At 37.9% G+C, this 840,000-nt stretch overlaps 67 protein-coding genes, 4 long non-coding RNA genes and 10 pseudogenes across 103 annotated transcripts in view; 47 read left to right on the forward strand and 34 right to left on the reverse strand.

Annotated features, from left to right (window-relative positions):
• Positions 1-8,871: 8,871 nt before the first annotated feature.
• LOC131792668 (uncharacterized) lies at positions 8,872-24,092 on the reverse strand. Of its 4 annotated transcripts, none has more exons than XM_066168792.1 (4): positions 23,991-24,092; positions 12,497-12,676; positions 10,905-11,853; positions 8,876-9,678 (listed from the first exon to the last, which is right to left on the reverse strand). In XM_066168792.1, exons 2-3 carry the CDS (start codon positions 12,633-12,635, stop codon positions 10,913-10,915), a joined length of 1,080 nt encoding a protein of 359 aa, XP_066024889.1. In that variant the 5' UTR covers positions 12,636-12,676; positions 23,991-24,092; the 3' UTR covers positions 8,876-9,678; positions 10,905-10,912. The 4 variants fall into 4 exon arrangements, with proteins under 4 accessions (XP_058966062.2, XP_058966060.2, XP_066024889.1 ...); XM_066168791.1 differs by having other exon boundaries at positions 10,893-11,853; XM_059110079.2 differs by lacking the exon at positions 23,991-24,092 and adding an exon at positions 21,627-21,757 and having other exon boundaries at positions 8,872-11,853.
• On the forward strand, positions 16,395-18,490 carry LOC131792669 (uncharacterized). Of its 2 annotated transcripts, XR_009340865.2 has the most exons (4): positions 16,395-16,465; positions 17,341-17,410; positions 17,579-17,679; positions 18,256-18,490. It is a non-coding gene; the product is annotated as an uncharacterized lncRNA (long non-coding RNA). The 2 variants fall into 2 exon arrangements; XR_010718001.1 differs by having other exon boundaries at positions 17,579-18,490.
• LOC136281914 (putative nuclease HARBI1) lies at positions 18,926-23,966 on the reverse strand (annotated as a pseudogene).
• Positions 24,093-47,703: 23,611 nt separating the features above from the next.
• LOC136281797 (uncharacterized) lies at positions 47,704-62,728 on the forward strand. Of its 2 annotated transcripts, XM_066168789.1 has the most exons (4): positions 47,732-47,826; positions 48,495-48,577; positions 58,725-58,903; positions 61,416-62,728. In XM_066168789.1, exons 3-4 carry the CDS (start codon positions 58,765-58,767, stop codon positions 62,357-62,359), a joined length of 1,083 nt encoding a protein of 360 aa, XP_066024886.1. In that variant the 5' UTR covers positions 47,732-47,826; positions 48,495-48,577; positions 58,725-58,764; the 3' UTR covers positions 62,360-62,728. The 2 variants fall into 2 exon arrangements, with proteins under 2 accessions (XP_066024887.1, XP_066024886.1); XM_066168790.1 differs by lacking the exon at positions 48,495-48,577 and having other exon boundaries at positions 47,704-47,826.
• LOC136281915 (putative nuclease HARBI1) lies at positions 48,903-50,778 on the forward strand (annotated as a pseudogene).
• Positions 62,729-68,493: 5,765 nt separating the features above from the next.
• Positions 68,494-69,912, forward strand: LOC136281916 (uncharacterized; annotated as a pseudogene).
• A 151-nt stretch (positions 69,913-70,063) lies between these two features.
• Positions 70,064-71,883, reverse strand: LOC136281798 (uncharacterized). Its single transcript, XR_010718000.1, has 3 exons — positions 71,418-71,883; positions 70,786-70,934; positions 70,064-70,658 (listed from the first exon to the last, which is right to left on the reverse strand). It is a non-coding gene; the product is annotated as an uncharacterized lncRNA (long non-coding RNA).
• Positions 71,884-72,812: 929 nt separating this feature from the next.
• On the forward strand, positions 72,813-74,132 carry LOC131792664 (uncharacterized; annotated as a pseudogene).
• Positions 74,133-76,711: 2,579 nt separating this feature from the next.
• LOC131787244 (uncharacterized) lies at positions 76,712-92,648 on the forward strand. Its single transcript, XM_059104337.2, has 3 exons — positions 76,712-77,064; positions 88,246-88,422; positions 91,009-92,648. The coding sequence occupies exons 2-3, from the start codon at positions 88,287-88,289 to the stop codon at positions 91,950-91,952; spliced, it is 1,080 nt and encodes a 359-aa protein (XP_058960320.1). The 5' UTR covers positions 76,712-77,064; positions 88,246-88,286; the 3' UTR covers positions 91,953-92,648.
• A 6,070-nt stretch (positions 92,649-98,718) lies between these two features.
• On the forward strand, positions 98,719-104,063 carry LOC131787219 (uncharacterized). The gene is made up of 3 exons (XM_059104303.2): positions 98,719-98,823; positions 100,683-100,862; positions 103,120-104,063. The coding sequence occupies exons 2-3, from the start codon at positions 100,724-100,726 to the stop codon at positions 104,061-104,063; spliced, it is 1,083 nt and encodes a 360-aa protein (XP_058960286.2). The 5' UTR covers positions 98,719-98,823; positions 100,683-100,723.
• A 2,624-nt stretch (positions 104,064-106,687) lies between these two features.
• LOC131772233 (uncharacterized) lies at positions 106,688-113,667 on the forward strand. Its single transcript, XM_066168952.1, has 4 exons — positions 106,688-106,788; positions 108,585-108,845; positions 109,013-109,212; positions 113,564-113,667. The coding sequence occupies exons 1-4, from the start codon at positions 106,688-106,690 to the stop codon at positions 113,665-113,667; spliced, it is 666 nt and encodes a 221-aa protein (XP_066025049.1).
• A 532-nt stretch (positions 113,668-114,199) lies between these two features.
• Positions 114,200-126,314, forward strand: LOC131772235 (uncharacterized; annotated as a pseudogene).
• Positions 126,315-133,156: 6,842 nt separating this feature from the next.
• On the reverse strand, positions 133,157-139,526 carry LOC131787257 (tubulin-specific chaperone cofactor E-like protein). 2 transcript variants are annotated; one of them, XM_066168785.1, is made up of 5 exons: positions 139,426-139,526; positions 138,263-138,415; positions 136,653-136,807; positions 136,095-136,294; positions 133,157-135,383 (listed from the first exon to the last, which is right to left on the reverse strand). In XM_066168785.1, the coding sequence occupies exons 2-5, from the start codon at positions 138,390-138,392 to the stop codon at positions 134,579-134,581; spliced, it is 1,290 nt and encodes a 429-aa protein (XP_066024882.1). In that variant the 5' UTR covers positions 138,393-138,415; positions 139,426-139,526; the 3' UTR covers positions 133,157-134,578. The 2 variants fall into 2 exon arrangements, with proteins under 2 accessions (XP_066024882.1, XP_058960337.1); XM_059104354.2 differs by lacking the exon at positions 139,426-139,526 and adding an exon at positions 138,602-138,704 and having other exon boundaries at positions 133,158-135,383.
• LOC131787238 (phosphatidylglycerophosphatase and protein-tyrosine phosphatase 1) lies at positions 138,805-144,252 on the forward strand. The gene is given in 5 exon segments (XM_066168795.1): positions 138,805-139,079; positions 139,081-139,123; positions 140,597-140,677; positions 141,718-141,914; positions 143,533-144,252. Coding segments are annotated over 5 exon segments (564 nt in total). The 5' UTR covers positions 138,805-138,975; the 3' UTR covers positions 143,672-144,252.
• A 10,984-nt stretch (positions 144,253-155,236) lies between these two features.
• On the forward strand, positions 155,237-160,381 carry LOC131787273 (uncharacterized; annotated as a pseudogene).
• A 1,356-nt stretch (positions 160,382-161,737) lies between these two features.
• On the forward strand, positions 161,738-165,238 carry LOC131787250 (calcium homeostasis modulator protein 6-like). The gene has a single exon (XM_059104346.2). It carries the CDS (start codon positions 161,830-161,832, stop codon positions 162,727-162,729), a length of 900 nt encoding a protein of 299 aa, XP_058960329.1. The 5' UTR covers positions 161,738-161,829; the 3' UTR covers positions 162,730-165,238.
• Positions 165,239-165,326: 88 nt separating this feature from the next.
• On the reverse strand, positions 165,327-185,237 carry LOC131787237 (rho GTPase-activating protein 32). The gene is made up of 19 exons (XM_059104327.2): positions 185,093-185,237; positions 184,798-184,867; positions 181,850-181,943; positions 181,167-181,222; positions 180,388-180,475; positions 178,482-178,553; positions 176,776-176,858; positions 175,020-175,098; positions 174,161-174,253; positions 173,712-173,834; positions 171,329-171,406; positions 170,313-170,412; positions 169,844-169,937; positions 169,656-169,711; positions 169,465-169,567; positions 169,246-169,341; positions 168,742-168,790; positions 167,712-168,090; positions 165,327-167,227 (listed from the first exon to the last, which is right to left on the reverse strand). Exons 1-19 carry the CDS (start codon positions 185,127-185,129, stop codon positions 166,200-166,202), a joined length of 2,778 nt encoding a protein of 925 aa, XP_058960310.2. The 5' UTR covers positions 185,130-185,237; the 3' UTR covers positions 165,327-166,199.
• Positions 185,238-186,133: 896 nt separating this feature from the next.
• On the forward strand, positions 186,134-236,051 carry LOC131787227 (calsequestrin-1). The gene is made up of 13 exons (XM_059104313.2): positions 186,134-186,478; positions 188,802-188,886; positions 190,432-190,498; positions 190,646-190,679; positions 230,588-230,693; positions 231,282-231,355; positions 231,548-231,634; positions 232,324-232,370; positions 232,972-233,017; positions 233,521-233,575; positions 233,993-234,093; positions 234,935-235,009; positions 235,348-236,051. Exons 1-13 carry the CDS (start codon positions 186,191-186,193, stop codon positions 235,516-235,518), a joined length of 1,236 nt encoding a protein of 411 aa, XP_058960296.2. The 5' UTR covers positions 186,134-186,190; the 3' UTR covers positions 235,519-236,051.
• LOC131787226 (extracellular calcium-sensing receptor-like) lies at positions 192,273-194,887 on the reverse strand. The gene has a single exon (XM_059104312.2). The coding sequence runs from the start codon at positions 194,885-194,887 to the stop codon at positions 192,287-192,289; it is 2,601 nt and encodes an 866-aa protein (XP_058960295.2). The 3' UTR covers positions 192,273-192,286.
• On the reverse strand, positions 200,818-207,997 carry LOC131787225 (metabotropic glutamate receptor 3-like). Its single transcript, XM_059104311.2, has 2 exons — positions 207,957-207,997; positions 200,818-203,948 (listed from the first exon to the last, which is right to left on the reverse strand). Exon 2 carries the CDS (start codon positions 203,923-203,925, stop codon positions 201,322-201,324), a length of 2,604 nt encoding a protein of 867 aa, XP_058960294.2. The 5' UTR covers positions 203,926-203,948; positions 207,957-207,997; the 3' UTR covers positions 200,818-201,321.
• On the reverse strand, positions 209,581-212,422 carry LOC131787224 (extracellular calcium-sensing receptor-like). The gene has a single exon (XM_059104310.2). The coding sequence runs from the start codon at positions 212,355-212,357 to the stop codon at positions 209,751-209,753; it is 2,607 nt and encodes an 868-aa protein (XP_058960293.2). The 5' UTR covers positions 212,358-212,422; the 3' UTR covers positions 209,581-209,750.
• Positions 217,742-228,217, reverse strand: LOC131787223 (metabotropic glutamate receptor 7). 6 transcript variants are annotated; one of them, XM_059104308.2, is made up of 3 exons: positions 228,042-228,217; positions 223,724-226,376; positions 220,629-220,751 (listed from the first exon to the last, which is right to left on the reverse strand). In XM_059104308.2, the coding sequence occupies exon 2, from the start codon at positions 226,353-226,355 to the stop codon at positions 223,728-223,730; it is 2,628 nt and encodes an 875-aa protein (XP_058960291.2). In that variant the 5' UTR covers positions 226,356-226,376; positions 228,042-228,217; the 3' UTR covers positions 220,629-220,751; positions 223,724-223,727. The 6 variants fall into 6 exon arrangements, with proteins under 6 accessions (XP_066024880.1, XP_058960292.2, XP_058960291.2 ...); XM_066168783.1 differs by lacking the exons at positions 223,724-226,376; positions 228,042-228,217 and adding an exon at positions 222,467-222,501 and having other exon boundaries at positions 217,742-220,751; XM_059104309.2 differs by lacking the exons at positions 223,724-226,376; positions 228,042-228,217 and adding an exon at positions 220,891-220,947 and having other exon boundaries at positions 217,742-220,751.
• A 3,620-nt stretch (positions 236,052-239,671) lies between the features above and the next one.
• Positions 239,672-247,472, reverse strand: LOC131787236 (porphobilinogen deaminase). Its single transcript, XM_059104326.2, has 12 exons — positions 247,413-247,472; positions 246,742-246,814; positions 245,994-246,043; positions 245,259-245,314; positions 244,958-245,035; positions 244,279-244,356; positions 243,843-243,918; positions 242,502-242,615; positions 242,117-242,155; positions 241,220-241,339; positions 241,032-241,085; positions 239,672-240,321 (listed from the first exon to the last, which is right to left on the reverse strand). The coding sequence occupies exons 1-12, from the start codon at positions 247,458-247,460 to the stop codon at positions 240,052-240,054; spliced, it is 1,056 nt and encodes a 351-aa protein (XP_058960309.2). The 5' UTR covers positions 247,461-247,472; the 3' UTR covers positions 239,672-240,051.
• A 59-nt stretch (positions 247,473-247,531) lies between these two features.
• LOC131787261 (ATP synthase-coupling factor 6, mitochondrial-like) lies at positions 247,532-248,076 on the forward strand. The gene has a single exon (XM_059104359.2). The coding sequence runs from the start codon at positions 247,584-247,586 to the stop codon at positions 247,899-247,901; it is 318 nt and encodes a 105-aa protein (XP_058960342.1). The 5' UTR covers positions 247,532-247,583; the 3' UTR covers positions 247,902-248,076.
• A 1,291-nt stretch (positions 248,077-249,367) lies between these two features.
• Positions 249,368-254,474, reverse strand: LOC131787247 (BOS complex subunit TMEM147). The gene is made up of 7 exons (XM_059104343.2): positions 254,324-254,474; positions 254,122-254,191; positions 252,878-252,943; positions 252,432-252,537; positions 251,666-251,781; positions 250,756-250,877; positions 249,368-250,135 (listed from the first exon to the last, which is right to left on the reverse strand). Exons 1-7 carry the CDS (start codon positions 254,398-254,400, stop codon positions 250,003-250,005), a joined length of 690 nt encoding a protein of 229 aa, XP_058960326.1. The 5' UTR covers positions 254,401-254,474; the 3' UTR covers positions 249,368-250,002.
• A 79-nt stretch (positions 254,475-254,553) lies between these two features.
• On the forward strand, positions 254,554-264,786 carry LOC131787243 (borealin). Its single transcript, XM_059104336.2, has 14 exons — positions 254,554-254,797; positions 255,621-255,715; positions 256,163-256,196; positions 257,285-257,322; positions 257,574-257,638; positions 257,795-257,841; positions 258,161-258,207; positions 258,616-258,669; positions 259,451-259,560; positions 259,887-259,982; positions 260,714-260,761; positions 261,070-261,157; positions 261,598-261,687; positions 262,379-264,786. Exons 1-14 carry the CDS (start codon positions 254,656-254,658, stop codon positions 262,427-262,429), a joined length of 1,005 nt encoding a protein of 334 aa, XP_058960319.1. The 5' UTR covers positions 254,554-254,655; the 3' UTR covers positions 262,430-264,786.
• Positions 264,787-264,889: 103 nt separating this feature from the next.
• LOC131787242 (replication factor C subunit 4-like) lies at positions 264,890-273,188 on the reverse strand. The gene is made up of 13 exons (XM_059104334.2): positions 272,977-273,188; positions 272,160-272,318; positions 271,261-271,321; positions 270,724-270,782; positions 270,361-270,430; positions 270,189-270,262; positions 269,637-269,757; positions 268,748-268,792; positions 268,219-268,299; positions 267,973-268,053; positions 267,074-267,118; positions 266,087-266,158; positions 264,890-265,651 (listed from the first exon to the last, which is right to left on the reverse strand). The coding sequence occupies exons 1-13, from the start codon at positions 273,096-273,098 to the stop codon at positions 265,550-265,552; spliced, it is 1,092 nt and encodes a 363-aa protein (XP_058960317.2). The 5' UTR covers positions 273,099-273,188; the 3' UTR covers positions 264,890-265,549.
• A 115-nt stretch (positions 273,189-273,303) lies between these two features.
• LOC131787235 (profilin-2) lies at positions 273,304-275,049 on the forward strand. The gene is made up of 2 exons (XM_059104325.2): positions 273,304-273,513; positions 274,463-275,049. Exons 1-2 carry the CDS (start codon positions 273,403-273,405, stop codon positions 274,736-274,738), a joined length of 387 nt encoding a protein of 128 aa, XP_058960308.1. The 5' UTR covers positions 273,304-273,402; the 3' UTR covers positions 274,739-275,049.
• Positions 275,050-275,633: 584 nt separating this feature from the next.
• LOC131787234 (transcriptional adapter 3-like) lies at positions 275,634-278,056 on the reverse strand. Its single transcript, XM_059104324.2, has one exon. It carries the CDS (start codon positions 277,965-277,967, stop codon positions 276,618-276,620), a length of 1,350 nt encoding a protein of 449 aa, XP_058960307.2. The 5' UTR covers positions 277,968-278,056; the 3' UTR covers positions 275,634-276,617.
• A 65-nt stretch (positions 278,057-278,121) lies between these two features.
• Positions 278,122-288,612, forward strand: LOC131787233 (uncharacterized). Of its 3 annotated transcripts, none has more exons than XM_059104319.2 (11): positions 278,122-278,435; positions 279,539-279,919; positions 280,695-280,910; positions 281,634-282,157; positions 282,964-283,086; positions 283,674-283,763; positions 284,137-284,511; positions 284,817-284,997; positions 285,398-285,562; positions 286,739-287,406; positions 288,121-288,612. In XM_059104319.2, the coding sequence occupies exons 1-11, from the start codon at positions 278,348-278,350 to the stop codon at positions 288,529-288,531; spliced, it is 3,222 nt and encodes a 1,073-aa protein (XP_058960302.2). In that variant the 5' UTR covers positions 278,122-278,347; the 3' UTR covers positions 288,532-288,612. The 3 variants fall into 3 exon arrangements, with proteins under 3 accessions (XP_058960302.2, XP_058960303.2, XP_058960304.2); XM_059104320.2 differs by having other exon boundaries at positions 281,637-282,157; XM_059104321.2 differs by having other exon boundaries at positions 279,728-279,919.
• An 816-nt stretch (positions 288,613-289,428) lies between these two features.
• Positions 289,429-295,376, forward strand: LOC131787240 (general transcription factor IIF subunit 2). The gene is made up of 9 exons (XM_059104331.2): positions 289,429-289,560; positions 289,718-289,794; positions 290,547-290,565; positions 291,309-291,480; positions 292,120-292,161; positions 292,889-292,973; positions 293,266-293,359; positions 293,639-293,782; positions 294,817-295,376. The coding sequence occupies exons 1-9, from the start codon at positions 289,507-289,509 to the stop codon at positions 294,958-294,960; spliced, it is 831 nt and encodes a 276-aa protein (XP_058960314.2). The 5' UTR covers positions 289,429-289,506; the 3' UTR covers positions 294,961-295,376.
• A 5,575-nt stretch (positions 295,377-300,951) lies between these two features.
• LOC131787279 (profilin-2-like) lies at positions 300,952-302,620 on the forward strand. The gene is made up of 3 exons (XM_059104375.2): positions 300,952-301,087; positions 301,803-301,977; positions 302,081-302,620. Exons 2-3 carry the CDS (start codon positions 301,867-301,869, stop codon positions 302,351-302,353), a joined length of 384 nt encoding a protein of 127 aa, XP_058960358.1. The 5' UTR covers positions 300,952-301,087; positions 301,803-301,866; the 3' UTR covers positions 302,354-302,620.
• Positions 302,621-304,153: 1,533 nt separating this feature from the next.
• Positions 304,154-313,668, reverse strand: LOC131787251 (E3 ubiquitin-protein ligase RNF13-like). Of its 3 annotated transcripts, none has more exons than XM_066168794.1 (12): positions 313,530-313,668; positions 312,225-312,296; positions 311,857-311,962; positions 310,740-310,823; positions 310,063-310,194; positions 309,547-309,631; positions 309,269-309,309; positions 308,609-308,652; positions 307,874-307,991; positions 306,908-307,001; positions 306,437-306,520; positions 304,154-305,912 (listed from the first exon to the last, which is right to left on the reverse strand). In XM_066168794.1, the coding sequence occupies exons 3-12, from the start codon at positions 311,947-311,949 to the stop codon at positions 305,683-305,685; spliced, it is 1,005 nt and encodes a 334-aa protein (XP_066024891.1). In that variant the 5' UTR covers positions 311,950-311,962; positions 312,225-312,296; positions 313,530-313,668; the 3' UTR covers positions 304,154-305,682. The 3 variants fall into 3 exon arrangements, with proteins under 3 accessions (XP_066024891.1, XP_058960330.2, XP_066024890.1); XM_059104347.2 differs by having other exon boundaries at positions 312,197-312,296; XM_066168793.1 differs by having other exon boundaries at positions 312,187-312,296.
• Positions 313,669-314,559: 891 nt separating this feature from the next.
• LOC131787232 (nucleoside diphosphate kinase homolog 7-like) lies at positions 314,560-322,658 on the reverse strand. Its single transcript, XM_059104318.2, has 15 exons — positions 322,543-322,658; positions 322,357-322,467; positions 321,846-321,950; positions 321,146-321,207; positions 320,885-320,925; positions 320,139-320,208; positions 319,545-319,595; positions 318,993-319,147; positions 318,586-318,638; positions 317,965-318,067; positions 317,387-317,451; positions 316,900-316,968; positions 315,743-315,844; positions 315,235-315,342; positions 314,560-314,907 (listed from the first exon to the last, which is right to left on the reverse strand). Exons 1-15 carry the CDS (start codon positions 322,543-322,545, stop codon positions 314,863-314,865), a joined length of 1,143 nt encoding a protein of 380 aa, XP_058960301.1. The 5' UTR covers positions 322,546-322,658; the 3' UTR covers positions 314,560-314,862.
• Positions 322,659-322,716: 58 nt separating this feature from the next.
• Positions 322,717-330,633, forward strand: LOC131787269 (homocysteine S-methyltransferase-like). Its single transcript, XM_059104366.2, is given in 13 exon segments — positions 322,717-323,050; positions 323,229-323,296; positions 323,672-323,717; positions 323,885-323,912; positions 323,915-323,993; positions 324,498-324,615; positions 325,309-325,395; positions 325,984-326,058; positions 327,690-327,761; positions 327,872-327,916; positions 328,152-328,225; positions 328,796-328,875; positions 330,071-330,633. Coding segments are annotated over 13 exon segments (963 nt in total). The 5' UTR covers positions 322,717-322,927; the 3' UTR covers positions 330,139-330,633.
• On the reverse strand, positions 323,832-327,853 carry LOC136281799 (uncharacterized). Its single transcript, XR_010718002.1, has 3 exons — positions 327,538-327,853; positions 325,296-325,435; positions 323,832-324,083 (listed from the first exon to the last, which is right to left on the reverse strand). It is a non-coding gene; the product is annotated as an uncharacterized lncRNA (long non-coding RNA).
• Positions 330,622-341,079, reverse strand: LOC131787216 (long-chain-fatty-acid--CoA ligase 4-like). The gene is made up of 13 exons (XM_059104300.2): positions 340,622-341,079; positions 337,418-337,695; positions 336,759-337,010; positions 335,894-335,974; positions 335,443-335,515; positions 335,130-335,188; positions 334,844-334,908; positions 334,341-334,552; positions 333,279-333,451; positions 332,944-333,018; positions 332,214-332,405; positions 331,852-332,127; positions 330,622-331,303 (listed from the first exon to the last, which is right to left on the reverse strand). The coding sequence occupies exons 1-13, from the start codon at positions 340,873-340,875 to the stop codon at positions 331,149-331,151; spliced, it is 2,145 nt and encodes a 714-aa protein (XP_058960283.1). The 5' UTR covers positions 340,876-341,079; the 3' UTR covers positions 330,622-331,148.
• Positions 341,080-342,465: 1,386 nt separating this feature from the next.
• Positions 342,466-377,499, reverse strand: LOC131787268 (uncharacterized). The gene is made up of 49 exons (XM_066168780.1): positions 377,410-377,499; positions 375,562-375,642; positions 375,032-375,093; positions 374,909-374,934; positions 374,699-374,765; positions 373,938-374,239; positions 373,352-373,505; positions 372,709-372,875; positions 372,112-372,195; positions 371,775-371,884; positions 371,395-371,414; positions 370,574-370,679; positions 369,618-369,749; positions 368,271-368,526; positions 367,714-367,809; positions 366,795-366,934; positions 366,390-366,456; positions 365,877-365,961; positions 365,437-365,558; positions 363,726-363,849; positions 363,531-363,620; positions 363,132-363,292; positions 362,719-362,854; positions 362,039-362,165; positions 361,234-361,453; positions 360,766-360,925; positions 360,188-360,307; positions 359,596-359,727; positions 358,927-359,049; positions 358,542-358,664; positions 357,471-357,593; positions 356,699-356,821; positions 355,788-355,910; positions 353,924-354,211; positions 353,098-353,520; positions 352,862-352,984; positions 352,266-352,550; positions 351,468-351,890; positions 351,241-351,363; positions 350,514-350,807; positions 349,622-350,044; positions 349,396-349,518; positions 348,669-348,962; positions 347,777-348,199; positions 347,542-347,664; positions 346,608-346,895; positions 345,646-345,949; positions 343,592-344,755; positions 342,466-343,318 (listed from the first exon to the last, which is right to left on the reverse strand). Exons 3-48 carry the CDS (start codon positions 375,090-375,092, stop codon positions 344,749-344,751), a joined length of 7,824 nt encoding a protein of 2,607 aa, XP_066024877.1. The 5' UTR covers position 375,093; positions 375,562-375,642; positions 377,410-377,499; the 3' UTR covers positions 342,466-343,318; positions 343,592-344,748.
• Positions 377,500-379,326: 1,827 nt separating this feature from the next.
• LOC131787267 (A disintegrin and metalloproteinase with thrombospondin motifs 6) lies at positions 379,327-397,479 on the reverse strand. 2 transcript variants are annotated; one of them, XM_059104363.2, is made up of 27 exons: positions 397,437-397,479; positions 396,280-396,343; positions 395,353-395,387; positions 394,714-394,786; positions 393,983-394,302; positions 393,655-393,805; positions 393,056-393,222; positions 392,689-392,772; positions 392,134-392,261; positions 391,787-391,797; positions 391,358-391,463; positions 390,713-390,853; positions 389,865-390,021; positions 389,083-389,178; positions 388,300-388,439; positions 388,093-388,159; positions 387,865-387,946; positions 386,092-386,216; positions 385,851-385,974; positions 385,231-385,320; positions 384,498-384,655; positions 383,899-384,034; positions 383,412-383,541; positions 382,913-383,123; positions 382,288-382,447; positions 380,802-381,113; positions 379,327-379,764 (listed from the first exon to the last, which is right to left on the reverse strand). In XM_059104363.2, the coding sequence occupies exons 2-26, from the start codon at positions 396,338-396,340 to the stop codon at positions 380,803-380,805; spliced, it is 3,264 nt and encodes a 1,087-aa protein (XP_058960346.2). In that variant the 5' UTR covers positions 396,341-396,343; positions 397,437-397,479; the 3' UTR covers positions 379,327-379,764; position 380,802. The 2 variants fall into 2 exon arrangements, with proteins under 2 accessions (XP_058960346.2, XP_066025346.1); XM_066169249.1 differs by lacking the exon at positions 397,437-397,479 and adding an exon at positions 396,443-396,549.
• Positions 397,480-402,264: 4,785 nt separating this feature from the next.
• Positions 402,265-432,055, forward strand: LOC131787278 (uncharacterized). Its single transcript, XM_066169081.1, has 50 exons — positions 402,265-402,348; positions 402,678-402,733; positions 403,781-403,806; positions 403,976-404,066; positions 404,538-404,824; positions 405,349-405,496; positions 405,743-405,891; positions 406,042-406,128; positions 406,329-406,435; positions 406,989-407,005; positions 407,227-407,335; positions 407,654-407,788; positions 408,478-408,643; positions 408,847-408,939; positions 409,025-409,164; positions 409,850-409,916; positions 410,467-410,551; positions 410,758-410,879; positions 410,999-411,116; positions 411,395-411,487; positions 411,630-411,790; positions 412,540-412,681; positions 413,055-413,181; positions 413,561-413,777; positions 414,144-414,321; positions 415,049-415,162; positions 415,479-415,568; positions 415,804-415,926; positions 416,245-416,367; positions 416,949-417,071; positions 417,836-417,961; positions 418,300-418,422; positions 418,681-418,968; positions 419,405-419,839; positions 420,218-420,340; positions 420,695-420,820; positions 421,116-421,238; positions 421,712-421,999; positions 422,528-422,962; positions 424,709-424,831; positions 425,614-425,739; positions 425,959-426,081; positions 426,194-426,481; positions 426,977-427,411; positions 428,222-428,344; positions 428,575-428,700; positions 430,035-430,157; positions 430,234-430,521; positions 431,050-431,490; positions 431,763-432,055. Exons 2-50 carry the CDS (start codon positions 402,679-402,681, stop codon positions 431,777-431,779), a joined length of 7,773 nt encoding a protein of 2,590 aa, XP_066025178.1. The 5' UTR covers positions 402,265-402,348; position 402,678; the 3' UTR covers positions 431,780-432,055.
• Positions 432,056-433,025: 970 nt separating this feature from the next.
• On the forward strand, positions 433,026-458,691 carry LOC131787241 (A disintegrin and metalloproteinase with thrombospondin motifs 6). 6 transcript variants are annotated; one of them, XR_010718030.1, is made up of 29 exons: positions 433,026-433,086; positions 438,772-438,881; positions 439,258-439,293; positions 440,450-440,526; positions 440,614-440,678; positions 441,286-441,355; positions 441,985-442,301; positions 442,549-442,687; positions 442,969-443,156; positions 443,277-443,360; positions 443,463-443,587; positions 444,148-444,161; positions 444,834-444,942; positions 445,523-445,654; positions 445,987-446,137; positions 446,756-446,851; positions 447,961-448,106; positions 448,653-448,719; positions 449,042-449,132; positions 449,352-449,476; positions 450,139-450,262; positions 450,531-450,620; positions 451,761-451,915; positions 452,359-452,500; positions 453,168-453,300; positions 453,758-453,968; positions 454,423-454,579; positions 456,872-456,974; positions 457,719-458,691. XR_010718030.1 is itself a non-coding variant. In XM_059104332.2 (29 exons), the coding sequence occupies exons 4-28, from the start codon at positions 440,475-440,477 to the stop codon at positions 457,310-457,312; spliced, it is 3,288 nt and encodes a 1,095-aa protein (XP_058960315.2). In that variant the 5' UTR covers positions 433,026-433,086; positions 438,772-438,881; positions 439,258-439,293; positions 440,450-440,474; the 3' UTR covers positions 457,719-458,691. The 6 variants fall into 6 exon arrangements, 5 of the variants coding, with proteins under 5 accessions (XP_058960315.2, XP_066025182.1, XP_066025183.1 ...); XM_059104332.2 differs by lacking the exon at positions 456,872-456,974 and adding an exon at positions 457,008-457,312; XM_066169085.1 differs by lacking the exons at positions 456,872-456,974; positions 457,719-458,691 and adding an exon at positions 455,313-456,108.
• Positions 458,692-459,190: 499 nt separating this feature from the next.
• On the forward strand, positions 459,191-468,954 carry LOC131787252 (uncharacterized). 2 transcript variants are annotated; one of them, XM_059104348.2, is made up of 9 exons: positions 459,191-459,313; positions 459,837-460,716; positions 461,692-461,860; positions 462,535-462,790; positions 463,297-463,524; positions 465,027-465,281; positions 466,420-466,605; positions 467,057-467,311; positions 467,711-468,954. In XM_059104348.2, exons 2-9 carry the CDS (start codon positions 459,912-459,914, stop codon positions 467,894-467,896), a joined length of 2,340 nt encoding a protein of 779 aa, XP_058960331.2. In that variant the 5' UTR covers positions 459,191-459,313; positions 459,837-459,911; the 3' UTR covers positions 467,897-468,954. The 2 variants fall into 2 exon arrangements, with proteins under 2 accessions (XP_058960331.2, XP_066024845.1); XM_066168748.1 differs by lacking the exon at positions 459,191-459,313 and adding an exon at positions 459,610-459,718.
• A 45-nt stretch (positions 468,955-468,999) lies between these two features.
• LOC131787253 (uncharacterized) lies at positions 469,000-477,157 on the reverse strand. Its single transcript, XM_059104351.2, has 8 exons — positions 476,377-477,157; positions 474,275-474,443; positions 472,681-472,936; positions 471,560-471,787; positions 470,953-471,207; positions 470,374-470,559; positions 469,620-469,874; positions 469,000-469,235 (listed from the first exon to the last, which is right to left on the reverse strand). The coding sequence occupies exons 1-8, from the start codon at positions 477,068-477,070 to the stop codon at positions 469,047-469,049; spliced, it is 2,232 nt and encodes a 743-aa protein (XP_058960334.2). The 5' UTR covers positions 477,071-477,157; the 3' UTR covers positions 469,000-469,046.
• A 1,630-nt stretch (positions 477,158-478,787) lies between these two features.
• LOC131787249 (DNA-directed RNA polymerases I, II, and III subunit RPABC3) lies at positions 478,788-480,987 on the reverse strand. Its single transcript, XM_059104345.2, has 3 exons — positions 480,881-480,987; positions 479,996-480,257; positions 478,788-479,426 (listed from the first exon to the last, which is right to left on the reverse strand). The coding sequence occupies exons 1-3, from the start codon at positions 480,951-480,953 to the stop codon at positions 479,309-479,311; spliced, it is 453 nt and encodes a 150-aa protein (XP_058960328.1). The 5' UTR covers positions 480,954-480,987; the 3' UTR covers positions 478,788-479,308.
• Positions 480,988-481,235: 248 nt separating this feature from the next.
• LOC131787229 (ribosome biogenesis protein BMS1 homolog) lies at positions 481,236-494,939 on the forward strand. The gene is made up of 24 exons (XM_059104315.2): positions 481,236-481,607; positions 481,900-481,979; positions 482,557-482,745; positions 483,295-483,437; positions 484,151-484,272; positions 484,711-484,856; positions 485,604-485,669; positions 486,024-486,122; positions 486,497-486,531; positions 487,188-488,059; positions 488,431-488,532; positions 488,740-489,000; positions 489,407-489,596; positions 489,958-490,024; positions 490,122-490,208; positions 490,663-490,764; positions 490,905-491,085; positions 491,347-491,405; positions 491,728-491,850; positions 492,292-492,387; positions 492,475-492,526; positions 492,988-493,163; positions 493,746-493,904; positions 494,191-494,939. The coding sequence occupies exons 1-24, from the start codon at positions 481,244-481,246 to the stop codon at positions 494,389-494,391; spliced, it is 3,972 nt and encodes a 1,323-aa protein (XP_058960298.2). The 5' UTR covers positions 481,236-481,243; the 3' UTR covers positions 494,392-494,939.
• A 1,358-nt stretch (positions 494,940-496,297) lies between these two features.
• Positions 496,298-500,707, forward strand: LOC131787230 (RYamide receptor). Of its 2 annotated transcripts, none has more exons than XM_059104316.2 (3): positions 496,298-496,401; positions 496,913-496,971; positions 499,219-500,707. In XM_059104316.2, the coding sequence occupies exons 2-3, from the start codon at positions 496,953-496,955 to the stop codon at positions 500,307-500,309; spliced, it is 1,110 nt and encodes a 369-aa protein (XP_058960299.2). In that variant the 5' UTR covers positions 496,298-496,401; positions 496,913-496,952; the 3' UTR covers positions 500,310-500,707. The 2 variants fall into 2 exon arrangements, with proteins under 2 accessions (XP_058960299.2, XP_066024299.1); XM_066168202.1 differs by lacking the exon at positions 496,298-496,401 and adding an exon at positions 496,630-496,685.
• A 382-nt stretch (positions 500,708-501,089) lies between these two features.
• Positions 501,090-506,279, reverse strand: LOC131787228 (uncharacterized). Its single transcript, XM_066168201.1, has 4 exons — positions 505,881-506,279; positions 503,698-504,372; positions 502,900-503,448; positions 501,090-502,593 (listed from the first exon to the last, which is right to left on the reverse strand). Exons 1-4 carry the CDS (start codon positions 506,095-506,097, stop codon positions 501,947-501,949), a joined length of 2,088 nt encoding a protein of 695 aa, XP_066024298.1. The 5' UTR covers positions 506,098-506,279; the 3' UTR covers positions 501,090-501,946.
• Positions 506,280-507,967: 1,688 nt separating this feature from the next.
• LOC131787256 (histamine H2 receptor-like) lies at positions 507,968-513,154 on the reverse strand. The gene is made up of 2 exons (XM_059104353.2): positions 512,908-513,154; positions 507,968-509,755 (listed from the first exon to the last, which is right to left on the reverse strand). The coding sequence occupies exon 2, from the start codon at positions 509,672-509,674 to the stop codon at positions 508,649-508,651; it is 1,026 nt and encodes a 341-aa protein (XP_058960336.2). The 5' UTR covers positions 509,675-509,755; positions 512,908-513,154; the 3' UTR covers positions 507,968-508,648.
• A 3,597-nt stretch (positions 513,155-516,751) lies between these two features.
• LOC131787217 (beta-1 adrenergic receptor-like) lies at positions 516,752-517,809 on the forward strand (annotated as a pseudogene).
• Positions 517,810-520,893: 3,084 nt separating this feature from the next.
• On the forward strand, positions 520,894-523,438 carry LOC131787277 (histamine H2 receptor-like). Of its 2 annotated transcripts, XM_059104373.2 has the most exons (4): positions 520,894-520,949; positions 521,220-522,206; positions 522,700-522,748; positions 523,391-523,438. In XM_059104373.2, exons 2-3 carry the CDS (start codon positions 521,288-521,290, stop codon positions 522,720-522,722), a joined length of 942 nt encoding a protein of 313 aa, XP_058960356.2. In that variant the 5' UTR covers positions 520,894-520,949; positions 521,220-521,287; the 3' UTR covers positions 522,723-522,748; positions 523,391-523,438. The 2 variants fall into 2 exon arrangements, with proteins under 2 accessions (XP_058960356.2, XP_058960355.2); XM_059104372.2 differs by lacking the exon at positions 523,391-523,438 and having other exon boundaries at positions 521,220-523,065.
• A 1,932-nt stretch (positions 523,439-525,370) lies between these two features.
• Positions 525,371-528,779, reverse strand: LOC131787218 (uncharacterized). The gene is made up of 6 exons (XM_059104302.2): positions 528,698-528,779; positions 527,676-527,758; positions 527,289-527,408; positions 526,357-527,050; positions 526,066-526,213; positions 525,371-525,500 (listed from the first exon to the last, which is right to left on the reverse strand). Exons 1-6 carry the CDS (start codon positions 528,777-528,779, stop codon positions 525,371-525,373), a joined length of 1,257 nt encoding a protein of 418 aa, XP_058960285.2.
• Positions 528,780-530,708: 1,929 nt separating this feature from the next.
• Positions 530,709-542,025, forward strand: LOC131787248 (uncharacterized). The gene is made up of 8 exons (XM_066168537.1): positions 530,709-531,316; positions 533,609-533,647; positions 535,138-535,248; positions 536,276-536,326; positions 537,710-537,804; positions 538,469-539,361; positions 540,099-540,192; positions 541,429-542,025. Exons 1-8 carry the CDS (start codon positions 531,101-531,103, stop codon positions 541,472-541,474), a joined length of 1,545 nt encoding a protein of 514 aa, XP_066024634.1. The 5' UTR covers positions 530,709-531,100; the 3' UTR covers positions 541,475-542,025.
• Positions 542,026-543,815: 1,790 nt separating this feature from the next.
• LOC131787281 (cation channel sperm-associated protein 3-like) lies at positions 543,816-549,834 on the forward strand. The gene is given in 12 exon segments (XM_059104378.2): positions 543,816-543,856; positions 544,020-544,067; positions 544,069-544,084; positions 545,014-545,314; positions 545,742-545,921; positions 545,924-545,973; positions 546,709-546,834; positions 547,348-547,413; positions 547,580-547,642; positions 548,280-548,437; positions 549,296-549,365; positions 549,368-549,834. Coding segments are annotated over 12 exon segments (1,212 nt in total). The 3' UTR covers positions 549,461-549,834.
• Positions 549,835-549,843: 9 nt separating this feature from the next.
• Positions 549,844-551,425, reverse strand: LOC131787276 (cilia- and flagella-associated protein 68). Its single transcript, XM_066168699.1, is given in 5 exon segments — positions 549,844-550,159; positions 550,948-551,025; positions 551,182-551,296; positions 551,298-551,396; positions 551,399-551,425. Coding segments are annotated over 5 exon segments (444 nt in total). The 3' UTR covers positions 549,844-550,034.
• Positions 551,426-551,680: 255 nt separating this feature from the next.
• LOC131787231 (cilia- and flagella-associated protein 91-like) lies at positions 551,681-564,226 on the forward strand. The gene is given in 24 exon segments (XM_066169109.1): positions 551,681-551,722; positions 551,725-551,749; positions 552,284-552,345; positions 552,347-552,379; positions 552,516-552,536; positions 552,538-552,597; positions 552,599-552,622; positions 552,624-552,676; positions 553,202-553,348; positions 553,460-553,508; positions 553,510-553,630; positions 554,835-554,901; positions 555,118-555,228; positions 555,906-556,001; positions 556,233-556,294; positions 556,818-557,254; positions 558,306-558,377; positions 558,506-558,652; positions 559,573-559,665; positions 560,656-560,784; positions 561,652-561,735; positions 562,288-562,352; positions 562,699-562,790; positions 563,540-564,226. Coding segments are annotated over 24 exon segments (2,541 nt in total). The 3' UTR covers positions 563,989-564,226.
• Positions 564,227-567,061: 2,835 nt separating this feature from the next.
• LOC131787255 (arrestin red cell-like) lies at positions 567,062-579,440 on the forward strand. Its single transcript, XM_059104352.2, has 19 exons — positions 567,062-567,450; positions 567,724-567,754; positions 570,585-570,645; positions 570,982-571,029; positions 572,006-572,033; positions 572,274-572,331; positions 573,044-573,154; positions 573,371-573,430; positions 573,623-573,690; positions 573,831-573,891; positions 574,070-574,144; positions 574,493-574,577; positions 574,854-574,926; positions 575,392-575,467; positions 575,863-575,930; positions 576,339-576,422; positions 576,604-576,707; positions 577,582-577,639; positions 578,402-579,440. Exons 1-19 carry the CDS (start codon positions 567,416-567,418, stop codon positions 578,496-578,498), a joined length of 1,281 nt encoding a protein of 426 aa, XP_058960335.1. The 5' UTR covers positions 567,062-567,415; the 3' UTR covers positions 578,499-579,440.
• Positions 579,441-584,560: 5,120 nt separating this feature from the next.
• Positions 584,561-592,591, forward strand: LOC131787245 (adhesion G protein-coupled receptor L1). Its single transcript, XM_066168953.1, has 14 exons — positions 584,561-584,595; positions 585,531-585,630; positions 586,347-586,497; positions 587,372-587,438; positions 587,777-587,852; positions 588,310-588,404; positions 588,582-588,711; positions 589,660-589,701; positions 589,863-589,976; positions 590,289-590,375; positions 590,580-590,942; positions 591,307-591,522; positions 591,778-591,882; positions 591,983-592,591. Exons 1-14 carry the CDS (start codon positions 584,561-584,563, stop codon positions 592,040-592,042), a joined length of 1,641 nt encoding a protein of 546 aa, XP_066025050.1. The 3' UTR covers positions 592,043-592,591.
• Positions 592,592-593,111: 520 nt separating this feature from the next.
• On the reverse strand, positions 593,112-595,016 carry LOC131787222 (ATP synthase subunit g, mitochondrial). The gene is made up of 2 exons (XM_059104305.2): positions 594,875-595,016; positions 593,112-593,516 (listed from the first exon to the last, which is right to left on the reverse strand). The coding sequence occupies exons 1-2, from the start codon at positions 594,957-594,959 to the stop codon at positions 593,257-593,259; spliced, it is 345 nt and encodes a 114-aa protein (XP_058960288.1). The 5' UTR covers positions 594,960-595,016; the 3' UTR covers positions 593,112-593,256.
• Positions 595,017-595,048: 32 nt separating this feature from the next.
• LOC131787221 (rRNA 2'-O-methyltransferase fibrillarin) lies at positions 595,049-602,586 on the forward strand. Its single transcript, XM_059104304.2, has 10 exons — positions 595,049-595,094; positions 595,167-595,220; positions 596,473-596,589; positions 597,190-597,252; positions 598,050-598,150; positions 598,954-599,133; positions 599,711-599,843; positions 600,225-600,337; positions 601,432-601,577; positions 602,125-602,586. The coding sequence occupies exons 1-10, from the start codon at positions 595,082-595,084 to the stop codon at positions 602,150-602,152; spliced, it is 948 nt and encodes a 315-aa protein (XP_058960287.1). The 5' UTR covers positions 595,049-595,081; the 3' UTR covers positions 602,153-602,586.
• On the reverse strand, positions 602,574-611,111 carry LOC131787266 (uncharacterized). The gene is made up of 2 exons (XM_059104362.2): positions 608,693-611,111; positions 602,574-605,894 (listed from the first exon to the last, which is right to left on the reverse strand). Exons 1-2 carry the CDS (start codon positions 610,991-610,993, stop codon positions 604,311-604,313), a joined length of 3,885 nt encoding a protein of 1,294 aa, XP_058960345.2. The 5' UTR covers positions 610,994-611,111; the 3' UTR covers positions 602,574-604,310.
• A 203-nt stretch (positions 611,112-611,314) lies between these two features.
• Positions 611,315-614,946, forward strand: LOC131787259 (RNA-binding protein 42). Its single transcript, XM_059104357.2, has 4 exons — positions 611,315-611,535; positions 612,331-612,965; positions 613,510-613,704; positions 614,341-614,946. Exons 1-4 carry the CDS (start codon positions 611,480-611,482, stop codon positions 614,451-614,453), a joined length of 999 nt encoding a protein of 332 aa, XP_058960340.1. The 5' UTR covers positions 611,315-611,479; the 3' UTR covers positions 614,454-614,946.
• A 298-nt stretch (positions 614,947-615,244) lies between these two features.
• LOC131787260 (lathosterol oxidase-like) lies at positions 615,245-617,391 on the forward strand. The gene has a single exon (XM_059104358.2). The coding sequence runs from the start codon at positions 615,320-615,322 to the stop codon at positions 616,154-616,156; it is 837 nt and encodes a 278-aa protein (XP_058960341.1). The 5' UTR covers positions 615,245-615,319; the 3' UTR covers positions 616,157-617,391.
• Positions 617,392-624,072: 6,681 nt separating this feature from the next.
• LOC131787239 (dual specificity tyrosine-phosphorylation-regulated kinase 1A-like) lies at positions 624,073-643,618 on the forward strand. The gene is made up of 9 exons (XM_059104329.2): positions 624,073-624,446; positions 631,215-631,276; positions 632,066-632,271; positions 633,384-633,572; positions 634,808-634,955; positions 636,141-636,427; positions 639,531-639,677; positions 639,841-639,981; positions 640,510-643,618. Exons 2-9 carry the CDS (start codon positions 631,240-631,242, stop codon positions 641,470-641,472), a joined length of 2,118 nt encoding a protein of 705 aa, XP_058960312.1. The 5' UTR covers positions 624,073-624,446; positions 631,215-631,239; the 3' UTR covers positions 641,473-643,618.
• A 1,111-nt stretch (positions 643,619-644,729) lies between these two features.
• Positions 644,730-648,872, forward strand: LOC131787262 (E3 ubiquitin-protein ligase TRIM45-like). Its single transcript, XM_059104360.2, has 2 exons — positions 644,730-645,035; positions 645,725-648,872. The coding sequence occupies exons 1-2, from the start codon at positions 644,844-644,846 to the stop codon at positions 647,606-647,608; spliced, it is 2,076 nt and encodes a 691-aa protein (XP_058960343.2). The 5' UTR covers positions 644,730-644,843; the 3' UTR covers positions 647,609-648,872.
• Positions 648,873-650,302: 1,430 nt separating this feature from the next.
• On the forward strand, positions 650,303-654,360 carry LOC131787264 (E3 ubiquitin-protein ligase TRIM45-like; annotated as a pseudogene).
• A 29-nt stretch (positions 654,361-654,389) lies between these two features.
• On the reverse strand, positions 654,390-656,899 carry LOC131775134 (FAD synthase-like; annotated as a pseudogene).
• A 65-nt stretch (positions 656,900-656,964) lies between these two features.
• On the forward strand, positions 656,965-664,995 carry LOC131775119 (E3 ubiquitin-protein ligase TRIM56-like). The gene is made up of 3 exons (XM_059091207.2): positions 656,965-657,083; positions 663,236-663,381; positions 664,108-664,995. The coding sequence occupies exons 2-3, from the start codon at positions 663,256-663,258 to the stop codon at positions 664,474-664,476; spliced, it is 495 nt and encodes a 164-aa protein (XP_058947190.1). The 5' UTR covers positions 656,965-657,083; positions 663,236-663,255; the 3' UTR covers positions 664,477-664,995.
• LOC131787263 (uncharacterized) lies at positions 657,897-661,880 on the forward strand (annotated as a pseudogene).
• Positions 664,996-668,350: 3,355 nt separating the features above from the next.
• Positions 668,351-678,667, reverse strand: LOC136281813 (uncharacterized). Of its 2 annotated transcripts, XR_010718011.1 has the most exons (4): positions 678,549-678,667; positions 677,778-677,821; positions 676,430-677,553; positions 668,351-669,253 (listed from the first exon to the last, which is right to left on the reverse strand). It is a non-coding gene; the product is annotated as an uncharacterized lncRNA (long non-coding RNA). The 2 variants fall into 2 exon arrangements; XR_010718010.1 differs by lacking the exon at positions 668,351-669,253 and having other exon boundaries at positions 674,346-677,553.
• LOC131775132 (E3 ubiquitin-protein ligase TRIM45-like) lies at positions 671,051-674,327 on the forward strand. Its single transcript, XM_059091220.2, has 2 exons — positions 671,051-671,343; positions 672,172-674,327. The coding sequence occupies exons 1-2, from the start codon at positions 671,152-671,154 to the stop codon at positions 674,122-674,124; spliced, it is 2,145 nt and encodes a 714-aa protein (XP_058947203.2). The 5' UTR covers positions 671,051-671,151; the 3' UTR covers positions 674,125-674,327.
• Positions 678,668-682,129: 3,462 nt separating the features above from the next.
• On the forward strand, positions 682,130-688,464 carry LOC136281918 (E3 ubiquitin-protein ligase TRIM45-like). Its single transcript, XM_066168954.1, has 2 exons — positions 682,130-682,363; positions 685,986-688,464. Exons 1-2 carry the CDS (start codon positions 682,172-682,174, stop codon positions 687,807-687,809), a joined length of 2,016 nt encoding a protein of 671 aa, XP_066025051.1. The 5' UTR covers positions 682,130-682,171; the 3' UTR covers positions 687,810-688,464.
• Positions 688,465-689,546: 1,082 nt separating this feature from the next.
• On the reverse strand, positions 689,547-693,605 carry LOC131775105 (FAD synthase). Its single transcript, XM_059091193.2, has 2 exons — positions 692,781-693,605; positions 689,547-691,529 (listed from the first exon to the last, which is right to left on the reverse strand). Exons 1-2 carry the CDS (start codon positions 693,598-693,600, stop codon positions 690,805-690,807), a joined length of 1,545 nt encoding a protein of 514 aa, XP_058947176.2. The 5' UTR covers positions 693,601-693,605; the 3' UTR covers positions 689,547-690,804.
• A 62-nt stretch (positions 693,606-693,667) lies between these two features.
• On the forward strand, positions 693,668-745,720 carry LOC131775104 (uncharacterized). Of its 2 annotated transcripts, none has more exons than XM_066169247.1 (85): positions 693,668-693,784; positions 694,761-694,916; positions 696,145-696,631; positions 696,787-696,861; positions 697,503-697,646; positions 698,140-698,288; positions 698,478-698,589; positions 698,761-698,882; positions 699,638-699,998; positions 700,414-700,482; positions 700,596-700,715; positions 701,303-701,470; positions 701,923-702,026; positions 702,259-702,337; positions 702,799-703,080; positions 703,582-703,820; positions 703,925-704,003; positions 704,369-704,512; positions 705,169-705,348; positions 705,600-705,692; positions 706,061-706,245; positions 706,674-706,839; positions 707,185-707,325; positions 707,648-707,770; positions 707,842-707,969; positions 708,799-708,883; positions 709,064-709,213; positions 710,034-710,095; positions 710,203-710,422; positions 710,899-711,052; positions 711,552-711,715; positions 712,193-712,393; positions 712,953-713,018; positions 713,179-713,322; positions 714,013-714,148; positions 714,636-714,779; positions 714,878-715,029; positions 716,133-716,420; positions 716,837-717,508; positions 717,882-718,011; positions 718,722-719,384; positions 719,555-719,860; positions 720,428-720,546; positions 721,225-721,382; positions 721,768-721,891; positions 721,975-722,023; positions 722,485-722,549; positions 722,657-722,965; positions 723,490-723,660; positions 724,336-724,464; positions 724,569-724,853; positions 725,219-725,427; positions 725,656-725,940; positions 726,557-726,728; positions 727,090-727,236; positions 727,780-727,854; positions 728,060-728,302; positions 728,405-728,610; positions 728,877-729,043; positions 729,165-729,315; positions 729,723-729,879; positions 730,229-730,261; positions 730,378-730,449; positions 730,900-731,074; positions 731,569-731,635; positions 731,953-732,120; positions 732,988-733,228; positions 733,615-733,972; positions 734,317-734,731; positions 735,133-735,278; positions 735,882-736,240; positions 736,546-736,867; positions 737,528-737,699; positions 737,920-738,032; positions 738,106-738,590; positions 739,535-739,715; positions 739,971-740,158; positions 740,270-740,521; positions 740,944-741,209; positions 741,589-741,892; positions 742,438-742,639; positions 743,124-743,314; positions 743,901-744,043; positions 744,240-744,372; positions 744,841-745,720. In XM_066169247.1, the coding sequence occupies exons 2-85, from the start codon at positions 694,813-694,815 to the stop codon at positions 744,985-744,987; spliced, it is 15,945 nt and encodes a 5,314-aa protein (XP_066025344.1). In that variant the 5' UTR covers positions 693,668-693,784; positions 694,761-694,812; the 3' UTR covers positions 744,988-745,720. The 2 variants fall into 2 exon arrangements, with proteins under 2 accessions (XP_066025344.1, XP_066025345.1); XM_066169248.1 differs by having other exon boundaries at positions 699,641-699,998.
• A 4,929-nt stretch (positions 745,721-750,649) lies between these two features.
• On the reverse strand, positions 750,650-765,378 carry LOC131775138 (uncharacterized). 4 transcript variants are annotated; one of them, XM_066169243.1, is made up of 8 exons: positions 765,027-765,378; positions 762,293-762,488; positions 761,516-761,790; positions 760,914-761,054; positions 756,247-756,584; positions 754,034-755,209; positions 753,401-753,665; positions 750,650-752,134 (listed from the first exon to the last, which is right to left on the reverse strand). In XM_066169243.1, exons 1-8 carry the CDS (start codon positions 765,180-765,182, stop codon positions 751,727-751,729), a joined length of 2,955 nt encoding a protein of 984 aa, XP_066025340.1. In that variant the 5' UTR covers positions 765,183-765,378; the 3' UTR covers positions 750,650-751,726. The 4 variants fall into 4 exon arrangements, with proteins under 4 accessions (XP_066025340.1, XP_066025341.1, XP_058947208.2 ...); XM_066169244.1 differs by lacking the exon at positions 765,027-765,378 and adding an exon at positions 764,140-764,193; XM_059091225.2 differs by lacking the exon at positions 765,027-765,378 and adding an exon at positions 763,810-763,898.
• Positions 765,379-773,352: 7,974 nt separating this feature from the next.
• LOC131775137 (uncharacterized) lies at positions 773,353-787,465 on the reverse strand. 3 transcript variants are annotated; one of them, XM_059091224.2, is made up of 8 exons: positions 787,006-787,465; positions 785,919-786,114; positions 785,140-785,414; positions 784,539-784,679; positions 778,989-779,326; positions 776,779-777,954; positions 776,146-776,410; positions 773,353-774,852 (listed from the first exon to the last, which is right to left on the reverse strand). In XM_059091224.2, the coding sequence occupies exons 1-8, from the start codon at positions 787,039-787,041 to the stop codon at positions 774,445-774,447; spliced, it is 2,835 nt and encodes a 944-aa protein (XP_058947207.2). In that variant the 5' UTR covers positions 787,042-787,465; the 3' UTR covers positions 773,353-774,444. The 3 variants fall into 3 exon arrangements, with proteins under 3 accessions (XP_058947207.2, XP_066025342.1, XP_066025343.1); XM_066169245.1 differs by lacking the exons at positions 785,140-785,414; positions 785,919-786,114; positions 787,006-787,465 and adding exons at positions 781,799-781,964; positions 782,729-782,767 and having other exon boundaries at positions 784,539-784,570; XM_066169246.1 differs by lacking the exons at positions 784,539-784,679; positions 785,140-785,414; positions 785,919-786,114; positions 787,006-787,465 and adding an exon at positions 781,799-782,624.
• Positions 787,466-791,983: 4,518 nt separating this feature from the next.
• LOC136281919 (uncharacterized) lies at positions 791,984-792,646 on the forward strand. The gene has a single exon (XM_066168955.1). The coding sequence runs from the start codon at positions 791,984-791,986 to the stop codon at positions 792,644-792,646; it is 663 nt and encodes a 220-aa protein (XP_066025052.1).
• A 5,268-nt stretch (positions 792,647-797,914) lies between these two features.
• Positions 797,915-807,692, forward strand: LOC131775139 (uncharacterized). Its single transcript, XM_066168756.1, has 10 exons — positions 797,915-798,180; positions 798,606-798,698; positions 799,919-800,089; positions 800,902-801,049; positions 801,712-801,892; positions 803,236-803,334; positions 804,203-804,377; positions 804,616-804,659; positions 805,606-805,709; positions 806,214-807,692. The coding sequence occupies exons 1-10, from the start codon at positions 798,060-798,062 to the stop codon at positions 806,359-806,361; spliced, it is 1,284 nt and encodes a 427-aa protein (XP_066024853.1). The 5' UTR covers positions 797,915-798,059; the 3' UTR covers positions 806,362-807,692.
• A 1,760-nt stretch (positions 807,693-809,452) lies between these two features.
• On the reverse strand, positions 809,453-819,028 carry LOC131775135 (uncharacterized). 2 transcript variants are annotated; one of them, XM_059091223.2, is made up of 8 exons: positions 818,707-819,028; positions 815,889-816,084; positions 815,053-815,324; positions 814,243-814,383; positions 813,679-814,019; positions 812,006-813,190; positions 811,312-811,576; positions 809,453-810,674 (listed from the first exon to the last, which is right to left on the reverse strand). In XM_059091223.2, the coding sequence occupies exons 1-8, from the start codon at positions 818,881-818,883 to the stop codon at positions 810,279-810,281; spliced, it is 2,973 nt and encodes a 990-aa protein (XP_058947206.2). In that variant the 5' UTR covers positions 818,884-819,028; the 3' UTR covers positions 809,453-810,278. The 2 variants fall into 2 exon arrangements, with proteins under 2 accessions (XP_058947206.2, XP_066024099.1); XM_066168002.1 differs by lacking the exon at positions 818,707-819,028 and adding an exon at positions 817,372-817,558.
• A 460-nt stretch (positions 819,029-819,488) lies between these two features.
• LOC136281920 (uncharacterized) lies at positions 819,489-821,156 on the forward strand. The gene is made up of 2 exons (XM_066168956.1): positions 819,489-819,563; positions 820,296-821,156. The coding sequence occupies exons 1-2, from the start codon at positions 819,489-819,491 to the stop codon at positions 821,154-821,156; spliced, it is 936 nt and encodes a 311-aa protein (XP_066025053.1).
• A 1,131-nt stretch (positions 821,157-822,287) lies between these two features.
• Positions 822,288-824,064, reverse strand: LOC136281530 (uncharacterized). Its single transcript, XM_066168003.1, has 3 exons — positions 824,022-824,064; positions 823,469-823,892; positions 822,288-823,186 (listed from the first exon to the last, which is right to left on the reverse strand). Exons 2-3 carry the CDS (start codon positions 823,594-823,596, stop codon positions 822,724-822,726), a joined length of 591 nt encoding a protein of 196 aa, XP_066024100.1. The 5' UTR covers positions 823,597-823,892; positions 824,022-824,064; the 3' UTR covers positions 822,288-822,723.
• An 8,409-nt stretch (positions 824,065-832,473) lies between these two features.
• LOC131775130 (uncharacterized) overlaps positions 832,474-840,000 on the forward strand; it is a 9,376-nt gene continuing 1,849 nt past the window's right edge. The window contains exons 1-7 of the mRNA XM_059091218.2: positions 832,474-833,037; positions 834,297-834,492; positions 835,076-835,347; positions 836,045-836,185; positions 836,369-836,709; positions 837,413-838,594; positions 839,470-839,734. Of these exons, the coding sequence (XP_058947201.2) occupies positions 832,882-833,037; positions 834,297-834,492; positions 835,076-835,347; positions 836,045-836,185; positions 836,369-836,709; positions 837,413-838,594; positions 839,470-839,734 (2,553 nt within the window). The 5' untranslated portion in view covers positions 832,474-832,881. The remainder of the gene's footprint in view (positions 833,038-834,296; positions 834,493-835,075; positions 835,348-836,044; positions 836,186-836,368; positions 836,710-837,412; positions 838,595-839,469; positions 839,735-840,000) is intronic.

Genomic DNA, 840,000 nt, shown 5'->3' on the forward strand with positions numbered 1-840,000 from the left:
CATTTTCTTGTGAATTCGGCTGTCGTTCATTCATAAAACACACGCCTTGAGCAGTTTGTTTTCTAACTGTCATGTAAAAAAACTTGTGATTTATTATGAGCCACAATTCGGCTGGATTTCACTGAACGTTTCACTTTCAGGTTCAATTTTAAAGACCACAAAAAACTTCAGGCAAACTTGTTAAGTTCGACCAGCCAAACTATTTCAGTTTGTAAACTATTGCAGATTGTGGATTTTGATGATTTGTGAACTTAAATGGTTCGACATTTTCGACAGCTTTAGTCTTCTTCAACCAATCAGATTATTTGAACCATTCTCACAAGGATTCTAATTGCCTTATTGCGGAGCTGGATTTGAAAATAAAATTTTGTTTTGAATATTGAAAGTAATGTTGGGGGGATTCTTTATTAGTAAACAAATAGAGAAGCCTTGAATGTGCTCTGTTCCGTTGCGAAGCACTTAGGAAGCGGTTAGTGCACTCAAAAAGTGGGGAGAAGCACTCGACTACGTCTTCCTACACTTCTTTCGTGCTCTGGCCGCTTCCTGAGTGCTTTACAACAAAACAGGGCGCAGTCAAGGATTATCTATTTGTTAATTACCATTTTTTTGAAGACCGCCCTGTCTGTTCATATTGCACTATGAGATCTTTCTTTCGCTTTCCAAAGCTTGTAAAAACGTCCAAATTCTTTCTATATTCCTTCTATTCGGGTATTTTAAAAACAGAGCTTTTCTCAATCAAAGTCTGGATGTTGTAACTATGGTAATCACTCTGTCATTGTATTTTCTTGAATGATATCACAAGGTAAAGTTTGTTTTTATAGCATTGACCAGTCAAACCTTTTATTTTGTTTTAGCTTGCCATTTACATTTCTATTAACTAATCTCTTCTTTTTTTAGGAAAGTTTTATACAAACTTTTCTTAAGGAAAATGTTAAAGCACTGTGCAACATTAAAAACAGTACTTGAAATACTCTTACCTCGTGCTGTTATCACTTTTAATTGAAATTAATCTTTACTTTGCTTGAAACCGTTAGTAAAAGAGTCACAGATACAGCCACCATTCAAACCTTTTTCGGAGTTAACTGAACATAGGAGAGTTTTCGTTTTAGTTTTATAACCTACTAATAAATCCAGGCTTTATATAGATTGGAGGTCTAAAAGAGCTCGGTATACTCAAGTACAAAGGACCAGGGAAACGGAGAGACGGTAGAGGAAACGAAAAATTCGGCTCTAAGATGTGTAGGTCGGAAAGAAAACAACCGATAGAGGTAGTAAGGAGTCGTCACCCCGCTAAACCTCCTCCTCGAGAGTTATGGCTAACATGAAATCTCACTTCGATTCATCGTGAGAAACCGTGCAAACCTGACAACCAGTCTGAGTTTGCGGTGCCGAAATGTATGTTCATTAATATCTGCAGTCTCTCCAAAATGAAGAACAAGTTGCGGGCGTATGTTGTGCTGGAGGCAGATTTGAAAAACCATGATGTTGATGTGTGCATTGTTACTGAGACCCATTTAAAGCTAGATCAGCCCGATGCCGTGGTAAATATTGCGGATTTTAATATATATATAGGAGGGATAGGAATTGGTCAGGACTTGATATGAGGAACAAGGGCGGCGTGGCTGTTTACGTCAAGAAAAATCTATCTGTTGTGGATATTTATCTCTCCAGGCTTTATGAAGTAATTTGCATAACTCTCTGCCCCCCCTACGGGGTATAGATTTCTTGTGTGCGGAATTTATCACCCGCCTAAACATAGTTATGTAGAGAACGATATAATGAACTATCTTATTGGCTACACGGATAATGTACTTGAGGCCCACCCACAAACCATCATTGCTCTGGGCGGAGATTTCAATCAGTTGGACATGGATGGATTACAACCTTTGTCTGGCTGGAATGTACTGGTTGATTTCCCGACGCGTGGCGATTCACACTTGGATAATTGTTTAACAGACCGGCCCGATTCGTTTGCAAGGTGTTACCCTTTTTACGTGTCACCAAAATCGGATCATTGAGGTGTGATTTTGCCCGCAGGATCTAAACTTCACCCTGTACGTCGTAAAGTTAACATCCGGGACAGACGTCTACATAGGAAACAGGATTTGTACATGGCTTTGGTAGGAGAGGACTGGGGAGAGGTAATTGATACCGAGAATGTAAACGAGGCTGTGAACAAACTGGAGACAACGATACGGGGTCACTTGGATAGGTGTATGCCAGTAAGGGTGGTCACTATGTCATCACGTGACCCTGCCTGGGTGATCCCTCTTGTTAAAGCCATTTTGAGGTCGAAATCGAGGGTGTCCGATGAAGCTAGGCTGAAAGAGTTGAATAAGAGGATTTTGGAAGTGATTAGTGAGAACACAAAGCGGTAAAAACTGGAGCACTATGTCTAATCTGAAGAAAACGGCAACCGGCCCGGACGAAATTCCTTTTTGGTTTTCAAAAGAACAAGCGGAACTACTAACCCCGGTTATCTCTTATGTGTGGAATCTTTCCCTTCAATTCATTCCTCGCCTGAATCTAGGAAAAGAGCGAACATCAGTCCATTACCTAGGGTTGACGTACCTAAGGAGAATGGTGATTTCCGGGGAATCAGTGTAACACCGGTGATTGCTAGAGCTCTTGAAAGGGCTGTATATCATGCATATGCAGGATAAGAAATTATTTAGTGGATCTAGGGCCCTAAGCCATCAGCCCTTAAATGAAATTCTGCTGAAGCCCTGGGGTTTACCCCAGCGATATAATTTACGTCGCAAGGTTTGCCTCCACCTAAAGATTAACACAGAACGTTCCATGAACACAAACTGTTATAATTATATAATTTAATTTTGGCCATAGTATATTATTGTAATTATCATTACACAGTTTCTCGTTTATGTAACATAGAATATGTATTTTTTTATCTCATGGTTTATTAAAGACTTCAAAGATTTCAAATAATAGAAGGTATCCTAATTCAAAACATTCTTGCCTTTACAGTCTTAAAAGTTCCGGCTTTCACCTTCGGATATAAAGCGCTTCGAATAATTGTAAGTTAACGGGTCGTTTTCTTGTAAGATCACGTTCAATGCTTCCGATGTAGAGTTTTTCTGATGTAGAGTTTTTTTTACATCCCTTGTATGCTTGTGATTAGGTACCCAGCGTTTTCTGCAGGCACAGGTTGGTTCTTTGGATGGGGTGAAAAGTTGAACGATAACATAACAACAATCTAATCCAAAAATACAATTGAGGTATTTCTAGTGAGTATTTTGAGCCTGCCTCAAAGCTTTTTCCCATCACTATTACTTTAGAACATAAAGTGACACGAAATGGTATGGCAGGACTGATAACAGCAAGCATTAAGGAAACAAGAGCAAAATGAAGCTGAAGTTCTTATATCAAGTCATAGGTTGCATACACACTTACAGGCGTTCACTCGGGCTACTTATGTGTGACAAAGAAAGCGTGTCTTTGCATAAGGACCTTGGAAATGAAAACAATCACTTAACCCTTTAACTCCCATGAGTGACGAAGGCAGAATCTCTCCTTACCATGTCATTACAATATTAATCAGACAAGCGATGAGGATAAAAAATTATAAGTTTAAGGATTTTTTCGTTGATCCAGTGCCAAATTCTCAGAAACAGCATCATAAAAGTTGTATGACAGTAAGTAAAGAGAATTATAAATGAGATTTTGGGCGTTTAAGGGTAAAACATCTTAAAAGAAGTCCAAGAGATTCCTTCTGGCGAGAGCTTTGAGCGTATCTCAAGCGTTTGAGGATAAGGCTTTAAGCGTATCGAGCAAACCTCCCAAAATTCAAGCTTGTAGAAAGCGAATGTGGCCTCTGTTATCAGATAGAAATGGAATGTTTAAAACATTTTTTTTTTACATTTGCTGCCTGACATGGCATACCTTTTAGCCTTTTCCGATGAGCATCAGGATTTATTAGTATGTAAAATTAAATTCGCCCCAGTATTTCACATGCTAAATGTTATCTAGGAATCCTAATAATCACAAAAACCCTGGATACAACGTTGGGGATACCCTAGGTTGAAAATGAAAAATAGGTGAAATGGTTAATCAACAAATGAATAGTTCAAGCGTTATTGAAACGCTGAAAATGATTATTGTAAAAGCAAAAGCATTAACTGAGTTTAAATGCTTGATGTTACAGTTTACTTATATTTGTGAAGGATTTTCTTATCAATATAAATTTTAAATAAGATGATAATATATTTTATATACATATTATATAAAATATATATATTTTAATGTATAATAGAAATTATATTAATAATATATATAATAGAAATTATATTAATAATATATTATTATTAGATAATTTATTAATTATTTAATTATCTGCTTTTCTCTCTCTGAGTGGGGCCCCGTACCAGCTGGTGTACCTCAGGGGACAAAATTGGGGCCATGGCTCTTCTTGCTAATGATAAACGATCTAAGAATTCCCCACGTCCAAACTTGGAAGCACGTTGATGACACGACGGTGGCAGAGATCGTCCCGCGTAACGCATTAGGTGACGTCCAAACCGCTGTCAAAGTGGTGGAGGATTGGTCCGAAGCACAGAAGATGTAGCTTAACGCTGACAAATGCAAAGTTATGGTCATCAACTACAAAAGGCAGAAACACCATTTCACTCCCCTCTTGGCAAAGAATTAGAGACGGTAGAGTCGGCTAGGATCCTAAGCGTGACTATTTCGTGTAACCTTAAGTGGAATAACCACGTCAATGATGTTATAAAAAGAGCAAACAAACGATTATACTTTTTAGTCCTCCTGAAGAGAGCCCGCGTTCCAGCGGATGACATAATTAATTTTTATTGTACAACTATGCGTCCTATTCTGGAATACTGCGCACAAATATTCCATCATGCGTTACCTGCGTATCTTAGTGATGACATTGAAAGGGTCCAAAGACGCGCATTGTCCATCATTTCACCAGAACTGTCATACCATGACTCTTTAGACAGGCACGGTTTAGCTTCGCTCTATGACAGACGCATGAAATTATGTACGGATCTGTTTTTGTCTGTCTCAAATCCATCTCACAAATTATATAATTTGCTGCCAGATAGGCTTTTTACAGCTTACAATACTAGACACCGGCGCGTTTTTAACATGCCGCGCTTTCGCACTGACCGTTTCAAATTTTCATTTATCCCGGCTATGTGCGCGTGTGCTAACCTAGATTTTTAGCTATTCCACTGCTGTATATTAGCTATATTAGTTATATTAGCAATTTTATTTAGGTCTTAGCATTTTTGTAATAGGTAGTCTTATATAGTCTTATATAATCAATGATTGTGAAAAGCACGCAATTCAGCCTATGGCTGCAATGTATTTTATTTGATAATAAACTATCTATCTCTATCTATCTAACTATACAAATCATTACAGCATAAACATCACGAGCTTAAATGCTTGATGGTACAGTTTACTCGTATTTGTGCAGGGTTATTTTATTTATATTAATTTCAAATAACATGTCTAAGACCAGTTCAATCATTAATCACTCGTATCGTAACAGCAAAGACATAAATAGAGCTTTAAACCTTGTGAAGGTGTGATGGTACATCGCACCTCATTTATTGAGTGCGGGTCTACCGCGAATGGTGTGTGTGTTTGTAAGTACTTTGAGCATTCCAGAAGGAAAGCAATTCTTTATGGTTTTCAATCAAGCTTCGCACCACGAGAAGCAGAGAGCAAAGAGACCTAACTCGTTTTCACGGTTGCCTCGCTTTCATGCTTGTAGAGGAATACCGCAGACCGTCAAGTAACGCAAGCTTACACACTTTCGAAGTCGTCGACGGATAGATAGATAGATAGATAGGAAACCGAAACCTAGACTTGGTCTACCTACATAGCCCAAGTAAAAATGCCATGAACAACAAAAGCAGTTGGTTATAAAACTAAAACGAACACTCTCCTATGTTCAGTTAACTCCGAAAATGATTTGTAAGTGAAAATTTGACTAATGGCTGTATCTGTAACTCTTTCATTAACGGTTTCAAGCAAAGTAAAGATCAATTTCAATTAAAAATGATAACAGCACGAGGTAAGAGTATTTTAAGTACTGTTTTTAATGTTGCACGATGCTTTAACATTTTCCTTAAGAAAAAGTTGTATAAAACTTTCCTAAAAAAGAAAAGTTCAGTTAATAGAAATGTAAATGGCAAGCTAAAACAAAAGAGAAGGTTTGACTGGTCAATGCTACAAAAACAAATCTTACTTTGTGATATCATTAAAGAAAATACAATAACAGAGTGATTACCATAGTTACAACATCCAGACTTTGATTGAGAAAAGCTCTGTTTTTAAAATACCCAGATAGAAAAACTCTTTTTTTCCTCATAAACCCTCAAAGTAATATAGGAAGAATTTGGAAGGTTTTACAAGCATTGGAAAGCGAAAGAAAGGTCTCATAGTACAATATTAACAGACAAAGTGGTCATAAAAAAAATGGTAATTAACAAATAGATAATCCTTGACTATGTTCTGTTTTGTTGTAAAGCACTCAGGAAGCGGCAAGAACACGAAAGAATTGTAGAAAGACGTAGTCGAGTGTTTCTCCCCACTTTCTGAGTGCTCTAGCCGCTTCCTAAATGCTTCACAACGGAACAGAGCACAGTCAAGGCTTCTCTATTTGTTGCTATTAAAGAATACGTAAAACTCCCCATGCATTACTTTCAATATTCAATATAAAATTTATTTTCCAAGCCAGCTCTGCAATAAGGCAATAACAAGCCTTGTGAGAATGGTTCAAATCTGATTGGTTGAAGAAGACTTAAGCTGTCAAAAATGTCGAACCATTAAAGTTCACAAATAATCAAAGTTCACAAATAATCAAAGTTCACAAATAATCAAAGTCCACAATCTGCAATAGTTTACAAACTGAAATAGTTTGGCTGGTCGAATTTAACACGTTTGCCTGAAGTTTTTTGTAGTCTTTAAAATAGAACCTGAATATGAAACTTCAGTGAAATCCGGCCGAATTGTGGCTCATAATAAATCACAAGTTTTTTCACATGACAGTTAGAAAACAAACTGCTCAAGGTGTGTGTTTTATGAATTAACGACAGCCGAATTCACAAGAAAATGAAGATTACTTGGGATGTCAACGCCATAAAACTTGCCTGCTGGGACTAATGTGGCCTTCCACTCAAGGCATCGGAAAGGACATCAGAGCAAGCTCTTAGTTGTTCACTCAAAGGGCGGCCGATGTCATTTCTGAGGCCTTCACTGCGATGACCGGAGACTGCGATGATGAGCTAGCCGCGATGGACCTCAGCACGATCGCAGTCGCTCTGACACCGACATGATAAGTATGAATTTTAACAGCTATGCCAGTTTGGCTATATTTTTCATCACTGCTGTTTTGTTCTGTTTTATTTTCGATAACGAAACTATATATACTATGCGAGAGTTAGCTGTGTTTGATCTTATTACCGTACTTAAGCTTGCAATCTAACTGAGCATGAAAACCTTGAAAAGTCGAAGTGTCCATTCGTTTCTTCTTTGAGGATTTTCGTCTTTGCTTACGTTATATAGAGGATAATACATGGGCGCGAGTAGATATGGAATTTCTCTTCGAGTGTTAATTCGATAACTCACAAGTGAGCGCAGTGAACGAGTGAGATGTCGAGTTGACCACGAGAAGAATATTTCCATATCTTCAAGCAACCATGCATTATTTTGTTTATCTTATAAACAGAACTGCCTTTTACTGACAATGAAAGTCAACTTTATTGAATGTGAATGGATCGACAATCCCCGGATAAAAATCGCAAAGTGCGTTGACGCTAAGGCTCAACATGAAAAAATGCGTCGGAACACTACAAAAACAAACCATAGACATAAATTACAATACACGAAATTCTCAGTTATTGATTTTGTCCTTACCAACAAAGGAAATTTTTTAGATACAGGGCCAAAATCGGTCTGTGGCAAATCTTTCATTTGTCGTTTTCGTTCTCAGCCTCAAGAATGCCACTACTAAAGCCACCGAATACGTAACTTTCGCTTTTTCTTTCCGTATTTGGTGTTCTTCCCTTTCTAGGAAAGCTTGAACATCACTGTCTGTAAGAGATACGGAGTATTCAGTGTTTTGGCAGCCATAATCCGTTAAAATTCCGACAAACCACTTTATATCGTGAAGGCTTTGCCGTTCATTCATCAACTCGACCGAGTGGCGCTAAAGGCGAGTGACGTGTAAGCAGCTATTGGCGATATCAAACACACGTGAAAAACTACGATATTTTTTCACGTGTGTTGTTACAGCTTTTTTCAGGGCTGGAAATCCTTCTATAACACCGTAGTTTATGTGATAAAATAAGGTAAATTACGGCTCTTGGTATGTTTGTTTGGTTCTTTTGTTGCTACTTTCCAGCTCGCTTGTTACGAAATTTCACCTTCAATTAACAAAAAAAAAGCCAGAGAGAAATCCTGGAAAAGGTCGGACATTATACAATTTGGCAGATGGCGTGACAGCTTTAGCTCAGCTTATGCTTTGTACTCTGATGAAGCACGCTCTTTCAACCAATAACAGCGTGTATTATATCCGAACTCTATTATAGATAGTGATAGATACGTGTAGAGGTAGTCTTCACAAATTACATCCCAACCCGTTGGTGAATTACGTAGTTATTTAGAATAATAAAAAATATAGTTATGTAAAGAAAATACCAATGGTATATAGTGTACCCTCGTAGACTAACAAGCGACAACGCTTTGTACTCTGATACAGCAGGCCCTTTTAACCAAAGACAACACGCGTTATATATTCAAAATTTATTACAGATAAAGATAGATACATGGAGAAAAAGCTTTTAAAAGTTGCACTCCTGCCCGTCAGCTGAATTATTACGAGATAATTTAGACTAATAGGATATAATATTGTATGATAGTTATTTAGACCAACAAGTTATTATAATTTATAATAATATACCAGTGGTATATAGAGGATATTACATGGCCGCTTGGGGATACGAATTTTATCTTCGAGTGCTGAAAGTATCAGCACGAGAAGATAAAATTCGTATCCCCAAGCGGCCATGTAATGTTCTGTTTATTTTATAGATACTGATGAAATTTCTAAATGATAGAAAAGTGCCTGTCACAAAAATGTTATGAAACTCGGATATAAAGTTATGAAGGAGAAATAAAGACGATAATACTTAAATTTTTCTCATATTTTCGACATCACTTTCCGAGACTTCGGCAAATCTTCCTGAATGTTCTTCAAGCTTGAAAAAGTATCGATATGAAAATTTGGCAGCTCGTCGAGAAAGTCACCGGTAACTGTACCGTTTTCGCACCTCGAAGCCATTTTGTGAATGAAATTTCAAAAGAACCGGCGGCGCGCCTGAACGGGAAGCTCTCTTTTGATTGGCTAATCATGTTAGTAACCATGGCGACGCCAAATAGTATCTTCGCTGCGCGCGATGAAAATATGACTTTTAAGGAAAAGGAAAAATATTGGTATTTCATCAGTATTTATATATTAATAAGAAGATAAGAATATCAAGTCGGTTTTCGGTGATCACAAGTTCAAAACACAAGGCAGCAACCTAAACGCTCAAGAGTCTTTGGCTCTCACTAAGTGCTTTACAACACAAGCTGACAATACACACCCTTGCTTCACCACTGTTCAGGACAATTCGATGAAATAACTACCTAAAAGTTAAAAAGATTGGTGAGCAAAATGACTGGTTAGATTGACTCCTGATAATATCAGGTATAGCTATTTTATTAAAAAGGAAAAACCTTTTTATGAGGCTTACAAAGAAAACATCGTTAGTTTCGGTTTGTCTTGACGCGTTCCGAAGTCGATATATAACTTAAAAATGGCCTCTATTGGCTTTCTCTTTGTTTCTCACTGATAGCGTTCCCTCGCTAAACTAAGCAAGCTATGCGAAGCGCTTGTTTTGTTGCTATGTGACGTCACATTAGCAGTGATTTCTAACTCACGCTTATACCGGAAAATGATAAAGTCACCTCCTCCCTCCTAGGACACACTGACTTTCTGAATTTATCGTCATATGAGTTAAAAATGGACAACGACAGACACCATTTTGAATTATGCTTAACAGCCTGGCTGCTAAACTGTGAATTATGAAAAGTTTCGCTGCTGTTTTTTTCATCGCTTGGCGGTCTGCTTACATAGTTGATAGCACCACAAAAAGGCATTCTCGACTCATATAATCTTTTTTTTGGAAGAACAAAGCAGCAGCCTTTTGAGAAGCTCACAAAATGGTTATGAATTTAAGGCCAGGTTACTATGATGATTTTACAATGGCACCGTTTAAAGTCTAATTTCGGAAAAGTTTGTTCACCCTTTGGCATCTCAAAACGCGGTTGGTTGCGATAATTTGATGCACAATTTATATTGATGAAGATATAGACCTGTCCTTCTGTTCGTTAAAGACCGAGTTTTTCCTGTCGGATGGCCCTCAACGAGGCTCTCAAACTTATCCAAAATACGAATCGAGAAAGCGAGGTTACTAAATCTTTGGGTTCAAACAGAGAGCGATGATTCCGGTCAGAATAAAAATTTGAATTTAGAGGTCTGAACAGTTTAATGAGGCCGGTTAAACTCCCCAATTATGGTGAAAGTACTAACACACATATAATGAATAAAAATATGGATCAGGAAATACTTATCCGGTAAATAAACTGAGTGCAACCGACAAGTAAAAAAATGGTTTAATTCCCAATGTGACAGCAGTTTAGTCGTACTCCTCCTCACGGACATCGCTTTGTTGAGACTCACAGTTCAACAAGTTTATAAACAAACAAAGCAGCTTATAATTTGAATGGATATAGCATTTCATCCACGGATTGGGTCTAGAATAAAAAAGAATAGGAAAAATCGATGAAGTATAGTTTACCTCTTCACTAACCTCATCACCTACATCTCTGTCTGAAAATCAAAATGAGCGTATGGTTTAATGTGTTGATGCCGTGTTACATTCATGCAATACGTTGTCGAGTTGTTGACATAACCCTCAAGATTCTGCCTTAAATCTTCGAATAAAGTCTGATTTCTGTAAATCAAAGGAGCTTCCTGTCGAATCGTATCGATGTAATCTCTCCACCTTGTGTTTTCGTCCTCTAAAGACCTTGGATATGGACGATGTTTTGGATTTCCCGCAGTAACAGGCGCAAACATCAATGCCTGACCTCGAAATATCAGTTCCACAGCAGAAAACATGTAGATTTGCGATGACCACCAGGTTTTGCTTTCATACTGCGTACGATAAGGGAAGAGATGCTCAATAGATTTGTAATGAAATGCATTGAAAAGAGCATCGAACCATAGTATAGGTAACACAAGGGGACTGTCCCTCTTGTTACATATTTTCTTTCGTAGGTCATTGGTCCAGATGCCCCGATGATGCCATTGGTAATTCACAATGCCAACCGCTGGCTCGTAATCTAGGAGCCATTGTTCGAAGACTCTAAACGGCGGAAGCCTCTTCATTTGTGGAGGAGCAATTGAATGGAAATGCAGAATCACATCATCATCCATAAAAATGTAATAATGGTATTTTGGAGATCTCGTTATGGCAGCAAAATACAGCACATTTCGTCCCGTTCCCCATCCAATATTGGGATAGAACAGATAAGTGATGTGAGGCGACTTTTGCACTTGACATTTGGTACGAAAGCTTAGCACTATGACATCACAGTTACATGTCTCGGGGTCGCCGATCTCGGAAGAAGAGGCAAAGTTTGAAGGAAGGCATTGTTCTGTTTGAGTGAGATAAACGAAAGGTTTTGGCGATGAATTATTTGTGGGTTTTTCTGTGGCTGTAGCTTGAGGAACAACCTTTCGACAGACGATCTCATCTACGATAAACAAAACGTTGTCGTTTATTTTGAAGTGCTCGAAATCAAGTCGGACCTAACTAGAATTATTTAATTCAATACTAGAGAAGGAAATTGATTCAGCGTAGAACTTTGCAAATAGTTAATTATTACGCTTTTTACGTTGTTGTAGTGATTGGGGATCTCTCCAATGAAAAGAACTTCAAGAATGATTACCTTGCTTGGAAAAGAAGAAAAAAGTAAAAAAAAAAAATAAAAAAACTGACAGAGCGCTAGAGCGATCTAAAACCCAAAACAACGGAACAGCCAAGGCTAACTGATCAGGGGCGTGTTCTCTGCAGTAATTACCCATCAACGCCCAGGGTGATCATTGTACGCTAGTTAATTTTGAAAACCAATTTAAAACGATCTTCAGTTTGATATCTTGAATCGGCGATAATATTACATTGCGAAGGGCTAATTTCTGGTGAACCGTGAACGGGACAACGCGACGTAAGTAGGCCTGTTAAGCTTTCGGAAGCGTTGTTATTTCCCTAGTTCGAACTAAGTTATGTTACTTTTAATTTCCTTAATATTTGCCTGCGTCTTAATTTAGATTTTGACGGCATAATTCATCGGATGAGTATCTAATGCTGTAAAAATCATTTCCAACTCGTTAACTTACCCATTCTGCTGTTGTTGTGAGTGGGCTGGCTAATTTCTTGTCCAAACTTCACTTCGTATGAGGCGTACATGAGGAAGGTGGTCAAACCAAGGATAAAAATCGAAAAAATGCTAATTTTACCTCTCATTGTAAAGATCATTTTGGTTCTGTTTAGAGTCACCCCTTCATAAACGTTTAAACCTGCGGATAATAAAAACATTTATTCGTGTGGTAGAGAAGGATGCAATCTAATAAAAATCGCGATTTTGAGACGCCATTATTGAATTGTATTGGTGGCTAATCGAGGGATAATATATTGTAGTATTGGGAAGAGTTGTATAGCGACGAAGCTCAATGGCAAGAACAATATATTTTCCAACTAGCTAGCCGCCAATGTAATGTGGTATTGCCGTCTCAAAATTCCGACTGGTTTAATATCGCGATCCACCCGTTACAAACATTATACTAAAAGCTGAGAAATTTCTGAAAAGTAACTGTCTTAGATCACAAAGTATTTTTAACCAAATTTGAAAAACCGTCGAATCTGTATTAAACGACACCGTATCAAGTGGTAACCCTGCATTAAGCGGTCGGTGACCAAAGTCTCAAGAATATTCCCCTTTATCATTGTAATTCGTACCCCTATTAAGCGGACCAATAAGGGATCGTAGTCACCCTCTACTTAATCCCAGGGGCCTGTCTATATTGAACGGTCACTGAAAACCGAACCACCAAAATAAAATTAAGAATCATCTTTCAAGTAATTTTTAATTCATATTTCTCCTCCAAAAACAAAGTAGCATTTTTGAGCGAGATTCTGTATAGTAAGTAGTCACCTAAGGCATAAAGAGGCGTTTTGTACCTTTTTCTATAATACCGTTAATGAGTGGAACCTGTATTTAGCGGTTAACCGGTATCAAGTGGACACCCCATGATTTCGTATTTTTTCACAGGAGTTGTTACGGCTTTTCTCCGGGCTGGAGATCCTTATTCAACACCATAGTTTACATGATGAAATCGTTTCTCTGACGATGTGGTCACTTCGGATGTGTATCGCGACATTTCGACTGTACATATACTGCCAGTCTTCCTCGGCTGATGAAGCTGGCAGTATGCAGTCCAAACGTCACAATCCATATCCGAAGTGATCACATCCGAAGTGACCACATCGGGAGACAAACGATTATATTTCTCTTTTGAGAATTTTTATTTTCTTTTTGTAAGGAATTGTCCCAAGAACAGTTCACACGCAGGGACCTGGATAATTTGGGAGACAAGTTCATGCGACTTCTCTCACGAATTCAAACCAGTTCGAATTCGCGGGACAAGTCACAAGGATTACATTTTGGACCCTACGATCAGACCATCTGATGAAAAATTTAGATAGTAGTTTATTTGCTTAGGGTTACCCTAAGCAAACCCTAAGGGACCTAGTTCCTACGAGTCGCGGGCACTAGTCCTTTCACTTGGTGCCGATCTTAATGTAACCGTTCTACAAAATAACATCAGAGAAAACATCGAACATCCGGTTGTTAAAAGGATGGATAAATTTATCCACTGGATAAGTTCATCCGGTGTATAACATGGTTATCCAGTGGATAAAAAGCTGTTGCAAAAGGCACAGAAGCGCGGCGTATAGTTATCCGACGGCTAAACTCGCTGTACAGGCAGTTGCCATGGTGATTACCCAGGAGTTGCGTGATCTTTTAGCTTGCGCGTGCTAGCGGCGAGACAACATTACAGAATATGTTGCTACTTCCTCGGCAAAGCGCGCTAAAAAACCAAAGCTTACACCTGCCGAATGGACAGTTATTTTCGAAGAGGCGGAAAAATAATATCAAAATAATCAAGAGTAAAATTTCTACGACACTTTCTAACAAACACAAGAGTTGAGTATGTGAGGTAATAACTGACAAAGTCAATGCGTTCGGAGTTTCCAAAAGATCTGTCATGGAAGTGAAAGAAAAGTGGAGAGGAATGGAGAGTGGAGCAAAGAAAGAACACAGCAAATTTACCACTACAAGAAAGAAGACCAGATTCCCCAAAGGCTACCACAGCCAAAATTTTCGAGCTTTTGAAAAAGACCCGTCTTTCAGCGGCATTTCGGGGGGTGTCAATTCTGGTAAGTCCACTTACGTCAATACTGAAATATACTGTCTTAATGAATAGGAGTGTTATATCAAATTCTCTTAAGTAATTTTCAAGGAAATGCACGCACCCCTTTACGGTAGAACTGCTCACAAGAACTAAAGAATTAAAGGGTTCATACATTTTGTACAAATTATGTGCAGCACAAGTTTCAAGCTCATTAATTTATTACTGAGAAATAATTTAGCGCCAAATGTAAGTACACAAGACGCGAGGGTGCTAGTCGATATTACATTTGGCGCTAAAATATTTCTCAGTTTTCGTTAAAATAATAATTGTTTCCTATAATTCATTTCACGTTTTGAGCGTGCTCGGCTTCGCATGACTTGTAATTAAAGATCTTATCTTAGATCACTAGTTGTTTGGGAATCATTAATTAAGCCTGGATAAAGGGCTACCTTTAAAACCAGGAGCGGGAAATGGGAGTATAGGGAATTGGGAATGGGGAATCTTCAAAAGTGGGAATTTTTAAAATGGGAAATCTTTAAAATGAAGAATCTTTAAGAGCGGGAATCTTTAAAACGGAGAATCTTGGAAAGCGTGGAATGAAATCGTCCAAATGTATGAGCGGTCTGTGGAAAAGTTGCTCTTTTTTTCTATTTTACGCCAGTGAATCCTTTTAAAATTCAGGTTTGTTGACATAAGTAAAACTACGCAACAGCGGAAATCCCGCCTCAGGTTGAAGTTTGCTCGACGTAACAATTCTGTTTTTGGTTAATATGGACTAATATCAACTTCACAAAACGGAAAACGCTGTAGATCAGACTATTCATCATAATTACTAACAGGGCCGATGGCTGACTAATCATTCAGATCAATCAAAAAAATAAATGTTAAGTGCCACTGCCATCCGCCCATTCCCCATTCCGCCATTCCCTATTCCTCTATTCTCCGTTCCTTATTTTAAAGATAGCCCTTGTTTAATGTCTTAGAAGTCGAGTGAGTGGTAACTTAAGCTAAATTATGATCCCGTCGATACCCGTCCTATCGAAACGGAGCACATCGCGGTCTTAATCTCGAAATTTTAGTCTAACAGTCGTGAGCACGGTTTCAAAAGTCAGTGATTTGAAACTTTTGAAAAGTAAGGTTGAAATTCCAGTAAGTAGTTTCACGTAAAAATTTCCACGCGCGCTGTCCTGTTTACGTAAATACGAGTCGCTTACAGTGTTGACATTGAATACAAATGTGCGACATTTCAGGAAATACATCTTTCATAAGAGCAGTTTTGCTTCGATCGTACTTTTTATACACGCTTAGCGTTTCGTGATGATAATCGTCATGACAATTTCATCACACGGTCGTTATTGATTGATAACAATCGAATACGGCGCTGTGTTGACGGTGAGTGGAGTTAGGGCCTTTCTGCACTAGCGACAAAGTTGAAGCGACGACTCGGGACAAATCCTGGAAATTGAATTTGGAATTCTTTGGCAACTGTGCGGGCCGGTCTTGTGAACAGATCAGACGCGGACGAAATTTGAAGGCTTTGAAATTGTTCATACGAATGCAACAGACGAAACAAAAATTTGCTATAACAAAATTGGTCTTTTGACTTTTTCGGGACAATTCTAATTTTGTCCGCTAGTGCGGAAAAGCCCTTATCTTTAACATTATTGGTAATGACTCGTTAAACATTTCAGAAAGTAGAAAAATGGTTTCGCTTCGTCGTACTTTTACATTAGAACAATAGCGACGAGAACGTAAACTTCACCGACAGGAGGTTGGGAAAACGAACTTCGATGCGCATGCCCAATCGAGCACTACTCGTCTTCCACATCTCCTTCAGGACGCCATCTGCTGCCATCTTGTCGTGAACGTGAGTATGTCACTCTTAAGATTCAGGTAAATTGAACGCATAAAATCGTTCGAACAGTAACGATCTTATCTACTACATGCAATCCGCTATCTACAGTAGCGGCGATCTTATCTACTTGTAAACAATGATGGACGCTTAAGGTTAAGGGGACTTGGCGCGAACCGCAAACGACTAAATGGAATCTGATTTTGTTTTTTTGAACCTAAAGTAATCCTTCAAAAGCATTTGGAAAATTTCTCTTGTTCAAGTAAACTGCAAATAATTTCACATAATTTAGCAAGTTTTCAAGTTTTGTCGCTAGTAAACTTTTACGACAGCGACTTCATTGAACTTGATCTTTCCTGATCTTTCTTGATCTTGTTCGCTTTCTGAAGAGGTACTCGGCGGGTCAAAAACTTTTCCCTTTTTCTTCGCAATGCCCTAAAGCCATTTCATAAATACACTGACGCCAAACTCTTCGGGATGAAACCACGTAATCTCACCAACATCGGAATCCCTCATTTGTCATGAATCTAATACACCATTCAAAGTTAAACAAAGGGTAAAAAATTAAAGACTGCCTCATACATACTAATGAGCTTCTTTTGCGCACGTATTTTGAGCACGTTTTCGAAAGTTGCATGCGTGTGCGCGCCTTTTTAATACGCTTTTTGCGTGCATTTTGGGCCAAGTACCTCTGAGCTGTATTGTATATATCTATATTCGTCTAGCGGATTATTCAACATCATTCACTTCACATCAGCAAATGTTTGTTTTAGTATAATTGCTCAGATGCTTGCGAATTCTATAGGAAGATTAATTACCTGACAAGGAAGTTCCGCGTTAAATTGCACGCAAAAACCAATATCGCACAAATCGTGAAGCGGAGAACAGTAATAATATTTTTGGTTTTTACCCTCAGCGCGCGCCCCAGAAAGCCATTTCAAAGTCAACTGTCAGAAGTGTCATTGCATTAGCAAATAGGAAGCCAGGTCAGTCATACGTGTTTGAATCTTCGACAACTTTATTTCTACCTTATGTTTGTTTTTACATTTGTTTACTCACTTTTTAAACAAGCTTCACACTATCTAATGGATAATAGTGCTATTTCACTGAATTTACAAGCCGTTTATCTTTATCTTTAATTTCCAAATCGTTAGCTCAAGAACGAAAATAATATACACCTCTTACCTCTTTGGTGGCAAAACTGAAAGAAATGTGTCCAAGCAAAAGCACTGAAAGTATAACATTGCAATTAAAGGTATTTATTTCTTCTTCTACATATGGCAATCGACCCTGGCACTTCTTCTGTTCTCGTTTCTTCATCTTGTTCAGTTGAACTTTGGCTTGCCATTTTCTGGGGCCGGGTTCACCGGATTTTCTTGCTGTCTCTTATGTGTCTTCAAGAATTTGTAATTCATTTCAAAACAGGGAAGAACCTCTGGCTCACTTTGAAAAACGCTTTTGTTCAAAAGGTGACAATGGTTTTGAAAACGCGTTACAATAACATTGTAGAAAACTGTTACAATTTGACGATAATTCTTATGTTTATGTAGATGCCAAACAATATCACTTAACCTCGTTTTCAACTCTCGATTCCATGCTTCACTTTGTTGACCAATCAGAATGAGTGATTTTACTCAATTATGCGATTCTGTTGTAAATTTGTTTTGTTATTGACAACATTCTGTTACAATTGTTTTGTCCGTTGGTTTGAAGATAATCAGCCAATCTTATTTCATTCAATCAGCAAAAGCTTCACATTGTTATTTTGAAAAGTGTCTCACAAAACTTAGCAGCATCTTTTGTGCCTTCAAAATTTAGTTTTCTTCTATAGTGTTTATGACTTCATCTGCAACATTGAAAGAACGCAAGGCAGCCATTTTGAAATTTAGTGTCCCTGCAATAATCACCTTCTGCGAGATGATTATGAGGGGATACGATGCAATCCTCAACCATAGAGTGCACATCTCTATTATCACTGGGACAATGATATCAAATAAATATATTGAAAACTCACCACATTTTGTAGTAAACACTGGTATCCTTTGGATCCTCATTTGGGAGTTACTCATTGGGTGACCATTTCACTCCTTTCTAAATCACTTTGTATTTTAGTGCTGCTTTTTATTTATTCATATATTTAGTTATTAAACCATTTTAATCAAATCTTTAGTTGTTTGTAACTTTCATACACTAGGCTTCTTTTTAAAACTGCAAAGTTATGATCTGAGACAGCATCTGCTATAAATATTGCCATAAGTAAATTAAGTGATTGGACAGTTTTCACCCTAAAGTTGTGTTATTCATCTTTGGTGATGTCATCAACAACTATTCACCTCTGAAGTGAGGCAGAAGAAAGTTTATGAATAAATCTTAATCAAATTGCAATGGTTTTGATTATGTCTTGTGAAACTGTTAATATTTGGATTGTTTGCTCAGCTGCCCCATATTTTCAAATCACTGATACACCATTTCCCCGAAAATGTACACAAGCTTAATCACATAATGGTTTTTATTTGGTTTCCTTATATTACTAATACATCAATCAATTGGAATCTTCTATGCCCCCCCCCTTTTCCCAGCAGCCCCCCAAGTATTTGAACTTTAAAGATTGGTTTGTTGAAGTTTCCACCCCAAGGAAAAAATTGTGTTCAAATGCCCCCACCAATTTTTGAAAAAGGCAAAATCAGCAAACATGACTTTCTGCACATTGACAAAGCTTTAAAACCTAGACCTTCTATACCTTTTTTTCTGACCATTTTTGCTTGAGGAAGTGAACTTTTTACCTTAAACTATTCCACATTTAAATATATAATTATCCATATTTAGAAAAACAAAGGGCATTACTATGAAATATTTGTACTATTACATGCAATTAAGTTTATAGGTTATTGATCATTCCATATCATACCCCAATGCTTAATGCAGAAATCTTTACTTACAATGGCACTTTTGGTGTAGTCAATACAAATAACAAAATCTTCAGTTATAGGATGCAAATTGATGTTGAAACCAAACTTTAATTTGAAGTCGTTTCCTCACTTTGTGTTCAACAAACTACGTTCAGTGAATAAAAATTACTTGTTGACATCATGGTTTTTCCTTCCTTTCATATATTTGTAATACAAGTGTGACAATGGGCATCTTGCAGTTTACTGTGTTAAGAAATAGCTGATAAATCTACCACTTGAGTTGTGTAAATTCAAGAAATGACCATATCAAATTCCAACTTCCAGAATGCAAACTTTCTAACAATTACCTCCATTCAATGCATTTGTTAAGAAATGCAAATTGTTTGCCTTCCGCTGAAATTTTCCTTTTCCAAGTGCTACAAATATCAGTGCAATTTTTTCTTTATCTTTCGGTGAAATATTAAAGGTCTTAGGCATGTTAGCAAGCATGCCTAATGCCATATTACTTCAATGCCATTATAAAAGGTAGGATATACATTGGACTATTGCAAATAGCCTATAGTGAGTGTCACTATTTCTTTCAAGTGTATACACTCAATTGCAAAAACGCTGACCCCTAGAAAGCACAGCCAATGGCATTATTAATAGTTACACATGTAAATGATAATCATAATTAGTTGTGCGTAGAATATAGAAGCCATTCATACTTTCCTTAAAAAAAAAAAGATTTCTCATCATCTAAGATTTCCATGAATCAACAACAACATTTATTATTATTATTTTTAAATACATATCTAACAATCCCTACCCACATAATAGTAAAGCTAATCGAGGCAGAAGGGAAACAATAATAAAAGTAAATTCTACAATAACAAGTTTGACTGAACTGAGGAAATGACTGGGTGAGCCTGCTATGAAGAACAGTTAAGGATAAGTTATAGATAAGCCAATTAGGTGTTACTTATTAAAACTGGAGTAAAATTACAACAACAAATGAGACTAAAAAGATTATAATTTTCAAAATTTGTCAATTAAAGTATGGACAACACATGAGTATTCTCTCCATCCATCAAAATGTTCTGCAGCTGTCTATGCAATAGTCTTCAATCACAGGAAAAAAAAATTCATTTTTTATTTTTATTGCTTCTCAAATTGCCTTAGCGATCCAAGGTTTTTCCAGCTGTTTACTGTCACACCTTTATAAAGTTCAGAATGGTGCATGCTTGTTTACCAGCTTATTTAGCTTGTTATAAAAAGTGGAAAAGAACTTAGAGGGATCCTCAGCAGATGGTAATTACTCCCATGTGAGTTCTGACAATTCCTGCAAAAACATTTGCTGAGAGAATTTTGAATAGTCACGGGCTGCCATTTTTCAAGGTTTGGTGGTTTCAGTGGTCGATTTAAGAATGCAAAATTGAGAAAAATGATCAGTGAGATCTGAACCAATATTCCCACTGGCAGTATAATAATCAAATTTGTTTTTAGACCCTTGTCGGTTAATCAATTGTCGGTAAAATAGCATAGCTTTTCAAGCAATTTAAAAATTGCTGAGCGTAATTACAAGTCTTTGACTAAGAATATTTATGTTGATGTCACCAAAGAGGTAGATTGATTTACTAGTGGTACTATATTGATCTAAAGTTTCTTCAAAATATTCTAAGAGGCAGTCAGCAGAATTATGTTGTCTGTAGACAACTCCACAAATAATATTGCTTTTCTTAGTGAATTCAATTTCAAGCCAGTGTCTGAAAAGGCTCATTAGAGGTTTTTTCAATGACTTTGTATCATACATCGTTGTCTTCATACGTTCTACACCTCCAGCAGAAAGAGGCATTGGAACATATTCAAAATTGTAATTTGGTATGGTTGGATTAAAGTCAACATTCTGTCATTAATTCTTGTTTCCATCACTACCAAAACACTAAAATTAATATTTAGTTCGTTTAAAATATGGGTTTGAAGGCTGTCCAAGTTTTTCCTTAGGCTTCATATATAATTGAATCATGAAAAAGTAAAGCATTGATCATGTATCTATGTGGACATTTCCCATAAAGCCATTGGTTCTCATTGTTCACGAATCATGCTATTTACAGTGTGTCAACATTATTGCAAACAAGTGTATGTTTTAGTATCAGCTACCTGTGTATAAATTTTAAAAAGTTGTAAGCAATGTACTCTCTAACAGCATTACCAGTTTCACAGCCGGGGTACTGGGTGTGAAGGTCAGCAACGCACCCTTCATCATCCATGTCCCTGGTTCTGGTTCCCTTAAGTTGACAGTTGTGGTACATACCCTGTCAGGAGCCATCCTCAATTCTGAGTGTAGCACATGTAATCTCCTCTTCAACAATCCAAAAGATTGCTCTATGGTACATCTTGTGATCTTGTGTGTTCTGTTTAAATGCTCCTCCTAAGGTCTTTTAGGGTTGAGGTACAGGGTCATGAGGAATGGTGAGCATGCATAGCCACTATCCCCAAGTAGCACACCATCTGTGATACAAGTCTCTTTAAGGTTACCCCCTATGGCTGATGTCCAGAAAATATGGCTATCATGAGTTGAACCAGGCCATCTAGCCACAACATCAGTAAACATTCCTGTAAAATTCAATTGTATTCAATACACTACAACTGGTTTTTAATTTTTATGTTTTATGTTATGTAAAAAAAAATTTTTGATGCAACTTAGGTGTATGGTATTTCTGCATGTGTCTTCCTTCCCACAAAATTGTCATAATATGAGCATACACATAGGCCCCAATTTTGGAGCAGTAATCGTGGGATCACGTCATTCATTTTGTCAAAACAATCAGCTACCCTATCCCTAGGCAAATTATCCCTTTCTTAATATGGTAAACTTCAAGGCATTCCTTGGCCATGCTCCGTAATGCTTTGTTCCAGTACTTGAACTAACGCAGACCACTAAAAAAATGTCAATATTGGAGAACACATTTAGTGATCACCAAAGAATATTTTCATTGTTTGTCATGTCACCTTTAGAAGACTCAATACCCCTTTGCAAAAAACAAAATCAATTACACCCGACAGCGATAGAATCAAACGGGTGATCGCGCAGTTCGGAAAGTCAATCATTTTAAATCAATTTCATTCTCTTGTTTACACGGTAAATTGTATCTGCGTGAATCTCGTGATCACATATTTGATCACGTGTTGTGCTCAAGACAGTCTGTCGCACACTGCTCCTAACGTGTCAGAAAAGCGTTATACATTGGATGCGAAATTTCTACGGTTTTCATGCTCATATTTAGGATATCTCCTGTTATTTACATGAGATAGTATGCTCAGTAAAGCTTAGGGTTAAACGAACATGTTGTCCTTTGCTAAATCAATAATCAGAGCTAGACATATTTGCTTACCTCGATGGTCGCAGATTGCCTGGACATTTTGATAGAGTGAAATCCTTTCCGGTTCACGAAGTCTGGCTCATTTTCGTGAGGGGCAGTTATTCTAACGTGGGTACCGTCGATGAACCCAATGGCACAAGGGAAACCACCAACTCGAAATAAACCTTCCTTAAGGTCGTCTCGTTCCGCACTAGTGGACGGAAATCTTACGCAATCGCCTATAACTTTGCAGTTGTGGCTTGAGCCACGCAACACACTACTCGACTGACAGTCGACCCATCAAATCTTAGAAAAGTATCTCCGATCTCCTGCAGATACATATTTTCTAAATATGTAAATGTGATCTCTGAGTACACAGTAGCGATCAGAATATGGACGAAAGTATTTTCAGTACTATTTACATAAATGAGAGCGTCGTATGTTAATTTCAGTGTGCATAGCGTAACGATGTGAGAATGACTATGCACTTAACACCGAGAGCTTATGTCTGTTGATTTTTGACTACATCATAGAAGAGAGGATATTCAATAAAGTACTACGTAGCCTGTGTGTTTGTTAGCGCTCGATGTAAAGTGGTTGTAGATTAAACATTATCACTCGCGAGAGAAACCTGTTGTGGTTTACGCCCTGACCATGAAACGAAATGACCGTCACAACCTCAAACAGCGGCCATTTCATGTTTTTACTACCCGATGGATAGAAATTTATACTACCTACCTAACCATGGATAAGTTTATCTGCTGGATAGCGAGTGGATAGCGCTATCCATACATTGAACAGCCGATATGACGCCATGGTTAAAATTTATCCACTGGATAGCGATTTATACAGCGGATAAGTACTTTTCATTCTCTGAACAACCGGGGACAGATCCTAAGAGTGCGACTCAAGCTGACACGGTCCTCAAAAAACGATTTCAACAGCTTTTAAGTTTTTGTACATCGAGTTAAGAGCTTCCTCAAACGAGCTCAATTTATTTTCAGTTTCCATACAGCTTTGTGTGAAACAGTTAAGGTTTAAGATAAAGCCCACAGCTGTAAGCAACATTGAATCTATTACTATAAACCCTTATTAAATAATGCAAGCGAACATCAGATTCTAAGAATTCTTTTGCGATTAAAGCTTGCGCAGAACTCGAAAAAAATCTTTTTAATAGCCTCCAGATTGTTAAACAATGAATGAAAAGCTTCCTTTGAGCCAGCTCGATTCCTTCTCAGTCTTTTATACGGAAACAGTTAAGGTATAGGGCAAGGTTTGCAATAATGAACTAGTCAAACTTATGAAAATATACTTACCTTACAACAGCTAAGAGCGCTTGTGACGTTCTTTATACCTCCACTTTATGATATAGCCTTTCAACGATACAGCCTTATGGTACAGTGGATGAGGCTTCGCACAATCATGCATTATTAATGCCAAGATCGCCCACGGCTTCTGTATATTGACTGTATGCTCTCGACCAATTAAAGTTTTTTATATGCCTGCTTGATAATTCAGTTGTCCTGCAGTTGCATGTCGATTAACGGACGATTCGATTTAAGCCTTGAGTTACTGCATTCCTTTTTTTATTCCAAGCTTTCGCCGATCTACGGCATCGTTTGGGTGTGTTATGAAAACATTCCACTATAAGCAAAATAAAAGCTATGAAGGTGATACGAATAATTGGAATACATAACGAGCGTAGCGATTGTTTCGATATATGAATCTTTTGTCACTTGGCAGCTGCTACACACTAAGTTTAAGGTCACATGTATTAAAATGGCGTCAGGAGAAAAAGTGTAATATTTGAGGATTGTGCACCCTCTTTCGAACACCAGACGCAGAAGGTGCCTTCCTAGTGCTGTTTCCCTCTATTCTTCGTCATTTCAGAATGAATCTTGTGCTCAAAGTGAGAGAAAATGCCGAACGACAACATCAAGTCGGGTGCGCAAATTGCTACGTCATCATCGCCAGTTCCTCGCTCAGGTCAACCTACTACCCCAATTTATCATCAAATTATTACATATAATTATCCGCTACCGATTCTTATGAAGTGCCATGGTGACGTTGCTGGCAACTGGGACTTTTCGACCAGCAATGGAGCGATTTTGAGATAGCAACAGGACTCGATAAGCAAGAAGAATCGGTTCTTTGAGCAACTTTGCCGCGTTCATCGATGGGCAGAGAAGCTTTCTAACTAGAAAATCGACAGGTGTTTAGAAGCCTTGGAAAACTTTAAAGTCACCCCGTCATGAAAGTTTAACCTGGGGATACTAAAAATATTTGCTCCTTTAATAGAAAATATTAGTTCATCACAAAGAGAAGGACGCAACCAAATAAAAATCGCGATTTTAAGACGCCATTATGGAATTGTATTAGTGGCTAATTGAGGGGAAATATATTGTAGTATTGGGAAGAGTCGCATAGCGACGAAGCTCAATAATAATAGCAATAACAATATATTTTTCCCTAACTAGCTAGCCGCCAATGTAATGCGGTATTGGTGTCCCAAACAAATAACGATTCAAAAAAGAAATATTTAGAGACTAATACATTGGCGAGCGTAGATATGGAATTTCTCTTCGAGTGTTTAACTCGATAGCTAACGAGTGAGCGCAGCGAACGAGTGAGATGTCGAGTTGAACACATTTCGCGACATTTCGACAGCATATATACTACCAGTCTTCCTCGCCTGGAGAAGACTAGCAGTATGTAGTCGAAACGTCGCGATCCACATCCGAAGTCACCACAGCGAGAGACAAACGATTATATTTCTCTTAAGAAGTGATTGGATTGCAACGACTTGTCCCACGAACAGTTCGCACGCAGGGACCTGGATAATTTGGGGAGACAAGTCCTTGCGACTTCTCTCACGAATTCAAACTAGTTTGAATTCGCGGGACCAGTCGCAAGGATTTTATTTTGGACCCTACGACTTTTTACCTCTTTTTCGACCATTTTATCGGGAGGGGTACACCATTAGTACTCAGGGAGTGGTGGGATGCAGTCCATCAGTCCTTAGGGAGGGGTGGAAGGCAGACGTTTGTTACTCAGGGAGGGGTGGAAGACGAACTATTAAGTCGACTTGTTCCAGTGCTAAATGACACTCACCGCTTATCACGAATCATTTTTCAGTTGCTTCACGTTTCCCTTTGTGTGGACAGTATATCATTACTATCCTTCTCTTTTCATTGATTTTATCAGACGACAGAGATCACGGAATTTCCGGTCCTTAGCCCTTAACCTAGCAGCATAGAATTCACATGCGCTATCGCAATTTTAACGTTTGCACCTTTACTATAAAAACATTGTTGGTACAGTCGTACAGAGCAATCTTCTCTCTTTTCAGATACTCAGTTTTCCGCCCTAAAGTTAAGTGTCATGTCACGCATTCCACTGTGATGTTTAAAACAGCGCAACTTCAACGCTGGATAATTTTTAGCCCTTTAACTCCCATAAGTGACCAAGACAGAACTTCTCTTTACGATATCAATATAATATCAAGCAGATAAGGGATGAGAATAAAGAAAAATATCAACTTGGGAATGATTGGTGGACCCAGTACTAAATTCTCTGAACTAACATTACAAGAATTGTATGGTTGACAGTAAGGAGAATTACAAATTTGATTTGGGAGTTAAAGGGTTAAATGACTGGTTTGCCTTTTGTGGCCTAATTGTACAATTTTCTTTCACATGGCCACAACCGTCATTAAATCTACACAAGTGCAAATTACATTTGCTCTCATTGTCATGAATCACACTATTTACAGTATGTGTCAACATTATTGCAATCAAGTTTATGTTTTAGTTTCAGCCTCCTGTTTAGATATTAAAAAAATTGTAAGCTATGTGCTCTCTAACAGTGTTACCAATTTCACGACCGTGGTACTGGGTGTGAAGGTCACCAGCACATCCTTCATCATCCATGTTACAGTCCTTTGGCTCTGGTTCCCTTAAGTTCACAGTGAGGTTATGCAAAATGCAGCAAGCTACCATTATGGTGCTACCCTGTCAGGAGCCATCCTCACCTCTGAGTGTAGCACATGAAATCTCTTCGACAATCCAAAAGTTTGCTCCATGGTATATCATGTAATCTTGTGTGTTCTGTTGAAATGCTCCTCCTGGGGTGTTTTGGGGTTGAGATATGGAGTCACAAAGAATGGAGAGTAAGCATAGCCACCATCCCCATGTAGCACACCATATTTGAGACCAGTCCCTTCAAGGTTACCCCCTACAGCTGACGTCCGGAAAATGTGGCTATCATGAGTTGAACCAGGCCATCTAGCCACAACATTTTAAACATTTCCACAAATTCAATTGTATTCAATAAAAATGTTTTTTTCCAACACAACATTCCCAGTAAACATGATTTTCATACAGCTTAGCTACATAGTATTTCTGTATGTGTCTTCCTAATCCAAAACTGTATTCCCGTAAAAATTATCACAATGTGAGCATACACATAGGCCCTAAATTGTGGGCAGTTATCGTGGGATCACTTAATTTATTTTGTCGAAATGAATAGCCTTCTTGACAATATACTAACATGATTCCATTCAGTTTAAGCTGAATTATTGACCTTTCATTGCTTTGGTTGCTTTCAAGATGCCACTTCAAATGTCAAAATAATCACAATCAAGGTACTTGCAAGAAATAGATAACCAGAGATCAAAATACAAAATTCCATGCAAACACTTTAGCCAGAACTGAGTGCGATGAGCATAAAGTGTGTGAATGATCGAATTTAAAGGTAGGATGGACAGACTGTTCTGGGTATTCCCATGAGAATGCCAAACCTCTCTTCATCCCAATGTCTAAACATAAAGATTGTCAATGTGTAAATCATTCATTAGGCAAAGAAAAACAAACTATGAAAACAGTTGAAGAAGACAAAGGGTGTTCAGAACGGGACTGCTGCCAGTGATGAACTATGAGTATGTAACCAACACGTCAAGAAGCAATTTTACCCAGCGAGAAAATGCTCTGTAATGCTTTACTCCAGCACTCAAACCAACACATTCAGTGATCGCCGAAGAATATTTCAATAGCTATCATGTCACCATTCGAAGACTCAATACTCGTTTGTAACCAAAATCGATTGCACCTGATAGCTATAGAATCAAATGGGTGATCACACAGTTCGACCACCTAATCATTTGAATCAATTTCAATCAGTTTTTTACATCATACATTGCATCTGAGTGAATCTCCTGATCATATGTTTGATCACATGTTGTATTTAAGCCATTCTGTCACACACTGCTCCTAATGTGACAGAAAAGCATTACATGCACATAAGACGCAAAGTTCCTACAGCTTTACATTTAAATTATCAAGCAAAAATGCCGTTAAAAGGCAGAAATAGATAGAGTAAAATAAGACATCCTAAAAATATGTCAAAACAGTTCGACGGAAGTTCAAATTTTGAGATACAGAGGTGAAAACCCAAGACTTCATTCAGCTTTTGAGGAGATTTTTTTTTTCTTTTTTTTTTGTAGAAACTACTTTTTCTTTTTCTAAAGGAAAAGAAGGAGGAAATAATCACAAAGTATGCATCAATATCACCTGAGCCCCTCAATCAGCAGTTTTCAGAGAGATTGAGCAAGGAGGAGCTATAAAGGCATACAAGGCGATAAAGGCAATGAAGAAAACAGCACTATTTCCACCTTGTTAGTTTATTGCTTTATTGATCCATTCTTTTCAACCATCCGAATCTAACATGAAATGAATATAATTTATTACAATGAAGTTTTAGTCAGTGTGAATTATCCAATTTTCACCACATGTCTGAGGGGGGCAACTTATTTATTTACCTGTGGATATGTTACTTTAAGTTGGGAATGCCTGTAGATCGGCTTTGTGGTGAAAGGTGAATTTTGTATTCCCAACTCAAGACAGGTGAGAATGAACTGTAATGATACACTCACGTACTACATAACTTTTGTTATCTTATAGAATTGGAACAAACTTCACAACAAGCTGGCAGCAGTCATCCAAGCAGTAGTCAATCTACTTCTAGACGCCATCCATTAATGATAAGATAAGAATCAGTTCCTTGAGTGACTTTGCGTTCATCGATGGGTAGAGAATGTCTTCAGATTCTGCTCAACCTAAACCTTTCGGAGGAAGATTACATGAAAATCGACAGCTGTTTAGCAGCGTTAGAAAACTAATTCGAGCCCAGCAGAATTGAGTGTACGAACGGTATATTTTAAAGCATGTGTATAACAATTCAAATAATCTGTGCAAAGTTATGTCACACTTCTGAAAAAATTAGCCGCGTCCAGTGAATGCAATGCAGCAACAGATGAGATGATCGGTGTCAGGCCCGTCATCGGCTTAAAAGAATTGGGGTGACAAAGTTAGGCTCTTAAGAGAAATATCCCTGATGAAGAAAGCCCTACAGGTAAAATCGCCTCGCAGCAAATGAAGACGATCGTAGGTGCTGGCGACAAACCGACAGAAAACGAAAAAGAAATTCAGCGAAAAGAAAGTTATCTATGGAAGTCTTCGTAAGAAGAGAGATGGAGGAAAAATCGTCGAATTCAGAGAAGATATCGGAAAAGAAGAAATCCGTAGGTCCTTTCGAACCAACATGTTTGGGAATAGCCTTTGCTTATGAAAGATTCAAACAATATCTAATAAACTGACCACAAGCCTTTTGAATCAATATTAAAGTAGCCTCTACTATTAGCTCCTTGCCTTCTCTAAAGAACGTTTTTTAGGCTGCAAAGAATCTGTCAGTTAGGTACAAACCTGGTTCCCAAATACTCTTAGCCGCAGGGGATGAAACCCTTGGGCCAGAGGAATCATGTGGAGTACTTTCCCTGGAGCTGGAGAGCATCGACCGTATGCAAGCCCAGATGGTCACACCAGAACGACTGGGTCAACAAAGATCAAGTGCCAATAAAGATCAGGGAGTGTTGTTCTTGCCGTGACGAGCTGATAGTACATAATGGTGTTCTGTTCAAAGGCTCGAGAGTAGTCATCCCTTAGTTACTAAGACCTAAAGTAAAGTCCAGATTCCATTCCAGCCATATAGGAGTATAGGCTTACCTGCGTAACGATAGAGACACTATATTCTGGCCTGGCATGAATGCAGAAGTGCGTTACCAGATCAAGCAACGTTCAATCTGCAACGAATTTCAAGCTAAGAATCAGAAGCTTCTAATGGAGAGTCATTAATTTCCCGGTTGCCAGTAGAGTCGGAGAGCTTCCGAGCAGTCTAGACTTCATGTGTGCTGACTTCTACTCCGATTTCATGGAATTAGAGAAATTGTAAGAAAACAGCTCCAGTTTCGTAATTGTAATATTCAAGGAACAATTTAGCAGACGTGGCATTCCAAACAAACTAGAAATGGACAACGCTCCTGAGTTTACGAGCTATGAGTTTCATCAGTTTTCGTTCGATTGGGAGTTCACTCACCTATCTTCCTTCCATCATCACCAGATTCAACGAAAAGGGGTAGTCTACCGTGACAATTGTTAATTCTTTGTTCAAAAAGGCTCTCAAAGATAACAAAGACCCGAGATTAGCCCTGTTGGACCAACGAAACACACCAATAGAGTCCTGCATAGAGTTAGATGTCTAGACGCATCATTAAGGTCGTTTTATAATGAAGTATGGCGCAAACACGTGCATGTCACGGCTCCTTTGAAACGGTCTTATTTCTCCTCTTACAACTGCTTTGCTGTCTTCTACTTGGTCCTGGCCTTCTTGGAAGGGAATATAATGACCTTCATGTATTATCGGATTCAGAAACCGAGCAAATGAGACCAGTGTCTATTTTTCTGATATCAAGTGCGGTGGAATCTCACCAAAAGAGTGTAAGCGATTACAGGCTTCTGAAACCGCTAGTTGGATATGTCCCTGCTTGGACGAGATAAAACAACTACCTTTTGCTGACGTTAGTGAGATTGATAGCAGCTACAGTTCTTGCAGTGACACCGACCAGACTCTGAATGAGAACGAAGACCACAACAACACTTGGACGAGTTTTGACACTTTAGTTAAAATGCATCGGAGAAACGTAAAGATCGGTCATATCAATGCCAACAGCATAGCCGGCTTTAAATTTCATGAAATAAAAAACTGGCTTATGCGCGGAAGGTTCGACCATCTCTGAAACTAAGCTGGATGAAACATATCCTGAGAGCTAGTTTGCCATTCAGGGCTTTCGTATGTGCCGATCAGATGGAAATATTTATGCTGGTGAGCTTATGATATTCGTAGGAAATGATCTGTGTTTTATTTTGACTAAAGAGCTTGGAGATTAAAATGGTATTGACAAGTCAAACTTCAGGACTGAACACATCATGCTGAAAGTGAAGGTAACAAAATCCTGGTTCACTGTTATGGCGATTTACAGGCCGCCATCTATTCCAACATCTCAATGGAAATTCGAACTGAGCAGGTTATTTGAAGTTGTTACAACTTTTTCAAACGATGTAATCTGCGTTGGAGACTTCAATAATAATCTTCCTAAGGACGGTGGTCACTTTAAAGATTTACTAGAAGTATACGGTCTCAAAAATTTGATTAAATCACCCACTCGTATAGGCAAGACATCGTCAACTTTACTCGACTTGATTTTAACAAATAACACAAGAAGAATATTTTCATCGGGCGTAGTGGATGCTGATATCAGCGATCATTCTCTACTATATACTATTTTGAAAACCACAGCTCCGCGATTGCGATCGCGCAAAATACAATTAAGAAGTCTAAAGAATTTTGACCAGGATTTATTTTTGCGTGATTTGCATAATGTCACTTTCCACGCTATGGATGTATTATACGGTATTGACGATAAACAATACGTGTTTGAGTCACTGTACCTTGACATTCTAAACAAGCACGCACCACAAAAGCAAGCACACATAAGGATCAATCAATTTCCTTTCATGAATGAACAATGGCATAAAGCCATTCGTCACCGCAACAAACTTTGAAAGAAGTTCACGCATCAGAGGACCGACGCTAATTACGCCGAATACAAGAAACAAAGAAACAAATGCACGTCAATTAGGCGCAAAGCGATTTAAGATCATTTTAAAAACAAGTCAGAGACCGACAATCCACGTGCATTTTGGGAGGCTTATCACCCTTTTATGCATTCGAGGTCAAGTAAACAAGCCAATGACATTACGCTAATTGTAAACGATGTGGTTATAACGGATAAAAAAGAATTAGCTGAATTGTTCAACAACTACTTTGTTCACATCATTGATGATGTACAGGACATTAAAGAACATAACCTTGGACACGAATTCAGTGCACACCCCAGCATTAGAGCAATTGCGGAGGAAAACAGAAGAAAGAACGCCATACATAATTTTAATTTTAAATACACCAATAAGAACCAGGTCGAAAAACTACTACTAAACATCAACGCACGCAAGGCCAGCGGCCACGACACCATAACTCCGCGGCTTCTTAAGGAATCCGCTTCTTGTTTTTGAGAAAATCCTTGCTTCTCAACCAGACCAGTTCTACACTGAACTATTGTCTGACTACATCTCAGCGTATAGGAGACACTATAGCTGTGAAACCTCGTTAATGAGGTAAACAGAAGCGTAGTCTGGATAACAAATTGCTGCAGTGATATCAATGGATTTATCTAAGGCTTTTGACACCATACCGCATGGACTTTTGCTGGCTAAGCTGAAGGCTTATGGGGTAAACAGTAGAAGTTGTATGCTTCTTAAAGATTACTTACACGGTAGAATGCAGCGAGTGAAAGTAGGTGATACAAGCTCTGATTGGCAAAGAAGTCAGGCGAGGAGTACCTCAAGGCAGTGTTCTTGGACCAATGTTTTTTAATATTTTTATAAATAATTTATTCTTACAAATTAAAACTGTACAATTAAATATGTATGCAGATGATGGTCAACTCCACACTGCCGATGCGGATCCGGTATCTTTGGAAAGGCATATCTCGCGTGAGGTAAGCTCAGCAAATGCCTGGTATGAGATCAATGGAATGATAGCAAATCCCAGCAAACATCAAGGGATGATACTAGGAAAAACTGATCATCAGTTTAATTTTCTCAGTAAATGACTCAGTGGAACTTTTTGGCGTTACAATTAATAAAGATCTTACGTGTAAGCAACATGTGTTCTCTATATGTAAAAAGGTAAACAATCAGTTTAGCTTTATGACAAGGTTCGGCAAACTGAGTCTACTGAAACCATGCTACGTCTTTGTAAGGCATTTATACTTCCTCATTTTTATTGTTCTATGGTGTGGCATTTCTCTAGTAAACAAGAATCTGATCAATTGGATTTTTTAAACAAACGTATTCTTCGATTTTTTTTCAAGGATTTTAACTCTGAATACAATAATTTACTTAAAAGGGCAGGAACTGTAAACATTAAGAACAAGCGTTAACATGATTCTTACTATTTTTAAATGTCTACACTTTTTCTGATTATCCAGAATATTTAAAAGATATGTTTTGCTTGCGCTCTAGCACCTATTTTTTAAGAGGACATAATATACTCTGTTTGCCTAAACCACTGACCACTTCTTATGGAATCAATTCCTTTAGTTACTTGGCAGCTATATCATGGAATTCTCTTCCTGACCATCACCGCACTATTTCTGATTTTACTTCTTTTCGACGACTGCTATCTACTGGGTAAAATAATTTACTTAAAAGGGCAGGAACCGCAAACCTTTCTACATCAAGATGATTTGCTAGTTAGTTATCCTATTTGTTATAGAATTAATATTTTTGTTATAATTATTTATTGATGTGGTTTGCTCGAAGATATTCGCACCCGAGTGCTACACTGTAAATTCGAGGGTATGGGTGCCTGTATTATGAAGCAATAAGACATGTTCTATGAAGTAAAATCCAGTTCAGACAATAAAATGCTCCATAGAAATCGGGAATTTTTGAAGCAAGGTGAACAACCAGCTGAACAACCCAAGCCAGTTGAAGGCAGTGACAGCCAGTCTTCATAAAGAATGAAGGATTTTAACTCAGCTAATCCTGAACCGAAGCAAATATCGACACCAAAATCTGTTCCAGTTAAGATGAGTGGCTTTACAAGAGTTGTAAAGAGTTGTAAAGCCACCCTTTTATTTTTAGCCATTCAACACGTCTAACTACCATTTAGTAGTCACCGTCAAAGTCACCGAGGTTCGGTGACTTTGTTGTGTAGTTAGCCGTGTTAAATTTGACTTCAGCTCATACTAACTCACAGCATTCATTTCAGAGACACTGACTATCGGTTATGTTTATATGTTTTGTTTCCGGAGTAAGCTCACTCCAAAAGAGGGGAGATGTTAGGATATATGAATCTTGTGTTACTTGTCACGCTACTTATTCCATACTCCGATCAGTACTGAAAGACAGTTGCTACTGATCACTAAGTTTAAGTGTCACATGTCAACAGCGATGGTAACACACTATAACATAGAAAATCGCTGATGAGTTTTAGCGAGAACAAAAGATCTAAGCAGTCTAGTTTAGCATAAAATGTATTAAAGGTCTCCTAGTTCAATACATTTTTCTCGGGAGTTTTTAAAGTTCTGGCTTCCACTTTCGGATATAAAACGCTTCGAATAATTGTAAGTTGACGGGGTCGTTTTCTTGTAAGAGCACCTTCCCATCAATGCTTTGATTGTGAATTGTCATTTGGCTCGTTAGGATGTGTCTTTTACGGACGAAGTGTCTCTGTTCAAGTGTTGTCGCACGAAGTCATGTGGTGCTTCCGTTGTAGAGTTTCCTTTTTTTTTTTACATCCCATGCATTGTGATTAGATACCCAGCGTTTTCTGCAGGCACAGGTTGGTGCTTGAGATGGGTTAAAAAGTTGAACGGTAACATAACGATCCAAAACAAAGATACAGCTGAGGTATTTAGTCTAATGAGTATTTGAACATGCATCAAAGCTTTGTCCCATCACCATTACTTTTGGAGTAGATAAAAGTGAAATTCTTATATCAAGTGATAGGTTGCATTTAATTTTGACAAAATGCCATGAAAAACAAAAGCAGTTGGTTATAAGGTTAAAAAGCCGGAAAACTCTCATGTGCAGTTAACTCCAAAAATGGTTTGTGAGTGAAAATTTGAATGGTGGCTGTATCTGCAACTCTTTTATCAACTGTTTCAAGTAAAGGAAAAAAGTTATTTCAATTAAAAGTGATAACAACGCGAAGTAACAGTATTTCAAGTACCCTGTTTAATATTGCAAAGTGCTTAAGCATTGTCCTCAAGAAAATCCTGTATAAACTTTCCTAAAAAAAGGAAAAGTTCAGTGAATAAAAATTTAAATGGAAGGCTAAAGCAAAATAAAAGGTTTGACTGGTCAATGCTATAAGGACAAACCTTACTTTGTGTCATCATTATTGAGGAGAAATCAGATCCCAATCACTCTCAGGGGTTAAGGGGTTGAGCAAACCCTGTATTCAAAGTTCCCAAAAAATCAGGGCAGTAAATAGAAACGTAAAAGGGAAGGCTGAAACAAAAGAAAAGGTTTGACTGCTCGATGTTTTGAAAACAAAAAACAAAATATTTTCTGTTTACTTTATGTATTTTCTGTTTGCATTCCCTTAAGAATATTGTAATTTTTCATTCCATTTTTTTTATTTATTTTAAGGATGTCATTTACTTTTTTTCTACTTCCTAGTTCTTTTGTAGGATATCTTACTAAAATTGATTGTTGATGTTTTAAAATAAATATATATTTCCCAATGAGAGACAAAAAACAAGCCAACAACAGGAAAATGGAAATATACACAGGAAGTCACACATACAACACGAGCCAACCAAATTATAGACAAGTCTTCGGCAATCACCAATTTACAAAACAAACAAAATGTTTAAACAGCCTTCGGTGGTCACCAAGCCAGCACATATTAGCGTACTTTTTTGCAATCAGGCGGAAAAAAATCAAACAGAGGAGCTCACAGAGTTTTTACCACACAAAATCTACAAGCCAAAAAATGTCATATAACTCAACATTGTTCAACACAGTTCAATGAAGTAACAGCTTTAAACTTAAAAAGAATTGATTAAAAAGAAATGACCGATTAGATTGACCCCAAATAACACCTGGTATAAACTGAGCCCCGTATTAATAAGAGAAAAAGACCTCCATTTGTGAGGTCAATTTATTACAAGCTTACAGAGAAAACGACGTTAGTTTTGGTTTGTTTTGATACATTTCGAAGTCATTATGGCGGTCAGCCCAATTTCCCGGAATTTTAATGAATGAAATTTCAAACAATCACGTTTACGAAGTAGTAAATAGTTACACTCACAGACAATGGATACAACAAACATCTCACATGGACAGCAAAATAGTAAATAATAACCCAATTTAGCTTACATTGACCATCCCTTGGTAAGCAAGCAATAGCAACCCTCGCTAAAAAGAGCAAAGAAAGCGAAGCGCCTCTTATGTCTCTAAGTGATGTCATACTGGCTGTGATTATTCGTCGTCGGCTCATAACAGGAAACAATGGAGTCACCCCTCCCTCCTGAAGAGTCTAGCGACTGGTTTGGATGAGTTCTTGTCATTCCCTCTGATTTACATTATCAACTCAGTTAATATAACAAAATTATCTTGACTAACTAACTGACTAACTATTACCAAATAACAACATTATGACCTCAGTTGATAAAATCAAACTATAGGCATATCGGGGTAATTTGGTATTGTCAATTGAGTTAATAACGTAAATTGGCCACCATAAAGAGTTTCAAAGCTGACGTTTTGAGCGTTAGCCCTTTTTCAATAGTTCTGACGAAGGGCTTACGCTCGAAACGTCAGCTTTGAAACTCTTAACGGTGGCCAATTTACGTTATCAACTCAGTTGATAATACGTTACACTCTCATACCGACGCAGCACCACACTTTCTTTAGACACGTATCCCCTTTAAGTATTTGAATATCAGTTTAGTGGTAAGGAACGTCACGCCATGGTTTAATCTACTTGGCTGAGGGGACTTAACCAAAATTTGACAAAAACCTGCGTTATTGTTAAAAATAGCGATTTATTATACCTTCTATTCTATATGAAAATTAAATAAAATAAAAACATGATAGCTTAGATTGGAGGTGTAGATATAACATCTCTGCTCATGTCGTCGTGTTCACCCGAAATCGACCCTCTGAGTTGTTAAGCTTTCGCAGGTTCAAGGCATGACAAGCTAAGTGCATTGCGTCTTTGTACATGTTAAAAGTTTTCGGGCTTTCTCTTTGAAAATTGAGGAAAATAAAAATCACATTACTTGGTTCCAACGTGTGGGAAGGACGCTTCCGAAAATCGTGGAAGCCTTTTACTTCATGTTGTTCAACATGTTCACTTGAAATCAGCCTTGCATGTACAATGCTTTCGATGGTTCGAGCCAAAAATCTAAGCTCGATTTATATTCGTTTTCAAAATTACTTTGATTTAGAGATTTAACTGATCAAAACCCGGAGGGCGTAAGTCATATGATGTGCATCAAAATTAGTCAATCGTTTTCAACTTGATGACTTACCTATGCTGCCGTAAATGTTTCTGCTCAGTGTTCATTGTTGTCTGAATTCGGCTTTGTACGAGGCATAGACGAAATGGGCGGTCAAGCTACGGATTTAAATCAAACTTACAAGTTTACTTTTCGTTGTAAGAATCACTTTGGTCCTCTTCAGTTAAAGTCTCTTTTTTGTGCACGTTTAGGCTTGGAAAAACCAAATAATAATTTACCCTTTTAGCTGGAAATATGAGCTCACTGATATACACAGGTCCAATATGATTACATATGCTAGTCTGAACATGACAAAATATCAATCTGATCCAATTATTTCGTAACCAAATGAGAGAAAAAAGTTACAATAGACTGATTGTGGTTTTGATCAAGTAAACTCTCTATCTTCGTGGAAAAAAGGTACAGTTACTGTGGTGACTGACAGAAAATATCCATATAGGGATGAGCAAATATCATTATGAGGAGGTCCGTCATTTAGCAAGGAAAGTCCTTCCTGAGTGGGTGCTGATTTCCAGGAGAGGGACGAGAGAAGTCAAATTTCAACCAACGAGATCATTTTATAACTTATAGCGATTTAAGATTCCAAACACAATCAAAACTTTTCGGGGATTTGACGTTGGACGGCGCCATTTTGGAAACAGCTTAGTCATTTCGCAAAAATTATTTTACGATCGAGAATGTGTTTTAGTGCTGCCAATTGTTCCAGTAGATCGCCAAGAGATGGGAAACAGTGAGGGAGACGTACTTTATGTTACAGATAAGTCGTCAAGCCTGCTAAACAAGATGAAATTTGTGACTTTCGATGACCATTTTTTTACTAGTTTGACGATAATTTTCAAAAGTTCAGTTTTCGCTAAGGAATCTCAAACCGCGGCATGGGTCAAGGAAGAGGGAAATTAAGTGTTAAATACGAGGACCTCGTCCACGTACTCCCCACAGACCGAGCCTAAAATCCGTCTGTAATTTAATGATCCTTCACAAAAAGTAACCCAAGAAGTTAAAACGGGAAGTATTTGTTTACAGTTAAATCAATTTGTAATTTTCATTCGCGTAATTTCTGAATTCTCCAAAACAATTTGTTTCTTGTAAAACGTAGAGCGACGTTTTGAGTTTTACTACGAATACAGTACGATGAATCGTACTGACAAGTCCACTGAATCTGAACATTTCTAACGTAAATTGCACAACAGAAACTGAAGAAGTTCAATAAGTAAACGGTGCATTAAATCTCCTTGAGCACGTGTCAAGAAGAGGGTCTTATTTGGAAGCATTCTCTCGGGGAAAAAAAGGCAAGACTTAAACTCGCCATTGAAGCAAACAAACGGACAGATTCTCGCGACTTCACGACATACATTTAAATTTAATTATTGTGAATTTCCTTGCCATTTAAAACTGGATGAGATATATCTTCCTGGATTAATCGTCGATGGAGGTGAAGAATACTTTTCGTAACATCACAGACCGTTTCTGAAGAATAAATCGTCGTGAAATCGTTCTGGTGTGTCCTTCAGGGCTTGTGTACGGTCTAGGCTCTCCAGCTCTAAGGAGAATACTTCAAATGATTCTTCTGGCCTGGGGGTTTCATCCTGTGCGGCTCCAGGCACACGGTCAGCTAACAGCTTACTACTCTCTTCATCGAGGCTAACTTGATAGAATCAAGCTATATACTCCATATTTTGCATCAAGTTTTCAAAATTCGGGTCATCTACAATCAGTCCTCGCATCTCCAATATGTCCTTATCCTCTGAAAACTTCATGATACTTGCTACACAGTTGTTCCTCTGACAGGGAGTTTTGCAGTGGGGTCTCACTTCTCTTATGTACGTTCTCGGGGACGCTGACAATCAGAAGAATGAGTTGCAACATTTTACAGGTTGCAGCTGGTATCTGATGACTTAAAACTTCGGAATCTATCGTTTGTCATTGTGTCTGACATGTAAGTCGTTTTCACCACCTGGCTTTACTTTTGTACCCCCAAAGAGCTTCAGTTTAATTGAGGAGCTATTCGTGAGTGGGTCCCCCTAACTGTGTGATAGAAAGGTCGTCCAAGGAAATTTCATAATAGGCAGCTCAATTGTCTATTTGACATGCCAAGGTTGTTATGAAGTCTTCGTCAGCCGATTTGAAGAAACTGATATCTGCAAGCCACTGTTTTGCTTTAATTTGGACCAGAGACACAGTTTCCACTTAGGCTGAGGAAGATAACACAGACACAAGGTTTGTTAATTGATGATATCATGCAAGAACCGAATTCAATAATAATGAACGTTATCGTGCCGAGTTAAAAGTCTGTCTAGTTTCTAGGCCCCTCGTTCGTGTGGTGTCCTCAAAGTATTGCGAACTCAGAGAGATGTGTCTTCTTTTGTAGATTGTTTAAAAATTGTATGATAAAACGATTATCAAATTCGGTTTTTGCATGCTATCATCAATTAACAAACCTTGTGTCTGTGTTATCTTCCTCAGCCTTCGGCTTCGGCGTATAATTCAGATCTCGGCATTGATAATTCATGATATTATGCTCAACTTCATCCAACAATTCTTTTAGCTCTCTGTTTAGTATTCGTGCCATTTTGTACCTTAAGACTTTATCATTTTATGGAGGTGTAAAGAACGTCACAAACGCTCTGAGCTGGGTGAGGTAAGTATATCCGAGTGAGTTTCAGTAGTTTATAGTGGTAAACCTTTGATTTGTTAGGCCGAGCCTGTTTTATTCCAGTTCAGAGAATCAAATCCAACTGTTTTTTGGGAAAAAATGTTTACAAACGAGAAAATGTTCCCGGATTAACAAGTTGGACTGAAAGAAGGCTGCATTGCACTGATTTTCTATTGCGAGTTTAAAAAGTACTGTCATACAAGTTATAAAAATGCAATTCTAGAATATGATTACGTCTTCCATGGAAGACATAATCATAACATAACAGGAAATGACAAAGACATAACAGGAAAACAGAATGTTCATTAGCGTGTCAATCAAGGTTTAAATATCGCGTTTTTCCGGCGTTAACCGACCCGTGACAACCCATAGAAAATACCAAGGTACAACACACTAGAAAATTAGGAGAGAACATCTTGAAAAACGGAATGTTAGCCAATGTAATGCTTGTGCTGGAAAACTCGTGTCGAATATCATGTTTTAACCGAATTAGCCGCTTCAAGAAAATAATAAACAAAACACCCTGATAAGCCACGCTGGATAACCAATGTAGAAATGTTAGGAAAAGAGAGTGTAAGAAAGAGTTTCCAGTCCCCAGAAAACATGCCATGAACGCCATGTCTTTCTCGTGAATACCGAACATGCCGCGCGTTCCCCGTAAAAAGGAAAACAAAATTTGAACAAGAAATTTCCCGGCCTTCACCGTTTGGTAAAACTGTGGGCGAACGAGAAAACAATTGATGATGAGTTGATAACGTAAATTAGCCACTGTTACTAGTTTCAAAGCTGGCGATTTGTGCGTCAGGCCTTTGTCATAGCGAATGGAGGAATTGTGGGTTGTGTGTGTTTATATGCAAAAAATGGAGCTACTCTTTTGGTGGGAACATGGTAACGAATGGTCTCCTCCATTCGCTCTGTCGAAGGGCTAACGTTCAAAACGTCAGCTTTGAAACTCTTAACGGTAGCCAATTTACGTTATCAACTCAGTTGGTAATAGTTACCCCCTTTATTCATTTGAAATTTCAAGACAGACAGTTCCCTTAACATACCAACAGAATGATATGATGGCCTTTTCAATGCATTTCATTACAAATCTATCGAGCATTACTCCCCTTACCGTTCGCTGTATGAAAACAAAAGCTAATGGTCACGACAAAGGCATATGTTTTCTGCTGTGGAACTGATAACTCGAGGCCAATCATTGATGTTTGTGCCTGTTAGTGCGGGATATCCAAAACATTGCCCATACCCAAGGTCTTTAAAGAACAAAAACAAAAGGTGGAGAGATTACATCAATACGATTCGGCAGGAAGCTCCTTTAATTTACAGAAATCGGACTTTATTCGAAGATTTAAGGGAAGAATCTTGAGGGTTACGTTATCAACATGACAACATATTGCATGAATGTAACACGGTATCAAAACATTGCACCATACAGTCATTTTGATTTTCAGACAGAGATGTAGTTGATGAGGTTAGTGAAGAGATAAACTATAGTTCAGCAATTTTTCCTATTCTTTCTTATTCTAGGCCCAATCAGTAGATAAAATGCTGAACCTAATCAATTATAAGCCACTTTGTTTATAAACTTTTTGAATTGTAACAAAGTCTCAACAAAGTGATGTCCGTGAGGAGAAGTTCGACTGAACTGCTATCACATCGGGAATCAAACCACTTTTCACTTGTTGGTCGCACTCAGTTTATTTGCCTGGGAAGTATTTCCTGATCCACAATTTTATCAATTATATCTGCGAGTAAGTACTTGCACTATGATTGGGGAGTTTAACGGGCTATATGAAACAGTTCAGGTTTTTTTAATGTTTCGGCTTTTCGATTTTTCTTTTTCGATCTTTTCGAAGAGATTTCATGACCTCGTTTTCTCGATCCGTATTTTCAGTAAGTTTGGGAACCTCGTTGAGGGCCATCCGAGGGGAAAAAAACTCGTTCCGAACAGAAATAGAGGTCAGTAAGAGGTCTTTATCTTCACCAATAAAAATTGTACATTAAATTATTGTAACCACCCGCGTTTTAAGATGCTATAGGGTGAATAAACTCTTCGGAAATCAGCCATGGTAAAAATATCGCACAAACGTGGCCTTAAATTCATAACAATTATGAGGGCTTCACAAAAGGCTGCTGCGTTGATTTTCAAAAAAAAAATTATTACATGATTCGAGAATGTCTTTTTGTGGTGCTACAATTGTTGCTATCTAAAAAGATCGTAAAACGATGAAAAAAACAGCAGACGTTTAATAAGTCACAGTTAAACAGCCAGGCTTCTAAGCATGATTCAAAATGGTAACGGTCGTTGTCCATTTTTACACAAATGACGATAAATTCCGGAAGTTAGTTTGCCTCAGGAGGGAGGGGGTGACCCCATGGTTTTCTGGTATAAGCGGGAGACAAAGACATGAATATGAAAGCAATCTTCGCGGTAATGAGCACTACTTAAGCAGAAGTGAAAATAAGGCCTGAAAAAAACATTTATTTTTTTTATTCTTTATCTGCAGTTCAAATATATGACTTTCATATATTCACAGTCGTTTATTCATCACTTCACGGGTTTATTTAGAACCAACATAATCACAAACTTCTAGTTGGCTTCTTAGCTCAGTTGGTAGAGCGCTGCACCGGTACCGCAGAGGTCATGGATTCAAATCCCGTACAGGCCTGAATTTTTTTCAGGCCTTATTTTCACTACTGCTCAAGTAGTGTTCATTACTGCGAAGATCGCTTTCATATTCACATGGGAGATTGTTGTAAAGAATTGCATCTCAGCCCGTCGGCTGAATTATGCCATTCTATAGACTGATAAAATTATAACAAATCATTTTCGGAGCTAACTGAACATTAAAGTTTTAGACAAAGTCGCAAAGCGAGTGGTAATTACCCACGTTGGAATCTTTGGAGTCTTTTCTTGTGATTCTTGCAGCTACTTTCTGTGTCGTCGAGCTCTTCCTCAAGTTTCTGTCGCTTGGTAATTTAATTCTTTAAAGATTCTTCTAGCGCTCGTTTTCAATAAAGTAATTATCAAGCTCGTGATAAAATAACTTGACAGAATAAGTGACACCGAAACCTCCACTTTTCTTCTTTGCTTGCTTTAGCTTTGCACACATAGTCCCAATCTTTTTCCTTCAGACATTTGTTATTCGATTATTGACGATGATGTCTCTAATGCCCGTTTGTTGCATGATTTTCTCCACAACTGCAGCGAAGGTAGATCCGCCACTCCCCTCTCCATTCTCTTTGGCAATTGTGTAGAAGAGATAGCTGAAAAATTGATAGACACGACCGGTAGCAGATATATTCGAGACTTATAATTACTAGCAACAAAATTTTAGTGTTATACGAAATTCCGTATCTATGAGAACTAAAGGAAAAAAATAAAATTGGTTAATTTATTTGTGAGCTACCTACTTGTAAATACTGCATGTAAACGAAGGTAATGATTGGCCAGAAAATCCTGATTTTGGACCCTCTGATCTTTCTCCCACGGCTTTTACGGATCCGCAGAAGACCAGATGTAAACCCAGGGGGAGTGCTCCAACTTGAGCGGCCATTTGACCCATCGAAATCGGTCGCAAACTAGACAAATTGTATACCAAAATAAAGGAAATTTTTCGCTCCATTCGAATATGGCGGTACAATTGAGATCCGAACATGTGCAAAAGAGCTAGGACCCATTCTTACGCGCTAACCGTGACACGACACTTTGGAAGCCTTTGAAAATTGCCTAATCGTAATTTTGAAAAATAAATTTTGACCCATTAAATCCTAAAGCTTTGGTATTTCAAAATAACTTGTAAAGTAGCTTTAATATTCGTCTTTTAGATTTTGTTGACAAAATTAATCACTATCAAAACGTCTCTTAGTAATCGAGCCAAAGGTTCCAAATTTTGTGTGTTCTTGAGTCAGACAGTGGCAGTGAGGCAGACAGACAGTGACAGTTCACCCCATCTCAAGCACTAACCTATGCCTACAGAAAACGCTGATCATCTTATTACAAGCAAGGGATGTAAAAAAACTCTACATCGAAAGCACCACATGATCTCGTGCGACAAGTCTTGAACAACGACAATTCGTCCGTTAAAAGACACATTCTAATGAGCCAAATGACAATTCACAATCAAAGCATTGAAGCGTTTTATAACCGAAGGTGAAATCCTGAACCGCAAAAACCCCCGGGAAGAATGTATTGAACTAGGAGACCTTTTACTCTAAACTAGACTGCTTAGACTTTTGTTCTCGCTAAAACTCATCAGTAATTTTTCATGTTATAGTGTGTTGCCATGCTGTTAAGACATGCATGTGACTCTTAAACTCCAGGCGGTGTGCGCACTCTGATTGCGTTGCATCATGGTGGTAAAACGAAAAATAAGTCATTTCTATTCTGTTGTGGTCGAGTGAACATCTCTGGTAGCAGCATGATAGCGTGAATAAATGTGGAATATAATGGAAATTCACTGTCTGTTGCCGTTCCTTCGAAAGTTAAAAAGTGTTTGCGGGCCTGTGCGACTCCTGTTATTCCTCCTTGACAAATTCGTTGTTAGTAGGTAATTGAAGAGATTCAGAAAGAATCGAAACTTCAGTCTTGCCCGAGAATCTATTTATTTGACAGCAGTTACACACACAGCCGATGGCTGTGTGAATAATATCAAACTCGTGAGTTGTTTAACGGGGTATCGCTCCTTGATATGCAAACGCATTCCAAAGAGGCAGCGACCTTCTAATACACGAACTATTTTCCATGTCATACACTTAAACGCGTGAATACGGGATTCGCGAAAGGAGAAGCCTTACGCCTCCTAGTACCAAATTCGTCACGCTCAACGTTTATTAAAAAAACGTACAGACTTTTAGATATGCTTAAAGAATAGAGAATACCTAGAATAAGGTTTTGACAAACGTATCTCTGAAGTTATTTTCTGCGGGAGAGACTGATACTTTAAAAAAAAAAAAAATAGCGCGCACACATGAAAATATTACCTTTTGTAACTCAATCTCATCCGGCTTTGCCAAACCTCAAGAACATACAGATGGGGAAATGACACCTTAAAACTAACCTTTAATATCACATCGCAAATGGAAGTCATTAAAGGATATCCTAATAACAGCTAAGCTTTCAGGTTAGAAGATTTAAAAGCGCAAGCGAATGGCAGGAGTCGTTCAAGCTATCAATACCTTTTAACGATCGACTACCTTTTGCTTTTCGGCTTACCCGGTGTGTCGCCGTGCGCATTGTAGAGTTATTCATTGGACAAGTGATTCCGTTCATAGCTCAAATTTAACTGTCCTTCATTCAGTGATCAAGATAGTAGATTCACCATACAACACTCGCGATAAGTTAATTTCCTTTTACTTAGGAAAGTAGATTTACAATACAATTGAGTATATAATAGTAACGCTGTGTAACGCAACAATAAGCCTTTTCTCGGCCATAATCGGTCTCAAACACCCGCACTTAAAATGCGGGAAACACATGTACCGTTGGAGAGCGTTTGAGAGCGTTTGGTCAGAGCTGTTAAAGAAGGATCAAAGCAGCCATCCAAATCTTTGGAAGGCTCCAAACTACGACTTACATCAAATTTGACCTTCTTGAAATCCGGTCTCAAATTAAATACAAAAAAAACAGTGATCACGTTTGTCCTTGAGAACCATACAATACGCGACAAATACGAACAAAAAATACTTTTACACATTCAGAATAAATCAAATTACATTTACCTATGGTGAAAGGAAAAAGGAACGGCCTAACTTTTACGGAATGTTCAGTCAAAATCTGCCGAATTCTGCTGCTTTCACCGCCATATTGAAAATGAAGCTACCACAACGCACGCAATCGGAGTGCGCACACCGCCTGTTTAAACTCAGTGATCAGTAGCAACTATCTTTAATGACCACAGAAGGGAACAAGTTATGTGACAAGTAACGCAAGATTCATATATCCTAACATCTCCCTTCTTCTGGGGTGAGCTTACTTCGAAAACGAAACATATAAACATAACCGGTAGTTAGAGTCTCTAAAATGAATGCCTAGAGTTCTATTGAGCTGAAGTCAATTATCACACTGTCAACTACACAACAAAGTTACTGAACCTCGAAGGTGGCTTTACAACTCTTGTTCCAGTTTTCTTGACTGGAACAGATTTTGGTGTTGAAATTTGCTTCGGTTCAGCTAACTTAAAATCCTGCTTTGAAGTCTGGCGTTCATCTTTATAAAGACTGGCTGTCACTGCCTTCAACTAGCTTGGGTTGTTCAGCTGGTTGTTCAGCCTGCTTTAGAAATTCCCGATTTCTATGGAGCATTTTGTTTTCTGAACTGGACTATACCACATGAGACATGTCTGATTGCCTCTCAATACAGGCACCCATCTAATAAGGTTGATTCCTCTGAAGAGGTACAACTCTGACCTCTTGCCCAACTTAAATTTCTGATAGGGTACAGGAGGAGCGATGGTGATACTATTTGGCCTTAATTTCAGCTTTGAAGTCACCTTTTCTGGGATCTTGGGGTACAGTAGGTTACAAGCTGTGGAAAGTACACTCCTGATCAGTCTAGAAATCAAACTCTGTGCAGGCTTACTTTCCAGAGACTCTATTGGTGTGTTTTGTTGGTGCAACAGGGCTTATCACTGGTCTTTGTTGTCTTTGAGAGCATTTTTGAACAAAGACTGGACAATTTTCACAGCAGACTCCCCCTTTCCGTCGAGTCTGGTGATGTGATAAGGAAGATAGGTGAGTGAATTCCCAATCGAACGGAAAGTGATGAAATTCATAGCTTGTAAACTGAGGAGCGTTGTCTGTTTCTGGTTTTTCTGGAATGCCACGTCTGCTGAATTGTTCCTTGAATATTTCAGCTACGGAACTTGAGCTGTTTTCTACCAATTTCTTTCATTCCATGAAATCCTAGTAGAAGTCGACACGCATGGAGTCTGAACTGGTCAGAAACTACTCGAATTTACGGGCGGTCAGAAAATTCGTGACCCTGCCATGGAAGCTTCTAATTCTTAGCTTGAAATTCGTTGCAAATTGAAGGTCACGCTCTTCTGTATTCATTCTTCGGAGCCTGACTTTGTCACCTTGATTCTTTAAGCCGCTAACAAGCCTTTCCCCGATCAGCTCATCTGTTAGTGCACCGTATTCGCTGGACGCGGCTAATTTTCTTAGAGGTGTGACATAACTTTGCACAGATTGTACGCTTTGTGTTACACACGTATTAAAACATACACTAAATTCTGTTGGGCCTGGATTAGTTTTCCAAGGCTTCTAAACAGCTGTCGATTTTCTTGTTAGAAAACTTCTCTGCCCATCGATGAACGCGGAAAAGTCGCTCAAAGAACCGATTCTTGTCGCTTATCGAGTCCTGTTGCTATCTCATAATCGCTCCATTGCAGCTCGAAAAGTCCCAGTTGCCAGCAACGTCACCATGGTACTTCATAAGAATTGGTAGCGGAAAATTATATGTAATAACTTGATGATAAATTGGCGTAATAAGTTTACCTGAGCTAGGTGCTGGCAATGATGGCGTAGTGATTTGCGCACCCGACTCCACGTTGTCGTTGTCTGCCGGAATTTTCTCACACTTTGAGCACAAGATTTATTCTGAAATGACGAAGAAAAGAAAGAAACAGCATCAGAAATGCACCTTCGGCGTCTGGTGTTCGAAAGAGGGTGCAGAATCCTTAAATGATATACTTTTTCTCCTGACGCAATTTTAATACATGTGACCCTTAAACCTAGTGAGTAGCAGTGCCAAGTGACGCAAGATTCATATATCGAAACAATCGCCATGTAAGGAAACTTATTGTCCTTAAAAAACTCTGATTGGTCGAGAGCATACAGTCAACAGACAAAATCCATAAGAGGCCTTGGCGTTGATAATGCATGACTGTCCTCAACCTCATCTAATCGTTTTAGCTCTGTGTATTGTATTCGTGCCACGTTGTACCATAAGGCTGTATCGTTAAGTGGAGGTATAAAGAACGTCACAAGCGCTCTTAGCTGTTGTAAGGTAGGTATATTTGCACAAGTTTGACTGGTTCATAGTTGTAAACGTCGTCATACACTATAATAGTTTCGGCATGGAAGACTGAGAAGGAATCGAGCTGGCTCAAAGGAAGCTTTTCATTCATTGTTTAATAATTTAGAGGCAGTTGAAATAATTTTTTTCGAGTTCTGCGCAAGCTTGAATCGCAAAAGCATTCTTAGAATCTAATGCTCGCTTGCTTTACTTAATTAGGAGTTTATAGACGTAGACGCAATATCGCTTACAGTTGTGGGCTTTTTTTCAAACCTTAAATGTTTCACACAAAGCCGTATGGAGACTGAAAAGAAATTGCGCTCGTTTGAGAAAGCTCGTAACTCGATGTACAAAAACTTAGAAGCTGTTGAAATCGTTTTTTGAGGACCGTGTCAGTTCGAGTCGCACTCTTGGGATCTGGCCCCAGTTGTTCAAAGGATGGATAACTACTAATCCGCTGGATAAATCGCTCTCCAGTGGATAAATGTTAACCATTGCGTCATATCGGTTGTTCAATGTATGCATAGCGCTATCCACTCGCTATCCAGTAGATAAACTTATCTATGGTTAGGTAGGTAGTATAAATTTGTATCCATCGGGTAGTAAAAACATGAAATGGCCGCTGCTCGAGTTTGACGGTCGTTTCGTTCCATGGTCAGGGCGTAAACCAGAACAGGTCTCTCTTTCGAGTGATAATGTTGAATTTACAATCACTTCACATCGAGCGCTAACAAACACGCAGGTACGTAGTACTTTATTGAATATCCTCTGTTCTATATTGTAGTCAAAAATCGACAGACATAAGCTCTCGGTATTGCGTGCATAGTTTATTCTCACGTTGATACGCAATGCACACTGGAATTAGCATACGACGCTCTCACTGTTACGTAAGTAATACTAATAATACTTTCGTTCATGTTCTGATCGCTACTCTGTACTCAGAGACCACATTTATACATTTAGAAAATATATATTATTTATATAGAAAGATCTGAGTTTTGTTTTTTTTGCAACGCACCGACTATTTTGTGAAACGATCTGACTAAGGACTCTGACCCTGGAACGGAATGACTGGATACCTCGCTCGACAGCTACATCTTCTTTGGTGTAACTTGCCCGAAAACCAACGTCGTATAAAGCGAAGAATTTTCGCTGCCAGCTGGATCGCTTAAAGTCTGATGCTGACTCTGAATTGAGACCTAGGTTTCGTTTTGGACGAGAAGCAATACAATACATCGTTAACCTTGCTGCGTACGAAATAACATCACAAACAGATAGGAACAATGCCGTCTCAGCCGTAATGCAAGTCCTTGTCGGGTTCGTTTCTGCAGGAGATCGAAGATACTTTTCTAGGATTTGACGAGTTGACTTTCACCCGAGTAGTTTGTCGAGTGACACATGCAATGACTGCAAAATTAGGCGATTGCGTAAGATTTCCGTCCACTCGTGCGGAACAATACGACATTAAAGAAGGTTTGTTTCAAGTTGGTAGTTTCCCTTGTGTCATTGGGTTCATCGATGGTACCCACGTTAGAATAACTGCCCCCACGAAAATGAGCCAGACTTCGTGAACCGAAAAGGATTTCACTCCATCAAAATGTCCAGGCATCTGTGACCATCGAGGTAAGCAAATATGTCTAGCTCTGATTATTGATTAAGCAACGGGGAACATGTTCGTTTAACCCTAAGCTTTACTGTGCATACTATCTCATGTATATAACAGGAGTTATTTTACCCTGAATGTGGGCATGAAAGCCGTAGAAATTTCGCATCCAACGTGTAACGCTTTTCTGACACGTTAGGAATAGTGAGCCTCAGACTGTCTTGAGCACAACATGTGATCAAACATGTGATCACGAGATTCACGCAAATACAATTTACCTTGTAAACATCTGAGTGAAATTGATTTAAAATGATTGACTTTTTGAACTGTGCGATCACCCGTTTGATTCTATTGCTCTCAGGTGTAATCAATTTTGTTTTTGCAAACGGGTATCGAGTCTTCCGATGGTGATATGACAACAATGAAAATATTCTTCGGTGATCACTTAATGTGTTCTCCAACATGCACGTTTTTTTTAGTGGACTGCGTTGGTTCAAGTGCTGGAACAAAGCATTACGGAGCATTCTCTCACTAAGTAGCATTGTTTAATAACGTGTAATTGGTCACTGCTTAAAGATACAGGCCAAGGAATGTCTTGAAGTTTACCATATCAAGAAAGGGATAATTTGCTTAGGGTTAGGCTAGTTAATTGTTATTAGTTACGCACTGTAGTTCATTGTTAGCAGCAATCATGTTCGGAATACTCTATTTTGACAAAATAAATTACGTGATCCCACGATTACTGCTCCAAATTTGGGGCCTATGTGTATGACGATTTTAGAGGAGGAAGACACGTGCAGAAATACCATACGCCTAAGCTTTATCAAAATTTTGTTTACATGACATAAAACATAAAAGATTAAAGTTCAAAACCAGTTGTAGTGTATTGAATACAGTTGAATTTTGCAGGAATGTTTACTGATGTTGTGGCTAGATGGCTTAGCTCAACTCATGATAGGCATATTTTCCAGACATCAGCCATAGGGGGTAACCTTGAAAGGACTGGTCTTACAGATGGTGTACTACTTGAGGATAGTGGCTATGCATGCTCTCCATTCCTCATGACCCTGTACCTCAACCCTAAAAGACCTCAGGGGGAGCATTTCAACAGAGCACACAAGATCACAAGATGTACCATAGAGCAAAGTTTTGGATTATTGAAGCGGAGATTCCATGCGCTACACTTAGAATTGAGGATGGCTCCTGACAGGGTATGCAACATAATAATAACTTGCTGCAATTTACACAACCCCACTGTCAACTTAAGGGAACCAGGGCCAGTGGACTGTGACATGGATGATGAAGGGTGTGCTGCTGACCTTCACGCCCATGTACCCTAGCCATGAAACTGGTCATGCTGTTTGAGAGCATGCTGCTTACAACTTTTTTAAATTTCTACACAAGGGGGCTGAAACTCAAACATACCCTTGACTGCAATAATGTTTACACATACTGTAAATAGCATGATTTGTGAACAATGAGAACCAATGGCTTTATGGGAAATATTCACATAGTTACATGATCAAGGCTTTACTTTTTCAAGATTCACTAATATACAAATCCTGAGGAAAAACTTTGACAACCTTTAAACCCATATTTTAAATGAACTAAATTTTCATTATAGTCTTTTGGCAGTGACAGAAACAAGAATTAATGACAAGAATGTTGACTTTAATCCAACCATACCAAATTACAATTTTGAATATGTTCCTATGCCTCTTTCTACTGAAGGTGTGGACAACATAATTCTGCTGACCACTTCTTGGAATATTTTGAAGAAGCTGTTGATTGATATAGTGCCACTGGTAGATAAATCTACCTCTTAGGTGACATCAACATAAATATTCTTAAGTCAAAGACATGTAATTACGCTCAGAAATGTTTAAATAACTTTGCCTCACTTATTGATATCATTTTCTTAAACAAATTCAAATATTATACTGCTAGTGGGAATATTGTTTCAGATCTCACTGATCGTTTTTCTCAATTTTGCGTCCTTAAATTGACCATTGAAACCACCAAACCTTGAAAAATGGCAGCTGATGACTATTCAAAATACTCTCAGTGAATGTTTTTGCAGGAATTGTCAGAACTCACATGGGAGTCTTTACCATCTGCTGAGGATCCCTCCAAGTTATTTTCCACCTTTTATAACAAGCTGAATAAGCTGGTAAACAAGCATGCATCATTTCGAACTTTATCAAAGCATGAAAATAAATAGCTGGAACAACCGTGAATCACTAAGGGATTCGAAAAGCAATAAAAATAAAAAATTAGCTTTTTCTCCAGTGATTGGAGAATATTGTATAGACAGCTGCTGAACGTTTTAATGCAAGAAGATACTCATGTTGACATCCATTCTTTAATTGACAAATTTAGGAAATTATAATCTTTATAGTTTCATTTGTTGTTGTTTTTTTTTGTGTAATTTTATTCCAGTTGGAATATGTAACACCTAATTGGCTTATCTATCTTGTATATGCATGTATGCCCACCTAGTCATTTCCTCTGTTCAGTCAAACTTGTTATTGAAGAACTCATTTTAAGTTTGTTTCCCTCCACCTTGATTAGCTTTGCTATTTTGTGGGTAGGGATTGTTAGATATGTATTTTAATTGCTAAAATAAATAAATATTATTGTTGTTGATTCATGGAAATCTTAGATAATGACAAATCTTTTTGTTTTAGGAAAGTGTGAATGGCTTCTGTATTCTATACACAACTAATTGTGGTTATCGTTTACATGTGTAACTATAACGCCATTGGCTTGCGCTTTTTAAGGGTCAGCATTTTTGCAATTGAGTGTATACACTTGAAAGAAATAGTGACACTCACAATAGGCTTTTTGCAATAGTTCACATCTTATAAATGAAGATTTTGTTATTTGTATTGACTACACCAAAAGTGCCATTGTAAGTAATGATTTCTGCATTAAGCATTTGGGTATGACATGGAATGATCAATGACCTTTAAACTTAATCATATATAATTCTATAAATATTTCATAATAATGCCCTCTGGTTTTCTAAATATGGATATATATTCAAATGTGGAATAGTTTAAAGTAAAAAGTTCACTTCCACAAGCAAAATGGCTCAGAAAAGGGTATAGAAGGTCTAGGTTTTAAAGCTTTGTCAATGTGCAGAAAGTCATGTTTGCTGATTTTGCCAAAAATCGGTGGGGTCATTTGAACACAGTTTTTGCTTTTAAAAGCAGTTTTAAAAGTTCAAATACCTGGGGAACTGCTAGGAAAGGTAATAAAAGTATTAATTAGTAATAAAAGGCAACCAAATAAAAACCATTATGTGATTAACCTTGTGTACATTTCTGGGGAAATGGTATATCAGTGATATGAAATATGGGGTAGTTGACCGCAACAATTCAAATATTAACAGTTAAAGATTTATTTATAAACTGTCTTCTGCCTCACTTCAGAGGCGAATAGTTGTTGTTGACATTACCAAAGATGAATAACACAACTTTTGAGCGAAAACTGTTCAATCACTTAATTCACTTAATATGGCAATGTTTACAGTAGATGCTGTCTCAGATCATAACTTTGCAGTTAAAAAGAAGCCCAGTGTATGAAAGTTACAAACAACTTAAGGTTTGATTACGCTGGTCTAATAAATAACTAAATGAATAAATAAAAAGCTGCACTAAAATATATAGTGATCTAGAAGGAGTGAAATGGTCACATAATGAGTAGCTCCCAGATTGAGGATCCAAAGGATACCAGTGTTTTCTCAAAAATGTTGTGAGTTTTAAATATATTTATTTAGCATAATTGTTCCGGTGAAAATAGAGATGCACACACTCTAATTGGTTGAGAATTGCATCGTATCCCCCCATAATCATTTCGCAAAAGGTGAATATTACAGGGGTGCTAAATTTCAAAATGGCCACCTTGCAATGTTTCAATGTTGCAGATGAAGTCATAAACACTATAGAAGAAACTTAAATTCCGAAGGCATAAAAAATGCTACTAAGTTTCCCATGACACTTTTCAAAATAACAATTTGAAGCTTTTGCTGATTGGAAGAAGTAAGATTGGCTGATGATCTCCAAACCAACGGACAAAACAATTGTAACAGAATGCTGTCAACAACAAAACAAATTTACAACAGAATCGCATAATTGAATAAAATCTCGCATTCTGATTGGTCAAAGAAGCAAAGTATTAAGCATGGAATTGCGAGTTGAAAACAAGGCTAAGTGATAGTTTTGCATCTACAGAAACATAAAAACTATCGTCAAATTGTAACAAAGTTTTCTACAACGTCATTGTAAAGTGTTTTCAAAACCGTTGTCATCTTTTGAGCAAAAGCATTTTTCAAAGTGAGCCAGAGGTTCTTTCCTGTTTTGAAATGAACTACAAATTCTTAGAAAGGCATGAAAAACCTCTTCCGCTCGCAACAATGAGAAAGCAAGGAAATCCTGTAACCACGGCCCAGAAAATGACAAGCAAAAGTTCAACTGAACAAGACGAAGAAGCGAAAACCAAAGAAGCCCCAAGGTCAAATGTCATGTATATATAGAGGAAATTCAGATGTGTACGACTGACCTGGCTTCCTATTCACTAACGCAATGACAGTTCTGACAGTTGACTTTGAAATGGCTTCCTGGGGCGCGTGCTCAGGATAAAAACAAACAATGTTATTACTGTTTTCTTTTTTTCTTATTTTTATTCAATTATACAATTCAAGGAAAATTAATTACCTGACTCGTGAATTCTGCATTAAATTGCACATGAAAACTAATAACACACTCATCACTTTGCGTTTCCTGTGATATCGGTTTTCGCGTGCAATTTAACGCAAATTCCCTCGTCAGGCAATGAATTTTCCTACAGAATTTGAAAGCACCTGAGCAATTATACTAAAACAATTATTTGCTGATGGTGAAGTGAATAATGTTGCGCCTGATCTGTTCATAACACCGGCCAGCATAGTTGTGAAAGGATTCCACCTCCAATTTCCAGGATTTATCCCAAGTCATTTTAGAATTTTAGAATCCCCGAGTTTTGTAGTAAATGATAATTATAGCCTTTCCAGAAAACTGAGTTTAATCCAATTACACGCTTGTCTTAGCTCATACGACAAATGATTGACAAGTTTATCACGGTTGTGTTCCTTGAGTCAATTTGCTAAATTTAAACTGGGGCAAATTTTGTCGGCGGTGCGTCTGAAGATTTATCCGCTTCGGCCAAAATATGTCAAATCGGGACAAGCCATCTGCACTTGTAAAATGTTGGTGATGACAGACAATTTGTCTAAATAAACAACTTTGTTGCTAGTGCAGAAAGGTCCTAACTCCACTCACCTTCTACACGGCGCCGTATTTGATTCTTATCAATCAATAAAGACCGTCTGATGAAATTGTCATGACGATTATCATCACGATACGATAAGCGTGAATAAAAGTACGATCGAAGCAAAACCGCACTTATGAAAGAAGTATTTCCTTTCGCGCGGAACATTTATATTAAGTGTCAACACTGCAAGAAACTGGTATTTACGTAAACTGGACAGCGTACGTGAGAATTTGTATGGAGTCATGATTTTAAAGTGTAATGTAGAACTGCTTCTTGGAGTTTCAACCTTACTTTTCATGAGCTTCAAATCGCTGACTTTTGAAACCGTGCTCACGAAACCGTGCTCACGACTGTTAGACTCCGTTTTCCTCATTTTCTGTTCCTCATTCTCAATTCCTCATTCCCCATTCCTCATTCCCCATTCCTAATTCCCCATTCCTCATTTCCCATTCCTCATTCCTCATTCCTCATTTCCCATTCCTCATTCCCCATTCCTCATTCCCCATTCCCCATTCCCCATTCCCCATTCCCCATTCCCCATTCCCCATTCCCCATTCCCCATTCCCCATTCCCCATTCCCCATTCCCCATTCCCCATTCCCCATTCCCCATTCCCCATTCTCCATTTCCCATTCCTCATTCCCCATTCCTCATTCCCCATTCCCCATTCCCCATTCCTCATTATTCATTCTTCATTCCTCATTCTTCATTCCTCATTCTTCATTCCTCATTCTTCATTCCTCATTCTTCATTCCTCATTCTTCATTCCTCATTCCCCATTCCTCATTCTTCATTCCTCATTCCTCATTCCTCATTCCCCATTCCTCATTCCCCATTCCTCATTCCCCATTCCTCATTCCCCACTCCCCATTCCCCATTCTCCACTCCCCATTCCCCATTCTCCATTCCCCATTCTCCATTCCCCGTTCCTCATTCCTCATTCCTCATTCCTCATTCTTCATTCCTCATTCCTCATTCCTCATTCCTCATTCCTCATTCCTCATTCCTCATTCCTCATTCCCCATTCCTCGTTATCCATTCCCCATTCCTCGTTCCCCGTTCTCCGTTCCCCGTTCTCCGTTCCCCGTTCCCCGTTCCCCGTTCTCCGTTCCCCGTTCCCCGTTCCCCGTTCCCCGTTCTCCGTTCCCCGTTCCCCGTTCCCCGTTCCCCGTTCCCCGTTCCCCGTTCCCCGTTCCCCGTTCCCCGTTCCCCGTTCCCCGTTCCCCGTTCCCCGTCCCCCGTCCCCCGTTCTCCGTCACCCGTTCTCCGTTCCCCGTTCTCCGTTCCCCGTTCTTCATTTCCCATTCCCCGTTCTCCATTTCCCATTCCTCATTCTCCATTTCCCATTCCTCATTCTCCATTCTCTATTCCTCATTCTCCATCCCCATTCTCTATTCATCATCTCCATTCTCCATTCTCCATTCTCCATTCTCCATTCCCCATTCCCCATTCTCTATTCCTCGTTCTCCATTCCTCACTTCCCACTCCCCGTTCTTTCATTTCCCGTTCCTTGTTCTGAAGATAGCCTTATTGCCAGAATGCTTCCCAAATAACGAGTGATCTTAGATAAGATCTTAAAGATCTTTAATTACAAGTCACGCGAAGCCGAGTACGCTCAAACCATAAAATGAATTATAGGAAACAATTATATTATTTTAGCAAAAACTGAGGAATATTTTAGCGCCGAATGTAAGTAAACAAGACGCAAGGGTGCTAGTCGACATAGCCCTTCGTCAATCGCTCTGACGGAGGGCTAACGCTCAAAACGTTAGCTTTAAAACTTTTTACGGTGGCAAATTCACGTTATCAACTCAGTTGATAAAACTAAATTACCAGGAACAAAGCAAGCCGACTGCGTTGAATAACAAAAGCAAAAGCGTGCTTAAGACACGCGCTTTGATGCGCGCTTTTTTTTTCCTGCGCAAAACGCAAAAAGCGTGAAAAGGTTTTGCGTGGGCGTTGGCCATGTACCTCTTAGCTGTACTGTGTGTATATATATATATATATATATATATATATATATATATATATATATATATATATATACAATGTGCATTGACGCTTCACAGGTGTCCGGGAGTTCACGGGGTGAAGTGACAGGCTGTAGTTCACATCCTTGTCCAAAAACTTCTGTATCCACTGTTGATGAGCTTGAAATTTGTGCTGCATGTAATTTGTACAAAATAACATGACTATGACCCTTTACTTAAGAGAATTCGATGTAAAACTCCTATTCGTTTATACAAGATCTTTATTGACATAAGTGGACTTGCCAGAATCTACAACCCCTGAAACGCCGCTGAAAGACGGTTCTGTTTCGAAAACTCGATAATTTTGGCTGTGGTAGCCTTTGAAGAATCTGGTTTCTTTTCACCCCCGGTCATCTTTCTTGTAGTGGTACATTTGCTGTGTTCTTTCTTTGCTCCATGCCACTCACCATTCCTCTCCACTTTTCTTTCACTTCCATAGCAGATCTTTTGGAAACTCCGAGCGCATTGACTTTGTCAGTTATTACCTCCCATACTCGACTTTTAAGTTTGTTAGAAAGTGTCGTGGGAATTTTATTCTTGATTATTTTGATATTTTCTTCCACCTCTTCGAAAACAACTGTTCATTCGGCAGGTGTAAACTTTGGTTTTCTGGCGCGCTTTGCAGGGGAAGAAGCAATATTTTGTGCCTTGTTGTCTCGCAACTAGCACGAGCGAGCGAAAAGATCACGTAACGCCTGGGTTATCACCATGGCAACTGCCTGGACAGCGAGTTAGCCGTCGGATAATTATACGGCTCGCTATCCGTGCTTTTTGCAACAGCTTTTTATCCGCTGGATAGCAATCTTATACACCGGATAAACTTATCCAGTGGATAACTTTATCCATCCTTTGAACAACCGGATGTTTGATGTTTGCTCTGATGTTAGTTTGTAGAGGTAGAACAGTTACATTAAGATCGGCACACGTGAAAGGTCCCTTCAAATGAACTACCATCCAAATTTTTCATCAGATGGTCTAGTCGTAGGGTTCAAAATATAATCCTTGCGACTTGTTCCGTGAATTCGAAATGGTTTGAATTCGTGAGAGAAGTCGCAAGAACTTGTCTTCCCAAATTATCCTGGTCCCTGCGTGCGAACGGTTCGTGGGACAACTCCTAGCTATCCAATCACTTCACAAGAGAAATATAATAGTTTGTCTCCCAATGTGGTCACTTCGGATGTGGATTGCGACGTTTGGACTGCATACTGCCAGCTTCACCAGACGAGGAAGACTGACAGTATATAGGCTGTCGAAATGTCACGATACACATCCGAGGTGACCACATCGTGAGAGAAACGATTTTATCATGTAAACTACGGTGTTAAACAAGGATTTCCAGCCCGGAGAAAAGCCGTAATAACTCGTGTGAAAAAATAGGAAATCACAGCGGGGCTTCTACTTGATATCAGTTGACCGCTAAAAATACAGGTTCCACACATTAGCGGTATTTTAGAAAACGATACAAAACGCCACTTGATGCCTTAAGTGACTACTAACTGTACAGAATCTCGCTCAAAAATGCTACTTTTTTTGGAGGAGAAATATGGATTAAAAATTACTTGAAAGATTATTCTTAGTTTTATACAGGTTTGACTGTTTTTCAAATTTTGCAAAAAAACAATTTTGATCTAAGACAGTTACTTTTTAGAGATTTCTCAGCTTGTAGTATAATGTTTGTAATGGGTGGATCGCGATATAAAACAAGTCGGAATTTTGAGACGTCAATATCGCATTACATTAGCGGCTAGCTAGTTGGGAGAAAATAAATTGTCCCATTGAGCTTCGTCGCTCTACAACTCTTCCCAATACTACAATATATTTCACCTCGACCAATACAATTTAATAATGGCGTCTCAAAATCGCGATTTTTATTAGATTGCATCCTTCTCTTCGCGATGAACTAATATTTTCTATCATAGGAGTAAATATTTTTATTATCCGCAGGTTTAAACGTTTATGACGGGTGACTCTAAACAGAACAAAAATGATCTTTACAGCGACACGTAAAGTTAGCATTTTTTCGATTTTTATCCTTGGTTTGACCACCTTTCTCATGTACGCCTCATACCAAGTGAAGTTCGGACGGGAAATTAGCCAGCCCACTCACAGCAACAGCACAACGGGTAAGTCAACGAGTTGGAAATGATTCACAGCATTATATGCTTATCGGATGAATTATACCGTCATAATCTCAATTAAGACGCAGGCTAATATTAGGGAAAATAAAAGTAACTTAACTTATTTCGAACTAGGGAAATAACAACGCTTCCAAAAGCTTAAGAGGCCTATTTACTTCGTGTTGTCCCGTTCACCAGAAATTACCCCTTTGTAATGTAATGCTATCGCAGATTCAAGATAACAAACTGAAGATCGTTTTGAATTAGTTTTCAAAATTAACTAGCGTACAATGATCACCCTGGATGATGATGGTAATTATCGTAGAGAACACGCCCTTGATCAGTTTATCTTGGCTTTTCCGGTGTATCGGGTTTCAGATCGCTCTGACTCTCTGTTAGTTTCGAGCTAGTCAACGCTTTCCCGCCCACACTACTGGTTTACTTTATTGACCTCTAGCGGCGTTCTCGAAGGGTCAGTGCCTCCTTTCAGTTGGAGAAGCATAACCAATTCAATAGCATAAGCAAATTAAAGCGCAACTACCGGTATTATAAGTTTCCAACATATGCATGACAACAAAGATGAAATTGAATACCAAATGCTTCCAACTCATGTACAGCTGAGCACCTGTGAACACCTAAGATTTTGCAGGTGATAGAAGGCTATTGGTGTTCCATAGATTAAGGAAGCTGACATCTTCTTCCTCCGTTTGTTTGTGTTGGGAATTGGATCTTTTGAATATTTAGGTTTCCCTTTTCTTGGCGTTTAGAAAAAGGCCCTCGTCATTGATCTAACTCGAAACTACAGCTATAATGCAAAATTTAGTTTCTCTGTACAATTCGTGTATTCGCATCACTGGCTGAGACTGGAATATCCTTTTAACACTTTTAGAGGGATAAGATTGCATCCTGTAGCTCTCCAAATGTTGAGTGACTTAAGTGATTCCGGCTAAAACCTTAGCTTCACTTACTGAGCTGAAGTTAAAAAATTCATTAGGAGAGATATGCTTTTTGATAAAAGGAATACTGGCGTGATCATTCAGGTCGCTCACAGCCGGTGTGCTTATGCTAAGGGAGTGCTAATTTAGGATATTTCCAATCTTGTTTTGTTTTTGAGTGATGGTTTCGCCTTCAGTTAAATGAATAGTCTCAGACATTGCTTGGCGAAGTATCTCTTTATCTTCTCAGGCTAACAACGCGATCTCTCTGTTGTCGATACTTTTCCCAATCGCTTTAATCTTTCGTGACATAATGTTTGCACTTGGATTGATTTCAAAAGTAAATAGCGGCTATCACTTCCGAGTTAAAGCAGGGCGGTTATCGTTTCGTAGTTTTCTTCTTTAAAAAGGAAGCATGATCATCAAGCACGTCTCTTTAGCAGTTTTTCTCATGCCCAGTACACATCATTGATGTCTTTTAAGGTGCTAGCAACATGGAAAGGAATAAAGAGAACATCTTCGTTGTATCGTACAGAATCAAATTTCTTAAAGTTTCTCCTCATAGAAGTCTTGGGACCCCTTTTGGGGCATGCAGCTCTCGTGACGGTATACATCAGATGATCATCACTTATATCTGGGTTGAGAAAACCTGCGTTCAAAAATTTAATTCTTTTGGATGTTAGAATTACGTCAATAAAAGTGTCGCTATTTGCCGTAGCTCCAGTTGGCGTACTTGCCAGGCTTTTTAGATTGTAAACGTAGCAAAGGTTTAGCAAATGTATCCCCAACGTTGCCGCTCCTTGTCGGGTTCGAGAATGTTACAATTTACGTCTCCAATTAGTGTGTAATCGTCCGAAAGCCTGCTGATCAATTCAATTGCTCGTTCCCGTTCGGATGACCAGATTTCTCTGGTCATTTGGAAGGTCTGTAAAGACGAACCCAAATTAGATCTTTATGAGTCCTTTTGAGTTCTGACCTAAATGTTAATTGATTCTAAACCAACGATCTGTTTTGGCATTTTTAACGCGCTTTGTTTAAAGGTCGGACCTTGCACGAATTATGAGGCCACCTTTGAAATTTGTTCTATCTTGTCGATTTGCCTTTAATTCTTTAGCATAAAACTGGCTATCTGGATAGCTGTCATCGACTTTGGTCTCTTAGAGAAGTAGAATATCTAGCAAATTGTTTAGCAGCATGTTCTTAACCTCGAAGAGCTTGATTCCGCCGATGCTGTTTGTTTCCTTGTGGAAGGAAAACCAACTCGAAAATGCAGCCTAGGAAAAGATATCATCTCTAAAACTTCGCTCATCGTAATTGGTCTCATTTCATGCGTCTCGAAATTGTTTTTTTTTTGTTTGTTTTTTTTTACTTTTTTCTTCTTTTCTAAGTAAGGTAATCATTCTGGAAGTTCTTTTCATTGCAGAGATCACCAATCGCTACAACAACGTAAAAAGCGTAACGATTTACTATTTCCAAAGTTCTACACTGAATCAATTTCCCTTGTTTTAAATTAAATAGTTCTGGTTAGGTCAGACTTAATTGCGAATACTTCAAAATAAACTTCAACATTTTGTTTATCTTAGATGAGATCGTCTTTCGAAAGGTTGTTCCAACTCAAGATACAGTCACAGAAGAACCCACAAATAATTCATCGCCAAAGCCTTTCGTTTATCTCACTCAAACAGAACAATGCTTTCCTTCAAACTTTGCCTCTTCTTCCGAGATCGGCGACCCCGAGACATGTAACTGTGATGTCATAGTGCTAAGCTTTCGTACCAAATGTCAAGTGCAAAAGTCGCCTCACATCACTTATCTGTTCTATCCCAATATTGGATGGGGAACAGGACGAAATGTGCTGTATTTTGCTGCCATAATGAGATCTCCAAAATACCATTATTACATTTTTATGGATGATGATGTGGTGCTGAATTTCAATTCATTTGCTCCTCCGCAAATGAAGAGGCTTCCGCCGTTTAGAGTCTTCGAACAATGGCTCCTAGATTACGAGCCTGTAGTTGGCGTTTTGGATTACAAAGGGCATCATGGAGCCATCTGGACCAATGAGACACGAAAGAAAATATGTAAAAAGGCGGACAGCTCCCTTATGATTCCAGTAGTCTGGTATGATGCTATTTTAAATGCATTTCACTACAAATCTATGGAGCATCTCTTCCCTTACCGTACGCAGCATGAAAGAATAACCTGGTGGTCATCGCAAATCTACATGTTTTCTGCTGTGGAACTGATATTTCGAGGTCAGGCATTGATTTTTGTGCCTGTTACTGCGGGAAATTCAAAACATCGCTCATACCCAAGGTCTTTAAAGGACGAAAACAAAAGGTGGAGAGGTTACATCGATACGATTCGACAGGAAGCTCCTTTAATTTACAGAAATCAGATTTTATTCGAAGATTTTAGACAGAATCTGGAGGGTTACATCAAAAACTCGACAACATATTGCAAGAATGTAACACGGCATCAACACATTAAACCATACGCTCATTTTGATTTTCAGACAGAGGTGTAGTTGATGAGGTTAGCAAAGAGATCGGCCCAATCAGTAGATAAAATGCTAAACATATTCATATTATAAGCTGGTTTTTTTTTGTTTATAAACTTGCTGAACTGTAAGAAAGTATCAACAAAGTGATGCCCGTGATGAGAAGTTCGACTGAACTGCTATCACATTGGGAATCAAATCACTTTTCACTTGTTGGTCGCACACAGTTTATTTACTGGGGAAGTATTTCCTGATCCATATTTTTATTCATTATATCTGTGTGTTAGTACTTGCACTATGATTGGAGAGTTAAACGGGCCTTATTTCACTGTTCAGACCTCTGTTTGAACCCAGATATGTAATAACCTCGCTCTCTCGATCCGTATTTTGAATAAGTTAGAGAACCTCGTCGAGAGCCATCCGAGAGGAAAAACCCTGATCTTTAACAAAAAGAAATAGAGTTCAGTTAGACGTCTGTATCTTCACCAATAAAAATTGTGCATTGAATTATCGTAACCAACCGCGTTTTGAGTTTCCAAAGAGTTAACAAACTTTTCGGAAATTAGACTCTGAACGGCGCCATTGTAAAAACATTGTAGTAACCTGGCCTTAAATTCATAACCATTAACCGGGTTTGTTGTATATATTGCCTTTGAGTTTAATTGATTATTGTCTTGTGAAAGTGATTGTCTGTAATTTCATTGACTACAATTCTGGGCAAGTGAGTTGTCCGCCATATCGACTTCGGAACGCCTCAAGACAAACCGAAACTAACGATGTTTTCTTTGTAAGCCTCATAAAAGGTTTTCCCTTTTTAATAAAAGAGCTATACCCCATGTTATCTGGGGACGATTTAATCAGTCAGTCGGTCGACTTAATCATCAGTCGGCCGCCCTTCGAGAGAACAACTAAGAGCTTGCTCTGATATCCGATGCGTTGGGAAGGCCACATTAGTCACAGCAGGCAAGTTTTACGGCACTGTCATCACAAGTAATCTTCATTTCTTGTGAATTCGGCTGTCGTTCATTCATAAAACACACGCCTTGAGCAGCTTGTTTTCGAACTGTCATGTGAAAAAACTTGTGTCTTTTTATGAGCCACAATTCGGCCGGATTTCACTGAACATTCCACTTTCAGATTCTGTTTAAGAGACTACAAAAGACTTCTGGCAATCATGTTAAATTCGACCAGCCGAACTATTTCAGTTTGTAAACTAATGCAGATTGTGAACTTTGATGGTTTGTGAACTTTAATGGTTCGACATTTTTGACAGCTTTAGTCTTTGATTCTGATTGGCTTAATGTAGCGTTCGCTTTGAAAATAAAGTTTGTTTTGAAAATTTAAAGTAACGCATGGGGAATTCAACGTATTCTTTTTTTTATAAAACAAATAGAAAACCCTTGACCGTGCTCTGTTCAGTTGTGAAGCACTAAGCAAGCGTCTAGAACACTCAAAAAGTGGGAAGAAACACTCGACTACGTCTCTCTACACCTCTTTCGTACTCTAACCGCTCCCTGAGTGCTTTACAACAAAACAGAGCACTGTCAAGGATTATCTATTTGTTAATTACCATTTTTTTGATGACCACCCTGTCTGTTCATATTGTATTATGAGACCTTTCGCTTTTCAGAGCTTGTAAAAACCTCCAAATTTTTTTTGTATTCCTTTAAAGGTTTATGAGGAAAAAAGAAGTTTTTCTATCAGGGTATTTTAAAAACAGAGCGTTTCTCAATAAAAATCTGAATATTGTAACTATGGTAATCTCTCTGTCATTGTATTTTCTTTAATAATAACTCAAAGTAAGGTTTGTTTTTATAGCATTCACCAGTCAAACCTTTTATTTTGTTTTAGCATTTTATTTGCATTTCTATTAACTAAACTTTTCTTTTCTTAGGAAAGTTTTGTACAAGATTTTCTTAAGGAAAATGTTTAAGCACTTTACCACATTAAACAGAGTACTTGAAATACTTTTATTTCGTGCTGTTATCACTTTTAATTGAAATCAATCTTTACTTTACTTTGCTTGAAACCGTTAATAAAAGAGTTACAGATACAGCCACCATTCAAATTTTCACTTACAAACCATTTCGGAGTTAACTGAACATAGGAGAGTGTTCGTTTTAGTTTTATAACCAACTGCTTTTGTCGTTCATGGCATTTTTTTACTCGGGTTACGCAGGTGGGCCTTGTCTAGGTTTCGGTCTCCTATCTATCTAAATATTTATCGACGATGTCGAGAGTATGTAAGCTTGCGTTGCTTGACGGTCTGCGGTATTCCTCTACAAGCATGAAAGCGAGGCAACCGTGAAAACGAGGCGGCTGACGAGAAAACACAATTTAGTTTGCTCTTCCGAGGTCTCTTCGCTCTCTGCTTCTCGGAGTGCGAAGCTTAATTAAAAATCATGAAGAATTGCTTTCCTTTTGGAATGCTCAAAGTACTTACAAACGCACACACCATTCATGGTAGACCCGCAATCAATAAGGTGCAATATATCATCAAACCTTTACATTACCTACAATTTTTTAAGCTCCGTTAATGTTTTTGCTGTTACGATACGAGTAATTAATGATTGAACTTGTGATGAACATGTTATTTGAATAAATTAAAGTTCACATGGCAACCAGGTGGACAATCAGATGTGGTTTATGCTACTCTGGTTTAAAGATTTAATGAAAGTAAACGAGAAGTTACAAATCATAGACCCAACCATTCGACACTCCTGTCTAGTGCCTTCAGCAGGGGTGATCTAAACGCTGCAAAAAGAGGTCTTTTTACACGCTCACTACTTAGCTACCTTTTTTCTGACGAGGTGTAAATAGGTGTCAAGAAGTAAGCCGCACGATTTAAAGGAGCATGGGCGGAGTTAACATGGCAGGCTTTCAAAGAAATGCGCTGGTGGTAAAACCGATTAGTGGTGATAATTTTAGACTTATCACACCCAATTGCCTGGTTAGTTAGGCATGTGTGCTTCGATAACACTGAGTTTTCTTTTGCAAAAGAAGACCGCTTTTTGATGCTCTTTCAAACGCGTACCAAACTGACTGGGTCTATCAATTGTAACTTCTCGGTTACTGCGACAACACTGAGAAGAATGTATTGAACTACGAGACCTTTTACTCTAAATTAGACTGCTTAGACTTTTGTTCTCGCTAAAACTCATTAGCAATTTTCTGTGTTATAGTGTGTTACCATCGCTGCTGAGACATGCATGTTACTCTTAAACTCAACTCAACAACTGTCTTTAATGACTAGAGAAGGGAACAAGTAACGTGACATGTAACGCAAGATTCATATAACCTGACATTTCCCTTCTTTTGGAGTGAACTTACTTCGGAAAAAAAAACATATAAACATAACCGGTAGTTAGAGTCTCTAAATGAATACTTAAAGTTCTCTGTAGCTGAAGCCAGTTTTCACACGGCCAACTACACACCAAAGTCACCGAACCTCGAGGGTGGCTCTACAAACTCTTGTTCAAGTTTTCTTAACTGGAACAGATTGTGGTGTCGATATTTGCTTCGGTTCATGATTAGCCTTCTTCAAATCCTGCTTTGAAAGCTGGCTTTCATTATTTATAAAGACTGGCTGTCACTGCCTTCAACTGGCTTGGGTTGTTCAGCTGGTTGTTGAGCTTGCTTCAGAAATTCCCGATTTCTATGGAGCATTATAATGTCTGAACTGGTTTTTACTACAAAGAACATGTCTTATTGCATCATAATACAGTCACACATCTACTAAGTTTGATTCCTCTGAAGAGGTGCGACTCTGACCTCTTGCCCAACCTAAATTTCTGATAGGGTGCGGAAGGAACGATCGTGGTACTAGTTGGCCTTCTGCCTTTCAATTTCAGCTTTGAGGTCGCATTTTCTCGGATCTTGGGGTACAGTTGGTCAGAGGCTGTGGGAAGTACGATTCTGATGCGTCTAAACATCAAACTGTGTAGGGTTACTTTCCAGAGACTCTATTGGAGTGTTTCGTTGGTCCAACAGGGCTGATCACGGGTCTTTGTTGTCTTTGAGAGCCTTTTTGAACAAAGAATTAACCATTTTCAAAGTAGAATACCCCTTTACATTGAGTCTAGTGATGTGGGGAGGAAGATAGGTTAGTGAACTCCCGATTGAACGAAAACTGATGAAATTCATCGCTTGTAAACTGAGGAGCGTTGTCCGTTTCCAGTTTGTCTGAGATGTCACGTTTACTGAATTGTTCCTTAAATATTTCAATTACGAAACTGGAGCTGTTTTTTTTCCAACTTCCTTAGTTCCATGAAATCCGAGTAAAAGGCGACACGCATGCAGTCTAAAATGGTCAGAAGCTACTCGATTCTACGGGCGGTCGGGAAATTAGTGACTCTGCATTGGTACCTTCTGATTCTAAGCTTGAAATTCGTTGTAAACTGAACGTTGCTTGATCTAGTCACGCACTTCTGCATTCATGCCAGGCCAGAATACAGTGTCTCTTGCTTTATGCAGGTAAGCCTCTTCTCCCAAATGGCTGGAATGGAATTTGCACTTTACTTTAGGTCTCAGTAACTTAGGGATAAGTACTATCGAGCCTTTGAACAGAACACCATTATGTACTATTAGCTCGTCACGGTAAGAACTGAATACTCTCGGATCTTGATTGGCACTTGGTCTTTGTTGATCCAGTCGTTCTGGTGTGACCTTCTGGGCTTGCATACGGTCTAGGCTCTGCAGCTCCAGGGAAAATACTGCCCATGATTCTTCTGGCCCAGGGGTTTCATCCCGTGTGGCTAAGAGTATTTGAGAGCCAGGTTTGTACTGAACTGACAGATTTGTTACAGCTTAAAAAGCATTCTTTGGAGAAGGCAAAGAGCTGATAGTAGAGACTTCTTAAATATCAATTCAAGAGGTTTGTGGTCAGTTTACCAGAATTTGGTTGAATCTGTCGGATAAGCAAAGACTATTCCCGGACATGTTAATTAAAAAAGGACCTATAGATTTCTTCTTTCCCGATATCCTCTCTAAATTCGACGATTTTCCTCCATCTCTCCTCTTACGAAGACTTCCATAGTCGACTTTCGTTTTGCTGAATTTCTTTTCCGTCTTCTGCCTGATTGCCTCTAGCGCCTGCGATCGTCTTCATTTGTTGCAAGGCGATTCAGTTATCTGTAGAGCTTTCTTCATCTGGGATAGTTCTCTTAAAAGCCTGACTTTGTCATCTTGATTCTTTAAGCCGGTGACGAGCCTGACTCCGATCAGTTCATCTGTTTGTGCACCGTATTCGCTGCACGCGGCTAATTTTCTCAGAAGTGTGACATTACTTTGCACAGATTATTCGTTTTACCGTACACACGTATTAAAATATACCGTTCGTGCATTCAATTGTGCTGGGCTTGAATTAGTTTTCCAACGCTCCAAAACAGCTGTCGATTTTCTTGTAATTTTCCTCTGAAAGGTTAAGGTTGAACAGAATCTGAAGACATTCCCTGTTCATCGATGAACGCAGTCACTCAAGGAACCGATTATTGTCGCTTATCAAGTCCTGTTGCTATCCCATAGCCGCTCCATTGCTGCTCGAAAAGTTCCAGGTGCTAAAAACGTCACCATGACACTTAATAAGAATTGGTAGCGGAAAAATATGTGTAATAGCTCGATGATAATTGGGGCAGTAGGTTTGCCAGGGCAAGGTGCTAGCGATGATGGCGTGGCGATTTGCTCACCCGACTCCACGTGGTCATTGTCGGCCGGCATTTTCTCACACTTGAGCTCAAGATTCATTCTGAAATGACGAAGAAGAGAAGAAAACAACATAAGGAAGGCACCTTCGGTGCTTAGTGTTCGGAAGAGGGTGCACTGACAATCCTCAAATAATATACTTTTTCTCCTGACGCCAGTTTAATACAAATACATGTAACCCTTTGAGTGTACATGACACAAATTTTTTCCCCGTTTTTAGCAGCTCAACATGTATGATAAGCTGTGTGACAGTTAGAAATAATGATCTTTTTTCTATGAACGCTTTTTTTTTTTCACTCAAAACCCACTCGATTTTTATATAAAACTGTCTCCGGAGACTGGGAAGAGAAACAAGGTTATGACGTCACATTGTTTGGCCGCTTGATCAGCAAACAGTGTTTTACTAGTAAGCTATGCCTACTTGCCAAAATCCACTCCTTTCCAATACGTCTGTCTCCACTATGTCCGCTGATTCCAAGTTCAGTAATGAATCGTCTGACCCTTCTGAAAGTCTCAATTGGGAGCAGAGTGACAGTTCTGATAGTGAAGTTAGAGTTATCAAAGGTGTAATCATAACTATTACAGTTTCCTCAAATGTGATTGGTGCATTAGCTGCTTTATTTTCCACTAATCACTTTGTAGAGTTGTAATTGGACAGTAATCAGACAATCGGCTGTAATCAGACATCTGTAATTAGACAGTTGAAGCAGCCACTCATACTTAGTCCTTTCAGTCAAATCCACCAATCACAGAATTGATCACAATAACCATAGCAACAACTACTTATCCTAAAAAATTGTAGAATTTCCAAATTTGAGGAATTTTTTACTTAGACATTGTCTCTACTGTACATATTTGTCATAAATGTATTTGTTGTTTTTGGAAATTGTAACAGCTGTGATTAATTGGCAATAAGACTTTGTGTTGTCTGATTCTGTCCATAATCATACTGGTGATTGACAAATCAGACTCCTGCTTCACAGTTATCCATTCTTGTTCATCACTTGTATAAGGACTCCACTCAGTCCTATTACCATTATCTATCATCCCAAATCAAGATGAGCCACTTGCTGATTGTGGCAAAGAAGAAAGCTCGAACACAAGTGAAGAAGAAACAGATATTGATGCACTTAACGCCATCAACTTTAGAGTCTAGATTTGAAGGAAAAGTGAGTGTGGATTAATGGTAAGTTGAAAGATTTACTGTGATTCCTTTTAAACATAAGCAGAGCCCTTATGCACTCATGCGTCGCTAAGTCTGTCCAATAGTTTTTCCGTTACCTCTTCCAGGTGTCAATGGGAGAGTGCAGTACTGAAATGTTAGTTGGTGCCCTCAGAGTTTTGATGTTGCAGAGAAGTCACTAATTCATCTGCAAAGATGAGTGTTGATGGTTCAATCCAACAAATCAATTGCATTACCCAACATGAAGACTTCAATGCCATTACAAACTGTGCCATTCTTCTGCATGTCGCTCCTCACCTCAGAAGCCAAGATGGAGGAACTTATCGTTGTTTATTTTATATATATATGTAGGTATATGTCATTTCTGTTTTTTTTGCTTAAGCTATTAATTGCAATACTTGGGGGTTTATTTTAATTTTTAATTCTCCATTCATAAGAAATGAGTCTCTTATCATTCAGTGAGTAGAGGTCCAGTATTTACCTGAACTGTAGATAGATGTCTTCATTTTTCACTTTCATGTTTACCTGTAGGTTCATCAGAGCCGTTGCATATACATGGGCAACCAGGTGGCTTTGTGGGCATAGACTGGGAAAACAGCCTACCTTTATCAGCTTGTGTTTATCACAGTATGAGGAAAAATACAACACACAACATCACAGGGGATATGCTAATGTCTGGGATGGAGAGGAGCATTGAAAGCTTGTAAATGCACTTCATGAGTCCATGAAGAAAAATTTGTGCTAAAAGAATGCTCCCAGTTCAGTTTCATTTGCATGGGCTATGTCATTTTCAACACACTTTGAAAAATAGCAATAGAGACCATGAGACAGTTGATATGGAGAAAAAACTCTGAGTCACTTTATTTACCACTTTTCTACTTGTGACCATGATATGGCCTTTTGCTTTTGCAGGTGCATCTAGAAGTGGATTGTCTACTGTTTAGATGACTCTGCCAGCTTGTTATGAAGTTTGTTCTGGTTCTATTGGATAACAATAGTTATATAGTATGTGAGTGCATCATTATAGTTACAGTGTGGGTGTGTTATTTTGTATGTCCTTTGACAAATAGTGTTTAACCCAGACTGAATACAAATGTATATCATTCTCACCTGTCTTGAGTTGGGAATACAAAATTCACATTTAACAACAAAGCCCATCTACAGGCATTCCCAACTTAGAGTAGCATATCCACGGGAAGATAAACAAGCTGCCCCCCACAGACATGCGGCCAAAATGAAATAATTCACACTTACTAAAACTTCATTGTAATATTATATTCATTTCATGTTAAATTTGGATGGTTGAAATGAATGGATTAATAAAGCAGTAAACTAACAAGGTAGAAATAGTGCTGTTTTCTTCATTGCCTTTTTTGTCTTGTATGCCTATATGGCCTCCTCCTTGCTCAATCTGCTGACTGAAATTTTTTCTACCCTCTTTTCCTTTAAAAAAAGAAAAAACAGTTTCTAGAAACCATCAACAAAACCTGAAAAAATATATACATAATATACATACATGCTGTTTTCTTATAAATAAGAGTTAATTCACTGAAGTCATATTTACTCTTACCATGGTTAGGTGGGCATGCCACCTATCGAACAACTTCCTCTCCCATTTAAGATTTTGGGTAAGTGACCCAAAAGTGTTCTTTTCTATCAAATGCCCTTCGTGTTTCCCGCTGTGGGTTCTCGTTGAAATGCAAACTTGTAGGTATGTGCCTTTTAAAACAATGATGCGCAAATTCATGTCCATTTTATAGATTCATACAAAAAAAATGTCTGTAAATCATTTAGAGGAAAGAAACACCAAAACGTAGATATACTACTCTGATCAATAAAGGGGGTAAGTTTCTAAAGAAACTGTGGTGCTGCGTCGGTGGGAGAGTATAGCAGGTAATTTAGAGTTAACAACTGAGTTGAAAACGTAAATTGGCCACCGTAAAGGGTAAAAGAGCTGACGTTTCGAGCGTTAGCCCTTCGTCAGAGCGAAGGACGAAGGGCTAAAGCTGGAAACGTCAGCTTTTTTACCCCTTACCGTGGCCAATTTACGTTTTCAACTCAGTTGTTAACACTAAATTACCTGCTCTACTCTGATCAAGTCAGAGTCATGAACATAAAATTATTACAGCTATAGCCATAAAATAATAAATCCTGGTCGATTATGTTTGACCTTTCGAAATATGACTGGAAATCAATGCTTACCTGACACTTCTTGCGATCAGTTAAACTACAAAGCCCTCTCCACGCCAGTGCAGAGTGTGACCGTCGAAAGACGGTACAAACCGGCCCTAGCGTGGGGACAGCGGGTGAAATCTGAGCTCGGTTAGTGATTAATTTGAAATATAATACGGTTAATCGAATGCTCATGATCGACCTCTTTGGTCCACATCATGTGTCGACGGCAGATGGGGAGCGAATATCGGAAATCGAGCAGGCTTCTGAGCTTCGCTCTTACACGTTAATCGACTTTTAACGTGCCCGAAGCTAGGAGTTGAGCGACATTTGGAAGCGGAAGAAATTCTGAAGACTTTCGGCCCAGACGGTTCTAGAAGTTGCACGCCTTGTGTTTTTCCTTTGCCTTTGGAGTGGCATCGATGCAAAGTGGAATTAACCGTCCCAAAACCCCGCAAAATCACTCGAGACAACAAAGAAAAACAAAGCGAAGTGAACTTCATTTATCTGACTGTCATTTAGCGGATTTTGGGGATGAAATGTTAGGATTTGCAGAATTTATGAAAAATTTCTCGGGATCACTTGCGTCTTGCCGAGGTCGACCGTTGCAAATTACAAACAACGTACGGGTGCGTTCCTCTGGGAGAATCCGGATCAGGATTTCTGATCTGTGGCGTTCCTTTGGAGCAAATCCGTTTTGAGATCAGTGATCTATCAAATCCACTCTGGACGAGGATTTACCGGGTCACTGATCTGTGTGATCTGAAGACGGATTATTGGAACACTGATCCAACGCGTTCCTTTGGGTGATGGATTCGAAAATAATCATTTTGCCAAGCGATGTTCAATTTCAAACATGTAGGTACTTCATATATGCGAAGTACTTTCGTGACGTTTCCCGCGTTCGTGATTTTCGTCGACGCAGTAGCTCATCGTGGTAAGTGGTCACGATTTCCTTTTCTCTCTTTTTATTGCCTGAAAATTTTCAAAACATTTACGAAATAGTACTTAAGTACACATATTTGAATGGCTGGTGCAAAAATTTTCGGATTTACCTTGAAATTACCATATTTACTTCCCTAAACATTCGTGAATGATGGAACTCGTACAGTTACTCTTTTGAAAACGAACTTCAGAATAATATTTGGGGGTTATTTATTTGTTGGTTATGTTGCTCTTTACTGTACATTTACGTTGTCTTTGTCAATTTGCGTAGGAGTGTGTTTTCTATAAATATTATATATCGATATCAGTAACCAAAATGTTTTAATTTCCTGGAGAATTTGGGCAGGACTCTGCTGTAAATACAACATGTTTTTTTGTGTTTTTGGGAATTTTTCGTATATAATAATTTATTGCTAGCAGATATATATGTCCTGACTTTAATACTAGTGTAGGTTTGTTCTTGCCTGGTGAAAGCTTATGATGGTAGAAATGCGACAAGGTACCATAAGGTTCATATTGTTATTACCACTTGTTGTTTATTGGTGATTGTTCCCTATTCTTTGGTTTACTGATAATGCGTGTAATTATTTTATTTAGGTAGGTTATCACAGTGCTTCATCCTACCAGAGCCAATCAGATCATTCCAGGTCTAGCTCTCCATCTGAGCCTTCAACAAGTAGCAATGGTAATGACAGAACTCAATGTGGAAAAGAAAAGAAAATGTGGCTGAAAGAGGAAGTGATCTTGATTGAAACATATCTTAAAGAAAAAAGATGATCCAAGAATCCAAGAGTAAGGAACAAAGACATTTGGTCTGTTATTTGCCTTGAAATGTGGGAACAGGGACATATCTCTTGTGGTGCAAAGTCTTGGGAGACCAAGTTCAAGAATCTCAAAAGATCATATATTGCATACATTGATCACAACAAGAAAACAGGAAGAAATGCAAAGAAATGTGCTTACTATGAAGAACTTCACAACATTTTTCATGGTGATGATGATATAACATCATCAGCTGTGTACAGCAGTAGGAAGGGTCTGGTTAAACATCCTTAAGCTCAACACCAAGAGGGCTCAACTGAAAATGAAGGTCAATTAGACGATTCAGAGGGTATAGAAAGTGCGGAATGTGATGAACAGGTAATACAAAAGAAAAAACCTAGAACGAAACCTCCAAGTGAAAGAAGTGAATTGGTCTCTCTGTTTAAAGAGTTTATTGAAAGGAAGGAAGAAAAGGAGGAAAAGAAACTGCAGAAATTGCAAGAAATGCACAATGATAAAATGACTTTCTTTGGGCAATTTCTTAAAGTGTTTGAAAAATCTGTCCAAGATAAGGGAATATTTTTGTTCTGTGGTTTTCATGTAAGCAGCTCTCATTACATGGAAAAGGCTCTTACAATGATTCCACAACATACCAGTACTCTAGCAGTTGTGTTTTGTGCTGTTGCATTCACATCACATTGCATTACCTCACTATCTGAAGTATTCACCGCAAGGCTTTCAAGCATGTTTGTACATGGCATTTTTTCATGTATGTGTACATGTAGAACCAAAACATGTATGGTTATATTGTGTTGTCAAGATGTTACTTGTGTTCTAAAGTACTAATAAAACAAGTAAAGGTATTGTGTACCCATTGCAGTCATAGAAATAGTGATGCTGGTTAGTTTCACTTGAAGTGCATGTCTACTGAAACATTAGGAGTGAAAAAGTACTGGTGTCACAAAACATTAGGATTATTACAATAATAAGAGAGTAATATTATTAGTAATGATAATAAAACACTTAAAGGTTAAAGAGTTTGCTCTTCTGTCTGTTGGATGTTTCAGTACATATGTGCATGCTTGAACCATTTTTGGGTCAAAAAGCTGAAAATATGAGTTTTGGAAGGCTTACACATATTTAAAGTGGAGGAAGACCTTTCCAGAAAGGTATGACTGCTTTAAGATGATTACTAAGACAAAAAGTGAGTTGAAATAAATGCATGTGACAATAAGCTGTTACATAATGTTAATATACTAAAATTCATACAGCGGAATTTCCATTTTGAAATGGGAAGCTTAACCCCAGTCCCTCTTCACCTAAGTTTGGTTATGGGGAAAAATACTGCATGGTGATAAGTAATTTGAAAATTCTTTAATGTTATTGCTAACAAAGAACTTTTTACAATATTCGAACATTTTCCTTAGAAACAAGTTTGAGTGTTACATGTATTTTGTTGTTTTAAGATATTTTCTCCTTAAGAAACCAAATTAAAAACTTCTGGGAGGTAAACCTTGTTATCTGCAAGCAAACTTCAAGATTTTGTCAGCTCATCACTTTGTTTGCCATACACTTTATAGAAATACAAGTGAAGACTACAAACTACAAACATCAACTCTGGACAAAAAACCATCGAGTTCCTAGTATATTTTATTTTAGTGCTTGCAATTCTTAGGTGGGTAGGGGAGAAAGACATGCATCAGTACCCCTATTGTCCATCCCTTTCCTGAAAACTTAATTTGCCACTGCATTTTCCAAATGCTGTTAACAGTTCTTAAAATAGACACTTTCCTTTCCCTCCTACTTCTTTTACTGTTTTTTTTTCAGACACTGTAGGCTTTTTGTGTTTTTTTTTTTCTTTTTTTTTTCATCACAGAACCAGTTGATGGGTGTGCAACAAATGCTCCTCCAGACTTTATTCTGGTCAGCCTAACTCTAACTCTGGATAGCATTACTTGGGTTAGCCTGCTTGCAGTTAGCTCTCAATAATGGTAATGGTAACACATTTACTATTTAAAGCCAGTCTCCAGTCTGCAGTTTTCGTACACTGCCATTTAAGGGTAAGTTGTAATGTCAAGAGCATTTAGCACCACACAAGTGCATGTGTAATCAAGGTAAATTTCTCATGACTTGATTCCTCTTATCTTCAGCATCTCCATTGTTGTAATTGTCATTATCATGATCATCATCATTACTGTTATTATCCATTAGGTCTTCAATTTCATCCTCATCATTTATTAAGCAAATGTTATGCAATACACAGGCAGCCACAATCATCACTGGGGCATCCTCAATTTTGTCAACTGCCATTTGTGTCTTAAGCCTCCTAAACCTACCGTTTAAGAGACCAAGGGCTTTCCATTACCATTTTAGTTGAGCTGTGAACAAAGTTATATCTTTTCTGTCTTCTAGTGAGTCGGTCATTGCCTGGATATGAGGTAAGTACCAAGGTCTTTAAAGGGTAAGCAGAGCTACCGATCAGGTGGGTATTTCTTGGAAACAACATGTCTGGGTTTGCTTCAACTTCCTGGAAAAAGAGCAAATTTCTAAAAACCCTCGTATCATGGACAGAACCAGGATAACCACAAAATACATCAGTGAACTGCATGTCCATATCGCAGATTACTTTTAACTACAGCGAGTGAAACTCTTTACAATTGACGTACTGTTCATGGTTTTCAATGGTGCTTTGACTGGAATGTGGCATCCATCGATGGCACTCAAAACACCAGGAAATGCCGGTTTTTCTTCAAATCCTTGTTCTACATCAATTGCTCGTTGCCCTGAAGGAAACTTGATTAACCTACCAGAAAGATTATCGGCAATCGCTGCACAAATTCTGCGATAAATGCGAAATACACTCGACTTTGTTATGTCAAATAGATCGGCCACTGATCGCAAGCATTCAGGGTTCCCAAGTGTCCAAATCGTTATTAATACTTCCCTTTGTTAGTCAATGGTTCGTCTCCCCCCATTTCTTTGTCCCTGAGGCAGACCAAGGCAAGTAGCTAACAGGCGTTCCAACCAGCTCACTGTAGCTCTTGACATCCGGAAATGACTTCGAATATCTGAAACACTGCAGAGTGGTATAATATGTTCGAAATAATGCTCAATGCGGACATGACTCTGCCTCTCCCTACTGGTTATCAACGGAAAAAAATGCTAAAATCAGTATGCATATCATCATTACTTTTCTCCATACTGCTTTTTATCCATTTCCTAAAGTGCTAACAAGGAGAATTCGTTTACCAATCAAACGCTTCTTTCGTTAGTGATCATTTCCTTTATTCTCATGACCTTAATGTGTGATTTAGGGATGATATTGTAAGGACAAATTATATGCTTGTCACTCTTAGGGGTTTAAGGGTTAAGAGAATTTTTAACGATTTTTAACTCTCAAACCGTTTATCTTACATATCTAGTTACCTACAAACAATATACAAAAATTCGTGTCATATACTAGTGAGTAGAAACTGCTTTATACTGACTAAATATAGGAACAGATAACGTGACATGTGACGCAAATTTCATATATCGTGATAATCGCCACATTTGGAAACTCATTTCCCTATTATGTATTCCAATTATTCGTATCACCTTCATCGCTTTTATTTTGTGCATAGTGGAATGTCTTCTTAACATACCCTGACGATGCCGTAGATCGGCGAAAGCTTGGAATAAAAAAAGAAATGCATTAACTCCAGGCCTCAAAGGAATCGCTCGTTTAATCGACATGCACCTAAAGGACAACTTCAATTATCATGCATAAATTAGATTATAAACTCTGATTGGTCGAGAGCACACATCGCGATATCGTGCTCAATCTCATCTAATAATCTTTTTATGTAGGTGTGAAATATTCGTATCATTTTGCACCTTAAGGCTTTGTCGTTTAAAGGCTTTATTGTTGAAAGGCTGTATGGTTGAATGAAGGTGTAAAGAACGTCACAAGCTCTGTAAGCTGTGTTAGGTAAGTTTATCCGCTTAAGCCTGACTGATCTATAGTTGTAAACCTCGCCTCATACCTTAATTTTTTCACACAAAGCTGTATGGACATTGAGAAGAAATTGAGCTCGTTTGAGAAAGCCCTTGACTCGATGTTCAAAAACTAAGAAGATGGTAAAATTGTTTTTCCGAGGAACGTGTCCGCTTTAGTCGCATCTTTAGGATCCGTCCACGGTTGTTCAAAGGATGGATAGCTACTTATCCGCTGGATAAATCGCTATCCAGCGGATAAATTTTACCCATGGCGTACTATCGGTTGTTTAAAGTATGGATAACGCTATCCATTCGCTGTCCAGCGGATAAATTTATCCATGGTTTGGTAGGTAGTATAAATTTTTATCCACCGGATAATAATAATAATAAAAATTTAAAAAAAACAAAATGGCCGCTCGACAGTTACATCTTCTGCGGTGTAACTTTCCCTAGCAATCAACGTCGTAGAAAGACAAGAATTTTTCGCCGCCAGCTCGATCCCTTATAGTCTTACACTAACTCTGAATTGAGATCCACGCATCGTTTTGGACGAGAATCAATACAATACATCGGTAACCTAGTTGCAGATGAAATAACACCACAAACAATTAGGAACCATGCTGTCTCAGCGGTAATGCAAGTCCTCGTTACCCTCAGATTCTTGGTTTCGGGTTCGTTTTTGCTGGTGATCGAAGATACTTTTCTGGGATTTGATAAGTCAACCGTCAGCCGAATACAGTAAAAACCCACATAAAAGAACAAATGGATTAAAACACTCAGGCTGAAAGTGCCATTTACATCCAGCCTGAAATATGAAGTGTTCTGATATATAAAAAAAATTTGGCTGCCAGTAGGATTAGAATAACCCACTTGGGTACAGTACTGGGGAAGAGCATTGAAAAGAGGGAGGGTGAGCTGGTGCATTTGAATTTGCTTGACTTTTTCTGAGTTTTGAGTTGTTTATCACCCGATCTGCTATCCCTCCCACAATGTAATATTATTGCCTAGATTAATGCAGTTAAGGTTAGGTCCAATGTTAAAATGTTGTGCTTGCACATTGATTTCATCTGTTGGTGGTTGATGCAGTATTTAATTTTAAGAAACTAATTGAAGAACACTGTAAGGACATTTTCAGGCTGATCTTGCAGAAAACACCCAATATGTGAAAACAAAATCAGCCTGAACCCCCAAAACACAGATTCTTTTTCATGGGTTTTTACTGTAGTTTGTCATGTGACACAAGTCTTGACTGCAAAGTTAGGTGATTTCATAAGATTTCTGTCTACTCACGCTGAACAAGAGGAGATTAAGCAAGGTTTGTTTCAAGTTGGTGGTTCTCCTTCTGCCATTGGGTGCATCAATGATACCCACATTAGAATAACTGCCCCTCAGGAAAATGAACCAGACTTCGTAAACTAGAAAGGATTTCACTCCATTGATGTCCAGACAATATGTAACTTTTGAGGTAAGCTAATATCTCTACCTCTGATTATTGGTTTAGCATAGGGCAACATGTCTGTTTAACTCCAAGCTTTACTGTGAACACTATGTCATGACAGCAATGAAATGTTCTTTGGCGATCACTGGATGTGTTCTCCAACATGGATATTTTGCAGTGGAATGTGTTGGTTTGAGTGCTGAAGTAAAGCATTACAGAGCATTCTCTCGCTAGGTAGAATTGCTTAGTAACATGTAATTTGTCATATTTGCTCAAAGATGCAGGCCAAGGAATGTCTTGAAATTTACCATATCAAGAAAAGGGATAAATGTAGCTAATTGTTGTTAGTTACAAACCATATTTCATTGTTAGCAGTAGTCCTGTTCTGAAAACTCTATTTTGACAAAATGAATGAAGTGATCCCACAATAACTACTCCAAATTTAGGGCCTATGTGTATGTTTACATTGTGACAATTTTATGGGAATACAGTTTTGAACAAGGAAGACATATGCAGAAATACTATGTAGCTAAGCTGTATGAAAATGTTGTGTTGGACATAAAAAACATTTTTATCAAATACAATTGAATTTGCAGGATTGTTTACAAATGTTGTGGCTAGATGGCCTGGTTCAACTCATGATAGCCACATTTGCCGAATGTCAGCCGTAGGAAGTAACCTTGAAGGGACTGGTCTCACAGATGGTGTGTTACATGGGAATGGTGGCTATGCATGCTCTCCATTCCTCATGACCCTGTACCTCAACCCCAAAACACCTCAGGAGGAGCATTTCAACAGAGCACACAAGATCACAAGATGTACTACAGGGTAAACTTTTGGATTGACAAGGAGGTTCCATGTGCTACACTCAGAGGGGAGGATGGCTCTATAATTGTAGCTTGCTCAGTGCATTTTGCATAACCTCACTGTCAACTTAAGGGAACCATAGCCAGAGGACTGTGACATGGATGGTGGTGAAATTGGTAATGCTGTTAGAAAGCACATAACTTACAATTTTTTTTTAATATCTACACAGGGATATTGTGTGCTCTGTTAAAATGCTCAAACACACACTTGCAAAAATTGCAAAAATGTTGACATTTATTGTAGCATGATCCATGAACAGTAAGACTTAATGGCTCTATGGGAAATGTTTGCCTATTGTATTACAGATATGCTAAAGAAAGAAACAACTAAGAAAAAATACAATAATATGTGTGGTGATAAGTTAGCAAATTTAAAAATTTGTTCCTTTTGGGTCATAGGGTGTTTCCTTGATGCTTGACTGGCTAATAATTTTGTTGAGAGTAATTTTTTTGGTGTTTTATCAAACTTAAGCTTTGCAAAGTCTCATTTCATTATTAGCAACACCTTTGCTGGGTCATTATTAGGAGCCCTCAGAGATAAATTTTTTTTAAGGGAACTGACATGGAAAGGCATCCTTTAGAACATTTCCCTTGCGAAATGGCTTTTGGAATTCCTAGGAATTCCTAGGAAAATCCTAGGAATTCCTAGGAATTTATTCCTAGGAATTCCTAGGAATAAAGGTGTGAATTTTCACGGTAAATTCGGACTGGGAATTCCTAGGAATTCCTAGGAATTCCCAACCATAACAACTCTGGTTCTAAAAACCTAGAAATTCCTAGAAATTCCCAGAAATTCCCAGAAATTCCCAGAAATTCCAAGTTTATAGCCAACAGGACTTGGAATTCCTAGGAATTCCTAGGAATTCCTAGGAATTCCAACTCAGAGAACCAATGACTTTCCCTGAAAAGCTGTAAATCTAAAAAATTCCTAGGAATTTCTGGGAATTTCTGAGAATTTCTGGGAATTTTTGGGAATTTTTAGGAATGTTTAAGAATTACTGGGAATTTTAAGCAAAAATTTGAGGCTAATGATTTAAAATAAATACTTTAAATTAAAAAAACCCAGCTAAAATTCAAGTATTCAATGAAATTTATTTAAAAGCTTGATGAAGGCATACATGTAAAATATTTTTGATTAATTATTAACATCAATGTGTGGTAATATTAGGATGGAATTTGATTTATTTTTCTTTTCTTGAAAACTTCATACGGATTAATCCTCAATTATAGCTATTCGTATAAAATAGTTCTAATCAATCATTAAATTTGGTTTGACACAAATTGTGAATAAAATCTGTTGATTCTTTTCCAAAAAATACAATATCCTAAGTTATATTTATATAGTTATATTCTTGGGAGTGAAGGGGCTAATTACAGACAAATAAAATTGATTTTTTGATTAAAATCTTGTTATAACTGCAACAATAAATTAGAATGAAGTTATCCTAAACTGCAAACTTAGCTGCTGTTTGTACTGTTTGTATTTTTTTTCCTGGACTCACAATGAGTTGGCCTTGAATGAGGTTATCAACAAGAACCTTGACCATTTTGTATCTGGATTCCTTGACATCTGAATTTGAAAAAAAAAAAATATATTAAAATATGTATGTTTAAAGCTCAGACCAGGCTTTTAAGATGGCTATGAGGAAAAGGGCATTCATTGGATTCTCAAATTGAGAAATCTGTGTTATATTGAGTGACTTTTATATTGGAGTTAGTACATCTCTCTCATGGATTTTACTAAAAAAGGGCTGAATACATTATTTTGTTTTTACCAAGGAGGGCTTCTTTATGTAATAAAGTTTGTTATGAATCTTGAATGTTCCCAAACGTGACTAGAGGAATCTTGAAACCTTACTGATAGGTTTATTTCATTGTAAAGCATAAGCTTAAGAAACTGCGGCATGCAAGTGACCGATTCGATTCTCAGAATTATTCTAGTTTCAGTTGCGCCGAGCGTTATGTAAGCTTAATTCAACCCGCTACATCTATTCTTTTATAAGATTTTGATCACAACGAATATCGCAATTTTTACTCACAACAAACTTTCAAAATCGTAGCTTTACAGATGGCCACTCGACCCTTGTTTGTACCGGTCCATATGTCAACTGTTGTCCCTACTTTTAACTCCACGGCGCCAACGACTTTCTTCTCTTTTACAACACTCACGCTATTCTCGTTTTCCCATTGAACCACAATAAAAGCTATCTTTAGAAATGTTATATTAAGCAAAACAGTTGAGAAAAGCGATCAACCGATGAAAAGTACATTCAAAGATGAGCGCCAAATGGAGTCTTCTTTGTTTCCGATCACGGGCATGATCACGTGGATCTTTTAGGACTTGTCATTGGCTAGCAAAGTGAATCCGCTGGCTTGCCGATTGCAGTGTTAAGAGAAGCGCCGAACTTTATTTTGACTTCTCCGACCGGTTCTCTGCTTCTAGAAGATGGATAGCTTGGTGATATAAATAAAGATGTGAGCTCACTCTATGTAGAAATAATCGACAAGAATCGATCGTATTACAAATGCACGATTTGTGGCCGAAAGTTGTCGAGGAAACAAAGACTCGAAACTCACTTGAGTTGTGTTAATGGCAAAGGTGAGAAATAACACAAGCCAATCACAGTTTTGAATGCGACTACAAATCGTCTTTTACCCTCATATGTATAAAAGAAGGATACCACATTCGGAAGTGTAAGAGATACATAGATGATCCCAGTGTACCAGTACCTAAATCTACAAAGCTTGACCGTAGCAAGCGTTCAGCAACACGTTCCAACACCGCCATCTCGATTCCTCAGTCAATCGTTTCCACTGAACTTAAAGCAGTATTGACAACAGAGTAGAGTGCGTCTTACAAAGGAGAAACATTTGTACAAGAGACAGGAGTAGCTATGTGCGATTACAGAGGTGCGTCGGAACTCTGGTCCACAAATAGTTATGCACTGCCCGAAGTATAAAACAATTTTGTTGATAGCTGACAGACAGAGAAGAACAACAAGTAAACTTAAGAGCTGTTATTACTGAAGTGTGACTAGCATTTTTCATTTTTATATAAAGAAGGACTTGTAATTTGCACCAAAAATAAAAGGATGTAATATTTTTTTGGGAGATCCAGTGATTGGGACATTTAAGAAATTAAGTTATGAAAGGAAACTTGGTTGGTACTTCTCACTACTAACAAGTCTTGTTGACAAATATTTTCAGATCAGAGTTTCAAATAAAGTAAATTGAAGACGTCATATAAAAGACATTGACTACCTCTGTCTTGTCTGCATGCCAAATGTTTGCAAAGTGTGTGGATGATCCACAAGTATTGGAACTCTTACAAAAATGTTTTGTAAGAATAAAAACAGGAAAACAAATTACAGCAATTAGTCATGAAAATAGAGCAAAAAACTGAAAAAAAGCAGCAACAACAATCATGAAAAAAGAAAGATTAATTAGGTGTTGAATTTGTTGGTCTAAGGCATAAAAATTCTACTAAAAGTATTGTCAACAAAAAGTCTCTGACAGCGTTTGAGGCAACTGAGCTTGACTGTTCCAAGGTTTTCTAACAAAGGCAACCAGTAATGTAGGTTAGGGAAGTAAGATAACAATGCAATTATTGTTAATTATTGTGGAAGTTGGCAATTTCCATTTAACATAACTGACAGCTGGTTCATGAGAAAATCCATATTAATATAAAGATTTACTAAAACTTAGTTTGAGTAAAAAATTTCATGATCTTTAAGTTATAAACATGTACTTGTATGTATATCTCTTGGTAAGTTTTGTATAGCATACCTTTTATTGAGCCAAAGTTTTAAGCCTCTGAAATTACTCTTTTTCTTAAAACCTTCACATTCAAGGTATTGAGAATTTCTTAGAATTTATGTGGACCTCAGGGTATTAAAATTGCCTCAAATTCAATTCCCAGCAATTCCCAAGAGTTCCACACTTCTTAAATTATAGGTAGTTTGTAAAGCTGAGAATTCTTAGGAATTCCTAGGGATTCCAAGTCCTCACAAAACTGGAGTCTTCCTTTCCCAGAAATTCCCAGTAATTCCAAGCTTTTTAAATCAGAGTTAATTTGCATAGATGGGAATTTTTGAGAATTCCTAGGAATTCCCAGAAATTCCCAGAAAACTGGGAATTCAGTTTGCAAGGGTCATTTGCATAATTGGGAATTTTTGAGAATTCCTAGGAATTCCCAGAAAACTGGGAATTCAGTTCGCAAGGGTTTTTTTTTATTTACCCCTTGTTCTGGAAGTAATGTTGTTAGGAAACCACATTTATTGTTTTGCAAAAAGTTCAAAATATTTTGCCTTCTTCAACAGTTTTCATAGATTGTTTTCCTTTGTCTAATGAATGATTTACGACAATCTTTATGTTTAGACATTGGGATGAAGTGGTTTGGCATTCTTATGGGAATACCCAGTACAGTCTGTCCATCGTACCTTAAAATTAAATCATTCACTCTTTTTATGCTCATCACACTCAGTTCTGGCTAAGGTGTTTGCGTGGAATTTGTATTTTAATCTTTGGTTATCTTTTTTTTGCAAGTACATTAATTGTGATCATTTTGACTATACAAGTCACATCTTGAAAGCAACAAAAGTAATGAAAGGTTAATAATTCAACTTAAACTGAATGGAATCATGTTAGTATATTGTATTTTATTCACTCTGTAATTTGTGGAATGTAAAGTGAAGAAACAATTTCAAATTGAGGTTTGATTTCAACAGCAATTCACACTTTATAAATGAAGATTTTGTTGTTTGTATTGACTCTACCATTAAAGTGCCATTACAAGCACAAATTGCCGCCTTAAGCATCATGGTATTACATGGAATGATCAATTAACTTTAAAAGTATCCCCCCTGTTTTTCTGAGTTAAAGGATAGGCCTCATGAAATATTTCATTTTTTTTATTTGAAAATATATACATTACAATTAAATCAGAGAAATGCTCAAAATAATTACATGAAACTAAAACACTCCATTAAATGATGAGTTTTACAACATAGAGCTGAATATGTCAGTTTTATAATGCATTTAAAATACTAATGGTCTCTGCTGTATATTTGCAGTTGCTATTTCACCAATGAACATTTGTGTATTTTATCAATTTCGTTTCAAATTTTTAAAATCAGTGGTTTTTTTTCCTTTCCCTTCATTTCAGATCATGATAACAGGATACAAATAAAAGCTTGCAAAATTGTGAAAAAAAAATTTGGTTGGGACATTTGAACACAATTTTTGCCCAGAGGCATGGGAATTTCAACAAACCAATATTTAAAATTTCAAATGCCCGGGAAGCTGTCCAAGAGGTGCATGGTGGGGGATTTTGAGGCTTCTTCCGTAGCTGATTGATGTATTAGTAACAAAAGGCAACCAAATTAAAACCATTATGTGATTAAAGCATGTGTACACATCTGGGAAATGGTTTATCAGTGTCATGAAAATATAGGGAGCAGACAATAACATACATTAACACGGGTGTGTTTCAAAAAGCTCAATAATTTTTGCGGTGGTAGCCTCTGAGGAATCTGGTTTCTTTCCACCCCCAGTCTTCTTTTTTGCAGTGACACATTTTCTGTGCTCTCTCTTTGCTCTGCTCACCATTCCTCTGCACTTTTCTCTCACCTCCATGACAGTTCTTTTGGCATATTAGACTCTTAGTTACTTAATTATTTATTTATTAATTTATTAATTTATTACAATTCGATGACAATAAACAACATCATCATTAGAATAGCCTACAAAAGAGTCACAGACCTCATACAAAGGTAGTCCACCTAAAAGAAAAGACAAGACAAAAGATATATGTAATATGCCCTACAAGAGCATCAAATAAGAAATAAATGCCAATCATCAAAACTTAGATAGAATGTATGAATAAAAAATTAAAAATCAGTCATATCTTGATAGCAAGAAGTCCCTTGCACCCTTCTTAAAACTGGGGTGGGTGCCTGACACACTGATAAGGGTAATTTATTCCACATATCCTTAAAAAAACTGCTTTACAATTAGTAGTTCTGGCAAAGTTCTTCTCAAGAGTAAGTTTATCCCTTCCCCTGAAGTGGTACCTATCAGAATTGGTATAAAATTGAATATAAGTAGATATGCCTATACTTAAGAACTTTATACAAGAATAAAACATCAAACAAAAAGTGTCTGTCCTCCAAAGACAACAAATTCAGTTGTTTTCTACGCATGTCGTGGTCATCATCTGACTTCGGAATAAACTTAGGGGCTCTCCTGAATTTTTCTAACTTGTTAAAATGTTCCTACCTGTTTGAGACGGCCATACGACATAGTACAGTACTCCAACTGGATCAAAACAATGTTCTCAAGGCAGTGAGTGCCCAAAACAATGTTCTCAAGGCAGTGAGTGCACAAAACAGTGTTCTCAAAGCAGTGAGTGCACAAAACAATGTTCTCAAGGCAGTGAGTGCACTAAACAATGTTCACAAGGTAGTGATATCCTTCATACCCTTGCATGTCCTTTTGATACGACCAAGAATCTTGTTTGCGTTACTAGTTATTTTGTTAACATGGGCATTCCATGACAACTTGCTACTAGTAAATAGGCCAAGGTCAGAAAATTCAGAAGTTTCCTCCAGGATGTGATTGTTTATTCTTAAGTCAGAATGAAGAGGCAATTTCTTCATGGTGATACGCATTAGCTTACATTTTTAGTCAATTAAACTTTGTTGGTTCCAGAAATACAAGTTATCCAAATCTATTGTTTTTGTTCGAAAGTGTAAAGTAGTGGAAAATTTAGTCCAGTTTTTTTTTTATATATTTTCTTCCGCCTCTTCAAAAGTAACTGCACATTTTGCAGGTACGTGAAAAGTTCGGCCTTCTGACGTGTTTTGCCGGGTAAGGAGCAACATTTTCTGCCAGGTGGTCTCGCCATTAGCACGTGCAAGCAAAGAGGTCAGGCAGCGCCATGGTTATCACCATGACAACTGCCTAGACAACGAGTTGTCCATCGGATAGTTATGCGCCTCACTATCCGTGCTTTCTGCAACAACTTTTTATCCGCTGGATAGCAATGCAGTGGATAGGCATCTTATACACCGGATAAGCTTATCCAGTGGATAAATTTATCCATCTTTGAACAACCGGATGAAAATTTGATGTTTGCTCTAAACTTAGTTTGTAGAGGTAGAACAGTTATATGAGATCGGCACGCATGAAAGGACTAGTTCCCGTGACTCGTAGCGAGGACTAAGTCCCTTCCAATGAACTACCATTTTTCATCAGATATCCAAAATATGATCCCTGCGACTTGTCCCACGAATTCAAACTGGTTTGAATTCGTGAAAGAAGTCGCCAGGACTTCTCTCCCCAAATTATCCAGGTCCCTGCGTGAGAACTGTTCGTGGGACAGGTCCTTGCGACTAAATGAAAGAATCCATTCACTTCAAAAGAGAAATATATAGAAAATAATACATGGGCGCGCGTAGATATGGAATTTCTCCTCGAGTGTTTAACTCGAAGAGTTTATTAATGAATGAAAATGAAAGGATGGACACTCAGAATAAAAATCTTAAAGTGCGTTGGCGCACTCAAGATGAAAACATGCGTTGAATCACTTCAAAAACAAACAGTGGGCCTAATTTTCAATATACAAAATTATCAGTTACTGGATTGGTCCTTACCGACAGAAGAAATCTTTCAGGTACACAGCTAAAAGCAGCCTGCGGCAAATCTTGAATTTGTCGATTTTCGTTCTCAGCGGCGAGAAATGTTATTACTAAAGCCACTGAATACGCAACTTTCGGTTTTTCTTTTCGTATTGGGGTTTTCTTACCCTTCTAGGAAAATTTGAACGTTACTGTCTGTAAGCGATACGGATTTTGTCAGTGTCTTAGCAGCCATAATCCGAAAAGATTCCGACAAACGACCATGAATGGCGAAGGCTTTGTTGTTCATTCATCAACCTGACTGAGTGGCGCGAAAGGCGAGTGACGTGTCAGCGGCTGGTTGGCGATATCAAACACATGTAAAAAATATTGTATTTTTCACGTGTGTTGTTACGGCTTTTCCCAAGCCTGGAAATCCTTGTAAAACACTGTAGTTCATATGATAAGATCAATTTTCACACTATGTGGTCACCTCCAATAGAATCGCGACATTTCGGCTGCATATATTCTGCTAGTCTTCCTCGCCTGAAGAAGACTGGCATTATGCAGTCCAAAGTCGCGATCCACATCCGAAGTGACTCCATCGGGAAGCAAACGATTTTATCATATAAATTACGGTGTTATACAAGGATTTCCAGCCCTGAGAAAAGCCGTAACAACATACGTGAAAAAATACGATATTTTTTACGTGTTTGATATCGCCAATCAGCTTCTGACACGTCACTCGCCTTTCGCGCCGATCATGATCATGACTCTGAAATGGAGTTGAAATAGTGTATTGTGAAATTGAATCGTGCGTGAAATAAAACTTGTGTTAGCACGTGTTCTTGGCCTTGTCTTTTTTCCTTCTTCATTTGAAATTTCTGTATCGAACTTTCAATCAGGTGATTTGTTGTTATCAACTGAGTTGGTAACGTAAATTGGCCACCATTAAGAGTTTCAAAAGTGGCGCATAGTTCCAACCGCCCTTCTTGACAAACTTCTCTAGCTTTAAATCAAGTTCCATGGTCTCGTAGCTCAAACGAACTCGGACTCAATTCCTTTTTTATTAGCTCAGGTTGCTACGCGACTCCGCCCAATACTATAATATATTTCCCCTCGACTAGCCACCAGTATAATGGGATAATGGCGTCTCAAAAATCGCAATTAATTTATTAGATTGTGCATTCTTTCTATGTCGCGATAAAGTGATATTTTATACCATAGGAATAAAAATATTTTGTCATCCGCAGGCTTAAACGTTCATGACGGGGTGACTTTAAACAGAACCAAAATGATCTTAACGACGAGAGCTAAAGTGGTTAGTTCAATTTTTATTATTGGTTTCACGACCTATCTCTTGTACGTTTCCTACCAAGCGGAGTTCAGACTAGGAATGAGCCAGCTCATAAACGTCACCTGCAGAACAGGTAAGTCAACGAATTAGAAATGATTTACAGCATTAGATACTCATCACATGAATTATGCCGTCAGAGTCTAAATTAAGACGCAGGTAAATATTGAGGAAAATGAAAGTAACATAACTTAGTTCGAACAAGGAGAAATACGCTTCCGAAAGCTTTAGAGGCCTATTTACTTCGTGTTGTCCCGTTTACCAGAAATTAGCCGCTCGCTGTGTAATGCTATCGCAGATTCAAGATAACAAACTGAAGATCGTATCAAATAATTTCTCAAAATTAACTAACATACAATGATCACCGTGGGTGATGATGGGTAATTATCGTAGAGAACACGCCCCTGATCAGTTAGTCTTGCCTGTTCCGGTGTATCGGTTTCAGATCGCTCTAACGCTCTGTCAGTTTCGAGCTAGTCAACGCTTTACCGCCCATACCACCCATACAGGTTTAGTTTATTGATCTCTAGTGCCAGCGTCTCGTGCTGCTAGTCAATAAACTATGTTGCCCAAATATTGTAGTCTGTGTTTGATACTACTAATGATTCAACTTATCGATTGGGTTCCCAAGCAACAAATTTTATTGAGTGAACAGAGTGAAAAGCCTAAAAATATCCGCTGTTACCAAGATATTCGAAACTTCTCTGCCGCAGAGACTCTATAGTGAGCGAAGTTTATTACGAAGTTCATATGACACGTGCCGTGCATACTGCTAGGAACAGCAATGTCGATAGCGTCATGTCAGTAAATATAATACACTTACTATCTTTCTTATTCTATTTACCTAAGAGTTTGTACGTGATAGAAGGCTCTATTGGTGTCCCATCGATTAAGAAGCCGACATCGTCTTCTTCCGTTCGTTTCTGTTGGGAATTGCATCTTCTGAATATTTAGGATTCCCTTTTCTTGGCGTTCAGAAAAATGCCCTTGTCATTGATCCAACTCGAAACTACAGCTATAGTGCAAAATTTAGTTTCTCTGTACAGTTGGCGTATTTGCGTTCCTGACTGAGACTGGAATGTCCTTTTAGAGCCCCTGGAGGGATAAGATCGCGTCCTGAAGTTGAAAAATTCATTAGGAGAGATATTCTTCTTGATGACAGGAATACTGGCGTGATCATTGATGCAGGTCGCTCACAGCTGGTGCGCTTATGATAAGAGAGTGCTTATTTTGGATATCTGCAATCTCGTTTTGTTTTTCAATGATGGTTTCGCCTTCAGTTAATTAAATAGTCTCGGACATTGCTTGGCGAAGTATCCATTGATCTTCTCTGGCTAACAACGCGATCTCTATGTTGTCGATACTTTTCCCAATCGCTTTGATCTTTCGTGACATAATGTTTGCACTTGGATTGATTTCAAAAGTGAACAGCGGCTATCACTTCAGAGTTAAAGTAGGGCGGTTATCGTTTCGTAGTTTTCTTCTTTACGAAGGAAGCATGATCATCAAGCACGTCTTTTTAGCAGTTTTTCTCATGCCCAGTACACATCATTGATGTCTTTAAAGGTGCTTGCAACATGGAAAGGAGTAAAGACAACATCTCCGTTGTATCGTATAGAATCAAATCTCCTAAACTTTCTTCTCATGGAAGTCTTAGGACCCCTTTTGGGGCACCTAGCTCTCGTAATTGCACATACCAGATGATGATCGCTTATATCTGGGTTGAAAACACCTGTGTGCAAGAATTCAATTCTTTTGGATGTTAGAATTACGTCAATTAGAGTATCGCTTTTTGCCGTAGCTCTAGTTGGCGCACTTACAAGGCTTTTTAGATTGTAATCGTCGCATAGGTTTAGTAGATGTCTCCCTAACTTTGGCTCCTTGTAGGGTTCCAGAATGTTACAATTCACGTCTCCAATTGGTGTGTAATCGTCCGAAAGTCTGGTTATCAATTCAATTGGTCGTTCTAGCTCGGATGACCAGATTTCTTAGGCCATTTTTGACGGTCTGCTTAGATGAACCAAAATAGATCTCCATGAGTCCTTTTGAGTTCTGACCTCAATGGTAGCTGATTCTAGACCAATGAACTGTTTGTTTAGAGGTCGGACCTTGCATAAATTATGAGGCCACCTTTAAAATTTGTTATAACTTATCGATTTGGCTGGGATTCTTTAGCATAATACTAGCTCTCTGGATATAGCTGTTATCGATTTTGGTCTCTGAGAGAACGAGAATATCTTAGAAATTATTTATCAGCACGTTCTAAACCTCGAAGAGCTTGATTCCGCCGATTCTTTTTGTTTCCTTGTGGTAGCAAGACACGAGATAAACAAGCTCGAAAGTGCTGCCTACGAAAATAAACCACCTCAAAAATGTCGATTGTCGTTATTGGTCTTAATTCATCTGCCTTGAAATTGGTTCTTTTGTTTGTTTTGTTTTTGTTTGTTTTTTTTACTTTTTTCTTCTTTTATAGGAAAGATGATCATTCTTGAAATTCTTTTCATTGGAGAGATCCCCAATCATTACAACGTAGAAGCGTAATAATTGGCTATTTCCAAACTTCTACATTGAATCAGTCTCCCCCTCTATTCAATTAATTCTGGTTAGGTCAGGCTTGATTGCGAGTACTTCAAAATAAACTTTAATATTTTGTCTATCGTAGATGAGATCGTCAGTCGAAAGGTTGTTCCAACTCAAGCTACAGACACAGAAAAACCCACGAATAACTCGTCGCCAAAGGTTTTCATTTATCTCACTCAAACAGAACAATGCCTCCCTTCAAACTTTGCCTCTTCTTCCGAGATCGGCGACCCCGAGACATGTAACTGTGATGTCATAGTGCTAAGCTTTCGTACTAAATGTCAAGTGCAAAAATCGCCCCACATCACTTATCTGTTCGATCCTAATACTGGATGGGGAACAGGACGAAATGTGCTGTATTTTGCTGCAATAACGAGATCCCCAAAATACCATTATTACATTTTTATGGATGATGATGTGATGCTGCATTTCAATTCATTTGCTCCGCCACAAATGAAGAAGCTTCCGCCGTTTAGAGTCTTCGAACAATGGCTCTTAGATTACGAGCCTGTAGTTGGCGTTTTGGATTATGGAGTTCACTATGGGGCAAGTTGGACCAAGGATAGACGACGGACTATATGTAAAAAGACGGACAATCCCCTTGTGATAACATCAGTATGGTTCGATGGTGTTTTCAATGCATTTCATTATAAAGCTATCGAGCATCTTTTCCCTTACCGCACGCAGTACGAAAAAATAAGTTGGTGGTCGCTGCATCGATACATGTGTACTGCTGTAGAACTGATATTTCGAGGCCAGGCATTGATGTATGTGCCTATTACTGCGGGTAACCCAACCCATCGCTCATACCCAAAGAGTGTGTCGAACATGAGTGTATACTGGAGAAGTTACGTCGACACTATTCGAGCAGAAGCTCCTTTAGTTTACAGAAATCAGTCGTTATTTGACGTACTAAGGCAGAATCTTGAGGATTACATTATGAAAACGAGAACATATTGCATGACTGAATCACGACATCAACCTATAAAACCATACGCTCATTTTGATAGTCGAACAGAGATGTAGTTGAGGTTAGTGAAGAGATAAACTATAGTTCAGCGATTTTTCTTAATCTTTCTTCTTTTAGGCCCAATCCGTGGATTAAATGGGAAACCCATTCAAATTATAAGGCGCTTTGTTTTGTAACAAAGTCTCAACAAAGAGATGTCCGCGAGGAGAAGTTCGACTCATCAAACCATAATTCACGTGTTGTCGGGTCGCTAAATTTTTTCTTTTTTCTCAGTTAAGCAGCCAGGCTGCTTCAAAATTTAAGATTCAAAATGGTGACGGTTGTCCATTTTCAACACATATTATGATAAATTCTGAAAGTTAGTTTGTCCCAGGAGGAAGGAGGTGACTCCATTGTTTTCTGGTGTAAATCACTGCTAGTGTGACGTCACGTAGTTTCGCATGCTTGCTTAGTTAAGCGAGGGAACGCCATTTGTAGGAAACAAACAGAAGGCCATAGGCTATTATTAGGTTACTACTAACTGATTTAACATGTTTGTGCGAGGTTTGTTGTATATTTGCCTTTGAGTTAAATTGTTTATTGTTCTGTGAAAGTGATTATTTGTAATTTCATTAATTGTAATTCCACCGTATTGACTTCGGAACCTGTCAAGAGAAACCAAAACTAATGCTGTTTTCTCGCTAAGCGTTTAATAGATCGACCACAATTAAAGTAGTTTTTCCCTTATTAATAAAATTTTATACCCTTTGTTATCTGGGGTCAATCTCATCAGTCATTTTGCTCATCAATCCTTTAATTTTAAAGTTGTTATTTCATCCAATTGTACTGAACAGTGGTGAACCAAGAGTGTTTATCTATTTTGTCGGCTTGTGTCGTATGTGACGATAAGTTTTCGCTCGCTACACTGAAATTTTCGGAAAACGTACAAACGGGGGCGAAATTAGCTCGGTAGAGACCACTCGGCTTGCGAGAACGGAAATTCGTCACGATTTCCTGGCACACGGAGATCTGCTTCTAGTGAACTTGTGCCGACGTCAAGGATGAAACAGCATTTTGGTTCCACAGTACTTTTATTCTAGGTCAGGCCAACAAGCGACATGACCTCTAGCGTACTCAAGTTTGTAATCATCAAAGCTGTACAAGGTACTTGCTTAAGAACTAACTGGTGTGAGGTGTTATTGTTACACAAATCGCAATATTTGAATAAGGACACAAAAGAGCGGAAAAAGGTCTCTTTGAAGTTAAACGAAAACTACTTAAAATTTCCATCTGTTTCTACGACGGAAAGAATCTCAAAATGAAAAAGACGGATGCAATAAACTCGAGGTCATCAGTTAAAGTAGGAAACTTAGGTGCGAATTCACAGCTCTGGTATAGAAAACAATACCTATCTTAATTACAGCAGAGCAGCTTGGGAAATAAAAAAACCCATGTAATGAATAGCAAAAGTGCCGACAAGCAGGTGCATAAGATGAAAGCAAGTAACAGAAAAAATCTGTTCCAAAAGCTACTGTGGTTTTTTATACATTTTATTTAACTCACTAGAAGGAAAGACCCGAATAACCCAAATATTTAAAATGCGGAACTAGGAATACATGTGGTGGATATTTGCCCAAAAACTATGAAAACCCTAAATATAATATTTTACGTTGTACACTGACAATTCAATTTTTCGATTATAATAATTACAATCATAGTGATAGCCACGATTTGAATAGAACCACTCGTTCATCATTCTTTACGGCTCAACCGGTCGAGTCAAAGAACGAACAAAAACAAGATATAAATTTAAACTTGAAAACCAAAACCCGAATTGAAATATAACCCGAAATAACACTACGCACATGAATTTTTCCCCTAATACGTTTAGCACAAACTATTGAGTGTTTAGCTTGCAGCCTTGTGTTTTTTACTAGTGTTCAACGAAAGCTCCCTGTGTAGTTTTTTTGCTTGTGGACCTTGTTATGATCTTTTGTGGCTTTTAGTCCTCAAGGTCACTTCATATACCATTGGTATATTACTATACATTATCGGGGCTGGGATGTATCTACCCTTTTTTACCATTTTTTTTTAATATGCTTCTTTGTCTGTCCATGTTTTCTACTATTAAGAGGTTTCTTTCACTTTCCCAAGCTTGTAAAAACTTCCAAATTCTTTTTGTCCCAGGCCATTGTACAGAGTGTTTCTAAATCAAAATCCGGATGTTGTAACTTTGGTAATTACTCTGTCGTTGTATTTTCTTTAATGATAACACAAAGTAAGGTTGCTTTAAAAGGATTTACCAGTCAAACCCTTTATTTTGTTTTAGCCCGTCATTTACATTTCTATTAACTGTACTTTTCTTTTTGTTAGGAAAATTTTAACAGGATTTTCTTGAGAAAAATGTTTAAGCACTCTGCAACTTTAAACAGGGTAATTGAAATACTCTTATTTCGTGCTGTTACCACTTTTAATTGAAATCATTCTTTACTTTGCTTGAAACAGTTGATAAATGCGTTACTTATTCAGCCACCATTAAAATTTTCACACACAAATCATTTTTGGAGTTATTTGAATATTAAAGAGTTTTCGTTGCAGCCTTATAACCAACTGCTTTTTTTATTTCCATGACATTTTGTCAAAATCTTATGCAATCTATCACTTGATATAAGAATTTCAGCTTCATTTTGCTCATGTTTCCTTGGTTCTTGCTGCTATCAGTCCTGTCATACCATTTCTTGTGACTTTATGCGCAAAAATTAATAGTGATGGGACAAAGTTTTGATGCAGGCTGAAAATTCTCAATAGAAAAACCTCAGTTGCATCTTTGTTTTGGATCTTTGTTATCTTACCGTTTAACTTTTTACCCCATCTCAGCACCAACCTGTGCCTGCAAAAAACGCTGGGTATCTAATCACAGGCATGTAAGGGATGTAAAAAAAAACTCTACATCGGAAGCACCACATGATTTCGTGCGACAGCTCTTGAACAAAGACAATTTGTCCATTAAAAGACTCATCCTAACGAGCCAAATGACAATTAACAATCAAAGAATTGATGGGAATGTGATCTTACAAGAAAACGACTCCGTCAACTTAAGATTATTCGAAGCGTTTTATATCCGAAAGTGAAAGCCATAACTTTAAAACTCCCGGGAAGAATGTATTGAACTAGGAGGCCTTTTACTCTAAACTAGACTGCTTAAACTTTTGTTCTCGCTAAAACTTACCAGCAATTTTCCATGTTATAATGTGTTGCCATCATCATGTGACTCATAAACTCAGTGACCAGTAGCAACTGACTTTAATGACCAGAGAAGGGAACAAGTAACGTGACTAGTAACGCAAGATTCATATATCCTAACATCTCCCCTCTTTTGGAGTGAGCTTACTTCGGAAACAAAACATATAAACGTAACCGATAGTCAGAGTCTCTAAAATGAATGCATAGAGTTCTATTGAGCTGAAGTCAATAATCGCACAGCCAACTACACAACAAAGTCACTGAACTTGGAGGGGGCTTTACAACTCTTGTTCGAGTTTTCTTAATTGGAACAGATTTTGGTGTCGATGTTTGCTTCGGTTCAGGATTAGATAACTTAAAATACCACTGTGAAGGCTGGCTTTCATTCTTTATAAAGACTGGCTGTCACTGTCTTCAACTGGCTTCGTTGTTCAGCTGGTAGTTCAGCTTGCTTCAGAAATTCTTGATTTCTATGGAGCATTTCACTGTCTGAACTGGATTTTACCACATGGGACATGTCGGATTGCCCCTCAATACAACCACCCATCCACTTGCCCAACTTAAATTTCTGACAGGGTACAGGAGGAGCGATGGAGTTACCATTTTGCCTTTTGCCTTTTTAATTTCAGCTTTGAAGTCAGAGAGTCTATTGGTGTATTTCGTTGGTCCAACAGGGCTTATCACGGGTCTTTGTTGTCTTTGAGAGCCTTTTTGAACAAAGATTGAACAATAATGATTGTGGATATATGAAAATCATATCTATGCACTGCAGTGAAGAAACGAATATAAGAGATCCTCGCAGCTATGAACACTACTGGACTAGTAGTTGAAATAAGACCTGAAAAAAATTCAGGCCCGTACGGGATTTGAACCCATGACCTCTGCGATATCGGTGCAGATTGAACAAATTTCACAGCAGACTCCCCCTTTCCGTCGAGTCTGGTGATGCGAGAAGGAAAATAGGTGGGTGAACTCCCAATCGAACGGAAAGTGATGAAATCCATAGCTTGTAAACTGAGGAGCGTTGTCTGTTTCCAGTTTTTCCGGAATGCCACTTCTGCTAAATCGTTCCTTGAATATTTAAATTACAGAACTGGAGGTGTTTTCTTCCATTTACTTGAATTCCATGAAATCCAAGTAGAAGTCGACACGCATGAAGTCTGAACTGATCAGAAGCTACTCCACTCTACGGGTGATCAGGAAATTCGTGACTCTGCAATGGAAGCTTCTGATTCCTAGCTTGAAATTCGTTGCAAAGTGAAGGTTGCTTGATCTAATCACGCACTTCTGCATTCATGCTAGGCCAGAATACAGTGTCTCTAGCTTTACGCAGGCAAGCCTCTGCTCCTAAACGGCTGGATTGGAACCTGGACTTTCCTTTAGGTCTCAGTAACTAAGAGATGACTACTCTCGAGCCTTTGAACAGAACACCATTATGTACTATCAGGACGTCACGATAAGAACAATACTCCCGAATCTTGATTGGCACTTGGTTTTTGTTGATCCAGTCGTTCTGGTGTGACCTTCAGGGCTTGCATACGGTCTTGGCTCTTCAGCTCCAAGGAAAATATTTCATATGATTCCTCTGGCCCAGAGGTTTCATCCTGTGCGGCTCTAGACAAATGGTCAGCTAAGAGTATTTGGAAACCAGGTTTGTACTTAACTAACAGATTCGTTCTAGCCTGAAAAGCATTATTTGGGAACGGCAAGGAGTTGATAGAGGCGACTTCTTAAACTTCGATTCGAGAGGCTTGTGGTCAGTTTACTAGATATTGGTTGAAACTTTCATAAGCAAAGACATTTTGGTTCGGAAGGACCTACGGATTTCTTCTTTTCCGATATCTTCTATCTTTGAAATTGAAGATTTTCCTCCATCGCCCTCTTAGGGAAGAATTTGTTACGGGAAAATTTACTGACTTTTCCCGTATGTGTTATTCGGTACATATTCATTCGTAAACTTTCACATTTAACCATTTCGAGTCCTTTCATTTTAATAAATCAAAAAATGCATAAAAAAACCACAGTAGCTTTTGAATAGATTTTTGTTGTTACTCGCTTTCATCATATGCACCTGCTTGTCGGCACTTTTGTCATTTATTACATGGTTTTTTTTAGGTAAATATAAGTGTTAATGGTCTTTCTGGAAACATTGGTTTTCATGGTAGATAGCAGCTGAGTTTATACTCGTAAATCTAATTTCTTTTCATGCGATGGTTTCCAAACCAATCTTGCATAAATAAGCAGAAACTTTTAATTGCTTTTCCGTTTTTTATTTCCTGAGCTGCGCTACTGCAATTAAGATAGGTATTGTTTTCTATATCAGAGCTGTAAAATCGCACCTAGGTTTCCTACTTTAATGGCCTAGAGTTTATTGCATCCGTCTTTTTATTTTGAGATTCTTTCCGTCGTAGAAACAGATGGAATATTTAAGTAGTTTTCGTTTAACTTCAAAGAGACTTTTTTTCCGCTCCTTTGTGTCCTTATTCAAATATTGCGATTTGTGTAACAATGGCACTTCACACCAGTTACTTCTTAAGCAAGTACCTTGTACAGCTTTGATGATTACAAACTGGAGTATGCTAGAGGTCATGTCGCTTGTTGGCCTGACCTAGAATAAAAGTACTGTGGAACCAAAGATTGTCTTATCCTTGACGTCCGTATAAGCTCGCTCGAAGCAGATCTCCGTGTACCAGGAAATCGTGACGAGTTTCCGTTCTCGCTGCCAAGTCGTCTCTACAGAGTTATTTCCCCCAGTTGTTATTGTGCCGTCCGCGAAGATTCAGTCCTCCAGTTAGTGGGCGCGAAACCTATCGTCACAAATTTTCGAAGTCTTCTAAACAGCTGTCGATTTTCTTATTGGGAAGCTTCTCTGACCCTCGACGAACGCGGCAAAGTCGCTCAAGGGACCGATTTTTCTCGCCTATCGAGTCCTGTTGCCATCTCCTAATCGCTCCATTGCTACTCGAACAGTCCCAATTGCCAACAACATCACCATGGCACTTCATAAGAATTGGTAGCGATTTGCGCACCCGACTCAACGTTGTCGTTGTCTCCCGGCATTTTCTCACACTTTGAGCACAAGATTCATTCTGAAATGACGAAGAATAGAAGGAAACAGCATCAGGAAGGCACCTTCTGCGTCTGGTGTTCGAAAGAGGGTGCAAAATCCTTAAATAATACACTGTTTCTCCTGACGCTATTTTAATACATGCGACCCCTAAACCTAGTGAGTAGCAGCTGCCAATTAACGTAAGATTCATATATCGAAATAATCGTTACGTTGGGAAACTCATTGTCCTTATTACGTATTCCAATTATTCGTATCACCTTCATCGCTTTTATTTTGCGTATAGTGGAATGTTTTCTTAACATACACTGACGATGCCGTAGACCGGCAAAAGCTTGGAATAAAAAAAGAAATGCAGTAACTCAAGACCTCAATCGAGTCCTCCGTTTAATCGACATGCAACTCATGCATACATATAAAATCTCTGATTGGTCGAGAGCATACAGTCAATAGACAAAAGCCGTGAGAGACCTCGGCATTGATAATGCATGATTGTACTCAACCTCATCCAATAATCGTTTTATGTGTGTAGTATTCGTGCCACGTTGTACCTTAAGGCTGTATCGTTGAAAGGCTTTATCGTTAAGTGGAGGTATAAAGAAACAAGCGCTCTGAACTGTGTTAGGTAACTACATTGAGTAAGTTTGACTGGTTCATAGTTTTAAACCTCACCTCATACCTTAAGTGTTTCTCACAAAGCCGTATGGAAGACTGAGAAGGAATCGAACTGGCTCAAAGAAAGCTTTTCATTCATTGTTTAACAATCTAGAAGCTGTTAAAATCATTTTTTCGAGTTCTGCGCAATCTTGAATTGCAAAGGCATTCTTAGAATCTGATGCTCATAGATACAATGTGGTTTATACTTGTAGGCTTTATCTAAAACCTTAACTGTTTCTCACAAAGCTGTATGGAGACTGAAAAGAGATTCAGCTCGTTTGAGAAAGCTCTGAACTCGATGTTCAAAAACTTAGAACCTGTTGAAATCGTTTTTTGAGGGTCGTGTCAGCTTGAGTCGTACTCTTAGGATCTGGCCGCGGTTGTTCAAAGGATGGATAACTGCTATCCGTTGGATAAATCGCTATCCAGTGTATGAATTTAAACCATGGCGTCATATCGGTTGTTCAATGTATGAATAGCACTATCCACTCTCAATCCAGCAGATAACATCATCATGGTTAGGTAGGTAGTATAAATTTGTATCCATCGGATAGTAAAAAATTAAATGGCCGCTGCTCGAGGTTCACGGTCATTCTGTTCCGTGGTGAGATCGTTTCAAGTCAGATCGTTGTACTCAATAGTCAGTTCAATGCACAAAAAACTCAGTTCGTTCCACACATATATTGCTGGATGAAAACGAACTCAAAACTGTGAATAAACAGCGTGCAAAGAAAGTCGTGTCCGATAGCCCGGGGCTAGTGGATTTGGCGATCGGGCTAGTGAATTCTGTGTTTAACTTGCCCAAAGGGCAAGTGAAGAGTTTTCAGAGAATTAATATTACAGGAGCACTGTATGACAAATGTTTTAAATTCCTAATAAATTCATGCGGACCGAAAGTCGCTCCGAAGAAGCAAAAGATTTTGATCCTGAATATTACGTGCGTTTCAATATGGTAAATTCTAAACACCGATACCGTAAGAGTTTGTTGATAAAAAAAAATATATAGACCACATCGTATTGTTTCACTTTTCACAAAAATCTTTCAGGTGAAAAGTTGCCAGAATTGAAGCGAACATTTTTGTTCTTTTGAAACCGAAAACCTTTCGTTGGTTGTAACAAGATGAACCCCACGTTTGCATAATTTATTCACTGATGCATGACTCGGCCCTTACACTTTCCACTTTCCCGTGAACTTGAAACTTGACTTGGAAAACCGACTCCCAAACAAACCTTCTTCAGAAAAATGATCTTCTGAATGCACTTCTTTTGAATAAAAAGCAAACTGATAAAAGCTATCAAATTTTTATCCCCTATAATAATATGTCTTCCCTGTCAGCAACGCTTCATTCTTAATTTGCCGCCATCAAAACGTCAGCTTTTAAACTCTTTACGGTGGCAAATTCACGTCAACTCAGTTGTCAAAAGAGAAACATAACCGTTTGTCGTCCGATGTGGTCACTTCGGATGTGGATTGCGATGTAAAACCAGTCGCTATTTTGAGACGCCGATACCGCATTATATTGGCGGCTGGCTAGTTGGGAGAAAAGATATTGGCCGTTTTTATGCCAGAGACGTTAAAGTTGTCTAAGAAGTTAAAGTCGTCTCAAGACGACTTTAACGTCTTAGACAACTTTAACGTCTCTATCATAAAAACGGCCATTGTCCCATTGAGCTTTGTCGCTTCACGACTCTTCCCAACACTACAATATATTTCCCCTCGACTAACCACCGATACAATGCAATAATGGCGTCTCAAAATCGCGATTTTTATTAGATTGCATCCTCTTTGCGATGAACTTATGTTTTCTACCATAGGAGTAAGTATTTTTATTATCCGCAGGTTTAAACGTTCATGACGGGATAACTTTAAACAGAACCAAAATGATCTTTACAACGAGAGGTAAAGGTAGAATTGTTTCGATTTTTATCCTTGGTTTGACCACGTTTCTCTTGTACGCCTCATACCAAGCAAAGTTCGGACAAGAAATTAGCCAGCCCACTCACAGCAACAGCACAACGGGTAAGTCAACGAGTTGGAAATGATTCACAGCATTAGATGCTTATCGGATGAATTATACCGTCATAATCTCAATTAAGACGCAGGCTAATATTAGGGAAAATAAAAGTAACATAACTTAGTTCGAACAAGGGAAATAACAACGCTTCCAAAAGCTTAAGAGGCCTATTTACTTCGTGTTGTCCCGTTCACCAGAAATTACCCCTTTGTAATGTAATGCTATCGCAGATTCAAGATAACAAACTGAAGATCGTTTTGAATTAGTTTTCAAAATTAACTAGCGTACAATGATCACCCTGAATGATGATGGGTAATTATCGTAGAGAACACGCCCTTGATCAGTTTATCTTGGTTTTTCCGGTGTATCGGTTTCAGATCGCTCTGACTCTCTGTTAGTTTCGAGCTAGTCAACGCTTTCCCGCCCACACTACTGGTTTATTGCAATATTATTTGGTTTTTCAATGATGGTTTCGCCTTCGGTGAGTTGAATAGTCTCGGACATTGCTTGGTGAAGTATCCGTCGATCTTCTCAGGCTGACAACGTGATTTTTGTGTTGTCGATAATTTTCCAATCGCTTCGATCTTTCATGACATAATCCTTGCACTTGAGTTGATTTCAAAAGTGAATAGCGGCTATAACTTCAGAGTTAAAGTAGTTTTCCTCTCTACCATGGAGGCATTATCATCATGCACGTCTCTTGTTTTTCTCATGCCCATTGACGCCTTTAAAGGTGCTTGTAAAGGGAAAGGAAGAAAAAGAACATCTTCGTTCTATCGTACAGAATCGAATTTCTTGAGGTTCCTTCTTATAGAGGTCTTGGGACGCCTTTAGGGGCACACAACTCTCGTAATTGCATGCACCATATGATCATTACTTATATCTGGGTTGAAAACACCTGCGTACAAGAATCCAATTCTTTTGGATGTTATAATTACGTCAATTAGAGTTTCGCTATTTTCCGCAGCTCTAGTGGGCATACCTTCAAGTCTTTTTATAATGGTAATAGGACAGAGTGGAGTCTAATTCGGTCTGTAATCATACGAGTGATTAACAAAATCGGACGACCGCGAAGCAGGAGTCCGATTAGTCAGTCACCATTTCAATCGCAATTTCCGAAAAAAAAGGAAAAAAATGCATTTAGGACAAACATCTCCAGTAGAGACAATGTCTAAAAGCGAAAAATTTGGAAATTTCCCATTTTACTTTTCAGGGTAAGTGGTTGTCGCTATAGTTATTGAGATCAATTCTGTGATTGGTGGATTTAGCTGAGTGGACTAAGTATGATTGGCTGCTTCAACAGTCCAATTACAGGTGTCCGATTACAGCCAACTGTCCGATTAAAACTGTACAGAGTGATTAGTGAAATATAAAGCAGCTGATGCACCGTTTACATTTGAGGAAATTGTAATGGTTATGATTAAGAATGTAATCGTCGCATAGGTTTAGCAGATGTCTCCCCAACTTTGGCTCCTTGTCGGGTTTTCCAGAATGTTTCAATTCACGTCTCCAATAATATTAGTGTGTAATCGTCCGAAAACCTGCTTATCAATTCAATTGGTCGTTCCAGTTCAGATGACCAGATTTCTTTGGCCATTTTTGACGTTCTCTATAGATGAACCAAAATAGATCCCCATGAGTCCTTTTGAGTTCTGACCTCAATGGTAATTGATTCTAAACCAATGAACTGTCCTGGTATTTTCAATGCGCTTTGTTCAAAGGTCGAACCTTGCATAGATTATGAGGCCGCTTGAAATTTGTGCTGTCTTGTCGATTTGGCTTCGATTCTTTAGCACAAAGCTGGCTATCTGGATAGCTGTCATCGATTTTGGTGTCCGAGAGAAAAAGAATATCTAACAAATTGTTTATTAGCATGTTCTTAACCTCGAAGAGCTTGATTCTGATGATGCTGTTTGTTTCCTTGTGGTAGGAAGACGCGAGATAAACCAGCTCGAAAGTGCTGCCTAGGAGAAGAAATCATCTCTAAAACTTCGCTCATCGTAAATGGTCTTATTTCATGCGTCCCGAAATTTTTTTTTTTACATTTTTCTTCTTTTCTAGGAAAAATAATCATTCTTGAAGTACTTTTCATTGGAGAGATCCTCAAGCATTATAACAAAGTAAAAAGTGTAATAATTGACTATTTCCAAAGTACTACACTGAATCAATTTCCTTCTCTAGTATTGAATTAAATAATTCTGGTTAGGTCAGACTTGATTGCGAATACTTCGAAATAAACTACAACATTTTTTTTTATCGTAGGTGCGATCGTCAGGCGAAAGGTTGTTCTAACTCAAGCTACAGAAACAGAAAAACCCACTATTAATTCATCTCCAAAGGTTTTCATTTATCTCACTCAAACAGAACAATGCCTTCCCTCAAACTTGGCCTCTCCTTCCGAGATCGGCCACCCCGAGACATGTAACTGTGATGTCATAGTGCTAAGTTTTCGTACTAAATGTCAAGTGCAAAAGTCGCCCCACATCACTTATCTGTTCGATCCTAATTCTGGATGGGGAACAGGACGAAATGTGCTGTATTTTGCTGCAATAACGAGATCCTCAAAATACCATTATTACATGTTTATAGATGATGATGTGATGCTGCATTTCAATTTATTTGCTCCACCACTAATGAAGAAGCTTCCGCCGTTTAGAGTCTTCGAACAATGGCTCCTAGATTACGAGCCTGTAGTTGGCGTTTTGAATTATCTAAATCACCATGGGGCAAAATGGATTTATGATAGACGACGGACTTCATGTAAAAAAACAGACAGTCCCCTTGTGATAACAACAGTACAATTCGATGCTATTGTCAATGCATTTCATTATAAATCTATTGAGCATCTTTTCCCTTACCGCACGCAGTATGAAAAAACAAGCTGGTGGTCGCTGCATAGATATATGTTTACTGCTGTGGAACTGATATTTCGAGGCCAGGCATTGATGTTTGTGCCTGTTACTGCGAGTAATCCAACCCATCGCTCATACCCAAAGAGTATGTCGAACATGAGTGTATACTGGAGAAGTTACGTCGACACTATTCGAGCAGAAGCTCCTTTAGTTTACAGAAATCAGTCGTTATTTGACGTATTAAGGCAGAATCTTAGTGATTACATTACCAACGCGAGAACATATTGCATGAAAGTAACACGGCATCAACCTATAAAACCATACGCTCATTTTGATAGTCGAACAGAGATGTAGTTTTGTAGATTAGTGAATAGGTAAACTATAGTTCAACGATTTTTCCTATTCTTTCTTCTTTTAGGCCTAATCCATGGATAAAATGCAAAACCCAATTAAATTATAAGCCGCCTCGTTAGTTTATGAACTTGTTGAAGTGTAACGAAGTCTGAACAAAGAGATGTCCGTGAGGAGGAGTTCGACTGTACTGCTATCACATTGGGAATCAAACCATAGTTTACTTCTTTTCGCAGTTAGTTTATTTTAGCGAATTTAGCGGGCCTTAGTAAACTGTTCGGGCCTCTAAATTAAAATCTATTTTTCACAGTTAAGCAGCCAGGCTGCAAAGCAAGATTCAAAATGGTGACGGTCACTGTCCAATTTTTAGCACATATGACGATAAATTCTGAGAGTTAGTTTGTCCCAGGAGGGAGGGGTTGACCTTATTGTTTTCTGATATAAGCGGAAGTCAAAAATCACTGCTAGTGTGACGTCACGTAGTTTCGCATGCTTGCTCAGTTTAGCGAGGGAACGCTATTAGTAAGAAACAAACATGCAGAAGGCCATAGGCTATTATTAGGTTAATACTCACTAATTTATCCTGTGTGTGCGAGGTTTGTTGTATATATTTCCTTTGAGCTTAATTGTTTATTTTTTAGTGAAAGTGATTGTCTGCAATTTCATTGATTACAATTCCGGGCAAGTGAGATGCTATTGACTTCGGAACTTGTCAAGACTAACCAAAACTAAAGCTGTTTTCTCGCTAAGCTTTTAACAGATCGACCTCATTAAAGTAGTTTTTTCCTTATTAATAAAAATTTATACCCAATGTTATCTGGGGTCAATCTCATCATTCATTTTGTTCATCAATCCTTCAAATTTAAGTTGTTTTTTCATGTTATCACATAAACTGCGGTGTTATACAATGATTTCCGGCCCTGAGAAAAGCCGTAAAAACACACGTGAAAAAATATCATTTTTTTTCTTTTACGCGTGTTGATATAGCCAATCAGCTGCTTACACGTCATTCGCCTTTGGCGCCACTCGGTCAGGTTGATGAATGAACGGCAAAGCCATCACGATTCTCAATACAAGTTGTTTGTCAAAGCTTTCTCGAATTATGGCGGCTAAAACACAAAAAAATCCGTATCGCTGACAGACCAATATACCAATATACTAAAAGAAAAACCGAAAGTTTCGTATTTGGTGGCTTTGGTGTTAGCATTTCTCTCGGCTAAGAATGAAAATCGACAACTGGAAGATTAGCCACTGGCCGATTTTGGCCATTTACCTCAAAGACTTCTTTTGTCGGTAAGGACAAAGTCAATAAATGAGAATTTTGTGAATTGAAAATTACGACCATTGTTGTTTTTGTAGTGATGATTCAACGCATTTTTCCATCTTAACAGTCAGCGCCAACACACTTTGCGATAGTTATTCGAGGATTGTCGATTCATTAATTTTCATTCAGTAAATGAAGTCGGCTTTTCTTCCCAGTAAAGGGCTATTGTGTTTATATGATAAACAAAATAATACATGGTTGCTTGTAGATATCGAATTTCTCTTCTCGCTCACTCGTCAGCTATCGAGTTAAACACTCGAAGAGAAATTCCATGTCTACGCGCGCCCATGCATTATTCTCTATGTAACTGTGGTAATCATTCTGTCATTGTATTTCTTTTAATGAAAACACCAAGTAAGGTTCGCTTTTAAAGGATTGACCAGTCAAACCTTTTATTTTGTTTTAGCCTGCCATTTAAGTTTCTATTTACTGTACTTTTCTTTTTTTAGGAACGTTTTTACAGGATTTTCTTAAGGAAAAAGGTTAAAATACTTTGCAACTTTAGACAGGGTATTTGAAATACTCTTACTTCGTGCTGTTACCACTTTTTATTGGAATCATTCTTTACTTTGCTTGAAACAGTTGATAAATGAGTTACTTATTCAGTAACCATTCAAATTCTCACTTACAAATCATTTTTGGAGTTACTGAACTTCAAAGAGTTTTCATTGCAGCCCTCTAACCAACTGCTTTTGTTTTTCATGGCATTTGTCAAAATGGTATGCAACCTATCACTTGATATAAGAATTTCAGCTTCATTTTTCTCATGTTTCCTTGGTTCTTGCTGCTATCAGTCCTGTCATGCCATTCCTTGTGACTTTATGTTCTAACAGTAATAGTGATGGGACAAAGCTAGCGCTTTGATGCAGGCTGAAAATGCTAGAAATACCTCCGTCGTTTCTTTGTTTTGTATTCTTGTTATGTTATCATTGTGCAAGAATGGCTGAATTCTACCATCAAGGTTTTCTAATCAGCATCAATTAGTATGACTACTTCGAGATCTTGTAGTGATGCTCAGTCTCCACATTGAGAACTAAAACTAGTTACAGAATCAGCTGAATTCGGAAGCGATGTTGATTTTCACCACAATATTATGTGTCGACTGACACTATTTGTCATTCTGAAACAAATCAATAACTAGTATAATCTACTACTGCAAGACCTTGACCGCTGATGGCAACCGCTGGTGCCAACCATGAACGTTGATGTTTCTTCTCTACGTGCCTCTTTGGCCCAACCATGGACAACCGCCTTTTCAAACTAAGCTGAATGATCTTGATTTGTTTGTTGTTTGGAATATTAAATGGCCACAAGATTGGTGGTGGCAAGCGACGAAGATGTAAAAGCATTTTCTGAACAACCAGAGAATGAGAACACCAAAAAAAAACGTGGTATAATCTACAGGTTTCCAAGGAATTCTCGAAAATTGCGACGAAACGAAGGCAAATGTTTTATTTGTCAGTGCTGAACAGATTTCAAAGGTTTGTAGTGAAAGAGGCTAGCCACAAAAGTATCTCCCGAATTCAAGTCAGAGTCAGTGGTCGAATTTTCATTAAAACTTTTTATAACTTGGGCACCAGGTATTTTGTTCCTATTAATAACCAGAATTTGCATCAAAGCCAGCTTTTTAGCCTCTACCATGTATCTTTATTGCCCATATATTAAGAAGAAAATTATACGTTAGCTTAAAGATATGAATTTCATGCTCGCGTGGCACGAACAATATCTCACTTGTTCGCTGCTCTCACTCGTAGGATATTGTTCTTGCCAATCGAAATAACTTAGTGAAATTCAAATATTCTCGCCACCGTGTAATTTCCTCCATATATACCCTTTTTCAAAAACTTTGTGATTGGGAAATCTATATAAAATATATAAAGCTTTTCTTTTTCCTTTAAAAGGTGTTTCTTTTTGATGGGAAATGAAAATATACTTGTTGCTTTAAATTGCAACGTTTTTGAAAACGGTTGTATATTCAATTTTCAACCATTAATAAAAGAGTTAAATGGTAGCTTGACAAATATGATATTAAAATGGATAATTGTAAAAAAAATAAATAGGTAAATGTATACATACACGCATACAAACACATGTATCTTAGTCTTGAGTAGTCAACAATAGCCTTTTGTACTACCTTTTAAAAGCTGCAGAGGAGGTACTTTCAATCCCAGGTAGAATGGTTTCCCAAATTTTAGCTAAAGCAAATTTCAATACAGCTATGCTATACTTAAGACATGCTGATGGCTGAAAGAAATTTTGGTTCTCAGCGAATCTGGTGTTAAACCAGTGAACCTCTGCTGCAAATATATGGGTATTTGATAGTGTCACTAGGATTCTACTTTAGTCATTCTTAATTTGAAAGGAATAAAGCAATGTATTGTTAGTTTGTAAATATTTTCAAACTTCAAGGTTCCAAGATGATTATAGTAAGGGTTAACAGTTGTCTGCTGTCAGAAATTATGCTTTATATACATTCGCTTCGCTTAATACAGATTTTGTTTAATTAAGTTTTGTATGCACCTCCTCAGCTGGCAAGGCCATAGTTTGAATATGTGTAGATGAGAGTGTATTATATTTTTTGGAGCAAAGAGAGGTCAGGATAATGTCTTAGCCTATTAATTATACCAACATTTTTGTTAAATTATTATTGACATGTCCCATTTTAAATGCTTATCAATGTATACACCCATGCAGATACTTAATATAACTTTTACAATCAACATTGGAGATGTTCAAATGTACTTTTATCCTTGTTGATGCTATCAGCATACAATTTGTCTTTTTGAAATTTACAGATAGTTTTTTGATCGCGCAGTACTTTGAGAATAGATTTAAGCTCTTTATGACTTTCAATGGTAAGAAAAGTGTCAGTATCATACGCAAATATTCGAAAGAAAAATGAATAAAGGGGATAAGCTTCTAAAGAAACTGTGGTGCTGCGTCGGTGGGAGAGTATAACAAGTTAATTTGGTATTATCAACTGAGTTGATAACGTAAACTGGTCACCATTAAGAGTTTCAAAGCTGACGTTTCGAGTGTTAGCCCTTAATCATTCGCTCTGTCGATATATTTTTTAAAAGTAGTGGAATATTTTGGTAAATGATCAATGGCACTGATACATATATATATTTTATTTATTTCACTCATGAAATTGATAAAACTGTGTTTTGGTAGCTCTGCTGATCATAATGTGATTTTAGCTCACAGATGTGGTGCCTTGGCCGTTTCCTTCCATTGATGATGGGCAGCCATATCCCTCGTGATGATGAGAAGTGGGGTCTCTTCTTAAATCTTTTGGAAATAGTGGACATTGTTTTTGCTGATGCAGTCACACTTGATAAAGCAGCTTACTTAAGGGATTTAATCACAGATCACCATACTAGCTTTACCCAGTTGTACCCAAATTCCTCTGTGATTCCAAAGATGCACTATATTCTTCATTACCCCAGGACAATGGTAAGGTAAGTTGGAAATTAAAAATATTTTAACTTTTCTTTTGATGGGTGATAATTTTGTGACATAAATCTTTGTGTTATTGTTTGTGTTTTCCAGTAGTTATCTATAGTACATGTAAGGTTGATCATTGAAAAAGGAAAAAATGTAAATATGTAGCATTTTGATATTTAAGGCTTGGTCCAATGGTACGGTCCTGGACAATGAGATTTGAGGCAAAGCATGAAAGACTCAAACGGCTGGCCACATCCCTTGGCAATTTCACCAATATTCCTTGGACGCTGGCTCTTCGTCATCAGTTGAGGCAGTGCTATGAAATATCAGGCACTAAGCATGGTCATCCATCAATTGAAAAGTCTTTGGAAGTAGGCCCAGGTATTTAATTACAACCATTTTATTTTCCACTGGTCTGAAAGTATGCTGACATTCATATGTGCATGTGAATTTGCCTGTGACAATATAGACATATACTATGTGTATTTATCTAATGGGGGTCCTTACCCTTGCGAAATGGCTCTTGGAATTCCTAGGAATTCCTAGGAATAAAGGTGTGAATTTTCACAGTAAATTTGGACTGGGAATTCCTAGGAATTCCCAACCATAACAACTCTGGTTCTAAAAACCTAGAAATTCCTAGAAATTCCCAGATATTCCCAGAAATTCCCAGAAATTCCAAGTTTATAGCCAACAGGACTTGGAATTCCTAGGAATTCCTAGGAATTCCAAATCAGAGAACCAATGACTTTCCCTGAAAAGCTGTAAATCTAAAAAATTCCTAGGAATTTCTGGGAATTTTTGGGAATTTTTAGGAATGTTTGAGAATTACTGGGAATTTTAAGCAAAAATTTGAGGCTAATGATATAAAATAAATACTTTAAATTAAAAAAAACCCAGCTAAAATTCAAGTATTCAATGAAATTTATTTAGAAGCTTAATTAAGGCTTTCATGTAAAATATTTTTGATTAATTATTAACATCAATGTGTGGTAATAATAGGATGGAATTTGATTTATTTTTCTTTTCTTGAAAACTTCATACAGATTAATCCTCAATTACAGCTATTCATATAAAATAGTTCTAATCAATCATTAAATTTGGTTTGACACAAAATTAATTGTGAATAAAATCTGTTGATTCTTTTCCATAAAATACAATATCTTAAGTTATATTTGAAAACCAAGCACTCTTGGGAGTGAAGGGGCTAATTACAGACAAATAAAATTGATTTTTTGATTAAAATCTTGTTGTAACTGTAACAATAAATTAGAATGAAGTTATCCTAAACTGAAAACTTAGCTGCTGTTTGTACTGTTTGTATTTTTTTTCCTGGGCTCACAATGAGTTGGCCTTGAATGAGGTTGTCTACAAGAACCTTGACCATTTTGTATCTGGATTCCTTGACATCTGAATTTGAAAAAAAAATAATGTATTAAAATATGTATATTTAAAGTTCAGACCAGGCTTTTAAGATGGCTATGAGGAAAAGGGCATTCATTGGATTCTCAAATTGAGAAATCTCTGTTATATTGAGTGACTTTTATATTAGAGTTAGTACATCTCTCTCATGGATTTTACTAAAAAAGGGCTGAATACATTATTCTGTTTTTACCAAGGAGGGCTTCTTTATGTACTAAGGTTTGTTTAATAACAGTTCCTATTATAAATCTTGAATGTTCCCAAACGTGACTAGAGGAATCTTGAAACCTTATAGATAGGTTTATTTCATTGTAATTCACAAGCTTAAGAAACTGCGGCATGCAAGTGACCGATTCGATTCTCAGAATTATTCTAGTTTCAGTTGCGCCGAGCGTTATGTAAGCTTAATTCAACCCGCTACATCTATTCTTTTATAAGATTTTAATCACGTAACGAATATCGCAATTTTTACTCACCACAAACTTTCAAAATCGTAGCTTTACAGATGGCCACTCGATCCTTGTTTGTACCAGTCAATATGTCAACTGTTGTCCCTTCTTTTAACTCCACGGCGCCAACGACTTTCTTTTCTTTTACAACACTCACGCTATTCTCGTTTTCCCATTGAACCACAATAAAAGCTATCTTTAGAAATGTTATATAAAGCAAAACAGTTGAGAAAAGCGATCAACCGATGAAAAGTACATTCAAAGATGAGCGCCAAATGGAGTCTTCTTTGTTTCCCATCACGGACATGCAATTCATGCATACATATAAGATCTCTGATTGGTCGAGAGCATACAGTCAATAGACAAAAGCCGTGAGAGACCTCGGCATTGATAATGCATGATTGTGCTCAACCTCATCCAATAATCGTTTTATGTGTGTAGTATTCGTGCCACGTTGTACCTTAAGGCTGTATTGTTGAAAGGCTTTATCGTTAAGTGGAGGTATAAAGAAACAAGCGCTCTGAACTGTGTTAGGTAACTACATTGAGTAAGTTTGACTGGTTCATAGTTTTAAACCTTACCTCATACCTTAAGTGTTTCTCACAAAGCCGTATGGAAGACTGAGAAGGAATCGAAATGGCTCAAAGAATGCTTTTCATTCATTGTTTAACAATCTAGAAGCTGTTAAAATCATTTTTTCGAGTTCTGCGCAATCTTGAATTGCAAAAGCATTCTTAGAATCTGATGCTCATAGATACAATGTGGTTTATACTTGTAGGCTTTATCTCAAACCTTAACTGTTTCTCACAAAGCTGTATGGAGACTGAAAAGAGATTCAGCTCGTTGAGAAAGCTCTGAACTCGATGTTCAAAAACTTAGAACCTGTTGAAATCGTTTTTTGAGGGTCGTGTCAGCTTGAGTCGCACTCTTAGGATCTGGCCGCGGTTGTTCAAAGGATGGATAACTGCTATCCGTTGGATAAATCGCTATCCAGTGTATGAATTTAAACCATGGCGTCATATCGGTTGTTCAATGTATGAATAGCACTATCCACTCTCAATCCAGCAGATAACATCATCATGGTTAGGTAGGTAGTATAAATTTGTATCCATCGGATAGTAAAAAATTAAATGGCCGCTGCTCGAGGTTCACGGTCATTCTGTTCCGTGGTGAGATCGTTTCAAGTCAGATCGTTGTACTCAATAGTCAGTTCAATGCACAAAAAACTCAGTTCGTTCCACACATATTGCTGGATGAAAACGAACTCAAAACTGTGAATAAACAGCGTGCAAAGAAAGTCGTGTCCGATAGCCCGGGGCTAGTGGATTTGGCGATCGGGCTAGTGAATTCTGTGTTTAACTTGCCCAAAGGGCAAGTGAAGAGTTTTCAGAGAATTAAAATCACAGGAGTACTGTATGACAAATGTTTTAAATTCCTAATAAATTCATGCGGACCGAAAGTCGCTCCGAAGAAGTGAAATCTGCATAAACAAGACGAAGTATCACATTGCATGTCAGACGAGACATATTGAGATCCCGTGCATAAGTAAAAGCAGATATTGAAAAAAAATTTGGAAGTAAATGTTCCTCGTGACTAACTCTTACTAATTCAAAGAAAGCTATTTGTCTAAATTTTGCTTCATAATCATTTGTGAGGAACGTAAGCAAAAGATTTTGATCCTGAATATCACGTGCGCTTCAATATGGTAAATTCTAAACACCGATTTCGTAAGAGTTTGTTGATAAAAAAAAATATATATAGACCACATCGTATTGTTTCACTTTTCACAAAAATCTTTCAGGTGGAAAGTTTCCAGAATTGAAGCGAACATTTTTGTTCTTTTGAAACCGAAAACCTTTCGTTGGTTGTAACAAGAGGAACCCCACGTTTGCATAATTTATTCACTGATGCATGACTCGGCCCTTACACTTTCCACTTTCCAGTGAACTTGAAACTTGACTTGGAAAACCGACTCCCAAACAAACCTTCTTCAGAAAAATGATCTTCTGAATGCACTTCTTTTGAATAAAAAGCAAACTGATGAAAGCGATCAAATTTTTACCCCCTATAATAATATGAATATCTCCCCTGTCAGCTACGCTTCATTCTCTAATTTGCCGCCAAAAAAAATTTCCAGCCGAAGTATTTCTTAGCAGCTGACAGGGGAGATATCGTTGTCGTTTAGTGTGCCCATTGAGAGCTTTGGTTTCACGGTTTCAGCGCCGTTTCTTTCTTAAAAATGTGTCTCCAGGGTGCAAAGAAAGTCGGTTTCACAGCTTGCCCTTCGGGCATGCTGTAACTATCATCCACTAGCCAATGGACACACTAAACGACAACGTCGACAACGTCGACAACGCTTTGCACCTTGGAAACACATTGTATCCGGTGTCCAGCCGTCTCATGGCAGAAATCACCAGAAACCGCAACGGAAACACAAGGAGTGTAAAATGTTCGGAATATTTAGCGTTGTAAATCGACCATATTTGGTTTCCCACACTATTCCGTATAACGTATTAAGTCAACGGTTCCTCGCGAAATCAAGCACCGCGTAACACAACGCGTGACGCTTTCATGAATAAATACATATGTGTCTGAGAATTAATCATTCGTCTTTTTCGAGATGTGAGCTTGGGACGCCTCTGCCCAAACTCCTTAATTGCAAGCGCAACAACACCCCAGCACCCCGGGGTTGTAAGGTTGCATGTAAACGTGTTTTATTTTTCGACCACGGCTAGGCGGGTTACCTCACCTACCTGGGGTCCCCCACCTCCATGTAAACAGGTCCTAAGATAGGATTTTTAAGATCTATAATTACAAGTTACGCGAAGCCGAGTGCGCTCAAAACGTGAGATGAATCATAGGAAACAATTATATTATTTTAACGAAAACTGAGAATTATCTTAGCGCCGAATGTAAGAAAGACGTAAGGGAGCTAGTCGACATAGCCCTTCGTCAATCGCTCTGACGAAGGGCTAACGCTCCAAACGTCAGCTTTTAAACTCTTTACGGTGGCAAATTCACGTCAACTCAGTTGTCAAAAGAGAAACATAACCGTTTGTCTCCCGATGTGGTCACTTCGGATGTGGATTGCGATGTAAAACCAGTCGCTATTTTGAGACGCCGATACCGCATTATATTGGCGGCTGGCTAGTTGGGAGAAAAGATATTGGCAATTTTTATGCTAGAGACGTTAAAGTTGTCTAAGAAGTTAAAGTCGTCTCAAGATGACTTTAACGTCTTAGACAACTTTAACGTCTCTAGCATAAAAACTGCCATTGTCCCATTGAGCTTCGTCGCTACACGACTCTTCCCAACACTACAATATATTTCCCCTCGACTAACCACCGATACAATGCAATAATGGCGTCTCAAAATCGCGATTTTTATTAGATTACATCCTCTTTGCGATGAACTTATATTTTCTACCACAGGAGTAAGTATTTTTATTTTCCGCAGGTTTGAACGTTCATGACGGGATAACTTTAAACAGAACCAAAATGATCTTTACAACGAGAGGTAAAGGTAGAATTGTTTCGATTTTTATCCTTGGTTTGACCACGTTTCTCTTGTACGCCTCATACCAAGCAAAGTTTGGACAAGAAATTAGCCAGGCCACTCACAGCAACAGCATAGTGGGTAAGTCAACGAGTTGGAAATGATTAAGAGTAAATGTCAGTAAAAATCAAGGAAAATTAAAAAAAAGTGGCCACGGTCAAAAAATCGATTTCGCTCATACTTTGTCAGTTTGAAGGCCTAGTTAAGTGACTGAAGGATATGAGGTTAGTTTTTTGAAATATTCCATATAACGGCAGAAAACCACGAAAAACGGTCACCCTACCGGAAGCTCGGATTTCACCTAACGGAAACTCGAAATTTTACACTTTTCAGCTTCTCGCTACACAGACGTTTACATAGCTGTGAATCTTTCTTAAGTATATTTGAATACATTGATTCTTCCTTAGTCAAATCATGGGAATTATTTTTATCTCTGCTTCTTTGTGAGCGAACTGAGACCCGATTAAGAAGACACACTTTTCTCATTTACGCGAAGGTGTAAAATAATCCAAACTCAGCGACGAAAAAAGCTGACCGGTAGTTCTTCAAATCCTCTGATATTATAACCAAAGACAGTTCAGTCATTGATTTTTAGGTCTACGGTTTTAAATCTTTAGGATCTAGTAGCACTTTTGCATGAACGCCGATCAAAATTCGATAAAATTCCAATTGAGCGCCTTTGAAATCTACAACTCTACATAACAAAGCACTATTGAATAAATTAACTCCTCGGCCAAAGTTTGTACATAAAACATAAGGGTTTTGCTTTTTTAGCGGTTTGAAGCGTTTTAAAAATATATATTAATGTTAAATATTGTCTACACAGGTAAAACAAACAATGAAACACCAAAATTACCACGAGCTGAAATTAAATCTCACAGGCTCGCTCCCTAATCTGCGTCACGCACGAGCGACTTAGCGACAATTAGTACCGTAACAAACAGATATTTACATCCGTTGATTTTAAATAAGTCGTATTTTTAAAATATCTTACTCAAAGATATGCCAGGTTTCCCAGTTAACTTGCTGAAAAAAAAAAGAAAACCTTGATAGTAATTCTAGCTCAATTAGAATTGATTTTATTTAGTATGAGAAGTTTTGTGCCGTCGAAAACCAATTGGAAGTAACTGTTTCCACGAAAAGCAAATATTGCATCGTTCTCTAAATAAACAAATCTACTTAACCGTATTACCAGAGTATGTTGTTGGCGAAGTTAATAGACATACATAACAACGACGTCTTGCTCGTTCTTGAATATTGTCGGTGGGATTTGCGGCGCAGACGAACGCACTTGCTAAGTAACTTCCAATGGCTAATTTCTACCCTTACTCAGCTTTCGTCACACTTCTCACGCTGTGTAACAAGGATATAAAACATCGCACGAAGTCCTAAAAAACTCTCCGAACTTGAACCAGAATTGATTTTAGCGAGATTGCGTGTTTTTAAAAGCCAACGAGTTTATTGGAGATGACTACCCGTACCGTCTCATCGTGTCACTTGGGCATAACCTGACACGATGTCGATAGTTTCGACTCCTGATGGCCAAGAGCACTCAGATTTCTTTTTTCCCGAGTACGCCTGTGTCACTTACTGAATAATACATCATTCTCATTTATTCACCAGGCTTAAAAATATTCCATCACATTTATTCCATTGCGCGTATGCCACACATGACATTCCAATCCTAGCAGTATGCAGGATGTTTGTCCCATGAAGCACTCGAATTTTTTTTCCCATTATGCCTGTGTCACTTACTGAGTAATACATCATGTTCAAAAGTATTAATTTTTGCACCATACAGGAAGTTGTTTCGGTTCACTCAGCAAGAGCTGTGAAAAGTAGCCGCACTGGAATAGGAATATATTTTTTCCAATCCATGAAGATATTTGACCTTTCAAAATAGCTCGTCCCTATGGGCTCAGGTAAATAACAACTAAAAAATGTACTACCAAGCAGGAACTGTCTCCAATGAGTTTTGTATCCTCTTCATTCTGTTGTCCAATGCGACTATTAAAAACACTATGAGTTTTACGACTTGCATGTTTTATTGATTGCGCTTGTCAAACAACACTACAGTCTGTCATTGATAGAGAAAATAAAGTTTAATTTTGACAATATTCGATGAAAAATACTAAGAATTTTCCAAAGAGGGCACCGAAGAATAAATAATGTGCACTGTCATTTTTACGACATTTAAAAAGGAGGGAAGGGGGTGGGGGAAAGGATTTAACAACCATACTACTCTCTCTCCCCAACCACCCAAAAAGTGCACAGTTTGCACAGTATACTGGTGGAAACGTCACATCAACATTTATATGTTTACGTTTAATAGCACAATTAAGGTCGTTGCATCACTCCAATATGGCCATTTCCCCACAAAACTATATTTAAGTAGATCTTTGATCAATCTTGTACGTCAAGCTTTGTTACTTTGAATTTTTCTTGGCTTCTTGCGGAGACAATTTCAAACTTTTTAGCCCTAAAACTTTGAATGGATATACAACTGTAATTAGCTTACATTACGGACTGGTTGGCTGGTTTAATTCGGTGGCAGCCTTGAGGTGGTCGCCATACCATTAGTGTATCTACCTCTTCACTGAACACACTTTTAAAAAAAGATAACGATCAAATGAAACGATTTTTTCGAAAGAAAATAAATGATGTTATCTTGTATACAATTATGCGCAAGGCATAATTAGTCAACAGAAAACAGTTTATTAATCTGCTTATGAGGTACAGCCGCACTCGCCTACAAGCTTTGAAAGACGACTAATAAACGGATTCTTTCGTCTTTGTGTTATATTAGAGACGTCCACACCAAGTTCATCGCAAATACTGCGCAGCATGTCCACACTCAGTGACATCAGCTTTTTCTTGCCCATGCGCATGAGTTCACAGATGTTGTAACCCGAAGACGATACAATGGGGTGCTGAAGGGAAACCTCTCTCATCACTTGCACGCAGATTTCAGATTGGATTACCTGTTCTTGTGATGCTCTATCATCTTCTCTAGTGGTCTCTTCGTCCGACTTTTCCCGGTTCACTGTACTGGGAGGAAGCCTTTTCTTTGCTGCCAGTCGTGAGAAGAATCCAGTGATTTGCTGTCCTGTTAGAACTTCTTCTGGTAGAAATCGACGAGCTCCTAACTCGTCCCTTGAAGATCTCATCATTTTTGAGACTTCATTCGGATCTGCTTTCCTTCCACTCTGCTCGCCAATTTCAAATTGTTGTTTCAAAAATTCATTCTGTTTTTGCGTAAAACGTGTCTTCTTTGCGATTGTCTTAAGTGCCCATCCCATTGTAAGGGGCGAAAAGCATTGGCTGTTTTGTTCTTCACATTGTAACTGCACAGTGGAAATCCTGCTACCGTCATCCATTAGCTTTGAAGCATATCCTCGTTTTGCTTTGTCATACAGCGTTTCCTGTTCAGGTAGTCGCTTGTGTTTCCCCGTGTCTAGATGTGCTTGTAATGATACAAAGTGGCTGTATGCTTTAATGCACCCTTCCTCGGGGCAAGGGAAAAGCGGCGAGGCTTGCTCGTTTTCACCATCATCATCTTCTTGTTCTCGGCTATTGGCATCACTGGCTGCGTTTGGATCACTTGCAGATTTTTTATTTACATCTCTGTGTCTCACCTTCTCTTATTTCTATAAAACAGTTACATTGAAAAGGCCGTCGGTCCCCCTTTGTTTGCAAAATGTATAAATATAACTCACAGGTTATCGACAATAATTCCTTCCTTAGTTACACACGAGAGGACCTGGAACTAGTTCAAGTATCAATATTATGCATTTTCAAAGATTTGAACTTTAGGAAAATAATTTGCCTGTGTTGTTGCATCAACTTTCTGTCAGTTTTGCGCCTTTCTTTTGAAGTACTTCATAACAAACCGTGTAATGAAATAAATCAAATACCTTGTAGTCACTTTTCAGGTATTGCTTTGATGAGCGTAACTGTTGCTTCATTTCCCTGGCCCACACTTTTGTTTTTCCACAATCAACCAGTTTATCGACCACTTTGTCCAGGTCATCAAATGCCTCTGCTCCTTGAGATGAAAAGTTATCAAGTCCTTGAAAAGACTTCCTAACAGACGCAGAACACTCATCTAGCACTCTATGCAGTGTTCGCCTGCTCATGGGCTCAAAACCTCTTTCACTGCAATATTGTTGGTACTGTTGAACAATACGCTCCGGAATCATCATTCTGATTATATTTGGTGTTTTAATAACCTCACCGGTTGATAACTTCAAAAGCCTTTCGCCAAATGGAACATCTTGAATCACATGTGAACTTGTGATAAATGAAATGAAATCTTCCAATTTTCCTTGGTCAACTTTCATTCTCCTGTTTTCTTGGCGAGGAATCGGTTCTGCTCTTCCATGAAGCAGGGTGTGGTGTCGCGCTATGTCAAAGCGGTAACTTGTCAGGGTTGGGATAAATTCTTGTACCTCTTTGAAAGACAACTTGTCAGCCAGGATTGAGAGTATTTGCCGACGGGTACTCCAGTGTTGAGCGTTCAAATAACTCTCGGCAAACGCTTGAAGAAGCTCCACTTCCTTACAACTTTTCCCGCCAGTTGTTCTTCGATTCACTTCGCGCTCACATAATTCCCTCCACAAGCAATTCGAATCTTCAGGAGCAAGGACTTCCATTACTGCTGAAGCACACTGTTCAGCTTTTCTCAAATAACGGCGTTTAGTACGGCTTTGAGCTACATTCCATGGTACTGATAGTACGTGGCGGACTGGGCTGGTGTCACGAAGCTGTAGAAAGCGATTGAGCTGTTTCAGGGATTCACTTTGCACATAGTTTATGTCATCTTCGCTTTCTTGCGAATCTTCGTCTGGCACGTAAAGGCTCTCTCGTTTAGATCTACCTTCTTTGCATTCAGTATCAGTGATCGGTACAGGAAGGGAAATATCAGTGTCAGCTTCATGATCGACCTGTAATGCGAAAAAGTTAAAATATTTTCTATATACAATGAACAAAAGATTCGCCCACGATTCGTGGGCCAGTTCGACATTTCTAGTGAAGTTAGTGTTAAAAAACACCTATGACTTCCTTATATCATTCACGAACCCTGCTTCCGACTCTGGATTACCAAGTTTTCCAGTTAAGCTTTATATTAACGAAATTCTAATTAAGAGCTGTCTAATTTCGGCTGCCATGGACACATATCATAGGACAAGCAATTTAACAGTCCTCGACACAAGCTTTTTAGATTTCAAATGGTGTAATATAACGTATTTAGGTTTTGATGTACAAATTAATTTTCTTACTTCTGCAGATACACAATGGAGAGGGTTGGCCACCCATCCAATCTACATCCTCCTCTCTCCTGCCCCCTCGCCTGCCTCCCACCCAGCCCCCCCCCCCCCCGGCAAATAAAATAAAAATTAAAAAAAAGACCTTAAATATACTTTAAAGTGTGGGGAATAGATCAAGACGTAAACGACGTCATAATGATTTTGGATTGTGAGTTTGTATGACTTTGTGAAGTGAAAGGATGAATGCTTATTGGTGGCCTGAAGAAACGTTTAGAGATGGGCTGACATGACAGAAAGACTATAAAGTCTCTGATAAGCGATATAACTGGGAAAGTGTCTTGCCACCGGTATTTCATATTATATAATAAAGCATGTGCGTATACTCACCAGGTTTAACTTGTTCAAGGTTTCGGCGATCTCTGAAACTTCAGCGGTCATCTGGCATTTCTCAGGTGCTCTTTCCTTATACACACTAAGCATCTTTCTGCATTTTACGCAAATTCCTTTAGAAAAAACATAGTCAAACTCCCGTCAAAACTCCGAAATTACCGAAAGGCGCGTATTTTTAAACACAAAAGTCTGAAGTTTTGTCGACCCACAGAATAAAATAACAATCGAAAGTTGACTGCGCGATAAGAGATGAGAAGAAGGGGGGGGGAGTAGCATTGTGATTAGACTATCCTTTTATTTGTTTATTGTTTATATCTTTCTCAAGTGGCTTTTTGCGAAACGAAATTGAAATGTTTTAAACAAAGTAAATTAACCCCTACTAACCGAATTCCAGATGCGTACTGTAAGTTACAGACCGTGAAACGAGGTTAGTAAGATATTCATTATGTTTCTGAGGTCAATCGGGCGCGCGGGAATGGAAACTAGTTAAAGTTTAGGGGGCCGCGCAAAATTGACCAATCACACCCCGCGTAGGAACTGAGAGATACTGATAAAAAATAGGAACTCATTGTATACATGCGGGTAGTGCTGTGCACGCGCTGCGGACCTGTTTGTTTACGGACACCTGCACTCACTCACTCACTCACTCACTCACATACCTGGCGACAAAGTGGGTAGGGCACTATACAGTGCACACACTAATATAAGCGCAATCCATAAAAAAATGAGAGGCATGAAATAAAGGTTGTTATAAAAAAATTGGATTGGACAACTGAATGAAGAGATAAGTAACGAAATGTCCTTCATCAACCTTACTTATTTCTCTCTGTCGTTTAAACAAATGATTCTTTCATATAATCTCAAGTCATCAGAATGAATAGACTAAAAATAATTCATTGGAGACAGTTTTTGTTTGGTAGAACATCAAGTAGTTGGTTGCTTACCTGAGCCCACAGGGACGAGCTGTTTTGAAAGCTCAAATATCTTCATGGATTGGATTAAATTTATTCCTTTTTCCAGTGCGGGTGCCTTCCTCAGCTCCTTGCAGTGACCAGAAACAACTTCCGGGATGGTGCAAAGATTACCCGTCCTTCGCCAACCTAAACCTAACTTGGCACGATGAACCGGACAGATAGTCATATCCGATAAATTCGCCGGCTTTTGAAAACATCCACACCTCGCCAAAATTAATTCTACCTCCGTTTCAATTCCGGAAAATTTCAACGACTTTTTGTGATTTTTGATATCCCTGTTACACCGCGTGAGAGGCGTGACGGAAGTTGAAGAACTTGTGCGTTCGTCTGCGCCGCAAATCCCACCAACAATATTCAAGAACGAGCAAGACATCGCTGTTCTATGAAGTTCCCCGACAATAAACTCTGGTTTTAGATGCAATGTTTCACAGATAAAGATAATTCGATTTATTTATTTAAAGAACGATGCAATTTTCGTGAGAACAGGTACTTCTGATTGGCTATCGACGGCATAAAGCTTCTCATTCTTATCAATTCTTATCGTTTCAGTTTGAATTGCTATTATGATATTTTCTTTTATTTTTACTTCAGCAAGTTAACTGGGGAACCTGGCACATCGTTGAGTAAGATATTTTAAAATAAGACTTATTGTAAATTAACAGATGTAAATATCTGTTTGTTACTGTACTAATTGTAGCGAAGTCGCTCGTGCGTGACACAGATTAGGGAGCGAGCCTGTGAGATTTAATTTCAGCTCGTGGTAATTTTGGTGTTTCATTGTTTGTTTTACTTGTGTAGACAATATTTAACATCAATCTATATTTTTAAAAGGTTCAAACCGCTAAGAAAGTAAAACCCTCATGTTTTATGTACAAACTTTGGCCGAGGAATTAATTTATTCAATAGTGCATTGTTATGTAGAGTTGTAGATTTCAAAGGCGCTCAATTGGAATTTTATCGAATTTTGATCGGCGTTCATGCAAAAGTGCTACTAGATCCTAAAGATTTAAAACCATAGACCTTAAAATCAATGACTGAACTGTCTTTGGTTATGATATCAGAAGATTTGAAGAACTACCGGTCAGCTTTTTTCGTCGCTGAGTTTGGATTATTTTACACCTTCGCGTAAATGAGAAAAGTGTGTCTTCTTGATCGGGTCTCAGTTCGCTCACAAATAAGCAGAGATAAAAATAATTCCCATGATTTGACTAAGGAAGAATCAATGTATTCAATTATACTTAAGAAAGATTCACAGCTATGTAAACGTCTGTGTAGCGAGAAGCTGAAAAGTGTGAAATTTCGAGTTTCCGCCAGGTGAAATCCGAGAAATCCGAAATCCGGTAGGGTGACCGTTTTTCGTGGTTTTCTGCCGTTATATGGAATATTTCAAAAAACTAACCTCATATCCTTCAGTTACTTACCTAGGCCTTCAAACTGACAAAGTATGAGCGAAATCGATTTTTTGACCGTGGCCACGATTTCTTTGATTTTTACTGACAATCACTCTTAACAGCATTAGAAGCTCATCACATGAATTATGCCGTCAAAGTCTAAATTATGACGTAGGCCAATATTAAGGAAAATAAAAGTAACATAACTTAGTTCGAAGAAGGAGAAATAACAACGCTTCCGAAAGCTTAACAGGCCTTCTTACGTCGTGTTGTCCCATTCACCGTTCACCAGAAATTAGCCCTTCGCGATGTAATGCTATCGTAGATTCAAGATAACAAACTGAAGATCGTTTTAAATTGGTTTTCAAAATTAACTAGCTTGCAATGATCACCCTGGGCGATTATGGGTAATTACCGTAGAGAACACGCCCCTGATCAGTTAGCCTTGGCTGTTCCAGTGTATCGGGTTTCAGATCGCTCTAACGCTCTGTCAATTTCGAGCTAGTCAACGCTTTCCCGCCCACACTACCCTTACAGGTTTAGTTTATTGATCTCTAGTGCCAGCGTCTCGATCGTTCTGTTGGTCAATAAACTATGTTGGCCAAATATTGTAGTCTGTGTTTGATACTACTAATAATTTAACTAATTGATTGGGTTCCCAAGCGACAAATTTATTATTGAGTGAACAGGATCAAAAGCCCGGAAATATTCGGTGTTATCCAGATATTCTAAAAATTTCTATCACTGAGCCACAGAGACTCTACGGTGAGCGAGGTTTATTACGAAGGTCATATGACACGCGTCGTGTACACTGCTAGGAACAGCAATGTCGATAGCGTCATGTCTGTAAATAGAATAAAGTTGCCATCTTTTCTTATTCTATTTACCTAAGATTTTGTAGGTGATAGAGGGCTCTATTGGTGTTCCATCGATTAAAAAGTCGACATCGTCTTCCTCCGTTTGTCTCTGTTGGGAATTGGATCTTCTGAACATTTAAGATTCCCTTTTCTTGGCGTTTAGAAAAAGGCCCTGGAGGGATAAAATCGCTTCCTGTAGCTTTCCTGGTATTAAGTGACTTTAGTGATTTCGGCTTAAACTTTAGGTTCACTTACTAAGCTGAAGTTGAAAAATTCATCAGGAGATATTCTTCTTGATGATAGGAGTACTGGCGTAATCATTCATGCAGGTCGTTCACAGCCGGTGCGCTTATGCTAAGAGAGTACTTACTTAGGATATCTGCAATATTATTTGGTTTTTCAATGATGGTTTCGCCTTCGGTGAATTGAATAGTCTCGGACATTGCTTGGTGAAGTATCCCTCGATCTTCTCAGGCTAACAACGTGATTTTTGTGTTGTCGATAATTTTCCAATCGCTTCGATCTTTCATGACATAATCCTTGCACTTGAGTTGATTTCAAAAGTGAATAGCGGCTATAACTTCAGAGTTAAACTAAGTAGGGCGGTTAAAGTTTCGTAGTTTTCCTCTCTACCATGGAGGCATTATCATCATGCACATCCCTTGTTTTTCTCATGCCCAGTACACGTCATTGAAGTCTTTAAAGGTGCTTGTAAAGGGAAAGGAAGAAAAAGAACATCTTCTTTCTATCGTACAGAATCGAATTTCTTGAGGTTCCTTTTTATAGAGGTCTTGGGACGCCTTTAGGGGCACACAACTCTCGTAATTGCATGCACCATATGATCATTACTTATATCTGGGTTGAAAACACCTGCGTACAAGAATCCAATTCTTTTGGATGTTATAATTACGTCAATTAGAGTGTCGCTATTTTCCGCAGCTCTAGTGGGCATACCTTCAAGTCTTTTTATAATGGTAATAGGACAGAGTGGAGTCTAATTCGGTTTGTAATCATACGAGTGATTAACAAAATCGGACGACCGCGAAGCAGGAGTCCGATTAGTCAGTCACCATTTCAATCGCAATTTCCGAAAAAAAAAGGAAAAAAATGCATTTAGGACAAACATCTCCAGTAGAGACAATGTCTAAAAGCGAAAAATTTGGAAATTTCCCATTTTACTTTTCAGGGTAAGTGGTTGTCGCTATAGTTATTGAGATCAATTCTGTGATTGGTGGATTTAGCTGAGTGGACTAAGTATGATTGGCTGCTTCAACAGTCCAATTACAGGTGTCCGATTACAGCCAACTGTCCGATTAAAACTGTACAGAGTGATTAGTGAAATATAAAGCAGCTGATGCACCGTTTACATTTGAGGAAATTGTAATGGTTATGATTAAGAATGTAATCGTCGCATAGGTTTAGCAGATGTCTCCACAACTTTGGCTCCTTGTCGGGTTTTCCAGAATGTTTCAATTCACGTCTCCAATAATATTAGTGTGTAATCGTCCGAAAACCTGCTTATCAATTCAATTGGTCGTTCCAGTTCGGATGACCAGATTTCTTTGGCCATTTTTGACGTTCTCTATAGATGAACCAAAATAGATCTCCATGAGTCCTTTTGAGTTCTGACCTCAATGGTAATTTATTCTAAACCAATGAACTGTCCTGGTATTTTCAATGCGCTTTGTTCAAAGGTCGAACCTTGCATAGATTATGAGGCCGCTTGAAATTTGTGCTATCTTGTCGATTTGGCTTCGATTCTTTAGCACAAAACTGGCTATCTGGATAGCTGTCATCGATTTTGGTGTCCGTGAGAAAAAGAATATCTAACAAATTGTTTATTAGCATGTTCTTAACCTCGAAGAGCTTGATTCTGATGATGCTGTTTGTTTCCTTGTGGTAGGAAGACGCGAGATAAACCAGCTCGAAAGTGCTGCCTAGGAGAAGAAATCATCTCTAAAACTTCGCTCATCGTAGATGGTCTTATTTCATGCGTCTCGAAATTTTTTTTTTTACATTTTTCTTCTTTTCTAGGAAAAATAATCATTCTTGAAGTTCTTTTCATTGGAGAGATCCTCAATCATTATAACAAAGTAAAAAGTGTAATAATTGACTATTTCCAAAGTACTACACTGAATCAATTTCCTTCTCTAGTAGTGAATTAAATAATTCTGGTTAGGTCAGACTTGATTGCGAATACTTCGAAATAAACTACAACATTTTTTTTTATCGTAGGTGCGATCGTCAGGCGAAAGGTTGTTCTAACTCAAGCTACAGAAACAGAAAAACCCACTATTAATTCATCTCCAAAGGTTTTCATTTATCTCACTCAAACAGAACAATGCCTTCCCTCAAACTTGGCCTCTCCTTCCGAGATCGGCGACCCCGAGACATGTAACTGTGATTTCATAGTGCTAAGCTTTCGTACTAAATGTCAAGTGCAAAAGTCGCCCCACATCACTTATCTGTTCGATCCTAATACTGGATGGGGAACAGGACGAAATGTGCTGTATTTTGCTGCAATAACGAGATCCCCAAAATACCATTATTACATTTTTATGGATGATGATGTGATGCTGCGTTTCAATTCATTTGCTCCGCCACAAATGAAGAAGCTTCCGCCGTTTAGAGTCTTCGAACAATGGCTCTTAGATTACGAGCCTGTAGTTGGCGTTTTGGATTATGGAGTTCACCATGGGGCAAGATGGATTTATGATAGACGACGGACCATATGTAAAAAAACAGACAGTCCCCTTGTGATAACATCAGTATGGTTCGATGGTGTTTTCAATGCATTTCATTATAAAGCTATTGAGCATCTTTTCCCTTACCGCACGCAGTATGAAAAAAAAGCTGGTGGTCGCTGCATAGATATATATTTACTGCTGTGGAACTGATATTTCGAGGCCAGGCATTGATGTTTGTGCCTATTACTGCGATTAATCCAACCCATCGCTCATACCCAAAGAGTTGGTTGAACATGGGAGTATACTGGAGAGATTACGTCGACACTATTCGAGCAGAAGCTCCTTTAGTTTACAGAAATCAGTCGTTATTTGACGTATTAAGGCAGAATCTTAGTGATTACATTACCAACGCGAGAACATATTGCATGAAAGTAACACGGCATCAACCCATAAAACCATACGCTCATTTTGATAGTCGAACAGAGATGTAGTTGAGGAGGTTAGTGAAGAGGTAAACAATAGTTTAACGATTTTTCCTATTCTTTCTTCTTTTAGGCCTAATCCATGGATAAAATGCAAAACCCAATTAAATTATAAGCCGCCTCGTTAGTTTATGAACTTGTTGAAGTGTAACGAAGTCTGAACAAAGAGATGTCCGTGAGGAGGAGTTCGACTGTACTGCTATCACATTGGGAATCAAACCATAGTTTACTTCTTTTCGCAGTTAGTTTATTTTAGCGAATTTAGCGGGCCTTAGTAAACTGTTCGGGCCACTAAATTAAAATCTATTTTTCACAGTTAAGCAGCCAGGCTGCAAAGCAAGATTCAAAATGGTGACGGTCACTGTCCAATTTTTAGCACATATGACGATAAATTCTGAGAGTAAGTTTGTCCCAGGAGGGAGGGGTTGACCTTATTGTTTTCTGATATAAGCGGAAGTCAAAAATCACTGCTAGTGTGACGTCACGTAGTTTCGCATGCTTGCTCAGTTTAGCGAGAGAACGCTATTAGTAAGAAACAAACATGCAGAAGGCCATAGGCTATTATTAGGTTAATACTCACTAATTTATCCTGTGTGTGCGAGGTTTGTTGTATATATTTCCTTTGAGCTTAATTGTTTATTTTTTTGTGAAAGTGATTGTCTGCAATTTCATTGATTACAATTCCGGGCAAGTGAGATGCTATTGACTTAGGAACTTGTCAAGACTAACCAAAACTAAAGCTGTTTTCTCGCTAAGCTTTTAACAGATCGACCTCATTAAAGTAGTTTTTTCCTTATTAATAAAAATTTATACCCAATGTTATCTGGGGTCAATCTCATCATTCATTTTGTTCATCAATCCTTCAAATTTAAGTTGTTTTTTCATTTTATCACATAAACTGCGGTGTTATACAATGATTTCCGGCCCTGAGAAAAGCCGTAAAAACACACGTGAAAAAATATCATTTTTTTTCTTTTACGTGTGTTGATATAGCCAATCAGCAGCTTACACGTCATTCGCCTTTGGCGCCACTCGGTCAGGTTGATGAATGAACGGCAAAGCCATCACGATTCTCAATACAAGTTGTTTGTCAAAGCTTTCTCGAATTATGGCGGCTAAAACACAAAAAAATCCGTATCGCTGACAGACCAATATACCAATATACTAAAAGAAAAACCGAAAGTTTCGTATTTGGTGGCTTTGGTGTTAGCATTTCTCTCGGCTAAGAATGAAAATCGACAACTGGAAGATTAGCCACTGGCCGATTTTGGCCATTTACCTCAAAGACTTCTTTTGTCGGTAAGGACAAAGTCAATAAATGAGAATTTTGTGAATTGAAAATTACGACCATTGTTGTTTTCGTAGTGATGATTCAACGCATTTTTCCATCTTAACAGTCAGCGCCAACACACTTTGCGATAGTTATTCGAGGATTGTCGATTCATTAATTTTCATTCAGTAAATGAAGTCGGCTTTTCTTCCCAGTAAAGGGCTATTGTGTTTATATGATAAACAAAATAATACATGGTTGCTTGTAGATATCGAATTTCTCTTCTCGCTCACTCGTCAGCTATCGAGTTAAACACTCGAAGAGAAATTCCATGTCTACGCGCGCCCATGCATTATTCTCTATGTAACTGTGGTAATCATTCTGTCATTGTATTTCTTTTAATGAAAACACCAAGTAAGGTTCGCTTTTAAAGGATTGACCAGTCAAACCTTTTATTTTGTTTTAGCCTGCCATTTAAGTTTCTATTTACTGTACTTTTCTTTTTTTAGGAACGTTTTTACAGGATTTTCTTAAGGAAAAAGGTTAAAATACTTTGCAACTTTAGACAGGGTATTTGAAATACTCTTACTTCGTGCTGTTACCACTTTTTATTGGAATCATTCTTTACTTTGCTTGAAACAGTTGATAAATGAGTTACTTATTCAGTAACCATTCAAATTCTCACTTACAAATCATTTTTGGAGTTACTGAACTTCAAAGAGTTTTCATTGCAGCCCTCTAACCAACTGCTTTTGTTTTTCATGGCATTTGTCAAAATGGTATGCAACCTATCACTTGATATAAGAATTTCAGCTTCATTTTTCTCATGTTTCCTTGGTTCTTGCTGCTATCAGTCCTGTCATGCCATTCCTTGTGACTTTATGTTCTAACAGTAATAGTGATGGGACAAAGCTAGCGCTTTGATGCAGGCTGAAAATGCTAGAAATACCTCAGTCGTTTCTTTGTTTTGTATTCTTGTTATGTTATCATTGTGCAAGAATGGCTGAATTCTACCATCAAGGTTTTCTAATCAGCATCAATTAGTATGACTACTTCGAGATCTTGTAGTGATGCTCAGTCTCCACATTGAGAACTAAAACTAGTTATAGAATCAGCTGAATTCGGAAGCGATGTTGATTTTCACCACAATATTATGTGTCGACTGACACTATTTGTCATTCTGAAACAAATCAATAACTAGTATAATCTACTACTGCAAGACCTTGACCGCTGATGGCAACCGCTGGTGCCAACCATGAACGTTGATGTTTCTTCTCTACGTGCCTCTTTGGTCCAACCATGGACAACCGCCTTTTCAAACTAAGCTGAATGATCTTGATTTGTTTGTTGTTTGGAATATTAAATGGCCACAAGATTGGTGGTGGCAAGCGACGAAGATGTAAAAGCATTTTCTGAACAACCAGAGAATGAGAACACCAAAAAAAAAACGTGGTATAATCTACAGGTTTCCAAGGAATTCTCGAAAATTGCGACGAAACGAAGGCAAATGTTTTATTTGTCAGTGCTGAACAGATTTCAAAGGTTTGTAGTGAAAGAGGCTAGCCACAAAAGTATCTCCCGAATTCAAGTCAGAGTCAGTGGTCGAATTTTCATTAAAACTTTTTATAACTTGGGCACCAGGTATTTTGTTCCTATTAATAACCAGAATTTGCATCAAAGCCAGCTTTTTAGCCTCTACCATGTATCTTTATTGCCCATATATTAAGAAGAAAATTATACGTTAGCTTAAAGATATGAATTTCATGCTCGCGTGGCACGAACAATATCTCACTTGTTCGCTGCTCTCACTCGTAGGATATTGTTCTTGCCAATCGAAATAACTTAGTGAAATTCAAATATTCTCGCCACCGTGTAATTTCCTCCATATATACCCTTTTTCAAAAACTTTGTGATTGGGAAATCTATATAAAATATATAAAGCTTTTCTTTTTCCTTTAAAAGGTGTTTCTTTTTGATGGGAAATGAAAATATACTTGTTGCTTTAAATTGCAACGTTTTTGAAAACGGTTGTATATTCAATTTTCAACCATTAATAAAAGAGTTAAATGGTAGCTTGACAAATATGATATTAAAATGGATAATTGTAAAAAAAATAAATAGGTAAATGTATACATACACGCATACAAACACATGTATCTTAGTCTTGAGTAGTCAACAATAGCCTTTTGTACTACCTTTTAAAAGCTGCAGAGGAGGTACTTTTAATTCCAGGTAGAATGGTTTCCCAAATTTTAGCTAAAGCAAATTTCAATACAGCTATACTATACTTAAGACATGCTGATGGCTGAAAGAAATTTTGGTTCTCAGCGAATCTGGTGTTAAACCAGTGAACCTCTGCTGCAAATATATGGGTATTTGATAGTGTCACTAGGATTCTACTTTGGTCATTCTTAATTTGAAAGGAACAAAGCAATATATTGTTAGTTTGTAAATATTTTCAAACTTCAAGGTTCCAAGATGATTATAGTAAGGGTTAACAGTTGTCTGCTGTGAGAAATTATGCTTTATATACATTCGCTTCGCTTAATACAGATTTTGTTTAATTAAGTTTTGTATGCACCTCCTCAGCTGGCAAGGCCATAGTTTGAATATGTGTAGATGAGAGTGTATTATATTTTTTGGAGCAAAGAGAGGTCAGGATAATGTCTTAGCCTATTAATTATACCAACATTTTTGTTAAATTATTATTGACATGTCCCATTTTAAATGCTTATCAATGTATACACCCATGCAGATACTTAATATAACTTTTACAATCAACATTGGAGATATTCAAATGTACTTTTATCCTTGTTGATGCTATCGGCATATAATTTGTCTTTTTGAAATTTACAGATAGTTTTTTGATCGCGCAGTACTTTGAGAATAGATTTAAGCTCTTTATGACTTTCAATGGTAAGAAAAGTGTCAGTATCATACGCAAATATTCTAAAGAAAAATGAATAAAGGGGATAAGCTTCTAAAGAAACTGTGGTGCTGCGTCGGTGGGAGAGTATAACAAGTTAATTTGGTATTATCAACTGAGTTGATAACGTAAACTGGTCACCATTAAGAGTTTCAAAGCTGACGTTTCGAGCGTTAGCCCTTAATCATTCGCTCTGTCGAAGGGCTAACGCTCTAAACTTGAGCTTTGAAACTCTTTACGGTGGTTAATTTAAGATATTAATTCAGTTGATAATACCAGATTACCTCAGTAGTTATTCTGAAAGAAAGCTTACATGAACTTGGTAAGTCATTAATATAAAGAAGCAATAGCAATGGTTCCAGAGTAGAACCCTGGGGTAGCCCAAATATAATAGTTTCTATACTAGATTCAACATCATTTATTTTTACATACTGAGTACGATTACAGAAGAAACTTTCAAACCATTTGATTGAACTTCCTTTAATTCCATACGCGTATAGTTTGGAAAGCAGAATATTTTCTGTAGCCAAAGTTGTCTTTATGTATGATATCATTTAATTTTTTTTTCCAGAAAAGAGTTTAACTGATCATACGTTAATCGTTGGAGCACTTTACTGAAGGAGGAAAGTGCCGTAACTGGTCTATAATTTCCGATGTCGGTAGCCGTCTCGCTGCTCTTTTGTATGGGGGTAACTCCTGATATTTTAAAAGCATTTGGCGCCACATAATTTGCAATAGATTGGATGTCAATATAAGTAAAGGTTATTGATAGTGGTTTAGATGCAATTTTTATTAACTTGTTTGGAATATCCTGTGGGTTTATTTTCATTTAGATTTTGGAAAAGTTTGCAGAATGGAGACGCAATGAAGCTTGAAGCTGGTGATTTATTAATATATTTGGTAGGCCTTGGGCAGCATTTTCAAGACCTCGGTCACAGTTTTTCACCATACGGACCTTCCAGCCAGCAAATAACATATTAGGATATATATTCAATGTGGCTTTTAATTTATGCTTGTGTAGATTAAGGTCCTTTGAGAGTGCTTACTGTAGTACGTCTTTGCTTTGTTAAGTTTGTTTACATTTTACATTTTTATATTCTGCCTTTATAACAAGGTCTTTAAGTGAAAATATGTTCTGTACATATTTTGTTTGGTTTTTATGGGTTTAGTCATACCATTAGTTATCCATGGTTTAGTGATTTGCCTTTTCTTACCTCTGGACGTAAGCTTCTTTGTTTCGTGTTTATGAGCAATAAACTGAACAGTATATACGGTCCTCTGGATTAATTCATTTAGGTCATTGCATTTATTGCAGATAGCTTTCCAGTCAATTGCTCTGAGATCCTGAAGATAAAATTCAGGACTTTAAGTCCCATGAGATTGTTTGACCAATTACACTGAAATTCAGGGGAAATTATCAAAAGAGAAAACCACAAAACAATCACCTTTGCTCTTTGTGGTGTCATCATCTCATTTTAATTCATGATTAGATTCTTTTTTTTTTTTTGGACACAATACTAATTCATTTATCATTCTGAGACACTTCTAAATGAATTGTCTTACTTTTTGAGTCATGAGTCAAAATGACATATCTGACTGAGTATTGAGATAAATTTAAATACGTTTGCGTTAACTGGACGTCAAACATTAACACCAAATTGACAACATTTTCAGGCGAGCTGATAAAACTTTGTTCAAAATGATTAAGTCAAGAGATGAGGTCCAAAACTGTAAATCACTATGCGTAATTTATCGAACACTCAACCTCACGCAGGTATAATTACCTAACACAGCTTGGAGTGCTTGTGACGTTCCTTCCAAGCAATTCCGACGATACAATCTAGAAGTAGTAATTAATTTATCATTCTGAGACACTTCTAAATGAATTGTCTTACTTTTTGAGTCATGAGTCAAAATGACATATCTGACTGAGTATTGAGATAAATATTGAGGTGTTTGCAATAAAGTGCATGGCCTCATGTACAATTCCCTACTTTTTGGTGTTTGACATGAGAATTGAGCGGGAAGGAAAATAGGTTGGTGTGACAAAGTGACAAAAGTTACTTGGGCTATTTAAGAAAGATGCTTTGCATGTGGCAAAAGGATGCTCTTTCTTTTGAAGAAAAAAAAGATACTTAATGCTACTCGTGCTGATAGCGTTAATGCGAAATAAGCTTTTGGTTACATGTTGGAAAACAGAGTTGTTTATAACATTTCGCTTAACGTTTGTGACGGTTCAAGCATCTTGCATTAAAAGTGATGCAGTCCATTCGTCAAAAGCCAAGTGTGCTGAGCATCTCAGGAACATAATCAAATCAAAAGAGGGGTTTTTTTTCTAATTATTCAACGGTAAGTTTGTTAATCTCCTAAGAAAAAATGTGAAAAAATATAGTTCCCTGTTTACAATCGCGAATGAGGCATTTATATTAATAATGCATAATGTAAAAAACAGATGCCTGACGTTGTCACAGAGGTAAAAATTAACCTTTTTATCTTCGCGAAATTCCCTAGTACCTGAATTAAACAGACATTGGCAAGGGTCCTGTGGGTGAATTTTCCTCTCAGTCAAGACAGCTTAATACCACTTCACAATAGTTTAACATTTTCTGTTATATTTTTCAGTCTCTATATTCCTTCTATTTGTCAACAGATGATGATAACTGGACGGTAAAATCATATTTTCACCTGGTTTTTCTTCCAAATGATGAATATTGGAAACCAGAAAGAAATGCAATCCTCTAGGTCAGCGTTCTAGTTGAAGTAAAGCTGGAGTCTTGAGGCACCATGACGACTAGCCTTCCCATTGTAACAATGACTTTTGCGTTTCCTCAACTAATGATGGGAGCTATTAACAAATTTTTTTTTAACAATATTTCTCAGTATATTTCTAAATCGTAAAAAGTTTAGTAAAGCCAGCTTTACGATACAGATCAGAGACATAGGCATTTTTCATTTAATGGTCCAATTTTCGATCGACTTGAGCTCAATTTTGAAAGGACCTCTTTGATGAAGATCATGACAATTTTTCCTTACAATTTACACAGGTAAGCGATTATTGCCACGATTCACGAGTTGATTACCTACGCGGTGCCAAATCACAAGTGAAAAATGGCTTCCAGGGTCTTCAGTCAACATCTCATGAAAGCTTTCACGAAGGACTAAGTTTAAAAATTAGCACAGGTAGTGAGACAGAGTTGCAACGACGACTAAAGTGTATTAAGTATATTAAGTACGGTATCTTACAAGTGTAGATATATGCTGATAATAATATATATAAAATTAGCAAAAGCCGAGTGAGTGCTATACAAAAGTAGTACATACATGTGGACTGTCCAACCTGGTTCACACATGCGCGGAAAGAAAAACTTGAAAAAGGCCTCAAAAGGACTGATAAGAATCGCGAATAAATAAAGGAAAGTTTCTCGATACAGATCAAACCCAACATTTAAAACCAAAAAGTTTCTAAATCTACAATCCACACGAAATCTTCAGCCTCTACTGCATTATCCAAGAAAAGTAGTCAAGGCATAGTTAACAAAGGCAAAACGACGATCGGGACGAAAAGCCTCGATCGAACGCCATTTATAAAAAAAAATGATTGCGCCTGTGAATCGTACCTTCCTCAAGAAGGTAGGATACGCAATTTGCTTTTGCGTGCGACGTTTGAACGTTCTATGCATTTGTACTACATTTACATTTGCATTTGCCTCGCACGTGTGAACCAGGCGAACCACTCAGAAATCCCTCTGCAACTACTATTCTGAGGTCCAGACAGGTTTACTCAGATTCTCGAATTAGTTATGCTGTTTCTCGCCCCAGTCTTCACACGCCGAAGGGGAAGGGAGAGGGAGCACTTCCTTACTTTGCTTAAACAAGAGAGGGAATTTTAATTTTTTTTTGCTTCCCCAACCCCCCCCCCGCCCCCTTTCCGCAGCAAGTGCCCCCCACCACACCAGAAACCTATTTGAGGTAATGATACACTGGCTGTACTCCATATGATCACTAAGAGTTCCTAGTGAACAGTCTTAATGTAAAAAAAGACGTAAATACAGTCTCTTTGGAATCTATCTTTGCGTGTCAACGGCTCCACACATGGATCTCATCTCCGTCTTTAATCTTGTACCTGTAGAGCTTTTTGGGTCCATATTTCATTTCTTCGAGACCAAAACACAACCCCACGTCTTTGTAAAGTATCTTAAAGCCTGGAGGAGGTATTCCGATGATCTCACTGACATACTTTTTCAGGCTCGTTGTGCTCTGCATAAGGTTAATTTCCTGCTCGCAGACAGGTTGATCTTCAAATATCAGAGATATTGTAGCAGTTTTTTTGGCTTTCAAGTTGACCTCTGCCAGTCGGTCCAACATTCCATGAGTTCCAACCAATTCAAGATACCTTAAAGGTGGACTTTCGTCATCCATGTGATGTCGAATGAAAAATCTTTCAGCATCTTCTCTTTCCTCTGCAGATATCTTGGTTTTGTTTAGTTTCTGTATGTTGGGGAGCCTTGCAATAAGAAGCTGTCGTTTGTGTTGGTCAGTGTACTGATACAGCAGTGGAATTCCCATCACACTGACATCTGTTAATATGGGGAAGGATTTAAGCGCATCAATGGCTTCCCACGTATCTAGCAGAGTGTTGTTTAGGTTCAACGCCTTCAGGTTTGGAAACTGTTGAGGAACCTCTTTTGGAGAAATGTTTTCCAGAGGGCACTCAGACATTCGTAATTCCACAAGTCCTGGGAAAACGAATCCAATTTTTCCAATCTCTTCCCATTGTGTGATGGCATGTTTGTTGATTGACAAGCTCTTGATGTTTGGATATTGTTCTGGGCAATCTGGAATACACTCGTAGCCATTCAGGCTGAGGTATAGGTCCTGCACCCTAACATTAACATGGAAATGAGGTAAGGAACAACGGATGTAAATGTATCTCATGTCAATGAATGACAGTTAGAATTAATGTAAGCTCTGAAGGCTACCAGGGTCAGACTTTTGTGAAGAGTTATAGAGAAGGGTTATAAATTCTTAATCTGCATGAGATATTTTCATCCAATTTTGAAATTGAAATGTATTGCACACTTGTTTTCTATTCTTCAGCAATAGCTCCAAAGGTTGTTTTACAATTTTCTTTTAATTTTTTTTATGCAATTTACCCTAGTACACACCTTTTGGTACCTGCATATCCACCCAACCCTTTCCTATCAACTCTTCCTTTGGTCTAGGCCAATGGAGTGGTTAATATCAACTGTTCTTTCAAGTAATTAGAAAAAAAAAAGGTTTTCTGCACAAGAATGTTAGTTTCAGTGTAAAACTGTTAGTGGATAACAGGTGCAAGGAAAGAGTTGGGTTTCCAGTTGAGTAAAGCTACATGTGTTGGTCCATGCATTTTAACTTGTGGTTGTTCAGAAATAAGCCCACTGCACAACAAGCAGAGCAACAAAAAATAACACTAGCAACATGGAGGCATTACAATGTAGTCAGCCCTTGTTTTCCTTTTTACTATTGCTTTTCTTTGTCATTTTTGCATGTTTGTTGGTTTGTTTGTTGTACTTTATGACCTTTTGCACAGCAGTCTATCTGAAACAAAACCTACCCACTGAGACAGTTCAGCAAAGAGTTCACTGTTTCCAGTGGCACAGCAGTGTTGTTTAGGATCAATTTTTTTACTGAAGGAAGTGACTCCTTTGGATGTTCTCCTAGTAATGGAGTAAAATCTGCAATCTTATGTGGCAAGAAGTTTTCACTCAGGTTTAGAAACTCAAGTTTCTGGAGTTGACGGATTATTTGAAAAACCTAACACATTAAAGAAAAACAATATTAATTATAACAATAGTAATTTATGCACAAGAAGCTAGTGCTCCATTACTGTGAGGGCTTGTTTGGGTTTCTGCTCTAAAAACTAAACAAGAGCAATGCTATTTCCCATGGATGGGGAAAAAGTTAAATTCAGCCTTAATAATTTCAGTAAATATAAAAAGACCCTACAGTAAAAGTAGAAACAGCTATTATGATAATATATAGGGTACCTTCACTGCATGTGGGGAGGATATCTTGCTTTTGAAACAAAAGAAAGTCTGTTATTACACTGATATCTATAAAAGAAATGTGATTATTACTTGAAACAAACAGAATGCATTTACATGTATCTCACCTCATGAAAGTCAGAAAGGTCATTCTTGGCCAGATCAAGTTCTTCTACATTTGGACACATGGATGCAATCTCTCCAACTGGACCAGCACAGTTGATACCACAGTCATCAAGAGTTATGATTCTCTTGTGAAAGTGTTCTGACTGGCCAAAAGAGGCTGAAATTACAAGTTAGAATTAGGAACTCTTGATAAATTCAGTAAGACAGACAACTATTTAATTATCACTAAAAAGACACTCAGACTGGCAGCATGCTAAAAATTCAGTGGAACCTGTATTGAGTGGTCACCCACAGGGAATGGGGGCATTTAATAAAGGTTGACTGCTTTGTGCAGGTTCCACAGAACAGGTTACAAGAGAAATAAGATAAAAAGGCCATTTTATGCTATAATTGACCATAAAATGTACAAAAACTCGCTCAGAAATACTGCTTACATAGATTTTAGGAGATAAATATGGATTACATTTTCCTTGAAAGATCACTCTTAGTTTTGAGTAGTGCTGCTTTAAGTGACCGTTCATTACTGATGGAAATTAATACAAAAAGGCCTCTAGGACTCAATAAAGGGTGACCACAATCAACCTAACAGAGGTGACCGCTTAAAATGGTGAAAATTACAGTAACTAAGGGTAAAGAAATTTGGGACTGCTTAAGACAGGGTGACTGCTTAAAATGGTGCCACCTGAAACAGGTTCATATTGAATTAAGGACCATGTAAATGGAAAGAAAAAGCCACAACATCAACAACAACCAATCAAACACAAATACTACACAAAGGAAAAGAAAAACAATTGAAAAAAAAAAGGTAAACTTATTCTTGGTGTTTCATGTTGCCAAAGTGTATAACAACATAAAATAATTATTTGATTCAAAGAAATATGGAGATTTGTCATAAGCTAATCACATGAGAAATAAGCAAATCAAATTTTAGTCTCTGAAGCAAAGGACACTCTAGATTTAGTAGAAAATTGTTCCTATTATGGCATAACTTTCTTGTGATAACGAAACAGACGATCCGCTGACTACCGATCGTTGAATTATAAATGCAAATATGGCTAGTAAGTGGCACAACTGGTAGCATTTTCCAGGTAAATGAAATAAAGTGACCCTAATCATCCACTGTTTTATGTATTTCTTTGGATGGAACAATCGACATAAAGTTCTAGAACATCGATGTAAATATGGCCAAGTTTAAAATCTGAATGAATATCTGGAAAGAGTTCGCACAAGACGAATTCCTTCATTATGCATTCAGTATTGGAGAAAAGACGACAATGGAAAAACAATGAATTACCATATGGACCAAGGCTTTGTTTTAGAATAGAAGGGATAGGTTTCCTAAGAAACTGTGGTACTGCATCAGTGGGGGTGACGCAAGAAAACTTGGTTTTATCAACCGAGTTGATAATGTAAATGAACACCGTTAAGAGTTACTAAAGTTCGAACGTTACCCCTTCGCTAAACCCAATTCGCTCTGACGAAGAGCTAGCGCTCGATACGTCAGCTTTGGAAACTCCTCATGGTAGCCGACTTGTTTTATAATCGTATGGGGTCAGATGGAAATCTTTCCGACCACTTTTAAAATTAAATTTTTAGTGTCCAACAAACTCACCCTTTTGTTTTGGAGAGCCGGTTATGTGTATAAAGCACAACTCTTCATCACTTTGGTCTTCGCTGTATTTATTTAACAAAGCGTCTTTAAATGATAGCCTCCTTTTCTCAGCTTGAGAATCCTCCATCATGTTATTAAAGGCAGCAGAAGTACCTAGTTGCGCAAAATAAAGACTCCATATTCTTATAAACGATTAACACGAAAAATTCTACGGAAAAAATGGACAATTTTTGCTGATCTTACAGAATTGGTCTCTCATGCGTGTCACGCAATGACCTAAAAAAATGAGCTAGTCACGCAATTTTTACCAGCGAAACTTGTAATATCGCTTTCTTGTACCTTTTTAAGACTTCTTCCTTTGACTCTTTTATCTTTCCAGGATAATCAACCGTAGTTTTCCCTAATACTTTCTTCGTGGTTGACCTGGTAAACTCTTTGTTTTGTTTTTATTTTTACACGACCGCAAAGGATCAGGGACTTGAGAGGTGAGGGGCCTGGGAGGAATGACGTAATTTGCTTCTTACATAACATCGCTCCCCGATTCTTTAGTTCCTGTTGGGAATTTTCACTTTCCAGCTACACTGGAGCAGAATAATATACTTCCTGTTCTCGGTGGCTGTCATATTTCCTTTCCGAATGATTGTGCGGAGAAGTAACTTCTACTCTTCGGAAACCTGTTGAATTTGGGGTTGTTTTTACGGAACTTTCCCGAGATGATGAGCTCTTCACTATTTGCGAGAGTGGCATTTTACCCTTCTCTTCTCTGGGGAATTGTAACAGAGAGTTCGACTAAAAGATGGTATGATCGTATAGACACACATCCTCTTGGGTGCTTTGCCGTTTAAGAGTCAAACCAAAGAAGTAAGTAATTTCAAGAGCTCTTACATGTATTATTTGTTTAAGGGTATCTTGAGAAACTAATTTACACAACTATGAATTCCCTCTTCCCCTCTCTTTCCTCCTTCTTAATTCGAAAGTATTCATCGGGATCATCTCTAACTCACTCATTTAACATCTTTATCAACAGCCAAACTGTTGTAATTTGATAGGAATTCGAGATATGTTCTTTTGCTAGAGTCCTCACTTGAAACTGGGTTAACAATATTTGTTATACACTCATTATTTCCTTTGGTCAAAAGAAAAGTGTAAATATTTGTACCTACGTGGTATTATACGAATTCAAATGTATCCTGTGTAGTGATCATCATCATCATCAAAGATAGCTTTGGCAGATGGAATCATGCTCATGTCGGCAAAGGTAACTTAATGAATGCACCCTCCATGTAGCTGTGCACAACTAACCCTTTAACTCCCAAGATCTCTTTAGTAATTCTCCTTACTGTCTACCGTACAGTTCTTGTGATGTTAGTTTGGGAGAATTTGGTATTGGATCAACTTATAATCCCCTAATTGATATTTTCTTTTTTCTCATCACTTATCTGCTTGATATTGTATTGACATTGTAAGGAGAAATTCTGTCTTGGTCACTCATGGGAGTTAACGGGTTAAGAAAAGCACATGTAAACACCCTGGCCAGTGTTTAACTATTTTTTAAAAGGGGTTAGCGTCTAAAGAAACTGTGGTGCTGTGTCAGTGGGAGGTATTAAACAGGGTAATTAAGTATTAATCAACTGAGTTGATGATGTAAATTGGCCACTGTAAAGAGTTAAAAAGCTGACATTTCGAGCATTAGCCTTTCGTCAAAGCAATTGTTTCTAGCGATTTCTTTTTTTAAAAACAGGATTAGTGTAACTGTGCCTCAACTGATAACCCTGTTTTGTAATGGCCTTTGCTTTACCAGACTGCTCTAAGGGATTAAATTTACCAATAGTAGTTAGTCTTCTTTGCATGCATATGCATGCAAGACCTTAGCTAGAGAATGCCATTGCCTTCTGTTGGATGCCAGTCAGTCAAATTGCTCTAAATGTCTAACCTGTGTCTCTCAATTCCCCTTTCTATGATTCTTGTCCAAGTTTCCTCAAGGTGGCTTATCTTTTGTCGATCATTAGGAGTCCATCAGAGGGCAACTCTTAGTAGGGCTGAATTGCTGGATTCTATTTGTACATGGCTGATCCATCTTTATCTTCTTCACTGGATCTGCTGCATGAATCATTGGGTTCTGTAACTAGATATAGCCATCCAATTATTAGTTGAAATCTATGGGAATGATGGAAACTCTTGCTATCCTAATGATAATCCTGATTGATATACTGCTAACTCATTCAAATTATTTTGTTATAAAATAACAAAAAATTTTGTATGCTAAAGAATCAATTTTGTTTCACGATGAAATAAATGATTACAACTTTTCAATTAATGTTTTATCATTTGCAGTTGGTGGAAAATGAAAATGTCAGAGGAGTAGTAACCATGAATGAAGACTATGAATTACGATACTTTTCCAACAGCAAAGAGGTACAAACAATAACAATAGGTGCAAGTGTGTTGATTATTAGGCTCCCTAAAATTAATGATCCATGTAGTCTAGAAGATACCTCAGTGGGAAGTAATATATGACAGTAAGGGATAAACGGAAACAAAAACAAACAAACAACAAAATGCTACACCATCAAGAAACCTTATAACAGGTTTTTTGTTAACAAAGAAAGTAACAAAGTCAATAATTGACAGCCAATTATCAATTCCTCATTGAGTGATAAGTCACTGCCTAAGGTTGTTGATGAGGGTAAACCTTTTGTCTTTGGTTTACAAAAGGTTTTTAAATCCCTGTTTTCTTTTATTTTTCTTAAGCTTGTATTTACTATTTTAATCTGAAACAGAGGGAGATAAGAATCAAACTGGTTTTAAATACTCTTAGCAAGAAAAGACATAGAAACCATAGACATAATCTGATCAATGCGACATTATTGTCTCTTTGTGGATAGTGTGACTTAGACTGTCACTCTGTCTGACCAATCAATGTTCTCCTTTTCAGGCAGTAACTGGTAACATTTACTGCCTGTAGTACTTCTTATTACCATTTAGAATTGCTTGGAATTCTTGAAAATTCAACTTGTAAAAGGATTACTTTACCGGTTTGAAAATTTATTTTACCTGTCATGCTTAAAATAAGGGAGAACACTGCCAATATCCTGTGTTTTGGACTGCAACTCTTACCATGCTATATGCATTGTATATATGCATACCCCTAACCTCTGGTGGGTAATCCAACTTTTTCTGTTACGTGATCAAATGAAATTTACTTCATTAAAAATTATGATCAAAATCCTCCACAAGAAAAAAGAACACTGCTTGAAAATGTAACCCACTCCCAACAAGTGGTTGGTTGTAGTGCCCTAAACTAACCTGGGAAGCACAGATTTTAAGGTTTTTTTTTCACAAGGCCTTTTTTCTGCAATTGCATAAATTGCTTTTTGTGATACACATGGCTTATTCATTTGATAGTAGTTATGGAAACAACTTAATGCTTTGCCGGTATTTTGTTTGGGGGACAGGAATGGGCAAGTTGGGGAGTGACTCAGTTGCACTTGGCTACAGTGGATTTTAGTAGTGCACCTTCCCAAGATTTGCTTAGAAAAGGAGGTGAATTCATTGAAGAAATGAACCAGAACCAAAACAGCGTTTATTTTCACTGCAAGGCATGCATGGGACGCAGTGCCACACTTTCAACATGTTACATTATGAAGGTAAAGTATGAAGTTACTTTAATTATTAAATAAAGCTAGCATTTAGTGATACTCACAGAAGCCATTTCACTGTGCAGTTCAGTTTCAAGAACCTTTTTCCTTGACCTTCCAACTCCCTTGAGTGACCAAGATGAATTTCTCCTCACAATATCCGTACAACATCAACCAGGTAAGGGTTGAGAATAAAGAAAAATAACAATTTTGGGATAATTAGTTGATTCAACACTAAATTCTCTGAACTAACATTTTAAGAATTGTGTGGTTAACAGTAAGGAGAATTACAAATTTGATCCAGGAGTTAAAGGGTTGATAGTGTGGTAGGTGGCTGTTGTTAAAAAATCTATCTATGAAAAAAGGAGACTAGAGTTCAAACTTCATAGAAAATATGGATCAATATCCAGTATCTGGGCACTGCCCACCTACCCCTCCCCTAACCCAACATTAACTCTAACTTGTTATCAATAGACTGTTGTTGGGTTAGGGGAGGGGTAGGTGAGCAGTTGCCCAGATACTGATGGTATCCAAAATATTTATTAAACTTGTGAAATGAGTCACCACATTTGGCTAAAATAAAACCTCCAAACCTTCTTAAAATCCATTGAAAGGGGTAAACAAATTTGCACAAACAAAAGTTAAAAAAATAACTGACCAACAAACAACAAAAGTACACAAAAAATGTCCATGTCAGTTTTCAATGTCAACGTTAAAGTTCTTTGCAAATCGCATGCATTGTACATGGAAAAAAAAAAAAAAAAAAAAAGAATTCAAAGGGGGGAGAGGAAGAGAGAAATAATATTAGAATTTGAAAGTCAAAAATGAAAGAGATTTTCTACAGATGTGTCCAAAAAGGAGCCATAAGGTCAAAACCAACTTTAGAGCCTGCTCTGAGGGGAAATTAATAGATGACAGAAAGTGTCTAATAGGAGGCAGTTGAGCACAGTCTGGTAACTGGCTTTAATCAAAACCTTTTTTGAGTTAATGCACTGATCTTGGACATTTTTTGCCAAATTTTTAAAGTTTGTTATATGAAATCATCTGTCAATATTCTCCATTCTCTGCCATCAATCTTTTCTTCTTGGTTCATTGTTGCATCTATTATTTTTCTTATCTTGGTTAACAGATATGGTGTGGTCTCCAGCACCTGTAGACATCCTTTCCCTTCAATTTTTTTATAAAAATTGTAAACCTATCACACACCTGCAGTTTTTTTCTATTTTGAGAGCAAGATCCAGATAATGTAAATTTTCTTGTCAAAAAAAAATCTATTAAGCCAGTGCTGAAGAATGGCCTGTATATAGAGTGGGTAGTTGTTTGATGCATTGAATGGCAATGCCATGAAGGGTTTAAGGGTGGGAAATGGGGAAGTTTTCTCCCCTCATGTCTCCTTACCATCACAGGTCATTTTTGAAGTTCTCCCTACCCAACCCATGATCCAAAGTGCTTTCAAAACCAACAGCAATACAGACCGAATTACAGAGAAGTTCATTCCAGAGCAGGGCATTGAACAGGTTTTGTAACAAGAGCAGTAAAATTTACTACATTGTAGTTTACCATTAGCAATCTACACTTTAACGCTCCCTTACTCTCCTAATTAGTTTTATTTTCTTTTGTTCTGGATTGTAGGCCAAAGGTTACAACCAATGGATGCTTACATCTTTCAAGAGTAAAAGACCCTCACATACTTATTGCCTCTCGGCAGTGGGCTGCTATTGAACTGTTTTATAAGAACCTATTAGATCAAGGTCACCATGATGCAATATAAAATATTACCGGCCACTATATACATCTACATGCAATGACCGTTTTTGAATGTTGACAGTCAAATTATTTATTTCTGTAAACAGATTTTTTCCACAAAATCATTAGAAAGCTAAACTCAACACCTTTTATAATTTAGGTGTATACGTTTTTTTTGTGTAGTTAGCTTTAAAATGATTCTTACACTAACTTTAAACCACCCTGGGATGGTTCAATTGAATCCAGGCAACTTAAATGAGGGTGTACACCACCCGAAGCCTGCCCCAGCACTCCTGTCAGGAAACATGTCTCATTTTGGGGGCACAGCACACCAGAGAGCCCCCCTAGATCACTTTTGACAGTAGTCAACTCCGCCTTGTTTGTTTTGCTGACAACAATTTACGAAGCTTCAGCATTTAAAAAGCTTGTCAGAAACTTATCAATTTTGTTCATTATTTTATTATTTTTTTTGTATTTTGCCATTTTGTAATTATAATACATCTGTAGAAATAAAAAAGGAATTACACATACATTAATGTGTTATAGCTGAAGATTTAGGAAAAATTGGGAAACCAAGAGGCTTATGTGAGCTACAGACTCCTCATATTTTACAAAAATAAATAATTTTAATTTATTAGTGAAAGAATCAAAGAGGAACATCAATTCTCTGTTACTCTGAGTTTCGCGCCTAAGCGCTCATCATGCAGAACTTGCTACCACAGCATTGAGCACTTTATGCCAAGGTAGACTCTACCCCCACATTTATAATTTGTCAATTTATTTATTTTGCCATTTATTATAATACATCAGTAGAAATCGAGAGTTACATATACATTAATATGATATAGCTGAAGATTAAGCATGATACAAGGAAACACGTTGGGAAACCAAGAGGCTTGTGCGAGCTACAGCCTCTTCATATTTTACTAAAGTGAAGTATCTTTCAGTTTTTATGGCATAATTTAGGTTCAAAATATTTTTGGTTTAAAAGGAAAGGGCACACACACATTAAACAGCAACAACAATAGCAGGCACTCAAAACACCTATACTTCAGCAGGGTGAGAAAAGTAAGAAAAAAAATAAATTAACAAATCAAGAAGAATAAGAAGGGAGTTAACTTAGGAGTAATGTTTGCAATTTAGACTCAAACAGAGAGTGCCATCATTTTGGATTTCTATAATCAGAGAATTGCAAAATTTAGGTCCCTGGAAACATAACACAAACTGCTGGATGTTTGTTCTGCAAGGGTATATGTAATGATTGCCACAATAATTGTGACATGAAAACAAAAATATTTTTTTAGCGCATCAAGAAGATGGCTTATCTTTACAAAAACATGATCTTTCCTATTTGAAATCAATATATATTGTATAGAATAAGAACTTTCAACTGCTTAATATAGGTTCAGTATGAGCGTTAAAAGTACTTCATGATATCAAGTGAATATATTTTTAACATTTTCCCCGTTTAAAATTCTTTCTAAGACACATAAGGGGGGGGGGGGGGAAAGGGTGTGGTGTAAAGCTGCAGACTGGTGCAGTGAGGAAAGACATCTTCCTGTTTATTGGTAAGACACTTGAAACACCTGTCATTTTGTACATTCTCCAGAATTGTTTTTCTAAGCATCGTCTCATGAAGAATGTTGAAAATAACATTTCTAATGATCCTCTACATTTCACTTTTTTTGGCAGAAGGCCACACCTTTTATAATACACATTCCTTCAGTAACTTGTTTTCTTCAACACCACCTTCCATAGGTTAAATTTATTAACAGTAATATTTTATTATAAATTTCTGAACAAAAAAACTGTACATTTAAACAGAAATTTGACTTCAAAGAGAAGTTTTATCACTTAACATGCTATCTCAATTCAGACGGAACTGTTTACATAAGTCAGCTCACTTCAGCCATTGTAAACCTGCAAAATACAACAAGATTGTACATTACCCTGGTTTAATCATAATATGGTAGAAATAGCCTTTACCAATTATTAGGATGGAAGCCAATTTTACAATGGTAATTTAGTCATAATCCGTTGTTTATTTAGAACAAAGAATTCTTTGAATTTCCTTCCAGAAAGAAAAGAAGTAGACTAGTTATTTTCCTTCTGGAATTTTTAAAGATCAGTTTCTCTGACTTCATGATAGGGCATTTAGCAAAAGTGAAGATGTACCAAATCATTTGAACCTCAATGCATCAGGGAACAGAGTATGCATGCAGCCCGGCACAACAATTATGCTGCAGTACAAGTTCACGTCAGTGTTTATGAGGTGTTGAATGTCTAATGTAACTATAAAAGTAAATTAGATGCAACAAGCTTGATTGCAAATTGATTTCACTGTTTTTAACTACACTCTTGAGAAAGCAAGCTTGGTCTTGTATGTCCTCCAAGTTTTTGGACCTTTTTTTCCTTGCCCTTTTTTTTTGGGGATACACTTTTTTGGCAAAGACCCTGCTGTACCCTCTTCCAAGCATATTGTTCTTTGGTAGCCTGGGGTGAAACACAAGAACAACCATGGCTCCCTCTAATGTTTACCACAGCTAAATTCCAACATGGGGTAACATACAGTACACTTCTTTCAATAACCTGCAAACCCTGTGGCTCAAGATCACACTCACCAAAATTTCCTGACTTATTACCTGTAAGTAATCGTTTAATTTGACAGTAACAACTGTTGCTGCAGGTAGTGGGGAGGTGGCGGTTTAAGGTGTATGTGACATTTTAAATCTAGCAATACTGGTTAACCTTTTAAAGTCCCAAGAACTGCATTTTAAATTCTCCCCTCTACTCCTACCTACACTTTTCCATTGTAAATTAGTTGGTGTGTAGAATCAAGATAACTTCTACTAAGTTTGAGTAGATGTATTCTCATTACCTGTTTTGCTGACGAACAAATCTAGGGGCTATGGTTGGGAAAAATTAAAGATGCTTATCTTTTACAATTACAACTCATGACATAATCTTTTGAATTCATTGTTTTCCCAAGAAGTTGGTTTTGACATAATTGTACACCAGTATAATGGCAGATCAACAACACAGGCTACGAAGCTAAATCTAACATTTTATAAAGGTACATGACCTGTAACCTAAATTCTTATTCACATTAAGAACTAAAATTTGTGATAACATCACATCAAAAGGTCTTAATTTAAATGCATGTACCAGCATAGCTGGCACTATACTGTGTGAACAAAAAATAAATAATTACCACTAAACAGCTTTTTGACCCTTTTCAAATTTATTTCTTTAATTTAAAGGTAATCATAAAATGTTCATTAACCCTTTGTTTTGGTGCCTGTGTTTGACTGGAGGGTGCAGGTTCCTACAAAAGAGAGTGCAGTTTCTAAATTGACAAATATTAAACCACATAAGAAGTCAAGCTAACATTCTAACAGAAACTGATTAGGCTATCGTTAAGAATTACGGCATTACTTGACAGTTATGGATAAGCTATTATAAGTATCATTTTTATTATGAATGCTATCAAATAAAATACATCTGTACAATGTAGATCAGTAATATTTCAGTCTGTAAGTGGCAAAAAGAATGCATTAAGAACCTTGAAAGGATTATAATTCGCTTGAACATCTTCATGTAAATCCTCCCCCTGAACTTATGTGAAACTAATCATTTTTGCAAAAGAGTAATGCAGAATCATATTAACTGAAATATAAATCTCAATTTCACATCATTTCTTAACCTGAGGTAGGGTAGATGTGCTCCATTGCTTCTGGCGAAGCTTTTGCATACTGGCAAATAAGCAAAAAACATTGAACCCTTCATCAACTTCACCACAATACCCATAAGAGAGCATGGCTAAACCCACCATTTATGCCAACTCCCCTTCAATTTAAGTGAGGAGTCTCACACATCTCCACAGTCTTCTGAACTTGGAGTGAAAATCTTTTAGTCAAAAGAGGGGAATCAAAGATTGTACTTACTTCCATGATCCGCTGATGGTTGTATTTATTTAATTTCCTTTCTACTGACTGACCTTGTACTAATTTAAACAAATGCAAGGTTGATGGCACAAAACAAAAAATGTCCAGCATGGTCTGAGAACTAAGTTCCCTGGTTATCTTCTTCAGACTAACTAACAGAAACGTTTTGGAGCATGATCAATGTTAAGATCTCCCGACGAGAAAAAGAAAAAGGAAAATTGGAATGATGGTAAGATTATTTTTGAGGGGAAAATTTCAGTGCTTAGAAAGAAACATACATGTAAACATTATCAAATAATCAAATAAACCTGAAATGATAATTCCTTGTTTAAAGTTTCAATGAGTATTAGGCAACATCCTACACAAGTGCTTCATCCTCCAAGATCTGGCAGATTATTTGAGGGATAATTTGGCCCTACAATAAATGTGGTTTGCTCTTGACAACAACATACCTACCTTGTAACAAGTGGAAGTCTAGTTTGCTTGTGACCATGTTAAGTTAAGGAGATCGAAACTATTTGTAATTCTAGAATCAAATGCTTACTAAAAGGAACTTGGTGGTTTCCAACAAAAATTAAAGCATTGGTATGCAGATCAAAGAATTTTCAAACCTTTTTTGCTTTTTCCTCGCTGTTGTCTGCTGTGGACGGTTGAATCGTCTGAAGTCTGATTGGATACTTGGTTAAGATGATACTAGATATGATCCTTATGAGTAAAAAGAAAGAATTACCATTATTTGTATATCTGGAAATAGTGATGATAATTCTAATTATCATCTCATCTGATCAATAAAAACAGACAAGCATTTCTACTTCCTGCAAAGCACATACTAATATGATGATTGTTAACAAGCTGCCTACCTTCCTCTCCTCATCACTTTGAAAATCTATCAGGACAAACTCTCCACCTAGACGCACTTAATACTACAAAGTAACCAGAAAAAGAAAAGTTTCAAACAAAGGTCATGATCCTTGAATACAATGTCATGTACAAATAACATCACCTATATACAATGCAGATATGTATTGTTGGCTGCAAATGTAACTGTAACTGTAGTCTTGATAAAACCCTATCTCCATCTTTCTGATTCACAACCCCAGACATACAGTCTGGTCCTCACTCTAGGCCCAAGGCCACTCAGTGACTTGGCACTGGCGTTGTATCAGTATAAATTAGGCCTCACCAAACACAATCCTCAGAAGGGAGTATCTCACTCCATTTGCTATAGTCCTCTCTCTCAAGTCTTCATCACATATGCCACCCCCAACCTAAACAAGTCTATGCCCCATACTGGTTAATAACATTAATAGAAACAACTATTTTACCAAGTTTTTCCTCATGGCTATCATGTTGGATAACATGTCATGGTTTGTTCCTAGAATGTGTCAATCTCCAACAGGTGAGTTGATGGCAAAAGAGCGCTGACATTTTTGACAACAGTGAAGTTCGATGCAGGTCTGGTTTTAGTGTGCCTCATAGCTACAAAGATTGAAAATGATAAAGATTCCACTGAATGTCACTATAATCTTATGAGTCTCACATTAAATATAGTACAAACACAGGGAAAACAATAAAATAATCAACTTTCATTTGTGTTTTTGTTTTAAAAATCTGATTATTCTAGACGTTTATTTTAAACTGAGTGACAAAAGCAATCCTGGTTGGCTGGTTTTTGCTTCACCTTACTCTGTGATTCATGGCCTAAAACAACTTTTACCAGTCTCCAAGCTGATCAAATTTCAGACAAAATCCATTTCTCACTTCATTTGCTAAAATTCAAAATTTCTTAATATTTAGAGAGTAGTTTAATTAATACCCTTGGAACCACTAGAAACCCATTCTCCACAACCAGGATGTCACATTGGAATGCCCGCTCTATTAATAATAGACAAAAGTTTACAATGTAAATGCAAATAGAATTACATGATCTATTAGCTAACAAATGCTCCACTTTAAATGAATGTGGCTTAAGTAAATCCTAAAAAGTAAATTTAGGTAGAAATAAACCTCCTTACTAACTGATTTCGAGGTCTCCTACCTGAGAGTCATGAACCAAGTTTTTTTCCACTGTGCTTTTTATGGTCCAAGCATAAAAGTGCCCAGGCCAATGTTAAGTGGGAGCCCAAAAAAATGAGGTCGTGTCAACTAACAGCACAGACTAAGTTCCAAATAGAGGGCACTTCCACAAAAACATTTCAATTTAGGGCATGCCATGCAATAAAATGTGGCCAATTGATTGACCAATCCATTAGCACACATTCTGGAGATAGAAATATCTGTACAATAATACATAGACAGCATCTAGTAGTAGTAGTACTAAGTAGTTTGTTGTAATAGTAGAAAGCAACTATTCATAATCCCAACATTTGGATCAGCACTGCAGGCAAGTTAGCCTGAAGAGTTTTTCTACATAAGTCAGTGCTTTCAATAAGACCATGCACCTGCTAGAGCTCTGATGGGTATTCTGTCATGAATTTCTGGGTATACTTTTAGAAAGCTTTTCAAGCAAACTTATTAAGCACAGACCTACAACACCTTGAGATCATCTAGAGTTCCTTTCAGTTGACTTTTTACCTTTGCGTACAAGTTTCAATAAAAATGATTGTAATGGTCTAATTCATATGATTCCACCATACATTTCCAACAAAAATAATTTGAGTTTCCAAGAACATACTGACTTAAATTTCTGTCAACCATTATGCCTCATATGTCATTTTTAAAAGGGACTTTTTTGGGTGAAACTCAGGGAGCATCGGCTTGCATGTCAGCAAACAGAAGATTTTGGTCAAAAATAAACAATAAGTTAAACAATATCATGTAATAAAGGAGACCATATCTACTGGATCATCTATATCTAACTCTGATTGAAGCCAGTTTTCTTCCAAAATGGAAATAATGGGATTTACAAGAAAGAAATATTTTTTTATGGCTTTATAATCCCTAGCCGGTTGCTTACCAAGGTACCCACCTTCTTCAAATCTTATTGAAAGCACTGGTTACAAAAAAGTAGCATGCCCTGAAAAGAGGAGCCAAAAGCTAAAGAGAACAGGAGAGATAATAATTTTAAATTGCAAGAAAGATCAGTTGCAAGATGCCCCCTCACATCAGCCTGTTACGGGTTCCATGCAGATTACATTTTATTATGGGTACAGCTTGAGGTATTACTTTATAAAACCATTTATTACACTTCCCAAAGACTATAGTAGTGTACCTCCGTAACAAAACCCAGTTTATATGTCTTGAGACTCTACCTTTGCATGGGCGTATCAACTTCTTCGCTATTATCCAGCTTCTTTCTTTCAAACATTGCAAAAATAATTCTTCCTTGCCTGTGAACAAAAGGGACGGTAATTCAAAGTAACTTAGTGTTTCATTGAAGGCGGTAATTTATCATATTGAGAAATGTTTTATCAGCAACCACAACAAGGAGAGATTAAATAAAAAATAGTCAGTGTTCTAAATAGCCACTAGACTGTTCAAAATAGAGAGAGAGAGAACACATTTTTGATGGTCTGTCGTGAGTAAGGTGATTGTATGGGCAAAATTGTTTCTGCTGCGCCAAACTTATCAAAACGGGATTAAACATTTCGCAAATGCGTGTAAACTTAACAACAATTCTGTATTAATTTACGCATTCGTCTAATAAAGGATAACCAGTAGCATCAAGTATTGACGGTGCTACATAAAGTAGTTTTAAAGATTTTTTTAATAATCATTAATTGTTATTATTAACTGCTCATTAATCTTCATTATTTGTAATAACCGTTGGAAGCTTACCTCGAAGAATGGATGAGCAGGATGAAACATGCGCTTCACAGGAGTGGTAAGAGCCACGAGGGGATGGAAATTTTGACATTTGGTATCCATTACTGCGACAAATAAACGCGGAAAAGCGGCGGAAAGGACGTCAATGAAACAATGCAAGGTCTTTCTTCTTCGACTGACCAGCGGCCATTTTTGACTTACTTTCAACCCCGAGTCCTTTGGCGATCAATCGATAGTTGAAGGAGCAGGGGACTTGTAACGAATTAATAATTGACGACGCGTAAGAAGCTCGGCCGGGTACGCCTGTTGGAAATTACAGCGCATCAGCGTGTCTTTCGTAAAAAATCAGGAGCAAGACAAAAAGAAGTTTATTGTGAGCAAAAAGTTTCTGGTTTGGTTTCGATCTGAGACGGAAACAATTGCTTTAAATAACTAGTCGCAAGCTTAGTCAAGTTAGATAATACGGTCCAAACAATCGTTAGTTTTTAACAGGTTGATCACCATGGAACTTCTCACGTAATGTTCATACATTTTTCACGTGGAAAAGGTGCTGAGAACATTCCTCATACTTCTCAAATACCATTTTGTTACCTTAGTCTAGAATCGGTGGGGGTGTTACACGAACTTGGTTTATCATAATGGCATTTGAAGATTAGCCAGCGTAAAGAGTTTTCTAAAGCTAATGTTTCGAGTTGAAGGTCTTAAAATGCTTGTATAGCCCATAAATACCTTTAAAATAGGTCGTCCGATCTATCAATCAGCCTCGCGACATCAACACTTGGAGCACCTGACTGTGCACTTCAAAACACCAATGATGATGGGCGAATGCGAATGTTTTTGAACAATGGCTCTTAGCGTTTGTGACCAGTCTTTGAAAGTTCGCCATTGGTGAAATCAACAGACCCACACCTGCCTTCACCACAAAACTCTTGAATATGGTGTAATGGAACTACTGTAGAAGCACTGTAAAGGCAATGACTGACACAAGAACCTTTTGATTTCGTCCGCAAAATTAATTTACCCTAGAATTCGCAAACACGTCAGACTAAATGAGCTATGTGGGCTGCTTTGGCAACAGACGACTTTTAATCTACAGTCGACATGTGATTCAGACCTTGGAAGCTGAGGGAGCGAAAAGCGCGGACATTTTGACTTTTTTTTGCGAATTACCATACCTAGTCAAAAGTACATGACAAAGCCTAGAAATAGCTGGAAATTTTTCAAACCGGCCACTAAATATGCGTGTTGTTGGTGGTTTTGGCTACTAGGCAGAATTAATTATCGGACGATTTCTTCAAGAAGCAGCAAAACAAAAAATGTTTTTCGACCACATTGCTGTTTCAGCGAGAATTTCACAACTGGAAAGGGACTTCAAAGAAATTGTCCCATGGCTCACTGAGTACTGAACTTCCGCGGACATTTTATGTTTCCAGATTTCAAAGATTTCTTGATCAAGAAATCGATCAAATCCTCTGAAAGGAAAGCGCCTTGGTGGAAGGAACTTTGGAAGCAAAAGATAATTTATCTTCTTATGAGACAATAATTCGTTCGGTGTACAAGCCGTACATTCCCTATTTGGTCGATGCCGTTTTTGCTTTTGCCCGTCCTCTTCACAAACTGAGTGAAATCCAGCCTATAACAATCTGAAGAAAACTCGAGAAACATGTCGCCTCTAAACGATTAACCGAGGAAATTCAATTTGATCACTCGGAGACCCTTACTATTCGTCTTATGATATTGTACATTTTCAGATGAATGAAAACTACGATTTAATAGAATTAGCCATCGGATCGTGGTATTAAAGTCGAAGAAAATTCAGTTAAACGTTTCCAGGATAAAGTGGAAGACTGCAGCAGGTCACAGTGTAATTCCAGTCATTCTGCCATGGCGATTGCCTTACTGTTGGATATCAGTTGCTGACGACCTATTGCTGTCGAACTTGCCACAAATGGAACCGTTAGTGCTGGAGTGAATGATATGAACTGCAACGGGTGTCCCCGAGGACAAAAGCCTAATGAACGGAGGTCAAAACGCTCGGATCTTCCTGCAGTAGAAGTCATGTGGTCAAGCCCCGCGTCTGTTCTTATCGTTCTGTTAACGACAGTTGGATTCCTTCTCCTAACCATTTGCAACTTCATCCTTTTAAAGTACAGAACACTCCCCTTGTCAAAGTAGCTAATCGCTAGTTAAGTTCTATCCTTCTGTTATCAAGCGCATTGTGCTTTGGCCTCTTTCCTTTTATCCTTAACCAAGCCTACGAACTTTACGTACGCTTTGCGTCCCGGCTGGTGGCCCTTGGTTCTTGTAACATCATCTCCATACTAATAATAAGACCATGAAGATACCCATCGCATTCCAAGTCAACTTATGGCCGAAAGATTCAAAAACTTTATTCTTTCCACAAAGAGACAACTTTTATTGTTCTGATGCTAATATTTCCACCAGCTGTATTCTGCTCATTATGGATTACTTTGCCAGAACTCACCACAACAGCAACGGATCGTTAAGGCAAATGAAGGTTCACTTCTTTTCTCGTGTTCTATGCGCCAGTTGTCCTTTGGAACGAGTTTTTCAAATCGTCAGAGCGTGTGCACGTCTCTTACAATGTATTTTTTAGTAGACACCCCTGCACTTCTGTCGTAAAAGGCTATGGGCATCTGACTCCACATTTTCCGCGTTTCATTTCCGGTTTACGTTGCGTTGCGTGTAACGTGACAATCTCTAGGGAATTACACGTGCTTTGACATTTTGGAGATAGTTTTACCTTCGTGTAGCTGTTTTGGTTTGCAAACAGTTCTTTAACGTGATTGTGATCGTGATTATAATGTGATCGTTAGTGCGATTTCCCTTTTTCTTGCACGTGCTTTGTAACGCTACACACGGATTAAAAGCGAAAGCTACAAATATATCTATTCAGAATCTATCTAATAAGAGTAAGGAGCATGAAATTATATAATAATATTCTTGTTTAAGCAAATTTTTAGCACAATCGGCGGAGAAATAATATACATTTTCGAAAATGGTTCCTAACAATGCGTAAAAGTCGTCGCCTTGGAAACACAGGGAATAACCAGAAATGTAAAGACAGTCATTTCCAGAAGAATAAAAGGGTAAGTTTCTAAAGAAACTGTGGTGCTGCGTCTGTGGGAGAGTATAGCTGTAATTTATTGTTAACAACTGGGTTGAAAACGTAAATTAGCCACCGTAAAGGGTAAAAAAGCTAACGTTTCGAGCGTTAGCCCTTCGTCGGAGCATTTCCAGAAGGTTGCAAAACCTACCAAGAAAGAGTAGCCACATTCTCTGCTACTTAACAGATTAATGTAACTTTAATAAGGGAATTTAAACTTCACTCTCTAAAAAGTGGGACACCACAGCACTGAACATACTTTGTAGGCCGCTTTCACAATGGCAGAGGGCCGGTTGGTTAATTTCAAATTTTTGCCGTTGTTTAACAAAACTGCATTATAAATTATCTTGAATATAGCTGAATCTTTATCTGAACATTTATCTTAGTGAACAATGTCAAGAGGGCCGCAAGCTCACAGTGGAAGGACATTTATTTCGTGGAAACAACTTAACCTTCTTATAAAGAATACGTAAGGCCCACTGCTAGCGTAAAACTGCAGTTTGGGTTAGACCTCGTGTAAACAACCATCCCATAAAGTCTACTTGCTGGTCAAATTCACCATGAGCCTGTTGTAAGCTGTTCAATTATTTCAAAAAAACTATCCTCTCTTATCATGTTTCCTTTAACATAAAAAATTAGATCAATCATTGTTTTGTCATTTTCAGACAAAGCCTGTATTTTAATATTGCAGTCTTCTATTACGAGAGTGGTAATATTCTTTGTTTTCCCCCCTAGCCTAAGCGTGCTCACGAAGTAAATTTAAACATAACCAAAAATGATTCTTACAACGCGAAGTAAAATTGTAATTTTGATTGTGATCGTTTGTTTGACCGGTTTCTTCCTCTATGCTGCGAACATAGCCGAGTTCGGACGAGAAAGAACACAGACCAGAACATTTACAGCAGAATCGGTAAGTCAACGACTTGAATTGATTTGCAGAATTTGATGTACAGCACATGACTTATGATCTCGGGGTTTTAAACAAGAACACTTCCAAAATTAAGTTTTGAAAACGACTTTAAAGCGGGTTGTAATTCATTTAAAGCTGTTCTCTTGAGCCTGCGAAAGCTTACCAACTCGAAGGGCCGGTTTCAGGTGGACATGACAACATGAAGTAAATAGGCTTCCATGGTTTTCAGAAACTTTATATCTACACGTCTAAACCAAGCTTAATGAGTGAATTTTTCCTTAATTTTCATGAAGAATAGTAGGTATGCTTTGCTATTTTCGACAAAACGCAGGTTTTTTTGCCAAATTTTGTTACAGTTCTCCCACGCAAGTCGAAGATCTGTTCCGTGATGTTTTCGTCGTAGTGACCCGATATCTGAATTCATGTCTACTGAGCGCATTGTGGCTGAATTCCATTATAGAAAATTCTTTATAAAACTTACACGAGCTTTAAAAGTGAAAAAAGAATTGTAAAGTGACTTTATTTAATGTTTTTGGTATGAAAGAACCGTTATTGAAACCGTTGATGTATTTCGTGATTTGAGGTGGTAATATGAATATTTAGAACAACTGAATAAATGCATAGTGGATCTACTGAATGGCATGGATAGTACAGAGATTTATCCGAGTACCGCTATGGGCGAACTAAGAACTAAGAACTAACTAAGAACTAAGAACTTCATTTATGAAATCATAGCTTAACTAAGGAAAAAAATCTCAAGTGAGAAATGAGTTTGGAAAAAAGCCGAAGAGAGAACAGCCTCGTATTAATAATTTCGTGATATTTACGTCTTTGGTCTTGATTAATCAATACTTTCGTTTGCACAGCGCCTAAAGTGGTCAACCGAAATGTTTCGCCTACAGAGTCGAAAGCTTCATTGGAACGACTATACAAAGACAAGTATGTTATGCTTAAAAAAATTATGAACTAATGATTTTTCGAGTTATTTGTGATCATATTTGCTAAATTTTAACTTAAAAACCAGCACAGTATTTTAGCCTAACTAGAGAGCAAAGGACACGAATTAAGAATTTGTTTAATTTGTGGACAGAAGACGGAACAGACTAGATTAAGAAAAAAAGCTGGTAAATTTCCCTAATAAATCCTTAAGCGTATGGCTGGCAACTGATTAAAAATTACCTCCTAATTTCCCAACGGAAGGTCCTTTGAGTTACATATCCGAAATCCAAGCTAATTTTCGGCGCTTACTGAATTTTCTCATTCCCAAGATCTGCATTGCATTTCCACACTGTCTCCGATCCATTTGTTATGATTTCATTTTCCTAGAATGTGGTGTTTAGTCACAGATTGTCCCTCAATCAAGTCTTTGGCCTTAACAGAAAAATCAAAATTACCGACTTTTTGATCAAAATATTGCAGTGCACGAAACGAATTTGAGAACCTTGTGTTAGAATACACTTTTTCGTGTCAGAGGAGTATGGAGGTATTGGAAAAACACGTAAATTGAACTAGTTTTATAAAATATTTGGAATTTGTCATCATTTTATCAAGCATTATTAATTAATTATTATCTACACTGTAGAACAAGGGAAAAACAAAGCAACAGACCAGTGGATACCAAAACACCTCCTACCATAATTGTTGCCACAGTCATAAGTTTTTAAAATTCCTTGACTTTCCCAGACGAACGTAAATTTCTCTGACCAATTGAATTAACAATTTCACCAGCAAATCCTGATAATGACCTCAAACCTCCCGTCAAAGCCATCCTTTCCACCCATAAATTAAAACTTTCAGCAAGTCACAGACAGCGTGCAGGAATTGATAATTCCCAAAGGTGACATGGATTTTCCGAAAAACCCAACATCAGTTTATTTCACCAATCCAATATCTTTCATGTCCGTGAAATATACGGAAGGAAAAAAAATGGATGATGTCTTTCACAAATCAACTTTAATTTGCTTTACAAAGGGAAAGGATATGTTGGTTAGGAATCTGACAACTGTTAAAAAAATGTGCATAATCAACATCAAAAGGAAAGTGTCACCATCTTTCATCATCAAGAGTGTAAATTCCCAGACTTGTTCCGGGCACTGAATTTTCCTGACCTGTGACAACTATGCCTAAAATTATTGTGCTGGAAACATTATTTGTGCTATAAACACAACGAAGGACAGGTGGCATCTTTCAATCTCCTAGTTCGGCAATCTAAAATCTTCGCCTTCGAAATGTTCAGAACACACGTTGGCACTAGATGTTACCCTTAAGTATTTATTTTGACATTTTTTCATTCTAAAATTCCATGTGTGTTTCAAAAAAAACTGAAAAACAACCATCACATTTAAATCAAGACGAGACGCAGATTAATTAAAACACAAATTCTTGCGACTTGTAGTTGAAGAAATAAAGCATGGATACTTAGCTTCTGAAGCTTAGGATCCTTAAGAAAATACAAATCCGAATTTGTGGCAGTTACAGGCGCGGCGATAGTCGACCGTGCCTTACGCTTCTTAGTTGAATGCCTTATGGCCGCGACTGTTGTCTACCCATTTCGGACCACGTGTCCAATCTATGACGTATGAAGCCAAAAAGGTCTATTTCCTTTGCAGCAAACTGAATAATTAAAGGCCGGTTGGGTCTGACTTAATTTCTTAAAATTTAAAATAAACTACAATACCCTGTCTATCGTAGGTGAGGTCATCAGTCGAAAGGTTGTTCCAACTCAAGCTACAGCCACAGAAAAACCCACAAATAATTCATCTCCAAAGGTTTTCATTTATCTCACTCAAACGGAGCAATGTCTTCCTTCAAACTTGGCCTCTTCTTCCGAGATCGGCGACCCCGAGACATGTCACTGTGATGTCATAGTGCTAAGCTTTCGTACTAAATGTCAGGTGCAAAAATCGCCTCACATCACTTATCTGTTCGATCCTAATACTGGATGGGGAACAGGACGAAATGTGCTGTACTTTGCTGCAATGAAGAGATCCCCAAAATACCATTATTACATTTTTATGGATGAGGATGTGGTACTTAGTTTCAATTCATTTGCTTCGCATGAAATGACAAGGCTTCCACCGTACAGAGTCGTGGAACAATGGCTCCTAGATTACGAGCCTGTGGTTGGCGTTTTGGATTATGGAGTGCATCATGGAGCAAGCTGGACAAATGATAGACGACGGAATATATGTAACATGACGGACAGTCCCCTTGTGATACCAACAATATGGTTCGATGGCGTTTTTAATGCATTTCATTTCAAAGCTATCGAGCATCTTTTCCCTTACCGCGTGCAATACGAAAAAATAAGTTGGTGGTCGCTGCATAGATACATCTGGTCTGCTGTGGAACTGATATTTCGAGGCCAGGCATTGATGTTTGTGGCTGTTACAGCGGGTAATCCCACACACCGCTCATACCCAAAGTCTTTAGTGGACATAAGCACATATTGGAGAGACTATATAGACACAATCCGAGAGGAAGCTCCTTTAGTTTACAGAGATCAACCCTTATTTGAAGATTTTAGGCAGAATCTGGAGAATTACGTTATTACCTCTAGCACATATTGCATGACTGTGATTCGTCATCAACCTATTAAACCATACTCACATTTTGATAGTCAGACAGAGTTCCAGTAAAGTTTCCTATATGAGGAGGCTAGGAATAGGTAAACTCGAGTAAAATGTAGCCTAATATATGCAAGTAAGCAGCTAATCCCGCACAAATTCCAAGACACTCTGTTTATAAACTAGGTGAACTGTAACAGACTCTCCAAGTATGTCTCCTGGTTTTTAAAACACAGTTTCCATTCAAAAGACGTGGGAGACACTTGAATACCACGCTATTTGGTCTTAGACATATTGGTTCTACTGCAGGTGAACACGGCATGGGTGAACACAGTAGGGATTTGCTGCATGCACGATGGTAAGTATTATGTTGCGTGCACAGGTAATCTCTCCTTATCAAAGTGAGTCAGAGGCAGATAACCTCGGAGCATTGGTAGAGGTGTGGTTTATAAAAGTGTGAGTCCAATTGACATCCTAAAATGGATTGGTTTACCTCAGTTACATCTTCCTTGAATGCAAAATGAGAGGAACATCGCGCTATTGTTTACAATGCGCCGTGCGACCGCAGATTTTCGGCGTCAAACTCAACCGAATGTGGGTTGTCATTAGATAAAATTTGCTAAGAGAGTTATGATTAGGAAAGGGTAGTAACAAAATATTTATAAGTTTAAAGCTTTCTTTCCCATATCAAATAAGGCGTTGAACCACTTTTCAAACAAGCGCTCTTATTGGCACCGTCGTCGTTTTTTTTTTTTTTGTTTTTGTTTCTTAGAGATTATAGCTTGTTTACACTTGTGGACAATTTTTTTTCAACCTGAGTTTCAGTTCTGAACTGACAAAGCGAACTCATCAGCTTTGGATGATATCGTATAGTACATCCTTTTTGGATTTTGGCGTAAATTGAACAATTTCTCTGATTTCATTACTGTTATCTTCAATTTCACCATCACTCAGATCATCACCAGGTTAAAAGGTCTGCCGTTGCTAACGACACTCATGCAAAACTAAATATTTTTTTTTCGTTTCGCTGAGGTAGACAAATTCTTACAGGACGTGAAAACTGAAAAAAAATTTGAAACTCCCTTTGGCACATTAAATTGATGGGCAGGTATTATCTCAGTACAGAAAAATTATACTTATGATGATGGTAAATGAATGAGTTATTTTCTGCAAAAGATGCGTTTCCGATGGCGTATCCGAATGGTATAGAGTCACGTCTAGGACCAGCCAGATGGTGTTTTGTTTACCACATCCTTAATTTCCACTCCGACATCTTACCAGTGAATAGTGCAAATCAATATTAGAATGACCTGAAAACTGAATTTATTTAAGTCATGGGTAATATTTCAAGTTATGTTTGTCCTTCCCTTTTATGGGCTCATAGTCATACAACTATACTCTAAGCAGAGAAAATTAAACTTGTGATGAGGGTGAATAAATGGTATGTTTTTCCTTCCTGCAAAATATATGTTTCCAATTACGTATCATTAAACAATGATACAAATTTCTGATATTATTTCTTTTCTCCTGTAATACGTCAGAGCATTATTTCCTTCCTTCTCACGTCACAAGAGGACACCAGTTGAAGGGGATATTGGAATTTGCGGCGTTGCGGTTTTTACCTTTTTTCCGGTGAAAAAGTTTCATATTGTAGTGTTGTGAGGACAACAAATCCTAACGTATACGTTGGTATCGATTTATTGATTAAGAAACATGAGATTTGTGCCGGAGCAGTCGAGGCCCTATTGCATTCGACCTAGATGATCAACAAGGCCGGTGATTCGACTCTATCCTCAACACATTCAGTTGTGCGGGCGTATAAAAAACATGTTATGGTATTGGTGAATTGTCAACTTTTCGTGAGGTGATGAGGCTTACTCTGTTGCGGTATTCAAAGACCCAGATGTTCTCATCTGTAAGGGCCAAAAGAAAAACTGGTTTGAGTATTCGAGCGTTGTAAGCCAGGCTTTATAGACTTCCTGATTTACGCTTAACCTGTGATAATACTACTCCATATTCGCGTGGTCAATATCTTATCGGATGTGTATACTATTTAAATGGAGAAAGCATACGAGCTGGCAAATGTTGATAGAATTCTCTTTCACTTTTCTCGTTAAAAAATTGAGACTATCGTCAGTTTTCATCATGCGAGCGTCTACCCGTGTTTAGTTCCATCCTTGGCCCCAGAGCCACTAGTTCCCTGGGAAGCCGGTAGAATGGATGTCTACTTTAACACTTCTGGTCTCCATCTTAGAAACAAAATGGTTTCAGGAGTGAGCTCTTTTATCGAATTTGTCGTTTGAATGATTATAGCTAGAAGCAATAACAATTCAGCGGAAGTTCTATTTTGAACTTTGCGCGTGCAATTTTTTGCGGAATTTCCCCGACGCTGGCATTTTTGCAGAATTTTTCCAGTGTTGAAAACTGATTTTTGCGATGCTATGTTTGAGCAACAAATCTTTTAAGATCCACCTGTTACATTCAGTTGAGTTACAGCACACCCTATTTGGTAGAGAAAACTCGTTAAAACTATAAAAAAAAAAACTTAGAGCCGTGCAATGTCCAACATCATACTGAGGGAAGTCAGTTTTTTCGCGGCGTGAGTTTACAGAGGACTTTTTTTTCTTCAATGGGAAAGTTATTTCTACGAATGAAGAGTAATGGCAAAACTCACAAATATCAAAACCTTCAAAATCTGTAGGGAACAATTTCATTGTTCTTTTTACGCTTTCTTTTACGTCATATTTTGTGCCCTGTACACAACGTAGGCGACCAAATGTAACGCAATTATTCATATTGAATGCAATGTAAACAGTGAGTACTTTGATTGAACAAAACCGAAAGACATTTTTCTTCAAGTACGATTTTAACATGTCTGGAGCTGCTGCTAGTTTTTTTACAACCATTGCAACTGCGTTCAAAATAGCCGTGCAATCGAACGAAGTTCCAATTAAGACCATCGTGGCCACATTGCTGTTGTACGGCGTGAAAGAATTTCTTAACGACATCATCTTTTCTTGTCCGGAAGAACATTTTCAAGTTTACGGCAGTCTCTTCATCTTCGGCCCGTCTATTTTCCTCTTCTGTCTTTCGCTGCTGGCTTCTCCTCCTTTTTGGCAAGCTGTCACCGGCTGTTGTCTCCTGAGATGTCGCGGAAAGAAATTGTTGTTGATGAAGGCGAAAAATAGCGTGTTCGTGGCCTGTTTGCCTCCTCTTATTTGGTTGATGTACGCTTTTGTCGAACAGGACTATTACGTTTGTGCTAAACTTGGCCCTCTTAAAGCGGCACTTGCTATGGCAAACACAACTGCGCAGAGAGAAGCCGTGAAGAAGGAATTTACTCAAGCAAAAACGACGTCACAGTTGATCGCATGGGGTTTAGTACTAGGTATAGTTATTCTTTCCACAATCTTCGTCACGATCTACCGCTTGTGCTTGCCAATTGATCCAAAACTACTGGGCAAATACGCTTATGAGGAATACGAAGCCGACAAAGCTGTGGCCCTTTTCAACGAAAAAGTAAAACCTCTCGCAGAACAACAAGCGCAAGACCTGATCGATGGTTTGTTTGAGACGTACAAGGACAAAGATCCCGAGGAACAGCTTGCAATTGTCGAGGAGCAGCTCAAGAAACTATTCCCGAGACATGCTGGTGTTTTAACGGGATCTGTTCGATCTTACCCAAGTGGATCAAGACAAGTGTCACCAGCTATTGCTTCAAAGAAAACAGAGGCAGGGAATACCATAGAGTTACGTCCAATGATGTCATAGACAGGATAAAATGCCCCCAACCCCCGCGTCCTCAGAAGGGTTACGTTGAAAATGCTGTGCTTTTCAGGAAAGTCTTTCCCACAATCTTAGTTGGCTGCATCATGTAAGGTTGAACCAGTTTCTATAGCAGTGTGATTGCTGTTTAAAAACCACCTCATTTGCACTTATTATTTTTTAACCCTTTAACTCTCAAGATCTGATTGTTAATTCTCCTTTTTAGGTGCTACTCATTTCCTTGTAAATTAGTCACAGGAATTTGGTGTTAGATCAAGATAACAACTTGTACCTGATAAGTTTAAGTATTCTCATTACCTCTCTTCACTGGATAATGTATGGATATTATGGGGAGAAGTTATATGTGAATCCCTTTTAAGAATTAAGGGGTTAACCCTTAAACTCCTACAAGTGACCAAGACAGAATTTCTCCTTACAATAACAATACATTATCAATCAGGCAAGTGATGAGAATAAAGAAAAATATAAATTAAGGGACTATGTGTTGATCCAATACCAAATTCTCCAAAGTAACATAAGTATTGTATAGCAGACAGTGAGGAGAATTTCTAATGAGATCACAGGAGTGAAATGGTTAAAGTTGGATGCAGACACCTTTTATTGGACAGTTCCATCAGCCAATCATACCAGATACTCTCAAATGGGATTCAGGTAATTGATTAAAGTAACCAGACAGAAACAACAACTTGGTATCCAAAACTTGGATGGATGGATTTAGTAGATTAGACAGTATCTCTACTAGGGACATTTCTGCAGTTAGAACTTATATAGAAAATCCTCAGTTGTGGGTTTAAAAATTAGACTTACTGGCCTTCCTTCAAATAAGTTTCATGCATTTTTTCCTCTAAAATCATGAAATTATAGTAACTGTAATAATTGATTGTAATAGAACTTCACTCATTCTGCAATTTGCTTTGTAATCTTACCTATGATTGACCAGTTAGGGCTAATTAGACCAATTAGTGCAGTCCCTGCACATCAAACTCGCACTTTGTGGCTGTCCAATTTTTTTAAGTCATTTGATGGTTACAGACCAAACTTAACCCCACCCAGTCATGTAGCCAACGTAAATCAACTTGAACATTCATTTGCATGTGAAGCAAATTATAACAAGAGTGGAAGGAAGTTATGTCCAGGAAAATTTGTCTCATGGATGAATTGTCTCACACTCTTCAAACCATTTACTGTACTCTTCACAGGAATAATGCAGGCTAGCATTCTGGTATAAAAATTTTTAATTCTTTTTATTATCATTTCCTGGAGGTGATGTGTATATTAATGAAAATCTCACAGACTTAATGCAATATTACTCACATCATTGAAGCAACTCAACTGTGCTCCTTTAATTTTAATTGTTTCTTCAGTGTTCTAGATTAAAATTGTGTACCACATCATGGTGTGCAATATGTGTGCAAGACATGGGATTATCGTATATTTCAAACAATATTATATCCCCCTTTATCCCCCCCTCCTACCAGGGGCTCCATGTGTTGATTAAAACCCTCCTGGCCAGCTGATGCAGAGGAGGGTGTAGCCCTCAGATGGAAAAATTGTCCTCAAAATTAAGTTTCAATTCTTGTTCAAGATAACTAAGTTCTGTTTTTTACAATACAACTGCTGCCTTAAGAGTGATGAGACAAGTAAAGTGACAGAAAAAAGTGTAACGAGATAGGATAGTTATTCAAATGCAAATGAAAAGAGCAGGAATAACGGGTTAAAGTGACTGGCATCTGATTTCTCCTTACCGTTTCACTTGGGAATCAAAAAATGAAAGAAGAAAATGATCATGCAATCTAATCAAATCACTCTAGTCTTGGTTATTAAACAGATTCTCCCTGTCAGGACCATAGGAAATGTACAGATAAAAGTATGGAGAATATGCATAGTGATATTAGGGTGTCAGTAATGGACTAAATTTGGGTCATCTCATATTCCAAAGGGGATTTTCAAGAACTATAGTTTAGTAAATGATACACTGACATTTTGAAAAAAAAATGTGAATTTCTTTCATTGATACCCCCTCAAGATTCTTGCCCTAATTTGAGCTAACATCGTATCATGGCAGAAAAGTGCGTGTTTGTCAATCAGGTTTAAAAATGCAAAAACCCTCTCATTTCTTTACCCTGATTAAGACAAAAATGTCTAAAAAAAATGTCATTGTGGTATATTGATTTCATCCAGTCATGTTCAATATATTAAGCAAGTAATTGTTTGTTTGCATTTTGTTTACTTAGTTGTTACTCTCTTTTGGGTTCTAGCCATTTTTAAATGCTTTATTTATGCCCTTAGTTCGAGATATCCTCCGCGCGCGTTTGGTCACGTGACCAAATACCCCTCAGCTGAAACTGAGTGGTTTTTCCCATTTTTCAAACCTTACTTCCACTACGATAAGTATTCGTTTAAAATTTAATTCAAGCTTAGAGAGCGTTTTGTGTCGCATACATATTTACAAAGAGTATGCATAAGGGTCAGTTCGTTTATTGTATTATCAGTCGTTTGCTTGCTGTATTTTGAAATGAGGCCGGTAAAAATCAAACGGAGTTTCGTTAACCTGTACAGAATACAAATTCACTCTCTGTTGATTCCCTTCTTATCGGTGTTTTATTTATCAGCTCATTTCGCTAATTTACAAGATTTGAGAAGAAAATGTAACATCATGTTAAAACTTTGCGGGGTGAACATTCTTAAAGAGTATTATACAGCATTGATGAATGAAAATCTAAAGCTCTTTTTGAACATGGATCCCTGTCAATAAGGTTTTAATTAAATAATGAGGTAGTCCAAAGAAGAAGGACAAAAATAAGGTTAGAGAAATATTCAACAAGGAAGCTCAAAATAATACTGTTATCAACTCTTCAAATATTAACACTTCCGAATTATATTAAAACACTTTATCTTCTTTAGACGTCAAAATATCTTCTCACATAAATAAAAAATATCAGATTGAAATGGTTTTCTATTTCGTGCCTTTTGTTTCTTTCTTGGGTTTACAGGTTCAGTTGCTTCCAAATCAGCTGAAACTAACTCCAAGTTATCGTAGGGCACTGCTAATTTGCTTCGGCCAATAGTTCAAAATGTGCTAAGTGTAAACGTCGAGGAAAATTGCCTGGATTGTATTTAACTTGGGTCTCATTCGTGACGAAAACCTGACATGGTTTGCATCAAGTGAAGACAAAGGCGTTGTCCACGAAGGAGTCATTTTTTTTAGTTTACCTCGTTTTTAGAGATAGTAAAGCTGATGATAAGGAAAAATTGCGCCGAAATCTACCACTCTTTAACGGTCAACTAAAAAGGTTTAAGGTTCCAGGAATTTTCCCGACAGAGATAACGCTGCCTTTTGTAAACAGCATGAAGCCAAGAGTATTCTAAAACAAATACTCGTTTAAAAATAATCGGTGAACGACCACGATTCCGCAAGACAGTGAACCGCAGTTCGCGCCTTTCAACAGTCTCTGTTAATGCATCGGCCTACCGCTGTTGGAGCACGGTACAACAGACGCATGGGCAAGCCTGGCTCCCGTGATAGCAATCTGCTGATCTGACAGCCTACGTCTGGATGATTTCTTCATGGGAGGGGTGCCCATGTTTGCTGGCGTCGAGTAGCGATGTTGTTCTTCGGTTATCGTGTGGCAATTCTGTGAGAAGACCGGCGAGGAATATCGCTGAGGGGTCGGTTCATTATCGTAAATCGACCTCGGACGATTCTCGTAATGGGATATGGGCCGAGAATGCTCGGAGGGTTGTATTTCTCGTCTCCGTAAGGTGGAGAGCTCGAGCTCGTCGCCACCCGTAGATGCCCTTCGATGATTGGTCCGCACGGGGTGATATTCGACTTTTGTATAAAAGACAGTTTGATCAGATGACACACGTTTGAACTTTGTCAATACCGGATGGTGTCTTGTAACGTTCATCTCGCTTGAGGTTTGTGCGCGTTGTCGCGCCGGTTGACGAGTGAATGATATAGTAACCGGTTGGTGCACGGGAGTTGTTATCTCCCTCGCAGTATGATTTACATCACTGCGTACATGTCTGGCCCGAGCAGGCCGCAGTTGTGAGTCAACATAGACCTCATTGACGTTCTCTGCGCTCTGTGCTTGGCGCACTTCGACACCTACCTCGCGCTGAGGTCGGGGCTCACGCATGACGGTAAAATATGTCCCTTGGCTCGTTTCCTGGACTTTGGCCACTGATGACGGAGCCTCTAAATTCTTCCCTTTGTGACTGAAAAAGGTCTTCCATTTACGTCCACTCATGGATCCTTCACTTGTTTTCCGTCTTGCGGGAACCTCCACTGACGTCCTGTACACAGGGGTCTCAACCCGCTGAGGCTCCTCTACCGACTTGGCTCGAATGAGCTTCCCTGAGGGTCTAGAAGGCGTGGTCTGAGCACGTGCCCGGGCTTCTTCCAGTGATATTAGTTTCGTAGGAGGGGAAATAGACAGCGAAGCCATCCGTGGACCAAGGGAAGGAGCGCCAGCGATATCTGAAATGAATGAATACCTGACGGTTACTTAATGAGTTTTCTCCATATTATTGCCTGAAGCAGACTGCGTAAGGCCCAGCACTTCAATGCAACCACCACAAGTCTGTTACTAAGAGAAGATGGCGGTGATCGATAAAGACACTTCCCGCGAGGCCATTTTTTGCAGAGTATATTTTGATGATTTTCAAAGCTGTAAACGGTTAAAAAAAAAGGTGGGGCAAGGCATGTTATAAATACAAATATGTATTTATAACAGAAAGAAAAGATCTCATGAAGGCTACTGAGCTCATGCGAGACGTTTCCAAGAAGATTTTCACAAGTGTAGTACTGAGTAATTTTATATAGGACATTCCGTCATCTCGAATCTCTTAAATGAGAGTGTAGTACAAAATATCATTAGAAAAAGTTAAAACAAGTTGCCATGTATATCGAACGTGCCATTCACACGATAAATCAAGCAATTTAACGCGACAAACATCTTTACCTGAATCAGCGACGATCTTTTGTTGTCTTTCCCAAGAACCCGAAGAATATCGCGGATTTGCCACGATGGCGGCGGCAGCCGCCTTCTCGTCAAAAAACACGTGAACGTTCTTAATAAGATACTCGACAATAACAGCTTGAACATTAACTTGCAGAAGGGCCGCACCTCCGCTGTCAAGCGACATGGGTCGGAGGAGGTTTGGTGACCACACTATCGCCAGGTTCTTCGCATGCATGCCAGTCTGGGGCGAAAACGAGGCGACATGTGACAAGTGGCGTAACAAGTATTCCAGTGTTCTGTAGTGGGGAGGGGGAAGTTGCTGAACTACGTGATGGACAGCAATCTGACGTTGCAGTTCATCAGAAATATGAATGGCGGTCTGAAAAGCATAGATTACAGAACACTGTTAAGACAGTAGTGACCAGGAGTCAATATCTTAAATAATCGGTCATGTCTGTCGTTGTCCCAACACTACGATGGCAAAGAAGATGCTAATTGTGAAATCAAAGCAGCCACACCAACAGTACCCCTGGAAGGTCCCTATTGAACAAGAAATTGAAGCACGGAAGAGAACGCTGACTTTGAGGCATTGATTAGGCGACTACTCGATTCCACTCAGGAGCAACAAGATTGCTAATTGGAGGAACATACTGCAACTAGAAATAGTAATCTGCAACTCGGATATTCTATTATTACGGGATTGTGGGTGTATGCAATAATTTGTAAGGCAACAATCAACGGTCGAACAAATACTCAATTACCAAAATTCATCATTTCGTTTCGTTTAGTTTGTTACTTTTGTTATTGTTTCGACCACATTTCCGTCTATGGAATCTAACACTTATTTTGTCTCCCTTTGTGTTCAAAACGCCATTATAATTAAACTAGGTACTAATAATAATAATGATAACGATGATGATGGTGATGATGATAAAAATGATAATGATAACGATGATCAATGAAATTTAAAATAAATTTAAAAAACTTAATTAATAGGGAAAAAGACGTACGACAATGAGCTTGAGCCTACCACAAACTTGTCGTAGAGATGATAAGTCAGCAACGGATTAGGTAGCTCTCTGAGGAAATTAAAGAACAAGACAGAAGTTTTTCGATATTGTATGTCGTCTACTTGACAAGTAAAGCGACTTTTGTTGCGACTCTCAGGCCCATGCTCCCAACGATTTCAGTTCGTTCCAATTTTCAAAAGACCTATTTCGACACCGTGAAAAACTGTCGTCAAAGTGGAGGAAGCCACGAAGCAAAACAAACAAAACAACACGACGCATAAAAACACATACACCTACACAAACCAAGTAAATAAAGCAAAATTCTTTAAAGGAGGGACTAAATACAAAAGAAAAGAGGACAGCTATAGATGCAAAAAGATTTAAAACACGGATTGCGAGTAACAAGTTTGAAAAAACTATATGGGCTGGATTTCTTAACATGAACACAAGAAGACAAAGTTGTCGCTAAGAGGGGTGAAACGGGTCTCAACACAGGTTAAAAGGGATCCTTCAAGAGTTCTTACCTAAAGTACATCTTGAGCAAAGAGCTTATGCAATGTATGTCCCGGATGTAACAGTCTTTCAAAAGATCAGGTGGTTCTTCCCCATCAAATGCCAATCTGAAAAGAGAATTATATTCACAAATTTGCAAATTTGCCTTTAAATTCGCGCTGTTGAGGAACCAAATGGACAGCAAGTGCACGCCAAGCCAAAGTAATAGTTTGAAAGTGAAAAAGTGCTACCTGAGTTTCTGAATGTTGGATGACATGCCGGAGAGACGATAAATCCCATCTACGATGCCATTTTTCTCGATCACCTCGGCACATTTTACCAATACCAGAGGAACTGAAAGGAGAAGGAGTTTTATTAAAACATTTTAGACGAGAATGCAGACGTTCAAGTTCCATGGATCGTCTCCTAAATATTATCGCACCTTGCTGGTTGGTTTTCACTAAATGCTCGCCCAAGTCGCAACCAAATGTCCGTTCCCTGAAAGCAAAAGGAGGACAAACTCAAGTTACCCTTTGCCACCAAAGGTCAAACTTTTTTAACAGAAATCTCGCGTAGCCTTGGAAAAATTCAAGCTGGGCAGCGTATGAAATAAAATATTTGACTACTCACTTTAGAATACCACTCTGCAAAAGCCTCGCCTTTGATGGGCGGGAAGATAGGAACAGTCTCAAGAAAGACACAATTTTGCCTCGCTTCTTTGCAACTTTGGAAATAAAACAAAAGACAAATAATTAACTCAATGAAAAAATACGCGCGAAAGAGAGAGAGTGCATTTCCATACTTCTAGCATCAAAATATTTCAGGCATGACCACCTGACTGACTGACCGACCGACTGACCGACCGACCGACCGACCGATCAGTCTTTTCATGAAACTACTGGCTAACTGACTAACTGACTGTCCAACCACCAATCAGTCTTTTCATGAATTTTCTGGCTAAGTAATTAACTGACCGACTGACTGTCCAACCGACCAACTGACTGACTAACCAACCGACCGATCAACTAACTGGGATTTTAAAAATAGTGTCTCGAGCAATCTTAAAAAAAAGTAAAGTTACACCGATGAATACACAAACCTGGTGTCATATTTGAGGGGGCCGCGTGACCTGGCAGGGGGGTATTTCCGTCCGTTTTGTCACTGATTACTTCAACGCACTGACTTGGAAAAAATCCTACCTAAAAATTACCATGAGGGTTTGTTAGAATGATCGACATCTAGGTCATAAGAGAGTTGTCTTTACACCCTCACTGTAAATAAGTATGGAGAAGTTATATAATATCCTCAGGTAAAATTCAAGAGTAATTAAGTGTAATCAACTGAGTTGCTAACGTAAATTGGCCACCGTTAAGAGTTTCTTTAGCCCTTCATCATTCGCTTAAGAAAGAAGTCTTTTTTCCAGGAGTAGATGTTTCCTTAGACCAATAGAATGATAGCGGCAATAATAGGGAAGTGGCAACAATAGATTTCGTCTCAAATAAATTTCAACCCATCTACTTTAAAAACAAAATTTTTCTCGCTGATGCAGAACGAAACCGTATGAAGCTTTGAGCAGTCAGTTATTATTAACTACTTATGTTGGGGCAACACAGACTATACTGAACAGGGTTCAGTTTAAGTAATAACAGGAACTCTGACTCATTCGAACTAGATTGATGGGAGAAAAACGGGTTTGAAATCTTTTTAGCGATCAACTCATATATTGGCATCTAAGAATGAGATCAGTTAACAATATTCAAACTAACTCCTTCGATTGTTTGCTACGCTCTAACATCTTAAGCAATAAACAAAAAGTAAATTGCATTTAAACAAGGCACGTGGTAAACCCTCACTACATCAGTTTCTCTTATTTGCCTTCAACAATGAATAAAAGTGGTAACGGTAAATATTTACCCACAGTTTAAGCACAGAGCATTATCGCACTTTGTAAACAAAGCCACAGTACCGACGTGGAAAGTCTTATAGTTCTTTTAAAATTCTCAACAATCTACTTTGACGTGTAACGTACTTGGATACAATGTACCACTCATGAACGCTAGTTCATCGGCACAGTTTCGTAGCCTCTGAAGGAAATAAAATTCAGCTTATAATTACCTCGAATCCTTGTTTTCCTCTCCACCACAAACTTTCATCAACAGGGGGCATATCAATCACAGAGATGATCCCTCCAACCTAAAGTAGTACCGATAGCGAAAAATCACACTTAAAAGTATCTACGTACAAAACACAGTAAAATGAAAATGAAACCTGGCGAGCATTGTTAGAAAGTACCTTCGGCGGACATACAGTCCACAATATCAGTGGATTTCTGCATTTCTTTGTGAAGGAAAACAAAGCGGATACGCTATGAGGAGCAGAATGGATTGATTCCCACGTCATAAGGGGCCGCTTCAGGCTATATGAATCGCTTACATGGTAATTGCAAAACTACTAAAGGCCCGCCGTCACCACAGTATCAGTGATCGAAAAAATCTTCATTCTATTTCATAGCCGAAAAAATATATAGATGCTTCAGTGCACAGCTAAGAAATGTCTAAAGTCAGGAACATCATGGCAATTGAATTATTACAAGCAGTTATCAGTCTTGCCATTTATCCACAAGTACTCTTGATCACAACACAAAACAAAAGCCGTTTGCATGACGTCATCTTAGCAGAAGATGCATGCAAACAGTTTCGATTTTTTTTTAAATGAAGTCATGCGCAACATAAGCCCATAGACTTTATCCATTTTTTAAAATCAAATTTTTCAAGAAAGTGTTTCTTGGATTAACAACAGTTACCTGTAGACTGTACATAGCAGAAAAAATGGTACCGCTTTTCAATTTAGAGTCGAAATTTATCCGAGATTGCAATCGTTTCGCTTTCTTGGCACTGTGATTGGTCTAGAAAACTCGCGCAAACTCTCAACTTATTGGATGGAAACCAGAATCAGACGCGACAACAACGCGCTCTCTCGCATATAGGAAAGGTTAAATGTGTCACTTTGGAGGTTTCACCAGTTCCTTGTATTATTTTCTTTCGTTCTGAGTGCCTGTTTTAATCATACCAGTTTTCTATTATTGCGACACTCAATTAAAATGCACGCCAAGTTTGATGTGCATGTTTGACGTCCTACGAGCGATCTTACTCTTTCGCGAGTGTCGTTGAAATTTTCTGATGCAAAGGGCTATTTAATTAGAATTTTCCACACAAAACCAAAAATAATAACCATAATCAGAGAAAATGAAATAACTCTGAAATAATAAACGAGTTGAATCTAAATAAATAGGAGAAATAATAAGACAAACAAAAAAAAACAGTAGGTAAACAAAGAACACTTTAAGTCATGTAAGTGGGTAAAGGAGGTAAACCGAGCAACCCTTCAAAATCACTATAGCATGAAACACGAAGAGTTTAACTAAACGAACTTGAAAATCTCATTAGAGATGCTTAAGAGCACAACGTGCAATGATTTCACAATTATTTTAACATATTTTTTGCAAAGCCACGCAAGTTACACAGGAAAAATGGGCCAAAAGAAGATGTAAAAAAATTTCAATTTAACTTAACTAAACTGCGACCGATGACCAGTTTCACACTGATTACGACACAAGATAAAGGATGACTTCCACACTTCAACCTCTACATCAAGCCATTTGGTTTGAGTTGAAAGTAGTTTTGAATAGCTTACAGTGTAAGATGCAAAAATCAATTAACATTCCAAAATTCCTAAAATGACAGTCTTGATAAAGGTATTTCAATGCTTCCAACTGTCTAACAAAGCTGTTTGCACACTTTGCATTTTAAATCAAGTTTGGTCACGCGATCACGCTATGGTCTCCTACTAATCCTTCAAAGGAAAAACAAAACCAAGTCATTGTCTACGAGGTCATACGAAAAGAAAAAAAGAGGTTGAAGGAAGAAGCTATTCGTCGGGCACAAGTGTAAGATAAGCTAAAATAGCTGAGTGCACCCACGATGTTTTGAACCTCAGATCTTCGGAATTCACAGACCGATGCTCTTCCACTGAAGTAGAGAGAACTAGATGTAGAGCCTGGCCATAAACTTAGGCATGTGTTCTGTACACTGCTAGGATCTCATAGCTCAACAGCAAGACCTCCAAAGATCAATTGTAGAGTGTCTGACCACGAAATATACTCAGGTGGGTAGATCCGACAGTCACCTAATCTGGCCTTCAAAACATCTTTCAAAACAGCAGAATTACCACTCAGAAGCGAGGCCAAGCGGGATCAATTGAATGCACATAAAATAATAATAATAATCATAGGCAGCATTATGAAATGGTCTATGGAATTGCTGTTTACTTGTAAAAACCGGGATTGAGGTTCTGCGAGCGGATCCGGTTTCCCTATTTCATCTTTCATTTTCAAAATACTATACTAGCACCCCTCGATTCCTTTCTCCACCCAAGCGTCTCATTGTTTACTGGTGACTTTCCAGGGTATATCACTTCCTCTTTGTGGTCTTCAACTTACCTCAAGAGAAAGTTCGTCCACGGCTTGCGCGGTGTATCGTTTGACCACGTGAGCAGCTGCTATTCCTGGAACGTTGATTGGTGATTCGTCTGTCAGTAACGTGTGGTTTCCATGGTTATCGAGCTGACAAGTTAGAAATGAAGTCATGGACATGATAAGTTTGTCACACTATGAAAGCCGGGGCCGGAAAAATTCCCAGAATTTGTCTTGTCATTTTCGTTATGGAAATTTTTTGAGAACCAAGCTCTAATTAGTAAAAATCGAGAGACATTGAAGTGAAGAAATTTGGAATCAAATGGGAGCGAGCTCTCTTAAAAATGCAGAAATCTTAAAAAATCACAGTTTTCTGGTTGAACAAGCAATTGGCTAGTTCCAAAAAGCGTGCCTTCACTTGTGCAGTAATTACAAGAATAGAACATATACATATAAGCTTTCTTTCGACAACTCACCTCGAGCCAGTTCAAGACTGCACTACAGTTCATAGCATCATCAGCAAGCTCGGATACTCTGGCCAGGTAAGCCTGTACCACCTGAAAACATTCCTGTAAAAACAACGTGATTGATGATGCGGTCACGACAAGTGTTAAATAACCTTGTTTAAAAGTACCAGAATCCCTACTCTCTCCGGGTTCACAAGAAACTTTCGACTACGCTGATCTTGGCTGGATGTAGGATTCTAAGCTCGTACCAGTCTGTTGCTCCGTTGATGGAGCTCTCAAACGGTAAACCAGAACTCGATACGGATCAAGGGTCACAAGTTTTCCTTTCTTTCAAGGCGGAGACAAATAGCATCTTTCCGTAAAAGCCTCCTTTGAGCCAAAAATCATTTCAGATGACTCAGTTATAAATTTGCCGGTATGTGCCTATTACGGTCACTCGCGAGTGAGCTTTCAACTTAAGATACACGCCAACCCTCAAGTTACTAATATAAAGATTTAGCCAAGCCCAAAAGCGGAGCTCGCATTTTTTTTTTCCCGCACGTCTCAAGGGCACAACGCCTTGCCCCAGCCAGGACTAGAACCCGGGTCGTCCGACTCGGAGCCCAGTGCACTGACCACTGGACTACTGGACAAAGCCGTGGCGTTGGCGTGCGCGCGGTACAGTTGACCACGCATGTTAAAAGTAGCACCTTGTACGGTCGTGCGGTCGTACATCAAAATTTTTTCGGCTTGATGGTTTACTACTATTTTCTATAATGATGGGGCTACGCTCTGTGAGCTCTGCTATAAATGAAAAACGTAGGAATCTCGGAAAAGGCGTAAGAAAAGAACACGAGAGAAGCGTCTTTTTTTTCTGAGAGTAACTTACTTCGCTCCTGCAATATTTTTCACTGTCGGGAAGGCGTGCGAGAGATTTTAATTTGCTATGACTTCTGTCAAATAGGCACCTAAAAAACATAAACAAAATTTAAAGTATAATGATAATATCCACAACAACACTAATAATAATAATGATGATAACAACAACAACAATAAGCCCTAATATAAGAATATACTGACCAAAAACTATCTAAAACAGTCGACGGAAATTAAAGTCAAGCAGACAGCTCTTACGAGGTGGATAATCGCACTTTGCTGACCAACCAAGCACTTTGCTGATCAACCAATTTAACCCGTGTATTTTCAAATCACAAGCCATTTCATACCATAGGAAGGTCCTATCATTCCATTATGGAGTATTTAAAAAACCTGAGTGAAACAGTAAAACGGCAAAAAAAAAAAAAAACGCGGATATGCTCTCGAGTGCGCAAAATCAGACTTCGTCACACATTTTGCAAACGAAAAACAGTTTGATCAGCCAGTTGTACTTGCACGTTCACCAGTGTTCGCCACGACTCATGACCAATCACAAGCAGCGGTCAGCTTAACTGACCAATCACAGGAAAAAGAAAAGACATGCCACCGGTGTCAAGCGCAGAAAACACTCGAAATGAAAATAGCAACCAATTTACAACAACAAACACAGAGGAAATAACATGCATATCATCGAGTTTTAAAATTTCGATGACGGAAAAAACACTTGTTGTAGAGGGGTGTTAACATAGGAAATTCAGTATTTCGTGCACACATTAAACACAACTCAAATCAAATTGGCCCACTCATTTCCTTATATATTGACTAAATAAGAGACAACTCCCGATTTGCCTGTTCCAAATTCTGTACTTTCCAAATTTCTATGATCTCCTGCCAAGTGGATACATACCTCACTTTTATGGCTGAGCAAGTGGAACAATTTTACCTTAAACGAAGGCGCGGAAAAGTTTTGCAGCCCATTTATGATTCCATAAATCCAAGCAAGCAATTTTGAATTGATGGCGTACAATACTCACCAAATCCTTAACTTAAAAATTTTATCAAAGCGTACTTCCTACGACGAACTAAAAATTCAGTATTGCACGCTTTTTACGACTGACTGAGCAACATGATATTGTCACACGAAGTAAATGCTTCTTAAGCATGTTAATTTCGCGGATTAACTTTCCGCATCCAAACTGTCATTTTCAGCCAAATTTCGTTACAAATAAACATTCGTTGGGATAGTCTTTCAAGACTTAAGGTTTGGTTAACATTTGAAACTTTCTTCATTCTGTCGACGGCTGATGAAAAATCTTGAAAGCGTGCATATTCCATCCGTTGGCGGAACCTCTACGAATAGGGGAAGGATGCAATTGTGAAAATAAAATTCACTCATGCCATCATGAAGCGCCCAGATTTATTTCAATGCACACGCACTTTGCAGCTTTGAACTTGTTAAACGTAAATTACAAAAAAAATAACAATAACTCAGTAATAAATATACAACTGTGTTGTAAAAAAGGTCAAATTGGATACAAGAACTTAATTCTTCACAAACCAATTTTCCACTTGTTAGAAGTCTGAGGAATAAACTCATGTTTACGTCGACATAATTATATAAAAGTATTCCTGTCACAATGTGTGCGTGGTGCGTTCGAGGAGATTATTCCCACAGTAAGGAATTAAAACGTTTAGTAAAAAGACATTTAACTAAGTAAATCATGCGTAGCTACGGTGTTACACAATGTGTGCTCCGCAAAAAATTTTACCTGTGAAGTGCGCGATCAAGGAGCCGCAAGTTACCGATTGTCCTCGTCAAAATCCACGACTTTCCTCTGCATATAACGTTAACCTGTTATAGAATTTAAGACTTGTTAAATTTCCTCCTTCAAATTCCCACGAGAATACAAAGAACGAGCACAATACACCTTGTATTTCTAACATAAAGGAAACTAAAGACCGTTTTACCCAACATTCAACGCGAGAACTCAATTAGAGAGGGTGTGTCAGGCTGATATAATGATATTGAATTCAGAGTGAAATGAAAGCTTTTGAAGTCAAAACAAATCGTCTGGTTATTAGCTATAACAATAAATCCCTTACAGCAAATTGCCCATTGTCTCGATAGTGTAATAAGACAAATATCACCTACAACATCACAGCAAAAACTTAAATACAAGGCATCGAGATTAAAATCAGTGATGCATGTTTCTCTACCACCAACGACAGGAAAACATAGTCAAACCTTCATTTGATCTTAACTAGACGGCGAGAATTTCTGAGCTTACAAGAAATAAGAGTTTGGGCAATAGTGTTTCCAAATATTTTGCTTCTAAATGAAGTATGAAAAACCCAAAGCGGGGGGTAAATTTATGACGTAATCCAATGAAATGGAACACAACGGACTTTGTCTGGTCCTGTTTTGACAGTTTTCCTGTATTGTCATGCAACATGCCCCGTGTCCATCCTTTCATGAAACCCTTACAGTGCAAAAGTAACAACCTCCGCCTGCCACATAATAATATTTTCCTCTCTCAGACTTAGCGCTCTGACTGCGCTTGTATTTCAAATGCCAGTTGGAAAATTAGACTGGTTTTCGACTTAAGATCACCATATCAAATAAGGTCAATCAGAACAAAACCGAGTAAATATTACAAAAAGCCCATGAGGAACCGAAAGTAAACAAAAGCAACTGCTTAAAGCGCGGGAAAACACGAGTGACCAAATCGTGATTGGTTTTAGTTTCGTATCTGAATGAAGGCGATTTTCAATTGAGTGTCGAAAGACATCTAGATTGTATTGGTCTTTGCGTTACTTCTCTCTACTTCTACTCCGTGATTGGTCCAGATTAACTCGCGCCATTTTCTCAACCAATCAGGTTCACAATTAAAACCAATCGTGGCTTCGTCACTCTCGTTTTCCCGCGCTTTAAGCAGTTGAATTGTCTTTACTTTGCGTTCTCATTGGCTTTTTTGTACGTTTCCTCGCAATGGTTGGCTTTTTCGATTATTTTGGTTATGGTTTTACGAACTTAGACATTCAATCGAAATGCGTCCTAGCACAGAAGGTGACTTATATTCGCAATCACGGGCGAAAAGTAATAATTCCTGCACTCCAAAAGAAATCACTCCATATGAAGTATATCACCACCCTGAAGAATGATGTAGTGCACGGTTTCTAAGTAATTCCAAGATCAAAAAGCCTAATAATATCATTATACTTCTCATCAATTAATTTTATTGGTCACCACGGGTATGTCAATCTCGTTCATGTAATTACATTTACAGGTAGCTCAGTAACAAATTTAAAGAAGATTATGCCTTAGTTGAAATGATCCTACTTCGACTTTAGTTCGGACAAACAGCATGTAGCGTCATTTTGCCAACACAACAACGCCCCCTAGAGGTGATATTTTTAGCAGCACCTCTAGCCCTTCTCCCCAAAGTAATGAGAACATGACAGTCTCTTTACTAACCAGAAGTGTTCCTTCCTCTGCAGTTCCGTTATGGTATCGTTTGTCGCCTCCATTGTCTGTGTAAAGACCTATCTGTGGGCCAGGTAAATGAGAACACACAATATTGCATTAAAGAAAGGCACTCTTTCGCTTTCAGACCTCTCCCAAAGTAATACGGGGGAACAAAGGCAAAAAGAACACAACTAGGACATGACTGTAGAGATAACTGTAAGTAAAAAAGACCACCACGTTGCATTGAGTTATCGGTAGTGTTCGGCGCTCGGTTTATTAGGATGAAAAATGTGCCATGAATTCGTAAGTGTTTAAAAATTTGGAATTTAGGCTTCCACCAGTGAAAAGCCAAGTTCATTACATCAGTTGTTTTACCCCATTGCCTTACAAATACACATTATAGATGTAACTACTACGATATCTCTGAGTTCTTAGCTTACATCAAATATGCCCCAGAAACTATAGTTTAAATCTCCGCCATTTTAAAAGCGCACTTGCTATTATGAAACATGTCGAGTTTTGAGAGAACAAAGAGTTACTAAACCACGAAAATTTGGTGACGCGTTTTGAAAGTTTAAATTCAGACACTGTCATGTCAAATATTAGTTTCTAACCTATACAGCGTCTTAAACGTTTTGGTGTGTAGTATCGCTGAGTATTTTTAATAGTTGTGCCGTATTTTGACGAGCCTGCAGGGCTAGCAAAAATAAAAACAATGAGTGAAATTACTCAACGATACCACACACCAAAACGTTTAATAAGTTATTTAAGTTATTTGTTATTCAACTGCTTTATTTCGTGTGCATTTCTTAAAAATTGATTGGGAAAAGCGAAGCAGATAAATAAGTGTTGTGCGCCGCCAGCCGATCAGTTAGATAGCTGTTTTTACAGTACAAAATAATTAAATGTCCAATATCACATTAGTATTAAACTCTGAAAGCTTAAACTTTAATATCGCAGGAAATTTGTCCTCGATTCGCCCTTAATTTTTGCTCTACTTAGTGAATGCAGTTGGATAGTAAGGCCGCTTGTGTGAGACTTAACAGAATTTAACAATATGGCTGCACTCGAACCGTACATACGATCCGAGTGCGTCACCTAACTAAAACAGAGACTGAACGCCAAAGTGCGAGTTGTTTGTGCTCCACGCGATTTGGCGTCCACCTTTTTAGATGAATTCTTGGACGTCATGCATCTTCATCAGGTGACTTGATACGAAAGACCGATCAGAAAACTCGGCGCATTTAAAGTTAATTTTCACAGACGTTTAGGCTATCGTTTGGAATGGCCAAAGACGGTAAGTAAACGAAGTGAATTCTTATTTTACTTTTTTACGTCACGATAAAAATTACATAGCTTTTGGATCATACATGTACATCTCCTCTAAGGTTGTTGCGTGGACAGAGCATCGACCGTGACATATCTTGAGCATATCTAACACCAGGATTGGCCGTATAAAGATATGAATTGAGCAGCGTTGAAATCACGAAATAAAAATAAACTTTATCAGCAATCAAGTTTGATATGAAGAATTAATTTTCTTTCTTACTTTAAAAGAAACAATTTTCAAATGCATGAAATTAATTAGCCGACTGTAAGAAAAGAGTTATATCACTGTATTGAGTTTTAAGCTTTCACACGAATCGTTTTTCTCGGAACTCATGGTGAGGGAATTTGGTTCAAATTCTCTGCTGCAAATAAGCTCCACGTCCTTGTAAAAGTACACTGCACTAGACTAAGTTTGATTAAGCTGGTGAAATATCCTATGGTCTAGAAGTCAAGAGAAGCCATGCCCTGATTTACTACACAACCAATGATGTAAAAATTGTGAAAACAATTTTCACAGTTCATGGATGTACTTATGAAGCAACTCCACACTCAAGCACAGGAAAATTGATATCATGTTTCAACTCACCTTCACTTGCTCACCAAGGTCCACAAAGTCGTAATGAAAATGTGGCATGTCCTCAATTCTTGGAAAACGAGAGTTTCCACCATGTTGCCTTTTAAACCATAAATGAACTACGCTTAGAAATTGGTCACCCTAGAGAGTTTCTAAAATTAACGTTTCAAGTAACAGCCCTTCATCAGAGTGAAAGTTTAAATTGAATACAATATCAACTCATCAGATAAAACCAAATCATATCCTGTTTCTGTACATCTTGGGGTATATATGTCAGTATAATAACAGTAGCCTACCAACAGGCTATCATTGGTACTGCAGCACTGAGCAGTGAAACAACAAGACATGAAGGGCAGGCCTGGAATGGGCCTCGTTTCTGGGATATTAAGTCAAGATAAATAAAGGATTCAAATTATTCCTTTATTCACCAGCATAAATGTGAGGACATAGTGTCAAGGTAAAATCACAAGCAGGTGAACACTTTTCACAGAATGTATCACTGACTCTTAAGGTATCACAGGTGTATTGATTAGGTTGCAGAATAGCCAGCCAAACTTTGGCAAGTCAGTCTTTCTTACTTCTTGGAAAAGAAGTGGTGGTTTAAGGGCAGGAGCCGAAGAAACCTAACAACTTCCTTCCTCAAAAAAAACAAGTCCCTCCCTTCTTTCTCTCTGTATCAACCTTTCTCTACTTTGAAAATCTGGGAACACGGCACTTAACTCTCCAAAGAATAAGTACTGAGCAATAACTGGTTGACACTTAATAAGGAAAAAAAAACAATTGGGACTTACCTGACTTTCTTGTAAGTTCCAGTTACCCAAGTAGAGTCATCATGAACAAAGTCACCCTGGAAGAAGAAATGATCAAAGAGTTTTTTTGAAATACTTCAGTTGCATTCTCTCTCTTTGTGGCACTTTTGATGTAGTATATCCAAAAAAGAAAACAACAAAACAAAAGCAACATAACATATACCAGAAAACATCTTTACTTGCATCAGATATTCTCTCTGCCATAATGTATTTGGCTACAAGTAGCCTGTCAAAAGCATGATTCTAGTAATATGTACCTCTGATATCACTGAGTATTCTTACTCATTTTAAACACAACAGGTAAAAGAAATTTTCAAACTTGTTGAAAAAAAATCCTTTAACCAGTAGAATTTTGAAGAATTCTAAGCAATTTTGGGCAGTCACAAGAGGTACAACAGGCAGTGAATTTTACTGGTTACCACCTAAAAATGAGAATATTGACAGCTAATTTACTCAAATGTATAACCTACTCTTTCACAAAAGTTTGAACTCTTAAACAACATGGCTTTCAAAGATATAAATTAAGTCTATTCCATACATTCATATCTACAGGTGTACAAGTAATTTTCAAGCTCCATATCTTTATAGACCTCACATTGTGAGGATTTTTAAGGGCCAAGTGCAGTTTTCGAACTATGTTTCATTACAAAGAAATAAATCCACACCTTGTTGTCTTGTGGTGAAGTTTTTTCCATAATAACACTTCGTTTTGTTGTTCCAGTAAAACTCAAAGGTAACTTCATCACTCTAGAGCTGTGGCTGAAAGGGGAGATTGATAGTTTGTTTATACTGAGGCAGTTAACCTTTTAACTCCCAAGATCAGATTCTTAATTCTCCCCACAAGCTGTTACATCTTTCCTTGTAAATTACTTGCAAGAATTTGGTGTTATATCAAGATAACTACTACAACCTGATGAGTTTGAGTATTATCATAACCTGTTAGCTGTGTAATGTAAGGATATTATGGAGAGAAGTTACATTTTAATCACACCAAGGAGTTAAAAGGTTAAATGCACTATCTATTGGTTTACTGGCATATAAGACCAATAGTAATATACCATCTTCATTACATCATCATTGCACAAGTATTTCATATCCTAACAGTATGTGAGAAGTTTGACACAATGGACTTACAAAAATGATCTAGTCCACCAAAAATCTCCTAAAGCTCAGTGATACAGCGTTTGAAGTACCAACCCTTTAACTCTCAAGATCTATTTGTTAATTCTCTGCTCTACCTGCTACCCATTCCCTTGTATATTTAGTTATGAGAATTTCATGTCTGATCAATTTAATGACTACTACCCAATATGTTTTTGATTTTTATTGAATTTGTAATTCTCTTTCAATGGTAATTGACAGCTGTACATGGAAAAATTGATTTGCTCTGGTTGGCTAGAAGTAGTACAGTTTTCAAGCAACAGAAGGAAGAGAGGAGAAAATATAGTACAGGAAATAGTTAAAACAGTCCCCCGAAAAGGTAGCAAAACCTTTAGCAGAGCTTTGAATTTTTTTGCCCCTTATAAACTCAATGGCCCTACACCTTAACATTATAAGGCTCACTTAAAATTCTAACAAGGAGAATTTGTTAAACAATGAAGAGCTGCTTCATATTGTGACAAGAATGTGCAATTCAGGTTTGATATTGTAATTAAATAATAACAGATGCTAATCACTTTTTGGGATTGAAGGGTTATGTGTATAACATTATGAAAATTGAAATTTTGATTAGACACTGTCGTTTTGACCAGACACAAGGACATTTCTTGGGTTTGAATGGATCATTTTCGCCCTATGATTCTGCATGCTAAGCTCATGAACGTCTTAAAATTTTTTCATCTATATCAAAATAACATGTATCAGATTACCATGCAAATTGAAATAAAAACTCTTATTTAAGTATTTTCACATACTACAAATTGTACTTGCCCTGAATGGAAATGAAAAACTCTTCACACATCTTAACAAAGTTTGTCTTGACGCTCTCAATGGAATTTTGAATTACTTTTTAAAATTGATCTAAACTTTGGCTCCATTACACCCTAACATCAGTAGGCATATTCTCTCCACTGTTCTCTATACATTTCTTAAGACCCTCACAAGGAGATTCATGCTAAAAATCAAGATCTTTTCAAGTTTAAGATCATTTTCTGAATTCTCATGAACCAAACATTTTATTCAGCAGTGACACCTTAGTGAGATTATACAAGCTAGTCACCCTTTACTTAGTAGCAAAGGGTTTAACAAAATTTAACATATTAATGTCCTTCTTCTGCTTTTTTTTTTTTTTTGTCTTTTTTTTTTCAGCACCAAAGCTCTATTGATCCAAGCAAGTGAAGAATAAAATTTGATTTCATGTATAGGGATCTAAGTTACATCAGGGAACCGAGTCACTAGAAGCATTGACCAATATAATATTCACGAATAAGGTGCAAGACTGGAGAAAATTGAATAAAAAGAATTTCAAATAGATCATGATTATTTGCAGTATGTCTGCCCCAGACTTTTTTATCATAACATAAATATTAATAAAGTACAGGACTACAGGCTAATTTTCCACCTTTTGAACTCTTGCACTTTAACTAAGTACTGATACCAATTATGGATTCTCTTCACAAATGCAAAAGCTTTTAAGTCTTATGGTTGGTTGACTAGCAAAATATGAATATTTGCGATGAAAATATAAGTAACAGTGTACTATCTAATAGTACAATGCCAAATTTAAAACATATTACTTTCTGTTTAGAACGATCTTGACACAAGTTCATTATTTTTTTTCAAAATTTATCTTTATTTTTTCCACTTTTGTCACAATTCCTCATAAATTGCATCATATTTTTGCTGAGTCAGCGACGAATTCACAAAGTCACATCAAGTGACTTAAGCTTTTAAAATTAGCTCAGTCTATGAAAATTTGTAACACAACTCCAAAACAAACAGACTTACCCTTCAAAAAACTTTGTATCTAGATCATTCCCTGACTAAAAATTTGACAACATCTGAGTGAAGAACAGAAGAATTCGTTTCGGCGCGAACATCCTCTTGATATTTGGCTAAATCTTTATAGCTTGCATTCAGTGAAAGTTTAATTCAAATTTTTCTTTGAAATTACAGTATTGCATACAAAATGCACCATTACCCAGCTTGAATGTACTATAACACTTTTGAGTGGTTTACTTAAACATACTAGTTAAGGTCACTGATGTTGTTAGTAGAAAGTATTACAAAAAGCAAAATCCATGAATTTTTTAACAATATTAAAGCTCATTCGCTTTAACTTTTCATCAAACGAACACTGCCTCATATCTACAATATAATCCATATCCGCCTAAAGTCTTAACGAATTTTCCGTAAGGCGCACGACATCTTTAAAAGCCGGAAAAAAGATTAGTCGCCTCAGAACAAACAAATACGATTAACACTCTCATCAATCTGTCGTCTGGGAAACTGGATATCGTGCGCCGGTCTCTGCATTTTTGCTTAAATAAACAATTCCTGTATATTTTGACTCGATCAATAGATGGACTCTTCACTTCAAAATTCAGAAGGCAAACACCTACCTTATCAAGTGATCGGTGAATAGAAAAAAAATTGCGAGGCAAAATTCTCTTACCTTGAAGTTTCGTATTGCGATTGCGGGAGACCATATTTGTTAGACGGATGATAGCCTACATTACTTGGCCCTAAAATATTGGATCAAAACAGAAAAACATCACGTTAGAGCGAGTCGAGCTGACTAACATAGAGGTAAATGTCTGATTAATACTCTCATGATTCGGATAGCGAGTTGTGCGACAAAAACGAGTGATGATCCATTATACCAAGCTAAGCTAGTGATGGACGTCTCTGGGTGTGAGCCATATCGGAAAAATCCCTCAATTCGCAGATGTTTAACGCTTACAGATTACCTGAAGGACTCGTGTCAGACGTGTACCAAGTAGCCATGTCGTATAAATGGTATTATTCGAGTTTAGTAGAATCATGACATGGTTTTGTTGATGATATTTCCTTTGTTTGTAACACCAGAGTTATCCGCCATCGTTGAAATTGCCAATCTTTGATGCCTAAATGACGTCACGAACCGTGGGCTCACTACGTTATTCCATACACCCCGTGATTCTCCGTGATCGTGATGGGAGCGTGATGCACCGTGATTCCATTATTATGAAATGCCATTCTATTTTACACTCCTCGTTCTCTAACCCGTTCTCCTCCTTGGAATCATCATTTTTCTTGTCCACTGAATAGTCAGTATCGGACAGATTATTTGCAATAACCAAGAGAATATAAGTTTATTATATCTACCAATAACGGGAAATACTAGCTGATTAAAAGTAAATAAATGAATATATAAAACTTAATGAATAAATTTGTGAATTCGACCAGGACCTTTGACCAGGACTGTGGTCCTCTATTGTTTACGTTACATGCAGGCCGGACGAAAGTATTTCAGTAGTGAAATACAATTTTTTTACCATTTTTTTAGGGTGTTACGCGAACGTCAACGTGTTTTCGCGGGAAATTAAAGAAACCCCCCACGTATCTCAGTTCTGAAAATGAAAAGATACGGAACAGTGTTGTTTCAAGGGTAGAATTGGGATGGAGGCTCCGGGTACTAGTAAACTTTCTTGCAAAGGGCTTCTTTTTTTTTTTTTTTCCCATATCATAGATCCGCCGTAGAGACAATTTTTTACGGCTTTTTCTGTTATTTATCCATCATGCTGTTATTTACGCGGCCGCAAAAAATGAATGGTAGTGCGCCGTTCTAGGAGTCTGTACTGCTCAGTTTGTTTTGGTACACGTGTATCACTATCTATGGCTTACGAATATCCCGGGTCGCACATGATATAAGAGATAATGGGTTAAGTAATTGGGACCGGAAATACCTTGAGTATCTATGAAGCCTCTATCACCAGGGATCCCTGGGGAAGATTTGGTTGATCCCCAGTGGGTGTACATAGCGACACTTATTACAAAGTTTAGTTGCACGGGGTTCAGCTCTCGCTATGCAGTTTGCAATGAAGGGCTTCCTTGTTATACTTTACTTGAGCTTATTCTATCACAGCGTCCACTGTCAAGATGAAGAATTTGACGAAGTCCAAAGAGAAGAAGATAAGCTACCACAGTATCTTAAAGATGATGGAATTCGGCGAGTCGCCAAGCTAACGAAAGACCACTTTAACAAGACGTTGAGAGCGAGTCGAATGATGGTAGTTTTATTTTATTATTCGAGCAGCGAAAAGCCAGATCCTGAAGCTGATCAATCGTGGAAAACGGACCAAAAGATGCTTGAGGTAGGAGGGCTTCGTAGCAAAGGTTTTTAGATAAGTCTCAGATGGAAGCTCACATTACTCTGATACAGCAATCGGTCAGTCGAGGTAGTGATAATACTTATCATGTATATTTTGCACGTGAAATCATTCACAGTTCTTTGTTATTGTCTCACTTGAATTTAAAATAATTAATTTTGTTGAAAATTTATTTCTCGTGTCTTTTGTGAGGGAATTCAAGTCCGTGTTGAAGTTTATCAACAGAAACAAATTTACGAATTAGTTTTACCTGAGAGATAAAACTCTACGGTTTTTCCTGTGGGATTTGTTTTCATATTCACATCAGCTTAACTTAATTATTTTCGTTTCCAAATTTTCATGCGGGTTTCATTTCATGGGTGATATGGCAAATTAGATGCTTTCAACTTAAAGCATGTGAATCCTTGTAAATTTAACGCATTCATGGAGGCGACAAAGTACGGAATAAACAAAAATCTTTTCAGATAAGAAATTTTGAAATTATAGTTACTGTTTGTTCTGAAACAAAGATCTCTCTCCGCTGAAAACTGTCAATAATTAATTAGCCAGTTCTAATTGATGGTGTAAATTGTTCTTCAATAATAGATGATTTTTGAAAATCAAACACATTTTGCTGTCATAATATTTTTCCTTCTCTCTGATTTTGGCATAAATGACTTTGAACACCTCGTTTTTGTGAAAAGTGAAATTGTTCCAAAACAGAGGGGGAAATTTTTTTAATTTTGGGTTTCAAATTTTGAGGTTATAGATGGATACAATATTCGGTTATTTAGTTAATTATATCAACATCAAAATCTATTCAAGTTCTCAGTTGTTCCTTACCATGAGATTTATTTTGTTTTTGACAGGTTTATAAATGGTAAGATTTACTTTGTAGCCAGTTAAGCACTAAAGAAATTAGGGCCTTAAAATGATTGGATCACTGGCCAGACTGTCAAGTTAAAACGTAAATTGAAATGTATAAGGAAAAAAAAAGGAGTGAGCAGCTGTGTCTTGGGAGATTTGGTCTCTGATTATCTGTGCTTTCCACAGGAGGTTTTTGTTTGAATTGAGAGGAAGTGAAACTCATGCTGCTACATAAATTCCTTGTTGCCCAAAAAACAACAGACAAACAAATTGAGTAATTTGGTTTTATCAACTGAGTTGATAATTTAAATAGGCCAACATAGAGAGTTTCTAAGCTGAAGCTGGAAGCTTTAAAGGTTCATGCGAGGATTTGAAGGAGTGGTGTGTGTGACTAGCACGGTTTTATCTTTCTGTTTATCAACAACAAAGAACTTCCAATTTCTCTTTCCACTCTGATGAAGGGCAAATGCTCAAAATGTCAGCCTAAGAAATTCTTTACAGAGGCTAATTTACATTATCAACTCAGTCAATAAAACCAAATTATCTAATCATACCCCCCCTAAAAGTAATCAGCTTCTAATTTCTCCTCACGGTATCATCCCTTGAATCACACATTAAAATCATAAGAACAGGAGAAATATTACCAACTAAAGAAGCTCTTGATTGTTAAACAAATTCTCCTTGTCAGCACCTTATGAAAAAAATAGAGAACAGTAGGGAGAATATACCTTCTAATGCTATGGTGTAAAGAGTTAACCAGATGTTTCCAGGTTTTTTTTTAAAAATCATTGCCATGAAGAAGACTAGCAGTATGCAGTCGAAACGTCGCGATCTACATCACACGTGACTACATTGTGAGACAAACAAAAAACTTAGCTTTTTATTGTTATTCACCACAATGAATAACCACAACCTTTTCCAGGTTTTTTTTTGTTTGAAACTTTTAACCCTTTCACTCCCACAAGTGACCAACAGAGAATTTCTCCTTACAATATCAATACAATATCAAGCAGGCAGGTGATGAGAATAGAGAAGAATATCAATCATGGGATTATTAGTTGATCCAATACCAAATTTTCTGAACTAACATCATAAGAATTGTATGGCAAATAGTAAGGAGAATTACTAATCAGATCTTGGGAGTGAAAGGGTTAAGGTAGTCGTAGCTTCAATGGCCATCTTATGAAGTGTTTTTTTTTCCCAAATTGGTATAATTCCCTTGGTGCTCTATTTTAAAATTAGTTAGTCTCAACAGTTCCCAGAGGTATAACAAGCAGGTGACACTGTAAGTGTAACACAGGGTGTGAAAAAATGTTCCAAGTTGACAGACTTGACATGTATAAACACCTTTTTCGATGGTTTAGTATATAAGATGTGCAAATATTAGTAAGGCAAATTTCCAGCAGTGCTTATAATATATTGACTAACAGAAGTTGCCATCTATAATATTTCCCTTCCACAGATTGTAGCTCGAGTTCTTCAACCACAGGGTGTCACAGTTGGTGTGGTTAATGTTGCTGAAAACATGGAGCTAGTAAAAGAAATGGGTATGTGCTACCTTAATCAACAATATATTGTCTGAAGCAAGAACACTGAACAATTGAGATATTAAGCAAGTGGGAGGTTTGAAGAGCACAAAAAATACCTAAGAATTGCTCAAGGCACAAAAGAGAGAAAATCAGGTGTCTTTGGTGCTCATCAAGCTTTCTGAGTACAGTCAAACCTTAATTATCTGGACTTGTTGGGACTGAGTTGATTAGTTTGGATAATTGTGAGCCTGTGTATATATGACAATATGATGTTAATGAGCCAAAAATAAAACTGAGTATGCACCATTTGAATTATTGTGCATCACTGTTAAGATTTGCAAAAAGTTATTATAGTCAACTTACAGTGCTTACAGCCTAAATGAGGATGTAAATCAGTTTGTTTCAAACTGCTACAGCATGTATACATCGCTAATTCTATCAATCTTTGAAGCTCCATTCATTTAATAGAATTATAGCATCAACATTGCCTCATTACATGTGCTTTGTTGATGCAAAAAATTGTTACAGATCTGGAATATGACTAGTTACTATATTCATAACAAATGAGACCAGAGAGGTGTGTCCAAATATAAAAAAAAAATATAGATTAATCAAGGTTCAACTTTACTTCATATCTTGGTGAATGCACAACTTACACATGAATCAATTAGCCTTTTAACTCTCAAGATCTGATTGTCAATTCTCCCCTCCAGCTGCTACATATTTCCCTTTTAATTAGTTACGAGAATTTGGTGTTAAATCAAGATACAACTTCTACCTGATAAGTATGAGTATTCTCATTACCTTTTTGCTGGATAATGTCAGTATGCATATTATCCTTACTGTTTTCAATGCATTTCCTAAGGTGCTGACAAGGAGAATTTGTTTATCAATCAAGAGAATATTTAGTTGGTGATCATTTCCTTTATTCTCATGACCTTACTGTGTGATGCAGGAGTCATACTGTTTGGAGAAATTTTATGCTAGTCACTCTTAGGGGTTAAAGGATTAAAGGGTTAAAGGTATAACATTATCAACACAGAATTTTAATCTCCCTTTAAGGAGAAATTTCCTCTGCCATGCTTCAATGCAGACAGGTCATCAGTGAGCGTAATGCGAGTAATTGAAACATGCTTGCACTTTTGATTTTGATTTTACCAGTTTATGTCATAATTTTTGTTGAAGTCTGGTGGTGAAAGGTCAAGACAGCAAATTGTACACAAATGGCATTCACCTATCTACACCCATCCCTCTCCTCAAATGTGGCTATACAATGAACATTTCAGTTAACCCTTTAACTCACATGAGAGTTACCAGGACAGAATTTCTCTAAATGCAATATCAATACAATATCAAGAAGAGAAGTCACAAGCATGAATGAAAATATCAATTATGGGATTATTAATTGATCCAATACCAAACGCTCTGAAGTGACATCATCAGAATGGGAGCAAAATTGTTAAAAATCATTCTTAATTGCTACATGTTTGGACAAATATTTAAAAATTTTTTTCCATCAGATGTACTTTACATTTCAAATATGAATTTTCTAACTAACTGCAGGTGTGAAATACTCTGGAGCAATTATGGTTTATCACAGAGGAAAGAGAATAGAATATTTTGGACACAGGTAATGGAATATAAGAAATGAAAACTGTTATATGTTTCTATTGATAGTGGCTGGACATGCATTGAATTATCCTTCATGAACTTCTTGATAGTTAAGCCCTAGATGTCCCATAAAACAGAGTATAACTCATTTGTATTTTATTGACAGGTCAGCTGATGTTCTTGTGGGATTTCTTCACAAGGTATGTTTGAAATCCTTTGGCTACATGTATATCTGTACTTGTTTTTCAAATTGCTCCCAGACTTGAGGTTTGAGGTGATAAAGAAATATTATTTTAGAGAAAGATGTTTCTGTCTTGCCATGAGTGTGGGAAAAGGTAAAAAATTCTGAGTCCCCATGAGGAATCAAACCTCAGACCTTCAGATTCCTCATGTGGACTCAGAATTTTTTTCAGTCCCACGCTGTGTAGAGAAGACAAAAAAACATCTTTCTCTATTTCGTAACCAAGCTCAAAACTTACCATCTCTTTTATTCTATTTACAAGAATTATTTTGGTTACACCCTTTTTTTTCTACTTAAAATGATGTCGACTTTCTAATCTGGTGTTAATATAGACAGTCAATTGCTATTTTACTAGCTGTTTGGAAAATGCTGGTGATATACATTTTGATTACATCCATTTTGCAATCACTGGTGATCCTTGCAATCTGATTGGCTCTCAGCCATGCGATTTATTCTTAATGTAAACAATCAACCAGTGCTATTTTACAGGCTGAATGGACCCTGCTGGTGAAAAAACCCTTTTAAAATATTTTCCATTTTCTGTAAATGTTTGTGTATGGTATTCTCTCCCAGCTTGAATCTTTGCTATAAAATGATCTGGGATTATCTTCAGAGCATCTTCACAGCTTTCACATTCTCCCATTGGCCCCTTTGTGGAGATTACAAAGGACCAATCGGAACGGCCACAAAGACCACCGTTTAAAAAGGACTAATTTTTCCTTACGTTGTCTTCCCGAGAGCCTGTGACAAATACTTCAAAATCTTTCAGGATTTGTTTTTGTAACATCCTGTAAGGTTTTTTTCTCGAGTATTAGTTTGTCAATTATAAAGAAATATAAATGGTTTATGTAAGCAATAAACTGCACTCTCTATCGGTATGCCGGCGTAATAATACACGCAGGATGCAGTTCTGTAGTTTCGGTAAAACTTGAAAACTACAGAAGCTAACCATTCAGTACTATGACTGTTCTTTGATGGGCTTCTCCGCCATCAGATCCAGACCCAGCGTCTATTTCTGATATGAATGACATTAGCGAACAACAGTCTCTTTATGTAATGTAAACTCTCGCCTAGTTTTTATTTTTGGAAACATGAGTCACAATAAAACGGTAACTTACTGCACATTTAGTTACAGCTGCACTTTTCGTCTGAGTGATGGAAACCAAAGAAATTAAAAATTTACCACAAAGGTCAGGATGAACGACTTTTCTGGGCTGATTGCACATAATTCTATTTGTGGTAATACGAATTTCAACAATTACTCTCGTCCTACTTTCTACCATGTTCGACTGCTTTTGACAAAATTTTCTATGGAGAAAATACGTCTCAGATAAATGCATTTATAATAATATGTAATTCAATTATGTGTCCTATACTCTTAAGTTGTCTTTACAGGTGTCTCAATTTTTTGGGAAGAAGAACGTCTACATGCACATGTTTATAACTGAATATCCAGTCTCCTACTTATTGAACTTTTTTTCTTCTATTCCCCATAATTCCCTTCCCCCGCTCCCCCTTTTACGTCCTAAACAGGTCCTCTCTTCTCCGATGACAACATTTAAAACCTTAATTTGTACAGTTACTGGTAGAAGCAAATTCTAGCTGCAACATTTCCTGCCTGTTGAAGGCGTTCGGTTCTATAGGTGTCACCGCTGTCTTATCCCTCAACGACACGCGAAACGAGTAGTCTAACACTTGTGAACCGACGGCCTGGTGTGTATTTTGTTCAGGTTTGAGAAGAATTACGTAAATCTTTGGACCTAGCATGCAACTTAATAGTCCATATGAACTGACAAGTACCATGGTGCAAGTCAAGTTTGTTGCATGGGAACCCCTTAGGCCAATGTCAATAGGGAAGTATGCTACACTTGAAAGTAGTAAGATGTACATAGAGAATCCAATATACCTGGCTTCGTTAAAGTTTTCAGGAAGTGTTCTAGCTTTGAAGGCGTAATATGTACAAGCCACCGCAAGAAGAGACGTGTACACAGATATGGCGATTTGAAAACTCATTCCAACGGACGATTGATGCAAAGAACACGAGAGAAGAATTAAACCTCTATTTGTCTGTATGATCCGTTGCTGGTGTGGTGAGTCCAAAGTAATCCATAACGAGCAGAATACAGCTGGTGGAAATATTAACATCAGAACAATTAAGGTTTGTCTCTTTGTGGAAAGAATAAAGATTTTGAATCTCTCGGCCATAACGTTAATTTGGAATGCGCTGAGTATCTTCATGGTCTTAATTATCAGTATGGAGATGATTGTTACAAGAACCATGGGTCGCCAGCAGTGAAGCAAAGCGCACGTAAAGCTCGTAGGCTTGCTGAGGGATAAAATAGAGGAAGAAAAGGACAATGTGATTGTAAACAGAAGGATAGAACTTAACTCGCGATTAGCTGCTTTGACAAGGGGAGTGTTCCAAAATTTAAAGAGAATGAAACTGCAAATGGCAAGGAGAAGGAATCCAGCAGTCGCAAACAGAACGATAAGGACAGACGCGGGACTTGACCACATGACTTCTACTTCAGGGAGATCCAAGCATTTTGACCTCCGTTCATCGGGCTTTTGTCCACGGGGACATAAGGTGCAATTCATATCATTCACTCCAGCGCTAACAGTTCCATCCAAACATTTTTGGCAAGTCCAACAGCAAGAGGTCGTCGGCAACTGATATTCACCAGCAAGGCAATCTCTATGGCAGAATGACTTTGGAATAATTTTGTGACCTGCAGCAGGATTCCACTTTATGCCGGAAATGTTTAACTGAATTCCCTTTCGACTTTCATCCCACGATCCGATGGCTAATTTTATTAAATCGGAGTTTTCATTCATCTGAAAATGTACAATATCATAAGACGACATTTTAGGGTCTCCAAACTGATCAAATTGGATTTCCCCAGTTACTCCATTAAATGCGACTTGGCGAAGATGTGCCTTGAGTTTCTTTGGATCGACTGTAGGATAGATTTTGCTTAAGTTGTGAATAGCAAAGGCAACAGCAAACACGGCATCTACCATATAGGGAATGTAGCTGTTGTATACCGAACTAATAACTGTTTCATTGGAAGATGAATTACCTTTTTGCTTCCAAAACTCTTTCCACCAAGGAGCAGAGGCGCTTTCCTCTTGTAAGGACTTGATGGATTCTTTGATCAAGAAATCTTGGAAATATTGAACATCAAAATGACGAAGTTCAATACCAAGTGACCCATGGACAACTCCTTTATATTCGTCTTTCATTTTCATAAGCTCCTCCCCTCCAGCCGTCAAACTATCGCTGAAAATCCAGGTGCGGTCGTACATTTTCTGTTTTGCAGCTTCCTCAAACAATCGACGTCCATATCCTCTTAATAGCCAGAGCACCACAACGTGAACATTTGTGTGGCTTCGAAGCTTCTCCACGGTTCTTTCTAGCTTTGTTATGTACTTTTCTCTTGGTATGTAATCTGCAAAAGAAAGGCAAAATGTCTGCCTTTTGCCTGCCTCAGTTTCCAAGCTCCGGACCCCATTTCGACCGTAAGAATCGTCCATTGCCACAGCAGCCACATAGCTCCAATTGAAGTAATCTATTACATCGGCCATTGCCTTCGCCTGCTTTCTATCGGGAGGAACAGTGCGAAAAAAGTAACTGTACTGCGGGGAGCTTAACTCATCGCTTGTTGCCGAGTAACTGATAAGTGGGATTTCAGCCACTTGTAAAAGGCTCCCTACAAAGATTGCAGCCCCTGAATCGGTCGGACCAATCACAGCTGTTATTGGAGTAGGTTTCTTCTGTTCTGTGTTATTCTTTGATGCACCAACGAACCTGGAGTTTTGAAATTCTGAGGCCAATTCATTTTTCCGGACAAAATCGTACGTGTGTTTCATTGCCTTTACAGTGCTTGTGCAGTAGTCCCGAATGTCATATCCTAGAGTCACATTTTGAAGCAGGTGTGGGTTCCTGTTGATTTTGTCGATGGCGAACTTCATAGCTTCCACATGGCCAAGTCCTGCTGAGGAAAAATCACTGCATTCGCCATCATCATTGGTGTGGTGTAGTGTAATCAAAGCTCCAATTGTGATGTCGCCAGGCACATGATAACGATCTTTACTTGTCGTCCCTGACGACGTCTGAAAACCATAGGACACCACTACCGAAAGTAACACGCAATTGTTTACGAACATTTCGCAGAATGTTTTTCCCTGTTACAAAGGTAAAAAGAATTACTTGATTAACTTGTAGTTTTAGAACAAATCATCGGAAAAATGACTTATCGAATCAGAGAGATCAACCGAAAAAGTCACGCTCGCTTATTGTCTCCTGGTTTTGGACGGCGGTAAGTATTAATGTAGACATAGCAAGCGGAGGAATCGAATTTGATGCAGTATCGATAACAGCATATAATCCTTACTTTGGGCTCACCAGTGAATGTGTCAGGTAGAAAGTTTTTCTTTAAAAGGAATCAAGCGAAAAAAGTTTGCTTTCGATTTTGAAGTGACGCGATTAAGATTTGAGTTTTAAGCGAAAACATTGACAAATTACATTAATTTATAATATTATGTGTGGACACATGTTTGTGGAACAGATATAATTTGAATTTTTGAGCGTTACAATTAAAAAATCGTTCTTGTTTCATTTTGGTTTACGGCAGATGTTGTCTAAGTTTAACTGAAATATTAGAAAAAATTCGAATGGAGGAATTGAGACGCACTATTAGACGAGTAGTTTTTCAAGACGAATACATCTCTCTTTAAGAAACTTCACGGCTTTTCTGGTTTAATTTACCTTTTCAAGAAGTGTCGGCTAAATTGAAGGAAACCTAACATAATGCATAAAGCTTGTCATTCTTTTGTGTCAAATCAATTTAATTAGTTCTTGAGTGGTTTGTGGAAACATTTTAAGGAAATATTTGGGTTGTATTCCTTTCTCGCACTTTGGTCTACCTTTCACACCAAATTGGCATTTATGTTGCTTAAACCGTCATTTTCGCGCCCGTTTTCTAGAGAGAGTTAAAAAAGTTACTAAGTACAGTTAGGTAGATTGGTGTGGACGTCCAAGAACATGTATTTTGAGAATTCCATTGTCGACTGACTATTCACTGAGCAATAAAAATAAAATTTTTGAAAATAGAGAAGAATGGAATTAGCGCTTTCCACTTATTTCCTTATTTATGTGTATTTAGCTTGTGACGCATTTTAGAAAGAATAGGTGTATAGCACCGAAAACAAAACTCGCACGCTTAAAAACCGTGAGTGAATCCTTGCCTAGTCAGCAAAAGCTTTCTTGCGCCAAATTTTGTGGACTTAAAGTCCAGGATACAATTATCGTTTCCGGTAGTATCTTTCATCTGGCGCCATCTTATTGTTAAGAACTCTGATGTGGGACAATAGCTTTTTCTATCTGTTTTAGTCTGTAAAAAATCTTCGTGTCAATTTCTTTCTTCATTCATCGAGAATTAGAATTTTACTGCAAGTCGAATGTTTAGGTTTGAAAGGTCCTTATCCGAGGCAGATACAACTATTGCGAGTCATCTGGACCCTTAGGCACATACTCTATTTACGACATAAGCGGAGGTTTGCGATGGGCATTTGTTTTTGTAGTTCTGGCAGTTGTGGAGAACTCAACTTACTGAAATTTAAGCCACCAGCTTGAGCTTATTTTTATGCAAGTTATCTTGAGGACCCTAGTTTATCCGATAATGGTAGTCCTACCTTTGCAAGGGCGGCATGTAGTCGTGTCACAAGTTTCAGCTTTATTTCAGTCGAAAAAACTTCCTTATTCTAATGCAGTCCAATTGAACTTAACTAGCGGGTGACACATTTGTGAAAAACAAGTGTGTGACATCTAAGTGAAGGTAGGAAAGCTCTTTGACAGCTGAGCGACGTTTTGAAGCAATGGTTGTTAAACACACTAGTAATTTAACAACGGAATATCATTTATTTTTGCAGTTTCCATGACAATTTCTTTGTTCTCAATTAAGGATAATTTTTATTCTTTATTTCCTTTGGTATAAGTTATTTACTTTACTAATTTGGAATTTAAGGTATCACAGATGGAAAAACCTAATTTTTTTTCTCAATTTCCTAAACATTTAATATCTAATAAGAAAAAATAAGATTTATCAACTTCTGAAAATTTCATTTTGCTCTCTTTTTTGCTTCAGGAACTAATTATAAAGCACAAAGTAATTTGAGAGTAGAAAGGAAGGCGCGAGATTGATGTCCCTTCGTGTTAACTTCTTCTCGTCACTTAAATAACGATTTAAAAACCACTATTGATTTACAACGCAAAACTTGCTTATTCTAATGTAGTCAAATTGAACAGAAGTAAAATGTCTTTAAAACGGTATGTCTTGACAACCCTTCTTACATCTCAGAGCACGAAAATTAATAAGTTGTTTCTTACCTTTACCTTCCAATGTTTGTTTTCTGTTCGTTGAGTGTTCTTGGTTTCAAATTTACGTGAAACTCAACAGTAACGAATATTAACAGCCTTACTTCTTCCGTATTCGTGAGAGTAAATAGCAATTTACATCACCGACAGATAGAAAAGGCTGCTTTTGGAAGATTTTTGACAAGTATATTTAAAGTGCGTCATCTGAACGATATAATCTTACAACTCCTCCGTCAATCAATCATTTTATTTAGTGATGCAGGTCACAAAAGTGGCAGCCATGAGGCTAATGTGGACCTACAGTTAACTGATAAAATGTGAAATAATAAACAAAAGAATTTGTAAAACACTCTGTGGTATTTTAATTCAGTACAAGCCAATTAAATGAGGTTCATTGACAAATAAAAGTAACAAACTAATCTAAAAATTTACGTACAGTATAATAATATTTAAAAATATACAAAATCTTGGTCTTTCAAAGCTATCATGGGTGCTTCCCTGACGAATGAGAAGCTATTTATGTTTTGTTAGAGCCCACTTAAAGTGATTTTAAAACTGCCTTTTTGAACGATTGCATTAAAATTTACCAACCCAGTAATAAAATTCCAGATTACAGGGCCTCTGTATTGTGCTGATTCCTTTCCCACTTTGTACTTCACCCTTGGTATTTCCGACTGTAACCCTCCGGTACGTGATGGTCTGTTGCCTAACTTCAAATTAAAAGGGGGATATAAGACTTAATCATTTAAAATATCTTTTTCAAATGTAAATAGCCTTAAGGAGGTCATTGACGTAGATAGTATAAAGCCTTGGACCTAGGAGGGATCCATAAGAGACACCGTATTTCACTTCATCCAGATTAGAAGGGTGGCCATTTACCACAGTGTATTGAAACCTGTCTTATAAATAATCCATTAACCACCCGTGAAGATTCTCACTTAATCCAATAGCCTGGAGTTTTGATGACAAGATGTTGTGTGAGATGCTATCAAGGGCCTTCTTAAAGTCAACAAATATTGCACCCACAATCATACCTTTATCCAGATTCCGTGTGACTGATTTAAAGAGGAAACAACCCACTGTGCTTAACTTCTTTATGTATGGAATTGAAGTTGTCATAAATGAGCGTTTCATATCGACATCATTGTCACATGTCATGTGGATCATGTTATTTCTTGATATGATCTATTTTGAATTGAGTCGCCATTTCTGAGACATGAAGAGTCTTTTTCACGTTTTGTACGTGTCAAAACCAGCTGAAGCTTTAAAATGAAAAGAGTTTGAAATCTCTATCGATGAATCTAAGATCGTTAGCCTGACAAGAAGGGCATGTGAAGAATTAGCACGTTTCCATATAAAAGTGTTATTATGAACTTCTTAAGCGCTCAATCCTTTTTCGCGGCTATATGTGTGTTATTCTCTTCCATAGCCAGAGTGCATTTCGATTGAGTGTCGAAAACTAACGAAAGGTAGTAGCAAAGCCAATCAAAACAAAGGAAAAAATTGCAAGGAGCATGAGCGAATCAAGGGAAAAAGTAAACTATCAGAAGCGCGAGAAAACGCGTGCGACTAAGTCGCAATTGGTTTTAGTTTGATTGATTTGATCGGTTGAAAAAATGGAGCGAATTTTTTCTGGGCCAATCATAATGCGACGTGAAGCAAAGTTAAAGCAATCCTGGATTAACTTTGACACTTAATTCAAAATTGTTTATCGTCGGTGTATGTAAGTACTAGCGAACCTTTTTTTTTTTTAATTTTACTTAATTTTTTAGTAGAAATGAAAACAGCAAAACATATCGCCGCCTAACTCCTCTGGGTTTGTTTCCCAATGTCGAGACTAAGATGGCTCGAAGTATTATTTTTTTAATTATGTTATTTTACACAATCTGGTAAATACTTCGCACCTTGCGAATGATTGTTGCCCATTACAGTATGGAAACGGTTGACTTTATAGGGAATCATAATCATCGTGTAGTGTGATCCTCTAAGTAATTGAAGACCTGAAAAGCCCCTTGTTGGAGAGTCAACTCATAATAACTTAACTATAACCGACAAAGGTCTTTTCCAGTTCCACACTTCGACGATCACACACATTGAATGATACTATTTTTTCATTGTGTTGTCCAACGTAGAGCTCATTTTAAACTGACATGCGACCCATCTGAGATTCTATCGGACCCTTGTAATCTTGTCTTTTTAATTTATCCGTGTCCTTAGATGGGTTTCCTGCATTTCTTTGAAGTTATTGTAGTTATAAGGTCACAATGATATTTTTTTAATTACAAAAGTTTAGGAAAGTTAAGAAGAATTAAGTTTCGAATCCTTTCAAATCCGAAAACGAGCTATCGTGGAGGGTACTTGTTTCACAAGTTAAAACTAAATACCAATACATAAATGTAACAGAAAGAAAATTCCTTTGAAAACGATCGACAACTCTTCTAACATCTCAGCGAGATCTCCCAAATTAACAACTGGTTATTGATATGGCGAATAATTTTTCTACTGAACAATTTCTAATTTTTAATTTTGTGAAAAAATATTTAGTTAAACCGGTTAAAACCTTCCCTTCAAAATTAAAAAAAAAATGGGTTTGAAAGATCCATCAATAAATCATTAATCGTTGGTTGTTTGAAGGCAGGTGAAGAATTTTTATTTATTTATTTTTAGTGTCATTGTAAACGTCAAAACCGCTCAACTCTTTTTGCAGGTATTTGTGTTAAGCTCAGTCTCTTTCACAATAAAAGCAAATTCGACTGAGTGTCATAAAACCCCAACCGAAAGAAAAAGAACAACTAACGAGAAAAACCACAAGGAGCCACTGAATATGTCTTTAATGATCTTTCAAATTGGTCCCAGGCAATTAGCTTGAGGCTCGAGTTGATAAAGAACTGTACTTTTGAATAAAGATCCAAAGCAAGATAACTCTGAAAATATAGACCCGATTTGGAGAAACAATTCTGGATTTCTGAAACCCTACTTAAGTTAAATTGGGCTACCTTCCACTGTTTCATTAAATAAAGTCTTTTTACAATTCGAATTAAGTTTTCATAAATGAGTATTTAACGTGTAAATTCTCATTTCATATGATAACGACCATTTAATTTCTTGATGTGGCGAATAATTTTTGCTCTGATAAAATTATGATTCAATTCAGTTCGCTCTTTATTTTGTGATGGGTTCAAACCGGTTGAAACCTTCTCAAACCGGTTGAAACCTTCTCTTCAAAAGGAAAAGGGATTTAAGATATGAATGAATGAATCATCAAACGTTGGTGGGAGGGCTGGTCAAGAACATAAGTGTGTTTCATGGCATTAACCCTTTCACTCTTACAAGTGACCAAGACAGAATTTCTCCTTACAATATCAATACAATATCAACCAGTTAGGTGATGAGAATGAAGAAAAATATCAATTACGGGATTATTAGTTGATCCAACACCATCATAACATCATAAGAACTGTATGGTAAACAGTAAGGACAATTGCTTATGAGATCTTGAGAGTGAAAGGGTTAACAGTACTTCTAAGGTAATTCTGAATGTCTTATCCTGGAGTCATGTTCTAATTAAAGCAGTTCTTGCGTTCCTGTTGATTGTGTCGATAGCGAATTCCATTGTTTCCATAATGCATTTGCCATCATCTTTCGAGTAATGAATTCTAAAATCAGTGTCGCAATGCTTATGAAACTGGTATGAAAAATATAGTTGAACGATTTAAATTACCAAATCAAACAGATCAACTGAGAGTACTCTACTACAGTCTTGTAGTGACCTAATTCATCGATTCTTTGTGGGATGTCGCCTAACTCGAACTGAAATTTGTGAAAAGATACGTGCCAGAGAATGTACATGCATTGGCACAGGCATCTTTCTCCTTTAATGATCCAACTTTGCTTTTTAACTTAGCTCATCGTAAATATCAAAATCACACGTTATACTTAAGGCCTGTCTCTCTCTTTTGTGAAAAATCAATGAAACTACTACCTGAGCTCCGTAATACCATTATGGAGAGGGCCTAAATAACACATGACGTATTTTTGAATGAACGCGTGTAAAATCTAACCGGTCGATACTACATGAGTGATCTGTACTGAACCTCTTCAAGATCAAATTACTCAGCGTCTATTGCACATATGATTGAATGACGTTTTGAATTAGGCGAGTGATCTCTACTTCCTAAACAGGTTCCCTCCTCTCCAATGACAACATATGAAAACATGGCAAACTTTAAGTTGTTGAGTTACCGGTAGAAGCAAATTCTAGCTGCAACATTTTCTGCCTGTTTAGGGCATTCGGTTTCATAGGTGTCACTGCTGTCTTACCCCCCAACGACGGGCGAAATGAGTAGTCCGTCACTTGTGAACCAACGGCCTGGTGTGTATTTTGTTCAGGATTTAGAAGAATTACGAAAATCTTCGGAGCGAACATGCAAATTAATAGTCCATATGAACTGACAAGTATCATGGCGCAAGTCAAGTTTGTTTCGTGGGAACCCCTTAAGCCAATGTCAATAGGGAAGTATGCTATACTTGAAAGAAGTAAGATGTACATAGAGAATCCAATATACTTCGCTTCGTTGAAGTTTTCAGGAAGTGTTCTAGCTTTGAAGGCGTAATATGTACAAGCCACCGCAAGAAGAGACGTGTACACAGATATAGCGATTTGAAAACTCATTCCAACGTGCGATTGATGTAAAGAACACGAGAGAAGGATTGAACCTCTATTTGTCTGTATGATCCGTTGCTGGCGTGGCGAGTCCAAAGTAATCCATAACGAGCAGAATACAGCTGGTGGAAATATTAGCATCAGAACGATAAAGGTTTGTCTCTTTGTGGAAAGAATGAATTTTTTGAATCTCTCGGCCATAACGTTTATTTGGAATGCGCTGAGTATCTTCATGGTCTTAATTATCAGTATGGAGATGATTGTTACGAGAACCATGGGCCGCCAGCAGTGAAGCAAAGCGCACGTAAAGCTCGTAGGCTTGGTGAGGGATAAAATAGAAGAAGAAAAGGACAGTGCGATTGTAAACAGAAGAATAGAACTTAACTCGCGATTAGCTGCTTTGACAAGGGGAGTGTTCCAAAGTTTAAATAGAATGAAACTGCAGATGGCAAGGAGAAGGAATCCAACTGTGGTAAACAGAACGATAAGGACAAACGCGGGACTTGACCACATGACTTCTACCTCAGGAAGATCCAGGCATTTTGACCTCCGTTCATTGGGCTTTTGTCCTCGGGGACACACGGTGCAGTTCAAATCATTCACTCCAGCCCCAACGGTTCCAACCGGACATTTGTGGCAAGTCCAACAGCAAGGGGTCGTTGGTAACTGATATTCACCAGCAAGGCAATCTATATGGCAGAATGACTTTGGAATTACATTGTGACCTCCTGCAATCTTCCACTTTATGCCGGAGACGTTTAACTGAATTTCCTTTCGACTTTCATCCCACGATCCGATGACTAATTTGATTAAATCGGAGTTTTCATTCATCTGAAAATGTACAATATCATAAGACGATATTTTAGGGTCTCCAAACTGATCAAATTGGATTTCCCCAGTTACTCCATTAAATGCGACTTGGCGAAGATGTGCCTCGAGTTTCTTTGGATCGACTGTGGGATAGATTTGACTTAAGCTGTGAATAGCAAAGGCAACAGAAAACACGGCATCTACCATGTAGGGAATGTAGCTGTTGTATAGCGAACGAATAACTGTTTCATTGGAAGATGAATTACCTTTTTGCTTCCAAAACTCTTTCCACCAAGGAGCAGAGGCGCTTTCCTCTTGTAAGGACTTGATGGATTCTTTGATCAAGAAATCTCGGAAATATCGAACATCAAAATGTCGAAGTTCAATTCCAAGTGACCCATGGACAACTCCTTTATATTCGTCTTTCATTTTCATAAGCTCCTCCCCTCCAGCCGTCAAACTATCGCTGAAAATCCAGGTGCGGTCGAACATTCCCTGTTTGGCTGCTGCTTCGAGAAATCGGTCTCCATATCCTCTTATCATCCAAAGCACCACGACACGAATATTTGAGTGGTATTGAAGCTTCTCCACCGCTCTTACTAGCTTTGTTGTGTAATTTTTTCTGGGTATATAATCCACGAAAGAAAGACAAAATGACTTTCTTGTAGCTACCTCAGCCTCTAATCGTCGGACCCCATTCCGACCGTAAGAATCGTCCATTGCCACAGCAGCCACGTAGCTCCAATTGAAATAATCTATTATATCGGCCATTGCCCTCGCCTGCTTTTTATCGGGAGGAGCGGTGCGAAAAAAGTAACTGTACTGCTGAGAGCTCAACTCATCGCTTGTTGCCGATGGACTGATAAGAGGGATTTCAGCCATTTGTAAAAGGCTGCCTACAAAGATCGCAGCCCCTGAATCGGTTGGACCAATCACAGCTGTTATTGGAGTAGGTTTCTTCTGTTCTGTGTTATTCTTTATGGCACAAATGTACGTGGCGTTTTGAAATTGTGAGGCCAATTCAATTTTTCGGACAAAATCGTAAGTGTGTTTCATTGCGTTTAAAGTGCTTCTACAGTAGTCCCGAATGTCATATCCTAGAGTCAAGTTTTGAAGCAGCCGTGGGTCCCTGTTGATTGTGTCGATGGCGAACTTCATAGCTTCCACTTCGCCAAGTCCCTGAGAGGAAAAATCATTGCATTCGCCATCACTGTTCGAGTGGTGTAGTGTCAAAAGCGCTCCAAGTGTGATATCGCCAGGCTGATAATAACGGTCCTCACTTGTCGAACCGAGCAACGACGCATAACCATAGGATACCACCACCACTGAAAGTAACATGTAGTTGAGTACGAACATTTGCAAAGTGTTTCAGTCTCGCCCTGTGTAGAGGAGAAAAGGGAGTAATTAAAATAGCTTGTCGTTTTGCAAAAAATCATGGCACAAAGCAACATATCGACTCAAACAGATCAACTGAAAATGTCATGTTTTAGCGTATTGTATCATGGCCTGCAGCAGCGGAAAGTAACGTTTATTCCGTGATAATTGGTTTACTGTTCCACATTCTAAAATGCCATTTCTGTTACCAAAACCGGAATTCTCGCACCAGATCATAAATGTTTTAAACTTTGGCTTGGCAGAGTGATTTTGATGTTCAAAAACAAGCATTGAAAAACGCCATTTATGAAGCAATAGAGCAGAGTATTTAACAATTATAAACACTTTTAAGCTCCCGGGAACAACGATTTTTTCCGCAATTGTTTCACGGCTCGTTTACAAATTTTTTTTTACTTTGCTGACGAATTCATTGACCACATTTTTCGGTTATGAGCTCGGAGCCAGGTTACAAGACCATAACCTGGTTCCGTTTAGCCAATCAGAAGGATGGTAAAATTGGTTGAAACATGCGGTTTTTAACTGATTTACTTATTTATCTGGAGGAGACCTAGCCAGCGGGTGACGCATTAGTCAAAAAACAGGTGTGTGACACCCAAGTGAAATTCGGCGACGCTAAAAACACACTAGTAATTTAACAACGGAATATCATTCATTTTTTGGTTTCCCAGACAGTTCTGTTGTTCTCAATCAAGTATAATTTTTTATTCTTTGCTTCTTTTGGTATGTGTTATTTTGTGATGCACTTAACCAATTTGGAATTTAAGGTATTACAGATTTAAAAACCTTATTTTTTCTCAATTTCCTGAAAGTTTAATATCTAATAAGACAAAATAAGAGTTATTAACTTCTGCAAATTTCATTTTGCTATCTTTTTTAGTGAAGGAGTTATAGAGCAAAAAGTAATTTGAGAGCAGAAAGGAAGGCGCGAGATTTATGATACTTCATGTCAACTTCATCTCGTCACCTAATTAACGATTTCAAACCACTATTGCTCACTGTCCAGGTTTATACAGTCCGAAATCGCTCATTTATTATCAAGCTTCTTACATAAGTTCTTTTCGGAAGCTAGAGATTGGTTTTTGTAATTCAAGTGTTGTTTTTGGGCTGGTATCATGTCCAAAAGCGACAAGTCTTTTTTGCCGCTCTGGAAAAAAGAAAATTTCTTCGCAGTTTGCATCGAAGCGGAAATATTGTTCACCGATAATGATAGGGGTCTCTACTAGACTTAGGAGATTCAGTGGCCAGACTCTATTTCTATCAAAGTTTCCATAGGCGCTAGTTAGCGAAAAATATCGCCCACAGTCCATCATCATTTGCGTGACATCGCACTTCGAGCATCGACCGTTGAAAAGCTGTATTGCGTTTCCAGTGTAAGCTTTCCTTTCTATGCCTGACCTCTTTCCTCTTATTTTTGCTCGTTAAAGCACCTTCCGTATCGACACAAATAGCTAAATATTTTCACGTGTAATTCTTAACCTACTCGACCGAAGCTCCTTACAACTGTTGTGTCCGTTCTTTGCTTTCTGGCACGCTTTTGCGCCGACAGGCAAAACAGTGTCGAATGGCTTGCTCCATGCTATTGGGTAACAGCCCTCATAGGCGTGAAATGGAAACGCATGTTGGCAAACAAACACCAACGGTCAGAAAAATTTCAAGTCACTTTTCCTCGTAAAGTGTTTCGGCTTGGTTCTGATCTTTGAAGAGTTTATTCTCGGCTGGCATTCGGTTAATTTTCGTGATTAATAGAGATAATTTCGGAAATATAATGAACCCTAAAAGGCTGTACTGGATTTTCGACTGTTTTCCTTATTTCTTGACATAGAGCGTCTACATTGAAAACTTTGCTCAAAAGCGCTACTTTGAAGTTAAAAGAATAATTTAAAAATAACGAGACGTTAAATTACAAATCCAAGACGCTTTTTAGTTCAATATGTGCAGATCACCTTCCGACAGAAAAGAAACGTTTTGATTAAAATGCGTCGTCAAACAAACTTATGTTGTAAAACGTCTCGGCGTGAAAGAATAAGCTCCCATTCTGTTTCCTGATAAAAATTATAGAATTTAATTACATATCCGAAATAAGTGTTTATTAAGCTTTAAAAAATGTATACTTTTACAGGGATAGCGCGCACAATTTTAACACGATATCAGTTTGAATAAGAACGTTAATTTTCCTTCTGTGATACCTTAAGTTTGGAGAGCTGCTTGCCAAAACGTGAACTGAATGCTCGCCCGATAACTACAAGCTTTTTCAGTTGAAGTTTTTGAACATGAAGTACAGGAAAGGAGTTGCCTGTCTGAGAATGTCTTTCATCAGGCACCATCTCATTGTCAGATATGTAAAATATAATTTTCTTTTTTCGAATCTGTAGAAAGCAGCGTCTCCATCTTTCTTTTAATGTCGTCCTTCATTCAAACAGCATCAACATTTTACTTCAGTCAGTCAAGTCGAGTTTTTGGCACTTGAAAATCCCTAATCAGAGGCAGATATAACTATTGCGAGCCTTATAAACGCTGAGACGCGTATACCTTAAATGTTGTATTGGCCAACTTGTGCAATAGATACCTGTTTTTATAGTTTCAGCAGTTGAAGAGCTCGAGTTACGAAAGTTGAAGAAATAAGTTACGCAACCTTTTCAATCTCAAAACGAGCTATATTGGAGGGTACCTGTTTCACAAGTTAAAACTAAATACCAATACATAGATGTAACAGAAGAAAAATTTCTTTAAAAACGGTAGGCCATGACAACTTTTCTAACATCTCGGTGAGATCTCGCAAATTAACAACTGGTTTCTTACCGTTAATTTTCGATTTGTTTTGCGTTCGTTGAAGTGTTTGTAGTATCACGTTACAACAAAATTATAACGAATATTAAGACTTCCTTTTTTATGACAGTAGCTTGCAAACGTAAGTCACAAACAGAAGAGAAAGCCTGCTTTTCGACGTGTTTTAACAACTATTTAAGAGGAGCCCTATCCGAGGGATGGAATTTGACAGCTTAAACTGTTTCACTAAACAAAATTTCTTTAAAATTCGAATTAAGCTATCATATAGGAGTATTTCATATGTAAATTCTCGTTTCATGTCATGTCGAATATGTAATTTCTTGTTATGGCAAATAAGTTTTCGCCGGATAAATTTCTCACTTCTAATTTTGTGAAAATATTTTGTCAAACCGGTTAAAACCTTCCCTTCAAAATAAAAAAAAGGGTTTTAAAGATCCACCAATGAATCATCAATCGCTAGTTGTTTGGAGGCAGGTGAAGAATTTTTACTTATCTATTTTTAGTCTCATTGTAAACGTCAAAATCGCCCAACTCTTTTTTGCAGATATATATGTGTTAAGCTCAGTCTTTTTCATAATAAGAGCACATTCGATTGAGTGTCATAAAACCAAAACAGAAGAAAGTGAGAGGCTAACGAGAAAAAACCACAAGAAGCCACTGAATATGTCTTTAATGATATTTCAAATTGGTCCCAGGCAATTAGCTTGAGGCTCGAGTTGATAAAGAATTGTACTTTTGAATATAGAACCAAAGCAAGATAACTCTGAAAATATAGACCCGATTTGGAGAAACAATTCTGGATTTCTGAAACCCTTTTTACAATTCGAATTAATTTGTCATAAATGAGTATTTAATGTATAAATTCTCATTTCATATCATATCGACCATGTAATTTCTTGATATGGTGAATAACTTCTTGCCTTTATAAATTGTAATTTCGATCTTTCATTTTGTGATGGGTCTTTCTAATGAAAATATTTGTTCAAACCGGTTGAAACCTTCTCATCTAAAGAAAAAAGGGATTTAGATGTGTGTAGCGAACGCACCGGCAAATTTCAAAACGGTTACACGAACCATACAATTTATTTGTAACCAGTGGTTTCTGAAACATGATTAACTTAAATTACACTACAGCCAACTACCGACAAAAATTATTACGATCACAAAGCGCAACATCAAACGGCAAAAGACAACGCAAAACGTACCTGACGGTTTGGATAGAAGGAGTACACGAGATGCAGCAAAGAAAGTATCATAGCACGACAAACTGCATAACATTATTGTTCTTTTCGCGCGAAAATTTCAATATATATATATGGACGCGAGGGGACTGAAGCCTAATTTGCAGATAAACCGCTGGCCCTTAAATTTGTTGTAACAATGTGAATAAATGAATCATCAAACGTTAGAGGGAGGGCTGGTCAAGAGCATAAGTGTGTATATTGCCTAAGTGTGCTTCTACAGTAATCCTGAAAGTCTCATCTAGAGTCATGTTTTGAAGCAGTTCTTGCGTTCCTTTTGATTGTGTCGATGGCGAATCCATTGCTTCCATAATGCCCAGTCTCGTTAGGGAGAAATCAGTGCATTTGCCATCATCATTCGAGTGGTGAATTCTAATCTGAGCCCTCAGTGTGATGTCGCAGGGCTTATGATACTGCTATGAAAAATATAATTGGACGAGTTTAATTACCAAATCAAACAGATAAACTGAGAGCAGTCTACGACAGTGTTGTAGAGACCTGATTCATCGATTCTTTGTGGGATGTCGCCCAACTCGAACTGAAATTTGTGAAAAGATACGGGCCAGAGAAGTTACATATATTGGCACAAGCATCTTTCTCCTTTAATAAGATACATGAAAAAATTACTCAGTTCTGACTGGTTAAGATAAATGCAGATGTGATTCAATGCAGAAGAGGGTTGAAACATTTCTATGTAGGAAAGCTTTTAGTTTGTTTCAATAGTTCTAATGTTTATTGCCTTTGAATATTTTAATTTTAATTAGTATAGAACTTTAACTTATGTAAAGTGCTTCTGAATATTGTTTATAGTTTTAGCACAATATAAATTCCTTATCATTATCATTACCATTAATTCAGTGCAAAGAAGTAACAAACCAGACTGAACAATTCCTTGAACTGTTTAGCCGGACTTTGAAGTTTTGTGCGCGTTAAAATATCATTGTATATTATTGTTTTGATCGTACGCAGTTGTCTTGATCGTATTTTTTCATGTATATTATTAATACGGAATCACATTATTTCTCTCGTGCAATTTGGAATGAATAAGAACTTTTTAAAAGACCACAAATTGAACTGGCCCTATGGGCTCGTGCAATTTTGTTAGTCTGGAAAAATTTACTCGTGCTTATTTATTCCAAATTGCACTCGAAATCATGTGATTACCTATACTAATGGTCCAACTTTGCTTTTTAACTTATCTCATCGTACATATACGAAATCAAACGTGATGCTGAAGGCTCGTCTCTCACTTGTGAAAAATCAATGAAACATCTACCTGAGCTCCGTTCGTAGTATCATTCTCCGGCGAACAACCCTCCCCCCCCCCTTCCTTCCCCCCCAATTTCCATGGTAAGTCTTAGCAGTTTTCCACATCAGCTTGGCAGAGTGGTGTGGGTGTCCAAAAACAAGTATTCCAAGAACGCTAGTGTCGATTGACTATTTATTAAGCAAACAGAAAATTATTGTGTGTTATCCAGATTTTAGAAAACGGTAAAGTTGTTGGAGATATGCATTTTTAATTGACTTCTGCATTTATGGAAAGGGCCTAAATAACGCATGACGCATTTTTTAATGAAAACGTGCAAAATCCAAGCGGTCGATACTATGTAAGTGATCTGTAGTGAACCTCTTCAAGATCAAATTACTCAGCGTCTATTGCACATATGATTGACTGACTTTTTGAATTAGGAGAGTGACCTCTACTCCCGAAACAGGTTTCCTCCTCTCCAATGACAATATTGGAAAACTCGGAAAACCTTAAGTTCTTGAGGTACTGGTAGAAGCAAATTCTAGCTGCAACATTTTCTGTCTGTTCAGGGCATTCGGTTTCATAGGTGTCACTGCTGTCTTACCCCCCAACGACGGGCGAAATGAGTAGTCCGTCACTTGTGAACCAACGGCCTGGTGTGTATTTTGTTCAGGTTTGAGAAGAATTACGAAAATCTTCGGAGCGAACATGCAAATTAATAGTCCATAAGAACTGACGAGTATCATGGCGCAAGTCAAGTTTGTTGCGTGGGAACCCCTCAAGCCAATGTCAATAGGGAAGTATGCTATACTTGAAAGAAGTAAGATGTACATAGAGAATCCAATATACTTCGCTTCGTTGAAGTTTTCAGGAAGTGTTCTAGCTTTGAAGGCGTAATATGTACAAGCCACTGCAAGAAGAGACGTGTACACAGATATAGCGATTTGAAAACTCATTCCAACGTACGATTGATGCAAAGAACACGAAAGAAGGATTGAACCTCTATTTGTCTGTATGATCCGTTGCTGGTGTGGCGAGTCCAAAGTAATCCATAACGAGCAGAATACAGCTGGTAGAAATATTAGCATCAGAACGATAAAGGTTTGTCTCTTTGTGGAAAGAATGAATTTTTTTAATCTCTCGGCCATAACGTTTATTTGGAATGCGCTGAGTATCTTCATGGTCTTAATTATCAGTATGGAGATGATTGTTACGAGAACCATGGGCCGCCAGCAGTGAAGCAAAGCGCACGTAAAGCTCGTAGGCTTGGCGAGGGATAAAATAGAGGAAGAAAAGGACAGTGCGATTGTAAACAGAAGGATAGAACTTAACTCGCGGTTAGCTGCTTTGACAAGGGGAGTATTCCAGAGTTTAAAGAGAATGAAACTGCAAATGGCAAGGAGAAGGAATCCAGCAGTCGCAAACAGAACGATAAGGACAGACGCAGTGCTTGACCACATGACTTCTACTTCAGGAAGATCCAGGCATTTTGACCTCCGTACATTGGGCTTTTTTCCTCGAGGACACAAGGTGCAATTCATATCATTCACTCCAGCGCTAACAGTTCCATCCGAACATTTGTGGCAAGTCCAACAGCAAGAGGTCGTCGGCAACTGATATTCACCAGCAAGGCAATCTCTATGGCAGAACGACTTTGGAATAATTTTGTGACCTGCCGCGGTATTCCACTTTATGCCGGAAACGTTTATCTGAATTCCCTCTCGACTTTCATCCCACGATCCGATGGCTAATTTTATTAAATCGGAGTTTTCATTCATCTGAAAATGTACAATATCATAAGACGATATTTTAGGGTCTCCAAACTGATCAAATTGGATTTCCCCAGTTACTCCTGGAAATGCGACTTGGCGGAGATGCGCCTCGAGTTTCTTTGGATCGACTGTAGGATAGATTTTGCTTAAGTTGTGAATAGCAAAGGCAACAGCAAACACGGCATCTACCATATAGGGAATGTAGCTGTTGTATACCGAACGAATAACTGTCTCATTGGAAGATGAATTACCTTTTTGCTTCCAAAACTCTTTCCACCAAGGAGCAGAGGTGCTTTCCTCTTGTAAGGACTTGATGGATTCTTTGATCAAGAAATCTTGGAAACATTGAACATCAAAATGACGAAGTTCAATACCAAATGATCCATGAACAACTCCTTTATGTTCGTCTTTCATTTTCATAAGCTCCTCCCTTCCAGCTGTCAAACTATCGCTGAAAATCCAGGTGCGGTCGTACATTTTCTGTTTTGCAGCCTGCTCGAGCAATCGACGTCCATATCCTTTTAATAGCCATAGCACTACAACACGAACATTTGTGTGGCTTCGAAGCTTCTCCACGGTTCTTTCTAGCTTTGTTATGTACTTTTCTCTTTTTGGTATGTAATCTGCAAAAGAAAGACAAAATGTCTGCCTTTCGCCTGCCTCAGTTTCCAAGCTCCGGACCCCATTCCGACCGTAAGAATCGTCCATTGCCACAGCAGCCACGTAGCTCCAATTGAAGTAATCTATTATATCGGCCATTGCCCTCGCCTGCTTTCTATCAGGGGGAGCAGTGCGAAAAAAGTAACTGTACTGCGGGGAGCTTAACTCATCGCTTGTTGCCGAGTGACTGACGAGTGGGATTTCAGCCACTTGTAAAAGGCTCTCTACAAAGATCGCAGCCTCTGAATCGGTCGGACCAATCACAGCTGTTATTGGAGTAGGTTTCTTCTGTTCTGTGTTATTCTTTAATGCACCAACGAACCTGGCGTTTTGAAATTCTAAAGCCAATTCATTTATTCGGACAAAATCGTACGTGTGTTTCGTTGCCTTTACAGTGCTTCGGCAGTAGTCTCGAATGTCATATCCTAGAGTGATATTTTTAAGCAGCTGTGGGTTCCTGTTGATTGCATCGATGGCGAACTTCATAGCTTCCACATGGCCAAGTCCTGTTGGGGAAAAATTAACGCATTCGCCATCATCATTGGTGGCGTGTAGTGTAATCAAAGCTCCGATTGTGATGTCGCCAGGCACATGATAACGATCTTTACTTGTCGTCCCCGACGACGTCTGAAAACCATAGGATACCACCACCACTGAAAGTAACATGTAGTTGAGTACGAACATTTGCAAAGTGTTTCAGTCTCGCCCTGTGTAGAGGAGAAAAGGGAGTAATTGAAATAGCTTGTCTTTTTGCAAAAAATCATGGCACAAAGCGACATATCGACTCAAACAGATCAACTGAAAATGTCATGTTTTAGGGTATTGTATCATGGCCTGCAGCAGCGGAAAGTAACGTTTATTCCGTGATAATTGGTTTACTGTTCCACATTCTAAAATGCCATTTCTGTTACCAAAACCGGAATTCTCGCACCAGATCATAAATGTTTTAAACTTTGGCTTGGCAGAGTGATTTTGATGTTCAAAAACAGGCATTGAAAACGTCATTTATGAAGCAATAGAGCAGAGTATTTAACAATTATAAACACTTTTAAGCTCCCGAAAACAACGCTCGTTTACAAATTTTTTTTTTACTTTGCTGACGAATTTATTGACCACATTTTCCGGTTATGAGCTCGGAGCCAGGTTACAAGACCATAACCTGGTTCCGTTTAGCCAATCAGAAGGATGGTAAAATTGGTTGAAATATGCGTTTTTAACTGATTTACTTATTTATGTGGAGGAGACCTAGCCAGCGGGTGACGCATTAGTCAAAAAACAGGTGTGTGACACCCAAGTGAAATTCGGCGACGCTAAAAACACACTAGTAATTTAACAACGGAATATCATTCATTTTTTGGTTTCCCAGACAGTTCTGTTGTACTCAATCAAGTATAATTTTTTATTCTTTGCTTCTTTTGGTATGTGTTATTTTGTGATGCACTTAACCAATTTGGAATTTAAGGTATTACAGATTTAAAAACCTTATTTTTTCTCAATTTCCTGAAAGTTTAATATCTAATAAGACAAAATAAGATTTGTTAACTTCTGCAAATTTCATTTTGCTATCTTTTTTAGTGAAGGAGTTATAAAGCAAAAAGTAATTTGAGAGCAGAAAGGAAGGCGCGAGATTTATGATACTTCATGTTAACTTCATCTTGTCACCTAATTAACGATTTCAAACCACTATTGCACACTTTCCAGGTTTATACAGTCCGAAATCGCTCATTTATTATCAAGCTTCTTACATTAGTTCTTTTTCTTTTTTGTAATTCAAGTGTTGTTTTTGGGTTGGTATCATGTCCAAAAGCGACAAGTCTTTTTTGCCGCTCTGGAAAAAAGAAAATTTCTTCGCAGTTTGCATCGAAGCGGAAATATTGTTTACCGATAATGATAGGGGTCTCTACTAGACTTAGGAGATTCAGTGGCCAGACTCTATTTCTATCAAAGTTTCCATAGGTGCTAGTTAGCGAAAAATATCGCCCACAGTCCATCATCATTTGCGTGACATCGCACTTCGAGCTTCGACCGTTGAAAAGCTGTATTGCGTTTCCAGTGTAAGCTTTCCTTTCTCTGCCTGACCTCTTTCCTCCTATTTTTGCTCGTTAAAGCACCTTCCGTATCGACACAAATAGCTACATATTCTCGCGTGTAATTCTTAACCTACTCGACTGAAGCTCCTTACAACTGTTGTGTCCGTTCTTTGCTGTCTGGCACGCTTTAGCGCCGACAGGCAAAACAGTGTCGAATGGCTTGCTCCATGCGATTGGGTAACAGCCCTCACAGGCGTGAAATGGAAACGCATGTTGGCAAACAAACACCAACGCTCCGAAAAATTTCAAGTCACTTTTCCTCGTAAAGTGTTTCGGCTTGGTTCTGATCTTTGAAGAGTTTATTCCCCGCTGGCATTCGGTTAATTTTCGTGATTCATAGAGATAATTTCGGAAATATAATGAACCCTAAAAGGCTGTCCTGGATTTTCGACTGTTTTCCTTATTTCTTGACATAGAGCGTCTACATTGAAAACTTTGCTCAAAAGCGCTACTTTGAAGTTAAAAGAATAATTTAAAAATAACGAGACGTTAAATTACAAATCCAAGACGCTTTTTTAGTTCAATATGTGTAGATCACCTTCCGACAGAAAAGAAACGTTTTGATTAAAATGCGTCGTCAAACAAACTTATGTTGTAAAACGTCTCGGCGTGAAAGAATAAGCTCCCATTCTGTTTACATATCCGAAATAAGTGTTTATTAAGCTTTAAAAAATGTATACTTTTACAGGGATAGCGCGCACAATTTGAACACGATATCAGTTTGAATAAAAACGTTAATTTTCCTTCTGTGATACCTTAAGTTCGGAAAGCTGCTTGCCAAAGCGTGAAGTGAATGCTCGCCTGATAACTACAAGCTTTTTCAGTTGAAGTTTTTGAACATGAAGTACAGGAAAGGAGTTGCCTCTCTGAGAATGTCTTTCATCAGGCACCATCTCATTGTCAGATATGTAAAATATAATTTTCTTTTTTCGAATCTGTAGAAAGCAGCGTCTCCATCTTTCTTTTAATGTCGTCCTTCATTCAAACAGCATCAACATTTTACTTCAGTCAGTCAAGTCGAGTTTTTGGCACTTGAAAATCCCTAATCAGAGGCAGATATAACTATTGCGAGCCTTATAAACGCTGAGACGCGTATACCTTAAATGTTGTATTGGCCAACTTGTGCAATAGATACCTGTTTTTATAGTTTCAGCAGTTGAAGAGCTCGAGTTACGAAAGTTGAAGAAATAAGTTACGCACCCTTTTCAATCTCAAAACGAGCTATAGTGGAGGGTACTTGTTTCACAAGTTAAAACTAAATACTAATACATAGATGTAACAGAAGGAAAATTTCTTTAAAAACGGTAGGTCATGACAACTTTTCTAACATCTCGGTGAGATCTCGCAAATTAACAACTGGTTTCTTACCGTTAATTTTCGATTTGTTTTGCGTTCGTTGAAGTGTTTGTAGTATCACGTTACAACAAAATTATAACGAATATTAAGAATTCCTTTTTTATGACAGTAGCTTGCAAACGTAAGTCACAAACAGAAGAGAAAGCCTGCTTTTCGACGTGTTTTGAAAACTATTTAAGAGGAGCCCTATCCGAGGGATGGAATTTGACAGCTTAAACTGTTTCACTAAACAAAATTTCTTTAAAATTCGAATTAAGCTATCATATAGGAGTATTTCATATGTAAATTCTCGTTTCATGTCATGTCGACTATGTAATTTCTTGATATGGCGAATAAGTTTTCGCCGGATAAATTTCTCACTTCTAATTTTGTGAAAATATTTTGTCAAACCGGTTAAAACCTTCCCTTCAAAATAAAAAAAAAAGGGTTTGAAAGATCCACCAATGAATCATCAATCGCTAGTTGTTTGGAGGCAGGTGAAGAATTTTTACTTATCTATTTTTAGTCTCATTGTAAACGTCAAAATCGCCCAACTCTTTTTTGCAGATATATATGTGTTAAGCTCAGTCTTTTTCATAATAAGAGCACATTCGATTGAGTGTCATAGACCAAAACAGAAGAAAGCGAGAGGCTAACGAGAAAAAACCACAAGGAGCCACTGAATATGTCTTTAATGATCTTTCAAATTGGTCCCAGGCAATTAGCTTGAGGCTCGAGTTGATAAAGAATTGTACTTTTGAATATAGAACCAAAGCAAGATAACTCTGAAAATATAGACCCGATTTGGAGAAACAATTCTGGATTTCTGAAACCCTACTTAAATTAAATTGAGACACTTTCCACTGTTTCATTAAACAAATTCTTTTTACAATTCGAATTAATTTGTCATAAATGAGTATTTAATGTATAAATTCTCATTTCATATCATATCGACCATGTAATTTCTTGATATGGTGAATAACTTCTTGCCTTTATAAATTGTAATTTCGATCTTTCATTTTGTGATGGGTCTTTCTAATGAAAATATTTGTTCAAACCGGTTGAAACCTTCTCTTCTAAAGAAAAAAGGGATTGAGATGTGTGTAGCGAACGCACCGGCAAATTTCAAAACGGTCACACGAACCATACAATTTATTCGTAACCAGTGGTTTCTGAAACATGATTAACTTAAATTACACTACAGCCAACTACCGACAAAAATTATTACGATCACAAAGCGCAACATCAAACGGCAAAAGACAACGCAAAACGTACCTGACGGTTTGGATAGAAGGAGTACACGAGATGCAGCAAAGAAAGGATCATAGCACGACAAACTGCATAACACTATTGTTCTTTTCGCGCGAAAATTTCAATATATATATATGGACGCGAGGGGACTGAAGCCCAATTTGCAGATAAACCGCTGGCCCTTAAATTTGTTGTAACAATGTGAATAAATGAATCATCAAACGTTAGAGGGAGGGCTGGTCAAGAGCATAAGTGTGTATCATTGCCTAAGCGTGCTTCTACAGTAATCCTGAAAGTCTTATAGTTCTTGTTGATTGTGTCGATGGCGAATCCATTGCTTCCATAATGCCCAGTCTCGTTAGGGAGAAATCAGTGCATTTGCCATCATCATTCGAGTGGTGAATTCTAATCTGAGCCCTCAGTGTGATGTCGCAGGGCTTATAATACTGCTATGAAAAATATAATTGGACGAGTTTAATTACCAAATCAAACAGATAAACTGAGAGCAGTCTACGACAGTGTTGTAGAGACCTGATTCATCGATTCTTTGTGGGATGTCGCCCAACTCGAACTGAAATTTGTGAAAAGATACGGGCCAGAGAAGTTACATATATTGGCACAAGCATCTTTCTCCTTTAATAAGATACATGAAAAAATTACTCAGTTCTGACTGGTTAAGATAAATGCAGATGTGATTCAATGCAGAAGAGGGTTGAAACATTTCTATGTAGGAAAGCTTTTAGTTTGTTTCAATAGTTCTAATGTTTATTGCCTTTGAATATTTTAATTTTAATTAGTATAGAACTTTAACTTATGTAAAGTGCTTCTGAATATTGTTTATAGTTTTAGCACAATATAAATTCCTTATCATTATCATTACCATTAATTCAGTGCAAAGAAGTAACAAACCAGACTGAACAATTCCTTGAACTGTTTAGCCGGACTTTGAAGTTTTGTGCGCGTTAAAATATCATTGTATATTATTGTTTTGATCGTACGCAGTTGTCTTGATCGTATTTTTTCATGTATATTATTAATACGGAATCACATTATTTCTCTCAATTTGGAATGAATAAGAACTTTTTAAAAGACCACAAATTGAACTGGCCCTATGGGCTCGTGCAATTTTGTTAGTCTGGAAAAATTTACTCGTGCTTATTTATTCCAAATTGCACTCGAAATCATGTGATTACCTATACTAATGGTCCAACTTTGCTTTTTAACTTATCTCATCGTACATATACGAAATCAAACGTGATGCTGAAGGCTCGTCTCTCACTTGTGAAAAATCAATGAAACATCTACCTGAGCTCCGTTCGTAGTATCATTCTACGGCGAACAACCCTCCCCCCCTCCCTCCCCCCCAATTTCTATGGTTAGTCTTAGCAGTTTTCCACATCAGCTTGGCAGAGTGGTGTGGGTGTCCAAAAACAAGTATTCCAAGAACGCTAGTGTCGATTGACTATTTATTAAGCAAACAGAAAATTATTGTGTGTTATCCAGATTTTAGAAAACGGTAAAGTTGTTGGAGATATGCATTTTTAATTGAATTCTGCATTTATGGAAAGGGCCTAAATAACGCATGACGCATTTTTTAATGAAAACGTGCAAAATCCAAGCGGTCGATACTATGTAAGTGATCTGTAGTGAACCTCTTCAAGATCAAATTACTCAGCGTCTATTGCACATATGATTGACTGACTTTTTGAATTAGGAGAGTGACCTCTACTCCCGAAACAGGTTTCCTCCTCTCCAATGACAATATTGGAAAACTCGGAAAACCTTAAGTTCTTGAGGTACTGGTAGAAGCAAATTCTAGCTGCAACATTTTCTGTCTGTTCAGGGCATTCGGTTTCATAGGTGTCACTGCTGTCTTACCCCCCAACGACGGGCGAAATGAGTAGTCCGTCACTTGTGAACCAACGGCCTGGTGTGTATTTTGTTCAGGTTTGAGAAGAATTACGAAAATCTTCGGAGCGAACATGCAAATTAATAGTCCATAAGAACTGACGAGTATCATGGCGCAAGTCAAGTTTGTTGCGTGGGAACCCCTCAAGCCAATGTCAATAGGGAAGTATGCTATACTTGAAAGAAGTAAGATGTACATAGAGAATCCAATATACTTCGCTTCGTTGAAGTTTTCAGGAAGTGTTCTAGCTTTGAAGGCGTAATATGTACAAGCCACTGCAAGAAGAGACGTGTACACAGATATAGCGATTTGAAAACTCATTCCAACGTACGATTGATGCAAAGAACACGAGAGAAGGATTGAACCTCTATTTGTCTGTATGATCCGTTGCTGGTGTGGCGAGTCCAAAGTAATCCAAAACGAGCAGAATACAGCTGGTGGAAATATTAGCATCAGAACGATAAAGGTTTGTCTCTTTGTGGAAAGAATGAATTTTTTTAATCTCTCGGCCATAACGTTTATTTGGAATGCGCTGAGTATCTTCATGGTCTTAATTATCAGTATGGAGATGATTGTTACGAGAACCATGGGCCGCCAGCAGTGAAGCAAAGCGCACGTAAAGCTCGTAGGCTTGGTGAGGGATAAAATAGAGGAAGAAAAGGACAGTGCGATTGTAAACAGAAGGATAGAACTTAACTCGCGGTTAGCTGCTTTGACAAGGGGAGTGTTCCAGAGTTTAAAGAGAATGAAACTGCAAATGGAAAGGAGAAGGAATCCAGCAGTCGCAAACAGAACGATAAGGACAGACGCAGTGCTTGACCAAATGACTTCTACTTCAGGAAGATCCAGGCATTTTGACCTCCGTACATTGGGCTTTTTTCCTCGGGGACACAAGGTGCAATTCATATCATTCACTCCAGCGCTAACAGTTCCATCCGAACATTTGTGGCAAGTCCAACAGTAAGAGGTCGTCGGCAACTGATATTCACCAGCAAGGCAATCTCTATGGCAGAATGACTTTGGAATAATTTTGTGACCTGCCGCGGTATTCCACTTTATGCCGGAAACGTTTATCTGAATTCCCTTTCGACTTTCATCCCACGATCCGATGGCTAATTTTATTAAATCGGAGTTTTCATTCATCTGAAAATGTACAATATCATAAGACGATATTTTAGGGTCTCCAAACTGATCAAATTGGATTTCCCCAGTTACTCCTGGAAATGCGACTTGGCGGAGATGCCCCTCGAGTTTCTTTGGATCGACTGTAGGATAGATTTTGCTTAAGTTGTGAATAGCAAAGGCAACAGAAAACACGGCATCTACCAAATAGGGGATGTAGCTGTTGTATACCGAACTAATAACTGTCTCATTGGAAGATGAATTACCTTTTTGCTTCCAAAACTCTTTCCACCAAGGAGCAGAGGCGCTTTCCTCTTGTAAGGACTTGATGGATTCTTTGATCAAGAAATCTTGGAAACATTGAACATCAAAATGACGAAGTTCAATACCAAATGATCCATGAACAACTCCCTTATGTTCGTCTTTCATTTTCATAAGTTCCTCCCTTCCAGCTGTCAAACTATCGCTGAAAATCCAGGTGCGGTCGTACATTTTCTGTTTTGCAGCCTGCTCGAGCAATCGACGTCCATATCCTCTTAATAGCCATAGCACTACAACACTAACATTTGTGTGGCTTCGAAGCTTCTCCACGGTTCTTTCTAGCTTTGTTATGTACTTTTCTCTTGGTATGTAATCTGCAAAAGAAAGGCAAAATGTCTGCCTTTTGCCTGCCTCAGTTTCCAAGCTCCGGACCCCATTCCGACCGTAAGAATCGTCCATTGCCACAGCAGCCACGTAGCTCCAATTGAAGTAATCTATTATATCGGCCATTGCCCTCGCCTGCTTTCTATCAGGGGGAGCAGTGCGAAAAAAGTAACTGTACTGCGGGGAGCTTAACTCATCGCTTGTTGCCGAGTGACTGATGAGTGGGATTTCAGCCACTTGTAAAAGGCTCCCTACAAAGATCGCAGCCCCTGAATCGGTCGGACCAATCACAGCTGTTATTGAAGTACGTTTCTTCTGTTCTGTGTTATTCTTTAATGCACCAACGAACCTGGCGTTTTGAAATTCTAAAGCCAATTCATTTATTCGGACAAAATCGTACGTGTGTTTCATTGCCTTTACAGTGCTTCTGCAATAGTCTCGAATGTCATATCCTAGAGTGATATTTTTAAGCAGCTGTGGGTTCCTGTTGATTGCATCGATGGCGAACTTCATAGCTTCCACATGGCCAAGTCCTGTTGGGGAAAAATCACCGCATTCGCCATCATCATTGGTGTGGTGTAGTGTAATCAAAGCTCCGATTGTGATGTCGCCAGGCACATGATAACGATCTTTACTTGTCGTCCCCGACGACGTCTGAAAACCATAGGACACCACCACTGAAAGTAACACGCAGTTGTTTACGAACATTCCGCAAAACGTTTTTCCCTGTTACAAAGGCAAATAGAGTTATTTGATTAACTTTTAGTTATGAAACAAATCATCGGAAAAATGACTTATTGAGTTAGAGAGATCAACCGAAAAAGTCGAATCTGATGTAGTATCGATAACAGTATAAAGTCCTTACTTTGGACTCATCAGCGATGTGTTAGGTAGAAAGTTTTTCTTGAAAAGGAATCAAGCGAAAAAAGTCTGCTTTCGATCTTGAAGAGACCCGATTAAGATTTGAGTTTCAAGCGAAAAAATCGACAAATTTCATGTATTTCTAATATTATGTTTGGACACCTGTTTGCGAAAGAGAGATAATTTGAATTTTTGAGCGTTACACTTAAAAAATCGTTCTTGTTTCATTTTGGCTGACGGCGGATGTTGTCTAAGTTTAGCTGAAATATTAGGAAAAATTCGCATTAAGGAATTAAGACGCATTGTTAGACGAGTAGTTTTTCAAGACGAATTACATCTCTCTTTAAGAAACTTCACGGCTTTTCTGGTTTATTTACCTTTTCAAGAAGTGTCGGCTGAATTGAAGGAAACTTAGCATAGTGCCGAAAGCTTGTCATTTTTTTGTGACAAATCAATTTAATTAGTTCCTGAGTGGTTCGTAGAAATATTTTAAGGAAATATTTGGGTTGTATTCCTTTCTCACACTTTGGTCTACTTTTCATACCAAATTGGCATTTCTGTGACTTAACCGAAGTTTTCGCGCTCGTTTTCTATAGAGAGTAAAAAGGAAAAAGTTACTAAGTACAGTTTGATAGATTGGTGTGGACGTCCAAGAACATGTATTTTAAGAACGCCATCGTCGACTGGCTATTCACTAACCAATAACAATAAATTTTTGAAAACAGAAAAAAATGGAATAAGCGCTTTCCTCTTATATTCGTATTTATGTGTATTTAGCTTGTGACGCATTATAAAAAGAATAGGTGTATAGCACCGTAAACAAGACTCGCACGCTTTTCGGCAGCAACGCCGACCGACGTTCTGAAGCTGTTAAACACACTCTTGATTTTAACAACAGAATATCACCTATTTTGTAGTCTTCTCGACCCGTGCATTGGTGTCATGCAACGAACATTTAAAAACCATAGGTGAATTCTCGCCTGATCAGCAAAAGCTTTTTTGTGCTAAATTTCGTGGACTTAAGTACAATTATCCTTTCCCGTAATGTCTTTCATCTGGCACCATTCTATTGTTAAGAACTCTGATATGGTACAATAGCTTTTTTTATCTTTTTTAGTCTGTAGATACTGTAGTGACGTCCACCATCACCCACAAAAAATCTTCGTGTCAATTTCTTTCTTAACCCAAATAGAATCAGAATTTTTACTGCAAGTCGAGGCAGGTCTATCTATTGCGAGTTATCTGAACCCTTAAGCACATGTACTCTATTTGCGACATAAGCGGACGTTTGCGCTGGGCATTTGTTTCTGTAGTTTTGGCAGTTGTGGAGAACTCAACTTACTAAAGGTTAAGCCATCAACGTAAACTTATTTTTTATGCGAGTTAACTTGAGAACCCTAGTTTATTGATTGGGCGGCATGTAGTCGTGTCACAAGTATCACCTTAATTTCAGTCGAAAAACTTAAACTTGCTTGTTCTTATGCAGTCAACATGAAAAGAAGGAAAATGTCTTTAAAACGGTATGTCTCAATGATCCTTCTTACATCTCAGAGCACGAAAATTAACAAGTTGTTTTTTACCTTTAGCCTCCAATAATTGTTTTCCCTTCGTTGAAGTGTTCTTGGTTTCACATTCAAGTGAAAACACGCTAATAATGAATATTAACAGACTTACTTCTTCCGTATTCCTGACAATAAATAACAATTACATCACCGACGGATGGAAAAGGCTGCTTTTGGAAGATTTTTGACAAGTATATTTGGAGTGCGGCATCTGAATGATATAATCTCACAACTTCCTCCGTATGACTGATATTTAAAGAGGAAAAAACCCACTGTGCATACTTCATTATGTATGGAATTGAAGGTGTCATAAATGAGTATTTCATATCGACATCATTATCACATGTCATGTCGATCATGTTATTTCTTGATATGATCTATTTTTCAATAAGGTCGCCATTTCTGAGACAAGAAGAGTCTTTTTCGTAAATGTAAGTGTCAAAACCAGCTGAAGCCTTCAAAATAAAAAGAGTTTAAAACATCAATCGATGAATCTAAGATCGTTAGCCTGATAAGAAGGGCATGTGAAGAATTAGCACGTTACGTTATGTGTAATTCTCTTCCATAGCCAGAGTGCATTTGGATTGAGTGTCGCAAACCAAAACAGAGGTAATAGCAAAGCATATCAAAACAAAGGAAAATATCGTAAGGAGCATGAGAGCAATAAGGAAAAAAAAAACCGCCAGAAGCGCGGGAAAACGCGTGCGACTAAGTCGCGATTGCTTTTAGTTTGAAATTTGATTGGTTGAGAAAATGGAGCGAATTTTTCTGGGCCAATCACAAAGCGAAGTGAAGCAAAGCTGAAGGAATCCCGGATAAGCGCGGGAAAACGCGGACGACTAAGTCGCGATTGCTTTTAGTTTGAAATTTGATTGATTGAGAATATGGAGCGAATTTTTCTGGGCCAATCACAAAGCGAAGTGAAGCAAAGCTGAAGGAATCCCGGATTTATTTCAACACTTAATTCAAAATTGCTCATCGTCGGTGTATGTAAGTACTAGCAAACAATTTTATTTTTAAGTTTACTAAATTTTTTAAGTAGAAATGAAAACAGCCAAAAATAACGCCGCCTAACTCCTCTGGGTTTGTCTCCCCATGTCGAGACTAAGATGGCTCAAAATGTTTTCTTAAAATTATTTCTAGTTGCACAATGTGGTAAATACTTCGCGCCTTGTGAATGATTGTTGACTTTATAGAAAATCATATCTATCGTTTAGTGTGATCCTTCAAGTCCTTGAACACTTTTTTCGGACAATATTGAAGATCTTAGAATACCTCTTTAGGTAGTTACTTGAGTTGTCGAGGAAAATTCCCGTTGCATGTTTTGTTGGTTGTATGTTGCATCTGACTTCACAGGTGCAATGCCAGTATTGCCCTTTCGAAAAAGTCCAAACGAATAATGCGACACTTGTGAACTTACAGCATGATGTGTATTTTGCTCAGGCGTGATTAGAATTGCGTAGATCTTCGGCCCAAACATGCAGGTTAATAGTCCGTAAGAAGCCACAAGTATCAATGCGCATGTCAAGTTTGTTGCGTAGACACCTGTAAGTCCGATGTCAATCGGCAAATATGCCACCGAGGAAAGGAGTAAAATGTACATAGAAAATCCAATATATCTGGCTTCGTTAAAGTTTTCAGGAAGTGTTCTAGCTTTGAAAGCGTAGTATGTACAAGTCGCTGCAAGAAGGGACGTATATAGAGAGATGATGATTTGAAAACTCATTCCAACTGTTGACCGATGTAAGGAACACGTAAAAAGAGATGTACCTTCGTTTATCTGAATGATTCGTCTTTGATGCGGTGAATCCAATGCAATCCATAAGAAAAAGAGTGCAGTGGGTGGAAAAAGAAGCGCCAGAACGATTACTGTTTGTTTTTTTGTAACTAAAATGAACTTTTTGAACTTCTCCGCCACAACGTTTATGTGAAATGCGCTGAGAATCTTCATGGTCTTGATTATCAGGACGGAGATGAACATAACTAGGACCATAGCCCGCCAGCAGTAAATCAAACCACACACAAAGTCTGTTGGCTTGGCAAGAGTTAAAATCGATGCTAAAAATGACATCGTGATTGTTAACATAAGGATTGCACTTAGCTCGCGATTAGCTGCTTTGACTAGTGGAGTCTTTCGATGTTTATGAAAGATGAAACTGCAACTGGCAATGAAAAGAAATCCAATTGTGCTGAAGAGAATCACAAGGACTGACGCGACGCTTGACCATCTGAATTCTACTTCTGGAAGATCCAAGCATTTTGACCTCTCTTCATTGGGTAACTGTCCTCGGGGGCACTCGGTGCAGTTTTCCTCGTTTATTCGTGCGCTAATTGCTCCATCTGGACATCTGAGGCACTTCCAACAACAGGGTGTGGTCATTGACCGACTTGTGCCTACAGGGCAATCCTCATGGCAGAATGACTTCGGAAAAAAACCGTTAGTCATGGAATTCCACTTGACCTTGCTAAGGTTCAAGTGAAGTCTTGGCTTGCGGCTTTTTAACCACGAGCCAATGATCAGCTTTTCTGGATTTGATATGTTAGTAACCTGAAAATGGACAATTTCGTATGACGATGATACAGGGTCTCCCAAATGATCAAAGCTGACCTCACCAGTTAATCCTGAAAACTTAACAAAACGAAGATACCTCTGGAGATCCTTTGTATTCATTGGAATGTTGTGATCTCCAAGATTCTTACACTGTGATGCAGAGCAGTTTTTCATGCTGTGAAGGGCGTGGGCAATAGCATATACGGCATCCACCACATAGGGAGTGTAGGTCTCGCATAATCTGTGGAAGACTATTTCCTTGCATTGCTTTTCTGGATTCGTCATTTTGAAACAGTCTTTGTTGTCCTCCGACAGCCAAAATTCCTTCCACCATGAAAAATTGGTTAACAGCGTCGATCTTTCGATCAGGAAGTTGCTGAAATTGCTACTGTTCATGTCAACATATGGAGGCTGAATACCGAATGACCCATGAAGAATTACTTGGTCTTCAGTTTTTAGGCCCTTGAACAAATCATCTTGTGTGGCTAAACCATCACTAAGAATCCAGGTGCGATTAAACAGTTTCTGTTTTGCTGCTTCCTCTAGAAAATGACGGCCATAACTGCCAAAAACCCAAAGGACTACGACGCCAATGTTTGGGAAGTCCTTCAGCTTCCTTACAATTCTTTTTATTGTTGTATTATATTCCTTCCGTGGAATAAATTCAGCAAAAGAAAGGCAAAACGTGCTCCTATTTTCAGCCTCAAGTTCCAGACTTCTCATGCCGTTTTTACCATATGAATCATCCATTGCCACGGCAGCTACATAGCTCCAGTTAAAATACTGTAGAATATCAGCAACAGCACTCACCTGTTGTCCATCTGGGGAAGCAGTGCGGAAAAAATGATGGTATTGCTTTGAGCTCAACTCATTGCTAGTTGCTGAGTGACTGATGACGGGAATTCCTCCCACTTGCAAAAGGCTACCAACCAGAACAGCACTTCCTGAGTCTGATGGACCAATAACTGCTGCAATCGGCTTTGTTTTCTCTATGGTCTTGTTTTCTACATGTGGAAAAGCACATCTGGCGTCGTTTCCCCGGACAAAATCGTACGTTTGCCTCATTGCCTTTTCAGGGCTTTCACAGTAGTCACGTATGTCATATCCCAGCGTTATGGTTGGAAGCAGGCTATGATTTCTGTTTATCTCCTCAATAGCGAAAATCATTGCTTCTGCATTACCAAGTCCTTGCGGGTAAAGTTCGCCGCATGCGCCATCATCAGTCGTCTGGTGAACGACAAAGAGACCACCGAGGGTGATGTTACCAGGCAACTGCTGACCACTCGTCACTTCAACACTGGAAGTAATACCGAAAGCAGAAAACACGGCAAAACAAAGCAGGACCCAACTGATCATTGCAGGATTCTCATTTATCCCCTGCGGAGGAAGAAAATTGAAAAATTTTTAATGAAAAAAAAGACGTAGAAAAGAGGACATATAAATGGACAATTTAATAATTTTCTCTAACAATATTCTAAGTTCGTATTGCGTGGTTGCTTACTTATTTCTTCACCATGGTAAACGGACCGATTGGTGTTCAATTCAGTCGGTAGTCTAATAGAATATCTTGCTCTTATTCCATGAGTGTGGGTTGAATATGAACTCGCTGTAACCAGCGTTCAATCGAAAATGTGCGAACATAATAATCCTTTTGTTATTGCTGTGAAACAAAACTTATCACATGAGATACGCATCTCTATACGAAAGGAGTGAATTAACTTTTATATCCTTTTTGCCACCTTTTTCGCATCATGTGATGGTCAATTTTGGCAGTTAAATTGGACTGTTCATACATACTCCATTAACTCAGCTGCGAGTGACAAATTTCATAATTATTTCTAGCCAGAGGGATCATATTGAAGGCTGAAATGGGTGGAAACACCTTTGCCAAATTCTGTTATTTACAAATTCTGATCGAATTATTTGCACAAAATGTTAAACCTAAAAACGTCCAATTTTTCGATAACTAGCCGAGCAGTGAAGAGTTTTTGAATAGAAGCTTATCTACACGTACAAGAGCTGTGCATAACTGTGAGATAATGAATTCCGGATAAAATATTCCTACTGGAAATCCATTAAGGAAAACCAATCTTCCCAACGCACAAGTCAAAACCATTTCATTAACAGAATTTGCATTCATGTTTTAAGAATACTATCATTATTTCCTCAATGGATTTCCCTATGAAAGAGACTTCAGGTGTCAAAAACCCCATCGATAAGACTATATTTTTGAATATTTATCTTTTAGACGTTTTCGTTAAGGGTGAACTGTCCGATCGACAATCAGCTTTCTAATTAAAAATTTACATAAGGTTGCGTGTGTTGTGTAGTGTTTGTTGTTTGAAGTGAAACGGAAAATGACATCTATCCAATGTTCGTCAAACGAACGGCGTAACCTAAGTCAACAATTTAAAAATTGGATTCGGAAATGGTAAAGCGAGCCATAAGATCCAAAGCTTACTGGTGCATTTCCAGAGGGAAATGCGAATTGTTTTTACCATAAGGTCGCTTTTGGATCTTTTACAAACAGGTCTCAATTATCGGCAATATACCCTGTGTAGTTTCTCAGTCGTTCTCGAGTTGTTCTTTCTTATTTTAAAAGTTGTGTAGAGGACGAGTTTGTTTGTTAGAGGTTTCACCTGGAGAAAAGAAAAGGTCTGCCACAATTTCCTTGCTAATCAGCAAAACGCAAGAGTATTTTGGACATATCCCTTTTCTTCTCAGTGAGCAATAGACAATGGTGACTTTATTTTTAGCCTGAAATTCAAAAAGAAAGGTTTCACTTTTTTCCGTGTCAGACATTGCATATGCGGAAGACAGTCATCGCTAAATTGCCATGTACCGTGGAGATTGCCGTTAATCAGCAAATTTTCCCTATCTTTTCTTTTTTTCCCTTGTGCGGATCCCCTCTGCTGAATCTTCGTTTTAAGGAATCTGTTTGTTAAAATTGAAGATTACAAACCTTCAATTTTATTGCGTAATTTTCCGTAGACTTTGTGATCAAAAATAGCTTTGTAGCAAAATATTAACTGTCTTTCTTACCTTTTGAGTCAGTACAATGTGTTTTACTTTTGAAGCAGCGTTTTTAAGGGTGTAGAACCATTAATTAAAGAACCTCAGTTACCAAAGTTTAGCCGTTGAGGGTTGAAATGATAAACACTAAATATTAAAACAAGTCCTGATGGAAATAAGTATTTCCGTCTTCCGGTCTCTAGCTTGACGTCATTCAAATAAACGCATTTCAATCATAGCGACATGCTTTGTCTAAGCCGCGGCATGATTAGAGCTGCTCGATGTTATTAATAAGCATTTGTAGTAGAATTTTGTTTTGAAATTATTAGAACTAACTGATGAAGTATTTGAGACGAAATCCTAGAAAATATGAGACACTTATACAGGTCTTTTATCGACCGCCTACGGCTTCCATTTTCTGTCTCCAAAGCCATTTTCATTTCGTCACGCGGCATCCTCGATAAGTAAATAATTTCATCACAATTTAAACAGCGCTGGTGTTACTCCTACTTTATTATTTAGGGAAAGATTATCTCCTTTTTTTTTGGCCGGGGGGGGTGAGATATCTCATTTATGAGATATATTTTGTGGGCATACTTCACTGTCAAGTATTCCAAGAGAAGCAATGAGACTCGACACTTACACAAATTTATTACAAACGGGGAGCCAAATGATTGGGAATTTTGACGATTTGGCAGGCAGGTGTTTCCAGAATGAACCCAATATCTATTTGACAGCTCTTGTATTTCACTGCGGCGTATTTCCCTTTAAATTAGTTGGGAGAATTTGTGGTCATGTCGAAATAACACCTTCAGGCTGAATAAATTGCTTTCCCTTGTCTGCGAGATGAATTATTGAAGAAGAAACATTAAATTTGATCTCTTTGAATTATGTGAATTGTGCTCATTAGCAAGTTTTGAATTGGAGAAATGAGAAAACAGCCCATTAATGACGTTGATCATTATTTAATTGTTTCGCTGTTTTCCTTCGCAAGGAAGGAGCATAGGAGCATATCCACCTTCTTTGAGAAGCACTCTTTCAAAGTTCTACCGTTTTAGTTCCAAATATAATAACATCAGACTGTGAAACAAGATGGTGGTGGAGCAATGAGTATTTGCATATTCGTTTGTCGCTCGGCGTCAATTAAGTAAACACTTGAAAAAGGTGACCCGTTTTCAATTTTCTCTGAGAGTGTTTGTCTTAGCCGCTGCAAGCTTAGGGCCGCCTTTTCCCATTAGTAAGCAACTGAAGCGGATATTTGCCCCTCAGTTGTTACAACGAATCAACACATTATTTGGAACGAACTCTTAGAAAATTTAAGACATGCATAGGTGTTTTTTACTAGCAGCAAAGGCTTCCTTACAGTCTGCAGCATCCTTGTGAAGAAGCAATGATACTTAGCTGTTGCATATATTATATATTTTGTTTTAAGAGATTAAAGCACTGGTGAATATCAGCGAGTGGTTAAGTGCCGCGAAAATTTGGTAGATGTTTTACACAATAAACCCAACTTCTGATCACGAATTCTTTCATGTAGCTAATCAGAGATAGAAAGAGGGTTATTTATTGAGATACCACCCTGAATCAGATCGTGTTTTTCTTCACCTGTTTGTTTGATGAATTTATGACGTTAGAAATAGAAGTAGTTTGCTTTAGATGGCTCGGAATTATGCAACATGTTGTCATTAGCAAGTTTTAAGTTTGATAAATGTTGAGAAAATGTCGCATTAATGATTGCCGGCACGAAATCTCAGTTTCACTTTTTTTTCTTCGGTTAACAAAGTAAAAGAATCTCTCTTTTTTTATTAAAAGAAAAGAACAAAACCATCTATTTTAATAAGCTGTGGTTTCTACTGTGTTGTTGGGTTTTGCCGAGGTTGCCGTAGATTATTACAGGTTGCTGATCATCCACAAACTTTGTTTGGGTGTGCTCTCACCTTTTGAGACTTCTGCTAAGGATCCTCCTGAAATTTGTTATCTGGAAAGGTGGTGTGCGTTGCGAATTTCTATCAGTAGAAATTCGCATCGGCACCACCTTCTGTAATGTTTTATCAGCAATCTGGACGGTTACCTTTGACTTAACAGAGTCTTTCTCTTCTGCTTTCTACTTATGGCCATCTTTTCAATGGCCAACGGAGCAGTTGTTCATGAAACTCACGTTGTTGTCTGCGGCACTTGGGTTGAACCCTTCCACGTGAACGGCATACTCTACGTTATAATTTGTCACCTGAGAGGCTCCGTGAAAATAAAGCTAAACGCAGCAGACCGTCTATTATCCAAATATTTAAAAGTTTTAGTTATGGAAATTACTTTTGAGAAGCTACTTTTTTCGGGTATCCTTTGGTACAGAGAGAAAAAAAGCTTTATGTGTATGGTTGAACATCTATGCTAATCACGGAATTTCATTTCCACTCCGACTCGTTATGAAAACTAGGCGACATACGATTCCGAAATGACCAACTTACGATTTGTTTGAAGCTGCGGAAAGGATCCTAGAAATGCCAGATTATGTTGCTGTTGGTAAGCAAATGGACTTGTTAAAGACTTTTTGCTTGTTTGTTAACTTGTTTTTGCAGATGTTTGAGCCCCCGGTTTCATTCATAGAAAGCAAGAAACAGAAGACTTCGTTTGAAGATATTGATGGAAGCAAAGTAATAGCTTACTTGGAAAAAGACTCGCCAGGTTCATATAAACTTACGATGTCTTCCTAAAACGTGATTGAATGAATCGATGAATTTCACTCTCTATTAAACAGTTTCTTTTTGCTGCGTCTTCAACTTCATCATGTAGCCATTTTCAAGGGGCTATCTGACAGTATTTGTAAAAACGTGTTGGCTTTGTCAAAGGTTAACTGTAAATGGAATAAGACCTTGAGAAATTTATTTGCTAGAGTAGAAACTAAAATTAATTCTGAGCTGGTGCGCAAATAGCTAAGCCGGAATGTTTTGAATTAGCAAGAATTGTAAATTTTGTTGATTTTATTTCCCTCAATAGAATTTAGATTGTTTAATATACCAGAAATGATTTCATGCGAGAACTGAACCCCAGATCAAGGAACACTGTTCTTGCTTCACTTTCAATGAATCTCTGCGAGCAGATCTGTTACTGTTTACCATTGCATTTTTTCATTACAGGAACCTAACTGTAAGAGGCAGCGACGAAGATTATCAAAAATTTTCTAATGACATGAGTTTCTATTGCAATGTTTGATGGTTAAATTTTTCGCTAAATGAGCTTGGCTCTTTTAATAATTGGTCAAACTGCTTTCAGAAATCAAAGCATTCGAAGAATCGGCCACGCAGCATCAACCCTTATTACCATTCTTTGCTGTTTCTGATAAGAAGGTACGTGAATCTGCCCGCGTACATTACTTTACATTACATCACTTTTACGTTGAAATTATCCTTAACCGTTTGCCCAAGTTGCATACATCTTACACAGAATTCGTAATTTGTGAACTCTCGTGAGTATCAAACTGAAGGCAGTAAACCCATTTGAAAGCATGAGTCTGACTTGACTTTAAAATTTCTCCACAGCTTGCCAAATCATTTCGGCTCAAGAAACCCAAAACCATACAACTCTTGAAACCATATGAGAAACCTGTCAATTACCCAGCAGATAAGGTAAAAATTATTTCATAAAGTCATATCAGGTTCGGTAGCGGCGTTGATATGTTTTTTAATGTCTCTGTGGCTTTAGGTAAATGATTTAGTAACCTTGGTCGCTACATTTCTGTGGCCTGAATTGATTTCGTATCCCTCGCAGCCGTTTCTGTGACAGACACCGCAAAGCTTCTGTAAGGGTCCGTTGCGTTGGATCCCAATAAACAGTTACCAAGGAGACCAGGACTAATTCGATTCATAGAGTGGGAAAAACCTAGTACTGTTGCAATAATAGAATGTTCCAACGCCACGATCAGTGCGGCGTACTCTGTTGGCCCTTCCTTGTATCAGCGAAAAAACTCTATTTGCAGCAGCGAGTGCTTTCACTTTTTACACTGGTAGTGAATCTCACTGTGCTAAAACGGGAGGAAGTGGAAGAAAAGGGAGGGGTACATATTGTTACTTTCAATTACTAGAGCTCCCTGTTGACATGGTTTTCAACAAAGATGTAGATTGGGGAGAAAAAATGTAGGATTGTGTGGGAGGATATAGAATAATGAGTGTGCTGCAGATCATACTTGGAAAGACTTACTGCAGTATATTTATAAAGTTAATCAAGGGGATGAAAATTAATTACACTTTCTTTAAGAAAGACTTCCTTTCCAAAACTCTTAATTCGTCCCTAAGACGTTTCTAATGTTTCATTTCAGACCATAACAGAAGAAAACATCAACAATTTTATTGCTCAGAACAAGAGGTGAGAATTCAGAGGAAAGAGGGCGATGTTTTCGTTTTTATTGTGTTATTAACATGAGAACAGATAAGTTTTTGCCCTGTTACACCGCCTGGAGTAAATTGTATTCAGTTATTTTTAATGGCAGATAAATGAGAAATTGTCATGATCAGTATGTCAGGTCATCTAGGCGTGATTAGGCATGTACATGTACTTAAATGACATACAATGATGTACAATTGACCGATACTGTAATTGCTTAAACTTTTGGGAATGAAAAAGAAATAATCGTATTGCTTTTGCTCGTAGCCACCATCAAAGATATTTAGGCATGGCTGTAAACGTATGAAAATCATATATTTGCACTACGATTGAAGAAACGAATATGGAAGCGATTCTCGCAGTTATGACCACTAATTAACTAGTAGTTGAACCGAGGCCTGAAAAAAATTCAGGCCCGTACGGAATTTGAACCCATGACCTTTGGGATACCGGTGCAGCGCTCTACCAAGTGAGCTAACAAGCCAACTGGGAGCTGATCATAATGACCAGCTCCTTTTTGGCTTGTAACCACCATCAAAGATATTTAGTCATGTTTTCTCTTTGAATCCTTTGTATATTGCAGAGGCATTTTAACGAAGATTAGACTTGAAGATATACATGATACATGGGTGAGCTCATAATTGAATTTACACGTGAAACGTTTTATCTTGAAGTTAAAGGTAGCTGGAAACCTTCTAAATGATTCACAATTTCAAAAACTGTGAGGAAAAAATGAGTTTCTTCCTTCAACCAATGTTGAACTTTATGACAATCGTCAAAAATCGCTTCGCATTTGAGACCAGCACTTCCAATTAGCTGTTCCTAAGTTCTGGGACGTTAGAGATTAGGAGTGTTACTTGCTTTCTAATATAGGACTCGTGAAATTATCTTTATCCTAAACTCTGACGAATCTTCGTAAGTTCGCATCTTTTATTGCAGTTTATCACTTTGCTGTGTGTTTGATTTGATTTTTTTTTCTGGTTTTGTTTCTTAGAAAAACACTTTACGTGGTGAAAGCAATATTTATTGTAGGTTGTGGTTTGCCTAAGCTTAGAGTGTATTTCTTTGAAATAGCGAACAATTTTAGTGATTTTGACACCGATACATAACAACATCTTGTTATCTGTTGTAGTCAACTAATGTGGAAGGTTATTTGGTTACCGCTTTCGTGAGGCTTGATACGAATGGTGAGTTTTTGTTTTTCAATTTCTTTTTTTTCTCTGTTGAATCCTTCTGCTGGATTTTCATCGCGACCAGTCTCATTTCGAAAAGAACTTATTATTCATGTCAAAGTGAATCCAATAACGGAAAACATACAGAACGCTAGTACCATTTGGAAAGATGCGTTTGGGTGGTTAACTTATGTATTGGTTGCTGAACTTTGCTATGGAGCATATCCGAAAAAATAAAAGCACTCACTCGACGTGTAACAATGAAACACGCATTCACGATACTTCACAAAGAGCCAAACTCTATGATGGTAACTTGGCCATGGAAATTGATAGTTTTCCTTCCTAAAGGAATCGTGACACTCAAAAATTCATTCATTACTCTATTTAATTCTTAACTCAATGAACTTTCCCCATTTTATTCCTTTTGAACAGAAGGTTCACAGTTCTTCTCTTTGGTAAAGTCGCTGGCCAGGCGATACGGAGACGAAAAGAAATTACATTTCTTGTGGGTCGATCCTGATCCATTCCCTACGGTGCGTGATGTACGAAATTATGTGATGTGTATTTGGAATTTACTGCTCTACCGTATTTCATAACGTTAGTAGTCTAACAACTATCGTGAATATTTCTGAACTTGGTACTTGGAGCAATCAGAAAAATCGGACGAAAATAACCAGACTCTTCTCCAAATAAACAATAGCCTTCACTTGGCACGAAAGTATGAACGAGTTTATCCGCGGACATTATCTGTCACGAGAATAGTTTTCTAAGAGCGAAGCTCGAGGAAAACTGCGAGCTTCGAGGCACAGATGATGTTCAAGGACAAATACATGAGCATATTTTCGCGTCCAATTGAGGCTATTGTTATCATTCTTAATACATTTCTGCAACTCGAGGGAAAGAGTTCAACAAACAGCCTACTGTTTGCTGCGTGAGATGTTTTTTTTTTCGGTGTTCCTATGTACGACTTTATGAACAAACAAAAATGCCCCTTCTTCAAAAAGCTAAACGCTCTCTCATCTTGAATCACATTTAAAACGAAACTTTCATTTTCGTGGACGTAAGGTTTGAAAATTGGGGAATATCACTTGGGGTATATCCTCAGATATTCTCCAGTTTCAGCTGAGGCGTATTCGCTCACGTGTTGCGTTTAGACAAACGCACGCGAGCAAAAATATTTTATGGATTATAAACATATATAACGTCTCAGACATTTCTTTAAAAACAGTTATCTGCGGACCCTCTCTCCACAAAGGCAACACTGAAAAGCTTGAGAGTAAAGGATATATTCGTCAAATGGGAACCTTGAGTCGCCCTGGAATCAACGATTGAATGTACTGAAAACTGAGTGTATATTTTTTCCTTTTACTTCAGATGCGTGATTACTGGCAGAATTCGTACAATATCGATGTGAACTCTCCTGTCATCGGGGTCATTGAGCCAAAATTTGTAAGTTCTTTTAACGAAGAATAGATAAATATTCTCTGATAACCAAAGGCTATGTTCTAACACAGAGTCTTCTGAGGTAGAGAAAGTTAATTAGAAATATTTGAAATGTAACATGGGAGTGATGAAAAGACAAGCTTAAAAAGGCAGACCTTTTGGCTTTTGCAAGTAGAGCCAAAGACTCGAACCCAGGACCTCTGGTTCGCGAGTTCAGCGCTCGAACCTTCACGTGACGTCCTCATTTTCCTATGTAGCTCATACCCATACTACTTTACCCGTCAATTTTGTGTTTTCACAAAAATAACGAAAAAATAAAACAAATATCCTCTTTTATGAAACAGAGCAAAAGTTCTTGGTTCGAAAGGAAAGGAAAGGAACTTAAATTACGACATCTCCAACAGTGGGTGGAAGATGTTCTGGCGGGTAAAGTGGAGCTGAAAGAGCCCGCGGATTCTGCGGGAGCGAGTCAGGGCCAAAAACGAGAAGAGCAATTGAAGAAAGAAGAGCTTTGACCCTAGTTGCTTTTTAGTGTCTTATATTCAGCGTCTTGTTACGAACAGAGAACGCTACCAAGCTACATGTTAGGGAAAGATATGGCGTCTTAATTGCGCTCATTTGATAAATTAAACCGAGCGAAGATTATATTAGTAATCAAAGCTGCGGAAAGGGGCAAACGCGAATGATATCTGCGTTACCCATCGATCACCCTGCTTCTCCCCCTCCCCCATCCCTTATCATTTCTGACTTTCTTTGGTCTTGGAGTAGTTTTTCTGAAGTAAACGTTAATGAACATTTTGAGATGTTGATTGTTAGTGATTTTTCTTTGCATTTGTTTCGCATGGGAGATTTTCGAGCTCGAATTCTCACTGTATTTAGGTGAAACATAACAGTCTTTGCAAAGTATCTTATACTAAAGAATTTTTTCAATTTACAAATCGCAATGTTGTTATTGCAGCTAATTGTAGTTGCTGGTTAGATGAATCTTCAAGATTTCTAGTGCTACGAATAAAAATTATGTTCCCGAAAGCGGGCCTAAGAGGGTTTGTGGTTGTTTTTGTCGTTGTTATTGTTGTTGCTATCATTGTTTTGTCAGTAAGGTTACCTAAAGTGCCACCAAGTGTTACGCGAGGGTGTATTGGGGGTTTGCCAAGTTTACGGAAGCCGTTGAGTAAAAAGCCATGAGCTAATATATTCATTGTTGCGCGTCCACAACACTCTAAAAGACCATGGATAACTTCGCAAATCAACTAAACTGGTTAAACCTTGCCTTTTTAACTGTTTTTCATCTCTAATTTTTAATGCGGACCATCAATGCAAAAATTTATCAGGCTTTTTAAGATCCTTTAAATTATGAGAATCTTTCAAGAGATCATAGTCAGACTTTTAATCAAGAATTAAAGGATATTTCGGCATAAGTACTTTATTATACTTATTTCATAATAATCATGGTAGCACGTTTACGTAGTCTCGAAGCAACTTATGCAGAAGAAATGGAGCATATTAGGAGTTGAGACCGAACAATTTCCCATACTCTAACTTACCCTATATGGATCGTGTGTGAGACAACGCCTACTCCTCAAAAGATTTTGCCTAACAGTTCTTTCATATGGTTTTAGTGGTTTCGAATTCGTTTGCTTCATTTTTAAAACACGTACCAAACTTGGAATGCCAAAGACACTGAGTCGTGATCTTCCCTACTCATACCCGACAAAACCCGCAATATAAAACGAAGAAAAAGACAAGTGACAGTTTGAGGTACCTTGTCGTAAGTTTCTATCTTGTAAATTCCATCCATTGATGAATTATCGATTGAAACGCTTTAAATAGATGTCTCCTCTTTTTTGTGCTGTGTTGTTTTTTTGTCCGCAGAGAACATGGATTGCATAAAGAAAATTGTTGAAAACTTGTGATCAAACGGCTTCCTTCTTAAAGTTAAAATCGTCAGTATAATAAAATCCTTAGAAGCCCGTAAATGATGATCTTTCCAAAAACGAAAAGAAAAACAGGCACACACATAAACAGCGAGGAAGGCTCAGGGTACGGAAAAATTTGAGGTTACATTTTCCCAGACTGCATTCTGTCGACTAAGCACGCTTCACAATTCAGGTTTGCAACCATTTCGAATAAAACTGTGATTCTAGGCGCGAAAGCCATTTATGTGAGTGTATTAGTTTGTTTACTTAGTTATGTACCTTTTTTTTTGCCTTTTCTATGTTTCGCTAACAATGACGATGTAACAGAGTACTGCTTAAGCCTGGAAACGTAGAGCAAACACAATATTATGGGCAGGTAATTTAGTGTTACCAACTGAGTTGAAAACGTAAATAAGCCGCTGTAATGAGTTTAAAAGGCTGACGTTTCGAGTGTTAGCCCTTCTCCAATTGCTCTGACGAGGGGCTGACGCTAGAAACGCCAGCCTTTAAACTTTTTGTTGCTAATTTACGTTTTTAACTCAGTTGGTAACACTAAATCACCTGTTATACTCTCCCACCGACACAGCACCACAGTTTCTTTATAAACTACCCCCTTTATACAATATTATAGAGTCAGCTTAAACATGTCTCCCCGCCCTGCTAGATTCAGATATACTTGAATCTGATCGGAGACTGGAGGCCAGGTAAAATGCCGTGCCTTTGCTCCGCCTAAATAGACCTGAGACAATGTTTTCAAATAATGCAGGAAAGTGGCACGAAAAAAATTGACTATATATGATTAAAAAAGATGATTTAAAGTCTTTTTTTTTGAGACGGACAAGTTTTATGTTTCATGAGAGCTGTAAAATTTCTTCTTGATAATATGGCATAACAGGAGAGACGCCAAAATTCTATTTACTAATAAAAAGGCAGATGGAAATCTTTCAAGAAAGAAAAGAACATTACAAATTCTCGCGATCTTCGGATATGGATATTCAGTTACAGGTAACTTTCCATTTGTAGACAAAAGGAGGTCACGCGAGCTTTCAAACGACTCTGAGATCTCAAAAAAAAAAGCGCCATGACATGACATGAAGGTAATGATTCTAAGCAAAAGGATATTTAGTTCCAACACATTTCGTTCAGCATACGTCAATACAGCTGTTCTTTATATGTAATAGAATTGATAAAAATTCGTTTCTGACTTTTCAAAGCTGTAAGGTTAATAACTAAAATCAAAAAAAAGACACGTGATACAATGCCTGAATAAATGCAATTACTTTTAAGTTACGGTAAAGCAAATTACATTTCGATTTTGTGGCGCGCATTCTCGAATTTCCGATGCACTTTTTTTCAGTTTGACCAGTTGCTCTAAAAAACATCGTTTAATAAATGAAATAAAGAAAATTTTCGAGCTTAACGGCAACAAGTTATCCTTCACCTCAGCGAAACTCTCTCTCTTAGATACGGCATTTCGTTTCATTTTATAACCCAGTCGAATGGAGTCCAAAGGAAAAGAAGTTGAATATCTCAATAATGATCAACGCTTACGATCGCTTTCTTGTAACAATGCGATACATAGAAACATAAATCCTTACCTTCGAGGTTGCTATCTGTACATCTTTATTTTTCCTATGACGTTATTTCGTGTTCCTGTGTTGTCTCTTAATTATAGATTGCATTATGCGCCTATACTTACCGTTTAAGTGAACAGCGAATTAAGAACTGATCTATCCGACCGGTGGTTATGAAACTACTCTAATACAGACTAAATGACACTTTTAAGCGTACATCTGCTCAAAAATTAAACAGTCAAACTTTTTGGCTAAAAAATGCAATTGTTGGTTACAGGTTACACTTAGGCCGTGAAAGATAAGGCATGTTCTTTTTAAAATAACATTGAAATTAAAATTTTTTGCCTTTGCTGACCATTTCGAGGAATAAACCGTATTGTTAGTAAGAATTTAATACCACAAATTTTTGCCTCACGTTATGTGCCTCAAAGACACCAGAAGGAGTTTAGTTTCTTTATTTTTTTGGCGAATTGGAATCAGCAAAGTGTTTTAGAGAGATCTGCAATGTATTCGGAGTTCATTTCAAATCTCTGGTCTAATTACAAACAACAGATGTTAATAGTTTGCTGTTATATAAAATAGATGATTTAAACATGACAGGAAAGGTAACTAAAACCAGAATCATTTTGTCTTTTTTTTCGCTGCCAAAAACACTCAGAAATAGAAATAAGTTTGATACTAATAATGATAATAACGATAATAACATGGCAGACACAAAGCACGGTCCTCCGCGTCATGTTTTGCTCAGATATAAGTTTGATGACAATAATCATGACAAGGCATTTATTTTGGCTTAACACAAAGAACTAACAGTGGTCCAAATTTTTAAAGCTTTGAAAAATCGCGTCGCTTTGGAATTTAAAGTCTTGTTGCAAACTGAGAGAAAATTTCAAGATGTAAACCTTCTAAAATGTCAGGCAAATTCAGGTTTAATAAGGGAAAAAAATCTTGCGATTCCCAGCGGTAAAAGCAGATCACCAACAAGTGACGAAAATTCGATGAGACCGTGAGAAACAAAGTGGTGAAAGTTCTATGTTTTGTTTTGTTTTTTTTTTAAATTAGAACAACAAAATTTAAAACGAGATAACTGTCTTTTTAAGCTGTCGTGTTGAAAGAGAGAATTACACCTCACCTCTGATGGAAGATCAAACAGAGGAAGACTACCAAATGCAAGGAAATTGAACAAAAATTTTTTTATTCTCTTTGCCCATCTACTAAAACATGCATATTAATGCTCACTCGGACAAACATTTCGTGAGGGGAAGAAAATGACTGCGTGACGAAAGTAAATTAAAAGCCCAAAAAAAATCCCATTCCATTTTGTCAAAATTACACCCGAAATTTTGATCGATTTAATCAGCACTTGAATGTAAGAATTTTCGGAACAACGTTAGCTTCAGATCCACTGTGCACGTACACCTCCACTAACCCAACAACAGTCAACCGATAACAAGTCCAGGCTAATGTTGAGTTAGGGGAGGGGTGGGTGCGCAGTGGCTAAGATAACGACATTCATACGAATTTTCAAGCAAAAATCGTCTATTTGCGCTCCATTCCGTCATTGTTGCACGAGGTCCTTTCTTTCTCTCGCCTTACGCAGTACTTCCTCAGCTCCTCTGGCGATTAAGGCCTGCGCTAACGTCTCGCCCAGTTTTTCAGCTGTTACAATGATGTCACGCATTCCCGTTGGGACATAAATACTCGACTGGGTGAGTATGGCATGAGGGCAGCTACCATCCTGGACTGAAGGGTCTGGGAGGGTTCCCGTCACAGTCTCCTTGAGACATTCTGTTCCGTCCAAGCTAAACACAGCACCTGTCATGGTTAACTAAAATCACACAAAGAGGGTTAAGTTTTCTTCATCGCGAATAGAGAAGTTGGGATGGGAGGGGGGACTAGGGAAAAGCAGTGGGGTTCTTCTTTTTTAATTTTAGTTATCGTCATTCGCGATTTTTAATACAGTTATTCCTACTGAGTGAAAAATTGACAACTATCCTCCGAAGTGGAGGTGGTTAGAGCCACTGGTAGACACTGACACTGGACTGAAATAAAATTTTCAGTATATACTACAACAGTGAGATAATATCGCACAAAAAGATGATTTAAACTCATTTATTCCTGCTACGATTACAATATTTTCGAGCGCAGATTCCGTAAGCGCTGCTCGGAGGTGAATGGCAGATAAATGCGGAGTTTGAGTAGCTAATCAGGGCGCACCTTCGACGCTATCCACTGTTTTGGTATATACTAACCAAGTTTATTAACTGATTGATCGATTGATGGACTGTTAAAATAAATGACTGGTTGATTGATTAACTGAATTATTAACAAAGAGACCATTGAATGATGGATTTATCTACTGATTGACTGATCAATGGAAAGATTGATTGACGGGTCGATCGATTGATTGATGAATCGATCAATTAATGGGTTGATTGATTGATTGACCGATTTGCTGACTGACTGACTTACCGACTGACTGACTGGTTGATTGATTGATTGATTGCCTGATTAATTTATCGATTTGCAATACCGCACCTGATTGTCATCCAGGCTGGAGGTTATTCCAATGGGAACGCTGCATCCTCCCTCCTACATGGGAAGCAAACCAAAGCAGTTTACCAAGTTGAATTTACAAACTATAATTATGACTCGAACTATGGGAGAGATAATTTAAAAACCATCACTACGACGTCCTACGACGTCAATAAGATCATATTACTAACCAAAGTCCTCAAGAAGTTTCTCTCAGCAGCACAACAGATACTGGTGTCTCTATCGATCAGTTTAGACACTAATTCAATGGTTTGTTTATCGTCAAGATTAACTTCAACTGCTAGAGCTCCCTGGAAATAAGACAAATTCATCAATGCCAGATAGTAAAGAATCTTAAGTCACAAAGAAACAATCAGAACAAGGCTAAAACCAAAACCAAAGTGATCAAAAGAGCCAATCAGATGAGAAGAAACCACCTGCGTAAACACAACCAAACTGCCTGAAGCGCGGGAAAATGAGGGCGACCAAGTCGTAAGTGGTTTTAGTTTCGCATCTGATTGGTTGAGAGAGTAGTGCGAGTTTTCTGGACCAATCACAGAGCGAAGAACAAAAAGAAGAAAAAAACCCAAAACCAATACAATCTCGGATAGCATTTGACACTCAATTGAAAATTGCTCTATTATAACCCAAGGTGAAATCAAGTACAAGGATTCAAGGGCGAAAAGTTGCAATCAAATGAGGCGCGGTTGGCTACACATTTGGAACTCACTGTTTGATAGAACAGCCTATACAGTCACACAAGAAAACTCACAATACGCAAAAACTGTTCCTAAAACCCAAATAAATTGTCTGTACTTAGTGTTTGCAGCAAAAGCTGTAAGGTAATTTGAAAAGGTTACTTAAGTACAAAAGTTCGATAAGGATAGCAAACCTACTGTGAAATGACTTAAGCACTTGAAATTCCCTTTTGCCAAAACTAATATTTGACTCTAAAATATTCCACACTAATAACGTAACTAAGCCTCGGTATCTTCACCGAGATTAAACTGGCCATTTGTTTCGCAAGAAAACTTATCGAGGCCCGCTGAACTCGAGAATGCGCTGATGTAAACACTTTCGTAACCAACCTGTCCTACAGCATACAAGCACTCATCAGGACCAAGAACCTGTGGAAAAAACGAATTGTCATGAAAACAGGAAAATACCCCTTCAAAAAACTTTAAACGAAAACCATACATTCCTTTTTATCCACAGACTTTTCCAAAAAACAACAAACAAATTGCTGTGCTAGGCTCAAAAAAAAAACAACAACAACAATAACAGCAACAACACAGACATAACAAGACATTGCAAGTAGGCTCTCTCTATCAGAGTTGCAAGACGCTAGTACCACAGTCGCGAAGATCAATTAATTCATTCTCGTGTCGCAGCTCTAATAACGAACGTTTGCTCACTCGTAGGCAAGCTAAATTAATGCAGCATTTGCTAGACGAGATCAGGAATGAATCTGACCTGCTCAATACGTTCCGCCCAACCCATGCGGTCCATTCCTGCAGCTGCCAAGATGAGAGCGTCATATTTATCACCAGCATCAAGCTTGCTGAGTCTAGTGTTTAGATTTCCACGCTGGTCATTGGAAAACACGTTGTTAAGGACATTTAACTCGCTTGTAAAAAGTATCAAAGAATTTTATAGGTTCTCTTTCGATTATCTAAAAGTATCTTAATCATACTTGAAGTTCTCTTAAAGCCGCTCTATACTGGTGACGAAGTCGGAGTCGGAATCGTAGACAAAGTCGGGATCGTAGTCGGAGTCGTAAGAGCGCTTCCGACTTCTGGAAAATCGAAAGTCATAGTCGTAAGAGAGTCATAGGCTCGACAGAATCAGAGTTGTAAAAATCAGAACGGTTTCATTTTCTTCCGATTCCACTTCTGACATCGACGCTTATGTTCCATTGAAAGCTGATTCACAAGCGGAAGTGGAAGAATCAACCGATCACAATGCGAGTTCTCAGGCCATCCAAAGCCTTCCAACTGCGACAATCCAGTTTATTTTTCTTCTGATTCCGTCGGTTTGATTTTCACTTGATTGTATCACTCTGCGACTCCGACTCCGAGCGCGTCGAAAACTACCCTTTCGTTTTGCATGGGTATCGAGCCAAGTCCAAGACTCCATTGATTTTCCTTCACTTAGCTCCGTGATTGGTCTAGAAAACTCGCGCCACATTCTCAACCAATCAGATTTTAAGGTAAGACCAATAACAACTTGCAACTTGGTCACTCTCCTACTTCCGCGACTCCGTCGATTTGCTCTGTCTACTTTGACTTGTTAGTGGCTCCTCGTTATCATTAGTTGGGTTTTTTTCACGACAGTCAATCGAAAGCACTTCAGCTCAGCGATCGGTGGTTCTGCAATGACTGTGTTTCCGCACAATCGTTAGGGTCACATTATGCTTTAACAATCCTAGCACTCAGACAAATAAGGGGGGCAAGTTTCTTAAGAAACTAAAGAAACTGTGGTGCAGCGTCGATGGCAGAGTATAACAAGGTAATTTGGTATTATCAGCTGGGTTGATAACGTAAATTGACCACTGTAAAGAGTTTAAAAGCTGACGTTTCGAGCGTTACCCCTTCGTCAGGGCGAGAGCGTTTTGGGCGTTGGCCTTTTGCTCTGACGGAGGTCTAACGCTCGAAACGTCAGCTTTTAAACCCTTAACGATGGCCAAGTTAAGTTATCAACTCAGTTGATAACACCAAATTACCCTAGCACTCAGGCGTCTTTTTATACTTAATCGAGTTGTCTCGCGCGTGGCGAACCAAAATCTTTTTAACGACCAGTTTCACAAAAGGATACGACATCTTCAATAAGCAAATGAGGAAAAGCTCTTTTAAGTTGTGCACTACGCCTTAGTGAGCTTGTCCCAATCACACTGTGGGGGAAAATGAATACAGCTGTATATGATCAACAATCGAAAATAGCATTAGTCCTAAGTTTGTTCAAAGGCGTGATATTATAGTTAATCTGAGACATTTAAGGAATGCTATAAAATATTATTTCGGAAAGGCAGAAAAACAAAAAAAAAGACTCGCAAACAAATAAGAAAAGATGACCAGGGATGAAATTAAAAAGATTTGAAAATCACGAAGCTGAAAAAAAAACCCTAACCCTTTCAAAGGACTCTTCATGGGTGAGACATGGACACTTTTGAAAGTACCGTAAGTATACATTATCTTTTATACATGTCTATAACTCTTTATGAGTAAAATTACATCGCAAAGTTAGTTCTCACCTCCCTTTGGGTAAAGAAGCGAGATTGGAACCTTTGTGTTTAGGATGAAAGACAACCACATCATAAGGACTGTCTCGCCTGATAAAACGCAAAGAGAAATACTAAATCACCCGACACAGGTAAAAAAATCTTAGGACCGGTTATTTACACGAGGTCTAACCCAAATTGCAGTTTTATGCAAGCAGTGGGCCTTAGGTATTCCCTATAATAGGGATGTTTTCATTAAATTAATGACCTTCCACTGCTAGCTTTTGGCCCTCTTGACTCTGCTCACAAAAATTAATGTTCAGATAAAAGATTCAGTTAAATTCAAGATAGTTTAGATTGTGGTTTTGTTAAACAATGGCTAAACTTTTATTAAAATGACCAGCCCTTAATTTCTGAGTAATCTTTTCATATCAAATTTGTGCTATAAAATTGGAAAAGAATCCCACTATATTCCACTGATCACCCTTTATACCCTAACATCAGTATGTATATTCTCCACACCATTCTCTATACATTTCTTAAGGTGTTAACAAGGAGAATTAGTTGAACAATCAAGAGCTTCTTTAGTTGGTGATCATTTCCTATATTCTTGTGACCTTAATGTGTGATTCAGGAATGAAAAAAATAATATTAATGTAAAGAGAAATTAGATGCTGGTCACTATTAGGGTTCGAAGAGTTAAAACCATTACCTGAAGACAGCCCCAATTAACATGCCTGGTGGAAGAGTGGATGGAAGATCCTTCAGTGAATGAACTACAAAATCCACACTAAGAACAAACAAAAAGAACTCCTTAAAAGAGAAATTGTTCTTCTATAAAACTAAAGTAAAGTAATCAAAATTTGCAATCAGAAATAAAACTACATGAAGCCTATAAGAGGAAATGTTAAGCAACATCAACCAGGTGACAGTTGTTTTCAGCTTGGAGTGAGTTTAATGATTGAAAGTAGGTGACATTCATCTTATGGAGTAGAACCACTAAATGTACCTACCTTTTATTTGCCAAGGCGACTTCTAATTCCTTTGTAAATACACTTTTTTCTCCAATCTAAAGTTAAAAAAATTCAGTCATATTATAAGTTATGTAGGCACGTTGACAATATTGAAACTGAATAAGAGAGTTTTTCAATAAATTACTTTAATTTTCTTTAATCAAAAATTATAATTTACGGTGTCCTTATTCAAATGAAGGTCAATAGAGAATAGGGCCCCTTTATTTAAGGACTGTGACTACTTGGTTCCATTTCAATTGTGCGAGTGGTTGGAAAATTAGAGAGTGTTTCATAAAAAAAAAACAGTAACAAGCACAGGGTCATGGTGTCTCAAGTAAGATAAAATTTCAGATGAGTTTTCCTTCTTATGGCAAAACATTGGTAATTGTAAGGGAGGTTTAGCCCTTTCACTCCCAGATCACAATAGTAATTCTTTACACTATCTACCATACAATTCTTCTGATGTTAGTTTGGAGAATTTTGTATGGGATCAACTTGTAATCCTCTGGTTGATATTTTTCCTAATTCTTATCACTTGTCTGCTTGATATTGTATTGAAAATGTAAGGAGAAATTCTGTCTTGGTAACCCATGGGAGTTAAAGGATTAAGGAATGACTGGGTTCTACTTTAAAATTAGTATGGTAACCTTTTATCTAATTAAAACAAGCAGCACAGAATTACTTATTTGACATATTGATACAATCATGTCTCAGTCATATACATGTACCACTAACCTTGGGTAATGGTTTTTCTAAAATGTTATCTCCTATGGTAGACATGGAAACTAAGGGGAAACAAAGTAAAAGCAACCATCAATTGTTCACATTGTGTACAGGATGAACCAAGGGTCAAGGGTTAAGAGTCAGTAACTCTTAATCCTTTCACTCCCACAATCTCACTGGTAATTCTCCTTACTGTCTGCGATACAATTCCTATGATGCTGATTTGGAGAATTTGGTGTTAGATCAACTAATATTCCCTTAATTGAAATATTTCTTTATTCTCCTCTCTTGTCTACTTGATGTTGTATTGACATTGTAAGGAAAAATTCTGTCTTGGTCACCTGCGGAAGTTAAAAGGTTAACTGGAGGTAATGTTAGGGCACGGAGAAAGACAGAAATTAAATTCTAATGGTTACAGTACTAGACTCTGCATGGAAAAACTTTAAGATTGAGCCAGAGCCATTGTGCTGTTTTCCTGGGAAAGAACACATTACCTTTCTCCTCCCAGGAGAAAAAAATGGGTCATAGCAAAACTTCCAGGGAATCCTGAAAAATTCTGAGGGGTAACTTAAAATTGAACTGCAGCTTACAATTGAAAAGGAAAAAAAGGTGATTCCAGACACTGCAGAAACTATCCTATGTTCTAGAAGCCATGTGAGTCAGCTTCATATACAGACTTGACAAACTGATCACACTTGATTTAATTCAAAGATAAAACTTCCCAATAAATGTAGATGAAACAAAAAAAGGAAAAACTCACCAATTTCAAAGGAAGTGTTTGGCCAAAGCTTCTTCAGTTCATCCACAATGACATTAGTTTGAATAAGAGCCAACTTTATAAAAGTAAATAAAAAAAACTGCATGAAATAAAGTCTACGTTGGTTACCTTCTGATAAGTATCCACTAACATTTAAATTGGCAAGAGGTCACGATGGCCAGATATTGGCCTTGTTCTGTTCAATCAAACAAAAACACGGCTAACAGTATATATAGTTCATTAAAATAATGCTATGAGGTACTCTTACAACCACTGAAAATAAGCTATTTCGTTTTCTTTTCATCACAGCCCGCCACACCCTAACCGACCCCCTTCCCCAACACCAAAATCTGTTGCGAATACATCTTCAAATCGTACGTTGAAACCAATACACTTAATTAGACGTTGTAGTGCCATATTTTTACATCAATATCTTTGTTTAATTTTTTTTTAGGCGTAAAACTCACGAGATCGATCGAATCTTGTCCCAATTTAAACATTTTCTAGAACCGGAAAGAATTTTTAACTTCATAGTGTTTGACTTCAAGCATACAGAATCTCTGTACAAAGACAAACACATCGAGTTTATGGACTTAAGACGCCACAAATAAGAAATTTATCTCCTAAAAGAATTTATTGCCACAGTAATAACTTTTAAGCGTCTACCAACATACCTGACTCTTGCGTGAACCAACTTTTACGACTCGCGCTGCGTCCGCCATATTGACCGAGATTACTACACGTGCCGAAGGACTGGTGACTAATGATCTTCGTTTCAAAGCGAGGCCACTCTTCCACAGGGTTCGCCATTTTGAAATATTGAGTTTTGCGTCGTAATCTACAAAATGGCGGTAGCTTTTCGCTTTACACGACAGCTTTCACAAACAGCAGGGTCACTTATGGCCTCTTGTAGAAGAAACCTGGGTATGGCATCTGTCTTAATGGCAAAAGCGGACAAGAGCGTTGATCCCATACAGAAACTGTTCGTGGAGAAGTTACAAGAGTACAAAAAGAAGAGCGCAGCCTCAGGGGACGAATTGGTCGACTTCACACCCGACAAGAAAGCTAAAATGGAGGTAGAGATGGATCAGATACGAAAGCGATTTGGCGGAGGAAATCTGGAGGAGTTTCCAAAGTTTGACTTTGATGAAGCCAGCGCATAAGACAGGAGACTGTACTTTGATTAACTTTTTATCGGTGATGGTACGATGAGTGTGTTGAACTGAAGGCAACAAGAAGATATTTGGATTGTGCCTCTTGTTCTGTGTGTTATTTGTAATGAAACGGGGCTCATTTAAATCACTGTAATTCTCTAGAATAAAATCACATCTCAAAAAGTGTTGATTTAACTGATTATTTTGCATTTTTAATAAGCACTACTAACCTATAGGAAAGATCTGAAGAGAAGTGTGCTTTCTAATTACTTCCCACTGTAATTTTATTTTGTAGATTCTGTGTTTTAGTACATCTGTTTAGTAATGGATTGTAGATGACATAAAAAAATTGATAAGAACTGTAAAGTGGCACACGAGGCACAGCCAAGTGTCTTGCTGATATTTTTAGCACGTTTTCTGCAGACCCATGGCAACATGGAATGCATTTGTTTTATTTGACAAAAAAAAGCAAGTGTTGACATGATCTATGTGTCTATCCTCCAATAGGTCACAAGAAAGAACCAACTAAAACGCATGTTCATGTACAATTCAAATTATCATGTAAATCTTATTAGATGTTTGGTATGCAGTATTGCTGTGTACTTATTAACAATTGGTTCTTACGTCAGCGTGTGTTCATCGAGATATGAAGCACATGGGAAGTTTGGAGAGCATGAAAGATGCGTAAGAGTTGCTCGAGGCGTCTCGAGGCAAGTCTAACTTGCATGTATGCAAGAATTAACCCTCTCTTGACTGTAAGAGGCACAATAATAATTTACCATAGCAAAGGCCAAGTTTGAATTGACCGGAAAAGCCTGCAAAACACAGAAGATAAATATTGTTAAGTCCCCAAAAAGGCTCTTTAAATGTTGGGATTACTGTTTTGAGCTAGAATGGTTGGATCAAAAGGCCCGTTGTGGAACTCTCCAGATACTCCAGTGAAACATTAGTTGGCTAGTATAGTCTTGATGGCTAGTAAAGCAATAGTCAATATCTTCTTGGGCAGAAACATATTTTGTACCTGTATCAGAATCATGTAAGCCTGAGCCACTGTATTACCATTATTATTAGTTGGAGGGCACTGGGAAAGTAAAAACTGAAAAGAATGACTACAAACAGTCTGAACAATTGTGAAAGTGGGCTGAAATACATTTAAGCCCACCAAATTTGCTCCCTTTGAGCCCACAAAATGTGCCACAATGCCTGACAGTGAAAAGATTTTGTAACGTTTACAGTATCTTTCTTCAGTTTACAACCCAAGGAGACAAAAATTCAAGAGTTGAAAGACTAGGAAAGAAAATGTTTCCTTGTTTCACATTTATTTAACTCAGTGAAGAAGTCTAGAGAGTTCTGAGGAGGATAAAATTTACTTAACATTCAAGTTGTCATGATTAATTTAATGCACCAAAAATGTATTCACAAACCAGTTGGATAGTCATGAAAAAACTAAAAAAAACTGACAAACAAAAACAAAATGGAGTGGTAGAGGTTATTTAATAGAAATAAGCAATGTCCAGTTTCCACATGAGAAACAAGAAAATAAGTATCTTAAGGACACTAGAATATTACACCTGTAACTGGCCTAATTAAAGAAGCTGAATTCACAGTTGTGATAACTCCTGATATTAAATGCATTTGGTGTTATGCTGACTTATGCATTTGAAATGTTTCAATAAATACAAGTAACAGTAACTACAACTCTTTGATTAAGCAACATGGGTACCTTAATTTAAAAGAGAACTGAAATACAGGATCAAAAGGCTGAATGACCTTTTTGACCACCTTTTGTCACTCGTTTCTAACTCATTTGTGGCCTTAAAATAATGGACAGATTCAAATCTAGATGAAAGACATGTTAAGACGTAACTGAATTCAGTCCATAGAGAATGAAGAAATAGTGCCTCACATCTGGAAATAATTTGGATTGCTCCCTTACTGATTATGTGTGACAAATCTAAGGCCTTGATAGGATTCATCAAAGAACACAATTGTGTCAGTGAAACAAAAATTTGAGACCATTTCACTGTTTGGTTATTTTTGTAGAATATATTATATGACATGGTTGATAGGATCGGCACTTATTTAAGGATTGACTGTACATAGAAGCTCTTTAAGTCCTGATCTGTTTCCCAGCAGTTAGTGTCAGGTACAGTTGAAGTGCAACAAGTCCAATGCAGGAGGTGAAAGTTGTTTTTAATAGCAGCAAGCTCCAGGATTGGATTCCCATTACATGGCTCAAAACACTGAGAAAAAAACAAAACAAATGGATAATTCTCCTTAAATTAACACTTTAGACCTAAAAAGCAGTATGCATACTCTCTATTCTGTTCTCTATACATTTCCTAATTGCTAACAAGGAGAATTTGTTTAACAATCAAGAGCTTCTTTAGTTGGTGATCATTTCCTTTATTCTAGTGACCTTAATGTGTGATTCAGGGAAGATATTAGGAAAAATCAGATGCTAGTCAGTCTTAAGGGGCTCACAGGCTTATAATAAGATGTACAAAATGTAGTTTATTTTTTAAATACATTGAACAAGTGTTGTTTTAGAAACAGACCACAATGTATGCATATACACATCATGTCACCTTCAGTTGTACAGTGTACTTTTGAAGTTTCAGAAAGACAAAGCTCAATAACTAATAATTAACAACTAAAATTATGAATAAATAAATACCAGCAAATAAACAAAATAAATGCATTAGGTAAAATATGAAAGAAGGAAAGCTCAAGGCTGTACTAAAGCAGAGAAGATACATTGTGAAGTGCAATAATCATAGATAAATGATTGTGATTAAGAAAAAAAATTATGAAAGTGAGCATATGTTATAACAAACACACACTAATACACACAGATGCTTACTCAATAAGAAGAGGCCTATAGCATGTTAGAGACATGAAAACCATAACTATTGGAAGGAAGGATTTCTGCAGATCTGTCCTGCTCCATAACCACACAAGAGCTGCTGTAGATATATGCTGAATCTGAAATGATGAAAAAGTACATACATTAGTTAATTGCTGCCATGAATGTACACACATGCAGAGACTCAAGAGATAATAAGTACCTTGTGTTTGAATACAATATGACCGTGGTTAAAATTTCAAGTCAATATAAATCTTAACACTTTAACTCCCAGATCAAATTTGTCATTCTCCTCACTGTCAACCACACAATTCTTGCAATGTTAGTTCAGAGAATTTAGTATTGGATCAAATTATTATCCCCAAATTAATATTTTTCTTTATTCTCATCACTTATCTAGTTGATATTGCATTGATGTTGTAAGGAGAAATTCTGTCTTGGTCACTCATGGGATTTAAAGGGTCAATTGTAGCTTCAGATGTTTGTGTGTTATATTTTTTTTAACTTACAGCTTTGTTTCATAACACAACCCATTACATACAAGACTACTACAACTAAATACACATTGACATTGAGGAAAAAGTTATAGCATACATACAATAAATTAAAAATACATAGGAAAATTAAATGCAAAAAAAAGAAAAAAAGAAGAAGTAAACTGACTGGTAACACTACAAAAAACAGAACAATGCAGCGTGGTTCTGAGTAAGATATTAAAATATTGTTATGGAAGACGGGAATAATTAGGATTTAACATAACTCATAAACCTGAAGGAACAGTTCCTTGACAGACTGAAGACAAATTTTAATCTATCTGCTCTATATTGTATTTAATGGTTAGTTTTTTCTTTTACAAAGTCTGACCAAGTCCGACATGTCTGTATGTGTGTAGTTAATTAACCCTTACCAAGCTGACGTTAGCATCAAAACTCATTTGTATGTATTTCCAGTCAAATTCAACCCCTCTTGCGCCAACCCACAAGGGAAGGAGACGAGTCATCACAAGCTCAGCTGTAGCCCAACCTAAAAAAAAACAATCACAACAACAATAATAAATACATAAATCAAAGAAAAAAAAGACCCAAATCATGTTGTTTGACTGTGGATCCATACCACAATACTACAAGCACATGCATGTAACCTCCAAAACCAGTGCTACATGGATGTACATGTCATAATACCAAGACATTCTTCAATGAACAACTTTTATTAATAATTCTATGGTTGACCCTGTAGGTAAACAAAATCAAGGAAATGTAGTGCTCCCATTGGCTGTCTCAGCAGGTAAAGTGAGCCTACAATGTCTTAACTACTGCTTTGTTCTTTAAACTAAATCTTGCCTCAACCTGGTTTTTGCCATTCTTTAATGTGATCATGAATCAAACAAGCTTGATCATTTAAAAGCACTAGTAAGTGCTTTTGCTATTCTTTGTTTTCTGCCAAGTTCATAAAATGCAGAACATTTAACTCAACATTTTTAACTTTAACATGGCACATGGTCAATACCACAAATTTTAAATTCTTCATATTGAAATGCATACATGTACTGTAATAGCAACAGAAATATCTTGCACATGAATCTCAAAGATCGTTAATTCTCCAAATAAAAGCTGATATGTGCTGAATGTACTCCACATTGCCTTATAAAAATTTAAGAAGATTCTACAACTTACCAACACCAGCCACTAAAACCTTCAATTCACCTTTGCCAGCAATTTTAGTCATAACTAAATGAAGGCCAACAAGATCTGCAAAGTCGACTGTGGATCTAAGAAATTCCTGAAAGAGGAAATAGAATAAAAAAGTTAAGCTCTAATAACTGGAAATCTCTCCATTCAACCACTAACAAATATATATAGCTATAGCATTTCTTCTGTTTAATCAATTGATGTGATCACTTTAGGTTAAGTTAAATGACACTCAGTATAAATATTTCTTGTGTGCAAAGAATAGTTAAGCTATGTAAAATGATATGGTCAAAATTACACCTGTAGTAACAGGAAAATAGAAAGTTACAAAAGTGTAGTTCTTTATGTTTTGCAACTTATGCTTCTGATACATTTGAGCAAATCCTCTATAATGTTTCCTATACAGTACTATAGCATTAATGCTGACCTACCCCTATAAAGTCGATATGACCTGCAGAAACATCTGATGTGGGAAAGAAAGTTGCTAATACCAACATCTGTAAAAAAAAAATAGACAGTCAGGAAATAATTATGACAGAAAAAGCCAGATTTACACATACATGTAGACTGCAGACTGTTCCATTCTTGTTCCCTTAATTGTTTATTGTTTGATTATGTCACTTTTATCCTGTCTCTGTTCTATCAACAGGTATTTTAAACCTTTTTTATTCCTCTTATTTCTTTAAACTTTTCTGGCTTGTCAAACTCCCACATTATACTGTTTCACAAAAAACTGGACACAGACTAGAATATGTTTTCACAACTTGAAAGCATGGAGCTTTTTGGTATAAAGACCAATTAAGGTTAAAAAAAACTAACACTACAACTACAGTGTCAACTCATTCACAGAGACACTCTACTTCATGCCAAAATCTCTCAAAAAACACTGTTAGATTGACAAATTTTGAAACCCAAATACACCTCAAACTGTGCTGAATCCACTTGGGCATGACAGACAACATTTTAAATTTTGTGGATGCTAAGTGCATAAAATGTGCACAAATCTGGCAAGTTCATAAAGTCACTCAGAATTTCCTCAATCAGACAGCTTAAATTTAAAACTGAATTTTTTTATTTTAAGAATATTAAAAACAAAACAAATTATAGGTGAATCTTTAACTCCCAGGAGTGACCAAGACAGAACTTCTCCTTACAATATCAAGCATACAACTGATGAGAATGAAAAAAAAACCACTCAGAGGATTATTAGTTGACCCAATACCAAATTCTCTAAACCAACATTATGAGACTTTTATGGTAGACAGCAAGGATAATTACTAATGAGATCTTGTGAGTGAGGGTTAAGAACTGATATTAGGTCATACAACATCAAATCAATAGAAATTCCGAATCTCAAATTCATTTGAAGAATTTTCTTTCGATAAGATATCTCGATTTTCAATTGTCCTGTATAAGCACATACACGCAAACTGGCAAAACTAATTATAAGTCGCGTGATTTAAGTCTCGTCATCATGATCGAGAGGTGATGGCGCTCTCAGTGCATAAAATATCTCCTTGTTACAACAAAATTTTATGTATAAATGAAGATTACCGATTTATAGCCACTGGTAAGCTAAATAAAGGTGTGCCATATTTTGACTGCTACTCACATGTATTAATTAAATTTTAAAAGCAAGGTTGAATCATTCAACTCTAGAAGAATCGGTTTTTACCTTACAAAGTTGTGTTACGAGGTACGCAGCCCCAGCCTTCACACATCTCCAAAATGCACTGTACTCTGACCTTCAATAAGAAACAGTACAAGATAAAAACTGATCGTTCCAACAATCTCAAGAAACATGATAACTCAGTGTGAGATAAAAATTTTCGAATCGTTGAACACGCCAAATCATACACAAAACTCCACCAACTTACAGTCCAGAACACTTGTAGACAATAAAATAAGGAAAGTACGCTAAAGCCACACAATTTCCGAAATGAAATAAAGTCATTCTATCGGGAAAATAAAGGGAATCTCAAAAGTTCTTTCCTGACTAACAGTGAATTGTAAAATGGCTGCGAATAAAACTTGGTAGCCTCGCAAAGTAGCTTTGTAGCCTCGCACAAGTGGCTTTGTAACCTAGCAGCCACTGAAAGGCGCAAGTTTCAAAATTTAACAGATTCGCAGGCGTCTTTTCGAAATTTGTATCAGTTATTGTTTATCATTTTGGTTTCAGCTTCTCTTATTTTCTTGAAAAATAGAGAAGATGCCGCGTAGAAAAAAGGCGAGAAAGAATCAAACTAGTCGTATGCGGCCGGTGCTTCCAGAGGGCGATCTCGACTCTTCAATGAGCATCGATGAACGCAAAGCAAAGTTGGATATTTATTTGAAAGATTTAAACATGCAAGGTACAGATATTGTAAAGCTAACTGTTTTATTTTTTGACGAAAATGTGGTAAACTTACTTATAATTCAGCTTAAAACTATATTTTAATGATGTACATTACGGGAAACATTCTTTAAGGTACTTTGGACCACATATAAATGTTATAAGCTGAACGGCAAAATCACGGACAAACGTACCTCACAATCCTTTAAGTCCAAAATACAGTAGTTTAATCTTGTAGATCCTATAACTGAAAATTGTGGCTGCTGTCTTATTTGTAGTTCTTGAGAATTTTAAGAAAGATATTTAGCATTTTTATGTATATTTTGGTGGGGGATAGCTCCTTTACTTTTAACTTTTAAATTTTAACTTTTTATAAATTTTAGATTTTAGTGAATTATGAATTTATCTGGTGATACCATGTATTAACTCATTTTATCATTTTTTCCCCTATTATTTTAAATTCCCCAATTAGCTTTTTAAGTAAAAGACATGGACACTTAAATTAAGTTGTTATGTTATTTCAACTGAAACTTTTATAGAATCGAAGTGATCGCATTAATGACTATTAAACCGGCAATGTTATGGTGCTGGTGTGGCTTTCTAAAGTGAACGATACGTTTTCTGAAGCTAAGTTAAATTTTTGCCCAGTTTATATGTAAGAATCATAGCTGAAATAAGCTCCAGATTTCATTTTATATGTCTTGAAAATATAATTTTTTTACTCAAACTTGCCACCATATATATGTCACTAAATCATAATTCTTCGGAATGTGTTCTGCCAATAAATGACTTGGACCTGATTGCAGTTTGTTGTATTATTTCCCATGCTTGTTCACATGTAGTTCAAGAGAGAGTGGAAAAGATGAAAGCCAGGGGTTATGACATGATCTGTAAAGTGAAAGGAGCTTTTTCTTTGGAGATCTTGAAACTTCCAATGGTAGGTTCTTAACTAACTGAGGTACATTTATGTTTGAGGAGTCAAGAGGACCAATCATTTTGAAAACAAAACATAAGAAAAAATGTACTTAAGAATACTGTATGTTTAAGAATTTCACCTTTGGTTCAATTTGATTGAATTACAGGATGGTTCATTGCTCTCATTAAACAACAATGTGTGCATTATCATGAATAATGACATTGTGACATGTTGCTCAATGAAATTCTCAAAATTTTTCCAAATACACTTGGGTGGCTTATCTTCCTTAACATTAACTTGTAGTTGATATCATAATCGACTCTGAGCTTCACGTGCCTCCTATTGCAGCACAAAATTAAAAACTAGTACTTTTAGTTATGTAATTATTGTTGTTAACAATGTGATCAGATCAATTGACTTGTTGAATTGCATTTAAAATGCTGTCAACTTTTGATCTTATTTATATAGAACATTAGAAAGATGAAGCTGAGTGATTATCGAGGTATGTGACTGGAAATTGTAGAGCTCTATTTATGGAACATTGTTAAAAATGGGTCACTGTCAGCTAGCAGTAATAGTTTGTCTTAAGTACTTCATTGAGAAGAAGTTAGTTGCCTTTGCATTGGCTGTGTGATCTTGCGATCAAACTTGAGGAGAAAGCTTGTTGCAAGATTAAGACCAAATAGTGGCTGCTTTAGGAAAGATTTTGTACATCATGAAGTGTGTACCTCTTACTAAGGGTCTTGATGAATGTGTATGTACTATAGATGTTCATTGAGATCAGTACAGTATTCATTCCAGGAAACTCATTATAAAGGATGGAATGACATCACATGACAAATCAATTAAAACTTTTGCATTATAACTATCTGCAATTGTCACTTGGAGTATCCATTTTTTTCCTGGATGGACTGCAAAAGCCCAATGCAAGTTAGATCCACCTTCATTGATACCTTGCAGACACAATCTGTTAGCAGGTTCTCATTATTACTGATTTGGGACACTTTTCTCTGCCAGTGGGAACATTTGAGATGAGTCAGGAAGAGGTAATTTGGTATTATCAACTGAGCTGATAATGTAAATTAGTCACCCTTAAGAGTTTAAAAGCTGACCTTTTGGGTATTAGCCCTTTGTCGGAGCAAGTGACAAAGGGCTAATGCTCAAAACATCAGCTTTCAAACTCTTAACAATGGCCAATTTATATTAATAACTCTGTTGATAGTACCAAATTACCTTGTTATACTCTCCTTCCGACCTAGCACCACAGTTTCTTTTGAAACTACCCTCTTTATTCATGAGTCAGGGAGAGGTTTTGCAGAGGGTGTGGAACTCACTATCAGTGCTAGACTCTTTACAGACTTCTTGCTGGCTAGGGATGCTCAAGGCTTAATATTTTACTAGGGGGGGGGGGGGAAGAGACGCTCATGCAAAAACTCCAATAATGAGAGCCTGCTCACAAGCTACGGGTAAATGGTAATTGAGAGTAAACCACTGTGCCCTGACAACTATCCAGCTATGATGCTCCCAATTATTAGTACCAGTCCAATTTATTCTGTTATGTTTACACACCTGTCTTCAATCTCTTTTTAGCTCAGGGTGGTGAGGTGAATGAAACTGCTCTAAATGAGGTAATGTTAATACTAACAATAATTTATCAATGAATAAGGAACTATCTTAAGCTTCTTTTGAATAACACTCAAGCATCTTGAATAATCAGGTCATAGGAAGAACAGACTCTAACCATTTTGTATTTTTGTCAAAAACATGTGTAAGAATGTATGCACTATGTTTATGAAATATGTAATAACTGAAAATGGAAAGAGACGCTTTCACTCAACATTTATAATTCAACATCTCTTATTATTGCTTGATTTTACAGGCTTCTAAACTTGTAACTGAAATGACAAGATCAGTTCTACAACCTACAACAAAAGCTACTACAAGGTATAAAGTAGAGATGCTCACAACTCCATGCAAGTGTCCACCAGACCTTCTCTTTTTGCTCTTAGTCAATTCAAGTTACTCAACAGTTCTTAAACAGATATTTGTGATCACCAGATTAGTCTAATGATACATAATTTTGGCGTTATTTGTCCACAGAGATCCATTCACTGAACTTGGAAACCTGCCATTGAAAACTCCATCAGGTACATGTTTGATGAACACTTTGTCATTCCATAATGTTTCCTTGTGCTTGTAAAGATAAACTCTAAATTTCATCACAATAGATTAGACATAGTAACATTTAGTTTAGACTGGTAGCAAAAATTTAACTTGGAGAAAAATTTGAAGAGCAACATACACACAAAAGGTGTCCAAATCAGAGGCCTGATCAAGGCATCTATCTTAACCTACAAGCTCACACTGTTACAATGTGATGTATATGATTTATATGGGTGTGTTTTATTCCGCTCTCATATAAACTTCTTTCAACATCAGCTTTGCTTTGTAATCCTCTTCTTGTAGGAATTAAAGTCAAAAGTGAGGATCAGACAGGAAATGTGAAACTAAATGTGAGTGGAAATTTTTATTCTGCATGAAACAAAGCTTTTTAATTGAACTAGCTCTCACCCAACTTGCCATTTCTGCCACAATGTCTAAGGGGTGACCTAACCCAGGAAAGCAGATAAGAAATTTGTAATGTAAACATTCCATTTTCCTTGAGTTTATGGAATCAACAGAGCTTTGCCATTTACTATAGTTTTGTTATAAACTATTTCAGCATTAAATTTGTGGTGGTTTTAGCAGTATTATTGTTATCAAAGAACTTTTTAAGATGACCTTTGTAAGCAATAAAAACTAGGTGTACATTTTGCCTCTTTGTAGAATCAATTCTTTAAAGAAAACTTCTTAAGGGTTAGGGTTAGGGATCTGATTACAATGATGTTTTGTAGCTTTCAAATATTTCAATTTGTTTTCAGGAACCTGGGTTCTTGGAACCAACCACAGCTCCAAGATCACTGCGTCCAAGAAAGGTGAAAATGAGTATGCAGTCACTAATTTATGAGGAAACTTCCAATGTCACTCCTCGCTAATACATGTATTTCAGAAGTCAAAAGAGGCTAATTTTAGTACTTATCTTATAATTGTGAGAGCTTTGCCTGACAGCTTAACCAGCTTACCCCAAGATCTAGATATTGATTCTCTACACTGCTTGCCGTACATTTTTTCTTATTTTAGATGTAAGAATTTGGTAGTCAATCAAACAACAATTCCTCAACTGAGTTAATAATTTCTTGCACTACTTATTACCCTACTGCATTAAAAAGTTGATGGTTTATGAGAAAGCACCTTGGTATAAACACCAAATGTAAACTAAAAGATATTAGGAAGTCTTTTGTTGCTTTCCTTTGTAATGGATCCCATGAAGAAACAATACTTTGATGTCCTATGGTCATCATATCAGTATGCTTATTTTTCATGCTGTTCTCTATACATTTCTTGTGGTGCTGACTAGGAGAATTTGTTTATAACAAGCAAGAGCACCTTAAGTTGGTGTTCATTTCCTTAATGTGTGTCTTAGGGTGATGTTTTAAAGAGAATTTAGATGTTAGCCATTCTTAGGGATCCCCTACGAGAATTTATCAAAATACAACAATGAGCCTTTAGTTAAATTCAAAAGCATTTAAAAAGTTGAAAGAGATTGCAACATGTTATATGAACAATGAATTGGAATACACACATGTACAATATGAATACTTCATTTTGAATACATCCAAAAGTAAAATGACTGTCTGATGCATCATTCCTCAATAGAGAAAAGATATGTCTCCCAGCACAGTGGATAAGAACACAAGATCAGCCAAGACTCGCAAAACAAAAGATAGCATTACAGTTGCACCACCTTCTACTGGGAAACGCACAAGGTAAGTATGCCTGACAATTTTTTTTCAATGTTTGTGGACAGTTCTGCCCTAATATGCAAACTCAAACAACCAATGATTGATCAAGTGCAAACAATTACAGAATGCTTTGGTAGATTTGTTGGTGACTCAATGTATTAAAATAGTTATTGACTGAGTTTGGTTGGACTGGTTAGGTAAATATTTGGCTATCCTTCATGATGCACAGACCTTGCCTGCCCTTAGTCTGTATTTCATGACCTGGAGCCAGATATTTTTCCTTTCACTCAGTCAATATATTGATAAATAGTATTATTTTGTAATTTCATGGTATGGTTCTTTATTATTAGCAAAAGGATACAACCCAAAGCTCACTTTGCAACACCAGCAGTGAGGGGAATTCCTTACAGCAACACACCAATGGTGACACCAAAGTTTGACCCACGGTTAGTTTATACATAAAATTTTTACTCAACATACTTGAATGGTACATTGTATTCTAAGTTTGTTTTGATGCTCTATTTAGCAGTGGGGGTTTTCCAGCATTCATGTGGCACTTAACCTTTCAACCTGTAAGAGTGACTAGCATCTAATTTCTTCTACAACATCAGCCCTGATTCAAACATGAAGGTCATGAGACAGGGGTTTCAAAATTGATTTGAAGCAAGAATCAGACTCTGCTAAAGTAGGTGACTGTGAAAAGTGCATTAACCCTTAACTCCAGATCAAATTTGTCATTTCTCCTTATTGTCAACCATACAATTCTCATAATGTTAGTTCTGAGAATTTAGTATTGGATCAACTAGTTATCTCCAAATTGATATTTTTCTTTATTCTCATGACTTATCTGGTTGATGTTGTGTTGGTATTGTAAGGAGAAATTCTGTCTTGGTCAATCATGGGAGGTAAAGGGTTAAGGTAATTATTTTGACCTGAGGAAAAAGTGACATGTTAGGGTAGGTGGCAGAACTCTAGCAGTTGCTGGCTTGTTTTGAAACCTCTGTGAAATTAAAGGAAATAATCACCAGCTAAAGAAGCTCATGATTTTTAAACAAATTATCCTTGTTAAACCTTGGGAAATGCATGGAGAACAGAATATTGAATATGTACTGATGTTAAGGTATAGAGGATTAAATCAATGAAGCCATTGTGATCCTTTTGTTCCATATGTTTAAAGGTTACCAGTGACTCCTGCCTTGCTGCGAGAACCAAAAGTTGGTGAAAGGTAGGTACTGTAGAGCCAATAATGTGAAATTACCTGAACAAACACGTTACATGTTTATGTAAATAGAACTTATTATTTATGCCACTGAAAATGAAGAAAAAGGGCGCCTTTAGACAAATTCTTTTTCCTTTTACCTCTGTCAGTTAATTCTATTGCTATTTAGCCAAAAAAAATTGACAAAAACATGGTGTCAAACATTCAGTGGTATAATCATGAATTAAGGGACAATTGTAGTGTTACAGAACTGTATGTACGGATATTGTTCTTAGTACTTTGTATTGAGCATTGATCAAAATTCTTTTTTTCAGTATCATGTCTCTGAATGGATCGCCCATTGTTAACAGCGCTCCAGCCCCAAACACACCGCAGCTTTCTATTTCCCTTGGTAACGGACGGGTAAGAGTTCTGCAGTAATGTCATTTCGGTTACTACATGTACCCTGGTCAGTTAAGTGAGACCATTCTTGATAAAAACTCAATCCAAAGAGAGTGTATGAGCTCATTGGTCAGTTCCCTGTTAATTTTACTGATTACGACAATATTCATCAGTCAAATGTTGAGACTGTGTGGAAGTTGTCTCTGACTTGTTCCGGTCTATTAATGTACATATATGGTTATCTCGCGAAAGTAAAGTATTTTTGAAGGTTATGCGTTTATCACTTTGAAGTTTCAACATCTTCCTGGGTGATGACCCTCCCCGGTGCCAAAATATTGTTCAAATGCCCCACCCAAGCGCTGGATTTGAGAATCAGTATTTTGTAAAAGGCAAGGTCAGATTTTCATGTTGACCTTTTCTCCTCTCATAACTGTCACTGTCATTTCAAACATATCTCCTAGAGGATTCAACTTAATCCCACCTCTCACCTGAGCCCGTCGCAATCGACGATTCTGAACGACGCCGCAAGGAAGAATGTGGAATTACTGCAGGTGTGTGCATATACTTGTGTACAGGTACTATCTTTAGAGTCAAGTTAAATTCCTCAGCGAAAAGTGGTGTTAGTTTATAAAGAAATTGTGATGCTGCGTCGGTGGGAGAGTGTAACAGGGTAATGTGGTATTATCAACTGAGTTGATAACGTAAATTAGCCACTGTAAAGAATTGCAAAGCTGATGATTCGTCAGAGAGAATAGAGGAATTGTGGGTTGTGTGTGTTTCTGTGCAGAAAATGGAGCTCCGCTGCATATAAAACACACACACACAACCCACAATTCCTCCATTCGCTCTGACAAAGGGCTAACGCTCGAAACTTCAGCTTTGCAACTCTTTACGGTGACCAATTTACGTTATCAACTCAGCAGTGAAACTACTTTAGGCATTTTGACTTTCGTATAATATTTTCTTTTTTAGCTAAAGTTTCCCCGCGCTAGGGGGTTGGCATTAGTTGCATACGTTTCCGAGCTTCTTATTTATAGCACGTATCCCAATTTTCCCCTCTTCTAGTACTTGGTACATGCCTTCCTGCTCGTCCCACTGTTTGTGTGTTTTCCCGCATTTTGAAAAGCTCTTTCGCATTCCCGCTCTTCCCAACGTTTGTATTTTCCGCCTAACCGCGCTTCGCACTGGTTGGTTGTTGTGAAAGTACTTACAAACACGTTGCAATATTTATTTTTCTTGCAGCAAAAGCTTTCACAGCTCCTGGCCATGCCAACTCCAGCAGAGAAAAAGTGATTCTTAATTTCCTTTTCTGTCAGTACATTTTATTTTGCTGATGACAAGAAACCTAAGTTAACACTGTACTAAGACTAGGACTTATGAAAAAATGTTGAAAGCGCGTTATTTGATTGTTTAGAGCAATTTTTTAATTGAATGTCGAAAGTAATGTGGCCGCTTTTTGATTGGTCCAGAAAACTTGCGTCACGCTCAAGACCAATCATATGAAAAACTGAACCAATCACGATTTGGTTGCCCACGTTTTCCCGCGCTGTAGGCAGTTTGGTCGGTTTTACTTTGAGTTCTCATTGGCTCTTAAAGATACTTTCCTCTATTCTGATTGGCCTTTGTGATTACCTTAGTTTTTGTTTTCTGACACTTGATTGAAAAGTGCTCTATGTATGTTTGTGTTTACTTGTTTTATTCACTTACTATGCTCTGAGAATTTTTCGCTTCAGTGTCTTTCAACATAGAACTATTCAGATGTGAGATTACAAAACAACCCAAAACAACCTTGGTGTTTATCAATTTGGAATTGCAAAATTGACCTAAAATATTAGATAAGTGTTGGTTAGATTACTGAATTTTTCTCTACAGCGGGCTGGTTATTGAGCATTAAATAACTGTAACATTTTCGTCTTTCCTTCCCTGTTTCAATAATACTGCCTCGTTACATTTTCCAACACGACGGCTAAAACTGAAGTAATAAAATTATGACTGCTAGAGAAATTTGTATCATTCAGTAAACCGAAGTTGGGTGTATTTTTTATCATATCGCAACGTTCGATTTAGTCACTTGGTTTTTCATACGTTTTTCAAAAAAAACTGCGTGCAGAGATGTTTGAATAGCAGGGGTGTTGATAGAGAGAAAAATTTCATTGTCATGTATTCGATGATTGTAATTTTTTGGAGTGTAATTTCTGGTAACATTCTTCCTATTTGAACCGTGTTCTCTTACTATGAGCATTATTTTAAAACCCACTCTAGAAACTTTAGACGCCTTGCATTATCTTATCTTTGCTTAGGGCGTCGATTAATTCGAAGCTTCAAACTTGCTCTCCCCTCCGGGCATTTGATCTTTTGAAGATTGTTTTGTTCAAATTCCCTCCACCTAGGGCAAAAATTGTATTCAAATGCCCCACCCAATTTTTTTTTTTTTCGCAAAATGCTGAATCAGCGACGTGGCTTGCTACATATTGACCAAGCTTCAAAACGTAGACCTTTTTTTCTGAGCCATTCGCCTGCGAAAGTGGACTATTTACCTGGAGCACCTCCATATTTAAAAATATAAAACTTGTATTCCGCGGAAAGACTTGTCACTACCGGTTCAAATTTCCTCACACCGGTTCAAATATCCTCACACCAGCCAGGCTAGGTTAAAATTCCCTACCACTGGGCACGGAAGATGGTCAATGTCAGTGGGTTGCCAGGGGGATGTTGAAGCTTCAAATTGATCGGCGCACAAGTCGCTCCAATCATCTCAACTTTAGAGAAAGCTTTATTGGGAAAAGAAAACTAAAGCAAATATTCCTGTGTTTGAGCCTCGAAGATAATCTTGTAAATAATTATAATTAGCACAAGAAACAATGGGATAAACTATTCAAAACAACGAATTATCTGAACGAGACCAATATTGATAAAATGACTCAAAATCAAATTTTGTTTTCTATTTTGAATAAACCTTTCAAAGTGCTTCACATGGAATGGACAAGAGCAATATGAAGAATTCCCAGAGCGTTCCATTCCCTGAAAGTCTGCATTTCTTTTTATATCATTAGGAAACTTAAAATAACCAGTCGTATGCCTCGAATTTGTCTCAAGCAGACAACACACTTAGCATCTATTAGTCTTTCTCAGCGACCGATCGAAAACTAATCTTAAACTCCATGGTACTCGCAGTGTAATATCAAGCCAAGGAGCGATAAGGACATCCACTTGGTTATTTCCATTTGATTTCATTCAATCAAAATGTGATATTTTCTTGCACGTTAGGTTTCGATAAGGTTAACCATTTCCTTTCGTTTGGTTCCGTGCAAACTTATAGCGGAGCTCGCATCGCGCAGCGAAGTCCCATACTTATAAAAAGTGGTAGTGACCCATATTTGAGCTAAGGGAAAGTAAAATTATTCTGAGGAAACCGACTGTCGAGTTAGCCGACAGCTTATAACCGAAAAATTGGGGTCAAACACTAGGGAAATTGGATCTTGTTCGTGTTAGCCGGAGGTAAGAATTAACTGAGTTCGAGTTAGCGGGGTTCTTCTGTACCGCACTATGAGCAAAAAAATGTAAAACTTTGACTTGTTTGTGGGTGCTCACTTGATATAAAATAAGTGCAACTCCTGTTTTCTTGTGTACTTGTGTATATTTTAACGGATAACCTTAAGTATTATGTTCATTGCATGAATTACAGAACCGTTATGTTACGAGTCAAAGTGTTGTCATACCAATTTTTTGCCAGAATAAAATGTTCGCAGTGCGCAATCTAGAGATGACCTACCAAATGAGTTTATTGTGTGACCCATGTTTCCTTACGACCCAATTTCGACATACTTAGGAAAGAAATACGACTGAGAGTAACTTGACTAGTTTTTTTTAAATATTTTTTTCAAATAAGTAATGGTTGAGCAACAGTAGAGAACACAATTATGGGCAAGCAATTGGCCTAATAGTCAAATCAGAGATATCCAATGAAACTGGCGATGTAACAAGAGTGTAACTGACAGGCAATCAGCGTGACCCTGCACTCGCTTTGTAAGCAACAGAAAAGGAACACTCTACTGTGCCGAATCAAGCGTGTTTCTATGGGCCCGTTTATACGGTACCCGGTCACTTCCCTGATATGTCAACTCGCCGACAGTTGACTTTAGTCAACTCGCCGATAAACCGGTCACTTCGAAAACGTAGTCTTTCATTTTGCCGACATCGTATGGCACTTCGCCGACAAACTTGGCCGACCCTTTTTAAAGATCTCAATCCGAGATTTATATTAAGTCAATAACTATTCAGAGGTGCGGCTAAGAATTGTATAGCTGTTTTAATTGGGTAAACCTTTTACTAGTAATTTACACAATACAACTGAAACGGTATGGCGACCAACGATGGGGATGCTTCCGTTCCAACTTTTCCTTTCGGACCTTTTCATGTTTGTCCAGCATGGCAAAACTGTTGCATCATGACGGAACACAAGCTTAAAATTTGCAAATATTCATCAGCTCCATCACAAAGACATTTGTCGACGATCTAAAAAAAAAGTAAAAACTGTAACGTGTGTTGTTACAGGGAATGGTAAATATTACCGTAAAAACCTTTATCTATGAGGAGTCGAATGAGCCACCACGACGACGGCAAAGCGACTGTGATGTTTTTTTGGAACTACACAAGACCCCAAAATTCACCTTCTCTCTAGCCTGCTAACAGGCATGAGCGCTGCAGGACGCGTGTTTTCCCCCACAGGGAAGATTGGAGACAAGTCGAGGAGAGGATTGCAAACCTCTCTCCCTCATGAGTTGCTCAAGGTCTAGGTGACTTTCCAGTTGGCGAAGAATTGCAAAAGTTAGTTACAGAGTTAAGCAAGTCTAAGTCATACAACAAATTTAGGCGATAACAAAATTTCAAGCATGGAACTGAAACTAGTCGAAGAATAATGAAGTTTTAAGAAAATCTTAAAGTACTTACAGCTATTTTTTCCATAATGGCAGATTTTTGATGGTCGTTTAACTCAGCCATTTCAATAATTCTGTCATGAACCTGGTTGGTTGGAAACAAACCCTTCTGTTAATTCTTTTGACTTTGGTAGACATTTGCTAGGTACAAGAGGGTAATAAACCCTTTAACTCCCAAGATCTGATTGTTAATTCTCCCATTGAACTACTACACATTACCTTGTAAATTAGTTACAAGAATTTGTTGTTAGATCAAGACAGCAACTTCTACCTTATAAGTTTGGGCATTTTCATTACTTGTTTGCTGGATAATGTATGGATATTAGTGAGAAATGTTACATAATAATCATTCTGAGAGGTTAAGGGTCAAAAATCAAAGTAAAAGATTGATGTAAAAGGTGAGTGTTTAAAATAGAAAAAATAAAAAAACAAAAAAAAAACATATGGCTTAACCAGTTCACTCCTAAGAGTGAACTAATATTCAGTGTTCTCCTCTATTTTAAGCATGACAGGTAAAATAAATTTTCAAACCAGTAAAGCAATCTTTTTACCCGTTGAATTTTCAAGAATTCCAACAATTTTAAACAGTAATAAGAGGTACTTAAGGCAGTGAATGTTACCAGTTACTGCCTGAAATGGAGAACACTGAATATTTCTTCCAACAGTATCACCCCTGAATCAAACATAACAGTCACAAGAATGAAGGAAATAATTGCAATCTCAAGCAGCTTTGGATCATCAGACAAATTCTCCTTTAAAGAACCATAAGAAGCATACAGGGAACAGTATGGAGATCTCCCATACTTGTTAAGGTACTTTTTAGATACTTCTTAGACTTTAGGATGTAAATTGTCAGTTTATATGGTCCAACTGATTTATATGTAGCAGCAGCCTTGAAACTGAATCTGGCTGGAATATGAATCCTCACAGGGGATGCAGATGTTAAAAACTTGTTGCAGGAAACAACAGATTTATTATAGCTCATAGGGTCTCATCATACCTGGTTGATGACCTGAGCAGCTGCATGACCCTCAGCTATTATTTCCTGGCAAGTGTTACATGTTGTTAAAAAAAAAAAGTAGATTCATGTAATGTCCTTATGTAACAACCACTATTACTTAACTGAGTAATTTTTGGTAAGTCATGGGCAAAAGATTAGGTTGATTGGTCAAAAAGCTGGAACCTCTGTCACTACACAACTAAGATATTTTTTTCGGTTCACATTCAACCATGTCTGTAATTACATGTACTGCAATTGAAAAGTATGTTCCACAACTCTTTCAAATTAATGACACAATGTGTTGCAACCTTTGCTGGATTTAGGGAATTGATAAAAAAACTTTGAAAGAACTCAGTTGGCCCTTACACCCCGGCACAAGCATTTACGGACTTTGTTTAATTTTCAATTTCATGTTTCATCTTCAAATTCAGGTGCATGCCCATTGTTTAATTCAAATCATTTAAATTTGATGATGTAATATGTTTTGTTGCATGTGACAAAACATTGGATTTGGAATTTTTAAGTTGAACTTGACTTGTACCATTCCTTCAGCATTTGATTAAAGGGGTTTTCTAATCAATTTTATGGATTTTGAGGGCTGTCGTTAAAACAATGTGTTATCAAAGGTAATCCAATATTGCAAACCTGAATTGTAACATTTGCGTGTCATAACATATCACAAACTTACAAAAATGTAGCTAACAAAGGGAGGGTGGGTTACAGACCCCCATAGCTATGCTCCTGTTTGAGACTAGCATTGATCAACTGTGTTCTGTTCTTAATCAAAATAAAGCCTTGGCTCAATCAGTCTTTAAATTAGGAGCACAGAAAAGTAACCAAGGATTAAGCCACCACATCTTTCAGAAATACAAAGATGATCAACAAAATTAGTCCCTTACCTGAACTGTAGCGTCAAGTTTTTCAAATGAGTCTGATCCACAAGCCTCAAAAAGTTTGTCTGCCATTTTACTTGGAACAACCTGAAGGAAAGTCACCAAATGGTACGTGTTGATTACTTTCTTGATACTAATAAGTCACTGTATATATTTTTTGTTTCAAGTTACTTTAAAAACATGTAACTTTGCAAGCCCTTTGATTTCATAAATGTAATACTGTAGTTGCAGTTGGGAAATGATGGATCTCACCCCAGCTATTTCACTGATATCATCAGCTTCTACCACGTCTTCACCCTTCAGTCTTTGAGCACTTTGTAGGTATGTTATAGCCTTAAAAACAAGTCAAGCAATAAATGTTATAAAAAAGGGTTTGTTTCATCAATGCAAGGGTGGGCACAAGTGGATAGAAGGATCGATATGGAGCATAAGCGATCAGAGCCGTAATGTGGAGATAAAATAATCTGATGGCCACATTTTCTCTATCCATTCAAGGCACCTGCAGTGACCTATGTCAAAATCTCCACCTAAAGAAAACATGTGGTAATTGAATGAACGTGGCAGAAATGATGGACAGAGAAAATCTGATTACTGAAATATGACTCTCAGTTTGTTTATAATGCCCTGTTATACAATTCCATAAGTCCCTAACACATCTTAAAAACCGTTATTTGTTTGCTAATTCCTGTTAAGTAAATAAAAATACTACATGGAATGCTTTAACAGTCCGTCAAAAGGCATACTGTTTTCTTTACAGATCATTCAACACTTCCTTTCTCACCTTCCTCATGTCACCTTCTGATATCTTTATCAATTCTTGTATTGCCTGTTGAGACAAAAAGTTTATAACTGCAGTGGTACCCTCATACAGGGAATACCCTCAAAGCTAAGAAAACTTTAACCCTTTCACTCCCAAGATCTGATTAGTAATTCTCCTTACTGTCTGCCATCCAATTCTTATATTAGTTTAGAGAATTTGGCATTGTACCATCTAATAATCCCCTAAATGATATCTTTCTTTATTCTTATCACTTGTCTACTTGATATTACATTACAACTGTAAAGAGAAATTTTCTCTTTGTAAGTCATGGAAGTTAAAGGATTAAATTAGAAATTATCTCCAATAAAGAAGTGCTTCCAGTAAAGGTAACATATGCAAATTGTTGGTCATTCAGGACCACCATTTATGTGTCCATTGGATGGAAGTCTTTGAGAAAAAGGCTAAAATCACAAAGTGTTGGGTAAACATTCCCCTAATTGGAAATATTCCATTCTTTAACGCAAGCAAATATAAAATTTTACCATTAATTGTTAGAATAATAAACTTGATGACCTGCAGAGGAATAAAGGGGGTAAGGTTTTAAAGAAACTGTGATACTGTGTCAGTGGGAGAGTATAGCAGGTAATTTAGTGTTAACAACTGAGTTGAAACATTAATTGGCCACCTTAAAGAATAAAAAAGCTGACGAAGGGCTAACGCTTGAAACATCAGCTTTTTTACTCTTTACGGTGGCCAATTTACGTTTCAACTCAGTTGTTAACACTAAATTACCTGCAGAGGAATAGTTTGGAAGAGCAGTCTGTCAAAGTACTGCACAATCATAAGTTTAAATACTTCTTCTAAAAGATCTTGAAGTTGAGGTCATTCAAAATTCACTCACTAGTTTTACCTTTTTATCACATTTCACATTTTCCTTTTCACAAATCATGTTGAGTCTCTTCTCTAAAGTATCTGTAGATAATGGTTTAAAACGAAATTTGGAACAACGGGAAGTCAGGGGCTCAATAATTCTGCAAGATAAAATGTAAATGATAAAATGAACTTCTTTTTTGTGGCTGTCTTACTATACACTTAAAATGCAAGCTTGAATAGGATGTGTTTCATTCTGATACACACAGTTCATCTCACAATAACTTCAAATTCATTGAAATAGAGCTTGCCAAAAGGTGTTTCTTTTTTTCAACATAACAGAAACAAAAGCATAGAAAATACAACCCATAATAAAAACACAAACGACAGGGGATTAGTGGCCAAAGTCACAGGTCCAGTTTTCTGAGGGGTTCAAATAAGGGGCCATAGTGAGAACCAGCCTAGGCAGGATCTGTCAGTGTAAGCATTTTCACAAGAAAGGTTTCACATAAGGTCATTTTCATTAAACTTTAAAAAACAATAACTCAGTTATTAGATAATTGTTAGTTACAGTTCTTTTCAATGTCATTACCTGCTCACATAGTTACAAATAAGACAAAATCTTGTGGTTTTTGTCTCTTTCTCCATGGTTCTTCTCAAGGCTGCCTGTTTATTTAAAAAAAAATCAAAAATACCGTTTTCAAAGTGTGCAGTTTCACAGCCAGTTGATGTTAACATATAAAGAAGAGTAAAGAAGTTCAAACCTGAGCACTTGGTGTCATGGAATCTGCTTCATCCAAAATAACCAGCTTGAAGGGTGGGCATGGGGTACCACTGTAAGAAAAATTTATGACTGGTGATATGATATGCATATGCCATGAAATAAAAATAGTGCAAAATTTTTTCTCTCAAAGACAAGTTATAAACTGAGACATCATTTTTCTGTCACCATTGGCATTGACTAATGTTGTCTCTAGGCTAAACATTCCTTTGCATTCTGGAGATATGATTGAGGCAAAAAGGGCAGTTATGCATTGAAAAACAAAGAATCAAAATTATGTTATTTTAGAATAAGGTATAGGATCTATCTATGAATAGCATGGATGGACTGTAAACAAAAGACTTACTCAGTTCGAATACCTGAGGCTGCCAGTTGAGCAAACTTCTTAACTTTATCTCTCACTACCTGCAAATAAAACATTATGAAAACATTGCAACATTGCAGCCACACTTTCTTAAAAAAAAAAGGTTTTAAAATTTATCATTCTAAGAATTCACATTTAAGACTAATTTTAACAACTCCCTTTTTTCTTGTTATTGTTCAGGCATGTCATCAAGCTGTTTCATTGGATAGCTTGTACAACAAACTAGAAACATTAAGCATGCTAAGACATCTCTTCAGACTAGCTACCAGCGTGAGCAAGCTTGAAACTGTGAACAGCTTTGTTCCAAAAAAAAGACCTCAAAATTTTGGTGTCTTTTCTTTGCCTACACTTCCTGTATTATTGTTTGGTCAAGATGGCTGAGCCAATTGTCCTGGTCAAAAAATGGGAAAAAAAACCTGGCCTTAGCAATTTTGTCCTTACACTTAATCAATAACACACATTTCTACACCTGATAGAGAGAACAGAAACTCTACAGAAGAACACTGAAGTTTAACAGACCTGTATTCCACGTTCATCTGATGCATTTAATTCAAGCACCCGTGATCTCATAAGCTCATGTCTAAAATTGCAATGAAATAATGGTCAATAATTGTTTTGACCATACTAGCCCCTTAATCACCATAGCTTACACCTGTTTGAATAACATGAACGAAGTAGAAGTGTAACTGTTCCTTCTCTTCCTAGGTGGTGTGTTAGTCCATTAAAAAATACTCTCACTCCCTCCTAGCAGTTTGCTGAGTTTTCCTAATAGTTTCCAGGTACCCATTTATACCCCTGGTCCTGGTTGTTTGAAGGGTGGATGATGCTATCCACTGGATGAATCTCTATGCAGTACCTAGCACAGTATCTTTTGTCAACATTTATCCCCTCAATAGCAATTTTTGCATTGAATAGCATTGTCTACCCTCAGAACAACTGGGTCCTGGTCAAGAGGGGTACTCTAAGAGTCAAGTGTAATGCCCAAGGTTAATGGTTGGACCTTATCCCTGTTTCTGTAGCATAAAGCTACTAAAAGTATTGCTACTCCCTTCCAGATGGAAAGCTTGTCTATTGCAGGTTGCCCCCCGGCATTTCATCCGCTTTCCCAGACAGTTTTCTTGAACCTATCTATACTCTGTGATGAGAGTAACATGCTTTGCCCAAGAATGCAACACAATGAACCGCAAAAAAAAGTTAGTGCCTGACAAATGACCAGCCTAAGTCATTTGTCAGGCACTCACTAGCCTAGGATCTTTTGGGGAAAAAAATGAAAAATATGTTAAAAGAAGAAAAAATAGATCAGCCCATAGTTAAGTCTTACTGGCGCAATTGAACTGATTAAGACTTGACTAGAATATGGGCATTAAAAATTCCTGCAAAGACCTTTAAAATGACCTTATTTCTGAGGATAAACCTACCCAAACAGCTGTCTTGCAATAGCAAGTATTGTGGATGTTTTTCCTGTGCCAGGAGGGCCATAAAACAACAAGTTTGGGAGATCAACTCCTTCTAGAGATTTTTTCAACACTGACACAACTTCATCTTGATAAGCAACTTCATCCACAGATCTTGGGCGACTAACAACAAGAGAATCACAAGACATGAACAGTTTTTCATAATTTTTTACCATCTATGTAGAACAAAAACAACAAAAGATATAAATAAAGTAATCAGACTGATTAGGAACAGAAGACAAAAGGTATAACAGATGCTCTTTTTAGGGTTATGTCACAAGAAAAAAGCATGGCATATGAAATTCCAGCACTGACTCGAAGTACTGATATAAATTGTATCCTTCCTGTCTAGACTAATTAATTACAAAGTTATACTTTGGTAGAGAAGAGATTTTTGATCCATCAATCAATCCAGTAACCGGCTGAGAAAATTTAAAATGAACGTATGATAATAATTAAGTAATTAACACTGAATAGAGCTACTGAAGAAAAAAGACGACATTAGTTTGATAGATGAGCCTTCAGTGGCGATAAATGTTTATATCAGACAGCCTATTCTCCTTTCTGTGCCATTATCTCCTTGGGGTTAGCAATGAGAATCTCTTGTCTCATCAACGCAACATCAAGACGATACGCTGACATTTATTTAACCAAAATTTCCCTCTCTGTTCAGACACTCTCAGGGATTTTTCATCATAAAAAATAAAATAAAATTAGAGTACTCGAAGTCTGAAAGAAATTGAAGCGAAGAAGGACGACAAAGGAAAGCGAAGGCACTCACTATTTTTCAACCCAAGGAACAACAACCCTTTTGTTTGAAGATCCTGCTGTTTCTTCGCCTGTTTGTTGCTTAAGCTTCGAAGAACTAGCAGTAGAACTCTGTCCTCGTAAGAAAGCATCCATCTCTACTGATGATGCTCTTCTTGTATGAAAACAAACGCAGAAACAAATCAATTTTCTTAGTCACTTGTTGCTCTATTCAACATGGCGAGATATTTCCCGCCAATTTCGCGGCAATAGACTGGGCACAGCTAATACCCAGTTTCCTTCTAAAATGCTAGTTACTTTGGTCACGCAATCGCGCTATTTTGCGTGACGGTGACGCGTCAAAATTGAAGGCCGTAAGCCTAAATTTGCATATGACCAGAATACCATTTGATGAATACTAAAACGACAAAGAAGTTTGTACAACTACAACTTTGATCGAATGAGCTGGCAAAATTTCGTCGATGAAAGTCTGTTAGGTACGAGCCAGGTTGCCAGAGCAGCTATACATGGTTTGGATGGGAAACGCTACGCTTCGAGCGCTGGATTTGTGGTCAGTGTTTGTTGAATTGTTTTTTATAAATTTGCTTCGTGGCTTTGTTTCTCAGGTAAACAATCGTATGCACCTTAGTTTCACATGAAGCGTGACTTTAATGTTTGGTTTTTTATCTCTAGTCGAGAGCACGTTGGAAATGTTTTTTACGTATCGTGTACAAACTCTTGCACACTTAAGTTGCATACCACCTGGCTTTCGCATCTCATCCGTCAGTTGATAATTGAATAGACTTAAAGCCTTTTAATTAATCTGTTTACGAGCAATGTTTTGGGCAAAGACGTTTTAAAAATTCCAGAGTAGTCCAACATTTGTGCTTCATAAGTTGTATATATCAGTCACAGGTTGTTTTCATTTTGAACGTTTTTTGCCCTAAGGCGTTTGCATGTTCGAGACTTACTGTCTATATGAACTGACAAACAGAAGTTTTGTACAATACACCTGGCGCAGAACTTCAATAAACCACCGGGGAATTGGTAGAGAGATGAGTGTGTGCGATAATTTTAATAATCGTTCCGTCTTCCTTTTTTTTTTTTTTACAAGATAACAGTCACTTTACAGGATAGATCAAACGTCTCTGTTGTGATCATGATAGAAAATGGAAATCCAAGAGTGCAAATGGATTCTACTTATTGCTTAACCCTTTCAGTCCCAGTAAAATTATTGTGATTTTAGTTCAGAGAATTTTTTATCTGATCAATCATCCCCTGCTTGATTTTTTTCTTTTCATTCTCACCACTTTTCTGCTTGATATTGTACCGATATTGTGAGGAGAAATTTGGTCTTGGTCAGTCATGGGAACTAAAAAGTTTTAAGGGGTTAAGCATTTTATAAGTTATGACTTTCCAATGAAACTAGTTGGAAGTACAACTAAATTTAATATTGAATCACATGCTCTGGTCTACAGATGATTAAAAAAATTTCTGGCTGTTTCTATTTTGTTACACAGGTTTTACCAAGTGAGGCTCAAGCATTGATCAGTGGAATTACCAAAGATCCGTCTCCTTTCTTTTCCAAAGGAATCGCAGTGAATAGAACAAGGTATATTTTTGTGAGATCAGATCCTGGACATGCAATTTATTGTCGTAAAGGCAATGAGGGAGTTGTTGCAGTAAAGACTAACAAGTGCCTGTTGATTGGTGGATACACAGATGGAATGCAAGCAGGGTGTTGCAGTGCTGTGATGGAGAAACTAGCAAATTACTTCATTGCTATTGGATACTAAGATGTTAACCCTTAAACTCCCATGAGTGACCAAGTTTCTCCTTACAATTATATCAATAAAACATCAAAGAGATAAATGATGAGATTAGAGAAAATTGACAAAGAGGGGTTGCTAGTTGATCTAATACAATATTCTTTGAACTACCATCATAAGAACTGTAAGGCATTCACTTAGAAGAATTACTGAAATACGTAGGGAGTGAAAGGGTAAAATCCATCATTGAGGCAATAACAAATATTGGCATTGTGAAAAACAGAGAGCTTTAGCAAGTAATTCATATAAAGGTGTGCATGGAGCTGAAATACAAGCTTGTGCTGGAGATATGATCAAACTATTTTCAGGATTGAATAAAATAATCACATAAGAAAGTTAGGTAAATAATTGAAAAATAGTCTTCTACTGTAATTCAATTAAAGCAAAACCAAACTTGCAGACATTCAGGGCTATAACAAGACTCCAAAGCTAATGGAGGAGTTGAGGAATAGGTAGGGAAAAAAACAACTTCCTCTATTTGAAATGGGTCATCTTCAGTGGGTTACACACTCAGGTATAAAGGACGTGCTAAATAAAAAAAGTTATTTTACAGGAATACTCAAAACTTGCTTTACTGAGAAGGGATTGGTCTTTGAGCTACAAACAGACAAAATATATTGGAATTGTAGCAATGAAGTCTGTGCAAGAAGATACATGTTTTAGATTTGATAAACCCTTTAAAATACAAGGAAAACAGCCTATTTGTTATAGGAGACAAGAAATTCTCTGTATTTCAGTGATGAGAGGCTCAAATTAAATAGTGTATGGGTGCATTTAGGTATCCTTTAAAAATTAAATTTTGATACCTAAGATGCAAGACACAACTCCTTACATGTAAATTCACATGAATCGAAAATGTTCAATAAAGGAAATATATATATATTTTTTCTTAATGATCTTAGTGTTTTAGATAGTAAAGTTTACTCTTGTGTGTGAATATACAGAGATTGAAATTGCCCTAGATCTATCGATAAAAACCCAAGGAGTGATTTAACTACCACTGCACATCAGGTTAAATGTTCATGAGTCTCCTTCATGAGAGATCACTTTGTGCCACTCAATTTTAGGCCCCAAATATACTGATCTGCTTTTTAAAGAATCCATTTTAGTCTCTACTGAGACAAAGCTAAATAGTTTTCCCCTACAAACACTTTTTTTTGGTTGCTTTCACATGTCCTCACTCTTGCTTATTAATTTGGGAACAATTAGCTTTGATGTGCTGTTACCTATCATCATCACTTCAACACCCAAAAAAGCTTATTGAAACAACATTGTGACACATCTTTTGTCACTGTTTTCAAAATCCCTCATGTTCACTATTTCACAGAAGAGAGAGAGTGATGCATTTCAATACAATCAAATGCTTGAAACTGTTTAGAAAGGGTCTATTTTCACCAGTGTTTTGGGCATCTTAGTGTGGATGATAGGCCAATAACAGCAAAAAGTATTTGCTTTTGAAAGAAAATGCGTTCACGTGGATTAAAACTTAACTGTAAACATTCTACTCAAGCCACTGTAAAGAGTTACAAAGCTGAAGGTTTCAAGCATTGTTTGAGAGAAGGGCTAATGGTCGAAATGTCAGCTTTGTAACTCTTTACAGTGGCTAATGTACATTGTCAACTCAGTTGATAATACTAAATTACCCTGTTAAACTCTCCCACTGACACAGCACCACAGTTTTTTGAGAAACCTACCCGCTTTATTCTACTTTAAAGTGTCTAATTTTCTCGATCTTAAGACATGTATTTAACAGGTTTAATGACTGGGTCAATACTTATACTACTTGCAAAGTAGGAAAAAGAGAACTCCCTTCATAGTTAAGAGAAAACTTTTCCAAATGTTAGACTCATGAGTTGCCAAGCACTCTAAGGATTGCCTCCCTTTCTCTTAGGGCCTTCCATGCTGCCTCCTTCTCCTTTTTGGTTGGTGACTTTCTTTTCTGTTTATATGCCATCATTTTTCTGAACCATTCCATTACTTCAGCATCTGCAACCTGTGCTCTGTGCTTAAGCTCCTGTCTTCTCATTTCCTCTTGTGTTAATTTTGAAAGCTCTGATTTCTGTTGTCTGTTCTTTGCAATCAAGACACGCAGTTCATTCTGATGGCGTTTAAGCTCAGCCAAGACCTCATCATCCACCTCTTCATCTGCCTGATCTTCTGCATCTAGCAACCCTTGAAAAACTAGCTCTTCTCTAATGCGTGCCTCTAAAGTTCGGGTATGAGGTACATGGGGTGCCTTACTAGGCGTGCGAGGGGGGTTGTTACCACTTCTTGTCATTGCACTATCAGAACTTCCAGATCCTGAGTTTTGCTCAGGAAGTGGTGCTATAATGTTTTCTTCAATCAAAGCTGATACTAATCTTTGTGTCAGAGAGCCAAATGGACACAAATCTTCCTCATGAAGTCCAGTGGTGTCTGCCTTTTTCAACAAAGATTTTTCACCAATTACTTTATTTGTGTTTTCACTGGTAGCGTTTGTTAAAGTACCACGCAATTTTTTATCATGTATCCTTGAACCTTCTTCTTGCTCTTCAAGCAGGTCCTCTTGAGCCCATTTCTCTCCATAGTGTCTTCCTAGGGGTGGGACTTTATAATATTCTTGTTCATCATCTGGAATTTTCAAGGATTCTTCAAGAAATTTCTGATCTTCAACTGTGATATCAGCACAATACGGTTCAACAGCAGCCCAGAAGCGGTTGGGAGTATCTGTCTTTGTTTTCACACTTGGGGGAAATGTTTCATCTTCCTGACTACCTTCAGAAGAAGCCGAATGTTTACTTTTTGGTCTCCCCACCAACTGGGCTCCTGGACTGGTGCTTCTTGACTCTTCCAATTTCTGTTTCTTTGCTCCTTTTTCCTCTGTTGCGGGTCGACTTCTTTTCAAAGAGCCTAAGGAATTAAGAATCTCCAACTCGCGTTGTCGCACACTCTTTTTATCTTTTTTCTCAGCCCAATCAATCAATAATTTAGTTTCGGAGTCTATCTGCCTAATTCGCCGATTGGCACCGGCTAGAAGTGTTTCTAGGTCACTTTGAAGCAAGTGAAGGTCTTCCGGGTTTAATCCTTGATCCGCTGAGCGTGTCAACAAAGACGTATAGAATGGGCACATGCTTTTGTGGTCGACCATTTTAAAATCACAGTACTGAAGAGGGCAGGGATCTGTGTCACCTTTCCCATCATCTAAAACGTTAGACATGGCTATATCTTACGGAAAACCATCAACAATTGTTGGAAACTTGCCTCAAGCAATAATAAATACAATGAAGCTATGCTTAGTAACCGCTCTATCGCTTCGTGCATTTAGATCGATGTATTCCTGGGAACCAATTTTTCCGCGTTGAACGCTTTTGGACACGTTAGAATCGGTTTCAAACCAAATGGACAAAACTTATTCTGGACTGAAACCATTTTCTACATTTCTCAACTATCTCTTGAGCTAAATAAGCGCCTGGTATGCAGCTCTGATATTACCGATAAAAAAAAAAACTTCTGAATCAAATTCTCCCCACTGCCACCCCCAGGGGATGAAGTCAATCGGTTAACCACCATCTCTGTTGTTGATGAAGCGGGGACGCCATGATGGATTCGCAGGGGCTAGCATCTTCCAAGGGGCTCCCAGACTTGAGTACAGGGGCTAATGATGATCCAGCACGGAATTCGAGTGGTACGAATACTATATCGTCTTGTTGGAGGACCTTTTTGTTTAATATTTTTTAGCTACAAGGGGTTTAAGTGTGCTTTTTCACTAGACTGCAACGTCATTGTCTAGCTGTCTCATCATGTAACGCTTGGAGACATCTTTGCCACAGAACGAGACATGATTTTAAGAAAACATTTATTCGAACGAATTCGATGATCAAAATCAACCATGTCTTCAGTAATAATAACATAGATTGCTAATTTGAAAGAATTTCAATTCATGAGACGCCATGTTGACCAACAGGGGTCAAATAGCTATTTATAGACGGTCTCTTTTAGAGAAAAATTATACGCACAGCATTTTATTTCATTTTGTCATGTAACAGAGACACAGAGTTGATCGAAATCACAATGATATCCTTATATTAACCTCTAAGATGTCTAAGGCAATGTTTGCTTCCCACCTTGATTGAGAGAAACAATATAATTTTGAAGTACAATACATACAATCAAAACTCCAAGTTTCAGCAGCCATTTGACGTTGCTTAAAGGAATTTGCCTGAGAAAGTACACTGGCAAAAAATCTGTCACACCCCGATCTACAATTTATCCAATACCCTGTTCCCTCTCTTTAGACTAACATCCTACCCAAGCAAGTTAGGAAGATATCTGTAGTTGCTTCTTGTTGTAAGACTATGAGCACACCCCCCTCTTTTCAGTGAAGTTCATTGTACGAGTCTAAAACAAAAAAATTGGAAAAAAATTGATGCCAGTGCCCTGAGGGAAGCTTTCACTTCCTGAGCTGCCTACAGCATGCTTACATCAACTTCTTTTTCACCGATCTTTTTGTACTTGTGTGAGGGACTGTGTCGAAAGGAGAGACTACTCATAGTATATCTTGTTGTGGAAATTAAGATAAGATCTTACAACTATATGCAAGTCACAAGGCTTGTTGGGTTGAGATAAACTGATCAAGCTATTCTTTTCCCTTTAAAAATGAATTCATTGTCCTAAAATGACTTCCCTTTATCTCAAATTGCAGAATATTGTGTAAAATGTACAGAGATATTTTATATCAGCTACAAAAAAATTTTTTTAATTTTTTTTGATATATCTGCCTGATATTAGATACAGATTCTGAACTTCTGAAAGACAAGGAAGTGAGTGAAAGAGACAACAAGAACCATTCATCTCCTAGTCTAAGCCAGATTGAATCATCATCTGCAAGTATTCTTCAAAATGAGCTTTCTGTTCCAACAACAGATACTGACTCAAGAGACAATAAATATGAGAAATATCTGTCCAATGTGTCTACAGAGTCCTGTGAGAGGGATCAGGTGCACTCAGTACAAGATTGTTTTATGGTGGACAGTAACATGGAAGAACAACTGTCATCTCACTTTCCCCATGGGAACACTGTGAACTCTGAGGAGGAAATGGAGATCACATTCCAACCCTCTGTGTATGGGGAAATTGGAGACAAAGATATTAATTCCTTTCCTAATGAAGGTGTTTTGTTGTTGTTGTTGTTTTTTTTTACATGTTATAATATAAATTCTTTTTGAATTTGTGAATAATAAATGTTACACTAAACCCTTTAACTCCCAAGATCTGATTGTTAATTCTCCCCTCTAGCTGCTATGCATTTCCTTGTAAATTAGTTATGAGAACTTAGTGCTAGATCAAGATAGCAGCTTCTACCCAATAAGTTTGAATAATCTCATTACCTGTCTACTGAAGAATATATCGATACTATTGGGAGAAATTTTATGTTAATCACTTCTGGGAGTTAAATGGTTAATTTTGTTATTTGAGTATTGATATGTATAACAAACAGGAAAGAGGGATGAGAAATCCATGTGCGCTGAAATATTATTTCTAAAATGATGGCATATTATCGAGTCAATAGTAAAAGAAGACTGAAAAATTACAATCAAACTTAGTTTAAAATGTCCTCAGTAATTTTACTATTCCATTATTTGGTTAATGAATGAATCATTCAGTGGGAAGTATACAGGTAGTACAAGCTGACTTTTCAATTAGAAGTTTTAAACCTGTGATTAGAAGTAGTTAGGTGTACATGCCATGCTCTAATGTTTTCATTGGGTAGTTTCAATGATCTCCATGCATCACTGAAAAAATATTTGACCGTATGAAATATTATTGGCAATCCATTTTCATATAATCAATCTCTCTCGCCTCCAAAAAGTCATGTTCTTAGTTCTCTAGGTTTATTCCTAAAGTTTTTTTTATTTATACAACAGTTTGATTCTCCTTCATGTAGGTGGAGTAAATCACTTGGAAGAAGGACAGCTTCACCATGACAGAATCAAGTCAGATTATAACCTGATCAGTGTTGATGACAGAGTCGTTCCTCTAGCATTGGATCCATTAGGTTCACCTAACAATGAGTCTGATCTTGTTCAGTGCTCATCAACAGCATTACAGAGTGATAATCAACAACTTGATGCTGAAGAGGCATCTTCTTCATTAAATACATGTAGGCAAACAGCTTTTTAAATTTGTTTATGTTTGTTCTCACTGAATCCAATTTCAGCTACTTGAAAAAAATCATTCATATATCTGAATAGTCCTTCTTGTTTTAATTGTTAATCAAAGGGGTGGAGATGCTCTCAAGCCAGTTCTGATCAGCAGAATTTTGGTGTGTCAACATCTGGCTCATAAAGGATATTTATTGAAAAGATCTGGGTTGAATATTTTCCTATGGTCAATGTGTTGTGTTCTTGTGCAAGATACTTTTTTCACTCTCAAGGTGCATCTCTCCACCCAGGAGTATGAGTGGGTGCAAGAAATTGATGACTGTTTAGGGAACTTAACAAACTGCCTGACATCTTTCCAAGAGGAGCAAATCCACATATTACTGTTAATACCCCATCTCTTAAAGTTCCACAGCCACTGTGAAATTGCATCGTTAATTTTGTAGTTTGCAACAGCTCACACTTGCCCCTTTCTGCAAATGACTTGATTTTAACGGTGGGGTGAAGATTGGTTTCTGCTCTCTGGGCTGCCATATAGGAGACCGGTACCCTCTGTTTGAGTTGTGTCAAGTTCCCTCCTGATACCTTACCACAGAGCATCATTTTTGTGATGAAATAAATCAGTGGAATAGGAGGCCTTGCTAGGTTAGGATGGTACAGTTACAATCTGTAAATTTATGCATAATCATAAACTGACCATAGGGTTTTTCCTTTTTTTTTCATAGCAGTGCAGAACTCTGATATAGGCAAAGAATCCCATGATATTGCCTTAAAGGAAGCACAACATGAAAACCAAGATCAAACAACCTCTGAAGTTCCCTTAGAGAATGCTACCTTACTTCAAGAACAAAACAAAAATAACCTGAGGGAGATCACAATTCAAGTTTACCCAGGACATAACTCTACTATATCTCTAGTGAACAATGCAATCCTTACCACTGATGTTGGTACCTTTTCAACACATGTGCCTGCAATCCTAACAGAAGGTGATGCTGAAGATAGTGAAACCCATTATCAAGTTGTTACGACCAGTTCTGCAATGCTTAACCAGGCAGATGGGAACTCTGCACTTGATGTGTTGACATCATCAGCAGACTTTGGTAGGAATGTCATTCTGACAGAACAGCAGCAGGTTCTGCTGAGTGGAATGCTTGTGCCTGGAGTCACAGCAAACCAAGCAATTCAGATAAACATGTCACATGATGCTAATACATGTATTGATGTGAATGAAATTGCCCAGGACAATCAGGTTTGAAAGTGAAACTTCTCTGTGTAAAAGCCACTCCTTTATTGAACAATTAACCCCCACTACATCTTTCTGAGCCACTTTTAATGATTTGATGTAGATCCCCAGTTGATAAAATTTACTTGTATTGACTAAGTGGGGAACTGGAAGGGAAATTGAAAGTATTTAACCCTTTCACTCCCACAAGTGACCAAGACAGAATTTCTCCTTACAATATCAATACAATATCAAGCAGGTAGGTGATGAGAATAGAGAAGAATATCAATTATGGGATTATTAGTTGATCCAATACCAAATTCTCTGAACTAACATCATAAGAATTGTATGGCAGATAGTAAGGAGAATTACTAATTAGATCTTGGGAGTGAAAGGGTTAATATAGACCTTGCTGCGCTCAGTCTGTATGTCATGACAAGCACAAAATATTCTCCTGTTAAGCCTGACCTAACTCAGTCTATAAACTTTTATCATATGACTCCCATTCTTTCTCTTTCTCCCTTTTTTTTTATGTATTTTGCAACTTGCAGGTCTGAACTTGGGACTGTGTGGTTGTTAACAGTGCCACCTGCACTATTGCATACAACACTTGCAATGGGATTTTTTCCATGTTTTTTTTTCTACAAAGCATGTAAGGTGTCATGTGGTTGACAGAATAATTTTTATTAACTGTCATTACTAGAGGGTGACCAAAACAGAAATGCATGGCAGACAGGGGAGAACATTGATGTTCAGATAATGGGAGTAAGAGGGTCATACCCATCAGAAGAATTTGAATACTTATCAGTTTTTTCTCTCTTTGTTGTCAATAGGAGGATGAGTGTGTTGATGGAAAGGGGCACCTTTGTCCTCATCCTGGCTGTAATAAAGTCTGTGCCAAAGCTTACAAACTGAAGCTGCATATGCTGTCGCATACAGGGGAAAGGCCCTACAAGGTACAATAAACATTAGTCTGTTTCAGTTTCTGGTCCAGCTTGCTTATGAGTACTAGGGTGCAGCTTGGTACATAACTCTCTAACACTTGAACTCCCATGTGAGTGACCAAGACAGAAGTTCTCCATACAATTTCAATATTATATCAAGCAGACAGTTACAAAAACCAATTAGAGGATTGTAAGATGATCCAATAGCAAATTCTCCAAAGTAAAAACATGAGATTTGTATGGAGACAGTAGGGAGAATTACTTATGAGATCTTAAGAGTGAAAGGGTTAAGATAGGACATTAGACCAGCACACAATCCAAATGATCCTAGCCTAGTTAGGGTCAAGTCAGAGCCTTTTAATCTAGACTCAAACAAATACACCATTAGGTAGATGCATGCCTCATTTCAGATACAAATTGGCTTGAATCTCATGTCAGACTCCAATCTCTTTATTCCACACTTGACTTATTCCACACTAACATGAATTGCTATTTTTTAGATGAATTATACTAGCAATGTAAGTGCATACACATACATGCACATGCTACGTTGAATATCATTTGTAGTTTTAATTTATTGATTAATTTTGCCATTTTAGTGTCCTCATGAAGGATGTGAGTGGGCATTTACCACAGCATACAAATTAAAAAGGCATGCCAGGGGCCATACTGGAGAAAAACCTTTCCTGGTAAGACTTTTTTTGTCGTTATTCAATGATAGTTTTTGAAATGTTTGAAAACTTGTAATTATTTCATCAGATAACCCTAAAATGTTTCACACTAACAGAGACGAAATGTTGCTGAACTAGAAAATTTTCTAACAAAGAAACAGCAGTCTTGTTTCAATTACAAAGCAGACAGCTGCATCCCTGTAGCAACTACCAGTACAGGTTTATTAACTGCATCCCTGTAGCAATTACCAGTACAGGTTCATTAACATCATGACAGCAGCTGACCTGTATCATTGGCTCTCTCACTCAAGTCACCTACTGCGGTAGCTTGCCATAAATTTGTTCATAATATTTCTCATAACTTAGCATAATTTTTGTTTCTATGTTACAGTGTACTCATGAAGGATGTGGAAAATGCTTTACCACTGCTTACAACTTAAAAACACATATGAGGGCGCACTGCAGGACAGACACATTCATGTGTGGTTTTGAAGGATGTGAAAAAACGTTTCCAACGGAGCACAAGCTAAAAGTACATGAAAGGAAACATGCCGCCGAATACAAACCTTACAGGTGTGAGGTGGAATCATGTGGCAAGATGTTCGCTGCTTTTAGTGCTTTGACCTCACACATGAGAATTCACACAGGCGAAAAATCTCATGGATGTCCTGTAGAGGGATGCGAGAAAAGATTTACTAAAGCATCCAAGTTAAAGTTACACTTGAGGTCACACACAGGAGAGAGACCCTTTCCTTGTGAAGTTCAGGTACAGTTTACCTCCAGCTCTTGTTGTTCGAGGGTTGGATAATGTTATCTATTGGATAAATCTCTATCCATTGGGTAGAGCATTACGCTTTACTATGTCTTATCTGGTGGATAGCAATTTATCTCAGTATTGGACACATAGCGTTTTCTGTCCTTGATACAACTGGGCCCAGTACTCTTCTTTTTCTCCACAGTTCTAGATAATTTTGAGCCACGTTTGATCCCAATGCACTGACTGTTAGTGGACCACACGCACACTAGATATCCAACACAATTTTTTTTAAATTTATCCCTTTATCTCTAAAGGGTTGTGGCTGGTCATTCACAAGTGCCTACAAACTCAAGAGACATATGCGCAAACATACTGGGGAGAGACCTTTTGTGTGCAATTATGAAGGATGTGGTAAATCTTTCACAAGATCAAGTCATCTGAAGACTCACAAGCTTGTTCATACAGGAGAAAAACCTTACATTTGCCCTTTTGATGGTAGGAAACGTTTCAATGAATTATTAAGAGGGATAGAGATGGCCAAGAAATGGCACTCTGACTTTAGGCCGCATCCCTAGGCGAGGTCTTGAGACAGTGTGTCTCAGCGTATATAATTTTACCATGGATATCCCGCTTTGTATGGAATCTTATATGATAAAGGGCTAACGCTAAAAGAATCAATTTTAGAAACTCTTTACGGTGGCCAAGTTACATTATCAACTCATTTGATAAACCAGATTATCTTGTCATTATCTTGATTATCTTGTTGGCATTGGTATTGTTGTTCAACAAATATCATGTCTGATCCACAATGAGTACACGCTGTGTTCAACTGACATTCACCTTAACGTTCATTTCATATTTATCTCTTTATTTTAATTTTTTGTTCCGTTTAAAGGATGCAGCAAGGCGTTCACAGCTAGCAGCAGCCTGAATGTGCATATTTGTAAACACACTGGTCAAAAGCCATTCAAATGTAACACAGAAGGCTGCAGTAAGACATACACAACGGCTGCTAACTTAAGAGCGCACCAGAAACGGCATGGAAACAAGGCACTAAGAGGTAGGGTGATGAGCTTTCTTGGTAACGTAAAAATGGACGTTCGCAAACTGGGAAGAATTACACGCAGGTTGGGATCTTTTTAACGGAAAGCCTCAGCTTAAAACATCTTCGACTTCTAAATATTATTTTATTTGAATACAAACACGAAAGAGGAGATAATGAACCAACTAGGTACAAAGATGACAACGGGTGGGTGGAAAAAAAAAACAAGTGACAAACTTAAAAAATCAAAATATGATACTCTTAGACAGATGAGTATATTTCCAACTTCAGCAATTTCTCTATCATGAATATTCCTTAAGGTGATTCCTCAGAAAAAAAATTATTGAACAGTTTTTTTTAAACTTTCCTTAAATGTTACCTAACAATGTCTGTTTCGAAAAATACAATAAAAAGATAGATCACCGTGCATGTTTAAGAGATACAATGGGCCAAACTTACCCCATTTATACCTGTAATCACGCTCGTCATTTCATCGCTTCACGATACGTTTTGCTCCAGCTGGAAGCAAGGGTTTTTAAAGTAGCACTCGAAAAAAACTTGATAGGTAAAAGTCTTGAGTGTATGGAACAATTTGATATATAATTTGTGGGAAAATTACGCAAATTTAAACGACATGCATGTTATACATCCTTTGAAGGCGCAATATTTCACTTCCCTCAGTCAGGTTTTCTTTTGGAAAAAGGGGATGTAGCGTTCTTCGTTGAACTAACTTAAACAGTAATGATTATTCGCAAACAAAATCAAAATAATTTCAAACTCATGATAATACTTTTTAAAGACATATTTTGGTATGACTCGTGCCATCGTCAGGTTATTGTGGCATGCGTCATGCTGAAACAGTTTGTCTTTTAAAAGTATTATCGTGAGTTTGAAATTTTATGCGATTTTCACAAAGTTACGGAAGTATCTACAAGACTTTTCCAAAATGCTAGATAGCAGGCACCCAGAACCTTTTTTTTCTGCAAAGTGAACTTATCTAGGTTAACAATCACTTTTCACTTAACCTCTCTTCAGCTCTCTTTTTCTCTTCTCAGTTGTTTTTATCTTCCTTTCTCTGGAAACGAGGGAAAACAGATCCGGAGAACTAGTTTCCTATCTGCTACGCCATCTGTGTGGTTTCCTTTGAATGGATTTTCCTCCTTCTTAAACTTGTATTTTGTTATTACCTTGCAGTTGATTTCACAGACTCGTCTCAGGGTGCTTTGGCAGCTGATCTCAGTGCAGTTAGCTGTGGAAGCATTTCGAGTGAAACCGAACCAGAAGTCTTGTATACTACAATCGGCGCTTTTCATTCAAGTAATTTTAGCTTAGAGGATGCCACGAGACTTTCATCTGTAGGTGTCCATTTACCATCGAGTGCCCTGTGTGCCCTGGTTACTTCTACAGGGCACCCACTCGTCTCACCTACCACCGAAGTAGTCCTGGAAACTGAGAAGAAGCATGCAGATGACGGAGAGATAAAAACAATTTCAGGAATCCAAGTACCCGTTCAACAAGAGCAGTTTGTTACTGAGGGTTTAGAGAGCACCTCCAAGATAGATGTGTCTGAGTTTGTGGGAAGAAGCGCAAATGATGATCAAGACTCTATTTCTCATCATCCTGTCCAAGCAAGAGCTGAAATGATTGGAGGGACAGTTTTGGAAGGAAACAAGCTCACTGGCGGGTTTGACTTGTGTATAACCAGCATGATGAGTCATATAACGAGTGAGGCAGGTCAGGAAGGATCAGGAACTACCACAAAAACTTTACATGCTAGTGCCTCTAGTAAAAGATCGCGAAGTCTTGATTTCAGAGATGTGCACCCGGAGGACCAGTTTGCCCCACCTGCTGTTATATTTCAGGTTAGTTATCTTTTCTCGCCGTTCTTTATAGAGCACTTTTCAATTGAGTGTCGTAAAACCAGAACCAAAGTGATCACAACGGCCAGTCAGAACAAAAAATTATATAACCAGAGCCAAGTTCGAGCTTGAAGTGAAAACATGTAAATTTCTTGAAGCGCGGGAAAACGCCAATGATAAAGTCGGGATTCACGTATTTTGTGGACCAATCACAGGGAAAAGTAAAGCAAAACCAATGCAATTCCAAATCCCTTTCGACGCTTAGTTGAAAACTTGCTCTATTTCTGAGTATGATTGATGTAGCTCGAAAGGTTTCCGGATTTCTATTCTCAATTTAAACATACGGAAAGCTTCGAGGAATTTTGTACAGAAGAATTTTGTGACACCCAGGTATTAATATCAACCACTCTCAATTGTGTTCAATTTTGTTTTTATTTATTTTACTTTTGTTGTTTATTTATTTATTTATTTATTTATTTATTTATTTATTTTTCATCCTCATTGAGAATACAATAAGCAATCATAGGATGAGGTTGCGCAGGATATCGTAAATTATAAAAACCGAGGTCTGAGTTATCTGCCGAAGCAGATAGCTGTCCATTCGTAGAATGGAATTTTCCATGGCGGAACTTAGAATGTTTTCCTTTCGGTTAGAAGTCAATACGGACATCCGATGATAGAACAATGTATTCCTCATCGCTTGGTTTCTTTCTTTAGGATGAAGTCAAGTCTTCAGACACCGAGAATGAAGCTGAGGTATTAGTGGCCCAAATCCAACGATCCCCGGAGGGTGTTTCCACAGTACGACTCCCTAAGGAGTCGCTGCAGATCAATTTACCCCAGGGGTTAATAACTGACCCGGCGGCGGTAACTATGGTTCATATGTCTGGTACAGAACACATGGAGGTAGACGGCAATGATACCACATCTCATGTAACAACACACGATGTGTCCTCGGATATTTCTCTAGTACCCATTTCTTCTCTCACAGATGTAGCTGATGAAAGAAGAAGTCTTGGAAAAGGGGACCTGTCCCCTTATTTGGACAACCACAGCTCGTCAGAACAAGATGAAGGCAACGGTGATACTTACCCAGAAAGTACAATTAACTTACAAGATCTGCGTTGATAAAGAAAGGAGGAAAATGTGAAAGAAAAGCAGCACCTAATTAAACTAATGCAAATAAATTTTGATACTAAATAAATAAATGTACAGAATTCCAATATATAATACGTGGTTATTTGAGTAGAAATAACTTATTTTAACACAGTTTCTGAAGAAAATTTTTTGTCACAAGAGAGAATTTTCAGTGCTGGAACAAATTGTTTGGCGTTGCTTCTCGAGGGGATCATAGTGAACTGCGATATCACCGAGGTACTTTTGGGCGGGTGCAAAACGGTTATCCTTACTTCAACAGATCTTTCACTGCATCCTCAGTCCCACTGGCTTAAACCTGAAAGCTTACTGATACGATTCGGCTTATTTATTCAAGTTACACATTCACTAGGTCATTCTATTATTCATTCAGGTGATACGTCAAATTAAGACTGAGTTGGAGAATCATTAGGCGAAAGTCAGATCGACAAAAACTCTTGTCTTTGCGATCGCTGCAACAAGTCGCACTTATTTGACCCCTGGTGTGTCCTCATCTGACCAACAAGGAAGTGCGCACAAACTATTTTAAATAGCTCTTTGTTATACTGTTAAGGCGGTATAACGGTAGACACTAATCTTGGTCTTCGCCATACGCGCTTCTGTGACGGCTGTCACTCAATAGAACTTGGTCACTGCTAAATCAGCCAAACTTTTCAGAAAAAATGTTAAAAGTCAAATTATTTTTCCCTCGATGATGCTACCCTATTTAATCCGAATCAGAAACAGAGGATACAATGTATATGCTTTACGGGTAACACACTCAATAATTTTTTCACTATCGTTCGACCGCGAGAAAGCCTGGAAACTAGTTACCTTGCTATATGTGTCGTGTAAAAATAACACGATGTCGCGTTTCAACAGAATAGGACTCTTCGTGACGAGAATATAAACTACTTTCTCGCTTCAAGTCACAGTTTATTACAAAAAGAAGTACTTTGGCTCGTCATAATGGGGTCTGAAGTTGATTGTTCCGGAGTATCGAGAGCAGTTTGGCTTGTGAAGGTAAAGTTGGTATCATTTAAACACTTTCAGACTTGTGTAGAAATCTTGTTTTCCATGTGACATCAAGGGCAGATAGTTGGAGAAATGGTTTCCATGTTAGTTCATAATATCATTTTAATGTGATATACTTACTGGATTAATTGTTTTCTTTGTTCAGGTACCAAAATATCTGTCTAACATTTGGATGGACAACACTGATGCTTCTGGAATCGTGGGGAGTCTTCAGATAAGCAAGTAAGACGGCAACTTCCGGCCGGTTCATTTTTCAAGAGGAACGTTTAAATTGATTCAATTCAACTTAAGATGATTCACATTTAAATGTTGCCTATTCTAGTGATTATTTGATAGAAATCGATACTCTACTTTAAACGGTATAGACTTTGATATCTTGGGGATCACAAAATATTCAATCAAACAAATATTTCAAAAACAGTATTTGAAGAAAATTGGTTTTGTATTTTAATTAGTATAATTCAGTTGTAGAACCCACATCATATGATAAGATGAATTACGCACTCATTTCAAGTGGTTTTTGTTACATGATCAATTGAAGCACAGATGCCTAGATCATCTCCCTATTAATAATACTTTACCTCTTTATTATATAAAGTAGATAGATTCTATATTGCTGTAGGTCTGTACTGAAATAGATCACAGTAAACAGGTGGCTGCCCTTCATATGCCATGATTTTGTTCTCACCGCCTTTTCATGTCACCTGTGATCTATTGCGGAACAAACATACAAGAACATGGAATCTATTTGCTAAATGAAATATGCCAATGATACCAAAATTGATTAATAGTTGTTACTCACAACATATTCCTTTGAAAATTGGTATCTATTTCTAACAAAATTCTTTACTTCTCTCAAAAGTTATTGATCATAGATTTTGTCAGTTGAGCATGTTCTGAATTAACTTTTTGACTACATTTACAACATAATAAATCTTGCTTTAAAGCTTATAAACTGCTTCTTTTATCAACAGCAATCCTCAGAGAAATGAGGTATGTGGTAGATTATCCATGTTCTAGTTTTTCTAGCAAGTGATATTATTATGTACCAATAAAAAATTAGGTAATGATTATGATAATGATTATTTTATAAAAATGAGAAGGAAGCTCTCTTCTTATAAATGAGTTTTAGAAGTCTGGCAAATGGTATGAATATGGGTAATTATTAAAAGAGGTTTTAACCCTTTCACTCCCACAAGCGACCAAGACAGAATTTCTCCTTACAATATCAATACAATATCAAGCAGGCAGGTGATGAGAATAGAGAAGAATATCAATCATGGGATTATTAGTTGATCCAATATCAAATTCTGTGAACTAACATCATAAGAATTGTATGGCAGATAGTAAGGAGAATTACTAATCAGATCTTGGGAGTGAAAGCGTTAAGTAATGTGTTAAATATCTGCATTCACATTCAAAGGATCTTTCCTCTTTATGTCCCAGTCCCCCTCAGGTTACCCCCTTCTCAGTCCTCTGTTCCCTTGGGAGTAAAGAAAGGGAGGGACCCAGTGAATGAGGTTGACATGTATGTTAGGCCAGATTCCTGAAAAAAGATGAGCACTAGTAACTGATGTATTGAATAATTATCAGACTACAAACAATTTATCTTCAAATCCCAAGTCATCTTAAAAGCATGAATATGTTTTTATATATCTTTGTGTCCTCCCACATTGTTGGTGAGGGAAAAGCTAATCAGTAATTTTTTTTTCAACTAGTTTGGTTGCATGTTTCAGGTGGCATTTAATCTGTCAGATGCATTGGCAAATAAGGAAGACAACTCCAACAAAGATGGCCAAGACAGTACAAATAAAGACGGAATAGGCAGCTTCAAGGTTCCCAGGGAGTACAAGATGGTTTTATCTAAAGTCGAACAGTCAATGGGAGTGTTTTCAGAAGGACCAGGAGGTTATATTTTAAGATAGAATGCAAAATGTCCTCATGAACCCTCACCCCCAAGATCTAAAAACCAACTCTGTACAGTTTGGTGGATATTTCTTTTAATTTTTGTATTTAAAAATTTGGTGTCCAGTGAAGCCACATGACATGAGTATTGTTGATTGGCAGAAGTCAAAGTTCGAATGAAGCAATAGCAATCATTTCTGATAAATACTCGCATGTTTAAATTGTACATTATTTTTCCATCAATGCTCAGACACTCTAAAATGTTCTCATCTATTCATTCAAAATAATGTAATTCTATGGTCAAATATGGAGGCGTGGTGGCCTCATGGTTAGTGCGCTCGACTCCTGATCAAGTGGTCCGAGTTCAAGCCTTGGCCAGGGTCATTGTGTTGTGTTCTTAGGCAAAACACTTTACTCACACAGTGCTTCTCTTCTCCAGGTGTACAAATGAGTACTAGCAAATATGCTGGGGGCAACCCTGCGATGGACTAGCATCCCATCCAGGGGGGAGTAGCAATACTCCTAGCCGCTTCATGCTAAGGAAACCAGAGTTAAGCACTGGCCCCGTGGGCCACCTAGGCCTGTATAAAGGCTTTACTTTACTTTTTTACTATGGTCAAATATTGCTTTTCTTTCTCTTAGCCTCAGTGGAAGATGATGAAGAAGAAAAAAAACCTAAAAAAAGTGAGTAACAACATTGTCTTAAATATCCTGGGTGTTTAATGATGTTTCAGTTGATCATGAATGATAAACCAATTAATACTGAGGCTATTGAACCCTCAAACTCCCAGAAGTGACAAACATGTAACTTTTCCCTATAATATCCATACATTATCCAGCAAACAGGTAATAAGTATACTCAAACAGGTAGAAATTGTTATCTTGTACTAACACCAAATTTTTATAACTAATTTACAAGGAAATGTGTAGCAGTTAAAGGGGAGAATTAGCAATCAGATCTTGGGAGTTTAAAGGTTAACCCTTTAACTCCCAGAAGTGATTAACATAAAACTTCTCCCTACAATATCCATACAGTCTTCAGCAAACAGGTGATCAGAATATTAAAACTTAAATCAGGTAGAAGCTGCTATCTTGATCTAGCAACAAGTTCTCATAACTAATTTACAAGGAAATGTGTAGCAGCTACAGGGGGAGAATTAACAATCAGATCTTGGGAGCTAAAGGGTTAAGAGACATAAAAAAAGTCTTTAAAACAGTCTCTTGAAAGTTAAACAAGAAAAAGATCTGGTCTGTCATCGCAACCTTGGGATTCCACACTCTCTTTTGTCTTATCATTGGGACAGTCAAGGAAAAACTATCTTTCTGTAAAAATTCTGAGTTTGTGTTTGATTAACTTCCAACAGCCAGCACCTTAGCTATTGATTATCACATAGCACTTATTTTTCTGCAGGTCAGGTCACTATTGAAGGAGTACTTGTACAGAAAGCTGACTGTCGGCCAATTCAGCCTAGTGCTGACTACCTGAGTTTGAAAAAGTAAGCACTTTTTCCACATGCATAGATGTGTGTGGTTAAACAGTTTAATTCCAACATTTGTGGTCCATAACTTTGTGGACAGAGTTATTATTGGCTCCTCGTGATTTTCCCTTTATTCTGATTGGCCACTGCAGGTAGTAACTTAATAGTTTCAAATTGTAACACTCAATCACTAAGAACTCCTACTAGAGGAAAAGGTTACCCACATGTTATTGTAACAAAAGAGTCCTGTATAGTCATCATGTGTCATGATTGCAACATTGTTGTGCTATTTTTTTTACTTATTTACCAGGAGGACAATTGTTAATAAAAGTAAATCAGGACGGCAAGCCATACAGGTTGACCGTGTTATTAAATATCGTCCAGTGTCTGACCACAAGGCTAATGTGAGTACTCTAATTTTTTCAAAATTTCTTTTTAATCACAATGGTATGCGTACACTTTGCAATACTATACATGCTCATGATATACTAGAGTGAAAGAGTAAGAGTTGTATCTCAGGTTATCCTTGCAACTTGGAAACAAGTCTCAAATCACTTTTTTTTTTTCCACTGATCAAATTTTTTTACGCAATTTTCTCAGACTCACTTCTTTTTGGAAGAACTATTCAATTCAATGTTCTCCAGTCTGCCTATTCAAAGTTGTAACATTCCCTTTCCTCACAGATTGAACACGAAAAGAAAAAGAAAGAAGAAGGAAAGAGAGCTCGAGAAGATGAAGATGTTGTCAAAGCGTTGCTTTTCAATGCATTTGAAAGACATCAATACTATAACTTGAAGGACCTCATAACTATCACAAAACAACCAGTGGTGAGTGACCAAAAATAAATTTCTCCTCACAATACTCACACATTTTAAAGTAAAAGTCTCAAAACAAAAGTGATGAGAAATGCATGGAGAATAGTGTAGAGAATTGATATTTTAATCTGGGGAGTGAAAGGGTTCAAGACATTTTGGTCATTGAGGAATTATTATGGAATGAAACGTGCAAAACAATTTCCCACCAAGGCTCTGAGGGAAATTGGAAAGGGGGGTGGGAAGGGTGGGAAGAGTGGGAAGGGTGGGAAGGTAGGTCATTTGCCTCGTTATTATGTTTTTGAACCCCTGATTTAGGTGTCAGGGATTGGTTGTTCAAAGCTTGGTAAGAATGACCCAAGGATTAATTTGAAATCTAATTTCAGATCTGAAAGCTTTAAGAAAAAAATTCAGCATAATTCCTCTTTTCTCTGGAATGTGATTATTGGATGCTCTAAACTGAACGGAGAAAATTATCCCACAAAGGCTTTTGAGCAAAGGAATAGAGAAACCCAGATTAAAATCTGACCCTAGGTTAATGCTAATCAGCCTTCAAATAACTAGACCCTGGAATCAATGATATGTCTCCATTATTTTGTTTTTATTTGAAGTATTTTTATTATTATCAATCAATGTCAGTATCTGAGTAACTCCACCCACCCCTCCCCCTCCCCTAACCCAACAACAGTCAACTGTTAACAGACAGAAGTTAATGTTGGTTTAAGGGGGGGGGGGGGGTAGGTGGACACTCTCTCAAATAATGAAATTGATTCATCATCATCATCATCATCATCATTATTATTATTATTATTATTATTATCATTGTTATTATTACAATTTCGTTAATGACGTTCACTTTTTTTTTCTGCTTTTTGTTATGGTTGGATGGTTTTACCATCAGTAACACAAGTAACGTTGATTTTCATGTCTGAAGAATGTCTACCCCTTACTTAATCACAAGTGCAACTATTTTGGAGATGACTTTTAACCCGGTTAAAAATTGTTCCTTGTTACTGATCTGACAAGAACCGATCTCCTTGTTCTTGTAGGCATATCTAAAGAGTATATTGAAAGAGATTGGACATTATAACACGAAAAATCCTCACAAAAATATGTGGGAGTTAAAGCCTGAGTACAGACATTACAGCAACAAGAACAGCGATGATAATGGAAAGGAAGGAACAAGTTCGTAAACAAATTTAGCCATTTAGACTCACGTGCAAGCGACAAGAGGTGAGGGCCCCAACAGCGTAGATGCAACGGGATCTGAAAAAAGCTCAAGAGACATCTGAAGTATGGGCAGTTGTTTTCCGTTGCAGGCCTCGTCTACGCAGTGTTTATATTTTAAAAACACAACACAAGTTTTCCGTTTTCACAGGAAAATGGATTTTTAAAACGTTATTGTCAACTCTTCAGTGAGCCCACCGGCGGCTCGAACGCTTGAATGTACCTTCGAGCATGCCCACAACGATCATCTAATTCTCCCGGGAATCATTGCAAAGAGCAGGGACTTTCGTAATTTCAGAACGTGCCGTTTTCAGTGGATAATTTGTCCAGTTTAGTCTAGGCAATACGGCCAACCGAATAAAAATAAAGGTGTGTTTTCAGATGTTTTAATTGCAGCGGACTTCAACGACATCGTATCCAATAGAAGAAAGAGGGAAAGTTTCTGTGGTGCTGTGTCGGTGGGGGGGTTTATTTAATTTTATCAAGTGACTTGATAATTAAAACTGGCCAAGAGTTGGTAAAGAGTTTCTAAAGCTGAAGTTTTGAGCGCTTTCTGCTCGTCAGAGTGAATGATTGCATCCATAGATTCACTTTGCGAATATCTCCCATTATATTTTAGACAGCCTTATAATCAGCGCCTCTTGAGCGCACGTGCAGTTGACTCGCTTTCTCGCCTAAAATGTTGCTTTGCCTTCTAGAAAGCGTTTGACAAATGACTCTCGATTCTGATCCACATTGATGAAGGATTCTCAAGGCCTTGTTGTTTTGATATTGTGTTACAACTGTGTACAAAATTATGTACACTGCGAATTGTGGATCACTTTGTTAAGATAGTCAAACTCTTACAAGGAAACAATAAACTAAGTTCGAATTACAATGACCACAATTGGTGAAAAAGGTTAAAATATTTTAAATCAATTACCTTGACTTCATTGTAAAGTGTCTAAAGACGCAAATTATCGATAAATTCACAGTTTTACACAGCTTTAGTCAGTACTACTTTTAAATATACGACTTAACTACTAGAACAACAGTAACGGACTCCTCTATTGTCTGTCTCATTTCATCTTTCAGCAGTAAATCTAGAGGAACGGGTTTAGACTTAAATTTAGGAACGCAAGGGATGCGTTGCATCTTAAAGCAACCTTACTTGATACGTCACTGAGGGAGAAAAGAAATACTAAAGGTCTCACTAAAGCTTGTGGAAGATAACATACGACCATAATATGTAGACTGACGGTGCTACACATACAGTTCTAAAGTACTTTGCTATGTTAAGTAGAGTTCCAACTTCGTTCGCTACTCTTGAAGATTACCTTGTATGTGAACTTGATGACTGCAAAGGTTTAGAAAGATCTTTATGTAGCAACAAGCCCATATTGTTCAACAGATTATGACATTTAGAGGTACACCTTTTGAAACCACTATGAAATTTTTTTCTGTACGAATGCTATCCATAAGAGATAAAGCCGCCCATAGGAACCAAAAACTGCGTGAAACTTTACTGACTCGCCTCAGTGTTACAGCCTGTCTGTGTCGCAGGCCAAGCGAGAAGTCTGCCCACGCTAATTGCGGTAACTGTCATTAAGGACACCCCACTGAAAACTTAAGCTGTGAGGCGTTCTGATCTTTGAATTTTGGTTAACATTTGCATCTGTTCGTTTATGTGGGAAGTTAACATGGCGGCAAACATAAGCTAAGTAATGAGCATGATGGCGGATGAAGGGAAGACTCCTTGTGAGGAGCAATGAGGACCAGGACCTTTCCTAACGACGTAGGGATGAACAGGAAAAAGTTCAGCGCTGCCAAAGATATAACGTGGCCTTGCAAGTCATATACATCAGGAGAAAATATATTACGCCCTCGCACAGCATGTGCTCTTCATTTCTAGAGGGGTTCGTCTTTCTCGCAGTCTCAAAATAGTAAATTTTACAAGGTTTTGTTATTCAGTGCTGCAAATAAAGTTTTTTAGTATTTTGCTATGTTTAGAAACATCTCTTGCGTTTGGCTCTCCTGGTTTAGGCTGGCTTTGTCTAACAGCTTGATAATGGCTGAGGCGCAACAGATTCTCGTGTAAGTATAAGCAGAATTAAATTATCAAGTAGAGAGCGGTTACCATTGTCATTACGACTCCAAAGACGAATTCCCACAGGCGTCACCTCCACTCAATAACCAACAGCAGCTCAAAACTGTACCAACTCGCCTCATCGTCACAACTTGTTTGTACCTCAGGCCCAGCAACAGAACTAGAGGTCAGCCGACACTTACTGCGGTTGCTGTCATTGGAGATAATGTAAAGAGTGAATGTAAAACATCCGTAAGGGTCATATAGTAGTTTACCAAAGGCTGCCAGGTAGGCTGACTTATAGAGCGCGCTATATGTGTATACTTAGATGGTTGTGTAAATTTTCATTTGCATTTGTTATCATGACACTCGTCGCACGTCTCTCCCCAATTATAGTCATTACAGTTTCCCGAACCTCTCACAGTCCAGTATTCTGGGGGCTCCGCTTACGTTTCGAGGAAGTACTCGTCATTGCTTTGCGTTTTTGACAACATTTAGTCTCAGTCACCTTGATGATCCAACCGGTTTCGGAGCTTTTAGAGCTATGCAATTAAATTCGTTCTTTTCCTGTGCATATCGTGCAAATCATAAGGGTAACGTCTTTTTAGCTAAATTTGAATTATTTTCGAGAAATTAGTCTCTAATAACATGGTCTGGTTGACTGTGTAGGAGGGCTGGACGAGGGAGCATTTGGCTGAGGGTCATGACATACGGACTGAGCGCTGCGAGATATGTGCATCATCATGATGAACGAGAGCCAAGTATTTAATAGGACTCTATAGAGCAGCGCAGGCCAACCACAAAAAAGATTCCACAAGAAAAGAAAACTTTTCCTTTTATTTTTCCGAGTCAAAACACGAAACTCACTTTTCGTCGAAAAACGTGACTTTTCAGTTTTCTTACGTCTGCTATCCTTCACGTTTTTCTTCTTTTAGCAACAAAGCCGTACGAGTGCAGGACCAAAGAGCTTTTTCCGGACTAATTACTGAAGATATGTCAATTATAACCAGGATGAGGACAACAGCGATCACAAGGAAAGTAGAAATGAAATCAGGTAACTTTATTTGGCATTACCAACTGAGTTAATTTTCCCTTCGTCATTCTCTTTGATGTGATGTGATTCTCTTTGATGTGAATCAGTCTCAGTAGATAGTCAAATGAATACTCTTTTCAGATCGATAAATTTATTGTTATGTTTCATGTTAAAATGTTGCCACAAGTCCACCTTCCAGGAAATTCATCGATTTGCGAACATGAGAGAATGCTATGTTTAAAAAACGTATCTCAGTACTACTTTATGTTTCCAATAACAACATGAACTCAACTTTAAACTTAAGAGAAAACTTGCTTGATTTTTGGAATGAATTTCTCTAATTTACAAATGAATTCCAGGCTTTTTTTTTCTAGGCTTCTACGAATATCTTCATCGACACATTTTAAGTCTCTCCTCATTTTCAAGTTTGAGATATGATATCATGCTTCTACAGCTTGTCTTCGATTATGATAAAGTTTGGACATAGCGCGCACTATCACTGGTTGAAAGAGCGCGCTTTATCAGAGTACAAAATACGAATAATTTAGTTTTATAAATAGCACTATTTTGAGATAGTATCTCTATCCCGAACTCCTTAGTCCGGAGATTTTCACTTTCCTTAAGCGTGTTAGAATATAATCAGTATTTCTTCTTTCGGTAAGAGGAGGATTGCCACAGACATGGAAAATAAAAAAAACACAGTAGACTACCCATGCAAGTATTATTGTTTTTTTTTTTGTTTTTTTTTTTGGGGGGGGGGATAAGTGGGTTGAGGTGGGGCCTCGCTCTTTGTTCGGCTGTTATCTTGGGTGTGAGAGTTTACGATTAAAAAAAAATTGACACGTGACTTGGCTAAGTACAAACTGGCTAAAAACGAATTTAGAAAACATCCAAGCATTTGAGAATTTCGGCATTTCAGAATTTCGGCATTTCCGAAACAGCAAAACGAAACGACTGGAACGAAACAAGCGAAACAGGCTAAACAAGCTAAGCGACTAAAGCGAAACGACCGTAACGACCAAAACGAAACGACCGTTATGACCAAAACAAAACCACTGCAACGATGGAGACGAGTGGAGGATGAAATGTCACGCGCGGAATATGTAGACTTCACTTCAGATATTCTCTCGCATAATAAGGCCGTCTCACGAAACTTTATATTTTCCTCCTCGCGAGCAGTTGAAATTATTATTTGACACTTCTATGTAGCTTCCAGGACGGAACGCCAGCCCTATCGAATACCAAGCGTTTACGGAAAGGAGACGAAGAAACAGATAACGATATTCAGTGACAGCCTCTACGTCCGTGATTGTTTCATTGATTTTTTTCATGAAAGTTTCCTCGACGCGTTACGCCAAGCCAATGGCAATCGAGAGATAACTGAAATTCCCCGTGAGGTAGATCAGGAGTAGACTATAATAGCAACGAGACGAATATGACGGCTGAAACTTCTAGGCATTATTTTCGTTTGTTTCGTTTCGTTTTGCAGTTTCGGATTTCAGAACATGCCGAGAATTTCGTGGAAAATTGAATAACAGTGGCATTTTTCTCCATGTAATTTTTCTAAATTGATGGGGTAGGATTATCTATATCTTAAACTTTTTTGGTTGTCTACTGGGAAATGTCATGTAACGGGGCAAAGCCTAATCACTAGTGACAAGTACCCACGTACGCACGGACGACGGTCAAATGCCGGGGGGGAGGGGGTATATTGAAACTTCAAATTGTTCGGCGCATAATAGGATTGGTAATTAGAGTAGTTATCTCAGCGACCAATCAGAACATAGGTGAAAACGCAAATGGCTTAGTCGCGACTGTTTCTAGTCTTGCATCTGATTGGGTAATTTAGTATTATCAACTGGGTTGATAAAGTAAATTGGCCACCGTAATGATTTTCCAACGTTGGCCCCTCCTTAGAGGCAATGGAGGAATTGTGCATGAGTTGTGTTTGTGTTTAATCAGTGACTGCAAGGCAACGTTAAATGGCGGCTGAAGGGAAGACTCCTTGGGAAGCAAGACCAGGATGATGAAATTTCCCACAGATGCAGGGACGGAGAGAAAACTGTTTAAAGCAGCGAGAGCTCTACTGTGGTAAAGTCCACGTACATCGTAATTTGTACGTCTTAATTTGCAAATGAGGGTTGCAGAGATCACCAGAGAATATTGGACCCGGAATCTACCTTATTCCAACCAAACATCGGGATAAAATAACAATTACAGCAGTCAACTGTCAAAAAAAAAATTGTCAAAAAAGGGAAAGCTACTTACAATTCTTTAAGGCGTTATTCCTGAGTCACGAGATTTTCCCTTGTATTTTGGTAAGGAAAACGTTTCTGACAATAAACAACGGCAGCTGAGAAAGATTGTTTTCCTTTCTCTCGTGCCCCGTCTCTCGGCGTTTTCTAGCAATGATCGACTTACCTAATAAAGGGGAACGAGGATTCCCGCCTTAACTCGAGTTAACTTCGTATCTGAAGAGTGCAAAACACATTGGACCATACGGACGAGTGGCTTGGGAACTAGGCTAACTTTGAACTCGACATGATAAATGCATAAAAATGCATAAAACGCCGAATTGTATTTACCATGTTAACTTCACACGCTACTGTTTAACAAATAGAGAAGCCTTGACTGTGCTCTGTTCTGTTGTAAAGCACGCAGGAAGCGGCTAGAGCACGAAAGAAGTGTAGGGGGAAACACGAGACGTAGTCGAGTATTTCTCCCTACTTCTTGAGTACTACACTTTTGCCTGAAGTTTTTTAGTTTCTAATACAGGATCTGAAAGTGAAATGTTCAGTGAAATTCGGCCCAATCGTAGCTCACAAAAATACGCAAGTTATTTCACATGACAAGTAGAAAACAAACTGTTCAAGGCGAGTGTATTATGAATGAACAACAGCCGAATTCACTAAGACAAAAAGATCGCTTGGAATGACAGCGCCGTAAAACTCAGTTGCAGTGACTGATCTGGCCTTCCACTCAACGCATCGGAAAGGTAATCAGGGCAAACTCTTATTTTTTCACTCGAAGGGTAGTCGATTTAGTTCCTGAGGCTTGCTCCACTGCGATGACCGAAGATCGCTATGATTAGCTAGCCGCGATAGACCTTAAGTCGCTCTGACACCGTCATGATTAGTATGAATTTTAACAGTTATGCCAGGTTATATTTTTCATAATTCCTGTTTTTTCTATTTGAAATCGAAACTTTATACACTATACAAGTGTTAGCTGTGTTTGATTTTTATTACCGTACGTAAACTCGCAATCTAACTGAGCGTGAAAACCGTTAAAAAAACTCGGACTGTCTATCTTGTTTTATCTTTGAGGATTTTTGTCTCTGCTCACGTTACAGTAACGTAAATTAATGCGCCTGGCATTTTTGCAAACCTTTGCTCGCTTGTTCCGAAATTTCACTTTTATTAACGAAAGAAAAGCTAGAAAGAAGTCCCGGAAAAGGTCGGACATATTACGATTTGGCAGATGGCCTGACAGCTTTAGCTCAGTTCTATGCTCTATACTCTCATAGAGCACACTCTTTCAACCAATGACAGTACGTGTTATATCCGAGCTTTATTATAAATATTCATAGAATGCTCTCGATTAATCAGATTTTTCCATTTCTTTCCCATCACATGAATGCGAGGTTCTTACGTCACTAGCATGTGAACGTCAGCTTTCTACAAATTTGAATTCTCCATTTTGGATTGCAGAGCTTTCGTAACGATTGACTGTTGAAACTGTACACCGATTTTTTCCCTGGTTATTGGATGAAACATGTCCTGGCAAAGTTACGTGGACAACAGCCTCGTGGGTACAGGAAAAGTTCAGAAGGCAGCCATATTTGGCTTAGACGGTTCGCCTTGGGCCAGCAGCCCTGGATTCTCGGTAAGAAATCTGGTGAAATAAAAAGAGCAGGAATAGATTCAAAATCTCAAGCTTCAGTGATAACTTAACAGTTTTCTTACAGATGTGAAAATATGTTTGATAGGTATCTCAGCCAGAAGCGCAAGAGATGATAAAGAGCCTTAAGGATGGTAGCGTCTCAGGCAAGAACATTGCTGGAACGAAATACATGATGCTGCGGAACGACAAGGACAAGAAAGCGGCGTACTTAAAAATGAAAGACAAAGGAGGCTTTTGCGCGTGTTTGACCAACAAGGCTCTCATTCTTGGTGGCTACGATGAAAGTGCTGGCGGTGCTGGAAATTGCAATCAGTGTGTGGAAACCGTAGCAGAACATCTCATTGCTTCAGGATTTTAATGTTTGAGTAGAACCTTAAAACACAATCTAAGGCAAAGAACACATATAGTGGTATTTGGTAATGGTTTGTGTGTTCCTATGACTTTAGCTCAGAGATTTACACACCTTTAAGCAAGATGTTTAGAACAATTTTCTCTAGAAGCACTGTAAGTTTTCATGTTCCGTTTAAGACGTTTTCATTTGTTTAACGGATAGATTGTGCTAACTGTTGGCTAAAGCTTTGAAAGAAGTAAAGCTTTCTGATGTATGAATCCCTACTTGTTTTGCCTAGTAATATTTCACGGGAGAGTCAATTTCTGTGACTCAATTTCGTCTATAACGAAGTTTACCAGCGGATTTTTAAATTTCCCATCTTTAGTCTCAAGTGCAATGTTGATAACGATTCGTTTCAACTTACCCGAATCAAAAGTTCTTCAATCAAACCATACCCAGAACGGGTTCAAACTGGGGTTGTGCGTTTCCCAGAGCATCCATTTTTCTCATGGGGAAAGATTCACACAGATCGTGGAAAACCCTTCAATTCATGGAATTCTGCAAAGTGCTAATTGGGCCTGGAAAGTCTTGAAATTTGGAAACGAGTTACAGGAAGTCAGAGAAGGTGAATAAAGGTCATACTCTTTCAAGAACGAAAGAGAAAAAAAATGCTGTAATCTTAAAATCATTATCACTTCAATTTGAAAACAACTTTTCAGTCATAGGTTATGGAAATCTCATTAGTCAAGAAAGTTTTGGAATTCATGGTCTTGACAGAGTAGAAACTTCATAAGACTTTCTTTTTGAATCACAGGTGAGCCAGCTTCCTTGACTCCCTCCTAGCCCAACCATTAGTTTAGCAAGCTCTGTTTGCTGTTTCAAAGTTACCTAAGACTGATGTGTTGTGCCTGAAGACAAAACACCTTGCTTATAACGCTTCCTCAATATGCTTACCAAAAGATTGGAAAGCTCTTTAACATGTCAGAATCTGAGGGTCTTTGACCACACCCAAGAGACATGGGTTTGTTAGCCTGGATTAAAGTCACAACAGCCTAAGGTTGATGAATACTAAATTCCTTTTCATGGTAGCAATAAAGGCATCCAGGACAGTAGAATTTTGATGTCAGGTATGGTGAATATTTGGTGCAACTCCTTGGAAATGGACCATGTTAAGCAAAACATCTAGTGCAGATTACCTTGCTGGTTCTTTAGCAAATTTTAACTTCCTGTGCCAATTTCTCCAAGTTTCATTGACAGTTAGCAGATCCTAATGTTATAACTTTGGACAGGGGATATAGTAAGATCAGTATTTTTCACAAGAAAACATTTTTGACCCATGCACATACATAAAGTTCGGAATCCTCAAATGAGACATGAACTGTAATTCCACTAAAAAGGCAGTTGCATAGAAAACCAAGAATAGTATTAGTAGATGACTAACCATGAATGGATGGTTCTCTTATTTCAATCATTCACCACTGTGAATACGCACTTGTAATCAAAACAGAACCAGGAGTAGTGTTCAAAGATGACTAAACATGAATGGATGGTTCTTTTATTTCAATCATTCACCACTGTGAATATGCACTTGTAATCAAAACAGAACCAGGAGTAGTGTTCAAAGATGACTAAACATGAATGGATGGTTCTTTTATTTCAATCATTCACCACTGTGAATATGCACTTGTAATCAAAACAGAACCAGGAGTAGTGTTCAAAGATGACTAAACATGAATGGATGGTTCTTTTATTTCAATCATTCACCACTGTGAATATGCACTTGTAATCAAAACAGAACCAGGAGTAGTGTTCAAAGATGACTAAACATGAATGGATGGTTCTTTTATTTCAATCATTCACCACTGTGAATATGCACTTGTAATCAAAACAGAACCAGGAGTAGTGTTCAAAGATGACTAAACATGAATGGATGGTTCTTTTGTTTCAATCATTTACCACTGTGAATATGCACTTGTAATAAAAAAAAGAAAGAAAAGGCATTTATAACAAGGAACTACTCTAAACATAATTTGGTACAAGTACAAGTATTAAATTAAAATTTTCAAGGTAATAAATTCCTCTTAATTATATACAAAAACTTAAGGACTTCAGTTCATGGGAAGCAAATTCAATTGAGGAGTTCAATGCAATGTTTTGTGTTATCTTCAGGCAACTTTAAAATGAATGATTACATAAAGTCCATTGATTAAATGCTTAAATCTTCTAAGCTTATCTACAAATATGCACATACGCACAAATTGACATGTGTCAATACAAGTTGAAATATCTCGTATAAATCTATATCCTCACTTCTACAACAGTCTGAGAACAATTCCTTCTGTGGTTGAAATTATGTCTTGCAGGAAAGAAAAAGCTGCTATCAATCCATAACAGATTAATGCCCAAATACTGTCATATTCTTTGGTTAAAGTGAAACAAGAAATCAAACATTGGTTGTCCTACATCAAGTTTAATTTCTAAAAATTAAGTAGTTCATTAAACCAATTCTGCTCTATCCTCTTTTTTTGAATATAATAAAATGTAAGTACATATTTCAAATATTTGATTTCTTAGTCGTTCTCGAGCAGGAGAATAGAATACCAAAGCCAGTTGTGACTTATTCTAGTGCAATTCTAAGCAAAAAGTTATTTAGATAAACAAGCTCCTACTGATTAGTATCAGTCTACCAGTGGAAAAAAAACTATTGAAAATGTTTGCACATAAGATTACATTAAAACAGGAACATATGTAACCCCCTTTTTTAAACAGCTTAGTTAAATTCACAATCACAAAAACTAACATAACAAGGTAACAGCTCTGAGTGGGAAAACTAGTTTGAGTTTTGCTGAGGTCTTATTTACATTCAGAGATACTAAGAGCAAGTCCTAACTTTACATGTAACCTCTCCCTTCAATATCCATACATTATGCAGAGAATGGGTGATGACAATACTCAAACCTATCAGGAAGCTGTTATCTTAATCTGATACCAAATTCCCATAACTAATTTTCCAGAAAAATTTCATTTGCTAGAAGGGAGCGTTAACAATTGGATCTCAGGAGTTAAAGGGTTAAAATAAGAAATAACATGTTGCATGCCAGTGGATAGACATCTGAATCAAACAACCACATACAACTTGATGTACCTACCAACTACGATTGCTTATAGAAGAAAGTAAGATTTTGTAGATCAGTCTTGCCTTGCAATTTCATTGTTTGAAACTTTCAGCTCACAATCACCTCACAAGCAGGATTCAACATGAAGATCCTGTATGTTGATTTATCGATGGTTATTCAAAAAGAGTTCAGAAAAAGTAAATGTACACTCAGTCTGGTTTCTCTATGAGCTGTTTATGACTAGACCGTCATTGTAACAGAATTTCTACGTTGGGATGTCCCTGAGATGAGTGGAGTTGTTTCATCAGCCTCAGCCTCAGCCTCATAACTTGTTTCGCCCACGGATTCCAAATCAGTTCTCCCAGATCTGCTTCTTGCCAACCCCCTGTTGTTTGCTACTGGTCTTTTACAGACAGGACAAGTTCTTTTCCCTTCTGTGAGCCAGGGATCCACACACTTACAGTGGTAAGCTTCCAGGAAATAAAATAAAATAATTGTTGTAATTACAAGATAACATGTATGCTGTAAATATAATATAAATTAATCATAAGCAATGAGTAATGGTTTTCATTTAATGAACTGAGGCAATTTTAAAAACTTCACTTGTTTTTAATCTTCATCTTGTTGTGAAACCCAAATACATTATATTTAGCCATGTGCCTCTTAAATTAGGGATCACAAAAGTCCACAAAATGCAGTCAAAGCCTCAGCAAATACCTTCCCTCCTACTTTTGTGCCCTATACCCCCTCTCCCAAGCATCATTTATACACTTACATTGTAACCCTTCAACTCCCATGAATGACCAAACAAAATTTCTCCTTACAATAACAATACAGCTAACTGATGAGCGATATCAATTAGATGACTATTAGTTGATCCAATACCAAATTCTCCAAGCTAACATCCTAAGAACTGTGTGACACACATTAAGGAGAATTACTTATGAGAACTTGGGAGTTAAAGGGTTCAGTGATAGAGGTTGAAAGTGCATACCATGCTCACAAGGAAGTATCCGCAACCTATCACCATCCTTGTACTCATCCAAACAAATGGCACAAACATCATAATAATCTTCTCCTAAATCATTTAAACAAACAACATGTGAATAGATATTTGACTGGTTAAGTGACCACATGACCACGTAGCAGGAATGGGACAACCAAAAGACAAAGAAACAGAGCACTAGCAAAGAAATGGCATAAATTTAATTTGGTATGAGCTCAAAGTACTTTAATATGTAAATTAAGTGGCTGGTGGCCGTGGAGAGGACTGGAACTCAAATCCACCAGATCTCATATCTGATTCCTACAATGGTAAACCACTATTACCAGCATGCTGTCTCAATAAAATAAGATGGTAATCCACTGCAAACAGCACCTCTCTTTAGAATTCAATTAAAAAGAGATGAGGCCATCACATTTCTTGAAATAAACTAATTATTGTGCACTGTACATTTGTAATTACCTTTCTTAAATTTTTTCGTCGGAATCTTTTTCAAAGTTGATGGAGATAACCTGTTGCGCCTTTGTTCTAGGTAATGTCTGTAGTAGCGACTGATCTGTTCAAAAATCACAGATTTTTTTGTAATATTACAACATATTATATCATCAAGATAATAAGCCCCTCTGTTCAGATACTACAATCAAATTGTTTATGTTAAGGTATTTAACCCTTCCACTACCTGTAATGATCAAGACATAATTTTTCCTTACAGTACCAGTACAGTATCAAGAAGACAAGAGATGAGAATGGTAAAATATGTTAACTTAAGGATTATCAATAGATTCAACACCAAATTCTCAGAATAAACTTTATGAGAAGTGTATGGCCAACTTAACAGAAAATTTTTAATGAGATATTAGGAGTGAAAGTGTTTAAGTAATGGAAAGTTGACGATTGGCATAAACAGCTCCTACTCTTGGCTGTTTCTGAAACATATTGGCTCAGAAGGGAGGGACGTACATGCATTATGTCCTTTGTCAGTGTGCTATCATATGGTACATAAAACAGACATGATTAGGGAACAAATTTGAGCCAGGGATGTAAAAAGAAGATTACTTTGTTCTAAATGTCCAAGTGTGAAATTTACTCTCAAGTAAGGTGATTTAAAAAATAACAATACTGCAAAAATGATTTCTCAGTGAAACTGTTGTTACCTCAGATACAACCACTAAAACCAATAGATGAACAAAAATTCTTTTGGAATATCTCATGCAACCTTATCCAAACTGAAGGAAAATATATTATTCTTTTGTCTTCATTATAATTGTCCTCTTTGCATCACTCCAAGCTTAAAACATTTTTTTAATTCAGAAGGAGTGATGGAAGTAAAGAGGGAAAATTAGCATACACAAATAATTATAAAGGTATTAGGGTAAAAATAAAAAAAACTGTTATCACTATGGAATAGGGTCTGGGTGGCACACTCACCATAAACATTGCCATCAAAATAAAACAGATTCCTACAATGATTGCAAAAGGAATCATATAGAATTCATAACTCCAAAGGGGAGGAAGCTCCTGAGGGGTGAGATACACTCTACTGTTTCTGTGGAAAAGAATCAAACCAAAAGTCAACCACTTGTCATCAGAATTAATTGCTTCACTTTTCAAATTACAAAAAGTGGGCTTAGATTGAGTGTTTTGTACCACTTCATAGCTTAATAATGGTTGCACAAACTATTTATGTTTTGTTTTTATGATACATTCTTGAAGCTATTATAACCATGTTTACAGTTACCTAGACATGTACAAAGAAAAAGCACACTTCCAGTCTGAACAACATTAAAAATGTACATTTTTGGATGCCAACAATTCAAGACCAGAACAACTTCTTGCAAGAAAAATAATACTAAAGAAAAAAAGTCAAAGAAAAAAAATAACCAGAAGAAAGAAAGAAGGAAAGAAAGAAAGGTAGGAACAGACAAGGAAAGGAGTAAAGGAGGGGTGGGGAAGGGCAGAAGGAAGAAAGGAAGGAGGGAAGGAAGGAAGAAAATAGGGAAGAGATATGCATCAAACCACAAAACTGATTTACCAAAGAGGGACGGCTTTGCCCTTAAAGGAAATTTAAAAAGGTTATTTTCCTAGTGTTCCATGTTTCTCCCAACAGTCTACATGTATTTTTGCACCTCTGTACACAACTAGTCGCACATGAAAAGTACTTACGGCAAATTTTCGAAGTCATTATTTTCTAAAATCTCACCAGTTCTCTAAATAGTAGACAGAAAATCAAAATGACACATTCTTCAAATACATGAAACATTTATCTGCTGATTAATCAGAGATGATGCATTACATATGTCCAATGCACACAATGAGCTAATTCAAAGTAAAACTCAGAGCAACATACCCTAAGAAATCAATGTCAAAACCAGCAAAACAGAAAATTGAGAAAGAATGTGGGCTGCTTTTCCACTGCTAAGCCAATCATACTCAACTCATTTTTTCCTCAAACATTTAACCACTACATCCAAAGATCTGATTGTTAATTCTACTCTCTAGCTACCAACGATTTCCTTGCATATTAGTTACAAGATTTTGGTGTAAGATCAAGACAACAACTGTTACCTACTAAGTTTGAGTAGTCTCATCACCTGTTTGCTGGATAATGTATAGATATTACGAGAGAAGTTACATGCGAATCACTTTTCAGTTGAAGGGTTAAGACTGTTGTGTTTCCTGATAAAAGTTCATTGTTTAACAGTGAGTATAAGCCAATTCTTTATTTTCAATGCCTGGAAGTTTGACCATTTTATGTAAATGCTTCAACAAGTGACTCAGCAGATGTGAGAAACATTCACAACTGCTTCCCTTTACCATACTTACCTTCCCTACAAACACAACTGGTAGATCCACATCATCTATATCTAAAATAAACATAACGATTATATCATAGGAATATGAGCTGAGAAAATGCAACACATGTGTGTGCACAGAGAAATAAATCATTGTTTGTTGAAAATGAAGACACAGAGAAAAGCATGATTTCCCAAAGATTTATACTTCACCTTTTCAAAAGGGTTATGTTATTTAAATAATTATGTTCTCATAAGACAATTAAAACAGCACTTGAACAGCAAATCCACCAAACTACTAAACCTTACCTCCTGCTTCAATAGGATCAACTTCATCACTTGTGAGACTTCGTATGATAGCAGCATCAAAGCCACCTCTGGTAGCCTCTATGCCCTGGAATCAAACCAAAAAAATGTGTTAAACTACTGCCTCCATTAAATGGAGTGTGAGCATCAAGGGTGTCTGGGGGCTTCCACTGTGTCCAACTGCCACAGCTGCCAAATTCCAGACACCAATCTGAGCCTCCATTTCACACACCTGCCAACACTGTTCTCCTCAATGAATCAGTGCTGGTTACCTTTTTTAAATTTTCAATTATCAAATTCCAACCAACTGAAGACAGAGCAAGTGCAAAAAGAAAAGAAAAGAAAGAAGATCTGATGTGTACAATCACTATTCCGTTGCCGCCGCCTTCTACACAATAAAATAAATTATCTTTCAATTGCTCATTTGGCAAGGACCAAATCTTGACTCACAGATAGTGCAGGGTGTATATTTCTGTTACAGTAGATAATAATGCATTAAATGAAATGGACTTGGCATACCTGGGTGGAAGGTTTACAATGTCCAAAATCAATGAGGAGAAAGACGTTTCCATCATATGAAATATTCGGGTAGCTGCTTTTGTGCATCACTTCTGTGCATGCATCTTTAGGATTAGCCAGGAATACCACACCCTAAAAATCACAAAAAAAATTGTGTTTATAGCTTTATTGCATAGGATGGTGTCCTATCATTGATTCCCACTTACTAAATGCATTGTTCTTGACATGTGTCTTGGTGCTGCAGTACATGCGAGGGGTACTACTTAATTGGCATTTGTTTCCTAAAAACAAAACTAATAATTCCTTATTTTGAAAACTCTTTCTCTACACATTTCATATAACATTTGACAATTTACACCCTAATATCACTATGCATATTCTCTACACTATTATCTGTATCTTTCCTAAGGTGCTGACAAAGAGAATTTGTTTAAAAATCGAGTGCTTCTTTCACTGATCATCTCTTTCATTCTTGTGACCTTGATGTGTGATTCAATGGTGATATTGGAAGGAGAAATTGGTTGGTGTCACTTTTAGAGGCCAAAGGGCTAATTAATTGGATTATAAGCACAAAAATTGTCTCCAAGGTTGTCTTCAGCCATTATTTGTTCATCAAACCTCACAGTTTTTGCCTCTAAGAGCTGACAATATCTGTAGGCAAAAAGACGAGGGCTCACCTCCAAGCGTGGAGAAGAGACCATATCACCAAATGAAACCCATGCATAATCATAACAGTCTTCCCTATTAGTACCATTTCCAATCTACAAGAAAATTGAACGATAATACAAAAATCACAAATAATTCAACTTTGGAATTCAGATTTTACTAGGTTTAAGATACGATGGTGATTACAGCTCTACTGATACATTTTGTTTGTCACAACAGTAATCTTTCCTGTTAGGGTGTCACAAGAAATTTAAAAAAACTGGACATGAATCCTGAAATAAATACAATTACTTTCATGTAGAAGTTCTTCTAACAGATTATGAAGTAATACAAACATCTAGACTCCTTTCAACTCACACTCTGCATAGTTGTATGTATCTCAATTTTATATCATGTTCAAAAAAAATATGAGCTTCTTCCAAAGATCATAACTGCATGTCGAAAAATCAACAAAAAACCTTATTGTTGATGAAATGATTTTCAAATGAGTGCCATAGGTAACCTAGGACTGCACTGCTTTTGACTGTCAAATTCCATCGTTGATATTAAAAAAAAAACACTTTGATTATAACTAAAAGAGGTGATATGGCTATAAGCATTTACCCATTTACCCCTAACATTAGTATGCATATTTTCCATACTGTTCTCCTTGCATTTCCAAAAAAGCTGACAAGGAGAATTTGTGTAACAGTCAAGAGCTGCTTCAGTTGGTGATCATATGCTCTATTCTCATAACTTTCATATTTGATTTAGGGATAACAGAGTAAGGAGAAATTAGATGCTAGTCATTCTTAGGGGCTAAAGGATCAATATTTGATGTAAACAAATATATCCATATACAATGTAGTATATATCATTAACATGCTTTGAACAGTTTTGTTTAAAAACTTCTGGCTATATTTCCCTTTTCATAAACAGGAATTTGAATTACAACTAAGGGAAATTCCCAAATGGAATTAGATGTATCAACACAACAAAGATAGTCATGTAAACAAACAATACATGCAGGGAAGTTGATCTAAAGAAAGGAGTAGTTGAAAAAAAAGAAAAAAAAATGCATTGTGAAGGTCAACATTTACAACTACGAGGACATTTAGAAACATCAAGTTCACTACAATTTATCCTCACCACACAAACTTGATTGGGTTGGTCACAAAACCCAAACTGGCTCACATAAAGGAACATGAATCCTTTAATTATCCACCAACTGCCGCTTGACATAATCAATACTTTACTGAAAAGTGAACCATAAAAATACTTTTATATTTATACATAACGAATCGTAGTAACTGAAAAATGTGTAAAAGTAATAGTAAATAACACTAACATCAAATTTTGTTGCCATTTGGGCCAGATGACTAAGAGAAAGCAGACATGCTTAAAAGAGTCCATGTTCCAATTTTCAGATCATAATGATAACAGTGTGACATATCCTCTTTATCACAGAGGATTTCTAACCTGACCTGACCTGTAAAGAGTTCCACAGTACTGCTCACCACTGAATTATGCTGGTTGGTCTTCACCCTTAGGTTTTCAGCAAATGTTTTGATCTTGTGGTGTATCCCTTCCTAAAAAGCCAGAGAACCTGGTGTTTGTCAACAAGCTTTGGCTAAGAAGTACCCACTTCGTTTAACACATAAAATCATTGCCAATTTACCATGGCAACAACCAATACGGTAATTCAAATGCCTGGTGGATATTTCACTTTGGTCAACCTAACTCCTCCTCAATCCTACTTTCCTTCTGCGAAATGTCTCCATTACAACACACTAGTAATGTAATTAATCGTTTTGTATTGCTATTAGTTCTTCCATCTCCTGATATATATATACATTTAATTTTGCAATACACAAGGAACGATCGGGCTATGTCAGAAGAGATGCTCCTTCGAGATATTTCCTTCTTGTTGCGAACTTTATCAACCCTGCAATGCATTTCCCAAAATTATCATTTCTCCTCCTTGTACAGACTTATTATTTTTTTTGAGCCAAAAAGGCCAAATAGGCCAAAAAGGCCAGTTGATCGTGTATTCTCTGGCCTTTGAACAAAGAGATGTCAGTACATCCCATGTCACGCAGCAGAGGTACAAGAAAGTTTCATGTTACGCCATGCCATTTTGAGGATTTATCTTAAAAACACGAGCAGATCACGAGTATTTGAGCGTGTGGAGGTGCATCTTAACGGACCAAACGCTCAGATACCTAGATGAAAGCGATACTTTCAAATGATTCGATAATTGTTATAAATAGTCTAAGCGTTTTAGTTTTCATACGACCCATAATTTTCGATTCGTGTGTCGACGTTGTGGTTTTCTGGTACTCATGTCAAGACAGAACTATAAAATTTAAGCTAACAAATCTTATGCAATAAAACGGTACAATTATTACAAACAAGTCATAAAGAAATAATTTTTTTCTTTCCTACAACCTAAAGTCATAAATTGATAGAAAAATAATGTTTAGTAAACGGCGAAGGCTGCGTTTTTTAAGTAAGAATGAGCTATGTGTTTACATGGGTTGCGTTTCCACAACACTGATCTCGAATCCTCTCTGTGTTATATAAGCATTCGTAGCTTTCTTGATCACTCTCTTGCTAATTTCAGTGGTCAGATGAAGGCATTTCTTAATCCCGAAACCTTTCCTAAAAATACTGCAAATCATTTCAATGCACGTCGTTTCGACTTAATTTCACTTTCAGCTGGTTTCAGGCGAGCCCGTCTTCCTGGCTATATGGGCGATTGCAAGACTTAGTTCAACCGATAATCTCAGAAATATCACTTAAAAATTAGCCTTTAAACCAACCTTAGTGAATTCCTGTTTTGAAACCACTACATGTCATTTAACTGGGACTTTCCTAGCTGTCCGTTATCTTCCTGATTCTGCCCTACCATAAAGCATTTACGTTTAGTTGGAGCGTTTCAGGTGTGTTTGCCATTTTTGGTGATTGATTGCGTAGGGACCTTCTAATCGGGTTCAAAGACGGCCCTGCTGGGGCTTGCAGATTAGGGGCTCTAGACGACTAGACATGCAAGATCCGTGCAAGATGGTGTGATCTTTGTTCGCGCCAAAATGCGTAGATGTCCCGCGGTGAAATACAAAGGTGTTACAAAGACGCCTCTTTTAAAACGCGACTAAAACTTTTCAGTTTTTAATCTCGACCTGCTTGAGCAAAGAGTTTCGCGTTTCAATAGGTAAAGTGGCCTTTTTTCAGCTTGGACAAGCTCGTCACTCCTGAGAAAGTTGGTCATTGTCAAGGTTTTTATTTCGGGAGTTTAACTGCGCTGTAGTGGCCGTTAGCATTGCACAGGGGGGCTGGCTACTGGTGGAGGTTTAACTTTACCTATCGTTTTACTAATTTCCACGCCAGTTTTTCACTGCCTACTCTGAGGGAGTGAAAAAGTCATGAAATTTTTGCCCGCAGAATAGGCGTTACTTTTTAACGCACCCCAACCCTTGCGATTTTCGCCACACGTGCTCGCTTGAAAAACGGAAAAGAGACCCCCACTCTACCAGCTAAGGGAGTTTAGGGTAAAACAGAGCACACCCTTAAGCATGTGGGCATATATGTTGCCTGCTCTCCTAACACAAGCCGTTTGTTGCATAGTGTACAGACCGCGGAGAAGTAAAAGTTTTTGATTGATAGCTGAACTCTGCAGCTACTTTGTAGATGAGCTAGTCAAGTCACTTTTAGGGGGAGGAGAACGAAGTAACTTTTAGGGAGGGGAAGAACGAGAAGCAATCTCAAGAGGGCAGCAGAATTGATCCTAAAGTATGACGCCTCGCTTGCACTAAAGAAGAATGCAAATATTTAAGTATTCTTTTTTTTTTTTAATCTTTATTAAAAATTAACGTCGTATGTTAATATCATCACAGATACCAAACTTTAAAATCCACCTCATTCCATTCGTCTCATCTCAATCAGCATAACTTCCACCGTGAAATATTTGCCCAAAAATGTACTCTAAAAAGTTAGTTTGATTAAGAAAATTTTATTATTTGACTATGTACATGTTCACTCTAATATTTTACGTAAACTATCTGTACATGAAACAAGGAAGTAGGTGATAAGTTAACTGACATGGATAGTGTAACTGTGTGTACAATGGTGGAATTTTCATAAGAGAACATTTTCCAATCAAGACCGCTGCTGGTTATCCAATATTTTGAAGAAGTACTCCACCTGTATCATAAAAAAAAATGGAACGAAATTACCGGCTGAAACTTCAAAGAATTGGAAAATACCCCTTTACATCCTTGCTACAATTGTTACAATACGGTGCTAACCAATCAATCTGAGACTTTTGTGTCAAGTGATTCCTCTTGAACAATCAAACTACAGAAAAGGCTACTGAGCTGGCGGCAGCAGAGAAGTGTGGAAATAGACCTTTAAGGAAAAAATTTCCTATAAGCCTTCCTTAGAGAAAATCAAAGAAGAAAACTTGACGGTCAGGGCTTCACAGGAGTTGCAAGTCAATAGTAGGAGACAAAGAAAAACAATTACGCTCACCTCTATCAGTCCATCTTCTGGTAAATCAGTGCAGTGGACAGCATTCTTTATCTTGTCTTTGCCAAACATTGCCCGCAATGTTCCAGGGCGTAGATGGCGAGCGATTTCCTGAAAAAAAGAAAAAAAAACAGAACAAAACAAAACAAAAAAAACGATTTGTTTTGGTTCAGGTCAGTGTTTTATAACTTTTGCACAATTCTTCCCTCGCAATATTGAATATTTAATATTGAATCGTGCAATATTTACAACAACAAACATAGCGGTCTCGTGTTAAGTGACACGAATTCTAGGAAATAAAACTTCACGGACAAAAGCTTATTTCAAAGTGAAAAAGAACTAATTTCTTCTTGTCTAGCAGTGCTAGAAATAGTACAGGCGCCCACATAGTGACGATTACTGTTTTGTCTCTTTGAAACAATTTTTCTTTTCACGTCCCGGAAATTATGGACCTTAAAGGAACTTTAAGTAAGGCGAAGAAGCGCATGGTAAATTTGGTTAATAAGCTTACTGGATCGGAAGGACCGACGAATTCTCTGAATGATACTGGTGCATTAGGAGCTCTGATCTCCATAGCAAGGCACGGTCCACAACACAGCTCCTCGACCATACTCTAATTGTGAGAGGAAAAAACCAAATAAATCAAGGGGGTTAGTTTCTAAAGAAACTGTGGTGCTGCGTCGGTGGGAGAGTATGACAAGGTGATATAGTATTATCAACTGAGTTGATAACGTAAATCGACCACTGTAAAGAGTTTCAAAGTTTCATTCGCTCTGACGAAGGGCTAACGCTCGAAACGTCCACCTTAGAACTCTTTACGTTGCTCAATTTACGTTATCAATTCCGTTGATAATACTTAACTACCGAATAAATCAAGAATTTGAATTTAACAGTGTCTTAACGAGTGGCGTTTTTAAGACAATTCCTCGAATTCGGAAAGAGTATTCATCCAAAATGAATTTAGCAATCAAAGGAAGAAAAAAGAAAAATACAATAACAGAGAGGTTCAAGAACTCATGTTTGGATGAAATCTCATTTCTTTTGCTTTACTCTTTAACGACTAAGATCAGAATGTTAATTCTTCCCTCTAGCTGTTACACACCTCCTTGTAAATTTGTCAAGGCAATTTGGTGTTGAAGCAAGATAACTTCTACACGATCAGTTCGAGTATTCTCATTACCTGCTGGATATTATGCATGGGATTCGATCTTATATGTAGAAGTTGACCCTTTACACCCTAACATCAGTATGTACATTCTCCAGAGTGTTCTCTATACATTTCCTATGGTTCTGACAGGGAGAATTTGTTGGTGATCATTTTCCTTGTGACCTTAATGTGTGATTCAGAGGTGATACAGCAACGAGAAATTGGATGCTTATCACCCTTAGGGTGTAAAGAGTTAAAGGTTGATCACTTCTGAAGGTTAACCCTTTAATTCTCATGAGTGACCAAGACAGAATTTCTCCTTACAATATTAATACAATATCAACTAGATAAGGGACAAGAATTAAGAAAAATATCAATTTGGGCATGATTAGTTGATCCAATACTAAATTCTCTGAACCAAAATTGTAAGAATTGTATGGTTGACAGTAAGGAGAATTACAAACTTGGTTTGAGAGTTAAAGGGTTAAAAGTTCAAAAGTGGTTCATGTGCGGCACCTCACCTGGTATTCATTTACAACACCTTTGTAAACTTCATAAAATTCTTCAGCATTTGCTCTTTCAAGATGGAACTGAGGATCAGAGGAAAACTAATATTCATACATTATCATACAGACATGACCAGAGACCATCAACATTCTCAGTTCCAAAGAGAGAAATCTTAAATTGAGTTTCAATACATCTAAGATTGCATTGGTTTGTTCCACAAATCTTTGTGATTGGTCTAAAAAAATTTACGCCACCCTCTTCAACCAATCAGATACAAATTATAACCATGATAACAACAATTACCACTTGGTCACAAGTATTTTCCTGTGTAGCAGGCAGTTTGCCTGAAAGTATATAATCTTGAATTCTAATTAGCCACATGTGATATACTCCTTTCTTCCACCTAGCTGCTGTGATGACTTACTGTGAATTTGGTTTTGCAATTCTCCCATGAAAAGTGCTCTTATTTACATGTAACTAATAGTAGTTCATATTACTAACCATCTGAAGGGCAGAGATCTCAAACCCCTTGCTTGTTATGGCAGATATGATTTTGCCAGTGTTACCTGAATGCAAAATAATAACAACCGTTAACCCTGTAACCCGTAAGAATGGCAAGCATCTAATTTCTCCTCAAAGTATAACCACCGAATCAAACATTACGGTCATGAGAATAAAGGTAATGATCAATACCTAAAGAAGAAATTCTCCTTGATAGCATCTTAGGAAATGAATAGCAAATAGTACAGAGAATATACATACTGAACTTAGAGTGTAAATTAAGGCCAAAAAAAAAATGCAAATCATGATGCTTGCTTCTGGAGCTGTTTGCTTAGCTTCCTCAGGAGGGACATGAAGATACAATTACAAGTAGTGGAAGAAGCAGCTTTGAGTGCAAAAAGGGCACACAAATATGATATAAATAAAATCCTCAACTAAAGACAGCAGTAACTGGCTCCTTTGAAACCATTACAAGAGGCAGTTACAAAATAAACATGGGCCACGTGAGAGGTTTAACTGCAACATAACAAAACCTCATCAAATTACATGACTGTGTACTTAGCATTGATTTATGATACCTTGAATAATGGCATGAGGTTTGATTATGCAGAGAGTACAGTTTGAAAAAGAAGCAGTGTTTTTTCCAATGAAGCTTTTGTCACCAAAGAAAAAATTTGCTTCCTGTAAGTCAAAACAAAAAGAAAGAAATTTTACTCAAAATATTTTGAAAGAATACAAGGTAGATAGATACAATGTTACTCTTGTGCTTCCTTCTACCTTAAATTTAGAGCCAATTGTTTCACTTAAAGAGCGTTCTTCAATCTTTCAGTCTATTAATCCTATGAATGATGAGCATCTAATTTCTCTGTACATTATCAATACTGACTCAAACATTAACGCTATAATAAAGGAAATGACCATCCACTCAAGGATCTCTTGATTGTTAAACAAATTCTCTTTGTCAGTACTATAGGAAATGTATAGAGAAAAGTTCAAGGAGAATGTGCATACTGATCAATGTTTGATGTTGAACTGGTTACTATATACCTGAACTCACTACCGACAACTGTTTTTCATTTTCTTAACTAAAGGCAGTGGACTATGTGGAGTTAAAAAAGAATTGTATAACTATTAATTTGGCAAGACAATGGTACATAATTACTTAAAATGTTAATTTACCACCAAATAAATGTTCTTACTCTTTCAGCTGCTAGTGGTGAATCTGAACCATGTGCAGCATCTTTTGTAGTGTCTGCAACAAATCCCAACATAGTGGTTAAGAATAGGCAAGTTATTGAAAATGATCTAAGATGTATAGCTAACAACAAAAGGCAACTGTTGCAGTAAAATAGGAGTGTAAATTTTAGGGAAGGCATATCAAGGTCATCTTTGTCATCAAAACTGGTACATTAAAAAAAGAAATAGGGTTTTGACCCTGGGAAGAATTTTAGCCATGCCAAATTTTCTAAAGAACCCTTAACCCTCCCTGGTTCCTACCAGACTCACATTTGCCTTTATTTTACCTTCTCTAATTGTCTAATTTTAAATGTAATTTTGGTTATTCTGTATGATGTTATGAACCTTTACCACATGACTGAATACATACCTGTACCAAATTTTGCTCTGATTGACAGAGGAGCCTGGATTCTGGCAGTTGCTGAGTCTGTTGGTCCTAAAAGTGTCCGCCACTTTGTAATTGCATTAGCACCTTTCAACTCCATGGCAACTACAGGACCACTTTCCATGAATTCCACTAAATAGCTAAAACCAGAGCCATTAACCATCAGATACCAGAATGCAGGAAAATTACATAATTTACAGACTGAAAAATTAGATGCTGCCATAGGCTCCTTTCCATAATAAAGCTTGACAGAATAAAAGCTCTAATTACATTTACTTCTGTTAAAACTCATTACTAGATCATTTTGTTTCTCTGACTCAGCTTTGAAATTGATGGCAATGGCTGCGGTCTTTAACCAGTCAAACTGACCCCACATCTAGTCTGTTTTTTTAATTCTAATAATCAATTTTTCCTTGCTGTTGCTACAGCTTTCATTATAAATTTTACACAAGAGCTTGCTGTTATTATAATAATATCAACTGGAAAATACATGTAACACCTAGCTGATACTTTTTCTTAATTATATAGTAGACTTACTTGAAAAAGGGTTTCCCTTTGTGCTCTGAATAGAACAGTGATGCTTCATGCCTACAGAGTATGGAAATAAAAACTGTCAGGATGAACTTATATTATACTGTTTTTCAGTCAGTCACTAAATATCTTTAATACTGAGTTTCCTGACCATCACTTAAATTAGTATTTGAATCTGCTCATTATTCAATGTTAGAATGAAAGTTTTATTCAACAAAAAAGTGTTTCTTGAAGTTTGTCATCAGATTTACCAAAAGGTTTCCTGCACGTTGTTGTACTGTACATCTATGCAGTAATAGATCACAGATGACATCAAAATGTGATAAGAACAAGAAAGTGTACACAAGATGCAGTTTATGTCCTTAATTACCAAATTTTGACGTGTTATGTGATCAATAAGTGAACCCATGAAAACACGGAATCTATTTGTTTTACAAATAAAGAAACAAAATTTTGTTAATTATCTCAGCTGTGAGTCTGTCCCCTTGTACATCATTTATAAGAACCAATCAAAGCATACAATTCAGCTTATTATACATCTGATTAAATTTATCTATTAATAATAATAATAATTGATAGACAGTAATGTCCCAGATTCACCTTGTCAACCTAACCATCTTTGCTTGACAAATGAGGAAGCCTTCTCCATGGATAATGTCAATTATATTCCCTTAAAATTTTAATAAAAGGCTTTTCAAACCAGTGATTACTTTAAACTGACATGTGTCCCTCATTGAGAACAATATAGCAGACCTCACCATTGTATAACTGGGTTATTACCACATGGCTGTTTCAATCAGTGATACTGGAAGGATGACATGTACCGGTAGTCAGATCAAACCTTCTTTTTCCCGCCCTTGTGACGAGAAAAAAACTTTTCCTCTCAATTTCATAACCTAGCTAAAAATTTACCATGATGATCTCTGTTATTCTATTTATGCACATAATGCTTTTGAAAATTCTGATCCCAGCAGTGTGCTAGATGGATGTCGCACATGGACCTTGTGACGGCTTTTCAGATTTGTAAAGAGTCTCTGTGGCTCAGTGATATGCACAGGAGCATGCAATCTAAGACTGAGGTATGATTCTGTGTGGGACTCAGAATCTTTTCCTTACCCATGCTTTTTTACAAGACATGAAAAAAATTCTTTAAACCTAGCTCCCCATTTATCTCAGGTAAGCTTAGCCTAAGTAGACCTTAAAATCATAAAAAGATGAATTACATTGTCAAGAAGCCTAAAAACAGATCTTGCCTCAGGAATCTCACCATGAAAATCTCCACATATTCTCAGAACTTAAAAGATACTTATCACAACATGGATTAAAAGAATAAAATCATGACATACCCATCTGCGAAACAGCATCTGGTTTTATCATAGCTAGTGTTCTGGAGGTAATATGCAAAACATGCATTTATTGTGAGTTACTTTACTAATATTAGGGAACAACAGCTAATTACAAAAAACAAATAAATTAAGCCACTCAAATTTTTAATAATATCATTACTACAAAAAAATCTGTGTTTCAAACATGAACCATTAACTTTTAACTGGGGTTGTCACAAGAAGCCAAGAAATAAATTATTTTGAGACCAAGGATTTACTTACTTTTCATTCTTGTTTCTCAAAAGGTTGGATGTGCGTTCATCGGCATAGTCTGTTATTGACAACTGGAATGAGAGATGAGGAAAAAATAAGGCACCAGTTGACAGTAAATAGTATGAATTTTGCAGTTCAAAACTGTTCAAGTCATTCATTCATTATATACTTCAAGTTACTAAGAGCTAAGAAGTCTGTGATAATGTCTACTGCAGTGGGCCATTGGACTTGAATGAAGACACAAATACATGCAAACAGCTTTTTAGAAACACAAGGAAAAATAACCACAAGGTTTGAAACTAACTATTAGTTTTGTAATTAATCAAAACTGTAGTAAAATTCTCAAACATGATTGGTTATCACCCAATTTGCGTACTAAAAGAACAGTGTGTGCTTCATGCTTGTAATCAGAGAGTGTAATAGGACAGTTAACGCATCATGCCTGCACAATAGGAAAGCACGCATCATGTGTCTGAACTGTTTGTCAAGCAATTTGCAAAGTTAACTTTTGTCTTTTTTGATAATAGGAATTTTTGTTGTCCATTCCGTCAGTAAATCATACTCATGCTTAACAAATCAGACCCTAGCTATATGATCATCCAATTTTGTTTATCACTTTGAAGGTTACAGACCAAATCAGAATCCCATCAGTTTATACCATTATTTATCACTAGAAGGTACAGTTTTTATTTCTGAATGTTGCAAGTACCTGTCGAGAATGAATGTTGACGATGGCTCCTATAAACAGATGCTGAACCTGAAGACCATCTATCATGGATCGTTTCAAGAAGAGGCGACGATTTTTTATGTCATACTGCGGAAAAGACATTGTACAATTCAAAACTCGTTAGTAGCAAAGACATACAGTTAGAAACATCTGTACTGAGGTACCACAAATAGATGCACTATCATCTGACAAAATATGGCCATAAAAAGATTCACATGCTCGTTGAAGCTGAGACCAGCGGGAAAAATGTGAGGAATGATTTAGGTTGTAACATTCAACTAAACGAAATCGTGGTAAAAAAGTTTACACTAAGGAGAAATCCCAGTTTTTGATACACATGCGAATGAAAAATCTATGCATATATTGATTAACTTCAGAAAAGGATTATGTACACCGATTAAGTGTCATTCTTGCAGAAGAAACCCATCTCGTGTATCGGTGAAAAGTAAAATTGTAAATGGCATCAGCGTAACATATTCTCAATGATGATTACCATTTCCACAGATGAATCGCTTGGATAGTAAAGAAGTTGGTATTTTCTAATCAGTGAGGCCCTCGGGTCGTACCATTCGGCTAAAAATGCGTACCGTTCATCTGATGCTGCCTATCGATGCAAAAAAAATATATAGAAACTTAATTTGACATATTTGAGAGCAAAAAAAATCGCAAAAAAGCTTACCATGGTGAATGTTGACGAGCACAATCAAATCCAAACTTTCCTAAGTTTAGATCAAGCGCTCACTCTTGTTTTAGCAAACGAGCAAGCCTCACTTTCAGGTATCACTAACTCGCCTCCAGTCTCCAGTGTTCACTCTTCCACGTCACAGGGTATAGACGAAAATTAACGAAGTGAGTTAATGTGTGGTGCACGTGTTAATGTTCTTCTGCTAAAAAAGGGTTAAACGAACTTTTAATTTTTAAAAAAAGGCTTACGAGAGGCCATTTAGCACTTTTACTAGAACTACCTCGCGCGGGGTAATTAGTAAGAGTTAGAGCGCAATCAGTAAGAGGATAGAGAGCAATCCTTGATCAATCCGAGCGCGAGAATCTTAATCTATGATCACATGAACAAACTCTTGAATCTTATTATTATGACTGAACGCATCAACTCAAATGGAGAGGAAAACTTTATTGTACTAGATGGAGGTCTTGGAACAGAATTAACAAGGGCTGGATTTAAAATCGATGTACGGTGGTGAAAGATACCTATCTTTTTCTATGAAATGACAATTCTTAACATTATTTTCTTTAAGCAAAATCAATAAAGAAGATTTAAGTCTGAAAGTCATCGGAGTAAAAAACCTTGGGGCTTTTAGGAGAGAGAATACATGCATATGCCAGTTGATTCGAAGCCTTTTTTCTCAGGATGATCCACTTTGGAGTACCAGAACTCTTATTGAAAATTCAGAGGCAGTGAAAGCTGTCCATAAAAGGTAAGAAGCTTTGCAATTTACCGAACTAACTTCGTCAAAATTAACTTTTTTAGGTACAGGCTACGATCGGCATTTTGATTGAAGTTTCCCATGAAAATTCCAGCCCATGAGGTTCCTGCCCCCCCACTTCCCCATAAGCTAATAAAGTTGTGCTTGAGGTACCTTGAGGTGCACTGTAAATGGGTGTGTCCCTTGGTCCTCCCTGTTCACCGCTACCCATGCCCTTGGCCTTTAATTCAGATTGATTTACATCACTAAAAAGAACAAAAATGGATAAATTTTGTTCCCTTAGCTGGTATAGGAAACTGCCTATAGGTCTCTTAGGCGAATTATATTCTCAGTACATCCACTAAAAAAAATAGTTTTGTTTCTTAGTTTCCTTGAAAGTGGGGCTGACATTGTGATAACTGGCACTTATCAGGTAATCAATCAAACATTGACCAGAAGGTGTTTTGTAGACCATTTATTTTGTGGATAATTTGGTATTTTATGATTGTTTATTTTCTTGAATACAAAAGTTTATGTTGGTCGTAACTTGATTTCAAAATGCTCACCCTGTTAACATTTGATTTATGTGTATGCTTTCAGCTCAGCCTGGAGACACTTTATCAACATTGTGATTTGATGAGAATAAGGCCTTGGATGTAATTTACAGTAGCGTAAAAATTGCAAAGGAAGCTTGTCTTGAAGTTAAAAGGTACTAAAGCTTTCGTTTGAATATGAGTCCATGCAATCAGAGAAGAACTATGCCAAAAGCCAACATAGGTTGTGTCTTGAATATGAAATCCTAACAAAAAATTATAATCAAAGAAGGGTTGGTATAAATAAATCAATTTCATGTCTGAAAAAAAAAAAACAGTTCACATAACTTCAGGTGTATACTATATGAATATCATATAACACCTTGATTAAGTTTCATTAAACTGTTTTCATGTTTAATAAAGTACATTGGCTGAAAATGAGTACATTTTCATGTAAGGTTTACATTATTAACAAGTAATAACATGATTTCTCTTGCAATTTTGTGTAAAAAGGAAGTAAATTTTTCAAAGACTGCAAATTGCACTTTCCTTACAGGCTTGTGCAATTCTGTTGTCTTTGAAAATTTACTTGTGCTTATTAACAACAAATTGCACTCAAAATCATGTTATTACTTAAAGATAAAAATTACCTTTTTTCTTTTTACTCATTGTTTATCTAGTAATAATTCTGAATATAAAAGGAGACTGCTGGTTGCTGGATCAGTAGGTCCATATGGAGCTTGTCAGCATGATTGGTCTGAGTACAGTGGGAATTATGTTGACAACATGACAATCAAGGTAATTGAGACCAGGGTAATTTATGATGGTTCTCTATAATATTTACATAACAATTTGTCTAAGTTTGGCCATAGGAAGGAGACATTCACCTTAAACTCTCAAAATGCTTTATATAACTTTCTTCCTAAATTAAATATGTTATAATGATTATCCAGCAAGTTGCTTTCCAATACAAAGCTTTCGCCTTTGAACTTATCAAATTCTTCGTTATGTTAAATTGATGTGTTCACAAAATGCCAATATTATATTATTAAATCAATCAAAGGGAAGGGGTGAAGAATTTCTTACCAGTTCTCAGGAATAAGCTTACCGCTTACTGCTATCTATGAAGAAAATAGCATCACTTAATTTTTTTAGGAACACTCTTTGGAAAAAAATTTTTGAAGAACAGCAGCTTTTAAATTATTTTATTCTGTGATTTAGTTATACTTTTGTACTTTTAATTGATCTATCTCTTATCTCCTGTATTTTTATTCGTTATATTATCTCATAGTTATGCCAGAGTTTTTAACATCCGTATTGTACATAATTTTAGAAGGCCACTGGTTTGTTAGTATTTTTATACTATTTTAGTGCTACCCTCTTTAAATAAAGTCTGTACTTACTTACTTACTTACTTACTAATAAAAATTTTAATTTTCAATTATGGTTCATGCATGCAAAATAGATCAAATACTAACTCTTTTAATTCAGCAACTGATGGATTGGCACAGGCCCAGAGTGAAAGCACTGCTTGAAGCTGGAGTTGACATTCTAGCTCTAGAAACCATTCCTGCTCAGGTACTTTTAAATTTTGGATGAATCAGTAATTTCTTATGGCCTAAAAATTTGAATAAACACAACATGATCAGAAACAATAAATTTAATTTGAAGTGATCAGATTGTGAGAGGTAGATTAAAAAAATGATGAGACCACACAGGCAAACTTAAGTCAGTACATGCTGTTCCAATAATTTCTCCTAGTACATGAAATAACAGCTTAATTTTTTTCCAATGAAAATTGATGTGTAAAACTGTAACTTTAACAATCATGTTGCATTCAAATGTGATCTCTCCAATTGACATGCTGTTCAGAATCTTCTGAAAGTTCATTCAGATAATTAAGCTGTTGTACTAGCCAATTGAAGTTGAAATTTTTGAGAACTGGCTCCATGTCGAGGAAAGGGTTAACAATAAAGGTACCATCTTTCTGATAATCAGTGTAATATTTTACCTTCCCTTAAGAAAATTGTATTCTAGTTCATATTTATTTGCTGATGGCCAGCACAGCACCTTCTAGTAATAAACTTTCCAATAACTTAAGGTTACCCTGATAAGTTGGTGGTCCTTTGTAAACTAACCTCTCCTACTGATTAATAATTTTACTAGAAAGAAGCAGAGGCTCTGATTCAGCTTCTCAAGGAATTTCCTACAGCAAAAGCTTGGCTGTGCTTTTCATGTAAGGTGTGTGACAATTTGACTACTGTTATGCCTAATGTAGAGGAACAGATTTGCTTTTTTCTATTTTTTTACTGTGCCTTTGATTTTGATATTGTCCTGACAACTGTAGACTGTTTATGATGTATGATAGAGGGACCATTTTTTTAAATGCCTTGTGGTTTTCCATCGATTTTCTCAGTACCTTTAGGAGTTGTACTTCACGAGTAACCAATTATTCAAAACTGTGACAACGTTTGAGAAAGAAACAAGACATTGGTGATATGCTTTCATGACGGAAAAAAAAAAATTTAACTCTGTGAAATGCATGACAAAAGCGCACACACATGACGCATACTGTCTATTTACACAGGTATGACATGTTAACTGTCCCTCTGACTGTCCTATTACACAGTCCAATTACAAGCATAATCATAACCATTACAATTTCCTCAAATGTGATTGGTGAATCGGCTGCTTTATATTTCACTAATCACTCTGTACAGTTGTAATCAGACAGTTGGCTGTAATCGGACACCTATAATCAGACAACTGAAACAGCCAATCATACTAAGTCCACTCAGCTAAATCCACCAATCACAGGATTGATCACAATAACCACAGCAACAACCACTTACCCTGAAAAGAAAACTGGGAAAATTCCAAATTTTTTGCTCTAGACATTTCCTTACTGGAGATGTTTGTCCTAAATGTTTTTTTTTTTTTCGGAAATTGTAATTATTATGATAAATTGGTAACAGGACTTCGTGTCGTCCTGTTCTGTCTGTAATCATACTCGTGATTGACAAATCGAACTCCCGCTTCACGGTCGTCTGATTTTGTTAATCACTCGTATGATTACAGACTGAATTGGACTCTGTTCTATTAGTGCTCAAATCGGAATGATAGTTACCAATCGCGTTCGCAAATTTTGTGATAGTTTTGACGGTTTGTAAAAGAAATTATAACGCGATTTCCCAATTGTTTGGTTCGTAAAATGTAGAACGTGTCCGTCTTGGAAGTAGACCTTTTCCGTTCACGAAGTCTGGTCCCTCTTTTTGTGCGTAAGCTTGACTAGACTCTTTCTGCAGCACTCATGACATGTGTTGACTTCTTCACTATTTTAGAGATCTTTTTGGGAGTTTTTGCTTTACGGGAGACATTTTTGGTAACGGCTACTTCGTCTTGTTCTCTCAAATCATCAAAGAAGTTTCTGTTGCAAAATTTGCTGTTGTAGTAGCTGTGGCTGTCTATTCAAAACGTTTTTCTCTAGCGTAGCTTGAATCATTTTCTGCATATAAGCTTCTAAACGGTTCATTCTGTTGTCAATAGTAGATTCTGATAGATTGTCAATAATAGATTTGAAGCGCTTCCCGTTTCTTAAGCTTTTTACGAATTGAGATTAGCTAACACTGAGGGATTGCAACAGGCTGTCATGGCTTTTGGCAAGAAATGCTCATAACGACCATTTTAAATCAGATAGTGAACAATGTCATAAAAGGCTACCTTTTTTACTCAGGACCATTTGTTACCCAATTCAGGATCATGGTCACCATCACTGTCGCCTCAACAGTATTACCAACTAGTCCTTAGCACTTATGATGCCTTTGCTGAGAACATGCCAGTCATAAGTAATTAGGTCTCTGTTTGACATGCAGGATGAAAGGCACACTTGTCACGGAGAACTGTTCTCTGAAGTTGTCACTAAAATCGTCTGCCAGTCAGCACAAGTAAGCTACACTCATTCAGTAAAGTGTGATCACCGTCCGGATGATTTGTCACATTTGAAGTTGGCATTATTTGATATTAAACGCAAATTATAATTATTTCTTATTGCTAGATTGTTGCTGTTGGTGTGAATTGTTCTCCTCCACAATTTGTAAAGGTGTGTATTTAAATACCTGAATAAATTTCGTACCCAGATCCTACCGTGTTACTGAAGTGCAGGAACCTTACAACTACTTGACCGCGGAAAGTCTGGGTACGTGACTGTGCCTGAATAGCGACAGTTTGAGGATATTTGTTTCAGAGCAATTTAACTTGAGTTATGTGTTTAATGAACCTCCGCTTGGTGTAACGTTTCCCCTCCCACTCCCTTGCCAGTAAGTTTCTTTTTGCAGTTCTTATTGCAGAGCATCCAAGGAAAGGTTGATCTTCCCCTCATTGTTTATCCTAATGGCTTCAACGATGGAAAGTGAGTGTTGATTTATTCCATGTTATATTTTCTTTCTTTATCTGTTTGATTGAAAATTAAACCGAATATAAATCATTTGAATGTGGTTAATATATATTTGAAGGGATACTAGTCCGATAGTTAATGCATTGAAGAATACATTCATTTCCATCAATGGTTACAGTGCTATTTACGATCTTGATGTGATATGGCAGAGGTATTCAATTAAGTGTAATCAGGGATAGTACAGTGGGAGATGTGCTTCAAGACACACCCTTGATATTCCATTTCTGATAAAATACGTTCCCATTTTGAATGATTATATTTTATCATAAACGGCGTCCCTTTCCAGTTCAGGGGCGCAGCCATAGGGAGTTCCTTTGCGTATGAGAATCACGAGTGATCTTCTGTGGGACCATCTACAACCCCAAAAAGTTTTAAGAAGCACCCAGAATCAGTTCTCTATCTCTGGACGTGTATTCCGCTAAAAAGGCTCATTATAATGTTAATGTCACATGACAGCAACGGTTCATACCACCTGAGGAATGCAACTGTAGTGCTTTTCCACCAACAGAATTTCTATCCCTTCAGATTCGTCTGGGACGACGATGAACATCAAGTTTTATCTGGTCATGTAATAGAGTGGATAGCAGCTGGCGCTCGTTGGATTGGTGAGGGTGAAGTTGTGGGTACTTCCCTGTATTTATGTGATAACTTTTAAAACTTCACTTCTTTTCATGGTAAAATAGAGGGGAATTGTGCTCCAACTAGCTAAAGATACTTATTCAAGTTTCCATTCATTTGACCTTAAGGCCCCATTCTTCGTGGCCCACCCTTCCCAAATTATCATGGGGTGTGTCTGAAATTGGAAAGGCGCGTTATGGATAGAGCGGATAGGAGCCCGGTTCCCTTAATGTTGTACGATGAGCGGTAACCCTGCCTCTTGGCCATAAAGACTTCAGATCCTTCTATGTTTTCACTATTTCTCCGTTCCTTATTTCCCCTCCCTTCTACGGGGAGGGGGGAGTACTTGCGCTCAATTGCCACGAGCTCACTGATCCCCCCCCCCCTCCCTTTAAGAATTAATATATTCGCCCTCGTTTTTCCCCAATTTTGCGCAAAAGTGAAATAAGATTTCACGGAACTCGCGCCTTCAAAAAAAAAAAAAAGAAAGCAGGTATTGATACCCCAACTCCCGTCTGTCTTAATAGGGAGCTTAAGCAACCACGACGACGACGCTGGGTACGACGCCAAGTAAAAAATGAATTTATATTTTATGAGCGAAATTCACAGTTGTCTAGATCTGTTCGGTTCGTTAATGGCTCTAAAATCGTGCTCGAGCTAAATGTGCAATGGCGGCGTGTAATTCCAAATGGAAATACGAAATATTAGCCGTCGTCGTCCACGTTCCGTACAGGACGCAGAATTTGGTCATTTCACGTTGTTGTTTTGGAGAGGATGCAAAGAAATGTACAAAGATTTATAACGCACGTGCATAGCCATTGTTCTGCTCATTAAACCTTTTGTTGGATGATGTTCTCGTTGCCGTCGTCGTCGTGGTTTGCTTAAGCTCCCTAATTCATGTGGAGGCGTTTAGCCCAACAACTTCGCCTCCAGTTTTCGCCAATTTATCCACCGACAAAATGTGTTTCACACCAAGACGAGTGCATTCAAGGGTCGTGGATATCATTTAAAAAGATCAATAGTTGAAGCAGGGTGATTGTGAAGGGGTGGTTTCCTTCAGAAAGATTTCAAGGTATTGACTTTCGCTCACTGCATCAGGTATTTCCTCTCCTTGGCATGAAAATGAACATGTCAATTTTACTGTGCGCTAAAAGAGATTTTTTTTCTGGGAACGTTTTGTAGGAGGATGCTGTGGGACGCAGCCGAAGGACATAGCCAAGATAAGAAAGATAGTCGAAAGTATTGGGTAACCATCAACAGATTCGATTTCAGTCTCGGGCTTTATCAAGGCCCTTCGGGTTTTACGTTAATTGCTCCCTGCAGATCTCAGGGACGTGGCGGAAGACGAATTGCTGACTGGACGCGAATCACTTCTCTTGTTAGTGTCAATGGATTATTTCAGCCAATCAGAAACAAGAACAAGTCAGAAATTTACAATGGAGTGTTTTTTTGCTTTTTGAGTGTCGTAAAACCAAAGTAATCACAACGACCAATCAGAGGGAAGGAAAATACCTTCAAGAGCTTAAAGTTTTGCATCTGATTGGTTGAGAGTGGAGTTTCCTAGACCAATCACAGAGCGAAGTAAAGCAAAAAGAAAATTAATCCTGGATTACTTTTGACACTCAATATTGAAAACTGCCCAAAACCTGCCTTAATGTAATCGTGTTGAACAACTCAGGTGTCCAATACACTTCGCCACTTCTCCTTTCAGAACAAAGTAAGGCTGACACAACTGAAAATTCCGATAATTGTTTTATTTGCGAGAACGTCCTTGCCAGTATTTGAGTAAGCCAACAGAATATGCACAGTCACAGAAACCAGTTCCATGCACACCAATAACCAAACTTGGTTTTTATCAGATTCCTGACAAGATGCACGTAAAATTATTAAGCACACAAATATCTTCTCCAATTAAAAGCTCTTATGTTAAAAAGAAAAACGACATTTTGAGCAGTAACTGTCCCGGGATAAAATATCTCTGATTTGTTTTCTTTTCAATCAGGCAATACCAGCAATATCGAACTGCTGCATTCTGCCGTCATCGATATGAAATGGCTCGCACAATCTTTTCAAGGTTTCTGAATTTTTTTTCGAGAATGGAATCAACCAATCGGTAAAATGAAGAATAGATTTTCGGTAACAGGACGATCCAGTTATTTGAAAGCAAAGAAATTAATAGAGACCGTTTTCCCTCTTGAGAACATAGAATAGATTTCTCGCCGGTTGCCAGGAGTTCTACCGAGAAGCTTCAAGACCTCGTTCAATTGCTGTACATCGCATCCAGTGTCTGCCTGTAGTACGATGTGATTTGTTTCCGTCTGAGCTTCATGGCAGCGGTAACAAAAACGGTGTCAGGCGTCCACTGTTCCGTGACAAGGGTCAACCGCTGAGGGATCTCGAACTTCTCAAGACGCACTGCAAGAAAGAGAGAAGTAACGTGTCACCTTATACACCTGAACCGTTTGAAACGGGTTTCCTTTCTTGAATGCATGTTAGGAAGAGCACCACTTTGTAACCAATGAGGCCGGGAAACACAAGTGGACAGCCCTTTTTGACAGTACGCTTGGTATGTACTACCGACTTCACCACAAGCCTCTGCGATCATTTCAAATTTTCAAAGTACAGTGGAAACTCCATTTACGGTGCGCCCTTGGGACCAGGGCGAGAGTCCCTTTAATGGTGGTTTCCCTTCAACAGAGGAAACAGATACAAAGACAACATGAACATTTATCCGAGACCAAAGTTTGTGTTCCCAGAACGGAGAGGTTCCTCTGTAATTAACAGTTGCGTGGCTTCTGCGGGGAAAAAATTCTGTCGCTAGGACTAAACAGAAATCTCCATGCCACACAAAGCGAATTATTGCTGTGATATTTCCTTGCGACTTATGGCGTTGTGTTTAGCGACCTGAAATTTTCTCAACTTTCTACCGGGACGTGTGCGCGCTCTTAATTCAAGTGACTTACAAGCTTTGCCGAGAGCCTGCAGATCGTTGAGGACTGCATCCTGGATGGCTCTATTTCTGCACTGTTCAGCCATGTCATCAGTATGCACGCCGAGCGACACTGCTAGGGCCTTGAGCTGTTTAGGGCGTGGCACCACCAAGCACACCACAAAGGTTTGACAGCTCTCTGCATACACACACAAAGCTTCCACATACTGACTTTGCGCAAGTGCTGCTTCTACTTTGCCAAGAGACACGTACTCTCCAATCTGCAGCTTTACAAGATCTTTCTTGCGATCTGGATGGGAAAAGAAACAATGAAATGAAAACTTTAGCCTGAAGTTTTTCAAGTTTGTCATTTGTCATCAAACACTGATTCCTCACCTATGATTTTCAGACATCCATCAGGATGGAACTCTCCGATATCACCGGTATGGAACCATCGCATACCGTCTCTGTCTTCTTTGAAGTCTTCAGCCGTTTTCGTTGGATTTTTGAAGTAGCCACGGTTCACAACTGGACCGCCAATAACAATCTCTCCTCTGGGGTAAGGTTTATCCGTGACGTTGTAATTACCTTCACAATGTAAATAGTGTTAAGTTAACCCTTTACGTCAGTATTCATAATCTCCATACTGTGTTCTATACATATCTTAAGGTGCTGACTGGTGTGATTCAGGGGTGACATTGTCTCTCTTAGGGGTTACAGGGTTAACGATTGTTTTCAAATCTAAAAAGGGTCAAGGATTTTTAAGTGCATTTCGATTGAGAGACGTTAAATCAAAACCGAAATGATCACAAAACCAGTGGGATGAAAAAGAATTATGACAGGGTGCCCTTAAAAGAAAGAGGGAAAACCACACGGTCTTAAACGCTAGGAACGCGAATGACGAAGAAGCGGCGGGTTTAGGTTTTACATCTGATCGGCTGTTGATCAAATGTCGTCATGATCATGTTGAACCTCAGTTTGTTGAACTCAAAATTTGTGGTATTCGAAGTCTTGAAGTAGGGTGAGCGCATGCGCTGGCCATGTCTTCGTCAAGTTTTTAGTTAAGAGGGGTTCGCTTTTCATGCAAAAGTGAAGAAATTCGCGACATTTTCAGTTTACAACTCACCTTCCTCCCAGTTAACAAGCTTGATTTGGGCTGAAGACACAGGAGGCCCAACACGACCAGTTGTCTTGTCCCATGCTACAATTAATCAATCAATCAATCAATCAATCAATCAACCAATCAACCAACCAATCAACCAACCATTCGGCGAACACAGAAATGTCAACTAAGCGTTATGTGTGTAAATCGACTAAGAAAGATGCAAAGTTCTTGAGCTTCAGGAGAGTCTTTTTCTTTAATCATCCCACAGTTGCATCAAATAAAATCTTCCTAAATCTGAACAACAGACACAAGTTACTATCTTCCTCAATCTATTCACGACCTTTCAGATTACTTACCATTGCAAACAGTTCCTGCTCCACACACCTCAGTGAGACCATACCCCTGACCAACAGGACAACAGAAGCACACATTCATAAAGAACTCGGTGTCCTCGGACAAAGGGGCTCCACCACTAATGATCTGGCGCACACGACCCCCTAGTAGATTTCGCATCTTGGAGAAAATGAATCTGGAGAAACACATAGGGACTGATGTCATGGAAAGAGTCAGGGAAACAGCACAAAACCTTTCCCATAACCTCTGTGAATCAAAGCTGGGCAACAGTATTGAGAAGTAAAAAAACTCACAACTGCTCCATCCATCCGTGAAACACGATCAGGAAACATCTCAACCGCAAACACGATTGGGAAGAACTTTATCACAACTGTTTTTGAATATTATTTGAAGTCCCTTTACTTATATCATGTTAATTCCTCTGGGGCCCCACCCTAACCAATTCTTTTTAACTCCTCTGACAGATAGTTTCAAGGAGAGACAGGCTTAATAACGATCACATCATCTGGTGTTGAAATTCGTATCACTAAACGAATCAAAATTTATATCACCGCTTTTTACGATGGAAATGATCTCTTTCCCGTTTAACTGAAGTCAAAGTTTAACTGGAGTCTTGTAGAATTAATAAAACTTGTACCAAGTATAAAATTAACCACTTGTTACAGCTAGGAAAAACCTTCCCCTTCCCACCAGTTATCCAAGACTTTTCCTATGTATTCACATACTGTAGTTCTCAAAGACTGTGTAAACCTCAGTCTCCCTTAACAAATATTACTCATAAGATATAAGCGATCCTTGCAACTATGAAAACTACTGAAATAGTAGTTGAAATGAGACTTGAAAGAAATTCAGGCCCGTACAGGATTTGAAATTTTTTACAGGCCTGAATTTTTTTCAGGTCTTATTTAATCTACTAGTTCAGTAGTGTTCATAGCTGCGAGGATCACTTATATCTCATTTTTTTCACCGCAGTGCACATATATAATTTTCATATATTTCCAGTCATCAAACATTACTAATTTTTACCATAATTATGGTTATGTCCATCACTCAGCAAAATTTACCTGTTAAGAATAGGTGTATCATAGCCAAGCTTAAGCTGCTTCAACTTGTAGCTGTAAGCAAATGAGAAAAACAGCTGCAGAAGACGAGGACCCTCTTTGACCTTCTCCATGACATTTTGCCTTATCCTATCCATGACTGTTGGAACTGCAGCCATTACAGTTGGTCTAAGAACTGATAAATCTCCTTTTGTTCCTTTCTTGATTTTAGATGACTACAGATAAAGAAATAAAATTTCAGCATAATAACAACCAAATTGTTTCAAACACCACCTAATAAGGCTTAAAAATAAGTTGAAATTTCTTGTCACAATTTGGTAATTTTCGTTCCATACCTTTCAAGGAAAGGTATCTGAAAATTAAGATACTCAATGAACAGAGAACTGAAATTTCAGAAAAAAAAAATTCAAAGTTGTGGTTTTCTGTGTTTTTTGTTATCATTAAGATGCACTGCATTCCAAGTGCCTTGCAATTAGGAAGGAAAAAAGGAAACATAAATGATTTACCTGATCAGAAAGAGTGAGGGTAGTGGAATATCCTATAGAGGCCCCATGAGCAAGTACTGCATTTTCTACAATGTAAAAAAAGGATTAATGCCAACATCAGTCCTTGATCATTAACAACAAGTTTTGACTGTTTCCATAACAAAAAACATCACACAAAAAAACATAACAGTAACAATAACAAACAAGTCAAAAGACAGAAATAAAGGAACTAAGCAAATCTCTTCTTGCAGATGCACACAACATGTTGCATATTAGGTACAATAAATAACTTGTCTGTAATTATTACCTGCCAGTAGTTCTAGGACATGTGCTAATGGAAGATAACCAACATAGATATCTTTTTCACTGGGACAAATAAAATAAAATAAAATTCATTACACAACATAACAAACCATTTGCAAAAGGGCAAGCCAAGTTCATCCTACATTTTATTCTTTTTTGCCTTGGAGAGAATCATACTCTGCATTTGAAACCTGAACTTTCTCATGCTTTATAGAAGCTTAATTGTCTTGTTCTGATCAATTTTACCAATCATCAAGTCACTATTAAACCAGTCCAGTAATAATACGATGAAGTAAAAACACCCTGGCCTTCAGTACCTCAAAGATGGCTGCACTCTACCAATAACACCAGCAATAGCAGCCATTAGTGCACTGTGAGGAATGATGACACCTACCAGAGAAAATAACCACATGCTCTGTTACCTTGATTCAATGTTGTCTGTGGCAACCGTTTTTTTTTTGTACATGTGAAAAAGGATGACTAAGTTACATAAAATACAATGTAACCTATAAATGCAAGATCACATTAACATTCAAAATCACATTGGCAAATAACTTCTCGCCTGATAGCAGTACATTTACCACAAATATCTTTCACTGACAACTTAAAAGTAAAACTCACGAAAACAAACAAATTATCATAAGGTCTTGACACTTGAAGTGTTTTCAATATAAATCTAATTAAATTTCTTCTATGTTATTTTTCATTATAACGTCTAAAATGAAAAGATGTTCTATAGTTCAGTATCAGCCCTGACAGCAAACCCACCTTTAGGAAGTCCTGTTGAACCACTTGTGTACATTATAACTGCAACATCACTAGGGCTCGGACCTTTCCTGATCATGGACGCTACGAGATGATGACAAATGTACAATCATCATTCTCAGTTGACAGGTAGGCCTTACAAATTGTTTTAATACCATTCCTGCTGGTACCAAATTGGTGTTCCAGTCCCCCTCTATGTTTATAATTATATCCTTACTGATGCTAAATAACGTTGCAGTGTTTAGAAAATGCAGAGTTCCTGTCAAATGCCTCAGAACCAAAACCATGTTTAGTTGCAATGATGAGCGAGAGAAATATTACATTTACACATAAATACTCTGCATAACAGAGTATACTATACATGTAGCCAACTTTGCCTTAAGTTAACTAACTGTGAATAAAGTGAATTTGAAGTAGTATTAGCAAAGGTGTCAATAACAGCCTCTTATTGGCAGTCTAACACCACCTCTCACCACTGTCTGTTTAGCCTGCTAGCAGGGTCTTGTGTTTTGGTTTTGCCTTACGACACAGCCACCCATAACACCACCAGCAGCCACATATGGAACAAGTTATTGAAACCTCTGTATTAGTGAGAAAGCCCATACTTCTGAGTTTTTTCCATTAACTAAAGGGATTAGATCTGCTTTGGCAAGTGAAACAGGCTGATTTTTGTTGCTCCATTTCTTTTTGCCTATGGACAAGGAATGGATGATGTCTTGCAAATTTTGTATCAATCATACCATCAACTTGTGAGTTGAGGCATGTATGAATAAAGAGTTGATGACCATCACAAGTGCTATTGTAGCAGTGCATATGGCATACATGTGATAAACATGCAATTTTTTTGAGTCAAAAGTTTCATACTTACTGTCATCTTGTGACTCTCCAATCTCTTCCACTTCATGCATGGAGTGGACCTTTACTCTCCTGGAAAAACCTAGAAGGGCAGATTTCTTTACAACATTTCCAAGGTACACAATGTGCTCAACTTTGGGTAGCCTATCAATGAGAGCAGAGAGCTTGTGAAGCAGAGAAGCATCTGTGATGATAAATCTTACATCTGTTTCGTTGATGCCATGGATGAGAGCTTCGTCCCCAAGTGTGGCATAAACTGTAACAACTGAAAATAAAGGACAAGGATGTAAAAGTTCATTATTAGCCCTTTCATTCTTAGGAGTGACTGACATCTAACTTCTCTGTACAGTACAACTGCTGAATCAAACATTTAGGTCATAAAAAATAAAGGAAATGATCATCAACTAAGGAAGTTTTGATTGTAAAACAAGATCAGGTTTAAGTTTTTATCTTGATCTAACACCAAATTCTTCTAACTAACTTAAAAGTAAGCGTGTGGCAGCTGGAAAGGAGAATTAACAATCAGATCTTAGGTTTTAAAGGGTGAATCATCCTTACGTTTTTCCTTGGTGTTTGTCTACCCAAGCAAACCATTATAAACAAAGATTCCTTTCAATTTTGAATGTTTAGTTCAAAAGCTAAAAAATGGAGGAAAAAATATAAAAAACCTACGTGGAAAATTTTGAGCAAAGCATCCCTGTGCAGCAATCATCCAGTCAGCCTTTGTTTCAGAAAATATCACAATATTTTCCCTGACTTGCTGCCCTAGAGCAGCCAATCCTTTTCCAAATGCTCTAGCTCTGACATCAACTTCAGCATATGTCAGCCAGCTGTATTCACCACACACAAGTTTCTTGAACACACGTCCATTTGGTTGCATCTCATCTTCTTCCTTGATTATTTCTCGTGTTCCAAGACATTTTCTGTATGGATATAAGTTTACAGCTCGCCTGAAAGACAAAAAGTCCATATATGAGTTCAGTGCTTTTAGATACAATGATAGTACAGAATTTTTTGCTTCCATCCTCCACCATTAGAGGCAATATATCTCCCAGCTTTAGACAAAAAAAAAATTATAAGCATTTAACTAGCAATGTGTCCAATCATCTAAGTTTCAATGTCTACAAAACTATGCCTTATACAAACAACCAAATTTTGTTTTTTTTTTTTCTTCTTTAATAATTTACACAAAAAGCTCATTTCCCTAAGCAGTTCAACTCTATACCTATTTCATGGAAACTTGCAAGAAAAAGGTTTCTTTAGTTTGTCATTAAAATAATAATCTCTTTAAGAAGCTACTTAGCAAAAACCAAGAATTATCAGGGAATTCACCTGAAATAGTCACTAAATCATGTGGAAAAAGTAGGAAAATTCTGGAAAATTGACTTATACTGGTAAGGCCTGTTTGACAACACTCTTCAATATATAAAGGTGGCTAGAGTCCAACACCACAGTTACAGATGCAATAGACTTCTTAAATGACACACATTTGGCCTCAAATGAAGACTTCAAGAGGTTTTAATTCCAAAACAAAACAAACAAAGTGACACATTGAGTTTCTAAGTCAAATTCCAATGTTAAGTTCAAACCTGTGGATACGACTCACTAAATTATCGAAACATGCATGCCACACGTGAATACAAACAAAGACACTAACGGGGGAGAGGAGAAGACACCACGTGCTAGACATGGTGCTATCTTCGTGTTTAAACCGCCTCTGACAGGAGCTGATGCCCCTAGACCTCCTCAAACTTCATGGCCAACGATTAGAATTACCTGAACATATTGGTCGGAAAGCTTAAAATTTTTGACAAATTTAAAACGACCATCTTAGGAATGGATTACATGGTTAAGTTTTTTGAGTGTAAATTATCTTACTTAAATAACTACAGTTTTTATTAGTTTTTAATTATATAAACACCTTTTCTCCTATATTTATTTGTTGAGAAAACCCATCCATAAATTAATGAAGTGGGAATCCTAAATTAAGATTTAACGTAGTGTTGATGTTAGAGGATAAGATTGTTTGAAATTTTACATTTACAAAGCCTTCAGTAAATTACAACACTCCTCTCTCAGTGATTGTCACTTTGAATTCCAGAACACATATACTATGTCCTTATGCAGTGATGTTTTCAGTAAGAATTGCATCAGCAGGAGAATATCGTAAATTGACAAGAGAATATCCTCATGTCGGAATAAAGAATAGCCCAACCATTCAAATTTAGCAAAAGTATTCTGCAGATTATCAAGAGAATTCTCCAATCCTTTATGCCTTTAGTATGGAGAAACATGATCCTGATAGAAATATGACCAGACTAATGCTTTCTTGATCTCACCACAAATCTTTACTCATCTAATTAAAAAGGAAAAGTGTGGCAACTCAAAGAGAATCTATATATGACACAATCATGGGAGTTTAGTAGTTTTCTGGCAAGAGAGTACAGTATTTGATGACAGCCAAAATTGACAGTTACATGGAACAAATTATGGAAGGTTAATATCTAGATTGCATGTGATGAAAGCAAAACTGTATTGTATGCCAGTCACATTGGAGGGAATTTTTGTGGGCCACATTGCAATATATTTGTATCACAAGATAGAGTAAAAGGAAAACCTTGCAATGAGCTTTGAAAGGACTAGAAAGTTATATGAAGCTTTCAAACTTCAAACATGTAGACAACAAGCACTTTGCTGTTTCTTGGTCAGCTTATCATTTACAAAGATAATTCGTAAGTATTTCCCAGCTGAAGGATTATAGGATAAATGATTTATTTTGAGTCCCAGACAAATTAACAATCAACAGGAATTTGTCTCAGTTTTTAATGCTTTGCAGTCTTAACAGTTCGCCATTGACAACAAATGATTCACTTAACATTGCCAACCCAGGGGATGAAAGATGAATAATTTGGCGTGAATGACTTACAGCGAAATGTTGAAATCTTGTACACAACCACGGATATTGTGTCTGGTAAATCATGCGAGATCTCCGTAAGTCTGAGAAATGATATTCTTATAAATCTTCAGAGAAAGATCTCTTCTCGTTGCTTTCTATACAAGTGCAGTCATGGATACAATAATTTTGAATTTTCCACAGGGAATTAACATCCTATCCCCTTACGTGGTTAAGTGCTTTTCCAACAAATCCAGTCCTTAAATTTAAAACTCGACAAGACAAGACTAATTAAAATTGGTATATCCGACCCCACCGACTCGCAAAACAGCTTAAATTTGTTTTGTTCTAGTATCGCGATACTTCAAAGGAATATCAATATCATAAGACAAATGGCAAAGTAAATATCTTGGCACAATGTTCGTAACAAAAAATCACACAAAAAAACACACTTGACTTGGGCATGCAACAATCTAGGATTTGTCCATGCTACGTGTTTTATGCCTGTTACCGAAACACTATGAACACACGATGTCGACAAAATGTAAAAATAACCTTTGATCTTTGATCAATATAGTTAGAATCTACGGTAACCTTGAATGGCCTTGCTAGGTGTACTATGTACCAAGTGATAGAGGCCATGAGAAATTAACATCAGACATTGACATTCAAGTTCCAAAACTCGAAAATTAACTCGAAACAGGTTTCAGTTCTCAAGAAAAATTGTTATTTTCGAGACACATAAAATTTCAAGATACATCGTTTCAAAACCGCGGTACAAAATGTTGACCTATTGAACTGAAATCTAAAACCTCTGCCATGCTTTTGGTCGCATGTATTTACATCGAACGGAAAATTTAGTTTTTACAATACTGAGCCATCGTAATTTACACTCATACTCGACAATTTCAGGCTCGCGTAACACAAATTACATTTTTTCCTCGCAAATACAATTCAAATCAAAACTTCGAATTGTTACTCACTTGAACATCTGATCCAAAGTTGTGACACCATCGTAGAGAGAAGTCTTCAAAGAGCTGAGATGTTCTACACATCGATATGGTCCACCGGGACAATCTTTAACTGGTAAAGCTTGTACATTATGTTTGGGTCGATACTGCTTTCTACCGACAAAATAATACCACGGTAAAAAGCTCACAATACCCCACAACCAACCGGCAACGTTAAGGCCGAAGAGAAACACCTTCTCTACCAAAGAGGTTTCCATACTACTCATGTAGTGTCAACAGAGTGTGATCATTAATAAGAAGATGTACGTTGTAATCGTACAAAGTCCACGCGACTTTTGCAACCCGCCGTTAGCATGCGCGCGCATTTCACTAATCACTCCACTTTTTTACGCCGTCCAAATCCCAAACCAGACAGAATTTTCACGACTCAACACGCCTGCGGCAATGTTTCATCTATTTTTAGCCTTGTAATGTTCTGAAAAAAGGGGTTTGTAAGAGTTCAGTGGAAGCGAACACGTCAGTGAGTGAACGATTCCTCGATCTTTGATCAAGGTCGCTAAAGGACTGTGACGTCATAAATAAGTTTGTTCCGGCAGGATCCGGCTGTTACGGCTAACACTTCAAGAGCAGGGGGAGGGTAAACAATTTTGTCAGCGAGGGTGTTGCGACTGTAGTGGCTATTCTAATAAAATTTTGTTATTTTTTAGGCAAGGATTTTTTCTCTCCCTTACTATTTCTCTCCCCGTTTTCAAGATACACCGCACGTGCGTGCGAGAATCGTGAAACATGAACTGTATAATGTGGGATAATCACTCTCCCACTTAATAAATCCACTTAATAAATTGGCATGCCATCGTATTTCCATTGTTTTATTTTTTTCGGTATGGAAGGGCGAACTTCCGTACCGAAAAAATATAAAAATGGAAATACGATGGCATAACAATTTATTAAGCGGAAGAGTGATTATCCCACATAATACAGTTCATTTAAATCATGCCCTAAATCTTGCAACATGACGAAATCAGACAATGAAGTCAATCCACAACTGAAAGCGAAGTCCATTCATCCGTTTGGAGAGAGGACGAATCAGAGCTTTCTCACATGATTTTGGGCCTGATGGAAGTCCAAGTCCAGCGCGTGTCCTTCATCCGCCATCTTGATCTTGTCACTTGGGGTTTTTAAACATTGATTACCGGGATGAAGTGGATTCAATCTTTGACAGGTATTTTCTTACTAGTGCTAGACAAGTGCTCGGCTCGATTTCCATCCCTCTCTGGTGTCCGGTCTTTGCTCCTCTCCGGGTTCGGGGGCAGGGGTAGGGGAGGAGCGCGGGCTCATATTCCAGAACAGCGGCCGATTATCGAGCCTAGACAAGTGCTATGCTAGTAAGAAATTCAGCGTACGCACTTAAAACAATTTTACTCGTAGTCGCCGATGAAGCATTCGAATTTTCGACTCCTTGCATAGACAAATCAACAAAAAGAACAGCATACGCCAGCAGCTAATTTCTCTGCGCGTCTCATAAGAGTTCTTTTAATAGTCACGCTTGAAATTTTTTCATCAGTACGAGAAATATGATGCGCTGAATAAGAAAACCCTTCCAAAGACTAACAAATGAATGATTAACAAGCAAATTATAGCGTTTCACAGATTTCACGACAAAAAAGAGAAAACCTTCCTTAAATTGAACTTCAGTAAATTCGGTACGTTGGAGAAAGTTTCGAAGAAATCACAGCTTAAGGTGGGACTTAACCTAAAAAAGACCCCTTTTTTCAATGACTTGTCACATCCACAGTTTTTAGTTAAACCATATAAAACCATATATCACTGAAAAGCTAATGAATCACAGATTTCAGTTTTTTCAATTATTTCTGCACACAGTTTATTTGTAACCTGATACCAGCAAAATATTGTTACCCCATACTGTGCACAACCCACATGTACTCTAGAAAAGAAATCTTGATATGGAATGCAGCTAGCTCTGATTTGTTTTTATAACTATATAGTATATAGGCTAATCATGGGGATGAGCATAGAGTTTTAAAAAATATAAAAAACTTTGGTTCCAGCCTCCAGTTAAAGTAAAGCAAAATTTTTGGGGTGAATTTCCACCACAATTTTCTTTGTAACTTTTGACAAAGTAAAGCTACAGAAAAACCCTTTGCTCATTCCCAGACACTCTTTGAAAGCAATAAACATTGAAAATTTCAAGTCAATTGGGTAAATCCTCTATGAGATATGTTTTCTAGAATGCGCAAAATGCACATTTTGAGAAAAGTGCGATTAAAGTTAAAAAGCTAAAACGAAGATTGTCTGCACAAATTTGCATGGCTATGAACTATCCAATATCATAGCAAATGTTTCTTTCAGTCACTTAGAAGCCTCCAGGTTCATAGGTATCACCATCAGCCTCCCGTAGGGCATCTTCTCTGCGTGTGCGCCTCATTTGCTCTCCTTGCCGGCGCTTCTTTTCTTTAGCAGAGGTCTGAAGGTCCGATTTTCTCAACCGCCTCTTGTCCTTTTCTTCTGAGGCCTTCTGAGTGTACTCCCCTGCTGGAATTACCAGTCTCTGCATTATTCTTGCTCTGCTGGCAGCTCCACTATGAAAATGGCACACAGTAGAAGCTTCAAGGCAGGAGCTACACTCCACAGAGAGGTCTGCCATTAGCCCATTTCTCCCAGAAGAATTCTCCTTCAGAGTTAAACTCCCTAGAACATAATAACAGTATACACTAAAGTTATTTTGTGCATTCTCATACATGTATATGAGTCACAAAATTTATTCACCACATACCACACAACAGACAGTTACAACTGTAATTTTTAATAAATGAAAACAATAAAGATAGTACTGAAGAGAAGTAAAAAAACATTCTTAGAGAAAAAAATGGAAACTGCACACTGTTACTAGCATATGCTACGAGACATGAACAGTAAAGAAAAGGTTAAAAGTAAAACAGATGTTCACTTATGTTTTCTCACCTTCCTCGCACACATGTGCTTCAGACAACGTGGCATATAATTTCTTGAGGTCTACAAGTCTGTATCCCTCTCCCTGAAAATCATTTACATCAGAAATCTTTGATGAACTATCTGGTGAATCTTCTGGTCTCATTTTGAGTCTCGAAGCACTGATGGAAGCACTTTCGGCATCTGACAGAGCCTCATCACACGAGGAACTCGATGCTGAGTTTGTGACTTCTCTATCCGCACGCGGCATTTTCTTCGCTTTCCTTGCGTATCTCTGCACTCCAGTAAAAGGCTTTCCTTTCCGCTTTCTTCTATATACAGTATTCTTCTTCCCTCCTGGCATTTTAGACAAAAACTTCGCTGATATAAAACTCGAATCTCGCTCTCACAGTATCTCCACAGTTGAAAACACGCCAGCTTTCAATCCCACGCCACCTCCGACTAGCTATACTTCATGTAAGGGGTCATATAGCTTCCTCTTGAAAATACTGAGGAAATTCTAGGAATTGGATGGACTTTCGGGCTTCAAATTGGAGCAAGACTGAAAGATGCTACGTTGCGTTGCCATGGTAACCAAAAATATTTTTTTACTAGCTTGCAGAAAACTTATCGTAGGCAACAAAATAAAGCAAATTAGTCTTAAAAACTCATGTCATGGCTTTCTTCTATGCCTGAAGTTTCAGATTTCTCCAAAAACAAAAATTGCATTTTGTAGTCAAATTTTAGGTTAAGTCCCACCTTAATAAAGCGACACCTTGTGATAGAGTCTCACTGTTGAGAATGATCCGTTGACCTCTTCACTTAAGTCTGGAGACATGTGTGTGGACGGGGTCTAATTATAAACCAGAATCTAAAGGGAGAACGATTGGAACCAGGGCGGAGGGAAATCTTCGACAAACGGAAACAGTCACGCCTCAAGATGTCTCTCAGGAGGGTGCTGTCACGGTGGTTTAATCTTTTGTTTATTAGTATTGTTACCATTATTCTTATTATTTCCTCCATTTCAACAATCACAACCTTTGAATAATTACAACAAGATAAAGAAAATGGCGAAGGGCATAATATAGCAAGCTAATCAGGTATTCCCCTAGTCTCTAGTCTAACACCCAGACCTCTTCACGGCTAGGAGGTTGTAAGCTCTCCAACACTTGGGGCCCTACATTGAACGGCTACATCCTGAAAATAGAAAGAATAAAAAAGATATTCGTCGATAAGTTAAAATTCTTAACTTAAATTTACCCAACAAACAAACGCATAGTGAAAAGAATTTTGGAATAAGAAAAAGAGAACGAAATTTAGAGGTAAGAGGCTAGGAGGAGGTCCGTACTATAAGTCAAAGACTGAGCTTTTTCTTCTCTGATTTATGGTGCGAACTGCGCGGGCCTTAATGCCGAGCGCAAAAAAAAAAACAAGTTCTCTAATTTATAGTATGGACAGACAGAATGAAGTCAGTAAGACATTTATTATATAGAAGAGGAAATAATTTTTTATTTCAACGATCGACCGTTTCTCATCGTTTCTGCTTAGATGATTGGTCGATAAATATTTACTTCTTAATTTTAACAAAAAGGGATTTATAAACTTATTTGGTTCAGTTCTGAACGAGAAAAAAATTGAGAAAGATAGTCCACCATACGGGTTTTAAGAAAATGTGGATTTACCTTTGAGACAAATCGGCCATTTCTAATAGTGTTCTCTAAACTTTCCCGAACTGTTTCTCAGAAGTACACGTGATTAGTTATCTGTTCGAAGCTGATAAATGCAGTGAATAACCGCAGGAAAGAATTTCGAAAAGCTCACGTTAATCTTCCATGCAGAGCAAAGTAGAGAACTGTGGGTCGGGTACGTACGTTTATATCTGTCGAGATTGTGGAATTGCACCATCGGAGCAAGCAGAAATAAATAAATTAAAAGTTAAGATGACAAGTATTCGTTGAATTCACCGGAGCAAAGTCGATAAGTAATATAAAAGTTTGTTTAGGTTCTCTAAGCGGAGGGAAGATCGACGATCAGAACGCGCAATGCAATACATTGCATTGAAACGCATCTTAGTTCTATGTACTTACTTTAATTGATAAACATAATTAGTCAGAACACCGCCAATACCATCTTTACAATTGCTATCTTCCGCTACTTCGTAGGTATTGTAAGCCTTTCCTAATGTTTTGTCCGTCCAGCACTCGCCATTGTTTTGCAACGCAAAGTATTCGATCATCTTGTCACGTGCGACGTATGCACATTGCAGGATTGTATACCCGGGATCGTCATCATTTCGTTGAGCCACGAAGGTCGCAAATTTATCTTTGAGAAGCCTCTTAGAGCCTTTGTTCTCCTTGAAACAGCCAATTGCATTAGGCGTTGGCTTTGACTCTGGAAAAAAAAATGGGAAGTTGATAGTCTCTGTTGTGCCAGTTTTCATTCGTCATTAACTAAGGAGCATTTCAGCTTAAGAAGTGTTCTAGAGGAAAGTGATTTTAGAGGGCTCGCTATTAGCAGGCCGCTATCATCCTAGTTGCAATTCACCACTTTTATAATTTTAATTTTTGTCATCTTAACAACATAATATATAGATTTAGCCAAGCCTAAAAGCGGAGCTTGCATTTTTTTTCCCGCACGTCCCAAGGGCACAACGCCTTACCCCGACCGGGACTAGAACCCAGGTCGTCCGACTCAGAGCCCAGTGCACTGACCACTGGACTACTGAACAAAACCGTGGTGTTGGCGCGCCCGCGGTACAGTTGACCACGCATGTTAAAAGTAGCACCTTGTACGGTCGTACGGTCGTACGGTCGTACATTCAAATTTTTTCGGCTTGATGGGTTACTACTATTTTGTATAATTATGGGGCTACGCTCTGTGAGCTCCGCTATTACAACAGGACCAGACTTGCGTCTCCTTCAACCTTTCCCGACGGTAACCCAGAGCCAATGTTATAGCCAAGTAATACCGAGGGTCAATGAAGAAACATATGTCACAAGCTAGCTACTCAGATTGTTGTGTTATTCATTCGCTTTCACTTTAAACTCACCAAATGTATACACTTGGATGGAAAATTTTATTCCTATACCATTCTTGCAATCTTTGGCAGCAGCGGCCCCTTTCGCGTAGTAATTGTTTTTAGCAGTGCTACTGGACAAGCATTTTCCCTTATCGCCCAGTGCGAAATGGCTGTAACCTTTATCAAATGCAAGCTCTGCACACTCCAGAATGTAACTATCGAAGTTTGCTGGATCATAGTCTTCGTTAGGATATGCAAGAACTTCTTTAAAACCAGTCTTCGGTATCTTGAAACAACCAATATTATTGAAAGATGGTACTAGGATAAAAACAAAACGAACGTGAAGCGAAAAGGCTGTTCTTTTTTACACATGTTCACTAAAACAGATTTAAATTAATCAACAAGTCGCTAAATTGTATGTTATGTTTGAGAGACTTAGGACGAGGTGGCTAGCTTTATAGCTTTAAGACATTTTTATTTTCTCTCACTGATAAATTCTAAATTTGTGCTCACCACTAACTAATTTAACTAGCTGCACATTTAACAGTTCCTTTTTTGCCTTTTAAGTCAAAGTGTTCAATGTCAAAGTACGATTTTTCAGGACTGGGATGGAGTATTGGAAAAGTGATGGGGGGAGGGGTGGAGAATTGGGGATTTTGGAGATGCAGAAAAAATATGGCTTGTATTTCTAAGGAGGAAAACCGCTTTTTTTTCTCTTTATGCACCTTTTTTTGTTGTTTTTTTTTCCCATTTTTCTAATAGTCTGTCCCTCGTATTTTCTCGGATCTTTCAGCGAACGCTCTCTAGACAGGTTGAGATCGTTGGAGAATTTTTACCTTACAGCAAAGATCTATGTAGCATGAACTGCCCTTTTTTCTACCATGTACAGAGAAAGACGTCAAATGGATAAATGCTTTATTACATACACTTTTCAAGTATTTTGTTTCACCATTCGATCACCAACCTTGACAATTGACTCCACTAAAGTCGCCTGTGCAATCACAGTGGTATTCTGTGATGTCTTCTTCATCGTTACGGCAAGCTGCTCCATTTACACATGGATCGCTATCACACGGAAAGGACTGAACTGAAATCATCAAAACATAGCAACATGTTGGAATCTCTCGTAGCTTAAACCCCTTGAATAATGCTCGGTGAACCGATCACAATGAAAAGTCTCTTCTTTGATCGACACTAACCTTCACAATTCTTCCCACTGAACATTTGCTGACATTCACACGAGTACTGCATAGGATCATCTTTTTCCACCACACAAAATCCATTGTTCTGACAAGGATCATCATCACAACCAGTTGGATATGAATACGAGGGTTGAATACGATACACAAAGTTTGCCATCTCTTTTCCAACTCCACCTGCACAATTTTCGGACTTTCCGTACTTATTGTACGTGTCAGCAATGTCTTTACTGGTCCAACATTCGATCTGATTTCGTACAGCGAAATACACGTGGCCCTTATCTCGGGCTACAGTAGAACAGTACACAATAGCAGCTTTGGGGTCAGAGTTACTTGAAAAGCTGGCATAGTTGTCTGTCAGTAACTTCTCTGACTTCTCTTTTTCCACAAAACAGCCTTGTGGAATAGATTTGGGTGAAGATGCTAGAGAAAGATTAAAATGAAGAATTTGAATCAAATTTCATGCGATGGTGCAGGGAAAAGGTTATTAGAATATCAAAAGCAATGATCATCTCCATATATGTTTTCACAGCTAAAAATAAAAGACAGGCGGATATACAGACCGTCAGACAGAAGATCAAAATTAACGAATAAAAGATAGTCAAATCAAAAGAAAATTAAAAAAGACAGGTACTGATGAGGTTTCATCCACCTAAGTATTTAGTACAAGCGCCAGAACCAAATAAGCCTTTGCTTGAACGATAAGACTCAAGGAAAGCTTTCTGTCTCGTTTTCCAAACTTACATGTAATGAAAACTTATTCGTGGGTGTTTGGCTGCATAGTAAGAACCATCCATAAATTAGACTCATGTAAAACAAGAAGGAAACAGCGTAGCTGCAAAGTATTTTCAAAGGCACCTTTGATTACAGTCCACATTCGATTTCAACTCACCAAATGTATAAACATCAACTGTAGATTTACTCCCTATGCCGTCTTTACAATCCTTGGGACTAGTGCCTCCTTTCAAGTGGTATTCGTTGTTAGCAGTTGCACTGGATAAACAGCTTCCTTTGTCACCCAAGGCAAAGTATTTGTAACCTTTCTGGGATGCCAACTCGCTACATTCTTTGACATAAGCTTTTGATTTCGCTTTTGCTGGATCAAAGTCCTTGAAATGACTCGCAAGTACTTCCTTCAAACCAGAATTTGGTTTCTTAAAACAACCAATTTCAATGAATGATGACACTAGAATTCAAAAGGAAAGTGCACGTATTAACATTGACAGGCGGTTATGCTCATCTCCTCTGGTCAAATGGCGCGACTGTCTAATCACAATGAGCTTAACATTTTACAGTTCGTTATCGTCCACAAAAGAGAATTTACTCTCCATAAATAACACTCTGGTACTGATCTTAGGTTTAATTGCGTTATATCCGTGGCAGTTTCCGACTGTAAGAAGGAAACTTAGTTTCGCTTACATTCACTGAGGAAACAACTCCAGTGTATTCAAGATGGAAGGTTTTACCGGAAACAGAAGTTAATTCATTTCGCCGGCAAGATTAAAGGACTGAGTTCCGAGGTGCTCGTATAATACCAGATCCTTATTATGGGTTCAAAGTGCCTTCGATCAGTAGAAGACGCTGTTCTAAAAGGACTTTTCTTGTCCAATAGAGCTTACCTTGACAATTGACACCAGTGAAGTCGCCCGCGCAATCACAGTGGTATTTTGTGATGTCTTTCTCATCGTTACGACAAGTGGCTCCGTTCTTACAAGGGTTGATATCACATGGAAGAGATTGTACTTCAAAAAAAAAGAATAGACAAAAATTATGAACTGAAAATGTTTTTTTCCAAGCTCTTTGTTTCGAAAAAGCTACAAAGCCTAAAATTATGTTGAGAGTAACCTTCACAATTCTTCCCACTGAACATTTGCTGGCATTCACACGAGTATTGTTTAGGATCATCCTCGTCCACCACACAAAACCCAGTGTTCTGACAAGGATCATCATCACAACCAGTTGGATATGAATACGAGGGTTGAATACGATACACAAAGTTTGCCATCTCTTTGCCAACTCCACCTGCACAATTTTCGGACTTTCCGTACTTATTGTACGTGTCAGCAATGTCTTTACTGGTCCAACATTCGATCTGATTTCGTACAGCGAAATACACGTGGCCCTTATCTCGGGCTACAGTAGAACAGTACACAATAGCAGCTTTGGGGTCAGAGTTACTTGAAAAGCTGGCATAGTTGTCTGTCAGTAACTTCTCTGACTTCTCTTTTTCCACAAAACAGCCTTGTGGAATAGATTTGGGTGAAGATGCTAGAGAAAGATTAAAATGAAGAATTTGAATCAAATTTCATGCGATGGTGCAGGGAAAAGGTTATTAGAATATCAAAAGCAATGATCATCTCCATATATGTTTTCACAGCTAAAAATAAAAGACAGGCGGATATACAGACCGTCAGACAGAAGATCAAAATTAACGAATAAAAGATAGTCAAATCAAAAGAAAATTAAAAAAGACAGGTACTGATGAGGTTTCATCCACCTAAGTATTTAGTACAAGCGCCAGAACCAAATAAGCCTTTGCTTGAACGATAAGACTCAAGGAAAGCTTTCTGTCTCGTTTTCCAAACTTACATGTAATGAAAACTTATTCGTGGGTGTTTGGCTGCATAGTAAGAACCGTCCACAAATTAGACTCATGAAAAACAAGAAGAAAAGAGCGTGGCTGCAAAGTATTTTCAAAGGCACCTTTGATTACAGTCCACATTCGATTTCAACTCACCAAATGTATAAACATCAACTGTAGATTTACTCCCTATGCCGTCTTTACAATCCTTGGGACTAGTGCCTCCTTTCAAGTGGTATTCGTTGTTAGCAGTTGCACTGGATAAACAGCTTCCTTTGTCACCCAAGGCAAAGTATTTGTAACCTTTCTGGAATGCCAACTCGCTACATTCTTTGACATAAGCTTTTGATTTCGCTTTTGCTGGATCAAAGTCCTTGAAATGACTCGCAAGTACTTCCTTCAAACCAGAATTTGGTTTCTTAAAACAACCAATTTCAATGAATGATGACACTAGAATTCAAAAGGAAAGTGCACGTATTAACATTGACAGGCGGCTATGCTCATCTCCTCTGGTCAAATGGCGCGACTGTCTAATCACAATGAGCTTAACATTTTACAGTTCGTTATCGTCCACAAAAGAGAATTTACTCTCCATAAATAACACTCTGGTACTGATTTTAGGTTTAATTGCGTTATCTCCGTGGCAGTTTCTGACTTTAAGAAGGAAACTTAGTTTCGCTTACATTCACTGAGGAAACAACTCCAGCGTATTCAAAATGGAAGGTTTTACCGGAAACAGAAGTTAATTCATTTCGCCGGCGAGATTAAAGGACTGAGCTTCGAGGTACTCATATAGTACCAGATCCTTGTTATGGGTTCAAAGTGCCTTCGATCAGTAGAAGACGCTGTTCTAAAAGGACTTTTCTTGTCCAATAGAGCTTACCTTGACAATTGACACCAGTGAAGTCGCCCGCGCAATCACAGTGGTATTTTGTGATGTCTTTCTCATCGTTACGACAAGTGGCTCCGTTCTTACAAGGGTTGATATCACATGGAAGAGATTGTACTTCAAAAAAAAAAGAATAGACAAAAATTATGAACTGAAAATGTTTTTTTCCAAGCTCTTTGAGTCGAAAAAGCTACAAAGCCTAAAATTATGTTGAGAGTAACCTTCACAATTCTTCCCACTGAACATTTGCTGACATTCACACGAGTACTGTTTAGGATCATCCTCGTCCACCACACAAAACCCAGTGTTCTGACAAGGATCATCATCACAACCAGTTGGATATGAATACGAGGGTTGAATACGATACACAAAGTTTGCCATCTCTTTGCCAACTCCACCTGCACAATTGTCAGACCTTCCGTACTTGTTATATATGTTAGCTATGTCTTTACTAGTCCAACATTGGACTTGATCCAGCACAGCGAAATACTGATAACCCATGTCTCGAGCTAGAGTAGAGCAGTAAACAACAGTGGCCTTTGGATCCGAGTTACTAGGGAAGCTGGCAAAATTATCAGTAAGCAACTTCTCTGTCTTCTCTTTTTCCACAAAACAGCCTTGTGGAACAGATTTAGGGGCCTGATCTGGTTAAAGAGAAAATAGTTTTGACGATTAGAATCACGTTTGTGTCATCGAAAGGGACATATTTGAAGGTAGAGTAGTCTTCTTAGCAACGTAACCTCAGTTTGCAAATAAAATTTTGTACAAGTATTTCGGTCTCTCGAAATACTAAAGAGGTTCTTTGAGAAATAGAATTTTTATTTGAATAAAAAAGATTGAAATTACAAGATTTTGTCTTTCAAAACTCCTTCATATTTTATTTACGTTTTCAAAGGTGGTATTTTGTGTACCAGTCATCAATGGACTGATTGTTGAGGACGTTGAAAGGGTGGGAAGAGCCTCCACAGTCGTTATCATTCTTGCACTGTAGCTGTAGTTTGTGTTTGCGTCCTACTCACCAAAGGTATACACGTCGACTGCCATTTTACTCCCTATGCCATCCTTACAGCTACTAGGACTGGTTCCTCCTTTTTCAAAGTATTCTTTATCGGCGGTTTTACTCGAAAGGCAGTTTCCTTGATTGCCCAATGCAAAATGGCTGTAACCTTTGTCGAATGCCAGCTCGGCGCATTCATATATGTAAGTTTTTACTTTCTTTGAATCAAATCCCTTCGGAGATGTAAGTACCTCCTTAAGACCGGACTTTGGTGCTTTGAAACAGCCAATTTCAGCAAAAGAAGGAACTAGAATTACAAAAACCAACAATCTATCAATATCGGAATACGTATGTGCAAATTAATGTTGAAGCAAAAAGAATAAAGACAGCGGGAACTGACTTTTCTCTCTTTCAAGATCTATAATTGCAGTCCATCTCACACACCAATGTGGACGTCATATCTACTTACATAGATACTAACATGCAAACACTTTATTGAGCATCCCTGATGAGGTTTTTTTTCGATGATACGTCCAAAATTATTCATTTACGTTCAGAAAGCGTCATGGAATACCTCTGCAATTAATTGCAAGTTATTCGAATCACTTGTCCTATTACCTTGACAATTGACTCCACTAAAGTCGTCCGTACAATCGCAGTGGTATTTTGTGATATCTTTTTCGTCGTTGCGGCAAGCTGCCCCGTTCTTACAAGGTTGGCTATCACATGCATAAGACCGCACTAGGAAATAATTTAAAATAAGTAAAGATGAAAACTTTCCAAGAGAAGTTTGTATATAAACATAGTTAATACCTGATAGTAGATCAACCATATCTCGTTTAAATCACACCAACCTTCGCAGTTCTTTCCACTGAACATTTCCTTACATTCACACGAGTACTGCATAGGATCATTGTTGTCCACCACACAAAACCCATCGTTTTGACAAGGATCATCGTCACAACCAGTTGGATATGAATACGAGGCTTGAATACGATACATAAAGTTTGCCATCTCTTTGCCAACTCCACCTGCACAATTGTCGGACTTTCCGTACTTGCTGTACGTATTAGCGATGTCTTTACTGGTCCAGCATTGTACCTCGTTTTGTACAGCGAAGTACTCGTAGCCCATGTCTCGAGCCAGAGTAGAACAGTACAAAATAGTGGCTTTGGGGTCAGAGTTACTTGAGAAGCTTGCGTAATTGTCAGTCAGTAACTTCTCTGTTTTCCCTTTTTCCATGAAGCATCCCTCAGGGACAGATTTCGGTAAAGGTTCTGAGAATGAAATTGATACAGTTGTTAATTGGAATCATATTCCTTTTTCAGAGTAGACGTTAAAAATTTGTCGAACATGTGCAAATCCTTTCGTTGTGAAGCGACACGGGATGGCTAACGAATATCACTTTTACTTCCAATGATTACCGCAGAACACATCCACCGCGATAGGTTTGAGCGTCCATTATTTCGATTCCATCGTAGTCTTCTCTATTCTTAACCTCTGTACATAATTTTAGTCTATTCTAGCCCTTCTAGTTTGTCAGTACCTCCAAAAATTTGGGAAAGATTTCAGCTTTTTTCAAAAAGCAGGTTTTAGTCAAATAAACCGACTCAAATTGTTTGAGTTGTATCGAATGTCTATTAAAGTTAGAATCTTCGAATCTCTTCGAATTTTACTCACCAAAAGTATAAACATGGACTGAAGATTTGCTTCCAATGTCATCCTTACAGTCACTGGCTTTGGTTCCCCCTTTCTGGAAGTATTCGTTCTGAGCAGTTCCACTCGACAAACAAATTGCACGATCTCCGAGGGCAAAGTGACTGTAACCTTTGTCAAATGCAAGTTCGCCACACTCATAAATATACGATTTAATTTTTTCTGGATCGAAGTCTTGGTTGTGATTTGCCAGTATGCTTTTTAAACCAGTTTTCGGCGTCTTGAAACAACCAATCTCAGAGAAAGGAGAAGCTACGAAAATAATTAAATGCACGAGCGAATAAATGAATTTAAAAATAAAGGAAAACATAGATCGATAAATTAAACGACAAGAAGATACCAATCTCCACTATATAAAATCGTCACACTGGTAAAAAGTTATAAAAACATCACGATAGCTTAGCGAAACAGTGTTTACATTGAATGATGTATTCTGTGAATGAAACAGGCAGACTCGGAGAAAAAGAATTCCGAGTGCTCGTACCGAAGACCTTCCGATAAGCACTTCGGATGCTCCTTCACTGAGCTATCGGAGAGTGTGGCAGACTAGGCCGTTTAACGAGGTCCAGAGAGACAAACCTCCTGTATACTGCTGGGATAGGAATGTTGAATGTGATGCGTTTGCGCAATAATGCAAATGAAGATGGTAAATATTAAGCCTGGTGATGTAAACCAAAGATGTTGTATTCAGCGAATGACACAGACATACTCGAAGAAAAGAACTACGAGTGCTCCAAATAAGATTGTTTACATTCTGCCATACTGTCGCCTGGAAATCTTCTAAGATCTTACGCGCATATGTAGATTAGCGGTCCCGAAGCCCTCTAGAAGCATGTGAGATAAAGATTTGCAGGAATCCGCTCAATTGAGAGGATGGCTTAGATTTGCCACACGAGTATATGACTTTGGCATCAGAGGAAAAGACTTAATTATTAACAAACTGTTCAAATTTTACATTTCTCTCTATATTTTGTTCTTTTTAAATTCCTCTTTTTCACTTTCCCCTGATGAGGGCTGGAGTTTCTTAGCCGAAGCGTTGGGATTCTAAAATCATTTTTTAAATACTTTTAGAAATTTTTACTCGTGTAACGATTTAATATAGTTATGAAGCCACATGATCATAACTCTATTTTTAATATCAATTTTTTTTTTCATTTATTTTTATCTTCATTATTTTCCTATACTAAAATGAAAGGTATGATGATCATTCTGACACCAGCTCTGACTCAAACAATCTCTACTCTGTAACCTATGACATAATTTTCTTCCACCCGGGGTGTCAGGTTTTCTGCTTTCTCCGACGACGCTAGTAAGGGTTGTGAAATATGTGTACACTTTTCCCCTAGCCTTTAAGCAGGTCCTAACTAATTACTACCGCTTCGGCAAGAGGGTTTCTTCGCCCGGGAAGACATGAACCTGCAACTCGAGCCGCTGAGAAATCTCAAGAGGTCAGGCAATGATAACTTGTGTCAGCACCCCTGCAAGCCTCTCTCTGAGTAGTCTCGAATGTTGCGGCGGGCGGAGAAACGCGCGTTCTTTGAGGCTGATGAGAGCTTTCTCGCATGCTTATTTTTTCCTAACCGGGAATGACGCCGACGATTGAGGTTACAGGACGATTAATTAACAGAATCGAACAAGTAAACATAATTTTAGTGACGAATGCCAACTTTACAACCTTTTTTTCACAAAAAGCCTAAGAGTTGAGGTTATAACTTCGCGAGAACTAACTGCTCACCCCTTCCAAATCTCTAAAATGGATGGAAAGGCTTAAATATGCAAAAAACCGCTCAGCGTGTTACATATACTAAGACGGGGACATTTTTATTACCTTGACATTTTTTTCCAAAGAAACCAGACAGGCAGTCACAGTGGTATTCGGATATGTCTGTCTCATCATTCCTACAGGCTGCTCCATTTAGGCAGGGCTTGGAGTCACATGGAAATATTTGAACTGAAAGGAAAATGTGCTGTTATAGTTCTGCTGAGGTTTCTGTTAGTATAAAGGAAGTAAGTTTGTTAAAGATTGTGGTGCTGCGGGTAGGGTGTATGACAAAATAACTTGGTTTAATCAACTGACTTGATAATGACCGCAAAGAGTTTCGGAGGCTGACGTTTCGAGCGTTAGCCTTACGGCAGTGCGAATTGCGAATGCTCGAGCCGTCAGCTTAAGAAAGTAGCAAATTTGCCTTGCCAACCAAGTTGATAAAACCAAATTATATTTGTTGATATACATTAATGCTGGCCGGTAAAAATTTGCAAATTGCCTTGATCTCTCAGTTAACGTTTATTCATTTCAAAATCTCTCGGTAACTATCAACGCCCTAATCATGCGCCAGCTACGAAGGAATAGAGGATTGATGACGACTAATAGAGTAAGAATGACCTTGAATATAACGGAACGGAAAAACACACGCTCTCCTAAACACGAGGGGGGGGGGGGGGGGGAAAGAGAGAGAGACAAAAAGGGTCCTAAGGCGCAGTTACTCATCAAAGTACCACTGGGTAGTCCTGACACTGGATCATTTTCTTCCTTGAAAAAGGGGAAGTTACTTTTTTTTTTGTTTCCTTGATGTTGGTAACTTTTAAAGTACATCTGACTACAATACACCAGAACTACATTCGGTTACAATCTTTCTCTTTACAGTTTGATGTCATATTCTTTCTTGGGGTCAATCTCTTGGAGGAGGGAGACAGAGACTAAATGAAACTAAGACAGTTTAAACAAGCCTTCCCACTTACCTTCGCAGTTGGTACCCTTGAACCAATCCCCACACTGACATTCATATACATCAGGTGTCTTCGGATCACTATTACAGTATCCACCATTTCGACACGGGTCACTGTCACAGGAGGTCAGTTGCACTGTTGAATCAAGCATATGACATCAGGGGAACTAAGTACTCCTTAGGTTCAACCCATATGCGGATAGATGCCCTGAGGGCAAAATCTGAGCGATAATGACTAATGTAAGCACGTGACCACATTCCCGGGTTTGACATATATAATTAAAGGGGTAAGTTGCTTAAGAAACTGGGATTCTTCGTTGGTGGCAAATATAAATTATCAAGTTATTTTATAAAACCAAATAAATTGATTGATTGAATGAGCAGACGTGATTCCTAAATGATGTTTCTGAGAAAGAGAGAGCTACACAGTTCTAGCTTAACTTTCCTTGGTAAATGTGTAACCATTTCACTCCCAAGACAGGAAAGGAAATTCCCCCATGTAATTACCATGGAATAACGTTATCTCCTGGTTCATACCTTCTCTTGATTGGCACCTAAGGATATTGTAGACTGAATCTTATATAGGTGGGTATCAGACTTTTTCTATTTTTCCCTTGGGTTCTATCACCTACGTAAAGGGAACTGGATGGCCAGCATAGCTATATACTAACACGCGAGCGCCTTGTGTGGCGAACGTAAAAATAAGGAGAGCGCATAGCACGCAAGGTGGTTAATGAGGACGTTACCCAATTAAAATGCTTGACGAATAAAAAATATCCTCAAACCTTCACAATTTTGGCCAGTAAACCAGGTTGGGCATTGACAATGATGTAATGAGATGTCATCCGGGTCATTGGTGCAGGTAGCTCCATTTTTGCACGGCTTTAAGTCGCAAGGATATATTTGCTCTAAAAAAGGAAACGAGTGAAAGTATAATCAATGGTCGTTTACAGTATACCTGCAAACAGTATACAGTATATACCTACAGTATACCTAATCGGTTATACCTAATCATTTTTTTTCTCTTTAATTATATTCTGGACGTTGGAAAAATCCCTAAACAGTGGAAAAAGGGCGAAATAACTCCAGTGTATAAGAAAGACTGCAGCCTGTCCAAGGATAATTACAGAACTCTCACCACTCTTTCATCTTTGTCAAAAGTCTTTGAAACGCTCGTTCATTCAAGAGTCAGTCCCCGGTTCAGAAATATTCACAAGTTCGTGTTCGCTTATGGAAAGCATCACGGTTGAATTTAGTATTTATTTAGATATAAGATATACTTATTAAGATTTTATTGTTATAATTTTAAATTATAGAATATTCCATATCTAGTTTTTTTTTTTTTTTTCAACTCTTAACTTTATTGTGTTTGTGGAATAAATGGAAATTAGCTGGCGTGCTTTCACAGACCCCGATTTCGGTTCCGTCTGTGAAAGCACACCATTATTGTAGCTAAGTGTATTTTCACAATAAACTCTTATTGTATTGTATTATTGTATTGTATTGTATTTTCTTTTGAATCGACTGGTCACTCGGATCATGATTTGAGAAAAATAAGAGTATTTAATTGGTTCTTGCATCGTGGTCTATTGGTTCATAGACCTCAACCATGGATACCTTGTTTCTATTGGAGGAAAATATCTTTTCCGTCTAAAACTGCGCTTGTTCAATTTTATTTCAACCTTTGTGATTTCAGGGACTAATTCGACAATTTTTCTTCTTTGTCTGACAACAACAGTCAACGGCGCTACGCCACTTGACAAGTTGTTGATAGAAAATTGTTTTTGGTTGGCAGAGGACCTATTTGTCTCTTACCTATGGCATGCAATTGTCTCAAGATCCATTACGAAACTTACTTTCACAGTTTGTTCCTTCAAACCAGTCTTCGCAGAAGCATTGGTACCAGGCTGGGTCTGTTTTCTTACTCAGACAATATCCTCTGTTGTTGCACGGTTCCTCATCGCATTTGTTGGTAGTTACTGTGGATTAAAAGGAATGGTAACTGTTAGTTGCCCAAAAGTGAGAAAATTTCTTGAATAGCAAATCTTTAATCCGACATATCAAGGTGAATATATAATATATAGGTTGCATGATTGCGAAATCATATCTACACCAGAAAATTGGGTCCCAGTTTTTTCTTAATCTCCCTTTCGAAATTTCCCCCAAAGAGACATATTAAGGAAATGCTAGTCAAGTTAACTGTCAAGGTAAACCTGCCCATGGGAATGTCACTGAACTCACCTTCACAAAACTTCCCAGTGAACCACGGTGGACATTTACATGTGAAGTTTGAGGGATCACTAAGACCGTCTATGCAAGTAGCATGGCTGCGGCATGGATGGCTATTACATGGAAAGATTTTTTCTGAAAGGAAGAAACCATTATTGATGAAACTATCATAAACCATTCACATGGACATATTTATCAAGATAAGTTACTAATATTTTCCATGAGGCTGTCATGAATGTAAAATTTTTAGAGGCTTTCTGCCACCAAAATTGTCCATTTCACTTTCCGAGAGGCCTAACTCGATTTTTCGTTTCAAGTCGCGCAACATCATCTTTTCTCAGGTCGTTTTAAGTTGTCATCTTTCCTGTAGAGACGTCATATCCTTCTCCTTACGTCTATTCTTATAATTTTGGGTTATTTCCAAGTAGTCTCGTTATTTCAAAGTTCAATAAGACGTTTAGTCATCTTACTAAACATTAAAAAAAAACTTCCCTGTAAAGTAAAGCTATTTTAATACATAAGATATCTTTACAAAAATAGTTGTGGCGAGCATAAACCAAACAATTTTTGTTATTTGTGACCACTGCAATAGCCAATAAATCAGCACTAACCAGTCGACTATTGACAAAAAATCTGTTGTGTTCATTTGTCCTCATTGATATATCGTTGCATGGTACTTACGCTCACAATTCTTTCCCTTGTACCATTCTGGGCAAATACAAGTATATTTGCGTTCCCACTTCGAGGATTTAGCATTACGCACGCAAGTGGCTCCGTTTTGACATGGTTGCTTTTGACAAGGAGTCTCCATCTCTATAGGTAAGTAAAAGCTTTGTTATTACCACAGGTCATGGTCATCAGCGTGTCTAGATTCATGCTTCTTTAGCACTCTGGTCATTTTTTTGTGCTATGCGAAAAAGATCAAATTCTAAGACAAACGTCGCTGGGAACCAATGAGAACTTTAAGCAATCACTCGTAATGAGGGCTGCCGCAAAAAGGGATGCGTGTTGCTTTTAAGTTTTGCATCTGATTGTTCGAGAAGATGGTTGGGGTTTTCTGGACGAATCACAGGGCAAAGGAATGTGAAAAAATTGTAACACCGCTTTGTAGTTATTGTTCTTCTTATGTTGAGAGGTTTCCACGAGTTTTCCAGTTTCTACTCCTGCTCAACAACACTCCAAATTCTAATTTTTTCCTGGGGACTGAGCTCTTTCATGCATTTCCAGTAATGGTGTTAGCGCAGCACACTTTTCTGTTGACAATACTACATACCGTCACAGTTTTTTCCCTTGAATCCTTCCAGACAGTCACAGTGGTATTCGCCTGGCGGCTTTTCGATGCAAACGGCGTCATTTTGACATGGATTAGTTGGGTAGCACTGATAGTTACCATCTGATGAAAAAAATATCAAACTGGGATAAGTTAAGGAATCTAAAGCGCTAGGTTTCGGAATTTCTTTGCAAGTTCTCAAGGAGTTTTTCTATTGTGAAGGTCACGGGCTACAACCTTAATCGCATAACCATACTCCTCTTGAATGTATTTAACTTTAATTATGAAAAAGGCGATTTCAAAAAGTTTACAAAGATCTGATAGAAAGATTAGGTGTATTGACCAAAATTTCTCATCAGTAGGTTTCACCTTTGTTTGCTTCAAGCCGCTTCAACCTAGTTTTTTTTTTCAACGAGCACCCGTAAAATACAAATATCTACAATAAAAAACATCTAAATGATCGCCATGGTACTCAGACAGTTCCAATTTACTGAGCTTATGAGACCTAAACGCGGGAAACTGACAAACAGGGAGCACAGCTAGCAGCAAGTGATCAGTTGTTATGTCATTGAACTCACAACCTTCTAAACAGGGTCGCTTGCTATCACAATCCTCTTTGTCCTTGGGCTTTTTCAGAAAAGAACACTGTTCTTCTGATACTTGAGAGGGTCTTCCATCTTGATCAATAAGGATACAGTTAACTGCACGCTGTCGAATGCCTGCACCACACGGAGTAGAGCACTAAAAAAACAAAATGTTCTTAATCAGAAATTTCACCAGCCAGTCAAACTTCAACAGCGGAGCTAAACCCAGTTGCCAGATCATGGTGGAAGCAATTACGAGCTAGTCAACTCCTCCTGAAGGGTTGTGGTGGCTGGAGAAAGGCTTGTAAGAGTGAGCCCACAATCCCAACATACCGGTAATGACCCGATCAGGGCCAGCAAGGAACCCAGGCCTTCCCATTCAGAGTCAGCCCGCAAGCCACTGGTGCAACTCCTTTGCTCTTCGAAATATCTTCATAAAAATAAATCGTCTAAGTAATCACTTACTGCCGTCCACGTTGATTCAATTTTCCAATCTGGCTTGCAAATGATCTGGTTGCACTGTCTACTCAGCTGACTGACATCTGGGAGCTTACTTGGGTCACACTTAGAGGTAGATATTTCAGAATAGTGGTGACTGCTCGTTTTCTCGTGACATTTCATTTCTCGAGTCTGAACACCAGTACCACAGGTTTTCGAACAAGGTGACCAATCTGTAACGATCCACCTGGGAGAAATGGCATGAGAATGATTCAAACTTTCTACATAATGAAAAAACGTTGTCTTGAAGGCTGTTTAGAGTGGCAACTTTTTGTGTAATCCAGTGCGTCTCAATGGAAATTGATAAAAAGAGAAATGATCCTCACAGGTGAGCTACGACAAAAAGAGGCAGAAAAAAGCATGAAAAAGTTTAGGCTTCGACGGGATTCGAGTCAGTGCCTTCCAGACACTAGTCGCGCCTTACCAAAACCTTAGTTACGAAGCCATGTTTTAGTAGTTGGCCAATTTTTAGCTTCTTCTTTATTTTTGTAGAGTAATCTGGGCTCCTTCTGGGTATAGAAGACACAGGACTGGTCACAACAGAACACCGCCTCGTTACTCCATTGTTTTATTGTTTTCGTCGTTTTTTTTCTCTTTTTTTTTGTCTTCTACACCAAGTAAGCCCCGTAATCTGTAAAAAAAAAACATATTGGGTGGCGGTGGAGGTATGAATGTCATTATACTTATTGAATATTAATACTTGGAATTATTGATGAAGGTGATCAGGCAAGAAAGAAAAGAGAAAAAAAAATCAGCTTGAGAAGATATTTACTCTGGAGGGCAGGGTTGCTGATTGCATTCATTATTATCATCTGGTCGTAGAAGTTTATCACAAGCTTTGTCACTAGCAGGTGTTCCATCCTCTTCTAGAACGCAACGAACTTCTCGAGTTTGAACACCTGAAGAGAAATGAAATACCATTGAACGTTCATTTCACTGTTGGATGAATTTATCAAGATGTTAGATGAGTACAGTATTTGCGTAAATTGATTCAAGAACGCCGAAATGTGATCCTGGTATCTATTTTATTATTATTTTATTTATCTATTCAATGTTAATGATCAAGATGAAATTTTCTTTGGTTTTCTCACGTGTAGTTTCATAGAAAACTTATCATTCCTAACTACAGAAAAAAACCTTGAAATGATCATTTGCTGGAGTGGAAGAGCACCAACATTTTAAAAGGAAGGAATAAACCAGAAATGAAGTAGGGTAGACAAGGAATAGACGAGGATTTAAAATTATGTTAATAAAAGACTTGAGACTAAGAAAGATGATATTCGTTTTTGCCAAGAGCGGGGAACAAAAGAAAAGTTAAGAGTTTTCCACAAGGAGGAGAACCTCAGACCATTGTATACCGCACTGAAATGCTCTCTCGACCGAGTCACAATGAATTCTTTGGTGATAAATTTTTCGTGCCGGGAAACCTGTAATGCATTCTCCTCAACTTGCCTCTAGCGCATGTAGCAGAACACTCAGACCAATCACCCACAATCCATTTGTAGTCGAGCTTCAGCTTACTCCAGGAGTTAAGATGATACCAGATATCATAAGCAACGCCAAGATTCTCTCCATACTCTGCTATAAACTGTGTTAGAGAAACACAGGAAAGTAGAAATGTGGTACTGATCAAGTAACCTACATGAATTAAGGTGATCAAATGATTCCTATACGCCCCAAGGATTTTTCACCCTGATAAAGCTGAACAAATTATCTCTCGGTGCTTTGTTGCACACTCAGAGTAAGGTGATATTTACAAGAAACTTTTCGCCTCTGTTCCTCCATACAAACGTGCTGTTATATCATTAATCTCTCTTCGTACTCTTTATAGAGTGGACACGTCTCTAGTAATTTTTTACCCTCACCATTATCCTCAGTTTTGCTTGAGTTGGTCCTATTATCTTCAGTTGATCTGCATAACGTTTATTTTTGTTTACATAGTAGATAGAAGCTCCAGCATAAGTAATTTGAACATTTTTATCCTTATCTGGGTCTATTAGATAGTCGCCATCCTTGGACATGACACCTGCAGAAGAACGTTTGCATTAATTTGTATTGCAAATGAAAATTAGTATCAATTGCTCTAAATGAAATGAAGGCGTTCTAAGGAACTTAAACTATCTATGTTATTGTATCAGAGGACAAAATGTACTCCTACAAACATTACGAGAGCAATTTTGAAGATTGAATATTTCGGACGGGTTGAAAATGTAGATCGCTTATGTGATTGGTAGCACCCTTGTTTTCAGAAATTTAGTACTTACCTATTTTGTTGTACGTCGCAGCGACTTCAATAAAACTTGCAGACATTGTCCCGGGTGGAAGATCATAAATGGTATCTGCATTCTCCTTTCCTAAGAAAGAATTAGTGACTTAATTTATTCTTTATCCTTGGGTGCGATGAGAAAGGCGGAAAGATTGTGTGGATAAGGTCAATTACATATCAAAATATTCCTTACCAGTTTGGTTCCACTGTTTCATGTACTTGTCTACAACATGTTTACACGTATTCCCATTGCCACCACACACACTACACCTGTCGATTCTTACATTTGATCTCAAGACCTGATCACAGCCAGCAGCCTGATAAAGGATATAACACATAAAAGTCATCTCCCAGTAAGAAACAAACTTTGGTAGCAATCTTGAGCTTATAGAAGATAAAAAAAACTCACCAAAACAGTAGTGATTTAACACTATCCTTACAGCTTCATGATTATCCTTCTTTAACTGACAGCATTTTGGATTATCTTTTATTCACTTTCCCTTATAAATCATAAAGTTGATAATTCTAGCAAAAAGAGCCCGGTTTTATCCTCACATATCTCGTTATCCTTGGAAACGATTCTCACAAAACCTCACCAAAATATGTTTTAAGAATTAATAATATACATAGAAAAATTAATCAGTTCTGATTGGTTAAGATTAATGCAGTTTTCAGGTAATTCAGTGAAGAAGAGAGTTAATTCAGTGCAGAAGAGGGTTAATTCAGTGCAAAGAAAGTAACAAATAAGACATTCTGATTGGTCAAGAATCAAAGAAACTCACAGATAGCCAATCAAATGCGAGCCATGGATGTCGCAACAAAATGTGAAAATTTGAAATTTTGCGAGCGGAACAATGGCCGGCGTTTTAAGTACGTTCTCTTTCGCCACCGCAGCTGAAAATCAGCTCAAACAACGAAAACACTGTAAAAAACACTGCGTTTTGGTTGTCAGTTTGGAAAAAGTGGTGTTTAGAGAAGGGAATCGCCAAGGAAATCGAAAATTACGAGCCGACCCAGCAAATTAAAAATGTACCGCCAGAATCAAAAAGAGGAACAAATTTCCTTTGTTTTGATATGTAAAGTGTCGAACAAAAAGCTGATTTATCTTCGTCAAATGGCGTTTCAAAACAGCTGTATCTTCCTACTTTTGATTTTTTCCTGTTTTGTAAGCGTGAAAGCAGTAGGAGAGGGATCGGGAAACTCAGAAAGCGCTTCGGGAATTAATCTGCCATCGTTTACTTACAAGATAAACAAGAAAGATTTGTGAAGTTCGTTGAAGTATGAAGTCTAAATGAATGCTTTTTTAAGCTTGTTTGCTGGATTTTTCGTAAACGTCCCTGATTAATTTTTCGTTTCAGCTTACTCATCTATACTATTTCAAAGCAATGTAAAGACGAAGATGGAGAACCATGAGTCGGTCCTTTCAACAATCGTAAACAAAGTGTTTGAGCAATCAGGTATACGAGGTGTAATAATCAATAGCCGCATATCAGAAGTCTTTTGAAAGAAAGTATTCTGTCTTCAGAAAGCTGTCAAGAAAGCTAGTGATCGTGGCGGAAGGCAATTAAAGTCACTTCATAGCAAGTTGGAAACGAGCCCTCGGCATCGATTTAATATCATATCGATCTCAATATCATACAGTTTTGTATATTTCTTCTGTGGATTCGCCTTTCTAACGAGGGTTTATGTTGAGTATGTTGAGTTATTTCCCTCTTTGGCTTGTCCGCCATTTTGAAAATTCATAACGGAGAGCATGCGCATTACGTGAGGTTAGTGGTTGCGTACACCTGGAACCGGGAAAAACAAATGTTCGTCGCACTGGGGAAAGAGTTTGATATGCATTACATGCAAAATTTTGTTGACTCCTCAAGTCAAAGTGGCTCTTGTTCATATGAGTAACTCACCTTGCAACTTGCTCCAATACAAACATCAAATATGGCGGGATCTTTGCTGCATCTGGTACCATCTAACACTTTTCCATATCCCTTGACAGTGTATCCCAACCGGCAATACAAATCACATGGTCCTAAGGAAGATGGAAAAGGGTACTTTGCGAAATAATTTCTTTAAAAATAATAAAAAATTCATTGTGTTATCAACGTTGTTGGGGCTTGTAGTATAGCTGCTTAGAGGAAACGCTTTTAAATGAGGGTAAATTTTTCAAAAAAAATCTCTTCCTCACAGTGAAAACTTAATAGCAGTTCGTGGGTGTTCAACATGATTGAGAAATAAAAATGCGTAACTGACTGTCCAAAAGTTTTCACGGCGTATTTTTCTACAGATGTCTAAGTTTGTTGAGGATAAAATGACAAAGTTAAGGGGAACTCATAGCTCTGTGTATTACCTCCATGATAATATGCTGATGAGCCCTCCAGTTTCTTCGCGCACTGTTCATCTCGGTATGTATCTGTAACACTTCCAGGACAGTGCTGAAATGAACCTCATTTTGAAATCAATGTGTAACCTCCTCGTTTAAGTAAAAATAGGGGGAGAGACTTCAAACTTTAACTTTGCAAATGTAGTCGTCTGGTCGAGAAGATAACACACCCCAGAAGAATTCAACGATCTTCCTTATCAGTTGCGTGGATTGACAGTTCTGTTGCGAAGCATATTATTTTTAAACTAACGATTGAGTGAAACCATATGAGAAAAACTTAATACAATTCAGGAAAAAAAATTCTGTCCAGTTTCTCGTCAGGAGGAAACAAATTCGACGTGATGATGAAGTTGAAATGAAAAATTCTGCTCTTCCTTCCCCTCAATTCATTTTTTTCGGATACGGTTTGCCTAATCTGGCTCGTCTAAACATGTTTCCAAATGATATACTCTCAGATCGAAGAGAACAGTCGATACTTACTGAGATCTCACAGATTCTCCAATGCCCAATTGAATCTCCCTGGCATTCTTTCCCTCCATTTGAAGGCCTTTTCATTCAAGATCAGCAAAAGGGGAAGAAGGAAAAAAGATCGCTTAACTTGTGCTCACGCACGGACACACTTACAAGATTAAAAGCCGAACTTATTTGCACTTTATGCATTAGAATTGTCATTTGATCTTATGAGAAACCAGCGGATCTGTGAAATGGACGAGCTCAATGCAAAGTTGCTTTCTAATGCAAAATCTCCACACAGCCAGAGTTGGTGGAGGCAAGGAATCTCGAGGTGAAATGAAATCATCGTTGGGGAAGAAATCTCACGATTTCAAATGGAATCCCTACCTGAATTAATTATTCATTATAATTATTGATGATTCTTTCACTCACGGTGGATTTGTGCATGATCTTGTCCTGTGTTGTACCCCACCACCGCATGTTCTCGTGCATGGAGTAAAGTCCGACCATTCGCTCCACCAGCCATCGACCTGGGGCCGACCGTTGTCAACGCACACTCCTTTGATGCACCACTATGAGAAATTAGATACAAGCACAAATTATGTTCGGTCCCAATAGAATTATAACTTTGTACGAACAGAAAAGCTGACGAGAAACCTTGAACCCCTCCAGCGAGTTCGACCTTGGATGACCTTGCGAGGTCATCCAAGCGCGTTCATCAACATGATTTGAGCATAAGATGAGGGAAGTGCTCAGCATTGCTTTAGATCAAACTTACACGCCGAACGTTACGTTAAACAGAGAATCTTTGTTCAAAATGGAAAAAAAAATTAAAAAGGCATCATCTCATTTTATGGAAGTCAACTAGGTTCTAGCTGAAAGATATCAGGAGTGTTTTTGAAGTGACTTCAAAGGAACGCAATGAAACATGTTCTTAAAGCCAGGAGTTTAGCATTGGAAAAGTTCTCTTGATGAGGGAAGTGCTCAGCATTGCTTTAGATCAAACTTACACGCCGAACGTTACGGTTACAATGAATCCTACAGAGAACAGTGATAGCACATAGTTCGTCTACAACTTGTTTAAACAGAGAATCTTTGTTCAAAATGGAAAAAAAAATTAAAAAGGCATCATCTCATTTTATGGAAGTCAACTAGGTTCTAGCTGAAAGATATCAGGAGTGTTTTGAAGTGACTTCAAAGGAACGCAATGAAACATGTTCTTAAAGCCAGGAGTTTAGCATTGGAAAAGTTCTCTTTGGAGTTTTGCTTATCACTTCTGGCTGGTCTTAGAATAACGGAGTCCTATGGCGAACTGCAGCAGGGTTTGAACATTTGACTAATAATGACATACATTTCTACTTCCACAGGGAGTCCCGTCGAGAGCAGGAGCTGCACGTGTATCACACCAATATCCGTTCGGAGTACACCACAGTTTACCACACTCTGCCTGCAAAATGAGCAAGCATCGCAAGCGACATAAGACACCTTTACAAAATGTAAAAGCAGCGCCTTTTTACAAAGGTTTTATTCAGTTATCTGGAAACTATTTAAAATACAGCCAATCTGACTACATAATTTTATTAGCTGTTTATATTTTTCCATATCTTTCTTGAATAAATTTAGAAATCAGAAAGTGTATTTCCGAACAACTTCCTTTTTTCGCTCGCAATAAAAACCGATTAATTATAAACGGATTCATAAGAAATAGATGAATGAAATAATAGTTTACAAATATATACACAACTAAATGAATATTGTTTTCTTCGACATGATATTTTTAGGAACATAAATGTTATTTTTTACATTGCTTTCAATTGGTAATTAAAAAAGAAAAAAATATCAAAATGAAGACAAACACTGATTAGACATTTGAATCAAAGGTTGGTTGTTTAGATGAGAATCTCTTACCGCAAATCGAGAACATTGTCGAAAACCAAGTCCATACTGTAAGACGCACTGATCATCGCCATTCATGATTTCACCAGGAAGTTTTAATACAAAATTATTTGCGTAAAGCTCGCTAGGATCAATTGTCTCTATTATATCGCGTGCTACCCTGATACTGACTTCTCGTTTGTCGGGATCACCTTCATCAATCTTTTCATACACCACAGTCCTTTCGCCGTCCTCAGCCTCTTCATTCAAACAATTTGACTTGCTACTTCTGCAAAACACATTTCGTGGACAAAGTTAAAAGTCAAATAAATTTGCAAAAGCTCTCTGAATCGCTATAAAACGTGATTCTCCACACAACAAAAACGAGGTCATCCAAACGTGTCCATCAACGAGATTTGAGCGTAAGATGAAAGTAACGAAGGCTATTTTTAGTTATGATTTACGTGACTTTCAACACCCTTTTGTTTTGTGTGACATTCTTTCGAATTGTCGGCATTATGTCTCATTCCGTCAGGTCACGAGACACGTGTTAGTCGCAAGCATAGCCAGATCGAAGGATTGTCGAAATACTAGAATAATAGAACGGGGAAAGAGGTATGTCATCTTGTTTATTTTTGTATTTATATACCGAAACGTGTATTATCAAAGGTAGTTTTGTTTCGTTTAGGATATTTGTGTTGTTTGATTTATCTATATACACGCCCCGCGTGTTCGAGTTTAGGACATTCCGATTAGCGTATATTGTATGGTTAGTTTATTATATTTCAGTTTTTATGAGCTTTCGAGTTTGATAAACCAACTGAGATTTGATAGACGCTGGGAGGTTCCGTTAATATAAAACATTTCTCTGAGCGGCGTTGTTCAAGTTTGATTCGATGTATATCAGCGTTCGCCCCGTTACAATGAGGGAAGTGCTCGGTATTTCTTTGGATCATACCTACACACTTAACGTTACGGTTACGATGACTCCTCAAGAGTGCAGTAATAGCACACAGTTCGTCTACAACGTGCTTTGATTAGAGAATCTTCGTTCAAAATGGAAAATAAAAATGAAAAAGGTACCATATCATTCTATGGGAGTCTACTAGGTTGTCAAGGGAAAAATGGCCATTGCCCACGTTGAGCTGAGATCTGATAGAAATATTTGAAGTGACTTCGAGCAAACAGCAGTTTCGATAAGATAATGATAGACCTCGTTTAACTCTACAGTATCTTAGCAGATATTCTTTTTACCATTGTCGTCACATTAAACGCTAGTTCATTAAAACCATCTGTTGTGCATTATTAAACAATGTCAACCTATGAGTACCCAAGGATTTCCAGTTTGGAAATCACCCTACAAGTTGGGTCAATATCTACCTGAGAAGTTCTTGAATGACTCTCATACTGCAGTTGGACCATGTCTCAGCTTTGGAGCCTCCAGGGAGCACCGCGGACATGATGTAAGTGTTAGAAGGACACTCGTCTGTTTCATCATGATCCACCCCCATGCTAGAGACAACAATATTTATTCACTGACTTTCATTTTATTCTTTACTGGTGTTAGTCAAAAGTAGACTAACATAAAAGAACGAAATTAAAGAAGGCCTTTCATGGGGAGTTGGTCTCTGAAGTTATGCTCTCTCCCCAAACACAGGACATGATGATCATTGGTGCTACACTTATCTGACGATAGAGCTCGATTGAAATATCTTGGAATATATTGCTAGCAGAATACAAACTTAGAAGACAGACAAAATTTGGTTCACTTCAGGAAGCTTGCTTTCGAGTTTACGAAATTTAAAAAAAACTAAAAATTTTTTAAGCTGTTTAAGAAAAGGTCGTTATTAACAGCGTAAAAACCCACTTCAAATGCTGGAGGAACACTCGGAAAACTTGTAAACCACTCGCTTTCAGCTCGTAACTGACAAACTTCCATGAATACATTACGCAAAGACAATCAGCTTTTGTTTGTTACGCGAGGTTCTCAAAAGGGTGATAGCCCTTACGGCTAACGCTTAACATTTTGGCAATTTTCCGGTTAATTTATTTCCGATGCGATTAATTTTTAAATTAAAAAGCTAAAAAAAATCGGGTTAGTTATTTTATGACTTAAGGTTAAAATTTGTCAAAACTACAGTTAAATTATTTTTCCGTTTTACGGCTAATGGTTTACCCCAGTAAGACCCTCTAAAACTGAACTAAACTAAATTCGACAGTTCTACAGTTTTCTGTTCTTGATAATTTGAAAAAGAGACATGGCTCTGTCAGGGAACAGTGGTATTTAGGTGAGTATGTCCTTCGGTTACTTAAACTGCATTGAAAATAAGCCTTACTTGTGACCAGTTTCATGAGTCACTATCAGAGCTGTTTGTAAGCCCACCATGTTGTTTACGTTTTCTGTCGCTCTGCCGTTACATATGGTCTTGAACGGAGCCAATCCTGATTTATTAAGAACAAGTACAAACCAAACTGTGTTAATGGACGCGCTAACAGAGATAGTCCACCCACGTTAAGGTGAGCAGCAGGGTTTGCGAAGCGAAATTTAAAATGGCAAACACCAAGGTCGAATTTTAAGACAACTTTCAAACGGTGCTGTCACTCTTTGGAATCTCAAAATACGGTCAGTGGTAAAGTTTTTATATTTACTCTCCTATGTGGCTGGTAATTCGTATGATTTTTTGGAGCAAACGCCTCCTCCAAGCGAGCTGTATCCCTACACAAATGGAGATCATATCGATCGATCAAGTGCTTATAACAACAGGGTAATTAAGTATCATCAAATGAGTTGATAACATAAACTGGCCATCGTAAAGAGTTTCAAAGCTGACGTTTCGAGCGTCGGCGAGTCCTATGTTTCACTCTGACGAAGGGCTAACGCTCGAAACGTCAGCTTTGAAACTCTTTACGCTGGCCAGTTTGCGTTATCAACTCAGGTGATAATACCAGGTTACCCTGCTATACTCCCCCAACGACGCAGCTCCACAGTTTCTTTAGGAAGTTACCTCCTTTATTAATTTGAATTTTGATCAAAATTGGGTAAAATCGATCTCTTAATGAGCCCAGCAAGCCGATCGATGAGGATTTACGTGTGAATTACCAGGAATATCGAAATATAACCTATATATGTAACTTATAAGAGTTGCATTGTACTTACCACCAAGTCCTGATTCCATGCTGAATAATAAAGAAGAATAAGTAATAAGTATTATTTTTAGCATCTTTGTTATTACACTATTACGTCATCTTACCATATTAGGGCATGAGAACACGTAAAATATGTGATAATAGCCTAATGTGGAAAAGACAAAAATACGGACGGAAAGTAGAGTAACAAAATGTCCGCAGTAAACAATTCAGACTTCGATTTTTTGCCGTTTGTTTAGCTTATTGTTTTCAGCATCGAACTTCAAGCGCAAGCAAGCATGAATTGATTTAAGTATAAATGAATTAAGCGACTTACTAACTTGCTGATGGACAGACAGTGAGAGTTTTAAGATGTGCACCTTGCTTTGTACATCGTTTACTTTGCTTTACCTGTACACAAGGGAAAACACATCTTCCCTGCCAGTCTGGTGGGATTTTATATATTTAGCAAACTTCGACAGCCATTGAGTTTTAGATTCTGAGAACTCCGCACCGAACACCTGAAGAAGACAGAGATGTAACATTTAAAACGGCACCGAATGCAATTTTAGAGCTGATTCTTTATTTCTTGATAATTCATGCGAGTCTAGAGTATGGTTTCAGTTTCTAAAGTTCGCTTTGTTAACGAAACCAGTTGTTCTTTGGTCACATACTTTCACTCATTTGTTGGTCTTTTTCTGGTTGTTAGTAAAATTTCTTTAATTCAAAGTCTGCTATTTTGGTTTACCTTCTTGTCGATAACGATGATTCGCGTAACTTTGTAGTAAATACGGATCTCTCCAATGCTCGGGTCCATGAAGAGTCCTGAAATCTTGAAAAGAGAAACCTGAATGAAATTCGCAGAATCTTTTCAAAAAGCGTATGGACCTGTCAATGCATTCTTTCCTCACTCAACATTTTCATTCACATCCACTTCTTGTTGCATTATATTGACGAGAGAATGCTTCACATTTTAATATTTACAGCAAAAGGTTAATTATTGTCAAATTTTATTTCAAGAGTTAAGCAGGCTCGACGGAAGTCAATGTCTTTCTTTCTCCTAGATAATGGGTGGGTAGAGAAATAAAAATTCTGGTTTCAACCAGTAAATAACAAGTTCAAAATTCAAACAGAAGGAAAGTATAGAACGTAAATTAAAACTAGAAATTTATTTGTCTAGGGTGCGGAACAAAGACACTTCTGTGAGTTCCCAATGATGATTCAAGTACGAGTCACTCCTTACAATGTTTGTATGTGGTAGCAAGCGATTTTCACAACTTCCAGATATGTAGGATGGTGTTTATCAAATCAAAGTTTACAAAAAGATGTTAAATCTAGAACTTACTGTATTTCCTAATAAAAGGAGAAACTCCTTTGGGTCGTGCTTTTCAGTCTCCAATGTTGCCGCCGAAGCCGCCTCGAGCATTAAAGCAGCCTCCATGGTTTTTATCGTCAAGTTTCCTTTATCTTGTACCTCCAGGCTGTCCGGTATCTTCCTTCGTGGTTTAAACACTGTAAAGGTAGATGAAGTCAAATATGGAAACTTGTTTCGTTAACATTGCTTAACTTCTCTTTCAGCTTTTTTCCTAAGAAGTGGTTGTCTAACTTGATTTCGTTATTGAAAAACCTTTAACTTCTCAAAACTTTAACATTAACATACCTAACCACTCAAAGCTAGACAGGTTACCACTTGAAGAAAGGCAGTTTTTTTTGCAGATTTTCAAAAAGGGAGCTGTGGCCTGTTTCTATGAATTTAAGCTTACTAATGGTCACGGCTGATTTTCTTGTTTACATTTATGATCGAGCTGTTGATGGCTTTGACAGTATAACAATAAAGATACCACGAAATGAAAGTCTTTGCTGGCCTTGGAGATAAAACTGGCACTATCATTACTTGAATTAATATTTCGTTTTAAAAAATAGGTTATCGTCTCTTGGATTCTTACAAAGTGTAAAGAAATGTTAATAGATACCATGCAGTGTAATACCTTTCCTCATATCATGCGGATCAAATTCAACTGGAAGAGACCTCTTGTAAATCAAATGAGGTGTCTTAACTTCACTCGACGCAGCCCGCTTTGCAAGATGGGTCGGTAAAGGGTGAATGAATAAGGTATCGCTGGCTAGTTTCAGCATACCAGTCTAAAATAAGAATGGAATGGAAATTAGAACAAACGGTCTAAACGCAGCCCAACACATAAAACATGGCATTTTCTGTCAATAAGTAGCCCCACTGAGTTGACCAATTTCACTTTTCCTCTAGGTTCCATTATATATCTGATAAACGTCTTCCGATATTATCGTCATATTCCCTGTGTAACTGCATAATCATCAAATGAATTTTTTTTAAAAACATGTTTCATTTATGCGTATCGTATAAAGATCTAACTATAGAAATGGCTCGTTGCTTCTGCTAGGGTTCAACTGATTAAGTTACTAAGCTCCATTTGCACATGGATAATATTTGAAATCCTACCCGTTAAACTTTTTCTTTCTATTTTTGTCGCCAGCTATCGAGCTTATCTAGCACACTTCTGTTTCGAAAGCTGAGACAAACATTTTACATTAATTTACCAGCCCTCCGTTGTCACTAACAGCCACCATTGAATCGGGATCGGACATCACGTTACCAAGGTAGTAATTGTTTGGGGGTGGGGGAGAGTATGATATCGTGCCATCAGCGTATATCGTCTCCGCAACGAGGTCAGGAGACATCAACTTTTTGTTCAATGTTAAGTTCAAGTGCAATTCCCGCCCAAATGCCTTGACTTTGTAAAATATGTTTTCACGTGATTCCTCTGCCCGCCGTTGACGCCGTCCGAAACCTTTGAAATTTTCGTTGAGTTGATAAGGGGTGGTTACATCGTACTCGGGAACTACAGCGAAAGAGAAATATAATAGGTAGCTTCAGTTGAACAGTTACAAGTGTAAAACCACCTTTCCCTGCTCTTAAAAAGTGGACAGTTATGGAAACTTTGAATAACATATAAAAGATGCCATTACCAATAGTAACCAATCAACGGAAGCAGTAGGATATGGTCTTCAGTTTTATGGATGTTTATCAAATACCTAAATACTACGAACGCCCTGATTAGTCAGAAAACCTATCCTTCCCTTGTGCCATTAAACCTCATAAAAATTGAGGTTCATTTGATAAAAGCAATAGACCACACACTTTCTATTGGATGACCGGCCTAATAACCCCCTCAACTAGTTGAACTCTAGAAAAGTTGATAAATTCCACGCCTCCAGCTTGAGAAATTTTCTCAAGTTCGTCCATCATCCCACTTAGGTTATTGTTAAATGACGAAAATGTTTTCTATTGCTTAAGTTACCTTCTGAATGATTATCAACACCGAAAAAGTACTTCAGATCATTTTCTGTCATATGATGGTGAAGCGTCTGCGGTGAGAACAGTTATTAAAAAAATAAAAATAACATATGAACAAAACTATCACAAAAACATGGGTATATAGATATCATCCGTCTGACACCTTCAACATGCGAATGAGATCAACTATAAAACTAATGTTTCATCGACTTACATTTCGGTGCGTCGTTCGTGCAAAAGCTGTTGATCGAAAAGAAATCAGATTGACCATTCACATTAATACTTTGTAACGGAAAAAGTGAGATCTGTGATCATTAGAGCCTCAACAGTGTCTTACCTCCGGAGAGAAACACAATCATAAGAACTGGAAACGCCAACAGCGGATGATACCAGCCCATCCTAAAACAATAGCAGCGGCGATAATAAGACGAGTAGATTGTTTAACTTAAAATGAGCATCCCTTGGATTAAAAAGAATGAGGCTAAGAAGGCGAACAAGACATAAAAGTGAACACCACTCTAGAGGATTAATTAAAAGAGGGATTGTGCATCAAAGGAGATTATTATTAGAAGATATTACTTTTTGATAAGGATAATCCATGGCCCTCTCTGTTTATGCCCGAAAGGAAACTGCTAGACTACCAGGGAGTGGAACAAAAACCAACAGGGATTTTCAGACCGACAAGTCGTCCCTCCCCACAAACTGACTGCTTGGAAAAAGCGAAATAGCGTAGATTTTCGCTACTCCTCACAAACAAGCTATTGAAATCAAGAGTTCAGAAGAATTTCGAGAGTATGGCGTGCCAAAATAACCATTTGTGAGTGTCCTGCCATTTCAAACAAAGCTGAAGCAACAAGCCATACTCACCTTTAACGGCTAAAATCCCTTAATAGTTTGATTCCTCAAGGTGTCTTCTTACGACGCATTTGCAGCTCTTGCGTTTGATGACTATCAAATATACACTTTCTATTTACACTCTCAAAATGGGTCTATTACTGATACATTTCCAAAAAAATCACGATATAATTACTATAACAATGGAAACAATTGCATAAGAAACAATGGAACGACCAGAGGTTACATAAAAGCTAGGAAGTTAAGAGATCTCTAAACAAAACAAAGAAGATCTATTGATAACAAATATACAGTTACATCCCAAATACGGTTATTGGTTTATCTTGAAACGCTAAGTGGTATATTATTTACTATTAAGTTATCATTAAAGAAACTCTACTTGCTAAAAATGAACTACAGAATTGCAAAAAAAAAAAAAAACGCTTAAGAGACGATTTCTTCTATTATGTTATAGTTTAAAGTTTTGTAAGTATAACCTTAAATCATACTGAAACTGAAGTTATCCATAGTAATCGCTCCTGTCAATTCGGAGAATGATATCTAATTAAGCTACAGATCACCTAATTACAGCTGAATGCTTTCTAATGATGAATAATGTTTTATTGAAGCGGATATTGTGTTATAACGGGACAGATACCTGATATGGGAAAATATTGCCTAGTTACGGATAATGTGTTCAGTAAAGTGAAATACTGATCAGCACGATATGTCTAGACTGTTACCTGAATGAAAAAAAAGTATTTTCATAGTCTCATTGAATGAAATAAATATAGGAATTCCTACTGTTTTTACAAGATCTTATCAGTTCTTGGCGAAGGCGAGATACCACAATCTGTATTAGCCATTCATGATCGTAGTTGTCATGGATACTGTGTCGGCTTATTGTCAGCAAGTAATTAATAAAAAGCAGGTTTTACTTAACAACTTCCTTGATATTGATTTGAACTTTTTTTTTTATTTGAAAAAATAAGACTTTTGCATCTTGGAAGATGCCCTAATATCTCATGGATTTCGATGAAACTTTGGCATTGAAAGAAAAAAAGTGCTTCGAAATAAATTTTGAAATGAAGTTGATTGATTTGAATTCATGATCTGTCATAAAATTATACGTCACGATCGCTTGGGGATGAGTATTCCAACATCTCTTGCACAGACTGAAAGATGGCGTTTTAGTACTCCGCGTACTTAAAAGAAGAAATAAAATTTTTGTGCGCCCTAATTTTTCATAGCCTCATTTTTGTGATAGATTACCTCAGACAAAAAAATTATAAAAAAATGCAACAATTTGCATTAAAACTTCTGTCTAAATCTTTAATGAAAAGACTTCCAATATAGCACCAGTATGAGAAAATATTAATTACCACAGAACTTTTTATAATAACGTACTCTTAGAGGAATATGTGACATGTGTGAAACGTTTTCCACTTAAAACGTCTACAGGGGAAAGTATCGCCCCTGTAAGAATATGCTATGTGTTTTGGGTGATTCTGAGAGAAAACAGTTTTGATAAATCAGAATGACTTTTTTGCGAAAAATTGGCCCTTTGTTGGTTCATTAGGCCATTAATGTCCTAGCGCTTGCCGAAAGATCTAGCCGCGCAGGATATTCGCTAAATGAAGGGAGGGAGGGATTTTCACAGCCGTATTCTACCTTGAGCCATATTGATGAAATATGTCTGCCAAATACCAAAACGAAATCAGTAGCTTAAACCATCTCTCAGCTAAGGAAAGTGAAATTTGTATTATTTGCACAGATTCCGACAATGATATATTTAGAGAGTCCTATTAAAGCTATCGCACCTTTTACCAATAACTTCTTATCTGATCCGATAAAACCAAAAACAGTCCAACAATTTCTTACCTTAAGTGTGCTTCATCTTACCTATCAGGCAAGCGAGACGTTTGAAAGGATTCTGTTACCGCGAAAAACAGGTAGCAATATGTTTACTTTATTTTGACTTAACGGCAAACACTGAAGGATGAAAATAATTGCATTTAAGAATATTTGTCTAAAGAAAGTAGGATTTACTGTTTAGTTTGTGTTTAGCTTGAAGAAATAAAGCTGTGTCAGTAAGACCATGATCTAAAACAAACACGGGCCCAATGTTGCAAGCCCAGAGGCAAACAATAAATTCTCATTTGTAAATTTTACAAATCACTGTAGAAGTCGGTGGGCTAACGCGGCGAGATGCTATCATAGATGAGTCGGTCGGCCATATCAATAGAAACGAAATTTCTAATAAACTTGTCTGCTCCAAATGCCATTAATTTCTCACATTCGAGGCTGACACACTGCTGTATGCCTGTAATGAACTTTACTCCTCCCTACTGATAAGTATTGTCACTCAAACTGCTGATCAGGTAAATATGACGGGCTGAAATTAAACGCATTATCATGTCTGCAAAGAAAACAGTTGGAAAATAGCATTTGAAAGCTTGAGAAAGGCAGACTTTGTGATCACCGACCGCATGGCTTTGTAGTCAAATTGAATTTTTTTTGATCATCGACCCATGGCGTCGTATTCAAATTGAAATTTTTTTCCCAAAAACTATTTACTTAGTGAAGTCTACATTGTAAGTGGACTGTTTTCTTACCGATAAGATGTGTGTGATATTTGTCTGTCTATCTATCATTCGATGCATTTTGTACTAAAAAAAAATAGTCAAGGCCAAGTTTAACAACTAAATTGCTAATATAAACCGATAAAATAAAAAGATATTTTTTTTGGCTAAAATAAATGTGTATTTCGTTTGTTAAAGGTTGGAGGAAAGGGCAAAATCAGGAGGTAAAAAAACCCTCTGTAACAGGAAGGAGTTGTTGGGAAAAGAAAAAACTTGAAGAAAACATTGGGTCGGAAATAACAGTCATCAGACAGGAAAATAAAATGTTCTTACGTAAAAAAAACTCTTCCAACATTATGATAGCATGTTTATTGTGTTGCGAACTAAAATTAACCTCTTCGGCAGACGAACCTCCCTAGGAGAACTGAATAGGTGATAACGAGGAGACGAGTCAGAAAACCCTTATCTGCTTATTCAAACAAGAATATATTGCTAAGTCAAGATAAACATCATCTGCCCAAACAATACACATAATGAAGGATGCAGGAACCAATGCATGTTTATATCGACAAAGGAATGAATGGGATAATTTTCTAAAGAAACTGTGTTACCATTGCAGGATTATTTGGCACTACCAACTGAATTGATAAGGCAAGGACGAAGAGCTAACGCTCGAAACTTCAGCGCAAAAATACTCCTTATAGTGACTAACTTACATCATCAACTGAGAATAAACTATCATGTTTATATCGATCGAGGGTAAAATTTCCGCACAGCCCCATACTACATTATGCATTCAGTTCTTGGATAGAGAAAACACTGACAAAAACAATACATTGCCATCGGGAAAACAGATTTGTTTTACAATAGTACGGGGGCTGCGCGGTAAGTATACCCGATTGAGTCTGTGACAGCGACAAAATTAGACGTTTATTTCCTTGCCAGTCCGAAAATTTAGTATTCGCCGGTTCAAAAGTGACAAACAAAGGAACAAATGGAGGGGACACTGCCATGTTCGTAAATCTGCAAACCTACCTATGAGGATCGTACAAGTTCGCTTATAAATCCAATTTGAATTTCTATTTTGGCCACAAGAGCTTATGTTAATTTAATTACAACTTAGGCTAAGACTCGATCGTTCATAAAATATAGAACATATAAGCAGAGAACTAAGTTGTTCAAGAATAGGAGAGAGTTTATTTTAGTCACAGTATTTTTATTATCTGACGGTCATTATTCCCTTAAATACATGATTATTAACAAGTTAGCCTGCGAAGCATGCGCTGAAGCATTGATTAGCGAAATTTGTCAGAGGCAGACTTAAGAGTACCAACTTCATCAAAATATCTCGGTCGAACGCGTCTCATGGGTGTGGAAATAAATTTCCGACCTTAAAACCCCACTCGCCAGATATTCTGAAAAGCTGTCCCGGAAAATTCACTGTTCTCTTGAAAAGAAATCCATCGGAAAACTGGTTGCTTTAGGAGAACAGTTTCTCGAGTGTCGGAAATGGTAGTGACAGCGTGGACTAAGTGACTCCTCTTCGAACATCTTCTACTTGATATTACTACGTCGCCTGCTCCGCAGGTTAAAATAGAAAGAGGCTGCATCATTCCAAAAGGCGATAACGTTGAAAGATTCCTAGCAGTTAGACCTGAAATACACCAGAACGAACCACAAACGATATTAAAAAAAAATTAATTTAAAAAATCTATTAGAATTAAATTTTAACTTATAAGTGGTAGGTAGGTGACAGGGGGGCCTGACGGTTAATGGACTAGACTTCTGGTAGAGAGGTTTTGGCCGGCTTATTGTGTTATGATCTTCGGTATAACAATTCTACAGCGTCTCTCTCTGCACAGGAGTATAAATGGATAATGGCGATTGTCAGGGAAGCCTGATGAGATGGTGGAGAGTAAGCTCGCGATGGACTGGCATAACAGGAGGGCAAAGCTGGGGGAGTGACTTGAGAGGGTCCTAGGGTGTCCGTGGTCCCTCCTTTATAGGCCTTTCTTAAGTATAACAAGGCATGGGGTTCGACGTGATAATCTAGTGAGTACCCTCTGTTTGACTGAAGAGTGATCCCCCATCGAAAAATCCTGACTACACCTCTGTGTAACCACTTCCGTTAAAGCTAAATGTTACCGCTTCCAAGAGAAGCTGCTAAATATTTTCTGGTTAGATCGACGTCTCCGTGATTAGTTATTTTTGGACAGAAAATTATGGTTAGCGTTTCAGTTCAGGATACGACTCCGTGTAATCAAGATCATTTTTTTGAATAGAAGACAAGCTAGACCGCAATCCTCGATAAAGTAATCAAGACCCGCGAACGTTGTTGATCGCTCCGATATAAGAACGCCCTAAGGAATAGGAAAAGAAATAAAGAGAGAAAAGATCCTGTATTGGTTTGATGTTTGAAACATTTACCTGTACCATCCAGGGGGTAGTAGTAATACTTCTAAGATATGAGCTCTGGCTTAATGGGCCACGTGGCCCCTGTACAGACTTACCTACCACATGAGTCGTAGCCAGTGGAAACTAATTCGACTAGGATAGAGTTAATTCTAATTCTTAAACCAGTTAAAGCTTGTAGGAAATCAAAGCAAAAGCCATCTAGGATCCCTTTTTTAACCCATAATTAAAAAAGTATACTAATTACCAGGGAAAGTGTTTTATACCGTTATTTCTCACCTTAGTAAAACTCATATGCATAAAAAGCGTGCTCTTTTCCGACGTTGTTCCAACATTCACTGGAAGCTCCGTACTTATCATAAGAATGCTCTGCCTCTCTACCTGTCCAACATTCTCCGTAGAACTCAAGGGCAAACATTTTGTTGTCAGGGAAATTATCGAAGACAAATTTTGCACATTTCTGAATGGTGTCGTCAATGTTGGACCAGTCGATTCCTTCATTTCGGAAATTTTTGGCAAGTTCTGGCCAAGCAGGTGGGTCTCCATCGTTAAAACAGCCTAGCCCTCTGTATCTAAGCAACGGCTGTGGGGCTAAGATTAATGAGAAGATAACAAATAAGACTCGGGTGCATGATGAGAAGCCGATAAAAATCAGCAACGGTGATGAACCAGTTTTATCATACAAACTACAGTGTTATACAAGGATTTCCAGCCCTGAGGAAAGCCGTAACAACACATGTGAAAAAAATACGATATTTTTTCACGTGTGTTTGATATCGCCAATCAGCTGCTGACACGTCACTCGCCTTCGCGCCACTTGGTCAGGTTGATAAATGAACGGCAAAGCCTTCACCGTTCTCATTCCAAGGTCGTTTGCCGGAATTTTCTCGGATTATGGTTGCTAAAACCCTGAAAAACCCGTATAGCTTACAGGTAGTGACGTTCAAGTTATGTATTCAGTGGCTTTGGTAATGGCATTTCACGCAGCTGAGAGCGAAAATCGATCACTGAAAGATTTTCCACGTGCCGATTTTGGCCGTGTACCTGAAAAGATTTCTTTTGTCGGTGAGGACAAAACTACGCCCATTGTTGTTTTTGTAATGATTCAACGCATTTTTACATCTTGAGCCTTAGCACCAACGCTCTTTACGATTTTTATTCGGGGGATTGTCGATACTTTTACTTTCATTCATTATGAAAGTGGACTTTTCTTGTCAGTAAAGGGCTATTTTGTTTATATGATAAACAAAATAATACATGCTTGCTTGTAGATATGAAATTTCTCTTCTCGTGTTCAACTCGACATCTCACTCGTTCGCTGCGCTCACTCGTGAGCCATCGTATGTAACACTCGAAGCGAAATTCCATATCTACGCGCCCCCATGTGTTATTCTCTATTTAAAGAACCGAATTTACGGTATAGGGCTTTCATTGCTACTGAACTTTAAATGGATATAGGTGGGTAATTTCTGAAAATTATGGCGCTGTGTCGGTGGAAGTTATTAAAAGATGATTTGGTTTTAACAACTGAGTTGATAATGCAAATTGGCCACCGCTGAGAGTTTAGCTCAACAAACTCTTGGTAATCAACAAGTTTCAAAACTACTGCGTCTTAGCAAGCATAGAGCATTTCTGCCATGTTAAAGTAAGGACCCATGCGGTGTTTTACTAGCCAGTGATTGGTTGATACCCCGCCTGAGGGCCATGGTCTGAGCTTACTTTATGCAGAATAAAAGTTATTTATAAAACAAACTAAATATCTTACTTGGACAGGGCACATTTGTATTGCAGTCCTTAGTGGTAGGGCTCGGTCTAGGGGCATGGTGACAAAGAATCTCAGGTACTTTGACCAGTTCTCCTCGATCATTGCGTCTCTTGCAAACGAGGCTCCTTTTCTTTGTACCTCCTCGGCATGTTGAAGAGCACTGGCAAAACAAAAACAAAACTGTCTGAAACTAAATTGAGATCAATAAATAAAGGGTTTATAACTTCCTGATATAAAAAAGAATAGATTAAATCTGCACACGGTAAAATTGGCACACAGCACTGATCATGAAGTGGCTAAAAACTATTGCCTATCTACAAGGGCGGAAACCTGCAGCAGGTTCGACAGGTAATTCGACCACGCTTTCCCCCCCTCCCATAGTTCGTCAGGTTTGCTTATGCTCATGGTAGAGGAGGCACTATGAAAGTCACGGGTCATCAAGCTCGATAAAGACTGGAATCCACAATTTTAAATCTTAACCCAACACGCTAACATATACTAGGCTTTTGCTTCTCCTGGATATAATTTTTACTGAAAATGTACGATAAAAATTCGCAAAAAATACAGACATAATCGCTTCAACATCTCTACGATGTTATCTACATTCATCACTAAATTATGTTACCTGAGACCAGGCGGTAGTTTTCCACTCGGCCTGACAAATGATCTCGTTACAGCTCCTTTGTGTTCCGCCAGAAGGTTTAGCGCCTCTGCAAGAAGAGTCTGGGAGGATCTCAAATTTCCACTGCGTCAGCTTCCGGCGGCAATGCACTTTTCGTTTTTGGACCCCTTTACCGCACGTTCTGGAACAAGAGCTCCATTCTGAACTGTACCAACTGCCATAAAATTACCATAACATTTTTTAAAAAAGCTTTCTTGAAGTGACGTCAATAGTAACCTAAATGCCTTTTCTCTGTTCTGAATGCAAAATAAGAGATAATTAAAATAATCTTGAGAAATGCCAAACTGTGTCGACCAAAACCAGAATTTGTTTTCTTAGAATGTGACAAATAGGACTTTTTGTACGTATAGTGCTTTCAAAGTATAGCATATCTCAAACACTTAGTGAAATATATGCGAACTTATGAACAATGAAAATGAATGAAAAATTGCTTTTAGCTTACTGAGGGTCGCATGGATGTGTATTGCAATACTGTTCTTCTGCAGGCTTCTTAGACTTCTTCAAGCAAATCTTATCCTCAATGTACGACCCATCATCTTTTCTTGTACAAAGAACTCTTCGGCTCTGTTTTCCTAAAAGAAAGTTGTAGAAGTAGATTCATGAGGCGTTTGTTCTTTGAAAATTTTATTTACGAGAAGAAAGTGTAATTTTGATAAAATTAACTTGGAAAAGATAGGTTCTTGTAATTTTTTTTTTTAATCTAATCGCCTATATTTCTTGAAATTCGATCTTTCTTTCTTTCAATCGTGACTTGGCCGCCGGCTTCTTCCGCAGCTTAGGCCGTTTGCTAGTTTTCATTCTGGCCTCTTAGTATTTTCCTTTTGTTGGACTGGCCGTTCTGATTGCTTGGTTTTGGTTTAAAGAGACTCAGTTATAAAGACCACCACTCATTTTTAAACAGAACTTCCTTATTCAGCTGTTTTTCACACCTTTAGCGCACTTCCAAGAACACTCGCCCCAGTCTGTCACATTCCACTCAACATCGTCAGCTCCGATATTAGATGAAATAGTTGGGTCATACAACTCGTACCACACACCTGTGTGTGAGTAACCTGCAGAAACAAACTAAAAGAGAAATTCTTTATACGAAAATTATTTTCTTATTTGTTATATCAAATAAAAATTCTGAGTTAGTACTTGAATCCCCTGAATTATTTAGTCATGAAAAATGAAGAAATGAATGTAAATAAATCTTCTCTCGAAAAGAAAGTTGCGAAGTAGAAGTTGAATGATAAATAAAATGAATGTGTTTCGGAGTGACTTGCGGCGGCGAAATCAAACGTGCAGGCTAAACTAAAAAAGACTGATTATGTGCTGCTAAATCCATCATATTTTAATCTAAACAAAAATTCACAAGCTTTTAAGATCAATTTTATTTGGCACAGAGAACCGAGATGTGGCTCGCAATTTCCATAACTGTTTTTCTTTAGAATTTTAGACGATATCTGGAAAGAGAATTTGTTCAATTTCCAAACTTTTCAGTGTTTCCCAAGTTTGCTGTCAGACACTAACTACCTCATGCACATACCACAACGGTAAGGTCCTCTGTTGTGGGTCCTGGAATGGTAATCGTGTTGATATCGTATTCTTTTTCGTGGTAATAGTGAATCTTAGTTCCAGCTGCATACACTGTTCGACTCCAAGTGGGCACTGGGATTGCATATTTACCTTCTTTATTCTTTATACCTATTAGGATATTTTAAAACATATTCCACAAGTAAGGAGTGAGTAAAAGTTTTAGATGCTTTGTGAGTTGCCATCTAACGTTTAGAAGACTATTTCCAAAATTAAAAATTAATTCATTGAGCCCCAGCCAAGATATGCAATGTTTGTGATCAGAATTGTTACTGATGTCCCGAAACATTTTGATAAGCCTGTCCCCGATTAAAAAATTTCTCTTAACTAGTTTAAAGTGGCTTGCTTTCTTAAAGGGCTGCGATGAAAATAATGTTATCAATTTGAAGGTTCTTTCCATTAATTGCCTGAAAAATAGAAATTTAAAACATGAAAAAACAAAAAAACAAAAAAACAAAAAAACAAAAAAAACCAAAAAAAAACAGAAAGGCCAATAAAAGAAGGAGAAACATTGCTAGGGGGCCAAAGCGAACTAAAATAAGAACCGAGCAAACAGCTCAAAGGGCGGGCAATTCATTGGTTGAAAGGGTGACTCAGGGCAAATTAAATCGTAACCAAAGCGAATCCATTTTACATTAACGTGGCTTGTTACTTAAATTTTTTCTTTCAATCTAAATTATACCTACCAAGCAGGTTCTTATCTGCTGAGTCTTGCTCTACAAAGATTGACGTAGAACCAATAGGAACCTCAAAAATTGTGCATGCTTTTCCTGGTCCTACAATTAAATTTGATTTTGCATAACCTTAAAATGGTTCAATGTTACAAATATTCGAAACATCTGCGGTAAATTCAGCCGGGGCACATTTACGACCGATATACTCGGTAGATATTACTATAGATATTATTAGATATACCCGGTATGTCTTCTACGACCTGAGCAAGAAACTTAATCATGGACGTAATTCTCAACACAAAAATCTTTAGCGATCATCCTCACACGTTTCTTTCTGAAACAATGCTAATTAACTAACTACTCTCGAACTATGTTGCTGATTCTTACCCCTATGCTGCTTTTTTAAAGTTTCTAAGATACTTTAAGAATATTTAGTGAAGTATATAAGGGAAAAAAAATTAGAATTTGCACTCCTTGAAACTGGGAATGCTCTTGCATTTTAATGGAAATATCGCGAACAAACTTCTTAGTATTGTTCTATCACACTGAATTGTGACGATTGAAATATTTCAGGCTCTAAGATATTAGTTTCAGGCGCACCAAAAACCGGTTAATGTTGTCACTTAACTTACCAAATCCTGGACATTTTTCTTCCCACTTTTTTCGAACAAATTTGCATGTTGAACTATCTCCTCCACAAACACCACAGCGATCTCGTCTTATCTCAGAATCAAATTCGTTACCACAAGATACGCGCTGTTTGAGTTGGAAAAAAAAAAAAATATATATCTGCCTATTTGCAGAATCAAATTTATCCCGTGGACAAAAAATCAACACAAAAAAATATGAAATATTGTGCAATTTTTGTCTTACTCTACACACTCCCTGAATGCAGACGTCTGGGATTGTGGGATCACTAAAGCATCTCGTCCCATTCTCGACGTCTCGTCGTTGAGGAAAAGCATCAAGTTTCTTTCGACATACCAACGAACAGTGATCTGATAAAGGACACGCAGTGATTTTTTATGTCACTTAAAGTTTTTAGCAGGACGTCAATCTCAGTTTGCTACTATTAAGTAATAGTTATGGTGGCCTGTCAGTTACAAGAATGAGAGATTTTAATCTGTAAATCGAGAATTAATCAAGGCATAATACATATATGTTATTTGCCGGCTGGGAGGTCCGTATGGTGAAAAACTGTGACCGAGGTCTTGAAAATACTGCCCGAGGCCGTAGGCCGAGGGCAGCATTTTCAAGACCGAGGTCACAGTTTTTCACCATACGGACCGACCCTTAGCCGGTAAATAACATATTTATTGTTTTTAAACTTGACGAAATTCTTTCCGAAAGAACCCGAATGATTTATGGCCGTAAATACGGCAAGATCTTCCATAAGCTGAAAAATTTTTGAGTGAGTAAATAGTAGTGATGCAAATTTAAGAGAGATGCCTTAGCGAAACATTTTCATTTCCGTAACGATAAAGGTGATTTAAAAGGCTTCCAAACAAACTTTGAAATATTATTTTTACAAGTATCTGTCACAATCTGACACCTGTCAATTAGAGAGCGCGCAAGAAAAAAAAAGCGTAGGAACATTTGAAAACCAACAGAACTAGTTTGGCAAGGACTGTCACGACAATGTTTTCTTCACAATCAGTTAATGATCTAACGGAAAGTATTATTCACTCTCATCGACCATTTGTTCATGTACGAAGATTTACCTCTGTTCATTAAGTAAACGGCGAGGAAAGTAATTGTGAGTAAATTCAATTTTTTTATTTTGAAGTTGTGAGAGTTTGCTCGTTTGTTTGCTGTAATGGCGTGTTTAACTCTGATCTTTCCTTCACAAAAACTAAATTCGAACGGCACACTCCGACGAGACCCAAGGGAATATATTGCGGCCTTTTATCAAAAAATTCCTTCAATTTCTGTTGTGCAATTTAAGGTACAAATGTCCAAATTGAACAGAATTGGAAAGACTCACCAGGAGCGTATATTTGTTGTAGAACTTAAATTAAAACTTCGCTCGCTCTTTCACTATGAACAAATTGCTCGAGAAAATTCAGATATTAAATGAATGAAAGTTCCATCGTTCAGTTTAACTGTAACCAAATACCTCACGTTTCAACTTTCTGGGTACTTTTTGTGAACGATTAAAATTAATTACAGACGGTTTTTAGGCCGCTTGTCAACCAACGTAATGACACTATTGCTTACACAAATTCATTCTGAAACCAATATTTTTCTGTCAACCAAAGTGATTTGATAGAGAGAAAAGAGAGGATTCATAAGTTATTTATCGGCTTGAGGTAGTGACCGACGTGTTTGCTTAAAAATACTGCCCAGCCGGAAAACGAGGTATATTTATGAAAAATGACAACGAAAGTTGGGATGTACTCGGCGACTCACGAAAGCGTTACCGTGGCCCGTGGGCAGAGATAGGAAAATACTGACCGGGTAAAGAACCAATCAGATTGCAAGATTCGTTACCGTGCCCTCTAAAAAAACAATAAAAAAAGTTATCACCAATCATGTAATATTCCGATGATATGAATTTTTTTCAGAGCCGTTTTTTTCCTTAAAATGATAACGATGACGTTGACGGTTAACGGTTAAACAACGATAACAACAATAATTATTGTACACCTGAGGTATAAAAAGCCTGGTATTCGGGGTCGATAGCCTCGCATTGGAGTTGTCGGAATGTTTTGGAGCCAGATGGACATGGCTGTTAATGAAATACAAAAAAATAAGGAAGATTGCGATTAGCTCATAATCATGATGCACCAGAACGCATATAAAAAAAAACAACAACAGCAACAACAACAACAGCAACAACAACAACAACAACAACAACAACAAAAATAATCTGACCTGTGGGTTACAAACTTTCCAATGTCCCACCGTTGGCCCAATACAATTCCTTCCTCCGTTCTTTGGTCTACAAATAGGAGTTTTAAATCTATTTTTAATCAATTATTTTCTTTTTATTTAAAAGCTAGCATAGTCCTTTCACCTAGTAATTTATTGTGTAAAATCAGATGGAGTGTATGGACCGAAAAATACTTTTGAAGGTCTTACGGTGGGTTGGTGCAAGTTCTTGATCTGTGTTGAACCCCTCCTCCACAGGGACGGGTGCAATTGGAGAAGCCCGACCAGTTACTCCAGCGGCCACGGATAACACGTGACCCGTCATCTACACACTGACCATTTATACACCACTTAAACGAGAGAACGAGAGAGAGAGGTTAGAAAATAGCTCCAGTTATAGCTAACTGTAGTATAGTAATAGCTCCCTATGTAACAAGCCCAACAGACGTTTCAATGGAGACTGCCCTGCCTCCATCACCATACTGACTTGGAAATCCATTCTTACGTCGCTCACTCACTTTTCATGCTTGTCTCCGACTAAGTAGTTAGTCTGTAAAGGAGGAATTGTTACTTTCTCCAACGAAGGGCTAACGTTTAAAAAGTTCCTTTTTTTAGTAACTCTTTTCGGTGGCCAATTTACATTATCAATTCAGTTGATAAAATCAAATTTTTTTACAGTGACCCCCATCGACGCAGCACAACAATTTCTTTAGGAACTTACTCCTTCAGAGATATTGTTATAAGCTGCTTCGCTATATTTGAGAAAGAAAGGAAAATTATTTTATTTCCGACCTAAAAGCTAATCTACTGGCTAAATCGAGTAAGAAGAACGGTAGATATCCATTTACTGAAGAACCTAAGACAAATAAAAAATGTCGGTAATTGGTGATTCATCCTGCTCTTATATTCAGACTTACCTTATACAAATGATAAATTAGTTATTGCAATTACGAATAGGTATTCTAATAAATAAATACTGGTAGGTTAAATTACATGTCTAACTCCGCATCTTGTTCCATCTGCAGGAGAAGTTGAAGATAAAAGGCATCTATAGCCATCTCTGGTGCATCCAAGTTCACCACAGTTTGTCTGCGAAGATGAGCAATGTTACTGAATCATGAAGTATTTATTACCACCGCGATCGACGACTCACCCGGAATGGTAATAGTGTTGACTAGTTCATCTGCTGGTATTCTGTATTACTTCTTTCGAGTGCAAATTTACGTTACCCACTCTCCCAATGCAGCGAAATCGTCATACAGATGATTTTACGATCACTTGCGGGATTTCCCGCCTAGCTTCGCCAGAAGTCTCCCAGCGTTTCCAGTAAAAAAGGACCGTTGTACGATACTTAATGTGAAAAATCGAGCCGGTACAATAGATCATTTCTAAATACGAAATAGGTGCAAGTATATCTTTAAACTAGTCTTAAAAATAAGTTTGGGAATGATTTGGAGCCTATTATCGTCAACAGAAATAAGCCGAATCTTGGTAAAAAATAAAGTAATCTACTGAGTAACCACTCCTCTACTCTAAGACAAGACCACAGGGCAAAAGAACACCTAATCAGCTGTTGGTACCAGTTCCTACTCTTTTTTTTCAGAGAGAAGATGATGGTGTTTTGCTAGTGTCTTAAGAACCCAAGCCACTTTATGTACGAACACACTTTGTTTGGCGTTTAAGAAAGATACCGTTCACAGAAGGAATCAAATCCAACGAGTTTAACACCACTACAAACTGAAAAGATTCTGCTATGTGTAACAGCGGTCACTTACCTTCCGTTGTGGGCATGCGTAGTAAGCCTTGCTATGAATCATTCTGCACTGTCCATCTCGGTCTACAACTTGACCAGGCAGTTTACCGTAAAATTCTTTCGGAGTTTTGGTGATGTTGGAAACTGGTGGAATGTCATCTAAACAGTCTGATCTTTGGCTGCACCAAAAAAATAACAGATTGGTAAAAGGGCTAACCCTCCCGTGAAATATAATTGACTAATGACTGATTAATTTATTAGTTAATTAACTTACTGCAATTCCTGCAATATTGATATTCAAACACATATTGCTAAGGCGTTAAATGTAATGATTTATAATACAAAAAAATCTGTAGCATAGAAAAAAATTTTTTTTTGCGAGGGAATATTGGTTGTGGCAATAATAATTTTGTATCAACATATGTTGGAAGCTTAGCCCTCGACATAGAAAGGAATTATTTTTCCTCCACATCACATCTTAGATTAGAACCGGTTATTAAGCGTCGCACAAAGCATTTTATCCAATATTCAAACCCCGTAGAGTACGGAACCCGGTCAGGACCTGATTATGGTCAACTTAGTGCTTTGTCACAAAGATGGGAATGAAGGAGAAGGTATAACAAGCCGTGAAATATATAAAGGTCATCAGACGTTTTGGTATGTAGAAGTGCTGAGTACCTTTACTAGTCGTGCGGTACTTTGACAAGCCCGCAGATCGAGTCAAAAGGCAATCAATGGGTAAAAATACTAAGCACAAAAAAACTTTCAATAACTTATTTATCATAGAATTACTGTATTTTATATGCATTTCTAAACTGGTCTTGCATAATCATCAAAATCCTTTATCAAAATCCTTTGGTGTGAAAATACCTTAAAAAGTCTTGGAAACGTTCACGACTACACGCAGACCATTTCATGGACCCAGGTCCACTCGGTAAAGTGGATGCCATGATATTTTTATTGTTCTCACAGGAAGCTGCTGCACCAGATCCGTCATGCCCCACGCTCATCCTTAAAAAAAAAAACGAAATATGAGTAAATTAAAATATTGATTTTGCATGATAGCAACTGCCTTGTATGAGGGGGCTACACCCTCCCGATCCTCTCGCTAGGGAGTTCAGGATGTCAATATGTTGACGCCTTGCATGGGAAAGCAGCGATTAAAGAAATGAACTTTCATTTCTGTCAAAAATCCTCGTAAGGAGCTCAATGTGCCAACCTTCCAAGGGGGCATCAGATCACTTCCTCAGAATAACATGGGAATGTAGCATTGAGTTTGAACTAAAAATATGAGTCACTTTCTCTCGGGATTCCATTCACAGCTCTGCGTAAGACGGCTGGGAATTGTACTCAGTTTCAAAACGCAGGCGTAGAGCTATTCTGTTTAGCAAAAATTCCGTTTCTCCACGTTCTTGTTGCCGTAGACGTCTTGATTTGCTCAAAGTCCACATGGAGACAATCATGTTTTCAGTGTCATTCATTATATTTCATAGTAAGCACGTCTGTTTAACTAACGTGTGAGCAATCTCATGAGCCACAACAATGGCACTTCCGAGTCCAATGTCGTTGGAGAGAGCAGCCCCAAAGTAGCTACGGCATGTTGATCCGACGCTAGCAATCCCTGCAAGTCATGAACACACCGTTTATTTAAACCTATTGGGAGATAATTATATTTCTAACTATTTTTCATGATATTTTTTTTCATCATTAGGATCAAGACCTTCGAATAAGGATCACAATGATGACGACGACGAAAATGATTCCTTTATTTGTACTACTGCTTACGTGGTGTTATAAATACAAAGATCACTCTCATCTTCCTGTATTGATAATAGTAATGATGATTCAACGCGCATGTCGATAACCATGGCGATAAAGGCAACGATCGTGTATGTCACTCAGTATTCAAATTTGAGCGATCAAAAAGAGGAAAAATTTACTTACCCCCAGAACTCCTGTCAAAAGAAATAAAATTTTCGTTAAAATTACATAACTGAAAACGTTCAGGTGCATAACCTGATAATGGGTTATCATCTTTCTCGCTTCGCAATTTTATTGTCGGTCTCATGAATTACTTGAGCCGCAGGTAAGAGCTGTTATCGTAGTCTAGAGGCTTGCCAGGTACCGATAAAAACAAAAACTTATTTAAATTATAAGTGAGTTGAAGGAAGGCCCTTCCACTTTCCCCCTCTCTCCCCCTTACGACTTATCAAACCTCAGACCTTCCAGGTTAAGGATAAGAGCAAATCTACAGAAATCTGCGTTGTTCATGCCAAAAGATGAAAAATTACCTTCTCGTGATCAGAACGACAACATCAGCGTGAGCAGGATCATCGTCTGACTCGGGGAAGTTTTTTCTTGCCCAGCGCTCCATAGCGGAGATTCGCTTACCTCTAGATGCACTTGAATTATAGCCAAACTAGGAAGAGTAACATAAAAAAATTATGTTTGTCTGGCTGAGAAATTTAAAGGTTTATAAAATGGATTAAGATATCATCGGAAAATGAAATAAATAAAAGGCATTTTAATATAGTTTGTACACCATATTGCTATCCTCTGAGACAGAACAGGGTCAATATACATATCTATGGCCTCAAGAGTGTTATGGAAGATCGGAACGTTTAATTTGGAGAAGCGCATAGGATATGACTCGCAGTGTTCCCCCAAGGAGATGAAACTCGGAAAAAATCAATGAAAACTTACATGTGAGGGGTCTCTGCGCCTAAACGCTCTAATAAGTATGCGAACCAGCATAAATTTGAGATAAGAGTTGTAACCTCAACATTTTATCGCATTACACCGGAGCGGTTTGTCGTAGAAACTTGCTGCAGCCACTTATCGCTTACCCCATCGTTCTTGAGCACCAAACGGACAATCACAGGAGTGATCTTTATTGGGCCAATACTGCTGTCGTGGAAAAGTCTTGAAAGCTTAGAAAAGAAGTTTATTCATTGGTTAATTGGCTCTTAGCTAACTTAGACGCTTGCTTGTGAAAAAAGGAAAATGATTTATCTTTCATGTACTGAATATCGCGAGATTTTTCTTAGCTTGTCTTTTACGTGTTTTGGCATGTTTTTTATAACTTATACTGTCGAATCGTTCGTGGAATTTTGTATTTATCACTCTACACTTCGCCATTTTTTAAAAATTTGGCTCTTTTCTTTCTTTGCTTGTATTTTAAAATGTTAAGTTTTAGTCAGTGAAAGTACTTACAATATGAGCGATAGATAAAAGATGATAAGTCGTTTCCTCTTCGCCATAGGCTGAGATCACAAAGTTGTCAGCTATCAGAGCCATCTCTAGGAACTTATGTGGAGTTTGACGTTTTTTCCTCCGGAGAAGGCCCGGTTTGGTCCTTTCAAAAGGCATCCAATCACTCTCTGAAGTGTACAAAAAAAGACAGCCTTATCGACTCTTTTCCTCCACTGAGGTTGAAGAAAAAGAGACGAAAGGGTTATCAAAAGGGGATCTACTTAAAAGTAAGACCGGACAGATGTTATGTTGTGGGACATAGAAATGATGTTTGTAATCATTTGAACCTTTTAAAAATAACTTTCAACCATCACCTTCGTTATTGTACCTCATTATATTAAGGTTTTTGGTTCCTTCGAAAACAATTTCAAAATCCTTATAACTGCCACTATAACCTTTTATTGGCTTCTTTAAACTATAAAACCACATTGTAATATCATAACGCTTGGTTCATGTTTTGAAAATTTCAGACTGCATTGAAGGAGTTCAAAGAAAGAAATTTATATAGTTATGGCGCAAATGCACGATAACAACGGCAAATAACAAGTTGAATTTCTTACTTGAAATATGGAAATCAGGAGTTAAATCTTGATTGATTGACCTTCTGTAGATAATGTGCGGAAGTCCGTGTTGAAGCTGATTCTTTTCAACAAGATTCTGTGAGAGAGGCCTAATGTAAAGTGTGTCCTGGAGAGTTTGAATGATCCCAGACTGAAAAAGTTCAAAAGAGCCAGGTAGTACCCCAGAGATAAGGTATTTGGTAAAGAAATTATGAGCTCGATCATGCATAGAAATCGAGACAAAATAACTCAATTGTTTTAGTATTAATGTACTAGTTTTGCAAACCTTAACATCAACACTGGCGCAAGATCCAGATTCAAGACTCACCAATCCTTTATTTCCGCTAATGGCGACCAGTGACTCTGGTTCCGACGTCACATGACCTGTATAATGAACGCCACGTGGCACCTCCTTATAAGTGGACTTTCCACTGTGATCTACTGTCTCAACCGCTGCTCCTGCTGTTATTTTAGGCATTACTTTTGTGACGTTAAGATGAAGTGACCTTCCAAACGCTTCAATTTTGAAGTACCAGACGTTTGGCTCGCTAGTGGCTCTCCGTGTTCTTTCTTCGTCATGATGAACGTAATCAACGAAACTCCCCGAATCATCCGATTTATAGGGAGCTATCACCTCATATTCTGGGACTACGGTGCAAAAAATGATGTAGACATTAGAATGGCTCATAACCCAATCATTAATATCCACGCTATTTAATTGGCTATTTTAGGTCATGTGGTGCAAGCACGAACTGTACTTGCGCGCTATGAAAATAAATGGGAGGCTCATGGAAAAGATAAACGCTTTTCCGGTATGTTGGCCGGTAATTTCCTCGTCTGAGATTTCAAATTTGCCATCGAATCTTAGCTTCTTGGCCAAATATTTATTTCTCAGACAATTTCTCAGCCACAGACATTATCAACCCACAAACCAGTCGACTGAAAAGGTTTATTGACTAATTAGCTTATTTAGAGAGATTTTTCTAGCTTGATCTACGTCAATAAGTTGTGAAAATCATTTACTTGATAAAGCTCCAAAGAAAGAAATGTGCATCAAACCTTTTTCTCTTGAGTCAACTCCAAATGTTTTCTGTAGTTCACTATCTGCCATGTGCAGGTGAACATCGTGGAACTAGTCAGTCAAATAGAACACCAACTGGTTAAAAGGGAATGGGTAACCGTATGATTCAATTCATGATGGTCTTACAATAGCTAAAAAGACAGTAAGAAAACTGTGATTATAATTTATTTCTCGATTACCGAACAGACTTAGCTGAGATAATGTAGTATGATCGCCCGCCCGGTTGAGTGTAGTCCTGAGAAGGACTGTTGTCGGTAGTGGTGACTGACGTTTCGACAACGTGAGTCATTATCAGAGTCAAGTGAATAGCTGTTGTCAGTCGAATGTTCTAAATCCGGTTCGTATAAGCTGATTGGTCAGTTTTTCCGAGACTGCAATTTACCTTCCTAATCAAGAAAGTGTGAAGCAAACCTGATTGGAGATGCTCTAGATATATGTAACATAAAATCATAAAATTTATGAATAAACAAAAGAGTTTCATCTTCGATCCTCGTGTGGACAGACGAAAACGATACGTTCCCCTCGTATTGACGTACATTTTCTTGGAAGCTTTCATCAATTGATTAATTGATTCTAACTTCTTGGATACAACTGAATTTTGCAGACAATAACCTTACCGTGTGTTTTTTGAATAAATTACTGCAGATGACGTCTACCAGAAAGGAAAGAAAAGAAAATGTTTGGCTAGATACAGAATATTCCTGTAATGGGAGTACTTGCTTAACTTGTGTTGGAAAATTTTAAATAGCACATTTGGATTTACCAATTAAGCATGATTGGATGACGTAACAACGTTCTTTGAATGTCACTCTTACCTTTCATATTATTTACTTTTCTCAACCCGGGAGGGCTGAAAAGTCTGGCCTCCATAACAGTTATTTACTTTAACCATATTTAAGCTTTATGAATGTTGAAATATTGCAAAAAGATCAAATGAATTGCTAAGCAAAAGAATACGGATCGTATTTTTTTTCTATAATAATTTAATCAGCTAATTAGTCCCTTTACCGGTCGCACTTTCCAGGTTCCGTTTATCAAAGCACTGAAAATTAAACAATTAGTTGGCAGTAACTTATCCAAGGAATAAAAATTATCCCTTTGTTAGTAGGGTGAGGAGGGACAAAAGAAAATGTATCCACCAGATACTTAATTAGTCGCCCCCCATATCTCTAAAACATGCATTTAGACACCTTTTAAATAAATTAAACATGTTAAATGTTCTTTATTTTCTAATTGCAGGTGGTTGAAACGCGGTTTAATTTCAACCCTAGATCATCATTTCCTTTTAGACTTTTCTTTTAAATGTTAAGCTTGTTGAATAAAATTAAGAATTTTTAGAGAGCCAGTAAAGTGAAATTATTATATGTTCTTGGAGAGTAAATCATCTTTAATAAACTAAGGCTATCGGGGAAATATTGGAAGTTAAATAAAAATTGTAAACAAGCGGCGAAATATCTGGCACAGGTATAAATCATATGGCATCCACCTTCAAAAGAGATGTGTTAGATGAAAGTAGTAACTAGTTAATAATTACATCAACTTACCTCCGTTGATGAAAATATTCATTAGATAAATTGCAAAGAAAATCTTCCATTTCAGATTCATATTCTGGAAAAAAAATTGACGGCAATGGTACTTGTCATTTAGAAAATGAATATTAAATTTGTTACATTTTTCGTTCAAGATATTGCGCTAAAATACACTTACGGTAAAAATCGAACCAATGTATAACTTAAGCGATATTGGGTATGTAATCTTTTTAAGTAGAATTTTGTTTTGCTATTAGGTAGTGCAAAATATTCGTTACAGAGTTTTCAGTATCATTGAGAGTTTTTTTTCCTGTAATTGTCTACAGTTTCACATATTTATATGTGGACAGCTGGTTAAATTCGTTTGTCAAAATAACATTGCTTTAGTAAATGGACTTTTTGTTTCAAATTTTTTTCTTTTCTTGTTACCAAAATTGTCATTGTTATCTTTTGTGACATGTTTTATTTAAATGTGACTGAATGTTGATGGAAACGGTTCTCTTTGCAAGTTTTATTATTGAAATTAAATATTAGATCTAAGCATATTTTTAACCGTGTCCTGCTAGTATAATATTTTGTATTTTGTGATTAACAGATCATTACACTCCTTGTGAAGGTAACGATTTAGTTTTTGTTGTTTTAAGTCCCTCCTATTGGGCTTGTGTACGGTTTGTTACCAAGAAGTTTCACACTGAAATTTGGGGGTATATCGTGTTTCTCAGTGTGAAAAAGGCAGACCGCATGGTCCTAAGGACCCCCCTCGCATCCCCCGAGCTGTGACCTTGTATTTATATAAAGAGAGGGGCAGAAGGAGTCTTATGATTATACATGTGTGATAGTCCAAAGAAGGTTTGCGTAAATTTGAAAGCTAACTTTTCTTAATGTATGATAATTTATAACATACAATGTTTGGCTAATGCTATTTTTAGGATTTTTTCCCCAAAACTTGTAATTCTTAAAATTAAGAAAAACGTTTCTCCATTTTCACTGTCCAAAATGCTCTCCAATTCAAATTCAAGAGAAAGTATAACAGTGTTTGCATCTCTCTTTATATTAATCATTTGACACTTTAAAAAGGTATCCTCGTTGTGTTAACGCCTGCCTTGAATTGAATTGGAAGTGCAACTAAAGATTGTGTCTTATAATTCATAGATCAATTCACTGGTACTTGCCTGTGATATCAAATGTATCAGATCTGCCTTTAGGAGGACGCCAAGCTGTAAATTAAGTGTTTGATATCTTTAGGTAAGGCGTTTGAAATAATGCCTTATAAATGATATCAAGATGTACCAATTGACAAAGTCGTAAAATAGACTTAAAAAAAACTTTTTCACATTAAGTGGTATCACGAGGAAAAAACATGTTTGTTTAGTAGGGAAAGGCCGGAAAACTTAAATTCAGATAGCGACACATTTTGACGCATCAGAAATTCTCTTTGACAGAACCATGTGGGAGAAGAAAAAATGAAAGGAAATGGCGTTGGTCAACGACGGAAAAACGTGGATAAACAATTCAGTTGCGCATCTAAGGCTCCGCTCCTTGAATTTAGAAAAGTTAGATAATGAAGAACAATTTTAGATAATATGTATTCATATTTAAAGCAAAATCTTCAAATATCTGGGGCTACAAAATTTTTAAGGATACTACCCTTAGGTACAAATTGTCCCACCGAAAAACTCTCGCCTGGACTCGACAAATTGCCGACCAAGGTTTGAACCATCCCATGTAAGGGTTTCGGACGAAAACGAACAATAGCTGCAAGTTCCTAAAACTCCTTTTTAGAAAAGAACCCTGTCAAAGACGCTGTCTAGGTCCTAACACCCTAACACCCTGTTAGTTGGCAGCTCATATCGTTTCAGGCTGATTAAGGTAATGCTTCTCATGGAAGGAGGGAGAGGAGGGTGCCCATCTTTAGTACTCAGTCCTTGAATACTAACCTGTACTGTTGGGCAGCTTCCGAGAGAAAAGGCTCAGTTGGCACTTGGCCGATGTGATTCGTAGTCGCTAAAAGATAGATAGATAGGTAAATAGGTTGATAGATAGATGGGTAGACAAATAATCGGGTTTGCTGAACGAAATATTGGAATAACTATGAAATGATAACGAAACGTTAAACGTATGTAGACGACATATACGATACTACAACGATCATTTAATTTTTTTATTTTGAATCCCGAAGGGCAACGTTTCAAAAGTCTCGTAAGGACGGAATAGTCCAGGCCCTCTCAATTCGTTATAATAAACTCATGTCACTTTTTATTTTCACATTTCAGCATTTCTCTTTAGCACTGAACTACACCTCTCAAAACTTCCTTCTACGAGTACATTGACATGCTGCTGTATTCAGAAATCGCTTTCCAGATTGTTAGAATGGACGAAATGAAGATGTACTATCAACGGAACCTTAAGATTGACCTTTAGTTGTCGTTAGATCGTTTATCATAAACAAAAGACTGACTTAAAAAGACTTTTAAGAAGACTGAAAGGATTGACAGACTGAAAAGTGCCATCTGGCATGACGTTTCACTTTAGCGCCTGTCATGAACGAATTGTCTTCATCAGTTCAAGTATACTTATCGGTCGATACGGAATCAGCTCCGGTGGAAAAAAAATCCTTCTTTAACCACGGTATGACGTCATGCACGCTTTTATTTTTAACCTATATTATTAAAAGTTAGACTTTTTTAGAGCAGGAACAGTGGAAAATAGTTTGAGAAATCAGAGGATCTAGAAATCCAGGGTGAAAAAAACAGGATCATATGTGCGTCGACGAGACTAAACGCGTTAAAAGGGTTTCAAGCAATCGCGACACCATTCTGATTAATAACACGATTCCAAAAAATTAGATAAACTTAGAGCCAAGCTTGCTGAAAGCAAGAAAAGCAAAATTCTTTTCTCGGGTCACTTAATTTTTATCCAATCCTTAAGTAGATACAAACGCAATATAGAACGATATCTCCTGTAAACAATCGGCACAAGTGCCTTAAAAGTAAGTAAAAAAAAATAATTTGAGACCGTTATGCTGTTCGGGAAAAGTAATTTTATTCTGTATTTTTCTTTTATATTTTCGACGGCAACAAATACAAGCCACTCTCGTTAAGGGAGGGGCAAATTAATTTGTTCATCTTTTATCCAAAACGATTTCAATCTTCATGGCTGTGTCTTTTACATTTGGTTCTACAAAACAAAAACAGAACGAGTAATTTGAATTCGCGTACAAATTTAACAATGTCATTTCATGAATAGTGGACTAATGGGTTTCCTAGGATGCAGATAGGTGTGAGATAATTCCGCCATTGTTTACTCATTTTGTAACAATGTCCCACGCTTTTGACACTTAAATCGAACCTTTTCTCTTATTTGTTCTTTGATTTGTGACGTATTGAAAAATGTTCCAGATGTTTCGGGGGAGTTTTGTTGAAAAGAAACATTGGGTGGTTTCTGTTTCTGTTTTGATGAAACTTCATGCTACTGTGTTTCTTTCAAGGACACCATACACTGTTTGATGTTTCATTCAGTGCTGAGGTTCAGCAAAAATCGCAAAAGGCGTCTAGCTGAATACAGAAAAAGATCAAGCATATGTCCTTTTCACGCCAGAAAAGATATGTTTAACCAATTGAACTATAAAAAGAAAATTTTTAGGGATTCAATGAATCATCAACTTGTGCTTTCATTGTGCTAGATTTGAGGTTGACAACCATCGGTTTCAGGAGCTCCAATTCTATACAGAAATTCATTTTTAACCTTGTTTAACAAACCAGCTTTAAAAGGTGTTTTATCTCTGGTGTAGATTAGGTTTAAGATTGGAGTGCAGTTTTCAAATTTGAAACTTTCATTTATTCTGATCATAACAATTTTAATATGAGATAACTGGGAAACAGGGAAACAGTTATCGCTAGGGCCACCATAACTTTGTTCTTTCCTTTTTACCCAATAAGTAGCTAGTCTTGTTAAACGATAAAACTAACTCGAATATTTCGATGTAAGTCGTTACAACAAATCTATGTCTTTATGCACTAGAAATGAAATATTTTTTTTTATGTGTAAGTGACTGTTTTAGATCATTAAGTTATCACTATCTTCTTATCCTAAAAACACCTCCCCTTCCCAATACCCGGAAATGATTAAGATTACAGGGTATCACTTCAACTAGATATAGAAGCACATTGAAGAATAAATTTATGAAGTACTTAAAAGGCCATATCGAATGTTTAGAAAAGACAATTGTGCTTTGCTTTCTTAAATGCTGCAGTTTTTCGCTCCAAAAATGTTTGGAAGAGCTATGGGATCTATTTTATAACGATAACGTGCAGTTTTGAGGCCGTGAAGTTCATTCTTTCACTCCTTTTAATTTTTGTTTCCATGTGTCTATAAATCAGTAATTTCCATATTTTCTTTCAGATTTCATCGCTTTATTCAGCTCACACAGAAATATTCTTATAACGATATGAAAATGATTTATGTGAGGAGTTGAGGAATAAGAACTGAATATGTCATCGTTTCTTTTCTTTTTTCAAGTCTTTACAAAAAGATGATAAAATCAATCTCTAAATAGAAATATCTAATTCAGAGTTATTGATTGCTATTTTAGCTAAGTTGGAGTATTTTCCTGAGGGCTTAGACTGTGCATACATAGAAAGACCCGCATGCATTTGATAGATAAAAATTCGTCTTCATAAAATTAATATCTTATTATATATTATTTCTTTTTATTGTATCACTCCTAAAACTGTCGATTTTTTCAGTTTAAATCTGTTTGAATTCCAAATTTCACCTGTATTCTCAGCTTGTCTACCCTAAAAATTCACTTTATCTCCTCTAAAAAAGATTATCATTATTTTAGACTATGAGAAGTCCCGGTTTTATCAGTGAAGATAGGCCAGACTCGCTTAAAAACATTATCTAATACATGTTATTATTAAAATTCTCATTTAAGCGAACAATAATCTCTTATCTCAGTGATTACTAAGTATATATAATGACGTCAGTTGCGTGATTCTTTTTAATATTTTGAACTCTTATTTACACAATACAGTGTTGGTACTCTAATACAGGAAATTGCTCGTCAAAGTCTTTTTCAAAAAAGGGATTACTGTCTTTCTATAAGAAACAGCAGCGAAGTTTAGAGTGGGATGTTATTTACTCAAAGGACAACACTTATTTACTGTTTATTTACTTTTGGTGGGGTGATAAGGTATGGTTATTAAATACAAAGTCTTTTAATTACTAAAATCTTACAAAGATCGATGTTTAACATTTGTCATGATTTGTTTAGATCGTGGGACAAAAAGTAAATTTGAGTTTCCCGCAAGGTTTAAGATCACAGTATTTTCTGGCATCTTGGTTGCATATTTAACCGCTTGAGCTACAGAGAACTTGTTCGCGAGCCTATGAATATTCTTAGTGCATGTTGAAGTGGAGAACAGAGCAGAAACTAAAATTGTCAGCTTCAACCTGTTGAGCGCATTGGCATCATACCGTGATAAACCTAATGAAACGACTCTTAAATCTTAAAAGTAATTGTAGTCCAAGCTTAACATTATTGCAAAAGAAGACACTTCTTTCAAACCAGCTTCTTAGTTTTCAAAATGAGTTTGTTTTAGAAATCCAATAAAACAGATATTTTCAAAATCTGAGCATATCATGGGAACCAATCAAAAAGGTACACCTGGGTACTAATAAATGGACAATTTAAAATCTTAATCGAAAAGGACACCTTAAACCGTTGTAATTCATTCTTAAGAAAATCTTTGATAAAGTTTCTTCTGGTTAAATTCCACCTGTGAAGAATTAGTTGCAATTTTCTCCAAAAAGCCAGTAAACGGTACGTTGTGGTCTTATATTCAGGTATTTTCGAAGGTATACGATAACAATGTAACCATGTGACAATGCACTGTTTCTATTATTACTTTTTTTTTTTTTCATCTTTAAATTTCAACAACGGCTGTAAGTTTTCATTTTCACCCCATTCACTAAGCTCTGCAAGTAATTTGTTCCTATTCAGTTCGTTCGACTCTTCTCCTCTTCCAAAGAGAATTAGCTGTCGCTGTACGTGCCCACGGCTTGAATACTTAGGAATGATAGGTGACAACCATTAGCAAGGATTGTTAGCAAATTTTTTAAATGAACTGTACTCTAACTTTTGAACAGCAATATCGTGCATCAGGCTGTTGGTAATATTTTCCCAAGATTGTTCATCCTAACAACTCTATAAAGCCACCTTATGCAAAGAAGCAACTGAATCGTCTGAAATAGACTGCCTGAAAATAACCTAACTACAAGGAAAATTACTTTTGGAAGATAAACGTTTCAGTATTACATTGATTGACAATAGCATCCGGTGCCCTCTAAGATAAAAATGTATTATTTCTTTTCTAATTCATTGACTTTTGATTCTTTTTTCGTCTTCACAGGATGGAGACCACATTTACTTGGAAATTGATATTCTGTCTTTGCTTGGTCCGTGAAGGTGAATATTTCTATGTCTGCACTCTAAGAGATAATCAGACAGCACGCTGAGTGATTTCCTTGTACTTCCATTTAGCCAGCAGAGCCAGATTTCATTTTAAACTAATCTATCGCACGATAGCAATAATGACCCAACTTTTTCTCACTTAAATTTTAATCGTGTAATATTTCGATGGTTATTCTGCATTGCGTCCTTATGTTCGCATGACAACAATGTTTGATTGGTGTTTTCAAAGAACTGTGGATTTTTCACCTAAAGTTCAGTTTTAACGCTAATGTGGCTTTTATGAAGATTAGTATCAACAACATAAGTGACAAGTTGTGTTCTGAGTCTTCTAGAAACCTTTTTTTAACAAATTCAAAGAATTTTACGACGTTATTGCTAATTCATGTAAAAATCGAGTATGGTGGATCCAGGATATCCGGGGCGGATTTGTTACGTCTACAATAATGTCATTCAACAGAGATCATTTTTCAATAATTTGCTCACCATGGGAGAAGTGCACAGTATCTACTGAATCGCGGGGTACCATGTAGAGATACAGAATTGTCTAAAACGATAACAAGGACAGGATCTCGAAACAGAAGTCGTGTTTTTCCGTCTCTAGGAAGGGTATTAGAAGTTCGATATATATCGGAGATATTCGCTGTTGTATCGGTTTCATTTATTTTTATATAATAATAAAGTTCGGATATAACGCGTGCTTTCATTGGTTGAAAGAGCGTGCTCTATGATAGTATAGAACATAGAGCTGAGCTAGAGCTGTCACGCCATCTGCCAAATTGTACTATGTTTGACCTTTTCCGGAACTTCTCCCTAGCTTTTTTTTCGTTAATTGAAAGTAAAATTTTGGCACAAGCGAGCCGGCAAGTAGCAACAGAAGAACCAAAAAAATATTTTTAAAAAGGCTAGGCGCCGTAATTTACGTCTCGTGTTTCTCGCTACACTTCTTCCGTGCTCTAGCCACTTCCTGCATGCTTCACAACAGAACGAAGCACGGTCAAGGCTTCTCTATTTGTTAAATTTTATTGTCATTTTTGTTTACAGTTACAGCTGGGGCTATTTCCTATAAGGTGAGTAAAGAAAAGAACTTTTAGGTTTCATACTAATTTAATTTCAATAAAAATTCATAAATGAAACGAAAGACGCTCTTTTTTTATCGGCAGAAACCCCTCAAAAGCAGCACAGTTCAAACAAAATTTTAAATCTATTAAAAATTTTTCATCTTATTTGATTTTAAAGGAATCAAAGGAAGGATTCCCAGAGAATCTTCATCATAAAATGACTAAGAGAGAACTGGAGATCTTTTTTGGAACTGATGACCTATCACAAGGTAGTCCCATAAATTTCAAATAAAACTACTTCTAAATAAACGCAAAAAGATTTACTTTTGATAAAATGGTAGCAAAATCCATGGTTTGTTAAATGATAAAATGAAAAAATCTGCTATTGATCTAATTAAATTGTTTCTTAACCAGTTGATGAGATGTTAAGGGAACCTTTTTAGTTGAAAATTGATTTTGCAAAGGGATTTGCTCTTTCTTTTATCAGATTACTTCAGATTACGTACTCGAACACGTCACTTTTGAGATTCGAATATCACTCCTCGCGCGCCTCACTCGACAATTTGTATGGAATCAAGTCGACAAGATTACGCAAAAGTGTTCAACTATCTATCTTACTCTAGAATAAATCTTTTTACAGTATGGGTATTTTTTCATTTCTCACGTTATCGGATGAACATTACTTGTTTATCTGAATTATCTAAAGACTAAATATTTTATATACTATGAAAAATTTTCAGTACCTGAGTACGACATTAGCGAACCGTTTAAAGAGAAAACCGATGATCACCGTCAAAAGAGAAGTACTGAAGATGATAAAAAGTACTTCAAGATAAAGGCTTTTGGCGAAGAACTGCCTTTACAACTCATATTAAATCAGAAGCTTATGTCACCCGATTTTAAAGTGGAAATCAAACGAAGAGATGGGAGAACAGAGTATCAACCAGCTCCGAAAAATACTTTTTATCTTGGAAAGGTCATGTCAGAGCCCGAGTCAATGGTGGCTGTTAGTCACTCCCAGGGAGTGGTGAGAGTCATAATTTTTTTTTCATACTATTCTTCTTAATAAATTTGGCACGGTAAAATTACGAATGGCATAGTATTCCAAAATTTTTTCCCGATATTCATCAGCCGACCAAATCGCCATGAATTGAGCTTATTCGAAGCTAAATCCTGGAAATTCTCAAAGCAACCGTTACCTACCCCTAAATTTCTATTTTAAAGTAATAAAAAATATTACAGGTGTACTCACGTGACGAACCAAGGCTAACCGCGGTTTTGAAAGCTTGAGTTGAGGATACTCATGATGCTGGTCTGTATATAGGCTACTGATTCTTCAGGTTAATCACTGACAGCTGCTGTATCCACTGATATTCCTAGGTGTGAGGTGCTGTCAGAGTGACGTAAAAGATCACTCAAAACGTTACTTAGCAAGATTTAGAAACTAGCATGTCCAGTCCACTGCGCCAGTCAGTGGTTGACCCTGTTTACTATTGTTCAGAGTATACAAAATGCTAACTGATCACGACTGTTTTATGTCAATTTTTCTAGCATGGACTGATCCAGCGATCTGGTGAATCTTTATACATTCAACCGCTGCCAACTCATCTCTCGAAGCACGTCGAGTATAAAGAGATAAGTCAACCTCACCTCATTGTCAAAAGATCAATCAGAGAAAATTTAGTTTTCAGCAAGCGAGGTATATTTTGTTTTCCTCATCTAGTTGACATAATGTTTAAGAAGCTATGTTACGGTATCCTAAGTTTTCAAAGTTGTCATTCGCAGTCTGCGTTAAACGTTATCACAACCATCTACAACTATTTCATTTAGAGTTTGCTCTATTTCTTATATTTTGGATGTGGTCTCTACAAACACAAAAAGTCCATTTTAGAGAGTTATCCGCACCACAACAACTTTTATACTTATGTTACCTATTTTGTTCCAGCAGCTAAGGCAACTTCACCGAAAGGAATTTTGCGCTCCATTGAATCGTCAAACAAATACTTGGAAGCTGCTTTGGTCACAGATGAAATCACTGCTGAGAAATATGGCGAGTCCAAAATTGCATCAATTCTGCTCATCATTGGGAACATTGTGAGTTACGGGACGAAACAACTTCTTTACTCGCTTTTTACTTTCTGCGGAAAAGAAGAAGCGATAAGTAATACATTTTTGTGCGTGAAATAGCTGGCCCTAAAATTTACTGTTTAAACTCCTAAACTTACATATTTTTCTTTCCCGAAGGTCGCAGGCATGTTCCAAGATCCCAGTATTGGAAAAGTCAAAGTTACCTATGTCATAAAACGTGTCACAGTTCTAAATGCTGCAGAGGTAAGTAAAACGTTTTCATGCTTGCCTGTTTAACGTGGCGAGTACAGGTTCAACAAGCAAGCATGATTGGTAAATATAACGATATCAGTCTAAATGAGAAAGATGCGGGACTCATTTCATTTATTGGTAGTCTACTTTTTTTTGCAAAAAGACTTCGACAAAGATTTTAACAATACTGACCATTTCACTGCTTTTTCCAGCTTGGTTTGCAATCATTGAGTAATAATGGCAAAGTAATAAGACTCGAGAAATGGAACAAAGACATCGCTTATTCGGACAAAGTCGATGTCACTTCATACATATCTAGGTAAGCCTGGGAAGACAATTTAGATTAACCACTTTCTAATTAGTGAGCTGGAATCCGGGTCGAAATGTGTTCCTCCCTACCATGTATAACTCCGAAAAGGCTGTTGCTGGGTTCAAAGTCGTAACGAAGCTTTCTAGATGTTTTCGGTTTGTAAGCCGCGTTGCGTGATAAGAAATGTACTTCGGCCAAGATCTTTCCGACGAGGTATTGAGGTTAGCCACGTTTTATGAAGCGGGTTAGAATTCTTCCCTCTTTAACTCAGAAGATTCTTTAACCGAGTTTGTTCTCAGTAAGCGTAATGCTCAGTTCTCCTTTAACATTGCCCTTCTTAACACCTTAACACACACCTTCCATGAAAAGCTGGACAAGGTTCAGGAAAATGGACCGTAGGGCTTGATAGCCTAACTGAGGGCAGCATTATGGCGCATAAATTAAAGAAGCGAATTTAATACGAAGTTAACGCTGATTGCTGTGAAAAAGTCTTAATTACCATTGTTCTGTATAAGGACACGAAGTTTCTGATTACATGTCTCTTTTAATGTCATCGTTATAGATTGGTTGGATCTGGCGGTAAGTGCTATGTTTTCTGTTATTTTAAATCAGTCTAATAGCAACGTTAGGGGGTCCAGTTTCCTTGTGGTTAGCCGCTCCTTTCTAAACTTCAGATGTTATCAGATGCTGCAGTGATCACTTTCGGTCCCTAAAACAGGTTATACGATGGTACTGTGGAACCCATTAATCTCCTATTTGCGGTAAATGTGTATGCACTAAAGTTGTTTCCACACGTGCAGGTACCGCACCTTTCAAATCAATGTGCAAAAACGAAATTGGGACAGTGAACGTAAACAATGATTTGGGACTGCAATCTGCTGGAATCATTGCTCATGAAACTGGCCACAAGTAAGTTGTTAAGCCGATATAGCTCCCTCGCTGTTTGTGTCCAGTTTCCTTTGCTTTGGTTTACTATACGGCAGAATCTACATGGTAGTCGATTACGAATAATTCACTACCGTTCCGAAAAAAATGTCAGTTTTGGTAAAATCATAACATGAATGCCGACCAGACAGTAGGGTACGTAGTTTAGGCTTACAAGTACAAAACCCTATTTTAACCCTGTCGATCAATGTCATTTCATTTTTCCCTTTAATTCGATTTAACCGAGCATATTCCTCATTAGGGGTCTTACTCGTTTTAACCCATAATTTTTTTTCCCTTTAGCTTTGGCCTGGGTCACGACGGTAGTGAAAATCAATGTGAGGGAGGTACGTACATAATGGCTGCAGTCCTCCCCAATGGAATTAATGCCATGAGATGGTCGACCTGTAGTGCAGACGAAATGCAAACATTCCTCAGGTAGTGCGTTGAATATCCAACGTTTGATTCTCACGAAAAGGGACTTACAAGCCATAAGTCATCGTTCGATATTTTTTTGCTCTTCTTTTACGACAAAATATACTGAAGTCCAACTTAAGTACGTAAGGAATCGAAGGAAGGTTTGTTGATTCTGTTTGAGAACGAGGTGCTGCGTCGTAAGCAATGGACAATTCTACAAGGATTACGAGATAATTTAAAGACAGTCTTTATTGAAGGAATATTTCTTTTGTAACACCGCGCCGGACTAAAGGATTTTCTCAGCCAATGTTTTCAATATCAATAGTTTGCAATCCATTACGTGCATTTCTGCATTGATATCCTCATCCCTTTGTGTTTTCCTATGAGCTCTCGGTCTTAGTTGTTGTTGTTGCTGTTTTTTTTTCTCGATCATCTAAATGAAACAACTCGGCCAAGCGACCACTTAATAAAATGACACTTTGGCCTTTCTTTGCCCGCCAAGGTCCACATGCGAGATACCTTTTAGTTCCCATTAAATATCGTAGAAAAGACTACTAAATCCATAAAGTAAAGAGATTGGTTGCTCAAGTACGTAACTACAACTTAAATGCCACATCTTCCTATGGAAATATAAGGCACTAAAACAGACATAAATACCAGAAAATAAATACCATATCATTTTACTCATTTCCGGAACACTATTCATACAGAAGTAGCGAGTCCTCGTGTCTGGATGATGTGCCGACCGAAGTTCTTCCCACTCCCTCTCCTGATGTAGCCGACTTATCAGTCCTCCTCCCTGGTGAAATTATGGATGGAGACACGCAGTGCAAAAGTCACTATGGGGAAGCGTACAGGCGTTGCAGCCAACTAAGGGTAAATCTTTAGAGAGCTTAATTTCTCACATCGATTTAAATCTATCCTCATGAAAATTTGATCTTCTGGATGAAAAGTATTTTTTATAGTAAGGATCATTTCCTTTTGCGATTTTTTGTCGGCGGTTTAATTTGGCCTCTGTGCCCTACTTACGCGAAAGATATTTCAATGTTTTTGATTATTTTTTATCCTTTATTTCTTAGAAAAACTGCGCTTTATACTGCACTTCAGATGGCTATTCATGTATATCTCAAAGGGTTCCGGCTGCAGATGGTACGAGTTGCGGATCACGAGACGTACGTACAGATGTTGTATAAAGCGGCCTTTTATCGATCAATCGTTTTACAAATTAAATTTGATTTTGGATTTTTATTTCACCAGTGGTGCATTAAGGGAGAATGCGTCGATAATGGACGTGCGCGCGTTGATGGGGGGTGGAGTAAGTGGTCAACTTACACCCAATGTACTCGGTCCTGTGGGGGAGGGGTACAGCACAGGACAAGGACATGCACTAACCCTACGTAAGACAATTTTCTACCATTTTGTATTACTTTGGTAACTAAAATGTTGCTAACAAGCCTCGTTCTTGTCAATTTCTGTTCTGTTATCTACAACTTAACAGATACGCTGGTAAATCTCTCTGAGTTCATCATTATACAATCTTTCAGGATATCATTGGCAATAAACTGTGCAAATAAGAGGTCAACGGAATTTTAGAACTCTATTCTATGTTCTTTGTGCAGCACTTAATCGACGGAGTCATACTGGCCGTGGATTTGTTAACTCTTCAGTCTAACCTGCCTCAGTTGAACTGAGGAGTTTTTCATTAATTTTCACTTGACAATGATCGTGACAACGTCGGAGAGTTGGATTCCTTTAATATGCTATGATTTTCATGGCAGTGAATCGAACAATATGAATGGTTCAATTCTTAAAGGTTTCTGGGTTTCCAATATCTGCCGACTGTAACGATGACACTAGTGTTGTAGACAAGGTTGACAACTATAAAAGTGATTTGCGACTTACGACTTAAGTCATTCATCGGTTTTGGGTCAGTATTGTAAAAAACCGACGTAAGATTGAAAAAGTTGCCCTCGTCGGCAGCATTTTTGAAACCTTTTCATTAAAAGGCCTTCCCAGTCATGAAGTAACATACCATTGATAATTCTATTTTCTTATTGCGCGTACCTATGCACGCCATATCAGACCAAAGTACGGAGGGAAGAACTGTGACGGATCTACCATTGGTCAATGGCGAACCTGCAACTTTAGGGTAAAACAGCTTTTGCCTATATCAGTTTGATTGAATATGTAGATTAACAGGTACATCATACCGAAATATATCATGCAGTGATGGGCAGGAGTGAAAAATTAGATCTAAAATGGAGTCAAATATTTATTACTCTGGGATTTAGCCTTCCGTCTTAAACTTTTTAACCCTTATACTCCCGTGAGTGAGTGAGTGAGTGAGGCAGAATTTCTCCTGATAGTGTCAATGCAATATCAAGCAGACAAGTGATGTGAATAGAGAAAAATAGCGATCAAGGGATTTTTAGTTGATTCAATATCAAATTCTCCGAACTAACATCATAAGAATTTTATGACAGATAGTAAAGCGAATTACTGATGATATCTTAGGAGTGAAAGGGTTAAAACATGAGCTACCTAAATCTAAGAGTCTTTACTCTTAGCCCTACAAAGCAATTAATGTGATCAATATTTGTAGCCTGACTAGAAAAAAAAAATAGCAAGCGCTTTTAGTTTCAGATTATTTTAACCTTCCACTAAAACTATTACAATAGAATAATTTCATTCTCTATTAGCCATGTGCCAACGAAACGATTTCATACAGAGAGATGCAATGCAAGGTGTACAACCAAAATTTTGTGCCATACTACCTTGGGTCAGGCAAGTATTGATAGAAATAGAATCACATATTGGTAAAATGATTAGAGCAGTGTCGATCGCAATGATGTAGCCCCTAAAAGAAAATGTCAGTGCTCAGTACTCTTAAGAAATGGTAGCATAATGAAGTTTATATATTTTGGTTTCCTCTATTGGTGAATTCAGTTTTAATGATCTGGACCCAAATTAAATTTCATTTCCCTGGGCAGATCTCTGTGGACTCTACTGCCAGATTGGGAGCAGAGTCTCAAGACATGGAAAAGTCAAAGATGGAACTCGTGCAACAAAAGATGAATTTGTATTTGACGTCTGCATCAAAGGGACACGTGAGGTATTTTAGTATTTGGTAATTACCCAACTTCCCCTTTCTCCTCCCTCCCCTCCTCCCACAACCATTGGCATGAACTAATCTATGGCCAACTAAGCTGCTTATTCTTATGCTATTCTAAGCCTGTAGGTTGTGATCATTTGATGTATTCAAGGAAAAAATTTGATCGATGTGGAAAGTGTGGAGGGAAGGCAGATTCCTGCAAAGTGGAAATGGGTAGTTTTACAGAAAAGATAAAACGTAAGAATTTATGTTGATTCATTTTTTTTTTGAAGCATTGATGATGGCTGGTTACTAACGCGATCTTTGAACGTTTACTTCCCCTTCTTCTCAACATCATTGTCGTCGTCTTATGATTATTATCATTTAAAAAAACTTTTAGCATCAAGATCATTAATTATCGAATAAGTGATGCCTTTTTTTTCCCCATCGCCGAGTGTTTGAACGTTACTCTTTTAAAACCTGCTTTTCAAAATAAATTTCGACAGAGCAGTGAACCTGAATAAATTTTTTTGCAGACGTTAATGAGTCGGCCGTAATTAAGAAACTTCCTCCTGGCACAGTTTACGCCTACTTCAGAAAGAAAATCTCTAAGTCGTACAATGTACTAGGTAAGTAAGAGGGCAACATAGCCTTCAATCATGTTGAATAGCACAGAGGAGCGACATAAAATATATTTTCATAAACCGATATTTCGAAAAAGTCGAATTTTTTGTTCATTATTTGAATCAGTTTTATGATGGTGTTTTCCAGGCATTCAAGACGTGTATGGAAACTACCTTATAAATGTGCCTCATACTTACTCTAAGACAATAAAATACGCTGGAGCTACAATAACCTACAAACACGACGGAATGCAATACAGAGATTCATTGGAGATCCGTGGACCTACCACAGAGACGCTGAAAGTTGTGGTATTATACTCATGCCGATTTATTTTTAATCTACTCCTTTGCCATAAATTAAATTACAATCGCTTGCATCACGAAACCAATGAGGTCAATAATCCATCCATTCCTTAATTAGTCAAAATATTCATTCGTCAGACAATTAACTTCATGTTGGGTTGGGTTGCATCTGGTCAGTAAGTCTGGTTAGTCAGCTGGGTAAAACGTCAGTGGGTCAGTCAGCTAGCCGGCCAGTCAGTCAGTCATTCATCGAGTCAATCAGTCAATCAGTCAGTCTGAAAAAAGGTCAGTCAGTCAGCTGGTCACTAAGTAAACCAGGTAGCCACTCAGAAAATAAGACGGTCATCAAGTCAGCGTGTGTGTAAAATGTTCAGGCGATCAATCAGTTTGCCAATCAGCCAGTTAATGAGTCAGCCAGGCCAACCAGCCAGTCAGTTTTCCAGCCAATCAGCAAGTTAGTCAGTCAGCAAGTCATTCTTTAAGTCAGTCGGACAGTCATTAACTTAGCCTTTCCGTCTTTAAATCGGTGTGTTAGGCTGTCAATTCCGAACGATGGTCAGTCATTGCATGAACGGAAGTTATTATGTGTGCATCATTTTGTAAGATCACCAAAAGTAATCTATGTATTTACGTAACATAATTACTTTATTAGGGAATACAAAACGTCCATACTAAGTCTCTTGTCAACTGCATGTGCTTTAAAATTAAGAAAGCAAAAACTTGAGTCTATAGCTTTCCTGTTGTTTATCAATTAGTTCTTAAGAGTAAGGGAAGAGACTGCAGGAGTAGACTATATGTTAGAAAGGCCGCTTCTTCTCGGCGAATCTGTGGAAAATCTCTCATACCAGTGGGTGCCTATTTCGCATTGGTCAACATGTTCTGTGACCTGCGGAGGAGGTAAGATTAAAATTATCTCATGGTCTCCATTTTTTAATCAATCCATTAATTTCCTTATTTTCTGTTTGTGTAGTTACGTAGTAATGAATTAAAAAATCAGAGAAAACAAAAGAAGCTCATATAAAGCAAAAGCAGAATTATACGAAGAAAAAAATGGCCTTATTCTTCACCAGTCTATGGAAAAAGTTTAACATGCCCAAGAAAGCTGACGTATCATATCTTCAGTTATTTCCCCTTCAACTTTAAGACAGCCTGATGCTTTCAGCGAGTAGGATGCATCAAATTTAAAATTTGTCAATGAAGGACACAATAAGGTGAAAAATAACGAATTTTCCACAGAAAAACACCATGACTCATAATTCTGTCTTTGTAGGTACTCAAACTCGAGATGTGTTCTGTTTCCTCGCTCAAAATTCTTCTGTTGTCTCCGATGAAGCTTGTGGCTCACTCGCAAAACCAGCGAGCACCCAGAAATGCAACACCCAAGCGTGTGAAGCTAAGTACGAACTGAAATTGATCCCTCATGGTGACTCATAGCTCTTTATAACGTTATAAAAACTGATCAGACTGACAACTTCCTCTGACGGTATCCTGAAGATTACAGGAGAATATCCGATTATGCTATTTTGCACTGAATATATTCTCACAAAGAACAAATTTATTCATTTTTGGGCAATACTTAACTAGGCTGGCCCACTTCAGTAATAGGCCGGTTTTAATGGAAGCCTGATTATGAATCCCGAAATCAAACCTCACTCGACCTCCATGCAAGAAACCTCGTTCCCATACCAAGACAAATTACTAAAAATAGTTTAACATTTATGTTGAACTCTGAATTGATACTAGTAGTATTGTTTTTTCCATGATCTTTATATATAGATGGTACGTTGAGGAGTGGACGCCTTGTTCAAAAACGTGTGGGAGCGGTATTCAAACACGAAAAGTGATCTGTCAGCAGGAAGTGTCGTCAAAAACTGTTGTCGTAAAAAATTCAAAATGTCCGGCAATAACTAAACCAGTTCTTTCTTCGAAAAAGAGATCTTGTAATGAAATCGATTGTCCCGCTGAGTGGGTTGTGGACTCCGCCTGGTCCAAGGTAAAATGTTCACCAGTTTTGTCAGGGATGTTGTCTTAATTTCTCAACGAAAACAGAGATTGTTCGTCAAATCATTTTGACACCACCTCTTACGCGAAGGTTTGGGACAGCCAATGAGGATTTAACACTCCAAGATATTAAGATATGGATCCTGTTGTCAGATCGGGAAAGTGAAAGAATCCCTCCTGTTATATAAGATGTAATTCCTCGATAAAAGAGTAAATGTCTGCCTTGGGGACCAGACTGTTAAAGACAGCTACATTAATACCCAACTTTCCTTACAAAAGGCAATTTCATGGCAAAAACTATACGAGTGCTAAAAGTGACTAATGGCACTAAATAACTGATTTCTTCTCTTCTTCACAGTGTTCCACTACATGCAAGCCAGGCAAAATGACCAGACAAGTAGTGTGTCAAAAAATCGACCAAAGTGGGGCAACATCAACGGTGTCGGATCTTGAATGTGCCTATCGGCCCAATAAGCCAGTCACTCAGTTAGCCTGTCATGTTAACATCCCTTGCCCTGCTGAGGGGAACTCAAACGGTAAGTATACATGAAACTAATGGTAACACGGTACTCTAATTGCTGACGTCACAAACCTCTGGTTAAAATTGATGGTCAGGTTAGAAGTCTAGCTGACCTCATTATGTTGTGTTTTGGGGGCAGGACGCTTTATAATTATTATGCTTCTCTCGACGCAGTTTATTACCCATTCATGCTGGGTTCTAGCTAACTGTCGCAGGAAATCGAAAAAATGCAATGGGTGACCAATATTTAAACGGCATACCATTAAGAGGTATTTGCTGATGCGAGATGTCTCTTGCCATGGAAATTAGGATAAACGCAACTAGTTTTTAGAGTACATCTGCTGACATGAAACTCGTTTGATGATGTTTGGACACAGTATCGAACGTTTTTATTTATTTATTTATATATTTATTTTTTTAAATAAAGGAGAAACGTCTAAATGTAATCCTACTATCAAATAAATTAGGACCATCTAAAAAAGACATACAAAGATTCAACATGGAGTTCATCTAGCAGCTTTATTTACTATGATCAATCAATAATAAAAATAATGATAATTCAAAAACATCTCGATCACAATATAAGCTAATCGTGTGAAAAGTGGAAGAGATTGACTAAGGGACGACCCCGGAGGGCAATAGAGAGGGTGGTTAAAGATGTATACGCCACTTGAAATATTTGAAAACTTTCGTTTGTGCATACTGTTGAAATTTAAGTCAAAATATGTTTGTTATTCTAACAGGAAAAGGCATTTGCGATGAAGTGAACCCTTGTAAGAATGGAGGAATTTGTACTGGCAACTCTGTTAATCACCCCTGTTTGTGTCAGGCTGGTTTTACCGGTTCATACTGCGAAGGTGTGAGATGCTTCCCGTTTAATTATTTACCATTATTTGAATATTTAGGAAAACTTTAGTCGCTTTTTAATTTTAAATAGGATGTTATGAGCTAAAACCAAACGTATTGTAAAAAATGAATGCTGAATCAAATAAAGAAAAATTTTAAAAACGCAGCCAGAGAGAGATTAAATGTAAGAGGCACGATAGACCTACTGAAGCTTATGGCGAGTGCATTTCTTTGCACTGAATCGGTTGCACAAAGACTGATTATTTACACTAACTTCGAATTGTTGGGGAAAATTCGGCGAAACTTTACAACTATGTTTTTCTACAGTTAAGAGGGACCCTTGTGAAAGCAATCCGTGTGTAAATCAAGAAATCTGTTCTCCTGATGTGAATTCACCTCTTGGATACACTTGTGAAGGTAAACCATCAAGATCGTGCCAAATACAGTTTATAGCGTTGTGTTCCTGAACAATGCATGTGACTTCCACATTGCCTCTTACTGCTCAATAAGAGGCAATGATACTGACGAACCGTTTGAGGAGGTTCAAGGAATTGCTCAAAGCTTACTGCAATGAGCCATTATCTCGTTAAAGAGGATTCACAGTAGCTCCTAAGGTTTGAAATAATTTATACTTTCTATTTTTACTGGTTAGAGCCAAGTTATCCATGCGATAGCAGCCCATGTTACAATGATGGTGTTTGTGTAAATGACAAAGTAGACTCTTCAAAATACCATTGCCAATGTCCTCCCTGGATAACTGGAACTAACTGTGAAGGTTTGTGAGCCGTATCTGTGCTATTGTCTGAATCTTTTCTTTCATAATATGAAGAAAACTAACAATCCTAGCCATATGGTATCAATAAAACTTTCATAATCAATCAATTTAAGGTTGTCAATATTTTTAATTTTGAAATCTTAAAATCTCCATAGCTCTCCAGAAAAATACTAAAATAAATCCAAAATTTGTCTCAAATTTATTATTTCTGGTATCACCTAAATATATTGTTTGGCCCTTTACACCAAGAGCTAATTGTTTACTCTCCTGTAATCTTATAAAATGAAGGCTGTGTTTACTATTCTTTCAACTCGTTAGTTTTGTCGAGTGCATGTGATTCCAGCCCGTGTGTCAACGATGGTTACTGTAGCAGTGATCCAGCCAAACCATCTGAGTATAAATGTGCTTGCAGTGAATGGTTCAAGGGAAAAAATTGTGAAGGTAGGATAGACATAATACCGAAGCTTGAGCGTATGTTAATGTTAAGTCATGGTTTTCCTCACGCCACGTCGCTATTTTATTTGCAGCTATGTTAAATTTTAAAAAAAGATTCGGTAGTTAGATGCATGGTTAAGTCCTTCCAATCTGGATCGAGAGGGGTTTGGTTCGAACCATGACCGGGTAGTCGTGTTGCGTCCCTGGGCAATAGACTTCACTCTCTCAGTGTCTTTCCATCAACGAAAAGAGATTGATCTGAAAACCAATTTTTAGGTCAGTCTAATAAGGGTTTACTTGCAATTAACTAACATCCCTTATGCCATGAAAGCTATTAAAGCTATGATTGCCAGGAGAAGTTCCACAGTAACAGAGCACTTTCAGTGAAAGTATATCATTATTAGACGATCAGTTCGATCGATTAACTGCTTTTTCCCGGTTATTTATTACTTCTTTGTCTTAGCGCCCTTTTGGTATATTGATATCTGAGTGAAAATTTCCCTTCAGCTCGACGGTCATCTGACTTTGGTCCTACAACCCGACGGTAATTGCCTTAGCAATGCTGTTTCGTTCTTTCTCCTCTGCAGTTCAAATCTTCCCATGTGATAGCAAACCTTGCGTTAATGGTGGATCATGCAGTAACGATCCAAGTGACATCTCAAAATATCACTGCAAGTGTCCCAAATGGTTTGTTGGAGACAAATGTCAAGGTAACAGTATTAATATGTAGTTACAATAAACTGTTCAATAATGGCCGCATCATTAATTAATCCACTGTCCACAAAAATGTGAAGACGTAAAACGATTCACTTGTCAACTGTTGGCCGACTGCGCGCAAATCGAGCATCAGCTCCGGCTGATATGCTTATAAAAAGCTTTCGATTTCCATTAAGATAAACAGATGGAGCAGAACAATTTATGTCATGGTCACTCATCCCATTCAATTCTCTTTCAAGTTATGGTCATGCCCTCTCCCTTTTCTCCTTTTCATCATTTCTCATACCATCGCGCAGAATGCCTATCGTTCTCGAGACATTTACTGGCGAAAAAATTTTTAGATCTGTAGTATTAGCTACGAAGCGTGCACAAGCTGGTTTTATTGGTCGTGATTTTGTGTCCCTACCTTCACAGGGAACATTGTCATAACTTATTAACTTGTCAGGGTGGAGTTAGGCCGCTTAAGAGTGATTGTTTGTGCTATTATTTCGTTTCATCACACATCTACCCCAGGGGCCTTAAAAGCTGGCTATCCAAATACTTAAGCTTACCAAAGGCCGTATGCGGTTGAATTTCTGCTAGAGGCAATTGCATGCCAAAATCTTGTTGAAATTTGTAAAATCAACAATCTTGGATGTCCATCTCTCCTGCCAACCATGCAACAACAAATCTCAAACTAATTGTTGCTTTGGCACTAGTTATCAACCAAGAAAATTAAATAAAAGAAAGAAATGGAAATAAAGTTTTTACTTTCTAGACAAACAAACAATATGTGACGCAGCTAATCCGTGCAGGAACGGAGGGACTTGTAAAAGCAGTTTAGATAATCCTGCAGAGTACAGTTGTGAATGTGGAGACTGGTTCCTTGGAAAAGACTGTGAAGGTGAGCTGAAATAATCTTTGATCTTTGGTTTTTTATGTGTGTGTGTTTGTGATAATTACCATGACGTCCCCATGAATAATTTCCATTTCCTGTAAGGAACTACCGCAAGCCCTTTCATTGTTGATCTTTAATTTTTTTCAAAATTTTTTTTGTGGTATTATGGTTTTTCATCTTGTGGGTATTCCCTTCAAAACGTTTATGAATCATTTCCATATGCTGAGCGGTAGATTTTCCACATTTTTTTTCAGTGCATAACAATAAGGAAGGCCCTCCTTACTAGGGAAAATCTATGTTGTTGAATATGCCAGCAAGCAGTTTTGGAATCTTTATTTTTTCAGTCCAAAGGTATCCGTGTGACAACAAACCCTGTGTGAATGGAGCCACCTGTAGTAATGACGATCAAGATGTTTCATTGTATCACTGTCACTGCACCGACGGCTACAGCGGGAAAAACTGTCAGGGTAGGAGGTTTTTCGAAAACTACCAACTACATACGTAAATCATTTTGTTCCACGATCGATATTTTCCGTCCAAATTAAAAACCTGGGTTTATGTATTGCTTTAGATTATATTTTCAATGAGAAAAGGTGGGACGTTACATCACTGAAAAACACCAAATGAAAATTCAAGAGATACATCCTCTCCACGCTTAAATCCTCGGTAACTGACTGAAATAGAAAAAAAAAGTGACCATGAAACCTTTCACAAATTGTTTTCAGTTCCCAAGTTCAGAGAAATTGCCTGTTTCAGCACTGGTTCTAGCCTCCTCTCTGACATACTTGGTGACTTTAAGTCCCAGGTTGCAGATGAAAAGCATCAGGAAGTAATAGGTGCATGCGCTGAGTTGGCGTTTGATAAAGGCTACAAGTTCTTTGCACTGGGATATAATGGCGTATGTCGATCAGGACCGAACGCCCGCGATGAGTACCACAAAGAAGGTGCCACTAGTGATAGCAATTGTCCGAATGGCATCGGCATCAATAAACGTATTGCTGTTTACACATTTGGTAAGTTCCACGTTGATAATATTTGTTCAAAACTTTAATAAAAATATATTGACAATTAATAATATGATCATAGAGGAAAAAAACGACAATAAAAAACGACGGGTACAACACATTTGTGACATTTGAAACGCTAATATGATCAAGGAGGCGTCTGAGAAAGAAAAGCAACAATGAGATCACAAAAAAAGAATGCGATTGTGTGCATGAATCAAGGATCGACAATAAGTCAGTCGATCAATGAATAAAACTATGCAAGATAAGCAAGATGAGATTACTTTGTCAATGTAAGCCTGAGGATCCATTGTAACCTGCATGACATTAAGTCCAAAAGGAGGAAACAACTAAAAGACTTGAGAAAACTATACACAAAAATCATTGCGTTGTACTTACCGGATAATTAAAGGTAGATAAATGTTCATGTTACTTTTGCTTTCAGAATTAATCCCAAAGCAAATTAGTCTAGGATGTTTTCAAGAGAAAAAGTCAGCTCGGCTTCTTAATATAAAGTTCGGAAGTTTCTCGAGCTCGTACGATGCACAGGACCCTTACGCTATGGTCATCAGATGCGCGCACCTCGCCAGAGACATGGACTATGAATACTTTGCAGTACAGAACTCTGGGGACTGTCGCACCGATGCAAAAATAGTTGACAACTACAAAACCTATGGAGAAGCCTTGCCGGATAAGTGCCAGGGAGGGGTGGGTGCATCATTGACCAATTTTGTATATCGGCTAAGACCGGCGTTTAGTGGTCCAAACGTGTGCGATACCGTCCCGTGTAAGAACGAGCGTACGTGCGTGGTACATTTCAGCGATCCGAATAGGTACCGCTGTGAATGTGGCGATTGGTTCACGGGAAATAATTGCGAAGGTAAGGTCGTTATAAAAAATTGTACAAACATACAATTGTAAACAAAAGGGGAAAAAAAGAAAACACAAAGGGTTCATGATTTGGCGTTTGTTTATTGCCCAACAATCGGCAAAGTTCACAAAATACTAAATAAGCCAAGTTAAACAAATAGAGAACAAGAGTGTTTTAAAAAGATGGATTGCCTGTTACGGTTTTTTGATCCAACGAGTTTATTCAGTTTTTGGGAGGTCTTCACTGTCAACCATTAAGGGAGAAAACAGAATCTTGTCAGTTTTAGGAAACATTAATCTCAGACTCAGTAAATGAAATTCAAACGCTTCATCGAGCATTCTTTATCTGCCGGAAACACTAATATCATATTTTCATTTCTCTCCGCAGTTCAAATTTACCCGTGCGACAGCAAACCTTGCTTAAATGGCGCCACTTGTAACAACGATCCCAAAGACATCTCCAAATACAAGTGCAAATGCGCAGCCTGGTTTACTGGAACAAACTGTGAAGGTAAAAAAAATAGGGACCCCAGGTTGTTGTGTTGAAATGAAATCTTAATCTTAATCCGGGATTGCATTGCTTATGCAACATAATCGGCCCATAAACTTGTGCGACACTCTCAGCCAATCTTATGGAAAACTTAACGCAATCACGACTTGGTTACCCGCGTTTTCCTGCGGAAGGCTGTTGGCTTATTTGTATTATGAGTTTTATTTCGCTCTGAAGAGTATTTCCTTTCTTCCGTTGGGCTGTAATAATTACTTTGGTTTTGCTTCTACGACACTAAATCGAAAAGTGCTGTAACAGTACAAAACCTTCTGTATTGTGCCATGCAAGAGCAACATCTTTTAAATTTTATTGTAGTTGCTCAAACAATTTGTGATACTGATAAACCGTGTCTAAATGGAGGGCAATGTTCAAGTTCCTCAAGCAAGCCGCACAAATATTCGTGTGACTGCGGAGACTGGTTCAAAGGAATTAATTGTCAAGGCAAGTTCAGATTTTTTTCCATACAGATACTTTCTACTATGGGCACAGTGAGTTACGTTCAAGAATTATTGTGGTAGATGCCAAGAGAGAAAAACTGCTCTGCCGAGGTGGCCAACGCCCATGTATCGCTTATTTTTTGGCATAGTTTCCTGATGCTTTATTTTTTTTTAGTGTGGTAGTCTATAAAAGAGGCGTAGAACCTTTCATTTAATTGCTTACCTTTTGAGTAAAAAGGAGTCGAAATAAATTAAGAATGAATGTGCTCTATGATAGCGCCTTGGAAATTTTTTTTTAGTTCGATTGTTCCCGTGTGACAACAAACCCTGTGTGAACGGAGCCACCTGTAGTAATGACGACCAAGATGTTTCATTGTATCACTGCCACTGTACTGATGGATACAGCGGGAAAAACTGTCAAGGTAGGAAGTTGCTAACCATTTTGATTCCTTGAAGAATTCACCGACTACATACTTTCCAACGGTGAAGACACAAGCAGATTGAGATAAGACATAGCTCAGCATCACGTTATAACTTTAAGCAACGTAATAACCATCAAGCTAAAATTTTTAGTTTCTAATAAAACAGTGAAATAATATGGCACCAAAAAATTATTTTAACTTATTTATTTCTGCAACGATTACAAAATTTTGGGGCGCAAATCCCGAGTGCGTTGCTTGGAGGTGAATAGAAAAGGATCTTCGTAGTTTGAGTAGCCAATCAAAGCACGCCTTCAGTCAACGCTGTCTTCTGTTTTAATAAATACTTAAGTGTCATGTCTACAGGTAGGAAGTCTGACCGCCGGATCTCATCCTAATTTCTTTAAATCAAGAGACAATGAGTATTACTAACCCTTCATCATAAACTATCAATGTGATATGCAATCTTTTCTCAGTCCCTACATTTAGCAAAATCGCCTGCTTTAACACTGGTTCCAGTTTCCTCCCTGACATACTCGGTGACTTTAAGTCTCAAGTCGAAAATAATAAACAGCAAGAGGTTATCAGTGCATGCGCTGAGTTGGCGTTTGATAAAGGCTACAGGTTCTTTGCACTGGGATATAATAGCTTATGTCGATCAGGACCAAACGTAAGGGATGAGTACCACAAAGAGGGCGCCACCAGTGATAACAACTGTCCGAATGGCATCGGTGTTAATAAACGTATTGCTGTGTATACATTTGGTAAGTCACTCGCAGAGGATAAAATAAACTGTTCTGTCAATGTGGACTTCAACTGATATCGCTGCATGGATACAAAATGCACCAAAAAAAAGTCGCCAAAAGTTTTTAGAGATCTTGTAGATCTCTTATAGAGATAAATAACTAAGGTCCCTTTACTGACTTCGTGAAGTAGGTTGTGATTCTAAATAGTCGCTTCGACTACCCACTGCAAATGTCAATTTACAAGGCGATGTCTCATTGCCCATAACGCATAGTGCTTCAATGTGATTGACTATTTTTAGGACCTCGGTCTTACTGGCGACGGCATGTTTGCGGTGGATTGATACTAACAATTATCTAAATTTTCCGATCAATTTTTTGGCGTTGACTAACACTTTTGATTGTCAAGAATTCTATGAATCATAAGCTGAGGCTTTGGCTAAGCAGTGAGATGAACATATATTCATATGGGTCTTATTTAATCAACTAATTATTTCGTTTCTGGATAAAAGCTAGGAAACATTTTTCAAATCCCTTTGTGTTCTACAGAGTTACTTCCAAAGCAAATTAGTCTGGGATGTTTTAAAGACAAAAAGTCATCTCGACTACTTAATATAAAGTTTGGGAGTTTCTCGAGTTCATATGATGCACAGAATCCATACGAGATGGTCATCAGATGTGCTCACCTCGCCCGAGATATGGACTATGAATACTTTGCAGTGCAGAGCTCTGGCGACTGTCGAACAGACTTAGATATTGTCGAAAACTACAAAACCTATGGGGAGGCCTCTCCAGACAAGTGCCAGGGAGGAGTGGGTGCATCACAAACCAACTACGTATACAGGCTGAGACCTGCTTTTACTGGTCCAAACGTGTGCGATACTGTACCATGCAAGAACGGAGGGACATGCGTGGTGCATTTTAATGATCCGGATAAGTACTACTGCGAGTGCGGCAGTTTTTTTCATGGAGAGAAATGTGAAAGTGAGTATTCCAGACAATGGAGGAAAAATAAAAAACGCTAATCCAAATTAGTTCAATTTTATTGACGGCACTAACGGGCTGACCCACTGATTGTCTAACTGACTGATTCTGATTGGCAAATTGCTTGACTGACAGAGAGACCGACTGAGTGGCTTAACTAAGGATTTGATTAAATATTGTTGTCTCTAAGGAACTCTTTATATAACAAGTGGACAGGCCTCGACGACATCTGAAACCTCCTATTATTATCATTCCCATAATAAGCAATTATTATGCCGAGGTCTGAGTTATCTGCCAGAACCGAAGTCTGAGGCAGATAACACACGAGGTTCAATAACTCATGATATCATGCAAACACGGAATTCAATAATTATCTTATCATACATATTTTACACAATTATTGATATGGTTAACATTATTTTCCTTTACGTACCGTTAACTACTGATCTCAACTCAGCAATTTCTTCTGCCTTTGCCTTTCAGGAGCAGTAAAAACGTAAACGTGTAACTTTATGGCTTCCGATATCTTTATTTGAAAGTCTATCATGATCCAATGTCAAATGATTTTTTCTTTTATATAGTCAATATCCTGAAGAGTGCGTAGAGAGATCAGTATTGGTGTTAGGAATTTATGGACAATAATAAAATGATGTGCAAAGATAGTTTCTAATCTGTTACCTTTGATGAGAAGAAGATCCTGCTCGTTACATTTTTGGAATTTTAAGCCCAGCCGCGACGTGAATAGAAAATGAAAGTATTCATCTAACGTAAAGATCGGCATTGAAAGTCCAACGAAGAATCTAATAGAAATATTGCATACTGTCATAAGTTCATTCTGTCTGGCTTACGGTTTTCATAACTTCAATCTGCAAAAGGGGAAATAGAGGTGGTATGCATTAAGTTACAGCAGTTTCCCTCTTTAGCCTGGGATTTGCAAACTTTTTTTATAGAGAAAAAAAGCGAAATTCGATTTATATGGGGGTGCAGAATTGTAAATTTTATTTTCGAACTTTAAAATCCATAAGTGAGGGCACGAGGCCGATATTCGTGTAGAACGAGGAAACAAACTTGATATTCCCCCCCGACCCAATGCATTTCTCAGCTGGTTCCTAACTAGAAATGAAAAAAGGAAATGATTACGATAGTCACCAATCAAATGTCCTGAACGAGATCGAGATAAATCAGCTTGCCTCTTTACGACACGGAAATTATCAACACCATTTACATAGCTACAGGATTCTAATAAAAAGGGAAATAACAATATAAAAGAATTCCAAGAGAGAGAAGCAAATCCTGCCCCGTCTGTTTTCGCCACGTCGTGCAATTCCTTTCCAAGTCCTTTTCATAAAAAAAGCTCGAGTAGGCTTGAGGAGTGCGCTTTTTGATGGGTAATGAGACCGCATGTGAGCGGAAATGACTTATAATCGCTAGCTGGTTGTCGAACCCATCTCAATTTGGTGTAACTTTTATCGATCACTCGTGATCTTCGCCCCCGTGTCAAATATATTAAATTAGACTCAAGAGTTTAGATCTTCTGCATACAATGCCCTCATCTATACTCAACTCCAACAGCTGTTTAAACACTCGCGTCCTAGGTATAATTGAGATCTTTGTCATGATAAGTCCCCGTATATATGCGCATGTCTACTGCCGGCTTCCTTAATACCTCAAATCTTTTAGCAAATTTCAAAGCTTTGTAGATGTCATTTTCAGCACATTGAATATTGTTTGTTTGCTTTTTTTCAGATCAAATATTCCCGTGCGACAGCAATCCATGCCAAAATGGCGCCACTTGTAAAAACGATCCTAAAGACATTTCCAAATACAACTGTCAGTGTGCAAACTGGTTCACTGGGATAAACTGTCAAGGTAATTGTAACGTTAAGTCCGCTTATTTTACTTAAAATTTAGAATACATGGGTCATTCCTAAACTAATGTTTAAGGTACCCAACTAATATTAAAGGCCCCGTTAGCTCCAAGGGTGAATAACGCTTTGCACTAGATAAATCTCTTGGCGGATAGTACGGTACATTATTCTGCTGGGACACTTATCCGCGTGATCCATAGCAAGTTATGGCGCAATCTGTCCTTTGAACAACTGGCCCGCTATAATAGATTTCAATGGTCAGAATAAATCAATACAGGAATACAGGCTCCGTTAGCTCGAAGGGTGGATAACGCTATGTAATAGATAAATCTCTTGGCGGATAGTGCAGTAAATGTTTCTGTTGGGACACTTGTCCACTAGATCGACAGCAATTATTCCTTGAACAACTTTCCTCTTATAATAGATTTTAAAGGTCAAAATATAGGAAGTCTAATACGAATATTGGTTTTCCCTTTCAATGGCATCATTTTTATTATGTAAGACCCTCGTTACTTTGCAATGTAACAATGCACTTTTCATACAGGGAACGATTCCAGCGGTTAAGTCTAAAAAAATGCCTTATCCGGCAGAAATCAGTTTGTCCACGTGGTACAGTGTGCTCGGATTTTTCTTTAAATTAGAATTCTGACAGATGTTATGAAACAAATTTTCCTCAAATATCTTTCAAGTGCAACTCCGTCTATGAATCTCTAAATTGTAAACCGTTCGAAATTTTACGCTTTCTTATATCAGTTCCATCTTTATGGCGATGATTTTTTTCAGTTGCGCAGACCATTTGTGATACTGATAAACCATGCCTTAATGGATTGAACTGTTCAAGTAACACAAGCAGCCCTGATCAATACAATTGTGATTGCGGAGACTGGTTCAAAGGCAAGAATTGCGAAGGTATTTTTTTAAGACTCGTTTCGTCTCCTATATAATGACCTACAATCCTGTTACAGTTTAGCCGCTGTGTGAATACCTCCTTTTGAAATATGAAACTGTTCGAAGTTAAACTGCTTAAATAAAAGAATTGAAATTATCATCAGTGTTATAAATAGTTCTCAATGAATATGTCGCCTGCCACGAAAGTCTCATAGCTTTATGTTTATTCCATTGTCACAGTTCGTTTATTCCCGTGTGACAACAAACCCTGTTTGAACGGAGCCACCTGTGCCAATGACGATGAAGATGTATCATTGTATCACTGTCACTGTACTGACGGCTACAGCGGGAAAAACTGTCAAGGTAGGACAAAAAATTCCCATCTGTCCAATGCTTTTTGTATAGTCAGCGCACATGTGCTGATTACGGTGGTTCTAGGTTGGCTAATCGGCAAGGATATGTCATCTCTTCCTAGTTCCTATTTACAGCAAAATTGCCTGCTTTAACACCGGTTCCAGTTCCCTCCCTGACATACTCGGTGACTTTAAGTCCCAAGTCGCAGAAAATAAGCATCAAGGGGTTATCAGCGCATGTGCTGAGTTAGCGTTTGATGAAGGCTACAAGTTCTTCGCACTGGGATATAATGGCATATGTAGATCGGGACCGAACGCCCGGGATGACTACCACAAAGAAAGCGCCACCAGTGATATCAATTGTCCGAATGGCATCGGTGTCAATAAACGTATTGCAGTCTACACCTTCGGTGAGTTATTTCTTTCAAGATTGACTTTTGATCGGTTTCTATAGCAATGTAATTTTATTGCCACCTAGCAAGCTCCATTCATGGGTCGCCGAGTTGCAACGCAGAAAATCTTCATGATAAAAAACAGTGAACTCTTATGTTAACCATCTCAAAAACAGGTAACTGTCAATGAGAATAAAGCTGCATTCTTTAGCCTGTCCAGGTCCGATCATTGACTGTAGTTATTTCTGTATCTTGTATACTTTTCCTACTAGATAGTCTTTGATTCCGGCTTGCCTTGCAGAAACCACTCCCAAAACGAATATCTCTTGGATGTTTCAAGGATTAGTTTGATAAAAGTTACCTCGACTGCTCAAAATTGAACCTAGCAGTTTCCTTATTGACACGATGTATTGAACCCGAAGATCATCAGAGGCGTCCATCTTACACATCTAAAATTGCGCTGACCTTACTGAATAACTGTATCTCAGTGTTAATATTTACTTTTACTTTCAGAAATACTTCCAAAGCAGATTAGTCTGGGATGTTTTAACGAGAAAAAGTCATCTCGACTTCTGAACGTAAAGTTTGGAAGTTTCTCGACCTCGTACGATGCACAGAATCCATACGAGATGGTCATCAGATGCGCGCACCTCGCCCGAGATATGGACTATGAGTATTTTGCAGTGCAGGACTTTGGCGACTGTCGCACAGATGTAAAATTAGTTGAAAATTATAAATCCTATGGAGAAGCCTCCCCAGACAAGTGCCAGGGAGGGGTGGGTGCATCCCAAACCAACTACGTATACCGATTGAGACCAGCGTTTACTGGCCCGAACGTGTGCGATACTGTACCATGCAAGAACGGGGGAACCTGCGTGGTGCACTTCAGTGATTCCAGCAGGTACTATTGTAATTGCGGAGAATGGTTTGTTGGTAATTACTGCGGAGGTAAGATATGTGAAGTATTTCAGGTGGGGTAAATAAAAACTGTAGGTAGACTCTTCCCCCACTTCCTCAGTGACCTCTTTCTCAGGATATCAGAAATATTTGAAATGGCATATTTTTTCGATCAAGCCTTTTCCTTCCAAATCTTTAACCTCTGACTTTCGCCATTCCTGCCGAGGTTCATGCTTGTTTTTTAGGTCAGGTAACGTCTGTGTCAAGAGGCCAACCCAGCCAATTTTCATCCCGGTTTCCATAGAATTAAGCAAGTAGATAGATGGTATGTTATGGGTTACCCCAACATATCATCAGACTACCCTCACAATTCATTGGTACCCATTTATACTCGTGGGTGGAGAGAAGCACTCTGAGACATTGTGAGAGAAACTCTGTATCATTTTTTTTTTTACTATGAAAATATCACATACATGAGAATTTTCCCTGTTGATAATGTACATGAAAAAATTACGCGCTCCTGCTTGGCTGAAAACGAGTGCATTCTCATGTAACACGAAAGCAAAGTTGTAACACGAGTGTAAATTACAAATAGCACGCGCACGCTCTAAACATTTCGTCTGTCTTTACCCTTCAAGGTGTTCTTTCATGTACACTATTAAAAAAGTATTAACATGATTTTATGTGCAATTTGGTGTAATAAGCAGTTGTAAATTTTTCTTTAACTGCAGATTGAACTTGCCCTAGGGGTTCATGCAATTTTACTCTCTTTGAAAAATTTACTCGCTCTATTAACACCAAATTTGAGTTCGATTAGTGTTTAGGGACTTTGCTAAACTTCAGTTTAATTCTTATTGACAGTGCAAATTTATCCGTGCGACAGCAATCCTTGTCAAAATGGCGCCACTTGTGGCAACGATCCCCACAACATTTCCAAATACAAGTGTCAGTGCGCAGACTGGTTCACCGGGGCAAACTGTCAAGGTACCTGTATCACCAAGTCAGCTCATTGTTGACAAAATTCATTCTTCGCATAGTGTTCTCAGTTTCATGTTGGTTTGGGAAACTATACTTGTCTTGTTATTCTACTCTCTTAATAAAATAACATTTCTGATTTTGTTGCTTTTGAAATTGGGGTTTGTGTCGACAAGTCAAGCCTTTAGGCAATCTACATATTCCTGGTATCAGTGCTACTTTTTGTCTCCTGTTGTTAGTTTCTCAAACCATTTGTGACACCGGAAAGCCGTGTTTGAATGGCAGAAAATGTTTAAGTAGCACAAAAAGTCCGGAGCAATACAAATGCGACTGTGGAGATTGGTTCAAGGGCAAGAATTGCGAAGGTATAATATGATCACTTGAGATCTTTTTCTGTCGTTTTTGGTTTAATTTCTTTAAGCCAATGACTGTTTGAACAGACAGCTGTGAGGTAAATAAGAAAAAAAAGAAACACTTGAAACAAATGAAGAATAAAAGCAACCGGCACAATTGCAATGATTATGTAAGTATATGCAATATGCGATGGCCTCGTGTTGTAACCGAATATCACTGGAGTCCTTAGGCAAACCACGACGGCAGCGGCAACAAAAGCGCGGTAAATTAAATAATTAAATGGGAAAACCAATTAGCTCAGCGCGTGCGTTTTAAAACGTATTACGTTTTCAGCCATCCTTTGCAAAAAAACAATATGAAATCTCCAAAATTTGCATGGTCTAAGGAATACTGAAGCTTCCAGTGTGAAATTCAATGCTTTTCACAAATGTGATGCTAAAGTTGAAGCGAGGCGCCTTAAACGACGGTAAACACATCCAGAGATTCGCATTATTATAACTATAAATATAAATTCAATTTTCGATCGAAGTCTTCCTCGGATTTCCTTTCTTCCTGTTCCCCAGAGACCATAAAGACCAGAACCTTTGCAAAATTGAAATTCTCTTCCAGTCTTTCGATGAAAACGGATATATGCAGAGCTTCACTTTATTAACTTGACGGATTTAAAGTATTCTTCAACCAACCCTTTTTACAACCTTTACTAAAGAGATAGAGCATATTTAGACTTTCTACCTGTAACAGCAAAAGCGTCATCTTTTCAACTCGAAATGTTTCCTATTTACGCAGTAGCAGAAGTACTAGTAGTAGTAGTAGTAGTGGTAGTCGTAGGTTGAAACCTAAAAATAGATAATAGGTAATTTAACTAACTAATATAAACAAATTAAACGCAAAAAATGACTACAAACGAAGCGAAACGGAAAAGTACTAACACTGATAACACCTAATATATAACTGCAAAAATCGAATAACTTGAAGAAGTACGCTAAGCGCCACTTAACTCAAACTGATTTTAAAAAGTGATAATGCGTAAAAGAAACTGGCTTTAAATACAAGAGGACTGCGAAATAACGTCTGGTATGAGAAACATGCGAAGAGGTGTAACTGACGAAGAAAAACGTTCACCAACTTAACAAAAAAAACACGAACGAGGAGGTGTGAAAAAATAAATAAACAATTATATACGAATTACGCGAAAAAACAATTAGCAAGGGCTTAGATCTTACGCTACCTTAAGAATATTGTTTGAAGCGAGGGCTATGACTCAATTGAAGTCGTAACTTAATACCAAAGATGCAGATATAAGTTGCAGCTATTTACTTATTTATACTAATGTTGATGTTTTTAGTTCGACTTTTCCCGTGTGATAACAAACCCTGTGTGAACGGAGCCACCTGTGCTAATGACGACCAAGATGTTTCATTGTATCACTGTAACTGCAATGACGGCTACAGCGGGAAAAACTGTCAAGGTAGGAAAAAATTGCACTTGATGTTTCATTATCGTCACACCTTAGCTGATTACAAGATTGTTTTTTATTTTTCTAGTTCCCTCTTTCAGCAAAATCGCCTGTTTTAACACTGGTTCCAGTTATCTCTCTGACGTACTTGGTGACTTTATGTCCCAAGTTGCAGATAAAAAGCATCAAGTGGTTATCAGCACATGCGCTGAGTTGGCGTTTGATAAAGGCTACCAGTTCTTTGCACTGGGATATAATGGCTTATGTCGATCAGGACCAAACGCCCGGGATGAGTACCACAAAGAGGGCGCCACCAGTGATAACAACTGTGTGAATGGCATTGGTATCAATAAACGTATCGCTGTTTACACTTTTAGTGAGTTCCACGTTGATAACATTTGTTTAACCGTAAGTGACCACATTTGTCAGAATGGCGTTGGTATTGGTAAACTTATTGCTGTCTACACAATTGATGAGACACTTGCATTTGAAACAGAAGTTTGCTTAGTTTTTTATTATCGTTTCCATAAAAGAACTCACGCCTATCTCAAACGGGAGGCGAGAGAGCTTAGAGAGCTAAAACAGCGGCGAAAAAGCGATTTTCTCTCTCCAAAATCCTTTTTTTTTTGACGTAGAGACAACCTTTCGCCATATCTTTCTCCCTGGCGAGGGGTAAATGTTGGCCCCGTGGCGATCCCAGAAATCTTTGCGCAAACACAAGGATTCGATCATTGGCAACTCAGTCATCCAGTAAAGATTGCCTTCCATTAAGAATCTGGGGGTAACGTCAACGCTTTTTCCCTCTTGCTACGTTCTTATCAGCCTTGAAGCTTGCTCGACATCGTCAGAATGATTTAGTTATCATCCTATTCGTTACACATACACGTGCCTTTTTTTCTCCTAGAACTGCTCCCAAAACAGATTCCTCTTGGATGCTTTAAAGAGAAAAGATCCTCCTCCTCCCGACTGCTCAGTGTAAAGTTTGGGAGTTTCTCGAGCTCATACGATGAACAGGATCCTTACGCAATGGTCATCAGATGCACGCACCTCGCTCGAGACATGGACTATGAATACTTTGCGGTTCAGAACTTTGGTGACTGTCGCACAGATTCGAAAATAGTCGACAACTATAACACGTATGGAGTTGCAACTCCAGACAAGTGCCTGGGAGGAGTTGGTGCATTGCTGACCAATTATGTATATCGGCTAAGACCAGCGTTCATAGGTTCAAATGTGTGCGATACTGTACCGTGTAAGAATGGTGGGACATGCGTTGTGCATTTCAATAATCCGGATAAATATCACTGTGAGTGCGGAAGTCTCTTTGCAGGGGACAATTGTGAAAGTAAGTGTTATTTTGAAACGCACGTAAATTAATCTTCTTTATCATATTAATAATACTGGAAACGTCTACAAAGTATATTTTGTTTGTACTGACGACTGGCGAGCTGACACATTGACTCTTGTTGACAGACAGAGTGATTGGGACAATTAAGTGAAAATAATAAGAAACTAGCATTGCTGGTATCGTTGCATTTGCTTGAACTAGTAGTTGGTAGCTAAAAAACTTCCTGCATTCTACTAAACTTAACTTGACTATTTTTCCTTCCTTGCTAGGTGCATTAATAAAGTAAACACATGCCGCTGGTTTGGCGAAGACAGACACCCCTAGCTAGTTTAATTGGATTGTAAATTTACATTCTTAGCCACAACAAATTGAATTGCCTTAAAGAAACCTTTACGTCATTAATCGTTGATCGATCCGTAAAGAAACCCGCGAAGAACACTTGAGGACACTTGAAGAAATATGACCGCAGTTCGAGGGAAATATAGGAGTAAACTAAGAGATGTAGTACATCAATCCGCATAATATAATTATTAGTTTAAATTGTAATGAAAAAAAAATTAAACTTGACCCTTGTTATATCATCACAAAATTCAGCTGATTCAAGTTCTTCCGAAACCCTCCATTTTCCTCTCCTTTTAAATTCCCAATTATCATTCTCCATGAAAGATACAGCATTCGAACGCATGTGTGAAAGATCTGGGAAGGGTCGCAAATAGAAAAATAAAATGGCGGTGTCTCATTTTCTTCTTGTATTCGAGGTCCATGATGAGCCATGATCATTTTTTTCTTGAATTCGCGGTCCATGATCAGTCATTATGTTAAAATTCTCACTTTTAATTTACATAGTTTCACATGCATATTACGTATGGTTCTTTATTTCAAAAGTTTGTCCGATGGTAAAGCATTTCTGCTTACTCGCGATCGTACATTACCTTAAAACTACTTATGTCATAAAGCAAGCTACAGCTGTAAGTTTGGAGAAAGATATCGACTATAGTGTGAGACAAAGAAAAATTCCCACGAGGAATCGACCTAATAGTGAGTAAAATAGAGCCACTTTAACTTTGTTTTGCAGTAAAATCAACCTCGATCAAGTGATCATTCGTGTAAAACAACTTTACATTTTCCTTTCATTCGTTCTATTTATCTGTCAGTGTTACTAATTTTGATCTCTCTTAAAAGAGTATTTGAATAAAGAAAGATCTGACTCTTGTATGAAAACAGCTGACTCCAACTGAAACAAATTGACTTCTTTTGTGAAAAATTGTGACCGTTCTTTCGCACGCTTTTTTCTCGAAGAAATTGAGCATTAAACGAATTGACCGATTACCGAGACGCTCAGTTCATTAGTTACTTAGGAACCTCATAAATAAATCAATTTTTTTGCAGATTGCTTGTCCCTTTCACACCAGATGTCAATCTTTTATAAGATTGGTGAGACATGGACATTGATTTGACTGGAAACTGAGCTGAGCAAATACAGGCGTGTGCATGTCATGTAACTCAACTGGCATCGGGGTTCATTGTGTGTCGGAATCAACCACGGTTTAAATTTCTTCGCAGGCTGAGAAGTACTTCTCGTTATAAAGCACGGTGGGTTTGATAATTATGGTCGACTTTGATTTACAAATTTAATTTAGCGTTCAAAGGAGTCATGGTTTCAAGATTTTTTGGCAAGTAGGGCAGACACTCTTTAAAGCGGTAAGCTAAACTTCTTGCTGCAAGGTCAATGCTAAAAAATTACTCTACAGATCAAGTCGTTTCACACATTCCCTTAGGGCTTCAGCTCTTGCCACAGGAACGAGCACTCAGAATTATATGCTACCTCACCTTTCCCAGGGGATGATCGCTAACAGGCGCCTCAAATTTTAAAGGCATCTATAGTCATTTCGGCGTGTTACGTTACATGAAATAATACCTTGACTCAAGTGAATTCTGGTCTTGTCTAATTGCGAATAAAAAGTGATTCACAGTTTTGGTGGCAGTACTATGCACTAATATGTCTACACTCTCTGAAGCAGAGTGGCACTTCTACTGGTCTCCTAAAACGGACTTTTACCTAAAATGTATATGAGAGTATGTACAGCAAACTTCCGTTCGACAAACCGCATTTACATCTCATTCTTTCATCTTTAATCTTTGATAGACGAAAACGAACTTCGGTCAGAATACAAACATGCAATTTCTACTCCACAGAAAACGTATAGTTAACTTAGTAATATAACAGCTCAGAAACTTTCGCAAAACCTCTAAAGAAAATCCTTACGCTCTGCAAAGCCTGAATGCTTTTTTGCACAGACAATGAGAGAAGCAATTTTCTAACACAAACTTTTCTGACAGAGTCTTAAAATAAGGTAGGAACGTTAACTAAAGAAGTGGCGTTAAATTTTTCTCCGTCTATATTCGTTGTGACTTGTTCGAATTAAAATGCCGAAGTAATATCTTTTTTCAAATTTTGTTGAAGCAATACTTTCGGTCTAAACTTAAGTAAAACAAAAAGTTCTTAACGAGTTAATTAGCGCATGACATCAGTCAAGTGAATTGCTTTCACAAAGAAATTTTTCTGTCTCCTTAGAGACCTGAGAACGTATTTATATATGGAAACTGTCGGCAGTTAATGAGAGTCCCAGAAATGGAAACAGTTTGACACTTACTTATGAAAGTGGTATAGACAACGTAAATATTTGCCGTCAAGTTATGACCTAGATTGATTTCAAAAGAGTAATAATTTTGCAAAAATATCTGAATAGGACACGGAACACGCTTCTCACCGAAAAAAATTTTGAAAATGCACGGAACATACGGCAAAAGCCACAGTTCTTTAAAATACACTGCGGGAACAAGTCCTACCTTATTCCTAAGGAGCTGCTGTCGTATAGATTTCTATGTATGCGCAGCTGCAAGCTGCCAATTCCCGTCTTTTTTTTAGCTGCGAGTTCTGAAAACTGTTTTCTCGTTCCATCTCGACTGAGGAAGACCTTTTATAGCTCATAACAAAAAGTAAATATGATAAACAATACTCTGTACTAGTTTCGAAAAACAATGAGTTTGTAGCTTTTTCAAGCGACGAAATTAGATTTGGATTTCATGATACATCATTCCCAGACGCGATACAAATTATATATGGCCGGGAAAACAAAACAGTGAATTGTCTTCTTTACAACGGTTAATGTTATTAAGTATTAATATGTCCCAAAAGTATCGTTCATTTGAAGAATTCGTTTTAAAATTTTGCAGTTTTCAGAATTTCTGGTCGTAAAATCTAATAAACAACAGTTCAAGCATGGTAAATCCTTCCACAAGGGTCTCTTAAATGCAAGAAATTTGTACGTTTTTCTCTTTGTTTAACGAACGATAAATATTATTTTTAAGATGGGATATGACTTGAAAGTATTGTTTAATAACGTTTTTAATTTAAAAGTCGTACAATTTAAGAATTTTCAAAATTTCCAAAACAAACCTACGCAATTTTCTGACGGTGAATTCTAGTAAAACAACGACTCAAACAGGCTGAATCAAGTAGCGGTCTCCTACATGCAAGAAATGCTTAAAGTTTACAATTCTTTGAATAATGCTTTGGTCTCTAAATATTTCTTGGTCGTTTTTGCCTTGTCGTTTATGGGTAATTACCTAGAAAACCCGACAAAGTTGTTATAAATTCTCTTTGCATGCACAACTTCGAGTATAACTTTCGTGCAAAACTCTTATGCTATACGCAACTTGCTAATCACAAAGGTCGGTAAATTCTATTGAAATGTTTATTCATCTCCCTAAGGTTGGATGTTCACTGTTTTTGTTTTCCAAATTCGAAAGAAAGTGCACGAAAAGCTATGAACTTTCAAAATAGGCTCCCACGAGCCAAATTCTGATGTGAGTAACATGGAGCAAAATCAGCTTCATTACCATCATCTCAACTTCAAGGAGTTTCCATACCATCATGAGAAATGATAAAATATAAAATCCATGTCTGCCCTGTTAAAATAGAGCTGCTTAATATTGCCGGTAAACTGGATTGATGCTAGAACCAAAAACACTTTGCCACATTCTTATGTTTAAACGCGTGGGAACTACCTCATGAACAACATAGACTGATCTGAGTTTGGTAATGATGAACTCGACCCATGAAAGTAGCTTAATGGTATCCGTAAGATAACCTTAGCCCTACATCGCCATTTGTACTCTTTCTGGTAGATCCGTTCGTCGACCTATTTTTGAGTAGTGTTCACGGTTTTTTTCAGGAAATGAGAATTGCTCACTTTGCATTCCGTGAATTGCGAAATGTCCGTAGGTTTCAATGCGAAACGTGCTCTGGACACCTCTTAGTTTTTGTTTAAGGCGCCATTTTTATCACTGAATAGTGGTTAGACACCCCATTAGCAGAAGAGCTGAATGTAAGGAAATTTGAAAAAGGCCCCACGAGACGCCTCCTCAGAATTCACATTGTAACGTATGGATATTTATAACATTAACGCTGAGAGCATAAATCTAGACTGTATTTGACAGGTTGCACCACAGCTCTGGTACGTACTTGACTCATCCATTTACCATAGTGTATTTTAAAATTCGAGAGCAAGTTTAAAATGCTATTCATGAATCTAAAGGCATAAGAGTTGTAAACCTTCACTGGTCACCTTTAAAGATGAGCTCATTCAGCTTTGATAAACCTGCTCGTTCATTTTAGGAAGTTTATTATACAGTATGGAATCAAATGTAGCACAGCAGGCGTTGTGTGCGTCACCAGATATTACTCAGCTGCCAGGATTGTCATTTCAATATCAGGTTTTTAACAACAAAATCTGCGTTCAAGAACGGATTTTTTTATTTAGAATTTATATTTAGTGATAGCTTGAGAAGAAGGAAATAGTCTATCATACAATATTTCCTGTGTCCTTAGCTTATGACAGATATTTAATATGGCACACAAAAAAAAAAGGTGCTAAATTTTAAGCTCCGTCTTCGCATGAAAAATATTATTAACATTTTTTTTTCCGGAGAGTTAAACAAAGAAGAAAAACCGAGAAATCGTTATGAGAAATCCAACCCAGACCTTAGGATTTTGCGCTCCTTTGCTTTATCTCTGAGAAGCAGAAAACGTAGTGGTGAACAAGGCCATTGCAAAGTTCATGTGTGATCAGCGTCCTGGAAACTAACGACAACGAACACCAATGTCGATAACGTCGAGTGAGTCAGTGAGTGGAGTCAGAAAAGGATGATAAATTATGAGCTTAGTCGTTGTCACTCAAAATGTCACATCACTTTTAATCTGTCTTCGCAAAAAACTTTGTTGTTGAAGCGACGCGATATGTTTTATCTCAGTTTTACTTTCGTAATTACTGAAGTCTTTGACAAGTTCATCACGGATTCCGTGTTGCTTTTAATCTTAGACTTAGTGTAACAGCTTACTTGTCTTTGTTGTGTTTTAAAATTTTTACATATCTTGGAAGTTTTTTGTCACTTATTAACATGGAGATAGTGTCGTTAACTTAAAGGTTACCATTTGTTGACACGAACTTGTCATTCAATTGAATCATTAATTGTATTCAAATATTTCTTTTGTCTCATCTTAAACGAGATTCGAATTTACTCTGAGAAGTTTTGTATCTACATGAAACATTGCGGACAAGCAGTAAAAAATGCAACCATCACGAGAAAGCAATAAGCAGAGGTAGTCTTCATTTTTCGCAAATGGTCGAAAAATTCATTAAGAAGAATAGAGCCACCACACAATATGAATAGACCCATGTTCAGCGTACCAAACAGTCTAAAAAGTAAACATCCTCGTATTTCAACAACTTTTTTTTAAAAAAAAATCGATTGAAAGTCAAAACGTTCCTCGCATCTAAAAAGTAAAAAAAAAAAATAGAATTGAAAAAAATTCTAACGGGGAAAACATTATTAGAGGCTCCAACCAGACCGTGGAAAAGTTGAACTGATTGAGTTATGAAGAAATGTGAAATTTAATTTCATGCAGCATTTGGATGCGTCATGGTAAGTGGATAGTGACCGGATAAAAATTGTCACTCTTGGTTGATACCACATGAATTCTTTCAATAAGGCTTCATTTGTAAAAAAATAAAAAAGTCCTTGAGGACAAACATCAGAGTTTCCCTCTCGATCATGAAGTTGTGTAGAACAATAATGACACGATATTGGACGAGCTTTCCGTGATTTTCAAAGCCAATTACAATTCAATTGTGAGGCTCAAAGCCATCAAACAGACAACTGGATTACTTTAAATGGCAGTAATAGAATTGCTCGCCTCCAAAAATTAAAATTTGAAGATGATGGTTTACGGGAAACGAGGATAAGTTTAGTTTCGCCAAAGCAACGATCGGTGACACTATAACAGTCACTTTGTAAGTATTATTATTACTGAGAACAAACAGGACAACAGATTGAGACAATTAATCTCCAGGGATTTTATCACTACTGAGTATCCCACGTTTAAAATTAGAAAATAAATTGAATAACATTCGCAGATGTTGTGAAACAATGAAAATTAGAAGATTTTGTTTGGTAGTTTCTCAGAAAATGATAATTAAGATATTCAGATTGTAACAATTATGTCTTTTATTCTGTCATACATTATTCTGCTATTTATAGGTCGAGCCAGTTTGAATTAAACGTAATGAAAGGTATTGGCGGAAGAGCGAGTAGTACTTAATGTGGGCATCTTCTCTGTGGCTCTTTCTTTCATCGTCAATAAATTATCAAAATTAAAATTGAAATGACGTGGGTTAAGTTTTATGCTTCGCAGACTTTAATATTGGTTTAATCACTAATAAGAATGGAAAAAAAGCTATGCGGAAAAGTGTCTACTTCCTATCCTGTTTTGATGACAAACAAATTTATATATTCCATGAAGCAGATTCTCATTCTATTTATAATTAAGCCCATGGCAATTTACAACGAATCCACCCTGTTTAATCTAGATTTCTCTAACTGATCACTCATCAGTAAAACAGCAACATGTATCTTTATTTTTTTTAAACAAGAGGTTTTTTTTCTTCGTAGATTTGCTAAATCTGACTCCTATTTAAAATGACTCATTGTTCAGCCTGTCACTTACACTTTCATTTTTCCAACAGTTTGTCTCTTTCCCTTTAAATTCACACGAAACAATTGAAGTTAGTTTCGGTTGTTTATCTTTCAAGTCTTTGTAAAGTTTTTTCATTTGACGCTGCGGTGTTGGAGGTGGTCTATAAGCAGTTAATTAACAGATCTTTATCAAATACCCGTGTATTTAATGGCACCTACAAGATACATTTTTCATTATAGGTTTCGTGTTCAATACAGCTCTTATTTACATACACGACAAGAACCGCAAGAACTGCGACTCGGAGCAGAGGCTGAACAGAATTCGACAAACAAAATTTTCAACGTTTTTCGTAAGTATAAAAATCTACAGCGGAAACAATTTACGACTTCAGTTTCCTTAGATATAAATGTGTGTGTCGGACTTTTTCAATTTTATCCGTTTCTTCCCTTTCACATTCCAAACTCTAAATAATTTTTCAGATGGTAACAATGTAAGACTTATTGAGAAAATAGCAGTTTTCAAGTTCTGTTAAAGCTAACCTGCTCAAACTGAATGTTCTTCGATCTCTTTTACGAATCGTGATGTTTCGAAAGGCTTTTGTATGCATTTTGTTATCAAATGTTGGTTTGAAATGCTAATAGAGATTTACGGAAACGTTTTCTCTTTAAGGATTACATTTTGAATAACAACATAATCTAAAAATTATTTATTGACTTTATCTAAAGCCAACGCCAGAAGTTAACAAGAAGACAAGATTACAGGTAGGTTGAAGAGAATTTCTAAGACAAAAGCGTTGCCAACCAGCCAATTCTGCAAAGACAAAATAACGTTGATGCTTATTTGTTACACTAATTATTACTTTAAGTTTTACTCGCTAGCATATTGATAGAATAGCACAGCTGTTCGATTTCGTTATGTTCAGACGAAAGTATATTTTCGTGAAGTAATATTTTTTCGATATTTTTAATTATTCAATTCTACAATTGTTGTTGTGGATCTAATGACCTTAAACTTTCACGTTCTTGTTTAAAGTTCGATATATATGAATCATAATCAGCTAGCATAAGTGGTAGTTGAGATTTGTGATAACTTCGTCTAGAAACGAAAACGTCGAGACTGGCCGCATGATTTGTTTTGTCTAATTCAAAAGTGCTTGTGAACATAATATTGACTTAAACTCTTACATTAAGGACATGTAACTCAGTGAATCACTTACGTTCCGTGAAGAGGCCAAGCTAGGCTTGGGGCTCCTTTTTTACTCTCGAAGATACCATTAAGACCCATTTGAAAAGACCTGTGGCTTGGCCAGGAATTCAAGAAACTGAATTATGAATCAAAATATAAAAAAACGGCATCTGTCACATTTACATTGAAATTGCAGCATTCGTTCTATCTTTCACTTATTTATGTTTGCATTCGTTAACGGCCGCTTCGTGTTCCTTACTTTTATTCCTTTAATTTGTTGATTCGCTGAAATTTGCTTCGTCTCATTAATTCTCACTCTCTTGCTCATTCTATCGTTGCTCGTTCGTTGATGTTTTCGTTTGTTTGGTTATCTGTTGATTTGCGTCTTTAGCTGATTTTTAAGGCGTAGTGCAAGATGTGAGAGAAATAACTCAGCAATAAAATGAGTGCGTTTGCTGGTTGTGTTGCTCATACTTTGCTACACGTATTTTATTAGTTTTGTTGTATTTATGTGTATTCATTGTGTGTCTTATTCATGTTTCACTTTCTTTCCTTTGACTTTTTCATTAATATCGTTTTCAGTTGTGTTTGTTTACCCAATATACCGCTGTATTAATACTCTCCACCACCTTGATAACAATTAAGCATATATGATCACATAAATATATTTATACATATCAACCATGTCGTGGTGTTGGTTAATTAATCTCTCGTCCTTTCTCTCTTTATTAGTTTTCAGAGCTACTCTAGGACTTCGATGTATTTCTCTATTTTGCTGTCCTTCGTAATTTGTTTAACTGTCTCCAAAGGTAAGAAGATTTCATGTGGTATTACTGCCACTCTACTGAAATTTTTTCATCTAATACCTCATTAACGACATGACATGTGATTGATAGGAGACTTGACGACCTCAGAATCAGTAGAACATGGAAACCTTGATGTGACTGCCAAACACATGTCGGTTTGTACGCATTAGTTTATTATCTCTACATAAGTTGATAGAGTAACAAAGTTCATATTAGAAACGGTTGCAAATTAATGCCCCATAATTTTGACCGTCGCTCACTCACCTGGCACAAACTTCTTTCTCTCACCAGCCTTCTGCAGCTGTAAGAATCAAAGATGGCTGCTACAACTTTCACCAATAATATCACAAGCACTCACTAACAAAAGTGACGCCTGCTCAGCAGGATAAATTATGGTTGACCCGTTTGATTCAGAGCAACTTTGGTTACAAAACACATGATAGCTTTGGCTAAATTTGACTAGATTTCTCTTAAATGAGAATCGCCAGTCTTCCTCTTTGGTTATTTTTCGATTAATTTTATAAGCTCTTTCGTGCATCCTAAACTAAGCCCTGATAAACGAGGAACGTGCCAAGTTAAGCGGCACTAAAAACTCTACGTGTTATAAACTTTTCTTTTTTCTAAAATTCAGTTCACGTAAACTATATTGAAATGATATTGATATATTTAAGTTATTCTCAGTATCTCTAGTAATTTTTTGGTGTCAAAAATCATAAGCAAATGAAATATACCCTTGCTAAGTACACTCACATGTCCTTACAGGATGAAATCCATCTCCGGATGAAAAGAAGCGAATTGGAACAATATTTTGGAGTAAGCTCGCACGAGGAAGGTAAAGTCTAAAGATACTGAACACTTTTTCCTCCAATGCAAAGTTTATATAGTGAATATTCTAAGGAGGCTAAGAAGAATGATTGTTTATGTAAAGTACCTCAGGTGACTATAAGAAAACTGGAAACATATCCATTTTGAAATTTTGTTTAAGTATCATATCTATCTCGCGCAGGGTATCCATTGCAGGTGTAAAGTTTAATTCTCGGCCAAGTAGAGCGCGCACATCTCCATAACCACCTTAATGAACAAAGAATGGTCTACATATGGCGCGAAATTATCTGCAGACATTAGCTGTTCCTTGAGGCTAACTATTTTCCGAGAGCGAGGCTCGAAGAAAATTGTTAGCTTCGACGTACATATTTTGTCCAAGAAGGATATCCGAACAAATTTTCAAGTCAAACAATCTGCTAGAATTTTTCCTAAGAAAACTGTAATTGGTGAGTGTTACTGGTGTCTCGACTGCACTGCCGGATTATGCCTTCCGCTTGAGTTGTCGAAAAGTCAATAGCGGTCCTTTAACTTCAGCTCTGCTCTCACTTGGACGATGACTCCACACAATCGGCTGTTCCTCCCACGTTGAAACCATTAACTTTAGCTAACATTTTGAAACCCCACTTTACAATACAGTACCACTGTACGATGTCACTTCTCCGTTCCAAGTTGATGAGGAAAACAGATTTCTCTCAGAAAGTCTCCATACTCACGCCAGGCAGAAGAGAAACGCCGAGGATCCTCGTGCGTGGTATTTCAATGTCAAAGCCTTCGGAAGGTCACTGCATCTCAACCTCACAATGAACCAAGATCTCATGTCACCATGGCTAACTGTTGAGCGACACGAAAATGGAACAGTGACAGCTGAGGAACCACCCAAGAATTCCTTCTTAGATGGTCACGTGATTGGAGAATTTGGCTCTTCGGTTGCAATTAGTAATAGAGGAGGACTGGTGAGTGCTAAAAAGCAACCTCAACACTCCAAATTGCATTGACAGGAATGCTTTGGAGTTATGTAGCTTTTTAAAAACATTTAAGTTAGTTAAAAGGTGGCTTTGTGTGTAAAATAAGTACAGTTAGTGTCAATAAGCTTTGTTTTTTCAGTTTTCTTTGTGTTTTTGATGATGTTGTTCTAAGGATAACCTCCCGGCTAGATCTCACAATTCAATTGACATACATATTTTCCTTCTGTTTCTTCAGACAGGTCTAATACAACTTTTGGACCAGTCTCTTTTCCTTCAACCACTTCCGAGTCATCTTTTATCAGACAGTAATTCCAAAAGTCACTTAGTCATCAAGCGCTCGATTGACGATGAGGCTATGGAAAACGAGTTTCAAGGTGATGAAAAAAATAACGAACTGTGCACTCTGTGCACTCCTTCTTGAGCGCTGAGAAAGAGAGCGCTATGCGGGGAGAAGGTCTTAAATGCATAAAATATGTGAGTCATTATAGCTTATCTAAAGATATAAACAACAAACGTAGTTGGGTCAGCGAAAAAATTTGTCTTTTATAATGAATGTTATTGAAGGGGTAACCAGTTGATTGAACAGCAGAAATCTAATTTATCTGTTAATGCACTTGATTTTGAGGCAAAACTCATTCGTGATTATAAATTACAGAAAAATTATCAGGAAGTGGTATTGAGTGGAAAGAGCCCAGTTTTGACGAGGATTCTCTGAAATTTGCGAAAGTCAAACCTAATGATGCCGGACAATTCTTTCTCGAGATGACAATGGTAGCTGATAAAAGTATGATTGCATTTCATGGCGACGACACCGCAGATTATCTGCTTAAGCTGGCACATATGGTAAACTCGAACTTGGTTCTGTGTTTATTTGTGATCAGCTACTTTACTTCTGCGAGAAAGAGGGCCATCTCCGAGTCATTTTGTAAATTTCAATGATTGGTTTTTAAATTTGTATTCTAGGTAAATGCCTTTTATCATCATGAAAGTATTGGTCAGAAAAAAATTACCATCACCATCGTGCAGATTAAACTTGTACAGGATGGGGTAGGTCATTTGAGTATTACTTTATATTTACCGCGTGACTTTGCCTGAAATACAATACCAAACTATAACTGTCATTAAACATAACTCTGTTTGTTTGTTTAGCTTAAGTATTCAGGGGGTAGCAATGATGCTAAGATGGCGGCTCTCAAGAAATGGGCGGCAGACGCTAAAATTCCAAAACTGGATTCTCAAAGAGACCATCCTGACGTCATATCTCTGATAAGTCGGTAATACTTGCAGTGCTTAAATTGAAATATAAATGATATTATGATGTGTAGGTTTCATTGACATTGACAATAAAAAAGACAATGACATTAAAATCGACGCCGACATCGACATTGAAATTGACATTGACATTTACATTGACAATGACAGTGACAGTGACAGTGACAGTGACCAAGACAAAGACAAAGACAAAGACAAAGACAAAGACAAAGACAAAGACAAAGACAAAGACAAAGACAAAGACAAAGACAAAGACAAAGACAAAGACAAAGACAAAGACAAAGGCAAAGACATAGACATCGACATCGATATTGATTTTGAGATTGTAATTGATTTCAAGATTGAAAAATGACATTGACTTAGCGACATAAGCCGATATATAACACTAGGAACACAAGGGTATAACCTCACGGTATAAAGTGGCTCTGTCATCATCTTGAAGATGTGTGTATGTGTACATGAAGACATAACAGCAGCATTACAATACAGAAATACTGCGGGACCGAGTAGAAAAAATTTAATCCTTTTTTGAATGATTTTTTTTCATTTTTTTTCCTCTCAGGGGAAGTTCAGGAGGTATGTTTTTTTTAAATTCATTTCTCCCTATCCACCATCTAAATCGATTTTCATCTGAGCATTTGTTTAGTTTTAATTTCCCTATTATTTAATGCCGTGATAAATTGATGAGTCCATGTAAAACTCTCTTAAAATGATAAACTAGTGACCAACACCGTACGAACTGAAATAGATTTTAAAAAATTCTGTTTAATCTCCTTCGCGTTTCCTCGGACAATAGAGCTAAATCTGTGACCCCTAAACTCATCACGTATTCACATATGTAACGTCCGAAAAATTTCAAGCGTGTATAACGTATCACCTAAGTCACACTATGCGTAAGAGTCGAAAATAGACATGTTATCCACAATTTGTGAAGTAAACAAGCTTATTTATCCTACTTATAAAAAATCCCTGAGGAAGTCTGTTACTGTCAGAGGAAGACGTATTTATAATTTTAAAAAAATATGTTGAAAAAAGTGTCTTTAATTACGTGTTACGGTATAATTAAACCGTTTAAGAAAGCTACAATCCTACGTGGCCAAATAGAATGTTCCAGGAAGTTCCATGGTACGCATGTCAGCATGATTACACATTTTAGAAATTCCTAGAAACTTTTTTTTTTACAGTTAGTATCCATATCATAGGCAATAAATTGATAAGTCTATTTTGATTTTGTTTAATTTATTGCAGGCTTGGCGAGTTTTAATTCAATATGCAAAGGCAGTTTCAGTTATACCGTTAATAACGGTGCAATGGGCTTTAACACGCGCCTCATTCTAGCACACGAAATTGGGCACACGTAAGTTCAATTTTTTACCTTACAAGAAGCTTCCATCAGCTGCAAAAACCATTTTAAGGTTTTTTAATATATGAAGGTCCTTCAGTTGTATTTCGCCGCACTTCTCTGTTACGTAAATACAGATTAAGCGTTCATCTTTTCAGAGAAAAGAAAACGGATAATTGGCAGAAAAACCTTTGAAATGACGACATAAACAACATGAAATTCAACTCGCATGTGATGTAGGAGGTATATATCTCCAAAGTCAGGGAAACTTTAGCGGGCTGGAGTCATATCTGGAAGCATACATCCTGGAGATAGTAGCGAGGGTCTTTGATAAAAAAAGGAAACCATTCAGTTTTATTTCCTAATGTCTTTTCGTCTGACTTTCAGAGCTAATTGAACAAGTCATTCTTGATTCTTAATGAAACGAAATCGTTTTTCGAAATAATAAGTCCTTTATTGAGCGAGCTTGTTCAGGTTAAGGTTGCTTGGTATTAACCTCGTTTTTTTTTTATGCGATAAAAACGCATCTTGACCTCACGCTTGGTCAATAACGCGCATACAATACCCTAACCCTTCCCATACGCTTGCGTTTAAGGCTTGGTTTAAATCATGACTCCGCTGATGGCTGCCCCGACGCAACATATATTATGTCTACCGCGGTACCTGGAGGGAAGTATGCGGGCACATGGTCCCCTTGCAGTAGGAAATATGTTCAAGAGTTACTAGGGTAGTTCATACAATTTTTATTCCACAAATGCAGATTAAAGATGGTTTTCCTACTCACCTAATAAGACTCTTAGCTAACTAAATAACTCCCTGAGAAATTGAGTAAATCCGTTAGGAAAAACCAGGTACAAGGACTCGTATTTCTCCTCGCATCAGTTGTTTAAATGTATTTCCACGAGACAGATGAACGATATAGTTCTTTGTTCGGATCACTCACGAAGGACGAGATCTGCCCGTGAAATAACATACACGAAAAATGCCTTGAAATACAGTTTAAAAGATGGCGATCACGAGGTTGATATTCGATCTTTGAACCATTTTGTCTTCAATAAGAACTGCCCCGAAGTGCCTAATGGATGGAAGATCCCGCAACATAAATTACCTGAAGTACTTCCGTGGGAAGCTCCCAGGAAGAGTGATATCTGGAGATGAGCAGTGTAAAGAGCAATATGGCGAAGGTGTTTTTCAGTGTAAACAAGCACTGGTAAGAAACAAATAGAATTTTGGGTGGTACATCGTTAAGGCTTAAAGTGACTGTGATTAAAAAGATCATAACCTTGTTATGAATTACAAGCATGTTAGTTCGTTAAGGGAAATGGTGGAGTATAACCCTTTACACCCTAACATTAGTATGCTTATTCTCCATAATACTCTTTACTTCTTTCCTGAGGTGCTGACAAGAAGAATTTGTTCAACAATCAAGAGCTTATTTAGTTTTTTATCATTTTCTTTATTCTCGTGACCCTTATCTGTGATTCAGAGGATCCATTGTAATGGGAAATTCCATGCTAGTCACTCTTAGGAGTCAAAGGGATAAGAGAATGGCGGGAGGAAGTGGTACGAGAGAAGGGTGAGGCAAATGTACGATGAAAAAAATTCCTAGTATGAGAAAAGGAAGAGAAATGCAAGAACGCAAAGGATTTTTAATCATTTCCAGAACGGAAGCCAAAAGTGAGCGTGGAAGGGGGGAAGGGTAAGGCGAGCAGTAATTATCAAACCTCCCACCCACTCACCCCCCCCCCCCTTCCAAAACCACTACGTTTGAATGGGGCCGTAGTGTTTGATAAATTTTGGTTAATTTGCTGGTTTATTTCTTTTTCAGTCTAACTGTGGCTCCCTGTATTGCACACGCAACGGCTTCTCCTGCTTCAGTAAAGTCGCTCCACCATTGGATGGGACACCATGTGCATCTAGACATGTAAGACAAATTCTGACTGGTTCCTAGCTTGTTCAATTCTTAGTGATTGAACGGTCGATCCTGTGTCGTAAATTTAGTATTTACCGAATAAACCCCTACAGGCGGCTGGAATGTCGGCTGATAATTTCCTACTGCTGGTTATTTTCCGTTGACTTTGTTTCTTTTCGACGGACATAATCGGAGGACAAAGATCGACGCAGATTATTATTGCGTGATAATTGACCAGTGATTTTGCACCACGTCGCGTAAAGTAGCGAATAGAATGGTGTAAAAATTAATGGGTGGGTTATAAACATGAATGGCCTATGGGCATTAAACTCGTGCCCCACCAAAACATTTAGCAACATGCAAAGAAAGGAAAGATTGTAGAAATAGAGCTGATTCTCTCAGCTTCATTTTCTCCCTGTTCTTATGAACATCAATTAAAAGTTAACCCTCTAAAAGGCATGTTGCCAGAACAGGTTTCAGCAATAGCTTTCTAACTGCGATCACACTTTGTAATCATGAGCTGGAACTAACTAAAAGAAGAAAAACAGAGATCTTTCGCTGCAAAATGTGTCAAATACCTGTGACTATGATGGGTTTACGAGATCAAGTGGTCCTAACTAATCAAAACTGACAGACGCCCCTCAAACTTTTACACCTTGTCATCAATTTGCATAACTCCATACTGTTCTCTATATATTTACAATAGTTGTACTGACATGGATAACTTGTTTAACATTCAATCGTCTCCTTTAGCAAGCGATCATCTCGTCTATTCTTGTGAGCTCAATGTTTTTTATTTAGCACTGATACTGTAAGGAGAAATTAGCTACTAGTCACTCTTAGCGGTCAAATGGTTCAGTCCCACGAACCATAATCACAACAAACTGACCGATCATTTATCACAGGTCAGACTCTTACCACTCGACTAACAAACAACTCCTCAGTTGACTTTAATAAAGACTTCCGCTTAATTTTTCAAAGTGTCAGTCACTGTCACCGACGAGGGTGATTGGCAAATGATCAGCGTGCGCGATTGCCGATTATTTTTGGATAAAAACCAATTAAAGTGAAGTATCTATTCAGGTAAGTTTGATCAACAAACTTTTAATTTTCGTTCCTAGTGGTGTATAGCTGGTGAATGTGTTTTCGACGGTTCAGAAGTTGTAGATGGTGGTTGGAGTGAATGGAGTAACTATGATCCGTCTACTTGTTCCCGCACATGTGGAGGAGGAGTCTACTTCAAAACACGAACCTGTACAAATCCACGGTAAGTCTCAAGTTTCTTGATTTCTCGTTCGAGTCAAGAAGAGACCATATTACATACTAATCAGACCTCTTTAGGAGGAAAGTCTTGAAAGCAGCGAAAAATTGTTCCTTTGCTAGCAAACATCGAGTTTGACGAAACTCCGCGGGTGTTAAAAATTGAAATATATATAATTAAAAAACTCACCCCCCCCCCCCCCTCCACCGAGGTAAAAGGTAGATTGAAAAGGAAAATAGGACACGTCAAGCAAGCTTAGTAGTATACGTAGATGTGGCATTTCAATCTAGAGTGGAGTATATGGTTTTCAGCTGCTAGCTGTTTTTTAATATAATTCCAAAAATTCGGTCGTGTTTTCAGCTCTTCTTATCATTAGTCGGCCGTTGTCTAGCAAAAAGCTTAAAATTGTTTTGTATGATGTCTTTTTCCACGAGAAGTACTTGAAAAATAACCAATTCTTGACATTCTTGTGCCATTTGCGTCACATGTAACACCTGACCACGCCTCCTCTTAGAAAAAATTATTGACTTGTCTATATCTCTCGTTAAAAAGCCCCCAAAATGGAGGAAAAGACTGCATAGGAGAGAATCGAGGATATCCAAAGGTCTGCAAAAGAAAGGTAACGAAACCTTTTGTGAATTGAAAGTCATTTGACGATGTAGTTGATCATATTGGTTGATGGGAACTTACCTCCGGATTCTGTACCGTCTTTTCAGTATAGTCATTCTCTTAGCTATATGGTAGCCAATGATTTACTTACACTCGTTCATGTCCCTGCACTGTTGACGAGGAAAGGCAGGAAGTACGGGAGGGGGGGAGGGTTATTTGACTGAGACCTACTCATTTCATGTTGTGTGGCCCGGAATAACTGGCCATACCCTTGATACCTTTAATTCAAGATCACCGTAAAGAGTTAACTGATTGTTACGATTTTTCTACAGGTGCCATGTTCTTCAGGTGCAATGGACTTCCGACTTGCTCAGTGCCACGCTATAAATAAACAATATACGATATTCTACAGGGGAGGAGCCGGTAAGTACATGGAAATCAGAGTGGTACAGTGTAATATTAATATTGAAATGTGAAAACTCTTGCACACGGAGACAATAATACCACAAGCCTCAGGAACAAGTGATATGACACCCATCAAATTCAGTTCAGTTTTTCTTAAGGAAAAGGGCTGTTTGGGGAAGGTTTTGGAATTGACGAACCTCAGAGGAGTATCTTTAATACATTCTCTTCTTCTTTTAGAGGCATGCAAATTATTTTGCCGCCACGGATGGTCATATTCACCACGAGGCCTTGTAAAAGATGGAACAAGATGCGAAAATGGTGCATCAAAAAGCCGGGATATGTGCATTGAAGGAAAATGCAATGTAGGATCATTTCTAAAATACCAGCTAGATACCGCTTGCTGTCCTCTTCCCTCCTTCGAGTCTTAAAAATTTGTATCTTTCCCAATTTGAACGCATAGAAGCATTCAGGTTTATCAGGACCTTTCGTAAGATTTGCTCAACCCATCATTCCCAAAGAGAGAAAGTTAGACCGTCTAAAAAGAAACCTTTAATGGAATACAGGACTGAGTCATTTACCTGTCCAATCAGATGCTTTGTATGATTCTCCTCACCTTGCCCTAGATAAACCTTGCTAAGAAAGCTCTACTATCCTAGGCTTCTTCATGAAAATAAGTAGTTACTTAAAACACTATTTTAATCCCTTTCGAAACGCAAGGGGTTACAGCCACACACACTTATTTCAGGTTTTATCGTTGTCTCTCAAAGATAAGTCGTCGGTGGGAGTAAAACGTTTAGTCACAAATAGCTTCGTTCTGACGCGGAACAGCTTCCTCTTGTATCTGATCATAGGGATGAGCCATGGTGACAGATAGTACTTGGAGCTTTTGAGCAGACCTGGGACACGCACAAACATTTGATTGGCTATTAAACTCCAACTAGTACACTGATAAGAAATGGAATATGCTTCGTAAGAAAAGCTACAATATGCCTTAAATACTCAGCATAATAGTTTTCTCTTACAGCCCGTTGGTTGTGACGACGTGGTTGGATCTCAAAGTGCGGTTGATCGTTGTGGAGTTTGTAATGGAGATAGCACCTCATGTAGAGCAGTAAAAAAACAATTCACTACTTATTGGGAAAAAAAGGGTAAAACGTTCGTTCCAAAAGTTTTTGAGTAATTTTTAATTATCCCATCATCATGACTAACAAAAATAGTTTGAATCTCTATGACTTGGAAAAATCTTGATTTTCTCGAAGGTATTTTCGCTAAGTAAAGAGCTGTATTAAGGCACGCCATAGCCATCTGTTTCTTTAGGGAAAAACCAGCTAAATAAGAGCATTGAACGTCTTTCATCGTCTAGTTATTTATGACTACTTAAAGAACTCACCTTTCTTTTAATTTTCATAAATACAGGACCTGAAAATGCGGCATTAGCTTGTTGGATCCCAAAAAGGTCTAAAGAGATTTGGGTTTTCGAGATGGCTGTTGACAAAAACAACATAGGTGAGATAGTTACCCACCAAGTTGGGCAAGGTGGTCTCCTGGCCCGGTTTAACCGGTTTTAACTGCTTTTTCCACAAAAACATAGAGTTTTTAGCCTACTATTTTCTTCCTTTTTCTTTTTTTTGGTAATTTTTGTATAATCTTTGGGCCTTTTCTTTCAAATGACGAATCTTTTAGGGGAAGGAAAGGAAATTTCTTTATTGTTCTCACATTCCTGGAGCACGATTATTATCATAATATTAACTGTTTCAGTTTTTTGCCACCATCAATATCTTCCTTAGTCACCAGTTTAACGATGGACCGCCAGGAAAATGCAGCTTTTACCTGACATTAAAAGAGGGTCAAGGATAATAATGCATACATACAGATATACATTCTTTATTGACTTTCCCCGAAGGGGCTTTTCAAAAACAATAACTAATACTACAATTAAAAATAAATAACTATTATTAACTACAATTAATTATTATTAAAAGGTATAACTATTTTTCACTCCCAATTGATGACAACAATATAACGCTAATTTAAAGGAGTATCACTAAGAATCTATAAAATCTTCAAGAAGTTCATGTTTAGGGCTATACTTAAAAATAGGCATTGAATTAATAGTTTTAAGAGAACTATGCAACGAGTTCCATGTAATAACTATTCTGTAATAAAAGGTTCTCTGTCCGTTAGCTGCCTTGAAAAGTGGAATGTTCAGCTTTTGCGAATTCCTGGTAGTACGCCTGCTTACTTTTATTCGCGTTATTAACTGAGATAGCAGATACTCTGGCACACGGCCTGTCAGGCACTTAAAGGCCATGATAGCTGTTCTTAAATATAGTTCGGTTGATACGTGCCGGTCACAATACGAGCGGCGAAAATTCTGAATGGCTTGTAATTTATTTATGTAAGGTTTAGATGTATTGATCCATAGGTTTGAACAATAAAAAGGCTTACTAAAAATTAGAGCGTTAATGATAGGCAAGAGCGTACGTTATTTATTTATTTATATATGTAATGCTTTCTAAGAGTTGATCAAATCTCTTTGCTCCCTTTTCTCGTGAAATATTTCCAAAATATTTATGTTATTGTAATTCTTTACTATTCTCCTCCACTTCAATTATATTTTTAACATCATTTTCTATCATTTTCTAGGTGTACAGAACATGAAAAAAAAGTATTTGTTAGAGCCCGTACCAAAACAAACGCAAACAATCAATGCAGCTGGAAGCACTATTACCTATGGAAAACGCAGTGGAAAGGAATATATTCACATTCCTGGCCCAATAAACACACCTCTGCGTTTTATGGTAAAAAAAATTATACTTAAGTTTATCATATGGCAAAGTAGTTCTGAGGTAATTCCAAACGTCCTGATTGTTTTTTTCCTGGTCGAGATTTTGCCATACGGACCGTCTCCACGGGAACGATCATAAGCCTCGTATTTTTATCCGCAGAAGTCGGCAAATTCAAAATAAAGAAGTTTGGTTCGAGTACCGCATTATAAACTTCTGACTATTCTCGCTTGCTCGAGCCGTACTGGGGAATATTGGCCCTCGGTCCTTTTTGTGAGGATCTCGCTATGCTCAGTCCATGCTGCCATGACCTTAGGCCAATAATCCCCAGTGCGACTCTCAAACTCGGTCAGTACGAAGTTTTTCTAGAAGTTTCGCTTTTATCATCATGAGCTGAATGACCTTTAAAAACGTAAATACATATATACATACATATATATATATCTTTTTTTTTTAAGTTTATACTCAACGGTCAAAAAAACAAAGGAGTTGAATGCAGATACTTGAGTCCCTATAAATCAGAGGTTACTGGAGCCGATGTCGAATGGGTTGTCGACGAGAAATATGGCTGGTCAGCCTGCTCCGAGACCTGCGCCGGAGGTAAATTATTATTGAAATAAATTAACGTAACGTAACGTTCTAAATTATTAGTACGGTGGCCTGTAAGTGCCATTCTTGATGAAAGAAAAGAGTGGATTTTGGTATTAAGGTTAAAAGGAAAGATTAAGGTTATAACCACGAATCCAAAGTTATGATTACGGATCCAAAGTTACTGCTAAGGATCTCATTCATAACTACGAATCCATAGTTAATACTACTGATTCAGATGAATAACCATGGATGTAGTTATAACCACGGATCTAAAACTATAACAGCATGTAATACAAAATTTTGATAGATAGTTCGGATCAATATCAGTATCTGGGCTACTGCCCACCTACCCCTCCCCTAACTCAGCAACAGTCAATTGATAACATGTTAGGGCTAATGCTGGGTTAGGGGAGGGGTAGGTGGGTAGTTGCCCAGATACTGATATTGATCCAATTGTTCTAACTTTGGACCCCTAGATATAACATAGGATCCGCAGTTTTGACATCACTAGATGCGTAGTTATAACTTTTGAACCAATATCCACTTTTTTGCTTTTATATAGCATGGCACTTATTGAGCACCATTCTTTTATGTGAAGGACCTGTGTGAAAACATGAAATTACTTCACATTAAAGAGTGGTTTCTAGCCAATCGTGACGATCGCTTTCTTTTACAGGAAAGAAAACGCGGAGAGTGAAGTGCATGAGGAAGGATGACAAATCAGCTGTTGCGGACAGTGTCTGTGAGAAGGGAGGACTTGAGAAACCCGAAGATGAGATGCCGTGTAACACACAAGAGTGTCCAGTAGAGTGAGTAGGATATGAAATAGTAAGCTTCAACCTTCTGTACTGGAAAGATAAGCATCAGTTTTCATGTGGCACTAGCGAAAACAAGTCGAGACATGAACTATGATCAAAGTTTAATTTGAAGTTGAATAAAAATGTTTCACGTATTAGTCCAAAATATACTTACACGATACTTCCTACATTGCTGGCAGTATTCAGAGGGCGTGTCACATACATACCAGATAGCAGCGTGGCTCACTGGGTACCCTGTAACCCAGTGGTTGTGTATCGGGTTAATTTCTTCTTGGTAGGATTTGATTTTTTTCCCCACGCTCGTTACACGACAATTTCTTATGTCTTACCTCCGAGCTTTACGGTTGTTTCCTGCCGGATCAAGGCAGATCAAGTTTGACGTAAGGCCGCGCCCCCTTTAAGAATCTATTCTTTGTTAAAAACCTATTTCATCCACTAATTTAAACAGATGGCACGTGACTGGATGGAGCTCCTGTTCCAAAACCTGTGGACATGGTGTAGCGAAACGTAGCCTGTCTTGCAGAAAGAAGTACAAGAACCCTGGAGGATACAAGAAACTGGATTGGAGTAGCTGCAAGGCACCTAAGCCAACACCACTAATTAAACCTTGTTTTAAGGAGGCATGCGGACCGGAATGGATTCCATCTAAGTGGGGAAAGGTAAAGAGGGAAACCTGCTTCTCATAGCAAGCTGCCGGATAGATCTCCCGGCGCGATCTTACTGCGTCACTCGTCACCCAAACCTAAAGATCTTTTCAACTCACGGTTGTTATTTTCATAACCAAGAATGGTCACCCAAGATTATTAGTGTATGAGGCGACCTAGAGAAAGGATATTCAGTCACTTCTTTCATGGTCATTTCGTTCCAAGTTATGGTCTCATCGTTCCGAAACGAAACATCGTCACAAAAAGCTTACGGCGAACAAATTACCTAATACCAACGCATACAGCATCGGGCAAGCACAGCAATATTCATTATTAATTATTCATTACATTAAGTCCTTCAGCCCCTCCCCTCCCCTCCCTCCACAGGGGTAAATGATGAGCGGTCCCGTAAGAATTCCACCTGAGGATTGCCAAAAAAATTTTTCTTTATTACCTCGTTTACTTTTAGTGTTCAAAGACCTGCATAGGTGGCATTATGAAACGCAATTTAAGCTGCGGGAGGCCGCTCGGTGATGGAAACTACCACCCATTGTCAGAAGGCTTCTGCCGATACTCCGTCAAACCGCCAGTAAAAGAGAAGTGCAACGAGGATATTTCCTGCTCTGGTAAGGGCGCATGAGAACCGACTGCATGTTTGTCCGAAATTCAGCCATAATTGGTAAGAAAAAGTTTCTACCTATCTTATTTTCATATCACCGGACGTCACTGGTCAAATTTAATTTCGATGATCAAAATTAAATTTACATTTTTGGTTGTGTTCGCCCTTTATCAGCAATTCTCACAAGACCACTATAAAAGTTAACTCCGCCATGTAACCTCGCAGCCTATGGATGTAGGGTTTTTTTTTCTTTTGTCCTTAGCATACTAATGAAAGCCAATAAATTCTCATCCTAAGTTGTGGAAGTAACATTTAAGCTACCCTTTTGACAAATCAAATGTAGAACATATTCAGTCGCTATGTACTGTGTCTATGTGAGTGATTTAACTGATATACAAACTCCTTTGCTGAATGTAGAAATTGAAATATTGCACGAGGATTCGCCGAATGTGTGACTTTTTGTTCATCCACACATTCGGGAATTGTGTTCAAGTTCCTTTATCTTTGTTTATTTACATGAAAAAATTAAACAGCTCTCAACAATTATTATTCATAACAAATATGATATCACCTGTTTTCGTTTTGGCAAAAATAGAAAAAAAAATGTCATGATTAAGTTACCATTTACGTTCACAAAATACATTATTTAAGAGAGGGGGGAGGAAATGAACACCAGCAGTTACATCCCAAGAAGTATATTAAAGACACTGAAGAAATGTGATGATATTTTTAATTGACAGCGATACCATTAACGTTTAAAGAGTTGAAAATCTACGCGACGATGTCAAAGAGGCAATTGTTTAAAGCTGGAGATGAACAACAAGATGCAATATTTACTACAATTATCTGACAAGTAAATAAGTTAAACAATAACTACATTCAATTTTTACAGTCTAAATATCAGTGTTTTATCCTTCGCTTTCATATAGCATATATATAAATCCTGAGTCGTATCATGTCAATAAACCACGTTAAAAAAAAAATCTCTAGTCTAAATGAGATCGTTTGTGATTAGCTTAAATGCCACCTAAAACCGTGAATTAAATGAATCAACTAAAAAGAACCTAATCAATATCGGAACATCTAATCGCCTTTTTGACCCATACGACGTCCTCTAGATCATATCCGTTTAGCGGAAATACTGCGAAATTCATACATAACGAAATGCGTCATAGTGTCGTAAAAAAAAACATCATATAAAAACCCTATGGCAAAGTTGCTATGGTCACCGTTTTTAAAATAATAAAGGCCACATGTGCATAATTTCCATGGCCGGCAGGAACAAGAAGTCACTAAGACGAACACGTTGATTGCCAGCTAAAAATACTTTTGAGAGATGCCTGGAGAGAGCGGAAGCGACACCACGCCACCTTTCTCCCTGCGTGCCCCTCCCACTCCTGCCACTGCTGCTTCAAAAGAAATGAAAGAGACCAAGCATAAGACATGATCGCTTGAGAAAATTAATATTATAAAGTTTTAATGTTATTAAATTAAGAGAACATAACGATATTTTCTGAACGACTTGAAGTATCGTGATATAGCACCCCTTAAGATATTAAAGATTTTGAACAGAACTTTTTAGTCATTCCCGTACTTATCGTCAGCTCTCTTGAAATTTAAATTGAGTTACGACCATTCATCGTGGATATGGTTTGACCGGCGGATAAGTTATATCCTACCTTGATTGCGTTGCCTTTGGCTACCAGTTTAATCAATTTTCACTTTGACTGGAAAATAACAAATAGAAAAATCGTTTTTAACAATGAACCCACAAACTACCAATGGGGGGTTGGACTTCTTCTTCTTTTTTGGTCGTCTTCGTCATGATTGTTTGATTTTCTCTGTTTTTCTCTCCTTTCTTGTTTTGTTTGCTTTTTGTTTTTTGTTTTTTTTTGTAAGCCTAAGAAGTAGAGTGCCCCACCGACTGATGCGTTGGACCTCTGATCGGGCTTCGGTCAGAGGAGCGGGATTATATCGGTTTGGCTGATGGTTAAAGCACTCTTTTCCCACAGTTTGTTCCTTAACCTACAGTTCGTCAGTTAACTCAGATAATGACCATCATGTCTGCCAAAGTTACCGAGTCGTCACTCACTGCTACCGATAATATTCTCACTCCAGCGATCAGACCGGTCAGACCACAGGGAGTTCAATATTATAATGCTTCTCTTCTTTCCATGCTGAGAAACTGATTTAAGCTCCAGCTGCAGTAAGCCGCTAAACTCCTACCATTTAGTCATTATTGCTATCATCGCTCCCTTCTCCTTCTGGTGAACCAACTCCCTTTCTCGCTCTCTCCTAGATGCTCCATCATTCGCCACTGTTGATGCTATGTGACCCTAAAGTAACCGATGACAGCGTACGCTCTTAACAAAAAGACACTAGCAATATGGCGACTAATATCCGTAAGTTACTTATGCAATTCTTCTTCCTTACAGTTCTTCCAGTTCAAAAATACAGATCACTGGGTTGTTACAGAGAAAATACACATAAGCGCCTCCTGCCACTTCTGGAACACAATTTCCGTTCCGGTGGCATCAAATGGAACGCAATAGAAACTGTAGTGGAAAAGTGCTACCGTGAGGTCGTTGAACGCACAAATTACAAGGTGTTTGGAGTGAAATTCTATGGGGAATGTTGGGTCGGTAAGATGCCGAGCTCCCATTTCAAGACCGTCCTTACACAGTGCTATGAACATGCAGTTGGGAAGGCTCATACTTACTACATTTATGAAATTTTGTAGGTGAGTGATATGAACCGTATCTTCATCCTTTCCTTGGCATTACGCCGCTCATCATTTGACGCCGGATAAGGAGGCTCAAATGGTCCGGAGGAGGGGGAGGGGGAGGGGAATGGGGAGGGGCAGGGACTATTTTTGTGTCACGATAGCCGATCCCTCATAATATTCTGTAACATTCTCATGGACCGCCCCCCCCCCCCCGTAATCAAGTCAATTATCCATGGTATCCCCCCCTTAAATCCAGTCAGCAACGACTGATCCTCCCCACTCTGTTCCTCCTAAAAACCATGTGATTCCCTCTAGAATCCTCCGACCGATCGCCACCCCCCCCCCCCCCCCCCTTCAAACAATAAATAATGACCGGACCTTTCGTTTTAAACACCAGTATTTTTTTGTTTTTTTCTTTCAGATAACAGAAGTAATCGGTCACAAACATCATTAAAGAAAGGTCTTCCTTTTATAATGTCAGCTTACAGTGGAATCCTGATACAGCAAACAACATCCTGATGTAAAGAATCCTCTTTATATTGATGAGTCTGATAAGAAAAACCTATCCTAAAATAATAAATAATCCCTTCCTTATATAACGAACATCCAGACATAAAAAACCCACTCCTCTACCACTAACAGCTATTCGCCAAAGTAGAGATGGCTAGTGGTAGATATTTAGCAAGCCGCGAAGCGATGAGTTAAATATCCTCCGCTAGTTGTTTTAGTATACACTAAACTTAGTATAAACTTAAGAGTTATCTGAGAAATTGGCTCAAAGCATAGTTATGTCCAAGAAAATAAACTGCATTCTATTATTATCACTATAGAGAGCTCTGACAAAATAAAAACTGTAAAAATGACAACAAACGGTTCCAGGAGGTCTGAACATTCTGAACAATCACGCAAGCGTGCAAGCAGCTAAAATACATTTTAGCTCTCAAAAATCCACATTTTAGCCAAATGACAAATGATAAGGTTGCTTTTATTTAGAACATTAGATCGAGTTTAGCATCGATTTGGACGTCACGGAAAACAAACTTACGTTCATCTGACGAGAGGTTATTTAAAAAAAACCCAATATATTGGCAGATCCTAAGGCCACCCAATAAAATGACTCTCATAATATAACAAACATCCCAGCATAACTAAACGCAATGTACCGACCATCCCTGTGTTACAAACCCGCTGCGCAGCAAAACCGCACCGTTAAAAGACCATAAATTATATGACGAAAATCCTATATTGACAATGAACCCTCTCGTGACAAAACTCGGTATTGCAGCCCTTTATATAACAGATACTTCTATAGTAAGAAAGGGACAACGTGTTGAGACAAATGTAACATGATGTCCAAAAGATAACCTCGGTGTGGCTTTATAGGATTTTTTATTTCCCCCACTTTGTTATCAAAGGTTTCTACTGTACTTCCTGATCATGGAAAACTTGTTATTTGATGTAAAATAAACATGTCGAAAATTTGTCGCTCTCTGTCATTATATAACAGACTTCCTGTAAAAGATGTGTTTATTAATAGTGATAAAACCGGCGACACACTGGCGACTTCATACGCCGATCGCGGTGATTGGTAAAAATCGCCAGGTGTGCCCGGTGAGGCGATTGCTATTTTTGTCAATCGCGGATATCAAATTTGCCGCGATCAACAACAACGAAAAAAACGCCAGGTGTGTCGCCGGCTTAAGAGTGACATATCAAAAACATTATTTTGGATTCGCTAAGCCTGCGTAAAAGGCAACTGCATGTGTTCCAGACTCTGCACTTCCCACCAATCAGGTAACATGTTATGTTGATCGGAAAAAAAACAAAGTCAAATTAAAGGTCAGTCCTTCTTATCCTTCTTATGTTGATTAAGTCTATTGAACGAGTGCTGTTCTTAGGACTCCATTTAATATTGTTGCTTACCCTCCTTTAAAAACTCAAGTGAAAGGTTTCATCTTTACACAAAGGTTAGAGTTTAAAGCAGTCCTAAGCGATAAATCAACTCCGAGAGATAAGGTAAACAGCTTTTAAGGATAAACATGCGCGTGATGAATATTACATAACTGGCAATGAATTTCAAAACCGAATACAAAGACCGGCTCTGCAAGTGGCTTCTGGAGAGAGATGATTGTTCATCAATTATTTTAATCAAGATCTAGCAAACAACCTCGGATGATTATACACCAAGAGCAATAAATCAATTAAAATGGTTGGCAAATTTTTTTTTCTGGGTTCGTCATAATAACATTTTTTTTGACTGCTCTACTTAATTTGCTATTCATGATGTGAAGCAGGCTGGCAGCGGTCAGGAACAAAAACAAAGAACGCAAACATCTCTCTTCACTGGTTGTATGACTTTCATTCAATGTATTAACCCTGACAACTCTGGGTTACAGAATTCAAACCTACGATATATAAGAGGTAATTTTCAATATTAAAAGATTGAAATATCACGATTTATTTAAGTGTTTTTGAGTGCGTGTTTTACTTCACGTACCCAACACAATTGATTAACAATTAATGCATATGTTATCTTTAGGTAACAAAGGATGGCTTTTGAGCCAATTTAAGAAGTTTTAATTCATCTGCAAACTACGTACATGAAAATTTGAAGATGGAATTCGTAAAGTATGAAACCGCCTCCCGTAAGTCGTCCAAGAAGAAACGACGGAAACTATGTTTGATCATAATTTTCGTCGTGCTGGGAATTCTCTGCTTGTGTTGCTTTTTCGCAGGAATCGCGCTTATTGCAGAGGCGAGAAGAAACCGTAACACTGATGAGAGTGAACCGTCCAAGCAAAGCGACTGCGATTATTCGCAGGAGGCAAAGCGAGCTGGTCTCGATGATTTATTTCAGAAAGCACAAAATAAGTACTTTGAATTATACCCCAACAAGATTACAGGAAAGCCTAACGTTTCGCCGGAGGAAGTCAAGAAGAGGTACCGCTCGTACGATCCAACTCCTGCCAGCATAAAACTAATTGCCGATGAAGCAGCAAAGATTGCAGACGAAATCGAGAAGATGCCGATTAGTATGGATAAGCTCACTCTGAGAGAGAAACGAGGCGTGGCGCAATTATTGCATTGGGCAAAACATGCATTCCCTTTCATGGTACCGTACGGATATGACTATTACGTTGGAGATTGGATGATGGGACCAGATATATTCTGCTGGTTCCCTATCTGCATGGTTCCTTCCGAGGTTGGGGCTGCTTTTAAACATTTCAAACCCTCCACTGTAAGCGATGTGGAGTTACTAAGAGACAGATTCAAGGAACTGGAGAATACTTTCAATCAATTTGTGGAAAACATGAGGTTAGGAGTGGATGCTGGAATGGTTCGCACGATCGAGGAATGCAAGGCTGGGTTGGATGGCTTGAAAGGCAGCTACAAAGATGTGGCTTTGAAAGGGCCCTCAGGTATCAAGTCTTAGAAAATATGATACAAAAACTAATATGTTTTAACCCAGCAGACGAATGATTGAAATTCAATTCTTTCAGTTCTTTGTTTGTGTTTCAACAGATGTTTGGAGAACAACATACTTGAACTTAATTTAAATTTACAGCAATGACCCGATTTGAAACCATCTTTTTGAAATTAATAAAATGCATGACCTCCACTTGACTGTGAAGCAAATATGCAGTTAACAATTAGGGAAAGTAATCCTTTCACTTGCTATTGAAAGACATTGCTATAGAAAACAATGCTCTCCTTGCTTTCCACGAAGTTCAAATGTAGTTAATGTTTCGATTACCTTTTCCGTGTTTGAAAGAGTATCTGACATTTGAAGTGCACCATTCAATCACAGTGCCTCTTCATCTTGGGTCATCGCTCACTTTTCTCAACATGTCTAGACCTTTTGGGAAACTTATTGACGCGAGACAGATTGAACATTATTGCCATGTAAACATGCAGATATTTGTAAATTTGATAATGCAGGAAAAGTGTTTAGTCACGATACAGAATAATTTCATGCATGGAGGAAAATTAAACAAAACAGAATGACATGAATAACAGATGTCGGCAAAAAATCCAACTCTCAAATTAAATGACGCTGTCTCAGTGGAATGGTACATCAATAACTAGGTGAAACATTATACTGAAGTCCAATTCATTTCTCAACCCTCGATCCCCAGCAGTGACTTCATTTAATCCTCCTTATTATGTCACCCTTGAATTATACGTTAAAGACACGAGAATATAAGAAGTAATAACCAATTAAAGAAGCTCTTGATTGTTACACAAACTCTCCTCGTCAGCATCTTAGGCTATGTATAGAGAACAGTAAGGAGAATATACAAACTGATGTTAGTGTGCAATGGGTTTGGTAATGCAGAAAATTTTTTAGCGAAATAATGAAACCTAATGCACGCACATATTTTTCGCCGATGCAGGAATTTACGAAGCGTCGTTCATAAAGCCGGTCCTTGCCGCAGATTTTATCAAGAACATGACAAATGATGAAAAGCAAAAGTGGAAAGATAAACATGGCAAATCAGTGGGTGATTCACTTCGTGAATACGCTCTGGAGTATGTTGGAAAGCCCATAGATAACATGTTAAAGTATGTATGTCTTCATAAAAACAGTTTTAGGAGACAAATGTGAGGACAGATTCAGACTGAAATTAAGGATCCAGGCCTAAGCTGTGATCGGCGTATTTGGGTTCAGTTCCCTCAGAGGGCAATGCAAGAGGACCCGACGCCTCTCACTATTCAATGACATAAATGGGTGTCTTGAAACTGTCAGGGAAACCTTTTCAACCCCCGTTTAAAGCATCCCTTTTAAGCGTAAAATTATCAGATATAGGGTCCTCAAGACACAGAGACCAGAATAATTTTCAACGGTTGCGATAATCAGTCTCGCATACAGGCTTTACTTTTATCATTGTTGTTATTCTTATTGTTGTTATTATTATTATTATTATTATTATTATTGTTATTATTATCATCATCATCATCATTATTATTATTATTATTATTATTTTAGTAATTTCAATTGATTCGAACGCCTGGGCAGTTCAGTAGAGGCTGAAAGCATGAAACCACCCACGACATATTGACGGGTAATTGCCGTGGACGTGATTGAGGATGTTTGAATCATGCTCTAAATTAACCTCTCTATTTATATATATATATATATATATATATATAGTTGCCAAATTTTTCCCTCCTAATGTCAAATCAAAACCCTCCATCATGCCTGTATTCACGTAATTCTATCGAATACTATTTTCTAGATTTATAGAAACATATCAAATACCACACTGTGCACCAGACAGTGTTTCTTATGGCCTTGGAAGTTTACCACTTCTTAACGTTTATGAAAACGGAGTTCGTACGAGTAAAGAGACCACGCAGAAGCTGCCAAGTGGAGAGAAGCTCAATGGAAGAAACTCCTACATCAAGTTACTGGCTCATTTTACCACCAACTCACAAACTCCGGATGAAATTTATACACTTGGGGAAAAGATGCGAGATGAACTTTACAATGAGGTATACTTTTAAACGGTGAAAATGAACAAATTTGTTCAATATGTTATTCCTAATCATTTCTGGTAAGCTAAATAGCGCTTATAATCCAGAAAATGTTTGTTTCCAGATGCTGGACCCTTAAGCTTAACCCTTTCACTTAGTCTGCCATACATTTCAAAGTATATACATTTAAAGTTTGTTCTGAGAATTTGGCGTTGGATCAGATGATTATCCCTGGTTCACATTTGTCGCAATTCTCATCACTCAGCTGCTTGATACTGTATTGATACTGTAAGAAGAATTATGTGTCAGTCACACTCAGGATTAAAACGGTTAAGATAAATGGTCAGTGTGTCGGCCCCTTCCTTTACCTTCCAGCCAACTAACCTATAAAGTTCAAGGTTACAAGGTACCAGTTGCAAACTAAAAAATATAAAATCAACCATCATTGGCGTAGTGAAGCAAGACCAGTGGAATCTCAATTAAAATTTCCCAAAATTATTTCTTTTTCTCCCTTCCTTCAACAGCTTTTAGAGGTAGCCAAGAAAATCACTAAAACTACTGACGAAGAACAAGCAAAGATTACATTTAAACGGCTAATTGAAGAGTCCAGTCAGTATTACAACGATGGTGACATCCCAGCAAACGAGTCTGATGCAAATGCACACAAAGTATGCAGCAGTGTTCAAGATGCAAAGAAATACTGCCCCAAACGTTTTGCTGCCATGACCAAATGGTTTTCCCATGCTAAAGAAGTAAGAAAAAAAGTTTGACAATTACTATAAAAAATAGTTTTATTGAAAGTGCTAGAAATAATTTTTAGTGCACCAGGTCGACATACGTAACAGGATAATTTAATGTCATCAATTTAGTTGATAACGTAAACTAGCCACCGTAAAGAGTTTCAAACCTGACATTTAGAGCGTTAGTCCTTCGTCAGAGAGAAGGGCTTACGCTCGACGATGGGCTAATGATCGAAACGTCAGCTTGAAAACTCTTTACGGTAGCCAATTCACGTTATTCACTCAGTTGATAATACAAATTACCCTGTTATACTCTCCCACCGACGCAGCACCTCAGTTTCTTTAGAAACTTAACTTACCCCTTTATTCATTCGATATACGTAACCTCTTGTTAATATGAGGCGAGAGATCCAAGAGAAAACACTCTAACCATGGTTTTAAGATGGTCCGAGGCGCCATGTAACCTAAAAATTTTCTGGACCGACTATCTTTGGTCACTAATTTCCAAGTTTGTCTTTGTCCTTGGGTTAATTGGTATACACTCGATTGTAGAAACGATGACACCCAATAAAGTATGATCCATGAACAATGAGACCAAAAGGCTTTGTAAGAAATATTCGCACAATCACATAATCAGTGCTTCACTCTCCGATTTTAATCGAAAAACTTTGTTTACGACAATTCCTTTCTTTCAGGAAAGCGTGGATGCATGGCTCCTATCATTAACCACGTTCAACTTATTGTGGTTATTATGGAAATGTGTAGCCATAAAGCAATTGGGTCTTATCGTTCATTGCTAACGCTTTTCAACTGTCAAAGTTTTTGCAATCGAGTGTAAAAATGGAATTTAATGTTACGTTAATGTCGTAAATGCGTCGTTTGTAAGGTGCCAGTTGTGGTTGACACCTGTCAAAGGGAGTCTTTTCTAAGCCAGTAAGCCAGATTTCAGATTAAGTCGTTGAAAGTAGTTTGTGCTGTAGATTAGGCATTGCGCAAAGTCCTAGTCAATAGAGTGTGGTTCGTAAGTCGATGATGTTCAGCAATGTGATTGTTGACATTACCTTTCCTCGTCGCTCGCTTGTGTTCACTTACTCTTCTGGTGAGGTTTCTTCCAGCCTCTCCAATGTAGGAGGCATGGCAGTCGGAGCATTTGATCTTATAAAAAAACGAGCCAACTAGACGACTAAACGTTCCTGTACTGGACATCAACAGAAACTGACACGACTGCTACGTAACAACGAACAGAGACGAAGTAAACCGGACGACAATTGGTAAGAAAACAACTCCTCCCGTCCCGTAGAAACTCGTGTATTGTCATACGGACTGAAACATTGAAACAAGTTACACCGTCCCTGGTCGCAAGTATTGTACACTTTTGTCAGTGTAGGTACCTGATACACGAGCTTCCATGTACTTGATCAATTGATAAAAGGCAAAACCTAGGCACAAAAGCGCCTAATGAGTAATTCCTAGTGATATATGTTTACTTTTATTTTTATTTCATTTTTTCATAGATTATGGCAACTTTAGATTATGAGACAGCAGACCTGTTTTATTTTACCGGCCCTTACCATTCCACTCCAAACTGTCCCATCAAACTTGACATCGATTTCAATCCATCCAGTGGTGTACCATTTTACCAAAGCTCTGACAAAAATTGCTCCAGGACTGCCAGTTACAACATTCCGTTCTTTCTTGGGAGGCCTGGGCCCAGATATGAAGCAGTCACGCTGGCAGCACACGAAGCGAGGCCTGGACACCATACCCAAGTAAGTCGAACCCAAAGGGGGTCTTTTTATAAACTGTTTCAGAACCAATGGCTTATCGGAAAAAAAGAGTAATATTACCAGGGAGCTAGCAAATGGCCTCCAGCGTGAGAAAACATAAATTTTCCTGTGCAGTCGAGTAAAGCGAATTTGGTCTGTAATCATGCGCGTAATTTCAAAATCGAACAAGCACGCTGCACGTGTTCGATTTGAAAGCACAAATTTCGCGACACGAAGTTTCAATTGCCACTTTGTCGCATCCATTTAAAAATCGCAATATTTAATCTACCAAACAAAAAACAGAAAAAGACAATTTCAAAACTGGCCACACAATGGCTTCTTTTGCCGGCTTTCATTTTCCTGCATGATTGCGGTTAATGTAAACAAGTCTGCAAATCTGATCACTTGTTTTGCTTTAGTGTTGCTTTCTCATCGAACAAAAAATTAGTGCTATTCGTGAATAAATTTCTCTGCTGAGAGCCAATCAGATTGGCTCACATAATAGCTAACCAGATCGTGACCATTTTAAGCATGTCTTTTCTGGCTTGTCCTTATCTCCTTTAATAAAAAGAAAGCTAGAGTAAAACTTTCTTTGAAAGTACAATTCGTCGAAATTTCAAATGAAATTATCGTCACAAAGACTATCGGTTTTTCTTAAAGAGACTTAGGCTCATCTTTTTTTCGAACCAATTTTGGCGAAAGGAAAAATGCTAAATTTGAATTCGGCAGTCGAATGAAAAACATTGCTATTAGTTTGGTTGAGAGCTTTGGACAAAGAAGAGCTAGACTTCATAATGACCTTGGCCACTATCGAACTCTCTGGTGGTGGTGCATCGAACCTACGCACGGACGTCTCAGCTCAGAGTCTAAAGAGATAAAAATTCGGATACATCAGCATCCTAAACAGGACTTTAAGATTTGGATTGATTGAGCATGATGTGCGTTGCTAGATTAAACTTAACTCTCACACCACTGGTACAGCTGTTTGCCAAAAAAGTTTATTATTCCCTTCCTCCATCCCAATCTCACTTCCTCGTTCTTAAATCAATAAGAAAGGTTACTACGACTCAGACTATAAAGAACGTCTATGCAGTCGGTATTGCGCATGCTCTATACTTATACTTACTTATGCGTGTATCAGGTGCAAGGTTATATCGAACAGTTTTCGGACTCGTGCAAAGGACCTATTGGCTGGATTGCTGACAATACCCTGTATCTCACCTTCTCAGAGGGCTGGGCACTTTACACAGAGAATCCACTGATTCCCCAACATACTACAGCGTATGATAGTGATCCAATAAGCAAGTATGGCATGTTAAAATGGCAGGTGAGTTCCCAGAGTCATCTGACTTTAAGATGTCAACTAGAGCAGTTTGTCCCAACTGGGTACAACCTTTGAGTCACCGCTCTCATTGAGGAGATACAATGTCCTGTTTTTCTTAAAGTTTAAGTCATTTAACCTAACTATCAGTGAATAAAAGATTTAAGTGAAGGAAAGTTATGGTAAATGGTTTGCTTCTAAGGGAAATTTTCCTTTGCTTGTTATGTACATCTCAGTATAATTTGCTTAAAAGAAGATTGCTGGATGGAGGAGGGGTTCCGGAAAACTGTGTTAACCCAGTTGACCAAGCTCATATCAAGAAACCTTAGAGCGTGTCCGAGTTTTTCTCCCGTCCGTGGACCCAGTAGCCTTCACCTGGTGATTATTAATAAAATGCTTGACCAGCTTTTTGAGATGTACTAGGAGTAAACTCTGTTCTGGTTCCCTCTCTGTTTAGATCTGGCGAGCATTACGCCTGATGATGGACACGGGGCTTCACGCGAAGGGACGGAATCGAGCCTGGGCGCTGAAATTGTTTGCAGACTACGCCTGGGACACCAGTGATATAGCCGTGAAGGAAGTAACACGCTACCAAAGCATTCCGGGACAAGCCGTCACATACATGATAGGACAACTCGCGATCATGAAATTCCGAGACAAAGCTAACAGTACGCTGAATGAGAAGTTCAACATTAAGGACTTTCACTACCAGGTTCGATAACATCTTGATTTACTAACGCAGACAACCGTCTTTGAAATCAAGGAATCGGCAAAATGGAATTAGTATCTCAATAATTCAACACCTTTGGGGTGAGATTTATCCAAAAAGCAAAAAGGCTTTTAACCCTATAAACACAAAATAATCAAGCAGAAGACGTTATTTTGATCTAACACCAAATTCTCACGGCTAATAAACAAGGTAATATGCAGTAGCAAGAGGGGAGAATTAACGATCAGATCTTGGGAGGTGAAAGGTTAATGATAACGAACATCACAAATATTTAAAACGACGACCATGAAAAAGTCTAGGCTTATTTTTAAGGACGTAAAAAAAACACGCGTAGCGTAACTTTTCAAGTAGGTATCTGACGAAATCCTGCTTTGATTCTAGGTTCTCCGTCAAGGTCCTTCTCCACTCACCTACCTTGAAGAGGTGATAAATAAGTACATCTCTTGTGTACAAGACGAGGAACAAAAGGGCTGCGATGAAGTCATGAAGCCGCCATCATCTAAATTTTACGGCTCTCAAAGAAGATCTGTGTTTGCGGACATGCAGCTTTCCCCCTGGGTTATGTGACATTTATTTCAATAGCACAAACAGTGAGCTATCTTATTTACGTTTTTTAACTAGTCATCGTTATCCAAGCCGGCAAATTCAACAAATATTTACTGCTCTATGTTCGTTACTGTACATAGAAAATTTACTCTTTAGTTATCATTTAAATTGTATGCGGAATGTCATAGGGCTGACTCTGGGGAGTTCCTTAGTTTTTGTTTTATGGGCAGGTTTTCATTTCCCTCACCTTGAATAAAATTCATGTAAAAAAAACGTCTTGCTCCAGCAAGATGATAGCTTTTGGACTTAAATGACCCTATCGTTTGCTTTTTATTGCCCCTGAGAAGTTCAACTTTAGAGCCCTTTCAGCTTCCGAAACAACGTTTAAGCGAAAACAAACAGTAAACAAATTTGGGATCAGTTTGAAGTGAAAACAATTAGTAATGTAATGCATATGAAAGCGATCTTCGTGGTAATGTACTGCATTGTCCGTGTAGACCTCCTCGTAGTAACTATTGTTAGAGGACTTTCTCAAACTCTGCCAAAAGGTTGTTTATCATATAGGACAGGACCGCTATGAACAAAATCTTTATTTACGCACGTCCGTGCGTAAATAAGATGACGTGAGTATTTTTTGTTTATTGTTGCTCTGTTCTAAAAGAATTTGCTCGTGCTTTTAGCTGTGCGTATATCGAGTTATGGATGCACTTGGGAAGTTTGGAGAGCACTCAAAAAGCTAGAGTTGCTCTTGGCTCGAACTACTCTTACGCATTTTTCGTACTCTCCGAACTTCCCGCGTGCATCCATGACTCAATATACGCACGCTAAGCATGAACAAATTCTTAATTTGCATATACGCAACATCCTCTATGACATCTTTATAATTATCATCTTATGTACTTCCCTTGGAAACGAAGATATACAACGTCTCCTCATTTTGCACTGGAAATTAATTAACATACAATTATAGTATAGGAATAAAATTAGCAATGTAAAATAATTAAAAAAAGACTTCTTTCTCGCTTGTGATTGAATGATTTTATAACAGCCGCCGACGAGCTCACTTGTTACAATTGTAATTTAAATTATGCACAAGATAGACGCAAAACGTAGTAATAAACTTGATTTAGCTATGCTCACGGCGTCTGTGGGGTCATAATCAGAGCTGAATTTAGAAAACTTTGAAAGAATGATATGGCAAATGCTCTGTATTATGTGTTGTCTTTACGTTTCCAGAGTTGTTTGGAGCTCGCAAGAAATCTTCACAATCTGGTTGACTTTCAGCGTCCTTCACGCATGCTATGTATTTGTAGATGCTCTCTTTAAGATAATTCAAAGGCGAGGGTCCATGCCTTAGAACCTGTGGAGATATAGGGAGCAAGTTATTGGAATTATTTGGTTTATTAGGAAAATTGGATATTGAATCGGCCCCTACTGTTACATTCGATCTTTCCGAAAGCAGGTGCTATTTGTATATAGCAAAAATCCTATCGTATTTTCTCGGGAAAGTCAAAAGCGTAAGGGTTTCGATCATTGCCTCCTTGTCAAAAAATGATAATTAACAGGAATGGAAAAAAAGGAATGAGGGATGGAAGGAGTTAATCTGAGGTCATAACAGCAACTCAAAATTGGTTTACAGCCATTCTATGGGTTAAAAAATTATCCCTAAACGAAGCATGAAAGAAAATAACTTTTAAAAAAAAATTTAAAAAGTGAAACACTTGATGCGAAACTTTAGAATCACCTGGAAATGAAAATCCTTCAAATTAAACTTCTCCCCCAAAGCTTTCTCTGCTTCTTGTTTCAGCTCCATGATTGACAGTTGTCCGAGCATATAAGTGACAGCCTGGCCGGGAATGCTCTGGTACCGAGTCACCTCCTTCTCAACTTTGTCACTTGTGTCCCAGGCGTAATCAGCAAAGAGTCTTAGAGCCCAGTCACGTGACTTTCCTTTGTAATGCAACCCTGTGTCTACGATCAGCCTCAAGGCTCGCCATATCTTGTAAAATAAGATAGTTGAAATAAGATAGGTCTCGCAAAAAAGCTTCGGATGGAAAACGTTATATTATCAGACCTCGGAATAAATTTCCATCAAAACCGTGTGTTTTGCAACCTACAAACAGTACCACCTCAGCGTGAAACAAACCTCAAATATTTCTTTGATAAAATAGAAAAACACCAAAATGGAAAGTTTAAATCAGTAGGAGGGAAAATGGTTAGGAAACTTAATACGAAAAGCAGACTTGATGAGTGACTTGAAATGGAAATTTCGGCTTAAAGTCAGGACAACTTATGACTTAGTGACGCCCTCAAATATATCGAACATTTAGCTACCAAAAAAAAGCATTTGACCACTACAGGTCTTGTAAGCTTATGCATTGTCCATGTAAAATCAGCTATGCAGGACCCACTCGACAATCTATATCGTGACCCTAATTAAGGACTAACAGAGATCAAATATGCATTCAAACTCTGCTGCGTTTGGTGAGTAAATATACCTGCCATTTGAGCATGCCGTATCTGATCAGCGGATCATATTTGTAAGTGTCCGTGTAATTTGATATCAGCGGATTTTCCGCGTAAAGAGCCCAGCCTTCAGAAAACTCTAAGAAAAACGTGTTCTTTTGGATCCATGAAATGGGATCAAAACAGTCTTCTTGAAAATTCTCCACATATCCTTGACTCTGGGATTACAACAACAAAAAAAAAACTGTTAGAGAGAAGTATTTTAGCTATATCAACTGAAAAACACAGAACCCGTAAGGGAGCTTGACTACATGCTAAATCCAAAACTGAAAGCAAGACTGTTTTGAAATTGTAACTTGATACGTGCTATGCTTGAGATTGGTAGAGAGATTAAATGAAAGTAGTAAATTAAACAGTGCTTTACACTACACAGTAACTTACTGTTTACAGGAATAACAACGATTTTCTTTACATTACCAGTGTCTAGAAATAATTTCTAAGTACTGTCATTTTAGGTGGAAACGGCCTTTAATTGATTCTCTGTTACTTTTGAAACCGATATATCAAGATCTTCATTGATTCGCTCGCTTGAGGCACTACGGTGGACTAACCTGTGTGTAGTGTCCAGGCCTTGCCTCGTGTGCGTTTATTGTCCATTCCTCATTCCTAGGGCCAGGCTTTTGTAGGAAGAATGGGATGGTGTAAGTAGAGTGCCTTGTACACTGTGAATCACTCTCTTGGAAAGATGGAGCTGCAGAGGATGGGTTGAAGCTTGGGACGAGTTGAACGGGACAGTTTGGAGTGGACCGGAAAGGACCGGTAAAATGGAATAAGTCGATCGTTTTTGGATCAAGGGTGGCCATAATCTAAAATCAAGGGTAATGAGATCCCTTAAAAAGACTGACAACAACAACAACAACAAAAATTACAGCATAACACTAAATGTTCGTAAATTTCTTGCATAAGGCTGTGGTGTAGGTATCTGAAAAAATTGGAAACAGGTACTTATTCAGCATATGTGTCAAGTTGTTCATGAGTAGCAGCGGATTACATAGAGATAGAAGTTACATGAAAATTTTTAGTTTCATCTACATGTCATCTTAAAACAAGTATCCACAATTTTCTCAATGGAATGATATATATTCTGGTAACTGCAATCCAACATTTTTCAATTTTTTTTAATTCAACGATTTTACTTCAAACAAGGTCCAAACTGACCTCTCGCGCATGAGCAAACCAGTTTTGCATAGCATTCCAGCGGACAGGACAATGCTTTTTGGCTCCGGAGACTGTACTGCACAGCTTATACGCAACTGCGTTGGATTCATTCCTTGGAATATCTTTCTTATTGTAAAACATTTCTGATCCATTAAGAATATTAATGAACTTTTCCTTCGCCCTCTGAGTGTTATTCTCATTGGTTACGCTTTGCGCTAAACTTAGAACCTAAAATCAGAGAGAAAAAGGGCAAAAAAGTCACATTGAGTTAAATTATAGGAATTTGCATATAATTATATAACTTTCCTTTGCCAAGGTAAAAAGAGATATTGTGCACTTTTAGCGATGCAATACGGAGAGTTTTGCTCATTGGTTACGCTTTGCGCTAAACTTAGAACCTAAAATCAGAGAGAAAAAGGGCAAAAAAAGGCACATTGAGTTAAATTATAGGAATTTGCATATAATTATATAACTTTCCTTTGCCAAGGTAAAAAGAGATATTGTGCACTTTTAGCGATGCAATACGGAGAGTTTTGCTCAACTCGGCAAATTTGAGGAACAGATGATTGTATATTCCGATGGTTCAAGGTTCATTGGTTCAAATAATTTTCCTTTGCCAACTCAAAGAGAGATGCTTTGCGCTTTTGGCAATGCAATACGGAGAATCTTCTCTCAACCCATCACAATTGTGGAACCGACGATTGTGTTTCATTTCCAATGGCCTAAGGTCAGCATTGATAGCATTCTCTCCATTACTTCCGCTCATAGAAGTTTATTGTTTAAATCACATCTAAATTTTGATTGCATTATATGACAATCTTGCCGAGTATGGTGCAAAAAAAATTGTTATCAGCACGAAACTTAATTGAGCTTCTACGGCGAAAGTTCAGCGAAGTTGTTATCAAAGTCAAATTGATGACGATTTCGTTGCCGAACGAATGGTATAAGTCAGCTTTGAGTTAAGGTCCGTCGTAAATGTTGGTCGTTCTTTTCGGTTCGTTGATTTGCTAAACTTGGCCAGTTCTTTACTCCAATTAAGACGGATCGCTCTAAAACTTAAAGGGCAAAGAACAAAAACACTCATATCCAAATAAATGATTTTTCAAGACTTATCTTCTTACCTCTGGATAACTTTGATCTATCATTGACCAGCCAAGGTCGTATATTTCATCCGGGGTTTTACTAGTGGTGGTGAAGTACTGAAGAAGCTTCAGATAGGTGGTTTTCCCGTCTAGCTTTTCGCCCGTGGGCAGCCTCTTGGTCGTTTTTCGGTCTGTCTTTGTACCGTTGACATAAACGTAATCAAGGGGTAGGCTGGCTAAACCGCTAGACAAATTGCTTGGGGTGCAGTAAAGTAAATGTTCCTTTTCGACATACCTTAAATCAAACGATTTCATTTAAGCGGAGAGCGATGCATTTTAATACATTATTCGTTATCCAGCACAGAAGAAAGTTACAAGGAAATTTGAAGTAGTCAGTTGGAGGAATTGTGAGTAACATCTTCAGCCAGCCAGAAACAAGGTCTTTAATCGCCTCGAGGTTCTCCAAAGAAAACCGTCACTTTCGATTGTATTTAACACCAGTAGTAAGACCAAAAAATATATTTGTACGTTGACAAAACTGACTGGTAAAAACCGGCTTGACTTACATATAGAGAGAGGTGGTTTAAATGAGCCACTGCAATACGGATAAATTTAATTATTTTTGAATTTGCGAACCTTTGGCTCGATGCGCTAAACTAGGGTCAAGTTTACCCCTGGGTACACCGATGGAGATTGATTTCACTAGTGCATATTTACACTAACCACTCCCCCAGTGCAGAAAAATTGTCACTCCGATAATTTTCTCGATCAGTTGCGAGCTTTTCCGCTTCCCCTCGGCCAAAGTCCCTCAGGACTACCATTGTTTGGAAATGTTGATCCGGAACAATGGGCCATTTCTTGATACGTAGCAGTCGGATCGTTTGAAACCTGACAATTTGTTTTTATCATGTTGATAAATGTAAACTGTTCATCCTAAAGAGTTTCCAAAGCTAACGTTTCGAGCGTTAGCCCTTCGTCAGAGCGAAGCTTTAAAAGCTTTCTACGCTTGCCAATTTACTTCATCAACTCAGTTGATTAAACCAAATTATATTGTCATAACCCCATTAAGCAGTCTCACAATTTATTTAGAAAGTTAGCCCGTTTCTTCGTTTCTTTTTAAAGCAATATACGCTTCTCTGATAAGTTCAAGTGTTAGACCCTTGTTATACCATCAATTACATGAACAAATCCATAATAACATCCCTCCATCCAAGGATCTCAGGCAGCCATTTCAGGACCTTTTTCAGGCACTTTCTTGCCTAGGCGCAGCGTTCTTCTCCCGTCTTTTTTTATTTAAAGCATTGACCATCGAAGCACATATTTCTAAACGATACCCAAGGAAACTACTTGTAATACTCAAACAATGCTTTCAAGGTTTGTCTGTTTTTCCCACGATCAGCTCGCCGGTGTTAGTAGTAGTAACACAATTAGCTATGAGATTGGAAAAAGATGTCGCTTACTAAAAAGGAAGACGTTTGTGTGGGAATCGCTAGAAGAAGCGTTGTTCAGATTGGCCGTCCCTGTAACTACTTCGGTTTGCTAAGTTTTATAAAACTCTATCGAAATGTATTCAGACGTTAGAAATAGTCAATAGGTCCATTTATTTATATTATATTTCTAAGTTACTTCTCACCTCAATGTGCGCTGAATCGGCTCACCAACATAATCTATGACAAACTGCCTTAAAGACTCATTCACTGCTTTACCGTGCCTAGTTTTCCAAATTTCCAGTTCTTTTGAATTCATCTTAGAAAAGAAGTCACTGACCAGAATTTTTTTCATGTATGGCGCATCAAGAATTCCTGGAAGATTAGAGATGAAAGAGTATGTGTGTAACAACAACTAACGTCTTGACAACCTAAACTAGCGGAATTCATCAATACAAGCAAGATGAGAGTCATATCGCCCGATAACCCTTTCATCGGCAGCTCGGAGGTGAATAGCACCTGATATTCACTTTCGAAACAACCAATCGGCGCGCACCAAAAGCACTATTCACCTGTGTGGTATATGCTAATTAGTAATGTTATTATAACTGCATTATTTTTATCTTTTTTATGTTGTAGTAAACTTATAAACAACCTCTACGGCTAAACGTTTTATTCAACTTGAAATAAGTTATCTTATCTTATCTTAACCGGCATAAACACCGAAGAAAGAATAACAATTATACCGACGGATCAAGACTAACCGACCACACCTAAAAAAACCCTACGTAAGTTCAAAGAGAGAGTTTTAATCTAAGGCCATGAAATCACTGAACGAACGAAACAGAACAGCTACGACTTAAGTTTACCGACGGATCGGAACAGATCAACCACAGCTGAAAGCGCTGCCCGCAAAATTTTAGCTTGCTTCATTTCGAGGCAAAATTTTTTGAAGTTAACATACAAGATAACCTTTTACATTTCCACATTTACTTTCAGTTATTAAACGTATGATACACGCTGAACGACTTTTGTGTTCTCCACTGAAAAATCACAGTTAAAGACAATCGAGAAGGCTCACGAACGAGTGATACCTCAAAGGTTGCGGCTTTCCATGTTTCCTTCTCAATACTAAACCGATGAAATGAAGAGCTTTTAAACTGCCTAGAGTTAATTTCAATCAGATATGCTCTCTTCCTCTGACTGATTTCCTGAAAAGCCTTTTTTTCCCAATTGTTTGTCATAACAATGCCAAGACTGAAACATATTTACACAGAAACAAATTTACGAATTACTCACTTGTTTTATTTTGTTTCATAAATTGTTTTTTTGACAAGAGACCGCAAATTGATCATAAAAGAAAAACAGATGTCTTATATAATGTACGAAGGTTTCAACTCAGAAATTTAACCTTCGCCGTATAATTTTATTTGTTTCTCTCTCCGTAGGAGAAATTCTCTCTTTTATATAATATAAGGCTATACTGCAATTCATGTCTAGATTTTTCGCCTCTCTATTCAACAAAATAAGTCATGGTAAGTTAATGAAATTTTTTTCTTGTTTCCGCTGTGAATCAGTTTTCATAAGTAACAAAACTACGGGCGTCTCCTCATCTAATTCAAAGCTAAAAATTGTCAAGGGGTTTGAAGAATTGAAAAGAAATCCAGTTAATTCCATGTGACTTCAAGAGATATTGTTATGGCGGGACATTTTCACCAAAGACCTTGACAGTACAAAAACAGCTTCAAAACATAATAACAGAATACTTTACAAACAAAGAAAGGAAAAAGTTATTGAAACACAGCTGCAATCTGCGAATATATTTTCAATTTTAAAAAACATCATTTTTTTTTATCTAATATGAAATATCCACGAGTGTCTGAAAATTGCAAATTAACCTCTAGCGATTTTGTTGGAATACAGAAAGAATTACATTGCTCTGATGTCTATTGGTGTAATCGACGCCCTTGACTTGAAGAAATGTATTGCGTGGTGAATTTGCAGCGTTTGAGCCCGTTTTCCAGCTCAAAAAATAGCTTTAAGCTTTGATCTTAAAATGAATTACGCAGTTTGAGAGGACAAAAACATATATTTGGTCCAAGACAAGAAAGATTAAAATTTTTGTAAAATATCAAAGGTGATATGATTATCATCCAGTGATATGCTACTCTATGAACTTATTTTCGTCTTCTCGGATTGATCATTAATTCTTACAGCAGGTCAAAATTGTTGCATTAATCGATAACACTTTTATTCACTGAGTTGAATAAATAACTGCTGTAAGATTATAAGACCTTTATTTCCTTACCAGCTGGGCCGTCAATATCGACCTCTCTAAAGGCGCCTCTCAAACCATCCAGCCCGGCCTTGCACTCTTCAATCGTACGAACCATACCAGTAGCCACGCCTAATCTCATGTTCTCCACAAACTGTGTAAATGTTTGGTTAATTTCCATCAACTTATTCCTTATTATCTCCACTTCAGACACAGTTGACGGCTGGAAATGGGGCAGTGCGCTACCCACATCCATTGGCAAGAAACAGATAGAAGACCAACAGAAAACGTTTGGTCCCATCAGCCAATCTCCTGAGTAATAATCATAAGCAAAGGGAACGCCGTAAGGAAAAATGTGCCGCATCCAGTGAGAGAGCTGCGCTTTGGCTCGCTTTTCCCGAAGTGTCAGCTTGTTTTCTTGAAGGTTCATATCTTCAAGCCTCTTCGTCAGTTTAGCTATCTCGTCTGTGACAAATTTTATCTGCATTGGCGTGGAATCGTAGCTTTTATACCGCTGGCGGATTTCATTTGGCATCACCCCCATTTTAAACGCGATTTTATGCGGTAACAACTCGTAAAATCTCTCTTGAGCTTCGTGCAAAAACCTTGCTAGTCCCGAAGTATGCGCCTCCCTTGAATATTCACAGCCGCTCAGGACCGCTCGTGTAACTTTTGCAACTTGACATGGCTCGTTGTTCTTCCGCACCGTATTTGCTTGTATCATCATAACAATACCGGCGATAAGGCAAGCTATCCCAGCGATTATCAACGCGCCCACGACAACGGATTCACATCTAGTCCGCCGCCTTGTAATCCCAACCTCTTTATACAACAGCGCCATCCTAAGGTGGAAGGAAGGAAAAAGACCACAGGACCAAAAAAGTGCATTAAGTTTTAACGCCAAATGTCAAATCTTACGTGTTTCGGAAATCGCTCGAGTGGTCCCAAATAAAAACAATTCTTGCCGAAGTGCAATCAAAATTTTGTTATGGGGTTTTAAACCAATCAATTTTCTCAAAATCGCGTCCGGTTTTCTTCATTTTCTTCTTCATTAGTGAATAAGTCTCTCCGGTGTCATTTGTTGTGATAGAAAGATGTTGACTTTTTTTGTTAACTTTTATGGAAATCTAGCATTTAAAGGTAGCGCTTGGAAAAGCTAATCTACTAGTGTAAGCACAAAAAGTAAATAACTCATTTCAGATAGGTCAATTTAACGGTTGTGGAAATAAAATGCTCGACGCACTTTATGACTAAAATCATTGTCGAAGGACCTAGTCTACGGGCAAAATTACCGCTATAGCGATACGCCGTCAAATCTCGCTAAAAAATTATACGGAAAATCCGTGACGATGTACACGAGACAAAACATAATTTATTACTCCAATTTCACTCAGCAGACGGTCATCCTTAAATCAGGGCGTTTCAATTTTTTCTTTTTATAATTACTTTCTGTTTTTTTTTATTTTTTTTATTTTTTTTTCGCATTCGAGTTTTTTGTTGAAAAGATATCTCGGTATTTTTTCCAAAGCTTTCAGCAGACTTTCCGGAGAAATAGTGAGATCATTTCTTTGAGTGTTTATTACAACTACGTAAACAGCTTTCGAGAACTTTTATTTGTTCTTATACTTGACTACCTTGACATACAGCTAAATACAAAAAGGCCGTGGATAACCTTAAAGTTTAAACCGAAATTTTTTTAAAAGGGAAAATTTGTCTTTGCCTTTAGAAGAAAATCTAAAGATATTGTAAGGAGAAATTCGATGCTTGTTAATCTTTAGGGGAAAAGGTAAAAACTCTCGGCGAAAGCCATGAAAATTGTAACATATCATCAAATATTTCTAAATATCAATTCTCCATCCTGTCTCCTATAAATTTCTAAAAATCTTGGCTATAAAAATGTTGTGATATCAAACGATATCAAATAGTTTTTTTTCCTTCGCATCAGCTTTCCCCTGGAACATATATTAATATTAAAGAAATTCTCTCCTGCCTACCCCGGGGAGCAAGAGGTTTCACATCACCAAGCAAAACATAAGAAAACCAAATTTCTTACAAATCTTAGATTTGTGATCACCTCTTTCTCGTTTTCTTTCATTAACTCTTTAAACCCCAACATTAGGATTCATATTCTCCATACTGGTCTCTTAACATTCCTTATGGTTTTGACCAAGAGAAATTGTTTTCAATCAAGAGTTTCTTTAGGTGGTGATCATTTCCTTAATTCTCGTAACCTTAATGTTTGATTCATAGGTGATACTGTATAAAGAAATAACATGCTAATCACTCTTGGGGGTTGAAGGGTTACACAAAAGTTGCTGTGGCTAGGCTTCATTCATGCATTAAACTTCCTGTATACTGCTTAAATTTGGATGATGATGATGCAACAGTAGAATGGTGAAAATACAGCTATATCTACTATAAAAAAGATTTCCCATAAGCAAAAGTTGACTGCAAATTTGTTTCACAATGTTATCAATATTGTGTTGTTACATTCTTTATTTCTGTACTGCTGAGTAACACTCAGGTCATGTACAAGAGTGAAACCATGTTCTCCTACTAAAAGCCTGACATTTTTCTTCACTGTTGCTGTAGCTTGTAATAAAATAAACTTTGTTGGGATTTATGATGTTCACTCTCCACTGGTTTAATCTTGAAAGACATTAGTATCACCAAACATTTATTGAAATAACTGAAAACAGAAACAAGTTAGGGCAACATTTTAGATTTGATAGTCAAGAAGCAAACATTTCTATTTTCTTGCCATAATAACAACCATGAGAAAGTATACCTACACAAGGGTACAAAATAAGCTCTTCTGTTCCTTTTTACATAAACAGCCATGCTCCATAACTAAAACATGATCATCTCATGCCTGTACCTGCAACCTACTGTTCATGAAGACAAAAATTTTTAAGAGGAGAAACTATTCCTCTTGGTGTCATATTAGCCACAGAAGCAAACCCATTTAAAAAGCCAGCTTCTTGATCAAGAGGTACACATGGTCGTCTACTTCCATTCCATGTAAATTGTTAGCATCACCTTGAAGCCTCATTAGTAGACCACCAAAAGACACATATGCAGCTCTAAAAAAGAAAACAAAAGCTTGCATTCACCATGAGTTCTAGAAGGTATCTTTTCATATTAACAAAAGCTAATGCCTGTTCCCTGCTTGTTTTGCTTCATAAAGGCTTTTCCTTTGGACCTCAATTTTGTCTAGCCAAAATACGCTTTGACTGTGCTCTGTTCTGTTGTAAGGCATGCCAGATGCAGCTAAAGTACAAAAGAAAGGTAGAAAAAACACAAGAGGCAGTCTGGTGGTTTTTTTTTTTTTTTTTTAACTTCTTGAGTCCAGGAATTGGTCTGCCATTGTACAAATTGCTTGATGGCATGACACAATTACTCCTTGCATCTGTACTCTTATTGAGCATGCTATTTCAGCCAATCAGAATGTGCATTAATTACTGGTGTGTAGAAACTTTAAGGTAAATACATACATGTCACACAATTCATTTTTTTAACATAATGCCCTAAAATTTGAAAAAAATAGGTGTCTCACACACCCTTAACTCCAATAACAGACAACACTCTACATCAGCCACTTTCCTCTCTCTACAAAATGGTCGCTGTATATTACATTTGCTGTTTTACTCACAGTCTTGTTGGAGCATCAACTCCACTTTCATCTCCTTCTATTCTGTAAACTTTTCCATACATGGCATATTCAAACTGGTCAGCACGTGAGGGTCCACTGTCTGAAGGGTTATATTCCCCATCATCTGGGGTGCCATCTTCTTTGAGAGTATTAGCCAAAACCAGTCTGAATTTTTCCCCATAATCAACTGGATAGATCTGGGTATTCACATCAAGTATAAGATCCATTTTAAAACTTTCACTTTCACAGTGAAGTCGAGAAACTGAAAAGGAAGGAAGCAGCACATTAACATCACTCAGCTTGTTTGCAATAGCTATGTGGTGCCATTGTCTATTTTTGAGAAAATTTTGGAGCTTGCATCTGCATATGCGTCTGCCATACTCTGTAGACAGGCCTGTATACATGTAAAAGCATACCTAAATTTAAACATAAGTTCACCCTCTACCACAATGTTGTAGAATTACAGTAAACACTGTCCCCTATTGCTCGAGGGGAAGAAGGGCTACAAGTTGAGAGGTGGGGGTGGGAAAAGTAACTTCTTCCCGAATTCTGAGTTTTAGGATTCAACTACAGCTGTACACCACCAATTGGCGTTTGCGCATATGTGATAAACTCCTGCACACTGCTTAGGTTTTAATGTCGATGTGGAACTTTTCCACAGTGATCTGGAGGATTATGGTAATGTTTGTAGCCTGTTAATTAAACTGAAACGATGATTTGTCTCATTCCTTGAGACAGGCCTGCTCAAACTCCCAACAACAGTCTAGTAGAGTATCGATCAATGAAACCCATCAAGTTGGAAGCGGTAAAACGTTAAATTGACTCAAATCTTTGCTTAAAATACACTTAAGCGATAAAAACTTCTATATCCTGAACATGACTTACCTCTGTCGAATTTTTTCCCTTCTGGGTCGATGTCTTTGACGTCGAAAATATCCTCAAACAGAACTCCAGCCATGTTGAAATAAAAATTGACCAGGCGTCAATGTTCAATACTATCAGGGGGTGGGTAAGAAAAAGAAATATGAAATTGGTAGATAATCCTTTTTAAATATTTTTCAGGATTTTTTTCGAAAATTTTGGCTCTTTTTAATAAATAAATTCTAAAAAAAAGTATTAAACTTTAATTCCAACAGATATATATGTTTTAAGGGATAGAGTTTTATTGTGGTCCTCTCCCTACCCTTAAGAAGAAGCAAAACTTAGCACCCGCTGGCCTGGTTACGTAGTCCCACGTGAAGCTCCAAAATGGCGGATGATGAAGGAAACCTTTCTGCCAAGTCGCACAGAAAGAAACAAGCTGGGCCTAAAGCAGAGAAAAAGAAACAAAATAAACACCCACCAGAAGCTGCTAGTGCCGAGAGAAATCGCAAGGCCTTCTCATTCAAGTCGGCCGTTAGAGCAGCTCGCCAGTTTCGTCGAAAGCAAGATGTTGAGACAAAGCGACATCACGAGCCAGTTGTTGATCGAACGCCACTAGAACCTCCACCATACATCATAGCAGTGGTTGGACCACCCAGAGTTGGTAAAAGTACGCTCATCAACTCACTACTGAAGAATTTCACCCGTCAGCAGTTGTCTGATGTGAAAGGTCCTGTTACGATTGTGTCAGGTGAGTGTATACAATCATTAGCCACGGTTGTTATCAAATGTTCGGGCACATGTTTCATGAGGATCGTAAACCAAGATCTCCGTGTTACTGAAGGAATGAATTGAGCTGCCCAGAATTACGAAGCTGTTTTCGTAAATTTACGTATTTGTGGTCGCGTTACACATTGTAACCGTAAAAACTTGGCAAACTTTAATGAGGACTACAGCTGAAGAGCATTTCTACAGCTTAAGAGCACTTCTCACTTCTCATTGGGCTTTAGGTGTTTATATATGTTATATGATTAATTTTTCAGGAAAGAAGAGACGTCTCACTTTGATTGAATGTAATAATGACATCAACTCTATGATTGACGTGGCAAAAATTGCGGATCTGGTAAGTTCACATAGACAACTTTTGTTAAGTATACCTATGTTGTAAGATTCTGAGAACACCTGCTTGACCTAGAAAGGAATGACAAAGACACATCCAAACCAGTCACTAGACACGCTAATCTCTTAAATCATTCTACACCATAAGAACTATATAACAGTTTGCAGCTTTTCCCAACATCAAGGTAATTTGGAAAGTTGCAAAAGTTTAGAACAAAAATTTATCGTTCAAACCTGAACTCTTAATCACCATGGTATCAACAAATTCCTTTCATTCAACTAATTTATTCTTGTGTTTTTCTCATTACCATGTTCCCACAAATAGCGTAGCTCCTTTTTTTTGTTAGAAACCACACACAACCCTCAATGCACTCTGATGAAGGGCCAACACTTGAAACCTCAGCTTTAGAAAGTCTTTTGGTGGCCAATTAACATTAAAAACACAGTTGATAAAAAATAAATTACCTTTATCTATTAATGCTTTGTGGGTGATGACAACATCATTATTTAATCATTTGGTCACTTTCTGAGGCTAAAACCTGATTTGTGTTGTTTTTGCTTCTGTTTGTAAACATTTCAAGGTTCTCCTCCTGATTGATGCTAGTTTTGGCTTTGAAATGGAAATTTTTGAATTTCTGAATATCTGTCAAGTTCATGGCTTCCCAAAGATCATGGGTGTCTTAACACATCTTGACTTGTTGAAGAACAACAAAGCCCTTAAGAAGACCAAGAAGAAACTGAAAACTAGGTTTTGGACAGAAGTTTACCAGGTGACTGTTTAGTTTTAGTTTAGTTTCTTAATCTTTACCTCCCAGGAGTGACTAACACATAATTTCTCCTTACAGTATCAAAACAGTATCAAACAGCCAAGAGATACAAATGGAAAGAACTGTTAAGTAGGGGATTGTCATTATATCAAACACCAAGTTCTCAGAACAAAGTTAGATATAATGCATGGAGTAAGGAGAATTTTAATCGAGATAAATGTTTCTGAAGTGAAAGGATTAAGTTTCTTTTGTAGATTAAACATTAGGTATCAATATTAGAGAAAAGGGAGTTTAGTGGCTGCTACACAAAATTGTGTGGCTTAATTTTAATGACACAAGACGTTCTTTACTTCAAGTGGAGAAAATTCTTCAGTTACTTTGCATCATTTTCCTGCTTCTCTACTTCGTGGTAGAACCTTGCTTATAGAATTGACATTTCTAAAATATCACAGGTCAGAACCTTCAGACATCAGTTCTGGTGTCATTTTTTTTTTTTTTTTTTCAATATTTGAAAACATGTCTTATTTGAGATGGTATTTACTCTATTTGCAGGGAGCAAAATTGTTTTATTTGTCGGGTCTAGTTTACGGCTCTTATCCTAAAGTGGAGATTCATAACTTGGGAAGGTTTATTGCTGTGTCAAAGTTTCGACCTTTAACCTGGAGAGTTTCACATCCATACATCCTTGCTGACAGGTAAATTTTTTTACCCTTTTACTTCCAAGATCTGTTTGTTGTTTTAGATGCTACAAATTTCCTTGTGAATTAGTTGGTGTAAGATCCAGATAAGGACCTCTGCTTGATATTAGTTTGAGTATTCTTCTTTTTTTTTTTTTTCTGGATAATAATTGTATGGATATTGTACAGGGTTTTCTTTAAGGTTTTAAGTAGCTGGAGCTTTTTTAAAGGTAAACGGTAAAGAATATTCATATCTCGAAATCCAATATGGCAGACAAAACGTCATATCGTTCATACTTTCCTGCTACTCAACAAGATTTGTCAAAAAGACAGTCCCCATCAGAACATTTTTAAACCAACCCTGAGTCATAAGTCTTTTTATGTTTTCAGAAAAGATAGGCAGATCTGTATGGGCTCTTGAAGCAATGAAAGTAGCTGGGGAAACCTTGCAGAGAAGCTGGCATACTTTGCTGGCTACCAGCTCTTATCTACAACCCTGTTGTAGTGAGAGGTCTCATGTTAATCACTTCTGGGAGTTTAAAGGAGAAAAGCTGATATTTGCAGAATATTGATTTTTCAGTTTTGTACAGTCACATTCAAGTGACATAAGAATGAAAGTAAAGTGAACTATTCAAAGAGGGTCATATACACTGTATGTGCCATACATGTGAAGCTTTTTTGTTTCTAATATTCTCTATCAATTTTATAAATTTTGTGTCTTCTCTTTCCAGAATGGAAGAGTTGACAGATCCAGAACTTATTCGTCAAAATGCCAAATGTGATAGGAAGGTTTCCCTATATGGCTACGTGAGAGGAGCACACCTACAACACAACTCCAGAGTCCACATCATAGGTAACTGACATACAACTACTTTAATATGGTGTCATGCAAGCTCTCCCATTAAGAGAGAAAGCCTTAGTTGATCAAAGGGTGAATATCACTGTCTGCTGGATAAAACTCTGTCTGGTGGATAGCAAAGAAAGTTTTGTCATCAATTATCTGCTGGATAGTATTTAACCAATGAATAGCATTATCCACCATGTGAACAATGGGGCCCAGGTTTCTATTTAAGCTACATGTAGTTGAAAAGATAATCATCACAACTGAAAATTCAGTTAACAGTGTAACCCTTGTGCATGTTTATACAAGTGTTTTAAAGTCTATGAATTTACTACCAACATGGCCTTTAAAACATGAGAGGCACCAACCAGGATTAAATTGTGATGTAATAATGTTTTTATTTTTTTTCCTTTTCTTGTTTCCTTTCTCTCTTTCATCACTTTTCTGTAGGTTGTGGAGATCACACTCTTGAAGAGATCAGCCTCCTACCAGACCCTTGTCCTCTGCCAAACGCAGAGAAGAAACGGTCACTGAATGAAAAAGAAAGACTTATATATGCCCCTATGTCTGGAGTTGGGGGTGTTGTCTATGACAAGGTGACAGTCTAAGTTTAAGTGGCCTTTACACTCAGTACACATTCTCCATACTGTTCCTTATACATTTTCTAAGATGCTGACAAGGAGAATTTGTTTAACAATCAAGAGATTCTTTAGTTGGTGATGTTCTTCTCTATTCTCATCACTTTAATGTGGAATGCAGGGGTTATATTGTGGTGAGAAATTAGATGCTAATCACTTTTATGTAACAAATGGTTTGCATAATTTCTGCATAACACAACAGTTTTCAGGGATATTACAACATGCTTCTGGCTTGCTGTAAATTAAGTTTCCCTAAAAAACTGTAACCGTTGACAGTTGAATTTACTCTGGAAAGGCAGTATACACTGTACATGTGTTTTAAGAGTTATAATTTAGTGATTGTTTCTATTCTCCCTTTCATTGCTTGGACCCCAATTTAAATTTTCTTTCCCTATACTGTTAAGTTTTGAGACTTTGGTGAGAAAAGAACACAGTTTCCTTGTTTATATATATTTTTTTTACCTGATGTTTGAGAAAGGATTGAAATGTTTAGAGGAAATATGTACCTTTTTGGAAAAGGAAGAGTTTAAAGATCCATAAATTTGTAGCATATAAAAATTTTAGTAATATAAAGAATTATTCAAATAGTACACTACTTAAATTGTTTCAACTTTCATTGTAAATGTTTAGAAACCCTCCTCACGATATACTGTATTTCAGATACAAAAAGCTGCTTTCTTAATGTTTATTTTGTGCCACTTCTAGGATGCAGTGTACATCGACCTTGGTGGAAGTCAGGCAGGGAAAGAGAGAACCAACCCCTCCACTCAGGTGATTTCTAAAAAGTTTGAATGCACTCCCATGATATTTGAGACTGAAATTTCAAGATACAGGGAAACTTGTGGAGGAAAATTAATAGGCTAAGATAAGAAATACTAAAGGGGTCAAGATTTTTTTTTAAAACACTAATTTTGCAAGCATTAGCCCTTCATAAGAATGGCCAAAAGATAATATTTCAAATGTAAGTTAGAAACATTTCAGAGTGATCAATTTCCATCACAACCTCAGTTGAAAAACTGAATATGATACAGAAATGGCTTTTTATATTAATTTGTTGGTAAACATCTGTTATGTGCACCAAAACTGATCAACAGTTTACTTACTGTTTTTGTTGTTAATTTTTAGGTTGAAAATCGACCAGGAAATGAACTTGTCTCTTCTTTAATTGACACAAAGCAGACAATTGACAGTAAAATGCAGACAAGTCAACTGACATTGTTTAAGGTAAGCAGTGGATGACAGAGTACATGGGGAAGCACTAATAAACAGAATTTCCGCTTGATGAAAACAAATTGCTCATTATAAAACATTTTTTGTTGCAAAGTTGTAACAATATTCACAGAATTACAAGGCTTTAAACCAATGAAATGCTTGCAGCTCTTTAGTTCATGGCCATTTTGTCTCACAGGATCAGCTTTTTTTCATTATGTAATATATTACCGGTAGCATTTCATCAACAATGAACATAAATTCAAGTCTTTCATTTTCACTTCAGTTTTCCTAAATATTCCGGAAAAATCTACTGTAAATGAGCTTTTAAATTCATGTGTCCTAATTAATCGGTGTTATTTAAATCTGTTTTTATTATTTATTCACAGGATGGTGCACGAATAGCACCTGATGAAGTCATTGAGTAAGTATTTTCACACTGTCACATAATTTGAAATTATTACAATTATTTGTTATACAAGTATTTTTTGGATCCCTCTTTGTAAAAAGAAAACTGATTGTCCCATTATAGATAGGGTAGCAATTCTTTTTGATACTTAGCGCTCCTAGAGGAGGCCTGTGTTAAAAATTATGGTTCTGTTTGGTCACAAATTGCCCCTAAGGCTGCTATCTGCAGTGTATGCGTGGGTGCACGTTTTATAAGTGTATTTGAATCTTGCTGTTTCTTTCCCTAGTTTTTTTCTAAATTACAAAATAATTGAAATACTACCCATGAGAGGCCTGATTGGTCAAAAACCTGTTATTTATTTCACCGATAAACCCATAGAAAATTTGAAAATTTTAAGTTTATTTTATACAAGCAATAAATTGCACTCTCTAACGGTATACCAGCGTTATAACCAACTGTTGGGTGTACAAGAGAAAAGTTTGTGAATCACTCACTGGCTCGTGACTGAAAATAATTTTTACGTTGTTCTAACATCCCCAATGGGTTATTACGCTGGTAAACGAATAGAGAGTGCACTCTGTTGCTTAATTACTAGTCTATTATTTGTTATTTTTTGTTACGAACTCGTTAAACTAAATTAGAATACATGCATGTGCATTTGAACCACATAGGGATGACGACTACTCAAGACCCTCTGAGGAAATTGTTGTGGATGAGAATGGTCGAAGGAGAAGGAAAGCTGTATTTGGTGATTATGAAAATGAGGATGATAAGGAGGAAGATGGTGAAGATGACGAAGTTATTTCAGATGATGGTGAACATAGTGATGAGGATGATGACGACGACGAACGTGGTAATGATGATGAGAATGATAGTGATGACAGTGACATTGATGATGCTGTGGTAGAGAGTGACGAGGAGGATGAATTTGACGACGAGGAGGAGGATGATGAAATAGTTCTAAAGTTGAATTCTAAACATGCTAGACGAGAACTGTTGTTAAAGAAGCAAACGGCTTCGGAAAAAGAAACTGAAAATGGCCGGGAAGGAGATGAATCACAAGAAGATTCAGAGGAAGAAGACGAAGGAGAACAAGAAAAGGAGGAGGAGGAGGAGGGAGAGGAAGAACATAATGGAAGAGAATCTGAAGAAGAGTACAATTTTAATACTAAGGATAATTCAATGAATGATTCCGAATCAGACTCAATAATTGATTTTCCTTCTCTGAAGAGAAAGAGAAAACTTGATGTTACAGAGAAAGGGAACCAAGATCACGGTGTTAAAAAGAAGTTAAAAAATGAAACAGGCTCTGTGAAACAAAATGCGGTCAAAGGTGTTAAAGCTGATAAGAAAAATAAAGAACAGACTGAAAGGACTGGTGATAAGCCAAGTTTAATTGATTCCAATGTTGAATCAGGATCAATTCTTGAAATTTCAAATGACAAAGAGAGTGAAGAAGATAGTGATGGAGATGTCAATATAGTGAGCTATGGTGACTCAGGTGAAGATGCAAGCGAAGATTCAGGATCTGAAATGGAAGAAGGTATAGTGTACATGTATCAGTTCAAGATTTAATGATGACCTACAAGTAGACTTACTGATCGACTGACTGATTAACTGAATGAAACACTAACTGGCAGACAAGTGTGACCGACAAACTGACCGACCAAACGTCTATGTAGTAAATAAGTACCTTGATGACTGAATTACTGATCAATAAACCAACAGACTTCTCGACCAACTGACTTACAGTGTAGCTACATGTATATGAACCAATCAACCGATCAACGTAAGTGCAAGATGGAAATATAAGAGAATGAGCGTGGCATTTTTAACGGTCTGACAACTTAGGAAAAAAAAACCCCTAGACTACTGGAACTGGAAGTGTTTTACCTTCTTTATTCCCTATTTCAGGTGCTCTGAAGTGGAAGGAAAATCTAGCTCAGAAGGCAGCAGCTGCATTTCTGCAGCGCCAGCGAGACACGCCAAATATACAGAAACTTGTTTATGGAAATGGTAACATTGATTATGTATTTGTTTCTTTGTTCGTTTGTTGTTTATGTCTCTTCAACTCGAAACTCGGCGGTCTTTTTCATTTTCGTTGAGAGTTGAAGTTAGAGATATTTTTGAATGACTACGCATTGTATTCAAGCTGCATCTGACTCGAAGAAACGTCCAATTTTTGGTCTTAAGATTCCAATAACCATTTTCTTGTGTGTGCAGCTCTTCAAAATAAGAAAGAAGAGAGAGAAGATGAGGACAGTGATGAAGACGCTATCGGCGGAATATTTAAATTGAAGTCCATGAAAGCTTCTGAAAGTAAAGGCGTTTTACACGACAGAGACTGCTCGCTTGAGGTTATCACTACGCCGTTAAGGGATTGGAGTCAACCGGAAGTGCTTCAGAGCATCCGGGACTGTTTTGTGACGGGCAAATGGAAAGATTCTGAAGATGCCGAGATGCTCCTCCAGGACGATGATACAAGTATGAACTTATCTTGTTCAATGCCTAAATGTGCATTCCTATCAGGGCGCTTTCCGGTTGAGTGTCGTGAAGCCAAAGTTATGATAACAGCCAATCAGGAGAAGAGATTAATTTTATAAAGAACCAGTGAAAAGTCAAATTGAAGCGCGGGAAAACACGAGCGATAGAGTCTTGATTTGTTCTAGTTTTTGCACTTGACTGGTAGAGGATGACGCAAGTTTTCTCGGCCAATCACAGCGCGAAGTGAAGCAAAACTGCTAAATGTGATGGGGCCTAGATTGCTCTGGATTCTAAACTGAAAGCTGATCATGATTACATGTATTTTTGACGATAAAATTGGTAAGTTATCGTTAAAAAAGAAAGAAAAGAAAAGAAAGGAAATAAAGCTTTTCATTTTTTTTTTCAGTTTCCGATGATGAAATGTTCGGAGACTTTGAAGACCTGGAAACTGGTGAAGTGCATACGGCTGACGACAAACACAACTCAGAGAGGGAGGGACAAGAGGATGAACAGGATGAAAGTGAAGAGGAGAAAACTGATGGAGCTGATAGGAGGATGGAAATGAAAAAGAAACAGAAGGCGGCTTTTGATGCAACGTATCCTTTCTGAAGAATTTATTAACTTACACCTTGAACAGCTCCTTGATCAATTTGTGGATAGTGTCAACTGCTCTATGGCTAGATCAGCATTTCGACTTATTATTGATTACTTCCACGGTTTCCTTTAGAATGCCAACTCCTTCAGTAGACAGACCAGAGGCTGGAGTGAAATGGAGAGGCGCAAACGCTCAATTAAGAATCTTGTTTTTCTAACAATTGGCGGTTACTTTCCGATTTTCCTGCAGCTCGTTATTTAATTTGGTTGTGTAGGTCCAATTTATGTTTCATGTGATTGGGGAGAATTCGTCAACTTGTTTGGTCGTTTTTTTATTCGTTTTGGTGACTTAACCTGACCAAGGTATGATGAAGGTGACGAAACCTCGTATTATGATGAGCTCAAAGCGCAGATGACAGAGCAGGCACAGGTTTGTACTGCTACCACGTCTCGTTTTACATTTTGATTGAAACAATGGATCCTTTTTTCAAGACCATGGCTGACTTAACATTTATTTCTGTCCACAGCTAAATCAGTCCGAGTTCCAAGACATGGATGACGAGACGCGAACACAGTATGAGGGATTCAGACCAGGAATGTATGTCAGGGTGGAGGTTAGTACAAGATCAGATGACTTCTCTTTACCTACTGTCTTACAGTAGCTACAGAGAGTTAAGTTATACATGAATGAAGCTTCATTCTCCAGTCGTAGGACAGTACTTTTAAACCGGAGCAAAATCTAAAACCAGATTATCGCAAAGGCTGTTTTGACTGCTAAAATGCTCATGGCAATTTCCATTTGACAAACAATTTGAACACAAGATGCAAAGGGGTCAAAGCGTGGAGAATATTCATAAGAGACTTGTAACCGACTTTGATTTCACATCTGAAGGTTCATGATGTAGTGGACAGTCATAGAGTTGATTCAAGTATTTCGAATTTCCTTTGATATTTTCTGAGAACTACATAAACTTAAATCTCAGTGGGTACAATTGTATGCACTTGAAACCGTCATACCCAGAAGTATTTCGTGTCACCAATTTTTGTCTTTCATTACCAAACTTTCAGCTCAGTGGTATGCCCTGTGAGTTTGTCACCAACTTTGATGCCAAATATCCCGTAATTCTTGGCGGCCTTCTGCCGAGTGAGGATAACATGGGATTTCTTCAGGTAAGTGTCAATACGAAAGACATCATGGAATGATTCCTAAACCCTTTTCACCCTGAAGTCATGTGGAACAAAAGAAGAATGCCATCAGCGTATGACAAACTTGAAATTTAAGAATATGGCTCTATGTGATCTTTTTTCAGGTTCGCTTTAAGAAACATCGTTGGCACAAGCGCATCCTCAAGACAAGGGATCCTCTGATCTTGTCTATTGGCTGGCGCAGATTTCAAACTTTGCCGATGTACTCAGTCCAGGACCACAACGGCCGCCACAGGTTGCTGAAGTACACCCCTGAACATCTACACTGCATGGCTACCTTATTTGGTAAGGATACGTCTTAAAAACCTCTTTGCTTACGTAACCTAAGATCAAACCGGTTTTTTTTTTCGGGGGAGCACCAAACTGTAGCAACTTAAGACTCAGCGGTCCAGAAAACAAAATAGGTAAAAAGAAAACTTAGTGGTCATGTGTGCACTGTACACAAATGAATGTCATTTTGTCTTTTTTCTGCACGAAGCTTATATGTATGTTGAAAAGAATTTTAGAATCACAAGGACAATTTATTCAATAACCACTTCTCCTCAGGTCCCATAGCTCCCCCCGGAACTGGAGTCCTGGCAATTCAAAGCACAGCAGGCGATATGGTAAGTTAGCAGGCCTTTGACCCTTTAACTCCCCAGGTCTGATTGTTAATGAATATCATAGAAAAAAGTTACATGTTAATTACTTGTGGGAGTTAAAGGGTTAAACTCACTAGATTTGATTTTAGAAATGTTTCTTTTCAGATGCTTAACATTTCTTTGGGAATTAGAGATGAGAATTTTTAATTGGTGGTTTATCGAACTCAAGAAATCTGTTACAGTTTACAGACGGTCGATTAACAGTATTAGTATCAGTCTAGAGGATCATAGATGTTCTGTTCCATCATTACAGTGTCTTTTTCCTTCTTCTTTCCACCATTTTAAGTCTGATTTCCGCATCTCAGCCACTGGTACCGTGTTGAACTTGGATAAATCTGTAGAACTAGTCAAGAAACTCAAGTTAACAGGAACACCCATGAAGATATTTAAGAACACTGCCTTTATCAAGGTGATTTACAGATGTTATCCTTTGTATGTTTTCATTTGAAAGTGACGGAGAGCTGTTTCAGCCAGTAGCGAGAATCTTGAGCGAAAAAGAAAATTCCAGTCCTTCGATGGGATGAGTGCTAAGATTGACCTGAGAAAGATCAGAACCCCTCTCCAGTATTTTCTGGTGTTTACCAGGCATGAACTCAGTTAGGTCCTGTTAGTGTAGTGACTAGTTCCAGTTCCGATGTTTTGAAGGTTCAAGAAAAGTAAGAAAGGTTTATCGAGATTTAAGAGATTGGAAAGGGTCGATATCATGTAACCATCATGATAAAATTAGTCTAACTCGCTTGAAACACGACCAAGCCTTCCCTGTGAATGATAATGATATTGTGAAACTGTTGCTAAGCACAAAAGACCATTTGGAACTCATGGAACTCAAGATAATTTTTTCCATCTCCAGGGCATGTTCAATTCAGCTTTGGAAGTAGCAAAATTTGAAGGAGCAACAATACGAACTGTCAGCGGTATCAGGGGACAAGTTAAGCGCGCGCTGAAGGTATGTTATTTTGATGTTTTGTTAGCCTCTTAATCGAAGGGGATAAAGAGGTTTTGTTTGGCTCATTTGTTTTGCTTTTCTCACTAGAATCCGGAGGGTGCTTTCCGTGCAACATTTGAGGACAAAATTTTGATAAGTGGTGAGTAACAACTACTTTTGTGAGCCGGCTTTTGTATAAAGACACGGTATGAGAACAGAGTGATCAGCAATGAAATCCAGTTTATAACAATATACGCGCGTATCTCGATCCTAATTCCTAATGAGCCACCATGGTGTATTCAAGTAGAAGACCGCACTTTCTATCGGTTTACTGGCGAAATAAACCACGCAAGAGTTGCTTTTGGCTTCGTCTCAAGCCATTCTTACGCTTCTCTCGTGCTCTCCAAACATCCCGCGTGCATCCATTATTCGATGTATGCTCGCTAGTCATTAACCAATTCTTAATTGAAGCATGTGCAGGAAAAGCGCCTCTGACAGGCTTGCGCATCTGATTAGTTAAGGTGATGACTTGAAGATGTGAACCAAGTAATCAAATCAACAACCACCTGTGGTAACTCAGTAACTCAGTAACTCAAAGCCTCGTACTGTTGTGTTCTCCAGACATAGTTTTCATCAGAACCTGGTACCCAGTCACAGTTCCGAACTTCTGCAACCCTGTGACGTCACTACTCTTACCGCCAGAACAGAAGGCAACGTGGCAGGGCATGCGCACTGTTGGTCAACTTCGAAAAGACCTAGGTTTGAAAGCGCCTGTCAAAAGTGATTCGTTGTACAAGGTGAGTACATCAGTCACGCTCAGATGTTAGCTCGAGCGACGTCGAAATATTTCTTTTAAGTACTGCAAAATTATTGTCAACTGCCATGCTAGGAAAAATGGTCAAATACTTGTGAAAGAATAATTCGTGGCTGGTATGACGCGGCGTTTTGTCTTGACAATAAAACTACTCATTAGTGCAAGGTCCTAAGATTTAGGCAGTTAAGGCCTCAATTAGAAGGATTCACAACCGCACGTAACAACAAGTATCATATTCGAGTGATTTTCTTGACCAATGTCTTCTAATGATGCCAGGTCTCAAAGTTTGTCTTTGTTTTGTCTCCCTGCCTAATTTTGGTTTGGTATTAGTTGTAGCGGATTTGAAACAGTTGTATCCAGCAACATTTGTCGTGAATTCACCGAAGTATAAAGGCTTCACCTCTTGAACGTTACCCATGTATGTGGTGTATTCAGGATTAGACGCTTTGGAAAAGCTTATAAAAATTGTTTTTACCGACAACTAAGATTCGGAGAACTGAAAAAAGGGCGTGGATCGTGAGGGGTAAGGAGTAATAAACTGAAGCAATATTTGTGTTATTGGCAGCCTGTAGAGCGGGTCACTCGTCACTTTAACCCACTGGTGATTCCAGCCAAACTTCAAAAAGATTTACCATTTAAATCCAAACCCAAGCTGATGAAGAAAAGGACTAAGCCAACCTTGGAAACGAAACGCGCTGTTGTTATGGAACCGCACGAAAAGAAGGTAAGTATATGACGGTCAAGTGCTGGTTTTCTTTTCATTTTTTTTAGAGAAATTTTCAGTTGAGTGTCGAAATTAATCCCAGAATGCATTGGTTTTGCTTTACTTCGCTCTGTTAGCGGAAATATGGTGACGAGAAAACAAGAAGAAATGAATTGAATAAAAAGCTTTCGTTGATACCGCGGGGGTTAAGAGTGCCGATTTGAAAGATAAATTTTTGTGCTAGAGTTTAGCGGCTTTCCGAACTGCTATGATAACTTAAAGATTCCTCCTTCCTTTCCTTTAACAGGCTTTCACGCTCATGAAGCAACTGTACACTGCAAACAAGGATAAACAACGAAAGCGAAAGGAGAAGCTTCAAGAGAAAAGAAAGGTCTTTCGTGCAGAGCAGGAGAAAAAGGACGCAAAACGACAACAGAAACAGAGAGAAGAAAGGAAAAAGATTTTCAGAATGTTGGGAAAAGCAGAACAACGGAAAAAGAAAACATGATAGCGATCAAATTTATTATTCTTTCTGTCAATCTTTTCGCATTTCTTGTAAAAAGTTGGGTATAACGATTCCACATCAAACAGGTCAATTGTTCTTCGGTGGTGATTTTCATTAAGTTTCTCCGCACCTTTCAGATGGACAGTAAGGTAGCATAGTAAGGAGAAGACATACACTTAATCCTTTAACTCCCTACAGTGACCAAGACAGAATTTCTCCTTACAATATCAATACAATATCAACCAGATAGGTGATGAGAATACAGAAAAATATCAATTTGGGGACAATGAGTTGATCCAATACTAAATTCTCTGAACTATCATTATAAGAATTAATGGTTGACGGTAAGGAGAATTACAAATTTGATCTGGGAGTTAAAGGATTAAGCCAGGCTTTGATTGAAATGGGCTTGTTGGTTTTTCCGTGTAAACACTCGGTATTTTGAAATGTAGTTTGCACGGTCACGAATGACGTCTAGGACTTGCTCACGTGTTAGTGCGACGTCAGCTATTGTCCTCAGTGTATAATACAGACTCTTATTTGAAATAAATCCTTTTTTATGAATCTTGCGAAAATTGCTAGAATAAAACGAACGGAATACAGGAAAGCTGACTCAAGAAGGAACAGCTGAACTTAATTCGAGATTGGCTGGATGGAAGTCGTAATAGAAGAAGAAAGTCGAGTTTTTTATACCAACCCTGTCATATCTTAGGACAGAGAACTGGGTAGTGAAACTGCTGCAGGTTGGTCGAAAGCCTCTCCGCATCTTCGCTTTTTCCTTTTTTCCCCTCTTCTAAAACGAGTGTATCTGCACATAATTTATAGTCTACGATAATATGTTTGGTCTGTCTGTTTGCAGCTTTGACAAGTACCGGAACGCAAATGGTTTCCAATTAGCAAATAACGAGGTAAACACAGGTTGAGAACCTTGTTGGATGGAAAATGGGGTAAACTCTGTTTGATTCTCGTCAAGCGTTTTTGACATTTCTCAACCCAACTGCTGTACCAAACTTCCTAAAATAGCGCTGATGTGACAATCCTTGTCGTAGGATGCTGCGAAATTTTCCTGCGGAAGCTATAATTTGGTGTTCCTAAATGTATGACATTGTGAATCAATGGATCGGTTTACATTAGCTGACCGGACAAACAGCAACATGCAATACTGCATTTACGTCACTGAAGAAAACTTACGCCATGATCCGCTTTGAATCTAATTTTAGCAAACTTTTTCTAGTATAATTCGATATGACTTTCGCATTAGGTAGAGAATCGATCTTGAAGACACAGTTTTTGAGGATGCGTTGCTATCTTTCTTTGCCGATTACTGACAATTTCGCTCGCGTGTTTATCTCGCTTACTGTAATCCACGAGAGCCAATATTTTTCCTTGTTTATCGCAAACAGTCATCAGCATGCTGTTTTAATCGAGAGAAGAATATTCACGACAAGGTCTCTGTCCATGAATAGTTAACTAGTGTCTGATGCACCTTTCTTACGAAGCTTTAAGTTTACTTTTAAGTGTCGTCTATGAAATATTGAAATGTGCACAGGCGTCAATAAAATGTCTTACAACCTGCTGTGAACAACAGTTTCCAATTTTAGCCTTAAAAACACCTGCTAAGTATGTACGGCGTCTACTCAGGCCTTTACCTTCTTTCTCTCACATTTGCAAATTTTTGTTATGAGCAAACATTATCAATTAAAGTGACGCCATAAAAGTAACAAACTAGGTCCAACGAACGTAATTCACGAAAACCTCTTCATCGTTGGATAAAAGATAGACAAGATAACACCCACTAGTATGAACCAATAAGATTGCATGTTAAGGTCATTAAAGCACGAAACTGTCAGAAGTTAACCTTCACGTCAATATTGTTATTTCCTTTATAATTATGCCTATGCAAAGGTTCCATATATTTATCTTCTGACTTGACAAGCATCCTCCAAATAGAAAAGGGCGAGGGTTTGTCGGAGAAGCTTGTCATCTTCACTGAATCCCTGGTGAAAACTGAAGGTAACATGTTCAATTTTTGCAAAGGCCTCCCGGTTACTTATAAAATTAGCCATTCATCACACTTAGTGTTTTAGTATATCGCAAGTCTTCAGAACGTATTCGTGAGCCTAAATCTACCCTGGAAACGTTTTTGTCTCTTTTCGCCTAAATCAGTATTTTTTTGTTTTTTTTCGCTCCAGACTACCACAAAGGATACCAAGCGATCTTTTGACCGAATAAATTCGCTTTTCGTTATCAAGTCAGTCACTAGATAAAATTACGGATATTGCTGTTTGGCTCGAGAGGTATGCCCAACTGAGTTACGCAGACGTGTTTCTTCGAAATAAAATATATCAAATCCGACATTGCTTTACGAAACAGCATCGTTAGACTTACAAATTGTGATCTTACGTTTAGCTGTGACAGTTTAAGTCAGAAAAATGCTTTACGCTATATTTTTTGTATTTAAACTTGTTGTATTTAGTACTTGAATAGATTCCCATTCATTTCTAATTCAAACAATTTCTTTTAGCCGTGCGGTGTTTTTCAAGCAGACGATACTTTATGTCATCATGAACAATTCCACATCAGGTTTGTCTTTCCGTCTTCCGCCAGTGAAAACAGGTTTTTTGCCGCCACAAATAAACGGACGGACAGGAGAAACAACTCAATAAAACTCTTTTAAAAAGGGCTCTTCCCAGAGACACTTGCTGGCTGCGGGAAGGCCAGAATCTATAACGACTGTTGACGATTCTTGAGACAATGACTTTGACAACAGAGTTTGTTTCAACGTAGGTTTGATCTGCATGTACCACTGAAGGTCACCCAACTGCTGATTTTCTGACCAAAGAAAACTTTACAAAACAGCTCTATTTAAGCCGAAGGTACAAAAGATTAGGTAATGCTATAAATTATCTAAAGGATCAGGTAATCTAGGACAGTAAGGAATTTCACCTTCTGCAAGATTAATCATTTTTCAAAAAGCTCAGGTGGATAACAACTAAAAACAAGGCAATAACAGGTGACGGTTACAGTTTGACACTAATTATAGTTATCATCCGACAACAACTGTTTACGGCTGACTTTGGTCGCATTTATGCTTTGCTGAGCTTAGTAAAATCTCGCAGTTTCCACATGGAATCATATATATATTTTAGCGTTAACACAAAAACTTGATGACTGAAAATCCTATCATTACACGCCCCATTACTACTTTTAAAGGCAGACAGTTAAGTGTTTTTTACTGCTTTCGTGAACGTAACTTCCAGACGAGTAGAACCACAGAATAAATTTAAGGGAATCCTTTATGTGAACAGACCTAATTTAGCTATCAGACTTTAGCCATAAAATGCATGCATCCAGAAAGATATCCCCGATAGTCAAATTATTAGACATAGAATCTTTATTTTACATTAAAATGTTCTTTTTAAAATATTATTGATATATTTCGCATACATTGGAAAGAAAATATTTGAATACGATTGCACAAGAAAATCCTTGTTTCGCTTATTGAGTACTGAAAATTTTATACGGAAAAACTGTTTTAATTTCCGTTACAAGCCTAAAATCTTGTTTCATGCTACTGTTTCCAGATTTCCACTTCTTAAACGGAATTTGTCACACTTAAATCGTCTCAGCGCGGATCATCGAACGTTTTTAATAATTTTACAGACCTTTGCGCGTGGCTATTTATTTAAATAAATATTTTGACATTATAATAAGTGCTCCCTAGTAATCTTATGTTTTTTATTGAATTTACTGACAAGATTGTCAATCTCTCTGTTTCTTCGCTTTTATCAATTAACTAAGGTGATCTAATCGCTCACTGATTGGTCAAGTCCTACTTGTTATCCTACAGATTTTTCATAAAAGCTATAGACTTCACTTTTGTAAAATCGGATTATCGCGTAACAACACACTTGGAATATCAGAAGAACGCTCGAAAAATTTATAAATTTTTTCCTCTTCTAGTTTTACGCTGGTCGATGGATAGAGAGTTCACTCTTTACTTAGTAACAAGTGACTCTTTTCTCAAAGATAACCGAAATATCTCTTCTTTTGGTGAAATTGTATTTTGTTGTAGAAGAATTATAGGCGATATCTGTTAACAATGTATTTAACATCAAAACCAACAAGACCTATTTCTTCAAATTTTTAATTGTCGTTAAAAAAAATATTTTTTCCTCCGTATTTAGGAATACAAATTAACTTTTGATTTTGAATTTAAAAAAACTATTCGGCCGCAAATGTCTTAAGGGTTTTTTTTTTTTTTAACATGAACTGGTAAGAAGTGTAAAGCGGTGTATCAGCGAGTGATTTACGAGTGACGTAATATCGTACCCAAATCCTACCGTGTCACTGAAATGAAACCGCTTGGCCGTGGAAGGTCTGGGTACGAGACTACATTTGACGATTGCAAATATGTACTCGATTGCGAAAACGTTGATATTTAAAAAGCATGGCCATGAACGGTGACACCCAACGGCCTTTTTGGCAAATTATCGCACTGATACGTGATAAGTCTTATTGAATTCAAGTGATTCACGTTTCTCATTATTCATAAAAAAATATTTTTCTGTAATAATCCTCTTCTTTCAGGAAAGCTGGGATAGTTTTCAACATTCACCAAGTGCAAGTAATGGTGGTTATGATGCACATCTGACCCACATAGCTGCATAGTTTCTCAATCATCTTTCATTGTAAACGCTTCTTAAGTGCCAATGTTTTTGCAATCGAGTGTCTATCTTTTACTGTGGTACGGATCACTATTTATTTGTTTCTTTATTGTTATTTTATTGGTTGGCTTGTTTGTTATTCATCTATCTGTTCATTTGACAGAAGGCAAAACATCTGGAATTAACCTGGAAGTAAGTGTCACCGTGCAAGTTGTTTTGACTCTGCTAGCGGCGGTCATCGCAACATTTGACCTGGTTGGCAACGTCATCGTCATTTATGTGACCTGCTCAAGAACGCCCATGCGTACAACAACAGATCTGCTGATTGCCAATCTGGCAGCCGCTGACCTCATGATGATACCCGTCATCGTCTACTTAGTGAAATTTTTTTATTACCAGTTTGACTGGTTCGGCGGTGTAATGGGACAGGTTACGTGTCGGTTAGCGATCTCTCTCCAGGCTTTATCGGTTGTGAGCTCCGTTTACAGTATACTGGCTATTAGTGTAGACCGCTGTTGTGCTATATTCTTTCCTTTAAAAAAGGTCTTCAATAAAACATGTATTAAAAGGTTAACTCTGGTCATCTGGGCAATCGCCGTGGCATTTGCTATTCCGCAATTTATGGTTGCAACAGTCAAAACCAAGGGGAAAAAGCACAGATGCTATCCTAGTTGGAAAAACAGTGGAATGTCTGCGAGCCATTATACTCTTGTATTTGTGGCATTTAGTTATATAGTGCCCTTAGCAACCATAGCAACTCTATACCTCGTCACCACCGCGAGGCTCTGGAAGAGTGCAGCCCCAGGCCACCACTCGGAGTTAGCAATTAAAAGAATCAGAGCCACGCGCCGCAAACCCACTAAGATGTTGATTGGCATAGTCACTGTGTTTGCACTTTGTTGGTTTCCTTTACAAGCAGCGGAGGTATTAAAACGATTTGCCTATGAGGTTTACTGGAGCCATATTCCCTTTGAAGTAAACGTTGTCTTCCCGTGGTTTGGGATCGTGAACAGCGCAATAAACCCGTTCATTTATCCTCTGTTCTGCGAGAAATATCGCTATGAATTCAGGAGAATCCTTTGCTTTTATTCTTTAAGGAGAGGCAAAAATCGCGCAAAATCTGGCCTGACGGTGATGACTGGGCTGCCAAAATTTAATGGCGACACCTGTAAGCCTGATGCAATCATTGCTAAATATAAAAAAAACGGCTGTTCTCTTAGAAGCATTAAAACTACTTACATAACTTCGATTTAAATTCAAGTAACAATATGGTAAAAACCTACGAATGCCCTGATCTGGAGACATATGCTCTTGGTGAAGATGCACCATTAGAAAACTTTCCCCTCTTTTTGTTCGTTTTTATTCTTTTTCATATTTACAATTGCCTTGTGTTTTTTGCTGTTATTCCTTTTTTTTTTCTTAAGTCACTTGCGCCAGTGTTACTTTACTTTCTGACACTTGTACCAAATGTAGCCAGCTGTTCCAATTCATCGTACCGCGCATAGACCTGTTTTTCTTCTTCTTTCTCGAGAGGAATTAACTCAAAATTGATTGAGAAATAAAGTAAAACCGCGAGATATTTTCTCTTAAAGATCTCTTGAAATGGGCTTCAGTCTAATAATAATAAAATAATAACTTTATTAATCTCCTCAAAAAGGCTTTTCAGCTTAATTTACAATGTCAAATATCTAAAACTTAGTTTTCTAAAAATACCCTTAAAAATGCGGTTTTATTTTTACTTTAAATACATCTAAATTAGTGATAGACTGAAACTCATCTGGGAGACTATTCCACAGCTTTTGACCTCTGAAAGTAAATGCGCGCTGACCTGCAGCCGTCCTACAGAGTGGTATATGTAGACGTTCCCTATTCGTTGTGTTGCTGTTCTAGACTAAACTTAACAGTCTTTATATTGAATAAAATCTGATAAAGTTTAATTTAACAGCTAAACCACTGTACAAAGAAGTCTCCTATAATCTTGTTTCTAATTATACCATTAGCCTAGAAAAACTGACTTCTGATCCTGGGTATCTTTATTTTGCACTATGTATACCAAAAGAATGAAGAACACTGTAAAAATATTACTTTAATGCTCAGACACGAATGACTCAATTTGATCTGGTTTACCCTTATTGTTGATGTTGTTAGATCATATTCTTTCTACTATAAAAGTCGCGAAATAAAATAATAATTCTAATACAAGTCGCAGTTTAAAAGATTCTCTAGTTCTAAACATAAAAGGAACTTGCAAGTGATCAGAATTTTCACCAAAGTGTCATTCGTTAGAAATTTTCCAACATCCTGTAGTCACGGTTGTGATTTCGCCGAAAGAGAAGGGACTTTCCTTATGTTTAAAGCTCTTAAAAGCTGTTTAAAAAAATCCTCAAACGCGATTGATGACCAGATCGTATGTGACATGCGTCATACTCGTGAACAACAGATCGGACTCCTGTACTAGATTAGCTTCAAAATTATATTCTACCCGGGTCTTACGAAACCCTCTTAGATTTATCTAACACAGTTTCACTTGTCCTCTTAAAAGCGTTTTTCTCCGCTTTCGAGGAACTAGCCGCGTGATATTGGAAGCGGACTTGGAAATCGCTGTAGAAAAGAGATGCGGCTCTTCAAAAGAAGTAAACTCGGATAACTGAGAACAAAAATATTTAAGTGATTTCAGGTCCAACTTACGTGTCAAGATTATCCTAGACACTACATAGCCACAGTAAAGCTAAGAAACTGAATTTCCATTGTTAGAAATGCAAATGTTTGCTGCAGGCGAAACTTATAAAAAAGAAAAAAATCTCTCCTCTTCAACTTCGAGCTGCGCCTAAGCCGTTTCAATATCAAACGAGGGGTTGTTCATTTCTGAGTTGAAATTATGATTTTTTAATTTAGGATGTAGGTTTCAGTTTCATCTCAATAAATTTAAGAGATTTTGTCCCTCTAAATGCGAACCAAATAACTCCTTTCCAATCTTTTCCACGATACAAGCCGTTAGAATAAGCATAGTGACAATTCTTAAACCACCACCCTCCAGTATAAGTTCTCGTACAATAGTTAGAACCGGATACGTCATTGTTTCTGTCTTTCGTACTGAATTTCATTGTATTATGATATGTCAGTGAATCTCCTGCTGTTCCTGAAAACGATCCAACTTCAAGTTTATACTGAGACTTCTCGTCCCCAACGCTAAACCGGTCATACTTGGCATACGCTTTAGCCCTGTTCCAGTCCTCCATGTCAACTCTTAGGGAGCTGGGTGTAGAGGCTGTCAGTCGGTGGATCTTTTCATTTCCTAGCCAAAACTCATCAGTCAGCTGACCAAACCCTGCTTTGTAGTCGTCCCATCCCCGAGAGAAGTCTACTGAGCCATCTCGCCTTCTCTGAAAGACAGTCCAGCCTCCGCCGTCAGTATGCATGTCACAATACACTCTGAACTGTCCTTTCCCGTCTGGGTCGATTTTGTATATCCCACTCTGGGTGTGGCCATTTTTCAGCAGCGTCGAGCAATCTTGTAATGCAACTGAGTGAAGCAAGTCTATATTTGCAAGACAACAAACAAGACATCATTTGTTCATTACATTTGCAAAACTTGAAACATGAAAGTGACGCAGTTCAATACAAATACAACATTTAAAAATACTCAGTAAGGGCCATAAGCGGTTCTGTGCGGGAACAGGGGGGGGGAGGGAGTGGAATATGCCTTACCGTCTGGTGAAGGGTCCGCGAGATGCAAGCCGAAACAAGAAAGGGAAAAAGAGAAGGAGACTAGTAGAGTAAAATGGATTTGAAATCAACAAAAAATGCGAAAATTAGGTGAATTGTGATCATGCAATTGTCTTACCTGATTTCACACGAACTTTGCTTATTGCAGAATTCTCTAAAACCCCTCCACTAGTGGCGACGCACATGTAAATACCAGCGTCTTCATGTGTCACGTTTCTCATTGTAAGTGATCCATTTGACCACTGATTCCATCCATCAGGAAGCTGTGCTCCAAGTCTCTTCCAAGAAATGACCGGTTGCGGGTCACCAGTTGCGCTGCAGTGTATCGTTAAAGAAGCACCTGCAATCAAGGAAACATTTCCAGGAGGCCTGATAGTGAAGTTAGGAAGTCTAACCACGACTAAGAATGTTTGCATGGAGGTAGTAGCCAGAAGATTGGAGGCGGTACAAATGTAATTACCAGAATCTTTCATCTGGATGTTGAACACTTCGAGTATACTGATATTGCCAAGGTAACTGTAAACACTTGAGTGTGGAAGCTTGCCAAGTGGCCTGCTCCATGTCGTTGTTGGACGGGGATACCCAGTCACATGGCATATCGGTAATGTCACATTAGTTCCTTCCTTTACGTAAGTCGGCCCCGGATGTAAAGATACAAGAGGCTTGACTGTAGAGGCAACACAAATTTCGAACGATTCCTTATCAACTACACTTTGTTAGAGATAACTTAAATAAAGCTGATAGTAAGAAAAGGGAGAAAGAGAGAAGCAGGAGTTGGCAATAACTACGTGTTTTTGCATTGCCTGATCAAGGAGAGTCTTTTTCTTAGTGCATAAGATATGCACGACCAGTTTCTCTCTGATAACTACAAGTGACCCGACTTAATCATCGATTGTAAATATTTTTTTTCTCTCACCGTTCACTGTAAGTTTTGCAAATCCTTCCGCTTTTCCTAAAATATTTCTCGCCGTACACGTGTAGATGCCGGAGTCACTACCAGCAACTTTCTTCCACGTAATCTTTCCAGAGGTCATTTCCAACTTTGGACTCAAAGTGGAATCATTTCTACTCCATTCAATTATAGGCTGAGGATTTCCACTCGCTGAACATTGCAACGAGGCTGCCTCGTTTTCGTTTACCCTCAGCGTTGAAGGCGAAATACCAACCACAGGAGATGAAATAGATTCTCCAGGGTCTCCTTTCATTCCGGGTCTACCAGTCACCCCTGGGGGCCCTGTCTGTCCCTTCTTCCCTGGCTCTCCTTTGTGCCCCCGAGGGCCCATGATGCCTTGCTTTCCACCTTTTCCAGGCGATCCCATGATTCCTTCGTCGCCCTTTATTCCTTTTTTGCCTCTCCTTCCCCGGGATCCTTTTGTTCCGCGTGGTCCAGGTTGACCTGGAGGGCCTGGAGGACCTTGTGAGCAGGAATGTTTTGCTTGACAAAGTTTCATCACTCTGTCTGATAGCAGACTGTCAAGTCTCACGACAAATTGGTCTCTCTCTTTGTTTTCAGTGGTATTCAAATCGTTTGCAACATGTCGCTTAATTCTAATGTCGTTTGCGATGTCTGAGTGAATCCCTGAAGTTTTACCTAAACGAAGAACAAACATGAACAGTCGAATTGTTAGGTTAATCAAGTGGGAAATAAGTAAAATGGCAGACACCTTTGTGGCTTCTTCTCATTTCTAAAGGTTGTTTTGTTTGTTTGTTTAGTTGTTGTTGGTGTTGTTGTTGTTTGTGTGCTCTTGCTATAAGATTCAGTTTCGTTTAGTTCAGTTTTAAAAGTGAGAGGCGACTTTCCAGGTGTAGATTTGTATGCTGAATTTCCTCTCCACAGAAACTATACATTTCCTTTTTTCTTGTTTTTCTTGTTTTATTAAGGTAACATCCTTTAGCTGATAATTTCTGTCATTTCTTATTAGCTGCTTGCTGGATAATATTGACTCTGTAAGGAGAGGTTACAAGCCAGTCACTTCTTTGGGTTTAAAGCCAACAGAAAATTCGCTATCCGAAAGTCCTTGAAATTTAGGACTGACTTTTCAATCGGTTGATGCATCAATTTGTGTTACTTTTATAAATCCTTTGATATTCTACCTTGCTGTCTTGCTAATCACGAAAGGATTTTTGCAGAGCAAACGAATATCAGATATCAAAATGTTTTTATATTTTATGTTTTTCAAAATAAAAGGAGGATTAAGTCTACGATAAACACACATCAGAATTTTGCTGAACACTCGTCTGGTTTAATCTACTGACGTATTAAGTTTCAGCACGAGATTTGTCGGTTTCACTGAACGTAGCGTCGTATCTAAGTCACTATTCATACTTCTGTTTGTTCAGGGATTGGAATTTCCCTCACTTTCAAAAGTGCATTCTTTTCTGGATCAGCATAATGAAGTTTTAGCTGCTGATGAAACGACCGTACGCATTTACAACAGAGCACAAACTTTCTAGCGTGTGAGAATTTTACTGTCGATGCCCTATGTCGGCTTCAAGTATCATGCAGATATTCCGAAGAGGCAAACAAACACAGCTAAAGAGCGGAAGTTGTGTCGCCTCTTTCATGATGTACAAACATAGAAGTAAACCCTGGGAATGTGAAAATGTGTTTTATTTTTTTCAAAATAAAAGCACAGGATTAAGTCTACGATAAACACGCAAGAGAATTTTGCTGAACACTCTAAGATGCGTCTGGTTTAATTTACTAACGTAATAAGTTTCAGCACAAGATTTGTCGGTTTCACTGAACACAGCTTCGTATCTACGTCATTATTCATACATCTGTTTGTACAGGGATTAGAATTTCCCTCACGCTCTAAAGGGCATTTCTTTTCTGGATCAGCGGAATGTAGTTTTAACTGCTGATGAAACTACCGTAAGCATTTACAATAGAGCACAAACTTTCTCACGTGTGAGAATGTTACTGTCGATGCCCTACGTCGGCTACAAGTATCATACACAGTCAGATATTGCGAGGAGGCAAACAAACACAGCTTAAGAGCGGAAGTTGTGTCGCCACTTTAATGATGAGCAAACATAGAAGTAAACTTTGGCAACCTAAAAATTTGTTTCGGAAAATTGTGGCGAAGAAATTCTTACCTGTTAAATCCATAGTTGGGTCCTTTTTACTCGATTTCACTTCGCTTGAAGAAGGATCTTTGACCCTCAGCAATTTCTCCATCTCACTCATTCTCTCTTCCTGTTCATTAAGTTTGATTTCAACTCTTACAAAACCAGCACAGTAGATTAGGACAGAGACCACAGAAATCAGAGTTCGAGTCGAAGTAAATGCACTCTTCGTTCGACCCTGTGTCATATTTAAGCGATGCCTAAACGCTTTCGACTCTAGATTTGTCTTGAATTCAATCGGGATGTGTTACAGCAACGTACTAACTTGATATGAGGAATGTATCGTTTGACCAGATATTCGATATTACACTATGATGTCTTTGCACGTGATTTTACGTCTTGTTCCCAGTTTCTTTATTCCGTGATCCGTTCCAAGACACTCAGACACCGTCGACCTTGCGAAGTACCTCAATCTCAAACTGCCTCTTTTTAGTTCAATAATACTTCGCCTTTTGTGTAAGCTGAAAATGAAAAGCATTTTCCTGTAACGCAATCTCAAATTACCTCTTTTTAGTTCAATAATACTTCGCCTCTTGTGTAAGCTGAAAATGAAAAGCATTTTCCTGTAACGCAATCAGTAACGCAACACGCATAGCCCGTCCGATCTATCTCAATTTGCAGCAAATTTTCTCTTTATTCATACGCGGATTAAAAACATCTGGAATACAATGATCTTGATGTTACAACAATACTACTGATTTAAAAAATGATAACGAAGCTAATCTGGAAGTTAGGGCAGTTAAAGAAGCCGCAAAATGAAATGAAAGAGGAAACTATCTCTTTTTTTTTTTTTTTTTTTTTTCATTCCACGCCAGTGCTATTGCCTAATCCTAATCGTATGTTCACTAAACGCCTAAGGAAAGCCAACGAGCGCGTGAAATGTACTACCTTCACAAGCAATCGCACACAACCTTCTTTTATAGGCTTCGGTTTTCTTAGCACACTTTTGAACTGGCTAAACAGTTCAGTCGTGGAGATAATAAGCATTTATTGGATAAAGTTGATCATGATATCATGAATTAGTATATACCACACAAGTTGATAGTGCTTTGATAGTGCGCGCTGATTGCTTAGTTCGGAATTTAATGGCAAGCACTATTCACTTCCGCGTCATCTCCGTGTCAATTTCCGACCATGTTCGGTATATTGAGAGAAATAAACTGATTTTTTCGGTATCTGTGCGATATGGATGTTGCTTATTATCGGTGAAAGTGGTGGATATTTACTGACCAATATTCACCTCCACTTTGGTTACTAATTGGTAATTATACTTCAGCGAACCTTTTTTGCCGTTTCTCGAAATGCATCACCTGACCGAATATACCCCAGAAACTGGTGAGTATCCAAGGATATACCTCGAGTGATATTCCCCAGTTTTCAACTTGACGTCTATTCCGATAAAAGCTTTCCTATACAGTTTAATTCTAGATGGAAGAGCGATTTGTTATTGTTACAGAATATTGGACAAGTTTATTTGTTCATAAAGTCGTACTAGAGAACGCTGAAAAGTAAAAATCTACGCAGTAAATGATAACTTTTCAAAAACATTTCTCCCGCGCTTTGCCAAAATATTTGAAGGATAATCATCACAATAGCCTCCATTTGACGCAAAAACATGCTCAAGTATTGGTCCTTAGCCGGGATTTATCTTTGCCTCAAAGTTTACAGTTTTCCTTGAGATTCGCTTTCCGAAAGCTGTTCGCATCTCGGAACAGATAACGTCCCTAGACACATCCGTGCTTATTTCCGAGCCAAATGGAGGTTATTGTTTATTTATCAAAACCGAGGTCTGAGCTATCTGCTAAAGCCGAGGGCTGAGGCAGATAACACAGACACAAGGTTTGATAAACATGCAAAAATCGAGTTCAATAATTGTTGCTTTATACAATTTTAAAATTATTCACTCATTTTGAGTTCCTCTCTGAGTTTGCGAAAGTTTGAGAACACTTCACGGACGAGGCAGACTTTGAACTCGACACAATAAAAGCAATGTCCGCTACAGTTACTGCAGCTTATCTTATTTATTTATTGTGTATTGATTAAATGCTTTCGACCAATCAGATTTTCCATAGTAAGTTTAATGTATGATATTATTCCTCATGATCAGTATTTACATGTCACAGCCCTCATCAAATTATAGATATTTCAAAATCGAAATTTATCCATTACTTTAATGAAATTTGAAAAATTTCAAGGACAAGTCTCGGAGAAATCAGCACTTGATTCTCTTTGAATAAAGCGGTCCTGTAAACCGATTCTAGCCTAGATTATATTTATGCAGAAACTTTTTCGATACATTCTTAATGCTTCAACATTTTATCAATTATTTAAAACTAGTACTTAGCACAGATAAAACGATATTTAAAACACCACGTTATTTTTAATTGTCAATAAATATGCGCGTACTTGATATGCCTCTTTTGAATAAGTTACAACTCAACTTTTCCTTACCCTTTGCTCAGCAGCGCCCGGAATGCTTGGACACCATTGGTTAGTATATACCAAAGATGAATAGTGCTTTTCGTGCGCTAAATTGGCTAGTTTGGAAGTGTGACGAGTAATTACAACTCGCCTTCGAGCTGCCGACCAGACAAAATCATATGTCAAGAGTATGACTTCCGACCATTTTTCGGTATGTTGAAAGAAATAAACTAATTTTTTTGTTATCTATATTGTTTGGTTCATGTTGATATAAACCAAAACAATTATTCATGAGCACTAAAGCAGGATCTTTCTATTTAGTCTCTTCGATATTTATCTTTGTTCTCCATAGGTGCTTTAGTTCGCCTTTTTGTACTTACAGTAGTCAAGTTCAATCCTCGCGTGGAATTCAAATCTATCCTCGTTCCACGCTTGCCACAACACTCTCTCAAAATATAATAAAACGCATTTCTTAACTGAGCATTCATTAGCGCATAAATTACAAAGTTGCAGCATGAGTTGCCGTACGCTAGCGTTATAACAGTTCTCTGGAGTGCGCCTGGAATCAAATCATCCCCTCTGAAAGCTCGAATAGTTGTGGTAACAAAGTAAGGCATCCACATGATAAAAAACATACCTACGACCACTGCTAAAGTTTTAACGGCCTTCATTTCCCTTTTAAACACATTATTTTGCGAGCCTTGATTCCCAGCGCTCTCTAGTGCGGAGATCCTGCGGCTGTTTCTGCGGACTTCTTTAAAAATAATTGCATAGGCAATAAGCATTACAGAAACCGGCAGAAAAAAATAAAACACAATCAACAGTATTGTCAAAGTTGGCTTTTTAAGCCAGTTTATCTCGCACTCTGCCAGGACTGGGTTGAAACGCTGTTCAGCAAGACCCAAAGTAGGGAAAATGGACAACACAAAGGACTGTACCCAGATGTATATCAGCACAATGACAATTCTTTTCGGAGTGACTTTCACGTCGTACGATAACGGCCATTTTATTGCGATAAGTCTTTCGATGCTGATGGCGCAAAGATGAAGGATGGAAGCACCACAAAGAAACACGCCGCACATCGAGGATATATGGCACCATGTTATTCCAAACACCCATTTTCCAGCATAAACTGAAATATTGATGTAAATCACGCGAAGAATAGGAACCAACAGATCAGCACCCGCCAAACTGCACACTAAATAGTTCGTCAACCTTCTTAAATTCTTTAATCTCCAAACAGCAAGGCACACCAGGCTGTTTCCTAGAAGAGTTAAGATTGAAAGCGTGGAGAGAATGATACCATAACAAATTGATTCATCCGAGGGTATTTCTGTCAACATGACACGATCGTTCGTTTGAAGGATACTTTGTTAGCTTTCCAAACGCTGAACAGTATTCGAAGGAAGTAACCGGAGTCAGCTCTGAAAAGCAAAAAGGAGATATGTATACATTAAAGAAAAGTCACTCAACCGCGTAATAACAGATCACCTTTGTATTCAAGTACTATTTAAACCTGTCAAGTGATAAAGCTTTCGAATATTTTCGACAATGACAGTCCATTGTTTTTTCTCACAAGTGTCATCTCCTCGGGATAAATGGAACTGTGAATTAAATATTAGCAAACAGATTTCTAAATTACTTTAAGATCTCTGAAAATCAAACATTGCAGGGTATTAAGAAACCTAGACAATGCCGATTTGTAATCTGTTCAGTCCTGATAAAACACGCGCGCAACATGACATGAAAAGGTTTAAATGAAAAGTTTAAAAATTGCTTTTTAATCTTTCTCATTTCGCGGGTTTTCCGTAATTACGACTTGGGGTAATTGATAACGATTTACAGAAAATATATTGCTTGCAGATTTTTATCTAGTGGCTACACTGTGTAGAGCTGAAAACTTCATCCATACGATTTCTTAAGGCCCTAGAATACGTTAAAGATAGTTTTAAAAGTGAAAAATCTTGAACTTAGTGATAAATACTGCGATAAAACTGATGCAGGCAGCAAAAATGAATTTTGAATTTTAGCTTGGATTTAGCTTGTTGTCAATGTTCTCATTTCAGATGTGTGATCATTCGCAATCCAATATCTGCATCAATCCATCGATTATTGAATAAAGCTTCCGACAGGGTCGATCTTTAAATGAATGCACCTAGAACGCAAAATGAAAAAACTAATAATAATGTTAGGTTTGTTAATTCTATTGTCGGGATCAAAATACAAAACTGTGAACTGCCGTTATAAGCATCGGAGAAATATTTCCAAACCATGTGGGTTTTTTCGTAACGGTTTTTATTTGTACCGTCAGTCCACTTGACGAAAAGGCTTATTCAAGGCCGATCTCCACGAGTCAAATTTATGGATTACATTATTTTTGCGCTTGAAGCATTTGCAATTTCCCATTACAGCACGCCGAAAATAACTCAGAACAGGTGAGAAATGTATTACAAAAATAAGACATGAGGGCTTGGACGCCACTCAGCTTCAATCCTCCCCCCCCCCCTTCCCTCTCTACTAGCCCTGATTGGGAAAAGAGAGAACCTGGGAACAAGATTAAACCCCACTGTCAACTCCAAACACGCTACAACTGTTAAGTGACGAATTTTGCACGCGCACAAATGAAAACTGATATTAGATGTCGTACGACAGTTGCTCCATTTCGGCATTCAGCAGCTGAATTTTTCACCTAAATCCTGGTGTAATTCTCTTGTGCCCGATAAAGTGATATCTGTCACAGAGAGAACTTTCACGTGGAATCTCCTTTTCTGGACCAGGTCTGCAAAGGAGACGTCCTCACATAGGTGCTGGAATTTATATCAGTCTCCATAGAGGAAGCGACTAGGAGGATTACTGCTTCCTCTCACTCCCGAGCATTTTTCAGGTTTCCGTAACAAAACTCGGTCGTAGCAATTTCTACACTCAAGTGGAGAGAGACACTATGAAGGCAAAGAAGTATAGTGGTCAAGATCAAGAACACATCAGAATTACTCTGAATAGTGATCACGCCCAGACCCCTATATGGCACCCAGACCTCTCGATCGTACCCAGGTCTCTCGATCGTACGCAGACCACTCGATCGAATCCAAACCTATAGATTGTACCCAGACCAATAGATGGAGAGTCCAGCTCGGGAACCATTGTCTCTATTTCCATCTGGTTTCCCGGAAATTTCTGTGGACAGCGCCGAGAGAAGTTTTGAGAAAACCCCACAAAAAGTTCTGTTGGCTTCTTGTGATAACCTAACTTCTCATCCAAAAGGAAAAGCATATCCTCTTCGATAATGATATAACAGGTTTAATTTTAGACATCTTAAGCGAGAATTTAGTCGTTGACAAGTCTCCTCACGATCACGATTCAGTTACAGTAATAAAAAGAGTTGGAGACAAATAATAAATTTGACTTTCCTAAGGGGAATCGAACACTAACCTTCCGGAATACACAATAAACTACTGTGTATTAAATACACACTGAAACTACTGTTTCATTTTAATGACATAACCTAAACAAGGAACAGGTAACAGCAAGAGATTATAATCTCTTTTTACAAACACTAATTCGGTGCTACTACCGACTTAGCTACGCCTGAATGGTGTTTGGTAGCCTGTGGTGCCAAACTAATATCCTGAGGAAAGGCGGTAAGTTTCTAAACAAACTGTGGTGCTGCGTTGATGGAAGAGTGTAACATGGTAATATAGTATTATCAACTGAGTTTTATAACGTAAATTGGCTACTGTAAAGAGTTTCAAAGTTTCATTCGCTCTGATGAAGGGCTAATGCTCAAAATGTTAGCTTTCAAACTCTTTACGGTGGCCAATTCAAGTTATCAACTCAGTTGATAATGCTATATTACCCTAGTATTTTGAGGCACGGGTGCAAATCCCGTTGAAGTTGATTTCTCTTTCAGGCTTCTTCTCCGCATTTCTAATAATTACAGTCCACCTATGTGGATCATTTCTTTGCTGATAGATCATGCATCAGTTACCCGTCTACTTTCTAATCACCTTCTTCAACTGAATGCTGATTTTCGGTTTGAAACATGCTGTTGACTGTCAGGTGTCGATATCAAATTCCGATCTGCATAAGGCGCATTATGTTTGTCAGACAAAGTTTTCAGCATTCTGCGTTTTCATTATCGCATATCAACAAAAGCTGAGCGATGAAAACAAGCTTCTGAATCTGATACTCACACAATTTCTCCTCGTGAACTCAAATCACAACAAAAGAAGATTAAAATGTTTGGCTGTAAATTTCTCTCCATTCAGGTTCTCCCTCGCGGTCAGGACAAGACCAAAATTGCAGAGTTGAATTCTCTTATTAGCGAAATATAGTCACAGCTTAATGAAGCAAAATTAGGAAAATTTTTGACGAAATTGCTCCGGAAAAAAAAAATGATGAACATGATCAACAGCCATAACTCCACTTTAGGGTATATTTTAGCGCTTATTACTGACTAATGCCATGGACAAAACAGGCAAATTGTCATTTTAAAATAATTCGTATATATAAAGATTAGTGAGTCTATACAATAATCACGATTAAGAAAAAAAAAATTAAAATCTGAGAGATTTCTTACCTTAAAACTTTATCATTTTAGGGACGTGAAGGTTTCGATATCAATGAGGCATTGTTTTTATGCGTCTTTCCGAGAGCTGGCTTTAGAGGTAATATTCCCTCAGTATAAGTCAATTGTGATATTGCAACTCAAATGATATCCGTTCTTTTGAGTAAACTTTGGTTTGCGACTTAATTTCTCCGGTAATGAACTGGCCTCAACCAATGTTTTTAATTATAGAGATGAAGCTCGAAGCCGCAGATCGAGACAAGCGTGATGGTCTAATGGCTGAAATTTCAGAAAACAGCTGCCCTTTACAAAGTAAAGTTAATAAGGGAGATCGGGATGCATTAGGTGGCATGACGTTTTTCTGAGCTAATTTGTGTATCTACGTAACCTCGGGGCACTTAGCAGTTTGGATACTAGCATAAGATTACGTACATTATCTTTCATCCACCGGGGAGTTTTGCGATAGAAAAAGGAGAGTTTTGGCAAACGATGGTCTAAAATCTCAAGAAAGTTGAAATTATAAATTTTTTTACTTTTCATTTTTTTTTTTTTAATTTTTTCTTCATTCAAGGTAAATTCGGCCATTTCACATCCAAAAAATAAATATGATGTTTATAGAGTTATGTACACAAACTGCTAATAACTCCCCAATACTACTCTGTTCAGCTATGGGTTTTTTCATCAGTAGACCGGTAGAAAGAGATCGAACTTTTCCTAAGACGTTTTGAATCTAAAATTATTAGCTGAACGATGATTCTGCGATTAGTTTTGCTCGGTTCCTTGGCGTTTTAAAAACATTTATTGCAGACGCTAATTATAGTTAATTAAGCGAAATGGAATGTCAAATTAATTACAAATGTCATACTGTCGCGCCTGACAACATTTTCAAGAAACTGAGTATGGTCTTGAATTTTTTTCAACTAATAAAGCTCTGAAAAGCCAGTTTAGATAAAAATTAGAGTGAGACGTCGCGACCCCGCAGTAGTCTTCGAAGAAATCGACGAAGACGAACCACACTTAGAATAGATATTGGTAGTTTCCTTTCATTTCTATTTTCGTATATGTTTTGTTTTTTTTATTATTTCTTTGCTGATCTTAATCGTTTTACTTTCTTTGTTATATTCCCCTTATATCAGCTTTCATCTACTGTCAATCGTCAACACCTTATTACGTCTAAACTTTGAGAGCCAAAATAGCTTATGTTCCAAATCCATTTTTCCTTCGTTCCGTTTCAACGAGATTGTCACTTACTAAAGCAGGAAAAAGATTCTTTCTTTAAAAAAAAAAAAGAGAGAAAAAGATTTAGATCCGAGTGAAGACTGTGGATGGGTTTACTTAGTAACTCACAGCTAACGCAACGTATTGTATCCAATAGATTCGAAAAGGCCAGGGTCAAACCTTTGATGCCTGTCGTTCAAATGCTTGCGCAATAATCTAAAAATGTTTGAACTTGTTGTGATGGGGAGATATTTCCTAATTTCTGTTTTTCTAGGGAATGCTTCAAAGAAATGAAAGAAAGTTAGTGAGATCAGCAGACTTCGATTTTGCAGTTGGGGTTGTCAGTACGTAAATGTGAACTAAAGCGTACCAATTCCTGCAGGGATTATGCAATTGCCTTGGTTTATGTTATTTGCAATCCTCTTGTTTTTTTTGTTTTTTTTTTATAAATGAGGTTTCTAAGTATTCTTTATTAAAATATGCTACCAAAACCCACAGCGTCCATGCTAACAATCGTGCCACATTTAAAGTATTATATGTCCAATGGTGTTGCGGTTTGAGTCTGCAAATCTGGTAAAGATCTAACTTGTCCAAACCGACGTACAAAGAAAATGAATAGTGGAAAATTGACCTTCCCGAGCCGGGTATCTGATTAATGTTACTTCTAAAACGCTGATTCGCTCCAGCTGCTCCCCAGGCTTCCTTAGTCGTTAAAATTCAAATTGGGGGCTGTTTCTGTCATTTTGGATATCACGTGACACGGAGGAAGAGCTTTGTGCCCGGCCAGACCTCTAGACTGGAGAGGATATCAAGACTTCATGAGTGTCGAGAACTTTACACTAGCCTTGTGTTACGCGAATCGCGTCATTTCTTTATTCAGTATATACACATGCCAAAATTTCATTAAATTTGGTATAAAACAGCACTCATAAATTTTTCAGACTACATGATGCGTTCGCCCCACGGGCTTGTACTATTTTGTTTGCCTTAAAGAAATTTGCTGGCGATGATTTACACCAGACTGCACTCGAAATTAAATGATTACCTACACTATTTACGTACACGGAGATATTTCTCAGTTAAGCCGAGACTTTCGGAGATATTTTTTCCGCTTTTAGGCACCTTATTAGGGAACCATAGCGTAGATTTTCCTTTCCTTGAATTAATTTTTCAAATCGGTGGTCGTTTCTTTTCGTTTCTTAGCTATTTCTTTACGCAACAAACGTCTTTGTAATTTTTGTAGTCTTCCCGCATGCTTCAGGACTTTCCGTTATCACTAGTGATCGAGAAAAAAAATCTTAAAAACATCAATCTGAAGCTTGTGGTTGACCGCAGCGAACTCTGAGCTGACACTTTTATCAGGACTCAGTTCGGAAACGCGATAATGTGAAACAAAGAAAAATGACATCCTTTCATCATTAACGCTGGGATGAACAAATAAAAACAAAACAAAGTGACATTCACTGGACACCTAAGTGCATGTACTAGTAATTAATTTTAAAAGAGGTTTGAATGTTTCGGATATTATATGCTCCAGTAGATTTTAACTACTGGCATAGAAGTTTTTTTTCACTATGAAGTCCATTTTGTGGTTTGTATTCACGCGTGAGAAAAAAAAACAAGCATGATCCTCGCAGGTGTACTTAAATTTAAGAAGTTGCAGAAAAGGAGACTGAAAACCTTTTGTTTCGGCGGGATTCAAAACCTCGCCTCGCAGATTCTACTTGAGTGCTATTACGAATAGAGCTGCGAATCCGCACTTTGCATGGGAGAAATGTAAATTTTTGAGGTAAAAGTGTTTATCACATGGTAGAAGTTACTCATATAACTAAAAAAGTTCTTGTCTGTGCTTTTTTTCTTCATCAAATGATAAACAACTTGGAGGGAATGGACGCTCTAACCTGTACGATAAAATAATTTTTTTTTTTTAAATGTAACTTAGATATAAATATCTCATCGAATTCAAAGATATAAATTATATTAACTGTAGAAAAAAATATGAAAAAGGACGACAAGAAAGTATCAGCAGGATCTTTTAATTTCCTGTCCAATAGAACGATGAAGAACAGCAAACTGACGCTTTTGGCTGTATTTGAAAACCGTTATCACAAGAGATTATTTACCATGGATCATTAAAAAATCTGGCTGATAATAAATTTGGCTGATACACTCACAAAAAAAAGGATCGGCGCAAATGGTGCTTAAAGTTAATAACACTCAGTTTCACTTCAGTTTATGGGACGCGCACACATAGCAATCCTAGGATCCACGCAATAACTAACTTTGATAACGATGTTCTTGTGGCTAAAGTCAGCGCATCAGTTCAATGAAAGTAGTTTTTCTAGCTGTGTAAATAGAGAGAACTTTGATCTGTTATGTGGTTGAGCTGAAGACGACCAGTTGACCAGAAAATGATAGTTTCGTCACAACCTGTCAGTCAAATCGACAAAATGGGGAATAAAACTTGCAACATTCGAAAAACGTGCATGAAAAGTTAATTAAGAGGGACATAATTGCTTCTTATATTAGTTTTTCGCCGTATGCCATTAAGGTAGAAAGGGTCATTTCACATGTAATTTGCTCAAAGGCTTTATTTCTCTGGAAAGACGCGACGCTCATTTTGAAAGCGTCTTTCGTAATGCGACGTCGATAGTTGGGATCTTCTGAGTTAACTTGCTCGGATCAAGATTAAGCATAGAGAGACTCCAATCAGGCTTCGGTTGAAATTTATCATGGAGAACAGAAGCTTCGAAGGAACAAACGACAAACCATGTGTTGCGGAAATGTCGTTAATTTCCTCAGCTTTTCTGATTTGTTTGTACGCTGTGTCCAGCATGACTTGCCTTTTTGGCAACTGTGTTGTCCTTCTTGCTATCTATCAAACAAAGACACTCCGCACTGTATCAAATTTTTTCATTGCCTCGCTCGCTGTAGCGGACATTTCAGTGGGTTTTTTCATGAACCCGATTCTGATTTCTAAAGCAGCACTGAATATTTGGCAAGGAAACCACTGGCTTTCAAAACTAGCTGACTTCATGTGGATTCAAACGACAACAAGTACTACTTTTAATTTATGTTCTGTAAGCATCGATCGATATGTAGCAATTACTGCAGTTTTCAAATACCACCGAATCATGACCCGCAAGAGGTGTTTCGCTGCATTGACTTTGATCTTTCTTGTTTGCTTCTGTGAGACTTTTCATCGACAACTCAGCGGATCTTCCAAGACTTTGGATTTCAACTATAGTCTTAACAGTTATCATTCCGCTCTTTCTCATCGGATTTTGCTACCTGAAAATTTACTGCGCGGCAAGGACGCAGATCAAGAAAATTGCTGAACGCAAGATAAGCGCGGAAGAAGCGAGATTGTCTGCAATGAACAGAAAAGCAGCGTGGACAGCGGGAATAGTTATTTTTCTTTTTGTGGTCATGTGGTTACCAAGCTTCTTGGCCTCCTGCATCGAGCTTACGACGGCGAATCGCTGTAAAAAGTTAGAAGTTGACTATGCGTGGTTCTGGCTCGCCTTTTTATGCTTTTGCTCATCAGCAGTTAATCCATGGGTCTACACGATAAGAGTGCCAGAATTTAAAAACACTCTGAGAAGAATTTTGGGTAGGAAACGAATGAGTAGAGAGCTTTCTCGGAGTATAGCTGCGAGTTTTAGGAATTCCAAAAGTAATCCGTCAGCACTTTAAATTTCTCGACACTCCAATGTAATCACAGTTTAAGGCTGTTAATGTATGTACAATAAATAAAACGGAGAAGAAAATTAATAATTATTCCTTAGAGATCTTAATTTTCATTTCATATTCGCTGTTCTTGATTTCTTGTGGTTGATCCTATTTGTCACACCTTGAATGCTGAGCATTTACAGCATTTTTATCAACGTTTTTTACCGCACGCCTATTCATGTCAACGTGCATATTTAAAACTTTAATTAGTAATAAAGCAGCTTTGCGGAATCTGTCATTCGTCTTTCTACGAACGACTTGTTAAACGGCAATTTTTAAAGCTTCATTTCCGAGAAAAAAAGTGAAAAAATTAAGTAATGAAGCTGGTTATATTGCATTACTTTAGACGAATATGATGTTAGTTTACATAATTAAAAAAGTCTACAAACTAATCAAATCTCTCCAGCCCCACACTGAAGAATTTTCATTCAAAAGTTTCAGTCGAGTCAAATTATGTTTAAATCAACCTTAAAATATCCTTACAACAACTTATTTTAATACTGGATAATTTTTTCCTGTTTTTACAGATAAATGATATTTGAATTAGTGGTATTGCTGCGGTGGTAAAAAATGTCGATGGATGATTATTCACTTGACTACAAGGCAGAAGTTTCTTCACTCCGACATACACACCGACGGAACTCACCGCAGTTCGCTTTCATGTCTCTTGCAGGTATTTATTTCGGGGGGTAACATGGCGGATATTAAACAGAAAAGATAAATCGCTCTATCGATCAGTTAGAAAATCAGAACACAACATTTTTTTAATTTTTTTCCCACGCGCAGAGCGAAGTAAGCCATTCCTAACGGTAAAAGAGGGATGTCTACCTATAATAATAAAATGATTGATTGCCGCAAACTTTTTTAATCAAATAGCATGTTAGAATTTTAAGGGAAACTCCAATTTAACTCCATCGATAAGCCCCTTTATTTTTGCTTTAAAACTACAGAGATCAAATTTGACAGTTTTCGCTTAAAGTTTCGCGTAGGTTTAGTTTGCGGGTTGAAAGTTTGATCTCTCCATATCCTGCATTACCAACTTTTTAGTGAGTTTTATTGAACTAGCAAGCTGCACCAAGAATATTAAGACCTATTAATGGCGTAGGCGGTGAAAAGGACTGTCAACTAGGCGAAATCTGAAAGGGAAAAATCTGTGTGTTATGTTTAGTCCTCAGGCACTAGACTACGGACAGTCTTTTCTACGTAAATTTTTTTTCCGCTGATTATTTTTTAGTCGCGCGACAGACTTCGCCAAAAAAAAGGGGGACTACTGGAAGTCTAGTCAGGCGCTTATTAGCAGGTCAGTTCCCCTACGGGTCGTAAAACAAAAAGATAAGGCAAGCACTGTCTGTTCTCACCATTCTTAGGTGCCCGCTATTTCTTTTTGTCTAAGGTCGCTGAAAGGGAGACTTTTAGCCTGTTTGACTGAATAGAATGGTGGAGGAAAATAAGCGATTTAAATGTCTTTTTCAAGAGTTTCAATAATATTTTGCTAATAATTTCTATTGTGAGGAAATTTATTGATTTAGTGGGCAACATGGTATCTCGCTATTTCCTTAAAAGCACTTGAATTTTCCTTTGTCTAAAAAGGACCTTAGATCTTGAAAACACACCATTTGATGTTTCGTTCTACCCATACCTAAGGACGCTTACTATTTTAACGGTAGCCTATGCGCAGGTCCTCATCATTAGTATTGCTGGACGAGCGTTTCTTAGCCAGCGATAGGATTTGAGACGGGGTCTGGCACTAATAAAAACAGTGTCTGCGCAATTCTTTCGATACCACAACAACATCATACAACCTTATTTATTCAGGGTCGTTAACTAGAATGGCCTTCAGTTGATTTTGCTGGCTCTTTTACGCTCTTTAATTTGATAACGATGAGCAGTTTTTAGCAGCAGTTTTCCCGCGTTTATCATCAGGAACCCATGGTGATGGGCTCCTGTTGTCATATATATTTTACTTTACGTGTTTATTTTCCCTCATTCCGTCTGAAAAATCACGATTCAGCACCTGACCTCTCGGTCAAAAAGTGTTCGTTTTTAACATTATTAGAATGTTTAACCATTATTTTAACCATTATTAGAATGGTTATTCATGGAAATTTTCCATGAATAACCATTCTATATAAGTATGGGTCTTCGCTTTGCGCGCTGCGAGCTCCGCTAGTATATTTAGATTATTTTGCTTTAGAAATGAAAATTGATACTTGGCCTGATGGAAATATATCTTCATGTAATTGCGTGGAAAGGGAAAACATCACGAGTGCAAGCAATCGTTTTGAAACTCGAGAGAACTCCATATACAACATCGGTTTGCGCGTGACTTTATACGTCACACAAATATATATATATATATATATATATATATATATATATATATATATGTATATATATATTGGAATATACTTGGAAAAAAGAACGCGCTATTTTCTATGTTCAAAAACTCTCTCCTAATTTTTCTTTACTCGAGAGTAATCGATGCCCACTCTCCAGTTTTTTTGCATTGATTCTTTAATTGTGGTTGGTTTTCATTAAATTGACGTGAACGACCATAGTGACGATTGCCTGAAGACTATGTAATATTTTAAACACCTAACCCTTAGTTGAAAAATCACTCCATAATTTAAGTTGTTAGCTTGATTGCTTTCAGCGATCACATAAAAAATTTGGAGGCGGTCGGTTTGCAGAGAAAATAATTTTCTTTTATTTATTTCTTATGTCTTTGTACAATCCTATTTTACATTTTTTTTTTGTATTTTTTTCTCATGCAAATATCATTTGACTTCCAATTAACAGATGTCTTATAGGTAGACATCGTCGCTCGGCAAAACAAACACAGAATATTCACTTTAATCATAAGAGCCTGTTCCCAGCCTAAGCTGTTTTCAAAGAAAATACTCTCTGTAAAATTTGTTTTCATAAAAGTTCTTTCCCTAAGGCAAAAAAATTAATATTAATAGTTGTTTTATTTTTCCTTAAACGTAATCGCTGCTACCAAAAATAAATTTAATATTTAATGATATTCACTTTACACCTTGAATATAATGAATATGGAACTATGTTCAATTGTCAAGTTATTCTCTCGAAAACCTTAATATAAAGTAGGTTTTTCCTTTCCCTTTTTCTAGAATGAACAATTTAGTAACTGGCGTTTGGTGACCAATTACTTTGCCGCAAATGATCTTGTTTGCTTAAATCCCTGGGATCTCATCTTGGTTTTAAGTTTCTGTCTTCGCCGACCTCTGTTTATTGGCTTCATCGATATCTAAGAAAACGAAACAACAATGACTATGTCGGTTTATTAATTAAACAGGAACAAATGACAGTCATAACAGGTGAATTCAAAAATATGAATTTTCTTTTTCTTTCAGCCGCCGAAGCTTCAAAGCAAACTAAAACTAGACAGTTGCTCCACCAGTTACAAAAATCACCCAAGACTATGAACGAAACAACTTTCCCTCCTGCGATTTCTGCAAGATCTTCGCAATTCATTTTTCTCGCAGCGTTAAGCTGTATTTCTGGAGTTTTATCCATTTGTGGAAACACAGTGGTCCTGATCGCCATATTTCGCACCAAATCTCTACATACCATCTCAAATTATTTTATTGCATCGTTGGCCGTTGCTGATCTGATGGTGGGAATTCTCCTCAACCCCATCTTGGCTGCGAAAGCCGTCATTTTCAGCTATCTGGATCCCGAACGCCCTCTAAAAGGGTCTGTATTCGACAAGGTGGAAGACTTTGCGTGGATCCAAGCTGTTGTTGCGACAACTTTCGGCCTGACCGCCATTAGCATTGATCGCTATATCGCTGTGAAATTTGGGTTCAGATACGAAACCCTAATTACTCCTAAATTCTGCCTCCTTGTAACAGCTTCTGTGTGGCTCGGCTCGTTCGTCTTTGCCAGCGTTCGGCTATTTCTTGATAAACCCCAAGATTTATCGACACTTTGGCTCATTATGGGAGTCATAACATGTATTTTTCCGACTCTAATCATAACATTTTGTTACATGAGCATTTTCAGGGAAGCGAAACAACAAATTCGGAAAATCAAACAAGAAAGCTCACTTGCAGCGAGACAAGAACAAACGCGTCGTAATAACCCGGCTCGTGTTAGCCACACGAAAACTGCTTTTACAGTTGCCATTGTGATTCTACTTTTTATAATTCTGTGGGTTCCAAGTTTGGCCACCGCGGCCATTCAGTTCAGCCTATCAGGGTCAAACAAACCTAAAGATCAAGTAACTTTGGTGAAATTAGAGCGCGAAGTTTGGATGTGGGTGTCCTTAGTGGCTTATCTGAGTTCAGCCAGCAACCCTTGGGTCTACTCTATTCGTTCCAGAGAATTCAGAACTGCTTGTAAGAAAATTTTCAATTTCTTTGGGAGCCATTCTAGAGTGGAACATTTCTCTGCAACTGCAAGCGAGTTTACTGTTGGTTTATGAAACTAGACAATATCTAAGTCGCCTCACCTACTGAAGACGTAAACGTTTGCATGCTGGAATTGAGATTTATTAGCTCTAAATTTTAAAAATGTAAGAAAATTAACCCTTTCTATGTTATTTATTTGCCTCACTGCAGAGGGATAAAAATAGATCAAGAAATGATAACGAGAAAAAGACTCACATCCCACGTCGGGAAAACAAACATGTCTTTTCTTTTCGTTCCATTTTTCAATAAGCAAAGTCAGGATGCGTTCTATAATCGGTCTTAATCCTCTCAATCATTTGTCTTACCGCTCCTTTGGGTGTCCTCTTTATTCTTGGATGGCTTAGCGTAATCATCGAAAAATTGATTCACAATGTTGTAATGGTTCTTTTTTTCGCGATTCCCATTATTGCTTTCGTAATAGGTGCCATTAAGTATGCGATTTAAGGAGAATCATTCGTTGAGATTACAAGGTAGAGTCAATAGCTTTATTATTTTCTAAATAGTAACCAAAGAGATCGTCTCATGAAGATAGCTAATTTTTTATATATAAATATAAAAGATGCTATAATATTTCATCTTCTTTGTAAGTTTGGAAAGATCACTGAGTCAAGACATTGCAAACATTCGTAAAATACGTTCATAGCCATTTAGTCAGTTGATTTTCAAAGCTTTTTTTTTTCATTGACCACAAAGCTCTTCATTAAAAAAGCGCATCACGTACCTGTTCCATAGTTGAATTCGCGCTTGCTGGTGGCCAATTTTTAAAAATGAAGTAATTAATGTTAAATTTCAGTGTTTATGGGATAGTCCTTTTGAAATAAAAAGCATTTCTTATCATCAAAGCAATCGCGTTATTGGAGTCGCAATAAAGCGTTCGTTTGATAGTTACAGTGATTTTATTCTCTCAGCTTTCGCTTGAAATCGTTTGTTACGTCTCATAATTTAACCAAAAATTAGCGCTTGACGCCTATGACATCTGTCGACTGAAGCTGCAAATATTTTAATGATGAGTTGTTCTTAACTGATCCTGATCCCAAAGACATGCTAATTTTTTTCATCTGTTTTGTTATGATCAGTCACTTTTTAATCAGTTTCTATTTATTCATCGTTAGCTGTCAAATGCAAGAATCACCTGCAAATCTAACGTGTTAGGAAATAGGCCAAGGTGTTTAAGCTACTTTTGATAGCTTACAGCAATGTTCTATTGAACGTCTGAAGTCATTCATGATTGCCCTGGATTTTCTTTTCAATGCTCTGTGATTGGTCTATAGGGATCTCGCACCTGGCTCTACACCAACAACACCAACCATATTCACCAACAACACCAACCATATTCACCAACAACTAGCAGAAGATTTCTCTTGCAGACAACTAACTTCGAATTCCTTAATAAACCTTCCATACAAACCTTATATTAGGACTAAGAATAAAATGTTAAGCTGACGTTACTATGTCAAACCATCTTGTCCGTTAATTTTTTTGTTGGAACACATCAAGATAGCTCGTAATAATGAGTGGAAGCTTTAAGAAATTAAATAATAACAAGAGACTGACTGGACTCAACATGATTATTAAGATCTTAACCTGAACAAAATTGCTATCTATTACCTAACTGCACTAAGCAGAGTACAAAAAGCAGAGTACAGATATATCCAGCGATATAATACACTTGGTTATTTTGTGTTGTAAAAAAAAAAACCTGTCGACCGTTCAGCTGCGTGTGCTACACTTCCCCCTCCTCTTTCCTTTCTCTCGCCCTAGAAGAATTGCATATGAAATAAAGTAGTTGAATAATAAACAGCTTAGTGCACATTTTGGTGTGAACACCTTCCCGAAATGGTTGGTCTGATCCATTAGCCTCGCAAGAAAACCCTGTTTCTAGGATAGAAATCTCTCATTGAAAAGTTCATCATTGTTTTTAATCAAGTTTGACACCGGTAGATTTTAATTTTTATACAAAGGAAAGCCTTATAAAATTGTCTACAGAAAAACTCTTTATCTGATGCACTTTTTTTTGAAGCAATATTTTATAAAGGTAAAGGAAAACCAATGAATCGTTTGAAATTGTGAATTCTTGAAAGATGAAATCATACGAACCGACCGACTTGGACCGGTACATAACCTTTTTTTCTGCTGGTTTGCTTTTTTTCGGCGTTACCGCGAATGGTGCGGGAAATATTCCGGACCGTGATCCGTATTGCAAAAAGCTGCACTGGAAAACAATTATGTATAGCATAGTGGAGCTTCAAGTGCGCGCTGCAAAGCTCCATGCCTGCAGAAAAACGTTATAACTCGCCAAGCCGAGAAAACTTGGTAGCGTACGATCGTGTGACCGTACCTTCATGGTACTACTTTAAGCGTGCACGGCCAACTGCAGTGTGGGTACGTCTACACCATAACACCACTTTTATTCAGCAGACGTTTCAGCAAAACGCGTGCACTACACTTACACACTATAAAGCCGAGAAAATTTGTTCCCGTGACTGTACGTTCGCAGGAACAAGTTGCTCTAGTAAGTATACGTGAACAACTGTACTTCAGGAACAAATCTTGACATTATATCTGTGGAAGAGGAAAGGAGAAGGCAATACGCTAGGGCGCGTGCGTGTGTTGGGAGAAAATACTATGCGCATGCGTTAGTAAACATAGGAGCGGGCTGATACGTTGTGACCACTCCATCGCAGTGTCCAAGTTCATCGTAATGGCAATCATCACTCAGTTGGAGCTAACAAAATTAACAATTCGATCATTCCAGCCCGCCACTTGTACACCGAAAACTCAAACACCACATGATTCGTTAGGAGAATTTTGCCAACCTACGATGTTGTATTAAGAAGAATGCAATTCTTCCTAAAAAAAAATGGCTTATAATATGTTACAATCAAAAGTGAGACAGTCTAGGTTTTCGGCATTTTGAAAGATGTGACAAGAAAACACCGGAGAGTAACCAACAGAAAAAGCAGAAAACATCAAAGACAATCGCTAACTTCAGGTTTCAATAACACATTTTAATAAGAATGAAAGGTTTCCACCAAAAATTATGATCAGTGTAGCTTATATTACACGCATAAAATGAAATAAAATATTGAGTCTCAATTTTTCTTCCTGTATAGCTTTTTCTTTTTGGGGTTCTCCCAGACTCGTTTGTTTGACTGAGGCTGACGTCTGGGTGGTAATCTCCATGAAGCCTCTTCAGCTTCTTTCCATTCTTTGTAAGCTTGCCTGAAAGGAAAAATTGCAGCAAGCAAATTAAGCAAACCCAGGGGTTTCAGGGAACAGTGATTATGTATCGCCTGAGGTGGGGGGGGGGGGGGAGGGGGAGGATTGGGAGGGTAAAACAGTTTTTAGGGGGGAATATAGAAAATTAGTTGTCAGTTAACTGCCAGTGAGGGGGGAGGGAGGGGGGTCATGCGAATAATAAAAAACCTTATGGGGGCATCAGGTAAATTTTATCGTGACATAACCAGAATAATCCGCGGACAAACCTTCCCCCCCCCCCCCAGCATTTAGAAAATTGCGAAATAAAAAAAGACAAAAACGTAGAGGCAAGTGACTGAACCTGTTGTTGAGTTTAGTGAAAAGTGCAAAAAACCGATGAAAAATTGCTCTTTTAAAGTTTACAGATAAAGGTAAAGTATGGGGAAAATTTGTTAAAAGTCGACTTACAAGCGCTCATTTGTTTAAGAAGGTAGAACTAGTGGTTTGTCGAAAGAGTTGCCTACAATCTATGGGTGTGTTTTGATATCTTAAGCAAAGTTTTCGTTGATTTTTCCCTTCTTCTACTCACCATCTTCGGCAGATCGACTTTACAGGCCACGAAATCAACTTGTAAACGGCGAACACAACAAAGTTCATAGCCAATACAGTTGAGACCGTATAACCAGTTTCACGCCAGGTCGAGATCTTAATGTGGGTTTGAATACCCAGCAAATGTTCTGTTGATAAACGAACAGAAAAGAACATGAAAGAAATATTAAAAAAATCGAGTTGACTTTCCTTTTTTTCGGATAATACAGGAATATTTCAGGGGGTATTCACAGAAATCCTAGGGGTATTTCCCATAACGCTTTCTACTCACTGTGTACATATTGCTTGTAAAACTTGATGGCAACTTCAACTGTCTCCAAAACGTATTCGAGCGCAGGTTCAAGAGGTTTACAGTTCCTTTTAATTGCTTTCCATGACCAGTCCGCTAGCCGTTTCACTTCTCTCCATGCCCACTCGGCCAACCGATTCGATCCACTCCATGCGTTCTCAACTAACCATGATGCATTTTCCTTTGAGACACCGACCAACCATTCAATTTGATCCCTTATCCATTCCATTCCGTTCCAGGTCAGCTCCGTCAGCCGTTTAGTATTGTTCGAATACCATTCAATCAACCACAAACTTCTTTCGTACACATATTCATCTGCCCACATCATGGTTACAAAAACCCATTCCGCTAATGCTTTCAGTTCTTTCCAGATTATAACGACCCTTTCCATCAATCCTTTCCAAATTCCACCGATCCAGTCCAACATTTTTATCCAAATTTTACTGGCGAAATTCAATAACCATTTCATTGCGTTCCAAATGTTCTTAACTGTTGTTCCAACGCCGTTAGAACAGATTTTCCAAATTTTAACCATTTTTGTGAACAAAAAGCTCCAAGTATTTTTTATCATCGTTGCCACCCGCGTGATCAGTCCTGGTTCTTTCCGTTTGAATACTTGGTACTCAGAGCACGTCATGTTCCCAGGGTACTCAGGTAGTTCTTTGCACTTGAGAATCTAACAGAAAAACGGGCGAAAAATTTATGGTTACTATAGATATCTAAGTTAAAAAATCAAAATATATCACTGTGGAAGATTTTGCGTTTGTTTCTTACTCTATATATCCTCTGGCTCTTTTTGGAAAAGAAACTTATAGCAAAGAAAATAGAAGGAAATACCATCCTGGTGAAACGCAATATTTGCAGATGGAAAACTGCATTGAGAAAGAAATTCTGAGTAGTGGTCATATTTATACCTTTCCAAGGTTCGGTGGATCGTTTCCGAAGGGTGGATCGTTCAAATCTTTGGAGCCTTCAGGGAAAATCAGTTTCATATCCAGATCCAGCGACAATACCTGAATCCTTATTACATATTCCTATGAGGAGGGAAAGAGAGACATATTAACTCACATTCAGCCTACTGATTGTTTTTACGAAATTCGATCGTTAGTCGGTAAAAGAAACATGGATGATCACAGTGATCATTTTTCTTAAATCGAATCTGACAAATCAGAAACAAAGTTGGTTACAATTCAAGCACGGTATACATTTCGGTGAAGTACGTCGAGTAAAAATTACTTGGGCTGTCCACAACCGCTGAACTCATTACAGTTGCAGATGTTGTTCCGAAACTACTGACCAACCTTTTCGTTCCAAGTTCCGACTACGAACGTGTCCTCGTTGAAATCTTCGAACGGTAGCTTTTGCCATTTAATGGCTTGAAAATCTTCACGTGCAAAATAAAAATATATCCATCAGCATCATGATTATTTACCAACTATTTCTTACAGTCATACCTATTAGGAATACATATATGGACGTAAAAGTTTTTGGTAGAGAAAGAATTGTGTGTGTAATTAGAAAAATAACCGTTGAAGCGCGCGTTCAACAGGTTCAAGGAAAATAAGCGCGCCCTGCACAAGGTTCACATCCAGGTCAAACGCGGCTAAAATCGGTGGAAGCAGCCATGCCCACACAAAAATGTTGTTTCTCCCGAGAAAGTGTGAAAAGTTTGTAAAATGCCCCGTTAGCAATTTGGAGACTGGTTGTAGATTACACTCCTCTTACAATTATAAATTCGTACTTTATTACGAACGATTCACCAGAACAAATATTTATGATAAATACTGAATTATTAAATACGAACTCGAGAGACTAAAAATGTTCAAATGCGATAGAAAAGAGCGAAAATTCATAAGAAAAATTAGAATACTTACAAGGTCCGTACGGCTACTCCGAAAAAACACAAAAAAACTAACTTACAAGAAAATAATGCTAACTTTTATACTTATTTGAACCAGGAAAGAATACAGCAAATGAACTTATGTAACTAACAATAAACGATTACGTAACGCGACGCCGAGAACAAAAAAACTACGAATACTTTGAACAACAGCACTAAAAACCAAACTTTACGTGATGAAATAACTGGAATCATTAGACAACAAAGAATTGACAAAAAATTCGCGGAAGAATTTACTTCTCGTGGCTACGCTGTTGAACAGTCTCTTTTGAAGCAAATGAAACCTGATAGCACCGTAAGTCATTGGGAAACGTTTTACGGAAATGAAAGTGAGGATTCTTTCACACATTTTCTGTTCCGAATTGTCGTCTGCAAGAAAAAAGTAACGCCTTTGAAACATTTGAGAACAGCGCTGGAACTTACCTTCGTGTTTTCTAGCATATGTAAGCGCTGTTAATTGAAGCAAAATTGCCATCACAGTAATCAAAATCACAATCTTTCCCATTGTTACCACACGTTTTTCCTCTCACACAAAAAAACGCACGGCTTCGATCCGAGAAACAGAGCGAAATGATATTTTGACTTCACAGTTTCAGTTTATGACGCACTTGCGCGAGACAAGTCGGTCCCAGACTCCTCGACTTTTCTTTCTAGTTTTCGAGAGAGTCTTATTGTGATTTTTTACAATGCAAGGAATTCTGTTCGTTGCCTGCCCAAAAAAGAAAGGAACAAATTATGGTAAAAAAATTCAAACAACTTCTTTAGGCTTTTTCTAGTTTAATTAGCTGTTGTTTTTTTTTTCCTTTGGGGAATGTTTTATTTGCCCAAACATGGACGTGGTTAAACTGCACTCTTTGGATGATATTACTTCATTTAATACACAAAAACCTTTCAATGACTTTTTAATACTGTATATATACAATCTGTCGATGGAGTAGCCTAAAATACACACGCACATTTAGCGAGTTGCGTAGTATTTTCCGAGTTCCCGAGGAATGAGAAAAAATTACCTTTTCGGGTATTTTGGCTTGTAACGTTCCTTACGGCCTTATCTGAGCATCGTATCGATCGTATAAGGCATATGCGAAAGACGAAAACAAGACAAAAGAAACCACTGAAGTGTTCCTTATAACCAGCAAAACGATTTGATGCCCAAAAGTAAAGTTCGTTGCTTTGTAATCCACTATGGAATAACTTCAGAAAAATTGTAAGGATTTTGATATTAAGGTGTTCTGTAAATGAACTTAACAACTGCGTTTGTATGGTGCCGGTAGTTGATGACATCTGTTGGGGGGAATTCTGTTCTAAGTAATTGAACCAGCTTTCCAGAGTCAGTCCTTGAAAACAGTTAGAGCATGCTGTATGTCAGGCATTATACAGAGTCCTAGTCAAAAGTGTGGTTCGTAAGTCGATGATGCTCAGCAAAGTGATTGTTGCCATCACCATTACCCTTCGCTTATATGTGATCAGTCAGTGTACATCAATCAGGGCTAAAACCCGAAATCCATTTCGTTTTCCAGACCCTGTCGCTCGCGATTTCAATTTCCTCCGAAGACGGGCTTTCAGCCTCCGGTTCAAGGTCTTCTTCCTTGAATGGAACCTTCTTCTTCATAAATTTTCCATCAATTTCATGTTGCGTTCGACGTTAGGAAAACGCATACTATTCGTGTTGCCTTTCTCTGGATGCTAAGCATTTTGGGGGTTTGAGCGTCATCCTGGATTTCCTCTTCCTTCGTTGTTCCACCTCTTTCTACTTAGCAATTATTCAACGAAGTGAGGGTGAATATCTACTACTTTCACTGACACTGTGGTGAATAATTGTTTGAGAATATACCACTCAGAAACCCAAAAATGAGTATATTTCTGTAAAAATGCCTTAAATTTCTGGAAATCTAAGCTCTCGACGGGCGAATTTGTCTCATCGGCTGCCCGGAGGTAAATAGTACTTGGTACGGCACTTTCGACCTCGCCAATCAGCGCGCGAGTAGAGTACTAAGGGGAACTGACTGACCACTTAAGTAGGTGAAATGCGAGCGCTTTAAATCGTGGTCCCGCGAGTTGACTCCCATCGGTTTGGATGCAATGGGAAGGTAAGTAGACAATTTGCAGCCATTTGATAGAACGAAATGAGTTACCACAAATCAGAACTGTGGGCCACGCCAGCATTCGATGTTGGAAGATTTGATTATACACGAGACATGAATATGCATTCTTAAGCTAGATCGAATGCACTTTACGTATCCATGATTATTAATTTTTTGACTCGCAACATTATTTTTCATGAACCTTTCTACGAGCACCTACAGGGTTCTACAGAGACGCACTTGGTCGAACAATGAGATCATTGAGCCCCCAGTGTAGTTTACCAGCAGACTATCTGGGAAAATTGTGCGCCATTTGTGCTAAATCAAATTTTATTTGCCAGGCTGCCAGGCGTCGATTCCAGTACACAAATTTACATATCATAACGACAAGAGAAACGAATATAACGCGGTTACGGGATTGTCGGAGAGCTTTCGAAAGCGTGTGTTCGTTTTCGTTAAAGTGTGGTTCGAGAAATATTTCTCTGGATGAGAAACGGCGGCTAAAAATCCCCGTATCTTTGTGGGCAACATGATATGAAAAGGAAGTGACGTCGTAAGGGTGGGCTTCGAAACAAAGTGTGAGTGATACTTCAGCGAAGTTGTCTGTTTGCCGTCCTTAAATATCGCCGCCGCAATCCGATAACGCCGTATGACAGTGCTGTGTGCCAAGCCGACGTGGTATTTCGTAAGATTTTCTCCATGTTGATAGCTCTCAGCGAACGATTTTTGAGGGACGTTCTCGATGGATCGCCACCTACGTTCATCTACGGCAAGTGTGAATGGCGACGGTCACTGTTATTACGACAATGAATCGAGTTACCAAGATACAGGCGTCTACGATTGTGATGGCAATATGTTGCCAGACTTACTGGATTCTCAAATAGACAGTTCCCTAAAAGGATTGGACATGGGTGCCATAAAGAAAAACTCTTACGATCGAACTCGAGCTGCGATGGCGGTAAGACCAAACTTTATTTAAGGGTTGTACAATTGGAAGTGCTTTTATTTCACAAGACATTTCGATTGATCGATTGAGTTGTAGTTGAGGGTTTAGTGTTGATCCATTAGTATTACTCATTCATCAGTGTTTCAGTTTCCCTGGCAGGAAACAGCTGTAGAGGCAGTAATATTGTGGTTTGGCGTTTCTGTTGAAAGTCGATTTAGGGTTTTAACTTGTTCTGCACGAACTGATCATCTCTCGGGCGCGTGATGCAACGGAAATTTAGGTACGCACTTGAAATCATAACACAGGAACGCCGTGTTATGAGCGTATTGCTAGATTCTACATAGAAAATCTGTCGGAGCCGAAGATAGTATGACGGGCCTTTTTCATTGAGTTGCTACGAGTACGATGTTAAGATTCCCTTCGTGATAATAGCCTGCGATGGAAAATTCTTCTGTTTTCCATGTCAGCGTATAAATGAAGTGTCATAAAGGCGGATTTGATTAAACAAACATAAATCCCCAGATGTCAATTTTCCATGTGTCTGATATTATTTTGGAGGCATTAAATAGAAGTTCTTTTCCATTTCTCAACGGTAACAGCCATTACCTAAAAACATATTGTTAATGTTCCTAGAATCTTCTAACTGAAAGTTGATTTAATGGAAAAAAACAAGAATTGCAAAATCATATGTGCTGTTATTGAGAATTTAATCAGGGAAAAGTTTCAAGGAAACCTGAGGTCTATTGTCTTATCTCAACATCAGCTTTGTTGGGGTGTTAGTTTTAAACAACCTGTCAATAAATTGTGAATCCCTTGGAAATCACCGTGAAGAGCTTAATAATTGAAAATGGTTTGAGATAGTGACCTCCAGGAGTGCTAGAGAGTGTACAAAAATAGGACTTTGAATGATGAATAACTGGCAGTTTGCCATACTTCCAGGAATTTCAAATTTAATGACAGTGAAAAGTGAGTCAGATATTTTTAGTCTTGTTTTAAATTTTCTTGAGCAACAAGTTGGACTCTGCAGGAATTAAGTTTGGGAGATAAGTTTGGAAGATATCAGTGTAAGCTCTTGGATTTAGGGGATTAAAATAGCTCATGATTTCAAGATTACTGTTTTTTTCCTCTTTGTGTCTGCTTAGACAGGGTTTTCATCAAGAAGAGTATTAGTCAAAGAGTAGTTTAAAATGAAAAAGAATGCTCCATTTTTCTTGACTGAAAACAGCTCTGGATATCAAAACATACACAGAAAACTCTGCATAGTCAACAATTTTCTTATATCTTATGTGTAATGAATACTCAGACATGATATAAAATCTAAGAGGTTAGATGGTCAAGAGCTGTGTATTTAGTAGGACTTTTTGCATGCCACCCATGTTTTCATATTCTCTCTGATCTGTAAAGACTTCATGTGATACCATTCAAACAAATCTTTTAGTCAGCTTCAAGAGATAGCTGATTAAATGGGCAAATATTTAAATCACCTTTATTTAGAATTTGAGTTCAAAGGGAAGTGAGAGTACTATATTTTGTTTATTTTTCCTAATACAACAATGAATTTTTTTAATCAATCTGTTTGCACAAATTCATCACTAATGAGAAGTTCATGTACTGTGCTGTTGTTTTCTGATAGTGTATTTTCTTGCAAGTATCTTAATGACAATCTAAGATTGTGGCTAGAATTTGATGCCTTCTTTTAAACTTTTAATGCAAGGTATTTGTGGCATGTTTCTAACTTATCACAGTACACACATGTATATCTCTGAACACCTCTTCTAATTTAATTTTACATCAGTAACTGAATGAAAACTGATATGCAATTAGTTGCTTCTGAAAAAATTATTTCACAATCAGTAAGATCTAAGCTGATCGTCTGATCAACTTGAAACTTAAATCTAGGAAATACAAACTTAAGGGTGAAACATCATTTATAGGGATTTTAGGATCCAAAAAAAATTGTAGATTGTTGAACTCTCACTGGAACACACTGATTACCTTTAGTTTTTATGAATGCTTGTCTTAACCATTGAACTCTTATGAGTGACCAAGACTGAATTTCTCCCTACAATACTTATGCAGAGTCAAGCAGACAAGTAATGAGAATAAAGTGAAATATCAATTAGGGATTATCAGTTGATCCAGTACCAAGTTCTCCAAAGTAGCATCGTAAGAATTGTATGGCAGACAGTTGGGAGAATTACTAATAAGATCTTAGGAGTGAAAGGGCTAAGTGTGAGTGTCTTTTCATCACTACATGTGAGGGATATGTATTAATGAAATTCTTAATTTGCTTGATCTCAACAGGCAATAAATCCAATGCTAGCGAAAAAAGTGTTACCTCTGGTAAGTGGAAATTTTCTACTGCTTTTTCTCCTCCTGCTATTTTTCAGATAGACCTAAATGCAATAACATTGTTATAGAAAAAAAGCAAATGCATAAAACTGAAAAGGAAAAAACCAAATAGAAATTAGCATATTGAAATACCCTCTAGCTAGACTACATGCCCAGCAGCCAAACAATTCTCACATAATTTCCACTGAAAAATAATTTCAAACTTCTTGAGAGTCTTAAATGTTGGGTTAGAATTTTCAAGAAGTTCCAAAAATAGAGAAAGATGTTTTTCATCTTGTCACGAGTGTGGGACAAAGAAAAAAAATTCTGAGTCCCCATGAGGAATCAAACCTCAGACCTTTAGATCCTGGGTCTGAGGCTCAATTCCTTATGGGGACTCAGAATTTTTTTCTTTGTCCCAAGCTCGTGACAAGACCAAAAACATCTTTCTCTGTTTCTTTTCCAAGCCCAAAACTTACCATCTCTCTTATTCTATGTACAAGTTCCAAAAAAATAAAAATAAAATTCATGCTAGTGCCATATGCTATATGCTAACTAACTTGAATTTGGCTTTTTCGTATTTTTCTATTTTGATTTTTTATGACATCTTTACTGCAATTTGGTGTAGATTTGTAGTGACTTGAACTACTGTACTGGGCATTGCCTTTTTACTTCTGAACAAGCTTTAAGAAAAATACATTTATGTTTTTAGCTGAATTTTAACTACCACATCTCTTTGATCATTTTTTGTAACTTATAGGAATCATCCTTTGAGAAAAGTAAATTTGTTATTTTTTGTGGTGGCTTAAATTAAAAGTGGTTTTGAGAAATTCTTATCGATGATGTAAAAATCAATTTAAGTTGTGGTTGATGACTTTTGGGTTTGTTATTGTATGACTACTAGAAGTCATAGCTCTGTAGACAAATCCTTACAATGCAGACAAAATGTCTGGAGGTGCCAGGACTATGTCAACACATCCAGTTTTCCTTAGGATATCTATGTTTTGAAGCTGAGAGACATGTTTGAAAAATGAACAGCAGTGGGTACACCTAATTATGGGAAAAATCTTTATCATCTTCTTGGATGTATTCTCAAATTAAGCAAATGTTTCAAAAAGTACTGCAAAGAAACATACAAAGCTTGTTCTGTTAGCTGGGTCTTGTGTTGACAGGGTGTCTTGGCAGTTCCGCTAAATCAGTCAATGGAAGTTTCTAGGTGTGTTAAGTCATAGAATGTAATTGTGGGACATGAAACATCAATTGAAAAAAGGATTGGAAGAGATCACACAAAGTAGTCAATTTTTTTTAAGCCCAAAGAAGTACACATCCTATACTCATGGTTTATTTTTGATAAATTTTATTTGTTTGGGAAGGTTAGAACTTTCCTAATACAAGTCACTGTTCATAGTAAGAGTCAGAGCTCCAAACAATAAATTCCCCAATTTTAAATCATAAATTTTGTCTTTTGATTTTCACTGTTATTTATTTCTTTTTAATCTCAGCCAAATGAAGTGACAGTAGAGGAAGCCGCAGCAATTAGTATTCAAGCTTATTTTAGAGGATATTTAGCCAGAAAGCTCTTTGTTCAGCTGCTCTATGAAAGATTCATCAAGGTTGGTTAAAAACACAAATATGTCAAAAGTACAGTTCTGCTTGGCTGTACAATTATAGCAATGTTGTCAAGTGATCTGCCATTGGTCTTGCGAAGTTCTCTGAGGCACCCTTTTAATCCTTAAAGCTCCCAGAAGTAACTGACCAACACAGAAATTCTTCACACATTATCAATACAAGATCAAGGAGACAAGAAATGAAAATAAAGAAAAACATCAACCAGGGGATTAATAATTGATTCAATACCAAATTCTTAAAACTAACATCATAAGAATTGTACGGCAGATGTTAAGGAGATTTACCAGTGAGATCTTGGGAGTGAAAGAATTAATTTCAAAAAATTACTTTTCTGAAATAGTTTAGTTTATAATTCAGTGCTTTTTTTTTGCTCGAAATGCATGGTAAATTCAGTATTAAGCTAGTAGTTAAGTGGCCATCATGTGTACTATGAGTGATTATTATTCAAATTATATGCATCCTACTAATGTTCCTGTGATGTGTTTATACATGTACTTTAACGAGATAAAGATCACTTTTGAAAATTGAAGGAAAATGATAAGATTTCAAGCTTGCACAGAATCTTGCTCTTGGTTATTTTCAAATATTTTTTAATAGGCAATAATGAAGCCTCCTACTCCTTAAGACAGGGATGTTGTTTAAATTTTAGCTCTATCTGTTGAATAAACAAATGAGGATTGTACATTATGCCATATAGCCATTGCTTATTCACTTTAACTTGCAAATTTTATTCAACAGTTTTATACAAATTATATTCAGTCTGGGGATTGTGAAAACTTTAACTGAAATGTCACAGATAATCTAAGAAAACAATTACTCTGTGGTAATTTCTGACTGATAAGCCCTCTAACTAGAATTGATTCAGACATCTCCTGAGTGTTTGTTCAGGTTGGAATATCCTTTAGTTTATTTTGTTCAGTTTTCTCATAAAGACTGTGGCAGCTAATTTAAATTGGAATTGAATTTTGTTTTGCTGTATTTGATGGATGTTGTTCTTTGTGATAACTGTAGGAGGAAGAAGAAAGAGAAGCAAAAATGAGAGAGCAAGTGGAAGAAGGAGAAATTTGGTGGAAAAGTGAGTAGAATGGATGATTTCACATCTCTTTTCAATGGTTAATGGTTCATTGTACAAATTTATCTTTAAACACAAGGCCATGGATGGATATGTCTGCAGGGTTATTCAAACGTATATTATCACATTTTGATTCAGATGTTCTTTAAATGACCGAAAATAGATTTTTTGTTAAGTTGCTACCTTCGTTATGATACAGAATTTTTAAGGAAGGAGATATTTTATATCTGCAATTTTTCTCATGTGGTATTTTATTGGAGGGAAGACTATAATGATATTATGGCTCACAGTACATATGCTGTAGACACAATGAAACTGATTGAATTTATGATTTTAAGGCTATCCATTAGAGAGCATATTTTTCATGTGTGTTCTTATCCATGTTTTGTAGGAAATGTTGTTAAGTTGCTAATAAGATTAACATTGCAGAGTTTTTTCTAACTATATATGGTAGATCTTTCAAATTTGCTGCATCATAAGTTCAAATCTGCATAATCCCACTGGTAGCAAAGCTGGATTCCAATTTGTTTACAATTTATGTGACTAAAAAAGTCCATGAATTCAGATTTTATAGCTCAATACTAATGTTAGTGCATTAAAATGTGCACTGTATTTCTCAAGTTAAAACTTTGAATTTTGGTTCACTCCAAACCTAATTTGAGTCTTTTTTTTGTCTTCATTTTTAGTATGAGAAGGATTTTTTCCATAAGCTTTTTGATATTTTGTATTAGAATCTCCTTTTATTGGCAGAATATCATTGAGGAAGATGTATAGAATTTTTGATATTGTACAAGATAAGAATAACATGCCCTTATTTGGAAATAACTTTCTAGATTTTTTTAAGCTGGCTGTCCTTCAAAAAAGGTGATTTTATGAGTTGCTTCAAGACAGCAATTTGAAAGTTGTGTTTTGTGTAGGACCTGACTCTGAACTGAGTTGTAAATTGTTGAAAATATAAAGGGAATATTACATCACATCCAAAAATAGTACAGTGAAAATTCTTTGACCGTTTTGTCTGGGGCTTTTATGGTAAAAAAATAATTGAAAATTTTCCCATTTCAAAACCATACAGTGTCAATTTTATTTTTAACATTTTGATGTATCAAACTTGAAATTATAATGCATGTAAGGGTTATAGAATAAAACAAAACACAGAGGGTAATTTTTTTTTAATCAACCACAAAATGCCAAAAATAACATGGGCTGAGTTTATGGTGATAGATTGAAAGCAAGATTTTATTTGTAATACTGGTATGTGGTGTTTCTCACTTTGTCATGTCCAGACATGTGAATATATTTAATTTTAAGTCACTGTTCTCATTAATGAATTTTTCTGTACAGAAACAGTCAAATTTCTTCATAATATTTTTTACTTTTATTTTAACAGCTATCGCTTGAACCTTGAAATGGAAGAAAATACCTGTTTGCGCAAAAACCTCCGGCGAGGAATTGAATGTGATGTTATAACGTGAGTTTCATTCTTTTAGGTTTTTATCACCTAAATCTGACGTCCTAAGTTATAATAAATTTTTCCTTGTATGAAGAGTAAATATAATTATTTCAAATTGTTATGCACATACTGAAATTCAATTTTCCCAGAGAAACATTTTTTCAGCTCAAAGCAGCTTTTGTTCTCTTCCTTTAAAGTCTTGGATTTGGGTCATTAAAGGGGCAGTGACTTTTGAATTTTGAATATATGAAGTAAACTAGTGTTAAGGGCTCGTGCATAATTTTTCCACTCAAACTTACAAGGCGAGCGTTAGGGCAGTGCACTTGTAAGCCAGAGGTCCCGGGTTCAAGTCCTCCTCCCTGCCACTGGATGGATTTGTCTTCGGTGGCCCCGAATTCAACTCCTGCATGCTTTGTAAATAGCCAACTGGTCTGCCTCCTACCAGTTGGGATTTTTAACGAGTTTCTGTTCATTTTACGATTCATGATCATCTCCTTTTTTCCTTTGACCTTAATGTTTGATTCAAGGGTGATGCTTGTAGGAGAAATCAGATGCTATAGTCACCCCTTAGGGGTCAAAGAGTTAAGAAAAAACTATCAGGAAACTATCGATGTTTACAGTGAGGTTAGGAAAAATTAGAGGGTGTCTCATTCTTATTTCTACTCATTTTAATTTGTTGAAGCATCCAAAGAGCCTGGAGACAACATAAGAAACAATCTCAAGATCAGATCATTGTCGGACAAGGGACCACAAACTCACACGACATGCCAGGTTTTGATGCGGCATCACAACCATTTTTTTCCACTCCAGACATGGGAAGTTTACATATAAGGACAAACCCATTTATGAAGAGTGCAGACAATGCTTCTTTTTGCGATGATGATAATCTTTCGGATGTTTTCAATGACAGCCTTGAACAGGTAGAAGAGGAAAATTTAAGAAATACTCAAGAACATGGACCTCATAGACATGTTTTATATGATGGCAATCATGTCTTAGAAAGAGACACATTTAATGATGAACTACCTGGAATGGATTCTGTCAGCTCGCCAGCTGAGTTGCCATCACCAACAACTGACTGGGAATCAATAGAATCATGTCTCACTTCAGAGGGTGAAACACAGGACTTCGAAAGCAGTGAGCTACCAGACACATCCAATGGAAGGCTAAAACACTTTTCCTTAAAACCAAATGATTTGCAAATATGCTTTGTTGACGATACGCTCCTAAGTGACGTTGAAGGGGATGAAGATGGCTGTGTCATAAAAGAGTATATTATTGAAAAACAGGATGTTTCAGATGAAGAAAAACGAGATTCGGGTTGCGTGGCAGGTGATGATGAGGCATCAGAGTCCTTTAGTATTAAAACAGTTAGACCAGAAACACTGGAAAGACATGAAATATCTCAGGAGGAATCTGAGAAAGTGTTGATAGAACTGAGAAAGCAGGACAGTGAAAATGAAAAACAGGAAAATTATGCAAATGTAATGCTTGGATGGACTGAAGAGAGGTTACAAGAACTAAATTTGGAAGAACTGCAAGCACTCCAGAAAAATATGAGTCAACTGATTGAAGGTAAAGTGATGTGGAAAATTCTAGGACTCAAGTGTTGTCAATGCATGAATTGAAAATATTTGATATTGAGCTTAATCACAGATGTTGAGTGATTCAGACTGGAACTGGAATTACAGATTTCTTAACTCTTTACACCCTTACATCAGTATTAATCTTCTCCATACTTTTCTGTATACATTCCCTTTGGTACTGACAAGGAGAATCCATTTAACCCTTTTACTCCTGAGATCTAATTAGTAATTCTCCTTACTGTCTGCCATACAATTCTTATGACGTTAGCTCAGAGAATTTGGTATTGGATCAGCTAATAATCCCATAATTGATATTCTTCTCTATTCTCATCACCTGCCTGCTTGATATTGTATTGATATTGTAAGGAGAAATTTTGTCTTGGTCACTTGTGGGAGTGAAAGGGTTAACAATCAAATCTCCTTAGATTGGTGATCATTTTCTTTATTCTCATGATCTTAATGACTGATTCAGCGGCATTACTGTAAGGAGAAATTAGATGCTGGTCACTTGTGGGGTTTAAAAGGTTATGTTGAGGTTTTCTTTTTTATTTGTATGCTACAAGTCTTCAGTCGCAAACATTTAATTTTCTTTGCTAAAACAAGGGTTTTCTATTTGATTGGTTGATTCACAGTTCATGTCTCAAATAAAATTATGAGTGTCTTCTCTAGTTTTTGAAAAAACTGTGGTGTACTTTTGTTTTAATTATTTTGATGTTTGCTTCATAGCTCAAAATGAAGTGCTGGTAACTGAGTTAATGAACAGAGATGCTCTTCATCTTAGACAAGATTCTCTTCTCATGGATGTTGAGGATGCTTCAAAGTAAGTCATTGGTTATTTTGTGTTTGCTTGAGAACAACAAATAATTTTCATATTAATTGAAGATTTGAGTCTTCTTAGAAATGGCCTATTCCAGGTGCAAACTTGCAGAAAAGTCCTGGCCATCTAGGTTTCTTCACACAGTTCTAACATTCCTTAGACAAACTTGAAGCACTGTTCTTTTAAATCAACTTAACATTCCAAGTTCAAGGTGTCAAGAAAAAGTTTATTCACACAATAAACAATCAAGAGAAACAGTTAATTAAATTCAGTTCTTTTCACTTTCTTAAAACCCTATTCTGTTTTGTTTTGTTTTGCCATTGTTTTTTGGCTTTTTATTGACATGTGTAATCCTCTTTTCAGTTCAAAGTGATGAATCTATTTTGTTGACGCTTCTTCAAGGCACAACTTATCATCTTAATCTAACATAAAAATTTAAAAAATTAGACAAATTTTAGTTTCTTAGGAGATCAGTACCAAATGTTAATGAATCTATTTTATCCTTGTTTACTTGGGGATATACATTGAAACATGTGCTTCACAAATCTTATCATCTTACTTATTAAAACATAAACAACAAATAGTAATTTCTTAGTGCAACTTGTTGTTTTTTCATTGCATTACAATGTAATCAAGTGATGGGCAACCTTTTCTAATTGATTTGTGTGTGAGAATGTTATCATTAGACCCTTAACCTCTACAATTAACAGAGGATAATTGTGTTGTTTGACTAACTCTTAACTTTGAAAGTAAGAACTTCATAGATTATATATTAAAACCGATTATTATTTATGATTAACTTGTATTCATCTTATCTCCAAGATGTCTGCTAAACAAGAGGCTTAACCCTCCTTTTAAAACTGCTTTTAAACACTGTATCTTTTACTTAAAGTATCTTACAGATGCCGCAACTTCTCATTAGGTAAACATGACTGAACATTAAGATGTAAAATAATTTGTTTTCTTTATAGTCAGATAACTGGGCAACATTATTTATTATTTCTTTGTTTTTGTTTGTTTATGTTAACATTCTTTGATTCTTCATTTTTTTTATTTCAAACATCACTCACACCAGGAAACTGAAACATCTTTGAACAAAGACTTTCTGAGTCTGGCTTCATTGGGATTACACTTCTGTGTTGTTCAGTAGGACGGATTTCATTAGCTACAAGATCTGGCACATTTTATTTGTTGTTTTGCTTCACTTTTTTGTTGTTTACTTTTGTTTATTTTGCATAGAACTGCACAGGCACAATATCAGAAGACACAGAAAGGCAAAAAGTGATAGTTCTTCTCTGCACCCTATATTGCTCATGAACAATGTTATTTTTTGTCCTGTTGATATTTTTGTGTTACTGAGAGTTGTTAGAGATACACAAATTATTTCAATTATCAGTGGAGCATGAAGTGATTGTATTTTATTTTTAATAAGTGAGGAAAGGAAAACGCTAGTTTATTTTTAAGGCTGTTATTCTTCCAAATGAAAGTGCAATTGTAATACTAGTAAGCAAATTGCTCTCCTAAACATCTGAATAGGAATCCTATGAAAACTGAAACATTTTGACAGTTCTTTCCCCATGTGATGGGTGTAGCTCATCTCTTAAGAGTTCCTCAGTGGTTCTGTATATCTGCTAGGCTTGCCTTGTAATAATTATCTTAGGAAATTACAATCAGTTTACACAAGTCACTAAACTGTTAAATTTATTATTAAAAATGGGTTTGAAAATAGTTTATTTTTGTATCATGTTTGGTAATATAGCTGAAGTTAAGGGTCAAAGATGTCTGGAAAGAGAGATGCATAAAGCTGGTCACACAATAAATGCAATAATTATGTTATGGTACTGCAAAGTGCTATTACCTAGACTCCTTATTAAGCAGACAACAGCATGAGTCACATAAGTACTTCTTGATACAGGTTTCATTGGGTTGCAAATAGCACATCAACAAAACTATACTGAAAGAAGTCAAACCATTATTTATTTGCCAGGGTTGAATATTTGAACTATATCTTTTACAATAAAGAGCTTTCACAGGTTCTCATGATCAAACAACCTACTCAGGTTATTGTCATTTTGGATCAATATCAGTGTCTTAGCAACTGCACACCAAGCCCTCCACTAATCCACTAATCCAACATTAACCCTAACTTCTTAACGGTTGACTGTTGTTAGGTTGGGGATGCTTCAGTGTGTGGTTGCTCAGATACTGACATTAATCTACCTTTTTTTTTCTGCCTTCATGGGTACAAATTGCTCCAAAGCTCAAGCCTCCCTGCTGATTAAATTTTGTTTTCCTTTTAATCTGATTAAAAAGAAAAGTCTCCTTTGAAATTTATCCCACCCATTCCATGGTGGTTTTTTTTTTTTTTTTTTTTTTTCGGATTTTTAGTTGCTTCTTACACAGTTGCATATTTATCTCTCTTACCTCCAAACTCAGGCATGAATAATGGTTGGAACTTCCATTGCAGTCCTAGAATCTAAGATTTTTATAAGTGCTCATTAGTCACCTTATGGTGTAAGTAATCTCTCAAGTTGTCTTAACCCTATCACTCCCAAGATCTTACTTGTAATTCTCCTTACTGTCTGATACATTTCTTCTAATATTAATTCTGAAAAATTAGTGTTGGATCAAGAAAAAATTTTCAGTCAATATTTTTCTTTATTCTCATCATTTGTCCTCTTGATATTGTATTTGTATTGTGAGGAAAAAATTATGTCTTGGTTGATACAGGGAGTGAAAGGGCCCAACAAGCTCTTTCTTAATGGCAGACACTGCCATTATGTTTTTACGTTCACACTAGTAAGCCTTGCTGCTTCTGCTTATGAATGAAACATTGTATTGATGTAACACATGTTATGAAGGTCAGCATTTGCAAACTGGGTCTAATCAAAAACCCAATTGAAGTTGTTTATTTTTGGGAAAGAAAGGAGCTTTAGACAAAAGATAATGTTATTATTGATACTTAGTTGCGAATCATTGATTATTGTTGTGTAATGCTGTAAGGAAACTTCTATGATTGCCTCTTTGTTGCCCTCAGGTTAAATTAGTTTTTGACTACTTTGTGTTGTTGTTTTGTTTGTTACTCACTGTTTGTCACTAAGATGGCATGACTCAACCTGACTTAAGTCATTTCTGGAATGCTTTGTGTTATATGTAGCTGTGGAGTTGCGCAATGTGTAGCATTACGATAATAGAAAAACTGTCTATGGCGCCATTTATTGATTGAAAGAAATAGTAATAGTTTAGAAACACTGTTGCAGTTTTTAAAGTAGATTTGTGCACAATGAAATAAATCGTTTGAAAACTAAAATGTACTGCTCGTGATAGTAGCCTGTTTTAATTCCTTTGAGAATGTGGCAGATTACTTGTAGAATGATTTTTGCGAGTTGTTTAATAAGCTATCGGAACAACGTTTTAGCATAGAATAGAAAGCAGGCCCCTTCAAAGTTCCCTTGCCCCTCCCTTGAGATTTAAAAAGGAACGACCTCGAACCAGTTTCCCTCGGTTACCAGAAGGAGGTCTCGGCACGACTATCCGTTTGAACTGTTAATTTACAAAGAAAATCCTCTACGCCTTGTGGTGACATAAAAATCTCCGGTTTTTGACAAATAAGTCTTACATCAATCATGTATCCAAATCTAAATCAAGTAACTGTAGAGCTATTAAGGTAAGATTTGAGAGAAAAGTTGTATATTGTCTTTGTGGAAATCTCCTTTTTGTTCAGTAACTGCAGCGGTTGGTTGGCGAAAGCCAGCATAAATTTAATCGTGACCAAATTTATTTTGTTTTCTCTTTATTAAAACAACAAAAAAATCAAATAAACGCTGTAGGAAACGAAGAGATTCAAGGTATCGTGCAGATAAAAAGTTTCACAGATATACAGAAAATAACAACGGTAAGATTTTTCTTTTGTTGCATAACTTTATTGTATGTAAGTACTTTATAACGACGTCTCGCAAAGTTACTAGGAGTGAGCTTGCATTTTAACCAAGAGTAAAAAATGAAATTGCCCGGCTTATTTCATGACATCAAGAGTTCAGGAGTTCTTTGAAGTTATTGATGTACACGCACCAACATGCGCATAAACAATCAGGTGAAGGTGTACAGATTCGTTCATCTCGTAAATGGTGTATCCCAACAAGTTACGGAGATTCGTGAACTTTACGACATGAAAGCATTGTTTGTGCATCACTATCGAGATACAGCCTTGATCTGACAATTTTATCGTTTGTGAATATCCTATTTTTTAATATATCAGAATGCCTTCAATGAGATGTGAAACGTGCTGGAATTTTTTAGAGCGTTAGTCGCTAAAGGCACACCCAGGAGAAATCACAGTCTCCTAAGTGCTTTCCAAACTTCCCACGGACTGTATTTCTCAATGAACCCCACAGCTGACGTACAAACCAATCGAATAATATGTATGTAACATTTTCGAAACTGTTATTTCAAGGTTTTGCAAGGAGAAATTCCCTCTGCCAAGGCGAGATGAGAACACACACATTTATTTTAATTTTAGCAATCCATTTTTTGTGTTCTCTGTTCGTGCTATCACTGTAACATATAACATAATTTCAAGGCAAAACATCTTTTGTTTTTGCCCACGTAGCTGACATGTTGGTCTCCTTTAAGTTGAATGACATTCTCATAACAAGAATCTACTCAAGTTATTGTGATATGCAAGCTCTCTAAATTTCAAATGAAAATGTGCACTTATAGAACAAGAAGAAAATTGAGCTGACAACAGAAGATTGCAGTTAATGGGATTTACATTTTACCTCACAATTTGAACTGTTTTCTCTATTTCTTCAAATTGCCTGGCAGAGTTCAGTTTTTAATGGCTTCATCATGGTGGTGATAGTCATGAATTCTTTTGTCATTGGCTTTGAGACAGTGGAGGAATGGAAGGTCCCACATAAGAATGTCTTCAAAGCTTTGGATGAGCTGTTTCTTGCCATTTACACCATGGAGTTCCTGATGAAGCTGTATGCTGAACCAAGGGGTTACTGGAAAAGCAGTTATAACAGATTTGACTTTTCTATCCTGGCATTGTCATATGTTCAAGTCATCATGGATGAGCTGAATGTGGGTGATAAGATTCTCACACCTTTGAGGCTCTTAAGAGGTTTGTGAGAGCCACCTTGACAGTTAGATTGAGGAGAAGGGAAGTCTACACACAAGAGTGACTTGCACAATTGTGTCAGCTTATCCAAACAAGAACAAAGCTTCCCAGACCAGGTCTTCAACTTGTTCAGTCAAGCTGAGTGAGCGGATAATTAGGCAACCAGTTCTCCCCAATTTTTCTTTCAGATCCTTAGTAACCCAGATAAACACATAACTTTTCCTTATAATATCCATATATTATCCAACAAACAGGTAATGCGATTACTCAGACTAACCAGGTAAAAGTTATCTTGATCCAATACCAAATTCTCATAACTAATTAACTAATTTACAAGGAAATGTGTAGTACCTAGAGGGGAGAATTAACAATTAAATCTTGGGATTAAAGGGTTTAATTTGTAGCAACTTGTTCTATCTTCTGTTTGCAGCTGCTCGAACATTACGGACCATCTCCTTCATTGAAGGCCTCCAAGTTCTTGTCACAGCACTGATTGACACTATTAGGAACTCTGTACTCAATGTGGTGATCCTTCTTGCCATGCTGATGGCTTTCTTTGCTGTAGGTGGTTATTATATTTTTGGTTATGAAGAGGAGACTGGTGATAAAGAGAATGGGGAACTCTCAGCACTGCTATGTTGACACTTTTCACATTTGTTACTGTGAGTTGTGTTCATGTTTTTTTTGTTTTGAAACTGTTGTATCTAAAAGTGAATTGAATTTGGCAAGTTAGGAGGTTTCTGTCTTTAAACCCACCTATTCCCAGGTGAAGGTTAAATATGAACTTCAGCCTATTAAAAGCCCTGATCCATGTCTCTGTAGTGTGGCATAACTTTGCTGTTTTCCCTGGACAGGATGCCACTCCACTTCAGGTTAATTACCCTAGCTGTTTGAAGGCTGAGAAGCATAACCAAGAGTTAAAAATCAATCCAGTTTCTTTACTCCTTTGTACAAAAGACTTTATTGAGATATGTTCCTCTTTATTATTAGAGCATCCAATCATCAGACTATAGACAAAAAGAATTGAAATTGAAATTTTCTTTTAAAGCTTGCAGATCTGAAAACAGATTACCCAGACTAACCATGGGCTTTCTTAACCCAGCTTTGAACCACCCAGCCCTGATGCAGAGAAGCACTAATGGAATAAAATGACTTGCCCAAGAACATAAGACAATGATCTGACCCAGTCTTGAAACCAGAGCTCTTAATAGGGAGTCTAGTGGGCTAAATATTAGTCCACTGCATCTCCAATTATATTATTCCCCTTTCCAGGAGTGAGCAGTAAATGATGTCTTATAGGAATGTCAATTCATTGATTTTGAACACAGACAGGTGGTTCTATAGCATGTGTTAAATTTATGTAATTAAATTTACAATTTGTAAATTGTTCTGTCCAGGTGGACGGTTGGACAGAAATCCAGAAAGACTTGGACAAAAGACCCTACAGCCAGTGGTTTACTGTGATCTTTATTTTCTTGGGCCACTTCATTTTCACCAATTTGTTTATTGGAATAATCATCATGGTAAGTCTAGTTTGTTAATTGTCCTAACATGCTTGCTTTTATTGAAAATATTTTTCATAAATCCCTGTTTGTGGCTGTATACAATGGTGTGAGCGGGGCTGTACAAACCTGTATGGTCTCTTGCGATGCCAGCTGAGAAAAGTTAATGAAGCAGAAGACAGAGCAACATTTCAAATGATGAAATGTTTTTCATGTCTGCTATGGGTCATGATCTCAAGCCAGATAACAGTATTTTCCTATCTGGCCCCTCATTCAGTCAATAAGTACATGGTGTTGTTAATGCAAATTTTTTTGATAGTCATTCACTTCCTAGCCTTGTATGTTAATAGGTAATTGGTGGTGTTAACAACTGAGTTGAAAACATAAAGGCTGACTTTTCAAGCATTACCCTTGGTTAGAGCAATTGGTCTTTGACCGTGTGTTAATAATTCAATAACTTCTGTTTCTATATATGTTTTTTAATATAATTTCCCGTGATTAAAAACATTGTCTAACGTTATAAATGTTTTGTAGAACATACACGAGGCCACAGAGAAGTTCATTACGCAGCAGAGACAGGAACGTGAAGCAATTCTACAGGTTAAAACTTAATTAATGAGTTCAAGTTTTTTTTACTTTTCAGAGTATCAAGGGTCCTTAATTTTTAAAGTTTACAGATAAATGGTTATTACTGGCAATTTAAAATTCAAAGAAATTCTTCAGGAAGAAGATTTGTGTCACTGACAATCAAGTTTTTTTTATGTAGAGGAAGAAAGATTTCCTCTTCCAAAGACAACGTGATGATGTCAAAGAAATGTTAGAAAAACAGGTATTTAACTGTTAGATTATGAGAAAGTCTGTTCACGAGAAACATGGGAAAGTTGCATGAAAAGTCCAATAATTTGTATAAACACCTTGAAGTTCTTAGATGGTCGTAACTGTACCTGCAGTCAGCAAAGAGAAGGATCATAACCAAAGCTTGAATGCACGTAGTCCATTTGATGTATTCTTGGTGACAAAAATCTTGTATGTTAAAATCTAGATAACCTAGAAACACCTGAAATGCAGACTATTTAGTGAGTGATTATCTCTGTCAAAATAATACTTTACATTTAAATAATTTTGACCAGAAAGATTGTCAAACTTAATGACAGACAGTTTTACTCATTATGCCCGAGAAGGTACATTTGGGCTCCATTGAAGAATCAATTAAGATTCTAAGTAATTCCCAAGAATTAAAACATGAATCTTATGTCATCTTGAAAAGTTTTCCACTAACATTTCAACATTTGGTGTCTGGTCATTTTCAGAAATTCTCAGTAGTTCCAAGTTTTGAGTTTATTTTCTTTTGCACGTCTTGGAATTATAAGGATATTTCTAAGGATTCCAATGATCTCTGTGTTTCTGTGGACTTTATTTTACAAGGAGGATTTTCTAGTACTGACCACCTTATTTCCATCCATTAGAAAAACAGCCAGTATGCTAACTTTGAAGAGATGACCCAGAGCTTCCAACAGACACTACGCCATGATGATTATGTAATCATGTCTGATCCTTGTGCCAATTTAACATGGATAGAGGCATTCCTTACTACAACAGACCATCTGGATCTTTACACTTCCAGGTTTAGTCTGATTTCAAAAATTTATTTATCTATCTAAGGCATGAACAAAGTAGTCCCTCATTTTGGCAAAGTCTGTCATACATGTTTTGTAAGGGAGGAAGCCCTGATAAGTTGGGAAAAAAAATAGTACTTAGAGGGGAATAGCTCACATGCAACACTTGGGTTCTGGGAATCTAACTTTTAAGGCCCACAATGGTTAGAGGCAGCTGTTGGACTTACACTATTCCTGCTCTGACAACTTTTCACTGTAACCAGGGTGAATAGGTAAGTGGAGTGTTGTTGGAGAGAAAACATCCTGACAACTGATGGAGAAAGGCCAGGAGAGCATGGAGGAGAATCAACTATAAACCCAAACTATAATGTGACATTAGGTCTGGGAATGGAACCCAAGTCACAGCAGTAAAAAGCAAGTGCTGTCATAAATGCTCCATCCCAAGGAACATCCCTCCCCCTTAAGAGGGTCATTGGGAATCCCAAGTGCAAAGAATAAGCTGCCAAGTTTACAATCCTATGTCCCAGGGCGGGGGGGTGGCCTGGAAGCCTCAACAGGATATGGGTAGAAGTGATGCACAGTCTACATGTGTATAGCCACTTGGATAATTTTTGCAAATCTATAACCCCAAATATTCTGTCTGAGTGTGCTTAGATTTGTATGGGTAAGGTTAATGTACGACACTCTATAGCAGTTTTATGTGTCAAACAGGTTGGCAAAACAACAGAATATCTTCTTGACAGAGTCAGGATTGCTAGGTCTTGATGCCACACCCTTATTCCTCCTCTGCCATCAAGGGCCATTTAACTTCATGGTCAGCCTTTAGTATGACTTAAATACTTAAAATTATTTTCTCTCCTTTTCAGATGCCAGCAAATCCAATTTCAAATTGCCAATGTTTTGGCAGATATGGCAGAGATGAAGTTAAGGAGAAAGAGCAGCAAGAGGATGCAGTCCAAGCTTCAGCACTGCCAAGAGGAATGCAGTTGTTCATGAGAGCAAAGGCTGCAATGGCAAAGAAGAGTGCTTGATGCAAAACATTCCCTATCGTTTATTGATTGTACTTCTTATTTTCTGCTGAAAGCTCACACAAAACACAATTTGGTTCATATGGATTGGTTCTGCAATCAAGTTTAAAGAAATTTTTGAAGCCTGTTATTAAAAAGTGGTCTCCCTCATTTGGCCACTAATTTGAGGTTTGGTTTAAAATATCACAACTTTGCATGTGTACATAAAAGTAAAGTACACAAAATTATCATTGAGTTTTATGTAGTTTTCAAAGTTTTATTTTCTGTTCTGTGACAATTGTTGTAAAGCATAAATATGCAAAATAGATTGCAAACTATTTTTTGGTACTAAATATATTAATACACTGTGCTTTTCTTTGAAAATGTGATGTCAATTTTGAAAAACAAATTGTTATTTCACTATTTAAAAATTGTTAGAACCTTTCATTAACATAGATTGACATTTAAGTCTGCCTCTTTATTCTTAGTGAAAAATATTGTTGCTTTCTTAACAAAAAATTTGGGGCATTGTGGCTATATAGAAGCACAAAAAGTAACACAAGTTGGGATTTCCACTGGTTTTCATAATTAATCAGACTTATTTCTGTGAAGTTGGATCCCCAAAAGCTGCTCTAGATGTTGTTACAAATGAGTTGTACTGTTTCTTGAGCACTTTTGGATCAAGTTCTGGCTGATGACCTGGAAATGCTATTGGTTCTCTTGCTTTAAAAGAAAAAAAAAAAACAAAAAATTTTAAAATCAGATCTTCAACCACAAGTTTACTTTCACGGACTCTACTTAACAGTTAAGCCTGGTTTTACTGGTTGTTATGCACTGGCACAAGGAAAAGAAAAAAGGGGAACAATTCCTGATTTTAATGTTCTGTTTTTATCGAAAACCTATTGGTTGCTGCACATGGTTAACAGACCATATTTTATTTTATAAAAGCAATATATAATACCTGGACACAGGATGTTGGGCAAAAAAATTAGTGAAAAGTTGTGTAATCAACCTCTCCCCACCCTGCATGGTGGAGTTTACAAACTTTTGTGTTCTCACCAACAATCCTAAGTGGTTATTACACTGAATATATGTCATAAACCAAAATAAAATGAGCATTCTATTGCTTGTTCAGTAATGTACACTAGTAAAGGGCAGAAAGTGAGAATTGAAGGTTTAAATATACTGGGGAAGTCAATGTAAAGGAAGTGGGAGGATTAGTACGCCTGTCCACCCTCCCAGAACCCCCTCCTTCCCCCATTGCTACTAGGAATTGGCAGGCCTTAGTTTCCAATCATTGGTTACTAGTCTTTTATATCCAATAATAACTGTGGTTATGTTCACACCTGGGGTTGCTTAAAAGGCTCGTGATACCTTATGGAGGCTGGTGATAATGGTATCCCTTAGTGTTTAGCTTTTACAGTAAATGGAATGTATACGCAACCCCCACTACCGTCACGGCTTTGAAAGAATTACGAACTAGGAAAAAAAAATTCTACATTCTTGCTCACCTTCAAGATGTTGTAACGCCTCTGGTACTTTGCTTCTGTCAACTGCATGATATCCAGTACCATACGTCGTTTCAAAATTAGTGATTATACTGCAGATTTGAATCGAAAAAGTTTCGGTAAGGTACTTACGGCTGGACTTTGTTCGCTCTGATTTGCGGAGAATCTAAGATAAAAAAATTCTGATTGAATTGATGGCCTTTACAGAGGGCCTTACAGTTATTGTAACTCTGTGAAGTGAATTTTTTGTGGGGGGGTTTTGGTTTTTTTCGAAAATTCTATTGATGTCAAATCGCTGTTCATTCCAGTTGCCGATCCCAGAGTATTTGTGGTTGTAGGAACTCTCGGTATCTCGTGCATCTCCCACCAAACTGCTGAAGTTTTGTTATTTCGTCTGTATGATCCCAAACTTCCCCGTGGCCTTTCGCTCTAAGCTCACTCACAAATGGCAATTATATTCTTGAGAGGAAGCGTATGTCATCTTGGTGTGATATTGGATAATTTGTCCTCCGTTATTCTTTCTCCGATCTTATCTTCTTTTCGAAAACTTTGTTGATATGACAACAATGCGCCTCTTCGCTCCGAGGCATGGGTTCCAGCGCTGGTGTAAGCCGCTCCTAGTCGGCATGGCAACAGGTTTAAAGTTAATCTCACGCCGGCCATTTTTGTTTTGACAGACTTATGACAAGACGGTTTATAACGCTGAAATTACCGTATTCATCCAGATGAAAAGGCCATGTCTTCAACACAGACTGTAACTCAAGGAAAACTTCAAAAAACTCCAGAACTCACGACTACCTGTATGGTTAAGTATTTGGGCTATTATTGAAAACAACGCTGAATTTCTTTTTTTAAGCTCCATTTGCTAGGACGTACCTTCGTGATTGAAACTTATCCTTTTTGTTTCGCGAAACGAACTTACCAAAGCACAATTCAATTTTTGCACTTTGTTTGTGCACTGTAAGGATAATAACGAAATAAGTGCGTCTAGTATACTTTCGAGGCAATCCTTGGCCATTTACCCCAAACGATTATACCTTGTCCCACCTGATACCCATTCGGTGCTTGTACCATTGGGCATTTGATGATTGAAGAAGATCTTATGCGACGGGAGAAAAATAACTTTTGAATATGGAAGGCGCCTCAGATTGAAAGGAGAACGAACTTAAATGACCGAAAGAATCCCAAGGCCATCTAAGATTTTTTACGAGGGGCGCATTAATCTTGTACACTTTGTGTGTGCCTTTGTGGCGAGATCTGATTAGCAGTGCCAAAATACAGGGACTGAGCTTCTAAACACTTGATTATGCAGAAACGGGGTTATACATGATGTTTTAAGCGTATCTTTGTTATTTCAGATCACTGTACACTTTATCAAGTGATAGAGACCATGCAAGGAGCAACGTTTAAGGCGCACACTGGGAAAAATAGAATGGTAAGTCTGAAATATGATGGCCAATCCTCAATTGCATTGGTCTTTAGGGTTATTATCAGTGTCGGACAGTCTGCTTTGAGCCAGCAATAGTCATCAAATTCATCTTGTCTCTGTGCTACTCTACAGAAAACCCGAGTTGCCACATTTCAAGACAATGTTACAGTGACCTGCGTCACTATCCAAGATACAGCATCAACATGGAGGTGACAGACCCTGTGGCCTAAGTTCATACCACGACAGTGGACGGGGATATGCGGATCAAGATAGAGAAGCTCTCATCTCACCAGATACACGCAAGTAAGGCTTACTGTTATTTCTTGAAGATTGGTTGCAAAACCCGAATCTATAACCCTACTTGCATGATATGTCTCCAATGTAAGGCGTGGATAATACCATCATCCATCACTCTTTACCTTTTCTTGTATGTTTGATCAGATAAGCATGATAATTTAAACAAGTGCTATGTAATGAATTACAGTCAGACTAGTTTTGACGATAAAAACACAGTTATGCAAGGCTTCTTTGTAGTAAAGATGAGTCTTCATTAAGAATGCTATTCATTAGCTAAATTTATGGAGAAGCTTCAAAACAGGTTCCTATCCAATGACTAACTTGAATTTATCAAAATAATTTGATAAAAAAAGGGAAGAAGGAAAATAGGTCATTTGTAAGATTGTAAGAGTCCTTGTCAAGCTTTAAAACAAGCAAACATATATATGCATAAAATTTGAATGGAATTTCACCTTTAAATATAAATGTCGTACCAGTAATTTATTTTGGATGAGGTTAAGTTATGGTCGTTGGGCTTGTCATCTCTATCAGGTTCAACTATGATCCATCAGTTCAAGTTCCCTCGAACATCATGAGGAAGTGCATGTTTCTGGGACAGACCGATTATTAGTTTTTTCCGAAGGCCAATTATTCCTTTTGCCAGCAAGTTCCTCCAGATGTTCTCTTGCAGTCATCTAAGTAAGAGACCAGTATGTTCCAGTTTGCGTGTACTGTTGCTGATATTTTGAATTGATCAGTCCTATTTTCATTATTTGCCACTAATTATCACTGTACATGCATTAATTAAAGACTGGACCCCTTAGCTGCCCTGAAACTGGAAGCTGAAAGGCAACCCACCCACAGCTACACGCACAGTAGAAAGACAAACTGCATACAGAGACAGTGAGACAACAAAAACAGACCCATATACTCCAGAGTATGTTGTACGACACGGTCTCACAACCCGAGAGCTGCCCAATGGCTACTCTTGCACTGAGGGACATTTAGTACAAACTAGTGATTTATATAGGCTTAACTACCAGCGGCCTGTTAGGAAATGAAATCAAACTCCTCTCTTAAAGATGAGGAGCACTGATGACGGTAACCTGATGAAAACAACAGAGCATTATCAGTGATACATTTATCATTATTTTTATTTCCTTACTTTTCTCATGCTGCTTAAGTACATGTTTGTGAGTGCCTGCTATTGTTGTTGTTTATGTGTCTGTGTACTTTTCTTTTTAACCTAAAATATCTTGTACCTAAATCATACAAAAAAACTGATACCTCACTTTTGTAAAATAGGAGCCTGTCACTTGCATAAGCCTCTTGGTTTCCGTGCAGGTTTTCTTGCCACATGCTAAATCTTCAGCTATATCATATTTATGTATATGAAATTACTCTTTTATTTCTACTGATGTGTTATAATTACAAAAACAAAACAAAAATTAATAAATAAACAAATAAAAAATGCAAAGTTATACCTAATACATGCAGATGGCAAGCTTAATGATTGTCATGCATGCTTAGATCCAATCAACTGTAGATCAATTTGTTTAGTTATTGGAAATAATTGTTGCAATTACAGAACAGTCGTTCTTTGTTTAGTTTCCTAGATATATGTAATTGAAACAGCAACAGCAAATCACTTGATACAACCATTGCCTTTAGTTCAGTCACAATTGTCTCAGTTTTATATAATAATGAACATGAAGGGTAACTAACAGCCAGAAATAACCTTAACCCTTTACACCCAAACATCAATATCCATATTCTCTATACTGTCCTCCATACATTTCCTAAGGTGCTGATAAAGAGAATTTGGTTAGTAATCAAGAGCTTTTTTAATTGGTGATCATTTCCTTTATTCTTGTGACCTACATATGTGATTCAGAGGTGATATCATAAGGAGAAATTATATGCTGGTCACTATCAGGGGCCAAAGGGTTAATTTGATAAAATGCCAGGTTGCTTGATGGAATTAATTACCAATATATAATTTTGCAGATTATGAAATAAATAATTGAAATAAAGAGTTGACAATGCACTGTATCTATAGAAGTGCATTTTCCATTTAATCAAATCAGGTATATGAAGTTTAGAACAAAAATAGCAGACAGAGTACTAAGTGCTACAAACGCAGGAATAATGAACTTGAACATTTTTCAATTATTATTTCTTGAAGGTCATGGCTTGCCAGCCGGACTAGCGGAAGTAGAGATGATTGAAAGAGCAAGGGCCAAACGAGCATGGTAAGAACAATTTATCTTCTGACAAAAAAAATGAAGGGAGTTTATGCTTATGGATGAGCTTTGGTCTTCAGTTCATGATGCCTATCAGGAATGCTTAAGACAAATAGGTTTTACATCTTTGAAACCCTTCAGCTTTGAACCGCATAATAGTCTCAACAGGTTGCGTCTACGTGTTTGACGTGAGCTGATGCAGTTCATGTCTTCTCGTCTCTACAGGGAAGCAACACTTCCAGCTCTGAATGACACAGAAAATCTTGAAAAGAGAAAGCGAATGATGGACGAACAAGAACGAAGAGAGTGGTCATTCAGAGAACAAGAAATTGAGAAGTAAGTTTTTTGTTCGCTCATTTGATAGAAATTTGTACTGTATATATATTAAAGAAATGAAAAACGCGCCGAGTGCATTATTGAGTTATATAAGCAAGAGAGAATTTTTAAGAACCCGAGAGAAGTGCCGAGAAGCACGAGCCGAAGGCGAGTGCTTCTCGCACTTCTCGAGAGTTCTTAAAAATTCCCAAGTGCTTATATAACTCAACAGTGCTCGAGGAACAAGTCTTTTTATTTCTTTTATAAAATGTATCTTGAACTGCGCGCGCACGTGCCGATGACGTAGGCTACGTGTATGACGTAAGGCGCATGCTTTATGGAAATATAATGAATTTGTTCTGACCAATCACGGCGCGCGCATTTATAAAAGCGTATCTGAACCCTTAAAGAAAATAACATTAACCACTATATTTCGTGGCGTATCCTTTCATCAAGATCGCCCCACAACTGCGCAAACAAAAGATGTAACCTCTGCCTCAAAGAAAAATTACTCATCTTTCGCCGACCCGAATTATCATCACTCAATAAACGTAATGAGCTCGTGTCCTCATGCCGCCGCAGAAACAAAACTTTACTGCGTAACAATTCAAGGAAAAATCAATACACAGACTTCCTATATATATATATATATCTGAAGATGTTGAATTCCGTAAATCTCACCCCTCCTCTTTTTAAAGGTTGCAAGAGGCACGACTTGAGGTGTTGAAGAGAATCCTTGAACAAAGAGAGGAAGATCACGCTGAACTGAACACAAAGAGACTGGATAGACTATGGTTAGTTTAGTTTGTATGTTATACCCCATGAAGTTTTCTTTTATCCTAGAAACCTGCGCAAGGAAACATTTCTTGATAAATTTTCAATTTCAATTTTCTTGAAATGTTGCAGTTACTGAAAAATGTTTTCTGTGAAAGAACAAAACGTTTCTCGTTTGTTAACCCCCCCCCTCCCCCCCCCAAAAAGAGAGGTGCTTTAAGGCAAATTTATCGTTTATTTTCTTTGCACAGGTCAAACAAGCAACAAGAAAAAGATAAGAAATTTCAAAGAATTCAAACGGAGCACATCAAAAGTTAGTTGTCGTCTTGTTTTCAGCTTGTACACTGTAACTCTTTAGTTCAGTAGGTGTATAATTATGTAACATCATTATATCACTCAGGTAGTACGTGCGCCATAACCGGTCAAATAAACGAGTCATATTTCACTGTACGGCTCGCTAAATTTAAGCGTTTGTTTGAATTGAAAGCCTGGGTAATCATGATTTTCTTGCTAATCTCGTTTTCTCGGTCTGTACTGCAAGTTACGAAACCTCGTTTTTTCCACTCAGTACATAAGTTTCATAAATTACCTCGAACTCGGTTAGTACGAGGTTTCTAAGGAAGTTATACACGGTAAACTGAAACATGCCCTTCCGTTTTGGCAGTTGTGTTGAATTTCAAATGCTGCAGATAATTCCACAATAATCCAGTTGCTGTTTTTCCTTCACATATTTTACTAAACTGCGGAGTCTTTAAATGATGTTTAAATTTTTTTTTAGAAATTACACCTAGTCTTGAAATGTTGCAGTTACTGAAAAATGTTTTTTGTCTTTCCAGCTGTGAGAAAGTTAAATGAAAAAAGACGTACAGTAGAAGGCAAACTGGAGCGACGAGACATAGTGCGAGACTATTCTAAGTTCGACTCTCAGACATATGCTCCTATGTCTCGTGTGGGAGTATTCGTGGACCGGGGATCTGAACAGTATAATGTGAAGAGCTTCCATCTGAACACCTATCAGGGCCTTCTTGAGCTAGAGGCTTCACTCCCAGACTTTGTGACGCAGCCCCGGATTCAGGCTCCGAAGCCAAAGTCCAGCGGCAAGGGAGGCTTTGTCAAAAGGAAGCAGCGACGTCAGAGGGAGCTGGAAGAGGTGGCGAATGCGATTGAGTTAGCGAAGAAACCGCCAGAGCCTGAAAAACCTTTGAAGTTTTTGGTGAAGGTGGAGAAACCGATACCGCGCCCCCCGACCCCATCAGTGCAAGTTCCATCCCAGGTGAGAGAGACAAAACTCACTAGTAACTCTTAAAGAGTTGAGAACTAGCTGTTGGAAATCAGTTGAACTCATTTCAAGAGTTAAAGGAGACCTCAAGTGAACTATGACCGCGATAGCAACGAGAAAGAAGTGAAACAATACGTCTAACGAGCACAAGAATAGCCCTCCCCCCCCTCGTGTGTTTTATAACTTGTTTCAAAATATTCAGAGAAATGTGCGTGCCATGATTGGTCAGAACGAGTTAATTATATTTCCATAAAGCACGCACCCTACGTCACACGAGTGCACTGTTGAGATTTAATGCACGCAGTCTACGTCATCGGTACGAGCACGCGCAATTCATGATACATTTTATAAAAGAGAAAAGAGAGCAGTGCGGAGAAGCACGAGCCGAAGGCGAGTGTTTCTCGCACTTCTCGAGTGTTCTTAACAATTCTCAAGTGCTTATATAACTCAACAATGCACTCGGCGCGTTTTATATTTGTTTATTAAATTTGATTTATTGGCCGCCTTCCGCAAAACAACAGCGTCAAATCGCCAACTTTTGCGTGGTCTTTACGTTCCGATCTGGAACTCAACGTTGCGCTCACACGTTGTATTTAAGTTGGGATCTGTTGCCGTGATAGAAGGTAATTACAACCAGCCATTGTTGAATTCTGAAGAACAATGTGACTCCCTTTTTTAATCGACTTTTTCCCTCGGTGTTGTTCTCCTAACCCCTAAGTTCCTTAATTCCAATTAGAAAAGAGCTGTGAATGCGCGTTAAATGCGCGAAAGCGCACGTGATCGAGCCGTGACTGACGAGGCCCCATTTGATTAGTCGACTAGTCCTTCTCGACATCTTTGAAATTAAATTTACTACGCAATTCGAAAATTAACGCAATTCTACTCCCAGGTTCTTTTCATCATCCTTGTAAAACCTGTTCGATATATCTTGGTGCCTGAGGACTGTTTGATTCCGTACCGTCCATATGTTACGACAACAGTACCATGTCATGAGACCTTCGTTTGGACTGACACATTTTCTTTCTTCCTCTTTCTTTTATTTCAGCTTGAAGAGGAACAGGAGCTCGCCTTGATTTTCTTGCAGAAAGTTATCCGTGGTCGTGCCATTCAAAATATGGTGAGTTAGAACTAATGCTTTCTGTTTCTCTACTTTGTTCAGTTATGGACAAGCGGCACTATCAGCTCTTTATTTTCTCGTACATGTAATGTTTTTAATTATTATTTTATTTTCTATTTGTACCTTAGATGTTTGAAGGAAAGGAGAAGCGTCTAGAGTTGATTCAAGAGCTACGCAGTACGCATGCGTTGCAAGAAGCTGGGCAGGTAGAAAAGAGAAATGAGCGACAAGCTGTGTTGAGCTTGCAGAGGCAGAGGAGACTGGATACTAACAAGGTACATTGTTTGTCAGCCAATGATTTTACAGATCGAATGGACCGTATGTTTTAAGCGTTGTATGAAAAACAGAACCTGATTGGATAATCTTCGTGAAATGATGAGCTTTCTGATAAATTTTATATCGCACATCGCCCCTTCAATGTGACGAATTGTCCAAGAAATTCTCAGTCCTAATGGCCGCAGTGAATTGCGTGTACTATTTTGTTCCATGTAGGACACATTAGTCAGCTTTCTTCTCTGGCTTTATTGCGGACCGAGATGTTCTTTTTTGAGCACTGGTGGGATCGTTGTGTTGTGTTGTGTTTGTGGGCATTACAGTTAACTCTCACAGTTCTTTCCTACCCCTGGGAATGGCGATGTGAGAATTGACGACATTACTGTTAAGGCGTTATCAGTAATTAAACTAGCATCCTAGCCAGGGAAGGGTAAAAATTCTCCTTTATTCATCGTGTACAAAAATCGAGAGAAGCTCTGTTGGTGTAGGACAGTGTAGGCCAGTTGATCGTCGAGAAAACATAACTTTTTGCCACTGGACTCGTCTCCATAACGACGCCTGCGAACATTCTTTGACACACACACACACACACACCCCCCCCCCCCTCTAATGTAGTTAATAGCTAATGTTTGTGTGCCATCTTGGGGACCATCACTGAGCCGGGCACGAGACGCAGAATGTGTCCCAACAGTGTAGCTTAAAATGTTATTCAATCCTGATTCCCCTTTACTAACATATACACACGTTTCTTTGCCTGTATCTACACTCCTTTGCCGAGACAGTTTCTTGCTTGTCCATCTCTCTTCTTAGCGATCTCGATATTTCTGTTGATTGTTTAAACTGGTTGTCACGTATAAAACTGCTTTGCCATGCTATGTCTAAAGTGTTTCCCAATATGTTCTCACTCATTTCGTTTAACCAGGAATCTTTTGTGGAAGAAGCCTTAGCTCAGATGGAAGGCTCGACCCTTGCAGACATGTTTGACTTCTTGAGTAAGGAGCTGATTCGACTTCAGGTGAGAAATTTTTGCGATAAAGTCTGAATTCATTCAACAACATCCTGTCTCGTTTTGTCCACTAAAGCGTTTGGTCGGAAGTGTTTCATTCGCTGCCGAACGTCTTTCAAAGCGCCTTGAAAGGAATTCCTTTTAGCCTGTCTTTTCCTTTAAATTATTGTCGCTAGAGTTGCTTGATCAAGTAGTGACTGTTGTATGTTTAATTTTCCGAGAGCAACGCTGACTAACATAGACTCACTTTTTATTAGAATTTTAAATGAATTTTCACCATCATTCGTTTGAAAAGGACGGAGAAACTGCTAGAAATTGAATTTCTTAAATTGTTTCAAATTTGAGAGAATTTTTCAAGCGATTTTCCACTTTTTTATCTGTTCCGTATCTGGCGTGTGTGCGGCGAAAGGAAGGTTTATGAAGCAACTTTGCGTTAGTGCGTCAACGGGGGAAGTGAATTACGTTTGAAAATCAAGATATAAATCACCTTATATGGTCCACAAAAATAAAATGGATACTGTAACAATAAATTTGAAATCGCATTGTTGCGGGCAAAGTTTAAATACTCTGAAAAACGATCAAAGTAAAAGCGGGGAGCTTTTACTTTTTTGTTTTCCTTTTGTTCTTAGTAGACAAAAGATTTGGAGATAAAGTGCTAGTATCATTACTTTCTTGGCTGATATGTTTTTCAGGAATTTTTTCCTTTCTTGTTTTGTTCTTTTTACTTCGTAATATCGCTCGAGGAACGAAATTTTTGTGTTTGTGGTATTCTTTTTTCACTGATTTTTCTTTAAAGACTTGTCAGAACATAATTAAACAGTATGCGGTCAAAGTGTTTCGACGAATCACCACAGCGATCGAACCGCGCATTACCGCTCTCGAAGATGTTCTTTCAATTTTGTCCTTTTTTAAAAGGCTCTCAAGTCTTGGTTTATCTCGAACCGCAAAAATGTCTTTTTTAATGGACTGACCAAGTGTGTGATGGTTCGAATATTTTAGGAAGAGAGAAGAATCCATGCTTTTGCCATGTTGGCTGAACGACAACGAAGGATTCGTGAAGCCGAAGAGGGCGGACGAAGACAACTTGAAGAGAGACGGCGGCGCGAAGAAGATGAGATTTTCAAACAGGTGAGAAAGAACGAGTAGTACACTACCTAAACATAGTAGTGTAACCATTAACCTTCAATGGTGTTCTTCAAATATATTTTATTTTCATGCTTCTACAAATCCACCTTGTTCGCTTTTTACGTAAAGCGGAGGCGCAAATGTAGGGAAACTGTAAATTCAGTTTTCTTTCCAGAAACGACGCGTAGTTAGACGCAAATGTCGCCATTAACAGCAAGAACCGACAATTAATTGTGTGCAGATGATTCCAAAGTTGTAGTGTCTTATTTTCCTCCGTTGATTGTCAAAACAGAATCGAGGAAGATAATTAAAAGGCATGTTGCAGCTTAAGATACTTATTATTTGTGTTTCACTGCGAGAATTTTTAACCGACACTTTGCTTTCACTTACATGGTTTCTATTTGATAGGGACTTTCGTTTTATTTTAACAATTAATGATGTTATTCTCGCTTTGAAAAATTATTATAAAAAACAATGATTTAAACAGTGCTTTACTGTCACCAGTATAGCGGCTGAATAGTAAAAATTATTTCAAAATAAAGAAACCCGCAGGTTTATGAAATTTTTTTACGTTTGCCTTAGACTGGCTACTTTGTTGTTGTTCATGTACTTGCTAATATGTCAAAACCTCAATTTAAACTCTGAAACTCCGGTAAGAAATCTTACGGAATGATGGGTTTTTTAAAGAAAAATTGTATTTCAGCAGCAGTACCTCGATATCTAATTGAAAGTTTTTCATTTCCCCTTTCTCCCTTTTTTTTCTCCATTTTGTCTAGTCCTTTAGTGATTGTGTGATTCGGGCCGCTGATTTTGAAAGAAGTAGCCTGTCACGTCAGTTATCTCACATGTGATTGGTTGATTTGTCTTCAGGTTGTCAAGGTTCATCAGTCTACTGTTGATACGTACCTTGAGGATATCATTATGGGAGCCATCGACAAAACGGCCGAAGAACAGGTGAGTTTAGGATGTTTGTCTGGTTCTTAAGTTTATTCGCTCTCTTGGAGTACCCGAAAACTCCCATCTGGTCACGCATTCTTACAAAAGGAAGTCCTTGCAATCTTCAAAAAACGATGGGTGAACAACAAGACAGAGTTAGCGTTGTGGAAATTTTCTGTATCCAACCCAAAGAGAGTTGATGAAAATTTTTGGGAGGTGCTCAGGATTTTTTTTAAAAAGCTAAAAATCTGAGTAAGGTATGATGCTAAACTGGAATTGCCAAAGAAGAGGAGGTCAGCGGCAGAGTTGGCGAGGACAGAGAACAAACCCGGCTAGCGTTTAGTTCATAGAGGTTGAGGAGTGAAAATCAACGCAAGCAAATTTCTTCAGTGTCTCAATCTATTTTGGCTCTGAAGTGGACCGACTTATTCTGTGTGGCTGGCAAATTTTATCAACAACGTTTCCTTGTTGTTACAGTCCAATTTATTGAGATACCAACGTAGGAAGTGTTTTATCAGACTGTAGCATACTAGTCTAATCATGGCTATAACACGATACCAACCTTTTCAGGCTCGTAAAGAAATCCAAGACCAAGCAGAGAAGATCAACCAAATTGCTTACGACATGGAGAAAACGTAAGGGGTACTTTAACTGTTGCACTGACGATATTATGATTTAAGGATGAAGATATTAAAGTATTCCGGATTTTACGTGGAAGCGTTGGAGAACTGAGAGCGAAAAATGTTAGAATTGCAGTCTCAGTTTGTTCCAGTTTTAAGTCCTCGTCAACCTTGGTGTTAAACCTGATTATCTCCTTTCTCCTTCAAAATTTAGGAAAGGAAGTTTGTAATTCCAAATATATTTTTGTTTTGGGTTTTTGTGGTTTTTCTCAATCAAGTGCATATTTATGTCAGAAGATGGTTCGCAATAGTCCTGTCTTCTGAAAACCTTACTAGTATCCTTTATTATCAACTTCTGCAGCCGAACCAGACTTCAATCTGAAGAAATTGTTGCCGAGCTGGTCACGTCGTTCTTGTTGCCAGAAGTGCAGAAAATCACCATGAGAGAGAACGGTAAGCCAGACGTCACTCGTTTTTTGCCAAAAACAAAATCATTCCTTTCGCTGTAGCTTGCGTGACTGCTAGTTTTGTAAGCTTTGAGGGGATCTGAGACGAGAAAATGAGTCCACGTGGCCAGCTATTCAGGCTAATTGCAGAGAACCTAGAAGCTATCAGGATACTTAACAACTAGATTATGAGCTCGAGATTTCTATATTTTCCTCAGTAAAGTAAATCTTTATTGAGGATACCCATTTCACCACAAAAGAGAGAATTAAGGCGACGCTCAAATCGACCATCATGCATGGAAATCTAGAGCGAGTAATCCTATTGTTATAGAATAACGCTGCTAGACCACACAAAGTTAGGCCACTCATTCTACTCACTATAATCACGGATTATATAATAACCTGAATTAGATGCGAATTTTGTTATTTGCTAGAGGACTGACGCAAAGATTAGGTCACCATGAAAACATTTTGCTTCTTTATTACGTTAAACAAATAGATTCCATGTTGCCGTTGGCCAGTTCAGTAATAGATCACATAAGACGTCAAAAAGTGGCAGTAACATCAGTGACACTCGGCTGCACCTTATGTGCCACTTTTTTCTTCTTAGCACATTATGATGTGCTATGTGATATCCTACAGAACGGATGCACGGTAACATGGAATCCATTTGTGTAGCCAATCAGAATGCACCATTTTTGATATAACGTTGGTAGGTTTATGTTAATTAACAGTACTGTCTGGTTTAATTCGCAGTGAAGAGAAGCCAAAGGAAACATCTTCTTGCAGCTCATAGGATTATCCATGGCGAAACAGAGCCTGTTATGGAACAGTATCCGCAACCAGAGCCTCCGATGGAAGTAAAACAACCAGAGAAACAACCTGACGAACCGGTGGAACCTGAAAGGCCACCTTCAGGGCAACAAGTGTCATCCCGACCGCCTTCGGGTCAAAAGCCGTCGTCTCGACCTTCGTCGATGAAATCTTCGCCTTCGAGACCGGTGTCCGGAAAATCACACAAATCGGACGTTGGAAGCTCTAAACAGCCATCTCGAACAGCCAGCCCAAAGTCCGAACAATCCTCAAGAGCAGGGTCACCAAAGACGCGCGGTTCCTCTCGTCCAAGTACGGCCAGGTCTCGACCTCATTCGTCTCCTTCTCGTCCCTCGCCGGAACCTTCAAACGCTACCGACGAGGCGTCATAGAGCATTTAAACACAATTTTGAAAGTTAAAATTTCATAGACTTCCTAGTAGAGAGAAACAATTCATTCGATCATTCCATCTGCGATGCTATAAGTGAATTTCATGTTTTAATTTGCCGGGCAATAACAATCTGTTATGGGAGAGTATTCATAGATTTTCATCTATAGATCACCACCATCGTCCTCTAAAGTACATACGTTAGGTACTATTCTTGTAAATAAAACTCATTATGCATATTACGAATTCCAATTTCTGCTTGACTATGTACCATTTGTTTGGAATTCTCACTTGGATTTTCTAATAAATAGTTTTGAATTTTATTTTATTTTGTCGGGAACACGTCAGTGAGATGGTAATTGCAAATGGTGCTGCACCCGTAAAATTTCTACAGAATACGGTGAGGGCCTGGACAATAACAAATGTGGCATTTTAATTATGGTCTTAAAGAGTTAATGTGTTGCTGATTAATTAAGGGTATTTTTACCGAATCTAATTTTCTTAAGTCCATGGATTTCTCCCTTGGTTTTCTAACTATTTCAGGTTTTTAAGCATCAATAACAGAGTAAATTACGTGAACGTTCGATAGAGGAAAGTCCTACAAGTCTTTATCATTACTAACCTGCTGGAAAAATTTCTCATCCACTTCTGCAATCTTGAATAGAAAACACGAACGGTGCGCACGACCAAGTTCTTGTTTCGCCTAAATTCATGTCCTTGTCAATTCTCGTTCCCAGTCTCCTCTCTTTTGGTGAAGAGGTCGATGATCGTAACGTACTGAAACTTGGATGGCGAAGACCTGATGGAAAAACAACTGAGAAAAAGGAAAAATTACCTTAAGAAGCCAACAAGTCATATTCACAAGTAATAATTAGAAGGACGATTACAATAAATGTCTGATCAGTTTTTTTGAATAAGATGGATTAGGGTAGTTGATGCGATTCCACCAAATTTTAATACTCAACAACTTGATTCGGCGAGAGATAGAAATTTATTTAACACATCTAAATTCGTAACCCTTGGGTATCCAATTTAGCATTGATTTCTTTACCGTAGTTAACTGCCATTTTTTTGTATCTTCTTTCCATTGAGGGCACAAAAAAAAGCCTTTCGTTCACTTCCTATCAAAAATCAAGTCCTAAAATTTACCCTTTTTTCTTTGTTTTAGCTGAACGGATGTGTAACCCCACTAAGGAGCAAAACCATGCATTTTGGACTAAAAAAGAAAAAAAATTGAAAGATTATTCACCCGAATATTTCTTCAACGTATCAGCTCGCTCTTTATCAAAAATATGAATCCTGAAATCCTGAAATTTAAAGGATCTCATATTTATGTTTTTCCTTATTTTTATATCTTCATTATCAGTATTTGGTGACAATTTGTTCTTGCCAAAGTAATTTCATGTAGCAACCCGTCTGTGATAAATTACCCTGGTGAATTTTTTGTTGAAAAAAACTCCTCATCTGTTGGACTTGAATTCAAAGACCCCTTTTTAACAACTTATTCACCAACGTGAAGCAAGAATAAGCTTTCTCGTGTATTTGAAATATGCAATCATAGAAATTTCCGTTTCAACTTGAAAATAGGACATCTGAAGTTTCACAGAAAAACTGATATCGTGCGTTTCCAATTACTGCGATTTAAATTGGTAAAATTTGCAATATTTATCTAGGATTTTGTTTTTGCTATCTCTCTCAACTGCTTGCAAATTCGTCTTTTTTTCCCGTTTTCTTTTAATTTATTGAAGCTGAAAAAGGTCTGTCGAGTATCTAAACATTTAAAATAAAGTCCAGGAATTTGTGAAACCCTGCTCTCTCTGCCTTCAGTAAGCGACTGAAAATGTCCAGTATCCCGGCCGTTTTGTCGAGATCTTATTCATTAAACCCATCGGCTTTGCTTGTCAATTATAGCATCCTCTGGAAATATTCATTCTTAATTCATGTCAGAAAGGTGTGTAGGTAAAGATAAACAAAGATCCCCTCGAAACTTGAATTGATAAAAACGTATTTTCACTGCATCACTAGAATAATGAATTAAACGCGCTAGAAAGCTGAAACGACAATATACAATTGCTCTAGCGCCCTATTCATACCTTTAAGACCCATCAAATAAGCAATATGGTAAAGGTTTTTCAAATGTAAACAAATAACACCGCCGACAACTTAGCCTAAAGTACCTGTATCAATCAATTTCCATCAATCTGCACAGCACTGGACTGCTAGTACTAATTAAAATTCATAATATCGATCGAGTTATCGTCCTCGTTTTGGTATTCCTCAATTAATCTTCGTGTACCCAAAGAAAATTTTACTTCAAAAACAAAATAAAGAGGATTAAAGAATGTTAAAATGCGATCTACAGTCGATGGGAGGAATTCTCTCCGTTTCCGCAAATTCGCCCATTCGCGTGCCTGAAGCACACTCTGTTCTAAAACGGAAGTCAGAGCCGATAAAATTAGCAGTACGATACGAATTTATCTTTACTAATGCAGATTCATAATATCTGCTCTGTTTAACGTCGGTGTGGTTTTTTCATTGAGATATTTGAGCGATAAGAGCGTTTTCGAGAGTTCTCAGTCACCTTTCTTATTTAATGTAAATGCGGTGATGATAAGAAGAGCAACTACTTTAGTCAAAGGTTTATCCAGTATTTCCAGAATAAATTTTTTTTCATCGAAATGGTTAGCTAAAACAGTAATGTAGATTTTTAAAAGTCGTCGGCATTGTAAAGAACAACCTCTGGATAATTAAGGACCGTTAAAATTACCTCGTCTACGACTCGTTCGGCGGTGAATTTTTGTTTTAATTAATTAAAAAATTCGGGGTACGTGTAATTTTTTTCGTCTGAATTGATATCTTTCCGAAGAATTACTCTATACAGGGCATCTAATATCATCATTTAGCTCCATTTATGGTATAAAGAACCCTCGAAGTAGAATCATAGAAGGATTTCAGACGAAATTAGAGGGAAAGTTTTAAATTATTCACCAAAAAATTAGCCGCTTCCTTGCACCTGTTCAGCTCTTTTATCGAAGAATTGACTCTTGTGACGTCACATAATACTTCTGTAGCCAATGCGCATGTCCTAGCATTGGTTCTGTGGAAAAGGGTGCGCTGAATCGAAGCTACCTAAGGGGTTTTGGGCATTGTAGTACTTACTTAACACCGATGAGGAACGAATTTTTTGCAGTATTTTGCCATCTGTTAGTCACTTCAGTGTGACTCATCTTCGATTATCCTTCACACGCTATAACTTTCTCGCAGAGAGACGTGGCTTGCCGAACTTCGTTCGAGCTGGTCTGGTCAGGGTGTTTGTGTTCGCCCTATTAAGACCTGAGTTTTCAGCTGGCCGCTCCATTTTGTTCATCTTTGAAGGCGTTGACGATCGCAGTCGAACTTGTGCTTCATGATCTTGCCTACTTGTGGTTGACATGGAGAGCAGCGACGCGAAGAAAGCGGGTACTCGGTTAGTAGGCACGAAAGAATTTATGTTTTTCCTATATGGTATGTTTGTTTTCATCGATAAGGGTGAGTTAGCCTTGTTCCTTGTTCAGTTTCATCTGCAATTAAGGCACAGTTTATTTCGATTCCCCTTGCGATTCGCTCGAAAGCTCGTTAATTTAGACAGGTATACACGATCTAATTTGACTGCGCTATGCTGTTATGAGGTCGAAAACAGTGCCTTATATCTATCCACTCGGTTTGTGATCTCAGCTTACAAGTCATCTTCCTTTTGCAGTGTATTCAAGAAGTCGTCCCCGAACAGCAAGGTACAGTTAATTTTCCTTGCTTTAGCTTTTAAAGAAATTTAATTGCCCGACACGCATCGTTTTGAAACATTACGAACTATATATAGTCGATGTAGTATTTTCTTAAACGAGGGTATTAAATTTACCATGCACGATAGCGCAGTGTTTTGGTGTTTAGCTTCGTTAAATATATTCTAATTCGTGTATATATTTGATGGCTTGTGGTTCAAATGTTCACACTTTTGGTGTTGAGGTATAATAAGCCACCGAAATACGTCGTTTTTTGGGTTGGGATCGAGATTATTTTGAAAGAAAATCAGTGGAAACATGAGCTTTTATGCATGTCTGAGGTTTCGTTTGTGGGTCCAAACTGATGTAAACATCGCACAGAATGCTTGCACTTATCTCTATGTTTATACCTTCTATAATTTTCTTCTTGGTTTAATAAAGTTGTGTACATATCAAATTTAAAACTAGGTAGTTTGAATAAATTAGAGCCACAAACAAACGAAAGCGAAGGGGAGCACCTTTGCAGATGTTTCCTGCTATAGCTTAGCATCTAGGTTGGCTGAAAATTATCATATGAAAGGAGGTTTAAAAAGATTTGTTCAGTCCTAAAAAGGACGCGAAACGTCTTTATTTTGAACGATGTTAAATTAATTGTTTTAAGATATAGCTCTAGCTGTAATTCTGAAGCAGATGTAAGTTTGTACTATGGAGTACATCTTGTTTTGTTTCGCTTTTTAATTGAGCATGCTTTTGGAAAACAAGCCTAGGAAGAACATGAGATTAAAAAAGATGATGCCTGAAGCACATAAATTAATGGGCGCGTGAGGATAATGGCTGCGGGCAAGAGGTATACCTTAAAAACGAAGGCCATTTCTCTCTGTGTTTACTATACAAAGTGATTAAGAGAGAAATACTCGACTGAAAGCAAGTTTAGATGGATTGATTTGAAAAATTGCACAATTTACCCTTATCCTATTTTAGAGGAATTAGAATCAATTGATTTGTTGAAATTTAAAAAAAAAAATTTTTTTCAGAAATTTTTCTTAAAACTTTTGATTAATTGAAAGAAACTCACACTTTTGAAAATGATATTTTCAAGACATTTTTTAAGACTGTTATTTAATTTTTCTTTTTAGTTGTTATCTTTTGATGGGTTAAATATTCTCAAACCTTATCCATGTTGGTACATATTTGCTTAAATGTGTGATTTAGTTACGTTTCCTTTTAGCAAAGTAATGTAGTGCAAAGAATTCTTGAAATTAACTTCAATGTATCTTAGACTTGGCGTCTTTCTGTTGCAATTAGCCACTTCGCTTAAAACACTTTTTAAACATCTGTGTTAAGTGGATGATAGCATCATTTGCTTTAGTCTGAACCAAGAGTAGTGGCTTTGTGTAATATTCATTAATAAGTCTAGACACAGGCTAAGGCGTCCACACAGGTAGAACTTACCCCAGTATTAACCCTTTGCACCCTTGCATCAATATGTATATTCTCCCTACCACCTCTCACATATTTCCAATGTTACTTACAAGGAGAATTTAAGAATCATAAGCTTCCTTACTTTTGGTGTTACAACTGTGAAAACTGAATATGAAAGCAATCTTAACAGTAATGAACACAATTTATTAAGCAGTAGTGAAAATAAGGCCTGAAAAAAATTCAGGCATTTACAGGATTGAACCTATGATCTTTGAAATACTGGTGCAGTGCTCTACCATTTGAGCTAACAAGCTAACCGAGAACTGGTCATTATGTTAGTTCATAAAAAAACCAGTAAAGTGATGAATCAATCAGCGAGAATATATGAAAACCATATGTGTGTACTGCAGCATGAATGTAAAAGTGATCTTTGCAGTAATGAATATTACTTAAGCAGTGGTGAAAATGATACCTGATTAGTATGAGGTCTCATTATTGCAAAGATTGCTTTCATATTCACTTTGTAAAATATGATTTTCATATATTCATTCTCAGTGTGAAAATTGTTCTACGAGTATTGTTGTGATGATTGCTGAAAGCACTAGCCCCAAGGTTGGCTATATCTGGTGTTAGCTGTTCTTTCAGGAGAGGAGCTCCTTTTCAAATGAAGACACTTAGTTAAACATTGTGTAGAACTATCAGAAAACAGCCCTGGAAGCAGATGATGCTATCATCCACTTTGTCAAGCTTGTGGATGCTCAAAAGAGTTTGCCTGTAGGCTACACATATGTCGAAGGATGTTAACAAAACAAAGCAGCTCTTATTGCAACCAACTTGCTAAATAAACACTTCAATTCCAAAAATCTTAAAACTACTTCATTGTAGAGATGATAGTGTATTTCTGTTGAGCTATCAGGATACAAATCTTTTGAGAGCCAATGATTAATGTGTTACAGATATTCTGTATAAACGAGTTTAAAAAAATTGAAAATGTTAGTGTCATTTCTGTGGATTTAAGTTTTGCGTAATAAATTACAGTGCATTTAGTAGCTGATTCAATGGAATTTTTTTTATCCAATTCTGATATCTTTCCTCTTAACCACTTAATTGACTATTATCAGGAGACTCAACAATCAGATAACTCTTGAAGGAGTAAATGGATTAACACATTACAATTTTTTATCTCAATTAAATTCATGACCCTCCCACCTAAGCTAATTCTCAGGGAAATGCAGAAGAATTCATGGTTATGTAATAATGCATTGAATGAATCTTTTGATTTTGAAATTATAACTCTTGGACAACATTATAATTTGTGTATGGTTTAAGAAAGAAGACAACCAGATTCAGAAGACCAGGTGCCTGTAATTTTATTTTCTCAACTAGACAAATATTAATGCTAACATCTGTTACCCCACAGATCACTACTTATTTGGGCAAACGGGATTTTGTAGACCACATTGAACACATTGATCCTGTGGGTAAGTTAATATCTGACTGTGATTTCTTAAGCCTTTCACTCCCACGATCTCATTAGTAATTCTCCTTACTGTCTGCCTCACAATTCTCATGACGTTAGTTTGGAGAATATGGTATTGGATCAACAAACAATCCTTTAGCCAATGTTTTTTTGTCGTTCTTATCACTGGTCTGCTGGATATTGCATTGATATTGTAAGGAGAAATTCTGTCTTGGTCACTCATGAGAGTTAAAGGGTTAGCAGAATTAAGTTGAAAAAAAAGTGATCTGGTGAAAATGCAGGCACATAAAATTGTTGAGTCTTCTGTCTAAGTTACTTTTTTTGGGTTATTTTGCAGATGGTGTTGTTCTGATAGATCCAGAGTTTGTCAAAGATGGGAAAAAAGGTATTACAAAATTGTGCTTGTCATGAATTATATCAGAAGCTTAAACCTAGACTAAAAGCATCACAGAGTTTACACAACTAGTGCAATTTGTAATAAGCGTTTATTTTGACAAAATATGTTTATGAGTCGGGCTATAGGTGACTTCTGATTCTGAGCTGGGGTCACAAAAACCCTGTAAACACTATCTACTTATCCTGGATTAGTTGCTGTCAAATTCTATAGTTGGTGTGCTATTTCAGGGTGAATCTTTTCCAGTTGAAAAACATTTTAAATGACAAACGGGATAGTAGCTGATTCCTGTAAATTATAGCCACTTTGCTGACTGGCATATGTAGATTTAAATTTTGACAATTTTTTCCCAGGGTAAATAGCGGTTTTGACCTCCTCTTTTAAGAGAGACAGAGAAATTGCTAGAAAAAAAATAGTGTTCAAAATTTTTGACAACTATCAACTGTTAGGTCCAATTTAGACATTGTGCTCCTGCCCTGTCAAATTTTATTTAGGAATTAAGTTTGACAAGAGCATGGTGGAAGCATGTTGTCTAGATGAAAATTTTTAATTAAATTCTGCAAGCAATTGAGTTTGACAAGCTCTGCCATGCTACACAACTCTGGCACTACTCCAATTCAAATGTTTGCCGCTGCCTAGCCAAACAAAAGTTATAAATAATGTTTAACTTAAATAAAGGCAGGATTGCACTCCCACTGAGAGTAACAAGAATACATTAATACTTGGCCTCCGTTAATCCTGAATTTTGCATGACTCGAGCCCAACATGTGAATCAGAGTCATGATTCTGCTGTGCTAGAGTCAAACCTAATTCTAATTATGTTTGGCTTTGAAGTAGCAGAAGGTCTGAACAGGACCCTAGACATTTTTGAGAAAATCATGCCAAACAATTTTCTAGCATTTGAAAAAGTTACTTTGGTGATTAGAACAACATGCAAGTGTCATTTATTTTTTCTTTTTCCTATCAGTGTTTGCCCATGTTCTGGCAGCATTTAAGTAAGTCATAAATATTTGCACTCTTATTTTGAATGTTCCTAGTGACTTATTACTTGTTTGTTCAAGGTCCTTTGTACATTTGTTTAATAAAAGTGCAAAGTGGAATTCCACATTAACACATAGAAAGTGAGAGTTACCACAATAATTTGTGGTTGAGTTCTGTCACTAATATTTTCAAATTTGCAAATGATGTCTTTTTGAAAACTTTTTGATAAAGAATGTTTTTCCTCTTACTGATAGATATGGACGTGAAGATTTGGATGTGCTTGGTCTAACTTTCAGAAAAGACTTGTTTCTGGTTTGTAAAGATTGAAATTTCCTTTCTACAGTTATGGGATTATTGTCATGAGCCACCCTTTTACTACAAATCAGGAGATGTTTTGAATTGATTATTTTAATTTTAGCACCTACATGAAGCCTGGGCAACTCTGAACAAGTCAAGTCACACCATTAGTCCTGTTTTAGATTGAATGTCTTGTTAATGATGTAGTCTTAGACCCTGTACTGGGTTTAACCTTTAAACTCCCAGAAGTGATCAACATGCTACTTCCCCCAACAATATCCATACATTATCTAGCAAACAGGGGTTGAGAATACTCACACTTATTGCAGAGGAGTTGTCTTTCTTGATCTAACACCAAGCTCTCATTACTTCTTTACAAGAAAATGTGTAGCAGGTAGAAGGGCGAATTAAAAATCAGATCTTGGGAGGTAAAGGGTTAACTGAATGAAAATCAGAAACAGAAAACTGAAAAACTGAATTTTCCATAGGACTTAAGTACTTGCAAACTTGTGTTTTCAATGGGCTAAATTTGGAGTCAACAAACACTGGTTTAAGCAGCTTCTATGAATGAAAAAATATTTAACCTTCTCATGCAAAACAGCTTTTACAACACATTTAAGCAAAGTATGAAAGATTTCAGCTCCAAATTCACCAGCAGTTGATGAGTGTAGTTGCAGAGAGTCATTTCTATCAGTGGTCATTGGTATGTTACTCTTCATTTTTACAGGCCACTACGCAAGTTTATCCACCAAAAACAGAAGATCCAGTTCAGCTTACAAGGCTTCAAGAGAGGCTGCTGAAGAAACTTGGGTCCAATGCCTATCCTTTCAAATTTGAGGTTTGCTTTCCTCTGGAAATCCTTGAAAGTAATTCATTAATGTTCATAATTAAGTAGTTCTTTGTATTCAAGTGGTAAGTCAGTTATTGCTCATCCTGGGTCCTAAAAGTGAAAGAAGCACCCTTACTACAGTAACTATAAAAAAAATAATATTTTTACCAACTAGTGCATTTATACATACATTTGTCTAATTGCATTTGTTGTGATTCCTGTTAGTTGCCCCCAGGTTCTCCTTCATCTGTAACTCTACAACCAGCACCAGGAGACACTGGCAAGGTATGCAGAATAATACTAGTCAAATTCTTTTTTAGGTGAACTTTGTAAGATGTAGAGGTACATTTGTTCAGCTTCGGTCAATTTATTTTGTTAAAATGAATTAGAGATGCTGCATGAATGTGTTTTTTGCAAAGTAGCATGTGTTATTTCTTGATTGCATTCACTGAGACAACTGCTTAATGTTATTTTCAGCCTTGTGGGGTAGACTATGAACTTAAAACTTACATCAGTGAATCTATGGAAGAAAAACCACACAAAAGGTAATTCAATCATTTACTGCAGATAGCTTGAAGCACTTTGACAATCTTCTTATGGTTACTTACAATTCCATAACTCTCTTTTTAAGGTGCAAGGTGTGTTCCTTTGTTGTTCTCTGAATATTTTTATTATTTGATTTTAGAAACACAGTACGGTTAGCCATCAGAAAGATTACTTATGCACCAGAACGACCCTTGCCTCAGGTAAGCTGAAAAATTAGATCTGGGGTAAAGAATGAGCACCTTCACTATTTGGGACCTTGCTTAGCACTTTGAGTATACATGTACCTGAATTAATTTTGGGAGCCACATCTTTTGTGTTCTTCATCTTTATCTTTTATTAGTAGTATTATTTATCTGTGTGTTGAATTTCATTCCACAGCCTCAGGCTGAGACGGAGAAGGAATTCATGCTTAGCACTCATAAGCTCCACATTGAAGCTTCTTTGGACAAAGAGGTAATGTTAGTTTTTAGAAGCACAGAGGATGGAGCAGGGGGGAGGGGTAAAGGTACAGTGTTGGATACCAAAGTACTATGGGTGGGGTGGGAAAGGGTGTGTGCTGAGTAGGTGGTGTAGAAGGGCACAATGGCAAAGGAATAGGAGCAGAAGAAGGTGTGAAATTGCAAGGGGGGTGTAGAAGATCAGGAAAAGGTGGAAGTTGCCTGGAGCAACAGAAATGTGTAGGGAGGGGTTGGGGAGATTGTGATGCAGATGTCACCCTCCTCTTGCATTTGCAGTAAAGTGAATCTTATGCAGTTATGGATGTAGAAAATACTTTGGCTGAAAAATCTTTTTCTTTTGCAGATGTATTACCATGGGGAGGAGATTGGGGTTAATGTACATATTGCAAATAGTTCTTCCAGGACATGCAAGAAAATAAAAGTTACAAGTAAGGAAATTGGAGAAAAAAAAATACTCCAAATTTATATATTTTGTTTTTTCGTTTGTTTCATTATTTTTTTCTTCTTCCTTGTTTGTTTGTTTGGTTTTTTTTTTCCATTGCAATTTTTGTATCCACTGCCTTTGAAAGACAAATTTCTCAAAGTGTTATGAGCACAGCAATGTTCTCATCTTTTCACTACATGCATGTGTTTACGTTGTGGAATTCTTAGAAAGCCACAAGCTCTTTAGACTTTTAGCTTAGAATTGTGTCTTTCTTTTGCAGTACGACAGTTTGCTGACATCTGCTTATTTTCAACTGCACAGTACAAGTGTCCTGTGGCATCGTTAGAATCTGAGTAAGCATTAAGGATAAAGTTAGCAACAAATTCTGGTTACATTTTAAATCACTATGAATTGTTGCATCAAAAAAAAAATTTTTAAGAGAGAAATTGTGTATCTATTACTTGTGAGAGGAAGAAAAATCTGTGTCCATTGTAAAGATGCAAACTACAGCCAGTTCTGATGTTGTAGTGGGATGCACTAACATTTATTTTCATATTCTCCCCACTTCTCTTTTTATGTTCCCCATGTTACTGAGAAGGAGAATTTGTTTCCCAATCAGGAGCTTCTTAAGTGGTGATTGTTTCCTCTATTCTTACCCTCTCACAATTGTACATTTGATGTAAGAAAGGAGAAAGATGCCAGTTACTTTTAGGATTAAAGGAATTGTCAAATGTACAGCTTAACTTTGTTTACCTAGATTACAGGAATAAATGTCATAATTTTAAATTTAATTGTTTCACTTTTTATTCTCCTTGTAGAGATGGTTTTCCTGTGGGACAGAGTGGAACCTTATCAAAAGTGTACCGCCTCACACCACTCCTGAATAACAACAGGGTATGATATAAAGGCTGTTTGTTATCCTACACCTTTTATGTTTATAGAAATAACTGTATACCAGTATTTAGATGCAAAGTCATTCAGTAACTGATGATGAGAAGACGGTATGATTTCTATTTCCCTTCCCCCTTCCATCTCCTTCCTTTGACCGTCACTCACCCCTTTAGTACAAATTTATTTCTCTTCCAAGCCTACTGCTGCTGTTAAAATCAAAGATGGAAGCTTTAATTTTCACCAACAAAATACTGAGCACTCATTCGTCAAAATCACCCGGCTCTGCAGGCGTATTGATACCAACTAGTGTTACTCCTGAGCATTCAACACGTACTTGCATGATGTTGATAATGGTCACTTATCTAATGCTGGTTTCTGATTTTTTCTTGTTATGTAAGGATAAAAGAGGCTTGGCACTCGATGGAAAATTAAAACACGAGGATACTAATTTAGCCTCCTCGACGATGTAAGTAGAACTTAGCCCACACATCCTGATCAATTCAAAACTTGTATTACATCCATTTTGAAATCACTTGTGATCCTTGTAATCTGATTGGCTCTCATTGATGTGATTTAATGTAATGAGTCGCACCATTTTTTTTTTCACAAAATAGCATTTTTTTTTCCTCAGCCAATGAGGAAGCTTTACTAAAATATTTAAAGATTGCTGGCTTAGTTTATTTTTGAAGCTTGTATTAATTTGCAGTTGCTTTATGGTGCGTAAATCTCCTTCCTCCCTCGCTAGAACTTTATCACGATTTTCAGTAAATTTGATTACAAGGCAGCCTGCTGTCACTGTTCTCTGCGTGAGTTTGTGATACAAAAAGGTTTTAACTGTACTTTTTTATTTTGTTATCTCCTTCCTCATTTTTAGAATGGATGACACCATTCCTAAAGAAAATCTTGGAATCATAGTAAAATACAAGGTCAAAGTGCGAGTCATAGTGGCTTATGGCGGGTAAGAGCGGCAATCTTGCTTCTTTTTGGCGGGGGGGGAGTGGGGTGAGGAAGGGGTTTGGATGAGAGTTAAGTAAAAGGCAGAGGCTGTTCTCTTGCTAGGTCCACCCAATGTGACAAATATCATTCGCGTTTAAAATTCTCCATGCTTTGTCGTTAAATCCCCTCTCTTTTTCTATCAGTGATGTGACACTGGAGTTACCGTTCACATTAAGTCATCCCAAACCTCCAGATGAGACACCGCCGTCCACACCAGCCCCACAAGTACCCACAGAGGAAGCAGCAGGTAGGACACTGGGAGGGGGGAGGGGGGAAGGGGGTCGGGTAGGAAAGTCGAACTGCTCGAGAATGTTGTGCCCCACTTGAAGTTTTCGAGGTCTTTTCTCTTTTCAAAGATTTTACTTCTATACGGTACTACTTTCCGTAAGGGACCAAGGATTCTTGCACTTGAAAACTCTTGAATGAAAAACAAAATTCTCGACTCGTGATAAATTATCAACTCCCTTTCTGCTCTAAGTATTTCCAACTCAAATAAACTGCATGAAACTGTAAGAAGGTCATCAGCCAAAACTCTTATTTGAAGCAAATTTGAAGTGTACTTATTTTATTCGTCACTTTAACTTAAATATTGTTTGCAAACGCTTGGCAAGGAGGCAGAAAAGTGTGCGATCTTTTTCTCTGAAAATCGCCGAATGTCGTTTCCATACGTTGAGAAAAGTTAAAGTGTCGTCAGAGGAGACTGGACGCTACGATCTTTAACCCTTTAAACCTAAGAGTGACTAGCATCTAGTTTCTCCTTACAGTAATACTGCTGAATCATTCATTGCAGTCCATGAGAATAAAGGAAATGATTACTAACTAAAGAAACTCTAGATTGTTAAACAAATTCTCCTTGTCAGCACTTTAGGAAATGTAGGAAGAACAGTGGGGAGAATATACATACTGATATTAGGGTGTCAAGGGTTAAGGGGTTAGTAACGGCTTGTATCTCGTGGAGAGATTAGCTTGAATGTTCAATTACTCATTTTTTATAATGACTAGGAGACGTATGACCTTGATTCTCCATATAACAAGACATTTTCATCAGTTTAACGAAAAAAAAAGGCTTTTTATGTTACTTGTATCGTCACGTTACTGACTCCAGTATGATTTGTTTGTAGGGGGTGCCGCTTCAGGTGACATTCCTGTAGACCACAACTTAATCGACTTTGACACTGAGTGAGTAAAAACGCGTATACAAACGCGCGTAATAATAACAAGGATTTCAAATAAAGCCGGTGGCCAGCGGTCTACCGCCGCTCGTAAGATCACAGGCTGTTGTGTTTGGGTTTCGCCTAGCGGTAAAGCCGTTTATTACACCATCGGCAGCCGCTTATGGAAAAAGCCCGGGAGTGCCGGGCATGTGAAAAGTAGTTTTAAGGATTGAGAGCAACAGTTTGTGAAAATTCCATAGAAATGGTTAAGAGCCATACTTGATGTTGGATAATAAATTTGGATTCAATAGTGGAAAGGTTTTCAACATTTTTGTTAGTAGCACTCTCTACATTAGCTATTCAAAGCCAGTGTGAGGCTTAAAACTACTAACCAGCGGGAAAAAAAAGACTGAGTGATAAGTGAGGTAGTTCACTAAACTATTGCAGTCTGTTAAACCCCAAAGAGTAACTGACTTCTAACTACCACTTACAATGTCACCCTTGAATAACCCGCGAATGTCACGATAGTAAAGACAGTGATCAGCACCTTAGGAAATGTATAGAGAACGGTATGGAAAATATGTATGGTGATGTTAGGGTGTAAAGGTCAAATAGGAAAACAATGTTCTTTGACCTTTTTTACCATCAGGCCTGGGAACATTGAGAGAAAGTTATGAATAAAAAGGATAATATTCTTGATATAATTCCAGACTTTCGTAACTAGTATAGATGAAAATGTGTTGATGTTAGTGATGAGAATTCATCGAATCGTTGTATTTTATTCCAGTGGTCCTGACAAGAATGAGGATGACGACCTTATCTTTGAAGACTTCGCTCGCCTCAGGCTCAAAGGAGGAGAACACCTTGACAGTGCAGACGCCTGACTCCCATTCAACGCGACAATTTACATGGGAGGGGAGAGAGAGAGGGAAGAATTGTCTGTCTAAAGAAACTGTGTCTACTTACTTCGTGGATTAGTTTCCTCTCCTAAGAGTTACAAATTTGAAGATATTGTCTTGATCTACTTAAATATTGTCAGACCACTTAGGAAAAGTAATGTATGGTATTCAATAGGAAGAAATGTCTTGAACTTGGAATTTATCAGAAGAGGTTTACCGAGAGGTGGTAATATTACAGTATTAGTTTCAAAGCCTCTCGGTTCCTCTGTAGACTTGTTTTCAGATTCAGCTACAAACGGTAAATAGAAGAGCGCTCTTGTGCGAATTTATGTATGAAAAAGCGATATTATTCGATTTCATTTTGACATAGTTAAAAACCGTTCTTAGACATAATTTTGGCATCATTATTTCTTTCTATGAAGAACTTTTTTCAAATCACTCAACAACCAAAAGACTGATTCATTTTTCTCACATCAAAGTCAATGGAAACGAAGACTCCAAACATTTTAATCATAGAAGACGAAGCGAAAAATAATTTGTTTTGTGTTATTTCTTTTATTTTTTTCCTTTTGGAAGAACCTGCAGGATATTATCTGAGTGGAAATCGTGTAGTGAAAGGGATACGTATAGTATGAAATATCGCCAGATATGTATACACAACTTCCTTGTTAAGACCTAAATTGCTATTCTCCCTATGTTATAACTACTTACGAAGACTGTAACTTGATCCTGTTTGATAGGAGCCTAGGGCAAGATTTTGAAAATTAGAAAAATGTCACTGTATTATTTCGTGAATTAACGTCACAGAGGAGACGTGCTTGGGACTGGGGAGGGATAACAGTATTAAAATTGATCAGATGTATGTTGTATGCTTCACTCGTAGCGATTCACATCTGTGGCTAATAAAATTGATAAATTGTTACTGGATCAAGCTTTCAATCTCTAAATCGCTTTTGAAGGGAAAGATGAGCATGTCAGCTTTTGGAGTGGTGTGGTTTGAGGGTGCGTGAGACTCCCTCTCGAACTCGACGTCGAATCTAGGGCCTCCTTCCCGTTCCCAAGGGGGGGGGGAGAGAGATGGAGAGAGAGGAGTAAGAAGAAGGGGAACCCTAGGGACGAGGTTGTCTCAAACAGGGCTGAAGAATACAGACCAAGCGCGCGTCAGAGAGCCCCCTTCAGCTTGTTTACCCATTTTAGGTTGTGATAATATTTTGGTGAAATCTTTCCTATGTATGCATAATTTAAAAGTGATAAAAAATGGAAAATCCCTTGAGACCTGAAATGGGTAAACAAAACTTACAAGCCAAAGACGTCGATCTCTCAACTGATCCAGACCTTGAATGATAAAATATCATGATAGCCCTCAGAGATTTCTCAAATTAACATACATCTTGTCCATTTTAACCATATCTTGACTGATCCAAATCTTAACTAATAGGATGTCATGATAGCTTTAAGAGACTTCTCAAATTAATATATCTTGGCTTTTTTAACGATATCTCCAGGGTTCCAATCGTCTTGGCGACAGCCATTAAGTCATCTTTTTGTTTGTCCGAACTGAAGATCTCTCCAGAAGCATTTTGGAACGTTAACGCGGTCGTTTGTTAAAAGAAAAATTCATTTGGCAGTCCATGTTCATATATCATTATGATCTCATATCCGATGTCATTAGGGGGGGGGGTTGCTCTATAAATTTTCACCGAAAGACTCTTTTCTGGGCGATTCTGAACAATTTAATGAAACCGCATAGTCTCTTCCGTTGTCATGGTTACTGAGGACAACACCTCCCCACAGAGAATGTTTTGAAAATATCGGTATACATTGAGCAATATCATAGTACACAAAACGAACCCTGATGATAAGTAAAAAAAAACATACATAAACAGTGATTGAGCGGTATTAATATCTTTCCCATAATCGGTGCCGATGGTGTCCATTATCCAGCAGTAAACCCAAACACGAGAGCATGCGCGAAGGCTGAAAGACGGCGGAGAGAAAGTCTTACAGCCAGTAAACCGGCTTTAATTGCAACCACAATGAAAGCGATAAAGTAGATAACATCAATATTTTCAGTTTCGTTCCATTTCAAAACGCGTTATGTCCAGAATAGAAAATGCAATTTGAATAACAGGGAGACTCCTACACGAGTTTTCACGAGAAGTTTACAACCTAAATAATTTTCGCTTCCTGATCTGAGGAATTACTCCCAAAAAATCACGGAGGTGTTTGTTCAGGAAAACTGGCTGTTTGGTAATGAGCGTCCGTGAAAAGTTACCCATATCGAAAAAGGTAATAATTTTCATGCAATAAAGTACTTTTAAAGTTCTTTTGACACTTTTAAAGACTGAAGACGCGTTTCCGTTTTTTTTTTTTTTGTTAAAACTGAGGTACAAATACAAAATATGAATAAGTGCCAGTTGAAGAGAGATACATAATGTAAAAAACACATTTTCAACAATTATTAGGCTAGTTATTTCATGAAGCACGGTAGAACAGAGCAATATAATGTTTCCTGATGACAAAGAACAACCTGAAAGCCCTTTCCATATTTAGTAACTTGCTTGATTTTCCGTGGATATTCTGTCGATTCGTCCCATAATCTCAGTGAACTGCTAATGACTTAATGTATTATCTGTGCCTAATTTTTACAAATTCATAGCTCTAATCATAAAGGAATTACAAGGTACAAGATAAAATTTTGTCCCGGAGAACGACCGACACATGACAAGATTTACGACATCGATAATACCAGCTACTTAAACCATCAATGAAGAGTTTCCAGACGAAATGATAACCCTGGAAACGGCATCAACCCACAAAATAAACTTGGTAGTAATGTTAAGAGTATGAACACTGGTATGTTGTTCATTTTCAAGCGAAAACTGGAATATGTTCGGTTAGTTTTTTACGCGTTTTCTCGATTTGCGGGATCATTTTGTCGGTAGCCACATCAACTCGAAACCTGAAATGGTTAAATTGAATAGGTATGCCCCGTGAACTAGCGATTATATTTCCATCATTAATTTGCACGCGAGAAATTGAATACAGGTAATAACATATAAATTCGTTTTGGAGATTTCAATTATTGTGTGTGGACATCACCGAAACGTCGACTGTCTATTTGTTGAGCATTATTTCAAAAGCTAACCTATTAACTCGACTTAAGAAGCACCTGTTTTTGACTCCCGTTGCAAGCCTCGTTATACAAGAACCAATTGCTAGCTAATCCACAAAAACATAGAACTGTTGGTTTATATTAAGGATTGGCCACTCACCCCGATTGTAAACATCCACAGAATAAAACAACGTTAGCCTTGTTTCTGCACTGAGCAAGCGACGGTGTTTCAGTCCTTCTTAGTATTGTCGAGCGTCTCTCTTTCAGCAGGGGCTTTATTCACGTCCCAAGAAACTCCGCAGTGGTATCTCCTTCTCCTCGTTTACTGATTTGTACATGAACATACCAACTACCCCGCTAGGACTTGAAGAAGGTCGTGTACAGCATCCAGAATTCACAGAAACCTCACTTTAAGATAGTGACGCACTCATCGAAGCCAGAACTGGGTTAGAGGCCCGGGTGGTTAGGATCCTGCGATCGTTTCCGGTTTATAGTATTCCGCATTCTAGACCCATCCGAATCCACTGATGTTTCGAGAGCGCTGTGGCGTCAGTTTATGGATGAACTCAAGACGGGATGAACTGAAAATGAGACCAAATACTACGAGAGATTAGCGGCTTGGATGCAACTGCTCTCGTGTTGGTTGTGGAATACTCCGCGCTGTTTTTTTGCCTGGTGTTCTACTATCGCTGTTATAACTTTTTTCAGGTGATACATTTCCTCATTGTTCATATCCTTTCAATGTTTAGAATAGTTTATCTCAAGTTAGTGCTTTAAGACAGACTAAATAGCGTTGCCCCTCCCACAGAAAACCCTTTTGTTAAATTTGTCATTTTCCGCCCTTAAAACGAAATTCCTTTTGAATGAAAATCGTTTTTTTGCAACGCTTAAATGAGTCTAACCTAAAAACTATTACTGATCACTCTTATGAAACATGATTTATGCAGACAGGGATGGTTTTGCCCGGTACAACCCAAACTTTTACATATCATGAAATCTGCGGTGAGGAATTTGGGTAATTGGCAAACGTTAGAGAGATGTTATCTGCAGAATGAGTAGAAACAAAAATTGGAATTCGGTCGCAAAAAGCCTTATCAGTAGGCCAGCAATTGACTCCTTGATGGTTTCGAACTTCTGCTCGTGTGCTAAATATAGTTGAGAAAACTGAATACATACACTTCGTGTATGTGTCGCTGAAACTTCCCTGAGGCCTTTTCCACTATTCGACCCCGTATATTTACCTATTACTTGACACACGACTCAACCTTGTATTTTTAAAGTTTTATCTTATTCAGGCCCGTGAGCCTGAATAAATACGAAAAAATCGCGCGTCAAAAACCAATGTGGAAATGTGATTCCCCGATTTATTGTTATAGCAAACAAATTTCTTGAACGGAGTTTTCGTATTTTCTTCTCTTTCGAATCCGCGAGATGTGTAGGTTTTGTGTCAAAATAACCGTTTTGTTTCGATTTCCATCATCTAAAGTTCAAAGTGGGAAAACGATAAAAGAAGACAGAACTTGCAGGTTCAAAGCGGCAAACATTTTAAGGCGTCGATCAAGTATATTTTTACCCACAGCCATTACGATATACAGTAGTTTTCCTCTGTCTTTCAACTTTTGACAGCTTTTTGCAAGTCAATGCGGGCAAGAATAAAAAAGATCATCAAGCAGATAAAAAAAAAACATTTTGAACGAGGAAACTTTGCATTTTCAACCGTCAATTGACCAGTTGTTTATATATTTTTCGCGTACGGAACATTATAAAACACCAAAACATCGATCAATATTATGATGCTCTCATCTTTCGAAACTGACGAAATATAAGAATGAATTTAACCATGCGAAATACATCGCGAAATTGAAATACTGAATATACATCTAAATCATTTATATGGGCTATTGGCAACCTCAAAGCCATTTGGATGCAAAGTATATGAATGGAACTAACTCCAATTTTCCCAGATGGCATTCGGCCTGAATAATATGCCATTGTCATAAATTTGATAACGGAGAGGAAATGCCATCTTAATCCATTCCAAATATTCCTTTAGGCATTGCCGAAAACCATGATACGAGTTTCTTTCTTTTTTTTTTTAAGAACCGATTTTAAAATGTATTTTTTTATCCCGACAAGCTGTTCATTGAAAATATGGTCTAGTCTATGGCCCTAATTAGCATCCAAATGTCTTTTTTCTTTCCACAGTGTTTATTTATCATTAATTTTTCAAGTAATTGGTGCTATCTTCAATACAAGGAGATAATCGCGGAAATCTGCATACATTTATCCGTTCAATTAATGGCGAATGTACACGGATCTACTAAATAGATTTGGGAAAAATGAACCAATATGTTTGCATTTTGAAACAATGTCGGAAAACCCTTGAAGTACCTTGGCCTCTATTTCATGATTACTTTACCAAATCTAAAACTTAGAGGATGTTTCCAACGTTCAAACTAAGTTACCAAGCGACTTTTTTTCATCGTTTCTCCTGGTAGACTCGATGACTCCTCACCGACTGTGCTGTCGAAGGAAATGGGAAAATAGCGGAATTATTATCAAAATTTCCGACTTATTGCCCGAAGGAAATCTTAATGGTTTATATGATGCAAGTGTCCATTTTTTGGAAATTTTACACCTTTTTAACTGAGTCAGGTTCAAGGAATATAGCAAAAACATACAATAAATCACTGACAGTGTTTATAGATCATGAATTTTGGGTAACGCAAAAAATCTCGCGGATTTCCCTACGTTTTGAACATTTTAGTTTTCCGATCTATTGGTGGAAAGTTAATTTTCTGTTTCCAGATGCTAAATTATTTGTTAACAACAAAGACACTTTGCTTGAATTTTTTGAAAAATTGACGAATGTTTTACGTTTTTAAGTCGTCTGCTAGCTTTCAGGCTTAAAACTGGGGAGTGCCCTCACACAATGGCTGGGAAACACCTCCAACACGCACCCAGAATGTAATTCATTCTTTTGGCATGGCTCAAGTGCACTTTGATTCTAAGAGGCTGCCAATTTAATTCTTTTACTTTTTACCATTTAAAAATGCATAAAAGAGTTTAGAAGCTGACGTTTTCAGTGTCAGCCCTCCGTCATTTGCTCTCACAAAGGGCTAATGCTCAAACAACAGTTTTTTTAACTCTTTACCGTGGCCAATCTACAATATCATGTCAGTTAATCAAACCAAATTATCTTGTTACACAGGATATTAATAACCTGGGAAGGTGAAAATTTCCATACAAAAAACACTGAACTCGTCAAGGAAAACTACTTTATATGTTCGTCGCCATCTTGAATTTGAGAGGCAGGGGAAATATTTCCATCATCTAAGTTCAAAGTAGAGGAGAGACACAAATGAAGAAAGTATCACGAGTATGATTACAGACAGAATTGGACGACACGAATTCCTGTCACCAATTAATCATAACCATTACAATTTCCGAAAAAAAGTACATATAGAACAAATATCTCCAATGGAGAAAATGTCTAAAGTAAAAAATTCCTCCATTTCGGAAATTCCCCAGTTTTTCTCAGGATAAGTGGTTGTTGCTATGGTTATTGTGATCAATTCTGTGATTGGTGGATTAGCTGAGTGGACTAAGTACGATTGGCTGCTTCAACTGTCCGATTAGAGCCAACTATCCGATTTCACTGTCCGATTACAACTCTGCATAATAATTAGTGAAAAATAAAGCAGTCAGTGCGCCAATCACATTTGAGGAAACTGTAATGGTTATGATTAACAGAAAAAAACATACAGAGAGACACGTGAAGCATTATTGGATGATTGCTCACAATCCCTCATCTGCATTACAGTTTCACTATTCAATCGCAAAGACATATAAAGGGGTTTTCGTTTGATTTGTTTTAACAACGACTACTTTTTTTACTCTAGGCCTCGGACAGAGTCGTTTCTCATCAAACAACATTTGATCTTGGCTGTGGGACTGACTCAAGTTGTTCTGTTGCTTAGCATAGCTGCTTACAAAAAGGAGGTGAGAAGACTGTAAATGCTCTCCAAATTAAAACGTTACTGTGGCAATTTTTACTTAACGAAAAACAAAGTGGAAAGGTAGCGGGTGTTGATAGGTTCAGAACCTCTTCTTGAGAGCAGACAGGCAAGAAAAACGCAGTTTTGGTTGTGAGGAAAACGGTAGCCCTTTCATTTTTTAAATTCATTGAATTATTTTGGCCTAAACCTAACCTTCTAAGTGTGTCCGCCCTTTTGAACTAAGAGTCTGGAACTAGGCCAACCTTCAGCAGACTGCGAATGCAGACGTAATTCCGGTTGTCACTATCGGAAATACCTCCTGTATAAAACGTATACAACAGGACAACTTCGAATAAAGACTGTATTCCAGAATAACAATATACAAGACAGCTTTCACGCATTCCTTTTCATTTTCCTTTTTTGAGTTTTCATCAAGAGTTCAAAGTTCAATTCGTGGGGGGTAAGAAACATACAAAAATCCACGTGACACTCTCGGTCCAGTTTTCAACACCTCCGTCTCTCCACCCAGGAGTATAAAAGGGTCAAGGAGGCCTGAGAAATTCCGGAGGGTAGCCATGCAACTGACTTGCATCCCTTCCAGGGGTGAGTAGCGCTACTCCTAGTGGCTTCATACTAAGCTTAAGCTAGGTGCGCCACGTGGCTCGAGAATAAATATCACCTTCACCTTACTTAATAAGTGCATTACCATTTTCTTCACAGGAAGGATGTCAAGCGATGTCAGTCATTCTTCATTATTCCGTTTCATCTTGTTTTTCCTGGTGTCTAGTGGATAGTTTATTCTTGTACTTTACTCACACCAACAGCTCTCATCCTCTAAGAAAGAATATTTATTATTTGCTACTTGGCTGGGGTGAGTATCTGGCCAAAAATGTCTCAAAAGGAGAAAGTTGTAACAAAAAATACCAATCGCCGCGGATTGTAGGACAGAGAAATTTTCAATAGAGGGAGTAATTCGGGATTGCCACGGTTTTTACTGAATTTTGCTTTGTGCTTGTTCCAGAAAACTTGTCCCATCCTCTCAACTAATCAGATGCAAAACTTAAAACAATCGCGCATTGGTCATTCGCTTTTCCCGCGCTTCAAGCAGTTTACTTCTTTTCACTTCGAGTTATTATTGGTTAATGATAATGTTAACCCTTTTTTAACTAATGTTTGACTGCGGACAAAACTTTGGATTTTGGTTTTCAACTCTTGCTTGCGAACTGTTCTATAAGGGTAAAAAACAAGCAGTATCACGTGCCCTGAGGGATAAACGCACAGGATACTTTTTTCGATAAAGTTTTGGCAAAATTAGCAGGAAAAAACCTGAGAGGAAAACAGCTGTCTTCCCGTAATCAAAGTTTGCAGTAGAGAAGCAAGATTCTTGAAGAGAATCAAGAAATGAAAGGAGAAAGGAGATAAGGGAAACGAAATAACATAAGTTAGCGAAATAGTTGAAGCGTAATGTTTGGGGAAGGTAAATGAGAAAACATGTTTGCATGAATGAGTTGCTTATGGGAAAAGAGCAGTATATACTACTACAAAATTTCTCGGCTTGATAGGTTGCCAGTTTTACTTTCATTTTTTTCTAGATATGGGGCTTCGCTCCGCGCGCAGTGCGTGCTGTGAGCTCCGCTATTATGCATTACGCCTGGATCAATTCAACCTTTTTTACTGCACTTTACACCTGTACAAAGTGCTTCCATTGTCATTTTAATCAGTTTTTATTTCGTATTATTCTTTAGGGTTTCCAGTAACTGTGATAGCAATATCTCTTGCCATTGGGTTTAAATCAAAACAGTCAGAGCAAGTGTAAGCGTTACATTCTTATCACAATTATTCAAGACTGCATGAACAGCTAGCATATCAGCCAAAAGGTTGGTCAATCGATCAGTAAGTCGATCAGTGAGACATCCGGTTCGCCCGTCATTTTGTTCGTCATTTCAGTCAGCCAGATAGTCAGTCATTCAGTCAGTGAGTCAATCGATCAATCAGTCCATCTCTCAATCTGACAATCAGTCAATCTGCAGGCAGTTAGTCCGTTCCTAATGTCACAGCTGAATCATTCAGTCTAGTTATTTCGTCAAGTATTTACTTAGTCTATACATTTTTTGTACTAAGTTCTTGTTTTTTTCTCTCTTTGTTTTCAGTTTGTCTATTTATTGTTGCTGGCCTTCCGATCACATATTGTGGGCGCTAGTTATTCCGTGTCTTCTCATTGCGACGGTAAAAGAACTTTTTCGTGTGTGTAATTTGTATTAGGTATCATTTTTGTTTTTTATGAAGGTGGAGGGATTTCACAAATTTAGGGATACGATTCGTTGAAAAAAAAACCAGCCATCTCCATATTTGAGAATGTAATAGTCTATTTACGATTAATTGATTAACAGAAAAATGACTGAGAGGTCTAATTGTTTTAACAAAACGTTTCAGTTCTCAAAACCTATCAAAAAATTTCTCAGCCACTTTTAAAGTTATTTCAAGGATGTACTGAAGTTGAAAGAAGCACAATTTTTACAAAAAGAGTAACATTAAGATCAACAGTAGTGTCACTGACCAACTGGGTGAAAATTTTAAAGAGTGCCTCAGGGCCCCAGTTACTTGGAGGACTTGATGTCATCCGTCAACGAATTTTCGAATTATCATTGTAAATCCTAACTTTCTTTTGTTTGTTTTTATACAGCTTAACTTAATGATGTTGTCCGTCGTTCTTCATCACCTACGACAACCTTCTTATGATATCTGCGCTAGAGCTGTTCTTGAAAAACGATATACAAGGTGCTGTGCTTTCTCCGTCAATTTTTATCTCAATGTCCGGAACCTTATCAAATAATTTCTAGCATTTTAAAGTTACCACGGTGGAATGATCAAATAAGGGCCAAAAGTCTTCTACTTCGATTTAGACATTCAATTGAAAATTGCTCAAAAGATCCCCGATACTCGTTTTTTCTGCAGATATGGCATCCGCACCAATAGTATAATGTTACTTGGTTTGTGTCTTGGATGGATTTTTGGTATTTTGTCTTTCCGAGAGGGCGATGATGTCCTTTTTCAACTCTCTTTTGGACTTATTAATGGGATTCAGGTGAGTGGATTGTTCATCGTACGGACTATCTCAAAATAAATGTAAACCACATACCGACATTTTGAATAGCCTGGCTCACCATCGATTTCTCTGTGACTCAGTAGCAGAGCATCAGACAGCGAAATGGAGTTTCTTGAATCGATTCTTTGTTTGAGACCCAATAATTTTCTTCGCCCTGCACTCGTAACAAAACAAGTAACGTCTTTCTCAAGTCAACAAGTGAGCTCAAAATTTACCATCTCTCTTGTTCTTCTTACACATATGGCGCTTGCAAAATAATTGATCTTAAATAACGAGGGAGGCTTTCTTTACAAATCAACCGCATAAACAAATTTTCAGTTGATAGGGCAAAATCTATGCGCGCAATCAGGATCGAACTAATTAAACGCATAATCGAACTGAGTGGGGCTTGATTTCCGATGAAAGACTAAGATTGTTCTCACTACCAAGCCAATGACTAATGTACAACATTATCCGTTGAAGTTGTTCTGTTCGGGGGGATAACTAGACGCCATCTTGGATCCTAGTGTCCACTTTAGAGCACGTTAAAGATCCCTAACGTAATTCCTAGAACGATGACAGCGTAAAAAAAAGGTTTTGTTTGTCTTTGAAAATGGCGACCGACTTTTTTTGAATTGGCTACCACTTTGAAGAATTTAGGAGCTAAGTGGCTATCAGAAGAAAAGAATTAATTTCACCCACTGTAGGGTAGATGTGCACCTGTTCGTTAGCCTGCAGTTCAAGTCGTGTGCCCTTAACGGGAGAGGGTGGCCATCGTTTGCCGCGCCATTTGTTTGTATTAAAAACCTAAGGCATACAAATCAGGGGGCCACCCCTTAGCCGAAAGCTTTTCCTTACCCTAAAATGTTGGCCGCCCATGCTGGGAAGGAATCTTGAGTGATCACCTTATTGCATATGACCCTTAACATCGAGTTTCTTTAATTCCAGGGAATATTTTTGTTTTTCTTCCACTGCGTTTTAAACATTGATGTAAGTAAATACTGCTCATATATTATTCGTATTTTTTTTCAAGATCCTTCTGTGTTGGTATAAAACCAAAAGCATTTGAGTAAGGTTATCTGCTAATAACACCAATGTGCCCCATTTTTTTCTCGAGAAGTCTAATAAGCTACTAATTAATTCCTGCGCAGATAAAAGGTTATTACCAGTCTGGGGTTCACCGTTGTAGTCATGAAGATGGCTGTTTGACGGACAAGGAGCGCAGTAAACGAGGCAATCCTCCCGCGCATGTGCAAGACCCACAGGTAGGCATGTTGGTCATTCCTGCTATTAACAACGAACGTTTTTTGACGTGGAAGAATCTGTAGGTTATTGTTTGAAGATAAATAAAACGATACATTGCTTTCAATGGCCATGAATATTTGCTAAAAAGAAAAATTATTCTTGGCCAAAATTAAATCTGAGATTTTAAGCTTCCCAATTTACCCACCACAGCGAGAGAAAGCTACTTGGTGAGGTGATACTTTCGTGGGTAGTATCAGATATCTCGAATTTTTATTTTAAAAAAAAATAAGTGGATGAAAAATAACAAAATAAACACCCTTCTTAAGTTACAGGGATCTCGTAGAAAGATCAGCAGCAAGAGCCCGGCGATAGAACACGTTCCTTTGATATCAGTGAGGGCCCAGACAAGGTCACCTCAGGTCAGTCTCGCATTTAAACTGGACATCTTCAAAATTACATTTTTTTTTTAATTGCTAGTTTACGATTTCTAAGAGGTGTTTGAGGTAATGGGGCTGAAATTTAAAATTTTCTTTACGGCAGGTCCCGATGGGCTTCTACATGTTCTATCATCCTTAATCTGCGAAAGGATTTTAAACTAAGAAATACTTTTTACACTCGTATAGGAAGAAGGTTCTTCGCGATCCCAATCCTCCGAACCAAAAAGTGATCCTCGGCCACTAGAGGTTACAGTAGCATCAAAGGTGGAATCCGAACCAGAGGTGAAAAAGGAAACCTCCGAGAGGCCACAAAAACCTGACCACGATGCTTATCCAAGTCTACCAGGAACACCAGAGCCGCATATTACTGAAGTGAATGTAAAACAGACGAAAAGACAGAGTCTACCACCCGAACTGACGCCGAGAAAAAGCAGCAAAAACGAGGTGGAAGGAATAAGTAAATCGGCGACAATAGCTGGTCTAGCGAGCTACACGACACCAGTAGCGGACAGTGGAACCTTCCAACATCCACAAACTGAACATTTAAAGGTGAGTAGCAACGAGTCAAACCTCAAATAATATTTCTTGCTTCACATACATCGCCAGTCCGTGTCTATCCCGGGGGAGGGGCGTTTGAGGTGGATCACACAGTTTCCAGGGGAAAAGAGGGGGGTCAGTCGACACCAAAAGAGTAGAAGGGGGGGGGGGAAGATAAAATATTGACTGCCAATTATGGTGGGTCATAAGAATATTACAGAGAGCCTCATGGGTGAATCAGGTTACATCAACCCCCCCCCCTTCCCCCCCTGTGATACATAATGATCGATCCCTTGTTTGAGCCTTCATGCAACTAACGTCATCTCACTTGCTCTTCTATGTGGTAAAGTGCTGCGTTCCTGTGTCAATTATTCAGGTTCATACTAAGGTGGAGAAATCCCACAGTGAGCCGATGTTTCCTCCAGTTAATGATCCAGCGAAACCGAGCGATAAGCCGCCCGCTGGTCATGTGCACAGCAGTACAGACACTCGAAAGCTTAGTGTCCAATCCTCTGCCTCGACTGGAGGATCGGGAGAAAGAAAACCCCGACGAACATCACGCGGAACGCATCAAGGCGCTTCTTTAAACGAGGTAAAGTTTACAGGGATCAATGTCAAAATCCGAGAAACTGCACACCTACCCCTCCCCTTACCCAACATCAACCGTAAATTTGACTGTTGTTGGGTTATGGGAAGGGTGGGTGCGTAGTTACTCAGATAAAGACATTGATCCGGTAGTGTCACCATTTACTGAGACCGTTAAGTCTTATCATCTCTACTAAACTTTCATCATTTCGTTTTATATTTACTTATTCCTTTTCTCTTTGCATATACTCCTGCATTTCAGCTGGAAAGCTTGTTTTCAAATCCGGTTTACGTCAAACCTCAGAGACCATCGGTGTCCAGTTTGCACGGACCACGTGACGGGGGAGAAAGAAAACATTCACACGAGGTATAAGGATATCATGATAGAAATTCATTCCTTTCGCTTGATGCTGACGATTTGATACAATGATGTTAACTGACTTGGATACATCTGCTTTGTTTCACAGATGGCTCAGAGGCCGGGGTCACGAACATCCTCGAGAAACACAGATGAAACAATGCTTTAAAAGAAAGATAAACGTTTCCAAGCAATTAGAAGAGATCTGCCGTCTAAAAAATCCGGAGTCCGTCTTATTTAAATAATATGAAATGTTCTTGTCGGAGCAATTTCGACATTCGCGAAGAAGAAATAGAAAACTTGCGTTTTTTAAAAGGATTTAATAGGCCAAAATATTAGCTCCCTCCTTTGTGAAATTTAGAGTGGACTTCGAAAAAAAACAAACAAACAATCACCACGAGCCTATGAAAACTAAAAGTAGACATGTATAAACCAAACATCGAAAGCCCAGGAAAAAGCACGTGGCAAAGGCGTGGTTGGTATTTATTTTTGCATGTGATTGGTTGATAGGGCGGCGCGAACCTTCTCGATCATTTCCAGGGTGCAGCGAAATAGAACCAAAGCAATCCAAGATAACATTTAACATACAATTTAGGCATCTGTAGGAGCTTTTGAATACTTAGGTACTTGAACGCAGCCACTTTGAATTAAGAGTGATAACAAAAATACCTATAATTTTACAAAAAAAAACACCTGAAATAAAGTTGCACTTGAGTTGAAAAAGAGATAGAAGGGCTTTTATGCGTATCTTCGTTTCAGTATATACAAACCATAGCCCAAAATGCCCAAAACACAAAACGGAAGCCAGTAAAGAGGGCTCTAAGTTTAACTCACAAAGAGATCAGATTCTCTTTAGCTTAATGAGTCAAGTACCTGACCATGAAATTAAAACTCCCAAGGGCTCAAATCCTCGTTTCTTTCAGTCCCACGTGTTTAAAAATTTCTTATCTCTTCTATCTTTTCAAATCTGACCTCCAAAACTTCTAACAGTGAAACACTTCTGACTTAACAAAAGAATTCTCTTTTTGGTACATACTGCACAAAAACAGAGGAATTACAGGTAAATGTGGTGGTTGTTGTCAAAATACACATTAACTCTTGCAGTTGATAGAAAAATAACCATCTGTTGACTACTCAATTTGACCTTTTTTTTTAGCAAACCTGATGGTTCTTAAGCAATAGAGAAGTAAATTCTCAAGTAAATTCAATTTAGAGAACAAAAAAGTAATGAAAACCTCTCACAACAAGTTGGAAATTAATCCTTTATTAATTACTGTAAAAACCCAGGTCAATAATTACTGATTTTACACAAAGAACAAAAAAAAGCTTTTCAACACACTTAAGTCAGAAACAAAGACACATGTAGAACAACTTGACAGTCTATCAAACATCATAACCAATCAGGCTTCGTCTTCCTATGACTTCACCAACATAAAACCAGAAGGCAATCTCCACAGCAACCAAAGTATTTGCAGCAGCCTCCTTAACTGTAACATCAAGGAACTTGCCCTTCATGACAGACTCTTTCAGACCAAGAAAGCTTTTCCTGATGGCTGGCCAGTCTGATGGCTTTGGAGGAAGCATCTCCACTTTGGCATTATTCAAGAAAGTCATAACAGGGGGCTGTGCTTTCTTAGCAGTATCTGGGTGTAAAAGACAATCTTTTATCTAAATAAACAGTAATTTTTGCAAGGTCTAAAATAATTAAACAGGACTAGCTTCTGATCACACCTCAGTCTTCACAGCCACTTGTTTATTACCATAAAAAAAAACAGACCACTTCTAGCTGTTTTTACATAGACATTTTTCAACAAACTGAGGTCAGAAATATAGAAACAGACAGTACAATCACAGTACAGTTCATACAACATTCAAAACAATCAAACAAGACTGTGAGATGCAATGTCAACATTGAATGTAAACAGTAAGGTGTTACACACTTATTACAAATGTAAAATCTTATTACTATTCTTTCCTCATTCCCTTAAGAAAATATTTTGCAAAAAACACTAAGCCAATTAAAACACCTATATCTAAAAAACACAGCTTTAAAAACTAAAAATTTCTTGTTGTAACTATTGGCTACTACCATGTAATATTCCAACACAGTGGCACTGGGACAGCTAAATCAAGAATGAGAGGGAAAGAGCAACAAATTTTGTAGAGGGAACCTTATGTTCTATGGCAAAAACCAATTTTAACCAATTTTGAGTTAGTTTTCCTTCTACTCGCAAAATTAGCTGAGTTCAACAAGCTAACATATTCCTGCTACTTTCCTTCCTTCATATAATACTTTGCAAGATTGCAATTTTTCAAAAGATCCTTGCTTCAGAAAATACTTTGCCAGATTGTAATTTTTCAAAAGATCCTTGCTTCAGAAAATACTTTGTCAGATTGTAATTTTTCAAAAGATCCTTTCTTCAGAAAATACTTCGCCAGATTGTAACTTTTTAAAAGATTACAAAACTCGTATCTTCACAATCTAAACATTTCCCTTCCAAAACGTTTTTAGTGGCCGAATATATATTGTCATCAAAATGAGTATTGGTTAAGCGAACAGGCTAAATCACATTTATCTTGCAAAACGAAAACACTAAGACTGCTTTCAAGAGCGATAAATTGCAATAAATATCTCCAAGTAAGAATTAGATTTATACAAACAATTAAAACAACTTCTTAAATAGGTGAGAAATACAGCCACACTACGAAGCTAGACCTTCAGCCTTCGATTTGATCTCTTACGTTTTGGATCACTTTCACCAATTTGCTCCTCTAACCATCGCTTATGTTACATTGCATTCAATTTACTTAACGGTGAAAACTATTACAACAGATTTCTTGCCATAGTATTCACCACAAAGTTTTAACAGTAAGTCGAATATCAGCCCACCGATAGCTGGTCTTTTCGTTACAAGATTACACAAACAAATAAGGTAGAAAAAAGAGATCTAGAAGAAGAAAAGAATGATTAAAATAGCAAAAGATTACTTTGATTTCTTACCAAGGGCTAGAAATGATATTCTAGTGACCAAACGAGGCGTTGCCGTCGCAATTTTCTGTCCAAAGTTTACCAACTTCTGCGCCATTTTGGATTTTTACGGCGAGGAGCTCTACCCAACATGCAATACGAGCAGCATGACTTACTTGGTCATGCGCATTATTGTAATATCATACCACGTGCGTTAGTTGTGTTCCTGAAACTTTTCCAATGGGTAGACCAGGTAAGGTAATTTATCATTTCTTGCTCATCAAGCAGAATTTTAACATCTACTGATAAGAATTACGCATTTCAGGTTTTAGTCCGCGTGGTGGCCGTGGAGGAGGTGGAAGAGGTGGCGGCGGACGAGGTTTGTAAACATCATACGCTAACTGAATTCCTAGCTGAATCGAATCGTGCTGTTATACTGCAAGGTTTTGCGTTTACCTCGTGTCTGATTATAGTTTTAAGGGATTCTTTGTCAAATCTGTGCTGCAAAGTAAATTTTGATTTTGATCAGGGATGAAGGTCTTGCATGTGAGCCCAACATTTCGATAGATATAAATTTTGATCTCACGGACAATGCTAAAACGTGCTCCAGTGTACTTCGAATTTCATCCTTCACAAAGTCGTGCATAATCTTGTATGAAAATTTTGTTGTTGGAAAGCTATCAAAAGTCTAATCACTCATCCGTGTGTTTCGAGCCAAACAGGACTTTGTATTTGAATCTATCCTGTTGGTAATTTATTATGAGCACACAGCAACACATTACCAGAGACAGCAAGATTTTATCCATGTGACTGTTGCATGAAAACACTAGAACTACTAATACCCTCTTTGGATGAGGTGCTACAGCTGCAGTCCATCATGAGTTACGACAATTCTCACAACCTGAACAATTGGTCAAGTTTTTATAGCATTTGGCTGGGTTGCAAAGAACTCAGGTCACCTGCTGAAATTTAAAGCAAGGCTGCTAAGTGATGGTGAACTTCAGAAAAGCCCATTGTGCCTTACCAAGAGAGATCTCAACAAAAAATCCAACATGGAGGCGGCTGCTTTTTCATTCAACAAATTTTGCAGGCAGTCAGAGCCTTGAGTTCATTAGTACTCTTTTATACACTTGGGTAGAGAGAGAATCCCAAGCACTATAAGCATAAGGTTGTCTACCCAAGAATACAGTGCTGACTCAAATCGTACCTCAATCACGGAACAGACCATGGTCCTGCTGGTTAACCCTTTCTCCTCTAGAAGAGACCAATGAGTTATTCCACTGAGCAATATCAATACATTGTCAACATGATGAGAAGAAAAGAAAAGATTGTTAACAAGGGGAAATTGTTTGATTTCAATAATAAATTCTAAGGGCTATAATCACAGGAAATATTTAAAATACAGTCCAAAGAATTGATTCCTAGATCTTGGTAATGAAAAGGTACAAAAACACAGTTTGTGGGAAGATCAGAGTGCCCTCTGCTCAGGCAGTGACAAATAGAGATATTTGAAGTGAGCTTTGACCCTTTCCAATTTTTATCTCACCAGATTCTATGTTTGTAACATTAGTTTTCTTCAGTGCAATGGAATGGTATTCTGCAGCTACTAAGAATTGTTGTTATGTTCACAGGTGGTTTCCGTGGGGGTGGTGGTAGAGGTGGAGGATTTGGAAGAGGTGGAGGAGGCGGCAGAGGTGGAAGAGGTGGAGGCTTTGGTGGTCGTGGAGGAGGCAGAGGCGGAGGCAGAGGTTTGATGTCATTGTTTATATTATCATTGACACAACCAGCACTTAATTGTGAACACATTTTAGATTAAGTAAAAGAAAAGTTTGTGTAAAGTACAAACTCCAAAGGACCATTAAAATAGGTCACAGGTCAAGTGGCCAAGTGGCCCTTAGTGCATGGCTAGGAAGGGTACTATATGCCTACCCCTCCTTGATAGGGGCAGCTGCTCTGTCAAAAGTTTCCTTGGTAGTTCTGTGGTGCCTTTAACCCTTTACACCCTACCATCAGTGTGTATAGTCTCCATACTAGTCTTAATACATTCTGCAAGGAACTAAAGAGAATTTGTTTAGCCCTTGAACTCCTAGATGTGACTGTGAATTCTTCCCTTGAGCTGCTACATATTTTTTTTACATATTTTTTACATATCTTGCAAATTAATTACAAGAATCTGATGTTAAATCAGGATAAAAACTTCTTCCTGATAATTTTGAGTATTCTCATTACCTGTTTGCTGGATAATATATGGATATTTTAAGCAGAAGTTACATGTTAATCACAACTGGGAATTAAAGGGTTGAAAATCAAGAGTTTCTCATTATTGATGTTGTTGTTGTTGTTGAAAGGAGGTGGCCGCGGAGGATTTAAAGGTGGAGCCAAAGTAACAATTGAGCCACACAGACATGAAGGTAATTTTGAAAGGTTGAAATGTTGTGATATTTAACATCCAAGTGTAGTTAAAATGATGACAAGTAAAAACTCTCCTAATTTAACTATCCTGCTCAACAGTGACAGTTTTTGTAGCCTAAAGTTGCTGTTAGTTATGGAAAGTTCAAGCTTAGAAAGAATTGAATGCAGGCTTCAGTAACAGGGTGTAATAACTCTCTCTACCCATTAACTACCATGAGTGACTAAGGCAGAATTTTTTTTTACAATACCAATCAGACTAAACATCAATTAGAGGATTATTAACAGATTAAATACAAAATTCTCAGAACTGACATCTTAAAAGAATTGAGTGGCTGACAGTATGGAGAATTACTACTGAGATCTTGAAAGTGTGAGGGTTAATTTCACCATCCTGCTTATACTGATATGGGTGGGTAATTTGATTGCAAAACATGGTATGACAGACCCATGTGACTTGAAGGAGTGTCTTCATTCAACTTTCAAAACTAGAAACATAGGTAAACAGTAAATAACCAAAAAAAACAGGGAGAAAAAAATTCAAATGATAATGGAACGTGGGCCTTTCTGGGCTCAAAACACATGGCGTTGTTGACAAATGCGAGGAAACTATAGCACATACCAGAGAATGCTAATATGCACAAATTGAAGGTAAGGCAATGCAACAGAAATATGTTAAAGCATATGGGTGTTGATATACTGCTCATCAACCAATCTCTGGATGCTCCAAGGCAAGCACAAGATTAAAAGTAATATTTTAGTCATTCTTTATGGTTGATTTTTCTTTTCATGACAATAGGAGTATTTATTGCTCGTGGAAAGGAAGATGCACTGGTCACAAAGAACATAGTCCCTGGAGAAACAGTATATGGAGAGAAAAAAATATCGGTGGATGCACCAGTAAGATACACTTTTTTTTTTTTTATTTACTCTCTTCTTCATTCAGTAATTAAATTTCTATAAATAATTTTCTCAAATATGGGAAAACTGGTCAATTCTGTCAAAAGGTTGTTGATTTCATTGACAAAATTTAAGGAGAATAATCACAACCATCTCAGAGAATTATCTTTGAATTAAATAAAAGTTGAGTAATAATTTTAAACCTTCTGACACCCAAATGAATTGAGAAGACATTGATCTGTAATTTGGATTGTGAAAAATCAAGGTTAATTATCTGAAGTTGGCAAACTCTTGAATAAATCAATTCATTGTTTCTTTAGATTTTGTATTTTATTTGTTTAATACACTGGGAATGTTGAAAACATGGCTATTTGACATGGTTTAATGCTACTCTGGTTTACAGATTTAATGAATGTAAACAAAGAAGTTTCAATTCATAGACCCAACGTTTCGACACTCCTGTCTAGTGCCTTCATCAGGAGTGATCTAAACGCTGCTACAAGAGGTCCTTTTATACAATCACTAATTAGCTGCCTTTTTTCTGACGAGGTGTAAATAGGCGTCAGGAAGTAAGCTGCCATCATCATTATTTAAAGGAGTGTGGGAGGATGATGAACTTTAATATATTACATGGCTATTTCTTTTTCAAATTTCCAATTGTTAAACAGACATTAAGGTAACCTTAATAAGCTACATTGTACCTGCAGGGTTTGTGGTCAGGATTGAAAACCAAATATACAGATGTGTAGGAAATGTGTGGGATTAGAAAGGGGAATTGTAAAGGACCTTTTGTTACTGTTTAGGATGTTGGTGCTGGTGCCGAAAAAGTTGAATACAGGGTGTGGAACCCATTTCGCTCCAAGCTTGCAGCAGCCATTCTTGGTGGAATCGACAAGATACATATGGCACCTGGATCTAAGGTGTTATACCTTGGAGCTGCGTCAGGAACAACTGTGTCTCATGTTTCTGATATTGTTGGTCCAGTAAGTAATGACCTTTTACACCTTAACATCAGTATGCATATTCTCCATACTGATCTCTATACATTTCCAAGGGTGCTGACAAGGAGAATTTGTCAAACAATCAAAAGTTTGTTTAGTTGTTAATCATTTTGTTTATTCTCATGATAGTAATTTGTGACTTGGGGGTGATAATGTAAGGAGAAATTAGATGCTAGTCACTCTTAGGGGCTAAAGGATGAAAGAAAAGCCTTTTGACTTTTTAGAAATTAGGTAATGACTCAATACTAAAGTGTGATAATTCCCAGTATAAACTGGGAGTACTGTGAAAGGGAAACAAAAATCTCCAAAACTATCAGAAAGGTCTCTCTGCAAATATCTAAGACTAGCGTCAAGAAAATACTGGAAGATAAAAAATTTATCTACAGTCAAATAATTTTTGATTTTGTCAGGGAAAGTATAGCTTCTTACGTTGTTTTGACAAATTTGTTCAAGAATTTTGTAAACTTGATCATCCCCCATGAAGAAAATATAAAAACTATGAATGAGTGTTACTATTTCAGATCCCCTCAATGTTTATCCATCATTTGTTGCTTTTCAGGATGGTCTTGTGTATGCAGTTGAATTTTCTCACAGATCTGGCCGTGATCTCATAAATGTAGCGAAAAAAAGAACAAATGTCATTCCAATTATAGAAGATGCCAGACATCCACATAAATACAGAATGCTTGTTGGTGGGTTTTCTTGCTTCAGTTACTTAACATTGTAGTTTCTTACCTAAATCTGAGGAATTGAGTGCCTGGTAATTTTCACTGTTCTCACATCAGTGTAATATTAAGCAATTAGTTTGGTGCCATTTCTTCCCAATATTTTTTTGATGAGGTAGAATTAGAAAGAACATAAGGCAAGTACATCTGTTTGTTTAATATGGTAACCAGTGAAGCCAATTTCCCAGCCAGTGTTGCATGTAGATGACATGAATTACACAAGCAAAGCTGAAAAGTGTTCTACAAATTTTACTATACATGAATTAAATGTTAAACTTAAGCTATTTGAGTTCCATGCATATTTCTTTTTTATTAAATAAGATATTTGTTAAAATTTTTCTTTTCCAGGAATGGTAGATACTATTTTTGCTGATGTGGCTCAACCAGACCAAGCCCGTATTGTTGCTATTAATGCTCATAACTTCCTAAAAAATGGAGGACATTTTGTCATTTCTATAAAGGTATGCAGAAAAATGGAATAAAATGTTCATTTTTACACCTTTTCCAAGGAAATTCGGCCAATCAGAATTTAAGAAAGCTTTGTTACTCTGAGTTTTTCCAATCTGTGCTTTTGTCTTATTAGTTAGCAGCAATATTTTCAGTTTTTTTCAGCATTTAGTGTTGGTTACTTTATTTGCTAATCATCCTTTTTATTTGGTGTCATGAATTTATTTATACACCCTTTGACGAAGTTGTTAAAACATCATCAAGATCATTCACATTATGGAGCCAGATCAAAACCACTCGTAATAATCTCTACATTTTTAGGCCAACTATTAAGCTTTGTTGTAGTTTATGTAAAACTCTTATCTTATACCAAGGAATATCCCATTTGTCAGTCCTGTATATCTTTTCTTGATATACACACACACCTATTGAGTATATTAAGAAAATACAAGTAGCTTATGGTTTTTGAACTCCACAACTCCCATGAGTGACTAAGACAGAATTTCTCCTTAAAATATTTATACAATATCAACCAGATGAGTGATGAGAATAAAGAAAAATATCAATGTGGGGATAATAAGTTGATCCAAGATTAAATTCTCTGAACTAACATTGTAAGAATTGTATGGTTGACAGTATAGAGAATTACAAATTTGACCTGGGAGTTAAAGGGTAAAGGCAATAGACCCCACTTTTTATCCACTTACTTGTGTAACAACCCATGCAGGATGTTGGTAGAACACAAAAAGAGTTGGAAAATCATTAGTCGGAAGTGAGGGATTCACAATTTTTCCTGGCAGTCTCCCAACATCCTAACTGGGTTAATAAGTGGGTGAGGCAATTTAAAGTACAGTTAATTGCTTTAATCAAATAATTTTAAAATTAAACAAAGTATGTCTTAATTTTCTATTGGGTTACCAGTGCAAAAAACAATCAGTTTTGGACCAATCAGGGCATTCATATTACATCAGTTATTTTGTAATTCATGCTATACCACATGTAGGCATTGCATTATCAGTACAGTATTCAGGTTATGTAGTGACGGACCATATAATTGTGTCATAATCAGACATAAATGACAGATCTTGTTTCGTTGTGTCACTACCAGGCAAACTGCATCGATTCAACAGCAGAACCTGCTGCAGTATTTGCAGGAGAAGTGAAGAAGATGCAAGCAGAGAAAATGAAACCCCAGGAACAGTTGACACTGGAACCGTACGAGAGAGATCATGCTGTAGTTGTTGGAATTTACAGGTAAAGCATATACAACCTCCTGTACTAAAACATACAAAACCCAAAGCTTGCCTGGAATTGGTATTTTCAAGCATTTCCTATTAATCATTTTTCATTAGTAGGGGTAAGAAGTTGGCTCATTTGGGAAATTATTTTCAGGGCATTGAAATTGAAATTATACTTGGAAAGTAACACCCCTTCTCCAAAGCCATGATTAGTTTCATTATAAACTATACCCTATTTGCAAAAAAAACATTTTAGATCCTGTTTCTTACATATAAGCCAACATAAGGGAATACTTCTCAGAAAATACTTGTATCACACAGCAGTGCTCAATTAGACATTTCCTTCAAAGAGAAACTTATATTCTATTGACTTAAGCAAGATTTTAGAACGTTTCTGATTTTGATGTTTCCTCCACTTCCTGTCAATGTATAACGGATCAAATTCCTTGGCAGGGGAGAGAGGAATGTTGATATGAACATTTGACTCTTGCATTAGCAAGGAAAAGAAGTAGTGGTCATAGAAGGAAATTTTATTGATGGACATTGCATTTCTTTTGTTACAGACCACCTCCAAAGAAGGACAAGCAGTAGAATAGATTTCAGTTTCTAGGATTTTATTGTAACTTATGTCACATTTTGAAATAAAAAAATCAGTAATTTCTATATAATTTTAACATTCCAAAGAGCTTTTGTCTTAAAATCTTTACCGCTGCCTATACTTTTTAAGGTTGCATCAGTCCTTCTCTCTGTCGGAGTCAATTTTTACTGTAATAACAACCATATTGATGGGAGTTAACTTGGCTACTAGGATATTTCCTGGTATTTGGAAGTAACCTATGTTTATTTTGATTTCCAAACCTGCAAGGAAGCCTAAAAAAGTGAATTTCAATATAATTTATTTTGAAAACGCTTCACAAAGTTGTATGGGGATGACTGATCATGTTTTGATAAATGTACATGTATATATCAACGTTGATTTGTTCCTGCGCTCTGAAATAAAGTTGTGTCTACCTGGTAAATTGGTACTTCAAGAGTGGTTCATCTAGGTTAATTAATGTGCTATTAAATTAATTTTTTTCTATCCCGTTGAGAGAGCCATGAGGTTTTTAAAAGTCTGACAGAGTCCTTTTGAGGATTATAAGCAAAAGAATGACAATTCTCTTCGAGGTCAGAATTTAAAATGAGACATTGAAAATAGACCTGCCAGTCACGAACATTAAGTAACACAGACGTTGTCATGCAAATAGTATTGGTGCAAGAAGAAAAGGATCTGCCTTTTTCGGTGGTACATATATTTGTATAACTTCCTGAGATAGACAAGGCTCCGCACTCCTCGCGCGGCCCAAACTTGTCCCGCTTCGCCCTGACAACCTCAAGTAAGCCTCGCTGTATACTTGAATCATAGTACGAGAAAAGGACTTTTGTCAGCAGTTCAGGTTTTTATGCCTACGGAAAATTGCACGACTAAACAGGAAAATGACAGGAAATGAAAGATGAAAATTTTCACACACTATTTGTGTTTATTTCACAAATTAAAGTCATCTATCTACAGTTTCCCTGGAAACAAAGTAATAAAAAAGAAGGTGGCTGATTGAATTACAAAAAGCCTAAGAGAAGCTGTATAAATTTATCTGGAACACAATTTTCCCACTTATTTTTAACGATAACGAAAATAATTCTTTGGGTTGTTTTAAAATCACAGAAATACTTTCACAAAAACCAAAAAGGGCGTGTTTTCAGTTGGAAACTGGTTATACGATTTCAGCCATATTGGTTATGAACTGTGTTACCTTAGCCGTTTACAAGTTGATTTCGTGGCCTGTGAAGTCGATCTAGCGAAGATGGTGAGTAGAAGAAGAAAAACATTAACACAAATTTGGCTCAGATATGAAAACATACTCAGACAATCCACTGTTTCTAGCTTCAAAAAAACAAAAAAATAGGCGTTTATAAGTCGACCTTCGGCAAACTTCTCCCGTCCTTATCGCCTCGAGGAGGGAGGAGGATTTTCGTTTTTGTCCCCCCCCCCCCTTCCCACCTTTATTGGCTGTTAATGGAGTCAATTTTCTATAGTGCTCCCTTTATGAAAGGCTCTGTCGATGACGACTGACCCCCTTTGTTCCCTCTGAGAATCATGTGATCCCCCAAAAAGCAAGGTCAGTTGCCTTAGACGGAAATAACTCTTGCTCTCAGCATGTTGCCCCTTCCAAACGAGAAAAAAATAACATATTTAACATTTCTTTGCAGTGTCTTGTTTGGATACAAAGCTTTAGAATTTACTAAAAATGCTACAATCTAATTAGCTACGCTATTCGCTATCTATTCCGTAATTGATAATGAGTAACTTGAAAAGCTTGTGTGCATTTGCAAACAAAATAAAACAAAACAACAACACTAGCCTGTCTTTTTGTTAAGTTTTGAAAAACGACTGGAAGATGAACACTTAGATAGTGAGATCTTTCGAGCTCATAATCAAGATAAAAAATTAAGTTATTATTTTTTCGTGTCATTATTTAACAGGTGTTTGGAATAACGTAATTTCCACTGATGTACATATCCCGATCGGCCAATTTCGCCCTTAAAAAAACATAACTTTCCAAGATTCGTATTTCATCAGTGTTCAAAGTTTTAGAACAAGATATGAAACAAAGCTCCCCTGTGGCTCTACCACTCAGGGACCTTTTAAACTTTCTTTGATAGACATTTATATCACCATACAGACCTGGTTTATTCGTGTCCAATCCTTCCATCATTTCGGCATGCTGCATACGGGAGCTGAGAGAGGCCCGTCCTCCTCCCCCTGCCACATCTCATTCGTTGGAATTTCCTTTAAAAGATAGCTTTCGAATTCAAATGAAAACCACGCATCTGTTATTACAGGAAGTCGCACGTTTTTTGCCAGAAGCGGTTTGTAATCACAGGGTGTGTCCTTGTAAGACGACAAAGACACATTTGGATGCGGTTCTGCACGTGAAATTGGGTCAGAGTATGACGTTGTACTGCTTTGTTCGGGAGCATCAGTTCGACTGTCGGTTGGGTTGCCTGTTGATGGATTATCTTTTATCTCAGACGTTGGGGAATCTGTGGTAACGTCTGACCTTTTTGAGTTTACTTCGAGTGATTTCTTTTTTAAAAGGTCGTCCATGGGTTCCATTAATTCCACCTCTCTTGGTTGTGTTGTATTCCAGTACACCTTTTTAATGATAAACAGGTTTATCTCCGCTGTTCTGGCTCTAAACAGCAAGCGGTAAGGCCAGTTCATTTGCAGCAGTGTGGCGATCCAGTAAAATACGGGACTCATCCAAAATGGCTTCACATTCATATCGGTATAGGCAGAGATGCGCTTTCCCCAGGTCAAATCGAGAAATGCCCAGTCGGTATATCTCCAACGAGAGGTATACTCGTCCAAGCCTTCCATCTTCTCTGACATTTCTTTCAGCTTTCTCTTACAAACCTCTTCTGTTTCTTGGTCACCGAATAAGATTTTCGGGTAGCACTTAATGCGAACCAGATCCACGCCCTTCAGGGGTGGCCTGTCTCTCTTGGAAACGTCCACCCATGACCCGATTATGAACTCTTCACATGCCAGTTGTGTCACTACTTTCACAGTATAGGTCTCTGTATGAGCTACTCGGTTTCGTTTAAGGTCCCTGCGGTGGACCGTTCTATTTCGCTCTTCGCGATGATAACACTCCACAGCAATGTTTATCCTCGGGGGGACTTCTCGCAGGCGTTGAATATACTCCAAAGCTGTGTCATCTTCTACGATGTTTTTAAGGTAATGCAGCTCTTCGGAATAGAAGCTCTCTAGCAGGACGATCACGGCACAGACGCCAAGCATCACCGAGGCAAAGATTTTCATTACGTAAAACACTGAACCGTAGGTGGTGCAATGAGTCATTTCACAACCAATAAGGAAAAAAAGCCACAGATAGAAAGAGAAAGACATGCACATAGAAACAAGCCTTGCGCACGGACAGGTGTGACGAGTTCCTTCGAATTTTTTTTCTACCCTTAAGATTTTCTTCTCATAATCTAGGACAGCTTGTTGATATTCTTGGACAGCTTGATCGAGGTCCTCTTGATTTTTTGCAGAGGCAGCTTTCTGTAGTCGTTTCTCCTGATCCTCCTCAAACTGTTGCCTCTCTTTCTTTCTGAGCTGTTCGTAGTAGTTCAGCGGTCTTTCGAAATCGACTACCGATCTGATTAAACTGACGCAGCCAGTACAGCAGCCGAGCAAACACGGCACCAATATTTGCAAACAGACAGTCAAGCTAATGACCAGTGGCATAACACTGGGGTATTCGTCAAAATTGATCGTGGAATTCATGGTCTGAGGAGGCAAATTTGTGTCCGTCTATTAAACTAATTAGTTTTCACCTTCCTCACTCTGACTTACGTTCCGAGGCCCAGTTGAAACGTTGAACTTCACATGAGACAACCTAAATTGCAATTTTGTACGACTCAAACGGGTAAAGTTCAACCACTGATAAAGCATCTATCAAAAGGTGGACGTTTGTCTTCACACGTTCCATCCGATCTAGGCAGACGGACAGAACGTGTGGGTCGATCCAAATTCAGTTGGACGAACTCAACTAATTCAAACGTTAAACTTAACATAAATCTAATTCTCTCAATGATTAATTCTGTGCGCAGTTCGACGTTTAAACTGTGCCCTCGACTAAATAAAGGTAGCTAACTAAAGAGACATGATGGATGATATTGATCTCTGTCGAGATAATCCCAGTTCTTCACAGGTAAACAGCGACAACGTTGAGTCACCCGAGATCCATAGACGATGAGCTGTCCCATCTTTTCGGCAAAATCCGCTCACAATTTAAAAAAAAAAAATCAGCGAAAACACAAACTTTTTGTGCACCGTACTCCTAGAGTTTTTGTGTGACGCGCTAACATTTTAGGAGCCATAACGCTCTTGTTTCGCTGGATTTGTTCGACTCGCGCGACAGAATTCGCCGAAAAGGAGAGATTATTCATAGTCTGCGTGATCAATACAATCTTGAAACTTTCTATTTATTGATCGTTCGTGGTTTCATGAGGAACTCTTTATCGGCTAAACATTGTAATAACACCAACCTGCGCTTGAAAATTGTAAATAAGATTCTTTTTTCCTGTTTCAAGTGATAATTTGGCAAAACATGGTACAATGCATGAAAAATTGGGATAACAGGATTAAAGTTGCCCATAATTTAGGACTCTGGAATCACTTGGATCTATATACGGGTAATTTTTCATAATGCACATTCGGGCGATTTTTTTTTGCCGAAAGTGTCACATTCTTCGTAAAGTACTCGCTTATATCCGCAAACATACGTCTAATCGAAAGACAAATGTGTTGCTTTATCCATAGGTAAAACAAGGTGTAACAAAGTTAGATATTTTTTCTGCTTGTTTCCGAAGGGGTTCCGCTGAATTACCTTTATTAACTGAAACGAAGAAATCACTTCATGCGCCCAAAAAAAAGAGAATAGCTCGATCTTACCTCTTTTGCACGTCCGAAATACACGAACGTGACTTGCTTGCAGGAAGAATTGTTTGATTAAAAATTCACCCTCATCCGTTCCGTGTTGGCATATCCTACGTCTGACAGTTTCAATGACAAGTATTTTTGACACAAATGTAACACACGACGTTGAATTAACTTTGTTCGCTGATAAATTCAAGGTATTCAGTTACCCAAATCAAATGAAAGAGAGACTTAATATTCGAACCATTGAAGTTACCTTCTCACTTCATAAAACTCAGTCACGTAAGAAAAATTGGCCTTTTCACGCATCACGAAGAATATCCAAAATTATTTCACGTTCACGCGAAATTCAAAACGGTCATGCATGTTTCACATGAAAATAGAAAACCAAATTCACGAATTTGGTACTTTTCTGGTCTTGATCAGACTTAAGCGACAAAATAGGACGTAATTGTAACAAGCCAGAACGGGCAATGTAGAGGAGAACACATACAAAACCAAGATGTCGGACCAACAAGATATATTTAATATAAGAAAACAGATGTCGTCAGCGGACCACGAGGTCGTGACAGTGTCACGCAATATTGTTACAGTAATGTCTTACCTTATTTTTTAAAAAAAACCACTCGTGGTCTGTTTTATGATTTCAATTGATCCATTTGAACCCATATACAATCAAATCCCTGATCAAAACCTAACCACAGCCGTGTGAGCACAATACGTATGCATTTTCAAATAGCCGGAAATTCATCACACAAAACAATATGGTTCACGAATCACGTTTAATTCAGCTTTTCATTCACGAGTCATGTTTGAATATAAAAATTGTTTCAAGTGGACATGAAAAGATCTTATTATATTTTTTGAAACTACCTTCCAATAACTCACTCATACGCAGCCATTCTTATCCCACCCATCAATCTTTCGATCTTGATTTTTCATTCAATCCCTTTTTCCCCATAATTTTGCCTTGATATTATTTCCTCGCATAACCCATTGCCGTTTTAACTCGTGGATATGCGAAATATGGGAAAGAGTAATAATGGTATTCGTAACTCGTTTTAAAAGCTCCTTCATCTTTATAATTAGGGCTAAACTGCACGAGAACTTTTGCAATCACACGGGAATAATAGGGCGCTTTTAAATCATGGGCCAATAAAAGGATTCAGAGGGACGGAATACACTTCAGGTAAGCCTATGAGAACCCAAAGAAAAAAACCTCTCAAACGGAATAAAGCGCGGGAAAAAGAAAGGCTTTAAGTCCTTATTGGTTTCAATTACGCCTCTGATTGGTTGAGAGCGTGAGAATTTTTTTTCTTCGTGAGGTCAATCACAAAGCAAAATTAACTCTTTACACTCTACCATTAGTATCGATATTCTCTTTCTCTCTCTTCATTTCCCGAGTTAACGACAAGGTGAATTTGTTTAACAATCATGAGTTTCTTAAATTACATTTGATCAAAGGTGATACTGAAAGGGGAAATTAGATGCCCGTCACTCTTGGGGCTGAAAGGTGAAGTGAGACTGATGAAATCGCGGATTACTTTCGACACTCAGTTGCGAGTTCCTCTCTTCCTATAATTTTTTTATCGTGTCAAGATACCCATACACTTTTAGTATCTATCATTATTCCATTGCAATTAAACTGAAAGATAATTTGTAGAGTTTTGCTGATTGCTGAGCAAGGGCTTGTTAGCCGCGTCAATGTCCTGTATGATGTCATCATGTGCGCCAGGTACAGTTTGAGCAGGATAAACCTGTTTAAATGCGGTCTGTTCCGAGAAAACAGGTTGGCAAAACACCTTCTTTCTCAGCGTAAATTGAAGAGAGCTTGTTTGAGAGACGAAGAGCCATCTGTAAATCCAAGACAACTGAAGAAATGTAAAACACCAGAAGAACTGCTCGTTCATCCAGAAGGGCACGGACTCCTTCTTATGGTACAACACAACGTACGGATGGTGATTGGCTACGCTATCCACGCGGGAGAAATCAAAATGATGATTCAAATGACGTGTTTTCTCAATTAAGGCTGACTTTTGAACTTCAAACGATTCTGCAGCCGTTCTGTCAAGTGTAATGTCTATGTGAACACGAAGCCTAAAAAGTCGTCCATTTTCAGAGACTTCTAAATTTGACTCATCACACCAAGACGAGTAAACAAATGGCTGGCGAACAGTCTTCCTCCCGACCTTACTCCAGCGATCTTCTGATCCTTGGTATTCTTGGCGTCCTGTTAAAACATTTGTCCGATAGACAGCCATACGTTGGTGTTTCCATTCATACCTGTCAATCACCATCTCAATTGACGGAGGCTCGCGCTGAAGAGACTTGACGTATTCCCAAGAGAACATGTTATGTAACGCTGCTCTTTCACTCGAGAAAAAAGCCTCCAAGGTAACGAACACTGCGCAGACTCCGCACATGACAGCAGCCCAATAAAACGTAAATGAGCGCGCTTTGCCATCACCTGTTGCCAGACATGCGCAAACTGCGCAAAGCCACACCCAGAAAGTGAAATTCATGAAAATGGAATACACCCGCATCATTAACATATATCGACTTTGCATTGCGTTTTGAACAGCTTCTAAACGCTCTGGGGATCCTGGTCGCCTCCTTTGAGAAAAACGGACGATTTTGACTAGCATGATGCCTAACCATATGAAAGTTGGACAAAGAACGTGACAAGCGAAAAAAGCAATGACAAATATCATGAACGCTTCAGACTGATCCAAAGGCTTTTTACTGGTCGGGATATTCTCTGGATTTCCCGTGGGATATGGAAAAGGGCCTGGGGCGGGGACTGAAGTATGAGGCGGTATCGGACCAGAAGTTATAGGCGGTGGGACTTGACAAGTGGCCTTTGACTCAAGTAACCAGTTCTTCCTTCCATGATCCTGCTCGCAAACGAAAAACTCCACGGGCGAAGATCGGTAGCCTGTCGCGCAAAACGAAGTGGAAATGTCTCCCGGACGATTTCCGGCGTGAACTACCTCAATTGAGTTAGCTGGAATTCCCGGGTCGGAGCATGCGTCTTTATTTTCACAGTTCGGTCCGTGCGTGGAGTCCTGACAGAGACATACTGTCTCATTATCAGCGGTGTAAACGCAAGTACCCTGGCCATTACAAGGCTTGTCATAACATTCCTTTTCTCCATTGGCGATTCCTCGACATTTCATTCTCAATCCACTTCCAGCAGTCCATCCCTTTGTAGTCCAACTTTCCCAATAGTTTGTCACGTACTCTGGCCTATGTGCTAGATCTTTCGTACGAAGTAAATCGGTCCCAGATCCAGTATAACTGGTGCCAACCCTCCAGTAGCCATCCCGGTAGTATAAATACCATTCCTGTCGGCTGTGCTTGAATACGGAACGGATCGACTCATAAACGTTCGGAACTTTGGCGAAAAAGTCCGTTCGAGGATCGTTAAGAATTTCAGCTTGATTTCCGGTGACGGTGTCATTCAAATAAACTTTGCCTGAATTGCATCGAAAGTATTCATCGTCCACACAAATAGCTTTGATGTAAGATGGTCCTAAGACAGTTTTAAATGTCTTATCGAGTGGTGAATAGTACGACCACTCTTTCACGACATCACCGAACAAATCTTTCTCATTTAGCAAGCCAGACGACAACCAAGTCATCGGATCAAAGTCGTTGCTGAGACGACCAACAACACCAAATGTTTCTGTGACTTTGAGCCCAAAAGCGAGAAGCTTTTCTCCTTGCGATGTAAGATCTCTGTAGTAGAAGAAGAGACCCGAAGGACGATTAAGATAGACAGGAAAGCCATCCTTGTTCGAGAATAACTCGTAAACTCCTTCCACTTGGACCCATGGCAAAACATTCTCGTCGATGTTCTGGAAAAATATTTTTGGACACATTTTCTTTTGGGCTAAGCTCGGCCCAATTAATGACAGGATAAATGCCAGAAAGAAACTTGAAAACATATTTCAAGCTATCACCTGCTCACTGCGTTTTCTTTGAAAATGTTTCAGCTTTTTAAGTTGAGCAATAAAGCAATCGACAAACTTCCGGTGAATATTGCAACAAATCTTCCAAACGGCTTTGACATGCTAAAACGGACCGGAAGTAAAGAAAATTTTATTGTGACGTTAGTTTTACACTCCCTTACCATTTATAGCGCTGAGTAGGACAAAGTCACATCTGTAAACGTATTCATCCAGGAGTTAAATAGTAAACGTGAATAATCTTTAAGAAGAGTGTGTAGCGTGACGATCTTCCACTGTCACGTTCCTAACCCTGCCTGTGACTGTGACTGATCGTGTGAGGTTATACGACATAAATAACGCTTGCCAGGTTACAAAGCGCAACGCAAAATAAACGTGCGGTGTTTTTCTTTCGAATTATTTAAGTTGAATTCAAACCTAAATATCGAATATTTTGAGGAAAAAACGGGTAAAGAATTGAGTAGAATGGCAGAGATCGAGGACCAAAGCCGGCGAAATGAGCTGGAAGAAGAGATGTCACGGTAATGGTCGTCAAATGTTGACTTTTAATCCGTGTTTCCAGATCTAATCTCCATAATGTCAGAACATAGTTAGTTTTTCTTGCCTCATAATGATTGACAAATACGTTAAGCTTCCGGCTTTAACTAGTTATTACAATTTGTTACATATTATATACATATAGAATGTTTGTTTCCGCCGGGCGTCAATTAATGATTTTTCGCTTTTTCCTATGGGTTGACAGTAGTGAAGTGTTCATTTTTGAAATGGTTCTCTTATTTCTTGTCTTTGTTTCTGAATTATTGAATAACCTTTTGGAGTTAATGTGTAACTACCATTAACCCTTAAACTCCAGTAAGTGACCAAGATAGAATTTCTCCTGACAGTACCAATGCAATATCAAGCGGATAAGTAATAAGAATAAAGAAAATATCATTAGGGGATTACTAGTTGATCCAATTCCCAATTCTTTGAAGTGATATCACAAGAATTGCATGACAGACAGTAAGGAGAATTACTAATGAGATCATGGGAGTGGAAGGATTAAAAGTGCTTTGTGATTATGTATAGCTTTTACCAAACCCAAAACCAAAGTGATTGTGACAGCCAATTAGGACGAAGGGAAATATGGCAACAATCTAATTACTGCAACAGGAGAGTGCTGATTTGTATTAGCATTGTCTGCTAATTGCTACAGATCAAACAGTTGTAGCAGGTATCAAGGAAAAAATTTCAATACTCAAGACTTTTGGCTGCCCCTCTTTGTTATTAAAAAGTATTTGCTCCCTGATGCTTACTACTGCCTTGCTATTTTTCAGGTTTGAACAAGAAATAGCAGAACATCCAATTTCAAGGCCAATCATAGCCACAAACACATTTCGTATGGCATCACAAGCAATCCAGAATGCAGCTACTGTTCCAGAGGTTAAACCACAACAAGAAATGCCTAATAACCAGCATTTTGTCCAAGGAGCACACCCACGTCCATTATTACAACCTTCTAATCCTAATTTACGACCACCAGTTGTCCAGGGCACTTTGAATCAAGTCCGTCCTCATATGCAGGGTCCAATCCGACATCCTGTGCAAGCCCCTCCCAATCAGTTACCTGGTCCTCGAATACCACGTACCATGACATTGCCACCCAGGATGCCTCCTATGGTACCGCAAATGGTCCCTAATCCTGGAGCCATGCCTGTTATGGGCCCTGTAGCAGTACCCATGGTCCCAGTACCCATGCCTGTTCCGTTACCTGGTATGCCAGTGGCAGGGCCAGTTGGTGCCACAGCCGTGCCAGTAATGACTCCTGAGGAACAGAAAGAGTGGGGATCTACATATTCACAGGCTGGGAACTCAGAGGCAAAGGATAAAAAAAAACCTAAAGAGAAAAAATTTTTGAGGGTGGCAGGGAACCAAGTGTGGGAGGATTCATCATTAGCAGAGTGGGAGAATGGTGAGGTTGTTTGCGCTATGTTGCTGTATTCACCCCCTAAGAGTGACTACCATCTAATTTCTCAAAACAATATCCCTCCTGAATCATGTATTATGGTTATTAGAATTCAGGAAATGATCACTAACTTAGGAAGCTTTTTGATTGTTGAACAAATTCTCCTCGTCAGCACCTTGGGAAATGTATTGAGAGAAGCAGAATATGAATACCGCTTTGTTATGGTGTAAAGGGTAACTTGGCCAGTGAGTCAATCAATCAGGGAGCTGATTATGGTTAGACACCCTGGCCTTGTGTATGCATAGTACTGTAACATCTATCTGTAAATTATGCAATCATTTCCAGTCAAAGCTGGAAATATGCTGCTGTACAAATATCTTTAATGGTAGGACCTCATAATGGTAGTTTTCCTTTTATCATTAGTTATGGCAAAATTATTTGGAAGTAGAAGACTTAATATGGTAGAATTGCTGACAGTTTTAGTCGGCTACAGGCTCTTAATGAAAACATATGTATTTTCACTAATGATCATTACATTTATTGTTTTTAGACGACTTTCGTGTGTTTTGCGGTGATCTTGGAAATGAGGTTACTGACGAGATCCTCACAAGAACATTTGCAAAATATCCATCTTTACTAAGAGCTAAAGTTGTGCGTGATAAAAAGACAAACAAAAGCAAAGGGTATGGATTCCTTAGCTTCAAAGATCCTAATGACTTTGTCAAAGCTATGAAAGAAATGAATGGTAAGTCTCAGTAATGTTATTGTGGACTGTGAGGGTAAAGGTCATGCAAGTATATTTTATATGTGAGTCAAACTAGCAAACTTCACAGGTTATTCAATGGGTATTAGAACTTGGAGAGTTTGTTGGGTGCTAAGCAAATTTTTCTCTTTTGAATGTCTTGGGCTATTTTTCCTGTTCAGATCTGAGGAATATTATGATGTTGCCTTGTGATTTCTCTTGCTTCTACCTTTCAAAATGAAATCCTTTTTTTAAAAGAAAGGCTGTTTTTCATATGTTGGGAAAATCCCAGATGGTCAGTGAATTTGCTGTTTCCAGACCTTCCAAGAGTTTTGTGATGGATTAAAATTTGATATCTCACAGTAGACATTCCCTATTGTCTGGAATGGGTGGTAAACAATTGGGGTGATTGGGAACATATTTATTTCCCAACACTTCCCTAGCATAAGGGTAAATTGATTATTTTTAAGTAAAAGTAATCTTCCAAATAGCAGCATAATTGTTTTTTGTACAAGACCATGATGTGGAAAAATTTGTTAAGTGTAACAAGATGAAAATATATAATTTAAGAACAGTAAGATGTTTGTACTCTTTATCAACAATTTCTTCTATTGAATTTCTTTTTTTGTACATTGGCAGGCAAATATATTGGGAATCGACCAATCAAGCTTAGGAAAAGTACTTGGAAAGACCGCAGTATAGAAGCTGTTAAGAAGAAAGCAAAAGAAAAGAAGCGCTTGGGTTACAGATAACAATAATGTGGAAGAAATGCGAACTTAGAATGTTATTAGTTCCATTATGACCTTGTATCATAAATTCCTTGTGAATATGATGCAGATGTTTGTGAAAGGCAAAAATTTAGTCTGTCTACTGCTATTTAGTGAAGAAGGCACCAAATGCAGTTCAAGCTTTTGTGAAGGCTGTAGATTCTTCCTTTCAGTTTGATTACTCACTTTAGTACCAAATCTTTTGTTAAAAGTAAACTAGCAGGTTTGACAAGGATAATTGGAAATTTTCTACTCAAACTGGAAATCTCTTTTGAACATGACCATTTCAATTAATCCTCATGCTTATAAAAACTAATAAGGGAAATGGTTGGTTGTAAATACTAAATAAACAGTCTTCTTTTGTGAAATTTGTGCTTATTCTTTATTTAGCAAGTAGATTCCATGTTACACTTTTTCTGTCCAGCAGTAGAAAGAACAATAAAGGGGTACATGAGGGGCAGCCTTTGACCCATAAGAATGACTAATATCTAATTTCTCCTTGCAATATCATCCCTCAGGCTGAATCCAACAAGAATGAAGGAAACGATCACATATTAATTGAGCTCATCCAATTTTTTTTTTCTTTGTACTGCTTTTCTTTGCTTTGCTTAACTTTTCAGGACATTGACACACATCATAGCTAGCGAAGTTACTAATTAAATACAAAACCAGCTATCAGGAGGATTTTGTTTAATTAGTAAACAAAATTTAATTGGATGTTCCATGAGAACACACATGCATGACCAATTAGAACTTCTGTTATACCGTGACCAAAAAGTACCTACTATCGTGATAGCTTTGACACGAGAAGGATATGGTGTAGTTTACTTTTCTAGAAAGTGTAATTCAAAATGGACCTTGTTCTTGACATACTCGATCAAAATTTCTTTACACCGTACGTGTACCCCGCAACGTGGCCAGAAAATGACTGCTACAGGCAATTCATCTCGCTCTTCGTGGTCACGAACATCGGCGGCGTTATTATGTATTTTACGCTCGCAACTTTCAGCTTCTTTTTTGTGTTCGACCGCGCGCTTATGAAACACCCACTGATTCTAGAACACCAGATCTACAAGGAAATCATGGTGACTTTGAAATCAATACCGTTTATGAGTTTTCCCACGGTATCGCTTTTCCTTCTGGAAGTGCGAGGTTACAGTCAGTTGTACCTGCCAAGTAATTTCAGCTGGCCGCATCTCATCCGCGACATCATTTTGAGTACGACTGGCTTTCTCGTCTTCACCGACGCATTGATTTACTGGATTCATCGTGGATTGCACCATCGTTCAGTGTACAAATATTTGCACAAAGTCCACCATCGTTGGAAGGTGCCAACCCCATTCGCCAGTCACGCTTTCCATCCGATCGACGGATTCCTGCAGAGTCTGCCATATCATCTTTACCCATTTATTTTTCCACTCAACAAAGTTGTGTATCTGGTGTTGTTTGTTTTCGTCAATATATGGACGGTGTCAATTCACGATGGAGACTACAGAGTGCCTGAGCTGCTGCAACCTTTCGTTAACGGATCTGCCCATCACACAGATCACCACCTCCTCTACAACTGTAATTACGGCCAATATTTCACAGTCTGGGATCGGATCGGTGGATCTTTTCGTCACCCGAGCGCGTTCCAGGAGAAAGGTCCAAAATTCGAGCTAAAGAAAACCGCTGATAAGATGGGATGAGTATTGACCGGGGTATTTGAAAGCAAAGAGTAATAAAAGAACGGTGTCTGCAACGCGAGCGAAGTTTGATAGGTCGCGTGTGAAATGTACAACAACTTCTGCGTATCTGTTATTTATGAATGTAAACAGTCGCGTGTGATGTTAAAACAAATAACCCAAAGGTTTATATTGCACCACCAGTGGTACTAAAATAGTTTTTCATTGCGTTTACAATTTCTCCGAACGGTATACCAATATTACATCTTGTCCCATTTCATCTCCCCGCCCACTAATGTTGTACTTTGCACGGACTTTGACCCCTTATTGTTCCACATTGTGTAGAAAGGAGCCTAAGAAATGTTCTAAGATTTGGTAAATTTTAAACTCTATTTCCAATGAACACTAATTTGTATTAACTTCCTCAAAACTTATGTTTTTCTTTTTACTTTTTCATTATAAATTTAAGTTTGTAAATGCACTGAGACTTATGAAATATGTTTTAAGAACTTTTGTTATTGTTATAATTATTACTATTATTATCATTATCTTTATTATTATTATTTCATGATTATTGTGTTAGTCTTTCCACTCTGATTAAAAAAAAAACTATGACAGAATATGAAAATAAGTTACAGATATATAGATAACCTCTTGGATATAATTTTGTCTCCAGAAATGTCTGTATGTAGGCATACTTCAATCTGATGTTTTTTGATAAAAAAAAAAAAAGGTGATGACTAATGACTGACAACGATTTGGAGTTTTGCTGACGTAAATGGCTTAAAAAAAGATTGTAATTGGCATTTCTTTATCAAGAATTTACCCAGGAGACTTTCAGGAAGAGAAGATTCTGTTTCCATCAAGAACTAAAAATGTTTAGTGGAATGCCAATGGACTAATTGTTAACCTGTGTCCCCTCATTTTTTTTTTCTTGATTTACAAATATCTTCAACTAGATGCAGAATCACTTCATTAATTAATTTTTATTGTAAGAAGTGAGATTATCTAGTAGAGATCACCTTTTATAACACAGTAACTTTTTGAGTATCAATAAGTAATTCACCTACATTTATGTTAACCCAGCTTCACAGAATAATTGAATGAACAACTACATGCATACCTTTCTCATTTGCTTTCTTACGTTAAACATTAAAATTTCCTGTATTTGTGAAACATGCAGAGGCTGATCAGTTAGAGCACTGGACTTTGGGTGAACATCTAAGGGAATGAGCCCTAGGTACCCCCTTCCCCGCTAGTGCCATTGTGGTATATTCTTGGGTCAGACAATCTATTCTCACACTGCATTTTTCTAGCCAGGAGAGTGTATATATATATATATATATATATATATATATATATATATATATATATATATATATTTCACCCTTTGACCCCTACGAGTGACTAGCATCTAATTTCTCCTTAAATTATCACCTCTGAATCACACATTTTAGGTCATGAGAAAAAAGGAAGTGAATTCTCCTTGTCAGCACCATGGGAAATGTAAAAAGAATAGTATGGAGAATATGCATATTAGTCTTAGGGTGTAAAGGGTTAATACTTTTTGGTGTAGTATCACTTAGTGTTTTTACAGGATGTGCAATATTTTGATGCACCCACAAGGTGAATCAAAATATAAACAATGCGTGAAAATGCTCAGTGATAATACAAACTCAAACATTGACTGACAAGTCATTTTTAATCTACTAACTTTTTAATTTTTTCTCCTTCGAGTCTAACATACGCATTCAATCAAGTTTTTGTTAACTCTTAGGTGTTTACGTGTATAAATAAAATACTTGCATACACACCAAGAAACCTGATTGAATGTTGGGATGTAACATGTGACTGACTTAAAGCATCCCATCCAGAGGGGAGTAGCCAGAGTACTATGGAAACCAGGATGAGCTGTGACCAGAGGAGTCACTAGGCTCAATTTTACTATGGAAACCAGGATGAGCTGTGACCAGAGGAGTCACTAGGCTCAATTTTTTACTTTATCTTTGTCCTTGACTCTGGTATTTGTTACCCAGTAGAGCTGCAATCAAATTATTTTTCACTGTACCAAAATGTCAAAGGTGCACATCCGTAACAGTAGACATCTCTATACAAAGTGCTGAAGTCACCTCTTTACAGCAAAGACTCAGTGGACATGAAGAGATGTAACTCTCCCTCCCCCCCCCCCTAATAAAATGTGCCCCAAGACCCCTTAGAAACTTTCAGTATTGGTGAATGCTTTTCAGCCCTTAGCTTCCCCCTCCCTCCCTTGTGGTACTGGTGGCTTATGGTTGGTGCACTGTACTTGGGGTCAAGCGGTCTGGGTTGGGGACCTAGTAGGGTCATTGCATTGTGTTTTTAGAAAAACAATTAACTCTCACGGTGCCTTCCTCTACCAAGGAGTATAACTGGATACTGATGAATTGTCAGGGAAGCCTGATGAAATGCTGGAAGGAGACCTTGTGATGGACTGACATTTTATCTGGGGGGGGGGGAGGGGAAAGGTAATACTGTCCTGGTTGTCTCATGCTATGGAAGTCAAGTAAAGCTCTGGCTGGTTTGCCACTTATTATAGTACAGACCTTTCCTCCCCTATCCCCTCCATCTTGCGCTAATTGAATTTTAGGTTCCACCAATGGAGAAGGGGTCTGTAAAGGCAGAAGAATAATGTAGCTTAATGGATGACATTTACTTTTGAGTATTATATCAAAAAGAGTATTGGAAGTTTTTCGTTTGTTTAGAGTATCGCAGCTTTTACTACACTGATTGTCTAAAATTTGTGCCACCTTAATTAAATGTATGCACCTTAATTTAAATATTTATAAACATAGCTATTTGCTTCCCTTGAGAAATATGTAGTTTGTGTTTTGAACTGCAGTCCACGGGAAATTATAGCTTTCGTTTAAGAATTTTATCTTAACTTTGAAACCACTGCTGGTGGGTCGAGAAGCTGACTTTGTAATATGTCACGTGATGTACTTATTAGCGTTGCGTGACATCCCAAGGACACGACCGAGAAGGGAACTGAGAGAAGCTCGCTGAAGACTTTATTGAGTTTATTTTCGAAATTAATTCTCTACAAAACTAGGATCAGAAGGTTCTCGTTTTGAATAACGTACCCACCCTCTTAAATTTGTTCAATTAACCGTTTCGTTCCGGTTTCTTCGTACAGACCGAAGGAGGTCAATACGACGCAGCTGATCTGAAATTGGAAAATTTCACAAAAATGCTATCATCCTTGTAAAAGAAGACACAATTTTTTTTCCATGCATGGAGATATATCTCTTAAGTCTCCTTCTGCTTTTTACCTTTGTTTACCTCACTATAGGGTATTTGGTAATTGTATACTTTGATGAAAACGGATGAAGAGAATCGTTGTAAATCCAGGAGATTCCTGGAAATAATGAATTAGGACTAAAACTCGGTGGCTTTAAATACTGGATTGCATCGATTTTTTCCAGTGCTGCACTCTTTGATGGGCCTCGCTTGGCAATCAACGGGTCATAATTTAAACTTTTGAAATTAGAAAAAAAAATCCATATGGAATCGCCGAACTCACTAATTCTGCTTGGTAGTGGTATCGTGCTAAAATCAACTTTGCAACGTGATTGAGCAAGACAGTTCTGGTGGAAGGGTTGGTAAGACCTAAGCCCTTGCTAATTATTTTTTGGGAAACTCGTATTTACTTATTTCGTTCTTTATTTTTTTTCATACCTCCTCGTTAGTGTTTTTTTTTTTATTAAGTTTGTTAGCGTTTTTCTTCGTCAGTTACACCTTTACGCACGTTTCTCATACAGCACATTATTTTACAGTCTAGTTGTATTTAAAGCCAGCTCCTTTTACGCATAATCACTTTTTAAGTCAGTTTACCTAAAGTCGTGCTTGGCGCAGTTCTCTGTGTATGAGTCTTCAGTACCTATTCAAATTTTTTTACTTTGCGAGAGCTAATTATCATGCAAAATTCCCAGAAGAGCGAGGCAGCCTGTGCTGGAACCAAGATCTCTCGAAAAAGCATCGCATACATCAAAGTTCAAAGTACAATGCCAGAAACTACATAGATATCACACTCTTTCTTCAGCTAATTTTTTTTTTCCTGAATTGACTTTCATTTCATTCCCTTTAGCTTATTTATTATCGAAAGGTGAAAGAGTTAGAATGTTTCAGCCTTGCCATAGTAACTGACTGGTTACTAAAGAAAGACTTTGAAAAGAGACAATGTCAGTAGAGGTTTATCTGACGACCCAAACAAAATGAATCAAACAAACAATTAAACAAATAAAATCACAAAGGGTGTGACCTCCTAATCAAACTGTTTCCAGATCAGATATATGTTAGACTTTACACGGACGTGTCCGATTGCACATGCACTTCCGTTCGTGAGGCTGCTATGAATAAATCTAGTCGAAGTCATCTATCTAAGAGGGTTGCCTATGGAACCTGCCTCTCGATCTCTTTCTCCTGATTTTCTCTAGTTACTATGCCATAAGCATGGGTCACTACCTGGTATAGAGTTTTCAGACATACGTATTTTACGCAGGTTTATCAAGAATGAGTCCGATTCTTGTTTAACTAACATACGATGAATTAAATGAAAACGAGTTTTCGTAGGGAACATTTATCTATCATATTGGAAGGTGGACCGGTAAGATTGAGGCGCAGGTCACGACAAACAATGGACTTTCAGATAAGGGGTCAAAAGGGGATTTACGAGCAAATAGAGGGTGGGGCTGAATCTCGTAGACGGATCCTGCTGTGTAACTGCACAACTTCTTAGCCGTGGAAGGTCCGGGTAAAAACTGGTGCGGAGTCACTTGTTGTCTTTTTTCCTGTTTGTTTTTTTGTCATTTGTTTGTTTTTTTAATTTTCAATGATGGTGTTTTTCAATGATGGTTTTTTATTCATATTGACAGCAAGATTGTTTATCTGAAATCTAATATTATCTCATTCATAACAGGTCAAAGCAATATCAGAAAATAGTCACTAGCTCGTCCTCTGTTATAAATAATGCATGTTTGCTCAAAACACGTGTTTCCCAGCTGACTTGAAGATAACTCGCATCATCACCGACAAGGAAAGTTTTCTCAGATGAGAGCATTTTATGGAGCTCGGAATGGCGTTATATCTCAATGTTTCATATTCATAAGGAAGGCGGTCTCTTTTTCGATTGTTTATATGAGTATCGACAAGATGAACTTGGCCTTCAGCCAATGGGATGGAATTTTTTTTAAATCTTTATTGTCTAAGAGTACTTGATTTTATTCTGTAACTATTAAAAATGCAATCTTAATACAAACCAGCAGGTTGTCACAGTCATGTCAAGTGACTTTAAAGTTCAAATCCTGTCATGTATCGGCTGAGTACCATGGACATACAACCGTGACACACGGGTGCGTATTTGTCAGTTCGCATGTTACATGCGGCACGTGTCCGACGTCTTCTTTCAACACAAAGCGCAGCAAAAACACGCGAAAGAACTTGGATGCACGAAATATTCCTTTACTTTGAAAATAAGAAGAAGATTTAGAAAGAATTGCTACACTTCGATTCCTTGGTGAGTTACTATTATTTTAAAAACTGTTTTGCCCCAAGCCTTAGAGACTATAATTAAAGAACCCTCGATCATGTGCTAGTCCAATCAAAAATAGTTATTAAACCAATAATCTCGAAAATTTTCACATAGTCAAAATTTATTAGTAGGAAACATCTTGTTGGGAACTTCTCGTCAAATATTTTGTGGTTTAAAATTAGTTTAATGCGTTTTTGGTTTAGTGTGATGTATTGAAATTAAGTCTTCCTGTTTCAAACTTTCAAACACTTCCGTCGTATAATGATCACCTGTCCAAAGGTTGAACAACCTCTCCCTCGCCGGGGTTGTTTATTTTTATCATGAGCCTTTGGTTTTACGAGCGATTTTTTTATTATTTACCATATCTCTAGACCAACTGTAAAGTGTATTTTTTTTTTTCATATGACCAGTAAAATAAAGCCGTCAAGGCGAAACTTGAATCATCGCGTTGTTGCGTTCAGGACGCAGTCTTCCAATCGCTCAGCTCTGTTCTTCCTTTATTTACCCATAACAGACGCATATCGGTGTGCGCGCATAGGGACACTTTTACTCAACTTCCGGTATTGAGAAGAATCATTTCATCTCTTCTTGTCGTGAAAAGCGGTGATATATTTTTTCCCACCATTTCTTTGACTTTTTTTTCCTTTGACAGTTTTTTTGGGGTCGAAGTCGCGTAAGGATTTTCTATTGCTGTTTGAATCATACTAAATAGCAAAAAAAAAACAAAAAAAAAACTTGTAGAAAGTATATAAACCTTTATTTCTTGAAGATAGGGTAGAGTTGGAAGCGTTCACTAAACGCCAAACCTTCATTATATATAATTAGGAAGTTTAACAGGGGGCTTACATTTTTACTTCAATACCCTGTTCCAGGGAGCTGGATTGTAAAAGTAAAAGTACAAGAAAAAGTGGGGCGAGCGAGAGAAAGACGATTCGGGACTACTTTTGAAATCCTCACCAATTTTCTCATGCCTATTTACTGGTTCTTCTCGATCCGGAGAGCGTTTCAGAAGCTATTTTCATTTAGGTTCTTTCTCATAAAATCACGCGCCGCTTTGGCGCGCTGATAAATGAAGAACCATAAATACCTGCATACTGCACGTGTAGAAAATTAATTAAACTCTATGGTTAAAAAAATTTCGGGCTAAGTAGGAGTACCGCACTAGTTTTTAAGGTACACCTTTTTCGGAACAAATTGTTGTTTTATTTCTTTATTTGTTTACTTTTAATTGATCTATTAATACATTTACTATTTAGCATAATGTATGGGCCTCTAGGCTTTTACGTAAGCCTTGATTAACATTGAAAGCAGAAACTGTAGGCGTCTGAGTGGGCGAAGCGCGGTGTGCAACAAATGAATTGTTTGCTGTAAAAAAAAAAACAGAAGCGTTTAAATTAAAAAAATTCCTTTAAGTCCCCAAGCGAGCTTGGCAATAAGTCTTTTTTTCACTGAGGTTCCAAACATTTTGCAGAGTGGGTTACAATACCATCCCTTACTCGTGAAAAAGAGTCCATCGTGAAGCAAAGTGACTTTTCGAATCTTGTTTTAATAAACACTAAACTAAGAAGGTACATAATGTCACCTGCAATGTTAACCGGAGAGATAATTTGAGTTCGAGACTTTTTTTGTACATTCTTTTTTAATTTCTTTTTTCTTTTCGGCAGAGGAAGCGGGTGGGGAACGGCTTGCGAAACTGCCAATTTTTTTCCACCTCGGTTTCCTCCCCCCCCCCCCCATCCCCCCCGCCATTTTCGCTTCCGAAAAAAAATCTTCACATTTATTTCTAAAAGTTCATTTTTGCCGTTATTGAATTTATTCTTTTGAACGAATATTTTAAATTTGGATGAATGCCTTCGTTGTTGGTAGGTGGAAAATTGGAGTTATGAGATCATCACCCTTTTAGGAGCCGGCATGATCACATTTTGACATGACTCATACTCACGTTTAATGAAGCCAGGAATATCTTAATTCTCTTGTCAAATGTTGTTAAACATGCAAAACCACAGAAATACTCCTGTCACGTATTGGAAAAGAAGTAATTTCTTTTTAATACGAACCTGGTGAATCTAGAACTGTCGAAAAATTACTAAAATGAAGTCAGTTTTGTTACTTTTATCTTTCCTCTCGTTTTGTCAAGTTCACCGTGTTTGCTTCCTTTTGTGAGAATTTTTTTCGCTTGTTTTTATTGCTGCTGCTGCTTAAAAAAAACAAAAAAAAAGAGGTTTTTAGGCTAAAAAAGACCACGGTTAAGCTTGCTCTTCGTCGTTACTGATTAAATGTCGAATTCTTACAACTCTTCGTTTTTGTAATTGACATTGTCATAGCAACAGTGCGTCGCGTCATCGGGTTTTTGTTACGACCTCCTTTCAACGGTTTTATCGGACAATATTTCGTTCGAATTTCGAATTTTTTTAACGCCGAGCAATCGATCACCGTATGGAACTTCGGTTTCAGTTAAGAATTTCGTTGAAAAGCTTTCCTTGGACAAGTCAGGAGCTTAATAATTGATGTGTGAAAAGGACTGGAAAAGTTGTAATTGGGGAGCGGTTCGATTGATTCAACTTCAACGTGATTGCTGATTCAGCGCGCGATTTTTGTTTTTTCGGAAGAAGGAAATTTTGGTTGAAAGACAACTTTTTGGGGATCACAGGATTGTTAGCCCTTTGCTTGTGGTTATTCTCAACCAGAATGGATTTCTCTAAAATCTATGCGCGTTGAGGAACGAAGAGTGATCGTTGAATTTCACAGGTAAGTCCGTAGATGCGAGATATGAAAATATTTTTTCGCGAAGGACTCTCTCTTAAGAGAAGTTTTTGAATTTGGCGGTCTATCTTGTCTGCTCGGGCTCCAGATCGCTCGGAAACTTAGTGAAGATAAACCAAAGGGTTGAAGTATTCACTGAGCGGCCATGAGATGTGAGAGATCTCCTTGTAGACTCAAGGTGCTTCCCAAGAGCTGAATACTGTCAAAACACCCTTGTGGTTTATTTTTGCTAAAATGTTAATGAGCGAGCTCTGTGACAGCAGCTTGTGCGCACTGTTTGCAAAGTTTATAACGTAATATATGTTTCTAATAGGAAAGGTTATGGTTTGTTGGAAAAGGATACCCGTTGTGCATGTGAGAATCTGTCTTTAATTTACCTTGACTACTTGCGCGGTATTTTACATCTTTCATGGTGTCAGCTGCGAAAGTGCGATCTCGAAGGAGGTTTTGCTGTTTGAGAAAATCTATAACTCTGTTCTAGTCCTAAATCTGTTGATAAGTGTGGGGCGAAGTTTAGAATTGTCCTGAAAACCTTCTTGAAAGCTTTTTGCAGCCTTCTTCGTCGTTTTGAGAAGAGGGTTTCAGAGAAACTATGCCTGATAGAGATTTTGACGCGCGGCGAACTGTAGATTTTAAGTCGCCAAGGACAGCCTTACGAAGGGAAATTACCTGGTGTTATTGTCTGTGTTGTCGATCTTCCAGGTCTCAACTGTTTGAAATCAATATTCTTTAAGATTTTGAATAATTTTGGGCGGAAATGTGGTAGAAGAAAGCAAGATTCTGATGTTATCGGTTGGTTAACGTCCATTCGTTGCGCAACCGTAACTCGCTTTGTATGAAAGGTCCGAAAGTCTTGAATTGTTGGCGGTCCTCCCGACATACAGTGTCGCTTATAATCATTGTTCATTGTATGGACGCCTCAAATCCGAAAAGTACGTCTCGCTATAGACTTTCAGTTTCGGTGAATTTCAACCTAAAATGCGATGAGAGACAAAGTATGAAACTTTGGAACCTCGTTCCATGAGTACGAAAGCGTCGATGTTGGCCCGCCATGTTTATAATTTCATTCATTTGAATTTTCGCCATAGCTGCCTTGTCTACCTTGATATTTCCTGTATGAGACCGGTTTTGGGTTCAGATTAGCTTTTAAGTCCAGTTTAGTTGTTTAGAGTAAATGCCTACTTCGTTAGTGAGAAAGACAAAGTTCTATCTGTATTGCTCTTGCTAGTTCTGTAGTCGTCTTTCTAGAAATCAATGACTATTGGGCTGAAGTAGCCGACAGTTCGGTGCGTGCGGCTGGCTTCTTGTTTATTATCCTGTCGCCTTCTCAGAGTAGAATGAAAAGATAAGTCGTTCTCAAATCTTTAGTTCAGATTTCCTCAGTGTCTGTAGATTGTAACAGTTCATAGAGTCGTAGATGGGTTTCCATAAAGACAATTCGTTAAGCCATTTTGCGCGGCGAGCGGATTTCAGCTTATAGACGACCTCTTGACATGGCTATGTGAAAAAAAGTATTCGATTGCGATGTCGTGAGCATTTTCTGAAAGTGTTCTTGTTCTACTGCAAGTGCTTTTCTATGAATTTGTTACATTGTCTGCGATATGTAGCATGTTTTAAAAATGCTAATATGTATACTTATTATATTCTGTTATTAATTCCACAAGTATTAAGCGAGGAACGAAATTACACGGTCCATTAAGTTGGTTTATCTTGGCCTCTTCTGTAGACGACGATTGCGCCAAAATACTGCGTGTTTTGATGTCACTCAACCATGTGGTTGCTTCCAACCCAAGATGCAGTCTCAGAATTGTACTCAGTGCTCGAGGCAATGATAAAACAAATTAATGGCAGAAGATTAAATGTCATTTCTTGTTCAACATTACATCACTTGTAGTTTTGCCTTCACTGATCCAGTTTTTCTAAAGAACTCAAGTGGACTTGTCAGTATATTGTTAAGAACGGTCAGTTTATTCTTCCAAATAAGATAAAACTAATAATCTTGGCAGAGAAATTATTTTACTTGAAAGAAATGAATGCAAGATCAACATCATTCAGAAGACCAAAGGGTGACTTGCTTACTTTTTGCCTTATGATTGTGCTCAGCAAAGTGTATCAAACCAGGCCACTGTTGTTCAAAGGTTGGTGAATGCTATTCACTAGGTAAATCGCTATCCAGTAGATAGCACAGTACATTTCTTAAAAGTTATCCACTAGATAGTGATTTATCTGTTGGATAGCATTATCTATTCTTTGAACAACTGGGCGCAAGAACGTTCCAACCTAACAATAGAAAACTATTTTCAACTCTGATATTGGTACTTGATTTTTTATCTCAGACATTTTTTTTTTTCAATCCAAGTAATATTTTTATCGCAAAATATCTTTGTAGAAAGTTTTTGAGGTGATTAAAAGCAATAATATTTGGTTCTGAAATGGCAGCAAACTTCAAAGTAAATGGGTGTTCTTAAAAAAGCCATGTAGGTTTAGAAATGTTCATAGTGGTGAGAGAAGGGATCTATATGTAGCAAGACAAATCAATTAGTGATTAATTAATTGTCTAATGATGCTTTAAATATTTTTATGGCTTCAAAATTGTAATTGAATTATCAGAGTCAGCTTTTGATAGTGTCCAGGAAATTTCAAATGATCCACTAACTGGACTGTAATCCCATTTTGAATTATGTTTTAGGTATTGTTGGACAGATCTATTAGAAAAACAAACAAATTTCACTTGAATTGTTTACTTGACAGATTAGTGTGGACTTGATTAACAGTAATTGATTACTGAAATAGTAGTTGTATTGAATTCTTAATGCCATTTGCAGTTTTATTCAATGGTATTAATTCATTTTCAGTTCTGAATTGTAAATTAAATAGATCAGAGGTCTAATTTAATAATGGTGGAGTGGTTTTAATCCACGTACAAAAACAGCTGTGAACACACGTTTCACCCACTCCACAAAAAATCACTTTCACTCCATTTACAAGGTTTGTAATTAAGAAATGAATTCACAAGAGATTGGATAATGTAACAGGAGAACGTACTAACATACAACTCCATTTCTGAATTAAAGTAGCTCAGATCCAGAATTCCCAGATCATGGATGCTTTCATTAATATTGTAATATAAGAGTTGGATGCTACGAAAGTTTCCTGTTTACTTTCGTCATGTTACTTTCAAAAGTTAAAAAAAAAACATTTGCAATTAAGTGGGGAAGTTAGATGTACCTCCTTTTAGACATTTAAACCCCCAAAGAAGGAAACAAAATATAACTTAAGGGTTAACATTTCACTATATAACACTCAACACCAACCTCTATCTCTTGTTAAAGAGTTGGATTCAAACTTAAAAAGTCTCTTGAAAGCTGTTTGAGTGAACTTACATTATAATGCCTGGAAGACAACTGTTTAATCAATTTGAAGTTGAAAAATAAGGAAATATCCTCTATCAAGCTTGATGTTAATTAACATCTCTTTGTCAGGCAATGTGGCACATTTTGCGGGTTGAAGTGAAGATTTTGGTGAGGTAAAATGTATTTTAGCCAATGCAAATGTTAGCGTGATTTTTTACCCTGTTTTGTTTTTTATTTTCAGTTTTAATTTTCTCAATGCCCTACAAAGAAATAATAGTAGTAATACAGGCTATGTTCTTGGGCTTTAATTTGATTTTGGCCCTTCCTAGAGTCATTTTAATCCTTGCCTAGGGAGCCTGCAAACATGAACTAACTTGGTCTACTATATATCATTTGATGACAAGTGCCATTGGGAACTTTCTGTAACTTTTTATTTATTTGTCTTCCAGAGTATTGTGTATGATATATATCCAACTAATAATTTTTAGAACTGGTAAAGTGATGTCCTGTTTCAAGAGTGAATCCTTTACTGAACAAGTCTTTTTTACAGTTACTTGTTCATGTGCACCCAAGAGAGGGTTTTGTTTCACTTAAGAAAAGAAGGTGAAAGACAGAACAAGAAATAAAAGAGAAATGCAGAGTTACACAGTGGTCATGACCTGAACCATTTTGTTAATTAACCAAGCATTTTAAAAACAGTTTTGTATTTCTAAGCAGTACCATTGATACTGATAATATGTTTAAATATCAGAACAGTGGGTGGTTGTAGGAAACAATTAGTTGTTGGTTTAAATGACTGCTGTCAGGGAAACAGTTACAAAAATTAACCAATCAGAACCTTTTGCGAACTGGTGTCAAGAGTTAAGGTTTGAAATATTTTTAACCCTTCTTGATGTTGATCAATCAAAAAGGATAAAGGATCAGAAATGTCTGACGTGTGACTCCAGAATGCAAGCTAATGCTGAATCTATGTCTGTAAAATCAAAAGAAAGTCAATAAAATCTTGCATGAGGCCAAGCTTTTATTTGACAGTCAGATTTACATGTTTTGTGATAAATGAAATAAATGGACTGTTTAATTATTGTTTTGGATTGAAAGTGTTTGTCCATTTTGGCAGTCTCAACAGGAGTTTCAAATCAACTTCCTTGTTGATTATTTATGAAGAATCATAGCATTTTTTTAAGAATTTTATTTATAACCAAGCATTTCCTACTCAGAAGTCTTTCCTGTAATTCAAAGTACACAAGAATTAGTCATACTGTAAGTTATATAAGTAATTTCCTGTAGACAACATTCTGGAAAGTAGTTTAAAATAGCAAAAATGTGATTAAAAAAATCATATCTGTTCACAACAGCAAAGCAATTCAGTTAGCTGTTGTATGTGTGTTAATTTTGTTTTAGGTTAATTAAATAGTCATTGGTTGAAATCTAGATTTATAATTCATGTGTTTCATTCACTTGTTGGTCACAGAGCAGGGAAAAATACTTTGTGGAAGTGGATATTCTTTTCTTTCTATTTACTCAGGTAACAAAAGAAATTCATTTTTTCATTTCAGACAAGCATTGTTCATAAGTCTTCTCTTGTCATAACTGCGTGAATTAAATTGTTTTATGACCAAGTAAATACCACAAAAAAGTTAATTTCATCACTATTAAACACTTTTATACCTTGTGGTTGATATCCTGAAAGGTCGTGTGTGAAATTGAGTAGGTTTTTTGTGAGGTGTGGCTCAACATTTTAGTGCAGATGGGGCAAAATTTATAGTAGTGACAAGAGGTTCTTTCTACCCTGAAAACTTAGGACAATTTTCTACATCAGTCTGCAAAAGGTAGTTTTTCATTAATGTTTAACATTTCATTCATGGTTGTGAACATTAAAATTTATGTTGTAGTAATCCTTTGCACTCAAGGTGTGCCCCTGTATATAGTTGATGGAAAAATGCAGGCCTTGGAATTCACAAAAGTTGGTCTTGAATTGTTCAATTTTTAGCTTGTATCCAATCATGCTTAGATCGTATTTTTTAAAATAGCAGTAGAACTACCCAAAAATAATATTTTTTCTAATGAACCTTTAGTTTTAAAAAGTTGTTCATAATACTACTCTGTAGAGATTTCCATTATTAATTTGTGAAGCTGCTTTGAGGAATTAATTTATTGAGCTTAATGTTCTACAGAAATCTGTCATTTTCATTTCTAACCTACATGTAAGTGTGAGTGAAATTATTTCTCAAGTCTTTTATTTTTCTTGGCAGTAAGGCTTTGTGTGCTGATAGTCTTAAATTTAGCCTTGCGAGTTAGGTTAAAAGCAAAAAGTGGAAATCAAATACATTGCATTACACCCAGCATGTCACTATTTGTGACGTTAAACTGGATTTGTATCAGTCCAGGGGGTCTCTGTGCAAGCAGAAGAAAGAAAATGCCTACAACAATCATCTTAAGTTACATAAACCATTTATTGGAGAAAAAAGGGCAAACATTTATTGCTGTAGTCTTTGTATTTTTGTTTCAATTTTAACATCTGGCAGAAAAGATAACGTAACCCAACTTTTAAGTGTACAGTACTTGACAAATCATTTTGCTCAAAAGTCAGTCTTACAATTTGCTTTTCGGTCTGTTATGTTGCATATAATTTACCCCTAAGAATTGTCACCAGTTGAGAGTCAAAAAAGCATCATTTTACTATGAGATACTTTTCACAGCATAATTTTTATAGCATGGTGTGTTCTTGGTTTACCCATGTGTGCGATTCTGATGATGCTTAATTTTACTTGTCACAAATGAATGACACCAATTAGTGTAAAGTACTTCCTTTGAGGCCCTTCTACTCTTGACTGATATTGCTGTGGTAGAATTATTTGCTTCTTTGTATTCACATACCTTCAACCCTTCACAGTATTCATATGTTTTATTCACATTTTGATGATGACAGATATGTAATTTTGAAACCTGCCTTTCAAAGGAATTGATTAGCAGCAGGATTATGCTCTCTCTCCATGCGCCATTAGTTTTTATGGTGCACGTGGGCTAGACATGCCATTAGGGAAATTATTTTTGATTAAGTGTATCAGTTGTAACCAATGAAATCTTATGATAGTAGTTGTTTAGAATCTTACCAATTTGTTGTTAATATTTCCCTTTTTTTCCATGAGTTTGTCTTTTAAAATGAAATCAAAATCCAATTAATTATTTCATTAGCTGTTGTGGATGTCATAACAAAGTAATGTTAAGGCTTTAAACTTTGAACCAAAATGAAGAAAAGGAAGAAAAAACAGACATTGAAAGCATTTTAGCCTTAACAAATGCATGTGCTTTTGACACAGGTTTCTGCATTTGTTTTGTTCCAATATTTTTGGTGTTAAAATTGCCAGCATATGAATCAGGACTGTTTCTCTTTGTGCAGCTAGGATGTCATGCAGGAGTAGGTGATGGAAATTCCTCCTGGGGGTGCAACTACTGATAGAGGTCAGTGTATATCTAAAATATTTAAATTCCAGCACAGAGTCAAGTATGGTAACATGATTTACTGTTGATAAAGAAGCCACCTGGTAGCTTGTACGTCTTAAAAAATTTAGAATGAATTTTCCTGTCTTCTCCATCCTCAGTCTTCCTTGTGTTACCTTGATTTACTGTTTCCTCTTTTGTTTTTTTCCTCGTTGAAGAATTATTTGACAACTCTTGTGTGTTGAAAGTAGTTTCATACAGTGCAAAAAAAAATGAGGACAAAGTTTGATGTGCATGTAGCATCTTCAAAGGAACATCTACAAGAGCATTCCAAAACAATTATCTTCCAGGCAGGGAAAATGGAGGTTAATTGCTATTTTCTGAGGCTCTTGTTACAGATCTTTTGCCTCTGTAGTTTAGTTTAAAATGTTAAGACAGCTTTCCATGGGCTCTGCTTTGGCAGAACCCACATGCCAGAGATGACAAACTGTGTGTACTTAAATAGCTGTGATTAAATGAAATGTCTTTAGAGCTGGGCATCTCAGAATTCAGAGACAGGCTTGCTAGTACTTGGTAATTCTCTAAAGAACACAACTTTTCTTTCAAGTTGTTCCATTAATGTCAGAGCTTGTCAGGACTAGTTTGAATAATGTTCTTGTTGTGGTTACCTTCACCATCTCAGAAACGTCTGTGCTTTGTACTGGCTGATTCTCTTGGCTTCTTTACTACTTCTGTTGCTATGTTACTTGGTAGTATTTTTTGCAGTTCTAATGTTACTTGTTCACTTTTTCTCTCCGCTATTCCTTAAAGACGGCAATGGAGATCAGACATCCAGAGTAGCTTCTGACATGAATTACATTGCTGGAAACACAGAAGACCAACCGGTAGATGAGGTGGATTTTGCTGGAGTTCAAACATTCTATGGCAAGATCCCAACTACGTTTCGTGACCCGAGCTCTGCACCCCTAAGAAAGCTCAGTGTGGACTTGATCAAAACTTACAAGCACATTAACGAGGTAGCGTGGAATGTCCAATGACTTAATTCTTAATGTGATTGTTAATTCTCCCCTCTAGCTGCTAAACATTTGGTGTTAGATCAAAATAGCAACTTCTATGTGATAACTTTGAGTATTCTCGTCACCTGTTGCTGGATAAGTTATCAACATTGTAGGGAGAAGTTATGTGTTGATCACTTCTGGGAATCACAGGGTTAATCCACAGTTAAATGAACCTTTTCCACCTTGAGCCTAACTTTAAATCTGGGGTTTTCTCTTAGTGAGTTGGGATTTGAATGCAGCAAGACAGAAGCTATTTTAATGTATTACAGGAAGTAGATACTCTGCTTACTTCAGATGACCAAATTTTTTTTCAATCAATACTTTCTCACTAAATCAAACAAATTAACTAGCCTTGTAATCATGTGTATAGCTCTTCTGATAAGGAGAAAAAAACAGTCGAGCATTTACTTTGAAAGATATGCTTTGATACAGTGTAAGTGTGTACACTCTCGAGATTTGTTGGTCAGAAAAGAGGAGTGTTTCATAATTATGATAAAAGTAGTTATAATGATAATAATAATTATAATAATGGTGATGATAATGATAATAATAATAGTAATTATAATGAAAATAATAATAATAATAATAAGATTAATGACAAGAATAATAACTTTAAATTTAGAGGCTCAGAGTAAAACACACAAAAGTATACAAACTGATTAACCAGTGTCCTTTGTTAATATTAAATGATTAAAAACTTAGAAATTTGCCTTTGTTAAAAACAAACACCTGAAAATATCCTAAACTACAGCTACTGTATAAATAAAATAAAAGAAGTCTGTAAGTGTATTGACAAAGAATGTAATTACAAGATAAAGTGATCTAAATGCCTAGAACTATTTTTTAAATGTTGAAACCCCAAGTTCTTAACGCTAGTCAGATTTGGTTCGCTCATGTTGCTCAAGGTGACTTTTTGATTGAATTTTCAAGAATGAGAGTTATTTAAAACGAGACTATCTCTCACGAGTCGGGGAAAGAATTCCAATTTTAGTTTTTTTTATTAATTTTTGAGTTGTGTATATTCAAACGGGACACTTGTGTCATCATTATAACAATGTTTATTTGTTTAGGTGTATTATGCCAAGAAGAAGAAACGCAAGGAGTTGGAGAAGAATGATGAAGGAGGCCACAAAAAAGAGCCGCGACTGCACAATGATGGCTATGACGATGAAAACTTTGATTACATCATTAAAACAGGGGAAAAGTGGTTTGATCGCTATGAGATTGAGTCTCTCATAGGAAAAGGCTCATTTGGCCAGGTAAAATATAAATTTTTTTTCTGTTTTTTTCTCTAATTTACGCATGTGTAAATCACAATCAGCACTTTAGTAATAATATATTTACTTATGTAAAGGTAATTGTTTTGTTATTTTTCAACACGACTGGCATGCAGAATATTTATTTTAATTTTCTTGATTATTTTTTGTATTTTTCTTGCTGAATGTTTACAGTAGTGTGATTTGCCCAAGTTAGGAGAAGTTGAAAGGCAATCAGAATTAGCTTTTAGGGTGGAAAGATTCCAACTTCAGCATTACAATTACACAAAATTTGATGAAAATAGAGACTAATTTTTTGCCCTATTCAGGCTGACTCACAAACAGCCCAAATATTTTTTTGGGGGCTAGAATTTGGATAAATTAATAGTCAGTATTTTAAAGTGTTTTTCTGTGATATGTAAATGTGCAAATGCTTAGGGTTTTCCTCTGCAATTTCCAACTTAATATTTAACATATATGTGAGCAGAATATTTGAGTAAATTGTGGAACTTCAATTTTTTTTTCCAATATATACAACCATGTAATTTCTTTGTTTCTACTGAAGCAGTAGAATTTATGTCATGTTTTCAATATTTGAAATAACTTTTCATTTTCATGTTTTTACCCCTGAATGAAAGTTAGAGTATCTAGTAAACATAACAAAGTGTTGATTTCATTTATTATTCTCTCACTTGTATGTTGCATTAAACAGAAAAAAAAAAACGAGAAAAAAAAAGCACATGATTAAAAAAACCCCAACATTAGGGTAAAAATCGAATAAAGGGGGTAAGTTTCTGAAGAAACTGGTAGCGTGACAGTGGGGGGTTTTAATAGAATAATTTTGTTTTATCAATTGATTTGATGATTTAAATCGGGCACCCTAAAAAGTTTCTAAAGCTGAGTGTTAGCACTTCGTAAGAGCGAAGATAGTTATGGAAGTAGATTCGCTCTGACGAAGGGCTTCGCTTGAGACGTCAGCTTGGAAACTCTCTACGGTGGCCAATTGGAATTATCGGGTTTGTTATTTGTTGTCTTTGTTGTTTTCTTTCCCAATTTGAAAGCATACAGGCTTCTTTGGTCACAGCACACCTTTAAATATTGTTTCTTTGTGAGTTGATCTTGTACTTTTGCTATAACAACAATGTATTTCTATTTTCTTGCGTTTAGTCTCTTGTTCAGAGCGGGCAGTAAACTTATTTGACGGTGTTTTCTTCAATTTCTTTTAAAACTCCTTATAGGTGTGCAAAGCGTATGATCATCAGGAAAACGAATACATCGCTATAAAGATAATCAAAAACAAGAAGCCATTTTTGAATCAAGCTCAGATAGAAGTTCGTTTGCTGGAGCTAATGAACTCACACGATCCGGATGGAAAATACTACATCGGTAAGAGTAACCAGGAAACAACCAATCAGTTGTAAGAAAGATATCACAATTAGCTAATGAAAACTCGCCATAGTAAAACATGCAGACGGACTCAAGCGCGGGAAAACGCGTGTGACCAACTTCTTAATCAATTCAGGTTCCACAAATGATTGGTTGAGAGCTTGGTGCAGCAAAACAATGACATCACAATAAGCTAATTAAACTTGCATGCAAACTTACCTGTAAACTGTTGCATTTCGATCATAAAGATGCATTTGGAGTAGGTTGACTTAGAACAAAGTCGATATGTATGCTCGGTAGTCTTCGGGGATAGTCTAAGTTTGTTAAGTAGGGGTTTCAGTGGATGAATATGGTTAAACTTTCAAAATTTTGAAAAATATCGCCATTTTTATTTATGTATACGTTGCTATGGATTCATAAGCTTATTAGTGACATGCGCAGACGTTATTCAGCTTTGTCACGAGTGTAAACATTTGAAATTGTTATACGATTGTGTGACGCAAAACCAAAAGTAAATGATCGCTATGGCCAATCAGAACGAAGGACAATATCAAGAGCAAACTATACCAAGCGCGGGAAAGCGCGAATTTTTTAGTTCTGCATCTGATTGGTTGAGAGAAAAGCGCCAGCTTGCTCAACCAATCTCAGAGCAGAGTTGGCAAAACCAATATGATCGTGGATTACTCTGGCTGCTCAATGTACCCCTTTCCTACTATGATCAATCAAAGGAATTTCTCCTTACGAAATCAATGAAATTCTCTAGCAGTCACTGATGAGAACAACTGAAAATATCAACGAGGGAATAGCGTTCAAATTCACACGTCTCATACTTCTTAAAGCGATAGCAACAAATGTATGGTAAACTACTGCCACTAGGGTTTAACTCTTTGACCCGTAAGAGTGACTAACATCTAATTTCTCCTTACAATATCACCCCTAAATCACTCATTAGGGTCATGAGAATGAAGGAAATGATCAGCAACTAAAGAATTTCTTGATTTTTAAACAAGATCTCCTCTTTAACATCATAGGCAAGGTATATAGGACAGTATGGAGAATATACATACTGATGTTACAGTGTAAAGGGTTAACACCTGTATAAGACACAGAAGGGAGATTTCAGCTTGCTTTTACTGAAATATTATTCTACTTCATTGATTTTGTTCATTTGATCTCTCTCAACAGTGCGGCTTAAGAGACACTTTATGTACAGGAATCATTTGTGCTTAGTGTTCGAACTGTTATCGTACAATTTGTACGACTTGCTACGAAACACGAACTTTAGAGGAGTGTCATTGAATTTGACGAGGAAATTCGCGCAGCAGATGTGCACCGCGTTACTGTACTTGTCAACGCCTGAACTAAATATTATTCACTGCGATTTGAAACCTGAGAACATTTTGTTGTGCAATCCTAAAAGAAGTGCCATCAAGATTGTGGATTTTGGAAGTTCATGTCAGCTTGGGCAAAGGGTAAGAACGGTATCTTTGGTTTGTTCCGTTTGTTTTGATAATTTTTATAAAATAATTTTTTGCGTTTTTCCAATTATGTAATTATTGACAGCACATTTTGGTAGCAGTGAAAAGCGCGGGAAAAATCATGAAAGCGATATTAGGGTTATTTTCTTTGCCGCTGATTGGTGGCAAAGTCAAATTCTTTATTATTATTGGTTGAGACGTGCTGCGGGGTTAAGTTTGAGACAAACCGCCTGTGAAAAGCACAGGGAAAAATCTCTTTTTCAATTATGTAGTTTTTGACAGAACATTTAGATGGCAGGGAAATGTGCGGGAAAAAACGTGAAATTAATATTAGGGTTATTTTCTTTGCTGCTGATGGCAGCAAAGACAGATTCTTTATGCTTATTGGTTGAGACAAACCGCTGGTGAAAAGCGCGGGAAGAATTGCGAAAGCTTGTTAACGATTATTTTTGAGGCTGACTGGGTGCTGTCAGATTTTCTCATCAAATTGGTTGAGACACGTTGCGTGTTGCTTTTTATCGTAGCGAGCACGGGAAACGTTGCTTACACCAAATTATTTTTAGTGACCTGATTGGCTGAACAGGCGACATCTACACTCGCATATTTTACAAAAGTTGTGTTGAAGTCTCGTCCAGGGAAAGCCCTCGGACTTGAAATGGTGTTGACGGTGTTCTTACAGGAAAGGGATGTGATGGCTGTCAATAATTGAGTCATATCGAATATGCACCACGCTTGCTAGCACTTATCAATCGTTTTGCAGCAGGAAGGTAACACTCCATCTCGATTTCCAACACATCATCCGACTTCAGTGTATTATGCCCTCTCTTTCTGGATGGAAAGCCCGTCCATTTGTAAGTTACGCTCCCTTTCCTCCCCCCCACTCACCCACCTCCTTTTCACTAAGCTTTTTGACATGTTTTCCTGTTAGCTCGCTGGAACACAGGCTCTATGGTTGAGAGAAGCGCCGTGAGAGTGAAGTGTTTGGCCTTTAGTAAACTCTCAGATTGAAGTCTGATTGTCGACGTTATTTGTTTTGCTTTTATGGACTCGTCAATCGACTGGTGGATATTTTGTTTTTAAGTCTACTTGATTGCATTGGCAAAGTGATTGTTTTCGAATTTCGCTAGAGATCTGTTGGAAAGGTCAAGGAAAACCGAACTGAACACAAAATAAACAACTTCGATCTCTCTAAAGCATATATTTTTTTTGTGCGAATGTTATTCAGTCAACGGACTAGTGCAGTTTATATTCTATTTAGATGAAATCTACAAGTATCTTCTGTTACGTGTGAAATTTTGCTCAAGCTCTTTTGTTGACAACTGTGGGTGCAATGTTATGAAATTTCGATGTTTGACGTTTCAGAGTCTGTAATGTTGAGGTTTTCATCCTAATATCAATTAATTTGTCGGAAATTGACTCGTGCTTATTGATTCTCGAGGGCTCTTAGTGTATAGCCGAACAATTTAAACAGAAAAGGAAAAAAAATGTGGCTTTCCTATTGTCCTAAAAGCCTTGGAGCCAGAGAAAACACACCCGCGCGTAGCAGTGTTCATTGTGATATCAGAGTGAATTTTCTCCACACTTCAACGCGTTTGACGATGACAGCCGATTCATAATGAATTAGGGGAACAAAGGCAAGCAACAATACTTCTCAGAAGTACCGACATAATACGAATTAATATTTAAACAACTGTTGGTGAACACGGACCAATCACAGCGCGTTGTCTTATACAAACAGAGCCGTGTGGTAATTGAAAAGTGTCTAGGAAGTATGCAAATCAACTCTGCTGAATAAAACTTGCCTCCTACACCACACATTTTACATTATTGATTAAAAGCAAGGTGTTTTGAGGTAATTTCTGTCATTTCCATTTCTTGAAGTTCTAGTATTTAAAGTTTGTTGTGCACGAGACTAGCACGTGTCTTAAATCTTAAATGTACGCGAAAGAAAAAAAAAAGAAAAAAAAAAAAACGTCGGAGGAATATTTCGCAATTACGACTTTAGCTAATTAATTACACCAACAAATAGATTGTTGATGCGTCTTTGTCGCTCTCGAGCCATCGATTGTGTTTAAATTGCCTCAACGTAATAGTTTCCTTTTCAAAATCTTTCAGAAGCCCTTTCAAATCACGAAATGACTGCAATTAAAAGCGAAAATTCCCTCCGGGCTTTTCGACGAGGCCAGACTTTCTGGCGACAATATTTAGCAGGTGGAAGCGAAATGCTGGCCTAATATCAATTTTTTTTTAGTTAAAAGATAACCTCTATACTTCCAACCTTACCGCTGTAATGGACTGTAAAGACCTTAGTTAAAATTTTATTCAATTCAGTTTTCCTTTGAAAAAAGAATCAGGCTTATTCTTGGTAACAGCAGTTTCCGTGCGGGCATAACTTTCCCGCAGTTAAGACTTCCTTTGGAATCAAGGCGGAAGAAAACTTTGACAGATAGTTTTAACTTATAAATTGAAATGTTTTTGACCAGAAGACATGGACTTCCTGCTGTCATCGTTATTAATAGATTTTTGTTTGAAATTCTGTCGTACTTTTATCCATCTTTCCTCTTCTCATAAACATTTTACGTCAATTATTCGAATCTCAAAGCAACTAAGCCCTTTTTCCGACTTTTCTGTCAAAATGCCCACGGTTAGCAACGTTTTAATCATAATGTTATATATTTATGTTTATTTATTCGTTCATTGATTATTATTTTTTTGCGTCTGACATAGCGCTGCAAATACGAATATATTTTTAGTGTAAACTCTGTAAGATCTTAGTTGATCAGCGTTTACTGTTATGATTGCGTTTGCAAGCTTCGTGCGTCTCGCATTTCGTCAACGCGCTTTGCACTTCTCAGGGACCGGTCGTTATGTGTTGCTTGATTTTTTTTTTTGGGGGGGGGGGTGAAAGGGTCGAAGGATTTTGTTTGTGCTACTATAAAATTGAGCTGATCCCCCTCTAAGGCTTATTATATTCCAATGATCCTTTAGTTCACGTCCATTTCCCTATGATGCTCGATTTCCTCTCGCGCTTTTTTCGTGTTCCATGTTAGTGGGTTTTCATTTTGGCTTTAATTCTTAATTCTTAATTCTTACGCAGATTTACCAATACATCCAAAGTCGGTTTTACCGTTCACCGGAAGTACTTCTAGGCGTGCCTTACGATCTTGCAATTGACATGTGGAGTTTGGGATGTATTTTGGTCGAAATGCACACCGGAGAACCACTCTTCAGTGGGGCAAACGAGGTGAATGAATGATTGTTTTTTTCTAAGTAACAACTATTACTCTCACGCAAATGTGAATAGTTATTGTCCATGACGTCAAAAATTAAATTTTTTCCGTTGTACTTTTAGTTTGAAATATCCATTACGTCCTTATTCTCATAGTTATGCTGTCTTTCTTCTTCAGTTTGATCAAATGATGAAAGTTGTCGAGGTTTTAGGCATTCCTCCAAATCACATGTTGGAAAGTGCGCCTAAAGCTAGGAAGTTTTTCGATCGCTTACCAGATGGTACATACGCTTGTAAATCTAGTAAGGACGGTAAAAAGGTAAGACAATCTGTAACTATACTAGAGACAGAAAATTAGTAGCAGCTTTTCCCACTGCTCCATCTTCCATCTTTTACCTCCTTCCCTTCTTTTCAACCCCTTCACGTTTTCCCTCTCCCTTCTCCTATCTCTCACACCCTTCCCCCCCCCCCGTCCCTTCTTGCTTCCTTTTGTCCTTCCTATCACCCTCCCTCCCACGGTCTCTCCTTGTTTTGTTTCCTTTCTCTCTCCATCGTTCCCTTTATACGTTTTTCCCTTTCCGCCATCTCTCTTTCCCCGTTCCCGCCCTGTTTATCTCCCCTCTCTTTCTCTTCCTTCCTCGCTCCTTACACGCCAAGTGAAGGAACTTGACGTATTCTAAAATTTTGCCATGACCATGTAAATTGTGGAACTCATTGAGTTTACGACCTGTATTCCAAAGGTATTTTAATGGTTGGAGAAGGAAGTCGCCTATCCATGGAGGGCAGTATATATGTCCTTTGCCTTTTCAGAAACATTTGCTTAAGCGTTTTGTTTCCTTTACCCAAGGAATACCGACCGCCGGGAACAAGGAAACTACACGATATTTTGGGATGCGAGAAAGGCGGACCGGGCGGCAGAAGACAAGGAGAATCTGGACACTCACTTCAAGATTATTTAAAATTAAAGGACCTTGTTTTGCGCATGCTTGAATATGACCCGAAAGCTCGAATAGCGCCCTATCAAGCTTTGCAACATTGCTTCTTCAAAAAGACTGCTGACGAAAGCACAAACACCTCGCATTCAGCGAATTCTTCTCCCGCCTTGGGAGGTACGACGAATAGAACTTCAAGCACAACCAGCACTGCGGTGTCCAGCAGTGGCACACGCGCATGCTCCGACCCCACTGTGCACGCGACTGTGACGTCATCTGCCATGGAATGCGACAGCCCAAGTGGAAAAGGACCACAGACATGGGGCAATGGGGGCGGAGGGATGTCATCGCAATTTAAAAGAACTAATGAGAGAACTTGTAATAATTCCGATTCGAGAATCGCTGGGCAAGGAATTCAACAAACTGCGACGTTGCCAGGGGCTCGCAGTGAAGGCTCGTCAGCCTACAGCTCCGCCTCAATTAACACATCTCTTCACAGCGGCGAGGCAGGACGAAGCCAGGGACGAGACTTCGGTGTCAGTGGAGGAGTATATTGCAGCTCAGAAACTGTTTCTAATTACTCGTCGTCTTCATCTTGCAATTCAATGACTGTTGAGCCTCATGGATCAGCTGTGGGTAGCTCTCTCCCCCCGGAAGCGTTTACGCAACTCAACTACTCTGCAACGAACTTGTCACTTAATCCGGGGGAACATGAAGTTAATTGCGTGGGATCATCCACGACAGTTCCTAATTCGGTGGCTAATCCGCGGGGGATTTCAGTGGGACACCGGAGGGATTTTGTACGGCAGCATTCACCGGGAGACGAATCCCCTATGGTTGGGGTTTGCGTTCAACAAAGTCCGGTGGTTAGCAATTAGGGATCCCGAAAAAAACCTGGCGATGACATACGCGGTGACGACGCCCACCCGCCTGGTCCTGCTCTGTTCCGCTGCCCTCTGCCCCATAAATTTGCGGGCAATGTTCCTCCGGTAGGAATTTGAGGGCCGTTTTCTTCTGTACACCGTAAGTTGCCTGTATAAGGGGAAAATCCCCCTCCTTGGCGGAACAAGGGGCATAGAATACCGGGTTTTCGACTACGGCTGTCCCGCCCCCTTTGATGCCTCCAAACCTCCAAAAATGGCGTCAACGCCGTACAGTGTTCTAAGAATGCGCATGCGCTTGCGATGCCAGCCGCTTAATTCTTATCTCTTGTATAGACGTGCAGCTACTAGCCCGTGCGCGCTTGCTTTTTGACAGCTAGCTGCTGTAGTTTTCGTCTTTTTTCGATTGCCTTCGGGGGAAATGCGTCTGAAATGATTTTTCTGATTTGGAATGGTTATGTGAGTTTGGGGAGAGTGTTTTAACGTTTTGTCTATTCCTTTCGATGATTATAACACTCCTCAACACGACATGAATTTTTCCAACGTTCAGAGTGAAGCTTGACTGTTTTAAAACAGAAAATTTGTCATACCTGGAGAATTTGTTGTTGTCTTGGAACTTCATTTGAAACTTGTTCGACTCTAGGGATTTGTTTAGTCTTGGATGACATTTTTGACCCAATTAATTTGCTTCACATTTTACCGTTGATGTTCATATTGTTTTGATGTGCTCAAGTTTTTAACAGCTGCCAAATCATTGGTAATTGAAAGAGTCATCCTTTTTTTTGCCAAGCTTCGATGATGCGCAAAGATGATCTTTTGTCATTTGTTTTTATTCTGTTTGGACTCAAATACTCGTCCATTTGCTACCTTTTAAAACTTTGTTTTTATTTGATCATTTTTTACCTGGCAAGAGAAATCTTGTGTGACAACTCGCAAGTCTTGGGAATTTTTTGGTGTTCATCTTAGGCCAGTCTGTCAAAATACGGTTAACTTATTGGGAGTCTGTTCGTGTCACGTTTTCGAAGCTGTGTTCTCAACCAAAAAATTTTGGTTTTGTAGCCACGTAGCAAAATAACACTATGTAATACTGAAGTCGCACAGAATCGTGATCAGCCCTTATAAACAGCATCGGAATATATTATTTTAGTCTCGATTTCCCATATTTTATTGATAATATTTCATGTAATTTATTTATTTATTTTAGTGGCTCTAGGACCAGCATGAAAACGTTCGATGCGAACAGACCTCGTCCCCCGTCCTCTCCCCCCCCCCTTTCCCCTTAGGAGGGCATCGATTCTTTATACAGTTCGTCGAAAGAATTGAAATTTTGGGGATGGTTGAACATGTGATGCTTAAATTATTTATTGAATGGAAAGGAAATGGGAAATTTGTGAATAATCGTGTTGTTTCTTTGGTTAGACGCTCGCTTTTTTCCAAGTCAGGGGTTCGCGCAAACTTCACTCGAAAAAGAAATTTACTTATCCGTTCATCATAGATCGTGTGTGAACACGCGTGACCTATGCGTGATGGAACAGGGTTTACTCTTATGCTTACGTGACCATGTGTTATCACGCAAAGTGATGTCACAAGGAAATGTAGGTCTGCTCCTTGTTAATACGTTAGAGGTAGGCTGTTAAAAACTGGCCTTCCATCAAATTTGAGCTGGTAAATTAATTTTTACTAGTCGGAACTTCGCAGCTGCGAGACCTTATCTACGCGTTGGTCTTCTGTTTTTAAGTTTTACTTCTATCACCTGCAATGGTTTCAAAAGGGTTACCTTGTGGTATCATTTCTTTTTTACTTATTTCCACTTTTAGGCAGAAATTCTGCTGTGCAATTTTATTTTCTAGAGCAGCTAACTAATGATGTGTTGAAGCTTTGTCGGCTCTCTTGCAAAAATTTTAAAGCCAGCGTTTTCTTTTACTTTATTTAATGGCACAAAATGCGTGCCTTTTAGCTCTTGCTGAAGCCTGACTTAACACCAAAAAGCGATTTAGGCAAGAAATCAATGAAAAAAAAAGATGTACATTTTAAGAAAAGATAGTATACTGTAAAATATTGTAAAACTTTGATTTTTAACTGGAGTCTTACAAGACTTAATAAAGTGTCATGTAAGTCTTTTTTTTTTTAATAAAAGAAGATGTAAAGTTTCACATCAAGGTATTTTATTATTCTTTAACCCTTAAACTCCTAATAGTGACTTGCATCTAATTTCTCCTTACAATATCACCCCCAAATCACACATTAAGGTCATGAGAATAAAGGAAATGGTCACCAACTAGAGAAGTTCTTGATTATGAAACAAGTTCTCCTCATCAGCACCTCAGGGAATGCATAGAGAACAGTATGGAGAATATGCACACTTGTATCAGGGTGGAAAGGATCAAAGGCAGCTAAGCACTTCACCACAGGAGACCTGGTGGCCTTGTGCATGGTGCGCAGGACCAAGAGTTCCAGGTTGTGTTGTGTACTTGAGCAAAACACTTAACTGTCCCAGTGCCCCTATCCACCCACGAGTATAATGGGTACCGGCGAATTACCAAGGAAGGCTCTTGAAATGGTGGGGGTAACCTTCTGATAAACTTGAATCCCATCTCGTGGGGGAGGGGAGGGGGCATTATAACTTTTCTTCTACCCCTTAGAACAACCAGCAGCATCTTATTTCTTCTCACAGTATTACTCTGATTAAAATATTAAGGTCATGAGAATAAAGGAGATGATTTCCAAGATTTGGATCGCTAAACAAATTCTCCCTATCAGTTTACAAGGAAATGTACGGAGAATGTATGAAGAATGTGCCTACCAATGTTCACACCTAAAGTGTGAAGGTTAAGGCTCAGACTATGGAGACGCAAAAGGCAGCGTAAGGAGAATGCAACTTTTGAAGATGCGCTTTGCAGTCAACCTTAAGTTTTTGACTTATCACTGAAAGTTGCACGATCAAACTTTTTATCGTTGGAAGGCGCTCGATCATATCACGACTTCTAGTAATATTAGTTCCGTTGGAAGGTGTCATAAATATAATTCGCCTGTTCAATCGGAAATCACGTTTCTCTATCGCAATTTATTTGTGACATTTGTGTGTAATGGACAACACTCGTTAACATTCTTGATCACGTTTTTGATAATCACGCGAACAACTAACTGTAAGAGTATTTTCTGATTGGTCAGATTTTTGCACGAAGAATTTCCGCGGGAAGATTGAGCCGATCACATGATCTGGTGCGGAAACCCTTTGCTGCCGTTATTTTGAGTGTTTCTTGCAACAGTGTGGGAGTGTGCAAGATTATCAGTTGAAAAATTTGGATTTTTTTCTAGGACAATTTCCCTCCTCATTCTTAGCGTGACCTTTATTTCATTCCACGGCGATGGCGAAAGCTTCAACTTTAGCGGAGACCTTGGCGAAGGAGCTGCAATGTGGATTTTGCTCGCAGCAATATAAGGAACCTAGAGTTCTGCCATGTCTTCACTCTTTCTGTAAGTCATGCCTGGAAGAAATGTTGAGTAAACAAGGAATCGGTTGGAAGGTTGGGTGTCCGTGGTGCCGAGCGAGCGTGGAGGTGAGTTGTTGATTTTAATGATGTTCTCTGTGTATCTTATTTCCGTCGCTCATCAGGAGGAAATTACCATCTTCGCACGACGAGAATTGTCTAATTTGGCTTACATTAGCCATGTTTGACATGAAACATTTAAGATAGGTTGCCAGTCCCACTGATTTTTCTCTGCCTATTATTTGTTGATAGTTTTAGCTACTGGTTTTAGAATGCTGTTGCGCGTTGCTTCCTACAGTATCAACTTGTATCCAGAAAGATCGTTTCGTCGAATAACATTCTTTTTTTAAAATTTCTGATAATTTCACGAAAAAAGTAACATGTACATTGAAATTATTCTGATTGATTGCGAGTTAAAGCTGATCGAAACTGATTTATCTGCAGTTTTATGCAATAGGAACTCAGGATCTTTGCACATGGAAGGGGAGGGTCGGAAAGGTATTTCAGAACGAGGAGGGGGGACTGGTGTCATTTTCAAAACAACTCCAATGTCATTGGCAAGGTTGCAAGAGATAAGGAACTTGATTATCAGATGTTTTCTGATTAGGGTTCAGGCATCTTTCTTTGTTCAAATCTTTATTATTATCTTTTTTATAGTTTATTTCAGATGTGTTTTTTTTGGTTGGAGTCCTTAGCACAACAGTTAGTACAACAGGCACAAAATGTCTTCTAAATAATCCCTCTGTTTGCCTTCCCAGATTCCCAAGGGAGAAGTTGATTTATTGCCAGATAACTTCATGCTTAACAACATGTTGGCCATGCTGACTCTTCTTTTGGAAAGAGGTAGCCTTGGGTGTGATAACTGTGACAGTGGAGACCCCCCTGTCAACAGGTGTGCTACCTGCTTTCATTTTCTGTGTGAGATTTGCACAATGGGACATAAACGGGGCCGCAGCACTAAAAGCCACCACTTGATGAACCTGGAGGAGGCTGTAGAGGAAGGACCTATGGCTGTCTACATGTCACGCCCGTCCTTTTGCAAAGAGCACGATGGAGAAATGCTTAAGCTCTTTTGCGAAACATGTGACAAAACTGTATGTAGTGACTGCACAGTTGTTAAGCATCAGGGTCACAAATGCATTTTTGTGAGTGATGCATTTGAAAATGGAAAAAATAATGTAAGGAAGATTCTTTCAAAGACAAAAACTCAAGCATCCAACCTCAAGAGTGCCCTGGATGGTATTTCATCAATGAAGAGAAGCATCGAGTCTCAAGCAAAAAAAGCTGTGGAAGAGATTGGACAGCGATTTCAGGACTTGACTGTTAGTCTTCATACTTGCAGTGAGGAATTAGTAAGTGGGGTACAAGAGCTCAAGAAGGCAAAACTGAACACTTTGCAAATTCAGCAAGAAGAATTGGAATTGGCCCTGGATATTGTGCAAAGTAGTGTAGGGTTCACTGAAAAGACTATCAAACATGGCAGTGAGGTGGAAATTTTGAACTTATACAAACAAATATCTAACAGACTACAAGAACTGAATTCTTCTACTTGGCACTTAGTACCCCGTACTGATGATGCCATTAAGTTTATAGTTGAAAAAGAACTGAAAGGAGAAATTTCATCTTTTGGTGTTGTTACAGATGTCATGACCAACGCTGAGACATCAACCGTAATGATGGGTCATGGTTCAGAGGGCATAATCTACAGTACACTGTGTGGACAGCCTGTTCAGTTCACAATAATTGCAAGGGAATGGAATGGAAAGAAGAGAGTAGAAGGGGGTGACCCTTTCACAGCTTCTTGTGACAGTGGTGCTGGTTTTAAAGCCCTGAAGGTGAAAGACTGTGGAGATGGTACTTACATTTTCTCATACACCCCAGAACAAGAGGGTCAGTATAAACTGGTTGTGAAGCTGTTGGGTCGTGATGTGAGTGGAGGCCCGTTTACTTGGTCTGTAGAAAAATGGCATCTTCTGTGTGTTTCAGGCAGCTCTAAAGGTGAAGTGTTGTTGTCTGAAGAAAAACTGACTGCTCGGTACAATCTGAAGTCTGCAGTAACCTCTGCTGTCTCAAAACCATACTCTAATGCTTTATGTTTCACATCTGGTCAAAAATTTACTGCTTCAAATTCACCATTTGGCAGTACCAGTACTAGCACTGCAAGCTCACTTTTAAATGGAATTTCCCAAAAATCCAAAAACTCACACAACAATGGAGGCACTGGTCGGCCCTTTGGTGCAAACAGTTGGGACTATGTAGTAAGTTCTACTTCATTCTACAATGGTAAACATTCATGCAAAGCTAAATTGATTGGCAATATTCAGGAAGGTTTTAGCTTAGGGGTCATCAGCACCTGCAGAAGATCACATGGCAATCTGGCCAGTCTGGGAAACTGGTGGGTGTGGAACTCCAACCAAATGAAGCACCTTTTGCTCTCAAGTAACATGCATGTTAAGAACAGTTCTATTACAGACTTTGAAAGCAATGACATCGTAGAAATGTACCTGGACTGTGACGAAGGAACACTGATAATGTTCAATCAACGTACCAAAGAGTCAGACATTTGGTATGGCATCAACGGAGATACTTGTCCAGTGTTTCACATGACAAGCCATGGAGACCAGGTTTCTCTACTAGTTTAGAGGGCTCAGAGTTTATTTGAGGATATTAAATTATTCCTAGTTTAAACCAAAAACACATTTTAAGAAGAGTGCAATTTTAAACTGTGTCAAAAGTAATCTTGGATTGCATTCATTCTGCAGTTATTGGGTGATATGCATACCTAAAATATGCATCAGTGGCAAGCCTGCCTTTTCAAAGCCTCTGGTACTCTCCTTATGTTTACTTACGGCTCTTTTAGGCTTTTTGATATGACAATTTCCTTCACTGTCAAGTTCTGATATGTTTTTGTTGCTTAAATTTTGATTTTTATGGGACTTAATCTTGAATTTTGATCAACAATTACTTTATACTTAGTTTTTTTTAAAGTGTAGCTGTCTCTTAACTTTTTCATTTTAGTATCAATTTATTGTATTCAATGAATTATATCCTGTTTGAAAATTACTCACTGAAGTAGAGGTAAATATCTACCACTTTCATTGACACTGAGGTAAACAACTGTTTTAGTACACCCAGTATATGTCATATAGCAACCTAAAAGGTACTTTATTTCTGTCAATTTAATGGTTGGAAATTAACCTCTTGACAGGCAATAATGTTTCTTTAGCTGCTTGGAGGTGAATAAAGCTTACTCATCACTTCCTAATAACCAATATATCAGCTTGGGAAATTATGCATTTATTCAGAAATAGTTTTAAGCTTGTACTCACCGTATTATGTTTTTATTAGTACAATAATTGGTCTATTTCTTGTACTTTTTTTTGGGTAAAGTGACTTGAATTTAAAAGATGTAAGATCAGCTCTGATATCTGTGATAAAAGGGTTTATAATTCAGTTTATAAGTTTGCAAAATCCATGGGAACAATACTGGAAACATATGGTGTTTCCTTTCTATTTGAAATCTTAACCCTAAAATCAGTATGCATATTCTCCATACTGTTCTCTAAACATTTCCTAAGATGTCAACATGGAGAATTTTCCTAACAATCAATAGCATCTTTAGTTGGTGATCAGCTCCTTTATTCTCCTGACCTTCACGTTTGATTTAGGTCTGATAGGGTAAGGAGAAATTAGATGCCAGTCACTCTTAGGGGTTAAAGGGTTAAGGTCTCATCTGATAATTATTAATGAGTAGCTCACTGGAACAATTGTTTGACATTGATGTTAAATTCCGAAAGTCCATCTCACTACAGGGCATGATGTTTTATTGGGTAGTTACAATTATAGTTGAAGGTAATTAAAAAATATTGTTATGAAAAAAACAAAAATAAATAAACTGAAAACAAACCTTAGAGAATTTTTTGAAGGTATGACTAGATAATTATGATCCCACTAATACCTCAGGCCAGCCCTTCCTCTCTGCAATGAATGTGGGTGCTAGGTGACTAATACAGCCTAATCCTCTGTCTCCCAATGATTACAAGCTGTTCACGAGATCTGATTTAACATACTGGTATCTAAGTTGGAGGAAGATAGATATTTTGTTAGAACTGTTTAAAATGTTTCTCTGCAAATTCATACAGATTTGTATAAATTGAAACTCATATGTAAATCACAAGCTTATGTTAAGTTTCCACCATAAATTTCTATAATATAATAATAATTTGTACACAAAATTGAGTATCAAATGAAGGAGACCTTTTAGCCATGGGCCTTAGCTAAATAATTCTCCCCTATTTGCTTAATTAGCAGGTATTCTTGTTTCTCATCCAGATACATTTATAATTGTCAAGCTCATTACAGAATGAATAGTCTCAGTGAAAATGGATGAGACCATGAAAATTAACCTGGGTGTTATTAATTTCAAATTGATGATTTTCAAAGCATCATATGACCCTTTGTGAATAGTCCTATTTACTTTTATACGCTTGGTTGCCAAGCCTTTGAACAGGAGTGAGGTTAAGGCTGGTCTTGTTAGGATGCAAACATTGCCGTTTTTCAGATGTAAATTACTTTGTTATTGTGCTAACTAGATACTGGTCTCTATCACAACTGAAGGTCACCTTCAGTCTCACTCCAAATCAAAGGCCTGGCAACTAAGTACACAACTGTAAAATGGTCTATTGCTGTCAAATCCTCATAAAGATATCTGTGTCCTTTTCATCTTTTTTATTTGCCGTGCTATTTTGAAATGCTTTATCAACTTTCCAAAATCTGAGAAGTTTTATAAATTCTCCTCACAGTTTCAAGGCATGTTAAAATAGAAAACAGTTCACCAGAATGGACATACTTTTTAATCACCCAGAGCAACTTACCTAATTCATAACATCAAAATTTTCTTAGCTTATATTTCAATAAATGTTCTGTACTCCATTTTTTTGGCTACAAGCCTTTCTCTTTCTTTTGGGTAACCAACTCCTTTGTAAATCAGCTGGCTTGTTTTTTTTCGTTTTTTCGGCTTTAAGGAAGCTCGACTGCTTTATCCATCACCATCTGGTAATAAAAATTATGGCTGGAATATTAATTACTTCATTAATCTCCTTGAGAGGGGTTAATTTAAGATCATGGGTAGCCTGAAAATCTTTAGCCTTTTTCTAATTCCGACTGAAAAAGGCAATTTATTTAATTCTTTTTTACTTGATCAAAAACCCGCAATTTCAAGGTCTGCCGAAGTGCAACTAATTAGACATACTTGTACGCATTGCGTACCTACGTTGATGGAGGGTGGAATGTTATATCGACAACATAATTATCACGTGACTTTCCAGTCGATTTCCTAGAAACTCTAACTTATGATATCCATTCGGTCGTCGAACTGACTTGTGCGATTATTTCACTCTTATTCTTGTGAGGAAGGAGATCTACCAGAGATGGCTAAAGCTTTAACGTTGGCCGAAAATTTAGAGAAGGAGTTGGAATGCGCTGTATGCTTGGAGCAGTTCAAAGATCCCAAAGTTCTTCCGTGTCTTCATTCCTTCTGCAAAATATGTCTGGAGGGGCTGGTCGATAGAGAAGGAAACGCTTGGAAGTTGAATTGTCCTTCTTGTCGTATTAGCGTAGAGGTTAGTTTGTGAAAATAAATTATTGTTGATTGTGGTGATGTGGAATTAAACTAGTGGGACAACGTTGAGGAACTAATTACGCCTCTACTAGTGTGCAGTAGAGAAAGGGCTGGTGAAGGTGGTTTTGAATCCACGCAGCACAAGTACTCTTCGAAGATTAAAGTATTTATGCAACATCCGTGGCGTTGTATTGTATGACGTGGCAGCCTTTGTTCAATTTTTTTCTTACAAAATGTGGTTTTCAGAAGATACTTTGGTTTTAAAATTCATCTCTCGGCCGCCAACGCGTGACTAAAATTTACATTCCTCTCACGTAAAAAGCCGCCATTACATTTTAAGCAAGCAGGAAACCTTTAGACTTGTAGGCCTGTGATAAGAAGCGGTGGTCGGATGTCTTTTTCTTTTACCTCTTAAATGCTACCACGGCTTTTAAAAGGAGAAAAAGTGGAGTTTAGGCTCCGCTGTTCTGTAATTTTAAGTAATATTCTAAGTAATTTTTGTCCACTTCCCGCTTTAATTATTTAAATTTGTTTTGCTTGTAAAAAATGTGCAATCTGATTATTAGATATGAGCTTGGAAACCATTAAACAGGCTATCATTTTCGACTGAGGTTGGACAAAATAAGGAGGAGAAAAGTGAATTGATTCAAATTTTCCAAATAGTATCTTTTTTGTTACACAGATTCCAGATGGTGAAGTTGATTCTCTGCCAATTAATTTCTTCTTGAACAATCTATTATCTATGGTTTCCCTTCATGGAGATTCAGGGAGTAGTAAATTGGAGTGTGATAACTGTGAGTGGCGATCCGCCTGTGAACAGATGCAACACATGCTGCCATTTCCTCTGTGAATTTTGCACTCAAGCCCATCGGAGAGGGCGTGGCACAAGTTCACATGGTGTGGTGTCGATTGAAGAAGCTAAAAAGATGGGATCTGTGGCTGTAACCAAACCCAGTCTTTGTAATGACCATGATGGAGAGTTGTTGAAGCTGTTTTGTGAGACATGCAATGAGGCTATCTGCAGAGACTGTACCATTGTGAAGCATCGAGAGCACCATTATACTTTTGTAAAAGATGCTTTTGCAAAGAATAAGAAAAGCGTGGTGGAGATTCTTTCAAAGACAAAAGGACAAGCAGGGTCGCTGAAGAAAGCAATAGATGGTATCTCAGAGATGAGAAGAAGTGTTGATTCAAATGCAGAACAAACTGTTCAAGAAGTGCTTAACTGTTTTCAGAAATTATCAGCTCGTCTGAATGCTCGCTGTGAGGAATTAATTCATGATGTTGAAGAACTAAAAAAGGTGAAACAGAAGTCTTTGGAAATTCAGCAAGAAGAACTGGAAGCTGCCTTAGGAAATGTGCAAAGTAGTGTAGAATTCACAGAGAAGGCTTTGGAAAATGGAAGTAAAGTTGAGATTTTGAACATGCGCAAGCAAATGTCAAGCCGATTAGAAGAACTAAATTCATTAAAGTGGCAGCTGGAACCACGGGTGCATGACATATTTAAGTTTCTTGCTGAGGATCAATTGCTGGAGAAGATCACTAACTTTGGTCACGTTGCTAGTCATATAAGGGCATATGCCAGTATGTCAACTGTAACTTTGGGACATGGGATAGAGGGTTTGATGTACAACACAATCAGTGGGCAGCCTGTTGAATTTATAGTAACTGCTAAAGAGTGGGATGGAAGGAAACGAGAAGAAGGTACTGATGCTTGTGAAGTAGAAATTTGCTCCCAATCTTGTGAAACTACATTTAGTGACTATGCTAAAGATATTGGCAATGGAACATACAGCTTTTGTTTTACTCCAAACAAATTACAACCAAATGAGTACCAAATGTCAGTGAAACTGAATACTTCTCATGTGAAAGATAGTCCTTGTACATGGATTACTGAAAATTGGAAACTTTGCACAGCATATGGCAATTATTACTCAAATCAATATAATTCCATTACCCTGGACAGTGACTCACTGAGGGCAACTTATGGGACATATAACCCTTATGAGAGCCAAGCTTTTCTCTATGACCAAACTCCTTTTGACATCGAAGTTTTTCCTTATGACGAATCTCCTCTTGAGGACCAATATATGCCCTATGACCAACCTTTTGTTTCAGTACCTCTCACAGTCTTTGGGACATCTCAATTTCAGTTTGGTAGGCATTCATGGAAAGTACAAATATGTGGTAGTAACTTTCACAATTTTTGTTTTGGCGTTGGTGTTAGTCCTGCTGCACAGGTACCTTGTAATGACCAGTGGACATGGATATTAGGAAACGAACAGCAGCGTTGTTGGTCTCAGAAAAGCAAAGTGACAGTTTGTAGTAGTGGAGACATAATTGAATTTTACCTGGACTGTGATAATGGAACACTTAGAATGTATAATCAGGGTACCAACGAGTTTGACACTTGGAAAGGTGTCAATGGCATAGTGCGTCCCATGTTTCAAATGGGTAGTTGTAATCAACAGGTGTCCTTAGTTCTTTAGGAAAACAAGAAAATCTATGTTCTCTGTCAGTGGTATGAAACATCTCGTGTTTGAAATGGATATTGGTAATCAACAAGTTCCTCAATTCTTTGAGAAAACAAGAATGAGTTAAGGAGAAAAATTATGTCCTCCTTCTTACTTGTTAATCTACACTTTTAAATGATGCAAAAATGTTGAATTTATGCTTTAAATTTTTAAATTGTGAAAGCCAACATCTTTCTCTATTTCTTTACCAAGCTCAAAACTTACCATCTCTCTTTTCTAATAACTTGCATAATGTACATTAGCCAAAAATACTATCAGAGTTGAGAGAGAAATGGTTAAAAACGTGGACGCACTGTACACTTTCTCCACATTGACAACCTGGGCCTGGTCATTCACAGCACAATTAACATAAACCAGGGTTAGTGTAAATTTTTAATTCATTTTAATGGCCTTGCAAAGGGACCGTTTTTTTGCTGTTAGTTTCAAGTTATGTTGAGATAAAACCCAATAAAGCCTTAACTCTTAAACATGCTCTTCTCCCCTAGAAATTAGAGCCAAGGTTAACTTTAAATCCTAGATTAGCTTTAACCACTTTTCAAACAACTAACTCCTTCCCTGGTTAAAATTTGATCCATGACAAATCCAATTCTTGTTACAACACAATTGATTATGGTACTGTACTCCTCCATGAAATAAAAGAGGAAACAATTTTTTATTTCCTTGTTTTTTGGTAAAAAAAATTATAAATATTAAATTTAGATGGATTTTAGTTTTAAGGGTGTTGTATAACTGGTACTCTAAGCTGAAATACTTTTAAAGTCACTTTTTTGAGTAGCAACCAAAAATAATAAAGTGGTCACCAGAGATAAAATGTTGGTTGCCAGAAAATAAAGTAAAGAAGACACTTTGAACATTTAATGATGTACTGAACCAATAACAACAAAGCATGTGTTTAGAAAGAGCAGTGTGGCTGACATTTGGTTTTCTTGGATAACCAAAAGAGGCAAATGTTTTTAGAAGATGATGACAGCTTATGATATAAGCTTATTTCGAAAATTTGTAAAAACATAACAACTTGCTATACAATTATGACATCTGATGATTTTCTGCGAATATCTCAGATGAAAGGTGAAAAAATTCAGAAGACAATTCAGAAATAGAGGTTGAATTCATACTGATGCAGGATATTGAGTTATGCAATTATAAGGTTTGGTAGTGTGATGTCTTGGTTGCGATGCATTTTTAGGGAAGAGTTATTGCTTAAATTTAGAAATGAGTGTAATGTAAAATAAACAAAAACAAAGAGCACACTTATCAATTTGATTATTTATTTAATTTTACAAGTATTTTGGTGAAATAACCCTCTTCAGTCTTAATCTACAGCACAGCTCAGTCTTTGTCCAACTGTTGATTGTTCCAAAAATGAGAAATCTGGGGCATAATTTAATCTAACAATGCTCTTTAATTAACAAAAAGGTCAATCAGATTCTCCCTGCCCTCTCTAGATTCCCATCCTCCAACATGTAGGCTGGTTTATACTTGTTTCCACCATCACTACATTTCAAGGGAGGCTTAGGTTTAGTATTGTGGGTGCTTCCTAGTGATGTGTACCCTTGACTCTAGGTTGAGTTTCTTTCAATGTCCTCATACCTGTTCTAATGTTTCTTGTTATGAGATTCAAGTTGTACCTTCTGGTGGTTTCTGAGATGAACTCTTCTGCTTGTGGAAATTGTGACTTGTAGAGAAAGTATAGGGCCTTTAGCTCTTGGGCAGGTAGTGATAATTTATTCATTGCAGCATGCAAAAGGCAGAGTAGCCCAGTGCAGTTCTTGTGACCATTGAAACTGATGCTCAGCTCATCAAGAGAACACAGCTGAAGTGTCTGTTTTATAATAGCCCTGGCACCTTTGAGGCAAGCAATTGTGTTTGATTCATCTCCAGGATCATGGAGGCAGTATCTCCACATTCACATCCTGCTTAGTATCCTTTTTTAGAGAGGTAGGGCTAAGTGGACCTAAAATATAGTAATAGGTTATTATAATATTAATTATTTTTCCAGTGGAGAGAAGGTTAACCCTTTTACTTCTGAGAGTAGCCAATGAGTAATTTCTCTTTACAATATTGGTATATCATCTGTCAGAAAGGTTATAAGAAAGTTAAATATCATTATGAGGATACTGTTTTATTAAACAACAAATTTTCAGAACTCCAATTACTATAGTTGTATCAAAGACAGTGAGGAGAATTTATGTTTAGATCTTACGAAAGAAAGGGTAGAGACTCCTCAATGTAAGAATTGTGAGGGCCATTTGGTAATTTCTCCTTACAATAATTTCACATAGTCAGAAACATGATGAGAAAAAAAGTGAAATATCATGAAGAGTATATTGTGTGATTAAACAACAAATTCTCAGAGCTACAATTATATAAGACTTATTAGAGACAGAGAGGAGAACTGATTTTCAGATCTTGAGAAAGAGAGGGTAGTGACCTCCCAGTGGAGGAATTACAGTATCAAGCGCTCCTTCACTGTGATTGTCCATGTAAAGTTTATCCACAAAGGGACTGTTTTTGGTTACTGTGACAGATTCTCAAACCCTTTTCCTCCATGAATTTCCTTTATCAACCTTGATGAAGGAGTGCTTTGTGATTTAACTCCAAATTCTCACAGTTAATATTACTAAAAATGTAACACAGCAAGAAAGGAGAATTTATTTGAGATCTCCAATGTAAAAGATCTCTTGGATGCTGCTTAAGACATCTACCCCCAATTGTTTGAAGGATGGATATATGCTGTTCAATAGATAAATCTCTACCTGATGGATATAGTGCAGTACATTTTGTTACCACTTATTCATTGGATAGCAATTTATCTGTTGGATAGCTTTATCTGCCCTTCGATCAACTGCGCCCACACTAACAAATGACTATTCACTCAACTTAAGTATATAATGACTTCTGCAGAGGTTTTCAAAGCCTTATTGACACAAACACAGTCAGGAGTCTTTTACAGGGCTAGCACACGTCATGACTAACTTCTATAACAAACTATCTCTAAATCACTGCAATGTTCATTGCAATTACAGTAAAAAAAATTGTTAGAGGCTCATCCCATGATCAAGTAGGATGAATTCTTTTCAACCTAGGAGGCAAGATATTTTAATCTCATTCCATTAAACATAAAGAAAAGAACTTGCAGTCATGATAACCCCCTACTTACTAATCTAAATATACTGTTAATTGTTCTGAAACAAAACTTACATTCTGAAACTGGAGCATCCGGACATTGTTTCCAGAATGGAAACAATGTCTGTCTCCTCTACTGAAAGATAAATATTTCGCAGCAGAAACCGCTTCTCACGGTTAGAAATCAAAAGAATATCTTCCAAAAGGCTAAACGACTTTTCCAAGAACTGCGGCACTCCAAGAAAAGCATAAAGTCACATTATTTGCAGATATGAGTGGAAAACAGCTCGGTTTTCCCGAGGGATCTTTTCCAAAAGCCAGTCTCACTGACGAAGGAACACGAGCCATTTTCAAATGGGGCGAGTTAATTTCATCCTGATAAGAATTCGAAATTAGTTCCACTAATTCATCATTAAGAACTAGATCCTCGTCAAAGAATTGTTTTACTTCGTGGGCAATTTCCTCCACGTCGTCTGAAAACACAGAAACTTTTCCCACTTTAACTCTTGCCTCCTAAGGACCATAATTTCTTATAGAGATAGTAAGAATTTGCATCTTTGGTAAGACCGTTTAAGATCTCGTCTCCTATGATGATAATCCCAGCTGTCCACTTAGAATTGTTTCCGATCGCTCCGTTCGCCATTTTAACTTGATTCCGGCGATCAGTTCAATACTGGATCAATGTCAGGTCACGTGACAATAACTCTGACAACGACAACGAAGTCAAAGAAAGATGGCGGATTTTTATACCAAACAGCACCGCAAACCCTTGCAGGGTTTTGTCAGACGTAATCGTTCAGTAAAATTTAAGGCGAAGAAGTGAATGGAGTCATGCAGGTAGGCTGTGTGCTACTTTTGCTTTGCATACAAGTGGAGAGGATAGGTTCCAGATGTAGTCAGAACTGACTTTTGCAGGCTGTGAAAATAGGCGCAAACTTGTCAACTGGACTTTGACTTACAACTTACTCATGAGCGATGATACTGTTAGAGGATGAAAACTCACTTATCTATATGCGAATCGCAGCAGCTCGATGCGATAAGGTTAAAGTTGAAAAAACCTTGCTCATTTCACGGCCAACTGTAATCGATGTCATATGCATTTTGTTCATTTAATTTTTGCAGGATTTGATCTCTAGGCTATTTTAGTTTGTTTGATTATTTGCCTTTATTTAAAAAAAATGAAGGAGATAAAATTTTCAAAAACTTACTTTTTGATATTCGAACCAAGGCTGTAAGTTGTCCTCCACGTGAAGAACTTTTTCCTTCTGATAACAGAGATGAGTTGTTATGTGATTGACTTAAGAAATTTATCTTTTCAAGTCAGTTTCAAGTGTAGAGCTCTTAATCTAAATAACTTACTCTAGCGAGAATAGGCAGATATTTGGGTTATGTCAAGTGATCATTAATCCTGGAAGTGTCCAAGGTAAAAGTGCACACTTGTGTAAAGTTGTCATCAACAAAATGTTCAGCGAGTTATATTTATACGCTAAGTAAATGTTTTTCTTGATTTGAATTGCCAGTCATATTCCCATTTGTGCCTGACTTGCTGAATGAAAAGTTCAATTAAATGTGTTTAAATGTACTTAAATTCTTTCAAAGATAAAAACTCGATCATCCACCCACAAGAATGCCCTGGGTGGTATTTCAGCGATGAAGAGAAGCATTGAGTCTCAAGCAAAAAAGAACTGTGGAAGAGATTCAACAGCAATTTCAGGACTTGACTGTTAGTCTTAATACTTGCAGTGAGGAATTAGTAAGTGGGGTACAAGAGCTAAAGAAGGCAAAACTGAACACTTTGCAAATTCAGCAAGAAGAATTGGAATTGGCCCTGGATATTGTGCAAAGAAGTGTAGGGTTCACAGAGAAGACTATCAAACAGGGTAGTGAGGTGGAAATTTTGAACTTGCACAACAAACATCTAACAGATTACAGGAACTGAATTCTTTTACTTGGTACTTAGTATCCCGTACTGATAATGTCATCAACTTTATAGTTAAGAAGAAGTTTCACCTGTTCAGTTCACCATAATTGTCAGGGAATAGAATGGAAAGAAGAGAGTAGAAGGAGGTGATCCTTTCACAGCTTCTTGTGACAGTGGTGCTGGTTTTAAATCACTGGAGGTGAAAGACTGGGAAGATGGTACTTATGTTTTCTCATACACTTTGAAGAAGAGGGTCAGAATAAAATGGTTGTGAAGCTGTTGGGACATGATGTGGGTGGAGGTCTGTTTACTTGGTCCATAGAAAAATGGTGTCTTCTGCGCATTTCAGGATGCTCTGAAGGTGAAGTGCTGTAGTCTGAAGAAAAATTGACTGCCCAGTTCAATCTACTGTCAGCTGTAACCTCTGCTATTTACTGCTTCAAATTCACCATTTAGCAGTGCCAGTGAACTAGTGCTGCAAACTCACTTTCAAATGGAATTTCCTGAAAATCTAAAACCTCACACAGCAAGGGAGGCACTGGTTAGCCCTTTGGTGCAAACAGTTGGGACTACGTAGTGAGTTCTACTTCATTCTACAATGGTAAACATTCATGCAAAGCTAAATTAATTGGCAATATCCATGAAGGTTTTAGCTTTGGGGTCATCAGCACCTGCAGAGGATCACATGGTGGGTGTGGAAATCCATACAAATGAAGCACCTTTTGCTCTCAAGTAACATGCATGTTAAGAACAGTTCTGTTACAGACTTTGAGAGCAATGACATTGTAGAAATGTACGTGGACTGTAACGAGGGAACATTGATAATGTTCAATCAACTCACCAAGAGTCAGACATTTGGCATGGGATCAACGGAGATACTTGTCCAGTGTTTCACATGAGGAGCCATGGAGACCAGGTTTCTCTATTACTTTAGAGGGCTCAGAATTTATTTGAGGAGATAAAATTATTCCTATTTGAAACCAAAAACACATTTTAAGAAGAGTGCAATTTTAAATTGTGTCAAAATTCATCTTGGATTGCATTCATTTTGCAATACTGTAAGCTCAACTATTGGGTGATATGCATACCTAAAATATGCATCAATGGTAAGCCTGTCTTTTCAAAGCCTCTGGCATTCTCCTTATGCTTCCTTATGGCTCTTTTAGGCTTTTTGATGCAACAATTTCCTTCACTGTTTAAGATTTGCTTTTTTTGCTTAAATTTTGGTTTTTATGACACTGAATCTTAAATTTTGATTAACAATTACTTTGTACTTAGTCTTTTTTTGAAGTGTAGCTGTCTTTTAACTTTTCCATTTTAGTATCAATTTATTTTATTGAAATATTTCCTATTTGACAATTACTCACTGAAGTGGAGGTAAATATCCACTACTTTCATTGACACTGAGGTGAATAATTATTTTAGTATAACCAGTATATGTCACATAGCAACCGAAAAGTACTTTATGTCTGTCAATTTAATGGTTGGAAATTAAGCTCTTGATAGATGATAATGTCTCTCTTTAGCTTCTTGGAGGTGAATAAAGCTTGCTTATCACTTCCTAATTAGCCAATATATCAGCTTAGGAAATCATGCTCTGTCCAGCAGTAGTTTTAAGCTTGTAATCACTGTATTATGTTTTATTGGTACAATAATTGGTCTATTTCTTGTCCTTTTTTGGGAGTAAAGTGACTTGAATTTAGGATCATCTCTAACATCTGTGATAAAATGGTTTCTTATTAAGTTTATAAGTTCCCAAAATCTAAAGGGACAGTAATGGACACATGGTGTTTCCTTTCTATTTGAAATCATAACCCAAAAATCAGTATGCATATTCTCCATACTGTTCTCTGAACATTTCATAAAATGCCAACATGGAGAATTTGTCTAACAATCAAGAGCTTCTTTAGCCAACATGGAGAATTGATCTATCAATCAAGAGCTTCTTTAGTTGGTGATCAGCTCCTTTATTCTCCTGACCTTCATGTTGGATACAGGTGTGATATGGTAAGAAGAATTTAAATGCCAGTCACTCTTAGGGTTTAAAGGGTTAAGGTCTTATCTGATAATTATTAATGAGTAGCTCACTGGAATAATTGTTTGACACTGATGTTAAATTCCAACAGTCCATCTCACTTTAGGGCATGATGTTTTATTGGGTAGTTACAGTTATAGTTGATGGTAAATAAAAAATAATGTCATGAAAAAAGTAAACTGAAAACAGACCTTAGAGAATAATTTGCAGGTATGACTAAATAGTTATGATTCCCTTGATACATCAGGCCAGTCCTTCCTTTCTGCAATTATGGATGTGGTTGCTAGTATGTACTAGCCTAATCCTCTGTCTCCCAATGATTACAAGCTGTGCTTGTGATCTGATTTAACATACTGGTATCTAAGTTGGAGGAAGATAGATATTTGTTAGAACCTATTAGAGTGATCCTCGGCAAATTCATACCGATTTGTATGAATTGTAAATTTATATGTAAATCACAAGCTTCATGTTAAGTTTCCCCTTACAAAATTTTATAATATACAATTATAGTTTCTACCCAAAATTGAGTATCAAATGCCAGTTTGAATGATACTCATCAGTATCCTCTCCTTTCAACCATGGACCTTAGCAAATAATTCTCACCTATTTGCTTAATTAGCACGTATTCTTGTTTTTAGATACATTTATAATAGGCCATTTTACATTTGTGTACTTAGTTGCCAAGCCTTTGATTTGGATTGAAGCTGAAGGTGACCATGTTGTGATAGAGACCAGTATCTAGTTAGCATGATAATAAAGTAATTTGCATTTGAAAAATTTAGCCTCACTCCTCTTCAAAGGCTTGGCAACCAAGCATGCAACTGTTAAATGTGCTATTGTAAAGCTCATTGCAGAATGATGAGTCTCAATGAAAATAGATGAGACATTGAAATTAACTTGGATGTGATTCATTTAAATTAATGATTTCAAAAGCATCATATGTCCCTTTGTGTTTTTCCAATGGTTCATTTCACAGTTATGTACTTGGCTGCCAAGCCTTTGAACTGGAGTGAGACTGGAGGCTAAGGGTGGCCTTGTTATGATGCAAACATTGCTGCTTTTCAAGTGTAAATTACTTTGTAATCGTGCTAACTAGATACTGGTCTCTATCACAACCAGGTCACCTTCAGCCTCCAAATCAAAGGCTTGACAACTAAGTACACAACTGTAAAATGACCTATTGCTGTTGAATCCTTTTGGAGATATTTATGTCTCCTTTTCATCTTTTCTATTTACTTTGTTATTGAAAGGCTTTATTAGCTTTCCAAAGTCTGAGAAGTTTTATAAATTCTCCTTACAGTTTCAAGCCATGTAATAAAGCAGCGAATGGGTCATTAGAATAAATGTATTTTTTAATCACCCAGCGCAACTTACCTTATTCTTAACACATCAAAATTTCTTAGCCTATATTTCAATAAATGTTCTGTACTCCATTTTTTTGGCTACAAGCCTTTCTCTTTTTTTAGAGTTAGCAACTCCTTTGTCAGTCAGCTGGCTTGTGTTTTTTTGTTTTTTGTTTTGGCTTAGGAAGCTCAACCGTCTTATCCATTACCATCTGGTGATATTAATTTCATTGTAATAATAATAATAATAATGGTCTTTATTGCTCATTAGATAAAAATACACATCTAATGTTACCAGATAGAAAGATTCAAGGTTCAGCCAAAATTACAATAGAATAAAAAGATCAAAATAGATACAATACATCTGGCATAAAATATCATAAATGGTTGTATTTCTTTACACTTGTTAGGGTTACAGCTCATAGAATTACAGTTCGCCCAAGTCAAAAATTTCTCCACTAAACCACTTAACGAGTCACTGCCCCCTTTCTACGCTGGTGCGACAATGGTTGAGTCATCTGCATACTTAAAAAGGGCGGGAGTGGAACCTAGCTTAATATCAAGGTCAATAACACGTTAAATAAGTAGGGGCCGTTCACACTTCCCCCACCCACCCCCCCCCCCCTTATTTACTCCTCTCCATTTGTGGAGGTAGTTGTTGTTGACTATACGTTGTTGTCTGTTATAAAGAAAACTGTGATACCAGTTGATGATATAGGCATTCAGGGGCAGCAACTTTAGTTTGATAGATAGCAGCTCGTGCCTAACTAAGTCGAACGCTTTGCTGAAGTCCATTGCGAATACCCGTACTGCCTCATAGTCTGGATTAGCTAAGTGTTTGTTGATAAAGTGCTTGATCGCTAACAGTGCACCAGTGCAATTTCCATTTTCACGATGAGCAAACTGAGGGTTGCTAAGGTTTTCTTCCACAGCCTCCTTCACAAAGGTGTTATAAACAGCTTTCTCGAACACCCTGGCCATAACCGGAGTGAAATTTATACCACAGTAGTCAGACTTTTCTTTGGGTATGTTAACCTTGAGTATCGGATCGATATTCGGTTTTGTCCATGACATAGGCCAGGTGTGCGTGCGCAGAGGCAAATTTCAAATATGACTGAGAATTGGTGTTAAAATCTCAGCCTGTTCCTTCCAAAGCCAAAACGGGATGCCATCAGGACCCGTAGCCGTTCGTGTGATGTTGCTAAGACTTTTCCAAACAAGCCTCTTAGGAATCTCAGGTACTTCGATTTCGCTGCCGACAACCACATCTACTGATGCAATTTAATTCAGGTCCGTACAAAGTTCATGAAAATAATCATTCAGCTGGTTGGCAAAGGTGCAGCGTTGTCTGATGTCATCGAGTTAATCTCCTTGGGAGGTCGTCAATTTAAGGTCAAAGGTAGCCAGACAATCTTTAGCCTTTCTTTTCTGACTCGGACTGAAAAAAAAGGATTTAATATTATTTTTTAACTTGATAAAAAACCCACATTTTCCAAGCGTGCTGAACTGCAACTAATTAGACATACTCGTACGCATTGCGTACCTACGTTGATGAAGGCTGGAATGATCTTTCGACAATATCATTATCACGTGACTTTCCACATCGGTTTCCAAGAAACTCTAAGATGTTATAATTTCCATTAGTTCGTCGAGCTTACTTGTACGATTATTTCACTCTTTTTCTTGTCAGGAAGGAGATAGTTACCAAAGATGGCTGAAGCTTTAACGTTGGCCGAAAATTTAGAGAAGGCGTTGGAATGCGCTGTGTGCTTGGATCAGTTCAAAGATCCCAAAGTTCTTCCGTGTCTTCATTCCTTCTGTAGAAAGGCTGGTCAATAGAAAAGGAAACGCCTAGAAGTTGAATTGCCCTTCTTGTCGCATTAGAGTAGAGGTTAGTTTGTGAAAATAAATTACTATTGATTGTCGTGATGTGGGACTTAGTAAACTAGTGTGACAAAGTTGAGGGACAAATGACGCCTCTATCAGCGTACAGTAGGGAAAGGGCTGGTGAATGTGGTTTTGAATTCATATCACACAAGTGTGGTGAAACATCAGTGACGTTGTATTGCATGGCGTGGCAGCCTTTTCTCAATTTTTTCGTTTAAAATGTGGTTTTCAGAAGATACTAATCGTTATTAAAATTCATCTCCTGGCCACCAAGGCGTGACTTAAATGTACATTCCTTTTACGAAAAAGCCAACATAACATTTTAAGCAAGCAGGAAACCTTCAGACTTGAAAGCCCGTGATAAGAACCGGTGGTCGGATGTTCTAAATCCTTTTACCTCTTAAATGCTACCACCGCTCTTTAATGGACAAGAAGAGAAATTCAAGCTGCTATTTCCCTTTTAATTATTAACATAATTAAGTAATTTTTGTCCACTTCTCGCCTTAATTATGTAAATTTGTTTTGTTAGTTAAAGAATGTGTAATCTGATTGTCACATATGAGCCTGGAAACCATTAAACAGGCTACCATCTGTGACTGAGATTGGACAAAATAATGAGGAGAAAAGTGAATTGATTTAAATTTTCCAAATAGTATCTCTTTTTTTGTTACACAGATTCCAGATGGTGAAGTTGATTCTCTGCCAGTTAATTTCTTCCTAAACAATCTATTATCTATGGTTGCCCTTCATGGAGATTCAGGAAGTAGTGAATTGGAATGTGATAACCGTGAGAGTGGCGATCCTCCTATGAACAGATGTAACACATGCTGCCATTTCCTCTTTGAGTTTTGCACTCAAGCCCATCGGAGAGGGCGTGGCACAACCTCACATGGCATGGTGTCGATTGAAGGAGCCAAAAAGATGGGATCTGTGGCTGCAAAAAAACTCAGTCGTTGTAAGGAACATGATGGAGAGTTGTTGAAGCTGTTTTGTGAGACATGCAATGAGGCCATCTGTAGAGACTGTATCATTGTGAAGCATTGAGAGCACCATTACACTTTTGTAAAAGATGCTTTTGCAAAGAATAAGAAAAGCGTGGTGGAGATTCTTTCAAAGACAAAGGGACAAGCAGGGTCGCTGAAGAAAGCAATAGATGGTGTCTTAGAGATGAGAAGAAGTGTTGAATCAAATGCAGAACAAACTGTTCAAGAAGTGCTTAATTGTTTTCAGAAATTATCAGCTCGTCTGAATGCTTGCTGTGAGGAATTGATTCATGATGTTGAAGAACTAAAAAAAGTGAAACAGAAGTCTTTGGAAATTCAACGAGAATAACTGGAAGCTGTCTTAGGAAGTGTGCAAAGTAGTGTAGAATGCAATTTTTTAAATGGATATTGGTAATCAACAGGTTTCCTGGGGTTTGAGGAAAACAAGAATAAGGTTAGGAGATAATTGATGTTCTCCAAGCTTCTAACTTTGAGTATCTACATTTTTATATGACGCAGAAATGTTGAATTCATGTGTGAACTTTTTTAAATTAGGAAAGCCAAGAATGAAACTAAAACTGCAAAGAATTTTGATAAACCTAAACTTTGGCCCTGTTTTGGTCTTAGTCTGTTAGTAAATAAGTGGTTTTGGTAGAATTCATCACTTACAATAGATAGTTTTGGCAGTTTGTATTATAGTCAGAACTTAAAGTGCCTCAGTCTGTAATAGGGTGTAATTTCAACATAAATAAAGTTAATGAGGAGTTTCTAGATCATGCAGTGTTTATTTGTAACAAAACTAAAGGAAAAATATGAAGTATGACAGGAAAGTTCTCATTTTTGGTGTTGTGCTTAACCATCTATAGTTTGTGTCCTTAGAGGGTATAGGAATTATATAATTGACCAAATTAATCCAAAAGGCTTTAAGTATGCATGACAAAGTCAGTTTCCATTCTCCATTCAAGATAAGTGAGGTTTACACTTTTCAATTTAAAACTGGTCAGCACATGATGTCACTTTCTTACTAGAGTAACCCTTTACACCCTAACTTCAGTATCCTTATTCTCAATACTGTCCTCCATACATTTTCTAAGGTGCTGATAAGGAGAATTTTTGTAACAAAGAGCTCCAGCTTATTAAAGAGGTGGAAGATATCCTGAGGCAGCTATGGTATTACTTTCACAACTCACCAAAGAAAACAGCTTGTTTCCTAAAGTGTTAGATTCAACTTAAGAAGCTTAATTTGAACCACACAGAGAAGACAAAGAAGCTGTTAGCGAAGTGTTTAAAGAAAGCATGCCAGACAAGGTGGCTAAGGTTTGATGCATCGGTCACTGCAGCATTGCAAAGCTATGAAGCCATTGTTTTATCCCTGCAAGAGATCGATGATGCAACAGCTATTGGATTGATCAGCAGACTGAAGAAGGTTAAATTTATTGGTACTCTTTACATCCTCCATGCCATCCCACCAGTCCTTTCCTCTCTATCAAAACAATTTCAAGCTGGTAATTTTCACTTCTCCATGATACGACCGGTAGTCAATTGAGCTGTTTCGGCACTTAAAGAATTAAAGGAAACCAAAATACCTTTGGAGAAATTGCAGTCTGACATGGACTCTTTCACCAATATCTCAAGTGACCTGAAATTTGACAGAGATAGTGGAAAGGAGTTAGAAGCCCTTCTGATCAACTATGTGGATGCTCTAACTTCCAACATCAAGGATCGCCTTGGAAGCTATCCAAAGGTCATTGAAGCTTTTGCTATCTTTGATCCTCACCTTCTTCCCTCCAGTAACGAGGAAAGTTTCAAAGAGTATGGAGAAGCTGAGATTACAGTACTGGCCAATCACTTTTTCCCTGGCAGTGAAGACAAGAAGACCAAGTTACTCTGTCAGTGGTTCCGTGTTAAGTTTTTTCTGTCTACTGAGCAGTTAAAAGGCGTGCCGATAGGAAGTCACAGCAGCACATTCTTCATGTCTTTCCTGCTTAAAAATGAGGGCATATTCCACCCCTCAATCTCTGAAGAATTGCTGTATGTGGCTGAGGTTGGGCTTTCACTACCTTGCAGCAACGCTTGGCCAGAGAGAGGAGGGAGTGTTATAAACATTACAAAGACAGTTTCGCAACCGTCTCAGTAATGAGATGATGAATTCGTTAATACAAGTTGCCATCAATGCCCCAGATAGTGCCCAGTGCAGTAATGTCGTCAAGTCTTCAGTTGATAATTGGTTAAAAAAGAAGCCAAGAAAGAGACTAAAGAAGACCTCAACCGTGAGATCACTGCCTGAAGCCAATCTGGAAGCCGCTGAAGCTTCAGACAGACAGTGTCTTGGAAGTTGAACCTGGATGCGAGGAGGCCGAGGATGAGGATATCAATGTGATTGCTGAGAATGAAGAGGCAGAAGCTGATACAACAGCCATTGGCCTCCCTGACGTTTATTATGACTCGGCTTTTGAAAGTGACAGTGACACAGATATGGAGTTTTAGTGATGAAGATCACCCCCTTCAAAATTAATCTCAGAATGACAGTGTTGAAAGTCCTGAGTGACTTAATAGGAAATGGCAAATTTTTTTCATAAATCCACCATACGAAATGGCGAAGTTTTAAAAATTCCATCTAGAAATTGAGTATTGTTATGTAATTGATTTTGGAAACCAAGTAAATGATAATTCTGTGATTGTGAAGAAGAACATCAAATTCAAACCCATGTAAACCAATCTTAATGTTGCTAAAATATGATGACAGATGCTCACATGTGAGAAGTGACTACTAAATTGTTTTTTTTTTAACTCACTAATAAAAATGATTAGATCTTCTTAGAGAGGTAAAAGGAATGTTAACTGTTGCCAGCAAACATATAAAAATTGCTTCAAGGAGAGGCAATTTCAGGTGGTGGAAAAACCCTACATTCGTTTTGCTTCAGGGGGCTTTGCCCCCTGGACCCCCAACGGGGCGCTGCCCCTGTGCCCCGCTGGGGGACCCGGCGGCCCCAGACCCCCTGCTTAGCGTGAGGGCCTTCAGCCCCCAGTACCGCCTACTTTCTTACATTCTCCTTCTACTTCAAATCTTTTTAACAACCCTGCTGACAGATTACCGACTGTCTGCTGCCTGTTGGCTTAAAGGTTTGCTTAAAGCTGTTACCTGGCAGTCGGCAGATAGCTTTTTTTCGAGGAATTCGTTTTCACAATTACTTTCAATTGCATGAAGCAACTGAACCTTTTTTTACTTGAGCAAATACCAACAATTTCTAAGACTTCAGAGTAGACCTTTTTAGCTATGTGGTCTTTGGGTACACAAGAATTCAAATCGGCTTCTCAAATACATGCTTCACACGTTAATACTTAGACGCGACCACAAATTGCCGAATACAGACAGTGCGGACAAGCAGGCCGTTCAGACCGTGGTTTGTTCGCTGGAGAATTCTAACTGTTACAGCTCGCGGGACACTGACAACTTCATTCATGACCTATCACGCAATGGACTTGTGTTATGCGGTTCTTTTCAGCCTGAGGAAAAAAAAGTTTCCTTGCTAATAAATTATTTTGCGCCTCGATGGACGTTAAATAGAAGTAAAAAACTTTGTTGGGAATTGGTATTTGACTGGATGATAGGCAGTACTACTAACAGCCGGTTTCGCTACTTGTCGAGTACGCTACGTTCGCGTTCGCAACTTACATGCCGAATAAACTACTTACTTCATCCTACCATTCTATCATTCTACTTCCACGATATTTTAGAACGAATATCTTGTTTTAAAGAAATCTGCCTTACTCAACCTGAAATGGGCGCCATTTTATAGCATATTACCGTGATTATCATCGAGCCCGCGCATCGGCCACAATGGAACAGCGGCATTATCAAGAGAGAGAAAGCACAAAACTAGTAAAAAAGACTCAAAATTAATCATTTTACAGTACTTTCTTTATCATTAAACTATATAAATTTCAGTCTATATGCACGCTAAAAGATTTCTACTAAGAGTAATGTAAACGAATTGAATCTAGAGGTACCAAATCAAGGCTACTACGCACAGCGTTTGAAAAGCTTATTAACTAATTGTAACATTGATTACAATTATCATCTACAATTTTAATTTGATTACAATTATTATCATATAAAATCCTAAATCCTACTTAACTTAAAGACGCATTAAAACCTCGATCGTAGCAAAACCCGAAAATGGCCTTGAAGTAAGCTGAATGAATCTAGGTTATGTACATGTACATTTGATAACAACAATCCTTAAATAACCTAATTTTTTTCATGTAGGATATATGTGATTTGTAATAGCTAACAGTTTCCCTTTATCCAGTTCAAAATCGCGAAGCGATGATGTGTGATGGTTTCTTGAGAAGACGGTTTGCTGAAATGTCTCCTGTCTCAAACTTCTCCCACGCATCGAACAGATGGGCTTGTATGTTAAGGTACTGTCAACGCTGGATCCTCTTCCACTTTCTCTACGATACAAGGCGGATCTGAAGGGATGCCAGTTTCGCTTCCTTTAAGAGTAACTCGATGAGTAGGTACTACGGGATCTGTGATTTTCCTTGTACTCGACGATTTAGGCCATGTTGCCACCCTTCTGTGTAATTTTTTTTTTCACGTACTGTTGGAATACGCTCCAGGAGGACGGGAGCCACATGGTGCTTCTAATCCAGGTGTTGTTAATATACTGGGTGAAGGCTTGTAAGGGTTCTGTTACTGCTTAAGTTTCTACTCGGTGGAAGGTGGTTGGAATTTCTTCAGCTCGTAGAAAAGGTAGGGCTAAAAGTTTCCTGATAAGGCGATGCGTGCCGCGGTCGTTTTTGTATGCTTGTTAGAGACCGAGTTCCTGGACCTACAACAGAAAAGAGCAAAACAGAGATTAGTTAGAATTTCGTGTTAAGCGTATTAGATTAGCATGTAACACTTGTGTACTAAGTTTTTTATTTTTAAATTGAAACCATATGTTCAAGCGTCGAATTGAATCGAGGCAACTGAAAACTGGAAAATATTGAATAAACATCACGTCAACTTATCGCAATTTTAGGTTTTTCTTGTTCTAAATGATACAGATTGATACTTATCAGTTGCTTTCTCTGCCATTTTATGGCAGACCTAGAAAAACGACTGTTAATGGCTAGCCCCTCTAACCTTTGGTCTAGAATAGATTTCTTGAGGGACATTTCTATGAAAGAAGCTTACAATTTTGTTGACTTCGCCAATACGTTCCACCCTACAATCAGGTTTACCTGTGAAATCCAACCTCGCAACAATCACAAAAATTAACGAGGCAGTTAAAAGCAAACTAGACGGCAATTTGCATATGATCAGTTTAACTGACTCCTGAAAACGGCAATCACGCAGTTGGGAGTATAAATTACAGTTATTGCTTGTGGTTTATGGTTAAAAGAGAAATTAAAACTGTAAATTAACAGAGACAGCGAATTCGGCATGTTAGTAGCGAACATGTAGCCAACTCGAACGTAGTGTCGAGTTCGCTATGTCCGATGACAAATTCATCTACTGTGGTAGGAAAAAATGTTAACATGGTCTGTCAATTTTGGTTTATGAATCTATCTCGTAGCTCTGAAGTTTTCCATGAAGGGATTTTAGAAGCAACTACTTTAAATTTAGTAATTGTAACTTTGAGCGCGCAAATACATACATTGTTTTAGGTGATTGTGACCGAATTTAATTTCGCGCCCCGGGAGAATGCGCCAAAACACCAATTTCTTTTGAAAATAAGTATTTTTTTGCTTTGATAGCAAAGTAACCACGGCTAAGTTTGTTTTCCAATGTAACTATTCGAGGGACCTTAACGCAAAACGCGACAGTGATGATGAATGAGGAAGTGCGAAACAGAAGCTCTAATGGGCAGGATAACAGCTCAGAACGTGTATTTTAAAACTTTATACATTTCCCAGCCGTCTTCTGAAAAACGACAGCGTGAAATCAAAAACATTTGCGTGGTCTGTGAACGGAAACCTCAGCGGAGAATTATCGAAGTTTCCATATGAAACTCAATGAGGCTCACATAGGTTAAGCTGAAGTTTAATTGTGGCGTCTTCAGAAACTGTGAACGCATCCAGCCATTTGCAAAATCATAGTTTTAAAAACAAATTCAATTTTTATCGACGTCCTTCTCCGCGTTGCTCACTGCTAAAGGCCCTTAGTACTAATTGACCTTCTGCAATCTTCTATAATGGAAAGTCAGACTGCCTCAGTATATTTCAAACCCATCAAGTTAACCTGTATACTTCACGAGTTTGTGTTTGATTAGCTGTCACGATACGGTTTGATGATTGGACAGTTTTAACTTCTTGGGTATGATAAGCCAACTCAACAAGCTAAAAGGTAGCTGATTGGCTTATTTTGTACTAATCAGTTCATGCAAGATTCTTTTTTGGTGTTCCAAAAAGGTTTTAGCCAGTGTTGATCATAGGTAGCCAGAAAATCTTTAGCCCCTTATAATTCCGGCTGAAAAAGCAATTTAATCAAGTCTTTTTTTAACGTGATTAAAAAACCACAGTTTCTAACCCTTCCGAAATGCAACTAGTTGAATATACTTGTACGCATTGCGTACCTACGTTAAAGAAGGGCAGAACATGATATCGACATCATAACTATCACGTGACTTTCCAGAATGTCGATTTCCTAGAAACCCCAACAAGCTCATATTTTCCATTCGGGCGTCGAGCTGTTTTGTGCGATTATTTCACCTTTTTTTCTTGTGAGGAAGGTGATTTACCAAAGATGGCTAAAGCTCCAACTTTGGCCAAAAATTTAGAGAAGGAGTTGGAATGCGCTGTGTGCTTGGAGCAGTTCAAAGATCCCAAAGTTCTTCCGTGTCTTCATTCCTTCTGCAAAATATGTCTGGAAGGGCTGGTCGATAGAAAAAGAAACGCTTGGAAGTTGATTTGTCCTTCTTGTCGAATTAGTGTAGAGGTTAGTTTATGAATGTGATGTATCATTCCTTACTATCGTGATGTGAAACCGTTGAGTGTTCGCCACACCGCTACAGGGTCTTTGTAGAACTGTACGTACATGTGCACATTGGAGTAATGAAAGGGTAGGTTTGAATTTACGCTACACAAGTATTCTTTGAAGATTAAAGGATTTGTGAAACAACAATTAAGTTAAGGCATGATGTAGCTGCGTTTTCGCAAATTTTGTACAGAAAATGTGATTTTTCAGAGGATGCTCGAATTCGCTTTTCGGCCGCCATCGCGTTACTGAAATGTATCTCGATTTTACGAAAAATAAAGGGGTTTCAACGACGCTTTTGAATAAAAGGGAGACTTAGAAACTATTTTCCCCCAAACTCTTATTGCTAATATGCAATTTTCGAGAGATTTGAGCAAGATTTTCATTTCGCTATCCCTTAATTATCTGATAGAAAATTAATCAGATTAAGTTACCAATGCAGTCGCTTCTAGTTACAGCGTCATATGCGTACCCTTGGCGTGTACTTTGATAGAGCACAACTACTTTATTCAATCGCAACCGTTGGTCTAATGGTTCAAATGATTTCATTGGTAAATGAGGTAAGAACTGTAAAACAAACTGAATGTTAGAGAAATGCATGAAGACCTGTGAACTGGCTCTGTGAACCAGCGTAGAGACCAGAAGATGTAATAAGAAAGACAAGGAGTTTGATTTAGAATTCGTACAAGCCTTACCCCTGTCTCTGTACATATACACTTATTAGTTGAGAAAAACATTTCAACAGCAGATTTTGACATCACATTCTTGCTTCTGTTTTATTTCACCCAGCTTCCCGAGGGAAAAGTTGATTTCCTGCCAGTTAATTTCTTCCTCAACAATTTAATGTCCCTGGTCTCACTTCATGAAGATTCAGGAAGTTGTAAGCTGGAATGTGATATTTGTGATAGTGGAGACCCTCCTGTCAACAGATGTAACACATGCAGCCACTTTCTTTGTGAGTTTTGCACCCAAGCACATCAGCGAGGACGTAACTCAAGGACACACTGTCTGGTGTCACTTGAGGAAGCCATAGATATGGGAGCTGTAGCTTTAACAAAACCCAGTGTCTGCAAGGAACATGAAGGAGAGTTGTTGAAGCTGTTTTGTGAAACATGTGATGAAGCTATCTGTAGAGACTGTACTATTGTGAAGCATCGTGAACACAAGTATACTTTTGTCAAAGATGCTTTTGTAGAGAAAAAGGAAAGTGTGTTAAAAATTCTCTTACAGACAAAAGGAAAAGCAGGGTTACTAAAGGAGGCAATTGATAGAGTTTCAGAGATGAGGAGAAGTGTTGAACTGTATGCAGAACAGACAGTTCAAGAAGTGACCAATACTTTTCAGAAACAAATAGCCTGTCTGAATGCTCGCTGTGAGGAATTAATTCACGGTGTGCAAGAACTGAAAAAGGCCAAACAGAAGTCACTAGAAGTTCAGCAAGAGGAACTGGAATCAGCCTTGTCCAGTGTACAAAGCAGTGTGGAATTCACAGAGAAAGCTCTGGAAAATGGTAGTGAAGTGGAAATTTTGAACATGCGCAAGAAAATGTCCAACCGATTACAGGAACTAAATTCTGAAATATGGCAACTAGAGCCATGTGCACATGATGGCTTTAGATTTCATGCTGACGATCGACTTCACCAAGTGTTAACCAGCTATGGAACCATCACTAATATCTGTACAGATGCTGGTACAACAACAGTCACTATGGGCCACGGTTTAGAGGGTGTGGTGTATAATACGATCAACAAGCAACCAGTTGAATTCACAGTTACTGCGAAAGAGAAGAATGGAGAGAAACGAAAAAAAGGTGGTGACAAATGTGAAATAAAAATTTGTGTACCAAAAGGCAAAACTAGATTTATTGATGTGGCTCAGTTTCCAGCTAAAGATGTTAGCAATGGAACTTACAGCTTCAACTTTACTCCAAACCAAAAGGATATGCAGTACCAGTTGTCAGTGAAATTGAATGGTTGTCATGTTAAAGGTAGTCCTTGCATCTGGCCCACTGAAAGATGGCTACTCTTCACAGAAAATCATGAAGCTCCCTTCATTCAGTTGGACAAAAATTCAATGGTGGCAACTTATGTGGCATTTGAGGAAAATGATCAAGACGATTATGAAGACACAGATGAAGAATCAGATGAATATCTAGATGAAGAAACTGTTGCAGAAGCAATTCAAAACTTTTTAAAAAATCCACAAACTGTCTTCTCAGATAAATATGCAGATGATGGTACAGATGAAGGTACAGATGAAGGTACAGATGAAGGTACAGATGAAGGTACAGATGAAGGTACAGATGAAGGTACAGATGAAGGTACAGATGAAGACACTGGTGAAGACACAGACCCAGATGAAGACTTGACTGAAAGACTCACAGTCTTTGGTACTTCTTCATTTCAAGTTGGAAAGCATTCATGGAAAGCCAAAATATCTGGTGAAGTTTCTGATGGATTTTCCTTTGGTGTTGGTGTCAGCAAGGAAATGAGGTACCCTTTTAAGGTCCAGTGGATGTGGGAGGCAGGAGAAAAGTACCACCCATCATACACTAAGAAAAGTACAATAAAAAAATGTAAAAGTGGTGACATCATTGAATTTTATCTGGACTGTGATAACAGAAAGTTAACAATCTACAACCAGCGCACCAAAGAGAGTGACTCATGGCAAGGTATCAAAGGTAAAGTGCGTCCTGTGTTTGAGATGTCTAAAGATGGTCAAGAGGTTTCTTTAATTTTATAAAGAAAGGAAACCAATTAATTGGAATCTAATTAAAATCATGTTAATCTAACTAGACTGGCAAAAATCTAATACAGTTATTGTAATTTGTCCATACAGGATAAATGAAATTTGAAAGTGGAAGGAAATCAATGTTAAATAGGGGCAAATTTTGCCAAAATGAAATATTGAGGTAAAAGTTTAGTCTTGCTTTTCCAAATGGTTTGAAAATGTTGCCATCTCATTAAGGAACATTTCATTATTTTCATTACTGTCATTATTAATTATCATCATTATTGCCGTTATTGTCGATACCTTAACCCTTTAACTCCCAAAAGTGATTAACATGAAACTTCTCCCTATAATACCCATAAATTATTCAGCAAACAGGTAATGAGAATATTCAAGCTTATCAGGTAAAAGCTGTTATCTTCATCTAGCACCAACTTCTCATAACTAATTTGCAAGGAAATGTGTGGCTGCTAGAGGGGAGAATTTACCATCAGATCTTAGGAGTTAGAGTGTTAGGAATATCAGATAATACTGCTTTTACATGATAAGATACTTTTTTTTTCCCACTTGTTTCCAAAAGCAGTGAGTCACTGTGCTTATGCTAGAAGACATAAAATTGATTTTACACTTTGATTTTAGTCTAAATCTAAGTTATAGTGCTGTACGCAAATATCTATTTCACAACATTATTATTTCAGGCATAACGGAAATCTGTTTCTGTGATAAGGTAACATGAGAAAAACCAGACTGAGTTTAAGAGCCTTAAAGTGCATTTTTGCAACAACTAACTGAAATGCAAAAACTAAGTTAAGTATTTGTTGGTATGTTTGAAATAAGGACTGATTATTTGAGAGTCTTCTCAAGCTTGATGGAGTAAAGAGAGATCTTTAAATATTGAGCCACTAACAATAACAATTGAATATTAATTTCTAGAAGCAAAGTTACTTAGTAAAGCCCAGTGGGCATAGTTCTCAGAGAAGAACAAAATTATTATTGCAAACTGTAGCAGCAATGATATGATCAAATTCTACATGAACTGGGACACTGGGCTACTAATAAAACTGCTTAGTGCATAGCACACCAGAGTCTGACACTTAGCAAAGTGTCAAGGGTATAGAGCATCCTGTGTTTGAAATGTACACAATTGGAAAAACAATAAGAAAAGCTTGGTTTTTGAAGAAAACAAGACAAGTTAAAGTGTGAAGTTAGTAAAATAATCAATATTTTGAAAATTGTTTTTCCCCCCGATTTTTTGTTGTTGAAATTTTGATCAATGACACATCCAATTCTTGTTACAACAACACAACAGAAATTGATTATGCTATTGTACTCCTCTGTAAAATAAAATAGGATTATTTTTTATTGCCTTGTTTTTTGGTGCAATTGCAATCCATCAGTTTATTACCATATCAAATTTGGATGGATTTTAGTTTTTAGGGTGTCTTGTATAATTAGTAATCTTAGCTGAAATGTTTTCAAAGTCACTTTTGAATAGAAACTAAAAACGACAAATTGGTCACTGAATTTTTGTTACCAGAAAAGAAATTAAAGAGGACACTTTGAATATTATATGATGCACAGAGCCAATAATAGCAAAGTGCATGTTTGTGGCTAAATTTGGTTTTCTTGGATACCAAAAGAGAAAATTTTAATAGAATATGAAGACTTAGCTTGAGTAATATTTTAAGAAGATTTCTATCTAAATTTGACTTCATATTTGAATAACAGTAGTGAAAACATTACAACTTGCGACACAATTGCTTAGCACAAGTTGCCAAAAATTAGATTGCCAAATTGGCAACTTACTTACTTACTTGCAAATTTACCCAACTTTTTTTCTAGTTGCAGCTTGGAGCTTGTGTTACTCATTTTGTGGACTTATGTAAATACCAGTATTATGTCATTTATATAGAATTAAAGAGCAATCCCCTTTGTGCATGGATGCTCTTAAGGCTTAACTGAATGGGATTGCCACCATTTTCAACGGCCCCTAAGTCATTCCTGGAGGTCTCATGTCTAGCTTTGTCTCATGGTAATCTCTTAAGATAATTATATAGTTGTATCAAATGTTATGACCGTTTATGTGTTTTCATTAGAATATTCATACTAAAATCAAACTGCAGCAAAACTGTGTGACAACCTGAGGTGCAATGCACCTATTTGGGCAGGTATGATGTAGTGATAGATTTTCTGAGTTTTTTTTGTAGAGTGTAGAGGAAAAACACCAAATAACTAGTTATATGAATCATAGACATTGTTGTTTTGAATGGCCCAAGGCCTGAAATTCCTTGTTAGAAAAGACATTTTAAACACTTACTTAACCCTTTAACTCCCATGAGTGACCAAGACAGAATTTCTCCTTACAATATCAATACAACATCAAGCAGACAACTGATGAGAAAAAAGAAAAATATCAGTAAGGGGATTATAAGTAGATCCAATACAAAATTCTCTAAACTAACATCACAAGAACTGTATAGCAGACAGTAAGGAGAATTACTAATGAGATCTTGGGAGTTTAAGGGTTAACTAAGTTTATGGGCCTAAATTTTGATCAGATGAAAAATTTCAACAAGACTTCTGTAATAAAGTTTGACTTTCTTCTTTGTAAGAACGTCCAAGTGTTCAGTTGCGAAAAAAGGATCCTGCATTGCAATTTGTTACACTGTGTACTGACAAACTGCCCTTAGTGCTGAATACGTTGTCACATAGCCTGATTCCAGAGAAAGCTTAAAAAGAGACATCATGTTTACACCCTCCCACCCTAACAGCATTGTGCATAATCTTCATACTGTTAAATGATCAAAGGCCAAGGCGTAAGGCCAAACGACTTTTCCAAGAACCGCGGCACTCCAAGAAAAACATACAGTCACATTATGAACAGATATGAGTGAAAAATAGCTCGATTTTCCAGAGGGATCTTTTTCCAAAAGCCAGTTTCACTGACGAAGGAACACGAGCCATTTTCAAATGGGACAAGTTACTTTCATGCTGATAAGAATTCGAAATTAGTTCACTAATTCATCATTAAGAACTAGATCTTCGTCAAAGGCTTAAGCGATACTCTGCATTGTAATATTGTCATTAGTTGAGCTAATTCCACCAGTAGTTATATCAATAGGATATTTAGGGGAGAATTCCCTTGCGAAATTGCTTTTGGAATTCCTAGGAATTCCTAGGATTTTCCTAGGAATAGGTGTGAATTTACTTCATCCCTTAGTCTTTGCCTTTCCTTTCTGCAGAGTTGTTATGACAGCCTCCATGGATACTGTCACTTTCCATGCTGGATTCAGTGTCAATAACTGCTACACTAGGTTCTGGCATGGGAGGGAGGTCTTCTTCCTCATCAACTACAAGTGCCTTCACTTGTTCACACTGTGCATGCAGCAACTATCTGCAACTGTTGTTGCTTGTTAACTGACAGTTTCCCTTGCTTGAGACCTGGAATTTATGTCATTCAAATTTTTGAATGCAGATTATAGTTAAGTTCAATGAAGATTTGATTCAACTAACAGAGCAATCAATGACGTGTGGGTTCAATCTTAGTAACTCTAGGGCCAGATAGATGGGTTTCTAATTAGCCAGGATGATGTTTATGCATGGTGTTCATAATGATCACACTGACCTAAACTTTACTTAAGCTTTGTTTATTCCACTTAGCTTACCTTTTGTACTTTTCTTTGTTTTTTTTTGAGCTTCTGTCCTGGGCCTGCATACAGTGAAAGTAAAATAAATGTTGAACTTTGAGCAATGTTTGGTTCTGCCATTTTTTTTTCTATGGCAAGTAATGGAAGCTAAGGTATGTGACGATCCTATCTTTGAAACAGTGTTGATATAATGAAATATTTTCAGAAACCTGATGGCTCAACAAAGAGTAAAGTGACCCAACTTTTAATTGACTTCCAAGTAGAGTTCTGAATTTCCATGAAATGATATATATATATATGCAATTCATTGACACAATCGTCTCTGACCTTGAAGAAATGTTTTTTTTTCTGATTTTTCCGTGACTGTGGCAACCCAGATTTATTAATGTTATGTACAGATATGAGTGGAAAACAGCTTGGTTTTCCCGAGGGGTCTTTTCCAAAAGCCAGTTTCACTGACGAAGGAACACGAGCCATTTTCAAATGCGACGAGTTAATTTCATGCTGATAAGAATTCGAAATTAATTTCACTAATTCATCATTAAGAACTAGATCTTCGTCAAAGGCTTAAGCGATACCGTGCATTGTAATATCTTCATTAATTGGACCAATTTCGCTTGCAGTTATAACGACAGGATATCTAGAGGAGAATTGTTTTACTTCGTGGGAAATCGTCGTCTGAAATCACAGAAACTTTTCCCACTTTAACTCTTGACTCCTAAGGACAATAATTTCTCATAGAGATAGTAAAATTTGTATCTTTGATAAGACCTTTTAAGATTTCGTCACCTAAGATGATAATCCCAGCTGTCTACTTTGAATTGTTCCCAACCGCTCCGTCCGCCATCTTAACTTGATTCCGGCGATCAATTCAATACTGGATCAATGTCATGTCACGTGACTATAACTCTGGCAACGAAGTCAAACGAAGACGGCGGACTTTTTATACCAAACAGCAAAACAAACGCTTGTAGGGTTTTGTCAGACGTAATCATTCCGTAAAATTTATGGCGAAGGAGTGAAAGAAGTCATACAGGTAGGCTGTATGCTTCTTTTGTTTTGTATACAAGTGGAGAGGATTGATTCCAGATGTAGGCAGAACTGACTTTGCAGGCTGTGAAAGTAGGCGCAAATTCCAAATTTCTTACTTGACAACTGGGCTTTGACTGACAACTTACTTATGCGCGATGATGCTGTTAGAGGATGAGGACTCACTGATCTATATGCAAACCGCAGTAGCCCGATGCGATCAGGTTAAAGTTCATTTCACAGCCAATTGTAATCGATGTTATGTGCATTTTGTTAATTTAATTTTTGCAGGATTTGATCTCGAGGTTATTTAAGTTTGTTTGATTTTTTGCCTTTATTTAAAAAATGTGAAGGAGATAAAATTGTCAAAAATTAATTACTTTTTGATATTCGAAGCTGTGCTGTAAGTTGTCAACCACGTAACGAACTTTTCCTTCTGACAACAGAGATGAGTTATGTGATTGACTCAAGAAATTTATCTTTTCAAGTCAGTTTTAAACGTAGAGCTCTTAATCTAAATAATTTACTAAAACAAGAATAGGCAGATATTTAAGTTTATGTAGCGATCATTAATCCTGGAAGTGTCCAAAGTAAAAATGCACACTTTGTGCATTTGTTGTCACTAACAAAGTGTTCAGCAAGTTATATTTATATACTAAGTAAATGTTTTTCTTGATTTGAATCGCCAGTCATAGATGTATTCCCATTTGTGCCTGACTTGGTGAATGAACAGTTCAATCAAATGTGTTTGAATGTAGTTAAATTTGTTCAAAGATAAAAATTCAAGTATCTACCCACAAGAGTGCCCTGGATGGTATTTCAGTGATGAAGAGAAGCATTGAGTCTCAAGCAAAAAAGAACTGTGGAAGAGATTGGACAGCGATTTCAGGACTTGACTATTAGTCTTAATGCTTGCAAGGAAGGAATTAATAAGTGGGGTACAAGAGCTCAAGAAGGAAAAACTGAACACGTTGAAAATTCAGCAAGAAGAATTGGAATTGGCCCTGGATATTGTGCAAAGAAGTGTAGGGTTCACAGAGAAGACTATCAAACATGGCAGTGAGGTGGAAATTTACATACATGTTGAGAGGAGTTCTATTACAGATTTTGAAAGCAATGACATTGTAGAAATGTACCTGGACAATCAATGCACCAGAGAGTCAGACATTTGGTGTGGCATCAACAGAGATACTTTTCCATGATTCACATGATGAGCCATGGAGACCAGGTTTCTCTACTAGTTTAGAGGGCTCAGAATTTATTCGAGGAGATAAAATTATACCTAGTTTAAACCAAAAACACATTTTAAGAAGATCGAGTGCAATTTTAAATTGTGTCAAAAGTAATCTTGGATTGCATTCATTTTGCAATACTGTAAGCTCAATTATTGGGTGATATGCATACCAAAAATATGCATCAATGGTAAGCCTGTCTTTTCAAAGCCTGTGGCATTCTCCTTATACTTCCTTATGGCTCTTTTAGGCTTTTTGAAGTGACAATTTTTTTCGCTGTTAAGTTTCGATTTTCTTTTGTTGCTTAAATTTTGGTTTTTATGACACTGATCTTAAATTTTGCTTAACAATTGCTTTATACTTAGTTTTTTTAGGCGTAGCTGTCTCTCAACTTTTCCATTTTAGTATCAATTTATTTTATTGAAATATTTCCTATTTGACAATTACTCACTGAAGTAATTATACATATTCTGCATACTGCTCTCTAAATGTTTCCTAAGATGCTAACATGGAGAATTTGTCTAAAAATCAAGAGCTTCTTTAGTTGGTGATCAGCTCCTTTATTCTCCTGACCTTCATGTTTGATTCAGGTTTAATATGGTGTGGAGAAATTAGATGCCAGTCACTTCCAGGGGTTAAAGGGTTAAGATCTCATCTGATAATTATTGATGAGTGACTCACTGGAATAATTGTTTGACATTGATGTTAAATTCCAACAGTCCATCTTACTTTAGGGCATGATGTTTTATTGGGTGGTTACAATTATAGTTGATGGTGAATAAAAAATGTCAGAAAAAATATACTGAAAACAGGCCTTACAGAATTTTTTTGCAGGTATGACTAAATAATTACTGGTATTATTCCCTTGATACCTCAGGCCAGCTCTTCCTTTCTGCATTGGATGTGGGTGCTAGGTGACTAATACCAGCCTAATCCTCTGTCTCCTGATGGTTACAAGCTGTGCATGAGATCTGATTTAATATACTGGTATTTAACTATGGGCCTTAACTAAATAATTCCCACCTATTTGCTTAATTCCAGAGTTATTTTTTTCTCAAATATTTTCATTTATAATTGTCAAGCTCATTACAGAATGAATAGTCTTAATGAAAATAAATAAGACATTGAAAATTAACTTAGATGTTATTCATTTTGAATTAATGATTTTTAAAGTATCATATGTCCCTTTGTGTTTTTTCCAATAGTCTATTTCACAGTTGCATGCTTGGTTGCCAAGCCTTTAAATGGAATTGAAGCTAAGAGTGGCCTTGTCATGATACAAACATTGCTGCTTTTCAAATGTAAATTACTTTGTTATTGTGCTTACTAGATACTGGTCTCTATCACGACAAGGTCACCTTCAGCTCCACTCCACATCAAAGGCTTGGCAAATAAGTACACACCTGTAAAATGGCCTACTGCTGTTAAAGTCTGTTAAATCCTTATAAAGATATCTATGTCTCCTTTTCATCTTTTTTAGTTGCTTTAGTTATTTTGTAATGCTTAATGAGCCTTCTGAAATCTGAAAAGTTTTATAAATTCTCCTCACAGTTTCAAGACATGTTAAAACAGCACACAGGCCATTATAATGGATATACTTTTTAATCACCCAGAGCAATTAACTTACCTTATTTACAAAACATCAAAATTTCCTCAGCTTATATTTCAATACATGTTCTGTACTCCATTTTTTGGCTACAAGCCTTTCTCTTTCTATTGGGTAACCGACTCCTCTGTTCATCAGCTGGCTTTCTTTTTTTCGGTTTATGTTTTTTTGGCTTAGGAAGCTCAACTGTCTTACCCGTCACCATCTGGCAATATGGCTGGCTGGAATATTAATCATTAATTGAGTTAATCTCCTTGAGAAATTGGCCATCTAAGATCGTAGGTAACCAGAAAATCTTTAATTAATTCAATTTTTTCCACTTGCTTTGAAACCCGCGACTTCCAAGCCTACTGAACTGCAACTAATTAAACATACTTGTACGCATTGTGTACCTACGGTAATAAGGGGTTGGACTAACATTATCACGTGATTTTCCAGGGCGTCGCTTTCCAAGAAACTGAGCTCTTAAATTTTCCATTCGGTCGTCGAACTGTCTCGTGCGATTTTTTCATTTTTTTTCCAGTGAGGAAGGAGATCTGCCAAAGATGGCTAAAGCCTCAACGTTGGCGGAAAATCTAGAGAAGGAGTTGGAATGCGCTGTGTGTTTGGAGCAGTTCAAAGATCCCAAAGTTCTTCCATGTCTTCATTCCTTCTGCACAATATGTCTGGAGGGGTTGATCGATAGAGAAGGAAACGCTTGGAAGCTGAAATGTCCTTCTTGTCGGATCAGTGTAGAGGTTAGTATGTTTATTGAATAAATGTTAACATGTGTTGTGATTCAGTCTTACAACTTAGTACCCTAATACTCGATCGTAGAACTCGTCAGTACGGGTAGAATCAGGGATCTAATACGCTACATTGTGCGACTGGGCCAAGATTATCGTGAGAAGTGGCTGTGAATTAACAAATAGAGAAGCCTTGACTGTGCTATGTTCTGTTATAAAGCACGCAGGAAGCGGCTAGAGCACGAAAGAAGTGTAGGGAGAAACACGAGACGTAGTCGAGTGTTTCTCCTGACTTCTTGAGACTAAAGCTGTCAAAAGTGTCAAACCATCAAAGTTCAAATACCATCAAAGTTCACATTCTACGATAGTTCCCAAACTAAAATAGTTCGGCAAGTCGAATTTAACACTTTTGCCTGAAGTTTTTAAGTCTCTAATACAGAATCTTGAAGTGAAATGTTCAGTAAACTTCAGCCGAATTATGGCTCATAAAAACACGCGAGTTTTTCACATGACAAGCTATAAAACAAACTGTTCAAGGCGAGTGTTTTTTGAATGAACGACAGCCGAATTCACCGAAACATGAAGATCGCTCGGGATACGGCAAAACTCGGCTGCAGTGACTTTCCACTCAAAGCATCGGGAAGGATATCAGAGCAAGCTCTTATTTTTTCACTCGAAGGGCGGCCGATATAGTTTCTGAGACTTGCTTTACTGTGATGACCGGAGATCGCCATGATGAGCGAGCCGCGATGGACTTCAGCATGATCATATTCGCTCAGACACCGTCATGATTAGAATGAATTTTAACAGTTATGCCAGTTTGGTTATATTTTTCATCATTTCTGTTTTGTTCTGTTTTGTTTTTGAACACTGAACTTTAAATACCATATGAGTGTTAGCTGAGTTTGATTTTTATTTCCGTACATAAGCTTGCATCTAACTGAGCGTGAATCAATCTGTAAAACTCGGAATGTCTATTTTGTTTTTCCTTTGAGGATTTTCGCATCTGCTCACGTTTTAATAATGTAAATTACGGCGCCTGGTATGTTTACAAACCTTTATTTGGTTCTTCTGTTGCTACTTGCCGGCTCGCTTGTTCCGAAACTTCACTTTCAATTATCGGAAAAAAGCTAAAAAGAAGTCCTGGAAAAGCTCAAACATAGTACAATTGGCAGATGGCGTGACAGCTTTAGCTCAGCTCTATGCTCTATACTCTCATAGAGCACGCTCTTTCAACCAATGACAGCGCGCGTTATATCCAAACTTTATTATTAACCCTCATGGAGCATGCTCTTTCAACCAATGACAGCACGCGTTATATCCGAACTTTATTATAAATGACACTAAAGTTTGCTGCCAGTTTGGTTATATTTTTCATCATTTCTGTTTTGTTCTGTTTTGTTTTTGAACACTGAACTTTATATACTATACGAGTGTTTAGCTGTATTTGATTTTTATTACCGTACGTAAGCTTGCAATCTAACTGAGCGTGAATCAATCTGTAAAACTCGGAATGTCTATTTTGTTTTTCCTTTGAGGATTTTCGCATCTGCTCACGTTTTAATAATGTAAATTACGGCGCCAGGTATGTTTACTGACCTTTGTTTGATTCTTCTGTTGCTACTTGTCGGCTCGCTTCACTTCCGAAATTTCACTTTCAATTATCGGAAAAAAGCTAAAAAGAAGTCCTGGAAAAGCTCAAACATAGTACAATTGGCAGATGGCGTGACAGCTTTAGCTCAGCTCTATGCTCTATACTCTCATAGAGCACGCTCTTTCAACCAATGACAGCGCGCGTTATATCCAAACTTTATTATTAACCCTCATGGAGCATGCTCTTTCAACCAATGACAGCACGCGTTATATCCGAACTTTATTATAAATGACACTAAAGTTGACGTAGCCTCGTTAATCACTCGATTTTTAAGGGGAGCCCTTGCGCTGTACTTTTAAGATTAGCTTCCGCTATAGCGTGACTTGAATTTACCTTAATAGAGGGAGCCTGTGCTTTGCTTGGACTATAAGACTTCACGAAATGAAGGGGTTATCACGAGATGCAGTTGCGTGCTTTAAGTTGAATATGAACAACAGATGTAAGCAATGTGAAACAGAAGGGATCTCTGATTTCTTTATATGGAGAACATCATTTAATTTTAATATAATTTTCCTTCTGGTTTTAGACCTCGCCTGGGTGCCCTTAACTATCTTATTTCTTGTCTTCTTTGGATGCCAAAATTGATATTCATCTACGAGACAACAAGGCAAGATTTCATTGTGGCCCCAAACTTTAGTAAACAACTGCATACAGTTTTTAATTTTGGATTAAGGAGAAAATGGCGAAAACAATTTGTTGCCTTTGTGAGTGGGAGTAAACACCTTCTCTTGCCTCCCATACTTTTGTACCCCTCTGTCTCCCAACTCCTGCCCTTCATTATATTACTCCAGACTTCAGGCTAATAAAAGGATCGGAAAACTAGTGTTTTGGCAAGCTGTGCCATAATGTATCATTTTCAACCAATCTCTAGGGTCACCACTTTTTGCGGGAGAAGAGGTAATTTTCTCAAGATGAACATTATTGATGAACATCATTACTGCCCTGGTTATCTCAGTTTGACCATCGATTCTAGCAATCTAATAGCTATAATTGCTGTTTCAAATGTGTGTTTACTTGGATTAAGGAACCCCTAATACTGGGATCATGCCATTTAGAAATGAAACCAAAATGCCAAGTGTAGTGTTACAAGTTCAGTACTCCTTTCTAACTCCCTGCTTCTATGATATTATATATATTATGATATTCACAACAAATTTAATGGCTTCCCCTGGCAAGGATGCTTGTATGTATAGACAAACAAAATTAAGAATTACGCAGTAATGTACTGCCAATGAATTATTGAACCAAGTGAATGAAGATTTTAGATATATGAAAATTCACATATTTGCACTGCGGTGGAAAGATGAAATTAGGAGATCCTCACAGCTAAGAACACTACTGAAACGAGTAGTTGTAAATAGGACCTGAAAAAAATTTCAGGCCCGTACGGGATTTGAACCCATGACCTCTGCGATACCAGTGCAGCGCTCTACCAATGGAGCTAACAAGCCAACTGGGAGCTGGTCAATGAATTGGGTCCAAATAAACATCCAAGTGAATGAAGATTTTAGATATATGAAAATTCACATATTTGCACTGCAGTGGAAAGATGAAATTAGGAGATCCTCGCAGCTAAGAACACTACTGAAACGAGTAGTTGTAAGTAGGACCTGAAAAAAATCAAATTCAAATCCCGTATGGGCCTGAAATTTTTTTTTTTGAATGGGTTTGGAGTTTTGCAGAAATTGTTGCGACAATGGTTTTCTACAGCAAACCAAGCTATTATTAAATCAAATAGCTTGGAAAGGATTAGTTTTTTCCTGATTTGAAAAAATAGAAAAAGGGAGAAATTTAATAGATTATTTCAAACAAGCATCTCCCTCTGTTTCTTAGTATAATTCTTGAGCATCCCAACGTTAGCATAACACCCCCCATCCCCAATGGAAAAGAAACTGAAATAAGCAAATTTCATACAAATGTTTAAAAAACATAGAAACAGACTGTTATGTCATATATTCTGTTTTTTTTTGGCCTACACAGATTCCTGATGGCAATGTTGATTCCCTACCAGTTAATTTCTTCCTCAACAATTTATTATCCATGATTTCTCTTCATGGTGATTCTGGAAGTAGTAACTTAGAGTGTGATCTCTGTGATGATGAGGACCCTCCTGTAAACAGATGTACCACATGCTGCTGCTTCCTCTGTGAGTTTTGCACCCAGGCTCACCGTCGTTTACGTAACACAAGGGAACATTGTCTGGTGTCACTTGAAGAGGCCAAAAGGATGGGATCTGTGGCTGTGAAAAAACCCAGTTTTTGCAAGGAACATGATGGAGAGTTATTGAAGCTGTTTTGTGAGACATGCAATGAAGCTATGTGTAGAGACTGTACAATTGTGAAGCATCGTGAACATAAGTATACATTTGTAAAAGATGCTTTTGCAAAGAATAAGGAAAGTGTGTTGAAAATTCTCTCAGAGACAAAAAGTAAAGCAGGGTTACTTAAGGAGGGAATTGTTAGAGTTTCAGATAAGAAAAGAAGTGTTGAATTGGGCTCAGAAAAGACTGTTCAAGAAGTTATTGAATGTTTTCAGAACCTAACGGCTAGGCTGAATTCTCGTTGTGAAGAGTTGGTTCATAGCACATTAGAGCTGAAACAAGCCAAGCAGGAGTCTTTAAATAATCAACAGGAAGAACTGGAGGCAGCCTTGTGGACCTTGCAAAGCAGCTTGGAATTCACAGAGAAGGCTTTAGAAAATGGCAGTGAAGTTGAGATTTTAAACATGCACAAGCAAATGACTGGCCGATTACAGGAACTAACTTCAAAAAAATGGCAACTGGTGCCATGTGCACATGATGTCTTCACATTTTCTGCTGGTGACCAATTGGAGAAGATGATAACCAACTTTGGAAGTGTCACTGATAGACTCACATGTGCTTGTACATCAACAGTTGTTATGGGAAATGGATTAGAGGACGTGATGTATAATACACTGTGTGGACAACCTGTTGAATTCACTGTCATTGCAAAAGGGAGCAATGGGAGGAAACGGCAGGAAGGTGGTGATAGATGTGAAGTAGAAATCTGCACACAGGCAGGTGATGTAGTATTCAGTGATTCACCTAAAGACTGTGGAAATGGAAAGTATACATTCTGTGTAACCCCAAATGCCAAAAATTTGCAGTACCAGCTGTCTGTGAAACTCAATGGTTGTCATATAAAGGGAAGTCCCTACAAGTGGTTTAATGAAATGTGGAATCTTAACTCAGTTGATTATTGTCATCTAATATATGGTTCTATGACGGCATCCTGTACATACAGTATGCCAATAACAAGAGTAAAGTTAATGGGAAGAAAGCCACACAGAAGAAAAAGAAGGGCCCCAACCACAGCACCAACTTCACAGAGCAAGAGTAGAATAATCTTATACAGAGAAATGGCAGTAGTCGGATCTGATACATTTTCTAATGCTCAACATTCATGGAAAGTCCAGCTATTTGATATTTCTGAAGAATTTGCTTTTGGTGTTGTTGAAGGCACTGACAATTCAGTGAATGTGGAAGCTCAGTGGATGTGGAAATCCAAAACTAAGTATTCTCAGGCTTTATCAGTGCCCAAACTGAGTTCAATAACTAACTGCAATGACAAAGATGTAATTGAATGCTATTTGGACTGTGATACTGAGACATTCATGATGTTCAATCAGCGCACCCAAGAGAGTGACACTTGGCAAGGTGTCAAAGGTGGAGTGCGTCCTTATTTTCAATTCTGTCAGGTTAGAGAGGCTGTTTCCTTAAATTGGCAGGAAAATGAGGGTGATGTTGGGGATGCTCTCTCCAGTGAGGAGAAAAATAATATATAACATTATGAAAATTTTTGCAAAGATAAAGATGACTATTGGTATTAACAGCGTATTATTGAGTAATAAATAATCAAACTTAGCCTTAATTCCATTAGTAATTGTTCAATATCAAAGAATTTCAAAGCTGTAATTAAATTTATTATCCAACAGCACAAAAGTAGAATTCAAATAGGGGGCAAATAGAGTACAGATATCCTGTGATTTTGTATGGTTATTTGGACAGTTGGTTATTTTGTACTATAAAAAAAAAGGTTTGACCAGTTGGCTGTGCAAGCTACGCTTTCCTACCCACTTTGCTTTTCCCACCTAATGTGAAATTAGCAGAAAGAATTTGCGGAAAAAAAAAGCAGTTGGATAATTGATAACTTATTTAATGTCTTGGTGTGTAGTATTGCCAAGTAGTCTTACTCATTGTTTGTATTTTGACTCACCCTATGGGCTTGTCAAAATACGGCACAACTCGTAGAAATATTCTGTGATACCACACACCAAAACATCTACGAGGATATATGTATTTTTTATTGGTAGAATTCATGATATCATTTTTAACGTCACAAGGTAGAACTAAAACTACTTCATTTTGTAGCAATTGCTCAAAATGTTAGCTTCTAACCTCCAATCCCTATGATGAAGGGATAATGCTCAAAATGTCAGCTTTTAAACTCCAATCCCTATGATGAAGGGATAATGCTCAAAATGTCAGCTTTTAAACTCCAATCCCTATGATGAAGGGATAATGCTCAAAATGTCAGCTTTTAAACTCCAATCCCTATGATGAAGGGATAATGCTCAAAATGTCAGCTTTTAAACTCCAATCACTCTGATGAGGGGCTAACACTTGAAACGTCAGCTTTTAAGTTACAATTGCTCTGATAAATGGCTAATGCTCAAAATGTCAGCTTTTTAAACTCCAATTGCTCTGATGAAGGGCTAACGCTGGTAATGTCAGCTTTTTAAACTCTAATCACTCTGATGAAGGGCTGATGCTCGAAACATCAGCTTTTAAACTCTAAACAGTGGCCACTTTACATTATCAACTCAGTTGATAATACTAAATTACTGTTGTATTCTCCCACCAATGCAACACCACAGTTTCTCTAGAAACTTACCCCATTTACTTTCATTTTGTACATTGATTATTTGCATGAAGTCAAACAACAAATTTGTGACAAGAAACTGAAGGACAAAAATGGAATATCATAAGTATGTGCTGCTATTCATAATGTAGGAATACCAAAGTAAGGTGACAGTATCAGAAAGAGTTTAGGAATCAAACAGTTCATTAATTATATCAAATAGGCTAGAGCAGTGGGCTTTAAAGACATGGTAAAATTGAATAATGGCTGTAGAAATATTTTTGCTCAAAACCATCTTCAATCATGTTTCAAGGAAAAAAATAGCCTCCCTTCTGTTGTGAGGGACAAGTAGATTTCTAACTTGAGCAATCAAGCAACCAAGGAAATTCACCATTAGATTGAGCAATAGGGGCCAAATTTCAAATTAGTTAAAAGATCTCAATAGTAAAAAACTTACTTGATTTAAACAGTCCTATCGTTTCACTGGAAGTAGTGTTAGTCATGTCTATTTCAATCATTAGCATTAATCAACAATGTGTCAAATTTTATTCTGCATGAGTGATCACCAATGAGACATCATGTTTTCATTTCCCTCAAATCCCTCAGTTTTTCCCCAGTAAATTTAATGGGAGCTGAAGGAGTTTTGAACTTTATTTTGTTTGTTCAAGGTAGTAATTAATGGCTGAAGATATATGAAAATCATACATGTGTACTGCAGGAATGATTGTGGAGACTGTAACATTGTTAGCTCAGCTCTAAATAAACCTAACAAAGAAAGTAAGCCAATTAAATAGGACATAAGTTAACGCAACAAGGAGGTAAAAGGATCCAGTCCTAGTGGTGTAGTAGGATAAGAGTGACAAGTGAACATCTAAATTGTCAAGTGTGATAGTATTTCAAATGATCATTAAAGTCCATACTTAGATGGATTCAAATGCAAAGGTAGAATGTTGCAAATCCTGTCAATAGCCAATGCAACCATTTGAAAATGGTAGTTTATATAAATTTTGTATCAAAAGTTGAATGTTAAATATTTTGCAGAAGACAAGGGAAACACAACTTCGGTACAATACCTTTGTATATCCAATATCTTGCAGTTTGATACTATCACTTGTTAGTGTTTAATTGATTTCCATTTTATCTCCTCCCTATAAATTTTTTAATAAGCTCAGGCTCACAGGAGAATGACTCAGGCATGTGCAGGTTGGCATTCAAACTTTTCCCCAGCTCTGATTGTTTGTAGGTACCTTAACAGTTCCTACTGGAGGTACACAGCAAAGTCCAACTTTGTAATATGCAAGGTTTTTAAACCATGCTATTTGATGATTTTCTGCACATATATTAGATGAAATGTTAAAAAATATGAAAGAAAATTCAGAGATAGAGGTTCAATTCAAATCAGTACAGGATGTTGTATACGATATTGAGCTATGCAACTACCATGTCTGTTAGTGTTATATCTTAGTCGCTAGGCATTTTTCAGGAACAAGTTCCTGCTTCAATTTAGAAATGAGTGTAATGTGAAATAAATGAAAACAGAGTACGCTTACTCATTTGATTATTTATTCAATTTTCAAAGCAACCATGAAAAGAAAAGTATTTTTAAACTTTTGCATACCAAAGATACAAAGTGCATAGCAGACTATTATCTTGATGAGCTATCTGCTCTGAATACACAAAGTTGCATAGTTTAAGGTCAGAAATAGTTACAAGCAACACACATTGTGTGTTAAACTGAACCATTCCCAACCCCCCTCAAAGAAAAAGGGTACCTGCATGTACTTGTATTTAATTGACATAACCCTTTCTAGTCTCAATCTACAGCACAGCTCAGTCTTTGTCCAACTGTTCATTCCAAAAGTGAGAAATCTGCTGCACAAGTTAATCCAACAGTACTCTTTACTTAACAAAAAAGTCAATCAGGTTCTCCCTGCCCTCTCTAGATTCCCATCCTCCAACATGTAGGCTGGTTTATACTTGTTACCACCATCACTACATTTCAAGGCAGGGTTAGGTTTAGTATTGTGGGTGCTTCCTAGTGATGTGTACCCTTCATCATATAGACTGCAGTATGGAATATTACATTCCTGGATCATTGCCCATACATCTGCATGATGCCAATCAAGAATTGGATTAACCCTCATGTAATGTGGCCAGTCTGGGTCAGTTGGAGAAAATGTGCGCAGTATATCAGAAAATGGGTCATGCCTTCTGGTGCCCAAAAACATTGCCTTGACTTTTGGGTGAGTTTCTTTCAATGTCCTCAGACCTGTTTTAATGTCTCCTGTTAATGTTACGAGATTCAAATTGTACCTTTTGGTAGTTTCTGAGATGAACTCTTCTGCTTGTGGAAATGGTGACTCGTAGCGAAAGTATAGGGCCTTTAGCTCTTGGGCAGGTATTGATAATTTATTCAGCACTGCATGCAAAATGTGGAGCAGCACAGTGCAGTCCTTGCCACCATTGAAACTGATGCACAGCTCATCAAGAGAATACAGCTGAAGTGTCTGTTGTATAATAGCCCAGGCACCTTTAAGGCAAGCACTTGTGTTTGATTCGTCTTCGGGATCAAGGAGGCTGTACACTTTCTCCACATTCACCACCTGCTTAGCATCTTTTTTCAGAGAGGTAGGGCTGGGTGGACCTAAAATATAGTAATAGGTTATTAAAATATTAGTTATTTTCCAAGTGGAGAGAAGGTTAACCCTTTTACTCTTGGGAGTGACTAATGAGTAAATTCTCCTTACAGTATTGGTACATCATCTGTCAGAGAGGTGATGAGAAGAAAGTTAAATATCAATAAGATGATACTGTTTGATTACACGACAAATTCTCAGAACTCCAATGATAAGAGCTGTACAAAGACATTGAAGAGAATTGATGTTTAGATCTAACAAAAGAAAGGGTAGAGACTCCTTAATGGAAAAATTGTGAATGACCATTCCATAATTTCTCCCAATAATATTGTCACAATCAGAAATGTGATAAGAAAAAAAGTGAAATATCAAGAAGAGTTTATTGTTTGATTAAACAACAAATTCTCAGAGCTACAATTATATAATATTTATTAATGACAGAGAGGAGAACTTATTTTCAGTTCTCTAGGGAATGAGAAGGTAGAGACCTCTCAGTGGAGAAATTACAGTATCAAGTGCTCCTTCACTGTGTTTGTCCAGATAAAGTTTATCCTCAAAAGGACTGTTGTTGGTTACTGTCAGTGATAAGTTCTCAAACTCTTTTCCTCCAAGAATTTCATTTATCAGCATTAATGAAGGAGTGCTTTGTGATTTGACTCCAAATTCTCACAGTTAACATCACTAAAAATGTATCACAGCGAGAAAGGAGAATTCATTTGAGATCTCTGCTGTAAAAGGTCTCTTGGATGCAGCTTAACACATCTGCCCCCAGTTGTTTGAAGAATGGATAATGCTATCCGATGGATAATTCTCTACCTGATGGATAGTGCATTATATTTTGTTAACACTTATTTGTTGGATAGCAATTTATCTGTTGGATCACTTTATCTGCCCTTTGATCAACTGGGCCCACTCTAACAAATGACTACTCACTGGACTCAAGTAATGACTTCTGCAGAGGTTTTCAAAGCCTTATAGTCACAAACACAGTCAAGAGTCTTACAGGGCTAGCACACTTCATGATTAACCTCTTATGACAAACTGTCTCTGCATCACTGCAACATTCATTGCAAATACAGTTTAAAAAAAAAAATTAGAGGCTCATCCCACAATCAAACAAGATGAAGTGAATCATATTTTCTAACTAGGAGGTAAGATAGATTTCAATCTCAATCCGTAAAACATACAAAAAAAGGACTTGCAGTCATGATAACCTCCTGCTTAGTAATCTACATATACTTTTGTGGAACAAAACTTACATTCTGAAGGTGAAGCATCACAGACACGTGCGTCCTCCTCAGTCTTCACCACATAGTCTTTGGGTAACTTTCCCAAGAGACAGTCCCAGGCCTCTTGGAGATCCTTTGAACTATCAGACTCCACAGTCAGTTTTACTTTAAAATTTTGGTCACAGAAATCAGGGTATGACCCTAAGTGTACTATGCCTTTAAATTTCTCACACACCTCATCCAGAATGGAAGCAATTTCTGTCTCATCTACTGAGAGGTAAATCTTTCGCAGCAGAAACCGCTTCTCACGGTTGGAAATTAAAAGAATATCTTCCAAAAGGCCAAACGACTTTTCCAAGAACTTCGGCACTCCAGGAAAAACATACACGTTATGTACAGATATGAGTGGGAAACAGCTCGGTTTTCCCGAGGGATCTTTTCCAAAAGCCAGTTTCACTGACGAAGGAACCCGAGCCATTTTCAAATGCGACGAGTTAATCTCATGCTGATATGAATTCGAAATTAGTTCCACTAATTCATCATTAAGAACTAAATCTTCTCCAAAGGCTTTAGCGATGCCTTGCATTGTAACATCGTCATGAGTGGGGCCAATTCCGCCAGTAGTTATAACGACAGAATATCTAGAGGAGAATTTTCTTACTTCGTGGGCAATTTCGTCCACGTCGTCTGAAATCACAGTAACTTTTCCCACTTTAACTCCTAAGGACCATAATTTCTTAAAGAGATAGTAAGAATTTGTATCTTTGGTATGACCTTTTAAGATCTCGTCTCCTATAATGATAATCCCAGCTGAACACTTGTAATCGTTTCCAACCGCTCCGTCCGCCATCTTAACTTGATTCGGGCAATCAATACTAGATCGATATCAGGTCACGTGACTATAACTCTGGCAACGAAGTCAAACAAAGATGGCGGACTTTATATACAAGACAGCACAACAAACGCATTCAAGGTTTTGTCAGACGTGATCATTTCTTAAATTTTTAGGCAAAGAAGTGGATGAATTCATGCAGGTAAGCTGTAAGTTACTTTTGTTTTGTATACAAGTGGAGAGGATTGGCTTCAGATGTAGTCAGAAGTGACTTTTGCAGGCTGTGAGAGTAGGCGCGAATTCCAAATTTCTCACTTATCAAGTAGGCTTTGACCGAAAACTTACTTATGCGCGATAATACTGTTAGAAGATGAAAGTGCACTGATCTTAATGCGAACTGCTGTAGCTCAATACGATTAGCTTAAAGTTGAAAAAAAAAACCTTGCTCATTTCACAGCCAATTGTAATCGATTTCCTGTATATTTTCAAATTTTATTTTTGCAGGTTTTGATCTCTAGCTTATTTTGGCTTGTTTGATTTTGTCGTCTTTATTTGTAACACATGAAAGAAATGCAATTGTCAAAAGTGTAATTTTTTTTTTGATGTTCGAACCTTGGCTATAAGTCGTTCACCACATGCAGAACTTTTTTTCTTCTGATAACAGAGACGAGTTACGTGATTGATCACGACTTAATTAAGTTATCTTTTCAAGTCAGTTTTAAGTGTAGAACTCTATGTCTAAGTGATTGCCTAAAATGAGAGTGTTGGCGAGAATGGGTAGATCTTTGGGAAATGTAGGGATCATTAATGCTGGGAGTGTACCAGGTAGAAATGCACACTCTCAAGATCTGATTGTTAATTCTCCCCTCTAGCTGCTACACATTTCCCTGTAAATTAGTTATGAGAGCTTGGTGCTAGATAAAGATAGCAGCTTCTACCTGAGAAGTTTGAATATTCTCATTACCTGTTTGCTATTATAATGTATGGATATTTTAGGGAGAAGTTTTATGTTAATCTCTTCTGGGAGTTAAAGGGTTAGAAAAATGTTCAGTGAGTTATCTTTATATACTAAATAAATGTCTTTCTTGATTTGGATCACAAGTCATAGATGTATTCCCATTTGTGCCTGAGTTGGTGAATGAACAGTTCAGTTAAATGTGTTTAAATGTACTTTTCAGAGAAAGAAATGAAATCAAGTTCCAATCAAGAGAAATAAATAAAGACTGAAACATGGAGTTGGATGAGAGGCTGAGGTGGATAGAGACTAGGGTGACATCATCCCTCAAACCCCGAGCAGAGGAGCTAAAGCACATGTTCACCAATGAAAAGAGCAGGTAATGTTTTTTAGCATTAGCCAAAGATTTTGTTGCTTCTATGATGATATAAGAGTTCCATACAACCTAAATTATATTTTGCAATCAATCTTTGTGTTGAAAGTAGTTTTGTGGTAGATTCTGATACTTACTCCCTACTCAATGGTATATATATATATATATATATATATATAAATAAATAAATATTATGAGAGGAAAAAAGGGGACGTAACTACATTTCCCGACAAGCCTGTTTCGTGAATCGCTTCACTCTTCAGGGGTTTAATCCCATTAAACCCCTGAAGAGTGAAGCGATTCACGAAACAGGCTTGTCGGGAAATGTAGTTACGTCCCTTTTTTCCTCTCATAATATTTATCCTGCTCTGCTTCAACGTATTGAGCACTGTTCCACGCGAAAATCAACTTGCAGACTTCCTATATATATATATATATATATATATATATATATATATATATCTCAAGATACAGAACATTTAAAGGCTGAGGTTCCAAACTATGATTTTGTAAGCAGAATAGCTATAAGTTTAGTTCATACTGGGTATGGAAACTGGGTTGATTGCCTTCCAGTGAGATTGTAGACTTTATGTAAGACTTTTAAGAACCAAGCTTCAATCAAGGCATCAAGATGTGAGCCTGTTTCAGGATCACCATATAATGTTTTTGACCACATTACTAGATTGCCTTATTCCATTCAATAAAATGTAAATACGGTTTTTCCTCAAATATGTCCCCGCTCCTCGTTAAAAATTTTGGCTAAGGGGAGGTGCACCTATTGGATAGTGAGTGGGGGGTGCTTACTAAGAAGCTATTAACCTGTACTAATTCTGCTGTAATTGAAGCTTTAAAAGATATAAATAAAGTGTTAATATGAGCAGGAGTTCCATGTTTCTCTAGATGTAGCTATTTCTGAAAGTGAAGAAGGATGGAAAGGGAGCTAATTTGAGAGGGGTGCTTGTTTGAAATTATGGTGCAGGGTGTGGGCGCTTCATTGGGAGAGGGGGCCTAGTAGAGAGTGGACACTTATTTAAGGCAGTGTGATAAGTCACTTAATATTCAAAATTTACATCTAGTAATTTTACAAGGACTAAATTTTGAGAGAGTCCTCAACATCCCTCCTTCTCATTTTAGTTGAGCAAATGTTGTGTATGTAGCTCCTTTCCAGCCAAACTGTACTCATGCAAGAGCATTGCAAGTTTCATTTATTATGATTGACTATTTCTCTTTGTAGAGAGGCTATGTTTGAATTTTGCAACAATGAAGAGATGAAAAAGCTGTTTATATATTACTCAACATCTCCTGCTGGCAAAAATCTCGTGGCATCACTTACTCCACCCAGCAGCTCAAAGGAAAAGTCTGTTTACTTTGTCAAGATTCACGAAGCAGGAAAACTCTCCAGAGACAATATAGTGACAGATGTTGCTTTCTGTGATTGTTCTTATCAACCTTTGACCCATGCAAGTACTTTGACAAAGGATGTGTTCTTGCCACTGTTAAGTATTGAAATGGGTGGAGGTGTGAGTGCTGACAAACTTATGGACCTAGTCCACAGGCTGGTTTCAGTCCTGCAAGTTTGCGAGGGCAGTTCAAAAGATCAGGTCACTCTACCGCTGCCATCTATTGAGGTGTTGTCAGAGGCAGCAGCATACAGTAGTAGACGGCCTGCTGTCATTCATGTGTTGGAGACAGCTGTGGTTAATTGGATAAAACAGATCAAGGTAAAACAAAATCTTGGGAAACTATGTTAATTAAAGAGTTGTAATGAAATTTCTACAGTGTGTGTTTGGCAGATACATTATCTAGAAGCTTTGGTGCCATTTGAAAATAAATTGTAAGTGGATTCTCTATTAATTTTTTAAGTTTTTTTTTATAGGTGACTCTGAAGCTGGACCCAGAGATCCAAATAAAAAAGTTTGGTCCAAAACCAGGTCCATTGGATGAAATAGAGGTATTGTTTCCTACTCTAGAGTACAACACTTCAAAGCTAAAACTTGGATTCACATCATTGTGTATAATGGCCCATCAATTGCACAAAGTTAACATAACATGTTCCTTTTTGTGGAAATGCTTTAATGACTTCAGTTTGGGGAAATGAACAGTGCATTACCTGCCTGAAACTTAAATTGAGTCCACATTTTTTTTATTTTGGAACACTGAATTTTTTTTTCAAGATGAAAAAAAATTCATAATTCCCTCCCACTTTGCAGTTTTGTTCTTCTCTTTTGACATACTGTAGCATGTAGTAGTTCCCAGATTGTAATGGAGGCAGTGGAGGGAGACCAGGGAAATCATATGGCAATAAATCTTTTACACCCCAACATCTGTATGTATATTCTCCATACATATTTTTGTGACCTTAAATTGTGATTCAGGGGTGATATTGTAAGGAGAAGTGAGATACTGGTCACTCTTAGGGTCAAAGGGTTAAAGAGAGTTAAATTTCTTAGTGCCCTCTTGGGGAAAGGGGAAAAAGTAATAATATTAAACCTGTTTAGGAGAAGACTACAAGTGTTATACTCTGCTTTGAGTGAATTTATTTTCCATTAAATTAAAAAAAAAAAACATGAAAAAACCTTTTTTTTTCATCAGATGTGGTCAGAGCGACTGGAGAAGATCACATCAGTGAGTGAGCAGTTGTGTTCTCATGTGGCTCTTAATATTATGATGAACCTGGAAGATGCTCATAGTACATATGCACAGTCCTTTCACCTTGTCAAAAGAGAAATTGCAAAGGTTAGACATTTGTGAGCAGTAATTTTGTGTCCAAACAATTGATTCTTCTCTTCCTCATGATTGGTCATGTTTAATGGAAATACTGGAAAATTATGACCATATAAAAGGCATAGTTTTAAGTCCTTGGTTGGTTGGCAATAATGTATCTCTTTGATGGAAAAAAATGCTTTTACTATAAAGTGAGAGGTTTAGCAACCGATTATTCTGTACTTGTGTATCTGGGAACCCACATCTAATGTCTGGTTTATTGGAGAAAATGAAAAAAAAAAAATTTCTTTTTTTTTGTAAACTTCTATGGTTTTCTGTCAGCGGTTTATTATTGTCTGAGGATTGTCACTTGCAGATGTTTCAGGAAAGGAGTGCTGAATAATTGTTTTGTTCCTTGAAAACTTCATTTATTTTCTACTCTGCAGTTCATACTAAGATGTCTCTAATACGAAAAAAGGATCTGCCAATGCATGTTTTCAATTCTTTTGTATTTTTTTATACCAAGGCTGAAGCAGAGACCAATGATAACCTGCAGTTTCTGAGCACTCTCCTACCTTGGTTTGAGAAGCTTCATTATGCAACCAAATCTGCTGATATGGTATCTGTTTTCCCACCGTTAGTTCACACTCTCTATCTTGTCTGGGTTCACTCAAGGTAAGTTTTGTTACAAAATCTGATGTTAAGAACTAATAGAAGCTTTCAGCTAATCATGTTTAAATGTGGTTTTCAAGGAAGTTTTTTTCAGGATGGGACTTCCATTAAACAGACTTGTTTAACTTATTTTGGCAGCACTAAAGGAAAAAGAGGCTGGTTGTACTTCATGCGATTTCATTTCCATTTTAGGTATTACCATGACCACAGAAATTTCACAAGATTACTGACCATGTTGTCAAATGAGGTTGTCGCTCGAGCAAGGCAGCTTGTAGGAGAACATGTGCTGGAAAATCTCTTGGCAGTAAGTGAATTTTCTCTGTTGCCTCTTCCAAACTACACCTTTTCAGCTGTATTCATCTGCTCCAAAACTCTTTGGAAACTCAGGTAAAGAACATCAGCCTCTGCATGGGTATTAAGTTGGACATGTTCTTCATGATGATCGCTCTGGTAACCTTCATGTTTCTTTCTCTAGTCTTACACCAATTTGAAAGATGCCTTGCGTGTGTGTGCTGCATTCCGAGGTTGTTACTTGGATAAAAAGGACAGAGCTGATGAGACAAATCAACAAAGATTATCTGAACAGTCAGGAACTAAGTAAGTCCGTGTACAATTAAGACATTCCTCCACCTCTGAGACCTCTCCATTTGAAAGTAAACAATTCACATTTTCGATTCCTTGTGAAAGGAACTTTTGGTAGCCTGGGCGAAACCTCTCATTATTGACGTTTTGGCGTGAGCGTTTTTTTGCCCGAGGGAAAGTATGGAGCTGTGTGCAACGCGAGCTGGGAGAGGTCTGAAGGGGTTTAGTATTGATAATTCAAAGGGTGGATAACGCTATCTAATACATAAATCGCTATCCAGCGGATGTGTTTACAAAACGTGCTGTATTAACGAATAAAGGGGTTAAGTTTCTAAAGAAACTGTGATGCTGCATCGGTGGGAAAGTATAACAGGGTAATTTGGTATTATCAAATGAGTTGATAACGTAAATTTGCCCTCCGTAAAGAGTTTCACAGCTGATGTTTCGAACGTTAGCCCTTTATCATTCTTTCTGACGGAGGGCTAACGCTCGAAACTTCAGCTTTGAAACTGTTTACGTTGGCCAATTTAAGTACTGTTCTATCCACCGTTTAGAAATTTATCTAGTGGATAGTGTTATCCACCCCTCGAACAACCGGAACCAATTTGATAAATTGTGTTCGAGTTAAGGCTGCTGTTAGACAACAGAGATATGTTTTCAGCGTCCGTATTTTTACCCGATTGCTCAGGACAGCCTGGGAGAAATATCAGTGTACAAAAGAGTATTACATCGTTGACATCCTGAGCATTGCAGTTGCATTTTTTCCCCAGTAGGGACAGCGGAGGTGTTGTGTGGCACAGCAAATTATACAACAACAGCCTAACACCCAGAAATACAAAGATGTTTAATCGACGTAACAGCCTCTCAGAAAGCAACAGTGGTTTTGATACTCTAGAACTATGGACTGACTCTGCGTGGCCTGCTCGAAACAATTCGTGTTTTACATCGCTAAACAGCTTCATGGAGCGTTGTAATGATGTACTGGAGCTCGTTCAGACAACTCAACATTTTGAGATGTTAACGTGCACTGCTCAAGTTGGTGGTGCTGGTGGTAACAGTTTGGACATTCAAGTGAGGGAGATCCATCGCAAATTTAAGGAGGCTGTGCGTTCTTTTCAGCAGATGCCACATGTAAGATCACAGAGAATTGTTTGTTTATTTTCAACTCTGTGTATAAAAGACATACCCCATTTACACTGAAGCTTAAACGTGTTTCAAGCGGTTTTTTTTTCTAACGCGGTTTAAGTTTGTTTTCTTCATCGAGCTACTAAAACTCAAAATGTTTGTTACTTGAAATTTAGCACATTGATGATATAAGTTGGTGGTTACTTGAATCTTATGAAAAATTTAATTTTTCAGTTCTCTGTTTGTGATTTTCATTCGGTTAAACGTGTTTAAGGAAACGTGTTTTGATGGTGTGAATGGGAAATAAGGCTAGACGTTCATTTACCTTAAATGACGTACTCAGAATTGGAGCTATATCTCCGTCGTAAACTGCGAATGATGTTTTACACGTAATATTGTACAAAAAAATGTTGTTTTTCAGGATGTGTTGAACGCAAATGAAACTCAGGAGTTTGAAAGAGAATTCTTTGCCTTCCGTTCTGTAACAAGAGTAAGTTTTTTTGTTTGTGCCGTTCTATTTGATGACGTTTATTTTATATCTTGATTTAAGTTTATCCAACCAGTTTCTTAGGACTTAAAGCAATGTTGTTCCATCGCTCTCAGGATTTAGAGTACAACCTAGCCGATGTGATGAGACAAAGTTTTAAGCAGTGCTGGGACACAAGAGCCAAACTGAGGCTTCTGGAAGTGTTTGAAGGAATCAGTGGACGAGAACTTGTTCAAGTGAGAATCAAAGAGAAGGACAATGAAGTATTCTAGTAGAATCATGCGCCTTAAGTACATATCTGATAAATTCTCCTAACCTTACGTCGTATCCAGGAAGATTAGCAACACTTGGTTGCATCATGTCCGGACTCTAAATTCAACCGTTTCCAAGGCCGCCATTTGGCAAGCCAAAATTTGAAAAATGGTCGCTAGGAATAAAATTCTAGTCGTCAGAAAAACAAAACTCGTTTTTGGAGGTAAAGGCGGTATCTCAAGGCTCGATACTCGATCACCAAAGAAAAAGAGGTACTTTACACGCAAGAAAGCTTTTGAGCATTTTCAAATTTTATTGTATGCAATCTTATATTATTTTGACCATAAACACAAGTTAATAAGTACGTTGCAGCCAAATGTATTTTGGTGTATGGCCACCAATCACAGATCGCCAAATTGGGGACTTTCGAGGCAAGTGTAGTGCCCTATAAACGGTTATAGCTTGGGGAGCTGCATGTCACATGCAGAGGCTAGAATAATATGTGGTAGCCATGCAAGTCAGTCCCGTATACAGACGTAACCTTTCCAATTTTTTTTTCCGAACACCTTAGACAAATCTGAAGGTTACGTTTACTGCTTTGGTGCTTGGTTTCACTCAAGAGTTACTGGACATGAGAGTATTCTTCGAGTCTCACATGGACTCCCCTCCGGCTTATCCTCACCTTCCTCCAGTGTCAAACAAGTTACTTTGGCTTCGCGGATTCAAAATACACATACAGGTACTTGATAATACTTGAACAACACTGAAAGAATCTTTAGATTGACCCTAACTTTCTTCAGCCCATATCTGGGATTATAGAAACGCAGGCGTCCGATTTGTCTGATATTTTGCAAACTTACAACTCAGTTGGAAGTTTAGAAGGAACACTATAAGTGTAACCTTGCTACGTCTGATAGGCTCAATTGGAGGGTGACATACATACGAGCCACGAAGAGAAGTTTCAGGGCTGATTTACCAATAGAGCAATAGCCAATCGATGATAATTAAAAATCTTGAGGTAGGAGCAAGAAAAGCCAAGAAAATTAGAGTATGTCAAGGGAATTTAGCCCCAGGTATTGCTGATGTTTTTTCTAATAGCTCTTGCGAGTGACCTGCAAGGAACTCCTTTAGAAGTTCGGCCTTGTGCTAAGTTCATCACGCTTAAACAGTTTTTAAATTTTTTTTTTGTAGGAGCCCATGTCTCGGCTCCATCGTGTCTCTCCAGCTTCACTTAAAGGTGACGATGGATGGCGTCTAAGAGATACATACTCAGATCTGATCAAAGACATTGAAAGGTAAAGGCAACTAGAGGCAATATTTTATTAGCACATTTGAAGACAATTTTCGTACTGGTAGGCTTCGGTCTTTTGTCTTTAGATCTAAAACCGCGTTAGGTGGTTAACTTTTTGTTGAGTTGAGGAAAATACAACAGGGGTGGTGATGATCTACATTTGACGGGAACGTGATAACAAAATCTTATTTCGTAACGTTCAGGTGTAAGGGAAAGCTTTTATATTCCTTTCCAAGGTGCGAAGCAGAAACTATTCGTCAATGGCAAAGCAAAATGGAGCCTGAATTGAGGACCAAATTAAAACAGCCTCTTTTGGTGAGTTGACCAAGGCATCCTTTATAAAAGGCACGTTGTTTCTGCATGTACGAGCAACTTTGGATATCACTTTACTTCCAGGTCTGCACAAAATAAAAAGGGTTGGCACAGAAAAATTATTTTAAGATGAAGAATTGATAACTAAAGATCAAAATTGAAATTGGAAGAGGTGTTACATCCACCCTTATTCATAAAAAAAGGTTGAAAGGGGAAAATACCTCACGATATTTGAGTCGTTTCGGTGAAGTTAAAAATGTGAATCAAACCACAAAATATCACTTGGGGTAAATCGAAGAACAGCCAAGAGGTATGCATAAGCCAAAATTAATCAGGAATTGCCATCGATGGCCTATGATGGTCAATAATTGTCAAAAATGGCCAAGGATGGCCAACAATGGTCAAGGATGGGCAAAGATGGCTGATAATGGAGAGATATAACTTGTTTTATTTGCTAATTGTAGATTGCGGAACCTGCAAGCGAGGGAAGTAGACCCACTCTACACGTGAACTTTGATCCAGAATTGATGCTTCTTTTACGAGAGGTTCATTACTTAGGAGGGGAGCCCTTCTTGACACGTCTTCCCGACCCCGCCCGAGTGCTGCTGAGATCAACAGATGACAGTCTTCTAAGGTCCACTGCTACGAGGCTTGAAACTATCGTGACACGGTACAATTCTGTGATGGCAAACATGAAGGAGTTCGAGAGGCCTTTGTTTGAGAGGAAGCTTGCAAAAATTGATGAGGTAACCCATGTAGTGGTTAAGAATTATTCACTGGAGTGAAGGTATATCTCCCCCACTTTCAACGACCCTAAGGTGAAGAAAAGATTTTGTATAAAATACATAGAAACCGAAAAAAATAGTTTATTTTTGTAAACATACCGGAAAATGGTCGCAAATTAAATATGGCCGTAAAATGGCCGTAAGGTGAAATCTAATCACGGGAGCCTGCTCGTGGACTAAATAGACGGCGGTCAGCGGTCTAAGGGGCAGCGGTAAACCGCTGGTAACTGGCTAATTTTGAAACCCTGTTCCTGTCGCACCTGGAATGTTATACTGAGCTAAAAATACTTTCCGATTTCTACCTTTCCAAAGTTACAGTTGTATTGTTTGAAACACAACACTTCCAGTAATAGCACAAAACGTTTGAATAATTCTTCTAACATTATACTGTTTTGCATAAATATTTTCTGACTAAGGTTATCTTTTTTGTTCTCTTTTTCATCCTCTATCTTGCTATCATAGTTGCTCGGCCAAGGACTCCATGTGTTCACATGGAAGACAGTGGAATCAGCAGATTTTGTTGAGCATGCGTCATACCTGGTTTGTGACGATCTCCATCGCAACCTGGGCGTGGTCCAGAGTAACTTCAGAGAAATCTGCAACATAGCAGCTTCGTGGTCTGACAATGGACTATTGGATGTGTTCAGTCCACGTGATGTTAGCAAGTCATTCTCAATGGACAAACTACAGGAACAGCATGGGTAAATTGAAAAATAAAAGATAAAAAATAAATAAATAAAACATGGAAAGCGATTGCGAACTTAATTGCAGTTTTACAAAATTTTTGCTTAATTACTATTTGCAGGATGATTTATGAGACGCATAAGCACGCTGTCACTGTAGGAGGGCACAGAATCCATGCCTTATTGCAGTCTACGTTTGAGGTGAGATTGGCTCGACTTTAAAGCTTTTTGGGAACCCTAGAGGATGTGGTGACGTTTTGGTTAGCGCGCTGTAATCTGGTTCTAGACTGTGCGCCTTGGCTCGGTCCTTGAGTTATTTTCAAGAGCAAGGCGCTTAACTCTCAGTGTTCCTCGTCATTCAGGAGTATATATGGGTAGCACGATTTATGAAGGTAACCCGAGGTAAAATAAGGGCATCATCCGCTATGGATTACCATCCCTTCCTAGTCGTTTAACTTCATGGGATGGATGTAATGTATGAGCCTTGAGTCAAGTACACTACAACGTGTTCATTGAATAAAAGGTGATATAAAGTTGGCTGTCAACTGCTTGTTTTTATCTGTCAGGCGGCGCAGATAAGCCGTGCTTCTCCTGCCTGGCAGAGTTACATCAAGTATGTCAGTGGAGTCGTGATGGAAGGACTGAAGACATCTACTCAAACCTCATTGCAATCCATGTTGAACCAGATTGTATTCTCCAATATGTCAAATGTGAGTTCTCGCGGTATACCTCTTCACAAATAGAAACAGCTACCGGCACCGTACAAACAACTTTCTCACTCCATTTACACAATCAGTGGGCCAAAAAGAACTTCCTAACTTTACTGACTGATCACAACCGGACAGTCCTAAAAGAAGAACATTACTTAAGTATTACAGCCTTTAGTAAGACGGCAACACTGAAAATTTAATCGATCCTATCATCTGATCGACAGATATGAGTTTGTGAGAACACAAAGCAGGAAAAATATTAAAAAGAAAAATTTTCAGCCGTATTTTGACCCTGGATCTCCTCACAACCCTTCACTCTCCTTTCTGTCTGCCATATAAATTATGATGTTAGTTTGGAGAATTAGGTTGGATCATCTTATAATCTACTGATTGATAATTGTTTCCTTATTCTTATCCCTGGTCTGCTTGATATTGTATTGATATTGTAAGGAGAAATTCTGTCTTGGGAGTTAAAGTTCTATTCTTTCCAACAAGCCCTAATTCTGCTGATGATTTTCCCGACCTATTCTCAAGTTGTCTACGATTTGAGTGGGTAACATAATTTAGAGCTGATCCTCAAGAAGCAAGAGAGGCTGGAGTTTGTTGATTTTAGATGGCTCTCGCGTTTATTGCGAACATCACGATTAACCTTGCAGGATTCTGAGGTCCTGCCAATACTGACTATTCGCTTGGAGCTAACTGGTTCCCAGGTTTTGTTTAATCCATCACTTGATGATAAGTCAGCCTCATCCAGCGTCCAAGAGTGTGTAGAAGGATGGTTGAATGACTTTCTCGGACGTGGTGATTTCGTGAGGCCTGTGGATGAACATCTAAAGGTAAAGTTTGAAGGGAATAGCGGAGCTCTCAAGAATGATTTTCACGTGAAATTCTGCTTTGGTTTCGTAAATTTTTTTTTCTGAGTAGAAGTGGCATCATGGAGAAGAATGTAAACGATGCTGTTGTTATGAGTATTAGGTTTTGCATTTTATTTAGTTGTTAAATGTTGGCCATAGGGAATTTACGTTAAAAGAAGTCCTCAGCTCGAAAAAAAAAGAAAATCTTTTCATTTTATGTCCCGTTCTTTTAGAGCTACAAGGAAGTCATTGTTGATGATGATGAAGTACAGACACTGGTGAAACAAACCAAAGATGTGGTTGAGCAAAATGCCTCCGAATGCAAGGTAGGAATCATACAGGAAATTTTCCCTTTTCTTCGTTGAATCACTGGTAAAAAAAAAGAAACTATTACGAAGGGAGCGAGTGTTTCAACACATTTTAGAAAGGTTGTAGATTCACTCGGTCGTTAATCAGTATCCGTATTCTCCATACTGTTCTCTAGACATTTCCTGAGGTGCTGACAAGGAGAATTCGTTGAACAATGGAAAACTTCTTTAGTTGTTGATCAACTCCTTTATTCTTGTGACCTCATTTTGTGTTTCATTATATATTATATATATATTGTAAGATATTGTAAGGAGAAATTAGATGTTAGCCACTCTTGGGAGTCAAAGGGTTAACAACAAAAAAAACTATCATAAATTGATTGCAGAGTTTCCTGGCGACGTTTCGAGAGTATGCATTTTTATGGATACAAGATGTACAACGAACATTTGAGGAGTTTCTCGCAGGAAATATAGTGGCTCATCCAAGGAAAATGAACCGATCCGAGCTTATACGATCCAGAGCATCACAGACATCAGAAAAATCCAGGAAAGAGAAAGAAAGAGACCCGAGGTAGGTTGTTCTCACATCAGGTTTTCAACTTTTTATAACGGATATCATTGTGATGAGGTGGTTACTGTTGGTTTGTCGAAATACGGGGTTTATCGTTGGAATCTGGAACGGATATTGTAGAAGACAAATGGCGAAAATGTTTGGACCGTATGTAAGGCTTTGGATAGCGTGTGAAATCCTACATTGATTACCCGTTCAATTCCTTTCTTTCTCTGTCCGGCGTTTCCTATTCGAACTTTGTTCATGACTGAGAATATATGAAAATCATATGTGTGAATTGCGGTTTAAGAAATGAATATGAAAGCGACCTTCGCAGTAATGAACACTTCTTAAGCAATGGTGAAAATAAGGCCTGGAAAAGAAATTTAGGTCAGTACAGGCCTTTATTGTAAGTCATATCACTCACTTATGATTTTGTCTATACTCAGGTCCAACCGCAGCTCAGCTGCTGCCTCCACACTCAGTACCAGTGGAGCTATGGGATTGTCAGAAAAGACTTTCCTCAACCCCAAGAAAATGACAGCTACTAAGGAGGTTAGGGATGAAAAAGGACCATCCTTGGATGATTTCGACAAAGAGATAGAGATTTATCAGGTATGTGAAGTCGTAGTCCTCTCCTCTTCATTGACATCAGATGAGACTGTTCGGCGAATCTGTCAAAAGAAGAGTCTTTTTTTTGTCCTTCTTATGGAAGGAAATATTGTCTCTATTTACCCCTAACATGATCTTCTCAATGTAACATACAACTACCATTTACACTTTGAATAAATAAATAAATATTGAATTTTACAAAATAAATTTGGGAAAGAAAAGTCAGAAAAGCCATGGAAGCTTTGAAGCTGACGGCTTTCACGACCAGGTCATCACCTTTAAATTTTCAATAAAATGTTAACAGAATAAAAGGGTAAGGTTGAGATTTGAATTTTACCATTTTCTTAGACGGCAAGAGACGAGATCTACAATCTGCAGGATTGGTGCGATGTAGGTTGGATGAGAGTGAACATGAGGCCAATCAAACAAGTTCTTGGCACTTATGCCAGCAAGTGGATGTTTGTTTACACCAAATATCTTTCGGATCAGGTAATACAAAAAGTTATCTAATAACAAGATTGAGGGTCAGATAAAGCGTCAGGATTATATCTCTCATATAGACAGAAGACAGCTATGCGTTTGATATTCAGTGGTCTTGGCAGTGGAATGATTGTTTTACATATTCTGTTTTCTTGTTCAAGGGTCCTTGAAACATGTAATACGTGTTTTTTCTTTGAATTTCGTTGCGATTGGCGTTTCATATTCATCTACTCCTATTGTTCCATTTCTAGGTGTCTTCAACGTTAAATGACCTTGATTCCTTCTTTCTAGGTGTCTTCAACATTAAATGACCTTGATTCCTTCTTTCTAGGTGTCTTCAACATTAAATGACCTTGATTCCTTCCTGAAACGCATCGAACCTGGAATAGAAGCGATTACAGGAGAAGAGCAAGACATTGCTTCTTTTATGCGCCTCATGAGAGTTTTTAATGAGGTAGGTTCTTGATGGTATATCAGATTCATTGTCTATGTAAAGAGAGTAACTTTTGGGTTTGGGTTTTATAGGTGAGTACTCAGCAAGCGGAGATGGACAGCAAGTTTGTAGCGATGAAAAGAACCATTACTCTCTTAGAAAAATACGATCAGAAACTTCCAGATATGACTCAAAAGTTCTATGCTGCAGCACCACAGAGGTACGTACTTTCCATCACAAATAGGATCTAGATAGAATAAGAAAGATTGTAAATTTTGAGCACGGTAAGAAAATAGAAGAAGGTGTTTTTTCGTCTTGTCACGAGCGTGGGACAAAGAAAAAATTCTGAGTCCCAATGAGGAATGAAACCTCAGACCTTCGGTTTTCGCGCTCCGATGCTCTACCACTAAGCCACATAGACTCGCGTCCCGAATACTGCTAGAATCAGCGATGTTGTAGAATAGGAAAGATGGTAAGTTTAGAAAAAAATTCTGAGTTTCAGAAAATTTTTGTTTGTCCCATGCTCGTGAAAAGACGACAAACATCTTTTTCCAATAAGGATCTAGTCACCCAAGAGACCAAGCATTTTGAACCCTTTAACCCCTAAGAGTAACTAGCGACTAATTTACAATATCACCCGTAATTAAGGTCATGAGAATACAGGAAATGATCACCAACTAACGAAGCTCCTGATCGTTAAACAAATTCTCCTTCTTAGCACCTTGGGAAATGTATAGAGAACAGTATGGAGAATATACATAATGATTATAGGGCGTAAAGTGTTAAAACAGCGCTAAATTTTTTTTAAAAGCGGTTCTGAATGCTGTAAGAACGGTTTCCTTGTCTGCTTTGGACCAATAAAATACAGAAAGCCACTGAATTTTGTTTTTTTTTTGCTTCTTGGCAAACGTTGAGCTTGCTTAGTTTTTTCTGCTCATTAAAAGAAAACAGTGTACATTGTTCTGATGAGAAAGCTTGAGTCTTCAAAATGATCTTCACTGTTGTTTTGTGATTACGAGTTCTTATTGAGGATCTTCGTTTTTACACAGGTGGAACAACTTGAAGATGAAAGTAAATCAAGCCAAACAACGTCTGGGACCAAGAATACAAGCTGAGGCCTCCAGTGTCACACAGGTAGCTAACCCCGTCAGAAGTGTGCTCTCCGTAGCGTGTTCTTTCATTCTGATTCTGATGGTATACTTTAAAAAGATGTTGACTGAAGAGTGCAATTAAGGGAAGGACACAAAACTGCTAATTAAGTCTCACACTCAAATTACCGGTAAATTTTGTGCTTTTATCCTAACCATTCTACAGGAGCTTAGAGCATTTGGTGATCGCTGTGAATCTCTGGCCAGAGAGTTCTCTGATTCCGAGGCGTTCAACAGAAAGTGTCCTATTTATACTGCTTTCACCATTATGGACACGTTTGGCAGAAGGCTCGAGATTATGGAGAGCGAGGCGCAGGCTAGTACTAGGACATTTTTTTTGTTTTTATTGGTTGTAAGAGCAGTTTTCTAGATACGTCAGTAACTCAGACATGTTTCCCAAGCTTGATGTTTTCTTTCATCGTAGATAGATACAGTTATTGTTGTTATAGCTTCTCTGGCAAAAGTCCTATCTGTTGGTTTTTGTTAAAAGCGGCGGTATGCAGTGGGGTACACAAGGGGTGTATACCGCGCTTGGCTTAGAGCGCCGAACTTTCGTGCTTGTGGTCGAAGGTTCAAGTCCCAAACCGGTTCGACACTCAGGGTCTTGAAATAACTGAGGAGAATGTGCTGCATACGTGAAACATTTGCAAATGGCTAGACATCTTAGTTCTCTCGGAGAACGCACTTATCGCAAAAGAGTAGGGAGCGTAGCTTCTGGTGTTGGGTGTGGCTTTGTTAGACTTCTTGTGCAGACTCCATTTAAACCAGCTTTAAGGCTGAACTGGGCCAGCTTGTTTAAATATTGCAAGTAAATAAAATGTATTAATAAGAATAGGCTAAATGAATGAGGGTGTAAGTCTCTATAGAAACTGTGGTGCTGCGTCGGTGGGAGAGTATAACATGGTAAATTAGTATAATGAACTGAGTTGATAACGTAAACTGGCCACCGCAAAGAGTTCCAAAGCTGATGTTTTGAGCGCTAGTCCTTCGTCTGAGCGAATGATTTCTAGGGCTAACACCCGAAACGTCTGCTTTGAAACTCTTTGCGGTGGTAGATTTTCATTATCAACTCAGTTGATAATACTGAATTACCCTGTTCCTAAGAGTAGGCCAATTTGACTCTTGTTTATCAACAGGACCTGATTGAGCTTCAAGAATTGTTTGAAAAGGCTGTGGTTAACTTTTCTGTTCTCCCTCGGTAAGTTGCGTCAACAGCGTCGAATTTTCTTTTAAGTGTGTGATTTATTCTTAAGAAACCTTTTCCTTGCCATCGTGCCCATCTAAAAGATTTACTCATCCCCCTAGACTTCGCTCTGACTTGGAATGTTTACGCGAGGTCTGGAATACGTGGCGGGCAGTGCAGGAACAACACACGGAATGGAAACGAGGTCGTTGGCAGCGAATCAACACAAAGCTTATGAGGAAAGCCACTGAGGCGCAAACTGATGTCGTCACAGCTCTGCCTTTTGAGGCGCATGAGTGGGACGTGTTTATTGGCATGCATGATGCTATCCTTGATATCCAGGTATTATAGAACCCCCCTCCAAGAGCTTCAAGGGTTTGACGCTTTTGTGCTATGTATCTATGCGCTGTGCATCTATGAAAAAGAAATGTCACAATCGGTTAAGTTGGATCTTGTGCCTTTTTTTCTTGCAACTGTGACCAAAATAGCTCTCGGAACGGCATGCGTCTTTTAGGGTCACTTTCGCTGGTAGATTCAGCTGCTGGGTCAATTCGTATCAAGGGAACAAACGGGTTTTAAGTGTAAATTGTCACCGGTGATATCTTCGTAGTACTTAGGTAAAGTGTCCTCATTTTTCCGCCTAGATAAAGATCAAAAGCTAGCGTGGAATGAAAAGTTAATACCCTGAAGTTAAGTTATTGGCATTGGGCTTAGATTTGTGGTTGAAAACGTCGTTTTAATTTCTCTTGCATCGGTGGTGGGCTTAGATTTGTGGTTGAAAAAATCGTTTTCATTTCCTTTGCATCTGTTGTTGTTAGGCTTGCCTACCAATCATTGATGATCTCAGTCGCTCGGCCATGCGGCCTCGACACTGGAAGCAACTATTACGTGTAACGGGAGGAGCCGTGCAGATCAGTAATGAAGGATTGACGAGAATGACTTTGGGACAGCTCCTGGAGCTGGGGCTACACAGTAAGGAGTTACTTAATAGATTGAAGTTCTCTTTATTGATTCAAGGAGTAGGTCATTGTCAGTGCATTGTGAAAAATTTAGTGTCAATGTTTCAGTCACGATCCGTTTCAATCTCTTCCATCTTTGGCCTTGGTTGTTCTTTCTTAGTTTTTTGTAATGCTTTTTTTGTGTTTTTCTTTCTTAATGAACAAGTATTTGTAGTCTCTCTTGAGTCGAAGGTGCTTCAGCATGTTGCAGAAATATCTCAAAATATCCATTCTCTAGAAGAAAGCACTTACATTAGAAATTTAAAACAGTCTCAATTATCAGCAGTATCCACTACTTAAGCAAGCTTAATCAGCGCTTTGCTACTATCATTTCATGCTTATCCGTAAGTATTTTACTTTTTTTCCCATAGTAATTTAAAACGAAGTTAGAATAATAGGTTTCTGACGACAAGTTTTGGTAGCCATTGAAAGACTTAAATTCAAAATGTGTGTTTGTTTGCTGTTATTTGTAGACCATGCTGAAGAGGTCCGGTCCATAATTCAAAGGGCTGCAAAAGATGTGGCTATTGAGAGTTCACTGAAGACGTACGAAGAAGTCTGGCTGAGTAAGATCTTTGAGCTCAGGGTGCACACTAGAATGAAGGGCCCCTCCTCTGCTGCTGCGGCCACTCAAGAGGTAAATATGGCGACGAAGTGTAGATCAGGTCTGAGGCTCGATTCCACAGTGGTTACCCAGATGTTCTTTGTCCTATGCTCGTTGCAAATCCAGCGTCATCTTTTTTCATTCAACTTAAGATTTACCCTCTGTCATATCGTTTGTCAACTTGTTAGATTTACTTCGTTCTGCATAATATAACAGAACTCTCAATTTTTTTAAAAAGACTGCGTTGCTATTTTATTTAATATCTTTTGCAATTTGTCTTTTCGGCATCTGGAATGAGGATAGTTTTTGAGGTTTTAGTTTACGGTAAGAATTACTGAAAAGTAGAACTTCGTCTCTGCGAAGACAAACGAAAAAATTGTACCCGAAAGTTTTTTCTTGCTGCTTGTTGTTCGCGGGTAGGAACAGTATTTATAGTAGCAGTAAAGGCGGTTGAAAATTAATGTACAGTGTGGGCTTTCATGTATGTCCGATGATGGATTGCTTCCACAGACACCTGGCAGCGAGTTCGGTAATGACTCTGATATGAACATGCATGCTCCCCGCGGTCTGTCCAGTCGAGTATCAGTGACAAGTCATGGCAGTGGTGGAGGCTTCAGCGTCAAGGATGGAGCTGGTGGAAGCCACAAGACAAGGAAGACGTCGATCGCTGGATCAGCTACTTTCTCTCACTCCCTCACGAATTTAACTCAGGTGACGATGCTTGGCAGATTTTAGTTTGCAAAGGATTTAGCGAGAGAGTTTGTGAGAGTCGCTCTAAGGGGTATAAGGGGGCGTAACAGTACACAATCAATCAGAGAAGGGCATATTTTACCGAAAGTACAGGGTATATTGTACCGCCCGTTGTGGTTTTCATTCATGCGTTCTCGGGCAATGCTCTCACGTATTATCCAAATACACTAAGTAGAGTACAGATAGAGCGCGAGTCGAGTACAAACATCATGCGATATTGGATAGTTAGTTAGTTTGTACTGTAAAAGAAACCTGTTTAACCGGTCGGCTGCACGCGCTACGCTTGTATTTTTGCTTCGCTTTTTCCTCATAAGAAATGCATTTAAAATTAAGCGGTGGAATTATAAATAACTTATTAGTCGTTTTAGTGTGTAGTATTGCCGAGTATTTTCACTCGTTGTTTGTATTTTAAAAAAAATACGGCGTCAACTAGTTTGAGAGTACCTATTATTTGACTCAAGCTACAATCTTTTCATACATCAGTGTTTCATTTTTCTTACACCAAATGTGATCTCCACAGGACACAGGCCCAATTTGTTTACTGGATAAGTGCGAACCAATTTTTGAAGAACTTGAAGATCATCAGGTATTTTGAGTATGGTCATGTCTGTTACACACTTTTCGCTGAAATGGACGTTAGGTTACTTAATGTCATCATCCAATTTAAAAATTGGGAATTTGGCTGAAATTTCCTTAAAAATGAAAGTATAAGAATTAGTGACTTGGATTTCTTCCGTTTTGTGCAGGTTTCCCTTCAGAGCATGCTCAGTGGTAGTGCCGCCGGCTCATTTGCAGACGACATCATGAAATGGCAGAAGCGATTGCAGACAATAGAAGCTGTGCTGAGTGTTTGGCTTGAAGTACAGGATAAATGGATAGAACTGGAGGATGTAAGTATAGATTTCTGCTCGTGAAATAGTAAATGTTATAACTTATAAGCTTGTAGAAGCTTTTATAGGCGTCGATTATTACAACACTTGAAATAATATGACAGTTTTCTAAAAAGAGGCTTATCAAACTAATTGGAGAGCTTTTTTCGTGTTGTATAGAACTGACTGTTTAGCTTTGAACAGCACTTGTTCCCTTGATGTGTAATGTCTTCACGCAAGTCTTTGGTTATTAATGAAATAAATTTTAATTTGACCAACGGATGAACTGCAAGTGAAGAAATGATCCTGCCAAGTGAGGTGCAATTTAACTCTACGACTCCCGCGAGTGACCAAGACAGAATTTCTCCTTACTGTATCGGTACAATATCATACAAACAAGTAATGAGAATAAAGAAAAAAAAATCAATCATGGGATTACTAATTGATCCGATACCAAACTCTCCAAACCAACATGATGAGAATCGTTTGACAGACAGTAAGGAGAACTACTAATGAAATCTTGGGAGGGTTAAACAATTTCCGAAAAGTAACCTGAATACTCAGGCTTCGATGGGATCCGAAACGGTGCCTTTTTCGGGCTTCTTTTCTGCAATATCTAAACTGCAGCTTACCTGCGAAGATCATTTCCTCACTCGTCTCTGGTTAGTTAAGTGTCCTGCACAGTTCTGATGTAGTTAAACTTCTGTGTAGGTCTTCTCCAGTTTGGATCTCCGCATCGCTATGCCTCATGAAACGAACCTATTTTCTGCTGTGAATCGCGACTTCAGAATCTTGATGAAAGTCACAGAGAAAAATCCAAACGTGCTACAGGCATGCTCGAGGATAAGTAAGTGGACAGCGGTATTAAATCGTACCCCAGCCTGGTGGTAATACTATTCCCGTTACTTATTTACAAATTGTTTTTCCCAAGAGGTTGGTTAGCTTGTGGTCATTTATATGTTAAGTTAAAAGTTTCAAGGGCAGATGAAATTCCAAACGACAAGAGTCTTTTAAGATAACGACTCTGTGAACTTGAGCTGGAGGTTTTCGCGAACAAACTCGGATTATTGTCCAGGGAAAGGTTGTAACCTATTATAAGAGGATGATGCCCAGTTTCTCCAACTTTCTTGTTCAATATTCATTTTTACTTCTGTATGGAAGCTGGTAGACAATTAAAATTCTGCGACAACCAAATTTCATACTTCCCCCTATCCCCCATGGGACATTTTTTGTTCTCTTTGAGGGAGCAATGTGTTGGTTTTAAAGGCACAAGTATTTCATAAATGATAAACCATTTCTACTCCCGTTATATTGGTGGTTCATATTTCTTGCAGATATTCAAGCCAAACTAGAGAAGTTGAACATGAATCTTCAGCAGTGTTGGAAATCTCTTTTAAATCATCTTGAACGAAGGCGCCAGAAATTTCCGCGATTTTACTTCCTCTCTACTGAAGATGTACTTCATATTGTATGCAACGGTGTGTCATTGTTGATCATTTTTATGCTTCGTTTTGTTTGTACAATAAGTGATTTAATTACTCTTGTGATTGACTGTTGCTGCTTCTCCGTTCCCAAGGTTACGATCCAGGCCTCGTGAATCCATATTTACCAAAAGTTTTGGAAAACCTTGGTGCCCTTGTTTACGAGGAGATTGAAAACGAAGGACAAGTTTATTTTAGCATCACCGCTGTGGTCAGTTCTCATGGAGAAAAACTTGCTCTTAAACAGGTGAGTAACCCCAAAGTAATTGGTATCTCAGTGATGGGTAGATTTAGTCAATAAAGCACCGTAAGCAGGTAAAATTCGTCTTGAGGTCTCCCTGAGATTTTAATGAAATATTACCTATTTCTAACAAACGCTTTTTGCTTAATTTCCGTACATATATACATACATACGTAAACTTTATTTAGACTCGAATTTGAATGTTGCTAAAAAGCTAACGTCTTCGGGTTAAATATAATAAAATAGAATGAAAATACAAATTTTGATAAGAATATTAAATTTACATGCCTATCAATCAATACATTAATAAAATAATTTAATACAATAAAATACGATGTAATTTACAATCGATATAAAAATACATGCTTGTGATATCAAATGTTAAAACTGATAAACTAAGAATTCGTATAAATCCTCGCAAGCTCTTAGGCCATCAGGTAGGGAATTCCTTAGTTTAACAGCTGAATAATTAAAAGAATGTAGACCACATACTCGGCTTAGAAAGTGACAGGATGTGGTGATCACGTAGGTTGTAATTTGCAGTGCGGGGAGGAAACATGGTCGTCATATAATACGGGTAGTTTTCTACAAACAAGCTCCGTGGAACAGAATGGTCTTCCCTTCGGCAAGACGCCCTGTCCTCACATTGTCTCTCTAATGCTAATGAGAAAAACACCCAGGAGTATAAACTGATGACAGTAAGATGTGAGGAACACTGGACGAATTGCCGCTGGGCTATATGCGTTGGACTGGGACTAGTATCATAAAGAGTAGGCAAAGCAATACGCTGTGTCGCTTCGTGACGCTGAAATTGGGATAAACTCCCATATTAACCTTTTCACTCTAACATCATAATGCATATTCTCCATACTGTTTCCTAACGGGCTGACAAGGAGAATTGGTTTAACAAACAAGAGCTTCATTAGTCGGTGAACATTTTCTTCATTCTCATGATCTTAATGTTCGATTCAGGGGTAATCTTGTAAGGAGAAGTTAGATGCTAGTCACTCGTAGAGGTTGAGGGGTTAGTTGACCATTGGGCCCTTGACTCTTAAGTATTTCTGAAATGCGTGTAATCTGGCGCTAATCACTGTATCATTTCATTCCAGTCCGTGCTATGTGAAGGTGCAATTGATAGCTGGCTCCCTGGATTGATCGGTTCCCTGAAGCAAACTCTCTTGGATCAACTCACATCAGTGCTTTCTCCTGCCCCACTTGTAAGTAACGAAGCCCAGCCTGACAACGCTGAGGGTGCAGCCCAGCTTGACGTGCCCCCCCGGACAGCTGGAAGTATGAGCAGAGTGGAGAGATCGTTCACTCTGGACAATTGCTCTGAAGTGATTTTGTTGGCGACGCAAATTGAGTTGTGCAAAAAGATCGATAAGTCACTAAAACAGGTATAGTGTTTACTTTATGTAGTGCTGGTAACTTGGCTTTATTTCTTCATTCGGAGAGAGAGACTACTGGTGATGACTGAAAGCTCGATAATGTGATGCGAACAAAATGTTTGAGCAGCTCATCCCGAGTTTCTGTCGCTTAGTGGTGATGCTTCAGATCCCCGAAAGGAATGTTATGGCTTTAAGTTCTTGTTAGAGACTCACATATCTCTTCGTCCGCACATTCGCGTCAGATTTTTACCGTAGATGTGTAGTAAATATCTTTGCCAGACTGTTTTTGATTTCTGTTTGGTATCACAGGCAATGTTTCAAAGTTGCTTTTTTTATCTTTATAATTATTATTATTGTTATAAATTTACTGATCGAAAATTACTTAGTAACTTACTTTGAATATTTTAAATGTATTGTCATCCCAGGTGGCAAGCGGCGAGAACAAAGAAGCCCTAGGCGAAGTCTATGACAAGCTAACCACGATTTTAGAAGCCACAGCGATGATGCTTAAAGGTGTCGATAAGGAAGGCCAGCCACAGGGAGCTGACGCTGGATACGACAGTGGCGTGAACAGTGATAATGACCCGGAAGAAGCAGCTATGAAAAAGATGAGTCGTAACACCAGTGCCAGTCAAGACCGGCCTGGTACAGGTGTGGCACAAAACGACGAAGAAGTCTCGAACATTTCCGGTGTGTCGCAAAAACAGAGGGTGCCACCTGAACCGGATGAAGCAAAACCTCAAGGCGTGAATAACAAGATGCTGCTATTTCCGAGCCAGATTCAGAAGATCAGTAACATCATCGCCATGTTATCACACAAGAGAAACTTGGTTCAGAGGCTGATCGAACACAGACAAGAGTGGGAGGCACTTAAGAACCCAGAAGACAGTTTTGATTGGCAGTGCCACGCGCGTTGCCGCTGGGAAGAAGAACAGCAGGCTTTCAAAGTCGACATTTTGGACATGGAATTTGATTACGGATTCGAATATCAGGGCACCACATCGAGACTGGTTCTCAGTCCTCTTACGGATAAGTGTTTTGTGGGTCTAGCTCAAGCAGTCAAGACACGAATGGTTGGAGTTTTTACGGGCGAGTTCGTAAGTATTAAAATTCTCTCGTTGTATTTGCAGATTGATTGTCCACGATGTTTACTGTCTGTCACGTTAGATCAAGACGGCAAGCGGTTAACCCCAGTGACAAATAGTGGACCAAAAACAGCATGAAATTGTCGTTAAATAGCAGGGGTACAATTGTGGTACACCCAGTGGCTTTGTAGATGGTGCACTTGATACCGGATTTAGGCTTACAGCTGGTGAACAGGCGGGAAAACAGGACAAAATTCTGTAGGGCATGCTGCCAGGAGGAGCAATAAGCTGCCACAGTGAGGCTAGTCAATGTCAGGTCCTTTGAATTAGCGTAGTGACTAATATACTTCCTTAAGTGGTTCAAGTGCCGGTTTTCTCTCTTTAGGGAGCTGGAAAGACAGAAACCATCACTGAACTGGCCAGGATTCTAGGCAGTCCGCTGTACACATTCAATTGCTCCACGCCAATGAACAGAAGTACTCTTATCGACATCTTCAGAGGTCTTGCCTGTTCTGGTATGTTTAGTGCGTGTTGTGTGTAGGTAGAGTGGAACTGAGAATACAGACAGAACATAACAAGAAATTATGTAACCTTTGTCTAACTTCCAGGGCTCGTTTACATACTGCTGTTCCTTTATGTGCGGCTGTAGTGTTCAACACAGGCATCTCCAACATTATTCGGAAACATTTTGTACACAACATTTTTCCTCGACATTTGTTTCTTGAGCTGCCTTTTCCTTCTTTTAAAGCGGGTTTAAAACGAAATGTGATTTCAATTCGATTAATTCCTTGATTTATTTTGGAAATATTTACATCTCAGTTTTTGTTGTTCATTTTCATTCCAACTGGCGACTCCTTACAACTCTTCAGCCCAAAATATAATTTAACCCTTTAACTCCCAGAGAAGAGTAATATATATAACTTCTACATATAATATCCATACGTTATCTAGCAAACGGGTCATGAGAATATTCAAGCCTATCAGATAGAAGTTTTTATCTTGATTTAACGCAAAATTCTCCTACCTAGTTTACAAGGAAATGTGTATCAGCTAGTGGGGAGAATTAGCAATCAGATTTTTGGAGTTAAAGGGTTCAAGAAAGCTTCAGATGATAACGCCTGGTGATCCTTTAAGATTATGTGGTCATCACATGTGATATCCTTTTGAATAACTAGGCTCGCTGTTTATTTAGTTTCCTTTATCATCTTCTTTTCTTTATTATTAGGTGCATGGATTTGCCTTAATAACATTTCGACCATTCAGCCGCCCGTTTTGTCTGTTTTAACACAACTTGTGACAGTAGTTCTTGATGGTTTGAAAGCAAGCAAGTCCACGGTTGTTCTTCACAACGATGAGATAACACTGGTGCCTCAAGGCGCGTGCTTTGGAACACTGAATTACTCTGCTGACCAGCACAAAACGGAATACGATCCATCGGTGGGTTTTTTCCCGTCCTTCAAGTCATCCGCCACTTTTCTTCCTGTAGATCTGTGGGAAAAGTTCCGCCCTGTGGAACTCGTTGGTCCTGATCTGCAGGTCATTATTCAGGTGTGGCTGTTAAGCCAGGGCTTCACGCAGGTGTCCTCTCTGGCATCCAAGATTGTGACCCTAAGGAACCTTTGCCTGCAGCTACTTCCGAGCTCCTCTAAACCTCTCCCAGCAGACCTCTGTTTATGTCTTCAAAAGTGTGTCGGCTGGGGAGCTTATGCTTTGAAAAGAATGATTGAGGATGCAGGATCTCATTTGGGGACAAGTTCTGAAGAGGTTCACGTGTTAGCTACAAATAAAGGACCCTTGAACGAGGGGGAAGATGTCTCAGAACGTGCAGAGTCTCCTACTGAAGCTGTTGATGCTGTGAATGTACCACTCGAAGCACTCAGACACGATGGTAAGTTGTGTCATAAATTTGTCAGTGTTAAAATTGCAGGCTTTTGTTCCCAACGTAAACCCCAGAGCCCTTTCCCTCCTTTGCAGCTTGTTAAGAACGAGTGCAACTCCTGCCATGTTTTAAATATCTTTTTATGTTACTATGTTGTCTTGGGTTTGTTCTTCAATTAGAACTTCTGGGACCAATGGAAAACCAGGATGCATCCAATGTGCAAGACGAGCAAGAGATACTAAAACTCGAGGAACGTGCCGTTGTACTTGCCTTGCGAGACGCATTTATGCCTGGTTTGGACGGGAGTGATGCCGTCATGTTCGCCACTCTGTTAGCAGATCTGTTCCCCAACGTTCAGGTTCCAATGATCTTTGAAAGTTACGGCTCGGAAGGGACTAAGATGCAAATGAATGAGCAAGTGAGCAACTTAGAGGAGATTCCTGTGCTCTCCAAGACTGGTGAACTCGGTGTAAATAATGCGGAAGGTGCGTAGATAATATAATGTGGCAAAACAAATAATCTAGTTGTGGTAATCAAATATATTAGATAGAGATCACCAATATCTTAGCGATTGAACTTTTAACTTAATACCACAACTATTTCATTATATTCATCACACTCATTTTCTCTTTATTTTTATTTATTTACTTGTCACAGCATGAATGTATATGGGATAAAAATGGAATTGTAGTTTTTATTGATTATATGTTGACTGGGCCAACTGATGTAATATAAGGAGGGCCACGGGTTTGTCAGTCTATGACTGTAAAGTGTTTACCCTCGTTAAATTTATTTGTTTATTTATTTATTTGTATATTTATTTACACAAAAAATTAAATAAATTAAACAAGAGGAAAGAGTCGAAGGATATTATTTGTCCAACACGTAGCCAACTACAAGTACATTGGCTACGATGTGGAATACTTTGAACCCCAAGAATTCATTGTCAGAGTAATATCATACGGTTGGAATCAAAGAACATTAAACTAACGTACAAACTCCTAAATACATACGTTGGCTCTAAATTGATAAGTTTTGTCTTGTGTTTTCAGTGCTGAGTGATATGCAATCTGCTATAAAAGTGGCTACGAGCAAACTTGGTCTGCAACCCGGTGCTGCTTTTCAAGCCAGAGTGGCTCAGTTGGCCGAGCTTGTCAAAGCGCACAAGCTGGTGAGTCATACTTTTTAATATTTGTTGGTTTGTGATGATTTGAAGCGGTTGGAACGAGCTTGTGCGCGTTCTTCTACTACTCTCTTCCTGCGTCACCATATCTGTATTTTCAGTTGAAACATTTATCCTAACATTTTAATATTTGTTATTTGCAATCTTTTTTAATCTTCTCCATCCTTAATTTTACACTTTTCGTTTTGGTTTCTCGTTAGTGCTCGTTTTCGCTAGGAATCTATTATTGTTAGGCACATTTGGTAATAAATGAAGAAGGGTGGTAAATGTTTTAAGCTCGGTCGTCTAATAAAGAAAGACGTGATTCATTTGTCACGAGCATGTGACGACGAGGATTCCAACCTCACACCTTTATACATAGCGTTTCGATGCTCTAACACTGAGCTACAGAGGACTGCAGCGAACTCTTTCGTGACGAATACTTTATGAAGCAATCGCGGAAAATATTGCGTACACAACTATACAAATTTACATAATTTTCACTTTATTTCAGCGCCAGACATTATGACTTACCTGCTTTAAATCCTCCTAGAGTCAAATAAAGCCGTCACAAACTAATCTGTGTCAATTTGACCACTTGGCTAGCTACTCACAAGCAAAAAGATCAAACTAAGATCACTATAGCAAAGACACAAACTTGTTTAATAAACCTTCTTGTTATCTCAGGTGTGTATAACTGGACCAAGTGGGTGTGGGAAGACCGAGTGCATCAGGACCTTGGGTGCGGCTCACAGAGAGATGGGACACTTGGTGAAGACAGACATAGTGTGCACAGAGGCTGTAGAGTCTGAGGAGCTACTTGGATATGTAGACCCTGAAACTAGGTGTGTAACGGAGGGAGGGGGGGGGATAAGAGGGAAGGGGGAATGGATGATTGCGATAGTGAAACCCATTAAACGTGGTTGGCTTGTCGTTTCATAAGGTTTTCGATGCACGGCGTAGTACCCAGTTAAGGCGAAAGCTTGGCGCAGTTCCATTGTACTCTTGAAACGATACAGAGTGCGTTTGTTTCAGCGATGTTCTCGCTTAACTCTTACATCTTTGTTTCTTTGATCTTTCGTTGCAAAGAGAATAAATCTAGACCTACAATGTAGGTTTAGATTTTCAAAAACATCACTGGTATACAACAGCTCTTTTCAAAGTTAGATACCTTCTGGAAGAACGGAATTCTAGAAATAAGGTAAACACTCTTTTATTTTTTTTATCCAGGGAATGGCGAGATGGTGTATTGACTGTGTTACTTAGACGACAGGCTCAGCAACTTCGTCTCCAGGAGACAGAGAGCAAAACTGCGGGAAAGCCTTTGATGAAATGGCTTCACTTGGACGGGACGGTAATGTACCCACCATGAATTATTAAGTTATTTCAACAGAACTATTACTTACCAACGATTTGTTTAATTTCTTCTTACTGCAGATCGATCCATTGCAAATGGAATTGTTTGGTTCAGTCGTACAGAATACAGGTTAGTGTTTCCGGTCGTTGATTTGCTGCGATGAGGCAATCGAGCAATTTGATTTTCAACTGTGTGTCTCCACCTGTCCAGGATTGTATTAATGTTGCTCTGTTATGTTCTGTGATTGATTTAAGAAACTTGCACCAAACCCTCGGCCAACCTGATCCCAAACGAAAACCAATAGCGACTTGGTCTCTCACCTTTCCCTGAACATCAGGCAGCTTGCTCCTTTTAGTTATTTCCTTTACCTCTTTGTTACATTTTCCTCTTTTCCATATGCCTTTTTACAATACTTTGGTTGTTTTTTTACAACAATCAATTGAAACGCGCTCTCTGCACAGTTCGAGCTTTGTTTATGTTTATGTGATTTTATCAACTTGTTTGAGCTTCGACGTTTTAGTTTGTGGAAATATTTTAGAATAATTCCTCTAGATCATCATCAGTAATTATTCATCTATATTTTTTTACAGGAACGGTAGTTATTGGCAACAACGAACGAATTAAAATTCCAGATGCTTTGCTTATCGTTTGGGAAGTAAGAATGTTTTTTAAGTTTTATTTTCAGTCAACAACTCTTGATTAATACTCGTGAAAACCAAATTAGACTTTGTTATTAAATATCCCTTTGACTTTCCATTAAAGCTGGAAACTCTAGAGAATCTCAGTCCAGCGGTACTCTCCTCCGTGGGCATGCTCTGTATGAACACTTCCGATGTCAATTGGCCACTTTTGGTTGACCGTTGGCTCGCCAAACGCTCCGAACGCGAGGCAGATCCGTTGAGAGAGCTTTGTGATCGCTATATTGGTCCAACATTGGCGTACCTGGCATCCAAAACATCGGTCCCACCTATTTCAGGAGTACCACCAACACAAAACAAGCCTTCAAAGTTGCGTCACGTGGTACCTGTAAGCGAGATGGGTATGGTGAACACTCTGCTGACTTTAGTAGAGGTAGGCCTGTGAGTTGTGTGCATTGGTAAAATTTTTTATTATCAGGTTGGGAAATAAGAACTTTGTGGTACTTTATTTTTAAAGTATATCCCTGTGGTTCAGTATGAAGAGCCATCGAGAATTGGTACTCTTGGTGGACAGGATGCTAGTACGGTTGTAAAGTATTCGTAGCACCTCATTGGTACACATCGTACTCGGGGGGGGGGGGGGGGAGGAGGAAGGGGCACTGTGAAAGATAAAGGAAATTTTCCTTTGTACAAAACTAGCAAATCAAGTCACGGTATAAATTTATTTTAAAGGATTGACCTGAATCACATATGTTGATCGATCTTGATAGCAATAACATGCCGAGAACTCTGTTTTGTTCCCCTCACAGTTAGCCTTCATTTAAATTATAATCTAGGAGAGTCTTTTCCAGGGGTTTAGATTTGAAGCCCAGAGCTTCCAGTGTGTATGAGGATTGACAGCGAGAAATTTATAGTTTCACTTCAGCTACTTTCGGCATGTCGATCTGTATTTTGTAGGCAATCATATCAAACTATTCAGACTTGATGCTACCAGAGCTTGAAAATTATTTCTGCTACTCTGCCATGTGGGCGTTTGGTGGCACGTTAGTGGAAGAACATCGTCCATTTTTCAGTCAGTGGTGGAGAGAAAAGTGGAAAGATTATGTGATGCTCCCTGGAGACGAAGAGGTTGGTGATCAATTTATTCGTGCTAACCCCCTAAGTAGTAACAACTAATAAACTCAACAAGAGCCTGGGAAATAACTTTAAATTGATAAGAAATGGAGGCAGCAGCAACACATACGAATATTTTACCTATTTATGCAAGTTCTAAGAATTCTTCAAATCATTCCCCTTCGCAGCGTATGAGTTTAATTCACTCACCCCGTTAAATTAATGCATTGTTGAGGTTAGATATGTTAGAAGTTACCGAAACGAGGGCTTCGGAGAGAACTTTGTATTGATAAGCAGTGGAGGCAGTGACCACACTTTCATGTATTAGGGCTGTTTATGCAAGCTCTCAGAATTTGTTACCATCAAACACGCTCAGTATTTCAAGTCCCCCCACTAGGCTCAGTGTGAAAGTTATTTTTCATTTGAAGTTATGCACTTTTGAGGTTGGGTGTAATCGAAATTTTCGACAGCCATTATGTTAACTCTGTCTTTCAGGGCTGCTAACTTGTTAGTTCACTTTTTAATCATTTTATTTTTTCATCTTCAACATCCAGCGCCACCTCCAATGTTGCCCTAGTGTGCTTTCTGCGGCTGCACAGAGCATATTTGCCTTCCTGTCATTGGTCTGAACCAAATATAGCAAATACCTGATAAACTCTCATTAGTGGCGTACTCTCTTTGTTCTAACAGGTGTGGAATTACTACGTGTTTCCCGAGACTCACGAATTCCTCAGCTGGGCCGACTCAGTTCCTCCTTACTCACAGACAGCAGCTGAAGGCATTCCTAATGAAGCATATGTTCACACGATACAGAATGAGGTCAGAATTATGCTCATTTTGTCTTATTTAGGCTAAATAGGAATTTTGGTCCACATCAAATTGCGTACAGTTTTAAAGAATTTAACTCCTTAATTTGTTAACAGCGTATTTCTCACCTTGTTGGTTTGCTGAGCGATGGCGGAAAACCGGTTTTACTGGTGGGCGAAGCCGGTTGCGGAAAGACATCCATCTTACGTCATCGAATCAAACAACATGGTGGAGATATTGGTGAGGTTTTAAGCTTGACAGTGTTTTGTAATAAGTTCACCACATCCAGAAGCTTGTGGAAAGAACTGTCATCTTGCCTGGAATGGAAACACGCCAGAACTTTCGTACCGAAAGGAAACAAGAGGTTAACTTGTCTGATTGACGATCTTAATCTGAGCAGGGTAAGTTAACCACTATATTTGGGAATTTCTGAACTTTCAGTATAGGTCCATCTGAAGACTGCAGCCGCGTGATTTAGGAGATCCAAAATTTAGTGACTAGGTTGAAAAACAATAGTCACAGAAACATTTCTAGACTTATTCGGCCATACTCCGCCCTTGAATCATGCTATTGGGCCTGTTAAAACTCTATTTTGTCGTTGTCCCCCATAACGTCAGTGTAAGTCTTTTTCTTTTACGTTGCCGTTTTTTCGTGAAGTTGCAATGGGAAACTCTTGCTTGATTTAGTTATTAGCATAAAGAAAAGCAAAATTTCCCTTACATCATTTGAAAGCTCGTAATCTTCGTTATTTTGTTTCGTCTCGTAGGCAAACAATTTTGGTGCCCAGACCGCTCAGCAGTTAGTTCGCCAACACATTGATCATGGCGGCGTTATTGACCCGGAAACCCACCAATGGCGGGAAATACATGACGTCACTTACCTGTCATCATACAATCCACAAACTCCGCCTACAACAGCTCGACTAAACAGGCGACTGTTGCGTCACTTTGCGCTGTTCAACGTCACGTTCCCTAAGTAAGTAGTTTAGAGGGGTTTCAGATTAACTGCGCTGTAATCATGACGAGATAAGCCCCAGTGAAAGCCTCATGAAGATTACCTCCGTCTTCGTGTCAAGTCCCTATATTAGGTGTGTTAAATACCAGTGATCTTGAAAAGAAGACGAAGCCCTAATCTCTGGTTTTCTTGGTTAATAGCATCGTAACATTTGAGCCTAACGTAATGAATTTTAATTTCCTCTTTCAGCCAAGATGAACTGCACCATATCTACACTCAACAGCTTGAGAAACACTTTATAATTCATGTAACTCAGTCCCAGCACACAACTAACGACAATGCATCACAAGAAGCTGCTGAGGGTCATTCCCAACACCACGGGACCGGTGACCACGACAAGGCCATCCGGGATCTATTGTCTGACGTTAGTCACGTGACGGTAGAGCTCCAGGATCACCTGCGGGGCATGTTTCTGCCCACGTCACAGAGATGTCACTACATGTTTACCATGACGGATTTGACCATGGTGTTCAGGTGTGGAATTATAGAGACTCTCCTGTAGAAGGATAGATCGAACTAAGAGACTGAGTCTCTTTTTGTCTAAAAGGAAAACCAGAGTAACCTCCACGGCTAAGGAAATTTCTAAAGGGGCCGGTGAACACATAAAGTAAAAACACGCAATTTTTTTGAAGCGCATGTGACTAAATGACGTTTGGTTTTAGTTCTGTATCTGATTGATTGAGAGAATTGCGCAAGTTTTCTTGCCCAATTACAGTGCAAAAGAAAAAAACAAAATCTAATGTTAGATTTCAGTTTCCAGAAATTCTGGGAGGACCTTGAAATAACTAAAACGTAAAGAACGTTGTTATTCGTTTTTTCATGAGCGAGAGAGAAAGACTGAATCTGAGGCCCCCTTTGGATTCACACCCTAGAACTTGGACTCCCCATTATTGCCCCACGCGCATGACAAGGCGGTAGACATCCTTTCCTTTTCCTAACTTCGCTCAAAATTTGCTAAAAACATACATATTTGGTAACTTAGCTAAAGTGGAAAACCCAGACGGCCTTAGTAGAAATTGAAATTGCGGAGAAAAAGTTCTTAAATTTCTAAGTTTTTTTTTATCTTAACTTCCTTTTCGATTCTGTACAGAAACCTTTGCCTTACATTACGCCCGGGTTGCGCTTCTCAAGACCTCTTGTTACTATGGAAACATGAATGTGACTGGATCTACGGGCGCCGTTTGATTGACTCAGTCGACAAGGAGAGATTTCAACAGACATTCCTGAATGCTGCTAAAAAACGCTTTACTGAGGACGAACAGGTATGTATGAAAGTTTTTGTACGCCATGAATAGATTAGTTCATGTATTTAGTTCTTTTTATTGATATGTATGAATGGTTTCTGTTTTTTTGTGGAAGTTTACAGACTTTGCTCTCGTATCGATCCCAATTTGAATATTTTGTCATTATCCTGTTTCGCTCGTGTCTATTCGGTTTTCTTTCATAATTCCGCTCGGTCATTCTTTATTTCATGTTCGTTTGTTCGACTGGTCGGTCGGTCCTTCGGTCCTTCGGTCCTTCTCCGGCGCATTCTAATTTTGAACTGTTCGTTCGTTCTTTAGTCTGTGCGTCATTTTGCAATATGTACTCTTAAATCTGTCGATTGCCTCTACTTTCTTTTAGCTGTCGATTGTGACCAGCCCCACGCCTTTCTTCACGAACCTAGTGGATTCTGAAGAAAGCACGGGTGAGGTGATTGGTGCTGGATCGTCGGAAGGTGCCGAAGATGACGTACATTTGTCGTATAGAAACGTCTCCGATATGGCAAAGGTGGGTCATCCTTTCATGAATAGGCAAGAGGAGTGTTGTAAGCTTGAACTCTAGTTCTCTGCAAAGTACATTCGGTCGCTATTGGATGATTAATTATTGATGAAATAGCATATCTACGAAGTGACCTTCCTTCTTCTCAAGTAAAGAAATGATCCTCGCGCATGGACTGCAATTGAAGCAATTGCAGCAAAGAAGCCTGAAAAAATTCCGGCTTCGACGGGATTCGAACCCATGCCTCTCAGGTAATACTGGGCTAAGAAGAAACGTGGGGAGTTTCTGAGTTGAGAGTGTTTAAGTCTGAATTTGGAGTGGTGGTTTTTGTGGAGGGGTAAAACTAGACAACTGAAAGGAAGCCTTCAGAGCAAGGTCGAAAATCAACGACCAACTCAGCCCACAAGTGACCCCAGGCTCAGGACCCAAACCATTACGCTTAACTTGTTACCTTAGAAAGAAACCGAGGATGTCGCTATTGGTTAGCTTTCTATGTTTCTGCTAAATGAGAGTTATCAATGTTCTCAACGGCATTTTTTTTGTGTTGTTTAGGTTCAAGCTGTGTTGGAGCACGGGATTGAAGAATATAACAAGGACTTTCCAAGACTTAAAATTACCCTTTATGAGGTGAAGTTCCCTTTTAGATGCATCTTTTGTCTCTCTGCCTAATTCACAATGACTGGTTATATCAATGCCAAAGGCTTTAGTAGGAAATTTTGAATGTTAAATATTTTTCAAAGTCTTCTTCTTTAATCACGCATTCTTTCTTTATTAGCCATTATTAGGCATGGAAAATAATTGGTAGTAACTGTCAAGTTTTTCTCGTTGACAGGATGTGATGGAAACCATCTGCCGCCTGGTCAGAGTTCTCCAGAGCCCCCATGAATGTGGTCACGCCCTGTTGATATCACAGGGTTCTCCTGGTATGAGTACAAACTTGGCCCAGCTTGCAGCTCATCTGTGTGGTTACTCTGTGTTCAGAATCAACTCCTCAGCTCTGACGACCTCTGAAAGATACACACTGGACAGTTTCAAGGGAGATTTGGTGTCGGCTTACACAAGGGCAGGTGTCAAGGTGATCACCAGCTACCAGTTCAATTCAATACCAACATTGAAATCGCTACGCTAAGAGTTCAGAATTTCTAACCAAAATAACCCTTTTTAATGCCTTTTGTAGGGTGAACATTTAATGCTGTTGTTACCGGAGTCAGATTTGACTGACGAAGACTTCCTTGTTCATGTTAGCGAGTTCCTAGTGTCCTCCTCAATATCGCATCTCTTTACCGAGGAAGAACAGACGTCAGTTATCAACGCTGTCAGAACTGAAGTCACGCAGGCCGGTCTGGCGTACACACGAGATGTCGCGTGGGATTTCTTCCTCAAGTAAGCTCTACGCTGCTTTTTTTGTGTCTCGAAACATGTTTTGGGAAGTGTATCTCGTTAAGATCTCAATGTTACTGGTTGTGAACCGATGTTTAAAGAATCTTCAGTCAGAACTGCCAGGATTGATCCTATGACATCGCGGTGTGATGCTTAAACCAACTTAGCTATGAAGGCCAAAGCGTCCATGGGATAAAATAGAACATTTCATCGAAAACGCGTTACCAGCTGCTGTTCTAACCTGAAATACTTTAACTTCTCTTCCCCAGGACCGTCAGAGAAAACCTCCGTGTTATTCTGACCGTGTCATCACTGGGACCAAGGTTTCAGAAGCGCTGCCGTGATTTTCCTTCCTTAATGAACACAGTGTCCATCATCCTCTTACCCCACTGGTCTAAGGAAGCGTTGGTGACGCATGCGTATCATGTCCTCAAAGGTAACTTCATTCATGCTTTACATGTTAACTACTCCAAAATGCAAGGCGTGGCTCCTGCTTACTTATATACGCCTCTGATTGGTGTGTGATGATACATGATCATTTTTGTCATTCCCTCTAGATGTCGAGACTTTCTCACCAGTGCAGACAGAAAATTTAGCCCACTTGCTGGCTTCCATGCACTTGTCCATAAAACAAAAGGATTCTGGCGAAGAACAGTGTGGAACATACGGACATATTACCAATACGGGATTTGAAGTCTTTGTAGAGAGGTAACCAGCCTTTTTAAAGCTAATTTTGCGAAATTTTTATTTGCTTTCTCAGGTGAGAATAAAAAAATCGATTGAAGCCATGACCTTCAGAGGTGAGCTGCAATTTAAGCGATTGCAGAAGATAAGCCTGAAAAAAATCCAGGCTTCGATAAGATTCGAACCGAGGCCTCCTAGATACTAGTCGGGTGCTATTACCAACTGAGCTATGGAGCCACATGTTGAACAGGAGCTCATTGTATCAGGGTAAAAAATAGCTACAATAACTCAAGGCTGAAAGAGGCACTCAGTGTAACTTTAACTCTAAAAAATGTGTTCAATGTCACGAGAATCAATGTTAGTAACCCAGAGGCCAAAAGGTACAAGAGCAAAATACTTTCAACGTTGTTTTGAACGATTCTTTTTTCCAGGTTTGTATGTTTGATCAAAAAGCGCCAACAAGTTTTACGAAGCGAACATGAACAAATGGCGGCAGCTCTTCAGACTATCGAACGAGGAACACAGCTGGCAGAACAACTGAAGACACAGCTTGGACATGAAAAGATGGTGCTTGAACAGAAGAAAGAGGTTTGTTCCCACCGAATGTAAATTCAGCTCGAAATTTCACTTTTTCGTTCGTTCTGCCACCGCTTCTGCGACTTAACTTTAACAAACCAACAATTAAATATTATGAAAGTTGGACAGTTCTAACTTATGATTGAAGAAATAGGCAGTTGCTGTACAACTGACGAAAAATTCAACTCTGTATAAGCAACACTTCGTCAACCATTTGTCAGTGTCTGTAGCTTCTGAAACTCGAATACATATGTCCCGTTTGAAGTGTGTTGGTTAGACCGGCCTTCAACTTCATGCTATTGCTCTTAGCTTTCGTTTGGCTTTGATTTAATTGTAATTATTTTCGTGTCTATCTTTTCAGGGAAATCTTCAGTTACTGCTGCAGATTGGTCAGGTAACAGAGAGTACTTCGAAAATGCGATTTTATTTATTGAACAGCGTTAGTAAATTGTATGGGCCCTGGGAGCTTTTTGTATGATAAAGAGAATATGCTTTTTTTTTATTTTTAAGGACAAAGCGATAGCTGAGGAACAAGTTAGACTCGTGAAGCGACAGCAAGAGAGAATACAGAAACTAAAGAAGGTAAATCGATAATTCCAAACGCAGTAGCTACACGTAGTCGTTTTCAAGCGATAGTAAACCAGCTTGACTGTAACTGTTCGTATCGTACGTGAGACTGGGCCCTTTGGAAATAATATTTTCTTAGCTGATAGACAAATCGCTGTTTTTGTAAAGTGGAATAGATACACAAGTGAACGCAAAGGAGCAAAGCAACATTTTTTAACGTGCAATACGTTTGCCAATTTCTCAGCTATCTCCTTTAAGACTTTTAAATTGACGCACAAATCGATATGCAAGTTTGCGAGTCATTTTAGATTTGTGGCGGAGTTGGTTGAGATAATGGGAAGAGTTTATTCGACCATTGATAGAGCCTGACAGAGCAAAACTTAAGTATTCTCGGGTCACTTGGACAATCATAGATCCAAATGAGTTCCGAATGTTCCGCGAAATTAAATCTTTTGTCGTTCCCAGGCTTTACCTGAATACCAAATAGCACATGAGCGAGCGGTGTTCAAGGCTGCTGCTGTCGTGTCTGATACCAAAAGAGTGTTAAAGAACCTCGATGGACAGGGACTGGCAGAATTACGCGCTCTGCAGAAACCAGATAATGAAATTGAAGATCTCTTGGCTGCCATCATCATTATAGGTGAGCATGGCAAGTTTTTGTTTAGTGTAGGGGCCAGCGTACCCTTGGTGAAAATGAATATGACACAACAACTTGCATGCGTCCAGACTCCTTGTATTCTTGTAAACAACGATTTACGTACCAGGATTTATCCGGCGACGATTCGAAGTTATTGCTTCTTACAGGAAAGTCTCAAAATCCTTAGCTAAAAACTAAACATGGCGAAAAACGGCAAAAAAACTTCAAACGACGCCCAAGCAACGCACATGGCGTGAGAAACTGCGCCTTAGGTATATTTTCAGCGGCGCTATAGACTGTAAGTAAATTCAACGAATCATACATTTAGCGAAGACGAAAATAATTTTCTGATCCCAACAAAATGCAGAACGTGACTCATTTATGAACCTGGTGATGTCTCAGCTCACCAGGGCATAGGAGCGCAGAATCCGATCCTCTGAAGTTCGATTCGTCATTGGGACGCAGATGTATTTTATTGGTCTCTTTTCATTTTGCAGTGAAATCGCCATCATCTGACTTGACATGGAACAAGGGAGCTAAACGCCTTATGGCCAATTTAGACAGGTGAGGCCGTAAATAATGTTCATGATTTTAATTCTGGGCGCTGAAAGGAAACCTTTTCTGAAATAAGAGGATAACAGCGATCCCCTCACATTGTGGTGGCCTGGGACCGATTTCTGGACCTGGTATCACATACGAGTAAGGATTACTGATTTATCTCGTCCATGGCCCAACGATTTCCCTCTGTTATTTGTAGAAATCCGATTTCAATATTTTAGGCTAAATTCAACTAATTAGCGTGTTAAGATGCTATCATTGATGAAAATTATACCTTTATCTTTCATGTATTAATTTTTATGATGTTATTACCTCAATTTCAGGTTTCGGGAGGAACTTGGTGTGTTTGACGAGATGGAACTTACCCCGAGCACGTTAGAAGTGGTGGAACCGTACCTAAAGAAACCTCACTTCATTGGCGATTATCTTGAGAAGAAAACCAGTAACCCTGCAGTTGGATCCCTGTTACAATGGGTCAGAGGAGTAGTCAGGTAAAAGCCAGACACTACAGTGATACCAAATCGTGCATTTACGGTTTTTCTTGAGTAATTTTCAAGATCCTGGCTACCGGAATATAATTTGTCAATATGAAGACGAGTGCGGCAATTTTGTGTGAACCTTGCTGAACTTGGTATCACGTTGCGTATGAAATTGATGACAGATAAATCTTTAAACGTGATATCTTGAAGGAAGAGTCGAGCTTTGAAAACACGAATGCACATTTTGATTAGCAGGTAATTTAGTATTAACAACTGGGTTGAAAACGTAAATTAGCCACCGTAAAGGGTAAAAAAGCTGACGTTTCGAGCGTTAGCCCTTCGTCAGAGCGCTTTGACGAAGGGCTAACGCTCGAAACGTCAGCTTTTTTACCCTTTACGGTGGCTAATTTACGTTTTCAACCCAGTTGTTAATACTAAATTACCTGCGATACTCTCCCACCGACGCAGCACCACAGTTTCTTTAGAAACTTACCCCTTTACACATATTGATTAAGGATGATTAAAGATATGTTATGAAAATAGGGATGAAATAGATTTAACAAGGGTCACATCATGAGGTGGCTCTTAGTCCATTCGTCTCAGATCGAATTATTGAAAGTAGTTGTTTTAGTTGTCAAGGGAAAAAACCAGCAAAAACTCCCCTGGAGTAAGGCCGAAAGGTAACAACAACTCACCCCACATATGAACCCGTGACGGACCCAAGAGTCGATCCCTGGGCATAGGTGTCAGAGATCAACGCTTCTTGTGCCGTGCCGTATGCCTGAGTTGCCTTCTCACTCTTATTTCCGTCGATTTCGCGCCTTGGTCAACTCTTCACTGATTGTAGATTGCTTTTTGACACTTCCTTTTCCTTTCAAGATACCATCGGATGATGCAGTCCAAAGTCAAACCGCTTCACGCGAAAGTGTCTGAAACGTCCTCTGCAGTTGAGCTCGCTGTGGGAAAATTGTCCTCTATGGAGAGTAAACTGAAGGACCTTGAAGAACGCTTAAGATCTCTGGCCTTAGCTTACGAGGAGGCGTCCATTGACAAGTGCCGGCAGTACGAGCTCACAGAGACTTTGGACTCGCAGCTGTCCCAAGCAGCTTACTTTGAAGAGGTGAGCTAATTAAATAAACATAATTATATCATGTTTTTGTTGTTATGTTAAACTGTGTTGCCAAACATGAATAACTGTATTACGTTTATTGGTTTGAACTGCTATTTACTTCTTATAGAAATTTGCTTAGTATTAAGCTCGAGCTGGGCCTAAATTTGTCAGATGCTCTACCAACTGAGCCTTAAGGAAATCCTTAGCGAGCAAGGTCTCATACAAGGCTCAAATGTGACAAGCGCACGACATACTCTAAGTATCACCTATTTGTTGGGGAATAGTTTTTTGTTTCTGGAAGATACACTATGGCTTAAAGCAAAGTCCTTTTAGCTCTTTTGGCGGTGTTTGTCTAACATAGAAGCCATCCTTAAGCGGTTTTCTTTATTCACAAGGTGCTCTCAAGTGGTCGTCAAAAATGGCTGCAGCTCCTCGAATCCATCAACACACGTGTAGCGGCTGTTGCAGGTGGCGTGGCCATGGCAGCTGCGTTTGCCACCTACTTAGGCCCCTACTCGTTCAATTTCCGCCGAGATATGTTGACAGTGCACTGGCCCCAGTGTTTGGACGAGCGGGGTGTGATGTTGGTTGTGGACAGCAGTAGTCCGCATGGCGGTGCAGAAATGTTCATGATGGAGCAGTTACGGACCGTGCGAAGCGCTAAAATGACTGAAGGCGGACAGGAAACAGCTGAAGCGCAGCTACAGGAAAATGCAGAAGACGAAGGAAAGGAACAGGAAAATGAAAATAATGGTAAAATATAGGTTAACTTTCTCTCCAACAAGGCAAATCTAAACGTCGCGACACTTCACAACAAAAAAATTATTTTTCAAAGGGCACCTTGATTTCTCCTGGAATCAACTTGTGCCTATTGCTATAACTGGAGCAACTCTAATACACACACAAATAGGTTACTTTGGGATGTAAATTGCTAAAAATCCTGGAAAGGGGACAAAGCTGTCGGAGGAGTTCAACCCGATTGTATGGAAAAACAATTTTAATTGATTGGTAAAGTAGAATTTTTGGCCCGAGGACCTAGCGCCACCCCGCCAAGCCGCCTTACTGAGTCATAAGAATCCTGTTGTGTTTTTTAATAGGTGAGAATACAAACGATACTCAACCAGAAAGTGACCACGAAAGACCACACAGCGCAGAAATAGAAAAGCAAGACGTAGAACAAAGCGAGAAAGAGGACAGTGGACCGCAAGCGCAACAAGAAGGCGAATCAGAGGAGTACATGATGTCTGTCGGTAGAGATCAAGCTTTGCGTCGAACAAAATTAACAGAATATGATTCATTTGTTTTAGCTGTGCTCAAGCTTTTATTGGGCGAAAATCATGTGCGGAGGCTAGTCACTAAAGGAATGGGACCAAGAAAAATCGAGAATGCGGTCTTGTCTAAGTCGTCATGGCAACGTGTCCCTCTGCTCGTGGACCCTTACGATAAGGGACTTGAGCTGATTAGGATCATCGAGGATGGGGAGAACTTGCTGGAGATTGATTTGGCAGAGAGGTATGCAAACAGAATTTAGTTTGAGAATGTGAAAAGCAAGAACATCTTATACAAGGAATTCCCTTGGCCCAGTAGTGGTCGAATTGCATAAAGTAACTCAGATTATATTTTGTAAATACGTTCAATTTTTCAGTATTCGCTGGAACAAAGGGTATACTTTAAATCCTCGCAGTTTAAAGAAGTTAAGTTTTCGATCTTTAATTTCATAGTCACGTTATATTTCCGTACTAGTAGCGGGTCGCTATATAAACTTTTAAAGTATTTTGTGCACGAATGAATCACCCAAAATGGTTGGCTTTCTTACCGTCAAACAGATACATTTGTAGAGGATTGCAATGAAGCCCTAACGTGGAAGCTTATGCTTTGCCTATTGATTATCAGTCGTTTTTTCCCCCCTTTAGTGATCCTTCTGCGATTCTGAAGATTGAAAAGGCGATAACAAGTGGTACAGCCCTGGTGTTGTATAATATCGATGGCGATATTGACTCGCTGTTCATGCCTCTTATTTATCACAACACTACATCTATCAGTGAAGAGACAGAAAAAGGTTTGACATAGTCTCATGTTTGGTACTTGTGCTTTGCATTTAGAGAATTTTTCAGTTTTTCTAAACCGTGATTTGTTCTTGGTGTGGTTTCTTTAAGTACTAGATCCTAGCCGTGAGAACACATCGTTTCATTAGAAATATATGGTTTTTCTTTTGGACGAGATATCCATAGTTTGGTAGTGTAATCGTAGTGCACTCTCTAGTGTTGATAAAATGTAATTAATATCCACCACCTAAAAGGAATGTAGATTTCACAGCACAATAACCAACCAACAAAGGTATGCAATACACATATCCGAGTTTCCATAGCCTCTGTTTGAAAAGGAACGCAAGGAAAAAGCCTCCAATATGGAAATAATTAAAATTCGTCGTTCTCATCCAAACGAAACTCATTTTCACACGGAAGGTTTTGCTCTGGGCCTCCTTTTGAAAAGAAGGGTTTTTATATCCCGGTTTATAATATTTACTTGGTGCATTTTGAATTTTTTCTTCTTGTTCTTTCCTGATATTTTTCAGCCTGATATCCTTTAAATGAATTTCGAAGTTTTAACTTCAAGTGAAATGAATTATTTGAAATAATTCATTTCACTTGCTTGCTTCCAGCTTTTCAGATGGTAAAGTTCGGTTCCCGTCGCGTCATGTGTCACCCGGAGTTCCGCTTATACCTGGTATCCAGATCCTCTCGACCGGCCTTCAGCACGGAAGTGTCTTCAATCACGACTATGGTGAACTTGCGCTTGGACGGGGAGGCCTTAGCCGAGGAGATCCGGATCGAGGCTTTTCACCGCGTACAGCCTGAACTTTACGTTGAGAGCCGCAAAAGCTTGATGGTAATGATGGAGTTGTTGAGGCTACTAGAGAACATCGATGGCAAGTTGATGGGGCTAGTCACAGAACGGCAAGGGACAGACATATGGGAGGAAACTGAGATCATAGCTGAACTGGTCAAATGTAGGAGTGAGGTGAGTGTTAGTTTTGGCTTGTTAGACTGGGCACCATAGCGTGTGGGCAAGTGTGTGCTAAAGCAGCCGCTTTGTTACTTTCATTAGGAGTGCTTTTCTGGAAGAATAGTCCATTTTATCGGTGTAAGCTTTTAAGAGAGCTGAGGATCGCACAAAACTTTAATTTCATACGTAGCTTTGTGCGTTTCCTTTGATAAACTCTCTCAAAATTGAAATCGCATTGAGTCGCATCAAATTAAAGGCATTATGGGTTACAAACAGATAACATTTTGACTTCAGTTACGTGCTTCCTTTTGTCGCTCCAGGTTGCTCAACGTCTGACTCATACCTTAAACAACTTTAACAGACTTAAGAGTCTGCGCGAACTTTTCCAACCGCTGGCCAAGCGTGCGGTGATGATGTTCTCCTTGTTGAGCTCCCTGTCCAGTGTACAACATGAGTACCGCTTTTCCCTGGGGTACTTCCTGTCCCTGTTCCGCTCGGCAATCGGACGGGATGTGGAGCCATCCAAAGAGAGACTGGAATACGAATCGGACGATGAAGAAACCAAAGGAACTAAGGAAGAATCACGAACTGCCGTATTGATCAAGGCAATTGAAACGGAAGGAACAGACACACCTGTCCAGGGTATGTCGTGCTTCTCAAAACGTTCACTCAAAGCTAGAGTTAAACGAAGTTATCATCATCATTATTTTTTATTTGCCCTTTTAACAGTTTCAATGGGAAAGGTCACCTCACACGCAACAATATATTTTAAAAAATATCAGTCCTGCGAATGTGCTGCTTGGCCAATTCAGTGATAATTTAAGTAAAAACTCTTGCATTTTTGTCTTACAACTAAAAAGACTTGACGAACGAGTGACCGAAACAGAAAGAGAGTACTTTATTTTTAGGACCTTAGTAGAAAATTGTGAGTTGCTTGAGATTGGTACGATACAAATTCGTTCGTTAATTACTGGCTGTTCGGTGAATTTAGAATCTTAGAATTTTACGAAGTTGTTGAAACTGTTATCTTTACAATGTACCAATATTATTATGGGGACAAGTGATACATTGATTGTGACTAATAGGGAAACCACTCAAAGTAATCTAAGGAAGACATCGTATCTGAAGGCTTTCCTTCTCTTGGTGAGCACAGGGTTGAATATTTCGAAGTAATTCCATTTCAAGTTCAGATTGATACTAAAATATGTTCGTTTATTGGCAAAGGCAAAAGAGGTAAATTTGCTCCTAAGCTCTTGCGGCAAGAGTATTACAAATTACTTATTAATTTCTTTCACTCCATAGGTGAAGGAGAGCGAAGTTCTTCTCGTAAGAGATTACGGAAGCGAATGTCTGTTGTCCTGCCAGCTGAAGTACAGCTGCCTTCTCCTGGCGTAGAATATACAGCACTCAGTTCCGAACAGAGTGATCAGCTCACGGACTCACTCAGTCAGTCATTTTATCGCCATGTTAGCAGGTAATAGTTCTTGTAAGCGGCAAATTACTAAAAATAAATGGACATTCGCGAAGATTCTTCTATCACGTTGCAAAACGGAAGATTTTTAAGAAATGGTTGATTCAAACTTGTAAACTTTGTAGAAAATTCTCCCTTATTTTTTTCATTTGTTCCCCAATTTCGAAAAAGAGCAGGAATAAAGAAGTTACAATGATAACTTTGTTGGTATTTTCTCTCTCAGGAGCATAGACCAAGATCACCGTCTTTTGTTCGCCTCTTTGCTCACTCTCTACAAAATGGAAAAACGTGCTGAAGGCGGACCAACACAACAAGAAATCTCACTCCTACTCTCAGGTAAGACCATATGGAACGTCTCTTACCAGGATCTCACTCCTAAACTAACCTCCCCGTCCCCTTCTATTTTTAGGCACGATTCCATCCCCAGTCCCTGCACTATCAGACTTCGATCCCACTCTCCTTCAACCGAGCTGGATCCCGAAAGAGTCCTGGGAGCTGGTTCTTGCCGTCTCTAGTCTTAAGGGTCCTTTGGATGGTATCTGTACTCACATTGCGTCTAAGCCTGGCCCATGGAGGGACTGGTACGAAAACGAGCGGCCTGAGACGAGGCAGCTGCCTATAGAAACTGGAGACACAGACGACGCCACTTCCTTGAGTGCAATTCATAAACTGTTGATGATTCGCTGCTTGCGATCCGACAGATTTGAGCGTGCTATGCGTATACTTGTGGAGAGTGAAGTTGGAGACTTGATGGAGAGAGCTCTTCCGAATTTTGATGAAGTCCTTTCCAGTATTAAGCACTCGATTCCAGTTTTTGTACTGATGCCAGACCACTCGACCGTGAATACGCCGTTCATGATTTCTCCAGTCGACAGCATACGGCGGATGGCCGAGGTAACACTCGTTATACTGATTGTGATGGCTGTGTCAATTGAGGTGCTGTGGTTCTCTTTCGTTCGGTGGTTCAAACTAGTCGGTTTTTTTACTTTCCTATGTCTTAATGCATTATCGAATGCTGGAAGAAAGGGAATACTATCCTAGAGGCTTTCGAAAAGTTTCGATGAAGAATTTAATATGAAACACGACAAACCCATAGTACCCAAGCTTTTCCAGATTGATTGGAGGACATTTTCCTAGTGGAAGGTTTTCGTTCAAATGGCACGTCTGCGACTCATCCAAAAAACTACTCCAACAAAAGCGAAACACTTTCGCGAATTTATGAAGAATCAGTGGACACGAAGAAAAAAAAAATCATACTCATTTTTTTGGTTTTCTTTTTTTAGTAACTGTTTCATTGTCAACTTTCAATGCCACCGCTTAAAACAGGATTACAACAGTGTTTATCGCGTTGCTCCCATTGCATTCTTTACTTTACTCTTAACAAACCTGACAGAGCTAAGGAAACTTTAACTGTCAAAAGGTGCGGACTAAACGCAGAGACCCACTGTAGGGACCCGTCGTTATTTATCGCTCGTTGGGGTGGTGGAGGATTCTAAAGGGGATCACAGGTCTTCAGGGGCAATAGAGGGGTGATCAGTCGTCGCCAAGAGAGTGTAAAGGGGGGCCATAAACAATTTGTTTCCAATGAGGGGAGGGGGGGGGGTTGTACGAGTATTACAGAGCCTTAGAGGGGATCAGGTAAATTTTATCGTAATGCAACCAAAAGCTTCTAAATTCACCCCCACCCCGGTGGCAAATAATTACTGGTTCCTTAGCTAAGAGGGTTTCAACTTGATTCTTTAATAACTTACGGTCGATTTAAACACGTTCTTAACTCCACCAGAGAAACTACAGCTGTCCCTGTAACGAACAAAACTTCTCGCCTTTTAATATTTCAGGCTCACAATGTGCAGTGTCAGCAGATATCTGTGGGACATGGACAGGAAGAAAGCATTGATGTTGCCTTAGCAACCGCCGTCCGGACTGATACGTGGTTGGTGATTGAGAACCTTCAACTGGCTTCCCGCCACTGGTTAGAGCAACTCTACAATCGTCTTTCCAGACTTCAGTTACAAGCGGGTGCGTTGAATTTTTAACGTAGATCTCACGACCTTTGATATAGAAACACTACACCTGCTAAACGCAGCGTTTAAGATATCCAATGTACCTTAAGAGAAGTACATTGATTCTTGTAATCATGTAGCTTGTGTCTTCTGACAATGTTTTGAAGAAATTTCTTACTTTCAAGGTAACTGCAATTTGATCTCTAAGACGTTAAAGGAAGTAACCCTCTGACAGCAACCCTGTTTGATTATCTCTTTCTTCTCTCTTCAGAGACGTCTTCCGCTCCGTCCCAATGGCGAATTTTCCTTCTCTGTGAGCCCGCGGATCACTTACCAGTGGGACTTCTGTTGTTCTCGCACCAGTTGGCCTGGGACGTGGTCCAAAGAGAAGTTCCTGTGTATCAGCCCCTGGCATCTACCGGCCTGGACTTGAAGAAAGTCATCACCTCAACACTTGAGGTATGGTGAAAAATTTCTCATATACACAAAGCATTATACAAAGATCGTTTGCTGAATATTTTTTAAACTTGTCTGTGTTTTTTTTAATTTTTTTAATTTTTATTTTAACAGGCCGTTCCTCAGGCCTATTGGGAACAAGCTCGTGACCAGTCCCTCGCAGTTCGTTCAACTCTGTTTGGTCTGTGCGTCAATCACAGCGCTCTGCTCATGCGCCATCAGCTGGGAACGCGAGCATCCAGCCGACGATATCCTATTTCAACACGTGATTTACTGACGTCGTTTGAGATGGTGATTGGTTGGGCCAAAAAGGAAGAGGGTTTAAGAGCGTCACAGTCGAAGGCGCTTTCAGATGTCATATCCAGGGTAAGATTTTGGGAATTATTAAACAATTCGAAACCTATCGATGAGGACTTTCTTTCAACGCGAATCTGGTATTAAGTCAACTCCCAGTCTAAGAAATGAATCATAAGTTTTGTATTGAAACTGTTATGCAGCGTCGGCTGGTTTGAGGAATACTTCAATTCATGGGACAGATAATAAAGGTTATTTAAATGCTGCAACGAGCTGATATTTTAAACATTCGCCATGTACTTGAACAATCGCTAACGTTCGTAACACGAGCTAATGTGCTACTGAATTAGCTACAGCGGTATAGTCACCTTCATGAGTATAGAGGGGTGTGGTGAAAAGGGTGCGAAACCTGATGAAATACTAGGCGCGGAAGGAGAGGAATGAATGTACTCTATTCTCAATTTAGAATTGCTCGAATGCTTCCATCCTTGTAGGGAATTTATGGCGGGAAAATTACAGACACATGGGATCGTCGTTTCGTGGAAATCCTGACCCGACAAGTGATAAGCGAGACTGCTCTTCAACAGCACTCTTCGCTCACCTTGGGTTCAATTAGCCTGCCAGTGCCACCAACTAATGTGGACCCGACCGATTACAGCAAATGGTTCCGTGAGAAGACTGAGTCCGAAGACACAGATATAAGCGCTGTAAAGGCCCTGGGGCTGAATATCAGTGTAGAGCGGGAATACAATGAAGCGCGGTGAGTTAAGTTTCGAGAACGATCAGTGTTTGATTTCAGATTATTTTAATCAGTACATACTTAAACTCCCTCAGGATGAGAAAAAGGGGAATGGTCTTTACAGTTGAGCTCATTTATCAACGAAGTCATAAAAAATATCTGTATCCAAGAATAAGTGCTCATATTTTCAATTTATGAAAAGAAAAGGAATTCAGCTGTGAATTGGGTTTTGCTGATATGTTAGCGTGCCTGCAAACTTTCTTTTCAAAATACGATACGATGGTTTTCGCCACACTAACGTTCCCCTGTTGCATTAGTAATATGGGCTGCTTCCTGCGCATCGTTCCTTTGAAAGTTATTACCTTGAAATGCTTAGATTCTTTTCTTACTGAATTTACAGTGCCTCGGAATTTATTTGCAAATTAGACAAGCTGTACAGAGACATCAACAACACTACTGCGCTTTCTCTGGAATCCGTATCGGACAACAAAGTCGACATGCCTCGCTTGCGTGCTTCAATGGACATGTGTCTTGAACAGCTCCCAACGTTACTAAACATCGAAGGCGAGGGAGCCATGCCTGTCACTCAACTTCTTCCTCGCGTGCTGTCTCAGCTGCGAGCTTTGTCAGTTTACTCAGAGTCTGGCAGTGGTATTGGGAGCGAAGAAAATTTATCAGAGTCTATGAGCTACGTATTACTGAAGGTACAATTATGTGATTTTTATTTTTGCACTATGATGATGTAAATGAGGATGGTAAATGTCAAGCATGGCGACTTTGGTGAAAGATGATGTTGTTCAGTGAATGATACAGGGATAATCGAAAAAAAAGAACCCCCAGTGTTACCAGCAGGAGTCGAACCTAGGACCTTCCTGTTTATTGTTTTGGATACCCTACCACTGCGTCAGAGGAGACTCTTGGGAGGCCAGGACGCTTAACCAGGTTGTATTTGCGCAATAATGATGGAAATGAAGATTCTAAATGATAAGCCACGGGAAAAGGTTTTGATGGTGGTTGCGTTTTAGGCTCACAAACAATAATTTTGGTAATGGGAACCTCCACTCACGGATTATCTGAATAGGAGTGGACCTTAACGATGGTAACCAATACAAAGGTTACAACAGGATTTTTTCAGGCGGAACCAAAGTCGTGTTGCAAGGCCATGAACTAAAAATAAAACGGTTGCGTTGTCTGGTTACAACATATGAATATGAAAATTCGTCACTTAATATTCTCTTTTTCTTCTCAGGAATGCCAATGGTTTAACTGCCTTCTTTATCACATTCGACACTCTTTGCAAATTCTGGAGCATTGTGTGTTGGGAGGGTCACCAGCAATCCCAACTTACCTGGCACGCATTGTTGACGCGCTTCAACAGGATATGGTGCCTAGTGATTGGTTGCATCCGCATGCTCAGCCTTCCCCTCACAGTTTAATATCTTGGCTCAAAGGTAATGCATGCGCCTCTTCTTTCTTTTTTTCCTTTTTTTTTCCCACAGTTCCAGTTTCCACTAAGTATGCATTTTCCATTGACTCCCCCTATCCTAACACCCTCACAACAGTATGTATACTCTCCATGGGGCGTGGACTGGTTATTCAAGGTGGGCGATTGTTGAAAGTTATGGATGTGCGCTTCTGTGAGAAAATAAGGTGTACCACCTAGATGTCAATTTGATAAGACATCAGAAACTCTTGTTATCTTTTCTTAATCTGAAAGGAGTGTATCGCAGCGAAAAAGGGAAAAATACAAATCAGACTTTGGAACAAAATCTGAAGTAAACGTTAAAATAAAAAGAAATTCAGAAGTTCTTCTCAAGTAGAATCTTCAATTTTTTTCGGTAATTTTGAGAGTTTTCTCCGTAAAATCGGTGAGAGACACCTATGTAAAAAGGATAAGAAGGAAGAATTTCGACTAAAATTTTTCCATCCAAACAGATTTTAATCGTCGCCACAAGCAGCTTAATGAATGGGTGCGACGTGGCGTTGTTCCAAATCCAAACTCGGAGCCTTTGGTTGGGCGTGGTCAGCTGACCTCTGTCTGGCTTGGTGGCCTGGCCAATCCGGCAGCACTGGTAACATCATTAAAACACGAGAAGGCTGCGATGGTTGGATGTAGAGTGGACGAGGTAAAGTTGTACCTTTTTTTTTTTCCTAAGCGATCGAGAGTATCATTCAGTTAAACATTGTTACGATGGGAGTAATTCGCGTTGGGATAGTCACAAGAAAAAGTTCTACCATAATCACTATAGAGATGTTTTACGAAAGCTGTATGGAAGTCTAATGGATGAATCCTTCGCCGATGTCCCTGGCTTGTCCTGATTATTATTTTCAAAGCTTGACAGGAAGTGAGGAGAAAAGGAGTTGAGGGTGGGAAGGGAGGGGAGGGAGGGGGAGAGTGGAGGAGAGAGAGTTACCTATTGCGCCACCGATCACAAATGAAACGGAAGGGGCATTCCTAAATTTTAGTCTGAGGTGATCCAGAACCACTTGGTGTTTAGTACTTGCGTTGTATTTTTATCGTTGACAACAGATCACAGTTATGTGCTATTATAAATGTATTGATAATAAGGGAAACTAAATATAAATTTCAATATATTTCCCATATCATACGGAATCTGATTCTGTTGTTGTCTTTTCTTATGGATGATTGTAAAGATAATATCTCTGTGTTTGTATTCATATTTACCACAAATTTTGGTGAATCTTTCAAAGGTGGAACTTCGTTGTTCTTTGGCAAAGTCCTACTTGTCGCGTGACGACAGAAAAGATGAGACCGAGCAAGGCCTGGTCATTAGTGGGCTGTATATTGAGGGTGCGTCTCTGGACCTCGATAGAGAATGCCTCGTAGAACCGACGTAAGTTTTGTTAGTTTTAGTATTACCATCCGGCTCCTTGGAAAATAGACAGTTTTTTCTTCAGAGTCGATACTGCCTTTGTTGTGAAAGAAGACAAACGTTTTATTCGTGAAAATTGATGTCACAAGTTAACTATCCAATCAATTCAAAGGTTTGTTTAACGACCGATTACTGCTGTTTTCCTCTTTGCTATCAGGTCAGCAATATCACAACTACCAGACCTCTTTGTTTCTACTGTCATTCGTGAGGATGAGGAAGAGCCTCTATCCGATGAGAGGAACGAGGCAGAAAAAACGGAAATCTACCACTGCCCAGTGTTTATGAATAGGGTAAGTGTTGGCTTAATTCTTGTTCAAAACTTTAGCTTTAAATATCAAGAGCGCATTTTGTGCGCGTGATATGTTTGTGCTGAAAAGGGAAGCCTTGAAGACTACTGTTGTTAGTTGCAATAGCTGATGTTTCGACTGCAGGGTGCCCACAAAATTTCTGTGGGTCCCCAGTGGTTTCTATGACTTGTGCGTAAGTCATTCTTAGAGTTAAGCAAAGAGTTGTTGATCCGTCGTGATGGGATTAGTCAGCGTCGGTAAAGTTAGGTCGTTCTGTTTAGTTTGATGTTATGTTAGGGTCTTGAATGAGTCCGGTTCAAGCCATGTGCGCTATTATATATGATCACATAAGCACATTGTAGTTTCCTTGTATTTTCGGGCTTTATATTTTGCGGTCGAATATCTTGGTTGTAACTTTCATTGTATCTAAACCATACCTAATCAACATATCTCTTGTCTCTTTTCCCCAAGGCTCGGCAGTGCTGTTCAGTGACTTTACCCATCAAATGTTCCCACACCGCGGAACATTGGATCCTAGCTGGAGTCGCCATCGTGTTAGATCCAGGCAACTCAACAAGCTCTTGGAAACTGGTGCCGAGCAATTCTAAGCCTGAGTGACTTCCAGAATACTTAAGCGTTGACTTAGTGTTACCTAACGCTTTTCTGTAAAGATTGTAAAGATTGTTTCAGTCTTCAAGAAGACAGTACAAATTATGCGCCTTTTTCACCGTTAACTTGTAAGTAATCAAAGAACCTCTTACGTAAAAACAAGAGTTTATGAAAATTTTCCAATGTAAATATCCTTTATAGATATGAGTATGCGTGTTCTTTCAACCTGTCCCGTCCCATTGTCGCCAATTTTCAAGTATTTGATTCGCGTATTGCTATTTGAACTGTAAGTTGCTGCAACATACTTTAGAAGTGTCAACAACAATTTCTCGAAACATTATGCTTCAACTTGCCATACGCAGAATGATACGGTGCGAGAAATATTTGAACTGACCCAATGTCGCAGAGAAAGTTGATTGAAAGATATGTCTTTAGACACTCCCTTCATTATTTATTCACTTTGTGTTACTCAATTTTGTAACGCTAAGACATCGGGAATCGTCGTAACAAGTTCAAGCGATACTTTAGCACTTTGTTACAGTTTAATGGAAAACTTGTTCGGAAAATGCTTTTTTTGTACTTTCTGAATCTACACCGCAAAATTATGCGTACATTTATTTGAGTTTTTCTTGCGTACTTGGCTTTGTGATAAAGTTTAACGAACTTCCCTAATTATACATTCTTGTATAGTAACACATTGTCATAACATGGACATACAGTTATTTTTCTAAATAAAGAGGTTTGCATTCTATACAAGTGTTTGTTTTTTGATTAAAATTTCCCATGGTGTGGCAGAAGATTGAGGACGTGTCTTTTCCAAAACCATCATCCACCTGCTTGTATACATTGGCGCAAAAATCAGATATTGCTGTTTTTGATCAGTTCATTCCTTTCGTATTTCCAAATGAGCAGGAGACCAAGAAGGACAACTTTTTCTCGTGATCATCTACGTTGGCACCGCAGGTAAACGAATATTTCTTTCACCATCAGAGCGATGAATACCACAACAAACAATACAAAACTCATCTTCTGATAAATGGATTCTTGTACTGGCAGATCACGTGGTGATTACCCGGCCGTAAAACAATGCTCATCAAACTCGGTGTCACGTGATGCAACAGATCCTCGTGCCAATCAGGTGCACCATCTATGACTTCCGCCGAATAATGGACGGCGCATTTCCAGTAAGGATGATACGTCACTTTAAGAAGAAGGTGCTCGGGAAAGTCTGAAAAAAAGCAAAATGACAAGAAACTTGAGGATACATGAGTTAATGCCGTCTTATTTCGACGTACCCACATGAGGGGAACTTTATGTTCATTTCAATTAAATTAAATCATGTTTTTACCAGAAATGATGAGTCAACTGCCTTGGACGAAACCACGACTTAATACCATACACACCCTATTTAATCTTTTTGCCGATAGGAGGGGCGATTATTCTAAGGGGCGGTAGATTTAAAAGTTTACTGGACGATTAATGGTATGACCGATATTTAATCGGGCAAACGTACCTTGCTCCATGCTCGCCCATCTACGTGGACGTAAGCTCTGAAGGAGGTTCCTCCTGCTTCCTCTTGCAGAACTCGTGACTTCACACCTTCAGGATGGAGCTCAAACTTTACATCTTCCAGGAAAACTTTCTCGTTTACCTTCCCCTTGTTGTCAAACCCTTGATCTCGAACCTCGTCTCCGCGATAGCGAGAAATTTGAGGAAGTTTCCATCTGCAGCTTTGTCAAAAACAGTAATTTCGAAAGGTGGTTCGTTGAGTGCGCTGAGAGGATTCACAGCAAACACAGCTCTGTTTGTGAACCAGCTCTCCCTGCTGATGAAAAACTCTTGCCGGGTTTGATTTTATTTATTTGTCAACATTTCTTTTGTAGTCGCGCTCCGGGAGTAGAGCTAGAAGTTGCATCCCACGAAGCTCTGAAGGATTTACAGTTAAATACATATCAGTTATGCAGGAAGTTTCTAGTCCAAGGTCATGACATTTCAACAACAGTGAACACTTCTAAATTGCCGACAGTACATGTGTTGAATAGATACAATCCTACTAGAATGATCCACCGTACTACAAAGAGAAAGAATGAACGGGAAAAATCTGAAATCACATTCAATTATCGTACAAGAAGAAGGCTATTTTAAGGGATTGCGCTACAAAGTGACAGATGAAATTGATAGCCGCTGATTGAATACAAAGTAGGCTCACATAAATGCAATACCTGCAGTCCGGATTATCCCGATATATTAGGACAGCCATGACGTCATGAAGCTATGGTTAACAGGGAAGATGGTGGACCTTTTAGGCACACAAAGGAAATATGTTGTTTCCAGTCTCTCTTAGCATCCATCTGGCATTTTCGACCTAACGTCGAGAAGGAGAAAAAGGGGCCATTTTGGAAGTGAGAGAGCGCAAACTGTCTTATTATCATTGACCTTTTTCGGTGTCAAGCGACGAGATAGATGCGATTTTGAGGTCTAATCCTAAGGTTAATAAGGAGAAAGCTTTTTTTTGGTATTTGCGTAATTTTTGTTGAGCCGTTTACAAGCTTACAAGTTTACCTAAACCGCTTTTTTTGTAAGGCTTGAGTAATGCATCGTCCCTTCGTTTTTACGGCAATTGTTTTCGATTTTTCTCTCTTAAGTACATGGAGGAGCATACTCGACTGCTCGAGGCACTTTGCCGAATTTTTGTGAAAAAAATAAAGAGAGAAGAGAGGAAAGAAGACGTTGCTAAGTACGCTGATGAAATTAAAAAAATTTGAGAGGTCTCTGTGTTAGTGGATTCACCGAATATGCACCCCAGATTTATTTGAATCCAACATAAAGACCAGCTCCCAGTTGGCTTGTTAACTCAGTTGGTGGAGCGCTGAACTAGTATCACAGAGTTCAAATCCCGTACGCGCCTGAATTTTTTTTCAGGTCTTATTTCAACTACTAGTTCTGTAGTGTTCATAGCTGCGAGGATCGCTTAGATTCGTTTCTTCACCGCAGTGTACATATATGATTTTCATATATTTACAGTCATTACTGTAAGTAACTGTTGGACTAAACAGTTGTTCTAGCGCAGCATAACATTGTTCCGGCCGGGAAAGGATAGCCAATTTTTGTATCCAAAATTGACTTAAAACTACCAAGAAAACAGCTCGAAAATGTTTTTCTATCAATGTTTCCGTACCATTTTCCAAGAATAACAAACTCTCATTTCTATACTTCCTTTTTTTTGAAAGGTTATCCAAGTTAAGTCACATTACGTCGGTTATGAATTCTCCAGAGCAATGGCTATAAAGGTTTAAGGTGGCCCGAACTATGTCTTTTTCTAGGAAATGTTTTTGACCCTAAAATCTGGTAATATCTTATTTTATTCGCACTGAGATATGATGCCTTATGAAATCTTAAATTTTGTTTTCTGAATGCCAAATGTCGAAGAAAGCGGTTGACGTTTAAAGGCCTAAAATTCGACTTAGAAATAGACCTCTCCTGGCTCCCATAAATATCCATATATCTTTGTTCAAAGTTTATCGTAATTGGAAACGTGTGGTCCGTCGCCATGTTGATGTTGCAAGCAAATCCTGTGGGATTTGAACGCTTTTTTTTCCTAAGCAATTTCTTCTGTCCCTCTAAATTTGCACACCCATAGACTACGTGACTGAACTGCACTCTACAGTGGTTGCATCAGTCATGATAAAACGCGGACCTCAAACCATGGAAACTGTGCAGACCACACAGACAATGCAGGCTGTGCAACTTTTTTGCTTGTTTTTGTTTTTTTTTTTTAACTGTGATTTACATATGATTAAGGTGTAGACACCTTTTTCTTACCCTTGGTAACGTTGGAACTGTTTCCGATTTTTGGACACCACATGACGAAACTTTACGAGGTTATTTCGAGCTCACGTTACCCGGCAAAACAAAATCGCAGGCTCAAGTTTTTCGAGCACATGGAGATTAGCCCCACGCGGCAAGATGTATTGCAATGAAATTTTTGTGGAAAGCGACGCTGACTCAGAGGTAAGAAATGTGCTGTGTTAACGAAGCAAATTGTTACCACGAGATTCACAAGACAGCCCAACGAACTCTACAGTAAAGAAAGTGCTGCAAGCTAAAATTGAACTTTACTAGGGGGGCGTCTACTCTAGACTGGTGTCCCATACAGAGTTAACGATTTGGACCAATTACTTATATCAAACTCTACCATAATATTGTTCACTTTCTCTTACCATAAAACTTTGAAGGTTCCGATAAGAGCGCTCATTGAAGCAAAGAGAGAATATGAAAGCAAAGACCTACAAGATTGGGCAAAATATCGTGGGATTCAGTTCCAACTTACATCCCACTTTCCCATTCCTTCCATTCTTCCACTGAGAGTGACGCTTGCAAACCCAAATGACTGCGACAAACTATATGTGTGAGTGGTAAAAACGTGGGCCCTGCATAGTGTGCAAGATCTTTTTGTTACTCAGCGACAAGGGCCTGAGATGTTGGGCTCAGAATTAAGATACTGGACATAATCATTGCTTTATGTTTTTACAGAGACTTGCTTTTTGTGAATGATTTGCTCTCTGAATAATCTCAATCAACATAAAGTTTACTCAGGGATGGAGAATGTGCACACGCCTTAATCCTGTTTTTCTTTCCCTCGCTTTCAGATGAAGCAGGGTGGCGGTATGACAGGGACATTGGTGATCCTAAGGTGTGGTCTTATTACGCACGTATTTAAACCTTCATTGTAAATTACCTTTTCTCGTTCACCACTTCTAAATTTCATATCATTTTGGTATTAATTTTTTCGAAATTCCTGTTCCCAGCCCTGTGTAGGATGCATATCACTCTGGAATCTGATAGGTAAATGTGGGCTACATCGAGGCTAAAGTTCTCTTTAGTTCAGGTGGATAACATCCAACCACTTTTACAGAGGTTCTTTGGCTTGACTCCTTATCCTGATATTTTTCTGCCCCAGTTACAATTGAAGATATTATTTTCTCTTTAGTCAATGTATATCACTAACTTAGCAATCTAGCCAATACACCGCTTCCCCGCGTCCTTAACATTAAATCGTAAAACCGACGCTCTTCACTTTTCTGTGGAAATCTTTCCCTCAGTCCCTTACGATTACAAGTTGCTCGCAAATATATCACAACAATTGATCAACCTAATCTCTTTGCTGAAGGAAACTTCGATCGCATGTCGAAACTAATAACTACGTAGTTGCCCCAGAAACCTTCTACCATCCTCTGAATCAATCCAATGCAAATCTTGACCAATCGAGACTTTACAACTCGTGTCTTCTTGTGCTTCAAGGAATGCACTGTTTTTTTTCTCTGAGCTTTGATATGCGCTTTGCGATGTTTAGCTTTACTGTGATTGGCTATTGAGTTGTGTTTACTCAGATATAGCATTTTAAAAATGTTCTAATCGCAAGCAGAGGAAGCGACAGACTATGGCTGCAGGAAGGTTCGCTCGTTAGGGAGATTCGCTTACTAATATCTTACTGGCACTCAAGAGCATCCCTGGTGGTTTTTTGGTTATGGATTATAAATTTTGCTCCCCAAACGCGAGTATCACATGCATCTTACGAGACTCCCTCGTAGCACAACGAAGCGTTTCATTTCTTATTATTGAAGACGAAGATGCATATTTCTATATTTTGCAATATTCATTTATTCCAATATATTCTACATTACGTATAGCCTCCCAGAATCTCTCTTCGTCCCGTCGTCCGAGAGGAAGAGAAAGAAAGACGGAGAGATAAGGGGTCTTAGTATAGATCAATGTGTTTAGAGTCTTATTCCTCGTTTAATTAATGAAAATTAGAATAATGAAATCTGTTTAAAACACCTCATTCTAAGAAACTTATTTAAAATTGAAATACTTAATCTGAAAAAGATCACAGAAAACTAAAGCTATTCACTCGAAAAATCTAAAAAATAGATTTACAATACTTCATTTTCTCTGCTTTTGGTCCCCTCTCCTCCTTCTGAAGGCAAAGAAGAAAATCGAACTCGATACAACACCATTCCTTTTAACAACTGTACGCCGAAACTGGCTAGGTCCCCCCATTTCAGTTTAAAATACCATCCTGTTGATCAAACTGTTTAGCGTTGACGTAAAAGCGAGCGGGTCAGTATAAACAAAGTAGCCTACACATAGTCGTGGAAGCAATTAATACTTTCGCCAAACCTCACAATGATCAAGGGAGCTAACAATTACCTAATATTCTGCAATAATAACTCATTGCTTGGCGAAAAGTTTATGACAGGCGACGCAATAATAGCCAAATTGATTTCAGCTAATTAAGGACACGCGGATCCTTTATTAAGTGGGAGCTGGTCGATTTTTCCTCTCTAATATCCACTGTGTGTCGAGTTTAATTCAGGGATCAATCTTAAGACAGATTGAAATAGAGGAAAATTGCTCATCTGAATGACGGGTAATGAGTGCTAGTCACAACTTGGCCGCATAAAAGGATGCAAAGAGTTTCTCCTTGGTACCTTCTAATTAGAATAACCTCTATAACATACATTTTACCTAGTAGTCATAGCCGAGGATAGGTAACTTTCATTTAAATAACACTAACATATGCAAGCCTATGAGTGTTCAAAAAAGCTCTCTGTAAACAGTAAAAGTGTAATTACATTTGTATAGAATAGTTGCCTTTAAACAAATGTTATTTTTAAATTAATTTTTGTAACAACTGATTTCAAGTGTAAAAGTAGGAGCAAAATATGACTGCAATTCTCTGATTTTCTTACTTTTCGTATTTTCGAGTAATTTTCACCAGTAACTCTTTACATTCTGTCGCTGTTGGTCTCTGGTCTGGAACAGGATTGCAGCAAGATATCATAAGATTGGTCCACTCTGCTGGAGGAGCGAAGCTGCCGTCCCCTACGGGGCATCTAGATAGATAACCTTTGACCTCTGTCGGAGGAGGGATTTCTTCACCGTTCTCAATAAGGTCGGTAAATATTTCTTTACCGTACCACATTTCCCACATCATGATGCCAAAGCTGTACATGTCCACTTTTGAGCCGTACTGGATGCGTTCTCTTACTTCCGGCGCCATGTAATGCAAGGTCCCGCATTGGGTACCCGTGATCAAGCTTTCAGACTTCGCCCAACCGAAGTCTGCAATTTTGATGACTCTGTCTTTTGAGATCTGCAAACGAGGAAAGACAGCATCTCAAATTTGCAAGAAGAAACATTTAATATGTCAGTCAAAGTCAACAGTCAAACCTCCCGGAAGCGCACACCCGTAATGTCTAGTCTGGGTGGTCGCTTCCAGGAGGTGGTCACTTACCCAAGGTCAGGCCACAGGAGGGTCTATGTTTTTAAGTAATCAATTTGCACATAGTGACCGGACCCTTTTGCCAGCGCTTATCAAAACCTACGTGTCAACATATAGTAGTAACTTTTAGTGGTTCATTCTGGGTAAAAATCCTAGTATCTGTATATGTGGTGATTGTTTTGTATCTCACAAATGGCTTCAAAACATTGTATACTCAATGCAGAAAGGCCAAAGTTCACTTCAACTTGTTGCAAAGCGCCACGGGCAAATTGATACAGCACTTTACAAATCCTCCATTACTATTATTATTATTATTATTATTGTTATTATTATTATTAGAAAACAATTGAAACTTGTAAACAAGCATCTCTAGAAGTACTCGCTTTCTAGAGGTGGTCGCTGTCGAGAGATTCTATTTATGGTGATTTGACTTGGAAAATTTTGGTATTTTAAAAAGTGGTCGCCAACGAAAGGTGGTCGCTTACGAGAAATGGTCGCAAAGGGAGGTTCGACCGCATACCTCCTCGTGGTTTATTCAAGTTGCTAATAGCTGAGTTCACAGAAAGATTTCAGATATTAATCGAAACAGGAAATATCATTGCTACAACGTGTATTAATATATTTAAACTTGTGTTTTAAGAAAAGGGTATAACGTTTACTTCCGTCGGGACTGTAACAAAGGTAAGGTGCGAAGAAGGCCCCTAAGTTTCCACCTTTGAGTGTCAGCTCGTTTAATTTGCTATTCATATCTCCTAGGGTTTATTTCCTTCTTTTCCGTCCGCAGACCCATTTTTCCTGTGTATCCCACTAGGATCGTTAAGTCGTGTAGAGGTGTTCAATTCATTTACTCATTAACTCATCATTGATTTTAAATGGAGCTTGAAACTAAAAGAGAGCTCCAAAGAAAACGCAGAAAAACCACAGAGGTAACAAAAAAAAAACATGGAAATCTAAGGAAAAGCTAACACAGATCAAGTTTAGGAAACTGGAAAAACGTCAGCGCGAGCTTTTAAACAGGTGTAATTATTAATTAAATCAGCTCATATAAATACAATCATCATTTTCAAAAGTGTAAAACAACGACAGCTCTTTCAAGGTCGAGAGAATAAATAGATTATTGCTAATGCATTAACAAACCAGCATGTTGGACAGCTTAATATCCCGATGAACAATGCCAAGATCGTGAAGAAATTCCAGCCCCAGTAAGATATACAAGGTACATCGAAGTATTTTAACTGCTGCATCCTCCGTCATCCAAGGAGTGTTTCTTTTTTTGTTGACGATTTGATCCTTCAGACTTGAGGCGCACAACTCAAGGACGATATCCAAGGAAATCAGCCGGCCATTTTGAACATTCATGCACACTCCATGGAAAGTCAAAATGTTTTTATGTTGTACTTGCCTGTGTGACGGGAAAGAAAGAAAACCGTTTTAATTACTCTTCAGCATTGCAATGTAAGCTTTCCTTTCTAAAGTTACTCAGAAAATACGATATAATACAACTGATTATGCCGGTGTTAAAGCCGTAGCGAGAACGTTTCCAAGTTCCGGTGCACTATGTGCCTCTTTACCTATCACCCATATGTATTCGGACAAACAGCGGTATATTTGAAGACCTTTGAGGTAACTTTGTGTGGCATTTAAAACGGTGCAGCTCAAAAGACAAGAAGCAGACTTTTAAAGTATGGTAACACCAGGAAAATTTCCTGAGTCAGTGTGTGCAGTTGTTTGACTGTCTTACTATCTGTTTAGCTATCCAGACACTCATACCTTAATATTCCTGCTTCTTCAAGAAACCGAGCAACACTATGCGGATGAAGCTCTTGTTGTAGCCTTTTTACAGCAACACTCTGTCCTTTTAGTGTTCCCTTGAAGACTTTGGCTGAGCTTCCTATTCCTAGCACTTCTTCCATATTGCAAGAAAGCTTTTTGCCATCGATTTGGCCAGACGGGTACATGACTGGTACTCCGTTTTGGATGGCGTCAAACAAAAGGTTGTCCCTCATAATCCGCAGTTCCCAAGACAGGTCGACCATGGCCCTCTCTTCCAGGGCCTTCTCTTCCAGGGCTTCTTCATCTCCTGATTCATCTGCTATCCTCCTGAAAGCCTCACATTGCTGATCGTATTTACTGATGATCGCTGAATGGCATCTCTTTATTTGGGAAATTTGATTTTTTTCGTTAGCTAGTTCTCTTTGGACATGATCCGGAAGACTTTCTTTAATGAAAGACTTTAGAAACTGTGGGGAAAGTTCTTTTAAAGCTTTACAAGGATCTTCCCTGAGCTGATGTTCCTTGAGATACTTTGCGACGGCCATATAACCGAAAGCGGGTGCAAAGAGAGCTCCTGCAGCTAAACCAACAGGAATCAACACTGGCATAAAAACTACACCAGCTGCCACAATCATCTTTTTCATTCTTGCGTAGAAAGGCAAACAAATTCTTCCAGATGCCATTTCAAAGGGAACAGACTGATCCTCTGAGTCAAGAACACGGTCAATGTCACAAATGCCCTTTTGAAGATCAGAGAAATATCGAAGACGTTTTTCCTCCAGGTCTGCACGAGCTTTCGCGAAATGTTTTTCTCTATTTTCCACGCTTTTAAGCAAAGAATGTAATCTTCGATCTATGCATTTACCAAGTTCGAATTTGATCCGTCTGGAACTATGACGATGACCAATAACAGGCAAGTCCTTTTCGGACCAATCGCAAAATTTCTTCTGAACTTCTTCAGATCTCAAGTAGGACGTAAGCTCTTTGCACAGTTCTTCTTCGTGGAAATGAATAGCATCGTCAATTTCATGGATGTGAGAGCCTTTCTCGAGCTTCTGCAGCAACTCATTAAGTTCTTCCCTTACCTCCAGGCATTCGTTTCTACTCCTTTGAGTATTTTGTATTTGCACTTTTGCCAAATCCTTTAGCCAGCTAATCTGGCCACTTATCCAGCTGTTGATTTGAAACAAAGTTAATTCCGTATTCGATCATTTTAGATACAGTTCAAATCGCAACCCACCCTTAAAAGGACCAGTGGCTGAAAGTTATGCAGGTGCTACCCTTGACTTTAAACTCTTGGCCTTTTCCTCGGCCAGGCTGGTTTAAAGGCGGCAATGACTGCCTTCAAGCGAAAATCCTAACTGATAGTGTCTCCAATATCAATAGAAGCCTCTTCCAAGATGTCTTGACACTCTACCACCCTTCAGCTATTGAATCTTCCCTGCCTACTGACGGAGCAGTGGCAAGGAATAAGCCTGACGGCTAGTCAAGCTAAACAGTGCATTTTCAAAATAAGCTCGGAAGCCCCCTTCACCTTAAGAGCAATTTAGAATAGGCGGAGGAGTCCAAAACTAACCCTCTCCATCCCTGTGCTTTGGACGCACAACAGCCGCTGACCCACCCTGTAATGGGCCAGTCCCTGTGCTGCGTATCGGTGCTGTCCTTGACAATAAGCCCCTCCATTTTCAGCTAAGAGGTTTTTGCAAACCCTCGTACACCTGCTACTTCGGACTCTCGACCACCCCCAATCACTGGGTGTTCACCACTAGCAGAGGTGTGGCAGGACAGGAACCTGACTGTTAACCTTGCAACACAGTGGGTATGTTTTGCGAATCCAAGCAGATATATCTTTGTAGACTCAACGAAACATACCCAAAAGTGCAGCAAGTTTCACCTCCCTTCCCAAGCCCCCTACTTTGGAAACTGAAAATTCTCTCCTATCCGCCCGCTGCAGTGATCTAGTCCACCATCTGAGGTGCAGGAGGGCATGAGCCTGACTTTAAATCGTGGGAGACAGTCCAAGACACAGAGTGATCATCCACTAACTGAGGTGTCACAGGGCACGAGCCTCGCTGTAAATCATTCAAGACAGCGGGCGGATTTTTGTAAATCTGGTTTTTAAGAGATTAAATTTGTAAATTTGAATCAATACGTTCTGAAATTCGTTTCCCATAGATTAGATTGTCAAACAAAAAGCTTTTTTTACTTACAGATAGAAGAAGGTGGCTTTCATTTTTACATCACGATGTAAAAGGTCCTGAATTGCACAAATGAGCGTGTACAGATCATCATTCATCTTGCCTGTCTCCATTAGCTCCTCTTTTGCTGTGTTCATAGATATTCTGACTACTTGACATTCTTCATCAAGTTTGGGAATTCTTTCCCTTAGCCTGCGTATGATGTTCTTTTGGAGCTCCTCTGTTTCGGTTTCGTCATCTTTTCCTTCCATTGCATCCCACTTGTTGCAGACGAAAAGAGCAGATTCAGCAGTGATGCCTGGTTCTTCTCTTCCTTCGTAGAGCTTCTTCCATTCATCCAATACTCGAAGCTAAAAAGTAAAAAAGTTAGATGAAATAAAATTTCTTACAGAAGACTCTCGGCGTCTTTTGTCAAGTAATCCCACACTTTCCCTTAGTTGTTGTTCCCTCTCTACATCAACATTATACTCCACTTCCTTTCTCTTTTTTAACGGGTCTGATGTTTATCAACTAATTCTTGTATTTAATAGCATACTCACTGATATAACAATTTCCTACATTTTCTAAAGTTTTTCATCAGCAGAAGGAGATGTAACAATGAGCTCAATTTTGGGGTTATCCTTTCGGTTTTTCTATACCTGGCTCTTTTTGTTAGACAAATGCCATTTTAACCTTGTATTTAGTTCTTCACATGTTGAACCTACATATAATCTACCGTCATCAAACATTATCTTATATATCTTACCATTCCTGTATAGACTATTAAACTTACTATTTGTCAGTTCCAACGTAGGTTGTTCTCTTGTAACATACCTATTGTTTAGCTCTTTGAAGTTCAGATGAATGAATTCAAACTTTCTGGTACGAGATAATGCAGTATACAATTGTTTTTTAATCTATGCACTTGACATCATATATATTATAGTTCTCATTTATGTCTGCACCTTGGTATTTATACACTGTAACAGAGAAACCGGGGATAAAGTGTTCTGCAAACTCAGCAAGATCAAACTATTTACCATTTACCTTAACGTTAATATATGTTTAATATCCTCAACAGTAAACTCCATTTATTGAATATCTGTTTGTCTTTGATATTTTGTGTTGCAATTATAGGAGTACCAATGCAAGCTTTATACTTTTCATACTTTAAGTCAATGGTTTCATACTTCTTGTTCACTACAATCCTATCACAGCATTCCGTAATTACTCTTATCCTGGTAGCATTCAGATAACAGATCTTCTTATTGTACTTACCAATTGGTTCAAAGTAAGTGGATATCTTTCAGTGTCAACGAATATACCATGCATATTATTGGTCTCTTTATCACCAAAAGTTTGTAAGGCGAATGAAGCAATGTGAACATCGCCAATGATCAAAAATGCTTTAGACGCGAACGAGTTACTGTGTGACAACAACACTGTGAAGACCCATCATGTCAATCGATCAGATTTAAAAAAACTTGGCTTTCTAGACAAGATCTTCAGTAAAAAACAATTCTTTTTATTTCCAACAAAGTTTGTAAGAATGTCAAGGCGAATAAACGGCAAACATTTCTAAACGCTTTTGCAATACAAATACGATTATTATCTAACCAGAAGATGACCAGAATCCAAAGAAGGGCTAATAGGCAATTGCAGAGTAAGGTGTTTGGATTTTGGGAGAAATGTGAGAATGGTAAAAAAAACAGCGGCTCAATTACTGAAATCGATGTCGACATTAAACGGACCTTCAAGAGCAGAATAATTGCATGATATATATAGCCTTTACATGTTCGCTTGATCTTTAAAATACATAAAATTTTATCGTAAATCAAACGTTCTCGATCATGAATAAATGATTCTTTAAAGTTAAAAAAACATGTGGTTCCGTGTGGTTGCTATGGTTGTCATACAAGAACTCGTTCGTGCCTAAAGCTTGTTTGGTCATTGGCGATGTTCACCTTGCTTTGTTCGCCTTGAAATCCTTATACACTTTATTGGAAATAAATAGGATTGTTTTTTACAAACGACCTTGTCTAGATGGCCTAGCTTTTTTTTTAAATCTGACCAATTGACAAGATCTTTAGTGAAAACATAATTTTTTTTTCTTCCAACAAAGTTTATAAGGACCTCATGGCGAATAAAGCAAGGTAAACAACACCAATGACTAAGAAAGTTTCAGACGTGACCGAGTTATTGTGTGACAACAACGCTGTAAATACTCATCATGTCAATCGGTCAGATTTTTTAAAGAAAACTTGGTTTTTTGAACAAGATCTTCAGTAAGATAACAATTCTTTTTATTTGCAGCAAAGTTTATAAGGATGTCAAGGCAAATAAAGGAAGGTGAACATCGCCAATGCTTTAGACGCGAACGAGTTGTGTGACAACAACACTGTAAAGACTCATCATTCCATTATTAAGAATGTGCATACACCCACTTCAAATGATGATGCAGTTATTAAGGTATTTTGGGAGACAACATACAGAAAAAAAAGTGATCATAACCAATTATTGAGATTTGGAAGTGGTAACAGATGGGATTCTGATGGTAAGACCATTTATGACCAGAGTAGAGTTCAATATGATGATGAGGCTGTGACCTTGAAGCAGACGAAAGATATCACAGATAAGAAAATAGATATGGATAATCTGTTGCCCCAAACATTGAAAAGCATGTTATTAATACCAGATTATGACAGCAATGATAATAGTGATAAGCACGTGGTCAATAACAAATATGTTGATAGTAAAACCTTTACTTTGGTTTTGATATGAAAGGCAATAGGGAGATTAATGTAGTGGACCAAACAAGTGCAAAAGATGGAAGCAATGAAAGTAATGTTGATACAAAACAAGTAGTTTGTTGAAAACTGATGGTACAAGGGTGATGACTGATAATTTGAATATGAATAGCAGAAGTAAGAATTATGTCAAACAGTTACAGGCGCATTAAAGCACACATGCTGCTGATGTTAATTTTATCAATACAACTATCAACAATAATAATACACAAACAACTACTAATTATCAGAAGTATGTTAATGATAGATTGAATCAGTCTGTTGGAAGTACAGATTTGGAAAACACATTTGTATACATTAAGAGCAAAAGCGGGCGGTTTAGTGATGAAGATGATATCACAGGGCTTAAATTCATTGATCAAGACTTTCATTAGTTCAGTAAAAAAACCTATGAAATGAAACTCCATTTAGATTCCAGTAAAGGGTATTATTGATCTCGTGTTGGTTTGAATATGTATGAAGTACTAACTGGTGAATACACAGTGGTATTTGAATTATACTTCCCCTCTGCATCTATTGACCATTCATCTGTTGACACCTATAAGCCAGCAGTGGTGTAGAGACAATTTCTAGGGTTTCAACTAATTAATTTGCAGATCATACCAGATCATTGGTTCATATAAACAAGTACAATAATATAACAACTAACCATTTGATGATGGATTTGGTATTGCAAATTAAGTCAAGTGTTGCTTATTCACAGGATTTGGTCATTCATGTCATAGTTTTAATGGCATCTTGGGATATCACGATGATGTTCCATTGAGCACGTGGAATAAAAAGTTTGAAATAACTAATGATTCTCTTAATTTCATAACACCTGTTAAAATGACAAAAAAACAGTTGAAAATACAAGATGCAACTAATGATGATAATTCTATTACAAAGAAAGTGTTTGATGGTAAAAAAACAAAATGTTTACTGTTATTACAACAACCTTTCACATAATAACGGTACTGTAGTAGGACCAGTTAAAAAGTGGAGCTAATGTTTCAATTAAATTTAATGTAAATTAAATATGACTTTATCGAGGTAGTATATTCTATAGTACACAGATTTTCTTACTATGTTACATTTGTTATCATTAAAGCTGCAGAATTCATGCATTGGATCATAACCATCTATTTGTCCATAATTAATGTAAACCATCTTATGATCTTTATTTTCCAGTTGCTGTTCATCTCAACACTTTACAGGTATAACTGATCGTTTTTTTATTTGTTTATAACAGAAGGGACATACTATATCCTCCCATTCATCATGAATTATTTTGTTACAATACATTCTATATATTATTACATAGATATTATACCTATGAATATATTCTCAGTTTTCCTAAATCTGCCAATGTATAATGTAATTCTGCTTCTGCTTCTGCTATGTTATCATCATTGAAATGTGTAATATTACCATAGTCATAAAAATAAAAGGTATCATCATCCAGTTCACTATCATCTATAAAACTACTGTCATAAGTAACATCTGAATAATCACTTTATGAGTATTCACTACCTGAACATGTTTCTTCAGAATCCATGTACACTGTCACATTACATAAAAAATACATGGCCTTATAAAAAAGGTTAGTAACTACTACATGAGCTGTGGATGACAAAAGTTGCCTTAAACAGCCACCCCATTTGTGGTGTGAGATTTCGGCTTTAGAGCACCTTTAGTATTTCCACTTGGACTTACATGTACTGGACTCTGATTGATGCATTCTGGTTTGCTTGCTATTTTTCTTTGTTTATTGTAACAATTAATAATGGTGAATATATGAAAGTTAAACATTCTGTTAATGTCGTGAATTCTTGGACGTCACCACTAATTTTAAGTAATATTTACTTAATTTCGATGTGCAAGTTGGTTTGTAAAATGCTTAAGATTGCTTACCAGGTCCTCTTGCAATCCTCCGGCCTGCGGACTGTTTATCACGTAAATGAACGCATTAGCTTGAGAAAGGTTGTCCATGAAAATACTTTTAACATGATCTGATTCACCAATTCCTGGGCTGTTCACAATCACTATACCACCCTAAATTATAGAGAGAGGATTAATAAACTATGAAATTCGAAAAAGCCGAAAAAGTGCAGCATCCCTGACAAGGAAATAAATCTAAAGCAAATCTTAATCTGAAAAAGGTTCAAGAAATCTTCAAGCTCCATTGTTGGAGGCCAAAGGGAAAAAAGTAAAGAAAAGTGACAAAATGTCCTTCAAAGGCCAAATGTGGTGAGTCTCCTGGGAAAAATGCTCTAAAAGAATTATTTGAATCTTCAATATACAGTTGCTAAACTTTTAGCATTCTAGGTATAGTTTGAGGTTCTTAATGAAGAAACATAATCAGGTGTTTTGTTAAGGCTTGGTGATCTGATTAAGTAAACTTGAAAGAAAATATGAAGTCTCGTTAAGATTAAAATGATTGTTACTATTATAACTTTCCTTTTCATACATAGTAGATTCTAAAGGATTGATGATTGATTGAGTAACATTCTTACCTCTAATAATGTGTTGGGAAGCATTATCTCTATTTTCTTGCACCAATCTTCATCCTCTATTGACTTTTGAATGTACTCTTTGATTTGGTCCTCAATGTTTCCTCCCTTGAGGATACGTTTATGTTCACTCTTGTTGGAAAAGTGTAGCACAATTTCCTTCTCTGAACCATGGGATATTTCACAGGTAGTAATAGTCTCTTTCTGGATATTGGAAGGAAGAAGTTGCTCACCAAGCAATAGATTGATCAGACTGTTCCTACCAGCACTGGTCTCACCTGTTAAAAAATATTAGATACATTCTGTGGATGTGATCCAAAATTGGCTGTTATTAACTGTACACAATACTGCACAAACCAAAGTACTAGAATGACCCTTTAATAGAGATCAAAGAACAAAACATACATGTTGCATTGGTGCATTGACAGTAATTGGCCTTCAGATCATTGTTACAGGCAGCAATGTGGAGCCTTTGTTGTTTAAAATACAATTCGGAGGCTACTATGATTTACTTCAAGTGTCTGCTAAGGGGAAATTAAAAACGAAGGAAATCATAACCCCTAAAAATATCCGTCACTGTTTCCATCAATGTCCACTTGCAAGAATGTTTAGATACAAAGTTAGTGTGCTGATTCAAACTAGGTTTTGTGAGGGCAGCAGTATGTAGGGCTGTCTGCTTATAAGTGTCTTTTGGCCAGAAGTACAGATGTTGGCTTCAAGTGCACAAATGTTTTTGCTTGGAGAAAAGTGTGCCCTATGGGTACCTATTTTTAGACCTACCAGCAATGAAAACGGTCCATTTCTCCCTCTCAAGGTCTGCGAGGCGTCTTTCAGCACCAGCCTCAAATACCTGATTGCCTTCCGGAGTAATCAAGTTAGTTTGCTGCTGAATTTCCTTCACTTTAAAATAGTATTGTTTCAGTATCCGTAGCTGATTTTGAGTATCCTCCAGGTCTTTTAAGATCCATTGATATCCCTAGTATAAAAAGGTAGATGAAAATAAATAAACCTGGATCAAAAATACCTCACCAACCCTAATTAAGCCAGTAGTGTTTTGCAGTACTCGGCCTTGGATGAAGTCCTGCCTCAATGGTAAAACAATGCCACTCCTTTGCTTCAAATAAAGTTTGAAAACTTTACCTAAAAAATTTCTCATTTGTTCCATCAGCTGTAGAACTTTCAGACACATCAATTGATCTGATGCCAAAATAGATTGGTTTTGTAACCATCCTAACTCTACCGCTGATCTACAGGCTTTCGACTACATTTTGACTCTGCATGTAGTCTAAATTTTACAGGGAATGACTTTCTGGTATGTACATCCTGACGAGATATTGTTACGAACGTAGCTTTGCATGACATTAAATGTGTGTGATTCGAGGAAGAGTTCTATTCTTGGGTTAGATCATCCACATTTAGGGGGATGTAATTAAACTCTAGAGGATTTTACTCCTGTATACATGAGCTCTACTTTTAAGCAAAGATAAACATTTAAACAAAGTAATGAACAAACAAACGCTTTCAAAACGATGTTCAGATCAGAGTACATGTACATGGTAAGAGTTCCAAAAGGAGGCCAAATCCATCATAATCTAGCACAGTTATTGCTGCCTTGCTTATATATACTTCTCACCATGGGATTGCTGAAGAACAGCAAATAGAAATAAATCCAGCCAAATTAAAGCGTTAATGACTGAGAAGTAGTCTTCAGGTTAAGGAAGAGGTACGGGAGATAAAAGATTTTTTGCAGAGACAAAGTACACCGGGTTTTAAGCAAATCCGTGTCGTTATGGACCATTTCTAGAGAAGAATCCACCACAAAAACTGCTCGTAAGATACCAGTGATCTTTTGAGTATATTCCCATTCTTGTTACATGAATATATTCGGACGGTTTTATATATAGCAGACGATCAGTGAGACAGAGATAACAAATGTGGTAAACACACTCTGTTGTCAGGTGTAAGATGCACAACTAATCAGACGAACATGGATGTATGTTGTCACTCGCGGTCGATTTCAAAATATTCTTAGCGTAAAGAGCAAAACTGAATGTGAATACTGTCGAAAGCTTGCGCCTATCTGGTGCGTGAAAAAAATTAAGAGCTTTCAGCCCTCGATTAACTTTCTTCGTTCGAACAGACGAGCACATCCAAAAAATACCTGTTGCTTCGCATACGGGGGCAACAGAATCCACTCAAAATTCATAACCTACGTGCACGGCAGTCGTCTTGTTTTCTCAGACCTCTTTCTCGTTTCAGCTTCCGTTTCATCCAAATGCGCAATGACTAATGTATACCTTTCTGCTTCTTTTCCGCATCAACTATATGCAAAAACCGTGAAGATCAGGAAGAAGTGTCATTCAACATTTCTGGTAGTAAATGCTTGCTCCGTCGGTATTGGATTACTTAATGCTGGCGGTTTCTATCCACTGAATCTTTGTTTATTCACCCGTATCGGGTCAAGGATTAAGATCTTAATTTAAACGGGTCTAGGATATCTCTATTTCATATTTTCGGGAGGTTAAATTCCATGCACGAAGTTTCCAGAACTGGCTATGCATTTCGCGAACTATTAGAAAAAACAGACTAGTTTCAATATGAAAGAGTTAATACTTTTCTTCGCATACATAAAAAGTTTTGCTCTTTGTCTCTTGCCTGGACGCTGGGTTGACCTTCATTGTAAGCATACTCTACTGCTTCGTCCGGTTTGTAATTTTCATTTCCGTGAAAATTCATGTTTTGTGTGCGGAATTGTCCACTGACTTCCATTAGGCTCGTTCCTTGACCTATTTTTAACCGATAGGATTGATGTTTGGAATGAACATATTGTCGATGTAAAGTACGAGCAAACTGGTTTTTAATTACCCGTTGACATGCTCAAATTTTTACATACTTTGATTGTTTCATGGACGCGCTTGCTCGTAGGTGAACTATTTATAAATACGTAAGCATAGACGAAACTTGCTATTGAGGGATCAGCGCTTAGAACAAGCCACGATTGAAAGAAAACATAACTTTGCATCTATATTGACATTTTGTTTACACATCCATGAATTTAGTGAAATAAAACTACTAATTCCTGCTGTCTATCGCGAACATTCTATAAATAATACTCTGTTCATTTCAAAACAAGGTCCTTAAAATTATCTTTCATGATCAATTATGATGTTAATTTTGATTTTCGCTTCATATTTTGATGAATTATGTATAATATGTAAGTCTATGTGAAACTTAGTGCATCCCGCACCGGAAAAATTAGAAAAAAACATACGTCTGCGTCAATGTTGACATTTTGTGTACACCTTTATGATGTTAGCAGAATTCTCCTAGGTCTGCTGTCTGACGCAAATTTTAACATTCCAAAGCAAGGCAGTGATCTGGAAAACACTGCATATGTATGGCCATGCAACCAATTTGGCTTTTTAGTTTGATGAAATATAAAAGTTTTAGTTTTGCATGTCTTCCGTTTTTTGAGGTATGTTTGTTTGGCCTTGATTGATAAATAAGAGCTTACCATCTCCAAAGTCCCGTTTGATTTCCTCAACTCAGCGACTCTCTTTTCGCACAGTTCCTTTGTCCTTCCCATGTCCGTAACCTCCTCTTTGACACATAGCAGCTCTAACTCTTGCGCCACATCCAAAACACTTTCGCTTCGCCGTTTAACAGGCATCGGTTTCGACCCTCGTTTTATCTTGTTTTGACGTCTAGTCACTGAAAGTAGTCATTAAAGCTATCGAGTCTCTTGCGATGTTTCATCTAAGCTGAGTACAGTTAGCCCGAGCGCGATTCAGCGACTTATGTCTTCAGTCGCAAATTCAAAGCTGTCGGAATAGTTAACTCGAAGAACCACCTATTTCTAAACAGTCACTGCCACAGGATGATACTACTTCAGGAAGTTCAACCTTTTCACCTTTTATTTTCATCCGCTTGAGTGATCAGTTTACTAAAAGCAATAACGGAATAGGAAAGAAACGAGGAAATCACGTCTGCTCAAAATGTGCTTCCGTGGCGAATTTCATCAAGACACGTATTATGTATTTTGGGAAGTCTCTCTTATACCAGGCTTTGAAATAGCTAATAATTAAAATATAAATGTAGCAGAAGGGTAAGGAAGTGGGTACAGTGGACACAGAGGACCAGAGGAACAGAGGGTACAGAGGACAAGAGGCACAGAGGACCAGTGAAACAATGGGTACAGAGGACCATAAGAACAGGGCGCACAGAGGACCGGTGGAACAGTGATTACAGAGGACCAGAGGACTAGGGGTTTCAGACGACCAGTGGGCGCAGAGGACCAGAGGAGCAATGGGTACAGGGGACCAGAGGAACAGTGCGCACAGAGGACTAGTGGAACAGTGGGAACAGAGGAACAGGCATAGGGTAAAATATGGACTAGGCCATTGGAAAAACGATAAGAATTTTCATTTCCCTCATGTACTTTAAAGACCTAGCTCGTTTTGTATTTTATTGCGATGGGCTACATCGAAGGAGTCTTTGTTTCCTGAAAATTGTGTCTTGCAAGAGAGCTGCCATAAATTTCTATATTTGAGTTCTTTTCATGCCGTATGCACAAATGCAGGAAGAAATTTCCGCAGAATGTTCGACAGGCCGACAGTTTTGCCAGAAGTTAGCATTCAAAAGTAGCGCTATAAATATCAGAGTCGGAAGTAATGACCTTATAATAACCAAAACGTGAGCAATAATCTCTTCCTACAATTTGTATCACTTTAGCCGCTAATTAATGCATACTAATGAACACTCGTCTAATCGAAAAAAAGATAAAAAACGGAAGAGTGGGCGTGGTCCACGAAAACTCCCGTGCAATAACAAAACTCTTAATTCGTGCAATCTGTTAGCAACTTTGGGTATAGTCATATAGTCATGTAACAAGCCGCAATCGCCTCTGCTGACAGAAAGGCTGATGTAAAAATAGATCCACTTCAATAGACCTTTTCCTTATAGGGCTTGTAAAAATTTAATGTCATGTTAACCACGAGATAACCCTGATTTGCAAAACGAAACAAAATGAAAAAGTTTTATTTGTGAGAATAACTCAAGTCGGTAATTTGCTAAAGGGAAATACTTCATTTGTGAGTTTGAAATCCGTAATATTCGAAAAAGGTTATTCTGTAGTTTGCACTTCTGTGAATTTAATGATCAATGCAGTGGCTATGTAAAAATAAATTGCGCCCTTAAGCCATGAAAGGCAAACCTGTTATTTGAAAAATTATCCAGCGCCGAAGCTGTGCAGTTTTAATCACTAATGTACGAAGTGGAATGCGTGATATGATACTCAAGTGTTTGCTTATTGTATCAAAAAGGAGAAACCTGTGTATCTGAAAAGAGAGAAGATTGCTTTGTACGATTGTACCAACAATGATTTTATATATTAAAGTTATAAACGTTAAAATTGCGATAGCGCAAATGAAAACTTAGGGCTAAGGACCGGAAATTTCGTGATCTTGTCTGATAAAGTCAATGAAAAAAGGAAGATAGAAAATGTGGTATACACAGAGGGAAAGGGGAAGCAACTAATGGTGCATAAGTCTACTCAAAAGCCACACGCATAACTCAACAGTGGAGGATCGTAGACGCGATATTTTCGGTACCAATTTAAGTCCAGAGTTTAGGTGGCGGTTTTGCATTTGTATGACAAAGAAAGGAAGGAAAGCCACGGCCCAGCGCAAGAATTTTCGGCACACAAAAAGTCAGTCGAAAAACCGATTAAAATTTGTATGATCGAGTAAAAGCTACATTAATCAGTAGTGTTTACTATTAAAACCACGTCCCACCCCTCGCTGCGTAATATTCTCTCACCCCATCCTGAGTAATAACACTGTGCCTTCCACGCCTCCCTCAGTACTGATAGACTGTGTCCAACCCCTCCCTGAGTACTAATGGTGTGCTTTCTCTCTCCCCCCCCGATAAAATGGTCCACAAAATTATTCAAAAAATGGTCCCAAAAAATAGTCCAGTCTATGTTTACCCTATGCCCAGAGGAACAGTACGCACAGAAGTCCAGAGGAACAGAAGGCACAGAGGACCAGAGGAACAGTGGGTACAGGGGACCAGTGGAACAGTGGGTACAGAGGAACAGTAGGCACAAAGGACCAATGGAACAGTGGGTACAAGGGACCAGTGGAAAAATGGGTTCTGGGGACCAGGGGATTAGAGGAACAGTAGGCACAGAGGACCAGTTAAACAGTGGAAATAGTAGACCAGAGGAACAGTGGACCAGAGGACCAGAGGACCAGAGGACCAGAGGACCAGAGGACCAGAGGACCAGAGGACCAGAGGACCAGAGGACCAGAGGACCAGAGGACCAGAGGACCAGAGGACCAGAGGACCAGAGGACCAGAGGACCAGAGGACCAGAGGACCAGAGGACCAGAGGACCAGAGGACCAGAGGACCAGAGGAACAGTGGGCACAGTGGGCACAGTGGGCACAGAGGACCAGAGAAACAGTATGCACAGAGGAGCAGCAGAACAGTTGGCACAAAGGACCAGAGGAACAGTGGGCACAGAGGACCAATGAAACAGTGGGTACAGAGGATTAGAGGAACAGTAAGCACAGAGAACCAGAGGAAAAATGAGTACAGGGGACCAGAGGAACAGAGAGTACAGAAAACCAGTGGAACAGTGGCTACAGAAGACCAGAGGAAGAGCAGGTACAAACGACTAGAGGAACTGTGGGTACGGACGACCAGAGTAACAGTGGGCACAGAGGACCAGAATAACAGTAGAACAGTGAGTACAGAGGAACTGAGGAACTGAGGAACAGTGGGCATAGAAGACGAGAGGAACAGTCCGTACTGAGAACCAGAGGAACAGTGAGTACAGAGAACCATTGGAACAGTGGGCACAGAGGACCAGGAAAACATTGGGTACAGAGGACCAGAAGAACAGTTGGTACAGAGGACCAGAGGAACAGTGGGTAGAGAGGACCAGAAGAACAGTGAGCACAGGGGACCAGAACAGTAGGTGCAGAGGACCAGAGAAACAGTAGGCACAGAGGATCAGTGGAACAGTTGGTACAGGTACCCATAGGGACGATGGGCACAAAGGACCAGTGGAAAAATGGGTTCAGGGGACCAGAGGACCAGAGGACCAGAGGGTAGAAAGGACCAGAGGAACAGTGTAAACAGAGCACCGGCGGAACATTGGGGTAACCATAGGAACAGTGACTATAGAGGACCAGTGGAACAATGGGTACAGAGGACCAGAGAACAGAGGGTAGAGAGGACCAGAGGAACAGTGGGTACAGAGGACCAGTGGAGCAGTGGATACAGAGGACCAGTGGAACAGTGGGTAGAGAGGACCAGGGGAACAGTGGGCTCAGAAGAACTGTAGGTACAGAAAACTAGAGGAATAATGGGCACAAAGGACCACTGAAACAGTGAGTACAAAGAACCAGAGGAACAGTGGGTATAGAGCACCAGAGGAACAGTGGGTAAAAAGGATAAGAAGAACAGAAGACCAGAGGAACTCTGAGTACAGAGGACCAGAACAACGGAGGACCAGAAGACCAGAGGAACAGTGAGCACAGAGGACCAGTGGAACAGAGGGTACAATCAAACCAATAAAAAGGCTTGCTTAACGCGTTTACGGTTAATGATCCCGATATTGTAAGTAAATGTCCTGCAGTGACAGGCCAAGGTGACATGGGTGTGCCGTGAAACAAAAGCCTTTTGTCTTTTTATTGAAGTCTACCTTGATATCCAGATTGGAGGCAAATAACCAGAGCAAAATTTGTAGTGATTGATGATGCTCCAAGTTAACTGTTATTAGGAAAAACATGGGTATGCCGTGAAACAAAAGCCTTTTGCTTTTTTTATTGATATGTAAAAAGTTTTCATTTGACTATCTGCTGACAAGTCTTTGTATTATATTTCAACCCAGAACACAGAAACCTGTGAAGAGCGCTTCCAAGAAACCTACGAGGAGTATTCATCGAATTGAAGAAGCCGAACCAGCAATCACTGATGATGAAGTTTACTACATGTAGTCAGTCATCGACAGCAGCCGTTCTAAATACACGATTGAATCTCCGCTAAGAAGTGGACAGACAAGTAATTGGATTGAGGTAACCATGCAGATTGATAGTGGATCAGAGGCAAATTGTTTGAGAATGCCGGAAGATTTTGTAAGGATTCAAAACCGATCAGACTTGAAGAAAACTCGTGCCATTTTGAAAGCGTATAATGGAGAGCGTGTGTTTCCCAAAGGTGAAGTCTACCTTGACATCCAGATTGGAGGAAAAATAACCAGAGCAAAATTTGTAGTGATTGATGATGCTCTAAGTTAACTGTTATCAGGAAAAACATGTGAGGAGTTGGAACTCCTTTCTATTAAGAGAGAATTACTCGTCAACTCAGTTTCTGACGTGAAAGGGTTGACCAAGGATGCTATTTTACAAGAACACAACTGTAGTGTGACCTTCAAGAATGTTCTAGAAGTAGCTGTGTCATGCTGAGTCATCCCTGAATCAATACATAAATAGAATCTATTGCAATTTTACGGAACGTTCTACATCCTCAACCGTACCTATAAAAGCCGAGCTTGTAACTAGATGTAGCAAGTACTTTAGTTACTAGTATAGCCCGTCAGATATTCAATAAAGGTGTATGCTGCAGAATACAAGACGTCCGCACCTCATTGCGCTAGTTAATTGGTACCTTAGTACTCGGTACCGACAATTCATCACGGCTTCTTCTTCATTTGTTTAGTGCGCTAGTACGTAAGTACCTTAGCACTTGGTACGGACGACTCATAACGGCTTGTTCTTCCTTTGTTTAGTACGCTAGTACGTTAGTACCGTAGTACTCGGAACAGACAACTTAAGCAAATGAAGAACAAGTCGTGATGAGTTGTCAGTACCGAGTACTAAGGTACTAACGAACTAGTGCACTAAACAAATGAAGAACAAGCTGCGATGAGTCGTCATTACCAAGTACTACGTACTAACGTACTAGCGCATTAAACAAATGGAGAACAAGCCGTGATGAGTTGTCAGTACCGAGTACTAAGGTACCAACGTACTAGCGCAATAACCAAATGAAGAACAAGCTGTAATGAGTCATACTTACCAAGTACTACAGTACTAACGTACTAGCGCACTAAACAAATGAAGAACAAGCCGTGATGCGTTTTCAGTACCGAGTACTAAGGTACTAGTGCACTAAACAAATGAAGAACAAGCTGTGTCGAGTCGTCCGTACCGAGTACTACAGTACTAACGTACTAGCGCACTAAACAAATGAAGAACAAGCCGTGATGAGTTGTCCGTACCGAGTACTACAGTACTAACGTACTAATGCACTAAATTAACGAAGAACAAGCCGTGATGAGTTGTCCGTACCTGGTACTAAGGTATTAATGTACTAAAAAAATGAAGGTGCCGTGGTGTGCGCCTGTACTAACCAGATGAGCAACCTGTGGTGGGCGTTCATAACGACTACTTCATTATTAATGCACTGGCGCCTGTAACAAACGAACAACAAGCCAATGTGAGTTCCCGTTCTAAAAGCGTAAAACATATGCCACTGATTGACGCAGAACTCACTGCAAACACACAGGACACTCAAAGTTTACCCACTATCTTTCCTGAGTTTCCTTTTAAGAGGACACGCGCTCCGCTTTTACTGTTGTCCGTTTTTCATTCATTTTCTTTTTGGACTGAGATGGGGTTAAGGTTTATAGAATGGAAAAAACAAACAAACAAAAAGGCTAACATCTAGCCATCTTGACTAACGCTGAACAAAACTTCGAAAATCAGTAATTTACTCTAACACAAGAGAAAAAGATCAGTGCAACGCATTGTCAAATAAATGCTCACAACCTAGATGTTTTCTTTGTTTCAACTATTGTTACAAAATGCCAAATCTTTTTTCTCGTTTTACAATACCATGTTGCTTAAAAGAACAGGTAATGAAAAATGTCAGCTGGCTAAAAGAACCTTTAATTTTTATTGTGGAAATAAGGTGGGCGATTGCAAGCAGGAAAGATGGGCACTAAGGTAGTCAATCAAACTGGCTTCACCTTGCTGGTCATTTGATAAATAAACATAATGTCTCTATTATCTTTGTATGAGTTCTTTTTCTAAAACTGGAAATGATACTTTTGTCCAATATCACACATTGAAGGTAGCAATTTCAAACTTATGTATTTCTTTAGGCTACTTTTCATCAGAAATCCTAAGTTAGGGTGACTGGGAAAACACTTTCCTTTTTCAGTGTCTCTCAAACTCTGGAATAAATTTGTGTGGTGTTAAAAACCTTCCTGGGGAGGAAAGAAGGGTGGAAGGGAGGAAGGAAGAAGTCCTTGTCAAGGGAGGGATGTCTTCTTTAGACTGGTATCACATACAGAAGTAACTATTTGGACCAATCAATTTTATTAAACTCTTCCACGATATTGTTAATTTTCTCTTACCACAAAACTTTGAAGGTTCCGATGCAAGCGCTTAGTGAAGCAAAGAGAGAATATGAAAGCAAAGACCTACAAGATTGGGAAAAATATCGTGGGATTCAGTTCCAATTTACATCCCACTTTCGCATTCGTTCCATTCTTCCACTGAGAGTGACGCTTGCAAACCCAGATTACCGACTGCGATAAACTATGTGTGAGTGGTAAAACCTCGGGCCCCGCATAGTGTGCAAGATCTTTTTGTTACTCAGCGACAAGGGCCTGAGATGTTGGGCTCAGAATTAAGATACTGGACATAATCATTGCTTTATGTTTTTACAGAGACTTGCTTTTTGTGAATGATTTGCTCTCTGAATAATCTCAATCAACATAAAGTTTTCTCAGGGATGGAGAATGTGCACACGCCTTAATCCTGTTTCAGGGTGGCGGTATGACAGGGACATTGGTGATCCTAAGGTGTGATCTTATTACGCACATATTTAAACCTTCATTGTAAATTACCTTTCTCGTTCGCCACTTCTAAATACCACTTCTAAATATCATTTTGGTATTGATTTTTTCGAAATTCCTGTTCCCAGCCCTGTGTAGGGTGCATATCACTCTGGAATCTAATAGGTAAATGTGGGCTACATTGAGGCTAAAGTTCTCTTTAGTTCAGGTGGATAACATCCAACCACTTTTACAGAGGTTCTTTAGTTTGACTCCTTATCCTGATATTTTTTTGCCCCAGTTACAATTGAAGGTATTATTTTCTCTTTAGACAATGTATATCACTAACTTAGCAATCTAGCCAATACACCACTTCCCCGCGTCCTTAACATTAAATCGTAAAACCGACGCTCTTCACTTTTCTGTGGAAATCTTTCCCTCAGTCCCTTACGATTACAAGTTGCTCGCAAATATATCACAACAATTGATCAACCTAATCTCTTTGCTGGAGGAAACTTCGATCGCGTGTCGAAACTAATAACTACGTAGTTGCCCCAGAAACCTTCTACCATCCTCTGAATCAATCCGATGCAAATCTTGACCAATCAAGACTTTACAACTCGTGTCTTCTTGTGCTTCAAGGAATGCACTGTTTTTTTTCTCTGAGCTTTGATATGCGCTTTGCGATGTTTAGCTTTACTGTGATTGGCTATTGAGTTGTGTTTACTCAGATATAGATTTTTAAAAACGCTCTAATCGCAAGCAGAGGAAGGGACAGACTATGGCTGCAGGAAGGTTCGCTCGTTAGGGAGATTCGCTTACTAATATCTTACTGGCACTCAAGAGCATCCCAGGTGGTTTTTTGGTTATAGATTATAAATTTTGCTCCCCAAACGCGAGTATCACATGCATCTTACGAGACTCCCTTGTAGCACAACGAAGCGTTTCATTTCTTATTATTGAAGACGAAGATGCATATTTCTATATTTTGCAATATTCATTTATTCCAATATTTTCTACATTACGTATAGCCTCCCAGAATCTCTCTTCGTCCCGTCGTCCGAGAGGAAGAGAAAGAAAGACGGAGAGATAAGGGGTCTTAGTATAGATCAATGTGTTTAGAGTCCTATTCCTCGTTTAATTAATGAAAATTAGAATAATGAAATCTGTTTAAAACACCTCATTCTACGAAACTTATTTAAAGTTGAAATACTTAATCTGAAAAAGATCACAGAAAACTAAAGCTATTCACTTGAAAAATCTAAAAAATAGATTTACAATACTTCATTTTCTCTGCTTTTGGTCCCCTCTCCTCCTTCTGAAGGCAAAGAAGAAAATCGAACTCGATACAACACCATTCTTTTTAACAACTGTACGTCGAAACTGGCTAGGTCCCCCCATTTCAGTTTAAAATACCATTCTGTTGATCAAACTGTTGAGCGTTGACGTAAAAGCGAGCGGGTCAGTATAAACAAAGTAGCCTACACATAGTCGCGGAAGCAATTACTACTTTGCCAAACCTCGCAATGGTCAAGGGAACTAACAATTACCTTATATCCTACAATAATAACTCATTACTTAGCGAAAAGGTTATGACAGGCGACGTAATAATAGCCAAATTGATTTCAGCTAATTAAGGACACACGGATCCTTTATTAAGGAGCTAGAGCTAGTCGATTTTTCCTTTCTAATATCCACTGTGTGTCGAGTTTAATTCAGGGATCAATCTTCAGACAGATTGAAATAGAGGAAAATTGCTAATCTGAATGACGGGTAATGAGTGCTAGTCACAACTTGGCGGATGCAAAGAGTTTCTCCTTGGTACCTTCTAATAAGAATGACCTCTATAACATACATTTTACCAAGTAGTCATAGCCGAGGATGGGTAATTCCATTTAAATAACCTTAACATATGCAAGCCTACGAGTGTTCAAAAAAGCTCTCTGTAAACAGTTAAAGTGTAATTAAATTTGTATAGAATAGTTGCCTTTAAAAAAATGTTATTTTTAAATTAATTTTTGTAACAACTGAATTCAACTGTAAAAGTAAGAGCAAAATATGACTGCCATTCTCTGAATTTCTTACTTTTCGTATTTTCGAGTAATTTTCACAAGTAACTCTTTACATTCTGTCGCTGTTGGTCTCTGGTCTGGATCAGGATTGCAGCAAGATATCATAAGATTGGTCCACTCTGCTGGAGGAGCGAAGCTGCCGTCTCCTACGGGGCCTCTAGATAGATAACTTTTGACCTCTGTCGGCGGAGGGATTTCTTCATCGTTCTCAATAAGGTCGGCAAATATTTCTTTACCGTACCACATTTCCCACATCATGATGCCAAAGCTGTACATGTCCACTTTTGAGCCGTACGGGATGCGTTTTCTTACTTCCGGCGCCATGTAAAACAAGGTCCCGCATTGGGTACCCGTGATCGAGCTTTCAGACTTCGCCCAACCAAAGTCTGCAATTTTGATGACTTTGTCTTTTGAGATCTGCAAACGAGGAAAGACAGCATCTCAAATTTGCAAGAAGAAACATTTAATTTGCAAATACAGTCGAACCTACCGTAAGCGCACACCCGTAATGTCTAGTCTGGGTGGTCGCTTCCAGGAGGTGGTCACTTTCCCAAGGTCAGGCCACAGGAGGGTCTATGTTTTAAGTAATCAATTTGCACATGGTGACCGGACCCTTTTGCCAGCGCTTATCAAAACCTACGTGTCAACATATAGTAGTAACTTTCAGCGGCTCATTCAGGGTAAAAATCCTAGTATCTGTACATGTGGTGATTGTTTTGTATCTCACAAATGGCTTCAAAACATTGTATACTCAATGCAGAAAGGCCAAAGTTCACTTCAACTTGTTGTAAAGCGCCATGGGCAAATTGATACAGCACTTTACAAATCCTCCATTATTAATATTATTATTATTATTATTATTATTATTATCATTATTGTTATTATTATTATTATTATTATTATCATTATTATTAGAAAACAATTGAAACTTGTAAACAAGCATCTCTAGAAGTACTCGCTTCCTAGAGGTGGTCGCTGTCGAGAGATTCTATTTATGGTGATTTGACTTGGAAACTTTTGGTATTTTAAAAAGTGTTCGCCAACGAAAGGTGGTCGCTTACGAGAAATGGTCGCAAAGGGAGGTTCGACCGCATACCTCCTCGTGGTTTATTCAAGTTGCTAATAGCTGAGTTCACAGAAAGATTTCATGTTAATCGAAACAGGAAATATTATTGCTACAACGTGTATTAATATATTTAAACTTGTGTTTTAAGAAAAGGGTATAAAGTTTACTTCCGTCGGGACTGTGACAAAGGTAAGGTGCGAAGAAGGCCCCCAAGTTTCCACCTTTGAGTGTCAGCTCGTTTAATTTGCTATTCATATCTCCTAGGGTTTATTTCCTTCTTTTCCGTCCGCAGACCCATTTTTCCTGTGTATCCCACTAGGATCGTTAAGTCGTGTAGAGGTGTTCAATTCATTTACCCATTAACTCATCATTGATTTTAAATGGAGCTTGAAACTAAAAGAGAGCTCCAAAGAAAACGCAGAAAAACCACAGAGGTAACAAAAAAAAACATGGAAATCTAAGGAAAAGCTAACACAGATCGAGTTTAGGAAACTGGAAAAACGTCAGCGCGAGCTTTTAAACAGATGTAATTATTATTTAAATCAGCTCATATAAATACAATCATCATTTTCAAAAGTGTAAAACAACGACAGCTCTTTCAAGGTCGAGAGAATAAATAGATTATTGCTAATGCATTAACAAACCAGCATGTTGGACAGCTTAATATCCCGATGAACAATGCCTAGATCGTGAAGAAATTCCAGCCCCAGTAAGATATACAAGGTACATCGAAGTATTTTAACTGCTGCATCCTCCGTCATCCAAGGAGTGTTTCTTTTTTTGTTGACGATTTGATCCTTCAGACTTGAGGCGCACAACTCAAGGACGATATCCAAGGAAATCAGCCGGCCATTTTGAACATTCATGCACACTCCATGGAAAGTCAAAATGTTTTTATGTTGTACTTGCCTGTGTGACGGGAAAGAAAGAAAACCGTTTTAATTACTCTTCAGCATTGCAATGTAAGCTTTCCTTTCTAAAGTTACTCAGAAAATACGATATAATATAACTGATTATGCCGGTGTTAAAGCCGTAGCGAGAACGTTTCCAAGTTCCGGTGCACTATGTGCCTCTTTACCTATCACCCATATGTATTCGGACAAACAGCGGTATATTTGAAGACCTTTGAGGTAACTTTGTGTGGCATTTAAAACGGTGCAGCTCAAAAGACAAGAAGCAGACTTTTAAAGTATGGTAACACCAGGAAAATTTCCTAAGTCAGTGTGTGCAGTTGTTTGACTGTCTTACTATCTGTTTAGCTATCCAGACACTCATACCTTAATATTCCTGCTTCTTCAAGAAACCAAGCAACACTTTGTGGATGAAGCTCTTGTTGTAGCCTTTTTACAGCAACACTCTGTCCTTTTAGTGTTCCCTTGAAGACTTTGGCTGAGCTTCCTATTCCTAGCACTTCTTCCATATTGCAAGAAAGCTTTTTGCCATCGATTTGGCCAGACGGGTACATGACTGGTACTCCGTTTTGGATGGCGTCAAACAAAAGGTTGTCGCTCATATTCCGCAGTTCCCAAGACAGGTCGACCATGGCCCTCTCTTCCAGGGCCTTCTCTTCCAGGGCTTCTTCATCTCCTGATTCATCTACTATCCTCCTGAAAGTCTCACATTGCTGATCGTATTTACTGATGATCGCTGAATGGCATCTCTTTATTTGGGAAATTTGATTTTTTTCGTTAGCTAGTTCTCTTTGGACATGATCCCGTAGACTTTCTTTAATGAAAGACTTTAGAAACTGGGGGGAAAGTTCTTTTAAAGCTTTACAAGGATCTTCCCTGAGCTGATGTTCCTTGAGATACTTTGCGACGGCCACATAACCGAAAGCGGGTGCAAAGAGAGCTCCTGCAGCTAAACCAACAGGAATCAACACTGGCATAAAAACTACACCAGCTGCCACAATCATCTTTTTCATTCTTGCGTAGAAAGGCAAACACATTCTTCCAGAGCGCAATTCAAAGGGAACAGACTGATCCTCTGAGTCAAGAACACGGTCAATGTCACAAATGCCCTTTTGAAGATCAGAGAAATATTGGAGACGTTTTTTCTCCAGGTCTGCACGAGCTTTCGCGAAATGTTTTTCTTTATTTTCCACGCTTTTAAGCAAAGAATGTAATCTTCGATCTATGCATTTACCAAGTTCGGATTTGATCCTTCGGGAACTATGACGATGACCAATAACAGGCAAGTCCTTTTCGGACCAATCGCAAAATTTTTTCTGAACTTCTTCAGATCTCAAGTAAGACGTAAGCTTTCTGCACAGTTCTTCCTCGTGGAAATGAATAGCATTGTCAATTTCATGGATGTGAGAGCCTTTCTCAAGCTCTTGCAGTAACTCATTAAGTTCTTCCCTTACCTCAAGGCATTCTCTTCTATTCCTTTGAGTACTTTGTATTTGTACATTTGCCAAATCCTTTAGCCAGCTAATCTGGCCACTTATCCAGCTGTTGATTTGAAACAAAGTTAATTCCGTATTCGATCATTTTAGATACAGATCAAGTCGCAACCCACCCTTAAAAGGACCAGTGGCTGAAAGTTATGCAGGTGCTACCCTTGACTTTAAACTCTTGGCCTTTTTCTCTGCCAGGCTGGTTTAAAGGGGGCAATGACTGCCTTCAAGCGAAAATCCTAACTGATAGTGTCTGCAATATCAATAGAAGCCCCTTCCAAGATGTCTTGACACTCTACCACCCTTACGCTATTGAATCTTCCCTGCCTACTGACGGAGCAGTGAGAAGGAATGAGCCTGACGGCTAGTCAAGTTAAACAGTGCATTTTCTAAGTAAGCTTGGAAGCCCCGTTCACCTTAAAAGCAATTTAGAATAGGCTGAGGAGTCCAAAACCAACCCTCTCCACCCCTGTGCTTTGGACGCACAACAGCCGCTGACCAACCCTCTAATGGGCCAGTCCCTGTGCTGCGTATCGGTGCTGTCCTTGACAATAAGCCCCTCCATTTTCAGCTTAGAGGTTTTTGCGAATCCTCGTACACCTGCTACTTCGGACTCTCGACCACCCCCAATGGGTGTTCACCACTAGCAGAGGTGGGGCAGGGCAGGAACCTGACTGTTAACCTTGCAACACAGCGGGCATGTTTTGCGAATCCAAGCAGATGTATCTGTGCAGACTCAACAAAACATACCCAAAAGTGCAGCAAGTTTCACCTCCCTTCCCAAGCCCCCTACTTTGGAAACTGAAAATTCTCCCCTATCCGCCCGCTACAGTGATCTAGTCCACCATCTGAGCTGCAGGAGGGCATGAGCCTGACTTTAAATCGTGGGAGACAGTCCAAGACACAGAGTGATCACCCACTAACTGAGGTGTGACAGAGCAGGAGCCTCACTGTCAATCATTCAAGACAGCGGGCGAATTTTTGCAAATCTGGTTTTTAAAAGATTAAATTTGTAAATTTGAATCAATACGTTCTGAAATTCGTTTCCCATAGATAAGATTGTCAAACAAGAAGCTTTTTTTTACTTACAGATAGAAGAAGGTAGCTTTCATTTTTACATCACGGAGTAAAAGGTCCTGAATTGCACAAATGAGCGTGTACAGATCATCATTCATCTTGCCTGACTCCATTAGCTCCTCTTTTGCTGTGTTCATAGATATTCTGACCACTTGACATTCTTCATCAAGTTTGGGAATTCTTTCCCTTAGTCTGCGTATGATGTTCTTTTGGAGCTCCTCTGTTTCGGTTTTGTCATCTTTTCCTTCCATTGCATCCCACTTGTTGCAGACGAAAAGAGCAGATTCAGCAGTGATGCCTGGTTCTTCTCTTCCTTCGTAGAGCTTCTTCCATTCATCCAATACTCGAAGCTAAAAAGTGAAAAAGTTAAGATGAAATAAAATGTCTAACAGAAGACTCTTGGCGTCTCTTGTCAAGTAATCCCACACTTTCCCTTAGTTGTTGTTCACTCTCTACATCAACATTATACTCCACTTTCTTTCTCTTTTTTAACGGATCTGATGTTTATCAACTAATTCTTGTATTTAATAGCATACTCATTGATATAACAATTTTCTACATTTTCTAAAGTTTTTCATCAGCAGAAGGAGATGTAACAGTGAGCTCAATTTTGGGGTTATCCTTTCTGTTTTTGTATACCTGGCTCTATTTGTCAGACAAATGCCATTTTAACCTTGTATTTAGTTCTTCACATGTTGAACCTACGTATAATCTACCGTCATCAAACATTATCTTATATATCTTACCATTCTTGTATAGACTATTAAACTTACTATTTGTCAGTTCCAACGTAGGTTGTTCTCTAGTAACATATCTATTGTTTAGCTCTTTGAAGTTCAGACGAATGAATTCAAACCTTCTGGTACGAGATAATGCAGTATACAATTGTTTTTTAATCTATGCGCTTGACATCATATATATTATAGTTCTCAAAGCTTGCAACCTTGATTTAACATTTTCCAAAGCTTTGTTAGTATATGACAACACAATACAATCATCTGATTGTTTTACCAACTCACCAAGCTTTTATGTTTCACCATTACCAGCCTGTTCATTATATATACATCCTTTACCCAATCTGTTCTCATAGTCATCAATGCACATGTTTTCTCTTTAATGCATCTCAATGTATGTTGGCTTGGAATCTGTCTCAAATGCTTTGCCAATCTATTTTGTGCTAACCTTAATATCTTTCTTGTTCCTGAATTTCATTTTATTGTTTGTAATATAAATACTAACTTTATTATAACCATAACACACAGTATTCTTTGAACAACAGCAATCAATGAGCTACAAACACTCTAGTATGGCTTCTGATACCACAAAAAGGGTCAATACTGGTATTATCAGAAAACAATTGTTTACAAGCCTTTACAGTGATGAATAGTAAGATTCCTCTCTTTATTCATGGCAGATGTCCAACTACACATAGCAGTATCATATTCTCTACATATAAAACCATGGCTGATCTTGCTGATTTAAAACGTGCTATGTTGTAATGAAAGTAAAAGCAATGTCTCTGGTGGATTTAAGAGGGGTGGGGTGGGGGGTGGATTTGGTCGTACCTCTTAGACTGAGAAATTGCAAATGTAACTAACCCTTCAACTCCCAAAAGTGATTAAACTATTAGCCATCTTTTTGGCTTCAGCTTCTGGTAATTCATCCAATGAACTTAATACACCCCTTGAAAGTATCTGGTTTTAAGGCTCTTTTGGTCGTGATTTTGTATTTTATCTGTGCGATTGGCATGTGCAGTACCTCTACTAAGTATCCTACTAGATTAGCACTGTAAAAACCTGCTTCTATAATCATGGGTGTAATAGTTGATTACAGTCTCATCAATATAAAACTCACCACATTTTTCCCGATCACTCTTACAATTAAAGTTCTCTACTGCATCATAAATACTGTGCAAAGGTATTATGGGTATCATTTAATAGCACATTGGGATAGGAATTAGAGATGTCCACAATTACTAAATTATATGGTATATCATCTGTTGAACATCATTGTAATGCCCTTGGATAAAAGTCATCCAGCATTTGTTTAGCAGTCTTAAAAATACATTTAGTTGCTTGAGCAATGCATTGGATATACTGGGATATGATTGGTTGGTCCAAAGAAAGTCATACATCTTATGCCTATCATACAATTTATCACATATTGATCTCTCACATAATACATACTCATCATTCATCACATTAATATTTTTATCATGATCAGTGAACCCATCTAAATAGTTATTATTGTTCCAATGTAAGTATTCAAGGTAATAGTTTGATTTCTCGATATACCCATTAACAGCATCAGGCATTCTCACATCTTCAGGTAGTACAATGATATTATTTTTTTCATTCATATTTTCAATGTCATCAACTGATTTCAACTTTGTGATGTTCTCATGTCTTCAGGTCCATGTGATATCCGACATGTGCTTTAACAGATCACTAAAACTCCTCTGATTAACCTTTGTTGGAGCTATCTTCAAATTATAATCAGTAACAGGGCAACAATGATGATCTTTAACAGTGTACACCACAGTTATACCCGTTCTTGTATTACTGTTTGTGAAAGTAAGGAATTTCTTGTAGGTACTATCAAATGGATGAACGGATACATCACCATGGCATTCCCTGGCCCAATGACCAAGCTCTTCAGTGGTTGTTCTTGGGTCATATTGCATATGTAACCAGATATCTCATTTTTCAGTTTTTTAAAAAGTATGTTGATGCCTTTGCAAACAATATTCTGAATGGCTCTGAGACTTTCTTAGTTGATATTAATTTGAATAATAACTGTATTAAGAATGTGCATACACCCACCTCAAATGATGATGCAGTTATTAAGGTATTTTGGGAGACAACATACAGAAAAAAAAGTGATGATAACCAATTATTGAGATTTGGAAGTGGTAACAGATGGGATTCTGATGGTAAGACCATTTATGACCAGAGTAGAGTTCAATATGATGATGCATGAGGCTGTGACCTTGAAGCAGACGAAAGATATAACAAATAAGAAAATAGATATAGATGATCTGTTACCCCAGACATTGAAAAGCATGTTATTAATACCAGATTATGACAGCAATGATAATAGTGATAAGCATGCAGTGGTCAACAAGAAATATGCTGATAGTAAAACCTTTACTTTGGTTTTGATATGAAAGGCAATAAGGAGATTAATGTAGTGGACCAAACAAGTGCAACAGATGGAAGCAATGAAAGCTATGTTGATACAAAAACAAGTAGTTCGTTGAAAACTGATTGTACGAGGGTGATGACTGGTAATTTGAATATGAATAGCAGAAGTAAGAATTATGTCAAACAGTCACAGGTGCATGAAAGCACACATGCTGCTGATGTTAATTTTATCAATACAACTATCAACAATAATAATAAACAAAGAGCTACTAATTATCAGAAGTATGTTAATGATAGATTAAATCAGTCTGTTGGAAGTACAGATTTGGAAACACATTTGTATACATTAAGAGCAAAAGTGGGCAGTTTAGTGGTGAAGATGATATCACAGGGCTTAAATTCATTGATCAAGACTTTCATCAGTTCAGTAAAAAAAACCTATGAAATGAAACTCAATTTAGATTCCGGCCAAGGATGTTATTCATCTCATGTTGGTTTGAATATGTATGAAGTAGTGCAGAGACAATTTCTAGGGTTTCAACTAATTAATTTGCAGATCACACCAGATCATTGGTTCATATAAACAAGTACAATAATGTAACAACTAACCATTTGATGAGGGATTTGGTATTGCAAAATAAGTCAATTCTGGCTTATTCACAGGATTTGGTCATTCATGTCATAGTTTATGGCATCCAGGATATTACAGTGATGTTCCATTGAGCATGTGGGATAAAAAGTTTGAAATAACTAATGGTATACTCTTGATTTCATAACGCCTGTTAAAATGACCTAAAGAGTTGAAAATACAAGATGCAGCTAATGATGATAATCCTATTACAAAGAAAGTGTTTGATGATAAACAAGCAAAATGTTTACTGTTATTGCAACAACGGTAACGATAATGGTACTTAATAGTAGGACCAGTTAAAAGTGGAGGTAATGTTTTAATATCAAATAGCACGCATTTTTCTTTTGTCACACATAGTGGTCATATTACTTTCAATGTATCCATTGCTGGATACAAAGCAAAGATAACTGTATCCAATGGTGGGATATGTTAGATGATTGTCCTTATTGTCAACTTCTTTTTAAAAAGTCGGTTAAATATGTATAAACATATATTATATATATCATATGGGTAATTTTGCTGTTGGTGATACAAGACAAAATAGAGTGATCAGTATACGTGGTCCACCAGGTTTGCAAGGTTTTGAGGGACCAAAAGGTGAGCCTTGTCTACAGGGTCCAAAAGGTGACAAAGGAGATTTTGGGTCTGATGGAAAGACAGCAATGGCTGCTGATATCAGGATGGTTAAAGATAAAATCATCAATTTAGTATCACCAACTAATGATATTGATGCTGTAAATAAATCATGCATGGATAACATTAGACATTTTCCTGTTTTTTACTACAATTATAAATTAAATATATTTAACTATTTGCCATATATTAAGTTCAACACTTCAGAATGAACTATTTCACATCCATCATATTTCACAGTTTTTGATCTCTACAAAAAATTCAAAATAAAAAAAAATGGATATTTATGAAATCATTCATTTTGCTTATTACAAAAGTAACATTGATAATGATGCATTAGTATTAACTACACACACTGCAGGTGGAAGACCATCATATAATGTCATGTTTGAATTTAACTCAGATAATCAATGGGTAACTTTTACAGGTACCGGTATCTTGGTTACTTTACATAATCTGAATTAATTTGCATATTATTTAATATCTGTTTCATGATGAAATTGATATTAATCATCCGTTTTCTATTGCTATTGATCTGTAGTAACACATGGTTTATCTTTTAAAACACAACTATCTTCTTGTTTTTATTCTCTGTGGTTATTTCTAGATCATATTTTTGGTTGTAAATTAAATATGACTTTATTAAGGTAGTATATTCTATAGTACACAGATTTTCTTACTATGTTACATTTGTTATCATGAAAGCTGCAGAATTCTTACAAAACTACTGTCATAAGTATCATCTGAATGATCACTTTATGAGTATTCATTATCTGAATATGTTTCTTCAGAATCCATGTACACTGTCACATATTACATGAAAAATACATGGCCTTATAAAAAAGGTGAGTAACTACTTTATGAGCTGTGGATGATAAAAGTTGCCTTAAATAGCCGCCCCATATGTAGCATGAGATTTCGGCATTACAGCACCTGCACTATTTCCACTTGGACATACTGGACTCTGATTGATGCATTCTGGTTTGCTTGCTATTTTTCTTTGTTAATTGTTACAAGTAATAATGGTGAATATATGAAAATTAAACATTCTGTTAATGTTGTAAATTCTTGAGCGCCACCACTAATTTTCAGTAATATTTACTAAATTTCGATGTGCAAGTTCAACAGGTTTGTAAAATGCTTGACATTGCTTACCATGTCCTCTTGCAATCCTTCGGCCTGTGGACTGTTTATCATGTAAATGAAAGCATTAGCTTGAGAAAGGTTGTCCATAAAAATACTTTTAACATGATCTGATTCACCAATTCCTGGGCTGTTCACAATCACTATACCACCCTAAATTAGAGAAAGAGGATTAATAAATTATGCAATTCGAAAAAGCCAAAAAAGTGCAACATCCCTGTCAGGAAAATAAATCTAAAGCAAATCTTAATCTGAAAAAGGTTCAAGAAATCTTCAAGCTCCATTGTTGGAGGCCAAAGGGAAAAAGGAAAGAAAAAGTGACAAAATGTCCTTTAAAGGCCAAATGTGGTAAGTCTCCTGGGACAAATGCTCTAGAGAATTATTTGAATCTTCAATGTACAGTTGCTAAACTTTTAGAATTCTAGGTATAGTTTGAGGGTCTTAATGAAGAAACATAATCAGGTATTTTGTTAAGGCTTGGTGATCTGATTAAGTAAACTTGAAAGAAATTATGAAGTCTCAATAAGATTAAAATGATGGTTATTATTATAACCTTCCTTTTCATACATAGTAGATAATAGAGGATTGATGATTGATTGAGTAACATTCTTACCTCTAATAATGTGTTGGGAAGCATTATCTCTATTTTCTTGCACCAATCTTCATCCTTTGTTGACTTTTGAATGTACTCTTTGATTTGGTCCTCAATGTTTCCTCCCTTGAGGATACGTTTATGTTCACTCTTGTTGGAAAAGTGCAGCACAATTTCCTTCTCTGAACCATGGGATATTTCACAGGTAGTCATAGTCTCTTTCTGGATATTGGAAGGAAGAAGTTGCTCACCAAGCAATAGATTGATCAGACTGTTCCTACCAGCACTGGTCTCACCTGTTAAAAAATATGAGATACATACTGTGAATATGATCCACAATTAGCTGTTATTAACTGTACACAATACTGCTCCAACCACAGTACTAGAATGGCCTATAATAGAGATCAAAGAACAAACCATACATGTTGGATTGGTGCATTGATAGTAATTGCACTTCAGATCAGTATTACAGGCAGCAATGTGGAGTCTTTGTTGTTTAAAATACAATTTGGAGGCTACTATGATTTTACCTCAAGTGTCTGCTAAGGAGAAATTAAAAACAAAGGAAATCATAACCCCTAACAATATCCATCACTGTTTTCATCAATGTCCACTTGCAAGAATGTTTAGATACAAAGTTAGTGTGCTAATTCAAACTAGGTTTTGTGAAGGCAGCCATATGTATAGGGCTGTCTGCTTATAAGTGTCTTTTGGCCAGCAGTGCAGATGTTGGCTTCAAGTGCACAAATGTTTTCGCTTGGAGAACAGTGTACCCTATGGGTACCTATTTTTAAACTTACCAGTGATGAAAATGGTACATTTCTCCCTCTCAAGGTCTGCAAGACGTCTTTCAGCACCAGCCTCAAATACCTGATTGCCTTCTGGAGTAACCAAGTTAGTTTGCTGCTGAATTTCCTTCACTTTAAAATAGTATTGTTTCAGTATACGTAGCTGATTTTGAGTATCCTCCAGGTCTTTTAAGATCCATTGATATCCCTAGTATAAAAAGATAGATGAAAATAAATAAACCTGGAAAAAAAAATACCTTGCCAACCCTAATTAAGCCAGTATAGTGTTTTGCAGTACTCGGCCTTGGATGAAGTCCTGCCTCAAGGGTAAAACAATGCCACTCGTTTGCTTCAAATAAAGCTTAAAAACTTTAACTAGAAAATTTCTCATTTCTTCCATCAGCTGCAGAACGTTCAGACACATCAATTGATCTGATGCCAAAATAGATTGGTTTCGTAACCGTCCTAACTCTACCGCTGATCTACAGGCTTTCGACTAAAGATAAACATTCAAACAGTTCTAAAAAGGAGGCCAAATCCATCATAATCTAGCACAGTTATTGCTGCCTTGCTTATATATACTTCTCACCATGGGGTTGCTGAAGAACAGCAAATAGAAATAAATCCAGCCAAATTAAAGCGTTAATGACTGAGAAGTAGTCTTCAGGTTAAGGAAGAGGTATGGGAGATAAAAGATTTTTTGCAGAGACAAAGCATACAGGGTTTTAAGCAAATCCGTGTCGTTATAGACCATTTCTAAAAAAGAATCCACCACAAAAACTGCTCGTAAGACACCAGTGATCTTTTGAGTATGTCCCCATTCTTGTTACATGAATATATTCGGACAATTTTACATAAAGCAGAAGATCAGTGAGACAGAGATAACAAATGTGGTAAACACACTCTGTTGTCAGGTGTAAGATGCACAACTAATCAGACGAACATGGTTGTATGTTGTTCAAAATATTTTTAGCTTTAAAAGAACCAAACTGAATGTGAATACTATCGAAAGCTTGAGCCTATTTGTGTGGGTGAATAAAATCAAGAGCTTTCAGTCAGCCTGTAGCTCAGAATTAGACGTGCTTCGATAGACGCTTACCGCGTTAAGAGGTCTATGTGTTGTTCTCCTCGCCATCGTGATCTCGACTGTTGCGGATTCCGCCTAATGACAGAGATATGTCGACGGGCTTCGAAAGATTTTAGAAAACATTTACTCCGAATCTGTCTCCGATTCTCGTCCTGACTGTGAATTAGTTGAAAGTATTGAAGAAAACCGTTTGCTGCGCCTTACTTACTATGCTAATGAGAGCAGTAGTGAAGGACAGGTGCAGCTCAAACATCTACACTCTAAACTAGCTCAGAGAAACGGGGAATGGGGAAGGTTGACGTAACCCGGAAGTACTAAAACATGGAACGACCTAAAACCACCTAAAACTACCTACAGCTACCTCAAAAATTTCAACAACCACCTCAAAAACATCTACAGCCACTCGCAAACAATCTAAAAGAAGGCATAAATATCTAAAATAAGGCGAGACGACAACATGTCACATACATGAAATACGAGAATCGAACAAAACCTCCACCTCCCCCTGAAATGGTACTCTCCCTGGTCCCTTGTACAATCAACCATCTCACGAAATGAAATGCGAGAGCATGCTAATTCTATTTTATAAAGAACTTTACAAGCAGACGTTTTGGTTCACGTTTCAAAAAATTGAACTATCAAGTTACCAAAAATAATAGAGTAAGATAACAAACTCGTAGTCAAACGCTCGAAACGTCAGCTTTTTTACCCTTTACGGGGGCTAATTTACGTTTGCAACATAGTTGATAATACTAAATTAACTCGTAGTCAAAAGATTGACTTGACTTGGCTTTTTCTACCCTGGGTACCAGCAGACGTTTTGGCTCACGTCTACCAAAAATATGAATAAGAATGGTCATTAAAATATTTTAAGCGAACTGTGCGTACCTTTGGGATCTTGGCACGAACGCCATCGTGCTGGCATTCATACAGCATGCAGTTGTACGAGTGGTGCCACTACCGCAATAGTGACTCACGTTTTGCTCCTGCTAAATTTCCGATGCTGAGATAATAAATGGAGAAAAACAATAACTTGGACCAATACATAATCAACTGAAGCGTGAGCCAAAATGTCTGCTCGTAAAGTTCTTTTATGGTATATGTGATTGCACTACGCGTCTGTTAAAATCATATATTAGTCTCGATGAGAAACGCGATTATTTGTATTTTCATTGAATCGGCAGTCACTAAATTGAGTCACACAACCAGATCAACATTTAATATTATCCACTTACAACGGAAAGCTGGAATTTAATGGAATATCACTCGTATGACAGTCCAAAAACATAAGCTGTCAACCAAGTTTGTTTTCTAAATGTGTTGTGGAAGTGTAACGAGAGAACTAGCAACAGGGACGAAGAAATTTAGGTGTACTTCACTTGACACAACTGATAACCATGCATAGAGTATCGGACAAATTAAATTCAGAAAATTAATTTACAAACTACCGGTAATTATGTTTACACCAATTATGTTTACGCCCTACTAAATGCTAAGTGTTTCTCTCAAGTTGCCTGAAATTGTTATCATAGTTTGGATAGAGGTCGTTTGGAGGTTTCGCTGCCACTGTATTTCACCGTCGCAAAATTCCTTGTAATGACAAAGGTAGTATTTAAAAGCATTACGAGAGACTAGAAAAAATTACTTCGAATCTGTCTCCGATTCTGGACATGACCGTGAACTAGTCGAGAGTATCGAGCACAACCCTTGCCTTCGTCTTACTTTGTCTTACCTCATTGTTAGCCAGAGAAACAGTGAAGGAAAAGGGTAGCTCAAGTGCCTTCACCACGAAGTAGCCCAAATTGAAGGAGAAAGGAGGAAGGTTGACTTAACCTAAACCTGTCAACATCGACGGATATCAATTGACAGAGGTCGCCAACATAGAGAATCTTTCAAGAGAACAACACTTTTACTATAATGATGGTAAAAGTGTTGAAATAGTGATTCCACTGAATCTTTTTCTCACCACCCGTATCAGATCAAGCCTTACGATCTTAATTAATTTTTATCTGGTCTAGAATATCTCGAGATAATATTTTCGTCTGCAGACATGATGTGTATCTGATTGGGAGGTTTAAGTCTATGCATGAAGGTTCTAGAACAGGTTATCCATTTCACGACCACATGTCCAGCAATTAGAAAAAACAGGACTAGTTTCAACTTGAAGTAGTTTAAAAGAATTACTTTGCACAATGGGGTTGTTGTCTGTATCATCGAAAATGTTTTTTTCCGAGTGTGCTTACATTGGAAACACACTCTATTGTTTCTTCAGGTTTGAAAATGTAAATTTCCGTGATAAATTCATGTTCCGTATGCCTAAATGTCAACTGACTTCCTTTTAGGCTTGTTCCTTGACTTTTGTATGTGTGCCTAATAACCACAAGGACTGATGTGAAAGATCAGCATGTTGTCGATGTAAACAGTAATTTTTTGTTAAAATACACGTTGACAGGCAGAAATTTTTAGATACTTCGATTGCTTCAATGACACTCGTTGGTGAACTACTCATAAATACATAAGTTTAGACGAAACTTACAATGCAGGATCAGCTCTCAGAACAAGTAGGATTGAAAGAAGACATAACTTTGCATCAATGTTGACATTTTGTTTACACCTTCATGTTTTTCATGAAATCAAATCACTCAGTTCTGCTGTCTGTCGCAAATGATAATATGCCATAAATAACGTACTGTTCATTTAAAAACAAGGTCCTGAAAATCGTCCTACATTTATGATGTCAAAACTTTTTTATCTTTACATCTTAATTAATTATACGCAACATATTAGTCTAGATAAGACTTAGCGTTCAGTAATAAGCATCCCGCAATTTGAAGGAAAACATACGTCTACGTCAATGTTGACATTTGATGTACATCTTTATGAGTTTTAGTTGAATGGAATTTCTTAGGTCTGCTGTCCGACGCAATAGTAACATTCCATGAGCATGGCATTGACCATCTCAACGCAAGGTTCTGGAAATCACTGCATTTGTATGGACTTGTAACTAATTTGGCATTTTAGTTTGATCAAATATAAAAGTTAAAGTTTTGCACGTCTCCGTTTTTAAAGGGAATGCGTGCTTGACCTCGACTGATCAGTAAGAGCTTATCATCTTCAAAGTTCCGTTTGTTTTCCTCAACTCAGCGACTCTCTTCTCATGCAGTTCCTTTACCCTCTCCATGTCGTTAACCTCCTCTTTGATACATAGGAGCTCTAGATCTTCCGTCACTTCCATGATACTTTCGCTTTGCCGTTTAACAGGCATCGGTTTCGACCCTTGTTTCATCATATTTTGACGTCTAGACACTGAAAGTGGTCATTAAAGCTATTGAGTCCGTTGCGAGGTTTCATTTAAGCTGAGTACAGTTAGGCCGAACACTATTCAGCGATCGTTTGGGTCTTCTGTGGAAAATTCAAAGCTCGAAGAACGACCCATTTCTAAACAATCACTGCCACAGGATAATACTCCTTCAGGAAGTTCAACCTTTTCACCTTTTATTGTCATCCGTTTGAGTGATCAGTTGACTAAAAACAATAACGGAACAACAAAGAAACGAGAAAATCACGTCTGCTAAGAAGAGCTAAATTCAATCGGGTTTTGTTTCTCGAAACCATTAGAGAGAAGTTGGAAACGAATTCAGTTGAATGAAGGGGAATCAGTGTAGTGACGTGTTGATTTGTCTCGTCGGTTTGCAGTTCATTTTGATTGCATGACAGTAAAGACTGTTCATTCGAATAGTGGTTCGAAAATTTGTATGTTTTCCACTGCCACGCAGGGAAAATTATCAATCGAACACCTTGCACATTTATCAGAAATTTCTTGTCGAAAACATTTAGCATATCATTTCATCTACCTGCAAATCTGAAGACATCATTAGACTAGATTCCGGCGTCGTGTTTGCGATGCATTATTCACAAGGAGAGGTTTCGCCTGTGTCGTTTGCCTCGGCATTTTTTTGACTCAGAAAAGGACCTTCCATTTTTTATTCTGCACGAATTCTAGTACAGCTATTCCGACAGCTTCGTTTTACTCTGAGTTTGAACAACGAATGAGTGTCTAGGAAAAGTATAGAAAGGTAGTACGTTCATTGCAACTTCTCCTTGACGTCCCGACTCATCATTGAACTCAGGATAGGTAAGGTTTGACTCAGTTTATCCTGATAGAAATCAAAGAAATAAGCATGATTTCTGGCCAATGGCTGCCTTTATTTCAATTTGCATCCTATCCATTTTAGCATTGCTTATACAAAATAATCTAAATTACATTTTTTTACAATTAAAGCATATTAAGTAAAAACGAGAGAACACTAGGTACCAAACCGGATAAAAGATCAGATATAATAGACCTTGTGAACTCTTTTTCGGAGTGTCCTCGGACCTCGCATCCTTCTAACCTGCACTGTGTCTCCTCAATTGAAGTTGAGAAAGAGATCGATAAACTTCGCTCCGATACATCAACTGGCATAGATCAGATTCCGGTGAAATTTGTAAAACTAGCCAAGGAACATATATCGGGTCCTTTAACACATTTAATCAACCGTTGTATTGCAACATCAAGTTTTCCCAGACTCTGGAAGATAGCATGAATCCCCCCTATTCCTTAAGTTGATGAACCCTTGTCTGACGCTGATTACCGTCTTGATTCTACTGACACTATCTAAAGTGTTCGAGCGCTTGGCGCTCCACCAGCTCATTGTTTATATCAATGAGGAAGCGCTACTTGGTCCTACAGTATTACGATTCCGGAAAGGTCATTTAACAACTACCTGTTTTACTGGGGATCCGCGACGCTCTAATGCGGGCATCAAGCAGAGGAGAGGTGACACTGATGGTCTGCGCAGACTATAGCAATGCTTTTGATACCGTCCAATCTAGGTCGGTGGTCTCTAGGATGCACAGCCTAGGGTTCTCCAAGTACTTCTGACTATGGATGATTGACTAGCTAACTCATAAGAGACAGTTGGTGCAAATTGACGACAAGAAGTCAGACATGGCAACTGTGGAATTCGGGCGTTCTTTAGGCTCAATTCTGTGTCCAGTTATTTCCATTCTCTATGTCGCCGACCTCCGGAGCGAGCTGCAGTGTGACTGTTATCAGTATGCTGACGATATGACGTTTTACATCCACTCGAAACCATGTGATCTCAATTCTTCAGCAGATCACATAAATAAAGCACTTACAAGTCTGAGGGACTATTCTAAGAATTGCAACATGGCCTTGAATTCTTCCAAGACAAACTGGATGCTTATTTCCACTCCACAGATGGCGCGATATCACAGTTTAGAAGAACGAAAACTTCCTATCGCTTGTGGCGATACTCCACTAAAACGGATTTCCTGCACAAAGCTATTGGGTGTACACGTGGACCAGCACCTGACCTGGAAGACGCATGAAGACCATGGGTCTAGTTCGTCGTACGGGACACTGTCAGTACTGCGCAGGCTTAAAAATCTGGCCCCTTTTCATGTGAGGAAACACCTGGCAGAGAGCTTAGTCCTCTCTAAAGTGAATTATGCATGCTTTTGTAGCCTCCAAAGGCTACAAAATGCTCGCGCTGGATTTGTCAAAAGAAAGTTCGCAGGAGTGGAAGACGTTGCAAAGTTGAACTGGCCTTCGGTGAATAAGAACGTTAAACTAAATTTACTTAAGTAAATAAGTGGCTATATGATGAAATTCTTCCTGAATATCTTAAATTAAATGTACACTAGATCAGTGCTTATAGCTTAAGATCTTCGTTTGCACCTGTCCTTCCTATTCCGAGAGAATCAGGGACTCAGTGAGTGCCACTTTAACAAGCTCCTTGTAGCTATTTGAAACATAACTGAGTACAATTTCTTCTGTCGTAGTGTGAAGAGACATCTTTTATGAAAGGAACTTTAAGTAGCAAACACAATTATAAATGTTTTTTATTTTTTATTTTATATGTATATTCTTCTCTTTTAGAGTTGATTTAGAGTGTAGATATTGTAGATGAAGAACCTCACTTTGTTGGATACTCTGCAATAAATCATTGCTATTATTATTAGTATTATTATTATTATAACGATCAAATAAAAACTTGTGTAGTCATATCATAACAGTATTTTATAATAAACATAGTATTAAAAATAAACTTCCTGGTTGGTTATATTTTGCAGTCACAAAAATTGCAAGTCGAAAGTGTACCTTTAAAAGGTTTCGTTCAGTTCTCCGATGGTGAATTCGACGAACTTCAATTTGTGTAATCTTTGCCGGGGCATTTTTATCGTCTGGACTGTCGAATATTTGAAACCGTTAAAATCTTCTACGCATCGAAACCGATACAATGGAGAAACAGTGCGACTCTCTACGCTGGCGGTTCCATCTCAAGTTGAGCAATTACCACGTAGTTATTCCACATTTTCCCCCATATTTTCCAGTTTCCGCTACGTTCTTAGTCGTAACTAATTTTCCAGGAGGCATTATCCCTGCCATTTCGCCTAAAGACGGGTGTTGCACAAGTCCTTCTTGTGCTTGTGGCTCTTGCGAAGAGCCAGGTGGTGGTTCTTGGCTCTGTACCTACACAAAAGATCCGGAACCATGGCTTTTTGGCCAAAGTGATCCAATCGGTAACGAAAGAGCGTCGCTGGATCAATCGGCTCCCCACATTTGTCTCTCTGTAAAGTAAAGGGAAAGATACAGGCTGTCTGGTAGGAGCGAGTGTTGTGGCGAGGGGAGAAACCAGTGGGCTAAAGTGAAAAATCGAAGCTTAACGAAAATTTAGCCTAAGGCAAAAATCAAAACAACTGGTGTGGCCGGTCGGCTGAAGCTGAAGCAAGTGATTCTGGGATTGCCTTCACTCAACACTAAGGGCACAAGGCACGCCAACAGAAAGAATACGAGAATAACCGTGAATGGACGAAAGCGGAAGAAAGAAGAGCCAAACTCAACTCTGGCCTAGTGGACACTGCGACCTCAAACTAACACTTGCCCAAGGCATCTAGCTATTAAGAAAAACCCCTCCGTTGTACGCCTAAGTCATATGCGATCGGTTTGGATTGACTAGAATTGTTATCACGAAATAAAATTCTCCAAAATGTATGGAGAAGTCTTACAAATCGCTTCTCATTCAAAATTTTGCAGCAAGACAGTATTAAAGCAAGACTGATTATAGGAGACTTTCAGAATAGCAATAGCTCTGGACGTGTTTGCATTAAAACTTTGTACATTTTTCATAATTTCTTGCCGAGGTAATTACGTGATGACTGCCTCATTTTGAAAGAAACGTCGTGAGCACCAATGAGAAGTCTTTGATAGGATTTTAATAGACCGGATGTTTTATGCCATTATTTGTGCCTACAGTGAATCAGCGGTCACGAGATCGTGTTGTGCAACCACTGAAGTATTACATTACTATACATTGAAAATGAAAGGGTGGAATTTCAGGTTCAAAACATAATTTGGCAGGTTTTTTTTACAAAGAGTGTCGTGGAGGTGGCACAGTTGATAAATTACTAGAAAAATTCAATAAAAAAGGTTAACGTGCTTCATATGTTTACCCCTTACGTGCCCGTAATTCTAGGCGTTTAAAATCCCTTTTTGAGTTGGGCGATATTATCATTGTAGAACAAAACATTTGAAAACTACCGGTAACTTGAGCCTCTTTGTTTGCATAGGCTAAAATTTCTCAATGAACAGCTTTCAAATTGCCTGTAGCTGAGAGTTGAGTGTTGGGAGAACTTTGTAATATTTTTGAGGGTAAATCAGGAGAACTAAGAAACGCACTGAATGACCGAAAATCAGACAAAGAAGCGATGCAAGTTTGGTTTTATTCAAAACTAATCCAGGTTTCTGGGTTAAGAGTGTGACCGTATACTTCCATACCAATCCTTACATTGCGCCTATTGCGTGACATAAACATATATTTACATATACAATATTTATACCGGGTCTGATTATGCGAGCTTGAGCTACTTGTGTTGTTTGTTGATGAATAAAGAAACATCTATCGATGAGATAAATTCCGGACAGCCAAAATGTTGATGATATTCTTAAAAAATACCTAGTTTTGTTACGTTCACATACCGGCAGAATCCAACCGCGCATGTGTTGCGGAATTACGTCAGAAACCTGGCCGCTGCTTTGAAGGAACTTGCTTTATTTCTTCCCAAATGAGCGATCTAGATTTTTTAACTTCATGGTAAAACTCAGATGTCTACTATCGTTACTCTACTTTGTAACTCTTCTCGCCGTTATAGGATGCCAAAATTACCGTTTTAAAATTCGTATAATGATGATAACAGAGTTATAAAATTCAAATGCAGTTCTCATGTGATGACCGCTGAATGATCCAAATATGCCTCGTGCTTGGAGTCTCAGGGACAAACAATCAATCGAGAAAAAATTAAAAGGCTCCCCTGGCTCACTACAAAAGTTTACGTGACGGGTAAAAGAGATGTTCAAAGTCGTTAAGCCAGCTCTGGTTCAATTCATAATCATACATAGGCTAGGTGTCTGCAAGTTTCCCAGGAACTGCATCAAGAACTTCTCTGAAAAGTCCTGTAGTTGTTCAGTTACCCCTCACTCCGATCATCACGTTCCACCACAGGCGGCCCAAGCTCCAGCTGTGAGATGATCATCTTGCGCAATAACAGTCATGGCGGAATTATAAGAGTTTGTATGGGAATATTTACGACCGCTCTAAGGTATAAAATAATACGTCAAATTCTCAAAAAAAATACCTCACCTTACTTTCACAGCGTATCGCTTGTTATATGACCGCTTACTTTGATGAAAAGAACGCATATTAGCGAGTTGTCCATTTCGAGGTTTTCAACGTTCATAAGAAAAGCCCGTTGTACGTTGAAAACCTCGAAATAAACAACTTGCTTAAATGGGCTCTTTTCATCAAAGTAAGCGGTCAGATAACAAGCGACACACTGTGGAAGTAAGGTGAGGTTTTTTTTTTGAGAATTTGACGTATTTTTTATTCCTTAGAGCGGTCGTAAATATGCCCATACAAACTCTTATAATTCCGCCATGACTGTTATTGCGCAAGATGATCATCTCACAGCTGGAGCTTGGGCCGCCTGTGGTTCCACCCACGCGGGTGCCCACGCAGATGAATAAGTGTCACTGATTCTCACGTAAGCTGTGCTCTCCTTGCTGATGTAAAATTCTCGCTGGGTTTCATTTTGAATTTGTAACTGTCGATATTTCTTTTATGGTCGCGCTCAAGGAGGTCTCGGTAAAGCAAAAAGATGCATCCCACGAGGCTCTGAAGGATTTACATTTAAATGCATGTCAGTTACGCGGGAAGTTTCTAGTCCAAGTTCATGACATTTCGACAACGGTGAACACTTCCAAATTTCCGATAGTACATGTATAGAATAGATACAGTCGTAATAGAATGATTCACCTTGCTACGCAGAGCAAGAATGAAGAAGAAAAATCTGAAATCACATTCACGGGAGTTACTACATCACGGGCGACGAGCGGGGAAAGAAAAAAAAATAGAAATACGAGTGGTCAGCGGGGAAACAAATTTAATACTTCATAGCCTTCATAAGGCTAATGTGTTTACCTTGCTTAAATATTTATAATCAGGGCCACTCGTTCAGGAGACTTTTTTTCAAAAGATCCGGACGTTAAAATAATTCTGTTTTCCGTTCGAAGTGTTTTTTTCCTATTTAATTTAACAAATGAACCCGGTATGAAAACTTAACTTTCGAACCGAACGGCAGGTGAAATGTTGTGTTGGTGTCTCTGTCCCCCATGTAAATATTGACTCTAATAGGCATGTAGGAAATCTCTGAGCTTCGAGAAACAGTCAAGTTAAGGCTAATGTGTTTACCTTGCTTAAATATTTATAATCAGGGCCACTCGTTCAGGAGACCTTTTTTCAAAAGATCCAGACGTTAAAATAATTCTGTTTTCCGTTCGAAGTGTTTTTTTTCCTATTTAATTTAACAAATGAACCCGGTATGAAAACTTAACTTTCGAACCGAACAGTAGGTGAAATGTTGTGTTGGTGTCTCTGTCCCCCATGTAAATATTGACTCTAATAGGCATGAAGGAAATCTCTGAGCTTCGAGAAACAGTCAAGTTAAGGCTAATGTGTTTACCTTGCTTTAATATTTATAATCAGGGCCACTCGTTCAGGAGACCTTTTTTCAAAAGATCCAGACGTTAAAATAATTCTGTTTTCCGTTCGGAGTGTTTTTTTTTCCTATTTAATTTAACAAATGAACTCGGTATGAAAACTTAACTTTCGAACCGAACGGCAGGTGAAATGTTATGTTGGTGTTTCTGTCCCCGCACCAAATTTTTAAAAAAATCCTTAAAACTAGACTGGTGAGCAGCACTCTTCGAACAGCAGTTGTAAAATCTCTTTACTCTCCGACGCGTTTCGTCTAATTGTCGTAGACTTCTTCGGGAAGTTTTACAATTTAACACTAAACACCTGTATTAATAAGCCATAGTTAGCGGTTATACGAGGGCCAATGACCATAAAGGCTCGGCCAGACCTACCAATAGGAACAGGTGAAGTTGCGAAATATTTGAAAATTTTTTGGGGTAAGGTGGGAGAATTCATTTGGGGACTACGGTTTTGGTTTTCTCTTTTTCGTCACGCACGTCACGCAGCAAGTTTCAAAACGTAAATATAATTCTTCTTGGTGCCTTTCTGGATGCCACCGATGCCTTTTCTGATGCCTCCATTGTTTATTACGGCAGTAAAAGACATATGTGCCATCAACACTTTTGAAAAATTGCTTAAAATTTTATTTAGCGAAGTATACTGTTAACATTTCGGCTTTACAACACTATTGTTTTCTGCAACTACAACTGATATGTCTCTACATGAGGTATTTAATTTGTTTCCCCGCTGACCACTCGTATTTCGCTCTTTTCTTCTTTCCCCGCTCGTCGCCCGTGATGTAGTAACTCCTGTAACTCCCCACATTCACGCATTGTACAAGAAGAATGCAATCTTAGTGGATTGCGTGACAAAGTGACAGATTTAATTGATAACCGCTGATTGAATGCACAGGAGGCTCATATGAATGCAATATCTGTGAAAGATTTCACAGGAAAGTAAATTTTCACCATGAAAGAAGTAGTGTTTTATTACGATGTCGTTTGCCCATTCGCCTACATGGCGAGCAGACTCATAGAAGGTGTCGCAAGCCGAAACGGGGCTAAAATTCTGTGGAAACCTGTTCTGCTAGGTAATACAAGCCACTTACAATTTCCTTGAGTGTCTTGAAATGGTTTCACGAGCTATTTTTACTTACATTTGTTATATACGTTTAGGGCGAGCTATAATTTTCTTAACTATTGGTAGCTTGGCTGAAGTTCTTTGTTTAGATATTCATACTGATCAAATTACCGCTGAAGATCGAAGCATGATTATAAGACTGCCTTTGAACTGTTCCGTTTAAAATTAGAAATAATTAGACCACCTACCTGGATGCAGAGTGTTATATCCATTCACCCCTTTCATACGCCTTCAAATTTAAAGATCAAATATCCTTTCTAGTAAGCTTAATCATATTTTTTGTAACATGAGGAACTTCCGGCAAGGATGACTTGTAAATAACTCTTTAGTAAGCTTTCTCAAGAACTGCTTCTTTGACTGTTTTCCTTTTGTTAGGTGGCCTGTATAAGGGAACACAGGCACCCCAAGGTGCAGCAGGATCTGCTTATGACTCTATGAGTGTGGCTAAAATTAAGATATTAGCAGATGGTAATATAATTTTCAATTTTTACATGAATATTATGAATGCCTGACTATTGGTACTACAAATTGTACTGAATTGGTGAAACAGTCAGTCATCAAATATATAATAAAATTAGCTTTGTTCAAGTCTTAATACAATTATCACCTTCATACTAATTGAGGCACTCTATAAATATCTGAATGAATAGAAAACAAAATTGTTAAAAAATCCTAATTGAGGAGGCAAACCATTACTTCTTTCTTGAAATGAGTCCCGGATTTTTTTTTCTACAACATCTTAAATTGCAATTCACCTTTGAGGATCTTTTTTTCTCTCAGTAAATTGAAGTAATAGTTTTTTCTTGATCAGTAGAACAAACAGATTCCATGTGTTCATGCATTGGTTCTGTAATAGATCACAGATGATGTCAAAATTTGGAAAACCAAAAAAGTGATATGTCACATTTTGGTGTGTTCTGTGATCTTTTACTATCCAGACCCACTGCAACATAGAATCTATTTGTTTTGTACTATAATAGAGGGAATGTTGCCAATGTTGACATTATTTGTGTGCCTGGCCTCCAATAGATCATGAGTAAGAACCAATCGAAATCCACTTGTTACTCAGGGTAATTAAATATTATCAAGTTCACATATTTGCACTGCGGTGGAAAGATGAAATTAGAAGATCCTCGCAGCTAAGAACACTACTGAAACTAGTAGTTGTAAGTAGGACCTGAAAAAATTTATCTTCTAATTTCATCTTTCCACCGCAGTGCAAATATGTGAATTTTCATATATCTAAATCTTCATTCACTCGGATGTTTATTTGTACCCAATTCATTGACCAGCTCCCAGTTGGCTTGTTAGCTCAATTGGTAGAGCGCTGCACCGGTATCGCAGAGGTCATGGGTTCAAATCCCGTACGGGCCTGAAATTTTTTTCAGGTCCTACTTACAACTACTAGTTTCAGTAGTGTTCTTAGCTGCGAGGATCTTCTAATTTCATCATTATCAAGTTGATAATTGTCAAATTAAGTATCAGTCATTGAGTTGATAAAATAAATTGGCCCTGGTAAAGAGTTACAGAGCTGACATTTCAAGCATTAGCCCTTCATAAGAGCAGATTCATTTGTTCTTATGAAGGGCTAACACAGTACCACAGTTTTATTAGAAACTTACCCCCTTATGTATTTGTTACACAGATTTTTGTATAAGCTATTCTAAAGAAATGTTTACATATTTCAGATTTAAAGAGATCAAAACTTCACTATGGGATTGAAGGGACAGGTCCATCTGAGCATCCAATAAAGACACTGAATCCAATGCGTCTCTTAGCTGCAGCAGCCCATGCAAATCAAGATGTGTGTGTCCCATTAACCCATAAGCTTTTTGCTGCATATTGGGTTCAAAACAAAGGTGGGTTGTTTCCATTCATCCTTTTAACAGGTGTCAACTATCCACACAGTCTGCCATATATTTTTACTTAAAATTTAAACTTTAAGAATTTGGTGCAGAATCTGACAATTTCTCTTGATTGCATTTTTTTTTGTCTCCTTTCTGATTCACATTGTATTGTACTGCAAGAAAAAATTCCTATTTGGAAACAGTCAGTTTACGATGTGTAACCCTTTTACTCCCAGAGTGACCAAGACAGAATTTCTCCTTACAATATCAATACAATATCAAGCAGACAATTAAGTGATGAGAATAAAGAAAAATATTCAATAGTAGATTAACAGTTGATCCAATACCAAATTCTCCTAACAACTAACAGCATAAGATTTGTATAGCAGACGATACAGTGTATAGGAGAATTACAAATGAGATCTTGAGAGTGCAACAGTTCATGTATAATTTCATTTTCCAAAAATATTTTGAGAAAAGGGCTCCTCAGCCTTTTAAAATTCATTCTTTGCCTTAATTTCTCTATTTGACACTGAGCAGTATGATGGTCAATTTTGCAGTTGCATGCCTTTGAATAGGAGTGAAGCTAAAGTTGACCTTGTAATGATACAAACATTGTTGCTTTTCACATGTAAATTACTGTTATAATGCTAACCAGATATGGGTCTCTATCACAACATGGTCACCTTCAGCCTCATTCCAAATGAAAGGCTAATGGCAACTAAGGACACAACTGAAAAATGGCTTATTGTTAAATAAATACTGGAAAAGCTTCTTAATTTTGCATACTTTCAGCCAGTTCCTTAGATTTTTATGTATTTTAGATGTGCGAGAGAGCAGTGTTTTACAAGAAAGTGCCTCATCAGTTGGCTGGCAAGTTGACATTGATGAGATGATTGGTGGGTTGGGGAAAGAGAAGCTTCTGCAGAATACCCAGGAGGCTTTAGACAGAGGTTCCTTTGGTGTGCCCAGGTTTGAAGAAATACTCAAAGTATTATTCTGTGACAAGCTTCATTTTGATAATGAAACAGTGGAATGGAGTGTAGTCTGAAAATTATGATCTCTATGATAAAGAAAAAACTTGCAGAAACATGAGTACATGTATGTGAGTGATCCAATAAAGACAAAAACCAAGGGCTAGTGCAGTATAGTAAACCATATCAGTAGTATCCAGTCCACTGCTCTGAAAATGGTAGTTCAGTTTGTGCATGCATATACAGTTTTGAAAAAAATAGAATGCCGTATGTTTGTAGTTAGCAGGAAATCTATTTATTAAAAGAGTGCATTACCATAGAAGCAGTTGTTACAATATCTATCCTCAGTTGGTAACTAATAATTACTCTTAACCCTTTAACTTCCAAGATCCAATTAGTATTTCTCCTGACTAACTGCCTAAGAATTCCTTCTAAATTAGATAAGTGAATTCGGTCCTATATCAAGATAACACAAGGTAGATGAGCTTGTCTGTTCTCATAACTTGTTTCCAAGATCATGTATCAGAATTGCAATAAGAAGTTACATTTAAATCACTTCTGGCAGTAAAAGGGCTAAGCTTGTTTACCCTAATTTAACAAATACTACATACAAAGGTATCAATTGAAAATATATTCTTCTCTGACTGCTTCTTTCTCCAGTTTTTGGGTGAACAATGAACTCTTCTTTGGAGTGGATCATTTACATTTTGTAGAGAGAGCTTTGGGAAATAAATCAGCTGCCCCACCAAGGTTTCATCCAACCCCTACCGAACCCAGAAAATCTAAACTGACAATCTACCATGATTTCTCTAGTCCTTGGAGCTATATTGGTTCAACACAGGTAATGTTATTATTGCTCTATAAGTAATGGTAATAACATGATTTCAAGTGCAATTTATAATGGTAATAGGACGAAGTGGAGTTCAATTCGTTCTGTAATCATAGGTCATCAACAAAATTGTGGAGGTCCAATTTGTTCATCACAAGTATGATTACAGAATTGGACGACATGAAGTCCTGTTACCAATTAAGCAAAACTGTGATAAAATTTGAAAGAGAAACTAGACCTCAGTTATATGCTTGCATAAAAGAAAAACAGCAGTTACCTTGGCAAAATGGGAGACAACAGCCTGCGCAGATGAGGAGTTCTGTCCACTTCAACAGTCATGATGTTTTAACTGCCCTCAAACAGTCCTATTACACTGTCCAATTACAAGCATGATGTGTACACTTTCCTATCAATGCCTAAATCGGGTTGGTGATAACCAATCGCATTTGAGAATTTTGTTAAAGTTTTGATTAGGTTTAACTAGGTACAAATAAAATTTTCAAAGACAATAATTTGAAGTCTTGAAAAATTTACAAGTGCTTATTTTCACCTAATTGCACTGGAAATCATGTTATTACTTTTTAATAATTTACATGAAAAAAGCATCACAGAAAGTCAAGATGGACTAAATTTAGACAGTGGGAAATTGCTTTTTGTAACTTGCACTCATGTTGCAACTTTGCACTTGTATTACATGAAAAATGCACCTGTTGTCAGCCAATCAGAAGTGTGTAACTTTTTCATGAGTATTTTTACAAGTGGAAGGAGGAGTGGAAGAAAATGTCACAGTGGATGCACATACGAACCCATATAAAAAGGCTGTGCCTTCACATGTGAATTGTAGGCAACCTTTAGCCTATTGAATACTAGATTTGAAAGCTAATAGCTGCCCAATTTTTGATATTATGTTTCATTCTTAGACAGGTCTGAAAAGTTAGTGTTAGGTAAAGAAAAGTATCTCCCAGTTCAACATGATATTTTTTTGAATTCTCATAACTTTTATGTTGGACAGTGTCGGGCTGGAGAATTGCAAAGATAGTTTGGTTGCTAATAACACCTGTTTTTCTTTTCTTAATAGTGATAATAATAATGATAATATTGATGATGATGATGATGATGATGATGATAACACCTACAAACCAGAGGGTTTAAATACTACTCTTTTGTGATGAAGACCTTTATAGTCAGGGTCCATCTCAGATTCAATCTTGCAGAACCATTTTGAATATTTCTGCACTCTTTATTTTCATATAGCAATTTTATTGAGAGAATATTGTTATAAGCATTGCACACTATTTATTCTAGTTGCAGTCAATATTTCAAATTAAGAAAATGACTATTTCTTTATAATGAAGATTCCCAAGTTGCTGACAGAAGTTCATCCAGTTTCAGTTGAGGTTGAATGGGTGCCAATTTCGGTTGGAGCTTTGTTTAAGATGATAGGAACACCAGTGGTAAGGAACTACAATCAATTTTAGTACCTTATGTGTGTGTCATTGTTTAATCCAACTCGTGAATATGTGTTATTGGTCCGCTTATTTTTCATTCATTTTCTTTTCGGACTGAGATGGGGTTGAGGTCTTAAAAAGGGAAAAACAAGCAAACCAAAAAGCTAACATCTAGCCATCTTGACTAACACTGAACAAAACTTGGAAAATCAGTAATTTAATCTAACACGAGAGAAAAAGATCAGTACAACACATTGTCAAATAAACGCTCACAACTTGGATGTTTTCTTTGTTTCAACTATCTTGTTACAAAATGCCAAATCTTTTTTCTCATTTTATAATACCATGTTGCTTAAAACAACAGGTAATGAAAAATTTCAGGTGGTTACAAGCACCTATTATTTTTATTAAAGAAATAAGGTGGGCAATAATTGTAAGCAGGAAAGATGGGAACCAAGGTAGTCAATCAAACTGGCTTCACCTTGCTAGCCGGCGGAGTCAGCCATTTGATAAATAAACATAATGTCTTTTTTATCTGTGTATGAGTTCTTTTTCTAAAACTGGAAATGATACTTTTGTCCAATTTCACATCTTGAAGGTAAGAATTTTAAACTTATGTATTTCTTTAGGCAGTTTTTCATTACAAATCTGAAGTTAGGGTGACTGAGGAAACACTTTCCTTTTTCAGTGTCTCTCAGAACTCTGGAATGAATTTGTGTGATGTTAAACCTTCCTGGAGAGGAAAGAAGGGTGGAAGGGAGGAAGGAAGGAAGAAGTCCCTGATGTCCCATACAGAGTTAACTATTTGGACCAATCAATTTTATTAAACTCTTCCAAGATATTTTTCATTTTCTCTTTCAACAAAACTTTGAAGGTTCCGATGCGAACGCTCAGTGAAGCAAAGAGAGAATATGGAAACAAAGACCTACAAGATTGGGCAAAATATCGTGGGATTCAGTTCCAATTTACATCCCACTTTCCCTTTCGTTCCATTCTTCCACTGAGAGTGACGCTAGCAAACCCAGATGACCGACTACGACAAACTATGTGTGAGTGGTAAAACCGCAGGCCCTGCATAGTTGCAAGACCTTTTTGTTACTCGGCGACAAGGGCCTGAGATGTTGGGCTTAGAATTAAGATACTGGACATAATCATTGCTTTATGTTTTTCTTCAGACTTACTTGTGTGAATGATTTGCCCTTTGAATAAACTCAATCAACATAAAGTTTTCTCAGAATGGAGAATGTGCGCACGCCTTAATCCTGTCTTTCTTTCCTTCGCTTTCAGATGAAGCAGGGTGGCGGTATGACAGGGACATTGGTGATCCTAAGGTGTGGTCTTATTACGCACGTATTTAAATCTCCATTGTAAATTACCTTTTCTCGTTCAAAACTTCTAAATTTCGTATCATTTTGGCATTAATTCTTTCGAAATTGCTGTTCCCAGCCTTATGTAGGATGCATGTCACTCTAGAATCTAATAGGTAAATGTAAGCTATATCGAGGCTAAAGTTCTCTTCAGTTCAGGTGGATAACATCCAACCACTTTTGTAGAGGTTCTTTGGCTTGACTCTCATCCCGATAGTTTTCTGCCCCAGTTACAACTACAGGTAGCATTTCTCTATAGACAAGGGATGTCACTAACGTAGCAAGTTAGCCAATACAACACTTTCCCACTTTCTTAACATTCAATCGAAAGACCGACGCTCTTCACTTTTCCGTGGAAACCTTTTCCTCAGTCCCTTACGATTACAAGTTACTTGCAAATGTAACACAAGAATTGATCAACCAAATCTCTTAGGTGAGGAACACTTCAATCGAGTGTCGAAACTGATAAAATATTGCATCACTTTTTCTAACCTCGCTACGTAGTTTCCCCAGAAACCCCTAGAAACCTCACCATCCTCAATCAGGTGCAAAACTTGACCAATCGCGACTTTGCAACTCGTGTCTTCCCGTGCTTCAAGGAGTGCACTAGTTTTTTTTCTGTGAGCTTTCATAAGCGCTTTGCGATATTTACCTGTACTGTGATTGGCTATGAAGTTGTGTTTACTCAGATATAGAATTTACGACAATCAATCGAAAAACGCTCTTACTGTAAGCAGACGGGCTATGGGAGATTCGCTTACTATCATCTTACTGGCACGCCAGAGCATACTAGGTTGTTTTTCGGTTATGTATTATAAATTTAGCTCCCCAAACGCGAATATCACATGCATCTTACGAGACTCCCTTATAGCACGCCGAAACGGTTTGTCTATGTAACTTTTGTTTCCAGGTTTTGTCTTCAGTTCTGACCGAAGCTGGGTTCGATGGTGAAGCGTTGATAGCAGCGACTCAAGATCAACAGATCAAGGATCAATTGCGGAAAAACACAGACAGGTGCGTGTACTTACACTATTTTACCTGCACGTATCAATAAGTAAAGCGTTAAGCAGGAAAGAGAGGAATTTTTAAGTTATCTGAACGTTTGTTTTGTAAATGGGCATCAACTGAACATTATGCCCGGAGCTGATCCATCCAAACTTAGTCCATGCTGCAGCTCTTTCCTCCTTCATTATTGTTGTTGTTATTAGTACCCCCACCATTAATACCATCATCTCTCTTCTTCTTGTTCTTCTTCTTGTTCTTCTTCTTGTTCTTCTTCTTGTTCTTCTTCTTCGAGTTCTTCTTGTTCTTGTTCTTGTTCTTGTTCTTGTTCTTGTTCTTGTTCTTGTTTTTGTTGTTGTTGTTGTTCTTCTTGTTCTTGTTCTTCTTGTTGTTGTTCTTGTTCTTATTATCATCATCATCATCATCATCATCATTATTATCATCCTCACTTTGACAACTTTTAATCTTGGAGGAGCGGTTTAGTTAAATAAGTAATTTTCCTTTACCACGTTTCAGAGCCTTTGCCACCGGACTCTGTGGAGTTCCGAGCTATCAAGTAAACGATGGATCCGTTTTGTGGGGTCAAGACAGACTTAATGTTGTCGCCGACCTGCTTTGTGGTTGGGAAGACCACTTAAAGCCATCCAACCATAGCAAGCTTTAAACAGCGCGGTTGCTCTGTCCAAAACAGAATAAAAACTCATTGCTTAGCTTAAAGTTTATGTTTTCGTTGAAGATTTGATCCTTTAGACTTATGGCACACAACTCAAGGACGATATCTAAGGAAACCAGCCGGCCATTTCGAACATTCATGGACACTCCATGGAAAGTCAAAATGTTTTCAAAGAAAACAGTTTTGATTACTATTCAGCGCTGCAATGTACACTTTCCTTTCTAAAGTAACTCAGAAAATACGATGTAAGATAACTGATTATGCCGGCGTGAAAACCGTAACTAGAACGTTTCCAAGTTCCGGTGCCCTATGTGCCTCTTTTCGTATCACCCAGATGTATTCGGACGGTATATTTGAACACATTTGAGGTAACTATGTGAAGCATTTAAAACAGTGCAACTCAAAAGACGAGCTTCAATGGTTTTTTTCTAAAAGAAAAAGAATATCGGATTATTAAGCTTATCAGTGGGAGGAATACACCATAAAGTCTGCTCACGAGACACCGCAACAACAACAACATATGTACGGTATCACACTGTGCTACGGGGCAAAAATACGAACGGAACGTTGGGAAACCAAAGGGCCATACAAAACGATCCAACTTCGGTTTTATTCCATTCTATTGGACTTGACGTTTAAAGCAAGGAGCTTTCAAACGCATGATAATCTTGTTTTGTTGGTGATAAAAAATACTTCAATCAGTGGTTTCACTTTTAGTTTTTTCTCTCACGCTGGCTGCATTCGATCGATACTATGCTCAGATAGACAAAAGGATATATTAAGAAAAATAGTGGCCAAAATAATCTATAACGAGAATAAATAGTAGAGTAATAAACGCCTTATTCCGCAAGGGATTAACACAACACGAGTGGGCATTTCGCTCATTGCGCAACTCGCAAAATACTCCAAGTAACATTTGTTAAACCACCGAACAAGGTGTCTTAATTTCCCTATTGGGGTTACGCCTTACGTCGGCTGGCAATTTTAAGTGTTCCTGTCTAAGTTGCATGATATTGTTATTAAAGAGCAAAAAATAAGAATACCATGGAAAACTTGAGGTTATTTCATTGCTTTTGCTATAGATATAGATAAATAGAGAGCTTTTAAATTGTTGAAGCTAAAAATTAAACGATAAAAAATCTCGTCATTGCATAGATTTGCTGTCGATATTTGCACATGTACATGGTAAAAGTTGCGAAAGTAGGGCACATCTCTTACAATCCTCTCGTGCGTACGAGTAAAAATTCAGTTACCGCTGCGTGGCTCAAGTTAAGGAAGGCCAAATATTTGTCACTATGAAATTGCTGAAGTACAGCAAATAGAAGTAAAAGTAGGCAAACTGCAGCTGTACGAGTCTTTGACTTAGGGAAGAAGTACGTGAATGGGCAATGAAAGATGGTTTTTAGACAATTTTTAAGCGTATCTGTCGGTGGAACCGCCATGAGTCTGCTTCGAAGACACCAGGGATCTTTTAGTATTTTACCATTCTCGTCCGATAAATTTTTTTCGGGAAAGAAAGTCATCGAAGCAGTGATACTTAATGTCTGAAAGCGTTTGCATAAGTGATCACTCGTGGTCGATTTCAAAAGGAACGTACCATTCTGGTGTTTTCCAAACTTGGAACAACTGATTATCATGCATAGAGTATTTAGAATATGGAAAATTCTATTATAAAATTGATTTGTTTCACGTGTCTACCTCTAAGGTATTCTTACTCCAAGCACTATTTCCTCTCTGAGTTCGTGTTGTTGTTATCGCAGAGCAAAAGGGAATATTACCGAGAACTAGAGCCTGTTAATTTGCATAAGCAGTAAGAGACGTTTAAATTGCATGTACTTAAAATTGTGCGTCGACATGCTTGGATCTTAGCTTACTCTTGGGTGGTCAGTGTTTTGTTCTCGCCGCCATTGTGCGAATCCTTCTAATGACAGGGGTAGTGTTAAAAAGCGTCAAGAGATTGGAAAAAAAAGGTAACTCCGAATCCGGAGTATTGGTTTACCTCTTTAAGAGGTTCGTGTGTTGTTCTCGCCGCCATTGTGAACTTAACTGTTGCAGATTCCTTCTAATGACAAGGGTAGTGTTAAAAAGCGTTAAGAGATACCAAAAAACGTAACTCCGAATCCGTCTCCGATTCTTGATTGTGAATTAGTTGAAATCATTGAACATAATCTCTTGCTGCACCTTACTTACCATGCAAACCAAAGAAGCAAGAAGGTGAAGGAGAGGTGTAGCATAAACGACTACACCCTGAACTAACTCGAATGAAAAAAGGGATGAGGAAGGTTGACCTAATTTAGACCTGTCAACACCGATGGATATCAATGACAGATATCATCATCGAAAAGGATCTATCACGAAAACAGCACATCTGCCGATCAGCTAAATGTGCTGAGAAAACAGAAGCTGCATGAATGTAAGGAGCAAGGGAGTCGCATTTGACTGTTTTTCATTAGAATTTACCGAAAAATTGCGTGCGATTTCGAATTTCTTGATTCATATTAAATACATACGATCGCGTTACGCGTCTGTTTAAATGACATCTGTACCTTTTGAATAGGATTTCAATAGGTGTTTATTACGATGATATGTGGTTACCGTGAATCAGCGGTCACGAGATCGAGTCGCGCAACCACTGTAATATTACATTTCTACGAATTTAAAATGAAAGGTTGGTATATCAGGTCCAAAACATTATTTGGCAGGTTTTTCTTGGTAATTGTGTCCCAAGAGCACTTAAAACAGAATAAAGAAAATCACGTGTACTTCACTCGTCACAGTTGATAATTATGGAAATAGTCAATTAAATGTTTACGCCTTACATGCGTTTTAAATTCCTTTTTGAGTTGCGTGATGTTATTATTATAGATTTAAAATGTGAACATTACTGAAAACTTAAGCCCATTTGTTTGCATGGGCTGAAATGTCTCAATGAAGAACTTCCAAATTGTCTGTGGCTGGGAGTTGAGTACTGGGAGAACTATGTGATCCTTTTAAGGGTAAATCAGGAGAACCATGGAACGCGCTGAACGGCCGAAAATCTGACAAGAGAACTCACAACATGCAAAGGGAAAAAACAAAGAGGTGATGAAAGTGTAGTTTTATTGAAAACTAATTCAGATTTTTGGGTCAAGAGCGTGACCGTATACACCTATACGAATCCTAACATTTCGCCTATTGCGTAACATTAACATATATTTACACCATCATTATTTATACCGAGCCTAATCGTGGGAGCTTGAGCTACTTGCGTTGACCGTTAATGAACAAAGAAAACTTCGTCGATGAGATAAATTCAGGGCAGCCAAAATGTTGATGATAATCTAAAAATACCTAGGCTTGTCTCGTTCCATGTCTAAATCATTTTCTGTCCCACATACCGACAGAATCCAACCGAGCATGTGTTACGGAATTGAATCAGAAACCTGGCCGCTGCTTTGAAGGAACTTGCTCTACGTCTTCCCAAATGAGTAACCTAGATTGTTTAACTTCATAGTAAAACTCAAATGTCTTCTATGTTACTCTACTTTGTAACTTTTCTCGCTGTTATAAGATGCCAGAATTACGATTCTTAATATTCGTATAATGATAACAAAAGTGTTATAAAATTCAATTGCAGTTCTCATGTAATGATCGCTGAGTGATCCAAACATGCTTCATGCTTGGAGTCCCAGGGACAAACCATCAATCGATGAAACTGAAAGACGCTCCTGGCTCACTACAAAAATTTACGTGACGGGCTAATGGGCCAGTCTCTCTTGCCGAGTCGAGCAGAATTTCTAGTTATATTTCATCTCGCCCGATCTTCTCTCTCGGTTCATGAGGATTAACTTATCTGAACGTGGCTGTCAGTTGTTCGAAAATAACTTAGAATTATTGTACACGCAAAGCGAGGAAAATCAACCTTTCCCCTACTTAACATACTGATGCTTAATTGTCTTAATAAAGTTCTTACATTCTGTGGCTGTTCGCCTCGAACTTGGGTCAGATTGCCAACTCGATGTCATGAGCTCAATCCATTCTGCTGGAGGAAGATTTCCATCCTTGGGAATTTGAGGACGATAATGCTCGTCTTTAATTCGTCTATAAATATCTTCACGGCGTAGTTCGATAAAGACGCGTTTCCCAAACCACATTTCCCACATCATGAGACCAAAACTGTATATATCCACCTTTGCACTGTGGAGTTTGCCTTCCATCACTTCCGGTGCCATGTATAAAGGAGTCCCACACACTGTGCCAGTGATTTTGTCTTTAAAGGTTGATAGACCTAAGTCTGCAACTTTGATGTGCTCACGTTTTGATATCTACAAATAATGTCGGGCAATGTTAATTTCCTGAAAGTTTCAGTCAAAAAGAGAATCGATATTTAATACGGCTTTAGGTGAAACACTTTGCCCCTGTGCCACGCTTGTATATGGCAAAATTTAAAACGGAGGTAGTGGTAGCTTAGGAGCTAGAAGACTCATCTTGCTGCAGCTAATCCCGATTTCATAAGCATGAATCAAACTGAAGAATCTTGCATGCAAATTTTCCAAAGGACCAAAAAATTGGAGTTTAATCATTTCGAACGAAATGAATTATTAAGTAAGTAATGTGTTGCGTCGTAATATTGTTTGCCCTTGTAATGAAGTCAGAGTATGATCCAATATGTGAACCTGACATCCGAGCTCAAGTAATCATTGGATATTTTTTGCTTTAGACAATTTTACAATTATTTCCAAGTCGAAATTTCAGTCAGATTACTGTTGAAGTGGTCAGGGATATACTGGAAAAGTTCAGCCAGCCCTTTTTGCCGGGTTCATGGGAGGATTCCCTAATTTCCATTTATAAACTCACCACAATTTTTGTTTTGTCCTATGGTCATGATAGGACGATAAGGAATGCTTGTTCATTTCATTACCTGGTTTATAATTCACCATAGTTCATTTTCTATCAACTCACCAGAATATTGGCCAGCTTGAGATCTCGATGGACAACATTCTTGCTATGGATGAATTCAAGCGCATCTAAAATTTGTTTTGCCCAGGGTACTATCTTAGCTGCTGCACTAGCCGTCTTCCATGGAATGTACTCGTCGTTTTCAAAGATTTGCTTGTCTAGGCTCCTGCTACACAAGTCGAACACCAGCACCAGGGAAACGAGTTGTCGTTCTTTAACGTCCATGCCAACTCCATAAAATGTTACGATGTGCTTGTGCTCAAGTTGCCTGTGAAAAATATGGTGTCAAAATTAATACCTCACTTGAAAAATCACACCTGATTGAATAGCAGAAAGATCAAAACGGACTATAAATTGCAATTGGCACAAAATAGTAGTTCCTAATCTACAGATTAGAAGGTATAAAATCAAGTGAACTTGTAATCAGTCAATTTACTCTCAATAGACTGAGACAATTTTTACAGAATAGCTAAGCGATTGCTCTTCCAAGCTAAATTGCGTTAGTTTAGCATTAGATGTAATAAAGGAACGAAAACCAGATAATCCCTGAGAAAAATCCTAAAGGCAAGGACAAGAATTAATACCAAGGTCAATCATATGTAACACCAGACCGAGAATCGAAGCTAGGCCTTAGAAGTTGAGCGCTTCAACCTCTGGACGATCGCTGGCTAATCTGATATTTAAAAAAAAATCTTACTTTAGCATTGCTGCTTCTTTGAGAAAGGCGGCAACATTTGATGGATCTGGATGTTTCCGGATCTTTTTGACCGCAACATCTTTTCTTCTATGTCCAGGAGGAGAGTATCTTCCTTTTAAAACCTTACCAAAGCTGCCTTCACCAAGGCACGCCTTTCTTTCGCTCTCATTGTACTGAAGTCTTCTCACTTCAAGCTGGCAAGATGGGTACATCACCTTTATTCCATTTTGGATTGCATCGAACATCAAGTTTTCATTCATGCTCATCAGATTTGTGTACAGTGGACGGTATTTATTGAGGATCTCCTTTTCCCTTGATTCATCTTCGCTCTTTGTCAGGTCTTTGCATCGTTGCTCGTATTTGGTGATTAATTGCTGGTGACACCTCTTGATGCTGGCAATGCGATTCGTCTCCTCGCTGAATTTGTCTTGGACATAACTGCGGATTTTGTGAGTGATGAAGTCCTCGAGGAACTCTGCTGAGAGGTCTCTTAGTGTCTGACAACAATTGGTCTTCAGATGGTGATCCTTTAGATGCTTTCCAATCGCCAGTACTCCAAGGACGGGTGCAGAAAGAACTCCTGCGGCGAGGCCTACGGACATCAAAACTGACCAAAAAATCACGCCAGTCATCACTAGAAATTTTTTCATTCTGGGATCTAATGGCGAGAACATCCGTCCCGGGCGAATCTCAAAAGGTTGGAAGTCGTCCACGCCACTTCCGACAAGTACACGGTCAATGTCTCGAATTTCTCTCTCAAATTCTAGGAAACCTTTGTCAAACAGTGCTTCCAATTCTAAATGTGCTTGGGAGAAAAAATTATCTGTGCTTTCCCACTTTTGGAGGGTATATTCGAATCGTTGTTCAATGCATGCGGTAAATGCTTCCTTCATCTTTGAAAAGTTTTGACCCTCTTCCGTTTTAGGCACATCGTCTTTTGTCCATCTCAAAAAATTTGTTCTAAATTCTTCAGTTTGTAAGTAGGACGCAAGTTTTATTTGTGCTTGGTCCACACTGGAAGTTATGGCGTCCTCAATTTCCCGAATGGGGGTGCCTTGTTTAAGTTCGCTGAGTTTATCGTCAAGTTCTTTCCGAGCCTTGAGACGTTCGTCTTTGGTCCTTTTGGCATTTTGCATTTCACCTTTGAGCTGATCGGACAAGCTGCAGAGCTGGCCGCTGATCCAGCTGTCAAATAGAGCAGAAAGATTAACACTTGTTAAAAAACGTTCTTTTTTATCTCAGAGTAAAATGCGACTCAGTTCATTTTTTTTCCTCAGCAGTCTTTTGGATTGATTCTTAGCTTAACAAGACCAGTAGGTTAACATTTCAGCAAGCTTAGCATTTTGGTGTCATTTTCGAAATTGTGCAAGTATTAATTTTAAACACGAATTAGAAACATCGTAATGTGTTGATTTGAATGTTTCTTTGGGGCGACATATTTCTGTAGCTCCTTTCGACAATAAAAAGGATATTCAAATCATAGGAAATCTGCTACACCCTCTTTAATGGACAAGTGCCATATCTCGTTGGATTAGAATACTCTTTACTCGCAGGTTTCTCAAGTAGAGTTATTCACGAGGGCTGAGGGAACTTGAAAAAAATTTTCTTCAGTAACGTGTGCTCAAGGTATAGGATAGTTTGAGTAATCAATTGGGAGATAAAATCAAACTTACTAGTAAAAAAATTCTGTTTTTCTCTCAATGCAGAGTGGCAGAAGACGCTGTAATCGATTCACAAGACTTTTAAGATCATCATCCATCACTTCAAATCTCTCTTTTACTTCTGTAGCTCTAGAGACTGACATCTTTATGATTTGGAATTTTTCATCCAGTTCGGGAATATTCTTTCTGAGAGTGTCGATAATTTGCCTTTCAAGATCTTCCTTCTGATTTCGGTTGGACTGCTTTTCCACCTCGTCCCACTTGTTACAGACAAAAATAGCAGATTCCGAAGTGATACCACGGCAATCTTTTCCCTTGTAGAGTTTTTTCCATTCACTCAAGATAGGCATCAGCTGAAAGATTTATCACAAACGCTAAAATTCAAAGAATGGATAATCATATTTGCTCTCGGGGCATTTTTAAGAATTAATTGAATTGGATGGTGCGTCTTGATAAGTGACACATACCTCATGCTAAACTAAATACATTCTCGTGAGAAGACGAAAAAACATCTTTCCCTAAATACATTCTTACTTTTCAAAAGTGTATTAGACAGATAAGGAGTCATGAGTTTACCCTGTCTTGTTGTAATCCTCCGGCGTTTATAGTGTTTATGACGTAGATAAAGGCGTAAGCTCGACTCAAGTATTTCAAGGTGATTTCACTGACACGCTTTGAATCACCAATTCCTGGGCTGTCTACGATCACTACACCACCCTAGGAGAGAGAGCAGCCGAGAACCTCAGTGGATATAGTTAATTGAATAAGAGATAATCGTCGTGTATTGGGTAAATATTAAAAGTTTGCCAATGTTGGTGATATCACTGTCACACTACCAAAGTACTGTAATCAAGTAACATGATTGTACCAGCTTGTTAGATACTCAATCGATGACAGAATATAGAAAGCAATTAAAGAGTAAGTGTCTCTACTAAATGAATGCACAACAATAATCACGTTTTTCTGCTTTTTGGTTGTTCATAAACTCCTACTGCGATTATTTTATTCACCGGGAGCTTCGGTGTCATTATCGGGGCGAACCACAGCACAATACAGAAAAGAATGGCACAGCATAACACAGCACATTGACAGCATAGTGCGTAAGAGGATACAAGACACTAAAAATGATCTCAGTCCTAGATATGTTTTGATACATGTCCGATAACTTCACTTGTGATGTTATCCCTATGCAACAGCGAGCAAGGAAGGGGAGAAAAAAATATTTCTGTGATAGACTATAGCTCTTGTGCCAACAAAGCCTCATACAGTGAGAAACTTTGATTTTTTTCAGGTTTTATTAGGGATTCTTGCTCTTCCATGCCAAATTGTTTCATGTACGTAAAATACCTCTGTTACTTTTATTCCAAATACACAAAGTTTTTTCACCTTCAATAACGGATTTGGAATCCTGATCTTTATCCACTCACACCAGTTTTCGTCCTCTATCGGTTTTTTAACGTAATCTTTATACTTGTAAAATTTGTCCTCAGTAAGGACACGAGGTAACTTGCGTCCGTTAGCGAAGTGCAGCTCAGCTTTTTTGGCCTCTCCATACGATATTTCACATATGGTCAGTGTGTTCTGCTGAATACTGGTTGGCATAATGCACTCGCCAAGTAGGAGGTTAATAAGACTGCTCTTGCCAGCGCTGGTTTCTCCTGTTTTGGTGTAATGGGAAAGGTTTTAAACAATGAAAAATAAATTCCACTCCTACGACGGAGAATATTTGAAAATTATATAGCCCTTTTATATACCTGTGAATAAAAAGAGATTCGTACCTTCTTCATCCTAACTGATGTTATACATCAAAGAGAGACAGATAATTTGTCGGACACCAAGAGTTAACCTCTTGACATGATTAGCAATTTGCCTCAGCTGTAAGACCCTTTGAAGCATCTACTGACAGTTATTTTGATTCTTTCCACATCTCAATTATTTTTTGTTATTGATAGTTTTCATTTCCGTGATAATCTTGTCTCAAAGTTACAAGAGGATTGCTAGCTTGATAACTGTTAAGAAGGCGAATAATTATAACGCAGACCAAGCGGCGGAGAAGAGTGTTCCATGCCTTTCGGTGTAAGGCGATGCTGACAATAAAAGTTGAAACTTTTTAAAACTGAGATTGGTAACCATGATCTTACAAATGAAACCTTAGGGAAAAACCCCTGAATTTGGTCTGGGAACGATTGGAAAGGTTTTAAGTTTACTGTTGCAGGACTTACCAAGAATGAGAACAGTGTATCTCTCGGTTCCGAGATCCTTGAGACATGCCTCAGCTTCCTTCCGAAAGTCATTTATTTCAGTCTCGCTTACTGCTCCAGTTGTCTGTAGGTTATCTTTAACTTTTAAATAGTACTCTTCCAGGACTCGTCGGCGATCGAGTGTTTGTTTGATATCGTCTAAGATTCCCTGATATCCCTAAACAATGAATGGTTATTTAAAAAAAAAGAAAATTCTCAGGAGTGTTTGCACCTAAAAGAGCAAAAATGCTGAGATATTTTGATTTATGTGATATGCCTATTTGTATGCTTTCAAAGGAGGAAAGGGACTAATGATTTTTATCGGTGCTGTGTCTTTATTTGGTGATTTGAGGCCCTCGATTAACTTTCTTCGTCCGAACAGACGAACACATCTTAAAACTACCTGTAGTGATTGGGACTAATTTTTACCACTACTGTTGCTTCGCATACGAGGGCAACAGAATGCACTCAAATTTACAAACTACGTGCACGGCTGTCGTCTTGTTTCATCCTAATGCGCTGTGCTGACTAATGTATTGTTTCTACAAAATGTTTCTACGTCTTTTCCGCATCAACTTTTTGCGAAAACCATGAAGATCAGGAGGAAGTGCCATTCAACATTACGGGTAGTAAATGCTAGCTCCGACGGTATTGGATAACTTAATGTTGGCGGCTTCTATCCACTGAATCTTTGTTTATTCACCCGTATCAGGTCAAGGCTTAAGATCTTTAGTTAAACGTGTCTAGGATATCGCTAGATAATATTTTCGTCCGCACACCTGATATGCATATGACTGGTAGGTTTCTAAAAATTCTATGAACGAAGTTTCCAGAACTGGTCATGCTTTTCGTGAACACAGCGATTAGAATAAACGAACTAGTTCCAATTCGAAGGAGTTTAATACTTTGCTTCGCATACATAAGAATGTTTGCTTTTTGTCTCTTGCCTAGATGCTGGGTTGACTTGAGCATACTCTACTGCTTCGTGCGGTTAGTAATTTCATTTCCGTGAAAATTCATGTTTTGTGTGCGCAATTGTCAACTGTCTTCCTTTAGGCTCGTTCCTCGACCTTTTGATAATCAGAAGGATTGATGTTTGGAATGAATATATTGTCGATGTAAAGTACGAGCAAACTGGTTTTTAATTACCCGTTGACATGCTCAAATTTTTAGATACTTTGATTGTTTCACGGACGCTCTGGCTCGTAGGTGAACCATCTATAAATACATAAGTTTACACGAAAACTACTTTTGAGGGATCAGCACTTAGAACAAGCGACTATTGAAAGAAAACATAACAATGCATCAGCGTTGAAATTTTTTTTACAAATCCGTGCTTTTAGTAAAATCAAATTACTCAGTTCTGCTGTCTGGCACTGACTACTTGCAGTGATTGGGACTAATTTTACCGCCGCTGTTGCTTCACATACGAGGGAAACAGAATGCACTCAAATTCATAACCTACGTGCACGGGTGTCGTCCTGTTTTCTCAGGCCTCTTTATCGTTTCCGCTTCCGTTTCATCCAAATGCGCAATGACAAATGTACACGTTTCTACTTCTTTTCCGCATCAACTTTCTGCGAAAACCGTAAAGATCAGGAGGAAGTGCCATTCAACATTACTGGTAGTAAATGCTTGCTCTGTCGGTATTGGATAACTTAATGCTGGCAGTTTCTATTTACTGAATCTTTGTTTATTCACCGTATCAGTTCAAGGCTTAAGATCTTAATTTAAACGGGTCTAGGATATCTCTAGATAATATTTTCGTCCGCGCACCAGATATCCATACGGCTGGGAGGTTAAATTCTATGCACAAAGTTTCCAGAACTGGCTATGCATTTCGTGAACACAGCGACTAGAATAAACAAACTAGTTTCAATATAAAAGAGTTGATACTTTGTTTTGCATACATAAAAATGTTTGCTCTTTGTCTCTTGCCTGGGCGCTGGGCTGACCTATATTGTAAGCATACTCTACTGTTTCGTCCGGTTTGTAATTTTCATTTCCATAAAAATTCATGTTCCTGTGCGCAATTGTCAACTGACTTCCATTAAGCTCGTTCCTCGACCTTTTTTAAATCGAAAGGATTGATGTTTGGAATGAAAATATTGTCGATGTAAAGTACGAGCAAACTGGTTTTTAATTACGCGTTGACATGCTCAAATTTTTGATACTTTGATTGTTTCACGGACGCGCTTGCTCCTGGGTGAACTATCTATGAATACATAAGTATAGACGAAACTTATTATTGAGGGATCAGCGCTTAGAACAAGCCACTATTGAAAGAAAACATAACTTTGTACCAATGTTAACATTTTGTTTACACCTCCATGCTTTTAGTGAAATCAAATTACTCAGTTCTGCTGTCTGTCGCAATCATTCTATAGATAATGCTCTTTTCGTTTCAAAACAAGGTCCTTAAAATTATCGTTCATGATCAATTATGATGTTAAATCTTATTTTCGCTTCAAATTTTGATGAATTATGTATAATATGGAAGTCTAAATGAAACTTAGTGCATACCGCACCGGAAAAATTGGAAAAAAACATACGTCTGCGTCAATGTTGACATTTTGTGTACACCTTTATGATTTTAACAGAATGAATTCTCCTAAGTCTGCAGTCTGACGCAAATTATAACATTCTATTAGCGAGGCAGTGATCTGGAAAACACTGCATATGTACGGCCATGCAACTAATTTTGTTTTTTAGTTTGATGAAACATAAAAGTTTTAGTTTTGCATGTCTTCCGTTTTATGAGGTATGTGTTTTTGGCCTCGATTGATCAAGAAGAGCTTACCATCTCCAAAGTTCCGTTTGATTTCCTCAACTCAGCGACTCTCTTTTTGCGCAATTCCTTTGCCCTTTCCATGTCGGTAGCCTCTTCTTTGACACATAGCAGCTTTAACTCTTCCGCCACATCCAAAACACTTTCGCTTCGCCGTTTAACAGGCATCGGTTTCGACCCTCGTTTCATCTTGTTTTGACGTCTAGTCACTGAAAGTAGTCATTAAAGCTATCGAGTCTCTTGCGATTTTTCATTTAAGCTGAGTACAGTTAGCCCGAGCACGATTCAGCGACTTATGTCTTCAGTCGAAAATTAGCTCGAAGAACCACCTATTTCTAAACAGTCACTGCCACAGGATGATACTACTTCAGGAAGTTCAACCTTTTCACCTTTTATTTTCATCCGTTTGAGTGATCAGATTACTAAGAGCAATAACGGAACAGCAAAGAAACGAGGAAATCACGTCTGCTCAAAATGTGCTTCCGTGGCAAGTTTCATCAAGACACGTATTATGTATTTTGGGAAGTCTCTCATATACCGGGCTTTGAAATAGCTAATAATTAAAATATAAATTTGGCAGAAGGGTAAGGAAAGTGGGTACAGTGGGCACAGTGGGCACAGAGGACCAGAGGAACATTGGGTACAGAGGACAAGAAGCACAGAGGACTAGTGAGACAATGGGTACAGAGGACCAAACGAGCAGTGCGCACAGAGGACCGGTTGAACAGTGATTACAGAGGACCAGAGGACTAGGGGTTTCAGACGACCAGTGGGCGCAGAGGACCAGAGGAGCAATGGGTACAGAGGACGAGAGGAACAGTGCGCACAGAGGACCAGTGGAACAGCGGAAACAGAGGAACAGGCATGGGGTAAAAACTGAACTGGGCCATTGGAAAAACGGTAAGAATTGTCATTTCCCATATGTACTTTAAAGACCTAGCTCGTTTTGTATTTTATTGCGATGAGCTACATCGAGGGAATCTTTTTTTCCTGATAATTGTGTCTTGCAAGAGAGCTGAGCTGCGATACATTTCTATATTTGAGTTCTTCCCATGCCGTATGCACAAATGCAGCAAGAAATGTCCGCACAATGGCCGTTTTTTATACTAGAGACGTTAAAGTCGTCTGGACGCATTTAACGTCTGAGACGTTAAAGCCGTCTGGTATAAAAACGAGACGCATAAAAGTAGACGACTTTTAGGGCTCTTCTAAGAAAAGACTGGGCTCTATTCTCGGAAGACACTGGAACGAGTAAACAAGCGCCAAATAAACTCTGAGCGCGCGAATATACAAACAAAATAAAGATGGCCGAATTGCAAATTCTGAAGTCCGTTTCTCAACGTCGCCAAGAAAGGCAAGAAATGGAAATGGAAATGTTTTGAACGAGGAAAAATCAATCGAGGAAGCGGCTTTTGCAGACTATGGGCGGAGAACTAGATATGGTTGAAGCACTTGGCTTATGTGCCGCGACTATGAAGAGACCAAGGAAAGAACGCGGTGCGGATGAAGAAAGAAGTTCCGCGTGGTGGAGAAATGGTTACCGAAATTGGGACGATACTGCGTTCAAAAAACGTTTGCGTACAAATTGAGCAACGTTTCAGTTCATTCTTGGTGAGATAGAAGACCAACTAGTCAAAGAGCCAACTCGTTTCAAACCTGAACCGATACCTCCAGACACACAACTTGCCATTTGTTTGTATCGATTGGCCTATGGATGTACCTACATCACAGTAGGAGACCTGTTCGGTGTTGCAGATTCAACTGCAAGTGTCATTTTTAACCAGGTATGTAAGATACTGGTGTCAACTCTTTACGACAGATGTGTTTACTTGCCAAGAAACAGAGCCGAATGGAAGCATGAACTTGAAAGCTTCCTTGAGAACTGGGAATTTCCATGCGTAGGAGCCTGGGACGGGTTCCATGTTTATGTCAGCACAAAGTTAAAAAATTATTTTAGCTTCAAGAAGAGATATTCAGTATCCAGCATGGGATTTATTGCTTCTAATAAGAGATTTCTTTGGGCAGCTGTAGGGGCTCCTGGCTCTGTCCATGACTCGAGGCTTCTGAAAAGTCGCGACCTCTTTGCCGAGATTCAGCAGGGACATGTTTTCCAAATACTGTGCTACGAACAAGGTAGTACGGGGACATACCGATCACAACGGTTGGTGATTCAGCATTTCCACGCTATCATGAAAATACAAGAGATCCAAGAATGCAAAGAGCATGCATATGGTATGCTGAAAGGGAGGTGGAGAATCCTCTACAAGAAGACAGAGTGTAAACTAAAGAACATAAGGCATGTCTTAATGGCCTACATAGCCTTGCATAATATATGCATTGCAAGAGATGACCCATGCAGACCCAGGTGGAGGCTGGACATTGAAAAACTGCACCTTATTAGGAACAGGGGGAGTGTGGAGCAAGATGGCGAGATCAGATCAAATCAGGGAAAGGATCACTAACTGGCTCTGGGATATCAACCAGCAACGACAATTGATGGAGTGAATGAAAAAACCAAAAGAAAATTTTAGCTTGTGTCTCCTGTGGTAAGGCAAAAGCCTAACAACCACTATATCCCCTATTCTACTCCACCACACTAAATAGATAGGGTATAGAACTGGAGACAATGGACTAGAGAGTGGAACTAAACTGTGAGCATTCTTAGTGAGGATTGTAGAACTGAATATCAAGATATCTTTACTGAAGGACAAGATCCTTGGACAATATAGCTTTTCAAGTAGACCTGTAATACAAAATGCCTTTTCTGAATATCTTCCAATTGATTTAAGTAAGCACGTATTAGTGCATCTCAGCCATGTTAATGGAGCTACATAGTGATACCATAAAACAGGTACTAGCTGTATAGCTAGTTGTTGACATTAGAATACATGTATCACCAGTTGGTGGCCCAATTTTATATGTTTCCAAACAGCAACACTTTAGTGGAGGCTACCATGAGAACATGTAACAGTAATCAGTAATATTTTTACTAAGGTCTGATTTAAAAGCTTTGAAAGTAGACTATAATAGTAGCCTTAATAACACAAGTCAGTGGTACACAAGAAAGCTTGTTTATTAGCCACTGGAAACAATAACAGTAGTCATGCCAATTGTATGAACCAAGTTGAGGGTATATTAACAAGATTTAAGTATTCTGGAAGTGATAGTGGTCATTAATTTTCTCTGGTATATTTTGAAGATGGGACAAGACAATATTTTTGTCAGTGGGGGGGGGGGAGGGAGGTATGGTAACAGTTCAGCTAACCCTACCTCCCCTGGTTCTGAATTTAATGACTGAAAGTAGTTCCTCTCACTTTGTTTTGACCCCTTTCTGATAAGGCTTCCCTTATTGGATCAATATATAGAGCAGTAGATAATAATAGAGATTAATTTAATGGTAAAGATGAAACATGAGACAACTGCAAAATATCAACTTTGAATGAATTAAGAGTTCTTTCTCAAAAACTTAAAACAACAATCATGTACTCTTATGCAATAATTATGAATTCTCTTCACTTGCACCTCTCTATTAATTTGTACCCCCACACCTACCAACCCCCTCACACCAAATTGTTTAATATCGTTTCCATACACCCTTCCTGTAAGTTGCAAGTAGGTAAGCGTAAAATATCAACTTTTTGGAAATATAACATTTAGAATTGTTCCCCAAATGCATAATTCAGCAATCACATACTTTCTACTCTTGCACCTCTCTGTATTATTTGTCCCACACCAACACAAAGACAACACACCACTTTGTTTAATATCTTTTTCATACACCCTCTTCCTGTGAGTACATGTAGGTAACTGCAAAAATATTAACTTTTTGGAAACACAACTTTTAACAGTTTTTTTTTTACCCTACTAAAACAATCATGTCTATCAATTATATATTATTAGTCTGTGAATGTAGAAAGATTTCTGGTTGTAGCTTTAAACAACAGCGTGAAATCTGCCCACATTAACAGCCTAATAAAGTATCTCATAATTGCTGAATAACACCTCTTTAATGGGTTTTATGAAAGTAATCTACCTATTATAACTATCTAAATTTGTGTAGTGTGGTTGTTGACTCTCTGCTCCAGAAAAGGCACTTGGAAATGTTGGTTCATGCATCACCCAAGCATTTTGGTATGGTTGCATAGGCTGCTGAAAACGAGTCATCATCTCCATCATACGGAGTTTATGTTGTCGGTTCAGCTCTGCCTGTTTCTCCTGATATTGAAGGAAAGTTTCTTCTCTTTTCTGGTCTGCCTCAAACCAAATTTGCATTCTTTTTTCATTTGCTTTTAGAAGATTCTCAAAGGTTGCTGATAACTGGCTGATAGCATCTTTCTGTGAAGTTACTTTACGTTTCCTGGGCCGCACTGACACAGTTGATTTCAGTACCTCCTTCTTGGATGTCTCCTTTGAATCTACTTCATTCTCTTCACAGGAAGACTCTTCACAGTCTTTGCTCTGTGGCTGTTTTTTAGGTTTGTGGTTTTTCACCCTGTAAAACACATTAAAAACAATGCCTTTTAAGGTCAGCAAAACTGAAATTTATTTTATATGTAGTGAGGCAAAGTTAAAGGGCTGACCAATAAATACTAATAAAATCATAGTTACAATGTAAAGATGCATATGGTCACTAACAATTTGACGAATAGCAATAGTTGTATATTCATGTTTCATGTACATATTACTGACACGAATTCCTTGTATGCAATTGCATAACATCCATTATAAAATTCATTTGAAAGTCTGGGGAAAATAATACCAATTCATGATTTACCTGTTACATTCTTCTCCACTCTCTTTCCCTGACAAGTGGCTTTGCTCAGAACTTGCATCTAAAGAAGACGTACTTGAATCTAATGGCTGCTTCCTCTCACGGGGTACCATACCAGTAGCAAGCTTCATTTCTTCAATCGCGTCCTCCTTCTCATTATATTCATCATCTTCACTACTGTCGTCACTATTAAGGATGTCCGCTGCCTTCGTTGCAACCTTTAATTCTGTGTGAGTTTCGGAGAAAATCGGGTCGATGATGGTAAACCACTCAGGTTCATCTATCGCTGATTTTCCACTGCCAGACTTTTCCCTGTCGGTGACTTTTCTCCACTGTTCTTTCACAATTTATATTTTGCTCGCAGCTTGACAACTGATGTCTCGATTGCCTTCTCTTTTCCTTTCTTAGAACATGGTATGTTCTCCGTCTGCAAACGAGCATCGAGTTCTTTCTTAATATTTTGAAAAATATGAAAATTGGCTGAATTTTTAAGCGCCAGGGTCTCTAAAGTCAACGCAAATTCATTTCGGTCGTCTGCGAGTACAGTTGCAAATACCTTAAGCTCAACTTCGCGCCACTTTCTTCCGCGAGTCTCCTTCGAGTTATTCTTGGCCGCCATGTTGTTTTGAGCGTTCAGCATAACTCGGGCCAGTCGTCTCTGGACGAGATAGGGCGAAATGCGTCCCGGCAAGGGTGTCCCGTTTCTATACTACATGCATTTAACGTCTGAAATGTTAAAGGCGTCGGTTAAATACGTCTAAACGACGCACTTAACAGAAGACGTTAAAGTTGTCAGACGTTAAATGCGTCAGCCTTATTTACCGTTTTTATACTTGACGTTAAAGTCGTCTCGAGACGACTTTAACGTCTTAGACAACTTTAACGTCTCTAGCATAAAAACGGCCAATGTTCATGGGAAATGCTTTTCTTTGAAAGCGAGAATACTGAAGTTTTCAAAGCTCATAGAAATAAGCTGTTTGCAAGTAATAAAAAGCAAATTGACAATCATACCTTAATGCGTGACATGCTTCAGTCCAACATGTCAGTTGTGTGTACTTACCATTGTATAGGTGTCTTTAAAAGTTATTTTTTATTTTACCATTCATAACATAGTTTCATTTAACATAGAATGTTTCAAGAACTCTTTTCCTTTCTCTTCAGTACCATCTACTATTTCTAGAGCAAAATTAACCCTTTAACTCCCAAGATCTCATTAGAAATTCTCCTTACTGTGTGCCATATAGTTCTTGTGATGTTAGTTTCAAGAATTTGTTATTGGATCAACTAATAATCCCCTAATTGATATTTTTCTTTATTCTCATCACTTGTCTGCTTGATATTGTATTGATATTGTAAGAAGAAATTCTCTCTTGGTCACTCATGGGAATTAAAGGATGAAAGGAAGCAGGTTATAAGAAAAATTACAACTTTTCATTCAAGTAATTATTTGAATATGTGAGTAACATTTGATGTTTTCACATGTAACTGGATGATCATGCTGAAGATAGCCTCAAAAAGGAATGAACTCCACTGTAACAATTAGGAGACTAATTTGGAAACTTGAGCACTTGGTAAATTCACCTTGGCTTGCAATTCTGACGATTAAATTGAGTCTGCTGAGGTAATTGAAATGTCACTCACCATGCAGGAACCTTCCAATTGACCTGTACAGTCATATGCTATGAGATAACTGTAAAAAATGCATTTAATTGTGTCTGTAGAAGTGTTGTAAGTAAAATACCACCTGGTGACAAAAATTAATGATTTCCTGTAATCATAAACGTTTGGGAGAAGTTATGGTTGTAATTGATCCTTTTTTTTAGGATGCATGGAGTGTGATGATTATTGTGTATATCTTTTTGCTTTCAAACTTTCAACTTTGTATTATTGTATCTATTTACCAGATGTATTTCTCTGTACCTTAAGCCCTCAAAAGTTGAAGCAGGTAAGTCAATAACCTGACTTCCTTTGTTTGGAATTGTGTGATTATATCATTTTGCTGTGTAAGTTACAACACTGTAACATACAATATCATTATTTAGATTACATTAAACACTCTTGCTTAAGCTTTCATTAATACATGGTGTTTCTTACCAATACTCATACCCAAACAAGGGTTCACCTTTAATTTGGACTCCTATTTTAATTCATGTTTTTACTTTCATCTGCTTCCTCCCCTGTAATGTTTAGGGCACATAGATGGAGAGAACATTTTTTTTCAATTTTGATGCATGAAAGTTTACCCTTTAACTCCCAAGATCTCATTAGTAATTCTCCTTACTGTCTGCCACACAGTTCTTGTGATGCTAATTTGGAGAATTTGGTATTGAATCAACTTTTAATCCCCTAACTGTTATTTTACTATATTCTCATCACTTGTCTGCTTGATATTGTATTGATGTTGTGAGGAGAAACTCTGTCTTGGTCATATTGTGGGAGCTATGGGGTTCAATTAATCGGCATCCACATAATTCACAAAACAAGAATTTAAAAGCATTAGCTTTATAGGTTTAAAAATTAAAATAAGAGAGTTGATCAGACCATATCTTACTTTTTATCCTCCTCAAGATATTTATTCGGAAAGCAAAGTCACTATCAGTCTCATTCACTCTCGCTTTCCTCTGAGCTTGTGGAAAGATGATCACTTCATTATTTCTCTAAATAAAGAAAGGAAAGCCTGCCCCCTTTACCACAGATATTTGGACATTATCAGTACAAATCTGATTGTTCCAGGTAGGCTAACCTTAAAAATAAGTTGTGCAAAAATTTCTCGAACCTGTTGTTGTACGTCTTGAATATTTGACTCAATTTCACGTCAATAACCTAAACCGAATAAATAGAAATTTGAAATTTATTTGTCCTCCTTTTGAGGTGTGCATCAAAATTTCGAAGTCATCTCAGGTTTAAACTACAGGTTTATGGGAAATCTGCATGTGCATGTGTTTTCAACTTATGAAACCACAATTATGACTATTTCAAAATTTAATTTAATTTAATTTAACGTACAGGTACAGGCAAGTGTTCAAAAAGTTTGCTCAGCTTTTTCATCAGTACACATTTCTTTTTCTAAGAATCTCTTTTATCCGGCCTATGCTGAATTCCAATTTTTCAACTAAATTCAACTGAATATTCTTAGATCTCCTTGTATCAGTTAATATTCATGTGATTAAAATAATTACATGAAATCTTGTAGATGTATGGCAGATTATTTTTCCTCTGATCCTCCTAACATTTTATTATGTAAAGAGACTGGTATTGGCTATAAAAGTATAGTCAAAGTAAAGTTTTCTGCGCAGCCCATGCATCAAATTTATGTAATAAACCATTGTATCCATATTAAAACTTGTTCATCAGAATAAGAACGAGTTACCAGGCACAAGTATAACTTTCACAATGATAGTTTCCAGGTACTTTGCCTACTAAAATCCTCAGTTCCTTTGTCCTGACAGCTCAACCTCATCAAAACATTGCCAACAGGAACGATTAGCAAATCAATGATAGAGAGAGGAGAGCCTATTCCCACATACATCCTCCTCAATCCTGTTAGCTCATTATGGACATAGCATTTCAAACATGGTTGTGTATGCCACAAGTTTTCCATTTCCCTGACTAATTATTTTGTAATAGTGTTTAAAAGTTGTGGAAAATGGTTGGGTTGAAATATAATACAAAGACTTGCCAGTAGATAGTCAAATGAAAACGTTTTACATATCAACAAAATTTATTGTTGCGTATCATGTTAACATGTTGCGCCCAATAACTCCACCTTCCAGTAAATTCAATTATTTGTAAACACGAGAAAATACCATCTAAAACTTTTCAACCTATTTAATATAGCCAATAACAACATCAACTCAACTTTTAAACTAAAGAGAAAACTTGATTGATGTTTGAAACTGATTTCTGTGACGTAAAAATGAAATCCAGGTATTATCTCAAGTTTTCTAAAAGACACCAACATTACATGAAGCACACTATTAGTACTCAGGGAGGGGTGGGATGCAGTCTGTTAGTGCTGAGGGAGGGGTGGGAGGCACAGTGTTATTACGTAGGATGGGGTGAGAGAATACTACGCAGCGAGGGGTGGAAGGTGGTTTTGATAGTAAAGGCTAACGGTTAATGGAGCTTTTACTCGATCATACAAATTATTTTCATCTGTTTTTCGACTGACTTTTTGTGTGTCAAATTACTTGCGCTGGGCCGTGGCGTTCCTTCCTTTTTTCTCATGCAAATGAAAAACTGCCACCTAAACATTGGAATTAAATTGTTATTGAAAATATCGCGTCTACGATCCTCCACTGTTGAGTTATGCGTGTGGCTTTTGAGTAGACTTGTGCACCATCAGTTGCTTCACCTTTCCCTCTGTGTATACAGTATATAATTACCAAATTTTCTATCTTCCTTTTTTTCATCGACCCTATCAGACGAGATCACGGAATTTCCGGTCCTTAGCCCTAAGTTTTCATTTGCACTATCGCAACTTTAATGTTTATAACTTTAATATATAAAACAATTGTTGGTACAATCGTACAAAGCAATCTTCTCTCTTTTTAGGTACACAGCTTTCCCCTTTTTGATACAATGAACAAACGTTTGAGTATCATATCGCGCATTTCACTTCGCACATTGATGATTGAAACAGTACAGCTTCAGCGCTGGATAATTTTTCAAATAACAGGTTTGCCTTTCATGGCTTAAGGGCGCATTTTTTTTTTCACAGAGCCACTGCATTGTTCATTAAATTCACAAAAGTGCTAATTACAGAATAACCTTCTACGAATATTACGGATTTCAAATTCACAAACGAGGTATTTCCCTTTCGCAAATTACCGATTTGATTTATGCTCACAAATAAAACTTTTTCACTTTGTTTCGTTTCGCAAATCAGGGTTATCTCATGGTTAACATGACACCAAATTTTACAAGTCCTCTAAGGAAAAGGTCTATTGAAGTGGATCTATTTTTACATCAGCCTTTTTGTTAGCAGAGGCGATTGCGGCTTGTTCAATGATTGGTGAGAAAGCTTGCATTCATCGGAGAAATTTTTAGCCTGACAAACTCGGTATCTTAGAGGTGTAACTTTTTATTACAAGATCGATGTTCACTGAGGAAGACCAATGAAGCAATTGACGGGTTGTATGAGTCTTGGCCGGACAGATCGAATGTTCCGCAATTCAAACGATTTCAGTGTTGTATTGACTTTACGTTTGATGATTTTCGATCACTGCTCGTTTCATGAAGATAACTCATTTTGCATTTATTGTTAAAGGAAAATGACTATTCCCAAAGTTCCGAACAGAGTGCACGAATTAAGAGTTTTGCTATCGAGCAAGAGTTCCGTGGAGCACGCCCACTCTTCCGTTTTTTATCTTTTTTTCGATTAGACGAGTGTTCATTAGTATGCATTAATTAGCGGCTAAAGTAATACAAATTGTAAGAAGAGATTATTGCTCGCTGTTCCTCTGGTCCTCTGTACCCACTGTTCCTCTGGTCATCCGTAACCACTATTCCTCTGGTCCTCTGTACCCGCTGTTCCAGTAGTCCTCTATGCGCACTGTTCTTCTAGTCCTCTGTGCGCACTGTTTCTTTAGTCTTCTGTACCTACAGTTCCTCTTGTCCTCTGTACCCACTGTTCCTCTGGTCCTCTGTACCCACTATTCCTCTGGTCCTTTGCACCCTCTGTTCCTCTGGTCTTCTGTACCCACTTTCCTTTCCTTTCTGCTACATCTATATTTCAAATATTAGCTATTTCAAAGCGCGGTATATGAAAGACTACCCAAAATGCATAATACGTGTCTTGATGAAATTCTCCACGGAAGCACATTTTTAGCAGACGTGATTTCCTCTTTTCTTTCCTGTTCCGTTATTGCTTTTAGTAAACTGATCACTCAAACGGATGACAATAAAAGATGAAAAGGTTGAACTTCCTGAAGTAGTATCATCCTGTGGCAGTGACTGTTTAAAAATAGGTCGATCTTTGAGTTAACTATTCCGACAGCTTTGAATTTTCGACATAAGACATAAAGTCGCTGAATCGTGTTCGGATTAACTGTACTTAGCTTAAATGAAACCTTGCGGAAGACTCGTTAGCCTTAATGACCACTTTCAGTGACTAGACGTCAAAATAGGATGAAACGAGGTTCGAAACCGACGCCTGTTAAACGGCGAAGCGAAGGAATCAAGGAAGCAGTACAAGATCTAGAGCTGCTATGTATCAAAGAGGAGTATACCGATATGGGGAGGGCAAAGGAGTTGTGCGACAAGAGAGTCGCTGAGTTGAAGAAATCAAACGGAACTTTGGAGAAGGTAAGCTCTTATTGATCAATCGAGGCCAAACACACATACCTCATACTGTTCTCATTCTTGGTAAGTCACGCAACAGTAAACTTGAAACCTTTCCAATCGTTCCCAGATTAAATTCAGGGGATTTTCCCTAAGGTTTCATTTGTAACGTCATGGTTCACCACTCTCAGTTTTAAAAAGTTTCAACTTTTACTGTCAGCATCGCCGTTCATCGAAAGGCATGGAACACTCTTCTCCACCGCTTGGTCTGCGTTATAATTATTTTGGCTCGCCTTCTTAACAATTATCTAGCTAGCAATCCTCTTCCAACTTTGAGAAAAGATTATCACGGAAATGAAAACTATCAATAACAAAAAATAACTGAGATGTGGAAAGAATGAAAATAACTGTCATAAGATGCTTCAAAGGGTGTTACAGCTGGGGCAAATTGTTAATTATGTTATGGGGTTAACTCATGGTGTCCGACAAATTATCTGTCTCTCTTTGATGTATAGTATCAATTAGGATGAAGAAGGTACGAATCTCTTTTAATTCATGGGTACATAAAAGGGCTGTATAATTTTCAAATATTCTCCATCGTAGGAAAGGAGTTTATTTTTCATTGTTTAAAGCCTTTCCCATTACAACAGGAGAAACCAGCGCTGGCAAGAGCAGTCTTATTAAGGTTGGAGGTTGAAGCGCTCGACTCCTAAGGCCTAGGTTTTATTCTCGGTCTGGTGTTACATGTGATTGACTCTGTTATTAATTCTTGTCCTTGCATTTAAGATTTCCTCAGGAATTATCTGGTTTTGGTTCTTTTACCATATCTAGTACTAAGCTAACTCAATTTAGCCTGGAAAGAGCGATCGCTTAGCCATTTCTCAGTCTATTTAGAGTCAACTGGCTGATTACAAGTTCGCTTGATTTTATCCCTTTCAATCTGCAGATTAGGAACAACGAACTACGCCTGAAACTATTTTATGCCAATTACATTTGTAATAATCCGTTTTGATCTTTCTGTTCTTCAATCAGGTGTGAGTCTGATAAATTCTTTGGTCAGAAAATTCCAGGCAATTAATTTGCTCTTGCTTTTCACAATTTCAAAGTAAATTGTAAGGCATCACTAACTTTACCCCAAGAAACGGGATCAAAATTTATGCTTTATTATCAATTTTTAAAAAAATTTTCAAATCGCGCTTTTACGGTTTCACTAATCACTTTATCGAGGCTTAAAAATTGATTACCCTGGTAACTTACTTCGCGAAGTATTCATTTGGACACCATATTTCTTGCAGGCAACTTGAGCACAAGCACATTGTAACATTTCATGGAGTTGGCATAGACATTCAAGAGCGACAACTCGTTTCACTGGTTCTGGTGTTCGACTTGTGTATCAGGAGCTTAGACAAACAAATCTTTAAGTGCATTCCATGGAAGACGGCTAGTGCAGCAGTTGTGGGCAAAACAAATTTTAGATGCGCTTGAATTCATCCATAGCAAGAGTGTTGTCCATCGAAATCTCGAGCTGGCCAATATTCTGGTGAGTTGATGGAATATGAACTGTGGTGAATTATAAACCAGGTACTGAAATGAAGAAACATTTCATTTTTTTTTTCTCTTAACTATAACACAAGGCGGAAATTTTCACATAAACCCGGTAAAAAGGGCTGGCTGGGCTTTTTCAGTATACCACTGACCACTTCATCAGCAATCTGACTGAAATCTCGACTTGGAAACAACTGCAAAATTGTCTAAAGCAAAAAAATTGTCCAATGACTATAGGAGCTCGGATGTTAGGCTCACATGTTGGATATTACTCTGACTTCATTACAAACGCAAACAATACTACGACGCAACACATTACTAGCTTAATATTTCATTTCGTTCGATATGAATATTAGATAAACTCTAATTTTTCGGTCCTTTGGAAAATTTGCATGCAAGATTCTCCAGTTCGATTCATGCTAATGAAACCGGGATAAGCTGCGGCAAGATGAGTCTTCTGGCTCCCAAACTATCTCTACCTCCTCTTTAAAATTTGCCATATACAAGCGCGTGGCGCAGGGGCAAAGAGTTTCACCTAAAGCCGGATCAGATAGCGATTCTCTTTTTGATTGGAGTTTTGAAAAATAAGAAACTTGTTCAGGAAATTAACATTGCCCGGCATTATTTGTAGATTTCAAAACGTGAGCACATCAAAGTTGCTGGCTTAGGTCTCGCAACCTTTAAAGACAAAATCATTAGCACAATGTGTGGGACTCCTTTGTACATGGCACCGGAAGTGATGGAAGGCAAACTCCACAGTGCAGAGGTGGATATATAGAGTTTTGGTCTGATGATGTGGGAAATGTGGTTCGGGAAACGTGTCCTTACCGGACGTCGCCGTGAAGATATATACAGACGAATTAAAGACGAGCATTATCGTCCTCAAATTGAGGCAATCCGACCCAAGTTTGAGGCGAACAGCCTCAGAATGTAAGGACATCATTAAAACAATTAAGCAGAAGCATGTCAAGTAGGGCAAAGGTTGATTGTTCTCCCTTTGCGTGTACAATAATTTTAAGTTATTTTCGAACAACTGACAGCCACGTTCAGATGAGTTGATCCTCAGGGACCGAGAGACGAGTAATCGAGCGAGACGAAATATAACTAGAGTCTCTACTCAACCTTAAAGATAACTCGATAGGCGAGAGAGCCTGGCAATCAAAAGTAACAGCAAACCGACGAGACAAATCAACACGTCACTACACTGATCCCCCATCTATTCAATTGAATTCGTTTCCTACTTCTCTCTAATGGTTTCGTGACAAAAAACCCGATTAAATTAAGCTCTCCGTAGCAGACGTGATTCCTCGTTTCTTTGCTGTTCCGTTACTGCTTGTAGTCAACTTATCACTCAAACAGATGACAATAGAGGGTGAAAAGGTTGCACTTCCTGGAGTAGTATCATCCTGTGGCAATGATTGTTTGAAAATGGGTCGTTCTTCGAATCAACTATCGCGACAGCTTCGAATTTTCCACAGAAGACCTAAACGGTCGCTGAATAGTATTCGGCCTAACTGTACTCAGCTTAAATGAAACCTCGCAAAGGACTCAATAGCTTTAATGACCACTTTCAGTGACTAGACGTCAAAATGCCTGTTAGACGGCAAAGCGAAAGTTTCATGGAAGTGGCGGAAGATCTAGAGCTGCTATGTATCGAAGAGAAGGTTAACGACTTGGAGAGGGCAAAGGAACTGTGCGAAAAGAGAGTCGCAGAGTTGAGGAAAACAAACGGAACTTTGGAGATGGTAAGCTCTTATTGCTCAGTCGAGGTCAAACACACATACCTTATAAAAACGAAGACGTGCAAAACTACAACTTTTATATTTGATCAACTAAAAAGCCAAATTAGTTACAAGTCCGTACAAATGCAGTGAATTCCAGAACCTTGCGTCTAGATGGTCAGTGCCATGCTCGTGGAATGTTATTATTTGCGTCGGACAGCAGACCTAAGAAATTTAATTCAGCTAAAATCATAAAGATGTACACAAAATGTCAACATTGACGTAGACGTATGTTTTCCTTCAATTTTCCTGTTGCGGGATGCGTAATACCGAACGCCAAGTCTTATCTAGAATCAAAAGTTATGTATAATTTATCACTCAAACGGATGACAAAAGAGGGTGAAAAGGTTGCACTTCCTGAAGTAGTATCATCCTGTGGCAGTGATTGTTTAAAAGTGGGTCGTTCTTCGAATCAACTATCGCGACAGCTTCGAATTTTCCACAGAAGACCTAAACGGTCGCTGAATAGTATTCGGCCTAACTGTACTCAGCTTAAATGAAACCTCGCAAAGGACTCAATAGCTTTAATTTTGAAACTAGTTCTGTTTATTCTAATTGCTGGACGTGTTCATAAAATGGAGAACCTAATCTAAAACCTTCGTGCATAGACTTTAACCTCCCAATCAGATGCACATCAGGTGTGCAGACGAAGACATTATCTCGAGATATTCTAAACCAGATTAAATCAAGATCTTGAGCCTTGACCTGATACGGATGGTAAAAGAAAGATTCAGTGGATAGAAACCGCCAACATTAAGTTGTCGAATACCGGCGGAGCATTTACTACCTAGCATTACTACTAGATTTCGCAGAAGTTGATGCGGAGAGGAAATAGAAATGTGTACATTAGACATTGTGCACTAGGATGAAACGGTAGCGGAAACGAGAAAGAGGTCTGAGACAACAAAGCGACTGCCGTGCACGTCAGCTATGAATTTGAGTGCATTCTGTTGCCCTCGTGTACGAAGCAACAGCGATGTCAAAAGTAGTCCCATCACTACAGGTAGTTTTAGAATTGGTTCGTCTGTTCAAACGAAGAAAGTTAATCGAGGGCTTGAAATCACCAAATAAAGATACAGCACCGATGAATTCCTTAGTCCTTTCCCGCTTTCAAAGCATGCAAATAGGCATACCATATTAATCAAAATGGTACAGCATTTTTGCTCTTTTAGCCGCAGACACTCCCAAGATTTTACTTTTTAAAGCAACCATTCTTTGTTTAGGGATATACGCGAATCTTAGCCAATATAGAACAAACACTCGGTCGCCGAGAAGTCCTGAAAGAGCACTATGAGAAAGTTAAAGACAACCTGCAGACAACTGAAGCAGTAAGCGAGACTGAAGTAAATGACTTTCGGAAGGTGGCTGAGGCATATCTCAAGGATCTCAGAACCAAGAGATACACTGTTCTTATTCTCGGTAAGTCTTACAACAATAAAGTTGAAACCTTCTCGTATTTCCCAGATTAAATTCAGGAGTTTTTCCCCTAGTTTTCATTTGTTAAGTCATGATTGACCCCTCTCTCATTTCAGTAAAAAAGTATGAACTTTCGCTGTCAGCATTTCCTTACGCCGAAAGCCATGGAACACTCTTCTCTCCACCGCCGCTTGTTCTCCGTTACGTTTTCTTTGCCTTCTTAACAGTCGTTCAGCTAGCAGTCCTCTTGTAACTTTAAGACAAGATTATGACGAAAATGAAAACTTACAATAACGAAAATTAATTAAGGTGTTGAAAGACTCAAAATAACTGTCATTAGATGCTTCAAAGGATCGTAAAACTGGGGCAAATTGCCAATCGTTTTCAGAGGTTAACCCTTGTGGCTTAGTTGGTGTTCGACATATTTTCTGTCCATCTTCTTTGTATAACATAAAGTACGATGATGAGGGTACGAGTCGCTCATAATCCACGGGTATAAGAGGGACCTTTAATTTTCAAATATTCTCCATCGTAGGAGTGGAATATATGTTCACTGTTTCAAACCTTTCCCATTTCACTACATCAGGAGAAACCAGCGCTGGCAAGAGTAGTCTTATTAACCTCTTACTTGGAAAAAACATCATGCCAACCAGTATCCAACAGAACACACTGACTATATGTGAAGTGTCATATGGACCGGCTGAAGAAGCTGTGCTGCACTTCGCTAATAGACGCAAACCACCTCGTGTACTTACCGGGGACACATTTGACAAGTTTAAATATTACATTCAAGAGCCGATAGAGAACGAAAACTGGTGCGAGTGGATAGAGATCAGGATTCCAAATCCATTATTAAAGGTGAAGAAAATTATTGCGTGTGTGTTATAAAAATAACAGAGGTATTTTACGTATATGAAACAATTTGGCATGGAGGAGCAACAATCTCTGATAAAAAGCTGAAAATATTCAAAGGTTTTCACCTCATAAAGCCTTGCTGGCACAAGAGCTCTAGTCTATCACAGAACGAATTTCTTCTTCGCTTCCTGATGTATAGGGGTAACATCAGTAGGGAAGTCATTGGACATGCATCAATGCAGATCAAGGGTTTAGATCATTTTTAGTGCTTTGTATCGTCTGACGTGCTATGCTGTTAATGTGCTGTGTTATGCTGTGCCGTTCTTTTCTGTTTTGTGCTGTGGCACGCCCCGATACTGACACTGAAGCTCCTAGTAAATAAAAGAATCGCAGTAAGAGTTTATGCGCAACCAGAAAGCAGAAAACCTTTAATACTGTTGCATATTTATTTAGTGGAGAAGCTCACTCTTTTATTGCTTTCCATATTGTTCATCGATTAAGTATCTATTATGCTCGTACAATAATGTACCGTAATCAAGTAACAATGTTACTTGATTACAATACCTTTATATCATTTAGTAGTGTGGCAGTGATATCACTAACTTTGGCAAAGTATTTTTACTCTTTACTCAATACACTACAATTACCTCTCATGCAATTAATTATACCCACTGAGATTCTCGGCTGCTCTCTCTCATAGGGCGGTGTAGTGATAGTAGACAGCCCAGGAATTGGCGATTCAAAGCGTGTCAATGAAATCACCCTAAAATATTTGCGTCGAGCCCACGCTTTTATCTACGTCATAAACACTCCAAACGCCGGAGGATTACAACAGGACAGGGTAAACTCATGACTCGTTATGTGGCTTAAAAACTTTTGAGAAGTAAGAATGTATTTAGTCCAGCATAAAGTATGTGCCACTTATAAAGACGCAACACCCGATTCTGATTAATTGTAAAAAATGCCGCAAGAGCAAATATGATTATCCATTCTTTGAATTTTGCGTTTGTGATAAATCTTTCAGCTGATGCCTATCTTGAGTGAATGGATAAAACTCTACGAGGGAGAAGATGATTGTGGTATCACTTCAGAATCTGCTATTTTTGTTTGTAACAAGTGGGACGAGGTGAAAAAGCAGTCCAACCGAAATCAGGAGGAAGATCCCGAAAGGAAAATCATCGACACTCTCAGGAAGAATATTCCCGAACTGGATGAAAAATTCCAAATCATTAAGATGTCAGTCTCTAGAGCCACAGAAGTAAAAGAGAGATTTGACGTGATTGATGATGATCTTAACATTCTTGTGAATCGATTACAGCGTCTTCTGCCACTTTGCATGGAGAGAAAAACAGAATTCTTTTACTGGTAAGTTTGAATTTATCTCCCAAATTATCACTCACTCAAACTATCGTATACTTTGAACACACGTCAATAAGGAAAGCTTTTTTCAAGTTTCCTTAGCCCTTGTGGATAACCCTATTTGAGAAGCCTGCGGCGGGATATGACACTTGTTCATTATAGAGGGCGTGGTAGATTTCCTATGATTTCAATGTCCTTTTTATTGCCTGAAGAAGCTACAGACAAATGTTGCCCAATAGAAACATTCAAATCAAGATATTACGACGTGTTTCCAAGTCATGTTTAAAATGAATATTTGCACAATTTCGAAAATGGCACCAAATACCAAGCTTGCTAAAATATTAATCCTCTGGGCCGGGCTGTTCAAAGCTGGGTTAGGGTAACCCAGGGTTTGTGTGAGATCTGATTTCAAATTTGAAAGTTTTAAAACTAAGAAATCCAGTGTAATTCTTTCTGTCCACAATCTGATGATTGTATGCTTTAAAAAGAAAAGGGAGAGGCTTTTGAACAAAAGGAATAATAAAATCTGGATTCAAATTTAACACTAGGTTAGCACTAATCGGCCTTCGAACAACTGGCACCTGGTCTTTTTAAGTTAAGAATCAATTTAAAAGACAGATGAGGAAAAAAAATAAACTGAGTCGCATTTTACCTTAAGATGAAAAAGAACGCTTTTAACAAGTGTTAATCTTTCTGTTCTATTTAACAGCTGGATCAGCGGCCAGCTCTGCAGCTTGTCCGATCAGCTCAAAGGTGAAATGCAAAATGCCAAAAGGAACAAAGTAGAACGTCTCAAGGCTCGGGAAGAACTTGACGAGAAACTCAGCAAACTTAAACAAGGCACCTTCATCCGAAAATTTGAGGACGCCATAACTTCCTATGTGAAACAAGTACAAGAAAAACTTGCGTCCTACTTACAATCTGAAGAATTTAGAAGGAAATTTTTCAGGTGGACAGAAGACGATCTGCCTAAAACGGAAGGGGGTCAAAACTTTTCAAAGATGGAAACATTTAGCAGATGCATTGAACAACGATTCGAATATACCCTCCAAAACTGGGAAAGCAAAGAGAATGTTTTCTCCCAAGCACATTTAGAACTGAAAGCACGGTTTGACAGAGGTTTCCTAGAGTTTGAGAGAGAAATTCGAGACATTGACCGTATACTTGTTGGAGGTGACGTGGAGGACTACCGACCTTTTGAGATTCGCCCGGGCCGGATGTTCTCGCCAGTAGATTCAAGAATGAAAAAATTTCTTGTGATGACTGGCGTGATTTTTTGGCCAGTTTTGATGTCCGTAGGCCTCGTTGCAGGAGTTCTTTCTGCACCCATCCTTGGGGTACTGGCGGTTGGAAGGCATCTAAAGGAACAACATCCAAAGACCAATTGTTGTCAGACACTAAAAGACCTCTCAGCAAAGTTCCTCGAGGATTTCATCACTCACAAAATCCGCAGTTATGTCCAAGACAAATTCAGCGAGGAGACGAATCGCATCGCCAGCATCAAGAGGTGTCACCAGCAATTAATCACCAAATACGAGCAACGATGCAAAGACCTGACAAAGAGCGAAGATGAATCAAGGGACAAAGAGATCCTAAAGAAGTACAGTCCACTGTACACAAACTTTAAGAACTTAAATGAAGACTTGATGTTCGATGCAATCCAAAATGGAATACAGGTGATGAACCCACCTTGCCAACTCGAAGTGGGTAGAATTCAGTACAATGAGAGCGAAAGTAAGGCATACGTTGGTGAAGGCAGCTTTAGTAAGGTTTACAAAGGAAGATACTTTCCTCCTGGACGTGGAAGAAAAGATATTGCGGTCAAAAAGATCCGGAATCATCCAGATCCATCAAATGTTACCGCCTTTCTCAAAGAAGCAGCAATGCTAAAGTAAGATTTTTTTAAAAGTCAGAATAGCCAGAGATCGTGCAGAAGTTAAAGCCCTCAACTCCTAAGGCCTAGGTTCGATTCTCGGTCTAGTGTTACATGTGATTGACATTGTTATTAATTCTTGTCCTTCCATTTAGGATTTTTCTAATGGATTATCTGGTTTTCCTTCCTTTGCTATATCTAATACTAAGCGAACATAATTTAACCTGGAAAAAGCGGTCGTGGAGTCATTCTATAAAATTACATCAGTCTATTTAGACTCAATTGACTGATTACAAGTACACTTGATTTTATTCCTTCCAATCTGCAGATTATGAATACCGAACTACGCCTGAAACTATTTTGTGTCAATTACATCTGAAATAATCCGTTTTGATCTTTCTGTTACTCTATCAGGTGTGAGTCTAATAGATTTTTGGGTCAGAAAATTCTAGGCAATTAATTTTCTCTTGCTTTCCACTATTTCAAAGTAAATTGTCAGCTATCCTTTATTTTTTTCCCGAGAAACAGGAAATTTATACGTTATTATCAATTGTTTAAAGATTACAAATCGCGCTTTTACTCTATCACGAATTTTTTTTTTGTATTTATTTTTTCCTCCATTTCAATAGATTAGAGTCTAATGAATAATTACAAGTAAGATATGAGGATGGAGAAGGGCATAATATAGCAAGCTAATTAGACGCCCTTTACCTTAAATTACATTTTTTCATACAGTAAAAAGAAGCGATACAATAAGATATACGATAAAAATTTAATATACAAATATAAAACATTTTATCAAATTGTTTGATACAATTTGTCGAGGCCTAGAAATGGATTACCCTGGTGACTTTTCGAATGAAGTATTGATTTGGACACCATATTTCACGCAGGCAACTTGAGCACAAGCACATCGTAACATTTTATGGAGTGGGCGTAGACGTTCAAGAGCGACAACTCGTTTCACTGGTTCTGGTGTTCGACTTGTGTATCAGGAGCCTAGACGAACAAATCTTTGAGAATGACGCGTGCATTCCATGGAAAACGCCTAATGCAGCACCTACGATAATTCTCTGGGCAAATCAAATTTTAGATGCGCTTGAATTCATCCATAGCAAGAATGTTGTCCATCGAGATCTCAAGCTGGCCAATATTCTGGTGAGTTGATAGAATATGAACTATGGGGAATTATAAAACAGGCAATGAAATGAAGAAACACTCCTTTTTGTCATGTCTTGACGGTAGGACAAAGCAAAAATTGTAGTGAGTTTATTGGTGAAAATTAGGGAATCCTCCCATGAACCCGGTAAAAAGGGCTGGCTGGGCTTTTCCAGTATATCGCTGACCACTTCAACAGTAATCTGACTGAAATCTCGACTTGGAAATAATTGTAATATTGCCTAAAGTAATAAATATCTAATGAC

This window comes from Pocillopora verrucosa, chromosome 6, assembly GCF_036669915.1.
Source record: "Pocillopora verrucosa isolate sample1 chromosome 6, ASM3666991v2, whole genome shotgun sequence".
In the NCBI taxonomy this organism is placed as follows: Eukaryota; Metazoa; Cnidaria; class Anthozoa; order Scleractinia; family Pocilloporidae; genus Pocillopora; species Pocillopora verrucosa.

Bases quoted from the DNA above. Each gene is read 5' to 3' on its own strand.
- LOC131792668 (XM_059110079.2), bottom strand. From the start codon at position 12,635: ATGATCTTTACAATGAGAGGTAAAATTAGCATTTTTTCGATTTTTATC. The intron at 11,854-12,496 runs GTAAGTTAACGA...TGTTTATCGTAG, and splicing joins TCACAACAACAGCAGAATGG to ATGAGATCGTCTGTCGAAAG.
- LOC136281797 (XM_066168790.1), top strand. From the start codon at position 58,765: ATGATCTTTACAGCGACACGTAAAGTTAGCATTTTTTCGATTTTTATC. The intron at 58,904-61,415 runs GTAAGTCAACGA...TGTTTATCTTAG, and splicing joins TCACAGCAACAGCACAACGG to ATGAGATCGTCTTTCGAAAG.
- LOC131787244 (XM_059104337.2), top strand. From the start codon at position 88,287: ATGATCTTAACGACGAGAGCTAAAGTGGTTAGTTCAATTTTTATTATT. The intron at 88,423-91,008 runs GTAAGTCAACGA...TGTCTATCGTAG, and splicing joins AAACGTCACCTGCAGAACAG to ATGAGATCGTCAGTCGAAAG.
- LOC131787219 (XM_059104303.2), top strand. From the start codon at position 100,724: ATGATCTTTACAACGAGAGGTAAAGGTAGAATTGTTTCGATTTTTATC. The intron at 100,863-103,119 runs GTAAGTCAACGA...TTTTTATCGTAG, and splicing joins TCACAGCAACAGCACAACGG to GTGCGATCGTCAGGCGAAAG.
- LOC131772233 (XM_066168952.1), top strand. From the start codon at position 106,688: ATGGCCACAAGATTGGTGGTGGCAAGCGACGAAGATGTAAAAGCATTT. The intron at 106,789-108,584 runs GTTTCCAAGGAA...ATGTGATTTTAG, and splicing joins AAACGTGGTATAATCTACAG to CTCACAGATGTGGTGCCTTG. The intron at 109,213-113,563 runs GTATTTAATTAC...GATGAATCATAG, and splicing joins GTCTTTGGAAGTAGGCCCAG to GAAACAATTATATTATTTTA.
- LOC131787257 (XM_066168785.1), bottom strand. From the start codon at position 138,392: ATGATGGAGGATTCTCAAGCTGAGAAAAGGAGGCTATCATTTAAAGAC. The intron at 136,295-136,652 runs GTGAGATACATG...TTAATGTGTTAG, and splicing joins ACCTTTCTGACTTTCATGAG to GTTTTTCAAATAATCCGTCA. The intron at 135,384-136,094 runs GTAGGTTTTGTT...TGTTAATGTTAG, and splicing joins TTGCTGAACTGTCTCAGTGG to GGTGCAGGACCTATACCTCA.
- LOC131787250 (XM_059104346.2), top strand. From the start codon at position 161,830: ATGTCTGGAGCTGCTGCTAGTTTTTTTACAACCATTGCAACTGCGTTC.
- LOC131787237 (XM_059104327.2), bottom strand. From the start codon at position 185,129: ATGGCTACTTGGTACACGTCTGACACGAGTCCTTCAG. The intron at 169,712-169,843 runs GTGAGTAGTCAA...TTTTGCTTTCAG, and splicing joins TTGCAGAGTGGTATTCTAAA to GGAACGGACATTTGGTTGCG. The intron at 168,791-169,245 runs GTAAGAACTCTT...TAATTTCCTCAG, and splicing joins TTGCTCAAGATGTACTTTAG to AGAGCTACCTAATCCGTTGC.
- LOC131787227 (XM_059104313.2), top strand. From the start codon at position 186,191: ATGCAGTTTGCAATGAAGGGCTTCCTTGTTATACTTTACTTGAGCTTA. The intron at 233,576-233,992 runs GTGAGTTTTTGT...CCTTTTGAACAG, and splicing joins CGTGAGGCTTGATACGAATG to AAGGTTCACAGTTCTTCTCT. The intron at 234,094-234,934 runs GTGCGTGATGTA...CTTTTACTTCAG, and splicing joins ATCCTGATCCATTCCCTACG to ATGCGTGATTACTGGCAGAA.
- LOC131787226 (XM_059104312.2), bottom strand. From the start codon at position 194,887: ATGTTCGTAAACAATTGCGTGTTACTTTCGGTAGTGGTGTCCTATGGT.
- LOC131787225 (XM_059104311.2), bottom strand. From the start codon at position 203,925: ATGTTCGTACTCAACTACATGTTACTTTCAGTGGTGGTGGTATCCTAT.
- LOC131787224 (XM_059104310.2), bottom strand. From the start codon at position 212,357: ATGTTCGTACTCAACTACATGTTACTTTCAGTGGTGGTGGTATCCTAT.
- LOC131787223 (XM_059104308.2), bottom strand. From the start codon at position 226,355: ATGATCAGTTGGGTCCTGCTTTGTTTTGCCGTGTTTTCTGCTTTCGGT.
- LOC131787236 (XM_059104326.2), bottom strand. From the start codon at position 247,460: ATGGCGGACGCAGCGCGAGTCGTAAAAGTTGGTTCACGCAAGAGTCAG. The intron at 243,919-244,278 runs GTGAGAACTAAC...TTTCCCCCACAG, and splicing joins GCTTCTTTACCCAAAGGGAG to TGTGATTGGGACAAGCTCAC. The intron at 241,340-242,116 runs GTTGGTTACGAA...TCTTATTTCCAG, and splicing joins GCTTGTATGCTGTAGGACAG to GGAGCTCTAGCAGTTGAAGT.
- LOC131787261 (XM_059104359.2), top strand. From the start codon at position 247,584: ATGGCGGTAGCTTTTCGCTTTACACGACAGCTTTCACAAACAGCAGGG.
- LOC131787247 (XM_059104343.2), bottom strand. From the start codon at position 254,400: ATGACTTTATTTCATTTCGGAAATTGTGTGGCTTTAGCGTACTTTCCT. The intron at 254,192-254,323 runs GTAAGTTGGTGG...TTCTTATTGAAG, and splicing joins GTCTACAAGTGTTCTGGACT to GTCAGAGTACAGTGCATTTT. The intron at 252,944-254,121 runs GTAAAAACCGAT...TTTTTTTTACAG, and splicing joins TCGTAACACAACTTTGTAAG to ATGTTGGTATTAGCAACTTT.
- LOC131787243 (XM_059104336.2), top strand. From the start codon at position 254,656: ATGCCGCGTAGAAAAAAGGCGAGAAAGAATCAAACTAGTCGTATGCGG. The intron at 254,798-255,620 runs GTACAGATATTG...GTTCACATGTAG, and splicing joins GAAAGATTTAAACATGCAAG to TTCAAGAGAGAGTGGAAAAG. The intron at 259,983-260,713 runs GTTAGTTTATAC...ATATGTTTAAAG, and splicing joins ACACCAAAGTTTGACCCACG to GTTACCAGTGACTCCTGCCT.
- LOC131787242 (XM_059104334.2), bottom strand. From the start codon at position 273,098: ATGGATGCTTTCTTACGAGGACAGAGTTCTACTGCTAGTTCTTCGAAG. The intron at 268,054-268,218 runs GTGAGATCCATC...ACTTTCCTTCAG, and splicing joins ATATCAGTGAAATAGCTGGG to GTTGTTCCAAGTAAAATGGC. The intron at 267,119-267,972 runs GTAAGGGACTAA...AACACTTGCCAG, and splicing joins AACTTGACGCTACAGTTCAG to GAAATAATAGCTGAGGGTCA.
- LOC131787235 (XM_059104325.2), top strand. From the start codon at position 273,403: ATGAGCTGGCAAAATTTCGTCGATGAAAGTCTGTTAGGTACGAGCCAG. The intron at 273,514-274,462 runs GTCAGTGTTTGT...TTTGTTACACAG, and splicing joins CTTCGAGCGCTGGATTTGTG to GTTTTACCAAGTGAGGCTCA.
- LOC131787234 (XM_059104324.2), bottom strand. From the start codon at position 277,967: ATGTCTAACGTTTTAGATGATGGGAAAGGTGACACAGATCCCTGCCCT.
- LOC131787233 (XM_059104319.2), top strand. From the start codon at position 278,348: ATGATGGATTCGCAGGGGCTAGCATCTTCCAAGGGGCTCCCAGACTTG. The intron at 285,563-286,738 runs GTAGGGTGATGA...ATTACCTTGCAG, and splicing joins TGGAAACAAGGCACTAAGAG to TTGATTTCACAGACTCGTCT. The intron at 287,407-288,120 runs GTTAGTTATCTT...TTCTTTCTTTAG, and splicing joins CACCTGCTGTTATATTTCAG to GATGAAGTCAAGTCTTCAGA.
- LOC131787240 (XM_059104331.2), top strand. From the start codon at position 289,507: ATGGGGTCTGAAGTTGATTGTTCCGGAGTATCGAGAGCAGTTTGGCTT. The intron at 292,162-292,888 runs GTGAGTAACAAC...ATTTTTCTGCAG, and splicing joins AGAAAAAAAACCTAAAAAAA to GTCAGGTCACTATTGAAGGA. The intron at 293,783-294,816 runs GTGAGTGACCAA...TTGTTCTTGTAG, and splicing joins CTATCACAAAACAACCAGTG to GCATATCTAAAGAGTATATT.
- LOC131787279 (XM_059104375.2), top strand. From the start codon at position 301,867: ATGTCCTGGCAAAGTTACGTGGACAACAGCCTCGTGGGTACAGGAAAA. The intron at 301,978-302,080 runs GTAAGAAATCTG...TATGTTTGATAG, and splicing joins CCAGCAGCCCTGGATTCTCG to GTATCTCAGCCAGAAGCGCA.
- LOC131787251 (XM_066168794.1), bottom strand. From the start codon at position 311,949: ATGTCAAGCGGCAGTTGGTGGATAATTAAAGGATTCATGTTCCTTTAT. The intron at 307,992-308,608 runs GTAAGTACTTTT...TCTTTTCCACAG, and splicing joins AATGACTTCGAAAATTTGCC to AAACAGTAGAGTGTATCTCA. The intron at 307,002-307,873 runs GTGAGTGTGCCA...ATTTTTGAACAG, and splicing joins TTTTGATGGCAATGTTTATG to ATCAGTCGCTACTACAGACA.
- LOC131787232 (XM_059104318.2), bottom strand. The intron at 320,209-320,884 runs GTATGTCATGAT...TAAAATTTTAAG, and splicing joins AGATGCTGTTTCGCAGATGG to GGAATATAATTGACATTATC. The intron at 314,908-315,234 runs GTGAGCGTAATT...TTTATGATACAG, and splicing joins CAGAAGATGGACTGATAGAG to GTGGAGTACTTCTTCAAAAT.
- LOC131787216 (XM_059104300.2), bottom strand. From the start codon at position 340,875: ATGAGTAGTATGGAAACCTCTTTGGTAGAGAAGGTGTTTCTCTTCGGC. The intron at 332,128-332,213 runs GTGAGGAATCAG...TTTCCCATCCAG, and splicing joins TGGATGTCTGAAAATCATAG to ATCGCAAGAAAGATCTTGTA. The intron at 331,304-331,851 runs GTAAGTCACTTG...TCTTTCTTGCAG, and splicing joins GCAGGCTCTCGGCAAAGCTT to TGCGTCTTGAGAAGTTCGAG.
- LOC131787268 (XM_066168780.1), bottom strand. From the start codon at position 375,092: ATGGGCTGGTATCATCCGCTGTTGGCGTTTCCAGTTCTTATGATTGTG. The intron at 367,810-368,270 runs GTAAGAGATTCT...CTCATTTTGCAG, and splicing joins GACAATGTTCTCGATTTGCG to GCAGAGTGTGGTAAACTGTG. The intron at 349,519-349,621 runs GTTACTCTCAAC...TTTTTTTTGAAG, and splicing joins CAGTGGGAAGAATTGTGAAG to TACAATCTCTTCCATGTGAT.
- LOC131787267 (XM_059104363.2), bottom strand. From the start codon at position 396,340: ATGAATCTGAAATGGAAGATTTTCTTTGCAATTTATCTAATGAATATT. The intron at 390,854-391,357 runs GTTAGTTAAACA...TTTTTTTTTAAG, and splicing joins GCTCATGAGATTGCTCACAC to GATGAGCGTGGGGCATGACG. The intron at 388,160-388,299 runs GTAAGACCTTCA...TCCTATTTGTAG, and splicing joins AGAACTTGCACCAACCCACC to ACCAAAGAACGGAGGAAGGA.
- LOC131787278 (XM_066169081.1), top strand. From the start codon at position 402,679: ATGGAGACCACATTTACTTGGAAATTGATATTCTGTCTTTGCTTGGTC. The intron at 404,825-405,348 runs GTGAGAGTCATA...CAATTTTTCTAG, and splicing joins TTAGTCACTCCCAGGGAGTG to CATGGACTGATCCAGCGATC. The intron at 419,840-420,217 runs GTAAGGTCGTTA...TTCTCTCCGCAG, and splicing joins CACGGGAAATAATTGCGAAG to TTCAAATTTACCCGTGCGAC.
- LOC131787241 (XM_059104332.2), top strand. From the start codon at position 440,475: ATGTATTTCTCTATTTTGCTGTCCTTCGTAATTTGTTTAACTGTCTCC. The intron at 441,356-441,984 runs GTAAAGTCTAAA...TTTACAATACAG, and splicing joins AGTAAGCTCGCACGAGGAAG to TACCACTGTACGATGTCACT. The intron at 450,263-450,530 runs GTAAAACGTTCG...TCATAAATACAG, and splicing joins TACTTATTGGGAAAAAAAGG to GACCTGAAAATGCGGCATTA.
- LOC131787252 (XM_059104348.2), top strand. From the start codon at position 459,912: ATGGAATTCGTAAAGTATGAAACCGCCTCCCGTAAGTCGTCCAAGAAG. The intron at 462,791-463,296 runs GTATACTTTTAA...TTCCTTCAACAG, and splicing joins GAGATGAACTTTACAATGAG to CTTTTAGAGGTAGCCAAGAA. The intron at 466,606-467,056 runs GTGAGTTCCCAG...CTCTCTGTTTAG, and splicing joins ATGGCATGTTAAAATGGCAG to ATCTGGCGAGCATTACGCCT.
- LOC131787253 (XM_059104351.2), bottom strand. From the start codon at position 477,070: ATGATGATACAAGCAAATACGGTGCGGAAGAACAACGAGCCATGTCAA. The intron at 472,937-474,274 runs GTGAGAAGTAAC...GTTTGATTTAAG, and splicing joins CCGATTCAGCGCACATTGAG to GTATGTCGAAAAGGAACATT. The intron at 471,788-472,680 runs GTAAGAAGATAA...CTCTGATTTTAG, and splicing joins TAGATCAAAGTTATCCAGAG to GTTCTAAGTTTAGCGCAAAG.
- LOC131787249 (XM_059104345.2), bottom strand. From the start codon at position 480,953: ATGGCTGGAGTTCTGTTTGAGGATATTTTCGACGTCAAAGACATCGAC. The intron at 480,258-480,880 runs GTAAGTCATGTT...CTTCCTTTTCAG, and splicing joins AGGGAAAAAATTCGACAGAG to TTTCTCGACTTCACTGTGAA. The intron at 479,427-479,995 runs GTGAGTAAAACA...TTTCTTTTTTAG, and splicing joins GTTGATGCTCCAACAAGACT to AGCTGCATATGTGTCTTTTG.
- LOC131787229 (XM_059104315.2), top strand. From the start codon at position 481,244: ATGGCGGATGATGAAGGAAACCTTTCTGCCAAGTCGCACAGAAAGAAA. The intron at 484,857-485,603 runs GTGACAGTCTAA...TGCCACTTCTAG, and splicing joins GGGGTGTTGTCTATGACAAG to GATGCAGTGTACATCGACCT. The intron at 489,001-489,406 runs GTATGAACTTAT...TTTTTTTTTCAG, and splicing joins CCTCCAGGACGATGATACAA to TTTCCGATGATGAAATGTTC.
- LOC131787228 (XM_066168201.1), bottom strand. From the start codon at position 506,097: ATGACACAGGGTCGAACGAAGAGTGCATTTACTTCGACTCGAACTCTG. The intron at 504,373-505,880 runs GTAAGAATTTCT...TTCTTCGTTTAG, and splicing joins CCCAACTATGGATTTAACAG to GTAAAACTTCAGGGATTCAC. The intron at 503,449-503,697 runs GTGAGAGAAAAA...TTGCCTCTACAG, and splicing joins TGCAAAACTTACAGTGAACG to TCAAGCCTCTTGTATCTTTA.
- LOC131787256 (XM_059104353.2), bottom strand. From the start codon at position 509,674: ATGTTGACAGAAATACCCTCGGATGAATCAATTTGTTATGGTATCATT.
- LOC131787277 (XM_059104372.2), top strand. From the start codon at position 521,288: ATGAACGAAACAACTTTCCCTCCTGCGATTTCTGCAAGATCTTCGCAA.
- LOC131787218 (XM_059104302.2), bottom strand. From the start codon at position 528,779: ATGGGAAAGATTGTGATTTTGATTACTGTGATGGCAATTTTGCTTCAA. The intron at 527,759-528,697 runs GTAAGTTCCAGC...TTGCACGTGAAG, and splicing joins ATATGCTAGAAAACACGAAG to ATTTTCAAGCCATTAAATGG. The intron at 527,051-527,288 runs GTATAAATATGA...TTTTTCTGTTAG, and splicing joins ATCCACCGAACCTTGGAAAG to ATTCTCAAGTGCAAAGAACT.
- LOC131787248 (XM_066168537.1), top strand. From the start codon at position 531,101: ATGGATCGCCACCTACGTTCATCTACGGCAAGTGTGAATGGCGACGGT. The intron at 531,317-533,608 runs GTAAGACCAAAC...TGATCTCAACAG, and splicing joins GAACTCGAGCTGCGATGGCG to GCAATAAATCCAATGCTAGC. The intron at 540,193-541,428 runs GTAAGTCATTGG...TATTTTGCATAG, and splicing joins GATGTTGAGGATGCTTCAAA to AACTGCACAGGCACAATATC.
- LOC131787255 (XM_059104352.2), top strand. From the start codon at position 567,416: ATGGAGAGCAGCGACGCGAAGAAAGCGGGTACTCG. The intron at 570,646-570,981 runs GTAAGTTAATAT...GTTATTTTGCAG, and splicing joins TGAACACATTGATCCTGTGG to ATGGTGTTGTTCTGATAGAT. The intron at 574,145-574,492 runs GTAATGTTAGTT...TTTCTTTTGCAG, and splicing joins AAGCTTCTTTGGACAAAGAG to ATGTATTACCATGGGGAGGA.
- LOC131787245 (XM_066168953.1), top strand. From the start codon at position 584,561: ATGGCTGGGAAACACCTCCAACACGCACCCAGAAT. The intron at 587,439-587,776 runs GTAAGCGTTACA...CTTTGTTTTCAG, and splicing joins TCAAAACAGTCAGAGCAAGT to TTTGTCTATTTATTGTTGCT. The intron at 591,883-591,982 runs GTATAAGGATAT...TTTGTTTCACAG, and splicing joins AAAGAAAACATTCACACGAG to ATGGCTCAGAGGCCGGGGTC.
- LOC131787222 (XM_059104305.2), bottom strand. From the start codon at position 594,959: ATGGCGCAGAAGTTGGTAAACTTTGGACAGAAAATTGCGACGGCAACG. The intron at 593,517-594,874 runs GTAAGAAATCAA...TTTTACACCCAG, and splicing joins AATATCATTTCTAGCCCTTG to ATACTGCTAAGAAAGCACAG.
- LOC131787221 (XM_059104304.2), top strand. The intron at 598,151-598,953 runs GTAAGATACACT...GTTACTGTTTAG, and splicing joins AAATATCGGTGGATGCACCA to GATGTTGGTGCTGGTGCCGA. The intron at 599,844-600,224 runs GTGGGTTTTCTT...TTTCTTTTCCAG, and splicing joins TAAATACAGAATGCTTGTTG to GAATGGTAGATACTATTTTT.
- LOC131787266 (XM_059104362.2), bottom strand. From the start codon at position 610,993: ATGTTTTCAAGTTTCTTTCTGGCATTTATCCTGTCATTAATTGGGCCG. The intron at 605,895-608,692 runs GTTTAATTGCAA...TTGCCTCCTCAG, and splicing joins ACTCTACAAATTATCTTTCA to ACCATGAATTCCACGATCAA.
- LOC131787259 (XM_059104357.2), top strand. From the start codon at position 611,480: ATGGCAGAGATCGAGGACCAAAGCCGGCGAAATGAGCTGGAAGAAGAG. The intron at 611,536-612,330 runs GTAATGGTCGTC...GCTATTTTTCAG, and splicing joins CTGGAAGAAGAGATGTCACG to GTTTGAACAAGAAATAGCAG. The intron at 613,705-614,340 runs GTAAGTCTCAGT...GTACATTGGCAG, and splicing joins AGCTATGAAAGAAATGAATG to GCAAATATATTGGGAATCGA.
- LOC131787260 (XM_059104358.2), top strand. From the start codon at position 615,320: ATGGACCTTGTTCTTGACATACTCGATCAAAATTTCTTTACACCGTAC.
- LOC131787239 (XM_059104329.2), top strand. From the start codon at position 631,240: ATGGAAATTCCTCCTGGGGGTGCAACTACTGATAGAG. The intron at 631,277-632,065 runs GTCAGTGTATAT...TATTCCTTAAAG, and splicing joins GGGTGCAACTACTGATAGAG to ACGGCAATGGAGATCAGACA. The intron at 636,428-639,530 runs GTAAGAACGGTA...ATTCTTACGCAG, and splicing joins CATGTCAGCTTGGGCAAAGG to ATTTACCAATACATCCAAAG.
- LOC131787262 (XM_059104360.2), top strand. From the start codon at position 644,844: ATGGCGAAAGCTTCAACTTTAGCGGAGACCTTGGCGAAGGAGCTGCAA. The intron at 645,036-645,724 runs GTGAGTTGTTGA...TTGCCTTCCCAG, and splicing joins GGTGCCGAGCGAGCGTGGAG to ATTCCCAAGGGAGAAGTTGA.
- LOC131775119 (XM_059091207.2), top strand. From the start codon at position 663,256: ATGGCTGAAGCTTTAACGTTGGCCGAAAATTTAGAGAAGGCGTTGGAA. The intron at 663,382-664,107 runs TAGAAAAGGAAA...TTTGTTACACAG, and splicing joins TCTGTAGAAAGGCTGGTCAA to ATTCCAGATGGTGAAGTTGA.
- LOC131775132 (XM_059091220.2), top strand. From the start codon at position 671,152: ATGGCTAAAGCTCCAACTTTGGCCAAAAATTTAGAGAAGGAGTTGGAA. The intron at 671,344-672,171 runs GTTAGTTTATGA...TATTTCACCCAG, and splicing joins CTTGTCGAATTAGTGTAGAG to CTTCCCGAGGGAAAAGTTGA.
- LOC136281918 (XM_066168954.1), top strand. From the start codon at position 682,172: ATGGCTAAAGCCTCAACGTTGGCGGAAAATCTAGAGAAGGAGTTGGAA. The intron at 682,364-685,985 runs GTTAGTATGTTT...TGGCCTACACAG, and splicing joins CTTGTCGGATCAGTGTAGAG to ATTCCTGATGGCAATGTTGA.
- LOC131775105 (XM_059091193.2), bottom strand. From the start codon at position 693,600: ATGGCGGACGGAGCGGTTGGAAACGATTACAAGTGTTCAGCTGGGATT. The intron at 691,530-692,780 runs GTAAGTTTTGTT...ACTATATTTTAG, and splicing joins TGATGCTTCACCTTCAGAAT to GTCCACCCAGCCCTACCTCT.
- LOC131775104 (XM_066169247.1), top strand. From the start codon at position 694,813: ATGGAGTTGGATGAGAGGCTGAGGTGGATAGAGACTAGGGTGACATCA. The intron at 700,483-700,595 runs GTAAGTTTTTTT...CATCGCTCTCAG, and splicing joins CCTTCCGTTCTGTAACAAGA to GATTTAGAGTACAACCTAGC. The intron at 703,081-703,581 runs GTAACCCATGTA...TTGCTATCATAG, and splicing joins AGCTTGCAAAAATTGATGAG to TTGCTCGGCCAAGGACTCCA.
- LOC131775138 (XM_066169243.1), bottom strand. From the start codon at position 765,182: ATGCCTGTTAAACGGCGAAGCGAAAGTGTTTTGGATGTGGCGCAAGAG. The intron at 761,791-762,292 runs GTAGGTCTAAAA...ATTTTTTAACAG, and splicing joins ATGGACCGTTTTCATTGCTG to GTGAGACCAGTGCTGGTAGG. The intron at 752,135-753,400 runs GTTTGTTAATGC...CCTCGTTTGCAG, and splicing joins TTAAGCTGTCCAACATGCTG to ATCTCAAAAGACAGAGTCAT.
- LOC131775137 (XM_059091224.2), bottom strand. From the start codon at position 787,041: ATGGCGAGGAGAACAACACATAGACCTCTTAACGCG. The intron at 784,680-785,139 runs GTAAGAATGTTA...TCTCTAATTTAG, and splicing joins TTCCCAACACATTATTAGAG to GGTGGTATAGTGATTGTGAA. The intron at 774,853-776,145 runs GTTTGTTAATGC...CCTCGTTTGCAG, and splicing joins TTAAGCTGTCCAACATGCTG to ATCTCAAAAGACAAAGTCAT.
- LOC136281919 (XM_066168955.1), top strand. From the start codon at position 791,984: ATGGCAACTGTGGAATTCGGGCGTTCTTTAGGCTCAATTCTGTGTCCA.
- LOC131775139 (XM_066168756.1), top strand. From the start codon at position 798,060: ATGAAAGAAGTAGTGTTTTATTACGATGTCGTTTGCCCATTCGCCTAC. The intron at 803,335-804,202 runs GTAAGGAACTAC...AAAACTTTGAAG, and splicing joins AGATGATAGGAACACCAGTG to GTTCCGATGCGAACGCTCAG. The intron at 804,660-805,605 runs GTGTGGTCTTAT...TTTTGTTTCCAG, and splicing joins GGGACATTGGTGATCCTAAG to GTTTTGTCTTCAGTTCTGAC.
- LOC131775135 (XM_059091223.2), bottom strand. From the start codon at position 818,883: ATGAAACGAGGGTCGAAACCGATGCCTGTTAAACGGCGAAGCGAAAGT. The intron at 814,384-815,052 runs GTGAAAAAACTT...TCTCTCTCCTAG, and splicing joins TTCCAAATCCGTTATTGAAG to GGTGGTGTAGTGATCGTAGA. The intron at 813,191-813,678 runs GTAAGTTTGATT...TCTATTTGACAG, and splicing joins AAAACAGAATTTTTTTACTA to CTGGATCAGCGGCCAGCTCT.
- LOC136281920 (XM_066168956.1), top strand. From the start codon at position 819,489: ATGGGTACAGAGGACGAGAGGAACAGTGCGCACAGAGGACCAGTGGAA. The intron at 819,564-820,295 runs GTAAAAACTGAA...GCAACGTTTCAG, and splicing joins AACAGAGGAACAGGCATGGG to TTCATTCTTGGTGAGATAGA.
- LOC136281530 (XM_066168003.1), bottom strand. From the start codon at position 823,596: ATGAAGCTTGCTACTGGTATGGTACCCCGTGAGAGGAAGCAGCCATTA. The intron at 823,187-823,468 runs GTAAATCATGAA...TGTGTTTTACAG, and splicing joins AGTGGAGAAGAATGTAACAG to GGTGAAAAACCACAAACCTA.